Genomic DNA, 1,153,433 nt, shown 5'->3' with positions numbered 1-1,153,433 from the left:
CTGACCTTCATTTTACCATTGTATTCTTGTCCTCCGGTGAGTTGCACTGCACAGAGGTTGGTTGTTGAAATCCCAGACAGTTTGTATCCTCCATTATTGTTCAGAAGCATGATCAGCTGATCTCTTGGCTCATTCATAATTTTGTTGCTCTGTCAGTAAATTAACAGGCACAATAACGGTATCATGGTACCCTGCAGACAACTTCGTATGCATATCCAGGATGGTTGCTCTTTATGCCTGGAAACTATTGACCACAGATAAAAATAAAAATAAAATAAAATAAAATTAAAATAAAATAAAATAAAATAAAATAAAATAAAATAAAATAAAATAAAAATTATATTTTCCCGTGCAGAAGTTATGCTGGAAAAGCTTTTTCTGAGCATGCTGGACAAGTCCATTAGGGTGCAGTGAGTTCACTGTGCAAGGGAAGGGATGAAGGATGAGAACCTTCAGCTGAGACAGGAGGGAGGTCACCCCTGTCTCAGGACATGGTGAAATCAGTGTGCAGACAGTAGCTAGGACTGCCAGCATGTTTATGATGTGTTAGATTTGAGATCTAGTGACAACTTTTGTTGTAGGAGTACTCTTGTCACAGAAGTCCTCAGTCCTGGGTCCTCTCTGTCACTGTTTTACCTCGGTTTCCTCCTACCTGCAGCAGCCAAAAATTAGCTTGTCTGTCATTTGAAATGACACTTTGTATGCAAATACTCTTGACAGTTCTGTTTGGAGATGGGTACCTTGGGTTTTATAATATTTCATTTAATCAGTTAGTGGATATGAAATATACGTAAATGCATTAGAAGGATTCCTCTGTGCCTAATGCCTTAGGCAGCTAAAATTCCTTAATTAGTCCATGGACTAACTAACCCTATCCAGTCTGACCTGTTTAATTCTGTATATAAAAATTGACTGTGAAATATTAACAAAACACATTAAAAAACATACCTTCCATTTAAGCTCAGGATCTTTGCTATATTACCAGCTTACTAAAAAGAGATCATGAGAAAATAAAATAATATGTACAAGTTCTTTGACGATCTCCTTTCCTTTGTCATAACTAATGCTTTCTCCTTCCTGTTTGCTTGGTTTCCTGCTTTGTAGCCACCCTGTTAATTTTTATAAGGTTTATTTTTTTTCCTTTAGGACTATAATATAAACTACTATGTGTGTTTAATGGGTGTGTACATACAAAATCACTACAGAGTCCTATTATAATGACTGTAGGCAAACATTAGTTCAACATAACTGGTAAGAATGACATCAGTGTTAAAACTACTCTTTTATTGTGCTGGACAGAAGAATCAGACTGATGTGTGTATATATATTTATGAGTATATGAATATATTAAAACCCATTTAGAAAATTAGAAAATTTTTAATACGAAAATTTGCTACTTAGGAAATTACTACTAATAACGAGATGTGTAAGAAACTACCCAGAGATGGCAGCTATGCAAAGAATTGTTACACTAATTTCAAGGAGTTTGAATGTTTATATACAGAGCAATATATTTTGTTGTGATTTGCGAATAAAAGCAATAGTACCCAAATACCCAATCCAATGCATTTATTTTTTATTTCTTAAGTTAAATTTTGTTTTGTTTTGGTTTGGTTTTCTTTTTTTTGCTTTGTTTTGTTCTGATTGTAGCCAGATTTTGTTGTGCCTGGAAGCTCTTCTTGAGATCCAGAGTTTACAGAAACCTTTCAGAAGTGATAGAAAAAAATTATGTGACTAATATCAGCTATATGCAAGCCTTGCAGCAACACAAACTATGAAAATAAGGGCATTGACTGCTTCTCTTTAGAACAGTAATTCTAGGTTCATATTTGACTAACTATGGTATTATATGAAAGATTAGGAAAAAACATACTTTTGTTAATGGCAAAGTCTATCTCATGTTGAAATCCCCTAAATATACACTTTTTTAATGAGGAGAAGTCAACAAAAGTGATCTATGTTCTCATGGGATTTACAATATCTAACTGTTTGGATTTAGATGAGACCTGTCAAAGATTAAAGGGTGTTTACTCTCTCTATTTTTTACGTCTGTCAGTTGTTTGCATTCTGATAATAACTGTTCTTCATTGGGAAATAGTTTATCCTTTTACAAATTTTCATATATATATATATATATATTTATTTTCTTAAAAGGTCTTTCTCTGGCCTTAACTTATGATAACAAGGGAAAAGATGCAATTGGCACAATTTTACCAGTTCATATTAAATAAATAAATAAATACATAAATAAATAATAGAGAATTTTAGAAAACTCAAAAAACAGGATTTGAAGGCAGGTAGAGGAATTAGGAATCCCAATAAGAAAACAAAGAGAAGCATTATTGGAGGAGGATCAGTAAAAAGTGGAGTGAAAGAAACAAATGGGAGGTGCATAAATAATTTTAAGGGGAAAACTTGTATATAGGAGTAAACACCAATTTGCTAGTATTCCGTCTCACTGTTGAGATTTATTCTAGAATTGTAAGTAACTTTGAAGAAGCCTTACCATTTTTTATTTCCTTGTTAAGCCCTGAGTTCTCTTCTCTTGCTTTCTGTCAGTCCTTAAGACAATTTCCTTTTTTCGCTACTATTTAAGTCACTCAGGACTTATGTGTAGCAAGAATAAGGAAAAGAAATGGTTCTTCCATACTGGATCAGAAAGAAGAGACTCTGGTGATGGATCTTACTGCATCTTGTGATGAAAGTGAAGAAAGAAGCCACTGACCCAAACAAATTATTGCACCTCATTGTGTAAAAGTGTTCTTAGTGTTCAGCTTTGTAAAGCAGGGTAGGCAAAAAATCATACAGCTACTGTATGTGATATTTTGAGAAAATAATAAAACAAAAAACATCAAGTGCTTGTTACTGCCTTCCAAAATCTCTGATTTGTAATAATAATGTTTATTATTTATTAAAATAAATAACTGTAGAACTTCTTGTTGCCTAGGATTTAATAGTGACCCACTGTTTCAGTTCAAAATCAATCTTCAGTACACTCAATAACCACAACAAAAGCTTATAATTTGTTCATACGTCATACTTTCAAATGTTTAAAATTATGATTTGGGGGGTTCTTCCTTCATCTCTTTTCCAGCCACACAGATGGGATGGTTGAATCTCAAAGGACCTATGCAATATAAATAAATTTAGTTGATAAGCTCAGAGGACTGATTAGCTGAAGACAACTCTAGGATATTTTGAGTCCTGGAACCATACAATCAAGATGTGAGTTTGCTACAGAAATATCCCATGATTGCTATTAAAGGAAATACAAACCGTTTTAAATAAACGATGTTTCTGGCAGTTCTGTGTATGAACATCTAGACTTATAATGCCATTTTCCATGTAAAATAGTAACCTAGAGGTTCAGAATCTTTTTAGGTCTCTTAAGCTTATTTCTGGAAAACTTCACCAAAAAATATAAACACTAATATATTTATAATATAATTTGAACAACTATACTTGTTTAAGAACAGACAAATTATTTTCTGATTAGACTTGAGTGTATGGAACAACATTATTTCTGATATTTTTACTAAGCTTTTGTTTGATTCACTCTATTTCTTTATTTAGATTCCAGTCAACAGTAATTACAATTTTACCCAAGTAAAGATAAATTCAGATCATGAAAGTTCCTTCATGATTTGCTATAGGCATTTTTTCTCCATTCCACAGCACATAAAAATGGCTTATCTAAGCACAGGCAACCCTATTCTGGCACAGAGTATACACAAAGTCAAAGTTTATAATGTGGGGGCATAATGGAATGGAGACTGTGATCCTGAAAGGTCAGCTGTTAGGTAAATATAGTTAGCACATTGATAAGAACATAGTTAAGGCTGAAGTTCCAAAACACCAGGAGCATTTTTGTATTTCAATGTTTAGAGATTCATAGGTGTTACTCCCTGTGCATCCAATTAGGGCATGGCCAGTGAAATGATTTTGGCTGCAGTAGACCTGGGTTAAGCCAGAAGGTTCTTCCCTCTCAGCGCTACAGGTTTAACTATTCATCTGCTCACTTTTTAAAACATGAGTTGAAAACATGCTTTTCATCTGCCTCCAGAGATTTGTTGTTAATGTCATCATGGTTGTTTTTGCTGTTGTCTCTTCTTGCCTGGCTACTCCAAGGCAGCACACCTTCCCCTGCATTGTACCAATGTTCATGGTCATCGAATCTCTGCAACACTGATGAGCAAAATGACCCCAAATAGGTGAAATCCCCTTGAGTCTTTGGCTATCCAAATCACTGCTAAGTGTATTTATTCCTTCTCTTCTCTTGGTATGTGAAGAATAATCTAAATTTTCTTCTGAAGCAGCCTTCTTGCTACCAGTTTTTAGCAAACAGGCTGCTCTTACAGACTGTCTTGAAGTGAATTGGTATCTTCTGAAAAGCAAGCAACATCTTGGGGCTGAACAGAGCAGTATTCAGACCTTAAGAAATACTATCCAGAAAAAGGGAATGGTATGGCAGGTGCTTTTAGATGTAGGAAAGGATTAAGCCTGGTGGAAAGGATTAAGCCTAGGGAAGAAGAGTTCTGGTTTCAGGGACAGGGCAGGATGTCATATGGAGTGTATAATTGAGAAGAAGAAAGGAGAAGACAGAAAAAAAAATAGGAGTTCAAATAGGAATAAAATACAGAAAGCAAAGGAAGAATGCCAAAACACTATAATCATAATGCTAGCTTTCAGTAATATAGAAGGGCAGAATTAGAGGTCATTGCCCTCCATTGTATTTTGCAACATACGTTATGACTCTAGAATAATTTTTTGATTTCTTTGTGGTGTATTTCTTTGTACCAGAAGTGTGTACTACATTGTTATCTCTCTGCAGAACTGTGAGGGTAAATGAGCTGAAGATTTTAAGGCAGATACACCAACAGTAGAGACAACATGAGTAAATCATATCCACTGGAGAAACAAAGGGATTCATCAGCCGAGCTCAAAGTGAAATCCAGCTTGCAGATCTCTGTTTCCAAGCCAAGTTTAACTACTAATTTAGTTTACTGCATCTAGTTGGGTAATATGGGACTGAAGCTAATTATGGTTGAAAAGATCAGATATAGTATAGGAGTGAGGCTAACTTAAAATTTTACCCAGAACTGGGTAACAAGTCTGAGACTTTATGTCCCACTGCCCTGCTGTGACATTCTGCAGTACAGTTGGAGAAGTCACAGTGCAAACTGTTGCCATTCGCAATAGGTCTCCCTCCAGCCCTGATGGAGTAGCAGTTTTAAACACCAGCCAGCCAGCCAGGCTGGCGGCAAAGTCTTGTGGCTTTTTTTTTTTTTTTTCAATTGGTTGGAAACAGAAGAGCTGAATTGTTAACAAGCCAACTCCTCCTCTTATCCCTTCCATAAAAGTGGTTCCAAAGAGTGTTTATCCATATGGTGATAAAGCACCTGCTTTATATGTATAAATATATATATGTAGAAAACAAATTCAGGTTTTTCTAGGTTATTCAAGATACCTCTTTGAGGGAGAAGCTGAAGGAAGAATATTTAGAAAAACCATTTCACTATATTTCAAAATAATGTGCTCTCATATTGCCTAATTTATGAATATACTAACACTAAAACCATACACACAGTAAGTTGGAATATTCTGTGTATAATAGAAAAATAGCTCTTTTATGAAATTAGATGTCACTATATTGTGTGAAAAAAAAAAAAAAAAGACATGACTATTGAAGAGCCATTCTCTTCACTTCTTTGTGAGAAGACAGGAAGTCTTTTTTTTCATTGTTACGGAAGATCCCATGACATGCTTTTTGTGATCAGGACATTCACAGTCCCCTTGGGACAACAGTTATTACAAAAAATATCAGAGCATTTGAAATCAGAAGTAAAAAAAATATTGCAGGGTTTATGAGGAGAATATGAATCTCTAGTGGATACAGTGGATACAGAAAGTGTATTTATTATAAAGTATATAAAGAAGTACTCTTCTCAGTACTTCACTATCTGTTATGTCTTATAAGTAAAATTTTCACATGAAATTTCAAAATCAAGAATACTTCTACTATATCTGTGAATTATGGATTATTCACTTAAACCTTGACTCAGCAAAACATTTCAACATGAATTCAACTAATTTTAAACATTTTGGTGAGCTAAAGCCATAACAGCATAATGCGGAATCCTGCTTTATTGAAGAAAGCGATAAATAATTTTATCTATTTATTTTCCATAATTGCAGAAGAAGTCCTGATAACCAGTTTGATGTACAGGTTATATTTTCAGCCCTATTTCACACAAATATTTATTCGAGAAATTATCCTCACATGAGTACTTTTTTGCAAATGAACAAAACTGCACATCTAAATAGGTATAAGAAATTACTCATGTAAGCATCTTTAGAGTCTGATGACGCAAATCCACATAGGAAGTTAAAGTTCGATTATACAAAAAAAAAAAAAAGGCTGGTACTCCATTTAAGTATTACAAGTAATTCTTTAAAGAAGGACTGTTTTTTCCCAGGAGTATTCAACGGAAGAATAATATAAATGAGAAAGTTAAGAAAGGCAGAAAATCAAATCTAAGATGACATGCGACTCTTAGAGGTGACAGCATTGGCAAAGAGAAAAGAGCTGTTAGTTTATTTTAAATTAAGGATAAATTATGTATTTCCTACCAGAAATATTAAGCCTACAATGGAAAACAGGTTAATTTTCTCAGTGTCTCCCAGCCCCCTATACTCTGCATCTAGAAAAAAGTTCTGCCTTCACTGAAATCAATAGCAAAAAATGCTAATTGAGAGCAGGAAGACAGGATTTTGCCCTGGATGAAAAACTGCATCCCCACACAGACAGAAGTTCTGTTTCTGGGACAGGAAAATAGAGACTATTTTCCCTATTTTCTTCTTCATTAAATCTATGAAGGATTCTAGCTATTACTGCATGAGCAGATGACCCCACTTTCAGTTTTACATATACACCCATTGAGAGACATTGCTAAAAGGAAAATTCAGGATATATAGAGCCAGATGTGCTGATGACATGAACTAGCAGCTGCTTTTGGGTCTGCTGACTGACATAATAGATAAAATCTGTCCCATGGAGGAGGTTAGCACAACTGAACTGTGTGTGTGTGGCTCACTGTTCTCACTGGTGAAGCCATTGGAGGAGGCTGGTGGAATAGCAAGAGTCAAAACCAACAGAGAATATGATGCATACTGCAGTCTTCTCTCAAGTTTCCGATTCTTTCTTTCAGAGTAGGACAACACAAAGTAATTTAATTTAAACAGCAACATGGTTAAGAAATGCAGAAGAAAAGACCAATAGAGTTTACACATTTTTAATACATTTTCTTCAAATTACTCAGTAAATATTTTCTCTTTGTGTCACTTTGAGAAAATTGCAAAAAATACAGGGATGGAAAAGACAGAGAGGCAACTGTGCTTATTCTTCAGCAGAATATTCTGAAGAACATTACATACATTTCTCCAGCCTTCTACCTGCTCATACATAGAAAGGAAGATCTTTTTGATGTTGTTCTATTTCTATACAGCACTAGGCATGGTTTACTTCATTATTTTTGTCCTTGATCTGAATTGAGATAATTTCAGTTCTAGTGAGGGTGAAATATAAAGAAGTTGGCAAATTAACTGTTTCAGCTAAAGGACTCATAAGTTCATTGCTATGCAAACATCTTGACTGTAAACATTTCCAGAAGATTTCTGTAATTCTTTCTGGTCAGATGGTAAATACCATAAAAACATCCTCTCAGAGTGTTTTTCTGGCCTTGTTTGCTTGTAGCCCCAGATTGGTCCCAAAATAGTAAAATGAATCAACAAGTTTACTGAAATTTTTAGACCTCAGGGAAGATTTCCATGAGATTAAATTAGAAGAGATATTTGGTGGGTGGAGGGTAAGTTGCTATTTTGGCTCTAATACTCACCAGTGGTGGAAAGGAAAACTTGTGGGCTTTTTCAGTCCTTAGGGCTGGTTCTGAAGTCTTGGGGTTAGCTAGTAGTGAGTCTTGTAAATCATTCACATGAGCGCCTGAGTTTCTTAAAATACATTGTTACAACTAAAAGCCCCTTCTACAAAAATAATTCAGGGACAATCCCTTAATTCATTTTAATGTCAGCTTCCACAGTCAAGACAGGTACAAAGTGTTGGAGCTGTGTACAAGATCTATATCTGAACTGATTCTTCAATTCTTTTCACTCTTCTATAATCCACGGTTTAGCCTCTGTTGTTCTGTTTTATATTTATTTTGCAGAATGGCTAAACATTCTAATTCTAAAAGAAATCTCCACATTCTAAAACAAACTGTATGCCAGACAGGTAAGTGATGAAACAATATACCTTTACACAGAAGCCAAACATGTGGCAACCACCTGAGAAAGGAAGCTATGAAAGCTCAAGCATGTTCTGCTACTGCAACAAGAGCTTTAAAAAATTACTGTTGCCTTCTGGCCTGTAAAAATAATGCAACTTTGAGCAATACCATACAGTAAATTTCGTCATTTTCCCATGGACGTTTTATAGCTTTCCTCTGCTTATGACTTCAAAGGCTTTGTTTGCTGAGCTTCCCTGTGTTTTCATATGTTAAAATTTGTAAAATAAAAAGAGATTTTCATGTTTAATACAGTTAATAATGCCCTTAAAAATAATAATAATAAAAAAAGTTTTCAAAGTTTTCAAAGCAATATGGGTGAATATTCACTTCTGGTTATTTGACCATCCTTAAAAATTGACTGGTACTTCATATTATATTTCTATTTGTATAAGTAAATATCTTTCTGTAACCCAAACCTATAAATTTCTAGGACTGAGACTGTTATATGGTTTGTAAATAAGGGACATTCCCTTAAATCTTAGGATATCTTACAAAGTAAATTTAATAATGAGTTTTTATAAACAGAGTTATGTATATAAAGAAAAACATTGTTACAATACCATTATAACTGCCGTTCTTTACTTGCTTTTGTTGTGGCAGAAACTGAAAAAAAGCTCACCAAGATGATGTCCTAAGGATCATGTTAGGTACTCTGTATTCTAATTATGATTCCAAAAGCTGTCTGTTTAAGTTCACAAATTCTGTTTAACCAGAAGGTCTTTCTATTCTTATTGTTTTCCTGCTTTCATTTAGAATTAAAATTTTGTCTGCAGCTAGCACAAGATGAGTATTAGAAGGCTGTTTCTAGTAGTGGTTACACAAAGTCTAAAAATAGCAGCAGCAGCAGCAGCAGCCGCAGCAGCAGCAGCAGCAGTAGTAGTAATACCAATACTAATGCTAATAGTAGTATGGAAAACTGCTTTAATAGATAAACTATTTCTTTGGCAGTAGTCAACTGTTAGTGATCTATGGACACTAATGGGTGCTAGAAAATAAACAAACAAATAAATAAATTAGAAATCTAATAGAGGACCTTCGTAGAGCAAGAAGAAAATCTGATAGTTTCAATAGAAGAAGTTTTAATAAAATGTAGGAAGTCTATCTAACAAGATCTTTCTCTGGCCTGAAAGCATACAAACACAAAGGCAATCTACTACATTAGAATTCAGATTAATTTAAACCTAACTACTATTACAGTTAGGACATTTTCTTCTACTCCTGGCCAAAATTTCTCTTGCAACGATTCAAGTCATTGCTTCCCATCTTGCACTAATGAACATGGAAGATTAATTACCTTAGGATAGATATTAGTAGGTGATCTTTTCTAGGTAGTAGGTTCTTATCTTTTGACTACTTACTTAGTGACTCAAGGACCTTTCTTGCAGCAGGTTAGTAAAACAATCAGTAGACTCTATGGAATAATTTATGGTGCTGTGTTTGCTTCCCAGTGGCTCCAGGACCTTACCCTCTCTAGGTCATTGCCACAAGCAAAGCAGAATAAATTTTTGATCCGAATGCTTATAGCTTGCGAATGATTTCTATAAACAACTCACTTCAAACATTTTGAACACTAATCTCCACTTTTACTGTGTAACTGCACATTTTTTTCTTCCAGTTGGCTTCCATCTTTCATTTTGGTTTTGGAGAGAGGTGTTCTTACACAGAGAGTATCTCAGTAGGATTAAAAGGATGTTAGTAGGATTAAAAGGAGGTTGTATGTGCACGTTCCTTCTGTGCTGAATTCAAAGGGATTAAGGTGAAGTGTGACCAAGGTACATGGGCCTGACTTAACAGTATTACTGACTATGTCTATAAAGGTTTCAGAATCATGGTGAAAAAAGCACTGTCCCACATGAAGCAAAATGGAGAGAATGTCAACAAGTACACAGAAAAAGCACATCACTACTTAATTCTAAATGTCCATATGAATCTCATTATAGCAGTGGTAACATACTCAGAAAATGTACACCTCTTCAAAATGAAAAATTAGAGATGTTCATTGTCCACAGTAAAACATGCTGTCTGTATTCACCATTCTTAACACCAGTCTAAATTATTGCAACCCTGGGATGCTGTTAGCAGCATCATATGTAGACAGAAATGTAGTCTTTTTATTTTTAATGGAAAATTAAGGAAAAGTACTCTCTCTTCTTCAGTACTTAATTATCTTTGTAAAAGTGAGAAACTTCATTTATTCAAATGGTATCCAAAACCATTAGTTATAGACTAATTCAAAATCAAAAAATTCCACTTGGGACTATAGCTGAACAGTAAATAAAACACAAATGACATAAACAAGTGTTCTTCATTACAAATGCTTTCAAGTATAATTTGCATCATAAACTCAATTGAGCAAGTTGTACAATTTTGCAGGCTAAGACAGACAGTATGCTATCCATTAATTTTCCTCATTTTGAACAATGTTATTTCTAAAATTATATGACAACTGTTACCTAGGTTTTTAACTCCTAGTCTGTGGGTGTTAAGTTACTCCAAATGTATTTGTCAGAATTCTGGATCTTAGGTCATTTATTTGTGATAATAATATCAGTGTACAACTAGACACTAACTTCTATTTGTCCTGTTGTTTTTACTCTGCCTTGTTGTATTGGATTTACATGGCAAGGTATTGACAGTGGGGATCTATACAGGTGGCCTCTGTGAGAAGAGATTGGGCACTACCCCAATGTGGGACAGAGACAGCTCCAGACAGCTCCAAAACAGTCCTGCCATTGGCCAAAGCTGATGCTGGTTGCATCTCTGAGATAACATATTTAAGAAATAATAAAAAAACAATAGGTACCAGCTATGAGAGACAGGGCTGAGGAAGACACAACAGAAATAACCCTGCCAACACCAAGATCAGTGAAGAAGAAGGGCAGGAGGTGTTCCAGGGGCCAGAGCTGAAGTTCCGCTGAAGCCTGTGGAGAGGACTATGGTGAATCAGGCTGTCCTCCTGCAGCCCATGGAGGACAACTTTGGAGTAAATGTCCACACTGCAGCCTGTGGAGGATCCCATGCCAGAGCAGGTGGACATTCCCTTAAAGAAGCTGAACCCTGTGGGGAGTCTACACAGGAGCAGGTTATCTGAAAGGAACTCTGGTCCATGGGGACTCATGCTGGAGCAGTCCATTCCTGAAGGATTGCACCCCTTGGCATGGACCCATGCCATATCAGTTCTTGAAGAACTGCAGCCTGTGGGAAGGACCCACATTGGAGCAGCCCATGAGGGACTATATCCCATAGGAGGGACCCTATGCTTGAGCTGAGGAAAAATGTGAGGAAGGAGCAGTGAAGACAAACTGTAATCAACTGACTGCAAACCCACATCCTTTTTTGCCATTTGGGGTGGGACAAGGAGGCAGAAGAGTCAGTAACAAAGAAGCAAAGTCAAGCTTGAACATTGTTCAGTTACCCATCTTCTCTAGAGCACAGAAGATATTAGACCCTTATGCTGGTTACAAATCTATTTGTGTTATGCTGTCTTGGAGTTTCGTCCTAAGTTAGTGTGCAGCCAAGATGAAAGATAGTCAATATTCAGCATTTAACCTGGAAAACAAGTCAAAATCCATATTTTTTTTTTTTACAATTTGCAAAGTTAAATAAAATCAAACTCTGTTGAAAAGAGGTGGCAAACTGTCTCAACTTCTTTTTGGCTGGAGAAGGCCTATGACAGCAGATGTATGTTGTCTGCATGCCATTAGTTTTATATTTCCTTGCCTTCCAACATTTGTTTACTTAAGTAGAAACTTCCTCTTGAATGATCAGGCTTTACAGCATTTCAAATTTGTGATGTCTGTGGTTTTGTTTTTTATCTATGCTGCAATGTCCTTTTAAGGCATTTTCCAAAAAGGTTAGTTTCATGTCTGTTAGTCATTTTTCTTTTCATGACTCAGGCTAAGAAGCAACATTCCAACACAGTGTGAAATATGGCTATGTTTATTATTAACAAGACCATCTTACAATATGGTCTTGTTAATAATGCAAGTCACACACCAGTGCATAGGGCTTTTTTTTTTTTTTCCCTGAAAACTTTTATTTCTTCTAATGTTTTTTCTTCTTAGGGGACTACCTTACAACTGTCACTCCATAAATTACTGCTTAATTATGCAGAAAATATTACAGACAATTTTACTTTAAAGTAAACTTTGTTTAACAAATGATTCTGTAATTTTTTTAAATGAAAAACATTAAAAAAACATGCTTTGTGCATACGACTCGTTATATATATATATATATATATGTCCCTATATAGTTTTATATGTGTATATATATATATATATAAAGTTGTAGGAATTAGGGACATCATAGCATAGCATAGCAGAATTACTGATTACAGTATGCTTTACGATACTGACTCATTTAAATTGGATTCTTTCTTGAAATTGGATACAAGATTATGGGGAGAGAAATTCTTTCTACTTACTTCAGTGGATACTGTTCTTGCAAAAAATAGGGTCTTCACACATCTGAATAAGATAACACTGCCTGGTCCTGTATCTCAAAATTTCTGGTCCTTTTTCATGAGATTGTCTTAAATATTCTTCCTTACATGATTAAAAAGAATTGAAACAGGAACATCAAATCACTACTGAAGATTATTATTATTATTAATAATAATAATACATGGAAAATCTATTAAAATATGGTTCCTAATGACACACTTAACTTAGAAGTTGGCATACATGCAAGGTTTACAAAGGATTACAGAACATGTCCAGTGTTTTTATCTTTTTTTTTTTATCTTACATTAAAGATAAACTCTATATATTCCCTATATTTTTCATTATTTGCAGGTGAAAATATCAGTATGCTATTTGGAGATGAAGTATAATTATTGGTCAGTAGACATAAAGTTTTTTTTTTTCTTTTGTCAAGATTTTTGAGAAAATTCTACAGTGAGTTATTTATTATATTTGCATACAGCATAAATCAGTCTCTGGATAGATGAAGAGACTTGGATAAAGCAGTGAAGGAAAAGGAAAAGGGATGTTTAATGTCATCTTCAGAAATTTACTTGACAACATGAGTTACAAACTGTTATTATTTATATTCTTTTTAACTTCATAGTGCTTTTCATAGAAGGATTTAAATGCTTTATTGCAAATATTAACTACCTGTACTGACAAACATTACAGACAGGATCAACAGGGCAGGAATGTAGCTAGAAAAATGGTGATATTCCAGGACAGGGACCATTGAGTCCACAGCCATAACTTAAATATAATAAAGAGAAGTTTCAGGCAGAGCTTTGATTTATCAAAGTACAAAGGGAACTAAATTTACATTAAAAGGAAAATCTAATTGAAGTCTTTTGAGAAAATGAGGTGAAAAAAATTCTTAATTTGACGTATGCGTGGTGAAGAAATAAGGAAAAGGAAATAGAAAAATATTCAAAGTCACAATGTGCTCCAGAGTTTGTACAGAGTGCAAAAGATGAGAAAAATTCAGTTGTCCTGGTAAAGGTGATCTAGGGCTATGGATATTCTTCCATAAACATTGTGTCAGCAGTTTACAGAACAGCACTAAGTCAGATTGCCAAGGTGTAAAAGAGACTTATGCCTTGATCTCTAGTTTTAAGTAGTTTATTTCACATAATATTATATTCAGATCTTCTTTGGCCACTGATTCATCCCCAGCAGGAAAGATGATGAAAAGGCACCCTTTGTTCTAGGCATTCTTCTACAGTTTTTAATATTTGTATGTGTGTGTGTGTGTTCGTTTCAGTAAATTGATTCCAGTTTAATGATTCGCTTATGGTAGCTTCCCACAAGCAAATGCAATATCGTGTCAAGAGAAGCTTTGGATGGGCCTTCTACGTATGCCAGGTGTTAAAATACTTGCACTTCTTTCACTCCAGTAATTGGCTTTCATCCATACACAGCAGGAAGCAAATATTACAACTTTTATTAGGCCAGTAATTCATACTAATAACAATAAAACTAACTTCTCATTTCAGGTGTAGTCTATCACCCTTCCCTTTGGTTTCTCAGAAGCTATGGAAAACAGCCATAGCTTATATACAAATCAAGGTAGGCAATGTATATAGCCAAAGATGGCTTGAACATTCTGGACTCAATGTGAACAGATCATAAAGATGATTTAATTGTGCTTACAGGGGATGCATAAGAACTAATGCTTTCAGGTTTGGTGTGCTGATAAGCCTCTGTCTGTATATAGCAACTTTTCTTCAAAGGTGACAAAACATGCGGAAAACATTAGACCAAATGGTGGAATTGACAGGCGATTAAAAAAAGTCTTCTGCTTAGGATATAGTGACAGGTACTTAGGTCTTTTACCTTGGACCACAAAATAAATGAATAAATAAATCAGGATTGGAATTTTATGTTTGGCAATAAGAAATTGGTGGTTTCCAGATAATTTTTTCTCTTCTTCCTGTTTTGATTTGATTCCTTACATATGTCAGAAGTGCTCTGGGTTTTTTCCTCATCAAGGGTGTACATAATTTTCCATCTGGCAGTCCAAAATCTGAGGAAAACTTAATACAAATGTGTTACTATGGCTTGATCCAGGATAACACCTACACAATTCAGTGGATGAGTTCCTTTTCTAGTGGACTCTGGACAACACCCAAGTGAAGAGTCACATTCATAATTTCCATCAAAAATATGAAAAAATAAGGAATGTTAGTGCTTTGATTATATATATATATATATATATAAAAGGAGGAATAAAATTTTGTACTCATAACCAAAACAATGAAGTCTTAAAAGTCTCTTTCCCTTTCCTCCCTTGCTCTCTGTATATATGCATAGTCAATGAAAGACATACTATACCATTTTCTTTCTAAATATCCTCAGTTCTCTAACAGGAAAATAGCCCAAATTTTTATTTTCTGGAAAACATACTTAGCTAGTACAGATAACTATTTCAGAACTACCATTTTAGTGACAGTCTAAAAAATTTTTTTACTGTATATTCAAGGACTGCAGGATATTTAATAAGACAGGCATAAGAAAAAAGAAAATGTATAATAGAATCATAGAATGGCTTGGGTTGGATGGGATCTTAAAGTTCATTTAATTCCAACCCACCTGCCATGGGCAGGGATGTCTCCCACTAGATCAGGTTACCCAGAGCCTCATTCAACCTGACCTTGAACACGTCCAGGGATGGGGCATACACAGCTTCTCTGGGGAACCTGTTCCAGTGCCTCCCTACCCTCTGAGTGAAGAATTTCCTCTTAATCTCTAATAGAAATCTCCGCACTTCCAGTTTAAAACCAATCCCCCTTGTTCTATTGTTATCTCCCCAAGTAAAAAGTTTCTTGCCATCATTTTTTTTTTTTTTTTTTTTTTTAAGCCCTCTTTAAATACTGAAAGGCTGCAATAAGGTCTCCCTGGAGCCTTCTCTTCCTCAGGCTGAACATCCCCATCTCTCTCAGTCTTTCTTTGTAGGAAATGTGATTGTTGATTAAAAATATGAGGTACATTGCAGTTCACTCTTTATACTTTAAGTTATTAGTATCAAGTCATGATCAGGACTCTTCCATTCTTCTTTTACAAACAGAGAAAAAGAGATCATTATTACAAATAATTTTATGTGATATCTACTACCTTATTCATGATTAAGGTTTAAGTGGACACTTCCAAAGTTAAAACTCACTCCTCTCCATAGAAATGTAGCAGAATCACACCTTAATCGGCCCAAAAGAGGATAAATTACCCATTGAGAGTGTGTAATAGTTTAAATATATAGGTTAGAGCTGACCAGTTAAATCAATAGTAAAATCCATTTACTTCAGGGTCATTGGTAAACCACTTCAAGTTTCCCACGCAATAACTCATTGTTAAAAGTATTAGTGGGAATAGGGGAGTAGAAAGTTTCTGATCCCACAGAAAGTTTCAATTACAACAACAACAACAACAATAATAATAATAATAAACAGTAACCAAAATTTTATATTTCATATTATAAGGTTAAAAAAATGAAGATCTGCTATATTCTGCATCTAAATACAGTCAGATTTAAAATAAATAAATAATAAACCAGTTTAAAAAGGCAATGTTTTCAACAAATAGTGCATCCCAAAGTCCATATTAAGCCTAATGGAAAGGGAAAATCTCAGTGTGCCATACAAATGGAAGGGGGAAAGAGAGAAAAGGAAGAGTTACATTAAAAACAGCAGCAAGGTATGTGAAGCTGTAATATTTTAAAAAATATACAGTTAATGATCTACTTGCCATTTTGTAAATGCAAGAGAGCAAAAATGGGAATTTCTGGTGGAGGAATTATATATAAAACAGGATTAAGAAAGAGTTTACAAATCTCCATAACATTCTTTTCTCCCACAAAGCAAACTACTTTACTGAATGTCTGTTTTTCCTCCTTATTTTCTTTTATAAATATATTTTCAAAGATGGGTCATTCATACTTTTTGACAACCTGTTTTCCCTCCAGATCCTCTTCTGATTCTGCTTAGTTTTCCAATATTAAGAATCCTAGTACCTCTTCAATGCCTCATGCATCCATCAGGTAGTTTTTTGCAATTGGTGTTGAGAAACAGGAGTTCCTGAGTCATTTTGATTGCTTTGTTGTGATATAGAAAATGTTTGCTTTTTTTTTTTTTTTTTTTCCTTCTCCCCAGGAACTATTAATGTTTCATTAAAAACCAAACCAAACCAAACCAAAAAATACCACCACCACCACTAATAACAACAAAACCAATAACCCTTCCTGTGTTTGGAAGTTGCACTTTACTCAGTATTGTTTGGAGAGATTCAAATCTTTAATTAGCAATGGAGAGGATGTTAGCCAGTATATATGCAAGGCCTGTTTTCCCCTTAGGCAGAAAGGAATTTCCCCTTGATTTAAAGACAGAATAACTATGAGCAATAGAAAGTAAACTTTAACAAGAAGCCTTTATAGTCCTCTATAAAAATCACTAGAACTGAAACATTCACAAAACACTATAAGCTGACAATAGTTTAGATAACACTATCAACCTCTCTTTTTGCCTTCCTTAGCAAAACACCTGTGCAAACTGGTCACATAGCTCATCTAAAATGAGAAAACATGAGAAAAGGTTGTGTCACTATACCCCTATTTCTGCATCTTCATTAGCTTCATTTACCAGCTGAATTTTAAGACTCTGATTGTCTTCTGTTATATGTTTATATGGTGTCTCATATAATGCAGACTGGATCTGGTTAGTTTTTTTTCAGGAATCAGCATTATTAATTAGTTTTTATTAGTCTTTACAATTGTGTATTTACAAGTACTTACAATTAAACACAGTCCTTTTGCATCTCCATAAATGAAAATGTTTTTCTAGACTCATCTCTCAGTAGATGTAACATGCTTAGGATATATTATGCCTAACAGCATGTATCTGTTGTCACTGATGCTGTAAATTACTGATGTGTCATTAAAGCACTGCTATCGCTTCCTGGAAGTGACACTTCCACGCAGTCTTCAGAGCCTGTCTGACTGTATGTGTGTGTGTGTAGGAACAGTGGCTAGCACATTGTGGGTGTCATTGGAATGCAAATGACACCAACTCTATTGTATATAGCACTTCTTTTGCTCAGCAACTCGAAATGTTGCATTTATCATTATGATTAAGACTACAGATGTTCTCCATAGTGAGTATCACATAGCAGGAAGCCGTACTGAGAATGTCTAGCAGCTAACATCTTGTCATCAGCTGATCGTAAAGGACTTTCCAGGGTTATAAATACCATAGGTCTCATTGTCAGATGGGGAAACTGAGGCAAAGAAATATGAAGTATCTCACTTGTTAGGTTAGTGTTAAGTAGCAGTAGGAAAAAACAAACAAATAAACAAACAAACAAAAACCAAAAACAGCCACAAGAAAAAAATATTTAATAATAATGTGTTTTAATTTAGATGTTTTAAATACTTGTATAATTGCTTCAACCTTTTGTTAGATCATCCCTACTACCAAGCTGTATTAAATTTGTTAGTTTTGTTTTGGTTTTGTGCAACTAAAAATATAACTATTTAAAAAAAAATATTGTAACTAGTTTCCTTATGCATCGGATACATAGGACTCAAACCGACCTCTCTTTTTCCTTGCACAAATCTTCTTATTGCCTGCTTTAGAAAACAAAATGAAGTACTGACATCTCTTATTCCTATGATTATTCTAATGTGTATGTGTGTAAATCAGAATTTATATGTACATAATAGAACAAATATGTTGTTACGTCTTTTACTTTTTTTTTTCTCAATGTATATTTCCACTTTTTTTGTTTGTTTGTTTTATTGTATTTAGAAATTCTGTATAACTGCCATTAGTTCCATAGCTTTCTTATATCCGTGACATAACTTTTAGTATCCATTTTGTCCCCTCCAGTTCAGCAAAGACAGTAAATAGGAACCCATGCTTCAATGAGCATAGATATTTTAAATACATATTCTTGAAATCACCTATATATAAGTGGTTTTCTAGAATATATGACAGTGCTGCACGTTTGATGTTTACATATAGGTTAACCTCCTGCCTGGAAGTAATACTTTTACCCCTACTTTCTCCTTTCAGATTCTTCCTGTAAACATATTCCAGCGGTAAAACTACCAACTTAATATCCTTGCAGACTAAAGCTGTGTCTGAATGCATTTACAAATTATTTCTTAATAATTGCTGAGTCCATAGTCTACTGTTTTCTGACATTAGGAATTATTTTTTTACTAAATTTCAATTAGTGGCATCATAAAAGTTTGGGCCATCTGATATAAATTGAAATAATAATGTAAATAGTCATCAAACCACTTTCTAAGTATATTTTTCCTCCAAGTATAACACTTTTTCTCATGTATATTTTATCTTTTCTTCTGAACTGTTTTTTGCTTCCATGTTTGTTTCCACAACATTTTTGTTAAGTATGAATTTTAATCCATCACCAGACAGACAGCTGCTTTACTCTTTGGAATGAAATAATCTGCCTAATATGACACATTATCTTAAAAACTCCCGTCTGTACTTTGTATGATGATGGTATTATGTACATGACGTTGGGTGATAGGCTGTGGGAGGGAGAAGGAAAAAAAGCTGTTACTTACTTTGTCTTTTGATATGAAATATAAAAATAAATAAAAGAAAATCTGATTATAATCTTCACATCTGTTAAAAATATAAGTTACAGTGCCTGGGTTGTCACTGATGTCTTTATCCAAAACCCATTAGAAACCTGTAAGAGTCTGTCCAGTAACTTTAATGGCTATTGATTAAACCTTGAATAGAAGTGTTTTGCAGTACTATTCCTGTCTGGTATTCTGAAAATATCTTTCTCATTACATTCTCCCCAAAATGTTTCCTTCTTGGGAAATAGTATGTGATTGGCACATTTAAGATTGTGATTTGAATTGCACTTTTGTGTGGGTAAAGGCTAGAGAGAGCTAAGTCTATTTTTGAAATCCAGGTTGCTCTGTTGCTGCATAATTTGGATATTCTTACACTAATTACCATGAGCCAACATCTCCTTCCACCTGCAATCATCAGTGGAGAAAAAAATGATCTTGAAGTAAATAGTAATGAGTATAATCAAGTGGCATCTACACGCATATATGTGGAAGCAAACGCATGCATGCACATGCCAAAGGCTTGAACCAATAGTTTGAAATAGTTGCAAACACAAAAATGGAGCTCTGCTGACCATCACTTTGTTGAGCTGCCAGAGCATTTGATTATTTAAACTTGTGAATTAGAAGCTCATGTGATAATATTTGTGGATTTCATCATATACCTTTGTCTGAAGTAAATTTTCTGTGAGCACATCTTTGAGAATTCTAGTATTTTGGATTTCTAACCATTGCTGAACAATTACTGTTTCTTACAGTTAACACTCCAAATAACTTTTTTTCTTCCTTTACACCAAATGCAGAATTTTCACCATAGCACTATGGTAGCTGATGGCTGAAGAGTCATATGCAAGTGCATTCTTTTGAAAAAATCTTATTTTAGATCAAAAAACTTAAAACACTGACATGCTAGCAGAAAACGAGACTTTGCGGGAAACAGCAGATGATAAGCTTCCTTAAGTGAACCACTGATTGTGTTTAAACTCTGAAGATCCAGGACATTGAGTATTTTAAATTACAACATTAGTAGAAGCAACAACAACAACAAAATAGTTCAGGGTAATTTGTGAGAACTTTTATGTCACAGAGCATGTTTATTCTTCCTCCATTGGCTTTACTGTAATGTGTGTGATGTGACTTCGCAGGCAGAAAAACACATCTAACAATCCCCATACTTTTTAAAGATTTTCAAACACTCTAAGATAGTTTTTCTGTAACATATGTGGCACATTTTCTAACCTTACTGATGAGCTGTGAAATGAAAAATGTGAACAGAATGTGGTCTTTCTGAAATGTATTTTGAAAAAGAAAGTGTGCTGTTGTGTTAAACATCCTATGCACCAAAAGTCATATTAATGTTGGCATTATCATGGCACCACACGCAACAAAATCTTATGCTAGCTCTTCTTGTAAGGCTGCCCTTCTTGTCTATGAGTTCTGCTCTGAGTGTTCCTGTCCTGTCCTCTTGCTTAGAAAATGCAACTACTCACCATCCCTTGCTGAGGTCCAAATCCACAGATTAATCCAAACACCTTTTTTTTTTTTTTTTTTATGTATACTTATTTTGTGTGTGTGTCTGTGGTTTGGATTTTAAAACATCATGTTTTCCCATTACTAAGAACAGCATTATTTTTTGCCAGCAGCATGACCACAATGGCTTTTACGTTAATTCCTGCTTAAGTTTTATTCCTGTTTTAGCACTTTGCTGCTGCTAATAGTTACAGATCCGTGTTTTCTGAAATGTTCCAGGAGTACAATGGCCCATCCCTCTAAATAAAATGCTTAAAAAGGCTTCTGCATGACTTATGAATGTTACATTGCTTTGTGTACCTTCCTCAATTCTTTTTATATTATAAAACGATTTTATGTGGAATCGTATGTCTAAATCTCAAGTATTAAAGCTTAAATCAAAATAAAACAGCTTCTGAGAGGACAAAACAGCCAGACAATTTGTGTCCCAAAATAACTGACCCAGAAACAACTCCAAAACCACCAATATAGCAGCATCTGGAGATTTGTGAAGAACCAGATGCTGCTGCAAAAATATCTTCCACAGTTTGACTTTTGGTGCTGTGACTGACGTCCAAAATACAGTTGTAAATATAATGGAACATACCACCTCCCTACCACTACTTTTTTTTTTAATAGAGAAAAACACTATATAACATGATTTAAGACTTCCAATCAGTTTATATGCAGGGAAATTACAAGAAAATGATCATGTGTAAACAAAATAAAGAAATAATAATTTAAGTATCTTGCTCTGTACTTGAGTTCCTAGTCATTTCTACATAGATGAACCCCCATAATAACTCTAGATTTGATCCAAATATCTTGAATTAATTCACAGAGTTTCTCCAAAGTCTCTTGTATCAGAACTTCAAAACATATTTGTCAAACTTTCAGAATACCTTGGAAAATGAGCATTGTTGGTTTTGTTTTTTTTTTTTCCCTAAATATGAGTATGTTTACTTGGAAGTTTACTTTCAATGAAAGTAAACATTTTAACTGACGATATTTATCACTGGTAATCATTTCTAAGTAATTTAAATCATCCTTCTGCTTTTAATGTGTCCACTTGGAAATACTTGCTTTCCCTTCTCCAGAGGCAGATCTAACAGTATACACTCTCAGGTCTGGTATAATTTTCCCTGTCGTGCTTGCCTTCTTAACTTCATATGAAGTCTTTCTTCTATTAGAATCAACCTTCTGAACTGCTGAGGGATAGGCTGAAAATCACCTAGACCACATACCAGGCAGAGAATAAAAAGAGACTGACTTTGATCATATGTTACAAGGAGTGGTTTGGGTAGAAGAGGCTCAGAGTAAGGTGAGAAAAAGCAGAATAGGATGAGTAGGATGAGATAAGCAAGTTAACAGCTGATGTTTATCAGTTAAAAATAAAGTAATGAGCACACAAAAAGGAATATTAAGCCAATCTGTTGTTCACCAAATTTCTATGCATTAAGCAGCTTTGGTAATCGGTGTGTTTGCTCTGTTAGTCAATAACTACAAAATAATTCAACTTCAGGGGAAAAAAAAAAAGTCATATTATTCTGCCTTTGCCCCAGATGAAAGCAGTGCACACAGGCAGTTCCCATGGCTCAGCCAAAGTGTTGTTACTGGTTAAGCCATGATAAATTTTGCAAATGTGTTAGCACTCATGTTAGCTCTTACAGACACTCACAGAGGGGAAGTGGGGCCAATCCTCAGTATGGGCAGATCGGAAAACCACACTGAGACATCCTTAACTTGGTTTCCGTTAATTCCTAATTGCTTTAAACCATTTTAGCGTTGAGCACACGCTTAACTTACCTTGAATGATGTTTTAGATAGGAAACCTTCAATTTAGAAAGAACAGAGCTATGGCAACTTATTGAATTTCTGGGTAGCAATGGCTGATTGTACTGTGACTGAGGCTTACTACATCAAGCTTAACTGTCTCACTATTACTTAGTATTTTCCCCATCTGTTAGTAGCCACTTGTTATACCCCATGCTGATGCCTGATTAGGGCCTCTAGACACTATTGTGATAAGAAATAAATAACACTCCAAATAATAGCAATGAGATTTTCAAGATACACTGAATAATTGTGTCTTTCATGCATTCACTGTGTGTGGAAAAAACAACAGGAAACAAACAAAACCAACTAACAAAAAGAACACATATAAAAAAAATCCTTATACATTCAACTTTTTTTCTTTCCAGAACAGGAAGTATTCACTATTTATACGTCAGAGATGGTTGCAGTTGGCAAAAGTAATGCTAAGATCTTGGAAATTGGCTAATGATCTTTGGTTTCCTACTTCAGATCCTTTAGAGGGACCTAAATATGCTCTGGAAAAAGAAGAAAAAAGACCCTATAAAAACTGGAGCCTGAATTCACTAGGCAGTTTGGGGTAATCTTGGCTGAAGCAAATTCTCAAAGTAGCAATACATCTTAAGTAAATTGTTTTTTTTTTTTTTAGCAAAATCCAAATGTTTTTGCTGAGGAAATGAAAAACAAGATGTTTTCAGGCATTCCTGGGACACTGAGATATGAGAAGAAAACTGAAATTGACCTCATAAACCAAGCATATGCGGTTGCTTTAATCCAGGACTGAAGCTGAAGAAATAACTCGTCTCCGCACCCTCTACAATATGCTGTGACTTAAATGCATAGTTGAGATATAAGTTTCCCAACCAAGAGCCCAAAAAAAAGCATAACAGTGCCAAGAACAACTCCCTGTCTCCTGTCTGAACCATGGAACCACATTAAAAGTTTTGTTGTTGTTGTTGTTGTTTGTTTGCTTACTTTTATTTTGGCATTTTCCTCTTTTGTTAAAAATTAAGCTGGTTTATCATTTGAATATAAATTCATTTTTGTTTTAATTTTCCAATTTTGTTATATCAGTAAACACACTAAAATATAACAGAACCACAATGAACATTTTTATAAGACTAGCAAATACACCCTGTGATTCCTTCCTAACTATAATTTTGAGAAGTCCAAGTGGTGGTGTAAGAACAGAGTGCCTGGGCTGAAAATATGATGGGAATTGGATCACCTCAAATTCACTTGGTACTATGGCCAGCATGGTTATCCTAGAGGTGGAAACAGTGGTGACTGGGGGTGCTGTTACAGGAACATGAAGTATTGTTCACGGACGAGACAAAGGGGACCTTTTGCTTGGTGTGATGCAGATGTAATTTTAGAATTAGAAGAGTCCGTGGTGGTCAGTTGAAGGGCATGAGTCATCTGCCTCAAGCCAATATTAACATTAGAGCAGCCAAACAGTAGAGAATAGGTCTCCCTCTGCTCCTTTCTGAGTTTCTTGGCTTGACACATCCACAGTTGTTTGTACCCACCTGGCAGTTTTCATAGCTATATGAGCATTCCTCTTGCTTAAATGGAATTCTGGGGTAGCGTAAAACATAAGTCCCATATCCAGAATTTGCAAAGTTAATACATTTGCACAATCTTGGGGATTGATTTGGAAAAGGGATTGTCTTGCTAAGTTAGAAATATCTACCATGATTTGTGATTGCAAGTATTTGACCAGATCTCTCCAATTGCATTGGAGGTCTTTGCTTATATAGGCAGAATGCTTGTGTACAAGGACCAAAAGATTACTTCCTATTCTCTGCACCTACAAGCTGCAGTAGGTTTGGCAACAGATCCATTCCATCCAGCGACTAAAAACTTTGTCATCATATGCACTTTTTAAGAAAGCAGTATGCTTAAAGTTGTTGTTCCTCTTGATACCGAGGAGAAAGCATATTGTTATTGTTGCTGAGCATCGTGTCATAACATTAAAGAAATATTAAGGGGAAGTCAGGACTGTACTTCATCACCCTATTCCCCATTGCCCACATGTATTGCATACAACACTGTAATGTTTATCATTTAATTATTCCCACGCATCTGCAAGAGAACTACAGCAAGGAAAAGTTATTGCTCCTCCTATATATTCCTGTAGGGCTGCATATTCCAAAGTATCATCTATCTTCATATAGTTTTGCAAAGTCAGGTTTAAATGGGAAAATACTACCTAACTCACATCAGCCCTACTTACCATGTTTTCTAGTATCCTACAATATCAAGAAACAAGCTGTAATTAAAATACAGATGGTGGATGAACCTGAAAATTTTAAGCAATGTTGTTCATTCATCACACCCATCACACCCATAAATCAGAACAGTCATGCAAAATTTATTTGAACTTAGCCAAACCTCTTTGGCTTGTAAAGTAGTCTGGCAATACTCTGGGAACAGATATACTTTGTGGTATTTCTGATGCCGTCCCTGCCAAAACCTTATAATTCATGAAAATTGACAAAAACAATTAAAAATCTTGAACTTGAGGAAAGGTTCAACTAATTTCTTATTATTTACAGATGGGATTACTATTCTATAGTCACCATCAGTGAGCAATGATAGTACGGAGTAGCCAGATTAGTATAAATGAAAATCTGGGTGTTTGGGGAGCCAAATTTTCAGTTCCTCATTGAAGACCAGCTGAGTTTTCACAGAACATTTAAAAACGTTATCTTCTAATGAGGTTATTTCAATATAGTGCCTTACGGAGTTTAATGTAGTCCCCATTATTAAAACTTGCAAGGCTTTTCTTGGAAGCCTCACAAGTCTGTGAGGTTCTGTTTCCCATCTCTGCACATTCAATATGGATCATGAAGTCACTTATTTGATAGATGTTCCAACTACCTGCTATTGCTCCCTGTAACAGGTTCTGATATTAACAGTGAGTAAATGTTCTCATTTGTCCTCTTCTAGTGTCTTCATGAATTTCTTGGTTTATATGATCCTTCAATTTTTGTTTTGTTTTGTTTTGTTTGTGTAGGCAGCTGGGTGGCATGAAAATGATCAACAAGACATGGTATTTCAAAAGTATTTTGTCACATGGATTATGAATAAAAATTATCATTCCTTTTTTTTTTTTTTTTTTGGCTTATCTCCTTAGTGAAAAGCTGTGTTCAGTCAGGCAGCAGACAGCATATTGTAACTAGATGGCAAAGGTGGCAAAGGGAACAGGGGAACAGTTTGATACTTTTCAATAACCTGAGGCTAATATGTCTCAGTGATTTGTCAAATGGCTGTGACTTACATCTTTGCAGAAAGGAAAACTGAATGACAAACAGATTACATTCCCAAGGAATGTTACTAAAAATTAACATCTAATTCAAATTTCTAAAACTCTTCAGAGTTTAGTCAAATTTCTAAAACTCTTTACACTTAAAGCTAGAAAAATACCTCAGTTAATATAGTATTGAAGAAGAAATTAAACAAATATTAGTAGAACACTGGGTGGTGAGGACCAGAGTGGCAAAGGACACAGGAGCCAATGGAAGGAATACATTACAGCAAGTAAAACATTAAGCTGGGGATAAAGCTAGGAAAGTGAGTGAAATAAAAACCCAGAGAAAATACTCAGATAGACTTCAAAAATATTTTTATCAGCAATAGAAGGCCTAAGAGAAAATTGAGCAGTGTGTAGGTTGGCATGTTCAAGGGATATAAGGACATACTTAAGTGACAAGATTATTTTTTCATGTCAGCCTTTAGCAAGAAGATGATGAGCTGTTAATGAATCCTTGAGCAATTTTTGCAAGTATTTAGAGTGAGACATTGTCAGAGATAAGGATGGGAACACTGCAGTTACAATAGTTTTATTAAGTACACTGATGCTTCAGGATTGATGAGAACACAGTGAGTCTGAATCCTTCATACCTTATTTTACATTGTAAATGCCACGGCTTGGTGTATCCCAGTCTGCAACATACATGTTGTCAGAGCTGCTGTAAGGCGTGACTGTTGCCTAAGAATCCCTTTGGCTGATAGTTTTCAGTCACTTTTTTTTATCTGGTCATATTCATTCCTGAAAGATACACTTTTTTTTTCCCCAACAAATATTCCTGATGTGTTCCTTGTCTTCTCAGAATAAAAATGCAAACAGAGAACTGCTGAACTCTGCTACATTAATTTTTCATTATTACTATTCATTATATTTTCTTTTTCCAGTTTTTATTCATTCTGAGTTGGATTTTTATTTCCAGATTTAGCATTCATAAGAATATGGGAGTTTAGTTATTTATTTCTATAGTTCCAGTGTTTTGATGGTTGAATCTTCTATAAGCTGATAAATCAACCTTAAGTTTACCTCTTGAAGACACTCCTTCACCCTTAATATGCCTACTGTTTGTTGTCATTTTGGAGGCATGTCACTTTTTAACTTACTAACATACTATTTGCATTGAGTGCTAACAGGTTTCTTGTTAGCATTTTTTTTTTCATAGTTAATTGATAGGAATGTCTTTTACAAAGCCAAATAGTCTTTTGTTTATTTTAATTTGGGATTGATACTCAGAAGGAGTGCATTAGAATCATCTTTTATACCAGCATTAAAACATGCAAAGCCAAAAGTCTATGACAATGCCAAACTCAAAGAGAAACGTAGGCACCTTTTTTTTGTCAGATATGTCTCTACTACACCATTCACCCAAGTGTGCCTCTGTAAAGTGCTGTACCATATGGAAAGCCTTGACCTCACACATCTTTTGGTACTACGTCACTACATCCTTGGATATTTTTATGCTATATGCTCATTTTAGGACATGAAATTTATGGTGCCATTATGCATGAGCAGAAACATGATATAAGGGATGATATTGTAAAAAAAAAAAAAAAAACAAGCAGTGAGTTCTTGCAATAAGTCATCAGGATTCCCTGATACCCATCTGAAAGTCCTGAACTTTTCTATACTCCTAAAATTAAGTGCTCTGTTAGAAGGTGAGAATCCCTCTTCATTGCATGAAGCTCTGAAAAGTTGTGCTAAGATGAATAACTTATTCAATGACAATTTTTATTTCATAATGAAATAACTGCTGAGGAAAACTTACTGTTCAGAAGAAAAATCACAGAATACCAAGAGAAGTATAAAAACTGTAAAGGAAAACCATTTGTCTTCAATGAGCTCTTTTAAGGAAATAAAAAATATGGTGGGTAATTAGACTAAGTAGCTGTGATGCGTTAAGATACTTTAAATCCTCCTGTCAAATTTACTCAACAGTTATGTTTCTAACTAGCTTTCACAAAAGGAGAGATAAACTAGCTATGCTTTAGAAACATTAAGATAAAGAAATGATGTGGAGATAAATGACTAAGTTTCAGTGTGAAAAGATATAAAGGTGCCAATGGGACAGTAATAGATGCTAGAGTAATTACATGTTTATCTGTATAAGCAGAGATGAATTAGCAAAAGTCACAGCTGAGGTACAATAATTAAGGCAAGAAGGACTGAAAAAATCAGATAATGTTGCTAAATTACTCAATTAGCAGAACTAAGGAAGATGAAGTTAATGTCATCAGTGTTCACTGGAAGGAAATACTGAGCTGCTCTGACATTGATAAAGCCTAAATTAAATTGAATTTGATTAAATTTGAAATTAGTAAAGAATACGATTCTTTATGGACAGCTCAGTGAAAAGTTGTCTTAAAGCACTGATTCAGTGATTCTGTGGGAAAAAAAAAGAAGAAAGAAATGTGTAAAAAGTCACAAAACAGGAAAAATAGAAAATATCAAATTTAAATTATACAAAAAAGATAACTAGGAAAGAACAAGCATATCATTTAAACAGGCTAGATACAGCTAGATATGTAGAATGAGAGCCACATGAAGACATGATTATAAAGAGCAGTACTGAGCTAAATAGGAATAACATGAAATAATTACTTAATCACTGTAGATAAGAGTATCTATTGCACAGTGCTATTTTACTTTCTCCCTTCTTCCCTCCTCCCTTCCCCCCCCATCCCCCCCTCAAATAAGAGGATTAATAGAATAAAAATTAAAAATACATTGATATAATTGATCAAATTTACTTTCCTGATGTATTTTATTTGCAAAAGTGGATTTAACAGTATTTTTCAGACAAATTGGTTAAAACTACTTTTTTAAAAAAGCTTTTTTTTTTTTGTATACATTATAAGTATTATTATACTTATATTTTATGCAGGAAAAATAAATACACTGGACATTAACTCCTGTGTTTGTGTCATAAATAGATTGATATCAGTTTTAGACTGGCAGGTCTGCCATCACATAAATTATTGTATAAATCTGTATTTTGTTGTGTGAAGCATCACTAGGCACAAAATAAGAGAGCAGATTTTTTTTTGACTAAGATAGCATTTATAATTCTCCAAGAAAGAAGTGGAAGAACTTATAAAGCATAGTCAATTGAACGTGTGTCTTGAAGAACATATATTACAGGTTTTGTGCTTGCTGTAAGTAATGAAGGTATTGCTCTTCGTTTGCCAAACCCTTTTAAGCAAAGGTTACCTTTAGAGTTCACTGAATTAATTCTTCTCAAAAACATTCAGGTTCAGTTTATGTGTTTGAGTTTGGTGGTTTTATCAAATTCAGTAACAATTAGAAAGCTCCAATTGCTTTGAGTCAAAACAATAGAAAATTATGTAGCCACAAAGTTTGGATTTTAAAATGGTAAACACCTTCCAGGATTGCTTAGACCTTCATGGGTGTTTGTATTACCCTTGGCTGAATACCAAGTTTATAATAGATCTGTTTAGTTGCAAATATTTCAATTTACATAGTCAAAATGAAAAGCATTTCAGGTTTTCCAATCACAGAATTTATTTTTTAGCCGTAATAGTTTAGATTTAGGAATGCATAATGTTTATTTGTGCTTGCAGGTGTGACGAAACATCCCAACAGTAACAGATCTTAGGAGGGCCTGACTGCTCCTCTGAAGTCCCAGTATGACATCTGAAAAGGAAACACATACGTTATTTCTAACAGCACAGTAAAATTTACCCCAGGGCAGTCTGGCCAGCTACTAGCAGAGATACTAGATTGCATTTACAGCCACAGCCTGCCTGGCAATATTCTTCTGTCTCCACGTCCCTGTGAAAAGGATATGGAGATTTGTTCTCCCTAAGTAACTGAGGAGAAGCCAAGATCCAGTGCTTGATCAAAACAGATACATTAATACAAATATATTTCTTATAGTTAAGTATTATTTTTTAAATAAACATTTATTTTAGGAAAATAGTATTGAAATGCTAATTTACATGGATCCTTCCAGTTAAAACTTTTTACACCATTATTTTCTTTTTTTCATTTTTGCATTTTTTTACTTTCTTTCATTTTCTTTTGTTTTTTTTTTTTTTTTCTTTTGCTTTTGGTTCTTTTAGGTTTTTCTTTTTCTTCTTTAGCTTTTTTTGTTCACTTTTTTTTTTTTCTCTTCTGTCTGTATCTTTGTCTGTCTCTCTTTTTCTTCAGCTGCATTTTCAATCAGGAAGTCATATTTTACCAATACACAAGGATAATCCATCATATTTTTTTACATTTCTTCTTTTATCTCTTCACAATAAATACAAAAATCACAAACATAGCAATATGAACCAGTCCAAGTTCAGAAAGAGTGGAATGAAAATTGCAGCAATATTATACAAGCTCATACACTTTCAATAAGGATAACATGGTAATGGTTATATTATATTCATATTATATACATTGTAGACTATCAAATAAGAATAGACAAATGTTTGTTTCATATTGTAAATTATGTAAACTCCTTTCTTGTCTTTCCTGACCAAAATCTGTTTTATTCATTTGTCGTCCTCTAATTTGACTTTTCTTATATAGAGAAAGATTGTTTTGCCTTAATTTGTTGGAGATGAATAGTTAACTGTCTGTAAAATAAATTTATTTTGAATTAGTCCCAACAGTTGTGGCTTTCTCTGTTATCATCTTTAGTTTCTGTTTTTATCTAGAGTAAGGCACAAATAAATGAAATGACTACAGAATGACTTTACCAGGTGTAGCTAAGTAAGCAAATGACTTCACATATTAGCACTTTGAAGTAAAATAAATATATTTATTTATTTATATATTCATGATTACTGGTAAAACCAGCTGAAAATCATTTGAAATATTTGTACCTGAGTTTCAGCAACACCCATTCTGTACACCATACAGTTGTACCTTTAAAAGAAACCAACTGTAAGAGCTGCCAGTTAGAATCACTGTCAGATCTGCAGTTCTCCTTACTGCAATATCTCCAGTAGCCACTGAGGTTTTAGTCCTTCATATCAGTAATCACCACATCCTCTGACTTATGTTGCACATAGAGGAAATTAAAAAGATAAAACTGAAGCTAACAAGAAGAGCAATGTACCTTTAATCAACAATATACACAATATTGTCACTCACAAGCTAAAAACACTGGGTAAATAAAGATTTTCACGAGAACTGTGCTTAAGGGATTTAAGGTGTTCATTTCCAAGCTAAACAAAATATATGGACAAATGTTTTAAACCATCTTATTAGAGGATATTGGTTGTATAAAATTCATTTACTACAACAAAAGTCATCTAAATAAGGATTAAAGCCCATCTTAGCACTATCTTTGGAAGGGTTTTCTTTTCTTTCCTTTCCTTTTTTTTTGTTTGTTTGTTTGCTTGTTTCGTTTCGTTTCGTTTCGTTTCTTGTTTGTTTTTCCCAGAAGAAAGCAAGTCAGAATTACTGAACAATTGAGTAGCCCCTACAAAATATTATAGAAGGATGTAGTCTGAGCCATATATTTGAGTTACTGCTTAGCAAAGAGTATGTTCAGCAGATTCATACACTTTGTGACAAGCAGGGGAGATGGGACTATGTTTTAAACTTTGTTGCTAAAAATTCAGTCTCACCACAAACAAACAGGTTATGTGCTATTCCTCGGGTTGAACTACTCCTTTCTAGTTCTAGCTGTGTAAGTGCCAAGAAATAGCATTGCCCTAAACTAGTGTTTCCAAAAGTGTTTACTAATATTTTTCCCAGCATTTGTCAGAATAAGCTGGAAATATATAAGCCTTTATTGCTGCCACCTCTAGGAACTATTTCAGCATTGTCTCAATTTCCCAGTGGCTGCTGCTGAATAATTTACATTTACATCCACAGGATGTAGGAACATTCCAAGAGCCCGGAAAAATAACTTCTAGTTAAGACAGTCCACGTGTTTCAGCGGCTGCTGGCTCAGAGTCTGGGAGCATGCTGGTTCAGAGTAACCAGAGAATATTCACCTCGAGAAATAGGAAACATTCCTATGTTAGTAATTCTACCCTTGCTTTATTGTTTGAAAATAACTAAGCACAACAATAAACATTTGTTTTGCAGACGTTATTTTTGACAAGTGGTCTTTCTAAATTTAAATTTCAGTGCATGGTCCAGGTCAGATGTGGCTTTATTGCTCATCACAATGCATCATATTCCTGGATGCACAGAAAGAAAGTTAAGAATCAAGGTATGAGAACAAGAATTCCACAGGCTGCTGAAATCACACCAACCCCTGTTACTCCATAGCTGATCCGCATAATTGTTGCTGTCTTTCCCATTTCTTTCTCACCATTCATATTTGACATTATTCTATGCATTAGGAGCCCCAAACTCACTCCTTGTTTTCTTTTGGGGCTGTTTTCACCTGGGCCTGTGCTACCAATTTCAGATTTTCAAGGAAAATGACACTTATGGAACAAGTACAAACTGCACACCTGCAGCTCGCAAAACATTGAGTTCAGGTGGCTGCAAGGAAGGCTGCCCAGTGGTGTGGGGAAATAGTTGCTTCCTTCTGCCAGGGAGAGGCAATTACTAAAGTCCAGAAAAGACCCAAAGACCCCACATTATTCAGGGCAGGGTTGTTGAAAGAGCATGAAGCTGGGGCGAGGTGGCTCATACACTGTCTTAGCCCCTGGGGAAGTGGTCCTAGCCCTCCGTGAGCCTACCAGAGCTCAAGAAGCGTTTGGACAAAGCTCTCAGACACATGGTATGACTTATTGGATGGTCTTTTGGGGACCCAGGAGTTGGACTCGATGATTCTTGTGGATCCCTTCCAACTTGCATATTCTATGTTTCTATGAGGCCACTGATCACTGTTAAGCAATAAAGTCTTACTGAGTGACGAGTCCACCTAAAATAAACTATGCAGGTTTTGTCCTCGGTCCAGTTAAATACCCAATCAAACTAAAAATCATTGCTTTATATGACTTCTGATTTATCTGTAAAACAGCATTTAATAATTCCCACCCTACATAAATTCCCTTTATTTTCTTCATTTTCCTGTGGAAAAGATAAATAAAAAATGAACAGACTACTTACCTCTTTTACAGAAGTGTTAAATATCTGGGATGTGCCCATCCATTTCTGACATCCAGAAATGCAAAATGGTTGATAACATATTAGGTCTGATTTTAATCTCAATATTGTAAAATTAAAACTGAAGTAATTAAATTTTTATAATTTAAGACTTGCTCAAAAAGATAATATAAGGGAAAAGAGTCTCTTAATTGATATCATTAGGCCTGCTCCAAAGTATAATATAAAGCAAAAGAGACTGTTAATTGTTGTCATTCACTTTGGGATCAAGTCCAAAGAGTGAATTGTAGTTTTCATCTCAAGTTTATCATTATTCATATGTGCAATCTAGGTAACATCAGAAAATAAAAAAATATATTGTGGTTGCAGTTTATTCTGTTCAAGCTGTTATTGATTACTGTAACTACTGATTCTCCAGAACTGCCTTAGCTTTCTTTGATGAAGTCCAGGAAGAGTGCTAATTAAGGTGGCAACCTTATGTTACTTCAAAAGTATAGTGATTATTCTTTAAAGGTAATATTGCAGAAAGAAGACAAAAATAAATTGAATAGTTCAGATCTGAGTAATATGATGATATTCCTGGATTCACATTCAGAAATGCCACGTTTACACATAAATGCAACTATGGCATCAATTCATTATATTCTAAGATGAGAAATGAATAGGAGCTGTGAGGAGAAGGGGATGGGAGGTAGGTTTGAATATTTGTTCTCCACCAGACAAGAAATAAATTGAAGATGAATGCATCCAGTTCCTCTACATGTGCACAGTTTTTTTTTACAGTGTAAATTTGAAAAAGTCTGTCATTATCTCTTATCAGTACCTATTTGTCCTTAAAAAGCAGATTTAAGGTACTGAAGTTATTATAAGTTTCTACAAAGCAGTTTTATGATCTCATTAATGAATCACAAAAGTAAAAATATATAATTTGTCTGAAAAAGGTTTGGTTGTTTATAGGGGAACACATAAGAGGATGATTAAGCTGACAGAAACCAGACAGTCATGTCCTATCATACCAACTCTGGTACGAACATAAATTGAGAATACAATAATTTTGGATACTTTTAATGTCTGGTATTGGTTCATCATTTTTCTGACTCATGTACAGCCCAAATGGGAATATATTTGTCTAATTTAAGTATGTTTTAATTTTATATAAATTAAATTTCTACATCTAATTGTCTTTTCATAAGATATAATAATATTGTATTCTAAATTCAGTAGCTATGTTTATAGATCTGTAAGATCTTTGTCAACTGGCAGTACATCATGACTTTGAAACATGGTAAAAGCCGTCATTTTACTCCTCTATAGTGATTCTATTCAGATAAATAAATTCTCACACATATTGATAAGTAGGACAGTGGACTTAAGTTTTACATTTACACCTGATAAGAAGTCAGATTTTACTAATAAAAATATTGCAATTATCTATAAGGAAACCAGAACAGTGGATGCAAGGAAGAGTTTAATTATTATGGAAGTATTCATTCACATTTCCTATCAGTTTCCCACACTTGCAAAAGGCAAAGCCAACTATTTCATATTAGTTACATTGATGTCAAGGCCTTTGCTTGAAGAGTATCTGACACTACCTCAGTTCAACAGATTGCTGAGTTACGGCTGGAAGCTAAAATGAGAAACCTGGAGGAATACTAGTAAAGCCTGGTCTTGTTAATGGCATCTATCACAGAGTAAGCAGTCCATGGTCACAGTTCTGTTGAAGTAGTTATTCAGCCTTAGTGAAATCTTTGTTTATTTTTCATTATCAAGACCTTGAAGGATATCATTCTCACTGGAATTTTTGTTGTTGGTGGTTTTTGTTTGTTTTTTTGGTGCTTTTTGTTGCTGTTGTTATTTTGTTTTGTTTTTGTTTTTCTCTAAGGCTATATTTTAGCTTAAAATCCAAACTATTCTGAAGGAATTTTCTCCCTCAAAGTCTCTGTCAGGCCTTTATATGCTCCAGGATGTACACGTGCTTGAAAAGGCACTTTGCAGCAACTAAACGTATAAGATGTGTCATGTTTCTGTTGAGGATACTCTAGATGAATGGCCAATTCTCAGGCAGTAAATCTGATACATGCCAAACATGAAAGTTACCTGGCATGTGGAATAGATCCATCATATCTTGATACTCTAGATGTATGAACATACATCCTTGCATTGTCTGTAGTATGCTGATCAGTGCACACATACTACTGGAGATCCGAAACAAGTGGCTGCCCTCTTTAAATTAAATCAAATCAAGACAAATATCCTGGTTTGAAAGAAGACATGTTCAGGTAACACTTATGTAGTACATGCATATGTATGAGTATTTGTCTAGCGTGGCAAAACTGACACTGTTCTTTGGGGAGGTTCTCACATTTCACTGTCTGTTAGATATTTAGAAACAGGGAGGGAATAAGAACTCAATACGTTGTGAGAGAAATACTATAGCATTAGGTGTGCAGCATGAAATACATACTAAAAACAAATGGTATCAAAATATTGCAGAAATGGAATAGCAATATGAAAATAATTTTTGCCAAATTTCAACTCATTCATTAGCATATTTTTCCAGTTTCAAGGTAATTATAGTAAAAGTGAAGGCTAGTCTAACACAGAAGTTATCCCCATACTTTAAAATCCTTGATTAGACTTAGTGAACAGATACACTAAAGTCAAAACAAGAGTAGATAATAGAAAAAAGAAATCATCCACTGTCACAAGAAACAACTCTTCAAATCAATAAAACAAAAGCTGAAATTAAGTGCCATGTTATTCTATTTCATGCCTGAAAATATCACTACTCGGGAAAATGATCTTGAATAGTTCCTAAATAGGAAGGTGGAAATTAAATTCACTATTCAAGGGAAAAACACAAAATGTAAAGGACCAAAAAAGAAATTTTTGAATGTTACAGTTGAGGGAAATAACCTTCACATTTCCAATCTGTTTTAAATCCATCATGCTTTAGGTTGTCACTGCAATTTTACCTTAAGATAACAGATACAAAGCTTAGGTATTTTAGGTATTTTGTGTACTACTGGGATATTGACAGAGAGAAATGCACATGACAATCTATGATCTCTATTGGTATCATTAAGCATGACATTAAAAAAAAAAATCTGCAGCCCACAAACCCCCACCCTCCAAAATATAGTTAGAAAAGACCTAGTTGTGTTTTCTTCTTTCTGACTCTGCAGTTTTCTCCATGTCTTAGAAAGCAGGTGTTTCCAGATTTGTATTTCCTCTGTGCCTGTGTGCGAAGTTTGAAGCACATACCAGTGCTGACGCATCTGAACGAACTTCCTTGTTGGAGGTCATACGTGTTCTGTACCTATATTTGTGTGTGGGCAAGAAGTGGTTCCTCATAACAAATGTATAAGCAGAGCTATTGGGAATCTCAACGGTACCTGCTATGGCTCAGTTCTCCTTAATCAGTTCTCTCAGTTAGCTGTGCCCACATTTCCTATTACCTTCCATCCTGCCCTCACGTTCTCCTCTTTTTTCAGCCATGGTGGTCATAAAGCTTTTTGTGTGCTTTCCTGCTTATATACATATTATTGAAAAATACTGTCACTGAATTTTCATTCCATTCCATTTCATTCACCACAGGGTGAACCAAAAGAGGATGCTCTGACAACTTTGAATAAAATTGTAACTCCTAATGAAGTGGTCCATCTTTCTCATTTGTATTACTTTAAAAAATTCAGCATTTTGCATAGCAGAAATGCATTGTCTCTATCTGAGGAGTACCATGTAAGAAGAGACCCGAAGTCTACACAATTACAGCAAGAGTTTTTAGCCACCTGGTGGGAATAAGTCAAAGAAACTTCTACTGTTTTATATCAACATAGCTAAAAAACTATTAAACCTTGCTTGCCTCAAGGTTAAAGAAAGTTCACAAGCTCTAAGTTGTTTGTTTCATATGTCACTCTAATACATAACAATGAAAGACAGACAATTTGGGATGAAATTCTGATCTTTAGTTAACTTCCGCTTTTTCAAACCTTCGGTTTGAAAAATGTTCACCATACTAGTTCTTAGTTTCACTTTTGTCCGTAGGAGTTTTTTTTTGTTTGCAGAAGTAACACTTATTTGTGGAATTAGCACTAATCTTGATACCACAAAATCTATCAATTACATAATTCCAGTGGAAAGTCATAGTAAAAAAAATCCACGGCCTTCAGTTGTTCCACATGAAAACAACTCAGTTCAGAACCTCTGTGCACAGTACATGTATCTATAATTCAATGAAAGATAGAAATATATACTGAAGAGCATCACAGAAATTATCAGTAGCCTGGAAAATTCTTCAGGATGTGAGCTTAAGGGTCTCCGCATTCAACTGTAAATTTGGCCCAGTCCCGAGCCTACGTCTTTGGCCTTCTGAGGCTCTGATCCACTATTACTAATGTCTACACTCAAAGGCCATTAGGCCCCTTTTTCACTTAGAGGTTGCACCCAACTGGTGTACATGCACCTTTCCTTAAAAAACAGCAGATTATACAAAATTTCTTGACTTTACAGTCAGAGAAAGAAATTACTTAGCTCATGTTATTCTTGAGCTGGACTTTCCAGAAGTTCTTACCAGAATATATGACTAAATGTGTTCTGTATTCACTAGCCTTGTTAAAAATAATAACTAACTAACTAACTAAAAACAGTTAAGGAGGAAAGGGATTGAACTTCCTGATTTATATTCAAAACACTTTTAATATTTGCATTTAGAAAATAACTGCAAATAACTGTTATGTTTCAGGGCAACAACTGACTGCCCAAGAAGAACCCTTCACTTAGTCTCTTTACTTCTTTCTACTTCTCTACTGTGGAGCATTGGCACTTGGCTACAGGTAGAAAACTGAATGGAATATCAGTTATCAATATATCTAATATATCTATATCAATATATATCTATATCAATATATCAATATATCTAATTCTAGCAATCTAAGTCATATGGTCAGAATCTAACTTGTTTTAGCCATCTAAGTCATTTGTTTACAATCCAACTGATCATCAGATCAAACCAGGTCCTTAACTTAGTTTGGCAGAAATCCATAAAGCATATTTTTACCTTCTAACATATCATAGATCACAAATCATTAAGTAGAATCACCCCAGAATAAGACATCTAATCAGTTCCCAGGGGCAATAGTAGTTGCTGTCTCAATGTACAAAGCAAAATATATATTTATTTATATATATATATATTCTACTGAAGACTGGAATGTTTTGTTCTTACTAATGATGTTAGGATCAGTATAGTGGTAGTGAGTGAGTGGCCTGTGGTTTAGACAAGGTTCAGATGATTTAGTTTTCTCTCTGATCTTAAACATTGTGAAAAATGTGAAAAAAAAAAAAAACAATGTGAAATCCAGCTACAGTCTATGCTTTTAGAGATAGACATATTTTGGTTTTCAGGTTTTCAAGTCTAGAATATCTCTTTGGAATGCGTAAGTATGAGATTTCAAATGTATTTCTTTTCAGAGATGTAAATCTTTCTTAGGCAACTGCATTTACATTTTTGTTTAGCACCTCAGGCCATATTTGTTATTTAATCTACCTAATGTCAGAAGGAAGCACGGTTCTATAAAGCCATGTGGTGATGAATAACGCTGCTAATGGAGTTATAAATTGAGACTAATTGGTTTACTTGATTGTTATTAAGTCCCATTTCAGCTGGTTAATGGAATTTTGTTTGGCAGGGGAACAGAGCTGATGTTATCAGATAATTTTCTTTTGAAAATGGCTTAAATTTCAGTCTTCTGGATCCACAGGTTCTAAATAAGTCAAGACCATTCTGCCTAAAAATAAATAAATAAATAAATAATCCTCACAATATATGAACACAACAAAATAAAAGTGTTATCAGTGACTTTAAGATTTCAGTGCATTTTCATACCTTATTACCATGTTTAAAATTGCCTCCAAAAACAGTCAAAATATTCCAATCAGTGAAACATTTCAGCAGAGACTTTAATCCCATCTCACTATTGCTTGAATGGTTTCAAATGTCACATAATGAACGAATAAATTGACTTTCATGAAAACCAGATTTGGCAGGAATGCATGAGTGCCTAGTTAAATAAGCAGATTGGGATTTAGGGTTACTTTTACCCAATTTGTTGTTTTTCAAGTGTAATAGTTCCTAAATTAGTCTCAAAACATGGATTGGTTTGAAACTTGAAATCAATATACACATGTGATTTGAAAGTTTATGTCTTGCCTGATCATTTTAAAGTTTTGAGGACTATTTTTAATTATCAGTATAATACGATGATACAAAAACATGTTGCCAAGTATAATATCCAAATAGAAATTTGTCTGCATCAGTTACTGAGGCTTCCCTTAACCCTTGTCAGGAAGACTAGGAGCACCATGCTTAAGATTAGGTGGAGTTCAAAGTTCATGGAGATTAACAATACTAACATGGTATTTCCTATTTATAAGGCTCACCAAGTGTATACTTCAGCACATTATAATACCAACACCAGTAGGACATAGTTTAACAATCACAGGTATTAAAAACAAAATGTAGATGAATTGATTCCTATGAGCACAAGAAAGAATTAGAACTTGTACTAATAAAACTTGGAAGTCCTATAAATACAGCTTCCCTAAATCAGCCAGTAAAGTAGGGTTCAGACAACATGTATGCTTGTACCTGTATAAAAGAACGTGTGCAAAGATGTGTGTGGTTGCTGCTAAAGGATAGTTGCATGAAACTATGTCCCTGAACACAGGCAGCTGTTCTTAATAGTGACAGCAGCACAAAGGGAGAGTGAAGGTTCTTAGACACTTCATACTCAAACCAAGAAGCTATTTATAGACCACAGCAACATCTTGAAAGCGAATCTGGAGCCAATGATGTTTAATATTCTCTCTACAGTTATCATCACCAAGCAAACTGGTCTCTGCATAGCACACCAGCTGTAGCTTCTGAAAGGCCTTCAAGTGTAATCCCACACTGAATGAATTACAGTAACAGAATCTGGAGGTTACAAAGGCAAGGATAACTTTGGAATGGTGCACACCAGAGAGCTAATTATAACCATCAAATGCAAATGCAGGGCAGTGATTTTACCCATGCATGTAATGGGGAGACACCAGCATCAAGGAGAAACTGGGGGAAGGAGTATATGAAGGGTAATAATAAAACCATGACATGTATTGACAAACTGTTGGCAAATACTACCAACCTTGAAAGCAGCTACCATTTCTTCTGCATTGTTAGGTTATGAAAATTCCAGTGTCAACTCAAAATTATTAAGGGTTAAGTCTCAACCAATTTATTCTCCACAAAGGAAAAACAAAACAAAAATCCCTCACTTTCATAATACATCTGTTTTTCTTGGCCATTTATAAATTTTATTTTTGTTTTGCAATTTATAATCTTTTATTCTGAATTTATGAACATGAAGAATGAGTACTTCAAGAATTTTCAACACTTTACATTAGCAGAAAAAGGGAAAGCAATCTGTTTTTAAATTATTTGCATAACGTATGCTTTTACTTCATTTTCTCAATTTGAAATTGTAGATATGCTGCCTATTATTTGAACAATAGTAATTGTTTAAAAATAAACAAGCTTTGGGATTTAGAGTACATAATATAAAGAGCATAGGTCCAAGAGTTTATTTATTCTGACTGTGCCTATTGGTGTAATAAAAGATTCTCTCTCCCTACACACAATACTTTGTAATATTTTCAGATGCCTACAACTATGACCAATGAACACAAATGACCAATACTAGCCTTTTGATTCCTTTTAAAACAGATAGTTTCAAGTAGCAAAGAAGAAATTCTATATTAGTTTTTTGAGTATACATACTTTTGAATATGAGTAGTTCCCAGAAAATGTAAAGGTTTGCTTAGTGTTTGACTGGCTTTTCCTAGTCAGAAGACTGTGGTTGGCAGAATCAGGATTCCTCTGGAAAAACTGATATTGCAAGATGCTAACTGCTATTCTAACCTACTGAGGGGTCTTAATCAAAAGCTTTTTAACACCAGAGTCCAAGTGATCCCCAAATTCTAAGTTTTCATGTTCTTCTTGTAACACCTGCATCCAAAAGATGGTTATACAACTAAAATTTTAGGCACAAATATGTTGAATTTCATGTGGTCACTTTCTATCACCACCTACTTTGACTGATTTTCAAAGCCATTTTGGAAAATGTATTCATAATTACCCAGGAAACAACACGGAACTTTTGGAACCAGTCTCAGTTAAGCAATGCAGTCAGAAAAGCAAGTTTCAAAGAAGTTCAATTAAAGAGCTTAATAGTTTTGAGAACAATCTTGGCTATTAAATACTTTGAAAAACAACCATGATCCTTTCATCAATATTTTCCATGCAGAAAAGGGAGATCAGTTCATAGCAGAATGTCAAACCCACTATCCATTATCTATGCGATCCACTATAGGTTGTGTTTTTCTGGCACAGAACAATCTAATTTGTTTCATTATCTCTAAGCTCTTACTGGAAGACTGTATGTGTGGCCTTAAATCCTCTTATCGCTTCTGACTTTTTCATATTGTTGCAAATAGAGATAAACCTGGAGTTAAAGTTTGAAAAAATCTGATTGAGAACAAGTATGGTAAGTATCATTTGACTGTCTCATTACCCTCACAATACTTTGTATTGTGATCTTCCAGAAGATCATTGTGAGCTTATACATATAAAGACTTATCAGGAAGAATTAGCTAACATTCATTTCCTGAGCTAATTTATTGTTAGACATGTTTTACAAAATACTGAATCCAAACAAATTCAAAGGAAACTGGTATCAAATCTTAATTAAAAAGTCTGTTCTGCTCTCTGCCTGGTTGTCACCTCTGCATCTGCCAGAGACCAAATAGCCAGGAAGCAGACATAGATTAAAAAGCTAGGATTTAAAGCAATTATAACTAAACTAGAATTTTTTTATTTTTTTTTTTCCCACAATAAGCTGCAACTGCGGAGGAAGAAGAAAAGACAGAGGGAAAGACTGGTTCATGTTGAAACTAGACAGAAAGGGTTTAGATTTTTGTATATATTTATTGTGGTTATTCATCTCTCAAATTTAAACTGTTCTCCCTTTTTTTTCTTTCTTTTTTTTTTTTTTTTAATTTATTTTAAATGGTTTCTGAGTGTCATTACAATGCCTGCTGTAACTGATGCTATCCACACACTTCGTAGCCTTGATCCTGCGCAAAGAACTGCCTTAGAATTGAATACACCTTCAGAATCCTCAGGGTGGAATCAAAGCTCATATCAGGAAAAACAACAAAGGAGATGCATGAGGCAAAGAGAAAAAGATGAGTCAGAAAAGAAGCGATTCACATAGGAAAGGAGATAATTGAAAAGGTTATTTATTTGGAGGAGGGAGGAGACATAAAAGGAAAAGGAAACCAGGAATCATTACTAGGTGTTTAGGAAGTCTGTTCCTAAATTAAATTACTGCTGAGGAGTAATTAAAAAATAATAATAATAAGTGAAGAAGAGGTAGAGAGAACTGACAGTTTTTATAACATCTCTTGGCCTCCTGTTTTCGGACTAACAAGCCCTAAGTAACTTTAGGGTCCTTGTTAAGACCTTATTTATTCCTGGAAGATTGGGTACCCTAGTAATTTTTCAGTCAGAAGCTTGTGTTTAGTGAGATGACCACATGTCATTCTTTCAGTTACAAATTATTCATATCTTGATCACCATGAAACCAGCTTGCTGTAATGTGTTTTCTGTGCAACTACCTCTTGCTATTATTTTGAAGTGCAGGCAATATTTGCCACTAAGACTCTTTAACCAACTTACCTACTCTTCACCAGATACCAGTAATTTATCTAATTACAGATTAGTGTGTGGATTTTAAATTTCACAGACAGTAATTCTGAAACCTGCTTATGTGGAAGACCATGTTTATTTTCATGTTATTCTGCACTCCCATTGATTCTGATCCATTCTTTTATTATTATTATTATTATTATTATTATTATTATTATATTTTTTATTTTATTTGTTGAATCTGGCAAGCATTTTGCATAGTTAGCCTCCCCCTCTCTATTTTTTTTTCTTTTTTTGGGTGGGGGGGATGTCTGGGGGGGATGAGACATGCGTAATGCATGAGTTTGTAAAATGCAGAGATTTTATTCTTGCAGTAATTGCTGTTCTTGAGCACAGTGTAAGTCTTTGTTTAATGACTCAACTGTAGTTTAAAAATTTTTTGCTTTATTTTTTAATATTTATGCCCAATATTTTAAAGCACTAAATGTAATTGTTGAAAATTTTAATAAATTGAAATAAACAAGATAAAACCTTTTCAAATATTTAGTTTTTTTATTCCTTTTGTAACAAACAGAAGCTTTTTATTTATTTGCATTTGTCTTCCCTTCCTTGACTACTATACTGAAGGACATTTCCTATTTTATCTCTGTGCTTCTGGATTTGTACTGTTTCTCTAGTGAGACTGTCATGACCAACTCAGTTGTTATTTATCTACATTTAAACTATCAGTGTCTGATGAGAAAATGCCATTTTGCATTACTACATAAAGAATTGCCTTATGCCCTGCATTTTTTTCTGTTTATAAGCAGACACAAAGCTAGACACAAGTAAAGGGACTCATGTGATTGTGAATTAACACAGTATGACTGCACGGTTCTTGAGTTTTCTTTTCATTTCCATTTATTGTGTGTAACGTTTTGGAAGGACAAAACTCCCAGTACTAGGAAATCAACCACCATCCATTGACACTTCTTTTTGCCTTGGTCACCTCCAAGTCATCTCTGACTTTCTCCTGGTCTCTTCCCTTCTCCTCGCAGAGGTGAGTGCTCAGGTTTCAGCTGTGATGTGCGGTCTAGTGGCTGCCCAAGGGCTTCTTGGCCTATTCTCTGGTCAGCCTGAGCAGCCAACAACGTAGTCCCATCAGAGGATTTCAGCTGTGGTGCAGAATCTCAAATATACAGGCAAACATGGGAGCTTAGAGACGGATGAAAGTCAGTGCTACCTGGCAATGAAAATGTGCTTGGCTGAAGTTATGGGATCTATGTATTTATTTCCAATAAGTCCATCACCACAGGACATGCGAGCTGTCTAAAACATTATTTAAAGACATAAATAACTTGTAAACATTTCAGCACTGTTTGAATAGCCTATTTTAATGATTCTCCCTTTTGTTCCTTCAGAGATTTTTTTAAAATGAAATAAATGAAATAAAATGTTTCACAATACTCATCTGTCTTCTTTTCCTTCATGTTTTTTTTTTTTTTTTCTGCCAAATTACTGGGAGTGTCTGAGTTATGGCTGGGAAACTTCCTGATCTCCTTTGTAAGAAACCATACCACTACAGAAAATATGTATAAATAGATTACATCTTCTATAATCTGCCTTGCTTGTAGAGCTTGTTGTTACCAATGCTATTGTTAGTCGTACATCCCCACAAATAGAACCAACCAGTGACACTTCAACCCACCCCAAGAGGACTGATATTACTGAGTCTTGCTAACATGCAAGAATGATATTTAATGTAGCAGGGAGTCAAACAGATTAGGACTGCATATTTAGTAAAAACTGGGTCAGGCTGACTCAGTACTGAAAAGTGCAGGATCACATTGGGTATTTAAGAATGTCTGGGAAATAGGGTGGGTTTTAGAACAAGTCAGGAAACTCTCTGGAGTGACTGACATGTCAGCAATGGGAACATTGCCAATCCACACCCACACCTCTTTTAAGGTATTTAAAATACACTGGAACATCTCTTTTCTTTAACCCCCAACAAAAATGACTAAGAGAGGGTTTCCTGTAGTCCTCATAACTCTGAAGGGCAACAATGTCCTCCAGTAAATTCACTGTACTGCACCAATGTGATCAGCCTCTAGAAGGGGAAGGGGGTGGGGGTAGTTAATGGACCAGACAGTCCATGATCCCAACTGACAAATGCAACTTAACTTGAAAATATGATGAACAAACAATCCCAGATTAAGCACAGTGGTGACTTGCCTGTTCCCATATTTCCCTGCTGCCGTGATTTTACATGTTATACCATGGCAGCCATGCAAATCAATTACAACTGGAAATGACAACTCTTCCAGTAATGCATATCACCATTGTTTAAAAGATGTAAAAAGCATTCCACAAGTAACATACAATCTCTTGCCTCATCTCCACGAAGAAAATAAAAAAAAAAAAGCATTTTTACTATGTATACAATTAAACCCATGAGAACCAAGCAAGAGTACTGACAACACAGCATTTCAAAATGTAAACTGTATTGTGAATGGCACATGGTTGGTTACATGGTACATTCAGAAATAATGTTGAAGAACAAAACAGTGGAACACACAACCTTGTTTTAATATAAGATATGAAATACTTATTTTAATGTGGAATAGATTCATTTTCAGGTAATAAATATAAATGTAATTTTTGGATTTTTGAATATATAAAAGGAAACACCAGTCATTGTCTATTTTTTGTATAGGGTAATAGATATTGTCTATTGGATTTCAGATCTCATATATATATGAGAATGAATCAAGCTGTACTTTTTTTTTTTATGAAGGTTGTCTTGCAAAATGTATCAAGTGACATTATGTGATTTGCAAACTTTCTGAATTTTGTTACAATTTCTTTACTGTAGGAACAGGTAAATTGGCAAATTTTATTATTTTTAGTTGTCAAGCCTTTTTTTTTTTTCCAAAGCAAGGATTATTTTTTCTCAAAATTAGATGTGTTTTTATTTGAAAATGAATTTTTACTCTCAGGAAATTACTGTTGTTTTTGCTTCAAACTGTTGCAAGTCTTAGGGAAAAAATTAGGATAAATAAAACAAACAAACAAACAAAAAAAAAAACAGGTGCACTTCCAAACTACATTAAAAAAAAATCCTCAAATCCAACAATTTTCTATTTAATTTCTCTATTTTGGACATTTTCAGTAGTCAGAGCTTATACAGATTTGTCTGATCAGCAACCTTCCTGTCACATTGCATAATATGACAGTGTCATCTTCACAGGATGCTTTTTCCACATTGGTGCTTTATTCTAAGGCAGTAGAGATAGGTTACAAATTTTTATAGTGACAGGATTAGAATACGTAATTTGTAGGTTGCTCTTCCCCTCCCACAGAAGAATCTCATGCCTGCAGTGGACCTCAGGCATATATATAAATATTTTAAATAATATACTTCTCTCCTTTGGCATTTCTTCAGGATATGGTTTCCAGCCCAAATATCCAATATAAGCCATGATGATTAAATAAATATATTGTGTCTCACCAATGGTTTTAGCCATGTGCTCTCAGAGGCACTTTGTTCTTATGATGACTGTTTATCAAACTCTCAGATCCAGAATTGAAAATGTCAAATAGTTAAAACTATACACCTCCATCTACACAATAAACAGGAGGATTTCGCCTGCACTTCAGGTGCCCCACAGCTCTGTTTCTCTCTTACCTACCCCAAAACAACAACTTTGTGTGTGTGTGTGTGTTAAGTATCTGAGATGGAGAACAAACAAACAAAAAGCTCTTCCCCAAAATATAGTTGCGTGGATTGAGGAACCAAATTTGTCTTGCCACAAACTGTTACATTTCCCTTTCCAGCCCTTGGAAGCTTAGAGGAGTGTATTCCTCAGGCAAAACCAGAGACAATCAATATGCCATCAACTGCTATGACTGCTTTAGTACTAAGGGATTGATTAGGTGGGAGGTGCCTGCTTACATGTGTCTTACATGCTATTTTTGTAATGTCTTTTAATTAATTGTTTTTTATGGTTGCTCTGTAATAAATTAAGGCTAAATTTAAGACTGAATGCTGTAGAAGGTTTTTCCAAGCAAATGTCTCTACAGAATCTAGTTTGAATTACAGCTCATTTTTTCTCCTAAACACAGGATTGAAATTTCAAGTTACAGCTCTAAATACATATGGTGAAATTGTAACCAGAGAGAAAAAAAAAAAAAGTGACTGAGCCTGGAGAGATTGTATAACTGTAGAGGAAAGTTTAAATTACATGTTGCCACAAAGACTGAAACAATGCCCAGAACCCTGCACTATTGCATCTTTACCACCAAATATACTGGTAATTCCTTCCTTCCCAAAATCTGTTGCAGAACAAGCTCTGAGATCACACTCCATTTAGTAAAGAGCTTCGATTCTGAACCACTAAGTCTGGTTAGGACTTACTTAACAGTATCGTTTTGTATACCTATAAATCTTTAGCTTATGAATTAGAAACTGAAACTAAGGGTAAATGATAGCAAAATATATCAAAATAATTTGAAAATCCTCCTTAAGTTAATAATCTTTTCTGCTGCTACTCATTCTGCTCTTTTGAGGAAGGATAATTTTCATGCCTCCTCAGAATAAGCACTGTATTGCATTGAATATATTAATACATTGTGATACATATGACTTGAAAGATATCTGCAGATACGTTCACAAAAGAACAGGAAATCAGAACTAGTTTAACTAGGAAGCTCCCTTATTTGAAGGTAATAAGCATCAGAAAGCATGAGAGCTGTCATATTAAGTCAGTCAAAGATCTGTTTAGCCTAGTAGCCTTTCTCTTACAGTAGTCAGTAGCAAAATAGTTAGGAAAAAATTATTAGAAGCAGGAAATAAAACTATTCCCCATGACTGCTGATAGAATTTCAGGCAATCTCCCATTTAAGAACTTCCTGAGTTAGAGTTTGCATCCAGGCCATGGGTTTTAATATCTCTACGGCACTTATCTACCATAGTTTTCTCTAACATCTTTTAAAGTTCATTGGCATTGTGCTCTTTGTAGCATCTCACAGCAACATATTCCACAATTTAATGACCATTCATTTCCACTCTTTCACCATCCCCTGTATCAGTTGTGTCCTGTTCAGATTCTGATTACTGAAGAGTGTAGGGAATAAATTACTGTGCTAGCTTTAAAAAATCTACCTTGGTTTTCGGAAACAGTCTATGGCAGCATAAATCTGTAAGCTAGCTTGCCCTCTCTTGTCCTTCCTATTTTTCATTCTTTATGACTTTTTCCTTGTTATACATCTTTTAATAAAATAATTATTAAAAGAGAAGTCATGATTTCATAATAGGATTCCACACAACATGATTTTGGTTGGGAACATGTCCCATTTATGCTGATTTTACCCAGTGGGAATAATAATAATAATAATAATAATAATAACAACTTACATTTTTTATTCAAAATCTGTTTCTTGTGTTTAATAAGTAAAATCCCTTTATTCAATCAGTGTTTAGTGAACAACCTAAATCTCAAAGCATGAGATTAGTGAACATTTCTTGTAAATCTATTAATATCCAGAAATCCTTTCTCTTTTCAAAATATTTGTGAGAACTGAGTAATTTCCACAGCAAATTATGCAAATATGCTGTACAAGCTCTCCAGCACAGCTCTGCCAGTGCAAATCCTGACCTTCCAATGCTCCTGCTGTTCCTGCTTTGGGCTTCTCTTCATCAGGCTGCCAATCATATGTTACAATGCCAAGTTCTGCAATGTGGATAAGTGTCCAGTAGAAGCCAAGGTAATATCAGTGAGCTTCTTTATACAAAAGGAATAAACCAAGATTCAAAAACCATATGCAGAAAGAAAAATTTTCTTTACTGAATTTATCCAAAAGTAGATAAGCTTGAGGCAAGGATTGCTAGATAAAATCTGTAGTTGTGTTATGTGAATGTTAGACTAGATAGGTTATTGGGTCACAGCAGACCATTAGAATGATAAAATTTATTAACTTCTTTAGTTATTTATTAACTAATTTTATTAACTAAATGTATTAATTTATAATATATTATAATAAATTTATTAATTTATTATTTTATTAACTTCTTTCCTTATCAGCTGCAATTAAGAAAAATAATAATAATAATAAATTTTAATTTCAATTACTAATACAGATTGTCTGGATCATTTGTATCCCAGATGTGGTTCATGCTATTGGATTCATACACAAGGATCAAGTTTGCCTTTAAATGTCAAACATGCATTTTTTGACATGTTACATTTAATAAATATGTATATATATATACATATATATATAAATAAATATGTATATATGTATAATTTATTTTTGCATAGATCTGTGTATAGATCTATTTGTGCTCTCCTATATGGCTACCAGAGGCATTGTAATTCAATAAAACCAATAATAGCTGTAGAGAAACTATGCCACACTGGTGATTTGCACTATAAATGTTAGTCAGCTCTTCAATTTTGACTGGAGAATAAGAATTTATGTTGATTTCAGCTGGTTGGATAACAGGAAGGCAATTTACTTTAGTGCAAAGTTTAAACTTTCTGAAGAACAAAGTGTAAAAAGGGTCCATAGGGACCCTTAAAGTTTACACTTTTTGCTATTGCTTTCTCTCCATAAAAGACCAAAGAGGAAATCAGTCCAAAACTCTAACAAGGAGTTTTCCATTCTTTATAAGGGAGTTCTCTTCCCTTTTAAAGATAGAGTGCAGAGAAATGGTTTGTCTCTTTACTTATTTTTTGCCTGGTTTTCTTACTCCTAATAGGTGTTATTCTGCTGATTTCTTTTTCATGGGATCACAGATATGTTAAGAATATGAATCTTTTGCAATGATGAAAATAAATTGGCACTGGCAGATAGCAGTTCTGTTGAGAAAATTTTATTCTGCTATCAGCATGTGTAAACTACTGAAAGTGTGTGAGTGTGTGGATTACCGAGAGTTATGGAATTTATGCCCTTCATCATCTTCTTCAGATGATCTTCATAGACAGCTGGGCAAAGGAACCCCTGTACACCATAAAAATATTTTCCTTTAAAATACTATAGCATATAAAGTAAGGGATACACTGAAAGGATATTTGAGCCTCGGGTCTGCAACAGAATCTAGAATAACCTTCCCTCCATTATGAATGTTAAGAGTTAATCAGTTCAGAAACAGGATCTAAAATAGTAAGTAAGCAGGAGAACAACATGCTGTTAAGCAACAAAGAAGTGCTGAGAAGTCAAGTGTGTCTTAAATCCACTTCTCTGTGGGATTCACATGATTTGCTGAGAGTTGTAGAGGAATACTTTTACTCAATTTTCCCTGGAAGCCTGGAACTTACTGCTACAGGTAGGACCTCTACTATCCTAAAAATAGAGCAGGGCTACTTTTGTAAAGCACATCAATATGGTTATGCTTCTTCCCCTTCTGTGGGCAGAAGTTCAGTGGCTACACTTTTAACCCAACCTATGGACAACATAAAGACTGGTGCTAAATGTTAGAAGCATAAGTGACTGTTTAGGGTGGTGGGGTGGCTGACTCTTTGGGCTAAGGCAAAAATGTCCATCCTGCAGGTGTCTGCTTCTGTCCTTTGCCACAATGAAAACTGGAGTGCTGGAGTGCAAGAAAGGAGTGTTAGCAGATAAAGAACTGGATCTAAAGGCAATATATATATATATATACATATATATAAATATATTAATCCTTGTCTGCTTGTCTAAATAAGAGGGTATAAGCAGAGGTAGGATTGGGTTAGACTATGCAAGTGAACAGATTTGGTGGAGGTCTGGATGTGCCAGGAGGTGGGTGAGTTACCTTTCCAAAAAAATAAGCATGGTGAAAGTCTTAGGATGACATTACCTGAGAGAACAGTCCCCCATCCTATTCAGGTTCAACTGTTTCATGTTCCAGCCACACATCCACCAATATTGCCACTTGTGTGATAACTCCAATGAAAGCGACCACCAAATAGGATCAAACTGGCCACAGAAGAACAAGATAGCTGAGTAAGAGAGATTCACCGTCCCCTAAAATCTCCCTGATTTAGCTTTCCTATCTCTACTGGTTGTGGAAATTTCCCTAGTTCCTCCCAAATTCATGCAACTTCCAGCACACCACAGTTTAAAAAAATATGTATAAATTTTGTATCATTCTGTTGCTGGTAGAATAGAGGACATCACTGGGAAGTAAAGAGTATAAACTTACTATTTTTAGGATGGCACAACTGTTTCTGTTTCAGAGCAGTTTGCTATGGTTGGCTCCAGTTGAAATTTATTTCCCTTTCTGCCTGAAGCTTTCAGAATAATCTGTGTCATGTTCTGGATGATATTGCCTTAGTAACGTCTACAGGTCAACGTGAAAGCAATTTTTTTTTATGCTGCAGCTCTCCCATTCTGGTAAAGCATATACAAATGCAGTCCATCAGAAACGACACAAGAACCAGCAGACTCCTTGCAGGCAACTTAGTAGGCAAATCAAGTCTCTGGAACTGAGGGAAGAATACATGAATGCATGGCTGGTCCTCAAGCAGTCTGTAAAATTCCCTACTTCATCATAGCAGCTTGCAGTAACCTGAAGGCTGAGTAAAAGAGTATTTTTGTCCTTTCCTCTCAATCAACACATTTTCAACTCCTTTCTGCACTGAACACAGCTTTAAAAGCAGGGCTGGAGAACTACAGTCTTAGAAGGGACTGTTGCATGACGAGTAGGGCTTTCCTTAGGGAAATGTTGCTTGGGGTTTAATCCTTTAAGGTAACAAAAGGAGACGTGACCTAGATCTTCCACATCTGTATAAGTGCTGAATCTACCAGTATATGAAAGCTGCACTCTCAGACTAAAACCAGAAAACAGTAGCTTAAATAGATCACCTGCTGCAATGAACTTCTCAAAAGAAGCAGCTGGAGGAGAGATCCAGATCAGAAGCCGAGCAATCTGCGTATGAGATAAACGTCATACTGCTTGCCTCTGACAGGACCAGGGAGCTTGGGAACTTTAAAACCTTAAAAGTAAGGCATGTTAAGCTATGATTTTCAGACTTTGTTTTTTGGCTAAGATACTGAACTTCAGTTCAAGTCCTAATTTAGCCATCTGCTTTCTTTTTAGACCTTTATAAGCCCCAGGTCTCATCAGAAACAATCTTTATTCTCTTGTAATGTTCTTTGATGATTACGTGTTCCTTAGAAGAAAAGCACTTATGTTAATGGGAAGAAAATTGTCCATTTCATCACACCTTCTTTGCAGCTTTTAGCTGACATGTTACAAGAAGCCAGGGGCTCATTTCATTAATACTAATCTCATTCTTCTGCCACTTACTTTTGTGAACTGGTTACAAATTTGTATCCTGCAAAGCACAGCACAGTATTGGTAACAGGTATTGCCATGTCAGTGTGTACCTTTGGATGAATTATCAGCTATTTGTTGTGTTTGTCTGCTTTGTGTAAAAGTGCCTGAAAATGAGAAGCTGGCTAACTTTGCATCACTTTCAGAAGCAACAGTTTCATATAAAGTGAATTAGTATTTTCCTTTTCAGTAGGTTCTGATTTGAGTAAAGTAATAGGTTGCAGAGGAAGAAGCAAGTATAAGAGGGATCCATTACTATGTAAAACCACTGAATGATTTTAATTGCAACATGAAAGGATTTCTTTTCTGTTAAAACAAAGTGAAAATACAGGTGGTAATTACTCCTATTGAGTTCACTTTCAGACTACGCTTCCGAAATACAGCATAGAGCACCTAACTGGAGAAATATGTTTTATGATATGCTCCATCTAGACAGACAAACAACTCCACAGTTCAAAATCATCGAGAATAATCAGAAACCAGAATGCTTTGTGATTGAGTAGCTGTTCTGGACTTTAATGCAGCTGAAATTTAAAAAGACAATAGCTGTCCTAAAAATGCCATGTAGTTTTCAAGAATGATAATTGTTCTGCTTGGTTTTTCTTTACTTATGTTTGACATTTTGAAACAGTTATAATTGACATTATAACTGACTACCTTTCAGGATAGAATTGCATTAAGTTTCTAAACAACATTATCTCTATTGATAGTATTGTCCATCATTGACATCACATTACCTTAAGTGTTTGTACTGCCATACAAACTCTTGTAATTAATTATGGCCAAATCATTAAAGCATGAGATATCTTCACATTTGGAAAAAGATGAAAACCTCTCATCATGTGTGAAACTTTCCTTAGATGGTTATACCTTTCAGTCATCCTGAAAGTGACAGATATTGCAGATAAGGGCATCCATTGTGCAGTCCAGGATACAGGATAGAGGAAGAAGTAAGGTTATACCCGTACTCAGAATGACAGAATCACAAAATGGCTGAGAATGGAAAGGACCTCTGGAGGCCATCTGGTCCAATCCCACTGTTCAAGCAGGGACACCCAGAGCAGGCTGCACAGGACCATGTCCAGGCAGCTTTTGAAGATCTCCTAGGAGGAGACTCCACAACCTCTCTGGCAACCTGTGCCAGTGCTCCATCACCGGTACAGTACAGAAGTGCTTCCTATGTTTAGACAAAACCTCCTGTATTCTAGTTTGTGCCCACTGCCTCTTGTCCTGGCACTGGGCACCACTGAATACAGTCTGGCTCCATCTTTGCTGTCTGTTGATCCAACCCATACTTCAGTAGCTGCTCTATGAGCATCTTATGGGGGACATTGTAAAAGGCGTTAATGAAGTCCAGGAAAACTATATCCACTGCTTCCAACTCAGCCATTAGACCGGTCATTTCATTATCAAAGCTTATCAGGTTGGTTAAGCATGACTTCCCCTTGGTGAACCCACGCTGACTACTCGTGATTATTTTCTTCTCTTTCACGTGCCTGGAAGTGGTTTCCAGGCTTAGTTGTTTCGTCACATTCCCAGGGATTGAGGTGAGGCTGACAAGCCTGTAGTTCCTCATACCCTTCTTGTTCCTCCTTCTTGCCCTTGCTAAAGACAGGAGTGATATTTGTTTTCTTCTGGTCTCCAGACACTTCTCCCAGTTGGCACAATAGAGCAAATATTATAAAGAGTGGCTTTGCAATCACATCTGCCAGTTCCCTCAGCACTTGTGAGTGCATCCCATCAGGGCCCATGGACCTGTGAATGTCCAGTTTGCTCAAGTATTCCCTGATCTTATCCTCTTCCACCAAAGGTACATCTTCCTTGTTCCAACCTTTCAGCCTGAGATTCCTGAAGGCATGTCTTCTGGTAAAGACTGAGGCAAAGAAGGCATTCCGTACCTTGGATTTTTCACTGTCCCATGTAGCCAAGTCTGTTTTCTTCATTACTTTTAATGTCAGACTGAGAACAGATAACAAGAAGGACATAAGACTGTTCTTTGTCCCAGGAATGTCCACAGTCACAGTACACACAAACAAGATCCTGTGCTCCATTGTAGTCCTCTCCTTAGCATTCGGCCTAGGTCTCAGAGGCCTTCTTCATGTCCTCAAATCACCCAGTGACAAGTATTACGGGTGTGATGGATAATGATCATTCTTGCATCTAAGAAAGACGGAAAAAAAATATTAACATTTCTTCTAAAGGGAATAATATCAGGAGGCAAACATCAGTTACTTGGTTTCTGGCAAGAGCAACCAGAGACAGTCATCATGAAAGGGTGCTTTGACACGATCTGTGTCTGTTGGTCCTGGAGAAGCTACACCAGAGGTTTGATAGAGAGTATGCCATTTCCTTCATAACTCTGGAGTATTTTATCAGCAGCCTTCTGAAATAAAGTCAGTCTTAGGTTATCTATGCAATGGTAGGGAGGCAATATCAAGAATTTCTGCACCAAATAAAGCCTTCCGCTGTGCCAACAGCTTTTGACACCTATGAATCTCAGAAATGTCACGAGCTTCTTCAACAGTCCAGATTAACTTTCAAATCAATCAATGTTGAGCGTGTATGGCCAGAAGTCCAGCAAACACTCCTGAGGGAATGCTGGCCTGGGCTTTTGCCCTTACTACTCTTCTAATTTTGTTGTCCAGTCACAAGCTCCTGAGACATCTCAACTGTGTACACACACTTGATGGGATTTTGGAAATATTTTGAGGCATCTCTGGAAAATTTCCTTTTTAGAGTTATGTGGGCTAAATGTAATGAACCTGGTCTATTTTTTTTCTTCTTCTTCTTCTTTTTTTTTTTTTTTCTTTTCTTTTTTCCCAGGGGTAATGAACCTTTGCCCTTCTTTTTCGAAGAGTAAGCCTGTAAGGTGTGACCGAATCCCTCTACCTCCCTTCTGCCTCTACCTCTTCTTTTTCTCCAACTTGGCAGCTTGATAACAAGTTCTTAGGACATGGAAACAAGGAAAGGGATAGAGAGAGATCATTGTTTTGGAAGTGGCATGATTATGTCCTTAAAAAGGAAAAAAAAATAAGGAAAGAGTATAGGTTCTTTGGACAGAGAAAGTACAGAGTCTGACCTACTCCCTGAAAACTAGTTGTCACTATCCTCCAAATGTATTTGTTCCCGAGGTCACTAGACTCAAACATGCTAAATCTGAGAATGCTGACAAAACAAGAACTATATGAGTAACAGAGATAACCATTAGAGAAATGTTTGTGCTTGTTTGCCCTACACTGCCAGCCTAGAAATAATCAGACCTCAGTTGAGATCAAGGATATAATGGGAACAGGAAGGGAATGTATCATTTTTTTCAAGTAAGAAGATATTGGAGGGTAGTCCATATTAGCTTGTCCTTTCCATGTCTATCCTAAAACTATACATTACTGGGACAACCTAGGCTTTACTGAGTCATTTGTTTGCTGTGCAAGAGCAAAGGCTGAGCCTTTGCTCCTCTGGTACCATGCTGAACCTGTCGCCATGGTCATGAATGTGGACAAAGAAAGTTTCAGGGGAGGAGAACAGCTTTAGGAATGTTTTATATTCATGAAAGACAAAATAGGAAGCTTGTGTAACATTTACAGGCGTTTTCTCCTTTTTTTTTTTTTTCCTTTTTTTCCTTTTTTTTCTAATATGTTGGATGGGAGCACCACTAGTATCTCAGAGACATTGTTGATGTCTGAAGCAATGTGTTTAATGCTTGAGTTCTGTGTGTGGCAGGGCCATTACAGGGTCTGCTTGTGTGTTTTAGATGGGAGATTTGAATCTGTTGGCAGCCCTCATCTTGAGGCTTTGCCTGTAATGTCAAAGGAAAGGCTCCAAGTGGAAGAAGGAACTATGACTGAAAAGGCAAAAGGCCAGCAATTTGTGAGAGCTGTAGCTGTTCTGTTCACCTTTTGGGCAATTCTCTAGTCATCCTTTTGAAGATGATGCACCTCTGGTGCTGGTCATGTCTGAATCTATGATCCTTTCATAGAAAGATTTGAATGGGACTTCTTTGTGGTGGATGGGCAAAAATCCTGTTGTGATATGGCAGATCTATTATACATTAAGCTTGGTGCGCTGATTTCACAGTTTTGGGGAGCCATACACTGTATTTGAGATTATCAAGTAATAAAAGATATGGATTACAGTAGTGTCTGCATGAGAACAACTTAGAATAAAATATACAACACCTCAATACCATAAAAAAAAGCATAAAAAAATATTTCCATGAACAATCTCTAAGTTTCCTTTTTTTTCTCTCTCTTTTTTTCTTTTTTTTTTTTTTTTCTTTTTCTCTCCTCGTGGTGTATAGAAGTAACTGGCCGGGTCATTAAGTTCAGCTTGACTGAAGGTTATAAAATAATAGCAGGGATGGATTTATGCCCTGCAGATGTAGCATTTAAGGATTGCTAGACCATAGCAGAATTCAGGCATTCATAAAAAAACATTTGCTAACAGTCCCAGCATGCTTTCTGTGTATCAGAAAGGATGCTGTGGGGAGGCAAGAACAAATCAAAAAAAAAAAAAAAAAAGCTTAGATTGCCACATCACTCATGTTCTAGCCAGTCTACCTATAAATGCATGTGAAAACAAAACTGGCCCAGTTTTCTGAACAATATTTTCTTTTTGTATTTTCCTTAGCCCAGTTAACAAGCAGCATTCAACAGAATCTCTTAAAAGGTGGCTAACTTAGTAAAATAATTGATCATTTTTTAAAAGATCTGTAGCAGAAGAAATGAAAATAAGAAGGTTTGTAAGTAGCAGTTCTGGAGTTAAGTAGACTCACAAAGGGAGCAAATTCTTACCAGTAAAAATGAATCAATTAGTGATGCAGGCAGACCTAGCTGAGGGAACCTAAGAACAAGTCTAAGATGGAAGAAACAGAAGTCTAAAACAACACTTGCAATTTCTTTTTGTTTTCTTTCTTCATTGAAAACAGCATGAAGCTGTGATAAGGTGTTGTTCAGGCTGGATATTAGGAAAGGTTTTTCACTGAGAGCGTGGTTGGGCACTGGAACAGGTTCCGCAGGCCATGGCACAAAGCCTGCTGGGGTTCAAGAAGTGTTTGGACAATTCTCTCAGACACACGGTCTGATTTTTGGGTGCTTCTGTGTGGACCCAGGAGTTGGATTTAATGATCCTTATGGGTCCCTTCCAACTCAGAATATTCTGTGATTTTATGGTTCCATGAAAAGTTTACTTCAAGATTACTTCAGTGATATCCTTGAAGTTTGATTTCTCCTGAATCTACAGTTGAAAACACTTAAATCCCTGACGAGACAAATGGTTTGCCCATCTGTAAAGTTACTTGCAAATAATAAAATGGTACATCTAGATAAAACCAAAGACATGGATTAAACTTTAAGCTTTTTGGCTCCTTGTCTTATTTTTATGACATAGTTTTGTGGCAGTTCCTCCAGAGGAAATAACTCGGGCTGAGTAAGGCTAAACAGTGTCCCTAGAACTTGGAAGTTGGTGCCTTTAAGCTTCTAAGCACATAAAAATGAATGTTCTCACTGATGGGTTTTGTCCCATGGCATTGGTTTGTGTAAGGCTGGGGCTTAGAGGATAGAGGTTTTTCTTCTCCAATTGCTCTTGCGAAATATGTTTGGACAAGAAGCGTGAAATTATTTTCAAATAATCTGACTTGTGGTGGTTTAGAATCTCCTCCTGACACTTTTAGGCCACTTAAAATCTCGTGGGATTTCTGGTCAAAGTATGTTCTGCTTTCTCATGAACACAGTCAGCAAGGAGCTAGTGACTCCAGTAGAAGTTAATGTAGGTTTGAAGCACAACATTCATGATTTGCTATATATATATGTGTGTGTGTGTGCATGTGTATTTAATTAATTTAGTCATTTACTCTTTCAAAGTTACAAAAATAAAATCCTCAGAATGCTAGCATTCAAACAGTTTTCTTGGATACTCAGAAATAATTTATTTGCTGCATGTATAGTGGAAATTGCCTGAATAATTCTCTGTTTGTTCTCTGCCCTGAATCTGCACTGATCCTGGAGCACCAGTAGGATTTATCAACAATTTAGAAACTATCAAAAGCAAGCTCTAAGGTGCCTACACTGATTTGATAATCTCACAACCGCACAAAACCCTGACTTTACTAGTTATGTGATTGAACTTCCAGAGCTTCAGAGGAAGAATATTTCAGAAACAATACCCTCAGCCTACAGGATGTCACTAAATGATTTGAATTCATGAAACCAAGAAACTTAAACCATTTTGAATTATAAAACTGAAAGTAGATCAAAGTGCTCAAAATGCCCAAAGGGCAGCCCTCCAATGGAAAGTTTTGCAGAACAGAGCCAGATAAATACTCTAGAGGAAGCTGTCAGCACATTATTAGTGCCATCAAGTTACTTGTCTGTGAACCAGAGTTACCCAATAACCATATAAGTGATGGGAGGGGTGACAAAGACTATAGTAGTCAGTAAAAAGATGTATGGTATTCCTTTTTTTCCTTCTTGCCCATTTATTTCTTCATGCCACTTCTCCATAAAGCCTGTTTTGCAAAACATTTTTAGGCTTCTTCCACTGTAGAGAGTCCAGAGTCTTTTTATGGTGCCAGGCCCCAGATGTTTCTTGGTCCAAATTCTCCCTCATTCAGATTCATCTTTTCTCAAGTGTAGTTTGCTCCTCAAACATTAACTTTTTGCTGAAATTAAAACTGTTCTCTCCAGAGTATTTTTTCCTGATTTATCATCCACAGAAAAATCAAGTTAACATCATATTAAAAACATGAATTAAACGCTACTACATGGATGCATTTAGCATCTAGCATCCAGGTAGTTGCTCTCACGTGTCATTACTATTATAATTACAGAACCTTTATTATTTTCAGTCTCTCCATCATGCTACAGCCTGCCAGTGTAAGCATGCCCTGAGATTGATTAGAAATGTCTGCTTCTACTCTTATTTTGGACAGATGTTCTATTATTTAACTGCCTTTCTGCTTCTTATGCAGCCCAGATATCTCTTTGTATCTTGAAGACAAACCTGAGTGAGTTTTAAAAATGCTTGAGTATCAGAAGTACAGAGAACAGCTGAGTATTTCAACAGATATGAGAACTTCATATGGCCCTCCAAGACAAGATTGCTACATGGGATGCAAACATTTCCTTGTCTTGGGCGTACTTCAGGGCAGATATTTTTAGAGATAATGAAATTACTTAGGTCTGTTTTGGTTTTTCATCTACATAATAGCTTACTCTTTCACATAAACCAGAAGATTTTCACTGTCTTCCTATTCCTCATTACATTGTCTATGAGAAGGAACAGGCTATCTATCAAATCATTATTCTCATACCTTTCTTGGATAACCTCCTTATGGCAATGGGAGATTGCTTAATTAAAAACTGAAGAAAATACTAAGGGCCTCAGAATTTTGTCCATTGTTTTTTAATTCGTTGTCTTCTGAGCTCTTGCAGTGATGAAAGAGTGCCATAGGGTACTGTCCTGGTTCCAGTTAGGACAGAGTTAAGTAGCTCATAGTAGCTGGTAGGGTGCTATGTTTTGGATTAGGATGAGAAGAGCGCTGATAACATGCTGATGTTTTAATTGTTGCAGAGCAGTGTTTACACCAGGCCAAGGACTTTTCGGCTTCTCGCTCTGTCCTGCCAGCGAGCAGGCTGGGGGTGCAGCAGGAGCTGGGAGGGGACAGACCCAGGACAGCTGACCCAAACTGGCCAAAGGGGTATTCCATACCATCTGATGTCATGCTAAACAATATATAGGGGTGGCTGGCCGGGGTGGGGGGGCCGGCTGCTCGGGAATAGGCTGGGCATCGGTCAGCGGGTGGTGAGCAACTGCATTGTGCATCACTTGTTTTCTTACACATTATTATTGTTAATACTATTATCATTATCACTATTATTATTATTATTGTTATTATTATATTCCTTATATTCCTTATTATATTCCTGTCTTAATAAACTGTCTTTATCTCAATTCACCGGCTTCACTTTCCCGTTTCTCTCCCCCATCCCAGAGAGGGAGGGGGGAGGGTGAGCGAACGGCTGTGTGGTGTTTAGCTGCCAGCCGGGTTAAACCACAACAGGTACATTCTCAACAGTACTCTAAATCTGGCTGAGTGACTGAGAGGTTTGTGTTACAGTGGCAGAACACATTTCTTTCTTTCTTCCTTTCTTCCTTTCTTCCTTTCTTCCTTCCTTCCTTCCTTCCTTTCTTTCTTTCTTTCTTTCTTTCTCTTTCTTTCTTTCTTTCTTTCTTTCTTTCTTCCTTCCTTCCTTCCTTCCTTCCTTCCTTCCTTCCTTCCTTCCTTCCTTCCTTCCTTCCTTCCTTCCTTCCTTCCTTCCTTCCTTCCTTCTTTCCTTCTCTCTCTCTTTCTCTCTTTCTCTCTTTCTTTCTCTTTCTCTCTTTCTCTCTTTCTTTTCCTTCCTTCCTTCCTTCCTTCCTTCCTTCCTTCCTTCCTTCCTTCCTTCCTTCCTCCCTTCCTTCCTCCCTTCCTTCCTCCCTTCCTTCCTCCCTTCCTTCCTCCCTTCCCTTCCCTTCCCTTCCCTTCCCTTCCCTTCCCTTCCCTTCCCTTCCCTTCCCTTCCCTTCCCTTCCCTTCCCTTCCCTTCCCTTCCCTTCCCTTCCCTTCCCTTCCCTTCCCTTCCCTTCCCTTCCCTTCCCTTCCCTTCCCTTCCCTTCCCTTCCCTTCCCTTCCCTTCCCTTCCCTTCCCTTCCCTTCCCTTCCCTTCCCTTCCCTTCCCTTCCCTTCCCTTCCCTTCCCTTCCCTTCCCTTCCCTTCCCTTCCCTTCCCTTCCCTTCCCTTCCCTTCCCTTCCCTTCCCTTCCCTTCCCTTCCCTTCCCTTCCCTTCCCTTCCCTTCCCTTCCCTTCCCTTCCCTTCCCTTCCCTTCCCTTCCCTTCCCTTCCCTTCCCTTCCCTTCCCTTCCCTTCCCTTCCCTTCCCTTCCCTTCCCTTCCCTTCCCTTCCCTTCCCTTCCCTTCCCTTCCCTTCCCTTCCCTTCCCTTCCCTTCCCTTCCCTTCCCTTCCCTTCCCTTCCCTTCCCTTCCCTTCCCTTCCCTTCCCTTCCCTTCCCTTCCCTTCCCTTCCCTTCCCTTCCCTTCCCTTCCCTTCCCTTCCCTTCCCTTCCCTTCCCTTCCCTTCCCTTCCCTTCCCTTCCCTTCCCTTCCCTTCCCTTCCCTTCCCTTCCCTTCCCTTCCCTTCCCTTCCCTTCCCTTCCCTTCCCTTCCCTTCCCTTCCCTTCCCTTCCCTTCCCTTCCCTTCCCTTCCCTTCCCTTCCCTTCCCTTCCCTTCCCTTCCCTTCCCTTCCCTTCCCTTCCCTTCCCTTCCCTTCCCTTCCCTTCCCTTCCCTTCCCTTCCCTTCCCTTCCCTTCCCTTCCCTTCCCTTCCCTTCCCTTCCCTTCCCTTCCCTTCCCTTCCCTTCCCTTCCCTTCCCTTCTATCCTTAAGATTCTGTATCTGTAATAATTAAAATCCAATTTACTTGAAATGCAAGGTCGCAATGAAATCCATTACGCTAAAAATTAAGATATTTAGCTGCTAAGAATAGGTCTTTGCCAGGAATATATTTATCTACAATGGTATTTTTTGTGGTAGTATTTTACCAGGTAGCAAATTAAAAAAAAATGCAGTAGATGAACTTGTTTAAAAATATATTGCAAATTATTGATTTCTTTAAGGTAAAGCAAATGTGAAAGGAAGGATACTAATCATATACACCATAGCAAGCATGTGCTTTCACTGACAGTAAATACATTATTTTAACATTTTCTATTAAAGGTGCACATTGTCATAGTGCAGGGGGAGATCCATACTGACTTATGTCCCTCATAAGCTATTGGTTTTTCCTGACAAAAAAAAAAAAAAAAGGATATCTGTAAAAATGAGGTACTGTATTGATCCGTGTTGATTAGTGGATTTAGAGTGTTTTATTTGGTGAATGTATTTTTCAAATGTATGATTTTCAAATGAGTTAATTAAATGTATCTAACAAACCAATTGTGTAAACCTACTGGAGATATGTATTGTTGGAAGTCACTAGCTGTCTCATAGATAATGACTTTACTTTTTTTTTCTTTTTTTTAATGCTCAGTGGTTGATACACCACCTTTTTTTTTTTCCTTGCTGTACCAAAACTTTCTCAAATGTACACATGTACTTTAATCATAGAATCATAGAATGGCTCAGGTTGGAAGGGTCTTCAAAGATCATCTGGTTCCACCCCCCCGCCATGGGCAAGGATGCCACCTACTAGATTAAGGTCGTTCAGGCCCTCATCTAACCTGGTCTTGAACACCTCCAGGTATGGGGCATCCACAGCTTCTCTGGGCAACTTGTTCAACCTGGCCTCACCACCCTCTGAGTGAAGGTGGTATATCTATCCATTAATCTCTGTTATGACGGGTTTTAAATATCTTCTGTCCATACTGAGGGTATGAACATGTCATTTAGGACTCTTAACATTGTACATGGCTTCTAATTTTAACTGAAAGCAACAACAACAAAAAAGTTTTCAATAACATTTTTCAATTCTTTTTTTTCTTCCTATCTTTTTTTTTTTTTTCCTTGTTTTGAAGTAGATGTTCAGTTGACATAAATCAGAATATTGTGGCTGGGTTTAGTGATGCTATGCACTTTTACATGGTTGCCACACATAAATCACCCTTGGGTTATAAGACCTACCATTCTATGTAAAATGGTTGCTGAGGTTATTCTAACAATACTAAAGAAAGTTTCAGATGACCAGGATAAAACAACAACAACAAAAACACAAGCAAACAAACAAACAAACAAACAAAACATTAAAATATATTGCAGATTTCTACCGTTTCATGGGTTGTTTTTCTGCTATTGGTAGAAAATAGCATTAAAATATCTTTGAGAAGTTAGGCTAAAAGACGGTTTGGGTTAGTTATTACTAGTATGAGACCTTTCACATAGTTACACAGCTGTAACTCCATACAACAGTGGATAGAAGTACCCAAGAATAATGAACAAAATAAAATCAGGGGAGAAAGAGAAAGTCACCAAGAAAGATTAGCAGGGATTTTGGCTCATACATATGGTGTCTCCCCTAGAGCGGCAACCAAAATTCAAGAATAAATTTCAGGTATTCCTTTTGTCATGGTACTTGTTAACACTAGTAGCTAAGCTTTGAAGATTTGATTCCAGACTCTCATAGCAGTCTGCAGGTCAGGAAATAACACAAAATTAATTTAATTCTTGTAGAAAGAAGTGAAAAGAGAAAACTAAGTGGTAAACATCAAATACACTCTCATGATAATTCTGATGCTACTCTTGTTACGGTTGTATGGTCTTTGTCAGGTGTCACAGAGATATTAAAAAAAAAAAAAAGATGAATTGTTGATGGAATATCTGATAAAATTCTTTTCACTGCATCAACATTAATCAACAATTTAAATGCATTACATCAAGAAACAGGTAAAAGATATGCATAATATTATGTGTTACCTGGAATACAAAGGTAATAATTGAATATTATTTTCTGAACTACCAGTATTCAGCCATCTGCTGAAAAAAGATTCTTTGAAATTTATGCTGTTAAACTGAGGATTTTTTTTTTATGTATTTAAGACTTTTCACACTTCAGTCAGAATAAAGGGAGGAAGATTCTAGAATTTGATTCCATCAAAGGAACACTAACCTGTTTGCTACATGAAGCTGTTTAAGCAGAAAAGGAAGGCAAAACATGATTTTTTCTACTTGTGTTTAAAAAAAATCAACTAGAAATAGATAAAATGTAAATTCTGATTTGCCAAATACCAGGTAAGCAATAAATAAATAAATAAAACAACACCAAAAACATGAAATTAATATAACCATAATCACTACTCAGGCATTTGAATGTTAGAGAAAATACAGTTAATGAAGAATCATTTTGTAGTTCTGTTTCCTATGTCTATCTGTCATTTTTCCTCATACTGGAGTAGTGCTAGATAAGATTTTATTTCTACCTTCAGAATCACTTGTATATCTTTATATGTCTATATATATCTATAATCGACTGAAAGCTTATTTATTAATATAAGAAATAGAGACACATGCCAATAGAAAGAGTTTTTTTAAGTAAATTGCTGCAGGTAGTAGAATAATCATAAACAACAATGTAACACTGCACTATGAATATTGAGGCAGAAATCCAAGGCAGAGAGAGATCTAAAGTATTGTAATTCATAAGTCCTTATCAGCAGACACAAAATACATGCTATATGGCGATGCACCTGACTACTTGATGAAAATAATAGGCCTCAACTGAAATGTAAAGTTCTTAGTGTTGTGAGAAAGCTGTAGCATTCAAAGGATCTCATGCAAGAAATGAATCTGCGGCAGCAGAAAATTATAGCTATCTCAGATCTCATTTCACAGTAGTGAAATATGTGAAAAGTTATGGCATTTAGCACAGAGGTATGTGAGCTCTGAAAACAATTTTACTGGAAAATTAGTATGAATAATGTTCCCCAGCTTTTTTTTTTTTTTCATAAGATCTTTTAACGTTGAATGATAATACCAACTTGACTCCTTCCAAAACAGATTAAACAAAAAATTGGACCTGCAAGCTAACATTAAGTGAAACTCCACAGAAGAATAACTGGATCTCCTGGAGAGCAAGTTTCTTTTTATAGTATTCTTTCCTGCACACACAGAACCTGGCCTCTGAGTTTTCCAAGTTTAGTACCCATTTGTTTCAAATACTATCATAGTACTGATACATACTGAAAGACATATCCTGTTAAAACATTTCTACTTGCAAAATTACACACACACTCTTCCCTGTTAGGAAACCAAGAGCGTAACACCATCATTATATTTAGCACAGTCCGAATACTGCTATGCAAATCTGGTGTTTTGTTCAATATGCACAAACAACTCCATGGCAATGCATGGGTGAATGTCAGCAACTCCAGTATCCTTTGTTATACCTACACAGCACACTCAGTAATTATAAGGACAATAGTTCCTGAGAATTGCTCTAGGTCTTCTACTGTTGTCATATACAGAACTGGAACAGCAAAAGACTTCTTGATAAGGCTGTGTAGGAGATTAAGCTCTATGTGTTTGCCCTCACTTCCCTTCAGGCATTCGCACTGTGGATAAATGGACTAAAAATAAACTAGTATAAAAATAAATGACTGTAGACATTTCCAAATGAAACTAATGCCAATGCATGGGGCAAAACCCAATATTTGTGGCAGGATACAGAATATGTAATTTTATTGACTTAGTTAAAGTGACAAAGAAAGTGAATATACAAAATCTTTAAGACTTCCAAATACACAAGTATTACCACTTGGACTGAGCAGTACTTGAGAAAATAGGACCTTTTCAGCCAGTCTGATTCTTAGTATGTAATCACCAATTACAAATGAAGAAGGTTATCCTTCAGAATCAATATTGTTCATAAGGTCTGAATATCCTTCAGAATCAATATTGTTCATTGATATGTCTTTTGTTTTTAACATCTTCTTTATGTTTGTCTTTTTACTCTTTTCATTCACAAACAATCTCCTTGGTAATGCCAGTGGTGCTGTTTGCATTGACGTCAATGGAGTAATGCTACTGTAAATGAGACCAGAATTAGTTCTGTAACAGAACTAACAGAACTGCTGCAGAGCCCTCCAGATGAACAATGATACTGTTTTGCATTACAAATTCCTACAAATTCCTAGAATTTACTGTCAAAAACAGTTTCACACTGTGACTTTTGCTGATAATTTAATCAGCATTCTTTCCTTCCCAAAATGGGGGATTTGGAATCAATTCCTATAACTATGATGCTATGAACACTTGAGGAAACATTAAGGTCAGTTATGTTCTTAAAGAGGGAACTTCAAAGAAATAAAAAACATTATATGAATACAGACAACCGCATTTTAACATGAAAAAATTGCTAGTGAATTTTGACAAAGAAAGAAAAACAAACAAAACAAAACAAAAAACAAAACCACACAACAACAACAAAAACTTAGTTTTAAGAACATCTAACAAGTACACAACAGAATGCTGCATATCCAGTCTTTTTGCAATAAGACCACTCAGGATCTTAAAATTAAACAAGTGCTAAGAGCTTTACTGGACCATTGCCAAAATACTCAGTAACCGTGCAGTTTCCCTTAAGGTTTAAATACCGTCGAGATATTTTCTGTTATAATATTCACTATCTTCCCCGATGATTGCTCAATGTAACAAAATCATTGTACTTAAGAGAGGAACATGAGATTTCCCACTGTTGTCCATTTTCCATACTGGAAATTAATAATACATTCTTAGTCTGTGAATTTGATTCTTCTCTTCATTTACCAGTTTTATACCAATGGAATTATAATGAATAGCTTTTTATTCTGGAGGACTTCACAAAAAGCTTTCTAAAAATCAAAATAAATTATGTTGACCTTAGTTTATAGCCCCTGATCACTACTTTTAATTTTTTTTTTCCTGAATATGTATAATATATATCCAACTGTTACATAGTTGGCAAACTATTCTTGCTATAATCTCTGTAATGCTGACTTGCTTTGTGAGCCATGTAAATGATCTAAATATAAGAACTAAAACTAGAAACAAAACAAACAAACAAACAAAAAGAACACCTCCCAGCTTACCCTGAAATCCTTAGTTACAGTGGTAGCAGAGTAGGAAGAGGTTAAATCAAAATCAACGTTTGTTCATTTAAACAATCTGAGTAACTAGAAGTAACCATGGCACCAAATTAGTAACTTAGTGTCAGTTTGTCTTATCTTCAACAGAAAAAAAAAAAAAAAACACAAAACATATTTTCATTTCTAATTTATAGTGAATCCAATGTACTAATACTGTAGCAATTAGTAGCAATTATCCAGGCACTGTCAAGAATATATATAAAAACAATTTCTTCGTAACCTTTAGCTTAGTACTTCAGAATAATATGCTCACTGTAGCACAATTAGACACAATAAATATGAGAATAACTATTCTGATACTATTAACAAAAAGAAAAATATATTTTTTTCAAAGGAAAATGTAATACGATATGGAATTGTCTGTCATTTCTACCTCACATATGAAAAGAATTTCAAAACCATGAGATGTAAACTATCACAGGAAAATCACTCTGAATGTAGGCAGGCCTAATGGATCTGAATATTTGAAGAAGAAATCTCACAAGGATGGGCTATCTTTGGTGATTAAATGTGTAGCACTTGACATAAAAATTTTGAGTTGCCTAAGTTACTACTCAGTAACAAGACTACACATTTTATTCCCACATTTGGAAGCAGGAGATTGTCACCACAAAAAAGTCCATGAACTACACTTCAGTATAATCTAGTCCAAATGAGGAAACATACCATCAGTTCTCTGAAGTCTGAATTTCCTAGAGTTCAGGGAAACATTAAAAGCGAGGGTAGAGACATTAAAAGAGATGTAGGAGCGTGCACGGAGAAACTCCAAGCTTTGACCACTCATGCTCTACTCAGCTCTGGTGAGACCACACACCTGAGAAACCAGTGCCTCTAGTATTTTTTCAGAAGTGTTAGCTGATCTTTGGACTTCTGCTAAGACTACATGCCTATTGTGACAGCTGCTATCCCACTTGTCATATGGTGATCTGGAGCAGGAGCTCCAGCCGTCAGAGCAAAATCTGCTGCAGCTTGCAATCAAGCTTTCTGGTTTGGATTAGTACAATCACATCCTGTGGAGAGCAGGCACAGATGGAGACCTGTAATACACATTCACTCACCAGTGAGTTACACCAATACAGGAAGGATGTAGCTGATCTTACACTCCTGAATCTGACAAGTGCCACTAACTTATCAATGAGTTCGTGCATCTGACTTGTGCACTGAGAAAGTGAAAAACTCGTCACTTCTATCCCTAGTTCACCATCATAAGGAATATTCTTTATTCCAGTGAGTGCCTATGGGTTTAGCTGTGTGCATCACTTAGAAGTTTGTGGAAATAAAAATAAATTGATATTCTTCATAAATTGATCACCAGAGGAAATTAACATGTTTAATAATAATAATAATAATAATAAGCTACCTAAAACCACTTAAACACACAAAAGCATTACCAAAATTCAGTGTTGATAGCAGGGTTTTATTTTTACTATAGAAATGTCAACAAGCTTTATTGGTAGCAAAACTTGATTTCCTGAGTAGTATGACATATAAACTTGCAGAGAAATGGTTAGAGCTGGTGGCTGGGTGGTTCTCCCTTGCTTGGAAGAAAGCCTTGCACAAATGAGTTTTGTATGAGTGAAGCTCTGTCTTACTAATTTCTAGAGGAAGCATTTATTGTATTAGAGTCTCTTTCCCTCCTACTTAGATTTGTGGTGGAATTGTGGGGGAGGACAGCTTAATACATTGCTCTACTTGTAAGTGTGTACAAATGTATATATTTTAATTGCAATATATTATAATAGAATATATTTTCATATATTAGATAGCAATAAAGTAGCACTTATTTAATTCCAGGAATAAGGTTGCACTAAAAATGTACATTTTAATGTGTTAATACAAATGAGAAAAAAAGGCAATACCATGTTTTAAACTGTTATAATGTATATGTGGGAAAACTTAACTATTTTATATAAAAGTATGTAAACACACATAAAATCATCGCAATGTTGAAATGAATAGGCTTGTAATTTTACTGGGTACTTTAGAGTAGTGACACAGTTCAGTTTAATGTTGAGTCCATGTGTGCAGAGGAGAGAAGAATCAGCTTCATGAAAGTAGGAGATAACCAAAGATATTTGCACTGCAGCAAGGCAGAAGTACAAGGGTGAGTAGAGAAGAAAAACTATTTAAAGGGGTTTTGTCTGTTTGTGGCAGCTGAGATAGTCCAGTGCATCCTGCCGTGTTTCTAACTATTGGTGCAGAGCATGGGTTTTGTGTGGGCTCTTTGTCACACCTGCCAGCTCAAATGGCACTAGATGCCTCTGTGTAAGCATCTGCATTGCCCTCTTTGCATTTCAAACACAGCTGGATATCTAGATCTTCTCACACCTTGAAATGGTCACAGCTGGGTGTTGGCTCAAAGCCTCACTTCCTGCTGAGGACGGTGGAAAGAACTGGACCTGAGCTGTAAGGAGTGCAGGTTTTCAGTCCAGTGGGAATACATCAAGTGAAGAACTTTCAGAAAAGTCTGCCCAGAATTTCCAAGTTAATACTCAAGGGACACAGATGCAAATAACTGTTTTTCTTCTACATCTAAATCAAAACTTTTACAATCTCCTCCACAGTCTAAGTGCAGTTGTAGCAGCATATCATATTTCTTTTTCATCTTTTCTACTCCAAAATCAATAAACTATCCTTTTAATAGTGACAGCGCAATTCTTAATGAGATATGACTTCAAAAATTAGATGTATTTCCTCTTTTTGACAGTTCTGAAGGACAAGCTTTTAAGAGGAACTGTCTATTTGACCAGCTGGAGTTTTGCCTAACTAGTCACAGAAAAGAATTGCATGACCTTATGTGTCCAGTACCACAGGAAAATGTAAATGTCTCAGCTTCTAAAAACTCTGCTAGAAATCACGAGACATTTTAAACTTCCAGCCAATACAGACATTTCTTACTTAAGACACATATTTTTAGTTCAGATTTATTAACAAAATTTGAACAACTTAATCACGTTCAAAGTAAAAATATTGCCTCTGGGAGTCAAATACTTTCTGTTGTGAGCCAAACCTGACCTCTGTGTAAGTTCCAGATACCATAGACTCACTGCTTTCTGGTGGGAATTCTTTGCAGCATGAAGTTTTTATTAACGTTATGAGCTATTGGATCAAATTTTGATGTAAATTCTCATCCTAAACAAAATAATTATAATTAAGGATGCATATTAAAAAAATAACAAAACATTTGTTTTATTGGAAACATTTGTTTCTCATTACAGATGATTTTGGTTTCATATTGTTCTGCCCCATGAAGTTTATTTTCTTAGTATTGATCATTGCAGCTTCCATTTTGAGTTTATTCACTAGATTATATTGAGAAAAACCTATATGTCTCTGTTTTAACCAAAAGTATGGAACACGAGAGAGCTTGCTAAAAACTATCATCAGCAACCTGTTCAGTTATAGGACACTGTGCATACTGACATGCTAATCTGATCTGTGTTGAAAAACCCCAAAGATTCTAACAGAAAATTGTAAGAAAATTCTCTGTAATGGATTTCCTCCTCATTTTGACTCAGAGCAGGAAGAAATGTTATGAATCTCATGTAAATTACATCAGAATATTTTGCGTGTTAATACTTATATTCAGGAATCTTTGAGAAGAATGGTGCTGACAGAAGGACAAAATAAGAATTCTGTCAAAGAGACATTCTACCAGAATACTTTGCTACATTATTTCATTTTTGCACGCTTCCTTCCAGTGGTTTCTCAACTTCATTGTGATGGTAACAGGAGTGGTGATGTCTCGTTAAGTCTTTTTAAGTCTCTTTAAGACTCATGCTGTCACCATAATGGGGATGTTGTCTAGTTCAGCTGTATTGAAATTGAATGTCTCTTGATCTGACTAAGATAAGTCCATGGAATACTTCCAAATGGCTAGGATGAGTTGTCTGTGTTTACCCATTCCCAGGAGGACTCTGTTTGAAACTGACAAGACACAATGAACATAGAAATAATAGAAAAATGGAAGGCTATAGCAAAGGCTTCTCGGAAGCTCTCCTACCCCAAATAAATGTTAGTCTCCTCCAGGGACTCTGCTGGCAGCTAGTTGGTAGAACGTTTGTCGTTTGTTTGTTTGTTTGTTTTTGTTTTTAATTTGCAACTGCACAGATTTAATTGTTTCTATCTCTGGAGATAAAACGAAATATTATAGTAAAAAAAATATGTTTAGGCTGTTTTCATTTAAATAAATTGTCAGATAAATGTCAAATAAACTTGACATTAAATTTAATACCAAAAATAATTTTTGAAGAATTATTAATATTTATTAGTTATGTAACATCAATTATTTCAAAGGAGTCTAAAAATTACCAGATAGAGGAGTGCATTCCAACAGGGCTCAGCACATGAAGTTCCGATTCCTGCACCATCGATAGAAAGTCAGATTTTCAAGAGAGGCTTTCTGTTTCTGACTATTATGCAAAGTAGCCAAATTTAATGCAAGGCTGGAGACATGCCTAATACCACTGAAAATAATAAAGTACTTTCATTAAGATACCAATTTGCAAGTTTATAAAATATCAAGAATTACTATAAGGAGGTATTTCCTTCCTCCATGCATTTCTGTATATATTTATGGATGAAAGCACTGTATTTGCTTTGGATTCAACAAATATATTTTGATGCAATATAGACCCTATAAAACATAAATTATCACCGTTGATTTAGGTTAATTTATCCACCTGTCCTTCTTAAATCCTTTCATATAAGAATTTCACAAGTCACAAAAGTATCATGAAGCATAGCAGAGGTCATTTGAAATGTATTAGCCTTAACTAGTGTGTGGCTTCAACTAACGGGAAGATGTAGATATAAATACTTTGTCTTGTTATGTCCCATTCCTCCAGGAGATAACCACTGATAAGATCTGTAGCTAAACACTACAATATGTGTATCTGAACATATGCTGTTTGTTTCTGATTAAAGCAGACCTTGTAGGAAAAAGAGCAAATATGTATATAGACATTACATCATTTGTTAATACTCTGTACTAACCGGTAAAAACCTATCTCTGTATTAATGCATCATAGAATCATAGAGTCATGGAATGGTTTGGGTTGGAAAGGACCTTAAAGATCACCTAATTCCAACCCCCTGGCCATAGGCAGGGGTGCCACCCACTAGATCAGGTTGCCAATGGCCTCATCCAACCTGGTCTTGAACACTTCCAGGGATGGGGCATCCACAGCTTCGCTGGGCAACCTGTTCCACTGGCTCAACACCCTCTGAGTAAAGAAATTCTTCCTAAGATCTATTCTAAATCTACCCTTTTTTAGTTTAAAACCACTACTCCTTGTCCTCTCACTACACTCCACGCCCTGACAAAGAGTCCCTACCCAGCTTTCCTGTAGGCCATCTTTAGGTACTGGAAGGCCACTTTAAGGTTTCCCCAGAACCTTCTCTTCTCTGGGATCAACAACCCCAACTCCCTCAGCCTGTCTTCATAGAAGAGGTGCTCCAACCCTATGCCATACTTCTGAATCTGAGCGTTCCTAGAGCTGTATCTGGGAGAAACTCCTCTTATAAAAAAATTAGATCTGAATTTATTTAGAGTATTTGGATCCGGGAATTTGTGTTAAGGTCATCTCTACCTAATGCTAAAATTCTTTGGTTTTCCTAAGGAAGACCTTCCATTTTTCTTTTAAGCCTGCCAAAGTCCATGGAATCAAAAACACTGTAAACAAATGAACTGAAACTAGAAACTATGAAAATTAGTCACTTGCCAGATCCTAAATGAGATGTTTCCAAAAGGCCAGGTAGGTGAGGAACTTTTCTCAAGAAGCAGAATACAGGGATAGATGAATTCCAGAAGAAAAAAAAATAAATAAATAAAATAAAAGAAAATCTTATACCAACAAATTTCTAGACCAGAAATGTCTAAAATAAACATAAATAACACGGGAATGACCACTGAAAATTGCACATAGTAAGATAGCTTGACAGAAGAAAATGCTCAGGCAGTTTATAAAAGTCACATGAAAATATTTGTCATTATTTTCTTGGTCCTCTGTCAAAATATAGGATCCACACTATTATCAGCACACTTCTTGTAGTGTATCATGCAAAGAGCAAGAAGTGGAATGTGGTTCTTATCTCAGCTTGTAATAGAAAACCCAATAAATCTCAGAGAAAAGACTACAAGTGAATTATGAGGGCCTTATCATCTTATTTATACAACATATTTTTCTTTTTGTAAGAATGATGGTGTTGATTTAAAAGTGTGGAAAGGAACACAAATGGAAAATAGGAAAAGTGGGAAGTTTTTATCTCCCCCTATACCCACCCTCTACCTCCTCCTCCCTCCCCCCCGCCCCAAAAAAAAAAAAAAAAAAAAAAAAGTATACTTACTCTTTTCTTTTTACTTTTCAGAAAAAAATGCAAAAACATGACTTTATCATCTGTGGAAATGATGACTGTGATACAGCAAGTGATGTTTTTCTTTTGTCTTTCACAACCTTTAGTTATGTGAACATCTAGATTTGATATCCTAAGTATATACTGGAGTTTTCTGAACTCTCTGCCCTTGTCACTCTCATAGATGAGATGTAGCTCAGGCATGAAGGTCCCTAAACTCTGGATTTCCACAAATGACTGGATTACAAAACACTTAGTTTGATTCACACATCTGTCCAGTCTAGCCAGACAGTTTTAGTGTCCTGCAATGAGATACTACTCCCCTTAGAGAACAGTTCAGCTTGGGTAAGGTGATTTTGAAATAAGTCCAGAGTTTACTGACTGAATAATCGGTGAGCATGTTCATGAGAAAAAGCTTGAAACTGCCTTTGTCAGTGTAGCTAAAATCCTAAATACCCAAAGAAAGAACTCCTTTCCAGGGAAGCATCCTAATAAATGTTTTTAAAAAAACTACACGATTTCTCTACATTGTGAGGAAAATAGAAAAGCCATGCTGGGTCTACCCGGATACTCTTTCATAGGTCATTGGAATGAAGAACATCTGCTTCAGAGCAGGTCCCTCCTCAGTTCAATACTTTATTCTCCACTAATTAGAATCATTAAGCATATACCTTGCTTGCCTGCCTGCTGAATATACAATTACTGCTGTTAAAAAAAAAAAAAATAAAAAAAGTAAAACAACTTGGACTTGGACAGGGGCCACTTCTATACTTTCATATGCTGTATAGGGGAAGAGACTCATAAAATCCCATTGTCTTAATGATTCCTGTTCTTTCATGGCTTGTAGTTCTCTTTGGGGTTAAAAGAAGAGAAAGGTAGTTAAAACCATCTAATTCTTTCATTGTGCTTAAAACCACATTGGAGAGATGTGGAATAAGTTGGAAGCTAGCATAACCTCCTAAAAAAGAACATTTCTGGAGTTCACTGAATGCTATTCATTCTTATTTATACTTCTTTGAATGCTTTATTTTTTTCCTTACTCTGACATTTTAAATTTACGTTCTCTATCTGTCTGGACGTATAAAAATTAAAAGAGTCAAAAATTCTTAATTCCCAAAATATGAAAATAACTTTTTTTTTTTAATGTTTGAACTATTTTACTCAAAGAAAAACTCTCCCAAAATGGCAAATGGTTTTGCAAACACTTTGAGTTTGGATGCCATTTCTTCTTTGATTCTCTGCTTGACTTAAAAGAGAACGTATCCATGGATGTCATTGCATTTAGTAAGTGGAAACTAATCTTTAATCTGTCTTTAAACATAGAAAGAAAGGAAGTATACTCATTTGAATCAGGATCAGCTTCAGCTTCATGATGCTGAAGCCACAGAAACCTCAGGAACATTTTCAGGCAATACCAATAAAGATTAAGGAAAAAGAGATAGACCCTTCTGAAGAAAATCAAGCTTTAAAGAACAATATTCTTTCATAAATACCTTACTTTTTATAATTGTGATATCTAGCTTACTTTCCCCTAAAAATACCAGTCTTCTCATAATTTATTAGCAATTAAACTACAGGGAAGATCTGAAGCTGATATAAGATGATATACTGCCATTAGTATAACTTGTACCCAGTACAGTTGTGAGTGAATTACCTTCTGAATTCCAGAGAGACCTTTGTCGTATCAGAGATACTTACAGCCTGGCTGCCATAAAGTTAGGTTTCTGTCCAGTAATGCAATCCACTCTGATAGTATAGATTTCTGAGCATAATTCCTGTAACTGAATGCACAAAAATAAGTCGGTATTCAACCTGTCTCATTCAAAAAACCTTTATGTTAAATGTGGGAATGTGATTGCATTTAGTTAAAAAAAAAAAAAAAAACACAACACAAATCTTTTTCTAAAGGATTCCACTCTCTTATTTATAAACAATAAAGCTCCCTGGAGGTGTCCTGAAAACCCTTACTGTGTTACTAAGATTGCATAATATAATATTGTGATTGGTTCCCTTTAGTTTAGATTGGTTCTGTTTAGTTCCTGTGGACTGCAGCTCCAGGATGGGTAAAAGGATTGTGAGATCCGATTTCCATTTTTCTCTGTCCAAGCTCTCAGGACATATGCTTAGTTTGCAACTTTCAACCAACCTTTCATAGATGCCAGGAACCACAGCAGGATGTTTTTAGGGTGCATGTGAGGAAGGGCTGGTTGAATGTGAGGTCATGATATGAAATATATGTAATCAACTCTTTTCCAGCTAGAACTCTTTCCACTTAAAATATAAAACCTGTGGTTCCTACTATTGCTTTATTTTTTCTTTTATTTTAAATGCATCCTTTGCAGTAAAGTCAAGCTGGCTCTGTCTCGTACTGAAACACTCCCCCAGAACAAATGAGCATTTTTGTTAAAGCATGGGGATAGTGGAAGAATTATGATTCTGTTGGATAAAATCTTTTTTTTGTTGTTGTTATTTTAAATAGTTACCATTTTTTCCACGAGAAATCAGACACCTTGTTGGTGTTTTCTTATAGTAAACATAAGGTCACTGAAAGGAAACAGGCTAGATGGAAGATCACCATAGTATTAAATTACTTCCATCTGCAAACACTGTAAATCCTGTAGACATAAAAAGAGAAGTTATGATAAGAACTCTAAAGTGTCATGTATCTGGACTTTAAAATGCTCTTCTGCTAAGGACTTTATTCTACTGCCAAGATTAAGGAACTTGAAGTCATGACTCAGGAGCTGGGCCCTGTCAAATGCATTCTTCTCTAGAAATGTACTCCTTCCTCTTGAATTTTCCTTTTCATTCTCTGTAGAAAAGATGATCTTGAAATATTGACTGTCCATTGTAATTTCTTATACAGACATTTTTTTAGTCACTGACTTGACGCTAGTTCTAAGACTGAAGCTGAGTGTCAGAAATGTAAAAAGTTTATTAATTCTCCCTAAACAGATATCATATATTCTTGGTTTTAGTTCAAATCTATCTCAGGCTGTAAATCCAAACAGACCATTTTCTATATACATATATCTGCAAGTGCTCACTATATGTGCAACTTTACGTGTATAAATTACTTTTAATTTATAGCAATTCCTTTCAAAAGTTGGTTTTCCAACTTCATCAAGGTGTTTTGTTCACTCGTCTCACATGGCGTTCTCTTGGTTGATGGTTATAAAACTCCTAAAATTATAAAATCTTTCAAAAATTCTTTGTAAAGACTTTTACTACAGTCATACATATCATTAAAACATACATTAATTACCTCTCCTTCAAAAATTGTATGACATACAACTACAAAGTGAAATGAATGCAGTTCAAAAAATTTAGTATTCTTCGCAGCATTTCTGGGAACAATGACATACAGATAAATAAATATATGAGTAAATTCCATTCTTAGAACACCAAGTATTTACATTCTTATAAAGAAAATTTCTTGTCTCAACTACAATGTTAAATTTTTTTCTTTGTTTACTTTAAGGAACCTTTACTTACAATTCTACAAATACACATTTTCATACAAAAGAATTAATGTGTCTTGTGGATTTCTATCAGTTTAGTAGAGATTGTTCATTGCAGTTCATTGCATGCACTCAGAAAGGTCAAAATGTGAATTAATGTTTTTTTTCTCAAGGAGGTCCTGCATACTTGCCTAACAAAATACATTACTAATATAACAAAAACATATATGCACAGACCACAGATATAAACATTTTACAAGGGTAACTCCCATTCCCGTCTGTCTTTTCCTTGTGTATCAAACAAATCACTGCAATGTAACAAAGGAAAGGCTGTTCCTTAAGTTGTTTTTCAGTTGGAGCCTTGTCTTTATCTATGCATAGAGAGAACAAGAAATGTTTATTTATACATGTGGCTCTTTATAGTTGCTACTCAAAAAGTGCTGCATACAAACATCCAGAACTTCTCTAGCAGAAGGAACACAAATGCACGCATTGAAGATAATGACTATAGGTGAAAGTTCCATTTGGCAGTTGTCCACACAGCCTGAAGATATTAACAAGGGGACCTTAGAAAGAGATGCCAGATTTCTCTTCATCACTACCCAAAGCATTGTTACAGAGATGTCTGGCTCCAGGTTCAAGTATTTCTTTCCATCTAAAAAGAACTCCAGGAGTTTTCTTTGATTCTGCCTCTGATGGGTTCCCAGTAGCCCTCCCAGGGAGATGACGATGAAAGACAGTGAGGAAGAACCCTAGAAATTTCTTAAAGAAAATCACCCTCTCCACAGACCTTCAGTCCCGAGGACTAAGCTAAGAAAAGAGGAAGAAAAGACCTATGCTAGTGGACTCATGAAACTGATGCTTCTGACTGTATTGGAAGAATATCAGATTTGCACATCAGTAACAGAGCCACTCTTTTTAGTCAAATATTCTTCATTCCAATTCTGGCTTCTTGGTAGAATATTTTAACAACACAGAAAATATATTCTCTCTTCACTTCACATGTTTGATTCTGTTCACCTTTTCCCTACTTTGGTCTTCTCCACAGTTGAACAGATAATAACATTTCAAAAAGATTTACAGGAGAGTATCTTAGAATTTCTATACCACATCGAATATTTTGAAACAAAGAAATTTTCCTTCATTGATTTACCTGAAAGGTCCATCTACCTTCTCAGTCAATACTAGAGTGGTTTTCTGTCAGCTAAAACCATACATTGAGAGATAATTAAATTTATTTTCCTGTAGAAAAGTAAGTTCTCTCTTAGGGCTTGCAGGAGATATATTGGATTATTTCCATGCTTTCATGGCTTTGGTTAGGATAAAGTTAATTTTCTTCTTAGAGGCTTGTATGATGCTGTGTTTTGGATTTTTGATAAAAACAGCGTTGATAACACACTGATGTTTTCGGTTGTTGCTGAGCAGTGCTTACATAGAGTCAAGGATTTTTATACCTCTTGTTCTGCCCTGCCAGAGAGGAGGCTGGGCATATACAAGGAGCTGGGAGGGGACGCAGCCAGGACTGCTGATCCAGAGTGGTAACAGAGATATTCCATACTATATGGCATCATGCTCAGCAATAAAAGCTGGGGTAAAGAAACACATCATTTGTAATGATGGCGTTTGTCTTCCCAAGAAATCATTATGCATGATGAGCCCTGCTTTACTGGAAGTGGCTGAACACCTACCTGCCAAGGGGAAGCAGCAAATAAATTCCTTGTTTTGTTTTGTTTTGCATTCATGGCTTTTGCCTCACCTAGTGAATGGTCTTTATCTCAACCCACAAGTTCTCGCACTTTTACTTTTCTGATTCTCTCTGGCACCCCACCTGTGGAGAGTGAGTGAGTGGCTGTGTGATACTTAGCTGCCTGCTGGGGTTAAACCACAACACATGCCAAAATATATTCATATAAAATGTATCTATGATAAGTGGAATATGAAGGAGAAAGACAAGGTATTTTCAGAATGGAGTAGGCACTGTTCTATTCTTCTAGTATCTGTAACTTCTAATTTTTTTTTCCAGCTATTTATGGTTGAAATAATAATTCCAACTCCTAAACCAACTATTACAACATCTCTGCTTCTTTCTGACCTGTTGATTAAAAAAGATGAAAAAAAGAGTTTAATCTTAGGAAGGGAAAAATCGTTGCTATATACTGAAGAATCTTGAATTAAAAACTAAGCATCCCTGTGGAAAACTATGGGGAAAATAATTAGCTGCAGAAATATGGTCATACGATCCTCCTGTTTTTGTTTTGTTTTGCTTTGCTTTTCTTGTTCTTCTTTTAAAAGTGTGGCAAATGCATTTATGTGACCAAAATATGGTTATATATAGTACAAGAATTTAACCTGAGCTTGCAACCCTGAAAATCCTTTCTGTTCATTGAAGACAAACAGTAATTTTTTGATAAAATTCATCTCACCCTACTGTAAATGCCAAAAAGAAGTCAGAAAATATTCACTCTTAATGACCTGTTTCTCCTTTCTGACTGCAAAGTGAGCTGAGGTTGTGTAGTTCATCTGTACCATGTAGAGACTTAAGTGAGATGAAGCACTCACTATTACTTTTGTCTTGATTTTGAGGAGAGAAGATATCACTCCTTGATTAGGAAACAATACTTTCAAGCAACCAAGGCGACTCAGAGAAGGCAAAGAATGCTTTGATAAATTTCCAGGTTGCTCTTTAGATTGTTCCCAAAGTGCTCATAATATTCTATTTTAAGTCTATTTTCTAGTACAAAACTGCTGACACTACAAAATTATGAGTATGTCCAGATTGTTGGACTTGTATTGTTGTCTTAATACAAATATAAGTGGAATGGACTAGAAGGCAAGCTACAGTAACAGTGTTAGATCTCTTGTGTTTCCAGTGTTTGTTGCACCCAATGTTGTCATTTGCATTGTAGTCTGTGTTACATCTTTGTGGGGCAAAGGCTTCCTCTTCTGAACTAAAACCATTTCCACCCTAAAACCATATGTATCTGTTGTGACTCCACAAAATCATAGTAATGTGGCCCTGTCTGTTGGTAGCAGTGAATTATTAACTAATTAACAGTTTGAAATAGAAAACTGAAAAATAAAATTTTTAATATCTACTAATACCTAAGTATTTACAGAAAGCATTTTAAGGTAGACATGCAGAGCCCTGGGCACAAGAACAAAATGGAGAGTAGACATAGGAATGCATGTAGTTAGAAAACTCAAGTAATGGTTTTTGTAATAAGAAAAATATTGTAGATAGACTACAAATGGTTTAAACTGAAAAAGTGTATCGATAGTAGGAGATTAAAACTAATATTTAAAGGTAGGAGGTGGATTTCAGGAAAATCTTTTTATATCAAAGTATAACACGACTTTAGTTTGTTTAAGGATGATTTCAGTCCAAGAAGGCAAATAGAAAATACAATGATTTGCTATGTATATATTTATATGTGTATGTACATATATCTATTATTTCATACCTTATAGCACAAAAAAGCCCATTTTCTGGAGATTTTGTTTTATTAATAGATATTTTTTTCCTGAGTGATGAACCTTATTCCAAAAGCATTCTTCTAAACCATATTGCTTCCTCTAAATCAAATATTTATGAACCTAAATTCTAAGATACAAAATCTCACATTCCACTCTCTGATTGCCATTCATACTGTAATACACTTTTCTCTGAGCTATTTCCCCAATTCTTAAGTCCCTTAATTTCCTGAAATTCCCTTTTCCCCTGGTTACTTCCCCGATTCTTCCTTCACTTCATACAGTCCAAAGTTTGATTTTTCTTGTAAAGCTCCTTAAAGCTTAATTTCCTAATTGTAAGTATGAAGTTAGTAGTTATATACTTATCAACTTTATGACATAATTACCAATGATTTCTCCCTTTCTTTCATCATTGCTTTCAATACTTAGTTAACAAGTACTGCTTTTAATGTTATGCATCTTCATATTTTCTCTCACATACCCCAAAAGTATGGAAAAGTATCCCACTCTTTTATACTCTCCTTCAGATATTTCCTAAAGAGTTTTCTTTAAGATTAACCTATATATTGATTGTTACTCAGCAACTGGTATGCATCAGATGTCAATCTCCATTTGCTGTGTTTCAGTCTCATTTATTTTTCTTTCTCTTACAATTATTAACTCTCACAAATCTTCTTCAAATCCCAAAACAAAATGTGCATAATAGATAACTAAAATATATAAGCAAAACATTAAATATCCATGGAAATATTCCTGTTCTTTCTCAATTCTGTTTTCTTCTTTATACTCTTATTCTCCATCCTTTATTTCTTTGATATATTCTGAACTTCCTACTGCACATGGCAAGGGGCTTTTTATCTATTCTTCCATCATCCTACTCTAAAGTTTACTAGTTGTCACTTCAGTCCTCAGTCACTATCATGATATGAGCATTTAGTACTAATAACAGACCTGCAAACTTTTTATGACTAAACATTAATTTTAATCTCTGATCAAATAGAAAACTCCACTGTCCAGAGCTCTCAATACAGTACCTTAAATAAACAGTTAATAATCAGTTAATTAGTCATTTAATAACAAGTAATCAGTACCGCCAATCCAGAACTAAAATAAATATTTTATTTCTCTTTTACTGTCTTAGGCTGATGAATTCCATATCAACAACAATACAAATGCAATAAAATGTTATTATTATTATTCATAGGTTAAAAAGGATGAAAGAAAATGAATCAAAGGCATAAAGTGTTTTCATTGTTTCTGCTGCAAGTCACTTCAGAATTTCACTTTCTGTCTTATTTATTAAGCAAAACACAAATTACTCTTATGTCAAGGAAATATAGCAGGGAGGAAAATGAAACAAGTGCCCAGAGTACTTAAGTATTTCATGTTGTTCCACTGTAGATACAATGTTCTTCTAAGTTTTGTTTTTACATTTATGAAGAAAAAGAAAAAAGAAAAAAAAAAAGGAAAAAAAGCAGACTTTATGGGAGCACTTCAGCAATTAAAATTTCTCTCTCCCCTGTCAACTTTAACTGTCAAGGTTTGCAGTAGCATTGACATCAGATTTATTTCCCCTTTGGCAATTTGTTCTTCTCTATATCAGAGAGATGTTATAATACTTTGAATCATTTTATAATATTTCTCTCTCTCTCTCTTTTTTTTTTTTCTTCATAGATTCATAGAGATATTAGTAGGAATCAAAAGATATCTTTTCTAATCCGCTTTATATCATAAACAATTATCTTTCATATAGTTACCCAATTTTGAAGCCTGCAACTTCTCTTTCACTAAAGTTTAAGTGTGTTTACTGTGTTCTCCTCCAGAAACACATCTTGCCTTGATCTGAAGGCAATAAAGTCCAGTGCATAATCCAGTTTCCTCTGAAAATTTCTTCTTCAGAGGTACTAATAATTCCAAGCATTTTTTTCTACATATTCCCAAAATGTTTGGGTGTCAATTTTATTTTCAAATTTAAGTTCCATACATGTCTTACTGTAAAATGAGCTGGTTCCTACTCAATTTTCCCAGATCATTCTTCCAAGGTTTGTATTATCCCTTATTGTCACAAGCATACCAAGAGCCCTTGGTCTGCTGGAACATGTATTTTTTAGAATTAATATTATGTATATCTGCAGGTAGGGTTGCATTCCTCATTCCTAATTAATTCTGTTTGTATAACCAAAGTTTTCCTGTTTCTTTATTATGGATTTATAGCTTTTCATTCATATGATACATTCTACAAAAAGTCTTACTTTTGATTAATGCTTTTCTATTTTAGTGCTCCTCTGTATCAATTATATTCCTAATATTCATCACATATGAATAACTTCCTCCTTTGAATCATATCTTAGTTCTGTCATTAGTGCTGATTTGCTTTTACTTACTTACATTAAATATAAGCTATGACCAGTAGCCAAACATCAATGTCTAGGCAAGTGATTATTACATTGTCTTTATTTCTCATGATGAAATTCACAATAGTATGATTCATGCAAATTACAGTAACTTTTGTGTTAGGGTTCACAGATACATTAATGTTGTTATACCGTTTTCTTCCTGAAATTTTAAACATTTCTCCCAATGCGGGTCCCTGTGTTTATTCTTTCTTCACAGTAGTGACAGAAAATGAACACATCACACTTCTGTGCAAGTCTGTGGTCTGTCACAAAGTCCTACAACTTTCTGGACAACATTTGTGAACACGCTTATCTGCAGCTAGTACCAACCATCCAAATGATTAAGAGTTACAATAGGTAATGTCTGTCATAAAGGATATCACCATTTTTGCCCTCTATCTTTTTTATCTTTTGTATATAATCTAAAACCTGTGATTTTAGGATAACATTGTGTAAGTTATCCCAACTGGTTTCACTATTTCCATCTACATAACTTTTTTTCTGCTAATAAGAATTTCTGGTTTGTCTCATTTGTTACTCACATTCCTAGTATTAGGAAGCTGAAGAACATCCTTTTCTTTATGCTCATTATTTTTCATGATATTCCAAGTCTTAGTTTTACTTTTGACTTCCTCATACTCTTAAATGTGTAGTTAGGTCTTTGTGGAGCTTAAAGGGAGCTCGCAGTTTAATTCTGTTTAAACATCACAGTAAGCACAGCAAAAGCTATGAGATTAATAAGGGTGTTTCAAGAATATTCTTTGTGCTCTAGAAGCAGTGCCCACCTACAGCCTGTGGTTACCTACTGACCTCTCCTGCACAGAAGAATGTCTGTTTTACTTAAGTGAAAAATTTTGCACAATATCTCAAATGAGTAAAACCATTGTCACTAAGGTATAACCAATTTAAATGCCTCAGACACACACAAAAAAAAAAAAAAAAAAAAAAAACAACAAACTTTTAAAGATTTTCTAGCATGGAGGGGGAAAACAAACTCTGAAGACCAATCTTAGATATCAGGACTGATATATCATTTTTCACCTTCAGTACTTTAATGAAAAATTAGTGCTGCTGTGTGGTGTTCAGTGTCTGAGAGTCCCTACCACACTGCTATATGGTTTAATGTATATCTCTGTGCAAAGCATTACTTGCATTCTGCATTAGAAGATCTATTACCCTGCTACATACCTTCTGTGTTTCTGACTTGTGGTTATGGGAGTGCAGGGGGCATGGTAAGGATGAGAATGTGGAAGTGAACAGGAAGACAGGATGCTTACTCATGAACTGCTTACCGGAAGAGTTGTCTTTCAGTAGCCACTGTCAGAACCTGGTAAAACATGCCTTTGATTTTTCTTTTATATCATGAAACATGAAATGCTGCCAGCATATATTTTTCTCTGCCAGATACTCAACATATTTGCCTTTTGTGGAATGACTGAAACTGAAATTGTCTCCCTATATCACTAGGGTGATGTTCCCTACATTTTCAGATTAGAATTGGACTTTTTCCATAAATATGTTATCTGATTTATGGACATACCTACTGTGATGTCTGTCAGGCACTGACTTCCCACCTGACCATTGCAAACAGCTGCAGAGGAGTAACAAAACTGGCAACCTAATTCCAGTGAGTGGGAGGTCAATAAAACATCTGTCTTTCTTATCTTCTGCTTATTTGCACGACTGCGCTTTTTTCTCTTTTGCTAGTCAGAGTCTCTCAAGCATTTCAGTAATGCTTGCTTCACTGCATGTTTTGTTAGGTTTTCAGATTTCTGTAACTCATTTAGGACTTGCTTTATTTCAAACAGAGTGGGTAAAGTGGATGCAGATTTTTCAGCTTATACATTTCCAGTATTTCTCCTAGAGTTTAGATTATGATAATAAAATCAGTAGGAAGCAGGTTTATGCAATTTACATGTATATAAAAAAAAATAAAATGTAGTGGCTACTTCTACAGAGATACATGCTTTAAAGCACGTCTAATATAGCATTAGCCACACTAAGAAAGAGTGTTCAGCTTCATTGACCCTTGTCTGGTATATCTTTCTTTCTTAAAACCTTCCTCTCTGTCAGTGCTATGAACTGACAAAACTGTCTTTCAGAAATAACATTAAACCATAGGAATCTGTGCAAAATTGCTCATATCGCATCATAAAGAGGAGATTAAGTACCCAGTGTTAGAGCATGCAAATACCTTCTAAGATGATTTCTGAATTCTCACATTGGGGGAAAAAATAAAATAAAATAAAATAAAATAAAATAAAATAAAATAAATAAAATAAAATAAAATAAAATAAAATAAAATAAAATAAAATAAAATAAATAAAATAAAATAAAATAAAATAAAATAAAATAAAATAAAATAAAATAAAATAAAATAATAAAATAAAAAACTGAATTTTAAATAATATGTTATCTTTCTTTTCCCTTTATGTTGTGAGGAAAATCTACCATTCTCTGCCTCTATGTTGTCCACAAAGTACAGTTGCAAGTACAGTGAGTGCCAGACTCACCTCTCTAGCTCAGTGAAGCCTTTAAACTCACTGCTCCTGTGCAGCCTCTCAGAGCAGGCTGAGTTGTTGGTCCTTGGGTACATCTCCCATCACTTTCACAGTGCAGCTCACAAGGACGTAACATGAGAGGAAGGCAGGTGGTGAGGAAGGTGTGAGGGTATGGAACATGCCAAGGACTTGCTTTTACCAGGGTAAACATTTCCATTGCAGAAGTACATTATGATACTGATCTTTCAGTGAATCATTTCTAAGCATGTGTAGGATAAAAAGGTGATCAGAAGTAGTCAGCATGGATTCACCAAGGAGAAATCATGCTTACCCAATCTGATAGCCTTCTATGATGGAATGACTGACTTGGTCAGTGAGGGAAGAACAGTAATTGCTGTCTACCTTGACTTTAGCAAGGCTTTTGACACTGTCTCCCAAACTATACTCACAAGCAAGCTGAAAGTGTGGGGTAGATGAGCGGACAGTGAGGTGGATTGAAAACTGGCTGGATGGCAGAGCTCAGAGGGTTGCGATCAGTGTCACAATCTAGTTGAAAGCCTGCAGCTAGCAGTATCCCCCAGGGGTCAGTACTTAGTCCAGTCTCGTTCAACTTATTCGTCAGTGACCTGGATGAAGGGACAGAGTGTACCCTTAGTAAGTTTGCTGTTGACACAAAACTGGGAGGAGTGGCCCGTACACCAAAGACCTGTGCTGCCATTCAGAGTGACCTGGACAGGCTGGAGCATTGGGCGGTGAGGAACCTCATGAAGTTCAACCAAGGCAAGTGCAGGGTCCTGCACCTAGAGAGGAATAACCCCATGCACCAGTACACATTGAGAGCTGACCTGCTGGAAAGCAGCTCTTTGGAGAAGGACCTGGGAGTCAGCAATGTGCCCTTGCAGCCAAGGTCAATATTAACCTGGGCGGCTTTAGGAAGTGTTGCCAGCAGGTCAAGGGAGGTGATTCTCCACCTCTACTCAGCCCTAGCAAGGCCTCACCTGGAGTATTGTGTCCAGTTCTGGACTCCCCAGTAGAAGAGGGACATGGAGCTCCTGGAGCAAGTCTTATGGAGGACTATGAAGACGACTAGGGGACAGCAGCATCTTTCATATGAGGAAAGGCTGGGAGAGCTCGGCCTGTTTAGCCTAGAGAAGAGAAGACTGAGAGGGGATCTTATCAGTGTATACAAATATCTGAAAGGACAGTGTCAAGAGGATGAGGCTGGACTTCTTTCAATGATGCCCAGAGACAGGTAAAGAGGCAATTGGTACAAACCAAAAAACAGGAAGATCCATCTGAATAAGAGGAAAAACTTCTTTTCTGAGGGTGATAGAGAACTGGCACATATTGCCCAGAGAGGCTGTGGAGTCTCCTTTTGTGGAAATATTCAGAACCCACCTGTGTGTGATCCTGTGCAACATGTTAGAGGTGACCCTGCTTGAGCAGGGGGCTGGACTAGATGATCTCCACAGGTCCCTTCCAACCTCAACCACTCTGTGTGACTGTCTGTGTGGGAATCTGTATTTTTGCTCCTTGATCTTAAATGCATGTGTTTGTGGGGGATAGGAATTTGTGAGATAAAGGTGTAAAGAAAAGGTAGAATAACATGTCACAGGGAAGAGAAATTTCCCTTTGAAAAATAAATTGGTAGGACTCAATCTCCATTTTTATTTTTATTTTTGTAAATGTTACTCTCATCTGAGAGTTAGCATTACATGAACAAATCAGCACAAGTTAGAACTAAAAAACTGTATTATATTAAAAAAAATAGAAATTATATTAAACAATTATAAATATTTAAAATGTTTTACATATGCCAAATTTTCTCCAGTGTGCTTCAAATGAAAGGTATTAACTAGCACATGACAAAGAGAAGAAATACTAAGGTAAAGTCTATAAATGAAAACAAATGGCATTCAGAAGAAAAAAAGCATAGGAAATAGGAAATACAGATTTCTTAGAAAAAAAAAAAAACTAGGAAACTCTGTGAACAGAATAATAAAACAGCTAGGAATGAATGGAATCTACCAAAAACAAAAGAAGTACTTGAAATCATTTTGACTGAAAAGTAAAAAGAAAGAGAGGTATTCTACTGAGGCTGCTCAAAGAAAGAAGGCAAAGCAGTTTTGAATTAAAAGCCAGAGTAGATAGGAATTTCTCTACTAAACATTATCCAGCTATTTCTGCATTTAGTTTTTGAAAACAGGTCAATATTGGCAGTCAAGGGAATGCACGAGCTATGCTGTTCAAGACACGTCAGAAATATCTTCCTGATGGTAGCGGATGGTGTCCAGAACCATTTTCCACAATGAGAAAAAAAAAAAAAAAACTTTTTTTTTTTTCCTGAGTGTCTGGTAAATATACAAGTATGACATGTTTTATCAGTTGTGGAAAGCAGTCCACCTGAGTAAAGATTTCAAAATTCAATTGAAAATAAGAAGAGAGTAGTTTTGAACAGGCATAGGTAAATAAAAATAAAAAATAATTTTAAAATGAGGAGTAAGAAGAAAAAAAAGAAAGTAATTAAATATCTATACAGCCATACAGAATGTACATGTTTATGTACCTAATATAGGTACATAATATAGGAAGTTGTGTCTTAAGTTGTGCAGAAACAAGGAGAAAATCATAGAAAGAAGTAGCATAGGCATACACTCCTGGATATGTTTTAATAAGCAGGTAAAAATGTGTATGACACAAAACCAGAAAAGATGGCCAATACAAAATAAGAGAGAGAGACTAGATCCAAAATAATTTAGAGTCCAGGTGCATAAAAATGTCTTGTGCAACTGTGTCTGCATGAGAGGGGAAATGAAAAAAAACATTAAAAAAACAATTCTTTCAAGAGTCACCTAAACCGTCAAACATAGATGAAGTGTATTTAGTCATTGCACTTTTTTTTTAACTTTGCATATTTCCAAGATAGTATGTAAGACTGATAGAAGTGAATGATGTGAATTTCTCTGTAATATGCTCAGAAATGTCAATGCAAAATTTTGTTTAAACCACATCCAACAGACTTGTGGAAACTAACCTACTGTGAGGAGAAGGTGGTAAGATTTGACTGAGGTGCCAGCATATAGCTTTGATTAATAGAATATTAAATAACACTCAGTAATTTGACTGGTCATGAATTAATCTCTTTTTTCCTGTTGATAGATCTTATACCTCACTTATCACTATGTCAGACATTTGATATAAGGCATTCAATCATTTTGAACATTTTTCAGATTACTCAGTTATAAACCTTGTGACTGTTTTATCTCATATAATTTGTTTGATGACAGCCCATTACATTAAAAAGTCTAAAGGAATCTAATGAATTGGTTACAAAAATTTTACAGTTAGCAGTAATTAGCATGAACACCTGGTTGTAAGCAAAAGAGAAAAACAATTTCTTAGAGTGATGGCCTCATTACAGAAGAGAAGAGAGATCAGGTTTTACTGATGGAGAAAAAATAATAATAATAATAATAAAGTAAAAATCCAGATAGACCACTGAAAAAGGTGGAAAGACACATTGAAGGAGAGATCTGATTTAGGGTTTTGTTATGACAAACCACAAACAGCAATAATAAAACTACAAAAATATGCACCCATGGAAATGTCCCAAATGTGTCGGAGTGGACACATTCACATTAAGAGAGGATTCCAAAATTTCACAAAGGAGTAGAAAGTGCAGAGAACGTTATTTTTCAAAAAAGGTATGTATTCATACACAGGGTATGCAAGTAAGTGTGTAGGAGGTTTTCAACTAGGAATGGTTTGGGGATGGTTTTATTAATGTAAAAACTTTTTAGAAATGTAGCCTCTAAACTTCCACTTTAATTATTAAACTGAATAGCTTTGTCCTGATAGATCATCAATGAAATCGGCTAGTCTTGTAAATACTTATATAAAATGAATTGAAAGACCAAAAGGCCATGGCCTCAGCTCTTTAGGAATATAGTCTATCTATCTAAGCATTCTTCCATATATCATCTGTCTCTTTAAAAATAGATATTTAACATTTTACATAGTTTGTACTTAAAAGATATCATAGGTCGGATCACAACAAATCTCTGAAAAAATTTGCAAATGTATAAGCAGTGTTTGTAATGAAAAAATGTCTAGAAGACATGGATGTGGACTTTTTAGGTGCTAGGCCAAAGGAAGATAAAATGCTGTTGCCTCATTCCTGTTCCACAGCTTTTGAGCCCCTAAGATGACTGGGGAAAAGAAAGAAGACATGCGATAGGCCCTCATTTCTTATATTGCACTACATTGTTTCTGTAAGGGGATTCACAAGGGACATACACTGCTCCCAGAAAGAGAGATGAGAGATCAAGAGAGCCACACTCACTTGTTTTCCCTGTAGGCCTGGGATCAAGATGTCATGGTAATTGCCGGTAAAGAGAATAAAAACATGTAAGAACATAATTAAATAGAAAAGTAAAATAGTATTAGAAAATCAATTATAATAATAATAATGACTAATGCAATTGACATCTGGCACCACTTTGCATCTGTATAGAGTAACTGAGCTGACTAATTGAACCTGTGTTTCTTAATTTTCAGGACAAGGCTTAGTATCTAAAAATTAAGCAAGGGAGGTTTTCTGAAAATACAAAAATCTTCAGAAGTTATATTATAATTTCCAGGAAACAGCTGGAATGACTCATGACCTTGTGAATGCAACAGTCGCAAATCATATAATTCTATTATATGGATAGTAAAATTACAGACCATAGTTTGCCTTGATTTTGTCTCATTTTACTATGCAAACTCACAAACATTATTTCCACTTTTTTCTCCTTTTTGCTGTCACAGGTCTGATTTTACTTTGTACAAGTAAAGCCAAAGAAAAGATTTAGGCCTAAGAAAATATTGTCTTGTAGCATAGTGTCCAAATTTAATTTCCTTTGGTAATATCAACATAGAACTATGTCATACTGTTTTGGTAGCAGACTCTGATCTTGGACTTTTGATGTCCAACTGTTCTCCATTTCCTCTAGAAAAAAGGTGGTGATTTATCTTGGTGTGTGTCATTTTGAAATAATTTGAGTCACACAACACTATTATGATAATCAGAATCTAGAATTAAGCGTGTAAGACTAGAAAAGGATAAAGTAGTTTAATAGCATATTATAATGTCATGCTATAAAGCCAAGCTAAAAAGAAATTCTATTGCAAACATCACTGTCAAATTTCAGCAAATAGTGACTGAATACATTTTGAGAAACCCGTAACTGCTATTTAGTAGATATTTTCCTGGAGTATCTTTCATATATATGACTTCCTTTCTTTCAAGATAATTAGGCTAGTCAAGTAACTTTTATAATAAAACATTTATCTCCATATAAATAGTGTTTTAAAAAAAATCTACACAAGACTGAGGCACCTAGTAGAAGTTAAGCAATTATTTAAAAAAAAAACTCAGCTGAGTAAACTACATGCAAACAAGCAAACAAACAAAAACAGCCCCACCCTCAAATTTAAAGGGAATATTACCCTCAGCCATTTCCAGACTCGCAACACACGTTTTGCACTATACCTAATAGGGCCCGTTTACAATAGGTGAGGGAAGAAGCTCACAGATACATGCATCTTCAGAGAGAAGGTATATAGCCTGATTGCTCAGGCTATATACAGTTATAGTAGTATGGCAACAGGGGAAAGATTAATTCTTAGGTAGTCAGGTCATATGCTCTATGAATCTTAACCCAAAGAGCTGATGACAAAAGAATATCAAGAATATCCAGTTTGGATACCAAGACATAGTGTTATATGCACACATAGGAATGCTTAATTTAAACAGTGAGATGCTGCATTATGGAAGAGCATAAAGTTGGTAATGCTGTAAAACTGTATCTCCATGTAGATATTTTCTAATTGTGTAATAAGAAAGACATAGATAATATGGCAAAGTTATCTGGCAGACTATAAGACTATAGATAAAAGCTCCAAAAGCTAGTTAGGTGGACAGCAATACACTTTCACTGAAAGTAGCAAAGGCTAAGATCTGTCCAGGGATTAAATTATTTAAAGTGATAAAGACACATTCAGTAAAATGATTGATATTCTGCCTAACATCTTCCTCAGGGTGTCTCTGAACCATTTTGATCACACCAGTTTTATGAAGATCAAGCTGAATGAATTTCCCTCCCACCTCTTGAACCACCACCGAGAGACTATAACGATCTTTGTCCCAGCAATCCCTGATCCAAGAAGATGACAAGGTAAACCAATACAGATTTGTACAGTAGTAAACAAAAGGCTCCTATTCTCCTAAGTCATTCAGCTAGCATGCACTTCTAAGGTGTAAAATTGCAGCCAGAGACAAATCTTTTATTCATGATACACATGGTACCATTTAACCCACATAACATGGCTGAAAATAGAAGATAATGGACTGGCAAGCCACATCACCAAGAATACAAGTTAGCAAAGTTACATCAAGTACGAGTTTTTGATATAGGGTTATAACATATATACCTCATATCTGTGTGCAAATGAAAGTAGCAACAGTTTAATTAAGGGATATAAGATCTCCTTTTTGAGACTTGTGGCAAAGCGTTAACTGATATTTATGTAGTCTGTTACAGATTAATTATTCTATGTATTCATATGTAAGGCCAAGCTGAAAAGATCATTTACATTAAAGAATCATTACATTTAGAAGAAAAGCAATTCATTTAAAAATAGTTGCATGGAGCACAAAATTAACACTCCACTTGCTCAGGGATGGAGTTCATCAGAATCAACACCACCTTAGTGTAGTCCTCAAATCCTGTTTAAACCCTTGGGGCCAAAGTATCCACTGTGTCATGATTCTGAGGGTACTTGCAGCCCTGACTGTGCCTGCTCAGCCTTAGCTGGGCTTCCCCAACCTGACCAGTGGCCACGGAGCACCATTTCAGCCCAGCTGGGGTCATCAGTCCCTGCCCCAGTGATGCCATAGGTGTGTCGATCTCTTATACTTGTCTTCTGCCACTGCTGAAAAACAAAACAAAACAAAAGAAAACAAAACAAAAAACAACAGACAACAAACAAACAAACAAACAAAACCAAACCAAAACAACAAAAAAAAACGGCTCTGGTTCCCTCATTTGCCATGTCTGCTGTGGGACTGTCACTAGCACCCTTCTCTACCCATTGTGGTCAGGCCCTGCTTAGTGAGGGCAACACCTATGCTGGGACACCACTGGCTTCCAGATCATTGGCTCCTTGTGCAACAGCCATTTGTTCATTGCTCCCTGGCATGCTCGTCCAGGTCTTTTGAAGTTGCCAGCAGTATAGATGTTCAGCCACTTGAATACAGGTTGCCTTTGTGGGAACATAGACATCCTGATTAAGAAATTCAGGCCATTGTGCTTCAACATTAGTGAAGTCTTCATTAAGATTTGTATAACATTCTTAAAATTATGTTTTAACTTCTGTCCATCAGGAAGGATGCCACTTTACTTGGCTGGGGAAATTGTCTACTGGTGATGTACATCCATCTTCTAAGATGTATCTGGAGTTTATTTAGACATATTTATATCATGTAACACAGAAAAGCCTGAGTTTGTCAAGACTTTTTGTGTTTCAGAAGCAGAGGTGAGGCTTACCTTTTTGAGCAAGGCACTGCACAATGCTACGGTTTTCTGGGTCGATATTGAACATCAGTGGCAGGATGCTGCATTTAATTTAGACCTGCCTTTTGTCAATTCATAGTTTGAAAAAATATTGAGCTCAGGATTGAATATACAATCACGAAATTTCAGACAGCCTCTCAGTCTCCTGGAGGACTTCTAATTTAATTTTAATCTTCTGCGGTCATTTTTACTCCAAATTCTTTGGTTGAAAAGGGAAGTAGGAAAAATTAGTACTTTGAATACTTTTCTTAGGATTCATCAATGACTCTGTACTCTAGGAAAGTTTTTTTTACAATGTGCTTCCTCCTCCTCCCAACATTATAAACTGGGAAAAAAAAAAAAGATCTGGCAAGGTAGCTTATTGCCATTGGTATGTGATTGCTGAAGTAACAGGAAATACTTGTTGCAAGTGTTTCTGTTATAGTTGTAAGAAGCCTTGAGGATTAGTTTTCTTAAATGGGGTTAAACTACAACATGACTAAGAAAAACTGTTACTTAAACAGTCTTAGATGTGAAAAATGTTGCTTGATAAAAGATCTAAATGTATGCCAGAGAAATTATGAGAGAAAAGGAATCAAAGAGCTCCCAGCAGCTGCTGAACAATGAGCACCCTGAAGCTGTGTTCTTCAGTGTACCCTCACCCTGCACATCTCAGAGTTAGGAGGAGGATTGACAAGGAAAAGGAGATCGAATGGGACTTCCCTTCAGCTAAGAATAACACAGAGGATTTAACTCATCATTATTGGATTCTAAATATTTAAATGCTAGAAGACTTTTTTCCACTATGCTGAATGAATGGAAGAAAGAAGGAACTTCCATACACTTTAAAGAGCTCACAAAGAAAAGAAAAAAAAAAAAAAAAAGCAGTATCCTCTCCTCACCTGCCCTCTGTACCATTATCCTTACTGAGTTGAACAGAAGACATTTCTGCTTCAAAGAGGGCGTGTGTCAACTTTGGGTCAGCAGTAGAGCTCATTCAGAATAATAAAGACAAAGGTTCAACCACTGCCAGTGAGGAGTCTGTGTTTCACAGGTTGGTGCATCTTCCTACAAGGGCCATACAGCTTCCCAGACTTTTTTCCTATACCTTCTCTTTTCAGTGGTTAGAATACAGCATGTGCAGATAAAAAGCCTCATATTTTAACAAAAACTTTTCACTTTAGCAATCCCATTCTTGTTTGTGTTTGTCAGTTTACTCCTTTTATACAAATTCTCCATGAGTTTGTGAAGAGATTCAGATTATCTGGAAATGTAATATTAAACAGTTGAAATAAAGAGCAGTAGAGTAACAAAATGATGTGTTCATCAGGATGGCAACGGTGGAGGGGGAAATAATCTAAATGTTCTGTATGTGTCTCCTTTCCTCTCTTAATGATAAAATTCAGGGACAAAAACCTTGTCTTTATTATATAGGAATGAGAACATGTAAACAGGATAAAAGGGGGAAAGTGGAGAACTATGAAGAAACTTGTTGGCATTACAGTTTTCTGCTCCAGTCATGTTTGTTATTAATAAAGTATAGTTTTAAGGGAGCATTTTAGAAATAAACACATCTGTTACATTAACAATGGGCACCAGCTCTGACTTCCAGATACGTCCACAAGACACTTTCTTAAAATGAAGGGAAAATATATTCTGTCTACTCTTTCCTATACAAAGGTGAAGTTTACAATGAGCAAATTAATGCCACCTGTTTATAGCGTATTGTACTTTGTATTGCTTGCAGTTGTTTTATACGCACAACAGAATATTAAATATTGATGGAACTGTGGACTTAACAGCTGTGTTTATTAGTGGTTATATCTTTTAATATACTTCACTTTGCTATAGACTATTAGGTTACGTTCTATGGCCTGTAAGGCGTGAAACATGAAATGGTTACCATTTGAATCTTCATGAAGTATTAATATAATACAATAGACTAGCATAATAAACTAAATGTGGTTACTACAAGATTGCCTCCAGCTGTGAAGGAACCAGGTCTGATATTTCTACAGTCTATTCCATTGCTAGGTTTCTTTGTTCAATGTTTCAGTCCATTAATACAGGTGAAACATTTACAGAAGTGTAAAGTCAGCAGTACAGAGTAATTCATTTGTTAATGCATGTCTCTGAAGGAAAACATTACATTTCTTGTTCAAACTAATATAAACTAAAAACAAATTAATTTGTAAGGTATTTAAATATTTTGTGGGTCCATAATTTGTTAATTTGGTTGGTATTAATCTTTTTGCTTCCATTGTGGACGTTGACAGAGAGGTTTAAAAAGTTCCTCTGATGGAAATCAACAATCAACAATTTATTGTGAAGACCAAAATAAATTACATACTTTACCAGAGTCAAAATATCTACATCAAGAAGACAACTTCTTCCTTCCCCATAACAGCTACAGCTACACCCTAACTACTGATACACTGCACACACATTGAGAGTATTCTCTTAATTCAGAGAGATATTCTCATGATTAGAAAGCACAATTGCAGAATTGGCTACCATGTCTTACTCCCACTGAATTGTTACAATAATTGTTACAAAAAATTGTCCAATCGTTACAATAGCAGCAACAGTGGATATATATTTGAGAATCATTCCACAAGTATGGCTTTGACACTATCATCTTTTGATCTCTACCTTTTCTTTTGTTGAACTGCTGCGTATATTTATGATTAATATTAAGATATTGATACTCCTTAGTCTGGCAAAGTGGCTTATTTCAGAACAGTTTAACTATATTGATGAAGATAAAAGTTAACAAGCCTTTGGTAATTCGTTGCTCAGCTTATGCACTGACTAATGAATCTTCCTTATACCGTGTGGTTAACTTTGAGGTTCTTGGTGCTCATAGCTTCACAGACTCTTATGATGAACGAGTCTTCTGAGCCTAATGACTTAAAAAAGATGCAAGCTCTTTCTAAACAGCAAAGAGTATATTCCTACTCAAAACAACAATGAAATAATGAATTTAATGTTTTTCTTTACTAATAAACTTGTACATATTCAAAGAGCTGCATGTTTAATAAATAGGAATAGACATCTTTCTAGACTTCCCAGGAACATGCCCAACCCCTAAAATTTATTAGGTTATGCTCTATGAAAATCATTATTTATCATTAGTGTACTTATTACTTCGCTATTTTTTAAAGTCACATAGATGTAAAAAGAATAAAATTTACATCTACAAATGTATCTTTTTTTTTTTTTTTTTTTTTTGCTAAAATAACCTAAAATCTGATTTTTAAATGTTAAAGCATTTTTCCTTTCTTTGTAACATTTTTCATATGTTTGTTTTGGAAGTTAATAGTGTAACATATGCTTCTGTCAGTGATATATCAACAAACTGTGTTTATACTACATTGTATGTTCTCCTAGCCCACTACAGCTGAGGTTTGATTGAGACTGTAGCCTCAAGTGACTATAAACTAAACAATTATTTTTTTTTAAACTAATGTGTATGTTTCCTAATGATTCACAACATTAAACTCTCAATTGGCAGGACAGCAAAAACTCTTTTTTATTTTTATTTTTTTTTATTTTTTTGCTCTAGGCATAGAAATTCTGCGGAACATTTTTTTAAATGGTTGTGGGTGACCAAAATGCAATTTAAAACTTCAATGGTATTTGCTCAGGGTTGCTTGCTTACTTGTAATTGTTTCCAGAATGTTTGTTTGGAAATTTGTTAGATTATGTATCAGACGCAATAATTCTATATGCCAAATTCACTGCTGTAATACTTGGCACTGCAATTGGTTATGCTTATTTCAGCACCACTTAAAATAGCTAGTTCTTTATGTAAGCAAGAATAAAGGTGATTTCAGTCTATGGCTCTTTTTTTTTTTTTCGCATGCAATAGCATTAAATGAGTTGCAGCAGGAGTTATTTCTGATGATATGTTTTGCAATTTATTATGGTCATTTTTTCCTCTTGACAACAAAAGCAAGCTTTTTTTTTCTTTTTTCTTTTATTTATTGCTTTCTTTTCTTCTCTCTTTTTTCTTTTCTCTCTCTCTTTTTTTTTTTTTTTTCTTTTCCCCCTCTTTTTTCTCTTTTCTCTTTTGGGGGGAGGTTTGAAGTTATTTTTGTTTTGGTATCTGGAATAAACTTCAGATTATTGTAACTGAAATCTTTCATACACACAATACATTTCAAAGCTAAATCAAGCTTCCTTGCACCTTAAAGTAACATACCTCAGACATAGAATCATAGAATCAGAATGGTTTGTGTTGGAAGGGACCTTAAAAGTCATCTAGTACAACTGCAATATAATTTTAGAGTACATGATTTCAGAGAACAAGAGGAATAACATTACATAAACATTACATTTGAATATTAATTTATGAAAAAAATAATATGTTGATGTCCTCCAGTGAACTACTAGTAATGTCTTGATGTTCTGAGCAACAATTTTATGTCTATTTGAATTCCTGGTGATATCTGAATCTACTGAATCACAGAATCATTTACATTATAAGGTACCTCTCGAGATCTTCTAGTCTAATACCCCTGCTCAAGAAAGGTCTGCCACAGCAGGTTGTCCAGGGCCAAGTCTAGTAGGATTTTGATTATTTCCAAAGAATGAGACCCCATGACCTGTGTTTGTAACACATGCCAGTGTTTGACCGCAGCCACAATGAAATAGTGTTTCTTTGTGTTCTGACAGAATTTCATGTGTTTTAATGTGTACCTGTTGTTTCTTGTCCTGCCAGTGGACACTACTGAGATAAGTCCAGGCTGAACAGTCCAAGCTCTCTCAGCCTTTCCTCATAACAGATGATTCAGTTCCTTAATCCGCTTTGTGTCTCTGCACCAGACTCACCCCAGTAAGTCCATATCTTTCCTGCACTGGGGAGCCTAGAGCTGGACACAGAATTCCAGGTGTCTCTTACCAGTGCTTAAGTAGAGTAGAACAATCAATTCCCTCAACCTGCTGGCACTGTGCTTCCAAATGCCGTCCAGAAGGCATTGGCCATTTTTTCTGGAAGGGTGCATTGCAGGCTCTTGGTTGGCTTGTCCACCTGGCCTTTGAAAGATACATATCTACAAGCGGCCTAGTTTTCCTTGGGTCACACTTTTCAGCACAACCTAAGATAGAAGTCTGAAAAAGTATAGGTACATCATGTTTACAGGTAGAAAGTGACTAGACAGAAAAGTCAGTTTGTAAGGATGTTGTACTGGCTCTGGCTGGGTTGGAGTTAAATTTTTTCATAGCTCCTACTGTGCTGTGTTTTGGAGATGTGACTAAAACAATGTCGATAGAACACCAGTGTTTTGGCTATGGTTGAGCAGTTCTTATGCAGCTTCAAGGCTTTCTCTTTTTCCCATTCTGACCCCCTGATGAGTACACCAGGGTTGGACACGAAGCTGGGAGGGGAGACAACCTGGACAGATGACCTAAACTGAACAAAGAGGGTGGGGAGTTTGGGTAAGTTCTTGCTTTTGCTCTTCCTATTCTGTCCCCATCCCACTGTGGCTGAGGGGACTGAGTAAGCAGCTGTGTGGTGCTTACCTGCTGGCTGGAGTGAACCCACCACAGATGTCCACACTTTAAGTCCATGTTTCCCATCCCAGCTATCATTCTGATTTACAAGTAACAGAAGGCTTACATTGTTTGGCTTGCTAATTTTCTGGTACTGTGTTAACATACCACTAAGAACATGGAGTTTCCAACTGTGTGAACATTTTGTATGAATAACAGCTTTTAATCCAGATCTCATTATTAAAAATAATCCTAAGGATTTACTGTGCGTAACCTGCATGTCACTTTTGTGTGGCATCAGCTAAGACCGTTTACCTTCTCTGTCAAAACAACTAAAAATGTAGGCAATTTACAAATGTGATTTGCATAACTTTTCAGACTACGTTAAATAAGTTAAATATGTATTATTCATGATAATCTACCTCAGAAACGTTATTGTCAAATAGACATTCTGTTGATCTGCTACTGTCATATTCACTTGCAATATAATATTTCTAATACAAGGCTCAGAAATTTTTGGTTCAAAGAATAGTTATAGAAAGAGCAAGAGTGGGGCACTTGATTAAAAAAACTAAGACTTCAATAACCTAGAGACAGAAATGTAATTAAATATATATGAATTACGTGTGTATTATTCCCAAAGCTGTGTCATAAAAGTTATGAAGAAAATAAATAAAATTCATAGGTTTTAATGCAACACAAACAGAAAAAAGATTTCATTTCTGCGTTGGTGTTATAGAGTTGTAGAAGATTAAGTTTTTTGCTGAAAAACTTAAATCCTACTTCTAAATAGGTAATGCAATTCTTAGTATTTAGAGTTTGAGTAAAGCCTGAAATAATGAAGATATCTTATGAGTATTTTTCAAATTTTCCATCATCAAAAGACTATCTGAAAAGTGGTCTATAAAAGGGAAGAGACTGTTTGATTATGCTCAGATTGTTCTAACTGTGTTTCAGTCACTTAACTCTGGTATTCAGATTTGGATACATTTTTTTTTAGTCTCCTTCATGATCACTCCGATATCTCAGGGAGGTGAGATTTTAAATTATAGAGATCCACTGCCTCTTCTTTGTTCAGAGGAGCAGTAGGCCAGAAAGCTTTTTGATCTGTCGAAAAACCTATCTAAGCAAATCTAGGCTGAGGAAGTGGAAAGTAAGAAAGTATAAATATGTTTATGGAAGAAAGTACTGAAAATATATACAATCATAATCTGCCATCACTATATTAGTTTGCCCTTCATTAGTCTGCCTGTAATTTCCATTCCTGTCTCTAATCATGTATGTGAAAAATAAAAGAAACACCATCAGGAAGAATTTTTGCAAATAAACTTTGAAATGTTCTTAGTTGTACTAATGTGCTTCACTTCCCTTCACTTCTCCCCAGCACATACACTTTGTGGGAGAAGCTATTTCACCCAGAAGAAAATCCAGAATTCTGTATTTGTAGCCTATCAGGTTATGAAATTTTAGAAATAAAGGACCAAGCTTAGAGTACGGTTCTTATTTCAAGTTGTAGTCTGGGACACCTACTTGATAAAGTGCCTTCTGGATAATTGACATGGGAATGCAGGTTTCTTTTTCCCTGTTTTCAGACCTATTTACACCTTAAACTAAAGGAACTGAAGAAAAGCATTAACGCCTTTTTGCAAACCAGGAACACAGATGAAAACTTAAAGAAGCTGAAGCAAACTAAGTGTCAGTAATAAGTAGTAAACAATTCTAAATGTGAATGAATACATTTTGTTTTAACAAGAGTCAATAAAATCCAAAATAGAAAATATATTAATGAATATTCTTCCAAATGACACAGGTGACAGCAACAGTGTCCTTATCTCAATCTGTAGATCCTCTCCCTTTCTACAATTTTCTTCCAATCCTATGGGAGAGAAGAGTAAAAAAGAAATTTGATGGGTGTTGGCCAGGATCAACCTGACAGAGTGGCATGATTTTTAGCTAATCCATAAAAATATTCTGTGACTGGAGAATACTGATACCTTTACTCATAAACAGGAAAAAAAAAAAAGGGGGGGGGGAGAAGAAAAAACTTTCAAAAACCTTTCTAGACAAATATTAGTCTGTTAGCTTGACTTCATTGCTGTTTTAAGTCATACAATGAATTTTGAAGGAAAGGAAAATTCATAACATGACAGTAAATGGAGAGTATGGAGAGTATGACACATTTTCAGTCTGATTTTATGAAGTCTATGTTGTATCAAATATTATCTTTATTTTATGGTAAGAATTATTAGATGAAAATGCTGTGGAGTTAATCGATTTAAATTTAGGAACAGAAATTAAATACTGCCCCACAGGAGATTATTAGTTCAAGCAGAAATGTCAGGATTAATGAGTGCTACAAAACAGGGAAGATACCTGAAGAGGGAGACAAGTGAGAGATTTTTGTAATTTGTGGACTACAGTAGCTGGGAGTCTCTACCAATACAGAAGATGGCAGGATTATTATGTAGGAAGAATTAAATGACAGTGCTGACTGGTGTAAAATAGAATAGAATTTAATAGTGCAAAGTGAAAAGTCATTCATTTTCTATACTGTGAGGAGAGAGATTTACAGGCTTTCTATGTCTTCTTTCTATGTCTTCATTTCTTAAAGCAAAGACCTTAAGAAGAGAGTATGATGGCATTTCAAACACTTTAAGAGGATAAACATCAAGATACAGATGAGCTACTTAAGTTACAAAATAACACCAGCGCAAGATCAAAAAAGTTATAAATTAGTCATGAATATATTTTGATGCAAATTAGAAGACATTCTAAGCATGTGAAAAGTGATATTCTGGAAGCATTCCAATGAGACAAAAGAAATCTGAATGATTTCACATGATGTTTGATATGTTTATGAAAGGAATGAAAAGAGGTAAATCTAAATCTAGATGCTAGGTTTAGAGACTAGGACAGTGATACTACAGTCAAGAAATATTGGAAGAAGGTATTAATCTCCTTTGAGCATAGAGTGTGATCTACTTCCTCAGTCTAGGAGATTTGACAGCGAAGTCTTCACATTTCTGAGGACTTAGGACTTAATGATAAATATAATCTATTCTGTCTTCCTGTGATACTTTAGACTTGTGACTTTGGTCTTTTAACCAGTGTAACTAAGAACACGTGATGGGTGATAGTAGTAGGTGACTCCCTTCTGAGAGGTACAGAGGCACCTATTTGCTGACCTGATCCACTCTTGAGAGTAGTGTGCTGCTTACTGGGAGATCGTATGAGGGATGTCACCAACAGACTACCAACCTTCATATATCCTACTATTACCCACAGCTATTGTTTCACATGTGCACCAGTCATACAGCCAGGAGCAGTCTGAGGAGTTGAAATACTCATCAATATAACACATTACTGACATTATTTATTATTTGTGTTGTGGTACATAGAAGATGAGAGTAAGGATCTTTTTTTTTTTTTTTTTTTACTATATGTGTGTAAGACTAAAAAAACAGTATATCTTCAAAAAAATTAAAAAAATAAAATAAAATGTGAACACAAGCTGTTGAAGAACTGGCACTCTGAGATATTGTCTAGCTCAGTTTTGTTTTAGTTTATGTTTTACAGAATATATGCAGTTTTGGAAATCCTTACTGAACTGTTGCCTGAGAGACAAGTAGATTTTGGAGCATTACAATGACTATACTTATAGTCTAAACAATTTTGAAAATATTTTAATCCCTCAGAATTGTCACATAAATAAATAGATAAAAGGTAAATAATCTCTGATATGTAGAACCTATTAATTGTATTGAGAACTTCTTTCTGACGTGGAAATCTGCATGTAGGTATTCAAATATGTTTGTCTTGAACTTAACAGTGAAGTCACAATCTCTACTGAAGAGAGAGAAAAAAAAAAGGAAAACATGTATCCTTATTGCTAGAGAAGTGTTCACAGAAGTGAATTTCTCTTGTAGTGCATTGCAGAAATGCTAAAAGCTTTACTTTCTGGATTTCTGGATTTCTTGCTATTCCCACAGTATTCCTTTTTGCTCAAGTAAAAAGGGTAATTAAAAAGTATACACCTTTAAATACTAATACCAATCTCAAAAACAACAACAAAACTTATCAATTATGTACATTTTTAGAACCTTTCACAAAGATTTGTTTGTAAACACAAAGATAGGATGGATTTGGGGACTCACAGAAAAGCTGCCCCAGACATTTACTATCTAGGAGAAATACTTGAGTAGCTATAGAGAAATTACTAAATTTGTAAGCATACACATCACTGCTCTCAGGACTCCTCAATTGTGAGTCTCAGGCTTGTCAATAGTTTGAAATTCTCTGAGACCAGTGCTATAGATCTGTACTTCAGAAGACAGATTATCCGCCTTCCAGTCTAGCTTCTGACATGAAATTCCCAGCTTGCCTGATGTCTAGCATGAGTAATAGTGAAGAGTCAATTCTATGGTAAAAGCAGAGCACAAAGTCATTGCAGGACAGACTTAGTATCCTATTTAAACAGGGCAGGAAATTGTTAGCACTATGTAACAGTGAATGCAATAATTTGACTGAAGTATTCTTAACACAATATGGGCTCATCAATGAGCACCAATGTTGAAGTTCTTTGATTTCACAGCTTGGCTAACATGAAAACACTTTCTGGGACACTGGGCTTGCATTGGCTACATATGATGCATCCTACTGAATCAATTGCACCAATGTCTTTAGGTTTCTCACATTTCTTGGAGAATTTTGCATTGGATTTATGTGGCAAGGTCTTGCCAGTGGACAGGGCGCTGGGTGTCCTCTGTGAGGAACTGCCAGGGACTGCCCAGTGCTGCTCACAGCCAGTTCCAGCCAGCTCCAACCATCCCACTGCAGAGCACAACAGACACCATTATTCAAGCTGGGGACACTCTGTGTCCACAGGTTCACATATTTAAGAAAGGACGAAACACTGCAGAGCAGGATGAGGAGTGAGGAAAAATACTGTGTGAAAAACAATGGAGGGAACATTGAGGTGAGTGAAGAAAAAGGAGCAAAGTACTCCAGGCACCAGAGCAAAGAATTCCCTACATCCCATGGAGGGGACCATGGTAGAGCAGGTATGAACCAGAGGAGAGGTCCACGTCATAGAAGGTATCCACACTGCAGCCCCTGGAGGACCCCATGTCAGATCATGTGCGTATGCCCTGAAGAAAGATGTTATGAAGCCAACACAGGAGAAGGTTCCCCTTAAAGGTACTGAAGCCCATGCAGAGAGAACATTCAATAGCCTGTTGATTTTAGTGTAACATAATAGACATGCTAATCTTGATTGTCTTAATCATCCTAAAGTAAGAAATTGTTCTCCTAGTACAATGAAAAGAACCTGCAAAAGTATGCATGTATTACAGAAAATCCTGATTTAACCTAAAGCAATGTAAATCTGTATTTAAATAGAACTAAAGGACTTTATGTCTCTTAGGAAAAAAACAAAAACAAACAAACAAACAAAAAACCTTGGTAATCAAAGATCATTTTTAATGGCAGCCAGACTCTTTGTTTACTGAAGTAAATGGAAGACCTTTTGTTTACTTAGCTAGATAACCATTTACACCCAAATCTGCAACAGTGTCTGAGGGTAAATTTAATATATTTTGGTTTGTGCCCAGTAGACCCTGAAAACAAGGTGCTTATCCATGAAGCATAACATTAAAAATACACATTAACACCTAGACATTAACACCTAGGCACCTTAATTAAAAAAAAAAAAATGTCTTCACTGACCACAGTTTATTCCCTAAAAAGGATAAATTGCCTTCTTACCTGTAATGCTGTGACTTATTTGACAAGAGACTAAATGAAGATGGGGAGAAGTAAAAAGGAAAAAATAGTGCTCAGTAACAAAACGTAAGAAATTCTGAGAACTTTGTTACTTTAATACTTTTGTTAGACAAATAGATTTTTATTTTTCACAGCCTGCAGTGAAATAAAATCTACTTTCAAAATACATAATTTCTTATTTGTGTCATCATATTAATTCCAAAGGAAAATTGTTATAACTGAAAAAATACTGTTTTGAATATTCGTTACCTAAACACTCAGGAAACAGCTTTTGTTTGAGCACAGTTTTCTCAGAAATAACAGCAGCAATGACTCCCATGTGGTGGTTTGCCTCTCTTCATTTCAGCTTTTGTTTCCATATCTCATTTTTTTTTTCACTCCCAGCACAATATTAATAACTTGCAAGGAAGCCAGAAGGTATGTCCTCAGAAAACAAAGTAGAATAATTGGATTATTAAAAGCACAACACCAGAATAACGAGATGATCTGTGAGAACTTTTCTAGTTCAATTATGGCTTGGCAGCAAAAGCAAGATATTCCAATGCAGTGCACTAGTCTTTTTCTAATCAGAATAACAGTGAAAATCTGCAAAAATTTCCTAATCTTTTCATCTGATCTTTCAGTTTCTTCTGGGCTTCAGATATTAGACAAATATTTAGAACAAATCCTGGGAAGCCTCCATTATCCTGAGTTTTTGGAGCTCAGCACTTCTGTTAATTTCTTTGCTGCCTTCCTCTTCCTAATCTTTTTAGCCACCAAAAAATTTTCCATATCCTAGAGCAATTCCAAAACTTCTGAGAAAGTTTATAATTCACTCTATTTGCTGCTGAATCTTATTGAAAAGTCTTGTATAATTTTCCTCAAAGCTGCCCTGCAGAGAAGGAGGAGGAGGAGGATGAAAAAAGAAAACCATTAACAAAAGAAAGGAAGACAGGAAGAAAATGACAAAATAGTAATTTTAACAACACAAAAAACACAGCTTTTTATTATTATTTTTTTAAATATATATATAGAGATAGATATTGAATGTTCTAATGCACAAGATGGGGGTTGTCCTGACCATTGAGTACTGGAGGAAATACAGATTGAAACTTGGTCTTGACATTTGAACCTCAGGACCATATGGAGGCTTCAGCAGCACTCCTGTGCTGAGCACCATTCCTGGATCATTCCTTTATTTCTATATATGCACAGAATGCAAAAGCAAATCTTCATTTTCAGTCCTGAAAAGCCTGCCAGAGCCAGTGTAAAGAATTACAGGGCAAACAGCTGCTGTGCTCCTAACCATGGCAAGCAGGAATGACATGCCTGCTGCCTTCCCCAAGGCATACTGCCATTCTCTGAATGCTAAGTAACTGGGGGTTGCACCAGCACATCAGCAGGCTTTGTCCACTCAGGCCAAACCTAATGTAAGCCACATCAGTTGAGCGAGACACCAGTGGTCTGTAAAACACATCTGTGTCTTTAATTACTAACTTGGAAAAAACAACAGTGACCATATTAGTATGCTGGCTGCAGAGACATAAATGCTCATTATCAAATGTTCCAATGTAATAGAAAAAAAAAAAAGGGAAGAAGAAATTGCATGTGGTTAAAAGGCTTCCTTGAGGCTATAGAAAACAAAATGTAATAATTTACCTTGGTGGAATTAATTAGTTTGTTCTCTCCTTTTGACTGAAATGTTAATTAATAATTTATTATTAATTTATTAATTTTAGTGTAATAGATGTTTAATGTCTTTCAAAACAATGCAAATAGCCCTAAACAATAAGATTTCACTTTGTATTTATGCATCTTTTTTTCTCTCTGCCAAGGTCCTGAAACAGACTTATAATTTTATTATCATCATTGTTATTATTGTTTTTTGTGTATTCTCTAATGAATCTACATGTGTTTGAGGCAAAGAATGTCTAGCTAAAAAATATGGTATTTGCTCCCAGAACTTAAATGTTGGATGAAAACAAAAATGGGCCAGCCACATTACAGCACAGAAGTTAGTTTTTGTAAGAACTGCTTAAAAAGTTCCTCTCACTTAATTGCTCAATTTAAACTTAAATAAAGCTGATTATCCCAACTGGAAGACATTCCTAAGGTTCGACTTCTATGAATTTCTGACTGAAATGGATCTCTTAGAATGAAGAAAAACAAACAAACAAACAAAAAAACCTTCCAGTTTAATGATTGTGTTACAAGGGAAAAGGATAGCAATACTGACATTAAGCCAGTTCTATTAGGTTTTGTTTATAAATCTTGGACCCCTCACCATCTTCTGTAGGTACATACAATTCTGCTGATTTTTTTCATGTCTTCATTCTTCCCTGCTACGCCCTCATCTGTTCATTTGAAATATCATCCTAAATTGGATCGAGTAAGAATGCAGTTTTTACAACTAAAGCCTTCAATGGGATTAGAATACTTTAACTTTCACAGCAGTGTGCAGGAATATTCCACTCTCTCCAGCTCCAGTGTATTCATAGCTTAGCTTTGACAGCATTCATAATAACATATTTAAAGTATTACTTATGTCACTCAGGAGACCCACAGAATTACAGGGTTTTAATAATAGAGTATTCTATCAGCCACTTTATAGATCATAAGAATACCATATCAATAATATTTTGCTATATTGTAAGATAAGATTGCTTGGAATATTATGTCCGCATAATTGCTATCAGCTATGGCTAGCAAGACAACGTATGCATATATATGGTATACATACTTATATATGAACATATGAAAACACATTTCACAGTTCCTCAGAAGAATCATGATAATCATCTCTGGACTCTAGATACCAATTTTGTTTCCTTTTTCACTGTGAAGTCTGAATAATCTCTGCCTAAAGTCATTGAACACCAGTATGAGACAAAGCCTCACTCAAATTATTTCATTATACTGCATAATTAGACAGCATTATCCTAATTTTGGTTATGGATATTGGTAGACCAAAATACAAATGTGAATAGTCTTAGTACACCTAGCCGCTTTTCCTTGGGTGAGTCTCCTAAGTTTATTTTCAATAAACAGTCTCCTAAGTTTATTTTCATTAGCACAGTGCAGTTAGAAAGTATCCAAGAAATGCCTGTCTATAATTTAACATGTTACAAGGAAGGAACGACTAAAAACTCAGCTGAGTGAAATGCTGACTTGTTACCAATATGACCTGTAAGTTTCATTCAATGCAAGGAATGACTTAGAGAAAAAATCAATCCAATTGCTTTATTGTTTAAAGTTACCAAGGTACAAATAATTTAACTGAGTTTGGGCTTTATCTTGATTTGTAAATACATAGCTGAGGAAAGATCTATCTCATTAGGTGATCCAAGAAAGTTGTATTGGTTTGAGTTTTAGCTGAACAATTCACTGCTTGACCACAAATCTGTGCTTCATTAAGATCAAGTTGTAGAGCATGTGGTTTCTTCCAGTAATGGTGTATCATTTGCCAGCAACAGAGGAGATGTTGTGTAAAAAGCAGAAGAAAAGAGACCGAATCTGAATCCTTGAGGAACGTTGTTTTGTTCTGTACTAAACTAGAAGTAATCCAGTGTAACAAGCCAATCTGCTTCCTTTTCATGGATACTTTAGCAATGAATTATAGATGTTCTTTTGCTCATCATTTTAGGATTTCTAGGCAACTGAAGGGTATGATCTACCTTGTCATATGCCATAGTCAGGCAAAATAGCAATATTGTAGTATATCCCATGGGGGGTGCTACTAGAGAGAAAATGAGAAATTAATATGTAGCTGTAATATATGCCAAGGTATCATTTGCAGCAGTTAATAGACAGAAGATTAAAATATAGAGAGCTGGAAAGATACCAGCTTTCACGGGTCCTGTTAATAATTCTTGCTTCATGTCACAACATTATCACTCTGCAAGAATTCCAGGATATGGCTGTACTAAGAACTTGTTCTCTCTCCCTAAAGATACGGATTACACAAAAAGACTTTTTCCAGCTCAGCTTGATGAACATATTTCCACCCTATCTCTTTTTCTCTAACTTGCCATAACTTGTACTTGCCTCATAAATATTGAAGGAGCACTGTTAAGACTGGTAAGCCTAAAATTAAATATACCAACTTCATCTGGTTTGCAAGTGTGACACACTGCCCTCTCCGCTGTCTATGTTGTTGCTGTGAGCAAAAAAAGCACTGAAAATTGCAAGCAACATTTTCTTGAAACCCAGTGTTGTGTCAGCATAGGTGTCAATGTGATCTACATATCTGAGGAACTTCAAAGCAATAGTGAGTAGGTTGTCTGTTAACCTTAAATCTGTCATTTCCATGAGCCTCCTTTACGCTCCCATCCTTGTCTGTTCTTTTCTTGTATCCCAGGTAGGATATTCTTTCTATTCTTTCCCAGTTTCCCTAGAGGCAGCATCATGAACACTGAGACATGGGAGGAGAAAGTCTTCTTTCTTGTACCCAGAAACACAGGAGCCTTCAGAAGGCAAGAAAATCATTGCAGTGAAAGTCATGAATAAACTCTTCATTTCTGTTACAGGGCACACTAAATTTCCCAGAGTGAAGAAAACCTTTACAGTCTGACTGCTGCATAGGATCGGTCACAGCAGAGAATATGAAGTGCAAATACTCCACTGAGGAAAATCAAGGGTGGAAGAAAACATCGACGGAAGAAAACTCCTCTTGCTAAGTGTAACCTGAGATTTCCCAGGGGCATGCATTGCAGCCAAATTTTGTTGCATTTTCTTTAAGGTGGTAACACCACCAAAGGTGTCCTCTGGCATCAGGGTAAAAACTATACTAAAAACTACAGAGTGCCTGTGCTGTGTCCCAAAAAGATGCTGAAGTGTCTCCATGGAACTGTTGCAGTAACAAGATAATGTAAGAAACATTTTCACTAAACCTTACTCTTGAGTATTTTGTTTTTCTGTTTCATTAAAGAAACACACCTTAGAGAACATTGCAAAAATTCAGAAAGCCTTTTAAAAGTAGTTCTGGTAAGTTTCACCTTAGTTATTCTTAATTCAATATGGTATAGAAGGATGTGCCTATGAAGTCTTCACTATGGGTGAAAACTGGACTTCCTTTGGAATGAATCCATGTTGTCAGTCTCCCCAGAGATCTTCACATTATGTGTGTATATATATGCATGTATATATCACATATATATGTGTATATTCTTATACGTGTGTGTGTATATACAGAACAATGAAAAAAAGTAGTTGTGTTAATTTTTATATGTCCAGACAGTCCTTGCTGAGAACTGTGTGCAACAGAATCAGGCGAACTGGAGAAGTGCATAAACAAAGCAGTCTCAACTCAGACAAAAACATAAAAGTAGCTTGCTGCCTGTCAGTCACAAAGCACACAAAAAAAGAGCTTGCATGAGAGAAATCTAGCTAGGGAGTGTTCTCAAGTAGTGAAACTGAGAAGCATAAAGTAGTTTTATGAGACATTTTATGCACTGAATCAAAAAGACATGAATTTAAGCACTTTATGGGGATCATCCATTCCGGAAAGCAATATGTACTTGTTAACTTGGAAATTTCATATTTGATGATCCTTTTTTGTAAATTAGAGGATATCTTTAAACTTATTCAGCTCATTGGCAAACCAATATTTCTATGTGAAGCATAAAGCAGTTTTTCCTGTAGACTTTTCTTCAGGATAGCTGCAAACCCTAACTAGAGATTTTCTTACTAGTTGAAGAATGTCTGAGGAACCTAGTTCTGTGTGGATTCTCTATTGTCTAATAGCATATGGGCTGTGGTGCTGTTTTTACATCAGTTTGGAAATTTTGGTTGGAGATTTAGAGAATATGACTAAAATAGACATCTAAAAATTTCTGCGGTATCATTGTTGTATCTGATACAGAGATGGCTTTTCTGTTATGATATCTGGAGGCCAGGCAGTAAACTCCAGGACAGCACTAATGTTCCTACAGCTCATGTTCAGGCAAGTAAATCATGCCTAAAGAGTCTCCCTTCTCCATCTAACCTAGTTTTTATGAAACTTGGGGCAACAATCTATATAAAATGGTTATTTTTGTCAAACTTTGTTTAAATCTGTCAGTAGTTCCAAACACACAGACATGATGGTGTCCCAAGACTCGTTTTCTTAGGAAATCATGCTCAACGCTCCAACCCACAAATGTTAGGTTAGGAACAAGCCTGAGGAAATAGGTTCCACTCTGCATCTAGGAGTTCCCAGTCAACTGCAGATGCCCTTCTAACATTGGATTAGCCTCAGCAAACTGCAGATGTTCATTGAGAACTACAGTAACACCCCAAGGACTGGTTGGAGTCCCATGGGGCTTTGTTTGGTTTTCTTTTCCCTCCTCTTTACACAGCAGTTAGCAGCTCACATTCAGTATCTATCCTCACACCTCTCATTACTCAAACAGAACAGTCTGAGCTATCAGTATAAAAAATCAAATTTATACTTTATGGGTATTTGCCCCTTGAAAAGCTTGTGACACATTATGTCTTGATATGTTGCTTATGCCTGGAAAATGGATCTTCCCCTGCTGTGGTGCCCAGGTCAACAGTACACACTGCAAATAATTAAGTTTATATCATCAGCAATGGGTCTTTTTTCTCATAAGGCATCCATGCTTCCTGCTCACTTTCACTTCGTAATTTAAATAACAACTCTTGTCAGGTGCCTTTTCCCCACAGATCCCTGGCAAAACTCTGTTGTTTTGTTAAATCAGCTAAGATATATTATCTGATATTTTATTTTGAAGATTTAGCATTATTTTTTTTTATGGAACTACTTTTATCCTTCTTTGATGTGTGACTGAGTTGTCACTCTGACCTAAACATCATGACTGGGATTGATATGCATTGGTACCATCAGAGCATAAATCCAGAAAGAGGTGATTTTGTCTGCACACTACCAATTAACTGACTAGCAAGATCTGCTAAAATAAAATAAAATAAAATAAAATAAATAAAATAAAATAAAATAAAATAAAATAAAATAATAAAATAAAATAAAATAAAATAAAATAAATAAAATAAATAAAATAAAATAAAATAAAATAAAATAAAATAAAATAAAATAAAATAAAATAAAATAAAATAAAATAAAATAAAATAAAATAAAAAAATAAAGCAGCCTTTAGTCATGATTCCAGTACTCTTCCTACGGTTTGGAAGGCAAAATTAAATAACAAAAAAGCTGACTATTTCTGAAGCAAAGAGCTGCAGACTGTTTTATGGGAATCTTTAACCATAAACCACCTACTGAGCCCTGTAATTTACTTACGCTGCTTACTGGGAAGATGATGTCCCAGGGACTTTAACCTGGCATCCCAAGGGTTCCAAGGCCTCTTAATTATTTCCAGAATATTGACAAAAATATATGGGGAAGCAAAGTGAACAGGAAGGACAGAATGCTCAAACAAACCAGTTGCTTTACCAGAAGCAGAAAGTCTGACTTGGTTTTTTTTTTTTTTTTAATGAATGGTGTGCAGAATGTGAATACAACTAAGTCCTCAGACTTTCTGCATTTTTTGTTCTTCAGTTTACTTGGATGAAAAAGCAGGGGGAAAGGGAAAGAAAAATATGACAACCTTATTGTCACACATGAGAGATTTATTTTTTCGGCCTGTGGCTTTTTGTCACTGTAACAAATAAATAAGACAAGGCCTCTCATTTCTTCACTTGCTTGTGCTAGTGAGAGCAACCTCTGTTTTTCATGCAACATAGTTCATTTCTTCCATTTCTTCTTGCCTTATGTTTTACTGGTAACAAATCCCTTTTATACTCCTTGCAGTCTAAAGTTCCTATATTTTAAAACTCTCAGTCTTCCTAATATATATGTTTTTGTTTGTTTGTTTGTTTTTAAGAAATCATAGCTCATTTCCTCCGAAAACTTTGAGAAGTCATCAATGTTCATTCTGGTTTTCATAGTCTGTGTCTTCTGACCACTTCATAAGGAAGAAATCTTGGTACCCAACTCTACAAAGAACAATTTGGATACTATATGTAAATATATATAAATATCATGCAATGTTTAAAAACACTATAATGACAATGGAACTGTAGAGAGAGACCCCCAAATCAATTGAACTGCCCTCTGTAGAGGCCTACCTCTTTCAAGGAGCCTTGGATAACTGGAAGCAAATCCAGCTGCTTCAGTTAAATGCTCAAGAGTTAAATGAGATGAAACCTGCTCCTGTCCTAAGTCTACTTTTGGAACATGGGTATTTTTCAAGGATTCTTTCAATATAGCTATATAATAAAGTCTTTCTCCCTTGCTCTTCATTGGAACTATATTTTATCAATAACAATTTGGCAAACAAGTTAGGGTATCTGATTAACAGGGCATAAAGACATCCTGAGACTTCACAGAACAACTTATGAACCTGATGTTTTGCTCATTTGCTATTAGACATATCCTGGATTGTTATTTCTCAGTAATAAATTATATTAGCAACTTTCTCCTATTATTTGTCAGACAATGACTTACTTCCCCCTCCCCCCCTCTTTTTTTTTTTTTTTTAATGTACACAAAGTTTTAAAACAAGAAGGTAATTTTTTCTGGAACTCTACAAATTGAAGCCATATTGTGCTATGTCTCAGTTGATGTCTAGAATAATAGAATATTGGTTTCAAATCTTCTGTCACTAGCAATCCAATTTTTTTGCAACTGACTGTGGTACTTTGGTCAGTAATATGGAAAAAAAAACACTTTCTGGTAAGATTTCTCATGCACAGAAACTAAGCTACAAGCTTATTCCGTATTCTAGACAAGACCTTATGAATCACCTTTTTTCCTACTTCCTCTGTTTCTCTCTGGCTCTTCAAAGTGGTCTGTTTCTCTCACAGCTCCAGAGCCTGGGGATTCACATTCTTTCCAGTAATTCTATTTTGTTATGTATTAACTTTTATTACTTCTATTGCCTTTGCATGAAAGTTCAGTGATACACGATTATTTTAAGAACATAATAGTATCACTTCATTCAGACCTTTTTAGTTCCATTTTCACAAGGGTCACTAGCAACTGTAAATTTACTATTTACAATCTAACTATACATATGCTATGTTTTGATAAACCCTTTTTGAGTTTCAAAAAGAAGAGATATCCATTAGTTGCCCTACTGGTAATTCTAAAGTTAAATTTCAGATACAGTTGACATGATCTTGCAAGACAATTTTAGTTCCCCAAAATGTGGCATGGCAAAGGAATAAATTCACTGAGTATCAGCAGCATTCCAGACCAGGGATTGTTGTTTGTGAGGGGAGGGGTTGTTTTAATTATTACCAGTACCCCAAATTGTATGCAATGGCAAACTGAAAACTCAAAGGAAAATTTCGAAGGAGACATACATTTCCCATTTAAATACAGAACTTCAGTGAGTCACACTGGACCTAAACACTGCCTGGAAACCTACTCAAAAACACAGGGTTTGTTCCAAGCTATAACTAAATCCCAAGTCTGTATATGATGCTGTTGTTGAACCTTAAAACTGAACCAAAAAGTAGAAGAAAAAAAGATGTTTAGGTTTTGGTTGAGAGCAACAGCTTACTGAAATTGTTCACAGTAGTGAGGATTTACAGGGTGCCCATTAGCAAAGGAGCTTCAGTCGTACCTTGTCCCCTTCCTCTCCTCGCTCTGTGCTGTTACGTCTGTACCAGGGGAGATTCTGCACTGTTCTGCCCACCCCAGCAAGGACCTGCTTAGTGCAAGGACTTCTGAGGTCTGCCTAGAACAAACTCTAATTATAATGATACTAAGAAAAGGGTAGACTCTATTATTAGAATGTGTATTAAAATGTATCATGATTTTAGAATCTTACTACATCACGATCATGACTTGTCATGACTTTAATTTCAAAACAAAAGGTTACTCCTTGCTCTTCCCCTCCACTTCTTCTTGGACTGTTTTTGACATTCTTCTGGCTCTGTATGAGATTTCAAATCACTCATTTTATGTTGCTTAAGGCTAAGTAGACATTTCTTAAAATCTACTAAATGTAAGTTGGTGTAAAAAAAATCATCAAGCAAGGCGAGAGTTAAACACTGTGTTGGACTCGAAGTGTAAATGATTACGTCACCTGAAGTCTATGTCAAATACAATGTGATTTGCAGAGCTGCATGTGAGAATGTCAACCTTCTTTGTTCCCCAGTGTAGTTTCGTGACAGCGACTTTACGAAGTCTAGCAGCAGTGTCATGAATATTCTCAAGAGTAGGTGGGTGGCACATTCATTGAGAGATGTACAGTGGATTGCATACAAAAATGACAACATTTTTGAATAACTACTAAAACTGTAATAAACCTGCCACCACTTTACATATTTTAAGCTCATTTGTCTCTATTTGAATCTCAACGATGTTTACCCCAAGCTATTGTTTTAGCCAAGGCAGCAGTATTTTCTTAGCCAGAATCTCTGAACTTGTTGAAAGAAATATATTTCAGGCTAATTTTTAACCTAAAATAACCCCCTTGCTGTATAAACAAATGAAATAGCAACAATAAAGCATGATTGATCTCAAATGTATTTTTGTTCAAAGTAGGTGTCCTTTGGGTCAATTATCAACCTTAAGTGTAGCAACACTGGAACTCCGTAAAAAGCAGGTTCCATCTAGAGAAGACATGAATTTTCTGGCCAATCTGACAATCTATATAAAAAGCATTTAGCAAAACTGAAATGATTCAGTTCTGGCTTGCTCTGTAATTTAAAACATTATAGCCAAAAATCACTACAGTAGTGGTTTGGCAGATAAGGAGAAGGAAGGGACTTGTGTTTGAAACACAGACCCAGAACACAGGAAAAGTGGTTTCTATTCTTGGTCCAGGCGCTGACTTCTTCAGTGGCCATGGATAACTTACAGCTCCTGAAAGGTGAGTGCCCAGGGATCCCAGTGACTTAATCTGGGAGGTGGTTGCTCACCATTTCTAAGAAACAATCCCTTGACCTCTCTATAATTTAGTTTTCCTCTTTATGAAATGATGTTTAGAAATGGTCATTTTGGGGCAAGGCAACGCAGTGGCATTGTTTTATCTTTCAATAGTACAATTAGGGCACAGGACTAGAATAAGACAGGCATACAACTTAGGTAAATAAATTATTCAGTTTGTTTTCACTATTTATTATTGGCACTACTGGTACAAAATGTGATGTTGATTATCTCCTAAAAGCTTTGATGTTTTTCAGTTGTTAGGCACAGCAGTGGGTATGTGCCCTTTCAGCAACCTTGAATTTCAGGAATCAAACTCCTCTCCCACCTCCTCAGACCAGGAACTGAAGAATGCTGGTTTATGGTGCATAAGGGTTACAATCACAGTATTATGAACAACTCTCATGTTTCTGTTCTTTGTAATAGCCCTTTCTTAGGCTAATACTTCCTATAGTAATTCATTGATTTTACAAATTTGTTCAGCATTCAGCTCATATGCTTTGCAATTAGCATCCCACATTCACACATGCATACTCATGCTTTCTATCACACACACACATACACACAGAATAGATATATTTCTAGCTATACATACACATAGAAAGATTAGAAAGATCTAATTTCATCTAGTAATGAAAAGTGGAAAACCTTAGGAGTACCTACCCTGGCTTTCTTACCGATTTTGCTATAAATACAGGGTTATTTAATCAATTGGAAATTCATTTACTTTGCCCCACAAACACATTTCTTACACAATAATCTATGACATGAGTACCTAGAAATCCCTCTGTATGATACTCCTTTTTTCAAGAATCTCGCCTGTATTTTTTGGTGCCAACTATGAGATCATTAACATAGAATATGGATGATTTGGGCAGTTTTAAGATTACAAAACTTCCTCATCTCCATCTCCAAAGATTGTCACAGCTGTAATTACCTTTATTAGCTAAGATCTTAAAATATGGAATAATATTTTACACATTGTGAAGCATTTACTGCCTAAAGATAGTCTAAATCACTTCACTGGTTGGTATAAGTCTCCCCAGAGAAAAACATTATTAATATATGTAATTAATTTGGTGAGGCAATATATACAGAGATATGCCACAGTGAACTCATTAATTTCTGTTGAAATAATTATTTACAAATATTCATCTAGTTCCCCAAGACATGTTAATGAGTTGGAAAAAATGTTTACATTGTATGATTGGCTGAAAAATGGCTACTGGCTTCTGCCTTATAAAATAGTACTCCCTTTTTAAGATTTCCAAAGAAATGCTAACTCAATTGCATCTGAGTTAATGCAATTTATTAGCAGATAATTTATTTGCTGAAAACTGCAGGTTTGAGTCAGCTGAAATTAGTAATAAATACAAATAAAAATTATCACATAACTTAGGCTAAAAAATGAACACCTCTCATAAAAATGTCATTCTGCCATTTCATTTTAAAGTAGCATTTTCACTGGTAAGGTTGCCTACAGCTAATTTTCAAAAGGGTTAAAAGCTGAAATAAATTTCGTTTTTTTATGCCTCAAATGTATTTGCATTTGTTTCACCAAGGAAATTTATGCATATTTGTTGACTCAATATTATTTATTTATTTATCTGGTTATTTTATTTATTTATTCCTGTAAGGTACAGATAAATCTTGTATCGTTTCCATGGTTTTGCAGCTTAGGCTATTTTATAAGAGTCCGTTATCTTTGTTTGTTTGTTTGTTTGTTTGTTTGTTTGTTTTTCTTGACTTTTCTTAATGTAAACTGTTCCATCAGTAACATGTAATAGATGAAAAAGGGTTCCTTTGACTAATGCTTTCTTTCAGAAGGTATCAATTTGCTAACTCCATAGAGAATTTCTGCATAGATTGAAAGTCTCAACACTCAGATGTTGAGACCAACATTTGAAAAGCATATTTTAATTGCATCCTTTCACCCTAGTTCTGCAAAAGATTCATTACACATAATTTTTCCTTTCCATTCATTGACTACTGTGATTTGTCAGTGTGAGAGTTTCTTTCTTTTTTGTATTCTTGGCTTCTTGCTTCATGTTGCCACTTTTCTGGCATTGACTCAGGTAATTTTGTTTAGGGAATGTTGACCCAAGATCAAATCATGTTAATGGGCCAGATTCAGTTGCCTCAATGCAGACATCTCATGCCATTTTTACCCCCTAAGGTATCCAGGATATCTGCAAGGAGCTGGCAGATAGGGCATAGGCCCCTCAGGATACCCATGCATTTCTGGAGTGCCTGATGGAGGTCTGAGATACATCCTTAAGGGAAAATCCTAGACGAAGAATGAAACAACATCCCTGACTGTTTACTCTCAACATATATTTTTGACTCCCTCACTGAAAATGCCCAATGCCATAATTTTGTCTGCTGTGCAACATGTAATCAAATTTTTAAGGACCTGTGCTGTTTCTACATATTTTAGCATTATTTAAGGGAATGCAAACCCTATGGAAGTATCCAGATCACATTTACTGCTAATGTCAGTGATGACATAGATACTAATGAGAGTAATATAATAGGGACGACACTAACTTGTGAGGTTCGTTGTGTTCATGCAAAAAAATGGAGCCCTCATGGTCTCTTTGCAGTCAATCTTCTTCCCTAAAATTTTTCAGCATTATGAGGTCATATAATCCTTGTTTGCAGACAGTTCTGTGGGATTGTATTCACTAAAACAGAAAGCCACAGTAACAGAAAGATTTTGTTAGCAAAAATAAAATAAGACACAAGAGAACTGTTTGCAGATAAAGTGTCATTAAGTCACTTATCCATAAAGGTTGTAGGTGACAGCAATAGAAAGTAGAAAACAAGAGATTAGGGTATAATAAAAGTAAGGCACACTATTTTTGTTAAGTTTCAACATATGTACTGTAAGTTTTATGAATTTTAAGCATGAAAGGAATGCTGTGCTTGGCTAATTGGGGCTTCAAATTGGCTATGAGCCAGTCAGGACTATAGGGATTCAAAGGCTAATAACGCTACAAACCCTTCTATGTTCTGCAGTGTTTACTACCCAGTTTTAAAAAATGATCAGAATATTTGGGGACAGCTACGGTGTGTTGAAGTTTCCTCCTGACATTTGAACAAAGATGGCATTTGTGTCTTGGCTTTGTGTCAATCAGTTATTTCAATCCCAAAATTTTTATTCTTTGTACCAGAAATTGCAGAGGCCATCAAAATTCTAAAAACTGATCTGAAGAAGTCAGGGATTCTTAAGTGATAGGCTAACTAAAATAAGCCTAGATTAAAGATGTCAATAACTCTGAAAGTTAATATAGAATTTGCGAGAAAATTTGGGTCTGGGATTTCAATGAAGATGATTTATAAACGAAGGTAGGTTCTTTGAGATGCATTTTGTTATCCAAAGTAATAAGAATTCAGGTGGTACAAGTGCAAAAAAAAAAAAATGTTTTAAGTACATTGATATTTTTTTCATGTAGATATTTCTTATACTTCATTTCAGAGCCTTGTTTTTGTTTTGAACCTGGCTTTCAGTGGAATCAATGACATCTACTTTTCAGAAAGTTGAAAATTCAGAATTAGCTGTCACAAATACAGCTAGAAACAGTAAATAAGATTATGAGCTTAAAGAATTTATAACAATTACAAGCATTTATGTGAGCAACAAAACTAGCAAAAACAGATTTCCTGTGGCTTTATCTCTCATGGCTTGGTTATCCTTTGTCTCACAAAGTCTGAGTGTTCACAATAGTTTTCTCTCACACAGATTTCTTGTGTCTGATAAAGTACTTGAGTTCATGCAACATACGATATTTTCATGAACTTAATCCTACACACACACACACACACCAGAAATCTCATAACTGACAATTCTTTAACAACTTAGTACTGTTACATGTAATCAGACACATTTCTTCTCTAAATGTCTAACCCTAATTTTAATTCATTGTGCTGTTTTGTAATTATGTCAAAGTCTCTTTTGGATTTTCCAAATCAGCTATACAGCTGTACATTGATTAACATTCTTTAAGCAGCTAAAATAATTCCAACTAATTGCAGTACTTTGTTTAGAGTTAGAATCATAGCAAGGGAATTTGAAGGAGAAGAAATAAATGGGGTTTCTAGATTTTCTCAGACATATATTAAAGTAAAAAGCAAAACTGGAAATGTTAAAATGCTGGAAAGAACTCTGCTTGAAGGAACAGCCAAGGCAATCTCCTATGGATCTCAAATGAACAACATTTATCCTGAGACTGGGGGACTTAATCCCAAGGATTAACAACCAGCTCTACCTTTTTCTTGCTATATTTTGTCAAAAATGCTAAGCTGTACTTTTGTAGTGTGTCTGGCTGTTTGGAGTAATATAACATAGGCCACTGTACATTTCAATGGAGCGCAAATAGTAAAGCTAGGAGCAAAGAATATTCCTGAAGGTAGACAACCAAAGAAATATGAATATAATTTTAGATATTAACATAATTAGAGTGTGGTTGTTCTTTGTAAATCCATACCAAGGATATATTTGTATAGCTGCAATGACAATGAGTAAATTAGTATTACCATAGACTCATTGCTAAGGTATTCATTTGGTATTCAGATACGGCAGGGGCAGGGTGAACTATCATTTGGGAATGATACCTCAGCCTGTATACAATGACATTTTCAACCTTTTTGCCTGCTCTCTCCTGCCCTGAACTTCTCATTACACCTCCCATTTAGCTCATTCAGATTGTATTACTGGTAATGCTAATATCTCCATATTTCCTCCAAAGCACATTTTAATGCAATTATTAGAAATTAGCTTCCTATTTCACTTCTCATATCAAAGTACAAAGTACATCATTTTAATATAATTAAAAAATCCATTGGCAGTCAAGGCGTGCCACAGATGGGACGCTAATCAGTTCATATTTTCCTGATGAGAGCTACATTTCTGCTGAATTTTGACCCAAAGAAAGTAAGAAAATGGACAAAATAATTAACCCTCCACTGCTTTGCATGAGGCCAGAAAGAGATATAGTGACATAGCTTGAACAGACGTTAAGAGATGAGACATGCAGGCAGCACAATGACTACACTGTGCATGGCAATGGCACAGAGCAAGATGACAGGATTAATTATATCCTCTCTGCATGAACTCATGAATCTTCTCATTCTGTAAACCTCAAGAAGTGGTAATTTGATATCTAAATATTCAGTGAATTTTGCTGTTTTTCCTGTTTTAGTTTGAAAAGATAAATCACAAATTCTTTAGCTATCACTGAAATGTAACAGTTTTTTCTATTTTTAAAAATGTTCCGTCTTTCAAAATCACTGTTGTTTTCACGTGTGGGAAAATATGCAATCAGGGAACAGGCAGTGAAAAACTGAGTAAACTGATACCAGTAATAAATCAGATGTATACACAGTGAATCTTAAGCATAAGGTATAACAGTAATACATTACCTGATCGGTTACAGAAACAATCATGTAGGATGAAAAGCATAAAGGAAATACTAGAAATACTAGATGGAAAATGTTAGAAGCTGAGCTTTTTTTCTTTCCAATACACTTGTATTGGAACTTGGAATGTCAAAGTTAGAGATGAAATGGCTGAAACAATAGCATCTATCAAAAGTGGCATTCCTGGAGTCTCTGATGGCAGATCGGGAAACTTGAAAGTAGACCAGGCATCAGAAAAGGAAATATCTAGTCAACATCATTAACAATCATGACTTTATCACCGGGTTCAAAATTTTAATCAAGGAAAAAAAAAAAAAAAACTGAGGGAAAAAACAAACCTTTATTACAATATTCACACAGCTGTAAACTTTCCAGTTTGCTCTCTCTAAGAAAAATCCAGGTGAACCACAACTCATGAAGTGCTTCCCAAGATATAATCCACAAATAGAGTTTCCAGGAGAGGGCTCCAAAGCAACACTAGTACTCCAGGGAAACTGCCCGAATATCACTGTCCCACTCTGAGAAACAGTTAATTAGTGATTAATTAAATAGTTCATGCCCTTCTGAACCCTGTCAAAGATTTGAATGTGTTCTACACTAAAATGGAAAGATGAAGCTGTGACCTAACATGAGTTGTTAATATTTTGACTTAGAACCATACAATTAAAATGGAAATTAAAAAAATAAGTTGAGAATGAAAAAGGAAAATTTTTTCTTTGCTTTGAAATACATATAATTATACACAATATTTATGAATAATATAAATATATGAATAATATATAAAAACAAAATTCATAATAAAGAATGTTAAAACAATTATCCCCATGTATCTTCTTGAGCTATAAATTTCTGTTTATACAGAAGCTTTACCATTCTTCTACGGGAGTAACAAATAGCTGTACTGTAGTCCTTGCTCCTCAACAACTGGGAAGAGGGAAAATGGGAATTAAGATATACACATGAGATATTTGAAAAGTTTTTAACTAAGAACCAAAGCACATTAAAGGTTGAGACATGCCTTTAAATTGAATATATTTTTAAAGGGTTTTTACATACACCTATAAATGAGATATAATTTTAAATATTTTAAAGTTAATTAGTGATTAATTAGAGTGCCATCTTTTCCCACTAATGCTACTATTATTGAGTTTAAGATTCTTATCGGGGCAGGTGTTAAATGACCTGAATTTACACTAAGGACATATAGTCTCAGCCATATAAGACAGATTTAAATTCAAATCTTAAATGTTGAGTGTTTTGATTCTGTGTTTGATTTAGGCCCAGCATAGCATCAGATCCAAGCTGAACAAAGATTTAGGTTTGAAACCAGGATCTAGGGTTTGGCCCTGTCTCCAGTTAATTCTATAAAGCTGGCTCAGGGATTTTTAAAAGTCTCTGCTGAACTTTGTGAAAGATGGATGAGGTGAAATTCCCAGGCACAAAAAATAGAGAGGTGTAATATGTTACTGTATAATGTACTAAACTCAAAAGACACAGCTTATTCCACTCAGGCACAGCCAGAAGAGCCAGCAATGCCAAAAATCCTAAGGAAACATAAGGTTAGTTTTGAAATTTTTGGTTTACTTCCAAATATTTTCCATCTTCAGGCACACAGCTAGCCAGAGCCTATAAAAAGTGTGGAAACCTAAACATTAAGTCTGCCATGCTGACCTCCCGTTTGTAACACCCTTCAAGTGATAGGAAAGTCTTCCCTGTGCAGTCCCTCCTGTTACCTCAGCTGCTGTATCTGTCTGCTGGACTGCACATTGACTTTATTATGAGATTGGACATGGTATTTTGCAGAAGCAGCCCACAGGATTTCCCATTAAAGCGAACTGGGACACAAACATGCATGCCTGTTGTATGTTGTCTGTGAGCAATTGCCTAGAGGTGCAAATTTATGTCAGATGATTCAAGAAGCAAGAGGAAGCTGGAAGCTGGAAACCTTGTGTTTTTCAGGAACATTATTGTCATTACCATTATTCCCTCTGAAGAGCATTCTCGCTAATGCGCTTTTCTGATTTTGAGGAAAAAGCTATTTATATATTTTGCAGTGTTAATGGCAGACCCACCTAACTTTAAAGTGGTATGTTTCCAGTGAGTTAATGCATGTTGGTGCTTTGAAAATCCTTTGTAGTAACAAGGATAACTGATGCCCTCCTAGCCCTATTTTTGAAACATGTGCATTTTATTAATGTTTATCTCATGATTTACAATGCAATACAAAATGCTGTGGTACCGGATGGGTGATTTGCTAGTCAAAATGCTGAATTCCAAAGAAAAGGCACAGATGTTACCATGACAAAATCCTTGCCTTTTGAAACATATTTCTTCATTCTCATGAATCTCAAGCTTCACTAGTACAGTCCAAAAAACCTAAAGCACGTTTCTGGGCAAACAGCTATTTCTTTTCAGATACTTCCAGACTTAAAACCTGACTCATTATAAAATGGCTTTGGATCATTTCAGTTCGTCTGGTGAACCGTCTATGAGGGCTGAGTTAATCCATCTGAACCCTTCTGCTCATTCCAACTGCTGTTTAACATTTTGATCTGACAGTTTAATGCTGTTCCATCACAAAATATATGTTCCCACTGAAAACAAACATCTTTCATATTAGCAATTGAGACAACTTCAAGGGATGAGGTTATCATGAGGCAATTACACCCCTGAGGAATTACAGACACTTATATCATGATAACCTTATCTTCAATGTGCCTTATTAAATAATTACAAGTCTGCCACAGCCAACTATAAATACCCATAAGCTTCTCAGCGATGGGCTTATCACTAAATAAAGGTAAATGTTTATGTGAGCCTGGCAACCTCTACCACTTGTACTAAAGCTTCTAAACAAACCTCAGCTTTCCATTTAAATGATGACAAACACTGAATGTTGAACTAGTTTGCTCTGACAGGATGTTTGCCATTAGAGGGGGACTTAACAGAATTGTGAGCTCTTTCTCAAGATTCACAGAACATTTTAGATCGGAAGAAATCCCCACAGGCTCACTCACTCCATTATGAATCCCTGCTGAAGTTCTCTGAAGTGCATAGGACTATGCTGATAATGTTTATATTAAGAATGACTCTGACTCAGAACAGCTTTGCTCATAATTTTCTTTCCAGTGCTATTTTCAATATCTCCACTGTAGATTTTTCTATAGAAAATGATGCCTCCTTTTTCCACCACGTAGTTTGTCAGAACTCTGCAATAGAAAAGTAGAAATAAACATTTTCTATGAATATATATTTAAATTTCAAAACCATTGAACTTGTTCATGTTCAGACTTTTCCTCTTCTCTTTCCTTTAAATTTTTTGTGACAGAATTTACTGGCAAAAATAAATTTTAAGGTTCAGTGATCCAATACACACCAAAAATAAATTAGCAATGATATATGATAAATCCAGCCTGCGCTGGTTGATTTTATGACTGCAATTAAACAGGAAAATAAAATTCTAAATCATCCTGCACATAGATTTTTAATGTGTCCAGCTACATTTCTTTTGACTAAAAAAAGATCTTTATATTATGCTAATAATACCAATAATATATAACAGTACTTAACCATATTAAGAACAATGCCACTAAGATAAGCCAGATCAGATTGTGAAATTCAGATGCAATGTATTTCCAAACCTTACAGAAAGAGATAAATGTCACAGGCAAGTCAGAAGAACTGGGAACAGCAAACCAAACTGAGAATAGTTGGCACTGAGAGCAGACTGAGTAAAGAGCTGTTTGCAGCAAAAATTTCCCATGTTTCATGATATACATAAAAGAGCAGATTTTACAGACTGTACAATGAGAAGCAGATTAGAAGCAGAGTTCGTTTAGCTATCCCACAGACAGGAGTGGGTAGAAGAGAAAACTATTCTCATAAATGAGGAACATGGAAAGAGAAAAACAGTCCATGTTCTCTTGCAGGCAATAAGAAGGGTAAAAGAACCAGAGTAGGTATTTTTTTTTTTTTGTGGAGAAGGGCCTCAAAACTGTGTTTTTTTGTCTTCAGTGTTTTATAATATATCAGTAGATACTAAAACAATTAAAGTGTGACTCTAGGAAAATTCTATAGTAAATGCTGTGAATTTGACCCAATAAGCAGTGAAAATTTAACCTGATAAAAATTTAAATCAAGGTGAATTAATTTGACCCCTTTAAGTTTGCATCAACAAATTTTTACCTTCTGGGCATGTGACATAAATGAACTTTTCAAGTAATTCAACATAGTGATAGTTTTCCCACATCCAGTAGTCATTTGAGATTAAATATGACTATTTTATTACCTGTAAGCCTAAATCCTACTTTTTAAAATGAGTACGAGAATTTGAACTTTCAACCTATTTTGTTTCCAAGTGTTAATTTTTTTAAGCAAGATATGCTTATTCAATTCTTAAAAACATATCAAGTTGGGAGAGGGATATTTATGTATCATATTTGTTTTTCATAAATCCACAGTTGATCCACACTGATCAACTTATTCTCTTCTAATTGCTTACAGACTGACAGCTACCAGTGTATTAATCACTCAGCTCGCTCCACATGACAATGCAATTTACAGGTCTGTGGTCCCCTGTGTCCTCTTGTTTTCCTTTCCAAAAATAACCCAGTGTAACAGCAATAGTTTTGTTGATTTTTTTTTCCCATTTGACTAGATTTTACTGCAATGAAATCGCAGAAATAATTGACTCTGTTGCCTTTGTGTTCAGTAACACATAAGAACTGCAATAAAGCTTTCCTTCATGAAAACCAATATACTTTCCTATTAATTTTTTAAGGGACAATTCTGTTAAATTTAGACTGAAATTCCTAAATGTGGGTCATGACCTGATGATGTCCATACCTTTTCCATGCATACGGAAATTATGTTTGCCCATTTCTTCCCATGCTAGAAAGCTAAATTAGGCAGCTTAACTCCCATGAGAGAGCAAACAGCAACTTTGCAGAATTATAATTTTCAAAATTCAAAATTCAGTTTACATTCGGGGGGGGGGGGGGGGGGGAGGAGGAGGGGGGGGACAGAAATAAAAAAGGATTGGCAGAAAGAAGCACATCTACCAGAAACTGACTGAAAAAATGGGATTCGATTAGCCCTGATCTCTAAGTTTCTCAAAGGGAGAATTTGCTTTGTCCAGTCCTGCAGCGAAGTCTTGTCTTTTTAGCAGATGGTTTTGTCCAGTCTTTCCTTCTCAAACACTTTTGTTTTGGATGTACTGTCAATGATAACCAGACAGCATCAAACGTATGTCAGCAGTAGCAGCAGCTTGAGCAAGCCTTCTCCCAGTTAGCATCATGATGCTTGTTCCCTCCCTGCTACTACTCCCCCAGTGTCCTTTTCAGGAGCATTTTTCTGTAGTCAGCTGCCTAGGCTGGCTCCCTGTGCAGCTGCACAGATAACATTGCTGGTGCAAGGGAGTGATGGCGCACAGATAGGAGGAAGCAGCCAGGCTTGGGGAAGAGGGAGGAAAAGAAGAGCAGTAATTCTTGTTGCAATATGTCAAACCCCAGTATGCAGAGCCCAGACAAAGCTGATCTGCAGAAACACCATTGCTGTTTCCTGGGAAGGTAAATACAGGGCACATAAAGTGAACTGGACACGTCTGAAGAAGAGGTATGCCCTCTCACTGTGGTCTCTAATGTGAACAGTGCAGCTTTACCCATCAATCTGCTCTCCTTTCTACTATTATGTATAGTGAGGAGATTTCTACTATTATGTATAGTGAGGAGATAAAGTTTCCTGGGCCACTGACCCATCTTTGAAAGAGGTCTATCAATGGATTAGAGTGTGTCCATAATGTTTTTTATACGTTTCTTGGTGGACCATACTCACCAAATTAACGAGGTGTCACCTATCTTATAATGTCTTATTTGTGTCACAATAAACCTGTATTGGGTTATGACTCAGAATTTTAAAAAATGAGGTGAAGCTGATGGGAGTTAGGTGCATAATCCTCTAGGCACTTTAGAATATCTTCTATGTAGTGGTGAGGAAATGAGGAAGAGGAATCATCAGTTTTTCAAGCCTTAAGATATATTACAGCATAGACAGCTTTTGCTGCTTTGCTATAAACTATGACTGTGACACAAGAAAATCCATGGTTTAATTTATATTCCAGGTATTTCTTGCTCTATGAACAACGTTAAAAAAAAATGCAAAAAAATAAGGGAGACAGTTATTTGTCAACATTGATGCTATCACATATTGATCAGGTGACTGCATGACTACATAGGAAATTTTAGGTAAGCTGTTCTGTGTAATTTTACCAGTATTTCTCTGCATGAACTGCTCTATGGGTCAAACTGATCTGAGCTCTCATTTTTCCCCAGTCCCACTAGATTTCAGTTTTCTCCTGCTAACCCTAAAGTATTGTACCAAGTCTGTGTGCTGAACTCACGATGAGTAGCACATTCATTATCTCCCTCTTTTTCTTTGAGTGTATGTCAGTCATTTGTCAAACAGTATGCCCAACTACTTTTCTGTCATTCCCCTCTTTCACAACATGCCTTGTCTTATTCTACTTTCCACCTAAGAAAAAAAACATTCACAGCTTTCACAAATATTTTGTTATCCTTGAAGATTTAGAAGACACCCATGGCAAAAGGGGCAATAAGAGATTCTTAGTCCTCGCTGGAGAAAGTTCTGGCTAAAGAGGAAGAAACAATAGGACCAAAACCACTTCTTTTGTTGACATCAGCTCATGTATTTTGTATCTCAAGAAATTACCCCGAGGAAGGCAAGCAAAGAATAATGACTATTAAGGCAGTTTTATGTTAGCTAAACTGTCTAAGGAGGGAAAAACAAAACAAAAACAAACAAAAAAAGAAAGAAAAAAAAAAAAGAAAAAAACAAGATAAGAAAGTCAACAGAGTAACCAGTATTTTAAAGTATTAAAGATTTTCTCTGATGAATCCTGCTTGTATAATGATAGCAAATTACTAGTTTACTTAAATCCTTTGCTAACATCTAGCAAATCTAGCAATTTTGCTCAGTTTCATCTCTTAAAAAGAACATATGGTGAAAAGAAATCACACTAACATCACAGATTTATACCTTTGCTCCCAACCTGAAAGCTTATCTGTCTGAATCTTTATTTTTGTGAAGAACTGTACCATAAGGCTTGGGAATCACAGTTAGAGGCCTGAAATAAAACAGTGTGGGATACGTCCCTCAAATCATCATGCCTGAAAATCATAAAATTGTTGCTTTGTTTTATTACTTGATTACCACAGTAGCAGTTCCTGCTATCCAGTTGTTACTGATATCAACAAATTACTCAGGAGTAAGGTTCAATCTACTGGGTCATAACCATGTCTGGCCCAATCCTTCTGTGTCTGCAGTAGATCTATGGCAAAGATCAATAGCCAAGTCTGTCTATCTTGAGTAAAACCTCCAGGACTTGGTATGTTATTCATTTGGCAGGTCTAATACATCGGTCTAATTTGGCTGTTAGCTCATTGAATAATCAGCACCAGCGTAGGTATGGCCCCATCAAGTTTTTAAGCCTGTGAGAAAGTCTTTCTGTTCTCTTTAGAAAGGAGCGGTCATTTTCTGATGGCTTTTAGCAGTAGTGAATGATCACTCCTTATGTTGGCTCAGTGACTTTGGCTAACATTGGAAAACCAAGCTTTGCCCAGATGTTTGACTGCCCACTCACCAGCTGCCTATTTGGGGGAAGAGTGGTGCCATCCAGCTCCTTGTACAGACTCTTCTACTAATACTTGGAGACTTGAGGGTGGTCATGCAATTCAGATTATATTCTTGCTATATGTATGTAACCATTTTCCTCACAGTATCCTGCAGTACTATTAGAAGGGAAATTTACCTGTTTGGGGCCTTCATGTAGTAACTGTAGTGAAAAAGCTCTCCAAGAAATAGCAAAATGCAATTGGAACCACAAAGAAAAAAAAAAAAAAAGTATACCAAACCACATAGCCACCTAACTGACAATGTCCATTTAATCACTAAAACTCCTAATGTATATTTTAAGAAACCAGCATTAAAGTAGGACAATTTATTTTGGAAGATGCTCGATAAACACATTAAAGTTTCAGCATGGTGCCTTTCACAATTCTGTCAAATATGGATTTTTTTCTGTGTTAGTTGCATATTTAGTTATTTCAAGAACATCCATTTTCAACTTCTTTCTGTTTTTACATTCACTAGGGACTTGTGTGAGGATCTGAAGTACATATATGAAACATTCAAGACCAAATGGACCAGAAAGATTACAACACTAAGGAGGACACCTAAATTAAACATTTATTCAGAAATGATGTAATCTAGTACATGTCAAACAAACACACACAAAAAGTTGATTTAAAAATGGCAAAGATGACATTCAGTCTCACAGACTGCCTTTGAAAATGAAGGTTGTAGAATGGTTTCAGGATAGCTGTTAGTTAATAAGATGTGCAGAGGCATCATGAGATATTTTATGTATTTAGACATCTATTTTGATTTCTAATGCAGCTGCTTATGCTGGTAACTATTCATCAATGTGAATAAGATGTTTTAACCCGTCTGTTCAAATTTTGCTCTTTACAGCTTAAATGCTAATGCATTCACTCAAAGGGAGTATTTTGTATAAAGTTTATAACAAATTAGTGATTTTGCAAACATTCCCAGATGCTTGCCTCCAGAGCATATACGTCCTGGTTACCTGCAAGATAAACAATTGTTCTCAATTTCAACAGTGTACAGTTTCAAGATAATTCACAGTTCTGTACCACTGAAGGATAGTTTTAAATATGTACTGTGCCCCCATACTTGAGGCCAGTTTTTTGGAAAATCAACACCGAAAGTCATGAGCTCTTTTGACAGTCAGACTGCCTTGTTTGAATTTGAAATGGGTATTGGGTCATCTGAAGTTGGAGCTTTGAAAGCATTTCCTAAGAAGTTTTGAAAGTCAGGAGATGAACCCAAAATGTGTGACTAATTTTGTACTTCCACACTAGGACATATGGAATAATGGTTGCTCTACGATCCTGTGCCTGAGTTTAATCTGGCTTTAATTTTTAATATGTTATGGATATGAATTTTAATTTGTGTGTTTAATTTATCAGACTTCTTTTATTTAGGCCAGTAAAAGCTAGCTAGCAATCTCCTTTGACTGGAACCCATCCTTATGGACATGGTTTTGTTGCATCACTTACTTATAGGCATCATTCAGTTTGACAGAAAAACATCTTTACTTAAGAGAGGCAGCTTTCATTGTTCAGTACTCTAGGTCCAAAAGATCTTAAACCACTTCACAGAGCCACAGTGATGTTTTCTGTCATCTGACAGATGGATCATAACCTAAAGTGGAAGATGTGAATCTGACTACCTGTTTAGATAGCATAGGAAGTTAGGAGTATAAAAATCTGGAGGTCATCATCTTCAAGGAGGAGAAACTCAGTTCCCCTATTTCCAAGATATTGCCAGATTCACCTCTCACTTCATTATCACAGCTTTTATTATGTTTTTTTGTTTGTTTGGTTGGTTGGTTGGTTTGGTTGTTTTTGTTTGTTTGTTTGGGGGGGGGGCAGGGGAGTTGTTTTTGTTTTTGTTTTTGTTTTTTAGCTTTGAATTTGCCAGAGATTTTGCCATTCTGTGGTGCTGCCAGGTGGTTGAGAAATACCTTTTCAAAACAGGTGAAGACTTATTAGTCATTCAGAACACAATATCTAAAATTAGACCAGCGAGAAGTAACAAAGCTTCCATATATCTCCTATGATGAAACATCCTGTCTCCCTGAGGCCAAAAGATCCAGAATTTCATTCTGTCCACTGCAGGAAGCATTAGCACTCTTGTCATCACCTCTTTAGTTCATTGTTTCATACTTGGAGCCTTGAATACTTTCACATGTATCAACCCCTTTCACCTAAAATTGTTTAAATATGATGCTCTATTGTATCACTTATAGTGTACGTGGAAGGTGACTTGACTACTAAATGATTATTCACTTTAGAGCAGTCATTCTATCTGAGACCTTAGACCTATCTTTGTTACTAATATTATTCTCTCTCTTCAGAAAGAAGCTTTTTTTTTATAATCTCAGTACCTGACCAGATAAAAAGGCATGGAAAGAAATTAGTCACATGTATTCTTCACCAAAAAAAAGGAAAGCACACTGTATGTCATCAATAACAGTCAGACCAAACTGTGAAGTTATTTTGAGTACTAGATCTGTTAGTGCAAGCACTGGATCTGTTATGACACTAACACAAAAGACACCTGATTTATTTTTCTGTGCAAACTAAACCAGTACTGCACTTGTAGTCTCAAAAAGTAAACAGTACATTAAAAACAACCTTTATATTTTTCAGGAGTTTGTGGATCTTTTAAATGTACATGTGAAAGCAATACTTTGTAAACTCTGTTACGGCAAGAGGAATCTGCCAATTAAATCCCCTTTCCCTCGTAAAAATAAAATAAGAAAAAGACTTGAAACAATTTTTTCATGTTCTACCATTGGGTTAGCAACTTCACACTCATGCAATGTTGTTCAAGCCTTTTCATGCCTCACCTAGCAGTAGTAATTCAATTCAATGACTCTGTTGTGTTCCACATTGCAGAATGTCAGAATGTGTTTCATGCAATGTCAGTCATGTGCTAATTTGACAAATTATTTCAGATTCAAATAGTGAGAATTCCTTTGAGGATATTTAAACCCAAAGCACAAAATACTCATTTGCTTCCCCAAACTCAAGGTTTTTAACCCCAGAACTAGAATGAGCAAAGCCAATTTCACTACAGATGTCAATCAATTTATGTGGAGATTCTTGACCTCCCTTCCAGGAGGAAAATATACCCACAGTGTATGTACTATATGCCAAAATTAAATCAGAAGACATTACTGGTTTTAGGATACTGACAACTCTAAGTTTTCTAAAAATGTTCTCCCTTCATAATAAAACAGTGTCTGAAAATACAATCCCTACCTCCCCATAAAATTACAGACTTTATATTTTTATTAACAGATAAAGACTTAAGATGTTTTAATGTGAGATGAAGCTCATTGAACTCAAACATAGTGTTTATATTTCTGTATGAATAACTTGATAACTTGAAAGCAGCTTTTTTTTTTCTTTTTTTTTTTTTTCCTGCTACTCATTGCTGACTTACTATGCTTGATTATGAAGGAAGCAACCAAACCTTTTGCATACTGCATTGTTCTCTGACTTATCTTTCATCAGCTATTTCTAACAAAGACTAACATAAATGTTTAAGTAAATTCAGAAAAAAGCCTCAGACTTCCAAAACCATTAAACATCTTAAACCATAGATGTTCCACCAAGACCATTAAGACTTTCTGTAATAATCTCCTTTCCTGAAGAAATAGATGTATTGGAAATAGAGACAAACTGGATAGGAAATGTGATCTACTTGCCAGTGGACAAAATGAATTTATGAAATTGGTAGGTTTGCATTATAGGTAGGTTAATTCCTTCAGGAGACAAAAACATGATGTATTCTGGTGATAGTATCTTTTATTCTTCCAAAAGCCATATATTCCCACTTGTTCTCCTTACATAGCTTCCTCTGAGCTCCTACCTATTCTCATTTTTTTAATCCACTTCAGATCTTTCACATCTTCTTATGAAACAAGATGCTCACATGCAATGTGCCCTGTCTACTACTATAGTGTTATAAACCTTATAGTGAAAAGCCTAGAGCTGAAAGGCTATAACTCCAACTCCTATTTTAAGAGTGTAATCATTTATAGGAGCTGTGGAAAGGTAATTTTCATAATGGTAAATACAGTTTAAAATGCTTATAACACCATGAATCACCTTTCAGCCTTTGACATTATGAGCAACAACTGTACAGCAAATAGCATTACCTCTCTCAGAGCCATTGATTCCATATACAGCATTTATATCATCCAACAGCCTGACCCTGAAACACGTGTCATGGGATTTATATCAGATGTTAACATGTAGGAAGTTTCACTGCATAATCAGAAATTGAGACCTGTAAAACTAACCTTAAACACCATTGACAGATCTGTTGTCCATTCAGTTCACTCTCACCTCATGAAGCTAAGTACAATCACACATATTTAAGAGATCTTGTAAAGATGATAAACACCACATAAGTGTTAAAAAGCCCACTAGGGAGCCATCAATTTGAAGAAGGGAACTTAAGAAAAAGCAGTACACGTACATGTATAATACAATCTAAACTAGAGGGAGCATATGATATATATCTAGCATAATCTCCCCAGATTTGTTAAAAAACCCACACATCAGACTGAAGGGAAGTTGGTTTTCTCTAGAAGACAGCACAGCTGGAGATGTATAAATGCTGTTATTTGTGGATGGAATATATTCTACAATGGGAAATGCTTTACTCTGTTAGTGGAGAAATACTCCACTAATAAATTTGTTTGATTAGATGTTAAAAATTACTCTGAGGAGGCAATCCTTGCCCTCTTTTTAAATTTTATTTTCTAAAGATCACTCTTTTCAAGGTTAGCTTTTAAACTTCACTTTGACAAAAGTTTTTGAAGTGTCCTTTTCTGCTCATCGCTATCAGTCATATTTTTTGGGGTCATGTTGTGTCACATCTGACATAACTCAATGTGACATTATTGTTCATAACCCAACAGACTCCACTGACTGATACTGTCCAACAAGTTTGTGCTAGACCTGTAGAGAGAAGTGTGCCAAATAAGCAAATTGGCTTATGAACAAAAGCTTCAGAAGTGATCAGATGATTGCTGCAAGGTTCTCTGTAAGGACTTGATCTTCATTTCTTGCCTGAAGGTGCCCAAAGGTGAACCATAAATGGCTGGACTACAAGGGATGAGAAAGGGAAAGTAAGTCTGCTAAAGGCAAGAGAAGTCATGCGGCAAGAGGTCAAAGAAACTCAGGCTTTTTCTTCCAAACAGTAATGCAAATGACAAAAAATAGGAAGTAGGAAGGAAGACAAACTGACAGTACTACTGACGACAGTAGGGGTAAAAGTTTCATAGCAGGATCCACAGATTTTTTTACATTTTTTTATTAATTGTTGAAAACTCAAATATGTCACGTTCTTTTATAAAAAAATCATCGGCACTTTAAAGTCATGGATTCTCCAAGGCCATGGCTCTGCTGTCAGCTTCTCTGTGGTCAATTAACTGCGAAAATCCTACAAGACCCTTCCCAAGCTTTTTTGTCTCTAGAACTTTCTGCTGAAGACGGAGAGATTTCAGTATGCAGTTAACTTGCACTACGGCTTGTAGTTTATATGCAAGCAAAATGTCACTGGACCTACCCTGCAGTCACCTCACAGAGTCCAACTCCCTTACCTGAGATTCCAGATTTGTACGGATTGCAAACAGGCAGCAACGGGAAGCATGCATGGCATGCTTTCCGTGACTCACCAGCCTGGATGCAGCACTCATCTCCAAAATAAAAGTTAGCATTTGAAACATCTCACAAAGACCAAAAAAACAAAAACAAAACAAAACAAACAAACAAAAAAAAAAACAAGATGATGGATTCCAGTTATACCTCAGAGAACAAGAAAGATTTAAGCAAATGTCTCACTAACAGGCATCTCTTACTAAAGAGAACAATACCAAGCAAAAAGTCCAAGTGTTCATTAAGGACCAAAGTTACATCCATGAAGTGTTTGTAGCTGGGTAAGATTTTCATGTAGAAAACAAAGCATTTCTTAGTTCACCTTATGTCATACAAAACCTACCCCATTGTAGTAGTCAGTCATGTATCCTCTGTTCTGACCAAAAGCACAAAAGTAAACAAAATTTTTCTGTGAGTTAACACGTGTTAGTTCTTCAAAGTTCTTCACGTATGTTTTGTTAAAAACAAACAAACAAACAAAAAAAACAACTACAACAAAAGCATCAAAACACTGCTGTCTTCATCACCTGGAATTTTTCTTTGATTTTACATTCTTAATCCTACTGAGGCATGCCCAGCTCTAAGAACTGCAACTTCACAGCTTGATAGGGGAAGACTAAAGAAAAAATTGGTTTTGAATACTACTTGGTCTCTGTAGATTCCCAGGAATCAAAATATCCAGTGAAAGAAGTTCCTAAGCTTGAGCTACTTTCTCTGGATATTGTTCTTATAATGAAAACAATGTTTCTAGAGTTCAGTCAGTGAAAAAGTAAACCAAAATATATTTACATCAACTTCTATTTTTTACAATTAATGCTCTGAGCAATTTGAAGATAATGTGAACATATACTGTGTATCCATAAATATAAACATATATATATCCCTATTTCTAAAAAAAAATAAAACAAATAAAACCACAATTTGTGAACAAATAATTATGTTGAATAGATACAATGTTCATACTAGTTTCTTATTAAACTAATAGATCTGAAGAAACTGATGCCAAAAAAAAAAGTAATTTTTAGGTATATGGTACAGTATATTAAAGTAATTCTAATAAATGCACAGTTCTAATAAATGCACAGTTCTAATAAATGCACTTGGAAAAACATGAATTTACTCATATTTGCTTTGGAGAGAGAACAACCATTCACATGGTCTCCTCAACCAGTGGAATTTATCTGTAAGAAGCTTGCCAGAATAATAGTACAAGAATTTGCTGATTTTTTAATGCAGTTGTACCGTGTGGCTAGTGAATTATTCAGTGACTCAAACTGCCCATGGATAATTCAAAACTAACAAGTTCTGGGAACTAAATACCTCATCCAAAGCATCCTTTCTGTTTTAATTTTGTTTTGTTTTGTTTTGTTTGTTTTTTCTTTTTTTTTTTTCTTTTTTTCTTTGCATTAATTTTAAAAATAACCAGGGCATTGGGTTCTTTGTTAAAGAGTTCTTAGAAAAAAAATCTATGTAAGTAGGTTCAAAGAAGAATATTATAGCACAGACGGTATGTAGACTTTTTCTGAATTCCTCTTCACTGTTAAGGCAACCCAAAACTGCAACAACTGGAAAAACAGTAAGACAGTAAAAAACTGGATAAAGAAAGAAATCTATTGCAGTCAAACAAAATTGCATAGATAGAAGAAGTAAGCATTTGCATGGTGTCACACAGCAGGGCTGTGACCTAGCCACTGTTTAGGCCTGTTTCTAAACCTGAAGATTACCAGTTTCAGAAAGGAATTCTCTTACGACTGCAGTAAGACTAGTAGTCTAAAGTCAAACTATAGGGGTAGACCTAAGCTTGAAGTCCAAATCAAGATACGCATTTCGCAAAAGATATTTGTTTGGATATGGTATTGTGGCTCTTTGTACCTGGGTTTCTTTCAGTAACCTATGTATAAAGTTACTTTATTCCAGGGAAATTGAGTAGAAGTGCAGAGGTGAGGCTTTTTCCTTCAGAAGTACTGGGCTGCTGCATGGCTGAGCTGTTAAATTTTCATATACAGTACAAACAACTTTTTGCCCCATTCATATGGGAAGAAGCAAAAACACTGGATTCATTTGCTAGTAGCTGTTTCTTCACAGTTGGATTAAAATAAGAAGACAGATGTCAGATTTTCCCACAGAAAATTCTTCAGACTTGAAAACATATCAAGAAATACAGTGTAAGAAGCTGCTCTTCCTGACACTGGATTAGGAATATGATAGGATGTGGGGGGGAAAGAAAAAAAAAAAAAAAAAAGCAAGCTTTTGTTTGCAGGGTTGTTTAAGTACACCCTCAGTCTTAGATTGACCTCACTTAAAACAGCTGGTAAAGTTTCCCAGGTCCTAGGGTCATCATTGCCTGATGGGATAATCAGAATATTTCTTATGTTCTCCTTGTGAACAAATTATATCTTAGTTAAAAAGATGAAAACAGAAAACAAGGAAATGGATGGTAGATGATGGTTTTCTGGACCTATTGTATTGAAATAAATGCTTCTGGATTCAGTGTACAAACTTTCACAAAAATACTACAAAAAATGACAAAATAAAATATGGTACATACTTTACAAGCATGTGGAGCAAAACTTCAGAAGCTTACTCGTTCATGCAGAAGATAACTGCTTTTTCTACTAACAGCTCTGAAACATAGGTTACTTGTGGAAAAAGAGGAAGCAACTTTGCCCATTCTTTCATGACCCTTTCATGTCCCTAGTTTGTGTAATTCCTTATTACATCATAATAGTCACATGTGTAAAGAAATGTAATAAGTCTTCCCACCCTTTCATATGCTGATGTAAATTAGGGAGCAAGTCTTTAAAAGACAAAAGGATTGACTAATCCTATAACATGGCAAAAACAAGCAATGAATCTTCCCATTTTGGACCATCTTCATTATAACCTGTCTCATGTATTTGCGTAAGCAGTTTGCCCTACTATGGTAATTTCCCATGTAGGGAAAGAATGAGATTGAAACACTTCATTCCTTAGAAAGATGGCTGCTTCCCTGAATCTTGTGATTATGGTGGAAATCTCATTTTAACAGACACATCATCAGCTTCATTCTGCTACTGGAAAACATGTGAAAGAAAAATTCTTTCTAAACACATCTGTTTTTTTCCAGAGTCTATCAGTACCTTTTTTTTTTTTTGGGGGGGGGTGGGGGGGGGGGATAGTAACAAAACCTTTTTCTTTAGGAAGAAACATTAATGGAAATTAAATGCAAATTGGGTAATCATAATTTAACTAACACATTTGACATCACTTCTGACCTGTAGTGTTTTTAATCAGATGGCTATTATTCAGAATACTGAAAAATAATAGGCCAATGCCTTTAAGTATCATCCATCATACTCTGACATTTTTCCTTCATATGTTGCCACTGAATGAATGTGTATTTACAGTGCCATTTGACGTTACACTTGATGAAACTCTTATCCCCTGTCTTTGCTATTATCAATAGACAGTTAAATTTAAATCTAACATTTCTGTCTGACTATAGAAGAGTTTTGAGGACTTCTTTGAAAAATAAATGGAAGTTTTAAATATTAGGGTGAAACAAATATAATTTTCTTAATGACAAAACATGAAATGTTGAACATTTCATCGAGCTCAGAAATTCAGACAACAGCAAACAGAAACGTAATCATACTCTATCATTTCATCTCTGCCTGATAAAAAGAATCAAACATTTGTTAAAATAATTACTTTTTTATAATTAAAGCCATTTTATTAAAATTTTGTTGGACTGCAGAATATCATTGTGCAAAATATTTTTTTCTGCTTGTTCTCTGCAATTCCTAGAAGCCATAAAACAGATGCACAGAAGGTATAGTACTCAAAGTCACCATGTTATAAACCATTAACATACAGTATATTTTCACAAACAAAACCATGCTCTTTCTATTCCATATAAAAAGTGACATCTATTTCCACCATTCAATTGACTGAAATCTTATTAAGACTAGGGAAGAACATTTCTTCAAATGTACCTGATTTGACCATGGCATCTTGTAGATCTAAAATCTACATACATTATAAGTGCAACACAGAGACAGTTTTCTTAGCTTTTATTGAAGACACAATTTGTGAATATGAATACGAAATTGTGGTCACAAAGAGATTAATGTTTTGTTTTTCAGTTTACCTGAGCAGATCAGTGGTGAATGTGTCATTCTCTATGATTCCCACATCTCTAGAACACCATTTACTGTACCTGTGTTGTTTCTTTGAAACAAAGAAAGCACACATTGAAAAGTCTTAATTTTTAGATTAAAAAATCAGACAAATTGTACACTGAAACTGAAAGTTACTATTCTGAGCTTTGTATGAACATCAACATTTACAAACATTAACTATGTCCCCTTCACTGCAGCCCTATTGATCAGACAGATGTATTAAAGAATAAGAAGTATAAGCAGGTTAAATTGACTAATTAAATCTGTCAAAGAACAAAATATTCAAAAGCATGACAAGGTTTTGCAGACAAGTATGTTATTTATATCACATATTGTACCAATTCAATTTGCAAAACTTTACTTGCCATTAAAATATAATGTAAGGAAGATTAAAAAGGCCAAATTCTGACATCCTTATTCAAAATGAATAAGGAGTTTTCTGGAGGCAGATAGACAATCTACAGCATGGAATTAATAGGCATAGGAAAGCTTAGCAATATATTAAGGAATATGCAAATATTTTACATTTGCAAACTCTGTAGAGTGACAAATTATTTACTTTGTTTAAATGATGTGTGCATGTATTCTGTATATATATAAAAGAAAAAGAATGTATAATTAGAAATTATTACAAAAATTAGAATATATCAGGAAGAAACTGCTGACAGTTATATTAATTCTCTCACAGAATAATTCACCAAACTGTCTTTATTACCTGGCACTTTCAGTCTAGATTGAATAACAAGAAGATAACAATTGTAAAAGCTACAGTTCTTGTAGTGGCAGTGGATTGGACTCAATAACTTAATATACCAACTATTTTCTACCTCCCTTTCATTAGAGGACATTTGAGGGTGGAATGAGGTATCCAGAAAAAGTTACCATATTGAATTATCTTTTCATCATGTCATTCACTGAATAATTTATCATCTAAATGTATTTATGAAAAAAAAGTCAGAAACTTCCTGAGCTGTTAAACCAGGCTGAATTCTTTATTTATGACTTTCATGTACTTTTGTCAATATAACTAACAGTGTGAGAAAGACTTATAGATGAGAAAGGATGGCAGAACACAACATGAAAAAGGAAGAAACAAGTTTTAGTTACTTTTCACTGGTCCTTACAGAGTAAAACAATTGGAAAACAATCTTAATTATAAATATGAATCATATTTTCACTTCATAGAAGGCATGAGATGCGCTGCAGTAGAATCCTTTACTCAGCCACAGAACTAATGTTGCATGTTGTGAGGTCAGACAACCAGTATAGGAAATATCTACATCACTAAAAGACAGAGGTGCAGGTTGGCTTTCTGGCTAGTCTGAAAATCCAGTGTAGTAGAATTCTAAAACAAGTACACATATTGTATAAAAAACTTATTCTCTTGAATTTTTTTGCTGACAGAGGTGAGTAATACAGAAGATGCAGGGAAAACTCTAGCCAAAACAGTCGCCAGATCTTTTGCCCTCAAGCTCCCTCCTGCTGCTCACAGGGTCACCTTGACTTCCCCACAGTGGAGTTACTCTTTTAAAGTACTTTATAAGATAGAGAAAAGCTGCAGGTGGTCATTTTCTTCTCTCTTCTAATACTTTCCCTGCTTTCACAGTAAAATCTAAAAGCTACCATAAAAGGCAGGAAATGTTCTGAATTCAAATTAATCTACCTTCACCGGCACTGAGTGTTTTGTGAAAACAAAAGCTTAAGTTCATTTGGTTTGTCTGAATCCCTAAACACAGGTTTATGGCTCACCAGGACCAAATAGTAGGTGTAGACATGACTGCAGCTAAAATCACAGTGCCAGTGAAGCAGTTGTGTTCCTTCTTAAAGCAAATAGATGTTCAAGATGTACAAGCCAGTGAAGTGAAAACTGGTCCTTCTGGGGTTTGGATAGAAGATATGGATAAAAGTAGACACACATGCTACATCTGTGCTGCTGACTGTGATGCAGGGATACTGCCAAGCCAGCTTCAAATTAGCTAGCTGAGGCACCAGAAGCAGGCTTGCTGAGGCAACACGGACTTCAAAATCAGATGCCCAGCCCACATGAGAAGCAGAATAAATTAGCCCACACTGAGCTCTTTGCCGCTTGGGCTAAAGCATTTCTTGTCTCTTTAACCTGCACTGCAGTCTCCAGAGCAGACATGACCACAGTCAAAACATAAATGACTTAATATTAAACCTTGAAATTATAGACAGAAGTGTATCTGAGAACATATGGAGGGTGATATTATAGGTAAACAAACTCATGATATCTAACCGAAAATGTGCAGTTTGATGTCAGGTGATCTTTTATTCCAAGCCTGCAGCCATAGCCTGGAGACCTTAGCCAAATCTACTCACTTCTGTTCTTTATTTTTAAAATTGGATGGTTGCTTACTGATATATCCTGTAAATGTCTGGGAAAATTATTGCAACATTTGTGTGTCACAACAAAACCAAAGCACATCTGTAGCAGGTGACTGGTAAGGGATGTGTAGGGAAGAGTGTAAGAACAAGATTCCAGAGTTTTCTCCCAGGCTCTAGCAAATTGCAGATCCAAAGGGAATGCCAAAGAATATTTCTTCAATAAAATTTTGGGTCACTTTTGAAAACATACAAACTTCTCAACATTCCTTGTCCTGCAGTGAAGATATACCGTGTGAAAAAATACTTTTCTTTTGGCTTAAATCACTGTTTACTGATTTCTTTTGATGTCTGCTAGCTCCTGTAGTGGAGGACAGAAGGAACAGTCCTTCCCTACATATTTTCTCCATGCCACTTTGTTTTTTATACGTGTATTAAATTCTTCTTTGGTCATTTATTTTTAAAATACAGATCTAAGATAGAACATTCAGGCAATCTAGACAGAGCCTTGGTCCATTTAGCTATTCTTTCTCATCATTCCTATTTTGCTTGTCTATACTTTTTCAATTCTCTCACATACTTTTTTGAAATGTGGGATGACCTTTGTGCATAGGATGGAAGATATGCACATACTAAATATTTCCATGTTTCCTGTTTTTTTTATATGTATTTTTGTAATTATTATTGATTTTGCATTATAATCAGTATTTGTCATTGCCCAAATTTTTCATATAAATATTATATTATAAATCAAAGATTTAATTCCTGAATGGTAGCAATCAGAGCTATTATTAAGTATTTAAAATTGTGTATTTTTTTAATTAACAATTATGCATTATATTTTCTTCCATTTCATGACTCATTTAAAGCTGTGTGGTTCTTCTGTAATTTTTTGATGATCCCTCAATTTATTACTCTGATAACTTGGTATTGCTGACAAATGTTTTTAACTTATTGTTCATCCACATTTCCAGATGTTGAAAAGCATATACCCCTGCACAGATTCCTGTGGGACTTCATTCTCTCCTCTGTAAAAACTGCCCTTTTATTTCTACCCCTTATTTCCTACACTTTAAGCAGGGTTTTTTTTTTGTTTTTTTTTTTTTTGGTATTACATTCTCTCTCATCCCAAGGCAGATTAGTTTCTTAAATATCCTAACCAAAAGGTAAGACACATGGTTAATTATTTTATTTTTTTAATCCAGGTATAATTATCAACCAAATGTATACCTGAAACATATTACTAATATTATCATGATGCCAGCATCCAGATAACAAAAAATGTTCAGAAGGAAGTTAGTCTGCTGTAGTATGAAAGAGTGAAAAAATCATTAATAGTGGTAAGGATGTTAAAAGGAGAACACAAACTCCTTTGGTAACCTTAATCATTGAGGGGAGTGGCAGGATATTTTACAAAACTAACTTCAGGCACTGTACTTGCATATTTTGGCAATACCAAAAAAAAAACACCTTTTGCCTACGTTCGTGAAATGGAAGGTGCTTAGAATAAATTCATTTAGAACATCACTAAGAAGAAAATCACTAGTGTCATATTATGCATTTGTGGGCTCCACGGAATACAGTGTGTGTCAATCTGTTTGGGACAATGCACAGCTCTTCCATAGCCAGACACAATCTATGATTCTCGGACAACAACAAAAATTAAGAGAAAGTTAGAAAACAATTTCAATTATTTATTTAATATGAATATTAACATAAACAATGCCAATTTAGTTATACATTGTTAATTAGTTATATATAAACTATCCACAGGCCAATCATATGTAGTTAGCACATAAATTAATTCATAGGCATCTTGTGATTGTCCATCCCCTACTTTCTAATAGAGGGATATTACAAATTTTTCATTTTTTCGTTACTCATATAAAAGTTTACATGATCCAGAATCAGATCTGATCTGATCAGATCTGATTCTGGATCGAATTCATCATAACACAATGTTGAGATGTAAGGATTCGTGTATATCTGTACATGTAAATCTACAGCTCATTCAATATTTTTGAAAAACAAGACAAAATATGTCAAACTTCAATTTTATTATGTGTGACTTAGAGAATTTGAATTTCCACCATATATTCCACATTAGAGGGGAAATACATCCGTATAAATAATTCTTCCATAGATTTCTTGTGTGCACTTGACCAAATCTCCTGCAGACTGTTTATCAGCAAACACGCTCCAATCAAGCTCTTGCAAAATTGAACTAGTGTATACATGTACCTTTAGCACTTATCCAACAGACAAATTTTCTGGCCCTAAACTGGAAAGGTTGATGTCACCTTTCAAAATTCTGTATTACAGTTGGCTATATCTGAATCCCGTTTGTGATGAGCGAATTTCTGTTCATCAAAAGTAAGAGCAGAAAAATGATATTCTTGCCTCGCCTTGCCTCGCCTTGCCTCTCTTATTCACACAATGTTTTGAAAAGTCCTGTTGCATTATGAAAATTTGGACAGAAATGGATCCTTTGAAAAGAATGTTAAGAATAAATCTTACATTATCAAGGGCAGCTGTCTCTTGTTTGTCTGTGAAAGTAATCTTCCTTCATATCCTGATATCTCAGACATAAGGAAATGATTCACCTCTGACACAGGAGAAAAATGTGTTTAGTTCTAAGGCTGCATTTTTTCTAATACTGGGATATATGATTGAATTATATACACTGGTATTCACATAGCCATATGGGTCAAATAATAAAAGTAATTTTGTAGATTAACATAACAAATATTTATATATCTCATTGCTTTTGAAAGTGTAAGTTTCACAAGCACATATTCTGTTTTATTTCAAATTCATGCAGTCCACTTCCTCTCTCTCCCAAGAGCTAAAATAAAACAACAACCAAATATTCTAATAATAAAACTTGTCAGAAAAGTGGACTGATGTGTGTTTTCTGGAAAATAATACTGTTTAAAACCTAAATCAAAGCAAAGTCCTCTGTCAGTCCAAAGACAGTGTGCTGTTTTTGATACTATCCACTCTCATATTCATACTTTTGAGACACAGTGAACTGAACTTGATCTCTAGCAAGACACTAAGTTTTTATATTGTTTGATACAAGAAAGCTACAGTGATTAAAATATGTTACATAAATGGTTTGTACAATGGTTCAGTTTTCCATCAAGTAATTTAGAGAGATTTAAATATGAATTTAATGCCTTTTCAGGGAGCATCCAGGAAAAAAATCCAATAAGAGTAAATTTAAGAAAAATACTAAAGAATACTTTTATAGATTGACTTGCAATCAAGACAATGAAACATATCCTAATCAGCTGAAGTATAAAGTGTTTTAAACTGATTGTATGTTCCAAATCCATCTCAGAATGCTCAATAAGATAAATAGCAACAAATTAAATGTTAGAGTTGATGCAATGGATGTTTTATTTATACATCTTCCATTCCATGCAAATATAATGTCTCAGGGCTATAATGTCTGGTTTAGCACCTAGTCCACCATGAGGTTACCTGAAATTTTTGCCAAGAGAAAAAAAAAAGTAACTGAATATTAATGATATCTTACTGACATTTCTTAAACATTAGCCATAAGTCACCAAGTAGAGCAGAAAAAAGTAAGTAATGGGAAGGTCAGAAAAAATAGTAACCACAGTGACATCTTCATGAGAAATATGAATTCACAGTATCATAAAGGTACAGCAAGAAGCTCCTTGCAGCTGAGGATTTGCAGCCTCATTCTGGCTACTATTGAGATTTTTTCTTTTACAAAGAGAAGGACAAGAGTGGATATTTTTCTAGCTTCTAGATATAGGGTGGATGTATGTTTTCTCAGCTGATAGTCCTGAACCATAAAGAAGGATATTTCCACTCACCTTTTTTTTTTTTTTTTCACCCTGATTCCATTAAAAGTCTAAGGACTTCTAGTTTCAAGTCATAATTTCATTTACATTGCTGCATATATCTAGATCTAGATTTTGAAAATTGTTGCAATTTCTATAAGAATAAGAGTTTGGGAAATGATATTCTTTCTACATTCATTAGTTGTGTAAATGGTAGATTTTTATGAAAAAAACCTCAGTGCCTGTGGATCTGATAACCATGGTCCTAATTCACCATATTCCTTCAGTGATTACATTGTTATCAGTCACATTCATACAGATCCAGTTTAGTATTTTACTGTTGAAGGCAATGGCAATGGCAATGGCAATGGCAACGGCAATGGCAACAGCAATGGCAATGGCAGGAGAAAAGAGAAGGGAAAGGATCTCATTATAGAATCATTACAATCAAAAATCCATTGTAATCACTGTTACTTAATTCATCTGATGGCCTTTTCACTAATCATGAGATATTTTGTAGAATTTTATATCTTAAAAGCTCTACATGGACATGTTACCATTTCTGATGATAATTTAATCATATATCTAAACACATGAAAAACATTCCCCTTAATCAGAACACTGCCAGTTCGTATATTTATTTTCATTACGTACTTTTGGAATACAATATTAAGCATAGGGACAGCGCAGGGCTCCTTTGTTTTCTTTTTCCTACAATTATATTTTATTTTGAGAGAGTCATTAATCTAGAGAAATTATTTTTAAAATAGACAAGGACAGTAAAATGTATTGAATACAGTCACAATAAAACTTAGAGAATGGGACTGGAAAAGTTTTAGCTTTTTATTGTTGCCATAGTGCAGAGTAGTCTGGGAAAAAAAAATCTATGCCCCCCAAAAAATATCTCTCTATACTAAACTGCTTTTTATTTGGGGGGAGACTGTATCACTACAGTCATACTATTATCTGAATGATGTCACCCTCTCCATAGAAAATTATAGATGGGAACAAATTAGGATCCAGCTTTATATCACTCCTTGTGACAATATTCAATATCACTGGCCATTTTTTGGACAGAGAGCTGACACAGTTCAAAACCGTTCAACAAAAGCATGTGTAAGATATTGTGTCTACCCTAGCATGGTACAAGCTAATGACATTGATGTTCCATTTTGATACCCATGTGGCGGGCCTTCTGGAGTCATTCAGTAAGCATGACCATCTAAAAGGTATTCAACTTCAACTGTGCATTCATTAATTTATTGCAGGATGATGGTAATCTATCTAATAGTTTCCATTTCCCAACTAATAGCACATATTTCTTTGCAATTTGTTATGCCTATACTTCAAAAGAGCACAACCTTTAGGGGCACAGGGATTCTACAATTCTTGCTGCCCACCACTCACCCAGCTGAATGTTGTAGATACCAACGAAGGAAGAGATGCCTTTCAAAAGGACCTGGACAGGCTGGAGAAATGTGCCCATGTGAACTGCATGATGTTTAACAAGCCAAAGTGCAATGTGCTGCATCTGGGTCAGGGCAATCCCGGACATAAGCACAGACTGGGAAAGGAACTCGTTGAGAGCAGCCCTATGGACAAGGACTTGGGGGTTCAGGTAGATGAAAGGCTCAACATGAGCCAGCAGTGCGTGCTTGCAGTCAGAAGGCCAACTGCATCCTGGGCTACATCAAAAGACATGGGACCAGCAGGTTGAGGGAGGTGATTGTCCCCCTCTGCTCTGCCCTCATGAGGCCCCACCTGGAGTGCTGCATCCAGGTGTGGGGCCCCCAGCACGAGAGAGATGTGGACCTGTTAGAGTGAGTCCAGAGGAGTGCTACAAAGATGATCAGTGGGCTGGAGCAGCTCTCCTATGAACAAAGACTGAGAGAACTGGGGCTCTTCAGACAGGAAAAGAGAAGGCTCTGGGGAGACCTCATTGTAACTTTTCAATATTTAAAGGGGTCTTATAAAAAAGATGGAGAAGGACTCTTTACGCGGGTAGATAATGATAGGACAAGGGAGAATGTTCTTAAACTAAAAGGGGATAGATTTAGACTAGACATTAGTAGGAAATTCTTCACTGTAAGGGTAGTGATGTGAGAAAAAAAATCTCAATAATTTTTTCAGACAGGATCTTCTGTGAAGCTATTTTATTTGCGATTGCAGTGGCGGGCATCCTGCAAACAGGAGCGCACAGTAAATATATATCATAACCTTACATTCCCTATTACCCGATGTTTGATTCCTCCTCTGTTTTCTCATTGGCTGAGTACTACAGGTTCACAAACTACTTGATGCTTACTACTATACCATGTATGTACAATTTTATTTGACCAACTGTTAATTTCTCCTTTTTTTTTTCCCTTATTCTCTCATGACTAGAGGGCCCGTGATTTTTGTTTTTACTGATTTCCCACTGCTAGTCCTGTTTTTCTTAGCTATCTTCCTTATTTTGGGACAGTAGGACCTTCCCCTTATCTGCTTAACATACTCCCCACTGCTATGCTACTGTAATGCCTGCACAATCATTTTTGAATATGCAAGGTTAGTGGAATTTTCCACTGCATAAACACCTTCTACTGCAAAAATACAACTTTTTCTCACAGTGAGGCACTGGAACAGGTTGCCAAAAGAGGTTGTAGATGCCCCATCCCTGGAGGTGTTCAAGGTCAGGCTGGATGGGGCTTTGGCCAACCTGATCTAGTGGGTGGCAACACTGTCTGTGGCAGGAGGGTTGGAACTAGATGATCTTTAAGGCCCCTTCCAACCCAAGACATTCTAAGATTCTATGATTCTATGATGAGATCCTTCCGTCTTCCAGGGCAGTCCCTGGTTGCCAGCAACTCACATGCTGATGTGCATCAGTATGCCCAACTTCATTGTGCATTCACCAATTCTTTCAGCATCATCAGCCTGGATGTGCCTTGCCACTAGTCAAAAAAGAAAAAGAAAGAAAAGGCAATGTGTGAATATCATGAGATGAGAATTTAATAATGAAACAAGTGCTATTCACATAATTAAACAGTGAAGCTCATTGACGCTGGATTTTATGGGTATCAGAAGAAAAAAAAAAAAAAGAAAAAAAAAGAACACAACAGCACAGAATACAGAAATCCATGGAGGAGTGGCCTATCAAGGGTCAATTTAGTAAACACAATGGTGCTGGTTCACTGACTCCTTTAGGCATGTACTGCCAGAACATACACTGGCAAAAACTGCATATTTCCCTGTATCACTGTGCATTTGCCCTGTTCTTAAACTCTTTTCCCAAGTATTCCCAACTGACCATTATCAGAGACAGAAAATCTCCTAGACAAATATGACAAACTCTTTTCTGTGGCCACCGAGTTCTCACATCATGGAAATAAAAATATTTTCACTAGCTATTCATCACAGGACTATTGAAAGGAGAATAATCTATTGGAGGATAGATAACCTATTGTGATCTTGATTATCTTCATGAGAGCAATGTAATGGTATTAGAAATATATCAAAGTACAAAAAGCCCCTTAGAAAGCATAATATAGGAGAATATGCTATGGATGTATCATTATTTTATTTGAAGACTGAGGAAAACAATTTTCTTTTCTTTGCTTCAAATGCCAAAAAAGTTTCAGAATGATATTGTGCTTTGTCAGGCTTGTATGGAAATGCTGAGGAATGTCTCCATAGCCTACAGATTAAAGGATCCTAAAATCTTTTCCAGCTATTAGAAATATTTTTTTGGATATAAGATAAGGATTTCTCAGCTGCAGTTTTGGAGTTCCTTATGTGTGACAAAAATGGGGACGCTAGAGAAACTTTTTCAGCATTTAGTATTTCATTAAAATGTTTGCTTATCATAAGTTAAAACAATACAACTGAATGCACTGAAATGCATGTAAGTTTTTTGTGTGTTTTTTTTTTTAATACAAGTAACATTGCAACACAGAATTTATGGCATATACTTGTGACTGATCATAAGTGTAACTAACTACTAAATTAATGGTATGCAATGTCAGAAGAGAAAGTTATAAAGGATTTTCATTCAACAAAAACAACAAAAACAGCAAAATATCTTTACCTGATTTAGTCACTTACTCTGCACAAAATTGTGACTTCAAGTAATAATAAATATTAAAGAAGGGTTGAAACTTGTCAAAAAGTTGAACACAGAATGTTTGAGGAATATCATGGCATGAAAGATTTAAGGAGGTATATGTGTATGCTTCAGCAGCTTAATAATAGAAATGTTCTCTCAATACCTTAAAAGTTGTGATATTTATTATATTCACTGCTGCCACAAATGCAGCAGTGGAATATATATAATAAATACACATCCATACATATGTTCCTTGTATAAATAAACTTGGTGAGATTGCAGAAACCTACTAAATATTGATTCCATTGAGGCTAAACTTCCAATTAAAGTTATTTTCCTTCTATCTGAAAATATATTAATAGATCTTTCCATTACATGCTTATTCTTAGTAATAAAAATGTATTAGATATTTAAACAGACAATACTATGGTTTTAAATTTTGAATTGACTTTAAAATAACTGAGTTGTGAATCTGAGGTCAAAAGACAGCCATCCTACAGCAATTAATTCTGTAGAATTAATAGACCACAGTGTGGAATTTTTATCAGATTTCTTCTTCCATCAGAATTAATTTGCAAGTTTCATAAGAATCATATATCCACTGGCTCCGTTGACATCCTGACTAAAGAAGCAAATAAAGGTGAGAAGAATGTGTTTATTCCTACACACATTAAATTGATTAGAGTCAGTCTCAGTGACCTCAGCACACAGACAAACGTGCCTCTTTGAATTCTGGAGAAAGGTGAGCAGACTGGAGCAGAGATGAGCACATCCACACTACTTTTTTGGAGCCATGCTGCCATATGGACATTAACAAATTCTAAAAGTCTGCTTGGTATTTCTGCTGTATGACTGCTTTACTGACATCCTCATTTTGAAATGGCTGAATATTCGAGTTGCTGTAGTTTGCCTATTCCAGCCAAGGTCTACTTCTCCAAAGCCCTTTGAAGAGCCTGCTGCAAAGGCCAGCTTCACACACCCACTGTCATGCAGTAGTGGTTACAGTCTGAGTGCCAGACAGGTACAGTGTGAGACAAACACAGGGTTTCCTATCTCCCCTGTCATGGGATGACCCTCAGAACGTACTTCTCATAATTTAGACTGTCTGGATGTGGTGTCTCCCCTGAAGGAGAAGTACTGAAGTAGAGCCATGGTTCATGGCAGCATCTCACTGGTAGTTTAGGAGAAGCAAGGGTTCACAGGAAGGTAGTAAGAGCAGAGTAACACACACATATAATTGTTTTGCTTTTCTCTATGTATCCAAGATGCACAAATGTTATACCTGGAGTCAAGTAGCTCTCTGAAAGCAATAAAAGACCATCATTTCGCTTTGCTTTCACACACGAAAATTCCAAACCAGGATGAGAGCAAAGATAAGTGGTCATTCCAGACAGTAGAATTACTTTTTTTTTTTTTTTTTTTAATAGTAAGAAAATATTACTATTTATGTGACCTGGGCTGCTACACTCTGGTTCAAGCCAGCCTTTCTGGGAGGGACGCAGATTGCTTCTAACCAAGAACAAATCAATGGGCTTAGCTTGGAGCTACTGCATTTGAGAAGGAGGCAGACAGATCTGCTAAGCAGGATGACTGAAAGGACACAATTCAGAATTCATTGGTAGTACACTTGCTTGCAGGAGAGCCTCCACTGAACTTTGATGTGGAAAGAGAGACGGAGATGTTCCTAGACATCTAGAGCAGACTATTTAAAGTTTGTACCTCCAGAAAGCCACAAGTGGCTGCTGGAGAGCCAGACTGGAAGAAAATGAATTTTTTGCCAAGCGTACAACATACGAGACATAGTTCTGTTTACAGTGGTTCTTATTTTATATTTTTGAACCAAAGGCTTTAAGTTTTGTGTTGCTTAAGAGATTTTTGATTTCTTCTGTAGTATTTTTATGTTCCAATAAAACTTATCTTTAAGAAATGAAAGCCTCCTGAGTGTGCTTACCCTTCCCTGCTAAAAGAAAGCTGTAGTGATGCTACCTTTTTGAAGTTGCTTGGAGACATTGACCAAACAGTGTTAAGATGTAGAGGCTGTACTTTAGATCTTCTGAGAGAGGCAGAGTCTGATTTTGTCCTTTCATATCTAGATGTCCACTGCATCTGCACTTAGTTTCACAGCACTATGATACAAAAAACAGAGTACTTTCAGTATTTTCCCCAAAACTTAGTAGTTCTATCATCTTAGAGGCAAAAGCACAGGTAATCCTGCAGGTAAGGAGTGATAGTTTGGCACACCTAGAGTCAAGGCCACAGGTCAAAGCCATCTTGTGTAGATGTAGGTGATATGTTTCTCTAGGTGCCTCTTTTGTTTTTCTGTTTTGTTGTTGTTGTTGTTGCTCTTTGATTGTTTTCTTGATTTACTTCACTGGTTTTGCACTGCTTATGCTTCAGTCAGCACGCCTCAGCAGCACTTAACAAGCTGTGCATTTGATACAAAAGGTGAAATAAAAAAACAATTAGCAGAACCAGATTTTTCTGCCATCTTACATGGACTTCAAGATGGCACTAGTAAATAAGATACTACTTCTGGCACTGGCACACTAACACCAGAGGCTGTGCTCCCAGACTGTCTGAAATGGCTCTGTCTCTAGTGACTGAGCTGTCAAAGCCCTTGGAACGAGATTTGGTACAAAATTAAATTAACAATTTGAAGAAAATATTTTCTTTATGAAAGAGAAAAAGGGGCCCTGGTTTTGACACTTTCTGTCAGACCATTTAAGATCACTCTGTGTGAAAAGAAAATCTTCTGTCTGTTTTATAGTAGTCTGTTCCCTGGAGCTCGTTTCCGTTGGTATATGATGATCAGCGTGAGGCCAGATGGAAGCGGTCTCTGCCCCTTACCAGAACACTTAATGTGGCTCACAGGGTTCAGCAAACACTATAGATTCCCAAATTACCCTCAGCTTAAAAGAACAAAAGACTCATATATTATTTGCAGTGTAAATTCTCATGCAACATGTAACATGAAGGGCATAATGGAAATTTTTCACTGTGTGGGCTTGGTCTAGTCTCTTGGGCTACTTACAGCAATCTGAGCTTTTTTTTTTTCTTTTTTCTTTCTCAAGAGCCTACAAAAATGACATATTATCAAATGTAAGATTTTTGTCATCGGTTCTTGCTATTTATTGTGTGTGTGTGTGTGTCTGTACTATCATTTTTCACTGGTGAAAAATGGCAAGCCGAAGAAATTGTATTCGGATTAGATAAAAAATGACAGTGATTTCTGGGGTGAATATATTGTAAAAAGGTTACTAAAGCATGCACAGGCTGCAGCTTTGGAGGGGTCAAGGAACATAAAGATAGGATAAAAGGAATCTGCTTGACTATGTGCAGAGGTGGGGCTGCTGTCCAGGTTTCAAACAAGAAACTGTGTTAGTGACTTTTCTTCCTAACAAGTGCAAATTAAAGATGGCCTAAAACTATAATGGTGTTCATAGGAAGGGGATGATTTGCAGACACTTATGACAAAGGTATAAGCATCTTTTTAATGAGTAGTGTTCTCCATTCTGAGGACTGTGCAGCTTTATAGTATGCATTTAGTATTTACCATTTATTTTAAAATATATTTAAAAATTAAAATTAGAAGACTAGGGTTTTAAAGCTTCAGTTCATGTAGTCATGCGATGTAACGAGAATCAGAGCTGCTAACTCAAAAAAAAGTTTACATCATAGCTTGAAGTCATGGTTCAGCTGTAATCAGTTGATTAAATCTAACCAGTCTCCAGTCTCCCAAATCAGCATAATAACAACAACAATAATAATAATAGTCTTTGAGATACATTAAGACAATTTTATGGCTTTTACATCCTTGGCTTGGCCCTTCCATATTTTGATTTAGAATTGTGAGACACTCTAATGATCAATTCCACAGAAATAAAAATAAAGATTTTAGACTTCATTAGAAAAATAAAACTTTTTAAAAATATTAAAGTGGTGCTAAAAAAATAACAACAGTGTTGCATTAAATGTTTGTCACCTTGTTTCAAGAACATATATCAAAATAATTAGGAACAGTATTTCCAGACTATAACCTTGTCTTTTTTCTTCCTTTTTGTAATGATATATGAACAACTGATTCATGAAGACGATATGATTGAAGGCCAGATCATATTATTCTTCATCCATGTGAGGTATAAATTCTTTACTATAAATTTTGTAAAGATACCTAGCCTATTAGTAGACTGTCTTAGCCTTAAAGAAAAAAACGGAAATTAATTTCATGAAAGTTAAACGCTCACAGGTGTGGGGTTTTTAAACAGCAGACTCATGAACAGGAAAAGGGATGTAACATATTTGGTACAGGCCTGAAGTGGCCAGTTCTGTATGCAGCAATACTACAGATAGTGGTGCTGTCATCTTCATAAACCATATTACGTTGTTTCATACGAAAAACATCTGAATCCAGTCTATAAGAGTGATATATTTTAACTGAAGAGAAGGTAGCAAGGGAAACAATTGTTTTAACTTGTAAGTAGGTCTTAGTAACACAGACTGTGCTTTTTTGTTGTTGAGAACATGTTAACTAAACTATTTCCATATGCTGATTTACCTAGTTTCATTGCTGTAGATTGTAACACAGCCCCTGATGAGAGACAGAGCAGATCTCAGATCCCCGGGGAAGTTGGAAAACCATAGCTACTGCTACAAAGGAAAAAGTGAAGAAAAAAAAAAAGACACTTCTTGAAAGCCCCGTAACAATTGTGTAGGTAATATTTATAATTTTTCATTTTAAATTTCATTATAATATACAGCTTGTTTCCTGATATTAACATATCTTCCAACTGGCCTTGCTGCCAATCTTACAAATTCCCGTGAAGAATCTTGGATGACTATCCTTTCATGCTACTCTGCAAAGCAGGATTGTGCATCATTACAAGCTAAAGAACCTTCATCTAGAGGATATTTATTAATTAATAATGTTGCCTTGAGGGTTTTTGAAATAGAGGAACAGTGGAAAAGACTCCCTGACACGCTGTTCTGCTACGCTGCCTTCTTTCTGGTTTGTAGTGGAAGACTCCTTCTTGGAATTGCCAATGGCTTTAAGCTGTCATTGAACTGTTCTTTGGAATATGAAGATTAATGCAAAATCAGAGAAATGACTTTGTGGCTTTGTCCATGAACCCTGGAATGCTCAGTAGAGCTAACATATGGACACGTTGCAGAAACAACTTTGAATCCCTACAGAGTTGCTGAGATTTACTGTACCCACAATACCAGAATTGCAGATAGAATCAGGAACCAAGTTTTTGTCTTCTGAAATTCTCACTTTCAAAATCATGTTTGGAAAACAAGAGCTATATATCACTGCCATTTGTCCCAGTTTCTATATTCTACAATGAAATGGTATATTCTGTTCTTGAATGGTTAATCTTGGTTAACCAGTACTCAGGTGTTAGAGTACCATCCACATTCACTTCTGAAACTATTTTGCAACACAGAACAGGTGCACTTAACCTTTAGCCACACGAACACAAGTGTCATTAATGGCACACTCAAGATGTTCAATGATATTCCTCACTTTAAAACTTCCCTAGCACTTGTCTTTTCTTCATCCCTTAGCCACATTTACAGTTCTACTGTATAAAACTGCAAAGCGCAAACTCAGATTTCTATGCACTCGGTCTGTTCTTTCAAAGAGCTCAGGCACTGAGGTTTCCATTTCTCTACCAGTACAGTATCTGTCTGTATGTGCAATGTCTTAAGTTTCAGTATAATCTACCAACAGAGAGTTTGAAGAGAGAAAGCAGGACACAGGACTTCTTAGCCCTCCCACTTTGATTTTTCCCAGTGGGGAAGCAACAAAGGTCTTTCTGCCCAAACTATATCCTTCAATAAATCATTCTCTGAGATACAGAGGATTTCTATACCATTACTGCTGAAGTGTCTATGTGAGCTGAGAAAAGAATGTCCATTCTAAACCACTGGAAAAAAAAAAAATATATATATATATATTTACAAGCAGTATGTGCTTAGAAAATCTGTAATGGATGGTAGAAAAACAAAACCCATAGGGGATGGAACATTTTATGGCTACCCTACTAAAAGCCACTCTCTTGCAACACAATTTTATATATTTCAATTCCTTGGTTTACTTTTAAATAAGGATGTACACCATAAACGTATATTAATGTTGTCAAATTTGGTTTTTACAGAACCTCTTGATTCCAGTGCAAACTAGTAAGATCACATCACATGGGGCTGATGTCACTTTCATATATAGATTTGCTTTTATACCTTTGCCAGAGACAGTACTGTCCCTTATTCATTTATACATATATATATTCATTTTTATATTTATTTTATTTAATAAAATACTTCTATTTCTGGTGGCTAAGAGAGAAAGAAGTGAATCGTTCTGTCAAGTAATATAAAACAACATGATGAATCCACCAAGCAGTAGACTTGCTGTTTGTTCTGCTGTTATCATAGGGAGGTAGCTGACTCGAAGAACACAGCGCCAACACCACCAACCACAGTAAGATCTGAGAAGAGAAGGCAAAGAGAAAAAAAATGTTTGCAAAGAAAATAAGCAAGAACTAAGTGACAAGAAAAATCAAGGGATTCATGTCATAAGGTGCAAGTAGCTAGCCTGGAGCCATTGACCCAGACATATAAGATATAAGGATCAAAATCAAAGATAATGAGCTAATTTGCATATGACCATTTGTTTAATGTGATCAATATTCCCTCTCCAGAAGGATCACAACATTGACAATAATTAAGGTACATATTCAACCATTCAGCGTCAGCGGCAAAGTCAGCAGCTTGAGTCACATCAGTGAATTATGTCAGTGGAAGACAAGGATTAGGCAAGAAAAGGATTACTGACGAGCAGGTTAACACATTTAATGAGCAAGCAGGGGCTTGGAAATATGTGGCAGAAAGCTACTAAAAGAGACAACTGTCATATAAGGTATGAGTATTCTGATGAAAGGGAAATGACGTTACATCAGCTTGGCTCACTTGCAAGCTGGGCTTTTGTGCCTAGTGTCCGGGCCAGTTATCAACAGGAAGGAAGAAATGAAATATGAGAGTACAGAAACCTTCATCTTGTGCTGCTTCTTTCTTCTGTCCCTTAAACCAGCCACAGCCACAATACAGTTCAAGCCTTCCTTGAGCCAACAGGTAAGGCAGAAAGAAATAGGGCCTGAGGATTTTGGTTTAATAGAGAGCTGGTGTAGTAGTAGTAGTAGTAGTAGTAGTAGTAGTAGTAGTAGTAGTAACTGGAATAGTAATATAAAAGGGAGGAGTTTGTCTTGCAAAGACAGATAGAGAAAAAGGCACAGGTAGGGGCATAGAAATATCTATTCTCTGTTAAGAGCATGTTGCCTCTTCAGTGGAGAGAAAATCATGAGTGATGGCAAAAGTGAAAGCACTGTGTTGCTATAAAAGAATTCATCCACCATACAGCGCCAGAGAGAGTAGGAAGCAAATTAAGTTTGTTTGTTTGTTTTCTGAGGAATCAACGGAAGTCATCCAAAACACTAAGCTTCCATGTGACTGTGAGACATTGACTCCTGGTTACTTCATTTGCATCAGTAACAACTTTTAAATATAAAAAATGGAGACATCTATATAGTGAAAATGACTCAAAAAGCAGGAAATGGTTAAAAACCACCTCACTTGAAAATATCTTGTGAGAGAGTGAAATGATGGAGTTCATGATCCTTAGGATAAGAATGAGGAGCTATAACAAAACAAAAACAAGGCATTTAAAGAAGGTAGGCTTCAGTAAATTCATAAAACTGGTGAACAAGGAGTCCTAGGAGAGAAAAAAGAAATTAAATTGAACTGTCAGTTCCATAAAGAAACAATATTAAGGGCAGAAGTGCAAAATATACTATTGCAGAGGAAAGATTAAAGGTGCAATAAGAGATGAGTTTGATGAAATCATGAGCTTTTTGTGTATTTCAAACATAAAAAAGTGGAAACTAGGTCTGGTTACTAAGGTCAAATATAAAAAGTAGTATGAGTGCATAGGAAGAGAGTAAGAAGAGAAAACACAAAACCAAAGCTCTTTAACAAGAAAGATAATTATAACAAGAAATCTTTCTGTAAGAGGAATATCAAGGAAGGGGTTAGTTCAGCTCTTATTGTAGTGAGTGAGCTATTGCAGACTGCTCCAGGAAAAGTGAAGAGTTCAATATTTTTTTTGCAAGTTACTACTGAGAATGTCATAATTAATACGAGTCACAGAGGGTAAAACCTCCTTCTAAGGAAGGAACAGGTCAAACAATAACTAAATGTTAGATGTTCTCAAAACTGTTGAAACTGCTGTTCTTCACTGCAGTGTAATTAAAGAGCTGGCTGATGAAATCACAGTATCATTAATTGTTATCTCTGAGAAATTGGCAATAATGGGAAGACAGGCAAACATGCAGTTTTGAAGAAGTGGAATGATAATAAGGTGAAGCCAGAAAATAACAGACCAATCAGCTTAACATCAGCTTCAAGGAAAACATAGGGAGAGCTATATATTTTTTTTTTAATAGAAAGAAACAGAAAATGAATAACCACTGTCATGCTATCAACAAAAAATTATGTCAAATCATTTCAATTTCTCCTGCAGGAGAGCAAATGACATGGGTAGAGGAGAAACAGCTGATATATTGTTTGATTTCATCAAGTTTTCAGCACTAGTAGTATATTCCTCACAAGCAAAGCACGGCCTCAATGAAAATATCAGAAGATATAAATCTAGTTGTATCACACTCTGAAAGTAATTACAGTGTCAAAACAGAAGCATGTAATTAGTGAAATTCTGCTGACATCTGTCTCGAGTCAGCGTCCTCATTACTTATGTGGTATTACTAAATACATAGATTGAATGAGGGTGGGAACTCAAAAGAGTCAAGAAACATTGGAGGTGCCATCAGATAGAAAAAATGAGGCATTTAATAGTGAAAAGTGCAAAGTATTTGTGCAATTCGTGCAAGTGGGAAACATCAGCTAGGCAGTAACAGAAAATAAATGTTTACAACATTCTTGTTACAACAGCTAGCTGAAACATCTAATTAGGAAGTCCAGCTGAAAATGATTTGGAGTTCAGTGTGGAACACAAAGACTGAATTAAATTCAAAAATTGATGTACTATTACAAGGAAAGAAAAAAAAAAAAAAAACATGATCATAATGAAATATGCTTTGGAAGACGCATCTTAATTCTCTGTTGTCAGCAACATTCTTCCTTCCGGAGCTCTGTGTCCAGGTTTTGATAAGCTCTTTTCAGGAATGTTTTTCCAATGGAGGAGACGAGAAAAAGCCAGATGCTGAGAAAACATTGCTTCCTCATAAAGGCTGAATGACTGTAGGACTGTAAGAAGAAGAAGTTGGTAGGGAGTGAGAATGGGGAAGACATAGGAGTTTTCAGATATATGGAAGTTTGCTGTAAGTAGGAGCAGAGCTGATGTTCTTCTGTGTTCATCACAAGTAGGAAAGGAGTTAATGTAAGGGAGATTTAGGACAGAAATATGAATAGCAAAGCACTGAAAATAAATTTGTCTGAGAAGTTTGTGTCTTTTTAACTTCATTAGCAGTGTCTTCGATATCTGACAAATGTCCGTCATCATTGACCTATATAATTCTGCCTTGGACAAATCAATGGGCTGAATGATGTCTTGGGAATACTTCCCTACAATTTTATGATTCTGTCTACCCAGAAGTTATTGCAACCACCTTCAGCAGCTAAGAGGCAAATGCATACTGCTTTCCTACGTGAGAATCCAGCTGAGATGCAGGAATGCATGACAGGATCACCATATGCTCCACTCTCTCACAGTAGTATTGACAACAGTTCCTTCCTGCCAGCTCTAAAGTATATTTCATTCCTTCTGTATAAACCATATGCACAGGGAGAATGCTGATAAGGAGACACCCTACAGCTAGTGCCAATAGGTTTTAGCAGATGATGCCTGCAGTACTTGCTTGTAATTTGGCTTTACATTTGGGATTCTGTAATGTATCTGCAAGCATCTAATACAGCAACCTGACTAGGAAAGTTCACATAAATACTATGGTCCATAGAAAAATTGAAGACAGAAAAATATAGTAATAAAAGAGATAGGAAAAGTACAGTAAATGCAGAGCTTTCTCAGACAAACCAGAAATAGATGGAATATTCCCATAGGCAGAGCATGAGTTTTCCTTGGCATCCTAATAACCTTCAAAACACATTTTAAAGCTATTAGAACATCAGTATCTTTTAGCATCTCCAGTAATATTAGAAGGAAAAAAATATGGGAGCATGTTTGCATTTCTTTCAAAAAAAAAAAAACCACCAGATTTTTATGCCAAAACTAACAGAAGAGACACACTCATCTATCACAATTAGGAGAGATATATTCCTCAAAAAACATTCCAACGATTAAAAAAATATTTTAAAGATTTTTTTTTTGTGTTAGATCTGCAACAGGCTGCCATTTAGTGTGGGCACATTTTTAAGATCTAGTAATTAACAAGCCCCAGTATGTCTTTTCCTTGCCTCCCTCTGATATCTGAAAATTAATAACAGCCAGTCTTAATTTCCTGTGTGAAGAAAATCAACTTCTCTTTCCACAGGTATTCTGATTTTGAGCTTTAATCTATTGAAGAACATCTGAGCTCTTTTAAATGAAGAAAGCTGAACAACAATATTCAGTCTAGATAGAATCTTTAAACTTGTGTTGTGATAATGGTAACATAACCAGTGGGAATATAAATTCACTGCCCGTGACTTTGTCACAGATATAAAGATCTTCTTGAGAAGGCATGTACATCAAGCATAAGAATATATGACATTTCTCCACCTCTGCAGGAATCAGTTCATCAGATAATCTGTTTAAGGAAATTCCAGCACTGTAATTTGCCTTTTTGCTTTTAAGCAACAATGCGATAATGCAGAAGCCACGTTCTATGATTTAGAGTGATTTAGTTTGCAGGAAGCCCATTAATTTAACCATATTTTCCCATACTTTTCAGCACCATGTCCTGTCATCTGGAAATAATAGAAACCATAGTAGTAAACTCTGAAAGCTAAGAAAAAGACATGCAAGTACAGTTCACGTGGTATTTACTGGTATGCTAATGTTAGCCCAGCCTAACCAAAATTAGAGTTTCTTGGTAAACCTGGATTAGCTTTCTAGTGAAAGGGATACTGAAGTGGCAATCAAAAACAAATGTGTTGTAGTTCTATATTTATTTATACAGCAGCATGAACATAAGGCGGGTATATGAGTCCTGAATCAAAAAGCTATGGTAAGTGAGCATTTTGTTGTTTCTGCAAAAATGTATAATATTCACTCTGTGAGTGAAAAATGGGTACAAGAGGAAAAGGATCGTCATATTTCAAGTGTGGCTGTTTTCTTTGCCTCTCACTCTTAAAAACTGTTGTTCAGTGTTTATTCAGCTTTTTAAGTTGTTGTTGTTTTAATATATATAATTACTACACCTTTTTGTAAATATATCTTTTTTGCATACTGAAAATTTTCCATTAGTATTTGAAACAGTCACTTCACTGACAATGTTTACTCTCCTCGCAATATTTTCAGTCAGAATACTAGACTAAAACTGCGCAAGACTTTCCAGTAAAACACATAACAAGGCTCACATGTTGAATTCTGTAGCTCCATTATGAGCAGTAAATATATTTTTAGTTGTTGACCGTGTGAATTTGTTTCAGAAGGCTTTAATGTTCCCTAAAGGTAGTTCTTTTTCTTCAGATTAGAAAACAGTCACTTAATGTGGAAAGAAAAAAAAAATCTTTTCACAAAAGAGGGTGGAAAAGGAAGGAAGAGGAAAAGATTTGCAAATTCCATGTGCTTCCCCTGTGCTTGTTATGGCTTGTGACTTCTAGGAAATAGTTTGAATTAAAGAGAAAGTAACCAAACACTGGGCCAGTTCTGATGTCCTTTAGTCAACTGAAAGTGAAGTGCACCCCCCAATATATGCTTTGACATAAAAATATATGTAAATATTCACACACACCTCTGTATATATTTATGTATATTTATTGTGTGTAAAAATATATGTATGTATATATGAAGTAGATGCAAGGGTGAGACACTCTGGAAGCTCTGCTTTGAATAGAATATGAAACAAAACACAGAACAGGATATCTCAGAGGCTGTTGTAAAAGTCTGCAGCACCTCTCCTACTTACGTTATAGAAACTGTAATGACCAATGTGGTCAGAAATAAGAAATGTTAATATGGATTTGATATTAAGGAATTATATCAGATTGCTTTCAAAGTAGCTGTATCACAAACTTGATTGCTAATTTGCTTTTGAAGACCTTTAGGTTCCTTATCAAAGTTCTTACCAAACCCTTGAAAGATCTGTAGTAAATAACAGTAGAGAAAGAAAAAGACTAAGAGAAAGAAAATCCCAAGATTGTTTGGTTTTACAGTGTGTACTTAGTTCTTTTACACCTTCCTTTATTATTTTTCTAATCTTTATATACAAGTGAGAAGATGACATTAAGGGCAGAATGGTCATTGGAACTGATGCTAGTGCTGCTGGTCTAATAGGTGAGTGTGCAGCTACAATCAAACCCCAGACACATAGCTGAACAGTACTGAAAGGAATTTGAAATTAAACTTTTTCAATTTCCATGCCTGGTATCCTTACATTGTTACAACTGAGGCCTCAAACTTTTTATACTGCTGAGATTTATGCACATGCATAATCTATTTGAAATGAGACTACTCACAACTTTAAAGTGATTTCCTAGATTTAGTTTCTACCTAAAACAATATGGAAAAATTGATAAAGCTGTGAAGAATAAAGAAGGATTTTCCCTCAGGACTGTCAGTACAGCACCTTAATCAATAAACAGTCAAAAGTTGAAAAGTGAATAAAGCTGAGGAATAAAATATTTTATTTTCTTCTGTATTACAGCTTGAATAATATTCTCCCCTATAGAAGTTTATGGTCCATAAATACCTTTATGCTGATCAGAACACCTAGCATGAAGGACAAGCTGACATGGATTTTTATATAATCCAAGAAACTGAACTTAAATGAACTGAGATTGGAAACACAGAACAGTCCAGAAGGTTTTTTTTCCAGAGATATTCTATCCACACAACAGAATGGGAAAACTGTAGTGACTTTTCCTCCTTTTTTTTTTTTTTTTTTTTTTTTTTTCTGAATTTGTCTAACTGGCCTAATTGATGAAACAGAGGAAGATGAAAGCATTATAGGAATGTATGCTAAGATTTAATTTGCTTTTTAGAAAATGATTTTTTTCAAATACTAGTCTTTGTTGTATTTTTATAGCAGGAAAATATAATTTAGCCTAATTGTTAGTGGTCACTGAAAGTCACCCTCATTGTACATTGACTTTTGCTCTCTTCACGGACAACAAGAAACTGAACTGTTCTCTAAAATCTAAAAATACATGATAACAAATTCAAAGATGTAGGATGACAGTGAAAATACTCATAAGATTCAGAATTGCAACCTACTTTGTGATTTCTTTAAAACGATGTTTAAGGTCATATTTGGTTTTAACTGGATAGTCTAAAAAGAAGTTCAGTGAATGAAGTGTACTGAAACCAAATATATCTGATAACATCAGACTAAAATATACCTTTTTGTCATCAGTTAGTTTTAAGAGTTTTGATACAAAATGAGAATTTGACTGCAGGTATCTGTCTAAAAGTAAGAGGGGGAGATGCATTTTCTCATCAAGTAGCAACTTATGCTTTGTAAAGAATGTCATATGACAGTTTGCAAAACTATGATTTGGAAGGAAAAAAAAAAAGATTAAGGTTCTAATATGCATATACCTAATTTTTAGATTATGCTTATATCCATGTTTCTTGTTCAGCAAGGTATTTTGTTAAATAATTCCTTTAATATCGTAGTGGGTCATCAGAAAGAACCAGTCTGTGTGATGCTCAGATCATGGGATTATGTTCATCCTCACCCATACACAGCCATACCAACTCTAAAGAGCAAAAAATTCAGAAAAGACACTTCTGGATGCAGAACACAGAAACACAGGCAAGTTTAGTCACTGTAGTAAAATTGGACTCTGAAGTCAGAATGCCACATGCATGCCCTTCACCATATATAGATAGAAATTAAATTTCATCTAGAATTTTTGCTTAGATATGCATTAGTATGTCTGGAAAATATCTCAGTTATGCACAAAGGTGTAGTGTCAGACAACCTTCTGGTCAATTCCTGATCAAAACTTAGGATATAGCAAAGATTCTGGCAAAGAGTAACTACCAAACTAATGAATAAAGAAATGATGAATTAATTTCATCCAGTCTCCATCTGCTATCACATGTGATCATGTTATTGAAAGCAATAGATAAAACAGTGACAGCCTGGTGTGTATGCTTTCTATCTGCAGTCCTGAAGAAATCCTCCTCTAGTACAGTGAGCGTTCTGCAGTGTGCTCTGCTTTCACTTCTTACTGAAATCAACGGCTTAGAGGGCTGAGGATAAGCAGATTGCAGGGAACCAAATGTTGCTGGATTTCACTGATACCATGTTCTCAAGAAAGTAAAAATGTGAATATAAGATTATCTAAGTTCCAGATAAAATATCAATTACCTCTTGTATACCTACCGTAATCTTAAAACCCTCCTCAGGACAAGGGGTCAGAATTCTTACCTGAGAGTAAGGTCCTCCCAGAGAGCTTCTGGAATGTTCAATACAAGATCCAACTGTATGTGGTAAGGCAAGCAATGACATATTTTTCTTCCATAGGCAGGAAATGAATGGAGATCATTCATACTGGGAATATTGTATTTGAAAGACTTCATAAATAACAAGGTGGAGCTAAAGGTTACAGCCTGTGGTGGTTTTACCCTGCTGGGCAGCTAAACTTCACCACAAGTGCTCTCTCACTCCCCCACCTCAAAGGAAAGGGAGGCGAAAATATGATGGAGAGGGCTGCCCACAGGCTGCAGTTCTTCAAGAACTGCTCCAACGTGGCTCCATACCACGGGGTCCAACCCACAGGAGCAAACTGCTACAGCATGGGTCCCCCACGGGCGGCAGCTCCCCCCAGGCCCCCTGCTCCTGCGTGGGCTCCTCTCCACGGGCTGCAGCTCCGGCCCGGGGCCTGCTCCTGCGGGGGCTCTCCATGGGCCGCAGCCTCCTCCAGGCCACATCCACCTGCTCCACCGGGGGCTCCTCCACGGGCTGCAGCGTGGAGATCTGCTCCGTGTGGGACCCATGGGCTGCAGGGGGACAGCCTGCTCCACCAGGGGCCTCTCCACAGGCCACAGGGGAACTTCTGCCCAAGCGCCTGGAGCACCTCCTTCCGCACTGGCCATGGTGTTGGCAGGACTGTTTCTCTCACATTTTCTCACTCCTCTCTCCCAGCTGCTCTTGCACAGCAGTTGTTTTTTTTTTTCCCCTTTCTTCAATCTGCTCTCCCAGAGGCCCACCCAGAGTCGCTCACTAGCTTGGCTCTGGCCAGCAGCAGGTCCCTTTTTGGAGCTTGCTCTTCTCTGACATGGGGCAGCTGCTGGGCTCTGCTCACAGAGGCCACCCCTGCAGACCTCCTGCTAACAAGCCCTTGCCATGTAAAGTCAATACATAGCCAGATGTAAAGTAGGTTACTGACCGCTTTTAGTGATGGAATGCAATCTGCCTGTACATTGTATGTATGTCTGTACCAACATGATGGGACTTGAACCAAATGTCTGTAACTGTTCATGCTGCTTACTGACTGTAGAATGGAGCAAGTCATCTGTTTCTTAAGGCAAAGCAACTCAGACACAGGGGTATTAGCTCACAGTCTAGATCTGTCTGTGAAGGCAGCAAGATTGAGTGTGACCTTGAGTACAGCGACCTAAAGGCAATAGAGAAGCCAAACTATTCCTTCCAATCAGTGAATAGGTGCTTAGAAATGATGCTTTGGCTTGGAATCAAAAAAAGCCTATAACAAAATGCAAAAGCAAAGACTAAGAGTTGGCAGCTCTTTTCAGGTTGAATATTTTGGAAGAGAGGGTTTCTGTAAAAAACAAACAATCAAAACTTGGGAAACTGAGATTGGAACGGTGGTGGGATATGGTTGTGTGTCTAGGAGTTAGAGAAAAATTACTTAAAAAGTAAGTAACTGATCTGTGGCTGGCCTTAGAGTCATGACATTAATACGAAAATATATCTAATGACTTTTTGAAAAAAGGGCATATTTCGGTGTATTTAACAGTATTTGATCATTGCACTTTCCTAAGGGAAACAGCAGCGATGGATTCAGGAATACATTCGAAAATGATTTTCAATAATCTTTGATCTGCGAGCCCAAAAACATTTCCTAGGGAAAATGGAGGCATTATTAGAAAGGTAAGATTCATGACATGTAAATATGGGAAATATTCTCTGCAATTAGTATTTCTTATGGCTTTCAGTAGACAGAGTGTAGGAATTTGATCTATCACCAATAATGCACATTCCCAGTGAATGAAAAATGGTGTGTAAAATATTGTTATAACAGTGCATATTACAGTGCATATTTACTTTGCATATGATAGTAAGAGGGTGAGGAAACCAAGCTGAAATAACTGGATTCCAAATACTGTTTTATTAACAATATGGAGATACATAAGGGCTAGCTCTTGATGTTGCTAGCAGCCCCACCAGTGTTTAGACTGTAATATTCTCAGGGGTCCCTATATTGTCATTTGCAAAAGGATGAATCTGCAAATCTCTAAAATCATTCTCAAAGGGGAGCAGCTACATTTTGCAAAAAGTTGTATATTTACCCGGTACCATAATTTTTTTAACAATTGAGTTGTATACATTATGAAACCATGCCTGATGTAAAACTATGCTGTCAGTGAGTGTTTTCCACTCAAAGGAGTGGAGTTATTTTGCTGGTAAAGGCATAATATTTTCCTTGCAGATACTCCATGGCACTGTTGCATCTCTCTGACATATTTAGTCAACAGTGATCCTCTCATGCTTGGTATAGAGTCAAACCAGTCTCAATCACCAATGCCTATTTTTTAATTGATTCATTTAAACCCCATTTTTGCCTGTACTGTGCTTTAAAATGTCATGGACTTGACTTTTTTACTTTCTGAAGTCAAATCCTATAAAGCAATAGTTTAATTTTCCGCCATTCTATCAGTAAAAATGACAAAGCTGTGCAGGCATTAGTAGCTTTGGACAGGATGTTTTGCAAGACTCCTGCAAGCTCTGAAAATATTCTGCTTTTTTGCTTAGTCATTAAACTGTGCATTTTTTGTGCAGGGTTTTAAGCCTCTAATGTCTGTCAGCTTTTTATATCATCACTAATTTCATTAGCTGTTTTTGTTCAAACCTCTCATTAGAAATGGACAAGTCGTTCACTCAGGTGTCAATAATCCAGTGCTTCTCCGCTGAAGACATTTAAAACTTTTTATTGAGTGTTCAAGTGTTACATACCATGGTTTTATAAATTCAATCCCTACACTTCTGCATTTTTTTTCTCTGCTGTCTTCCTAGAATAGATTCTCACCTTCTCTATCTGTGATGCATACAACACTTATAATATAAGGAAACCACATGAACTTATTTCAATTTCAAATTACCATGTTTATTAATTATAAACAAAGATATAGATCTATATGACATAAATAATAGCTTCTCTGCATGATTTGAGATTACAAGTATAGTCATTTGGAGTAGAAAATGTAGAGAGCAAAGACAAAATCCAGATGGCCTAGGAATTCAGAAAAAATATTTTCAGCAATATATACAGAATAATTTGGGGAAAGAGAACCTTCATTTTCTATTTCTTCATTTGCACAGCTAATGCCATATTCATAGCTGGAGAAAAATCTACTTACTGTGTGTCATCTGTTTACTTATTTATTATTGTCTCCAAACAGAAGGAAAAAAAAAAAAGACAGGTTTACAAATTTTACAAATACTAGAGATGCACAAGGAAAAGTACAGAGCATTTTATTTATATATATTTTCCAGATGAAATGTTAATAAAAGCTTCTGTATTTGTACTGCAAGAATGCAAATAACTAAATGAACTATGGTCTTTCTTATTAGCTTAGTATTTCTACACTGACTATTAAACAACTTTTTGAGGTGGTAAATACAACCACCTTCTATTGGCCAATATTCTCATTCAGAAACTGGACACCTTCATTTTTAATACTCACTAGATAATTTGTTTTTGAATGGTGTTAGAAAAACTTTATTTTCTGACATACACCTATTTGTGGATTTTCTTCTTACCTTCCTTAAAATAAGGGTGTGAAAAAAGCATTTTTTCCAGTTATTTAAGACCATGATGTCATGACTGTTTACAGATGAATTCTTTCATACAGAGACTTTCACAGATAACTACAATCTTAGTTAGTCTACTTTGTTAAAATAAACACAAATATGCTATATCCTAAATGGCTTAGGATTCAGTTAAATCAAACCATCTGATACCTTACACTTTATATATATATATATTATATATATATATTTCTACAAGAACCTGTTTTTAATACTAAAAAGCTTTTTACCTTATTTTCCTATGCTGGAAAAATAACTGCTTTTCGCCTATTATTCTAGCTACCTAGTAGTTCAAAGCAGACACAAAAGACCTCAGGAAAACTGGTAATACATTGCATTGTAGGATTTTAAAACACCATTTCTAACAAAGACATTGTGATCTGGTGATTTACTTCTGCATTGTCCAAACTAAAGACATTTTACAAAAAAAAAAAAAATTGGGACTAATTCCAAATTTTTTAATGCACTAGATATATGTGAAGCCATCAGAGCACCAGCAAAGATCTTTCATTGGTATTTTTGGTAACACTGTTTTTTTTTTTACCTGCTACAGTTGTCCCTTCAGACCAATTTTTTTTATTTATTTATTTTTATTTTTTAACTTGTATACTAGTTTTAATATCACATGAAAGCCACATAAATTCACATGAAAAAAAATACCTTTGTTTCCCCTCTTCACCTTTTCCCAAGACATCCTTGAATGAAAAGAAAGTGACATTTCCTCTCCCTAGCTTCATACTCTGTTCTCCATTCTGAAGAGGAACAAGCTGTTGAAACAGTATAGTACTGAGAAACTAGACTTTTCTCTGTTGTTGCCACAATTCCTATATGATTCTGACAAAAAAGCTTAAAAAGGGAGTTCAGATATGTTCAGAGACGTGCCTGACTTAAAATTTTACAGTCTAATTTGCAAAAGTTATGAGCACCAACAGCTACAACTGAAGCATGTTCTTTGTATCATATCTTAGTATAATGGGCAAAAAGTTCATAGGTTCACAATAAAGAATAGAACAGATTTTATAGCTTGCAGGCAAAAGAATTTCCTACAGCATTTGGTAATGTTTACCAAACAACTGGCCTTCTGGAAACTGCATCAAATAAGATTATTTCTGCATGAGCCCAGATCATAGGTAGATATAAATTAAATGAAGAAGCTTCATTGACACATAGACACCAATTCATTAATCTACATGAATCTTCAGGAAATTAAAAAATGTTTGTAAGTAGAAAGGATATTTCTCTCCTTTTCTTGTCTGTCTTGTGTATTTAATGTGTCAGCTCTTTAAATCAATGTACAAAACAGCAAGAAGTTCATCTGTTTGCAGGGCCCTCTGCCAAACATGGATACAACCTATTGTAATAGATCATTATCACAGATTATCATTGAAATAACATCAGTGTTCATACTAGGTTTAGAGATATAGGTACAAACTTGTAAAAAATAATGGTTTCATTATCATTCTTCCTGAGATCACAACAAAGAAAATGGCTTTCAAAAGGGGATATCAGCCAGAAACCATATGGCACTACAAATTATATCTTAAATTAATCACCTTTGCTAATATGATAATGCCTTCACTCAGAGTGTCATACTGTCAAGGACAAGAGTGTTTTCTGCTTACCATCTATCTAGTTTTCCCAGAGACAAGAATGGTCACAATTTATGTGCAGGCAACTCAGATCATCACTCTTTCACCTGCCTCTTCTGAACTGTGATCAAGCTTTTGTATGGCAGTAGCAAAAAGGAATCATTACAAGGATAATCACAAGAAAAAATGCACTCTAATTAAAAGTACTCAGGAATCTGAAATGTACACAATACTTTCCTACCATGTTTTTAGTCAAGATGTACAGAAATCTAAAGTATAAGGGAAGGCTGAAGATCTAACATGGTTAGCTTTAAAGGAACAACATTGGCAGAAAATGAGGTAAGAATTGATAATAAAGTGAATATTTGATGCAGAAAATTTAATGAACATACTACAAAGGCTTCATAAGTGCCATGGCCTTGCAAACATAATTCCATTATTTTTTATGTGTAGTAGTAAAGGTTTTGACAGCTAGACAGATTCATTGCAAAATATGCTTTCAATTCTGAGGTAATTTATGTTATTAAAGCATCGCCTCTGATAGACATTTAAGAGGTACAATAGTATTCACACTTTGCATGGTAATATTTGCACCATTGCTAGGATATAATTGTAGAAAACTTGAAAATGAAGAGGTTCAAATAAAAGATGCTTTAAAGTGACTGTGATTACATGTATGTGTTATTAGCATGTTCAAAAAAATCTCATAATTGCTCTTCACCATTGCCATATGTCCCATTTCCCTATCTGTATACCAAAAACTATTGAAGTGTCTGGTAAAACACTTAAAAACCTATTATTACAGACAGCTGTTCATCTGTTTTCTGCTTTCAATTTAATGTGACTTCAAATTTAGGGGAAAAAATGCACAGATTGTAGACTTCCTAGGGAAAGACGTTACGATTTTAATTAACAGAAGTAGCATAAATACATAAAAAAGTGTGCTTAATTCACCGATAATATCAGTGTAGTCTGTAAGAAGAGCACAGGTCTATTTGTTATTTTTTAACTCATCCTGGGACTTAACAGAAAGGGGTCATGTAACTGGAGATCATTTAGTAGAAGGAATATGAAAGGCTCATTGAAGTTCAATGAAGTGAGAAAACTCAAGAGTCAATGAAAAAGAGAAGAGATACATACTGGAGTAAGGTCTCAGGGGAGCAGATGATCTGAAGTCTGGGGTCCTAATGAATAGCTGCTCTTCTGCTTCAAGCCTGGAATAGACACAGTGTCCAGACTCCCTCAGGTTTTGCCTGTGCCAGGTAGAGCTGGCAAAAAGATCATTAACACTGTGACCAGGGGATGAAAAGAAGCCTCAGAAGATAGGACATTTATGTTTGTTTGTTTGTTTGTTTGTTTTCTTGCTTGTTTTAATTTTCCTTGTTGTTGTTGTTGTTGTTGTTAATTTTAGAAGAGGAAAGTTTGCTTTGGCTAGCAAGTTAAAATAATTTAGCCAGGCAAATTATCCCATCACCCCAGCAGGACCGTGGGCCACTGTAGGAATACAGACACCATCTTCTTTTCAGCTTTTGCTCTGTGTTCAGCAGCAATAGATTCTGTAATATGTAGCACAAAATAACTGGTAAATTCAGTACTTCGCTCAGAGAGGGAAGTGAATCCTCCTCAAAGCCTCTGCACAGATATGCTTGGAGATAAGCAGTGTTTCATGGGGCAGCTCATGCCCTCGCCAGAGACCTAGAGGGGTATGAGCTTCCCTAGCAAATTCAGCTGCTGAGTCACAGCTAGTGGTGCAGATATTTAATGTAGACTGGCAGATTATAATTTTAATGCCTTCTTATATTGAAGAGATGCCTTGCTACTGCAACAAGCTGTATATAAAAAATATCACAAGGAGCTGTTCCCCTGACACCAACCCACCAGCAACAGCATAAAGAGTTAAAATGGTAAATATAGCATAATTACCATGTTTCTTCAGAAAACCTACTCACAACAGTCCTATGGGAAGAGAGTCTGGCATGGATCTTAGAATAATTTTGTTCCGTTTCAGAAACAAAACTTAACATGAAACCTTATAATATTCAAATTCAAAGAAATCAGAATATACAAAGCATCAAAGACTGATCTTCCACTACTATTTGATAAATACAGTTAATTATTCCTTAGATCTTTAACAGGGGATCATTCAAATTTATAATCCCAGATTTTCATATTACAGTGCCTGTCTTTATTTCATATATAAGGTAGTATTTCAAAATGCATGGATTTGAATGTTTTTTATTACGCAATGATTTAGCCTTTCTGAAAAATTCCCCTGAAAATCATGCACTGATGTTTGGAACAGAAACTTCATACATCAGTCTTTGATCTTGGGCGGAGAAAAAGTAACGGCACTGTTTCTGAACTGGCTATATTTAGAAGAATCAGGGTTTGCTATACAAATAGAGGTTTGGGGAACAATTTTTATTTACTCGTATGCATGTCATTAACTACTTCAAGACTACACTGCCTTAGTAGGCCTTAAGAATGCAAACTATAAAAGTTGTGAATGTGACATCTGCAAAGTAGTATTTAGTACCCTTAAAAACGCGTTGCTTGGTAAAATGAAAGCTACATGCTCCTGACAAAGTCATTTTCATGGGATGATGTAATAGTTATCTAAGTGTGAAAACAACTGGAAAGATGTCTGTAGTTGCAAATTTGACTTCCAACATTTATGGAAAGAAAAGGAGGGAAAAACTCCAGCCATCACATCATAATGGTGTAATGCTTAAAATTTACATCTAAGGCTGTCAGCCAGGTTTCCTTCAAAAAACAAGACATTTCTAACAATAAGGATGAAGAAAAATGTGTATTTATTTTGGTATCAGTAAATACAAATACACTTCCAGACTGAATGATGCACTTTGCAGTAACAGCTTTTGGACTTTTCTGTGTGGTGCTAATTCTGACTGTGGTGATGCAATGATTAACATTTGCAATACCTAGTAACTGGGCATTGGCCTTTCAGAACAATTTCTGCAGTCATCCTCGCTCTTCCATAACTGATGTTAGAAAAGAGTCTCATTTTGTGGAGGATTTCCTCTGTGTAGCACAAATTAAAAGGCACTGTGCTGGTACTGTAAGGACTATATACAGGCACCTATTAACCATTTTTGTGTTGTTTCCAACTGAAAAGTGCTCATATCAAACACCTGACTCCAAACACACTGATGAAAAATAGCCTGCCAAGATGACATCCATCTGCTTTTCAAACTAAAGCCTAAAGAGTAATATGGTACATCTACCAATTATAGGCTGCTTCCTCCCAGCAGGCAAGTAGAAATGAAATAGTCTTATTTGTTTTCAAAGCTCACAAGTATTTTTGAAGTTGGAAAAAAATTATATAGCAACATGTTTTCCTAAGCCTCCCCAGTAAAGGAAGTGCAATTCTGGTTTGGTTCAACTCATGCTTAATCCTCCTATGTACTCTCCTGTGGAGATTTTTTTAGTTAAAATTATATATAAAAGGATGCAAGAGGCCAATTTAATGGCCTGCCTGTGAAAATTTAATCTGGAGGTGTACATTTACTGCTTGAAGTATCTTATTTATACCCTTTACATTTGGCTACGTCTTGTTTCAGATGACCCTGATTTTATTTTTATTTTTATTTTTTTTTTAATATTAACAAGAAAATGCTGTGGGAATTGTTGTATGAATTATAATCTTCTTATTAAAATTAATGGTATCATACATGTGATTAAATTAATCTATCACAGGATTATAAAACTGCTGCATAGCATGTATCATCACAAAGAAAAAAAAAAAAAAAAGATATGATTTTTCCAGAGAATATGGGACTGAATTTTATCATAAATAACATAATGCATCCTATTGGCTTCTTGGTCCATCCATAGGTGAATGTTTTTGACTGGTATAAATATGCAGCATGTTTGGACTTCCTTGCAAGTTGCTTCTCCTCTTTTTTCCAAAAATAGGTGTTGCTTTTTTAAATATGTGCTTCTGCTCCATACAACAGGAGATAATTCTTTCCAACTTATAATAGACATAGTTTTGTCCCTGACCCTTGGGTGTTCCAGCTGGATGCACTTGACAAGCTGCAAGCATAGAATCTATTTGCATGACCTTAGAACTTGATATGTCGAGTGCCTTAACTTTCTCATGATGCTGACAAGCATGTTTTGATGGATAGGACTAATGAAACATAATTCTGTAGTTATGAAACCCCCTTGTGTTAATAGTTGGGTTAAATCTCTTTGAAGCAGGTAAGCATAATAGCTGCTTCTTAGAATAAATGTAAAGAGATATTGAACTCTTTAATGAAAACAAATAGCTGAAACAATATGAGCCATGACCAAAATATGGTTGCAAGGGAAGGCTGCCATGGAAGCTAAACCACCTGTCAATTGGCAATATATGAGAAAGAAGGTCTTGTGGAAAGAAATATAAATTTGTACTAGGACGCTATCACAAAAGTATCCTTGATGGTATTGTGATTCTAAGGAAAAGCTATGACAGCTTTGTGAGTCTTAACTTAAAACAAAACAAACAGACAAAACAGAATGCTAAACAAAACACATGCAACCATGTGTTGACCACATATACTGGTTCTTTATTCCTGAAAAATATTTATATGAAGACATTGTTTTCAAATTGATCTAATTCTAAATAATAGTTTAGCTTAAACAAAAGAAATGACAAAATGAGGATATAATGCCAAAAGTGAAGCAGCTAATATAAGTTATATGACACAATAGTATTTTCTACTTTTCACCTTGACATTTTTTACATTGATACCTAAAAATAATTTAAAAAAAAAAAAAAAAAACAACTCTGGAATTCTGGAATTCTGTCAGATTTAAATGAAAAATAACATTACAGTGTTTCAGATATAAATAACACCAAATTAACTGATCTACTGTGATGCCAGATAAGATTAAAAGCCTGCTTCCAGGAAAAAAAAAAAAGGGGTGGGGGTGGGGTGGGGGGAATGGACCAGAACAGCAATAGATATCTATTCTACTTTAAATCTTCCTCTTAGTCATTTTTCACTAACTATTTTCCAATATTTGTCCTCTTAAACATGCAGCAAGTATAAAAATATTCACTTCACTGTAAAGTTACTTCATTAACATTTGCTAAGGCTTTTATTTTTTTTTTAACTTTAATTGACCCAAATTGTTAACCTTCAATTACTGAGTTACTATTCTGAGTAAAAATTACAGAAGTTGTTTCCTCTGCAATTGTTTCCAAAATTCTTAAAAGATGAATCTGGTAAAGTCCATATTCATGTGTGTGATACAAGAATAGCTTAGCTAGAATAAGGCACCACCTACCTCAAGGTCAGATTATCTTTTGGAATTCTTTCTGCAAGGCTGTGGAGGAAGATTTCTATCTGTCTCTGAATATATGAAGAAAAATAAATAGTCTTAAAGATTTCTCAGTATTTCAGTAACAGGGTGTGGTGCTGACTGGATACCATTCTGTACTTTAAGTTTCTTCTCTCTTTGCAGGTAGAAAATCCACTTGCAAAATATTCACCCTGTAATATTGCCACTTTAACATTTAGGGACCTGATTTTAAATGCAAACATACAGGATTTATTTCGATTTTTTGTTGTTATTCATCTCAAGTACCAAATCAAATGGAAGCATAAGCTAAAGACTAGGCAATCAGCTTTGCTTAGGAAACTCAGAAGTACTTGTTTCATTAAAAGCAGAGGCTTAGATATGTCCCTAGCTTTGCCTGAAGGAATAAAGCAAAAATGCAATGACTCAGGTACTTCAGTTTTGCACTGACTTTGTCCACAATACTTTCTTGTTGTGTGTCTTTTCCCTGAGAGACTTGTTTGAGAGGTAGGAGCTCTGATTCACAGTGTATAATAATAATTTTGTCAGTCTTGATTTTTGCAATAGAGTGAACTGGGCTGATCACAGAAGTGGAATTAACATTCTGACCCAATGTTGACTCAAATATGTGCATTGATTCAATAGGCTTTGAAGCATATCCCACAGAGCAACGTCCTGTGAAAGATAAAGACTCACTGATTTTAACAGAAGTTTAATCTAAATTAAAAACTAAAAGAATAAGGAGCTTTGGATTAGTATCTCTGAATTTATTGCTGTTCCTATTGAATAAAGAGCTCATTTAAGAGTGGGGTATACTGTAGATGCAGATGTGCTGCTTGATACACTAAGCCCTACCTAGCACAGACAGAACAACCAGGAGGAGGTGGGTGCATGACCTCGTCCTGGCTGATAGGAAGCTGAAGATGTATCTAGCCGTCATGAGCTGAGAAGGGCATCCAGGTCCTGCACTTTATATGCAGCCTTAGATTAATAATAGACAAACTGATATAAAATGGAAGGGTCCATCACAGTTAAAAAATAGAAGTGTAGTAAGGAAGTATTTCCCTCTATGACTATGTGAAAAATTCTTAAGCTCCTTTGCCATAATAATGTAAATGCTGAACAGGTCTAATCAGACAATGAATAAAGGAAACAAAAATCTTTTTTCTTCTGCAAAAGAAGCTAAGGCACTGTGTTGAAATGGAGCAAAGGGGACAAATTTGAACTATCCAATTGTACAACACTTCTGAGCTGCAGTTTGTGAAGCCTACAGTAATTTAACACATGTCATGGAGCACTTAGAGATGTAATAAAAATCCTGTTTATTACCAGTGCAGCTCTGGGCCAAAGCATTCATGTGAGACTCATCTGATCCTTATAGTTGATGACCTTAGAATCTATCTCCATCAGGAAGAACAAGAAGATTTATTGTTCTAGGGATTTTTAAGCCCTGCAATACTTTCACAAGCAGATTTTATATAAATATGATTGTTTACCAAAGCTTAGACTCCTCTGTGAGTCTCAAAGTAGCCCACTGCAGATCTAATATTCTTTTAGAAAAAATAAGAGTTCCACTGCCAGCACAATTTCCCCCTTCTTTTTCCAGATGGTTACCTTCCTCCTGAGCAGCAGAGACAAAGAATGGATAAGGTTGGTTGCCTTCACTCATAGATTTCAGCACAGAAAATTCATCTGTCAGGTAGCACAGCTCTCCTCCTTTGTTCCGCATCTCCTCTTAATTTGTCTTTACAAAAGGAAGATATCTAGCCAGCCTAAAATGCTTGAGTGAAAAATCAGACTGGAATGGCTGGGGCCTTAGCATGAAGGAGGTATGGATAAACCTACACTGCAGAATTTGCCAAATCTTCAAACTCCTTCCACTACAAGTATTCCTATACAGAGACTAGGAATTTAACTACACAAAAATTCTTGACTATAGTATTCCAGCTTCCCTTGAACTTTTCCATGCTGTGTATCAGAATAAATACCCCAGCAGTGCAAAAGCTGTTGCAAGAGGAAGTGGGGGAAAATAAATTTTCTCACAAATTCTTTTGCAGAGGTTCTTTTCAAAGTGTTCTCTCAGCAAATTTTTGTTTTGCTCTTTGTGTAGGGATGCAAAGCACTGGACTCAGGGCAATGAAAGCTGATCTGTTTGATGTACCTGGCACCACCTGGTCCTTAAAACAGTCTGGATCAGACAATTTACCTAATTGATTTAGCTTAAGGTTGAAGCTAAGGTGAGGTGGTATTCGTGTTCTCTAGCTCTTAAAACTCTCACTATTTATGTACATTAATAGCTATGAAAAACAAGCCATTGATGCAGAAGGTAAAAATGGTACCTGAAACCCATCCTTGAGCATCCATTGCAGCACTCCAATCGTGAGCTATCCCTCCACATCTGTTAATTCAACAACATCCCAATTCTGTGGACTTCTAGTTCCTCCTATTTGTTTCCCATGCTGTATATGCCTTTGTACATACACTTGCAGCATTTCAGACAGCTTGATATTCTTGTTGACTATAAAACCAGATATAGCCTAGTGTAGCATTAAAAGCATATCTCAGCACCTCTAGGATTGAATCTTTCCTAAAAGCATGCTGCTTTGTTTCTTTTTTTCCTTTTAATATGAATTCTGTTTGGAGTGGTATACTAGCAGTACTAATGTTCTTGCAAGCAGTCCTTGGATTTTTTTTTTCCAATTAAGCTGGAGACCAAAGTGACAAAGCCTATTGAAATCAATTTTACAGCTATTCAGGAATAAAAATAACCTAGACAAACAAACGTACAACTAAATGACTTATTGACTCTGAAATGCTCCTTAGTACTGGGATTTATGATTTTTCTAATCAGAAATCTTTATTTCTTGCCTCCCTGTGTGCCTACCTCTAATATAACAAAAGAATCTGAAAGTTTCACCTCATGGCCCTTCACAGAAGTTGAAATGAGATAAAATTTAAAGTGTACCAGGTCTGAATACTGCCATGCTGCATTCGGTAGAGGTTTTTGCAGTCTCTCAGCTACATTTCACTCTCCCTTGGGTCCCCTCTATTTTGCTTGCCAGCAAAGTTTCCCAAGAGAGCCATGGGGATGATAGACGAAAGGGGAAATGCAGCCCCAAAGACTGCACTCTGCTTACAGTGAATGGGCAATGAGCAGGCCCTGCAAAAGTGAGTTTTGAGTGGACCATCTGATGAGAATCTGGTTAAACCTGAGATACTGTCCAGAAAGTCTTATGACCTACTAGGATCAAAGAAGAAAGACAGAATTGGGACAGGATGGAATAATGGCAGAATATTTCAATACTTATGATTAAAATGGATGTAGAATAATCAATCCTTAAAGTCACAAAAATATGGAGCATTATTCCCTAGGAAAAATGTGTTTATTAAAAGAGGAGCTAGTAGCATCTGCTTCTGTTGACAAACCTAAGCCGATATTCTGGCAACAGTGTAAGATAATCTCAAGTCAGAAAACCCCATTTTTAAAATCACAGGAAAAAAAAAATAAATCACAGAATCACAGAATCGTCTAGGTTGGAAGAGACCTCCAAGATCACCTAGTCCAACCTCTGACCTAACACTAACAAGTCCTTCACTAAACCATATATTTCTTCACTAAACCATAAATTTCTTAATAGAAAGATAAATCTTTTTATCTTTTCTATTTAATAGAAAGATAATCTTAGAAGATAAATTTCTTAAACAGAAAATTGAAATGCAGTCACTTGTATACTGATGAGTGTATCACGCGCACTGGTGAGGAGATAAAAAGATGGTTGGATGATCACAAAAATTGATTTAATCACCTCAGCTACTGTATTTGAGGTATTTGTGCGACTACACTTTGACCTGTACATTTCAGTCTTTCCATGTATTTGCAGCTGTTTTAAAAAAATATGCCCCCCTGACAGACACCAAAACTGTTAGTCTTTTGATTGAGGCAGAGTAGAATGGGTTTTTGTAAATTCATGACACACATGTATTTCTACAATCGTGTTGCAGGGTTATCTTCAGAGGGAAAAACATTTTTGAAACAGCCAAAGAGGTGCACATTTCCTTAAGACAGGCTATTTTAGGAAAAGAATGACAATTTTCTTAAGAGAGACCTACATACCTCTTTAACCTACACTTGGTCTTTAACCTACATTTTAACTTTGGTGGGGTTTTTTGTTTGTTTGTTTGTGGGTTTTTTTTGGTATTTTTTTTTCCCAAGAAAAATCAAGTCTTGGCTCTCTGTCAAATTCTAGTTACATTCTATATCTAGAGAGAAAAAAAGTGTCCCCTCCTACACCTTGACCATTCAACTACTGAGGTTTTTTTCTAATGTATGTTTAACATTTCTATATTAGGTCACTATTCTTCCTAAACCTGTATTTTTCAAACCTTAAGTATAGTACTTCTGCAAATGTCTAACCCTTCAAGTTAATTGGTTTCTGTTAGGCTTTGCCTATTGTTTTCAGGGAAGCAGCTTAGTTTGGAATTTTAGAGTGTTTTTCTAAAGCTAACATTCAACTCCTAATCTCTCTTGATTGTTAAATATTAATTTATTGACAGACCACATTGAGTGTGTCATAATATATCTGATATTTCCTGTGCCCAGAGGACTAGCAAAAACTCAGGTCTAGGAACTAGTGCATGCTAAGCCCTGGAGCAATCCTCTTTTTTATATATATTTATATAACTGTTGTGCCTAGCCAGGTCAGGACCCAATTACATTAAGTGCTGTATAAATATTAGCCTCCACTTCATCCTTCACAAGGTTCTTGACCACAAGGAAAGGTGTGAAAGATCATAAAAAGGCGTAGATGAATTGAGGTCCTTGAGGTGATGTAATCATGGTGGTATGTCTAACTGACTAAGTAAAAGCAGCACAGTATAGATAGTCTAAGAGCTATTCTAAGGTTTAGTCAATTCTTTTTTTTTTTCTTTTTTTTTTTCTTTTGAACCATGGAGCCATGGTTCCTCATATTAAGACTTCCATCCACATCAAGTGCTATAACATCTGGCCAGATCATTTATTTCTTCAGGCTGTAAATATTTTAGAAGCTTCTAATATGAATTTGATTCACTTATTGCAATACATCATGTTTTTTTTTCGTTTGTTTTTTTTTTTTTTTTTCCCACCATCCAATTAAAATGAGCTCTACTCTGAAAATAACTATGTTCTTGCCAGGCGAGCATATCTAAGCCTCTGCTAAGTCTTCGAGCCTTACAGGAATTCATAAAGTTTAATTAAACTTGAGAAGCAAACGTCAATGAAAAAAATACAAAAACAACAACATTGGAGGAAAACTGAAAAGCAAGAGTTACTTTTTGCTTTATTTTTTTTAAATCTGAAAATTAAGGTAATTGCAAGAAAAAAAGAAAAAGTTGCATGTGTGAATAAAATACTTTGGTTCAATGTTTATTCTTCTAATCTCACATTCCAGCTATCCTCTTATGTATTAATTGAAAGGTCATGTAGTTTCACTACAGCTTTGAAAGTATGTCTGCACTCTGTTGAAACTTCCTATAACAATGCTCCTCAGTGAATGACTGTATCTTTCTCAGCTGCAGTAACCCAGGGAGACTATTTTCTTGCTTTTCTTCAGATAGTGGAATAACGTTTTCACAAACAGCTTACTGAAGAGCAAAGATACACCTCACTGGCAATTGCCATAATCAATTATTCTTTGCAAAGTGCTTTGAATACGTCAGACTGTGCAAAGATACCCAGATCAGGTAGGTCTCCTTAGAGAGATTTGGCAGCGAAAGAAAGACATTTTTAGGAGCCTGAACTTTAGTTTTATTAGCATGGTGGTGCTGGTCTCAAAGCTCTCTTGTTTTTAAGAAAAAAAGAAAAAAAAAGAAAAAAAAAGAAAAAAAAAGAATGAAATAAAAACACATAAAGAATAAAGATTCTGCTCCAAGGTTCATTAGTCTCTTGCATTGAAAATGACAGAGTACAACAATGCATCTAAAATGGAGTATTTGAAGAAAACAAAATGTATTTTCTTCAGTGTATATTTCAGCCTGAGAAAACAAAGGTTGGAAAGTATAAATGTACAAATACAAACATCTTGTGAACTGTTCTAGACCTTTATGTTGAGTTTGATGAACTATTACTGCTCCCTCAATGAAGTGTTGGCAAAACTTCTCAATATAATCCCATCAATTTATTTGGCCAGAATGTATTTGCAGCATTTTTGGTAATTTGATATGTTCACTTGATGCTCATTGGACATAATAACAGGTTTTAATGTGAGGGTGATTTTATTTTATGTTTTTAAAATGAGCTGTCTCCTACCTTAAATCAGATAGTGTTTTTAATTTTTAATGATGGAATTCCTTGAAGACAGATAGGCATTTTTGTTTTACTCCCAATGATCTACAAATGCAAATTAGGTAATAAGGCTTATAGGCCTTGCCATGGAGGAGTGAAATTCATTAATGTTCAGTCAACACTATAAATTAATGTTATAAATATCCTTATAAATTTAAAATCATAGTTTAGATAAAAATTCAAAAGAGCAATCCTTGTTCTGTTGAGGCAGTTACTTGATTTCATTCCAAGTCCTAGAAATGTGCACCTGTCTTTTTCAGTATCATTAATCATTTCAGGAATTACAAAAAGAAGTCATGATATACAATAAAAGAGTAATCAGAATTTTGTTTTAGCCGTTAACCAGTCTATAAACATGTGTAAATGATCGTTCTTGTTTTACCTAACTTTTTATCCTGAATTTATGGTATACTTTACTATTCTTGTACATTCTAAAGGCTTTTCCTCTTAAATCAATTACTTAAGGAAGAGATATACTACAAGAATAGTAACAAAGTAACAGACTTATCTTTACTTCCTTTTCTTCCAAAAACGTTCTTCAGATTTTTCTATTATTTTGACACATCAACATGCCCTTACAAGGCAGGAAAATCTGAAACTCACTGGTATTTCTTGATGTAGCCTCTGATGGAGAGTGTGAAGCTTAAGCAATGTCTTCTGCAGGTGGGACAGGTAAGCTTCAACAGACTTCTGAAAATGTGTGGAAACTTGTGCTGGAGCCAAGCCAAGTGAAGTAACTATTACTAATCGCTTCCTAGTGCTCCTATTTCTGCTAGGCTGCTGCAATACCAACTAGAAGCTACAAAAGAAGAGGAGTCCTGCTAGGTTACTTATTTCCAGCTCTATGGCCTTTTCAAAAGTTCCTTGTTAATACAAGTTGGCCTCCTTCTAATACAAAAAGCATTGCTCTCGGTATTAGGATCCAGACTGCATTGAGCACCAACGAAAGAACTTTCCAGCTGCTTCTGCTTCTAGAGAATAGAGAAGTGCTGGTAGGGCTATTGACACCACTGCCCTTCTTGATAGTAGTCCTCATTCATGAGAAATAATATTTATAAGCCTAGTAATGGAGGATGGGAGTGGTTGCTATGAAGCAATCCTTGCTAGATCATGTATGGAGCAGAGCTGGTGTTGCTTTCTGAGGGAGCTACTTACTCTGCTTTCTTGACTGGTTGCTATGGTTCAGAGAAAACTGCAGCTGCTCAAGGAAAAGGAGGGGGGAACCTGTAACAAAAGGACATGAAAACCATTAGTCTAAAAAAACTGATTAACTGTTAAGGCAGTGATATCCTGCCTCTATTCCTCTGGCAAAGTTGAGAGAGGAAACAGAAAAGATAGGGGAAAATAAAGGACAGAAACATTATTTTATTCCATTTTGTCCACTAAAACTTACATTATTAATACGATATCTCTCAGAAGCTTAAATGAATAACCAAAATGTGAGAGTGGAACAGTTTATCTTTCTATGTCCATATTGCTGATAGTTACTATACAAAGATATTTGAGACAAAATCTCCATTTCCTTTTCTGAGTACTGAGGAAGATGAGTGGTATTTTAGATGACGTTGTATAGTAACTATAGGGAAATGCCATTTGTTTTACAAGAGACAAGATTCCTCATAAATAAATTAATACCTTAATAGTTCTTACTTAAAATAGCATGCCTTCTACATTGCAGAATGCTGTGGGAAAGAAAACAAACAAACAAAAAAACAAAAAACAAACAAAAAAACAGCAAAACCATATTTTAGTTTGCATTTTTTCCTCATAAACAAGTTGAAAAGCAAATTCCCAGTGTATAATTTTACCAAGTTCTAATTAACCAGTTCTACTCCAAACCAAACATGAGGCTGAAATATGAAAAATATCCAAATGTTTGAAGCTGATAGAAGCAGATCATTTCTCCAAAGAAAGTGGAGAAACTTAACAAATCAGTGGATGTAAATGATTTCTCATGTAGGAAACATGACTAATAAGAAACTCATCAAAACTAAAACATGGGAAAGAAAACCTGCTCAGAGAGGAATAGTTCACAATCTGACCTTAATCTTAAAAAAGTAAATCTTAATCTTAAAAAAGCAGTGAATCTATTGTATGACTGTTTTCACATTAAAATTGCAAAAAAAAACCTTTCTAGCATATTGAGGTTTTAGGGAAACAGTTTTCACAGAAAGTCAATGTGCTCCAAAATCTCTTGAAAATTTTCCCTGTAGAAAGTATAGTCTTATGTCAGACATTCAGCCAGTTAAAAGGTAGTGATATAGTACATTATCTTGTAGTTCTGGGTTATATTACTGATGGAATTTCTATCACTTTTGGGAAGACAGCCCATAAACAACTATGTATAGCTATCTGAATATTTATTCAATTTAAATGCAAAGTAACTGAAAAATAAATAGATTATATGACTATCTTTGGAATACATGCTGGAAAAAATAAATAATGTAACAAAACTTTCAATAACTTTTTTCGTTGGATCTGCTATTAACAAATATCAAGAAATATTGAGGGTGTATTGTCAATATAAAGAAATATATAGAAGTATAAAGAAATACTAATAAGTTTGTAAAGGCATAAAAACTGAGATAGAAAATGAAGCTGAGAATCACCTAAGCAAATTATGCTATATATCTTTTTTTTATTATTATTTTATTCCTAGACTTCTTAAATGCTTGACATTTGTTTTTACTTGATAGTTCTTTAACCATTTGAGGGTATAAAACAAGTCTTTTAATTTGTTGTTTATCATATAATTTGCAACAGTCTGAGAAATAAAAATAAAAAACAACAATTTTAAACAAAGCTATGCAGATTGCTTTGTCACCAGTGTCCACTTTTGCGTCTGTCTTGCTGTAGTTTGCATAAGTACCTTTCCCTGACAGACGTGTAATTTTAGAAATACTTCCTTTCCCTTATCTCTGTATTTGACTGAAGAACAGCATCTTCACACCTGTTCCTATAGAGTTCATCTATTCTTGGGAGCTTGTTAGCTGGTTAAGTTTCACAGGATCTTGACTTACCTGTTCTTCACCTGCCCTTCCAGTAATCAGGGATCAACTTACTGAATTACCAAACCATACAGTGTTTTTTAAATAGTCAATGAGTATTTTTTTCCTTCCCCCTTCCCCCTTTCCCCTTCCGTCTTTCTTCCCCTTCCTCCCTTCCAACTTTTCCTCTCCTCTCCTCTCCTCTCCTCTCCTCTCCTCTCCTCTCCTCTCCTCTCCTCTCCTCTCCTCTCCTCTCCTCTCCTCTCCTCTCCTCTCCTCTCCTCTCCTCTCCTCTCCTCTCCTCTCCTCTCCTCTCCTCTCCTCTCCTCTCCTCTCCTCTCCTTTTTGTTTCTTTACAGCTAGTGTAAAAATTTTTCAAGGTGAAACACCCAGTTGTCACTGCCCAGAATAATGCTTAATGATTTATATAATTTTTTAATAAATAAGACTGTAATTCTGTGTTCCTGTGTATCGTATTATTTCCTGCAAATAACACATTGTAACATAAATCTAATGCAATTTGAAGGCTAGCATACTTGAAAAAAAAAAAAAAAAGAAAAAAAAAGCAGTAGTTTAATAACAACATTGTTTTATATGTATATATATTTTTTATTAGCACTATGTTTAGTCTTGTTGCACTCTCTAGATAATGATTGTGTCTTCTCACACATTTACATCAAATGCAAGGAAAAGTGTGAGTGCATTGAAGGAAGTTATTTTTCCCAAAGTGTCTGTCAAAAAAGGAGTGTAGGGTTGAGTCTGTTTCCCTTCTACATATAGATCTGAACAAATGGGTCCAGCTGCAGCCGTAACATTTGCAAAGTATCATGAAAATTAGCAAATCTTTTGTCATTTTTCCAAGGACCCTCTCTGTGCTGTTCTTGTTTCAGTGAAGATCAGCTTTCAGTTATAATTTTTCAGCATACATCACTGTATTAGGCAATTAAGCTCTCTCATTAGATTATCATGACCTCATCCACTCATGTAAAACCTATAGCAATTTAAAATCTAAATCTTTTTTCTTTTTTTTTCCTTTTTAGTGTTTTACTTTAGTTTAAGAGCAACATATATTGTGAGAAAAAAAAAAAAAAAGAAAAAAAAAGAGAGACATTCACATAATGTATGAAGAAAAATATTCACCTATCCTTTCCCACAAATTTCCAAAAAGCTTTAGGATTGTCTCGGACTTTTTGTTTTCTGTCCTAAGCTAAAATACCGTTTTTAATTTCTCTTTTTCCGCTTGTAAATTTGACAGTAAAAATACCGTTGATTTTAATGATGATATTCTTCAAAATTCTTAAGTAGTGGAAATGAGAAACAACATTTTGAAGAGTCTGGTCACACAGTGATGAAATCCTAGTTTTCATTGCTTTTGGTAATAGAAATTAGCATGCAGAAGTTGAAATGGCTTAACAGGATTGGTGCAGAAGAGAGAAACTTTTTTTTTTTTTTTTAACCTTATAAATGAATACGTTTCCCAGTAAATGTTTTTCTGAGCCCAGTAATGCTTTAAGAAGTTTTGACAAAACATCTCATTCGAGGGGAAAACAATATTAAAATATCTAGAGATATAGAAAACTTTATATTAAAATAAATACCTTGAATAGTCCTCTTTCTCAGCAACAGTGCTCTGGAGACACTTGAGATATGTGACCCACCATGGTTATCATGAACCCATGGAAAATGGTTTGAGAGAAGGAAACCTTGGGAGGAAAAGAACCCAAAGGATAATGTTAATACCTGGTTGGTTTAGGGAAAGTGAATGATTCACAGGATTGAAAATGCATATCAAGGGTTAATATTACTACCTGGTTAAATCATAATGAAATTTCTCTAGAAGGACCACAAGAAAGTTCAGAAATATTGGTGACAGCAGAAGAGCAAGGGTAAGCCTCTTAGAGAGAGACATATACAAGTAATTCTCTCAAAATCAGAACCATAAATCTAACTCTGAAGAGAACCTTATTTTTAGACGAGGACAAATTACTGAATACCTCTATTTTTCCTTCTATTTCATTATAACAGATGTAGTGAAAAGTGAGACTACAGCATGACCATTTACAATTATCCCTGGTTAAGAGATGAGAACCTTATTTTTATCACCAGTAAAGATTGCCAAAATGACTTAGGAAATATAAAAGGAATCAAAGATTTCTGAAGTCAAGAGGAGCCTCTAACTTCAGTGCACTTGACATTAGGTATTATCTTTGAAGCCTGCAGAAACTCTGTGTGTGTCTAAGTCTTAGAGAATCATAGAATCATAGAATGGTTTGAGTTGGAAGAGACCTTAAAGATTTTCAAATTCCAACGTCTTCTGATGGATGGATGGAATTGTGATTCTGCCTCCTTCAACTTGCAAGCAGTTCCTGCTTGATGGGAGTTTATGTGGAGCAGAAAAGGATTAAAAGTTTCCATAACTACACAATGATTATATTGTTAACATGGAGCATTGAAAGAAGTTTTTGTTTGTTTGTTTGGTTTTTGTTTTTTAATTTTATTCATGAACACGTTGAAATAACCATTAATGCCAGAACAGAGAAATTGGTGGGATTGGGATTAGGATTAGGATTAGGATTAGGATTAGGATTAGGATTAGGATTAGGATTAGGATTAGGATTAGGATTAGGATTGGATAGGATAGGATAGGATAGGATAGGATAGGATAGGATAGGATAGGATAGGATAGGATAGGATAGGATAGGATAGGATAGGATAGGATAGGATAGGATAGGGTAGGGTAGGACAGGACAGGACAGGACAGGACAGGATAGGATAGGATAGGATAGGATAGGATAGGATAGGATAGGATAGGATAGGATAGGATAGGATAGGGTAGGACAGGACAGGACAGGACAGGACAGGATAGGATAGGATAGGATAGGATAGGATAGGATAGGATAGGATAGGATAGCACAGCAGAGCACAGCATAGCATAGCATAGCATAGCATGGCATGGCATAGCATAGCATGGCATAGCATAGTTCAGCTGTAGTGGACCTTCAAACTTCATCTAGCCCAACTGCCTGACTTCTTAGGGGCTAACCAAAAGTTAAAGTATGTTATTGAGGGCATTGTCCAAATGTCTCTTGAGCACTGACAGGCATGGGGCATCAACCACGACTTTGTGAAGCCTGCTCCAGTGTTTGACCACCCTCACAGTAAAGACATTTTCCCTTATATCTAGTCTGAACCTCCCCAGGCACAGCTTTGTGCTGTTCCTGTGTGTACTGACATTGGTTACCAGGGAGAAGAGACCGGCACATCCCCCTCCCTTTCTCCTCAGGAAGTTGTAGAGAGCAATGAAATCACCTCTGAGCCGCCTTTTCTCCAAACCAGGCAACCCAAGTGTCTTCCCCCTCTCCTCACAGAACGTGCCTTCCAGCCCTCTCACCACCTCTGTTTCCTTCCTCTGGATGCTTTCAAAGACCTTAACATCCTTTGTATATTGTGGAAACTGGAACTGCACACAGTGTTTAAGGTGAAGCTGCACCAATGCTAAATATATACACAGTTACATATATAAATATATGTACAGTTATGTACAGAAAAAGTAGAGATTTTGAACAACAATTAAATGAATATACATTAAAACATATATTGTACAAATACCAAATCAGTCTTTAATCATCTTTGTATCTGCTTACCATATTTAAAACTGTAGTTGCCAAAAGATGTGCCAAAAGATATATAAAACCTCAGAGACTGGCACGCTTGAGAGAGACATAAATTTAAATAATCTCCTTATATCCCAAAATAAGTTGAATTGGTATTCACATCAGTAAAATGCAACTTTAACAGAGCAAAGAATTTGGAAATAAGTGTAAGAATGTCCTGGGACAGGAAGGATTGTTTTGATTAAACAACGTAAACATTTAAAAATTATAGAAAAATATTTTATTAAATTACTAATACTCTGGGAGAGGGAATTTTTCTTGTAATTCCAGTTTTAGTACACTTTTCAGTTCTCTAAAAAAATTAAAATAACCAAGTTCAAACCTGATGACCTGAATCTAATCTTCATATAATCAAACTGGAACAATTTAAATGTTATAAAACCTAAACAATTACAGTTGTAACTCTACTGTCCTATTAAGAGAATCTATGTAGATTTCATGTGCTAAATAAGCAGTCATTAGCTAAAGTGTTTAAGAATGAAAAACAAAAATAACAATAACAGAATTTCTTGGCAAATTAATTGCAAACATCTGAAGTCTGATTTGTATTTCAACTATTCAATAAACTTTGACAAGAAAAAATACCCACAGAACTAACATTTTGGGGAATCCATTTATTGCTGAAATTTGAAACTCTGGAACAGACAAAATTTCAAATATGACTTTCATATTTTTAGCAAAGTAAAACAAACAAAAAAAGCAGCAATGTCAAAACAGTTCTTTTCAGACTGTTAAATAAATTTTTATAGTTTTTGGTTTTGTTTTTGTTTGTTTTTTGTTTGTTTGTTTGGTTGGTTGGTTGGTTTTGTTTTTCTGAAGAGGTAAGGGGATTCAGGCATTAGATATTTTGTATTTCTTAAATACAAAATAGAATATTAAACTATATAATGGCCAGCAGACACCACTCACTAAAACAGGGGCTGGAATCTATCTGTCTTTCCATCCAGTTAAGTACTCTAATCATCACGCTATGCAATGTCATTCTTACTCTTTGGCTGAATTAATATTTAGTTACACTAAGTAGAGCCTCTTCAAAAGGAGATTGATATTTACTCATACCAGAGTATCCTACAAGCCAATACTTATCACATTCTCTTGAGATGTTGAAGCACCAAGTTCAAGTCTTTGCTGTAAGTCATGTGTAAAGAAAGTTTGGGTCTCAGCACAGCAATTTAACTTCAGGCTGTGGGTGGAAGTAGCCACTCTCTCCTCCGACTTTTTTGTGAATGATACTGAAATAAGCTGGTGAATCCAGTTCTCTTTTCCCACATTTCTCTTGTTCTTGATAAAAATTTGCTCATGATGCATTATATTTCACTCCAGTCAACTAAGGTTTTTATTCACTGGGAAAAAAATTTGAGATCATATTAAAACAATTTTAACAGATATTGGCTCTGCTTATTACAGAATAAAATAATCACATAGAACCATCAATAAATACCAACATTTTAAAGGAATTACATGGATTGACAGATTAGAGGTGTGTGAGAAAGGTGGCTATTTTTGGATAAAACTATGCCTCAAGATCATCATCGCAAGCTTAGTAAATATAATGCAGTATTAAATAAAGTGAGTTTCTAACTATAATCAAGCAAAGGTTTAAAGAAATTCAATTTGCTTACCTTTCCTTTTGATTGAATTAATGATGTTAAGTACCTACACTGATCAAGACCACAGACAAAAATATGCTTTAGGTGATGGGAACCATAGTGAAAATTGTATATTTTTCTATATGAACATCATGAAGGGAACAAAGGCTCTCACAGAAATGAGACAGGGCAGCCTTTTTGAGGAAAAAAAAATGTAGAATTTATAAATAAATCAAGCAATGTCTCAAAACTGACATCATAACTGGCTGGACCTATGGGAGGAACTTGCAGTAGACAGACCAAAGCCTAACCAGAAAAAGACTGTAGTTAACTCTCATTTTGAGATGCCAATTAGGTGCTCCCACAGGCTAGTGTCAGGAAGCTTTGTCACTGCCTCTTTCCTGTCTGCTTCCATCCTTATTAGCCAAGCATCTTTCAGAAGTCGTTACAGAGATGGGCATAAAGGATACATTTTTAGATAACCAATTTCTTTCTCTTTGGTCTGCTCTACAGGTGTTATTAGATAGGTGCAAAATTGTCCATGCCAGACATCTATCTAAATTTGTTCATAAGCAAGGTAAACATTTAAAAAATTAGTTTTGCCTATAATTCTGTGAGATAACAAACAAATGATCCTAGCAATAAAACATGATTGTGCTCTCTCTTTTGACTGCTTTTCAGACTTGTTTTGGACCATGAGAACTGTTCAGTCTTTCACTTATCAAGATTGTATTTCTTTTTACTGCAAAGAGATCATAAATAATTGTATGGGAAAAACTTTCCACTGAACAATGAAGGTTAGATGAGGCTTTTAAAATAAAATAAAATAAAGCATTTAACAGTGTTAACACGGATTATATAGCTTGAGATGTTGACTTTCTTGGCAACGGTTGCTATGTAAGGTAATCTGATTTGATGCCATCAACTATAATGAGTGAATATTTCAGGATTATTGCACTACATTAGTGAAAGAGTAATGCAGAGACTCTAAACAAATAAGTACAATGAATTTCAACAGTCAAATGAAAACAAATACAATGGGGAGTTAAAACTACAAAAAGAGAAGAGAAAGAAAAGAAAATGGATGAAAAAGCAAAAATGTTCTGCACTGACTGCACTTTGGAGTATATTTCAGTAAATTCTACATAGAAACCATTATCAAATGGTAGATACCAAATGTAAGAAACAATGATTCTGTCTTCAAGCATCTTCCCATTAACAAGAAAAAATGGTTTGGTGAAATTCACTTTTGCTTTACACACAGGTTTCTTCAACATTGCACTGTTCATTAGTTTATGGGTATTAGGCTAACATTCCCTGCATATAAGTTCATTAGTACTCTTTGAATTCTCCAGTGGCTTTCATGATTGTTCAGCAGATATTGCCTTGACTTTACAGTTTACATTGACCCACACTTACTGCCCTGTCTTTTGTATAACGAGAGATTTAGCTATGTTTGATAAGGAGGCCATGAGTCAACTATGATTTTTGTAAATATCTTTCATTAAAGTCAGTTTTAACAAATCTTTATATAGAGTTTTGACATGACCTAAATGATTCTCAGAACTGATTTTTATTTTTATTCAAAACCAGTATTATAAAATTGGGGTAAGCCTTCTTACAAGATGCGTGTGTCCTTACTTTGGCTATAACATAAAAATCCATTCCTCGAGACCATAATTTGATTCTAGAGCTAATGATCTAGTATTCTGGTCATGCAAAGATGTGAAACTAAAATATTGACTAAAAGAAAAAAAAAGATAAGCAAAAGGTTTTTTTTTTTTCAGGCTTGTTTTAAAGTGTTGCTGATACTTCACGTCAAACTTTTTTAACCACATCATTCACCTCTGTACTTTTTTAATGATAATCTTTCAAGTATTTTACACATTCTTAATATTTCACTTCAAATATTTAGTTTTCTGCAGTAACCTTTTAGGGTATCTAAATCTATTTTTTCCTCACCATTGGCTATTCACATACCAACAACTTATCTCTATGTCTCCTTTCTTTGAAGTAAACAAATAAAGCTGTGTGTCTCTCTGTCTGCTCAAGTAGTACATATTACAGTCAGCTCTCAACTTAGCTCCTTTCATGAACACTTCATGGTTTTCATATTTTGAAATGTCAGGGTAATGGAGATCCTTTATTATGGACATTGTGGTGCTCATACTTCCTGCTTTAGATCGTCATTCAGACCTACACTCTTCAAAAGTTTCCTGTAATTATTTTCTTGGCATTTCTATCTTTCACTTCAGTCCAAATGGTTTATGTTGGCAGGAAATTTGCAAATGTCATTCTTTTCTTCTGATATTCTCCTTTTATATATATTATACCACATGTTCCAGTCCTCCTGAATCACCCTTTTTAATAGGCTTTATATCATTATATTTTGGGTCTTTTTTCAGACTAAGCCAAAAGTCATTCCTATGTAATTCATCATGTTTTGCTTCAGAGAGAGAAAGAGAGAAAGAAAGAGAGAGAGAAAGAAAGAGAAAGAGAAAGAGAGAGAGAGAGAGAGAGAGAGAGGGAGAAAGAGGGAAAGAGGGAAAGAGGGAAAGAGGGAAAAAGAAATAGAGAAATAGAGAAATAGAAAGAAAGAAAGAGAAAGAGAAAGAGAAAGAGAAAGAGAAAGAGAAAGAGAAAGAGAAAGAGAAAGAGAAAGAGAAAGAGAAAGAGAAAGAGAAAGAGAAAGAGAAAGAGAAAGAGAAAGAGAAAGAGAAAGAGAAAGAGAAAGAGAAAGAGAAAGAGAAAGAGAAAGAGAAAGAGAAAGAGAAAGAGAAAGAGAAAGAGAAAGAGAAAGAGAAAGAGAAAGAGAAAGAAAGAGAAAGAGAAAGAGAGAGAGAGAGAGAGAGAGAGAAAGGAAGGAAGGAAGGAAGGAAGGAAGGAAGGAAGGAAGGAAGGAAGGAAGGAAGGAAGGAAGGAAGGAAGGAAGGAAGGAAGGAAGGAAGGAAGGAAGGAAGGAAAGAGAGAAAGAAAGAAAGAAAGAAAGAGAGAAAGAAAGAAAGAAAATTTCACTTTATACCTACAGTTCAGCTACTGTGTTCTCATTATCCCTTCCTGTATTGAAAAGAAACAATATTTCAAAATGCTTTGGCTCTTTTCTTTAGGAAACCACCATGTTTTTCTTTCTATTTGTTACTTTTTCCCTCATTACACCATTCTGCTTTAACAACACTTACCTGCCATCAATTTCCTTCTGTCTCTTCCTTTCTCATTCAGATGCAGCTCCTGTTCAATAGCTCTCAGATTCTACTTATGACTGGCAGGAAAGCTGAAAGTACAGCTCTGCACCTTCTTCCTCACAGTCTCAAGAGGAGATGTCTGAACCACGTTTTCAAAAGCTTGAATCTCCGCTCTTTGTCATTTATACCCACATATACATTAGCTGCCTTCCCTTGCCATCTAAATTATCTTATCACTGAGCTGTCTACGACTCTCTTTAGTGTAACAATTTCATTTCACAGTGAGTACTGCACTTTCCCTGTCAGCTCTTTAATTACGACGTCAGGAAAATTGGTGGAGGTTGAGGAGGAAACGACTGTTTCTCTTTTGCTTTGAGGGTGGAGGTTGTGTGTGTTGGGAGGGGGGAGAGGAAGATGAAGGAAAGGCAGTGAAGAAAAAATCAAACTAAAAAAGAGGAGAAGATATGTCTTTTTCCAGGACTGTCTCAAAAACAATCATTTGCACTCTTTCCTGGACTTTGAGACTCTCAGACACAGGAAAGAGTCTGCACAACTCTAAAACCATCTTTAGCTTATCCAGGTACTGCCTACAATTTTATTGACTCTTTTTAACCTATCCTTAGAAAAAGGTTGTATAAACTTTCCTCTGAATACTTCCACCTAAATATAAACATCTCATTATTCATCTAAATAAACACAAAAAATGCCATATTTATCTTCTGTGAAGCACAAGTTTTTCTGTTTGGTTGTTGGTTTTTGTTTTGTTTTGTTTTTTCAACTACTCCACCTCTGCTTATTGAAGTGATTCTGAAGTTGTTTAACTGTATAAGAAGACACTGCTATTGTCCAGATTCATGGTGAGTTGTCTGTATTACACCTCCCATCTTCAGTGTACGCAATGCAAGGGTGCCAGTTTATATTACTGTAAACTAAAGCACCGCATCTACAAATATGGAAAGACCTGATGGCTTAGTTCTGGTATCACAAAGCACAGAGTAAGATATTTTGAGAATCAAATCTTTTTCTTTGACCTTCCCTGGTACTTTTCTGGTAATCATTCGCAGAGCATGATGCTGTGCATGACCTTAATTACAGATGAGACATTTTGTCGTTTATATTTGAAAGGGGTTTTGTGCATATGAACCCTGCAGAAGTTACTGGATAAGTGATGATGAAAGAATATATCTATGATTACAACCTGACCCTTTTGCTATTACTGTTGCTTTGATAGATTGACAAATAAATAAATAAATAAATAAATAAATAAATACTTTACCTCATCCCCTGTAAAACATTAGCTTCATTTTTTCCCCACGAACACCAGAAATCCTCTTTATTCACTGTCTGTTGATGCTGATCCTTTTGGTAAAGATACAGTGAATCATACATATTCTGAAGCAGAACATTATTCTACCTAATATGCATATCAAGAATGAGAACTTCATATATATCTACATGTGTATATGTGTGTGGTGTGTATGTGAACACAGAGATTTCAAATTATTCATGGTTTGCTTACCTTCAGATGAGTAACAGTCCCATGTGCACACAGCTCATGGCCAGTATTATGATAACCTACTTCAGTATATTCACACAGATTTGAGAAATGAGTAGCACATAGTTTCTATTACAGGTATATTTGTAACAGTAGATATAAGGACCATAATTGTCACTGTACAATAATGCCTTCCTCTACTTTTGCTGAGTGAAACAGATACTAGCAGGTATCTCAAAAAACATTAAGTACTTAAAATAAAAAATATTGTATCAAAAAAAAAATTTACTCTATACTATGGTGAATAATTCATCTTTTTCTAAGGCAAACATATAATGGATGGTATATGGGCTATGATAGGTAAAGCGCATCAACACAGCAGTGCAACCCCAAACATCACCAATCACCGAAAAATAGAAATTGCACATTTAAAAGACCAATTCTGAAGTCTATGTTAGAATTTTAGGAGGAATTTAGATTCCAAAGGCCTGTCACAGATAGTTTAAAATCCTCACCACCATCAAGCTCAAGCTCTTCAGCATACAATGATGTGGATGGAGACCATGCAAAATTGAGCAACTCAAAATCCCACTGTCAGCCCAGCATTTTATTGCTTGCCTTAAAATCCTACAGACATGTGACATGAACTTTGAACATTTATTACTAAAACGAAACAGCAGCATATTTTAGTATCTTTGAAGATATCGAGACCAGGTTTGGAAAGCCATGTTCTTTTAAATGTCTTTATTAATTATTTAAAATATTTCAGATGACACTCTTCTGTAGGCTTTTCCTTGCTTGTGATTTCTTTTTATTCTAGAATTTTGCTCTAGATAAAATTTTCAGTTTTATTTTTAAGGTAATATGCAGCTTAAAAAGAAAAGTGAGATACTGTTAATGTCAAAACATTTAATTTAAATCTAAGCCTATTGAATAGGATGGCAATATGGTAAGAACAAATTAAATAACTTTTAAAATAAATAATACTTGACCTCTGTAATGATGTTTAATAAAGTTTGTGTGCCCTAAAGTACACAAGCTCTAAACTGAAGCTGATCTGGTTTATTCACATAATGTACACTCTGACAGACTTAAAAGCATATGCCAATATGCCATACAGATGCTTTAGTATACATTTATCCATAAACTGTTGATGATCGGAGTAAATTAGATTAAGGGTTTTGACAACATGAAGGATTTTGGAGGGATTTTCTGAATTCCTTTCCATGCCTAAGTTAAAGGTTGAACTTCAGCAAACTATTTAACATCAGGTCTTCAAAGGTGAATAATCTACCAGTTCCCAGCAAGTTAGAAATTAAGTTCAAAAGTACAGCTTGGGAGCCTAAAATCAAACTGAGATAGTAACTGTGCTGGATTTTCAGAATCACAGATTGGGATTTGGGCTTGGGAATGTCTGAGTCAGAAACTAAGTACATCAAAAAGCAAATATTTCTCAGGGATGTATCCAGCATGTACATGGCTACAGACTACTTTGAGGAATTTTATGCTTCCTGTTAAAATTGTGCCATGTAACAAAGGAGACAAGGATCTCTGGCTAGAAGATGCATTAGTCTAACTTAGTGATGAGGGTCCTTTAGGTAGCACAGAGAGAGGAAAGAACCATTTTGGTTCTGATTCATACTGTAAGAATTTCTTCTATAATTTGCCCAGCAATTAATTCATGTGAGATAGATATACGGTTCTTGAACAGGGTCTGTATACCAATACCTTCTTTTTTTATAAACTAGGAACTTCCGGTCCACCCATCGTCCAGCTAATCTTTTACTCTATCTTTTTGTATATTTGTCCAGCATCGAAAAGAACCGAATATTATAATATGCTGGTGATAATGTATTTTCCAAATAGGTGGTATATAAGGTTTTTAAATACTCAGGAGCTGAAACAGGATTGCCAGATGTCAAAGCCTCTCCCTATCATGAAAAGGATTGATCTCATGATTTTCTCTGTGCTCTCAAAACTATAAGATCCTTTTGCAGATGACTAGTATCCTGGGATGGTAAGCTCACAGAAAATATTACTCTACTTATGCAGATAAAGTATATCTTCAAATTAAAATAGCTTTAATTTCTGTTTAATATTAAATGATGATGGATTTTTATTAATGGCAACTTTGCCTTATTTACTCTGTCATTGTTAGGTAGGCAGGTAAACTGATTCACCTAAAAAACATTCTTCATTCTGGAACTTTCCTGTAACTGGTGAGAGGTTTTGAAATGTGGCAACTTAATGACAAATTCCCGTTCTTGTACCATTTTTTTGCTCTTAATCATGGCATTAAGGTGGGTTGCACATTTGAAAAAATAAGCCAGGAAGGAGAGCTGCATCAAAGATGTAATGGTAATCATTTATAAAAGAGTACTTCTTTTCAGAACAGAGTTTGCTTATCAAAACACCTCTACAAAATATGGAAATATCAAGCTTCTATTGTTATTATGTATCTGATATTGACTTTTCTGTTTACCATGCATAAAATAAGAGGGAAATATTTTGGTACTGTACAATTACAGAGCTGCATAACTATTGATATTGATCACTATTAGCAACATTCTAATGAAATTATGCTAACCAAGGGAACAAAATATTTTCTTGGTTTGTATTTTACTTTAGAATTTTAAAAGCTCCTTAGTATTTTTCCTAATTTGATAATATTTTAAAACCTTGGTAAGAGTTTAAAAAAATAAAATTGTCTAGTGTTAACAGCTTCTGAAAATCACTAGACATAGTTTTCTATCTATCATACCTTCTGTAAAATATCATTTCTACGTATCAGTGCTTCATTACTGTTTATTCCTAAAGATACTTTTAAACCTTCCTGTTTTACTTATTTCAGACAAAAGAAAGGGCATAATATAGACTATTTTGGAAACCAGAGGCAAGTAGCAAAGCAGCACATAACTCCTTTGTTTTTTGAGAAAATGAACCATATATTTTTTCATTCATATTTCTTCCAAAGTTTTGTACAGAGAACAACAGTTTGATTTAGTAACAGCCTAATATCAGGTTGTGCCTGGGGATCTGTGGTAAATGCCTATTAATTCTGTAGATCTTGATCTCAAGCCAATGGAAAGACTCCTGCAGACTTGAAAGAAATTAAAACTGGTTCTGTTATTCTTAAAACTAAGGAGCAGGGAAGTTTTTTCTTTCAGGGTATCCTTAAATTCATATCCTACTCAAGGGCACAATGGCAGGGAGACAGCACAAGCCCAAGAGCAGCTTATTGTATCAAGATTAGATGGGGAAACAACCTGGGCAATTCAGACACTTTGTACTCTTTTGGAGCAAAAGTGCTGCGTTAAGCCAATCAGTTGCTGACTGACTTAATTAAATATTGGCTAAGTATATTGAGTATAGTGTATATTGACATATGTTGACCTGGTATTCTGGGTTCAACAGTTTCAAAGTCAGCAGCTTGCCTTTGCTGTGGAGAAGGGCAGCAGCATCCTGGTCTGTACTGGCAAGAGAGCAGCCAGCATGTTCATGTACATGGAAGTGATCCCTCCTCACAATTTGGCACTTGTGAGAGAGGACCTGGAGCCCTGTGCCTAGTTCCGGGCTCTGCAGTACCAGCTGGGTCCTGACATACCATAGTCAGTGCAGGCAACAGCTCCCAGGAGGGTTCAAGGGACTGGTGCACAATGTACAAGGAGAGGCTGGGTGAGCTTCAGCCACCTAATGATGAGAAGGTGCAGGGAAGGCAGAGCCTGCCTCTCCTCAGAGATGCACAGTGATAAGACGTGGCAGCAGTCACAAGTTGCACTGTGGGAATTCTGCTTAGACATAAGGACGTTTTTTTTTCCACTCTGAAGGTAATCAATCAATTCCCAGTTGTCTTACCTTACTCTGAAGGCAATCAATCAATCAATTCCCAGCTGTCTGGGAATGGTCCTGGGAAAGCAGATCTCAGAGGCCCTGCCTGAGCAGGAGGGCTGGACCAGATGGCCTCCAGAGGTTCCCTGTTTGACAGGTCAGTTTTCCATTCTACTGGAGATAGATGTTCTAGATAGAACACAGATAGAATTACATGTCGTAATGTTAATAAGTACATATGAAAAAAATATTCTTGGCAGTTTGAGAAAAGTTCTTGAGCTCTACATCCATTGGTCAAATTTGTTTAAACATTATCTTAAATATTTATTGGCACTCTTAAATCTAACTTAGAATTCTGTTTTACAGTGTGCCCAACTCTGAAGTCCACAGCAGATAGTAATAAATTATGACCTCCTTTCAGTAGGACAACTTAACAGCATACTCCTTGAGACTTGTTGTAACATTGTACTTAAGCTACATAAGGGGATAGTGATCGATAGTGTTTTAACTCTCTTTCTTCCTTGAAGCCTTTTATAATTTTTATAGAAAACATACTCTAAAAAAATAAAAAAAAATATAAAAAATACTCTTGACACTTCCAGTCTGATGCCTCAAGAATTTTCTCTTAGTGACAGAGATACTGAGCCTTGCACTTTCTAGTGGCAGGAAGTTCTTACATTTAGCTATGTGATTTTAAATACCACAGTGTGCTATGCCCTTCATACTGTTTTCTCTGGTGTACCACAGATAAGGCAGTATTGCTATGAAGTTTCATTTTATAGAGAAATCCTGTAAAATATGCATGCTATTTAAAATCCTGAAAACTATCCTCCTCTTGGATAGAACAAGATCACATTGCATAGAGTAGGATTTCTCAGGTCAACCACAGTACAATACCTGGGGAAGAGGGAAAGAAATATTAATAGGCCAGCTATTGTTTTCATTATAATTCAGCTTATTGATTACAGCAGCTGTTTTTAGCACAGTTATGGGTAATACATACTAAATGGAGAGAATCTTTAAAAACAAAAGGTATAGTTAATGTATATGTAAGTATCTACCACGATAATTTTTTTCTTCCTATCCATGCTCATTACATTCATAACACATCTAATTGATTTACATTTCAGTTCTAATGGACTTAATGGTTTTTGTTGGGTTGTTGGTTTTGTGGTGTTTTAGTTTTTGTTTATTTTTCAATTTTTTTTTCCTGACTTTTCTCAGTTTTGGGAATCTCTGCTTGGAGTATGACTATAACTGACAGGAGTGAGTGAACTGGATGCATTGAGGTTTTGAATGCTAACATTCACATGTAATAGAATAAACGTCATGAATATGTGTGTATGTATAACTGAAAACTGAAAACAGTGTCACTATATGCATGAATACCTGATTGTGGTGTCTTTTTCTTAAGAAAGGTTATTTAAGAACAACAACAGCAAAAAGCTAAACAGGAATGCCAAAGCAACGTCAGAATATTACATAGGAATAGACCACTTTGTATTCCATATGTGGAATACAACCATTTATGTTCTAGAAAGATGATGACATCCTTGGAATGTTTTATAAGGTTTTTAAAATGCTAAAGGAAAGATAAGAATAACAATCCAGCCTGTAAATCCCAATGTAATAATTGTTAACATGAATCCAAATTGTACAGGGCTCAAAGGACACATAAAACATCTTTAAATGATCTAAAGTAGCTACTTTCTTCCTGAGTTCAAATTCAAAACTAAAAACCTGATCAGACTGGAAGCTAGTTTCAAACTCAGCATGGGCAACTAGTATGGGACTTCAAAATGATACAGCCATAATGTCCAAAAAAAGCTCCCACTGACCCAGATCAGTACTCAATGGGACACCAAGGAGATGTGAGGCTCTGTGGCAGACTGATTATTTTTTAAAAGAAAACTGCTTGAAACTGTTGGGGATTTGGACACTTAGAAAACATGTTCTAATAAGGGCATTGATATTCACAAAGCAGTTGAACCAGAAAAAGTCCAGATAGGTGAATATTACAGGAATGCAATAAGGCAACCTATCAACAGTCTCTCCACCTGTGAATTATAATACACTTATTCCTTTAATAGATATGAAGAATACTTCCAGACAGCATGAGCATGACAAGCTTATTAATACTAAAATGCCACAGAGCATGAACAAATGAGAGTCTGGTTTCCTCAATAAGGAATATGGTTTTTCCTTTGACTCTTTTATCAGTAAAATCAATCACTGTGACCATTCACTGGACAGGCTTAGAAACTGCAGGAGTTAAATGATTCACCTTGGAATCTGTTTTCCAGCACTACATTATAGCTGTCAGATTTGCATGCTTGCTTTTTCTTTGGCCTTTTGTTGACTTATATTTTCTGTGCTACTCCTGTTCTTATGCTCATCAACATGTTATAGAGACATTTTCCAGCAACACAAATTAAAACTTATTTATTGGTCATATATAGTCTTTTTCACCCTTCTATCTCTACAGAGAAAAAAATAAATCAGATGAAAATATATTGACCCAGGATGTGGGAGGCAGAGGGAGATAGGTCAAAGTAGCACTCCCTTTGGAGTAGCAAAGAATGAAACATAGTAGGTCGAGATATTGCAGAAATTCTTTCCATAATCCTTCATGGGCTCTCAATAAATTATCTTTGTGTATGTGTTGGACAATCTTGTTGTGACAGGGGACTTGAGTTGGCATTCACCATTCATCTATTGCTTCTCTATGGCTTTTCCTGCACTGTTTCTGATGGTGTTATGATCTCTGGAGCCCAACCATAAACCAAGCCTCAAGATCATGAACCTGTTACCATAACAGCCAGTATAACAAGCAGAGAATAAAGCAGTAGTGTTCAAGGCAATCAACATTAATGAAGATCACAACAATCACAACATTTTTACCATGGCTTTAATTTGTTATTGGGTGAATGGCAAGGCTGCAGAAAGGACAAATACTTATCATAATGTTATATGGTCAAGCTGAGAACTGCGAAATTCAGCTATTTCCATAAACATGAAATATATTACCTATTGGCCTCAATTTTGATAAAATCAGAAGTTTCTGAGCAACCTTTTCTTTCTTTTATTTATTTTTTTTAACAAAAATTTTCATAGACTTAGCAAAATAAATTTTAAGATTTCTTCAAATATATTAAAGTCAGAAGGAAATATTTTGATTACAGTCCCAGTTCTTGTTTAGCAACAGACTCTGGTTCCTGCTATCATGTTCTGATATATAACATTTTTTCAAAACAACCTCCTCTTGTGGTCAGAAGACTTCAGAGAATGGAGAATCCAGCACTCCTAAGATAAATTTAGTCCAAATGTTAATATCCTTCATTGCTAATTTAAAAATGAGAATGAGAGAGAGAGAGAGAGAGAGAGAGAGAATCCCACACAAAGGAACTTAGTCACAGTTTTCTTTTCTTCAATTTCTGTCTAAAGCCAGCTAGAAATTTTCCAGTGAAACACCTGTTGTTTTTTTTTGTTTGTTTGTTTTTGTTTGTTTGTTTGTTTATTGCAAATGTCAGTTGGTCAAAGCCCATGCATTTATTAGAGGTCTATCGCTTTTCTTAGGAAGGCTTCTCAAGTACAGGATGAGACAACCTTAGAATAACCAAAAACCTGATGATTCAGAAATTTGCAGTGAGTAATGGGGACACCAGTCTAAGCTCTTCGTGATCTGTAACAGGGACGTAAACCACAGTATGCCACATTCCATGCAGATGCATGAGACATACTGGCATGCAAACCTTCCTACTTGTTTCTGAACAAGTTAAGAAAGTCTCTTTCCTTATCAAAATACAAAGAAAATACTAAAATACAAATAAAATGAAAATATCAAAATAATGAAGCTTACTAAGACTGCTCTTACACTGTTTCTGACCATTGAATTTGGACCATACCTTTCCAGCTGTATTGTGTTTACATGTCCAGGTTTTATTAGAGGCAAGGTGGACGAGGGCTAAAGGAGGGGCCTCTGTGAGCAGAGCCCAGCAGCTGCCCCATGTCAGAGCAGAGCCAGCTCCAGCCAGCTCCAAAAAGGGACCTGCCGCTGGCCAGAGCCAGACCAGGGAGCAACACTGGTTGGGCCTTGGGGAGAGCATATTGAAGAAAGGCAAAAAACTGATGTGCCACAGCAGCTGGGAGACAGGGTGAGAAAATGTGAGAGAAAAAGTCCTGCAGACCCCAAGGTCAGTGCAGAGGAAGGGCAGGAGATGCGCCAGGCACAGAGCAGAAGTTCCCCTGCGGCCTGTGGAGAGGCCCCTGGTGGAGCAGGCTGTCCCCCTGCAGCCCATGGGTCCCACACGGAGCAGATCTCCACGCTGCAGCCCGTGGAGGAGCCCCCGGTGGAGCAGGTGGATGTGGCCTGGAGGAGGCTGCGGCCCATGGAGAGCCCCCGCAGGAGCAGGCCCCGGGCCGGAGCTGCAGCCCGTGGAGAGGAGCCCACGCAGGAGCAGGGGCTCTGGGGGGAGCTGCCACCCGTGGGGGACCTGTGTGGAGCAGTTTGCTCCTGATGGATGGATCCTGTGGTACAGATCTGTGTTGGAGCAATTCTTGAAGAGCTGCTGCCTGTGGGCAGCCCCCGCAGGATTAGTCTGAGAAGGTCGGCATCCCGTAGGAGGGACCCCACATGGAGCAGGGGCAGAGAGTGACTGTGAAAGAGTGGCAGAGATGAGGTGTTAGGGACCAACCACAACCCCCATTCTCCATTCCCCTGCACCAGGCAGGGGGAGGAGGTGGAAGAGGGCGAATGGAGGGAAGGTGTTTTGCTTAATTTTCTCACTGCTCTATTCTTTTACCAATAGGCAATAAATTACTTGCTGAGTCTTTTTTGCCCACAACAGTAACTGAAGAGTGATCTCCCTATCCTTATCTTAACACATGAGTTTTTTTTCATTGTATCTTTTCCCTGTGTCCTTCTGAGAAGGGTTAGTGAGAGATTGTGAGGTTAGTGAGAGAATGTGGTGGATTTTAGCTACCTACCAGTGTGAAGCCACCAACCACACCAATCAAATCTTTACTCTGTAAAGAGTCTATCAATACATGATTCTAACTGAACAGGAAGCTGAATGAGTGCCACGCAACTCTTAAGTTATTTTTTTGGCTATTGTCTCAGCTTGACTGAGGATGAGGAAAACACTAGTTTAGAGTCAAACTTCTCTCCATCATTCAAAGATAGGCAAAGTCTTTTCAATGCACCAGGAAAATTTAGGTTATACAGGTAGAGTAGGTTATAGAGGTGAAGAATGAACACTGTGGTTGCTTTAGGGCTCTGCTTGTCCCATCCCCCAAAGTGGATGGCTGGGGTTTAGACAGCTGTGCTAACAAATAGCCAACTTCCACTTGCAGCAATTACCCAATATTATCCTCAAGAATGCACATTACTCAGAGTAGTATCTGTGAGCAACCTTGCTGTGTGAATTATTGCTACCCGTGAGATGGCTGAGTTGTGAGCTTCAGACACCCACCATGCTCTGCAGTACTATCCAGATATAAAATCCATTCACTGCAAATATGTCATTTTCTTCACTTAGTGATGAATTGTTTTTGTCTCTTGTGGACTGAAATGAGAAGATGGCACGACATGCTTCTCTGACATGTGTATGCATCACTAACTTCCTGAAATAACAAGTACACTGCATGTCTGCACAGGGGCAATGAATGGTTCTTAAAACGCACATACATATTTTATAGCCTCGTTATAATAGACTTGCTTTATATTTCTCTTTTAAAGTCTTGTATTTTTAGCAAGGTATTTTCCCATTGTGGCAGTCAATCTAACAAAATTATGATAATTGGATTTATCAACATATCATTTGTTGCCCTCTGGGTGAAATTCACTTGCTCTCTAATGAACTGACGAGATTTGAATGAATACATATTTCTTACACGTGAGAGAATCAGCTATTTTCCAGCAGCATAAGTGTATATGGTTATAATTATTATACTTGATTTTATCTGAAATGTGGAAAGTTTAGGTAGAGAAACAAAATAACCTCACATACCATTGCATTTTAGAATGTATAATTGAATGTATAAGAAAATCAGACTTCTTAAGTTCTAGTGGCTTGAAGAGTTGGGTTGATGAATCTAAGTGCATGGTGGAAAAGGTTTTCCAGGAAAATTTGTATCTGAATGTGCTGTCATAAGATTGACACTGCCTTGGATAACTTAAATCGTGTGCTAAAGGTAGTGCTCCTAAGAATTAGCTTACCTTTGGAAATTTACCTTCTAGATCCCATTTTCCCAATTGTAGCATATCAGCAATTCCTCTCCTTGGAGCAGTACCTGATTTATCAGGCACAGAGAGACAATATATTTGCAGACTTGCTGTAAGTTTTATTTCAAAGGTGAAACAACAAAGAAGGAGCAGTAGTTCTGCACTGCACTTGCCTGTAATGGAGGTAAAACATCAGATGATCCAAAGCAGAGAGTTTCATTCACAATCTGAAAGCTGGCAATTTTGCCAGACAAAGTGAAAAGTGAAGATTAGTTTGTTATGATGGAAGCCTTTCACAACACCATCTTGCTAACCAGTGTAGTAAACATTTGTGTATTGACAGCCCCAAAATTGAAAACTATAAGACAGGCTTCAAAAAATCATTGCATCTACAGTTCACAAATTTTAGTAATAAAGATTATTATTAATTAGTCTGTTTTCTGATTTTTCAGGAGACTCCCTCTTCATATTTTCTAATACAACACATATATGTGAATCATGCCAGTTCTTACTCACATACAACTTATACATCATGTGAAATACATAATGTGTAGTACAATATGTCTCTCTGCTTCAGGGTTTCTTTTTAGACAATCCAACCAAAATAGCTGACTTGCTGAATTCTTTCTGTTAATAAATTTACACAGAAATATTACACCAACACTTTTTAGAGCACTTAGAGATTATAAAGCACCAGTGTTCCAGTTTGAGTTCCTTGTTCTAGTACTAACATAATATATATATATATATGATCTTATGTATATATGTTGTGCCCTCAACAACAGGACTAATGAAGTCCAATTTCCAATATATCCTGAAAGAACAGGCTAAGGTGGGTTTACTTCTCTACCCAGCTGAATGTTCCTTAGCATGGCTAAATAACCACATCTTCTGGTGTGCTTCCTAAATAAAATACATTGTGTTACACGTGGCAAAGCAAGCGAGATACTGTTCTGTTATATTAGAGGACTGACTTTTCTGTTTTTCCTCAGACAACTTCATCCAAGCTCTATGCGTCATAATTGTTGAATGATGATGAAAGAAGAGGAACAAAAAAACAAAACAAAAAAAAAAGATGTCTTGGTTGGTGATTTACAGCACCTGTTCTAACTCGTAGAGGTTTGTGTAGACCTCTGCTAGGCTATCTAACTATAGACTTTCCACATACAACTTCAAGCTTTTATCATAAGGCAAGAAAGAGAAACATAAGCAAGAGAAATGCTGTTATGAAAAGACAATATAGAAGTATAGAAGTGAGACTAAGCGCACCCAGTTTTAACCACGAAGTAGAACCAAAAGAATGGTTCTCTGGAAACTGTGTTTCTCTCGTCTTTGCTTACATATGTTCCTATTTGCAAGCATCATGAAACATTTTATTTATTAGGACTTTGAAGCTTGCCTTTTCTTAGCAGGCTGACCATCTGAAATTTATAGGGCATTAGGAGTTAGATTTATAGATGTTAAGGTTTGTTTCCCCATGTTAAGTTACAATTACTGTAGTGTATTTATTCTTTAAAAATTATTTGTGTCTTATTGCTCTTAGGTTGTTATTTCCTTGTTCAAGATCATAGCAAATTTCTTTTGAACTCATCAATTTTGAATAGGTTTTTTTTTTTTTCCTTTGGGCAGGTTTTTTAGAATTCTCTTGTTCACCTCAGGGTCAACAGGATTAGATTTCCTTCTCACAGTTCTCCAAAATCTAGTCATGGCTTCATTTTTGTACTTCAGGCATCTGAGCTTAATGGCCAAAAATGCTCTCCATGAAAAAGTTGATAGCAGGGCTGACTACCAGAGGCAAGTTAGCTGCATAGCTGCAGGTAGCCACATAGGGATTTAGGGACAACTGAAATGATAAATCACTGCTCTCACCCCAGAGTTGCCATTCAAACCACATTAGAGGAGCAAACAAGCACCTCCTGTTCTGCCTGAGCTGATATAAAGCAGGTCTTGTAACATGTCCCCTGTAAATGATTACAGAACCTGACACTCCTTCACACTTGCTTTTAAAAAGAATAATACAGAGTCCTTCTTGAGAAGCTACTTCCCATTGCTGTTCTAACAGTGCAAAACTGCAAGAAGGGGCCCTTGATGCAGCTGTCTGGGACAAATTCTGCCCCTGGATATGTGTGTCTCTGATTCATACTGAGGTCAGCATTTTCTGACTCCTAAAAGTAGCAAATGAACAAAAGTCTTATGTATCCTGAATTGAATCATCTCATAAAAAATAGATGAACAAAATTATCATCCAGAAACATTAAAATCTGCTCTTGAAGTGTACTGATATAAGCAGAAGTCCAGCTTGCCAGCAAGTAATTGATCAGGAAAGCTTTGTGTTTTTTTTTTTTATTATTATTTTATTTCATTTGGTATCAGTGTATAACTATCAGATGAACATTTTCCAAATCTAAATGCTGTTTCATGGTACTGAAAGACATTGCATAAAATATATTATTCTGTATTTTAATAAATAGATGGGACACACAATGCAATGGTGCTCAGTCCTAAATAATCCAAGATGTCCAAATTAATCTAAAACCTGAAATCCTTATCCACTCTTCAGAGGAGGAAAAAAAAAATCTGTTCCTGTAAAAACTTGGTCTTTAACTACTTTATAGGAAGAATAATGGGATGTTTTTTAGACAAAGAAGACAGTGTTTTGGCTTTAAAACTTTATTTGTGGTAATAATGAAAGGTTTTTCTTAAAAGCAATGAGTGACACAAGTTGTTAGGCACTTTTCTTATGTCTACATCTTACACCTAGATAAAGCTGTATGTGCACAGGTTAATAAGTTCTAAAATTTTGAACTTTAAGCTTAGTGTTCTGTATCTGTCAAGGGATGTATAAGGAAGGGAGGAAATCTTGGCTTTCTGGTTCCTCACAGGTTTCTCATATATCCAAATGAAAGTCTTCTATTAAAAGAAATATTCCTTTTTTATATAAACATAGCAAGTATTTTCATATTTAGGTTAGTTTATTTGTTTAAATAGCTCATATATACAGATGAATGATTTGAAAGGAAATATGAATGCATGAGTGACGGGATATGGTTGCTGAATGATGTCTGTGGGGACTGCTTAGTGTTGATAAATAACTAAGGAATTTGTCTATCAACATTTTGCATAAATGTCAGTCATAGAACTTGTGGTTGGGCTAAAGCAGCCCTGAATGACAATGTATTTCTCATTTACATCACAGCTTTAAAGGGTAAGAATAGGGAAATAGAGAACTTATCTCAGAATAGCATATGTTTTTTGAATGTGGGTGTCCTCCAGCAGAGTATTCTCTGATTGCACCCTGTGAGACTTTGCAGAATGCAAATAAAACCCAGACCAAGTCATGTCTTTAGTAGGTTAGCAAAGCAATATGAATGTGTTCCATGCTTAAAATATTACATTTCAAAGACTCCTCTACATTAATTCCAATATCAGATTAGTCAAGTCTACAGGCTCTTTAAAACAAGACTGTCATTTCACATGTGAGAAGTGGAAGGATAAGAAAGCTAGACAGCATATGTACTATTAACCTTTTTTTAATGCTTACACTTATTCAGACAATTAACAAATCATGTGTAAGAATGTGAAATTCCCACAGAGCTGGAACAGCAACAAAAAATAAATACTAAAGGGATGGAACAGATACTTTGACAGACTATGTTTCTCCTTGTATTTATATAAAAATAGATCATTTCATATTACAGAAATCTGAATCAGCTCACCCAAAAAGCACATAGTGTAGCTCTGAAGGAAATACACAAAATGTTATCCTCCCAGCATGATGAACCCACTCTGGGTAAGCTCTGTCTCCGAAGTAGTTAAGAGACTGCATACAATGTTCACAAACAGGCCCTGTGAGCTGATAAAGCACAGCTATTATTTCAGATTAGGAGAGCCTAGAGAATTTCTTTAGTATTCAACTTTTCCCTAATAAGTCATCTTAAAATAGCCTGAGATTGGTATGCATAATAGCTATCACAACATCTTCGTACCACCAAACAATCTCTTTGCTTTTAAGATCCCTGGTAAGTGATATACGTGGGCTTATCTCTGCTCTCTTTGAACCTGCTGTAAAGCAGGGATAACTCGAGGTTACTCTTGGTTTACACAAATATGAATGAGAGCAGAACCAGGACCCAAGGTCTTACAAGAATTGTCTACAAGACCTCAAAGCAGCAAGATGCAACATCGAAGACACTGGCCGCTACTGGGCCTGAAAAGTGTCAATAGGCTAGGCTAGAATTCCTTCTGCTAATTTTCCATAATAAAAATGATTTTAAACTCCAAATGCCCCAAGACTCATCTTTTCTAGGTGAACTCCAGCACTTGCAAAGTACAGAAAATCAACTTTCTGTGACAGTCTGAATCTAATACTCTTGCAGCTGTATAAAACTGTGCAAACTGCAAAAATAGATTATGATAAATTTTGTTAGCTTAGATGTTACTTTGGTTTCATTTATGTGTGCCCAAATCCCAATAAAAAATGTTAAATTAATGGTATCTTGCATGGTATCTCCTTAAACAAAGACGGAATATAACAGCAGAGAAGGTGGAGGAAAACTAAATGCTACTAGAAATGGTAGCGATCTTCTACTACAAGGCGTCTTACCTGTTGAGACAACCTGTTGAGACAACCTCTACCTAGTTCCCTTCTTAATGTGGAGTAGGATGAGCTTTGCTTTACTGACTTCAGTAGAACTTCAGGGAACTCCGACACCTATGCAGTCAGGAAATTTAGGGGGAAGGGTTCCTGGAAAAAAAAAAAATAATCATATACTAATTTTTTTGTGGACACCTTAAAAATGTTTTTATTTTTCATGCAAATCTTCAAGCATGAATTAAGCCTTCAGAACCTTATTTGTATTAAATGCAGAGTTACAGTGGGATTGATAGAGACAATAGCACTCATAATGGGGATCTGGATACACTGCCTCAATAGAGAGGGAAAAAAAAAATGATGCTTGGTTACTTTTACCAGAACTTCTATGAGCCAATATAATAATCCTCAGCATCTCTAAACCACCATTGTCCCGCTGATTGTGTTGGAACTATTGAAACACTGATATTTACGGAAAGGTTTTCCTTTCATATGCATTAATTGAACAAAGACCCTGGATGAGATAAAGTGTCCAGTAATAATAATGACTCATTTTTCTGTCATCCATTCTTAACTTAAAATCAAACATCTAAAAAAGTTCTACGTGCACAAACATATATACTTTCATTTGGAGTGCACATTTTAGTCTGTGTAAATAGTTTGCAGAGTAATCTGAGGTATTAGGGAACAAAGAAAAAATACAGATTTAGTCAATTACAATGGCAAGGAGAATAGTTCCTTAGGGTTAGACCAAAAAAAAAAAAAAAAAGAAGTTCCATCTGGCTTCAATACTATGGACAATAGCTTTAGGAAGTGTGCATAGGAATAAGCATTCACTGAGACTGAAGAGTTTACTGATGCACTTTTTAAGAATAATTAACGCTCTTCTTACTGTATGTTTTAAAATCTTATTAATTTTAGTCAATTCAGATAAGCCCTGAGTCTGAAAATACTGCAAGCACTTCACTTACTCTGTTCTCTACTTGACACTGTTAACATACTCAGTACTTTTCTACAGGCCTGTCTCTCCTGAAACTCAAACAAACATTAAAGATCAAACAGGAAACCCGTGGAAAAGAGATTTACAACTCTTTATAACTAAGTTTATTTTCAAGTTTGTTACATTTTTAAATACTGGGTCCTTCAATTGCAGCCAAAATGATCTCTTAAAAAAATGCCAAAGCAAATCTCTGGGGAGTACAGCTTCTGAAATTCTGAAAGTTCAGTTTAAAGGCAACTCCCTGATATCTGTGGTAGATTATGTATATATATATATATGTACACATATATATACACATATATAAACACATATATATACATATACACAAATACATATTATGCTATTGCATTTCATATGCACTTTCTTTCTTTCCCATTCCTTATGCATACATCACTATCAGTTTGATTCTAGATGCATCCTCCACCCTTATCTGATTAAGAATTCATACCATCTCAGGGGAAAATTGGTAATGGAAGGTATTATAAATTTCTTTAACGATTCCACCAATGATTAAACATGTCAGATAAGGTACCTTGCTTATAAATAGACTACCATGGTAATTTTATTTGCCTATATTCAGTTATTAAAAAATATATAATTGGGTTTTCTTTCTTCTTTTTTTCCTAATATCCCTCCCTAAATACTGTACATTGTACAAACTTGTATTAACTTTAGTTCATATCCATTTTGGTTTTGGAAAAAGTGACATTGAACTAAGAAAAATTGGAGATTTTTTTTAAATGTTCTTTGATGATTCATTCTGAATAATTTTTTTTTTTTCATAAAGCCTGCATCTAAACTAATGGTTTTCTCCTTTTCCCATTGAAATCAGCTGGAAAATACTTTCAATTTCCATATGAGAATGCCCAGCACTTGAGCTTTGTCTTCCTGCTCCCTCAGAAGTCATCCCTATGAAGTGTCTTGGGCTGAACTGCCTCAACTGTGTCCCCACTTCAAAACCACAGAGTGGTATTGGAGCCCTCCAGTTGCATTTGCAGTTCAGCAGAAATTAGGCTTCTCTGTGAAGACAGCTTTCCTACAAATTGCATGACATACCTCATATGGCCTTTAACATCAGCAGTGTGTGTAGCTTATCTGCACCACATGCTACTCATGACCCCATGTAAGGACCAGTGAAGAAAAGGAGCTGAGCTCCCCCGCAGGCCTACACAGCACCACAACAGCAACAATAGTTATTAATATTAATATACCGGTTAAATATATAGGGGCACTCATTTAAGTTATTACTATTTAAAATTTTATATTAAGATAAATTATCACCTTCAAACATCCCTTTACCTGATCCATGTCTTCTCCCATCAGTGAGTTCCTAAGCTACAGGTAGTCTGTGATGTAGTATCCTATATCACAGTCCGAACTGGGTGTAGCTGTCAAGGTGTTGGCAGCATGGGGGCTACAGTGGTCACCTCTGTGAAAAGACAACAATGGGAATCCCAAGGTCAGGAAAGGACCTCTGTAGCCAATAGAGAGGACCACAGTGGAGTGCATACCCACACTGTGGACCCTATATGGAGAACCCCACCCCAGAGCAGGTGGATATATCCTGAAGGAAATGCAGCCTGTGGAAAGCCCAGAATGGAGAAGAGGGAAAACATGAGGATGAAGAAGCTGCAGAGAAGAACCAATATGTAGTGACCATACTCCTCACCGCTCTTGAATGCTTGGGTAGCAGGTAGAGAAAACAGAAGTGAGAGAGAGAGAAATGGAGCCCGGGAGAGTGGGGAGGAAAGTTGTTTTAATTTTTGTTTTCATTTCACACTACTTAAATACATTTTTAGAAGCAATAAATTTCAAATTAATTTTTCCCAAGTCAAGTCCATTTTGCCTGCAATAAGAAATGGTAAGCAACCTCCTTGCTTTTATGAGCTTTCTCAACCTATTTTCCTATGAGCTTTCCCAACTTATTTTCTCCACCACCACAATAAGGAGGAGGAGTAAGTGAGTGTTTGTTTGGCAAACTTAACCCACCACAGAGCCCCAAGACTTAATTTAACTTTGTCCAGCCTCCTTGGGTAGAAGGAATTGGGGCAATCCAAAGTGACTTTGTTTGTTTGTTTGCTTGTTTGTTTGTTTTTATTAGTCTTCTGGTGACTTTCTAAGAAAGATTCTAATCATGCCATCAGATGAGGTTGGTAGGCAATCTTCATTTAATCTATATGTCTATGACAGCAATGCTAGTGACTGCAGGTGCATATAGGACTTTGCTTAGGATTCAGAATGTTTCCAAGTGTATTCTGCAAGGACCAGCATAGACAGACTGCCAGAGCTGGCCTTGGAGATGGATCAAAGAAGACTTGGAGAGATGCTGATGCCAAGAGAGGAATCTGGGGAGTATAAAGACAAAAAGCAAAGCAACTACCATTTTATTCTCTGAACTTTTCTGAAAGCTGTCTGAAGCAACATTTTCTTTATTTCATTTTAGCTGCCAAGAACAAATCCATGATTTTTTTGGCTCTCCTATATTAAGGACTATCTGACCATGATGACTGGACAAATGTGGTAAGGTAAAGGTCTTTCAGGAGAGAGAATTGCTGGCTTGTAGTCAGAAATATGTATTTTTCCCAACAAACCAAACTATACAGGAAAAGGAGGTGGGAAGAAATAAAAGTGAAAACAGCTCAGTTGTGAGACAGATTATACCTGGAACTAACCCCAGCAAACTCCCAGGAAATAAGAGTATTTTATGTGATGCTATTTCTGGGGGATTTTTTGACCCATTTGGCTTGCAAATGTGTTACTGAGACAATGCTAATTCAAAAGCTGCCTAAGATGAAATGTGACCTAGCTCACTATGAGTGATGCAGTGACAAATACATCTGTGGAGCTTCTGTTAGAGATGCTTTCCCTTTCTATCTGGCTAATCTCTGAAAGGATGACAGAGTGCCTGTGGCAAAGATAAACTTCCGGGTACGCTTACCTGTTGTTTGGGGATATTATTAGTAAACCACTCCAGAGGTGAATAAATGTTTCATTAGGCTCATTAGATACACTTCTGACAGGGATACCAAACATTGTCATACAACTGTGACTGTAAGTACAGAGTCATTCCCAATGTAAAGACAGTACCAAGCTTATCAAACTGCATCTTGGCCAGCTTCCCAGAAGGTTTCTGACAGCTCAGACTGAGTCTCTGAGAAGTCTACTTTACTAGGATTAGTAATGGAATATGAGTGAACTGACAAAAATGGCTGAAATCAGGCTAGGCCTGCAGGGAAGCCAGGAACAGTGAGAGGAGATGTGATTCAGTCAAAAGCTTGTTGAGCCATAAAGATATTAAGGTCCTGGGTTACCTGCTCAAAGTGGTCCTGCTTGAGCAGAGGGCTTAAGCAAGATCCCAGAGGTGCCTTCCAACCGCAACCATTCCATGAGTCAGTGATTCTGTGAAACAAGTGTCTTGTCTAGTCTGCAAAAAATAATAACCATACCAAGTTAGGATGACTGAGATTGCTTTGAACTATGTTTCTAACATAAGTCACAGTCCAGGCCAGTTGGGAACAGCAAAGCTCTCAGCGCTGCATGTAAACATGAAGACCATCTAGCTTCTTTCACAGGCACCCCATTTCAAACTGAATGAAAAACTACGAAGTTGTAAAGCCTGTTAGGATGGACTGAAAATGTGTGGCAGCAGAGGGACCCTCTAAATCAATGTCAATGAATTATTTATTAGTCCTCTCCTTTATCAGTGTTCCTCTATGCCTTTGGATGCTGGATAAAGCAGAGCTGTTACCTTTTTCAAAGTGATGCTGGTGACAGGGCTCATCCATGTAAACAAGTGGGAGCAGGGAGCAAGGTCAGGTAGGTAACAACTGTTATCATTTATGCAAGAGGTTAGAGTCAAACATGACAAAAGCTGCTAATAACGTTGGACAGAAAGACATACTGTGGTTGACTGCTTTCATCTTAGACAAGTAGTTGCTAAACAGATTTTGTTCACGTGACAACTCTGCTGGAGCTTTTTATGAATTTGGAGTAGGGGTCCTGAGCAGCGTGCCCTGAACAGCACAGCATGCTGAGGGCTAAAAGGAGGACAGATCTAGTGGCTATGCCAATCCTTCTAGACTATTCTCCACTTGTCATTGCAGTGGTAACATAAAACCTGGCAGACATGTACCCGCTTTGCAGGAGGGTGATAAATTGTCCTGGAGGAGTGGGGGGTGGACATGTAAGAATTAGTGCATTGTTGGCATTATAGAGTTTCTGAAGAGGTTCCTGGGTAATGAAGGTAAGATGGTGACAGGAAATGGAGGTGGAGGCTGTGCTGGGATCGTCTAACAGAAGCCCTGGTAGATTCCAGGCACATCAGACAGCAGGCACTGTGAAATGTAATTTTTGTATTGTTCACTTGTGTCACCAAGGGCTCCTCCAGGATTGGGTGCCTTTAGGGTTTCTTCCCTTCTTCCCTTCCTTGAAAATCTTTCCTAATCCTTGGGAAGAATGACACTATTGTAGCTTGACAGCGTGGATGGGGAAACCAATAGTAAAGAGGTGCCAAGAGTGCTCTCACAGCACCATGTAGGTACAGCCTCCCTTGTAGTCCAGGCCAAATTCTCCTGAAATCAGATGGAGTACTTCCAGCTATTTCAGATGTGAGACTTCAAGCACTAGTTTAGCCTTTGTTATTCAAGACAGCTAGGAAGTATTAAATTTGAACAGTTCAAATATATACATTATGCAGTCCTGACAGGATAGATGTTGCTGACAGAGGACTACCTGAAAGTAGATATAAGGACTTTGGGATCCTTTTTCTTGAAAATGAATCAGTAAGGGTCACAATAGTTGTATTTAAATGACTTAAAGAATGTGAGGGTTCATGAGCTCAGCCATAGATCTGGTATATGTCTGCCTACAGAATGCTGCCAAATGAACATGAAGTGGAAAGAGGAACTTTATGACTTCCTTTTTTTATGGATTCTCATGCCACATTGGAAATCTTACCTACCCCAGGCCTGCCCTGCAGAAAATTTTCCCATGCATTTCTTGTTAGTTTCTTTAAATATATTAAATAGCTTTGTATTTCCTTATTGAAAAACAGATTGATTTTTCTGATGCATGTGTTGACATCACCCAAAATATTCAGCCCTTGAATTCATACTGAGCTCATATCAATCCCCAAGACCCTTAGAATGACAGTGTAATGCACTTTTAACTTTTTTCTTCAATTATCTTCTGGCTATATCAATTACTTTTTCATGCATTTTCATTACTTTTCAGGTGCTAGAGCATAAGTCCACCTATTTACATATGAGAAATATTCTATACCAGCTGATAACGGTGTGCCCTTAGGATATATTTGTATATCAAAGTCAATACCAGAGGCATGCTTATTTGCTTTTGGCAAGCACTATTTTAAAAATATTTTGACATTATTTAATTTAATTAGGCTAATAGAAGAGAGTGTCCTATGATCAATAGAAAGATGCTTTGATCTTAATCACTGATCCATTTTTCATAAATATGCAGATTTTTCAGCAGTAGAAATAATAATGGATAAGTGTGGGGTTGTGTGTCAAAAAGGGATTAAAATTGTTTCACATTCCTTAGAAGCAAGGCAGAGGGGTTATAGTTATATCACACGCACCAAAAATAAATAAATAAATAAAAAGGGAAAAAAAAAGAAAAAGAGAAACTTTTAACATATTCTTGAAAAAGCAATAAAATATAATGTTCTATCTACTATTTGTTATGAAAATGTTATAGTGCCCAAAAACCTACAGTAATAAATTAACTAGTTAGTTAATTAGTTGCCGTTACTAAGAAAACACATCAAAAGCCATAATGATACTGTAAAGGAGGTGAGCTTCAATACAGGTAATATAGTTACAGTGGAGGGTTTAGACCAAGCTGAAGGGTTTCGATCCAAGGAATCAACCTACAGGAACAAAACAAGCAATGGAAGTGAATTCCACACCAAATTTGTGTGAGGTCTGTTTTATGTTGGAGATGACTGGAGGAGATGTTTACATGCTGATGTACATACTTGGATGGATTTACCTGCACTCCTGCGTAGGAGAAGAGTCTTGGTGGCTGACATGCCAGAGGAAATAATGAGGAGTGGGCCTTGGGTTTTTTAGACAGACACCATGCTCAGACAGGCTATGAAGTTAACAGAAAAGCTTACTCCAATGCTGATTAATATCTGAACTGAAATATTTTCATATGGGTTTGAAATGGTATGTATGGCAACCAGACGGAAGAAATTTTTGCTGAAAGAATACTGAGGCAGTCAAATTCTGAAAATGCGCAAAGGATGACACTGCAACTTAAACTTTCAAGTACTGACACTACTGCCTCTTGCTTAGTGGCTGGCCATTAGCTTGATGTTCTGTCTCGTTACAGAGGAAAACACAAAACAAGAAGTGCCTGTAATCTCTTAATCTCACCAGCAGAATCCAGCTCTTGGATTTTTTACTAATCACTTGACATTTTTTCTGAATCTCTGTTTCCACTGGTGACTAGCCCTCTTATTACCATCACAGACCACCTTCTCTCTCTGCTTTTCTCAGTTACATATGACATTCCCAAACCTTGCTTGTTTTTTTAATGTTTCCCTCTCTCACTTCAGTTCTGATGACTTCTTTACCATTCATCTTCTTTTCCCGCCCTGAAAACTATAATCAAAAAATACAATTTATAGAAAGAGGTTAATACTATCAGTGCCATGGTTTTGGCATAATCCCAGACATTTTGTCATTTTTATCCCTTTGCCTTACCCTCATTTTAATTACCTTTTAATATATATGTGTATTTTAGGAATTTGTATAATGTTTGACCTGAAAATGACATTTAAACAATAGTGAATACAATGTGAAAATACAACATTGCAGACTACTCACATCAATTTATTTTTTCCTTTTTTTTTTTTTTTTTTTAATTTGGAAAAGGAGTAGAGAAGGTTTTGTATAAAGAAAAATCAGAGCCCAACTTTTCAGCTTTTGTCACAGAATCCAAAGCTGGAAAATAACTTTGTTGTTATCCAGTCTGAAATCAACTTGAACGCTTGACAAGAGCTGGAAGATTTTTATTATTTTTTTTTAATTAATTACTGTTCTAACTGTATGTTTTTAGAAGGAAAAGCTTCAATCTGTTTTTTGTTTTTTTTTTTAAAGTGTGACTGAGATGCACATACATAAACTGTTCCAATTGTTAATTACTCTCACTGCTATTAATTTTTTTTCTAGTATAAACTTGTCTATTTTAAATTATTAGGCATAGTATTTTGTTATGCGTTTTTCTGATAAAGAACACTCTAATCAAATTCTTTTTCCCATTATATAGTTTTACATTGTTATCAGCCCACCTCATAAACTTATCCCATACCCTTTCCTCCTCATATTTTCCTTGTAAACCTCCTCATTTTTCCTTTATCATTTTAGCTGCCCATATTAATATACATGCTCTTAAATAAATGATTTGATTTTTCAATATCTTTCAGAAGTCAGTAGAAGGTATGGAGACGGGTCCTTTGAAGATCAGGCCAGACATAGTGGCTAAATTTGGTCTAATGAATTTAACTTGATTCACTCGTTTTGGATACGTAAGTTCTAGCTATGTATTACACCTTCAGAGAGCCAGATTCTCTTGTGTTTTCACCTGATTTGTATGGAGATAATAAAGACTATTAAAAAACAAACAAACAAAAACACTTTGCCCTTGATCTAATCTCATTATAATGTCCATATTTAATACACAAGGACTCATCTTGTCTGTTTCACTGGTCTTGCTAAATGACTTCCAGTATTTCTAATGAGAAAATAACAGATCATATATTACTTCTACAAAATAGAAGGGAAATGCTTTTTTTTTTTTTTTTTTTTACCCTAGGGTTGCCATTTCACTCTGAACTTGTACAAAATGCAACTTTCTAGTTCTAACCATAGCAGTGGCTTCTGTGTCTGCTTTGTTGATTTTGTTGCTTCATTGATCAAAGATAAATACATAACTCTCAAGCGGTAGGCCAAGGATTAGGCCAAGGTTATTTTCTTTTTCTGACATTTTATATTTAGAAGGCAGTCCTTGCATCATCACAGTTATCCTGAAATAATAATAAAAAAATAATAATAATAAACAAAAAATTGAAAAAAGTAGAAAAAAATTCTCAGTTAGTCTGGAGAGCTCCTAAAGTTTGAGATGAATATAAAACCACTCACATTTATAATGGTAGACATTAATCTATTTATTATCCATGCAGTACTTAAAACTTTATAATAAACATCTAGCAAAGTTATTGGTATAAGTGAAGCTAGAGAAAGAAATGAGATACAGACATAGCAACAAAATCAAGAGCTAATTATGGAGTAATCACAACATCTTACTAATAGATTATGGAGGAATGAATGTTAATGATCTCTTATACATCATTACAATTGTTTTTATGGAGTACTTCTCATTGAGTAGGTTATTAATGTAGTCAAGGCAAATGGCCCCAATATAATCTCTTGCTACATATACATATTCAAAAGAGGAATGGCTGTATATAAGATTATGTGGTCAGATTGCTTTGTTACATTGACTTCAGATGACAAAATACTGCCTCAGAGACTGTTAAAAATCAACATCACTGACTGCTCTGATTTAGACTGGGGAGGTTGTTTCAAGGGCCCCTGGAATCCAGGAAGGCAAAAGTAACTCACAGCAATTTCTGTCCCTGACCCTGAAATTGTGAGTCCAAGAGAGACTGACCTGACTCAGGGATGGTAACCTTGTTGTAAAGTCTTCAAGCTCATGGGATGGCAATTCATGGCTGCTGAAGATCATAGAATCATAGAATGACTTGGATTGGAAGGAATCTTAAAGATCATCTAGTACCAACCCCCCCTGCCATGGACAGGGACACCTCCCACTAAACCAGGTTGCCCAGGGCCTCGTCCAACCTGGCCTTGAAAACCTCCAGGGATGGGGCATCCACAACTTCTCTGGGCAACCTGTTCCAGTGCCTCACCACCCTCTGAGTAAAGAATTTCCTCCTAATTTCTAATCTAAATCTCCCCTCTTTTAGTTTAAAGCCATTCGCCCCTGTGATCTCAGTGAATGTTGTGTAGGCGATTCACTTGAAATCTCAGTGAATGATGTGTAGGAGAACCACTGGTTCAGAAATACCTTTGTGTCTTTTTTCCCTTGTGCAAGATCTTCTTTTACACTGATATTTACATTGATACATAGATATCTTCCTTTTTTTTTAATGATTTTAGGGATAAAATCCTTTTAAAACCTGCCTTCAACATAAAGGGCAGTGAAAAACGTTCTGGAATGCAAGTCTTATTCACACCTCCCATAGCTCTTTTTATTTAAAGCCTGAGAGTGTTTAGTTGTCTCATTTCTATTGTTAATGTAGAAATGCTCAGAAGAATGATCTGTGGAAAGATACTAAAGTTTCTCTGACACATTTTAGTGCCACCGTAAGGTCACTTTAGTAATGAACATCATAAAGATTTTCTGTTTATTGTTGGGGTTTAAGTCTTGCAAGAATTTCTTACTTCCATGTATTGTACAGCATTAACAACTCACAGTTCTTTAATTTTGTATATTTATGTGCAAGTTTCTAGAAGTAAGAGAGCTGATGAGAAATATGCACTCATATTTTCTAGTCTTCCTCAATTTGACTAGCCCAAATCAATCATAGCAGAGATTCTTGTTGTCTTCAAACTGGTTCTTTAAATCTTAAGCAATTTAAGTCATTATTGAACAACAGTTCTACTAAATTATTCAAAGCGTGATTTGACAATAGCTTGTCAAAAATGCTAGAGAAGTAGAATGGGAGCAGGAGGCAAAATTTACATAGCCATTTTACCCCCAAAGAAAGTTTTAAATACTAATTCTCTGTTCCTAAACCAAAATAAGCTTCAAGAAATCACATATCATTTTACAAAATTAAGTGCAATATATCACAAATGAAAACTAAGATAAAGCAAGGTGTTTGCCATGTCCAACATTGTTCAGAAAAGACTAATTTCATACTGTACCTTCTACATATATATGAAACCAGAATATACTTCACCTGAGGAATGGAGACTGAATTCTTGCATGAATACTTTATCTCTGATGCAGGTGTTTCTAGAAGTCAGCCATGGTTATGTAAGACATTCAGATAATTTTAATTCAAAAAGGTGATTAAGACCAAGAAGTTTAGTAAATTTAATAAATGATATAAAGATACCTATATTCATACCTCCAATTCATGTATCTTATATGAAATGGTATACAGAAACAACTATTTCTGTTTCAACAAATGCTAGATATCTTTCACGGTAGGGCTACTTCCTATCATATGAATGTCACCATATTACAATTTTCTGTCAGTTTGTTGAGTTTACTATCTCTTGTTTTAGGCTTAAACTGGCCGATGAAAGGACTGTCTAGATTATACAACTATTTCATTCCCTGTACCATGGAATTAGATCTGTAGCATACTGTCTATACAAATAAGTACAAATAAATTATGCATCAAAGAGTATTTCACAGGTTATCTCTAAATTGAAGCAAATTTAAAAATGTTTGATAAAGAGATTATAAAATGAGATTATTTTTCATTGCTCTCTTACTAGCATTTGGTTAAGTTTTTCTTTGTATTCAGTTGAATCAGTTTGTCTTCTTCCAATATATGTATAAAATAACCCTTTCTTTATGGGCTTCCATCTTTCTTTTAGGTAGTCATCCAGTATCTTTCTGATAAACTTAACAAGGATTTACCCTTTTCTTTCTCTTTGTTTTGTCCATGCTGTTATAATTGCAAGCAAATTTATGAGAGAAAAGAGGTAGGATAAAGAAAATGAAAACCCTTGAAATACACAAATGTGTTCTATCAGAATAATAATGGATGCATCACTCTCTCCTAGGCTTTATTTTCAAATATAAGCATGCATTTCAATATTGAAGCAGAGATTAAATTCCATTTTTATTCTTTCCAATTCTATTTTCTTCTGTCTTTAAAAGTGTAAAAAATAATAATAATAAATCTTTTAACAGATTTCAGAAGCTCCTCACAATAGATTGATGAAATAATGGCATCTATCTAGAACATATTTGATGTGGGCACAAAGGTCATTGGTCTTATAATACCAGTGAAATATATTGTGACGTCACATATGTTATACCATCCACGTACTAAATAGACTGAGAAACTAATTCAATGAATTAGGATTCTGAAGAAATTACTATTGAAGTTTTTGTGATAATTGCATTGGCACTCTGGCCAGCACCAACCAAATTCATCGCATTTTCTCAATCTTTTCCCTGTGTGCCAGGGCTCCCAATTTCACTTTTACTAATCCCTCAGCTCTTTTTTTGCCTATCCTTGCTAGAAGCTTGTTTTCCCTCTATTAGATGTCCTTCTCTCTGCCAGTTTCCATCTGTCACTTTTTCTCTCAGATCCTTATTCTGTCAATGAATGCATCAAACTAATGCCTAAGCCATTATGCTTTACTTATCCACACACATCTTATACAGATGTGGATTCCTTACACTCCTCCCCTTTTCCCTGTGACTCCATTCTTTGTTTCCCTTTGCCATCTTTCTCTCACTCTTCTCTCCTGGAAATGAATAATTCAGATATTGAAGATCTGTAGAGTGTTTGGGATAATGAATTGCAATAGCAGGTAAAATGCTGTTACACAACTGGACATTTACAATTAACAATTGATTAGTTGACAATTATGTGGGTAAGTGAAACAGATGGCTGTGCTAATCATGTGCAAGAGCTGCATAAGTTCTTCTTTTCTCATCCATTTCTGTTTACACCAAAATTGACTAGATTTTCTCCCCACTGTCTAGAGCATCCCCTGCAGCTTTAAAATTGATTTGCTCGTTTACAAAATACACCACATTACTTCAAGATAAAAAGAGAAATAATATCAAGCTGAGTGTAGAGCCTCACTTTGCTGTATCAAACTGTACAGGTAATAAAACTTTGGGTGAAAAGCCATATAGAATTATTTTGATAACTTTCTGCCCAATGACTTGAGAAGAGTTTGGCAGACTCTTCATCTCAAATCAATAAGCATTGCATGTGTCCTTATGAAGGATTAAACTGATGTATGTAGCAACCCCAGCATCTGTCCCTGCCTCTGTTGAAGTTGGTGGAGAAACTTCTGCCATCTTCTGGAGAAGCAGACAGAAGCCCTTAATTTTACCCATTTTAATTATTATTAGTCATGGTTCTGTATTGATTAACCTGTCTCTAAGAAAGGAGGGAGAGAACAAAGTACAGAGAGAACTGTTTTAAATGGAAAGTTTCTGATCCTAGATTCTGAAATGTGCACACAATGTTGGCCAATTCTTGCAAATGACTTGTTCTAAGTAGTTGCAATGAAGTAAAAAATCACAGCCTAAATATTTTTAAGAACACACAGTTAATTTAATTTAATTTAATTATACCCAAACCATATAGGCATCACACTTGGAAAAAATAAAATAAACTAAAAATAATAATAATAAAAAGCATTTATCTGACCACCAGTGCTGTGTTAACATTATTCAAACAGTTTATACCTAAAAAAGTGTTTTAATATTGTCTGATTTTGTAACGATGTTGCTGTGCTGGTTGAATGACTGAGCCAAACCAGTAACTTTGTAATACTGCATGAAAAGTCAGATTGGCTTCTTTAGTTCTTTTCTGTTGTGAAGCTAGCAAGAAAGGTAGGTGATGAAAAAATTCCTTTGAAGAATAATGGAAGAAGGAATTCACTGTGTTAGATTACTCAAGTCCATATTCTTTTTTCAAATTATTTCTAGTAACAAGGGGTCCTCATCAAGACTAAGAAACAACAGCATGCAACATCCACTTTTCTTTTAAAATCAGCTTTTATAGAAAAAAAAAATACAATAAAGCAAATGCTCTTTGTGTCTACTTAATGACCTATAACTCAAAAAGCCGATGAAACTACTATGCTGAAAACTTTTTTCAGAAAGATTTTTTTCCAGAATTGATAATGACATTTTATATATGATTTTCTTCAACACTTTAAAAACCCGAGTTTTTAAAGTTTAGTGTAAAAGTGATTACATGACTTCTTTTGTTGTTGCTGCTGCTAGAATAGAATAGAATAGAATAGAATAGAATAGAATAGAATAGAATAGAATAGAATAGAATAGAATAGAATAGAATAGAATAGAATAGAAAGATGTCTCTCTGTAATGAAGAAAAAAACAACAACACATAAAGTACTTCAATAATGCCCTAACATTTAATTAGAATGTTTTTATAGAATCATAGAATGGTTTGGTTTGGAAGGGACCTTAAAGATCACCTAGTTCCAACCCCTCTGCCATGGGCAGGGACACCTCCCACCAGACCAGGTTGCTGAAAACCCTATCCTGATTTGAAAGGGACCCACAAGGATCATCAAGTCCAAATCCTGGGTAAACACAGGACCACCCCAAAATCAAGTCATTTGTCTGAGAGTATTGTTCAAATGCTTCTTGAACTCCAACAGGCTGTGATCACTTCGCTGGGGAGTCTGCCCCCAGTGCCTGACCACCCTCTCGGTGATGAACGTTTTCCTAACATTCAGCCTGAACACACATCCTCTTCACATAAACTTCCTTCTCAAATTCAATTTGTAGATGTATCAAATACTGGAAGGACAGTTGAAATTCATGGAGCTATGCAAATTTATGCCAGCTGAGGAACTGGCTTTAATCCCCCTGTACCTCAGTTTATCTGAAAGTAAAATACATCTTTTCACACACCAGTTACGTCTGCTAAGTGACAACAGTGTATATATCCAGCACATCGTTTACAAAATCCAAGTGCTTAAAATTGAGGAAATGAAATGTTAAAGATGTCATAAATCTTAGTGTTCACAAAGGGTCTGAACCAGCTTTTACTGAAGTCCACGAGTCTTTCCACCTATTTAAGTCAGAGCTGGACTGGGTCCATAATAAACAATTATTTTGCTACAAGTATGGCCAGGTATGCCACTAAAGGATGCTGATCTGTGAATGTGAATGGCCTAATGTGGCTGTGGCAGTAGCAATAGTGTGTCATGTTCTAGACGTTAAGTGCAAATAAAAAATCTATGGAGACCTCAGGAAAAACTGATGCAGTGAAAAAGTACCGTTTCCCAAATGTCAGTATTAGTTGTTTTTTTCTTTTCTAATTTACAGCTTTTCACCACTTAGATCAAAGAATCTGAAACACAAGAGGAAAAGGCTGGTTCTTGTTTCTTCTCCTTCACCTAGAATCTTTATTGTATAAGGTAAGAATTGTCTTATCACTTTTCACTACCTGTGCGACCTATGTACTTCATAACCCTTCAAGGAAGTAAGGCTCTTTTTCAAATATTTTTTTAATAAATACACAACTACACAGTAAAAAAAAAAAAAAAAAAAAAAAAAAGTAGCTTAATATGTACAAAAGTTGTTCATCCTCCTAATTTCTTGAATATTAACTTCATGCATTAAAGCCATGGATCCATAGCATTCTTGTGCTTTTTATGAAAGCTTTATATGAGGCTTTCTTATTCAGTACTAGCAATAATGAAGTATATGTACAGTCTACACAGCTTGCCAGCACACACTAAGTTTGAGCATCTTACACCAACTAATCATTTTAAACTTTTTCAGAATCCTTTCATCCTTATTCATTCCATTACATGGCAAACTCCCATTAACAACACAATTAAGGAAAAAAAGGATTTGAAGGACTCTGAGCTCATCTCCTCTGAGGGAGAATAATTACTTCGTATTTATTTTTTCTTCAGGATTGCTTTGTAAGATGTCATTGATCTTTCTAAATTCAAATAGTAAAGACATGTTTAAAAAGGAGTGCAAATATGCAAGCAGAACCCAATTTCATAGTTGAAAGTTTGCTCTGTATATGCAGACTGGATTACTGGTGGCACAAAGCTCTTGAATGAAAAGAAGCAACGGGAGAAGCATCCATAGAAACACCATTAAAATGCAGCTGGTCCAAATCTGTGGACCTGTCAGAAAGTAGATCAAAGAAACTTTTATCCAACATTGACAAAATTAGTCCACCATTACTCAAATTACACATACCTGGAGGCATTATTCTTTTACTACAATTTTGTGAAATATGATGGTGTGTATCAAACTCATGTTGCTAAAATATGTCTTTTCTTTCTTTCTTTCTTTCTTTCTTTCTTTCTTTCTTTCTTTCTTTCTTTCTGGTAAACTACTCTGGTTTAGTAGACTTTTAGTTTTCTCTTGGAAGACAAGCTAATGTTTAGGAAGGAAAACTGCAGAATACGATATTCTACAGAGGTGTTTGCATAATAGTATCATCAAATGATAACAGAAATGATATTTTACAGTAGCACCCCAAGTGGCTATACTTATCCAAATGACAGATGTTGCTTAAAGCTACGATCTTCAACACTAAAACAGGTAGATCCAGTAGAATAATACATACTAACCATTATAATATGCTGAAGAATTCTTATTTTTCTCATGCAAAAAAAAAACACTCGATTTAGATACAGCTTATAACACAGGAAATCCAGTCATTCCCCCAAGAAACAAAATAAATTCAGTCTCTGGAACTGTTTATAATCTGATTATAGCTTTGTTACAGCTAGAGAGACAAGAAGAAATGTGCTGCAACATGCACGTTTGTTATGTTCCCAAACTTCTTAACTGTCTCAATGTTAGACTCATCAGACTAGAACTGGCTCCTTAAATCCATACACAGTGCTATATGACACATTAAGCCTGATTCAGAGCGTGCTATGTTTTTCCTTATTTTACCTCAAACAATAATCTTGAAGCACTCATTGGACATAGAGCCAGACCTTGGTGCATTGGGTTGGCTTGTTTTTATCATGAATTTTAATGGTGAGAAAGTTGCATCTGTTCCTAGCCGCCTTTCAGCTGTTAGTCACTGCTGAGTAGCTTAAACTAGAGCCCAGAAACAGATGGGGAAGAGGAGTGTTCTTTTGATAATCAGGTATTGAACTCAACTGGGACACCAGTTTGTGGAGTTAATGGCAATGCTTCAGTGTGTTTGACCTCAATCTCAAACTCAACATCCAGTGAAGAGTATCTGAGATAGCTCTGGTTACTTGCACAGTCTTGTAGTTGAGCTAATAAGCCTCAATGGATATGGCAAGGTTTTGCATGGAGTTAGTCCTTTTGGAGCAATTTCTGTATATATGGAGACATTAATCTGCAATCCAGATAAATTATCCATACTGGTTTGTGACGTACACACCTGTGAGCGTCTAGGTACACTCATTTGCTTAAGTATGCATGAATAATAGGCAAGATTCTTTGCATTATTTATATACAAGCTTTCTGAATTTTTGACTGACAGATCTGACTTAATTTTTCAGATATTGTGATGGATGATACTCATTCTGCTTGTAAAATCTGATATGTTTAAAGAGAGCACCTGTGAAGCAAATAGGAAAGTTGCCTGTTCAATTTTTTGGATATTGTACTCTATAACACTCTGGAGGATAGAATGGAGGATAGAACCCCCTGAAAGGAAGACGGGGATTAATTCTCTGTTGAGAGCTAATGAGCATAGAATATTATTAGGGAGTACAGAAATTTGCAAAGCTCGGTATCATGCAAGCTGGCAAAATGAAACAGTGGGGAGTATATATTCACAAACTGAAAATAAAAACTTTTTCTAAGAGCCCAGAGAGGACTGGAGTTTATCACAACTTGGAAACCAATGAAAAGGTTTCTAGAATTATATATCTTCTGGAAAGGACAGAGTAAGTAAGGGAAACTTGGGTACAAATCCTTTTGTTTCTATTTTGTCTTACATAGCATTTTCTCTATTCTAAGTTCAATGTGCAAGCTATGTTCATATTAAGTCCAGCTTTACAGGTTTTTGTATATTTTTGTAAGAGAATGGTTTAGGTATTCTCTTCTGAAAGCACTGCTTAACTTGAATCCCTGCACAGCTGTGTCAGAAAGAGGGTATGCATACTGGTGAGAAGCCCTGAGGTCAGAACCTAACTTGACTACCGGCAAACAAATTTCCATTCCTCTGAAAACTAAGGCTAGGACCAAAACAAGCAAACAACAAAAAACAAAAACAAAAACGTCATCAGAAAAGATCTGAAAACTTCTTAAATAAATAGAATAGATTAATAAAGGATTGCAAGCTTCTAAGTAATTTGAAGGATATCTCTGGGCAGAGCTTTTAACCTAAATATATTTAAGCAGAGTTTTGAAACAGTAAATTATAACTTGAAGAAAAGACTAATTTCAGGTATGGTTTGTATTTTCTTCCTTCAGTCTTATTTTGTAACCCTTTCCCATTTTCAAATCAAGAATATACCCCAGTTGTCTTTCTGGAGCTGTACTACCCTTCTAAAGAAAATAATTTTTTCCTAATACCTCATCTGAATTTCCAAGGTTCAATATGTGAGTTTTTCCCATTGTTATAACAAACATTGTTACACATTACTATAATGAGTTTGGTTCCCTCATGTTAGTAACTGCCTTATAAGTAGTTCTAGACAGATACTAGGTCACCCATACCTTCTTTGCTAGGCTAAGTCCAGCTTCCCCAACCTCTCCGCAAATTCCCCTATGCGATCTAAGACTCTAACAATCTTTGTAGCCTTCTTCAGGCACTCTCCAGTTTACTGACATGCTCTGGAGCAAAAGACTGGGGACACACTGGGCTCATTTTTCCAGATGGAGCTTCACCAGTACCAAGTCTGGACTATAACTTTCCTCAATCTATTGGCCATGTACCTCTTAATATAGCCCTCCATGTCATTTGCCTCATTTGCAATGAGAGCACAGCCTTGTTTTATGATCCTCAATGTGGAGGCAACCTTAACCCCCAGGTCCTTTTGAGCAAGCTGCTTTTCGTCCAGTAGCTTCTCAAACATGCTGTGGTGGTTTCATCCTGATGGACAGCTAAACTCCACCACAACAGCTCTCTCACTTCTCCTTCCGAATGGACAAGGGAGAGAAAATACAATGGAAAAGGACTCAAGGGCTTCCCACTGACAGCCTCCATGTGGGTCTGTACCATAGAGTCCATTCTTCAGAAACAGACTGCTCCATCATGGCTCTACAACGGCTGCGGCCTCCTCCAGGCCACATCCACCTGCTCCACCTGGGGCTCCTCCTCCACGGGCTGCAGCGTGGAGATCTGCTCCGTGTGGGACCCATGGGCTGCAGGGGGACAGCCTGCTCCACCAGGGGCCTCTCCACAGGCCGCAGGGGAACTTCTGCAAGCCTGGAGCACCTCCTGCCCTCCTGCTGCACTGACCTTGGTGTCTGCAGGGCTGGTTCTCTCACATTTCCTCACTCCGCTCTCCCAGCTGCTGTTGTGCAGCAGATTTTTCTCCCTTTCTTCAATTTGCTCTCCCAGAGGCCCACCCAGTGTCACTCACTGACTTGGCTCTGTCCAGCAACAGGTCCCTTTTGGATCCGGCTGGAGGTGGCTCTTGTCTGACATGGAGCAGCTGCTGGGCTCTGCTCACAGAGGCCACCCCTGCAGCCCCCCTACTACCAAACTCTTGCCATGTAAACTTAATACATATGCACAGAATCATGGTTTTTTTTTCTGGGCTAGATGCAGGACTTCGAACATCTTTTTGAACTTAGGTTCAAATAGGTGCAGTCCTCAGATTTCTCAGGCTACCTCTGGATTTGAGGCTTATAGAGTTGTCATGTTAGCTGCTGTCCCAAATGAAAATCATTTGCAGGATTCATTCTGTGTGATCATCCAGTGAAAATGTTGAAAAAAATGGGACCAGTATTGATACTAAAGTACCCTGCTGACAGTCTATGTATATATTATTTTACTTGTCATAAGCATTACATTTGTGAAAACATTATTAATGGTTTGCCTTTGAGGATTTCAATCACATTTCTGTAGGCACACAATTATTACTTAGGGGATTTTCTAGCCAAAGATATTTTATTGTCTTCTTTTTTAGCTAATAATTAAGTCTTTCGCTCTACTATCACAACTTCTTTTTTAAAGCCTTCTTCACTCCCTGGCTTGAGTAATGTCTTAAATTGTCTCTGCTTTTTCTAGGACTCAGACAGCATTGGGATGGACAGCTTGAGCATCTGTGTTACTCACTGCTGCTCTGTTCTGTCTAAACTTAAATTACATCTTTGAGAATGGTTGGACATTTGGTCTGAGGGTCTCTTTCACAGGAGGATTTAAATGTATATTATGAATTTTAAAATGCCATTGTTTGGTTTAGTATTTATTAGAGCTTGTCGCTTCCCTGAAATACAGGTTAAATTTTCATGAAAAACAAGAATTTCACTTAATTGGTACCTCAGGGCAAATTGTGGCAGGCTGGAAAAGCCAAACCGATTCTTCATCCATCAATATTACCTGTGAAGGCTTGACACTTAGACAAGACCACCATCAGCTGTTTGCTCATTTGTAAAACAATGGACTTAGAATTTACATTATTAAGCTCCATTTCTCAGTAGTGTTGGTTCTTCTGCCCTTAAAAAGTACTTAAAATGAGTTCAGAACAATGTATTCACATATTGGGAATAATAAACTGATTCTTTAAATTCTCCTTTCAAGGTGCAATAACATTTCAATGCATGTCTGGATCTGTCCTGTGGCCTATTTCTAAAAATAAAATTTTGGACTAACTTCAAGCTTTTCTTCTCAAATGGTGTATTGTGTCGGCCTTTGTTTAAAGGGTTTGTATTTGAGTGGTATGTTATGTACGTGATTATAAAGTACTTTCAGAATGTTTAGATGGGAGTGATTACTTACCATACTTTTGGATAATTGGTCATGTTATCCATTACTGGCCTTTGCTGCAAGTTCACAATATAATAGCTTCTGGTACTTTTGCCTGATTGTTTTATACAAAATTATTTGATTCATCCTAGACATTTGTCTAGATGTTGGTGGCTTCAACTTTATCACATTTATATTTATATATGTGTTATTTCTATATACTATGTAAGCAGTGGAATTCCATTAGATTGACAGCTTTTTTGCTTGTTCTTTCCATGCAGCAGGGTTCACATTTGAATTGGGTAAACTAATTTTACCTAGACCATAAGAGATTTTTCCCCATTTTTTGGCAGTGATTTATCAATAAACTTTCTGTTAGATGATGAAAGGAGTCTTTAATCTACAACATGGCTTTTAGATCTAAAGAAATACAATTTTATTTTTTATTCATTTTATTATTTTCCTGTAGGGTTAGTGAGTTAGTGCCCTGACCTCAGGAAAACTCTTTTTTTTAAATATATATATTGTTTTCATTTGATTTTCTACTAATTTATCTTTTTTATTCTGAGCTAATTTTTAATTTCATGTCTTCAGAGGTTTACAGGAACAAGCACTCTTTACTATATTACTTGGGAAATTTTCCCTTTGTGACAAAATTACATTCTTCAAATGGTATACCATCTGCTTGCCTAACCCCAAATCTTTTTCTTTTACTTGGCACCTGTTTACTGTGTGGCAAAATCTTTCTTTGGTAATCAGTTCAGATTTGCAATAAAGTCCCCTGGACCAACGCTCTGTAAAAGTTGTATGCAGTCCAAACCATGCTTAACCATACTTATGGGCGTGCAATTGTATTGAAGAAACACAATGATATTTTCTAATTTTTTATTTATTTCTCTGGCTGGTGATCACAATAAGAAATTCTCTGTTTCACAAAGATCTACCACTTCTGCTTGTTGCCATGAGTAATATTCATCACTAAGGAAAAGTTTTGACCATAAAGAATGCAAATGGCTTTATACTGATTCTTTCTTCTTCTCAGAAACTTTTGTTTTGATATGCAGTCTGGTGTTAGATTAACAGGCAGAAAGAGACTTCAAGTTCCCCAGCTTGAGATAAGCTTTTAGGAATATAAGAATTCCTGAAAATTTAATATGGCTACCTCTTATTTACACTACAAGGAAAAGCAATGTATTTTCAATAAATCTGTTAGCATAAGGCATTGACTTTTGAACGAGTGTTTACACCTGGAGGGCATGACTTTTTCCTTGAGTGTACAACAGGATTTGTTTGGTTAAAATGTAGGTTTGTAATTTTATGCTTCATTGAAAAGTAATTCTTGTGAATATGCTCTCAGCACTTTTAGATCTCTTAAATCCTCTACCTATGAGGAAAAAAAAAAAAAAAAGAACAACAACAACAAACCTTAAATGCTATAACTGAGCAAGATCATGTACTTTAGTCTTTTAGAATACAATAGAAAATGAAAACTACGGATCAGACAATATTTCAGTATAAATGCATTGCAATGCATTGTACTTTCAAGGTCCTCCAAGTAGACCATAGACCACTTTTCAGAGGATCTCAGAAGAGAAGGCAAATAGCATCAGAATAAAACTCTACTCATTATGGTGTTTATGGCCTAGATTTGGATATATATATCTACTGATTACATTTATTTATTTATTTATTTATTTATTTTTAAAGTGGAATTTTAATTTGTTTGGGTATTAGAGGCAGCAAGTGGATGGACAAGAGGCCATGGATACAAATCTCCACTGGTACATTTCACAATCAGCCATTCAGTGACTTTGTGAAATCAGTCCTTTGTGGAACATGGGAAAATATGTCTTCCTTTTCAGTTTATTTTGCAAGGTCATGATCTGAGGTTAATTTGCTAAAAATTATATTTGATTTTCCAGAAAAAAAAAAAACTTGAAATTAAAAGAATTAAATGGAAATAAAATCTTTATTGAAAAAGTTGTGAAATTATAAACTAAAACACAATGTGTCAATTGCAGCTAGACAATAAAAATTAGAAGGCTTTAGTGTCTTTTCACCAAAGCAAAATGTGGGTTACCACGAATGACTTGAGGTTGTGTCCCAACATATAAATAAAGCAAGGATCTAGCTTTGTTTCACAACCAAAACATTTCTTATTCCTAGGAGACTGTATGCAGAGATTTAAGTACCTGCATAATTTAAAGGAGGAGCAGTAGTTCCATTGGCTCATGTTGGTCTACTTAATTAAAGTCACATCCAGGCATATTTATAAACTGAAACTTGTTCAAAGTCACAAATGTAAAACCTTCAACTTTATATCTTGCTGCTTTATTTCTTCTTCTCATATCAAAACATCTTGCTACTAATAATTAAAAAATTCACTACTAGATTTTTAATAAATTATTCCAAACAGATTTTCTTCACATATGCATGCCGATTTTAAATACAATGCATCTAACTTCAAAAAGGTAGGCTTTTAATTAAAAATTCTGTCTCAATTATTTAAGATTTTGTTGTTGCAGCTGATTATTTCCCTTGCCTCCTTGTTGTAACGTGCTCTAAAATAAGAATACTGTATAGAGCTTTCAGCTCCATAGAATAGAGCTCAAAACTACAGTAATGAGTGTTATTCTTTTTTGTGCAAAAGCAAATACCAGCCAAATCGTGAAAGCTTACACAATTTTAATATGCTCGTTGTCAATAAAATATTTTTATATTAGAATAAAACAATTTAAATTTATACAAGCACCATATATAATTTTAGATCTTTTCTTCAGTCAGGTTTAGCAGCTAATTAAGCTGGGCATCTTTTTTTAACTAAAGTAGTAGATTGTAATGTATTAATAAGACCACAAATATGGTAAACACACAGGTAAAGTGTATAGAGAAATGTGATTAAAATGTAGATGGTCTAAACCATCTTGGGTTGTATAAATAAAAAGAAAAAAATGAAATTAAATGAATGGAAAATATTATGAGTGACAAATTTCTGTACTGACCTTTATGACTTAACCAGCCAATTCTAAGCTACCAATATATGCATGTGTGTGTGTATGTATTTGCCTTAAATCAGTCAAAACAACTTTGTCTGAAGAAAGGTCCCCCTACTGTTTCTCTTGCACTGAAGTCAATTTTATGCAGAATTTCCCTGCTCAAAACTGCATGAGACCAGCTTTGAAACTAAATCTCTGACCTGAACTAAATAACATTACATTTATTCTCAAGTAAACTGGCCACCTGTTAGTGGCACTCAAGGTAAAACTTAACTGTTCTGAATGCATATACTTAGATAATAAGTTGGCATAGATCTCATATTATTGTCACATAAAAACTTTGTCATATCTGTATTTCATTGGTCTTGAATCATTTTTGAAATCATAAAAAGAAAAAAAAGTTAAATGACTGAGTAACATTTGTTTTGTTTTCTACTGGTTTTCCTTTGGGCCAGTAGTTGTGAAAACCTGCTTTGCTCCTTACAGCAAGCATTGCCAAAAATGTTAGTCTGTAATAGTGCCAGGAGAGTGGACTTTCGGAGCAGATGAACTGAAAAATCTGTGGTTTTTGCTTGCTTGTTTCTTTGTTTTTATTAAAAACATAAATCATCATTCTGAAGTTTTAAAACTGAAATCACGATATTGCAGGGATCAAAGCAGCACTGGTTCTAAAAACAAGTTACAGAGGGTCTATTTGTAAATCAAGTAATTTAGAAATTTAGAATTTAGAGAAGAAAAATACCAATGGAACACTCATTTTAAGGTGTCCGCCTTTTCTTTTGATTCCTTCTGCAGGAGGCTCTTAGGATAAAGAGAAGGCATAAGGGTTCCCCACCATGTATGCCCACTGCCCAGCAAAGGTTCTTGGGTGATAACGGGTTCTTCAGCAGGAAGGATAGAAGGATAGTTTGCTTTGCACCGGCTAAGTGTTGAACCAACAAATATTGAACCCCATGTGCTTCTAGCATCTTTACTGAGCTAGTTGAGATTCCTAGAAACCTTATGTCTAGCAGTAGGTATTACCATATGGCTCAGAGAGAGGTGCAAAAATTCAGTAATGCAGTGATGGAATAATCTGCTTGTATGAGAAGCTTCCTCTGAGCATTTACAAGAGGATGTTCTTGGTACCTGTTCCTATGAATTTCTGCTAAATAATTGATTTTGTGATACCATCTGGCAAAGGGTTCACAAATTATGTGAAGCGGAAAAAATATAAGAACAAAAATAGGTATTACATCAGTAAATGACTGTACCTAGAAACAAATGAGGCTTCCTGAAGAGAGAAATGATTCTTTTATATGTAGCAGAGGAAATTAAAAGAGAGGTGTTGTGTAACAGCAATAAACAATACAGTAGGAAGGATTCTTTTGTCCGAGTTATTTCTGAAGGAGGAAAAATTCTTATGCCTACATAGTAGAGTGGCCATCACATTATTCTATGTGTGACTATTAAAATATTTATAAAACTTATCATTACATATGAACTTATTTTTTAAAGGAAAAAAAAGGCATTTTAACTTGGAGCATCTGAATAAAGCTGAAGAGTGAGTTTGTTCTAAGAAATATTCATGTAGACAAACTGCAAAAGAAGACATTTACTTGATGGCTGAACTCGCTGCTGTCTAAAATGCCTCTTGCTTGACTTGTCTTTTCTGATACAGTTCTCTGAATTATATTAGAACTGTTATTTTTAAAATTCTGGAACCTGAAGATAAAAATGTTTTGGAGCAATTCAGTTTTCTACAAGGAATTTTAAAATAACCATTTACAAGATACCTTTCTAATTCCACTGTTCTCCAGGTCTGCAATTAGCAAATTACTGTACCCATCAGGACAATATAAATATATATATATATATACACATACAGTTTTCTGGGTGAACATGAGAATTTGGAAATAGCTTGCTTCACTATTACACCCTGAGGTATTTTAACATTGTTCATGATTTTTAGCCATCCAGCCCCAATTCAAATGAAGCATAGTAGGGTAATTTGTTATATAAGCTACCTTGGGAAATTTACACCTGTGGAGAAAATTAAACGGGAGAAATTCATTCTGTCATGTTCCCTTGTTCTTTTTGTGAGCAAAATGTATGAAAGGATGGTGGTGTGGAAGACACTGTAACCTGGAGGAGAAAGAGGTACTTCAGGAAAGTAATCAGGATGCTTTCAAATGTCACATAAACTTTAATTAATTTCATATAACCTAAGTATTTAAATGAAATACCTGAGCTAAGAGATGATTCCAGTGTAGGAGTACTCCTACACTCCTACACTTTCTCTGTAGTCAATGAAGAGAGAAAGACACCCTTGAAGCATGACTCAGGTTTCAGATAGGATGACTCACTCTGGAGGGGTGTCTTTCACTTTTTATTAACTATTTAGAAACACCAGGATTGTAAATTGACAGTCTAAATTTAGGTGAGAGAAATCCCTTACAGAAATGTCTAGTCGGAGTCATTGAAAAGAGCTGAGCATCTCTAGAGGGTGATTCCTTCTACCCTAAGAGAGATCTCTACAATGTGTGGGAAGTTTCATGTTCTAGAGATGCTTATCTATCTGCAGTGGTGCAGTGAAAGCCTAGATGACTAGCTTAGGCTCTAGTAATATTATACTTTAAATAGCTGAAGTTAGGTGAGACTAATCCTTTCTTTAGACTCGTTCATTACTTAAGCATGTCAATGAGAAAGGCAAAGCTAAGCAGGATGAACCTGGAATATAATATGAGCCATAGAGTACAATTATTTTGTTGGAGTAGGTTTGCTTTAGTTTAAGACATCATTTACAATGACTGCTGAGTTTCTGAGGGTTGTGCATATTCTTGCATTTTTCTGAATAATCAAATACATCCAAAATACTCAACAGAAAACTGAGAGGCTAAAAGCTAGACTATTTAATGTTTTTGAGGCCTCTAAAATTGTTGATACTTTAACAAAATATTTTTAGTCACCACTCTGCTGCCTTAAAAGCTTCAATACCTTTCAAAATCTGCTTCTGTGTGGCCAGTTAATGCCCCTACACTTTTTCCTCTACTAATTCCTTAACTTTATATCCTTCAAATCCAAATTGTGCTATAGTTGAGTCACACTTATAGAAATAAAACAGGCAGTTGGGAAACAGCTCTCTCTTGTAGTCTAAATTATGAAGTATCTTTTAATTGTTTCTTCACTGAAGGCAACCTTCTCTCCTCTACCCTTCTCAGCAAAGCAGAGTACGTATCCTCCTAACACAGCACTGTGACAGGTGTAGGGCTTCAATGTTGTCAGTTATAATCCTTTATATGTCACACCTTCAATCATGCACTGGGCCATGCATTTTAAACAGAAGTCTGTTTTCTAGTCTGTGGCAACAGAGTGCCAGGACATACACTGTACAACCATATGGGTGTCTCTTTGCAGGACATATGTTGTACATCCTTAGGCACTAAAGCAATTAACAAGCAACTGTAAAGTAAATGTGATCTCCTCTGAAAGGCTCCAGAGCAGCTTTCAGTTTTTAAAATTATATTGCTAATTTATGCCATGAAGAGATTCAGAATGTCAGAGGCAGGTACAGTGATCATAAATAAAAGCAACATTAAAATGTAAATACAGGTTTCTTTTCAGAAATTATTTTGCATGCTGGTAGAGTATTATGAAACTAAAGATGTTAAAAAGTAGTAACATCCAAAGCAAAATTCAGTGTAAGAATATGAAAATTCAGTAGCAGAAAAAAGACAGTAAAAGCAGAATGCAATCGGGACAAACATCATGTTTTATTTGTTTGTCCAATAAAACCATGGGAGAAAGCTATATTTATTTTGTATTTTCTCCTGTCTTTGTGAAATCTTTGTGGAACCTGCTAGGGGATGCCAAATCCCATAGCTCAACACATGCAAAGCTGCCCTGGATCCATGTGCCCCACTCCGGTCAGTAGAAAGGCTGCTTCACAGTTACCTCACCCACAACCACACACGTACAAATGGGTCTTCCTGGTAGCTGGTCTAGACCTAAGAACTCACCAGTAGCTGACCCCAAGCCTCACAGTCTCTCCAGTAACTAGCTTAGACCTCCTAGGCCCTCCTCTACACAAATCTCAGACCCAGTATCCCAGCTTGGACTTGTGGCAACTCCAATATCAGGCTCCCAAGCCTTTTATTCCATCCACCAATTTGTCTGGCCTGATACTGGCTAGCAATTGCACACTGATACACTCACCCATGTAACGTGTGCACTCCATTTGTGCAGGGGCCCTGTGACCCATGGTCCCCACTCTGGGTGCTGGCACTCACTCCCACCCCACATACAAACATAAGATTGTTCCCCACCCAGGAAAACAGTTGGAGTTGTCCAGCCCTGTCCCCTCATCCCCCCCACCCCACTGCTGTGTCCCTGCACTCCTTCAGCTTTCTATCACATAACCCAACAACGTGGAACCGTCGTGGCACAAAAAGAAAAAGCCATGCTGGATTAGACCAAATGAGAGTTTAGACCCCTATTTTGTCTTCATCACTGCCCAGTTTTATTTACGGACAAAAAATATTCAGCAAAATTCTACTGAAGGCAAATGTGAGGGAGCCTTCCTTGTGAAATAGACGTGGTTTATAGTTAGAGATATTAAGCCAATAATTCGAAGTGTCTTCCAAAATCGTTATGTTAAATGCTATCCAGGACAATCTTGAAATATATATGTAAATACGTGAAGAGTTTTCAATCTTTGCATGTCCTTGGAACTTTCTGTGACTTACAGTGCTGGTGAATAATTACGTACTATACAAAAATACTTCTCATTGATTTTTAATCTGACAACTTTAACTTCAGTTCAATATGCTATTTTCTTATACTAGAAAAGAAGCTCCCAGTGTGCCTTTCTTCACACTGCTCATTACTTTTTCTGCTTTATTACAGCCTTTATATACACGATTTTCTATGTAGGCAATCTTTTCAACCATTCCTCATGTACATTTTTCCTTACTGTTAATCACTACTGTTGGCTTTGTCTGAACGTTTCCTGGCATACAGTTGGTAAATTTGTGACCAAACATTCATATCCTATAAACCAACCCTGTGCCCCTCTTGCAACTGATCGGAGGGAACATGCAAAATAGAAGTGCATTTTTTTTTTCTCTAGGAAAAACATGGTATAGAAATCAGATATTTTGAAAGATGAAAAATAAGATTCAGCAACTGATATTGCTGTTCGGTGGTATAATTAATATTATTAATTGATTTGCTGTACTTGTTTCATGGAAAGAAAATACCAGTTTTCACGGGCTATGAGAAGACAGAGACATGCTTTTCATATTCCAAGATATGCAGAGTACAAAAGGTTAATGACAGGAAGGATGTGTGAAATAGGTGCTGTTCTTTTATGTGTTTGAAGTGAACAAGATTAGAAGAGACTATTACTCACTAGCTTTTACTTGTTCTGATGCTGCACTGCATTTCTGAAAACAAAATTTAACTGGTCTTTATGACTTCTAATTTGTCCTCATCAACCACATAATATACACAAAGTACTGACAGCCAATCCGAGGTTTTGCTAAAGATTCAGTGGGGCAACATAGATTAGGAACAGCTTAGAATTTACAGTTAAAGTAACTGTTCTTCTAAAAATGCTTCTGTAGTTTGAGCAAGACCTCCTTAGTAGTGCTCTGAGGCTTTGCTCTTGATGATATTCCTCATGACACAGGACACTGACAAGATGGCACATTTTATTGCTGTGATTTCATACTCATGTAAAGCATGACCTTCATGACTCTGAAGATCCACAATCAGTAGGTTCACACCTACAGTTACCCAAACATACAATGATCAGGTGAACAATACTTGGCAAATAAACCCTCTACATTTAAGAGATCTAGAGGCCTCACTTTATGCTTTGCAATTTCTGAAATATTTTTCTAAACTTTTCAAATGTAGCATAGAAATATGTATTATAGCTCTGTATAATTCATTTTTAATTGCACAACGAGAATGCCTAACTTCCTCCCTACTTTAGACTGTCTTATACTATTTAAAGAAAACACTTCTGTATATGAGGAAAAAATATTTACTCCAAAATTAAAAACATGTTTCCACATGGGTGTTCCTGGGTTCCTGTGGGTTGCCAGTTTTAGAAATATTTTGGCTGAAAATTATGCTGCGGTCTTTATGGGGCTTTGAAATTAATAAAACATTTTAGCATTTTTCCATGTTTTAATATTTCTTTTTGTCTATAATTTTCCATTTCATTTTATTTTATGTCATTATTGTAGTTTCTTATCAAGCTTTCATTTAAAATAAAGATTTGGAATGTGAAACATTACTATGGAATTGTTTCATAGGACATTCTTATACTAGTGAAATGTCTTAAATGCACATGAATGTAAACAGCAGCTGGAAATTAAGCTAAATATTCTGATGAAGCCCCAGTCTCATGAAAGACAACAGTTTTACCACTGGCTTTGGTAAGACATAGAATTCACCCCATCATGAGTTTACATCCTTCTGCGATACAAGCCTGAAACACTTCTAGTAAGCAAAGCTGATAAGAACTACATTTAAATATGAGAAATAGAAGTATGTTGCATAAAATTTATTCTATATTTTGTAATCTTTATTAAATGAAGAATAAAAATGAACTTAAGCACCCGCTTACAGAGTTTGCTGACTTTGGCTTATTTGCAATGAGCGGTATTAATTATAACAGGAACAGCTTTGAAAGGCCCAAAAGAGAGCTAGATAATGGAGGAGAGCAACCAATTCAGTGCACTTCATATCACTGTAGAGCACTGGGCTCAGCTCTCTTCTTTCCTCATACTAGTGAGTTCCTCAGCTAAGCAATCAGTTCCTATGTTTGTTTGTTTTCCTGCTGAAAAGCCACATTCAAAAAAAAAAAAATAATCCACATCTCTTCTCCTAGCTTTGTTCTCTCTTCCTTACAGTCTTCCAGTTATTTAGTTCTGTTTGTTGTTGTTGTTGTTGTTGTTCCTGTGTCCTTCTAATGCCACTCCTTGCTTAACAGTTACGACAGATGAGGTCCTTTATTCATGAGACTGCGGGGGTTTGACCATGCTGGGCAGCTGAACTCCACAACAACCACTCTCTCACTCCCCCTCCTCAAAGAAAAAAGGGGAGAAAATATGATGGGAAGGGCTTAAGGGGTGAGATAAGGACAGGGAGATCACTCACCAATTATCATCACAGGCAAAACAGACTCAGCATATGGAGATTAAAATAATTTATTGCCTATCACAAGTGGATGAGCACAGTGAGAAACTAAAAGCAAGCTAAAACCACCTTCCCCCCATCCACCCTATGCCACCTCCTCCCCCCGAATATTGCACGGGAACGGGAAATGGGGGCTGTGGTCAGCCAATGATACTTCGTCTCTTCTGCTCCTTCATGGTCACTCTCTGCCTCTGCCCCAACATGGGGTCCCTCCCACAGGATACCGTCCTTCCTGAACTGATCCTGTGTGGGCTTCCCACAGGCAGCAGCTCTACAGGAACTGCTCCTGTATAGGACCGTACCACTGGGTCCATCCTGCTGGAGAGGAGCTCTGCAGAGAAGGACCTGGGGGTCCCAGCAGTGTGCCCTATGGCCAAGAAGGCCAATGGTATCCTGGCGTGCATAAAAAGGAGCGTGGCTGGCATGTCAAGGGAGGTGATCCTCCCCTTCTACTCTGCCCTGGTCAGGCCTCACCTGGAGTACTGTGTCCAGTTCTGGGCTCCCCAGTACAAAAAAGACAGGGATCTCCTGGAAAGAGTCCAGCGGAGGGCCGCAAAGATGATACGGGGCCTGGAGCATCTTCCCTATGAGGAAAGGCTGAGAGACCTGGGTCTGTTCAGCCTTGAGAAAAGAAGACTGAGAGGGGATCTTATCAGTGTTTACAAATATCGTAAGTGTGGGAGACAGAGGGATTTGGCCAACCTCTTTTCAGTGGTTTGTAGAGACAGGACAAGGGGCAATGGCCACAAAGTGGATCACAGGAAATTCCACACCAACATGCGAAAGAACTTCACAATAAGGGTGACGGAGCACTGGAACAGGCTGCCCAGAGAGGTTGTGGAGTCTCCTTCTCTGGAGATATTCAAGGCCCGTCTGGACGCCTACCTGGGCAATCTGCTCTAGGAAACCAGCTTTGGCAGGGGGGTTGAACCCGATGATCTCTTGAGGTCCCTTCCAAACCCTACAATTCTGTGATTCTGTGATCCCCCAGAAGCAAACTTCTCCAGCATGGGTCCCCCACGGGCGGCAGCTCCCCCCAGACCCCCTGCTCCTGTGTGGGCTCCTCTCCACGGGCTGCAGCTCCGGCCCGGGGCCTGCTCCTGCGGGGGCTCTCCATGGGCCGCAGCCTCCTCCAGGCCACATCCACCTGCTCCACCGGGGGCTCCTCCACGGGCTGCAGCGTGGAGATCTGCTCCGTGTGGGACCCGTGGGCTGCAGGGGGACAGCCTGCTCCACCAGGGGCCTCTCCACAGGCCGCAGGGGAACTGCTGCTGTGGCACCTTGAGCACCTCCTTCTGCACAGACCATGGTGTTGGCAGGACTGTTTCTCTCACATTTCCTCACTCTTCTCTCTCCCTGCTGCTGTTGGAAAGCATTTTTGTTTTCCCTTTCTTCAATTTGCTCTCCCAGAGGCCCAACCAGTGTTGCTCTGGCCAGCGGTGGGTGCCTTTGGAGCTGTCTGGAGCTGACTCTAATCTGAAATGGGGCAGCTTCTGGGCTCTGCTCAGAGGTCACCTCTGCAGCCCCCCTGCTGCCAACTCCTGTTACGTAAACGCAATACAGAGGCTTAATGTTATCCTCATTGTTTTTGAATCTACAGGAAAAATAGTTTTTATTATTATTATTATTATTATTATTATTTATAAGCAAATTCAATGATCTGTCATCTGAAGTCTAATTACTTAGTTCTCTTCAGCAATTTGATATTCTTCTGCCCTCTCAGTTGCCAGGACATCTTGCAAAAGGAAACCAAAAGAGTGGGTGAAAAGAGAATAGGGTAGGTAACTTCACAACAGGAATGAGACTGAGATGGGTACCATGATTAGTTGAGGAAATAGTCAGATTGAAGTTTCTGGAAAAGAAAAAGATCTGTCTATATATGGAGGAGTGAAAACTGACTGTACTTTTTATATTCCAGGCAGGGCTGGTGGCACCATCTGTCATTACAAGGTCTTCTTTATACTGTCTTATGCACTTTGCCACTAAACAGAAATCCTATGGGACTATTTCACACTTCATTTTTAGGAGCAGTTTCAAAGTGATTCAGGATTTTTAGTTGTGGCCTTTTTCTTTCCTTATGAGCACTTTGTTTGTTTGTTTGTTTTGTGGGGTTGTTTGTTTGTTTGTTGATGGGGGGAGAGCAGTTAGGCTTGATCTCTTTTGAAAAACTTTGCCCTTCCATGAATTGAAGAAGAGTCTTGAATTTTAGTTATGGTGGGAGTAGTCTTCATCAGAGGCAAGCCAAAAATTTATATCTTCTGTCTGAATCTGGATGGGAATCAGATGTGATAAATCATTGAAAAGTTGCTTTCTATTCTTCAAACAGCACTAGATTGCTGCAAACTTTGTCCACTGAGATTCTGAAGCCCTAAACTGAAAGACGGGCTGATGTTTTATGTGATACTACAACCAAGTACAGACAATGTGGAATGGACTCTGTATAATACTAGGAAAATAATAGGGTATAATACTCTGGGTCATAGCCATCTCAAGTTGGGCGACTATGATTTAGTGAAAAGTTCAGACCTTAATTTCTTAGTGCATATAGAATGGTGATTAAACAATACCTTCTCATATAGTTGCTGTAAATATTTATGAAGTGCATGAGATGCTATAGCGACAAGCAACATGCAAAAACTCAGGATGAAATTAATTTTGCTTTCAGTGTAGGATATTATTAGCATACATGCAAAAACAACATGGGGGCTGAGAAATTCCACTGACCACACAATGAACAATGTGGGAAAAGCAAAATAATGTTTATCAACAAAATACAGCTTATTTTTTGTACTGAAAGAAGTGGAGCCCTGTGGAGAATGTCTTTGCTTTTATTATCATAACACATGTACCCCAAGGACTGAAGTAACAGAGACATTGCAGATTTTGCCTATCCTTTGAACAAGAAATATATGTGATGAATCAGGTAGAACTGATGGCAAGTATGTCTTTTTTTTTCCAGCTGTTAACATCTGTACTGGTGATCTATAATTCATGGGTCCCATTGAGGTTTTCAGGGCTACATAAAATATTGGAGTATTGCATTCAAATGGCCTACAAAGCATCGAGTATTTTGTTCTGCCTTCTGCTGGCTATTGACAGCAAATTTGTGTGTTCAGAAAGGCTTCTCTTTAAATCAACACTCCTGTACAATAATATTGCCCCAATGAGAGACTTTAATAATACAAGAAACCAGCATGTTTAAATACATAAAGACCACAGTAGGGTAGAGAAACCACAACAACCCAGCAGGCCTGTGCATGACCAGCAGTTACAGCACAGAGAAGAGGATTAAGGTGAAGACTACCATATAAATTCAGCATTTATTAGCTTAGAGAAATTATTTAGGATGACTGAGGTTACAAAATGACAGTGAGAGTGGTGGTAAAATGGAATTTCCAGGCTGAAGTAATCCAGGAGTCTTAGCAGTTTGAAAATAATTTTTCAGGTCTGTCTCACTCTTCTAATAAGCTAAATCCTGATCAAAGGGATTATTTGTTTAGTAGATGTCAAAAGACTGGTTCTAGGGAAGTCAGCATTGACAAAAATGTTTAAAAATGCTGTTAGGAAACAAGTACTCTGCATTGTTTAATTTGCTGTTTATACACCGTAAAGCAAATAATAATATAGTCTTCTATTTCATACAACTTTCTTCCTGTTTCAAATGCGGGTGTGAAGTTCTTTGCATTCCTAATCTCTGTGTTAACAGAGAGCTAAACATTTCTCTGATGTGACAAAGAAATATTCTGCACTGATGCCATGGACAATGTGAATTTCTTTCAAACTAATTGCATGGTTAAGCTGTACCTGTTTTCATTTGATTGTATGATCTTTATACACTTATCAAAAGAAACCTGAAGTATTTCCTTTCAAGTTGTTAAACTCCTGTTTTGTACTTCACATGCAGTTATGTTCAGATTTGTTAGAAAGACAACTGCCCAATATTTATGATTCTGTGGATGTTAGCAGGAGAACCAGCAGAGGAGCCTCTTACTTAGAACTGAATTAATATTCTGGCTTAATATCAGGTCCGCTGGGCTGGTGGAAGTGATATATCTCAGATGAGACACATTGTTTTGCATAACTAAATTCTGGCAAATAGTACTTATGTTATCAGGACACTGGAGTAATTCAAATTATGAGTTAAATTATTCTGTGATCTCTAATACTGAAACCAGATCTGTCTGTAGTTTCAGCAATAAAAGTTTGCAGTTAGTATTTCTTTAATTTCAATAAAAGTATTCCTATGCTTAGAGTATATACAAGTATCGTAGTCTTTGATAGACCAAGGAAAGTCTGTTTAAAACTTCTGTTCTTACGTTAAAAAAAAAAACATTTCAATCACAACTGGATGAAACAATCTTCATTTTCTTATCCCAAACTGGCAAAACTATTTGTAATCCATTTTGGAATACATTAATTATTCTTTAGGTATATCTGCAAGTTTTGCTTGAAAGTAAGTTAACATGTAGAAATAGTTTGATATTTCTGTGCAGCCAAGGAGCAAAAGAATTTTTTCAAATGACCTTTTCGAATGCATGTTTTGATCTTATCTCTTTTTTTTGTTTGTTTGTTTTTGTTTTTGTTTTTTTCATCACAGTGAATTGTGATTCTATAATCATTCTGGTTCTTCTTCTTATATCCTAAATTTTTATGTGTACCTAAATGTGTAGCTTCATGCCTTTGTTAACCTTTTGTCTATGATCAAGTTTATACAAGCATAGATGATGTAGTCCTTTTTCAAGTGTATCTACAGTACATCCAATTTCACCTCACTCTCAGTGGAGCCCCATTAATTTTTTGTTCTTTATTTTTATTGCTATAAACACTTTGCTCTCAGTTAACAATTATAAAACATATTAAACTCTTACATCTCTGCTTTCATCACATGCTTTTTTTCAGGTGCTTATTCATAAATTTGGATCTGAAACTGTTATCTTTGCCCATTTGTATGTCCTTGGAATACAGCTGAAAATCAAGCTGATCACTTAAAGCAATTCCAAGCCTTCTTCTCTTTAAGGAATCAGAGTTCCCAGATCAACTGGGTTCATAAACTATTTTCCTGAATTTATGAAAGTTAACCCTTATATAATCAATGTATCATCTAAGTTTAAAATAATTGATAATTCAATTCCTATGACCATTTTTTCTAGATACAATATATATATATATCTTAACAAGTAGAATCTATTCCTGTTTTTTTCAGGAATTGTTTGAATATTAAATCTGCTGCCTATTGCATTTAGGGCTATCTGTTTCTTCCCAGTATTAGCAGTAATCTCTACTAGTAGAATCACACAATTCTCAGTACTAATAGTCTTTCTCATAATGCTGAAGATCTTTATCCATTTCTGACTTAATTCCTAGGGGACTACAACAAGGCCCCATCATTAATGCAGTAAAAACTTCCATCTTTTCATAGTCACCTCAGGTCATATCCAAAGCTTCTGCTTAGAAATGCCTCAAGAAACTGAAGACTGGATTTATGTGACTATTTCCAGTTCAGTGACTGTACCAAAATTTGGGAAGATATTCCACATGAAAATTTGAGTCAGTATGAGGGTTTTGCTTTTTGATTCTCTTAAAAAAAAAAAAAAAAGTAAATTGGGCATCAAATCACAATTTCAAATAAATCAAAGTATTTAGGTTCAAGCATGTCAAAATAAAATTTTCAGCTAAAAAAAAAAACAACTTTTTTTATTTTAATCAACACTGCTCATAAAATATTGAATTTCCAAATATCATTTGTTGATCAGAAAATGCATTTTTCAGTGAGAGAACTGTTCATTTGAAAAACTTCCTTGTCTCTCTTCATTTTCATACTACTATGTTTTCTTAGAATTAGCTCCAGGAGTCTTGCTACAGCTGTGGAAAAAAGCTAATACAAAATATGTACAGAGTAAGTATCTTTCAGTATGTATTATTCGAAAGGTCTGCAGTGAAACTTGAAGTCCATACCCTTAACATATGCTGTTCACAATGGATTTGGGTAATGAAAAAAATCTGCAATTCAGAAATATAAATCATAATTTCGACCCTTTCTATGGGGAAATGAAGGTATATATTTCTCCCTTTCTTCTGCCCTGTACTCTTTGTCCTCTAGTGTCTTCAGTTCCATGCAGCAGGTATAATGGAGTGGGAAAGGTGAAAGAAAAGGCATTGATCCTTTTTGTTATACTCACACAATTTGTTCAGGAGAGCTGGCAGTCCTTCTTCTTGAGCTTCGTACTGTCCTTTACAGGACGTTTGAGTCTGTTTCATTCTGCTTGAGTACGAGCTGTTCAATAATCCAAAATGGAATTTTTAAAGGGCATGCATCCTTAACACTAGTTGATTTAAAGTAAATATTTGTAGGTCACCCTCTTGCTCTGTTTAGAGAATCTTTTCCTTCTTAGAACCTTTCCTTAGTGGAACTGCTTCTGTTGTAATGTCTTCCCCATTGTTTGTGTGTTGTTTTCAGACAATAGAGCAAAGTGTCAGGTATCCAAAACCTGGGAGGGTGAGAGGCAAAAATATTTTGGTGAAAACACTGAGTCACCACATTACTAGGAGGAATATGTTTCATGTTCCTGTTAAACCATTGTTCTTCAAAGGTTGTGGCTAATGAGTCAAAATTTGTTTATGAATACATTTTGCCCAGCTGAAAATACCTACCAACTTTCTAGCTAAATATTATTTCTCTAGAAAATGCCTTTTAAGTTATCTCTAAAGAGAGAAACAACTACCTTTCAGGAAAAATATGTCTCACATACTCAATTTTAAGCAGTAAGTGGAAAACAAAGATTCAGCAATGTCCTCTCTAGGATTAATGTCGTTTCAATCTTCATCAAATACAATTGAAATACATTATCCCATCCTATGGGGTGATAAATAAATATGCAAAAATAAAGTACACATATGCAATAAAAACAGTATGTGCTTAAAAGTTTTTGTATGCTTAGACAAAAGCAGGTTATAACAACTTTTTCTTTCTTGAAAACTGCCAGAAAAGTTTGGGACACCTTAGCACTCAAAGTATCCTTATTAAATCAGACATCTAACAAAAAACTTCTACAACCTCTCTTTGACAAAAAATTCCCAAACCCAGCCTTCTTCTCCCCTCCCACAAGGTACTCTGCAGAACCCTATAGAAATACAGAAATGTCCACTGTATGTTAGGAAATGGGAAGACCAGTGGGTAGAGCTATTCCAAGTGAAAAATATACTAGAAGATTTAAAAGCAGACTTATTTATTTATTTATTTATTTATCTATTTATTTATTTATCTATTTATTTATTTATTAGAATAGAGTCTTCAGAGACATGGCAGAAAGCACTGCAGCTCTGGTTTCCTTGGCGTAGCCAACAGATAAATAGTTAACTGACTCCATTTTCCCTTACAGAGGGGCAAAGCGGAATGACACAAAGATGGCATGTGCTTGTTCACAAAATTTTCCACTTTTTTACATTTTTGGAACAGAACCAACCATTTCAATTGAAAAATGAAAAACAAACAAGCAACAACAATAACAACCAAAAAAAAAAAAAAACACAACCAACCAACCAAAAAAACCCTCTGTATTATCATCAAATTCATCCATTTGATATGGACCTTGAAAAGACAGAAAAATTATACAAAATCTCAAATCTGTTATTTTCTAGGTCTTCAGTAGTATTCAATATCATAGAATAGCAGAGGTTGGAAGGGATTTCTGGAGGTTCCAACCTCCCTGCTCAAGCAGGGCCACTGAGGGCCATTTACCATGTCCAGGAGGCTTTTGAATATCTTCACTGAGATATTCAACATCTTTGGGCAACCTGTGCCAGTGCTTACGATCAAAAAAAGTGCTTCCTGATGTTCAGATGCCACCTTTTGTGCTCCAGTTTGTACCCTTTGCCTCTTGTCCTGGCACTGGGCACCACAGAAGAGAGCCTGGCTCCATCCTCTCTGAATCCTCCCTTCAGGTATTTATAGACATTAAAAAGATCCTTCTGAGCCTTCTCTTCTCCAAGCTGAACAGCCCCTCTCATAGGAGAGATGATCCAGTCCTGTCATCATCTTTGTGACCCCTCTCCGGACCTGCTCCAGCAGCACCAGGTCTTTCTTGCACTGAGAAATCCAGAACTGGACTCAGCACTCCAGGTGTGACATATTAAAACTTGCTTAATTTTTTGCATCCTCTATAGCAGACATACAACCCTCTCTTCAACATCCTTTGGCCATAGGACCCAAAATAAATGTCGTTTTTACTTTGCTTTGTCTTCTGTTCTAAACACTCAATGATATTATATGCTTTAATTCAAGCCTGGGATTACCTCGTATTTATTGTGGGGTAAGCACGTTCATGTCAGCAGTTGCTGTGAAGTAGCTATTACACCAGACTTTTTTTTTTTTTTTTCTTCCTACAGCACTGTTGTGCACTTCTACTCTTCAGGATGTCAGTTACTTGAGGAGGCTTACTTCCATTTGCCCAGCTTAGGACAATGGCCCTTATTTTCTGCATGCCTAAAATAAATGTCAGAAGTGTTTTTTGTTGTTGTTGTTGTTGTTTGTTTGTTTGTTTGTTTGTTTGTTTTTAAGTCTGGAACCTTGGAAATTGAATATTCTGTTTGATACATGCTGTCTTTTTAGGTCAGTGCTGCTACAAGCTATGTTGACCAGCAGAGTGGCACAGTGGAAGTGTGCTGGGCCCATAACCCAGAGGTGGATGGATTGAAACCATCCTGTGCTAATAGTATTTTCTTGCTCTCCACTCAGCCCTGGTGAGGCCACATCTGGAGTTATTGTGTCCAGTTCTGGGCTCCCCAGTACAAGGACATAGAACTACTAGAGCGAGTCCAGAGGAGGGCTACAAAGATGACTAGAGGACTTGGAGCATCTGTCATACGAGGACAGGCTGAGAGCCATGGTCCTGTGTAGCCTGGAAATGAGAAAACTGAGGGGAGGATGGAGATGGTCTCTCTTCAGTTTTATTTTCACAGGGCACAGTGTGCCCTGTGACAGGATGAGAGGCAACAGACACAATCTGAAGCACAGGAAATTCTGGCTGAATATGAGGGGACACTTCTTTACTGTGAGGGCGACAGAGCACTGGAACTTGTTGCCCAGAGAGGCTGTTGGAGTCTTCTTCTCTGGAGATATTCAAAACCCGCCTGGATGCTATCCTGCGATGGCATACATGGATCTAGGTGATCCTGCTTGGCAGGATCCTGTGATTCTGTGATTAGCAATCAGGCATTGAACCTGTACAAATCTTTTCTAATTATGTTTGGACAGATATATTTCTACAGAAGTCTAAGGAGGTGAGAAGAAAAGCTTGGTAAGCTCATTACAAAAAGATTCAAAAAATTGGTTGTTGCATATCCCTTTGTGCCAGGAACAAGTGTTCTAATTCTGCTGTTACATGAGAGTGAAAGTAAATTGTGAGTTGTTTTGATGGAATAGGCAACAGTTAATCTCAAGAAGTAATGCCATTTTATCCACAGATTCAGTTACAACAGAGGAAGCCTGACAAAATAGAGGTTCTGAGAAAGGATATGCTCTTTGTTTAGTACTACATCAGGGTAATAATCCCCAGAGAAAGAAAATAACAGTTTAACTTAAAGGCCAGACATCAACACCAAAGCAAATGAGTATAAAGTGGCATGATGGTGCCTACTGTGAAAATTAGGCTTCCATTAGCAAATTACCAAAAAGAAGCCCAAATGAAATTGCTTAAAGATGGAGCTTTTCTGGTAACTTTTGGTGGTAGGAGACTAGATCCTCCACCCCACAAGGACATGATTAGCACGAATTATCAGCCTGGATGCAGAAATAGCAGCTTTAGTGTTCTGCCTCATACAGAATGTCAGACTAGATGATTTGAATGATGTCTTTTAGTAATGAATTCCTAAGAGGTCAAGGAGACGAAACTGAGAGTTAGGTTACTCAAATACAAATTCCTCATAAATTATAATATATATATATATATTTTATTTTTATTTTTTCATTGATAAAGTTCTTAAGCTGCATGAGACGGATCAGGTCCTTTGTGCCATCCCATGGAAGATGAGTAATATAGTGTGTGTATTAATCTATGCCATCGGAGTATTGAACATACAACAGCTGTCAGATTTTCTAAATTTGATAGCACCTGTGAGGTCACTGGTGAGGGTTAAAGATGTTGCCAGTACAAATTGCAAGATTTTCCTGGTGGATGAAGATGCCACATGTTAAATGCTAACTATAAAACAATTATGTCTGTTACATGTAAACAATGGAAATAATTGTTTCATTTTTTGCATAAGAATTTGGTGAAAAGATTTGCAATGTTAGACCTGCTTATACTGTTGTTGTTGTTGTTGTTATTCCTACTAAAACACTCCTGGTGTTCTCCCTTAAAGTTTCAGCATACCAAATGTTTATTCTTTGGACATTCATCTTCTTAATATAGATTGGATAGATTTATCAATATATATAAAGTGTCACATGACTATTGCTGGCTGGGAGCCTTTCATATAGCTCCTTAATCTACTAGAAGGCATAAGCAAAAATTAGTCTAGCTTTCTTGAAATAATCCCATGATGCCATGTGAAATCTAAGCATAAATGAAGCAAAGAGTACCTGAATAACGTAGTGTGTTAGTCTGGGTCATGTAACAATGAGTGTGTTGACTCATCTCTGACACTTCCATTTCCTCCCTCACTACAATATTTTAGACCTAGCCATGAAGTATTGTAAATATTTTTCATAAAGGGGTAGCTTCTAATGAGAATCTTGCTGTTCAACAGATTTGCACGGAGTACTTGAAGTTCTGCCTATCTGAGAAACTTGAATAAAACCACTCTATTCCATTAGAATGATAATGGAGTCCTTCAGAGTTTTAATTTTCTACTGCTAAAACCAGGAAATTTTTCAAATAATTTCCCTATCATACTTTGTGATAAAGCATTTTGAGACGCTGTACGGCTCCACGGGAGCCTAAAGGTTTTACAGGTGTGAAATCTCTGACCTTAAAAATTTGATAGTGTCCCTTTGATATTGGATAAACCTCAGGTCACTCAGCTTTACATTAAGGATACATTTCTGAAATATTTACTACCAGTTGTAATGTTTATTATGGGTGTTGTTTCAGAGAAGTCAAGAAGTTTGATCCTTAGCTCCCTTGGAGAAGTTGTACAAACACAGACATGGTCCTATGCCCCCTTCCTGCCAGCAAGAGTTTGCTTTAATCTTGTATTTAATTTGGAGGTATTTCAGACCTGTTCTAAACTTGGCTGGCTACCAGCCAGAAAAGACAACTGGCAACTAAAAATGATCTTCATCGACCTAAAATATTGAATTGTTATGCTTATGGTTTCCAAGTTGCTATTTAGACTGTAGTCACCTCCATATCCTTCTCTGGATTGCTGCTCCCAACTAGTTATTTTGTTATTTATGCATTTGAATTTCTTTTGGGAATGCAATATTATGTTCATGTCTTCCTTAAGGTTTACTAATTTGTGTGTTTTCTCCAGTTTATCAAAATAATTTAGAATTGTAATTCTGCCTTGCAGACTCAGTATCCCTTTCCATTCTGGTATCATCTGTTAATAGTTGTACTTTATTTCCAGTCACTGATGGAATCATTCAGTGACATAGTAGTTTTAATAGCTTTTTAAAGGAGTCTATACGCTCCCAGATTGACTATCAACCATACTCTGAATATAGGGTTTGTTAAGTGCTCACGTTCCAGCAATTAGATTTTGACTATATTTAAGCAATTTACTTGGAAGAATGTTAATGTGCATGGTGGCAAATAACTTGCTAATGTATACCATACTTTCCCCTTATCCACAAAGCTAGTTACTTTGTCAAAAAAGAATACTAGATAAGTTTATACTGTTTATTCTTGATACACCTCTGCTGGCCATTTTTCTGTCTCCTTATTGACCTTGTTATTCACAAATAGATGAGTCATTTGTTTCAGTACCTTTCAGGCATACCATCCTTATAAAGCTATACAGATGCTCACAGAGATGATGCTCGTTCACAGAGCTCACTCAGACATGTGTGCTGAGCCTTAGTCGCTGTTAACCAACTCAGCTTTTTGTATTTTAGTGCTCTGGATCCTGTTCTGAAGATGTTACCTCTCAGTGTTGACTTTGATCTCTTTATGCTAATAGCTCTGGTCTTATTCTCTCTTTTTGTTTCTGTCTCTCTTTCTCCTTTAAAGTCTCCCTTTGGTATCCCCCATTTTTTGAGGATGTTTGTCCTCCAAAAGGGGGAATGCTGTACAACGAAATCTGGAGAACAGAAAACTTCCTTTATCTGATGTCAGTGTTTTCTGAAAAGGCTGCAACAGAATTTTTACTCTTCCACTGATGAATGCCTGTAATTGCTTTCTTTTAACGTGCCTTGTTGTTATGGTTTTTCCCCATCTTTCACCTCTGTGGGTGTATTTTCCTTTATGACTTTGAAAGAGGTTTCTGCAGGCAACTGAGGCAACCATGGGGCACTCTGCAGCATGAGGTCTGTGGTCCAGCAGCGACACAGTACTGTGTCTGACCAAAGGCCTTGCCCTCAGACCATCTGAGGACTTAGGGAGTTTTCCCGTTAAAGAGTTTGGATTACAAAAAGAAAGTTGCAATGTGCTGGCAGGCAAGACACTCAGGAAAATCAATCTGAATGAACGAAAGGTATGCTTCAAAGGTGGGTATGTTAAAAATCAATGACACCTCCCCCCCCAAACAAGAATAAAAATTGATCTTGCGCGTACTTTAGTATACTTCTCTTTGAAAACAAAGTATATTAAATTAAGACCAATTGAGATTTTGAATCACCTGTGCGTAGAGCAGTTTAGCAACTTTTAACACTTTAAAATTTGATTTGGATTTTCTGAAAATTACGAATTTTAAAAAGGTTAATTATTTCTTCTCTTTGTGTCTTCTGCAGCCCTCAGTAAGTTGTTGGTACTTGAAAGAAATAATGAATAATACTGAATGGTTACATTAGTATTTTCTCTGCCTGGAGTTACAAGATAAAGCATTTTAGTAGAGGCATGAAAGCAATATGTTAGAGTAAGTTCTTTTTTTTTTCTTTTCTGTTACTTGTTAGAAAGTCCTTTCTAGATCCTTTGCAAAGACCTAAAACAACCAGTTGAAAAGAGTAAGAAGCCTTCATAGAAGCTGATATCTTCCCCTTGCAGTCACCGAATTCTCCTTCCTGCATCAACCTAAACCTGGTGTATTTCTGCATCTCTGTGAGATGTAAGATGCTATTATCACCATGCAAAAACTGCAACAATCATATTTATTGGACATTGTCTCAGCAAATGAATGGAAAAATAAGCAGTTTTTAGTAGATACATACATTTTTAACTATTTTCATTTTGGTGCACATACTATAGCAAGAGAAGTCAGGAGTAACTTTGCTGGCTACCATTTCGGCAGATTAACTTGGATCTAGGATAGCATTTCTGGGAAGAGAATTTGTCCTCTTGGTAACAAGCAAAAAGCGAGAGTAAGCCTCTTGCGGGGATTGTGCAGCAGAGACCCCAGGGATGAAGAGACTCAGCTGGACCCAGCCATATGGAAGAAGCTATGGGCTCCCTTGAGCATTTACAAACTACACCTAGCTGAAGGCTTAGTCATCGCTGCTGGGGGTTGCCATCTATGAAAGACAAATCACTTTCACCTATTACTGGGGTCTCAAGAGCTGCTATAAATCGCATAGAACCGCATTCACAAGCAGGGGAAACTGAAAACAAATAGAATTTACTTAGGAGCCTGATGCATTTAATGTTTTCCTAAGGATGCTGAAGATGCAATGACAATAAACAACGCTCCAGGAGAATTTAGCAGGAACGCTGGGTGTATTTATAATACAACTTTTTGAGACGGAAGGTGTTTTTTAAATGAGCACAGCAGTGTTGATGTCGCTACTCGACACATTTTAATGTATGGAGTGACACTTGCCCATTTTATTTTCGAAAATAATTTGCGGGAGATTCCGCTGTGTTTCACACTAAGCCTGCAACTGAAGAAAACGCCAAGAAACACCCCTCTCTCTCTCTCCCTCTGTAGCGACTGCTGCACAACACACTTAAAACGAGACCCCCGGCGAGCCGCCGGGGATATTTACAAGTGCAGCAGGCAACGTCGCAGCCCCCCCCCCCCCACTTCCCTTTCAGGGCAAAACCCAGGCGAGCACCGCGGCGGCCCCCAGCCTGCTCCCTCCTCTTCCCCCCCCGGAGGCCGGGGCGAAACTCCGCGCACCAACTCCGGAGCTCCAGGGGTGGGAGGGGGAGCACCGCCGCCACCGCGCTCCCCGGGGGGGTGCTGCCTCCCCCGGCGCCACCGCCTCCCTCTCGCTCGCCCAACTTTCATTCATTGTTGGCGTCGCCCGGAGGCCCCCCCCCTTGTTATTTTCTCCCCCCCCCGCCGCCCCCCCATCTCTCGCCGGGCCGGGGCGGGCGGCGGCGCAGCCAGTGAGCGCGGCGCGGGGCGCTGCGGGCGGGGCCGGGGAGGCGCGGCCCCACAGCCCCTATATAGGGCGGCGCGTGGGGCGCTCACGGCTCCGTGGGAGCGGGTCTAAGCAGAGGAGGAGGAGGAGGCGGACGGGGGGTGGGGGGGGAGAGCTCTCGGCGAGGTGCCGCTCTCCGGAGCACTTTCGGCGGGCACCTTGCGGCGGGGAGGAGAGCCGGCCTGCGGGCGGCGGTGCCATCCTATTGTTCCAGCGGCGAGGCTCGGGGTACGAGGGAAGGAGCCGGCGTGCCGCCTCCCTGCTCCGGCTTCTCCGCCGTTTTCCCCAGCGCCGGGGAGCCGAAGGACCGGGCTGTTCGGTGCCAGCACCCCCCAGCTCAGGTGCGGCGGGGGAAGGAAGGGGAGCGAAGCCTTCCCGAGGCGCTCGGGGAGAGGAGGAAAGTTGCTCCCTCGCCTGCGGCCAGCCCGGGAGCTGCTGAAGCGGCCTCACCTGGAAGGACCGAGCGGTTCCCACCTTTCCCATCAGGTGCCTTTGCCGCAGCCGAGCCGCGGTATCCGGGAGACCGCGGGGAGCGGAGTGCCGCGTCGCCGGGCCGTCTGCCGTGCTCCCGGGATCACAGGAGGATCTACCGCTGTGATCTGTCACCGAGGAGAAGGAGGTCGTGGATGAACTCCCTTCCAGCAGGGCAACGAATCACTTCTCGAGCTGCTTATTATTATTATCGTGCTCTAGGACCAGCCCTTTCCTGCTAAACTTGGCTTGGGAGCTTACGGCAGGAGGGGGCGCGGGGGGTGGAAAGCCAAGCCCGACATCATCTCGTGTGTTTGACTTTTTTTTTTTTCCCTCCCTCCTCCTTCCGTGAGACAGTTTGATGAATGCCTGCGAGAGGGGTATGATTTGCTGAGACGCTTCTGGTAGGGCGGTGTGTGCGCCGTGTCAGCCCCGCCGCCGCCCCCCGTGGGGCTGTGGGGGGACACGCGTGGGAGCGGAGCTGAGCGCAGGGAGCGCGCCCCTTGCGCCGACTGGGCTCTGCGGCCTCTAGCCGGGGGCTCGGGGGGGGAGTCACGGCTTTGCAAGGGACGAGAAGGAGCCAGCCCAAGTCCGCCGTAGCCCCAGCCCGTGGCTTTGCTTCGCCTTCGCCGGGAGCGTGCGAAGAGGAGCTCCGAGCGCCGCCTCGCCTCTCCCCGCCACCCGACGGGCCAGCGAGGGAGGGCCCCGCTCCGGCCCCCTCCCAGCCAAGTTGCCTTCAGCAGCGGATCGCTGCCACCCACCGCACTTTGCCGGGCTTGTTTTCTTGGCTTAGCTTTGGATAGAGAGGACTCCACTTTCTCCGCACCCTGAAAGTTGCCCGAGCGCTCCCCGCGGCGAGGAGAAGGAGGAAGAGGAGGAGGAGGAGGAGGGCGGCGCGCCCCGCGCCTCCCTGGGGCCGAGGCCGGCGGGCCCCGGCCGGGCGGCAGCGGGCGGTGATGATGTGCGGCTGGGGGAAGCTCACCCTGGCCCTGGGGCTGCTGCTGGCCATGGCGGGCGAGGTGGCGCCGCAGCCGTGCCCGGCGCAGTGCTCCTGCTCGGGGAGCACCGTGGACTGTCACGGGCTGGCGCTGCGCGGCGTCCCGAGGAACATTCCCCGCAACACCGAGAGGCTGTAAGTAACCCGAGCCAGCTCTCCTCCCCGGGCCCCCCGCGACCACGGGGGCAGAGGTGGCCCCCGGGGCCGCTTCGGGGTCCCGCCGGCCGCCCTGGGTGCGGGGGGGTGGCGGCTCCGTCCCCTTCCACCGCCCCTTTCGCCGCGATGCGCGGGGACGGGAGGGAGGTGGACGCGGCTCCCGGCACGCCGCCTTTCATCCTGGAGGGAACGACCACCCCTACACCCCCTCTTGGACATCCCCACCCTTTCATGAGGGCCCCCGTTTCCCGGCTAGCTTGGCTCCTGGGGCTTTTTTTCCCCGAGGCCGGGCCGCGGCGCTCCGCGGGCGCGGGAAGGCCCCGGGGGGGGTCGCGGAGCCGGAGCCCGGCGGGGCTCTGCCGGTGGGCGAGGGGGTGTTTGGGTGCTGTAGCCCCGCTTCCCCTCGCACAGCGCCGAGCTGAGCTTCAGCTGCGACCCCCTCAGCCCTCCCGACCCCTTTTTGAGACCGCTCAGTGCCCTCCGATGAGGGTATTTTCCAGGCGTGAGGGAGAGCAGGCGTGCGGGCGGTGCTCTTTGGTGTCAGGAAGCTCTCAGGAGGGGCTGAGGAGAGGAGGAGATGAGCACACTATTAACCTCTAAGTCATTTAAATGTTGAAGTATGAACACGTCTCAAGTGATGAATTTCACTCCGCGAGAGTACCATGGCCACTGCTTTCTGCTAGGACTGGTGTGGTTTCCCTACGGCAGCGTTTTGGCCGCGTGTGGTATAAACACCAAAAAAAAGTGACTTTTTTTTCCCAAATACACTGGAAATGAGCTGTAATTGTTAGGGTAGTTTCCATGTGATACCACTTCCTAATGGCTTACCTCAGGAATTAAAGTCGGTTTTATTTGCAGTGATTGCAATTGAGGGAAGTTTATATCTTGACCTAAAATCTTATTTTAAAAAAAGAGGAGGGGGGAGATGGACACGCAAATAACTCTACAGAAGAACGTAGTGCTGAAATATGAACAAATGCTAGGGCCTAAATGCAGTTTTCTGTTGCTTCTGACCATGCCTTGAGTTCTGCAGTCAATACAGCTTCCTGTGCTACAAGTGAGGAGTTCAGTTTTTGTAAAATCATCTTTCTAAGTATTCACCCTGCAACAATCTTGTGCTTGTTTGAAAGCTAATGTTTGCTACAGAAAGTAAAGACCTCTTCTGCCTCTATAGAAATACTGTGAAAGCTGAGAGTTGTTTAAAACATAGAAAATGGTCTTGATTTCTGTCACTTGTTCAGTTTTTGTAACTCTTATCAGCCAACCTAACGTACTGTCATCTCTCTGTAGTAGCCTTAGTGGTTTTCTATCTGCAGTCATAACCAATGTTCAGACAGGTTTTGGCTGTTCTATATTGTTAAAGATAAATGTGAGCTATATAATGGCAGGCAGAACTGACTTTGTAAGGGTTTCTTATTACAAAGTTTGAAACTACTACTTTTGAGATAAACCTTCGTTCAGGCACTTGGAAATCTGGAACTCGCACAGTGGTAGTTGTAGGAATGGTTCACTGGGATCGCTTACATCTTCCAGTTTCAGAAAATGCTGTGCTCGTGAAAGCAAACAAAATAATTTAAAAAGAAAACAACTTTTTATGTTTTAATTTTGCTACTTCTGAATTATTCTTCTTAGGGATCTTAATGGAAACAACATCACCAGAATCACCAAGACTGACTTTGCTGGTCTAAGGCACCTTCGAGTTCTGTAAGTTTTCCCTTTCTGTCACTGATCCATTTTAGGACATGCAGCTTCAGATTATGTTATAAAAAAAAACCACATTGAATTAGTTACCTTTCAGTTTATAAACTGGCTAGGTTATCTATTGCTTTTTAACTTTTGTGCTACTGCATCTGAATTTACATTCTCTCCCCTATGTTATAGACTGATATAAGTTAGCAAATGACTTAAATGTCATCTTGTTTATGTGTCTTTTAAATCTCTACCTCAGGTTGTAAAATAAATGGAGATTTTAATTTGGCATGTAGGTTACAAAAAAGAGTTGTTAAAACTTCCTGAATAACTGTTGGAATGACTTCAGTTTAAGCTTAGTAAATTTATAGTTCACATTGAAAATAGGTACGCTCAAGTTGAAGTGTAAGGGAATTCATTACAGAGGTAAAAAGTTATTTAATTGATAAAAAGCAAGTCTTAGGTGTTGACTATTACTTTTTACAGTTTCTGGGCAAAAAGAAAATACTTTAACACTGAATTTGACCAAGGAATAATTTGGATTGTTTTTTGTAAATGCATTTGTAAGCGTTATGAAGCTTTTCAAAATCTGTGGGTTTTGGGGGAGGTAGTTTAATATCACATTTAAAATACTGCACAATTTACATAGCTTATTTGTTAAGGCTATTTTATTTGACTGAGTAGCTGTGTATTTTTTTCCTTCTTGAGCAGAATATCATGCTGTAGTAATTTTTAATTTTTGTTAGACTATTGTTATGGTTACAGTTTCAGTGCAGTCTTTCACTGATATTTTTTCTAAACACCACTGTTCTGTATTTTTGTTTTGTTCTCATGTGAGACTAGTTCTGCTTTCATACTATTCAATTGGAATCTTAAAGCTTGCCGAAGAACAATGATGTATGTGCGTGTATGCGCACAGCATATATGCAAAATGTGTAACCTTTTAACCTGGGACTCTTTGAGTAGATGTAATATCTATTCTTGTTTATTTTAATGAAGATTATTTCTTGCCTTTTTGGGTATATGATGTCATGTAAAGTGTTGGATGACAGGAGTCCAGGAGGTTAAATTGGATGTCGCTTTTAAATAACTGTTGTAGTGTTTTAATGAAGATCGGGTTGTCTTTAAATGGCTACTCTTAATGCAACAAGTGATATTGGAGCTATTGAAACTTACATACAAAAATTTCTACATTTCAGTCAGCTCATGGAGAACAAGATTAGCACTATCGAGAGAGGAGCATTCCAGGATTTAAAAGAATTGGAGAGGCTGTAAGTATTTTTAATTCTAAATGTATGAGAAAATAATTTCCTATCAAATCAGTCATGTGTTAATGCACTCAGGCCTCTGGTTTTCTGTTTGTTTTTTTTTTTTTACTTGGGACGTCTAACCTTATTGAGACATGAGAGCAATAAGAAATTCTCAGACTGTGTGTGTGGGGGAGCTTGAATGAGCAGTCCCGATTTGAAGTGTAAACTGCAGTTGTCTTGCAGGGAAGAGTTTGAGTGCTATGAAATATTTTTCACTTGAACACAAAGGAGTTTTTCTAATGTGAATGCACCTACAAAAGCCTGTTTTCTTGTATATCACATGAGATGTTTGTCTTGAAGATGCTGAGTGTTTTATATGATGTCCTGTTGGAAGTTAATGCTAGTTGTGAAGGTTAGTCTTAATACATGCAGTATGAATGCAACAGTTGAAATCTATGCTGGTTTTCGAATTAAGCTTTTACAAAGACTTAAGAAAAATATGGACTGTGAACTTTCTGAAGTGAATTGGATTTGTCTTTTTTTTTTTAAAAAAAAAAAGTGAGTCCTGTGGGGAAAGAGGATGGAGCTGGGAAGACAAGGGTTTTGGCTAGTGAAGCTAAAGTGTAAACACCTGCTTTGTTGCAGTGGGATATATAAATAGCAAATGAATAAGAGACTAGTAAAGAAAGCTAAGCAGGTTTGGGAATTAGTTTTCATTATGTGTTTTCTTATTTTGCCCTGTTTCCTCAAATGAAAGTCTTCTTGAAAATATACTGTATGACTTGTATTACAAAATCCATCTTATTAAAAGCCAGATGCTGGTAGTTGAATATAGTTTGAGCTAGGAAAATCTATGGAAACCACTTTATTAATGTATATTTGTGTAGAACTTGAGTTGTGTAGTGTCTTCATTATCAGGCATTGCTGTTGCTCCATTTTTATTGTCACCTTTTCTTTATGCATGCCTATGAGTTCTTGTTTAGCCTCTCAGTCACTGGTGCCTTAACTTCAGAAAGGTATTTCTACTTGACTTCATTGAAAAGCAGCACCGGCCTAAACATTCTCTGTCTAATTATACTTGTGCTCTGGGTCTACAGCTGCTGTATGTTTAAAACAAAACAAAACAAAAAAAACAACATTGTTTCATGTAAATATAGACAAAGCTTTTCAAGAAAATTATACACTGGTGGTTACTAAATACGATATTTCTGCAATCTCTTTTTTAAATAAACTAACTTTTTGACCTAGAAATTGAAAGTGCTGTTACGTACTGAAGCCTTCTTTTGAATAATCTTAAATGGGACTGCTCTGAGAAATGCATAGTCAGAATTTTCAAAGCTGTATTAAAACAGACTTAATGCAGTGTTTTTTACAATGTGTTTTAAACTTAGTACAAAGCATAGGGATTTAGTGCAGCTTTTCCTGCTGAGATGTATATTGGAATAATATATACACATTCCTAAATTTAGTTTATAAGGTCTAACTAAATAATTAAACAGCAGTGTAGTTCATATTGCAAGAGTAAGTACACATACATGAAACATTAATAAACACTAAAAAAAAATTGTGCTTTCACTATGAATGTGGTTTGATACTGAGATACAAAATACTTGCTAAGTTTTAAAACAGTATATTATTAACTTTATTTCTTGATTATCTTGAAGCAAGTTCTTGTTACATGATTATGAGTACTTCCAAAGAAACTTGATATTATGACACAGGTTAAAATTCATTTAATTATAAGATTTCTGATGTTGAGTACAGAACTGCAGTACTTAAAAAAAAAATTGAACTTCAGTAAGTAAAACTTTCTTGTCTGAAGTGTTCACATCTTGCTATTAGATTTTTTTTTCCTTTTTCTTGATAAACATGTAAAATCTTTGGAAAACAATAGATATCTTACAGTTGTGTGATACTAGTTCAGAAGAAAAATTCTGATAATTGCAGTTACTCTTCTGGGTTATTTTCATTCACACTTCAGCAAGCAAACTGACATTTGGAAGTTCAGTCAATTTTAGACCTAAAAAGTTAGATTCTGCTTTGTCTTCAGAATTTTCTGTGCTCCAGTAATTGTCAATTTTCGTGTTTTTTAATTTGCTGAAATTCAGTCAGTGTTAGGTGTGTGGGTGACTTGTAGCTTGAATATATATGCAGGATGTCTTTAAACCATCCCAGCTGTTGGCTAAGAGCAAATACTTCATATTTGTGAGGAAAAGCTGAGAAAATTCCTCTTGTTTACAACTGCCAAGTCCATCTGATGAAGGCACAATGTTATCTGACAGCCAATTCATCTCCTTGGGATTCTGAAATTCAGAAGGATTTCTGAAGGAACTTGTGGATACTTCAATTATTTTCTTTTATACAGTAAATAGCAAGCACTTTAAAGTTTTTATGTGTAGGTGTAGGATGCCACATTTCCACTGTAAGTGTAATCTGCCAAGCTACTGTCAAATAATACCTGATGTAGTTCTTTTGGTGTGCCAATGGACGGTGTAAGAATTTTACTGGATCTTAAATGAACTTGATTTGATTTATAAAACTGTTTACAAGTAATACATTTCTTACATTAGAATATATTATATTAATTTATCTCCAGATTAAGTGATGCTACTTGTGTGTTTTTGGTGGTTTTTACTGGAATTTCAGTGACAAAATCATTTGCTACTCTGAATTTCAAAGAACTGTTTGGTTGGTCAGTGATTCACTTGCTGTGAATACCCATTTGAAGATATTGTCATGCAAAATGCTGAATAACTTAATCTTTTAACTGAAGCAGGAATTGGAGACCTGGAGCACTCTGTAAAATTAAGTCCCTAAGAGAAGAAACTCTCATCCTTTTCTTCAAAAGGAAACTACTGAAGATACAATTTGTTTAAAGCTATGTATACCTCTTAGGTGGTTAAAAATGTTACTCAACTAAACCACAGGAGAAACAACAAATCTGTAGTATAGTAGATCTGTAATACTATGTACACAAAGCTATTTAGACCTAGTATGCTCCATAACAAGAATGTCACACCACTGTGGTGGTAGAAGTGTAATGGAAACTACAACCACAATAAATACTGCTGTGACAGGTGATTGTTACTACAGCAGCACTGCTGTTATTTTCAGTTCATAATAAATGATCGTATAGTAGTGCCTGCTACATAAGGACTGGGAGGGAGTATAAGATGGAAACTAGCAACTTAGTCAGCTAGCTTTTTGGTTTGTTGAAACTTGAGTTTTGAAGAGACCCAGGTTAAGATGAATGTAATCTTGCTATAAGTCTTTCAGTTAGATGCTTCTCTAAAAACTCTTCAGTCAGATGTGTATACTCTGCAGTATTCCCTTAAGTATAGTCTCTGGCAGTACTATCTCAGTGCTTAAGGGCTACTAGCTTTGCTCCCAACCGATTTGGTACAACACTGCCTGAGCTCTGATCTAGCAAGTCTCCCTGAATATGTCTCTTTGCAGCCTGTACCTTGAATGGCTGAATCAAATGATCTATTGTGTTGTGTAGATGCTCTCAGTGTCTGTTAAAACAAGCCTCTTTGAACTTCAATATGGATAGCCCACTTCCTAATGAATGGGATAGCTTGTACCTTGTGTACATCCTGAAGCAGTGCCAAAAACTATTGGATTAATCAAAATCAGGCTTATGTATTTAGCATTTGCAAAACTTTCTATATCAACCACCAACCTGTATTATTATTTAGGAGGAAATTCTTCTCAGAGGGTGGTGAGGCACTGGAACAGGTTGCCCAGAGAAGCTGTGGATGCCCCATCCCTGGCAGTGTTCAAGACCAGGTTAGATGAGGCCCTGAACCTGAGCAACCTGATCTAGTGGGTGGCATCCCTGCCTATGGCAGGGGGGTTGGAACTAGATGATCTTTAAGGTCCCTTCCAACCCAAGCCATTCTATGATTATGTGCTTGTGTTCATATTAGTAGGATCCATTTTCAATGGTTCTTAAAGAGTATATGGTTCAGTACATGACAGGTGTCATAAAGGCTCAGGGTCTGATCTGTTATGTTGCCTGAACCAATCTTAGATAGACCACCATCATGTGTTAGGTTTCATTTTATGTTTTTTTGGAAGGAAGGCACAATGGTCACAGTCTGGAGAATTATTATAATGTTTAAGAATGTCTAGAGACTACTGATTTTTATGGGAGACAATATTTTCAAAATATTTCTTATGAGAATGTTATAGTTGTATAGCTTAAGTTAAACACTTGTTTCTTCTTTCTTTTTAAAGCTGTCATCTTTGTGTGATGTTTATAATAGTTTGAACAATGAAGATAGTTTTTAGAAAGTGGTGTTTTTCAGTCTAATGCCACCACTGGACACAACTTTAAAATGACTTTTTAAAAACTTATTTACTGCCAAGAACACCACCTTCTGTGGTTTTGCAGCTACTCTTGTAGTATCCCAGTGTTTTTACAAGCTATTGTCACCTGGAGGGAAATAAAAAGCTTGAAGACAGCTGCTATAGACTATGAACCGGTTTTGTTATGAGCTGGTTGTCTAAAATTTACTTAAATTCTTTTTACTTCAGAAATACAACATAGATGGATTATGAGGATGAATTGCTTGTTTATGTAGCAGAGCAGTTAGCTTTTCATTTAGGGACAAGTTTTTTTGGCTGATAAGAAAATTATTTTTAATTGTAAGGTTTTTCTAATAACTGTCTCAAATGCTAGGTAAAAATTTTATGGTCACCGTAAGGCTATGCTGAACATACAAAAGGTGTCAGAACATGAAGAGTTTACAGCAATAGTTTGAAAACTATTTTTCAAACTGATTTTTCTTCCTGTACTTGTGAATAATCCATTGAGGAAGCACTATGCCCCTAAAATGCTAATTTGGAGTCTTGATTCTGTAGACACTTACCACATGAATAACTTAGTTTGCGTGAGTAGTCCTGCTGATAACTCTTCTGAGAAAGGTTACTTGTGTGGCCTAAAATGTTTCCAGGCCAAGCCCTTACACTTTTGATACTTGAATTAATAAAACTTATAAAGTCCACTTATTATCTTAATAGTTCTAAAGAATTACAGCGTAGATTTAAAAGCAACAAAACACACCCAACCAAAAAAAAACACCTAAACCAACACTAAAATTCACCTACTTCTGCTGAAAACTAGTATAGAGAGGCAAAATGTTACTCAGAGGTTCTAGAACAACTGCAGTCTCTGATCTAGTACATGAGCTAAATACTTATTTCCCCAAGAAAACCAGCCTTTGAGTTTTATGGTGTGAGTCAGCTGAAATCCCTAGTTGAAGGCAAGAATGCTGTAGGGGTTGAACTTCATGTTGATACTTGAAATAGCTTTTAAACTGAGAGCCATCTATATTGTCTGTTTTCATGCTTCTTACAATGTATCACTGAATGATGGAGAAGGATATTTCAAGAATTAAATACTTTGTTATAGTTCATGCATTTTTTGAACTTTTTACAACACAATTTGGAAATAGCAGAACTGAGAAATTGCCTGTACTTGTTATATATTGGGGACCACATCTTGACAAATGCATTAAAACAAGTTATTAAAACTTATGATGAAGGGGAGCATTAACTGAGGAGTGTATGCCTGAGTACTTGAGTCAGTACTATTGAAAGCTCTTAGTTTTGTTCATCTAAGGATGAATGATTTGAAACTTGTAGATGTGTCACAGCACAGAAATGGAGGTATGTATTTCAATTATATATTTTTAAGGAGAAATATTTTCCACTTAGTAAACAAAGTGAAGTACTATTCAGACTTCTTTTCCATATTCAAATCTATGTATGAAACTGCTGTGTTTGCAGCTTCTGGAACACACACAAATCCATCTTGCCAGTCATATGGGACTCAGTATAGTAAATGATTTTTAGCTTTATTTTATATATTACATGGTTAGAGTTATCTGGGCTTTAACCTAGTCTCTGATAAATGTGTTAAAAACAGGCTGTATTAGCAGTTTTTGAAATTCTAAATGGAAAAACTCACTTCTGAGTTTTTATGATCTCTGAAACGTGGTGTTTTACAGAGCACCTCATCTTACAAAGGCATGCATAGCAGGATGAACTTAGAAATATTTTTTTTCCATCTAGAATAAAAACAAATACAGTTTGTCTTGGGCAACACAGCCAGCAAACCTAGAAAATTATGAAGGGAATTAGCAGCTGCTTCAAAATGGACTGGATAAACTAGTACTTCTTTCATTTTTTTCTAGTCTAGGAGGCTATATATCATGTATGTTCTTTCTTACGAAGCAGGAATAATACAGCTCCACCAACACTCGATAATACTGCATGACAGGAAACTAACTATTGTGAACTCTCATAGCACTGCTGATGTTTCTTAAACATAAGATTGACTGTATCACTAATGGGATAAAACATGCTCTCTGGAGCTTAAAATAAACCTGTGTACTAACTTTTTATTACGTATTGGTGTGGCATGAGATTGTGGTTTTATTCCGAGTATTTGAGAAGCTCTATCCATAAGACTTGTTCCAAGTAGGAAAGCTTGTAACTCTGGAAAAAAAAAAATCTTTAATTTTCTTGAAATGTGATCTCTGTCAATAAATTAATCCTAGAATATTTTATCTTGTTTTGAACTTTTTTTTTTGGGGGGGTAAACTGGTAGAGTATAGCCCTTTCACTTGCAGAACAGAAATGTTACACCCCACACCCCTCTACTCCCCCAACAACAACAACAAAATTTCTTCTACATAGCTATATGATAAAAGTTCAGGAGCTGGGACTTCTGGAAAAAATGCCAAACATTGCAAAACAACATCATTTAAAAATACTTAGTTATACTAATACTGTGAAGCAAAATTATATTTTTTTCTAATTTACATAGGTTTAGATTTGAAGTTTAAAGGCTAATGTGGAATTTGGGATCCATGGTGAAAAGTGGTTATAGCAGCTGAGTCACTGCTACTGTTCATTACAATCATTGGTAAAAGAATAGCCAATTAATGAATTACTTCATCTTTTTGTGTATGACTATATATGTAGTCTCAAGAAAAGCAGCTTTTTTTGGCACTAAGACCTCATTTTGTATAAGCAACAGAGTTGTCATCTGAATTGACGTTTTACTGAGCTCTTAGAATGGGTTCTTAGCACAAGCTATAAAGGTGTCTCCAGTTTTTCTCACTGATCGCTGTTCTTCATTTTGGTGTGCAAGTTCATTCCTGAAGACTGAGAATTAATTCTTTCAGTTGGGGTACATTGTGAACAGAATCTGACTGCCACAGTCGGAAAGGTCTGTGTTGGGCTGCCTGAAACTTGGGAAGTTTATACATAAACTTGTTTTGAAGCCTGTTGAATGTTATGATTTTCTCCCCTTTGAACCATTGATACTTAAGCACCTGTCTGGCTTTGGTCTGAAAACGTGAGCAATGGAAGGGTTAATAACACACCTATAAAGGTATAGGTAACGGAAGAATAATGAGTTCAGGTAGAGAATATGTTTTTTGAACAGCCCTGAAGGGGGTGAACAGTTATTCCTTGTTAATCACGGATGTGAAAAATCCTTCTCTTTACTAATCCTACATAGTTTAAGGGCAATGCATAGCGCATTCCTCATTTTAGAACAGGGAGGAGACTGCGAAGCCTGCGGTGCTAATCACTTACCAAAGGAATGTGAGACCGTCTTACAAGAATTATACTGGGGCACCTGTATTTATAGTTAAAAAAAAAAAAAAAAACAAAACCTCCAGTAATTATCCTGTATTAGCAGACTTTTGTCAAAACAACTTCAAATATCTTTTCTAGAAAAATTTCTGGTAAATCAGAAAATAGACAAAAGCTGTATTTGAAGATGATATTTAAAAAGAGAAGCAGGATTCTAATAGCATTTTAAAAATCAGCTTATAAAGCTGCATTTTGATTGCAGAATAATACAAAATCTCTGATAAAACTTTTCAGTCCAAGAGCTATGTTCTTCTTTTGAAAGCCTGGTAAACTTTCATTATTATTTTTAGTATATTTTACTCATTTGAGTGTAGTTTCTCATGGGACTCCTTTTATAGGTCTAGAAGTCAAATTGCAGTGAGAAGTCCTGTTTGCTCTTTGCAGACCTTTTTACAAATTCCAGGGCAGGAAGGCTGTTTATTTTTCCCACATCTGTTTTGTGCTCATCCTTTGTCACATTGTTTGCTGGATGCTCTTCTTTCTTGCTTCCTCTGAAATGGGTAATTTGCACTGTTGCAAAATGTTGAAACCAAACCTGATTCTACAGAACTGTTCTATCAACGTTTTCCTTTCAAATAGTGTTTTGTGGTTGTAATATGTTTTAAACTAATGCTACAGAAGCGCTGATATTAAACTTAAAGCTATACGTTTCTATTCTGCTCTGTAAAAATCACATCTCTTGCAGATCCAGATCAAGTTAAATGACAACAAAACCACACACAAACAGATTTAATAGTAGATGGCAACAGGTAAAAATTAACAAAATTAACTTTTCACAGTAAGTTACCTTTTAATATAGTATATTTCAGAGGGCATCTACAATGCTCCTAATTTTAATTGTGGAAGCCACAGTTTCACCTGGAATTTTACAGTTAAACTCCAAAAGCCATGAGGAATTTGGCTGCAGGACTGTTACTTCAGTGACTCATACTGTTACATTACCTCATTTAATCTGAAGAGGCTGGATGAAAACTAAATAAGAACGGTGTTATTTTCCTTGATAGTTTGTAGTGTATTGTGTTGGCTTGTTTTTAACAATAGCCTAGACTTATAATCAGATACAATGTAGCAACTCCTCTTAATTTTTTTAAAACACACCAGGCTGTCTGAGTTTAGTTTGGCAGGATGCCTGTACAGGTGCTACACAAGAATACTTGAATGAAAACTTACTGTGCTAACTTGGTACCAGAAAGACAGTTACAAGCCCTTCCAGACTATTTGTAGGCACTTCTTTTCTGCTTTCTAAACAGTCTGCCCAAAATAGATCATATCCCCTAATCCAACACAATTCCTCTTTTTCTCCTCTGCCACCCCACCGCTCCCCCCCCTTTAGATACCCCTTCTGTTGTCTGATCATCCTTGCTTCATCTGATACTTGATTACATATTACTTTATGAAAGTTTTCTAATTTGTTTCCTTCTGTTGAGTAGATGTCCATTACAAAATAAGTCTTAAAAAAATTCCTGGCTTTGGAAAAATTTTCTATAGTATTTGAGTGGCCTCAAATGCTGAGATTTGGTGAGATGTACAAACTTTAAAATAAGAGGCAATTCATTCAATTGATATGGTCTAGTTAGTGCTAGAGTTATTTTGCGTGCTTCCCTGTATCTCTACTACAGTGAAGTGCTGTCATAATAAACATACTTGATTTTTTTTTTTTTCCATTTCCCAGATGAGGACAGTCATGCTTGGGGCAGGATTTGTGCCCTAGTTGTTAAGGAGTTTTTTTCTCCCTTCTATCAAGACTAAAATCTTCTGGAGCAACAAGCAATTCTTGTCTAAATAATGAGTCTTCAGATAAATCTTGCCAGTCATTCTGGCAAGTGAAAGTTGTCAGAATTGAGGGATTTTAAAGGTTTCTTTCCTCAGATTCTCTCTGGTTTTACAGACAAAGAGCTTCACGTTGATATTCTTGCTGCACTGCCATTTCTGCTTAATCAGTCAGGATGATAATGGTGAGGACAGATCTGGATGCAGAGTGAGAAGCAGTTTGGCAATGCCTACAGCCATCTCTGATGGGACTCTGGTGACCTCCCAGCAACTGGTTATTAGAGGAAACCGCTTTCCCTATCAGAGAGGGGGAACAAGCCTGAAACATGGTACTGATCTTTGATACCTTCATTCTTACTCTCCCTTAGAGTTGACTCACTCAGCATCGTTTATTTGTCCTTTAATCTTCACACATTAATTTGTATGTCAAAATTGAGAATGGAAAATCATCATTTCTCAAAGTAGAATAAAATCCAGTGGGTTATTCTCAAAGAATCACAAAATTGAAAACTTGAAGGGAGGTTATCCAGTCCAATGCCACTGCTTAAAGCAAGGTCAACCAGAGCAGGTGGCTGAGGGCTGTCTCCAGTTGGGTTTCAAATGTCTCCCAATGATGGATAATCTTCAACATTGCTGGAAAATCTATTCCAATGTTTGACCACTCTCTTAGACCGATTTTTCTTATGTTTAAATGTAACTTCTTGTTTTGATTTGTGTCCATTGTCTGTTGTTCTTTCACTGGGCACCACTGAGAAGAGTTTCATTCAGTCCTCTGTACTTGGGAAGGAAGTGCATGAGGTACACATACACATATTGTATTTATACACATTAAGATCCTTTTGAACCCCCTTCTCCCTAGGCTAAACAGCCCCCGTTTTTTCAACCTTTCCCCTTGTGACAGGTGGGGAATCTTCAGTCTGTCTCTGTACTCATCTTTGCAGCCCTTTGCTGGATGTGCTCCAGTATGTCCACGTCTCATGTAGCAGTGAGTCCAGCACTGGGCACAGTACTCCAGCTGTCTCACCAGAGCTGAGCAGAGGGGAAGGATCCTGTCTTGACATGCTGGCAGCATTATTCCTTGTACAGTACAGGATGCTTGTGGCCTCCTTTGTTGTGATGGCACATCGCTGGCTCCTTTGATTTCCTGTTCACCCTGGACCTTTCTCTATAAAGCTGTGTTCTGAGTAGTATTCCTCCAGTGTTCATTAGTGCATAGGGTTATTCCTCCTCGGGTGTAGGACTCTGCATTTCCCTTTTGTTGAGCTTCATGAAGTTCCTCTGTGCTCAGTTTTCCAGACTCAAGGTGAGGCTGATCAGCCTGTAGTTCCCTGGATCATGCTTCTTCATGCTTTAATGGAAATAGGTAGAATTAATAGTTCTTTGTAGAAATATCAGTTATTTGTAGAAATATCCTTTCAGCTGAAATGGCAAGGGACACTGAAGCCTCTAGAAAACAACAGCCTTCATTTCTTTCCCTTTTCTTCTTAGCGAAACAAAATAACCCAACAACAAAAACAAACAGCAAAAACAACAAACAACCCAACAACCCCAACCTCAATGAAAAGCTTGTCCTAGCTTTGCTTATATCTCTTAAGCAAATTTAATGCAAGCTTCTGATTCTCTGTGCAACTAGTGTATTGTATAACATAGGGAGAATTGATTGGTGTAGGGGAGGAATGTGGTAATTTTGGACTTGACAGCAACCTTAGGTAAGAGGAAAATGAAGGACAGAAAATACATTAGAGTTTAAGTTGTGTATGCTAGCACAATGTAGTAAGATAGTTTGTAAAGTAACTTTCCCCACTTTCTACACAAGTAATAAACTTACTTTTCTAGGGTATTTATTATGTGAGGGTCCCACTTCAACTTAAAGTAATTATTAATAAAACAAATACCTAATTAGTTTCAATTTGATATCAAATACAAATTTGGACATCTTTCTTAGCCTGGTTACTACTTAGCCTGGAAATGGGGCTCTGATTAAGTGGTTCTTGACCTTGGACAAACTCTAATTTAGCTATGCAAATCATGCAAGTTTAGCACTGAACTTTTCAGATTTCAATTTTTACTCATGTGGACAGCATATCAAACTTGATATTGTTATGTTTAAAGAGATAATGAGTAGCTTAACTACAGACAAGAAGACCTTTGTGCCAGTTTTTCCATTAACAATTCTCTCCAATTTTTCGCTTAGGTCTTAGTTCTCGGGCTTTCTCATCACTTGATGATGTTTGCTCAAGTTGCATTCATACATGGTAGTTGCCAAATGTGTGGAAGTTAACTAGAGTGTGACTTTGGACACTGATGCCCTTATGTTCTCAGCCTCTGGCAGATATAACAACAATACTGCTTTTTGGACAAGAGTAGGAAGACTTGCCCTCCTTGCAGTCTTAAGCGTAAGTCAAGCTCTGTATATGCTCTCTGGTGAGGGAACAGGATCACTCATTTTGATGCTTATTATCCAGAGCCTCTAGTCAGTCTGCGACTTGATGGTTAAATGTGTGTAAACCAGTCCATGGAGATGATTCGTGTGCTGTGCACTAGCTTCCCGTTTCAAGATACTTCCATTATTTTTTAGTTTGATTCTGAATTTCCTGATATCATAGTGCCTGAACTGGTATTAGACCTTCCCAGCAGATACTGTAACCTGTTGGAACTACTTGAGAAGCCTCGTGGCGCCCAGTCATTGTGAATAAAAACTGCTGCTGCATGAGCACTCAGCAATTTTTTGACATGTCATTTCATATTAAATTGATCTTTAATGAAAATTTTGTCTGTGTGTTTTCAAAGGCTATGAATATTTTGTAAATGAGCTTCAGTGAAAAGGTGTTATTTGGTATTTTTAAATGGTGTGATAATAATGTCTTCAAACATTGCTATCAAACAATGAATGACAATCAAACAGTAGGTGTGGATGTGCTTCTTTGTTGAAGAGTAGAGTTTCTAAGCATGCAGTACTGTGTGTTACTATGCACAGAAAGCATTATTTATTTCTCAGCTAACTTCAGAGGAGGAATGAAGAATAATGGCTTCTGCTGTCGTTAACTTTGTGTGAGTTGGAAGCCTTCTATCATTCCTGAAGCAACAGGTATAGAATAAAATGTATTTGTGCCTTATATGTAGAGTTTCGGAAGGCTCTTAGCCCCTATGCATCCAATGGGACAGACTGTTTCTAATTAAAGAGTACAGTTGATTTATAATTTACTTGGAACTGTTCTTAACTTAGATCAGTTCTCAAGTTAGCTTTGAAGGCTTCTGCTTTCTTGGGGGCCTACAGTTAGAACTGCATTTACATGAACTAAAACCAGCTGAAAGTATTTTAGCTGGGCTTATGTAGGCTGAAGAAGACAACTTGTAGGGGACAAAATAGCAGCTTTCAACTACCTGTGAGAAAGTTATGAATAAGCTGGAGCCAGGCTCATCAACGTGGTGAGACAAGCATAAGTTGAAAGGAGAGACTATGACTGGATATAAGAGGAGGATTTTTTCACTGTGAGGACAGTTATGTCCTGGAACAAATCCGTTGCCCAGGGAGGCTGTGCCATCTGTCCTTGAAGGCTTTTCAGACTGTACTGGATGAAGCCCTGAGCAACCTGTCTTGATCTCATAACTGACCCTGCTTTGAGCAGGAGGTTGAGACCTCCTGAGGTCCCCTGTTATGAAGGTCATCTCAGAACAAGGATGGAATAGAATAAGGACAAGGCCACATGGGAAAAGATGAGGGCTTTTCTGACTGTATGAAGTCAATTCCCTGCAACTTGCTTCTAATCCACTGTAAAGTGCTAACAGGTCTTGAAAACAAATACAGACATGCTTGTGAATTGTAGTAATTGCAGACGATTAAACTGCAAACAGTGTAATTAAGAAGTTTTTTTCCCCACTCCTTCCTCCCTACCTCTGCGTGATTGATAGTAGATAGGTTACTGTGGCAAGAAAACTTAGAGTGACAACAGAATGGATGGGTGGGATGGCCAGACCATGCTGGGTTGGAATACTGTCACTGGGAGCTTAAAATGTTCTCCCCCAAATTTACTCTGCCTCTAACTCTGTCATCCACCTACACATCCTCTGGCTCCATGCAGAAGACAAGTAAAACCCAGTTATGTTGCCATTTCTGCAAGGATAGCCTGTTTTCTAGAACCCATAACAAATGTAAATAGTTTCCTTATGGGCAGTGATAGTAATCACAGCTGTGCATGCATCCCTTAAATCAAGCCATTATATATATATTTACTTAATTATTTATTTATTTTTCCTGCACTGTATGCTTCACCATGTAACCTGTTGCTTGACTGTACCTACATTTTATCTGCCTATTGGTATCAAACTTCCTTTAAGGACTATTTTTGCCTGCCCATCTGTCAAAGATTCCCCTTCTGTGTCCTCATACTGATTCCTCTGAAAGCTGTAATATCTTTGAGTATATTCATACACTTTTTCCACCACTTCACTTCAAAGTTGGTTTTCTAGCCCTTACTATATTTAGAAGACCGAGCTCTAGAAAGTTTAAACTGAAGTATTTAAAACATTTTGTGTAATTTATGTATTATGGGGATCTTGCTTGAATTTATCATGAAAAGCTCAAAAACTTGTCTGAGCCAGTCTGTCAGTTTGCCCCATCTCAAAGCTGGATTCAGTAATGGAAGAAACAGAAATTATATTTATTTTAATTGCAACTGTGGCTCAGCTTTGTTATATTGAAAGAATTATGTGATGTCAGACCCTCATTCATTTATTTCTGGCCACTACCCAAGGACTTTACAGTTCAAGGTATTGCAATATTAGAATAGATTCTCCAGTACGTTTTCTGTTGCTAATGCCACTAACACTTCATCTCTTCTGAACCCTCCTCCTTTGCTAGAGAAACACCATTTTTTTCTAGCTTGGTTGGGAAACTGAAAGGGAACAGTATGGAATATTTCATCACTCTTTTTTCAGTGCTATACCTTGAACTTAATGCCAGTTCTGGGAGAGCAGTTCAGTTGATGCAACCGAAATTTCTCTTCTCACATTGTCCCAGGGGAAATGCTGTCTACTAGCAAGCTGCAGTGAGGTCTGTGCTGACACACTGAAAGAAAAAGTGGTTATTTTTTATTTTCTGGTTGTTTTTACTTTGCAGTACCTGTAGTTCTTGCAGTTTGTAATGACTGTTTTTTTTGTTGTTGGTGGTGGTTTTTTTCTCTCTCTCTCTCCTAAATCTGTGGTTACCTCAGTTTTCAACTTCTGGGGACAAAGACAATCATGTCTGTCTCACTGTTATTCCATGTCTGCATGTTGAGGACAGGTACTGTTATTTCAGACAAAATTAAATTTGTCTGCATGAGGCAAAGGTGCCACAGGAAAAGGTGGCAATGTCAGTATCAGAGAACCAATATCTGTTTTAAAGTAGGAATGTATTTTCTGGTCTCTTTGTGTGTGGCTCTGTTTCAAAGATTGCGAACTCTTCGTAGTTGACTGTATAAGTGAAAGCTGCTGTGTTCTGGCATACTGGTGTATGTGTGCCAGGTTCACCACATGTCCTTTTCATTCACTTATGTTTGAATGCATAGATTTATTTATTTTGTAACATACCTATTGTAGTCTTGAAAAAATCATTTCAGTAAAGTCATAAAATTTACTTATAAGAAACTTAAGAAAAACAAATTCACCCTATTGAAAGCATTTTTTTTTAGTATATAATATTTTATGTATATTTATATAACTTGTTAGGTTTAGCTGAAGCCTCTTTCTTGAAGTAATATTGCAAAGGAAATGTCTCTCATCGCCTTCACAAAAATTAACAATATTTGGTACTCTTAGGCACAGGTAATAAAGGATATCCGGATTTTTGGTAGATAAACCTGAGCCCCTAAAAGGAGCTACAATGAGAGGGATGAGATCATTCAAAGTAGAAACTACAAAATACTGAATGGTCGGTAGTTTATTTAACTCGTGTCCCCTCAATTCACTTAGTGCTCGAAGAACAAATGTTTTAATTTTGTGAAAGGCAAAGTAAAAATGTAGGTTGAAACTAATTCTAAGTGCCAAGCTCAGTTGGTAGAAACTCTTGAGTCATGAATGTACTGCTATTATTGTTAGGTTAATTCATGAGTTTGATTTACTACCTATAATTTAGATTTTTAATGTCTGCACAGCAGCATGTGCATCCTTTGTTAAAACTACATATACTCAGTTGCGTGGGCCGTGTGAACTATAGGTAGTAATAGAAACTCATGATCTAAGGTATTAACTGCTTGTATGGATAGTTATGTACTAGCACAACTATTTCGCCTGTGAAGTATACTTATCAAGTGATGCTCAGTGTATCCTTTTAAGATTGCTGTTGCAATTTAGGGAAAGACAAGCCTGTCTGAAGAACTCCACCATCAATTAATGTTATGTCATTGTATTGTATCACCATTTTTGTATTATGTTGGACATACAGATAATGTGTGATTTCATTGCACCTTCAGTTAGAGCTAGTGATTATTGCTTGGTATCTGAAGCAAATAGTCCTTAAAAAAATATGAACATATTTTTGTCCTTAATAGTGTCTGATTAAAGACTAACTTGCCAAAGTCTTTACAAGTTTTCCCATGTATTTTTTCATCTGTAATCATATCCTTAGAGGATTAAGTCTGAACTATCTATTTAACAAGGAGAAAGGATTAATGAATTTTACTTCTGTTTTTATTTAATCATTTGTTCGGGTTCAGTTTCTCAGAATTCCATCATGTTCACAATACTGTTCACAATACTCTTGTCTGATCAGAAATGTAATCATTTATTTGAAACAGTTTTCTTCCTACTACTTCAGTTTTGTTGTCTTTAATTCTGTTGTACAAAAATTTACTAAAGGTAAGAAAGTGTCTTTTTTTTTTTTAATTGCCTTATTTTGAAAATGCAGTAGATCTACAAACAATAAAATGCTACTGTTTTTTTTATGTAGGTACAGTTTTCTGAGGCAATGTTCAAATTAGAAGTTTTCCAATATTTATTAACTTCTTTTTACAGCTGTATATTTCTTTTTTACTGAAAACTTCCCTTCTACTCATTTGGGACTATGATTTGTGGGATCACAATTCTATTTTTGTTGCTGTTGGATTAAGCAGTTTTTTTTTCTATTTCTTATTAAAATGCATCTTCACTCACCTCACATTATCCCAGTGGTATAATCTTTTCTTTTCAGGAGGTTTCTCTCACTCAAAAGTCTCTTCTAGTCTTCAAAATGTGTGACTGAAATTTCTCCTGCCTAAAGATACTAGGATTTCTGGTGCTTGACTAACAAAAAGGAACACAACATTAAAATTGTATTACTGTCAATATCTAGACCTCAAAAACCTGATTGCTCTCTCACCGTTTGAAATGTGGGAGCAAGCCTGTGGGTATGTAAGAATCTTTCTCAGGTTATTTTGATCTCATCAGTAGTCACGTTGAAATTTAAGGGAACAATAGTTAAGTGAACTAAATCATGTGGCTATATAAAACTGAGTCTTGAGTGTGTATCCATCTATATATGGGAATTTATGGAAAAAACTTTAAATTGGAAGGACCCTTATGTGGAACAATGGTTATAGTATGAAAAATCAGCCCTGAGAGACTAATTGGCTGAATTGTTTGAATTCATCCCTAAGACTAACAAACAAGAAGTTCTGAAACTTTATGAAATTCTAAAACTTAATTTTGCATAATTACTGTCCAGTAGCTTTTTTTAACCTTGTGGAATGTCTTGATGAATACCTGTTTACCTAAGTAATGCTTAAGGGATAAAATAAATATCAGACTACACTGTGCGCTCTGGTGGCCAGGAATGCCCTAGAAGTAGTGGATTGAAAAGCACTGTGCATTGAGAACTTGGATTGTGATGAGGTCGTTAGGAGGAAACAGTTTTTTCAGTATGTTGCCTTGCTTAAATGGTAGGTGATGTGTGTTGCATTGCTTAAAAAAAAAAACCTGTTTTGAGTTTGAATTCTTGAGTGGTATGACTGTATGCTCCAGGGCTGTCATTTATACACGTTAGAAAGAATAATCTGAACTGTGTTTAAAAAAATCATGAAGCTGGAATGTATTTGTTTTGGAGAGGGGTTGTTCTGTTACCTACAGTTATATTACAGTGGACTTGGAACTTGTCACATCAAACTAAATAGGTATAAACCCTGGTCAGGATGTTCAGTGAGAAACTTTATAGACAAATAGGTATTTTCAAATTCCAATTGAAATTTTTCTTTTGTAGTGTTTTATGCATCTTCTGTACAACTGTTTTTTTTTTTATTATTTTAACTTTTGAGTATTTTACAGCTATAGACAAAACCATATGCCAAAAACAAATAAATAAAACCTGTAATGCCAAATATAAGTCGTGACTTCCTGATTTTTTGGCTTTCATTTGATCAGGGTGTAACAGCTTTTTGTTGTTGTTGTTGAAATAGGTTATATGGATCTCTTCTCTTATAACTTAACTAAGTTCATGTGTTTGCTATGTGTTCCCTTGAACAGTATTTCAAGGTCACAAAATGTTTGTGTACTTCATTATACTAAGAGGAACACAGTTGGAGGAGGACTGAAGTTACTCTGCTGATTTTGTATTTTTTTAGTTTTCTCATTTATGTGGGATAGAGTCCTGAATTAGTGGTTGATTCACACTAAATTCAAAATAATCTTTCATAAAATGAAATAGGTAATACAGTCTGTTGGGGAAACCAGAAAATGTAATTAGTCCATGGTAAATTTACTGCTGGACCATGTCTCCGCTAATGGACCAGCATTACATAGTCTTTCTGGTCTTTAAAATCAGCTTGTTACAGCACAGGAATCTGCTCAAAGTATATGCATTGCATTGCTGTAGCACTTCACTTGTAATCTAACACAACCTTTTCATTTTCTTTCAAAAGGCGCCTAAACAGAAATAACCTCCAGTTGCTTTCTGAACTGCTCTTTCTGGGGACACCGAAGTTATACAGGCTGTAAGTAGACACAACACAATAACTATTCTCGAAAATTTGGAGTTGATCTGTTACTCTGTTCTGCATTAGGTTTTTGTCTTTTGCCTCAGACAGGGCTAAAATGCATTTAGGAACAATGATCTTTAGGGTACTTTCTTTGACTACTTTGCAAATTTTTTTTTTAGAACCTGTTAGATGCAGATACTTGCATGAAACAAAATAATGCTTCATCCATGCCCCTCTCTGTTAAGAAGTCTTGTTGAAAGAATGCTTTGTCTTTCTTTCTTTCTTTCTTTCTTTCTTTCTTTCTTTCTTTCTTTCTTTCTTTCTTTCTTTCTTTCTTTCTTTCTCTTTCTTTCTCTTTCTTTCTTTCTTTCTTTCTTTCTTTCTTTCTTTCTTTCTTTCTTTCTTTCTTTCTTTCTTTCTTTCTTTAAATTAATCTATTTATTTTGTTACCATTTCCTTTGTTAAATGAACTAAGTGTCTATGGAGCGACATAACCCAGAGACATAGCACTGTACAAGCACTTTGTGATGTTTCTGGTTTTGTGGCTGTACACACTTGATTGACCAAGACAATCAGTGTTGGCAAATGGTAGCCTGTGGAGATGTCTCTCCCAAAAAAGACACAGGTGGCAACATAAACTCAGGGAAAAAAAAAGCTATGAAATCCTTTGTGATAAATAAAAACTATATCAAATTGGGTAATGAGTTGTTATTTTGATTCTCTTCTTTGGTTTGATAATGTTTTACTCTTGGCAAAATTTTAAAATCAATGTTTTGACCCATTGGCGATTTGTAAGAATTTACTAATTTATGTTGTAGTGTAAACATGGAATGAAGTTCAGATACTGATTTCTGTATTTATCTACACAATCACCCATTATTATTAAATAAATTTCAAGGTAACTTTACAGTATGTGGTGTGAATGGAATACAACATGACATGCTTAAATAGGCTTTGAAAAATTCAGCCATCTTTTAATTAAAGATGTGTATTTGACACATTTCTTTAGGCTTTAGGTGAGATTTCTGCTGTTGAAATTGTTGTTGAGTTTCACCACTTGTGTGCTTGGAAAATAATGAGTGTAGGTGAAGGAAGGCGGGGTTTCTCCTATTTTTGTTTTCACTTTAGTATATGGAAATGTTTGTGAGAACAAATGTTATAATGAAGCTTTGATATTTAGGTGTTTATTTTTGTTCTAATATTGCAAAATAGTAGGGTTTTTTTCCCTTCTTGAAGTAATTTGAAATGAAAAACTGAAAATGACTCTATTATTGTTGTAAACATTTAGTTCTTTGTATTTCTGTTTCTTCCCTCTGCTTTGGATGCATGTTTTGTTTCCCAAACTTCCCTGTAGATGCAATGAGTTGTTAAATTACTAGGCCAGAAAGCTCCTGAAGGCTTTTGTTCTGACAGAAATATTTTTACACTGCTATAATATTATAACATATTCATATGTGGTTTTATGGATTAACAATTCAGTCTCTTCTGTAATTTCTATCAGCAATCATGGAGATATTACTTCCATCAGGAAGGAAAATGAAAGGGATTTATGATCATTTTATTATTCCAACTGTAATGTAAAGGTTCTTACATAAGTTTGTAAAAAATAGATATGAGACATAATTTGCAGGAAAGAAATGGATGCAGACTTCATGCAAAATCATACTTGAATGCATTTAATTCAGAATTGTATATTTGATAAATGTTAGTCTTAAATCTATAATATCTTTTGACATAAAGCACACAACTGCTCATAGTGTATATGGTGGAAAGTAAGAGATCACTAGCTTCGCAGTATTAAATTTCCTCTGCCTAAGGGTTATTGTTGATCAGACCATGAAAGTGAATGTCTGGTTATAATGTATTCATGTTTAAAAGAAAATACAAATGATACTAAAAATCTGTGGTCACTTAACACTACATTTGTAATTAAAAAAATGTCAGTCCAACAAAAGTATTGATGCTAGTTAAATGTTCTTGGTCAACTTTCAGATTATATATAGTTTGACCGCTATGAAGAATATAAAATCTTTTCTTAACAACTGTTGTTGTATGTACTTATACATATTTATATCCAAATAAATATATTTTTAAGGATAATCGAAGTTCTTCAATGATCAATAAAATGTATAATATTCTTTGGGTTTAGTATTTATTTTTGGCATTTAACAGCTAATCAAACAGTGTGTGCACTGCAAGTTTTCAACATACTATTGAGCTTCTGTGAATAATAATTACCATTTGACCCTTGGCTGTAAATGAGATGCCAGGTGAAGAAGCACATATGCTTGTTGTGTAGCCTAAATGCAATATAAAAGAAAGAGGGTACACTGTATATGAATTATGATTAGACACAGTTGGTTGCCGCCAGCGGCCGGCTATGCTTTCCCTTTGCTGTCTGCTCCAATTTCTCTTTGGACGGGTTGAGAGAGCACTGCATGTTCAGGTCAAGATGTTTGCCTAGAAATAGTAGTACAGTTGCAGCTGTGTTTGCTGGAGCAGGAGACTAGTTTAAATAGCATTACCATTTATCCAGTCCATTAACAGAACTCTGTAAAATAATACCAACTCTGCATAAACTACAGGACACTGTAATAAAATTACAAGCACTTGTTGACAGATGGGAAGTGTAAGTAAAGGAAAGCGATAGGTTGAGAGTTTAAAAGAGACAGTGCATTATTTCCTATGTCTGGAGACTCTTGATTTTCAAAGGTAATTAAATGAATTATTTTTCAGGTTACTCTCACATTTAGCAGCCTTCCAAGAAATCTCTTGGAACCAGTTAAAATGGATAATTTTAGTCAAAGCAGAAACTGATTCTCTCATTAAGAGTTATCTGCAAAGGTGTTTTGACACATACATTTCAATAGGAAGTAGTATGCTAAAAATAGTATGACTAGCGCTGCAGGGTATATGAATCTTACCTTGCAAGATCCCTTTCAAAGGAAAATGTACATGAACCTCTGTTTTGACGCTATACTGTTAAAATACAGGTGCTGTTGTAAATCCCAGGGGGTAACACAAGTCCTTGTTCAACAAGTATTTTTCCTGCAGGAGCGGGATGCGTTGTTTTCAGTGACCTGTGTGCCCACTCACGCTAACTCGTCCAGCATCAGCGATGGTGCTTTAATGCAGGGAGCTAGTGAGTGCTTGGCTGAGGCAAATGGATTTTGACTGCTTACTTTGGCTGGTTAGATCACAGCTCGTTGATTGCCGTTTGCTGCAGGATACTAAGGGCTGGGCCCAAGCTGTTTGAGAATTTGGTTTTAAAAGATATCTTTATTAATTAGTGGCATATAAAGGATTTTGAATGCCATGCACAAAGCTCGTCCCTTTTGATCTATGTTTCTTGCACTTGGAATGAGGTTAAGTTCCCTTACTGACCGATATTTTCTTTATGAGTAATAATGACAATATTGGCTTTGAAAAAGAAAACAATCTTTCTAGTGGATGTGGTCCGATATTAAATACATATTAGAAAGGAAAGGTATCTGATACAGTGCACTTGAAAAGAAGCACATTGTGAATAAGATATTTCTCCTCTAAAGGAAAAACCTTAATACTATCTGATTAATAAACACTCAGTTCTGAGATATCTGTTAGTGACTTAAAACAAAGCAAAAAAAAAAACCTATCAGTTAATAAGAGAAGAAAAAAATCTTAAACATAAGAAAACTGGAAAAAAATCCTCGGCCAGAACAGCAGCAGCAGCAACAACAACAAAACACACTGCATGGGGGGCCCTTGCAAAAATTCCTCCTGAATTAATTTCTGCCAGCTATGATTAAAGTGTGTGGTACTAGATGTGTCAGACACCATAGTTCTCTGCTTCATTTTACTCTTGGCCTCTTTGGCCCCTGCCACAATAAATCCCACAATGGTTAGGCAGGAATTGCAGGTTACAGTTGCCAGGGTTACCGTTGTCCGGCCGGACCGACATCATTACTCATCCAGCCAGCTACCCCGAGCGAGCAAGCGCTGCTGCCCGCTTCTGTTGCGGGGAAGGCTGCGGACGGCTGACGCAAAGAGGAGGAAAGTTCTCCGGGTGGCTCTCGGCTCTGTTTTTCCAGCTGCTGCAGGGGAACCTGTGATTTGCATCATTTGCAGTTATACCTTCTTTAGGTGTTTGCTGAGTGGTGGGTGGTTTTGTTCTCTTGGTAAAGGTAAAAAGCAATCAGAGTGGAAAACGCAATCAGAATGGAAAATTTAAAAAAAAAAAAAAAGAAAGCAATCAGAATGGAAAATAAAGAAAAAAAAAGAGGTGTATGTTAAGGGACTAAAGCAGTGACCTCTAAAATGTTTTTAAGACGCCAGTCTCATTGTTAAGGTAGCTGTATTTGAGGCTTAATTCATGGTTTTGTCACATCCCATCCCTTTTAACAATAACCATGGCAAGTGAAACTGCAGTTGTAATTTCATCGATAAGACATTTATCTTTAATCTAGAATGCCTTAATGAGTAGAGAAATTGCTCATTAAAAAATGTTCATTATCCCAAAGCCTCAAAAATCTTAACTCCAACTGCAGACAGGTGGCTCTGGATGTTAAAAATCCATTGAGGAGCAAGTTTTCCCTTCTCAGAAAGCACTACTGGAGAATCCCTCTTCTGCAAGCAGATTGGTATTGGAACTGCTGCTGGATAAGACTACTGGGTAGGTTCCCACTGGTGCGTGTGCTGCAGTGACATTAGTGTGCTGCACATTATTGCAGAAGTGTGCCGGATGTATAACAAAAAAAAATATTGGGGCAGGGGATTTTTTTTAACCTCTCTATGAATTAATAGTTCACCTTTTTGTTAGATCCTTCCTGATAAAGTGTTTTTTAGCCATTGGTTTCAGTTTTTATGGTTTGTTATGGGGCATTTTAGCAGTCTGTGTAATACTACTTGATTTTTATTTTTTGTATGACAGATTTGACTTTTATCCTTTTAAGAGTAAATGGAAACAAATCTTTCATCACACCAGTATTAATGCCTTTTTCTTTTTCCTACTGTAGTGATTAATTTCAAATACAAGAATGCTTAAATTGTTTTCTCTAAAGAAATAATAGGCTCCCAACCAGTAAAGTCAATAAGAAGTTAGCAGTTCTAATGCTGATGAACTTTTAATTACCAGCATTATTTTATTAGCATCATTTTTGAACAGTAAGTATAGTTCTTAGAAAATAAATATCTTTCAAAATTATTTTTATTAACAAAGAGATGCTACATATCATATATGTATAAAAAAATGTACAATTCTGGCTTTGTTGTATTGTAAGCCAGTAATTAAAAGGAAATCCTTAATTTAACATGCAAAGCTAATTACTATTGCTTGCAGTGTGGATGCACCATTATCATAGCTTTGCTAACTCAGTGTGTTGTTACTAATTTGAAGTCTTAATGCCTCAGTCTAGAATGTTTTCAGAGTGAATTTGATCCCCTATGCTGTAAGTTTGCTGTCAGTTCTGTGAGTTTTATTTTTGCTGTAATTTCAGTCCACAGGTAAAGACAGGACTATTTAGGAATACAAGAATCAATAGATATTAAATACATCAACGTTAAGGTTCATTACCTATACGAAGGAGTTGAGTAACTAAGAATCAGTTGCCTACCGTGCTAGGTTTGTTGTCTCTCTTCTTTGGCATTCATTTCTGGTATGGAAAATCTAGGAGGCAAAACTCTGTAAGATGTTATAAAATGATTTTTTTTTTTTTTTGCTTCTCTGTCACCTGTTCATTTTTTAATCTAGGGAGAAACATAAATCAGGAGCTTGAATGCTTTAAGCAGTTTAGCTTGTGTGTGTGTGCTTTTTCCTGTTGTCCTATGACTTGCCTCTACCTTCAGTTCTCATTCTCTGCTATAACTTTTCAAAACTGAAAACTCAGTCACCCTTTACAACATAGTGAGCAAAACAAATAACACTACAGCTTTCTTTCAGACATAAGTCCTACTTACGTAAGGTAAGAGATGGCAAGATGACTATAGAAATTTTGGAAGTACTGCAAAAACTTGTACAGTGCAGCAGGTGATTTATTGTTTGAACACAGAAATAAGAATTAGATATACGCATTTCATGTGCAACTTGCAGTAGTTATATCCTAGCAACAGCAACATTCAGCCTTAGGTTTAGTTGAGTAAAAGTGTTGGTGGAACCAGAATGAATTTTCGAAATGGAGTCAGGGGAGAAAAAAAAAAAGAGTAAAATATATTATCACTGTGTTTGGCAATTATTACTTAAACTTCAAATTAAATTACTCTTCCTGCCCTTTAGTGTTTTAGAGTCTCTTAATCTATAGACTTTTCATCAGCTATGCATTTTTTTGTATTTCCACAGCACCTGGTATGATGTGGTGCAGGGAGGGGAAAAAAAGGTGTTCCAAACATACAAAATTGAGATTGCTACTTGAATAGTATGGTATTTTTTAAATTGGAAACAATTTTTTTGGGGGGTCTCTCATGATAGATGTTTGGTTTTAATTTTGGAGATAATTGGGAAGCATCTTTAAGTTGCAGTTAAATTTGTCTTTATTTATTATAAAAAAATACAATTTCATATATTGTTTTAATGATGATATTTCATCTGCTGTAGGATAAAATAACAAATTGGATGGACTTTCAGGGCTGTAAGCTAACTCCGCAACCAAGCATATCATTAAATCTTTACATAATCTGCACTACCGAAGCTATAGTTTACTATTTTCAGAAACAAGCATCTGTAGGGATACTTCTATTGATTTTTTATTGTAACAAACATGCCAAAACTGTTTATAGTTGCTTTTAACCTTAATTTGAAAATCATGTTAAACACCAAGCAAACACAAATATGGCTTAGAGCGATTCTTCTGGACCAACATAAGTATCTGTGGTAGTCATAATCTTTTATTGCTGTTAGCATTTAAATATATCTAATGTAAAAACATGAATCATTAATAATTACTTATTTAACCCACAGCACTTTTAAAATAACATGGTGATATTCAAAGTAATTAAGTCTACTTTAGTAATTATGGCCTTGTTACCTCGACCTCCTTGGCCCCAAGCAAAAATAATTATCCTCTGTATTTTTGATGATATGATAGTAATTAAAGTGAAGAATTGAGATAACTGCTTTCTTAATATGAAAATTAAAGTAACTGGTTTTGGATCACCTGTAACCATGTTAATGTCCAGTTGGAATCAGTCTCTGGGTTGTTCTTGGAGGGTTAACCATGAAAGCTTTGGTAAATTGTGATATAGGAAACCTTTTAGGCAAGAGTTAAGTAGGAAACTGAATCTCAGTGACGGAAGTAATGAAAAGTAAAAAGGCATGTCAGAGGAAATGCCATTATTATGTGGTGCAGAAACATGGTGTGAAATGTTATAAAGGGGACATCTGTAAGTCTCAGCTTGCACAGAGTGGACATTTAAGTGCAGCCATGTCATCTTGATTAAAAAAAAAAAAAAAGAATAGAAAAGAGGAATAAATCAGGCCAAGGGAAAATGTGAAAGTATAGAGACTTGTCCCTAAGATGGTAGGTTTCTTCTGCGAGTGGAAGATTAAAGCCTGACGTAACTGAATAGCTCAGAAAAGTCCAAAGAAAGGTTGATTGCTTCCCCTCCAACAGTTCCAATTGATTGAAAAAAGCCTAATTTAAAGTTCTGTTTGTTCTGTGTCTTAAACCATCAGAATTTTCCTTTAGAACTGGGGGAATGCTCTGGAAGAGAAAGAATCCAAGGATAAAAAGTCATTGCAGGCCAACAATTGTTCCTAATCCTCACAAAATGCTGGAGAAATTAAATTTATTCTTTATTGCTCAAAGTGTTACCTAGGTCACTGGGCGATGGGAAAATTGAACTGGAAGTCGAGTAGGCACAATCTTTGTTTTGTGTCTAGATGCTTAACCTTAGACACGACAAGGCATCTTAGTGTGTTGTGGGAACTTGGTTCAGAGTATTAACACCAGGACGTTTATTACCCTGGATTTATAATAGGCTATGCTGTCAGTAGATGAAAATGTTGTGTTTACATTTCAGTGTTAAATGATCATTTAATTAACACCTAAGGAAAAAAAAAAAAGAAAAAAAAAAAACTTGTGAAATTCTTAGCAGCTTTTATTGTTGGTTTCCTTGGAGGTTTTAATATCCAAGTTACTCCGCAGTTGCTTCTATAAGTACAGCTAGAAAAGACATTTATGAACGTAGTCAAGAAGGACAGACAGTTTAACCCCTGTTGACCCTTCATCCTGAATGTTGATTTATATAGCATTTTAAATGCATTGAATTTGTTTTAAAGCTTCTCTAAAGTTACTCACATAGCATTCAAACACGAAATGTGTTTTTCCTTTTAAAGTATTTCCCTAATTGTACATTCTTGTAAAGAGCATAGAGAATTCATATTTTTCATAGAAAAGTACTTACAAAAATAGAATGTATCAACAAAAATTTTACAATAACTTACAAATATTAGAGATCGTTGTTTTGCAAGATTTCTCTGTATGCTCTCAATAGGAATGTGAGATTTTATAAGAAGAAGGGTTATGAAACAGTATATCGTTCATTGGTTGTAGTAGCTACTGTCTGAATTTTTCAAAAGGAGTAGGAAATTGGCAAGGGAAGCAACATTACTACAAAAATGCATATCCACTTTAGGCAGCACTGATCTACTTTCATATGTTCCATTGTATCAAAGAAAGTCAAGGCTATCTAAAAGCTTTAATTTGCTCTTGGTCCTTAATAATGCTTTTTGTTGTAATGATGAGCTACAAATGCTTTTTGCAATAATGTTGCCCTACAAAGCATGTTTGAATAGTTTTTTTGCATCCTAGAGCTAAAGCTAGATGAAATGTTCTTTGTTAAAGTGCAGCTGCTCTTCAACTGATTTTTTTTCTGTAAATATTCTGTAGTAAAAACTGAAATTACAGCTAGGTTGAGACATTGTACTTTTTTTGGAGTTCTTTTTTTAGAGGTGTGTTTTTAATCAGACTGACAGGCTTTAAAACCCCAACTTTAAAGCATGTTAATAGATTAATAATAAAAACCCAGAACAGATTAATTCAATTATTGATGACAATTTTTTTTGGTATACTCTTTTTCTGATGATCATATCCTTTACACATGTCAATAAGTGAGCTGGAAAACTTAGGAATCTGCTGATACAGTAAATGTTTCTTTTCTCCACACAAATGACATAAAACATCCAACACTTGATGAGATATTACAGCTGCAGCGTGAGTTCTATCTGCCAGTGAGATCTCAATGTTTTGCACAATTCCCTGAATATATTTATTAAATTGAAACCTAATATTCAGATACAGGCTTGTCAGATGTATTTGCATTTGCTTTTCTTGAAAATATTTGACCATTTGCAATTAAAGCAGTGTATTCACATTCAGCTAGTACGTTTTTCCAGTGTGTTTAATGGGAATTTCTGCAATACCTATTCCTCTGAATTGCGATATCAGATGAAAGAGTACTTGGGATAAAAGAGAGCACTGCCCTGCCCCATACTTACATTACCTTCTCTTCACAGTACAGTTCTGCCAGAGATTTTAGATTTATTGGACTAGTGAATGGTTAAGGTAAGTAAGTATGCGCGCAGGAAGATGCAGACTTAACTTTCCACAGACAGACTTCGGCTGAAACCATGGTGCACTGTGTGGGATGCAGAGTCCCAGTGGGTAGGCCACATCGATTATCTAAGCAGCAATTAAAGGGACTCTCGTTACGGTAAGGATAAGGAAAAGTGCAAATAGACAAAGTGCAGTATTTGGCCTCAGAGCGGAGAGCTGAAGGAAGGGCTGCTGCAAGGGACAACCGAGCCTGTTGTCTTGAACCTTGTAAGACTATTGGAGCCTAGGCTGGCGGTGTTATTTGGGAAAGGCTGCTTATGAATACAGAGCGGAGTTTATTCTCTCCTGCAGACACTTGAGGGGCCAGCTCTGCTAGCGGCTGTTCAGGCCCACCTCATGGGGAATAAAGCTGGGACTTGCTGAACTCTTTTCATCTTTACAGCCAGGCCCAGGTGCAGGCCCTTCCTGGCTCAAGGGTGTTTACAGGACCATGCTCTGAAGGCTTCTTTCCATGGCCCTTAATCTTTAAGGGAGAGAAAGAAGGGGCTGAAACGGGGGGTAAATCTTTGGTTAAGTACTCCTTGAGGATTTGCAGGGTAATGCATACAAGAGACAAAATCCTTGCCTCTTTCTTTTTTGTTTTCCCTTCCGTCCAGACAGTTCAATGACATTTTTATTTTTATTGTGAATGTCTAATCCATAGAGTTGTACAGAAGGGCTGCTTGCACTTTATAAGGTACCACTTCAGAGCGTGCGTGAGGGGAGGTTTCGTGGCTGTGTTTCAATGCTTTTATTAGTACTTTAATACAAGGGAGATAGAGGAAACATCAAGCCTCTTTTTTTTTCTTCTTCTGTGGATTTTTCGTAGGAATTCTGGATAGCTGGAAGGTAGCTGTTTGACCTCAAAACTGAAAAGGTTGCATCTTGTAAGTTCGATAAGGCCCACAGGGAAGGGTTGCAAAGATAGGATAACAGCTAATGTAATGAAAGGGTATTTGTAGTAGCTGCTTCTTAGACTATTAAGATATGAAAGGCTAAATGGAGAGAAAAAAAAGAGTGTAAATGTGTATCTTAACGTGGGGGGAAAAAATCTGAAAAGCTTAGCACATCTAGAGAGAGTAATCAAAGTGGATTACAAATAAGACACACCCAAACACATGTAGACGCTTCATGAAAGCAGTGATATTTTCTGAAATTAGAGAAAATTCCTGTTTGGTCCTTAATACTTCTACATTAGTGTTAAATGTAGTATGTGATTAATTGGTTTTATCATGTTCCGGTTTTTATGCCTTTTTTTATTATTATTTATTTTTATTTTTATGCCTTTTTTTTTTAATTGCCTTTGTAAAAGGCAAGAGGCTGGCTTCCCTCCTTAATTGTAGTAATGAGTTTGTAAATTCAATAGAAGAAATGCTTTTGTTTTTCTATTTGTCAAATTTTACAAACCTTTTCCTATGTTGTTCTTTGTTATCTTCACTTATACCTCTTCCATCACTTACCTCTACAAGACAAAAGGACAAAATAATACCACCCAAAAAAGCTCGTTATATCAGAGTGATTTTATAGAAATGAAAAAACAGAACTCTTACAAAGTGGAGAGCCTACCAAATCTAAATAGGAGTGACTGCTACTTCTTATCAGGTGCAGTGTTTATAGCAGAGGTGCAGAAGCCAAAAGTTTTCAGCTGACGCAAAGTGCAAAGGTGGTGTATCCCATCTGAATTTGCTTTTTATGTAGGTTTGGTAGATATCTCATTTAAATCTCATACAGAAAAAAAGAAATCGTAACTGAGAGTGGCCAGATTTGGGGGTCTAACTGCCAAAGCTGATCATTGTCACCATTCTGGCTGATAACGGTTGCTTTATCTGTGCAAAAGAACATAATCTTACACCATATTACAAGACTTCCTGGGACAGGAAATAATCAGAAAATTGTAACAGCTACGCTGGGGTCTAAAATAAAGAGTACTGTTAGTAAAATTTGTTCAACAAGAGTGCCATATGAACATGACAGTGAATTTTGCAACATGCAGTGCACTGCTACTTTTACTTTGTAATTTTACATACAACATTAAGTTCAAAGCTGCTGGGGTATGGCCAGTTGTGCTACAGACTGTTAAAGTTTTAGATAAGGTGCTGAGCTGAAATATTTATATTGGGTCCATTGTCTTTCTATCCTGTTGATGACTGATCTAGACTGTGTAAACAGCATACTGATAAGTCTTGTTAGGGATAATTAAAAAAAAAAATAAAAAGAGGAAACAATAATAAGGGATTTGAACTTGATATAAATTAAGTATGCCAGAATTGTTTATCCTGTGTGGATGGCCTGGGGCGTGTGGAAAATGTGAAATACTTAGGTCAAAATCAAGACTGATCACAGGAGGCACAGCTATTTTATGACACTTAGTGATAATAAGACATAAATGTACAGTGCAGCATGGAGCAATAACATTGTGCAGTTTTGTGCATATGTATAACAGACACTGCAGGAAATGGAAAATAAAAAAATTTGAACTATACTATGTAGCCCTGCAAAACCAATGGAGAGGTTGGGTTGTTTTCTTCTGGCTAATGTTGTGGAATGTGCACTTTTTTTTTCTTTTTTTTTTTTTTTTTTCATTTTGTTAAAATGAAAACCATTTCACTGTGATTTTGGCTAAACTGAGTTTTTGTTTGTTCTTGTAATCAGGTTGCAAAAGCTATTGTTGTTTTTGTTTTTTGTTTTTTTTCCTCATCCAAATGAAATAAAACTGAACGGGATTTGAATTATGGGGAAGGCTTTAAAATAAATATGTGCTGTTAGCTTAGTTATGTAACAGTTGAGAAGAGGCAGAATAGAAGCATTGTGTGCATATACAGAGTGAGAACAATGAGCAAAACTAGGAGAAATGTAATTGAATTAAGAGGTTGGTTGGTCAAGAAAAGTTTTCTGTGACGAGTTGCAAGTCTTTGAGATGGGTGACCTAAGAATGATCATTTGGCATACAGTCGGTACTCTGGTTAAAATACTAGTAATGCTGCCAAAGTCAATTAATTCTTATTAGAGAAGTGGAACTTGACAGTCTGCTGGAATTATAAATTCACAAGATTTAACATTTAGGAGTAAGAATGGGTATTGGATTCACACTGCAAGAGCAGGAAATCAAAGCTTTCTTTGCCATGAATTTTATTCACTGCAGGTGTCTGTTATAATCTGTCTTCATAGTGAATTTATTCACAAAGGAGACAAGTGGGGAGAACGGCCTAATTCTATTTTACAGTATGACAGCTTGCACTGTTATGTTTTATGTAATGTATTTGACTAGGATGGTGAAATAGTCAGAAGGAGCAAGCATTGCTAACAAATGGTACATTTTATTACTAGATAGGCCCTAGACAGTGAGTTGGTAATAGGAACAAACTTATTGGGAAGCTAACATTTTTACCTGAAAGTGGTGAATACTGTATTTGACAGTGTAGATTAGAAACCTGCTGATGGCTGTTATATTTGTATTACAAGAGCTGCAGGTCATCATGATAACTTTTAACAAAGGAATCTATCAGTCTAAAGAGCCTGCCAACATTGGCAGAAAATTGTTGAAGTGTTATTAGTGTATTATTTCACATGCTTTCTTCTAAATAAATTTAGATTAGAGTACACAAGGATTGTTGCATGTTTTAATAAACAAAAGTAGAAAGAATTTTTTATCTAAATATATCTAAATAAAATCACATGGTTATGCTACTGTTCCTCTAACAGACTCGAAGGTTTGTTTACTGAAGTAAAGTACTGTTAGCATCAACACATCTTGCTTTTGTGTGTTCCCTGGAAGAGGAATTTGAGTGTTCATAGCTGTGCCTTTCATGCATGCAGCAAGGCCTTAGGGTGTGATATGTCGTTATGCAAATATATTAGCAAGGGTAATTGTTTGGGCTTTCATGATAATGTTTAAAAACATAGAATCATAGAATGGTTTGGGTTGGAAGGGACTTTAAAGATCACCCAGTTCCAACCTCCCTGCCATGGGCAGGGAGGGACACTTCCCAGTAGACCAGGTTGCTCAAAGCCCCATCCAGCCTGGCCTTGTATGATGCTAACATATGAACAACAAAAACAAAAACAAAAAATCCACAGCCTTTGAAGTAGTCAGAGGAAAGATATATTGCAGCTGGAGATGCCCCTCTTAAAAACATTTTTGAGCTTGTCCAAAGGAAAGTAATCAAGATAAATATTATCTGTAAATATTACCTGTATTCATTAAATCTTGCATTGTTATTTGTTGAATTAGATATATGTGTTTGGAACTTAATGTCTTCATAGGGAGAATAAGAATGTGGTAAAGGATGCCTCCTTTTTTTTTTTTTTTTTTCTTTCCCCATGGTCTAGCTGTGGGTGAGCTTGTTTTGTAAGAAAGTCTGCTGTTCTTAATCTGCCTTTTTGTTCATTTTACTTGCATTTTTTAATTATGGCCGTATGACTTCGTATTGTCCATTGTGTTTTATTTTGGCTTCTGAACTCAGAATGACTTTCCAATTACTTTGCTAAATGCAAATGTTGCAGAAAACTTTTTAGTGGTGTAACACCTCACCCTGCTCAATACTAGTGCCAGGTCTCATCAATTTGTCAAGTATTTAAACAAAGAGTAGTTTTGTATATTCCAAAGAAGATATAGACAAAATGATCAATGTATCCCTACTACTCAAGTATGCGTTCATAATTATTTTGGTACTCTAAGGTTAATGATTTTGCCTGTATCTGCTAGCAATCTCTTTCATTTTAATGTAAGATGTGGAAAATCCTGGATCTATTTCCTGTAAAGTTGGTTAGGAAAAGAAATGGAATACAGAAACAAAGTTATGACCAGTAATTAAAAACTAAATGAATAAAATTACATTAAAAAAATTGAAAAAATGTTTCAGTTTAAGTTGGGTGGTCCAGAAGATTGAAAGGATGTTCTGACTTTGGTGTCAGTTCCTTACCAGTGGAAAATACTGTATAACCAGAAATCACATTTTAATTGATGCTTTGTTTTGCTTTGTCCTTAATTAGAATATCCTGCTGGGTGTAGTTTTATCAGCAGTGCTTTGAGATTGTGTAATGGTTAGGGAGGATTACACTGCGTAAAACTTTCCAGATAGGAGTGTCATTTTATTTTATTTTATTTATTTATTTATTTATTTTTAAAGAAATGTGGTGTGAATTAACTAATTTTGAAAGGGATCATGGTGAGCTTTTTTTTTTTTTGGGGGGGGGGGTGGGGGAGCTTAAAGGACATTTGAAAACTATGGTTTTGTTTGGTCTTTATATCGTGCTTTTTGTTTTGTTCTTGGATGTGAAGTTGGAGATGTGAATCGGTAGAAACCACTCCAGAATGTATGAAACATAAGGGGAAAGTAAGGAAATATCTATACTAAAGTTTTATATAGAATTGGTACTCTGAAGTAAGCCTAGGTAGTGTTTGAACGCATGGGAATTTCTTAAAATAAACACATCCACAAAGGGAAAATGTGATAATGACTTGATGATGATGAGTGTCTGCTGTTATGGGCCCAGTGAGATGCAAGTGCCAACACCCCAGCCTCTGCACCATGATCCAAATTATAATGAAGGAATTTGGCAGCTCTGGTGCCTTTATGTGAATGTATTACCATGGCTATGAAGATAAATATTTCCTAAGTGGAAATACTAACAAATATTTGGTCACTTCCAAGCAGATTATAAGTGAAAAGGCATACTAAAGGAACCAAGATAAATAAGAAAAGGAAACATATCTTCTGAGTACGTGTGTTCCATTCCTGTTTCCTTGGGCTTGGTCTTTCCTTTTAAAATCAATATATTTAGACAGATAGATGCATTCTTTGTGAAAGTTGCATGCTAGTTTCTTAATTTCTTCCAATTTCCTTCCTGTTCTTCCCCTCCTGTGACTCTCCTCTTATGCAAACATTATCCCTGATTAAAGCCTGAAGCTTGCTGTAAGTTTTCTGTTCTGTAATGCAGACCAGTGAGCTGTCCGATACCACAAACTATCTACCGAAGTGCAAGAGTTCAGATTTATTCACAAGAGCAGGCTCCCCCTTGTGGGTACAGAGCTGGTTACTTGCCAGCCTTTCATGAGCTCCCTGGTGCTGCATGAATTCAACCTACGCTTCAACCCCACCCTTAAAAAAAAAAAAAAAGTTAATATCTTTATATAATTCCAAAGTAATTTTTGGTATCCTCAAGTAGCTATCAAGGCAGACTGACCTGAAAATTAACTCAGAAAGCAGATTTATAGAATGGGAAAAATACTGCCAGAACACAAAGATCTTTCCTATTTGTGTCGCAACCCCTTTTCCTTCCTTTTGATGTAAACTATTCCTGTATAAACTCAATACATCGGCTTTTTCTTAATATTCTGCCTAGCTTCTCTGCTAAATAGGCTTGTGTCCTGTAGTGTGGATGTCTACCATATGGTGCTGATACCTGTGGTGAGTATCAGCCCTGGTGGCTGGCAGATTATTTCATGTCGGGTTCTCTGGGTTTCTGTGCCAAAGGTTAGGGAGAGCTGTATTGCTTTGGGTAGGATGAGGTTGTCTGTCCTCTGTTTTGAATTATGATGCACGATTCTGTAACGGAATCTGGGCCATGGCAGAATTTAGAATTTCAGAAATTAAAATTTTGAATTCCAAGGGTAGAATTTCAAACTGATGAAGACAGTTTTTTCCAGTCTCTTCACTTGGCTGACTCCTCCTTGAAAGGTGTTCGATGCAGCTCAGTGAGTGACTTATTTACACCAGCTTAAGAGGCTTTTCTCCTTGCCCGCTAGCCCAAGCTGAGTGAGTCATCTGAGATCAAGCTGTTGACAGAGGAGATGCTTTCAGAGCTGCAGATGGCACTGCCAGCATCTTAATGAAAGCTGGTGCCAAGGCAAGCATATGAAAATGTAGGAAACAACACTGTAAATTGCATGTGAATCTTAAGAAATAGTGATGTGTCTGTAGATGAAAGATGCTGTGCATTTTTCATAATGACAAGAAAAATAATGTTCCCCACTTCCATTTCCATCAGTGCCAGTTTCTAGCCCTGTCTTTAATGCCTACAGTTAATTGGGCTGATAAATCAATCAACACAATTTCCTAGTATTTGGACATAGTCTATAAAGTGAATATCTGGGAGTAACATGCTTACCTCTTGAAATTCAGAATCCTTCTGGTTCTTCCAGATTCCTATTTTTCCTCTAACAGTACTAATCAGTACTTCTGTAATCTACATACACAGGACTCTGGCTGAGGGAGCTAAACTCTTTATCTCTCCATTATTCTCCATTTGTTCCCATTACCCAAGTTTGTTGGCTGCTCTTTTCATACATTTTTTTTTGTTTTTTCAGTGTGAAATGGGTAAGATGACTGTAAGAACATAGTGGCAGACGATACCACCAAGCGACGTAGCCTGCACATTGAACCAGAACCAAGAAATATCACAAATTATATAACTCCCTATCTTGCAGATGGTCACTTGAAAATGCTGATGATAATTCCCAGGGATGTTGTTTAGCTGTAAAATATCTGTAAGGCATTCCAGAAATGAAGAATATCTCCATGCATTCATCTCTCTTGCAAGTCTAAATTGTGACAGGTATTACTTCCTGAATCATCATCCAGTTAATACTTGGAGAAAGATGCTACGGTTTCTCCTATATTTGTGGACAGATATTTTGGGTTATGGACATTTTTTTTTTCCCTCCAGCTCTTAGATCTTAGAGTTTCAGGGTTTTCTTTTTCTTAAGGAAACACAGGCTTGTCAATTCTGAACACAGAGTCACAGGACAGGGAATATTTCAGCGTCAAAATTTGTATTTCCTCATCAACACAAGCTCTGACAGTGTATAAAGCAATTAAACCTGTAATTTGACAGTGTTCCAGCTTACGTTTCCTGGGCAGTCAGGAGGAACTTTATGCTAGTCAAATCTACGTTTTAAATGTCATGGATCAATGAAAGAAAAAATTAGGTGCAATGAAATAGAGGATCATTTAATGGATAAGATAGCAATAATTTCTGATGACACTTTCTTCTTGTATAACTTGTCAGAGCTCAGGGAATATCATGCTTAGTCATGCTTCTTCCATTCTTCAGTTATCACCTTTATCAGATTCTTGGGTACAGTGAAAGCTTTTTGTCTTCTCAATTTCTTCAGCATATTATTTCTAATATTTTTATCATTTCTCCTTTGCTGTACTGTCCTGAACTTCGGTGTGACCTTAATTATTGGTGACTTTCACTGTGATCTCCATTGATAGACAAAGTGATATCTAGACTTTTGTCTTTGCTGGAGAAGATGACTTTTTTCTCCTGAACAATTTCCTTTTATGTATTCTTAATGGAAAGTCTGGTTAGTCTAGCTTTATCATAAATGATTTCCAAGACACTTGACATAAAAATACATATTTTCTTATTTACTTTCTATGGGAAACATTGAGTGGAGGAGAATAAAAATTACGTGCTTGACTCAGAAGGCACTGCCCCTATTATTCACACATTTAACTTTTTTTTTTTAAAATAAATAAATGGAAATCATACCTGAGAAATAAATATCTATTGAAATGACTATAAGAGATTTTACATGTAACTTCCAGTTGCACAAAGGTAACCATGACATTACTTTTTGTTCCTTGTGCATGTTAGTAGCTTTAATTTAGTAGATTTGTTAAATGTGCCTGTCATTGTGTTAAAAATTTTAATTACTGAGGTTTGTGAAAGTGCTTCCAAATACAAGAGGTATTTGTAGAAATCTGGATAGATTGACAAGTGATTGACAGGGTAAATAGTCCCACTGTGTTCTGATATCCCATGCTGTGGTGCAATGCTACAGATACGACATAAGCCTCAGGAAGTAGCTGCAATCCAATTTTTATTAAATTCTTAGTACCAATGTATCTTGACATTATTGTTAATTAGCAAGATAAGTGTACCACTATTTTTAATTCTTCTCCTTAGAGAGCTTCACTGTTATTTTGCAGTCCTATAACGTTCTAGTATGATATAACCTAATAGTGGTATGTTCATCTGTGGAAAAAATCATACGACAAAAGCCATGTTCCATATAATAACTGTAGACCAACACTGATTGTCCTAATCTGCCTTCAGAACAAGAAAATAACTATCAAGTTTATGTAGCTCGTAATATTTTGGGTAAAAAAAAAAAAGTACAGTTTTACCTTCCTCTCACCTTCTCCTTCTGTCCACCTTCATGAAGGGGAAAAAAACAAAACAGCACCACCAAAAAAACAACACAACAAAAACAAACCTCTAAAAGCAGAAACGTGTTTGTTGGTTCACTGTGAAGGTCTTTGCTTTGTAAAAACTGGTAAATCTGAGGATGATTATTGACTCTTGAGCAAAGAAAGTAATTCATTCATTTTGAAGGTTTTGCAACTACATTTCTTCTAGGGAGCCAAAAGGCAGCCAGTGTAACTTTTAGGCAATGTTAGAACATAATCTTGAAGAGCCACATGTGGATCAGAGAGATGTACGCCTGTCACATCTCAGGTTAAGGGGGTGTGGTGTTTTTACTCAGCTGGGCAGCTGAACTCCACCACAACCGCTCTCTCACTCCCCCTCCTCAAAGGGAAAGGGGAGCAAATATGATGAAAAGGGCCCAAGGGTTGAGATAAGGAAATGGAGATCACTCAATTATCGCACGGGCAAAACAGACTCAGTGTAGGGAGATTAAAGATATTTATTGCCTATTACTAACAAGCTTGAGAAGTGAAAAACAAAGAAAACAAACTAAAACTACCTTCACCCATCTACCCTCTGCCACCTCCTCCCCCCAAGCGGCACAGGGGAATGGGGAATGGGGGCTGCGGTCAGTCCATGGCACTTCGTCTCCACTGCTCCTTCATGGTCACTCTCTGCCCCTGCCCCAATGCAGGGTCCCTCCCATGGGATGCCATCCTTCCCAAACTGATCCTGTGTGGGCTTCCCACAGGCAGCAGCTCCTCAAGAACTGCTCCAACATGGCTCCATACCACGGGGCCCAACCCACAGGAGCAAACTGCTCCAGCACGGGTCCCCCATAGGCGGCAGCTCCCCCCAGACCCCTGCTCCTGCGTGGGCTCCTCTCCACGGGCTGCAGCTCCAGCCCGGGGCCTGCTCCTGCGGGGGCTCTCCATGGGCCGCAGCCTCCTCCAGGCCACATCCACCTGCTCCACCGGGGGCTCCTGTTGTGTAGCACTTTTTTTCACCTTTTCTTAAATACGCTCTCACAGAGGCACAAGCAACATCACTTATTGGCTCGGCTCTGTGCAGTGGTGGGTCCCTTTTGGAGCTGGCTGAAACTGGCCCTTATCTAACATGGGGCAGCTTCTGGATTCTTCTCACAGAGGCCACCCCTGCATCACCCCACTATCAAAACCTTGCCACATAAACCCACTACAGGAGGCTGGTGATGTTAACTTGCAAACTGGATCTTTTGCTGTGAACCAGACTTCAGATGTGTTCTCAAACTGAACCCTCATTTCATGTAAGTAGCCATCTTTTCCATGTTGCCTGGAGGTTTCACACATTTTGCCAACTTGCTTTTCATTTCCTTCTGAATGGGTCATGGCCAAGTGTTTAACTGTGTTAAGAAATATTGTAAAGCCAGGCTCAAAACTCCTCTTCACCTTTATTAGTACAGAGAAGTCCAGATGTCAAGTGAAGAAAGCCTTCTCGGGGTTCTACTATGGTATTTTTTGTCTTTTTTGTCTTTTTTTTTTTTTTAAAGCAATATCTTTAGGCTTTACCCTTAGCCATCTCTCTGCTAAATTTAATGAGCATTTTCACTTTGCATCTTCCTAAAATGTGTGTGGTGCTCTCACCTTGCAATATAACTTAAGAGATTTTGATTATGAATGATTAGATAGTGATCTATGTAGTAGGCATTGCCCTAAAAATACAGCTTTTGTGGCTGTAAGTATTAAAAGAGCTGGCATATGCTAGTGTGTTCTGCTGAGTGTAGTGGAGAAGAAATAGCTGAAAATGTTGTGAAAGGGAAATGGAAAGTGGATTTTGGGAATGAAATCAAAACTATTTCTTTATACAGTACATGCTACTACCTGGACCTGTCCATTTCCTTCCCCAGTGCTTTTGCAAGTAGCTTCAAAACCTGCAGAACTGAGGCAGCATGAGCCTGAGCTCATTCTGTTGCCTCTTAGGAAACTGCTGAGTGACTGGAGCTGCTCAGGAGGATGGGGGTCCCGAGTAGACGCTGAAGGAAGAGCATTCATGCCCCTTCCACTCCTGAAGAAGCAAGAATGCTTCTGGCAACTGAGGAGAGGAACACAAACTCTCCTCTTTTAAACTATTTTTAGCAGAGAAATAATTGATGAGCTCTCAGAGTTTTGAGAAGATCTTTCTAGAGGGTGCTGAAAAGAAATACTCTCTTCCTAAAGGTCGTTGTTGGAGAAAACTAGCTTTTTAATTTGTTGCCTTTTGGACATGTTGTGTCTTTTCTCCAAATGTTTATGATCAACTGTTCCTACTCCTTCAGATACAAGCCTGCATTAGTTGTAAAACCAAGAAAAGAGGGTCACTGAATAAATTCATTGTTAGGGTAAGGGACTTTTCACAAGAGGGGTAAAAGAGAACAGAGACCAATAAAACTGCATCTAAAAATAAAAGGAAGAAATTATTAAATTGAGAGTTGACTGACTTATGTGTTGCAGTGTGGTTTTTTTATGCTTTGCCAAACATTTCAGCATCTTAAGTAGGTTTTACTTTGGCAGTAGGTATGGGAGAATTTTTCTTCAAGCGTTGTTATACTTGAACCTCTCGTAACAGAACCGAAGTATTTTAATGATAAAATTACTAGGTAATCTTCTGATAACTGGAGTTGCAAAGGCAAATAGTCTTCTTCCAGAATCTAAAACCTTCCTCATCGAGAAAAAAAATCCCAAATAAGAGAAAACTCAGAAGCGTTTTTCCTGTAATTTTTCCCACGTTATGTGCATTAGTGTCTCTAGCATTCAGTGATATAAGTTAATATGAAAATAACTGAATTTTCAGAAGGCTGTGTCCTCAAAGCTACCTGTAACCTGCAGTAAAGAAACTTAGAAACTATCGACATCTCAAAAAATATATATGAATGCAGAACATAGAATTAATATGAGTAATTTCTTGCACTTCAGAATGGTGTTGAAAATACTATTTTTTTCTATTTGATTCTGATTTCACTCATGGACATCTGCATTTAAAATTAATTCAGAATTAACAAATTTATATTTAAAAACACTTTGTTAAGAAGCTATTTTATCTGAGTTGGTGGAATCGAGTTGTCTGATATCTTGTCACCACAAGTTATTGTCTAGGTGAAATCATCTGCATTAATCTTCTAAATTGAAGAATATTTTAATGCTAGAGTTTATAAGCTAAAAAGTGTGAGGACTGGTTCTCATTCTTTTTGGTCTTATTTCTGTAATACCTTTAATAAAATGTGACTTAAGTAACACTGCATTTTTTTTTTCCATTGGAGCACCCTTAGACTCTTATGTGGGTCACAGTTTTGCAGAAAAATGTCCCAAACTTTAAATAGAGGTGGATAATAAGATTAGAAGTTAAAGCAAACAATTGTAACTGCCACTGAAGGTTACAGCTTTGGTTACAGAAATGCAGATACAATCTTGTGATTTTTGCAAGACAAGTAAGACAAACGCCACCTATTTCTTAGCAAAGAAGCGTCTGGAGCCTGGATATGGCTGATGTAGAAGGGGGAGAATAAAATTATTAATTTGGCCCAGGTGAAAGGATGACAAAAACAGTGAAATACTCTCTTCTTTTCTTCTTTTCTTCTTTTCTTCTTTTCTTCTTTTCTTCTTTTCTTCTTTTCTTCTTTTCTTCTTTTCTTCTTTTCTTCTTTTCTTCTTCTTCCTTCTTCCTTCTTCCTTCTTCCTTCTTCCTTCTTCCTTCTTCCTTCTTCCTTCTTCCTTCTTCCTTCTTCCTTCTTCCTTCTTCCTTCTTCCTTCTTCCTTCTTCCTTCTTTTTCCTCCTTTGTTTTCCTTTTTTTCTCTCCTTTTTTTCTCTCCTTTTTTTCTCTCCTTTTTTTCTCTCCTTTTTTTCTCTCCTTTTTTTCTCTCCTTTTTTTCTCTCCTTTTTTTCTCTCCTTTTTTTCTCTCCTTTTTTTCTCTCCTTTTTTTCTCTCCTTTTTTTCTCTCCTTTTTTTCTCTCCTTTTTTTCTCTCCTTTTTCCTTTTTCCTTTTTCCTTTTTTTCTCTTACTTGTTTTGCTTCTCCAGGCTTACTGTCATTCTCTTTCCCTCAAACTAAGGTCAGAACACAGTTGTGCTTGCCTCTGCCTGCTTGCATCCTGGCTTGCATCACGAATAGTGTAGCCAGCAGGACCAGGGCGGTAATTGTTCCCCTGTACTCTGCTCTGGTGAGGCCATACCTCGAGTCCTGTGTTCAGTTTTGGGCACCTCACTACAAGAAGGACATCGAGGGCCTGGAACGTGTCCAGAGAAGGGCTACGAAGCTGGTGAAGGGCCTGGAACACAAGTCCTATGAGGAGCAGCTGAGGGAACTGGGGTTGTTTAGTCTGGAGAAGAGGAGGCTCGGGGGGGCCTTATTGCTCTCTACAACTACCTGGAAGAAAGCTGTGGGGAGCTGGGGGTCAGCCTCTTTCTCACAGATAACTAGAGATAGGACTAGAGGGAATGGCCTCAAGTTGTACCGGGGGAGTTTAGGTTAGAAATTAGGAGACATTTCTTCTCAGAAAGAGCAGTCAGACATTGGAACAGGTTGCCCAGGGAGGTGGTGGAGTCACAGTTCGTGGGAGTGTTCAAGGAAAGGTTGGACCTGGCTCTTAGGGACATAGTTTAGTGGGTGATATTGGTAGTAGGGTGATGGTTGGACCAGATTATCTTCAAGGTTTCTTCTAACCTTAATGATTCTATGATTTCCTTCAACCTTCAGGATCCTTTGCTTCCAGAGACTAATGTACCTGCTGTATTCCTTGAAGTCTCTAGGGGTTTCCTGACAGCAAAAGCTGTCTTTGCAGATGTTCTCCCCCTACAGTTAGACTTCCTGACCCCTGTCCTCCTCATCCACTACTGGTAACTACTCCCTGTCTTTTGTTCGGAGTTAGCTTAAGCTATTCTTTTAAATGTATTTGCAGAATCTGGTCCTATCTGGAAGAAATTTGTTCCCAGAGATCCAGATGAAAAGGGCAAGGCTGTGAAAGGGTCATATTCTAAAAGCTTCTTTCTGACTCCCTAAATGAATGTAAGGAGGTGAAAGCTGAGACCAATAGGCTGTCCCCTACAGTACATTAATTTGATCAAACTTATCTTCACTGCCATCTATCAAAATGGTGGTGGCATATTTTTCAAATAAACCATTGAACTCAAATACTTGCTTCAAGTGAGCTTGGTGGCTCCAAGTCAGTTTGTGTTTATGTAAGTATGCATGCCTGCTTAAAGCTCAGTGCAGTTGGGATGAGGGTAAGGCTGCTGAGAACCTATGTTGTTGTTCTGTTTTTATCTCACTGAGATGTAGCATAGTGTTTTTCACATGTTTATATGCCTTAACAGCATAAGGCAGTGTTACACTCCAGTAAACTGAGAGGCCAACCGTATCCTGGGCTGCATCAAAAGCAACGTGGCCAGCAGGGTGAGGGAGGTGATTCTCCCCCTCTGCTCTGCTCTCATAAGACCTCACCTGGAGTGCTGCATTCACGTCTGGGACCCCAGCATGAGGACATGGACCTATTAGAGCGAGCCCAGAGGAAGGCCACGAGGATGATCAAGGGGCTGGAGCACCTCTCCTGTGAAGGCAGACTGAGGGAGTTGGGGTTGTTCTGCCTGGAGAAGAGAAGGCTCTGGGGAGACCTTAGAGTGGCCTTCCAGTACCTAAAGGGGGCTACAGGAAAGCTAGGGAGGGACCCTGTCAGGGAGGGTAGTGATAGGACAAGATGTAATGGCTTTAAGCTAAAAGAGAGTAGGTTTAGATTAGGTATAAGGAAGAAATTCTTTCCTGTGAGGGTGGTGAGGCACTTGAACAGGTTGCCCAGAGAAGTTGTAATGCCTCATCCCTGTCCCTGGAAGTGTTCAAGGCCAGGCTGGATGGGGCTTTGAGCAACCTGGTCTGGTGGGAGGTGTCCCTGCCTGTGGCAGGGGGGTAGAATTAGATGGTCTTTAAGGTTGCTTCCAACCCAAACAATTCTATGATTCTATGATAACTGAAACTTTTCCAAGATAATAATTGGGAGAGCTCTTTCCAACCTGTTTCTGTAACAGTAAGAAAACAGTAGTTATTTTAATAATCATTGATGTCACCATATTAAATACTTCCCTTTATCTTAACTTGATTAATTCATAGACAAAATCTTTTAGATAAATTATTTTCTTTATTGAATGCCTTCTTGCAAAGCCACAAACTAGGTTATAAAAAAAAACTAAATTTGCACTCTTGCAACTTCATTCCTATTGCTCCTATTAATAATGCAACAGAAGAACAAAATTAGTTTTTGAGCTGTTAAAGAAAGAGTCTTAACTAACAGTTTTTTCCTGTTCAGTGGACTATTCTGTTGATCTGCATATAAGTTAGAGCATCAATGTATTAGGTGCTCTGATCTGCTGTATTTTAATTCTGTTGTTGAATACATGGACTACTACCCTTCTGAAGTAGTAATTGCTTTAGTAGGTGGAACATTTCTTTCATTGATTTTTACTGTGAAAAGCTACAGAATGGCTTTTAACAAAAGCTAAAGGTAGTGTTCCAGCAGCAACAGTGAAGTTAGGTGGCCTTTCAGTGCATTCATCAAGGTCCTGCTTTTGACAGAGAAACAATCATTTACAAAGAAAAATGCATTTGTATTCACAGTAGTGCAGAAAATGCAAACCTTCTGATATACTTTGATAGTGTTAAAGAGGGTGAAGGTGGAAAGAAAGGCTTTAAAAAAAAAGTGGCTTAGATTTTTTTTCCTGGAATTCCTCAGCTCTCTCTTATTTAAAAATTTCTGCTATTTTTTTCCCCACTATTGACTATTCTGTTTTATTATGACTTAAAAAAAAAAGGATTATTTAAGTTGGAATTAGAACATTAAAAAATAAATAATAATATCTATTGCCCTTTTATTCTTAAAATCTCACTTCCGTGTAGTGCAGTGTGTCTTGCTGAATACTTGCAGATAGTTTCCAGGCTGTTTCTAGTTAGCTGAAGGATCTGGCAGTTTATCTAATGGGGGGGGGGGGGGGGGGGGGAGGGTAACAGAACACATCATTTATGGCCGGAGCATTCTATTTCCATTCTTCAGTACATTTCATTGTGAGACATGCAAATGTATTATGTTCCTCCCAAACTACTTTTGAAGTATTTCATATCACTGGTTATCTGTTTCATATTATTTAAGGATCAACATGTAGGACTGTTTTCAGAAGAGCAGAGACCTCTGTGTTTCCCCATTAATTTCATCTGTTTTCTTACAAATGCACTCATTTCCTTTTTTTTTTTTTTTCTGTAGCACTTCTACAACATTTTTTTTCCTAGCTTCTGATTGGTTTCATTGTCTGTGCCTTGATTTCAAGCATTTTAGGATGCTGAAACAGAGAAGTGTACAATAACTTTATTATGTGGGGTTCACCTACCATCTTTTTACAGAAGCCATGATATAAATTAAAGCTCTATTTGTGGTGGTTTTCTTACATCTCAATTCATGTTAATTTCAAGTGTATTTTATATATGAGTATAAAATCATCCTGTTTTCAATTCTTATTAATTAATTGGGGTTATGGCCTCATCTTTGCTTTTAGTCTACAGAATATCTGAAAAGATTAGAAAGTAATCTCCCTGGCACCTTGTTTTAACAATAATGTTTGTGCTTGTTTTTGTGAGTGGTCAAGTAGTTGACTGTTGCTAGAACATATTTACAGTATACATCTGGGATATTAGCTACATTTTCCTGAAATGTGTAGAAGTGCAGGAGAATTTGTGCTCATCTTTGATGCTGAGCAAATAGACCAGAGGTGATGCAGCAGGACTAAAGCAGAATTCATTGAGCTAGAATCATATGTTTCTAGTCTAAAATAGCCAGGGAAGAAGTCACTGTTCATATGCTACCCTGTGGGATTTTTTTTACAAGTGGAATATCTTTAAGTTGTTCCTAAGGCAAGGAGACTACGTATTTCTTAGATTTCTGGAGGCGGTCTATAATGGTCAAGATGCAGGGTTTTCTGAGATGTTTCACTTCTTAATGGATCTAAAGCCAACGGAGTCAAAGAAAGAAACTGTTACGCAATGTTTCAGTGTGCAGTCCACAAATTGGGTCCATGCTTCTCAGCTTTTTCAAGGCTGGCATGATGCTTGGCATGAACAAAGGCAGCAGTGTAGTTACATGCTATATTGCAGGTAACCTCCTCCAAAGTCGAAGTGCCAACTGAGAGTGATTTAGGTTTGCAGTTTGCACCCACGTGCCTTTACTCTTCTTGAAATTCCTCACTTTTATAGTAACTTCTTGTAAGTCTTGAATTGGTGCCCAGGTCCCCTTTTAGGTGTCTAAAAACAGGTTTATTAGGAACTTGCAAGCTGGCAGGGAGTGAATTAAGAAAAACAGTAGGAAATCCTGAGGGCAGATGTGTGGCTTAAGAGTTCTTCCTCCATACCTGTTGAGTGAGTCTCCTTTGCATCGTTACTGGTGTACTTTCTCTTGATGTTGGGATGGCTGAACTTTTCTCACAAGAAACAAGAGAAAGCTAAACACAAGTTATCTTAACGAGAAAGGTGACTGCAGCAATTTATCAAGCTAGACAAATAGGACTTTTCCACTGAAGGCTTATTTTCATCTGCACCCATGCCTTGAAGAGATGCACCCAAGGCCCAAGGAGAAGGTTCTGCTCAGGTACTGAATGTTTTGGAACTTAGTTCTCTTAATTTTTTGTTTTGAAAATGTTCCACTGCACAGCCAAAATGAAAATTGGTTTTAGTCCTGCTCTCTGACATTGCAGTATCACTGGTAACTCCTTTCTCCTTTTCCCCAAGCCTTCTACTGAATATTTGGTTGCTCTTGCAGAGTAAAACAGTGTTGGAAGAATGCTGGGGCCTGGTGGTTAATCACCCGAGATGTAGAACATCCAAGTTTCAACACCTTTCCAAAATGGTGATGTGAGAACAACTGCACGGGCTCTCTGGACACTAAAATCAGCCTGTTACTTGAAACAGTGATCTGCTTATGCCCAGCAAAATCTGTAGTTTGGGGGTGGAGTTGCTTAATTTTGTCAGGGTTATGGCATTAGGGAGGCTGCAAGTGTCTGAATGTTTGAACTTAGGTGGTCTGGTGGTCTTGTACGTACTGCCTAAATAGCCTAAATGGCCCTGTCATGGAGTTTTTAGTTATGCAGAGGGTTAGGTTGCAGCTGAGCAGGAAATTTGAGAATATCAGCGATTTCTGAATATTGGTACCTGCAACTAAGGCATTTTGTGGGTTTAGCCATTGGTGTTTCCTACTGATTGGTGTTACTCGTTAAAGACCAGCAGGTGCAGTCCCTTTGTACATAGGAATCTTCGTTATTTGGTTATTAACATTAAAAGAGCTTTTGCAGTTTGTCATGTTAGAAGCTTTAAGTGGTTAAGCTGAAACATGATGCTACCTTAATATAAGATCGTTTTAGCTTACCCAGATTCCCACTGAACTCATGTTCATTTGTTGAGACGGATTGGCATTGTTATCTGTGGAGTTTATAACTTCTTAAAATGTTCTTGTAAATCAGTTCTTGAAACAATGAACAATGTGCTTAAAAAGAAAAATCCCAGAAAATAATAATTTGGAGCTAGTTTAGTTGTGCTGGAATAAGGTGTTTGGTGTTTGTGTTTTTTTTTTTTCTCCATATTTAATAAGAACACTTCTCAAAGAAAATGCATAGAACTTATTTATAATAACAGTTCACAGTATGTTTTTATACTACTAATAAAATGCTAGTATTTGACAGAGAGCTTTCAGGTGCTAGATTTATTAAGAGCTTTTTTTTTTCTCCCCCCCCCCCCCCCCCTTTTTTTTTGAAGGCTAGTTTTGGAAGAAGGCCATTTTGAATTTTATGAGGAGAAATTTGTTATAGTTGAGCCAAGATGTAATATCTGTGATGCAGTATTGGAAATAGAACCACTAGTAAGCATGTCTTAGAGACAGAGTATTTTTTTTAGGAATCGAAAACAGTTTTTTTTTTAAAACGTATGTTAGAAATAACTTAAAGTATCTGACATTTTGTATACAATTAAATGTCTGAAGTCTTTACAATGTCTGAGGACTTACAGAAAAGGCATAAAGGTTTCCCCCTGTCATTCACCCTCACAACTTGTAAGTGCTTTTAAGAAACATCACTAAAGAGACATCAAGAAAACAGGGATCAATCCTGGCCCTTGATTTGTGTGTTTCACTGGCAGCCTAATCTGGAGGGACTTCAAAAGTAGGCAGCAACTCCCAACCTCACTCAACACTACTTTCTTGGCATAGCTCTCCATTTGAAGTTTTATGTTTAAACTGCAGTTTCTTCCACTTATATGAGTTGGTCTGTACGTGCCCACCTTCATACATAACTTTATTACTGCAAGCAGTCCCAGTCAATGTTGTATCAATGTAATTTTTCCTCCCAAAATTGGAAAGACCATTCTCTTGATGAAGGATAATGTTTCTGAATGTAAGTACTGTATCACCTCTGGAATTTTTATGGTGGTGTGGGATAACTGTGCAGAGCAGTTAATCCAGGAATGGGTTGATATTCACACGTTTCAAAGCAAAAGATAGCTTTTCAAAGCCCATGATAGCTTTTACACTGAACAGTTAATTATACTGCTACTACTTTGGACTTACGCTGTGCCTTTCATCCTGCGATTTTCAAGCACAGAAACAACATTAGCCTTGCAGCATCCATGTCATCGATGTAGGTAACAGTAATAAATTGTTCTGAGGCTCGGTTTACTTTTTTTTGTTTTGTTTTTGTAAGCTAGGTAAATGGGCTTATCCAAGGCAACTACTTATGCATCTGATCAAGAATTGCATTCAGAGTCTTTCTTTTCAGCCCCTATCTGTATAATTTAACAAAATCTGTGCTCTCTGAGAAGGATTTGGTTGTTTTCAGAGGTTGTCTGAATTGATCTTCCATGTTCCAAAACAAATTTTAGGTATATATTCTTCTTAGGTGCTGAAAATGCAGCTTTGGGCACTTCAGCTTCCAGGGGCGAGAAAAATCACTGGTGCTTTGATTTTGTCCGTGGTGTGTTTTTGTTTGGTTGGTTGTTGTTATTGTTATTTTTTTTTTAATAGCAACCCATTTAAGAAGTAAGCCAGTTGACTGTTGCCTGTTTAGACCACCAGAGCTGCCATCTCTAACAAGCAGTTCCAGCGGGTTTCCGCCTAGAAAATAGATGAATCTCTTATCAGGACTTGACAAATGGTATTTTGTTGTAATATTGATTCTCTGGATTGGTGCCTCTTAAGAAAAGAAGGTTTCCTGTGGTGGTTACTGGCATTCCTGAAAATTCAGCATTAATTTAGTTCAGTGATTTATTTAACTTTCTAGGTTAAATTATAGTGTTTCACAGTAGATATTTCTGGATATGTTGCATCAAATTGAGCTGAATGTATTTTGGTGTCTTAATAGAAATTTTATAGGTGTCATATAAATAATGTGGGTGTACATTCTGGTACTGTTTGGATATCCGTATGCCAGCAGAGTCATGCTTACCGACATCCCCCTCGGTGCCATCAGAATGCAGATTAGATTGTTCAGCACTATGTATGGCTCATGGTTCAGTACTCCACAGCTCAGTCTGATGCTTCTTAAACTCATGTTAGTGTAGAAAAAGACATTGGGAGATAGGAAGGTTGAGGACAGCTTTTTGAATGTTCCAGGTAGGGATCTTAGAGTATTATCTGATAATGTTGTCTTTGAGGTGTTTGTCTTCACATCTTAATTTGGGAAAAAAAAAAAAAAAAAAAAAAAAAGAGGTGCTTTTTCTTTAGTAGGAACAAATTGAAGTGATATATTGATAGGGCACAGGTTTTTAGATGGTACTACATTGAATCTGATTCTGTTTCTTTGTGCAGCTGTAGATGTTTTGCCATTTTAATGCTGAACCTTGTAAATGGATATATATCTTTGTGCCACGCAGTGTTGTGTGGCAAATTAATAAGATGACTTTTAAATACTGTCTAGATAAGCAGTATATGATTCATGTCATTTACTCTGATCCTTCTTGCTTCAACAGACTATTCCTGTTATTAGTTATTTGTAGTGATTTTTAATTGCATGCTCATAAATACTGAAGAGCTGTCTGGACACTGGGTACACCAGAACAGAAGGAGGATGCCTTTCTTTGTCATATTTGGCTTATAAAATGGAATTCTTGTGGAGTTGCAATGCAGAAGTTTTCCTTTGACCATTTGGATGCTGCACTGATTTGCACGCGTGGAACATGAATGCAGTTTGTTATTGGCATTTCAGGATCAGATTCTTTTTGGATGAATGTGGCTTGAATCTATCCTTTTGGCTCTGGCTGTTGTACACTCTGTATATATGCAGATGCAGTGGAAGACTGGGAGATGTGTAGTAATTGCTCTAACTTTGGGATAAGAATCTTTCTCTTGGCCTCTCTGGCCAGCAGCCAGATAACGCATTGACTCAGTTGAAATGCGTTATTATTTGAGTCAGGTAATTTTTGTTATCAGGTTGACAATTTAAAAAGTTAATTGCAGTGTTCATTGCATGACTAAAATCACTTTTACAATTAAAATCGTATCTTCACAATTGTGTGCATATACATGTTTGTATTCACACATAACATCCATTGTATTCTGGGAAACACAGCGTCTCTTAACAGCAAGTATATTTTTGTGTGCCTTTTTCACATTTGAGTCAGTCAGTGTGTGACCAAAACTATTAAATCCTATGTGAACCACTGTTCTTCACATCAAAGAACGTAGATGACAAAGCTGAAGATCCAAATTAGAAAAACGTGATTTCAGCTTTGATTTCCGTCTAAAAACTAGTGTACAGGCATCTAAATCCCTGTGGTAAACCCTGGTATTGTTGTATTAGAAAGTCTGCACCATCTCTGAATATTTCTGCTGAACTTTTATCTAATATACTGTTTCCTAGCAGACAGAAGATCTATCTGATATACTGTTGCTTCCATGTAAGAACACTGCAAACTGGAACATATTTGTGGTTAATTTTTCTCTTAAAGCTTATAACTTCTTAGACAATGTTGCGCCTTAATGTTTTAAAAATATTTGTGTCCTGAAAATGTTGATATTGGTTATTAATATAGAAACCAAACTCTGAGCAAACTCAAAGATAAAATAGTAAAAATTAAATAATAATAAAGAGGGCCAACTGGGCTTTGAATGTAGACTGTAGTTGTTCTTAACATCCAGTGTTAGATTCCTGAGTGCTGTTAGTACCCAGCACTGTCTTTACTTTCTCCTGTTGAAAATGATGGAAAGTTTTTTCTTATGCACTACATTGAGTCTGAAAAGGAATTCCTTTGACATAGGTGGTTACTACCAAGTCATGGACACTGATCTTATTGGTCTCTTCCCATGTTAAAAACCACCTATTTACTCTGTGTTTTTTTTGTTGCATACTACACTGTTAAAGTCCCTTAGGAAAGAATCCTGTATCACTGAGATAAATGTGGTATATTGATAGACAAGTTTTACAGATCACAGTTCCTAGGGAGGATAGTGGTATGATAAAAGAAATAGATGACGTTGTAATGTTCCTTACCAGAGTTCTTATTCAGGATTGACTTGGGTTATTTATTAGCGCAAATGTTATAGTCAAGGGTATTTTAACTGTAAAGTGGTGTTTGGAGATAGATCATATGAATGTATAATAATAGGGTTATTAAAATAAACAATATTAATATATATTCTATTGTAATATTCTGTGTGGAGGACATTGATGTTAATTAAGAATTATGGCATAAGGACTCCCAAAAAGCCTTTGTGTTTAATAGTACAAGCTAATATGAGAGTAGCAGTTACTATTTTTAAGTGATAGATGTAACTTTTTTTTTTTTTCCCCCCAAGGAAATAGGTGTTACAAGGACTGTTTAAGTAGGAATGTTATGAGTGATGTAAGCAAGAATTTAACTAGAGTTCTTCATTATGACCAAGACATTGAAAAATAAAAAGACTACAGATTTCTTTGGTATCTCCAACCTCAGGTGTCCTCTCAGGGACTGATTTTAGTAGGTGTTGAGCATCCAACTTCTGAAATTCTTCTGCCTTTATTGTTCCACCTAATCTGAGGTGTTGTATCTTGGCTTCCAATCTCCAAATGTTATGTTTTTATAATCTAGTGCATAATTTCTGCATAGTTTTCAAGAGCACTGGTGACTTGTATATATTGCCATAAATCAATTTGTATTTAGTGAATATAGCATACAATTGAAGAGAACACACAAATGGGAAGGGGAAGGTTATGAGGACATGCTTCAAGTTCAGAGCAGCTCAAAAATAATTAGGAAATATAATAAATGATCAGAAGAAAAGAAAAAAACAGTTAATTCTAGCATATACTTTTTAAAAAATAGACATCTTCAGTCTGGTACGTGAGCATTTTGATTAAAACCATCTAAGGAGTGCTCTAGAAACCCTAATATTTGAAGGCAGTTTGATCTTTTAAACAACATCAGATTTTCTTGGCAGATGCCTCCATTTGAAGTTCAGAGATTCTTTTATATTAAAGAGTGGGTGCCTAATTAGAAGGGTTTAGAATTAGAGAAGTTTCAGTGTAAGCAAAGAGGAAACTTTAAAATGTTAAGCTATTCATTTTACTTTGTGTAATGTCTCAAAGCAGTAAATGTTGAAGATGGAACAATTTCAATTTTTTATTGAATCAGTCCTAGCACATGAACATTAAAATGGAAATTGCTGGGAATAAAACGTGTGTGAATTTTTGCACATTTATTTGTAGAGAAATGATTTACTTTATCTTTTTTACATTACATGATAAACAATCTTGTTTTGTGATTAACTCATTACCTATTTTAATTAAATGTTTACATTTTTATCAAGCTAAACCACATTTCATTTGTGGGTTACACAATGCCATTATAAAGTATGTTTGTAATAAAGACTTGCTTTATGAAGGCAGAGTTACAAGCAGAATAACTATTTCTTTACCATCACTGTGGAGTGCTCTAAGTACCATTAGTTATTCAGACAAAAGTCACTTTTAGGGAGAAATACTTTGAGTTATTTTATAGGAAAACATTTTCCTCAAGCATTTTATCATTGAAGGAAAGGAAATATAATCTTATTTTGATATTATACCAACTTAGGAAGGAAGTGAACAGCATAATAATTGGAATAAAGATACCGTTATAGTAAAGTAAATCGGAATTTACTAATTTTTGTTGTAATAAAGTACTTTTTTCTCCTAATTTTTTTTGTGCTTAATCTGTGTTAGGCCTTTTGCTGCTCTTCAAAAGAAGTTCCAAGTAATATCCGAATATAAAATCCAATGCAAACAAGTGAGTTTAGGTTTATTAACTGTTCTGTGGATCCTGCCTGTAACTAAAACAATCACAGAATGCGGAGTAACTGTCAGGCCTTTACCCAAAGCAGAGTGAACTATAAATTTAGAGCAGCTTGCTCAGAGCTTTGTCCAGGCAGGTCCCAAGGGCCTCCGTGGCTGGTGATCCTGCAGCACCCTGGGGTGGCTTGTGCTGGTGCTTCACCAGCCTTGGCCCCAGAGGCTTTCTACTGCTGGAAATCAGTCCCTGATTTATGGTAGGATTTTTCATTTAACTGTTAAAGAAAAATTCCGTTTCTTGTAATCACATGGCAGCCTATACTGCATCAAAATGTGGAGACTGTTGGAGAAGAGTGTGGAAAATAAATATTTGCACAGTAGCATCTACTGTAGGAAGAAAGAATTAGGTAAAACTGAAAAGAATCTACCACAGGACTTTAAAGAATCTGCTTATTCATTGGAAGTCATAGTGCATGAGTGACATACCCCATTTAAGATTGGCCCTACTTTCACCTGCCTGGCTATTGAAATTTCTGTTTCACATTATAATAATTCAGTAAATGAATTGCTACACCTTCCCTAGTCAGCCTGTTTCATCCCCTGTAGCAGCAGTATGTCACTATTCAAAAATTTTATATTTATTGATCAATATATCACTCATTTTGAAATACTGGAGAGTTTCATAAAGCTGAACCAAGGAGGAGGAAATCCATTCAGAATTTTTTCTCCTGCTATTTTTCTTATTCCTTGGTATGGACCTGCATGGCATTAGTCCTTTGTTCATTGACTGTTACTTGAGTGCTGTTATAAAGTTCAGGGTTTTTATGAACTAAGACTTGATGCATTTATCTTAATATATTTATTTTGTTTGTTTTATGTTGCATGTTGAAATAAAGTCATTCAAATTCACCACAAACATGACTGGATTCCTTATCTGTGATTAAATGTGCTATCGCTGCTTCTATTTCCTTCATGAAAGAATTGATCACTGAATTATATTTATTGCACTGTTTGCTGTGGTGCATGTCAATGTATCATTATACATGAGTACACTATGAACCAAAATCCTAAACTCATGCATGTATAGGCCAAATCTGAGATGAGGCAGTACGGAAAGCTTTATGAATACTGTCTTCATGTAAATTTTTATGGAGAGGAAAAGGACAGGGTGGGGCTGCAGTCATCATTAAAAAAAAGTCTGAGTGTAGAGCAGAAAAGACATCCTTTGTTGACGTAGTCCCTGATTCCCCCTCATCCAAGCGGACAGTGCATGTTCCAGCTCGTACGCATGGTCTGGTGCCAATTGGCACCAACAGGTCCAACTCTAAAGACTTTGGGATACTGTGGTTATTTCCATCTTATTCTTTCTTGTAGCAACTTGTCACTTTGCTCCATGGGTACCAGGAAGAGCCATGTAGTAGTTGTTTCCGTTCAGTATCTGTATTGAGCTAGTTTGGTGGCTTGTGCCAAAGGGATATGTCAGGGCTACAGGGATTTTTTGCTTTTCTGCTCTGTAATGTGTCTCGACTGATTTGTGTTTGTATTATTTGTTCTTTTCTCAGTTCAGTATTTCATTTCAAAGACACTTTACCCATCTATAACTTCTTGTATTTCTTTACGCCAAGACCACGGAGGAGCTTGTTGTGTTCCTTTTGTCAGAAGTGAGTTGTTGTACTGGGCATTTAACAAAGCCCGGTAGGTTCCTTTTCATGTTGCTGGCCATTCAGTGGACAATTTTCTCTCATTCAAAGAATTAATACCATTAATATTTGATAGATATGTAAGGTAACAGGCAGTTATGTTATGCATTTTCCAACAGAATCATTTTTCTTATATCCCTGTGTAGTACGTAAGTTGAGGGTGCTCCCTCTGAGATCAGAACACTAAATTGAGGTTGCACTTCACTAAATGCTAAAATGAATTGGCCAGTTTTGTTTTGTTTCATTTTGAAATTGTTCAAGTTCTCTCTTTTCTTCCCACCGTTGCAAGCAATTAGTGATTCTGTTAAGGTGGAGAGAGGGAACTGTACCTCTGTTGCATCCCAGTTTTATTTCTGATTGAAAAAGATCAGGAAAGAGAAGTACATTTATTCACATAAGTATTGCGGGGAAAAAACAAAAGAGTGAGGGGGTCATTTAGAGGAAAAGATGCATCTTATTACAATTGTGTTTTAAAGTCAGGTGAATGAAAATTGCTCTAGTATAGAATTCCCTTTTTAATATTTACTTTTATTTTTAGGCAACAATTATTCTTTTGTAGGTGTGAATACATTTCATGGGCTTAAAAGATTAGGAAATGTACTACAGTAGAGGGAAGGAGGTGAAGGGTTAGTAAATTGAGAATTAATTACAAAAAAAAAATCCTAGAAGGACTTTTATTGGTTCATTTATTTTGGCCCTTTTCCTTGTTATTTTGAGAAAGCCAATATGCTGCTTAACAACAAAAGAACAGGACACCTTAGGTATATTGAGAAGGAAAATCACAAAGAGTAATAGCACTGAGGCAGGCAGTACCTCTTTGCTGAGTATTTCCCTGCCTCTTAATGTCTGTCCTAGCTCTTTCTGATCATAGAGATGCTGCAGCAAAACCCTGGGGACGGCTGAAGATTTTTGGGTGTCAGCTTGTGAGCTTCATAAGTTACCTGGGAAAATTTTTGTTCTTGTGGTCTTGTTGATTACTAATATAAGTCTGAAAAATATAAGGTAATTTTATTATCTCTTATATCTGGTGCTAAGTTATATCCAAAAAGTGCCCTTGAAAACCAGGTTTAGGTACTCTTCTGCTAAAATAATGTATTTCTGCTTCTCAACTCCTACTTACTGCAGTGTAGATACCTTCTAATTCCTATTGCCTTGTTACTCTTCTGAGTTGCTTGCCTGTAAAGCTGCTTGTAGCTTTACAGAACCTGGGTCTATAATCAGAAAAATGAGGGTATTAGGTCAGTGCCAGTGACATATCTTGGCCTATTTATGTGTACTGCATATGAGATGTCAGTGGAGCTAAGGGCAAAGAATTGGTTACATGTCAGTTAAAATGCTTTTGTCTACTGCAACAAGTTTACCAATCTGCCATTGAGAAGATGGAGCAATAATAAAGGAGACTAGACACAGTTTTCATATTATTTGTCAAAAACTTTTTTTTTTTGGCATTTTTTCCTCTATTTTTTAACCTTTTTAAACTTCTGTCTTCAGTGTTGCTTAATTTATACTTGAAATGCCAGCAAGAAGACTGTGTTCTGAGCCATGCAATTCAAGCCACTGAGATGAAGCCAAATTGAAGGGGTAATGTTTTGTCTTTCCAATTTTTTTAAGTAGATTATTCTCGCAGTTAATATTTATCTCATCAGTAGATGATAGGGTAGCTAACCACATAATTTATTTGTCAAATATTGACGCAATTTAAAAGAAATTTAATCTCTCATAATCATTCTATGCAACTTTTTTTTTTTTTTTTTTTGGCTGTGCTGATAAGTACATTATTTAAAAATTACAAAAGATAACCTATTTTAAGAAAAGCCTGGAACATCCTTAATGAGAAAAAGGCAGGCTTATCAATGCAATTGTATCCCTTCCCCTCCCTTACGGAGGAGAACACTCAGGTGTTCAAGGTTTCAAGAGAAACCGTGTTATATGTCTGGAGACACCAAGCACCAAGTACATTTCAGCAGCTTTTGGACTGAGGGTGGGAGAAAATCAGGCCATGCCACCTTATCAGGGATGGGAAGGGGACTTTAGAAATTTGAATCCTTTCTGATTTGAAAGAATATATGAGTTGGGAGGAAGTGTGGAATGAGTTAATCTATTCTGCCTCATCCAGTCCACCTTTCAGAGGATCCGAAGTCTGAAATACAAAATGTTATGGGATATACTAAAAGCATCTTAATTTTAAGAGTTTGAGACTCAAAGCAGGTATAAAGTTCTTCTACCTGTTTAAATGAATTGCCCAATTTGCAAAAATGCAGCAAGTTCTCTGTACTCAATCTCAGACTCTTGCAAAACCAATCTCTAAAAAGTAAAAAAAAAAATAAATCACTGAATTCATTTTTCCTGTGCATGAAAATTACTGTTCCATGTGTGAACTTCATTACTTGTGCAATCATAAAAGCATAATTTAAATAATGATGCTCATTTTAAAGTGAACACAGATGACAAATGTCTTAAAGCCTGCTTTTGTTAACAGTTTTGAAACACTTCAGAAAAACAGAGTCTGTCTGCAATATCTCACTTCATCTGTGATTAGGGTTAACTCTTAGACTTTTACTTTTCAGTTGCTGTTCCAATTTAAATCAATCAGGAGAGAAATAACAGCAAGTTCAGTTTAGAAACATAAATTGTTAAATGATACTTTCCTGTCTAGTTGTTAGAGAAGCTTAGCATAGTGCTTAAAATATTATGGTTTGTACTTTTAGTAGAAAATATTCCTCACTGCTGAAGGATGGGATTCCTGAAGAAGGTTAGGATATTTTCTTGTAATTTAGCTATCATGTGAGATGATTTACTCGTGAATTAGTACTAAGTTGAGTACAGCAATATTCATTTAATTTCATAATATCAAAACATTCCACTGTGCCAAGTACTTTGTGAGGAGACTTGAACTCTTATATTTGCAGCTGGAAATTGAAATAAGCAACTTCATGCATAGGAAACTGTTTAGGAAGAGGTACTTAAAAATGGTCTGCAATTGCAGTCCAAATCACAACGCAGATGTGCTCTGGAGTTTTTTCATTGTTGTTTGTTTTGTCGTTGGCATTTTTTGTTTGGCGGTGGCGGTGGGGGAGGGGGTGTTATTCATTGGTTTTAAATTTTGTACAAGACAAATTTTAGTGATGGATTCAGAGAGCATGAGATGAAGTGTTGAAGTAATCCCAGAGGATTCTGTTAATATTATCAAACTTGAATTAATGAGGTTTGAGTTGTAAATGGCCAGATAAATAGAGATGTGTTGAGAAACTTCAGATTCCACTGACTTTAAAAGAAATTTGAAGCATTTAGCAGCTTTGAACATCAAACACTTCATTGAGGATGTAAAAACCCAACCTTTACAATCATATTTGACTCAGTCTTCATTCCTAAATTCAAGATAATTATTGGTCATGTCTAGAATAAAAGAGAAGACAAGACCTCCTTTATACCATATGATCACTTACAGTTATCTATCTGTTTTGTCCTTTTCTCCAAGTTTGCTGATCTTGTCAGGAGTTCATGATGAGCTTTTTGGGGAGGCTATTTGTACATTTTCATGTGTTCTGTATGGCTCTGAAAATGTGAGTCTGTATGAAAAGCATGTAGTGTTTGCCTTGTTCTTACATCAGAAGAATTTTTTCTTTTGTCCATTTTATGCTTGTTTCCAAAGGCTTAAAATGCAGGCTTTGTTTCTGCAATAATGGCTTAGTGTAGGCTTACATTGTTGATCCCCTCAGTAGATGCAATGTAATCCACTTTAGTAATGTGAATTTTTAAACAATCATCAGCCTTTGCTATTAACCCTTCTATACTAATGGTAATACCCTAGAAGAACTACAAAGGAATTTGGTGCTCGAGCTTAACATAAGACTTGAAGGACACTTAGCGGCATTTGCATTCCTTAGTCCAGTCACAATGAATTGCAGAACTGATGTTGAACTTGATTGGTACTGTATTCAATATAAAATAGTTGATTGTGAAGTTGATGCTGAAATAACAACTTTGCAGGAGATTTCTTTGGGAATATGAAAAATTCCTTAAAAGGTCCTGAATAATTAAATACTACTTGAAGAATCTTCTGTCCTTTGCTTTTGTTCACTATTTAACTAAGCCAGTGGTGTATTGTTTTTCAAAATGCTTGTTCTTTCTTTAAACTACGTGTGCTTAAATAGCTGCTGAACAAAGATACGCAAGATGTATTCAGTAATGTTATTTGCCAAGCTGTTTGAGAATGAGTCTTTTTTCCTTTTAATTGGTCCTGTGACATCTTCGTAGCTGAACATCACACATTTTCTTGGTGCCTACTAGTGTGATTTTTTTTTGATAACATCTCGCTCTGTTTTTTCAATCCTACCTGTTGACTGTTCTCCCTCCCTCCCTACCTCAGTTCTTGTATGAGAATGCAGTTCAGCAAAATGAAAACTGGTTGATTGCAGATATGACCTTTATTGTGAAAAGAGGATGGATTATTGGATTCTGTGTCTAAGCACCCAGAATTACTGCCCTGGGTATCAATAGTCCTACTGCAAAGACCTATCCAAGTTAACCTGTGCTTACTGCCTCCCCTTGGAGTATTTTGGGTACCTCTTCTGTGATGCAGCAGAATGGAGAGCTCTCTTCTGATTCAGTGCACTGTGGGAAAACTGCTCCATGTTTCCTGAGGCCTGGGTTTCATGAGGAATCATTGAGGGACTATTAACTGTGTCAGTAATGTAGCTTACATCCTCACTGCAAAATTAGTAATTCAGTTCTGTGAGCTGAGTTGTCTCATAACCAAAAAAAAAAAAAAAAGGCACCTGGCTTTGATGAATATCTCAGATAAGTAGTAACTGTGTGTGTGTGTCTTAGAAGGTATGGGCAAGAGGTTAGGGCCAGTACTGTACAGGAGCAAAGGCTAATTCATCAAAGACCATAAATACACGTAGTACAGGTTTTCACTACAATCGTATGGCATAGCAAGCAACTCAAAACATGTACCTTCAGAAACTTTATAAGAAAAAACGTTACATTACCATAGATACTGTTTTAGAAATGAACATAGTTTCTTAGCAAGGACAGTACCAGCCCAAGCAGCTACAGTCTTACAGTACCTGAAAAGAATGAGACAACTGAGAGGATACACAAGATATGCACAAAATAAAGCTCATCCCCCTCAGCCCCGCCTCCTGGATTGCACTGAAAGGACAGTCACCTTGGGATAATCAAACAATTAAGGAGTTTACAACACAGTTAACTAATAAGCTTGATTTTACAGCCCATGTAAATGGAAGAGCTGAAGGCTGAAACAGGGAAGGTTATAAAACTGTGGTCTGTATTACATGAGCACTCGTCCGGTTGGGGATTGCTGCCTGGAGGACAAGAAATTTCTTGTCCTCCAATAGCCATGTCTACACAAAGTGAGTTGATTATTTACTACTTTCAGTTATAAAAAACTCAAGTTCCGTTACAGTTTAGCCTTTAATTAAAAAAAAAAAAAAAGTACTGAGAATATGTTCTGTGGGAATTGGTTGGTTATACATTCTGGTCTTGTTAGTCTGTCTACAAATGAGTTTGAGGACCAATATAGAATATTCATTTTAAAAGGAAATCTTTTCAACCTATGTGCGTTAAATTATTGAATGATTTTTTTTTTGAGCCTTGCTTAAATGTTTTGAAATTTTTGTTTTGAGTGAGAAATTAAACATTATGAAAGCATTTTGCTTCATAAATTTAACTTCTAAATCATATTAAGTCTTAGTATCTGTGAAAATATTGTACATAATTCCCCCTAATGTCCTGTAACTCAATTTCAGAAACAAAATAATGAAATGAGGAATGCTGTTTAAACAAATGTTGGTACTAAAGCATAGGGTATTTTGAAAATTCTGTTATCTACTTTTCTGTTATTGCACAATGAGCAATAATGCTAGTGTATTCCAAAATTGAGAAAAAAGAATTAAATGGAACAAAATAGGCACAAAAGTAGTTCAATTTAACCATTAAAATGTTCTTTAAAAGTTCTGAGTTGTTTGAATCTCATAATTTAACTTCAGAAGACAAGAGGATACTCTAAACATTCTTCTAGTGTTCATTTTTGATGCTTAAAACCTTTTTCTTAAAAAAAGTTAATTTCTGAAATAGGGAAGATTTTATATGAATAACAGTTTAAGATAGAGTTGCCACACCTGTTATATAATGCAACCTACAGGGACATAGACTATGGAAACTTTGTCAGTAGCTGGAAGAATAACTGTGGAACTTCAGAGTTGAGTGGCATTGATCCATAACAGCTTCAATCTAAGAAAGTTTGAAGCTTGGAATTGGTGGGTCTGTATGAACTTGTATGACAAATTTGTATTTCATTTTTAACTGTCCCCTTAAATATGGGTATTGTGCATGCTTTGTCTCTTGATGCTCCATTCTGTGTCTGTGAAGTCTGCTAATTCTGGATTAACATTTATGGACTGCCTCTCCAAATGGATTGTAGTCCATGTACTCTCACAGGCTGGTTCTACCTTTGGCAAAGGATTGAGATGATAGGAATACATCTGAAAATAATAGCCAAGTGGTGATGAGTTGTGAATCATTTCTGATTTTGTATGTATGTCAGAAACCCTGTGTGCAAAGGAGACTACAAATGAATATGATGTTTCTCTGCCTTGTTTAACCTCCATCTTATACTGTAATTCCCCAGAGCAGTCATCTAGAACTAATAATATAAATATTTAAACCTTGATGGTCTTAGCTACATGGATTTGACCTTGTGTGATTTGCTAGTTACTGCCTAGATGGATTATTAGTTGTCATCCCACACAAACAAAGGATTACTCATTGAGAAAACTTGATTATCTGAAAATGATGTGATGTTACATACTGTCAAAATTATTGGGAGTTTTAAAAGAAAGGGATGATCACTGGCCATTTTAGGAGAAGAGGCCAGGAAGAGTGATCTAGCTGCAGGAGATGTTGTGTTTTTGAGTTGAATCCATGTAAAGGAGGGGTAAAATAAGAAGCGAAATGCTGGCATCTGAGAAATTTGTCTCAAAGCATTACGAAAAGTGAGATTTGATAGGAGTCAGAGAGCTACAAAATTACTATGCTGTTTAATAAAGACCTCTGCTTCTTCTGCTATTTAAAATTCTTCAGAAGACAATACTTACGTTCAAAATGATCTCATTAAATTGAAAGTATCAAAACTGTTTGTAAAAGGGGAAAAATAGCACTGTTAAGAACTGCATCCAACAAAAAAGTACTATGTTTAAGAGGAAAATGTCAAATACATTTAAAATAAGAGATAACAGCCTATGCAGCAGCAGAATCCAGGATATTAGTGCATTGCTGGATGTTTGCTCAGTATTCAGTCAGGATATTATTCAACAATGCAATGATTTTTCTATAAACTACATTTTAATACTATACTGTATGTGCATTTGAGACACAGCAGACACAGTAGGTGATTTATTCCAGTTAAGTTGATCGTGGGGAGATGTCAGTCAGAATACTGCAGCCAGATTCAGTGCACAACTCTTGCAGAAAGATGTGGACAGATTAAAAGATGGCCTGACACAGAACAAAATAAGCTGTAGATTCAGTAAACACAGTGTGTGAGGTGAGTTGGAAAGGAATAGTTTTGTTTAATTTAGAAAAGAGAAGATTCAGTGGTTATATAGCAGTATTCAAATATGAATGCTTGAGGGAAGACTGGTCATTCAATTAGGAGAGGAAGTAGGAAGGATATTCGAGTTAAAGACACGAGCTTCTGAAGTAGGTGGTAGCTGATCACCAAAAAGCTGCTTGTGAGGAACAGTTGCTCAGGACTGCTGAAGGTGGCTGCAGCCCAGCTGAACTGAGTTTAGAAGAGAAGTTAAGAGATCGGGAGTCCTAGAATGGGTAAGATATACCAGAATGCTTTTGAGTTTTTTATAAGACCTTTATTTGTATATTTTTCACATTGTATTTTAACTTGGAGTCATACAGAAGGATGCTGTTACAGTAATGTTTTCAGATTATGAATTTTAATTCTGTTAATATATATGATGTGCTTACGTAGTAAAGACTGAACTTTAAAGATATAGCGCAGAAAGAATCTGAGAGTTTTCAGAGAAAATTAGAAAGAGGCCCTGTTAGCTAGCACTGAAGAATTATGGTATTAGAAACATTTGTAAAGCTCTCTGCTACAGAACATATGGATTCAACATGCCTTGTGTTTGTCCAGCTGGGAGCTTGGCATACTTACCTCAAACTGCTCCCCCTCGCATGATCCAGAGGTCGGCAGACTGGTTGGAAGTGTCTGCTGATCTGCAGTGCCCTTTCTTTTTTGCTGAATGAAGCACTACAAACAAGAAGTGGAGGAATGCTGTCACCTCGAAGAATAGATGGAGACTGAAAGCTTGTGAAGCCATGTGATGATGTTTAAATCTGAGTGAATAGGAATCATCAGGACAAGTAATGGGCTGGATGATTTGGCCTTAGAATTTAGAAATTTCTCATTCATTGTCCTCTCAAATGCCTCTTGATCCCTTCAGCTTTTTAAATATCTCTCCTGTTCTTGTTGTTGCTTCAGTCTTTGGCTACCATCAGATCCTATCTTCCATCCCTCTGCTTCTTTTCAAGTTTTATTTTGGAGTTCAGATGCTATGAATCTGGTTAAGTCCTGTTTATTCTGTGGTGCTACTCTGTTCATTAACTGACTATAGATTTTTTTTTTTCTTCACATGCTGTAGAGATCAATATTCCAGTAGACAGGATAGAGAACTGTAGCAGTTCAAAATATTTGCCCATCATGTTATGCTACTGATAGGTTGGTTGGAAGTATTGATGTGCTGCTTTGTGTGAACATACATGATTGTATCCCCAACGTGGTCATACAAAGTTAAATAACAAAAGGACCAAATGAGATTGCATCACTTAAAAATTTATTTGTAAAAAAATGTTTTATACATATACATACCACATAGCTTACTCAGTGCTTGAAGGACATATATGTTCTTTGTCAAAAGCTGGCAAGATGCATTTTTGTTTTACTTGGTTTTCTTTATCATGGGCTAGGTATGAGTGGAATGGAATGGGCATGGGGGAGAGGCGGTCGATTTTTGGTAAGGCGTTATAGTGAGAACTCTTGTGGTATTCCGTAGTTTGTAGAAAGTGTCAATATATTGAAGAAGTCTTTTTTTGATCACTCTTGTTTTATATATGTACCCTGACAAAAATAATATCTGTCAAGATTAAAAAGGATGTTTTTCTTTGTACCTCCTGTGCTGAAGTATCATGTGATAGTGATATTAATATGTTGAAATATGACAAATGTAATTGAATCAATAAAATGGAGTTCCCATACTTAACCAGAAGCCTGTTAAGGAAGGATGATTATCTTTTTGGTTCATATTTCCTGGACAAAAAGTATCACAGCAAACTTCTAATAAAGTTGAAAAGACCTTTTTTATGGTAGTGTGGTAGATTAGTTCCTTCAGGTGGCAAAAATTCAACAAAGGAAAATGGCATCACATTGATTTATGCTTTAAAACATTAAATTAATTGCTACTCTTTCTTCTGGATCAGTGTGATTGTTTCCAGTAATGTCATGTGCCTACTCAACACTTCTTGTTTATTGGAAATTGAACCTTTTTGGAGGAGTCCCAAATTGCTTGGTATTCATTTTTCATCCAACAGGAACAGTGTTTGATCACTGTTCTAATCTCCGTCCAAACCAAGCTGGCTAATTTTAGACAAAGAATCAGTGCAGCTGATAAAGCAGTGATATAGTGTCGCAGAAACTTACAGCAGAATGAATGAGTCTGTATCAGCAGTTATTGTTCAGAGGATGAATACACAAAAGAGTTAAGTATTCAGTAAGAAAAAAAAAACCATGATAAAATTCAATGTCAGGTGATGTATGTTATGATTTTTCCTAAAGAAATAAATATTAGTAAACTACAGACTAACAACATGTTACTGCAGTTTCTCTTAGTATCCCTTATTCTTAATTAATCATTTTTGTGTTAAAAATGTCAAGGTGATTTTCTGAGTGCACAAATGAGGAAAAGCCTCAACAGATGTGTGTCATGTGTATCTGATGCACAGTGAAGAAACAGGCGTAAGCATCAAAGGCTTGCCAAAACTGATTTCCCTGTTAATGCTTCTAAACAAAAAATTAATTCTGTCTACTAAAGATATTTCAGAGAAATGGAAGAGAATGATTCTCTTAAATGTGCACGAGTTCTTGCATCTGCTAGGGGTGTGGGTGCATTTACAGGAATAATTGCATATCTGGGCCCTAAAAAGGACATCTTGTTTGCTTATAAACATTAACACTGAATCTACATTGGGACTGTTTATTAGAAAGTATAGATCTGTTAGACAGTAGTCTATTTGGTCTGTTTTATTTCTCTGATCTAGTTCTCTGGCCTACCTTTTGCAGTAAACATAAATAATGAGGTAGTTGTGGTGAAAGGTCTAAGAACATAATTTTCATAAGGCCATTTTCAAAGCAACGTTGTAAAGCTCTTTCATAATATAGGCCAGTTTGCTAGGAAGTTACTGTATATTTATATGAAGGGTTTCAGCTATGAATTGCTAGACAGTTTCTGTAATCTTCAGTTTTAAACTCTAATGTTTCAAAACAGAGAGGTGAAACCATAAAGCTTGTCCCACTAGCTAGCAGTGTTCCCAAAGAAAGAAACTCAGCTGCGACACCACTGTAACTGTAATAGCTGGATGATCTGGACACCACCCCAAAATGTTTCTGTCTTAGTGGCATACCAGAAAAGACTATGTGTCAGTGACCTGCATTTGAAAGAGTACTGCTTTGTCAGATGCAATTTATCTGGAGATACTGGGAAAAAATCTCCCTTGCACTGCAAGAATGCAACCCATTTCTTCCCTCTTTTAAGTAAGCACAAGTCATTATTATATTATTTGTATTACACTAGGGACTCCAGAGGGTTTTCAGATAAATCCACTTTTCTGAGCACTTGGCAAACATAGAGTAAGATAGTCCAGGATCTCAAGGGATACATAGGTGAAGTAAAAGCACAAGGAAATGTGTTGATTTTCTTTTTCAGTTTCATACTGCTCATTCAATGCTGGCCAGAAGAACTCATGTTCTTCACAATTTAGCACCCTGAGCACCCTGACCAGTTTGCTGTGTCATCAGGTTTTCAGGCTGAAAACAATTTACTTGAACCTGAACCTAAGTCCAGCTCTGCTGACACAATGAAACTTCACGGATTTAAAAAACATAAAAGATAAATTGGAAACTGAAACAGTAACACTATGCAGTTTATTTGTGTATAATTCAAAAAGTTGAAGGACTACATTCTCTTCAAGGAGAAGATGTTTTAGGAGTTGGGAATTTGTAATTTTTCAAGACACCTGGATGGTCACTAACAACTTATTCTCAGTTCTTGCTTCATACTCTCTGTAAAGACTAAAATGCATGAAAAATGTATATATATATATTTTTGTTCTTAGATTAAAATGATGACTATAATCATTCTTTGGAAATATTGGAATATGATGGTGTTCTGAGATTGTTATCTGTCCTTTTGCAAGCTTTGTGTTTAGGCATGTTTTGTGAACTAGTAGTAACAACAGCATCTGTTGGAGGTGATCTTTATTGCAACTTGAAGAAAAGCCACTGACTTGCAGCAGATTTGTCAGGTTGGTCTGATGTTTGTCAAAAATACATTTAGGACCATATCCGGAGCTAACAGTAATAAAGACTTGGATGTAACAAGTATGTAGGTTAAGGAAAAGTAAAAGCAAGCAACCAAAACCACCTAGCTCAGTGGGATTTTCTAGATGTTTGGCATGTTTGAAATCCTTGCATTCTAATCGCATAATTTTACAGCGGCCTAATTTTAGGCTCCCACAGCTGATAAAATCTCAGTGACTGAGTTTGTGGAATGTGGATATTGTTAACACTTAATGAATATATTTCTTTCCTCTTCTTAATTATTTTCTTTATGATCATACTTAATTTATTTATTTTTATTCCATCTCTGCAGGTGAGGGATATGACTTCTAGTCTTCATCTCCATTCTTATTTTGAATCTTTTATCCTGATACACTGACCTGTCTGTTTTTTCATAATCTTTTATTTTGTCATACATATTGACCATCTGCTCTTTGTGTTAGTGCTTTCTTTCTTGTGTGGCAAGAGGAAACTCTGATTTTCTGTCTTCTTCCTGATTATCTTCTTGGATCTAACTCTTAGCAAATTTATTCAGGAAATAATTTAAATAATTTCCCACAGTATTTATGATCTGGACAACAAATTTGCAGGATCTTCTAAGGAACTAAAGAACAGGCTTGGTTATACCAGTGGTCTTGTCAGTGCAAGTTGGAAAATGCTAATATAGAAATTACTGGTGATAATTAATATAATTTCATGTGTCTCTGAAACAGTCATATTTCTCTGTCTGACACTTAAAACATGTTAGCCTTTAATACCCATTTAAGGCTGATGTTCACCTTGAGTCTTACAACAATCCAAAGAAATTTTGGTTTACTGAGGTGAAATATGCTTTCAGTGTTAAGGATGGACTATATTATCACCTTCATTTTTTTAGAGATCCTAGTTGTGACAGGTGTCAAAATTCCATCCATTTAAAATCAGTGAAGCAACTAGGACATGAAAAAAGCTAGCCAGCGTAAAACTACGCATTGGTTCTTAGTACAATAGGCATTTCACCTGGTATGAACAAGACTTGTTTTGAACAAATATTTAGAAATTTATTAATTCTGGAAGTGAAGACATTTCTTAAGTATTTCTTTTCTTCTGAAAGAAAATTAATGAAACTTTCAGTGTATTACTCGGATAATAACTCATGGTTCTGACTGAGGATTAGTATCTAATAATTTTGTAGTTTTTACTGAAGTATTTGTATATTTGGGGACAATTTTTCTTTTCTAGCACATCATTTTTCTTGAGGAAACTTGCTTGAATAGTGTATGTCTTTGAGAAGGCTTTTCTGTTTGGTATGCTTGCTAAGAAGTTTCATGTAAAAAAAGTGGTTGTAATTGGTCTTTTTTACAAGAAGACAAAAATGAATGCTGGAAAAAAGTTGGATTGGTTTATTTGTTTTCCAGTGAGTGCTAAATAAGCAGGGTTCTATTGAGAGGCACTATATGGCAGAGTTAACCCCTTTTTTAGTTACCTCTTTTGAGTACCAGATTAAAGAAAGTTTGTAACTGCCTTTTGAGTGGTTTGTATTTATCTTTACAGATAGTAATTCTGTACCTAACAGATAGATTTGCTATTCTTAACAGATCTCAATGTTTGCATTTTTTGAAGAAGGAAAAATGGTTAGGAGATGAAATAATAGTGTTTCTTAGTATCTGATTTTTTTTTGAAGTGCCCTCTTGAAGTTGGTGTCCAGAGATGAACAAAAACTTGACCGCTGTTGTTAAAATTAGATAAGTGCTAACAGTGCCATTGCTGCTTTCTGATTGCTGTTATGTAGGAAGCACCAAATCAAACTATAAATAATTTGTCTTGTTAATTGACAGTAATTGGTCAGAATGACCCTGCCAATACTGCCTTCCCACAGAGCTCCTGGGATTTCGAGACTGCCAGTAACAGGTGTTAAGATTACCTTTCCCTTTGGACTCTCAGGCAAACTGTGTCAGTTTGGTAATTGCCTGGTTTTATTTCCTGGGAAAGGCTGCATGGAAAATGGGCAAAATTATTAGCTTGTTCAGCTCAGATGATAGTCTTGTTTCTTGTATTGATCACGAGTTTGTGCTTTCAGACATTCCTTAGCTTCTGACATGGCTGTCTCGTAAGCCCAGTTTAAAGGATAGCAGAGCTCTATCTACAATATGAGCTCCTTGGGAATTGTATGGGGTAAACAGTTCTGGTGTTCATGGCTCGAACACAATTCCACCTTATGAAGCTTATCTTTGCCTTTAAAATACAAGAAAATCAATGAAGGTATAAAAATGCAATAAATAACAATATAAATAAGTCTTAAATAACTGCATTGTGGTGACTTGGTAATGGACCTGGAAGAAGGAAAGGGGCTAGTTTTAGCACCTACACTAATTCAGAATGTTCTTGATGAATTGCTTTCAACAGCTTCCTTTGTCAAATATTGTTTTAAACATCCTTCCTAAAGGCTGCCATCCAACATAGTCTTCTGCCTCCCATGGAAACTTTTAATTTTTATAACTTAATAAAGCTGTGTGTTGATTTCTTTTGCACAGGTGGACTTCAGTGCTGTATTTCATAGAACATTTTAAAAAATGTTTTCAGTGAAGGTTTTCTCCTTCTGACAGCCATTTGTACTCACGTAGCAACTTCTAGAATTACTGGTCACAGAACTGTTGTACTTTGATACTAACTTCTATAGAGATGTAGGACAAGAAGTAGATGCATCAACATAATTTGACAGGTATCAGTAATATATCAGATATAAATAAGTGGTAGAGATATCTATCTTTGCCCTTCTCATAATTGTCAGCCTACAGTTGACATTATATTTAGATTTTCCAACATTTTGATATCATATTTATAGTTTATACTCACAAAGCAACATAATCAAAATCTGGTTATAGCTGTCTCTATGGTTCACGATCTTGCATTTTTTTTTCCTGGTTCCAAATGTTTAATTCTCTCCCACTCCCATCAATATATCACTAATTAAAATTCATTATTTACCTTCAGATTTAACTTTGTTAACTTTGGTGCAATTGATTATGACCTTCCCTTCCATGGATTTCTTTGTATTTTAATATACTTGTTTGTATGAGTGTGGAAGATAAGCAGTGGTCTTGATATTTGTCGTTCTTTATTCAGACAGAAATTAACTTCAGTAGAATAGCAAGTGGATAAAATGAGTTGTTTTCATCCAGCTGAAAGTTTAATCTTGCAGAACACTGCTGATTGTATTCACTTGACAGGGTTAGTAATTATACTTAGGGAATGCATATTGTTTCTTTCTGCCACGCTGCCATAAAATAAAGGTTTGTTGATTGTTGTTGCAACAATTGGGCCCTCTTTGTATTGTAATATTCTAAAAATAAGATTGAAGTTCCTAGTGGAACCTAATACTCTTTAGGCAACTGTTATACTTTATAGAAACTGGTGTTTTTAGTCTTTTTTCCATTTTAATCAGAACCAACTGTGTCATTACTCTGTTCCCTCTCCCTTTTCCAACCAATATTTGGTTTCTGTTGCATGATTTATGAGTACCTGTTATAGTCTTTTGTGTTGATAGTGTTTACCCATCTGGGCTGTCTTAATTTTAGCCCAGCGTAATGTGTCTTTTGGCCAGTTTGCTCTGTGCTGTCTGTCTCTGTTTCCTGAAATCAAAATGCACAAGGAATTTAGCACCTGTGAAGTGATTCCAGAAGGAGGCAACATCAGTGAATCCATTACTTACTCTTGTTCTTGTTGCAATAAAGTAATGCTTAAAATCAAGAAAAAACCCAAACCCAACCATTTAATAGTCAGTAGGAGTAACTGAAAGGAACCAAGATCCACTCTGTTTAACACACCTAAAGAAACAAAGCTTCATTCTTCTCATAAAGTTAAAAGCATTTTCTCCATACATTTTTTGTATTTTCCTTTTTCAGTCTGTGAGGAAAATTATTTACGTTGAAGGGTGTTCGTCTACTCTGTGAAATTTCGATTTAGGGAGAAATTCTTACAAAGATGGAATGCTCTTTAGATTACAGAAGAAGCTTTTTATGTGTAGAGATGTGAATTCAGTCAGACAAATTGCATTTAGAAGAGATCTTTATATATATCCCTTTATTCACACACTTATTCCTAGCTCAAAAATCATAAGGTAAAACATCCTTTTTTGTATTTGAGTGCCAATGCGTGTCAGAAGTAACCAACGATAATCTGGTTAAATGATGTTGGATAAAGATAATCTGGAATTTTTTGTTGGATGGAAAATTTTCCAGTGTTTCCTGGACCATGAGTTTTTCTCCCTCACATTTTACAGTTTTGATAAACAAAAAATGTACATTCAAGGAATGTGCAGAGGGTTACAGTAAAGAGTTGTATAAATACAGAAAACTATTTTTCTCTCTTTGAGGTGCTGATTATAGGATGTAGTATTTGGTCTATTGGTACATTTATGCACTATTTTTGTTTTATTTCTGTGTCCATATAGTTGTAAGCATGCTTATCCTCATTTGTCTTAATTGTTTATTTTTTAAACATTGTTTCTGTCTTCTTATAGGTAACTGTATCTTTAAATTGATATGTTTATTGATTTTCACTTAAGATGTATTCTGTAATTATATGTATTAATTATCCTAAATATTGAGATGTGTGCTTTTATCATCTACTTAATGTAGATTCTGTGAGAAAAGAAATAGCTCGTTCTGCCCCACAGAGCACATAAAGATTGTTCATCAGGCAGTATCAGAAATTTATTCCAAATAGTGTGCATGGCTTGCAAAGAAGTAGAAGATACAGAGTTAGTATGAGTTAGCTGTCACTGTTTGTGAAATGAGTGTTAATTGTCCTGTAACTTTCAATGAGATACTTAGAAGCTCAGGAATGCAAACACTGGAGATCAAGGATTCCACTTAAAATGGTAAAAGCTTAGATGACATAACAAATAAACTTAAGACATTTTTCAAAATTCCGATGGGTTTTGATCTTTTATCTTGGGTTATCATGATAATAAAACTCTGTATATTAAATTGCAAATAGACGCGCAATTTGGAAGTGGCTGAAATTTTGGTAAAGAGATATCTTAATAGCAAACAAGTACTCTCCACTGCAGTTACAGGTAATCCCAGTGACACCTTAAGTAATCATCCCTACTATTTGACCAATCCATTCTGGAGTTTAAACAATACCATGGCATCTGAATGAGTGATCATGAAAATGAACTGGTTAAGGATGCTGTTGACATGCGTTTTGTAAGCAGTAACATGTTTACTTCTGAAAATTTCTTTTAAAGTAACTAATTAATGGGCTGAAAAGTCAAAATCTGGAGGGAGCCTTGTTATCTGGAAAAAAGTTCTTCCATCTCTGATGATTATCATGGGGAGTTCCCCACTTCTGTGAAGTGTTTTCCTTAACTTTTGAACCATGAAATATAGTGCAGAGGAAAAGCAGGAACCAATGACAGGAATGCAAGACATCTTGACAAATGTAGCAAAAAAAAAATTATTTGGAGCAGAATTGTCTGCAGTATCTATTTCTTATTTTTCTTACTGTTAACCTTGCATTTGAAAAAGCAAGTACAGGTAAGCACTTCTAAGTATTGAGTATAAAGTAAGTACAGCTGCAGATGTAGTTATTTAAAGAATGGGATGCAGCTGGCTTCCTAGTCTTGTCCATGCCAGATAAGGAAGTGGCTTTCTTTGGAGAAGAGGATTAGGAATGTGTCTCCTAAAAAAGAAAGGAAAACTAGATCCAGATTCCTTTCTTAAAGGCAGCAAGAGCTTACATTGGGTATAAAAAACAAAGCTAAACAGACAAAAGAACCCTTAAGTGCTCTGAAGTGAAAGTTCTGAGCAAAGCTATAATGCTGCATAGTTTTATTCTTTGCCAGATTTCCACTTTCTAATAAAAGCTGTGATAAAGTTGCCATTATATTATTATAATATTATAATTTGATTAAGTAAATATGAGCTCCCTGTTACTTAACATATATTTGTCTTTTTAAGTCTGTTACAGTGAGTGTATGAGTGTCTCTGAGTTAAAAAGGAATAAAATTTGGAGTAAACAAGCTACAATTTCTTCCAAACATGGGATGTATCTTTCAAATATTTGACAAAGAACACATATCATGGGTCTCTAGTCCAAACAAGATGTTTATGTATTGTAAACATAGTTACAAACACTTAGGATGAGTCTTCATTGCAGTATTCTTGACATAGGTACCTTATCTGTTCTTCTTGCCTATAGTAACAAAAAGGACCTTTCAGTTGTTGAGTTGGCCTTCTATTTAGTTTAGTAGTTGTGGAGTTGTTCCGGATTTTGTTCAAGTTATCAAAAGTAGTTCTGGGGGCGTTCTTTTTTTGGTTTTAGGGGGCGTAAAGGGGTGAAAATATTTAGCATTGGCTTTGCTTTCAGTTGTCTTTTTCACCTTACAAATAATTTGTGGTCAGTGGAACCCAGCAAGGAGCCTCCTTTTCCTCCAGATGGTTGTGACATTTGAGTAAACCTTGGAGGATTAAAGGCACTCTAGCGAGCACTCACTATAAACTCCTGACGCAACATGACAGTCCTAATCTGGGTTCTGGGCTGATTAGGTGGCTTTGAGCTCAAAGAAAAAACAAAAAATCCAACTGTGCAATAACCATTTACAATGATTAGAGACCCGCCCCCCCCCCCCAAAAAAAAAGGAAAGCCTTGTATCCTAAGCTTAGTCTAAAGATTAATATGCATACAATACAAATTTATGTAAGTTAATTTTTCAGATATAATAATTAACTGACCCTCTGTACAATAACTTCACTAGGCATAAAGCTTTTCTGTGTGTGCCTGAAAGAGCACAGCTTGATACAAATGTCTTTTCTATATATTAAAGATGGTTTGCAAACAATCTAAATGGTTAAATGATAATAGAAAATAAAGAAATTGATCTTAATGAGACTCTTAAATCTAATTATGCATTGTCACCATCTGCTGTAATAGGGTATTAGAAAGATGTGGAAAGATATACTCTACCTTTGATTGGAATAGGGCAAAAAAATCACTATTTTACTTTTGTTATGCAAGAAGAATTCGTTTGCTTAATGGCAAACTCATCAGAAATTATGCTTTTTATTGTTCAATGTGACTATAAATATTTAAGACAAATATTTGGTAAAATATTATTTTGATTTGATTAAAATAAGAATATATGGGTGATTGTGACTTTTTTTTTCCCTGGAATTATAAGAAAAGTAATAAACTTTCAGAAAATTGTATGGCAACAGGTGTAATTATTCAGCATTACACATTTTAAAGGTAATTTATTTGTTTTGGCTGAATGAATGCGAAGTTGTACTGCTCAACACCTCTCCTGGTACAAGAACAATGCTTCAACCATGGCTTGTAAACGGTCTCACTTATCTATAGATTATTTTTACTGCACAGCAACTGAGTAATTTGTTCCTTTATATTTTTTCTAAGTCTATCAGAGCATGACAGTCCAGTATTTTATTTTCAAAGGAGAGCCAGTGATATTTTTAGTTTTACAGCCTCTGCCTTTCCCAACTCTTTCTTGTCTTCCATGGTATTTTAGCACTCAAGTAACATGTGTCACAGAAATATCAGCCGAAATATATGTTGTGATTTATTCTAGCAAATGTAATTCCACTGACATTTCAGAAAATAAACTACACTGTTTAAAGACCAATTCAAAACTAATGGTAGCACCTAACATATTGCAAATGTTCAGGTATTTGGTAGTACAAGATTCTGTGTTTTTTTGCAAAGCTCAAAAAATCCTTAACTATGTTGCGTATTTGCTGAAAAGAAAACCATTGCATAGAATCTGCGAGAGTTCAAAGAAAGTCTGGGTAGATTAAGTTATTTAGTGAAATCTTCTAAATTATTTCTTTGCGTTCTGAATTTCCTTTATAAACATTTCAATTAAAACATCAGGCTACTTTTAGAAACAAGCTTTAAGGCTTATGCAGATTTATCATAGATGTTAATGGTAGAAAGCTGTGGGATTTCATATCAGGTTGCCCTATGTAACATAAATTACTGGAATGCATTGATTAAAAGGAAACACTTTTTAAACAGCTTCGTTAAAAACATGCTGTAAGAAATAAGGAAAAGAAAACCAAAACAAAATAGAAATGTTACTTCACCATATATTTGATTCTTCTACCTATCTTTTAACTTGCAGTCTAATACCACTAAGTAGCTGTCTGGCATCTGAGTTACATCTCTTCCAAACCACCACCAATTCGCTCAAATGTGTGGCCTGGATTTCTTAGATTTTGCCAAATCCTCTGTAAGCATGAAATAAGAATGTGAAAAGTCCAAGTCTGACCACACTCAAATGTCTAGCAAGGATCCAAATTACAGTTTTAAGGGGCTGAGCTGGTAACTGGTTATGAGAGTAACTGGCAATTTCACAACACCTACTTATCTTTGTTGTAAGTCAGGACTGGGCTTAGATCAAAATTCCAAATGTATTTAAAATATTGCAGTACAATTTTTTGTGTTTTAAGTATTTTTTTAACCCTTTTGCTATATTCTGCAAAAAGGGGAGTTAAAACAATGCCAAAATTATTCCATTTGCAGATGCCTCTGCTCACTCTCATCCTCAGGTTTGTTTTTCTTTTATTTCTTATTCTATTTAATGTAGCCTGTATTTATAGCCACTCATGGTGGGAATACAATGGTGTTGCTGCAGGCTTCCATTTAATGGCTCCTAGCCAAAGATAGTCATTGTTCCCATTGCTTGAGGCTGTTCAACAGTGCAAGGTTGCTTGGAAACCTTCAGCTGAGTAAAATCTTCCAGTCACTCTCCTTTACCTCCCAAGTCATACCATTTGAGTGCTTAGGGATTCAGAAGAGGATCACAGTCAATGTGGTTGCTTTTTATGACCTTTTTGATGCTAAACCAATGACCTCTTAAATGCAGCAGTGTAGCCGCATATTGTAGCGTGCGTGAAGATCTAGCGAAAAAACAAACACCATGCCAACCAGGAGGGAATGACATTGGGTGCCCTCAAAGACCGTTAGCTGATGATTTAAGTAAAAAACATACCTGGTAGCTTCAGCTTTAGATGCCATTGAGAAAATTACCTTTAACTTGTGTTGAGACAGTTTGTCTTACATGGTCTGTAATTAATACTAAAACAATGTAGTCTGGCCCCGATGCTCAATATACCTATGTTTTCCCTAATCATGCTGTTTCTTTTTCTTGAGTTGCAGATATCATATTTTACTTGATACAGAATTTGAGTGAATTGTTTCTTATTATTTTGAGAAAGTTAGTCAACAGGACAAATAAAATCCAATGCTAATTTCGAACATTTAATTTGACCCATCTTTCTACATAAAAATCTAAATAATGTTGCTTGCTGTTGGTCTGCTATGTTAAACCAATGACTATTTCAAGCAGCAAGTATTCTAGATGTTTTCAATTGGTTTATAACATGTTATTTATATGTATGATAAATGCAGAGGCATGCTGTCGGAGTGTGGATTGCATGGTGTCTTGGTAGTAGATATCCATTTAATATAAAGAATACAATCAAAACAGTCTGTTATAACACTGTTAGGAGAAAGATTGTCTGAAACATAGGAGAAACATTATCTTCTTCCTGGAGAACTGAATATGGCCATCACTGTTCTCCAAGTAGCACATGCCAAAGATCTGTGGAAACAGATACTGCTACATGATAACTTTAATCAGTCTTCCATTCTGGTGGTTTTCAATTGTCTTCTGCCACTGTTTTGAGTTAGGGATTTAAGTATGAGATTATCACAATATCACAGTATCACAGATTTCTAGGTTGGAAGAGACCTCAAGATCATCGAGTCCAACCTCCGACCTAACACTAAGTACTCCACTAAACCATATCACTAAGCTCTACATCTAAACGTCTTTTAAAGACCTCCAGGGATGGTGACTCCACCACCTCCCTGGGCAGCCCGTTCCAATGCTTAATAACCCTTTCGGTAAAGAAGTACTTCCTAACATCCAACCTAAAACTCCCCTGTCGCAACTTTCGCCCATTCCCCCTCGTCCTGTCTCCAGGCACGTGGGAGAACAGACCAACCCCCACCTCTCTACAGCCTCCTTTAAGGTAACTGTAGAGAGCGATAAGGTCGCCCCTGAGCCTCCTCTTCTCCAGGCTGAAATATACATTATACATTATAAATGTATATATAAATATACATTATAAATATACATTATGCTGTGGATCAGGATGTCACTGCTGACTTGGCCCTGTGAGGCTTCAGGAGTAGATTCATGTTGGCACAGACCTAGGGACATTCCTATTTTATTTTATTTTATTTTATTTTTTATTTTATTTTTTATTTTATTTTTTATTTTATTTTTTATTTTATTTTATTATATAGTTTATTTACCCTTTGCCTTTTGCTTCTACCCAACCTCCTTCTTTCCTGTTAAGGCTAAATCTATACTGAACTAACTGTCAAATACATCTTTATTGTGTATCCCTCCTCTTAGTATTTGAAGAACACTGTGTGATACCATCTGGTTTGTGGCCTGGTTGTACTGTGTGTGTTCTGCTCCTGCATCAAGTTCTGAAATTATGAAAAGATAACTGAATAACACTTGAAGGGTTGGAACTAAAGGATAAATTACATGTATTGCCTCTCTTCTCCTGCACCCAAATGTTTTAATTAGTCTACAGAAGCAAAGAGAGTAGGTCTTTTTCCCAAAAGAAACTAGGTCCAGTTATGAATACAAAATAGCAAGTTGGATTGAAAGAGTAGGACTCTTCTTTCATATTCTAGATGAGAGAACACAATGACTCTGAATTTTGCTAGCCTGGTTGTGATCACTATGTGACATGAAAGAGACACACAATTTTATGACATGCTTCTTTCTTTCCCTCATCCCTAATAGAAGCTGAGATAATTGGCTGTGACTTGGGATTGCTAACTGGTACTTTATATGCTCATATGTAAAGTCTAGTTATAATTAAGCCAATAACTATGACAAAGAAACAAAATATATATATTCTTTAATAAAATAGATAAACTGTAACTACCTGTCCTGCTGCTAGCATGCTGAAACTATGTCCTGCAGCTCTCATCAATGCAATTTATTAAGATACATGGGCATCCCTAGCATGCTGAAACTATGTCCTGCAGCTCTCATCAATGCAATTTATTAAGATACATGGGCATCCATAAGCAGAGCAGACTTCAGTCTTGCTACAGAATGAGGTTCACAGTTACCGCAGTAAATAACTTCTAACTTCTCAAATCAAAAGTCTGTGTTATGAGAACATCGTCTGCGTCAGTAAGAATCCCAAAGTGATTTTGTTATCTACTGCCTAGGAGATTACCTAGAGCATAGTTCCAGGTTACCAGGATAACCAGCAATTTCTGTAAATGTGTATGGACGTAATGCTACTTTTTTTTACTTATTCTGCTAACTTTATAGATTTTAATGATGTTAGTTCATAATTGCAGTAGCAGCTTAGTGCATTACTTTGCTATAGACAAAACCATAGTTTAAAAAAAAAAAAGCCCTTACACTGTTTTAGGCTCCGTGAAAATAATAACTTATCAGGGTAGCAAAAAACTTTGGGAATAGAGCAAGTTTTACACAGCTGGAAAGAGCAACTATCACATAATAAAACTTAGGACCTTTTTGTTGAAGTGTCTGTTAGTCACCTATTTCTTTGTTTTGTTTATTTACAGGATTTAGCGTACCTAAGTATCTAAATAAACCTCTTTTTATTTATTTATTTTTTATTCCCTTTAATTAGTTGAATAATGTCTTCAGTGCAGGAAAATAGTGAGGGACAGCATGAGCAAACTCAGAAGGATTCAGTCACTCCATATTCGTGGGCCCATGGATGCCAAATGTGGTTTACTTTGAAAAATGTAAAACAGTAGTTCTAGGGTCCCAGAAACTGTCATGGAGAAGCCAGGCTAACTGGGGGAAAAATCCACTCCATTACTGGGAATTAGGGGCTTACTCTTGAGGGGAAAAAGAAAACCACACATGAAATGTAGACGCAGCAGGGCTTATTGGGGGTGTGAAATACGAGTTGCAGGCACCTTATGGTAGCTCCATTTGCTGTATTTCTATCCTCGTCTTGGAGGTCATGCAGAGAAAGACTGTAGTGACTATAATATAGTCCTAAAACTGTAGCATAATCCTATCAGTCCTATAGGATTAGTCGTTCAGTGAAGTTACAGAGGTTGGAACATTAGTTGCCTTGAAAACTGAGTGGAGAATGAGCAAGGAGTTCGGAAAGACTGTCAAGGAACAGTGAAGATAATGCATGTGGAGTGTTTACACTACTAAAGTGACATAATGCTGTAACATAAATCTACACAGAAGACATGAAACTAGGGGAAATAATCACTGCAGAGCATTACATGATTCAGTAAGGGAGCCAATGAAGACTTATTGATCTGAAAACATAGCTAAATATGCCTCTACATTTGGGGGAGTTGAGAGATTTTAGGGAAAAGCTGAAGTAGAAAATAATTTTCAATTTCTAGCAAATAGATATTTATTGTGATATAGATGATTACCTTGCAAAACATTTTTTTCTCAGAAATGTATTCTTGTATTAAATCCATCTTGATTAAAGTGGAATTCGTTTTCACAACAATCTGTCATCTTTAATTCTGATTTTAAGAGTCTTCAATTTCTTGTAGCAACTTTTTCTTAGTATTTGTCTCTTTCAGCTTTTCTAAGCACTTTTTTTTCAAAAAAAAAAAAAAAAGCAGATTGTGAGAAGAGTCGAGCTGTATACCTGATTTTTCACAGCAAAATTAACTTTTGGAATGGATGCAGTAAAGGAAACCATCTATACTTGGACTTTTGTATAAAAAGAACAATTGTGTTATTTCATATCAAACTAGCATTTTGTCCCCTCCAGAGCTGCTCAGAACATTGTAGGCTACATACATAAAGCATCTTTGTTCAAGAGAACTCACCCCCGCAAACATGCAAGAACTGAAAGAGGGGGAGAAGATCCCCAAACTTTTAATCAGCCCACCCGTTACGTACACTGTCCTTCTTGAAATAATTGTCAGGGTTCTGGATCTTTCTTCATTAATAGTAATTACTAAAAGAGTACCTGGGAGGACTCAAGCAGACTAATACATTCTTTATCAAAGACTTCACCCTGGAGTTCAGTGATACCCTGAAGTGAGAAAATAGTATTCCTTGTGCACTCGCCAGAGAGGCAGCACAGGGCAGTGAGACCAGGGTGCAACAGAGAGGGATGGCGCAGGAGAAAATCCGACAAGGACATTTGTATATATAAATATAGGAGAAAATAATGAAGGAGGTCTGAGTCGTAAAAAGAATGGCAGTGTATATAAGAGGAAGGATATTAATGAACTGGGTGGATTAGAAAAAGGAGGTAATATAGCTGACCCCTGTGAGTGCTGCTCCATTTCTGTATGGGGAGGTGAGTCACTCATTGTGACTTCCCAAAGAAGGAAACTATAGTTTCCAGTGCCCAGACTCACACTTTGAACATTGAACGTTATTCTTTATTGCTATGTATGCACACATATACATACAAAAGAATGAAATGGTACATCTTTATAAAAATACAGGAAAATCTGTCTTTTGCCGCACTGTGTGGTATATGAATGAAGTCCTGTTTACACGATGAAACAGTGTTTTAAGGTGGTCATTTTCAGTCATAACTTTTTTGTAATAACCCTAAAAACTTCTTGGCATAGGGTGATATGTTTTCGGCTATGATCTCATACACATTAGGTCTTATTTTAAAAATTTGCTTCTATAATTCTCACGGTAGTGTGTAATGTATTATATGATCATATATATGTGTGTTCCTGAGTTTCCTTAAGAATTTCCTGTCATAAAGGTTCTTTAGTTTTCTGGCATTAGGTCTTAAATGACATATAGTCCCTAGATGAATTTACTTTTATTGTCAAATACAACCTTTAAGCAGTACTGTAATCAAATATATACAAGCCACCTTTATTTCTGATCATCTATCAAGACACAGTGGGAAAGTTTTAACAATGTGCAAGGAGGCTTCAATCACACTTTATTAACACTTGTGAATTTCTCATGTGGTATGTGCTTCATGGCATCCACAGAGATGCTTGAAGTCCAACAGGAATAGGTATGTAATGCTTTTCAGTTAAAGAAGTACAAGTAGACATGAGCAGATTTCAGTCCTTCAGCAGAGATTGGAACAAGCATCAGAGTCACAGCCCCGAGCACGAAAAGGTCTGTCAGTAGGAATCTAACATTTCAGTGAATGTCCTGTTGCACTGATGTTGCACAATGTCTTATTCCTCTAGGATTACCTGAGCATGCCAAGATATTACCTGGAATAAATTAAAAATGAAAAAAAAATAAATCTGACAAGAATAAATACAGAAATACTTTGCAGAAAGCATTTAGTAATTTTCAAAACTAAAACACTTTTGAAAATGCAAGTGAAATCAGTGATTGTACATTTGACAAAAATGAGCAAAGCTTTATTTGTTAGAAGGAAATGTGGATATATTTTAGCCCTGAAAGTAGAGAATTGTGGCTAGTGCATTTTTTTTCCTCCCATACACACACATCCTTGGAAATATTTAACTCTGACAAGGGAAGGAGAGAATGCCTCTGTTTTTCTTTGCTTTTGAACTTACTAGTGAGCTTGACCAGCACTACTAGTTTCAATTATAAAGGGATACAGTTCACATCCTTGGAAGATAGAATCTAATTTGTATAAGCACCTTCATCAGTGGAAACAAAGTGACATATGAAGGTATCAAACTACCACAATGAAAAGAAATCAAATAGAATAATATATGGATCTCACTTCAGAAATCAAACCTGCTAAACCATATAGGTTGTTTATTATGAATTTTACATCTTTGCAGAAGAAAAAATGAGACAGTCCGAACCCAAAAACTAGAGTTTCTGAACTGTTACGAGCAGAGTTTAAAGAAAGCTGCTAACAGCTTTGTGTGTATATGAATGAAGTTACGTTACAGCTCCATTTTTAAAACAGGACTGCAGTTAGTGATTCATTGTAGCTCTAATTGAAAGGTCTGTTTTCAACAAATGCAATAGATTGTGAAGGCCAGATCAAAGAATTATCGTTAAGTCTAATTGTACACAGAATTTTATGAAGTGATTCCTGCATTAAACTCAGTTTTGTACTTAACTGAGATAAAGCAATAGAAATGGGTCAAGATAAGGGTTTTCAATTAGCCTCCTTGTCTTTTTGTCCAAATGAAGAAAAAAGCCAGTGTGTACTTTTAGGGCTGGGAAGTAGATTTAATGTGCACCACCCCTTGAAACTGTTTCTGCTCTCTAAGCCTTCATTGTCTGAAACAGTGGGAAGCAAGTTTCTTAGCAATAGTAAGATGTAAGGAAAAAAAATACACTAATATAGATTCTAAATAGTAATGAATAAAAACCAAGCCATGGATTTTGCTCTTGGATTTAGATTCCATTAGCTGGAGCCTATTTAAAATTTTTTTAAATCTCATACTTCTGTTTTTATTGTCAGCCTTGGTGTGGTGATGAAGCTTTCCAATGGAGATTAATACAAGCAGTGTAGATTTGCTGAAATAAAAATCTTTAAATCTATGTGAATGTAAGACAACTAGAAAATTGATATTATGAACACTGAAATGAAGTGAAACTTTGTGGATTAGCAGTGCTCAAATGTCTCATATGAATATGAAATGTTCTGCTTAAAAATAAAGGGAAATCTTTAGGATTAAGTTTTTTATTAAGTGAGAGAAAAATATTAGAGAACTATTAGCTGTACAGACTAAACAATCATGATACTATAAAACAGAATCCAATATGTGTGGTAATTTTTTTATAATGTGAAACACTTGCATAATGTATAGCATACTCCGTAGATTTAAAAAAAAAAAAGGGGGCGGGGGTGCAGATATATGTAATATACAAGTCTGTAAAAAGAAAATGAGCAAAGAATTGGGGAACATAATATGTATCATCATTGCTTTATATTTTACACTGGCAAAGAAAATAAATTTGGGAAAAAATTGTATCTGCTTTTCTTAATTTTGTTTTGTTTTGTTTTGTTTTCTCCTGAGTTTTAGTTGTGTCCCATTGTGATGAGTAAAATTGGGGCCACCTGTTTTCCACTGGGCCTTTTTCAGTTTTTGTAAGTTTGTAATACAACATACAAGTATTCCTATCAGAGTTGTTTGGGAAATCTGTTGTGAATTAATAAAAATCAAATAAATAAAATAACAAACTGCTGTTCTTTCTAAATGGTAGAGAAAATAGCACGAAATGGCTGCTTTGTGGTGGAAACCAGTGAACTTGTTCAGTGGCGTATAAAAGATTTGGGTATTTTAAAAACTATCCAACTATAGTCCCCCATCCAACACCTCACAATGGATATTTGAGTTGCTGAAGACAATGGGGTATATTTTGGGGTGACACTGGGGAGAAATAGTTAGGCTGTATAGAATCCTGTTGGGCTGGATAAATAACATTGAAAGGATTCCTCGTATGTCCTGTGGCAGTTTTAGTGTTTCCTGTCCACAGGGTTAGTTCTGATCCATCTGAGCTGCAAGTGGATGCAGAAGGCTTTCCTTGGCCCTCTGCAGAATGGGGGCGTAGACTTCTCCTGTCAAACCCACTGAAGAAACAACCTTCTTGTCTCCCAAAGTGTCCATAAATAAAAGGCCATCTACTACAAAATCACTTGTGAAAAGGAAGAACTTGATCTGCTTCTGGTCGAGATGACCTATGTAAGAATTTGCATGGGACAAACCTTTACTGAAAAATTTAAGGCTGTATAAATCAAAACACTTGTGGTAGTCTGAAACACAAACCTTTCTCTTGAAGAAATAAAAGAAAGGAATTATGTCCGTGCAGTGTTTATGAGAGAAATAATCTATATCTCAAGTTAACTGCATATGTCTCTTGCTTTGGTTTTGGTTTCTTTTTTTTTGTGTGTGTGTTTGTTGTTTGTTTTTTTTTTTTTTTGGGGGGGGGGGAGGGTGGAGGTGGGCAGGAGGCAGTTCTATATGTTGAGCATCACTTTCAAATGAAAGTAAGAAGCTCAAAGAGCCATGTGGAACCTGACCAGCAAGGGGGGTGCAGGGAGGAAGAATTAAAAGTAAAAAAAAGACATTTATGTATTGAGAGAGAATGTTTTGAAGAATAATGCCATTTTCAAAGTGTTGTTCTTACTGTGCTTAGAAAGACTGATAATCATATTACATACAAACCAGAACTTTGAAGTCCATCAGCAGTACTATAAACTTTCCTCCATTTCATTACAGCAGTTACATGTAGATTGTATGTAAGCAGTAAGCACAACTTTGCTGTCTCATACTGTGCAGTCAGTGCTGTGTTCCCTGAAGTCAGGCATTTTGGAATGTCTTCCTTGGTCTAATATAAATGGTATAAGATAGACCTGTCTATATATGCTTGTTTTCTACCTAAGAGAATACACATCTACTAGAAACATGCCAAGGTGGCTTCTCTTCTGTCCACCCTGCAGGTTCTGAAAAGAACTATGGGAAGGAAGATTTTTTTCTCAGGAAGGAACTCTTCTCCAAGGCCCACCACTTTCCTCACAGTGCTCACCAGCATTGTGTAGAGAGAAAAAGTAGATCTGTAAACCAGGTACGCTGAGAGGATCTGGTTCTATGTTTACATTCATACCTGGTACACAATGCAACATCCCAGTCATTGTAGTGCTGGGCAAGAGCCTCCAGATCACTGCAGGAGGAGGAGTAGCTAGAAATAATGCTGTACATCATTATTTTCCAAATTTCTTCTGAAAGCAAAATAAAAACTCTTCACAAAGAAATTTGTGAAAAAAAAAATAAAATACGAATTTCACTGAAAATCTGATTTTTCAAAAACGTTCAATTAAATGTTGTTTAACATAAAGCTGTTTTAGTATTAAGATAATACTCAATTTGTTTCAACTGAAAATATTGGTTCAGCTCTATAACAAAACATTACTTAAATTTGTAAATTCAAACTTTGCCTTATATTGTTTTTTGCAGTTTTTGTTCTCATCCTCTCCTGCAGTTATTATTTTCTGGAAGATCATAATTTCTATAACACTGTAGAAATTTCCTCTTGATCAGATGAGACATAGGGCATTTTAACATCTGCAGCCTAGCTGATAGGCATTTCCAAGGTATCACAGAATCACAGAATCGTCTAGGTTGGAAGAGACCTCCAAGATCATCTAGTCCAACCTCTGCCCTAACACTAACAAGTCCTCCACTAAACCATATCACTAAGGGCTACATCTAAACGTCTTTTAAAGACCTCCAGGGATGGCGACTCAACCACCTCCCTGGGCAGCCCATTCCAATGCCTAACAACCCTTTCGGTAAAGAAGTTCTTCCTAACATCCAACCTAAAACTCCCCTGTCGCAACTTTCGCCCATTCCCCCTCGTCCTGTCACCAGGCATGTGGGAGAATAGACCAACCCCCACCTCTCTACAGCCTCCTTTAAGGTACCTATAGAGAGCGACGAGGTCTCCCCTGAGCCTCCTCTTCTCCAGGCTGAACAATCCCAGCTCCCTCAGCCGCTCCTCGTAAGACTTGTTCTCCAGACCCCTCACCAGCTTGGTCGCCCTTCTCTGGACTCTCTCGAGCACGTCCATGTCCTTCCTGTAGCGAGGGGCCCAAAACTGAACACAGTACTCGAGGTGCGGCCTCACCAGAGCCGAGTACAGGGAGACAATCACCTCCTTAGACCTGCTGGCCACACTGCTTCTTATGCAAGCCAGGATGCTGTTGGCCTTCTTGGCCACCTGAGCACACTGCTGGCTCATATTCAGCCGACTATCAACCAGTACTCCCAGGTCCTTCTCCGCCAGGCAGCTTTCCATCCACTCATCTCCCAGCCTGTAGCGCTGCTTGGGGTTGTTACGCCCCAGGTGGAGGACCCGGCACTTGGCCTTGTTGAACTTCATGCAGTTGACCTCAGCCCATCGGTCCAGCCTATCCAGATCCTCCTGCAGAGCCTTCCTTCCCTCGAGCAGATCGACACACGCACCTAACTTGGTGTCATCTGCAAACTTACTGAGGGTGCACTCGATCCCCTCATCCAGGTCATCGATAAAGATATTAAAGAGGACCGGCCCCAGCACTGAGCCCGGGGGGACTCCACTAGTAACCGGCCTCCAGCTGGATTTGACTCCATTCACCACAACTCTCTGGGCCCGGCCATCCGGCCAGTTTCTAACCCAACAAAGCGTACGCCAGTCCAAGCCACGAGCAGCCAGTTTCTCGAGGAGAACGTTGTGGGAAACGGTGTCAAAAGCCTTACTGAAGTCAAGGTAGACCACATCCACAGCCTTTCCCTCATCCACCAAGCGCGTCACTTTGTCATAGAAGGAGATCAGGTTCGTCAAGCAGGACCTGCCTTTCATAAACCCATGCTGACTGGGCCTGATCACCTGCTTGCCCTGCAAGTGCCGCGTGATGACACTCAAGATAATCTGCTCCATGAGCTTCCCTGGCACTGAGGTCAAACTAACAGGCCTATAGTTCCCCGGGTCTACCCTCCGGCCCTTCTTGTAGATGGGCGTCACGTTTGCTAGCCTCCAGTCGACTGGAACCTCCCCTGATAGCCAGGACTGCCGATAAATGATGGAAAGCGGCTTGGCCAGCTCCTCCGCCAGTTCGCTCAGTACCCTCGGGTGGATCCCATCCGGCCCCATCGACTTGCGTACATCCAAGTGTCATAGCAGGTCGCCAACCATTTCTTCATGGATAGCGAGGGCCACATCCTGCTCCCCATCCCCTTCCACCAGCTCAGGGTACCAGGTATCCAGAGAACAACCGGTCCTGACGCTAAAGACTGAGGCAAAGAAAGCATTGAGCACCTCAGCCTTTTCCTCATCTTTTGTAACTAAGTTTCCCCCCGCATCCAGTAAAGGATGGAGATTCTCCTTAGTCCTCCTTTTTGCGTTGATGTATTTGTAAAAACGTTTTTTGTTATCTTTAACGGCAGTAGCCAGATTGAGCTCCAGGTGAGCTTTGGCCTTTCTAATTTTGTCCCTGCACAGCCTCGCAACATCCTTATAGTCCTCCTGAGTAGCCCGCCCTCTTTTCCAAAGATTATAAACCCTCCTTTTTCTCCTAAGCTCGAGCCACAACTCTCTGCTCAGCCAGGCCGGTCTAGTTCCATGTCGGCTCGTCTTTGGGCACGTGGGGACAGACCGCTCCTGAGCCGTTAAGATTTCCTTCTTGAGGAGTGCCCAGCCTTCCTGGACTCCTTTGCCCTTCAGAACCACGTCCCAAGGGACTCTGCCAACCAGTGTCCTGAGCAGCTCAAAGTCAGCCCTCCGGAAGTCCAAGACAGCGGTTTTACTGGTCCCCTTCCTGACTTCGCCAAGAATAGAGAACTGAACCATTTCGTGGTCACTCTGCCCAAGACAGCTCCGACCACCACATCTCCCACCAGTCCGTCACTGTTCGTGAACAGAAGGTCTAGCGGGGCACCTCCCCTGGTAGGCTCTCTAACCAGCTGCATCAGGAAGCTATCTTCCACGCTCTCCAGAAACCTCCTAGACTGCTTTCTCTGGGCTGTGTTGTGCTTCCAGGATATGTCTGGGAAGTTGAAGTCCCCCACGAGAACAAGCGCTGATGATTTCGCGGCTTCTGCCAGCTGCCTGTAGAACTCCTCATCCGTCTCCTCATCCTGGTTCGGCGGTCTATAACAGACCCCCACCAGGATGCTTGCCTTGTTGGCCTTCCCTCTGATCCTAACCCACAGGGACTCAACCTTATCATTCCCAGCCTCAAGTTCCTCAACACCTAAACACTCTCTAATATAGAGAGCCACACCACCACCCCTTCTGTGCTGCCTGTCCCTTCTGAAGAGCCTATAGCCACACATTGCAGCACTCCAGTCATGAGAGTGGTCCCACCACGTTTCCGTGATGGCAACCAAGTCATAGCCTTCCCGCTGCACGATGGCTTCCAGCTCGTCCTGTTTGTTGCCCATGCTGCGTGCATTAGTGTAGATGCACTTCAGCTGGGCCATTGCCATCTTCCCCGGCTCTGCCATTGTTCCCCCGGCACAGCTCCAACAGGCCTTCTTTCAGCCCCATCCCCCTTCTTTCCTAGTTTAAAGCCCTCTCAACGAGCCCTGCTAGCTCCTGGGCTAGGATCCGTTTTCCCCTTAGAGATAGGGACCCGTCTGCGGCTATCAGGGCGGGTGCTGAGTAAAGCGCCCCATGGTCAAAAAACCCAAAATTTCTGTGTTGGCACCAGCCTCTGAGCCACGTGTTAATCAGGTGGGCTTTCCGTGTCCTCTCGGTACCCCTCCCTGCTACTGCAGGGATAGATGAAAACACCACTTGTATTCCCGCTCCAGCCACTAACTGTCCCAGTCCCCTAAAGTCCCGTTTGATAGCCTTCAGGCTTCTCTCATCAATATCATCACTGCCAGCCTGGACTATCAAAAGAGGGTAGTAGTCAGAGGGGCGGACCAGGTTGGGAAGCTTCCTGGCAACATCCCTGACCCTGGCCCCAGGGAGGCAGCAGACTTCCCTATGGGTAGGGTCAGGTCAACAAATAGGGCCCTCCGTTCCCCTGAGAAGGGAGTCGCCTACTACGATCACCCTTCTGTCTTTCTTGGTGGAGGCAGTCTTGAGGCGTGGGGTCGGCTTCCTTGCCCTAGGCATCCTCCTGGGTAGACTTTCTACCTCGTCCTCACCCACCGGTCTCTCAAGCTCCAGGGCCTCAAATCTGTTGCGTAAGGGCACCTGGGAAGGTGGGGCCGGTAGGGGGGGGCGTTGCCTGAAAGGTCGAGCAGGGACCTGTCTCCATCCCTCCTCAACTTCTAGGTCGCCTCCCTCTGCCCGACAGCGACAGGGCAGGGGGTCCATCCCCATTTGGGGTGTCTCACGCCGGTACCTCTCCTTCAGGCCCTGCAGGGAGTCACTCCACCAGTCTGTCTCCTGCTCACACTCCCTAACAGCCCTCAACCTCTCCACCTCCTCTTTGAGTTCTGCCACCAGGCGGACCAGGTCGTCCACCTGCTCGCACCTCACACACACGGCGACCAGGTACCAGCTTCAGTCAAATGATAATACCTTTTTTACAGTCCGTGAGTAATGGTCCATGAGTAAACTGTTGAAAGAAAAGATTAAAAGATTTTTTCCCTCAGCACTGGATGTTGCAATTAGCCATTTGTGGAAAAAAAAAATAAATCACAAAATGGGAAGAAATGCAGTTCTTCATGTTGAAATATGGACCATGAAAATGATCAATCACTCAGAATACTTGTAAATATTTTTCATTTTATTTTATTTTTTTTAACTCTGAAATTCTACCTAAACATGAATGTGAATGTGTAAAGCATGTTGAAATGTCAGAATTTTCCATAACATAAAAAACTTCATTTTTGTTCTGTTTTGTACACCACTGTTCTATTTGTTTTTCTTTTAGATATATTTTTGCATTTGAAAATGACAGTGAAATATATATTTTAAAAAAAGTCATCTTTAAAATCTTGTAGCCAAGCACACTAATTCTTATCTGGGGTAATATATTTACATAGCTTTTAAAAATTAGAAGCTTGCGTGAATGTTAAAAATTGGTAAATCCGTTTTCACTGATGCTTCTGATAACACTTTTGCTAAAAATTTTGCTTATGGCTTTACTTAAGTTTTAATTTGACATGGAGGTGGATTTTTGTTTGTTTGTTCTGATGGGCAGAATTGGTCAATTTATGTTGTGGATTACTGGAATTTTTGCAAGGAATTTGCATAGCATTGGTAAAGAGGGATTTCTACTTTCACTAATCCTTACAGATGTGTGGCTGGTGACTAGAAATTCTTGAGTTTCTCTGTGAAATATTGTCACTTCCCACAGTTTTCCTCAACTGTTCTGATGAATTTCCAGAGAGATTTCACTGAATTATTTGAGGTAATGCAGTATGAGATACAGTTGCCTGTGCCATACTGTATTTAGACAATGAAATGTCTTTATCTACTGTTGGGCAATAAATTATTATTTTTACTGAAGGTTGTGCATGACAGGAGTTTATGTACCTCCTGTGAAAGTAATGAGGGAGGTAATGACCTGCTATGTCAGTTATACTGATTTTTATATGAACTGGAGTTAACTTTAACCAAGAAATTATGTAGGACTATCATCTCCCTATACTCTTGAAATCTGCTAAGGTTTGTGCTTCTACTGTCTTAGAAACTGTTTGTGGTAGGCAGATTCCTATTGTAAAACTTGCTTCTTAACTGCGTTTGTTTGAAGGAATTATGATGATAATATATTTGGGGAGGGTGTATGTGTATATTCCTGTATTTTTTGTGTATATTTTTTTTTGCTTTTGTAATTTATTTTTCCATGTGGGAGATAACAGAAAACACCTCTTGAGAGAGTTTTAGGGCATTTTGTGTTTTTTAAATTCTCTGGCTCCTTCTCAGATTTGGCTGATGCTAAAACATCTGTGAGAATTTACTGCAATAAGACCTAACTTTCTTTATTGATCTAAAAAATGACAGCAATAAATTTCCTTTAGGTTATGTCTGTTAAACTTCTTTGGGATTTCAATTGGATTAGTGCATCAGAAGAGGAATATTTAAGGAATTTCTGTATCTGTACGTTATAAACAAGAACTCTGGTCATGAATGCACTGTAGGTATATCCCTTTTTTTACCCTTAGGAGAAGCTGTAGAGTATAATTATCTGTTTAGTCCAGATGAACAGAGTAGATAACACCTGATATAGATGTCTTTTTTTTTTTTTTCCTAATACCACTTGTTCTCTAGCTGAATAAGCACTGTCTTTGTTTCTGTATGTGTAAGGCCCTGAACAGATCCTGGAGCTGATAAAGTCAGTGGTTATGAAGTGCAGTTGCACTAAAACCTATAGATGTCAAAGTCCTATTGAAATAGAAGAAAAGTTCCATAACTAAGTGGTTTTTGTGCTTTGCAAATGAATTTCATTGCTGGATTGGAAAGGCAAGCTCCCGTGAAGACGAAGGAAAAGAGTTGTTCTCCACAATGAAGACATCTGATTTAGAGCTATTCAAAGCTCCCAAGCTCCCTTTAAGTCAATTCAGAGAAAAGTAAGTCAAAGGTATAAATGAATAATGGGTGCAAGTTGCTTGATGCAGAGAAAATCTTAAATTGTTTTGATTATTTGCATCCTATAAATGTCTCTAACTAAAGGGAGCATAGATTAGTTCCCCTGTGCAAGTCTGCCTTATAGACTTCAGAAGGTTAGTGAGATGAATCTAGCTTTGCCACACCCATGTTTTTGTAATTTAATATCCTATTGAACTTTAATGTCATATTTGTCTCTACAAATATTTGTTGGTGGTTGGTAGTTTGTAGATTATTTTTTTTCTCATCTGACAGGCAACTTTTCAGTTTTTCAGTTCCAGTATTAAGGTTTTTTGTTTTGTTTTAAACTTTTCTCTTTGGAATGTAGAAAAAGTGTACACCCTTAATACTTCCTTGTTTTACTTCCTGAAGAGAATAAAAAACATTTTAGAAAAAATGGGCTCACAGATTAATCTGCATTGAGTACAGAAAATGAGAGTCCACCTAGGAAGAGAAAAGGAGGGATGATATATAGTTGTTGATGTCGTGGTAAAAATGCCATCTAGCATGGCATACACAAAGAGCTCACTGGAGCATTCAGGTATAAAGAGCTGGGCTGAATGCCTGCTAGGGGACTAAGTACTGCTGCCTCTGGGATATTTAATACATGCCTTGCATTTTCTCATTTCAGCAGTTCATATGAGCTATATCTAACCCCTAGGGTTTAAAGAGGGGAGGTTCATTCTAACTATCAAGTTTGAAGATTAACAGTCTTTTGAATTAGTGGATATCCCAAATGCCTTTGCCTTTATATGTGTTTTTATTGCTCTATAGTTGAAGTTCCACTTGGTTGCATAAGTGATTAATTTACTTAATCAGCTCTTAGTTCTGTATTCTATACATCGTGCCAGCAAAATCCAGTTTTCCTTAGCCATGATGTCATTTCTGTTTTATCTTATGGCCATTGTATGTTAAATTTTCTTACTTATATTTTCAAAAACAGCTTTGTTAGGAGATTGATGCCTATTAACTAGCAACACCCTTTGACAGAAAGTCTGTGGAGGGTGGAGGGTTTTGGAGTGATGATTGACTTTTTGTTATATCTTTACCTAGTCATCATCGACCTGCTTCACAGTGAGTAGGTCGATGCTGTCGATAAAGAGCTTACAGAGGCTAGACACGTTCATTTAATCCTTTTGCACTTCTAACACTGTAACAGGACTAGAAGCCTATTTCATAGGAGCTTGCTCTGCCAGAGTTTTTGACTAATACTGCTTTTGAAGACTGGTCTGGGAAGAACCAAAAAGGGAAGATGACCTCTTTCCCCCATCCCACTCTTTCCTAGATGATCTTTCTGTTCTGGCAAAACTCAATGTTCATGCTTCACAGAGACCCAGAATAGAGTCAGCCAATGAGACAGCAAGTAGTTTCGCACATCTAAAATGGCATTGTGTGTTTACAGGTCACTGGCAGTTCAGAAGCAAATGATCACAAAAGTGTAAGAATATATGCTTTAAACAGTTATGTATAATGTTAGACAGTGGCCAAAGGTTACTACCACCTACCAAATCACAACTGAGAACAGCTTACCCTGTTCATTAAACACCAAAAAGACAGTGATGATCACAACTTGGTTTTTATTCCATTGATAACTGGGGATACCAGTGAGCTGCTAAAAGTAGGCTTTTTTATTCTGCAAGTGCATATACTACTTGTCTCTGAGTTTTCTAGTACTTTGCTGAGGAGCTCTGTTGCTTTCAGGTAGATTGTAGTAAGTGAACTAATTTTTAAAAGGATAAGTGGATTTGCACTTAAGATCAGTCTTAAAGAGGCATTTCTCCTTAAGGCTATGTAGTTTGCAAATAAGTCCTGGAGAAAGGAATGAGAGATGAGAAGTGTGGACCCTCTGTCTTTATAATCTGAGAAGCTGTGTTTCAGGATCACAGAATGAACATGGAAGACTTCTCTTTTGATAAAAGCACTTAAACTAATTATTAACTTCTTTCATTTTGATCAAGAGTGAACAGGAGAATTAAAAAGGGTCTGTGTATGATACCTGAAACTACCTTGCTAATAATTTGTGAATCTTGGTCCTATAGTTATCTCAAAGTCAATTAAAGTTAATTTATTTAATGATATTTCAAAGAATGCTTAATTGTCTGAAGGTTGTCTGATCTTCATCTTTGTGTGGATCTGGCAGCCTAACAAAACATTATAACAATGTGATGAAAAGTTTGGCAGAAGAGATAAGCTTTACCCCAAAAAATAACATTTTGAGTTAAAAGCAATTTTGTATCGAAAACTCTTTCACCACAGGTAAAAAATAAAAAAATAAAAAGCAGATCATTAGATTGCATGAATTGACATAGCCGTAGCAACATCTCTGAGATGAAGACAATTCTTACTGTAGGAGCTGAGCTTCTTGCCTGACCTAAGGGGGAAAAAAAAACAACACATTTTCACCCATGAAAATTTCATTAGCTGCAATACACCTGAGAGCAACAGCAGTTAAATTGTTTAAAACATAATACAAGTCCTCTTCACCTAGCATCTACTGCCTTTGTGTTATCAGCAAACTGTATTGACAAAACATCCTCAAATTTAATAATGTGAAGAATTCCTCAGATAGCCAGGAGGCTTCTTCAGCATCATGGTAACATGAGATGCAATTTGGTTGTTTCCTGCCTCATGCTTTGCTTTAGCTCTCCTCAGATCATCTGCTACCTTACATACATCATTTATGTATTCACAAACACTATGGAGCATTTTGAGACACTTATAAGCTCCTTTATAATGGTGCAAGGGAGTTCTTAAGAAAAAACACTCATCATTTTGTTTTACCCCTCGCTGCTCCATTTCATAAGTCACTTTGACTTCTATTACAATTTTCAAACCCATGCCACCACAATTTCAGGAAAGAGGGCAGAATTACAATAGAGAATCTTAATCAAAATACCTTGCAGAATATAATTGGAGATGTTTTTTCTTTATCTTTTCTCCTGAAGGCATTCACTTGTGCTATATAAACACACCCTTCTCCTTGCCAAAGGTTCTTGAAACTTGTACTAACTTCTCTGTTCTCTGATACTTTTTTTTTTTTTTCTTCAAGAAAGCAATTTCTTGTTCGTCTCTAAAGGGGGTCCCTTTAGGTACAGTCACTCATTAGTCAGTCAGTAGGAGTCACTGGCACATTATAGGCACCTCACATTTGGTCTATCTATATCCTGTACTAGGAGAAGATTGGGAAGGAGAAGCATTTCAGTTAGCAAATTGAAGACTTTAAATGCATGCTTCTATAATGCATTTTTTTTTCATTATGAAAGTGATTTCCAAATGCAAATTCAGGTTTTATTTATTTATTAAGGACCCAATTCTTGCTGCTGGCAAAGGAATTTCCTGGCACTGTGGAAAAAACCCTCAAGCCGCTTATATTTAGGAACCTATAAATATGCTGATGGACACACACAAAACATCCTTCACCACTATAAGCTAAAATTCCATATTAATAAATGTAAAATATTAAGATACTAGAGTGGCTATTTAAACTGGTTTTTGTACAGCTTTTGGATTTTAATCAGAGACAACCACAAGAATAATCATGGCTAAGACAAGGTGTAGCATTTGTAATTTGGGGTAACACATGTAAACAAAAAACCAGATTGCAATTATTAGACACTTTTGCATATGTACAGTACAATAATATTTTTTTCTGGCATTTTATGCCAAGTAAGTTATTTCACTACTAACATCTTTTTTCTCATATTGCATCATCTATGACTGCATTTGGTGCACACATACACAACTCAAAGTCAAGTAGTGGAGATACAACAATTTATGTTTACAAATATGCTCGTTTTGTCTGTCTGTCTAACTGTACTATGTACACATTTATATGGTTGCTTAATACCGCTCCCCTGGGCATTTCATATAAAAATGTTTCAGATTGCCAGTTTTATACATTCACTCTGACAGTCTTGCATTTTCAGGGCATAAGCTTGTGGAGAAAACACTTTCTGGAAATAAGAATCAGTTGACTGCTTTTTCCATTCCCCCATTTGCTTCAAAAAGCAGCCCGGCAGAGCTACTACACATGCTGATGTGCCGTCTGGTCTCCCAAAGTATTTAGAAGGCTTCTGCTGCAAGCTGCTAGTCTCCAGCATAGTGATGTTTCTTTAGTACAAGTTGCTCCTGAGTTGCTGTTGACAGTGATGAAGACTGTTGTGCATTAGAACTATCTTTTGATTGATCTTTTTGAAAAATCAGAAAATACAAAGATTAGTAAAGCCATTGGACATATCTACCTTTTTTTTGTTGTTGTTCTAACATGGGGCTTTCAAATGAAGCCTTGAAAAGACCATTTCCACTTGAATTAAATAAAGAAAAGAATAAAAAATATTTGTGGTGTATGCTATACTCCTATTCCCTGCAGACTGAGCATTTGAACTCAGCTACCATTGTTATGATAGCTGTGTCCCTCATCTGATTTCTAAAGGTTAGTTTGTGTTATCTTTATCTCTGCAGAGATTTCCTAGGAAGGATCATGACACGGTTCAATGATCACAGTAGGGTTTTTCCTTCTACAATTTGTAATATTAAAAAATACCAGAAGATTACTGTATAGACTATCTATGTCCTTTACTATGTACAAAGAATAGCACAATTGTGGTTGTGCATTGGTGTGCAGTGATATGAAACATGAGCAGGATTTGAAAAGGTAGCACTGCCACAAGGAATCTATGAAAAAAATGATGCATATGCATCAGATATAGTGTTCTGGTAATGTCCTGTGGCACTGGTTTTCATCTCTGAATACAATGATTAATTAGCAAATAACTGTGAAAAACTCCGTTAATAATGTTATTTTGTTTGTTCATTGTACTGGGACCTCAAATCATTGAAATACAGTTTGTTAAATACTTATTTGAGTGATGATTACATTTGAGCACTGAGTATTTTCATTGTACCTCCTCAGAACTTTAGATCTTTAAGTGACTAAAATTGGTAATGATTGCTTAAACATATGGCCAGAAAAGTAAGTATTGGGTGTTTTTTTTTTTTTTTCCTAGTTCATGAGATTTGTGTAGGTGTTGCATGCACTGAAAGCTTAACTGTAGAGAAACTATATTGAAGTACACATGGACTGCAACATCTTGTTGTTGCATTTATATTTAGCGTTGGGTTCTCCTTGAATAATTTCTGATGTAGGTTTAAATACTACAGAATATTTTCAGTATGTAAGACTTTCATTTAAAAAAAAAATGCATAGGAAAATTATAACAGAAAGTTTCTTGATCTTTGTAGAGACTTCTCAAGAGGAGTATAGCTCGAAGAGTAGATATATACACATAGAAGGTGTCCCAGAAAAATCCATTACTGTGGAGAGGAGGGCTTCTGGCATTAGTGAAGGGGACATCAGCTTTTTGCTTCAAGCAGAGCAACTGAGTTCTGATTTGGGTCACTGGTGACAGAAACTCTTACCAGGATCCCATCCTGAGCCCATTAAAATCAATGTCGTCGTGTCACAACTTAATTGGAGAACGGATGAAGCTTCTGGTGCCGTACTCCAGTGCCTATGTGGTGTTAGGTCTGACAGCTCATCACAATTTTCCTTTTTTCAACTCTGCAAGTGCAAAACAGAATAAGCTTGCTACAGTATGTGTTAACAAGCCTAACATTCTTAAGTTAGTTATTTCACTGCAGTGTGATCCTCTCTATATTTAGAAATCTTTAATGACTATTACCATCTTTGTGTATTTCTGTAATCAGAATAATTTGATAAGCTTTAGTGTCATTCTGCCAGTTTGTTTTGTGTGCACATTACATGAGTAACTTCACGACTTGTTTTTGAGAGGTAAAGTAGTAGTGGTAATGTAATTGTCTTCCTGTGCAGACATCGTCAGTGCCTTCAGTGTGGGCAGCAGTTAGAGCTGGGAGCAGCCAGTTTTAAGAAGATCACAGTTTGTGAGAGAGAAAACTTATGAATTCCTATGCAATTTGTCAAGAGGGGCGAAAGCAGTATTTTGCTTTTAGGTCAGGAATATCCTGCTCCTTCCTTCCACAGAACAGGCTGGTAGGTGACCAAATTACAGGCTGCTGGATGCTTGGTTACTATCCACTTGGTGTCCCTGGGCTTGTTTTGACCAGCTGGGTTTGTTCTGTGTGAGGCTGATGGGCAGCGTGGAGCACTAGGAGTGAGCTTTTTACTGCACCTCAGCTTGATACCAAAAATTAGGCTTTGTAGATTTGTCTTCAACCCCACCGGGAGCTCTGTTGGGAGAATGTGTTTTTGGTTTCCTTTTACGCTTTAGTTTTTCCTTTCTTGTTATTGGCATGGTTTTTAAATTGTTCTGTGCCCTCTCTTTTTCCTCAGGAGGAGATGCTGTGCTGTCTTTTACTCCTATATTGATTATTCCATAAAGTCTTCCCCATGAGTATACTGGCTTAAATCCAGACACTCAGGGGTCGAAGATAATGTGGTATTTTGTTCTAGCCTATTGATAATAACAGCTCACAGCATATATTTTAGGTACTCATGGGAAAAAAAAAAATGTAAAAATCATTCTAAAAACTATTCTGACAGCAAGGCATAACCAGGGGAAGAGCTGGATGAAGTTAGGCAGTAACTGGAGAATTGATTCTACTACTGTTAGCTGAATACTATGCTTTAGAGTAGATGTCAGAAAGGGATGTATGTTTGTATGGTCCTGAAGCAGAGAGGATGACATTCTAATGCCAGTGTATATGAGTAACATTTCAGTGGATAATATTATTAGCACCGTATGCAATAGCACATCATTGTAGCTGATCCTGTGTTTGTGTGATTTACTGCCCTGTTTTACCGTGGTGAGATTTGGCCTGCTGGGGCTGTAGTTTTCTGTGGTGGTAGATCTGAACTAAAGGTACCTTACTTCGAAAAGGTGGTGCTCTTCTCTCTTCCCCAGCCTGTGGCACAGACTGAGCTGGATCTGCAGACAATCAAAAAAGAAAACATGGTTAAATTTTCTCTAGGTCAGCAGCCTGATCTGATTGACTACAGGCTTGCTAGATCTGGCACAGGGAAGATGGCTGTGCAGACGGACATGGGTGGCCACTGCAGGGAAGTCTCCTTTTGGCAGTCCACAGTGAGACTGGAATAAGTGTAGAATGAAACTTCGCTCTCTGTTTGTTATTAAACAAAACCTGCAAATAATTAGATCCCAGTGTAACAATTACTATCTCTATTAGTATTCTGTAAACATACAGATAAGCTATTTTTGTGTACCCATGTGTCTCTTTCTGTGGTTTTACATTAATGATATAAAACCTTAACTGATAGTGACTGTGGATATCTATTTAAACAGCTGTAAATCTAGGCCATATCTATATGTTTCTGTTGATTGAAGTAAAAATAGTGTTTCAAGATTGATAAGAAAACTGCATAGCTATGAAATTTGTCCTATACAGAGAATCCAAGTAAGCATGACTTTTTTTTAAATGAAAATAAAAATCTGGTATATGCGCAAGTCTAAAAAATGATCTTAGGGTCTTTTGCTCTCTTGGACTAGAGGGGAATATAATTCTGGCAGTATTATTTTGCATACTCCACTTTTCATTGTAGGTGTATGTGGATTTCTGCAGTCTGTTGTGGTTTAATAGTGAAACGTAAATATTGAAAGATTGTTTTTTCAACAACTTTCTTTCTACATTAAGAATATTTAATTTGCCTGTTTTGTTCTTAAGACTTCCCAAAGAGCAATGTAAAGAGTATTATACGTTTGGAAGGAGATGATCCTGAACCACTTCTAATTGGATCTGAATGTTAATTAGTATTGCATATTTAGAGGTTGATGTATTAGCAAAGAGGAGTGTGATGCATCATTTTCCACCTCTAGTTTTACAGCAGGTTTGAAGTGTGTATGTGTGCTGCCTTTTGTGTTATTTTTAATTTTTGTGGAATTGTTTCAAAGCATTCATTCCACAGGGTATAGTGTAGTATTTGAGCTAAATAGTTTCTTGGGGAAGTGCCCATCAGAGTTGGTGTTAAGCTAGGTGGAACTGTAAGGTGGAGAGGCTGCAGTAATGCCATAGGTACTATATAGCTGCGCTTCTGAATTACTGTGGGGCATATGATTGCTTTCATGAAGAAGCACCATCAAAAAGTCCATTCCTGTTCCAGAAAGCTTGCTTAATTATATGGTGTCTCCTTTTTGAAGACTCATATTGAGTTCACTTTTGTAGCCTATGGTATATAGGTATATAGTTGTATACTTTCTCTTCTCAAATAAATTTGCTGCTAAAAATTAAGAAAAAAATCTTCCTGCTTCTGTCCCATTATAAATTTAAATTAACCAGTATCATTTCTGACTTAATCCTATTTGAGCAGTTTTGTATGTGCTTTTATACTTTGAGATACTTACTAGTCCAGGCAATCTGAATCAAAATCAAATTTTGATTTTGTATTTCTCCCTACATTTCCCCATGAAGTTTTGGAGTGCTTTCAACTAACCATAGTTAGAATTTCCTTTCTTAAAAATTGTATTAGTCATGGCTTGCATTAGATTTTTTCCATTTTTCTGTTTGTTGCTGCTTTATAAGCCACAATGATTGTGTACAGATAAGAACACTGAGAACAGGCCTAAAGGAGGTTATTTTGTGGGGTCTAATTACCCATCCTGGCTCTGGAGTGCACACTCATGTACCAGAAATTTTTTTCTAGTCAGAAACCTTAACTCTTACACAAAGTATGGCCTCAAATTTGCAGCTTTTATGAGCTGATTACAGGCAGAAAACAAAAAGAAAGAAAGAAACGAACAAAAAACATTGATAGTGCAAGGAGAATTTCTGCATGTGCTAGAAGTAGAGATTCCCCTAAGTCAGTCACAGGTACCTACAGCAACCCACAAACAGTTTTCAGGAAGTTTTTGTCATTAATGTGAAATTACAATGTATTGGACAGTGGTGGAATAAAATCCTTGGAGACAAATAGTGAATTTTGGAAAGAGGTATAGTACATATTGGCAATTGCCAGAAACAGCAGAAGGTCCGACTGACAGATGAATGGGATTGAGAGGTGTTATTCCACATTGATAGGTATAGGCTTTATTCTCTAGCATGTGTTCTATATCTGTCTCCCTTCAAACCACTTGCTGGTAGTTGTTCAAACCTGTTGACTGGAAATTAAGTATTGAATTTAATTTTTGTTCTTTCACATATTTTGTCAAAAATGATATGTTAACTCTGCAAACATTAACTAGTAAGATATATCTGAATGTAAGACCTCTGATAAAACTTCTACTTGCATTAAAATGCAGAGAACTAGCTTTCTAAAATTGTATTTATTGATAAAACCTTGTAAAGTATCTCTACAAAGAAAAATAGAATTCTTTTAAAGGTGTTTTATTGAGAGTGGTTTGGATTCTGAATAATCTGCCCTGTCACCTCTTGGAGCTTGGAGTAAATGTTAATCCTGTATGCTTAACCATATTCGTCAACAATTAAAACTTCAGGTGCAAGCACAGAATAAATACATCACTGCATAACAGAGTACCACTGCAGCTAAGGCAGGGCGAGCTTTGGTTAGCAGTGAGTACCACTGCAGCTAAGGCAGGGCGAGCTTTGGTTAGCAGTGTGTTGGTCATTTCTCAGTGCTCTAGAACTTTCTTCACTAAGAGTTGTGTTCTCTAAGAAACTCGGAAGAGTTGAGTTTATCTTTATGCTGGAGAAAGACTTTCCAGAAAGCTGCCTGGTCTACTTGTTGCCTCTTGTAGGAGCAGTGTTCTCTACTACAGGTTTCAGTATTATGGGATTTGACCAAAGGTTTTCAATTTCTTGACTCTGTGGAGGGTGAGCAAGAAGAATCTTCACAACCTTCACTACCGTGGTGTGACATCATGAAGCTTTTCCCCAGCCCTATTCCTATTCAGATTGAAATCGAGCAGAGTTGAGTAGTTGTTGTAGGAGATCTGATTGTTGGCTGTAACTGGATATTGCAACCCGTTACAAGTAGGATATAATAATTACTGTCTGTAACTTGATCTGTATCCAGTGGGAAAGCATAGAGAGTCCAAGGTTTCTTTTAATGTTTAGTCTGTAAATGCATTTATTTGAAGAAAATATTATTTAATATATTGAAGAAAACTGAGGTAACCTCTTGAACTCAAGAATAGAGTGCTCGACTAAGTAATGGTTTTCTTATAATAATTTAAATAAGGATACAATGAAGGCTTAGTTAATAAAATGTATGTTTCTCTTACTCTATGTTATAACTTGTTTTGTACTATATATGAATTTTGCTGATAAGTATATCCTGTTTTGGATTTGGGGAAATTTCTGTTTGGGGATTCTCACTAAGCCCAGGTTAGACCCATTTTCTGTACATCTCAAGACATCTTCTAGTATGGAACACTGGTTTGCCTCTCACACTACCCTACTGTGACTGTATGTAATGACCACCTGATTCAAATAAATGCTAGGATTTTTTCTTTTAAACAAAGAACACTCAGTAAACATTTGCTACAAAGACTACTTTAGATAGAAAGAAAGAAAAGATTAAACTGTATATTTTTTTTCTGTTTAAGAACAGAATATCTAAAGCAAGAGCACAGGGAATCCTTCAGCCACTTCCCATGCAGGAGGAAAGCAGTTTAGGATTTTTTCTTGCTCCCTTTTCCATTCCTTGACAGAAAGAAAAGCCAGCCAGTGTTAGAGAACCTTGTGTAATTTCTGTACACAAATATTCATGGCTGCTGGCACTTTTCTTAATAAATCACATACCTGAAGTAAATAAATATTTAACTTAGTCAAAGCCCCTGTGGTGGAAAAGGAAACCTGAAACAATTATTCTGTTTAGCCATATGAACTGATTGTTTTATCGTTAAACCAAACTTTATATCTCTTTTGGAGAAAGCATATATTATTAGAACAGTAGAAACTGAAAAGTCGGCTTTTCAAACTGTTCTAATGAATTCAGTTCATGTTTTTCCTTGAAAAGCTTCAGTCAGTGAGACACTGCTATGTACACAAATGTAGTAAAATACTACACTATTTTATTTGCAGTGTTGCAAGATTTGGACCATGAATGTGAAAATACACATACATATGCACACAAACACAGGAACAGACTGATCACACAGTAAAAATATTAGGATGCATGCCACGCATTCTTTGATAACTGCTGGCACACGGCTTCAGCACATGAATTTGAGTTCCTAAAACCACCTGGTAGGTTGAGTTGAAAAACCTTTTGAAAAATACATCAAAAAGTTGCTATGGCACTGCAGGGGATACTTATGCATAGAATAAAGGAACTAGTGTAGTGTTCTGTTCAGCAATTCTTCACCAACAAACAGTTCTGAATTCTAAAAGTATTTTGACACTTCTATGTTAAAACACTACTTAGTGTTGTTTAGTGTTAGCATTTTGGTCTATCTTTTTTAAAGCAAAATCAAAGTCAAGCACTTAGTATAGATTTCTTTCCTTTTTCTTCTGCTTCTTTAAAAATATGTGAAAAGTTTTAGGTAAATTATCTGGTTCCACTCCTGGAAGGCAGTGTGACCAAAAGGCAGTGTGCATGCTTCTGAAAAGTATTCATCTTCTGCAGTCTTTAACAGAATTCTGATTATTTTGTTGGGAAACTCCATATACATATAGTAAGGCTGTTTCGAGACCGAAAGGAACAGAATTACATGGCTGTCCCTGTGGGACTGTATATTTCTATCATTGACTGTACATAGACTTTGCATAAGTCCAGTTTGACACTGGCATGAGGAAGAACTATGGGATTTAGATGTGGCCTATCTGTTAGCCGAGATTATTTGCACTGAAATTGTAAAAAAAGAATGTCAGTTGTTTCTGTGCTTCATTGATAGCTGCAGAAAGTATAGTATTATTGAGGTTTTACATTGTTCTATGTCTGTTCAAATTGCTGGTTTTGCTTCTATTCTGACATACCTAATTTTTTTGGAGGTTACATTTGACTCAAAATTGAAAATACAAATACAAAAAGTAAAAAATCAAATCTGCTTGAAATTTCTTTTGCGAACATAAATAACATGATAATCAGGTAATTTGAAACTGCCTAGTAACAAAGGCAGATATGTTCTATAATATTATGAGATCATATCTGTATTCCAAGCTGTCATTTATGTCAATGTTTCATTCCTTTCTTAGCGTAAATCAGTATAATGTACTGACTCATCCAAGAACCATCACAATATTCTTGATGCATGAAACGACTTCTGTGAACAATGGGAACACTGTGTGATATGGCCATGTAGCAGACAAGAAAATAGAGAGGAGCTGAGACCACCTAGTGAAATCCCACTAGCCTCATTCTTCCAAAAATTCATAAACATGACAAATAATACATTTTGGCATAATGCTTATTTTTTTGAAGAAGTCAAATGCATTTTTTTAATTATATGTCAGCTGCTGGTTGTTTATAAAAGACAATTTTACTGGACATTTTAAGCAAGAATCATAAAATTTCAGCATCAGGTAGTATACTGTTCTTAACGTTAGGGAACCTAAGTAGTTGCCAACATGTTTTCAAAAGGGATGGTGAAAAGGAAATTTTGTAAAAAGGCAAGCATTTTTTATGAAAGACTTCTTGAAACGCTTTTCCCCCAGTAGACTTTTCCAATTTCTATTTATTCTTTTCTGTTAATGTACCATGCTTTGTATAGGTTCCAAGTGTAGTACCTTCTTTTAAATTTTCTTGAGCTGCTGAGTGCACAGTTTGAACATGTGAAGTATTGTCACCACAGAGCCGGCTTTCTAGATCTCACTTCATTTAGTTGTCTCTTTTCCAGTTTTTCATCATGGTATTTAGTAATGTTGGAATCAGAAAAAATAGTGTGTTTATAGAATTACGTTCATGCTCCAGGTCAAAATAATATTACAGACCTGTGTTACACAGTTTACAGAACTCTGTTTTATCAATGCTTTTATCTTTGTCAACTGATCTATATGTCCATCAAACAGGCTGTTTGGCAAGACCCATTTTCCAGATGAGTCCATTGATAGTGTTCATCATGTTTGCATTCTTTACTTGCTATTTCTGTGTGTGTTAGAGTGAACTTGAAATCCACAATCAGGTGAAATTACGCTTCTTGTTAATCAGAAGAGAATCTAGGACCTAAAGCTTTTTCTATTTAAGTAGCCAACATCACACAGCTATCTCATTATTTAGAGCATCTACCCACTTGCATGGTTTAACTGTCTTTTAAAATGATGCCAAATGCAATTGAATGGTGGTCTGAAATTTGAGAGAGATGTTTTCAAACCATTGTTTAAGGGGTTCTCAGACCAAGGTTTTGAGTGTGGAATCCATTGTAGATATAAATAAAGCAATCATCCGAAGTTCAGTGAGCTAGTAATTGTTAATAGGGACACAAATGTGAAGACTGTAGGGCAATAATTAGTGCCCCTGACAGCTGTCATATGGAAGTATCATCAGTTGTAAAGGACACTTGCATGTTCCTCCAATAATGACAGCAGGCTTTCCATGGTTCCTGGAATCTCTCCTCCTCCTTGCAAGAAAATTTATGAGGATTAGTAAAGAAAAGAATTTGTGGTTGTGTATATTTATTTTTTATTTTTTTTTTTAGTAGAGAGAATAATAGATTCTATCAGGATGAATGCAATCAACCTAAAGTTACTGCACCACTTTACATCCTTACAACTCTGGTGTACAAAAAAAGAATGAATATTAGTATTTACATGTGTAAACCAAACTGTCATCTTGATATGAATTATTGGTATAACCTGCTATTAACAAGATGTTTCACACAAGTTGCAATGACATTTCTGCTTCCTTGCTGGCATCTGGAAAACTTTAGGACTGTGATTATTATGTTTGTATTATATTTACATACTCTCTGTTGATCCACATGAGGCACTACTGACTCATATTTTCAGTCCCTCCTGACACAGTTTCTTACAGCTGACAGCGAAGCATGGTGCCTAGAAATGTAACAGAAATCATTATGACATATAAGTTTATGCACTAACCTTGTAGTCTAGCTCAATTTTACATTCTGTGCATCATCTTGTCACACCAGTCCTTCTGCGGGAGCACCCTACAAAGGGATTGAAGTCAGCATAATTTCCTCTTCACAAGGTAAGAGTTGTGCTGAACAGCAAACGTCTTCACAGAGCCTAGCTTTTCATGGAGCATGATCATTAGCAGTTGTTCCCATTAAGTTATCTTATTTTCTACTTCCAGTTTTATATCAGAACAGACATGTAATTGATCAGATCTGTGTGGTGATGTTCTGGTGGCGTTTGGATCAAAATACAGATTTCCTGAGTAAAATGAGACTCTCAGGTCTGAAGGTGATGCTTGATATCTTCTACATGGCAATTGTACTGACAACAGCATTACCATTAACGCTCTAACTGCTAGCGCAGAGTTTAAGTTGCATCATCTTTCTTTAAAGTCACATATTTATTCTGTGGAAATGTTCAAATTATTTCAGGATGCTGTAAGTAAATAATGGCTTTTTGAATTCTAATAAGCTAATTAAATAAAACAGAAATTCTGAAACCTCCACAGGACTGATAAACAAGGAAAGTGGTATTTCTAGACAGGCATCACATAGCCTTCACTTAATTTCTGTGCATACTTTTAAATTGAAATTGAATACAATTTCTTTTTAAAGACAGAAAATTAAATATAATAATCTTAAAAAAAAAAGTAGAAATCAGCTTTAATCATTCTTTCAAAAGAAACAAGAATGCATTCTCTCATACATAGACTGTACTATTGTTCTGTCCTATTTCAACCCACATGGCCAGAGAGAGAGTGCACGATCAGAGTTTCATGAAAAGGTAAAGCTTAAATTTTCTTCAGTCTCTCTCCTTTTAATGCTCTTCGGGATTGAATCCATTAGGAGCCAAACAAAGCACATCTGTGTTGTTGTCCCTACTGACTGTCAGCATACAGTACATTCAAATATTGCAGCCAGAAGGCGCTTTACAAAAACAGCTTTCAAGATATGCTCTTGAACTGCATTTGTGTACTCATTATGCAGTGCTATCTTTTGTCAGTGGGGAGTTCTGTAAATAAAGCACCAAGGTCTAATATTGCAGTAGCTGACAGCAGTAAAGTAAACTAGAACAGAATAATCTTTTTTTTTTTTTTTTTTTAATGCAACCTCCTAGTTTACAACTGTGACCAGTGTAAAAAAAAAAAAAAAAGTATAGAAGTCTTTTGTTATTTTTGCAAAACCTTGGAATATTTAAAGAGGCTCTGCAGGAGGAAACACAGTAGTTTGTTGTCAAACCTTTTAAGTTTATAATCTGCTGCTTTAACTACCCTATGTTTGACCTGTTTGAGTAAAACAACTATTTTTCATCAGTATATGCAGTTGGAAAGAGTACAGCTGAGTGGAATTTATAGTCCTTTCTGTTCCCAAACACGAAAGAATTGTTAATCCCAGAGTCTCACTGCGAGGTTGGTATAAATGAGTTTTGTAATTCAGATTCAACGTTTTAGTGACTCGGTGAAATTTTGGGGTTTAAGCAGTCAACTAGACCATCCTTGCTTTTGAAACATTTTCTTCTGGCATCAGAAGCAATGGTTGCCATTTATAAAATGATTGAAGTATCATGGTTTTATTCCAAATACAATGAAAAAATAAATAAATGAATAAAAAAAAATGAATAAAACTTAGCACAGGTGCATATATTTGTTTTAGCTACTGCTTTAAAAATGAAATTTGAATGTTGGCTGTTACATTCCAGTATTATTGGATGGCATCCTAAGAAAAAAGTACTGTTAATTGTATCTGTAGAACAGTAACATGCAATAAGCGCAGACCATGAAATAACACTGTTTTCAGAATATTGAAACACTTTAAAACAAACAAACACACAAACAAAACAAATGCAGCATTGTACTTTGACTTTTCAGAGAAATGCTTGCTTAAAAGTACTCACCTTTTAAATATCTAGTTTAAGAATGAAACATTGTGATGAGAGGAACTTCTTTTGTACAGGCAGTGTTCATTAGAGATCTTACAAAGGTGGACTGCTTCTACTGCATTCACATGAGTGAATCTAACGGGACAGGAATATCCCCCTAGCTTTTCAGTGTTGCTGCCCTATTTTTATACTCAGTAAATGTGCATTTACTGAACCTAACAATAATATCTACTGGAGGCTGTCTTACAACTGGGCATTGAACTTCACTTTTTCAAACCTTTGTTGGTGGGACACTGGTTTCTGGATTGCTATTCTGTTAGCATGATGAACTAATTGACCTAGCAGGACTCCCTGTGGAATTGCAGCTTCTGCTTAGATCATCAGGAGTACAATTTGTTGTTTCATTTCCTCTTCGAGTCCCATCAGGGAAACTGAATTGTGAAAAGACTACCTACTGGGAGCGTTCAGTCCTCATGACTGAATAAGTAACTTTATTTTTTTTTTTTGGTACTGTCTTAATTAACAACAAAAAAGAGACTTTGTTATGAGGGAGTCTGCTGTGATTCTGATACAGATGACTAACCACAGTTATAGAAGCACTTGATCCACATGGCCTCCTGGAGGCTGGGGGCCCTGTGCAGGTGCAAAGTTAACACAAAGCTTCAACAAGCTCTAAGTGCTTCATTCAGGAGAACTTGTCAAGTGTTACTAGACCATCACCAAGCCTGAAGTCCGCAGGTATTAACTGTTAAGCAAAAACATTCCAGGGTGAGAGGTCTGGCTTGTCTAGACTTTTAATTAGTAATGTTAATTAATGTTAATTGCTCAGAGCTGTTTGTACTTATCTGTGAAAATAGACAGGCCTTTGGGTTTTTAGTGCCATGACATTGTAAGATAGTGATGTGATTTTAGGATTAAAAATGGTGCCTGGAGCTTTTTATTAGTAGGACACGTGTACTTCTCGTATTTATCATATTCCTTGGCAATATTCGGATAAAATGTGCTGAAAATAAATCTGTTTAAATTTTAATTTTGCATTGCTAGACTTATTTTTCCCCAGCCTTTTGAAGTTCCCTTTTGTGTACAGGTAAAAAGGAGTGAATATTGTAGCTGTTCACTAAAAGGGAACATTTCCACGTTTTTCTTAAGGAAACAGGTGAATAAGTTCTCCTTTTTGAAAGTTTAATGCTGACAAGCTTTCTCAGGGTACCACAATACAAAATAAAAGGTCTAGGAAAAACAATAACGCAGGAATCTCTCTCTTGGTGAGGAAGCAGTTTCTTCAACGTAAATGTTCTCTGTATTCTCAGCTGTAAAATTTAGTATTCTGAAATAATAATAAGTTTGAAATTATAGCTGTAGATTTACAGTAGGATGCTTAAGGCTCAGCAAAGATGGCTTTAGAGGAGCTTTACCCATAATATACAAATCTGTCTTCACAATAAAATGAAAGTCGCAGGGAGGATTCAAATTTTACGTTCATTCAACACAGGTTTGTATTGCTAAACTGTATATTCATTCATATGAACTAAAATGATTTTACAATGCTGTGTGGTTTGGAATTCAGTATGAGTAACAAGATATCCCCTGCAGCTCATTGAAGGAAAGCTTTTCTTGCACAGAAAACAGAACCTACCTCAAAAAATAGAAAGACAGTAGCAGCCATCTTAATTTTTATGTTTATTTATTTATTTATTTATTTTGCTTCTGTGTCTGAATTTGGTCTTTGCTAATGTTATATTAAGTTCAGAAGTGAAATAGTGTTTTCATTTTGGTCAGAAAAATATAAAGCAGAGGTGGCATCTCTAAACTCCCCTTCCTTTCACTATTTACTCTCCCTATGCAATTCTGTAGTCTTCCCACGTGATTTCTGAATGTTAGATGTGAACAAACACAAAAAATACTGAAATACCTCTTGAGGACACTTAATTTGTCTACTGCCATAAGGGTGAAGTGCAGCATACCAACAGCTGTGCTGGGGAAAGGAGCAGGTAAGTGGGGCAATGCAGCACCATGGGTCCAGGAGAGCTGAGATGGTGAGCAAGGCTGGCCTCATCTTCGCTTCTGGAAGGGTCCTATTTTTTGAATACTCCTGGAGAAGAGAAAACACAACTGTCTTCAAAGGCAAAGAATAAAAATACAGGTTAGCTTCTGGAATATGTTATTATTTTGCCATGCATATTGGTCATGACTGAAAATCAAATGTGTTTATTTGGATGTTATAGCTTAAGGGAATACCATTAACAGAAATTTGTAGATAGTCATTCTGTTGGTTTCATGCTAATTCTCTTTCCTTTGAATTCCTGTGTTTCCTCCATAAGATATGCAGATACTTCAAAGCAGAGATATATCAGAAAGTTTCTTTGGTTGAAAAAGCTGGAAAGCTGCTTGTAGTGCAGAAAACGAGATAAAAATTTTCTTGAGTTTAATTAGCAATGGCTGTTGTGTATGGTCTTTTTTTTTTTATTGCTTATGATTGCAAATGTGTGTGTCTGTGCTGCTCTGCTTCTGTGCCTCTCTAAACACCCTCCAACAATGCAGTGCACAACTTTTAGTGCTGCACTGGTTCTTCTGTATTTGGAGCATTTGGCTAAATGTATTTTCATTCCAATTTATGGCATATATGAGGATCTGTGAATACAACCCACTGGAAATCATTCTTTTCAAAAGATGCAAACATCTGAAGAAGTTAACATTTGGTCACACTGAAAGAGTTCTGTGCTTGATTTTCATGGAATTATATATGCACCATTAATCATGTTTTTTAAAAACACTTTACTAGCTTTTTTTTTTTTTTAATGTTTGAATGGAAATTACATAAATATACCATTTCTTTGGCTCCCATATAACTTTTTAGAGATTATGCTTATAGAAAATTATACTGATAATTGCAATCTTAATGTAACCAGTAGACCTCTGGTTTTAGGAAATCTGCCTCACTTCTGTTAATATTAGCAGGGTTTTCCACTCCTATAAATCGGTACCTCGTTGTCATTACCTTTTCAAGAAGTGTAAAAGCTTAGTCCTGTATTTATCAACTCATTGAATGTGTCTAAGACCTTAATTTTAGGCAAGTTGAGTGTGCATTTCTAGAAATCTATTTACAGATCTGTCCTAGACTGATCAGTTGGAAAACTTATATCAAATAATAATTTATATCAAATAATTTCCTATTTCATTTTATGAAGGTTGGTAATCTTTATTCACTAACATTGCCTGCTATACTCTTTACAGAGAAGATTGTGTGCGTGTCTGTGTGTATACACAGATATATAAATACGTGTATATAAAACATATGTACACACAATTTTTAACATGTGGAGGAAGACTTTTCCTATATTAAGTTATTTATCAGTTTTGTAAAAAGCCTCATTATCTCTAGGTTCTGTGCTGCCAAATAAAAGTAATGATCACAGTTTCCATGCAAATAGATTAGCAATCCAAAATACCCCTTTGAGATCTGCAGATCCTCAGGCTGAGGCCACTGGAGAACCGTTATACATTTGAATGAAGAACGATGTCTTTAAAGAATAGTTACTTATCCTTGATCCTGGATGTTCCTGGCATGACTGATCTTGGTAAAATTAAGGGAAGCCATCATGTTGCTCAGAGTTACCTTGGCTGTGCAACTGTCCCAAGTAGTTGTATTCTAAATATATCTGTGTGTCCTGGAAAATCCTAACAGAGATTGAGAATCTGGTTAGCAGTGCTGCACTGTTTCTAATTAAGATCTTGTACGTCACTTCTGCGATACCCTGATTGAGCCATAGAGACTTCACTTTTTGTTAATTAGTTCAGTTCACACTGCATCCAGCATGGTTGGGTTACACAGGCGCAAAATAATAGAAATAAAAAATACTAGTTCTGATATAATTGTTTTTTAATTTATGCCAGTTATTTTCAGGCGCCAGGATAAGAGGAGCATAAAACATTACAATGGAAAAGTAAAGGCAAATACTTGCTATTATATAAGAAAAGACATTAGTATAAATAATGCTGTTAAGAAATCCAGTATACTTATGCACACAGGAGGTTTTGTTGCCAAAGAATTTCATATTCAATTTTCATTTTCTTTTTGTCTTACATCAGATACTTTGATCAAAGCAGGCAGCTTGCCAAATAGCATTTTATCTTATAACAGCAAAAATAATGTAAAATGTGAAGTAATTAAATTTGAAGTACTCATAATGAGGTGAAGAACCATATTCAAGAGGTGCTGGGAAGTGAATTATATATGCGTGTTCATGGGATACTTGCACTGCCTTCTGTGGCAGGTATTTGTGATCCTCTAAGGTCAATGTTAGTAATAATGAACGTTGCCAACTCTTTTTTTTTGATTCGGATGTTTAATGTTTCCTTTCTCTATTTTTAGCAGCATTGTTTTGGATTGCTATGCTGATCATTTGAAAAAGAGGTCAAATGAGAAGTTCCTTTATAATGCATAGAAAAATGTATTAGAAGTTGCAGCCTCCCTTCTTATAGTCTTGTTAATGTAATTTTACATTCCTCACCAACTTATCTGTAAAATAGGATTGCCTTCCTGCTAAAAGAAAGCTACGATGTAACTTTTTTTAAAAAAGAATTTTTGTGTGAGTGGTATTGTGTCTGAGAGGACTTTTAGCACACTACGCAGCCATCTGTACAATGTAGCTTGTCATTACTGGGTTCTGCTTTTTATAGCATTCTGCCTCAGGAAATTTTTAAATATTTGCATAGAGAGCATTAATAGTAACTTGCATCCTGATGCTGTATTTGTGTGATTCTGAAGTGAGTCATCTGTATGCAGTGCTAGCTGAGTTCCTATAATTGCTTCATCCCGTGTTTGATACGAGAGATAAGAGAATATTTCAAGCCAGGGGAATTCCCAAATAATTGCCCTCTCGTTATTAATTGCAAGTTATTTCTCAGTTAGAATTGCCTTCCTCTCTTCCACCTCAATGAGGCATTTTCTTATTATAAATTCTGGAAATATTTTTGGAAATAGCCGTGGTTTCATATGGAAGAGAAGGCAGGCATCATTTGGAGCAAGATTTTACTTAGTTGTCACCCATCTGTTTTTCTCAATTCAGTAAAACTGCAAGTTCAGTTTCAATGGATTTTTGTGGCTTGGCTTGCTTGTTTATTTTTCTGGCTGCATGATGCACCCTGCCCTCCGGCCAGGGGGCCAGCCTGCTTCCCCAGGGCTTTTGGCAGACTGGTAGGAAGCAGCGCCTTGCGGCTGGCCACCAGCACGGGTGGCATGGGAAGCAATGTTGTGAGGTTACAGAACTTGGGGAAGTTGGGAAATTTTTTATCTGTCAGAATAACTCCACTACATTGTCTCCATTCAGATGTACTCAGTCTGTTTTTTTATTTATTTTTTTTTTCCTTGAGGCTATCGCTGGTATAGATTGGGAGGCTTTTGACCAAAGAAGCAACCCTGCACCGGGGATTGCAATCTTCATAAATAAGTCTTGTATAGCTGCTTGTTTAATGTTACTTGATCATCAAATTGAGTGTACCTGAATCTAGGCAAAATGGGTAGACAACTTTGAACCTTTCAGTTATAATGATCTTCTGCTAATTTTTATTCACTTCTATGGACATTACAAGTGCTTAGTCAAACCTGAGATACCAAACCCCAGAGTTATTTTATTATTTTCTATTAGCACTTAAATGCTTAGTGTATAGACACTTTGGTCATAAACAAATAAAGAATATAAATGGCATTATTGATGTAAAGATAGGACAGTTTCCTAGAGACATTATTGTTGCAGATGTATTTGCTGATATTAAGTTGGTTTCTATTGGTTTTTGGGCAGGGTTGAAATAAAAGTAGTTTTAGAAGTAGAGGGGAGATATACAAATGCAAAAGGAGTTTAAATCCATGATTCACTAAATTAGCAGCAGCTATCAATTTAAATTTCATTGTTGGAAGTACAAATAGATATTACTGCTGTCATTACTCAATTTGTGGAGTGTGAGAAGGCATAGTGCTTAAGCAGGAAATAGTCCGTAGTTCATGCAAAGCAGTATGGACAGACAGAACTGCTCAAATGTTTTTTAAACTGTGAGAAAGAAATTTATGACTATGTGTGTGTCTTCTTTTGTTTGAAATGTTTACTTGTTGCAGTTGTCCTGCAAGCTTTGGCTTGAACTGAACAGATTTCTTTGCTGCCTCTTCCTCTGGCCACCCTTAGGCAGCTCCTGTTCCCCTTCTTTCTGTCTCACAGCTAGTCAGTACCCAGAAGATCCTGGCTAGCTGATCTGTGTGAAGATACTATCTGTCATGTGCAATATCTGCTGTAGGAGATGAAGTTCCTGCAGATACATACACTGCTTACACCGATATAAGTAGTCCCACAGATTGTGCTGTTTTGTAACTCCTGTATGTTTGGGAGACTGCTCTGTACTTCTAAAACCATTCTGTGTCCGTGTCATTGATTAACTGGTGTTTCAAACTGATTGGATAAGTTACTCAGATAAGCATTTTAACAAGATTTAATTTAAATTCCAAATTACATTTTCATACATGATTTACTGCCAGTTGCTATATGAAATAATTCTGTGTTTGAGATTAGTTTGTTTTAAGAGTGCGTCTGAGGGAAGTATCAATCCATGCTATCTCTTTCTGTAATGACGGAATTTCAGTGGCCCCTTTGCACCTTTACATGGATTTGCATTTTTCTTTTTCAGTTTTTGGTGAAGTTCTTCTCAGTGCCCAGTTTTCCTTGTACAAGTGTTAAAGTGCACATACATTTGAGTTAGCACTGGGGAGTTATCCAGGCACAGCTTTGATGCAGCCAACTGCATTTTGTCCCTCTGCATGTTACCCCATGAAGAGAGTCAGCTTAGGTAGAGGGAGAATTTGGTGCCTGGGCCTTGGGGAGAAGGGTGTGCCAGCCGAGGGGCAAAGCTGTGGTATTGGCAATGAAAAGGAGGGTTTAAATACTGATCGTCTTTGAGACTTCTGGCAAAAACTGCTTCAGTTTCCTTTACCCTTGTTTCATTGGATGTTGCCAGGCTGTCCTGCCTGCCTTTCAGTTGCTGCTCCAGATGCTATTGGCTACAGTAAGAAAAAATAAAAATATTATTTATAAATAGTAATGTCAGTCTTACCCAGAAGTGAGCTATTTTAGTACTGCACTTGAAATATACAACGTAGGTATTGCAACATTAGGGATCAAGACCACCCAGTGCTGTGATTTTCAAATGCTGATGATTGTCACTGGGCCTCCAACTAAGGGAGGAAGAACTTTAAGGGAAGGCAAATGATTAGCAGAATACTAATTTGGCTTCAAATGCATAATTCTAAAGCTGTAATTCAGTAGCCAAGCATCTACAAACTCACCTAACAGCAAAGGTCTATAAACCATTAACTCATATTTGTACTAATCCAATTCCAGGTGCACATTGCATATTTTTGTAGTAATAAATGTTAAATAGCAGTGTGTGTCCTAGCATTCTGGGTAGGAAAAAAGAATTCATAAATTTTCATCCTGGCACTGATGTTGATTCAAAGTATCGCTATGGGCAAGTCACTTAACTTCTGTCTCTGTTTCTTTAGCCATAAAATAGAAATAACAGTGCTTATTTTCCTGCTTCCCACAGGAGTTGAAAGAAATTTTAACATTTGTATAACTCTTCAGAGAATGTTAATTTAATGTCCATTTAAGGTTTTAGCCATATCCAAGATAAACATAGCCAACGTTATTTTTAGAGAAATTATTTACAACATTTTTATAAATCTATTCTGTTTGATATTTTACCAAAGTAATCGTCTTCTCATGGTAATACAGTAATAGTGCTTCCTTGTAAATAAGAACCCTAATTAACTCAAGGGAAAGAATGAACAGGAAACTTTATCCAACAGAGAAAAAAAAATCATAGGAAAATGGAAAAAAATAATTGTCATTTTAAATCATTAGATGCATGTAAATGATAGTACTGTGACTTCAGGAGAATATAACCTTATAGATCGTATAGATCATTGTGTGTTCAAGAAAGAGAAAAACTACCAATGCATTCTAGAAATTCCTTTTCATTTGTTCAGCTGAAGATGGACAAAAATAACACTCCAATTCATATGGATTTTCAAAGAATTGCTTACTGCTAACTTCTTTCCTGAAATTTACATTAGTATTGAAGAAATTAATTTAACCTGCAGCTGGAGATGGAGACAGGATCAGGAGAAAGATTCTGGAAAGTTCATGTGAAATGTGGATTTTGGCACATATGAGTACAGTAGCAGTTTGAGGTCTACATGCATATGTAGATGGTAAAGGAAAGTATCAGTAAGATGTCATAGGTGGTTGTATTAGTAGGGTGAAAAAACTGGCCCTGAAAATGATATTGGATAGAATGAGAGCTGCAAGCACTTGGGGGGACATGAAAGAATATGTTGAGCAAGCAAGCTTACACCTTGAACGAGAAGCCCTACAGATGACACCAAAAGAGATTACCACAAACATTGGCCCTGGAATAAACCACGTGTCAAAATTAGCAGCTTTACAATTGAAATAATACTTAGAATCTGTATTTTTCAAATGAAAAAGTTCAGTAGTGTTGCCCACTGAGAGGTTGACTTCAGCATAAACTTGGTGAGATGATCTATAGCAACTTAAAGTTAGTTTCTAGTTCTGCATACTACTAAAACTTGAGAATGTGAGAATAGGAAAGTGTGGATCCAGTAGCTGAAAATTTGGCATTGAAAAGTATTGGCTAAGAGAATACTGACACAGTAAGGTTATTAGATTTCAGGGAATAAGAATTTTGCAAATATTAAAACGCACTGAACAGCAGTCATTGGAAAGACTGAAAATCAGCTTTGAAAAAGAAACGCTTGCGTTTTAAGATTTACTAAGCTGAACACATTAGCCAATATAGTGCTACAAAATAGTAACATTCTTCTGGAGAAAAAAAAAAAAAAAAGATGGAAAGGAGGAGGAGGCAGCCAGCACGATTTGATGAAAAGAACTCAGCTGAGTGGAAAGGCAATCTACTCCATCAGTTTTGAAGTGTCTGTAAAGTCTGTGTGCTTATGTTTTTATGTTTTAGAAGAGTTTCTGAAAACATAAGGATTAGAAAATTTAAATTGGTTTTCAAAAGAGATGTTGTAAATAGTCTTCTTTCATCCTTTCCAGTAATAGAGATTTGGCAAGTCATGTCCTGTTACACCTGCACAAATCCAGTCACACAAGTATTGCTGTTCATTCCTGTTGCTAAAACAGCAGCAGAATGAGGAAGCAAGAGACTGAACATTTTGCCTCCTTATTCTTCTGCTGTTTAAAAAAAAAAAAAAAAAAGGAGAGAGAGAAGACGCTTGAGCAGTTTTGGAGAAAAACTTGCATTAATAAATAGTGTATTGTTCTTGCAAAGCTGTGTAGGTGCCTAAAATTAGCTACTGTGTGGCTGCTGCAAATCAGAGGATGAAATCTTGGTTCTGTTGAAGTCAATAATAGAAGTCCTGTTAAGTGCATACAATTAATTATTTCCTGGATTAGGACACTCAGAAAATATTTAGAAAATTAAACATCTACCTACAAGGTTCCATGTGATCACACCTGCTGAGCTTCAAATTAAGGATATACTTTATTCGTTTGCTTTATCAAGGTCTACTTCATCTGCTGTAGTTTATATGTATCATAGAACCATGATGAAGTTAACAATTTTCTGTTCACTGGTTTACTGTGGAAGGGTATGGGGTGATGGGGAATTTGAGAGAGGAAAGAAATAGTACTGCTAAAAAAAAGGGGGGGGGGGAGAAGATGCTATAAATTGAGTTGTATATATCTGTCATCTATCAGATGTTTTTAAAGCAATCAAGCATAATGATTAAAAAAAAAAAGACATAATTTTAAGAGCACTACCTGTGCCTATTGAGTTGTGAGAAAGCTGCAGGTCACAGACACTCAGTAAGTGATTGAATGCCATAGCTGGGCATCTGTATGTCCAGCATTCCCTTGAGTAGACATTTGTAAAGAAATAATCCAGCTAACAAATCACATTAAAGTCTCTTTTTCCACAACTCTTTGTTTCTCCCTGAAGGGGTCAAATCCTTTAAAATTACTGAAGTTACTGGAGTTAAAAGAAATAATCCACTTTCATGAACAAATTTTATTAATTTTCTACAGTACTTCATATACAGGATTTCCACAGTCCTTCACTGAACTCTTAAATGATGCCTGGATATGTGTGCTAAGACAATTCAATTAAAAACAAGGGAAGTGAAGATTTTCTTATTTGTCAAACTTAAGTGTAAATGCACTTAAGAGTCACATGGAAAATGTGGCCCCAGTCTGACAAGCCTAAGAGTAGACAAGTAGGCATATCTGTACCAGTCTTTTTGCCAGACTCATTGGAACTGCTTCACTGAAAAGAGTTCTTCCTATCTCCCTTTAGAGAAATGGTGTAGTTCATCCTGCTGCAAACAGGAAATATTTTAATCCCCTGCCAGTTGCCATTGAAGATGGAAGGGATTATATGTTTTGATTTTTTATAATTTGTTGTGAAAGAAATATTAAAGTCTACAAAAGTTGACAATTCCTGGAAGTTCATAGTAAATTCCTACAAATAACTTGTCAAATGCCAGTCCTGATTTTCTCCAGGGAAGCCTTTAAGAAAAATAGAAGTGTACTGAAAGGCCTTGCGAGTCCTACATGCTTTCTGTTTTTCTGTTTGGTTTCATTGGTAGATGTGGTCTGAGAAGTTACTTCCATTTAAGTTGACCTATGATGACTAATAGGTAAACAGTTAAAAACAAATCCTCAAATGTACAAATAATGAGTTTTGAGCACCACATTGTTCTTATTCTAACAAGATGTTAGAGAAATAAGTTTAATTTGTTTCCTGTTAATATTTAAGCCGATTTAAGCTAGGAAGAGACAGCTCAGATATGTTGCTTTCACTATTCACCTTAAAGTCAATTTATCACAGTCATAAGTCTGTGTAGAACATGAAAAAAATGCAGAGAATTGTAAAATAGATTAGATTCTGTATTTCTTGTTTCATAGACAAAATAATGAGTTGCATCAAGGAAGTTTTGTGTGTACCACAATTAAACTCCCAGGTCTGAGGTGAGATAAATATGCATAAAATGCTCTGTCAGTCCTTTTCAGCTGATCTTCAGAGGTCCCTTCCATCTCTGCCCATTCTGTTATTCTGTGATCTGTGAGTGTTAATATTATAAAATCAAAAGAAAAATGAAAATTATTTTAAAAGCATATTTTTTCACTCATAACAAATGGAAAACAATGGCTCATAGATCAGTAATGGGATCTTGCTGTTCATGATAACAGTACCACAAATAAAAGACCCATGCAGAAAATACTTTCAACTTGATTTTATGGGTGCAGGAAAGTGGCCTTTGATGTTATCTCCATAGAGATTTTATTTGGCGTTAATAATATCTTGTGGAATGGTCTTCCTAATGTCTTACTTATCTGGCCCCTAAGAGATGCATAATTAGGATTTATTTAAATTTTACAGGCATTTTTAACATCCAAAGTATTGTTTGGAATTGCATTCTTTGAGTCCATAAATAATAGTTTATTCAAAAATTCTGATCAGTAATTTATTTTTTATTTCGATTTTTGAAACATTACGATACTTAATTTTGAAAAAATAACATGAAAGATAATAGAGATTGTCAAAAAAATTTGAAGGATACTAATGCTACCTTCCTCTTAGGTTACAATTCAAAGCTCTATTTCCATTATCAGTCTTTTCAAATCATGTCTAAAAATCATGTCCAGTTTTGGGTTCCTCATTAGAAGCTAGAACACATAAGGCAGAACAAATTGGGTCTCTTAAATCTAGAGAAGAGCAAATGAAGGGGAGTCGTTGCAAACTGCAACAAACTTATCAGAGGATGCAGAGAAGATGGATCCATGCTCTTCACAGAGGTGTCCAATGATAGGACAAGAGGCGACAGAAAAGTTGGAATACAGGAAATTCTGCGTAGGTATTAGGAAAAAATAAACAGCATGAGGGTGGTGTAACACTGGAGCATGCACAGACTGATTGTGGAGTCATTTTCCCTGGAGGTTTTCAAGACCCAACTGGGCATATTCATGAGCAACCTGATCTGATTAAAATTGCTCTGAGCAGGGGATTGGACTTGAAATCTCTTAAATATCCCTTCCAACCCAAATTATTTTATAGTTTTATAAGCTAAAATAATAATAATTAAACAAACAAACAAAACAAAAAACCAACACAGTGGTTAAGGAAATACATTGTCATCTAACTCATTTCACTGCCAGGTGAAGACTTCTCTTTACTGAAACTCATTTAAAATAACAAATCCTGGAGTAAAACCTATTTATGTTATATCAGAACTTTTTCCTGTGTACGTATCACAAGACACTTAAGAATTAGAATCACTTTTTTCCAAAACTAATCTCATTTTATATAGATGATTGCTAAAAACTCATGTGGTCATATCCTTGCCTATGTTGTTCCTCTTTAAAGGAATATTTTTCCAGTATCTTCAGAATATAGAGGTACCACATTTGTTGTGACTTTGGTCACAAATTGTAGACCCATGACTTAGTAATGCATCTGCATATATCACAAATTATTCTGTATGATTAGGTGGTGTGGTTGGTCATGGGTCTACTTCTGTGGTAAAGTACAGCACTTTAGTCCTTTGCTTTCTACATTAACTTAGCATATGTGGTGCTTTATGAAAAACATACTGTTACAATTCACACAGTCTGTGAGTTGTTGTCCATATAGACTTTGGGGTATTTTATGTAAAGTGTACCAAAACTTTAAATCTGTATTTTGCAGTGCAGAATCATTATTTTTAATGAAATCCTGTATTTTCTTCCCCAAAGTCACTTCCTTGTTTTCTGGTACCATTTGGTCAATTTATGAAAATGCAAGTGTTGCTTCCTCCATGCTTACAGCAAGGCTGTTCCCTATGTTAGCTGATACTAATTAGGTATTCACTCACTGCCTTAGCAAGGAGAGACCTTTGGAATTGAGTTGAATGACCATGGTTTGAGGAGCACTATATCACAGAATCATCTAGGTTGGAAGAGACCTCCAAGATCACCTAGTCCAACCTCTGACCTAACACTAACAAGTCCTTCACTAAACCATATCACTAAGCTCTAAATCTAAACGTCTTTTAAAGACCTCCAGGGATGGTGACTGAACCACTTCCCTGAGCAGCCTATTCCAATGCCTAACAACTCTTTCCATAAAGAAGTTCTTCCTAATATCCAACCTAAACTTCCCCTGGCACAACTTTAGCCCATTCCCCCTCTGTATGTTAGAAACTGATGAAACTTACAGAAAAAGGAACATAGGCTGACTAAAATCTATCAAAATAGGCATTACTGGAATTGATATAGTGAGACTATCAAGTATGAAATGAGAAACAAATTTTGAAATCAAAAATGAAGGCTTCTTTCATTCAGCACAGTAATTAGTACAGAAGCACAAAGGCAATACATAACCCAGACATTAGAAAGTATTAAGAATTTTCTATTTAGAAACTAATTACCTATTTGACTAGTAAGATAGATATGTTATTTCTTACTTCCAATAAATGTTGTATGTCCACTTGCAAATCTAAATAAAATAATGAGCACTACTCCTGTTAATTCACATTTGCGTAAGTGATGTAAGTTTGCTGAGCCAGAGAAATAACTCTGCTATGGCTTCCAGGGATTGGCAATGAAACGCGTGCTTTGAGTACTTGGCATAATACTATTTCCTGTTCTTTGAAGGTGTAGAAGTACTCATGGTAACTGTGGCTATTATAATCCGAGGATTCTCAGCCTTCTAGTTTTTGGCAACTGGGTTCAGATGATGAATACTCTGATTCTGGAAGTCAAGGATGAAGGTTTATTTTCAAAGCCTGACCAGAACTGCTGTTCAACCAAAGCCTTCCAACAATTTCCAGTTTCCAAGAACACTGAAAGCCAGATGTTAGATAGCCTGCCAAATTGACATTTTTGGGGATGATGAATAGCTATTTTATCTTCTTTTGGTATATGCACTGGTAGAGATAAAGATGTGAGCATATTGTACAAAACAGGTACAAAACCAAAATGAAATAAAATGCATGTGACCTTTTTTACTCAGGTAGCTGAAGGATTGAGAGCTTTACAGCTACTTGAAAATCTATTTTTATAAGTAATACATGAAATATTTCAGTAGAGTTGCCTAGTGAGATAAGAATTCTGTCTTAACCTATAGAACAAGTCTACAAGTAGCATCTTAAAAGTGAATTTATTTAGATCTCAAAGTGTGTATCTCACTTGTGGGGAAAGGAGAAGCAGCTGTTTTGTGAGTTCACCAGTATATGTATCCATAGGCAACATTTTCTTCTCTTTATAGAGGAGCATGAGTCTTGTCTTGATATTTTAACTTCTGACAGTCCAAGGTTTTTCACAGGAATATTATTTTATGTTCATACTTTTCCAGTGCCTTATACCTATGTAGATACCCTATATGGAATAATGTAAATTTAAACCCACTAATAATTTATAGAAAAACCTTTTTTTATAGGCTGGAAACCTGTATTGCTTTTAATATTTTAACCCTTTTTGAATATATATAACACTCTATAAATAAACCATATTTATATATGTATACAAATATGAATGCATATTTATGTATGTTATACCAGCAATTTATGTAATACCAATGCATGTATTTTCTGTCAAAAAGAGTGAGTTTTATTATTGTGTTCAACCCTTTGTTAGTTGTCAGTTCTGGTCAAGTCAAGTGGCTTTCACACAAAACTGATTTTTGTAAGAAGGGCAGAAGAGAACTTTCAAGTGTCTTAATAGCTTTAATTATAAATATCACTAACCCATGGCTTTATATCATCACATTCTTGATGTCGCCTTCTCTTGCCTACTCTTTTTGCTTCAAACTCAACTGTAAATTCTCTGAGACAGTAGCCATATGTTTTTTGCACAGTAGTACACAGTGCACAATTCCAGTGTTTCAGGGTGACTTATTAGTTATTGTGAATTTGTTAATGATAGTCTCTCCATGGTATTAATAGGGGCTGTTGAGACAATGCAGTAGTTTGTGCCCAGCGAGCTTATGAGGGAAACTAAATCAACAGGAAAATATTTCTGATGTTGTAGAGCTTCTGTGAGGATAAAGTCATTAATGTTTTAAACACGTTTGAATATTATCAGATAAGGGGCATTATGCAAGTGTGAAGTAATAACATATGTATGTGTATCCATAATGTAAAATACATTAGTACAGTTCTGTTTCCATTAACTATCTTATGTATGTTAAGTATTTCCCAAGAGGAAATTAATCCTCATTTCCATTCTGCGCTGGCATTAATTTCTTTAAATTTTATTTAAGTGAAGGTAAGATCTGATGAGTATTCTCTTCCTGAATTAAAATCTTGCTTTTAAATAGTAAAATAATTCCATGTGGAATATTATTTTTGGAGAATAACTGTGAAAGCTGTTAATAATGGCTGGGAAAGGACTTTGAAATTCTTAAGGTTATTTTTAGGGACAACTCTTTGTAATAGGGAAAATAATACTAAAAATGCTATGTAATTTAGTATGGAAATTTATAGTTTGACTCTAGGAATTTGTTGCAGATTTCCTTGCTACCTGCTTTCATTCCCACTTTGATATATGAGGAGGCTTCCTGAGTGCTCAGAGACGTTTTGACAGTTACGCTTGAAAGATTTCCATGGAAAGTTTTGCAAAGGGATGTATAGATTTTTCCCCATTTTCCCTTCCTCCTCATTCACCCTCAGGACGGGAAATCTCAACACCATGGTGAAGACCTGAAATTTGGACTAGCAGGAGACGATGTAAATTCTGCAAAACTTTCTTCATTTATCAGACCATCAGCATTTTGAAGAGAGTGATAAGGGCTCGTAAGCATCTTCCAACCTGTTTTTACTTCTGAGGACCTGGTACCCATGGTGTTTTCTGTCTCTTGCCTAAGAGAAGTTAGCTGCTGGCCGTAAACACCACAGCCCTGCTCAAAGGCCACCACTCTTTTTTTTTTTCTTCATATTTCATGGTCCGCAGCAGCAGAAGTCCTTGCAGGATAAGTCAATACCTCTCTCCCTTTGACGTGTTTTTTGTTGTTGTTTGTTTTTTTGTTTGTTTTTTTTTTTTTTAGATATTTGTGAATTTGTTCCCTGTGCTTGCCCTTTAGGTTCCTTTAGACAAATACAGGAATCTTGAACTTCCTTTCAGTCAATTACTTCGTCAGGCACTTCCAGTATATGTAATCTAGACTACAGGGAGAAAATAGTGAAACATGGTAGACTTGCCCTTTCCTAGCAGCCTTTGGGCTCCTGCAGAAAGCATCAATGCAGAAAGCTCTGCCAAAATGAGTTGTTGAGGAATAACCTTGATTCCATCCACATAAAAATACTGGCATTGGGTTGTTTCCCAAAAGTTATTGGACAATGACGGTCTTCTGACTTGGTCTTCAGTCCTGGTGCTTTAGGTAACTCTTACATGGTACGAGCAATACAACAGCATCTCATAAGAGCTCTAGTTTTGGCAGGCCTCTGTTTTATAGTTGATGCAAATAAGACGTATATGTTCTCTGTTGATTCTACATGTAGGCAGTTTAACTATAGTCATGTGTTGACACATAATCATACTTTGTCTAATGTTTTTCTCAGCCTCTCTGAGCTGGTCAATAACTGTCTAATCTCTTTGCCATTTTGGGTAGCAGGTTTAGGAACAGCTTACTTTCAGTGCAACACCAAGAGCCCATACGATTCCGATTTAGATACTCAGTGCTTTAGAGAGTTATGTGGTGGCAGGTGGTTCAGCTGTTTTCCATTCAAGATCGTTTCCCAGGTAAAAGAGACTTACCACTGGAACAAGTAGACTCAAAGTTGGGGGACAGATGTTCTTCTAAATATTGCATAGTAGGCACTCATTGACAGTACATGCCAAAAACTTCATTCTCCTGAGTGTTCTGTTTTTCCTTCCAAGTTTTTTCTCGGCCTTTATAGCCTATGAGAGAGGAATCTCCTTTATTTGAGAATTTGTACAACAGTTACTGAATTGCTAAAGACTTGTGAAAATACTATTCAACTCTGTTTTCTTGCACATGGTCTTAAATGTTAGAGCTGGTGGATTATATCTTACTGATTTAAAATATATATTTTACAGTGTAACTTTATTTTCTGTCTCTGAGTCAGTTTTTCTGAAGCTGAGAAAAGCATCAAAGTTCAGTCAATATTAGGTAAATCCATATACTGCCATAAGCCATGACCATAATTCAAACAAAGGTCCTACATAAGTAATTAGGCTAATTATCAATGGATTTACAGCAGAGGTGGTGTTTGTTTTTGTTGTTGTTTTGTTTTGTTTTTTGAAGTTGTAGATCAGTAAAATAGTACCTGATAATTAGAAATAAAGCACAAAATTAGATAAGAAAAAATTCCCATGCAAATCCTATTTCTACTGTGTTAAGTTTCAGAGACTTCAGACTGAAATTCTTGAGTGGAAATTCCTTTTTCAGAGAAGCAGAAACATGTTATTCCTTCCTCCCCCTGCAACTTCAAAAAACATAGTATTTTTTCAAAAACATTTATTCTCTATATATGCTTACATGCTGTCCTTGGAAACACTGTCAAGTCTCAAACCTAACTTCAGTGAACTTGTTTTTTTCTTAATGTCTAGTGGTTGAAACTTTATTTAACTTGATTATAAATTGGATTCTTTAGGTCAGTGCTTTCTATTAGGCTAGCTGCTTTTGCTTCTCAAATCTGAACTAAGTTTTAAGTTGAAAATGTTTTAGCAGGAATTCTCTTGACAGAGTTGAAGTATTTGAGAATCAGGGTCGTAACTGAGTAGACAGAAAGGTGAGATAAGAAAACTTGGTACTGATTGCAGTTTGTCTCTAGGTCCCTGCATGTGGAAAGGTTATAATGATGTTAACCTAAAGGAATGCTTGTGACCCCTTATTCTGAAACTTTGAGAGAGACATGCTAAGAACAGAAATAAGAAGAAATGTTCATATTCAATTTATCATCTAGCTTTCCATTTCTCTCCAGTTGTATATTTTTTTTCAAATATTTCAAAAATAAGTGATAAATAGGTTATTTTACTAATGTGGACAGGAAAGAGAAAGCTGGCTGAAGCTGATAAGTGTCTTGTGATTCAATAATGTAGTGTATCAAATCTGCCACAGACAAAATCTGATATGAAGTGATCTGAAACTCCCTTTGGCATAGTTTCCTTTTTCTTTTGCTGTTTTTGTAGAATTTGTGCATGCCCTCACAGCATGTAATACACATCTTTGCTCTCATTTCAAAAGTCATGATTGCTTTGCTTTTCAGATGCAGGACATAACACCCTTAGCAGAATCCAACAGGAATTGGTTTTAGATTTTTGTTACTGGTATACCATCAAAGCTTGCTGCTATCAAAAGAACATGCTAAAAGATGGTCAGAATTTGGAGTTTCATTATTTTCATGTGTGCATATTTATTGTTCATATTTCTCTTCAGAATGATAACTTCTCTAAAACAATATTTTGGTTTTTCTCTAGAAATAACTCTGTGGACATACATACCAAAATTAGACTTGCTAGAGCAATTCTAATTATGAAGTAGGATATCACAGAGTTTGTTGAAGGTATTAGTACGACTGGTTGTTACTTTTTCCTTTCTTCTCATAAGCAGTCAACCCATATGCTTCATTATGGAGCTATGAAAGCAAGTTTCAAGGAATAAGATGTAGGCACACTGCTACCAACATCTTGGGATAGAGATCCGGTCACTAGGCAGAGCTCAGTTTTTAACCATCACATGGTTTCTGATATTTCATTTGAAATGTGAGGGCAATTAGTTTAACATTGTGCAGATACAAGGGATAATTATGCCTTGCAGTACTGCTGAAATCTCCAAAGAGCTTTCATGCCAGGATCCCTGAAAAGTTGATTGCTAACATGGAATAAGTAACAAACAAATTATACATAGGAAAACAATAATTATTGAAAAAACACTCATAAATTTCCTTAATGATATTTACTCATCACCTCTCTGTGAAATAACTTCCTAATGCTGGTTGTAACAGGAAATTGGGCTGCATTAACTCTAAGAAGCTGTTGGTTACCCATAAAATATAGCCACATGATTGTTTTATAATATCTGTGGCATGAAACATAATACTTGTGCAAGTGACCATGAAGACATGATTGTTATATAGTGGATTTTCAATCTTTGCTTAGTCAGTTGTGTGACACTGTACGATGCTATTGACATTCGGATAAATAGGCTAAGCCTGCACGGTGGTGAGCTGCATGAGATGGAATTAGCATCCTGGGGTAGTGGAGGTCCCTGCTACAATAGTTGCCCTGATTTAAACCTAAACCCAGGAAACAACACAGAGGAATAATCCATTAAAGAATGTCTATTCTTTAAAGAACGATATTTTCTCCTCTCATTCAAGAATTGCTTATTTGTCTCACTCAACTTTGTCCTGATGTTAAATCACAAATGAATTAAAGAATTAAAATATTTTCCGTATGTTCATTAGAAATAGTACTATTTCCCTTCAATGCTAGTACTTCAAAACATGAGTGGAAAGACAGAAGTTTAAGCAAATAGCCATAGGCTGACAATCCCGTTGGCCTGAGGACATTTTCTTCATTATCTTTTTTTATTCAGTTTAATCAAGACTGTAATGTTTTGAGCTGGGGAAGCTCAAAACTGGGGAATTGGACCCCTCAACCAGATTATGATAGTACATATAGCCAAAATAACTTCATAAATTATAACATGCTTGCTTTTGTAATGAATACTGTATTTTAAGGTAATGGAACATGGTCATTAAATTCATTAAAATTACAGTAACTGAACTGCAACTTGCTGTGGATTTCACTGATGAAAAGAGAGCTGTATCTAGGCCATGGTGTCATTATTAACCTTAGATGAAGCAAGTGTTTCTCCTAAAGCAAAAGTTTCCCCTGCATTTAGCTCTATTCCTATTCAGATGCACATTTTACCATAATATATAGGAAATATGTGACATCTGGTATCACATTAAAAAAAAAAGTCTGTTCTCTAAAGAAGCTGACTGGCCTGTTTGCTTATTACATCTTATATTTGATGTACAATATAATTATGAAATACTCTGTTTCATGCCTGCAGGTGTGTTGAAGACCTAGAATGCTTCTATCATTGAAACTTCTATTACAGAGTTAAAACCTACTTTTGCTTAAATAAATATATTATGAAAATAGTCAAAATATTATTTTTTTTTTTTTGGCGTTCTGTGGCTCTCCCCCGGAATACCAATAGCAAAATGCTTTGAATTTTTTTGTAGAGAGTTGTAGAATATTTTTACCATGCTTAATTAAAATCCATGGTTTACTTACACTGAAGAAAGTATAAAGGTCTTACTGTGGATACTGACAACTTTTTAGACTAGAATAATTGTGTGAGTCTCTCAGTAGCATTACATAGAGAAACAAATGAAGATGGTATTATAGAATGATTATTTTATTTTATTTTTATTTTTGTTAAAACAAAGTTCTCAATTCTAAAAGGAGTAAACCTCCAATAACCAGTTAAGTGTTTAAGACAAGTTAAAGACCATGTACTACCGGCTCATTCCTCACCAGATATGGGAAGGAATGCCAATCAGAATATCCATCCTATATATACTCTTGTTTCATATCCATTACTGTTTTTACCGATAATGTAACCTGCATGCATTAGGTTGCATAGGAGGGTAGATCACTGCTCCAGTTGGCTGTTTTAGTTGGCTGATACTGCTTTGGTGAAGTGACATAAGATTTATTTTAAGCTTTGAAAAGTCTCTCTCTGATTTCTGTTAAAATTGTCCATACACAAAAGATTACTTTTATTCTTTTAAATAAAAATACATCTTTCTTTCTTGATTATGTGTTTTTAATTTTTAAATGGGCTTGTTGTTCATAGAACCAAAGTGAGGGGAAAAGTTTGTTAGAAATAGAGTACTACCTCGTGGTTATTTTGAATGTTTACTTCAGGGTTTTTATGCTAACGAATATTCTTGTATTTTGAAAGATGATAGATAGATAGATAGATAGATAATCTTTTTCTCAAAGGCAGGGAGGGCTCTGGGAGAGCACGCCCAAAGCTTCCCACAGGCCGGGGCTGTTAGGCTCCTGGCTGTGTGTTCCAGAATATTGCATTCCTGGAGATGGAGCACCTCCACGAACCACCCCTATATTTTAGCACAATTTCATCAGAAGGAAATGTTTCCATAAGTTGACAAATGCTGTAATATAAACAATGCTAACAGATTCTGCTTATTAAGAAGTCCTTTTGGCTAACCTCAGGTGAAACTTTATGTTCACATGCAATTGCATTGTCTATTTTAAGTCTTTTCAATTTATGTTATTATATGTATATATGTCATGTTATTATATAGGTACCATTCATTTAAAGAGAAGGAATGTTTTTGGACCTGGAGTGGTAAACAGATTTGCAAGTTCAAGTATTAACTGTTAACCCAGGTGGTAATTTAAACAACAAAGTTGGCTGTACTACCTGGTGACTAAAGAGCAGATCTGAGAAGGAAAGAGTATCAAATGCTACAAGATGCTAATCCCTGCCTCCTCGTGGGAGAAGGAGGAGTAAAACTGTGCTGTAGTTGACAAAGTCTATAGCTTTAAACAGTTGTTTGGTTTTTTGTTTGTTTGCTTTTAATAAAGACTGCCCTTCTGTCATATTTTAAAGCAGTTTGTAGAGTTTAGATGACATAGGTTGATTTGTTGGAGGAGGGCAGCATTCTAGTTTTTTTCTGCTACCCAGACAAATCCTGGGTTAAACAACCTCATTAGAGAATGCCATATGATATACAAATATTTAGGAACTATCCTTGTATTTGGGAGACATCAGTTCAGTACATGACCACTATAGGCTGTTTTCGTGACCTTGGTTAGGCAGTGTGGCAGGATCAGTCTGTGTGCATTTCTAGCCTGACGTTCCTAGACTGGAAATATTGAGTCCAAGCTCACTTTCAGAACTTCTCATATTCTCAAATTTGAAGATGGAAGCAAAAGTGACTGGGTGACCCCATTGCTCGTCTCTTGGTAGTGATTGCTTTTTTCCCTATCTTAAAATGAAATTATGCTGTATTTATTTACTTTGCATGATTAATGTTTATTATTGTTACTTTAAAGGTATTAAATATGTATAGTATTTAGGCAACTTGAAAATGCAATTCTACAGTTACTCGAGGTAGATAAATTATCCTTTAGTAGCTGTATTCTTTTTAGATCTACATTTTGCTTGAGTTGGACAGCACTTCTGATCATTTGTCTATAGTAGTATTAGTCTCTAGTAGTATTACTAATGCAAATGCTGTTATCTAGGAAATATGATATCTTACATGCAGTATATCCCTGGATTTTGAGAAAAGTGGCCTGGATTTAAATAAGTAGATGTAAATCTCATTATGGTAGAAAAGAAATTAAGTCTCCTGGGTTTTTCTTGTCATTCACTAGAATAGTACCTTGGATTTGTAAACATGTTTCTGGTTTATTTTTGATTATTGCTTAGAATATTTGGCCGCAACTCGAGTGGGACTGTCTTTCAGCCCCTGAATGGAACTGTCTTTCATAAGGTGATTGACTACTTTTTAATATATATATATCTATATTTTTAATCTACGTATCAGGATAATAATTTTAACCCGCTGATAACTTCAATTTAAAAAATAAATTTCTGTTGATAATCAGTGGTATTCTTCCAGTAACTAAAGAAATAGCTACAGAACCTGTAAAATCTGAAATCTGTGAACTCAATTCTGATATACACTGAACTGAGAGTCACTAAGATCTTCACAGAACACCATTAAGATATTTTTAGAAAATCACATGGGAATCTGTAGAACAGAGGCATGTTCAGCAAATGACTGGTTTTCTTCATTTCAACAAGGTTAAAAATATTGAATATCCATTTCAGGCTACATATGGTACAAGGACTGGTACAAGTACTTTGGTGAGTGACTAAGAAAGGTTCTCTGGAAACTATTACGCACATAACGAAGCTGTGTTTGTCCAGAGAGGTAATACCTGTCACTAAACCAGCTGATACATCTGGAAGAAAGCAACAGTTTGTTGGGCATACAGATCCTCCTTCAGGGTTGAACTGGATCATCTACTGCAAGCATAATGTATATATGCATGTAAGGTCTAAGTAAAAGTGTAATAAGCAACTTTAGCCTTAGCTTTCATTAAGGAGAGAATGCTTTTCTGTGTAATAGAAACATTCTCATGGCACAGATTTTTTTTTTTTATTGTTATTTAATGCTGGTTTTAACAGCATGGTTGTTTTTAATTTGTGTCCAGTAATAAAGCCTGTTGAGATGTTTATACCTATAACCAGTTGTTCCTTTCACTGAAATCAGCTCCTGACTTTGTAATGCTACAGTAACACTGTAAAAATGAAATATATATTTCATAACTGTTAGGATAGAAAGAAATGTTGGTTTATGTGTAAATTGTTTTGTACTATTAAAGTAGTGAAAGGTTTTTTGCCTTTTTTTTTTCTTCTTTTTGAGCCTTTACGTTGTAGGTTAAAAAATCTGAAAGCATATGGTAGCAATTTTTTAACCTCTCTACATGAGGTGCTTGTCAACGGAGGTCCATACAGCCAAAGCTAGTTAATAACAGCTGCAGGCCAAAGTTCCTTTAAGAGCTATTGCCATGTTCCAAGATTCTCAAGACTTTGAACAAGTGAAGTTAGCCACAAGGGAAAGCAGCAGGTCTGCATTCTGCTTGTTAAGTGAACCCTGTTTGAACAAAAAAAAAAGAAGAAAATAGTGGCAGAAAGTCAGAATATTCATACTATAAAACTTGCCATAAAATATCAGATATGATTGGCTAGTAGGATGCTGCATTTGAGCATTCATGAACCATTTGCTTCAATCTAAAATTTTATTTTGCTAATTGCTTCAGTGAACATATCTCATTCTAGTTTTGGGGTTTGGGGTGGGGGGGTTGGAAATTGGAAGGCTAATTACACTGAGTCCTTTTTTTTTTTTTGAAAGAATTCAGAGAATCCTGAAACATAGGAGTACAGTTCTGTTTGTCTACATTTTGTGTTTCTAAAATATGAAGTAGAAAGAGAAGAATGCATGTGAAGAAGAAAAAGTTGCCATTCTCTTGACCTTGTGCTGCTTTCTCAGTTTTATATTCATTTCCATTTTTGCCATGTTCTTTTCAAAGCTGTAGTGAATTATAATTAAGAGAATTCACTTGAGACAGCTTTCCATGCAGTTTGTAGTTGCTTTGCTGTTTGGAAGAAGTCCAGACTTAAAATGTGAAATCACTTTCTCAAACGATATGGTCTGTATATTTTCGCCTATTGGTTGAAAACCTTCATGGTATATTAAAGCCTTTATCAGAAAAAAAGCTGTTCAGAAGCATTTATAGGGAACAAGGCTGTCTGGTTGGTTATCTGCCAGTAATCAAGTATCACTAAACAATACTCGTTATTGTTGTTCAAGTAGAATATAAGGCAGGATGCTTGACAGGAATATGTTTTGTATTTTGCTTCAGAATGGTGCTGGATCAAAACCCGAGCTTTGCTATGCATTTCTAGGACTCTGAGTGCCCCTAGGTGGTCACAACTAAAAGTACAGCAGAAACAGTTTTCCCCTGTTTACCTCATTCCTGCTGATGGACAGACAACCTCTGCTGGGCATCGGGCACTGCTCTTGGGCTCTGTGGCACATTTTTGGGAGGCATAGCTATTGAACAAGTGCTTCTCTTGCTTTGAGAAGTCTCTGCTTTACAGAAGAGCATTTGTGTGGTATTAATTTTAATCTGGAAATTGCTGACATACTGAAGCGGCAGTCTATCATTACTCCCACTTATGGCTCCAATTTAGCCCTTGTCATTGCAGTTGTCAGTATCAATTGGGGATTAGACTGGGTTATGGCATGCAGAGCGGATGGTCAGTGAATAAGTACCACTTTTCATTCCATTTTAACACAGTCTTTTTATTATCAAGCCCGTTGATAGAATTTTGTTACTGCTTTTATATATGTAAAAAGTTTTAGAGATTATTTGACTCCAGAGTCGCTTCTGGGTTCTTTGTATTCCATTTCTCTGTTGTATTTGAAATATGTAAGCAATGAAATGACAGAATTGGTACCATTTCTAAAGTTGCACAGTCTGTTGTTCAGAAAAATGCTCGTTCACAAAGCACTGATCTTTAGAATTTGCAACTTCTACAGAAATGTGTTGTTGATCTTCCAGCATAATGGAAGTGAGCATTGTACAAATAATGGAAGTAGGATTTACAAAGATTGTAGAGCTAATTCCAAATGTTAAGGTTTTTAAACTGAATACTGTAGTGCAGTGTAATAATACTTTTTTTTTTTTTTCAATCTTCATCAAATAGATTATGTCTCAATTGTCTGAGTACAGTATGTAAGAAAGCAAACTTTATATTTTACACTAATAGTTAGGTTTTCACTCATGGACATTTCTGCCATGAGGGAGGGGAAAGAAGAAAAAGGTAAATCTTTTGTTGCTCTCTGAGAATTCTGGTGAATTTGCTTCTATGGTAACCAATTAGCCAGAGCTTATTATTCATGTAAAACAGGAACTGTTTGCATTTTTAAAACCTTCATTTGCAAAACAGCATGTCTAAATGATAAAGTTAAATTTATTTCCCAAGACCACAAGTGTTCTTTGTAGGTGGAAACAACTAAGTTTACAGTTTAAAAAGCAAGGGAAAAGGCGCTCCTAGGCAGCAGCATCCATCCACACTAAAAGCAAATATTTGTTTTTGGAGGAGAGAATGGCTGTCCCCGGAGCAGCCAGCTTAGCAAAAGCAGGAATGGAAGGGCAGAACTCATCTTTTATGGAAGTCAGATAAATTTCATGCTCTTTAACATCGACTGTGACGGCAGGCTTTTCACTGAAGCCTGGCTCCTTCCTCAGTGTGAACAAAATAGGAAAAGTGATTAAAGTTCACTCAGTCCTGGACAGCAGGAGGCAACCGCTCTGGTGTCTTCAGCTGAGGGAGAGGGTGAGAGGGCTCTTTAATAAGACTTGTGAGGCTTCTTTGAAGAAAAGAAATAGGACTCATAGGGCCTATAGATGCCTACACTAACATGCGTTCATTTCCTGTACTTCATATGGCTTCTTTGACACATTGTAATATTGTCATCCTCTTCATTAAAATGTTCATTATGAAAGGGGAGAGAGAGAAAATTTAACTGTTAACTGGAGTCAAGGGTCAGCAAATTCTGCTGTGAGCAAAGGACTTAGAGCTTCCTCGGATGAAACAGTGGCTTTGGGGCAGATACGGCAGACAAACAGGAGATGTAAACGCAGAACTTACAAGTTTTCCCATTTAGTGTCCTGTCTTTGAAGGACAAGAGTCTTGAATGTCCTGTCAAGTCTCAAGAGGATGAAGTGGCCAGCAGATCCTCCTGGATCATGCTGTTTGGCTTTTTCCCTCTGTCTCTTTCTCTTTTTCTCTTTCCCTCTTTTCTACATTGTGCAATCAGTATTCACACATTCTTATAACTAATGGGATTAGAGGCATTGCAAAGGGATTTGAACAAGATAATTAATTTACTCCTTAGCCCACAATGTAACAGGCAAAACCCCTCTGAGAAAAGGCAGACAAAATGGGTCAGAAAATGTGTGGGAAATGAGGTAAGGCCTCTCAAACAGGGCCTCAGTCAGCTGTACTATTATGAAAGGCTCCTGGAGCATTCATTCACTGCTGCAGACTGTTGACTTCTTTGACTTGGCCACCAGAGGTGTCAAGGAGGGAGACTTAGCTGAGCGATTGGACGTGTTTCTGGATACTAAGAACTCTGCTTCAATTACTTAAATACCGTTTCAAGTTCTTTGCTACCACACTATGTAGAGCAATGCTGAAAAATCAAAGCAAGCAGCCCCTTACAAAGATGGGGGCCCACCATACAAGCAAGGTCTTCTCCTGTACACCCAATTGTAAATCGCATGCTCAGGAAGAGACAGACAAGTGAAGTAAGTGTTGAATCAGGAAACCTACTTTGTGCTTCATATTCTGTTTAAATATCTATCTAGCAGAGTTAATCATAAATCTAGCAACAGGTTGAAGTGATCCACCTAAATGCATCTTCTTTTATTTTAAGAAATGGTTCAAAGAAAAAGCCTCACAATCCAGTCCTTCACTCTCCCCCCTCATTGATACCAGTATACTATGTGAATTACCAAGCGAAGATACTAGCTTTCCAAAAGAGCAGCAGGAAATACTTCAAAGTTCCTACCCCTATTTTTTTATTTTTTATTTTTTGCCTGTGAAAATTGTATGAACCACCAGCCTGATCAAAGCTGCCAGAAGTTGTTAGGAGACATGTCGGCCTGGGCTTGCCTGTGTGGTGACTTAGAGGTGCCTCCTCTTCGGTGGAAGAAACAGCGGGAGCTGCTCTAATGAACCATCCAGCAGCTCCATGGAAGTCAGCGTGCAGTGTGTGTGCAGCCAGAGGTGAGAAGAGGTTAATCCATAGGGGAACTAGTTAAGAAAGCAAAACGAAAAATACCAGTGAGTTGTAGGGCCAAATTCAACTTGAAGTCAGAGATGGTTGCTGAGATTCTCTGTTTTCTTTTAATGAAATTCACCTTTCAATCTGCTGCTTTTTGTGGAAGCTTGTCAGTTTTAAATACTTTATAGTAGTGCAGTAGTGTGCATTATGTACAAGACAGTGTTATGTTACCTGTAGTGCATTGATCTGCAATTCATTTTAAATAACTATACCTTTTATTTCTGGTGAAGATTAGATTACTAATCTTAAAATTGGTCTTTTTTATTTCCTCATGGAGATTTATTACTGTTATTTCTATCTGCTCATTAATGTACATACCTGTTTGTAATGTCAGTCCTTATATTATAATCCTAGCTGTTGTGATTTTTATTTATTTTTTCTGTTAAGTGCATTTACCACCAGATTTTTATCCTATTTTTATTTGTTAAAAAATCTGTTGGTTCTCCCTTCACTGTTTAAATACTTTTTCTGCAATTCCCTCTACAACTGCAAACAAAAGTGTTGTCTCTGCCTCAGCTAGGAGTCTCCTTTTCATGTTGCTTATTACTGCATGGATGGAGAGGGGAATCATGAATACTGAAAATGCCATGAAAAACCTACCCTACAAGATATATTCTGGTGTTTCAGGTCAGGAGTCATAGCACACAGATATTTGTGTATGTGGAGGGTAATTTCACAGTGGCAGTGAAATGTGCCCCTAACTAAATCAACCAACCAAGCAAGAAACAAAACAAAACAAAAACAAACAAAAGAAAGAAAAAGAAAAAAGACAACACAACAACCACTAAAAACAGCATAGGCACAAATGGATCTAAGGATGCATGTCTGTGTAAAATTCTCCTTCTATATAGAAAGAGATATTAAACAGTATTATAAATAGTATGTATATATCAAATGAAATTTCAGCTAGGGTAAAGGAAAAGGACAATTAAAACAGAAATTTAGGAGAATACTTAAATATAAATAAGAGTTGATGAGAGCATTTAATTTTAAGCATAGACTTAACTCCTGAATAAAGTCAATATTACTGACACACAAACTTAGGGTTTGTTTTCTATGGCCTTGTTTTTTTGAGCATTGTGTTTGAATCTGGTAAGTCATTTTCCTTGTGATACCAGGACTTTAATTTTTATTTAGGGATAGGATAGTCTAATCTCTTTTCAAGCATCTATGTAGCATCTATGTAATATATTTGTATGATACTTATGTTTGTTTGGTTAAACTGTTGAATTAGTAGAGCTCATCAAAACACTTTGGGACATATTTTCCATTCAGATGCTTATGTAATGCATGATATCAGAGAGGAAAATTTGGCTTATTTTCAATATTTATACATGTGGATGGGAAGATGGTTAACAGAGGGCAAAAGGAGATATGGAAGAAAAAACTGCAAAAAATTGTATTCTGCAGATCCAGGACTTAATTAGATATTCTGTATCCCTACTGAATGCTGAATTTGATCTTTTCGTTTTCACAGATTGCAGACCTCTCATTCTCACCCACAGTCTAGTTAAAATTGATACTAAGGGAAAATATTTGAATACTTTTCTCAGTCTGGAGCAAACACTTGTAGACATATCCTCATGACTCCTTGGTTTCCTTTTTGTATTTTTAGTTCTTTGGTAGTGTTTTATTTGTTTGTTTTAAATATAAATAAAAAGAAAAATGGTGTCTTCTTTGGAAATAAATGGCCTATCCATATCCCACCAAATTTAATGAAAAGGTTTCCTTTGATTTCAGTGGAATTCGGGAACAGTGGTCAGTACCACTGCAGTCCATCTCTTGTAAGTCAGGGATGAATCCTTACTTGCATTTACTTTAGCTCTTCCAGTGTTCTTATTAACAATTTTTCATTCTTCCCAAAAGGCCTGCAATCTACTATGCTGTCGTTGGTATCACAGTTCCTGTATTATTTTGCAGGGATGCAGACCTGACACAATGCTTTGAAGTATATTATGGGCAGTTCTTTCAAAATGCTGACTTTCTAATGCTGAAAATTTCCTCTCCCAGGCCAGGACCCAGTGGATATTTCTATATCTGAAATTGAGAAAAATCCTTTAAACATTGTCATGAGGAGTGCTAAAAACTATGTGAGGACGTTCCAATTTCAAAATGAATATCACTATTTTCTTTTTACACGAGGTGTCTGAGAACTTGTCAAGATCCATCCTCACCCCTCAAACAAAATCCAAAAAGCAGCATAGAAAACTTTAGCTGAGTTTTATTAAATATAAAAGATAATTTTGAAATGGACTTAGACATGGTTGAGTTTCCTTGAATATTATTTTTGGTAGTTGAGCATGATATATAATTGTTCCTCACAGGCTAAGAAAATGTATAAAGTAGGTATGGAAAGGAAAACTATTTTCTTATTTTCCTGTTCTTTCTCTATATCTGAGGAAAGTTTTGTCTTTGTTCATATATCCTTCAATTAAGAGAACCTATAATTTAAAATGTGCTCAATACTGTTTTTGAGTAAGAAGTTTGTGATTCAGAAAAATATTTGATCACATGTTTAACACTAAGCATGTGAGTAGTTGCAATGAATTCAGTGGGATTTAAGCACTTTAAATTGTAGCTGCTTCAGTGCTTTCCTCAATTGGGATGACATTATTTGTATGCTCTCAGTTTGAGAGCTACATTTAACTGAGTTAGTGTAATTTTCCAAACTACATCTCTGAAGGTGTTGTACCATAACCTATATGCTTCTTGTTGTCACATCTTACAAGAGTGTATTAGATTTTCATTTAGTTGATGAGCTTTGAAGAGTAATGCTTTTGTTTTCAGAACTGGCGAGGATAACAAGAATTCCCATAAATGTACTTCAATCCTAACCTATTGAATTTAGGATTATTGATTAGCAGAAAAAAACAAACAAGCAAACTAAAATAAAACAGAAAAGATTGTTAGATTTTTGTATTTTTTTTTTTTATTATTTTTAGGTGAAAAGATAGTAGCACTGTTTATGCAAATGCAATCTCTGTTTTTGCAAGTCAGGGATGAGAGGTAAAGGATAGGGTCAAGTGTTATGTGAAATAAGTTCGGTTTTGCTGAGCTTGTCAGAATTAGTATTCACCGAAACCATTTTCTTTTTCACTCTATAAGCAACACAGCAGGTGCTGAACTCACTACACTTGTCTGCCTGTTTGCAAGATAGATACGTTTCTATCTTGAAAAGTTTCTTCAAAGTATGTATAAGTACTGGTCTATGATAGGTGTACATAGAAACTATTTACCATGGCCATCTCTCTTCCAAATCACCTTAAGAAGGAGAATAGGTAATTCAGTAACTACATTGTGACTGACCCGTATTTACGTGTTGGTTTTAAATTAGGGAAATCAAGCTGTGTATTTCTCATGCATTGGTTAAGAATTAAAGCAAGAAATCATTCTGATAAATGAATGGAATGGGATACAAGGTTATTCTGTGATTTAATACATTTTCCTAAGTATGTTAGATGTATAACTCTATAGAAATTTTATCTCTTAACTGCCATAAAACTGTAACTTTCATAAATGATGTATCTTCAATAATTTTACACTATTTTGATTTGTAAAAGTTGAGTAGATTGGAAAGGGTTTTTAAAAAAATACATTTTAGTATGCCTTTTGACAGATGTGATTTAAAAGCTTAGAGAAAGCAATGTACCTGTCACTTTTAATTGCAGAAAGCTTTCCATCTATTACCTTTATTTTGCCAGAGCCTTCTAATGAAAAAGTTCCAGTATCTAATTTAATTTAATTTTCTTTGGGTTTGCCAGAAGAGCAATTAATTTTAAAAACTTCTAACTATTAAGATGTGCTTCAGGAAGCCATCTCTATATCTTAGATACCATTAAGTTTCATCATGTGCTTGTCATACCTTAGGAACATCTTGATATCCTTGAAGAAATGCAGCAGTGAAATGTAGACATAATGTCAGCAGTACTAGGTGTAAGGTTTGCAAATACAAATGTTAGTATGATTGGGTTATTCCTATCCATCATTAGTTTGCACCTCTCTGGAGCTATAAGTACATCTGTGCCTGGCAGGCTTGTATTATCACCAGTGCATATGGGGACCATGTGTCAGTCTTCCAACAGAGATATATAGCCTTATGTAGAAGCAGGATTGGATATGCTTGTGTTTCAGCCTCTAAATCAATTTCTGGGACCTCTTCTACAGATGTTGGAAGCTGCAGGTCTGTAAAACAGTATACTGTAATATGAACTGCAACAGAAGAATAAGCATGAGATGGAATTGGCCATATGGCAGTAGATAGCAAGTGCAGCAGAGCCTGTGTAGAAACAAATCCTCGCACCTTCTCATTTATCTGTGTAAATATCATTTAAATTCAATCACCTCAAAGTTCTGAGCTGATCCTGTTCTTAGAGGAGATCTGTTCTTACTCGGCTAGAAGAGTGAATGTAAATACCTGTACTTGCAGTTGCAAGATACACATCCTAGAATTTTGGGGCTGGTAAAACTCTTACTGAATTCTTTAGAAGTACAGATGGATTTATGCTGACTGCTTTAACAGAAAGCCTAGTTGTGTAATACAGAGATGTTGTTCTTTTTAACAGCTATTGATATGAGTACAACATCATTTGGTTTAAAATTTAGGTTCATTTCTTAAACCTCAATTTGTAAAAAATTATATTTAAAAAAATGCAATCAAATTAAGTCTTTAAATGTTTCATGGTATATTTCAGAAATAGACTACATGCAGTTGAGATATTTATTCCCATTGCCATCACTCTCCTCAATCTCTGTGTAGTTACTTAGACCTCTCTATCCTGAAGTTGTCTGTTTACCTACAACCAGTGTATATAATGCTCTGTGAATTCCACAGTATGGGTATCAGTATCACCCATCATCATGGGGTATGCTGTGTTCTCGTTTGATTACAGTTACTCAAATGATATCCATCCCATCCAACTGCCTTTGTGACCAAAAATAAGCAAAGCAAAACCTCTTCCAAGAAAATGAAACAAACAAACAAAAACAAACAAACAAACACAACTACAACAAAAAGATCCCCGCACACCACACACAGAAAACTTTCACTTTTTCCCCTAATTATTGAAGTTTCTCAGGAAGATTTTCTGGATATTTACCTAAGCAGGAGCTCCATCAGCAACTTAGAGGAAGTTGGAGAAATGTTTGAAGGGAAACAATTTGGCATGTAAGTGATTCAGAAAAAAGACTGGAACACCTACTGATAGAGGAAAAAAATGTGAAGGAAAAAGGGGAGATTAGCTTTTAAGATGCAATTAAGAATAGTCACTCTTTGATGGTGTCAGTGGAAAAGTGCAGTCCTGGAACGAAAAAAATCTGAGCTGTGTAGACTTCAAAAGTGAATGTCACAATGAAAATTACTACTAGTGCAAGCAGCTGAAATTTTGTAACTTTGAGGGGAAAAACAGATAAATATGGCAGAAAGAAAAATACAATGAAATGTTTGTTTTGATTTGTTTTTTAATTAGCATTAAATTAATTTTTACATAATTATTTCATAGATGATTTTTTCTAGAATATTTAAAGGTAATGTATGTACCATTATTGTGGTATCATCGTTTGTTCAGGTAACAGTGTAAATTACAACTTCTTGGGCCAGAAACCCAACTGTGATAGTCACTGTACAAATGCAGAGTAAAAAAAATAAATAAAATATTTTTTTTTTCAACAGAAACACTTTGCAGTATCAGAAATGACAGATGGCTATAAGCAGATGGGTGAAGCACAGAAAAATAATGATAGAATACTGGTCATCTTGATAAGCAGTAATTATGTCTGAAGCTTAGTTGTCAATTTTTTAATCACACTTATTAATCCTTTTATAATTTATGTTTTGTTTTGTATTTTTTTTGCAGTTTCTAGTGTACTTGTTGGCAGTGACAGGCAACAGTATCAAAGCCTGAGGTATACACTATGTGAATGCACACATATTGTGTAAAGCTAGGGCTGTGCAATGAATCTGTCTTGTTAAGCAATCAGCCTGTCTCAAGAGAGAATTCAGAAATTGCATTGTTTGACTCAGGTGAAGGAAGAGTGAGCACAGTGCCATTCAACATTAATAACCTGCAAGATCATTTCTGGCTTCCTCTCCAAATTTTGGCTGCCCCTTGACAAACCGTTCAAGGTTAGGTTTACTGTTAGGAACCACTTGGAGTACTCAGTTTATTGTTAGACTTAACAGTTTGAGCCTATACTTGATGAAAAATGCTTGTGTTCAGGGATGTAATTATAACTTACCTGTTTTGCAATAGCAGCAATGAGTAATGGTGCTGGGTCAAGAATCTGCTCTGCTCAGTTCCGAGCAAAGAGAAGAATTGCCATGGTTCACTGAGTGATATTTCAGAAGAGAATACGCAAGGGTTATAGACTGTGGAGTGAAACTAGACAACATACCAGACAACCTTTCAGTCAGTTCCTAAAAGTGCTTACAGTTTCAATTCCAAAGCAGGTGAAACAATATTAAATATTAAAGACACGTTGACTGCTCCAAACTCCTGCTAAAAAGAAGTTTTGTTACAGGGAACAGGAGTGATAGATTTTTCAGACACTCTTGGAGAAGTCTTTTGGAAAGGCAAGTGTGCCATCTCATCTATTCTTAATGGGATCAGATCCCTAAACTAAGCCAAGTGGATGTTTCAGCCATGCCTACTCTGAGTATGTCACTTCCCAGAAGTGAATGCTACCTGGAGTATCTTGTTTTATCAGTTTTAAATCCTTAATTTGTAAAGTCTTCTCCAGTCTATCAAGTGTAATAATAGATTAGAAATTAATAACCAAATCACCTGTTAGAGACAGGTGAAATTAAAATAGCAGAATCTTCGCTCTTTCCTTACAAAGAAATGATCTTTTGTGGCCTTGTATGAAATAATAGCACGTAAGAGTTAATGTAAGTTTCTATCTTGTCTTTAATTACAACCTGGGTAAGTAAAAAGGAGGAAAATATGCAGGAACAAAAAAACATATGTGCTTTAGAAGTTATTGGCTGGACTAAACTGTAATTTTTGAGATGATAAATTTACATATAAAAGTCACCTCTCACTATGCAAACTCCAGGTAGGGCTGTAGGACCCCTCACACTTCACAGCTATGCAGCTGTATCAGGCATCAGTAGGGGAACTGGACTGACAGAAATTCAGGACAAGAGGCAGTCGGTAGTTGTGGCTTAGTACCTTTCTTCAGCTTGACCAATTTGAGAGCCTATGGGAGATAAAGAATCAGTGAGTTTCTCTCTCTCTCTCTCTCTCTCTCTCTCTCTCTCTTTTTTTGGTGGGGGTGTTCTTAAAGGGCTTCAAGGGTTTTTTTTTTTTTTTTTTTATCAAAAAAGGGTTATCAAAAGGGTTATACTGAAGTCAAATTTGAAGCACCATTACAATTCTCCCTCTTGGAAATTGTGGGTGGTCCATTCCTCTTGAAGAGCTACAACATGTAATTATTTCTATTTTTTAAAGTCCTAAACAAAGAGAATTATATATTAATTTAGTGGAGCAGACTAATAAAGACTACTGACCTTTTCAAAAATAATTTTCTAAGACTCCAGTGAAATACATGTGTGGTCCTAATACTCCTATTTTATTTTACAATGAGCATTTGTCACACTAGGACACTCTAGCACAATAAAGAATAAATGGCGAATCTCCTTGAGCAATTATTTTCAAATGGTACCAGAATATACAAATTGATTTAAGTGCACTTTTGGAGACACTGTAGAGTAGAATTGATCCTGTGGCCCATAGATTAACTTCCATGCCAAGACTGCAATAGGAGGCTTTCATTTTTTCTAAACCCAAAATGTGATCCTATTAAAAAGTAGGGAGGCCTGGTACTTGGACTCTGTGCTATTGTAATTCTGGGGAAATTACCAATTAGTAATATGCAAAATTATAAACAAGTCAATATCATATTGTATTGGATAGGTATGTGGAGTCAGCTTGTTTCTCAAACATAAAAAAATTAGCATTAATTGTCATTATTTCCATTTTTGATGACTTGTCCTAAAACTTAAGGTTGAAGGTACTTAAAATTGGAGTTAGCAGGCTATCGGTACTTCTAGTGTAGCTCATTAGTTTTTTTTATTGTTGTTGTTGTTTTCTTTTGTTGTATATGTTCTATGCTGTATGCATAAATGATTTGTATCGATGCTCTAAATAAATAAGTAGATAAAACAGATAAAAATATCTGCTGCTTAAAGAATACAAATGATAGCATACAAATAGCTACAATAAGTCCATTTTCATTCAATTATAGATTTATAAATGGTTAACAGATGTTAAAAAACCCTGAAGCATTAAGAATTAAAGGAACTTCAGTAATATCATTAAAAGTGATATCATTAAAAACTGAGAGATGAAAGCGAGCAGGGAAACCTAATCTGAATATTCTTAGAAAAGAGGGAGTCTTGTTCCTTAGCATAAGAATTGCAGTGACTCAAATAATTTTGCCCATATTACAGTGGTGATTGCCCTACGTTGAGCAATATGAAATATTCAGCTGGACAGTGTAGCACACCATGGCATAGGGAGTGATCCTGCTTTAGCGTGGGAATAGATTGTGTCTACTCTTTACAGCATCTGAGTCTCTGGGGAGTCTACAGAGCAAATGCAAATTAGTGCACAATGCAGAGAGAACCTGCAATTCTGTCATCGAAATTCTCGTCTGCCTTGTGCTCCTCAGTATAGTACTGATGCATACTGCTACTGATAACATACTACCTTGGCTTCACCATCCATAAAAGAAGGTTAATAGTACCTTTCTCAGATCTGAAATATCATTTCTCATTTGGGAAGCAGGTGGAAATGATATGACCAGAGGTAATGATTTACAGAACTAATGCTAGAATTTATAATTCAGGTTTTTGGTCATCACAAGGAGATAAATATGCACCTAGAGACATATTGGTCACTGCTGATAGTATTGGACTCCTTTTGTATCATAATTATCAAGAGAAATAGCTGCATTGGATGTTTTACTGAAGAGTAGAAACAAAAAATAATTTGATAAATAGGAGACTAAGTTTTTTATTTCATAGGCAAAAAATGTTGCATCAGGTTTTGGGTGTTTTTTTTTTTTTTTTCAGCAAGATATTAGACTGAATTGTTAAGCATATAATTTTTAAACATTTCTTTATTTTGTTTTTCTTAATTGATTTGTAGACCTGCCAAAAAGCCAGGCCGTGATAAAAGGACATGAGAACCCATTTGGGTATAAAATTATCTTCATAAATAAGTGATGCAGTACTGCAATTTGTAATACAGTAACTCTATAAAGCCTAACGTACATCAGTATTGTAACAATTAAAGGGATAAGCCTCATTTGGCTGATAGGAAATGTACTTACTTGTTTTAGTATAGTAATATATTTGCTGAATGTGAGATAAAAAGTGTTGAGTTAGAGATTAAAACATTCATGTTTGTTTAGTAAGCTCATGCTACGCTGTGGTATATTTCTACCATCATGGAAATCTGAATTCCAAACAGGCTTTAATAGGTTCAGTTCACCTGAGATTTTACTTGTAGAGTACTGTAGATTTACTTGTCTGTGCATGATGCTTTCCCTGCATTTAGACCATGAGGTAATACTTCAGCAGCATCTCTGTTGCTGAAGATTTTTCACATTGGTTTGATTTCCTCTATGAAGTTCTGAAAATAATATTTAAGCTTCCTAATACACTAAAACTGGAGCTTGCTGAAGCATGCCTATGTAGCATTCAGAAAAGGTCTTAGATTAAAGTCATGTTTAAACCTTGCAGTTGAGGAATACAGTTTTCCTGACTGTGTGACAATAAATAAAGGTTCATAAGAGGGGTGAAGAGAAAATCTGATCAAAAGTTTTCCATCATAGCGCAAACCATCTAATATGGAAGAGAAATACATATTTATATTTCAAATTTAGAAAATGGAAAACTGTTTGACATTTTAGGAGTGAAATCCAAATCAGAGGTCCAGCAAAACAGAAGAAAAATTACCTTGCCATTTCAGTCTGTCCTCTTCACATTGTAAAAACCCACTGCCACAGTAGCTTTTGCAAATGGAGGCTGTTGTCATCATTCCCTCAAGGTACTCAAAATAATTTTTTTTTGGATGTAAGAGTTTTTTCCAAAGTTTAATGATAATATAAAATAATCTCTCCATCCATTTCTCAAGACACAGTTGAAATTTGTGGCACTTCTACTATGCTGTCATGTCATAGTACGTTATTGCTTTCCTTCAGGAGCTTAGGTTTTCCTGCTGGTGCCTCCCAGTGAGGCTGAGTACTTCACTTTACCTAACATCAAAACTAGGGGAATAAATAGGGGCTTGTTCAAACCTGGGCCTAGCTCTGGAATATGTTAGATGTTTTGGATGGGATGCCCCATTAAGGACACTGTTGCTGGAAAAGTGTCTCGGGCCATGCAAGGCCTTATAGATATCTTAATGATCATCTTAATGATGCTCATCCATGAGCATCCTGTGCCAAAGCCTGTTTCACATGCTCTGTTTGAAAAGAATTGCTTAATGAACAAGTAATGTCTGTTTTTTCCCCATCTAAATTTCTGTACTTTTTAAGGTATACACAGATAGAAGGATGTTCTGGGGACACTGAATAGTACTGAGAAAGAAGCAAATCACAGTAAAAGCAACTGAAGTTGAACGAACCATTTGATATTCATAAATGAGTTGTTAGGTTATTTAGTTTTATTTCAGGGTAAATTATCTAATTGATACTTATGTTCATAAGAAAAGCTGTTACATGTCTGCCAAAATGTATGTGTGGTTTTTTTTCACCACCATCTTTGTATTCCAAGTGAAAATCCCCACATCCAAACTAATATATTTGATTTTCAGTTAAATAATTTACAGAAATTCTCATTCTGTTCATTCTTTGCTCTTTCTTTTCTCTGTAGTCTTATTATGTGAGACCGGTTGCTGCCCTGTGTGGGGTTTCATGCAGAATGTAGTTAGCTATTGTTGAAAATATTCTTTTCCAGTAAGAGAGGAGTACTAAGCAAGGCTTACTTTATTTGTTTCAGAAATAGTTAAATAATTATTCAGGTCCCTGATCACAGAATAGCCACCTTTCGAACTGTTTTTATGAACCAACATAAATAAACTGATAAGTATTCAATACTTTGACTCAGTGTTTCTGCCTTTTCCTTTAAAAATCAGGACACATTACTCATTCCCAGTACTCAGTATTTTACAAAGTAGAGAATGGCAGTATAGATTTATGATATCCCTGGTCAGACACTGAGGGAGGTTAAACTGTAGAGGAAAATAAAATTACAAGTAATTAAATTTACAAGCAGGTTTGCCATCTTGAAAAGATTTATTGTTTTAGAACGAACAATGGTTTTAGCCACATAAGAAAACTGTGATACCTTCACAGTGCATGATATAGATATTATACATGGTGTTTCAATTTATATGATTAAAAATTTAGCATTCCTTTTAAGGTTGAATGGGATATTCAACTGGGAACTATACATGGTGAGTAATAAAATAGCTGCAATGCAGTACTGTCTGCATTTTTTAAGAGCTGAAGCACTCTATCAGGCTCATTAATATCAGGTTATCCGAGGGCTTTATCCTCAGATAAAGAAACAATAGCATATATAAGTTTTCTAGTTTTTCTGTGAGAAGAGATTCATGTGTATGTGAGATTCATACCAATGTTATATTGCTACAAGTTTCAAATGTTAGCAGGATTCTAGATTTTTTTTTTCTTCCCTATATACTTCTACCTACTAACCAGTAAATGTGATAAATAGAAATATGCCGTTTCCATCCTGTTTCTTAGGAAGGATTCAGTAGTAACAAGGTTTTGACAAGGTATTCCTGCTATTTCAACAGAGCATTATGTATCATGTTTACTAATGTATTCCACAGCAAAAAATAAAATAAAAAAAATAATAATAATTAACCAAATACATAAAATGAAGCTGATTTTTTGGGAGCTGGAGGCAAGAGGTTTATTATTATTATCATTTTCATTTTTTATTTTATTTTTTTGTGTTTCATCAGATTTTGAAAAGGAGAGATCTACATTCTTTGGCATAATTTCAAATTAGTCAAGTTCTACTGTTGTGCCATTGCAAATATCAGATTGAAATCCTTAATCTTTGGAAACAGGTTTAAAATCTGAGGCATGTGCGATTACCTGTGTACGTTGTATGTAAATTGCCTTGACCTGGTTTGTTTAAAAGGGAATTATATTTTCTGTAAGCATAATAATTCCAGAGCTTCCTTCATTACTGATCTCAGAGACACTGTTGTATGTGTTTGTGCTTTAATCACTTAGAGTACTTGGGTTTTATGTAAGTATTTTTTTTTTATTATTTAAGTGAATTATTTTAATGATTTTATTTAGGTGCAACATATTTAGTCTCTGACTTAGAAATATACACCTGACCTTCTGTGCAGAAAAACAAAAATGTAAGCAAGTTTTTTTTTTTGAGAATTAATACAGATGGGCAAAAGTTCAGACCTCTTTGTCACCTTTTGCCTTGGTGAAACTAGCCTGAGAACAATCCTTAAGGACATTTCACACTAAAAGATACTAAAGTTACATCTAACTATTCTGGCCTCGAAAACTTGTTTGCTCATATGTGAGCAGGGCAGTGCATTGAAGGCTGGGTGATGGAGTGCTCCACACAAGCCAGCAGATGACGTGATGGAAGCCCTCGAAGTTGCACTCAGTAATTTTCTGAAAGGGTCAATGGCTAAAATACTCCACTTCAGACTTAATAATTTGGAATATATCTCCCTAGAAGTGACTTGACAGAGTTGAGAACAATTAATTGGAAGAGACCCATAGGACAACTAGGATCTGTGTTAAGATGAGTTTGATAAAATGTGTTATGTCATTGTGCTTTCTTTCAAAAACTGTGTAGGATATTCTTGGCTTTTTCACTCTAGTTTTATACAATATGTTTTGAATCAATTCTGCTGTTCCACAGATATACTATTTTTTTCTGTGTGTGAAGTCTTGGACTGTTGTAATTACAGAGAATAATTTCTTCCAACGACAGTATCTTGGTCAGATTGCTGGTTTCAAATATGAAGACTGACAAATATGAAGACATGCCTCTCAGAAAATCAGATTTGTTCTTGTAAAAGCAGGATGCTCAGTTCTTAAATGGCTTAAATTTTGTTTAAATTCATAGAGCCCCTTTTATTTCAGGGTTACCAAGTGCCATCATAAATGATACTGAGTGTACAGACATAACCAAATGGTGTCTCTTTTTGAATGGGAAATGAAGGGAGCTCACACAGTTGTTAGTGCAGGAAAATAATGCCCAACAGGCTGAAAAGGAGGAGGTTTGCACTTTTATTGCAAAACATAGGCTGCAATGTCAAGTCACTGTAACAGAATGACCTGCAAAACTGTCTGGCTTTATCTACAAAATAGTTTTTTTTTTTTTTTTTGCCCCATTTCACCAGTAAGCCACTTTGTGCTGCTTGTGGCCTTTTTTTTTTTTTTTTTTTGTTAGCAATCTAAGAATTGCAGTGGAATGAGTTTTTTTTATTATTATTTTTTATTTTTTATGATGTTTTAAAAGACCACACAGCAACTTGTTACTGAGTCCTAGGTCTGCAGTGTGAAGCGTAGGTGTAGTTTATGCAAGAATAAAAAGTTAAACGTTTGTTTAATTCCCTCAAGGTTTTTATAAGGAAACCTTTTTCGACTGAGCAGATGAAAACTTGAAGCAATCAATAAATAATTACTAAAAGCTTACCTATTACAAATAGGCATAGATTTTATGTTGAAAATTGTATTTTCTTTAAAAGAGATGTAGAATTTTGCAAAGAAAAAATGATTTAATAACTTTTGTTACTTAAAAAGTTATGAGAATATTTCACAACCGAGCAGATGAATCGCAAAAAAAAATATCCTGGAAAAAGACTTTGCCAACCTTACTTAGCTATCCGCATTTAGAGGGATGCTTTAAACAGTACCTCTTACAGGAAGTTAGAGGACCTTTGCAATTAAGTAGTTTATATTTCAGATGTGCTAAAATTAGCAGGGAACACTGTACTTTAGTCTGCATGAGCCTGTGCTACATGTAAATGATGCTGACTGCGTAGACCCGGCTGGCTCTTTCACATGTGCATACACACAGGTGCCTACACACATCTCAGTGTATGGGTTATAGAGGAACCTGGGTTAATACCTGTTACTTTTTAAGTCCTTGCACTTGCTCTAAGATTTGTATTTAGTCAAAGAAAGAAAGATTCTGACCATTTATATTTTTATTAGGTTTTTAAAATAGTTTATGTATTGTCTCAATTTTGTTCATCTTCCACTTTTTAATTCTAAAAAGTGGTGAATGATGATAATTTATTAACTATCATAAAAAGTGTAATGCATCATTACCCATTACCTCCTGCAGTATATATTTATGAGTATGGTAGTGGTTTACATAGATATGTACATATATCTGTATTATAAAGTAATCATTGATCATAATACAAATCTGTATTGTTAACCACTTTATACACAATTTCTATATTGGTAAAATGTATTAGTCAATTAAAGAGAAGTGTAAATATAGATATTTGCTGTTTATATTTGTAATAGAATTTTTTGAAGGAAGTAGGTTGTTAAATCATGTTACCATAACAAATGCTGAAGGCTGCTCTTTCACTCATTGCCATTGAATTTATTGTCAGAGCAAGTGCAGTCATATCCTATTTTAAGCTTACTTAGGTGGCTTGAAAATTAAATCACAGCTCACAGATTCTCTTGTTTTTCACACACTTAATAATAGTTAAATTTGGTCTAGTTTTAAATATACTTTACAAGACATTGCAGTACAGTATTATATTGCACAAGGTATGAAAGATTTAGTAAATAGAACTGACAATGACTTGGATAAAATAAAATTGCTGTCAGTATAGGTAGAATTATTTTCAAAAGGATTATATTATATAAATTTTGCTAGAGTCAGGCAGTGTGGGGTTTTATAAAGTCCTCAAACTATTTTTTGAGTTCATAAATCTGAAAGAGATTGATTCCTAATAACTAGAAATCTGAGCTCATTCTAGATTATATTTTAGGGAAAGAATATGTTAAAAGCTTGACTGTTTATGTATAATCAACTAATGATTCCTTCTTGTTCATTTCATTTCAGCTAGATGTCTTATTTCTATGCACTGTTTTGCAATGTTTCTCCTAAAAGCTCTCTTAGAAAAGGTCATCTAAAAGTTGTCTCTAGAAAACAAGACATGGAAAAACATTACCGTTAGGGATTGGAGTGCATGTATATTGTGCTTTGGAGTGCTTGGTGTGCTTGTGGAATGAAGCTCCTGCTTTGATTTTAGCAAAATGAAATCTATCCAGCCACAAGAAAAATGATCTGTGACCTGACTGAAAATCCTAGTGTAGATACAGCCTGTATGCATCAGATTTGTTTCAGAATTCTATTCAGATGCTCAAGCAAGCCTCTTCATCTAATTTCTTGTGTTCTCCATATTTTCTATAGATATACACATCTCTGAAGGCCTCCAAAACTACATACAATGCTATATACAATTTATATAGCACTGACTACTTTAATCTATTGATCATCTCCTATTGCACTGAACTACTTCTTAGTGGGGTATAAGCACTTAGAGAAAAAGTGAAAAGCCCTGGATTCTACTTTCTTTTTTTATTTTTTTTTCTTTTGTTCCCTACTTTTTTTTTTCCATCTACTCTGTTTTTTGTTTGATTGTTTTGTTTTGTTTTGTTTTTTACTTCAGTTTTGTAGATTTTGTTTCTAATATGGAACTGGTAAAGACAAAAATATTTCTAAAATTTGGAAAAAGGGTTGGATATATATACTGATGGCAAAAAATATATTAATGAACAAGAATTTTAATAAAATTTACATTTTGGTAAAGATACTTGTTTCAGATAGCCTGGTAAAGCTGGTTGCAGGGGTTTTTGTTTGTTTCTTTTGGGAGGTAGGGTTGGGAGAGCATCAAGGGTGCTCCTCTATCTGCTGCTAGATGTTTTTTAATGACTTCTTTTAAAATATATGGTGCTTGCCATTTTGTAACAAAATTCAAAAATATATTTATCTGAGACATTTAAACAGTTTGATAGCTGTTGTTTCTCAACAGCTTACTGCTACTTATTTTTGCATGTTTTCTTCCATGCATAAAACAGTATTAGATATTTCACGTCATGTGTTTGGAATGGGATGAAAATTGAAATCAATCAGTTAAAAATGAAATCAGTTTGGTCTTCATTGTTAAATCATGTAATGCTTCTACTTCTCCTTTGGCATATTTACTGTTCCTTTGTAAGGAAGCTATCTACTGCAACAAAGATAAACAAATTTGAGTATTACTGCTGCTGCTTTTTCTTCAATTACAAATCAGTTAAAGTAATAAAATAAGCTTCATCAGAAGCATTGATGTAATGGCTGAAATTATTTTCCTACTTTGTTGTTGTTGTTACATACAGAAAAAATATATATGGTGGATTTTAAGTTTCAGTTAATATTTTTTTTTTTCTTAGTGATCTTAGTGAAAATCAGATTCAAGCCATACCAAGGAAGGCATTCCGTGGAGCAGTAGACATAAAAAATCTGTAAGTATTTTCCTCCTTCTCATATACATTCTGATTATAATGCTTTGTCAATACAGTGTCCTCTTGTTCTATCAGATATCTTTTTACTAAATACTTTTATAGCTGTTTAAGGAATCTCTGCATAAAACCAACAGTTATCACTTGTGTTGGCAAAATATTTTAATGCATCTTAAGCATACTAAAATTGCCTGATATGAAATCTTAAACATTGAAATGAAGTTGAATACAACAAGGCATTATAAGTATTTGCTTAACCTAACCTGAATTTCATATTTGAATGTCAGGTTAGTTTAAACATTTCATTGTTTCGAATGAAAAAAATTGTCCTGCCTCGGGTCTAGGAGTTTGCCTTTTGTTAGCTTGTGTAAAAGAAAGAAAAATCAAGCTATTATCTAGTTTTACTCACATATATTATTTTTTTTTTACTTGTGTAATTACTTTTCTTACACAGTTTTCTTTTGTGGCAAAGTAAGTGTTTTCTAAAAGCTATATACCAGCTTTCCTGGAGATACTGACCCTGAAGTTCATGGGCAAGTTCTGAAGTCTCAGGGCTTAAAAATGAGGAAATATGTTTCAAGAGTTTCAAGAAAAAAGAAAGCAGTGACTTTTTGACTTTGTGTTTAGAGTAGTGAGTCAGTTTAGTGGACTGAATGACCTGAAGACCGTGATGAACTTCCACAGTAGGAAACTTAAGGTCATCCACCCAAAAGCTATAACTGCAGCTGTAAGCTGGGGGCTCATGACTTGTAAGCAACCAACAGACACAGAGGACACACATTCTACTGGATTCAAGGAAGACTGTGGAGCTCCCAATGTGATGCAACTGTGAAAAAATATACTTGCTGTCCTATGTGACATCAATAAAAATAGGGAAGTATTAAGCCATTATATGAGGTTTTCGTGTAATTTCCTTTGAAATACTTTTTGCTAATTGCAGTTGTCAGGGTTATAGAAAGATTAACTTTTGTAGTTAAACTTTGAAAATGGAGTGCTCCATGATTATAACTAAAAGATATTTTTAATTATTAAGATATTATAATGCAACTATAAAAATGTTGGTTTTTATTACTTTTTTTTTTTTTAATTTAAACACATTTGTGGTACTGTCTTTCCCTACAATAAAGTCATACCCCATCTCAATGGAAAATCTGTTATGTTCTAATCTATTATGCTTAAAAACACGTAAGCACAGTTCAGAGTAGTTTTGTTACTTTGTTTAAACGATATTTTAGGAGTTTCTATTCAGAACTGGTGCCATCATTATTCATGGTTTAAGAGAGGCTTGGCTACAAGGAGAAGCCTGCTTTTTTGTGTATGTTCTGTTATATTTGAAAATTGATACAGCTGAAGAAAGAAGCTTTGGTATTAAAAATAAAAGCATCATTGCAAATTTTCTCATGGCAAGGCAGTATTTTAGAATGTAATAAGTATACTTATATATTCTGAGATAGCTCCAATCAGAAACTGAGTTGGGATGCTAACCTTTGACTAAGATAATATTTAGATCTTGGTGTATATTGTCATGGTAAGGATCCTGAATTATGTCTAAAATGTGCATAAAACAGTAGATCTGCTCTTTAAAGCCTTTCTGTTTTGGAAGAGAATTCAAAAAAACCTCACATAAAGGCCATAGCATTGTCACAAAGTCCAAATCTGATATGTGGGATATAGTTTATTGTGACAGCAGGAAAGCTACAGGAATATCATTTATAGGTGGTCCCAGAAAATAAATAAATAAATAAACAAACATATAATCTGAAATACTTATGATCAGTTGAAAGCTCTAAGAAACACATCTCTCTACATTCTTGGTCACACACCTTATGTTGTGTGAGGTATAGGTACATCAGAATGAAAAATGAGTTCCTGGGGTGAGCCATATGGAGTCTAGCACAGCATTTATGTAACTAGGTCACGTATTCAGAAAATGAATGGTATTTGTGCATTTCCACAAGCTTAGTCAAGAAAGAGAGAGATGTAAACCCTAGCCTAGGCTTTTACATTATACTTAGAGAAGGGTGATTGCAAGAATTGTACTATTTTTATTTCATTGTCCAAGAAAAGTAAGGAGACAATAGATGAATGATGGATGTAGAAAGCATCACTTTGCAAACAAAGAAAACCATGAAATGAAATAATATAGCATCTATGGAATTATTACTAAAGTCCTGGAACTACGTATCTATATTACTGAGAATAGTCATAAACAGAATTCAATATTTGTTCTAATTTAACTGTTTCTTCTGTAATTGCCTAGTAATTAAGCATACTGTTAAAGATATTAACCGAACTTGTGGAAGAGAGGTGGAAATAAAAGGAGCAAAGAAACCTGCATTAGAACACTTTGTAAATTCAAGTTTTGCTTTGTCTAACATTAGATTAATTAGAATATAAATTGAAGGGGCTTTTTTTTTTTTAATGCAATGCATGATAAACATACCAAACTAATTCTAGTAAGCAATTTCAAAGGCAGTTAAATTTCACAGAAATTGAAATGGTTATATATTTTATTTTGCTGAATGGAGACTCAGCTTTCTTTCACTCCCCCTAAATATTTCCCCACCTGTTGGAACATTTTGGAAAAGATTCTGTGGTTACCAAAGAACATTATTCTAGTCTTCACAGAACAAAAGGAATTAGATGTTAACTCAGATTATCTGAAGGAAATTGATTCCTTTAAAGTTGATGATACCACAAGGATCTTTTGATTTCCTGCTAATATGTTCATTCTAGAGTCCTCTTGATGATTCTCAGAAGAAGCTGTCCAGTTCCCATGAAATGTGGTCATATTTCCTTTATGGGCATCTTCTTAATATTTACAGGGTGGATTCTGTAGAAGATAAACAAATTGAGAAAGTCATTCTGAGGAATTACAGCCACAGTAACATGCCCCACCATCATAGTTAAGAACAGCAACAACAATAAAGTCAGTCCCCACAAACATACTAACTGTACCCTCCCATTAGGCACTTATAGGCAGATCCCATCCTCCCTCACCTTGCCTTTGCCCTTTCTTATTAAGGCTGAACAAGTACAGCTCTTGCAGACTCTCCTCAGACATCACCTGCTTCATCTTGGTGGCCCTGGTTAGACTCACCCCAGCATGTCAGTGTCCATCTTCTGCTGGGGAGGCTGAAGCTGAGACCAGACACAGTACTCAGGTGTGATCTCCCAAATGCCAAACAGATAGGGAGGATCACTTCCCTCATCACCCTGACTTCACTCTCACAGCTGCAGCCCCATTGTTGCTAATGAGTCAAGTTCTTCAAAAAACATGCCAAAAAAATGAGGGAACCTTAGTTTCTACAGTCTTCTCTGACTCAAAACACAGTATCCAGTACGGATAGTTCAAATTCTAAAAGTATAATTCAAAAAGCTGCTCCTGACTTGGTGCTTCTTTTGGGAGAGAAACTTGCATCAGGAAGTTAGGTTCTTCAGAGAATGCAGTGGAACTTTCTGTGTTTGTTTCTTTGTTTGTTTTAATATATTGAAATTATCATATATATTAGAAATTAAATACATGTTTTTAATGTACATGTTAATGATGAAGGTGATACAGTGCTTATGGGAGAATTGTGATAGTAAATATATGCAACATCAAAATAATACCAAGAACAGGCAACACTTTAATCATATCTCCATTCCAGTATTTTGTGTCCTGTTTTTCTTGTCCCAGTCTAGTCTTATTTTAGACTACTCTGTTCTTCAATGTCTTTGCATCCATTTGGTTTCATTTTTTTTCCCAGCAAGTGGGGACAGTGGTGTCCTCTTGCGAATTTTTGTTCCAGCAAAGGCTGCTAAAGAGGGATTGTGTTCTTCTACCCCCTGTAGCAGAGCATAAAGAAAGAGCTTATGGGGACAGTGGCTCCTGGGTCAGAAAAATAAGGGGAAGTGGACAGTCATGATGTAGGTAATGATGGTGGTGGATCATAGGGATGCTGTTGGATACTATAGCTGTCACCACAAGGATAAAGGTTGCAAGGATAAAGCTACACATGTAGAATTAACTGGGAAAATTAGTAAGGAGACAGACATTAGCATCTACTCAAAGTCCTTCAAATTACTCTAATCTTTGTCTAAAATCTTCAATAATATTATGATACTTGCTGTTTCTCCAAGGCCTTTTTGGGCCTATTGTGAAATATTTAAAGTTAGCCTTGTCACTAAAGACATAACTGAATTTTGTAATTATCTTGGCTGGCAATGACTAGACTTCTTGAAGTTGTTTTATTAGCAGTTGAAAGCCAGAGAGTACTGCTGAAGGTGTTCTCTTACTGATTTCTTCTTAGATTATGCACAAATTTCCACTGCAACTGGAAGTATATGTCTGCTCATCTGCACAAGTGCTCATCCATACCCACTGCTTGTCTAAGAAATGCTTTAATAATTTAGAATTGACATATTTCTCACCCCTATTACTAGTGGGAAACTTAATTCAATTACTTGTCTGTACAGCTACCCATATTTCAGGTACACATCAAGAAATATTTTCACTGGATATTAGTATATTCAGTGCATATTTAAGATTTTTGGTAAACTCAAAAAAATTCTCTGCAGGACTAGCAGAAAGCATAGGTAAACTTTTCCAGTGATGCCTAAAACTGTTGTTGCCAAATAGATCAGAGACTTTATAACCTTTAGGCAAAAATGTTTTCTTTCTGACTGTTTCAATAAAAGATCATTTCAATACAGGAGCCGAATGCTATTATTAAAGCTATTATTTTCACTGAAGACTGCTTACCTAAAATTTAGCCTGCTGAAAAAAGTTTACTTTAAGTCACAAACAAATCACTTATGAACTGTTAATTGTATTTTTAAATCAGACTTTGAAGATGAGTTTCAAATCAGAATTCTCTGAAAGTGTATTGAAAACTTTCTTGCAAGTCTTCTTTTAACACTTGAACCACCAATGAAAAGTCTGAAGTGGATAAAATCTAAAAATCTATCCAAAATTGGTATTTATTTGCATAACAGTACATAGGTGAATAAAACAAACCTGAGAATAATGCAAATTCTGTTTGAGGATTTGAATCTTAGAGAAAATTAGTTTGTGCTTCTATTGACCTTCTAAGATGCACGCAGAACTTAGCTGAACTCTCGGGAGCCTTTAGGCCTTTACACATCTGCACTGCTTTGGAAAGTGAGACTGCCTTTGCTTTACTAAACAGCATGATATATTCATGCTGAGAGGAGACTTGCAAGGACATTTTATTTTATTTTATTTTTTATGTAGAGTAACTAACTAGAAATAGCTCTACAGGTAAAGATTTTATAATTAATATTTAAATAAACCGTTCTAACAACTTACATGGGATATGTGCTTACCCTGTCTTCCACACTAGAATAGGAACCTATTTGCTCCCCCATTTGTAACAGTCTTGAGGCTGTTTGCCATCTAACTGGCTTAATTAAATAATTTCTGTGAAGTCATTCTTATGTCGTAATGTCTTTACATTACATTAATTACAGATGGTTAATTATGTGTTTTTGCTACTTTTCAAGCAATTCTTCTATTTCTTCTTTATATCATTATTATGTTATTTTATTTTTCATTTTCCTCCTGGAGGGTACTTGTAGATTTAGATAAACGAAGTGCTCAACAATTTTGAGAGGATGGAGCTATAAATCTTTTCTCCTTTTTCTTATAGTTTATTCAGTATGTATGCCTAATTTAAAGGTTTTTTTGTAAGCCTTGCTTATTAATTTTGGGTTAAAAGAGAAAGACTAATCATTTGCTATATAATGTGTATTAGAAAAATATTATGCATTCAAAATGTTTTACAGGAAATATTAGGAAAGAACAAAATGAACTACATTAGCAAGTGCATGTAGATAAAAATACTTTACCTCTGAACAAAAGAATAATAGAAATAAACAGACACAGAGTACAAACAGTTCTCTGAAGTTTGATAAAAACCTAGAATAAATTTTTGCACAATTATGTTACATCTTTCTCAGCTAATGCCTCTGAAATTATTGATCCCTCTTGAAAGTGAAATTGAGAGGGGAATTGAGAAATAGGAAAGCATAACTCAGTTCTGTTGTAAAAAATACAGGGATACATTAAAATAGTGACTGTCTCCAAAAATTCTATTGGAATGATAAATATTGTGCACTCTGTTCTTTTCCCAAGGAAACAAAAAAAAAATAATTATATGAAATACAGCATACAGTGTGCTAAAACTAGAAACTTTTTCTAAATGTTTACTGGTGAGGAAGACACAGCAGGGATCTAGAAAAGTTTCTGACTTTTGCTGATGTCTTCTTAAAAATGTTTACCATTAAGTTGATCCATTAGTAGAATATAATCATTTGTGAGCAAAAAAGAAGCTAAATCTGCATGGTGCCTTTCTTGCCTTGGACCACAGAGTGTCCTCAAATGCTGAAGAGCAGGAGAGTAAAGTAGACATAGACTGAAACTGTTGTAACTTTCAACTCAGCCTCTAAGAATAAGGAAAAATGTTTTCTCTGTCAGTCAGATACAAATTATTATTTTTTTTTCTGTATGAGAATAGAAGTTTTCAAATGTATGCTACATATTCTGTTAGTCATGAACTACTCTTCTTGTGACATAAGGGGTTTTTTTTAATTATTATTATTTATTTGTCATCTGGTAGACAACATACGCCAAAAATGAAAAAAAATACGTTAGCACTGTGTTTCTATAGTGCAAGATGTATCAGCAAAACCAATAATTAAACAACGTTTTAAGAAACACATTTTCTTATCAGTTTAATGGTCTTCGCTACCCATGAACAGTAACATTTTAAATAACTGTAGATAGTAAGTATATGAAATACATGGGTAATGCTGAAGGTGCAAAAAATAATTAATTCTCTGTGACATCTGAAATATTTTGAATATAACAGCTTGGCATTTTATGAGCTTTCCAGGAACCACATTGCCCAACATAATTAGCTGCTTTGTGGAAAGTTGGAGGGAGAAAAGTAAAGGAACAGAGCAACTTTTCAAAGAGATGGAGTGGTCCCACATAGAAAAGACCCATCATAGAGATGGTGGGGGAAAAAGACCATGAAGAGATACTGGGGAGTGGGGTAGGATGAGGATGGGCCAGAGGTGCTGGTCCATGTCTGATCAGCTTCTGTTTTTCAGGGCATTTCTATCATGTGAAAAGAACAAAATAAATTCTCATGGAAAAAATAATGAAAAACAAAAAACCACGCTCTAAAATTAAGTTAGTATTATTTGTATAGTCAATAACTTAGTGGTGAGAAAAAGCTTTTTCATAGCGCGTAGCATTATTTTAATATATGGTTTTGAAAGTCACCATGCTAAAAATAAATGATAAAACAGCTTAAAATTGGAGACATATGTACTTTTTTGCTCTCTTGCTTATGTCTGAAGCCACAACGCTCACACATTTTGCTCTCAGGAGACAGCCTTACCCCAAAAATTCAGACTGCTTCAGTATGTCCATTAGAGAGAAATTATACGTTAATGATACACTGATTATGAAATATTATCTAACTTTTTGTTTGCATTATATATGCAGTGAATATCTTTACCTTAACAAATACCATTTACCATTTATTAACATACCATTCAAGCCAGGCACACAGTCTTCAAAGTCAAAGCTACCTTTCATAGCTTAAAAAAATGTTATGACAACTGTTCATAGTATTTTTTTTTTAATACATATCATGGTCATAACTGGTGGAAGATCATCTAAAACATGAAAAAAAATAGTATTTTTCCATGATAATTAGGAAACACAGGAAATATTTGTCCTCCCCCATCCATAAAACTCCCTTCCCCCCAAACCTAAACCAATTCAGTGCAAACAAAGTAATCTTTCTGGTAAGAAAATTTAAATGAAAACAACTCACCATTCACTAAGATAGTGGTAATGGTGATTCACTAAAGGAAGATGTCCAAAAGTTTCCAGGTGCACCACAACTGCTGCCAGTCTAGTGGAAGAAATCTGCCTTTCAGTTTGTGTAGGACAAGATTTGCTCAAGTGCTTACTCTACTGTTAAAAGATTTTCCTTTGTGTATAATATGGATGATTTAGAAGAAGCTGTGTCAGCACTGATTTATACATTGACAGCTAAGGATAATAAGATATGGGCAAACATACAGCTCACCCTTTTACAGATTAACCTGCAGACTGCATTAGGCAAATTCGATGGCATTAAAAGATTTTTCCAATTTGTCTGGAAACAATTTCTCTTTTGTATTGTGTCAAGGGTAACATTTCATGCCATTGTACTAATTTAAATAGCTTTGATAAATTGTTCAAGAGGTTAAAGAACTGTACTGTGTATATATTTTACCTCTTTAAAATAAAAAGGCTATTAACTTAATTGTTAAATGAAATTAATTAGTAAAAATGAAAAGAGCCTGAGCAAGTAAGCTTAAATATTCCAACACTGCAGCACTGGTGCTGTAACATTGCGCCAAAATGATTAAAGATCATATTCAGGAAATTATAGTTTGCATTTCAGTATAGCTTTCAGTACAAAGAAACACAGATACCGCTATAGTTATGATAATATTTTATTCCTACATAGTAGTAATTCAGATGAAAAATATGGATGAAACTAGAAGAACTTTATAAAAGTTGGTACTTCACACTCAACAGTGGGTGTGATGATTTATTAATAAAGTAAAAGGTTATCAGAGATTCAGAAGAATCACAGAAAATGCTTTAGTAAAAGCCTCATTAGCCCTGGTAGCTAATATATAATTGCAGACAGAGAGGGCAGAGTTCATTTGTATTTTGTTCATTTTCTTAGCATTGTTCACACACATTTACTCATACATCTTATCTGATACTGACAAGTGTTGGGCTTGAAGATCTGGTTGTTTAAAGTGAGATTGTATTTTCTTGCAAGTTGTGCCTCAAAATGCATATTTATATGAATTATATTTATAGACAATATTTATAGAAGAAGCTTATAACCAGGGAAATCGGGATTTTGTATTTGCATGGTGGTTAATTTCAGCAGACTTTTTAAAATTGAGCAATATGTGCTGTATCAATGTTATGAATTGAAAAAGTAATAGTATTCTTCAGAGAAATGAATGTAAATTTTTCATAACTTAATACTTAAAGATTAATAATGTATGGGATGGATTGCTGAGTTTTACGTCCAGAATTCAAGTGCTCTGTGGCAACATCCTATCTGCATACAATTGCGGAGAGAACAAACTATGCAGGAAATCACACACTGAAGCTTCCAGCAGAAATGCTAGTTTCATTTGGGGCAGAGTTAAAGGATATAGTTAACTGGGTATGTAAATACCTTGAACACTAATATTTCTACATTGGGAAATATTCTAGAAGGCAATTATCTTAAACCCCCATCCTCAGCCCCGCACCTCCCATCTGGGGCAGATGCACCCCTGAAAGTGGTCCCTCGCTCACTCCTGCCAGGGCGCAGGGAATTAACATGCAGCTGGGCTGCTCTGATAAATGGATTCTGTTAGGTCACCGAGGGGATGCGTGTGACATTAAGTGATTTACCGTCCTTTACCTTAATGAAATTGTTTCAGCAAGATGACGCTGAGAGCTTTTAATGGATAGCTTTTCTTGATGTAATGAAATTGCATTCCTTTGGCATTTAATATAAGGTGCAGTTATTATTTACTGGAGCTCTCCTGGAGCTGCTGTTTTGCGCAGACAGTTCAGAACAAAAAGAGATTTCTGTGGCAGCATCCAGGCCGGCATGGTGTATGACAGTCTTAAGCATACGAGTGTATTTGCGAGAGCATTTCAGCTAATGTGGCCTGGCCATGCAGACCCTTCAGGAGGCTTGCTTCACACACTGCACTGCCAGCGCTCATCTCTTTTACAAATACCTTCCTAATCTGTTTAACAGGCAACTGGATTACAACCAGATCAGCTGTATTGAAGATGGGGCATTTAGGGCTCTACGCGACCTGGAAGTGCTGTAAGTATTTCTTGTATCTCTGACTTTTAGCAAGAGCTTGATATCTGGGGAGTACTAATGCAAAAGCTTATCTGTGAGCTGCAGCCTGGTGTCAGAATGGTCTAGTGAAAAGATGTCTTAAAATAATCCACTGCGATGTGCTATAAAATGGTAAAATTATCTGGGGAGACTGAGATGCTCCTTTACTCTGCAAGACAACCATACCACCCAATTTAAAGAAAAAAAAAAAAAAAGGTAGATGGTAGATACTGTAAGAAAAGAATATATTTTCTATTAAAATGGGGAGGGAAGCATTAATGAATCCAATTATTTTTGTAAATGATACATCACTGTAGAAGTGCTGAACATTTTCAGGATTGCCTTTGTTGTACAGTCTGACATCGGTTTGATCTTTCAGCCTCTCTACTTAAGGAACAATATACTAAATGTATCTGACAATCTAGATGTTTTCAAAGAGGCACTTTCCTAGCAAAACACTGTTGTTATGTGGTGAGATGTTTAGCCTGTCCATGTTAAATGGATATTTTTATTTTAATTTTTCTGGGTATGTGTATAAAACATATACAGAAAATATCTTTTCATGTCATTGAAGGTTTGTAGGTAATAACAACAAAATACTCTTTTGCATACTTTTTTCTTACTGTCTTAAAGTTGCCCTCAGTGAGGTTAAAGGTAACAAAATTATCATCAGTGACCCCTGACCTGAAAACAGTGACTGTAATGAGCAAAGTGTCTCCGTTCCCAAAGAATTTGAGACACAGCACACATTCCTGAAATATTTTCTCAGACAGTCAAAATGTCACATTTTTTTCTGTGCTTTTTTTTATTAAGGGAACTGAAAGACTTTGTGAATCAGTGAGTTACTTCATGTTAGTTTGAATCACGGTTGGTAAATCTCACCTTGAGGTGGGAGGAAGCTTCTTTTTTTTCTTCTGAGATTCTGAAGTAAAAAACCTTTACTGACAGATAGCCTCTATATGTCCAAGAAACTAAGAATGTGTAAGCTACTGCAGTAAAGTTTTATTTTAATATGCAATAGTTGATCTTACTTATGAGTGAATGGTTCTGACGGCTGATTTTATTTTTTTTTACAGTATAACAACAGAAAATAAACCTATTGTAACTTTAAGGTATAAAATAATGTACTGTAGGTTCAATACTAAGTCTAATTGTGAACTTGATAAATTGTTAATTTTCTATCAGTAAATCTGATGTTCTGTGAGATTTTTATTTCTGTATCTCATATTTTTTCCAATGGTGACTTAATCTGGTTATCATGTGTTTTAATATGAGACTTTACATCTGGAAGTGTTAAATGTTTATGTGCGTGTGTGTATATAATTGAATATTTGTAGTTTTTAAAGCTCATGATTTTTAGTAGTCTAAAAAGGTCATCCTTGCCAGTAGAAGTTAATGGTAGGAAATCCACTTTGTTTTCAATGAATGCAAAAGGGAACAGAACTCTATTAAAATAATCATCTGCTTACAAAGTAGGTAGTTAGAATTTTGTGAATACACCTTAACTATTAGTATTATTCAAATATACAACTACATGTTCACTATCCTGACTTATGTTGTGTGATAAGCAATGACAGTTTAGAAAATAAATTTTAAAAAGAGATATTTTGAACATTTACTGAAAAGTATGCATCTAATGTGACTTCTTTTCCAATAAAGCATTAAAGATATGTAAATCACACTATAATATATATACAGTGAATAGTATATAAGACCAGGTATTTTGTTTCCATTTGGAGTTAATTATTCTAAGCACAGAATTTGTATATTACTTCAAATTATAAGTATATGCTGAAACTTTTAAATAATTTTTAAAGTTACTTGGCCTGAAACACTCTTTAGTCACAATTTGAATTTTTTGCCAAAGTAACAGGTCTTATAAATTGGTTAGACAACTGCAGAATCTTGGAGGCTATTAATGTTAAAGATACAAAATCAACATGAAATCTGGAAAGACGGAAGCAAGTTTAGATATAAACCTGCTCACTTGTTAATTTGCTAGCAGATTTCTGTGAAATTTTATTTTTCGTTTTTGCTCTTTCTTTATCTAAGAGAAAATCAGCCATACTGGGGAAACATTGACTATGAGAAAATATATTGTGCTGCCATATTAAAATTATAAAGTATCTAAGAAATTCAAGAAATGTCTTTCTGTCATCACACTTTTTGCAATAGTGTGTAACAGTTTTAGATAAAAGTATGGAGCAATTTTTTTTTTTTAATTGATTTTCGATTTGCAATGAAATCAAGCATTTTGGATTACAGTAGTTATAAAAATGGTTTAATTTCTTATGTATCCCTTACATCAACTCTGATGTCTTTCTGCGCCTTGCAAAAAGATAAATTAATAGCCCTTGTATACACAACAGCAAGTCAAACACGAAACATCTGAAATTTAAAATTAAAACCCTTTGTAGACGTACATTCTTTAACCAGTTAACAGCTATGGAAATACGTAGTTGTTTCCATTCCCTTCACTGAAAAAAGATGATTTGAAAACCTTTTAAGAAGTCATACAGGAAGATGTATTGGAGCTGTCATTTAGCATGTGGACACTAAGAAAATCCTGGAAAAGTCTACTGGCTGTCATTTGTTCACTAAGACACCTTTTGCAGATATACCCACTTCCCACTTGGCCTTTTTTTTTTTTAATTCAATTTTGAAAAAAAAAAAATCCTCCCCACTTTTTATTTACTTACTTACTTATTTATTTATTTATTTTCATTGATTAATCTCCTCTTTGTTTATGTAGTCCTGAGGGCACATAGGGGAGATGCCGTATGCATAGTGAAGAAAACATTTAGGTTGTTGAATGAGTAAGCACACAAAGGTAAAATGCAGCACATTGCACCAGTAATTAATTGCTTGGTTAATATGGATGCATATAGCTTGATGCTGTTCAGTGTGCTGTGAATTTACCTTTCTGTGTTTCGGGATCACAGGGTACTAAAAATTTACTCCGAACATGCACAAATTACACTCCTTATTTTGTTTGTTTGTTTTTAATAATTCTTGTTTCAAAAAGGAAAAAAATTAAAAGATTTGGGTACTGCAAATTATTATTTATTATTCTCATAATTGTGTTTACAACTGTACAGCACATTCTCCATTGTATTCAAGTGAGTAATCTCTAAGCTGAAACTGTAAATTCTGTCACTTGTTTCCTTGTTCTGGAGTAAGCTTGTTTGCATTTTATTTGCAGCCTAAAGACAATAGTTAACTGCAGGATCGTTCATGGAGTTCCCTTATCTTTACAAACTACACTTACTGTGTGTGACAGTTCTGTGCTAGCCAACAATTGGCTAAGATTTATTCCTAGTTTTTGTCTAAAGTTCTGGGCACCTTGTCTAAAATGTAAATTATCTTCTAGAGAACTAACGTTCCTGCCTCCTTCCATTGTGTAGCAGAAGGTCACCTATTGTTCATGCAGCTCTGGATCATCTGCAGCAACACTGTTCCATATAAAAATTGACTGCAGTTCAGAGTTGAACTTTTCAGAAGATTCTTGAAATAAATAAAAAAAAAATAGGCAGATCTTGAACTCTCAGAAGCTAGAAAGGGAGACCAGAGTCCTAAAAACAAGGACTTTTCTCCAAAAATACTCTGGAACTCTTCTTTATGTCAGGATTGCAGTCTTAGCTTTAATGCAATAGACGCTCTCAACAGTGGCAGAAGCTCTGTTTCTGTCCTCTTGAGTTGATCATAGGTTACTGGGGTCTCTGTTTACTTAGGGTTATTAATGGAACAGTCAAATCACAGTGTTTTAACAGGGATTGAAAAGGGAGCCAAAGCGGACCTCGAAGCATGGGCTTATTTCCCCAGTAGCCATGTCTAAAAGCAGTACACCTTGTTCTTCATTAACTATGCCTTGTAAAAAAGCGTAGTCAGTGTGACATAAATAAGTGTAACATGTTAACATGCTTCTTCTTGACTTCACAGCACTCTCAACAATAACAACATCACCCGGCTGTCAGTTGCAAGTTTCAATCATATGCCCAAACTCAGAACTTTGTAAGTAGTCCTGTGGAAGCTGGCTGCCATCATTATCAACCCAGTGTGTTCAGTATACCATTTTTTCCTCTATCAAGTTTTGTCAGTGGCCTATAAATACATATTCAGGAAGAGAAGGCATACTCTCAGTCAAAAAAAATATTGAGGTTGGTGAGTGTGAACTTTGTGTGTGTATGCCAAAAAATCCTAAAAGGTAAAACTAACAAGTGACCCTAAAGCTAATACCTGGAACTCAGGAGATAGAGAAGCATTTATATCCTTTTCACTGCATTTCTTTAGGATATGGGGTGATGGGAATGTTTTCATGGCCTTTTCCCAACTGGGTTTTCCATAGTGCTGCATTTGTTCACTGAAAAGCTTCACGTTCTTACAAAAAAAAAAGGTGGGGGCAGGGGAGATTCTCTTTTATATTTTACAGCTGCATAGAGTAAGAAATTGATGTTTTTTGAAAGTCAAAAATTTGTTTTACTTTGAGCTATTGAATGGGTCACATTTCATTTAGGAACATGGAAGAATCTTTGATTGGCTGTCAGATGTGATAAATGGGAAATCTTTATGCTTTTATTACTGTACTGCTAGCAGACCTAATTAAGCTAAACTGGCTCTCCAACATTCTTTGTAACATAAAATTATAGGATCATCCGGTAGTGCTATTATAATTAAAGTTGTGTCAGCATTTACAATAAGACCCCCCATTTTTAGAGGTTATCACTTTCGCAGGATACTTCAGTCTTCTAAAACAAAACAGTGAAAAAAGTGTACATGCAAGCAATACAATTTGGTGTTATTTATTCTGTTTATACTGAACTAAGAATAAATGTACACTGTGTTAATCAACAAAAACAGACTGTCAAGGTTTAGTTCTGACACACTATCAAACAGACTTTCCACTGAAGTGGGAATCAGAAATGAATGGGATGTTCCTATCACAGCTCAAGAGTAGCTTTTGCTGTTCAAGAATTAATTTTGCGAAGAGCCTGTCCATTTTCTTTTATGCATGTTTTATTGCACAAATGTTTTAAATCAGTAGTGCTATTGACTTAAGTTAACATAACATCTGTAACTGAAAAAAATGCAGTCAGGTGAGTAGTTCTTTTGACTTCATAACAGACTTGTAACTATTCTTGTTTGGATTATTCCAAGAGCTCTTGAATTGTGCTCAGCATGGGCTTTTGGTGGCCTTAGTTATATTTTGAGAATAGAATTTCATTCAATTCTTTTGTGTCTGAGACTTGAAAACTTGAATATCCATCTGTTCCTCTTTCAAACTTTGAAATCCAGTTTATATTCTGAACTCCAGATTACAGTGAATCAAATTAGCTAGTTTTGTTACCATTTACACTTTTTTGTGGGTTATTTTATCTTTTGAAAATTTATTTTAGAAGCAAAAAAAAACAGGCACACAGAGTCCTAGATTATAGCTGTAATCTCCCATTTGCAGTCCGAATATGCTTTTATAACTGTATTGATTTCAGCAGCATTAGTTCAGATTTGCAATGGTGTTCTTGCCTACAGCTGGCCACAGATTGTACTGAAAATCAGTGCAGGAAAAGGCAAAAAGGCATTGCCTTTAATTTCTAGTCATTTGTGGGAAGAAAACAAAAACAAAAACAACAACAACAAAAAACACACTGAGTTAAAGTCTTTTGGTTTTGTTGGTTTGTAACACAATTCATGTTGCTTTAAGGACTTTTTATGGACTAATTAGACTTCTTGTTTAAATTCTCATTTTCTTGCACTTTCTTTCCAGTGATTTAGTTAGGATTGAGCACATCATCTAAAAAGGACCAAAATGATGTTATTCTGGTATGGATGGTTCCGAGTAAGGATTTGATTTATAACTGTGGATGTCCTTTTCTGTAGTTGAGAAAAATGCAAGAGCCAGGGAAAAGTTAGAGCCAGAGGAAAGTAATTTACCTAATTTAGTGAATACATTTGTCTGATGTTTTATTAATGGCAAAGTGCTTTCTGCCACTTGGCAAGGAGCCGTGGTCTTGTGTCGGCCTCTGCCAACCAAGAGGCGACTTCCTTAATTCCATTGCTTCCTGCCATTTGGTCTTTAAATTTCAGGCATTGCTTAGGCTGTATTTCCCTAGGAGCCAAAAGCAGCTAATCCCCCATTCTGCGATTAAACAAAAAGAGAGGAAATCAGAAAAGGGATGTGAAAGAAGGTGTTTTATATTGAGTTATTACTCTGTCTTATTCTGCAGAAAATGAATATGACCTGTTAGAGGGATTTTGCAGGCTGTTTCTATAGAGACTGATAATGGCCAGACTTAGATATATCTAATTGGAAACCAAATCTTTTATTAACTCTTCTTTTTTGACAGTATATTATCACTATAGGACACTACAGTGATATGTTACTTCGGACATTTCTGTCTTATTCATCATTTGTTCATATCTGGACTAAAGACCTCCGAGGCAGCTTTCAAGCTCTTGTGTGTTTGCTTTTTTCTTTCAGACAAGAGGAAAGAAACTATAGGTAGTTTAGTTTCTTAAGAAATCTTCATCTTTTTTTTTCTTTTTTTTTCTTTTTTTTTTTTTTTCGGTGATTTAGACCACAATTAAAAGGTCATTTTGCTGCTTGTATAAGCTTTGTTTATTAGCCTTTAAATCCCAGACTTTTAATGAAAGACGTAAAACATTGGTCGCTCATTCATGATTTTTATTAGTAAAGCAGCACAGTTTGGTGCTGCAGGGGGGAACAGGAAGGATGAGTTGCTCTTCTGTTTCTTCTCCCCAATTTAACCATACGGACACGCTTTTTCTCACGCAGTCGCCTTCACTCCAACAACCTCTATTGCGACTGCCACCTGGCCTGGCTGTCCGACTGGCTGCGGCAGCGGCCGCGTGTCGGCCTCTACACCCAGTGCATGGGCCCGGCCCACCTGCGGGGGCACAACGTGGCGGAGGTCCAGAAGCGGGAGTTCGTCTGCAGCGGTAAGGGCAACACTCACACAGCCCAGCAACAGCTCAGCAGTGACTGTTCGTGCTACGTCTTGCTAGCTTTTGCGTATTTTTTTTTTTCTAATTTAAAGAAGCTAATCATTTTTATCAGTATTTGTATCTTCTGTTGCGGTGCTTCTGTCCTTACAAAATTTGTGTGAATGCTGCATAGAACATATAGCCGTCATAAGGAGGGGGGAGAGAAACGGAAAATGAAATAAAAGATACACTGACTGAGAGAATATAAGGCCTTTTAGTATTAAGGAAAAGGCCTTTAGTAATAAGGATTTAAAAAACAAAAACTGCAGGTTGTTTTTTCTTTTTGTTATTTTTCTATTTCTGTTTAAATAGTTTTCTGAAACCCCAAATAAACTTCTGAATGTTACTGGTATGCTTTTATGATCTTGTGGGTGGCAACCCATGGCAGGGGATTGGAACTAGATGATCTTTAAGATCCCTTCCAACCCAAGCAGTTCTATTATTCATTCTATGATTCTTTAGTGCATCAGGTTGTTTTCTGATGTGAAATGACAAAATGACAAACGATTCAATACTAATCACATTTTCTCTATTTATTTTTTTTCCTTTATTCATGTCTCCTAGATGAGGAAGAAGGCAAGTTTATCTTTCTTATTTAGATATTTTTAAACTTGATTGAAAATTTTCTGTAAACTTTACCTGCTGTTTCAAGGTTCCTCAAAACATTGAAAAACAACTGGAAAATAGCTGTCTGTTCAGTCATTCAGCAGGACTGTTTCTACTAGTTGATCTTCTGCAGACCCCCAGGTTGCTATTGCCAAATATGCCAAAATTTACACAGATCTGTTTGTGGTTTTGTTTGTTTGTTTTTAAACAGCTTTATGCACGGTTTCTATCCATACTGAACAGCTTCTAATATCACAGCATAAGGCACCGTGACATCCTAGCATGGCAAATGATAACCACACTCTTATCATACTTCAGCCTTTTATGTATACTTAAAAGAGCTCCTAACAAAATCACTTCACGTATCCTGTTTGTAAACCGCATAGTTTTATAATTTGGACACTAACGCTGATTTTGAAGATGGGGAATAATCATGTTTTATCTCTGGGTCACTGTATTTTTTTTTTTAAGTAAAATAGGTGAAATATTTTCTGTTTTTTAGTTTTGGCAGCTGTTTGTACTTTCATAACAGATACTTTAACATTAAAACAAATTATTATATTGCAAACTACTATCTCAAAAGACTAACCTTTTCAGCAGAGTAATTTTAAAACTTGGACAGTTATTTGAAGTTGTAAATAGGAACAGCACTGGCTGCAACGTTAAAGTGATCTGTCATACATTATCACTGTACCCTTTCTATCTTAATATATGACATAAAATACAGCAAGACAGATTTCATAGCCCAGAAGTTTTTGTTTTGGTTTGGTTTTCCCTAGGAGTTTCAAAACAGACTCTAGCTTTTTTACCTTAATAGGAAAGAAAAGGGGAAAAAAGGGGGAAGGGGGGAGATTCATGCCTTCATGTGTTCCATATCATTACAAAACAGTAATCTGTATCATTAAATCATTATAACAATGACTTAATATATTATAAAAATATATATTAATTAATTAATATATTATAAAATATGCAACCTATTTGCAGGAAAATGTAATAAGATATTCTTACTTATTTTCTAAAACATATCTAAATATGTGAGTATTAAGGTTACATGTAATTATAAACACCGAATTTAACATAAAACTCTTAGGGGATGACACAAAGTTATGTAAATTCATGGCTACCTGACTAGTTAGAAAGACTGTTAAACTGGGGGAGAAAGTCTGCTGAGCTAATACAGAGTGAGAGTATAAGCTATGTAGTCAAACCTATTATTTATCTCTGTGATTGGATGGAAAGGTCATAATTCCAAAATTGTCTGTAACTGGTGCATACACTGAAGAATAATACTCATTAATGAGTATTTGCAGAGCAGAACTAAGAGAAGAGCTTCAGTGTTCATGGCAAAGTTCATTCATTTCTGCTGACATTCATTTTTAATACACAAAATTCTGAAAACTAAGTAAAACAATAATTGTTTTTTAAAACCGCAGAATAAATAAAACATACCTAAAAAATGGACTACACTTAGCCTTCTTTTAAAAAAGTGATTTTGAATACAAGTGTATGAAGTAACTGAGAAATGATGAAAGAACCAGCATAGCAGTTGGGCATTTTCCTTTAATTTCATTATTGTGTCAACATGTTGGTATTAATTAGGTATTTAAATTAATGCAATTTGAAATCATGGATGGGAAACAATGTTTATTCTTTTAAGTTCTGCATCCATTTTTCAGGGAGGTGTAAAGTGTGATGTTTTACTTTTGAGGTAAACTGGACTACTGCTTGACAGGTTTATACAGTTTTAGAAAAAACTCTTTTCTTTTGCAGGTCACCAGTCTTTTATGGCTCCATCCTGCAGTGTCTTGCATTGTCCCACTGCATGCACCTGTAGTAACAACATAGTGGATTGTCGTGGAAAAGGCCTTACTGAAATCCCAACAAATCTTCCAGAAACTATTACTGAAATGTGCGTAATCTGATTTTTTTTTCTTTCAATGAACTTGCAGAGAACAGTTTTGTCCTATGTATTCATTGTTGTTATTTGTATAATATGCATTATACAGGGTAAGAATTTTTGAGTGCACATTCAAATTCAGAAATAAAAGGAATATATAGATATATGAAAATATTTAAGACATATATGTTCTCTTACGAGTTAGTTTTATATGTATTACTCACAACTCACAGTTAAAACTGCATTCTGAGTTGGTTTAAAAAGAATTCATGAGTCCTTACTTTTCTGCAAGTAAGTGGCTTTTCAATGCAGGCTATAAACTCTGTTGCTTTCAGTGTTGCTCACTTTCCATCACCTTATTCAAGTCTTAGTGTCAGAGGAGCATATCTTGCAACAAAGAGACCTACATTGCTCATACTAAGTATTCTGCTAATGCAGCCTCCTCAGAAGGGTAATTTGAGAAGGCAAAAGTGTGGTGGTTGATTGCAATCTGTGGTATAGTCATTGTGTTAATACCATATAGCCGTGGATGGAAGAGCGTGCATGCTGATAAGGTTGCATGACATGGCATAAACAACAGCAACATCTACAAAATGTGCAACTGCATCTTTACTGCCAAGCGGAGTCATAGCAGTGTGGCTGAGAGGTTGTGTGGGGACATAGGAAGGCTGCTGCTTTGTTGTTGCAGGGGAGGAGCAAAAGCAAAAGGTGAGTTTACAAGGGCACAACTAGAGATTGCAAGTGTGTTCCTAAATCTTTATTTTAAGGGTCATCAGTCCCAAAGAAATTATAGGATATAGGAGTTACTAGTTGACCCTGAATTCACTGTCAAAAGAAATGACCATGAGGCAAAAGCAAATGGGAATTTACAGAATGGAGATGTGTATCATCCTGTCTTCTGCTCACCTGTTGTTCTAGGTAAGAAATGCTGATGTGTTTTAAGCATTTAACATGTCCAGCATTTGGTTAAGCATTTAACAGGTTGAAAACTGAGGCTGGATATTTCCTGCTAGACTGCACATTGTTCACATCCCAGAGTGAGGCCTTTTCACATGATGAGATCCATAATCCATTAATATTGCTAAATATGTATGCATAGGTGTTCATATAAATATGTATAATATGCGTGCAGTGCTATATGTATAGATCATAGTTTACAGCATATCACTATCTGATATCTCTGTTGTGTATCTATTTCATAAGTATTGTTTACATTAAAAAGCAGGTTGCAGTGTTTTGCACGGTCAATGCCGTTCATAAATAATGCACAAATAAACATACATATTCAAAATCTGGTACAAGGCAAGGTAGGGCATTAGAAAGGCAAATTTTAGTATTTATTTTAAATGAAACAGGTATGTACCAGTGAATACCAGTGTGATGGGAGAACTGGACTTCTATGATTGATTTAGTTTCTGAGTAAACAGGAGGATTGAAATATGATTTGAGTCAGTGGTAGGCTGCACTTACCACACAGTGAGAACAAAAATTTCCAGTTAAGTGGAAGGTAAAGAGAGAAATGTACAGGAAAAGAAGAAGACAAATAAGGGACATTAAAAAAGGGACAAACTCAGTGGAAGAATTAGAGTAACGGATTTTGTGAGTATTTGATGAGAATCACTTGATCTTTGCTGCTTCCATGTCAATGGGTTGACGATGAGTTGAGATTTCAGCAAATAAGCATGTTGTAAAGGTTGTATGGCGAAAGCTTTACACTCTACTGCTTTAATGAGAGGAAAATCATGAAACTTTCAAAAAAAAAAAAAAAGAAAAAAAAAGTTTATTCTTTGAAACATCCAATCTTCTTTAGAATCTACTGTGTTCTTAATTCTCAAGTTATTTTAAGCTAATAAATTGGAGGAGGAGAGGCGGGGATCCAAAGCTTCGAGCTTTAAATATAGTCTTTTAAAATGTCATTAATTTTCTTTGTCTTTATGAAGGAATATGCATTAAGGTTCATAATTTGTCCTGCCACCTTCTATTTTCCATGTCACTCTCATTCATCTCTTCTCTAAACTAGATGTTTCAAGTCCATTCAATCTTTTTGGATGCCAAAACCTTTGATTTCTTAATTAATCTCCTCCTTTCTCTCCTAACTCTTGGTTTTCTTAATTTTTTGACCTACATTGACCAAAGTTGAATAAAATATTCCAGATGACAGTGAAACATCACTTTATATGGTGGCATTTTAGTTTCCTTTCTGCACTGTAATACTTTCTTTCCTTAACTGCCAATATCCATTGCAGCACACTTTCCATTGAAATGACCATGAAAAGTCCTAGGTCTTTTTTTTTTTCTTAGATGTTTTTGTCAGGAGCAATAATTTTACAGATGTAATTTCATTATTCCATCCACATATCACCTTATGTTTCTGAACGCTGAATCCAATTGCGTGTTACTTTTTAAAGCTGCTCTGTGAAAGACTTCGGTCTCCTATTCTTTTATCTAACTTCAACATACAGAAAGGTTCAGATGATCCTATCTTAAAGCTATCCTACAATAAAGTGTTTACAACTTTTTTCTTTTTTTTTTTTTTTAGAGAAGTGCTTTGCAACTATTGTTTATAACAACCCTTTATAATTGAATTAGAAATAATGATTGTATCACATACAGTAATGTTTTTTTTCCCACTTATTTTTATATGAAATTGTTGTATTTGTGCCAAAATGGTAATTGAAAAGAAGCACTTGAAGAGATGAGATCATGCTGTCACAGTAGCTTTAAAGAATGCCAAGGAGCTGCTGAACATGGAGCATGAGAGAGACCTGAAGTGTATAGTGAGCACTGTATTTCCACCACCATTACACAGTTCCCACACACATGCCTTTATTATCGTAATCACAATTTTGAGCATGTGCTTTGGCAGGAGCTCCCCAGTTCTCTGGGAGGGAGGGAAAGAGAAGTGAGCTGGTTCCCTGTTGAGTTTTCTGAAGGATGTACAGAATTAACAGCCAAATTATTATTTATTCAGTGATTTTATAATACCACCATCATTAGATTCCTGTGCACAACGTAAGAAAATTGACATTATACTACCATTTCACATGGGCCAGATGTTCTCCAACCTTTTCAGTATTTTTTTCCACAGTCGTCTTCTGCATTTTTAACTGAGTATTCTCTTCTGATTTTATAAATGTACTTTATTGACAGTAACATTTGAAAAATCCATAGTACTTGTAAGTTCCCTTAGTCTGGACAACTTTCTGTGCCCTACAGTTGTAATAGTTATCACCTGTTTATGGGGTGTATTTGCAGAATCCAGTGCTGAATACTACCAAGCTGTCATGTCATGCTTCAGCCAACACAATGGACCACAAACACCTCTGTGGTCTGCATCTTTCCTATATTTTGTCTTTACCTAATTGTATCTCATGTGAATACACTTTTCCTATTAGACTAAGGTTAAACTTTATTGTCAGCCCTAATGTATACAGTTGCTAAAAAATTGACCCCTGTTTTTTGACAGATACCATTTTTCCATCCATTTCTGCTTTTTCTTTCTTTGTTCTTACATGTGCAGAAGGTTAGTAAGAATATAATCTTTATATAGTTTCTAAAAGTCCATAATCCAGTTATTTTTTTCTTGTTGTTCTTATGAAGTTTGCCCTCAACAAATACTCATGTTTTTTGATGTTTTGTGGTGTTCTCCATCCATTTCTTCCATCTGTTCTCTCAGTGGGAAGCTTGACCTCAGTACCTTATGAAGCTTTGATTTCTTGCTCTTTGCCCAGCACAAGCTTCCTTTACATAAAATGTGTGTCTGCACCAAAACACTTTGTATTTGTTACATTGTCACATTGTCAGTCCATGTGAGACAATGCTGCATAAATTCTAAGTGGTATTAATAATGTTGTTGTTCTCTGTCCTCCTGGTTTACATAAATAAACTTCAGGTTTTAATGTGTATGTTCCATTTCAACAAATTTCCTTTTTTTTTTTTTTTTCCTTTCTGGGAGTTGATTATTTATATAAGAAGTTAATTTATGTGCAAAAAATCCTTTAAATGAAATATTGAATTACGAAAGTATTGAACATTTGCAGTTTGAATTGAGTAAAAGTTTGTATGTCAAAGTTCTGTGTTAACTCCAAGGAAAAGGAAGGAAAAAGGCTTTCTGTTTAGAGCATAATACTAAGACTTTGCATTATCTTGGTAGTTCTGCTGGACAACCTTTTGGGGATGACATTTTAAGACGGTAGGAGCTGTCTTCTCTGCTGATGGCTACTGCCTCTGTACCACTGTAGCAGAGTTGGCAGAATATGTGCTTGCACGGCTCTGCAGCCTCCCTGTCTGAGTTTGGTGTAATAGCTGCAGCCACTGAGGAAGAGGAGCTGAAGTGGTTTAGGAGGGAGCAGGTGTTCTGTGATGGTGGCAGCAGGAGGAGCCAGAGCCAGCTGCAGAAAAAATGTTTTAGCCTGGTGCAGGTGGGTTTCCTAGCGAGTATCACGGTGCTGGTGAGAGGGTTTTGTTGTACCACTCTGTCTGGCTTCTCAACAGTTACAAAAGTCAGTAGCAATTCCCATTGTGTGCAGTCAGTTATCAGCCAATGCATTGTCTGCCTGGTACCTCTTGGGAAGATGCCTTCAGTAGCAGGACTGCTTATCTCCAAGTAGCTGTCAGTGAAAATGGAAGGAGAATAAAGCCTTTGGTGGTTCTCTCTTTCTCCCTTTTGGTGTGATAAAGCTCAGAGGAAAATTAAGAATTCAGTATCTCAGTAAATGTAATTCTTAATCTTTATTGGCTTAGTACAATTGTATTTGTACCAGTTATACCTATTCTGCAAAATTAATTCTTCTCTTTATTATCTAAATAAACTCGCACACAGCTAAAAATAAGAATACCTAAACTTTTCTTTTCATGGTGGGTCCAATCAATGCTATATTATTTGAGAGTAAAGTATTTCATATTCCATGTAGTAAAAGATCACTTGAGCACCAAGACTCCCTTAGTTTTAGTGTATCCACTAATTCTAGAGGAAGCGCAGAAATAAAATGTAACCTCTCTAGGCCATCTTTAAAGGTTTCAGATCATGAGTGACCTGCAGGAAACATTTTGGGAATGCTTCCCATAGTTCTATTATTTTAATGCCTGTAACTGTAAACATTGTGAGTCCAAATACATTGACAATAGATGTTACATATTAATAGTTTTCAAACACTTGGTTTATAATACATCATACTTAAGCCTTTTTTCACTTAAGCAAAGCACGATATAGTAGCTATTCACTTAAAATATATTATGTATTAGTAGTCTTCAAGATTTTGCTATTTAGTATTCCTTGCTTAAGCCTTGTCTCATGGACAATCTCAAATCATGAGATAGTATTTATCCATTAGAAACATCAAAGAATCATAGATTGCTTTGGGTTGGAAGGGACCTTAAAGATCACCTAGTTCCACCACCCCCTGCCATGGGCAGGGACACCTCCCACTAGACCAGGTTGCTCAAAGCCCCATCCCACCCGGCCTTGAACACTGCCAGGGATGGGGCATCCAGAGCTTTTCTGGGCAACCTGTGCCAGTGCCTCACCACCCTCATAGGAAAGAATTCCTTCTTGATGTCTAATCTAAATCTACTCTTTTTTAGTTTAAAGCCATTACTCCTTGTCCTATCAGCACAGCCCCTGATAAAGAATCCCTCTCTAATATAATAAGTCATAATATGACTCAGTTTAGATTTGTTGTTTATACCTCTTACAGAAATTTGTGTGGGAAGCTCTTTCATTGTCATGTTTGGTCTGTTGAGTTCAACCAACTCAAGTGGTCTAATATACCTAGCACTTTCCTCCTTTGTCATATAGCTCTTATATTAAAGACATTACGGGTCATTCTTAAGGTTCAAAACTATTACTTTAATTGGTTTTAGAAAGTATAGCCTTTCTAACAGTGATAGCATTTATCAGCCTCTATGCAGGCATTCCTTACACATTTTAGTTTTTCAGCACCATTAATCTCTATTCACTTGGTTTCATTTTAGAATTCACCTTCCGCATGCAAGTTCTTTGAAAGGTCTGCAGAAATAATTCTGGTTTCCTTCAAATTGAGACTTTTTGGCATATGTTCAAACAGACTATCAGAAACCTTACAAATGGTGACCCAGCAGCAATTTTATTAAATGTACTGGTACCTTTTTTTAGAACGGTGTGAGTGAGTGACAGGCTCTTATTTCAAAAGGAGAGGCCAAAAAGCCATTAATGAGCTAGCCTACCTCATGAAAATGCTCTTCTTACATTCTTCTGATTTTCTTTTCTCTTCTGTGGCTTGAAATAGCAGTCAAAGTGGTTATAAAACCTCTTTCTTTACAGTAGTGTTATGAATAAAAGAAAATAAATACATTTGCAATAAGTGCTGCTGAGGGTGTTGATTTAGTGGGGGAGAGGAATGACCTGCTTTGATGACCACAGCTTTGTATAAATGACTATTTAAGCAATCAGGCATAGAATTAAGTTGATTTTTTTCTTCATTTTTGTTAACATGAAAAACATTTAATTAATCAAAGGAAGGAGTAAATTGTTTTGTTTGTTTTTTATTATTATTAGAAGGATAGGAATCCTTACAATGGTGATATAGCAAAGAGAAAGGTTTGATGAAAGGGAGGGTGAGTAGGGGGTTGCCACTGTTAACTAAGCAACAGTTGTATAATTAATGTGAGTCTTCGGAAGGGACAAAAAAGACCCTAAACCATATAATGTATGAAATGAAAAAAACATACAGAATTTTAATCAGGAATTTTAACAGTTCACCTCTGTTAACACAGTGCAGTGAAAAGTCACTGACTTTTTAATTACTGTGGCCTTCAAGATAAAGTTGCTTGCTCTTTTCAGTGGAGCTTTCTAACATTTGAATGCCAAAACTAGAAACTGTATGGCTGTATTTGTTTCTGCTTTCTAGTTTAAATCAAAACATTGGTCTTTTTAGTTAGCAAAACTACTGTTTATGCCCATTGCAATATATAAAAACAAATAACGTTTGCTTTATCAAAGATGAAGAAATTTGCTAAAATCTTAACATCTTTTATGACACACATACATATGAAGACACAACAATTGCATGAGAGTAATGGAAAATGCATTCTCTTCAAGGCAATGTCTTGAGTAAATGTGAAAAATTAAAATTATGTAAAGGAATCTACTGATGTACTTGACTTCATTACCCCAATGCATTTAATTTTGCAACACAGATTTAACTGAATTACTGTTAACTGTTTGGGATTCATACCTTAATATTTCTCAAGGAAAACTTAAAATATATTCCATTTGACAGAAATAGATTGAAGTTTTGAAGCTAATAGATTAGGTTTTTTTTGACAGCTAAACATGTCCACTTAACACACGAGAGAAATGATTTGTCATGCTCTTACTCAAATATCTCCCTAATCGGAAAATTACTGGTAAATCATGTGGCTTTATGGTTTTGTTTCTTTTTTATTTCTTATTTCAGTTTTCAGACACGGTGTTTTCTGTAGGTAGAATATTTAATTTGTTCTTTATTAGCATGCGTTCTATGCTACCATTGTTCAGATCTTTGGCTTTCTTCATACTCTTGTGTCTTACCTTAAAAACTAATTAAATTTACAGGACAAAAGTAATTTCAACAGTCAGGAAGATGCAGAGACACAGAACACAGCAACTGCACAGGAAACTTATTCCAAAGAATATGGAGGAGGTCTTTATGTGTGAAACTTTATGTAAAATATCACACAGCACACTAAGCAGAAGAGATTATGATTCACTCTTGAATTTGTATGGCACCCTGTGGTGGAACTGGTGCAGTGGCAGGGTATTCTTCCTTGAAGGTGGAAATAGAAGAAGATGTCTTGTGGCCTTAGCCAACTTGCTTTTTTTTTTTTTTTCAAAATGGAGGAACAACCCCAGTGCTCATTTCCAGAAACTTTGGAAGTCGATACTGGCCAGAATGAACACCCCATTGTTCCACTTCTGGGACGTTTGTGCATGTTTCTGGTGGTACTGAGGTACATTGAGGGACCTCTACGTACTCTGCCAAGAGAAAGAAAATAAGTCAGGCATGCTATAAATGAATATTTTATACAGCATGAAGAGAAGCTGGAGAAGGCCCATCCAGCTCTTCCAGAAAAACCCTCATAGCTCTCTGACAGCTGTGCTACACTCCAGAGGCGTCGTTACTCTTAGATTTTATTTTTACATATGGTTCTTCCTCAGCAATAATGTGATTGAAGTTACTGTAAAAGAAACTGAACATACCAACTTAGAATCATAGAACCATTTTGGTTGGAAAAGACCTTCAAGATCATCAAGTCCAACCAACTTCTTATGCTGTTGTGTTTTACCTTCAAAAAAATGCTGCCTTCATTATTTAAACGTTAGTAAATACGTGGTCCCATAAGTGGCAAACACCTGTCGGAAGTATTCTCAGTGAAAATATGTAGATTTTTTGTGGTAAATTTATGGTGCATGCTCCTGTAGTGTTATCAGGTAGTGAGGACTCCCACCACACTGTCAACCACACAGAGTAATGGGATTCCCAAGCAGGTTGATGAGTCATCACTCATGATGAACCAAGAATGTAGCAGGATTACATTTATTTTTGTGAACTTAACACAGTTATTCTGAAGAGCTCAAGTAGTTTTTGTAATGTAACAGCTCTCATCAAAAATAGGCTAATTAGAGAGGCTTTAATTTGACTCTAGGTGACTCAGGCTAATTGCACAGGAGGCACACTCTGACAGATACTAAAGTACTGAGCAAATAATTCTTTAAGAAGTGGTGCATTTTGCCTACAACCTAAATCTGTAACAATTAAGGAATGTAAAGCCTACCGTCGTCAATGGTGCTGTAGGGTTCAGAGCATGAGATGGCCTTGTCTGTGATGAAAAATTTAGCAAATGCAGGTTTGGGACTTGCTTTTAAATGTGATGAATTCTTTAATGGCTTTAGTACAGCAATCCTTGTTACTTTTTTTGATGTAATGCAGACTATGGAGATGTCTGTCATTTGCAGTCAGTCCCCTGAGGAAATATTTAATAGAACAATTAGACTGGATGTTCGCATTTTGGCAAGCTTTAGGGCAACATTGACAGTGATTCTTTATATGCAAATATTTAGGAAACTGTCAACCAGATTTATTAATACACAGAATTAGAGACTGAAATTTTAAAGTCCAAGTAATATAGTCATTCAAAATACATCTTCTGTTTTGTTAGACATGGATGATATCACAGATTTCAACAGAATTCTTTTGCTGCTGAAGTTAGAAGAGACATTTACTGGATAAAAGGACTCTGGAGGTGCAGTTGTTGGGAAAAAAAAAAAAGAAGAAAAAAAAAAAAAGGTACTTAGTTTGATAGCCTGAAGGATTTCTTTAGCAAAGGGAGACCATTACTCCTTCCTTTTTTTAAAAAACAAACAAGCAAAAACAACAACAACCAAAAACCTGGCAGATGTTAAATATGATGAGAGATGTGTTGGCTGCATATTGCAGTTCTTCAGATTCAGAAGCTGCACTGAATCCCATCGCTGAAATCTATTTTCTGTTTTCTGACAGCTGTTTTTGCCATTTACTTTAAAAGCAGATGGGGAAAATGCAAAGAAGAGCTGTCAATTTTATTACCATGTATAATCAGCATCTGTGCAATACATCAGACTCATTGCACAGCTTACGCTTTCTTCTCTGTAGTAGAAAATTCTTTTGGGGTTTCTTGACAATCTTCTTACATGCTTTTTGTAAATGAGTAGATGCTGGAATGAAGAGTTTAGATCAATTAAATGCTAAAGTGACTAACTTGACCAAATTTACGTAAAACAAGATGTTACGTCCTGATTGTTTGATAATAAAACGTGGTTAATTTGATGCTCCATATTCAAATTAACGTTTTCTTAAGGAAAATGTTTGCATGGGTGTAGCACATCTCTATGCAGTATAAATTGTGTATCTTTCTCTACTGAGCAGGCTTAGTATGTTGTACCCCACATGCATAATAAAAGAAAGAGAATTTTGTAGAGAACTATGTGTTCTCTACAGCCACTTTCCGGGAGCAGAAGTCTTTCATAGAAATGACTACTTACAGTGGTAAAATAAGCTGTTTTGAAAGTGACAGTATAAATAAACATGTTGTCTGTCTCTAAGTGTGGAAGTAGTAATCACTAATGGTGTGCTGCAGGCTTATAGCAGAGAACAGCATCCTCCTGGAAAGTGTCAAGGGATATACGTGTCACAAGGCTGTCTGGGGACACGGTGGGAAGAATCCGTCTACTCACTGGGGACCTACTTTGATTTGATTTGATTAGGCTGGAAATCACAACTGCAGAAGTACCTTTGTTTCTTAAAATAGTAGGTGGTTGTACATTATGGTGTCTGCAGGGATGAGCCGGGGGGAAAGATTTAGAAAAAGAAATATTCACAGTAAATTTCTTAAATAGGAGAGATTAGGGAATGGTCTTCAAAAAAGGTTTCAAAGGTTTCAACTAGTTTGGCAGTGTTAAAAGACACTGAAACACTTATGTATTGATGCAGGACTTCTTTGAAGTGAAACACTAAAAGGAGCAGGAGACTTAATACTAAGAGCATTAATTAGCATTTGAGTTGTGATGGGCAGAGTACTTCTTATACATGAGGCAGTGCACGCTTTGATGAAGCATGTACTTAACTGTCTTCCTCCATTATCTTATGTTATTAAATATTCTACTAAAATTGACTGTGGCTTTTGAAAAAGAAACCACCAAGGCACTGTTTATGATACACGGATGATCATTTATAAAAAAGAATGACTTCTGGGATGACTTTGAAAGGCAATGCTATGCACAAAATTTAATACAGGTTTCATGGAAAAATACTGATATTAGCTTTTTGTTCTTCTCTAATATAATGGTACTTCAGGCCATGTCATTTGTGAGCACTTAATAGCAGATTTTTTCAGTAATAGATAACTACAACCCATTCTATTCCACAATTAAAAATGTTTCATTTAATATGAGAAATTAATATAAAGGAGAGTTTTTAATTACTATGGGCTTTATCAGTAGAATGCAAATTTCCTTTAGATATTATTTTATCTGTGCTTTGTGACCCTGGAATATATCTAATTAGATTTTCTTCTGGAATGGTGGATGCAAATTTTCACTCTGTGAAATTCAGTTGATTCTAGGAAGATAAAGCAGAAGATTAGAGGATAACAGAGCTTGAAAATGTGAATTTGATTTACTTTCTTTACAGACAAAGCAGGGTATAAAAGATTTTTCTTCTGTATTTAGATAATCTTATTTTCCCTTTCTTATGCTAATCTCATTTTCTAAAATATCATGTCTTCCAGTGCGTACACTTTGGCATGAGTTAATAAAAGACAGTTAGATGATCCTACTATAACAAATTCTTTAACCAGAAGAGCTTGTAAATTTATCCTAGTACTACACAGTCTATCTGTTAGACTGTAGCTTTTTCACTAAAAGGAAATCTTAGGTAAAGTTGACATAGAGTTCATTTTATATATCCACCAGTGAATTGATAGTTCCCTTTATTACAACTGCTAGAAAATTAGCTTTCAGAAATGTATTGGAGTAGGACTTCTTCAGGTTTTGGACCCATATGATTTGTAGACAAATCGGGCAGCTATAAATGAAATCTGCTATTCCATCTTCTCATATCAAATGGCATACATATATCCTGCAAGTTTACCTCCATTTATAGAATGAATATATTTTTTAGGTTAAAAGAGTAAACTGGAAAATACTTCTTGTCTTAACAATAGACTTTGTCTTTCTCAAGTTACATGCCATATCGTGTCTAAATAAGAGCATTTTATGTTTAAACATAAGTGAAAGTGAACAGGAGTCCTCCAGCACTAGCTCATAAGCCTGTACATCGTGGACTAACAATATTCATACATGAGGCTTGTGGCAGACTGATGCAAGACCATTGCCACTGCAGTATCTGTCTTTCCCATACACACACAGGCATGATTCCCCAGTGTCTCTCTCTCCAGCAATTCAAGTCCTCCTCTGTAATATGGCCTAATCCATTCCTGTCCCTTTTTAGCCACCCATTTCCAGTCCTTTGTGTATGCCCTACACATTTCCTTCTGCAAGAGGTCCTTTGGCTGATTTTCAAAGCCGCACACCTGACAAACGTCCAGCCAGGCTATTCCTGGTGGTTGGGCAATCTTTTGCTGCAGAATAGTGTGTGTAATGGGAATGGATGGATAGTTGCCACTCCCTTCATGGCTGGATTAGTTTGGCTTCTCAGCTCCCTCCCATTGCTAATTTAAGGAAAGGTCTAGAAATCTATTATCTGGAGCTTTTACCTCTCTGTGACCTGAGCTGAGTAGAAAACTATCTAGAAAAAAAACATGTGTAATCTTTCTTTCCTGAGGAAACTCAGCTAAAAATGAAGCATAAGAATAGAAAATACTTGGCTCCAGTGTAACTTGGTGTTGACCTTTAATTTAAGCAGGTTTTTACTTATTCAGATGTTTGCTTTCTACATTTACTCGAGTCTACTGGAAAAAAGTGACCTTGTCCCCTCATAGCCCATCAGTACTCTTGATCTGATGCAAAATGTGTTTCATACATCCAAAAGGCTCAGCCAAGGTGAGGAAAACGTGTGAAAGAACATCCTGTTTATGGAAAAAGTTAACAGTCTGGTACCATGGGATTCTCTGCGGTGTTTAAAATATACCTGAAAACTGTAGCAAGGTGACAATATTTTCCTAGCTAAGGCCTTTTTAAAATATGACCCCTGTCTTAAGCTGCGCTGATGAAGTGAGATTTTCTGTGTGTTAGGAAGTGTTTTTTTAGAGGCTTTCTTTCTTTCTTTCTTGGCTTCTTTATAAGCCAGTCAAGACCAAAGCATATATAGACTTAAGAGATTTTGAGTATTAAATATATGAATATCTCCATCTGAACAAAACCTCATAATGGCAGCAAAAATTCTTTCTTCTGTCCAGCTATACTGTGACCTCTAGAGAACTTTACAAAAAGAAATAATTGTTATAAGAATAGTTTCTTGTAAAGGTTTACTCAAAGTGCATATGTGAGCTTATTAGTTATTCGCATATACAGATTCATATGTCTCTTTAGCAGAGGAAAAGTGAAACAGAATAGTGTTAATAGGACTAAAAAAAAAAAAGTAATATTCCTCCATCTAGACTAAAAAAAGCTTTTTACCCTTAAATTCTAAATTGATGTCTGAATATTTTCAAATAGAGCAGTAATTTCTACAATTATGATTCATTCTGTGAAATAGAACGGTATTGTCCTTATATGTATAGATCATAGTAAGTTGATACCTGTCCATGGAAGAGGAAAATATCAAGCTTATTAGATAGCCATAAGATGTATGTTTGAATAATACTGCCTCTTCCTGCTGTACTTTTTTTTTAGAATAAATAGTTTCAATCTTTTATGTCTACATAATAGAATGTTTTATTTATTTATTTATTTTCAGCGATAACCATGAAATACTGCATTATGTGATGTAGCTTCTATTTTAAACATGCTTATTGCTGGGCCTGTTTCGACGGGTTGGCAAATGCACCATAGGTCTGTATCAGCATAGATTTCCCATAGGCAAAGCTCTGTATGTTCAAAAATTCTTGGAAAACTGCTTCCATCAGCCAGTTCATACTCTGTAGTGTCAGGTTTCAGTCACACTCAGTATGCATACAAAGCAAATATAGCCAGCAAGATAAATTAAAATTTTAGATAAGAAAAATTGTTTCAAGAAGTTATAAGTGTAGCTGTGTAATTCTAGTATTGTAGCTTAAAGAAAAGGTGTTACATACTGTATCTAAAGAAATAATATGTGCACATTGAAAAATAAGGCATTTACCTTACTGCAGGTAGCAACATATGTTATTTGTTCTACAGGAACATTCTTCACCATTTTTTATGGTTTACATATTAGACTGATTAACTCACAGAATTCTTTAGAAATTTCTAAATAAAATTTACTATAAAAATTGCTGTATGTGAATGATAAATTGGGAGTCAAATAACACTAACTCAAATTTGAGTATTTTAATGACATGTCTAGATTAAGCTTTACCAAAAAAAAAAAAAATGGTATGCTCTGAAATAAACTTTCTTTATATTCAGGATGAAGATTGGGCTTTCATTTACAACATTATACCCTATAAGTTAAAAGAACAGAGAAAAATAGATTACTTCTTTTTAATAAAAATCAAAATTAAATGACTTTGTTTCTCAAGGTAAAAGTCGTACTGAAAAGGAAAGCAAAGCCAGTGTTTTTTATTAAAGACAATCCTTTCTGTTTTGTTATGGCTTTAGGTTGCTTTTTGGCTTCTTTGTGTGTGTGTGTGTGTGTCTTTTTATGCTGATGCAATTGTTTTGCAGACGGTTAGAACAAAATTCAATCAAGGTCATACCTCCTGGAGCTTTCTCACCATATAAAAAGCTTCGAAGAATGTAAGTACCTGGTATTTTAGTTTTATTATTTTATCTATTTTATATAGAGATATAGATATGTAGATATATCTAAATAGATTTAGATATAGATATGTATACATGCATACATATATATATATGTATATATATACATATATATATATATATAAAAAATCAGTTCAAGATCATACAGAGGAACTTCCATCAATGTGTGAGTATTTAAGAAAGTTTGACTGCTGGAAGATTAACAGATATAACAGCGTGATTAGTTATACCATATAGCATCTTTGTTCCATTAATAACGTTTTTTTTTGTTTGTTTTGGTTTTGTTTTAACCAAGCATTAAAATTATTTATTATGGTTTTGCATAAAAGCAACACGTTGCTGTAGTCAACATAAAAAGATAAAATCATTGGGGATATGCCACTGTCATTTTGGAATATTTTTGAGGCTGTATAGTCCCATGGTCATTTCAAACAAAAAAGTGTTTATAAAAGGTACTTAAGCAATTCGGAAGCGTATGTTTTTCAGTCGTCTTTTTTTTTTCAAGCATATGAAAGATCTATTTTTAATCATGCATTTTGTTTCAGTTTACTATCAATTTTGGTGGTTTTATATTCAAATTCTTCAGCAGTGTCTCACATAAGTATTTTAATTTCTCTCTCTCTCTTCCACAGCTAATTCTAATTATGAATTATTGTAATGTTTGCTATTTTAAAAATAGCTTGAATTAATTGAAGCAACTTTCATTTATTTCAGTGACCTGAGCAATAACCAGATCTCTGAAACAGCTCCAGATGCTTTCCAGGGCTTACGTTCACTCAATTCACTGTAGGTATCTGTTTGACATGTGGAAACAGAAGCTAATTTCTCATACTCTTATACTGAAGTTATTTTGGATTTTTAGCTCTGCAGGATTTTTATATAAATTCAATCAATACTGAAAGCTGTAAAAATAATTTCAGAATGTTAGAGTGATAATTGAATATTGTATCACAACTGGACATTAAAAAAACGTATGTTTTCTTTTAAATATGTTCATGGCAGAGTTGAAGGAAATCAAAGAGTTTGTTTATTCCCCAGTTAGTTTTTATTCTTAAAAACAGCAATCCACTTACAGAGGTCCCTTGGTAAGGCTGCGCACAGTGAGGTGCTGGTTCTGCTGAGAGATCTTTGTGTGGCATGTCTTTGGGAAAATATGTGATCCTGCCATCTCACAGTACCACAGGGATCTTGCAAGTATTAAGTCACTGCTGTTAAATTCCCTTCAGGAAAATTGAAAAATTATTATTATTATTATATTCAAAATTGCATTGTATATAAACTTCATAATAACAGCTTTGTTTGCTTTTTTATTTCCTGGTACAGTGTCCTTTATGGCAATAAAATTACAGAACTTCCAAAAGGCTTATTTGAAGGACTCTTTTCTCTGCAATTGCTGTGAGTATTTATTTAATATTTACTCTATTTGGGGGTAACCCAGAAGGGCAGACTTGGTAAGAGTAATGCCTGGAGAAGAACTAGCAGGAAATCCTGTGCGTAAGATCAGAGTATAATAAAAACAAATTATGTTAAAGTGAGATGTGGTAGGCCAGCTTGCCATTCATCCACAGATATTTCAGTTAATGTCTCAGCCTAAAATAAATACAATTGAAACTATTATCTTCTTTGGAATTTATAATGATAAAGTGTATAACATGACACTGTCTTGTGATGTAAATACTAAATAGTGTGTATAAAGTTGTAGGTGAGATACGGTAGAAACGTTTGGATGATTTATATACAAATAATAGGTAGTGGAAGTATTATGTAGTTTAGTTTTACCCATGTAAGAACAGAGTTACAGTAAGTTTCATTGATGACTTTTAATATTTTTTGAGACTCTTCAGTGTATAATTCTTTGACTCTATGAACTCCAGCTGCTGTTTCTTTTAACAGTTCAGAAACTCCCATGTGTAATCTTGTAAACCATTTCTATTTGGAGTTAATATTGGGAGTAAAGAGGAATGTCATGGTGATATGTTTATCAAATATTGTCAAGATTAAGTAGAAAAGGCTGTTGTATTGTGTGACACAGATTTGTGAAACAGGCCATAAAACAACTAATAGTGCTTTTGGAAGACATTGTCCCAGAATCCTTGACTTGTTAATTTGAAGACCGGTGAATTTAGGAAATGGCTTCTTCCCATTTAGTTAGAAGCATTTAATGTCCAGATTTTATAGTTGATGATTGGCTAAATGTCTTTTATTAATAACTCATTGAGAATGGAGAAAAAACAAACAAAAAAAAGGGAATTCAAGATTCAGCACCACCTAGAGGTTTAACATTTTTATTTATTTTAGTCAGAAACCAAATGTCGGGGGTGGTGGTGGGGGGTGTTTCTGTTTGCTTTTAAAGAGAATTTAGTTACAAAAACATATTTCAGATGAAAAAAAAAAAAAAAAACAAAGAAGGGACATATCTGAACTTTTGTTTATTCTATATTAAGAATAAGTCCATAGCTTGATGTATTGTCTATGCAAAATATTTTAAGAAAATTTCTGCTTGCGTGATGAAACTGTTTATCAAAGCATTGATTTTCAAATCCACCATTCCATCTGGCTGCAAATGGGAAAAAATAATATTTTGTTAGAAAAATGCAACTAATTGAATGTCAAAATTATTTTCTTTTCAAAAGCATGAAGGAATTGGTTTAAATTGACTTGTTTATTTTAGCTTTAGAAGTCTGGGGGGTACAGGGAAGAAAAGGTTTCCTTTGAAGATGAAGAATAAGGATCCAAGACAAATTTGGATATATTCCATGCCACCAGTTTTACTACAACTCTGTTAATGCGGCAGCATGCTGATTAGTAACATATAATTAAAAGTGCCACTGCACATCTCTTCCAGCTAATGAACACAGTGTTCAGTTCCTTTTTTGTTTGTTTGTTTATTTGGCAAAAGGAACTAGTTTTCCTTGCAGATACTTGATTTTTTGAGCTTGTTTCTTTGCACAGACAAATAACACATGCATAAGTTCTGCCAGCACATACAATGAATGTGATTGTAGCTGAATAAACCTGCCCATTTCAACTGCAAGGTGCAAAAATTTCAAAATAATTTTAGAGCACCTAAGTAAGATATTTCAATTCACTGAAGTGCCTTATATCATTGTCAATATTTGTTCCTGCATTTCTTGCTCTGGTTATAAAACGAGTACAAAGAATTATCTGTGAAAAATGTTGAATCTTCATTGACACTGAAAAAAATCTTTTATTTTATAATTGTCTTCCTTTAAACAGATTATTAAATGCCAACAAGATAAATTGCCTGCGAGTTGATGCTTTTCAAGATCTGCACAACCTGAATCTCCTTTCTTTGTATGACAACAAGCTTCAGACCATTGCAAAAGGCACCTTCTCACCTCTACGTGCAATTCAGACCTTGTATGTATGCTTTTGTTTATGGTCATCTTTGGTATGACTTCATATTCTACAATGTACTCAAAATATCAGAAACTGCTGAGACTAAAGGGAAATAATGTGTGAAATTATTATTTTTTTCTTCATGAAAGGCATTTGGCTCAGAACCCATTTATCTGTGACTGCCATCTGAAGTGGCTGGCGGATTATCTTCATACAAACCCCATTGAGACCAGTGGTGCCCGCTGCACCAGCCCCCGCCGTCTGGCAAACAAAAGGATTGGACAGATCAAAAGCAAGAAATTCCGCTGCTCAGGTAATTTTCTTAGTTCAGCTGCTATTTTTCTTTTATTGGCAAAACCAGTGGTTATAGAAGTTCTAATGAAGGCAGCTGGCTCTCTACAGAATTATTAAATGTTACAAAATCTTTTTTAGTTCTTCAGCCGAAGGGGGGGAAGTCATGGAAGTCATAGCCTATTGGATCACGGAACATTACTACAGTTAACACATTTGGCACTATTTCTGAGTAGCATTAAATCTAACAAAGAAATGCAGTATATAATACTTCAGAATGCAATGCTGAAGTTATTTGCTACAAGCATCACTGACATAAATCATTTTGTAAAATTTCCACAAGGCTCTGGAGTACACGAAAGATCTAAAAATTTCTAGCTAAATATGGAAACATGACATATTCATTTTATACAGGGAGCTTACCTCATACTGAAATTTACTGTTTTCTTTTTCTAATCTTATTCCATTTCCTACTTACATTTCTCTAAGTCCTTAACTTTTGTCATATGGTATCCAGCTGTTCCAGGTGCATTTCACATTCTACAATTTATTCACTCTCAAGTGCAAATACCAGATGAGAACTGTTTGTTATCCATGTTCCGGATACATTTATGACTATTCACACTTTGTTGTTTATCAGTTCTTGTTGTGAATACACATTTTTTCACTTAATTATCTGTAGTTAACTGTAGTCCATACTTATCTAATAAAACTCATTCTTTGCTTGCTGACATTCAGGTGCATCTTCTATTTTTTTCTCTTTATTTAGCTAAAGAACAGTATTTCATTCCAGGTAGGTTTGGCTCTGCAGTAAGATTGACTAACTGCAGATACTCTCTCCCTTTCCTCCCAAAAGCAAAGTTTGTTATAGCTTTTAGGAAACTGATGCATGTATATTAACAATAGCGAATACCTGTAGCTAGACATAGCTTTCCTTTGTAGATTACTAGTAGTTCTGATTTCTGAATATGAGAGCTTAGCATGCAGCTCCATTTACATTTTGTCTCACAAATTTGCACACAACTTACCAAAATTATACCCTTGCTTAAATTATGTAGAAGGTTGCACCTGCTAGTTCATATTTCAATTGACACCTTTACTTACCTTGTACCTTGCCTTTTCTGCCACTACTGTTTTTAAAATGTAGCTCCTGAGCTGCTTTTAAATACAGGAGTCCATACTACTGTCAAAGAGCTAGTACAACTTAAAATAAATTCTACAAATGAAAGTTTTCTTGCCTTGCTTTCATGCTCTACACCGTCTGCAGCTACTGCTTGCTCACTCTCCTTGTGTTTGTGAAATCACAGTGGAACGCTTATAAAAGAAAGCTAATATTCATTAAAGGCATTCTGTGGTGACACATGAGTCACAACTAATCAAAAATGTTTTCCATTAAAGAAAATATTACTTTAGATTTGGGGTGAAACAGTAATTTACACACTGATTAAAGCTACAGAAAGCCTATGATATTTTCAGATTAACTGATGTTGGCCCTAGCTCTTTGAAATATGTTTCTTTATTTATTTTACCTTGCTTGTCAGGTGTGTGCACTGATTTCTTAATTAAAAAAAAATGCACTTGCATTATTTTCCTAACAGATTACAAATAATGTATTGGCAAAATAAACAAGGGCATAATGAATCTATTGATGAATTACAGTATGTGATCTGCAAGCAGGGTTTTCTGCCATAGTTTAATATCCAGACAAATATCTACAATAATTGATTATGACACCAGTGCACTTGTTCTTCCAAGTACTACAGGTATATTGTCATTCTGCAGTGTCTGAAGTACTGATTTATTGATTGGTCTTAGTCCTCGTCTTTTAAACTGCTATGTTTAACAGCTCTTCTCCTAATGCTGTGTGATGAGTTACTTAAATTTGCAGCAATTATGTGAGCTCTCCATGCCTTCATACTAATATGTTGGTTAGAATATGAAGAAAAGACAAACTGAAATACAAAATAAGGCAGCAATTTTTCAGGATTGGCAGCTGCAAAAAATGTGTTTTAAAGCAGCATAAAACAGGGATACAGTTTCTCAAACCTGTAGTTACCACTCAATTTCTTAATGAGTACAACAGCTGTATTCCTGCCACAGAGTGACTTCTACTCAACCTTGCCAGCACAAATTTTGTGTCTGAGTTAGAACTGCTTTCTTGCCAGCAAATGTCTTCACAGCCTGTTTATAATATGGCCACACATGCAGTTTAGGTTTGTTTACGTACACTTAAAAAAATGCTATTCCTGAAAAAAAAATAAATAAATAAAATCATTCTAAAAGTGCAGCTACAGACTTGCTTCTTGAAATACACTTCGTGTGCTTTCTCTTTCCATCAGGATATCAGGGAGATGCTGCATGAAATTCTTTCAGTTGTTGAAGATCTTATCCCTGAATATTTTAGTTTTTTACTTTGAACTACTAATAGTGATTTATTCTGGACACAGAAGAAAAAAAAAGTATTTGTAGCCTTGCTCATGAGTATTACAAAATGCTAAAAATACTTCTCTATGCTTCAGTAAATACAGTAAAAATATTAACATTTCTTTAAAAAGTCAAGTCTATTTTTAATATTTTTAAAAATATGTTATAGTGAGATCTTGCTCTGTAGATACTAGGAATTCCTTATAGAATTTCAGTATATTAATTTGGAAGACTAAATGTTAAACAAATATTAAATCGTGAATTTAGAAAAGTAGTTTATCTGCTAGCTCATAGAAATATTCCAACTAGCTATATCATATGTGTTACTTAGATATTTGCAAATGCTAGACATAATAATAAATGACAACTGCTTTTTCTACCCTTGAGCTATCTGTTTCTCCCATGTTTCTTTGGTTTATTAAGTATTTTAAGTGGCATAGTGTGTATATATGTTCAAAGAAGAAGAACAGCTTCTAACAAACAGATTTGAAATAATGAAGAATAGTGCATGGGAGACATAATTTTCCTCCATGAAATTTGTAATTAACCCCAATTTTTTCTTCATTTTTTAATGCCACTTAAAATTAATTATTTTTTTTCTCTGCTGAAGATGGTACCCCTTAGCAACATCCCCTAATCAAACTAAAGTTAAGTAGGGAACATGAGAGCTTAGTTCATGTTTTTGTCTTAATTGGGATTACTCTGTCTTTCTTTCCTTCTTGGCTATCTTTACTTTTGCAGGAGTTCACCATTTTGGCTGTAAGTAAAGTTCAGTGTCTGAGCTAAATCACAATGTACCTCCCAGCCCTGATGCACCTTCTACTAGTCTCAGTCTTTTCACCTTTGTCCAGGAAGAACCCACAGGTCCTTTCAGCTTCTCTTTGTTTTCTTTGTCACCCACCCTCAGTTCCTTACTGGATGTTTTCTCCTGATCTGTTTAGGATGTTTTCTTTGACTGACTCTGGGAAATGGTGGAGGAAACTTTCAATGTGGTTCTTTTTCTTTCTTTCTTTCTTTCTTTCTTTTTTTTTTTTTTTTTTGTACATTAATTTAATCTGTGACAGTAATACTGTTACTGTGGCACTGGACATTCAGTGAAAAGAATGCCATGTCATGTAAGCAAGTATTAAACTTCAAATGCTTCTATAACTTATACCTACTCCTTCCTCTTTTCCCTTGCTCTTATCCTTGGCCTAATGGATGCAGTTTTGATAATGTAGCGAGATTTTCTGTTGTGCTTGATCTAACCATGTGGTTGTGAGGTATGAGTAAAACATGGTTCTGTCAAGCACCATGGAACGTCACGCAGCTTTCTACAGCATGGCATGCTGCTGAGGCTTAAGTCAGGATCACACATTTTTTAAAAATTAAAGCTGAAGATAAGACTTTCAATCTTATGTGTTTGAGATGATGTGGAGGGCTGGGACAATAAAAAAAAAATCACAGAGGTTAATGAAGTCCAGTCAACAATACAAATTTGTAACATGAGAAAGAGAAAAGGTGGCATTTATTCTTGATACTGTGAAAGAAAATAAATTCTAAAAGAATCAGTGGCATTTGTGTGATTAGCTATAAACAAGGCTAGATTGGCTGACAACACAATCAGCAGAAAGTACAGCTGTGAAAAGCTCAAGTTATGTTATCCTGTTATGTGAAATTGGTCATGGTTTCTTTTTCCAGCATATCTTAAGCCCCTATACTTAACCCTCTCTTGAAGCCCCTGTGTCTGTTCAGTATCACAAAGTTTATCATATACTTCCCAAGTTGCCCACTCATTATCTGCATTGCAGACATCTTTTCAACCTTCTCACAAGAAACAAATCTCCTACTTTATTGACTCAGTATTTGTATTTTGACTTGACTCTTCCACAGGCACTGAAGATTACAGATCCAAATTAAGTGGAGACTGCTTTGCAGATTTGGCTTGCCCTGAGAAATGTCGCTGTGAAGGGACCACAGTGGACTGCTCCAATCAGAAACTCAACAAAATACCTGATCACATCCCCCAGTACACAGCAGAGTTGTAAGTTGAACCCATAATAAAGCATTATTCGCTTAAGGAAAGGCCATCTAAAATTTTCAAATATGAAACCACAGCTTTACTTTTCTGAATAACAAAAGTTAACCTCTGTGTTGAATTTCAAAGGGCTAGATGTTAATAAAAATGAGTTATGCACCATTTCTGTACCATTAAGCCTTAAAAATTATGATAAGGTAACTATTCTACAGTGCCATTTTCCAGTACACAAACTACCCACTTGGAATTTTTGGAAAGGTGGTGGGATTTATTATGCTTTTTATTTTAACTACAATGTCAAGTAGGACATCCAGCAACCAGGGCTCCGTCTTAAAAAGCACTACCTAAGTGTTAAATAAAACAGAGCTGACTCTTGTTATGCAAAGCTCACATTATGTGTCAGGCAGGAGACCAGAGGAAGATAAACCAGACAAGACAGAGTTGGGTTAAGATGAGATAATAATATAATGAACAGAGATGAGCAGAAAAGATGTCACAGATTATTACTTGCTTAACAAGTGCCATATGGGAATGATCTGTAGGCATTACAACTGAAGCAGTATTCAAGGAGGGATTCAAAGATAAAATTAAGACAGCTTTACAAGCTTTTCCCATGTGCAAAGCACAGTGAAGGGAATGCAGAGAGATGCTTGAAGAATCAACAGAAAGGCAGGAGATGAAAGTGGCCATCACTGGCAGAGCAAAGAAAGGAGGAAATAGCTGTTTTTCTTGTAAGATTTAATGTAAAGAAGAAGGCAGAATGTTAAGGTGCAAAAGATGTACTTTGATTTGATGTAGTAGAGGGGGGGACAGAGATATGGAGACAGAAGTGCTGTGATCAAGTTCTGACCCACAAGGGTGAGAAGAGAAACAGTATGGCAAATATCTTCAAAGACAGTCTGCAGCTAGCATCAAAGCAACTGTACAGCAATGAATAATGAGACCATGGTTAGGGATTTTGAATGTCTGGATGGGAAAAGGAATTTGAAATTGAAATATTGTATAAATAGAGATGGAGATTTTTGTCTGACTGAGCTGGGAGAAGGAGTTGAACTCGGTGATGTTATAATTACAAATCTGAGTGGCAATTCTGATTGTACCTAGAATGATAGCAGATTCAAGAGAAAAAATGGCATATGTGGTAGAACCAAACTGTAGGTTTTGACCACATTTAAACTGTTGATTTCACTGTAAAGTTCAAAAGAAGACAAAAATACTCATCAAAATTATGTAACATGCTATAATATTTTGACATTTTATTCTTCAATTCAAGAATAAAAGCTGATGAAATGGGTATCAGTTCAGACTGTAGAAGGAGTACATAAAGTAACGGATGTAAAAATTATAGTTACTGAACCAAGAGATGAGAGTTGGAGTTGCTGAAGTGACAGGCATGCATTGTCTTGATTCTTAACAGGATTCCCATTTAATTCTCTCTGCTATGAATAAATAATACCCTTAATTTAGTGTTTTAGTCGTTGATTTTCCTATTCATTTATTTACATGTGGAAGATAAACTTTGGAGTGTTTTCTTTCTATAATTATGATCCATACATATTAAATTCAGAAGAAACAATGAAATCATCAAGCCTCATCTGCTGTATATCTTAAACTCTCTAATTTCAGGCAACAACAACAACAAAAAAATATGTTTGACTAAAAGATAATTCATGTCCGGTTACAGCACTTCTTTCAAAGAAGCATCCAGTCTTGTTTAAAGGTATCAGAGGATAAAAATGTACCATCTCCCTGAGAATGTTACAGAAGTTAATCAACTCCCTTCATCTATGTTAAAATCTTTTAAAATGAAAACATTACTTTCAATTAGAATCTGCCTCTCTTCAATTTCCATCATTGCTCCTTTTATATTTTTTGCTGAAAAAGAGCCCTTTTCTATCCAGTACTTCATCAAAGTAAGATGGTCTTCAACTTTAACAATCACTTCTCAACCTTCTTCTTGATAAGCTCTAGAGATTGTTCTTCAAGTCTTTTGATGCAAGAAAATTTTCAACAGTCTTGAAAGTATTTTAGAGGGGTAGTGAGATTATTTCTGCATTTTTAAACTTCTTCTAAAAATCCAATTACCATAGCTAAAGATATTCTTCTGGTATTTGACTCACTGATGAAACACATCTCTTCCCCTAATTTCCTCTTCTTATTCTTTGTCTTTTATACATTGACTTTGTTGCTCTGCTTGGGACTTCAGTCTAGTTCTAGGGTCACTCTGTGATTTCCAGCTCACTTACTGACATACATGAAAAGAACAGCTAGTTAACCTTTCTTTTCTTTTACTGACCAAATTTGTGAGAAAGATACTTGTGACATTAATGCTTCTCTAACAGTGAGGACAAAGGCTAGACTATTTTCTGCAGGGTATTGTTTAGAGCTGATACTCTTGGAGCTTGGAAACAAAGATCTAAAGCAAGGAAATGTCAAGATTTCATTAGATTTCTCTCGCAAACATTTTTTCTCAAATATATTGTCTGGAGATCTCCAATCTCTGTAGATCTCTAAAGTCCAGGCTTCTTTCCATCCCTTATCCCAGACGGTTTAGAAAGTAACAAGAATCCTGGAACCTCTAAGACAACATGGCTTTCAATCAGTAGAAGATAACATAAGGAACAAAATAAATATTTTCTTAGCCTGATATAAGAAAACATCTTCATTGGCAGCATCAAAATATATGGTATGGAATATGCAATTTAATGGACTAAAGATGACAAACTACTTTTATCTCTGTCATTCTAGAGATGATGTAGTGAAAAATATTGCTCTAGTCTACAGCTCAGGCAAATTTGTGATGCTTCTTTTAAATCTGTTTTTAGAATGTTATCTTGAAAATAATTTCTTCTTTCTGTACTCACATCAAATGGCAAACTTTGGTGTTTCAGCTCAACAAATTGCAAGGAACAACAGGAAAGTTTTCTGAAAAGGAGTTTGAAGGTGGTTTTTTTTTTTCCTCATCACAGTTTCTCCTAGCTGCTTATTTGGCCATATAAACTGGCTAGAGTATTGATTATATAGATTACAACAGTAAAAAAAAAACATATCAAAAAACTGTATCTTCAAACTAGTTTATTGTTAAAAAAAAAAAGAAAGAAAATAATAATACAGTTCAAGACAGATACTTGACTGTAAAAAGTGAAAAAATGTTTAAACAAGTCAAGTGCTAACCATTTCTATTTTGTTGCTTGCTCATAGTCTTCCAGAAAGCCTGTCTAATCTGCCACTGAAGCATTCGAGATAAAGTACAAGTCTGTAAATGAGTCCCAGAAATAAACTATTTTTCAGTCAGCATACTAATATATGAGAAAACAAGCATTTGATAAATTACTCAAGCCAGAGTCTCCAGAAGAAATTCTAGATAAAAGTAATTTTAGTCCTATATGTTCATTTTTTTAAAAATCATTGTACAATATCTGATGAAACACCAGATCCTAACAAGATAATACTTCATGGTTTTGAAGCCTACAGAATATCAATGCGGTACATAGCCTTCCAAGAATACTTAACTATTGTACCAAAATCTTGTCTATTGTGTTAACAAAACAGTGAAAAGCATCAAATGAAACTGAAAGCCAGAACATTTAGACATCATCATCAAATGCTTTTTTGTTTGCTTTTCTGTTTGGAGAATGGCATTTCAGTACTTTTCTTTGAATAAAACACATACAAGTATTTTTGAGATCATTTTCATGATCTGGTGATTGGCAGGTAGCAACTGTCATTATTACCTTTATCAGTGGAGCAATAGGCTCCAGAAAGATACCACCACATGTGGTAGTTTTCCAATAATCTGTGATAATTTTGATTCCTGGGTATGCAGTATCACTTACCACAATAATACAATGAAATCTTCTTGCACAAGTATTTAATAATTCCATATCTAAAGCCAGCAATCTCTAGCCATAGAAATGCCATGTGATCCATGTGGTCATTTTTCTGACCACAAACACATAGTTTGTAACTCTTGATGTCCCTTTTTTGTGGATCTGTCCTCAGTGATGATGCATGTATTGTGGTATCACCATAGGCACAAAGTCTGAGAGAAGATATGATTTGTGTTACAGTTTTAACCAAAGACAATACAGTGATTCAACTGATGCTTCTTTTCCATTATAGGAAAGCATAGAGAGACTTCTCAAATACTCAGAATCTTCAATATACATGGGCAATTCTTAAAATTGCTCTCTAATATCAAAAGTAGACTAACACTAGTTTAAATAAAATAAAAATTCAAATCCTAGATATTACATGTGGCAGGACTAATTAGCAGCACAAATTAAGATTGAGGAATAAGTAGGCAGTAGTTCAAGAAAAAAGGCTATTGTGATGTCATCATACATATTAAAGATGACTGAGTGCCACTTGGCACTGCTACGCATTTCATTTGGGGATGTATGTGCAGGAGTGTAGTAAGTTATATGAGGTAATTGTTTTGCAGTACATAACAGTAGTAAAATATTATCTGGAATGCTGTGTTACAGACTTCAGTTTTCACAGTGGATATGGATCACGTGGAAAAAAAATAAAGGAGTTAAAGAAAAAAAGAAGACTTATAAGGGAAAAGCTTGAGAGGTTGGCCCATGTGAACCTCATGAAGTTCAACAAGGCCAAGTGCAAGGACCTGCATCTAGGCCAGGGCAATCCCAAGCACAGATACAGGCTGGGCAGAGAATGGACTGAGAGCAGGCCCGAGGAGAGGGCCCTGGGGGTGTTCGTTGATGAGAAACCAACATAAGTCAGCAATGTGCACTTGCAGCCCAGAAAGCCAACCATATCCTGGGCAGCATCAAAAGCAGCATGGCCAGCAGGTTGAGGGAGGTGATTCTCCCCCTCTACTCTGTTCTCACAAGTACCCACCTGGAGTGCCATGTTCAGCTCTGGGGACCCCAGCAGAAGAAGGACATGAACCTTTTGGAGTTGAGTCCAGAGGAGGGCCACAAGGATGATCAAGGGGCTGGAGCACCTCTCCTATGAAGGCAGGCTGAGGAAGTTGGGGTTGTTCAGCCTGGAGAAGAGAAGGCTCTGGGGAGACCTTAGAGCAGCCTAGATGGGGCCTACGGGAAAGCTGGGGAGGGACTCTGTCGGGGATTGGAGTGATAGGACAAAGGGGAATGGCTTTAAACTAAAAGAGGGTAGATTCAGATTAGATATTAGGAAGAAATTCTTTACTATGAGAGTGGTGAGGCACTGGAACAGGTTGCCCAGAAAAGCTCTGGATGCCCCATCCCTGGCAGTGTTCAAGGCCAGGTTGGATGGGGCTTTGAGCAACCTGGTCTAGTGGGAGGTGTCCCTGCCCATGGCAGGGGGGCTGGAATTAGATGGTCTTTAACGTGTCCCTTACAACTCAAACCACTCTATGGTCTATGAAAAATGAAAGGATTGAATGCATTTGTGTGAAAGAAACTTTAGGGACAGATATACTAACTTATTTTTAATATGTAAAAGTTTGTTGGAAATAAGAAGAAATTGCCTTTTTCTAGTGGGGTTAGAATCATTTGCAGAAGAGTACAGCAAGGAAGAATTGTTAGAATTAATAGATGTCTTCACAAGCAAGTCATTCTATCAGATGATATAGCACTTGAAAATTATTTGAAAATGTCAGCTTTTATAGAATGTTTGTTGTTTCTGTTTTTTCTGCTGTTCGTTGTTTCACAGAAAAAAAAAAGAGGCAATTTACAATGATGATTTTGCTTTGTTAATTGCTGCTGTGCAAGGATTTATTTGATATGGTCCCAATATCACATTAAGTCATCCAGCTGATTTTCAGAACTGGTAACATTTTTTTAAATTCATATCTGTTGTACTTCAGTATAGTATACAAAAGTTCTATGTATATCCAAAACCGTCTTCCAGTCTTCTCTCAGTTTGGTTCTGTGCCGAAACTATTGTACTGCCATACCTTCAGATTTACAACCTTAATTTCCCTTTTGGCTATCACTGAATGTGAGCAGGAAGGAAGGATGAACAAGCAGCTTTCTCCTGTTTTCTAAGTTGATTTTATTATTATTATTATTATTATTGTTTTAATCTTTTCTTGCAATAAGGTAATTCTGAAAAGCATTCTGGTTTAGGGCTTATGTTAAATTCCATTTCACAGTGATTTTTTTCAGTCATCTCTTTTCCTTCCTATTTAAGATCTCTAAATAACAGCTAGAAAAACATGCTTCCTTAATAAAAAGACTCCATTAAAACATATAGTGTCCAAGACTTATAATTTCCATTTTCTTTTCAAGAGAGGAAATAGAGGACACTGGGTCAGGGCACATATTTTTTGAAATATAGATGGTCCCCTAACCCAGCAGCCACTAAAGGTACACTATACTAGAACAACCTTGATATCTGGGCAGGAAAGATAAAAATCCACATAATCTTTCAGGCTAGTGTCTGTTGCTCGTAGTATAGCCTCTTGTTACAAAGCAACACTTAATGATTTCTTGCACAATTTCTGTGTTCGGTTTAGTGGTCAGAAGATAAACCATGGTCAGAGAAGTGTTTTTAAATTCTTCGGAAGACCTATGCACTGTGTTACAGTCCATATTCCAGAGAAGCAATGAGCATACAGTAATTATTTCCTTCTTGTAAATTGTGTACTTTGAGCACCTCCAGATGTTTGGCAGACCCCACCTGACATCCTTTAAAGAACAGTAAACTAGTCTTCAGTGGCTTATATGTATTTCTTAAATATTTTTATTTATAAATTGCCATGGAACCCTTCCCTAGCTATATTTTTGTTTTTCTGCCCTTAAAAGGAAAATTAAAAACATCTTAGATTTCTCTGCAGTTTTAGTTGTATGGTACTTTGTGATCTGTTTTTGATTCCATATGTCTTATGTATTTCTAATTTTAACTAATGAGAATGTCTCATTAATGTCATTCATGGGAATTATTGGAATTAGAAATGTCAGTATATACTGAATTGTTCTTTAGCTACCAGTTGAATACCAGCTATTCAGTTAAACCATTCTGAAGAGCTCCCTTAGTGAGGAACATTCTGTACCAATGGCTGAATATTTTTTTCTGAAATTGATGTCATTTCTTGTAGGCGACTCAATAACAATGAATTTTCAGTCCTGGAAGCTACTGGAATCTTTAAGAAGCTTCCTCAACTGCGTAAAATGTAAGTGCAACTTCATTGACCTTGTCTATTCAGATAGCATGTTAACTACCTGCTATGTTTCCTTTGATAGTTTTCATCTCTGAAAGACTCTGTATGGTCTAATCAAAAATCAAGAATGGGTTTAAATGAATCACTGAGGTAGATCAGAGATGTCAGTTCTTCTCTATGGGACTAGACATTCCCAGTAACAACTTCTCATGGTATAGCTCAAGCACCTTCACTGCGTTGTCCAGCCAGCTGGTCTGTTATGCAGCCACAGCAGGGAGCTGAGCATAAGCTGCTCAAAAAAGGTTCTAGTAATCTTTTGTAACTTCCTGTACTACTCCCTAACCAGGCAGTTTTGCCTCTTTCAGCACATTCAAGACATGCGTTTTATTCGGTGCTTCATTAAACTGTCACTAGAAGAGGGGAATATCAAAATTATATGACTGAGAAAAAAAAAAAAATGGTTTGATCCATGTAAATCCATGTCCACAGCTGATGTTCCAAGATTTGTTTATAATCTTACCAGTTGCAGATATTATTAACAAGAAACCTATGAAAAGTTTTTCTTTCACTTTAGGTATATGGCAGCCATTCAAGAGCAGATCATTTAGTTACTTAGTGACTCTGTGCTCAATCTTTTCAGGATTAAATCCAAGCATAAATAGTAAATGAAGAAAGGTGTGAGCCAAAACAGATTAATGAAAATGATGCACTGCTTTTTTGAATGTAGTCACCCAGTAACTACCACTTGTAAAAATTCACTCTATGCTACTAGTGACTAAAATTTCAAGAGAAGCCAACTACTAATAAGTAGTAAACTACTTATTAGCCTTATCCACGTCCTGTCTGGCAGATGTCATGATCACAATCAGTTAAATACTTATCGCTGATTTTTGAGGTAGAAGACAAATGATTTAAAAAATTTTGCTTTTGACTTATCCAATTAAGTACACCTTGGCAATTTGGGTCTGCGCTGAGATACTTAGAGAAAGAATGCAGGAATACATGGCTCAGCAGTGTGTTGTACATTAGATACCCAGTTTTCCTCGTTCCTCAAGCATCTCAGAATAGCACTTTTTAGAGCTACAACATGCCTTTGAAATAAATAAAATACTTGAAGTAGCATACAAATACACACACACACGTCAGTTCTCCGTATTTAAGAAAAACAGAGAGAAGAGAATATATTGCCAGAAATTATGTATCAAGCTATAAAGCTAGGTTAATAAACATTTCATATCATCTAAAGCTAGTTTGTCTGCTGCTTTTTAGTTGAGGAGAAGGTGTTAAAGACAAAAGAAAAAAAGTAAAAATATTAATCAGTCTTAGTGCAGCTGTCTGCTGGAACCCCCAAGAGCTTTGAATTGTATAATTGAGGAAGAAAAAAATTGGGAAAATTTTACTGCAAAGTTAACATTTTTAACATTAGTGTTCCATAACTTCCTAATATAGTTATCGATTGTTAAAACATTCTTCAATTTAGAGACTGGTTAAGCTTGACTGGAAAGCAGTGAGATGGCGATGTTACAGAGGCTATAGCATGAGTGAATTCTGTATTTGCGTGGAGCTCGTATTTCTTCTGGAGGTTCAAATATGTGCAAAGGTCGTTCTGCACAAATGACACTGAAAAATTGAGGCCTAAATGTTTAATTGATTTGATGGTTCGTCAGCAATAAAGCACGTGTATGCACTGCATCATTGATTAGTTATGCAACGTTAATCCTTAAAATATCACTTTAAATGTCCCTTAAAATGTGAAGTAGGTGAAGTAACATCCATGCTATGCCAAGAACAAGTAAGATTTTAGGAAACTAAGGGTTTGACATGCACAAGTCAGTTGAGATGAGAAATAATGTATTTTTTGCTTCCAGTCTTGTGCAGCACCTTACAGGAGACTGAACACTGTGAAACTAAATGACAGTGATGATTATATTCTTCATCACAGGCAAGGTGTATGTAAAATTACAGCTAGTCAGCACTCAGACAAAGCCACAGCTCCTTCTTTTCCATGTCTCAGATAATGGCACCCATTCATACTGGCAAGCATGAGACTTTTTATTCTAATAAATGTTTCTTGATGTGAACAATTAAAATGCTGTTCAAAAAGGAGCATCAAATAATGTTTGTTTTTCTTCCCAACATCGTTAATTAGATTAAGTAAAAAGTTTTTAGCTTCACTGTATTTTAGATTTCTCAGAACATTCTTAAGAGCTTTGTAAAAATCCCTGGTGTATTATAACACTGTTTAGTGTGTAGATACGTTCTTAACTGTTCTTAACAAGATATAAGTATAAATAGATTTACTTGGAAAAGAAAAAAAAAAAAAAAGGAGGCAAGAATACAATTAAAAGTCTTTAAGAAAAATGTGTGTTGTTGAGTGTGCATGCTTATGGTATATATGGTACACATACTTTCCATTTGGGATGTAATTTCCATATTTAAACTAAAACCCACAAACACTAAATATTTTGGCAGTATTATAGGACATTTTCCCACATTTTTGATCTGCTTTGCATGCAAATTGCAGATAAATGAACTCTTGCTTATAAACCCTTCTTTTTTTACTAATGTCAGAAATGATTAACATTTCATTTACTGTTTACATTCACACATTTCATTTACATATGTTGCTGTTTATACTGTTTTCTTATGTCTACTGAGATGAAATAAAGAAATCAGAGTAGTTAGTTGTGCTAGTACTCATACAGTACTGCTTTGTTATTCATTTGTCTAATAATGCTACAAGGATTGGAGACAAAAACTATATATATATATACATTTGTTGACAAGATTCAGATTTTTTTTATGAAAATATGTTTTTGTGTGGCAGCAGCATGTACTCGGTAATTGCAAACAATTTCCAAATTTTGCTTTAAAAATCTTCACTTCTGTAGTTTAGCAAGGCATTGACTTTTGCTTTTTCTTGTTCAAAGTTAAACAATATATTTGTTGCTTTTACTCAGTAGCTCAATTATCTTGAAATCTATGCAGCCTGCAACATTTAACAGTCCATTTACGGTATGTAAAAACAAACAAACATGCTTTTCTCTGCTTCTGTTACTGTGTAATAGAAACCTGAGCAATAACAAGATTACAGATATCGAAGAAGGAGCATTTGATGGAGCCTCTGGTGTGAATGAACTATTGCTCACTAGCAATCGCTTGGAAAGTGTTCGAGACAAAATGTTCAAAGGACTGGAAAGTCTTAAAACACTGTAAGTGTAATTGTTTGAGTGTCCTTATCCTTCCTTTCTGCCAGGTATTTTTTTAAGTAATACTCTATCTGTCCTGAAAACTTTGATTTTGGATTAGCTATAGTCAAGCATATCTTAGTTTTTGTCCCTATTTTACACAAAGCTTATAATAGAGAGTATAAGCATTCATTAATTATTAATTATTGATATAGCGTAGCTGAAGTTCTCATTGTGGTTATTAGACTACAAAGATTATGTGTCTTCTTAAATGAGGAAGCAGTTGAGAATGGGTAAATATACAACTGTAGAAACGGAAATGGGAATAATCATCTGCTTGAAACTAACAGAATTTTGCATGGAAATTATACATTTTACGTAATGGACTCTGATTCAATCCAGCTCAACCATTATTGGATATTTTGCTAGAGGAAAAAATGATTCTGGTGGATATTGAAATATGGGAAATGATTCTCTCCTAACTAATTTTAATGTAATTTCAACAGTGAAGAGAAGAGTAAAAGCACTGTAGCTTGAACTCATTTCATTCTTTCCATGAAGGCAGTTTAGCTCTTTCCATTCAATATATATATATATATATATATTAAAAAAAATGTTTATACTATTCACAGCTTCTTGGCCTTCTTCAGGAGTCAGTCCTTCTGATCAGCAGACCAGAGCCAAGACGGTCTTTGGGGCTTCAGCTGTCCAAAGAAATTAGGCATTCTTAATAAATCAGACCTCTCATTTCTAACTTCTCATTTAAAGCTGCTAAAATTGTATCAAGCAGTTAGACAGGAGTGTGGGAAAAAAATATTCATTTGTTGAAGGACAGGTAGAAAAACAGTAACCTTTAAAGCTCCTGTGGTTTACTAACAGATGCATGAGATTTTAAAATAGGTGTTTCTTGCTTAATGTTCTGAAATTTTTATTAAGTAGTAGAGTCATGCTAAGAAGGAATCTGGGTAGCCTAATTTCATTCATTTGAAAGACTTGGGAATGTAGTGGAAGTGCTTTCTATCTTTTATCCTAAGAAAATTCAGGTCAGAAGGGACCATGGGAGGTCAGCCTTCTTCTCAATATAAATAGCAGTTCTGGACTCATTTAAGCTCAGGAACATGAAGTGGGAAGTAGGGACTGCTACGTGTATCTGATTTGGAGAATTTTAGTCAGTTTAATTTTATTGTCAATTACTGATTCTGTTATTAGAAAAAAAAAATAACACTTGGGGAAATCACCTCTTGCCTCTGTGAAACCCACTCCCCTTTTTGTTCTCCAGTGCCCTCCAACACGCTACACTCAGTTCCCTTGGTGTCACTGTGGTTCCTCGAGCAGTAGCAGTCCTTCCAGTAGCACCTCTTGGCCTCTGCTCGGGCAGCGGTTCAGCTCCAGCCCCTGCTCAGACCACCACTTTGGCTTGAGCCCCTGCCTGGGGAGCTGCTCCTTTGGCTACGGCTCCCATCCAGCAGCTGCTCGGCTCCTCTCCCTCCTCCTGCTCAGGGTGGTCCCTACTTTCCATCTCTTCTTTACTCCTGCACTGGCCTTGCTGCTCCTTTTTGCCCCTACATTTGCTGCTCTTTCTTAAATTCAGAGGTGCTCTAGACTCATTTGATGGGTTAAGAGGCACCACAAATTCCTCTGAATGGTCTGGTTTCGGCATGCAGGGCCCTTGCAATGGTGGCTGGGGCTAGCCATGGGGCAGCCCCAGGCCTCTCCTCACAGAGGCCATCTCTTCACATTTATACCTAGTAGAAATGAAGCATTTGCAAGTACAGTTTTTTAATGCTAACTTCTTTGATTGCCAAAGTGCACAGAGGAAATGTCAGCTAGCCCATGTTGTTTATATTTCAGTAATAGAGCAGTAATAACACAAAATATTATTGAGCGCTTTGACCGTCCCTAAGCTGAGAAATGCTGAGCCTTATTTTCTCAGGATGCTGAGGAGCAATCGTGTGAGCTGTGTGGGGAACGACAGTTTCACAGGCCTGAGCTCCGTCCGCCTGCTCTCACTGTACGACAACCAGATCACCACCGTGGCACCGGGCTCCTTCGACACCCTGCATTCACTCTCTACGTTGTAAGTCACATTCATCTTTTACCAAACACAGATTTAAACCTCTATCAATATTTTGGGGCACTTGTACTAATATTTTACCATATAGTTTCATGGTAGGAGCTGATGTCAAGGGAAAATTATGAGTTCCATAATCAGACTTTTCAGAAAAAAGTTGTTTCTGGACCATCAAGAAAAGTATGTTTTCCTGGTGGCCTTTGACACAGCTCTAGACTGGTTTCCAGAAGTGCCTGAGCAAGCATGAAAAATGTCCTGCTATCCACGCTCACAGAAGCCCACTAATTTGAACCAGCATAAAAACCCACATTTGGGCACCCCTCAAGCCAACTGCAGATGATCTAATCACCTTGTTGTCTTTCCTTTTGCACTCTGCAGTCTGATCATTATTTTAAATTCAGTGGGGCTACTAAAGATATTAATTCATACCTATTTTATAATAAAGCTTCAGTCTCATTTTCAAAAAAAAAAAAAAAGTGTACCTTTTTTTTTAAATGCAGTGCAATTTAAGGGAAGGGAAAATGGGGTGAGAAACTGCCAGTCAGTTTACTGAAGAAATGCTTTCTGTAGGTAGCATCATTCAGGAAAGTACTTAATCCCCTTTTTACATAAAAAGTGACACTTTGCGCCAAGTGACTAATTTGTGCATATTAAGGATGGCATGTTTATAAATAATGGAATTGTCAATATATTTATGCTGAAGTAAGAAGATGCCAAAAGTACTGAGACTTCTAGAAGTAAATTCATTTTTATAACTGGCATGTAATCAACATAGCTGTCACTTTAGATAGGAAACTTATTCTCTGGAGCAAATAAAAGATGGAAATCTTGAGATGACAAATTAATGGAATAGCTGTTGTCAGGTTAAAGCTAATAATGTAAAGTAATCAGACTTCATCTCTATACACAATTATTGTATTATCAGTACAGAGTGGCTTGACAACAAGTCAAGTCTTTGACAGTTTTAAATTATTTCTAAATGAGCTATATCAAGATTCACTACACAGAGCCTAAATTACAGTTTTCATCTATGATTTGTACATACTATTGTTTGAAGAACTGTATTTAAGCTCAGGTTTTTGAAAATAGAAATAGCATACTTAGAATGAAAAAAAATCTGTCATCAGAAGTGAACTTTCATGTGGTTCTCAGAAACCTCTTGGCCAATCCCTTCAACTGCAACTGCCATCTAGCGTGGCTTGGAGATTGGCTAAGGAAGAAACGCATTGTGACAGGAAATCCTCGCTGTCAAAAGCCTTACTTCCTCAAAGAGATTCCTATCCAGGATGTGGCAATTCAGGATTTCACATGTGATGATGGTAAGAAATTTAATAGTTAAAATTTTATAACTTCAGCTTTTGTATGGATAGTTTCATGATTCCTGTAGATCCCAAAGCAATATTCTTTGAAGTGACAACTGGTATTCTTTAAATCACTTCATCATTGTTTCCTGCTCAGTTTCTATGTCAGTTTAAAAACCTTTCACCCATTTTTAGATGATTAGCAAGCACATGACTGCTGTATATATGTTTTTAAAAGTTTTTCTTGCCTATGTTCCATACTGTAATTATAACTTACAGATAATATAAAGATTACATACATTGATCAAATGTTGTAGTTCAAATGAGAATATTTTCAAATGTTGATGCTCAAATCAAGCACTCTTTCAGGTGACTTGATCAAATGCATGCTATTTTTCTCAGTTTGTGACTTCGAGAATGTCAGAATTCCCCTTACCGATTAAAGAAATAATGGTTTCTGTCTTGCATCTCTCTCACACACACTTCCATTTCTTAAATTATTAGTTTGTGAATTTTCAAGGCTGCAACTTTACTTTAAAGGGACTCTGTTTATTTTAAATCATTTGCTAATTTTGAAAATCAGCATATATTTTGTTTTATTATGTTTCATTTTAAGTTATGTTTTTTCTTTAATGATCTTTTTTTTTTCCCAAATAATAACATTTTTATCTAGTAAAACAAAATCACACTAAATAAAACGTTATTTGAAATGTAAATTCTTGGAGCAATGGTTTATAGTGGTGAGAATATTTTCCATCCATAGAGATATCATAATGCAAAAATCTCATTTTTGCTTATGAGAATTACACGTGGGACATTATTGCTAATCCTGAAATGTCATTTGCATGGCAAGCTTAACATCTGTTTGTTTTTATTAACCAGGAAATGATGACAATAGCTGTTCTCCACTGTCCCGCTGTCCTGCGGAATGTACTTGTCTAGACACAGTAGTTCGCTGCAGCAACAAAGGCCTAAAAGCTTTGCCTAAAGGCATCCCAAAAGATGTAACTGAACTGTAAGTGGCACAGTTTTTTCCCTTTCATAAAAATCAATGTCAGATATATAGTGTCAGATTCATCAATGAGGGGAGAAGTGAAGAATTGGCTTCACTTGTTCAGCTGAAATTTATTAATATAGCGCTTTGTAGATATAAAGACTTGCAAAGAATCTTGAGAACTCTGAGGTTATGTTTGAATTAGCAATGCTCTCTAAGTCTCAAAACGCTTAAAGAACCCTCTGTTGCTGCAAAGCTTTACAAATCTATGTATACAAAATTATAATCACTCTCGGAATTTATAACCCCAACAATGAACTGTCATGTCACTGAATATGGTCATTATATTTCAATGGATTAAATTATAGGCAAAAATGAATTTGATTATTCTGTATTCATTATTCTAATGGGAAGGAATGAAGAAGTTCAACTACAATTCAAAAGCAGAAAGACAGCAGTCTATTAAAGTGTTTGTATATTTTCATAATAAATGTGGGTTTGTGATATTTTATAAAGACTGGTTCTAATAGATATAAAGTGAGATTTTTCATATAGGAAGTCATATAGTCTGGAATATTTCATTACGCAAGATTAGTTTTTATATGAGAAAAATGGTACATTATATGTATATATAATTTGGTGCATTTATTTGCATAAAATGGCGTGTTTTATGCAAATATACAATTTGGATATGCAGATGGACAGTAAAGCTGATATAAAAACAAGTTTGGTACCTCATGCATTGTTTGAAGATCATGACTGAATAGATACTCACCAAACTAAATGAGTCAATTTTTATGCATTATCAAAGGGAAAGTATAAACCTAAAAATTGGTTTCATTATCTACTTTGAAAAATGGTTGCAAAACTGAAAGAAATAGTTGGAACTTATTGACAAGAAAAAAAGTTTGGTCATATTGTCATCCTGAGTTATAAATCACAATTGTTTAGTATTATTAATCCTGCATAATGACTGATTAACATGGTGTTTTTTTAGAAGACATCATAACTGACTTTTAAATCACTGTAACAGTTTTATTATTTTAGTATTTGTTATTATATATAAGATTCTGAAATGTCCACCAGTAATTTGGTGCTTAAAAGCATCCAAAAGGAATTGATCATAAATGAAGAGAAATTACTAAGAATTCAAATTAGCATACAGCTATATAAGCCTGTAACTTTTTTTTTTTTTCCTAATAGAAGATGACTTAATTAAATATAGTCTGGCATAATAAACACAATTTGACAATGTAAGGGTATCAATGCAATGTAAAATTAAGCATCTGAAGAGAGATGCTTTTGGAAGTGCAAGTGGAACCCTGACTGTGACTGAAAACTCATTTGTGTACAATTTTGTATGCTTTAATTAGTGTCTAAGCATGCAATTTAGCATATTTTTCAAAAGGATAATGGAGGTGGTTCCTGTTAGCAGTTGCATACTGATTGATTATTCTTGTTCATTAGCATGCATAACCCTTCCAAGATGTACCCTTCATTTTATAAAATATCTTAATAGTTGCTTCATTTGAACAAGCAGGAGTTTTTATCAAACAAGTGGATGCTTGTAGTACTTCAGTTCTACTGAAGCTAAAGCAATATATCCTAATTCATCTGTCTGATAAAATAATTTCCTCTGAATACTCATTTCTTCAAAAAGTTTAAATGTTGTGGGTTTTGTTTTGTTTTTTTATATTTTAATAATTATGTCCGTGGTTCATTCACCACCATTTATGTAAAACCATTAACATAAGCAGACATTTTGGATTTGGCAAGCATCCAGAAAGTCAGGATCCAGGAGGAGGGGCAAGGAGGTTGATTAGATGTAGGTTGTTATTTTTTGGCCTGGCAATCCACTAACTGTGTTAAGTAAAAGTTTCCAGAGATGTTGCAGCATACTTAAAGGCATTAAGCTCAAAATTCATCTAAGAATGTCTGTAGCCAAGACTGCTATTAACTCAAGTGTGTTGCAGTCATTTGGATTGCTAAAGTATCTCCTTTGTACAGAGATAATGAGGGCGTAGTTTTCAACTTGGGTTCCGGGAGGCACAAGTAATACCACCTTAATGCCACCATTGGCAAGTTTAACCCTGTTGAGAAACTAATGGCCTTTTATGTTCCTGCCCCGCACTGTGTGCTCCATATCAAAGAATTGGGTGCATTCAGCAGTTCCTAGAATCTCTAAACTACTTGCCCTGGTTACATGAAGAGCTCCTCCACTTGCACTTTGTAATGACCGGCTGCACACTGGAAAGCTTTTTAGGCATGACCTGTTAACCTTCCTCTTCCTGTAATTCAGGTTCTGGTATGGTTTGATGGCTCTGCACCTGTTAACTAACTCTAAGGATGAGCAAGTTTGTTATTGAGAATTATGAGCATGGAATATGAGCAAGTAATGTAATACAGGCACTGTAAACCTACAAAGAAGAAGAAGAAAAAAATCGAACTTTTCTAGCGAAGGGTAATTGATTGCTGTCTTTAGTCCGTAACATACTGCACAGGAACAGGCTTGTGATATATCATTCCTGACACACCATGAGAGACACAGGGAAAAATTACGGAAGATGACCTGAATTACAGGCATGACAAATGAATTTGCTCATATTCAGATTTGATACCAGCCCATGCTCTTTCTACATTAAAGGACTAAGTCTTAAATTTAAGGTTGTGTTTCTACTTGCAATAGCTCAAAATCCACGCTTAATACAAGTCATATAAGTCAGATATTTGCTTTTCTTTTCACCAATAGGTATGTATAAAATAGAGCAAATAAAGAACTCAGTTTGCAAAGCTCTTAAGAATAACAAAAATTACTATGTAAGGGTTAGCTGTTGATACTATTACTTCATAATATCTGATAGAAGAGTATTTGCATCTTAGGCTACAGATCCTCAGCTGTGTCTCTAAAAAACAGTATTTGTACTCAAGGGTTCTTACAAAATGGGAATATTAGGTATTCATACTAAATTTTCTGTACTGTTGGATTTTAAAATTAGTGCATGGAGATGCTACTGTTGTAATGAAAAAAAAACAAAACACCTCTATATTTTATTTTTCTATTTTAGTTATTTGGATGGAAATCAGTTTACCCTTGTTCCAAAAGAGCTTTCCAACTACAAGCATTTAACACTTATGTAAGTAGTTTTATATCATCCTTTTCTACTGGCATGGAAACAAAAACAAAAAATCCCCTACTTCATCATATATGTTTTTAGTTGTAAGAAAAAAACATGAAATATATTATGTATTTTAGTAAATATAATGCCCAAACACATTTTATGATGGGATCACATCTTACATATGACATACTTGGTCACATTTTATAAGCTGGGCTATTTCATTGCAGTGATTACACCACAGAGTAAGTAAGTAGTTAACCTGAAAAGAGATGTAATATCTTAAAAAATGTGTTAAGGTAATACAGTATTCTGTTACGCAGCTCCATAAAGGCACTGAAATTATTTTATTTATAAAAGAAAGATTCGGTGGTATTCATATAGGAATAGCACATGCTATGGTGGTAACACTTGAATATAACCCCTTCTGTTTCTCCGATAATATATGGTTTAATGACTGAAGAAGAGAGGTTGTCTAGAGCTCCTTACTATTGCTGACTCACTCTGTGATTTGAGGCAAATCACTACCTGCTCCAAAATTTATTTCATCCACTTCATGAAAGATTTGAATATGATTTCCATAACTTAGAATAGCAAAGTGGGAGAAACAGGAAGACTGTCAATGTAAATGTCTGTAATTCCTTTGTTAGCACCATAAAATTTATACCAGCTGAGGCTGAACTGCATAACATTCTGAAATCACTTGTGGTTTCAGTATAATCAGAAAAAAAGTAACAAAAGTAGGGAGTAAGAAAATCCCTTAAATTTCTTTTTGACTCTTTTTAGAGCTTTGATGCTAAAATTGAAAGTAGTTTGGCATTTAAAAACAAGGTCTTGATTTCCTTTATTTACCTCATGCTAGACAAAAGTGGTCATTGTCACAAATTTAGAAAAGAGATGCTTCGAAAACTTTCATATTTTGCCAATAGCATCAGAAAAAAAAAAAAAAAGAAAAAAAAAAAGAGGGAAACCTGCAATATTCTCAAATGTATACAGTGTAGGCCTAGGAAGTCTCTGTGAGTTATTCAGGGAAGTTATGCAAGTTCTAACTTGAAGCACACATAAAATATAAACTTCGGAATCTTGGTACATACAAGAAGCAAACATAGATTGGACTGCATGCAGTAATAATGTCAGTGGAGGCTGGAGATTAAATTAATTAGAATAATAGTGACAGGGCTTCCATCACAGAGATTGTACCTACTCCTTTTCTATTTTTGACAAACATAGTCGTAAATTGGATAACTTTACTCTTAATCAGAAAATACACATAAACTATTTACCAGACAGCTGTAGTACAATAATTGATAAACTGAACAGTAAATAAAATACAAAGAAGATAAGTATTAACAGTCTCTTCATACCAGACTTGTGGGGGTACATTATTGTCATCTCTTCTGAATGTATCCTCATACTGCTTTTTGGAATTTGAGAATGTTCCTTGGCTGTGTTTCGAAAACCAAAACGCTATGCATAGTTCTCTGGCTGAACTTGGAATCACATATGAGTCTTTTGAGTTCCAACTAACATGGAAAATTTTTATTTCTAACTTTTTTCTCATATGAATAGATTGCACTGTTATATATGGTTTAGTATGTTTATTATTATGAGTCAATTGTCTTACATGCTTTCATGAAATTTCAAGTGGAGAAATATGTATACTACACTGCTATTCAACAGTACTCTAAGTTAAAATACCAAGGTCCCCTCAGAAACAAATGCTTAAACAGATTTAGAATTAAATTTCACCACAGAATATGGTAAACAGCAGTGAAATAGCCAGCATAAAATGAAAACTAAAGCACAATATGAGAATAAAGAACAGGCATTATTTAAATTTAGTACAGCTTTTTCAAATCTTCTTTGAAGCTACCATCTTTGAAGCTGCCAGCATACCACTCCAGCTTCCATCATACTTACACTTGAGATTTTATTCATTAGAATATTGAACAAGAAAGATGTTAAGGCTATAAATCTTAGATAGCGTTCTTTACAATAATAGCTCTGGGCTTTGATGTGTTCAGCCTGTAAGTGTTAAGTAGATTACTATATGATACTTACTCAGGTGTCATTAAGGATATGACTAAAATGATTTCAACTTTAAAACATCACTTTTATTTCTATACTTGGGTTCATGTAGGATTGCATTATTAACTCAGTAGCATGATGGACATTGCTGTTGTAAAAGAATGCATCACGCTGCTCTTTCATCTGTGTTGAAATGAAAATGCTTTCCATTGATCAAGCTAAACACTTGCTAGGCTTGTATATGGCATGTGAAAATAAAAATGTTTGCTGCTTTAAATATTGATACCAATTATGATACTACTTCTACTAATAAAAGTAATGTGTCTGTCAGTTTAACTTCCAGTGTTTCAGGACTTGGGCAGTCATTTTAAGGTCTGAATTTCTGAATTTATTTTTTATAGAGATTTAAGTAACAACAGAATCAGCACACTTTCTAATCAGAGCTTCAGCAACATGACTCAGCTGCTCACCTTGTAAGTTTAAACATGTAACAATGACACTTTGGAAGCATTACAGTTTTATTTGTCTTGGAAAGAAGGGGCATTTTGTTGATATTAAAGCTTGCTTGTTGTGGAGGCTGTAAAATAACTTGTTTCCTAACGACCTATGTGTGCAAAAGCTGTTATGGCCTTGCTCTGCATTCTGTTTACTGAATGCCTGATTTACCTGCTGACAGGATTTTGTATATTTTCAGAATTCTTAGTTACAATCGCCTGAGATGTATCCCTGCACGGACTTTTGATGGGTTGAAATCACTTAGGTTGTTGTAAGTATTATTTTTTAACCATTGTCATTTTCCAGAATTTTTATTTGCATATAGCAGATAGCAAATCTGTGCGAAATTACTGGATTGTAAAATCTATCAAGTATTTGAGAAGTGATAATTACATAGTCTTGAAACTCTTTAGTGTTTTCATTCTGGGAAAGTATACTACAAAATACTGCACAACATATAATACGACCCTGGACAACATGTATACACAAACCCCTACACTTTATTTTTCTGCTTTTTAATCATGACTGTATCTCTTTTGTGAGTTATATTCTCGCTTGTTATAAGAATTAAAGTCTAACAAAAATGTCATACATAAATTTTCATATATATATTTTTGCAGCTGTATTTTTAAGATTTTTATTCCAACAATAGATATCTGTCTTTATTGTTTTGTTTAATATGAGAGTATTTCCATCAGGATCAACTATTCAAAACCAATAAAAGATATTTTGATTCCAAGAAAACATTCCACTTTAGCACTAGAAAGACCATAGTTGAAAGGGCAGTGGGAGAAGCAGCAAAATGTGACAAAGGAAAATTAAAAAATGGTCATTCTAGTTTACACCTTCTTTTTGTTATAAAACAAACAAACAACAAAAAAAATCCTGCAGAACTTCTGTCTCAAAAGTCCCCAGTTGAATCTGTAATTTTTGTCTTCATTTGAGTAGCTTCATTGAATAGCTCAGTTGGATTAAATATCTCAAATGTCTCACGAATGGCATTATTTAAGTGTGTTTACATAAACTGAGTCCTTTTTTTATGTAAATATGGATCAAGTCTTAATAATTCTGTATGTGCGAGATATACATGTAAATGAATGAATTTAAATAACAGGACACATTTCCGTGCAGGTTTGCTACAGGAGACAGTATTGACACGTAATAAGGTTTTTACTATCAAAATAGTAAAAACCCTATTAGAAACATTTATTAAAACCTTATTTAAAACCTTTATTTAAAACCTTATTAAAACCTTTTCTATCAACCTTAGTAATTATATTAATGAACAGTCAATACCTGTATTTTCTGTGCATTGATGGAAGATAAAAAATGCATGAACCAAATTAGCAGGAATTTCAGGGAACTGCTAAAAAAGTCAGAAATAAGTCTTCGGCCATACCTAAATCCAGTAAGTACTTTGCAGACACCTTTGACTGACCTTTATTCTTTGAATTAAAAAAAATATATCAAATGAAAATATAAGGAAAAAAATCAAGTGATGAGTAGGCTGCTGATTAAAGCGTAAGTAAACAAGGCTGGAAACACAGAGGAACTGAAAAATATGAAAAGATGAAAACTTTTTACAAAAGCTGAAATTTCTGAAATTAATTTCCTGAGATTTATACATATGTATTATTTTGTTTATTTTCTTGTTAAGGTCTTTACATGGCAATGACATTTCTGTTGTTCCTGAAGGAGCTTTTAATGATCTCTCAGCACTATCACATCTGTGAGTATTCAAATGATAAACATAAATGATTTTATGTTGTTTAGCAAATTTCATACAGTTGAACAAAGACAAATGCAAAGGCCTGCTCTGGAACAACCCTAGCAGAGGCTGGGGACAGAACAGATAGCTAGCAGCTCAGCAGAGGAATCCTGGACCTTCTGCTGGGCAGCAAATTGAATGTCAGGCACGTGCCCTTATGGCAACGAAGGCTGAAGATGATCTCTGCTGAATTAGTAAGCGAGGAGCAAGGTGACTGAGGAGAGTGGTTGCTCACTTCTGCTTGGCCCTAGTAAGGACACATCTGGAATATGTGTTCAGTTTCTCCAGTACAAAGTAGATACGTATGAAACAGAGCAAGTCCAGGATAGAAGTGGGCAAGGTGGGGAGGGTGCTGTGAGTTGTGAGAAGGTAAAGGAACTGGTTTTATTTAGCCTGGAGAAGGAGATGTCAAGGAGGGACCTAACAGCAGTTTTTAAGCCTTTAAGGGAATTATAGCAATGACAGACAGATTTTTCTCAGAGGTTGCAAAGTGAAAGATGAGAGTCAACAGTCACAAGCCACAATAAGGGAAGTTTCATTGACATAATGAAAAATTTTTCACCTTGAGGGTAGTTTAGCTTTGGAACAGGTTGCCTGGAGAAACGGCAGAATCTCTCCTCCCTGGAGATTTTCAGAACTCAGCAGGACACAGCCCTGAGCAACCCTGCTCTGACTTTGAAGTAAGCCCCACTTTGTTCAGGAGGTGGGACTAGATGACCTCCAAAGAACCCTTCCAGCCTAAATTATTCTATGTTTCTGTGCTGGTGTTTGTTGACGTTAAATGCATGGAATCTGATTTCAGAATATCCTCTGAAGCACTATTTCTGTCCTTAATTTTCAATGGAAACTTAGATTAGAGCAAGTTACCTACCTATAAACCTCACTGTGTTTACGGGTAGTTATTAAATCTTTTCTTTCATTTAAGGAGTAAGCTGACTAGTGCCTTTAAATGTACCCATTTTTGATGTTTCTGGTTGTTAAAAAAAAAAAAAAATAATAAAAAAAATCTGCTTCTAATTCAATATCGGACTTTTACATTTAATTTGCCATTTCTCAGAAATTTGATGAGCCCAGTCAAGCTTTTAAGTCATTGATCAGTCATTCAAATGCTACTATTAGACTACCTCATCTACATTAAAATCAGTAAAGCTTACATAGATTTGATTGTCTTTGCTGTTATTTTTTCTTAACATTACCAATTATCCTTGCTAATATTCTGATTTTAGCAGAGCCAACTGCTCAGTTCACACTGACATCAGGCTGACATTCACTCTTGTGAATATGGCCTGGACAAATTGTAGGTATTTCTCTTTACATGGGAAGTTTGCTATTACACGACCATATTACCAGGTCTGATTTTTTGTTAATGCTCTGACTATAGCCTGAATGAACGTATATATGTGTGTGTGTGTATACAATTTCTTCTGTTCATCTGGAAGCCTGTAGCAATAATTAAAAAGGTTTAGTGTGTCAGAAAAGAGTGTGTCTGTAGTAGTTTCTACCACCTTTGCTTTTGCTTGCCAAGGATTTTATTCCCTTTCTTGAAGATCCCTTTATCCAAAGTTGTGGAACAATCTGAAAGAAGCTCTATAATTATTTTATTGAAATGAATATGGGTATGTCTTTATAGGAAAACAAAACAGAGGCTTAAAAACCTTTACAGTAATTAATCCCCAAAATCTCTAGCTATATTGTTTTTTAATTAAAAAAACAATCAAATTTATTTAAAGAAAAGGATTTAATTTCACAACAGGGCAGCTCTTATGTAAGGGGTAGTGTAGTTTTATTTATGTATACAGCAGAGATCTCTTACAGAATTCTGCACATAGTTGTGAATTCAGTGGGAGATCTTGAAAGAGGAAATAATTAAATCAAATTTGGAAGCTTAGAAACAGATGGTTTGTACCAGCCTGGGAGCCATAAACTGAAAAGGAAAAATATCTGGGTGGAACTTTGTGGGGCTGCTTTGGAAGAAATATTTTATTCTTCCTAACTTAATTTCCCAGTATCAGTTTCATTCTGATGATGCAGTTGATATTGCCCATTACATACCAAAAGTGACACAGAGTTAAGTTTACGGAAATGCAGGTAAGTTTGGGTAGTTTTTTTTACCAAGTTTATTGTTAAAACTTACTTCTTGATTTAAAACCTAAATATAGACACTTCATGCACTTACACTTAGGGTCAGTTTGGTGGAGGGGAGGTATGGTTTGTGGTTTGAGATTTTTGCCAGCCTCAGTTTTCTGGGTTCTCTTTCTAAAAACAAACATTTAAAACTTTATTCCCTTTTTGTTTATCTGTTTTCCATAGGGCTATTGGAGCAAATCCTCTTTATTGTGATTGTAACATGCAGTGGCTGTCTGACTGGGTAAAATCAGAATATAAAGAACCTGGTATTGCGCGTTGTGCTGGCCCTGGAGAAATGGCAGATAAACTTCTACTCACAACTCCATCTAAAAAATTTACTTGCCAAGGTACTGTTGGTGATTGTTTATTTGTTATTTACATTTATAATACATTTATTTTTTATATTTATTTACAACTGTGCATTTATTACAGTGTCTTCACTCTTGTCATCATTTCTCCTCATACTTAGGGATCTAGCTGTTGGTTCCTTTCAGGAATTGTATTTATTTTAAAAACTTCTATGACATTTTGTTTTGTTTGCTTTTTTGTTTGTTTTTTGTTTGTTTGCTGTTTTTTTCAATCAAGAGATGGAGAAAAGTCTGATTTGCAGTGTAATACTCATCAGTATATAGATGTAAATAGGTAGCTGGTACTGTCTCACTAATGAACTAAAATTTAAACATCTACACTTCTCTTAACTAAAGAATGTCCTTTCCCTTCAGACTGTTTATAGTAAAACCTGTAAATACAACTGTAATCCTAGCAGTCTGCATTATCTCAGTGGTATGTAATTGCATCAATATGCCCAGAATGCTGTTTTCTTTGATGTTTCAGAAGAAAGCCTAAAATACACAGAATAGATAAAAGATGTGATTACCTGCAGAAGTCTCATTCTAGATGTTATTATATAGGTAGGTTTCTTGGGGATTAAAACAAGTATTTATCTCTGTGTTGGTACCAATGTTATTGGCACTTTTATGACAAATTATTTCTGTTTAATTCTCAGGTTCTTTTTCTGAACCCTAGTATTTTTTGTCTTAGAACAATATCTTTTTGATTCATATGTGAGAGTAGACTTAGTTTGTTTTGCTGTTTAATCTTACTCAATTCTCTCCATTTCTCTCCTTTTAAATATTTTGGAAGCACAGCTTCTGCTGTAGCTTCATTTTTCAGACTCAGGCTTATACTTGTAAGTTGTCACTAAGTTTATAGTTATTTTTGAGGCATCAGATAAATATGATCTTATTTTTTGTAGAAGTAACTTATTCTCAGCGTATAGGTAGTCTTCAAGCTATTTTTACATATTCATCTGTTAATGCATTATCAAAGGTGTAAATTCTTCCTTAAAAAAGCTTTGGGACTTCACCAGAGTTAGCTTTCATCCCAAGTTGTTCCTTACAATGTTCTATTCATTCTGTTCATTCTTCTCTCATTAGGCTTTCTGTGAAAAAAATGTTTTTGTAATCAAAAAACACTGGAAATCCAACCCATTATTTTGTATGTGATGCTAATTAATTATCCTTCCAAATTCTTCTTAGAATTTTTCAATAGTATTTCTTTGAGGTCATACCTGTGTTAATTGCATATGACACTCATCTTTTGCAAAGTTCATTAGTCTGATTTTAGATAGAACATTTGGTGGCCAATCCGATCGTTTTCTCCACAAGCATCCACAGAATAATATTATTGCAGTTATGCTTTTATTACACATTGTTGTAGGTATGTAAGTGAAATGAAGGACTTTTTTTTGGTTATTTTCTAACTGTCATTTTTAAAAAATGAGTCACCCCTTCCTACAATCATTATTATTTTTCTGTCAGACATTCCAAATAGTACATCTTACTTCCTCTTGCCCATCAGAAAATATCCTTTGTATTATTATGCAGGGAAAGTATTGTATTTCTTTCACTTCCAGGAATAGAAATCTGGTACTATGGGTACCTTTGAGAGAAATAATTTTCCTGCCACTGTTCTTCTGTGAAGATGTCATAATTACAGATTGCCACTCAGCAGCATTTCAATGACAAGATGGCCCTGTAAGACAATTATATGTCTGTTATCCAAAGATAAGTAATTTTTTCTTTTGCTTAGAATCATAGAATCATAGAATCTCCTGAGATGGAAGGGACCCACAAGGATCATCAAGTCCAACTCCTGGCTCCACACAGGACCACCCAAAAATCAGACCAGATGTCTGAGAGTGTTGTCCAAATGCTTCTTGAACTCTGGCAGGCTTGGTGCTGTGACCACTGCCCTGGGGAGCCTGTCCCAGTGCCTGACTGCCCTCTGGGTGCAGAACCTTTTCCTAACCCCCAGCCTGACCCTCCCCTGTCCCAGCTCCATGCCGTTCCCTCGGGTCCTGTCGCTGTCCCCAGAGAGCAGAGCTCAGCGCCTGCCCCTCCGCTCCCCTCGTGAGGGAGCTGCAGGCCGCCATGAGGCCTCCCCTCAGCCTGCTCTGCTCTGGGCTGAACAAACCAAGGGACCTCAGCCACTCCTTATATATCTTCCCCTCTAGACCCTTCATCTTTGTAGCCCTCCTTTGGACACACTGCTAGTCTTTCTTATATTGTGGTGCCCCAAACTGCACACAGTATTTGAGGTGAGCCCATACCAGAGCAGAGCGGGACAATGCCTTCCCTCGACCAGCTAGCAATGCCATGTCTGATCCACCCCAGGATACAGTTGGCCCTTTTGGCTGCCAGGACATACTGTTGACTCATATTCAACTTGCTATTAACCAAAATCCCCAGTTCCCTTTCTGTGAGGCTGCTCTCAAGCCTCTCATCCCCCAGTTTGTATGTATAGCCAGATTTACCCCTTCTCAGGTGCAGAATCCAGCACTTACTCTTGTTAAACTTCATATTGTTGGTGATTGCCCAGCCCTCTGATTTGTAAAGATCTCTCTGCAAGGCATCTCTACCCTTGACAGAGGGTAGGAATAGGGATTAGAAAGATGCTATATTCCTATTAAGAAATAGTTGACTTTCTTTTACAGATATATATCTGTTTATTTTCTGCTATTGCGTACACACTAAAAGGCAAAATGTGTAATTCCCTCCTATCAGTACCTCTGGATTCAGTTCAAACTGAAACTGGTGCTTGAATTTGAATCACATAAAAATAGTTTCCTGTGAAAATGAGCATTTTAAAATGAAGTCTCAGTTATAAAATTCCATAAAAAATGGACCTTACTCTTAACTTTATGAATTATTCTCCTCCAGGAACCATCTTAGTGTTTTCTTCTTGCAGCTGTTTTTTCTAGGTTTATGGGCTTTTTTTTTTTTTTCCTTTTTTTTTTTTTTTTTTTAATGTGGCCTCTAACAGATTCTCAATCTTTTACTCCTTTACCATCCATGCCCTGCTTCTAGAGATTCCAGGGCCTTGTGGTTTTCTGATACCAGGTAAGGCTGTAAGTGATGGAATGGGTGATATGTTTAAGAACAAACCTTCTGACCTTCCTTTTGTGAACCTCAGACAGACTTCTTTCCTAAGACATGCATGTTTACTGTTTGTTTCTCCCTTTGATGATTTTAGAACTGACTCTTCATGATATATCATTTAACATAGTTGTATGAAAAGGTTTGTTATTTTAAAAGCCTAGATTCAGGGTCTGAAAAACGCAATTGAAATGATCATTGCCACTGCATTGTACTGAAATCAGTGTATTCATTAGCAGTTTTGATATAAGTGACTCTGCAGATACTGATTTTGAGGCCATATACAAGAGCAAATAGGAGCTCCTGCATCATAAAAAGTCAGGATTTCAAGTTTTTCTTGCAAAGGTTTCTCTAGAAACTGGTCTTGGGAGAGTTTATCTTATGCTTTTCTTCAAAAATATTAGACAAATAAACGAGTGTGTGTGTTTATATTTATCAATAAAATAATATGCATTTAGTTTTTCACTCTTTATGAAAGAACAGTGTTTATTTTGCTTTTAAGATCTTTTTTTCAGTTATAGCTTATTGAAGGATATATATATTTCTGCAGTGTTAAAAGTTAAACAATAGGGTATTCTATTTCATACAGAATATTTTCTTTTCATATACAGGTCTTTGAACACATCCAAGCAGATAAGGGAAGGAATGATATAGTGAAAATGAGAATAGGTTCCAGAACTTCCTTTTCATTAGACTTAAGTAAAAAAAATTCTAAAACTTTTTTTTTTTTTGATCTTATAGCTGAAAAATGATGAATCAAATTGATGTTCATTTTCATTGGATCCTCCATACTTAGTAATTTGAAATAAATTTTTATGACACAAAATCAGATCAGTGTTGTTTACTATCTTGCTGGGAATCATGTTCCCATTTGCTGGCTCTTTTTCAGAAGTGAAATTTAGATTGCTAATCCATATAGGAAAATAACCTCAGTTACTGAATATTTTTTTAATTCATGCCAAATAATTGTCAGTTTATTTCATAAGAAGTAGAAATGAGGCCATCATGTTCAGCCTAATCAGTTGAGACAAGGAAGCAGAGACTTTAAGGCTACAGAACAGTGTTACATTTATCTTTTTTTATGTATGTGCTTCTCACTCCATATATTTTTCACAGAACATTTTAATACAATCTATCAATAACCAGAAATAGTCTACAGTAAATAGGCAAGACTTTCTGTATGTTAATTCTATGGTGTTTGTTTCAACTCACCTACCTTTGCTGTTTGCTGCTTTAGCAAACTATAATCAACTATAGATTTTTCTTTCAAAATACGGTAATGAAGACAAGAATAGTCAATGATCCATACAGATGGTGACTTTGGCAATTGTCACAAATTACCGTGTTCATCTCCTTGCATTTGCTTGCAAACTGTGACACAGATGGATACCAGCAACTGCAGATAAAAAGAAAAAATTGTGAGCCTATTCCCAGCATCCCTACTGTATCTTTATAATCATATGGCTTCCTTCCATTCCAGCTCCTTTTCAATGACTTATCTGAGTTTAATTTCCAAAGAAAAAATAAGAAAGCTAAGACATCTGAGTAAAGACAAAACAAAACAAAACCCACCATACCTCAGTAAAAGTGCACTGTTGGTTTGAAAAACATTGCGGTCTGGCTCATTTTGATGAGAGCAATCAGGCAGTTCCACCCCCAGTAGGTCTGAGAAGTCTTTTTTTGTGTGTGTGTTTGTGTGTCTGTGTGTGTGTGTTGTCACTGGAGAAATCACTGGTTATTCTTTAAAATTTACAAATTATCTGTAGATAAGTATAGATTTTTTTCCGTTTGTTAAATATGAAAATAAGCTGGAGGCAATAATGTCATCAGGCAATAAAGCCGGAAGTAGTAGAGAATGTGTGTTCATTCTCTTAATAGGCATTTGGCCAATTCAACCCTGTTTTCTTTTACAGTAATCAATCTTTCAATTTTCATAAAGCATAAGAAAATGAAGCATTATTATAAGCAGGTGATTTCTAAATTTAAACAAATAACTAGTAATTTCTTTGGTTGTCTGACAAAACAACAACAACAAAAAAACGACACCAAAACAATAATCGATGGTTTTTAATTTGAAAACTCAACGTGAAAAAAACAAACAAAAAAAAACACTATTACAATTGTAAAGCAATGAAAAATAAATGTCTAATAAATATTTATGTTATAGGGATAAGATTTACGTACTCTAAAGATCTCAGTCACAGCTCTGTCTGGCTTGTGAAACTTTAGATTTTGTCATTATTCATTTCCAAATTCTGTTGTTATAATCATTAATATAAGAAACATGACCACAGGCATTGATGGCAGCCCTCATTTGCACATAGATTCATGGTATAGTCTGTGCTATTCTGGGGCTCAACTAATGCAGCAATGTACAGAACTGTGGCTGACTCCATAACAGAGCAAGCTGCAATATAGACCTACTTATGGTGAGATGGCTTGGACAATACAGTTTATAACATTATAGTTCAAGACATTCAACCAACTTACAGGTAATTCTGCTAGTTCATTTTTGCCATCAGTCGTATGTGATCCTGAAAACAAAAAAAAACAAAACAAACAAACAAACAAAGAAAACGTTAAAAATTGTGTTCTCAGTAATACCACCAAGGGAGGGATTAGAAACTGTTATAGCTCTTTTTCTCATAGGCAATTTCTACCCACTAAAGAGACAAAAGCTGAAATTGTATTCTTCATTAAATAAAAAGGAAAGGTAATTATCATGGATCAAAACTGCGCAGATTTCAGATAATGGGGATATAGGAATCACTTTTGGGTCAGCTTTTTACTTTTTTTAAAATGATAATTAAAAATCAAACCAAAAAAATTAAATCCCAAATGTATTTGGGCACATTAGAGGAATTACGGGCAGTCAAGCATTCAATTCATGTAGAAATACCACAGTCTAAAAATACAAACATTGTTTTTAAAATTACAGCAATGTGCAAATATATCCTGTTAAGTATAAATCAGTGTTAGTTCGTTTATGACTATCACATTTGTATTTTTAAGGGCCCGTGGATGTTAATATTCTCGCAAAATGTAACCCCTGCTTATCGAATCCATGTAAAAATGATGGAACCTGCAACAATGATCCAGTTGACTTCTATAGATGTACTTGTCCATATGGTTTCAAGGTAGGTAATGAATGAAGAAGAAAAAAATATTACAGAAATGTAAGCCTCGCCCTTTTAACATTTACAAGGAGTTTTAATTTACTCCACTAGAGTCTGTATTTTCTTAAATGATGTCCTTGATCCCTGCATAGGGTCAAGATTGTGATATTCCTATTCATGCCTGTATCAGTAACCCATGCAACCATGGTGGAACTTGTCATCTGAAAGAAGGAGAAAAAGATGGGTTTTGGTAAGTTGTTTTTAATTGTAATATCAGAACGGAAATCTATTGGCTCTTATAATATATGAAATAACTTTGGTGTTAATCTTTGGGTTCTCTTTGTTGGTAATTGCACCACAAAGTCAGGTTTTCAGTGCTTCTCAAGTTTTCAGAACATGTTACTCTCCATGGAAAGCTTCTAAAGCTCTGACACTGTTAAAAACAACAACAAATGATTGTGATTAGTTGAGGCTTATCAGGTCAAGACAACATAGTATTGACTCCATTATGCTAATTAATAGCTGGCTAGATCCCTGCTGAAAAAATCTCACAATTCATCTGTTGTTGTGTGTATTACTTCAACAGACAGCATGTAAATGATAAAATGTAAATCCCAGTGAAACAGAAAATTAATGATTCATTTGAAACTCACTATGCCAGCAGATAAACATGCTGTGAGCGTTTTTAATCTTGAGTTATTTAATCACACAGTACAATTACTCCAGATGTACTTCATGAATTATGAAATAAAGTTCTTTAGCATTCTTCTGTGAAATTATTAGTCATTTAATAATCTACACCTCAAGCTTGTTAAAAATGACACTTCAGAAAGAAACAATTCATTATCCTGCAATTCATTAGGACATTATTCTTATTTTTTATTCTAAATTCTGCCCAAAGATTAGTTTTCTATTAAAAATTAAGCATATATATCTCAATATTATGCCTCTAGAATTTAAAGTGACACAATCACATCTCAGAATTTGACCTTTTTAATTTATTTGTTTAAACACTACATATTTTGAAAATTAAAGCAATCTTATAATCAAAGTTGCAGGAGTTATAGATACTGCAAATTGCATGTAAATGCATTCATGGTCATATTTGAGTGACCTTTTACATTTACTACCTTTTTATATATTTGCTTTGCATAAACATATGTAAAAGCAAAATAAAAATTACAGCTTTGAAGAGCTTATATAGTCTTTGTTTTATATTAATACATGTATTGTACTTGGAACTTTAAACAGAGCTTTATGATGGTGCATTTAACTGAATGATAGTAGAATAGTAGTACTACATACTAATCCCTGATTCCACAGTCTTTTCCATGTGTTTAAATTAACAAAAATAAATAAAAGACATATAATCTCATTTTATAATATAACAGGTGTTTCTAAAGGAGTGCCCAGTTATGAAATTTAAACTCCTTTAACTAAAAATAAAGGCACAAATTGTTATTGTTGCTGCTTTTTCTGTAACATAAAATGTTAAAATATTTTGGTAATGTTTGTTATATGGTTTTTTATATTATATCATCCATTTTCCTTTAGAGGGGATAGTGATTATTAATCAATGTTCTTATTAATTACAGTATTTCTTGTCTGGTCTCCCTAGCTAAAAACTTCATGTGGTCGGTTTTATTTTCTGTATTACAGGTGCACTTGCGCAGATGGATTTGAAGGTGAAAACTGCGAAATAAATGTGGATGACTGTGAAGACAATGACTGTGAAAATAATTCTACTTGTGTGGATGGAATTAATAACTATACTTGCCTCTGTCCACCTGAATATACAGGTAAGAGTATAAAGAGCAAGTACAGGTAATTCAAGAATTCCTAATAGAGAAACAGTGATGTTTTTCAGTTTGCAGATGAATTAGTGGTCATTCTACAATTGGCTTAAAGTCAAGTTTCCCTCAATATTTTTCTTCAGTAAGGCTTGTAGTCAAAAGTAGACTTTACACCCATTCATTAATTCCTCTGTTTTGAAATAACAACATTTTGATATTTAAAAGTTCTTTCAAAATGTGTCCCTTACATCTGTTTACCTAAACCAAACAGTCCAGTGAAGAATCCCTCTAGTTGTTGAAATCTGAAAAATATTCTTCTTTTGTCTTACATTGTCCAAGCTGCTACCAGGGCAAAAAAGAATCTATCTGTGCCAGTAGGGAACTGGATTTGGCATCCCTAAATGCTGTCGTGCCCTCCTGTAGAAAGATTAATGCAGATTGTGATGCTTTCTGCTCTAGCACACAAGAAAATAGCATTATTAGAGTGTGTGAAGTTGTTCATTTCTATCAGTTGGCAGCCAGGCCAAAGCATTACCCTTTCTTTCTTTGAAACAGAGGGTCTCTGGCTTATTTTCACAATCTCTGTGAGAATGAAGAACAGTTACAACAGGAACACTGGAGAACGAGAATTAGGATCTATTGTTTCTGTTGATATGTTGTTCAGTTTTTCTAGACATCTATTTTCTGTCAGCTAGTGGACTACTAGAAGAATGCAGAGCTTAAATTCACAAAACCATGATTTGAAATACATGACAAAGAAATGTAAAATCCTCCATAACCTAGGAATTAGATATACCTAGTCATCCTATATAGTAACTATAATTAATCCTATTTTGTCTGTCAGATAAGCTTCTTAATGCCCTCAGGGAACACTAAATTTGAGCTTTGGATGACTGTGAGGAGAGGTGAACTCATGAAGTAATTTCATTTATTGTAAACAAAATTAGCACCTTTTTAATCCAAGGTATTTCCATCATTAGTTCTACAACCTACAGGATTGCTCAAATGATTTAGGGCATTCAAATTTAAAGTCAGTATTTAAATCTTGGAAACCCACAGTGAGTGAAAATGATAGAACACCGGTAAAAGAAATGCAACTTCATAATCTAATATATGTATTTGTGCAGTACTTATTTTGAGTAAATGTTTGGAAGAAATTTCTTCATGCAGAATGAGCCACAATACCTAAAACAACACAGGTTAAAAGGTTAAGTCGACAGAATAAGATACATAAGAACAACTGGGTGGTCCACATCTGGAAAATTAGACATAACCTTCTGCTTAACCATACTCATTTGCCAGGTACTGCTACCTTAATACCTAGAAGCAACGGACAGTTCAAGCCTTAGAAAAAAATAACAGGTAACCGCTTCAATAAGTAGTGGCAGATGTTTGTTATTTCTCGGATAATTAATATTTTAGCTATGTCCGAGTCAAGCTTCAGATTCCTGAGATTCAGTTGCCATCTCCTTTAAAAAGGATTGGATACTCTGCTGTGTAGGATGGTAGAGAGCAAACCAGTCACACGAGCTGAGTTTTCCTGTTTGGTGATTTCATGCTAGGAGGTTTCATGTACTTATTAAATAGCAGACAGTTCATTTGCACGTCCATTTCTCCTCAGCAGTTTCGCAGTTTTTTTGCATATTACCTGCTTCTTCATTTTCGACATCGCTGTAGGTGCATTTGGACTGCTAGGGCCAATAGCTTGTTGTATTCACAATATCCCATGGGAAGGACTGCTTTGCATTAAATATCCATGGAGTGGATACAAAGGCATGTTTATGTGTGCTAGCCTAAAATTTTGATTAAGTGCGCCTCTTGTATTTCTGTAGTATTGTAATTGAAATGTATGTTTTATATTTACAATTGAAACTTCAATAGTAGCATTTCTATATATATGTATGTATATGGTTAGAGCAAAAAGGGAAGCATAAGGATTGGTAAGATATTTAACCTGATGTTTGTATTGCAGTTTTGTTTTTAGTTTAAATAAAAGAAAGTGTATTTTTTAATTTGACTCATCACTGAGGAAGTGGCGATTACTTTTCTTTGAGGAGGCTGCTGTTGCTGTAGAACAGTTTGTGCCTAATTCTGAAGGGAAAATGCTATGAGTTTATATGGCAAGTGTTCTCGTTTCCTAACAGTAATCCTTTTAGAAAAACAGATTTGCTTTTATGGATTTGGTGCCTAGTCATAATTGTTACCGAAATCAGTAAGTCATGTGAATAGGTGAGAATCTTCTCACCAGCTCAAGAATAAATGAAAACAATCTATTGGTAATCAGTACGTTTAGCTGTTCTGTTCTCAAAAACTGTTGAGATTTTACACTATCTCATTAGATTATTTCAACACGTTACCAAAAACAGACACACATGCAAGACCAGAGCCTCATTTCATAGATAAGTTGGACATAAGTTGTAGCAAAATTTCATTTTTTTTCATTCCACAGGATACAGTGCAGAATTCTACAGTACACTGTCTTACAAAGCATCTGAAGATAGACACAAGGTGTGAGATCTTAAGTTAGTTTTAATCCAGATAAATTGTAAGGAGAAAATGTAAAACATCAAGCTGGTCTTTACACCCGTCATCCCTGATCTTTCATAGTAATTAAATAACTTGGAGCGTTAAGAGTTAAACTGACAGTAGTCTGGACACATTGGGATCTAGAAATGGTAGTGTTCAGAATACAAAATAATCTTACAGCTGCCTCTAGTGTATATGCGATACCAAATTATTTATAACATTTTTTTTTCTCTGGCCAATAGCTTGATTTCAAAGATAAGTAACAAAATCCCTGCCAAGTATAGATACAGTGATTTTTCATGAGGAACTTTATAAGCATGTGGATCTTGGTATCTGTTCTAACAGGTTAAAATCAGATTTGCATATTGCTAATGTGGTGTGGTTTTTTGTTTTATTTTGTTTTTATGGAAGGTATTTTTCACTTGATGAATTCCTGTACTAGCTGGGCAAAAATAAACTAACCATCAGGAAAACTGTCTATATACTCAGCAGATTGAAAAATATATGTATTTTTAAATACAAAGGTACTTATCTCTAGCTCAGAAAGTCCCTGGGCTGTAAGGTGCTGGAGGCTTGGACAGTGTATATAACAGAAAAATACCACCATAAACTTGTCCTGTTCTCTTCTAATTTTATTGGCCATGCGTTGAATTGTTTATGTTCAAGATGTCACAGAACATATATACTGGATGTGGAAGTGCACCAGCCCAGAATATTTTTTTTTGAGTGAATGGTTATCTACAAACATGCTTTATATTTCACACAGCATAATATAAGAAAGAAGTCAGCTGGAACCTGTTGGTATGAATTGTAAATCATTCTTATTTAAAGTTTTAATTTTATGTAGAAGGCTTACTGGAATCTCACCTCTGGAAATACATATAAAAAATACAAAAAAAAAAAGTTATAGGGAAAGTTATAATGCAAAACCAAACAGTCACTTTCTCCCTTTTCTAAAAATCTGATGAAAATTGACACATCTCAATTAAGCATTGTTGATTTTAATATATATATATTTATATATATTATATATATATATATAAAAGCCTGTTAGCTTATGTTATTGCTTAAGAATTGGGAATCCATTTTTTCTCTGCCTCAGTTAAGTTTTACAATTGCCTCTACAATTACAGGTGGAAAGACAAAGAAAGGTATTTGCATGATACTGAGAGCTTTCTTAAGATCACAGACTGTAACTGTGAAGTAACAGGAAATAAACGCAATCATCAGACATTCAGACTGCCTGATGAAACCTTGAGAAATAAAACATTTAAAATGCATCACTATGTCCTGCACTCTTTAACTCTGCTATTCTCAAAACATTATCATCTCCTTTATTTTAAACTCAATCTAGTAAACATCAGGTCATTTTATGTACATTCTATAGATTACAGATTATCATTTCTCTTGCTCATTGCCATCAGTCATTAGATCACAGATCTAACTGATCCAAAACTAAAACCTTTCCTATGCCACCAGTGGCATGTACTTCTTACCTTTTCTGTTTGTTTTGCTCTGCTGTAGGTGAGACTCTGAAGCTTGCTTCATTTTGCTAATCAACCTCTCTTGCTGCTATAGTTGTGCATTAGCTTAATGTGCTATGCTGTTGTATTACAATGTAAAAAGTCTTCTTGTCTCTTCTGTCTTTGTCACTGCAAGCTGCTAATCTGAATGAAGTGGAAAAAGGTCAGTTGTCTTTTAAGCCTATTTTCACTTACTTTGTTTTTTCACTTTCCTTTCCTTAAAGGTGCATGGATTTCAGTTCTTAAATAAGATCAAATGAATCGTATATAGGTATTATTTAGAAAGCTCACTGCAAATCCTCAAATCAGGCACCTTGATCTAGCTGTGAATACATGTCAAAAGAGTCTTGTTTAAGCTACAGATCACTGTGCAGGAGTACTTTAATACTACCTTCACTGTCTTTTTTTTTCAGATATGTTAGAAATTTGTGCATCCTGATAGGACTAACAAAAAGGTTTACATGTTGATCTTCTGAAATCTTTAGTCTCATTATTTTTAAAACATACCTTGGTTCCATTCTAATGTATTCTGTATTATATAGCACTGTTTTGCTGTAATTTCTTCATTAGATGATGGTAGTAGAAATTTTTCTGGAGTATAAAATGGCAATCCCCTTGCTTATCATATCTGTGACCTTTTTTTTTTTTTTTTTGCCATAAATATCTAAAATATCTGAAATGAACACATTAAGCTCAGACTATTGTACAGGAAAGGTAATGGTGGAAATATTTATGACACTAACTTTGGATGTTCCTGATCTTTTTAGTTTTAAAAGGTTCTGCCTAACACCTATTTCACTAACAGAGGTAAACCATCTTCTGTACAAGCTGATCTATGCAATCTGAGAACTAACATAATCAGTAACAATATATTTATAAAGTTATATTTATATACTTATAGTTATTTATATTTCTACAACTAACTTTATAGTTTTGAAAGCAAATGAGTCAAGTCATCTTGTAGTGTATTTGCTATCAAGTTAATTTGATAAACCTATTTTGCTGTCTGTAAAACAATATAATATTTCACTAGCAATGAAAAATATTTTTCATTAACCGCTAAACAGCATGTTGAGCAAGTCTGCAACTATACCATCAATTTTGATTAATTTAGACATCCGGAGAATTATTCTTACAACTTAAATTCAGAGTCTAAATACCCTTTGCAAATGATGGAGTGAAACAGACTACCAGAAAGTAATTCCAACTGTAGGTGTTCCATGGTTAAGGTTGTATTCAATTTAGACGTGTTCCTCTATTTGCCTTTTACTGTTATTATTTGGACAGAAAAGATAGCTCTCCATTTTTCTTTCCCCCTTGTCACTTCCTAAGTTTTTATGTCTATAGTGTTCTGTTACTGTCCCAGTATGAAACTGTTTGATTTTATAAAAAGAGTATTTGACACTAGGAAAACTAGAAAAAGTGAAAGATCAGTTTAGAGAAATATAAAAATTGAGTTCTTTGTTATCCTTGCAAATATATTTGTATGCTTAATAGTAAATCAGCCAAGCAGATTACAATAACTTGTTCAGCATCAGTGATTTATGGATAAAATTTGGTTTGTCACTGATTTCCAGCCGTGTAAACTGAAAAATTTTAGGATTTTCTTTTGTAAATGAAACAAACAAACAAAAACCCAACCTTGTTTTCTATGTCCATGAAAAAATGGCTTTTTAAATGGAATGTAAACTGAAGATGTGACTGTGGAAAGACTCAAGTCCCAATTTCAAGTTGAAACAGATGTTATTTGTGTATAATTAGGCTTGCTGGTATTTTACATGTCTTTAAAATGTGATAAAAGGTAGAAAGGCAATGAATCCTAAACAGAACTGTAGTCATTGTGAATGTATGACACAAGTGTGAACTATAACATGTTAAAATTACTGATTTTATCAAGAATACATTTCTCACAAACAAATTATCAAAGACCCAGGGATATGAACTAAGTTCAGCATCAAAGTTAAGCAGGTGTGTGTGATAAATGCTTGTATTTTCTTGCCAGCTGAACATGAAAGTCAATTATCAGTCTATAGCTTGCTTGAAGTATCAGTCAGTTTTATCATGGCATACATCTTTTGAATTGTGACAGTTGTAGGAAGAAAGGATAATTTTAAGTAATCATCTCAGTTTAGGCAAGCCCAAGACACAGATGTAAATTCTAGTTTCATATCTTTCAAAACTTCATTACGTGGCCTTCTAGCTGCTACAATAAAGGAGTTTTCAATTCAGTTGGTAACCAAATAAGTACCTGCCTAAATTTTAAGCATGCAAGCAATCAAATGGAAATCATACCATATAAAACTTGATTAAAATTCTAATTATTTTATTAAATCAGGATCATAATCCTCAGTCTTGTAAGAATTACATGTTAACGTTACAACTTCTAAGAATAAAACAATACCTTTGCTACCCTTGCTTTTCATCACTTGTAAAATTTTCTTTCATGAAGATTAGTAGTCAAGCTCGTAATATACAATAGTACAGTCATTTGAAGTATATTAAAGTATTCTAGCTGCATTTTCATGAAGGGGGAGTATATATCCTTGGAAATCTAAGCCACTTGCTACTAGTTTGATCACTGTCATTAGGGATTCTAGTCTATGATCATAGAATCACAGAATGCTAGGGAATGGAAGGGACCTTGAAAGATCATCTAGTCCAATCCCCCTGCTGGAGCAGATGATCCATCGTTCTGTTTTCCTTAAGTGTCTTAAAGCTTATCTGCCTAAAGTTACTTTTTTTTTTTTTTCTGCCAAACAGCATACATACAAAATAATTTAAAATGTTAGACTAAATAAGTCCCATCTTGCAGATCTACAAGCATGAGACATAGCTGAACAGAGGTAAGCAATGGTAAAAGACGGGAAAAGTCTAGCAATGAATCACATTTAGAATTTTACTTTAAAATTAAGTTCCAAAAATATTTTCCAATTCCAAAAAAATATATAAATTAAATATTATAAACTGCATCCTTCTGTAACTGTGAAAAAAAATAAGCTACATTATCCCTTGTAGAGTAGATGTTTTTGTCTTTTGTGAATAGTGAGCTCAGTACTTAAATACTTTGTTGTCTACTGTTTGTCAAATTCAAGACTTCATAAAAATGCAGCAATTTCTGTATATATTTTGTTAAGTAGCACTAAAGTTTCCTAACCATTCCCACAGTCTGTTGACTATTTCAGTCAGAAGTAATTAACAGAGACACCAAATCAAACACTCCGACTATAATACCTAGCTTATAAAACAGACTGCAGAAGTTAACTCACAATTTATGGCAGTCAAGTTCAGAAGCTGGAACAGATAAATATGTACACATAGAAAATCCTGCTGTACTAGTAATTACCCATAATTCTGCAGTATGTATTTGCTATTTTAGTTTTGGAGCAATTAATAAGTATTCTAGCAAAAAACTGATTATGATGATTAAAATTGACCATTCTTTCTTTTGAATCATTTCTCTAATTTATATTCTAATATCATACTCAGTTTTGCTAATACACTGATGATTTTATGCTTGTTTCTTCAGTAAGCTTGTCAGTAATTTTCAGTGTGCTGTAATATTCAGCAGCCCATGTTCATTTGTCTTAGCGCTCTTCTCTTCATTCAGAAATATACTGGGTCACATTCCTTTATATAACTATATTTTAAATTTATTGTCCAATTAGAAAAATAGCAATGATGTAAATCATTTTTCATATCATTGCATTGTTCTTTATCATTTGTTGTACTATGTGTCTTTATATATTGGAAAATCCAAAGTGGTTTTTTTTTTCTATGATTTATAATGTCATCAAATCATAACAGTGTATTAACATACACAGAGGAAACAAAAACTGACCTGTGAATCTAGCAACTTATATCTTTGGTTAGGTAATCAAGGGTTGCACACAACTAGTTATCAATATTTAATAGTGCTGTCTGACTGTTTATATCTGAAACATCATCTATATCTAGTGGTAAAATCTCAGCAAATATTCCAGTTTTGATGTTGGAGGGTTGCCTTCATTCAGACTATGTTGATCACACAGAGTTCCACTGGTTTTAGTGCTACTACGTACCAGAAACCAGACTCCATAGTTTTTAAGATGTCTCATGAAAACAGAACAGTTTCTAATTAAATTTTGGAACTTTTTCATTGATTTTTTGACACTTTATGTACTGCTTATTTTTAAACAAACTAGTCTGTTGCTTTTTTTTTCTGTGTACAATAATGTTCCCATTGTCATCTTCAAAAACATGGTTACTTAGCCAAGCTCAGTTACAACAGCCTTAGTATTGTTATATGATGAGTAAAAGAAGGTACAGACACAGTGGTAGTAAGCTTCCTTGAACTGAGACATTTTTTCACAATTGTTTTACATTATTTTGTAGAATGGTTTTAAAAACATTCCATGTTTTTTAAAATCAGAGAACTCTCTAACATTTCCTTCCAGTAAAGTCAAGAAGCATAACTAGATAAATCTGATATTTCCTTCAGTGAGCTTTTCACTTTCATCACTCTTTTCATTTCAACAAAATTATTTTCTCCCTTTCACCATTGTCTCAGTTAAATTCTGAATAACGCATTGGTTATTCAATATGCTAAAAGAGATGTTACTTTACGAGGAAGCTATTATTTAGTGATTCAGATTCGGTGTCATGTATTTCTACTTACTTTTTCTATTTACTTTTCCTCAAACAGTTATGTTTTCATTATGGAAAAGCTCCACTCAGAAGATAAATCTGTTAACAGTACAAATTAAGAACTAGTGGTTTTTTTGGGGGGGGAGGGGCGGGGGGGGGGGAGTGTTCTTCTTATATTCTCATTGAGAAGTTCAGTATCTGATGTAAATTCTTTGGATTCCATCTTAATTTTTTTTTCTTTTTATTGATTCTGTGTGCAAGTCTGTCATGAATTCTTCTGTTTCTTTATAATGAAAGAGTTTGTACTTCCTGTAAAATTGACCTTTTTGTTCATAGGGCTTTGAACATTCTCCTTTCACTACAACTTCACTGCATGGAACACCATGTTTATCATGTCCTTTCGTTGGTTCCAGTTTCCTTTCATACGCTGGTTGCTAACTGTTTAATTGAAAGCTCCCTGCGGTTATATGATTCTGGTTTATTTCACACTATGTACAATTTCCAAATGCAGAGATACTTTCCTTCCTTTTACTCTATCACAGCACATAAAGCCCTGTCTTTTTAAGACAAGTGTTGTTTTTTTAATCTTCCTTTATATTGTGGAAAGTTTCCACAGAGTACTCAAATCAAAATCTGACCATAATTTCAAAAGCATCTGTTGATACTTTCAAACCATTTGGCTGCAGTAGGTCTGGTGGTATAACATTGATTTTACAGTTTGAATTGGATACTTTTCAAAACTGTAAGCATTTTTAAATCCTAAATGTCTAGTTTTACTCTTAGCCTATATGCAGGATTCCCAGCTATGACTTGGGAATTAAGACTTTTCAAGCATCCCTGAACATTTCGTGAGGTAATTCAACTTTCACTGTAGTTCTGAAGACATTAACACCATCAACTCATGACTACTAAAATGCAGTGTACTCTAAGAAATTGTTATTTTATAAGTACCTGGATAAAAAATAAAAAATGGACATGCTTAGACACTGCTCACTTAGAAGTCTTCAAGAAACTTCAGAAGTCTATAGTAATCTAAGCCATGGCCCAGTTTCTCTTCTGTACCAAAATCAATGCCAGTTCAGTGAAGTTGACAGTAGATTGCTTGCTTCTATAACACCAGTCTTAATTCGTCTTCTGAAAAAGTATTATTTTTTTTTCCACTGACCTCTTATTGTGCCTACAGAGACAGGAAACCTACAGCCCTGCTGGAAAGATAGGCCCAATGTGTCATATTGGAAGGTCTGTGGTATACTGTTAGGATTAATAATCTTGGGAATGTTTAGAAAGTTTTTTTGTCCTAGTCTTATAAGTACTGAACAAACTAACTTTTTTATTATTTGTAATTGAGTTGTCGTATATATGTGTGTGCACATATCTTTATGCATACATATACATTTCTAATCCATAAAAATACATATAAACTAAGTTAAAAAAAAAGAGTGCTTTTTGCTTGTTCCTCTGCATGTTCTTGAAAATCTGAATTCTCTATTCAATATTCAACAATATCTCACTCTGAAATATTGATGCCCTTTAAATGGCTTTTAGCCATTGCAACAAGTTCTACAAATTGACTAAAGACTATGTGACGAATTACTTCAAACAAACCCTTTGAACAGAGAAGCGGATCTGGTTTTTGTTTGATATATCATGGGATGCTAAGAATCCCCGGTATTTCAGGATTCTTTGTGCACTGACCTAGCCATAACGGTTTCACGCTTCAAGACTAGTAAGTCCATAGAGAGTTTGAAGAGGCTTTGAGGATAGAATTTAAATCCTGTGTATTAGTCATCTTCAGTGGCCTGTATTTGATCTTCATTCAGTTTCCTAAATATATTGACTATCACATTGTTATTGACAGCTTTCCTGAGGTCTGTTAAATAGCCTGTGCTTGAACACTATTGTCTTGTGTTAATTCAAAGCTTATTTGGTTTTGTATGGGAAATGCTCTACTTGCAAATCGGTAAGGTGCTATATTTGTTTTTTTGTTTTTTTTTTTTTTTTTCTTTTAATCTTTGTGTGGAACCAGTGGAGCCAGTCTGGATCTTTTTTTTGTTTTGTTTTTGTTTTCCCCTGCTGGATGGCTGTGATGCACTTTTCTAGCTGTTTTTCTTTTTTTATCCATGTTCAAGGTTATAGTGAGGTTCCATGCATTATAAAACTTTAACATATATATTACTAATGTGTTTTTATGCAGCACAACCATCTTGGCTCTTGTTCAGTTTTGCCTTTTTCTCTGACATTGCTGCTAATGGGGACTGTTCCTCAACTCTAAATTTTATTTGTTTTTCTACTGTTTGAAATAAATTTTACATATCCTAAGAAATAAGTTCTGGAAATAATATGTGAGGTCTTGAGTAGTCATGATAGTATGTAGTCTTAAACAATGGTAAGTATGCTTGCTGTGGAAATGACAGCTTTCTAAGGAGGAATTGTTGAAGCTGCCCCTCCCCACACCCCAACCCCAGAAGAAAAAAAAAAAAAAACAAGACAAATAGACATTTAACCATCTACTGTTGCTTTCAGTTTATTATTACGTGTACTTCTGTAATGCCAGAGAAGCCCATGTAAGACAGAGAGTAGTTTCTGTGTTGTGCTAAGCACTCTGAGAACTTGACAAGGAGCACTTTAAGATGTCAGAAACCTTATTGCTTAATGACAGTAGTAGCTGATGAGCTTGTTCATAAACATATACGTGCATATGTGTTTTGGAAGATACCTTAATTCATATTCCTGCTCTAGAACTCCATTTTGATGTTATTATCCTGTACCTTTCTGCCTTTTTCCAATCCACCTGTTGGTGATTCTACCCAAGATGTGTCCCTAAATGGTCTGCCTTTCTTCTTTCCCCCACTGTACTCATGATGATGCTGTCCTCATCCTCAGTACTGTGCTGCCTTCCAGCAGATATTGACTGCTCATTCAGGCTCTTTTCATTGGTGGCCAGTGTCCAGACAAGAGGCAATGGGCACAAACTGGAACACGGGAGTTTCTATCTAAACATCAGGTTGCACTTCTGTGCTGCGCAGGTGACAGAGCCCTGGCACAGGTTGCCCAAAGAGGCTGTGGAGTCTCCTCTTTGGAGATCTTCAGAAGCTGCCTGAACATGGTTCTGGGCAGCCTGCTTTGGATGGCTGTGCTTGAGCAGAGGGTTGGGGCAGGCGGCCTTAAACATGCTGTGATCTAGCTACACTGCTGGCCAGCACCACACTTAGCTGAGTAAAACTGAGGGATACTAAGTACTGTTCTTCCTGAATTAAAGTTTGACTTGAGCACTGAAGACATCTGCTGTCTTCTGCTCTTTTCTTCCTCATTTTGGTGCACAGTTCAATTTCTCTACTCACTTGACAAATAACAAGGAGCAACCCTACTCCTTCCATAGTTTTAGGTCCCAATAGATCGAGTCTCTAAATTCATCAGGTATAGGGTTTAAAATACATATATTCTTCTTATGGATGCTAGAATAATTATACTTCTTTTACAAACCAGTGATAAAATTTGTGAGGACACTATTCATGGTATCTTCTGATTAGTTAGGGAACAAGACATTAGTTGATCTGTTTACATACATATAAGTGTTTACTTTTCAAAAAGTTGCAATGAGATCCTATTTTAACCATATTAAAATATTTTATAGATTATCCAGCCCATGTTAAGCTTCTAACAGCAGGGAATTATTTTTCTTTTCTTTTCACAGAACAGGTATATTATGACATATTATGACAACAGATAATTGTGGTATATTGGATTGTCAATTAGGAAAAAGTAGAAAGCAAGTTTTCATTGTTGGGTAATTGGAATTATATTGTCAGACAGTAATATTAACAGGTGTTTTTTCAGGGAACACATTACTTATAGTACAAATCTGAATATTTCTGTGTGAAATGTATTCATTATATCATGAGGTATGTATTTTTTTAGTGTTAACAAAAAAAAATCATAGCAGTTACTTTTAAAATACAGTTATTTTCAGGTCACTGTGGTGTTTTCACTGAGTTGACAACATACATTACATTTCAGGTGAGCTCTGTGAGGAGAAACTAGATTTCTGTGCTCAAAACCTGAATCCTTGCCAACATGACTCAAAGTGTATATTGACACCCAAAGGTTACAAGTAAGTTTAAAATATTGTCACGATCTATCTGAGTCTAAATTTCTATTTATTTATCCTGTTCAACTTCTTTTCTTTTATTGGAAGTACATTCTATTCTCAAAATACTGGTTTCAACTATCATCAAATATTGTGGTAGTATAGACCCATTTATTTTCAGGTAGATCTACATTATTATCTTAAATATGTTTTCTGAATTAAAAGATCCTTAACAGTTCTAATTTCCGTGAGAATTTAAAGAGGAACAAAATATAGAGCGGTTAGTCTATGTAAGTGTCTATACAAACCTTTGTAGTAGCTTAGCCAGTAGGAAAATAATTATGTTTATCTGAAGTGGAATTATTATTTTGCTTTCTGAGAATTAATTGTGAAAGAGGTTATTAGGAAGGCACAGTGAAAGGTATAAAACAAAGTTAATTCCCAAGAAAACTAATCTGTAATTATACCATATCCCTTATAATTAATTAGTACACACACTTTAAAGTGTTTTTAATAGGCTTTGGGTTAATAAATTTAGGAAACCTGCAGCTTTCGCACATGTTTTATGCACAGTATGTTCTTGTCCCAGAATCAGCTTATCTAGGAATGATAATCATTCCTACTACTTATGAAACAATGTGTTATTAAAATGTGGCAAAAAAATATTCAACTATATCAAATATTCATATGAAAATGAAATGAAGTTGATAGTTTTAAACTGAAAAATAGAAAACCTGTTGGATTTAAATTTGTCTGTGTTATGTTTATTATCTTCATGTCATTTCAGTAAACCTAGTTTGGTATGTTATACTTGACTGCCCAGTTCATTAATCTTCCATCTTTAAAATCTCACTTTCTGAGATTTTAAATCAGAAACTAACACATGCATTAACTTCAAGCATGTATCTCACTTTTTAATAGTGTGCCTTATATTCTTCATTCCATTTTCTGATTCATATTTCTTGAGTAAAAATTGGGACATACTTTATTGAAGTACTTAATGTAACATTACACAGCTATTTGAAATGACTCCTGGCTCTTTAGAGCAAGTCTTAGATACAAGAAGAAACAACATCAAGAAGGGAATCACAAGCTCTAATGAAATCAATCACATACATCTTAATAAAAAGAAAAACATGTGAATGTATGAATTAGTAATCTTTTCCACTCATTTTTCACAGAGTTCTGAGCATTCACTCAATCTAACATATGAGAATTCCCTGCAGAAATGCCATTAGCATTAACAATGAGAGTTGTATGAGTAAAAAAAAAATAAAATAATAATAATCAAAAAATAAAATAATAATCAAAACAACAACAACAAAATTACATACTATTTTGATAATGTGAAGTTTCCAGTCCAGTGGGGATTTGGGTCCCAGGGAAGGGATAGGGTGTGTTTTGAGACTTACCATTAGTTCACTAACCATGCAGCTATTGGTCTGGTTGATCTTCTAGTGGAAAAAAAACTATGAATAACCTATAAACTGAATAAATGGATCATTGGCCCAATCCTAGTTGCTCAGTTGACAAAGGAAATATCCATCAGTATAACAGAAACCTTGGATTATTTTTCTCAGTTTCAGCAACTAAGCATAATTGATTATTTTTAGTGTTCACAGCCACTTAGCACATCCCTTAACTTTCTGCATTACTCATAAATTCCAAGAACTGTCAAAATGATTCATGAGGGCTCTCTAGATTTTAAGACACAAGTTATTCGATATAATGTCAGATAATGAGTAAGCATGTATAACTGGCAAACCTGGATTCCATGCATTGTAGATTCTCCAAATAATAACATGATTAAGCTACATAGTTTTTAAATACAAAGTCACAGTAATGATTTTTTTTCCTCAAGTTTTAAATAATTCAGTAGGTCCTTAGCTTTGTCATAAGCACACTATTATTAAGAGGCACTGTGTTATCCAACTTGCTTTCCTGTTTCACAGATGTGATTGCACACCTGGATACGTAGGTGAACATTGCGATATTGACTTTGATGACTGTCAGGACAACAAATGTAAAAACGGAGCACAGTGTACTGACGCAGTTAATGGGTATACATGTATTTGCCCGGAAGGATACAGGTGAGGAAGATCTGAAGACAATAAAAACATGTATGTCTTTTTAAAAGTCACATTTTATTTTTTTGAAATACTGATTTTTCTATTTGTATTTAGTGGCTTGTTTTGTGAGTTTTCGCCGCCAATGGTTTTACCTCGCACCAGTCCTTGTGATAATTATGAATGCCAAAACGGAGCCCAGTGTATTATAAAAGAGAGTGAACCAATCTGCCAGTGTTTATCAGGCTACCAGGGTGAGAAATGTGAAAAACTGATCAGTATAAATTTTGTCAACAAAGAATCCTATCTACAAATTCCTTCAGCTAAGATACGCCCCCAAACCAATATCACTCTGCAGGTAAGATTGCTTCTTTTGCAGATTCTGATCTGGAAAATGGTGTAAATGATCTTTCATAGTGTGGAAAAATACCCACAATGGATTGGCTCACTTAAACAGCTTTTCACAGTTTGAGCTAAAAATATATAAGAACACGCGAATAACTCTATCATACTGAAGTAGATGGGCTTATTGATTGGAAGAGAAAGAATTTTGTCATGTTGTCAATGAAGGAAGAATTTTACAGTGAAGTAATAGGCTATAGCAGTAAATTCAGAAATTCACTTACTACAGCATTTTGATTTAATATTTTTAGTTCTTTCTAAGTGTTTCTTTCTTTTAATTAGATTGCCACGGATGAAGACAGTGGGATCCTTCTCTACAAAGGCGATAAAGATCATATAGCAGTAGAGCTGTACCGTGGTAGAGTGAGGGTCAGTTATGACACAGGATCTTATCCAGCCTCTGCAATTTACAGGTGAACACAGATTTAAAAAAAAAAAAAAAAAAAAGTAACTGAAACAAAACATGTCTTCATTTTTTATACCAAAATCACATATTTTGAATAGATGGTTAAAAGAACTACTACATGCAATTTAATGTATTGTCAGATATTTCATAATTAAAACGTATTGCCAAAAGACATGATTTTGCTTGGAAAATAACTCTAATGCACATATGTCAAAAAGATAATACATTATTTGATCCATTAAAACTGAGTTAGCCTTTCAGCAGAATATTTATACATTTGTGTAAAACTCACATGTGAAAGTGTTGTGTTTTTTTTTTTCCCCATGATGTTACTGCCAAGTAGTTTTCTAGTGTGCAGGGTAAAGTGCAGAACTATACTGCATAAGCAGAAATGAAATGGCAGTTTAGTTTCTCTTCTCTTCTGTGTTAGGCAGTCTTAAAAAGTGGGACTTTTCCCTGGCAAGGGAGGAGAAAGCTAAAAATTTGATTCTAAAAAAGGCACTACCTTTGAAAAATAAATGTTTTTTGCTTCCAAAGAGATAGATTTTTGCATCAAGAGATAGAATCCACATCTGTTTCTTAAGTCAAATTTCTCTGATTTTCTGAAAAAAAATACTAACTGAATTTCCCAGATTTTCTTGTCACTCATTTTAAGGATTTGCATACAGACATTGCAAGAGTGAGCAAAAAGACAACAGGCATCACTTCGTCATTGATCTGCCTATTGTTACAAATACATTCAGAAGTAATTGGGGAGTATTAATATTAGTTTTTCCCAAATCTTCTTTTTACTGTATTTACACATCTTGCATTGTAAAACTATTATCTAGTGAGTATTCGCTTGCTGGAGATTCTAGTAGCTGACACTGTTCTGACATAACATTGAAAGTAAATGATTTTTAGAAATGGTTACACCCAAATGGCAATATAAAATCAAAATCTTAAGTCTATGTAGCAGGGAAACAATGCTAAACTTTCTTAGGTAATAACAGCAAGGGAACTGTGGTTTTAGTAGTGTTCCACAGGAAAAAAAAAATAAATACAATATTAAGTTGATTAATAAAATCATATCCTTATACAAGAAGGATCTGAAGATTGCTTCTGTTTTCTGATGCAATATATGATTTAAAACGTTGTTTACAGTTCCATGAGATGGTTTAACCTGTGGAAATACTATATGTATTTTAATTGTATCTACTGTTGTATATTAAAAATAGGATTTGACTTTACAGAGGATTTAAGTATTTAACAGAAATTTAAAATTGCAAAAAAGAATAGGCAAGCTGTGTTTCACTAACCAAAGATGAGATGCCTGAAACAGAGGTCAAAAACAAACAACAACAGAAAGAGTAGAGAGATTAAACCAAGTTAAAATAAAGTTTTACTATATAAATGGCAGTCAAGAAATGGTGCGTTGAGAAGGAGTCAAGTGGGAGCTGTAAAGCCTGCAGAGGTGCTTGTAGTAGCAATAAAACAAAGTTGCAAACAGATGATTTAATCATGATAAATATGGAGAATGAACAATAACAGCAGTCTAGCTTTGTAGAGTGAATGAGAACTGCTTTACCAATGGGAGTTGACGGCAGAAAGAGCCATCATCCCCAAAACACTCGTAAGTAAATATGAGTAACAAGATAAGATGATGGCAGTGTCTAGATCAATAATGAACATTAATTCATTGGAGATGGTTAATTTGGAAAAGTTGATCCGCTTGGGTTTTGTTCGGTCTAGACATCAATTTTTAAATGATAAATGTTTTTGTTTGTTTGTTTTTAATATATGTGTATATATATATATATATATATATAAACCTCTTCATTTTGTAAAGCAGTTTTCATCATATATTTACTGGAAATATGGGAATATTTCTTCACAAATCATTATTCTTCTACAGAGTTCCAGAAGCTTTAAATCAGTTTTTGTTACAGCTTTTCATTAGGATCTATGCATTCAGCTCTTAATTCTCCAATGGGAAATGGGCTAGAAGTAATGTAAGTGCATTGGCAGGAAATATTGCACAGATATGCTTTGTGTTTATTTCCCCTTTAATTTAAACCACTCTTAGCTAGGAGAGCTCCTCTTTCTGCAGTAAATTTTTACCAGTGAAACAGTTAAAAACTAGAAGCTTTTAATAAACACATGCTCTGTACACATTATGTTTTATACTTCCCTGGAATAATGACCTCTTTCTATAAAAACACGTTCTGTGTTGCTCTCATCATTTTAAATACTGTAGTGTGAAAGGTTGATAAGTTGTAAACTAACATAAGTTGCCTTGGAATAAGAACATTATATCTGGGCTTCTTGTTTACTTGAGCCAAAAAGTCGTATCCAATTTTAATTCTTGTAACTTTTTTTTTTTTTTTACTAGATTCATTGAAATGTGTTAAATTTATCCTGGCACTTTTCTTATTGCTCGACTACAGCAAGCAACCTCTAATGATTTGAATAGACCATACTCTTTAGGAATGATAAACTCCACCTTTTTCTTCGCCACACTGAAACTCTCAGTCGGTCCGCCCTCCTGCCCATTCTCAAAAACTGCTTATTCTGCCAGTGTCTGCACTGTGTGTTTGTCCTTTCATGTAGAGCTCAGCTTATGTAAAACATGCATGCTACCATGCAATCTTATATCCATGTGGGTCTGGACTTGTCTACATAGCTGAAGTTGGTAATAAATAGCTAAGAAGCAGCTTAATGTATCACAGCTGTAAACGACTATGTGAGTGCTTCTGATCTGTTCCAGGGCAAATGCAGTTAGGTTAATTAAACCATCATTAAAGATGTTATAAGGTAATTTGTTTGATTTTTGCCCAGAGATTTAGGAAGATAATCCTTTTCCTCTATACTGGTTTTGTAATAAGAAGAGCTCACTGTCTATATGACTGTCCATCTCAGCATAACATCATACAATTGGTTCATTTAATTTACATTTCAAAGGCTTAAGCTAACCTATCTGATGGCATTCTAAAGCAAATAGATGCTGCCATGGGAATGGTTATGGCTGGTCTCTGGACTACAGCTCATTGTCATAACTTCCATACAGTCATACATTCAGCTCTTAACTCTTCAGTTAAAAATGGGCTAGAAGTAATACGAGTATAATGCTGTATTCAGACCTGGAATTACTCAATTCAGAGACTTGCTTCTCTGATGTGCCTAAACTGTGCTCAAGTGCAGAGTAGCTACCCTGCACTTAAATATTTGCTGTATAGTATTGACGCTAATAAGTACAGACAGCCATTACTTGTACTTAGCAACATTAATGTGTAGGCATGTCCTTGCACAGCATAAGTACCACACTTGAAGAAAGTCTTCTCTGTATGAAACATTTCAGGCATTCTCCTGATAGTGGGTTCATATCTTGTTAGTCAGCAGAAGGAAATGGTATACACAGGCAAAACAACAGCAACAACAAAAACACCACAACATTCACAGTACAAGCCAGAAACTGCACACAGAAATAACCAGGCCTAATAAACACTACAGATTATCTTACTGCTAGCATCAGTAGAGCTGCCCAGACCAATGATGTGATTTTCTTTGGCAGGCCTAAAGTCAGATGTTGTTCCATATTCCATGAAACTATAGGTTTATATATCACTGGAGTCAACTCAAGCCTTCATACTTGCAGAATATGTAAACTCACTACTTTGCAACATGTAGGATACATACACACATATACTGAAAAATCGCATCGTTGTGTAGGAAATACAAACTGTTTTTGTGTTTGGCTTTCTGCCTAGTAAATGTATTTCAACTCATGTTTAGAATATCGTCTGTATTTTCACAGTTCATGATTTGATGAAGACAGGAATGACAATGAAAAGTGGCTATTAATAACTACAATACATATCACTAATAGAGTGATATTGAAGGAGTATAACATTGTATTGGCTCTTATGCATGCCTGCGTGTCCTACTATAACCTAGTTTTCCAGAAACTGTACTCCTGGAGAAGTTTTGTTCTGAAATTGTATTAACAATTAAAGTGAAAGAAAATCAGAATGGTTCTAACCAGAATTAAATGTATAATATTTATTTTGCAGTGTGGAAACTATTAATGATGGCAATTTCCACATTGTGGAGCTGCTAGCCATGGATCAGATTCTGTCTTTGTCTGTTGATGGAGGAAGCCCCAAGATAATTACCAATTTGTCCAAGCAGTCCACTCTGAATTTTGACTCTCCACTGTACGTAGGAGGTAAGAGAATCAGCTAATTTAGTCTGGTAATATACATTAATAAATACATAGTAAGAGACTTATTCATTGAGATAACATCTTAAAATGAATTTTGAGCAGTTGGTCTCAATAGTTTCAATATTAACAAATAGTACTGGAAGAGTAGCTAGTACTCTGAAAATAAATAATGCCCTTATACTTTGAATTTACTTGAAAAATGAAGCATGTCCCCATAAACTGTATCTGTTGCTATTTAATCAGTATGGATATGTGATGCCCACTGGAAAATTCTGTAATTTTCTACTGTTCATTGTAGCTTTTTATTGTAATGAAGAAGTGCACATCATTTAGCTACCCGAAGATTCAGTAATGCCTATTCAGAAAGTGTAGAATTGTAGCATTCTGTTTTGGTCATGTTTTACATTTCTATTTCACTGTACAGGTATCTGCAGGAAATGATAGCAAAGTATAAAGTCTTGAAGTATAATTTCCGTCTTGAGATCTTATTGCTTAGGGCTGATAAGAGTTACTGGTTATTTGGTTTGGTAACAAGGGAAGAGACTGGATAGTTGCCATACAGTATGTGGCAGGGTTGTTTGGGGAGTTTTCTGGTTTGATTTGGTTTGGTATGAGAAGAAATCATTCTTTCAGTAAAACTGGTATTATGTTATTGTGTAGATAAACATAGAACATTTCTGATTATTTTCTGTGATTTACTGTATAGAACTATGGATTCAAGCCCATTTTTAAACAGCAGTTTTTGCTGAATTTTTGATGGGCCTGCATAACCTAGGTTAAGAGTCAAAAACTTCAGCCACCACTTTGTGCCTTCTGACCATCCTGGGTAGCAGGTGTCATTCTTAATGATCAGAGCTTCAGCATAGTTGTTAAATAGTGTCAATCTTCTACCAGTCTTCAACTTCTACTTAGTTTAACCTCACACTCTTACAGGAGACTTCTAAGGAGTCTCCTTCTGATCTGTTCTTTCTGTAAGAAGAATACATACTTTCTTTGTCTTTATCATTGTAATGTTGTCCAATTCTTAAGAACTCTTTTGTGTCTACGTTTTTTTGACTTGAGCATGTTCACTCTGTGCAAAAAAAAAAAAAGGTTATGCTACCAATAGTACGTTCATCAGTCACTTATTTTCTCTATCAAAGGTGTTATTTATCATCTTTCTAAATATTCTAATATTTCTAAATACAGAAGACCTCACAGCAGCTTCTTAGATTTATTTGTAATGGGAAAGACAAACAGAAATTCCTTTCATTCTGATCGAGAATAGTCTATTTCTCCTATAAAACCAGAGAAACAAGTGCCTCAGTTGCAAGTGATGAGGGATGAGTTTTGTATCTAAAAATCACCACTGTTTCTTTGGAACACTTCAGGTTTTTTGTCACATCTTTTTGGATTTGGTCATTGCCTCCTTCCGTCTAAGATGAAAAGAAGTACAAGATATAATTCAATATTACTCATTGCTCCTCATACCAGCAAAGAAAATAATTGATGTTATGAAATATATGAGCTGCCTTTAATATTGCCTTGTATCACACATCTTCAAAGGAGGATTGCGTTGTGGAAGTGTACCTATTTTTTCACCTGCATCATTTCACCTGCATCACAAGTCGATGGGGCCGGATGACATCCACCCGAGGGTACTGACAGAACTGGCAGAGGAGCTGGCCAAGCCGCTTTCCATCATTTATCGGCAGTCCTGGCTATCAGGGGAGGTCCCAGTCAACTGGCAGCTAGCAAATGTGACGCCCATCTACAAGAAGGGTCGGAGGGTAGACCTGGGGAACTATAGGCCTGTTAGTTTGACATCAGTGCCAGTTAAGCTCATGGAGCAGATTATCTTGAGTGTCATCACGCGACACTTACAGGGCAACCAGGCGATCAGGCCCAGTCAGCATGGATTTATGAAAGGCAGGTCCTGCTTGACAAACCTGATCTCCTTCTATGACAAAATGACACGCTTAGTGGATGAGGGAAAGGCTGTGGATGTGGTCTACCTTGACTTCAGTAAGGCTTTTGACACCGTTTTCCACAACATCCTCCTCAAAAAACTGGCTGCTCGTGGCTTGGACTGGCGTACGCTTCACTGGGTTAGAAACTGGCTTTATAGCTGGGCCCAAAGAGTTGTGGTGAATGGAGTCAAATCCAGTTGGAGGCCGGTCACTAGTGGAGTCCCCCAGGGCTCAGTGCTGGGGCCAGTCCTCTTCAATATCTTTATCGATGATCTTGATGAGGGGATTGAGTGCACCCTCAGTAGTTTGCAGACAACACCAAGTTAGGTGCATGTGTCGATCTGCTCAAGGGTAGGAAGGCTCTGCAGGAGGATCTGGATAGGCTGGACCGATGGGCTGAGGTCAACTGCATGAAGTTCAACAAGGCCAAGTGCCGGGTCCTCCACCTGGGGCATAACAACCCCAAGCAGCGCTACAGGCTGGGAGATGAGTGGTTGGAAAGCTGCCTGGCAGAGAAAGACCTGGGAGTACTGGTTGACAGGCAGCTGAATATGAGTCAGCAGTGTGCTCAGGTGGCCAAGAAGGCCAACAGAATCCTGGCTTGTATAAGAAGCAGCGTGGCCAGCAGGTCTAGGGAGGTGATTGTCCCCCTGTACTCGGCTCTGGTGGGGCCGCACCTCGAGTACTGTGTTCAGTTTTGGGCCCCTTGCTGCAAGAAGGACATGGAGGTGCTCGAGAGAGTCCAGAGAAGGGCGACCAAGCTGGTGAGGGGTCTGGAGAACAAGTCTTATGAGGAGCGGCTGAGGGAGCTGGGATTGTTCAGCCTGGAGAAGACAAGGCCCAGGGGCGACCTTATCGCTCTCTATAGGTACCTTAAAGGAGGCTGTAGCGAGGTGGGGGTTGGTCTATTCTCCCACGTGCCTGGTGACAGGACAAGGGGGAATGGGCTAAAGTTGTGCCAGGGGAGGTTTAGGTTGGATATTAGGAAGAACTTCTTTATGGAAAGGGTCGTTAAGCATTGGAATAGGCTGCCCAGGGAAGTGGTTGAGTCGCCATCCCTGGAGGTCTTTAAGAGATGTTTAGATGTTGAGCTTAGTGATATGGTTTAGTGGAGGACTTGTTAGTATTAGGTAAGAGGTTGGACTGGGTGATCTTGGAGGTCTCTTCCAACCTAGACGATTCTGTGATTCTGTGATTTCTGCAGTGTTATTTACATAGTGTTCTGTGTCACATTTTTTGGAAGGAGAGATGGTCCTGTATTCTCAGAAGACACTGTGTGCTTCCTTACTTTATTGTCAACATCCATTTGTTGTTTAATGACTTCTAAGACCAATTTTACAACTTCTTGAAAATTAAGATTAGTACAGAATGATTGCCCTGTCTGTTGTGGGCAACTTTTAATGAAATGCCAAGTACAAACATTTAGTGCTAACACTTATTTGTTGATTTGTGACATATGGTTCTCTTCCTTGCATCTTCACCTTGCAGGTCTGTGTCTCCATTAGAAGAATCACATTAATATGCATCATCCTCTTGAAGTATCAAAAGATTTTCAGAAATTACCTTTTCCTACAGTGGTCTGATTCCTAAGAGCAGGAGTTTTTTTCATCATGAAGCATATGCTTTAGAGATGTCCTGCATTCCCTCTATTTCTGTTCTTCACCTTCAGGCTCCAAGCAGAAAAATACTTTCAGCTATTGTAGAAAATGTTGGTCCAAAACAGAAAGAAAATCACTATTAGAAGAGTGTTATTACAAGATGAAGAAAAAAAAAAAAAGCTTTTATGTTCTTTATGTTTTTATATTTATCATCTTAAAGTTTTTCAGATGGTTAAGTTGTTAAGTTTCACTCTTTTATTTTTATGTTACTCATCTTTTTGAGATTCATTCATTTTTTTTTTGTACCCAAATCTATGTAGAATTTTTAAAGAATTTGATCACACATTTCCTTCAGTTAAGAACTCAAATTCTCACTAGAATTTTATGCAGTATTCTTATCTTTGCCAAAGTCTTAGTTTGACACCTATATCATCATGTAGCTTACACTTACTCTTATCACCTTTCTGTTAAAATGGCATTTCTGGTAAGCATCACCTCAGCTGGCAGGATGAATGAAATTCAGACTTGACAGCAAGTCCTTGTATGGTTCTCCCACTCTCTTTTGACAAAGCTATTCTTAGGTCACAATTATTTTGGTTGGTTGGGAAGGGGGTAATTTAATCTATTTTTTACAGAAAGGGGGGTAATCAATTTATAACTTTGTATATGTGTGTGCGTGTGACATTTTTTTCAACTCTGTGGCTCTCTCTTGAGGTCAGACCACACACTAGATATTTTTCAGTCTTTCTATAATAGATCTCAATAAATCTTACTGAAAGCTTATGGCTTTTGGTAAGAAGTCTAAAGGGAGAAACTTTCTTCTCTCTTCAACAGGGTCACAGGCTTCACTGTTCACTTCATATTCTACTTTCAGAAATTATAGCGTATTTTACTAGTTGAGAGTGACATCTTGTTTCACAGAAGTCGCTATTTCTGACACAGGTAAGGCATCAGCTGCTTTTCATTTGCAGCTGCTCTGCTCTAGCAGCTTCTTAATGAGATGCTCATTTTCACAGAATCACACAGAAAGGTTGAGGTTGGAAGGGACCTCTGGAGATCATCTGGTCCAACCCCCCTGCCAAGTAGGGTCACCAAGCGCATGTTGCACAGGATTGCATCCAGGCAGGTTTTGAATATCTCCAAAGAACAGAGACTCCACGACCTCTGTGGGCAACCTTTTCCAGTGTTCTGTCACCCTTACAGTAAAGAAATGTCTCCTCATATTCAGATGGAACTTCCTGTGTTTCAGTTTGTGCCTGTTGCCTCTGGTCCTGTCACTGGGCAGCACTGAAAAGAGTCTGGCCACATTATCTTGACAACCACCCTACAGATATTTGTATACATTGATAAGATCCCCTCTCAGTCTTCTCTTCTCCAAGCTAAACAGGCCCAGCTCTCTCAGCCTCTCCTCATATGACAGATGCTCCAGTGCCGTAATCATCTTTGTAGCCCCCCGCTGGACTTGCTCCAGTAGCTCCATGTCCCTCTTATACTGGGGAGCCAAGAACTGGACACAGTACTCCAGGTGAGACCTCACCAGGCTGAGTAGAGGGCAGGATCACTTCCCTCAATCTGCTGGCAACACACTTCCTACTCACCTCCAGATACCACTGGCCCTCTTGGCCACAAGGTCACAATGTTGGCTCATGGTTAACCTGCTGTCCACCAGGACTCCCAGGTCCTTCTCTGCAGGGCTGCTTTCCAGCAGGTCGGCTCCCAACCTGTACTGGTGCATGGGATTATTCCTCCCTGGGTGCAGGACCCTGCATTTGCTTTTGTTGAACTTCATGAGGTTCCTCATGGCCCAGACCTCCAGCCTGTTGAGGTCCCTCTGAATAGCAGCACAGCTTTCTGTGGTATCAGCCACTCCTTCCAGCTTTGTGTCATCCACAGACTTGCTGAGGGTGCAATTTGTTCCATTGTCCAGGTCAGTGGTGAATAAGTTGAACAGGACTAGACCCAGTACGGACACCTGGGGGACACAGCTAGCTACAGGCCTCCAAGTAAACTCAGTGCCACTGATCACAACCTTCTGAGCTCTGCCATCCAGCCAGTTATCAATCCACCTCACTGTCCATTCATCCATCCCGCACTTCCTGAGCTTGCCTATGAGGATATTATGTGTCAAAAGCCTTACTGAAACCAAGGTAGACAATATCCGCTGCTCTCCCCTCATACACCCAGCTAGTCATTCCATCATAGAAGACTATCAATTTTGTCAAGCATGATGTCCCCTTGGTGAACCCATGCTGGCTATTCTTTCTTATCCTCCATATGCTTGGAGATGACCACCAGGATGAGTGACTCCATTAGCTTTCCGGGGATGGAAGTGAGGCTAACTGGCTTGTAGTTTCCTGGGTCCTCCTTCTTGCCCTTTTTGAAGATTGGGGTTACAGGGGTTTTCTTCTAGTACTCAGGCACCTCTCCTGTTCTCCACAATCTTTCAAAGGTGATGGAGAGTGGCCTAGCAATAACATCCATGAGCTCCCTCAGCACTTGTGGATGCATCCCATCTGCGCCCGTGGATTTGTGAGTGTCAAGTTTGCCTAAGAGATCTCTGACCTGATCCTCTTTGACCAAGGGAAAGGCCTCCTTTCTCCAGACTTCCTCCCTTGTCTCTAAGGTCAGAGATTCCTGAGGGCTGGTCTTAGCAGTGAAGATTGAAGCAAAGAAGGCATTCAGTAATTCTGCCTTCTCTGTATCCTTTAAATTTAATTCTTTATATTCTGCTTTCTCTATATCCTTCTCTGTGTCCTTTATTTTGACAGTATTATTGTATGCCTGTTATTTAATAGAGCCCTTACCATCTGCCTCCTTGGGCAGTGGATTTGATAATTCACCTGTAGCAGGTTCTGTGACCAAAAGCATAAAGGAGGGTGGAAAGGAGGGACAATGCCAAAGATGCTCTCTTACCTTTCAGAAAATACAGCTGAAATACGTCTGCATCATTTCCATGGCAGTTCTTTCCCAAACGATAAAGAACTTCTGTTTAAAAATTGTCAAAGAAATATTTCTAAAGAAAAGGAGAAGCATTTGCACACATTTTGGTCTTCTAACACTTGCTAACTTGCTAGAAGCATAAACTGTACAGGCTAAAAGCTTGCATATATGTTTCAAAATGTCTTCTGCATTAGAGATCATAGAGAAAAAGTTCTCTGAAACATATGTCATATACCTCATATTATATTGTGTGATATATTCTTATATGCTTCCCAGAAGTCATATCTAAATTTCCTGACACTTGCATATATCTACTTTAGCATTGCATTAATGCAATAATTAATTTTGCAATGGATAAATTCAGTGCATCTATTCTCCTATTAGGTACCTGAAGTCATATGCCTATATATTTGCTGAGCATTGCTTTCAAGGGAAGCTTTGGGGTTAAGAGTCCATGATGACTTTGCCTTGACTCTGAATTTTGGAAATACAGCACATAGTTTTGAGGGAATGAAAATTAATGATTGTTTGCAGTCTGAGTCCTTTAATATAATAGCCCTAAGCCTATGTTACTTAGGTGATAAGATCAGAGAAGATTAAGCCTTAAGCAGTATAGATACGATATTATTAATTCCTATAACTGTAGAATAGCCCAATGAAATTATAATAACATGTAAATGAAAGGCAGGTCTACTTCATTCAGTTGCACAGCCATTCCACAGTACTCTTAACTGTTCATTCTGAGTAACTGTATAAAAACATTAGAAGTTTACAGGGTTAAGCAGCAACAATGCAGAACATTAGATCTTTCTCTGGTTGTTATCTTACTAAGTACCAGAATTAAAACTGTTAATTTTGCTTATGAATTCAGCTGTGCAGCTAACGATCATATTTGTTTTCAGGTAACCAAATTTTTTTTAATGCTCAATACACTTTGATTTCCTTTACTTATTAGTCTCAGGAGGCACTGAAGATTTGTGCATTAATTATTTGAATTTTATGTCTTAAGGACTAATTAATATAGGGCAAAATGTTGGCAATAAGTTTAAAAAAAATAGAAAGGCAGAATAATAGGAGAAAAAGCTTTATTTTTAAAAGGAAACAATGTTTAAGAGTAGTGTTTGTCTGAATTGTCATAAATTACTAAAGTAACCCAAAGGAATGATAACTAAATTACATACATGTGACTCCTGCTCCAGTTCCACCTCTTACAATTATAGACTACAAAAAAGGAAATATTCTGAAAATAATGAGCATTTGCACTACCTAGAAATATCTACAAATAAGTATTTTGATATTGAATTATTGTTATTATTGTCTATCTTTGATTGCAATGGTAATAACAAACTATGAGTGACTTTTTTATTAATGTTCTTTTAGGGCACGCTGAACAAAAGTATTTTTGAAAGTAATGAAACCTCCCTCACTTGAGCGTTTCTTTTAAAAAATATTCACTAGCAAAATTTCACATTTGAAATGTGTATGCCAGCTCCAAATTGATGACCTGGTCCTACTAAATTCTTCTGGATTTGAGCATCTTAGCAGTTGATGCATGATTTTTGTAAAGTGCTAAATTTCAACAATTTTTTTTTTCAAGATTCAGACAATATCTTAGACTTAATTGCATTACATCAAAAACAGTCATGTACTCAAACCTTTTCATAGTTGTGAGCTTCCTGTATGAACTCCTATATCCATCTCTTTAGTTGGAGCTAAAGACTTACAGTTTTAGAGTTGGTTTTCATGCATGCTTGACAACCAGGATGTTTTCCAAATGCTAGCTCATTGCACATTGTTGTAGGCTGACTATCTGCACAGAATTAATTAGGAATAAGTATATTTTTTAATGTATTAAAAAAAATAGGGAAAATGGTATGGAATGGAAACCGTACCAAAAATGTATTGATTATTTGCTATTGTTCATTTCCTAGGCATGCCTGTGAAAAATAACATTGCAGCTTTACGCCAGTCTCCAGGCCAGAACGGCACAAGCTTCCATGGTTGCATCCGTAATCTGTATATCAACAGTGAACTCCAGGACTTCAGAAACGTGCCACTGCAAGTGGGAATTCTGCCAGGTTGCGAGCCTTGTCATAAGAAAGTTTGTGTGCATGGAACATGCCATGCTACCAGCCAGTCAGGCTTTTCCTGTGAGTGTGAAGGAGGATGGACTGGACCGCTCTGTGATCAACAAACTAATGACCCATGTCTCGGAAATAAGTATGTCCTTCCTCAAGACAGAACAATAGTGTAATATGCATATAATTATCCTCTTATATATGTTTTTTCATAAAAGTTCACACTTTTTTTCAACAAGAAACAAAATATGCTGAGCATGTAAAAGTGAAAACAGCATCCAGATTATAGTGTATTCTTTCTGTAAACTTAATGGAAAAGTTCCCTGTTTAGGGGAGCAGATACACACATCACACTGTAGTTCTGCCTAAAGCCTTAACATGGGATATGATTGGAGGCTGTGCTCTTACATGCTTCTGTACTGGCTAGTTATGTAATGAGTTACGGTGATGCAAGTGCAACTATTGGTATGATACTTAACACAAAAATAATTTCAAAGAATTTGCAAATGAAAAAAAATGATTATAATTGTATAGAAATTAGGAAATACAATTCTTATTATTATTCTTTAAAGTGTTGTAAAACCTTGATACAATGGATGTTTCTAATAGTTTTCATATTTCCACAATACTGCATGTTTTGGCTGAAAAATAGCTTTCTACCTTTGTGGTAAACTTCTGTTTAAGTATGTGTGTGCTAATTCTTTTTGTAGACAAAAGAACATTTTATGTTGGACATTTTATCTATGTTTATAGAGAGGGTCATCTATATATATGTGTGTATCTATATAGAGATATGAAAGTATTTATATGTATGTGTATTTATCTTATCGATTTGCTACAGAGACAAGTAAAATTTCTTGGCTCATGATCTCCCAGCACAAGAAGATCAGAAACTTCAGAAGTTCAGAGTACTTCAGGTTGTGTTGGTCACGCACAACAAAGATATCATTCTGTCTACCCTTACCACTGTCCCGCTGTCCTTGCTGCAGTTTGGCAAACACCTTTTTTTTTTTTTCTTTTTTTTTTTCTTTTTTTTTTTCTTTTTTTTTTTTGTTTGTTTGTTTCCAAGGGTAAAGTAGTCCAGCCTGGACTTTTTTAGTGCTCTGGCCTATATGGTTTTTGACTTTTGAAGACCAGTGCCCTGAGTTTGCTAGGACATTCTAATAAGGCAAATTTTGACTCCAATATAAAATTACATTTAAGTAATCTTTTGACATAGTGTGTGTTGAGAGTCTGACCCTTTAAAGCTTTATACACTAGTTAGCATGCTTTGTTTACATTGGTTATGGACTGTTTCAGTACTATTGAGTTTTGAACTCTTCCCAGAGCCATATCAGTGAAATTTTGAGGCATATCGTTGTAGCACTTCATTGTCTATGAATCTTCTTTCTTACACTGTTTGCTTTTACAGTTGCTTAAGAAAGAAAGAAAGAAAGTCACAGCAGGTTAAAAAATATAAATGCAGTGTTTATCACATCCATGTTATACCTTAGGAGTCAAAAATAAGGATCTGTACCATTAAGTTCTATAATAAGAGAACACAGATAATTTCTTTGAAATACCCTTGAAAAATTAGATTATATATAGATTCTTAAAACTATATGCATCTATACCCAAACTGAGTACTTCTTGCCCTGAATTACAAAACTTGGCAAGTATCAGATACATACAGCTTGGAATTTCTTTCATGGATGGAATTAAGTGAGCACGATATTAGTATTTTGTTAGCTCTTGTAAGTATTGTTTTTGTTTCAGTTGTATATAGTGCTGTGAGCTTTTAGCAGAGAAAGCCAAACCAAAATTCTTTACTTGGAATGAAGGAGGTTTCTGTTCTTTAGTTTCTGGGGGATTTGATTTCTTGATGCACCTCTAAATCCTGCCTATTGAATAGGTGCATTTTGTCTGCTTAGTACAATAAGATGTTCCACTTTATCTGAGAAACAGAGTTACTACTGTGATCTCTGTTTGGAAAATGTAGGAGATCTTTTAGAGATCCTTGCACACCATAAAAAGCTTAGGACTTTGATTTATTTTACATAAATCAAGATGCTTGAGTTAGGAATAAAGTGACCAAAGTTTGCTCGATAGTTGCTTGCTAAAGGAAGAAACACATTTCTGAAGAGTAAATTAGACCTCAAGTGGTCTAATCACCTTATGGATAAGCTTGTTTTTCTTCTTGAGTGTGTGGGGAGCCTATGGCAATTACAAATCTAACGAGTGCCTGACATAGGTACCTAAAATTAGATAAGCTGAAACTGTGCCTGAGAGTTTGCACTTAGCTTGATGTTCCTTGCAGTACGGTCTGAAGATGAATTTTTTTTTTAATGAAATTCTTCAAAGAACAGGTGGAAGCAAAAGTAAAAGATCTGGCATTAGCTAAGATTTAATCATCTTTAAGTCAAGAAGAATTTTACCAAAGATCCTGACACAGATTGCTTTGATATCTAAAACAGCATGCATAGAATATGACATGATATCAGTGTTGCCTGAGTAGCTTCATAAATCAGATGTCCTGAAAGTGTTTCATATCTACAGTGTTTAATCCCAAACTGGATATGTGGATGGAGGCTGTGTGTTGCACCATTTGAAAATCCTGTGTTGAGAAGGTCTTCCCATACTCTTTTTCTTTCCAGTTAACACCATGGTAAAGCACTTGGGCAGAATAAAGGGTACAGATAGAGAATTGTGGCGTAGCTGTCATCAGTGAGTGGAACTTGGTGACATTTATAAGCTGAAAAAAGGTTTTTAATAGATAATTCAAGTTTGTCAAAGTTAAAATATGTTGTGCGTTCTTTTCAATTTTACCAAAATTCTTACTGTACTAAAGGAGTAGAGTACAAAGGAAAAAGCTTCCAGATATACTATTATCTAAAAAATTTGAAAATGAGATGTTCTTACCAGAACTCTTCTTTTACTATGATATGACACTTTATATAATTTTTTCTTAATCTTCCATATTGAAACAAAGTATTTTATTTTAGATTGAATGTATTTTTTTTTTCATCCAAAGCTTTTCACTTATTTATGTGGCTGCCACAAACTGCTAAGGAGTCTGTGGGCTCAGGGATCTTACAGTACAGAGAGGAGAAACATTACAGTGACAATGACCTTGAGTATCAGGATTGCATTCCTTCCTGCAGAGGAATCTTTGCTGTCTCCTTACAAAACAGTACATAGAAAACTTGTGTGAGGCAACAGTTAAAGGAAATGACATTATTTCTAGGAAGAAAGTTATTGACCATGTGCCACCAAACGAACAAAGGGAAGTGTTATTATTGCAAGTCTTTGGTGATGTTTTCAGAAGATCAATTTCCCTAATCCTCAGCTTACACCTAGGAACAGGTAATTAGACATCTTTCTTTTGGGAAACGCCACCTCTCAGAGAAGTAAGACTAGCTGTGTGTTCCCATACTGTACAATCAGAACTTAAAAAATGCAGCTTAACTCACAGCCTTTTTGTCTGACAACAAATTTGAGCCTGCCACAAATGTTTGCAACAGCCCAATGGAGAGAGTAGCTAGTTTAAATCATTTGGGTGAGACCTGATAATATGCAACCTCATCTAGTGTGAGTTTCTGCACGAGTGCTAGATGAGCACTGCCAGCCATTCGTGAACACCTGGCTCACACGTTAGATGACCATGCCAATGGCAGTTTTCAGTGCAGACTACTGCATTCGATGGGGGGGAGGGTGGGTTAGGACACATGTTCAGCTTTGAAATTGCCATTGCTTGGAACAGAAAAATTTTAGCTAGGAAGTATCTGACCTGTCTTTGTGCTGGGAGCCCCATGCTTCATGAGTGACAATATGCTTTTATAAATGATAACAGAATTTCAGGTGAGTATCCTTTTCTCTACTTAATTCTAATGGATTGCATTTGGGCTTGATCTTGCTGTGTTCTTGAAAGCATGGTACAAATTTAGGTAGACAGGAAATGCTGAATTTAATAACTGTGGACTATAAAATTCTTCCATAACACATCTACAGTGGTTGTTTTCTGCTGAGACAGAGTTCTGTACTGCAGCTTGTTTTGTGTAAACCTGCATACCAATTATAAGAAGCTTATAAACCACTTCACTGCATCTCACTGAAAATGTCCATTAGAAAAAAAAAAAAAAAAAAGCAATTTCTTATGAGTACAGTCCAAAGTATTTGTAGTTAATGTTGCTTAGCCTGAACTTTGATGAATAATTTATTTTTATTCTCTTGGGCTTGTTTCCCCTGTAGATGTGTGCATGGTACCTGCTTGCCAATCAATGCATTTTCATACAGTTGTAAATGCCTGCAGGGACATGGGGGAGTCCTCTGTGATGAAGACGAAATGCTGTTTAACCCCTGCCAATCCATCAGGTGTAAACATGGCAAATGCAGGCTTTCAGGACTTGGGAAACCATATTGCGAATGCAGCAGCGGATACACGGGGGACAGCTGTGATAAAGGTAAAAATAATAATAATTTAAAAATCATGTTATTGTTTTGGTCTTAGAAAAAAGGTTTGTTTTATTAAAACATGAACAGCCAACATTACCAACTTTTTTTTTCCCCACAATGCACACATTTGTTGCTTTTTTTTGACCATAAGACTTTATCTCAGTGAGAGAAAAATCAAACTTTTCCCATGAATTTATTTACATTTTGAAGATTTTTCATCAAATGTTTTGCTGTGAAAACATTTTTTTTTGCCTTTGTTCAGAAACACATTTTTACTATATTTAACTATTACCTTTTACCTGCTGTATCTTTCTGTATTTATTGTTTCTCTGCCTTCTGCAACTGAGAAGCCAAATCCAATGATTCTGCTCCTAGTTTTATCACAAACTCTACTTTTGACCTCTCAGCTTCAACTGATTTATCACAGCGAATTATGCAGGTGAGATGGATGAAAACAGGATGACTTTTCCCCCTACCTTTTTCTTTTTCCTTTGTCTATCAAAGCTCTCCCTCTCCCTCTTTCCCTTACCCCAGATGGCATTTATTTTGTATTGTACATAGATCTGAATAGAAGAGAAGAATATGGTTGTAGAACTTTAAACAGATGTCTCATTTTTAGCTGGTTTTATACCTCAGTAATTTATGAAGTTAGTGGAATGTAACTTGTATTAAATAACAGATTGAATAATATTAAACTCCAGGTCTAATAAATTAAATTGCATGCTCTCTGAAATATTTCCCTATGGTAAATAGAACCAGCTGCTAGCAATGTAGGAACAGAAGATGTGTATTTTCATAAAAGAGGAAAAGATTTAAGCTTCCAATTTTCTTGTCATTGTAATAGCTTTGTATTTATGGTTTACATATACATAATATAAACTTTACTGAAAATAGGAGGTATAGGAAATAAAACTCAGCATTAATCAAATTATGTTTGATAGAACCACTAGTTCCCATTATGGAGCCTGAGTCAAACTTTAAAATATCAATTCCAACCACAATTAGAAACACAGCATCTTCTTTAGCAACCTCAACCCTTCTGTGACCTGTATCTCAAAAGTGTATCTCTTATTTTAAATGTTGTTTTCTGCAGAAATCTCTTGTCGAGGGGAACGAATCCGAGATTACTACCAAAAGCAGCAAGGGTATGCTGCGTGCCAGACGACCAAGAAGGTATCGAGACTAGAATGTAAAGGAGGATGTTCAACCGGGCAGTGCTGTGGACCACTAAGGAGCAAGAGACGGAAATACTCTTTTGAATGCACTGATGGGTCGTCATTTGTGGATGAGGTTGAGAAAGTGGTGAAGTGTGGCTGTACAAATTGTCCCTCCTAAGTGTCCCTGTCACACTTGTCTTTTGAAAATGTTGTATACTTATTGACCGTGTCGGACTAATTAATGCTTCATAGTGGAAATATTTGAAATATATTGTAAAATACAGAACAGACTTATTTTTATTATGAGAATAAAGACTTTTTCTTCATTTGAAAAAAGATTCAAGTGCTTGAACTGAGACTTCTCATAACCAAGAGGAGCTTTGAAGGAAAAAAAAAAAAAAGACCTGGTAACATTGCAACAGTGATGGGAAACTTAACTGCTTTTAACACGGATTCTTCTTTATAACATGCTGAAGATACACTGACACTATACATATTGACTTTCAACTTAACAGCTCAGAGATGAAATGTTGGCCAGAACATGAGGCTTGTTTTTTCACTTTCGTATCAGTATATTTTATTGTCTTGACAGATCATACCAATCACTTACCTATGGATGAGGATGCATTATGAGTGAAAAGAATCAGATTATACAGAAATAACAATTGTATGAAATACATTTTATCTTTGGTATTATTAAGCATCTTGAGAAGATGGGGTCACATTTAGTGGATGGGAAATGGGAGATATGAGAATATACTATAATCCTGAAATCTCCTGATGATGTATACTTTTATGTCAGCATGTTAGCAAAAGAAGCATACAAAAAGTGTTTATCTGCCCTTTTCCAGTATTAATTTTTTGTAATATAAATGTTTGGGGGATGATAAAAATAGATTATTGATGGATAAATTAGTAATAATATGGATTTCTGTTTCTATGAGTTCTAAAACAACTCTATACAGTATTCAGTTTCATTGAGAAATATTTATTGTATCAAAGTACATTGTACTTAACCCTTTTAGGCCATCCCTTTTACTGTTTTTCAATGCTTTAATATATATTAATTTATATTTGTCCCAGTATTTTTGTATTTTTTTTTTAAAGAAAAGGACTTAAAAATCAGGACTTTTTGCAATAGAACTAACGTAGCATGTCGTCTTGGGGTAAATGTTTTCAGTCTGTTTTTTCCTCCCTTTCCCCTTCCCTTTTTCTTTTCCTTAGAATCTGACCACTTGGTGTCACTGAATCTGAAAGTGATGACAATCTGAAGTTTTCACGTACCACAGATATTCAGGACACCTTCCAAGAACCTGTAATGTATGACAGAAAATGTCTTTACACTAGATGGCAATTGTAGAGAAGTTAATTTTCCCTATATACAGTACTTACAGAAAATAAGATGGCGTGTAGAAAATGACATTAGAAAGTAGACCTTTATAAATTAATATTCCCATGAAGCTCTTTACCTTTTTTATAAGAAAAAAAAAGAGAAGAAAGAAAAAAAGGCTGTGCGATCAAGAACTGTGACTTTACCCAAATAATAAAACTACTTTACTGCCCTAATGTTCCCCATGTTAACATGTTGCTGCTAAACTATAATGTAGATTTGGTAATCATTAATAGTGGGTTGTGTTCTTCTCTCAGTAAAACCCAGGGTACCCTGTAAAAATGCAGATGTTTTTCAATTTTATTTTATTTTATTATTTTTTTTTACAAAAACAAAAAAGTTAGATGTACATGTGTAATGCAGTGTGCTTTGTCTTATTTGGACTGATATCAGTAATGCTACTGATGTTTGTAAATTAAACAGATATTTACTTCACTAACAGCTTTTATTTGTATTCTTCTGAGAAGTTTAAGTTGTCTAACAACCTTTAATTGAACACCTGTAGTTGCAAAGAATATTTGGTAAAGGAAAAAAAAAAGAATAAAACCCAACCCTACTTCTAGTGTATTCATTGCTGCAAATCTGAAGAAGGAATTATCTTGGGATTATTACATCTACAAGCAGGGATGTCTGTGAATTGCAGTTCCTTATGAACACAGCTGAACTCATAGCAAAATTAATAAAAGACATATAAATAAAGTGCACTGCATGAAAAGACAAATTAAGTCTATCCTAACATTTTAATGGCTATACATATGGCAATTTGAGAGTTGTTTTAGCAAGTAGCTTGCTTCTTCAGAGAGCTTCATGTTCACTAATCTTGGACAAAATATTTTAAATTTCAGCAATTGGATGGGGTGATGCCTAAACAGGTTTCACTCCTGTAACATAATTTTTGCATATACTTCTGTATTTATTTTACTCATTCTACCTTAGAAATTGTCTCAGTCTCTAATGAAACAGCTTTTGGCATGAGGCCTTCTTTCTTGTTCCTTAGATTCTAAATAATCTTTGGTAACTTTTAAAAGCTTTGTTTAAAAAGTAGCCATTTTTGCCAACTACTACTTATATAGCATTCTTGAATAAACATGATTATATTTTCTGGGTACAATTGAAATGCCTGTACGAAGTACATGGAGCCCAACTGCTTTCTGTCCTCATACAGAGAAATGAGCTTTGCTTTCATTTTCAAGCAGTACTAGCAGGTACTGATCCTAAATCCATCAAGACTCTAAGCAGAACCAAACAAGAACCTAAGATTTAATTTCAAAACAAACAAAAGCTTTTGGCACCTAACACTACCCCTCTGGAGGATATAACACACATCCAACTGTGGTTCAGTTCACCTTAGAAACCTGAGCATCCCTGCATTTTCACACCACTGAAAGTCCTTAAGAATCTACGAGGTGTTCTGCTGTGTATGACACAATATAGCTTCATTGTTTCTCAATGAAATGGGTCATCCTGACCCCTGATACTTACATCAGATTTTGTGTAATATTGCTGTAAAACTGGGCTGCCTTGTACTAATATTCCTTGAAAGGGAAGAGGAGGTGTGAGGGAAGTGTAGCTTTAGGCATAGCTAACACAGTAGAAAATTAATTTAGTTCAATAGATAGATAATCAAATTTAGTTCGTTTAGCTGTAAGCACATAAATAAGGGAAAAGATGATGGAGCTTTTAACACAGTGTTCAGGGGTGAAGTTTCCCTCCTAAAGTCTGTGGCCTGGCATAGGAATCATTCACATAAACTCTGCTTTTAATTTATTGAATAAAATGCATAAATGGGATTGGATCTGGAGGATAGGACTCAGTAAAATGACCAAATTCCTCACTTTCAGTTAACACAAATTCCTTTTTTTTTTTTCATAAGAAACCAAGAAAAAAAAAAAGCTTACAGGCTTACAGATTCCATCATTTTCTGCCAATGTTCTTAAAAGCAAAAGCACGTGGATACTACTTAATTTGTACTGGCTCATTCACCTCTCCCACTGTCATTTCAGGTGATAAAAATGGACATGGAAAAATGACCATTCTCCTTGAATGAAAGAGTAACAAAAGACATTGCTCTTTTGTTAATGATGTTGAAGTCAGTTCTGAACACGAACTGCCATACATAGAAGTAGATCGTGCAGCTTGTACTTAAGTCACTGGGGAAGATAGATATGAGTGATAGAAATACTGTTTTAGGAAAAACAGTGGTAAGCTTTGAATAAACTTTGAGAGAGAGAGAAATTATTTTCTAGGCTCCACTGAAGCAAGTTTGCCATGTATTCAGAAGTACTTTTTATTGCTATGTGGGGGTACCATAAAGCTTAGTATTACAAGAATCACTGTAGAGTGATGGGGCCCTGTGTAGGTGCTACAGTGAGTATGATATTCTTATGATGTTATGAAGGCATTTGCCTGGAAAGACCAGAATGCAAAGGTTTTGTAGAAGACAACAAATCTGGCAGACCTGATGATCCATCATGTTAGTTTTGATGAGATGAGTGATGATTAAGAGATGAGGGGGAGAGTGGCACATTTTGGAAAGGAGCTTCTTGTTGAGAAGAGTAAGCCCAGAAGTTTTGGAAAAGCATCAATGACGTTAGAGGTTGTTTGCTTTGAAGCTCTGGATTTTGGGGGCTTTATCTGTCACTGCCTGTAACGTATGTACTTAAAAGAAACCTCTTTACAGTTGTGAAAAGCACATGCTTGTTCTTTCTATCTTGAGTTAACCATGTTTGAGGAAAACTGTCTTTTTGAAGCAATTCAAAATCACATCTTTTGGTTCCTTCTCCTTTAGAAGCCAGCACTATTCTCTCAGTAGCTCATCAGGCATGCAAATGTCTGTGCTTCAGCTATCCCACCTTACAGTGGAGAGCCTGGCACATAATTTCAGTTCTCATAAAGTAAAATTCCCCAGCTGAGCCATTCAGGATTCTTGGCTTTTAGAAGAAATATTTATACACTGAGCTGGTATCTCCAATCTATTTAAGATTCCTGGAGTGGAAATCAGAAAATCGCTGGTAGTTGTGACTATGTAGGGGCTGTCAGGAGTAAAGTAAAAGTGAAGTGTTTGCCTGCATGCCTGGAGAGCCTGGCTCATCCTGGAGAGCCTGCTGTTTTACTGTGCTCTTTATGTATTGTGTTCCTGGGTTCCTGGGACAGCAGAAAGTAGTCATGCTCATCCTTTCAGAAATGTCTGAGAGTAGAGGGATTTTGTGTCCTCTTGCAAATAAATGGTCTAGGCTGGAAATTACAGGCCTCTTTGGCCCTCAGCCAGGTTAAACTGTGTATGTATACCTTAACATCAACCATCATCTTGGACACCAACAGCTCCTGATGTTTAAAAAAAAAAAAAAAAGTGAATAAATCTTGCTCTCAGCTTAATAAAACGCAGATGGGAAAAGCAAACCAAACAGAGAGTTAACAGCTCTATTCACTAGTCTCCTGGGCTCCATGAGATTAAATCAGAGTTGGAGGGTATGTTCCTGCTGCTGCTGTTCTGGCCAGTGTCCGTAGGGGTGATGGCCAGCAAAGAAGTGCTCTGTCACTGCTGCATGTCATTTGTCAAGCTGAGAAAAAACAGTCATCTCACTGAACAGCAAGACTTCTGGCTATCCACAGTCCCAGCAAATATGCTCCAGCTCTGCAGCATGACACCCATGCTGCAGGAATTCTGCTCAGCCATGGGAACAGACTTTCAAACTGCCTCCCATATCCACAGCTTAATTTCAAAATGTTGATCTTACTAATGCTTTCTGGTCTTTACAACCCCTTGCTTTTATTTCACTCCCATTCAGAGGGAAACCACTTTGGCTCTAAACATCAAGCCTCAGTACCCTCAATAACTGCCCTGTACCACACTACATGCATACAGGAGATTAAGACTTGGATTTTGTTCCTTTTTTAGGTATTTGTTAACATTTGTGGAGGGATCAGAAGACCTGCCTTAAAGAAGGAGGGAGACAGGTTACACATCTAGCCACAGAGATCAGACATTTTCATGTCTTTTATTTGGAAAGCATTACGTTACCTCCTGTGGAACAGTCTGACATGCATAGATGATATAAGCTTACATGTTTTATGGATTTATAGACTCAGACCAGGGGAATTGTTATCTGTTTTTGTCTGTTAGGACTTGTTTTTTTAATTCCTTTTAGGATACTTCCCATATCACAAGAGATAAGTAAAGATAGAATTAATGTGCCTGGGTTTCTTACTCCGTCATTAAAGTTCTGCAAAAAGGTCCAGTAGCCTTCTTCCTGCACATTTTTCTTCTTTCTCATAGTTTTTCACATTCTGGGCTTCAATCTGTTGTTTCTGTATGATGGCCCATTTGTCCACTTTGGTGAATTTCCAGGGCAGATTTAATCCTTCTGAAGACAGGGAAAGGATACCTTTTTTTTTTTTTTTTTCCTGCAGCTGTGCCTAAAATCTCTCACAGCACATCTTTAGAAGTATGTTTTCTTTCAAAGTCCTCTGAGAATAGGTTAACTTGAACTGTTTTTACTGCAAACTTTTTTTTTTGTTTTGTTTCCTTCTGATTAACTTTATTTATTTAATCACATTTCTGTGTTTCTGCTATGGTAACAGCAATAAGAGCAGTACCATCTGACCTGTGCTGTAGAAGTTGCTTGCTGTTTTGAAATAGCAAGTTTAGAATTTGAAGCTTGCCTGTTCTCTCTTATTTTCTCACTTTTGACTGGATCTCCTTCCCTATCACTTCACCCATTTCTGTGAAGTTTTACAGTTATTTTCTAGAAGAAAGGTAAGGACATGAGTAAGTGTCAACAGTAAATAAAATTGCCTGCAGAAATCACATAGATCAAACAAAACAAAACAAATGTTTGTAACCTCACAGAAAAATTGGAAGTAATTAATCATTTGCTGTTGCCTTCTTTTTTGCTGCACAAATTGTTACATGGTTATTGAACAATGCTATGAAGCAGCCTCCCAGGTACACCCATTGAAATAAGCTAATGCAGCAAAGTACTTTGGGGAATTATTGTTTTGTATTTTTTCTTTCTAAAGGTAAAAGTACAAATGCAAAAGTGGTAGTGCTATCATTAGGGAGCACAGGAGAGGAAGCTGAGCTGAAGTATCTCAGCTGCCATGAATGCAGACATGAGAAACCAAATACAGAATATGATCCTGTAAAAAGAATACAAGCATTACAAAACTGTCAGTCAATGACCATTGTCCCTCCTTGGACACTGAGATAAAATAAATAAATAAATGAAAATAAAAGCTAAATCAGTGACCAAAAATCTAAAAAAAAAAAAAAAAAAAAAGCAAAAACTGAATTTTCCAGTAAGAAGAGGGCAGGAATTAATTCTGGCCAGGGTACCCATAATGCAGAAACTGAACCGAGTATTCACTGAGTGGCATATTTACTTCTAAAAATCAGAGCTTATGAAACTACAGGTTTGAAAAACTTTGCAAAGCACCTTGAAAAACATGGTTTGTAAACTCCCAGTTGGTCAAAATGCTGCTCATCATTCACAGCCACAAATCACAGACCAGCCCTTGGCATTCTCGCCTTTCCTCCAGCTCTGGGCTCTCTGTTTCCCTCCCCTTCCCACCCAGCCCAGTCTTTCCTATCCCTGTACCTGGCTCTGGACAGGACTGTGCCTGTCGTTCCCATGGCCCACAGGGGGACACTTCTTCCTGCCCTCTGCAGCAAGTTCTGCACCTACGCTCACTGAAAACTGGAGGCATCCGGCAGGGACAAAACGGCATCCTAATGATGGGAAGAACACTCTGATTAATAGTTGAGCATTTAAAAAACAGGTATTATTAACTGTTACAGCAATGTGCTAGTAGCAATCAGCAGCAATGGTGGCTGACAGTGTTTAAGTAGTAAAACTCTCGCTTGTTATGTGACACAAAGAATGAGGCCTCGTTGTCAGCCTGGGAAGAGGGCATAACTTCAGGTTAATTGATAGCAAGGAGAAAGAGACCTAGACCTAACTGAAAACCTGCATAGCAGTCGCATTCAAAAGCTAGAAACAGACAGACAAAAAAGAAAAGAGAAAAAAAAAAGAAAAGAAAAAAAAAGACCCAGTTATTTTGACCAAGAGAACAATCAAATAGGTAAGGTATGAGTGCCTGGGAAAGATGGGTCATAAGGATAATAAAAAGGAACCAGCTCTGGTTCAATATGAAATTGCTGGGTACTGAACACACAAGGGAATTAACTGCTGCAATTGTTCTTGGGAAACAAATACAGCGATACGCTCTCAAAATTTTGTAGAAAGGACAATTACAGCGCAGACAGTAGCGACCAGTCAGAAGTCCTGTTTAGGAATAACTTCTAGCAGCAGTGGCCTCAGTCCATTTGCGTTTCACATGGTTCTGAATAGGCTTGTTAAATGCAGCAAAATAAGGGCATTAGACTATAGAGAAGAAAATACTGGAGTTTTAAGAAATCTAGGGCCAGATTCACTGTAGGCTCAAGCTGTTTCATGCTGTTTCAGTGATGCAAAGCAGCTGTAAACCCAACTTAGCTGGCCTGAAGCCACTAAAACTTCTATCTGCTAGAAAAATGAATCAATGGTTTCAGTGCACAAAACCTGGTTTGGGGACAGTGGTCCAAGTCCTCCAGTGTGTTGGTTAAAGAAGCCATAGCATGCATTACTTTGGAAAAAAACCTTTGTGCTATTCTGTGCACGTGGATGCTCTGCCCTTCTTCCCCATGTAAGCACTGCTTGGGGTTTGTGGGAAAGGAGCTCGCTTTTCATTGCTGCTTTCCAGGCTCAAGAGGAGTGAAGAGAATTGGCAATTCCTCTTCAGCAGCGGCAGTCAAAAATGAAAGACAGGAGGTCTTTAACCAAAAAAATAAATAAATAAATAAAAAAAATAAAGTGAGCACTATTGTAGTAAAACTGCTTCTAGTGAAGTCATTTCTTTAGTACTCACTTTTAAAGACTCACTTAATTGTGGCTCCATAATAAAGGATTATGGAAAACAGATTCTTCTTGTAAACTCTTTTCTTTAGTGTGTGCGTATATATGCATACATAAGGGTGGAAAGCACATACTTTTTTTCTTTGTTTCTCTCTTTCTTTTTCCAGTTGTGAACTTATGCTCTTAGTTCTCCTGAACAGTTCTGAACAACAGCAGGTATGATTAAGAATTCAAGGTAGCTGGCAGCGAGGACATTTTAAACTAATCTATCTTGACTTTGCAATCTATGCATTTTAAATGCAGCATTTCTATCTGGAACATGCTGTGGTTCACCAGGGTACAGCATATCTATTTTAGTCACATGCATGCACCGAAATAGCTGTGTGCACATGGAGATCAATCTTTTTCTTTGTTGTTTTTGTTTTTAGCCAAATTAGGGGATCAAAGCCACGTAAACCCTTTTGTAATGAAACTTGAAGCCACTTGTAATGAAACCAGATAGTTTTTCCTTTCTGATCTAAAGTCTTTCCTGTTTTCAGGCATTACTATAAACCTACATCTTGGACCAGTCTGTAACTTGGTCCAGCTTGGATTAGATTTGCAAACAGTTTGATGAATCTTGGATGATTTATAGCTTGAGGTAGAAAGAAAACAAACACTAGAATCTAAAGTTTGGCCTGCTTTAGGTTCAAAATAAGCGTAACCTCCCCCTGACTCCTTTTGGATTTTTGTATCTTTTCAAATCCTGAAAGGAAAGCACCCCACTGAATCTTAAATCCAGCACTAAAGAGGTAATGCAGAGGCAACTGTTAAAATAAATTCCATGAATATCTTTTATCTTTTTTTTTTTTTTTTTTTTTTTTTCCGGGAAATTTTGATTTAGACTTAAATGAGGAATATGTACAGAGGGAGATTAGGGAAAACAGATTCTTCCTCAGTACCAAGAGCTGAATGTGCTCTTCTTTGTTCAGAAGAGTGTATCTATCAAAGAGCACTTTATTCATGCCATCCACAAACTTCTTCATTCTCTTTTAATTCAGCTTAAAAGGAAGATAAACATCAGCAGGGAGCTGTTTAGTTAAAGGAAGTGTAACATTCAGAAAAATCAATACAGATTTGCAAAGAGAGTGTGGCTTAAACTTAGCATGAAAATAATGCGATTTATAGCAGCTACAAGGGTTCCCATTTCCTATTTGCTTTTAAGTGTAGAAAGTTGAGATACAAGATATGCCTTCAGGGAATAAGAGTATGTCTGTGAAGAATATCCTACACCATCATTCAACAAAGTGGATTTTTTCAAAAATGCTTATTTACTGGTTTAAAGAAATCAATAGGGCATGGATTTTTCTTGAGAAATCATGCTGGTTCTTGATATTTCTAGGTGCTACCAATGCATACAGCAGGTGACAGTCTTAAAGCTGGGCCAGGCCAGCTCAACTTCCAGCATCAGCAGGTAGAAGGAGAAAAAGCCAATCCCACAAAAAAAAGCCATGCAAAATATGCCTGGAGCAAAATCCGAGTGAGCAGATGTTTGTTCCGTTGGACCAGTGTGGGTGAAACTCCGTCCCACTTTAGGGGGAAGCTCAAGCAAGGAGCTGATCAAAGTAAGCTGTTTGTGTAGTCCAGTATTTGGCCAGCAGGAATGGAGTCTTGAGACACCTTAATTTTCCATATAATTAGTATTTCCATGTAATTAGTATATTTCCGTATAATTAGTATTTTCAACAACCTCAGATCTAAAAGAACATAAAACTGAAGGTATCTCTGATTCTTCTTTATCTCTGACAAAAAGTTTTACATGTATCAATAAGATTGCAGAAGTGTGGCCCTACAAGCCTGAAACTACAGCTCTTTCCATTGTCAAAATTCAATTCCTGGACTAAAAAGATTTTGATCTTCTTCACATTATAATATACTCAGTATTTAAATTTTCTTTCTTATTTAAAGGCATCCTAAACAAGAGTTCAGTGTTCATGTTCCAGGAGGTCATCAGTTCCAGGTGCTTGCTATTATTATCAGCAGTGGGTACTTTCAAAGGATATATGGACAGTTAAGGCTCAGCAAACCAGCCATGTAATCTATCCACACCTTGTGTAAGGTCAATCATACTAAAATCCATTTAGCCACCCTTTAAAATACACAGGAATCCTTTAATTCAATCTAGATCAAAATGTTGTTTTCCTCTATCTGAGGGATGGAAATTTGTCTAACAGATTCAGAAAAATTCTACATAATTATCCTGGCTGGATGTGAAGTTTCCTTCGATCTTTGATCTATAATGTAGTAATGTGTCAGCTCGACCAAAGTAGTTTTATGTGCAGGAAATAAGACAAGTTGAGTAGCTTCATGGTTAATTGATTAAAAGGTTCTAAAGAAGGTGCAAGATCAAAGAGCAACTTAATGGTTTTATGTTACTCTAGAGAACTGTCGGTCCACTTGCCTGACAAGACTGACCTTGGGCAATGAAGTAACAGGCAATTAAAAAAAAATGCAAAACTAAAACACAGATCATATTTATCTAGTTCAGCATCCTTATTTCCTTTAGCAAGTTATAGGTGGCACACCTCAGTGCACTGAGACAAGTAGCATTTTGTTATCCTTTTACACTGTACAGTCAAAATGAGTACAGAAAATTGACTGTTGCCTATCCCTGCCCTGAAGAGAAAAAAAAAAATAAATGGCACAGCAACTCAGAATCACAGCATGCCATGTTGTTGGCTAAAAACACATGAAAGCAAACAAACAGTAAACAGCAGCTGAAGGGCAGTTCTTTGTAGACTCTTGGTTTGTGGAATCACCAAGTTCCCTTAACCATCCTCAATGGCATTAGGAACTGATGACACCCCTTACTTTACAGGCTCATTCTGAGAAGTGTAGTAAGAAAGAGGAGCTGCTCTAAAGTTTGCAATAAAGGAATAATATTAAAAAAAAAAAAAGGAAAGAAGGAAAGGAAAAATGTGTTAATACATTGAGTCTTAAAGAAGAATTTAATAAGGCTATTCTCTAAATGGCACTTTAAAACACCGACGCTTTCTGGTTAGGCTGCCATCACTAGAGTCATTCAAGACTCTCATGAGTACAGTTTAGTTTATGTCTTCTGAAAACAAGCATTATACATATACAAAGGCAAAAGAGAAGTACTGGGAATATTATGCAATGAAAGGAAAGAACTTCATACAAACACTTCTGGAGCTGCACCAGGACCTGAATCAAAATTTTTCTGACTCCTAATTTAGTGTGGCATTTTGTACCACAACCGGTTATTTTGCTTTATTTGAACGATTAGGACAATCAGGTAGGGTACCAGGACTAAGACTGGTGCAAGATTGAGTCTGACATTCAAATCTGCCAATAACTCCAGTGCTTTGGCTTATGGAATACAATATTCCAGGTGCTTACAGCACCTCCATCCCCCTTTTCTGCAGCAATGACTTCACAAGCCAAATGCAAAGTTAAAGAAAAAAAAATCACATTTTTTCCTGCTTTGCTTTAATCCAGTTCTCATCAAAACCAAGGTGCTGTTACACATTTTCCATGTGTTTTTTAATGTTGCAATGGATGCTCTTGCCCCTCGTGAGCCAATTCTCAGCTCATTACTGTGAAGTCTGGCTTCTTCCCCACTCCTCCAAACCATGATTTCTGCCTTAGCAAGGAAGAGAATCCTTTCTCTAGATTATGTTATCATTAAGAGATCCTGGCCATACGACAGGAGGCATCACAAGAGGCCCATCAGCTAGGTCAAAAATACAAAGGCATCGAGTCTCTATGCAACTTCCCTCAAGGGAAAGCTATTCTTTTAGAGGCACCTAGCAAAATGAGCTATTGCAAACAGAAATAGACAGTCACAGAAAATGTCACAAGACATAGCCGCTTGGGAAGACTCCTCTCATCTGTTGATTACAAATCAATTAACACAGCTGACCACTGTGTTGATGACACTGTAGTATGCTTTACCATTAATGTCCTCTATTTACATGAACATGACTTTCAGGTCAAGGATGTAAAAGTTCCCTGTTGTTCTATTTACTTATATCAAACAAACAAAACCCTACTACTGCTCCTGCTGGCCTGCTTTGCTCCACGAAGAAGAATACCCGGCTTGAGCTGACCAGCTGACAGCTCTGCTAGGTGCCTGATAAGCTGCCTTTCCTGGGTCACCACAGAGTGGGAACTTCTGAGCTGTGTAATGGGATTAACTTTCCCACACCATCCCCGGAGAGCCCATTGTTGAAAAGGAATAGTTTTATTCATGGCAACAAGTCAAACACAAACTCTTGGCAATCAAATTAAGAAAAAAAATAAACAAACAAATGGAGTTTTGGCACAATTTGGGATTGCCTTCTTGGAAGTTTCTTTGTAAGCTGATGGAGAAGTTGAGTGATCTGGAATGGACCACTACATTTACAAAGGAGCTAAAGAATAACGAATAATGCTTTATAGAATTGTCTTTTGTTTCCATAAAAGATCTTTCATTACTGCAAAGCCCTTTCCTTCACAAAGGTCCTAAAAAAAAAAATAATAATAATAATCACAACCCAGCAGCATATCTTTGGGATGGGGAAAAATACTATTAGACTTTTAGGGGAAGAGCCTTGAATTAGTTATTTTATAATTTTGTAAATACAAGCGCCAGAGAATTGTTGTGATTTAAAGATATAATAATTTTCAGTGCACAAATTCCCTTTACTGGAGTATAAATGGTGCCTTGAGGGCACATAAAAGCACTGAACTGGGCCTGGCAGAATCAGTTTTATTGTATTCTACTGTGCAGAAACAATTACTTCAGTAAAAATTGTCATATGCCATTTTTCAGGCTGATCAAGTTCAGTCTTAATATTGTAAACAATTTTGTAGTTGAGAGGTAGATCCAAAGGTTTGTGGTTAGTACCATACTGAACCTTTTCTTTTATAATCTGAAATTCTTCTCTTTTTGTTTTCCTCTAGCCATGAACTTTTTTGTTCTCGTTCAAACTTTTATAGTCAGACTTCCAGTCTGAGCACTTTTCATAATTCTATTCTATTCTTAATTCCATTCTCCAAATTGGTATGCTCCAAACTGGTCTGCTTCAGTGCAGAAGAAACCCACTGGAATTCATACTTCCTATTTTGTTTTCCTAAATCTTTACTGGATCTACTGTGTTTCCAATGTTGCGAAATAGGTTGCCATGGAGGATTTGATCATAGAATTATAGAATTATAGAAACATAGAACCATAGACTCTTAGAATCATAGAATCATAGAATGGCTTGGGTTGGAAAGGAACCTCAAGGATCACCTAGTTCCAAACCGCCTGCCATAGGCAGGGTTGCCACCCACTAGATCAGGTTGCTCAGGGCCTCATCTAACCTGATCTATTTCTCATAATAAATCTGTGGCCACCTACATAGTTAAAATGCATAGTCATGTGCTTTTTGTGCCTTAGGCTTTTTCAGCCTTGTGAACCTTTCACACTTTATTGAGTGATTATGGTATCTTCATACATCACATTTTTTCTTTCTGCATCTACCAAGCGCCTAGGAAAATAGGCAGGGCATTGTGCAGAGACCCAGAAACGTCACAAAATAAGCCCAGCTGAGAAGTGGGCTGAATTGTGCTGAGGTAGAGCTGTATTAATGCAGATACATTACTTTGGGGACAAACCCAAAGCTCTCTGAAAAGAGCTAGGTTATGTTGTATAGACATATCAGCTCAGCTGGAACTAATTTGGGAAACCCTCATCACTACATAATGTGAAATATCCCAGGGTCTTACAATAAATAAATAAATAAAAATTCTCCTACTATAAAAACTACTGCGCTTTCAGATTGCAGAGGGGATTTCTCCTGCCTGCAGCCACCACACCAAGACCTGGAGAAATGTGCTGCTGAGCTGGAGTTAACAAGTCCAGTCAAACCTTGACACGAGCTAATGGCGAGCTAATGATCTCTTATGGCTTCTTCCTGCCTACATGGAGCTATGCAGTTTTCTTGCCATCATTTTCCCCGTCATTCCAGGTCCAGGGGTGCAGAGCTGAGCAGCAGGCTGGCACAAGTCCACAGGCCTCATTGGTACCACAGCCCCTGCTCTGCGTGGGTTAGGCACACAGTGCCGCTGGACCACCATGGGCTCTGGGAGGAGAGCTGCAAGAGCACCTGCTCCTACCTAAAATACATTGAACTTGTCAAAGCAGTGGACTTACCTTTTTGTTTTTCCTCTTGACAAGTTCCTGTGTCCCAAAGTACTAAAAAACCACAGAATATTCATGGTGGAGATGTGAAATGTTGTAAGTAAAAGACTGGCTAAACAACAGAAAATAAAGAGTAGGTTTAAATGGTCATTGCTTCCTCAATTTAAGAAAGAAAACTATTAAATAAATTCCCAGTTGCTACTGTGATGTTACTGCCACTACTTCTAAACCATATCATAAAACTGAGTAAAAATTTGTGCGTTGGAGAAAAAGGATGATGTAAATAATATTATTATTATTTATTTAGAGTTGAAGAAATAATGTAATCGATGAAAAAAACACTCATACAGTGCTCCTCACCCTTGATAGATAATTAGTATTCAGCAAAAACCATGGAGCATTAAAATAATTCTTCAAACAAGAATATAGCTAGTCAGAGTAAACAAAACAAAACAAAATAAAACAGAGAAAAAAAAAAGAAAGAAAAAGAAAAACTAGCAACCTAACCTGCCCCCTCAAACTTTTCTTCACTTCACTGCTTAGGGAATGTACACATGATCTATCCCAACAGATAGATGGGATAGTCCTTTTGTGACTGTGCAAGGACACCAGTGTATTTACTACTAGCCAGCCCCTATTGATTGCTTCACTTTCCACATGAATAATAGTACTATTCATTATTTGTGGAAGTCATCTATATAACACTGTAAGACTGAATTCTACACTACAACTTGTGTGATCATTTTAGAAATGCATTCAGGGTGTATATGCTAAATAAAATGGATAGGCATACAGAATGGAATAATATTGCAGGACTGAGTCCTCACTACTCTCAAGAATATATTTTACCAGTATTTTCAGTGGGACACTATGCTTAACAGATTGTGCTTGTAATGAAAATGGTGCCATTTTCAGTTTTGTGGACTGAAATAAGTAAATAAACAAAAGAAATAGAAAAGGAAAGAAGACAAGAGTAGAAAAGAAGACCTTGGGGTCTTTTGTATGTAGTGAAATTTCTATGTATATGAGATTTATGAAAGTTATAAAGCACATGATGGCCCACTACATACAGATTGAGCTGCTTTGCATTACTGATTAGGAAAGCTGTCATAATTTAAACAAATCATAATTTTACAGAACATCTAGACAAGTTAAAATGTAAAGAATTTGCGGATTTTAGGAACAATGAGATGGTATTAGGATTCTGAGAAGTGACATGACATTTTTCATTATCCAGTCCAAAAAATAACTGTGAGATGACATAAACTTGTCATTCTCTTTCTGCAACCTTGAAGGAGCCTGAAAAGAACTATTTGGTATTAAATAAATCTAGCAAGTAGCAAATTCACAACTAAAAAAAAAAAAAAAAAAGTGAGGATGAGCCGCAAGACTCTTTGTCACAGACTACTGTGAATGCTAAAAGTCCCCTGGGGTTCAACAGGAGACTAGAAGTCACATAAGAGAAATCCTTTGAAGATTACTGAATATGCAGCAATCATCTCTGGCTCAGGATGTCTCTGAATGGCAAATGGCTGAAGGCTGGGAGGATACTCATGGGAAATATTAACCAGAGTTGCCCTGGTTCACATAGTCGTCCCTAGGCACCCTCTCTGGCTGCCTGAGATAGGACACTCAACTACAGGACATTGTGATACATTAATCTTTGATCTGATCCAGCATTCAATTCAACAAAACTCTTTCTGTTAGCCAGAATTGATAACACTGTTAAAATGATTTTTGATGAGATGAAAAGTTCACACTATTTTTAAAATACACAACTCTCTTCTGAACTGAATTACTTTTTGTAACTCAAAACTGAAAGTAAATGTCATACTGGCCTCTTGTTTGTACCTTACTTCATGGTTAATACCTGGACCTGTCAGGCTGTCAGTATGTTTCCTCTTTTGCATCTCATACTGCGCAACTATCAGTGTTTATCCTGCAAAGAGACTACCAAGTTTCCACACTCTTTCACTGTCAGCCTTTTTGATAACACTGCAACTCTTTACAACCTGCTCTTGAGAGACCTGCCCTATGCCTTTTAGCTGCCTGTTGCCAGAACCTGCTCTGATGCTTTACAGCACTTCCACAGCCCAGGGACTCGCCAGCCACCCATGCGTGGGACTGCCTGTGTTGGCACCCGGTGGTAGCAGCGCAGTCTGCAGTGGGCAGCACAACATACTCTTTCTCCAGCCTTGCCCTCCCCATCTTTTCCTTTTCCCTCTTCAGAAATACACAGGCTGGTATTCTACTATTTCTAATAAGGAATAAAGAAGTGCAGTATGATGCAGACTGTAGCAAAAGCTTCTCTAATCCATACCTTTCTCTCTGATTCGTTAAGTAGTTCTTCCTTCAGTTCTTTCCCATCTTCAAGTTTCTCTTCTCAGGTCTCCTCTCATATCAGAAGTTAGAACTGCAGAGAACCAAAGTGATGCCTGATTTATGGGAACTATGATCCATGAAGAGAAGTCTAAATGTCATGGGGTTGAAGCCTTAGCTGTGCTCTGCTGGTGGTTTCCCTCTGGTACACCCTCATGCATCCTTTCTCACCACTTTTACTTGGAACTCCAGAGCACTGACTCCCCTCTCCTTCCCTAAAAGGGCTTTAATTCTTCCTCCTCCAAAACCTGCCAGAGTAAGTGACAACAGGGCAGCCTTGCTCTCTCACTTGCTATTCTTGTGTAAGCAGGCACAGAGGGCCCATGGGTTGCTGCTGCTCCCCATTTCCACCACTTTCTGGAAAAAAAAAAAAAAAAAGAGAGAGAGAGAGAAAATGAGAAAACTAGAAAACTATTACTGCCACCACCATCTTTGGTTCTATCTATATCACTGCATCATTTAGTCATGACTGTTACCACAGCTCCCATCCTCATCACCATCACTACAGTCAACACTCCTAGGCTGTCACTAGTTCTCAGCCACCAACTTGAATTGAGTCCTATGGACCATAAGTCTGTCTTTCAAACCTTCTCTGTATCACAAAAAAAAGGAAGTGTTCCTACTTGTTATCTCAAGTGCCAGCTGTGCCTGGTATGTGGGAGACATTAAATGCTTTTGTGAAGCAGCATATCCAAGCTGTGTGTGCCTCAGAGCACAGCCTGACGCTCTCAGTGCAGCTCTGCCCTGTTTCTGACAGAGCAAAGGGAACCTCCTGGACTCAGTGAGAGAAAAAAAGCCGAAACATCTGCTAATGTTACAAAAGACAAAGCTGTATCCAGTTATACATCTTCTGCAGACATACTTTTCACTAGCCAGAGCAACAACTCTGCCCCAGCACATTTTCTTTAGACCAAGAAGTCCTAACTGCATGCATTTACTCCTGCTGTTGGCACACACATACATGCACACACACAAGGAAAAGCAGAGATACTCTCATGATGAATTGTGAATTCATGGAGGATATTTTCCATATTTATTATTATTTGCCTCGTTCTATGAAGGACTAAATAATTTGCCGTTAATCAATACTTTATATACCACTACTGATTTGTGTGCGACAGTGGGATAAAACTGGTAGAAGGTTTGCTAACAAAGAACACAATTTCTCTGACAATTCAACTATGAAATACTTCCCTTGCCACTTAACAAACTCTTCTATTTTGCAGCCTTTTATATTTTGACTTTTCCCTTGATTCTCTCTCCAAACTGAGAGGCTGCGGACCAATGCGGAGCAGCAGCTTTCTCAAAGGGCAGAAGTGGCAAAGAAAGACAGGGAATGATTGCCACCAAGTGGGAAAATACAAAACTGCATGGTATGCGTCTGAGTCGCCTCTTTCCCTATGCAAACCCGATAGGGAAAACATGTCAAGCAGCTCTCATAGCATCACCCTAACAATCAGCTGCAACTTTTCAACTTTTGCTTCATTGTTTCCGTAGCAGAATTTAAATCACATCTATCCTGCCTCGGAAATTTAGTGCTTAGTTTTGATTTTCAAATAGTTATAATAGTTAATCATTTGGTGAGCACAGCTAAAGCCTGTTCATGTCCGTGTTGCGTTTAAAGAACAACACCTCAAGAAAACTTTTGTATGTCTAAAACCAAATTCCAGCTCCACAGAGATCAGCAGGAACAGAATAATGGCATTCTCTGCAGGGAAAGGACAGGGAACCATCCTTTTTTATTTTATTTTTTTTTTTCATTTGCTTCATGTGGCACCCATGATATTATATAAAACTACCTGCAACATAGAATAGTGGGGAACACTTATGAATGAACCCCAAATTGTGACAGATTAGTAATCTTTGAACATACTGTCCATTTGTTAGGGGTTGGTTTTGTTTTATGCAGAGAACATATAGTTGCTAGTTCTGTCACAAGTTTCTGTGACATTGGGTACCTTCACCTTTCAGGCTTACTATGCTAACTGATATATTCTCTCAGTTCATTTCAGTTTACAGGTCTCAGACCCAATTCAGTGCAAATCACAATTAGTAAAAGTTGGTTCAGTTCAGAAAAGCATTAGAATGTCCTAAAGCAGTTAAGAATAACAACTCAATATGTCACCATGTGTTCATCAGGTGGGAGAGCTTGGGTTTGAGCCTGTTCTTCAAATCAGGCAAAAGAACACTTTGAACCTCAGTTTTCCATATCCCAGTGTTTGTTGTTGTTGTTGTTTTCCATAGCACAGTGAGTCCTCTAACTCCTGGGGGCTCCTGCCTCCAAAACTGCTAGCTTTGAATACTCTTAACCGCTGCAAGGAAATCAGAGATACAAATCCAACTCCTTTTCTTTCCCAAGTGTTTGGCTCCTACCTTTCTCTAAAACCACAGCTTTCTCCTTAACACTTTCTACGACTTGGTGTTGTTCACTGCTTGCTCAACTTTGGTACCTTCTGTGAATTTAATTCTTAGCTGTTTAACTGTTCACGCATTGTGGTAAGAACTCCTGAAACTTAAATTAGGGACAGAGATTCTGGTGAACAGCACAGAGGCAGGAAAGCAAGCATCATAAAACTAAGATTTAGGTCCAGTAACTTAAAGAAATACAGGTTCCTAAGTCTTACTTTTTGACTGTGCTCTTGGAAATTGATCTCTCCACAAAAATAAGCAAAGTACTTTTATGTAAGTAGCTGTGATTGCAAGAGACAGTGATAGCTGTGATCTGAAAGATGGCATTGGTATGAATTCTCCTTCCAGAGCAATTGGCATCACCTGAATAAATAATCAATGGTCACAAAGTCACAATATGAGTATTTTGAAGAATCAGGTTATCTATATATATCTTGATATATCTCTTTTGAATCCTAATTTCATTTCTCAAGAAGTGTAGCTCATTGATTGATGGGTATAACTGGTCTGTTTCAGCTCCTGATAGTACTATGTTAGATAGGAACACTGGTTCCATGGGTGTGTGATGGCCATGGTCATGTGTGCAGGATGAATACAAGCATAACCACACTATTTTAGAGCTGCTTTAAACACCTAAATAAGTAATGAAAAGTGGAGCAATTACAAGATAGTATGTCTGTACATATTCAGGCAAAGCTTTTCCTGTTTCACTCAAGTACTGATGAAAAACCTGAATTCCCTAATTATTTCAGATCAGTATCTTTGAGAGCAATCAAAAAGCCTGGTATGGAATCTTAACACAATTAAACTGTAGTTGCCCACGCAAACATTTGACTTTGCTCAGCTTTCTACCTTAGTTTAAGAATAACATCCACAGCACTGTGCTTGCAGGCTAATGCTAGAGACCTGTGTAGTCCATGACACACTTTAAGAGTCTTTCAGTTCCTAAATTTGCCTGTTACACCTGCATGTATTTTTGTTACCTTATAACATCAAAAAGCACAAGTGTTCCTGTGGATCAGGCTGCTTCTTGGGAGCTTGCCTCCGAGTTTTACACAGGACTTTGATCTCCTAATCCAAAGTCCTCCCAGCAATTTAGCACTTAATAATAGGCAATCAAGTCATTTCTGATGTATTACAGAAGAATGCAAGCAATTCAGTAGCATCTATGGACTGTTTGTTATCTGGAATTGTTCAACTGAAATGGCACTGTTTCACACCAATTTTCACTGAGGATACAAGGGAATATTCACAGGTCCATCAGCTTTTGACAGGCACTGAACTAATCAACTGATACAGAAGTTGTTGATGGAGAGTGCCTGGAGCATCTAAACCTTTGTAGAGGAACCCAAAAACTACAATTAGGTGTCTACAGTCTGTTCTGTAGCTCACATTTATTGCCAAACCCTGTAAAATAGCTCCCTTTTTTATAGAGTACTCTTTATAAAGCAAATAGAGTGGTTAAGTCAGGACAAAAGCTCTGGGGAATGATATTTGAACAGTCTACAGAAAACACTCCTAGTGACTTCAGTCTGAAATGTGTGCTTTTCAAGAGGCCAGTGAGATTTTCTACCTTTTAAGATTTACAGTAGAAATAAAAATAATTAGCAAATATGTTTAGTTGAGGAAACATGTTTTGTTCTTACATTATTCTTACTAGGTTGTAAAATTTGTTAGCCCCAACTGAGGTTAAAATTGCACATGACTTAGAAACTTTAAAAGTATTTTCAAATATTTCAAATATATATTTGATATATTATTAGATGAATATTAGAGAACATAGAAAGATGAAACAATCTTTAGAGCTGTAAAGGTAATCCCTTTCTTGTATTTGGCAAAATTTACCAAACAAAACAGTATAGAACACCTATTGTATAACAAAAAAGCATCCATGAATAGAGAGGGAAATGTTAATGATGTGAATTGTCAGCAAAGAGGACACAAATTCAAACACCAGCTCCCTGCTTTCCACACTTAAAAGTTTGTACCTGCGAAGAAACTTCATGGTATTGGTTGAATGCCAAACCAAAACCATAAAAAAAAGTGTTAGTTTAGCAAAGGTATAAATATGGTCAGACAAAAAGATTGATAACGTGACTGTTTTATGTTATATTCTTTTAATTACTTTAGTCATAAACTTCAGTTTTAATTTCATAAGCCTCAGAATCCATTCCACTTTGGTGAATTCTCCTCCCCCTCAGTAATTAACTATCTAACTGTGACTAATGAAAAAAAAAAAGTCAAAGTGCATATTGATTTTATCAGCATTGATACATAATTAATTCATTAATCATCACTTATATTTAAATTGGTTACGTACTGTTGTTATTATGAAAAAGCAAGTAATCAATCCAGATCAAACTTTCATTTTCTGAATTTTACATACTTTCCTCAACACAGTAACATACATATGTGACTCCATTTCTTTCGGTGATAAAAACTCCTCACAAATTATTCAGATTTTTTGCCTTTTATTTATTTTGAATATTTAGAAAAATTTATGACAGTTAAATTAAATCAAAATAAGAAATACATAATGGAGAAGTTCATAACAACTGGTGCTAATGTTATGTAAGTATACAAAAATAATAGTAGCTCACGACACCATATTTAAGACTACTAAGTGATATCATTTTGATGGAGAAAAATGCTAAAATTTGTAATGTTTTGTTGATTACGGTATCTTAATATTTTGTTTTTACAATATATTGTATTATTTCTCCTTTTAAATTGTCCATCCACCAAACATGTTAAGATTTCACAGACTAGTTCCTATTATAGCTATTAATAATGAGACAGTATGAAAAGTATTTTCTTTTAAACAAAGACATTTTATTACAAGTATTTTGATGCATATTCCCCATGTCAATATCTAGCAATATCCGAGGTCAGGTAAAATAATAAAGAAGCTACTGAAGGAACTGGGGAGCTGCAGGTTCTTAGGCTAAGTGTAACAGAAAATATTTAAGGTTGTACTGTAGGAATCAATCAGAAGGGATTGAATGTGTATTTAACCTTAGGACTTCTCTTTTCCTAACTCTTAAAATATGCAAATCAGGAAAAATATCCATGAGGGTGTGTTTTCATCTTACTGAATTCTAGGAATTTAGGATCACTTTAGTCTCTGCTCCTCCCATGGCAGAGGAAGAGAGTGAGACTCCTTCAGAAGAGGACTGGACCCACCCAAGATGGGCAGGTCCCCAGCACTCAAGAACCTGAGCCTTGCAGACATGCAGTGCAGAGCCAGGCTGTATCTCTTTGCACACATACAGTAATGCACTGGGAGCCCTGGCACAGGAGGTGTGTATTGGTGCTGCACCACCACCAGGCCAGCATTCCTCCACAGGACTTGGGTAGGAGGGTGCAAACAGGACAGAGCCAGTCTCTTCTCAGTGGTACCCAGTGACGAGACAAGAGGCAATGAGCACAAACTGGAACACCGGAGGTTCGCTCTGAATGTCAGAATAACTTCTTTACTGTGAGGGTGACTGAACACTGGCACGGGTTGTGGAGTCTTCCTCCTTGGAGACCTTCAAAAGTTGCCCGCGCACAGCCTTGCGTAACCTGCTCTAGGTGCCCCTGCTTGAACAGGAGGGTTGGACCAGATAACCTCCAGAGGTCCCTTCCAACCTCAGCCATGCTGTGATTCTGTTACCTCATACCTGAAAGAGCTTTACATGAAGGCAGTTTCCTGAGAGACAGATGTAATGATTTGTCCCAGGTCCAGAGAGGAACTGTCTGCCATATGACCCCCCTAGAAGGACATGTCTATCAGGCATCCACAGTTCAGTGGCTCTCTCTCAGTCCTTGATTTGACATATTGTTTCAATGTTCAAAGTATGGCAGGATTCCCTGTCATACCATACACACCACTTTATTGTAACACTCCTTTATTTTGCATTTTTCAGGAAATGGCTTTAACACTGAGTTAAAACCTGCTCTTGCAGAGAAACCGAGTCTGACTTGCCCTGCTATAACCCAGTAGTTTCTATGCCTCCAGGAACTCAGTGGGAGTTGCTGACTCCACAGAGCTGATCAGTGGTACTTTGCTTCACACAACACAGCAGTTCATACCTCCTACTGACTTAGGAATTATGCTACTACTTTTTTTTTTTTTTTTTTTCCATGCTTGAATGTATCTGTAGTTTGCTCTGTACTCACAAAGCAACTATAGCAGATATATGACTAACATGATACTAAAACACTAAACTAAAATTAAACTTCATGCAGAAAAGCAGTTATTTTTTGCCATTATGGAGATGAGCATGATGGTTTGCATTTTTTTAGTGTGATTTTCAAAGACTTACATCGTATGCTTTAAAAATACTGGATTGTTCTGAGATCCTCACCAGTTTGTAAAATTTATGAATAGGACATCAACTCTTCTATTGCTTTTGGTACTGTGAAACAATAAAAAAAAAATAATGTGGAAGTACTGTATTTACTGTTAGTTTTAGTTAAAAGATTTAGATACAAAGTAAAAATCTTCTCTTCCCTTTTGTTTCTCCAGCATTATTTTTAACATTTTTTCTTCTGTGTTTTCAACAGGTCTCTTGCACTCATATAAAAGCATAAAGTTACGTAGCCCGATTTTAAGTTTGTAAATGTCCTCACTTACAACTTCCCATTATTGGCAGATACAAACTATTTCTGTTGGATAAAACTAATTATGACATGCTATCACTGGCCAAAATCTAAGGAAAATGGTAGTTTTCAAATCACCAAGGACTTTTCAACATTGTCAGCGCATTTTTTTTTTTTTTTTTTTTTTGTGGCAAATAACAGAATAGCCACTTATACACATTCAGCTCCTCGTTATAAATTACAAAAGTGAAAAAGAATGTGTGACGGTGGAAAGCTTGTATCCCACACAATTTAAGCAAACCAAAAAAATGTCTTGCTTGGAGATTTACTGCTGAGTGCGTGAAAGAATAAACACAATTCTTGAAGAAAGCAAAAAAGCATTCTGATGATTAATAGGGTTCACAGAAGAAAAAAATGTATCCTTTTACTCAAAAGGTCATTAACTACATTCAGATGTGCTTTATAAGAATAAATACTGTATTTATGACGCAAATTTCAGTATAGTTTGAGAGAGGGTTATCTGTTAAAAGAAACATATTTTCTGCCCTTATAATTGAAACAAAAATAAATTTCAAATGGAGTATGACCCCATGGTTGTAAGCTAAACTTTTGTCACACAAAACTAAAAAGGCAAGATGAGTATTTCATGAATCTTGTTTTCCTTGTGAAGATACTAAGAAATCGAGTATCAAGGAGTGGCAATTTCATACTAAAATTTACCATCTCCATTCTAATCAGAAATAGATGAGGTAGGTTGAGAAATCTGACTTCTAAACTTTACTCCGTCTTTCTCCTTGTTCCTGTTAGCCTGAAAGCAAGTATTTAAGCATTGATTCGCTCAAGACACAGCCTCAGCTCCTTGACATTTCACCATGCTTTCCAAGCAGCCAGGCCGGCACAGTAGACCACACAACCAAAGCCACCAGCACACGAGGATGATGCGTGGAGTGAGACGCTGGCACCTGGACAAGAACACACAAAGGCTGCTGGAGGTAAGCTTTATTATTACTTTTTTTTGTGTGTGTGTGTTAAAAGTCCAGAGGATTCAGTGAAATCACTGACGGGAGGCAGTGGGGAGGCTTGGGCTTGATGTGGTATGGCTGCCACTGCCCCACAGGTTGCAGTGTTTGTCTTGGGGCTGTGCATAAGACCTCCATGGGAGATCTTGGAAGCCCTCATGAAGCGTGGCGGAAAGGTGGGCAAGAGGCCGGTGCCCCGTGAGGGGGTGACCGAGGACGAGCACACTGCCTCCACCCTGAGGCACCACCTGCCTCACGCAGCCCTCGCAGCCCGGCCTCCACGCGGCCCCCCGAAGCGCTAACGCCCCCTCCCCTCCGGACCTCGCGCATGCTCCCGAGGAAGATTGGGCTCCCGGCGGCCCGTAGCTTCCCCGGCAACCGGCAGGAAGCGCGGAGCGGAGCGGAGGGGAGCGGGGGCTCTCCTCCCGGCACGCCGGGGCCGGCAGCGCTGGGTCGGGCCCCGCCGGACCCCTGCGGCGCGGAGGGACGGGGTATCGCCGCTGCCCGCCGGCCGGCAGAGGGTGGCTGTTTGAGCCCCTTAACGGTTACGGGGCTCGGGTCCCCCTCGTCTCTCTCCTTCTCTGCCCCAGCAGCGCTCCGGGAGGGTTGTCGCTCGGCAGGGTAAGTGAGCAGCTTAGCCCTTAAAGTCCTGCTTGCTGTCGTTCTGCCTCTAATAAGTGACTTCCAGGAGCCAAGCCCAGGCCTCTTTCGTTCTGCCTTGAAAGGCCCGTTTCAAATGTGCTCTTTCTTGTTGTCTGTATGTTTCTGCCCCTTGCTTGAAGTCTGTCACCTGCCGGCGGGACGGTTCGCATCCACATCAAGCCTCGTGTGTCGCTTGTCTGATTCCCGGCTGCGCCTGTGCTGCCTGAGCTCTGTACATGCCTGTGTCTCTTCCAGCTCTTGACTACACAAGGACTTTCATCTTGCTCTGAGGCCGAGGCCTCCCTATGAAAAGTCCTTTTTCCACTCCCTTCCACCTCCCCCTCTAGCAGTAGGTATGCAGTTGTGCTTCTGCAAAACCTTTATCACCGTCCTTAACTTCTATCTTAACTTTTGTCCCAAAGGGCTGAGCTGCCTGTTGCCATGTCTTACTTATTTATTCATTTATTTAGCTTTCTGTGATGGTGTGACCACTGACTTCTGAAACGCATCTAGATTTTGATGTTAGTTAAAACGCTGTTAAAGTCCTTGATGTGTATCTTAATTACTTGTTGGAAAAAAAAAAAAAAAAAGAATACTTCTAAATTAATTCTAAATATTTTTCTGAGAAGTGTGTTTGTATTATTATTAAGACGATTGCATTATGAGCAAGTGCACATTTCAAAGGTTGACAGTGATAGCACTGTTTTGTGATATGTAATACTAATGCCAAGAACTTTTTATTTGGTGTTTTTGTAGTATGAAAATATGTTGTTTCCTATTTTTCCGGTAGAAAGAAATGTGTTTTTTGAAACGATTAGAGTTTTGTGGTAATAAGGTGGCACTTAAAAACTAGTAAATTTTCGTTCTCAGTTACTGTCAGTCTTCTAGGACTTCAGGATTATTTATGACTTTAATGATTTTCATTTTACAAATATAATTCCTGTGTCATGTATGTTTTTGTGTGTTCTAAAGAAACTTTTAGTTGTCTAACTGTGGTACATTAGTTTGTCTTTTAAAAAGACTCTCACTGAAGGCAGGCTATATCTTGAAAACGTTAGGAGAGTAAAGGAGAACAGTGCAAGATTATGAGATGTATGCACTTGAAAGATGAAGTGACAAACTTCTCTGTGAAAATGGTCCTGCGTGGGTTGTGGAAGTATAAGCGTTCCTTTTGTCATACACTTATTTAGATTTTCTTCACTGTTTGTTAATGTCAGTCTTCAGACCTCAGGATTCTAACCCTTGGTATTCTGTCTTATAGGAGTGGGAACTCATCTATTTTTAAATTTTTTTTGGTTATAGGTAGTAATGTTCTAAGAATGTCATCAGGCATCCAAATAAAACCAAAGACTGCAGTTCAGAAAAGTAAGGCATCCTCTCCTTTGCCATGTTCTCCAGAACCTGCAACTAAACCACAGCCAAAGCCTAGTGACAAGCTGAATCCCAAAACTATTGATCCGGTATGTATAGGTATGGGTTTTCTGTTTGCTTAAAATAGATCTCTTGATGGAAGAAATTTCCATGCTTCAGGAAATACATGCAGAAGATGATACTTTCATGTGGGAATTTCTATTTGTGATTTTTTTTCTTGAAACCTTTTGTAATTAATACAATCAATTAAGCAAAGAAGTCAAATCATGCACGCAATTTTAACAATCTTAATGTAGGCGCAAACACTAGAAAGATAAAAATAAAGGTTTCATGGTATTTCCTGCTATATGCTTTGTGATATGATGTTTAATCTTGAAAGTAGCATTGAATGATCACGTTAGTAAATGATACCATACCTTACATGGATAAGAAGCATGCATATAATATAACTTTGTGCAGGTTTTCCTGCCATGAAGCTCCCCACTGATTTCCAGTGCCCTCATACCATCTTGCCCAACATTTGGTGTTTATCATCATGCCACCTTGTACTTTTGTCTGTACTCAGATCAGGCTGGAATTGGAGCAAAGCCACCTTCTGCATGTTACCTGCATATAATGGCAATAAGGATCATTAGGAAAGTGAGAGGTACTTAGTGTCTTAAGTGAGAACCCATAAGACTTCAGTGTTAAGATTTGCATGACAAAGTAGAAAAATGAGAGCATTCCACCAGGAATGTATTCGTTTTTGCAACCTCCTACCCAGGTAATTCTGAGAAGTACTTTTTGATAAATGTATCATATGTGTTTTCCATCCTATGTCTTTTCCATCTTAAGATCTTTCTTTTTCTGATTATTTTTAGAATCATGTGACTAAGTTCCTTTCTTGATAAAGTGCAGTTTTAACATATTCAAACATTACTGTTATAACCAAGTAATTTTGTTTGTTGATGCCCTCACAGTTTGGTACTCCTTCTAGAACACCTTCTGCATTTGCTGCTATATATGCTAAAGGTGGCATTCCGTGCAGGTATGTTAGTTTTGTTTATTTTCTTTCTTATATGTATTATGGTTAGGTAGAATTATGCAGGTTGAAAAACATCTGTTCAAAACTCCTTGCTCTTTTAGTTAGGCAGTTTGATTCCATTCATTTCTGAAAAGATTTCTGATACTTAGCTCTTTTCAAAGAAATAAGCAATTTTCCGTGTTTGACGTGGCTTCTTTTTGTTCTTTTTTGTAAAGTATTAAACCTCTTTCACGAACGAATGAGATTTCTTCATGTTTTCTCCTCCCTAATAACAAAGACAATAAAATCAGTGTCATTTTAGTAAGCAGACATCTTGCAGTCTTTTTTTGTCTGCAGTAAGTACTATGAAAATATTTTCCTGAATATTCCAATTCTGTAATTGCCAACAGTATCAGTTATTAACAAAACCACGTGTTTATGTATTTTAAGCTCCTTTTGTCTATTATATATTTGCATACATAAGAAGCATTTTACTGTTTTGTCAAGCAGATGCATAATTAGTAAACAAAAAATTAAGTAATCATTAGTACATGTATAAATGAATGTTTTTATACATGTAAGTACATCATCCTCTTAGGAGTAACTGATGAACTCCAGTATGATTTTCTTTGTGTCAACTGATTTTCCTTGCCAGTTGTTATTTCAGGAAAATGTTTCCTGATGGAAGTAACTTTGCAAAGGGAACGTCTTCTATGTCAGTATGAGAGGCATCCATAATTACTATAATTTATTTTCTGATTTCCTTGTGTTTGGGAGAAGAATTCTGAAAACTGCCATACTTGAAAACTATACTTGCACTGTTATACACTACTATATATTTCATTATGGAGGGCAGTATGTATTGAAATTGTGTGTGTAATATCATAGTAATCTTACAAAGCTGGTGGTGATATTTCAATGTGAATAGTGTTAGAAATAAATCATGCATTGTTGTATGTTAATTTGTTCAAACTTTAATTCTTTATACAGGTTAGTGCATGGCTCAGTAAAACACAGACTGAAATGGGAATGCCTTCCTGAAACTGTTCCTTTTGATCCTCTTCTTGTAACACTGGCAGAGGTAAACTCTTGCATAGTTATGCATACAGTATTTCTTTCACATAGCGCTGAAAAGTTATGCGGATGTACATTAGCTACATTTTTATGTCAGCTGCTGTGTTATTTAATTGCTACTATAGCTGGGCTGCCGTGGTTTGTGGTTTATGCTTTGAAACAAGAGGGAAATAAAAACGTCTCTGAGCTATATGCTCCTAAAATGCCAGTCTACTTTTTCAGGATTCAATTAAAATTGTTGTAGGAGGAGCTAAGGTGCAGCCAGTCTCCAGACCCACTTTCAAATACGAAGTTAAATAACAAACTAGAAGCAAAGTCATCCCTTTCTGACCTAAGCATTTAGCTGGGATCTGGGAACCCTGTGGAAAAAAAGTAGGTTTTCAGTTCTTCCAAACACCTACAAAGAGTTTATTTTTTATTTTATTTTTTTTTTCCACAGTACAAACCTTTCATGTGTATTAATTACAGTCTGGGGTCCAAAAAAAGTCCTCTAGGGATTGTGAAAACATAAGCCTTTTATAGGTAAAAGACTGATCATATAGTCACCAAAAATGCATAGGGATGTGTTCACTGACTGGATTTGGCTGGAACTGAAAAGGTCTAAGCATTTTCAGAGCTCACAAAGAAATATTGATTCTTTAGCTCATACCTTTTGGAAGCATTGGAGTCTACCATTCAGTAGTCAGTGCAGTTGAATTCCGCAGCTCAATTTCAATCAAAAACTGTTGTTAGCCTTTGTATGCCTCTGCAATGATCTGTATGCATAGAAATGTCTGAACTGTCATGGACTCTTTCTACTTCTTTGGAGGTCCTGACCGTGCCCGTACCGTGAAAAGAAGTGCCCACCTCCAAGCTAGTGTCAACTGATATCTACTGTGGATACTATAAAGAGTAATTTAAAACCAGCTGTGTTAGATTTTTCTCTTACCCGTTTTCTGGTAACAGCCACCTGGTGAATTTCTTTGTTTTTTTTTTTTTTTTCCCTGCAGATGAATAATTCACTGTTTATCTGATACTAAATGCAAAGGGTAAAAAAGCTTTGTCCAAATCAGATAGACCTACATACAGAAATGTATGTGTATAAAACTCTTCTTTTATAAGGGATAAAAAGTAGTTGCTCTTTTCTGACCACTGTGGTCTGTATATGTTTGTCTCTACTTTGCTATATTCCATAGTTTTTCTTATTATTCTAGGTCACTGGAGAATGTTATTTCCTCTTTTGACCTCATAGTGCCATTTCTGAAATAGATATGTGGTTTAGCTAGAGGTATACCCTTTTTCTTTGGGGGCATCTGAGTAAAGTGTTGTGGAACTAGATACTAATATGCATTTCAGTTATACTGTTTTACAAATTGTTACACCTGAAGAGGAGAAAGGCTTTGGTGTTAGCCTCTTTTAACACAATCATCCAAAACCCTGATGAATTCAAGACAAATCCAAATACAAGTAGTGTTTTAGATGTGAAAAACAGATGAGACAGTTGTGACTTTTCATGAGAAACCAAAGAAGAAATGGAAATCAATACTGTTTATCTGCTTGTGCTTTAATCTTACCTAAAATATTTTCCTCTTCACATTCTAACAGCTTGTTGTAGATGCTTTTCTGGCCCAAGCAGTGAGGTTGTCTCTTCCAGGATGCTTTACCTCTTAGGTTATGTGACACAGAATCACAGAACGGCACAGGTTGGAAGGGACCTCTAGAAGTCATTTTGTCCAACGCCTCTTCTCAAGCAGGTCGTCCTAGAGCAGCTTGCCCAGGGCCATGTCCAGGTGGCTTTTGAAATTCTCCAAGGAGGGAGACTCTGCAAACTCTCTGGGCAACCTGTGCCTGTGCTCTGTCACCTACACAGCACAGAAGTGCTTTCTAATGTTAGGACAACCTTCTGTGTTCCAGTTTGTGCCTATTGCCTCTTGTTGCTGCTACATTACTTTGTATGTGTGTGCTATGTGCACTCTTTCATATTCAGCAATTTAAATCACTGGCCTTTTTGGAGCTCTGTACTGGTTGAGAGGCTAGATTTTGTAACTAGATGTGAACTCATGTAACAGATGAGTTTTTTACATTACATTACACTTTTACATTGAACTGGGTGTGTGTGCACTTGTGGATACATACTTTGCCAGTGACTGAGTCAGTCAGACTTCATTACAGGTAGAAAGTTCAGCAAAGGAATTATTAGGGGCCTAGTGGCTTACTGACAGTTACTTAGCTACAGCAGTATATTTAGTACTCATCATGTGTTCCTTGTTAAACTACAAATTGGTACTTAGGACAAGGAAGGGAAATGTAGTTCTAAAATGCTGTTGTAACCAGTATGTCTCACTCACGTAGAGGTAAACATGAAGATTTCTTCCAAAGGATGTCTATCAACTTCAGCCATCTGAATGTTATTTTTAAATAATCTTAATACTGACCAGAAATCCTCAGGGATTTCTTTCTGAGGTACAGGGGTACAAAAAGTTCAAGGTACTTTGTTGACCTAGAGCTTAATGAGTCAGTCTAGACAACAATAGGCCTCCGTGAGGCCTCCCCTCATGCTTCTCTGCTCTGGGCTGAATAAGCCAAGCGACTTCAGCCACTCCTAATGTGTCTTCCCCTCTAGACCCTTCACTATCTTTGTAGCTCTCCTTTGGACACACTCTGCTAGTTTTATGTCTTTCTTATGTTATGGTGCCCTAAAATGCACACAGTGCTCAAGTTGAGGCCACACCAGCTAGCAGTGCTCTGCCTGATGCTCCCCAGTGTACGGTTGGCCCTCCCGGCAGCCAGGGCACGTTGCTGGCTCATGTTCAACTCTCTGCCAACCAAATATGTTTCAGGAGTCTAAATAAATGTTGAATCCAGTCTGGGAGGTAGAATAAAAAAAAAAAAAGCTCACTCAACAGCATACACTTTTTTTCTTTTGAAAGATCAGACGTTGTCGATATCTAAAGTAGTTTACAGCTCCTGTTAAGGAAAGAAGAAAGACTTCTACCATATGGCTTTAAATCTTTGAATTCTGCTGCTTGGGTCTTGGCTAGGCATGCATATTTGTACCATTTAAAAGTTTTTGTATTTGTGGGGGGGTATTTTACCTTCTGTTTTTTTCCTTTTTTTTTTTTCCCCCCTCAGGGTACAGAAATTAGTTACAAATACATATGTATTCTTGTTCATGGCCTTGTTGAAAAAATTCTTTGGGTAGAGGGATTAAAGATAATGAAGTACAAGTAGTGACTGAAATAGCAATGTTCAAAATGTGCGTCTTAATATTCAGTGTTCCAAAAGAAAAATAAATAGGAATATTCTGTGAGCAGAGTTGTACTCAATGGATCCACACGGTGGAGTTAGTGTATCTTATGTTTTGAATTGATCTGTTATCTAAACATTATCTTTGTGCTAGGTGGAACTTTTTAAATGTGATTTTGTTTAAAGACTAACTATTAAGAAAACATGTTTTACGTTTACAACAGGGTCTGAGAGAGACAAAGCATCCCTATACGTTTGTTTCAAAGGAGGGTTTTAAAGAATTACTTATGGTTGAAGGTGCTACTGAAAAAGCAATTCCCTTGTTGCCTCGTCTAGTTCCAGTGTTAAAGGCTGCATTGGTATGTCTTACTCTTTCTACAGAGATTTTCATGATTTTTTTTTTCTTTTTGCTAGTGAGTACTACAAGGAAAACATTGATGTGATAAATCTGTTGGATAGGCTTTTATTTTGGGATTCAGAGGTGTAGGGGTATGGTCTCTCTCATGTTATCCCTGCCTTGGTTCACTTAGATAAACAAGTCGTTAAGAGTAAAATCAGATGAGCAACTCCTTCTATAGCTGAGTGATAGTAGCTATGGGCAAATTCTGTAGAAATATTCTGTTAAAGATCTGAATATAAGCAGAAAAAAATATAAGTACTCATGGTGGTTTTTATGTCCACATGCAAAATGTGTTTGATGTGAAATAAAATGGAGATGCCAGAATAAATAATCATGTTACATTTAAAAGTGTAAAAAATGCTACAAAGATAAAATAGAATACATCCATGAGGAAAAAGGAAGCATATTTTTATAATGTTTGAGTACATATTCTTCACTTTTAAAATGTTTGTAATTTTTTCTACTCCTTTAGAAAATAATGTGTTGTTAAAGTACTGGCCTGGAATCCTCTTTTGGATCTTTTTAATGTCTTTCAGAGCCCTTTTCTAGGTTGGCCATTTTCTGTCCTTTAATCTAGCTATGCTTCAGTTCTGTTTTTACAGAGATGGATGAAAGTTGAAAATTATTTGAGATAACAGCTCAGAGGTGTAATAGGATCAGGTGTAGTAGAGGATCAGTATTGTTTATTATTAATATCTTTGGTTTATTTTGGAAGACATAATTAGAAAAATTATTCTTGTGTGTTCTTCCAATGACTTATTTATCTGATAATTTTCATTGTTGCATTATTTAACAAGACAAGACTGTATATCAAAACCTTCTACTGAGCAATGACTTCTACTTACTTCTACTTAAACAAACAAAAAAACACCAAAACATTCAGGGCCCAAATGTCAGAATAGAAGAATAACCCTTTAAATAAAGGTCAGTATTAGTACAAGAAAAATGGTCATGAAACAATTTCTCTGCTCAGGGAAGAGTGAGATAACTAAAGCAGTAGAGAACTCATATAGAAGAACCTTCCCATGGGAGCAGTAGAAATGACAAAGCCACCTTAGAAGTAGATAACAGCGTGATAATTGCTGGCAGGTAAAAAAGCTGTAGTTGGCAGGGGACTAAATTCATTGAGCCAGAATATCATTGGTTTGTGGGTTTCTGTAACAAAGACAATTGTTATGAATTGCTTAGGAACTACCATGTATTCAATACATATGTAACTAAAACGTCCCTAAATTTTGATATATGCACATTTTAAAGTTTCTTTCTAACATGCTGTGGAGCACTGCATATAGGATACGTTCCAGACTGTCAGTGTAGTGCCTCTTTTGCATGGTGAATATACTTATTGATTTGTTTATCAATCATATATTAGTTTCCTTTTTTTTTTTTTTTGAATAAGTGCAGTAGTTTCATTGACATGGATGCTTTTGTTTTCTGCTTTACAAAATGCTTCTGCATTTAAATATTACATCTGGATAGTCATATTCAGCCATATTGTATTTCTAAACTGCTTGTAATGTTATAAAAATCAGCAGTTCCACAGTACTTTAAATTTATCAAAATACTATATACAATCATAATATAGAGATTGCAGTTTTGAAGAAACTGTGCGTTTGTCTGAACATTAGTCTGACAGGATTTTCCGCATCCTTTGAAGGCCCATTCAGATGATGAAGTATTTGAAAGGGGATTGGATGCTGTAGTTCAACTGAGTGCTGTTGTTGGCCCGTCTCTTAATGATCATCTTAAGCATCTGCTCACAAATGTAAGTTTTTAGTGCTGTAATAACAGATCATCTGTATTTTTATGTTACCTTTGTTGAGATGTTTACTATAATATCTGCACAGATACATTGGAAGACTCAGCAGTTTCATGAAAAGCATTGCTTTGTATATTCCTCTGTGTAAATCTGTTATTCTTTAATAATGTGGTGACATATAAAGTTCTACTAGGCTCCAAAAACTTAAGGTAAATTGGAGAATAATGGAAGTGTTTTCTGCACTACTTTAAAAAGATCCAGCTTTGAGTGTGCCAACTTTTCCTGTGGACAGTACTTCAACAATCACTTTGCTTTAACGTTGATACCTCTTTAAGACTTGTTTGCTAAAAAGCAACAATTTAAAATTGTTTGGCTAACAGCTGGTCTTACTTTGAATTTAACTCTCTCATCAGTTAATACTTCACTCCTTTTGCCTTGACTGACTTTTATACTTTGACATCAGTTACAAGCTATAAAGTGATGTTTCTCTCAGCTCTCATTTCCCAAAGATAGATAAAGTAGTAAAATAGAATTATATTGGATTTTTTGCATATATGGTACTATATTGGGCAATAGACCTTTTTATTTTACTTTTCCAATAGCTTTCAAGGAGATTAATGGACAAGAAATTTAGAGAAAAAATTACTGTTGCTTTACAGAAGTTGGAGCAATATGGTGGAAAGGTGAGTTAAACAGATAATAGTCTGTAATCTGGACGCTTGAATACAGCATTGCCAAGACAGCTTTCATCTCTGGCTTTCAGATTAATAACCCTGTTCTGAGTAATGCTTTGCATGTCACAACTATTCATATTGCATAAAACACTGGATTTTGCACTGTGGCAATTCCAGTCCATGGTAAAATAGTTGTTTTAGTCTGAGGTATTGAATGATGATAGAAATGACATTAAATCACTGTGTGATCCGTATTCTGCCAGTTAGATTTTGTTGTCCCCCATTTTTTAACTCCCACTTTCATATGTTATTCATTGTTTCAGTCTCAGAGCAGAATACAGGAGTACATTTCAGTAAAATATTCCAAGGGGTCAATACCTATATCAGAAACTGCTTGGCTCTACTTCTATAGCACATCAATTCAAGAGAACTCTTTTTGGGAACAAGTGTTCATCCATGTGGATCCCTACTCATGATATTTGCTTGAAACACTTTATCGTCCTTGAGGGGAAGCTCATGCAGCCTTAGTGGCTAAATAAGATACTGTGTTGTTGTTTTTTTTTAATTATTACTATTTTTTTAACATTTTCTATTTCTCTATAAAGTTTAAAGTCTTTTTCCAGGGTTTAGAATGTGTGTGGAGTGGATTATGTACAGTAAGATTCAGGATGTTTTATGAGTCCTTACTCCAAGTTAGGCACTGCAGCACTTGGAATGTAGATTTTCATGCTGAGTAAAGCATTTGGGCTACTTGTACAGGCCATAGGGTAGGGTAGATACCCATGAAGAGTGATTCAGGAATTCACCAAATGTTAACCTGTAAATAGATCTAGGTTCCTTCTGGAGTACTGACACCTGACACCACAGGCTGAATATTTGCCTTGCTTCAATACACTTGGGATGAAGGCTTTGTGTTCATTTTTCTGAGCCTAAGTGCTTTCCTCAGCAGCATTTACTCTTGCTAAAGGATACTCTTTGCTGTTATTGATGATGCTTGCCTGTTCCTTAATGGCTTAGTGTTTAGGTCACTTACTGAGGAAATCAGATACTAACATTCTAGCCCACCCTGGTTAACCCAGAGGTTAGATCTGCAGTTGTTATACATCAAAAAATGCATTAAGTAGTAGATGACAGGGTACTCTTCTGTGTTCTAAATTCTAATACAGTGTAGTACTATGGTATTCTGTTCACATCTTCTGTTTTGCTGTACATTGTACTGCAAGGACGAGCAAAAAAATTGAGCATTGGCTTGGACATTCATCTAGAATGGAAAGTACTTGCTCTAATGACCCCATGGGCACTTGAATGTAAGATATTATATGGTCACTGACAAAGAATTGGAATCACCTGAAGAGCAGGGACGACTGTAGATCTTGCTGCTTCTGAACTTGTTTTCCATAGTCAGTAAGCACCCAAATAATCTTCAGGGACCACTTCATTTTTTTGGGGTGCTCATATTCACTTAAGGGCAATAGGAATGCTTATCTTGCAGACTTCAAAACATCCTGACAAAGCAGCACGAAAATTTTTTGTGTGTAGTGGGATGAGAAGAAAATTACATTTCATTTTGATGTCCTGAGAATTTATGTTGAGATAATGGAGCTAATCCAGTGAATCATCTTATGTCTGTCCGCTAATTTCTTGTAGTATGTTGGGTTTCAGAGTGGTCTTTCTGTACGTCCTTTAAAATGCTGTAAGAAGATAAGGCAGAAAAGTGGAAACAAGCTCCTAAAACGTGATTATAGCCAGCAACATTATATAGTTCAACTAATGAATTAATCCACTTATTTTTAAATGTTACAATGAATATGATTAGTACTTCTATTGGAAATCCCTTCGAGACTGTTTCCTTTTTTTTTTAAGCCCATTATTTTCAGCTCTTTTGAAAGTAAATTTCTCATAAGTATTAAATTTTAGTTTTGTACTGTTTTGTTAGATAAAGGTAACTAAGCGAAAGTTCTAAATTATACGTTTTATACGTATTAAATGAATCTTCTCCTATGTAGTGCTACGGCTCATTGTTGTGTTTAAACTTATTGTATTTTCATCAACAGGCGACTGTGGCTATCATCAAATCTAAAATTCCAACCTATTGTTCTATATCCTCTTGAACAAAAAAAAAAAAACTGTAGTGAGTTGTACTGTGAGGTCAAGTTTGAAGATAAACTGCCTGTGAGCATCACTGACACTTCTTTATGGTACGCTATGTTCTCTTAAACTAATCACAGTTCTTCAGTGTAATGGAAAGTGGGAAACATCCCATCAGTTTGTGAATATATAATTATGAGAGAATGTTTAAAATAATTCTCTATTGGCTGCTATTTATGTATGCATTGTGCTTACAAGGACACTGACAAATTGGCTATTATTTCAAAGGCTGAGTAAATATAGATTCATATTTTATTGTAAATTACATTTTCCTTTAATAGATCTGCTTAGTATGTTTTGTAGATTTGTATGATGCAAAATAATTTGTCTGTACTTACTTAAATGGGAACTCACATAATGCTAAATTACAATGCGCTTTTGAAACATTTAACTTATTTTGTGTCACAGGCACAGATGGATGCAGTTTGGGTTCATCAGGACTTAGTGGATTAGACATAGAACTAAAAGAACTCACCTAGATTTTTTGAGAGTCACCTTTTGAAGGTATGAAGCTGTCTGTACTGTACAGGTAGCAAGCTGTATTTGCTCAGTGCGTACTGGGCATGTTGTTTTCAGAAGCTGAAAGAGCATTTGTCCATAAGCGTACTTGAGCTTGATTGCAAAATGTTGACCAACAGATCTTGAAATAAATAATGTTCAGGTTTGTTGTCCTGTGTATTTGAGTTACCCTATGGGGGAGAACTAACTGACTGAAGGGGTAACTAATTTAATTCATAACTGTGGTTAAGTTCTGAGCTAAGTCAAGATATGTATATTTAAGCTTTTTAAAATAAATTAATTTTGTTGGCAGAAATGTTAAATCTGAAGAAATACAATTATTTAACAACACAAAAAATTGATCATGCTGGTTTTTCTTTGTTTACTTTATTTCTTATTTTATTTTTTTTACAAAATGTGCACATTTAGTTTACACAAACACGCTACAGCAAATTTCGGGTGTACATGTATTGTACTACTCTTATCCTACACTGGTGATAGCAGAGCAGCCTTCAACATGCCTCTAACATCCCATCTCTACACCAGAATAGATACCTGATTTATTTTTTTTTTGCGAAAGAACATTTGCCACATTCTTTCTACTTCATTAATCCCATTTCACATTTTCTGCAGCAATGTCACAATGAAGATTAGCTTACCTCTGATAGCATTTCACCTATTTTGAAGTATTGGCATAAATCTCTGGACAACATATCTATCTTAAAAATTACATGTAGTGGAGGGGGCATACGTTTTAATTCTGAATCTAGATAAAGCTTGCTCCAATCTTAATGAAGAAATTATCCTAAAAATTTAATGCATTTATCACACATAGATGATATTGTATAGCTGAAGCTTCATTTTTTTTTCCTAATTCTCTCTCATAATTAAAGATATTATGAAAAGCTGACACAGATGTTATCCTGTCTAGAATTCATTATTAGTAGATGTTACTACATAGTGACATTCAGTCTGTGCACTGAAGAGGAACGGAAGTTTCAAAGGAACTTCATGGGTTTTTTTTCTTCATTAAAGGCAACAAGACCCTTGAACACAGTGTTAGGATCCAGTTAAGTTTTCTTCATGAAAAATTCAAGGTCGGAAGATTCTTAATTTTAAGCAAAGATCTTTGTGTATATGCCCAAGAATAATTAGTAATATAGTATGTAAGGACTCCTGATATTCATGTCATGAGAAAGTAAATGCAGATTTAATAGATAAGTATGATTAATAGAAGCTTACTAGTATTTTTTAGGGAATAAATCTACCTAAGCAATTATCATTTTAAATTTGTGTTACATAACATCTCTTCCTCTCAAGTTATTTATTTTGTTAGGCTTGGGGTTTTGGTCTTCTTTTTCGAAGAGGAGAGAAGCAACTTAAAGGTGGAAGGCAATTGCAGCAAGCTGTGCATTGCATATTGCACATAGCACATTAAGTTAAATTATTATTAAAAAACTGAGGACTACACCATACAAACGTGGAAAGGAAATACATGGTAATGCCTCTGTATAAATTAGAAGCTGAGATTTAATAAATACACTCAAATACCTGGAGCTGAATCCAGTACAAATGAGTAGCAAAACTAAGAGTATTTATTTAATCTCCTTGTGAGATTAAATCTATTTTATCTAGGGGTTGGAATGATAATAAAGCTGCATAAAGTCGGGTCCTGTTTTGGGGGTTTTGAAATAAAAACCTAACTTTTCAGAACAATCTTGTTAAGTACCCACTGTTGAGATGCTAAATAGTATAATTTGAAAAGATGGGGGGGGAAGCTTTCTAATAGAAAAAAGACTTATTTGCATAATACATGTCTCAGTATGAAGCTGAGTAATTTTATTTATGGTAAAGTGGGAAATCCATCTTTTGGATAGTATTGCAGAATAGCTCATGTTTGTCCATTAGATGTTGACCTAATGCCTTCTTTATATCACATTTTCAAAAAGCTGCATGGATCGCATTATATTCTCATCCTGTAACAAAGAAAAAAAGCATAAAACAAACACAAAAGTCATACACCATTACAAATGTAGTTGGCAAATATCTATAGTGAAATTGGGTGGAACTAACTGTACATATGTAATGACAATGACTATTTTTCATCTTGTTTGGAGAAAGTGTTAACAGAAAATGGCTGTTAATGGATCTACTCCTAATTTGTGTACATTAATTAAACCAAAACTACTCTGTCAGGAATGCATAAGCATGTTAAGAAAATATGGTCTGCAGTATTTTGGAGGTTATAAATTTGTATCCAATTTAAGAAAGTATAAATAGACAAATACTCAAGGAATGATTTCTATATCTGTAGTGTGAATCAGGAATTACTACATAACATACAGTACATGAAATTACTAGTATTGCATATCATACACCAAAGCCTTTTTTTCCAATTCTGACCCATCCTATTGTATAGTTATGGTTGACTAAAATAAAATAGATTTAAGTGTGGATCTTTGATTGGAAGAATCAGTCAATTCCCCAGATACCACCAAACACTTTTACTCCTCAGCTTATCTTTTTTGTGTTCACACTGAAAGATGCTGACAGCTTCCTGATTCTACTTTCTGCTTTGCATTAGATAGGCAACAAAACCTTCAAATTCTAAGTAATGCCCAATGTTTACTGATGCATCACTCTGCACTCCAATTTCTATTAGTAACAGCACAGCAGTCAGAAAAAAAGAAATTGTTTATAATGTATACCTTTCATTGTACAGAAGAAAGAGTTTACTTCTAATAGCCTGTATTTGGTGGTGGCACTTCTGCATCACCAGTCCAGTTGCAAGGGTAGGTTACACGTTCATTGAGCTATTGTTGATACCACTAATGATTTTTATTTTTTAACCTGAATGAATACCACTTAGTATTTTCTCAAGAGAGAAACGGACCACCTTTAATTCAAATGAATAAATAAGACTATTTTAGAACATTTCTGCATGTCTGCACAAGGAGTGCAGACAAAAACACTTCTCGGATTATCAGTGCTGTCAACAACTGATAGGTCTGTAGGCCTTCTGTACATTAATATTCCAATAATAACACATGATTAAGCATGAAATCACAGTTAAATTATTCCCTGTTCAGTCTAGGGTTGATTTGTTTCGTAGAAAATGACAACTGAGTAATTTTCTCATTTTGTTACGACACATGCACAGTAGAGTTTTCATCTTTGATTCTATATGGCATCTCAAGTGGTGTTGCTGTAAGAAGTGATCCATACACTATTTTTCACTAGCAAAGTAATTTATCAAAGCAATGATACCTAACTGAAAAATTTAATGCTTTTAAAGTTTGCATATGAAGTTTATTTTAATTTACAGTAATTTAAGTTTTTTCCACTGCATTGTTTTGTAATATCAATATATACCTTTGAAGTTCATTGCTGTGTGGTTAAAATGTTTGCTTTGACTAGAATCATTTGTCATTTAATCATATAAAAATGTTTTGTATATACATTAGCAACGAAGTTTAGCTAAGCAAACATGTTCTTCATTTAGAAAGTGTTTTGACATTTCCTAATACATGTATCATTACTAATGAAACTAGCTGTTTTCTAAAATCAGCTCCATATTTCTGAAGTTTTCTGCTTCAATACAGAAGCCTTCTAAATGCCCCTCCTTTATTCAGTCAGATGGGAAGGGTCTTCAGAAGAAATTACAGACTTGTCATGATATTTGGAACATGGTGGCTTTTAGTATGTTTTTTCCATCTTCAGAAAAATGCAGATGCTTGATTTACACTTAGCAAAGAGTTCTAAAATACCTTAATCTTTCTTATTTGCCTCTTTCTTTTTTTCTCCCAGTACATTTTCCTAAACAATGTTTTGTAATAGCTTTGTTTAGATTCCTGACTCAAGGTGTTAAGGGTGGTGTTTGCATAGTCCATATAAAGTACAAAATATGGATGAATGGGCTTTGCCAGGCCTGACCTAACTGCAAGCTCACTTTGAGGTTTTTCTTCCTGAACTTTGATATGGCTCCTTTGCTCTCTTCAGACTAGCCCAGACCTATCAGGACTCCATACAGAATGGATTACTCTTGCAAAAAATATCTGTCCCAGAAACCTTTTTTTCTTTATCAGAAGGTCCTTTAAGTCATTCACTTTTGCACCATGCATGCCTTACTTCTTCACCTTTGTTCCTCATGGCGTTGCTGTAGATATGAAGCAATGCCTGAGTCAGGCCACTTCCCACCAGCACCAAGCAGTGAGAGGACAGAAGTGAGGAAATGAGTTATGATGATAAGGAAATACTTCTGCAGTCCTTTCTTTGTCATGGTCAGAGATAGGTCCTTATACCCAGTGATGAGAGAAGACTATTCATCAATGGGCATTCCCAATTCAGGGTTTGAGGTAGAGTCATTTGTTATGCAAACCAGCAGGGAAGGTTTTGAGTAGACTTGCTCAGATGTCAGCCTTAATGCCAAAAGAGGGTTCACAGATGAGGAAACCAACATAGATGTAAAAGTCTAGGGAACTGGAAGCATGCTGTGCCCCGTCCTGAGTTTCCAGATTCAGTAGCAAAAGATTCAGGTAAGCAAAAGTTTATAGCAGAACTAGCAACGGTCCAGACAGAGGTCAGGTGTGGTTACAGGTTTGGACTTTTTCCCTAGGTGGAAAAATTGAATTAAATGAGTATTTTGCATCTTGGAAAAGAGGTGCTGAACAAAAAGCAATACTGGTAACCCTATTTTTTCCATAGAACATACAGAAAGGCTATAAAAGATATTTCATGTCATGTCTAAAACACAGACAAGTTTACTATAGGAGAGATCACAGAATTATCTAAGTTTGCTCTAGGCACTGTTAAGTACTCATGAACGAGAATTCTTAGTCCTGGAGTAATGCAAATCACTGCATGCTGAGAAAATAAAGGAAGTTGAACATTATTTTTCTAGATCAGTCTTGTACCTACTAAGATATTAGCAAAAGGTTTTCCTACAGCTGTGTTTTAAAAGGAAGAGGCCACTACTGTCCTTTGGAAGAAACGTAATCCTGAAAATACTGAAACCACGTTAACAGAGCACACTTTCTGAATAAAGTTTCTTGAAAGATTCAGGTTGAATCCAAAATCCAGATCTTGTTTCTGAAACGAAATCCTGATGTAAACATGAATTAAACACTGCAGCTCAGAGCTTAATAAGAGAACAGGTCTTCATAGGTAGAGAGACAAAAATTTAGACAGCAAGGTACTTTTTGTATGCTACCTTTGAAGTTAAAATAAAGTGAAGAAAAGTGTCAAGATGACCTGTCCATTAAGAAGAGAGAATGGTGTCTCTATCATGTAACGATTTAGAGGATCTCTCTCTATCATGTATATTCTGAATAATCAGAAGAGATAAATAAGAAATCTTCCAACAGAAGTGAGAAAGCGTGAATCACATTGGAAAAGGAGAACAAGCGATTCCTTACTGAATGTACTAATTTTTTTTGAAAATGAATCATGCAGTCCATCGCCATAATCACTATCACATTCAGGCTGGAGTTTGATTTAAGTTCCAGAACTCAGCAGACCTCAGATGGGAAACAAATCTTATCTCTGTTTCAGATGATCCTTCAGCTTTATCAGAGCAAATACCTTTCATTCATATTGAACAAGACTGATGAGCTAGAACCATGCTTGATGTAGCACTGCTGACAGACAGGACACTATCCAGTACCTATTACTAAGGGTACACAGAACAACCAGTTAGAAGAGCTGTTTTCTTTCCTTTATACACCAAAGTCAGTGGATTAAAACTGATCAAAGACTCACTTAATAAGTGTTTGTGACCCCTCTGTATCTTACTGCTTTTAAATCATGAAGGCAATTCCAAGGAATAACTGCAGACACATAAAACAAGAGACAAATAGCAGAACATCTTCAATATGTCAGCTTTCCATATTCCATATGATTATAAATCTATCACTCACTAACTGCATTGTTCTTGCTGGTCTTGTTCTATCCTGTCTCTTGCCTACTGTATGCTTCTTGGCGTAGGAGGTAAGAAGCAATACACACAGTCTGTAGTGTTGGTCTCTGTCAGCTTCACGTTAATCAGTCAGCTTGGACAAGGTGGATGTACCAGCTGAACACTGCTACAATTCCGTATATTTTTCACTGCAATAAATAGCACTGTTTGTTTTTTTTTTTTACCCCATCTCATCACTAGGTCTAATACAACACTTCACAGTTATTTTGTACTATATCATGTTTCTTTTTCTTGCCTTTTTAAACCAACAAATTAATAGTAGTTCCTTAAATTTCTGAAAGCAAAACTTACCTTTTCTCATATCGGCTCCTGGTCCAAAAGCTAGCCAGTTCCCAAAGGGCAGAGGAGTGAAAAGAGTCTGTAATCCCTGCTACATAAATTTATTCTCATTTGTGGCTCCAAAGGCAATGAGCTGCTTTCAGCAGCTGAGGGAAATTAACAGCCACCTGAGCAGTGTAAACACTTGCAACTGGTAATCACAGTCAGTTCTTACTCCTTTGCAATGAAAAAAAAATTGCCTGCTGTTAACTCTTGCCATCTAACACTTTGCAAGCTCCTTCTACTCGCCCTTTTTAAGACCTTCAGTCCTAAAACTCTCTCTTGGAGGAACATTCCTATATATGATAAATTTTCAAGCAATATTATTATTATTATTGCTATGACTATATGCTAGTTGTAACAGGAATGTTCCCCAGCCTGGGCAGACAGTAGAAATAAACATTTAGCTGAATGTGACGAACCTTTTTTTGCTATGAACTACAGAAAAAAAAATGCTGTTCTGCCCACTGTCACACCAAAAAAACTGTGTAGCACTATGGTAGCACTAGCCAACTGATAGGGGTTTGATGCTTCACTGGGTACTTACCTTCTGGCAGCTCTCAATGAATTCATCTATGGTCACTACTCCATCTTTGTTTTTGTCCATTTTCTGTTCAAAAAGAATAAAAATGTATGATTATCATACTGATAATCGTACATAAAACAAGTCCTTTTTATTATTCATTTGGGTTATGTATCAGCCTAGGGAACAACCAGGCCAAAATGCTGGAAAGATGTAAGAAGTGATACACTAGAATAAATTTAAAGAGCTGCTTGTTGAAAAGGCAAGGTGTGGTGAGTAGATCCAAGAAACAAGTGACTTGGGATGGAACCACAAAGAAGGAAAAAAGATAACAAAATTGATAGGATATGCAAAACTATTACAACAAAGAAAATCTATTCGTACCTGCTAACAGAGCAGTCTTTTTAGTTCCTTATGTTACCTCACCCACCTGGAAAAATGTTTCCACGTGTTGTCTAGGTGCGTCCTCCTTGAGAACAGGATAAGTGCATTTCCCCATCATATCATATATTGCTTTCATGATATCAAGCATTTCCTGAAGAGAAAAAATATGTCTGTGTAATGCAAGCTGCATTGTAGATACTGTTTTGGCTCAGAACAGGTTTCTAAGTTTTACATTTTAGAACAAAAATTTGAGATTTTACTATTTTATGATAGAATAGCTTCAAGAATGAACTGTATGTTCCTAGAAATTCTAGCATATTAGTTCATCTTTCATAGATTCAGAGGAATGTTTCTGATTTTAAATCATTTTTAAATGATTTAGAATATGTGCAAGTTCACTGATTGTGGGAAGAGTCTCCAGAGGCCTAGTGAATAAAACTAACCAGGAAAAGAAGTTCTGTAACAGCGTGTTAAAGCACACACCATACAACTGAGTTTTCAAAAGAAAGAAGAAACACCCATACATACACTTGCACACATGCAAACAGTCTTCCTTCTTTATTAAAAAAAAAAAAAAAGAATTTTGTTAATAGCGTGGGTTATGAAAACTGTAAGGATAATCATAAATACGTCATCTGCCAGTACGATGAAGAGATTATTTTGTAGATTGACCTTCTGTAGTAATCATGAAGTATCTCTCAAAGTGCAAAACCAAAAGTGTAAAATATCTATATAAAGACCTACTGTTGAAAAAAAAAATATGAAGCCACAGATTTGGTCCCACCATCAGGTGTGGTTAGATCTTTGCAGTATAAAGGATTTAAAAATCTTTTTATATGTATGTTTCAAGTAAAAATTTTAGAAATAGAATAGAATTTTCCATTTAGAATAGAAATAGATTCTATTTCTATTTAGAATAGAAATAGATTCAAAAAATGAATTATGGTTGAAGCCCACTTAATTTTCTTGGGTCCAAATATCCTACCAAACTACTTTATTCTAGTGAAAAAAAAAAAAAAAGTAGAAGCCAAATGTCTCTGTACCTGAAGAATTTTGGCCATCCATTATTTCTGTGATAATTTTTCCTTTTCAATTTCTATATATGCCTTTAAAATGAGAAAATTATTTTTAGCTTGTTTAGTTTCATAATATGTTGTATGTTTATTGGTTGACATGTCTAATTTGACAAGGCTGCTTCTGAAGCCATTCTTCTTTCAAAGCAGGCCTTGTGTATACAACCTTTAGTTTCAGTGATTAATGTAAAAAGTAGACCTTACCTCTTTAGTTATATATCCATCCTTATTTATATCATACAAATTGAAAGCCCAGTTGAGTTTCTCCTGTACTGTCCCTCGGAGTAAAATTGAGAGACCCATAACAAAATCCTAAATAGACAAAAGCTCTGGGTCAGTTTGGAATTAAGCAGTTTTTCACAAACACTCAGAAATGCAGAGTAATGCGTTCATCAGAATCACAGAAGTCTTGAAAGGTGTGTTGTTTCTATTTCTTTCACTTGACAGCAAGTGTTACAGATTGCTGGTTATTTAAATAATTACAGATCTAGGCACTATATGCTACACTAATAATAAGTAAATTGAGTAATTTTCTATAAAATAAGCCATCATTTTCTATTAGTGTATTCATCCTCTGAAATGCCTCGCATAAGAAGTCCTTGTTGAACTTGCTACCAAGCAAGAGCAACCCCCATGGTTTAATGGTCCAGAACAAAGCTTAAGTGGGAGTTAGATTAATCTTAGCACAGGAGACCAATTTTGGGAGAATTATCCACTAAGGAATGTTCCATTCTTGTTGTATATATGCCTTGTTGGAAGCGGAATACGTGGTTCCCAGACCTCTTGGATCAGTCTTGTGCAGTCAACATTAAAACCTCATGTGTGCCACAATACACCTCAGTACTTAAACCTTTTATTGGAAATCTGATAAGGAATATACTTATTTTATGTCCCCATGACGCCTTAATGGTCTTGTTACCCACCAATGCTCTAATGCTATAGAACTACTCCACAGAAGTAAATCAGAAGACTATTGAGATTATATACATGAAGTATTTGATATAGATCACTAACAAATTAACATAAGGTTAGCAATAACTAATGGGATTTGTCATTCTATGGTCTTGATCAGCTGACAAACAATTATAACAGTACACATACTTACATTACACTAGAGCTAGAACTAGAGTTTGGCTTCATAATTCATATTCTTCTAATAGCACAAACCTTATTTACATTGCATGAACATCTTCCAGATCGGAGAAAATATCAATCAGGATGTGTTGTCATCTGTCTTCTGCGTTTCATAGCACATTAACTGTATTTTTTAAAATAACAGCTTTTTTTTTTTCCTAACTTTCTCCTCTACCCAATTTTGTTTGATAAGTTTGTAAACCCATAAATCTGTGAAATTGTCCTGAAAAAGTTTATATTTAAATGTGCGTTTTTACATTATTGGCAAAGGAAGTCTTAGAGTGACACTAAAGCAGAGACTACAAAAGCTGAATGGTTTCGTATCACCACTGGCAATGTTTGTGCATTTTCTTTAAACAGGAACAATGGAAAAGAATGCATGGAGGTTAGCCATAAATTACAAAGGCCTGATGTACCACATAGACAAATAAGTATACCCAATGCAGTCAAGAATACACAGATATCACAGTGTCAGATGGTCTAGTAAGCATAGCTCTTTTGACAGCTTCGGTCTTTTTAACAATTCAGGTAGTATGTTCTGGGTTTTCTTAGTCTCTCATAAATTTCTCTCTTATTGGTACATATGCCCTTTGGGGTAAATTAATACATGAATCTTGAAAAGAGTTATGCTCAACTTCTCTTGTCTACATCTCAGTGACTAATTGAGGGTCACCAGGTTAAATCTCCAAACAGCTCTTTAACAACGTAATATTAAGTATTAAAATGACCAAGAAATTCAGAACAGATTTGATCACATTACAGCATTAGCAATTAACCTTTTTAATTCAGTACTATTTCTTCACATTCTTCTGCACTGTTTTACTGCATTCTTGATGTAGCATTTGCTGAACCTCTGCAAGGGTCTCCAATAATGTTATTTTCTTAAAGTATTATGTTTCAGAGCTCTGAATTTAATTTGGCGCCAGCAACATCTTTGCATTTATTCTGATGCTTAAATCGTATCTACTTGCCTTTTCCTGATTGTTTCTCTTTCTTCCTTTCTTTGAGGTGCCACCCATATGTTAGCTGGCTTACTGGCATTATTTATATCCCCATATTCAAGGCAGCCCTTCTATCGTCAGTATTAAAAAACATGCATCAAAAAACCTTGACTTTGTAGGAATGTATGTCCTTGTAAAAGCTGAAAAAGCTCAAAACCTTCCAGGTGTCCGCTCTAAACTTTGCAAGAGCAGATCACCTCCTTCCATACTGCATGAAGGTGTTTGGGAATCACACAGAATTTGGTTTAGGTTCACCACCTTTGTCTGAATGCTCCCTGGGGTCACCCAGTGCAGCAGTCCGGTTCAGGAACAATAAGAAGGGCGTATAAGAGGAAGTTGTGATGAGCTGAATAAGGACTAGTTAGGAGAGGATATCTTTCTACATACTTAATTTCATATGATTTAAGAATATAACAATAAAACAACGTATAAATGGAAAATCTGATTCAATGGACACAGACTGAATCCACAGGGCATTTCATGCTAGATCCTCAAACAGAACAAGTCCCTGCCTAGTGGAAGGCATTGTACACGAGAGGAGTGATGAAGCTCTGTGAGCTGTTAAGCTTGTGATCCAGTGCCAAATGCTATGGTGCAGCAACAGTACTTAGTGTAGCTGATAAGCTTGGAGAGAGTCTGTCTACACTCTTGTTACCAGCACCTCAATGACACATGACTCAGGGACTCCATTTAGCATGAACCCAAGTCCCCATTACAATATTTACTGTACCCAGATGTGTTTTCTTTCCTGGTTTAGGCATCTGGCTCCTGGAGAGAGAGGTTTTCTACTTTCAGAGACTATTTATTTTTGAAGCAAGATAGATAGTACTGCTTGGACACTTACATCCCCTAAGGACACCGACACTGTCCACTGAGAGGGACAGAAGGCCTGCCCAGCTGAGCACCTAATCACAGGAAGGTGCATCAGATCTAGGGGCAGAGAGTCTGAAACTCAGAGGAGAGCCAGACTCAGGCACACCTCTCTGTTGGGTCTCTCTTCACTCTGTGACAGAAGCACAGAAGCTATGTGCTCTTGGTACTTGCCCTTATTCCTTTCCACAGCTCCTTATTTCCAACTTTTTAGCTTCCTGCTGAGCCTGCAAGTATTTGTGAAGACCTCGATCGAATGCCAAACACTCTTGTGTATATAATTTATTCTCCACGAAAGGGGGATGGCTCACTGAAGGGCTGTAAAGCGGAGCATCGTTGCACCCATGTTAGAGCCTCTGTATGCTTGCTGTTACCACCTGCCCAGCTGCCAGTGCCACGCTAGAGCTGTGCAGAGCCTCTGGTTGTGGTCTGTGATTAACTTGTATTTGGTGTTTTTCCCAGCAGGGATAAATTATCTCTTAGCACGGTTGTCGATGACTTTCTGATTGCTTCATCCCTCAGTAAATCTTTGGGGAGAACCAGTCATTAATAAATTAATTAGCAAGCTTACTAGTGTGCACTCTGGGAATAGTGTGATTCATAGGAAAGCCTGAAATTATTCCACCTGATCACATGTTCCTTTGTGTCTTGTTCAAGGCCAGAAGAAGCAGGTAGGCACTGACATCCATTTTGGGATTTAGCCCTTAGGATTTTGGGAGGGAATCACACAGTGAATGTTAGTCACAGCAGTGGTGGGGCACTGATGCTCTTAGGACAATGAAGGTTAGCAATGACATGGAGGAGCTGCTGTTAAGAGGAACTATATTTCTCTGTAGCTACTTTACACGAGCTGGTATCAAAATGTCTTTGAAATCACAGGTGCCCTGAGAAACATTAGCTTATTTCATATATGACATAAACAAGGCTTTTCTATGTTTAACACAGAGAATCACACTTGAAGACGTTAATTAAAATCAGTAAACACCTTGTTACTGTCTTGGAGACAATGACTGTTCATTACTGTTCTTATTAATTAAATACTAAAGATGTCTTTGATCTCAGGACATAAAAGAAGACATAACTAGGTAGGTTAATTCTTGATTCTCCGATAGAAATGAGTTAGCAAGCTTGTTAATTCATTAATTAATGCAAAATTCTGAGGGTACAGCTGAGAAATAAAGTAATCAGAAACTCACCAACAATTTTGCTAAGAGATAATGAATCATTTTAGGAGAAACAAATGCAAGTTTGTTTTTGATTAAAAATGACCAAAATCTTTGAATATCTGTTGCATTTGGCACAGCTTTTGTATTTTAAGGCACTGAGAATTTGGATTACTGAGTGAAATTCCTTTCAACAAGATCACATTTAGAGTAGCATTAATCTGCATTTACAGCGGACTAAGGGCATTGATTTGAATATTTGTTTGTGGATGCATTGTGCTTTACCTTTGACTACGTATCTGAAGTTAAATAGCTGTCATTTTCTTTTTTTTTTTTTTTCCTCTTTATCATCTCCAAATTTCAAAGTGTTGACACCATTCAAACACCTTATTATCCCCAAACTTGTTACTGACATATGCCTAGAAGTACTAGACCCATCAAATAAATCTAGTTTGGATACCACTTTACCATTAAAATCATTAGAAGAGAGGCTTCTAAATACCTGTGTCATTTTCACCTTTGGATACACAGGGCCTAAAACCAGATGACCTGAAATCTTCAAAACACTTACTCAGTTACCTACAGATTCTTGTTTTTTTTAAGCAAAATGTGAATCACATTTGTGTTTCTGTAGAGCTTTGTGTTTTTGTAGAGCTTAGTGATATGGTTTAGTGAAGGACTTGTTAATGCTAGGTCAGAGGTTGGACTAGGTGATCTTGGAGGTCTCTTCCAACCTAGATGATTCTGTGATTCTGTTCTTATGCTGTACAAAATGTTTCATCTGACTCTTACTAGAGAGTATACAGATTTAGGGATGTGCAAAATTTCACATATGTAGCAATCTCACTAAGCAATCTCATCTAATGAAGGCATGGGTTTTACAAGTACAACAAGTACTAAAAGTCTAAAAGTCTAAAAGTGCTAAAGTCTAATACTTCATTGTTGATGGTTGAAAATTTGAGGGAAAAAAAGAACAAATTTTGTCCTCCTTTTTTGCAATTCCAGCTACCACAGCTTCATTAGAAAAAGGAGATTGCAACAGACAACAACAACAACAACAAACTCTTACCCCTACAAGTTATATTTCTAGTTCTGCCAGTTCATTTCAAAATTTCCTGTTCTTTTCACACAGAAGAGAGCCAAAGAGCATTTTTCTTCTTAGATCATTATATTAAATTGTATTTACTCCTACACTGTGATGAATGATTATTTATAAATCACACCCCCTTTTTCCCACCTTTATGCTGTGTTGTTTTTTTTTTCTTCCTAATAAGAATTAGAAAGCTAGAGTGTGGATTGGTTTAGACAAGATATGGCAGTTGCATCTGAGATAAAAAATGATCAGGAAAAAAAATTACTACTTCCATGATTCAGAGCTACTTTTACACAATTAGAAAAAATCTAAACATTTTTAACCTTAGCAGGATGCTTTTAGAGTGGTTATTGTATAGTTTATAAATATGAAGCTGCTGCATGGTATGAGGACACAGAAATAGAGAGTCTTTTGACAGCACTGGAGTTGTGCTGGATTTACAGCTAGTGCAAATGAAATCAAAGTCTGGATCACTCTGAATCGATAGTGGACAAAAGCAAGTTGGAAAATGTCTGTTCTCTCAATGATAAAAAAAAATGCTTTATTTTCCTATTTTCATTTGTTCCAAAGCCTCTTTCGAACATAGACCTGCACTTTGAGATATTCACATCCCTCAAAAAAGGCTTTACATCTATTGCATTTCATAAGTCTTTCTTTTTGAGATACAAATGTGAACAAATTGTTCAGGAAAGCTACAAAAACTTATTTTGTTCTCATTATTCCTAATGATAACAGCAGAAATACTTCTCAAATATTGATGCTAAAAATGTTTTCTAGTATTGTCTCTGCTGTTGCTGATATGACCAGAAGGATTCCTTGTAGAATTAGCCTACATACAGAAGATGTGAATAAAAGCTCCATTTTTTGCTTCCACCAGGCCCATTGATTTCAGCTGCCTGGAATAAGGCAGATGGGGTTCATGTTTTTTAAATAAATGCAAGTAATCTCCCACAAAATGCTCTGGTTATATTCCCAGGTGAGGTTTAGTTTTATGATCACAGTGCATCTGCTTGGCAATACTTCTCCTTCCATATTACATCAATAATAAAAGAATGAAAATACTTTTAAAAGATATTCCCTCAGATCTCACAACATCATTCAGTCAAGTAAATCATAAAAACACGTATAGGGCATTTAAACAAATTTACAGTGGATATATTTAATCCTAAACCAATCTCAAGTTGTAAGGATACCATCTGTCAATTGAAAAACAAAACAAAGCACAATATAACAAAGTAAATATTGTTTTGCAGAAGAACTGGGAGATTTCTTAATTCTATATGTTAAAGTAATGGCTCCTTTGCAGTGTACCCTGTTTTCATCTAACTATTGCAGGGAGTTGCCTTTTTTGTCATGATTTTTGTATTGATGATGTCAGCCTTTGCAGGTAATGACGTCAGCCTCAGCAGGGAAAGGCAGAAGTTTGAAGATTTGGCATGTAAATGGAGGAAGAATGAATTTTAAACTCTTGTGCTTTTAAATATATTTGCTATAGAGGTGTTTTTTTGTTTGTTTGTTTTGTTTCGTTTTGTTTGGTAGAACCTTCTTCTGGAAAACAATAGAGGCTATTAGCAACCCTATTTTGGCTGAGCTGTAATGTTATTTGGATCAGAGTTCTCATCTTGAAGACAGGCAGGAGGATAAGGATTCTGTTACATAACTTGTGAATAAGTTGGGTTACCTTTTAAGTTAGCAGATTTATAAAAAAGTTAATGTAGCAGCACAGTATGAGTTAAAATTCTGGGATACACAATTGTAAAATAATGACTTTTGTTAACACGTTGGAAAACCTTGAAACTTTTGCCACATAAACTAAATTTTATGTGATCCATATAATAAAACTGACCAAATTTCACTTCATTACAAAGAATGTCAAAACACTGAAGAAAACATAAAGGAAGTAACAGCATCACTTACCTCAAAACTTACAGATCCATTGTGATCAGTGTCAAATGCGTTAAACAGAAAATGTGCATAAGTTGTGGAATCTACAATTTAAAACAGTAAGAATATTTCACAGTAAGCATGTCTTATTTCATAGTAAGCACATCTTATTTAATTTAATTTCATTTCATGAAATATTTTTATAGGAAGATATATTTTGATAACAACTAAGGCTAAATTTTCCAGTCAGCTTAAACTTATTTTTTTTGGTGGGGCAGGAGGGATAAATTACAAGTGCAAGTATATGGGTAACTAGACTGGAAAAGAAATTGTGAAAATCTGGACTAGAGTATTTTTATTCATTTTCATTACCACTGCTGCATGCGAACTACTAATCACTGATGTCTGAACAAATAGCGAAGAAGTCATGTTAATGTACTCTGAAGCAGTCTGTGTCAATGGGAACGCTACTTTACCAGTTAAATGACTGTGATAGTGGATCTCTCTTGTGTTACATAAGAAAAATGTGTTCATTTGTCACTTTAAATGAGGAAAGCGGGCACTACCATCTGTGCATCTGGCGTATCACTTTTACTCTGGAGACAGGCGTGTTGCCCCAGCTGAAGATGAGCTGGTCAGAAAATTGCTGCTGCTTTCGGGGCTCAATGCACCGCACAACAAAGTGGCACAGGGACAGGCACCAGTGCCAAAACTTATGCTATATCACTTCAGCAGTATATATCACCAGCCTGGCTGCTGTATAGCTGTTGACAGCCATAGGTGAGATAAAATCCTGTCCAGAGAAGCAGATTCTTAAAACTGTGTGGCTTCTTGATTCCCATGAGCATCTTATGAGAGCTAGGTGATTAAAAACCTTGAAAAAAAGTGGCTGTAAGTAACTGAAGTGGTCACAAAGTCTCTGAAAGATGACTTTAGGAAAGTGATGCCTTCACTAATTGTTTACTTTTCACACCTATTCAACAGCGTATCATCTCAGTTTTCTTTTGATATTCATTGTTTTGCTCTTTCCATTTTATATATTTACATTAATTTTAGGTTAATTAACATTAACCTCACAAACTTTTAGTAAAGTGAGAAGTGTCATGGCCCCGTTTTATAGGTGAAAAACTGGGATAAAGAACAATTTGTCCACAGCCATGACTGCAAATCCTTGGAGGCGCACACAGCCCAAGTGCTGCCCTAAATATTAAGGTGATCCTTCCCAAGGCTGTAGAACCATCTCAGGCCAGAACAGTTACAAGTGAAGTTGTTTCTGCTCCACTGTATTTTTAGCCATTATATGCAGAAAATGCTTTTCATAATAGCAAACCATCATGTCCTGAACAGTAGTAATTTGTAGATTTTTTTTCCTGTCCCTTCTCCTTCCTTAGAAGAAAACTGCCCTTATTGTGGGAAAACCTCATGAGTGCTGAGATGCCTATTTCTGATTTCTTGGCACTAAACCTTTTTTTACCTTTTGTACCAAACCTGAAAAACTGCATTCATCACAGCTCAAACTTTTTTTTTTTTTTTAATTAAAAGGAGTGATGATTTTGGGTCACCTGAAATACCACCTTGACCCCAAGAAACCAAATATACCAAACCTCAAAACTTTGCACTTCACAGGTTCATACCTGACGTTGGTAAATGAAGTCTCTGGTCTTATTTCAATATGTTTATTTCATGTGATGTAAAGTAATTGTTACAAGAACAAACTCTGCAGCCATCAAGCCCTGTGTCTGTTAACACATTTTCAGAGAATTTTCCCCCAATACTGAGACATTCATTCACTCATCCATGTAGCCAGAGATTAGTGTAATTGCTTAAGTATAATCTAGTAGACAAATCCCCTTTAACTTTAAAAGGCAAATTTTATTTTAACTGAAAAAGGTAAACTTGTTGACTTCAGTTTACATTTTCTATCATCTACTAAGACATCTATTGTACAACAACAGTATGCAAGCCATCTTCTAAGAAAAAGCACATTATAGAGGCATAATGACTGTAAATTGAATTTTAAGTACCTTCCCATTCTCTTGGTACTTCTTAAAAAAACAAAACAAAACAAAACAACAACAACAACAACAACAAAAATTGAAACATCCCTAATCATTTTCTGTAGATTTACATTAAATATCACAACATTAACACAAAGTATTTTACTCTTTTTTTGTCCATACATGATACAATTTAATACTCTTTTTGTATGATAGTATATGGATAGTAATAATAATAAACTCATTTTGCAGAATTTTTATGTCTACTAACCTCTTCTGAAAAAGTCTAAAAAATTCAAAGGTCTCTTTCAGGGTTGTTTGTGCAGGCAATTCTGGTCTGAAATTTTGCGTTCAAAACCACTGCAGAGTGAGGTAGACTGATGTTTACACGATAGCTACTTCTTAATGTGATGCCCTTGCCATCCCCTAAATCTTGAACATTAACCACGTTAGACAAAAGCTTTACTTCTTAAATGTCTTCTTTCCAGGGATCTGGTATCATAACTAGTTGGTGAAATTGATGTTTTGACAGGTTGAAGCAGGAACAGATATTAAATCAGAATTCCTTTGAAATACATTGTTAAAACATTTTAAATATCAGACCAAAAAAAAAAAAGGAAGAAAAGGGTAGTCATTATATATTCTAGAGTAAGCCTTATCAAACTGTGAACATAACCTATTCTCTTCATAACTGAGGGAGGAAGAGCTCAATAATTGCTCCTTATGTGGATTCTTACCTGTGATCTGCATGGCTGAAGAAGAAATCCCAAGTTTTATATCAGGCAACTTGTTGCATGAGTGCAGGGGAGCTACTGGGACCTATTCATTCACTGGTGTAACTGTGGTTTTCCCATTTCCTAAAAAGTTGCTGGAGTGCCTTTCTGGCACATAAAGTTTTTCACAAAGCTACTTCTGCCTTTTTGAAATACATTGATTTTACCACAATTCACTGACACCTCCCTTGATATTCTTGTGGATTCCTTGTCCTTAGTTCTGGATAGTCCTGGACATCACTTGATGAAGTGACTTGCTGGATGACATTGGTAAATGACTTTTTGATGATTGCTTGGTCACCCTAAAGCTTAAAATGTTACTCAACATTATTCTGTTTGCTCAAATTATATGAATTTATAATGATACACTGTGTTGTATCTGGTTTTGTATTATATGGACATTTGGGGCACAGATCTACATGTATGACATTTTAACTTGAGGACATGTTAATTTGTTGTCTTTGTTGTGTTTTCAAACTTTTCTTTTTAATATTCACACATACCTAAAAGCAATATATTAACTGCAACTGAAAGTCAAAGCTCTTGGTTGTACACAGCATGTTGGCAATACCTGCACAGATGCAACTATTCAGACTAGCTGCCTAACTAAATACTCAAATACAGAGATCTCACCCTGTACTTAACATGCAAATACAGACAATTAACGATGCTTAGCTAATCTGAGAAACCAAGAATAGACTTTGGTCCCCAGACCTCTCAAAAAAATGGCAAAGGTCAGCACAGGCCCACAGAAACTTTAGGATTACTGATGTGTGCTGTTACTCTTGTGAGGAGAATCAGCTCTTCTGCTGTTTCCTCTGAACATTTTTTCTGACATTTAGAGGAAAACTACACAACGCTTTCACATTTGTTTGTGCTGTCTTTATGCACTGTTTGGCTGTAGGCCTTTGTGTGGAGACTGTGGAGCTCGTGGGTGGAGTTAGCTTCTAATGGTCACTTCTCAGGGGGCCTCACTGAGATCCCTGAAATGGCTTTACTGAAGAAGCTAAAATGCAGTTAGTAGTATACAACATCTCCTGCTGATGAATTAATTATCAGGTTTGATACTCTCCTAGCATGCTTAAACACATGGGGCTTCTTTTCAATAAGCTTCTCAAAAAAGAATTCCTACTTCGTTAAAGCCCAAGTTGCTGCAAAGGTGACAGGAAATACTACAGTATTAACACCTCTGAAATAAACAGGAGTTTCGATTTTCATTTCAGGGGGAAGAAGGTCACTGCATGGGCTCCAAACTGAAAGACAGCTAAGGGTTTATAGTAGTCCATGGGATCCTGATTTTCTAAAGAACTCTTTTTTTTACTGTATTTTACCAAAGTTAAATGAAGAGAGAAGAGAAAGCAAATTTTTCCAAAAATTTTAGCTCGCATGTCAGCCCTGAAGACAACATAGCAGCTGCTGCTAACAAGCCACAGGTTTTGTACAGAGCTTGCTGCAGAGTGGAGGCCTGTCAGGCTCACATTGCATGGACTCTTCATGACTTGCCTGCAGCTTTTTCTCCAGTTTAGCTGTGACAGCCATTTCTCTTCTTGGCCAGGTTTCTAAGGCTGTTTGGTTTTACTTTTGAGGTGCAACTCTAGTTTTATGTAGGTAGCAGCAACAAGCAGTTATCCTAGGCAGTGGATGCAGGCATGGGTGGGATGAGCGGGGACGGGGCACAGGTTGGCACTGTCCCGACAGCTGGATGAGGAAATGCAGACATGGAACTGGACAAAGTGGTTTTAGGAGTAGCAAAGAGAAGAAAGAAATAGTATCTAACACATGTATAAGGTGCCATATATAATACATCTGGGTGTAATGTACAGCTGCAAACCAACTGAGAAAGAGAAAGCACAAAAATGTGGTAGCAAATACATAGAAATAATCCCAAGAAAATCCTAGAGCAAGGAAGAAGAAAGCACTGACTTGAACATTGTATTCCTGCTGGAGATGGACTCCAGATGCTGACAACCCTCTTTCCCCAAATACTGCCACTGCCCTAAAGGCCCAGAATAGCAGTGGACAGGTGAGTACAGGACCAGGAAGAGGGATAGAAACTAAGAATTGTGTATAGAACAATTTTAATTGCATTGTTATTTCTATTCTGTAACAATTAGGTCTGGATTAGTAAAGACTAGGCTTTTGAGGTTTCAGTTATTCTAACAGTAAATTTTAACTCTACTTGCATAAAAGGCATGCTTTCTCTTTGCCTGTAAATGGTTTTCAGTGTAACAATAGGAAATACATATTTCTTTATTATTATCATTTTAAAAGTAGTAAAGGAGTAGTAAATCACATGCAGAGAAGTTATTTTCACCAGGCAGGGTAGCTAAAAATTATAATATCTGAAACTCTGATTGTTAGCCTGGTTTAAAAGAAATAATAGTAGGCAGGCGAACTCATCTAGCCTTTTTTTCTTCCCTATTGATTGTGTCTAGTTGCTGAGGATTTCGGTGATGGTAATCCACACTGAATACTGCTCTTTACCTTGCAGGTTTTTATTTAAAATAAAACTAATTGGGAAAGGGGAGAGTTTTTGTTCCTACCAATTAAGTTTTTTGTTTGGTTGGGAATTTTTGTTGTTTTTTACACACAAGTGAAAAGAAAGAGCTATCAACGGTAACAGGGAAAAATGTAAATCTCAAGAGTTGTGGGAGAAGATGAAGAGCCAGGGCTGAAGAGCTGTAGAGAATATGCAGGGGGAGGACTGAATGCTAAAAGTAAGCAAAAGAAAAGAGGAAAACTATTCAAACTAAAAGAAAATCTGAGGTTTGAGACAAAATATAATATATATATGTGTGTGTATTACCTTTATTGTACCAAAAGACAAGAAAAAGAAGTCATTGAAGGCCCTGGAAATTACTTCACTGAAATTAAGAGTAGAAAAAAAGAGCTTGTTTATGTAGAGAAAGCCCATAGAAATCAAGGGAGTTCTCCCATTGCTATTAGATTTTAATTTGACATACACCTCTAGTGCCTCCTACAGTTTTCATTCCTACTGTGAAAGGTTTTGTAGAATAACAGATAATGGGGAAGACTGCATAGAAAGTTTGAAAGGAAATAACCTACTCAGAGAAACTTTGTTCTCAAAGATACACAAATACAGGTGGGTAACTTCACAACAGGATACTGACCTCTTGTAAATATCATTGCATTTCATTCGGAAACATATACTTTTAAATGTGTCCAGCCATCAACAATCTTGTTAATTTGAACAGGATCTTTTGTCAGATTCAGGAGTGAACAAATATAACTCTCTGTACATTGTCATACCAATTACATTTGCCAAGTACTCACCTCCCTGTGGAAAGAACTGAGAGTAAATCTCTTTGAACGTTTCTTCATTGACAACACCACTGGGACATTCCTGGAAAAAGTTAAACACAAGAAATAAATAGTGTTGAATCTGGTTCAGGCAAATCCTGTGTGCAGGAGACCATAGAGAACACGTACATGATCGTGAGAGTTTAACATGCTGCAAGAGCCTGATTTTGCACTTTAAACCAAATATTAGAGCATTAAATGTGCATCACTTTGAAGTGTCTTGTTAAAGAGAAGGGACAAAAAAAATGGACAAAAGTTACTTCTGTGCCATTTCTTCTCAATTTCAGTACTGAGAACTGAGTGATGGGTGTGAGCAGCAACCTCTGTGCTGCAGTGCATGGTGCTGTCGGTGTCTCCACAGGCCACGGGCGATGGCTCCTGCAGCTGCAAGTAGCACTTATGTAGCGTGGAAAACAAGCAGGACTGCAAACTACATTTGCAGTTAGACCCGTCACAGAAGGTCTTAATCAAGCCTTGCAAATCCTTCTGCCTTTTTACATCTTGTTCATAAACTGAAATATATAAGCAAGAATGAGCAGAATGTGTCATAGTAGGGCAATTTCAGAGAAAATGAAACAGAAGAGAAGAGAAGATTAGAACACTGTACTTTACAAAAATGGCATATGTAAAGAGGTAGGAAAAACGGAATACAGTTTCAGTTACTAAGTCATGCAGTAAAAATCAAAGGCAAGACTGCTGTATCTAGTCCTAAATTTGCAAGGTTGAGCAGATAGATGACTTTAGGCAATGCACTTAATTTCTTTTTGCTTTAATTCCTTCCTTAATACAGTGGGTGAAAAAAAGCCTGGCAAACTCTATAAGGCAAAAGTATTTCTAGAAACATAAAAAAGAAAGTAAGAAAAGTGAAATAGTGAAGGTTCATAGTTCAGTTTCTTTGTCCATTGCTATGCTATTCAGACTGATGGCTCCAATTTATGTGCTCCTAGTCTGGAGCACTGGGGAAAGAAAATAGCTTCATGTGAAGATAAAGAACGGTGTAACATCATTTGCCAATATAATAACAGCTTTCCCTGTGACGGCAAATGATATTTCTATTAGATCAAGTAAGGAACACTGAGATATTCATAGCTTTGACAGCTTATGTGAAGAAACAAATAGCATAATCTTGCTAATTGAGAGATGATGCACTGCCTGAAAAACATGTCAGATCTGTAGATCTAGGATTATTTTGATTTATGTCACTTACTCTCAGCAAAAATCAGATCTTCACCATAACTAAGAATGTGCAAACACATGGTAAGAAACAATTCTCTTTGATCAGAACAGGCAAACAGACAGCAGTCATGGAGACAGAAGTACAAAACTATTTATTCCTGGTCACAGAGGCTGTCACTGATGGAGGCAGAATCAGAGCACAGGTAAGACTAGCTCTATACTGTCTGCTGGGCCACACTGCCTTTCAAATCAAGGCCTTTTGGGGAAGGGGGACAGCAAAATGAATCTAAGATATCCACCCTTTGTCAGGTAACGAGAAATCCATTAATTGAGGTGGCATTCCCTGTCTATTAGATATTTGGGTGTGAGGGTTTTCTAAAGTGTCTCTGCTTTCCCATCTTCCAAAACGCCCTGTATTCAGGTGCTCTAGAATCTCTATGGTCCCTCAAGGATTAACATGCTGCTTGTCTTCTGATGTGAAGCCTTTCAGAGTTGTATAAATGAAAGCAAAAGACCAGTATATTTACTTTAAAACATCAGTGAAGCATTGAGATACTCATTGATATAACAATATATTTATTCTATGTAGAAAATGTAACAAAGGCATTTCACAAGTTCCTCTTCTAAGCATACGTTGATATTTATTTTACATCATTACCAGACCTGCTCAAGCAAGAGTAACACAACCTTCTCTCTGAGACAAACGGGAATGTGAAAGGACAATGCAATATTTTAAAATTTAGGAAAAGAAGTCATAGCTTCTTTCTGTTCTGCATGTATTTTCTTTTCAGACAAAAAGCTAGGAACATTTTGAATGAACTGAAAAAGGAAAACCCTGAACATTTGAATTTGTACAACTCAGATTCTGCAATATATATATATAATTATTTTTTTTCTGAGAAACTTAATGAATGACAAAACATGTATTTATGTTTATCTCAGTCCATGAATTATTAACATGTAAAGCTATTTTTCTACCTTTTCCTTTGATGAGAAAGGAAATACTCATATTCAAAATATGCTTATCTTGCAAACAGCGCTCTCCTCTTTTTTACAGTAAGTTGTATAGCCACAGGAAATACCAACACTGCCAACAGTGCCAGTCCTTAGTCTAAAGCTGCAAAGTGACTCCCATTTCCTGATTGCATTTCAATGTTGCCATGCTAGAGGAGAATTAGAGGTATTGTGGAAAAATTTGTCTGATTTATTCTTGGCTAGTTTAAAATAAGTTAGCAGACTGTTTTTATAGAAGTAAACAACTTACAGACCTTACTTAAAGGCAGTGCTTCTTTCTGTCACTTAACTGCAGTTTCACCACACTGTTTGAAAGGAACACTGCTTGAAAAGGCAACATACTTTCACAGAATTGTATATTAGTAGAGGCAGTAGAGTAGATAAATACAACCTCTTGAATTTATCTAGGCTGACCCTCTGTATTTACCTCCTGTCTTTACCACAGCATTGGCAGTAACAGCTTAATTTTTCAATCTCTGGAGATTTGTTGTAATGGTATCTTAAGGACATTCATTAAAAATCTGCAATGTTGGCCAATTACTCTTATCAGAAATACCTAGTTCAAACTTTTCTTTCTTTGTGTTGAGTCTTTCCTTTGAGATTCTACAACACTGTGAACAGATCTCTTCTCAAGTAATTTTAATCTAAATATATATGTAGCCAACATCATTTACGTCCAAGAATATTCTTTTCCTGACTCATAAATCTGGCTTTATCGTATTTATCAGGACAGAGTATTTCTCTAGTTCTCTGTATTTCTCTTGTTCTGTGGAAGATATTTAATATTGTAGTTGTTAAATATGCGCCATGGCTTTACGTCGAGTTATTGCTGACTTCTTCCATCATACCAACTGTAATTAAAAAATGTTTCTAAGCTTTCATTTATAAAAGAAAGGAAAATAATTCAAAAATAGTTTGAAAGAAAAATGTGAGACATTTAAACCATTTCCTATACTCTTCTTTTCCTCCAGATGTATATAATTTATTCTGTTACAGAAAAATAACTGTTTGACAGTCTTTTAAAATTGCATTACAGATGCATTATATATTCCTTCTGGAGAAGAAAAAAAAAAAAAAAAAAAAAGGAGCATAAGTTCATCTTGAACTGTTTTTTCCTGAGTCCAGTCCTCTCTCCTTTAAAGAGAGAATAAGATAAACTGACAGAAAGAAGAGACAGAGAATAATAAATATGATTCTGCCTTTTGATGATTTCTCTCGCTTGCAATTTTACTGCTGGGAAATTACACCTCCAGTACATGGTCTTGTGAACTACTCCAAAACCTGTAAATTATTTACAGGCTTCATGCTGTCTAAGCTGTCTTTTAAAAAAAAAGCATTTATAAGAATACTGCAACGGGTGGACTCATTTTTACCACCTAATCAACACCCTTTTTAGACAAGAGGCAAACCCAAAAAGACAAAAAAGGAGAAACAGAGAAGTGTAGCAACAAGAATGAAGGAAAAAAAAACCAACAAAACAAAAGAAAAAAACACACAAGGCTCAGAGTTTTGTCTGCAAAATAAACAATGTATGATGGATGAAGCTGTATTAGGAGCTTTGGCAATTTTACATATATTTTATGTATAGGTTATTGCATGTCAACTTCTGCATCCCATGCTTTATCTGCTGTCAGTGTTTGTTCTGCCTCATTTCAGATAAACATTCACATCTATTGATTTAATTATCTCTGACTAACAATATTTTCTCTTTTTTGCATGTATATCTATTCTGACTGAAAATTTAAATTTACCATGAGTACATAATATAATGGAAAATCATATAATTCTGAAATAACATGCATATGCTTTAAAGCTAATTTTAGCAAAATCCCCACAACCCAAACCCACAGTGGCTTTTCATAGTTCAGGCCAGTTCTGAATTTTGCATTCAAGTATAGTAGGACATTGATCAAATCATCATGAAAATTTAAAAAATGGCCTTCATTCAATAACATAATGTAGGTCAAATTAATAATGAAATCCAGGCAAATATTCACCTCATGAAGTTCAACCTGAATCTCAATGCTTTACATCTGGGAAGAAATACTCCTTTGTGCTGGTGCAAGCTGTGAAGTGACTGGCTGAATGTCAACCCTGCCAAAAAGGATGTGGGGTGACAGTGGATGTCAAGTTGAGTGTGACAGTGGATGTCAAGTTGAGTATGAGCCAAGGAAAATATTCTTACTGCAAATAAGACAAACCAACCAATGAGCCATAGCCAGCAGGCTGAGGGTGCTAGGGTCTCTGCTTGGCACAGTAAGGAGCACAGGCTCGGGTCCCTCCCAGGGATGTGGAGAAACTGAAGAGGGTTTAGCAGAAGGTCACAAAGGCTATCAGGATGGAGGGCACGTGGCCAATAAGAAGAAGTTGAGAGAGCTGGGCTTGCTTAGTCTAGGTCAACACTAAGGGATGAGCTATGAGCTAGTAGCAGCTTACCTGAAAGGCAGTAACAGATAAACAGCCAAACAGCTGGTAGGAGCAGACAATTAAACAGTGGCCACAGTCTGAGTTTTATGAGTTTTGTTGTCCTAACTGGACGTTAGGACAAACTTTTTCACGCTTCTTGTACACTGAAGTGTGGTGATGTTTGAGGTAGCCCCTAATTTCAGTGAGAATTTGTGCTGTTGAACAGCCTTGGCAGAGTTTTTGTGTGCACTCTCTGCTTCCAAAGCTGCATCCCTGAAGTTCATTTAAATTTGCTGTATTTTTCTGTTTGTTGTGATTGAAGCATAGGCATAGGCCTTCTTATGTCTTTCATATTTGCAGAAAATTGAGCCATATGATAATTGTACAATTCACATGAGTTGCAATACTAAATTAATTTCTCCCACTTAGACATACAATTTTGTTTTTGGATTAAACACCTGGTTTTATTCAGGAAAAAAAAAAAAGTATCTATTTGGTGTTTATCCAATGCCCATTGTTGTATACTTGACTTCCCATGGGAAGACATCAACAGCTATGCGGTAAAATTACTCAGTAAAATTATCAGCAAATCATTAGTCAGTGTCATATCTAATAGAAACATTTTTCTTAGTGTTACTATGCTCATATGTTATATCAGCAAATTTATACCTGAAATTTACAGTGTTTTTTCTAGGCTTATGAAAAGTTTAACCACAAAAGAACTCAAATGATCTGCAGATTCATTGACTAGAGAATTTAGTACTATATAAATTATCTGGAACAAGCCCACTGACACTCAATGCACAAATTACTCCTGTCGTGTTCCTCCTGTGACATAAAAAGTGTGCCAAAGTAGCACACATAAGGAACTGAGGTTACAAACAGTGCCTCCAAGGATCGAAATGATAGGGACTTTGGTGAAAGACATCTAACATAGTCTCACTATGCCTTGGAACTAAGAGAAAAAAAACAGATAAATCTCACTCTGGAAGGGCCTCTTCACATCCTGACACACATTGCTATTAACACTACATCCACATTAAAGACTTTTGCTAGAATGGCCGTGTGTATCAGGTATTATGCTTCGGCAGTTGAGCCAAACAGGTATTTGTAGCACAGATATGAGGCTAGATCCAAAAAGAATGAGCCTTATAAATCTTACCAACTGCCTCTTTCAAAACCTTAATCTGAATCTCTAACCCTCAATAGCCTCTATGTATTTTGCCAACTCACTTCAGTTAATAGTGGTCTCGCTCCTGACTGCTGCTATTTAGGTAACAGCTCTGTAGCAATGGGACCACGTGAAAAGTAAAGCTGAATACCCAACAGCCAGAAGGGCGAGCGGTTACAAAGCAGAAGGGTGAGGGTGGAAGGAGCAAAGAAAAATAGAAAAAGTTATCTCAAGCAAGCAGTGTCACATTTTAAAAAAATGTTTTTTGAGTTTGTTGAAATAACTAATGAGATTTAAGTGCTGTAATGATTAAGCTGCTGGATCATTAGAAATGCATATATCTCATGTTTAGATGGGATAATTGGCTGAGCAGGGGTGGTAAACTTCTACTGCACGAAGTTAAAGTTTCAGAATAAAAACAAAAACTGGAAGCAACATAAAAGCCAAAGAGCAACAATGGCATCAAGATGGTAATTTCAATGTCAAAGTTTCTGAGGTGTTTAATTTTCCTGCCTACAGCTGCAAAACACTACAGCTTATTTCAAAAGACTCCTTTGAGTGCCTGCTGATTATTGTAATATCACAGTTTACCTCCAAAACAGGGTGCACACAGTGACCACAGTTGTTTTGATTTTTTTTTTTTTTTCCCCAGATGCAGCTGTCCATTCAATTCAGCCCTGTCGAATGATGGAACCTGTCCCTGTTAGTTTCTGCATTCATCGCCCTCCAATCTACAGGGAGAGTTTTTCCTGGCTTGCTGTCTCTCAGTTCCTCTTTTCTCTTTACCCTTGCAATAGGATGCGCCAAGCTCTCTTTCACATATTCTCTGATTCGTGGAAGGTCTATCAAGTCCCCTCTGAATCCCCACTTCTCACAATCTCCAGCTCACGTTCTCTTCCCTTTCATCAGCTCCTTCATAGACTTTAAGTGTGTTATCACCAAACATTACCCCATTTATCAGACATAACAGTGCAAAATCAAAAAGAGAAAGCATCAAATGCAAGTTTTTGGTCAAACTACAAAAATCCCATTTCCCTTTTAAGAACAAACACATTCTGTGAAAAGCATTAAAGAATATCTTGTGTAATATTCTGTATTCCTACTTTGTTTCAAAACTTGCCATGTGCTGCTTCTGTAATATAACCTAGGAAAAGTATGCAGAGAGAGAACCCTTTTCTGGAAAAGGAAACAAAACAAACAAACCCCAAATAACAAAGCAAACCAACAAACCCACAGAACAGGTGCATTCAGGATTGCCAGCCTGAGGGAATGCAAGCAAGAGCAGAATGTTACATTGTTACGGCCAATTCCTGTGGCAAACCGGAAAACTCAGTGCTCTCTCAGTAGCTGCAACGGTTGTAGGCCACGAAAGAGGGTTGATATTAATTTGGCAAGCAAATGCAATATAGAAAAAATTGTTACTCTTATCATCTTTGAATAGTTTTCTTTAATGTCTAAATAAGAATGCATGCTACCAATGAAAATAGGTTTTTATTTTGACTAGGTGTTATGTTAGGTGTTTAATTGCAAATAATTAATGGCAGTGAAGCTGCACATGCGTGTAGATGTTAGTTAGGAGAAGCTTATATATTAAGTTAGTCTAAGCAATCCCATAGCCTGCTGACACAGGAAGAAGAGAATTCAATGTCCACTTATTTCTGCTTATTTCTCTAGGGCTACTGCAGGAACTGGATTTTTACAATTTTACTATTCCTTGCTTATTTGAAATTTAGCTAACATCCAGCTGATATGACATAAAATGATTTAGTCATGTCTGCAGGAAATTGAATGTACTTCAAGCAGAGTAGGACACACAAATGCAAACTAGACTAAACTTGTTTATATTTATACTTAACAAAATTGTTTATATTTTATGAGCATCTTGCTCCTGGCTGTATGCTGAATTTGTTAGCTTATGTTTGTAAAAGCACACCCACGAAGGAGCACAAGGAGCACAATGGCAGTGCCTGAGCCCAGCTGCTGCAGCGTACATAAGTATGTGCTTATATATATGAGCTGAGCTCCCTGCTCAGACAGAGTGTGGAGCAGGATGAAGCTGTTGGTACTGCCCGTGTTTGTGTGGCTGCTCTGGGTGTCTGCTCATGATCTGTGTGGCCAGCCACATATATATGTATATTTGTGGTGTCTACATATGCTCTATGGGCATGTACTTCTTCGGCCTTGCTGTTGGTTGGATCTGGAGACATGGAGAGGTAACAGCCTCTTCTCTCTCAGGCTGTGGAATCTGGCCTCATATTTTTCACTTAACAAATATAATTCTTCCATGTGTTTTATTTAATATGCTTATATAATTCAATATGTATTATTCATATTCCATACATCGGTACTGTACTGATTTTACTTTGGAATACCTTTAGCTTTAAAGATCTGTTTATCTAATGCCAATCAGGCTAAGTTAGTTTCAACCACCCCTAAAATTCTGTGCTGTGAAAAAATAAGTTTCTAATTTATTGTCATTTAAACAAACAAAAAAGTGATTTTTTAACTAATTTATCTATAATAATATAAATCTATTTCATCATTTACATATTTACCAGGAATAAATTTCTATTTATTTTTAAATGAGTGCTTGTGTGATTAACTTTATGTCCTGAAAGTATTCTTAGAATACAGGGTTCAATTTTGATACTATTTTTTTTCAGTAAACAGGCCAAACATAGAAGAAGTGATCTTTGTGACAAATAGGCTGGGAGGCATTACTGGAGTTCAGATCACATTATTGGGCACCATAGGAGAAACACCAAGAGCAGGAAGAAAAACATCAGCATCTAACATAAATGAGATGATTTTAGAAGGACTTCAAAGCAGATGGTACAAACAAAATGAGGTTTTGGGGGAAAGAAGGGCTTGATTTCATTAAAGGAAAAGCAAATGCAGTCTGAAAAATATCTCAAAAGATATGCTTAAAAGCGTTGTTATGCACTAGCCTATGAAGCAGCCTCAAAAAAAAGTAATTTCAGAGAAAACCTCTCTTGAAATATTTGAAATGTGGCTGAATAAACCACTGGAAATTAAATCTGTGAAAATTAACCTGGGAATAGTTAGATAGTTCAGAAGACCTTTTTCTTTTCTTTTTAATACAGACTTAAAATATCTCAGACAATCATATTTATGCCTTTTTTTTTTCCTTCTAATTACTTCTAGAAGAAGCGGTAACAGAAAAAAATAAAGTGGGGTGAGGGGAGCAGCAGTTTTCGTGCCACAGTCAGATACCTCTAAGAGAGAGAAACGAATTCATGGAGATTGAACTATAAGCAAAGTATTGTCCATTAAGGGTAGGTAACATTTCAAGGGGTTACTTCTCCTATGGATTAAAAGAAACCCTGTCTTTCTAATCTATTATAGAGCATCATTTCTCTGAAACAGCTTCTTTGAACCAGAGTCTTCTGAAGTGCAGTATTGTCAGTATTTTGGCTCCTCTTTATGAAATTAGATGAATGACATCTAATTTCCTTTGTATTGATTTATCATTCAACACTTCCACATCAAATGGGAGCTTTGAGGAAGATTTTAGGAAATCAACATCTGTATGAGATAATTGCACTGACTGTAGAAGAGATACTTACTTTGGTTCTTTTGATCAGGCAATTATATTTTTCCCCCATCCCCTGAGTTTCTCTTGAGCTTTGCTATTTCCCTACTATAAAACCCAGATGGTCAAAGGACTGGGGGTGATAGGACTGGCAGGATGACATCTCAAATTCCTCACAAAGGATGAGCATTGTTTTTATTCTATTTTTACAGCTATCATTTTAGGGTCTGGTCAGGTCTATGGTATGATGGAACAAGTCCAGACCTCAGATGCCTTTCTTCTGAAAAGTTCTTTAGGGAAATACTGTTAACTACCAAAGGGGGGAAAAAAAAAAAAAAAAGTGTTTTTCTGACAATTATACTCCAGGAAACACAGAACTCCAGCACTTGCTGCTAACCTACATACAAAACTGTTTAAGTACTATCTATTATTGTAGAAAAAGCTTTTCTATACGAAAGCAGAAAAGGCTTTTTGCTTTCCAAGTCATTGCCATGGACAGCAAACAAAGACAGTATACCTGCTTGCTTGAAAGGGAGAGATGAGCAGAGGTAGGCTACAGCAAGAGGGTTAGTAGCAGAGAATGAACACGTGTTGGAGGCTTCCTCATTGGTTGTGGCAACCGCACAGGTGGAAATAGTTTTTTTGTTTGTTTGTTTGTTTTTCTGGGGGTGATCTATGCAGGTGAAACCATACAGCTGAGACTGCCAAGTTGTATAAATAGTATCTCATACTAAAGACAAAAAAAGACCCTCAGTGTAAATAAGAAAGTGTCATTTCCTTCCTTCCGCCACACAAGGGAGTCCCCTCTGTAGTTTTAAATCCTCTTACACTGGTTTAATAGCTGGCTTACTAGCTACTCAAGCCAACAGATAGGTGTCTTCTTATTCATGCCAGTTACCCATAAACAGAGCATCAGTTAATTTTCTCAGAGAAAATAATTCTTTAAACAACTCAGAATATTTAATCACTTTTCATATTTCATTGAATAATTAAAATATTTTGCTAGCTGTTCTAACATTTTAAAATTATATTTATTTTAATGAATGAATTATTAATATTATTATTACTGATAAACAAAAAAATGTCAAGATAGTGTGTGTTTAGGTATGCCAGAAATACCAGACATGGACTAATTCAAGGACTTTTTCCCAACTGAGCATAATTCTTATTTCCTAATTGCACTATGTCTATTTAAAGTAAAACACATACAAATTGTAGGACAAAGTGTAGTTAAAACACTGTTATAGCTGAAGGAATTTCATATAATATTTGTTCTCAAATGCTTCCTGGAGTAAAATGAAGATTAATTGAAGCCTTTCCTGCTTTGTAGGAGTGCTGAAAGATCCGGTACATTAATATGTGTAATACAGATGAAGATTCTCAGAAAATAGGAATTTTACAAGTCTAAAACACAAGGTGTTTTGTGGCTGTTTTTTTTTTTTTTTTTTTTTTTCCCCAAGTCATTCTTTATTACACTTCCTGAAATTACTCTTATGAAAAAAAAAATAATTCTAAGGCCAGAATTATTATTCTTTTCATCTGTGGAATATTATCCCCAGTATGTACAACAATATGTTATATATATGAATGAGTATGTTTGTAATGACCTATCTCTAGCATGATGGATTTTCACTCATTTTCTCTAATGAGTAACTTGTGCTCTATTCAATTACATTGAAAACCACTGGTGTTTTTAATTCCAATTATCACTTCTACTTTTTGTGTTATCAGGAAAGGGACAGCTATTAATTTAACCTCCTGCCTATTGAAACTGAATTAGCTCTTGGTTGAGTTTTTTTTTCTTTTTTTTCTTTTTTTTTTTTTTCTGATTAGATTTCTCATCTTATTTTTCTCAGATGTAGGCTATAAAAAAAAAAAAAAAAGTGCCTTCACAGCTCCTTTCCTTTATTGAAACAATTCTTGTTTTACATTTTTGAAAATAACTTCAGTGCAACCGTATAGAAAAATGCTATATCATGGACAAACAGCGATGAATGCTGAAATGTGTTGATGAAATAGAAAAGGGTGTTTTTTTGTGTGTGAAATGGTAAGGGATGGTTACCTCAGTCTTTTGTCGTGATCCCTGCTCTAAATCCTTCCTGTGAATTTGCCCATTTATGGTTACAGATATAAAGCATAAGCAGTTTTTGCAGGAGGAGCTGGAATCCAGGAGTCCTTCCCAAATGGAGTGCCCTGATTATTGGGTCTAAAGGGATATCCTTCCTTTCGATTTTTCTTCCCTGATCTAACGTGCAGTAGAATTTAGCTAATGGCTCATGGGGATATCATCACGGGTGTTGAATTACCTTTTCTTTCATGTATGCTGCAAGCTTGTTGCTCAGTAGCAACAACCTACAACTCATGGAAACCAGTGGACTTGAGAGCATCCAATATGATCTGACTGATCAGATCAGTCTCCATTGACATCCATTGATGAAATACATGTAAGAACTGTGTTCAAGAACTGTGTTTACCTGTTTTCATCAGGTAAGACTCAATGCCTCTTGTTTGAATTTAGCCATCTGCATAAGAATTATGATAATGCTTCCCAGTGGCACAGCAAAGATGTACGAGGGTCTGAGGCGCCCTCTGAAGTATACTTTAACAAACACAGGCCTCTCCCCACCCCCTGCTTACTATGGCAGTTCCAGAGGAAAACAAGCAGAAATGGAGGAACTGGCTCACATCCAGCATGTGTGACTTCACACTGTAAATAACAATCAACGCTTTGGCTGCTTCTCCCATGCAGTGGGCTAGATGCCAGCAGAGCTTTTAATCAGTGCTTCTCTTTATTTAGTGGTGCCTGCTACCCACTGTAATTTTTAGTTTCCTATTATTAGCACTGGCAGTAAAACAACAGTAAACAACACAACTAAAGCTTTGAACTTAAAAGCTCACCCCAAAGCCTGACACACCAAAACTTTATAGATGAGTCCCTGGCATCTGAAAGGTGCTTACTGTTTCTGTCCTTGCTTCTCACTACAGGAGGGCATTTTACAATCCCAACTTCACACATAGGCAGGAGCTATAATTAAATTAAATGTAGCAGAACCCATGCTTCATATACTGAGTGGTGCAGTTTGTTGTAAACACTTGGCAAAGACAAAGTACTTACACTCTTGGGACAATCTGTATTTAGCCTGGCACTGCGTTTCATTCACTCTCGTGAGAAGTTTTATCAAGTCCCTTCATATCAGCTGAGTTCTCAGGTGAGAACAGGAGAAATAGTCCCTTACCAGCCAATGCTAGTTGCCCAGGTTGCACTCCCTTAAACCTTGTCAAGTAATATCCTTGAATGGGATGAAGAACATCACCAGTCCCTACCAGTTGTCTAAGTATAGACCACTTCCCTACTTTGAAACCATGGAGGCCATTATTTTATGTTTCTTACATGAGAGAGAGAGAATAGAATTTAGATAGAATTTAGGAGCTCAGTTGATGCTTTTGTTGGTGCTCCTTGTAGTCTTAGAAATTGGAAAATGCATGGAGGATGAATCTGTACAAACAGCTTTCTGCTAAAGGGTCTGATGCTCTCATGTTGGCAGACTAGCACAATCTATCATCGTTACTAATATTTTATAATCATTACTGAAAATGAGAAAGCCTGAATTTAGGACAAAATATTTATGAAGCAACCTCAGTATGTTGGGGTTAGAACTATATTTTGTTTAAAACTCTGTTTTTGTTGTTGTTTCTTTGTTAGAGTCAGTGGTTGATACTAAGTACTGACACTGTTTTAATCATGAAATAAGAACACTGGGTTTTGCATTCCTGCGACACATCTGCATGCAAGACATTTGGCTCCCAACTCATATTATTTCAGTATTTTTCAGAGTGGTAGTTCTTTTTTTCTTTTAAAGACATGCAGTGGTAAAGGCAGACAGATCAATATTTGGTTAGTGCTAGCTATGATGAAAAACACTGAGGAATTTCAGCCCCTACAGGATCCTGTCAGCTTGCAGAAACGGCAAAGAGCATGAAAGTCAAGGGGGAGTAGGTTAGGAACTGGAAATCAAACATTGTATTCATTATTTATATTACATATAGTAATACATTTATCCTTTAACAAAGGTTTTTGCTTTCTCTGCTACCAACACTTTCTTGCAGAAGAGCCTCAGCATTACAAACATAAGAACAGAATTGCTTACCTACATAAATGTTTACAAAACTGATCTTGAAGTTGGCATAAATAAGACCTGATTCACCAAGTACAGTGGTGAAAATCAGACACTATTGAAGGGCAGTGAAATATGTGAAGCTTCTGTGTTTGAGATCCATATAAAGGAAGAAATATATATATATTCCTATATATATTCCTTCCTATATATGTAGGAAATTTCTTCCTATATCCATAGAAAGAAATGTTTCTTCCCAATTCACAATGTGAGGGCATTGTACCTTGTCCTGGAGGCTTTTTGGCATTCAATGTCTGCCATATGTTCCATGTCACAAAATGTCACGTGCACTTGTCCAACCTGCTGCACACCACACCTACATTTCCTTTATTCTGTTACCCAAAGAGGTCATCCCCAAAGTATGGAGAAGAAACCTGATTAGTAGAGTAGTGCTGTTCATGGTAATCATGGACAGACCAGGGTAGGCTTCATGGCAAGGCTTTGGGACATGAATCTAAACGCCTTTGAGAAGGAGGAATGAACAGCTCCATAAGACAGGGAAAGATGTAGCATTGCTACTTACAGATGAGATGTTGTTTCTATAATTCAGTAAAAGACATGAGAAAACCATCAGAATGCAATTTAAAGTTTAGTCAGAAATATAAACTAATAACATCTTTTAGCACAGCAAAAAATCTTAAGTTACATAAATCAATCTCCTTTAGATTGTTCTGAAGACTCCACTGTCTCATAGTTAGATACTTGATACATATTTTTTTTTGGTAGCCTTTCTAAAATTTGTCAAGTAAGTCACATCACTGGAATTGAATGCTGAGATAAACCTAAATAAATGGTGATGGAAATTTGCTGGGATATTTTTGTGAAAACGAACAGCTTAGAAAAATATAAAAGAAGCTGAAGATGTCCCAGTTAGAACAGACAAAGGAAAAAGATAACTGGAGAATCAGACACATCTGAAAAAGAGTTATGTGTTATACAGGGTAGGCCTAAGAGAGATTTCATTTCTCATAGTGGTATCAGTCCTTTAGGAGATTCATTGAGGATGAAATTGTTTGGCGTAAAAACTTCTTGCAAAACCTGCCAAGTTTAAGGCACTTAAAAACATAAAACTTTTCTCTGTTCCATAGCTGCAGCTTCCGCAGTTGTTCTGCAGAACAAAATTTAAAAAAAAAAAAAAAAAAAAAAAGACTTTTACAGCTTGGGCTCCATTACAAGGGATAGTACTACATCTTTGGTGCAGTGGAGCAGATGCTGTATGACTTTATTTCATTTTTTCAACAGTACTGGAAATGCAATGGAGTTTTTGGAAATCAAATTCAGTGTTGTTATTTGATCAAGTCTGAGGGACGATTATGAGAGTCAAATCTGAAGAACTATATTTCTTAAAGATAAGAAAGAAAAAATAATTGATCCCTGAGCATAAGCTTATAGCCAGTTCATGGTGTGTTTAGTGGTGAAACCGTTACATTAATTGAAAAGAGATGTGTTTCAATGTTAGGATCCTAATTAGATCTCAGCTGGGAGACAGAGAAAAACTTCATAGAGGGCCCTGAGGTTTGCCAAAAGCTGCTGCTCCAAGGCAATCTGAATGCAGAAGGCATCTTGTTTGCAGGTCCTCTGTTTAATAACTGAGAACTCTGAAGAAGCCCAGCATGCTCCCACTTGAACTGAGGCAATATCTTGATGTGTAGTCTGTCATGAAAGAAAAAATTTTTCTGAAGAAACCAATACAAGGATCATATTTTATCCAGCAAGGGGCAACAGGGACAGGTACTTGTTTATCTACTGGTAAAAAATAAAATAGAATTAGACTACATGGGGGTGTTGCCTCATGGACATATCTTCCTCTGGGACTAGACTGGAAGATTTTAGAGCCAATTACCACTAAATTATGGTTGTCTGACAGACTGAAAGAATGTGGGGTTCTTTTCATCACAGACAGATAAAGCAGTGAAGGACAAATCAGCTGAATGAAACCGTAACAGCCACTTTTCTACAGCCCTGGAGTCCCTGAGAAGATATTCTTATAGTGAAAAACACATGTAGAAATTAAAAAAAAGTAAAATAGGATCTTCATCACATCTAGGCATATTCCATTAAAGTCAATGAGGATTTGCCATTGACTTTAAAAGAGGCAGGTTTTTTATTCTAGAAGAATAAAATTATAAATTCAGGAGCTAAATGTTACAAGTATCCAGAACTATCTGTAGGGGTTGTTAAAAGCAGCTAATCAAATCTTTCATTACTCTTTGGTGTCAAGATGAATTTAATTTTGCGTTTGCTCGAATCTCTCTGTTGTTTTATGCTGTGCCACTCTCCTTTTCTGTCTTGTTCTGGAGGAAAGTAACAAGCATTGCTGGTTTAAAAATTCATTAACAGTAATGAATCACCCACTTTGCTGTGATTTTTACTGATGACTCATTATTCTGGATCTGGAGACACACTAAGAGCTTTTGCCCTAGAAACTTTGGAAAGAGGTGGGAAAAAAAAAAGTGAGGTGAACTGGATTGTTCAATGGGATAATACAGAAGTTAGTTATTGAACCTGGATTTCATAGAATCATGGAGGCATAGAATGGCTTGGGTTGGAAGGGACCCTAAAGCTCATCTAGTTCCAACCCTCCTGCCATGGGCAAGGACGCCAAACACTAGACCAGATTGCCCAGGGCCTCATCCAATCTGGTTTTGAATACCTCCAGGGAGAGGGCATCCACAGCTTCTCTGAGCAACCTGTTCTAGTGCCTCAGCACCTTCCGAGTGAAGAATTTCCTCCTATCATCTAATCTAAATCTCCCCTCTTTTAGTTTAAAACTGTTACCCCTTGTCCTCTCATTGTCTGCCTGAGCAAAAATTTGCTTTCCATCTTTTTTATAAGCCCCCTTTAAATATTGAAAAGCTGCAATAAGGTCCAAAGCTGCATATTGATCCAAACATGCAAAAGCTGCATATTGATCCAAAGCTCAGTAGCCTGGACAGTACATTTCCTGTTCACCTAGGTTCAGTGGTTGCTGCTGATAAGTATGATCTCAAGCACAATCATGTACCTGTTGATATCTACAACTGCTGGTAAATAGCTGACCAAGGTCAAATATTGTTATATCCAACTACTGCAGGTTCACTTATAAAAATTATTCTTGACACATGTTTTTTGTGAGGCCACAGTAATGGTAGTGCATGTTGGAGATGGTAAATGGAGCAAGTAAATCACCATTAGAAATACCACATGGAGTGTTTCCTAGATCAGTTGTTTTTTTTCAGACATGAGGTTACTGTTGTTTCCAGTTGATAGATATGGAGCTTGGTCATGGAGCGTGTTCATTGCTCAAATATACCGCCCACAGAACACACATTTCACTCTTAATGCAGAGGAATTCAGCCTTCATTTTTTTCTCCTGTAGGGATGAACTTTGCTGTCTCCAGCTCCTGGGAAAGTTCAGTTTCCCACAGTCAACAGCCTCCCTACTGCTGCTCCCCACTTTGTTCCCAGGGTGTGTTTGAGGAAGCTTTAATCAAAGGCTGAGAAGCAATCTCTCAGATAGCCAGGGACACTGAAAGGTTTTGGCTGTCAGAGCAGAGACATTAAATTAGCCAGTTGTCAATGTGGAGCCCATGCAGGCAGTGAAGTACTAGTATAATGTGCTTTGCAACCCAGAAGGCTTTTTAGTGTGGTAGTTAGGGTTTTAAAGGTGCATGGCAGTTAATAAGCCAGCTGGAGAGCCAAAATGCTAGTGTTTTTAGATTTGTAGCTTCATGCTGTGTTTACTGAATCACTGTCTTCTGCGTTATTGGTTCCTATTTCTTCTGTTACACTCATTGTATCCAAAGTTTTTTAACTGTATTTCACAATGGAATTGATTGGGTAGAATAAATTCCCTTTCTTGAAAGTTAACATGAGAATCATTCACATCATCTGATAATATAATCCACATAAATGTCCATTTGATCTAAAGAATGTTGGATCTGCTAGAAAATGGATTTCAGACTTTCCCTCAAATGCAGAGGCAGGTTGGTCCATGACGTGTGATATTTTTCCATGGCACTACAGAACTTGACCCTGATGCTTTGGTATTTTTGATTTACTGTTTTATTTGAAGATTTATCACTGCCTATTTTTAGGACAGATGTAGATCAATTTTTTTTTTTTTTAATTTCTTATAAAAAATTACTTCTGTGGAAAAAAAAAAGACTCGTGCTTGTGAAGGTTTCAGTACTTTCTGGCAAAGACTAGACATTGCTGATTTGGTAAAAATTGACCAGGAATTTACACAGGCAAAAATGATAAAGATTCAAAATTATTTGGAAATTCCTGGCACACAGAACAGATCCATGAGTTCAGTACAATAAATAAATAAATAAATAAATAAATAAATAAAATTATCTGTAAAGTTTTGAAGTAATCAGGACCCAAATATTTGAACTGCACCATCTAGAAGTATCATCAGAACATGTATTTATTCCCTGTTCTCTTATTTTACAGGCTTAGCATGCTTATTTAAAATATTTGTGTCCAATCAGAGTCCCTGAATTACATTTTAACAGGGAAATAACTTGGTACAGGATTTAATACTGAATTATCTTGTTTTATATAAAAAAACCTCTTTGCAAAGATGAAAATCAGTAGCAAGAAATTTGAATAGAGACTTTTGAACACTGTTTTCTCAGCTGAAAAATGCGTTCACTAAAACTTTGTTTGTAGCTGTTACAGTTACTACTCATCCCCCTTCATGAAGAAAAGGGGACAGGTAGAAGAAGCAAGAATAAGAGGTGTCTCCTTGCTACATTTTTAAATGACAACATTCTTACGGGTGCATTGCACCAAATTTTACATCTCTAATGTTAGTGATGATGCAGAAACAATAATCCAATAATTTTGTGTAACTCAAGTAACAAGCTTTGTATCACAGTCCAGATGCAGCAAAAAGTAGCTGCAGTGAGCTGTAGCCAAAAGATATTTTGCTGGTCATAGTCCGGTACATAAACATTTATATTCTTCGGATCCACATGAAAGATCTATGGCAGAAAAAAAGCTTTGCTGGTAGCTGGTTTTTGTTAAGCAGCTGGCTAGCAGAGCAGAAGGTATATACTGCACATAAAGTGTCAGCCTGGCATGACCGATGTTATGCCTTATGGTGAGCTCCATTAAGATCACACCAGAGCACTCAGCCACAGGAAAGGGTATTGCCAGTTTCAAATAGGAGGGGTGTGTGTGTGTGTGTGTGTGTGTGTGAAGCACACAGAGCAATACGATCCAACAAAAATATATTTAAAAAGACTCTTTTTTGGAATAAAGAAGAACTTTAGAGGCACTCCGCACTCTGCACTGCTATTGATATTGGGCGTTTAAAATCATGCTCTTTTTATATGGTTTATTAGTGACTTAGGACCTACATTTTTCAGAGATAACTCAGAAGTAAGCAATCACTATTATGAAGACAGTCTTTGCTGTGCTAGATGACAGTTTTTCCCTAGTGAACACAACATGAAGTATCTCCATGAACAGTAGTAAGTCATGAGATGAATAGAAGTGTAGGGACTGAGTTCATTATTAACTTTCAAAAAGAAGATTTCAGTCTCTGCCAGCAACTGTGAGACTAATTGAGATGAGTATCTCCACTGAATGCATTAAGGTCTGTAAATCTGTGATGACTGACATCTATACACTTGGTCTGTCAAATTCTACCTCCAAATTATTTGTACTCATATTTGAAGGGTTTCAAGTTTCTCCTAACTCTTGAAGGAAATATAAAACAAATGTAGGCATTACTTATTGCTGAGTTTGTTAAAAGATTTTCACATAACCTTGTTTGAAATATAGAAAAGTTCCCTATAAAGCACTAGTATGAATGCCAGTGCTTTCAAAACATAATTGCAAACTTCTATACTGGCAAGTTAGTATTATTTTTTTATAGTCTTTCTTCGGTCATCTAAAACTGAGAAAACAAATAATCTGAAGCCACAACTGGTAAATAACAATGCTAGTAAAGACAAACAAACAAACAAACAAACAAATAAATAAAAAGGGCTATGAGCATTATACACATCTTCAATAACTATCTCTGGATAGAAAAAGGTAATTTACAGAACTGTTTCATGACAGCAGACATGCTATCCAGCTTGTAGGTTTACTTCCTTGGAGTTTCATTATGCTGCTGTCTACTATTTAGATTTTTCCAGCTGAGCAAGACACGGTAGTTTTCTAACAGGGGTAGATATTAATTTTCAGTTTGAATTATTACTATCTGATTTTATAGTAAGATTCAGAACTTCCTTTATTTTATTATGTTTTATTGGTGTTCCTATATAACCAATTTAACAATGCTGTTAAATTTGTTAAAAGCATGAGACACAAACCTACCTTCCAGATACCATCACTGAGTCTACTTGAAAAGAGGAGTTGTTGGTGTTCCTTTGCATATACACCCTCTTCATGTCCACAATGCTGTTGTTTGTGAAGAGGCATCAGCACCTCTACAAAAAGTTTCAGCACAATGGACAAGTTTTGGGCAGTTACCCAGTAGTACAAGACGGTTGTCTCTCTGAAAGTACACTGGCTGCTGGTGGTGAGATGAAATCATTCCTTTCATAGGACTCAGTGGGGGGAGGCTGAAAAGTGTGTTTAAACTCTAAGCCACTTCATCTTTAAGGGCAACAAGCTCTGGAGAACCAATGTGAGGGGCAATATTCTTTTGTACTAGTGTCCTCATCCCTCATATCCCTCATACTCTTTTTTTTTTTTTTTTTTTACACTCTCTCTCTTTGGCTGTTTTGATCTTGAATCCACATTAATTCATTACAGTACAAGCACATGAATTCAGTGTACAACTGAATGGGATCACAATGAAATGAAGACATCCTATTGCCTCTGTGAGACGGGAAATTCATGACTCAGAGATAACTGATCCAAGCTAAACTGTTACACCTTGTGTGAAACCTTGTTTCAGTGTACAAGGCCAGGTTGGATGAGGCTTTGGGCAGATTGATCTTGGTGGAAGTTGTGCCTGCCCGTAAAAGCGGGGTTGGAATTAGATTATCTTTAAGGTCCCTTCCAACCCAAAATATTTTGTGATTTTATGATAAGAGGATTATGTTGCCTTTTCCCCTTGTTATGCTTTTGAACAAGTGACAAATGCTAATTAAAGAAGCAAGGAAAATAGAATGGACATCCTAAATCTGTTTGATTCATCATCCAGGTTTTCAAACTTTGTACATCGCTCCCCCCTCCCCATCCCCCCCTTTTCTCTTACAGCAGAACACCTATCAGCTTCTTTTTTCATTTGTATTAAATCAATTCTAATCAAGACATTGATTATCTTGGAATCTGCAAGACAAAAGTGGAAGACAGAAGTGTACTTCTCCATTAGTCATAGAGCAGAGCTCTATGTGCAAACAATAGCTATAAAGATAGAAGTCATCTCTGCATTGGACACTTTTGTCATACTTTCTTTTTTACCAAGTGACTTCCAGTTATGTTCAGTTCATCCAACATGAATGTGGGCAGTTCAGATCACAAACTGATAGAATTGTTCACTGGAAGAGGCCTGTGATGGTCACCTAGTCAAACTTATGAAAAATATCCTATAAATATTTTTACAGTTGGGTATTTGCATATACATTAGACAGTTAACCATAGATGGTTAGCCTCAGAGGACATGAACCTTATGCTTTTATTTCCTCCTCAATAGATTGGAAATATACTTTATTACATTAAAAAAGTGCTTTTTCTCACTTATTTTTTCTAAGATGCTAGCAGATGAACAAACAAAAGAGAAGGATTTTTTTCTGAAAAGGTCAATGAGAATAGTTGTACCTTATCACACAAACTCTTGAATGCTCTACGCAATCAATAAATGAGTGTTAAAACCTAAAAAATGAGCTGTCATTAAGCTGTCTGAGAGTCATCAATGCAACACACAGTATTACAATGCTAATTGAAATTGAAAAATCTTTGAATAAATTAGCATATTTTGAGTTATGCATTTAAGTATCTTTACATGGATGCGTAGTATGATGGGAGGAACCCATCTTTGAGTGTAACATTATCAGAGCTATTTTCTTACTCTCATTTGCCTCATTTACTAACAGTAATAAGAAAGAAGAGTATCTTAGAAATATTGTTTTCTCAATGAATGTCACAAATATAGAGCTGCCTGTTTAAAGCTACGGTATGTATTCAGGGGCATTTTTATGCATTCAAAATTACAATTTATACTTTCGCTGATATACAGCTGGATAAGATGTTCATCAAAATATCTTTTCACATCCAGGAAAGCCTAATAGTTTCCCAACGCAATGTTCTACAGATTTTTTGATGAGAATAATCAACCAAAATTAAAAGATCATTAACATTTAGGTTTAGAACAGGAGCATCTTTTGTGCAACAAAAGCATTTCCTAAGTATTTTTAAATGGAAATGTGCCATAGCTCAGGGACATTTTTAAAACTGTGAGAGACCTATCAATGGACAAAAGAGAAAGAAGGACCACATGTTGAGTGCATGCTTGATAGTCTGTGCAATTTATTGTGAAGTACCACTTGTACTAGGTCTGCCACAGAGCCATTGGTTTGAAAGGTTAATGACTGCAGCAATCACAATTTCAATTTACACGAAATGGGATGACAGGAAGCCAAATACAAAATGGAGAGGTCCCACTGTGATGGCAGCTGAGAAACAATTCATCAACAAAAGTGCAAGAGCATTGTAAAACCAGAGTGTGAGGGACAACATTTTGAGCGTGGGGAGGGCTTAGGACTTCTGTTAAGATCATTTTTTGAGGATAGTATAGAGTCATTAAAATGGCTAAATTTTTGAATACAAGCATAAGTTCTCCTTTCATACTTTTCCTTATAATAGATGTTAGGTCACCTGAAAGTGCTTATCCCACCTCCATACATTTTGTTTAGTGTATCTCCTCTTGTATTTTAAATTTCGACCTTGATTACTACCAAAACATCCATTGTCAAGATAAGCATTTCAATGTTTTTTGGTCCTTTTCTGCAGTTGTTCTCTACTTGCTTTCTGAAACATCAGCTGTTCTACAGTACAATTTGAGACTCTCTAAAGCTTTCATGTGCATACATATACAAAGAAATGCAATCTGAGACCTTGTTCTCCTGCTGTATGAACTATTTTTTGCTGGGTTTGGAATGCAATTTGCCTTTTAATTGATGAAAATACCTTAAAGATTTATATTTTTATTTTTGTTAAAATAAAAATAATATATATATAATAAATCAAACTTTGGAAATATCACTGACACTACAGAAATACAATAATACTTGCTGCTTTCTCATCTGAAGTAACTTGAAATCATAAATAATAAGTTACTGGACATAAGCTGGGTGAAATTCTGGTCATCCCTATTTCTGAACAGACATCCTAGAATTGGGCAGGATTTAGGGAAGTCAGCAGGTTGGAATGGCTTACGTACAATGAGAGTTTATATGGACAAAAAGGTTTCAGTTAGGAAAAGAAGCGACTAAGTAATAAATGTGATTGAGATGTGTGAAATAATATCTAGAAGTAATGGTTTTCACAGAAGAAATACTATAGATATCTTATTAAAATAAATGGAAAAAGGCTTGAAATATGCATGAATTATTTTTCAGAGAAGGCATAATTAGGGTATAGACCTAAATTTGGTTAAAGTATATAAAATAAAAAGATGCAGCTATAACCTTCATCACAGGAAATATTTCAGTAGCAGAATGCCAGGTGACAGAACAGTATTTTAGGGGATTTATAACTCTAAACTTCCCATATCCTTACACTTTCCTTTATTTGTCACAGTTGAAAACAGTATACTGAGGCAGAGGGACATAGTGCTGCTTTTCTTGTATTTCATCAGTTGTTTTATTTTCTCATGAATGGGACCTGTTTCCTCTTGCCATGCTTGCATAAAGACAGAGGAAAAATGTGCATACTAGAAAGGCTGTGGAAAATACACAGAAAGTGATGTGAATTTTCTTATTCTTTACTTGCTGACACACCTACAGCACTAAACATTATAATATAGAGATATTGAAGTTCTTCAGAAAGAAATGTCAGTTATGAAATTATATCTACTCTCACTATAGTATGTATGGAGTCTCATCCTTTCTGTATCTTAATTTTTTTACTTTCATTTTGGTTATTAATGTTAGAGATACTTTATCTCCTGGTAGTATTACAGCTTAGTTATTTAAAGTCTTGTGGTTTTTAGGCTCTCTGTAAGGAGATAGTTGCTGTCTTTTTATTCTGTAAAGAGATAGGTAAGAGAATTTATAGAGAGGAAAACAGTGCCTGAAACCAGTAACGTTTACTGGTAAAATAACAAGTAGTAACTACTTTAGCTGAAAGAGTAGAACTATCTTTACTCTTACAAAATGATTCAACATATTAAGTGATGAAATAGTAATTATTTTATAACTTATTAGAGGTACAAGTATGGACCAGAAAAAATGTGTGCATAGGATTACCCAGTGCATAATTCTGTTGAATTAATCAAAGTACATATAATAACTATGCCAGGTGACGTTATCTGTGCTGCCTTTAGGACCCAAACTCTGCATGACAGCTCTCTTGAGCCCCTGCCAGTGAAATGCTGATGCTACTGTGCTATGGCATGTAAATTTAGTCTAATTTCTTTAGAGCATAATACCAGTAGAGCTACAGCAGTTTAATTTCATGCCTTAATTTAAACTTAAATTCATATCTTTTTGTTTTGTTTTGTTTTATATAGTTATATTGTTGAAGAGATGGTAAGACAGGCAAACATCAAATGAAAAGCATAAAGCGGAGAGGTCGGATTTGCACATTTTGACAGTATAATGTTAAATATGTGTGCCTGTGTATTTCATCAAATCTTTCAATGGATTTTCTACCCTAGAGGAATGGTTAAGCAGATTATCACAAAGCACAGAATGGCTGAGGTTAACAGGGACCTCTGGAGGTCATCTGGTCAACCACCTCTGCTCAAGCAGGGCCACCCAGAGAAGGTCGCCCGGGACCATGTCCAAGCAGCTTTTGAAGGTCTCCAGTGATGGAGACTCTGCAAACTCTGGGCAACCTGTGCCAGTGATCAGTCACCCACACAGTAGAGACGTGCTTTCTGATGTTCAGAGACAGCCTCTTATGTTCCAGTTTCTGTCCACTGTCTCTCATCCTGGCACTGGGCACCAGTGAAGAGAGCCTGTCTCCATCTTCTTTGCAAATTCCCTTCAGGTATTTATAGACATTGTTGAATCCTCTCCAAGCCTTCTCTTCTCAGAACAGTCCCAACTCTCTCAGCTTTTCCTCACAGGATAGATTCTCAACCTTTCCACCAACACCTCCAGGTCTGCCAAGCTACTTTCCAGGTGGATGACCCTCAGCATATATCAATGCACGAAGCACAAAGATAAAGCACATGGGGTGAAAATATTAGCAGGATAGCATTCAGATGGATATTAAAAGAAGGAGAGTGAGAAGAGAGGTAGCCTATGACAGACAGAAGCCAATGATCTTTGTCAGGGGGAGAGCATTTAAGCACAGCCATGAGAGGCACTGTAATTCCATCCTATATCAATGTCTACCAAAGCTGCCCAAACTGTTTTTGGTAAAACCTAGATAGGTGACAGGAAAATGAACTCACATAGACAAGCTGCTCACAGAGCTGAGGAGACCAGTCCTAACCACTCTCTGAAGAGAGTAGGGAACTGCAATAATAGGAAACTGCAAATTTTGCAGTAGAAACAGACAAATATGAGAAACAAAATAAACCCCAACTCATCTGAAAGATTTGTAACCATTCATTTCTGAAGTTTGAAGCTTGGGTTAAGTAGGACTTCTGCTTTAGACTGATTTATAACAGTCACCAGCCCTGGACATGTTTTACAACATTTTTGGAAGTAATTGATACATTTGTAATTACATTAAACAAAAAATCTGAGTTTTGTGTTCATTAGCTCTAAATAGTCAGATATTTATATTTGCCTATCTTAACTTACCATGTGCTGATAAAGAAATGAAACACTTGAATAAAGATATATTACTATCAAAACCCTTCTGATGTAAGTAATACATCCTAGAACACAGAAGTACATGAAGAGCTGGCATTCTTCCTGGAAAAAATGTATAACACTAATCAATTAAAATACTTCCTTATAATATATTCTCTTTTTCCATGCCTCATTTTATTCAGAGAAACATCAAGGTCCTTTATTTATGAGACACTCAAAAATAATGATTCCAGAGAAATAGACAGAAGGTGTATTTTATCCACTATACTTTTACCTTTTTGCCTTAGATAATTAGGGACATTAACTCATGATTTGAAATAGCTTGAGAATACTGTCATTAACAGGGGAAAGTTCTCTGGTACCCTGAGGAAATGAGAAGCTTTTAAGAGCAATCACTGTTAATCACTAACATGCCAACATTATATACCTTCTGGAAATGGGGATGATGTATAGCCAGGTCACATTAAGTGACTATATATTTTACTTGCGTTGTGAGCTTTCAATAAAAATGTTGTTTTAAAATATCCCTTTGCACAGCTTGCTTTCACTATAAAATACATGATATCTAAGAATAGATCATTTGTAATTCTGTAAAATTTACACTTCTTCTTCTACAAGCTATTAAAAATATTCTCTCTGATTCCATAGTTAAGCTTCACTGTGTTTTAGCCTTATAATACTTTGTTACACAAATTCAGTTAAGTAGTAAATGCCAAGGGCAAGATGAAGGCCCTTATGTAAGGGTGAAAGAAAAACTAAATCCAAAGGTGATAAGTGCAATTATCATGCAATTTACCTTCAGCTCAGCAGGAGACTTAGTAACTGCACAGTTGCAGTACTCAAAACTGACTTCATAGGTTAATATTACATTCTGATGATTTGGAAGCCATTGCTGTTATTCAAAATTTTTAATATTAAATATTTTCTATGTAATGTTAATTGCATATAATATCTTATAAAAGTGTTAGATGAAAAATAAAACAGAAGACTTTTTTTTTTTTGATAAAGCAGTTTTTCTTGTGTATAGTGTTCATCACTACATATATGACATCAGGGCAGGTCTCACTTTTGGTAAAGAGCCATGTTTAGTATAGAAATTAATAAAACTTAGTAAAATCTTTTTGTGCCATATTTCCTTGCTGTTCCAGCTATGGGAAACTCACATGCCAGCACCAAGCCCAGAGGCACAGGACAGCAAATGTACATTAGCAAAGGAGGTAGATGTATGGGGCCCTCAGTGGAGATCCTACCCAGTTGAAAATATAGAGCCTGTTGATAAGACACATATATCAGCAATAAATCACCAAAAATGACTTCCGATAAAGGGATCTGACAAATTCATAGACTTGTAGAGCTAGGAAAAACACAAGTCATCCACTGCTGTCCACCTAACAAAAAATTCGTCTAGTGTAGTTTTAGCCAATTGCATCTTGTGATAACTATTTTGTACAAAAAAAAAAATCAAAATCTTTCCTCTAAGTGACCAAACTTTTCATGACTAATTTTCTCTCCCATTATTTCAGCTTTTGCCAAACAGCCCTGACACGATCTGTCCTTGTACAGTCCTACTTTACTAACTTATAATTATTATCTTCTGGATGATTTCTGTCTGTATCTTTCAGCCATTAAACAGCCCAATTGTTGCAGATTGATTGTTTCCACACTTGATCAGGCATGCAGCATTTAAATACTGAATCCCACAATCTCTGCTGCCAGTCATCCTAAAACTGCTGAGACTGCAGTGGCCTATCATGTAAATTGAAAAATGAAGTGCTTACATTCTTGAAACCTCTATATAAGATCTGAAGTTCCTTCTTTGTGAATTTACTCTGTGCTTCCAGCAGCTCAAGAGCTTCAGGTCTATGTCGTACTGTGGCCATTTCCATTTCATCTTCTACAGTGTCTGCAGAATACAAGAGACAGAGAAGGAAGGCTCAACAAGAAATAGAGAATGTAGAAATGACTATCCATTGTAGGAAAAGAAAAATCCTTAAATGACATTAATTTAAAGAATGGCTTTTGCAGCCTTTAAGATATGTTAATTTTGAACTCATGGGGAAAGGGTGTCTATCTGCTTCAGTGGCTGCACAGAATGTGGAACAGTGGTGATAATCCATTGGTCTGGATATTATCACAACACGTATAAATAATAATAAACTGGAAAGTGGACATTCTGCCAGGACATGCATGACACATTCAGTATGATTTTGCTGTTTCTACAACACTCTGAGCAAAGAAAACAATCTTATAAAACCTTAGTGTCACAGCAATACTGACAATTTTCCCTTGTTTTATTACTGGAAGTGAATTCACTGTATTAGACTGGGATTCCCAGTGCTCTTTTTTTATTGTAAAGTAGTACTTTCTAAAGTGTGTGAGAAGGATACTGCACATTCAGCAGTAGACCTTGCTTTGAGTACCATATAACAAACCCTTTTGGACAAACATGATTATTCATGGGGAGCAGCCTTAGCAGGGATCTTGAGGATTTTAGTGACCTCATCATCAACAGAATATGAATGTAAATATACGTCTTTAAGGCTTAAATAAATGTGGCCCTATAAAGATGAGAGAAAGCAATACATTTTTTCCGGGTAGAGATTAAATGTGAAAATTAAAGTCAGTGGAATAGATACAGGAATTTACAGTACAGATTTTTATTTATTTATTTATTTATTTTAATATGGAGGTACCAGGCATACACTTGACCAAAAATTGGAGCATTAAGCAGGCATTAAGCATAGGTTATACAAAACTTCAGACAAATTTAATCAAATCTCTTTCGCCTTCTCTTTGAAGAGTTATACCAACTACAGAAATGTAACTTGAGCAAAACCAAGCATGTATAATTTTTCACTTCTACAACTGTGAAAATATATATTTTATTTAATCAGTGTGGAACTCTGCATTCTTAAAATAAACTTTCATTGTGTTCAATTTTCATAAGATCACAAAGAAAATACACCATTAAAACAGTGTTATGATTATATCTTCACATATTTTTGTTCTGCTTCAATGCAGTAATAATAACTTTCAGCTGCTTGGGAGAAATCTGGAGATACAGTTCAAACAAAAACAAAAAATGAACAACCTTGGAATAGAATCAGAGAATCATGGAATGGTTTAGGTTTGAAGGGACCTTTAAAGATCTAGTTCCAATAACCCTGCCATGAACAGGGACACCTTCTATTAGAGTAGGTTGCTTAAAACTCATAACCATAATATATAAACTATTTGGATAAATTAAAATAATAATAATAATAATAATAATAATAATAATAATAATAATATTGTAGGACCATGTCTTTTTTTCCTGTCAAAGAGATGTTGCTGTTGGCAGTCATCTCAGAAATGTAAGGATTAAAGAATTATTCCAGGTGTGGTAAGGAAGAAAACAGATGTTAAAAAAAGTGGGTCCCACTGCCTGAGAGCCTTCCAGTGATTGGCTTCCTACCCTAAATCCCAAGACTAGATGTCCACTTTAAACTCATCAACTGTGAAATATTTCAGACAAGATAACCAACAAATGGGTGATAACTATAGCTTCTGCCTTTACCAAATTAGTAAGAATCATTTAATAGTTGTAATTACAAGTTCAAGATGAAAGGCATGGTATAAGATAGAAAAATGAACCTCATTAATACTTTATGGCTTCTCAAACCTGATTCTTTGAACATCATTTTCTCCTGACAGTGTGCCTTGAGTACATTTTATTCATTAAAGCTGTCTCTGTTAAAACTTTTCAGCTTACAGTCAATGCAGAAAGATTTATTAGAATAAGAAATACAGTGCTAATCTGTTTAAATGACATGTTTGCAAATGCCCTAATATAATGTTAAATTCATTCACTGAACCAGACTGCAAATTCACAGAACCCTCTGCATTTCATAACTCTTCTGAGAGACACGATAGTTTTGTCTGGCTCTGTACTTTAGCTTTTCCCAAGTCATTAGTTATCAGTGTAAGCATTACAGAGAAGAATGTCTGTAGGAAAAATGAAACATGGTATCTTTCATTTAATCTGACAGAAGGTATTTTCCAAATCAGTGTAACCCATAATTTTATCTGAGAATGTCCATTGTGCATTGGCCTATGAGCAAGCTATATCGTGGTTCTTTTTTGTTTTTATTTGTAGGTTGTCTCAGATGACTCAGAGACCACCACCATCTTTATGAATAATACCACAGTAAATGCTATCAACATGAACAATAATAAAAAACAACAAACAACTCTCACAACTTTACATTGAACTTATGATGCTTGACGATAGTCTTGATCAAAATTATAAGAACATTTCAGCTCTCACCTTTAAAAAGAAAGTTTCTGTCATGCTGCAGTGCAAAGGGTGAGTTTTGAAAAACCTACCCTTATAGATAAAATTTTAATAAAGTTGGTCCAGGGTTAACAAGCTGTCATCCCAATATGGGGAATGTCTAGCAAAGTTCTTGAGCTACATTTTAATTCTGGCTGAGAACACCCAAGGTTTATTTTGTAAGGTTATTAAAGCTTTTCCATCATGTTTTAAAGGGAACTATCTTTTATATTGATTATAAAGTCCCTATAATAATGTCATGCTTTAGATATACAGCTGAGATTTTTTTGTCAGCTATCAGTCAACACTAGGTGCTTATGCTAAACTAACAAAAGAGTCACCCAAGAATAAATATTGTTCAAATTAACTTATTTTTTATATGACAAAAGTTATATGGAATTTAAATGGGCTACAGTTTAGAAAGAGAGTGACTTAACTGGAAACGAGCTCTCTGTGAATCCTCTGACTACCTAGACAGACATCTATAAGCTCTTCATGAAGCTAGATCAGTAGACATAATAACTGTAAGGCTAGATATATAGGCCACAGAACCAGGCTGAGCACAGTGTCTGGTATATCCTTAGTGATGAATGTTTATACTTTGTTTTAATGATTTGGTAAAAATGTAAAAGACTGCAGTATGGTGGTGATGTTAGTTTTCTGTTAATGAAAATATTCAGTTCAACAATCTAATCATGCCCTACTTCTGTAGCACCTTGTAGATAGAAATAATCTAAAAATAATATCACTGGGAATTTCCTTATAATGTGCCAACTATGATGATTAAAATACTGATGATTAAAATACTATGATGAATAAAATTCATGAGTCAATTGCACTTTATTTATTTATTTATTCATACTTATGCCTAGTTATCCAGGCAAGAAAAAATATTTATAGTTACATATACACACTGAAAGTGTGTGAAAATATATGTGTTTCTACATAGGAGTTTCATAATTTATATGACCTTAATAATAATAATAATAAAATAGTTATTTCAGTTCTCTAGTTAATTCAGCCTAAGAAAGTTAAGGGCTTATTTATTTATTTATTTATCCATCGATAAAAGGCATGTTTATCCATACATGTCAATTGAGAAAGAGAAGCAAGTTCATATTCAATTCTTTATATATTAAATATGTTCTTATTTATGTCATTAATGAATATCTTTCTTCCAGTAAAGAGTTTTTAATGTATTTGCCACGGGAACTATGCTTTGAACCTTTCATCATTCATTAAATTACAAAATGGTAAAATCAGTGCAAAACCCAGACATACTCTTCAAATAATGACTGCTGGAGAAACAAGTCCAATCTTAGGGTTTAGTTCATATCTGTAAAAATTGTCCGCGTGCATTTCCCTGCACAAACCCCAAATGATATGTCCCCTACTTATATAATAATTACATGCACATGCACTTCAAAGACATTCAAAGCCATTCTTGAGTCTAGCCCTTTCTGTAGCATATGCATTTAAGTGTTTAGCTAAGGAAGGATAGATTTAATTTTAAGTTTACCAAAGTAAAACACACAAATAAGAAAAAGCACTCTTTGAGATGCTTCGTTGAATGTGAATCCTGAAATAAGTTTTTCATTATTATTTAAATAATCTTTTTCTGCACATATTCATAGAAAGTAAGCACAGAATTGCAAATTCAGAGTTTACATTCTTTCAACAAAATACTTGTTTTAAAAATATTCCCTTTAAAATTTCTAAAGAATTTGTATTATGTGGTTGTCATTGTAGGTAGTGCTGACTTCATTCCTAGTATATTAGAATGTTGTTTCTTCCAAACCAGCAGAAATCAAACAGCACATTATGTCAAAATGGGATAATAACAATGTTCATCTACAATTTAATATAATATTTTCATGTAATATAATATTCTCATTTAAAACAGCATTTCATTATTTACAAGAGCACTGAGGAAAATGCTGACTGCATCTTCTCTTTCTACTATGTGGTTCTCAAATATGAAACATTTGATGCAAGTTTTACTTTGACTTCTCTTCTGGCTTATAAAACACTCACAGCTTGAATATGCGTATTTTGCATGGTCAAAGCTATTAAGACTGATTCTAAATATTTTCATGTTACCTGTGCAGACAAAAATGTTGCATAGATATGTGCAATGAATAAGGATGTGTTGTTCTTCGAATAACTTCAAACAAAGGGATCAAACCATCCATTACTTTTTAGTCTAGGACTATGTCATGTCATGTAGGTGAAAGCAGCTTCTACTTAATGAATTAGTATTAGCTGTCACAACAGTGACTGCCCTTTTTAAGTTACCCGAGTTCCCAGTAAAACACATCATCTGAAGCAACCATGAAAATGTTACTGTGCATCCAAATCTTTAGTGCTTTTCATCTTTGAGATCTCAAATAGTTAGAAAGGAAAGAAAACACCAGTCTTCTCTATGGAAGAGCATGTGAAAGGCAGTGAAATGGAATAGCAGAAAGAAATCCTCTGTCCACATCACTGAAGTCTTAGCACTTAATAAAGGGCCTATGTTCATAACCTAGTGGCCTCAGGTTGTCCCATGATCACTGGACAGAGGGAACTGCTCTTGAAGGCTTTTCTTGCCTTAGATTGATCAATATGCTGTATCAAGAATAGGATACGGGAAGCATAGGGACCATTCAGCTTCTATTTTTAGGTGTTCAAATTAGCACACAGAATTAAGATAAATTAATCTAGACTGAATTGGGTACAAAAAGATATTTTAGTATCAGTTATAGAGGCCAAATGATATAGGAAGATGTTAGTATCATTGCTGTAATTTATCTCTACCTAGGTATATATGGATGGATGGATGGACGGACGGACAGACAGATGGATCTGTCTTTCTGTCTGTCTGTCTCTTCCCTTTTATCTGTCTGTTAGCCATCCAGGAAGGATCTTATTTTCTTACAGCATAGGATCAGGACAGTAAAGGAAATGTCAGTGTGCTTATCCTTTAAGTACACGGACACACTTTATTTTTGACACTTTATTTTTCTATTTTTTTCTTTTCCCCAGGCACATACTTTAGGTCTCATTCCCTTTACAGCTTGATGTTATACAGTCAACTTGCAACTTCCTCCCATATCAGTAATGCCGCTATTATCCTATGTACTGGACTGTACATACATAAATATATGCACACATACACAAAAAGCTAGCACTTTGTAAATGCATTGAGATCAGGCTTTTAACTTCACCAGTAAACCCCTTTTCAGCTAGGTTGTTGAGTGTAAGTCCCAACCCAGCAGCTTGTGCACAGCAGACCCTGGCACAGTTATCTTGCCAGCATACTCTGCACAGACAAATCTATTACCAGCCCACAAATCTGTTCATCACTCCTTTTTAAACCTCAATAGAGCATACAGTCACTTCAGCAGATGACTTTCAAATGTGCAGTTAATGAAAGTATAAGTTCTGATGCATGCAAACCTAAAAAAAAAAAAAATTAAAAAAAAAATCAAATGAAAAATAAAACTTGCTTTGAGTAACAGGAGATGTCGTTTTGGCAGCCGAGCAGGGCAAGAGCTTCATAAGTCGCTCTTTAATGCTGCGTTTGGTACTGTTCTGAGCGTAGAGGAAACCTAAAAAATACATTATCAGGACCGTTAACATAGTCTTGAGAACAATTCCTGTACATGCTGAAGCGTTTATCATTATAGCAGTATCCTGATAGGAAAAGGCCAAACAGAGAGCAGCCATCCTGAATTGCAAAAGGCAACCAAAATTTTTGAACAGGACAACAAAATCATTTTGTGCTTGCATCTTTCCAGCAAAGGGGATGTTTTGTATATGTGCATCTCTGGAAAAGTTCTTATAACCCCCTTAAGTTACAAGCCACTTTAAAACATCTAACTATGGTATCAGATTATATATTTGAAACAACACAAGGAGAGAGTGTTTGTAAAGATTTTAATGCTAAAATATTTTAAAGACTTTTAAGTCTATTTAATTACTTATTTGATTTTTAGCTTTAAAGTGGGAAAAAAAATAAATAAAAACACACAACACATAAATAAAACTTCAAAGATATCTTTTGTTGTCCTTTCTGGCAGTCTTCTACTTCCAAGCCTGAGTTTTCCCGTATCATCCATTCAGCAATTGTGATAACCAGCCTGGTACTTTTGCCTTTTCTGAATATTAAAATATCAACCATGATGTACAGTCAGTCTTCCTTTTCTTTAATATTTGTCATTCTGCATATATATAGCTATAAGTATTATTTAGGTTTTCATCTTCAAATATTCATGGCTGAATAGTTAATGTTTGTGTGCCATAAAACAGGTAAACAGTATTATTCTTATTTACTACAATGGAAATTGTCAGAGTGACAAAAAGCCTGTGACATCTAACTAACCATTTCATACAGAATGTTTAATACAAGCAAACGTCTCCTGGCTGGATATTTGCTGTAAATGACAGACTTAACATCTGTAAAACAGCTGACTAAATGATTTGTGTTCCTGGGAACAGTAAAGCTTAGTTTGAACACTATGCAACTCCCATACTTTTCATCTGAACTGCAAGTGCTCAAACATAAACACTGTTCTGCGATGACTTGCTACAACAGCTAGAATGCAAATCTGATGGGGCAAGAAGCGGAAGAAAACACTGAGTTTCTGTGCTAGTGGTGCAGTCACCAGGATTAACCCGGGTTATTCCAGCACTTGTGCTGAATACTGGTATTCATGGCATTATGTGGAATAGTTTCCTCTCTATCACCAAACTAGACCAAGAAGGAACCTCCCACCCTTAACACCAAGTGCAGCTTACAGGCAATCTTGAAAAAGTGTGTACTTTATTTGGGAATAGAAGGAAAGAGTGAGAAGGCTTTAAAGATACTAAAAGTTTTAAATGAAAGAAAAATATTTCTCAGTTTGTATACGAGTAAAATATTAAAGAAAATGAAATTAAAAAAAAAAAGAGAAAAAAAGATAAAAAAAAAAGGAAAGACTCAACTAAAGCCCTAAGAAATCAACCAATTCATAGAATCATCGAATGGCTCAGGTTGGAAGGGTTGTTAAAGATCATCTAACTCCAGCCTCTGTTGATGCAGCCCAGGATGCAGTTGGCCTTCTGGGCTGCAAGCATGCTGTTGTTAGTACACAAATTCTGCCTCCAAGAAAACTCCAGCTCTGGTGAATGGAAGAAAAAATCCAGTTTCAGAATAAGATCAAATGAACCTACATAAATTCATGAATTTCTCTGGAAATGTAAAAACTATTACAAATAATAAGAATGAATACATTTATTATTTGTAGCAGTTAACTGTCAGCTCAACTCAGAATCACACTGCAGGTAAAAGTATAAAATAAAAGACTCTCTGATCTGATGGGTATCGTAAAATTTGCTTTTTTTTTTTTTTTTTCTTTTTTTTTCTTGGTCTCAGCTGGCAGTGTCTGGAGTACCACACTATGCTTGTAATGTACAGATTTGAATAGAAAGAGTCACAGAATCACAGAATGGCCGAGGTTGGAAGGGACCTCTGAAGATCGTCTAGTCCAACCCCCCTGCCAAGCAGGATCACCTAGAGCACATTGTGCAGGATAGCATCCAGGCAGGTTTTGAATATCTCCAGAGAAGGAGACTCCACAACCTCTCTGGACAACCTGTTCCAGTGCTCTGTCAACCTCACAATAAAGTGCCCCTTCATATTGAGCAAGAACCTCTTGTGCTTCAGTTTGTGCCTGTTGCCTCTCATCCTGTCACTGGGCACAACTGAAAAGAGACCGGCTCCATCCTTTTGACACCCTCCCCTCAGATATTTATACACATTGATGAGGTCTCCCCTCAGTCTTCTCTTTTCCAGGCTGAACAGGCCCAGTTCTCTCAGCCTGCCCTCCTGTGACAGGTCTTCTAATCACCTTCGTAGCCCTCCTCTGGACTCACTCCAGTAGTTCTATGTCCCTCTTGTAATGGGGAGCCCAGAACTGGACACAATACTTCACGTGTGACCTCACCAGGGCTGAGAAGCGGGGGAGGACCACCTCCCTTGACCTGCTGGCAACACACTTCCAAATGAACCCCAGTATACTTTTGGCCTTCCCGGCCACCACAGCATATTGCTGACCCATAGTCAGCCTGCTGTCCACCAGGACCCCCAGGTCCCTCTCTGCAGAGCTGCTCTCCGGAAAGCACTTTGTTTATCTTAAAGATTCTTTTCTTCACTGGGAATTCTTCAAGCATATACATAGTCCAGAAATGTTTACTTCTATCTTTTTAATTTGAGTTCAAGTTTGCAAAGTTTTGTTGTCCTTGTATTACTTACTTAATTACAAAGCTCCACAACCTATGTAATTACTGAAGATGTATTCAGCATTCTGCAAAACCTAAAGGGATGTGTTATTTCCAAAGGTTTTGAAGCTCAGAGCCTTAATTAAGCAAACATTTTTACTACTTTCATGCTCACTCAAGAGATCACAGAACTTAATGGAAAGAATATGGACTTTGCAGTGGTACGAGCAAGGTCAAAAATAAAACAACGTGGGAGAAGGTAATATCAGAGAAGTAACAGAGGAGAACAGTATAACTTCTATACTCATTTTTGGCAAGTCTTTTAGAACCTTAACCCTAAGAACAGAGCAGAGGCTAAGTGGTGTATCTTATGGTATGGGGGAGCATTGTGATAGCTTTTTGCTCCCACTGATTGCAGCGAGTTGAATCTGCAACTACTGCAGTCCACTTTCATGACCTCCCCATCAGTACTACAACTCCTAATGTGATTTTTCATGAGTAAAGGACTCATGCCCCAGAAAAAGTATGTTGGGCTCTGGACCTGTGCTGAGCTGGTGTTTAATACACGCTGAGACACTAAAAAATGCTAATTAAGATGACATACTGTAATCATTTCAGTAAATTTTGTAGCTGTTTGCTCAGCTTAAAATAGGCTGTGGAAAAACTGTGGTGACTAAGACTCTAAGCTAGACTAAAAAGTACTGTTTATGTAGTAAGAGATTCGTATCTTATCATTAGTCTTCAAAATGGATAATCATGAGGATGTGGAGAGCCATTAAGCACCAATGAACTGATAATGACTGGCTGACGTTATTTCATTTTAACTACTATGTAACGGAATAATAGTAATTCTTAGCCTGTGAAGAGATATTCAGAAACTGAATTTTCCAAAACTCTTCTTGATTTCATTTGTTTAATAATGTGTTGATTAGAGATTTCATAGCTGTTATCCCTAGTCCAATCAGCCACAAACTCCACTGTGCTGTGTGACACTTCTTCTATTCAGGTTAGTTAACTAGGGCTCCTTGCTCTTTGGTTTAATAATTTGTTCCTCTGTAATGAAAGTTAAATCCCAAGACACATTTTTCCCCAGAATTCACTGTGGAAGTGTCCTAAAACTCATCTCCATATCACACCACCCGGATTTATTTTATTTTATTTTATTTTATTTTATTTTATTTTATTTTATTTTATTTTATTTTATTTTATTTTATTTTATTTTATTTTATTTTATTTTATTTTATTTTTTGTGGCCCCAGGAGGTGCTCACACTTCATATAAACTTCTGTAACTAGAGCATGGCTTACAAACTCATATTTAGGCACTGCTGTACTGATATACGTGCTGTATATACACAGATTTTAGTTATACTACACATATTTTAAGTGACTGCTATTTAGCATGATTTATATCTGTAGTTGCAAGTGATAATAAAGCAATTGTTTAAAACTCTGATTTACAGAGATGTAAACCAGAGAACTGTTCTACTATATGAAGAAAAGTATAATACAGATAGTACCATGCATACACATAACCAATAAAATTGCGTTATTAATCACTACTTTTAAAAATCATACTTGGCCAAAAGCATCCAAATCATTGTTTTGTGTGTGATGTCATCACTCCAATATCACAACATTAACAGTCTGATGTAGATATGACACTGCTGTTTACAAAAGATATACACAAAGAAGCAGATAAATTTTTACTCTTGAAATAAAAAATTGGTGTACACAAAAGAGTGTAAAAGATAAGGAAAAAAGATGTGTTAGGGTATAAAAATGATGCATTATAAGTTATGACTGATTTATAAATTGCCATACATTTGTAATCACAATATATCTGTACCTAGACTAGACCTATCTTAAGTCTTTACACGTTTATTTTCTTCATACATATGATCTCTCCTTTAGAAAGGCAGTACATACTGCATACTACCCTGCTGTTACAGAGACAGGTCAGACTACCCCAGGAAAGAATATCAAGCCAAGGGATCTTTTCAGGAGTTTTCAGAGGCAAAATATATCTCTTTCTAAATGCAATTGTTTTCATTTCAAATACTTTGTCATTAGCACGAAAACAAGAGCAGGTAGCCACTTTTTGTTGGTAGAGACTTCTACTCAGCAGAAGAGACTTCTGCCTGTCTTGTATCCACAGTAAGTGCTCAAGGTGGACTGTGACTGCTGTGGCTGCCCTTCCTTCTAAGTCTTCCACTTAAGTCTAAGTCTTCTTTCTTGCCCACAACAAACTCCCTCTGTTTGAAGCAGCTCCCTCCTACCTTGCCTCCTGACTCATTGCTGACTTTCTATAATGACATCTGAGTGATAAATTTCAACCTAGAAGGCACACTCATCTGAGTACTTAAAAGAGCTTTTGGGATTGATAATCATCCTATTTAACAGGAAGTTCAAAAACTAGGAACAATTATCTCAACAAAATCCTTCCTCAGTGTCACTGAAAGAGAAAAGTCACCTGTAAAACTCTTTGTTCACACTCTTTCATTCATGGATTTTTACTTCTCTTTACTTTCTGTATTTCACAAAGTCTCTCTACTTATTTGGCAGAGCCAGCTGATAAGCTTCCACTGTTTAAGACTTTCTCCACTTTTTACTCAGCAGTATTTGCAATACACTGGCCACATCCCATGCTTCAGCAGTACAGCTAAGCTCCCAGTAGTGCTGGAATCTGCATTTTGTTCACTTAGGGGATTTTAAGTCTTTTTAAGAGTCTTATAAGAATAAATATATATTTTATTTATTTATTTATTTATTTATTTATTAATCATAGGCTTAGCAAGGTGGACATTACAGTAGGAGTAAAGTAGGCTCTACCACTAGGCTCTCTGGATATCTCAATAGCAGTCTCTGGTCAGTGAGGAACCTGAGGCTTGGTACCAGTGATGGGTAGTGAGAACCCTGCCAAGCACTCCCTTGCTTATGTGATCTGAGAGGCTCAGCATGGCAAGTAGGACAGCAAGAACTTGTAAAGAAAACCTTCTAAAGAGTTTGAATGAGTAAATGTGATTAAACAGTGATAACAAAATAAGTTTATCTGGATTAGTGAAGATTCACTGAGTTTTGTGATAGAGGAACACCAACCAATGCTTCAATCAAAATGAAGGATCGGTTGCAAATGAAGGACTACAAAAAAATGATATTCAAGAATAAGAAAGGAAAGAGAGGGAAATACTGTTGGGAAAAGACTAGAAAGAACATCTGTAGAAAAAAGGATTAATCTATCAAAGTGAGAGACAGGTGATGGAAAGGAATCAAAAGCATGATAATAAGTGAGCTGCAATGAAAAAAGAAGGGTTCTGAAAAGAAAGGAAAGAGACAGAAAAAAAAATTTTAAGGGAATTAAGAATTAGAATGAAAAACTGAACAGGGAGATATAAAAAGTTGTGAGAAAGCTTTCAAATATTTATTCCCTACATACATCTATCTTATCTAAACTGTGTGTATGGTGTGTGTGAACATGTTCAATGCTCAACACAGATATGCTTATGTTTTCCAAGGAGTATTCATTTCTTGAGAGCCCCTGAAAATTGGTAGAACAAGTGCTATTGATCTACTTTATGATTTAAGAGTTCTGCTTATTGTTTACTAGAGACACTGTACAAAGGAAGCAAAAGTTACTGTATGGAAGACAATTTAACCCAATGATTTTTCCCTATGGATTACAGTATACAAGTGATCGAAGGTGAATACAACATGAAATGATTATGGAAATATAAATCAAAATTTCCTTGACAGTTGTATGTTGTTCACAGAGATTGATAACTTCCCTTAAAGGGACTCTACAGCTAATAGTCTTGAGACATTATTCTGGCCCATATCTTCAGAAGATTATAATTGTAAGTAAGATGATCTAGCAAGTTAATCCACAACGTGATTGTAATGGTATGTATAAGAAGGGCTTGTCTGCTTCATCAGAGTTATCTGATCAAGGACCATTTCAATGCAAAAGGGGATAATACGTAAAGGGAAAAGAGATAAATAAGAATACGTAGAGACACAAAACTGTTCCATGAAGGTTGACCAAAGGCTAAAAGTCTGCAGTTACTCATTGAAGGGCCATCAAGAAACTCCAAGGATAGCTCTGGAGAGAGTCAACATGGATTTTGTAACTGACAGCTAAGGGGAAAAAATTGGAACATGAAGATTTGGGATATTTGGGGTATTCCTGTGGGACTATGCAAAGATTATGAAGGTGTTTTTAGGAGAAGGGATTGAAGAAGGAACAGAAGGAAGAATAGACAGAAAGGGATATAAAACAGGCCAACTGTGTGTAAACCATTGTTGATCAGCACAGTTATCTGTGCCTGATCACTGCAGTCTCTGTCCTGTCTTATTCTTCTACCCTTTCTTAACTGTCTCTCTGTGCAATCTCACTCTCTCCCATGTGTGTGAGTGCTGCAAGGATGAGGCATCAGCTACTGGGGGACCACCATGAGTGGATTTGTGTCCAGCAAATGCAGTCAGACCAGGGGTGTAGGCATCCCTGGCCTGTGATGTCAGCTGTTGGAGATGTGGGGTGTCTCTGCCAACAACTGCCTTGGACGGGTGTCTCAGCCCCAACCATGGGATTGGGAATGGTGTGTGTCCCCAAAACCAGCTGAGGAGAACAGAGTGGGTGACAGGTTGTGCTGATGGCTGGAGCAGGGCCAGGCTGGGCTCCAGTGGACACCAGGAAGAATCCCTGCTCCCTGAGCTGATGGAAGCAGCAGCCACTTATGACATCCCTTAACAGCAGCACTGTACTTTACAGAGAAGAGTGTTTTTACTCTCATTAGGAAAGTTAGATAAGACCAGAAACAGATACTTTTAATGAATAATTTCTGGAGCATGCCCTCATAGTGTTCACAATATTATTCAATTATTCTGAGAGGAAATAATTAACCTGCAGTGCTCTAGGCTATCATTGCATTTTTTAATGCTTTATATGAATATAGTTCTTATGAAAGGCAACTCACCAAGAGCTCAGAGAACTTTCACAGGACAGTGAAATCAAAACAGCACACACTTCTCAATTCTGTTGAACTACCCCCAAGTGAGTCAGCTGTGACCTAGATCATTCTGATGCAATTCACTTCCAAATCCACTGTCAAAGTCAACAGCAGAGCAGTAGTTCCACAGAGATCAGTAGGATATGTCTAGAGCTCAAGTCTTATATTTATTTTAGGGCTTCAAATTTTGGTGGTTTGGGTAAAGCTCATTTTTGATTTAAAATGGTAGTGACATTGTACCACCTTTTTACAGAAGTGACCAAGCCTTGACAGTCTTGAGGTAAAGTGCTCTACATTTCATTGGTGATCTGTATCCTGCTTCAGTAAAAATAACATTTCTGAACAAGGCAGAAAAGAGGCACTATGAAGTAATGAAGAATACACTTTTCTCTTTTGCAAGCAGATTTCAAGAAACCAAATCCAGTGTCATTCATTATGTGCTTCATTAAAAAAACAGGATATAAAGTAGAAATAGAAGAACATCAGTCCATCCCTTGCTAACCTATTAGCATTTTCCTGTTAATCTAAGCAAAAGAAAGAAAAATAGATATTCCAAGATACTTTCTGAGATTACAAATTGCTTTTATTGCAAGCTTTGTTCAAGAGTGTTTGGAAAGGCATCTAATTTCAGCTGGGGGACATAACGTATAACAAAAACTCAAATTTTTAAGTAACAATGGACCAAAAAATTTTAGATGATTATATATACATGCTATCATAACAATGAGATTTATCTAAATCATGCAAAGCTATGATTAAAAATTCCAATAATCTATTTCTGCTGTTTTTTTTCTATTAATTACAAATAAAAAGTCTGGTTAATTCACAGAGCATTATCAGGAGAATTGAAGCAAATTCCTTTCCCTTTGCATGGACAAAACCCCAAATAAAATTAGATGCTTTGTAAAAACACATGTGAAATCTGAGTTATACAGGAACTTTGACACCAGATTACACAAAACATTAGAAAAAAATTCGACTGATCACTGTCTTTCCATCCTGATGTTTTGCTAACCTTTGCAAAGGACCTAAGGGAGCAGTAACACTGAAATATGAAAGGTCACTTAGTGAATAAGTGTAAACCTTTATTTTTGGACTGCTTTTTAAAGATGCTTTTCACTATGAACTAACGCTTGTAGACATAGGCACATACAAACTCTGACCACAGCATTCTGAGTTTGATTACAAATCCTTCCTGTGGCAATTCAGACTGCAAGATAAGAGGTATAAACTACTGCAAAAGGTGGGGCTTTTGATTTCATCATCCTGATTTTGTAACTACATATTTGCTTTCTTTCTTTTTTTTTTTTTTTTTTCTCCCTGGTTGCAGGGCTTCGTAGTTACTAGTGCCCAATTTCTCTTTTGCCTATAACTTCTACTTCACCTCACTCATAACCTGTATATTATGGTTTTCATTTGTAGTGCCTTTATTACATTCCTGGTTTTCATAAAGTTCTGCTGCAGTCCATTCAAAATCTGCTGCTAAGATAATTTTTTCATCCTGACATAAACATATTGCTTGTTGCTCTGTAACCTTGATGAACATCTCTCTCAAACTTCTCTCCCTTTGTCCCTCTTCCAGCACCAATGTTCCCGCCTTGCCTTGAGGAAACTATCCGTAATTTAACTATATATAATTCATTAGTCTTGTTACCTTAATATACGGTTGATGTCTTATTTTGTTCCCTTTGTGATCTCAGCTTTTCATCACCCATTTCTTTGAATTTTGAGCTGCTAATTTCATTCTTTCTGCTCATAAAACTGCATGCGCAAGGAAATGAGAACTGCCCACATGTTGTTTTTTAGCCATCCCTTAAAACTCTTCCATTCAAGTAAATGGATAGAATTTGTACTTAGAAACATGTAGGCCTGTGATCATGAATAAAGGCATTTAAAACATGTGCTACCTTTTATTTTGTTTGTCTTTTATTTCTACTTTCACCAGCGGTTTCTCATGATAGCTACTACAATAAATCCAAGCTAGACATGATCCTGATCCTGAGGTAATACAGAGTGGTAAAAATTAAAAATCTCCTCAAGACAATTATCAGAAAGAACAAAAACTGACTAGTGCAGCTTTGAACAGAAAGAAGTTTTTGATTTTAACTTCAAAGAGCCTTGCAGTGCTCTGTTATGGGCTAAGCGGAGCAAGCTTACATTCAGCCTGATGGAGCTTTTATCTGTGATGGAAAAACATGTGCTTGGACTGAGGATCTTACAGTCCAAATCCTCATGTTTTCAGTCATCTGCTTCCAAACAAATCATAAACGTGGGCCCTCTCCAGAAAGAATCAGGAGGCCTGTTTACCCCAGATATGAAGAAGGCTGAAGTACTCAATGACTTTTTTGCCTCAGTCTTCACTGACAAGTGCTCTAGTCACACCGTTCAAGTTGCAGAAGGCAAAGGCAGGAAATGGGAGAATGAAGAAATGCCCTGTGTAGGGGAAGATCACGTTTGAGACCAGCTAAGGAACCAGCAGGTGCCTTCAGGTCCATTGGACCTGAAGAGATACATCCATGTGTGGGTCCTGAGGGAACTGGCAGATGAAGTTGCTAAGCCACTGGCCATCATATCTGAGAAGTTGTGGTAGTCCAGTGAAATCCTGCTTACTTAGTGTCAATCAGAAGAAATACATCTGACTTCTAAACTTCAGAGATCCTAGTATAAACTGGTTGTAACTTATTTACTATACATAAAATTCTTATGCCTTTTTCATTCTGTATTACTAAATGTTTTTCCATTTAGTGTCCAAAATTTTTAGTTAAATCAGAGTACAGAAACTATATGTGTTAATACACACCACACTTATATTGTGTTGAAAAAGAACAACCAAAGGAACAACAATTTATGAGTGAATAAATGTGGGACAGACAGAGTATGTAGGAGGATTGCTGAGTATTGCTATCTTGTAATGTGAGCACATAGGAAGCACCAAGATCAGAACAAAAGTCCTTGATTTGGGAGTTCTTTCCAGGGCAAATCAATTAATTTCAGAGATTCCATGGAGAATCTGACAAACCATGCTCCTGCATTATCACAATAAATTGTTCTAGTGGGTGTAATTGTTTAGAAGGCCTAAAAGCATGTTAATCCACTTATTTTCTTTTACAGAAGGCTCTGATTTATTTTTCTCTCTTTTCCATTCCACTTTCACTGTTAACTCCAAATAAGTAAAACACCTTGGACCTTTTTTATTGTTATAGTTTGTCAACTGTCCTCATGTTGCTGTCTTATCTGATGGTTCATTCACATAGAGATCTCAGCCATCTCGGGCAGAGCTTGAAACTTTTGCCAAGGATAAAATGAAATTCATTTTGAGTTCCTCAAGTCTTCTTAAAATTATTTATTTAAAATTGGAACACAAACAGACACATTTTAAAGAAAGATGTAATTTTACTCTATTTCTTCAGAATCCTCACAACATGCTTTACATATATATATATATTATTTTTTTCAGATTAGAAGCCACAGTTAACACTTTAAAGTGTGAAATACATAATGTCAATAACTCCCAGACAATGGAAATAGGGAAGACACAATAAAGGAGAAAAAAACAAACAAACTCATTATGGAATCTTATGTGTTCTTGCACAAAGCCAAATAACACAGCTGTCTAATGTGAACTGCTAGAGATAGGAGCCTTACATTATAAAATGTTATCTGCAAAATTATTATTATTTTATTTATTATTATTATTGCTCATTTTAAAACCAGGTGAGCAGATAAAGATATAACCATGTCTATATATGGATAAATATTAGCTTTATAAACTCATAAAAATACTTCTGTCATACTAAAAGATCTAGAATGACTACATATACTTTTTGTTTTTTACATTTTTAAATTTCACACTTTCTAATTAAGACACAAACAGTAGTTTCGTAGAAAGTTAAAAAAAAAAAAATCAGACCCTTGGCATGTAATTCACACTTTATTTGAATAAAGCACTCATTTTTTCTGGTCAAGTAAATCCAAGCAGGAGAAGTACTTATTTTCTTATTATGTCCCTTCACTGTTCATGTACAAAATCAAAAGCAATTTATTTCTTAGGTTGCTAGATGTCAAACGGCTATAGGTAGAGAAAACCTCTTGATTGTTGTTTAAAACCATGGAAGCAAGATATGGGTAACAGTAAGCTGTTCAATTTGCAGTCCTTTTCACTCGTGGAATTTAACTCCAAGAAGAATCTGAATATAATCAGTAGTTCATTATAGGTCTTGTTTTACACAAAATATAGCAATACTTTAACTCAGTGGAACAAATGCTTAATTCTGTTGAAAAAAAATCGGTATTCAAGATTGATACATGATTATAAACCATTTGCTTTCGTGTTCTGTACTGATACATGGTCATCTATCAAACTATGGTTAATTACTGTTACTACTGAGCACAGAGCACAAGAATGCCAATTCTTGGGTAAAAGTTCTGTAATACAGAGGTTCTCCAGCTCTTCTACTTTGTAATGAAATAGAGAAAATTCTACAATAGCAGATACTCTTGATGTATGTAAATGGGATAAAATGGATGATATATGCTTTTTAGAAATGTATTAAAAGAGAAAGAAATGGTTCTGCAAAACAGAGGAAAGGAACTGTACTAAGGGGAGAGTAGGTAGCTTGTACAAAGGTACGGAGAGTGCTTTGGAAGAGAAGCACTAGAGCTACTGCTTCAGTTGTTGAAGACTGGGAGGCAGAGTTAAAGCAATAAGAGAGAATAGACTGGAAAATTATTTGCATAAACAGTATCTTGCATTTCCAGACCTGGGCATGAATTGACAAAATTATATTTATCAGAATTCATGGTACAGGAAACCAACAATACTTACAAGAGAACAAGTAATTCTTACTTTATCTAATAGGAATTAAAAGAGGAAAGATATCAGCCTAGTGACACAGTATGTACTGAAAGAAGCCATAGTAAGGGAAGGGTCCACTTTTAATACATTTTTTAAACTCTATGCATATCCAATTTACTTACAGACCGTACAAATTTAAAAGGTAATTCCAGGATTCATCAGAATTCCTCTTCACTAACACAGAACAATGCTCCCAGTTCAGACCTTTATTTAATTTTTATTTATTTATTTATTTATAATGGGCTGCAGTAGTACAGCTCTTCTATCTGGCTGGCTTTCTTTACTTTTAAAGAAAAGGACTCTCCTAAGTACTTCTTTTGAAATGAAAGAAAATCATATTAGAACAAACATAAAAACAGCAGCTGGTATTTTCTAAAAAATGCATAATTCAAAGGTTTTTAAAGGTCTAGTAGGAGATAGAGAACAAACTGTTGCTGGTGACCTATAGAACTAGGACACTGGAGACACTGGCAGAAATTAGATTTGTTTAAGTAAGAGCAGTGATTGTTTCAGACATTATTTCTGATATAGTTTGTAATGACAATTTTTGTGATTTACATGTGCTTTCTTACTAAGAAATAAAATCTGTTCTGGTGTTCTCAGAAGCAAAGGAAAAAACAATAAGACTAGTAATACAAAAACACAGATTAAACATACTGAAACACTTAAAATATTATTTTCAACAAAATGTGCAGTACTTTTCAAATATGTGTGATTTTAAAATCCGTGTTGTTACTCTACATGTAGGGTGCTACACCAGGAATGTGTACATGAAAGTCTGATCCTGGGAGTAGGACCGAAATCTCCCCCACAAAAATGCCTGTTTTGCTGATGTATCATAAGGCAGCTTATTAGCCAGCTCAGAAAAGAAGAATAGTAAGTACCCTCTTTCTTTCATTTTATTTCCAGATCACTTAGGGTTACAGAAAACAAATCCCAGGGAATCAGCACTCTGAGCAGTCAAACTGTTTTGAGTGGCTGCAGAACACGATACAAATTCACCTAATAAAACATCTTTTGGCAACTATTTATTCTGAAACTGCCTGGAACAAATAATCAGTGATAGCTATACTAGCATTATCTAATTATTCTGTTTGTTCTTATGTTAAAATATTCTGTAAGCATTTAGTGTTACTTTTGTTTGAGAGATTTAAAGTATTACATTTTTTTCCAGTGTTGTTCCTATTTATAATTACTGATTTTTGAAGCTCTTTACACACTTTAAGCCTTGTGATTGAAAACTCTAAAGTTTTTACCATCTCTAGCACTAGTATTGGATTAGCTTTACATATTTGTTAGCTAAATTAAAAAGAAAAAGAAAAAAAAAGAGGAAACGGGAAACAGGATAAAGAACATTAAGATAGCATCCTGATCACCCATCAGTCAGTATTTCAGAATCAATAACCAATTTACTACAGCACTTTATTACTGTATAGCTTAATGAGTCCTTGAGATCAAACCTGGTTGTTTTTCATGGTGTAATATACCCTAAATTAACATTCACCATTTTTCTTTCTTTCCTTGAGTAACCAGTGACACAACCATTAAGGCAGTTAATTCAGGAAAAAAAAAAAATCATTATTCAACTAATATATATCCTTAGACATGTTAACAAAATACTGTTGAAACTGTTTACACTAATGTGGTTTATTTTTGAGACTGAGCTAATAGATCTGAGAAGACAATAATCTCCCCAGAGTGACGAATGGCTGAGAGAAAGCAGAGGATAATAATCTCTCTTGCTGGCAAAGCTGTAGCTGGAAGTGATTAAGCCTTTAGGGTCCTACTGATGTCAGAGTTGTTACAGTCTCTTTTGTCAGACAGGATAACTATCTGATAAAATTAAAACAAATACCTCTCATTAGCAGATAGAAAACACACCCACTGAAATAAGCAAGTGTTTACATTTATATACAGAAAATCCATTCCTCTTCAATTTTGAGTCAAGCACTGTTTGAAACCACCCTGTCAAAGATAAATTTGTCTTTTAATCATGGTTGAAAGGAAGATATATCAAAGAAAAGGAAGAATATTTTTCAGTGAAACCTTTGTTCCAGTGGTTTTTTTTGTTTGTTTGTTTATTTTTTCCTAAGTTGGAATGTTATCTTTTCTATCTGTGATTTTTGTAAGATATTCTTCAAGACACTATTAAGAATATTCACCTGGGTATTTAATCATGACTGACTTTGACTAACATATCTCTTTTGGCAATTTATATTTTCATCTCTTCCTCTCAGAGAAGGTGCTCCACCAGTTTTTGTCAAAAATCTCTCCTAAATTGTAATTAGCATATAATCACGCTAATTGCATTCCTAACAATAACAAACAACAACAACAACAAAATCAATCAATCAATCAAACAAACAAAAACACTAAATATGTTATTTTGTCCCCTTGGATTATTTGTTAATACCTTCTGGACAATGAGCTCTTTCAGATTTGCAAAATCCCAAAATTATCCTTGTACCTCATATACTGACGAATATGTTACATCTGAAATGTGTATTTAAAAGGGCTCCTCTCCATTCCTAGAGGACTTCTTTAAGAAAGGATTCAAACTGACAACATTGTAATTAGAAGCAATGTCAGTAAATCCTTTCAAAACACTAATGTGAGATTATTAATTTTGTCCAAGTTTAGCCTAGAGATCGGGATTATGCCTCCTGGGTAACTTATTTGAGACATGTTACATCAGAAGCCCAAGATCCTGAAGATAATCTTCTGTAATATTTTTTTTTAAGAATTTGTTGAAATCTCACTCAGTGTAAAGGTTGAAAAAAAGCAACACTTTGACCTTACTGAAGTTACTTAGTAAATCAGAGCTTGAAAGTAGTACACATAGATCCTATCCCTAATGATGTCTCACACAAAAGCAGTAATTTCAGGAGTATAAAACCAGCATCAGCAGCAGTAGGAAAATGAATAAAAGAGTTTGGCGGTTACTTCCTACTTGATGAAGAGAAATCAAAATGTTTAGTTTTTCTTTAGCGCCAGGGCCCTGCAGAGTGTGTTCACATTCCTCACAAATACAGTGCTGTGTTCTCTAGGTTGCCATGGTTCTACTCCATCAAAACAGCGAAAATTGCCTAGAAAAATTCAGAGTAAATCTGTTTGAAAAATTCAGATTTGGACAGAACTGTGCCTAGGCAAGAGAGAAAGTACCAAGCTGTACACAATCTTAAACCTTCATGGAAGTGGCTTGAATCAAAAAAACTAGGCCAGTTAAACATTGTATTTTCTAAACTGTTCCTTAATCAATTCTTTCTTTTTTCTTAATCTTAATCTGGATACTAAAATCCACTGCTAGAGATCCTGCTCTTATTCAAATGTTCTTTACTGTATTTGAAGTGTTTCAAACAAACAAAACAAAACAAACAAACAAAAAAACCAATAACAACAAGCAGATACAAAGATCCGTTCTAAGAAATTCTACCAGTGTTAATTAAATAAATAGACGTAGCACGGTAGGATAGCTATTAGAACCATTATTTCTTGCCAGATTCCAAATACTGGGTCAGACTTGTTAAGATATCTAAAATGTTACCCTCTCCTCCTCTGTGCTGGCTGTTTGGAGTATACACTATTTTGTGATGAGAGGGAAATTTCCAATCTACCCTCTTCCTTATGAAGGTTGCAGTTCAGTATTCAAAACTGCTTGCAGCTGTGTTATGTTCATAATACTACTGTGTAAAAAGAAACACTGCAAGAAAAGTTTCTACTTATATTTCACATTAGTAAGTGTTATAGCCAACAGCCAGCTAATAAATACATATAGAAGAGACTCAGATAGGGATTTAGGCATTTCTGTAAGTGCATATATTTGAAGCACTAGACTGTCTAAATTTGAAAAGCTCGTGTACTCTTGGAAGACCTTCTCTGACTACCTAAAATACGTCTTCTTTTCACAGAGAGAATATCAAATTAGCCTAAATTATTTCATTAAAAAATGTCAAAATGAGACTGTAATAGTCTCTGAAACCTCTATAAAAATTTTTGTCTTTCAAATCATTATTGGGTATTTGCCATCACCTCCCTTTCTGTGCTCCAATAAGAATCACGCTAATGATTTGAAATGAAAATGTGCCCCAAGGAACATTTGATTAAATGCCTAATGTTGAGGAATGATAATTCATTGGTAATCATAAATTTATAATACTGATGGCAGATGAAATTGTATCATTTTCCAGCAAGTAATATACCCCCAAGAACAGATGGATTTGAATTCATTCCTAACATTCAATTATATAGACAGAAACTGTACAGAAGAACACATGGAAGTGACCTTTAGTATGATTGACTATCACATCCTACTACACATACATTTTTCGAGAGAATGAGGTATCTTCACTGACATTATGGATTTACATCAGTTGGGTATCAATATTGCACGTCATTGTGTAACAAAAATGATAGGAACTATTCGTGCAATACGACTTGCACAAAAATGAGAGAGGCAGACGCTGGGCAGATATAAAACAGTGTAGTTATACTGAAGTCACTAAGGCTATGATTGTTTGGATTTTGTTTGCTAAAATGCAGCTATAATACAGGACTGGATTTGTATGATAGCACTCTTAACCAGGAGGTAAAAAGCACCTTCCAAGATACCTAAAATAACATTTTCATAGTAGAAACTTTATCTTAGCTGTTAATATACGTTAATAAGAAATATTTTTACAAATTATCATTTAATATCATATAAAATATTTGCATTTTTATGTAAATAATAATTTGGGCATTTTCTTGCATTACTTCAGCTGAAAAAACATTGATGAAACAAAGCCATAAAAAAGCCCAATATTCCCATCTAGTCACTAATATTGTAAATAGATTGTGCTGACCTTAATGTTAGAAAGCAGGAAATAAACAAATAACTGTCATAAACAGTTTATTTTGCTAAGATAAGAAGGTTTTTCTGCACAAAATTACATCTACTCCAGATAATCAATCAAGTTACATGAAATAACTGTATAGGCAGTGCAATTAAAATACCTGATCTAGAAGTTGTTTGGGAAGAACTGGAGGCAGGATTAAAATTCAGAGAGCTTTTGGCAACTCAGAAAAAAAATTGTAAACCCTCAAGAATACAATTCAGTCAAAAGAAGTGCAAAATATGCCCTGAAGAAAAAACGACTTGGCAAAATTAGTAAAGCCTCAAGTATGGGTTTATGTCTGTACTAGGGTACCATTTTTCAAGGACAAAGAGCAGTTTCAGAGAGTGCATAGATGAATATAGGAAATGAAAAGGACACTAAAATAAAAGAAGTGAAAAAGCAGTTTGTTTTTTTGATCTAGGGAGGAGAAGACTAAAAGGAAATATGACGATATGCACAAGGTTGTCACAAAAAGGAAAAGAATACTCTAAGGTTTGTTGGGTAAGAGACAATGACAATAAGTAATAAGCCTAGGTTTCAGAAAAAAAAATTTATGTTATATTACAGTCTTTGGAAAATCATCCTAATATAATCAGGCAAGTTTCTGAGGCATGTTGTGGGCTTATCATTGCTTTAGCTGTTTCAAAACATGTCAGAAATAGTTTAAGTTTTAGGACTAGGCAACAGACTAAATGACCACCTGACAACTTTACCAACTTTGTTTTTACGTTTCTCTGAAAAAAATCATCATAAACTATAAGTCTGATTCTCTAAGTAAAACCCATCAAGGATTTTCAGCTGGGTCAAATATGACTTTAGATTAAGTCTTTGAGGCAGGTATTGTGCATCTCCTTGAGCCTGTGATGCATTCACATAGTAGTTAATAAAAACAAACTAACAAATCGTTCTGGTAACCCTGCTTCTGAAAAGGCTAGTACAGTGCTGTCAGCAAACTCTCCGATCAGAAAAATACACAAAGACAAGTTCCCAGCAATGAGTTCCTTCTACCTTCCTCCCCTCCTGATACTTGGGTAATGGGTGGTTCTGACTATTTAGTACTCTGGTAAATTAATCATTAGTAAACATTCATCAACAATTTTTTTATTAATTTTGGAAAGGAATACAGGAGGGACATAACACAGGTTTAAAGGAGATACCAAGATTTCTAATTTTACATACACTCAGAACTCATGAATCAAGTCAGCCTTCACCTTCATCAATAATATATTACCTGAATATAATCTGACTAGTTTGCTTAAAGATCTGGTCACTAACAGCCTCCCTTGAAATCAAAATCTTTCTGGTTTTATTTCTCATTTGTCTTTCTGGGATGTCTTTGTCATTGTCTTCTGGGATTGTTTAGTCTGGAGAAGAGAAGGCTCAGGGGAGACGTTATTGCTCTCTACGACTACTTGAAAGGAAGATGTGGGGAGCTGGGGGTTGGCCTCTTCTCACAGGTAACTAGTGATAGGACTAGAGGGAATGGCCTCAAGCTGCACCAGGGGAGCTTCAGGTTGGAAATTAGGAGACATTTCTTCTCAGAAAGAGTGGTCAGGCATTGGAGCAGGTTGCCCAGGGATGGCAAAGGGTGGTGAAGTCACCATCCCTGAGGGTGTTTAAGGAAAGGTTGGACCTGGTGCTTAGGGACATGGGTTAGTGGGTGATGTTGGTGTTGGGGGATGGTTGGGCCAGATGATCTTGGAGGTCTTTCCCAACCTTAATGATTCTATGATTCCTAATCAGCATAAATAAAATATTTAATCATGATCCAAAAAAAAAAAAAAAGGTATTTTGGTAGAGACATTTTAAAAATCTGTATACTGTTTTCTTCCATATGTATTTCTGTAACTGTGTGGAGAGAATAACCACTTAGGAATCAAAATTGCCTTTAAGTCTAATGGAAAAAAAAAAAATGTGTGTAAGATCAAGTGCACAGTTTCAATTATTAAAATTACATTCCTTGTGGCTTACAGGAACATTAGTGCGGCCTCTTCCAGGGTAAAGAATGGAGATAGCAGTTATTTACCGGTGTTTGAGTTTTCTAATGTTTCTCTTCAGTACTTAGAAAATCTAATTTCCTGTGAACGGGGCTTGTGTTATCATCCATCACAACCCGTTTCTGCTGGCTCCTCACTAATTCTGCTCATAACAGCTTAGACTGATAATATGACTGTAGTCTGATCCAAGAACAGATGCTTGGACCTAAATCAAAACAGATACTAGTCAAAAAATATTTGTTAGGGCAGCTCCAGCAACAAATAACAAGCTTTCTCTTCTCTGTTCTCCTTCTCTGACTTTAATGAAAGATCTGCTTTATCTAATTTGTCTTATTCCTGGAGTATAGCCCTACTGCTGTCACCAGACTGCATTATTAGTAATTCAACAACACGGAAAGCTGAATGAAAGCAGCTGTCAATTGAATTCTAAAACTACCCAGTTATTTGATTTTGGGGGCCATACAGTGAAAGGCATGCTCCAGTACTTTATGTGTCAAGTAGGCAAGGATACTGGTATTTCACTATACATCTCATGTAACTCAAAAGCAGGTGTTTTGATACTGAGATCTGTGTCCCAAATAATTAGAAGTTCACAAGTAAAACTGAGAAATATGAAAACTGTAAGCACAAAATGCATACAAATACAGAGAGTTCTGTTTAACTTTAGAAGATGAGCCAAGTTACATAGCAAGTTAATTGGATCAAAAAGGTATTCAAATAAATTTTTAATACCACTGTTGGTTGCTTACAAGTTGACAGAACAATATGCAGCTTTCAGAGAGCAGAAGATAACACACAATTCTGATTTGTGTTTTTTGACTTTTTGAAAATGTTATTACATTAAAATTTACAAAATGTGTTTTAAGATGACTGAGTAGCTATGAAATGCACATTGTTTTCTTAAAGAATTATTGTTTGAAGATTTCAGCAAGAGTCTATGAAAGCTGGACAACTACTAGGTTGTTAGCCAGAAAATTTTTTTCAGAAACCTAAAATAAATTTCTTGTTGGATAACAGATTTAAATTTCTCAAATTAATGATCTTACAGGTCTGTGCTGTAAGCAAAGGGCTTCTTGGAGCTAGCCAGTGAGAAAGCTTGAGGCAGGATATTTCTGTAGGTATTTCTGACTCCTGTCTAACGTAAGCATTTTACCTCACATTAAAACATTGGCATGGTATGCCTACTGCTTTGTTGTGGTTTTGTACTCAGAAAATGCATGCTTATTATCAGTAGCAATTGATATATGAAAATGTTTGAGATACTAAAAAAAAAAAAAAAAGATGAAGATTTATGAGTACAAGAAATGGGAAAAAAAAAAGTCCCCAGGATGCAGGATACCATACTTTGTCACTTTCTTATTCATTCCTTATTCTCCAGCATTTTTTTGTCAGGTGGGAGTCAGACTCCCACCAACAGATCAACAGATTAGAGATTGGACCTCATGTAATATCTGCAGTGATTTCAGCAAAGCTCAGGACCTGATGGCTGAGCCCTTAATTTTTATTTATTTATTTATTTATTTTTATGAAGTATCCTCATAGTCTCCTCTACACAGTCTAGCTTTGTAAATATTCATATCAGCTCTGTCAGTGGCAGTGGTTCCCTCCCAAACGTCTGAAGCACTACTGACTTCTCTTTCAATGAAACTGAAAAAGGCTTCAGATGGGGAGATGGTGAGAAGTGGTACAGAGGTCAAACTCACAGAAGAAATTTTACTGTGCAGTCAAACTCAAGAATCTGAGCATGTGAATGGTGTCAGGGAGGAAAACTGTAGTGAAACATCCTGTCACAGAAAAATAGTGATTTCATATCTGTTCCCTTACACGCTTTTACAGCAAAGAATATATCTAAAGCTGTTGTTTGATACTTATATATAGCTGAAATCAAAATAGACAGATAAACCACACTACCACACCAGAATCTTTCCTCTCCTTAAAATATAATACCAAAAATTGTCCTATCAAAGTCAGAAACAAATATCAATTATATTCTTCCATCTCAAGTTGACATGGAAACAGAAAATTATTTTCTTCACAGACTATATGTTACTGTATAGCACAAATGCAATATGATGGGGGTGACCATTAGATGTGCTTTCACTCAATACAGCTGTATTCAATCCTTTTTTAAACTCTGTGAAGAACCAGACAACTCCTTCCTGTGTGATATATGGGCTTACCTGGTGGCTATCACAGCAAATGACATTTGTTCTAGTCCAGTGGCACTCTAAAAAGTGCTGTGAACTATTAAACAAGATTAATGATTTAACAGAAGGCAAACTTTAAAGAAGTTTCTTGTTATTTTATTGTTATTTTCTAGACCCATCTCCAGGATTTCATATCTTTGGATATGTTCTTACACTCACAAAAACTCCCCATGAAAAACAAACAAACAAACAAACAACAAAACACAATGTTTATATAATTTCTTTCTGAAGACAACTTTCCAGGAGTCCTAATTAGTATTCTGTGGAAGCTGTTGGCTATTGAAATGATGTATTACATGAACCCATGTTGATTAGGAGGGCCAGAGTTCAGAACAGAAATTTCTTACTTGTAGAAATAAGTAGTTTGTAGTTCCTAATAATATAATAGTAAGATTTGAAAATACCTTGAAACCCCCTGATTAATTATATATATAAGCCAGCTAATATATCACTGACAGGGTTGCAGGTGGTTTCTAAGACTAACACAGATGAGTAGAAATATAATATGAAAAAATCTTATTTTTAGAAATTTTTATTAAAATGTGAACAATTCTAATGAATTCCCTGACAAAAAAAAATTTCTTTCTTTTAATTTTTTTGCAATGTATCTGTTGTCTGTATTTCATTTGCTGAGAAAAAATAGCTTATCTAATTAACTAATAAAAGCAAACACAGTGAGAACTAGAGATTTCTTTAAAATTAGACCATTGTATTTTAGGGGGTTGTTTTCATGTGGACATCTTTGTTCAGTTCAGCTTTTAGTAGCTTTTTTTTTTTTCTTTCCTTATTTTCACTTTATTTAAGCAACAAAATGCAGTTCCACACTGGAGTACATGAGGAAACCAGAATACCCCTGGAAAACACAAGCATAAAAAATATGTTCCATTAATGGCAGTGGGGTTTGTGCTGCAATGCAATCATGTTCAAATCTCAGATGACCAAAGAGAGAAGAGCAAATCTATGAAGTGGGAGAAAGACATGAATAAGATGGCAATGAAGTAAGAAGAGAAGATAAATGAGAAATCTTACTAAATTCTGATTTTCTGGGGAGGAAGGGGGCATAATTCCTCCCAGATACATGACGGAGCATATTATTAGACACAGTGATAGAGGCTGTAAAGCTCCATTCTTGCTTCCAGGGCAAGCCTGGTGGTGCCTCACTGCTCTGTGGACCTTTACAATGACCCACTGATAATGGGGGACCCCCTACAATTACTGAAAAATGGTTTCCGTTCTGTGAATACTTATTTCTTCTCCTTTGATATGTGGGCTGAGGCTGGGAGTTCTCTACCTTGTAAGCGTAATCATAAATACTTCATTCTCCTGACAAAGCTGAGAGACAAGCTATTACAGAAAGCAACAAAAAAGGAGAACCACCATCTATATATATACACATATAAAAGTAGGTTTATCTTTTATCTTTTAGTATATATATACATAAAAGATAAACCTACTTTTCTCCATTCTCTAATCACTTAGAGTGAATCCCATTGGGGATTCTTGTGCTTTTCCTGAGAACCAGAAGACCAGCTTTTCAAAGGCATTTTCTCATCCCCAATCAAATTCAAAATGCTTCTGATGACATGCTGCTCTGAAGTAACACTTCTGCTCTCTCCGCTGCTTCTTTTGCTCTGACTTTTGTATTCATTTGATTACGACGACTGAGTCAGATTATTTTGCTGAGTTAGTGTTTAGCTAGATCAGCGAGCTGAACTCACCATGAGCTCACACAATCCCTGCTTTCAACATGAAGAGGACACAAAAACATGACAAATGAGATACATTTGGAAAACCTAATAGGATATTCATTTTGGTATATCTCATTTGCAGTTAGATCACATGAAACATGTAGTGAAACACCACCCTAAGAATTCTTTTAAGTGTAGTAATGACCATTTAGTACTAATGACAAAGTTGTAGGCTATATTAGGTGAAAATGGCTTGCTTTTATCCATATGCTAGTGGTATTTACTATTCAGCAAGACGAGTCTGATCCTTCACCTTACTGTGAGGGAAAGGCTGTTCTTTACAACACCTAGCCGAGGATTATAACAGAAGAAACAAAGATATCTGATCTAACACTACCAGAATTCACATGCCAAGACAAACTTCCTGGTGGGATAATCACTGTTTCTGTTAAAAATCTCTCCCTAGTCATTATGTATGTATGGACAAAGCCTCAAAGTGATAAATTTCTTGAATTAAACTGTCTACAGATTCAGGCTTTTTGGAGCTCTGAGGCAGTTACAACTCTCTGTTCCTTTGCAAGTAATAATATATAAAGAGAAAAAAACAATTTCACCCACAATGTGGCCCTTGTGATCTAAGAAATCATAAATCATTTTGGACAGCAAATATGCTAAAACAACAACAACAGAACCCCACACAACAGTAATATCGGAAAACAGTCTCTGTAGAAGCTGTACAGTGTGCTTTAAAACTTTACTATAAAAAAATTTCTTCTGGTGTTTTACACAACATGAACACCTAAATAAGATGAGGCATTCAGAATTGAATAACACTGAAGCTATTGACACCTAAGCCTCTGATTTTCTTCATGCAAAGCTATACTTATCTACAGTTGAAACAAAATGCACAGAATCTGAGCTGTTTTCTGGCACAGGTTGCACAAATTATTGCTATCTTCATTTTACAATTTAGAGAACTGAAGATCAGAAATTATTAATCTAAATTTTAAAGGAAAACTTAACTGAGTGGAAGAAACTCATGTCTTTCATGAGTTTCATATTATAAATAGTCCCTGAATTCTCACAAATTAAAAAAGGCTCGAGCATAGTTATGTACATTGAGATTTTGGTGGCAGCCCATGTACTTGTTTCAAATATCAAATCAATTGCCTGTTGCTTTCCCTGCAGGCTAGAAAATAGGAATAACTTAAGTGTTAATGAAAAACCTACAGGTGCATGGATCTGGTCAACTAACAGATCTAAGAAGTTCTGGCATAAAAACACCTGCTGCAGCATCATTAATGGCTGTTGCCATGGAGACCTGGAAAAGCAGAAAAAAATCGGAGGGGTAAGGATGAAAGCAGAGTACATGACTGCCACTCTGTGGGAGTCTGCCAACTCTTGGGAGTTTACAGTCAAGTTTAGAATAATAATAATTGGCCAGAATATTTCTGTGATCTGCAGGTGGAAGAGACCCTCTCTTTCTTTGTTCTTAAGCCTTCCTTCTTGTCAAGAGGGAAAGATGAACAAATTGGTTTTATTGGAGCCCACAAAGATCGTTCAAGAAAAGACAAAATCTGTATGTGAAGAAGGGGGAATGTGGGCCCTTTGTTTTAGTTGGTTTTGTTTACAGTATTAAGACAGTTGGCCAGAAAAAATACTGTAGCATACTAACAAATAATGTACTCATCCAACACCTAGCTCACTGTACTGTTTGAGTTGCCACAATTTTCTTCTTACATGATAGACATGTTTACCACAGATAGTTATATTTATCTCTTCTTATCTCCCCATCAAAAATGTTTGCTATATTAATTCTCCACTTCTTGTAACTGTCAAATTTTGCTCTTTCATAGATATTCAGAACACTTATACGCTTGCACCAAATATTAATACCAAAATAACAAAGCTTTCATAAAATATGTTGTTACAATAAGTAACAGTGGGCTAAATATAATAATAGCAGAAATGTGAACTTGACAAAGAATCTTCTTATTTTGAAACGACAGAGAATAATAAAGACCTGTGTGTATTATTTGATAATAAAATGACCATCAACTACTAATCCAAAGTTACCTAGACAGAAGATATCTCAAGTCCTTCGAAGAAAGTGTTTCACTTTCTCTTAGGACACACTGAGTCTTTGGCATTAGGGACACACAGTCCCATACCATACACAGTTCTAGTCACTCATGTTTATGAAAGACCAATGGAAATTGGAACATGAAGACAAACAATCCTGAGATGTTTGTCCTCCAATGACCTGGAGCTTGTTTAGCTTAGTGAATGAGGTGCCAAGAAAGGATATGACTCTTAATTGCAAATTTACCAGAAATGCAAACTTGGAAACTGGAAATCATACTGTTTAAACTAAAGAATAATATTGGCTTGAATGGATATGACTGCAAGTGTGTTAAAGTGGATACTAACAAAAGATTTTCTATAAGCCGAGTCCTTTTTGCCCATGGTGGTGACAGGTAAGTAATCTTTCTACCTTTATCCTGACGCATGAGATTTTCCTCTGTATTTTCTTCCCCTGACCTGTTGAGGAGGGGGAGTGAGAGAGTGGCTGGGTGGGCTTCTGTTAGCTGGCCAATATCAACCCATCACACTACTGTTATATCTATTTCCCCCTTTTGGTTGAGCTATAGGTTTTCTGAAAATCTTGTATATCTCTTCTCTCACCTCTGGACATACTGTATTTGTGACCCAGATCAAAGATAGCAAACAGGAGTTTTTGTCCAAAAATCATTGGGATACTTGATTTTTGTTTGTTTAATTTTTTAACAAGTATCAAAATCACTCTGGATATTGCTAATCATTTCCCAGGGCACATCATTAGTTTACTGTAACAAAGTAACTGCTGTTCACCAACTGCTTCTTTTTGACTAATTGCTGCATTGACAGACTACTGCTGAAGTCTGAAATGTCAGTAATTATGCAGCAACAGTGAATTGACAGTTTAGACTGAGAACTCCGTGTTGTCCAAAGGTGTCTGGAAAATCAGAGAAACTAAGGAATGGGAAACATTGATTAAAAATCAGATAAGCTGAGAGTGATGTTATTTGAAGTCCATTTTACTTGTAAAAAAGAGAAGAGCACAAATTTGTACATTAGGTTTTAAATAATAGGGTGTGAGCTGAACAACACCTTCAGCATGAAAACATGCTGCAGCACTGCAGCAAAACAGAGTTTTAAAAAAACTCTTTGCTTTTTACAGAACGTATGAGGAAACATTTGTTAAGGGAATCCAGGACATTCAGTCTGGAAATTATAGAGGATAACCATCTGTTTCTATATAAAAATGTGCAAAGAAGAGTACCATAATTTATCAGTCAAAGTTTAATAACTCTTTCATAGTCCTAAACTTTGGCCTCTGGAAAGGAAACAACAATTATTTCTCCTGAATTCCTCCTAAATTCCTCCATTGGCTTTTAGTGCAAGTTCTATCAGGACTATGCTTAATGGATGATAAAAGCTTATAGCCAGTACCAAATCTTACAGTAACTGCTTGAGAATTTGTTAGAATAGCACTTGAAGGCACTTGTTTTCTCCTAGTCTCCCAGAAGACTCTATTTCAAACAAAAAGTTCCTTTAGAAACAGTTAATGCTGTAAACATATATCTTGAAATACCCTCTGATTAAAAATAATGTTTCACATTCATATAGATATATGTGTGTGTGTTTGTTTGTCTGTTTGTTTGTTTGTTTGTTGATTTTTATAGCTAGCAATCATTACAGCTTCGGTTAATCCTCCTTTGCTGAATACTCCCAGGATGGAGTTTTGGGATTACTTACAAAGACAATGTTTTTTGAGTTTCCAAAGTTTAAGTATGCTAAAAAATAAAACTGCTTTTCAGTCTCCAGATGGAGTCTGGAGACTTACAAGATTCTCCAGACAGGATCCCATTGTGAAAGGTAAGATCTCCCACAGTCTAACTTCTGAGGCCCCATGAGGTCCCAAGCTCTACCAAATCCTACGTAAAAGCACCCTTTACCAGAGCACAAGTTTGACCAATGTTATGGTTTATGGTTTGTCTCCTCAGGATCAAGTAACAGTTGTCGTATATAATATGTGCAACTTGAGAAAACCTATAATACACTTCCTCTTTGCTCTAGGTAGCCTATCAAAAAAAAGGCAAAACAAACAAACAAAAAAACAAAAAAAAAACACAGATGAAAAATTATCCTATTTCTATTTCACCTGCAGCAATACTACTCAAAAACAGTCAAAAATACTTTCATACAAAGGAAAATAATCAAAGCTTGAACATCGTTTGTTATCTCTTTGTCCAAAGTGGAGGTAGAAATAGAGGATTCTGAGAGGACCCAGACTGAAAAAGAAGCTTTCAGCCTGACACAGTTATAAGTACAGGGTTCACATTCTCAAAATGAATTCTGAAATTATACATAAGCATATTCCTTAAATTACCACAGTAATTATTGTGACCTAGAACAACTACATTTTAAAGTATTTTTAATTATGAACATTGGTGAATTGCAGAGGTTTGGGAGAGAAACTGGGGCAGAGCTTTACCATATTTTTGGTGCAATGCAGGTGCTCCAGAAGAGTTATGGAGGGAAGATTTTGTGAGAATGTGTCAGGACTGAAGTTCTTCTTCAGTCTTGGTCCCTGGGGTTTATTATCCAGCTAGCACCTTGCAACATGCCACAATTCCTTTAACACTTTTCAGTGAACTTCACTAAATTACAGGGTTGGATTACAGTTAGGTCGTAATTCAATTTCATAAGTCAAAATATTCACATGAAATGCTACCACTTAAACATTTCTGTGGGTATTTAAACCTCTTCGGAAACACCAGGAAAAAAAAAAAAAAAAGGCAAAGGCAAACAACAAAGTATTTGATCTATTTTTTTTTTTTTTGGTAACTATTCTTATCTATATTTAATAGTTTTGCATATCTCTTTTACACTGACTGTTTTGAGACTTGTATGTACACTGTCATTCAAAAATGCATACATTATACTCTAGCTTTTGCTTTTTGTTTCCTTATTACCTGAACTAATGTTTTAAGAGGAACTCCTTGGCTATTACTATAGACATAAACTGGACTTTGGAGCTGTAGGTTTCCTGTTATAATTGACAATTTGTTTATCTAAACTCTTTTACCTTTTACCTAGGAAAAAACAAAACAAAACAAAACAAAACACTCAAATCCCTGTTAGGAAACAGCAGGTGACATAAACCAGTTGAAAAGACAATAAAGACTATGCCCTTCATACACTTTATAGTTAACTAACATTGAGTTTAGTTTTCTGCATTTAATAAGAACATAGTAGTTTTCTAAGACATGAGTGAGCTCCACTGTAAAAGTCTTCAAGAGTTATAGTTCAGTTTTCACATATTTTTTTCAAGTCAAAGTCCCACCCTATTTTTCGTATTAGTGATGAAACATGACATATCTATCTACCAAAGACAGACATGTTCCCATGAGGGAAGCTTTCTGTTTAAATCTTTACACTATGAAAAAGAGAGAAACATCTCATATTTCCTTGAACATACTAAAACATGCACATGGTCATTTACCAAAGAACCAGTGATTCACAGTAAAAATTACACATTACTCATGTGCATAATCTCATCTTCATACTGCATGCATAAAATTCTGCCTAGTTTTACAGATCAACTTCCTACTGTCATGGCTTTCTATTCCAGTCTGACATAGGTTTTCTCCCAGTTTTTATTGTACCACCTACTTTGATGTTTAAGAGATTCAGTGTGCTTCAGGCATTGACTGTGAAAATTCTCTCCCAATAAACCATATACTCAGAGTAACTCTGCTCTTCATCAGTCAGATGGAAAGCACAATACAAGCTACAGGGAATCTGGGTCTGCATATAAGACATGGAAAGCTATGAAACAGACATAAAAAAAAATAAAAAAATCTTCCTCTTCTATGGAGATAATTGTGATAGATATAACAGAAATCACACTAATAAAGAATGTTACTGATTGCTTCTTTGATGAGTAGGAATCAGTATCCCAAACACTGGGGAAAAAAAGAAAAAAAAAAAAAAAAAAGGTTAAGTTCCCTGTATTTCCCTGGACTTTGAAAGTGACCTTGGTGAATCATAACTTCTCGTGTTCTCATGCGCAAGAACTATACACCACACTCCATTTGTCTGCTATGCCAACCTTTTAATAGCAGGGATTCCCGAAATAAGTGCACTGGAAAATCAAGTCAGTAGGCACCTGCCACTCAATAGAAATATTAATAAAGGCAGCGAAGATCTAAAAATGAAAGACAGAAGAAGGAGAAAAAATACAAGCAAAGAAATGCAACTAACTTTCTAAATGTATTACAGTCACAAAAGACGCACACAGTTGTACATGTAGCTTCACAAAGAAGTCAAGAGAGACAGTGTTTGCAATTTTCTTATTGAGAAGAGAACTGTCAATGGAAACCTGCCCCTTCTTGTTTTGTTCCTACCATGCCCTAGAACCCGGTGTACATCCTCAGTAGTGTATTAGCAATTATGTGAGTCCTATTTATTTTTCTTCCTGTACTAGCATAAAATAGTTTGGCCAAACCAAGCCATAATCAAAAGTCATCAAAAAAATAGAACATTGCTGATATGAAAGTAAACAACAATGCTGGCATGAGAGATGAAGCAGGGAAATTGGAAATGATTATTCATGTTAAACCAAGATAGAACAATAATGAAATTGCACATAGACATAGAAAGAAATGACTGAGATAATTTAAAGGAAGAGCTCAGAAATTTGTGAAGAAATTAAAGTGCAGCTTCTTGAGGTTTCTCAGTGGCCAGGGAGAAAGTCAATACTGAGAAGGCTGTGAATTTACAAAAGTCTTCTCCACAAGATCAAATAAAAGAGCCATAATGTGAACTGCAGTTTCCAGGATGAGGAGATGTCAAGACACTGGACATCTTCAAGTTTAACAAAGATGATCTGAAGTGAGAACCTTAGGAAAATATGTTTAGATGGAAATAGAAGCCTGAAGTATCTGGAAGAAGGGGAAAGGAATTTCTCTGCCAGAAATGGAGGGAGAGATGAGGCTTTACCAGACTTTACCTCAGATTTTAACTCATTGAGGTTCACTGGGTCAGCAGAATGTTCAGCTCCAGTTGAGGCAAAGGAGACAAGAGGGAAGCTTCATGTCAATATTTTAGTACAAATGGGTGGTTAAATGTATGTGTTAATGTATGAAGAAACACAGTAAAGTCACCCCAACAGGGAAAGTGACACAACCTATGCAAGAAGAGATAAATTCCATATTATTGCATTTTTATGTGTACTAGTATCAAGAAGACCTGAAACTAGTAAAAAATTAATACACAATTCTGTAGCAAACTGATAGTTTAAAGAAATTGTTCAGAGAACCAGACAAAATACAACAAATATTGTCAAAACATAACAAACATTGTCAAAATATAACAAGAGATATAACCGATGCTCGGTGAAGGAGATTTAACAAGTCTGAAAAGTGGATATTACCTGCAAATCTTTTCAGAGAACAGTCTGAAATTTTCTAAGAATATATCATTATGATATCTCTGACACACAGCTGAACAGAGAGTTTTACAAAAAAAAAAAAAGGCTACTAACAATACCGATATCAAAGCACAATTTTTGTCTTCTTAAAAGTCATATTGCTATATGAAAGAAGACCTGTTTAAACGATAAGAAACATATGATAGGGTCTGTCACATTTTTAGTAATAACTTTTGGAATATGTTATCAACTTTCTAATGTAATGGGATGTCATTTTAGCATGGTATGCTGAAAATGCTCAGGAATTAACACTTCTATAAATTGTTTGTGGTAAGTTTGGGATGGAATCTAAGGAAATGATATTTGTTCAGAAAAGGATGCAACAAAAGGGTTTCCTTTGAAAAAGTCAAATGTAGCAAAAAGTCAGCAAGTCTGGCACATATAGGAGAGCTTTGTGGGGTTCTGCTTCAGTTGCAGAAGGGCTATTTCTCTAACCAGAACAGAAAACTCCTATATAGGAAAGAGAATACTTTTCTGATAGTTGAATGAAATATTCAGACTGTATAGTTCTGAGAAAGGATCTCATAGGCATTCCCATCTCCATATTTTCTTCTCAGACATTTTTTTTAACAGAAGTAAAAGCCCACATTTACTGATCGGAGCCAATGTCCTGACACAGAAAAGGGAAGCCAAGGAGTACGACTATATATCAAGTTTACATATTCTTTGGGAGTTTTTGCCTCTTATCTACAACTCAGCCTAAATATATATACATATATATATTTTCAGTAATATACTTCCACCTCATAAAATTCCAAGTTAATTTAGATTATCACATTTTTTTAAAGAAATGAAGGTCCTTTTCAATGACTTCTAAGATTAAGGTTATAAGTTCACTCATTCATAGCATGAGTAAAACAAAAACAAAAAAAAAAAGGCAAAAAAAAGTGATTTACAAACTGCACAGTTAAAGGAAAATTGTTGGAAAATAAGGTGTTCAAGCTTCCTATAGCAATTCTGATGCAATTAAATGAAAAAAAAAAAAATAAGAGAGAGAGAGAGAGAGAAGTGATGAGGCAAATAGAACTTGTTGAAGAATCTGTAGTGGAAGATGCCAGAACTGTTTAAGAGTCTGCCAAATATGAGTTTATCAGCACCTGATTTCAACGACTGTCCTCAGCTGCTGAGAGATAAGAAATGGTGTGCACATGACTTCTCCCAGTCACGCCAGATGGAATAGTGTTTAATCAAGATTTAAAAAATTATTATTTTTTAATCTTGATTTTTGGTCTGCCAAGAGAAAAGCTTTATCTAGACATCAGATCCCATTGTCACAAATTGATATGATATCTAGCATAAACTTCTGAGGTTATGAAAAGTGTTAGTGACAATATCACAAATACTAGAGATATATTTTCATAGATCAGAAAGGAAAGTGTTTATAATTTTCAGTGAACTACTAAACTGGAATATTTACGTTTGTAACCATTCTTTTATTTATCTCTGTGTTTATTTAACCATGATCATTGTCATTAAGCCTTTTAATACAAACAAATGCTGCAAATAATTTTTATGGTGAGGGATTTCTACCAACTATCCACTAGTAATGGTTCATTGCACTAAAAGAAAAAGTTTAGAAGTAGAAAGAGGTACAGTAGAAAAAAAAAATCAGAGCTCATGACATAAGTGCTCTCTTGCTTCAGAAATACCTATTAATCTCACGTGCCTTTTCCAGAGGTGATAGTACTTATTTCTAAGCACTTCTGAGGCTACAGAGTAGCTCACAAGACACCAGCTGTTCTGTAAGTATCAAGTCCTCTGCTCCCTAACCCCACAGAACACAGCTGTGCAGGTCCTGAATATTTCATGACTACCTCTAATGGGAGGAATTGTCCCTGAGTCAGAGTCCATTTCTGTACCAGCAACGGCACAATGCCATCCCACAATAATACTATTGCCTAATTTGATTTTTACTGTAGCAGAGAGACTCTAACCCTGCATATTAATATAACACAACTTCAACATGTTTTGTTGGAGGGCCATAAATTTCCACAGCAATCCAGCCACTACCTCATCCCTAACACAGCCAAAGTGCTCAGAGGTCTGCAGGATTTAGTAATGTTTTTCAACTCAGCAACAGAATGTATAGTTTGCAGAGCAAAGGCTTTCATGCTTCCATGAAACAACTGCAGTATCCATGTATCACTCTGTGGTAATTGTTGGACAATGTTGATTTTCTAATGATGACTAATGCACATTTCTGGGTACATTGGAAGGAACATCAGACCTAGTTTAAACAAGAGGTTTTAATTATCAATATGTCTTGTAAACTTCCCTAAATTTTTGTGTCATAATACAGTGCCACATGTTAGTGACAGGTAGTTTTTAGGAGCTGTTGATTTTCATTGGTGTTCACTTTACACCTATCAACATATCACTGATGATTGTCAAGATAAACACAAGACAACACCATAAATTAGGTCTAAAGGCTAAGCATAGATTTGACCCTGCCAAGCTCTAATTACTTTAATGTTTTTCTAACTTTAAGCTTCAAAGGTTAAAGCACAGTTCATTCAACTGATTCTTAAGTGACTTTAATGGAAACAATTACCTTTTAATTTAGGAATTTATGTAATTGTTTTACTGGAGAGGAGAAATATGGTTAGCACCCTACAGCACCCAATTCCTTTGTAAGTAATCACTTTACAAAGTTAAGGATCAGTATAAGAGTTTCTTAGGGGTCTAAGACATAATTGGGGCGTGTTATTACTCATATTTACTTTGTGGGAAAGCACACATTACTGGTTTTGAGGACAGACAATGCTACAGTCTTATTTGGCAGTAAAAATTCAAGAACAATATTTTTATAATTACTGGTTGGAAAATCCTATGTATTTTTTTGATTGGTTTACTGTGGTCCCAACTGAAAATATCAGTCTAAGACATCCGATCTGTCTCTTTGTTCAACATTTTTGATGTAGGCAAGAAGAACTAGGCTGGAAAATAAGACGATATATCTCTCTATATCACTCTTTTACTAACAAATTCTCCATTTTAAACTCCAATCATTGCAACCATAACAGACATTTGCAGAACAGACCAAGTTCAAAAGGTGGGCATAAACCCTTGCCAGGGTGGTAACTCTTATTTAGACTGACTTCTGTAATATATGCAAATATATTTAGAAATGACTAAAGTACCCACTTTTCACTATAAGCAGGAACATCATGAGCAAAAAAGATAGAACAGCCATGGAAAAGCTGCACAGCAGTGATCTTCTACTTGTTTACAACAAGGGATTTAAATACAAGAAATTATTGTGATCTCATACTCTAATGTTTGATAAAAAAAAAATAAAAAAAAATCAGTAAATCAGGCTTGGACCTTTGGCTGAAAGCATATTTCCAAGTTTAGTTGACCCTGAGTGAGGGTAACAGATTTATCTCTCAAAATGATGAGCTTTGTCTGACTTACTGACAAGTATTACTGATAATATCTTCTTTTTGGAAAAGAACTGAAAGCCTGATAGTCAAGATAAGGTCTACCTTGGCAGTTTTAGCTAGAGTAACCTCTAAGCTTTAAAAATGTAGTTGCAGACTGCTTCAGGAGAAGACATAATATCCCTTTCCCTCTCACCTCTTTGTGCATCATTTTCACCATCTATCTTAAAAACAAACACAAAAAAAACAAAACAAACAAACAAACAACAACAAAACACACTAACAATTGATTCAAAGGGAAAAGTTTGCCTCTTGATAAATCAGTCTATTTTGTTTGGCCTTTCTCAATGCAGAACATATATTACTTTCCAGTTTTCCACTCTCTGTGTTACAAGTGTTGAGACGAAATAGTTGGTATAATATATTCATTATCTTTGCTATTTATGGAGACGGATGATTTTGTACTGCATATAACCTTATAACCATATTGTGAAATTACTTGAATGGGTGTTTTTGTTTTGTTTTGTTGTGTTTTTAATGAGGAATACTTGGAATACTTACAAATAAATTAGAAAATATAGTTCCATCTGTCCCATCAACAGTACCTCTATCAGTACTCTAAAGGCTGCATATTTATGCTTTGGATAGCAACTTTCCTTATTCATTTTTCAAATGAGTAAAAGCTCCAATGTGACCGTAAATTATGGTTATGTTTGTGCTGTTTCTTAAAAACATTTTTCTGTTTCTTAAAAGCAACAACTACAAACAAACAAACAAACAAAAAAGAAGTATTGTTTAAACGAAAAATGTTACAGCTCAAGAACCTCTTAGACAACACTGGAAATCATATTTTTATGTGCTTTCAAAGCACTATACTTAACTGTCTTTTTGAGATATTAATTTCCCTTGGGCTGTATTGCACTGAGAGATCTGGAAATGGTGTTATGACAAACAGTAGAAAACAGTCTATATACTACATGATGTCTCTTCCAGTATGTTAGACAGATGATAGGAGATGGCTGAGAAAGAACTCTATTTTCAAGTACACAAGTTAATTGTTGTTTTATATGTTAAAGCAGACCAGTTGAGTTGCATTTTCATGTATGACAAAGCTACCAGCTATTATTATTCGCATTTTGGTGTCCTTTCTCCAGTTGTTTCTATAATTTTACAAATCTAAAGTAGCTTCAACTAAAATTTCAGATTTTTTCCCCTGCGTTGTGGAGAAGAACTGCTGTCATTCCTCCTGCTAGGAAAATATACTTTGTTTTTCTGACTTAAAACTGTTTCTTGTGACCTTTATCAAGCTATGGCAATACTTTGTAACAGGGATTTTAAATTTAGCTTGTAGTTGCCCATTACTTAAAATAACCTTTAGACCCCCCTTGAGAACCTACTAAAACTTGGCCACTGTTATAAATCTTTGAAATTGTGGTTCACCAAAAATGAAAAAAAAATAGCAGAAATTGTGACAATTTTATTAGTTAAATTCCTTTTGTCCAAAGGTTCAGAAGGTAAGTAACCCAAGGATGAACAGGATTTTCATAGTAGTAGGCTGCACAGAGGTAATCTGAACTGAGAATGGAGAATGAAACATAGGCAGCAACAAGAAGAGGTCTGCCCAGATTAAATGATCCAGGGACAATAACTGGACTGGCTAGAGTAGTAGTTGGAAAATCTGAAGTTAGAATACAGTGAAAAAACATTGAAAATACTACTAATAATCAATAGCAAAAAGAAACTGGATTAGAAAATGTGAAATAAAAATCCTGCAGGAAAGCCTATAAATATATCTGTAGGATATAAGTTTCAGCTTATATCTGTAGGATATAAGATTTCAGCTCCAGAACAGTTTTAGCCTCTGTACTGAAAAGAAATATTGTGAAAATTGACGTTCTACCATGATTATACCAATCATTCAGATAGCTGAGTCATTATATATGAAGCCAGTGTTTATGTGTGTGTGCTTATTTGTATCTCTGTTGAGAGAGAAAATATTTTGAGTATGAAAAAATCTTTTTTGCGGTCCTTTAACACAAATAATATTTACTGTGAGGTTGTACTGACTTCCTGATTCCAGACAGACTGAATAAAAAGTGAACTAAACTGCACAAACTTTTTGCAGTCTCCAGACCAGTGTAACTAAAGAGTCAAATATAAATAAATACTAAGTAAAGAATCAGTTTTAAACTAGAACTTATTTCACAGTTTGCTTTCTAATTCCTTGTGTTAGGAAATATTAAAGGATGTAAGAGCCATCTGATATTTCATATTTCACTCAAATACTGAATATTTGGTGTGGCTGAAATATGCCAGAAAGCCAAAGCCTTATTTTTTGCCTTTCTTATCTGTATTTGCAGACTGTTAAAAATCCCCAACAGAGACAAATCTGAATAACAGACCAGCTGACAGAAAGACTGTTTCCTTATGAGATCTATACTCCATATAGAACAATTTCCTTCATAGAAAAAAGTTCAAATTTTGTTTTTTAACATTTTACTTTTTTCAACTACAGTGAAAAGAACACCTTTAACATTTAAAATCTCACTCCAAATTTAAGAATTTAAAGATTAAACTCATTAGGCCATACCCATAAAAATAAAATCTATTCAGAAGTTCTGAGAAATAAATTTAACTTAAAGGAAGTTACAAGTGCATGGAAGGTAAAATTGAAAGTACTTCTGTATTAAAAAACTTGGCAAAGTGATTATCCATTACAAGTTCTTTTATAAATAAGTAGGTTTTTTTTTATTAAGCTTAAAAAAAAGGGGAGGGGGATGTGATGCTTTGAAACTAATTTTTAAAGATTTTTATTATTTTTATTTATTTATTTTAATAAGGCAAAATGATTCCATGTCTGGTTCTTTCTTTACTTTATTTTTCAGACATTGTAGGAAGATGCCCACAACAGCTATGAAGACAAAGATTTATATATTTTTTTTGAAAAGCTTGAGTTTCATGGCCTTTAAAAGGTTGTGACCCATAAAACTCAGAATGTCAAGAGAAAGCTTAGCAACTCAAGTGATCGTGGGTTTTTTTTATTTTTTTTTTATTTTTTTTTGACTGGAAGAATTTCATTTTTCTAGTGACCTGCATTTTCTGCAGAGGTTTTGATGTACTAAAAAAACAGTGCTTGCTTCAGTAGAACAAAAGCATAGCGATGGCTGAGCATTTTTCAGTGGGGCAGTCAATGTAGCAGCAAAGTAATTTTTACTTAGCTTTTGGACTACTATAGACAATGCACAGATGAAGAGTCATAACAACCTAGCCCAGAAGACACAAATCAATAGTTAGAGCTATTACATACAGAAATTTCTGAAGCCTTTTCTGAACAGCCTTATAGAAACAGGACTGTCATGCAGAAACTACAAGCAAATTCCTTCAAAATGATTGATGCTGTTGCAATAAAGAGCCTCAGAAGTACTGCACTTTACTTTTCCTACACATTAAGTTTCATGGAATGCATTTTTACTACACAAAGTAACCAATTAATTCATACAACTTATCAGTATCACTATCCAGTTTTGGGGAACTACTGTGTAGAAAACAGATCTGCAAGAATCTTCTGAAGTATGTAACAGCATAACAGATCCAAAAACCTGATTCTTGAAAAGTCTTTACCAGATGTTCCTAGCAACTTTTTTTACCTCCCCATATTTCAGTGTCTGATAAGGTTTACCTCTCTAGTACTCTGAAATAGGAACTGCCATTATACTGTCTTGTAATGCTCCATTCGGTGGGATTTCAAAGAATCACAGAATGGCTGAGGTGGGAAGGGATCTCTGCAGGCCATCTGGTCCAAACGCCTTGCTCCAGCAGGGCATCCCAGAGGTGGCTGCTCAGGACCATGTCCAGGTGGCTTTTGAAAATCTCCAACGAGGGAGACTCCACAGCCTCTAGGGGCAACCTGTGTCACTGCTTGGTCACTTGCAAGTAAGGAAGTGCTTGCTGGTGTACAGACACATTTGACACTAATATTCCATCTTTAGGTCTGATTCTAAAAATGTGATGGTGTGTGAAATTATTAATGTTAATTCACATACATTTTAGGAGGACGATGCTGGAAGAATTGTAAAAGTCCAAGTTCTATTTGCTTTATTGAAGACAACTGAATGTAACTGAGGGAAATGGAAAATGATTAAAAGAGCTTAATGGGACAATGGCAGTCAAATCATTTGAAACAGCTTGAATTTGCAACCAGGTCTGATGGAAAAATGAGTAATGCTTTCCACAGAGAGGCAGGGAGTAAGATTCAATTATTTGTCAGACAGGCTGGCTGCTTTCAGGAGACATACAGGGCAGCTGCCCAGGCCATCCCTCCCCTGGGAGCAGAGATGATACTTTTTTCTGCAGCAAAGAGAGGATCCCCATGGCCCAGCTTATGAGAAAGGAAACCAGCATGCAGGGGCTAGAGCCTATTTGCTTGTGTTGATCTCTGCAAACTCTTCGACTACTGTAATTTAGGGTCAGGATGTCAACTGGTTTGTTGTCATTAAGGGGAACGGACAGCTGACAGAAGTGGTTTCACCCATCTTGCTCTTGGGAGGCAGTGCTTGGCGGCCCATAGGCTGAATGCCTGGGTGGCAGCCTCCACGTTCCAGCTGTGGGAGCTTAGCAAAACCAATTACATTTGCTAAGCTATTTTCTCTGCTAGCCTGTGATCAAGAAAAGATTAAAGGTTACAGGAGAAGCCAAGAGGTGATTTTCCTATAAATGAATTGGTCAGAAAGGCAGATTTCTTCACAGCTATTAAAATGGCCAGCCACTGTGACACAGCAGTGTCACCAAAGATGTCTTTCAATTACTATATATGTGCTAGTAAACAAACAAATAAATAAATGAGAAAAAAAGGCAATTAATACTTTATGACAACAAATGTCTCATTTTCAGAATGCAATTTTCTGAACAGATAAATTTGTGCATCATCTGAAAAGGAGACTGAAAATCCTTTGACATTCAATTTCTTTTTCTCTCAGAAAAGTTCTTCATTATTAATAGAAGCTATTAAACTAACAACAGCAAGTGGAAATTTTCTCTTTAAAAAACAGACAGGTGGAGGCTGACCTTTATGCAGCTTTGAAAAATAGTAATTTATTCATATTATCTGAAGATTATTATTTTGCTGATAACAATAGGAAAGACTTACTCTGCATTTCTTGTGCATCCTGAACTCCTGGAGACTCAGTAATGAAAATTATCATCAAGGGTTATTCACATGGAAATGGGAATGGGGAGAAAGTACAAGACAGGTCCCAAGTAGCTATATGTTTTGAATGTATATTTTAAACTATCACAATTGTGTTTCTTTTAAAAATAGCTTTAATACGAAATAGATCAAAAGAATAAAACAAAACAAACAAAACCTGCAAAAAAACAGCATATGGTTCACTGCATTAATTGGAATGTGACTGGTAAAATGCTTCAGTGTGTATTAACCCAATTTAAGATAATATTGCAGAAGAAATAATATTAGACAGGCTTTTTAACCTGAAGTTCATTTCAATTACACTGTAAATATCATTCCTAACAGTCTGGGATATCTCAAATTTGCTTTGGTGTTGAAATTATATATGCTGTTGCACTTATTTTAAATACATATAATGCAAGAGTGAGGGTACCTGTCTCAAAATGACCAAATACTATATACGCCATGGGTATTGTCATAGGAGCTGACCCCAGCTCACTGGTCGGTGGCATGGTTGTCTGCTTATCCTATGAAGCTGGCATTAGACTGAATGTTACAGTGAGGTAAGCTTTAAATGGGTACCATGATGCCCTATAGATCCAGGTAGTGAATATATATAGGAACATAAGGCAGCATTCTGCAGTATATAAAGCTTAGAGAAAACAGACAAGGCTAATTCAATAAATATTGACAGAAAATGTACCTTTTCAGTTAGCTTTGACAGTGACCTTTATTATTTAATTAATTAAATTAGTTCAGTTATGGAGGTTAATAATTAGTCACATTTTTTTTTTCTCTTTTTTATGTGTTACTTTTTAATTAAAGTCCCCAGTGGTGTTTCAGGGATTTGTGGGCAAATATAATCTTGGTGATGCATCTTCTTTCTTGTTAACATTTACGATTCTCAGATCATACATGCTCCAGGAAGTTCTTCTTGTTCTTTATTACTATGTACAACAACAGAATAAATCACAGTTAAAGGGTTTTGTAAGCAATATTTAGATCATTTTTACTTAGCTCAATTTATTTCTAGCCTTCCACTTTTTAAGTGGATTGATATTGTGCATATGTATGCTCATAAACTACAGGAGTATCATGCAATGCCTTTGCCTTATTGTGTCCTGCTTTCCTCCTTTGAACCTAGTACATTCTCACTTAGTACCATGCCTTCACACCTTCATAATCCAGTACTTTAACTATATATTTCATATATTGAACGAGAATCACTATAGTTAATCCCAATCCAACTTCTGTCATGAATCTGTTCCTTCCAGATCACCAACTTGTGAATTCATTTTTCTATTTATTTTTTAATATCCTACTACTTTTAAGAGGTAAAGAAACAAACTAAAGTACACATTTGCTGAAACCAGGACAAAATGCTACTTTTATGCTTTAATGATTAAATTAAAACACTACTATTGTGACATCAAGAAACTTTGGAAATTAATTTTAGCTCTAGTAAAAAAAAACTGGCCTTTAGCAGCATGTTGCTTAAAAGACAAGAAATAACGGCTAAGCAGCTCAGAGGTTGATCCTGTCCTCTCCTTCCCAATTGACAAACATGTCTTTACTGAGAACTGCAGGATGACAGCTGTAGTAATCAAAGAAAAAAATACTTAAGCTTTCAATTCTAATTTTACAATAACACTTTCAGAACTACTTTGTATCTTCTATCCTGCTGTTGAATAAGAAATACACGATTGGTGCCAAATACATAAAGAAATGACAGACATTAAATCGAATACAGTTTTTGAGCACTTAATGTTGGTTGATCTTCCACAAGACAAACTACAGGAGATGATTGCTAGCTGAAACTATGATCACAAACTGATATTTTTGGGAGTAAGAGGAATTTGCAATTTAAAGTTATCTCCGTAAATATTTTCTTAGAAAATCCCAACATCTATAGCAAGAGCGTAACCATAGTACTACAGAAAGTAAATATGCAGTACATTTCCATTCTTCATTAGTCACAGACTATGTCACCCTTACTTTGCTAAAAATATCAATTTACATGATTCATTTCATGTACTTTCTGGACATTAAATTTAAAAATATGGTAATTCAAGGAAGATAAATGATTTCCCCAAAGCATACTCAAAGCAGGAACCCATTTTAATTGTCATGAAACTGCTATACATATAAATTACCCAGGTTGCTCTCTGTTGTCATCATAAAAGAATGTTTCAGAAATGGGAAGTTTATTACTTGGAAAAAAAAAAAGAGAGGAGTCAAATGCATATACAACTGCAAGAAAAATAAAAGTGCAATTAAGGTCTATGTAGAAAGATATGAACTGAATGCAGTACGGAAATTCAACTCTTGACTTATTCTGAGGTCTTAAACTGCTCTCAATTAAGTACTGATGATAGTAGAGGATAAATGTACATTAAAGGAATATGTTTAGGACAGGAATCTAGACATTTCAAACGCATGCTTTTTTTTTTTTTTTTTTTCTCTCTCTGCTATTTATTCAGGTTTGGGGAATGGAAAGAGTTACAGGTGAAATATTTATCAAATATTAAAAACAAATATTAAATAAGATAATCAGAAAACACTAAATCAGGTGAAATCTGACTATATTTTGCCAAGTCACATTCTGAATTCCTGAGTTTTAATTCTGTGAAGGGTTGGCATTTTGAGTTTGTCTCCATAACATTTAAAAGGAAAATAATAATAAAAAAACTAATTCTAACTCATTAACATATTTTCTTCCTTCTTCCTTTTCATAATGATCCAGAAAGTCTTACCGTAATCCTCTAAATAATTTTTTTTGAACTAAGGTTGCAAATGAGAGAAATATTTCACAACAAGACCACAGCTGAAAAAAAAAAAAAAAAAAAGCAATAGAAACTGTGAATGATATTATTTAGAATAACCAGGTAAATACAATGCTTATTTTTCATTCATTTTTAGTACTAGACTCTCTTAGGCATTCTGAAATAAATTTTAAAGCAGAAGGAATGCTCTAATTTATGACTTCAGTGATAATAGGAATAAAGTAATAAAACTATTACTAGGTACTTTTTTGTTGTTGTTGTTCAGAAGTACGCAACTGTGTAGTACAGTAATAATACATTGTGAATTCCTTGGTGTTAAAAAATACTTCTCACTACCTGCAGGGTAAGTCTTGTGTTTTTTGAAATAAAAACAAACATGAGTATTCAAATACGTTTTCTATAAACTGTTTTCTTGGTGTTATACAGTTTGATGTAGTTTCCAGGCAGTTTTCTGGCCATCTGAGTCCGCTACATCAATCCACCAAAACCTGGAGAAATTAAGTACCAGGGCATGCTTTAGACCTGCCTGGATTCATTTCACTGAAGAGACCAATCATATATACCACTGCTTAAAAGGTCTAAAAGCATTAAAAAATAAAGACTTTCTGCTGAGGATAAATATCATGCAAAGAACCATCAATGCTTAAACCCCATTTTCAAATGTAGGCATCTGAACTAGGTAGCATAGATCAATACCTAGCAACATGGCCTAATTTTCAGAAATGTTTTGTCTGAAATCTGAAATCACAATACTTCTAGTTCAACACTGCACCCAAAATGTGCCTCTATTACAATGCCTCTTGGACTGGCTGTGACCCATGTAGCAGGCAGAAAATCTTCACCTGCCTTTGTATGTTATCTTTGCATGCAAATATTAGGTTATTTGCCACTTATACTCAGGTAAGGATGCCTTCAAGGACCAGCTCTGCCCTGCTCTCTATTCATGTGAGCATGGCATTGAGTCCCCCCTCCCATCAGATGCTGCTGATTAGGATGCTATACAGAGTGAAGAAAATGTGAGCTGCCATAAATATTGACCTGTCACTACTTATTCCTCAGCAGCAGAGAACTAGAAATGAGATTGCTGCTCCCTGACTCAACAGCCTGGCTGCTTCCAAAGCTACACAAACAGAAATGGTCCTTGAACAGTAAAGCCTTTGGGCAGACACTCTCTTCTTTTTTAAAAGTAACTGATAGAACGCATGTGACTATAGTTATAGTGACTATAACTCCGGTTATACAAATGATGCACAATTGCATAATTCAGTAAAATTCATAAAAGAAAAAGATTTAATATTAAGGAATTTACTTAATTATGACTTTTCAGGTGCTTTTATTCAAGTGTTCATCCATGAGATATTTGCTTAACCTTGCACAGGTAAAGAGATCTGAATAAAAGCTTTTAATAACACTATTTTCAGCAATTTCATCTCCATTTGGAAAAAAGCCAGAAGCACAAATTCATGGTAATATATGGGTAGATGGTGAAGCATCCATTTATTGGTAGTACTTTGAGGTTCTCTACTTATAACAAAAAGCAGCCTATACTTTTATGTTGATTGCTATATTTGGAATGTGCTATATTGCACATAATACTCCGCTAAGAGAATAAAGTGGTGGACATGTAAAAACTCTGAAGAAATCAGCTGGAATTTTACATAGTTCAATGCATTATATTTGATCATCTGAGAAAAGAAAGCAAGCAAGCAAAAAAAAAGCATTAATGTTTTCTGATATATCTGAGTATCAGGAACTGAATCCAATCCCTAAACAATTACTGGAAATTAATTGATTAGCTTCCATTTAGTGACTGCAGTAATGAGAATAAAAATTTCTCAGAGGAGGAAGAAATAACTGGAAACAGGTTTTTGTTTGTTTGCTTGTTTTCAGCAATGTAAATCATATTATTCATTACTGAAATATAGCAAAGAAATATGTATTTGCAGTGTGTCATTATTGAAATAAGACAAGAAAGAATCTATCTGAAATGTCAAACTATAAAAAATACTCCTTCAAGTTATTATTTATAATTTATGTTAAAAGTTTAAATTAAAATGAATTATATTTCTTATATTTATATTAGAATCCCAAAGAAATTCTCCACATTTTAATATCAGAGTATTATCTTTTGCTGAAATTAAAAGTGCGTGTATCTTACAAATATATTGTATTGAAAGAATATCATATGGGTAAGACATGAAGAAATAGGGCCTGTATTTTGAGATACTTCAAAGGAAATAAAAATTGACAATTTTTATTTTTTTTTTCAGTCTGTGAGATACTGCTAATCTGCCTACTTGCATTTATTACACCATAAAATGAAAATTATCGAAAATTATTTGCCATATATTTAATAACATACGTGCTATATGTGCTATAGCACGACTTACATATGCTATATATCTCATAAATTAGTGTATTACTCTATATATAATCACGAGAACAAATATATATTACTTGTAATAAAGAAGAAATAATGGTTTGTAAATGCTTAAAAATAGGCAATACAAAACATTTATAGCTGAAGAAAGTATATAGAAGTAAAACAGAAGATGCTTACTATGTTACAGTAAAAATGTTATTGTAATTTATATTGGAACCACGTTTTTTTTAGAATCTGAGATGAGACTACCTGCTTTCTCAACAAGAAAATAATTATAATTCATAATAAAGAATGAAGTCTTGGCTACTGGTCAATGCCAATGCATTTCTTATTGGATTCAGAGTGCCTTTTTGGTTTAAAAAGTCTCAACAGTTTGAACCTACTCATAACCATCACTTACAACAATCAAGTTTCAAACTTGAGCTCCTGGTTTTGACAGTGTGTTTAACAATACTTCTATTGATGTGTGTCTCTCAATACTCATTTGGCTGACCTCACTACTCTAGCCTCTGAAACAAATTCTAATCTCTTTACCCTCACTACAGTCAGTGAATTAACTAGTATAATTTTCACTATTTTCTAGTGAAAAGGAAGGGAATCATTATGAGGGTTCCCAAATGCCAACCCAGCTTTCTAAATATTTAATGCTGATTCTTACAATTATGCAACTAAAGTTGTTAATGATTGATACCCATCTGACAGAAAAATAATGAAGCACCTTATAAACAACTCAAAATATAGAAGCAATACAGGGAGAATCCGAATGTGGGTTATCTAAGGATAATAATCACTCCTACTCTGTTTTGTCAAAAACACAACAGTAACTATTTCAGTGTAAGCAGTACCCCTGCCCTATCACTTGTTGAAAGATACTATCAGGAGCAAGAATGATATTTCACATCAAGTGGACTATTCTTCTATTGCCATCTGAGGTAGAGATTCAGATTACTTTTTCAAAAACACAACCTTGCAATACAAATGCCAACCTACCCAGTTCACCTGAGCTCAAATTTCATGATGATGTGCAGAATCTAGAACTCCATCTTTTATCAGCAAACAAAGGAAATTAAAGAATTTGCAGTTAGAGAAAAAAAAAGAAAAAAGAAAAGAAGAAAAAAAATCAAGAAATCAAACTGCTAGTACATAGGTTGAACATTATAGTCAGGATGATATAGCCAGGATGAACAAGCACTTCTGATGCTGTGATGTCTGAAGGGTCACGACTTAGTGTGGTGTCCACGTTAGATCATCGGGGAATACAATTCTCTTTTTTTTAAGCTTGGAATGTTACATTTCCTCTTCTTACATAGGTGTACATGCTTTAATGTAATATTATTATTTACTTTCCTTTTTTTTTTTTTTCCCCCATTTTTTTTCTATTTTGAGTCCCTCCTTGCCTTGCTACTTATTTGCTTGGTGATAGATCACTGAGCAAACTAGACCTTACTTTTCTTGTAATTCTCAACCATCCCTTCTCTCCTCTAAATCCACTTTCCCACTCCAAACCCAGCAGTTTTATCTGCAAGGAACAAACTACCTTTGGGAGCATCATGAAAGGCACTGAACTGCTGCATTTCATCTTGGCTTAACTCATTTCAGTGAACTGGGATCAATATACCTCCTAACTTCCAAAAGCCCTGTAGTCTGAACAATTGTTTGTTTTATATGACATCACTCTTAAGTGATCTTTCTTAAGTGATTAGTGGAAGGCTGAAAATAAAATATACCTAAAATATGGGCAGATACGTATCAGAAATATTCAAGATCAATTCATCTAAATAAACATTTGAAAATCAGACAAATGCAAGTATGGTACCCATCCATCCATTTAAAAGCAAATATAAAATATTAAATCTACCCAGCAGCCTGCTACTTTAATATTTATAGACTATTCATCACTAATATATTTTACAGACAAATAATAAATTGATCAATAATGACTTTTTTTTTTTTAAATAAAAAGTGACCAACTTCTACCAATACCACCTAAGAACTTGCCAGACCTTTCACTATACTGTTGTTCTCTTGGGATACCATAGCCATTAAAAGTTACTTAGTGCCAAAATTTGGTACACAAAGTCTTAATTTTAGATATTTCTTTCTCTTCAACCAATGTACACAGATGCATACAACCATGTACTCAATCGACTGTTATGGTAGTTCTGAAAGTTCAGAGACTGCAGCCTTTAGAAAGGCATATTACATTTCTATAACTTGAAGAGCCTGATATATATGCTTCTTTATGCTTCTACAGTAGCATGAAGCAGTTATACAACATTAAGTGGCCAGATGACACTGCAAGTTCAGCTTTATGGCTGCTTTTACAATTTTTCTCAAAGATAATTTCATGAGAATTTTTATTATGAGCTAAAATGCATAATGGACGATAAAATTATAGTATAAGTGCTTTAAATTATATTATCATTTTCTCATTACATGGAACAGATTCAACTGCTCTGTAAATTTTGATGTTTCATATAGGTCTACACATAATCCAGAGACATAAGTCCCTAAAAAATCTAGTATCTCCCATGTTCTCATTGATATCAAAGGTAAAAAAAAATTCTCATTGAAAACTACATCAAACATGGGAACAGATAATTTAAGATTACAAGAGACTGAGACTAAAGGTGACTAATCAGTGCACGATTAAGGATTTTTGTGCTTATTTATTTATTTTCATTCACTCATTCCATTACTGCATATTTTTAATCTTGTTCTATAATGCCACTTTGGGTAATGCTTTAGTTATGCTTGCAAGTATCATTTTCTACCAGTAAAGCCTTCCAGACTCTCATCCCTGAAATACATTCACGATTAGCAATGCTTTTCTCTCCTCACCTTAACTCAGCTGACTGAGTGCAGTTATGTTTCAGAAGCATACTTTGTCATAGCAAATCTCTGTCATCTTAAAATGAATTAGTTTATGTGGAGCTACGTTTTAAAAGCAGGTTGAACCTGAAGCAATGGCAGCATACAGAGGGCAAATGTCTATGCAGGTCATTCTTTAGGAAGATTCTGGTATTCGTGCTGTTAGATGCAGACTTTGCTACATGTATCAAATACATGTTACTTGCCTCTATTTTGTATGTTTTTCTCTATATTCTGAAAGAAACTACATCCTTCCCTTTCAAATTCCATGTTATTTCAGCCAGCGGTGGTTCTTGGGGCTGTTATGTTTGAATACTGGATGTTTTCGGTGTGGTCTTTTCTTCATTTTTGATATAATTTGTTGATAAAGAATCTATTTTAGCAACCTGTAACAGTGAGATTAAAGGTAGGTTACAGTTCATGCCTACAGTACAACCTAATAAAACCCAGTCCTTTTTTTTTTTTTTTTTTTTCCTCTGGGTACTCATTCAAATACATTTCACTCCAGTCACTTCTCAATATAGGTATTATACTCAATACAGGTATTCAGAATCTACATGAACAATGACAGTAAAATGATCCTGAGAAAACGGGTGTCTGATCTAGTACGGCAGAGAAGGTGATGAAAGAAAGAAAGAAAGAAACAAAAACAAACAAACAAACAGATGTCTTTGTATGATCTACTTAAGATGAATACTCAGCCAGCATTCTTGAAAGAAGTTCAGAAGAGGCTCAAAAGTAACCATATCTTTGCAAAGATGAATACATGGACAAACTGCCCTAATTGCTTGCAAATACTCAATTCTTCAGACTAAAATGACTATCGCTAAGAAACTTTTCCTGAAGAATAATCAAGACTAGGAACTAAACATTCAAAAGGAGCATCCCTCAATCGAGGGGAAAGGCTCTCCCACAGCAGTGTGGCCAAAAGGTACTTTTCCCAAGATAGGATGCAAAAGTGTGATCCTGAACCAGAGAGTAGTTCTAGCCCAGTGTGCGAATGCAAAAGAAATGTTTTATCTGAACAGTCCAGAAAATTCATATCTGATCCTTCTGGAAACTCTCATGTGAAGGCTACCTAAGTTATCCCTATTGAAATCTTCCTGGTTTATACCAGGTATTTCTTATTTCAGGCGTTCCTTAAATATGTCTTTCCACTTTTCATACAGCCAGTACCCAAACTTTGAATTCAGAGTGCTATGGATGTAGAATGACCTCACTGATTCAGACTGTCTGGGTGTTAAATTCCCTGGAGAAGCTGATACTGTCATTCCTATCCTCACACAAACCCTACCATGGGAAGTCCATGGGAAGTTGTTGACGAAAAGATGTCCATAAGAAAATAAGGCCCTTCTCAAAACTTTTATGCACTTTGTCCCATTTAATTCATAGTTTGTTAAAAGCAAACATTTAGGCTGATGCATGATTTCCTTGTTTTTGACAAGTCAAAGTCTTCATTTATTGAGTACATTACTTTACATTTGTATATAACTTGTGAATCTTATCATTGGGTCTAGGTAGGAAAGCCACTAAAGTAAAGGCAAAACAAAACAAAATCCTCAGTTTTGATACAATTACATTAAGATTGTTCTCTTGTTACATAAGAAGATCATGGTCTTATTTAAGATGGCGTGTCCCAAATGCAATAAAAAAAAATATAAATAAATAAAAAGTATGAGTGCACAAGTGCTAATATATTTGATGCTGAAGGAATTATTAGTTCTTGTTTCTGGTGTGACAGCATCACTGATCACTGATGATCACAGGAAACTTAACACTATTACGTGCCTTGATGCAATGAATTGACAATAGCATAGCAGCATCCATTTTTTTGGATAGCAGCATCCAGAATTTTCTGAGGCAGATCATACTGACTTACTCAGAATGAAATAATTCCCTCAGTCCCACAAGTGTCTCTGGAGAAGAAAAAAGTACATGCAAGAAATGGACATTTCATCATGTGTAAACTGAACAGCTAACTGATAACAGATCCTAATCAGGTGTTACACAGAGCTGCTGAGGAAAGGCTAGAGGATGTATTTCTGTGTAGTATATTCCATGCCTTTCTGTTTATTGTGGAGTAATGCTATATTGCATTCCATTTATCTGAGAGAGATGTTTTATGGAAGGGAGCATGATAGGAGAGTCTGATAGAAGTCAAACTTTTAGCACAGCCACCAGTTCATAGGTATAAGGACATTAAAATTTGGATAATTCTTATCAGTCACATCTAAACAAAGCATCTGTCCTCAAAACTCCCATGCTTTTTGGGGCCTTTTTTCTTAGAAGAGTACAAAGCAACGGAGAATTTGTCAGCAGTATATCTTTCCCCGTATCATTCATTTACTAAGGGGGAGAGTCATACTGCACTTGAGGCAATATTTTAAACCTTACTGGTTTTGCTAAGCTGTAAGGGTAACTTACAACATGTTAACACAGATGGTTGCAGACAGACCTAAGCTTATCCTCTATGTGCTTTTAGGTGTTTGAGTCCAGAATAGCTAGAAAAAAAAAAAAAAAAAGAAAAAAAAAAAAAAAAAGGACACATTTCAGCATGTTAGTGTGACAGAACAAATCAATTCAAATGCACTAATATGACTTCTGGACTTCCGTCCATCCAACTTTTGGATGATTTGAAAGAAAAGTTGTTACTTTACTGTCCAAAGACAGACAAATACTCTTATTTAAAGAATACAACCCCCCCTCTCCTAATTTCCAAATTCCTACCACAACAGCAATACTGTGTTCACTCTCAAAGCTGACTTTACAGACATATGTTTATTGATAACTGTAAGTAAACTACTGTTTATTTTGCATCACAGTAAGAAAAAATGATCAAGTAGTCTTGATGGTCCATTCAGTTGAAAGACCTATAGGGCATGACTAGTGGGTCCTACTACTCAAAAGATTTTGAGTTAATTGGCTATTCATACATCAAATATGAAATATAGATCTTAAAAAGCATTTGAAAAATAATAGCAAGCTCAGAAAACAGAGTTTAATGAGTGAGAATAGCAGGGTGTGGAACAGATTGCATCACTGGTTGATTATACTCACAAAAGAAAAACATTTCTACTTAAGGTGTTATACAACATAATCCATGCATGATGAAGGAGGAAGTACTAAGTTTGTCCTACTGAAGACTTTGGTTTATGCAGTCCCCTGAAATGTAATGTTGTTTACGCATATTTATATAGTATCCCATACAGCTACCACATGACAGATATTCTGTGCACACAAAAGTAAAGTGAATCCTTCATTTTGCCAGTCTCTCCCCTCCCTGTTTCTAGCGGATGAATTCCCTTCATGGCTGGCGCTCTGATCCTTTGCTCCAGTTCTGAACTCCCTCCTCCACTCCCCTTCCAGCTGTGTAACAAAACAAAAGGTTTGAGGGAAGCTGCCCAGCAGCAAAAGTTTCTGGCAAGTAAGCAGGAGGAAAAATATTGATCAGTGTCAAACCACTTACAAAATAATGGAAGGAGAGGAAAAGGAGATTTTCACTCTCTCACATTAAAAGTGGTATTGATTCAATTCTGTCTTTGCTAGCTCCGGTAAAGCCAGTTTTTGTCCCCTTCTGGTCTTCCTTTCCTGCTGTCTGGAAAGTGGAGGAACTATGAAGTAGCACAGCATAGTTCCTAGACTAGGATACAGGATCAAGTCAGGTTCCCTGTGCTGTCAAGTACTCAACATTGAAAACAAAAACAAAACAAAACAAAATAAAACAAAACAAAAAAGAAACAAATTGCCTGGATTCTTCTAACTTTCCCATGGAGAAGTGTGGACAGTCAAGTTCTGCTTCACCATAACCCCTTCACCGTGTAAAGCAAGGGAGGGTGGTTGTCCACCATAGACAGCACAGTGAGCTACAGCTGAAAGTACACTTTTGTGGGAGACATCTATGGGGAAAAAGCATATTGGGTAAAATACCTCCGTAGTGTCAAAGAAGAGGTTGTCTTGTTTGTTTATTTGTTTATTTGTTTCCGGTGAGTGCAATATTTTTTTTTTATCTTTGTTCTTTTAAAAAAATAATTTATAAAGTGCTTGCATACAAGATATAGGGTAGTTTGTATCACGCTGTAAATGGTAATAAAAATAAACAATATACAAGCTGCTGCATTTTCACACTGCAAACAGATTAGCAAGCAGTGAAGCTAAAGATACCTCTACACTGGTGTGGACAGACAGGAAAAGTGAACGGTTAGTATGGAAATACTCCAATTACTTAAACCATAATGCTTTTGTGGATCACTTCTGGTCCTAGTTCTGCTGTTTACTCTTGGTTTGGGCTTAGACAACTCACTCTGCTGGTAGAAACTGATGCAGTGCATCACAACATCTTCAACAAAAATCAGTGGAGTTTTAACGTGATAGCAACTAAGGATTTGTTATTTAGCTGTCTTCTGTGCCCTTTATTGGCAAACACTGGGACAAGCATGCCCTATCCATCAGTGACATTTTCAAAATAAGTTAATATATTGGGGATATTAAGACAAACATGTTAATGCTTCAGAAAGCCTAACTACAGAAAAAAAATATTTCAGCATGTGCTTCACACCCTGCCTCTGTGGGGTAGATGGGGTGGGCTTATTGACCATTTTGGTTTCAGGATCAACATTGACCTGAATGTCATGGTCCTCCTTGCATATCAACAAACCTGGCCTTGCATTCAGTGTGAGGACAAACACCCATAAGTTCTGAATACCTTATAAATATTCCTTAATCATTTGGGGCAGAATTCTTGTTTAATGGTAATGGCAGTGCAACAATATGGATGAGTTAAATAGGCTACATTAGCCTTAAGGGAACTAGAAATCCCCAAAGTCATTGGAGCCATTCACACTGGAGATGTTATATATATACACTCTACTTTATAATATTTAGGCTTTTTACATTTAGATACTGGTTTTATGTCACTGGGTACTTTTGAGTGAAATTATAGTATTATCATGGATGGCACTAATAAGTATATTAACACAAAAAGTTAGATTTCTGATGTTATACTGCCTTGAATTTACTATTTATATTAAAATTGGTACAATTTTTACCTTTTTTTTTTTTTGGAAAGCTGATATAGTTGAAATTACATGAAGCGCTTTCCCATCATTCTGTGAAAAGTTAAGAAAGAGATGTAACTGTGCACATCTGCTAAAAAAAGTGTATATACATATAATTATTTTTCTATAAATGATGTTACTATGTGTAATAAAAATAAAGTTAGCACATATCTAGCAAGAGGAATTTTTAAATGCTAAAAATTCTACACACCCGGAGCATAAAGAAACAAAAAGAAAGGGTTGTTATGAGAAAAAATTACATATTTGTTTAGAATTTAAATAGCAATTTTACAATTCCATAACAAATGTATTATACAGAAAAATAGGAAATGGTATATATTTTCTTCACATATGGCTTTAAGGATGATTTATTTCAATAGTTCAGTAACTACAGAAGTGCTATGTTAAAGATTTCACATTTTATCAGCACACTGAATGATTTTATGAGGTGATGATGTGAATCTACATCCATCAAAGATCCTATTCTATGATGAAAAGTTAATGTTTCAGAAAACTGGAGTGTTCTTCTTGGCTATGTGTTTCTCACTGAAACAGTTACACAGTAAAAGAGGTTTGGTCTCACATGTACAAACACACAGAAAAAAAAAAAAAAGTAGTTTTTGAGAAAAGGTTTTTGTGAGTGAATAGCTTCTGTTTACTACACCAGTCCACACTAAGAAATTTAGTTGAAAAGTTGACAGTCAAAGATCTCATTAATAACTGAAGTGAAATAGCATATTTCTATAAAGTATATATGAAACAAACACTTTGTATAGAGATAAAAATCCTATTAAAATTAATGTGATGTCTTCTTTGAGCATAGACTAAATGATACGACCCATATAGTAGAGAGCAGACAGGAATCTGAGCAAGCAAATGAGTTTTAAAACATACAGTTGTTATATATTTAAAATACCCATATTTAATGTTGGCATCTATGAATTTTTCTGAAAGGTGTAAAGCAGATTTGTTCCTAAACTTGCACCTATATTACTTATCCTATAGTAATAATGTTTTGCATTTATCTATGAAACTGATTTGTAAAAGACAGATACCGAGACAGAACAAAACTCTAACTGCATCATAAATCAGAAAAGCAAAGTGTTATAAATGTGAACTGAGATAAGATCCACTAAATGTACCAAGTTTCTATCACTGAACAGCTTTCAAAGGCAACTGACAGATAAATGTTATGTACACTGTTTTCATCCTTGCTAATTTCTTGTAAAATTCCAACCTGATGCTAGCATATACTTTTGTTTTACAATAACAAAGTAACCGGCAGGAACAAACCGAGATTTTTAGTCTGAATGCTATTTTCACTTCCCAAGCATTTTCATTTCCCAGCTTTTATACCTGATGCTTTCTAAGTCTATTTTAGCAGATCAGATACCACACCTACAAACAGCACAAACTGCAAGTGACCACTTTACCTTCAGAAAAATCAATCAGTCCCAGCAAATGAAGCAGCTTCAGAGATGCAAATATAATCACAACAATACCCACTGTTTGCAGTCCCTCCGACTCCCACTCTAGAGTCAACATTCTTCCAACAGGCAAATCATTCCAGTCGTCACACCAGCTCGTGATCAGAGGGAAACGAGAGGATTTTACCAATAGTTTGCTTTGAAGAAAGTTGCAGTGGTGCAAATCGACGTTGCACTGGGCTGTGGCAATTCACCAGCCACCCTAGCTGAGACAGAATAATTAGATAAAGCCCCGCATCTCATGCTTCTCTAAGCACTGGATAATCAGTAGTGAGTCAACTTGTAAGGCTGAGGTGGACCACTACCCCCCGGGCATGGCATGGTATCCGGCAAGCAGCCTTACTTCAGAGCTGCTGGAGGAACATCTGTGTCAGGAGTGAAGACTTTGCTGTGTCGGTGCCAAGAAGAAATGCTCCCTGCAAACTTGCACGAGGGAGCACACTGCTGTCAGCACTCTGCACTCCGGTGCTTCCAGACCCAGGCTTTGCGATTCTCCCTGAGCTTCACAGTCCTTCCCCAGCTTATTTTAGTACAATTTTTGTTAAGTGTGACACATGACAGTTTGCTAAAGACAGACATCTGTTTCCACACATGCTGAATACTGCACATCAGAAAACCCCTGCCCTCTGCATTACAAGAAATAATGTAGGGAAGCACTGTTCCTTCCTCTTCTTAAGCATCACCAGTATCTAATTAAAATCTTTAGTCTAAATGAGACTGAAAATTAAAGAAATGCACATCAGCACGACTGGCACCTCCAGCTAGCAAAATATAGTGCTGTCAAGGAGACATGCAGTGTCCAAACATCTATTCTGCAGCCAGGGAGAATGTATTATTTATTGATTGAGAAACAAAACAGTGCTTTTCTGTCTCAGAACATTAACCTAGAAGTGTCAAGCCCCAAATCCTGATCTTATAAATGGCAATTAGGCATTTTCAACAGCTACTGGGAAGATCTTGCCTAGGCTGTGCATCAGGGGAAAAACAAAAGAAGCTGATGATCCCAGATGATTTAGGGGACAGTCTGTATAAAATTAATTGCCCTGTGTTTATTAATGTGATTTCCAAGAGGGTACACAGTGTGAAAAATAGGATCTGCACATGCATACAAAGTGTAAGGTTAACCCTAAACACTAATCTTGTGCCCATCCTAATAATTTAACTAAATCCTGTCCACGTGTATACAAGGCAGTAATGTAAAAGCAACTCTCAGAAAAAAAAATAAAATATATATATATATATAATCAAGAAACACATATAATCTAACACTAAAAACAGTCTCTTAAATGAGGACTGGTAGTGACCATTAACCTTAGGTCACTTAACTCTTTCCATTAGAAACAGTTTTTACTAACTTTTTGAAAAGTTTAGAAACATTTACTTTTGATCAGGAAGCTATTACTATTTTAAATATGGATAATAACAAATTGTAACATTAACAATCTGTTGTTTACAGACTGCCATGAAGAGAAAGAAAAACATAACTTCATAGGGACTACCATCTTGGTTTTGTTTGTTTTTCTTTGAAGGCTATCTATATTTAATTACAATAACAAATCACAGAATATTCCCTATAGACAGGGCTCCAGGAGATGTATATTTTTACTCATTGGGAAATCACATGGGCTCCAGTTAGTTTTAGGTTATATCTATGTAGTATATAAGCAACAATATTCTCTAATTTCAATCTTCTGGATATTTAATACTAAAATATCATGAGTTCTATAATATTTGTATGTGCTCTCAAGCTGAATGTCAATTCCTTTCCCTATTAAGCTGTAGAGCTAATGATGTAGGAGGAAAGCACAATAAAAATAAATAAAACAAAATTCACTATCCTCAACCTGTACATTTCTTATATTGTAAAATAGTTATTCAATATATTTTCCTGTAAAGTTCTGCTCCTTTTTTAAAAAAAATCATTGTTTTCCCATGATAGTTCTCTAAGTCAGAAGAACCACGTAAAAACTCCATGTAAAGCAGTAAGGCTAATAAATTACATAGAAAGGAACAAGAAGTGATGAATGAAATATTTCCTTTAATACACTATGCAACAGATTCAAACAACAGTGCAATTTACAGAGTTCAGTTCTTCTGGAAGTCATTCAATCAAAAAAAAAAATCCATACCTCTAGGCATTTGAAAATTAAATCAATCTTGAACAAGGATATCATAAAATTCATATAAGACACCTCATTGTATTCTGATTACTTCCTAAATTCATAGTGAAGTGTAATTTCTCTCTCACTTCATATTTTGAGTATTATTTAAAAATAAATATTTCTGTGACAGGCCCTTATTTCTGTTGCATAGTGTATTAAAGGAAATGTAGTGTCAATGCCTATATTGACACTACAAGCAAATTTTAAAAGCTGTTCAAAGGAAAGGAATTTTTCATCATTGCCATATCCAAGTTACAAAAGAAAACACCATCCTTTACATGAAGCAATGAAACAGCAGTGGATGGCTTATAATACGCAAGCATTGCACTGATTTATTGTCTTGTCTCGATTTCCTCTTTCGTTTTGGGCATTGCAATGCATCGTGGTACTCTCTTAGCAATATATATAAATTTGCATAAACGTTCTTGTTATTCTTCAATAAGTTGTAAGAAATATATAAATATACATATATATATATATGTATATGTCAATATTGTTAGAAAGCTATCACATCTAAACACTGCATCTTCTGCTGGCTGCATATTCTTCTCCACAAATATTTGAAGCAGAACCTTTAACTTTTGCCTGAAATTCAGGCACTACTGCCCTGTGGGTTTACCGAACCACTAATTATGGGAAAGCATTAGTATGTCAGTAGCTAAACTCCAATACAGAGCATTCCCAAATTAACAACAAAACACACAAATCTACAATGTTAGGCTGATCTGCCACCCCACAAAATAAGGGGTGTATATCTTGCAGTGTGAGGCTGCAGCAGGTATGTCAAAGCATGGTGTTCTTCAAAGGATATGTTGAAGAAGATCATGTCCATGGACTTACTGCCTCCCCTTCTGAACCCTTGATGATTATCTGTGCAAGCATAAGTTTTTCTCTTCTAAGAAAGCATAGAAGAGAAACCTGTGCTGAAGCACTGTAGAAGGTATCTTCTCTCTGGAAGCACAAATCCTCAGGGAGTTCTGAACATATCTGAGTGCAGATATGCCAAAATTAGCAGGATCTAGTAGAAGAAACACATTTTGGAGTCCTTACATAATTTTTCCACAAACAATCCCAATTAATTATTGGCTACGCTGATCATTTTAAATAGAATGATTCACATATGGAACGCAGTGAACATAAAATAGATGCCTGAAATAACATAGTATATTATATACAAGTAAATTTTAGATCTGATTGCTGTGTACTCATAGAGTACCTGCAATTTTCCCCTGCTTCTTGGAAGCAGAACAAATGCTCCAAGATATTATTTATAAAGCTTAGAACTGAATTATAATAATTTTAAAGTTGACTAAAAGAGGATAAGATCTGCCATTTCAAAACAAACAATAATTCACCCAATTTAACACATCATAATGCTTCAGGATAACATGCAGGATGCTATGAATAGAACAAACAAGGAACAAACTGTTCTGAAATTCTAAAAATAGATAAATAATAATTCTGAGATTTATGTATTAAGGTATAAAATTTCTCTATAATTTTATATGATTTCAAAGGTCTTCAAAATTATTTGGCATTATCATATTTCTCTTACATTGGTAACATAGTTTAATTCCAGTAAAATCTTATCTTTTAACTACAATCTGTCAGTCTAATTAGCACAGTAAAAATGGGAAGTATATGTTTTTCTTTTAATGGTTTTAAATTTCAGATTTATTAATGACAGCTTTTGTTTTAGTTCTTACAATAAGTTTTCACTGTCATTTATAAACTCTTCCTCTTTTCAATTTCTTCTGAGTTTTGTACATGACAGTAGAGAAATAAGAATGCCTATCTGATCCCAAATACGTTGAAGTAATTTATCTTTCCACTATATTTTGGTTTTAACATCTTCTTGGAAACATCAGTCTTCTCAGCCTTTTCTCAAAGATAAAGGCTCTTTTTATACTTTGATTTCCATTTCTCTTCTATGCAGACATTCTTTATCTGCTATTGTCTAATGTAGAATGGATCTGACCAAAATGGAACACACTTTGCAAGGTGAGGATATATCGTTATTTGCTAATTGACTTGAATTACACTGTTTTCCTAAATGATTACATCTGCCCAGTGCTATAACTAATGTACAGGGAAAAAAAAAAAAAAAAAAGCTTTAATTGGCTAGCAATAATAGTTCATCAGAAACTATTTGAGATTTTCCCTAAAAGTGGCTGAAAAGGGAAACTGCTGCTGAGCTAGAAATAGAAACAAAATTTGGAGGTATTAATTAGCTGTCCTTCTTTCTGTACTCTTATTTCCAGAGGGAAATGTCAGTCAGCCAGAAGAGAAAGAAACTGTCAAATAAACACAGAAAGGGCACCTACGTGCAGGTCAGCTGAACTTGTAATCTTCAATTTCTTGTTGATGCCAGATCTGAGCTTATTAGGCAAGCTATCTGGCTGACTATGAATTTAATTCTCCTACTATCTAGCCAGTAAGAAATCTGCTCACAGATCTTCAGTTTTCTACACAGAAAAGTTTATATCTCAGATCTAAAGAAGAAAGCTGTGGCAAGTAGAAAGCATTTGGGGAACCACCAAGAGTAATTAATTTACACAGATCCATTTCAGAACGATTGAAATAATTTTTATTGGGTAAAATAATTCACTTTTCTTGAATGTAAAACCTCCTGCATAGGCTGCTACAGATAAACACACAATACTGTCTAATTTTCATAAAATGCTTAGAAAAATGAGACTAATATATGAAATCACTTTGTTCATCACACCAGTGCTGCAGCTACTGAAGAGCACAATATCGCACCAGCAGAATACTTACATTACCAAAATTGCAGAAAAACTTTCTCTAGGTAGAAGAGCTATGCAGAGTGTAATTACCCAAGATGAAATTTGTCAGACTTCATATATCATCTTTAATATTTATACTAAGTGTCCTAGATCTTTAATGACTGTAAGTGGATATAGGCTGAGGGAAAAAAAAATAATCAACACCTGTACAGGCAAGATAAGATTTCATTGGTTTGTAATCAAGGGAGAAAATATGACATCCAAGCTTTTGAATGTTTGGTCTCATCCTTAGAAGTAAATTACACTGAAACAATATTGTGGCTGTAGACATCTAAAGTTGATTTCCTCATTTTAGTAGTCTGGTTCTAGGCTACGGAATGGGATTTTACTACTTTTTTTTTTTTTCCTTTCTTTGTTTTCACGTTCCAACTCTCACTTGCTCCTAGAAGCTTTTGTTCTTACTTTGATCTAAATCAAAGGACTGCTGCCATTACTGATCTGAAAACAAGAGCCAAAAAGAATCCCATAAGACAACCATTACCAGCTCCCTCCCATGACATAACAGCTACAGGTGCTTTCATTTTTTCTATAAAATTAATTGACATAACATGTTATACAATTATGCCTTAAATAGCTAGTATGCAAGTGGATTGTAAATTAAACAGAATGGCCATGGGAGTAACTGCAGCATTTTAATTTATAAAGCGTTAGCAAAGCACTAGAGAGAGACTATCTCTTTCCTAAACAAGGTTAAATCACATTTAGTAATAGTAGGTAATCAAATTCTGGTTTGTTTTACTGCAAAGCCCACTGGCTTGCTCGGTAAACTAAATTATCTCTAAATTGTATGACTATGTCCTCAGCCCACAGACCTGCTTTTCTTTTTATGTTCACTTGATGTTGCAGTAGCAGCAACTGCCACTGCCAAGTTTGTAAGCGTAAATGTATGTCCATACTGTAGAACTGCAGTATAATGTAGCTACTTATGGTCAGTTGGACCCAATTGCTTTATTACCTGTAATGCAGCTGTGTTATCATAAGGCTCAGACTGGGTTAACATACCCAACAGAGAATCGGTAAAGGAAAACTTACCCCACAAAAAGCTTGCTATATATTGGTTCTAAAATTAAATGATTGTTGCTTCTCCAGTCATTGGAATCCCTGAATGGGAATGCAAACATTTATAAAAAAGTTCAAGCCTGAGGCATGTCTCATCTTAAATTCCCAATATTATCTGAATACCTCTTTGAACTTCCTTTCTCTTACTAACCTTACAAGTAAAACATCCTTTCCCAGCTTGTAATAAAATGGTGTGGGTTTTTTGTTGTTGTTTGTTTGCTTTCCTGCACAACCCTCCTCTTCAGTCTTTGCACATTTGGAAAGAACATAGTAAAAGCAGGGTCTGACCTGCAGATTTTCTTCTTTCACTAATACCTTTGCAATTACACACTGGATCAGATGACACCTTTACCAACCATTTTACTTCTGCAAACAGGACCTACTGGGAGGCCTCAGCTCAAGCTGGTAGAAATGATGGGACAGAGTAGCAGTTTTCACAGCTCCACATTGTCATTTTCTGTTAGGCAAATTAGGACTATATCTACTTATGCTTGTCCATACATCTAAAAAGCTACATTTTTATGGCCTGTAGAGCTGTTAGATGACTTCAGATGAGTTCCTACACAAAGTTACAGGCATTTTCTGCTGTAATGATTAAGAAAACAAATGATCCATGTATTTTAGTTTCAAAACCTAATATTCTAGTAATCAACAGGAATATTCATCATCCAAACCTCAAAGGCAACTATCATTTTAAAATCCTGAAACTATCCTGCGCAACTCCTTTATTTCAAAACTGGTGTGGCTGGCTCCTTATAGTTCAAGGTATGGTTAGGAACTAAACTGGAGAAAAAATATTTTATTAAAGACGATCATATATATGCCACTACCATGGAGCTCTTATCTTGTGATGAACCTGTCTTTCTCTGGTTTAATATATATGTACAGTAAATGTTCTATTTCTCTTATTGGCTTTTAGAAAGGTGAAGTACTGTACTTTCCCATAGCAACAGGAAAGTATTATAAAAGTCTGAGGAGGCTGACATATTTCTACATTTAATGTACTTGTTAAAAGATAAGTGCATCTGTCCTGTAAAGATGAGATGAAAAACAAACAAACAAACAAACAAAAAAAAACACCTATATTATACAGCTGCAGCACTTTCAAGGAATACAAATCAAAAAGCCTACAGTCACAATCTTGTCCCCTCAGTGTGTTTAAGACTTGGACTATATATGAAATGTGTAGATTTGACTACACATCTGTAGCATGTGGTAACCATTCAGAATGATGCAATATTCAGAATTAGTCCATGCTATTTGCTTATGTACTAGTGTTTGATTTATTAACAGCTTCTGAAACGTCTATTTTTTTTTATTGTTTTTTTTCTCCAATCAGTGACAAAATATCATTTAGGTGCATCAACCCATGAGGCCATACTTGGAGTGTTGTGTCCAGTTCTGGAGTCCCAGTACAAAAGAGACATGGGGATACCGGACAGAGTCCAATGCAGGGCCACCAAGATGATGAAGGGACAGGAGCACCTCTCCTATGAGGAGTGGCTGAGAGAGCTGGGACTGTTCAGCCTGAAGAAGAGGAGGCTCAGGGGGAACCTAACAAATATCTGTAAATACCTGGGGGGAGTTTGCAGAGAAGATGGAACCAGGCTCCTTCTGTGGTGTCTCTTGTCCTGGTGCCCAAACGGGCACAAACTGGAAAACAGGAGGTTCCCTCTGAATGTAGGAAGCACTTCTGTGCTGTGCAAATGACTGAGCATGGCACAGGTTGCCAGAGAGATTGTGAAGTCTTCCTCAATTGACATCTTCAGAAGCCAACCAGACGTGGTCCTGGGCAGCCTGCTCTCTCTGGGTGCCCCTGCTTGAGCAGGGGGTTTGGACAAGATGGCCTCCAGAGGTCCCTTCCAGCCTCAGCCATTTTGTGAAAATAAACTTGAAAATAAACTTGTTAGGGCCAGTTCTTTTCTTGCTTTTAGCCACTAAAGGACTTTTTTCAGTGTGTGGGTCTCTACATAAAAGTGATTGTGTTTACTGCAATGAAGTGGTAGTGGTAACAAAGGGAAATGAACAAGAATATAAGGATAAAAGTGCATGTAAAACCTACACTGAAAGGAGTAGGGGTATTGCTTTTTTGAATTCCCCCATTAGAAGTATGAGTTTTGGCAGAGTACTAATGATTCAGGAAATTTACAGAAAATGTCAAGGTTTTGTGACTAGACTCCTGTTCATTCACAAAGAGAAAAAAAATCATTATGTAGAAGGAGTTGGAAGAAATAGCATAATGTGGTGGTGTTTTTAAGTTCCTAATGCAGTTTTTTCTTGGCTCCTACTTGTTCATACAGTGGTATTTGAGGATCCATGCAGCACAATGAGAAACGATCTGCTTCAGCAGTTTTGCTGTTCTAGCACTCTGGAAAGCAGCAACAGTATAAAACCTTGAAGGAAGCAATAAGTTTATAATGTCTTGTTATCAATTAAGGAAAAGAAGGGTTTCAGCTCTTCCCTGAGGAAGCATTATGATGTCCAACAGACTGCATCATGAGGTTCTTGCACATACTGAAACAAGGGAAGCAACAAAATACAGAAGCACACTATTCTGTACTTCCAACAAAACTTTAGACACCACTTTTGATTGTGCTATGCCACTGCAGGGACTAGCTCTTTTTGTCTTTAGTAGTTTTGCAGGGTTTATCACAGCTTCTGTACTCCATGCTGACAGTTTGGATAAGCAGATACTCCATTATGCACAGCAGGCTTATGGGTCATGAGTTCATTTTCATGTGCTTGTTGACATGCAAATGGCTGTATCCCGGTCTCATAAAGGAGACACCTGCATGCCTTCCTCCCTGTTACACCAATAGATTTAAAATATGGATCAGAGATTGCTGGATTTTTAAGCCATGTTCAACCATTTCTAAGGCCAAGAATATTTTTGCTGCCATTAATACTCCAGGAATCATTTCCCTCCAATATTCATGAGTGGACCAGGCTATGAATTTTAATTTCTCTGATCTCCTCAAAAGCAATTTCCCTAGCTTCCCAGTCATGCTGCTCTTTTCTGAACTCACTCCAATTAGGTAGAACAGTTATATAGAAAAAAAATTAGTTAACTAGTTTTTAGGTGGAAACAAATTAGTCATGAGCAGGATTGTCCGATGCAACTGCCAGACATAGCCATTACAATCCATTAATGTCCCCCTCTGACCAAAATAATATTAAAGATTTAATAACATTTTGTCTTATTACTTAAAAGCAAATAAAACTCAGTACTCCTACCCCCTAACATCAGACACCTATGCACACCCTAAGTTTTTAGGAACTTGTATTCCAATAGAGGTATCTTAAGAGTGTGCCAGGAATTCAGCCCGCTCCCTCACTGCAACTGATGTTTGTTTTCATAATGTTTCTTTTTGAACTTAGAGATATTTCTTGCTAACAATGACAGTAACACACATTGTCTCTTACTGAAGCAGCTCTGAAACACACTGGAGAATTATTAGGCTCTCCCAAGACAGCCTAAGCAGGTTAAAACAGAAGACTGTTAAAACAGGAGAAAAATAATTTGACAAAAAGAAAAAAAAGACGTGGAGCCTTGAGGATCTGTCCTTAATACACTTTGTAGACAGTAACTCATCTCCCTTTGTACTCATCTCATGGTTGCAGTCCAAGACTAGTAATCCTGTGCAAGCTCAGAAGACGAGAGCCAGACTCTAACAGTGTAACAACAGGTTTTGGCCAACATCGCCCGCGTGAGAATTTTGCAATACAATGTTAAGATTTTCTGTACTACCAGATCTATGTGAAGAAAAGCAGTAGCCAAGTGTTCCTTACTGCGTGGGACTCAACACAGCCCATATGCCAGCACGTGGTAACAGAAAAACAAAGTTTTGTCCAGCTTTGTGTATTAATCCTTATTTACACTGTTTAACATATGTATAGAGGACATGCCTATAAAATTTAAGGAAAATGGATTCCTTAAAAGTTTCTCATGTGGATCCTGGCTAGAGGAAGAAGTTAAATGTATATTGTAAGGTGAATTCACCAGCCAGCTGGTGAATTCTTTTGGTAAGTTCAAGTCTCGTACATGTTTTCTTCCTAATGAATTACACTGTCTAGCATACCAAAGTAGATATATATGATACCTGCTCGGAGATACAACCTAACAGAATGCAATGGCTGTCTCACTCCTTTGCTGATTGTTTTGTTTCATTTTTAATTGTTTTGGGGGAAAGGGAATGCAACTGCAGTAAAGGTTAAGCAATACTTGCTGCATTATTTGTTGAACAGATGCTCCCATTTTGCAGACTGAGGGAATTTCTGATCCCCAAAGAAGCTTCTCAGAAATATTAATAAGTGAAGAGTCACAAAACATTTTAGTATAGATGGAGAAAAATGCTAAAAATAAACAGTTTGAACAAATGTAATAATTTTTCTTCCATCCCAAACCTCTGAACATGATAGACAGAGTATTTGGAAAGACATTCTCTATGTATCATAAAATTAAAAAAAAATATCTATCTAGATTTTTCTTAAAAATTTAATTTTGTAAAGAATAAATTAATCAAAATATATATATATATATTTTTCAAGTTTCTACTCATACAAGTTATCTCTTAAGGAGGCTAGAAATAAAAAGATGCACCGACACAAAACTAAGGTGGTTTTATGGTCTTCAAGAATACATATCAGCAACGGGCAAGTTTCAAAAAAGCCAGATGCAAAAGTTAAGGAATAGTTCCAACTACCTTTGCCTCTTTGGAGCTGTCATACTCCAATGGAAACAAAATGAATATATACTAGGCATGTAGGAGTGGTGTTCAGCTGACTTTTGCATTTTCAGGTTTTCTGGTAGTTAAATTGGCAATTTGCAGAGTTATGTCCTGTGCTGAGAAGCAGTAAGGGTGAGGAGAAGTTCTGAGACACTATTTGACAGAAGGGGGAATTTCAGCCCCTTTGTGGGATAAGGAAAAGGGTTTTGGACACTATCAGATAATGAGACCGAGCAGCCAGACCCAACTGCACCCCTGTCCACAGTCTTAATGGTTCAATGCTCTGGGCAATCCAGCTTTTCAGAAGAAAAAGAAGAAAAAGAAGGTACCAGCACTGAGTACACATGATAAATGCTTAATATTCTGGGGGTAGCTGCAGCATTTTAAAATACACGAGAGCTATTTTGCAGAGAATAAAGAGACTGAAGCTGAATGCATGGTCCTAGGCATGGTCCTAGGTCCTAGCTTCAAAGAGCTGCACACTGCCCTTTGAAGCAGTTGGTGACCAGCGACCTTAGTCATTTGGTGCAGTACAGTCTTTTTTAGTTCAAAAGTGACTCATACCAATTTTGAGTTAAACTTTCACCTTATCATTATTTTCATTTTGTGTCCTGAGCTATCAACTGCCCAGCAGTAAAATAAATGTTGAGAATCATTTTTTTTCAGCTGAAATCATGACCTTATGTACAAAAAGACACAAAACCAACAGTAAGAGAAATATTACCACTAAGATTTTTATTTTTTTTTTAAAGGAGGCTGTCTTAGTTTCTTTGTTCATATTTGAAGTTCTCCTGTTTATCCTTTTCTCACCTGTGCAAAACAAATAACATTGCTGTGCAAGTGTATGAATTTTAACATATAGAAACATTGATCTTAAAACAGACACTGTGGCTATACATAAATATATCACTAAATATACTTCAGGAAATTCAGACACTGTACATACAAAGGTCAAAGAAAAATGTCTAGTGAAGAGGTTAGCAGCAATTTTTTCACCAAACAGATTTTCATGGAGTGTCAGTGTGTGATGATCTGAGAAATATCTCATACATGTTATGAATTATGATTGATGTTATTCATTTATTAGTTGTTCCTGTGAAAACAGATGTGTTTTTAAAGTTTTTGTCAACGATTTTCTCCTATTTTCTCATCTAAATTGTTTTGACACACATTCAACAAACACGTTTCTCTGTTGCTTCAGAACTGCACAGTGGCGAAAAGAATAGTGGAAACTATAAAGAGTGGGGGAAAGAAATTTCCAGTGAGATGTCAGAAAGACGGTGACTGAAAAGTGCTAATGGGAGACAGGCAAAATGCACAGGAAACTTACATAGGGAGGAAAGGATCAGCGGCTGAGCACACTTTTGCTGCAGGGTAGCCTGTGTCAGCAGCAACATGAGCCAAGGACTAGAAAGACAAAGGAGGGAAAGAAAGCTTCTGTGATGGCTAAGCAAAATGCTCTCTTTACCAGAATTCTGGCCCAAAGCATGCCTAAGGAAACTGAAGGCATCAAGACAGATAAAGAAATCCTGCCTTCCTACCCAGATGCAGACAGATGCCATAAGACAGGAGAAACTAGGCTGGGTATCTTCTGCACTCAAAGTTTTAATGGTCTGTATTAATTAAACTTTGTCCTCCAAATAAAACTAATGATATTTTAGAAATGCTGAAAAATCAAGGTGATCTGCCTACATCTGTCTGCTCATTTTCACTGCATGACTTCTGATGACCTAAAGGGGAAGAGAAGCAGCCTCTGGGGTGGGGCTCTGAGAAGTGGCACTGCAGAGAGGAGGGTAGGGTGTCAGGCATCCTGCAGGGACAGCCACTGGAGGAAGCAGCTCTGTTTTCTGCAGGATATGAGCAAAGGAAGGCTGCTTCCCTTTGTCTGGAGACACAAGGTACCTGGACTCTCTTTGAAATGCAAAGGATTAAAAGCACCATAAGGAGTAAAACCTTAGCTTTGTTATAGCAATGACAGGAATTCCTTCCAAACAGTGTAGCAGAACACCAATTTTCCTTAAAAAAAAAGATGCAGATTACTGGGGGAATAAGGCTACAAGTAGTTTCACAAACCAGTGAAAATAAGATGCCATTAGAGCATCATTTAAAACCTTACCAAATTTAGAACGTACAAGTAATTCTGATTTTTTTCTTTTTTTTTTTTCAAATACCGATTGTAATCAGCCCCAGTAATCAATTAAGGTTTCAATAACTTAAAGTATCAGATAGATTTTTATTTTTTATTTTTTTAAAAAACAAAGGACAGGATGAGGGGGAATGGGCTAAAGTTGTGCCAGGGGAGGTTTAGGTTGGATATTAGGAAGAACTTCTTTACTGAAAGGGTTGTTAGGCATTGGAATAGGCTGCCCAGGGAAGTGGTTGAGTCACCATCCCTGGAGGTCTTTAAGAGATGTTTAGATGTAGAGCTTAGTGATAAGGTTTAGTGGAGGACTTGTTAGTATTAGGTAAGAGGTTGGACTGGGTGATCTTGGAGGTCTCTTCCAACCTAGATGATTCTGTGATTCTGTGATTCCTTTAGTCTACTCAATTGCACTCTCCACAAAAATTTGCCAGAATGACAGAATGGAAATATCAATCATCCATATATATGACTAGTTATGACATGCATTTCATTGGTAAAATCAGTGATTTTGTTAGAAGATACAGGAATATTTATTTATTTTTACTTCTTTTTTATTATTTTTTTAGGGCCTACTTAGCTAAACCCTCGGATAAAATTAGTAATACCTTTATCTTAAAAAATAATACTGTACTATAGCATTAGAATTTAGAAGTTAAAGCTTGAAAATATTATCTTTAGACAGATGGAGGGAAAGAATATGCAAATTTTATTATTGCTTAAAAAAATAAATAAATAACAAAACCCAACACTTTAACAAACTGCAAAATGTAATATACTTCAGACTTAGAAAAAATCCCAAACTGTTAATGCATCTTTATTTTTGACCCCTTTAGACAAGGATAAACTAGGTAACCTCTATTGGCCTTTTGCATTTCTTTCTGTAATCCCATAATTTAACTGAAACCATCCAGGATATTTATAAGCAATAATTTATTTCATGGAGATACCAGTGGAATCATATATTAAAGATGCAGACTGACAGCAGTACATATACACATGGTATCCAAAGCCCACTTTTAGAGGTTCAGGAAGAACATTTATAAAATTCGTACTCACCTACGCTAAAGTACATTAAAAATACATAAACAAAAACTTGTAAAAAAAAAAGATTTAATATTGAATAACAATATCATAGCAAGCAGACAAACCATTTAGCTGTTGCAGAAGCTAGGAAAAACTTGTCTTGAGTTGACACCTAAAAATCTGTGGAAGATGACACTGGATTTGGCCCTTAATATAGTACTTTCAGTTCAAGTATGCAGTGTCAAAGGCTGAAATGTTTCCCCAACCCCTGGAGTGTTGCTGTCTGTGATCAAGGCCAGCTCCCTGGGAAGCAAGAGGTGTTTCAGAAGCTGCAATTGGCCATGAAGCTCTTTAAGAAAGAGCAGGAAGAAATCTTCCCCATTTGTCTCTTCAGCTGCATTTATTCTGAGGCTCTTGCTTTTGCTCCCTTCCTGGGCAATATTGCAGTCATACAGGTGCCAGGCTCAAACCCGCCCCATTGCTCCACACCCTGAACCTGGCTTGCAGACTTGACTTCCCAGCTTGACATCCATCCTTCCCTCACAAGGGAACTTATTGTTGCTGCTGCCTGAGAGTACAGTGGACTTGCAGTATCTTCTGTGTTTACCAACACAGGAAAAATCATCTTGTTACACTGGTAGCAAGAATACAGAAAGTAGTAAGAAAAACAAGGAGGAGACTGAATCCTAGAAAGAACAGTAAAATGACAACAGCAAAGAAACAACTTGAACCTGCCAAATAAGAGGGAAGATGGACAGAAATAAAGAGCAGTGATCCAAGGCTGGATAGATAGCAAGGCAACAGTGGTTCTGAGAAGAGATTTGGAGGAAAAAAACAGCAGCAAGTCCAAAGAGGAGAGAGAGGTGTGGAATAGGAGAGCAGAAAAGACTGGGAGTTGTTCGAGGAAGGTGAAAGGTGCAAGGAGACTAAGAGCAATAAGAAGAGAGAACAGGATGAGAACCATGGGAATTCAGCACATTTCAAGTTCTCTTCCACTGTTATTAAGAGGTTTATTTTTTTTTCATAAAATAAAAAAGAACCTAAGAGCAAAAATAATAATAATAATACATCTACATCAGCAAAATTTGCACGTGGACTACTGATAAATTTAATAAAAGTCAAGGAAAAGATTTTCTGTTTCACAATAGCATTATTTTTTACTACATAAAAAATATGCCATGAATGTTAGAGAAGAGATATCTAAATCATGCTCACTAACAACTATGCACACATAAGAGGAACAAAAAAATACTTGTGCTTCACTGGCAACTCATTTGTACGCACCATAACAGACAGGAGTTAATATATTTTTCTTTTTTGGAATGCTATCAAATTGCAGAATAAATAACAAAGAAGATTTACAGTGTTATTACAATGATATATCTCAGGAACTTAGGCCCATAAAATATTATGCCACTTTCACGTCTGCTATCTTTTATCTGCAGTTTACATTCTCCCTTAAAACTAATAGCAGCCTTCTTCATACAGCTGTAATCATTGTAGCTGTGCCTCCAGCACTCCAAAAGAGTGACTTACTACATCTGTTAACTCTCTTTATATTCCCTCCCGAGTGGCAAACCAATTTATAATGAATAGAAAGTACGAATCTTCTTCTGAAGTCAATGGAACAGAGATCATTGTTATGGATGGCTGATCAGCTACTTCTTCCCTCCAACTTCCTCCACTGCCACTGTATTTTCATCTGTTAGCAGATCATGATCCACTCAAAGTTGTTTTTATTTTGTTTTCTTTTTCTGCTAACACATAAACCCACTCTGGTTTCCAATTCTCACGTCTGTGGACACACTGGTCTGACCAGATGCCACTGCTGACACTGTCAACAGTTTTGCTTGTGCTTTGTTTAATTCAATTGTTCAGTTGTGCTGCTTAGCAAAGACCCTTTACAAAACTAGACTGAAGGGAAGAAAAAGAAAAATGACAGAAGTGAGGCAGAAAGCCAGATTCAGAGATAAGAAAACCTTGCTTGTAAGTTACCAGTTCCTGCTCCAGACACCTAGCCCAACAAGACCCCTAAAACAAATAATTAATTAATCAGTCTAATTAAACTCCAGAGGTATATATGTGACCATATATAGAGTCAACAATGTTTCTGGCACTGAAGACATAAGGGTGAAACCCTTAGTGAAATTCTTTACAAGGACCTTTATAAGGAGGGTCATCTCCACCCTCCCCATCTTCCTTCCCTTCACTCCAAATACTGTGCTGCCATTTTCTGTCTGAATAAACTCTGACTTCAGAATGTGCCATTTGCCAATGACAACTCCTGATGCTCCCATAACATTAAGCAATTTTTTTCTTAAGATGTCTTTGCAGAAAAGAATGGTTGAAAAAGAAGAGTGGTTCAATCTGCCTAAAAAGAAATCAAAAATCTGTTAGTTTTTCAGCCATATCTTATCTGTAATCATTGTGATTTGTGTTCATAGCTCTGTGAACATAAAACACTAGTACAGAGCCTGAAATTCATACCTCACATAGAAATATCCCTATATGAAGTAGAATAAGGTAAGCTTTTTCTTTGCTTGGAAGCTGGAATGTCTTTAAAAAAAATTAAATAATTCTAAGCAGATTTCTCCCAGTCTAGTGTATGTCAAATTAACAAGGCAAACTAAGTAAAACCAAAGCGTGGTTTTACATCTTACTCTGTACATCTTAATTTCTGGTAAGGTAATTATGATAATTGTGTCATAATATTATGCCATTTCCATTCCACGTATTCTGCTAGATAAGTACTGCAACTGTAAATTAGTTTTGATCACTACCACCACCTGCTAATAAGGAAAGCTACTTTTGTACTTAGCAAGCTGTTGTGTTGAACGCTAGTGCTGAGAATAGTATTTCTGCTCATAATCACCAAGATCAATGATAGGAAAAATAAGAACATTTGCTATTTTCTTTTTTTATTCTTGCATGCAGAATATCTTAGTGAAGTTACAGACAATGGATTGTTTGAACCTCTGCTCTTTTGAGAATTAAATACAAATTAGGAAATCCTACCTTCGGGTTTGCAATTCTATTGCTAATATGGGGGAGGAGGGGGGTGAATCAGGCAGTCAGTAAGAGATGGTTGAAGGCAGATAGAGAATACAAAAGAAAAGAGGAAAAAATTAATAAATGAGGTCTTAAGAAGGAAAAGACAAAATGCAGCAGCAGTAGGTGCAATTGTCTGACTTCTGGCATGATTTGGACATTGCAAACTTGTAAGTAGCTTAAATAGAATATTAAGAGTCAATTATCTCTTAATCAGTACAACAGTTCAAGTATACTCACTCTAACAGTTACCACTCAATACAGCAATAAACAATGTTATATGACTGAGCCAAGAGCAATGCAGTCAAGGGAGATAGCAAAGGGCATAACATTCACAGAGAAAAAAATGTTTGTGGCACTCATGAATGTAATGACTGGCACCACATCATGTCTGGAGTCAAAGTTATTCATACTAGAATACCTGAAAACCAGGCTCACTTTCCAGGTACTATTCATAAAAATTACCAAGACAAACAGTACCACTGTCAAGTGTTTACGAACAGATGTTTTCTTACAACCTATTTAGCTTATTCTTTCATTTTATTTCTGTTCTCCAAATTAAGATGAAATATAACCAAAATACATTAAGAAAAATATGAAGAAATGTGAAGAAAAAATATTTTCGTGATGTATTGTATTTTTGATTTTAATTATACTTTTTAAATCTTTGTTTATGTAAAATACAAAAGTAATAAATTTCTACTGATGCTAGAAGGGACATCCATCTAAATGCTTTTAATGTTAAGATTTTGATGTTAAGATTTTATTGGTAAAGTAGTACAAATCAGATGGATACGCTAGGTCAAGAACACTATCAGGTACTGACTGGTGCACAGAAACTCACATTATCTTAGTCTTGATGTAAACACTTAAATGCAAGTTATTAGAATGCACTGTAAATCAGGTAGGCAGAGCATACAGATGTCTATCCCTTTCCAGTGATTTCCTCAATTCAAAACGTTGAGCAGTAACAGCTAGAATAAGAAGATTTGCATTTACTTAAAAAAAAAAAAAAAAGTAAATAATTAAAAAATTGTTGGGTGACAGACGTCCTTCTACTTTGGATGTTTTGTTTGTTTTAGGATTTTGATTTTTTCAGACATTATGTGACCAAATAACTATGGACTTCAGTGCTTCTGGTAGTCCACCTTGTGATATTGCTGTAGTTTTAGTAGTAGAACTGCACAGACACGTGATGCTAACAGTGATTAATATGTACTCTATAAATCCCTCATCCCCACTGATTTACTATTATACTAATGAAATTATTGAGTGTGTTAACACTACAAGACCTAAAGGTTCACATACTGTTTTTTGATTCGAGTATTTAAGATTCATCATTCTACTGAGAATAAAAGAGTAACTCTGCTTCAGGACATCATCATTAGACAGGAAAGCACTGAAGTATCGTGTCCTCAAGATGCACTGAAAACAATGAAACTTGGACATATATGTAAAGTTACCAATTTATATTATATTATATTTCCATATTCATTGCTTGCATAAGCAGTAGGTGGCACTGATATTACAGAAGGAGGTAGAATTAAAGGGCCCTGCTAATTTGATTTGGAAAAGAGGAAAACTGGGCTTCATTCTTCTGACATTCAAGAGTAGGATTTCTTGATTCAGAAAGAAAAATCAACAACAAATCTCACCAGCTGTGACATTAACTTGATAGATATTTTCTGCGTATTTTAAGAATCAGAATGAAAGTTTTAAAGAAGAAAAAAAAATGGATCTCATTTTTGTCATCATTAGAAATTAATTAGTGAATATTAATACTTTATACTCCACTGTAGAGCACAGAAGGTTTGAGAGGTTTTGTTGTTTTTTTTTTTTTAATGGAATGGGAATCTAAGGTGCAAAAAGCCACACTCACTGGTGTGACATGACATACACACAGGAGCAGAATCTGGGACTGAGCTACATCCATTACAAGATACTGCTAATGAAAAGAGAGAAGCCGCACATGTTGACACGAATTCTGTTGGTTACAGATTCCACTTTATTTTATTCAAATGTATTAACAACAGTAATTTCATACCAATAAAGAAAAGAGAAGAGTTGAATACTTTTACATTGGCAGGTTGTAATAGCTCTGAATATGGTACCAGATAAAAATGACGCAGCCTCCTTGTACACAGGATAATTGCTTTATTTTATGAATTTTATGCTACAATAAGTATTCCATGACAAAGGATGTAAAGCACTGAAAGATAAATGCTGTTGTAAAAGGAGTTTCAAATGCTACATCTTCTGTCCTTACTTTGCAGATTTTTGGACTGGCCACACTCAATCAGCAGCACAATAGGGATAACATAAGTTTGAAAATTTTAATGCAATTCAAATAATATTTTCTGTTTACAGAGATTCCACGTACATTAGAAACCCACATTAAGTCCTTGTTCAAATTCTGTGTGGCCCAGGAGTGAGAGCAGGAGCCCTTTCTTGTGTTCAGGAAACCAAACCCCACCTCTGCCAAAATAACATTATGTTGAGGTGTGAAATAACATTCAATTGTAAGGTTTACCTTGTTAATATCTGAAAAAATGATTTCCGAACCTTTTATTAGAGCCATTAAACAGTAATTTACTGCTGTGTTGTCATCCGCATTACTGCCTGCTAATGCTTGCAGTTGCATCACCAGTATCTAATGCCACTTTTACAGAATTTTGCTTATTTTTTTTCATCTCAGTTCATATTTTTGCTCTCTTAATCTGCTCAATTCATTGCTGTGTAGAGAAATTAAATAAAAGCATAGCATTTAATGTAAAAGATTTGTCTCTGTATCTTTAATCATATTAAATAGATCATCAAATCAGTGATTAAAGCAAGTGGAGAAACTACATGAAGAATATTGGTCCCTGTGGCAGCATACCCATTTTCACTGTACAATTAAACATTCAAAACATATTAATACAATTGTGCCAGACAAATACAGTAGTGCAGACAAATATCTACTGCCTTTTCATGTTGTGTGTCAAATTTTATCTCATATGTGTATGCATACATTGAAATGCAGACATGCTATTTGTACAAGTGTGCTTAAACTGGTTGGAGGAAAAGAAAACCTCACCTCTTTTTAAGCAGGCAGTTATGAACTGCATACATGAGTATTGCATGGTATGTTATTGTCACATGTGATACCTTGGCTCTAAAAGCCATGTCCTTACTTTTCATTTATATGCATTAATTGGATTTGATGTCCCCAGTAAATTATTCTTTATTTACTTTCTTCAGAACAACCATACTGTTACAGACCTCTAACAAAATCCTCTTAACTATCTCTTTTTCAGATTATGCAGTACAGTCTCTTTGATCAAGACTCTAAAGAAGACACACAGCACACTTCGATGTTCTTGTTGCCCTTCTCTTACTTTCACCAGTTCTGCTCCTCTGGGAGGACAAAACTCACACAGCATTGAAGATGCAGCAGAAGTCTTAGAGACACTGAAAGAGGTCACATTGGAGCATATTTTCCTTTGGGAAACTGTATATGAATATGCATAGACATATGTATATAAATGCATTGCATTTGGAGGTGGAAGTGTTTTCTGACCTCTACAGCTATCAGCAGCGTTACTGCAGCGTTCTAGCACAAGGGTGCAATTCTGGCTACAGATAAGCTGGCATTTTGATTTGGACTGGAAGAGCAGTTTTAAAAGACACCCTGTGATTATCCCTAGATATTACATATTGACTAGAAGCGTACAACAATTTTGTCTTACGTCAGCTAAATTCCTTCTGGAATCCACTTAACCTGGAAGCTCTCTCCAGGCACAGACCAAATGCCATCCAAACCCTAAGGAGGTCCTTAAACTCCAAAACATTTGGTCCTTGGGAGACCTTCAAACCATTTGCAGTCGGGCTGTTCAGGGCAGGTACCCAGGCTAAATTTACTTTGAAGTCGAAATCCCTGAACAACATATAGCATAAAGATAGGGGTTGCACCACTGAACGCTTAAATCTACCAAGCTGTTCTTGATTGCATTACTTACTAATATTGATACAGTCTCTCTTTCACTCTGATTAAAATAAAGTTGGATTCAATACTAAAAAAGACTCTTGACTTTCAACCAACAACATTCTTGGAGAGGTCTGGGAACAGCTGCTGACGTACAAAAGCATATTCAGGAGACAATTGTCTAATCAGCTGGAATTTTGAGTCATTATGATTCAATCTACTAGCACATTTACAAAAACAAAACATCCTGGCATGTTTTATTAAGCTGTTATTTCTTTTCTCTAGTACAGTTATTTATGCACAGAAACCAGCACAATCAATATAGTGGGAAAGATTACTTGCTGCATTTTTTTCCTACACCCCTTTCACGCATTCCAGTGACCATATTGCCAATCTGCCTTAAATTTCATGAGGCATTTAATTGAACAAATGCAGAACAGAAACTTGATCATAGTGGTGTGGAGAAAAATCCTGCCCTGACCACCCACTGTAGAAATATTGAACTGATTGGGAACTGTGCAAAGCTTCATGTATCCATTTCCATTTCTCAAGATTCTTATTACTATTATAATTATAGTACACATTCAAATATTATTAATTCACATACATTTAGAGTGCAGTAACTCCAGCTGTTTTAGCAGCAGCATCTCTTTACATATGCAATTGCAGGCTTTCCTGCTGCCGCAAAATAAAGATGTTTCTTACAAATAACAATAGACTCTTAAATAGTCTTCATTGTCATATGCAGTGGAAAAAAGCAGTTTAAGATGAATATGTATTTATACAAGAATATATTCATAATGTATTCTATACGTACACATTATATCTTTGATATCAAAGTCAATTACCAATGAACAAAACATCCCTGATACTAGAAAGTAAATTTTATCAGCAGAAAAATCACAGGGCTTAATAAATTATGTTTGTAAACTTTTTGCAGCTGTTTAGCTGCATTGTACGATTAAATTCCTTTGATCCAAGAGAGTTGATTGGTGTCTCACTGTAAGCTGACATACATGTATTCATAAAGAATAAATATCTTCTATTCCTATCTCTGACACATCCTGCCTGTGTGGATGATCCTTGTTGTGCTAAGTTTCATGCTGGGCTACAGAGGCAGAGAAGCAGGACCACTGTTAGCAGAGCTGTTTTGAAAGCATGTTTGACATGCTGATCTTTAGAACAATCAAAGTTTTCAAACGTGGCATTTTGCTCAAAGACTTTTCCAGTGTTCTCATTGTGAATATCTCATTTACAACTTCATGACTCATCTGCTCAACTCCTCAAAACTGAAGAGGGCACTAAGATAAAAATTTCATTAAATGGCACAAGATAAAGACCAAAAGTTATTTCAATTTAAAACACACAAAGTGTGAGCAATCCATCTCTGAGAGCATTTGTTTCCTTATTTCACTTTTCTGAATATCTCAAGAAAATCTTTGAAGTGGATGGTTTCCTTGCCACAGAGATAACAATGATAACTTCACTGTTGTTTCAACTAAATTCATGTTTTTGCCTGCCCAGCAACATAGCTTTAAAAGTAATAGGAAAAAGGTAAGTTTTATTGCATACTCATGAGTTGTGTGAATCAGCTTTTGAATATCAGTGGAAGTTTGATGTCTAGTTCGTTTAAATACAATGAATTTGTAAACTTCACCCTCAAATCTGATATACATCTCCAAATATGGACAGATCTGAAATAAATTATAATATTAGTAACATCTACTTAGTGCCTTCCAACATGAAATTATTTAAATAGCAACACAGAATGAATCCGCTGTATCTTGAATAATATTTTGTTACAGAACAGAATACATTAATATTGTATTTAAAGAATAGAAAATGTACTATTATTAATTAATTACACGGTTTATTAGTCGTATTTTCTAACTAGACCTTGTTTTCACCCTGAAGTTTTGCCTGTATGCTGGGGTAAGCATCTTAAATTCAGATTTTCATGTTGGTTGAGAATAGTTTCCTTCTGGCATATTGCATAATTTACATACTTCATAAAAACAACTGTAAAAAGAAGTTATCTGACCGACTAAATAACCATATCTGTTATAGATGTTCTGTCTGCGAGAAACACAAGATTTACAAGACACAGAATTCGTAGAGAGGACTAGCAGCTTTGTAAGGAGGTGGAAAAAATCTTTTAACCCACAGGAACAAGAAAACAACAACAACAACAACAAACACATAATTGTTCTAGTCTTAGATTTGGTTCAGTAATCAATTCAATTATATTGTTTTCTGAGGCTGCATCTTTGATTAATACTGCATAGGAGTTATGATCAGTGTGAAGTCAATTGAAACAGTAATTCTTATTTGAACAGAAAGAATTTATGTACTTTTTTTTCTTCCCAAAGAAAACATTTCTGAAATACTGTCATTTACTTGCAATCCATTAGCACTATCACAATATGGTAAGGCAAACCTGCCATTCAAGAGAGCTGCAGGTATCAGCATCACAGTATCTTGTGAGCAAAGTGGTTTGTTGCAAAGTCAGTTCGGTGGAAGCTCTCCAAAAGCTGAAAAGAGGGAAAAGCAGTATCCAAGATGACCATATGGTTAACTCTAACTTTGATTAAAAAAAAAAGTATGGTCAGTGATAATTAAAGTTGCAGATAAAGCTAATGGATTAGCACACTTGAGTTTTATTATCTGTATAAAATAATCTGCCTTAAAGGATGAGCACAGCATGTCAGACTAAAACAAGTGTGGAAATTGTTGTAAGAAACTGCATACAATGTGCATCACAACTGCCTCAGTATTCTGGGAAAGGAAGAGTACTGTTCCCTCCTGGCAATGGGATCTTATAACTGGTGTGAAAGAAATGGTTAACATTTGTTATGAGGTGTTAATAACGATAACAAATCTCTCCTGATCCTTACGACATATTAGGAGACAAATCATATCAAAAAACACAGACTTTCTCATCAGTGAACTTAAATGATGATCCAGGTACTAAAAATATTAAGTATTCCTCATAACTCTAATTCTGAGATTTACTGTGATCTGTGATTAAAAATGAACAAATAAACAAAAAAGCTTTCTAGCAGGAAGAAACCATGCACTGTGCAAGAACTATCTAGGCACAGGCAAAAGTTAAAGGATTGCTTCTATGACTTAAGATGTGAGTAACCTCTTTGAGCCACTCTAATCCATCATGAGGTCCCATGAGTACCTTTGTCTTCATAGAGGATATGACTTTTGATAAGTACATTGCCATAAAACTTGCGACAAATAAAAACTATGCTCAGCTATACTGACTTCAATTTCCTCTTCAGTAATTATTTGGTGAAAACAAGGGGAAAAATTACTGAAGTACTTCCAGTAAGAGAGGCTGATTTCAAGAGCCTATTAGTAATATGGACTTGATTAAACTTTATGCTGACACTACAGATCCCAAAACATAGCACAGAATTCGAAAATTTTTGTGCTGTTTTTTTTTGTGCTGTTTTGGGGGAAACAATAAAATTTTCCCTAATGAAAAACATTTTTTAAGTGCTAAAAATATGACTTTGGGAAAAAAGAATAATGAGGACAGATTTTGGTTGTTTAATAAGAATAGTGGTTAAAACGTGCTCAAAGACTCATGCTCTTTCCAAATCTGCGCTCCAGGATTTATGTATAACTTTGAACGAGGCATTTCACTTTGGGCTTTAGTCTGTTAATCTGTGAATTGAAGCCATGGTGCTTTACAAAATATATATATATTTAGATATAGATATATATTATTCTGAGGTCTAGTTTTATCACCATATGAGAGAATTTTGCATTATTGTGATTTTTATCTTTTTCCCAATGATTTAATATCTGTTCTCAGAGAATTCACTTTATCACCTTCAGTATTTGACATTTATCATTGTAGGGCCTAAGGAAGGTACAGTAAAATATATATATATTATTGTACATTTTGATCAGATCTCAGAAGCATTTTTTCTAATGCTTACACAGCCACTGCTACAATGATGCTTTCTTCCTACTACTCTTGTGTGTTAACAGGCAAAGCAAAACCAAAATATCAATGTTTTTACTTCTTTATTATTACTAGGATGTCAAAAAAGAGAACACCTTAAGTTTTCCCACAATTAAATACACATCCAAAATGTTACAGTGAAATTAGCAGAAACGTTGGCACTAAAGTAGCAACGATATCCCTAGGAATAAATATCTAGTTTTAGTAAGTTGCTGTGGGTTTTGTTCTCCCAAGTTTGTAAACAATTTTTCAAACACGGTAGGTTATAGCTATGACAGCCAAGAGTAAAACTAATTTTGAAAGAGTGCTACATGAACTACTTCATGCTAGCTTTTTTAATAAATCTCTTGAACAGTAAAGATGCAGAGGTCAGAGTGAGCCAGCATTCTGCAGATACAGATCTTTTTCCAAAGTAAATCAATAGAATTCTCCTTTTGCTGTGTACTACAGTAGTCAGTCAGTCTAGCTAAAATGATGAAAATACACTGTATATGCTGCTTAGACTTTTCAAAAAGCATCGACTAGCTAATTAGTAAGCAAAAATAAAAAGGGTATAGCATGTTAAATGAATACAGGCTTCTTCATGAAAATGATCTTTACAGTATTCAATAGTCAGATCTAAGAGCCAAGATTATTTCTCAGCAGAGATAACAGTATAGGATTCGAGAGTGAATGATCTGTTTACATAATGTTTTCAGGTTATGGATTAAGTTAAGGATCAAATTCACCACCAACAGGCAAAAATGAGAGAAGTTGCCTTGAAGTCTCAGACCCATTGTGAGGTAGAGTCCAGAGACACAAACACAGGCTCAGGAACACTAAGATCACAAAATGAAACGATAGAAAAACCATAAGTAGCAGCCAGATCTGCTTTCCTTTCATGGGCTTTAATCACAAACCTATTTTTTCCATACCTAGTGATTTATTGAACTTCCAGAATAAGAAAGGATTTACAGGACCCACTTCATCACAAGAAAGCAAGCAGTATTGACTGACTACTCAAGACTTCATTCTTTGATGAGAAGAAAACATTCGTATTGCTAACCTGCTTTCCAGTAAAATTTCTCAGATGAAGTCACTTTCAAAATGGGAACGATTTGAACGATTAATAACTTTTCTTCTTCCTAAGGATTCATCTATAACAGCACACCAGGAGATTTTTTTTTTTCTTCTTAAAATCAAGCTTCTGAAGTAGATAGAAGCAGGTACTTCCCTACCCATGTTTCCCAACACAAGCAAGAAAGAACTGACACAGAAGAGTATACTTTTCTATAAAGTATTTTGTCCAGCTAAACCTGGGTAAGGCACTGGATATAATATTCATTTGACAACATGAACTGTGCAAGAAGGAAATTAATCTCAGAATAAACTTGAATGTGTTTTTTCATTTCCTCTCTTGTTCAAGCCTCTATGATGTATTCTAAATCAGTTATCAGAGCCTGAAGAGCAAAACCAAAGTTTGCTACAATTTTATTTGTTCCTTGTTTTAACATAGGAACAAATATAGCATTGTATAATGTTCACGTGAACTTTTTTCTTCTGTAACTTTACATACGTCAAGCTAGGACAAGGATGACTCACAAAAGTTACCAAACAGTCTAATGTACAGCTATATAACAACATACTAAATACTCCAAAATGAGCCACTTTTTCATTGGATAATAGATTACATATCTACATGCCAGCATTCAGTACAGAGTATCTAATGGGCCATAAATCTTCTCCCTATGTTATCTGTATTAATTTACAAGTGCAGGATACGTAGTATATGCTGCTTACAAAGGGCCAGATAAAGCATTGTCAAGTGTCATCATCAAATAATGTCATGAGCAAGACTGAGCAGAATATCCTGGTTCCTCTTCAGTACTCCTTTACCCAATGCAACACAACTTGTACTAATATATTTCATGCAAACCAGGATGGATGTAGTATTTACACAGCCAATACTAGCCAGGAAGTAAGCAACTAGGAACTGATGAGAGATATTTTTTAGCTAATTTCTCAAAACAGTGTATTAGGAATTTACCTGTTATATTTAAACTGGACTTCCACTTGCTCTTAACAAATGCTAATAAAAGTATTGCAATTTCCTGTTGCCTTTTTCCTCAAAAAAACAAATGGTCAGATAATATTTACCAAAAACATTTTAAATGAACTCAAGAAATGCCAAATATTATTTCCATCTTTACACTGAAAACAAGATTTCTAGAACCAAGAAAGTGCTTTTAACTAAATATCACAAATGGGAAGGTGTTCAATGCAATTTTGAGGATATATTTGAAAAAAGATTCTCAAGGAGACAAATGTATTTTCCTCTTACCACAGGCTGCCACAAATAATCACTCCTGTTATATTATACCACATCGCTTATCACAAATTTATTTGAGAGTAGAAAGATATTTTTACTAAATCCTGAAAAGTGTTATAGATATTCAGCACTTTGATATGGTTCATTTACAGATACTATAAACTACCTATGCAACATACCAGAAAAAAATAATGTACCTGCTATGTTTGCTGTATTAGTAGGTGCCAAAACAAAAACAACACCAACCACCCAAAAAACCCTCACCTTCAAAATACCCACAAGTGGGGAAAGAAGCAAATGTGCACTGTCATTTTTTTTAATTAAAAAAAAAAAAGTTAAGTAAATTTATTACAGCCCAAAACTGAAGAGAATTAATAGTGATTTCTCCTAGATTATACAACACTGAGCAAAAAAAAAAAAAATCTCTTGAGAAACTTAGGAGAATAAACAAATTGCATTCTATAAATATTTTCCACAGGAGTACTACCTATCTCAGTAGAACGTACTGCTGATTTGGCATTGAAAAGCTTCTTTGACTTTGCTTCACCAGTGTCCCAACAAAAAAAGTATTTGAAGTGTCCTTGAACATCCACCATTTTAAAAGCGTTATAACAGAAAAGAGAATGCTGAAATCTCACTGGCAAAGGGCAATTACAAAACTAGAGCTCAATGACAGTAATATTTTGTGTAGAAATTTGATTGTTTTTAACTTCAGATTCCAAAAGCTCATTTACCATATTAATTGCAATTAATTACATTAAAAAAAATCTTTTAAATAAGCTCCTTCTAATTCAGTAACAAAGTGTTATTCAATTCATTCTTCACACACACTGGATCAAAACTACAACAAAATTCCTGTCCTCCCATAGTTTTAATGTAGAAAGAAGAAAACATGTTCACCCAGATTAGCGACTTCAGAATATCCCTGAAATTATTTGCTTGTTAGACAAGCAGGCAGTTCTCTAGCTATGATGAAATATTACACTTCAGAGCCTCTTTTGAACCTATTCATTTGGGATTCAAGAGCCTGCATTCCCGAGCCTGAAATGTAGTCTCATTCACCTCTGGGAAGCAAGTGACAGCTACTGATACTTTTAAACGTATATGGAAAAATAATGCTAATGGTCTGTGATCAAGTCAAAATGGAGCACAGTTTGTTGTTTTTAGCAGGTGACAGAATCCTTCACAGCTGAAAGCTGGTCTGCTCTGATTTTACAAAATAGATCATAACTTTGCAAAAAGCTTTTCACCTACTAACATGACTTTAAATATGCTTTTTAATCTCTCTACTCTGTAGTTACTCAGACTGCTTCAGTCCTTTCTACAGCTATTTCTATGTTTACTAGCTCAGTTAATGAAGGGTTACATGACACTAAATCACATTTCTAATCTGCTAATGGGGAACTGAATCATACAGCCACAAAAACGAACAAAAAAAGACATGTAAAAAACCTCCACACACATCACAGAAAAGATGCTGAGAAAAAGAAAGGCCCTTGACAATTCAAACGCAAAGTGAAATGTTTCATTTGAGAAAAAGAGGGAGATTTTTCTTAGAAGTATGAGAGGAATGAAGAGGTTATGACACATTATTAAAGCCCAAAAGTAGAAACTAGAGCTAGTACAGTTCTTCCTCTGATGTGTACCTTGCTGAGAGAAATATTTATATAAATTATATGTAGTTTTAAATTGAAATCATAGATCATAAATCTCCCTGGAAATTTTAAAACACTGCCTGAGTCACCCTATGAAAACTTGACCAAGCAACCTAGTGAGATTTTGGAGTAGCAGAACAACTCAGCCAATTTATTTATTTGTAAATTCTACCTGATCTACATCACAAGAACTAAGACACACTCAGCAAAGACAACAGTGGTTACTGAAGCTGAAATGATCTACATATACATTTTCTACACAGAGAAAAAGGACAAATCGGTCTCTGATGACATCTGCACGGTCAACAACAACTTTTACCATCAGCATTCCTGCCCTGTTCAGATCCAGTGGGACCACACCCTGGTCAATAAGGGCATTCACTGACTATGCTGGGGTCAATGTCAGCTCCTGGCTTATCACCTCTATCAATGCAATCCCCCTGCCATTCTCATCCTTGATATCATAGTGTTTACATTTGATCTATCATTTCCTCCCCATGCTCCCACAACTGATTTTCCTTTTTTTTTTTTTTAATCAAATAAAAATCTGTTTTTAAGTCCACTACTGATAAGTAGTACAAAGGCAATACTTCCTACAATCACACAGCAGTCAAGCAAACCTTTATTTTTATTTTCCTGTAAGGAACATGACACGTTGAAACACCTCTGAAAATACGCAGAAAAAGTGGAGGCTTAAAAGCACACATGTAGTTTCTTAGATATGCTGTTATGTGATTGTCCTGCTCTATTGTGTGCTGCAGCAGCCTCAACTCGACTACTGTGTGCAGCTTCAGGGTGCTACAATGCAAGAAGGTCATAAAACTACTAAAGAGTATCCAAAGGACGGTAATGAGTGCAAGGAGTGGCTTAGGTCCCTTGGTTTGTTCAGCCCAGAGCAGAGCAGGCTGAGGGGAGGCCTCATGGCGGCCTGCAGCTCCCTCACGAGGGGAGCGGAGGGGCAGGCGCTGAGCTCTCCTCTCTGGGGACAGCAACAGGACTTGAGGGAATAGCATGGAGTTGGGACAGGGGAGGGTCAGGCTGGGGATTAGGGAAAGGTTCTTCAAAGGACAGGCTCCCCAGGGAAGTGGTCATAGCCTCATTGCTCCTGGAGTTGAAAAAGCGTTTGGATGATGCTCTCAGGTATACGGTCTGATTTTTGTGGAGCCAGGAAGTGGATTCCATGATCCTTGTGGGTCCTTTCCAACTAGGGATATTCTATGATTATTATGTAGGGGTGAGACAAAGGAGCATTAATTGTACGTCAAACCTCTTTAATGCTGTGAACTTATGCCACAGAAATGAACACTTGTATGGTCAACGTCATTAATTGCCTTCAAGAGCTACTAGCACACTTAGAAAAACCAGAACACTCCACACAAAATCCATCTCATTTATAAATAGGTGGCTGACAGTTAACACAATCTTTTCTTCTCTTCAGTTTACTGGTATTCTTCACCCCCTACATCCCATTCTTTCGGCTCTTCTAATAAGGCAAAGCTGCTTCTGCCTATACCTCTTCTCCCACAGAGTTCTTAACTCACACTCAGTATCAAATCAAAGCACGTTAACAGCTGCATGCACTCAAGTTGCAGGAATACATATTCACATGCTCCAAAGTACATACTACATTGTCTGAGAGAAGAAAGAGGTATTGAATATGGTTTCTGTAGTCTCCTTTCACACCAGGCTTTCATGATTTTTTTTTTTCCTGCTAAAAATCACAGGATAATTTGGGATGGAAGGGACTTGAGGAAGTGTCTAGTCCAACTGCTTGCTCAAAGGCAGGCCAGCCTTGAGATAAGACCAGGACACTCAAGGATTGACCCACTCACATTCTAAAAACTTTTAAAGAAGGTCCCACTTAAGCCAAGTCCTACTTGACTTTTTACGAAGTCTGAGGCTCTCATTTCAATTTGTGACTTATCTCTTGTCTTTCTGATATGGACTACTATGAAGAACCTGACTCTGTTTTTCTGATGATCTTGCAGAAGCTGGGGGGCTGCTGTTATGCACTTCTCCCATCACTACCCAAGGTCATCTCTTCTCCAGGATGAACAAACCCAGCTCCTTCAGCCTCCCTCCCAGCTCCTCCTCATTGGACATGTGCTCCAGCCCCTGGCCTGCTTGTGGGCCTCCAGTGAACTCACCTCCTTTTATCAACACTTCACATTAGAGCATCCAAAACTTGATGCAACAGCCTAGATGCAGGCTAATGAGGTAAATAATCACTTCCCTCAAGTCTACTGTCTGTGATCCCTCCTGTTAATACACCCCAAGATGCTGTTAACCTTATTCAAACTAGCAATATGCCAGGCAACACATTCACATTGTTGAATATCAGGACCCCCAGATCCTTTTCAGCAGAACTGCTTCCCAGGGCGTATTCCTTCTCATATACAGGATTTGTCGTTTGACCATGTTGTCTTTCACAAGATTCCTGCTGGCCTATTTCTCTAATCAGTCTAGGTCTCTCCAAACAGTGGACTTCTTTGTACTCCTTCCAAGTTATTGATAAAGCTGTGAAAGGATAGATTCATGTAGTGCTCCATGTAGAGGCTCCCTCTAAGCCTGGTCATCCAAATGCAAAATGTGTTCTGTTGATGTTGTTTCTTTTTATTTTTAAAAAGCCTTCTCATTGTCCACCAACCCAAATTATAAGTTTCTTGATATAGTACTTCAGGTTCATGCACACTTTCAGATAGCCTTACAATCTTGTCTACCCCAAGACAGAAAAGAACACAAGCACAGAACTGGAGGATGAATCTTATTCCTGGATGCATTGGTAGACTTTTAAAAGCTGCTTGGAGAGCACAATGCAGACATATTGCTGCCTGAACTGATGAGCTGCAGGATCAAGCATCTATCCAAATAATTTCATAGAATGCTTCGGTACAAAGTGTTCTGCACTTCTAAATTTTTTAAGAACCACTATTAATCTGCCTTTTTTTTTTTCTTTCAGCCTACATAAAGGGATAGGTCAAGATGCACTTTTTGTTACAAAGAACTTCTAATTTTCAAAGAAAATCACAGATTTTAATTTAATTACAACTGTCTCATTCACATGTCTTACAATGATCTTCACAGATCATCTACATTACAAGATCATAATAGAGTAGCAGGACCAAGTGTTTGATTGTATTTAAAGTACTTGTAAAGGCTTAAGATGTACGTGCAAGATAATTCTTATTCCAGAAAGTAACAAGATGATGTAATTTGCTACTTAATAAGTCAAGTATGTGACTGAAACTAATATTAAAAGCTGTCCTGACCAAAACAGACTGGAATCAACAGCACGTTCATGAGACAACACATTTATATATTTGGCAACACTACAAGAACTGCCAGCTAATTATAGTTATTACATAATCTTAAGATGAAATGCAAAGGGAAAGTTCTCAATGCACGTAAAAATAACTCCCTAGTTGCTCCTCGCCCAAGTCATCAATATTTGACAAACATAAATTACTAACATCAACATTAGAAAGTAAGAACTTAAGAACTACTGTAGGAAAGTATTTTCCTTCATTTGTTAGAGCTATTAAATAAATGTAATTTTGTTGTCCACTGTTTTGAAGTGTTTGCCATCCAGCAGGGAAAAAAGGAGGAATACAAGCTCATTACCTTCAAAGGTTCCTGTGCTGCTTCATTCTCTCACTTGTCCACTCTAGTTTAATAAAAACAGAAGTGATTTCCTGTCTTCCAGAGTTATTTTCGCAAGCGTAATCTCTTTACTGCATTCAATGGGACTAAAGTACTCACACCTCCTGATTTTTACTATGAGAATCAGATTTTTTCTAACAATGTTTCTTCTGTAGACATTTGCAGAGATGATAACTGTGAAGAAACCCACAGGTAAGAAACAGTAGGTCAAAGAAGAGTTGTTGTACCTTTGTAACTACAAAACCATAGCCACTATCTGTTATCATACCAAAACAGAATCCAGTTGAAATTCCATTCCTTCCTTTGGAAATTCTATTTTTCCAGTAATTTCTACAGGCCATTTCAGTAGTGAAACAAGAACAAACACGTTAAACTGGAATTTAATGCAACACAATGAAAGCAAATCTCTCTCATTCTTTCAACAACAACAAAATAACCTTTATTGGTTTTGAATTATTTGAATTGTCTGAAAAGAGATATAGAAACGAATGTCCATTATATTGCAAAACATTTAAGTCAGTCTTTCATGGATTCCATGCGTTCTAATCATCTTACCTGGTTACTAATATGATTCTTCCTAATAACAGCTAGAAACATTTTTTGTTAAAATATCAGTTTTAATCATTTCTATTCTTGGTTTTGGTTTATTGACTCATTTCAGAACTCCCAGAACAGCATATTAAAGACTTATGGTCTTGGAATGGTAGCTTCCTGTCCCACATTTTTGTCTACAAATTTCCAAATAATTTTTACATAGCCTCCTTTACACTATATTGCTTATCTGTACCTATTAATTTCCAGATGTGTGAATGTATATGACTATTTCTAATCAGTAATGCTAAGACCCTTGTTTTTGCTTTTGCTAAGCAAACCAGTAAGAGCACAGTGAATGATATATATTTTTTTAAAAAGGTACTTTCACAAAAATAGCCAAGACAATTTTCAGGTTGAATAAGTGAATAAGGTTTTTTGCCAATATTGGGGGGGGAGGGGGGGAGTGGAGGAGGAGGAGAGGAAACGATGTGCTGTTCCTACCTGTGCTGTTCTGCTCCTTTAATTCATAGTGCACTCCTAACGTCATGTGAATAAGGAAAACGTACACAGATTCTATAAAACTGATAAATCCAACAAGCAAAATCAAATCTTTTGACGATGTACATAAATTCTTGGATTTTCACTGTGTTTCCCAAGAGAAGGTTGGAGCTCCAGGTCTTGTCCTCATTCTTACATTAACTAGTAAATATATAGTACAGCTTGTGTAAGCATGGGATACAGTCACAAATTCAAAAATATTATTTGCATTTAGAAGTGGCTTGACTGGTCACTGAAGCTATAAATAACACCATAAAAGAATCAGATCTATAGATGCCATCTACTTGTGAACACTATTTATATAACGGGACACTCACACTCTTCAAGTGGCTTTTTTCTCCTAAGACTGCAAGATAAATGATGCAAAACTGCAGTTAAGACAAATCTCTCTCTATACACACATACATATACATACACACTCAAACATTAAAGCATCTTAATACAATTTATCCAAATTTTGAGAAAGGAATAATAATCACAGAGTTGTAAGATATATACACTTATATAAAAACTCTTAATGACTAAAGAGTTTTTAAATAGCAGTATAAAATAATTGCATTTACTTGTCTTCTTTATCTCAACTAAGAAGAGATGTTTCTCCTTCAAAATATCATCTGAAGGTCATAATAATGCTTTGCAATCACTGTTTCAAAGTCTGTTCCAGTACATTTTCTTTACTATCCATATAATATTACCTACAGCACCTGTTTAGAACTTGTAACTGTTCCTAGCTCTAATATAATTATTAGAAAGAAAAAAAAAGTTTTCCTTTAATGTCAGAAAACATTTCTTTTACAAGTTTAGAAAAAAGTATATTGATGCTGCAGTTTTATCATTCAGCTTAAACGCTATCAAGTAAACAATAAGAAATACATCATTCAAGAAAAGGTGGTTCCAACTGAGTTAAACCCCACAGTACACTGAAAAAAATGAATTTCAGTACAATCTTAACTTTTGAACATGCTAAGACTCTCCAATTTCTTTATGTTGTATATTTCTTTATTTTAAATAAAGCTAAGGTTCTACTCAAGTGTTCAGTTGGAACAGTAATAGATTATTTAGAAGTCTGCAGAATTAGACAATTAAATTTTGGTATTTACAAGCCCATGCATATGCCTAAAGTTGTGTGGTTTTTATTCAAATGTAAAACTGGAAGGAAGTCATGATCAAACTTAAAAAAATAAAATGTATTTTACAAAGTTAGATCTTTGTATAAAAAAAATCAAGAAAAAGTACCTACTGAGAATAAATAAGTAAATAAAAAGCATTTAAAGTGTTAAGTTTGGAATGGAGTTTTTTTTTTTTATATTATTGTTATGTCTTTAAAGTTGATTTCAAAAGTCTCAAAGAGTTAAAAACAGATTAAAGCAAGAGGAGACCAACTACTGACATACTTATCTAAATTACACTGAAGGAAATAAGCAGTTACCAGTGTTATAATATCATAACGAAAGAAATTAATGACTTAAATGATTGGATCTTACAATGTGGCGCTACAAATCACCACTGTCTCTTGTAAGATCCAGGTTCTTAGAAAAAAAGGGCCAGATATTCCATAGATAGAATTTTTGATTAGCTTGGGTTGGAAGGGATGCCACAGCTTTGACTTTCTTGGTGCTGGGTTGGCCACAACAGCTCACTTTAAGGATGTGTTCATAATGATCAAGGTGAAAGGACATAATGTAGTTAATTCCTTTATAAAATAATAACACTTCTCATATTTCCCTCATTTCTAGGCTAAAATAACACTAAAAAGAAATAGGGAAGCATGATTACTCAGACAATGACCACAGTCGACATGCCTACAGACTGAGATCTGCTACTAGTTAGTATTTTATATAAAATCAAAGTTAAGGTTTGTAAAGCATCAGACTACTATTTTTTTTTTGTGAACATTTATATCCTGAACTTCAGAATAAAGCTTCAGAAAAAAAGTCAAAATTAATTACATGATCATACTGAATGTGAAGTTTATTAATATTAAAAACTATATTAAATCCCACTCATCAAGAATCACTCTTCCTGCTCTTATTGGAGAACTGTCTCACTGACTCACACTTAGCTTAACCTGTCACTTGTGCCAACTTTACCATTTACTTTATATACTATTTTTTCTTCCCCTCGATCGTATCTTGCTCCTGCTTTCTGTTTTGCTATACTAAAGGGATCAGCTTCTTTCAGTCTCCTCTTGTATGAGAGGCTTTGTCTCCCCTGTGGCCCTAGATCATTCATTACACCTGCACCACTTTGAATTCATCTCTCAACAGCAAACAAACCAGTCTTGTGTGCTCGAGTGCATGCCAGGCACTGTGGCTTCCCCATCTTGGGACCACAGGGAAAGGAGTGGACAAGATTTGCATGCCTGTGCTCACAACTACTGGGTCACTCACACTCCAGCCATGCTGGCTATGCCAGCATGCGTTTCAAATTCACCTCAATTTTGAGATGTTTAATACATGTAAAGACAAATGAAATCCCGACACAAATATCATACATGTATTTGAAATGTTAAAGGTACTTTTTGACTTTTGCAACATAATCTGTTCTCATAAAGACTGTGGTGCTACATTTTTGAAACTAGAGCGGACCCTATCTCTCCTCTCAGTCTGTATTGGTGCATCTGAAGACATTCCTCTAAGAGAGACCTGCATTCAAACCCCTCCTGCACTCAAAGAACTTCAGAGCATCCAATGCAGTGACAAATAGGAAGTTTTAGGTTGTCTGGCTGGTGTGTTGGTTCTTTCTGCACTTGAGATAAAAAAATCAATCCAAAATACAGAAAACCTGTAAAAATTTATTACGGCAGAAGAAAAAGTGTGAGCATAAATTCATAGGTAAGATATCACATATACAGGATTGGATGTGAAATTTGGACTTCTGTCTTGGGCTGTGCACAACATTAATTTCAAGAAAAAATAGACTTCAGAGACTGCTAAGAGGTAAAATCGTTTTCAGATACCTGATAATCAGATATAGATAGAGTCTGGCAAACATAGGAGAAAGCTGTGTAAAACTAAAATGTTTTTGCTTTTTCAATACAATATTTCACTGTTTTTGAGCATGACTGTAATAGTTGGGATACATCTGCTCACTATCATCTGTAGTATCGCCTACTCATGTTGAGAACAGATGGAGCCTCAGTAATCCTCAGCAGATCTTATTGAACCATGTTTTGGAACAACATCAAAATTGGAATACATGATATTTCATTGATGAAGGGGAAAACAACAACAACAACAACAAAAACAACCTAATTTACTGGCAAAACCAAAAAGGACAAGCCACAAAAGACTCCTGCATTAAAAGAACTCATTTTTCTGTAGAATTATATTGATTGAGGTTTAAAATTTTATTGGAAGATTTTTTGTTGTTTCTATGAACCCAGATATTTGAATTGGAGCTTTTGCCTCTTGGATGTTTTTATGTTGAAGCAATAAAGCAGCAGGCAAAGCAACTAACCACATTTAAAGCACAATACCATTTTAAAATTGCTGGTTAACCATAACAGAGAATAATCACTTTTGTTTAGCATTTGTACATTTAAGCATTTCAGTTTCTGTCATTTACTTGTGAGAACAGCAAAGACTTTTTTTCAAGCAGCTTAGATGTAAGGTACAACACAGTCATTCCATTCAATGAGCAGTTCAGGGAATGACATGCAATACAGTGTTCATCTGAACTTTGCTGACTCCTTTCTTGTTCATAGTACATTAAAGTTTGCTGTGAGGCATGACTATACACATTCACTTTTTTTTTTTTGGTAGAAACCATTACTCCCAGCAATTTCATCTCCTGCATAAAATAGTAATTTAATGAGCTATGCAAAGGAGAAAGTGCTTCTTCCCTCAAGTACTCTATACAGGTATACCAGGTTGCTGCTGACTTACCATCTGGCCCGGTGCAAATTTTGTTTTCCATGCAAGAAAAACATCCAGCCACATGTGGCACTTAGAGTTTAGCTAAATAAATCAGCATTCTGCCACCACGTAGCAGCAAACCTTCAAGCAGAGCTTATTGATTCTGTCTGATTGCATGTTCTTAAGAGCCTTGTTACAGTCAGTAAAAAGCATGAGAAGAATGATGACACTGTTAGGAGAAGAATACATTTCCACATAGAGAAATTTATAAGTTATGGTCACTAAAATTTCAACGTAGCATTTATGGTAATCTGTAAATGTAACCTAGATATCATTTTCCTATATAGTTGTAAGTGAGAAGGTAAACACATACTAGATGAAGTATTTCAACAAACCCCGATCCTTATTGAGTTTTCTACTTTGTGAAGCTGTATAGGGTAAACAGTACATAATTTGAGAAGCACAATTAAAAGAACTGCTGTCACTTCTGGCAGTTCTGTAACTGTTCCTAGTGCAGCAGATTAAAAGACAGATTGGCATGCCTATGGAAAACAGGTTGCTGAAGTAAAAAGGTCTTTATAAGACAAAAAGATATATAGTAGAGCCACAAAAGAAGATAACACTAGAGAGAAGCAGAAGAAAAAAAAAAAAACCAACAATTTTCTTTAACTAATGGAGTGTATTTCAAGATACTTCCCTCAAAAGTGTTTCATGATTAGGTTTTCATTTATAATATAAACTTGGATGTCACTTCACATGAATACAGCATTGTAGTCCAAGACTGTATTCCCTTGGAACTGAAAATCTGGAGATCCAAAACAACTGTGACAGCTGCCCATCTCTTTTTGCCCTTTACTGAAAGTACTGGAAAAGTGTATACTGACAGAATGTCATCTGTTGCTTTGATTTTTTAATGGCCACAAGATAGAGCACAGGAAGTTCTGCACCAACATGCAAAAGAACTTCTTCACAGTGAGGGTGACGGAGCACTGGAACAGGCTGCCCAGGGAGGTTGTGGAGTCTCCTTTTCTGGAGATATTCAAGGCCCATCTGGACACCTACCTGGGCAGCCTGCTCTAAGGAACCTGCTTTGGCAGGGGGGTTGAACCCGATGATCTTTTGAGGTCCCTTCCAACCCCTTCAATTCTGTGATGTTTTCCTCCCATCCCTTACTTTATTCCTGTTCCAATACTAAAAGATCTAAAGTTTGTGACGTCTCTTACTCTATCAAACTACTCCAGATGACTCAGAACCATTTCTGTGTAGATGAGCAGACTTTAGTACCCAGTGTTGCATCCCTTTTATGGAACTCTGTCCCTTTTGTTCACCAGCAATAATAACAGGTACTTAAGACCTCCATCTACTGCATTTCCCAAATCTTCCTCCTCTCTTCTGTTTCGCTCAGGTCACGTTCCTGAGTTTTTGAAAAGAATTATAAGCACAGAAATTGCTGGTTGTAACCCAGTTAATAATTCCCATTTTATAACACAATAATTAAAATGGATTTTGTAATTTTCAGAGTTCCCTGCCTATTTGAATATATTGAAACCTTTTTAGCACTAGCTGTGGAGTGTACTAAAAAGCTTGTTGTTAACACATAAATAACAATTCCTTGAAAAGATCAAGTGCTAACATACTTTTCCTTCTGAGCCTTAAAGCAACTTCAAAAAATGGGAAGGAACATATAGAAAAAAAGTGTTACCAAACTACCTAATAAAATATTAGGTTTTGAAGTTTAGATGCCAATTCTGTTTCTAAATGCTTACTGGTTGCTTCATGATATGTTCTTTCTTGATTTGTCTTAAAATATATGATCTAACACCATCATGAAGGAGGGTTTACATGTGATATTCAGTTTTATGGCCATTTCTAGAGAAATTATTTTATACAGTGAGAAAAGCTCTTACTGCAGTAAGCAGTTAAGATGATGTATAATAGGACATAGAATTTAAGGTAAATAATATTTTCATGAATTCCCATATTTTCAGGCTACTGAACTAAACAAAATATCAACGACTAGCTACAGTTAGCAATAGTTGCTGTAACAACTGCTCACACAAGAACAGCAAATATAATCTTATAGAAATTTATTCAGAAAGCAAAATGTGTTTCAGTTTGCCACTGCCTTCATAATTATATGACAATAGAGCTTAACAATTATTACTCTCTAATAGCTTTTCAACAATCTTTTTGAAGCTAGCAGATCTAAATGTAGTTATTAATTGATAACCATCCAGTTTTAAACACACACAACAACAAAATCACACTAATCAAATCAGAATGAATGAGTCTGGAGACATAATAGCCATCTTGTTCCAACCCAACCCTGGGTCCATTAAACTGTCGTGCATCTCTCCTTTGTCCTCAACAGATGTTGAATCAGATTATGATTGCTCCTTAATATCAGAGCTGGCCTGCTCTAGAAAGGTCTGAGAAAAAAAGCACATTTTTCCTCACTCCACCCCCCTACTGTACTTTAACTTTTCAGAAAATGAACAGATTTCAGTTAGATCCTGGATTTCTTAGAAAGAGGTAATCTCAAATATGTAACTAAGCTGCAAACAAATTAACCTAGCTTCTGTCAGCATTTATTGTGCTTCTTTCACATATTGGTATTTATTTAAAACCAGTGACTGCTGGGTTGCCACAGTGCAATCTGGAATTTTAAATCTATTCCCAAGCACAATCAGCAATCTTGTGATTGGAGCCTGAAAGCACATAATAATTACAATAGCTTTACTGAAGAAAAAAAAAAAAAAACTTCATATCCCCCTAGTATTCTACCATGTAGTATAGATTTGCACACTACTATGATTTAAAACTTCTTTTCTGGAAAGGTTTTGGAGTTACTCAAAATTCTCTTCGCCAAATACAGACAGCATTAAGGAGCTAGTTGTTCTCAGAAGTGCTAAGCATTCAGGTCTAACAATCAGACTGCTTTAAAAGGGATTTCATTTTAGAATAAATAAAGGGAAAGCACTTTAAAATACTAGACCTTTGTTTGCACATGTACAGGCTATCTAGTAGTCCTCATTAATACCATTTACAAGTCACGTGACTGTACAACTCATGAATACTCAGATGAAAAAAATTGTTCCAGTTATCCAGAGAATTCACTATGAAATTAAACACTACAATTTTTAAAACCACTTAAGTACGAGAAATTGTAATTTCCGCATTTTCAGAGCCATTTTCAAATATTGACTCTGTAGCTATGCACTTTCTATAGAACAGAACCGAACAGAGAAAAAGAAAACAAATAGAGAAAATACTCAGTAGGGCTTCATCCTGATAAAAAAAAACATCCACAAATATTTAACATTTTGGAAACAATACTTACAGAAACCAACCAAGTACAGGTTTTCAGCTTAGCAAAGCTGCAAGAAGGCAGTTGAAGTTGTTTGCTTCCCCAAAGCAAACACTTTTTGGTTTTGGTTCCTATTCTTACAAAAGAAAAAAGTCTAGATGGAAACACAGTGTTACACATGCACACACACATGGTCTTTTAACTCGTCATTGTTCTTCAGCCAGAAAACTTGCATTTTTCCACATTTCTTCATGACATCCCTTAACCACACAGTGCGATGCTGGAGCCCTTCAGCCTCCCATTGCCCTTTAGAATACTCTTTCAAGTTGGCCATGGCATTCTCTGCAGCAGTCTGCATTTTCTATTGAAAACTATAAATTCTAATTGGAAATACTCAGTTCTAAACAAAGTCATATAAAATAGCTCTTGTATTGTTAGACTTCCCAAGGCATGTATCCAAATAAGAAAATACGAATAAGGCAAATCCTTCAGCGTTCCCCAAACTGAAATAGAATCAACTTTTTAATAACCTGAAAGTATTATACCTTCTTGAATCTCACTGCAATAATTTCAAATATAAATTTTAGTCAATTGCTGTTGTTCCAAGTGAATATTATCTCTTTACTACTACAGAATGAATGAGATCCACTTAATCTTCATTGTTATAATCAAATGCCATTAACCTAAACTAGGAAGGTGTGAAGTTAATATTGCATAAGCCACAAATTGCAGCATTTGTTAAGGGATAAAGATTTATTTTTTTAATTTTTGAAGCAGCAGAGTATAGCTTCAAGAGCTGAGGAGTGTATTTTTCTAGATTACTCAAAAATCTTTAAATTTACTGCTTTTAAACAAGTGTGTTGGTTAATCCAGTTATTCAGCTTATGCCAGAAATTCAGTTCAGCATAACATTTGCAACTTAATTAAATGCTAATAAAATACATCACTCATATCACCTGCAGACCAGAATGTGGGTGGCTCAATTACTTCAGTGTTTACAGCTCACTGACTTGTGAAGGGCAAATGGAAACTTTTTCAAGTTACTAAACAGCAGTTATTTGTGAACTAACACCAGAGGAAGATATGAATGTATTGTCTCAGATTCCAAAAATGGAATGGATATATCAGTGTTCCCTTACGATAAAGGGATACAAAAACAGCAAATCTATTGGGATCAATAATTAAGACAATTTAAAATGAAGAGAGGTAGCACTTCAAGGGGACCTGTTTTTTTGTTTGTTTGTTTTGTGTACGCTATTAATCAGTCCATATCCGTATCGATCTTAGTCTTGTGTTGGCTCTGATTTTTAAATATATATATTTTATTGCAACCCTTAGGTGGTTTTGCTAGAACTATTAACTGTTATTTTTTCCCTACCTTTTTACAAGTCCTTAAAATATACAATAGCTCATTAAGGCAGGTGATATTTGCGGGTATTCTTGGTATTTTCCTCCAAGTTCTGAGCAGGTGAAAGAAAAAAAAATTCTATCCCAAATGATATTTAATGTCCATTAAGCTAAGGAAAAAAACAGGCGGGCCTCAGTCAGTGCAAGACTCATAGTTCCCCGTTTAATCTTCCCTCAGACTGATACTGATATACGTATTATAGCTACAGATACCAATGGAAAGCTGCTGTCGTTTGGAAAGCTGTGTTAGTGTCTTTAGATATAAGTTGTTTTTTTTTTCCCCCCAATAATTAGAAAATAAACTGTCATTACAAAAGGTAAAAAAAAAAAAATGGATTATTATTAGTTTTTAAAGACTGATGTTAAAAGGACCATTTAACAGTAAGTAACCAAGGAAGATCACTTTGCAAAATTTACTGCTCCTACAGCTGATTTGGATGCAGTAGGTACTCTTTAGATTGATGGCAATAAAACAAGCCATATTTTCAGTATGTGATGTAGAAGTCATAAATTAAACCTTTTCCCTTGAGAAAGAAAACAGTCCTGTAAATGAACTTCAAATAATCAGATAAATGAAATATGAGACTAAGAAAGTGACCACTGAAAAACACATGGGAAAGCCAAGAAAAAATATTTTATGCAAGATCACAGCTAATAATACATACATTAGAGAAGGAATTAGTACTTTAATTAAGCACTCATAGATGGGAAGTGTTATATCAAGAGAATGGAAACCAGAATAGGACATTTTAGGGGAATCATTAAAAAAATAAACAAAAAACAGAAACAGAACTAAAGACAGGAGACATTCACAGAAGAGAATAAAACAGCAAGATAGCAAGAATAGGTAGAAAATATATAGAGTATTAAATCCTCTCTAAATCCTATAGTATTGACAGGAATTTTATGTTTGCATTTCAACTAGTCTAGTTATTTACATATATATAAATTTATATATATAAATTCTTTTCCTTTCCTTTTCCCATGTTTGGTGATCAAACAAATGCATGAACAAAATCAGATGTGGCTACATACTTTTAAATTGTGGAATAGTAAGAATAATATATTTTTTTTTTTTTTACAGGTTTTCATATAGTTTGTGAAAACTGGGAAGCAGGGACTGGCAGAACCTAATCTAACTCTTATAAAAAGAAAAATCAGAAAAAAAAGTATTTTGTTACTAAAAGTAAAGTATAATTGTGCCCCTCTCTCCCCCATTATTTTTTTTAACTGTATTTTCCAGTTTTAAAGTCAAACATTATTTGCAGGCACCACATTTTTAATATGTCATACTGCACAAGTCTTGTCACCATACAAACACAGTGTATGACATCCCATAATACCAATGCTCATCATAGCATAGCACATGAAAATGGATGACAAAGAACAGATGAGAAAGGATAAAACCGAACACATCGGAGGGTGATGCTTCCCATTCAGGAGCAAATTCTAGTAAGTAAACACATCAGTCTGAAACAACTCAAACATCAAGAAAAAAATGGGTTATGATAAGGGAAACACATTGATTTTACTCTGTTTTATCATTAATATGTACCATGATTCAGACAGCTGAATACTTGTAAATTAAGTTATGTCTAAGGTATTACTCTGTTTGCAACATTCCAAAAAACTTAGACCATAAACTATGCATGAACTTGACAGTGACTCATAACACGCTCATAAATATGGTTCCGTTAGCTAACAGAGCTCACCACCAGGAAGAAAACATTAAAGTATGATAGAAACTACAGTATAGGAAAGTAAAGGGAGAGTGGGAAATGTTATAGCTAAGTATCCAAACGTTTTCAGAAAGACTAGTTACTTACCTGCAAAAAAATGAATTAGTGAGGTTAAAAATTAAGACAAGTAAAATCCTTTCCCTTCAGGAATTCTTACTGTTGTAGAGTTATTAAGCCCAAAGACAAAGCATGCAAGACTTACAAGAGAAATTTTGTGGACTGTGTAAGGTAGTAAGGAGGTCAGACAATCATCTCTGAATAAGGTTAAACTAGGATATTTCTGTGACGTAAAAAATTATACCCCACTAATCTCTTGAATACTTTGAATGAGTCGATAAAAGAGTTGCACAGAGACATAAAAAAAAAGTTAATTGAACTCGAATCATAGCTGTATGGAGGCTAAGATTTTAGATGAATCAAAGAGTTGAGAAGATTTCTCTATCAAGTCGAAGATTTTTGCATACAACACTACAGAAATTTTGCTCGGGAGTATATCTGATTTTATTATATCCTTAACTTCAGTTAAATTAAAATGTCTTATTTACAAGCGGGAAGAGGCTAAAGGGAGGTGTTGATCTTTCATTGTTATTTTCTTGTTAAAACAATCCAATCCAAAAAACAATCCAATTGAACCTTTTGAGGTCAATTAGAATTTTCTTCAATTTACTGTGTTAAATTCTTAAAGTTACTGACCTATCGTGCAAGCAGCAGTAATAAATCAGTTTTGTCTTAATGCATTTTCTGAGAATTAATAAATGAGCAAATATCAACATTAAACAAAGCTACTATAAAAATTATTACAAACTAATCAAAATTGAATAATACCAGGTCACAAAGGGAGAATTACTTGATAAATCAATACATTAAAAATATTTATTTTACATCCCAAATTAACAAAATACATTATCAAATCAATCTTTGGCTCATCTGAAGAATAAATTACATAACCTTAATTCACAATCTGAAAGCTGAAGGATGATTTTTTTTTTTCCTCTGAACTAGAATTTCAAATGATACTCTAGCTGGAACAGCAATTCTGGCCTAGTGGTGAAGAACCCAAATACCCTTTCTAGTTCTGTCGCTCAAGAACTTTCCCAGGACAAGCTGCAAAATTGATTTAACTGGTCTTAAAGCACCAAAAATAACTATTCCAGCTTAGTACTTCAGCACTTCCTCGTCAAATTTCTGCTCAGGAGTGATTATTTTCTTTTTGCTTCCCCTTCTACACAGTAACACAAAATATGTACAAGGACCTTGCCTGGAGCGACAAATGAACTACTCTTGCAGTTCTATATATCAGAATCCAATAACCGTCCTTTAACCTTCATGACAATTAATGACTTTCAGATGCCTGCCAGTGAGGTTTCAGAGATGTATTCAAGGTGCAACATAAATTATTTTCCTGTATTTTTACAGATTTTGCTGTATCAGGGGAGACATTTCACCCAAAAGAAAACACTAAATGATCCACGTGGCAGGCGTGATGGCCCCCTGCCCTGACGCACGTATGAGTTACAGTAGTTCTGAATAAGCCCAAGGTTAACCGCATAGCAAGTACTATTTACTTCTCAGTTTCCTCAAAGGCTGCCTCATTTTTGTACTGTCAGAAAAAAACAACTAGCCACAGGACATCATCAAAATTTAACTTTGCAGCAATGTTGAATGTGTTACTCTGGGTAAGGACCCCATTCTCACTGGAGTCTTGACTTCTGCCATTCATCACCAGTAAGGTAGTAGTTTAAATAGGAGAGTGTATTAAAAGATACCATTTCATCTAGTTCACATTCTCAGTGTTTGATCTCTGGAACATTAGTGGCAGTGAGAGGTAAATTTTACAGGGACAACTGAGGAAAAAAAAAAATTAAAAAATCTATGTTTAGGCAAACAGGGGGAAAGAACAATATAGATATGATATTCAGTCCAGAACTTACAATTAGATGGTAGACTTGATCTACCAAAACAGTTTTGCTCATGCAGCAGTGCTGACAAAGTGCTGCTAACCAAGCCACAGACAGACAGCTGCGAAGCTTCAGTTTTGCCAGAGCAGGCAATCCCAGGCACAGATTACTTCCTAAGTGAAAAAACACTTTTCTTCCCCTCTCCCCCCCCAGCATAACAGAGTCCACAGTAAAGATTTTCAGCAGCACAGCCCTGGAGGTCACCTACTTCTAACTTTGACAGACATATCCCTGCAAAGCTCAGTCATGGTGAGATATGTATGTAGACAAAAAGCATTGTAGAAAGCAGAAGAAAACAGAAAGGATTACAAAAGCAGAATACAGCAGAGGTCACATCAGACTTGCTACCCAAACATTATGCAAAAGATGTGTCTTCCTAAAGGGTAGCTTTAAAAACATTTTGTACAGCATCTTCAAAGCAGGAATTAAAATATCCAGTAAAGTGGAATACATAGAAAATTATTTTCCTACACTTTACTTCATTTTTCAAGAAAAGTTGCATTATAAATAGCCGTTTTAGCTATTGCGTGTTTGCACTGTCTGCAATGCCTATGACTTTTAAGAAAACAAACAAAAACATTCTAGACATTTTCTCTGAACATGAAATATGTTATTTCTTTACGACCTAGACTGTGGAGAGCACTTGGAGACTCAAAAGGCAGCGTTTGAAACTGTTGGCTTTTCCCTAGAATCTTCTGTGCTCATTAAAAGTAAAGAACTGTCAGAACAAAGACCTCTAAGCACAGTTTTAAAGAAATAATTTCTTGGCAGTTTGTAACCCCCTAGTGAGCAAGCTTAGTTTCCAATACTGGTAACAGACTGTATGTATATCATTCTAAAGAATAATATATACCTAAAACTTACATTTCATTATAGTGATTATAATACTTGTCAGAAATTGATGGTGGACTTATACTCCTGGCAGTTATATAGCGTGGGCTTTGTGCAAATAAGTACTTTTAAAATAAGTTCATAGAACAATTGCTTCTTCTAGATATTTTTTCAAATGAACATCCTTCCCATTGGAAACACGTTGGGTTGGGAATCAAAGATACATCATCAGCAGTAAGTTGTGGTGTCTTTTTATTTTATTTTTATTTTTATTTTTTTATTGTTGTTGATTTTTTTTTTTTAAGAAATAGAAAAAGTGACAAAACATGGAAAATTAGAGCCACCAGTTTCATGTGGAGCTTTGTCAAGTAAAACATCTCAAATTTTAATTTGTTTTCACACACTTTTGAAATTAAGCACTCAGTGTGCTTGATGACTAGTGAAGCCTGTGAAACTGGTTATGAAGCTTTCTGTGTTAAGTCAGTAAAAAGTTTAAAACAAAATTCATCTTCTTTGTGCATTAATTACATGGTTATGATGTGGAGATCCTTGCTAAATGACAATTTTTCAGATTTAAAAAAAAATCTACAAGACAAAGAACAAAAGGAAAAAAAAAAATCCCTCCAGACAAGTTAAAAGCAGAGAAAAGACTTCTGAGGTCCCCAAGATACACAGCGTTTGGGACTGGTACACTGGGGAAGCATCAGTAACATGATCTTTATGTTCTTTCATAACTGCTTTTATCATTACCAGGCCACTCACAGAGACTGGTTTCAAAGTGAGATGAACTGTTGATGTTAATACCTACAATACCCCCCAATACTCTTTAATCAAAGCAAAGTTAAAACCAGGACTATTTTGTATTCAACAACCATTTATATTAATTATGTGTGCACAATAGGGTGGGTGAAAAACTTGGAGAAAAAAAAAAACACTGAAATTTTCTTTACTAATCTTGCAATGGATTGCCTTGAGAAAGAAACGAGCATATCATTGAGAGGTTATAGTCAACTGGAAATTTAAGAACTATTGACACAAATTTGATATACTCATCCTACTGTTAAATATAATAATAATGCACATCCAAAGCAAAGAGCTATATTCCAAATGTAGACTGCTCAAATAACTTGATATAAGGAAGCAGAAGAAATAACCTGCATAACCTAGGTCAGCCCTGAACTGCTGACATGCAACTTAGGTTATATTTTTAGGTTTATTTGTTGTAAATTATTTTCTTTGCAATTTTCTCTCTCTGCAAATTTATTACCTGTGCTAAATCTATTGAAGTGAGGCAAAATCTTATTTGCCACTATGTGGGAACTCTTTATAATGTGAGCATTTTTATAACATTCCATTATGTATCATGTAATGGAATCAACATTTTATGATTTTATTCATTCTATCCTTAAATAAAAAACATAAAGTAGTAAAAAAACATTTCTTTGAAATCCCTACTAGCTTTTTCTGTCATGTTGTTAGTACAGAAAAGTTCAAAAAGTGATTTTAGAGATTCTTTAAAAATAATTTGAAAAAGCAGAAGAGACAAATTTGTTTCCTGTGAAAACTAGTATGCACTTATGGAAAAAGACAGAACACTTGCAGTCTGGTAATATTTGTAATCTCAGTCTACCCTCTTTGTTTTTAACTGCTTCCTTGTGCTTCTTAATTTTATGTTGCCACCAAATATGCATATTGGTGGTCTCTTCTACCAGTTTCAAACTCCTTATGAAAGAGAACAGTGAATAGATAGCCAGCTCCCACTTTGGTTTATCTTTCTACTCTGATCTTCTCCCTTGGAATTATGAAAAAAATATATATATATATCTAGGGCTTAAGCAATTTTTGAAATACAAAAGACTCCCTCCTTATAGTCAGGAATAGATATGCCATGTCAAAAATAAGATTGAATGAAAATACACTACAGAGCTATAGAACAGTATTAAGTCTGCCTAGTTTAGTTGTCATGACAAATTTGACATCCAAATTCAATACACTAATTGGAGTCTATCTACATTGCAAAGAGAGCTGATTAAGTGGTTCACTGCTGCAGAAAGGGTAATTCCATTCCTCCTCCTCTTCTCACCTTGTGACCCTGCATGTTCCCTTTTAGTAGACCTGTTACCTACCTGATTGCATGGTAAACTTATTTAACTATCAACATAAAGGGGGAAAAATCATTTTCTATGCCAAGGTAGTTTTTTACAGGTTACTGAAGAGAATTTGTTTAGCATATGGTCAGACAAGGAATAAAACTAGCACATAAAAAGCAATGGGATTATACACACAGAAACAGAGGACAGATAGGACCCTTATCCATAGCAGTCTCTCCCTAGCTCTTCAAATGACAGAAAAAAAAATTACTAAGAAGCTCAAGTTTGTCACTGATTCTGGTAGTCAGAACATGTTTACTCTATGCATTTTAGATCATGCAGCATAATATAGGCAACAGATATAAAAGATCTCCTCCGATATAAATTATTTTAAATTACATACATAAAAAGCTACTAAAGTAAGTTATTATAATACTTACTTTTTTAAACTATATTTTGAAGATGAATCCACTGTAGATCACATTTTACAGAAGTTTGAGCATTACATTCTGTTGAGAGAGTAGGTTTTGCAGCTTTGCTTGGGTTCAGAAAGGAGGGCTTATGTATGACTGGCAGAGGAGCTTAGGTGTATACAGTGAGAAAAGTGTACAGTCACTGGGATAATCAGTGACTAAATTTCCTGGAAACAAATGTAATGAAACTTGTAAATATATGCCTTTATGATATATTGAACAATATTCTTAAGTTTTTTGCAAATACCTATGAGAGAATGATTATTAAAATAAATTAAAAGCTAACCATTACCTTATTAACTTGGCGGGCATATTGCTATTATTTGGGATGACTTTTTCCTCAGATTTTTTAGCTTTGATAATGGGATATTGAATCTTAGTTTTCTAACTTTTTATTTTCATGCACACGAATATATGTAATAAAATGTATAATATTGCCTCTCTTTTTAGGAAAAGATGTTCTTAAAATCTGTTACTTCCAATCTTTAGTGTTTCACCTAAAGATTTTTTATAAAACCATTTTATACTTAGCACTTTGAATGCAGTGTCAACAGAAATCCTGCAAAAGCAGATCACACATTTAACGGGAAAAAAAAAAAAAAAGAAAGAAAGAAATATCTAACCAGCAGTACTGCTTAGAAAACTATTAAACTTAGAAACTAAGATCTGTGAGAAGGTGCTGTACTTAATGAGAATAAAAGGGGAAAGATATGTGGGAACTGTATTAAAGTATGTGAAATATAAAAAGAATGAAAAATTACGAGGTTTCCATGTCAAAGGCAGTATAAGAAGTAATTGGCTTATATTTTAATAACAGAGACTTAGGCACTGAGAACCCATAGTGTAATCTATTTGGTTAATCTAGCATAGGGAAAACACAAACTGTGAGCATAGAAGGTTCTGAAAAACAGTTGTTCTTAACTGTATGAGCACTGTCCATCAGCACTGAAACGAAAAAAAGAGTCCTATATGGCTTTCTTGACACTGTCTCCAATCATACATTTCTGATGTTCTAAAGAAGACAAAAGTATAGTTATAGCTTCAATAATCAAAGTTGCAAGAAAGCTGGAAGAATTCAAAAAAAAATCCCACCTGTTTCATACAGAAAAATGTACATTATGAACAGGAAAGTGGAATAAAAGTATATGTTGTTCTCTACATTAAAGAAATTGCATTCCTAGGTAGTAACAAAAAAAAAGTCTGGATTCTCCTGGTCTCACGTGGGAATCTAGGCTGTCTATATACTGCATGGAGATAAGTTGTTTTTGTACTATATTTTCAATATATATTATGTCTTTGCTCTCTCAAAAAGAGAATCAACAAAATACAGCTTCTTTGTTATTATTATTCTTTATCATGCTGTTCACCAGGTTGCTATTCTCTCCTTTTCAATTTCAATAGCAAAGCAGACTTCCAGTTAAACTTGATTGAGGAAAGAACAAACAAAAACATCTCTGTAACTTCACATATACTTGCCCAAAATAATAGTATATATTCCATGGTCATGCTGAGAGTAAGTAAGTTCAGCTATGACCTTTAGAACTCCACTCTTAAAATAGAGCAAGAGTTGTAGTGACAGAAAATAGCTGTCTTCTCTACAGAGCTATGCAAACTTGTCACTCTGGGAGAAGATAAAGAGTCAGAAAATAAGTCAATTCTTCCATCAGGCTTTGCAGTTGGGAGTGATAAATATATATGACAAAAGTCATAGGACAAAATAAATAAAATCAGGGAGGTACTATGGACTCCTCTATCTAACTGAAGTTTGCAGCAGACTATTAAAAAAAAAAAGGTTTCATATGAAAACTTTCTTCTCACACTCTTCCTTTTTTAATCACAGCTTGGAGGAAATATAAGGTTTCATTAAGTTACATTTTGATTCCAAATGACTAAAGCATGCCAATTTTCAAGGAAGCCTGCAAATTTATGTTGCTGTAGGAGCCAAAGAGTAAGCAAATACAGACAAATGTAAAACTGTGAAAGCATACAGAGAGGTTACTCTTTACACAGAATATATTATCAAGGTTTGGAAAACAACCCATACCTTGCGGAATATTGCCAGGCTTGTTGGTGTCAAAATACTGAATGACCATTAATCATTAGAGAATTGCTGAGAGGAGCTTGAGCAGCAATGTGAGTTGATTAACATGCATATCTTGCTCATCTGGCCAAAGTACGGAACAGATGTTGGGGGGTTGGACAATAGGCCCGTCCACCACAGCAAATGGTGGATGTCGGGGGTGAGGCAGAAGCCTCACAGCCCTATGTTGTTTAAAGTAAAGCCAGGAAAGCAACCGGTCTCTGTACAGAACATTGGCCTCACCCCCTCCTCCCCTTTTGTTTTTGACCAAACAATGCATTTGGCTCTCAACAAGGCCTATCAGTGCACAATAAATGACTGAGTCCTGCCAGAAGTATAAATAGGGTGTTCAGAAACCTCTATTTTGAGGACGAGAACCCCAGTTATCAGATGGATTGATGGGTCTGGACTTCTCTCCTTCTCAAGCAGTAATGTCTGTTGGTAAGACTCTTGCCTTTGACTCTGTCAGATGTTACCCAGAAAAATATTGATAACTAAAGCACTGAACTGTTAACTCCAGTTGAGTCATTGCAGTAAGTAGATTTACCAATGGCAATTCCAAATCTGTTATATCTGTTGCCTTAATAAATTACCCATCTTTGCAAAACTGTCTCAGTGAACGTCGTTTGCATGTTTGAGATCCCTGCCAAGATTTGGTAAGTGGCAATAGACATAATCCTTTAGACAAACTGTGGACTGGGACTGGTTCCAGCTACACCTAGGCTCCTTTTTGAGGAGGAGTTTAGAAAGCAAAGAGGTCTTTTCTGAATCTTGTGACTCGATAGGAGGGCCTCAGCCATATACCCTTAAGGCAACATACCTCACCAGAATAAACTTTGCGTAATAATTATTCTGAAAAAAAAGTCAGAGTTTTTCAGAGAAAAAAAGAATCATCATCTTGTTATAGATTCTGAATGATTTCTATAGAACTCAAAATCTTTGTAGGACTTTTTTTTTTGTCCACCCTAATCCAGTCTGTAACTATGCATTAAATGTTAAAATAAATATTAGTAAGTTTTAAGATCTCTGCAGCTGTAACTATTTATTTCAACTATTCTTTCAATTATTTCCACATTCTTTAAGATACCATACTGCTTCAGTAGATGTTAATTTTTAATGACTGATGGATTTGTGTGTATTTGATGGACTGTGCGTATTTGACCAAAAAAAAAAAAAGTCAAATCTAAACAGCAAGATTATTCTTAGCCCTCTGTGGATATCCAGGAAGATTAAATGGGTTTATTCAGAAGCAAGACACAGCTGTACCTTTGATACCAGCTGAGCCTGGGGAAGAGAGGGAGATCAGAAAAAAAGAGAACCATTTCTCCTCCCCATCTGCATGCGTCATTGCCCTCACATACAAGTCTACCAGTTGATATGCATCCTTCCAATTTCCGACATAACATCTGTATTTTTCCAAGTATTATGTAGCAGGGTTACTGTCCAATTTTTCCTAAGGACACTATGTAGCTCCAAAACTAACATTAAGTTTGGATGCTGCACATTATTTTCCTCACTAATAATTTGGGGATTTTAGTCAAACAACATGATTACACAGAAATCATTAACTGTGAAGGAGAATGAGAGAAGAGTTGCACACCTGAGCACAGAATTACAGAACCACAACACCCTTCATTGATAGCACATGATGTGAATTTTGAAATTCTGAGAGATTATTAGTTCTGGAATACTTAGGGTTTTTTTTGTTTGTTTGTTTTGTAATAGTTTGTCCAAGCTCTTAATAACTAGTTACAGCAAAACAATAAGAAAAATAATATAATAATAATACCTTGGTATAATCAGGACATAATAGAGTTAAATGACTAAGATGACTAGCAAATGAACTGTATTGAATTTGATGCCATTTGAGGTTGAACAACACTACCAATCACCATTTTTTGGATATTTGGGTTGCAGTCTATTATTCTCTGTGTATCTAGAATGTCAAAGAAGTCTTTAAAAAAGAAGCATGTCTAATCTTAAAGTGATTTTCAAGTAAAATGGAAAATAAGCACTTTTTAGGCTTTTATTATGTGAAAGAGGATGGAAACTTACTCAAGATCAACAACAAACTACTGTGAATTAACAATGAAGCCTGAGCTGTTAAATGATATAGAATTCAGCATAGTCCATAATACACTGCAATTATTTTTACTTTTTGCCATGAACATGCAACATCTCTGGAGATTTTCAGACAGCTAGATATATACCTTACCACTATAGCAAGACCTTTTTACAGGGTTTTAAGACTCCATACAAAATAAATAGCATATGACACAATAGAAATATCCCCAACATTGTCATCAGTCTTTTTTTTTTTCTTCCATATATAAATGAAAAAAGCCTTTTCTTTGTTCTTCACAAAGTATACTTTTTCCACTAGCAAAGACTTTCATATATAGTTAAAAATTCAAAGTTAGGAATACTGTGACTGTTTCTTTCAGTCAGATGGTCTCTATCTCAGATCCACTGCCAACAATTCGGTATACACCTGACAGTCAACTTTGCACATTTTCTTGCTGAGAAAAAGGAAAAGTAAGTGTGTGTGTGTGTGTGTGTGTGTGTGTGTGTGTGTCTGTGTGTGTTGGGGGGGGGGTCTAGCCCTTTGATCTGATAATACCGGCAAAAGAGTTTTACTTCTTCATTAGACAAGATATAAGATCCCTAAGAATTTGCTCCTTGGCTAAATCCAATTCTGTATAGAGGATTGAAGCAATTTTACCATAAAGTATGTGAACACTGACAGACAAGAAATTGTTCAAATCCAGTACATAGTGACTTTCCTAACTGACCAGTTGCATGTAACACCCATGGTGTTCGTAAGGCCAGGAAAGGCATTTAAAATACTTCTGAAGCATCATCTTCAGTTCATCTATGTTTTGCTTGCCAGTTACAAGAAAATACACACTTCCAGATAATGTCTCCGCTGAAATGGCAACTTAAAAACACAAATTTCTACTTAAACTATAAACAGATTATGTAGAACATAGCCATTTTAAAACAGATATTCAAATATTGCAGAAGGCTTGATTCACTCTAGTTAAATCACTTTTAAGCAGATTTAAATTTAATTAGAGCAGCCTAAGATTATACACAATACCTGACATTTTACCACATTGAAACATCATATATAGATTTGTAAATATCATTAAATAGACTAAATTTTCCCCTCCAGAGCTGGTAAACAATAAAATAGCTTCCATGTAAAAGTCAGGTAAAGACAGAAATTCTCAGAATGTTTCTAGTGCTTCTCTCCCTCCTCCCTCCCGACATAGCTGCAGTACCTTAAATTATTCCTCCTCCCCCTCTTGCAGCTCCACCATCAATACACTGCACAGCCTTTCTTCTTATTTGCTAGTTTTGCTTTCTTCTCCCCAAACATTCTCTATGCCACAAAATGCCTAACTTACTTCCCTGGATTATATTTCTGAAAATGTTTCTTTCCAAGCCTGATGTCCTGAGGCTTACGTTTCCCTTCAGCATCCACTTTACTTTGGCACCAGGGAAGGTTTCTGAGACAAATTCAGTTGTCATTGCATCCACCAGGACACCTCTGAACTTCACACAAAACAAAAGCATCACAATAATCATTTAAATGTTAAGTATGCTAAGCTGAGTCTGAATTTACCTCAGGAGTCCAAAACCAAGCACTGAAGAGAAAAATATTACCAATCCTATCCTTCCTCAGGGCTCATGGCACTAGAGGGATCCCATACTAAGTACTGCAGCCTAAATGGCTGAGCCATATGCAATACGCCTTTCCTTTGGCAGGTGACACAGATCACTTATTTTCTTTCCCACAGGAATCTAGTCCACAGCCACCTAATGCATGTTAACTCAGCAACTAGATTTGAAAGACTTAGTCTCATCCCTTCCTTAGGTAGTGAAAATTCAAGCTTCTTTCACCTCCAGACAACTCACCACTACCTGTATCCATCAACAACCCCTCTGTCCAATCTACTTACCAGCTACAGACTGGTAAACTCACCTCTAAGCACAAATGATTCCTTACCTTCCATTTTGACAATATTTTTCAATTTTCTGCTTCAAGACACCACACTGCACTACCAATACCACATTTCTCCTGCATAAAGATCCAGGCTCACTGAAGACATAAGAACAAAACCCTGCCAACCCAGGTGCAGCTGAGATGAAATCCCAATTAATTAGGAAGCAGGTGCCTATGATCTGACCATTAATATACCTGTTGGTTCTCTAGATTTTTTGTTTCAGAGAGTCTGGAAGAAATTATTTTTTGAGCAACAGATGCATTTTTTTTTTGCCAGAAATTCATTCATAAAACAAGAATTATTAAATGAGCAAAAGTTAGATTAATAGAGAAAAAAAGGCACAAATCTTTCCTTCTTTCATTCCGTTTCTTGCAGCATTGTTATTTCTTGTTTTCAGCACCTTTTTCCGTATGTATTCAACATTGGTTTAATAGATTCTCACTCATGTCTTTGACTTAAAGAAATGAATTGTCAGGCCAAGAAAGTTTTTCTTCTCACTTTATACAGGTTGCAACTTCACAAACTTTGTTTCAGCGTCCTTCCTCTTTCTTGGGAAATGCATTCCTACATAATCATATGGTAAATGTGTAAAAGCTTTTCAAATCCTCTGAACTTTCCTGTAGTCCTTTTTCCCCTATCCTATCTGTAAGATGGAAATTATTTAAAAAAAAAAAAAATTAAAAAAAAAGAAAAAAAGTATTATTGCTTTAACATCTTTATTTTTCAGTTTTATAAACAGAACTATAGATTAGAATTCTGTGGTGTGTTTTAACAAGTAATACAGGCCGCATAATTGCATCCAATCATTTTTTATAATACTCAAAATTCCCATTCAACTCTTCTAGAAAGGAATAAAATATTGATTTATAAAGTTAAGTCTGGCATTGTTACCCTTTCTGATATTTAATTAGTGCAAACCAGGGTTCCTTCTCTTCTTGTTTAAACTGAAAGCTTATTGCTTTCATATTGCCATATTGCTAATACTTTCTGTTACTCTTTGCTGACTTTTTCTTTTCCTGCTATAAGATCATAGTTTTACTATTTTTACCAGGTATCTTCTTGTAACATTCTAACAAAGCCATATGAAAACGATGCCTGTACTCTGGGGAACAAGTAACTTCAGATTCTCATTACCCTCCCTTCAACCAATATTTACCAGATGAAGAAGAAAGAAATTCTAAAATTAAATTCTGTTACAATTTAGTTTCAATCACATTTTATTTGTAGAATTAATGTTTATTAAAGAAGCATAGATTTGCCTCTGCTTAAATTTGACCTTCAAGTGAGAGATTTAATAGGCTAAAGATTAAAGTAAATCACTGTGGTTTTTTCATCCTTTTTGTTAGGAAGAGCTGCAGGGAGGAAATAAAACATGAACTTAAAACAGTAGTCAGATTAAGAAAAAGCATAAGCATTAAAAAGAGTAGGTTAGAAGCTATTTAAAAAGAAAACAATTACAGTATTTTATTCTTTTTTTAAATATATATATATATATATCCTGCTCATCAGTTATATGTGAAATGTGATCTAAAAAGAACGGTATTAGTGGGGTTATCCTGTGGAGAGCACAAAAATTCCAAGCAGTTTACTTACAGTATTATAGCTGTATTTAATAATATATAATAAGAAGCATATAATCTATCAATAATTATATCTAACAATTGTATACAATATATTCAATATAATAAAAGGTACAATATGTGCATAATGTCTTTGGAAAAGTTATTCGTTAACGTTACAGAGACCTTTCCTGTAATGCAGTGTCACTGTGTGGATAATGGAGATCCTGGTGCTTTTTCATGTTAAATAAAACAGACACCCACACACGCACACACAAATAAAAGAAAAAAAAAGTCTTTACATGAAAAATCAAAATCTAGATTTGCATATTGATTCTTGACCAAAAATAACAGGATTTCTGACTCTTTATTCACATAAACTTCATTTATCAGAACTTAGATTTGGACAAGCAATATTTTTTAAAACCAAGCTCAGATATGTATTTGGACCACAAAGACATCTCAGGTTAGGAAAGAAAAAAAGGTATGAAAATCTCATTAGAGAACTCTGTGATATGTTTCAAGTGCTTCAGAGTATCTGCAAGCAGGGATCACACACACCCTCTTATTGTAGCTTGACATTTCCATCTCTGGCTAGACCAAGAACTGTCCATCTGGGTGAAAAAGCAAACAAACAGGTAAAAGATGGGAGTGTTGGGTGCAGTCAGCGCCTTGACATGGGGAAAGGAGAAAGTTTATTTTAGGTCCTGTATAATTTCTTATTTCAACCATCCTGATTAACTCACGGCTCACCACACAAAGTGCTGCACCCTGCTTGTGCCCACCAGTTTCTCTCTGCCTTTCATCTCCTCACCAGGCTCATTCTAACAAAATAATAATCAACACAAATAACCCCCAAAAGTGTTCTGACTGAAAGGTGTGGGGTGGTGGATTTTAAAATTAGTATGAAACAAACACCAGTGAGGTCTCCACAAGACAACTATCATTGCAGGGTGTACAGGGTAGCAGAGTGTCTGGCTATGGAACCAGTCAAAGGCACAGTAGGAGCACCCAGCCTTAGTGCTTGGACAGACCAGTAAAGCAGAAACTGAAATAAAGCAGGCAAAAGCCCTATGTGTTTAAACAATGCCCAAGAAACAGGAAAATTGAGAAATAAGGTGAAAATATGGGATTTCATTTTTAATCATTCCCTCATCTCCTTGTTTGTATAACACCGTGTGTGTACGCATTTACAGGCAGAATCTTGAATGAGAGGATGACTGTACCAAATGTGTGCATTTTAATTTCATCTTTCTTTTTAAGTGGACTTTGTTTTTACACTATGTATTAATTAATTTGAAATCAAACGTCAATCAAAGCTTGAAGGATCAAGAAAGTAATGCAAAGATTATATAAAAAAATTATAGAAGATGCTGAAGAAAAACCTTTTCCCTGTAATGCTAACTCTCTTTGGGTTTGGAGCTATCTGCTCCCATTCCCTCATTCATTCTCTGTCTGGTGTCCCACCATACTCTTCTCCCTGTATCCGACATTTAATTTTCACATCTTTGTACAATTTTTTTCTTCTTTAAATTCTATACAGCTAAGCCTATCTGCACAAAGCTCCAATGAGAAATATAAATACTTCAATAAGATGAAAACCACTATCAAAATTAACATGACATTCGCATGCACCTCATGTTTTCATTTAGACTCCATATTGAATGTCTCCATTTCTGCTATTTTTCTTTGCTACTTGTAAAGGCAAAAACCTCTCCCATTCAGTGACTGTATCTCATTCTATCAATCTATTATGCCTACCAAAATAAGAATCTAATATTGTTTCAATACAAATACTGCTGTGACAATAATGAAAGTGACAGTCACGAATATCTTTATATTGAATAAAATAAGTTAAGATCAATGAATGACTGATTCATGAAATGTATCTTGTAGTTTTTTTTAATAACCATCCAAATAATTGAAGCAAATTAAATAATTAAAGGGTGAGAATTATTATTTAATCAAAATTAAATCTGTTCCTTTCCTAATTTGAGTGCACTGCAGTAAAGCAATTTGTTAAAAGAATATTAGTGAGGCTGCAGTATCAATCATTCATGTGATGAAATGCTGGAACAAAATTTTTCACAGAACTCTAAGCCAGGTGGTTATGGACATATGAATACTGATACAATCTTTAATTACGTGATCTCATTATTTTCCTGCAAGACCTTTTTTCATTACATTTGCAAAAAGGATAGTACTGATTTAACGAAGAGGTAGTTAATGTTTTCCTTCCTCCTGTTTATCCAGTTTGTGGTCTCACAGCTAATTTGTTGTGCGCTATTCAAGACCTGCACTGAAGGAAGAGAGTAATATTTTCCTCATTAGCTTTTTTACAGAGGTCATCATGAGGATGTCAGTGCTTCACAAAGATGTGCAAGTTTAGTCCTGTAAAATCTCCTATTGCTCCTATTTTACAGTAGAAACACTGAAACAAAGCAAACTAAATGCAAGTTACGTCAACACTGAAAAAAAAGAGGAGAGTTGTGCAATTCATGTTGGATTTAGAATATAAGAAATTCATAAGACTACAGCATTGCTCAAGCCTAGTGTAACCTAAAATCAAACAGCAATTCTAGTTTGGACCTCAGAGTTTCCTACACACTCAGGCATTTCCTACACAGTTCAGGCATTCACACAGAAGGGTGTCAGTGTAAGGAGATAAATTCTAGTTTCCACCCAAGCTTTTTGAAATTTTTAAACATGAGACAGCCTGAACTCCTTTACACAGAGGGGCCTGAGTGTGGTGCAATAAGGGCAGATCTGAATGGCAGAATATTTGGTTCCAAGGACAAACTGTTCATGCATACACAAATATACATATATTTCTCAGGGTTTTTACTTTGAACTGCATGAAGTCCCAGGCCAAATATGCATTAGTGTCTGGAACTGGTTATATATCACCTGAAAATAATTCAGTTTGCAGATTCAGAGACTGCTGTAATGGTCTATCAGGAACAGAAGATTCACCCCAGAACCACTGTCCTGATTTAAACTACAATGCTCATAATGACAACATATAGGTCAACATGTCATAATCTTACTCTTTCCAAAAGTGGCAACACAGTGGCATTGTTAACACTTCTTTCCTATCGTGCAAACTAGTCCCACCAGAAAGTGGGATGTAAAATTGCATATATTTTTATTTTTTCAATTTTCAGGTTTAACCAACAGGCCTGAGAACAAACAATGATTTTCACCTATTATAAAGGACCACTGCACAACCAAGCATGCAAGAGCCACAGAGTCAGAAAGGACAAGAACAGGGAATACAGATCCATATCAGTTAGGATACTCTAGAAGGGGCAAAACCAAGGTGATTATCATTCCTTTTCAGAGCCTACAACATTGTGTTTTTTTTTGGTTTTGTTTGGTTTTGTTTTGTTTTTGTGGCTACCATAAATACTTGGTCATTAGGGTTTAAACTTCAAAAGAAAAGAAAAGAACAACATCCTCTTCCTCCTCCCTCTCCTGACCCTGATCAAAATGCAAAGGCAGACATTCACCATGTGACACTTAAGCTCAAATGGTTAAAATGATGAAGTTATCTGAAAATAGAATCTTACATAGGGCACCCAAATGCCTACATTATCAGTCTCCTTATAATGAACTCTTAATATATACAACATAAGAATGGTGAAATCCTGGCTCTAAGTCAGGAGAAAAATTATTGACTGAAATTTTACTGTATCAACTGAAGTACGGATGCTGTCCAATAAAAACACAGTCGCTCCACAGCAAGTTTTCAGATTAATGTGAACACAACCATTAACTAAGGATAAGTACAACTTATAAATAGTTCAGGCTAAATAAAAATAAATCTTTGTATGTTTTATACAGACAAATATGAAGTCAAAGTATTTTAATTTGAAAGGTCCTATAAATGAATACAATTAAAAAGGAGCATATTTTGCCTGTTCTTATTTTAATTTTAACACTTTTTTTCCCCATAAATACATGTTGAAGATAATCATACACAGTGTTACCCAACTCTCATGCCTGTGTAGAACTACAATAGTTTTTGCACAGTTATTTGCACGGTTAGGTCATTATAAAGTATTTCTTTGCTGCTCTCTGCTGGTCAAAGAGATGATTACTTTTAAACCTTGCAGAGAATACTTAGAAAAAATTGTGGGAAGCATATTAAATATCAGTTGAATATGAAGTTCTTTTAAATCACCAACTCAGTCACCACAAAGATTTTCTGTAGAAAGTCTGTACTCCTCAGAGCACCAAAATTAATAATAAATATTAGAGGTGAAATCAAAAGGTGAAACTCCACCTTCACAGGCCATGGCATTCCAATTTATAGATGTACACAATTAAAGTTGCTTTTGTTTGTAATACTCAAATTTTGAAAGAACAAGGAAGATCCTAAAGTTCCTCATTAATCAACTATGAAAATGTGACACTATGAGTTTAGCCAGGCATGATGGGACGGTGCAATACTAGCACTGAAGATCATTTCACAGATTAAAGAAAATAACTTCCATCTGCAGTTCACACTATCCATCAATGTGAGAAATGTGAGAATAACATATGTTGGTGTGTATTAAAATAATACAGACCTTGCTTTTTTTTTTTTTTTAACTGCAATAAATTAGCAAAGGTTGCTGTCAGAAATTACCCTGGTAAAAGCTTTTGCTTCTTTTTTGTATTATAAAAAACAACAGTTACTATGTTTATTTTTGCAGTGGATGTGTTTTCTGTTGTCAGTAGTTATAGTATGATGGACTTGCATTTCACAGTGTCAATTTTTTTCCAGGTGGCCAAGTCACACTGTCAAACTTTCTTTTCATTCTGCAATGTAAATTTATTATCTTTTCAAATATGTATTTACAAAATAATAATAAAAGAAATAACCAACCAATAATTAACCAACTGTTCAGCATGGAATTGCATGGTGAAACACACAGCTGTGCATTTCTTCCTTTGCCTTGGGTCATGCCTGTCGGTTCCCGAACAGGGAAAAGCTAGGACTGAGAATCCTTGGTCCAGTTCTAAATTCAGAAATGTAAGAGTCCAGAAATTTGGAATTTAAAGTTGTAAGTCACAGTTTTGCTGGAGTGTGAAAAACATTCTGATTTATTCATGAAAGATAAACCATATGGCACAGAAAGAGTAAAGTTAGAATGAGGTGAGAAAAATGAGGTGCATAGTGCACAACTGAGGTATAAGAAATTTGGACTTGATGTAAGGCAAAACAAGAGGGTTGATGGAGGTAGTTTTAGATATATCCAATATATAGGCTACAGCAAAAGCAAATTTTGGTTCCATTCAGGTTTTCTAACAGCACCTCAAAGGGTCTACTTGAAGCTGTATATTAGTACAATCACAGGCAGTACAAACTTCAATAGATCTAATTTATAACTTTCCCAGTGTTAACATTCAGACTTTCATAAGTATGAATTATCTGGAAAAAGTACCCTTTGAGCTAACAGGATGGCTGCTCTGTGAATATCCACTTTCCCCAACCTGCCTTTACTCATTACTCTAGAAGTTCATGCCCATTTAATAAAATATATTATCTATCATGTACCTAACAAACGAGCAGGTGTTTGATCAACGTTATACTGTCAAAACCTGCTTTGAACCTTTGCCTTAGCTACATTCTATCATATAGAATAAATATGTTTCCTACAGTTTCTAGTTTCATGAATCTTTAAGATCTTACTGGACTCCTTAATTTCTATTTGAATTCTGATATGAATAGAAGTCTCATTTTTAGAGCTCTGAGCTGGGTAGCCCTTAATTAAGTGGCCCCACTGGGTAAGTATTGCTCAGTAAAATCACCTCCAAAATAAACATCAAATTACCATCATGTAAAAATCATTTTCTCTTTTCATAAAGAAGTATTTCATGGCAGACTAAGCTAATTTTAAAATTCACTAAACTGTGAGATGAAAATTACATCCAATCAGTATATAGAATGTAAGACTCTTTCCACAAATCATTTCAAACAATGTATTACTGGCACGTAGCAGAAAACACAACCCAGATTTTTGTGTGCTTTTTTTTCTTTTTTTTGGTTAGTCAAACAATTTATTAGATAAGTACAGCAATATGAATAATTTATTTTTATTCCAAATTCATATTTTCCTCAAAGAAATATCTCAGCACTTGCATGTAGATACATTTAGCCCTAGTCTGGATCCATGAATTGGCTTTGAATATGGAATATTTAAAAAAATTGCCAGTTGAAGAATATATTCCCAAATGGCTCAACGAGCTTTACTTGAGGTCAATGTACTTCTTTTTATGGCAACATAAATTAGATGCAGAAAAATATTTTGTGATTTCTGTGGCTGTTTTCTAAAACTCTACTTTGGATTAAGTAGCTTAAATAACATAGTGAAGCAACAATCCAATATATTGCTATCGAAAGAATGTTCTGGGATTTTTTAATATAAATATCAGTGCATAATAGATAAACTTATTTATTTTACAAACATTATTAATGGATTAAAACAGATAACTTGAACAAATAAAAGATTATATTTTACTTCAATTTTTTCTTTCATTTTCATTCTTATGTTGTCACTGCAAGTTATTAAGACATTTATTTGAAATTGTTTCTTCTTAAATTTTTAATAGTAAAATTTAATAAAATATCCACATACCAATATTCTTTAATGACAACTGTGTGGTTTAAAAAACTAAGACTCATACGTGTATACACTTTGTGGCCATTTCAATTTCTTTCTTTCAAAAACCAAAAAAAGCTTTAGATCATTCATAGCTTTATCAAAAATACAAAGGTTTATAGTCAGGTATCCATCTGTATTAAACATGAATGTTTTTTCATCTGGTTCTGTAAAATTTCAGATAATTTTCTCTTGGCTCATGTAGTGTAACCAAGGAATGTTTCTATGCCAGCTATGTGAAAAGAAGCTAATTCTAAACCAAGTTGACGTGTAAAGCTTATTTGTCACTCAAGTTTTTCACCTTTCTTCTCTGAGCATAGCTTCTTATAAGGCATTTTCTGTATTTTAGTCTGCTGAAAACAAATGACAAGTAGGAATAGCAAAATGTATAATACAAAGAAATCTGTACTTTCAAAGAATTCACAATAATCAATACCCTGATGTCCAAATGCAAGATAAAGAAATGAAGGAAGAAACTGTGGTCAGAATTTTCAAAACTGCTCAGTAATGTTTAGTGATATTTTGAAATAATTTGGACATAATTCTAAGCATGAGTAGCAGCATTGTGTTGCATCTGGCCATTTTCTAGCTACAATTGAGAAAATGGGCCTCTAATTTGGAAAATGAGATTCAGCCGGACACTTCTGTCTCACTGGAAGTAGAGTTTGGTTAGATCATACGAATAGGGCATCAGGTACTTACACCTTGATTCAGCTTCTGCGGGTGGTTTTGTGATGGATAATTAATTGAGATATTGTGACTCACATTCACGTGCTTCACCTCTCTCCCACTGTCTGACTAAAGAATGCATTTAGGTGGACAACTCAGGTTCAGCCTAGGAGAAATTCTTAGCAACTAATTTAGGCTGTTATATGAAATTCAGAGATTTTCTTTCTTCTAATGCATTCTTTCCAAATGCATCTCTTTACTGGATTCCCAAACACAGCAGCAGAAAATCTGCCTTCTGTCTGTTTCACCACCACTTCACTGCCATGATCAAAGAGATTTCATATCCACTCCAAAGGTTTTTTTTGACTGTTGATGTCTTTATCACAATGTGCTTGTTCACTGCAATAGCAAAAGTGCAAGCATGTAGATGTGGCAGAACTGGTAGATTATGGTACACTGAAAAGGTATAGTACATATCTTAAAATGTACTTCTTACCTCTTCACTGGAGGACACTGAAAAAAAAAAAATCAAGACTTTCTAAAGACGTCTCCAAAGATATAATTAATCTGGGACCTATATCCAAAGAGATGGTGTCCGTCTCTATAACCTCACTGCTGAAAGTGAGTTGGGACAGGTTAATTCAGCTCTCTCATCATTGACCAACACATAATTTTAACTTAACATCCAACTATTAAACATGTGATAATATTGCCTTACCAATCGTTACTCCTCGTGACATTTACCATTCTACCTTTCGCCTCATCTTGATAAACCATTTTGCGTCACTGATGTCTGAGCTCAGCATGAAACGGGAGGAGGCACAAATTGCACAGTGCTCTGGGTTAGACTCAGTGGTTTTAAATGAATACCCCAGGAGACATAATGAAAAAACTCAAATGAGTGCTTTTCCCATTATCATTTTCTATAATGACTTCTGTCATGACTGATTAGCTCCATCTTATTAAGAGATATGGTAGCCATTTCAAACTTCTGTCTGGAGAGAATGAGAGTACGCTCAAACCAGAAAAATGTAACTAAAGGAAAATGAAAAAAGAGGGAAAACTTGCTGTCATACTGCTAAGTGTTATTTATCATATGTTCTCATGACGTCTTTGTGATAACAGCACAGACTTCACAGTGGAAATCCAATTCCTACGAACATTATAAAAACTTAAAACTTGAGGCAGGGTTCTAAGGGTTCCTGGACACCTTCAAGATCCTGCCTGTTCCTCCACACCTAGGTCATTGCTGGTGGGGAATACTAAGTGACACTGACTGAGGATGGTCTTCCCTCAGACGTTTCTAGGAGCCAAGCAATTGTCCAGGGTAAAACACACACTGTAATGCTGGGTAAAGGCAGCCTGGAATCTCCCAGCGCCAGTGCTGAGGTAAGTTTTGAAGCACAAATTTTGAAGGCCTCAGCAGACCACAGTGAGTCTGCGAACTTGTGATACTCAATACCTGTCATGAAAGAACCCACAGCCAGGAACCAAGGGCTCTGTGTGGACCTTGATTGCCTCCTGACCAAGCATGAACATAAGAAGCAAGGTCCACTATGCTTACAAGTCTACTGATGTCACCAGTACTTATGATCCTTAGACGGGAAGGCAGGTTCCCTGGAGGAAAGCAGGTAAATTACAAAAAAAAAAAAGTAATCAAATGGCTATTATAAATAGTAATCCTGTGACTATAAAAGATTAGAATGCAAATTGTCTCTTACAAGCTGCAAAAATATGAACACAAGCCATACCATATCACTTGACCTCACTGCTGAGCCCATCAAGACTGTCTAAACATAGCATGAAACTGCTGAACTGTTTTATCATATCCTGTTATTATTAGCAGGACTTCCTACCTTGCCTAACTTAACTATAAACAATTCGATAAGCTAAATGTCAAGTGTTCTGCTTAAAAATACCAAAGTGCAAAAAGCAGAATAGTTCACAGTACATAGTGGAGCCATATAAACCTGGCAGAAAACAAAACATCATATGGCTCAAGATAAGTTCCCAAAGTGCTTGATTTACCTCATGCTCTGGCACTACAAACAATCAAACAAACACAAATAAAATGCCATTTTATTCTTGTCTGCATTTGTTTCTGGCTTCTTTGCAAGATAATAAACATAACTATGCAGCTCCTTCAGGCCTGGGTTGAAAACCTGGAAGTACTCTAACACCCTGTAACTCTGCATCAAATTTTCTTTAATGAGTCTTATCCAGAGCAAAGAAATGACATGCTGCAAGTTTGGTCTCCACCTCTGCCCTCACTACAGTGCAGACATTAAGTTTTCTCAGACATCTCCTATCTTTCAACGCTAGCTGTACTCAACATGTTCAAAAATTTTAACTTTGGAACACCTTGAGTTAACAGTGGGAGTTTTTCTCTAGTTTCTCTTTGAAGACAGGTTTTGTGGCTTAATATCCTAATAAACATGGACTTCTACCATTGCAGTTAAGAAAAAATAATAATAATAATAATTTGGAAATAGTGGTTCTTTGTCCCACTGCATTATATAGACCAAGAAGGCAAATTACACAGCATCCCTTTCATTAAGAAAAAAGGACTTTGACAGCAGACTGTAACATCTGTTCTTTATTCTGCTGGTGATGAATGAACCACCAAAGCAGCCCTGAAGCTGGAAGAGGAGGAAAGTATCTGCTTCATAGAAGGGGACAGAAAACTGTTTTCCTTTTAACAGAAAATGCCCAAGAAACGGAGAGATGACTGAGAAAATTTAAGAGCTGTTGGTGCATGGCAGATGGTGGGTTACACTGATGTGTTAAAAGCTCACTGGAGGTGGTCTGATTTTCACCAGCAAAAGTAGTGTTGGAGCCAATACTTAGAAGGTGAGGTCAACGAGAATATTTTAAACAGCTGTATGTATAATCATCTGAAAAGCTAACAAATATTGTTAGTGTAAAAATCAATGTAGATTATACTAAGTTAAGTAACTAGAGTGATCTTGAATTACATGTATTCATTCCAACATACAAATGGATAATTAACCAAATTTGCCATCAGACTGACTACTTTTTCAATTATTTATCACTGATGTTTTTCATAGTGGGCTTTGTAAGATTCAGTGAAGCAAATGAAGCACTTTTCCCTTATTTTTTTCTTTGAAACTTCTTAGCATATCACAGATAATGAGGAGGTTATTTGTATTGTTTCTACAATTTCAGTTTCCTTGATTTCACCTCTTTTATGGTGTAACATTAAAGCAAAAATGGCACTGAGTAGAGAAACAAACAAAAACACAAAGGATTAAGGAGACATCTGGCATAAATAACTTCCAGAAAGTTATGGTACTACTGGCAAAGGTTGGGGGTTGTTGCAGCTTCGAAGCAATGGGATGAAGCTGTGCATTCACACAACATTATGTGATGCAGGCCCCAGCTGGTGTTAATGGAAGAGCTAAAGCTGCCTTATCCTTCTCTTGCTCAATAAATCAGTGCCTGAGTTAGACTAATAAAAAGGAAAAAGCTATTTTCCAGGCAACAGGCACTGTTACACAGCAGGTTTGCCAAGTCTTCAAGTTTGTAAGGCGTAAACAATGAGAAAGCCTTTCCCAAGAGCATTTTTTTAACCCTTTTTATCTGATTGTATAGCAATACAAAACTTAAAACGCATCTATTCCAGTCGTTTACTTCCTTTGCATTCATGTTAGAGCATGTGCTTGTAAACTGAGCAAGCTGTGTTTTAAAGAGTACCAACTTCTGCCATACGTCAGGTTCTCAATATTCACTTTAAAAAATAAAAGTGCATTAAAACATGGATAATCATTTCCACACCATTCTCCATTGTTCCACATGATTTGTAATTATAAGAAAATCTGAGGTCACATCCATCTATAAAGAGGCCTGTTTTTACATAACTTTGGGTGATTATTATTTTGGTTTGAGCATATGCTCTTGAGAGTCTTATGTCAGATAGAGCTTTCCCCTTCCTTTTCCCCTCCCAGTAAAAGAGGTGCAAAAGCACTAAAAATGTGCGGGATCCCCACTGCCCCCTACTGCTTAGGAAAATAAGGGCCCGCCAAGCGCACACCCGGTCCAGGAGAGTGATGTGGTGGGACTGTACCCTTGAAAAAAGAGAAATGGACTGACCCTAACTGAAGGACATGTTCAGGGAAGTGCAAAGGGCCACTTGACCCGCGCTTATGCACAAATATAAGAGATGTCCTGTCCCTGCACTGTGGAAAAGGTTTTCCTATTTTCTTACACATTGTTCCAACTGGAAGACGTTATCCATCAGCTAGCACTCCTGTAATCTAGACGCTAAACTCATTAGGAGACAAAAGATCATGACTAGGCCTATAATGAAATGTTTACAACTATCACTGTCAAGTTTCATTAGAGTCACAGTCAAAATGCTTTAATTGGAGATACATCAGACTTTCCACTACAGGCCATAACTTACCAGGTATTAATATCTTGTCTTTTAAATCTGCTACAGCTGTGCAGTGAGAGTTAAGAGCAGTTTTGTATTGCCTCCTAAGACAAGTCTAACGGTGTGCCACATTGTGGTATTATTGTTCACATGAAAGACTAAATAAACCAGAGCTGAATCCTGCAATTCAGCAAAATCCCACAAATTCAGAAAATTTGTCATTTTTACCTGCTGAGAAGACGACCTCCATCATGGGGATCCATGAAGATCCTGGGAGCACAGTGGTATAAAATACACTTTAATACATCACCAGACTCAAAAAAATAAGCTGATTGTATAGGAAAATTTGTATTTAGCTTGAGAAGATTATATTTCCAATGAAAATACTTTTGAATATGGCATTATTTTTAAAATAGAAATCGTATCACTGAATATGTATATTTTTAAAAAAATCATTGACAACTCACCGTGTTTCTTCAAAATCAGTTCTGAAGATGTCATTGATCCCACAACTCATTCCATTGCTTTGAGTCAAAAGAACTCTACATAGCATTTCTTGGAATCTCAGGACTTTTTTTCTAGGTTAGGCTTCTACAGTCGTCTGTAGGTTCATGAATATGAACAGAAGTCATTTAGACTTCTGACTTCAAAGACCAGGCCCTTTGTCTGGTCTTCTGTGACTTCCGAAGGAATTTATATTGAATTTTTAAACTGTTAGTTATGAATGTAAGGCACTAATATTTTCAGCACCAATTATTTTTTTCTCTCTTTTTCTTCTAATTTTTAATGCAATAAGAGTTTTCCTGAACCTAACAGATGTAAAAATGGACTCATGAAACAAACACGATTCAGGAGAAATTCTAAAATTAGTATGTTAGAAACAGAATCCTGAGTATATTTCACAAAATGGATAATCTTAAGCTATTTCATCAGTTGGAACAATGAAAGTGAGAGTATTTGATTTTCATTTCCAGTCAGTTCTTGGGTACTCTGCTGAAGATGACAAGATTTCCATTTAGGGACAGATGCCCATTTAAAGTTGGACTAATAGTGCCAACTATTTTCATATGATATTTCATGTGTTTTTATTTAAACATTTTAAATGGAAAAACTGATGTAAATCCCTTGCTTTGCATTCACCCGAGGGAAGAAGGGCAGGATCTATATAGCAGATCTTTGTGCTCTGCTATAAATAAAAAAAAAATAAATACAGAGAGCACTGTTTTTTTTCCTTCAAGCTAGGTAAAGGGCTCAAGTTCATTCAAATTTCCATGGCACTTTTAATTGTTCTTAAACAAAGTGTGGAAGTCAGTAGGAAAGGTGTGCTATCATAACAAACCACAAAATCTTTTTAAAAGAGCATCAACCAAACAACATACTATGAGGTGTATCACTTTCTGTAATACCCTTTGGCTCCATATGTTTAGCTAAGGGCATTAGGAATATTTTCTTTTATTTCAGCTTCCTCTCTGAAAGACGGCAAACAGTAACTCATTTATTTTGTAAAGCTCCAAGGGATAGCTCTGCCAAGACCAATAAAAGCATACTTACAGTTTATACATTTGTTTCTATACTATCTATAAATGTTTTCTATATTACAGCACTTGCAGTGCCATAAATTAATGATTCTATATTAAAATCACATTCTGCCAGACCATGAAGGTTTACTTCTAATTAAAAGAAAGAAAAATCTCAGAAAATCCTAAAACATCAGACTGAACACAAGACTATACAGAGATAATAGGCCCAATACTAACTAGATAAAATGATTTTATTTTATTTTTCCTGAAGAAAAGGTATCAAAGATAAAATTGCCATCGTTACAAAGTCTTGTCCCTAATGAAGAGTGATATGGATTAATTTATAATCTAAAGAACTAAACACTGCTCTAATTACACAGAAATGAGCAAGATTAATTTAAAAATATACCTTGAGGTCACAGTCAAAAATATACCCTGTCATTCATGGTCTCATAAAATCACGGTCTCATAAAATCAATCTTACCCACAAACCCAGAAATTTCAGTAACATTTCACTCTCCATCGAAACACTGAAGTTTTGTGAAAAGAGGTAACAGTTTATTATCATTCAGTGTTTTTAAATTCAAGTCTACCTCAGGAAGGAAACACATTACAGAAAAGCTAAGCTACATAATCACTAGAAGGTTTAAAAGAATATGAAGAGTCACGTTCCAGAGAAATTACTCTGAAAGACTTTTAATTGCTATGAAAAATACATATTTATTCAAGGCTATTGACTTTAAGTTCAGCTTTAACCAAATCATATCACTCTCTTCTGATCAGAAATATTGTGTATTGTTTTCTTACCATGAACTCTTTCTTATAACTGTTACAAACGTGATGCCTCATTCACATGATCTGTATAAATACTTAATACATTTATTATTCTGCTGCTCAGTAGTTGGGCTGAATATCAGAATGCCATTCCTCAGGAAGAATGGGTGCAATCTGGAAATGCACATAGCATTCCAGTACAATAGAAAAACATGTTGTGTCCAGGAGACACAAAACAAAATTCTTGCCTTAACAATCTTTAATAAGGATGAATTTGGTGTATAACTATGATAATTTTTTTCCCTCTCTCTTTTCTTTTTTTTTTTTTTTTTTTTTTTTTTTTTTTTTTTTTAAGATTAGGCAGGTCCACACAGTGGAATCTGAAAATAAAACACAGGAAGTAGATTTTTTTTTTCTATGGGCTTTTTAAAATCAGAAGCTCAATGGCTTTTAGCAAGGGAGACACTTATTTATATTCTTTTCCACCCACACTAATCCCATGCAAATTAAAAATATAATTATACAGTTCTTTTTTCTCCTAAATTCAGCTTTGTTTGAAATGTTTCGTATAAGATCTGTGAATGAAAAAATAAATATTCAGACAAGCAGTGTTGGGGTTTTGTCACCAGAAATCCTTCCCTAGACAGAAAGAAGATTAGATATTGGCATAAATGAGAATCATGGTTTATGAATATAACAAAATATGCAGTCATTCAATCTTCAAAGATTGCCAGCGTAAGTCATCCCTGCACACATCCCTTTGTCATTTAGTATACTCAGATGCAAAACTGTTCTACAGGGAACATTATAAAACAAGTGGAAAAATATAATATACAGAGAAATATATGATAGCCTGCTGATATGGCAGTATGAACATTGACGAGTTATTTGTTGATCAGCTTTATTTTAAGGGCTTATGTAACTGTGACTTCAAATCAACTCTGCCTGGTTTTGTAAGGCCAAAAAAAAAAAAAAAAGATTTTTTTAAAATTGGAAATTTATTTAAAATGTTCCAAATTGAAAATATTATATTCGCTCCTCACTAAATCTCCTCCATTCCTCCACTTCAGTAGGGATCACAGACAAATTTGAGACGGAAAAGTGGTTTCTACTGAAGACGCACACAGTTAGACATAGGTGCTTAGGATGACTGAAGCATTTTACATCTGTGTAAAACACAGTGCAGTCAGATTCATGGTTAAAGATCTTATTTTTATTGCCAGATTTCATACAAGGAATGGCAGGTCACAGATGCATTTTCACACTGATGCAAATTTGGCATTTGATTTCAAGCACAGAAGCAGGTGAACATCAGAAAGACAGTTCTTCATATTGAAAAGATTTCGTCTAACTGTCACTGCCTTCTTGTGTTTCACCACAAACACTTGATAGAAAAAAAAGATTGGAAATAGGTACAAGCAATGTGGGTCTGGTGCTTGGGGAACATGGAAAGGTGTGGACAGTACTCAGCTACCACTTCATTCTCCTTTTTAACACAATCCTCAGAGAAGAAAAACAGCTTAATAGATCAAGGAAGCAAATTCTTTGTTTATTTCAGCTCCACTGATCTTTTATTTAATGTCCCTACACATATTACTAACTTGAATAAGAATTTTAATACATTTACTATTTAGAGACAATAAATGCTACAGTTACTGTGATACTGTGATAATCCTGGCTAATGAAAGAACAAAATAGGTTCACAGAATCATAGGAAATATAGCTGTAAAATAATTTGATGGGTCAGAGAGCTTTTCCACTTCATGAAAAAAATAAATCAACTTACACTTTGGTAATTGCTGACAAATATTTGTCTATTTTGTTTTTTCTTTAAAGTCTGCTTTAAGCAATGGAACACTGTCTATGTGCAAGATGCATGAAGCAGTCTTTCTAATAAGCATTAATAAGTCTTTAACTGAAGTATTAATTCTAAGACAGTTGCAGAAAACTTGAGAAAGATTGGAAGACAGCAAGAAGATATAAGACTAGAAGATCCGAGGACTAGAAAGCTTGACCTAACAGGAAAGACTGAAAGAACCAGGGTTATTTAAAATAGATAATAGCCTAAAGGGACTGAAGGGTTGGGTATGATAACAGTTTTGATGACAAAAGTATGCTGTATGAACCAGAAGCACTCTTTAGATCCATAGCACCTAGGAAAGGAAATACTTGAACTAAAACTGGAAGTGTAAACACTCAGCTTTCATACAAAGACAATCTTTTTAAAGTCAAACATAGTGAGTCGCTAGAACTGTCAAATTTCTACCCAAATACTTCTTAGGAAAAAAAAAAAAAAAAAAGTAGCAGGCTCTTTTATGGAAAACAAGATGGACTAAACTCTTGAAGTTCCCTCCATTTCTGTTTTTCTAAGACGTTGTCCTTTTGCTAGGAATTTTCTTCTAATACCTAATAAATCTCTTTTTATCACATTTTCTACTCTAGCCTTCCCTGGTGGCACTTAGAACAGTTTCTCTTTTTCCACTTTTCAGCAATATTTCACTTGCTTGAAATTCTTACCATGTTTCTCTTCAGTCTGCTTTTCTATTAAATCGCAAACACTTTCAAATTTTCCTAATAGCCTCTAAACCTAAAATAAATATTACATATACTTCCCTGCCATTCCCTTTATTCTCACATTTCCCTTTATTTTCAATAGATAATGTAACTTGTTCTGTTACATAATAAAAAATATTAGTACAACTACAAGTAGGGCTACTTTCCAGATACTAAGCAAATTCTAGTATTTTGCAGATATATGCAGTCAAATTTTCAAAAAGACCATGATACCTAATTGTCAACAGAAGTCTGCAAAAGAAGGGTACTGGTTTAAAACTTTTATGCCTATATTTGCTTAAAAAAAACCCAAACTGCTGTGGTTGTCACCGTCAAGGAGGTTCAAATTAACAAAGGCATAATCATATATATATATTTTTTCCCTGGAATGTTACATGACTAGGCATGTTTCTCCACCTCAGCAGGGGATGCAAGTAGTAGAATATGGTCCTATCTAAAATGAGTGAGAATACACATAAATTCACACATAACACTGGATTTACCATAATTCAGCTAGGCATTGCAGCTTGTTTACAGTATGAGGTCGATAACATCAGTATACGCTACAGCATAACTACTAAAAAAAAAATACTTATGGTTGGATTGTAGACACTATAGACAACAAAACAAAATAAGGAGCCACGTTTCATAGTGATGGCCATGGTTCACGCTGTTTACTAAATTCTTTATACATACTAGTTACTGTATTGTCACAGTGTACTGTAATCTAGAACATTATAAAATGCTATTTTGTACTGTAGAAGATATGCATAAAAATAGGAGTAAAAAGTCTGCTACCATAACACGCAAAAGTTTCATCTGTGCCAAACAAATCCAGTCACCAGAAAGTAATACAGATCTATTTCAGGTATGTGTGTATATACATATATATATATATATGTATGTATATAAGGAGGAAAAGAAATTATAATTTCCAGTTCATCAACAAAAAACGATTTCAATTTTTATATTGACACTAGTGCAATCCAATTGCTTTATAAATCCATTTGTTAACTGCTTGCTATTAGATAATTTAGATAGTTTTAATAACCCTTCCCCCCCTCTCTTTTTGAGTGTAATACAACTGGAATCACAAGCCAGGAAAGGTTGTCCTGAAATTCCAAAACAACATTACATGAAATATCTAAGGACTTTGTCAGTAGCATGCTTTGAATGGCATTTTCTCTAAGTAGTATTTATGTGCAGCTTGGCAAAGACTACTAAAGAAGTAAGAGAAGCCATCATGACTCTTGTAGATGATTACATTTTGACAGGTGCAATCATTCACTGTTGGTTGCTTTCTTTCTGGGCTATGCCAATTACCACTGCACCACTTTTCCACAATCAAATATCCCTGCACAACACTGTCCTGTGCGTTGCAGATATTTGCTTGTTCAAAACTACACAGGTTATGTTCAACACCATTAAAAGACTTACGATACTAAACAGTACTTCATCAGGTTGGTTTTCATAGTGGATATGACAAGAAGAGAAGAACAGTTTAACATGTAATAACTGCTAACAATTTGGCTGGTAACACAAGATAGCTTTCTAAGAGGTCCATTTTTTCACATGATTTCACCCACAGTATTGTATATATAACAGCTTCAGTCAGTGTAAAGAATCATACAAATTTTAGTAGGCAGCTCAGTAAGCAGCAGTTCAGCCTGAGCTTTGGATTTACTAGAGGTTTTTGTTAACATCAACTAATATTTCATCGGTCCAAAGCATATTACTGTAGTTCAGAGTGTGCTGTTGAATAACTGCCTTACATCTAGCTGGACTAATTAACAGAAAACTGTCTAAAGAGTGGAGTGTAAGGAATAGCTTGTGCTAGTAGTAACTAGTGTAGTAACACAGGCAGCAATAGATGGTAATGAGGCAGTAAGAAGGACAAGTAAAAGTGAGGAAAGCAGGGGACAGAGATGCTTTCAGATTCACAGGTTAACTGTGAGACTGCAAATTTATTACTAGAAGATTTTGACATGGAGTGGGACTGAAATAGAATTTGTCAAAGTAGTTTTTCAGTGGTTGTTAGGTTTGGAAATTGCCTTTTGGTCTGAAAGCAGCAAGGCAGGCCAAGAAAACAGTCAAGAAACAGGACAAGTCCTGGGGATTCTTTAGAACATCCATATCACTGTTTTTAACAAGTGCCCATGGAATAATCTGTAGCAACATACAATTTTATCTCAAATAATGAACAGATTTTGGAAATATCCTTTTCTCTAACGCCATTTAGTGTTAGCGTTTATCCTTACAGTAGAAGTTTCATGCCTGTGTGGTTCAAGATGAACATACATTTGTATGAATGTGCACTGTACAGCTTAATAAGCATATTGCTGTGTGATTTCACAGAGCAGATGCAGCTATGTAAACACACAGTAAAATCACTCTTGAAAATCTGTCAGGCAACCTTTTTTCCTACAGGATACAGACAAATTGGAAGTTATATATAATGCAAGAATTAAGTTATTTTAAAGTGGTTGGAAAATGAACTGTATTCTGGGAAGTATATTTAATTAAGCACAAAGACAATTGTAAGTATTTTTAACTGTCAAAATCACCTCTATTCAGAATGTGTTTCTCATTTTTTCTGATTATTTTGCTTAAAAAACATATTCTTAAATAACAGGAGCCAAGGAGATTTAAGAGAGACCCATAATGCTGCACATTTAATTTTCTGGAATCCTACCAACTCGTGACTACTTTTAGTTTGTCCTGATGAGCAGGTGTCTTTAGGCAAAGCACCAGTGCTGAATATGCCTGTTCTTAGCAACTGCCTCCCTGAGGCCAGTAGTTGATATATATGAAAAACATTCCAAAAACACAAATACATGCCAGATAATGGCAGAGTAGGGATAAAATCTATAGGATTTAATCATTATTTCATACCAGACAACTATTCAAACATCCACAGTGACAATACCTGCTGCAGCTTCAGTATTATAATATCTCTAGAAAGAATGGAGTGCAAGAGATTAACATAATTTTGTCAAAGAACATTAGTTGCTAAAGCAATCCTTTTGAAATAAAAAAAAAAATCCTCTTAGGTGTTATGATAGTCAAACACTCAGATGACACAAATCAGTGCAGCTGTACTTTACAAAAGCTGTGATGGAACAACTAATTCAGGACCTTTTGACATAAAGAGTTGCCACAAATACAAGTGTGTCGGAAATGTGACATTTCAGGCCAATGTTGTAACTGGGAACTGATTACTCAGTGCAGGTTCACCCTTTCATTATTCACTTAAAACAAACAAACAAAAAACAAAAAAAATTTGTAACATTCTTTTATTTGTGTGACCTTCCCTCTTTTGACAATGCAGGCCTAAATGACCAACAATTGGGTGTGAATACACACAAAATGTTCTATATCATCTTTTCATTAATTTCTTGAAACTACTGTATGACATTAGAATTTTTACTTGTGTCAGAATTCATAAATCTTTACATTAGAATCTGATGTATGTGCTGATTCTTCCTCTATTAAACTACATGGAAATTTATTGATTAACAAGACTGTTTAGAAAGAAGGATGGCTTTCTAAATATTATCTTCATTTAGGAACTTGATTTGTATTATTTTACTTCTCTGTGTTTTCTATGTACTGATCTAAATTAATATTTCTACATTCACTTCACAAGTGTTGTAACATGTAATTAATGTCCATAAAGTAAATTGACAACATCATTATTGATTTTAAGCATAAAATTGATCTTTATGGTAATCCTGAAATCTTGTGAGATGATCCACATGACTGAAAACCTGGAAGCCTTTCTTTTTCATGGATAATTTAGATGTAGCAAGGAGAGGGGAGTAGCATTACCTACCTCAAAGTTATCGGCAGCTTGGAAGGCAATGACTTCAGATGTTCTTAATCAGTCTCCTGAAAGACATACAAGCATGGGGGCAGTCCTAGACCTTTAAGCTTTTTTGTTGTGTTCAGAAAACAAAAAAAAGTCCCAACTAGTTACCTGACCATAAATTTGTTTTTTCACTCCCTATCATTTTCACTTTCCACAACGATGGTCTGTCTTATTTTGTCCCTCTTCTTTTTCAAATCAGACTCCTGTTTTCAGTTTTGCAATTTTCTACAGCTTTTGTTGTTGTTGTTGTTCTTTTTATTTTTCATAGCAACAGAAGCTTACCCTGCGTTTCTTCACTCTTAAGGGATTTATATAAATATGTAAGTATTCTCCCATGAAATTTACTGTTATAAAACAAAACAAAAACACAACCTTATTCTAGGCCAAACTCCATTGTTTTGGACCTTACATAGAATCATAGAATCATAGAATATCCTGAGTTGGAAGGGACCCTTAAGGATCATCAAGTCCAACTCTTGATACCGCACAGGTCTACCCAAAAGTTCAGACCATGTGACTAAGTGCACAGTCCAATCTCTTCTTAAATTCAGACAGGCTCGGTGCAGTGACCACTTCCCTGGGGAGCCTGTTCCAGTGTGCAACCACTTCTCTGTTCTGGTTCTCTGTGAAGAACCCCCTCCTGATGTCGAGCCTAAATTTCCCCTGCCTCAGCTTAACCCCGTTCCCGCGGGTCCTGTCACTGGTGTTAATGGAGAAAAGGTCTCCTGCCTCTCGACACCCCCTTACGAGGAAGTTGTAGACTGTGATGAGGTCTCCCCTCAGCCTCCTCTTCTCCAGGCTGAACAGGCCCAGTGACCTCAGCCGTTCCTCGTACGTCTTCCCCTCCAGGCCTTTCACCATCTTTGTAGCCCTCCTCTGTACACTCTCCAACAGTTTCATGTCCTTTTTATACTGTGGTGCCCAGAACTGCACACAGTACTCGAGGTGAGGCCGCACCAGCGCAGAGTAGAGCGGGACAATCACCTCCCTTGACCTACTAGCGATGCCGTGCTTGATGCACCCCAGGACACGGTTGGCCCTCCTGGCCGCCAGGGCACACTGCTGGCTCATATTCAACTTGCTGTCAACCACGACCCCCAGATCCCTCTCTTCTAGGCTGCTCTCTAGCGTCTCATCGCCCAGTCTGTACGTGCAGCCAGGGTTTCCCCGTCCCAGGTGCAGGACCCGGCACTTGCTCTTATTGAACTTCATGCGGTTGGTGATCGCCCAGCTCTCCAACCTATCCAGATCCCTCTGCAAGGCCTTTCCACCCTCATTCGAGTCCACAACTCCTCCAAGTTTGGTGTCATCAGCAAACTTGCTCAAAATACCTTCTATACATACATGGGTATTTGTTCTTGTATCCATTCTGAGCTTCCATAAGGCTGCAATGTCTGTCATACATAGACAAAACAGCAAATCATGGTGCCTTGCTTCTTTGAGAGACCAAAGAGTAACTCTAATTGTCTTTTTAATCTGCTCTTTCAGTGTTGTAAGAGGTGAAACCACCTCCTTTCCAATCAACAGATCACCAGCAGTACCCATCACCTATTCCAGACTCTTGATCTTCATGCATACTACCACTAAAACAGCAGTTCTCACATTGAAAACCTGCTATTTTATAGCAGAGGAGATAACCTGGGAATGAAAAGAGGTGGAGAACCTAGTGTCAAAGAACTTGGAAAGTCTGAGGTACTCTCACCTTCCTGGTCTTGTCCTTTCCCAGCCATGTCTGCTCAGTAGCCTCTCTGGTCCCTAGTGCCAGTTCAAAAGGGAAGCACAGCTCATGGCAGAGGATGGATAGTGCCAAGGTGCACTTGCATTCCAGTCCATGGAACTTGTACACCAGTCCATGGAACTGGGTGGGATGTTTCCAAAGCTGAGCCAAGGAGTGCTGCTTTTTCTCACTAAAGAATGAAGGGGAATTTAACCAATGCCTTCCATTACCTAGTGGGTTTCTGGAGAGAAGATGGAGGCAAACTCTTTTTGGAGGCATACAAATGACAACAGACAACAAAAAAGGTGCAGCAAGGAAAATTATGTTCACATTTAAGGAAAAAAATGTCCAAAGTGTCAGCTGTGAGGCTGGTCAGACCCTGAGACAGAATGCTGAAAGAGGTACTCAGACCTTGACTAAACTGCTTAGAAAGTTGGCTCAGTTTGGAGTAGCAGATTGGACTAGGTGATCTCCAGAGGCCTTCTTCCAACCAAAGTTATCCTATGATTCTCTGATTTTATGAAATGCCAGCCTAGCAACAGCCCCATTTGTCTACGACAAAAGGTTATATAAAAATTCAATTTTTTTTTTCTCCATGATATATTGGCTTCAGTTGAATCGCAGTTGTGCTTTCTGTGTAAAAATTCATATGCAAAAGTTCAGTTTGTGAAGCTTTTAATTCATCTGGGAGAAAGCCTCTATTTTAAAACTAAGTCAGAGAGTTCTGCTCCTGAAGCACTGCACATGTGGTCAGCCGTTTCAATATTCAAAAGAATGTGATCATTTTCAAAGCTTGTTTTTATTATTCACAATGTCATCACACAGAATGTGCATATATAAATAAATAGAAGAAGCCAAGGTCTGGTAGGGGCAAGCAAAAGATCTGATGAAACCAAGAATCAGTTAGTAAATAAATAAAAAAAATCTGAAAGAATCAGCTGTCACAATGCACTCATTCATAATGGGAAGAGGAAAATAACATCTGGTAACTGTATAGCATATCTACTTAAAGACATTGGATAGTTCAATTGCCAGATGAAGTGGACCCTGACATCTTAAGCACCAAGAGAATGTGCAGCAGTGTAAATGGATGATGGATGTGATCATCTTGGAGGGTTGAAATAATGTTGTACTCTGATACTTCAGAAAAGATCTCAGTCACTCATTTTTACCTTCTATTGAAGTGACCATGGCAGTTTAGTATCTTGGTTCTTCAGTATAAGACAGTCCCGCATTTATTTTATCTGAAACCTGTATTAATTCAGACTAAATGACTATGGATTTATTCTGAATAATGCTGTAAAAAAAAAAAAAGGCACAAGGGCCTGGGCTATATCCCAACGTCAGAAATAGTTTGCCAAGCCAAAAGTCTTTTGCTTTGACTAAGGATAAAAAGAAGAACCTTTAGTGAGCAGTAACCACTCCAGGATCAAAAAGCTGCCTTTACAGATTCTTGATGGAAGATGTTTTGGGATGTTTTTCACATGCCCCCAGAACGTAGAATCTCTTGAACCTGTTCTATTTGCTAAGATTTTTCTCTGAATTTCTGCTGACAAGATTCTGCTGAGAAGCAGAAAGGGTGGGTGGACATTTGTGGGGCTGGTTTTCTCAGGATATTATAGTTTTGCTCTCACCAGTTCTATCTATGTACAGTATTTCCTATGTTTTGGAAAGTCTAGTAAGCCAGCTGGAGCAGGAAAAATGTCCCTGACTTGTCTGTTGGATACATTACAGTCCTGCACACTGCATTGACTTGTGTCAGCTCAGCAGAGAACTTGCAACAGTTCAGTGCTTTATAAAAATGGGGATGACAGAGAACGTGCATGTAAAGTTATTTCTAGAAGAGCTCAGAAAGAAATGTAGACTTCGTTCTTTCAACTAACATTTTTCTACATGCTCCTTTTTGGGATACTATATCAGCTCTGTCAAGAGGGGTGAAAACATACTTGAAACTGACCAATCAATATAATAATATATCTGGAGAGCATGGAAAATATGATAGAAATTAAAGAACTAGTAAGTAGTAATAAAATGATTGCAAAGAGTCTGAAGGGAAAGGTGAAGAGGTTTACAAAATTAAGTCCAGATCTCTTTGGTCAAATAAATTTTTGGTGCAAAAACTGCACCAAAATTTAGTACAACAGAGGTTCTGTGTCATCAGTTATTATGAATAATTTTGGTAAGAATATTAAAATCTAATGTCAGGCCTATTGATGTTGCACAAACTTGTCACAAATCAAATATATAAATGGCCATACTACTACAAGAGCACTTCCCTTTTTGTTTTTAAAGCACTAACAATCATGTGTGAAAAGTAAATTAATCAGTGCTCAGAAATACCCTCCCAGGGTTTGAACTGCCAAAAACAGAAGTGACAGAATACCATAACATTCCATATAAATTTAAGGAGTAACAGAGATGAAGCATTATGGACTGACCACAACCCCCACTCCCCATTCCCCCGAACCTCTTTGGGGGGAGGAGGTAGTGGATGGTGGATGAGTGGAAGGTCTTTTTAGTTTGCTTTAGCTGTGCTAGTCTGTTACTAGCACTGTTACTATTGGAGCATGAAACAAAAGAAGTTGTAAGGAGTAAGAACACTACAGAATAGAATGAATATAGGAAGACATGAGATGAGTAAAGCAGATAGCTGCAATACAAGCAGATGTTACAGAACAGGAAAATACCTGATAAAAAGTATACCAATTACACTTCTTAAAAAAAAGGCAGTTATCCATAGAGATGTCACATGTAAAATTACAAGAACGAACTGAGACTATGAAATGAAATACATTCTGTTTCCAGTTGTGTCCCAAAATACAGATAGATTAAAGGGTGGATTCCCATACCAATACCTTTGGGGAAAGCAACTAACGGAAATAACTCAGATGAAGCAGGAGAAACTCAAAGTTTCAATGTGTGATTTCTTGCTTCAGAGCACACACATGAGAGAATGACACTTGATGTGGCATTTAAACAACAGGACAAAACCTGGCTGCACTCAGCTAATCAGACCTGCCAAGACCTGTATCTGTCTTCTTCATTTATATAAATATAATCAACTGATATCTCACCGTGTGATTTTCTTTCTTCTGACTGACTCATCAGAAGGGTGAGTCACATGTCAGGTGTGTGACTTTCAACTAGCTCTGGAGGAGGCAGACGTATTCCATAAGCACTGGTGTATCTGCTTCTCAAGTTTAATGATTAGTGTGTCTGCAATTACTTATAGAAGAAAAATCACTGGTGACAAAACTACTCAGCCCTACATTCCTTATCCAGACCACTGAAATGCAGAGTTTTCAACAAATAAGTAAGGACAAGGGATGGGTCAATGAACAAAATTATATTCTTAAGTCAAACACTTTGGGAAGATTTACTATTTACACTTAATCCTTATCTTCAATTCAGTTTCATGCTAATACTGATCCTAAAGAATTAAAAAAAAAAAAAAAAGCACAACATTTTCTTTAAAGAAGAACTGAGATAATACTGTGGACTTTTAATAGTGTTATCTTCCTCTCACAAACTATATGAATGGAAGAAGCATACACTCTACAGTTAAAAAAATGAGACTGCAGGATGGGAGAGCTGTGCCCTATTCCTAGAGGCTTTTGGGGCTGCAGTATCTGTCTTCAAAATGCAAAACTAAGGTTGCCACAATATACTCCTGACTGGCTTGCAGTTGGAATAATGAGACATAGAAAAAATAATAAAGGAATTAATAATGCTAAAATGGGCTATATGCAGCAAAATATTAAACACGAACTAAAAGTTGTGGGTCCTGACACTGTATAATGTCTGTCACCCCCCCCCCACCAAATGGTGAAATACTCAGTTTGTAATCTATTCTTGTGGTAAATAAATCAATGCAATTCATTGTTTATTCAATTTGAGATAACTGCTGTGACCTCAAAATTATCTGTAAATTTTTATGATTTTGCTTCAAATCCATAAACTGTGAATGTGCTTTAGTAATAGGATCTCCAGATTACTTGGAATTAAGCTAATTAGCTTTTAAACGTGACATCAATTTATCACACATTTTGGTATTTGACTTCACAGTTTTATTTCCTGTATATAGTAAGGGACACATTGTAGAAGTGTAATTGCTATGACTATATTTTTATATTAATAATAAAAATAAAATTAATAAAATGATTTTATTATATTAATATTTTGTATATTTTTGAAATTAAATATAAAAATAAAAACCAACAAGATAATAAAATTGTTATAATACCGTATTGAAACCAAGACCCCAACAGCTTGTATTTTAAAATCAAAGGTGAAATGCAAGTCATGAATATGAGCATTTTTCCTCATCTTCCTGATAGTCAATAAGCACACTTCAAATATATGTTTTAAGGCAGTGGTCTGATTTTCATAAAGGATTTTGCATTTTGCTTGTTGTCTTTTATTCATATGAGCTTCTTCAGCCGTTGCCCCTGGAAACACATGCTGCAAAGCTGACCATTAGTCATAGTGCATGCATCAGATGAAGCTCTAAGGAGGCAATGTTATTTATTAATGTATTCTCCAAAATTAATTTTGTTTTAAAATTAAACTTGCCTACAAGAATATATGCTTGCTTAAAATTAAGGCTTAGAAATATAAATATATCTCCAAAAGCAGATCAAATCTCTGAACATCCTCATTACACTGCCTAGGTACACAGTCCCAACAGAAGCAAATTCTCTTGAGTTTTGAGAAAGTTTGGTTCAGATGAAAGCTAACTGAGATGATGCTTTAGAAGATTTGTGCATGGAAATAAGTTGTTGACAGTGAGGAAGATATAGCCTATACATTTCTTGAGAATTTGGCCCAGATACACTAAAAATACACTACAATCACTTCAGTTCCATTCATTTTCTTTAAAGAGACTCTGGCTAATAGCTCTGCCTAATTAGCTACTGCCAAAAATGCTATGGGTGAGGGACACAGCTGTAAAGACTTTCTAGGCTAGAACCATATGGCTTCATCTATTCATTTATTCTAATACACATCAGGTCAGTAACATTTTGCTAACATATTTAAAAATTATCTACGAAACAAGTATAACCACAGGACATGAAAAACCTTTAAACAGATGGTTAGCAATGAATTGCTGGTCAACAAATGCAATAGCTTGACAGATAACAGACTGCTTAAGTACTGCCAATTTGGCAATATTACCTGGACCAGTGCCGACACTGTTTACAGCTCAGGATTTTTTATTTGTTTTGGTTTGCTCTGCCATTAATTTTCACATGGAAACTAAACAAAATTCTTGACGTAGAACAAACAAAAGCACAAGTAAAATAGCAACATAACCCAATGCAAAATCATTATATTGTCAAAAGTACTCATTCATCAAATGCATGACCAGCAGGGCAAGGGAGGTGATTCTCCCCCTCTACTCTGCTCTCACGAGATCCCATCTGGAGTGCTGCATTCAACTCTGGGGCCCCCAGCACAAGAAGGATGTGGACCTGTTAGAAGGAATCCAGAGAAGGGCCACGAGGATGATTAAGGGGCTGGAACATCTCTCCTGTGAAGACAGGCTGAGGGAGGTGGGGTTGTTCAGCCTGGAGAAGAGAAGGCTTAAGGGAGACCTTACAATGGCCTTCCGGTACTTAAAGGGGGCTACAGGGAAGCTGGGGAGGGACTCTTTGTCAGGGAGGGTAGCGATAGGACAAGAGATAGTGGCTTTAAACTAAAAAAGGGTAGATTTATATTAAATATTCAGATGACATTCTTTCCTAGAGGGTGGTGAGGCACTGGAACAGGTTGCCCATCACTGGAGGTGTTCAAGACCGGGTTGGATGGAGCTTTGAGCAGCCTAGTCTACTGGAAGACATCCCTGCCCAGGGCAGTGGGGTTGGAATTAGATGGTCTTTAAAGTCCCTTCCAATCCAAAGCATCCTATTATTCCATGATTTACAAGAAATGTAGGAATCCCAGGTTTTCCTTTAGACAAAAATACACTATGAGGAAAAGTTTCACTATCAAAGATAAGCAGGTGGATTGTAGGAGGGGGCTACTAGTGTGCTAAGATACTGATTTCTGAAAATATAGAGATTTTTTTCTTTTTTGATGACTTTTTTAATTTAGTTGTTGATGTTAAAGAGCAGCAGGAAACATTATTCCAGTCTAATCTTCTAAATAATCTTTTTTATTTTTCTTCTGCATAGCTTTTAATTTCCTGTTCATACTATAAAAGTTTAGCCCACATTTCAGATATGCGGCTTTTATGTTTTTATAGGCTTCCTCTATTGCATACCACTAATGCTGGTGTCATTGCCCCTACAAAATGCTAATTTTCTTATAAGGAGTAAAGAACTAGACTCACTTTTTTTTTTTTTTAAATAGACCTATAAAATATGGTTTTTAGTTATATAGTTTGAATTTCAAATGAAAACCATTGTACAGTGCAGTGATAATTATCACTTTCACAGTTATCCCAAAAGTGAGAAAAAAGTACAACAGCCTGTCAGTTTTGAGAGAAACTGGGGGAGATCCAGCTTCAGTTTACAAAAGAGCAAAAGGAAATCCTAATCACCCATCCAATTTGTGTCAGATTTATAACAATCTCAGTTAGGCCATATACTATGGCATATTTGACTATATTTTCTCGGGTACTCCATCTCTCACTAGGCACTTCATGATTTCTGTAATGAGTAAAGGTAAAAGAAATTAAAAATTAAAAACTTGCTGTTACTGACTGCATAATGATGCTCTGCATAAACAGCAAAATCAATCCTGTACAGGTAGAAATGTCTTTACAGTTCAGCTGTCTAGCAGTTGAGGTTGGGAATTCTATTTCTACCTTAGCATTGACAGTCTCTGATTCTAAAAATAGCCCTTTTCATGTGTCAGGCTCAGGTTTATTGGCGCTGATTTACAAATAATCAACCTTCAGCACAAATGCTTGATTAAAACTCACATCCAAAGCTGGATGTGGAGAGCTGAATGTTCACTCATGTCATTAGATTCTAGATGTTACAAACCAAATGCTGTAGTTGATAAATAATGCATACATACGCATCTGATGCTGTTTCTGTAAAGTGAGTTCAACATTCAAATGAGTGATACCAGTGTAAAAACCTTTAATGGAAAATTGTGCCTCAGAAATCGGTACATTGCAGGAAAACCATACCAAAACAAAAGTAATTCACTCATTTGGTATGTTCCTAATCTATGGCTAGCCTTACAGGGAGAATAAAAACTGATTCTTTCCTAGTTCTTTCAAGAATTTCTTTCTTTCCCTAATGCAAGCACAATTTCACACACTTTTCAATAAAGACGACAGGAAAAAGATAAAACAAAGGATACATTTTTGAATAAACAGAACTCTAAACCATTTATTGTTAGGATGCTATTTTAAAGCCGTCATTTTGAACATATATAGGAAACTAAACTCTATAGGTTTTTCTTTTAATACTTCACTGTATTTTCTTTGTTTTACATTACCCCCCACTGCACAAAATTACATACAATTTACTTCACCACCAGAAATTCTGTAAGAAAAGGACCAAAAGCTATCAACAAATAATTATACATTCTGTTGCTGCACTTTACTGTAGATCCCATACTTGTCTGACTGGACCCAGATTTTATTTATAAAAATAAAATAATAATAAATAATAATAAAATAAATAAAAATAAATAAATACAAGATCCATCTATTGACGTTTGGCCTGCTGGCTCTTATCTCTCTTTTCTGCAAAAACTACCCTAAATTAGATACCATTTATGAAAACACAATAAGCCATCCCACCTTCAACGGTAATATTTGACATTCTGGAAACGTTACTGCAAATAGTTCAATAAAGTTTTGAGTTTGTTGGAACCATCTATGTACATATTCATTGAGAACTTCCTGCTGAACTACCCTGCTCTCTGCTATTCTTAATAGCAAAGCAGATAGCCTGTCAGCAAGGCATTTTTAACTCTTATTCACTTCTTTCTAAATTTGTAACTTTTTAATTGAAAATGCCAGGGAATGGCACAAAACTACGCCAGGGGAGGTTCAGACTAGACATTAGGAGAAAATTCTTTAAAATTAGGGTGTTCAAACCTCAGACTTCCTAGGGAGGTGGCTGATGCCCCATGCCTGTCGGTGTTCAAGAGGCATTTGGATAAAGACCTCATTAATATGCTTTAACTTTTGTATATCTCTGGCGGCTGGGAATGATCTAGATGATCTTTGAAGGTCCCTTCTAGGTGAACTATTCTATTCTATTCTGAAAGGGCACTATGAGCATCGTGTTTCTGTAATCACCTTTCTCTTTCTTCTTTTTCCCTCCTTATGAGAGTATTGATGCTTCCTTTCCAAACCAACAAATTTCTTCAAATGAAAGATGATCCTTCCCTTTTATTTATTTATTTGTATGTTTCCAATCTGTAGCAACAATTTCCTACAGCTTTTTCCAAACCCATATGAAAGATACACTGGGTTAAGATTTAAGCTGCACTTTCTGATTGATTTCCAGAATACATTTTACATTCAATATCCCGCATAAAAAGCCCATGGAGAACTGCACCACAACAATTAATGATACAAGGTTTTTTTCTTGATATATGACTCAGCAGCCCCTGAGACTTATTTTTTTCTAGACTCAGTACAGCAGTTTATGCTTCAGACTATAGCTCCAAAATAGCAACTTGCATAGTTTCTATGTTAACAAATCACAAGATGTCAAGCTGACACGAACTATAATCATTTTTTACTCTGTCTTTTAAATATATTTTATTTAGCAAATACTGGCATAGTAAATATACATTTTAAAGATATTATTAGACAATGATGTATGAAGATCTCAATTTGACAAGTACTTTGTTCAACAGCTTTAACAATATGTACCTCCTACCAAATAACTTAAATGTCTGTAATGTTTGAAATGCCATTTTTTTTCCTCATGCAAATATTGAAAACCTTTACAGATAAAGCTTTAACAGAAGAAATCCTTTAGCGTCATATTGAATCCCCCCCCCCCCACGGAAATGTGTTATTCTATAGTTCACCACTGAATGCAAAAGATTGAGAATCAGAAGAAAATATCTATAATACCTAGAAATTTTGCTACCCTGAGAAAAGTAACAAACCATATAAAGAGTTAACATGAATGAATTCAAAATGTAGGAGTTTTATACATGTGTGTGTATATATATATATACACACACGCACACATATCTTTATATGTATATATATACCTTTATATGTATATATATACACACACACAAATCTTTATATGATTGAGTCTCTACTTTCCAGAGTTCTGTTCTGACAATGCAGGTACAAACACTTGAGCTTATCAAAGTATGACTCTGGTATGCATTTTACCATTCCAATATTTCATGACATCATGTTAAATCACTTTTTTTTTTTCCTTTCACATTAAATCTTGAGCTGAATATAAAGCTCTTGGTTTCAAACTTAGAGTCATCAATAAAGCACAGCAAGGAAATAATCACAGGATGTACTGAATATCAGACTAAATTTGCCAAAGGATTTAGCCAAATTTTCTATAGTAAAAAGCAAAATATGCATTTATCCACAGAGAATTCAAGATATGAAATGTCTGCATTTTTTGGTTCTTACTTTCCCCTCTCCATCCGGTCCTCTCCAAATACACAAAGTAACTCCAGGTTGACCATAACTAATACTAAAATAATTTACAGTTTAAAAATGCTGCTATTACTGCTACAGAGAACAGAGTGACTTTTCCCGCAGCCTAGAACTGAAATACTTAAGAAGAAAATATGCTATGCTTGTTTTAATCACATGTAATAAAGCCATTTTTTTTAATTTTATTTTCCTGAAGATACTCATTGATGTATTGTTTAGAACCAAAATTGTGCTGCATTTCAGAAAACACTCATGGGAGGATCCTTTCTGCATGATAAATGCAACTGAAGAAACTTGCTAGAAATACAGAGATGTATTTTCACAATTATAATGACTATGAAAATAAGAGACAGATTACAACCTGGTTTATTCTGCAAGCTTTCTGAATCTTGAGGGGAAAAAAAAAAAAAAGCTAATTATCAGTTAGAGTAAGCTGGAGAAAAAAAATGATATGTGCTTTAGGGTAGAAAACAGCCCAAAATGAGATGATGGGAACAAGAGATATAATGATTGTGCTGAAAGAAGGCAGAAGAAAATTAGCAATTAAAAACCAAATGTGATTGTTATGTAACAGAGGAAGACTGAAACATGAAGTCCAGCAATTGCATTTCAATTCCTGTAATGGATAATTACGTGTTAGGCTCTAACGTGAAGGACACTCCTTTATAAAGCAGTACTTTTATCATGCATTATACATCACTTGCACACCAGGCACATCAGGAAAAAAATAAAATCTTTTTTCTTGTAAACACTAGGCAGTTACTTCTAAATAGATATACTGGAAATAAATTACTGCTGCACACAATGGAGCCCTTAGAAGTTCTTATTAAAAACAAACAAACAAACAACAAACTTTACGATGAAATATTATGAAAATTGCGTGAGCTTTATAAGACAATTGAATGCCCTGAGATTTTGTTAGATTGCTGTATTTTGGAGTTAAACTAGTAACTCCAGAGTTATGGTATAATTAGTTATTGCTAAATTTTTGTTGGTAGCCTTTTCATATTTTCAGTACACATTCTTTCTTTCTGAAATAGACCTGTCAGCAACAGACCATCAGTGGAAATCTTTCTGTTTCTCAGAAAGTCCACTTAGATGGTATGAAATTTTAGGGGAAGTCCTGGTGTTGTTATTATTATTACTATTACTATTATTATATTTTACTGGTGGTAGTAAACCAGAGTTTCTGGATATCGGCAGTTCCTAAGACCATGTTACTCCAATTCCTAGGATCTCCAGATGTGCTCTATTCATTTGCTTAATGCAAAGCCATGCCTTTGAGTATGTTAAAAGAAACTGGCTAATTAGCTAAAGGGTCTAAAGGGTTCTAAGGAGGTAGAAACATAAAAAGGGAAATTTTCCAAAGCGTGTTACTTGTTACACACAAGACAACCTGGAGGGTTTTGTTTCTTTGTTCCCCCCCCCCCCCCCTCCCTTCTTACTGTCATACTCTGTTATCATCTGGCAATAAATTAAATTAATCTTCCACAAGCTGAGTCTGTTTTGACTGTGACAGTTCTATTTTGGGGATACTTTCAATACCCAAAGGACATTGAGCTTTAATAGGAAAAAAAAAAAAAAAGATAGAAAAGACAAAGACCCAAAAGAAAGAACAGGTCAGTTTTTTTTACTGTATAGTATTTACACATCCTTTCTTATATAGCTCTTGACACCAGTATCTGTAGAGAGAGAGCAGAAGTGAAGTTCAGAAGACTTGACCCTTGAGTACAACTGCAAATGCCTTTCTTGTTCTGAAATTCAAATGAAAATTCTAGAGTGGATATAGAATCACTAAGGATGCTTTCAGATGTCATGAGGGTTTCAGGGAAAAAAATAAATAAATAAGTTTGATAAGAGTTTGATTCTTGAGAGCTTAGGAGCAAGGTGGACAAGAGTATAATGTAGCACTCAATTTTTACATTACCACTGTTGAATGATGTCTGACGCTACAAGGCCTTCTTCAATTGCAGGGGAACACTGTTAGAACATCTCTTGAGATAGGCAAGTTCCAGCATTTTTACAGATGCTAAAATGTTTGTAGATAAGATGAGGATTTAACTCCTAGTAGGTTATGGCATGAACAAATACCAAAGCCTATGCTTTTCTGCCATGGCACTGTTGCGTTACTGCACGTCCTTCCATACCTTTAACCAAGATGTCACATGACTAGAAAATAAACCTGCTTCCATTAGCACTAGGACTCAATGACAGTGATCAGTCCTTAGGATTTAGACAATAGAAAACACAGTTGCAAGCCAGATTGATTCACCACCAGTTGATTTCCACCATTCTCTGAGATAACCAGGCACAGCTGTGTCTGCTGGAGTCCACACCTCGTCAGGACAAACCTGTGGTTGACTCAGAGAGAAGTAATCATTCCCTTGAGCGATTATTTGAGAGAAGACCTTACAGTGATAAGTTATCCGATGGACTGGACGAGTGAGGATGTTTTTCACCTTGTACCTGTCTAACAAGGGCAGTGCAAAAGGTCTTCAATTACTTGCCCATTACAGCTCACTTCCAAGAAACAGGCTGAGGTCAAGACTATAATCAGCTTCAACTAGATCCAAGTATACCTCTATTTGGTTACTGAAACCCTCATACTTCAAACAATTGAAAGCATTTAACACTACGATAACAGAAAGTTAAAGTTTCATTAATCTTCAATTACAATAGAAAAAGATATTTTCACAGAAAAAAAAAAACACAAAAAAAGAAATCTGCTTGAATCAGATAGCACCACTTGTTTAGCACAGTACTTGGAACTATCCTTTCTGATTCTATACTTCCAAGTAACATAGTGATTTCTAAAAATGTTAATGAATATGCAAAATATACTAATATTGAATTTGTTACTCCTACAGTGTAAGTCATTACAGAACTCAAAACAAACAAAATAATAATAAAAAAAAATCTATGCATGAAAAGTGTTACATTTTATCTTTTTTCCTGTCTGCAAAAATCTGGCTGTAAATTATGAGTAGTGATACTATAGGATTCTAATAACAGAAAATTCCCAGAGTAGTAAATCTTTCAGAAGGAACGATAAAGATAAAATTAGGAGGAAAGGAGATCTTCCCAAAGAGAAAAAAAAATAAAAAATAAAAAACCTCTTTATACTCACCTGTATTCATAAAAATGTAAGATAAATAACTACAGATTATTTTTTTTTTCCTAAAGTTAATTTCATAACCTAGAAACAAGTGGAAGAGTTCTGAAGCAGCATTCCTAATTCAATGTTTTATTTCACTTTTTGTGGTAGATTAATTCAAAACTAAGAAAATACAGGAGGTGGTACACTTGTACTAATCCATATCAGGCTTCACAACAGAAGGTTCCATCTTTAACATGGTTATTTCAAAGGAAAAAAATAAATTTACCAAAGGTTTTTCTCATGAGCTCTTCTAACAAATAAAAAAGGGGGGAAGGAGGATTTATAATTGTCTTTAGTTCTATGTAGAATCACTCGTGAATATATTACATGAAAATATAAGTTGAGCTAGCTAATGCTCAGATGCATCAGTGGTAATTATCAAGTATGGGCAAAGCAGGGATACTACCTCTTACTTCTGGCCTGTCTGCGACCAGTTTTGAATCCTGTGTCAATCCTGTATCCAAAGATTGGATATGTCAGTTCTTTACAAACTCCAAAAAATTTATAAGAACTGAAACACATTCAGATAAGAACCAGAGAAAATATTTTGAATCTGGAAAGCAAATGCTACAAGAGCTAAAAGAGTTTTACTTAAGAAACAGATTAAGATATCTGATGCTACATACTATCTAGCAAAGAGTAGGCAAAGATATTACATAGGTAAACCTTGAGCTGAACAGCAACAGAAGCCAAAAGCAGATATATCATTTCCAGCATTTGAAGTAATTAAACAATGGACCAGCCTGTCAAAAAAAAGTCATAATGACCTAATGGCATAAAAACCCAATCTAACTCGGGTTTTTGCAGTGAGATTACTTTTCAAATAGGTATGTTTTAGGTCTACTAATTATTAGCTCAATCAAAACAATTCTAACATTCATGAATGGAATAGCACATAATTTGTCCTGACAGAGATCAGTAAGGATGCAAAGAGAAAAATAAGTAGCATTTAATGCATGAATTTAAGCAGACTATTGCATTTTGGGGGGGAATGATAATTTAAAGGTGATGTCAACACCTGAGCAGATTAAGAATTCTGTCCTGTTTTAATGACATTTTTATTATTATTGAACTATTAGAGCAAGTTTGATTATAGGGAAATTTACTACATTTGATTATATCTCAACTTGCTAAACAACAATTTCAACACAACGTTCTGCCTTCTTTACTGTTGAAGACAATAATATACTGGTAACTTGATTCAACTCAAACGTCTTATCTGGCCTTAAAATTGACCTGAATGTGAACTCTGAACTTTGTCATGATAAATAAGAGGGAAAGAGTTCTAACTTGTCTTCAAATCCCAAACATTTTTCTGAGAGCACATGTACTTTTTTTTTATGGTCTTATGAACGTAAGTTTAATTCTCAGACTTCAAAGGAGGTAGCTCAGATGGCATGTTAATAGAGTTTAAATATTTAACATGCATAACCTACGGCTAAATAAAATTTGACACAGAGTGAGAAAAAAGTTCCTTTTAACGACAAAATACTCAAGGACCTAATTCAGGTTATAGATTTTTTTTTTTCCAGGTGGGCACACTACACACCCTCTTGAAGTGGCAGAATTTGGTCTTATCCTCCAAGTGAACAGAATTACACATGGACATTATGGATTATCTGCATAAATTGGGCTTTCCAGAAATATCAGGCTCACTGTACATGCAGTACAAGATTGATCTCTTCCTGCTTTTTAAGCATAGTAGTTAAGCATGGGTTCCACCACCAGAGAAATTTAGGCAGGCTGTTTCTTGGTTCTGTTGGTCCTGAAAGCTTCTGAGACACGGGCAAGAAGTACCTGCATGTAGGTGATTTGTTCTGCTAGCAGCAGTTGTCTTTCCTGGTGACCTACAGGCACTCCATCAATCAGTAAGGGCAATGTCATAAATACTGCTGATTAAGTAGGAGCTTCTGATGCTAAAAGAACATACCAGCCTGTAGATGAATTGTTCTCTGCATTTGGAATCCTAACAAATTTCCTAAGAAAATGGGCCTGATAAGCAAGAAATAAGCACGAGCTGCAGGATGAATGACTGATCTTCTGAAAAGACTTTTTGAAAAGAAGGGTGAGAGGGGAGAAGAGTTCACTTTTGGGCCACACTGAAGCGACATGCTGTCCTCCCTTATCAGTCAAGGTGCTAAAGAAAGCTTTGGAAAAAACTGTTACAATACTCCTAATGCATAAAGCATATTTAAATACATACTTGTATAATAATTAATCTTCTATATAAGAGAGAGCAGAAGGTTTTCTAAATGGAGATAATAGTAGCAATTAACCTTGAAATGTATTACATTAGCCTTGAAATATTTGTAAACTAGGTAATAAGAAAGTTTTAATATAAAGTGCTCTTATAATGCATTAGTGGAATCAGACCATTTTTCAAGAAAATGCTAATCTCAATAATGACAGGGTTTTGATGATACTGTAATATAGGCACAACCTTAACCTGTGAGATCAATTATTCAAAAGTGTAGGTACTGTTTACAAGAACATATGTAAATAGGATAGTTTAAGCAGAAAAAAAATGCATTATTGAAGGAATAATTTCTACAAGAAGAGGTTTCTTACCAATTATTCATTTGTGCTAAACCAGGGAGACAGTGGTATGGATACTGTAAGTGGTCCAAAAGGCATCTCTTTTTACAAGTGTCCTAGCAACTGTGAGGTGTGACACTCCTTACATACTGCAAATAACTCTTCTTTTTCTTCCTCTTTAAAAGAGTATGTTACAGATTCGGGTTCTGGATCATTAGGACTTTCTCCAGAATATTTCATCTCCCCTCTCACCATATGCATGCACAGAAATGCTTATCTTTACATTTGGTCATCACCACCAATGATTTTAAGACATGATTATGCAACTCAGCTGTGTATGTAATGGCATGATTGCCACTGCAACAGCAAGCTGAATAAAAAGGGTTGTTAACCTGACAGAAATGGGTAACAGGGGACCAAAAAAGGTGTATTTAATGTAACTCAATTCTGCTTTCCTCCAATGGGGATATTTAAATAGGGCTATTTCAACAGAAATAATTTGGAAGTGAAGTTTGCTGTAAAAGGGAAAAACAAATGAGATTTACTGAAAAGTATAGACAAAGAGAAGATGAAAGAGATTTGCGCCGATACCTTCCTATCAAACCTTCATAATGTAGGGTAGGCCCTGTAATCCAAGCATCTATTCAATGTACCTAAAATACTTGATGTGTGGTGCATAACCATAATGCATACGTCCAGTGAAGATATCTTACTTAATGTCTTAATTCAATTGTTTAATTACCCTTTTCTCTTTTCTGCTTTGGAATAACGGGTTTATTTTGTTTGATTTTTGTGTGTGTGTGTGTGTGTGTTAGAATTTGTTGTTATTAAAGAGCATTAAACTTATAATCATACAGCTTGTATATAAAAGTATACAATATTTCCTATAAAAGCTTTGATATAAGCACTGAGTATAAAATAATTGGTTAATAAACAGGTAATTGCCGGGTTGTCTCACATTGTAAACAACGAGGAGTCTGCTGTGGACTGCTTTGGATGATACAAGTTTTATCTGTCTGTTTGAAGAAGAATAATTTTGAACTATTTATCGAAAAAAAAAAAGGAAAGAAAATGTGCTTGGAGAAATTTATTCTTTAATGTTTCTGCAATATTTTTGGAAAGTATCAATAAAGGCCACTAGAAGAAAAGACTGGACAACAACCAGAAATTACTTCTAGAGATACCACAAGGGGAAAATGACGACAGAAAGCAAAAACCAGAGGTGTTTCATCTGATTAAATCATCTGCTTCATTAGATTCAGGCAACATTTAGTCTGGCTGGACAGAATTTCCTATCAGGTGCTGAAAAATTCATTGACAGCTACCAGAGAAATAGGTCAGATAACTAAAGGAAAAAACTCTCCTATTAAAAACAACACTACGACCACAAGATCTTCCTTATACTCTTAAGAAGATACACAATTGCTTGTAACTTAACTAAGGAAAGGTTTAGTTGGTATAGTAGGTTTAGTTGGTATAGTAGGTGTAGTTGGTCTTTCTGACTGACACAGAGCTAATGGCTAGAAAACTTAGATTACCTACTTAAAATGGAGTGTAAATCTGGGAGTGATTCAGAGAAAAAAAATGAATCAGTAGGTGAAGATAGGGGGAAAACTGGCATTGGACGCTGTTTTTAACAATGTCAGAAAGGGAAGTTGTGAAACAAAGTGATTTATCTGTTGTCTTTTGTCATCTTCAGAGCACATCTAGGTTCTGGATTCACCCCACCTAGTCTTAGAAAAACCCTGTAACTCTCTTAATTTGAGAATATCATTGACCCAGATGAATGGATCCCAAATTTAAAAAGTCACTTGTACTCACTTGCTTTCTCCCTTCATCAAATATATTTCCTGATTTTCCCTCCTATGAGGAAAGGCTGAGAGAGCTGGGGATGTTCAGCTTGGAGAAGAGATGGCTCTGGGAAGACCTCATTGTGACCTTTCAGTACTTAAAGAGGTCTTATAAAACAAAGATGGAGGACTCTACTTGGGTGGATAATGATAGGACAAGGGGGAACAGTCTTAAGCTAAAAGAGGATAGATTTAGACTAGACATTAGGAGGAAATTCTTCACTGTAAGGGCAGTGAGGCCCTGGAACAAGTTGCCAACAGAAGTGGTGTATGCTCCATCCCTGGAGGTTTTCAAGGCCAGGCTAGATGGGGGCTTGGCCAACCTGATCTAGTGGGTAGCATCACTGTCTATGGCACGGGGGTTGGAATTAGATGATCTTTAAGGTCCCTTCCAACCCAAGCCATTCTATGATTCTATGATTAGTCTAAACATGCTATGGTGGTCATCATAAAAATAAATACATAGAAGTTATCACCGTGTAGTATACAGGCATTAAGAACACATGATCTGATCATTTCTTTTAACTTCATGGATCAACCCATGAAATTTTGTAGTCTCTGGCATAATTTTCCTCATGTATTTCCACATATCAGGAAATAATTCTATTTAATGTTGCAAAGCATTTTAAATTCTATGGGAAAAAAAAAGTACAGGAAGTCTTACTAGCATTAATATATTTCATAACAGAATGGATAGACCTGATCTCACTACTCAGATTATTTATTTCTGCCTACAAAATTAGGTATGCCATTTTTCCCCCTACTTACTGACAAAACTATATTCTTATAAGATGCTTACTCTTCTACTCAGTAGCCCATTAAAATAATTAGTTCTAAATATCTGGGAAAAAAAAATCCACAACAATTTAATTTCTATTGTTTTTAAAACTAAAAAAAAAAAAAAGGAAGAAAAAAAAGATTTTGGGGGGGCTATTTTAGCCTTAAGTACTGAAAAGTAATAAATGTTCTCAAAACTTGGTATAAATTGTGCATGTTTCAATTTGTACCACCCATATTTACTCTTAGCTAATATACAGGCCAGGAAAAAAAAAAAAAAGGAGAGTGAGAGAGAGTCAATAACTGTTTCTAGAGGGCATCTATAGATTTTCATTAAAAGGGAATTGAATCTTGTAGAGAATAAGTAAAAATCAAGGCATTTATAGTGATAGGCAAACACTGTGCTGTATATACTTTTCTTTTGCTTATGGTGGCTCTTTGACAGTAGGAATGTCAAATTTACTTATTTAAATTAAATAAATAAAACAGATACTTTCATAATATAAATTCTATATTGAGTAGCCAGTAGGAAATAGGGAAAGTAAATATCAGAAGTTGTCTCCTTGGGGGAGATAAAACAGACCAAAATCACAGGACTTTCTCATACCCACGTTAATCCCATAAATTCTGGGGGGTTATTATCTAAAATTGCAAAGGAGTAAAAATGAGCAATAAGGTTTTAGTAGTCTTCCATTCTATAGTAAATGAGGCAATTTATATTTTTGCACAAAACTGAAACAGGAGTGAGACCCTTGTGTTCATAAAATGCATCACAACTACTCATCACAGATGAGTAGTTTTTTATCTTTTATCTTTTTATCTTTTTTTTTTTTTAAGGTTAATTATAAACTCACGAGTTTGCGAAGGGTATTGTATTGTAATGTGGAGCATAGCATTCTTTATTGACTTATTCCTTTGACATCTCTTTTTCACTTGCAGTTACAGTATTTGCTTACTTTTGACCTCTGTGGATGTAAAGCACTAAACAAGCTCATGAGTGAAAATTAGTCCTAAGAAAAACATCTCTTCAGTAGATACTGACCTGGGAACACTCAGAACACTTTTCAACAACAATGGATCAGCCTTCAGAAGATGATTCAGAGACATTGGACTGCTTTAAAGCAGACACTGCTTTAAAGAAGGCACCTATTACGAACTGCTTTGGTTAGCAAGCTTGCTTGCCCAGTTCTGGTTTTTGATGCTGCAACCAGAAGTTGAGGCTTCTAGTATGGAAGAGAGCTTGCCACCATCTACAAATGACATGGTAGTGCTGTTTGAGCAGAAATATTTAATCAAGGAAAACTTCACTGGAGTTCTATGTTGAAGATTTCTATCTACTGCTCACCCATCCACATCTGAGTAGTTGTTTTAACAGTTGTCTTAATTCAATCTATCTTTTTATATATGGAGACTTAATTGAACAGATTACTTCTAAGGAATGCCTGAAATTCCTAACGTTAAAGTTTCTATTATCTTTTTTCTTTTGCACACTGTCAGCTGTCTAATCTTTTCACATATTGGTCCATAGTTGGTTTCAAATTTCATTATCTTGATGTCAAAGAGAGTTATGTACAAAAAGAAAGAGTCACACATAGATCTTTGCCTGACCCCATACTCTTAATACAAACTGTTTCTGGTATGAAGTACTATTAGTGATAACGAATGCTCTGAAATTAATATTCCTCCATTTCCATCCACAAATATCACTGTGGAGGGTGACATCACTGTGGAAGCACTGAAATTCCCAGCAAATCATAAACTGGATCAAAAACCAACTTAACTGGCTGCGAGTTGCAGAGTAATAACAAGTAACTTCAGTGTTATTTCCACTCACATACAGTCTGTCAAAGACAGTTATAAATATCACAAGTGACTCCCTGTGTCTCTGTCTGTGGCTTTCCTCTGTTTTCCAAATGTTAAACTGGAAATTGTTAGTAGCTATCACAATTAAAATGGAATTAGAAGCTGCTTTGACATTTTGAGGAATCAAGTTTTTCAGTAATTTAACTAAATTATTACAATTTTATCCAAAAAGTTCTACTACTGCCACTCTCAGGGCTCCTAAGAAAGTTTTTTAGACACTAATCTTGATATTATCATATTAGATATGAACAACATAGACACATTTCACAGAAACATGTATGACTACTACTACGTGGTGTTTTTTTTTTGTTAGAGGTCCTACTTGCTATGAAAGTATTTCTTAACAAATAGAATATTTTTACATGAATATTCTGGATCACTTACTTTCTTTACATTTCTTCTCTGAACCTTATGCCCAGTGGTACTGGTTTCAATGCTTACACTGAGGAAGAAGAGTAGCTTGGTAGATGACATCAGTCAGTCTATTTGGCCTTTTGCAAGGTCACACAGTCCCACATGATCTTTAGATCGCAGAAAGATCGATTTGAAGTGTGGACTATTCAGTGAATAAAGAATTGGCTGTGTGGCCGCACCCAGAGGGTTGCAATCAATAGCTCAATGTCCAGGTGGCGGCCGATGATGAGTGCTGTCCCTCAGGGATCTGTCTTGGGAACAGTGCTGTTTAATATCTGTATCAGTGACACAGACAATGGGATCGAGTGCACCCTCAGGGAGCTTGCAAATAACACCAAGCTGAGTGGTGCAATCAATACACCAGAAGGAAGGGATGCCATCCAACAGGATCTGGACAAGCTAGAAAACTGGACCCATGTGAACCTAATGAGGTTCAACAAGGCCAAGTGCAAGGGGCTGCACCTGGCTCAGGGCAATCCTAGACATGAGCACAGACTGGAAGAAGATCTCATTGAGACCAGTACAGCAGAGAAGAACTTGGAGGTTCTGGTGGATGACATGAGCTAGCAGTGCACGCTTGCAGCCCAGAAAGCCAGCCACATCAACAGGGGAGTGGGCAGCAGGTCAAGGGAGAGGATTGTCCCCGTTTGATCTGCCCTTGTGAGGTTCCACTTGGAGTACTGCAGCCAGGTCTGGGACCCCCAGCACAAGAAAGTTTTAATTTTAATTGTGAATGATTTTTGGAAAAACTTTTCGTACAAGAAGAAGTGTAATTGATTTTAAATTTCTATCTACAAACTCTTCTTGCTAGGTATCCTCTTTACATCTAATAAGTTTACATTTAAAATAATATAAACTTTATTAAGGAGGACATAATTTGCTAAGAGTTAAAGAGAAAGTCTGCACAATCCACAACCAATGAGAACAAATAAATCTTTTCTGCTACTTGCTACTTTAGAAGCTGTCATACAATATTAAAAACATCTATTTGAAAACACTTTTGTAACAACAGTAGAACCACTCAGCAGCTAAAGGCAACTGAGCAAAACCACAGAAAGCACAGTTGCCTCAGTGATTGCAATACATCATAAAATAATACTTAATCTACAGATAAAGTCCCTGCAACCCACAACCGACAGAAGTGTATAAATCTATTCTGCTACTTATCACTTTAGCAGCTGTCATACAATATTAAAAGCATCTGTTTCAAAATACTTCTACTACAACAACAATCACTCAGTGCTTGAAGGCAACTGGGCAAAACCACAGAAAACATACTGTTACCTGACTGCAGTGCATTAGGAAATAAATATTATCAAATACATACAATATTTATTCTGAAGATATTATTTTCATTGTCTTTGCATACTATTATTATACATATAGTTTATATTAAACACTATGAAGAAAGCAGAATATTACTCATGGTAGTTATTAAAAGACTACAATGAAGAAAATGTGGTTTTGCTATTGATTTACATAAATTGCACTTGAGTTTTTCACATTAAATGTGGAGGTGGTTCACAACATTCAGAATCATGAAAAACTGATGTGGAAAGAAAGAAAGGCTAGCTTCAAGCTTTTGGTAAGGATTTAGAGAGAGACAATTCTGAAACTCAGATCTCTACCTAAGCTTCAGTATACTTTAGAGAGTTCAGCATACTGTTTTGGGTGCACTGAATTACAGATCATTACTGAATCTACAGATGATTTTTAGATAGATGTAGCATGTTTCGTATGCCACAAGTACGTAAAACCATTCATTTGTATGAAACATGCAAAAACTTTTAACTGGGACACACTAACCTTTGAGAGAAAAAAAAAAAAAAGAGATATCCTAAACCAGACAGCAACAAACATTCTTATAACAAACAACACTTTCATGAAACTGTCACCAACTTCTTTACGGATTTCCAGAAAAGCATATAGATATTCTGAGCACACTTGTAAAATTCATTTTTTTCTTAACATTTTACTTAAAAGCATAACATTTGCACAATTTTATGATTCATGCACTTTTCATTATGTATGGGTGGAATTGAATAGACTTGATACTACTTAAATTTTTTTTTTTTCCCCAGTAAAAATGCATAAATCTATTTTTTTTTTCTATTGTGAATAGTTCAGATCTTTAATTCACAAGGTTAAGAAATACCCGGGGAATTAACCTGCACTGTTCCTAACTATGAGCAAATGAATCCATAAGTTTGTGCTAGGTATCTAATGCCCACTTTCATACATTATTGTTTATATCTATTACTGGATTTTCACACAACATGCCTTTTATCTCATTTATACCATTTGAATATCACAGAAGGATATACACCTTCCTGTGATTTCCTTTGGCTGGCATGCTGGAAAACTGTACTGCACTAGGAAGAAAGAAACTTTAAGATTTCATATACATGTATACTAACAGTTGTTTTTTTGTTGTTGTTGTTTTTGTTTTTGTTTTTTTCTACTGAGGCAGACAAAATAGGCAGCTGCATGATAAACTTATTTCTTACAGAACTCTTACAATCACTTACAGGCAGCTTCACTATATTTCTAATTGCCTTCCCATTATCACCATCCCCAGCCATAAAAACAAGCATAGACAACAATCAAATGCTAAATTTTAGCAAGGAACTGGACTGCATGTGAGGCTCAAAAGAACGCAGAGACCTGCCAACCAACCTAAGAAGTAAATACCTTTTTTTTTTTTGTCAGAATCTCCACAACCTCTAATGCTGCAGGTAACTTATCCCATTTCTCTAGTTGATTGACATTTCTATTTACAACTGAACACAAAACAAAAAGAAAAGCAGAAATTAATGCATTCAAAGGGAATCTCTCTGTTGTTATTTCAACTCAGTGTAACACACTCCAATGCATATATACATTCTTTGTAAAAATGCACTTGATAACACATTTTTTGTGAGTGCCTGCAGCGTTTTCAGATTCTGTAATTAACACTAGCAAGTCCATCTGACACAGCAACACAGAGAAACCTTTGAGTGAACTTCCCTATTTCAAATCAAATGACTGCATTTCTTGAAAGGGTTACACAAGTAGCATTTTCAGACCTTTTCATAAGAGCAAATTTTGCTTACATTCTCACTCTTTAACACATGAAACCACAATCTCTCAGTAACAAAGTTCCCCTCTTCACAGGCATAAATATATACACTGTACTCAAATGCTATCTTACAGGAAGATTTGAACATACATATTTCTTCAATATTTGAGACAGAACATTTAAGTCTGAAACCTGATGCAATGAATATCACTACATTATCAACTATGCTGCAGTGTTTTTGTTTTTTTTCTCCGTTTTTTTTTTTTCTTTTTTGATTAACTACTCATATGGTAAGAATAACAGTGCCTTTAGAGAAATAAAAGAAAAAAAAGTGAAAGTAATCAATAGTCCACTAGCTTTTGCAAATAAAAAGCACATTAAGAACAACATTAGCTTCTTATTTCTCATTTTTACTGCTTTATACACAAACCATATTGATAAGAAGGGAGGAGGTGATCTGAGATAAAGCATCAAGCAATGAAACTTGCGCTTAATTGCCATAAGTGAACGCTAAAGTTGCTTATTTTCAATCTGAGCATTGCAGTTCTTCTTCCTCAAGAACAATTTTAAGTTTTAACAGTACATTAAATATTCAACAGGTTTTTAAATACTACAAAATACATATCTTGAATTTACAACAATTCCCATCTAGACTATACTTGCATGAATAGGCTAGAAGAAAATTTTAAGGCAATATAGCAGTATTTGCACGTTAGCATCCCTAAAGCTCCTTTGGCACCTGCTGTTTTAGAACTGCAGATTTACAACAGGAACAAGATATTCACGTTCTATTCACGTTACCTCTGCTCAACGCTTAAGTTTCTACTTGCGGTATTCAGGACACCGGTGTGTTTTTCCTGCGGAAGAAAAGCGCCGCAGCCCTAAGACCGCCCGCTCGCAGCCCCCAGAGCTGGAGGTGACCCAGGCAGCGCCGCACGCCCACCCTACAGGTGCCCCTGGCCTCGCCGCAGGAGCAGAGCCGGAACAGAAAGAAGGACGAGCCATCAAAAAGCACTCCCTTACCTTCTAAACCTGCTTCAATCAGCCCAAACTGTTCCAACACTTTAACAAAAAGCACAATCACGATCAAAACTGCTATCATTTCGAGCCCTTCCAAGTTCATGATGAGTTAGGTCATGGTCTAACCACAGCCACTGAGGAAAGTGCTCTCCTGCCCGGCTTTCTTTGCAAAGCCATTAAACTACGCGCAGAAGGCTCCTGCGAGGGAAGGGGGAGAGCGGGAAGGGAGGGAGCGGGGGGGGCGGCATCCCATCCACTCGAGCTGGGGCCAGCAGCGGCGAGCGGCTCCGCTCCGGCCTCCGCCACCGGTCCCCGAGCGCGCTCCCGCAGCCGGGCGGCCCGGCGTGGAGCTGAGGCCGAGGGGTCCTCCCACCCCACCCTGGGTCGGGTCACTCGGGAAACGTCCGCGGGAAAAACGACGCCGAAACGCCGGGGGCCGGCGAAGCTGGCGGCGGCGGCGTCGTTGCGGGCAGCGCGCTGCCATGGAAACGCAGGGAGCGGGCCCGGCGCCGGGCACCGAGGGACGCGAAGGGCCTGAGGCGAAGCACAGAGCCGAGGGGGGGAACCGCAGCGCTGGCAGGGATCGGCTCTCCGCCGGCCTGGGCAGCACGCGGGGATTTGCCCGGTGCGTCCGGCCAGCTCCTCTCCTAGTTTCCCGGGGTTACAAAAAACAGCCCACGAAACTGTTGCATACGGCCGGTAACACCGCGTTTTGCGCGTCAAGAATCGTCTCTCGTCATTAACTGCCACGAACTTCTTTGATTCTGCTGTCTCACACTCACTGAGCTTTATTTAGTGTTTAAGCTGATTTGAAAAAGAAAAATTTTAAAGAATGGGTTGAGAAGGAAAAGCGACCTCATTGTTTTTGATGGTCTCTCACTTCAGTAGGATGTGCTGACCAAAGTATTTTCCAAGTGAAACATTAGCAGCAAAATAACACAAATACTAACCACAAGTCTGAATTGGTGTCCTCCACCAGTATGGGCTGCTGGCCTACCTGCAGAGGTTTGCAGTTCTGTCACACACAGCACAAAACGCTATTCACAGTTAAGGCATTACTATTTAAATCCCCTAATAATTTAGCACATAAGAAGGAATTTACATCAGAAAAACAGCACCTTTATTACAGCAAAAAATGGGCAAGGGAACAATTGCAACAAATTTAATCTTCTCTGGTAGAGTACTGTCATCCACATGGTTGAAATCCATTACCGTCCATTTCTTTCTTTGGATAAGATTCAAAAAAAACAATCTTTGTGTCATGTAAGAACTGGCAGCAACTTCTAAATCCCCCAGGTATACTCACATTATGATGGGTGTTATCATTACTGAAAACAATGGAAAGAAGTGGGAATATGAGGACTGATATAATAAATAGAAAAAGAAATGACTTTTTTTCTACTGTGAATAGGTAAATCCATACAGCTTAGTGTTTTGCATGTCACTATTCTATGCTTTGTTTGCTCAGGATTGAAATCTCTGAAACTACTTAAGCTTCTTCTGTCAGAAAACCTAAAGTTTAATGCTCCTTCTTAAACATACCGACATGGGCTTTCTCTGTCTGTGCTCAGGACATACTGCAAATCTCTAAGTTTGTTTTCATTTCATTTCTGTAGGCTACTTTTCCTTAGGTAACCGTGCCTTTATTTACTTCAAACTTTCTCCTTCCATTCTTCTGTCTCTTATTTAATCTTTGTTTCAAACAAGGTCAAATACCTCCCTCTAAGCTAACTTATCAATAATTTTATGGACAATGGGTCCAGCTTTCTTTAAGGTGGGACTAAAATGGGATAATTTACCCTTATCAGCAGCATAACCTCTGCAACCTGTGTGCATGTTAACCAAATGATTGATACAAGCTGTGTCTCAGTACATTTAACATTGCCACCTGAACTGACATATTCAATTGCATTAATAGCTTTCCTTAATACTTGTCTGCTGCAAATGTTGACATGAACAGAAAAGTAAATGATTTTTAAAAAGACCCAATATTAACTACTTCTGTGACAGCACCAGTTGCTATTACTGTCAAGGCAGCCACACCAGCCTCATCCAGTGAAGTGCATTGTGAGAAGGGAAGGGAAGGATGTGCCTGCACCTTTCTGCAGGTGGTGAGACAGCTGCTTTGGGATGTAGAAGGTAAAAGCACAAAGAAGTCTGGAGGTTTGGAGAAAAATTCTAGGAGACAGAGGAATTAGGAAGCTCCTCTCCCTCTATCCTAGCAGCATCATCCACCTCCATAGCCATGAGGGAGAGAATGGGCCTAGGACTGCTCCTGAGGCTGACAGCAGCTGAACTCAAGCCAGGGCCAAGAAGAAAAAAATGGCAAGCAGAGGTTATGGTGGAGGTTCTGCAAAGAACGCAGCTGTAATTGCTCCCCAAACCTGGATTCCCACTGCTGTGTACTAAGAAATACACAGTGGGGGATCTGCTGTCTGGGGTCTGCCTTATCAGCTATGAGCAGGACAAAGTAGAGAGTTTTTTTCCAGAGGCGTAGGTCCACTGCACCTATGTCTAATGCTTCCAAGTATTCCCACTATTCTTCCAAGACATAGCATAGAATGTACAGAAGAAAAGAAGGAAGCACTATTGCTCCAGTTTTACAGGTGGATGCCAAAACGCAGTAAGAATAATAATCTTCAGGCTAGGAGTTTGCAAGAAAGCTGTAACCAAACTCAGTAAAATTGGCTGAGTGGTCACTCCTAGAGAGTGGTGATAAGCAGTGACAAAGTCAATTTGGAGGCTAGTGACTAGCAGTATACCTCAGGGATCAATATTGAATCCAGTTCTTTTTAGCATCTTCATTAATGGTCTGGATGATGGGAGCAAGTTTGCAGATGGCACAAAAATTAGAGACGTTGCTGATGCTCCAGAGGGTTGTGCTGACATCTGGAGGGACCTCAACATGCTAGAGAAATGGTCTGACAGGAACATCATGAAGGTGAACAAGAAGAGAATTGCAAAGTTCTACATCTAGGGAGGAACAACCCCAGGCACCAGGACATGCTGAGGACCATCCAGCTGGAAAGCAGCTTGGCAAGAGTTGGGTCTTGGTGGACACTAAGCTAAACAAGAGCCAGCTGTGTGCCCTTGCCAAAAGAAGGTCAATGGTGTCCTTAGCTGCATTAAGCAAAGTATTGCCACTAGCTCAAGGGAGGAGATCCTTCACCTCTGCTCATCACTGCTGAAGCCACACTTGGAGTGCTGGATCCAGGTCTGGGCTCTTGAGTACAAGAGAGACATGGATGCACTGGAGAAAGTCCAACAAAAGGCCACAAAGATGATGAAAGGACTGGAGCATCTCTGCTATAAGAAAAGACTGTGAGAACTGGGTCTGTTCAGCATATCCTGGAGGGGACACAGTGGGGATCTCATCGATGTCTATAAATATCTGAAGGGTATTTATATACAAAAGACAATGGAGTCAGGCTCTTTACAGCAGCGTCCAGTCACAGGACAAGAAATTTGGACAATGTGAAACACAGGAGATTCCAACTGAGCACATCAGGAAGCACTTCTGATGCTTCCTTGCCACACATACTGTGTGGGTGACTGAGCATGGCACAGGCTGCCCAGAGAGGCTGTGGAGTCTCCTTCCTTGGAGATCTTCAAAAGCCACCAGGACATGGTCCTGCTCATCCTGCTGTGGGTGGCCCTGCTTGAGCAGGGGGATTAGATCAGATGGCCTCCAGAGGTTCCTGCCAAGCTCAACAATTCTGTGATTCTCTTTCTGTGAATCAGCCATGACAATCTCCTCTATATTTTGTTTCCATTTTCATATACTTACAGTTAAAGATTCTTTTCCTCATTAGGTCATTGCTTTTTAGCAAAACCTTACAAAAATATATTTCTCTTGTAGGAAGGCAAAATACCCCCAGAGCTCTCTGCTCCTTATGTTTCTACCTGCTTAAAAATGGAGTTGACTCTATTGACAACTAATGTTACAAACTGCATGGAATAATTATTTCTCTCTCCAAATAGCTTGCCAAAAATAATGAAGAGACTGTTGATTTCTTCTTTTCCTTACATTTAAGGAAAAAAAAAAAAAAAGTCATCCTCATTTACCCATACATTTTTGTCAGAATACAAGAGGAAGAATGTAGCTAACACATCTGCAAATACTGAAACCCTATTTTCTCTCTTGTGTAACCACCCAAAACTTAATATATTGTGGAATTAAACTTGAAAAAGGTCTACAAGATAGTTAGGAATGGAGGAAATAGGAATGTGATGAAAAGACATTAATGCATAAATTATCATTACATATAGATGTTTTATAAAGAACTGCATGTAGCTGCGTTTTTCTTATTTTGTAACTACAGATAAAAAGTTTCAGCCTAGAAAGTGTTATAGATTCTGTAACCTATTCGAAAAAGCATTTAGTACATTCTTACCTTTTATCATGAGAGTAAATATATTAAATTGAAATCACTGGTCATATTTCAAGCTAGGGGCATATCTAAATGCTCACTTCTCATATTGTGATGGAAGTCTAAACCACAATACAGTGAATATGTTTACATTATTATGACTAGGATCCCAGGTACTACGAATCATATTGCTACTGCTTAATGTTGTATATCACAAAATGTTAATGTTAAAAAAAGACCCATTCAATTTGGAATGAGAAATGGTAAGTGGGTCCACAGATGAAATCCCAGGAATGCTTATATTCTTCCTTACACTTTCTCTTATGCACTCACATTCATCAGGTTGCAATTAAGCTACTCTCAGGATTTTGTCATGACTCCAATTAGGATTTTTAGAATTCTAAGAATTAATATATAGAGATAATTAATATATAGAGAGAATTAATATATAGAGAGAATTAATATATATATTAATTCTTATATATATATATAAACAGCAAATCTTCTAGTTCATCAAATCACTGAGTGTAAGCAGCAAAGAGATACAAGCTATTCGTTTAGCTTTAATTCTTTGAATGTAATCCTCTTTCTCAGTAAATATTTAATGAACCAAAATATACAAAATGCAATGATATTATCAGCCATTATATTAAGTCTTATAATGGACCACACCTTTCAACTTTCCTCTAGGCAGTAAGCCAGCGCGGCTTGACTTCCATAGGATCTTTCCCAGATTAAGTACTGGGGAAAAAAATAACAGTAATAATTACAACAATATGACATCACAGTACATTATTTCTACCTCTTTACAACTTTTACCTATGTTCACATCCCAAACTGTGCCCAACTTTTTTTCACTTGTCACTACTCAAGGAGTTGCCACAGTTTGGACATGATGATGCTTAAGTGACGTCAGAAGATAATTTCCTAGTACCATCCAAAAAGTCAGACTACTGATATGCATGGTGATGCCCTAAACATGCATTCCAGCTCTATATCAGCAGGCAGCAATAATTTTATGGGCTAGCATGCATGGTGTAACTCACCCAAAGAGTCTTCAGTCTTGGACAGGGGCAAGGTGTAGTCATGAAGCCAAAGTTCTGGCTCTTCACACTCAGCATTGTATTTAAATAGCAATACATTACATCTTGTGCTTTTACAGAAGTGACTAAAATAGAAAATGTTATATACTATAATATTCATAAACAGGCTTTTTGAAGGCTTCTTGATGTAAAACACCCTCACCAGCCAACTGATTTGTAGTCCCAGTTGAAAAGTATACCTGAAGCTCTCATATCATAACACTGCTCTTGAGAAGTTCTGATCTGCTATAAAAAGTCAGAAGTGGCATACAGTCATTTTGCCAGTTATTCTAAGTAGTCATTTGAATAGTCTTTGGATATTCTCTCATCCTTAAAATTGAATTATATTTCAAGTTTATCCCCATCCATACTGTGGAAATGTGGCTCCCTGAATCTGTTAGTGTATTTTTCTGGAAGTTGTTGCAGATATTGTAGTAATGGTGGCCATGAATTATATGTCATTTGAAGACATAAATTTTCTCAGCATGTTGAAAAATGCCATCCAGATAACTCCACCTTTACTGGAAATTCTTAAACCACATTAAAAAGCAAAAATCATCAAAAAAGTTCAATGTCAAAAATGTCAGGCAACTACACTTTCAAATGTTCTGTGGAAACTGAAGCTGAAAAATTCTTGGCTGTTGCAATTCCATAGATGAAGCTCAACTCTCCTCATGATTCGTTTGTGCTACTTACTTATTAGCAAGGACTCTGTGTGTCTGAGCTAATGCTTTTGAGACAAGTAATTTCACAGAATTTTTTCTAGCCATGTCAGTCCTGTAGCCCTTCGACCTGGGTATCTCTTATTTATTTCTCCCTTTGTGTTCTTGAATCAGGGGTATATGTAATACCACCAGTACAACTGCTCTAAGATTCAGTGTTTTTCCTGTCAGAGAACTAAAATCTTAATTTAGACTTTCCTGTTTTTGCTTCTCAACTATCATGACTTTCTCTTTGCTGTCCTTAGCAAGTGCTATCTTTCTTTTCTTTTTATCCACTGAGGATACTCCTGCTAAAATCATCATTCTGGGTTGTCACAACTTTCTCAGCCCTTTACATTTCCCTAATGGATCCATTTCAACATGCACAAATATATTTGCTATTACCTTCAAGGCCAGTCTTAACATATTACTGCCATACTTGGACACTTCTGACTTTCAAAGAATATTGAGCTGTCAACTCCCTCAATCAATAATGATAGCCTTACTCATTCATAAATTAAACTTCATTCATAAGAAATGTTGCTGGTTCTAATACAGCCCTTTAATATATTCTGAAATATTAATACATCTGTTCTTCCTCGAGTTTCTCCTTAAACTGTGGTAATAGGAAGTCCACAATGCCCTGCCAAAACCTCAGAAGTTACAGTGATGTGTCCACCATAAAACTTTCTATTCATAATAATTGTGTTTGTTTGCTCTCCCATCCCTGTCACTCTACCTGAGCTCTTATTTTATTCTTAAATATTAGATGTCTTGGAGCAATTTTTGTTAACTTTACAAAACACCATAGTACTTTGCTTACTCAAGTCCAACAGCATCTAGATGATATAGGAATATGGTCAGTGATTTGTAAAAAAAAAAGTGATACTTTAGCCTATATGTGGGATACAAAAACTGATCCATTGCTATTCTTCACTGTGTTCCCAAGTTAGTTATCACAGTAAATTTTTTGTGCCATATTAGGAGAATTATTTTAGTAAGCCACTTTCTATGAGACTCATATCTAGGAGAAACATCTGCAAGGAACTATCTGCATACTGTTTGTTACATGTGTCTGAAAGACATTTGCTTTTGCTGAACAAGGCTAAGTGAATATAAGCAGAGATGATAAAGGCTCCAAGGACCTCAATAGAATATCTGTTTCTGACCCCCTTGTGTCTTTTTGAAAATACCTACCCCTAGAAAATAAAGCTGTCTAAATTAGTAAATTAAATATATAATTCTCTGCTACTTTTATTGACTACCATAGAACAGTCTGCATCCATACTATACACATCTCTCGTCCTCTAAAACAGTATGGCTATAGAAAAAATGTTGAAATAGAAATGCTAGGATTAGTTTCTGGTCTATGATAGCTCCTAAACCATGTACAGGGGTTATTTAGGAGAGTGTTAGCTAGCACAGGCCAAGAGTATTACAGGCACTCTTCTAATACTTTAATAGAGTTGATGACAGTGTCTCAATGTGCAAGAATGTTTCCTGGAAGTGTTTAATTAACTAGTCTAGACACAGTCCAAACTTATCAGCTGCATTTTAAGTGATTCAGTGTAATAATTTGAGAGCTGACGTTAAAAAGAGAATATCTTCAACTTCAAGAAAACCTGCTCCACTTTTGAGCACATAGGTTCAAAAGGGTAGCCAGGGTTGCCTTGAAAAGTTACAAAACATGGAAATCTAAGAATTGAGACAAATTTACATGAATTCAAAATAAATAAATAAATAAATACTAGTCAGTCAGTACTTTAAATGACCACAGTTCTGTTGAAATTTTGCTAGAGGGATTTCCTAAGTTTTCCCAAGCTCATATTCTCTGAACATGTCAATCACCTGGTATCAGGGCATTTGTGACAGTACTGGGTGTAAGGCAAAACAGTCTAAGCAGACCTAGAATGCCATACCTGTTGCAAAAGACTGCTATGTTAAAAAGACTACCAATGCTTCAAAACATTATTAACTTATTGAGACATCAACAGCTCAACAGTGAGCAAGTTTAGTAAACACAGCAGAAAAATAAAATTGAAGAGGTCTATGGCTGAGTGAGATAATTTTGAAACATTTATCAAGAGATCTCTGGGAATGTGAGAAAACACACAGAAGTGCAAGGATGTGGACAGTAGCTTTCATGATTGTCAGAACACTGTTAATAACTCAATTACTTCTGCAGTCTTAGCATACACTCTTTTTACATGGTCATGACAGCTTGATGACAACAAAGCTAATGGAAGAAAAATACCTTTAAACAGAAGAAAGAGTTTGTAAAAGCTGTCCAAAACATCTTTTTACAGCTGGAAATGTTTGTTAAGTAAAGTTCTAGTAAACTAAAACTAGTTTCAATACCTAAAAGAACAACAAATAACTTGGCAATTTTCTTTTCAAAGTCACAGGTCTTCTCTCATGGGCTGTTTTCTAATGTACTTATTGACTCCCCACCCCCCCCCCAAAAAAAAAAAAAAAACACAAACAAACCAATACATACCTTTGATAGTTGCATATAGGAAGTATGGGAGTTGGAACATTTTAGAGCTATCTTTCAAACTTGTATGACGAAACTTTAACATTCCTCTTTGTTTCTAATTAGCACTGTCTCTGTGCTCTTAAATATGATCTTTTCTCTGCTTTTTTCTCTCAAAAATAAAAGTTGCTTTTGTCATAGGATAAGCCATTTTAGGAACAGCAGATTTAGGAATAACAGACTTGAATGAAAACTGCACAAAATGCACAGAAACATTTCCTCAACATATCTGGATTCAGCTGTAGATCACTATTTTCTGTCTTCCAGAACAGCATTCTACATGTAACTCTGGAATTTTGTTTTGATTTCTTCCTCTGAGAGGTGCAATCACTGTGGAAAGGACCTTCACAATGATCAACAGAGAAATTGCAAAAACTTAGAAACTATTACCAACCCATATTTTCTCTGGAACCATGTAGCTCTGCAAGATAAAGAGCATCACTACATAATGGGAAAGCATTCATACAGTATGTTCAATTGTTGAATTTGTAAAACCATGCACAATAAACTAACTAGATATCTTGGTAATAAGTTTTGCTAACAAATCTTAATAAAACTATGTTAGGGCTTTCTAAAATCACAATTATGCCAAACACAGCTATTCAAACTCTTGTCCACAATTATAATCCCATAAAGAAACTAGATTAAGAGATTACGACGAAAAACAAGTATTATGTAAATCTGATCACTTTCTCTGCTTTCTTTCTGGCAAACCAGGCAGATGTGCAGTTTGTGTGGTATGTAGCATGTAGATACCTACATTTTTAAACCTATAGCTACGGATAGAAGGTGAGAATTGAATCACACAATACAGTAACATTTTCATGCAAATAACAAAGAAAGAAGATACATCATTAATAATCAGAGGTATCATTAATAATTAGAATAACACTACTTTTTGCTACATCTTTTGCTGTGTATTATTGGAAAACTGTCAAGCTTCCTGTGGGCTTTAGCTGTGTTAAGTGAACTTTACCATAAATATGTTTAGGAAACTTATCTACAGTCTCAAAATAAAAGACTGACAGAAGAGTTCCTTCAGTTCAGCTGATGGAGCATGTGGATGTTTGCCAGGCTTTTCCTCCTAATCCCTTGTTGCTTCATTAGTAGCTCACTGCAGACGACAAGGGACTTTTATGCCAATCAACAGTAAAAAGTCACAGGGAAGCCTAGCTCACATGCCTATGGAAAACAGCTTGAGACACTGCAACAAGGCAGCATTTTTCAAAGTTATGCTTAAAATAAAATAAAATAAAAAAATAAAAAAGCACAAAACAAAACAGAACCAAAAAGCCAGGGAAATCAGAAAGCCAATGTCTGCTGAACCTTACAGTCTGACTTAAGCACTAGTGTGCTGCTAGAGTGTACTTCTAGTCCAAATGTGAGCTTCTACTTTTCCCAGAAGTTATTATTAAGACAAATGACAGAACAAAACAGTGACAAGTTGAATGTCTTTTTTTTCAGGCTGGTTATATAAAGCTAACCAACATACATAATGTCATAAAGTAAATAAGAAAATGACATTGTTTTCAAGTCCGCCCAATTAATAATCTACTTGGATGAAGAAGCCCCCAGGTTTTTCTTAACATTTTGACAGTCTCTCTCCTTTTTTTTTTTCTCTTTCTTTTTTTGTTCCTACACACCTGTACCATGTAAGAGCCCAAAGCTCTCAGGAGTTTTGTGTTGTTAGGTGGGTGATGCTAAGTCATCTTATTGGAGAAATTCATTGAAGGGTGGGCTAGGTTTTCTAAAGAATCAAGTATTACGCCAATTTTCGCACTGTGAAAAAAACATCTTACAAATTACTTACATCAACAATATATTCAATAATAAGGTGTACCTCATTGATACCCAATCATCATTAAGAAACAAGGTTGTTTTAAACCAGATGACAAGGATAATTGGCCATTCTACGTGAACAACTAGTCCTACCTAGTCAAGTTGCATATGTGGTCTTTATAGCATAGGTTTGAAGAATGTGTTTGCAATAGTACAGAGAGACATAAAGTACTAACATTTGCTACTTCAATGCAAAGGAGATTTCTGTGCACAAAGCACTGAGACTTAGAGACTTTCAATAGTGCTAAACTCAGCAGAGCTACTCTTAAACTAACAGGCAGAAAATTCTTCTTATCTAAATTCTCTCTCTCCCTCCTGTCTCTGTGCAATATAAAGGTCTGCATTACCACTTCCTTCCTCTATTATTACATTCTTTGTTATCAGTTGATATATTTTTCTTCATAAAAATCATCTACATACCAGAAATATGACTCCATTTTCTAACACATTATTAGTTCTACATGGTTCTTTAGTCCTCATCACTCTATGCTTTTTGAAGGCTACTTTTATTTAAATTCAGATTTCCTGCACTGGAAAGACTGTGTCTTGATTTATACCTTCTCCATTTGTTTCTGGAACACAAACATGTTTCTATGTGAGCTGGTAACCTTCCAAAAGGGTGTGGAAATTTCAGGAGCAAAGAGAGATCCAGTGGATACCCACAGAACACAGGGGACACTGAGACTTGTTTACATATTAGTCTTTTAAAAGTGTCAAAAGAATGTTGCTGTTTCATTTTAACATAAGAAGTTTGAAGAGAGGCCAGATAATATTTGCTTTGCTTTTATATTCACTGGCAATATAGGATGATGAAGAGAGTTCAGAATGTTCCAGGGAACTCAGAAATGTGAAACAATAAGAAATATGACATTTAATGCTCCTCGCTTGTCAAAATAAACAAAAAACAATGTGATGCATGAAAAGCTTTGCTGGTGTTAGGTATTATTTTTTATTATTTTATTTTGTGTTTTCTATTGCTTTCTCTGAAAATCTGATGAGTTTTTTTGATTGATGTTCAATCCCCATATTCTCTTCCATCATGAAAATGACACCATTCATGCAAATTCTTTATTTCATTGTGGATACGCTAGACTGATAGGCAACCATAGCTCTGTTTTGTGCAATGTACATAGGAGAGAAGACATAAAGGGTGAGAAGAAGACTGTGAGAAGTTGTCTGTTCATCAGGAATTAAAAAACAACAAACAAACAAACAAACCAAACAACAACAAATCAACAACAACAAAAAAAAACAAACTACCAATAGCAACAACAACAAAGTATCCAGTAACTGAAAGGGAGACAGGTATAAAAGCAGAGAGCGGACATGGATATTTATGGTATGGTCACTCTGGCGCTCTGAATAGCGCAGGTCGGCCACATTTAAAGTATGAACTAGCATGAAACAAAGAGAGATCAAGCATTTTTCCATGAAACTTTTTGCTACCATTAATAGCACTGCTATAGTTACAGATACCAGTGAGTAACAGAGCCCATATTTTGTCATTCATTGAAAACATAAAAAGATCCTACTCAAGTAGTAAAGTTAAGCACTGTAAGGACAGGCATCAAAAGATGCATGCTGTGCATGGTGGCCTAGTAAAACCCTTTCACCTGGCTGCCTATCAGTTTACATGACAGAGAAAGGATTCACACTGTCAGGTGATTGAAATATTCTGCAGAGAAGAACAAATGAAAAAAATTGAATACTTCCTTCACATGGGAGGACATCAAAATATATTTGAAGCAAGTAGATTGTGCCTGTTCGAATTACTAACACTGAAATCGAGCTAGATAAGTTAAAAGAAGTCATTTAAAGACCTTCAGATCAGTATTTTGAGATCTCACATGAAAACAATGATGTTGAAAACAATAATGTCTAAAATTGAACAGAGCTAAATAAAGATCAGTATGGAGGAAAGAAAAAAGAATCTGAAAGACTTTCTTTTTCCCCAAGCTACGAACAGAGGGTTCAAATGGCATCCTGAGACTTGCTATTCTCAAAATTAATTTTAGAATGTAATTTAGACTCAGCCATGAATATAGCCTTGTCAGAGTACAAGAGAACTGTGAAATTAAATATATACATACCTATGTACACAACATGGGAGTGGCTGGTTGTAACAGCAATTCACGTCTTACATTATTCTTCAGGATTATCAATATGCTTCAAATGTAAAATTCTTCATTCATAACTTCAGCCATTATTTATTTACTTTTTCCCTGAGGAATATCCCTCTGAAGGAGTTGCAGGGTTTTGCATCAGAAGAGGAAACTCAAGCTCTGTATTTGAAGATAATGGCAGGCTCTGGCAGAGGGAGCCCACAGCAGTGGAGATGGTCACCAGTAGAGAGCTTTCCCACAGAAATGCAACACAGCAGAACTAACTGATGGCTGGAGCAATTCTACACCTTCCTGTCAGTCTTGCTGCATATGAGGAAGATATCCAATAGGAAGACAGAAACAGGAGTTTGCTGGTAGCTTCTCCTTCCCAATATGCACCTTCTCCACACTGCAGGCTCTACTGCTTCCTCAGTGAAAGGATCCTGAGGAACTGAGCTGTGGTACACATCCATCCAGACTCAGCACCTTCCACAGTGCAGTCCTACTGCTTATCTTCCACCTCCTAGAAACAGAAGCAGGCTCAGGAACTTTCCCATAATTGTACTTCTAGAAACCCTACAAACCATAAAGCAGCGACTTTTTGATGCCTGTGGTTTTGGTCTCTGCCTGTCATGGCCTGTGGGCATGGCTATTTCCATTCTTGCTCACTTTTCTGTGACTTTAATTCTGAAGCAATATTTTCATTTAATTGGTTGCAGCACTTTTCATTTCAGTATCATTTTTCTTCTAGTTTTCTGGCTCCTTTATGTCTTTGTAGAATGTTCTGCTTACTTGATCACTAACAGCAAGAGTCAGTCTGTAGCTTCCACTTTTGGACAAAGTTCTTATTTTAATCCTTTGTCCTGGGCGCTAATCACTTGAAATATGAGCATGAAATTAAAAGGTGAAAGTTTGCCTGCAAAGTTTTTCCAGGTTCTATTCTAATTGTTATTGCAATACAGACTACCTTTGAGTAAATCTCATAATTCAGAATCATCATTTTTCTGTTAAATTATTCAGATCAGCTATAAATCTTTCTGCAACCAGATTCTTCTCTTTGCATCTTTGATGATGCTTTGCATAACTTAGGCTTTGAGACTTACTTTTTTTTTTTTTTTTAACTTTTCTACTTTATACAGCTATAATATCAGTTTAGATTTCACAGGTAGAAATGAAAGCTAGTCCATTTCATATACAAATGAGGCTAATGCTTTCAACAGTTGAACAAGTCAATTGATGGAACAGTTTATTTAATGTTTTCATTCCATTACCTCCTGTGAAAGACATGGTCTAGTCACTTCCATGTTCAGGGCTCAGGTCAAAAATCACTGTTCTGGATTATTTAACTTTCTTAATTAGAACAGCTCACTGTTAAAAAGTCACTGGCCAAATTTCTATAGCTTCATGACTGCCCAGGGAAACCCACAGTGCCCTCTAAATCGGCCAGGAATCGTTTTAAAATTGTGAGTTCAAATCTGCTCCTGTTGCAGCTGAGCAACATTTTGACAACTGAGTTGTGTGCCAAATTATACTGATCTCAGACCAATTATTTATCCATGTACACATTAACCATTTCTTTCTATCTGGTGTCTCACCGTCAAAGTGCCAAGCAATAGATAGATCAGACATACTGGTACTTGAAGATAAAGCATCCTCTTTGCATTTATCAAGATACACAACCACACATGCAATCCTCTGTAAATAACATATTAAGATGAACTGTATGTGATGTTTTACCCATTCAATATTAGCATTCTGTTCTACTATCTGCGATCAATTAAAGCTGCATATACCATCTTCAGTATATTGCCCTAATGATACCCTATCTTTTGGATAGTTTTGTAATTTCAACATAGGGAGTTCCTTCCTATTCAAAATAAAATAAAATACATATGGATATAATATGCTAGTTTTGACTAGAGGGATCAGCACATGCTTCCATCATGTTTTTTCACCAATCCATTTACATTGTATCCTTGTTTAATTATCTTTAAGTAACACATTAGTTAACTAATAGTCTAGCAAGTACAGAATAAAAAGCCAGAAAAGAAAGCCTGAAATGTAGCTTTCATGCTTATTAGCAGATTTAACCAAACTACTAGAAATTACTAGTCTCTCTAAAAATAATGGAATGCCTTATTCTGATAAATGCAGGGAAAATAACAAAATCTATTTGATGGAGTATCCACAATGTTTTTTTACAAGTATGTTATAGTCCCTATAAAAGGTAATCTATGAACTGAAGGTACAAAAGTCTATGGAGATGAGGAGTATGATGATATGCTCCTAAGCTGAATATTTACATGCCAGCTGTAACAATATTAAGTCAGTGAGGTCAGAATAAAGCTGATCCATCTTCTCAATGAGATGTTAATAAATGAGTTTAGTAAAAGACAAAAACATGGCATATTACTACATGATACTTAAGTAAGTGTGAAAGCTTCTGAGATATTCCTGTAATCAAAAAATGCTAGAAGCAGGGAAGGTTAGCAGACTGTGGTTTTATCTTTTTTTTTTCCTTCTTTTTTTTTTTTTTCCCTCTCACATGGGGACAATTTTCAGTGGTCCAGAATAAATTCAGAAGACATTTTGAAAAACTGCACAATTTACAGGGAATCATTCCTCATTCTGATGACTTACATTGGTGAAACTTGTTCTGTGCATGAAGCTTTGAAATCTGTCCTATTCCCAATTCACTACTTCATATTGTTGCAAAAGTAGTAAAAGTGTCAAGGTAAAAATTTAATATAATAATTATCTGAAACTAGAGCAATATTTTAGTGATTACCAGAAATGATGCACCTACCTCTGCTGATAGTTAAATGTATATAGACCTTACATTTCAAGTTTCAAATGGGATCACTGAAGTTGAATGAACCCCTAGAAAACACAGTCTATGCAAGAAGACTTAAAATATAGCCTGTAAAAAACAGCTATGAGAGAAGTACCTAATAAATATATAATTTTTTTTAATAATCCTGCAGACTCATAATGATAAAGTATGATTTTAAGGGATCTCATGAAGCAACCTAGTCCAGTCTCTTGCATTATACTTATATCACTCCTAACAGACATTTAAAAAGAAACATTAAAAGAATTAGAGCTCCTACCAAAGTACTGAAGTATTTTTTCAGTCTTTAGAAAAAGTGAATCTGGTCCCTCACCCAGTATTTACTCAAAATTCCTCAGTCTCTTCTGCTGCTATTTGAACCCATTTCTTCTCATCTTAGTCATGCAGCTCTGTAAATCTGTCTCTCAACTGAAGCAGGTCTGGTCTACAAAAATGAACTGAAGCAACTGAAATTCTATGAAGCAGTAACATAATTTCCATATGTCCTTCTTACAAAAACATCTTACTTATGATCCTTTGGTGTATTTTTTAATCAGAAAATTGAATATCTGAAATAGTCAAGCTATTTTTAAAAAGTTTTCCAAAAAAAGGGAAAAAAGTATTGCAAAACACATTTTTCCCATAAGTATAAAAAATTCAAAGTCATTCAGAATAAATTCTAAATTATTTCATAGCCTGTGGAAAACATAACCCATATTAAAACTGGACTACTGACTACTTCCCTTTTACAATGTAATCTTTCCCCTATTTTTCCCCATTTAGATAAAAAGTTTCCCTAGGCATTGACTGTGTTGTATACATTCAGAAAATCATTCCAGATGTATCTTAATCTAAATAATAAATGCCAATAAAATGATGTAAGGAATCCAAGCTTTCTTTTTAAGTGGAACATGACTGAACTGAAAGTCCAATGGGGACATGCTATTTCATTTGGAAGTCACTGAAAACTACTGTTTCCATAGGTTTATCTGGACCTGTGACCTCAAACTGAGATCAGCTGCAAACAGCAAAATTATTTTAGGTATGCAGTGTTTAGGAGAGGTCAGCATGACACTTACAAGTCTGTACTGTGGCCAAGTTCACTGAAAAAAAAAAAAAACCAGCACTTGGAGACTCTTATTCTGTTTGCCCATTGCACTGGAAAAGAAAGTCCTACCAGAAACCCTGCAAATACAGAGAATGTCTGTACACAGTGATTTTGCATTTTGACCTCTGTGTTAGTTGAAAGATAAATGATGTTAGGGGTAGTCACAGAGTTTCTGTCTTGCTAAAACAATTACATATCTTGTATATGTTATTTATTCAGGAAAATGTAATGTCTGTTTTATGAAATCAATTTAGTATTGATATGGCAGTTTTGGGTAGACAGACCACTTAATCTGTAACACATGTCTAAACCAGGACATCAAAATTCAGGGAATTTTGATCAGAAATACATATTTCTGACCTCATGAACTCTTCTGGAGGAATTCAGTATCCCAACAGAGAAACTGCCCTGTGTTGAGGGAGCTGCTGCCAGATACTCAACATATATATAAAACATTCTTCTCTTGAATGTGTTATTTCTGGGCAGAACGAGCCCTAAATAACTGTCTCATTGCACATTAACAGTTTATGTGGCTGGATTTCAATTCCACATAATTTATGGAACACTAGAGAGTTTTATTACAAGGTTCAGGAGAAATTAAAAGAAAATCAAGTACAAATGAAGTATGGGTCATCCAAGAGCAGAATTCATAGAGGTACTGGAAAGCAAAATATTATCTGTTACAGCATCCAAAAAGACAGACGGATTTCCAGTGCATGTGTTTTCAGGAAATAAAACAGTTTGGCTGAGGTTGAACTTTGTCATGTTAGACGGGGAAAGAGATGCCCCTTGTAAGTGGGCTAAGAATCATTGAGAAACACTTTTGCCTCTGCTTTACTGTAGACCCAATCCCATTTTCAGTGCTGAGAAAGCATAACATGAGATTTCATAGAGGCCAGGGGAATAATATGTGTGAGATAATGTCTCTCCTTCCTTTCCCAGTGGAAGGAGCTCAGCTAAAAAGAAACAAACAAGCAAAACCAAATTAAAACCCTATGTAATCCGTAAGCAACAAGACCTATTATAAAAAACTGCTGGGCCCAAAGTTGCTGGACTTAATTTACTATTAGTTTGTAATATACAGTCATTTCCAAAAGTACAAAATGGGTGCAAAATTTGAAATAATAAATGTTTTATTCAGCACTAGAGTAAATACCAGCATGCCACTATGAGAAGGATGGTGATCAGGGTCAGCAGAAAGCTGCAGAGAAAGACTTTTCTCTTTTTAAAACAGAAAGTAACTTATTTGAAGGTGGTCGAAACAGTTTTAACCTCAGATTTAACCAAAAATGAAAGTGAAAGGACAGAATAAGGCACTCCATGCTTTTTCTCTCCAGATGTATTCTGGCCTTGCGGTGTGCTGGCTCTGTTTTTGGGGAGCCTGTGGTCACAAGGAACTTTTCTCTGTGGAGCACTCTTGCATTGCCGGAGCTTTAAGGTGGACTGTTTGGTTGTGTTACAATTACTACACATTCCTCATCATGCAACTAGTTAGTAACTCGCACAGGGGACAGAACTAGGTCCTGCAGGGAGGCATTCCTGTCTTCCTGTGAGCAGTACTGCTGACTACCATAGCTGTGGGTCATACCAGTCCCTTATGCAGAATTACTGGAGTTGCATTGTCTTGTAACCAATTTAATCTTTCACACTTGCATCAAATGCAAATAAAATGCTGCTGTCTGACAGCACTCTCTGCTCATATTGGCATATATGTCATCTCTCATTAGTAGACTTGGGCCCTGCTTTTGTAATGAGTGGTGAAAGAAATACCATTCCTAGCTGCTAGTATCTGCATGGGGCAGCACCAAGCCTAATGGAAAGCCTGCTTGACATAACTTCGTTTTCTACAGAAACAGATAAGTAAGGAACCTACATTTAGTCCATTATTCACTCTGAAAACAGGCACCTAGTATTTTGGATAAATGTAGTCAGAAAGACTCAAGTATGACTAAATTCTTAAAAAAAAAAAAAAAAGAGAGAAAGAGAGAGAAAGAAAGAAAAAGAAAAAAGAAAAAAGAAAAAAGAAAAAAGAAAGAAAGAAAGAAAGAAAGAAAGAAAGAAAGAAAGAAAGAAAGAAAGAAAGAAAGAAAGAAAGAAAGAAAGAAAAAGAAAGAAAGAAAGAAAGAAAGAAAGAAAGAAAGAAAGAAAGAAAGAAAGAAAGAAAGAAAGAAAGAAAGAAAGAAAGAAAGAAAGAAAGAAAGAAAAAATAAAAAACAACTTTGACTGAAAGCCAGTGCTTTACTTACTCTGGGCTATTTTAATGGGACAGATAATACCAAATAAAGGATACTCACAAACAGAATTCAATTCTGTATTGCTGCTTGCTTTAGCACAGGCTGATGGAGTGCCTTAGAGTGCCTTTACATATTTTAAAATAGAAGGTAGATGAATAGACATGCACCTCTGTTTTTTAAGTGAGATAAGTCACAGTTCTCGAATCATTTTTCTTTGCTTTGCTCCCTTCTTTTTAATTTAAGACAATATTTGTACATTTTATTGTATCCTTATCAAAGTTCTGTGAGTATAGTTAATCTCACTTCATGTGATCAGAATAAAAGCAACAATTACACTGTGAAAAGTAATAGATCTCATTGCAAATTAATTTTTTGAAACAGATAATGAGATCAGGTGTTCCTTGAGAGGAATATTGGCAAGTAACACTTTTCTGGGCAAACATCTTTGTCTATGAGTTGGGTTCTATGTAAAGAAAAAAATCAATTTCTAGTATGTATTCACTTCACCAACTCATTCTTGGTGTATTCTCAAAATTGGTTCATTTCTCTATATATACACACTTCACATATTGTAACCAATAATGCATAGGCCTGGACATCTACCCCACGATCTCAGAGTATTTTTCATAAGTGTTTTGCAGGAATATTTGTTCACCTTTAGAAAGGCAAACAAACTAGAAGGTAATGAGCTGCCTCTCAAAACACAGCTATAGAGCCAAAAGTACAACCTGTATATCCTTTTCTCTTTCTGGTGTCCAGTCTGTCTGCTATACTACAGCTTAAAGTATCTGTAACAACTCTCTATAATTTTGTTGCTGCAATGTCTGTAATTGTTTTGGGTGTGTTAGTCTGCTGTGAAAGGCTGAAACAGAGAAGGTAGAGTACAGCTCTTGCTGTGAAAAAAAATGTAATCTGGAAAAGGCACAAGCAGACTCTTACTGTATAGAATAACTATGGAGTTAGGATTAAAGAGACTCCAAAACTCTTTGAAATTTGTCACTGTAAAGCTAAAAGTTTATTCATAAGGAGTCCAAATCATAGTGGTTTAATCAACTGTTGAAGTTCACAAACTCCTTAAAATTGAATGTGTTAAAAAACTGACTACATAGATTGATGATTGTGCATTTATTTCTACCTGCTGAGTTCTCTAGCATAATATTAACTCTGTAAATAATTTAACATTTTGTTTTAAAAAATTATTCCATGAATTCTTTTCACTCTGAAAATGAGATTTGCACCTTCACTTGAAATCTTTCATGTCAAATAGAGGATAAAGAATAACAGGTTATTAAGTTCCCAGTTCTTATTGAAGAACATTTCTCTCTTAAATGAAATGTTCTGGCCGAAATGGCATGGGATGCTACATGGAAGAGAGACTTTGGCAGTTAAAAATAATCAGGAATGCAAGAATTCAACTTAGCACTGCCTTAGTTCCAACCTCTTCCCAATGTTATCCAAGCACTATGAGGAACAACTGGAAGGACATGATTCCACTTATTGTTAGCTATTACTTCCTTTTTTCCGCATTTTGCACTGCATTTATTGGGCTAGATAAAGCATTAGAGTTGACAAACTTCAGATTGCTACATTTTGGGAAGGATAAACAGGCATTTTAATAACAGTCTCTGATTTCTTAGGAACAGCCATATCAAAATCTTTTAAATGTTTAGCTTTCTAATGATATTGACTGTGAGAAAGCTTGGGAGCACTTAGAAATGACAGGCTGATAAGCTTTGAAATTCATGCACACAATCTACAGGTATGATGAGTTTTGATTTGAAATGTACAAGCTGTTGAAACACCTTCTGGCAAACGCATAATACAATCCCCTAAAATTTTTATGACTAATTAAAAAAAAATAAATTGATTTTGCTGTATTCTAAAACTGACCCATTGCTACATATACAGTGAATCCACTGAGCTGGGAAATGTCCTACCAGCCATGCCTGTGCTGCAGTTGATCTGTACAAGTGCAGTAATTTCCATGACAAGGAGAACCCTTTGGGCTTTTGCACTGAACTACCCACAGCACAATCACACAGTGAGGACCTGCTGCCAAAAAACTGACCCGAGCATGTTTGGTGGCCATTTATCCAGATGTTATCTTGACTGGAGCTACATCTTCAAACGGGCTACCCTGTGTTTAGAAGCTTAAAAAAATTGTCGTATCCTTTTTTCATCATCACTAAAACTTCCAGATAACCTGTGGCACTCTGTAAGTTTAAGAGCTCCAAACAAATTGCAAATTTGTGAAACGGTTTTCAGGCAAAGGCATATTTCTTAATTCACGGAAGAAACAGATCTTCCAACAATTCATTTGACTCAGAGAAAGAAAAGACCATTCTAGCTGGTTCTGGTTACTTCAGTTAAAATTATGGCACAGTAATGAGCAGTAAAAACTATGCCAAATTAAAACATTGAGAGGGAAAGTGAATTTTCCATAGGCCCAAATTAAAGTGGAAAAGACATTTCTGAGGTTGAAGCTAATGAAAAATTAAGTAGATTTGCTTCCCCACCCTTTCCCCAGGCATTTATTTGAAAATCTTTAGTGATTGTGTGTTAGAGAGCAAGTGAATGAAATATGGCAGAAGAAATTCCAAGACAGAGAGATAGAATGTGATGGATTTCTCTGCATACTATCAGAGAGGTCTAAGGGAATCTGATTGAAAATTTCACCTCTGCTATTTGGTTTACGGTCAACAAAATTCAAGAGAAAAGGAATACTCCTTTGGGACTTGAGTACTGAGAAAAGGAAAGAAATTATTTACTCCAGAAATTAGACACTTTGAATATTGCTATTTACTTACATCATGTTTTTGTCTTTAATCTGAGTCTTATGCAATAAAAGAATTGGAAAGAAGACAGTCTCACTGAGAGCAGTGAGACTACAGCCCTTGTCAAACTTCTCTGTTACTTGGTTATGAAAACGGGAAGATATAAAGGAGAAAGATTCTTATCACTACATCCACACTGTGTGTCAACAGGTGGCAAAGTGAAAGGTAGCCTTAAAAGCCCTCTGTCCCTCTCCCTTGCTGTCTGTGAAGAGGAAAAAATAGAATGCAATGTTCAGGTGTGGAAAAAAGTGAGGAGCAGTTTGTGGAAGAAGCTGTGGGATGGTTGCATTAAGCCAGAAGGTATTTAAATTGAATTCTCTATGTATATAGCTGAAGGAGAAAATCATACTGAAATGACAGAAAAGAAAAACAGTTCAGAGATAAAAGGATACTACAGGGATTGGCTGAACTGAAGGGTAGGTGAGAAATGGGGTGCTTGTAGACCACAAAGAAAACAGCTGAAGAAATTGAATAAGAGATTTCACATCCCCTCATTTTCTCTGCCTTGAATTTTTCCTTCCTTTTGCTTTACTCACTGGGAACCCTTCCCTTAATTTCTCACTGTAAGTACGATATTAAAATTTAGACAAATGAGCACTTACTTACATTTCAAGTTTGCATATCTACTGCTTTTTGCCTTGGCAAATGCACCTGCATTCTCCTATTAGAATTTATGGAATATACACAGCTACCTAAATTATGTCTGACAGCTTCCGTTAATGTGGGCAGGTAGATTTTACACTATGAAATACACTTCATCCATAACAATTAAAGTGTACTGCACAAGTTACGTGACCAAGAGAGATGAAGAGAGTATAAAGAGTTAAAGCTTCCATGGTAACCTTGGCAGTGAGGATGCAATTGGCTCGCTTGGTCCCTTCTGTCACATCTTGATTCCATGCCAACAAATAATGAACTGTCCATCATTTCACACATCTATTTTTAGAGCATACTCAGCTGCTACCAATAAAATGATAAATGATACATGCTCACAGAGGGCTATTGCTGGTCGCAGAAAGGGCTGTTTCCATCTGAAATGTAAGCTGGAGATTTGGAGTAAATCACCATGACAAAGGTACTGACCTTCAGTAAAGACAGACTGAAGGTTTCGGTCAAACTGCCTTTTGCTTTTCTTAGCAGCAACTTGTTCCTAAGTAAAAGCAAACAAAATCTATGCCAAATATGACCAAATACATCTGTAGCTATTACAGGAATTGTTCCAAAGGGCCAGTACCTCTGCAGACTCACTCTCAAGTGAGAAGCATTTATATAGTGCCTCATCTACACTGAAGTACCTTCTCTTTTGTGCTTTAAATAGAAATGCGTGCTGGTATTTAAACAAGACCACTGCAAACACAGAATCTTTAATAATGCATTTTTCTGGGAGACAGCTCTGTTCAGACAGGATGCCCAATACTCAGACAATGAACAGAAATTGCTTATGATGTACCATTCATTGCTGTGTCTGCGCTCCAACAAAAATAAAATAAAATAATATATATAGAGAGAGACAAATGGGAGGAGACCATTTAATGGAAAGAGAAGCATGAAAATAACCTTTCCTTAGGTGATCAGATCTAAACCAGCCACTGTGGAGCACTGGTATTAAAATTATGCTAATGACATTGCACAAGAGTGGTTCACTTGCAGCTAACTTAACTGAGAGATGCTGCATATACTTACTAATTAAAGTAATCCATAAACTTCTGGTTAGGCATTAAACAACAACAACAACAAAACAATTCCACAAAACAAATCATAGAATATGCTACAAGAATCTAGCTAAATGATAATTATAAGTTAATCATAAGTGTATTCACCCCTTCAAATACAACATTCCTTTAATATATAAATGAATAGAATTATGTCGAATTACTCTTCTCTCAGTCATTCCACATATTGCTTTGGCACCAGCATGCATTAATTTTTAAAGCACATTAAAAAGTTTACATTTTTTTCAGTCTTGCAAAGTCACACAGGCCCTGATTATTAAGGTGACATAAGGGCATAGCAGCATAAGCTGTTCATCAATAGGATCAACAAGGACAGAAGGACTTTCACCATAGTTATAAGGCACCCAGTTTACACATCAGAGTCACCTCCACACCAATCCAGGTAGGTATACAGGGCCGTTTTCTAGGAAACACCATTTCATGAAGAAGAAAATCAAATAAAAAATAGTACCCCTGCAATCCTTTGTTAGAGTATGTCAAATTACATTGAGTGGATGCTTTGATTGCACAACATCTCTGCAAAATTTTGGTTAGCTGTTCTTACTGTCAATTTCAAAAGTTATAAAGAGAAGAAAGTGAATGAAATGAGGAAAGAGGAGAACCGAGAGCTGTCCTGCTACTCACAAGGGAATAGGGAATAGCCATCCTGACCTGCTCACCTCTCCAATCCCTCCTGCTCTCCAGTAAGGTCCCTCACAGAATCACAGAACAGTTGAGGTGGGCAGGGCCCTCTGAAGGCCATCTGGTCCAACCCCTGCTCACACAGGGCCACCCAGCGCAGACTGCCCAGGACCACGTATAGGTGGCTTTTGAAAATCTCCAAGGAGGAGACTCCACAGCCTCTCTGGGGAAGCTGTGCCAGTACTCGGTCACCTGTACAGTAAGGAAGTGCTTCCTGCTGTTTAGATGACACCTCCTGGGTTCCAGTTTGTGCCCACTGCCTCTTGCCCTGGCATTGGGGACCACACAAAAGAGCCTGGCTCCATCCTCTCTGCACTCTCCCTTCAAGTATTTATAGACATCGTCGAGATCCCCCTAAGTCTCCTCTTCTCCAGGCTGAACAGTCCTAGCTCTCTCAGTCTCTCCTTACAGGAGAGGTGCTTCAGTCCCTTTATTGGACTCTCTCCAGTAGGTCCATGTCTCTCTTGTACGGGGGAGCCCAGACCTGGATCCAGTACTCCAGCTGTGGTCTCACCATTGCTGAATAGAGGGAAGTCCTCCTCCAGGAGGAGAGGGAAAGGGACTTCTGGCCACTTTCCAGTCCCTCGAAGATGACTGTTGAACACAGACAACTGAAATTACCAACCTATCCTTAGAAAATACATTTTATATATTTATAACTATTTACTCTTTAATATTCCTTTTTCATTTAATAAAAATAAAATAATTTGTAATTAAAAAATAAAAAATAAAATTAACCATTCAGCTGCATGCTGGCTATTCTGCCAGCACTTTGTATTTTGTGTGCCACTCCATGTTATTCTCTGAAAATACTGATGTGCAATTGATGGAAGAGTTCATTTATGTATTATTGATAAAGTACATATGTATAATTTAAATTCCCTAACATATCTACCTGCAACTCACAGGTAGAAGTAGTTCTTTGCTCCTCCAAAAAGCTAGATTTATTAACAGAATAAGTTTCCATGTGAACAAAAGTGGTAACATGAGCCTTTTAGAAAAAATATTTTCTTGATATAAATGGATAAACATGAGCCTACTGACGCTATCGTTAATAATTTGGAATATTTGCATAAATGTGAGCAAAGATGGATGACTTTAAACAACGGTCACTAATTAAGAGACTCAAAGAAAGAAAGGACTAATAATAGTTTGTAAACCAAGATAGGCATATTAGCATACTGTATCTCATATCATTGTGGTAATGTCAGAAAGACAAATAGTCCTGATTACATCTGAAGCAATACTATAACTAATGCAATCAGTCACAGCAAGGGACTTTTTTTTGCTGTTCATTTCTTACATAAACTTTGATTTTTAAATTAGGTCTGTTGTTGAAATATACGTGTGTATGAAAATGAATAAAATTTGTTGTAATAATAAAATATGCTAACTGAAGGATCTCCTTGCAACTGAATTATTAGTAGCCATTTCCTAAAACTAGCTAATCATTATGCAGACTTCAGTCTAAGACATATTGTTAGAAGTGAATGGCAGATCATTAGGAAAGTCTGTTTTCCAGAATTCTTGCCAAAAATCTTCTCTGACTGAATATTTGCAAGATTATTTTGAATTAGCCAAAGGCTGAAAAATTAGTCACAAAGAGGTAATAAAATGTCATTTAACTCCAGTTAGTGCTGCTCAGTGCTAATTAAAGTGTTGCAACTATTTTGAGTTACATGCTTTGGGACATGCAGCTTGTTAATTCCTGAAAACTAGCAGAGAGGCACAGGTGGTATGTAAATATTCTGATAATTTTTCTTTGGATGAGCCTCTGAAAAACAGTGGTCCCACTTTCCAATGACTTCTCAAATATAAGGTTCTGCATCCTTGTATACTGAGAAATTATTAACAGGTTTTCTGCAGGAGATGAGACCTGTGAAGGGATGGACTGTCTCTTCCTCGTAGCTTACCTGTGAAGTTAGTGAACAGCACTGTTACCACATCTCCCATGCACACATTAAGTCCGTCAATGAATAATGCTAGCTACTGTTCTTTAATAATGATCTATAGTAATCCAGTACATTCTGAGCACTGTTCTTGTAGTACTTCAAAGACTAATTCATTTCATCTCCCAATAAGATAGAAGCTTTCATGTTTTATCTCCTATACTTAAATGGGGAAAATAGAGGCAACCAACCAACCAAAGAAAAACAAATCAAAGAGAAACTAACGGGCTTGCCATTCAGAAATGTCTTTTCTGGATTCCTCAGTTTTTCACTGCCCAGTTCAGCATACCTTTCCAAGTTTCTTGGCATTTTCTCTGTACACTTCCTCTCACCACACAGGCAGCATGACATCCCCTTGTACTACAAATTTGGCTAGCCACTGGAGATCACTGTGGCTTTGGTTCTGGCCTTCATCCAGTAAAAACAAACAAATGTGCAGATGTTAATAGCTCATGTTCCCTTTGTATGACAGAAGTCAGTGACATCACTTTCTCAGGCTTTTTAGACTGCACTTTGACCAGACTCCTTGACCTGTCTGCTGACAGTACTCCAATTTTCCTTGTTGCATAGAGAACATGATGGCATTTTTTTGCAGCAACATGGAGATATTTGCACACTGTTTCTTCTCTTTAATTTATATGGAAGTGAAGAAAACAAGAAAGGCTCTTAAAGTAAATTCTACTCATAAATCAGGGCAAAACACATGCACCAGTAAGGTGCCAATGAGAAGGAGCCTTCAAGGACACTGTTCGTGTATATTGGACAAACTCAATACGGAAACTTAGAGCCACTCCTACCTCTTCAAAGCTTTTTCTATAAAGCAAATTTGACCTGCACTGCATATTTAAGAAGGTACATAAATAACAGTAACAGAAGAAACAATTATTGAATTATCTGTACAATTATCTGTGCTTTTAACGAGAAGCCCTTGGAGGACAATACAGTACAATTCATCTTTTTTTTTTCTTGGAGACCAGTGAAATAGCTGTGTTTTGTGGGTCCTCAATGACAAACACTCCCAGAATGATGCTGTAGGCTTACAGCCCTGATGCCAGCAGAGATCCACACTGCAAGACCTGTCTGGAAAGTCTAGAAATAAAAATTGCTACCATTTCATTTCTTATTTTACCTATCCAGAGGCATGCAAAAACCAAGCCAACAAAACAAAACAAAAAGCAACAAACAGAACACAGATAAAGCATAGGAAACTCCTATGTAGAAGACCCAGAAATACTCTCTTGCTTCTGAGAGCTGGATATCACACAGCTATTAAACTGCTGAGCAAAGAACTGGCTACAGGAGTTTAAGTGAATACATCACTACTGTTGCCTTACACTCATTCTGGTAGGAAAAAATGTGTATGAGAGCTCCATTTGACAACAGTGACTAGTAGTGGCATCAGGCACAATTGCAGCAGTTGCAAGTAGCTTTCACTGACAATGTTCATAGATAGCAACAACCAATCTGACTTTAAATCAAAGGATTTTTTTACTAGCTGATAGACTTGGGAAACTGAGTCATCTCTGGATCAGCTGAAATACCAGAATTCATACAAAGGATTATCATAACCCGACGTCAAAGAAATCATCTCTCCCTTGAGTATTTCTGCTCACTCTCAGCACTTCAGCACAAGAGCATACAATTACCCATGCTGCAGGCAATCTCGGGGCTCTTTGCATGTTAGCACCACACATTTAGAAATGTGGGGATCTGAGTGAAAAGTTTCCTCGCTCTTAGATCAAATTGTTGGATGAAATCCGAATGCCCCATTACCTCCCCACTTTCTCCACAGATTTAGTTACCATGGGCTCTGACTTAAAAAATTATGTCAGGCTTTATCTCCTGCTGTCTCTCAATTACTGTCTGAATTGAAGGAAGGAGTGAGCTCTACAGCTCAGCATCCTGTTTCTTCACATCTATGTGACTTGTGCTCTGCTGGGTAGAGAAAGACTAATACTCTGTTCTCTTCCATTATTTATTTATCAAGTCCTATAGAAACAAACACAGTAGAGACAAAGTATCCTGCTCCAAATATGGTCTACCTTCTCAAAAATGTAATTGTAAAACTCTCTTTTTCACACGGAGTGCACAAAGTTCAAAAGAGATTAGAGCCTTAGCTCTCCTCCCAAACACTGAATCAGTTTAAACAAGAAAAAAAAAAATATCTGTGCCAGCTGTTCTGGGAGCAGGAAGGGAAACTCTTTGAAAACAAATGGTGATAATGAATCCATGTCTGCTTCAAATTAGTTTTGTTCTCCAGTCCTCAATTGGTACTGCCTCTGTTTCATCCTTACTCTTTCTTTGGTTAATGGCACTTTGCTTCCCTCTCTCCCAGGCCACATCAAATGTCAAGGAAACTCGGAAGCTAAAAGGTCTATTGGTTTAATAAACATTAATTGACAAACACTAACCTAAGCAACTGTGTTGTGACGAGATGGGTAAGTGCATTTAATTTTTTTATTTTTTTTAATCCATAAATACTGATCTGGTACTTAAGTTTGGACTCCTCTTAGCTAGAGAGGTAATTTTTATTTTTACTGTTAAACTAAGCAACACTGTATAGAACAGAGAGCAAAAATGTTATTGATAATCGAAGAGTTATAACACTACTTTCAACCTCTTCTCTCTGCCACGTCTTTCAGCTAACTTCATCCATAAAACATTGATAGTCATTCTTTTTCTTTCAGGATCTGTCAGAATTTCAGCCATTATTTTCTTTTCTCTAAAGTGCTCTTCTTAGTCAAAAGCTATTCCACTTTCCCTCTACAATGGCAGGGGCTGTTTTAAACCAGGAGATTCAGACCGAGAACATTTTAAGAAGCCTTGCAATTATACATCAAGGACCAATGGAAAACTAGAATGGTAAAAATTCTAACACAATACTCTTCCCAATTTACATGCAATAAGTAAACTTCTTACCAAGTTTGCTGTATTTCATAAATTTATGAACAGTCCCTTAGACCCTCATTCTGCAAGAGACACTTTCTCTATACACTATATTCTAGTGAGTATAGGAAATGTGTCCACGTAACACCTGAGGCAGTTAAGACTCTGCCATACTCTTGCAGACCTGCCAACTTATTTGTGTTCTGATTTGTTCAAATTAATTAAAGTCAGAAGCTGCTTTAGATTTTACAAACTTTGTGTAGATGAATTATTCCTGATTATCTCATAAGCATTTAGCATCCCTTATGTAAATTTTGACTGAAGTCCAGAAAGTTTATTAATGAATAAGCAAGACAGTGAGATTCTTTCAGATATTTTTTGCTTCGGAGTTGAATTTTAATGTTCACACCCATACAACATTAAATCTTGTGGAGATATTCCCAACCTAGGTGATCTATAGCATATGCAAGGTTAAGCATATACTCAGAAACAATTAAAAAAAAAATCAGCATTTTAAATTAACTACTAAAATCAAAATATACATAGTAAAATGATGGTATGTTCCACTGTAAGAAAAGCATGAATTGCATGATTTAATTTATTTAATTTTATTTTACTTGCAAAGGTTTCTTAGCTGAGGATAGTAAAGTTGTCAGAGCTACATGGCCTTCTCAACTTTTTAGCTATGATCAGTTAATTAATACTGTAGAAAACTTCTCAGAAAATTCTGAACTGATATTTCTGAGGATTAAAGTTCAGGAGCTATGACAGTTTATTTGCTATCAGAGAAAATGTGTAAAAGTAACACTTCTGGAAAAAAAAAATAGTGAAAGAATAAGCATTAGAAATACATGACTGCAGAATATGCAAGAACAGTGACTCCCAGGCAAGAAAAAAGTATAAACATAATGGAATGAGAAACTAACAAATTATCATATGAAAAACGGCACACATTTCTGTCCATCCAGCTCCAAGAAAAACAAACAAACAAACAAAAAAACCCACTTAAACTGAGTCAGAATAGGTGAAAAGAAAAGCAGTAAATCATTTTCACTGTTATTTAAAATCCTGCTCTCTTCCAAGAATGTTACAGACTTTCCCTTTGTGAGAGGTGAGGAAAAGTTTGATTACTTGTTATAGCAAAATGGTAGGTAATGATAATATTCCTGGATATAGCTGAATGAAAAAGTATAAATACAAAGAGAACATACAAGCTGCTTAAGATGAAAGCATCAGTGATTAAACTGCCCATGAATAAATTTTGACTGGAAATCATAATAAGATTTCAACTGGAGTTGTAAGAATAAAAAGACGTAATTGTTTTTAAGGAAAATCTAGGTGTATTTATGAAAGGATCTCTGTGCTTTGGCACCTACAAAGAGACTTGATGACCCTGATGGTTCCTTCTAGTCTTGTGTTCCTAAAGACTCACAATCTTAGTCATACTGTCTTTTTTTTTCTTTTTTTTTTTTTTTTCCTCCCTTTGCTAGATTTGAGTCTGAGCTGCTGTCTTGCAGGCTTCCTGCCTTTGATTGATAGCTATTAGATTAGGTTTTACCCCTTTGGTTCTGTCCAGATTAAATACATTTATAGCACAGCATGGCACAATGAGACAAAGGAACCAGTGGCAATTACTTTGTCTATTTTTGTCTCCTTCATAGTTAACCATCATTTAAACATTGAAAAGGGAGTAAAGAGACCTGTATGAGTTTGAAAAAAAGCAAACAAAGAAATCAGGAAAAAAGAAATCAGTAAGAAATCAGGAAAACTAACCCTGTTTAATAACAAACATTAATAACAAAAATTAATAACCCTGTTATAATAACAAACAATTTTTTCAGAAAATATTTTTTTCTAAATCCCAGGAATGGTTTTTCAATGAAGAGCCAAACAAAGTGGTACTAAAAAGACCTTGCCAAACTAGAACACATCAATATCAAACGAGCAATAAAGAGAATGAAAACAGCTTGTTGTACATGACTTGCAGAGTGTTTTCTTATTTAAAGCATAGTTGTTTAATACTGATATGAGTTCACAGTTCCTTCATGTGGTAACAAAACAGGGAATAAACAAAATAATGGTTTAAATAAAATTTCTGTTGTCATTCAAAGCACAGAAATCTCTTTTCTCCTTGTTAGCAACTGTATCCCTTGTTGGCAGATAGGATGTATATGAGAAGATCTATGGGCAGAAGTCCTTGGGATAGACAGTTGCTTCCCATATATTACATGTTTTTAGGAGATTGCAAGGTGTTTTTTATTAATACACTTGCCAAATGATGAAAATGGCATATGAAAAGACAGAGGAATGTACATCTGTTTCTAGACATAAACTTTTGGCCAGAAACCTCTTGTTCATACCCATCCTGTCAGAGTTAGAGCACCTTTACAAATAATACAACTCCAAAATAAATAGACAGACTTTGAAAGTATGGCAGTATACATACATGATACTTCATGGTATTAGTGTTATAGAACTGATTAGATTAATTGAAAACCTAGTTTCTCTTTTCTCAGAGAGGAGAAGGTGAGTGTGGAAATGGTTATCTGAGGTGATGATGGGAAACATTTAAAAAGCACAACAGACCTGTAATCACATTATTTCAGTTGCTCTTCTGTTTGGATCATCTGTCTTGTGAAGGGATCCAAAGCCTCACTTGTTTGGTTAGAAAGTCTAAATGAGAATTTATTATATGTATAGTGTGATTTGTGGCACTGATGGTAGACCATAGGGGCCTAACTCTCTGACTTGTTTCTACCAACCAAATCACATACAAAAGCTTCAAACAATATTTACAATGCTTTCCTGATAATTGCCCCATGTACATTGTTAGACACAGATTTTCTTAGAATCATACGACAGCTTGGGTTGGAAGGAACTTTAAAGATCATCTAATTCCACCTTGCACTACACCAGGTTACTCAAAGCCCCATCTAACCTGGTCTTAAACACTTCTTGCATGGCAGTGCTTTATGGATCTAGGTCTTAATGCTAGTTAACTTTCTGACACAAGCATCAGGAGAACATTTCTCTGTCACAGTAAAAACTGTGGTGATTTTAGGTGTTAGCAGTTGACAAGTCAGAATTACTTTTATTTTCAATCCTGAGGACATTGTTCACTTGAGATAAAAATCACAGGGCAAGTCAAATCTTCATAGGGAACATGTTGTGAGTTGCTGTTGACAGGGTGTCACCACTACATCTATACTCTGTAATTTATAAGTTTGTTATTCTCCCACTTGCTCCACTGGCTTTCATAGTTACTGTTTTTAACAACTATGGCAGCTTTTGAATAGCTGGGAGTGTTCAGGGCACAGCAGGTTGTTCAAGAAATTGGATATACAAGAGGTAGCTGAAAGTGGGACTCATATCTTTTAAAGTTTAGGTGCAATGTGCATTATTTTGAGAGGAACTATCACAACAATGCAAATTCCCACCTTAGTGAGCAGAGGGGATGATTTAATCAAAGAAGCAAAGGTTGTTTTTTATTTAGCTGGGAGTTTTGGCAGTCTTTCTCTTGCCAACTAAAATTGTAGGCTGCTTGCTGAGGCAATACGCCAGGAAAATTCACCCAGAAGAAAGGAGAAATATTTAACCTTATCCTGCACAGTGGAGTGGCACTGCTGTCAATGCTAGTGCCCACCACCCAGCGCCTGTTAGCTCCGTATATTTAGAGGTGTGCTAAGTGGCACAAAACCCACACCTGTCTTCATTTACCTCTATTTAATAACTGAAATATTTTGTAGTTGAAACTCTTTGGTAAGCTGGGCATGTGTATACTGTGCAGGAGCTTTTAATCCTTCCTGTCATGTCCCAACACTGAATCATATGCTACAGAAGATGGAGGAAGGAGCTGAGGTTTAGCTCCCTAAATTTAAAAGTTCTGGTTTTCGCATGCCAGTGATACATATTGTAAGACCCCTTCAGCATGGAGCACAGACTTTCAGTGGTACCTCAATGTATTTGGTACCAAGCATATTTGGTACAAAAGGCCAAAATAAAGCTTCCTTGTCCCTTTTTAAATGCTAATTTTGAACTCAAAATCTGACTTGTAACCAAAAAATGAGACAGCTAGTGTATTACTTCCTTTTTTCAATTCCTAAATCATTGCTTTGAATGACAATATTTCTGGGGAGAAAAGGACCTGCTAACAAGCCACATTTTTAGGCTATATAAAAAATGACTCTGGTACGTTAATATTAAACAAGAATCAAGTTCTATAGCAATATTCTCATTTAAAATGCAGTATTTAAGACCTTGTGTTTCTTCCCATTTTTCTGCAGGTATATTTAGACAGATACATGAATCAATACATTAATGCTGAAACAATTTCAGAGTATCAAAAGCTGCTAATTGATAGTTAAATGTGCGCTTATTTTTCATGTGAAACCGTCATACTGTACTCATTGAAATACTGGTAATCATTTTCTTTGTGACATTCTCTTGAGGAATTTTAAACAAAGCCTGCAGTAATTGCTTAGTTATTTCAGACCTGTCTAGTAATTTTCCACTGTATTAAAAGGCATTTGTTACTGAGAGTGATGGAAAAAAAAAATGTGTCTGCTAGATGGAGCTTTTACTTATTTTCAGTCAACATAATTACTTTTTTATTAACATACCTGGTATCTAAAAAACAGCCTATTTTTATTTATTTGACAAATACCTTTATAGGTTCATAACTGTAGGATATCTATGTCTTTCAAACCATAGTGAGCAAACAAGATTGGTTATGTGGACAAGACTATGCTTTGATTTTTTACAGAAAAAAAAAAGTTTAACCACAGTCACAATAAAATAATTTTGATTATATTCAGTCTTAGAGAAAAACCTAATCCAACAGACTGAACTTTCAAGGAACATGTAGCAAAACAAAAATAACAGAATTAGTACTAGAAAAACAATACTTTATAGTATATGTATTAGACTCCAGTGATTTTGTAAGGCTAACATTAAATGTATATATATGGATAGTAAATACTATCTAGAGTATTGCTATGTTAAACTACCCACAGTATTGCTGTATTAAACAACAGGTATTACCTAAATAAAGATCATCTAGATTACTAAATATTATGTGATGCAATTTATGCTGTTCATCAAACTAATCTTGTTTCTAATTCCAACACTGTGATGAAAAATAGCACCCCTTCAAAGCAATACCTTCAGCAACCTGCCTCCATGTAGGACAAAAGGGGAATTGTCTGTAAAGCTGCCAGGCTGCCTTCTTGCAGGCATGTGAAGTAGGTGGTGGGTGTGTAAACATCTTCAAGAAGATTTAGGTACCGTAAATATAAATACCATTCTCGCATAGGTTTAGGGAAGAGCATATATTCCACCTCTAGCTGCCTATCTCTAACTGTTTCAACCTTATCACCTCTCCTGCATGTTCCTTCAGCATCTTGTCATGGTCTAGCCCAAAGTTAAGGAATGACCTTATCTCCCTTGGTCAGCAGATATACTGCAGCTGGAACAACAAAGCGAGTAGAATGACATTTAATCGTCTATTGAACACTCAAACACTGCTCCCCTGATATATTACTTACTTAGGAATATTACAGCACATTTTCAAATGAAAAACAGTACTACAGGAACACATACACAGAAAAGGATTCAAATTATATTGTCAGAAAATTTCTTTTGCTTGATAAATTTAACTGAAAGAGCATATAATCATTTTATTCCTGAATTTTAATGTAATCTATATGGGCTCATTTATCATTTTTCTCTTAACTTTGAGGTAAAGTAACTTTTCTTTTGATTCTTTTCAGGAAAAAAAAAATAAAGGCAACAACCCACAGTTGGAAAAAAAAAAAAAAAAAGGACCCAAACCAGCAACCAACAAAGAGAACTTTTAAAGACAATAGGACTAGAAACAATTATTTACCACAGGGTGCACTTGTGTAACAGATGTGTGACACTTCTCATATTCAAGATTTCATTCATGGTATTTATACTTTTTGAGGAGATACAAAATATATGCCAGCAAAAGTGATTCTTTCATACTTCTCAACAAATATTTTTGGTTCTCCACCTGTGAGTTCAAATTTTTGTTGTTTGTTTTTTGTTTGTTTTACCTTTTTGCAAGAAATTCCTGGATTATCATTGTAAAGGAGAAACTAGTGAACCAAGATTTCCAACAACTATTTTTGGTTAGTATCTCTTCCTCTATAATCTCTTCCTTTTTTTTTTTTCTTTTTCTTTCTCACTGTTATTTAGTATAAACAAAAGTTTCCAGTAGCTGCAGTGAAAAGCAAAGCAAGGTCATTTTTACTGCACAGTCCTTCTAAAGATATAGCATCAGATAGTTCAGAACTGGTGGTATAGACCAGCATCAGAAGGGAAAGCAGGGATGAATTTAATCACATACATTACAGTGTTCCCTAAAGTTGCAAATACAGGATGTATAAAATAAATCAATCAATCTGTAAAGTGCTAATTCTCCACAGCTGCCTTTTAGACTAATCAATGATGGTACGTTCAATCTACCTGGTGAGTTTAAGAATATATTCAACGATTTAGGAAAGATACAAGATATTTTGAGCTACTCAAGTAGGAAGCTGAAACAAGGGTGTGTTGGTAAGGTCAGCACAGAAGGAGATCAGAAGCAGAGGGTGCACACTGCTAACAAGTTACTCTCCTGTAATGCGGCATTTTATGAGATGTTTCCGAAAATCAGTTGGATCGCCTGAACCAGGAGGCACTTTAATTCACTGGATCCCCTCATTTTGGACTGCAGAGGACCCAAGAGGGCTCAGCCACGGTGCGGAGATGTGCAGGGAAGCCCTGACCCACTCACAGCCCACGTCAGCACCCAGCAAAGGACTTTCACCCCACTTTCACTTGACATTCCAAAAGCAGGATGAAGGGATAAGAAAAGGAGGCAGCTTGGTTTTGCGTCATGACTGAGTGGATCAAGCAGTGATTCAGGAAGGGAAGGAGCTGAAGATGCTTTCCAGCTGTCAGATGTTGACATGGACCCTGATTTAGGACAGCAAGAGCCACTGTGTCGAAAAGCAGAGAGCATGGTGTCCAAAAGAACCTGGCAGACTTCCCAGGGAGAGAGGACTTGGGGGTTGGATCTCTCTTCACAGCATTATTTATGTGTTTTATTCAACAAGTCTTCAGTGACTCTCCAAGCCGCATTATTTTTCACTGGGCATGACTACAATGCAAACAGTATTATTTGACTGTATTCCAATAATCCTATTAGCGGTGATGTAAATACGTAGCAGGAAGATGACTCTGGATGTAGAAAAGCACATTTCCAGGAATGTTCTCTCTACTAGCTTCACAATCATTATTTCTCAGTCACTTTATAATTTTAATCTTTCCACTGAAAATGGATATTAGTTTATATTTCTTCCTTAATAAAAGCATTTTTACTTCTAGGAGCTTCTTTGCTGCCCTCTTATGCACTTTGCTAGAACAGCAGAGCTTAATAAAAATAAGTTTATTATATTCAGCAAAAAGATGTTTGAAATAGTTTCTGGTTTGACTTTATTATTTTCTTTTTCACAGAAATATTTTTCTGATTATATAAAATGAATTCCCAACCAGAGGTTCCTTAGCATTTCAAACTGTATGTTAAGCATAACCTTTCTAAAATTACCTACTATAAGTTAGAGGAAGGCAGAGTTAGAAAAAGAACTACATAAGATAACAAAAAGACAAAAGAAACAAATACAAGTAAGTTATTTTTGCAATATATATGCATATATAATCAAGATATCTGTTATTTGTTAATCTGTTTTTATTTCCTCACTCATTTATTTCTTAATGTCTTCCTGCAGTAAAACAGTTTCAAATAACATTTCTAACCTTTCTCAGGAAAAGCAAAAATCACTGATTCACTGATTTGCCATTTTTTAATCCCATGAAAACCCATACTTGTTAATGACACAGAGAGAAAGAACACTGTAAATACTAACTGTAAAAGCTGTTTTTAACCTCAAAGTGAAAGTTTTCACTAATTGATTCATATCCATTGCTTTCTCTATTATTAATAAAACCTCCTTTTGAGGATTTGATTGAGAAAGCAGCATTTGATGCAAAAGCATGGATTCCACAACTTCTTGAACTTTGTCCAGCCAACTCATGGGACACACAACACAGTGAAGGTCTGATTCATGTTTCCCCCAAAACTTAAAGCAAATATATTCCAATGAAAAGTGAATTCAGCTTTCTTAACCCATTTTCACAGGTAAAGGGTACCCAGCACACACATGAAAAAATAAGTTTAATCAATTAAACAGGTGACACAGGTAGTATAAGATGATAGGTGAGCATGCTATGAATCTGTAGGATAATTTTGATGTTCTCTTGCTTTGTTTGAATGACTTTGAATCAAGTAAAAATTGTGCATCAGTCAAAATCCACTTTGCATGATAAAAATTAAACATTGACATACCAGAAGGTTAGAGAATCAGAGGAAAGAACTGTGTTTGTACTAAAGAGATTTGTATTAAAGAGATGGGAAAAGAGAGGCCTTACTGACACATGTCAGTAAATTCTATTATCATAGCGGTAAACAGACTCTAACCTGGATCAAGGTAAAGAAACACTAATGATATGTTCTGGGAAGAGGAACTAAAGCACACGTGTTAGAAGCATCAGCTGTGGAGGAAAGCCTATTCCTTAGAAGGAATACAAACGAAGAATTTCACAGGTGAGTTGCCTTAGATGCTACTAGTTTCCTTCATTATTTGAATGATTAAAAGGGGATTTTTATCCCCTATTCTTGTAGACAGAATCCATCACTGGAACATAAGAGATCTCTTTTAAACTGATAGGAAAATAAAGAAAAGCCCTTTAAGGAGAAGTTGTGTATAACAGAAGTTTTTAAGATGGGAAAAAAAGAGCGAATATGATGTGGCCAACTTGATGGACCTCTACCAAAATTTCTGGAGATCCTAGTCAGAGCTTTCTTGGATGAGAGAAAATTAAAGTGGGTGTCTTAAAAGCACTCCACTGGGGCCATCCAGAAACCCTGAAAACATACATTAGTTGTATATTAATTCTAAACAATAGTTGACTTTCTCTGTTATTCTACTATCTAATCAATGTTATGATTTTATGCTTTTGCTGTTCAGTCAGAAATTAATGAAAGAGATAGAACAAAAATGTATTTAAGTTATCACGCAGTAGTTTTTTGTGAAACTCAGTGTACTTTTTGACCCTTATACTTAATCAAAGTTTTAGCTTTAATATCTTTGGTAACACTGTAAGATAACAAATTCTTACAGATTCAGAAATTCATGCATACATTTTACAGTGTAGTAGCTATGCTACAATAATGTAGCTTAAACTGTATTCTTTTATAACAAATAACTTTGAAGTTCTTAATTAAAATAGAACTACCAAATAAACTGAAAAATAATAAATTGATTTTATCTTTAAAGCTATTCAGTAGATTTAATCCAGTGTTTAAAATCACACTTGAGAGGATATGAAAATTATGTTCGCTGTTCTAGTCTTTAATATCACTCATTTATACCCTTTAATTAAAATGTAAATTCATCTATAGAGCAGATGTAAAGACAAAAGCTTTGGTGAGTATGGAATATCTGAGAAATCATTAGCCAATCTCACAGCACATTAGATTACTCCTACTGAATTGGAAATATAATGTTCACTCTTTCACTGCGATGAAGAGATTATAAATTAAATCAGATGGCAGTACCACCTAGTGTTTTAATTTCCACATACTTCACTTTGAAACACTTTCTTCTCTGAATAATAACTTTCATCATCATCAGAGAGCTATTAAGTCCTTAGCTTAAAACACTGACTCCTCTTTGCATGATTTTTCACCAAAAGTCTTTCTCATGTTCTGTCAACTGGCAACTGGTGTAATGCAATGCAGCTGATTTGCCATTTGATTTATACTTATAAATTAATGACAGAAGCAGAAAACTACTGCTTGGCAATGTGAGAGCTCAGCAAGTGGACAAAGCAATGGACTTGGGATCCACCTGCTTTCAGCAGATTCTAAGATAGTTACATTTATGAATGAATAAGAGTGCTACAAACCAAACACATGCGCATTTCTGTACAGACATTTAGACTGATCAGCACCCATTGCTACCCACAGCTACCATAGTGCCAAAAGCCACATTCGTGCTGCTCAGACTGCACTCCCAAGCTGAAGGTGCTGAGATGCTTACGGTGACTGGCACCTTGCCACTGGCTATCTTTCATTTCATTTAGTTCTCTAAACAGGCACCTTGTGTGGTAGTTAGATATGAATATGCCTGTCCTTTTCTCTGTATCCATGAGGACAAGGTAACTGGGTCTTCCACAGATGTTGTCCCGATGTCACCTCCCAACTCGTTCCCAGTTAAAGGAACTACATTCAGCTAGAATGTAAATAAAGGTGTACTAATCAAGGCAAATGCAGCTGTACTTAGCAAAATATTAAAAATATACGCTGCTTGCTAGAGTTACAATTCACAGCTGTTTGAACACTCCTAGGTTCAGATTTATTGATCCTGGCTTTTCCCTCTGCATGGCTACTAACAAGCTTCTTTCCTCTCCACAGTCACATATCTTTATGAAGCAGGTGGGAATGTAATATAGCAGGAATCTACCCTCATTCAAACCTGAAAGAAATTAGGTTTTTTCAAACCTTATTAAGTCACAGACAGGCCCCACACAATGCAAGCATGCATCCAATTAAACACACACAGTGTAATAATACCATATCATTTCCATAGGAAACAAAGTTAATTGCATTCCACTTAAACGCTTGACCAGAGCTGGTAAGAGTTATCACACGAGGTACAATCAGATAGGCTTCAGAACATGACAATTGCAAATTTCAAAATTATTTAGCTCTTGTTTCACTGTCAATTTAAAGCATGAAGCCGGTTAAAATTGCCCTTTGTAAATATGCTAAGGATTACAGGCTGTCTCTCTTTTTGCTTGTACACAGCTCCTGCAAAAATTGCTGAATTACTTTGTCTTACAAATTTACTACTTCTCTTTAAACTGACAGGCAGATGATGGAAAACATGTTGATGCTCCATATGGCTTGAAGGCTCATAAGAAATCTCGTTCCTAAAATTGGCGTATTTCAATGTCTTTAGAGCTGAGAAGAGCTTTTATGTCTGCCAGTTTTCTACACCATTATTACAGTCCTGCAGCAATGTTTATCACTGGAGTATGCCACCTGGCTCCAGGATGCTCTATGCTATTCTTTTACGTTTCCCTCCATGGATTACCTGCCAATGAATCACCAAGGAAACTCATTACCAAAAGCACAAACTACATTGAACAGTACAGCTGACTGCCAGCAGATAACCTTATTCGCTGGACCACTCAAGCCTGTTATTTCTTCAAATGTTGCACTTGTGTCACGTTAAACTGCTGTGCTACTGTTTCTCATTCTCATTCACTGTTTAATTTTAATCTCATCTGACTCACTGCTGTGGCTATGATGTTTGAGCTGCTGTCAGAAGTCTGTGTGAACCTATTTTAACAGCTATTAAAAGACAAAATGCAGTTCTCATTCTTTTCATTTACCTTTTCTTTCTTCCCTTTTTTTTTTCTTTTTTTTTGAATTTATTTTTTCATTACCTCCGCTTAGGCATGTAATGCTCTGGATGATTTAAGAGGAAAGTGAATCCCCCTTTACTACTGTCTAATGTTTACCTCCACCTTATGTCAGGCTGTGAATTTACTATTTCCATGATGTCAGTCTTAAAAAAGCTCAGGGACTACTACATACAAAATACAAAGATCATGACTCATCTAGACTTTATCCTAAGGGCTAAGTTGTAACCTTTATGCTTCACACCCTTTTCAAGACTTCCAAATCCAACTTTTTGATGTTTGCATCAACTTCAACTTTTCCCACCTAATCTCCGTAAACACATTTCAAGTACTGAATCAAATGACAAATCTTGGATAACATTTGGGTGTGAGAATGTTTTTCCACGACTGCCTCCCATTCTACTTTCTCCCAATTCTACTTTGCATTGAAATGAACTATATAGGCTTCCTGTAAGGTTTCTCCTAGATGGTAGGGCAGCTACTATATACCCAATACGGAAGACATACCATGCACCTCCCTTTGTCTCTCCAGTTTCCAGTCCCTGTGCTTTAGACACATCCAGCTGGATCCCTGGTGAGTAAGGTGGATTCTGATATTCAGCACGAGTTTATGTTAATGCTCTATGCAGGTAATACAAGGAAAAATGTGGCGAAAGTGCTTTTTTTCTAATACCCTTCGTACCTCTGATCCTGAATGGTCATCTCCTCTCTTACATGTCAGGGCACTCTTTCCCTCTCACCACTCCTGGAAGCTCAGCTCTGTGCCTGAAGCCACCCTGCTGCTAAGAGCTGTTGTGAAAGAAGCTGGAAGGAGCCTCAGCCTGCCCTTGCGCCTCCCCAGCACCTCGACTCCTCTGCCCCCACCAAAACCTCAGAGCCTGCTCCTTCCTCCCCAGGGACTGCCTGCTCCATACAGCACACCTGAAGCTATCAGTAGCCTGCACATATGAAAATCAGGATAATTCAAGACATAGTTGAAAAGCCATAAACTCCTGATGGGCTGCTTATGTTTACTCCAGTCCATTAGTATTGAGTTCGATAAGGTGTTCAAGAAGTGTTTGGATAAATCTCTTAGGTAAATGGTTTAACCCTTTGGTTGGCTTATGTGGAGCCAGGAGTTGGACTCCATAATCCCCATGAGTCCCTTCCAATTCAAGATAATCTGAAATTCTGTGAGTCTCCTATGCTTGTCATGAAAATATGTACCTAAATATTTCCTTCAAGAATATGCAGGCAGGAAGGACCCCAACATCTGTGTGGATTTTCCCAGGGAATCTCTGCTGGGACAGCAGCTGTCAGCTCGGTGTCCTGGCCAGGTATCTTCACTGTCCCACTGTGGCTCATTTCTCTTTATAGAACTGGTGGAATGAGGAACATCTCATTTACTCCTGGACACCCACTCACATATTTATGGCAGAGACTTTCTCATTAAAAGTACCCATTAACCAGTGTTCTGTTACTTGCACCAGTTCACAGTTCATCAGTTCAAAGCTGATCCCACTGGCTATTTTAAGCTATTGAATGTCATCGCTCCCTAACTTCATTGTCCTCCACAGACAGCTTAGCTACCTTTCATCCTGATGAAGCTCCAAGCCGTTTTGCCAACTCTTTTCCTATTTATATGAATCTATTATATTATTATAATAATTTAATACTGGCTACAATTTCAGGCTTCCAAACTCTAAATTAAAGACATTTTATTTTTTGTCATAGTTTTGTTTTGGTTAGTCTAAAACCAACCATTACTTTTAGCTCTTGCTATTTTTCAGATTTTGCCTTACTTCACACCTACACTTATGTAGGGCATTTACTACATCCTTACTTAATGATGCCAACTATTATCTTTTTTAAAAAAAAACTTCAGCAGTCCTGGTCACTGGTGGAAACAGTTTAAGTGGGCATAAAATTGGAATGAGAAATAGAGGCTAAAATGGCCCAGGTATACTTTGACTAATCTGAGATACTCAGTGGCTTGAAATGAAAGCATGGCAAAGTTATAGGGATAAAAATCTATTTAATATGTCAATAGATCAAATATTTAGATGACAGTTATCTAACCAAACACCATAGATTTTTAATAATTGCTAGGAAAAGACGGATTATTTTAGAATATGATGACATTAAAAATAACTATTCTGATTTGAAATGCGCACTCTATGCTGATAGACAGCTTACAAGATACAGAGATTCTGATGAAAGTCACATCATGTCATCATTGAAGACAATTTTATTCAGAGACTGTCCTTACTGAACAGTTAAATCCAGGATAAAATTAAGCAACATTTTTTTTTTTAATTAATAATAAAGCTAGTTAAGAAGCATGTTTAAATCTACTGTGAATCAGCCATCAGTAGTATAACAATACATACTGCTTAGATTCCTTCTCAGTACAAGAATTGTTGGTAAATTTACTGCTTCCAGCTAAAAAATGAGAAATTACTTATTTTTTCTCTTCATTCAGGCACTGAGTTTAAAAGGTTGGGAACAATGATCCTCCACTGCTCAGAACATTCTAGCTGGTGAGGGGTGAAATAGAGCCTTATTAAAGTAAATGGCAAAACTTTTACTGACTTCTGCATAGCCACAGAGATCAGTCATAAAATACTGCCTTTCCACACATGTAGTCCCATTCATTTCTGTAGGTCTGTTCAGGTGTATAAATTTTGACTCAGCCATCTGGTTGCTAGAAATAATAATAGTGACAAATGAGCAGTGCAGCAGTGTCCCTGCTAAGGGCCAGATCCACAGCACTTTGCTGGAGAGGAACACCTGCACATGAATCAAAGTTTTAAATTGCATGTGAGAGGAGGAAGAATTGGCACATTCAAGAAAGAGACTGAAGACCTGGTGAAAGGGCTTGTTTGGAAAAAAAAACAGAAATTTTGACTACAAAATTGTGAACACTGTATGAGATCTCTTAAATTGGAAGAGGTCAGGGATGTTTTTGAATAGTTCTGAAGCACTGTAAGTTACTTTGAAGATAATGTGTTGAGTAGAAGCAGTGTTATCCTTTAATCTTTGTTATTTTCTTCTTTTTTTTTTGATAAAAAAAAGAACCTTATGCTAAACTTTTTCCTCAGTGTTCTACTTCCTTTGCTCATAGATATTTCGATAAGTTTTCATTGACTTAAGTATTTTATGACAATATGAGTGATGCAAAACATGGTATAGTATTGACATTCTTGACATTTGTCAAGACTGTCTCTCTTGACAATCCATTTTTTTGGGGAAAAAAAATGCTGTCAGGTTGAGTTTACACTAGCATCTGTGAGGTTGGATCCTCAACACTCTAGAGTTTTACCACAACTGAGAGTATTCATCTTCCTACAAGTAGCAGAATGATGACCAAGAAAACAGTACCAGGCTGAACCCAGACTGTCCCTCTGGCTAAGTGACATAATGTGACAATGAACCCAAGCCTGCTCAAGATAACCTGGTACTGCTGAGTAACATAAGGGCTGATGCTGTAAACACAGAACCGTGCGGATCAGCAGCTGAGCTTAGAAGACAGAGACTTAAAAGTATAACATCCAAAATACTTTGGAAGTTGTATTTAATGTTCACATGCAAAGTTTAGTTTTTAATGTAAAGTTTATATTATTATACATTACAAAGCTGGCAAGTGCTCCTTTCGTACCCTTTCCCTCTTTCCTTTTGCTTTCAGGCATGCATTTACAGGGTGTGGAATTTACAGAGAATTAAATGTCAGCTATTTTAGGATTCATTCCTTCAGTGCACATACACTATATAATGAAAATGGTTTCCTGTACTTCAATTATTCAAGCAAAGGTGTCTATACATAATTATTATTAAGAAACCTAATTTGGATTCGCATTCACATTTTGATGTGATTTATGTCATTGTGATGGCTTTCTGCTAACAAGGCATTAGTGATTATTTCTGAAATACCAAGGCCTAAATGGCAGCAATGTTGTTCAGACCAGGAAAGAGAACATTCTGAGAGTTTGACTTTCATTTAACCTATATTTTCCAGGAGTGAGTGATAGTGTAATCTAATTCATCACATCACATCCTTTTCATCTCTTAAGAAATTCTTCAAATGCTTTTGTAGTTTCTGATCCATTCAGCTATACAGTAGCAAAAATTTAAAATGTGAGTAACTGCGGCAAGAAATAATACTGTAATAGAATTTCTAAAAAGGACATAAATCTTTATAGCCTTCCTATTTTCAAGAAGACTCTGAAAGCTGTGGAAACACAGTACCTGCTCTAAACTACCACTGATGGCACTACACGCAACTGATCACCCTCTTCAATAAAGAGGACACCACAACATATGGCCTTAATGAGGTTGGGGTTGTGCAGCTTTAGAAAACTCGTGTTTTATAGATTATTCACTCTTTAAAAAATAAATATTTTGGGGAAAGCCATGTGTTTGGCAGGGAAATCCTAAAGCTAAACAGAATCTTCTTCTGTGACACCCAGTAATTCTGTGGAAGCTGCTGAGCTACCTGAAAAATAGCCAATGTCCTACAGGAAAATAACAAATGTCCTACATACTCTTCCCACGCTCTCGAGCACTAGTTCTTAAAACATCCTCTCTTTGGCTGCACACATCTATGCAAATATACATACACATTTGCAAATATATACATATCTATGATTTACACTTGAAAAATAATCAGTGTGTTTTTTCTGTAAAAATCCCGCTTGAATTACTTCATTTTAAGGCTTTTCTTTCTTCTTTGTTTTACTTTGTGCTTTTTTTCAATGAAAGCTTTGCCATTTTTCTGTAATATTAGAGCAACATTTACTGCTGTTGGTGTGATAAATAATCCAACCCAAACTGCTGGTCATCAAGCCCAGAATGTGACAAGGACATCTGATTGCCTGCAATCCAAGCTCTGGCAGCCGTGGCTATGTCTGTAACCCCTGCTAGAGTGTCCTTGCTGAAGTCAGTTTTGCTTTCCTTTCTTATTAGTTATGACTTTATAAACGGTGAAGTCAAAACTGAAGAAATCTTTTTGCCCATTAAGAAATCCTAGACCAATAGTCACAGCTTCTTAAAACTACAATTGTAATCAAAACTGCATCATGCAGACAACTTTCACTATGCCGGAACTTGACTGATAGGAGAAAAAATATTGTGAATAATTTACGTATGCCACTGGTACTTTTTGCTCTTTTAGTCTAAGTAGTTGGCATTTCAATTTCCTCTGTAGATAGTTTTTCCTACCCTAAAAATAATAAAAAATGTCTACTTCAAAACAGTAATTTCATTACAAATGTTTAATTTAGTTCAGTTTACACCACAGACAATTTCAAAGTCTAACTCAATATTAAAACCACATACGTATACATACGCATACATAGTAAAAGAATCTGCAAAATTGCATACAATGCATGCATGCTTACCTCTATGAAATGGAAACAAACCAATACCCTTACCTCTACTACATCTTCCCTATTATATAAACAAGAAAAAAGTCATAATTTTAATGATGGCTTCACCTTCTGTCCCACATATTAGTGTCTTGATATTGATTTGTTAAATTAGGGTTGCTCTATTGCACAATGTCTGAAAAACAAACCAGGACTGTGACTACAAAAACACAGAAAGCATTTACGTGTTACCACCTACCTTCTCTTAGGCATGCATCTCTTTATAATCTAAGTACTAATATGCTTGTCTCTCCAGATTTTCTATCTTGAAATACATATCTTTATATGTATATAAGATATATATATATTTTCTATCTTGAATTATAGAATCATAGAATGGTTTGGGTTGGAAGGGATCTTAAAGATCACCCAGTTCCAACCCCCTGCCATGGGCAGGGACACCTCCCACTAGACCAGGTTGCTCAAAGCCCCATCCAGTCCATCATTAAACACTTCCTTGTCTTTTGATACTTCTTAAAAAGAAAATACAGTAACTGCCACATTCCTTTGACTAGAAACTCAGTGGGACCGAGTACTCACAACTCCACACAAAAACTAACCAAGCTCAATAATTTTTAGGAAGTAAACACATTAGAAATAGCAAAAAATTGTTCAAAAGTTTAATAAAAGGTGTCAGCAGAGAAAAATTCCACAGGCTACGTGACTATATCAGAAACAAATACTTTGTCTCCAACTGGCTGGATTTGCTTTAGCTATCTCTGATGGAACAAGTTTTTATTCAGAAAAGTTTGAAACTGACAACAGAAGAATTAAGAAAAAAAATACCAGAACATTTTCCTCCTCAGGAAAGTTTTTCAGTCGCAGTAGTACGAGGGAATGTCTAAACAATTCTGACTTTAACCTTTGACAGTACTGCTCTGTAATATACGTAATGGTTACAACTGTTCTGCAGAAAAATATTTCCACCTTCAAGATATAGAGCAGAGGAGCTAAACACCTGATGATTTCTAACTGCTTTGGAGCATCATTACACAACAACTATTTTTAAAACAAAATAAATGGCACCCCACAACTTTGAAGCTGCAACTTTACCTTGCTCACAGTGATGTTAAAGCTCTTGATTTAGAGATAGAGAGCGTGTTTAATATGCTTCCTGCACAGAGCTGACGTACAACTAGACTTCATATCACCCTCCCTTCTACTAAAGAAACTTCAGTGTGAGGCTGGCCATGCATTGCATATGAAATGCAAACAGAGTCATGGAGAAACAGCTGTTTTCCCAATATAGTAAATTCTTTAGGGAAATTTGTGATGGAGGAAGCAATAAATGCATCAGCAACCACTGACACACTGATAATTACTGCAAAGCAAAAGAACATCTGCATGCAAGGAGGACTAAAAACAACATTACAACTAGTGCAAAGAAAAATGATAAAAATAACACACTATGATGGGGAGTGGAACAGAAATGTCCCCCTTTGCTGAAGAGATCACTAGCATATTACTCAAGAATTTCATTTTGAATCATGCTTTTGTTGCTTGATAGCTTGTGCTTTTCTTGACTGAAATAATTTACACCTCATTTAATAACAGATGTTTCCCTACTCCTTCAAAAAATCTAACCAAGACCTGACAAACCAGCTCTGATACGCTGTGGAGTTATCTGTTCTCCAGAAGCTATTCTTGGGAAAACGCATTCACCTTATTAAACCAAATGAGCACTCTAGATTCATGAATACGAAAATGCTATGCAAAACAGCAAGTTGAGACTTATTGCCACAATTTATCATCCACCTAAACAAACTCCAAAGTTCCCAGAAGAACAGAGAGCAATATACTGAAGTCCACGTTGGGAGGTTTAAATAAAGTAGATGACTGGAAATTTTGCAAGATTTTTCTCGTAAGAATACTTAAACTTTCCAGTTGTGTTTGGTTAGGGGGAAAAAAACACCAAATTAACGTATCTGGCATATTTCTGTTGTGCCTTTCCCAAAGAAAATGGAGCCATGGGACACAAAACAGGTTATTCTGGATGTGAGCTGCTGTTATGGTAACTCTCACAGTAACACAGGCTTTCACTGGCTCTTCTTCATCATTTCTATTTCTGCTATTACCCTCATCTCAGGGTTCACAAATTTGCTTATCACAATACCTAATACAAATGCATATGAACCAAAGAAAAGAAGCCGAAATACTGATGGGGAAAGCAGGAGGAGGGAACGTGTTTTTTAAAACATGCAAATACATGTTATAAAATCCGTCACAGTTTTGCATAAGTGGGAAAGTTAATTTCTGTTAATAAATCACCTACTGTGGTTTATAATTTTTTTCTGATAAAATTTTAGAATGACTTTGTTTATTTAAAATCCCTTGAGTTTTTTTTTATTCACTGTTGAAGTCACGGTAGCAGTGTCAATTTTTTCATGTCACTGTGGCAGCACCAAGCTCCGTTGTCTGGGTATTACCCTCCTGTCCTTTTCACAGCCCCTTGCTACTGCCCAGAAACTGCACCAATGTTAGTTCTCTGTACAGAAAAGGAACATGTCCATGGCATTTTTTCTATAGAATGGATATGATTTTTTAAATGACTTTTTTATGGCAATTTGTTTAATGTTCTGAACACAACCTACTTTCAAGAAAGCGGAATGAGAAACTGAAGAGTTTTGATTATGTTAATAGAGATGGTGATTAAAACCTTTCTTGCCACTCTCAAAATCAGTCCAAAAGTACTGCATTTTATATAATCTGCTAATGGAGCTTTTCAGTGGAAATGCTCCTAAGAGGCTAGGTAATCTCTCTATTTCTTCCAAAACTAGACAAACATTAAAATAGTTAATTCTAAATGACACTGACACTATTAGTATATTATACATAAACCACACGATTCAATTCTAAATGAAAAAATGAATACAAATTAGACATGGACATGTATTCTTGACAATTTAGAAGAGGTAACAAAACGAGTGGAAAGTGAGTAACTGGAGTGTTTCAAGGACAGCAAAAAAATGTACAAGGAGGTGTTTCTACACGTTTTCTCAGTGCTCTCTTCAGTGACAGAATGCAATCCCAGATCCCAAAGCACCTGGGCTCTGAAGCTAAGATTAAGCCCCAGTGGAAAAAAGATAAATTACATGCAGCAAATTGAACAAGTTCATAAGCAAGGAAACCAATGGAAAGAAACTGAGTGAACGGTCCTTGCTAGAATAGAGTAGCAGAACATGATCTCACACAAGCATGGAAAACGCCATTATCTCAGTCCTGGGATATTCATTCCTCCAGCAACAGATGACAGTTTATTTACAGAAGACCATCCTTTTTCCACCAGTCAGGGAGCACATTTCTTTAGCCTCATCAGAATGTTGTGTGAAGATATGTGTAAATGCTTAAGAGCATTTTATTTCCCCTATCACCTCAGTGGGGAAGCTCTTTTAGTCCTGGCCAAGTATTAGAGATTCATTAGGAAAATCCAGCACAGATTTACCAATATTTACTAACCATCATTGACCAACTAGAATTCCTTCTATGACAAAATGACTGGCTTAGTTGATGTCATTTACCAAGACCTCAGCAAGATTTTTCACCAAGTGGTGGTGAGTAGTAGACAGGCTGCTGGGAAGGGCTCCTGTTGAGAAAGACCAGTTCTAAAACTTGAACAGACTCCGATGTTCAGCCTGAACCAAGCTGTTTATTCATTTATTTGATTAAGAGAAAAAAGCGTAGACTCAGTACTGCTATCATTCCTTTCCACAGTTCTGAGACATTTCAGCATTCTTCATTACAGGAAGGATACACTGGAGAACACTGGTGAAGGACAACACAGTCATTGTTCTCAAATTGGAGATTAATTACAGAGAAATTACCTAAATGTTTCATAAGGGTTTGTAAATCGTCTTTGTACCCCTTACACCATTTATATAACTTTCTGGAATAAGTTTCTAAAGAATTAAGACAACAAATAAATACACCCTGTTCTAACAACAAGGTTGCCATTTCTCCAACCATACACTTGTGGGTTTTATGATTTTACTGTAATAATGTTGGGTAATAATTGACCAACTTATATTTTTTTTCCCTCCATGCTATTAGAAAGATTTGAAAACACGGAAGAAAACTGCATTTCCCCAGAAAATCAATCTAGATTTCTAGATGTATTTTATCCACGTAAAATATGTCTCAATTCCAGGAGTAATATTACCCATGTGTTTGCAGTCATGAGATAAAGAACCAAAAAATTTCATCAAAACACCAGCTGATTAACTGACAACTATCGAATCCTCTATCTAAAAAATATAACCTTGAGGGAAGTACATGGAAAGTGCGCTTGCATTCTATTGTCTTACACATGCTCACAATAAACCTCAGTGAATGCTATTTTTATCTTTTTAACTACTGAGAAGTGAGCTGAATCCCTCTGGTAGGTAAATTAATAAAACTTTAATTTTGGTCTTTTTTTGATTTTTAATGAGCTTACATACTGAGATACCTACATTACCATTTCAAATGCTTCCCTTAGTTTTTGCCTCTATTTTCCCTTCAAAAATTTGCATTTTAAAGGTTTTCTCATGAAGTTTTTTTTTCTCATTAACAATATACTAGATAGTAAGTAGATTTTACGTTTAGTGATACAGTGAATAGTATTTAAGTTTTATATATAAATATTTGTTTCTGTAAACATATTCTATTCCTGTATAGTTAAACATATTTCATTTTTAGACATAGACACCTAGGAACTTTGTGAAAGCTCAGGGTGTAAAAGAAAAAAACAAGAGAAAAATGAGATAAGGTGGATATTTTGGCAGCAGGCACCATTTTCATTACCTCTGAGATTGTTATTTTAGTGGTTAAAGTTGGTTCTAATATTTCTAATTTTAAAAATAAATTATTATTTAATTCTACACAATACCAGTTGTTTTAATAGTATGCTTAGCCATTGGCATACCTAGGTGTTTCACATTGTGCCTAGACCAGATTGGGGAATCTGGAAATTAATTTTTTATAATCCAAAAACAAATTACTATTTCTTGGTTTTTGTTTGTTTTCCTCTGTGTTTCATTTGTTCAATTCCACTACTAAGAATTCTTAGGATAGTGTAGATACCAATGTCCAGAAAGTATTACAAGTTAATACAATTCAGCTGTCATCTTCAGCTTCACTTTCACCTGTTTATTGTGGGTTAGCCTATGATTAATGGAGCCAATCCTTGCTTGAAGCTTAAAAGCTACTCTTCATTAATTTCCACTTTCATGCCACACACTGATGAACATCATATAGCCTGGAGTGTCCTCTTGCTCTGCTCTTTTGCTTAGCCAGAAAGTTCAATTTAAACAACCACTATAAAATAAACTAGGAGGAGAGAAAATAAAATAATACTTGTAGAAACTAATGAAATAACATTGTGTGAAATGGAAGATGTGATAAAGGGTAATGAGTGCCAGCGATCTTTATTCCTAAGTACTTTTTCAGGAAGGAGGTGCTGCACCACCCGAGTCCTGTAATATACTTTCCTTCATCACCATCCCAAGTAAGACACTAACAGGGCAAACTCCATATCCACACTCTGGACAGCTCCCACACATTTACAACATTTGCATGTCCTTATCTTTATAGAATCACAGAATCATAGAATGGATTGTGTTGGAAAGGACCTTAAAGATCATCTAATTCCAACCTCCTGACATGAACACAGACGCCACCCACTAGGCCAGGTTGCTCAAAGCCACATCCAACCTGGGCTTAAACACTTCCAGGGATGGGGCATCCACAGCTTCTCTGGGCAACCTTTTACCAGTGCCTCACTACCCTCTGAGTAAACAATTTCTTTCTAATACCTAACATAAATCTATCCTCTTTTAGTTAAAAGCCATTACATGCTGTCCTATCACTCCACTCCCTGACAAAGAGTCCCTCCCCAGCTTTCCTGTAGCCCCCTTTAGGTACTGGAAGGCCGCTCTAAGGTCTTCCCAGAGCTTTCTCTTCTCCAGGCTGAACAACCCCAACTCCCTCAGCCTGTCTTCATACGAGAGGTGCTCCAGTCCTCTGATCATCTTCATGGCCCTCCTCTGGACTGTCTCTAATACTTCTGTGTCCTCCTGGGGGTCCCAGAGCTGAATGCAGCACTCTTGGTGGCATCTCATGGGTGGGGTATCTTGATGTGAAGCGGCGTGTTCTCATTGAGTAGCTGCTTTCCCACAGAAATGATGAATAAAATTGCTCACTTCTAGGAAAATCCTGTAAGTGTGCTCAAGGGTGGGATCTGGGTAGTGTGATACCTGTCAGTCCATCTGATGCTGGTTGTTCCCAGCTTCTGAAGAGCAGTAAGACTATCTACATTGTGCTTTCTCCACTTCTAGTGGTAAAATTGCCAATACATGATATTTTTATCAATATTTTATGGAGTCTGAGTGATGTACTGAAATACATAGCAAACAGAAGCGCTTGTGCCTTAAAGCCAGGATAGCATTCTGGTCATTGAACTAGTGTTTTCAAAAATCAGAATGCAGAACATAAAATGAAACAAAATGAAAATGAAAATGACAAAAACAGAAGAAACAAACAAACAAACAACAGTGAATTCCTGCTTCTTGGACACGACTTATATTGCTTATACAGACATCAGTGCCTTGGCTATTGAAAGCAGAAATCAATCCGCTAGAAAAAAAACGGAAATATGAATTCAAAGGTGACATCTGAAAAACTTCTTTTGATGGTGTTTTCTTTGTGTGTTTTTGTTTGTTTGCTTGTTTGTTTTTAGTTTTACTTATTCCCTGTTTACTCTTAATATCTGCATTTACATTGCCTTTGAATGTCTTCTATGAAATGTTTTTTCTTTACCTGCCATCTGTGATTAGGATGAATCCTCCAACTGATTCCTGTTGGACCTCTGTTAAACTCATGGGGTGTATGTTGGGGATGAGAAAACTGAGGCTGTGTGTTATTTTTAACAATGTTCTACATGAAATAAATATTTTTTCCACAGTGTGGCAGCAAAGCCTTTTCAGACAAAGAACTGTATCATCTCAAGAACTCTTTGCTAAGTCAGTCAGTTGAAAGTTATCAATTGCTGGAGTCAGAATCCATAGATTCCTCATTCCCAGAGAATTGGATTGTGTTTGGAAGACTTTCTAATCTAGAATTGTAAATCACTGCAGGGTTGTCTTCTTACTTTACCACAATTATTTTCTAATGGTTCTTTTTTTCCATAATAAAGGTCTTGAAATAGTTCACACAAATTTATAATGATGTTTTGCTGTTCTATACAATCATGCTGCCCACAGGCAAAATGTCAAAGAAACCTTCTTCTGTAACATTACATAGGAAGAACATCAGAACGCTCAGGCAAGTAGTGTCCTGCAGTTCTGTAAGTGTTGTGATTCAGATAAGGAAATGACGCAGAGCACTGCACGTCAAACTAGGTTCTATTTTTCATTCCTGATGCCCAATATTTTGTTTTATTTTATTCTAATTCTCTGCTAATTGCAAGAGAGAAGACAAAAGTAAGGAAATCTAATTCCTGAAGAATTACATCAGACAAAAACATTTAAAGCCCCAGACTCAGGATCACTACTTCTAAAAAGCAAAAATTATAATAGCATTTCTGTGATCAATGGCTAAAACCTTCCTGATTGCAGCAATGTTCCAGCATGTGGTCTGACTCCTGTTTTCCATCTCAGTTAAAATAAATGAAGAAACAGAGTGCTTTTCATTCCTTCTAATTTTCACCTACATTTACTAGTTACAACTTCTAGGTACAGTACACTTACTAAGTAAACAGGTTGAAGCTGCCTTAACTTGAGCACGTCTATTTTGATCATCAGTTTACTTTTGACCTTCTCAAGAAAACTATTTATTCTTTCACATTTGAAGTCAAAGGGCAAAATTCTTTCTTATATATGTGGTTCTCACTTTCTTAAAGGCTTAAGAGAAAATTGTTGTTACTCTGGAAAAGGTAAAAATCATTTTTTTTCCAGGAAAATTAGTTATTTCCTTCGGTATGTTTCAAAGCAATTCATCCAATAAAAGACTTTCTATAGTCATGAAAATAATCAAATATTTAATTATGGCTGTATCAAATAAGAAAACTAAACAGTATGGTTGATTTATTTTCTGAAATAGATGAAAGAAAATGATTAAATTTTAGGGAATAATGTCTAATGTGAAAAGAAGTAAAAACCACAGTGTCTGCATTAAAATCAGTTAATTAAATCAGTATTTTACATGTAGATCATCTTATCTGACATCTACAATATAGATTTTTTTAGGCATCTGGCTGGATCTTTGTCTACATTGTAATTGAATAATGAAATCTTTCTGGATGGATGATAAAGTACACTGAACACTGAGCCTTAATCTTGAAACTACTGGGAGATCTCTCTTAAGATACATGTGCTCAATATGAACACACATGTATCTACTTGAATATGCTTCATTTGGTCTAAATATAAATCTAAACCTTATTGCATGAAATTTGGATTTATAGAAATTCAGAAAAACTAGAGTGGATACAATATGTTATATGAGAGAAGTTCATTTCTCATCCGGGACTTGCTGACTCATGATTTAAACACACAGTGATAAATTACTTCTGGGAAAGTGTCTAATGGTGTGTATCAGACAGAAGAAACTATTAAATTCTAATATTTAAAACTGTGGGAGGAAATAAATATTTGTCTTCACTCAATCCAGTCTTGAAAAAAATAGGGAGGATTTAAATACAAAGATGAAAAAAAAAAAAAAGAACACAGAAAAATAGCAATTTCCTTAAACTTTTAATATCAGCGTTGGCATTGCATGTCAACACTGAATGATCCACAATATAAATCTTTTAGAAATTATTCTATTATTACTGTCATATTCTGGTAAATCAATACTGACTTGCTGTCTTGTCACCCTCCTTTATCTTCAATAATAGAACAGGACTGTTTTAATGGTATAAATCAGATTTATCCATGTTATGGATGACTTCAAGTCCATTTACTACTAAACTACTGCTACAAAGTCATCCATAATCAGTTCTTAACTTCAATGTATTATAAAATATTTCAAATTAATTTCAGAAAAGTTTAATGAAAGCAGTTCAAGGAACAGAGCATGTGTGCTGCCTATGTGTTGCCCACAGCTATGATATGACCTATTGATCTTAGACCAAGTTATTCCCTATATTCAAAGACTGATTATTAAATATCAGAAGTTCAGATTCTTTTGGCATAATTTCACAGAATCACAGAATTGAAGGGGTTGGAAGGGACCTTGAAAGATGATCAGGTCCAACCCCCCTGCCAAAGCGGGTTCCTTAGAGCAGGCTGCCCAGGTAGGTGTCCAGATGGGCCTTGAATATCTCCAGAGAAGGAGACTCCACAACCTCCCTGGGCAGCCTGTTCCAGTGCTCCGTCACCCTCACTGTGAAGAAGTTCTTTTGCATGTTGGTGCAGAACTTCCTGTGCTCTATCTTGTGGCCATTACCCCTTGTCCTATCCCCACAAACCACTGAAAAGAAGTGGGCCAAATCCCTCTGTCTCCCACTCCTCAGGTATTTACACACATTGATGAGATCCCCTCTCAGTCTTTTTTTCTCAAGGCTGAACCCAGGTCTCTCAGCCTTTCCTCAAAGGGAAGATGCTCCAGGCCCCGTATCATCTTTGTGGCCCTCCGCTGGACTCTTTCCAGGAGATCCCTGTCTTTTTTGTACCGGGGAGCCCAGAACTGGACACAGTACTCCAGGTGAGGCCTGACCAGGGCAGAGTAGAGGGGGAGGATCACCTCCCTTGACCTTCTGGCCACGCTCCTTTTAATGCACGCCAGGATCCCATTGGCCCTCTTGGCCACGAGGGCACACTGCTGGCTCATGGTCAACCTGTCGTCCACCAGGACCCCCAGGTCCTTCTCCTCAGAGCTCCTCTCCAGCAGGTCGTCCCCCAGCCTGTACTGATAGGTCCGGTTGTTCCTTCCCAGGTGCAGGACTCTACACCTGCTCTTATTAAACCTCATTTGGTTTCTTCCTACCCATCTCTCCAGCTGGTCCAGGTCTCACTGAATGGCAGCACAGCCTTCTGGCATGTTGGCCACTCCTCCCAGCTTTGTATCATCGGCGTACTTGCTGAGGGCAGACACTATTCCCTCATCAAGGTCGTCGATGAAGATGTTGAACTATTTAAAATAGGCATTTTTAGCTAACACATTTAGGATTACTGTAGGTTAAATACTCTAAGAAAAAAAAGAATTTAACAGGAATGATGAAGAATATATATAGATGTTTCAAAAGGTTGCCAGTGATAGTTCCTATTGCTTATTGAAGTGAATTGTAACAACATGGTTATGGAATCTCACATGTAGGCTGTCCAACATCCATGCATACAAACACAAACTTACCTGCTAGATAGTTACATATATTTTAAAAACAGATTCAGGATCACCTGACTATATCCTGGTCTATTAAATTCTGCTTCACATAAGTATTTTGCTGAATTAAAGAGTATTGTAGTAATGTTTGAATTCCTGAAGGTAAATTAGAATCATAGGTTGGTTTGGGTTGGAAGGGACCTTAAAGATCATCTAATTCCAACCCCCCTGACATGGGCAGAGATGCCACCCACTAGGCCAGGTTGTTCAAAGCCACATCCAACATGGGCTTAAACACTTCCAGGGATGGGGCATCCACAGCTTCTCTGGGCAACCTTTTACCAGTGCCCCGCCACCCTGAGTAAACAATTTCTTCCTAATACCTAACATAAATCTGTACTCTTTTAATTAAAAGCCATTACACTCTGTCTATCACTCCACTCCCTGACAAAGAGTCCCTCCCCAGCTTTTCTGTAGGCCTCCTTTAGGTACTGGAAGGCCACTTTAAGGTCTCTCCTAAGCCTTCTCTTCTCCAGGCTAAACAACCCCAACTCCCACTGCCTGTCTTCATCAGAGATGTGCTCCAGCCCCTTGATCATCTTTGCGGCCCTACTCTGGACTCTAATACTTCTGTGTCCTTCTTGTGCTGGGGACCCCAGAGCCGAATACAGAACTCCAGGTGGGATCTCATGGGTAGGAATAGAGGTGGAGAATCACCTCCCTTGACCTGCTGGCCATGCTTCTTTTGATGCAGCTCAGGATATGGTTGGCTTTCTGGGCTGCAGGCACACTTTGCTGTCTCACATTGAGCTTCTCATCAACCAACAACACCAGGTCCTTCTCCTCAGGACTCTCAATCCATTCTCTGCCAAGCCTGTATTTGCCCTGGCCTAGATGCAGGACCTTGGCCTTGTTGAACTTCATGAGATTCGCACAGGCCCACATCTCAGGTCCCTCTGGATGGCATACCTTCCCTCCAGCATATCAACTGCACCACACAGCTTGGTGTCATCAGCGAACTCGCTGAGGATGCACTCAATCCAACTATCCATGCCACTGACAAAGATGTTAAACAGTGCTGGTGCCAATACCAGCCCGAGGAACACCACTCCTTACTGATCATTACTGACATCGAAGCATTGACCACAACGCCTTGAGTGCAACTATTGAGCCAATTCCTTACCCACTGAGTGGTACATCCATCAAATCCATGTCTTTCCAGTATAGAGACAAGCATATCCCAGGTGACAATGTCAAATGCTTTGCAGAAGTCCAGGTAGATGATGTCAGCTGTTCTTCCACTGTCCACCAATGCTGTAACCCTGCTGTAGAAGGCCACCATATTTATCAGGCATGATCTGCCATTAGTGAAGCCATGTTGGGTGTCACCAACCACCTTATTTTTCATGTGCCTTAGTATAGTTTCCAGAAGGATCTGCTCCATGATCTTGCCAGGCACAGAAGTGAGACTGACTGGACTGTAGTTCCCTAGGTCTTCCTGTTTTCCCTTTTTAAAAATGGGGCTTTGGTTTCCCCCTTCCACTCAGTGGGAACTTCATCAGACTGCCAGGACTTCTCAAATATGATGGACAGTAACTTAGCAACCTCTGTGGGGAAACATGATTGGATTTCCTTGCATTTATTGAGCACGTAAAATAAGCGTACTTAGAATAGACTTAAATCAAAATTAGATGTCAGTCTGTCTTAAAACTATGTAATGGTAGTTCTTCTTGCCACTGCTTTTAATGTCCACCCTCCAGCAAGGGAAACTCAAGCTCATATTCAAATAAACCCAAAATTATAGGTACACAAAGCAATGCAGGCACAAGAAAGTCAGCTCATTTACCCCATTGAACTCCATGCTGCAATTGGTTTGTTTAAAGTTGAGTCAGCTCTTTCTGAACAGTACTGCAGTCACCATGACAAACATTCATAAAATATCCCTTCACTGTCTTCAGTCAAGTTGTCCCTACTGTGCTTCACATGAGTTTCAGTGAACCAGTCTACCACAACCAAACACATGCTCTGATGAGTGCTTTCTTTTTATGCTGCGGAGTATCACCACAGCATTCTCCCTGGCTACTTTAGCTTCAATTCAAAATCACTAACAATCGATTTAAAAATATATACACAAATACAAGAATCAGGTTTTGAGTTGTAGGGAAGACCTAAGTTTCTATTTTCCTTCACATCCTTTCAAAGTTTGGTGATTGCATAGTTTCAAGATTAGGAAGGTCATTGGAAGAAAAAAAAAATATTTCAGTTTGAAAGTTATAAATTAAGATCTCTTCATGATAAATAGGTTTAGCTTGGATGAGAAAGAATTAATGTCTCTCTCAGAATCTTGGGAAAGACCATAATTCCACTAGAGAGGAACAAATATTCCACAAATGGGACGTGATGATTTAATGAAGTGGGAAAAAAATCTTTTAAATTTTGTATATATGTGTGTGTGTGTTTGTTTGCACACAAACACAGAATGCAATTTTCTTTTATGGGCTGATGCTGCCTCCATCAACAAATATGCAATGAAACTGCAGAGCTATGGTTTATTGAGTTCTTATAATTGTCTAACCAGTTTCACAACATCCAAAATAAACTAGAGAATGACATAGAGATAAAAAGCAAGTCAAAAGGTTTTGAGAGAGTGTATTACAAACATTTTTAAACAAAGGTAGAATTCATTAAGTAATATTGACTTATTAGTCTAGGAATTTACATTATTATACACAAATACATGTACACTATATAGTTTAATATTGTAATAATTTGTATGTTATATGGGTTTAGAAAATACTGTGACACCACATTTTGTTCTCTTAGGTACTGTCTCTACTTATTGTCTCTCAGTGCATGGTTAGACCATCCTCACAGAAGGAATGAGACTGCTATTTTAACCTTATTTAACTACTTGTCCCCGCCTTATTTTCTATACCCTCTCAAGGCATACAATGGATGCAACATCACGTGGGCTTTTCCAAGGTCATCAGCACCACCATGCTCAAGTATTTCACACAGCTGAACATATCTTTATACATTTACAGGGAGGGAATGGTGCCTTGCCCTGTCAATACAATGCATGACGGTTTTAAAAAATAAAAAATAAATCAGGCGTCAGGATCTCTACGTTATATCAAAGAACTAACTGCATGAGTCAAACATTTAGCAATACTTAACTACTAGTAAGGGAACAGGGGAACAGTGAGTAGTGAAACTTTTAAAAAAAGACAAAGATTTTATTTTCTATTTCTCCATAACTGAAGACATTTTACAAGATCTTGCAAAACGTTACTTGAAGTTTATTCCTGATCTCTTCAGTTTGTTCACTATTGAGTTGTCCTCATCAATCAGTGCTGTTGTAACATATTTTACACTCAACGATTTCAAATGGACTACACCAAAAATATGAAAAACTCTCAGCATCTAAAAGAGATGTGCAGGCACAAAGGTTTTTGGAGCCTTACTTTCCCCTTTCCCAGCTATAGTTATAATAAAAGAGTTGTTCTGAAGAAGCAGCTGTTAAATTCAAAGGAAATATACAGTCCTGAAGAAAAAAATAAAGAAGTCAAGACTGATCTGTCAGAGGCATTGGTCAGATTCAACATTTTTAGCTTCAGCTCACTGCTCTGGGTGCTTATGCTACCTGCCACTTCAGAAAAGTAGGTCTGACAGGGCCAATCTGAGCGTTACTAGACATGAAAGTATACAATTTTCTTGTATTTTTATTATATTTTATTCCCGGATAAGTTAAAAAGCTCTAAGTAATTATCCAGAAAGAAGTTACTCAAAATTAAGGGGCAGCTTTAGAAATGGAGGGCCAAAAATGTACTTCGACTTATCAGAAAAATTAATGCTATTACTGTGGAATAACAAATATTCATATATTCATCTGTAGTTACAGAGATGCCACTGTGTAGGAAACTAGAAAATTACCTTTGAATGCATCAGTTTATTCCTGGTAGCTTTTTTGACTACCCGATTAAAAACATTCTATTTTCTCATGTACTTCACATGTGTATCAAGGGGATAAGAGCACACAAATAGGAAATTACTATGTTTACTAATTTTACAGTATCCTACCTTTTAACAATACTTAATGAGCCCTGCCCTTGTTTTTGTAACAGAAAATGAATAGTAAACAGTTCAGAAGATAAAGGCATATGTTCATCCTTAATAAAACAATTAAGTTAATAGAAGCCAGGAATATGCATGGTTTCACAGATTTGGAATGTAAAAAATATTGTGTACTGGAAAACAAAAGCATAAGTATGCCAAGCATTAGTACCTTTACACTTAAACAGCAAAGAAAGCATACAGGAAATTAAGAAGCGTGCTATATTAAGAAGCTATTAAGAAGCTAAGAAGCTATGCCATGGCTTTTAAAGGATTCCCAGTGCCACTGATATTTGGAAAAATCTAGTTTTGGCAGAAGACAATATTGAGTGCAATATGTTCTCTGAAGTCAAGAATTAATGCCTATCCTTTGGCTGGGAAGCCATGTGGCCAGGATGAACCTCACAGGGCAGACTCTACAAATTTTCTGTATCACATTATAGGACAATTTCTGACTTCCAGGTTTTTATTATAAAACAGGTATCCATCCCAACATGGCCTGAGACACACACACACACAGAAGCCCATCACCATCTCCCCTCTCCTCTGGAGCCCACCCACCTCATTCACCAGAGGGCCATACTGACATCCAGAGGGACCTCGGCAGGCTGGAGAGGAGGGTTGACAGGAAATTCTTGAAGTTCAGCAAGGAGAACTGTAGAGTCCTGCACCTGGAGAGGAACAATTCCAGGCATCAGGACATGCTGGGGGCCACTAAGGTGGAAAGAAGCTCTGCAGAAAAGAACCTGGGTATCCTGGTGGACACCAAGTTGAACACGAGTCAGCAATGTGCCCTTGCTGCTAAGAAGTCTTAACAGTATTCATGGCTACATTAGACAAAATATGGCCAGCAGGTCAAGGGTGGTGATCCTTACATTCTACTTAGCATTGCTGAGGCCACATTTGGTGTAATGCATACAGTTCTGGGCCCCTCTGTACTAGAGAGACCTGAATATACTGGAAAGAGTCCAACACAGAGACAAGCAGATGATGAAGGGACTGAAGCATCTCTCATATGAGGAGAGGCTGAGAGCGCTGGAACAGAGAGCTGATCAGCCTGGAGAAGAGAAAGCCTAGGGGGATCTCATCCACGTATATAAATACCTGAAGGAAGGATGCAATGAAGATGGAGCCAGGCTCCTTTTAGTGGTGCTCAGCTCCAGGGCAAGACACAATGGGCACAAATGGAAACACAAAAGGTTCCCTTAAAACATTGGGCAACATTTTTTCCTTGTGTGCATACAGGTTGCCAAGAGAAGTTGTGGAGTCTCCATCCTACTGCCATTTTGATATTCAAAAGCTGTCTAGACATGGTCCTGGGCAACTTGCTCAAGTAGAGGGCTTGGACCATATGACAACCAGAGGTCCCTTCCAACCTCAACCACTCTGTGATTCTGTGATGAAAGTGCCCGTTTGATCCCATTGCAGATGTGCTGCCAGCCACATGAAGAAATCAGTGTAGGACCCCCTTAGAAAAAGAAGTCAGTTGTGAGGGGTTTACAGGTCACTGGAGTGATTCATTCAGCACTGTCCCTTGTTGCTGTCTTCTCCCAGTGCTAAGCAAATCTCTCAAAGACAACCCACCTGTCTTCTATCAAGTGTAATAGGCAAGCAGCTTTTATTCTGTGTTAAAAAAGAATATCAAAGGAGAAGTACCTTTATAAAGTACTTGTGGCTCTAATAGCAGAAATGATTCACAAAAAGTAGTATATTTATTTATTCCATTTTTATTATAGTTTAAGAAGGTTTACTTCCTGGATACTTGTATGCCTTTACGCATACTACAGCATATTTGTGAAAATAACTGATTCAGTAAGTGGGGAATAAAATTTCCCTCTCAGAAAACCATGTTTTGCTGCAGAAATTCATAGCTAACCCACATTTACTTTCTTTCTTCCCAACTTCTACTTACGCTTTAGAGTGGAAGACAATTTGACAAGTGCTCCTGAAAGTGCTGCACCAGTCATGCTGCATCCTTTTGAGGCAAGCAGTGCAGATCACTCAACTGTTTTACAGCATTGTTGTCTAGCACTGATCACAGTGCTGTCACTAAAGTGCTTTATTTATAGCATACTGCTGAGTCTGACTGAAATTATTTGTATCTCACAATTATGTTCCATAAAAGTGACTGGCTTTGTTATGGGAAAACATGTCTGCATAATTGATAGCAGAAGACAGGAAGGTGCTAACAACTATCAATTTCTGTTGTCAAAAAGCAGCTGAGGCTGAAATGTGCTGCTTAATGTACCAGCAAGATTATCTGATACATATATAAAATTGTCTAAAATCCTATCATTTGGAACAAATTTTATATATATATATTTTTTTTTAAACATGGAACAAAAAATAATCTATAATATACATTGGACTTTCCTCCAAAGTTTCAGAAATTGGTTGTAATTCTCTGCTTAGAGAAAGAGAAGATGTTCCCAATGTAAAACATCTATCAAACAAAGGATACAGTTAGAAATATAATTCTCTATAATAAGTGGTAAAAGATATTAAAACAAAATTCTGTTTCTTATTTTTATTTTTTTCTGCAATGACTCTTTAAATACTAAATATCTCAAAATCAATCTTTCACACATTGAATACTTCTTTAATAGTAGGGACTAACCAGTAACTCCATCTTTTACTGCGAAGATACAAGGAAACTTCCTTTTTGAATTATTAAATACCCTTTGAATGTGGCTAGGGTTCACAGATCTGACAGTCTGATGAATCTCAGGACTATGTTGCATTAACTAAAAGACTAAAGATCCTTGGCAGCCTCATAAAAAATGAATTGGTCTTTCTACCAAGCAGAAGGATAAAATCTACCAAAAATTAATCATATTTGTTAATGTTCCCATTTTTTTTCACGTGGACTTTTAATTATTCTGCAAGAACTATCAACCTCTAAAATCTAAGCTCAAAACTGTCTTTCGCTCTGGATTATGAATTTCAAATCTAATCTACATTAATTACTATATATTATTTCTAAAATTACATAAAGAAATAGCATATGATTAAAAAGCCTTAATTTAATAATTTCAACAACTTTAAAAATGTTTTGACATCTAATTTCAGAGAGGAATTTTCTGACAATTTTTACTGAGAAAATTACTGTTCTTCCAAAAATATCAGTAATACATTTTATTTGAAGTATTGTAAATGTACTTTCTACATTGTAGATAGATTTGCCAGTATGGCCATGAAGTGCTCAAAACATTGATATGAAATCTGGAATTGCCTTGTCATCAAATACGCACTTTCTTTCTTTTGAAATAAAATTCTGTTTAATGGTCTCCAGAAACTTTCATGATGTGTGTGTCCTTGACTGCAATCTCCAAACACGTAGGTCTGTCTGTGATTTTGCAGCACAATCTAAGTAAGACCCACTTACAATTTAAACTTGCAACCTATAGTAGAAGAGGCTCTCTAGCAAAGGGCTCTAAACAAAGTATTCTGGTCCTTTCAGGGTTTCTTTTCTGCCATGAGATGGAGAAGAGCTTCTGACTCCTCTGCCCCTGGACTGGATTGCAGCTACTCCTTTTCACTTCACTTTTCACTTGCCAGGTAGAGATTTTAATTGAAATGAAATATATATATATATATATATATATGCATTTAGCTAGTATTAACATTGCAAACAGTCTTATTTATCCAAACTAGGGGTTCTTCAAGGGGCAAAGATAATGTTAAGGTGGATGATGAGCAGATCAGCAGCCCAGAAATATAGGGACACTTGCCAATATTAAATTGTGCGAGAAAACACAAGTCAGTGTAGTATAAGAATCATTGAACAAAAGTAATGGCAAGAAAAAAGCACGTTTGAAATGCAGAGCTTACTGTCCAGGTTTTATCTACATTGCGTATTGGATACATTTTTACCTCTTTGTGATAGAAGTTCATGGGATTAGTACCATGCTAGCTTCCTGCTCTTATCAAAAATATGTACTGAGTGTGAGAAACAAAGTTGTGGTTTTGGAGTAGAAGGTGTTTTTTGCAGTGGAAAATTCCACTAACCTTGCATATTCAAAAGTCATTCTGCAGGCATGACAGTGGCATAGCAGTGGCGAGCATATGAAAGGACAAAACAGCCAAGGAAACATTTGTAGATCTCTTAAAGCTTTGGATGTAGTTTATAAATACTATACACTATTTCAAAATTGCTATACTAATATATATATTAATATATATACTAATACTCTACTAATTTCAAAATTGCCACTCCTAGAAACACTGCTGCAATCTTAAGGGAACACCAAAATAACTCCGAGGAAGTCAGGCTGTTTACTTGTGCAAGAAGTAGAAGGAAAAAACAGAAAAAGGAACAGACCAACCAGTCAGCTGACTGTTTGGTCATCGACCCAAAAGACTTTAGCAAGCACGCGAGAAATGAGAAACTTCTTCCTCTACACAGGGAAACTGTGTTGATAGGACATTGAAAGAAGAGTTGTAGGTTCATTCAGAGAGTTCTGGCAACTTCCAAAACAAGTCTGTATACATTTGATATTCCCTTTGGTAAAGGATTTCTTCAGATCACTATTTAGGCTCTGCATAGTCTTCAAAATTTCACATTTACAGGAAACTTCAAGTTTTTGATCAATGAAAGGTTACAAAGATATACAAATATGACTTTTTGATCAGGAAAGAAAAGTTGAAAAGCACAACTGGAGGCTGTAATCAGGAGCGAGCCATAGTTCTTAGATAGTTCATAGGCTAGAGCTAAAGGCACACAAAAACTATACTGTGTGCAACTGAAAAAGCTATGCTGCAAAAAGTTAATTTCCCAAGTAACAGCTAATCTGGAACTGTCACCAACAGGACAGGCAGAACAAAGATCCTAACTTCACTTAATTAGATGCCTACATCAATAACCTGATAGTAGCACAGAGATGTCCTGATAGCTGCAAAGCTTATCAAAGACTCTGAAAGTATTTAACTTGAACAGGTCACAGTTCAAAACCACAATGACTAGGTTTCCTTGGACACACAGAGAGAATGGCAGTGCAACTTGATGAACATGAAAGGGACCTATACATGCTATGACCACAGCAGAAAGAAAGAAAAATAATGAGACATTACCTAACAAGTGAAGATATAACTGGCTTTGCAGAGCTTTGTGGGATAAATCACAGGACTGGAGTATTGGTGTGGAACAAATCACTTATTAAGCAACCTCTCACAAAGGAATAAAAGTGAGAAAGTGCTTCATTTCGAGAGCACACATACATGCTATAATACAGAGAAACAGACATAAAATGATTTTATTTTATTTTTTTTGAAAATCTTGGGAAGTGGGGGCAAAGATAAGAAAGTAAAAGAGCAGATGCTATAGAAGCTCTTACAGCCAGAAAGTGCGGAAGACTTTCTTCATGTGTGTGTGTGGTGGGAGAGGGGTTTAGGCTTTTGTTAATGAAAAACTATAAAAGCATCTAAAGGAGATGTGACAGAGATTTTTCATACTTAGGTACCACGTGAGAAAACTAAGACAGTTAGCCTGTCAGCACGTTGCACTGAAGACAAATTTTCATTTCAGAGTGAAGAAGCTACCACGGGAGCGGTTATTTTAGGTTTGGTGCTGTCTAACAGCAAAGAATGGATTAAACAATATGAAGGAGGTCTTCAGGGGAAAGCGATCACAAACTGATGTAGGAAAAATGAGACATAACAGTTGCAGAAATAAAACAGAAACACCCACCAATGGCACTATGACCATCAAAAACAAAAGACCTCAGCAAACTCCAGACACTTTTTAGATGTCTTTTTATAAGATGACTTGAAGATAAATGCGTGCAGGTATGCTAGCAGTTACTAAAGAAGATTAAATTAAATGCATGAATTGTCCCAAAGAAAGGAAACGGGCATTGTATACCTGCATTTGGAAATCCCCAACGACTGGCTGTGAAAAAGTAATCAAACAAAAGAGGAAAATAATGTCAGATAAAGTGGAATAATATAGAAGAAAAGCATATACAACAGCAAAAAAAGCTGAAGAATAAAATGAGTTTTAAATTGCCAAGTGCAAAATAAACAAAATGAGGAATTTTAAAATACCTGATTAAAAAAATAAACAAACAAGAGAGTCAGTGGTGATATAAAAGTAGAGAAAGCAATGTAAGGAAAAGTAAAACTGAATTATGTAATATCTCCTTAACTCTAGCCCTCCCAAAATGGTGAATCTTGACAAGACATTCAAGGTCAAAAAAATAGGATCATAAAGCAAAGTAAGTTAACAATATGTTAATAATACAATGAAGAATACTTAGATAAGATAGATGTGTTAAAATTGGCTGGGATTGATTAGATTCATCTTATAGAAAATACACAGAAAAATTTCTGAGTCATTAACAATTATCTCTACAAGCTTGTGGAGGACAGAGAACATCAGAGGACTGTACAGGGGCAAATATAGCACCTGTCTCTTTGGGAAGAGAAAAGGAAAGACTGAAGACTGATGGAGTGACAGACCAATCGCTTGGAATTTTATTCCTGCAAAGATCCCAGAATAAACTATTGCTATGCCAGTGTCCACATAATTTTCTGAACAGAATTCTTTTACTGAAAAAAAAAATCCACACAAAACAAAAACCCACAAAGTTTTGTTTGTCAAACCAGTGCAAAATTATTATTTTTTATAGGGTAGGACAGAAGATATTGCAGATCACAAAATATAGAAGTAAAATGTGTATTCCTGGCATTCATGTGCCAAGAGTGTCAATATTCTTCAACAGATAATACATCTTCAGGAATATAGTACAAATTTAGGCAAAGTCACTTTAAAACTGACCCAGAAGAATTACATGAACTACCAAAGAGATGCAGTACTTAGAGAATAATGCACTATTCTTTTTTTCCTCAATAACAGAAAAAGATTTGCAAATGGATTCCAAGTCCAAGAGCAACATGACAGTTGCATATTCTCTGCAGGCTACACAGAGCTACACTACATAAGCTCACACAATTAAAAAGGTCAGACAGAAACCTTTTGAAATGATCTGGTCCAACCTGCTGCTAAGAGCAGGGCCAACTTCAAAGTGAGACCCAATTTAAAAATAAGGTCAGGTCGCTCAGGACTTGGCCAGCCAAGGTCCAAAAACTTCTCAGGATGGAGATTTCATTCTCTCTGGGCAACCTGCTCCAGAGTATGATCACCATCAGAGCTAAGAAATTTTTCTTATGTCTGTGCAGAGATTCCCTTGCTGCACTTTGTGCATAAACCAAAGAGTGGCTCCATACAGCTAAAATCTGCCCTTAGGTAGCACATGTTCATCTTTAGCTTTCTTTTGTTCAGGCTGAAAAAGGCCATCTCTCTGACACTCAGTGCCTTTTAATCTATCCCCTTAAACATCTTGACGGCCTCAGCTGTATTTGTTCCAGTATGACAAACTCTCTCTTGTACTGCAAAACCCAAAGTTGGACACAGTTGTCTAGGGCACTCATCCTCTGCTCTCATAGAGCACTGCTACAGGACAAAGAACACAAAACAGAAGAAAAAAAAATCTTTCTTCCATCTTATTAAATCTGTCTGCATCTGCTCTAGAGATGGACTTTCTTGATTCCTACCCAGTATTCACAGATAGGCTACAAGGTGGGAAATGGCTCTTTCACTCCTGCTAAAAGTTCCCCTGAGTTAGCTGAGGGAAATAATTGCTAAAGGACCAACATCACAAATGTTCTCCAATTTAACCAAGGGTTTTTAACAGGTAAAGGAAATCAGTGTGACTATAATCACCTTTTCTCTTCTTATGTTTCTCCAAACTAGTCTAGGAGAAGCCATGTCAGACAAACTGCTAATTCTATTTTTTCCTTTTTCATGTTCAGAAAAAAGAATTACAAAAGAAAGAAAGAAAAAAAACACACCACCACCACCAACAACAGTAACATAAAAATAGCTTATCTCTTTGTATTGCCTCAAACAACCCTCAGACAAAACAGTACAGAAAACATCTAGCAAATTCCCAGGTCAGCGCAAAGAAGTCAAGCAAGATGAGTTCCACTTGCTAAGCTTCTCCCCCAGTAGGTCTGCTCAGAGGCAATGAGCCTTCAGTTGCTAAAGGACTGAATTCACAGTAACCTTTGTAGATATATGATTGAAGTTTTAAAGCCCACAGTGCGCGATTAAAGGAAAACCACCTAAGCACTATTTTTAGACTGTCTCAGAGGCTCGGTCTACATTCTTCCAACTATATTTTAAACTCTTTTGGCTCTAAAATGCATGATATTTAGCAGGAAAACAAGCCAAGGCAGAAAAAAATCATACATGTTAGCCAGCCATACATGTTCATATGTCACGATCCATGACACTCAATACTACAGAAACCTTAAAGACAAGCTATTTGCAGTCCCTTTGTAAAAGCCAAGAATTGTTCTAGAAAAAACTGTAAGGATTTTGAACCTGCATTGTTTGAAAAACCATGATCAAAGGCACAATCAAGGATAGCAGTCATCTTTTGCTTTTCTCTAAGATAGTTTCAACCTGGAGCATTCATCGCGGTGGTATTCATAGCGGAAGAGAAAAATAATTAAATTCTCTGTGTTCACCTCCTAGCACAGACTACACAAGTTGTATTCTGGATTATGTCCAGAAACTTGCATGGCTTCAGAGCCAGCAAAGGCCAACTCCATGCTCAGTTTTTGTACAGAGGAAGGGAAAATGCACCTCTGACACACCGTCCTGTCTCCAGTGGTGACCAGAGGTAGAAGACTGAGAAAGACTACAAAGGAAGACCAACAACATAGTAATACCTCCTTCACAATATTCTTGATGTTGCCTTTTTGGATTTCTTTTCCATGAATCTATAAAACTGCCTTCTTTTTTTTTTAAATCCTTCTAAGCATTGGCCCAAATCAATATCTGTTAGCAAAGAGCTCTATAATTTGACTATGTGCAGTGAAATAGGTACAACCCCAGTACATTTTGAATCTGCCATATGATAATCTCACTCCTCATAGTTTAATCATGAGAAATAATGAACCTTCCTTCATGCCATTCACTTTTAAAACCTCCTCTCCCACTTTCCTCCTCATTAGTCATTTTTTCTAAGGCTGAGGAGCCCTGATGTACTTGTACACATCCTTGTACTAAAACCCTTCTATATCTTTGATCATCCATGCTGCCCTTCTCTGTACCGTTTCTAGCTTTATTTTGTCCTTTTTGAGACACCAGAACAGCATACAGGATTCAAGATGAAGGCAAGAGTTTCATAAAGTGGTATAATGATGTTTGCTTTCGTTCTCTATTCCGTTCCTAATAATTTTTAGTGTCATATTTGCTTTCTTGATAGCTACTCAGCACTGAGATGACATTTTCAGAGCACAACCTATTATAATTCAAAGATGTCATTCTTGAGCAATAAAACCACAAACACGGCACACCACTGTGGATGTCACTGGAGGCCTGCTTTTAACATGTACATTACTTTACATTTATGAGTACTGACAGGTTATCACCCATTCATTCAACATTCTTCTGGCGTTCTTTAGTGCTGACCTTTTGCCAATCCCTAAGAGCAACTTCTCCCTCCCCTGCTATCCCCTTTTTCCAGGATTGTGATAGCAGCAATAAGGATAAGACATAGATTTAAGGAGGTCATTATAAAAAAACAGTAGTCATCCTTACCAATGAAGCCTGAAAATTACCTTAGCTTTTCTGATAACATGAGCTATTTTTCAACATTTGCAGTTATGAACTGAATGATTAAAAACAGTATTTTTTAATAAAAGCAAAAAAGAAATAGCCGAAAAAGTGGATAAGTGGGGTAACGGAGACATTCCTTAAGTACAACTTTGGCAATAGTGTTTCACAGTCTATTCCTTTGGAGAGTCAATTTCTATCTGAACTGTTTTCTACTCTTGTAGAATGCTCTAATCAATATTTAAGATTAAGTCACAGTGGGTAGCAAAGCCCTTTAAAGATCACTGAGCCATTAGTTTAACTTTGTGCTAGCTTGTCCCTCTGACAGCTACTCCTGTGAGCCATGCCTTTGCACTTCTCTCTCCTCCACCACTCTCCAGCTAGTCGTGTTTTGACCTGCCATTTGCTTTGATAACCTGCCCCATTTAGTTAACTCCAGCACCTTTGCCAAGAGTTGCCATTTCAGTTCTTTGAACACTGCATGCAATGGAAAGGATCGAACATATTTTCAGTTCACAGGAGGCATTAAGATGGTTTGATTGTTCCTCTGGAGAAGACTACCCTCCAGGTCTCCTCTTCACCTTCTATACTCTCATGCTAGAGGATACTGCTTAGGTGTAAGGGGACCACTCACCTAAGAAATACCAATGCAAACTTTTGTATCCCACTGTGACTACATAATTCCCCAATTATATAATTTCACTGTTTTAGAAGTAACAACTGTGTGTGTTGAGGCCACATACACAATTGTTTCAGGTCTGTCACTGACAGCATCCACCTTTTTACTTTTTTACTTCAGAAAAAACAAATGGATTTCTGAGGCATGATTTCCCCTTAGGAAAGCTTTGTAAACTTCACTTAGCCATATACCTACAGATCTAACAGTCTAACACTTGAGAAACTGTCATGTTTCATTTGATCGATTTGTTCTTCTCCTTGCCCTGTAATCTGAAATACATCTTCTCACACACAGTGTGACTGTACTGAGAGTTTCCTCACATGGGGAGATACCCTAAACTCTTCCCTCACGCTGCATGTGAACATAAAAACATGCAGTCATTTAGCCTTTCCTTTGTAAGGCTTTCTGCTACTTATTCATTGTTAACAATTTTTAAAATACTTTTTATGCCTTTATCATAATATTTTAATATATAAGCACAGTGTATAGATTTTTGTTATTTTGTTTCTTGGACCACCTGAATATTGATTCCCTAGTTACCCATTTGAATCTTCTATTTGATGACACTTTTTTCCCCCTCTAAAATCTGTTTTGATAAAGTGGTGTGGACTTTTACTGAGCCTCTAATATGATATTTTAAAAACATCCCCATTATATCTGAACACACTTAACCCTTTTGAATGGTCCTTTCAATTTCCTTTCAATGAACTCTTCAATTTTACATCGACCTTATTTTTTAAGATAAGCAGCAGTATAATGGATTCTGCTGTTCCTGTCAGGATATTGAATCTAATTGCATTATAAAGACCTAAAGAGTTGGAGAGTAGTTCTTTGACAGTAAGGCTCTGAACTGGGTCCTATACTATTTGAAATAAACATTTCTTCTTTTCTTGTGGTTCCCTGAATAGCTATTACATGGGACAGTCATTTCCAGGTCTTAAAATTTTACATTTGAAATCACATTTAACCTATCTTCAAAGGGATAATGGAATTTTTCCATTATATATATATATTTAAAGTGGCATTGTTCTATGGCACACCTCACTAAATACCTTTCTTAACTTTAGATACTAAATTCTTATGTCTATGTCTGAATACCAAGAATAAAAATTGACCCTGAATTACATTTAAAATTGTTCTTCAATGTGAAATGTATCCCTTAAAAGCAAGTGGAAGGAAAAAAAAAGGCACAATGAAATAGTGGCAATACTGCTTCCATTAAGTTCAAAAAAATCTCTTACAGCTTTCAGGGTACTATTTTATGTTTTCACTCCTTCTGTTTTTCCTTCCTTTATCTCATTCTGTTCTTGCCTTTTTCAGCTGCCATTCTACTTCAAATTGTGTATTAATCTTGAAGCTTGATTTTCATATTACCATTCAATAAATCATGACTAAAGAAAAAAATAATAATAGAAAGACCAAAGCACTAAGCAGCCTACATCCACAAACAGCTAGTACCACTAGGGGTGGTCATAATGACTTACAAAGGAAATTCTATAAAAACGCTTGGTTTGAAAGACATAATCTTCAACTGATGTGCTGTCATGGTCTATGTAGAACATTCTTTGAGAGCCTGACACTTTACTATAAAACAGATACCTACAGGACAAAACTACAGTTTTTAAAGGGACATGGAAGACTTCAAGTTCTTTATTCTTCATTAGAGCTACAGCCATAATTTTATCTGAGTTTATTATCACAGAATTTACAACACATTGAGAGCCACTGCATCAGTAAAGTGTCTGTAAAAAGATCATCCCAGAACCTGATTCCTATTCAACACTTTTAATACACTCAGAAAGGGTAAGTTTGATTGACCAATTACATTACTAATTGAAAATTACTTAATCTAACTGAAAGAATTTAATGTTTAGTAACTTAGATCTGCCTATCTAGTATATCTACATCTGACACCTTAAAAGAACATAGCACAGAGCTTCATTAAACTCCAAAAATCCACAGATGCAGTTGTTTACAGTAACTGTGTTATAGCTAGGGAACATACGTGGCTTATAGACACTGTAGCTTCTTTAAAAATGAAGCAAACTCCCTAAGTTTACACAAACAGTTCAGCATCAGCTTTAAAAAAAAAAAATCACAAATAGAATATCCACGCTGTCTGTAAACAGGTACCAGGTGGTTCTTCTCCCTGGTGACCAGCAACAGGACCCGAGGGAACAGCATGGAGCTGGGACAGGGGAGGGTCAGGCTGGGTGTTAGGAAAAGGTTCTGCACCCAGAGGGCGGTCGGGCACTGGGACAGGCTCCCCAGGGCAATGATCATAGCACTGAGCATGCCGGAGTTCAAGAAGTGTTTGGACAACACTCTCAGACATATGGCTTGGTTTTTGGACGGTCCTGTGTGCAGCCAGGAGTTGGACTTGATGATCCTTGTGGGACCCTTCCAACTCAGGATGATTCAATGATTCTACGTTTTACACAACACAGAGCCTGCCAGGTGACTTTAGTCCCTCCGTTACATCAAAGTTGTTCAAAATTACAGTTATGAATTCTGGGTAAGATTTCATAGCACAACGCTCACAATAAATGGTTTTCTAACCACTGACTTTTTTCCTTCATCAAGCAGTTTTAAAAACACTCAAAACAAAACAAACGAAAAAAAAACACACACACACAAAAACCACACATCAAGCTGAAATATGTCAGAAAGTCTCTACATCTAACAGGTATGAGCCTGTGAAAACAGCACACTCCAAACTCCTTTCCATTAAGGGCAAAGGGCTTCTTTCCAAGTGACTGTAGCTCCTTTTCCAGCAGCTACCTCTTTGAGCTTTCTTTCAGTTATGTGTAATTTTACAAAGGTAAAGTTCACACCTATATTTTTTTTCTATATTGAACTACTTCATGGCATTTTCTTTGACTTCTCTTCCAATCATGAATCACACTTAGCACATTTACTCTTATATTTTGTCCTCACTGGACTCTTTCCAAGGATGATCAGATCTGATTTTCTGCCTTTCCTCTCCCACTTCCTTATTCTAGATTACTCTAAACACTCAATAACTACTAGTTTTCATTCAGAAGTATTTAGACTTTAGATAAGGACAGGAATAAAGAAAGTAAAAATCAAGAAATACTATTTCAGTTTAAGAAAAATGTGATTAAAATATATATCTAAAAGATTTTCATGTTATATCTGTTGTCATACCCTCAGAAAAATGTAAATAATCTCAATTGCAAACAAAAGCTAAATAAAACATTACAGTTTAGCCCACAAAGCCCATAAATCTCAATTTGTTTGTGTCAGAGAACTCTCACATGGAATGCAAATGTATACATCTGTGCCATCTCTCAACATATCTCTGAACTGAAGAGGTAAAATAGCCTGAACTCATTCAAAACTAATAAATAAATCACATTTTAAATGCTCTCAAGGGAAAAAGCATTCCATAACATCATTGAAGAGTCAACTATTCACTGTAAAACAGATAAAGTCACGAAAGCATTTATTCTTTATACTTAATAATGACTGAACATAGGAAGATACCTGCTCTTCAGCTCAACTTTTTCATGCAAAATATATATGTAATACACAAGAAAACAGGAATATTTTAAAATAATAGAGAGATAGTTTCGAAGTTTAGGCAACCAATCATTGCTCTTTAGCAAGGGAAATGAGTTGGAGAAATGTAAAAGTAGCTACAAGATCATTTTTGAAAATTTGTTTTAATATTCAAATATTCTGAAATGGAAAAAAGAGAGGAATGGACTTTTGTGTGAAACATAATAAAACACAGTGACAAAGAACAGTTGCTCAGTAGATCTTATAGCTGAAAAAACAGTGGACCATCAATGAAACTAGCAAGTGGAGAAAGAAATATCTTCTCGTGCCACACAGTTAAGATACAAAGTCCTGTTTCACAGAACACTACAGATCCTAAATAAAGAGATGCAACAACAACAAAAAAAGAAAAGAGCTTAAAAAATTCATAGATGAAAAGTATGTCAAGAACTATTAAATACAACATAATCTGTTTGGGAAGTCCTTGAACTGTAAATTCCTGGGAATAGGAAAGCAATCCTAGGACATCTCGATATATGCTTTTCTTTTTACCTTCTCTAAATATCTTGGCCCCTGACCAAGCTAAGACGTAGAGCTAATGAACTTCAGTCTGACCTACAAGAGATTTTTATATTCTGTATTGTCATTTATATGTCGAACTGGAATTTTATTTATATGCCCATAAACCCTCATGAACTCTTCAGAAAGAGTATAATAATTCTCATTGCAGATAAAAAAGGCTAACAAAATTAATAATACTTGACAGGAAAAGTTCAGAATGAACTACAACCTACTTTAGAGTGATGTTATATATATTTATCATATGTGTTCTGTACCATGTCAATAGCACAGAAGACTGTACACACACGCTAAAACTTACAATTAAGTTCTCTATATGATACATAATATATTATGCATTATAAAGAGTTCACACTATTACGCACAATAATGATATCTCTGTTAATGTCACATAGGTTGGCATGAAACAAAAAAAAAAAGGGGGTGGGGAGAGGACCTTTCTATACCTGTAGGCATTTTCTATTAGTGATCAAGCAGACAGGAGAAATAAAGAATTTTCTCACCTTCTCAGAGCTGCTGAAACAAAATGTTTGACTAGTAAATCACTGTGTAGACTGTGAGGCCCAACAAATAAATAAATTTAACACAGCCTACCAGATAAATAGGTCACCTCATTTTCAAAGAAAGAATGTAAATAAAAAGAAAAAACACCAACAAAACAGGTAGAAAATCTTGCATTAAGATTAGAGGTTGAAAGACTGTGGATTACAATCTCTCTTCATTAGATAATGAAAATGTCTTGAATAATTTATGATTGAATTGCTCTTGCTTGTTAAAACAGTTTACGCGTTACTCAGTATTAAATAAAAACTGTGGTGTGATTATCAACCTTATTTCTTTATCTATTGTTAGTAAAGAATGTTTTTGTCTAACACTTCTCATCCCATGTAGCCACTGACTGTGCCAACACAGCACGAGGTAGGTTTTTTTTTTTTATTATTATTCCTCACTGCTCAGAGAGCTTATTCTCAAAAAAGCATTTGCCAATATGTTCTGGGTGTTTTAGGACAAGCTCACTAAACATAAAAAGACAACTCCTGTCATAATCTCCCAATGTTATCATCGCATATTGCTTAGGAAATCCCACTGAAATAATTTTCAAATTATTACATTAAGGTATGAATCTTAACTAATCATTAGCAAAGGCCAAGATTGTGTGTACTATAAGCTATTTTTTTTCCTTTTATGTTGTCACCTATAGTATGCGCACCCTCTACCTGATCGTAGTTGAACCTTTCAATGAATTAAATGAATAAGATTTTGTGAATTTTCCCTTCCCAATGAGAAGCAGACCAAGTCTCTCAACATTTATATTGAAGCAGACCAAGCCTCTCGTAAATCTACTGTGAGATATGGAGAGTTACCACCGCCAAGCCACTTGTACAATTAAGAGTCTGAATTGCAAAATGATGAAATAATATTGCAAGAAAATATTTGAAGAATCAAAATTTGAGGCCGGGAATCCCATAATTCTTGGATCACCTGTTTTTTTTGTCCAGCAGTTTACACATCACTATACAGGCTAAAATAACAAATCAACGAGATTAAAGCACTCAAGTACAACACACCAAGCCCAAAAAGAAATGGTCATTCACAATGATTTACTTACATTCTGAAGAGATTCAGGGGTCAGATACCAGAAAACATCATCACAGTGATTGACAGTAGTACAATATACAAAGAGCATCTTTCAGAGGAAAGGAAAGCAAGGATGGTAAGACAAAGTGGTTTCTGTGTAACAAGAACTTAAAAAGCATTATGTTCATCTAGAACATAAAAAGCACTACCAAGGAAGTATCAAGTTAAATTTACACTCAATTTCTCCTATACTTTCCATGATTGATCAAAGTTATGCATTTTGTTGAATACTTAGTATGACACATTACAACTGTTGCTATGTTCTCATTTCATTATTTTGTCATCATTATAACTTTAGTTTTTATACCATCTTCACTCTTACATCATGTTATTTATTTTGTAAATTTGGCTGATGGCCTTAGTATATTCTCTTCTTGACTAAACAGATTTTCTTACTGATTTAAAATGTAAGTACCTCTGACAAACACAAAAGTACAAATCAGTGCTCCTGAAACCCTGTTCTGACCTTCACCCCACTCACTGCAAGTCCTCCTTTTCTACTTAACTTTTCTCTGACAAACTCATCTTTGCTTGAAAATCATTGATCCACAAAATTTAAGTGACAGCTATCTTCCATTAGAAGGTTAACTCTGTTTAAAAATTGTTCTTTCTTAAGAAGTACCATTTCACACAAGAATGAGATGTTTGGATTAACACTGCAAACTTTAGAAACATGATTATAGTAATATTATCATTTAATGATTTCCATTTTACTGCTAACTTATTTTTATAATAAAGCAATTTCTCTATTTTACACTAACACTGCGCCTACTTAGAATTATACATCTAACTATTGTGGAACAAAAATAGCATAAAAAAGAGTCTCAGAAAGAGAAATTAACATATTCATGTCTTTCTAGATAAACTTTTCAGAAAGCAAGAGAAGACAGAATTTAAACTAGAAAAAGTTTTTGTCAAGTTCCCTGATTAAAAAGCTCCTTAAAATAGCAGAATGTATTAAAAAATAAAGAAACCATTGTTCAAAAACAATGAAAACAAGTTACAGATCCAATAGGTTGAAAATCCACATGCACATGTTAAATAATAGGCAGATATATTTTATACCTGCAAATTTAGTTCATTACACCCGATAACAAAAGACACAAAACTAATCATTAAAAAGACTAATTAAACACAAGCTTATTGAAGCAATAGGGTACAGAGCAAACGATTGAGGAATACAGACTACTTGGCTTTTTGAAGCAACACCTCATTGCCCTCCTTTACTCTTCTCTTTGAAAGTGCCTCTATCATGAGAGCTAACAAAAAAAAAATATATCCTAGCGCTATGTCACAAGATGCTGAGAAAGTTAAATTTATTTTAGGGTTTAAACATCTATTTGGATTCTGAGCTGCTAAGTTCCTGTACCATGAGGTAATTGCAAGAATCTCTCTGTGTACTCAGATAAGATTTTCTTAAAATCATTTGGTCAATACCTTTCAGAAAACAGGTGTAGTGAAAAAGTTTGTCTTTCTTTAGTTTGTTCGTTTTTTTTTCATAATGAAAAGAATTCAAGAAGTCTTAAAATAATTCTCGTTTGCCTTTCCTCAGTATTTAACGGACCATTACTTGCTTCACAGGGGAAGAAAAAAGAATATGATCACCCTTATAGTGTAAGATCAGTTGAAACAGAACCAGATAGACAGACAACTATGAAATAAGGACTATTTCTGGAGTACCTGCAGTTATCCTTAAATCCTTCGGCAGCTGTTTGATACATGATGGCACCAGACCCTCATTGCTTCAGTACAAAAGTGTCAGTGAACATAACTTTACTTATTCATTCCACACCAGACTCGTCCTTTTTTGCTGTTGAGAACTGCAACAGATCCATGTCTCAATTTTCACATTTTATAAAAACTGAAACTGATAAACCACCTTTTAAAAGGGTGCCAGTCATCTTAGAGAATGACTCAATTCACTGAACAAGGTTATTAGTTTAACAGCTAAAGCTGACATTCTCTCCAGTTGAATTTATGTACTATGTCTACAATACATTTTCAATTTATTTTTTATCTAATACATTACACTCTGTCACCATACTTGCAGACATATAATATAAACTTATGGAGTGAATCAAGTTTTATAAATATCTTTTTCCAAGCCAGAATTTTAAGCGACAACGAGGAAATGTTTATTTTTGCAGAACAACTGCTCTATCAGATTTGTAGCCTGTCAAGATTCACAAGAAATGAATGCAACTACGGCTGTTGTCCTTGCAATATCATGACTGAACCTAAGGACTGATAAATACCTGTGCTATCTTCCTCCTGCCACTACTTATTTTCCTTGGTAAATTCAGTAACTAGTGAAACATGCCTTTAACTAGAAGCAAAGTAAATGTCAGAATGCTACAAAACTGAATAATAGAAGTGATTTTAGCAACAAAACTGTCTGAAACACTGATGAGCTGCTGTCAGAATCTAAGTCTCTCTCCTTCAGGAACCTGCAGCAATCTGCCCAGAGTATCTAATTCCTTCCTGTGGAACCACTTGTGCAACGGTCTGGTGCCTTGAGGTACAAAAGCACTGACGTCTTCCAGTACAATCCTCTCTGCACACATAGGGAACAGAGACATCACCTGTCAAATAACAGGGAGTGTAACATCCAGGAGTTCCTGAACCAAGCTCATTAGTATCCTCTGAATGATGAAGGAGAAGGTTTGCCAGGGTTGGGTGGAGAGACCTCAACAGCTACCCTGCTGGAAAGCATGGTGCAGAAGCACGGCACCAAATGTGGTATTCATAGGGTACCCTAATGGGGTATTCATTTTCTCTTGTCCTCAGCTGGGCTCCAGAATTCTGTAGTCACTCAGAGAACTCTCCTCAAACCTTCATACACCCTTTTCAAAACTTTGCCCAGATTGACCAAGCCAACAGGAAAATCTATTTCTGCCATTTGAGCATTTACTGCATATTCAGAAGCAATCTTGCTCTGAATCACAGTGTGTTTATTGCTTTATGAGTAGAAAGTGCTTAGAGGAGAAAGTATCCACAGCATTAGCTAATTTTGTGTATCTTCTCGGAAACAATACTTTTGGCTGTCACATTTCCCTGGATAAAACCTGCTGAGGGAATCACAGGAAATGACTCCTAGAGAAGTAAGGTGACTTTTACATTCCTCTAGAAGTGAACGTCTTCTAACAAAGAAGACTGTCTTCCATTATAGAGCAGGTAGAGGGATTTTAAGGTAAAAAACTAAGCAAGACTTGAACAGTCAAAACAGCCAGCTACAAAGTGTAAAGTACTCCCATAGCAGCTGAATGAAAATTCGTACAGGGTGGATATAGTTGGACAAATAGAATTACACCATATCTTGAGAGAAACAGCAAGTCATGAACAAGGGCAACAAATACTTCATTTATTGCAACCGTGGCGCTAGTAGGTCAAGCATCGTTGTTTTAATGAACTCATTTGTAACTGTGTTGCCTGCCCATAGGGCTGAAAGAGCTTACAGTGACAAACCCTGTAAGTGGGATTCTGTGGCACCTGTACAAATACTTAACCCTCAGTACATGCTAGCTGATGGTGTCTGAGGGGTATGGTGTGAGCTGCAGGCCAGGCAGAAACTCAGCACAGTAGGGGTAGGGCAGGTAGGAGCATCAAGATACTTTTGGGCGGTACCGTTGTGTTGCAGAATTTCCAGGTACGCATATGAACACCAAATCATGAAGAAAGTGCCAGCACTGTTGGTTGATAATAAAAGATATTTAGTTATTATGAAAATTTCTCTCAAAGCATTATACTGTGAGTACTAATAAAGAACATGCTTAACAACTGAGATGCAATACCAGGCAAATGTTTACATGACCAGAATGCAAAAGATAGCTAAAACACTGCAGGTTAGCTACTTCTGCATTATTCTAAGCTGTTAGGATATTTTTCCTTGACATACTGAATTGCAAACTAAGATTCAGGCTAAGTATAGTTCAAGCTGCCTCATTTAACTAACGCATAATTAGCAATCATGACTCATTTGCACAACACAGTGATAGCAGTGTCTTTGGTTATAATATAAAGTGAAAATTGCCATTCAAATGTTAAAGAAATATATTAGTGGTTAGTGAATAGGGTTTAATAAAATGCTATATGCATTCACTGATTTATCCTGTCTCATTTATTACTGAGACTATTCAAAAGAGATCCTCTTTATTCCTTAATAACAGTTATCCACATAGTGCTACACATTTTGAAATACTATATAAACCCTTAACATTGCCACCCTTCAAAAAAGCCCCAGTGAGAGAGAACAGGGCTTTTCTTTGTGGTATTTCATCTATATTTCAACATTTGCAAATATAAATATGCTAAACAGGAAGTCACATGCCAAACCAGAAGAGCTGTTGCGGTAAATTTTTAATTGTACAAAGTTTAGCCTTGTACTATTAACCTTAAAGTAATTGGAACTCTGCTAGCATAAACAAAAATGTAGGCCTTTTCTGGTGTGTGTATACATAGACTTGTTTCAGCAGGTTTTTCTCAATATACGTTACACTTCACTGCACTCTCTCCTCTCACTGGGGAGAGGATGGAATAACCAACAACAGTTGACAGATGTTAGTCACATCACACAATGCACCAGGAAATAACAGATAACAGATAGCCAGCACACACATGAGCACAACACAACATCCTCTGTATACTCCACAGTGTTCATTCGCTTAGTTCAACATACAGCGTGGGGTCACTCTGTATTCGTAATCCCATACAGTGACGACATCATTGACGAAATATATTAATTCTTTCCTGCAAGTTTATTTTCCCACCTTTCCATACCATAGGAGTCATAAAAAATACATCTAGGTTAATAAATTTACTGTGCCTGGAAATGTCCCTGAGTGCTGATATGATGGCATGGCTCATGGCTCTATTAGCTCTCTTATCCTCCAAGATTGCACAGCTGCATGTAAAGTTATTCTCTTCGGGAATAACTTCTGAAAAGTTTTAACTCCTGAATGATGTCCAGGAATTGCTGGGGAGACAATGAGTTAGCACATGCCAGAAGCTTTCCATGGACCATGATACCAATACAGATGGTTACGTCCCAGTGCTAGGGACGTTCCTGGTAACGTTCAACATACTAATACAGCAGCAGGATAGTAATAGAGGTTTTTAAGGCAGCTTTTAATCAGCCTTTTAATTTCATTGTGCCTACACACACTGCTTGGTCTATGTCCGTGTACCAAACGACAGCCTCTGGGAACTGAGTGTCCTTCACCCAGCCAAAACGTCTAAATGCTGGGAGCCATCCGATAATCCTTTCAGTGACAACATTGCAAAGCTGTGAAAGATGTTATGAAAGCCTTTTTAAATATAATCACCTTGAAACAAAAAAGCCACACAAATATCAGAGGCTACTGCCACTCACTAATGCTAAAAGTTTGCTGGAAACAGTGCCTGAGGTTGTACATACCACTGTTTATTGCCTACAGTGGTGGAACAAGTAAACGCTTCTATGTCTGACTATATTAATATTTATAAATCTACTGGGGAAAAATAAAAAGGCAACAACAAAACAACAACAACAAAAAAAAACTAGGATAACGTGAGAAGAACACGTGAAAGAAAGATGAATTTATTTCAGACACAGGAGACTCACTACTAAAAGTAATAGGCCCAGTAGGGATAGATACTTAACAGCTGCAATTCATTGTGGAAAGATGCAATAAAAGAAGCAACATGACATTTTTACTGGTATCCCACTAATGCCAGATTCATAAGGACTAATTTAGTTTAAGCAACAGGTCATGCAAACAATCTTTGTGGTAACCCATTCACAAGCCTGGCAAGTTACATAGCACTTCAGCATAAAAAGACGTTTCACTGTTTTGATGTTATTCTTCACAGCATCCTTTTTGGTAGTCAAAGTTCTTTCTTTCAGCTTTTAATCTGAAAGTAAAAGTTTCTCAGAGATCTTTAGAAAATCTAAGCAATTGCCATCCACTGAATTTCTCTTCTCTGTCCTATCAGTGAGTGATACCTACAAAGTGTTACAGAAGCTTAGTTAGACATGACCTTTTCTGACTGAATTTTCCTTGAACACACATTTTCTTTGAACAACACTTCTACTTATGTGTAAAATAACTCCAATGAGTATAGTATAATTATCAGTAATCATTACTAGCTCAAAACCAGCTCAATTTAATAGTAACATAAAATTGTTGTGAATTTACATAGCTGAAAGACTATCTTAATTCTGTCTGGTGGTATCAGTCCAACTCCTAATGAACAGAAATCAACACCATTCTCCTCCCTTTGGCACTGTACCCATCAGACAACCAAGAATTAAAAAGATGTGGTATGATTGATCCAGTCTCTTAATATACATGTGATTGAAATAATGCCATTGTTCATTGCCATTTTCAAGTGCATGGCCTCAAAGCTGTGGCAGATCGTGGATTTGTACCTGTCTTTCGTATAGGAACTTTTTTTTTCCCCAGGGAACTTCCCATCTCTACTTCAAAATGTAAATGTCAGCTATGTGGGAATTTTGATTTACTAGTACTAGTGGGTGTATTGGGTTTATGTGGCAAAGTTTTGGTAGCAGGACACTGCAGGGGTGGCCTCTGAGACCAGAGCCCTGCAGCTGCCCCATGTTAGATAAGGGGCCAACTTCAGCCAGCTCCAACAGCGGTTGTGGGGATGCTCAGCTGGCCAGCTGGGTAAAACCACCACAGTGGGTAAAGTGTCAGTTAAACAAGACCTTCAGGTGCAATTTAGAGCAACTCTGAAGTTGGTGTAACCAAGAAGCTCTAAAACATTTTATTGCATTCACATAAATGAAACTATTCTGCCTCTCTCACCCCTTTCACAGCCTGCAATGCTGTTCTGGACATCCTAGGCTATCAAGCACTACCAAATGGCTACACTTTCATATGAAGTTTTTAGACCTGACCTAATTTCACTCTATCCAGTATAGCTGCATAAAATATTATCTTGCGTGCAAAAACCAAGGACACGTCTAGACTATAAATACCCGCTTGCCAGGAAATGGTGTAAGCACACAGTCATACTGCAGTTACTAACACCTGTTTCTTCTTTGCATTGTAGATGAGATCCAACATTAACTTGTATTTTGCAACAAATCTGGTTCAGTCTAATATATTTTAAAGGGCAAATAAAACAGCATTACCTTAAAGCCACACAAGTTCCTTCTAAAAAGAGAAAAGTGCTGGAGGTCACTGTGTAGTGGGGAGAACACACAGTAGTTCTTTGCAATATGTAGAAAGTGAAAAGAACATATGCCCTTTTGAAAGACTACTTGGAGACAGTTTTTAATAAATTTGCTTCAATTTGGTTATTTCCGTCTGCTTCTTTGCAAGCATCCCTTAAAACTTTTTAAAGGATATTTGAGAAACTGAGTATGCTTAAGAAATAAGCCAAAGCACTTTCTGAGGTGAAAAAGATTGATCAGGAATTTTAAATGATTTCATGAAGTAAAACTGAGCAGACTATACAGTTTGACAGGGGAATTTGCGCAGTGTCCTTCTGAATGTGGGGAGCATGACACTAGCTGTTATGTTACACACATTACTACACCAATCTGAAAGATCTGCAAGGAAACACACAAACAAAAACATAAAACACCACTAAGTTCTTTCAGATATGAAAATGCATCAGGGAAAGAGGTACAGTGTACAGCATTAGTGAAAATGCATTACATATAGAAGTTTTATTATTTCCTTTCTATACACATACTTCAATAAAAGTGGTGGAGCTCCTACAGGAGAAAGAAATGACGGACGATTGCATCTTGATAACTACTGCTTTCCTCCCCCACTACCCAATATTCACACCCACACATTTTTCTCTCTGTAGAAATGTATATACAAGGTCAGATCTAAGCCCATAGCGGGTTTTGTAGGTGGATTCCTGTCTTTACCATTTATTTGAATTTCAGACTTTAATTAAATTTTATTCCTTCTCTTCAATAAATGCTGTAATCAGTTTGTCTGAATTGATTTTGTAAGCTGAAAATGTCAGTATGAATCACAGAACATTCGGCACGTTGGAAAATAAATATAATGAAAATTGAAACATTTGAAAACTGAGGAGCTGGCTTGTGGGCAAATACAAACAAAGTAGGATTATATTCATTATGCTGGATTTTGCTCTTCAGAAGATGGCCTTTCTCTCAATGCACGATGTTTGATGTCCCTGAAGGACACTACCCTCTGGTTTACTGCTGTCTCTTTTGTGAGAATGAGCATGCCCCTGGGGGAACCACTCCACTCAGTTGCATCTATGTTTGGGGTGGTTTGCTGTTATGATAGCAGCTGGCTTGGAAAAGCTGATAAAGACTGCTGTGGCATGAGGAAATATGTTCTGAAACACATAGTATCCTCCAAAAAGAAGCCAAAAATCAGGTCTGATTGCAAGATTATATCAGATTTTTTGTAATTCATAATTTTTTACAACACACAGTAAAAGTTGAATAACTTCAATATGCATAGCTCTTTTTTCCTTTGCCTTAAATAAAATTATGACCACTCCATGGAATTTTTTTTTTCTCTGCATGATAATTTAAAGGTTAAGATACTAGTTTGGATTTAGAAACAACAACAAAAAGGGGGGGGGGGTGGTAAAAAGGATTGAGAAGGTTTGCACAGAAAGGAGTCTTGGGGAGGAAAAAAACACACACAACATGAAATTACTCTAGTGGCAGCTAAAATCCAACACCTGCAAAGTATATAATCTCCTAACTCCCCGCTCATACTAATAGTGTTATGCCAGGACTGTAAAATACCATCACTATTATGAATAAAACCGCTGGGTCCTGTGAAACACACCCCAAGGGAACCAAAGTTACACCACTGGGTAGACAGTATATAGATAGCATCACCGAGACTGTGGAGTTTGAGTAACTAGAACACTGTCACTTTGGGACTAAATACTGAAGTCCTCTGAATCTCCAACCTCCTGTGAGCAGTCCATGAGTCTAACCTCTCAATATGCTATTTATAACCTCTCCTCATTTCAATCCTACCTTCCCTTTGAGGAAATTCAGCCAATTCCACTAAGGCACCCAAACCTGCACCCTTCCCTTGTTATAGCAGCAATAGGTTAATTCCAGAACACTGTCAGATTCACTTTCACATTCAGACCTCATTATTAACAATTTAATGTCACAAGGCTATAGCATAGTTTCTATTTAGCATCATTGGCCTTGAAAACTAGCTATCAATCTCATTTTAAAGTGCCAAATTTTAATATTTCCTCAAAACCATCCTTTAGGTTAAGAGTCATAGTGAAGTCATAGCTCAGTGTTTTCAGTATTTTCTACAGTTAAATCATTTAAGCTTTTCTGCTTACATACACAGTCTTAGGTTAACAATGGTGCAGAACTACACTGAGTTCAATTATACTTAGAAAGTTCTAGATAAGAGCCTAAATTTTCCTTGCACAACTAAGATATATGATTATATTGTGCTGTTCAAGAGCTAAATCCCACAAGGAAAAATAATCCAATGTTTCTACAAAGAAAGAATTTTGATGAAATCCAACACTCCATAGACATGTAAATTCCTCTACTAGTACAAATCCCAACTGAATGAAAATAATAATAATAATAAAATAAGTTAAAATCAGAAGTATCCAATAAAATGTTCTGTTTCCATTACTCTTCCTTAAGATACTACTGTGAAATATCCTAAATCCAGATCTATACTTTGTGTTTTAGTAACAGAAAACCATCAACCAATTGATCATTTTATTAAAAATATCATCTGACCAAATGCAAACTAAAATTACTTTAACAATCTGTAGATTTATTTTGGGATGACACACTGAAGGTATCAACTTCTAAGCAGTTATGCCCAGTATTTTGAAGACATATCCTCAAGGGCTGTCACCATCCTGTCTTAGATGCACCTCAGACACTGACAAGGATTTTTTTCCATCACATATAAGAAATGCAATGCCTCCTACATGATTCCTATAGGCAGAAAGCATCACTTGTTTGAAAGTAGGGCAATACAGACACTGACATCTCTTCTATAAGAAAAACTAGTTCTACCACAGTGAAAATGACTGAACCAAATGCATTCAAGCTGAAAGCCTGGAACAATTACACAAAAATTTAATAGGAAAGTGTCAGACAAATTGTTTCTAAATCATGGTTGCAGATGATTTTGCTTACATTCTGAACGCGACCAAACCTTTTCCATGAAGAGCAAAATGAACAAGAAGCATTTGTTTGCAAGTGGATCTAAATATACTATTTTCAATTTAGCAAAATTCACAAGGTACATGCCAGGAAGGAAATGGTCCTGAAGTGAGCTTCAGGGATTTCTGAATCTGTAATAGCTTGAAAATGTGTACCAGCAGACACCGTGGTGTGATGAAACAGTTTAACAGTAGGAGAAATTATTTTTATCTCTAATCAAGCAGGTATAAAATCAGTATACGTAATCTAGTATTTCAACTCTTGAAAAAAAAAAAAAAAGCCCATCTAGAGCACATTACCATAATAGCAAAAGTCTTTTCCCTTCACAGAAGTGAAAAATGCAAGAGCTGTTATAATGCATCCTACATCTAAATCTAAGGCTTAAAAGGAAAAAGACTCATATTTTTATGTGGAAGGAGAAGGAAAAAAAAAGATTAATCTCAACAGGCAGTTGTCTCCCATGGATTATTAGGTCTCTCAAGACAGCTTATATAACACACATTGGTCTTATGATTAGCTTGAAAACCCAAGGAGACATATTATTATCCTCCTAAAAGTAAAGTGCCATATTGCAACAGTGGTTTGAAGATAAAAGTTGTTCCAAGTTTCTCCGATTTCAGCATTGCTTTTTACTTCAAATATTCTTTTGCCTCTTAACTCCAGCACATGCAGAAAGTTATTAGTGAGGGCACAGAAAGCACACCCTGTAGTACCAGATAGAGGAAACCACTGGCTGTGGTAGCTGTCTAGGAACTTTTGCTATGGTAAGACCTTACATAAGTGAGAAGAAAGGAGAAAACTCCAACTCACAAGCCCAGGTGAATGATCAACTAATAAACAAACTGTTCAACTGCATTACTTATTAAAATAGACACAACAGTTCAAATATAAAAAGGTGTTCTTGAGTATGAAAGGCCAAATCTCTAAAAGTGCAGATTTCTCAGCACAGCACATAAAACAGCTAAAAAGTGCTAGTTTGAAATTTTACCGTTACCTGAAAAATCAGACTGGATCCCCCTTTCTACATTGTTTCCTCCACTTTTCTTTCTAGATTTTTTTTCTTGTATAATTTTGTCATTAGTGGTTTCAATATTTGCTGCCATTTTCTCTTGCAGCTCGTTTGCTCTCTCTTTTTTCACCCCTAGCTTCTTTACTCTTTGAAGGCTTTCCATCCATTTCTTCTCTCTCTGTCTGACCCTCTCAACCTCTTCCTCCATTACCCGAAAAGCATCTCAGTTAAATCATCTACAACATACAGTTCTGACACTGGGAAGTGTGTGTGGACTAGCTGAGAAGATGGGACAGTATTCTAACGAGCCTTAGGAGATGTCAAGAACAGAAGGAAGCAGGAGAACCACAGTATCCTTTCTCAGTACCCCCAAGAGGTCATCCTGAGCCCTAGCAGATCTTGCTAGGGCACAGTAAATGCCATAAGAATTCCATGCTGGAATGACTCACTGCATCAAAAAGGACATTTGACACCATGCTAATCACTAGGAAGGACAAGGGAGAAAAATCTCTTCAAGTTAAGAAGGCAAACATCTGCTGTTTCAGCTAAGTAAAGAAAAAAGGACAACCACATCACTTGAAGTCAAGCGTAGAGCAGAGAGGACAGAATCCACCATGCTTTTAACCCCAGGACAGGGCAGCAACAACACACCCTTCTCACCAGAGAGGCAAAGGAAGATCATCAGATCCTTCCCACTACAGAAAGGCATCAGGACTGCAAACAAATGCTAGTTCCCCTCCCAGAAGGCTGAATTCTTATACTTCTGAATGGCTCAACAGAGATCTCTAGGTCTTGAATGCTAGGTTGTATCTGAGATAGCATCAAAACTTCCTATACAAAGAGCATCCAAATTAATACTTGGAAAGAAACTGCTTAAAGCAATCAAGCAGCTTATTTTGCTGAATATTTTCAAGCGGTAACAGGACATACGCATTTATCATAAAATTTTTTAGTATCTTCAGCCTCTCAGGTAGCAGGTGTAAGTTTTGCCCCTTGTGTAAGTCCTTATGAGATCAGTGGAGTGATTAAAGATGAAACAGTTCAGAAATCTTGAGGGAAATCCTATTCACATAATGAAAAAACAGATGCCAAGGGACCTATTTCTGGAAATCAACTCTCTCATCATAGGTGAAAACCTGGTCACAGTGAAAACAATGCAATTGCCACATTCTTGTAGATGTAACCTTCAGTATTACTCATAGGCATGCATTGCAAGGTCTATGAAATGTTAAATGCTCTGAGAAGTGACTGAAATTATCAGAGGATTTAAAAATGCAATCATTAATGCTATTATTTCAGTCTTGCTAGACTTGGATAATCCTCAGTGACACTTGCAACTTCCATAAACAAAAAATACCCTTCTGCTTTGAAAAATAAGCCCATTCATGCAAAGCTAATCTACATTTCCCAATCAAAATTGGCTCAAGGGGGTTCTACAGTTTTCTCCTTTTGCAAGCATTCATCTAGCAGATGCTGTCATTTTAACTCCTGTGAAGCACTTCTTATCCTAACTTGGGCATTGCACACTGTTTCTGTTCCTCTTAACACATTTTTCTGGGAGTTTTAGCAAGGAGAAACCATCAGTGCTGCCAAACCAGCTGTTAAATGTGAGAAAAGTACTCAAGAAGTCATTTCACAGAATATTTTCTATTATGCATCTGTGCTTGACTATCTTACCAGCAAATTTTACAGATGTAAAATGTTCAACATATGATATGTTAAATCTGTTTGTATGGCTACACACACACACACACACACGTTCCTTAGTGCAGCATGACTGAGATTCAGAAATACTACTACCAAAGAATAAATAAGATAGAAGATTTTACTTAAGTCAGACAGAAATAATGTGCTATTTGAAAACTGTCTGCTGAGTAATAGACCTGATCTTCGTGACAAGGTTTACCATAGATTTACCATAGACAAAGTGGCTGCCAAAACAAGACTCAGAAAAAGTCACGTTAAAAGTCACTGATACTGAAAACATTTGTGGTTCACAGAATATTTAGCAAGTGAGACTTTCTGCTGCAAGGAACACAGTAATCTTTCCTGAAAAGCTCCAAGGAGGAGATGAATTCTGTAGGTCACGTCTGCTAATCAACAGAAAGGCCAAAATACTGCCTCAGTTGATCATCAGGTTTCTTTTTCCTTATAAATTAAGCCAATTGCCCTATGGAAGAAAATGAGAAGGGTAGTTCCTCATGTTTTCTTGGTAAAAGTCTAGAAATGACAAAGTGCTACAATGCTTTGAAAAACAAAACAAAAACCCTACCCAGATGTTTCTTATGCTGATGGAAATTACTCTTGATGTTATGAGGGGTGCTGTTCTGGAACTCTCCCTCCAATCTCAATGGAACAAAGAAGGAATAGAGTGCATTTATAAAAATTACATTTTCAGCAGTTAGCAGTTCAAGCCATAATCACCTCAAGAAAAAAAAAAGGAAAGAAATTAAAGCACAGGGCAGTCTTTTTCAATGTTTTTTCAGTCAGATCTCAAAAATATTCTGAAAATCTTTTGGCTGGAAGAATATGCAAAAATGGTAGTTTGCCTTTTATAAATACAAAACGCTAATATATTGTTCTGAAAATTGTGTTAGTGTGCATACCCACATGTATGTGTATTTTGGTCCTACACGCGATGAGAGCAGAAAACCTGCCAAATCTGCTAGAACAACAGTTGTGAATCACAGCAGTAATTCCTGCCACAAAAGCATGAACTAACCACAGACTACGAATCTGCCATTCTGCACGTTGATCCCCACCCCGTCTAAATCACAGGAAAATACAGCCGCTAACAGAACAATTTCATATCAAAATGGAAAGTTGTTTTTAGCTTTCTTATACCAAGTGGCAGCCGAACATACTAGGAGGAGGAAAACCCAAAAGGCCAGAATGGACAGATTTTATTACACTGCTATACCTAATGCACTTAAGTTAGAAACAGCTAGTTGAGTGCAAGAGCAGAACACTTAAAGTAATTAAAGCCCCCCAAACTCATGGGTAATACAAACATGCATACAGTCTGATATTTACACCCTATTATTTAACTTCTTTAAGGATTAACAAGTGAAGAAAGTTATTTGACTGTACTGTGTCATATGCAATGTCATATATTTCATAGGGGACAATACACGGTCTAAGAAAATGGAAAGACTAGCTGCTACTTTATGACATTATTTTATTTCACCAATTGAAACAGTAAAACAGGAATCTTTAAAGAGGAAAAAAAAAATCAAACAATTAAAAAAATAGCCTACATACAAGCTATAGCTATATAGAGGTAGGCTAAATACATATTAACTAAGCCTGACTGAATTATAGCAATTTCTGTAAAATCACTTTACAGGGCTTTGCATATCCATTACTTTAATAGCAGTATTTTTTCCTAAAAGGATATCTTTCAGTCGCTCTGACAGGTTTATCTTCATGATATATAGTCTCCCTGCCTTATTTTTGCATAGTACAAAAGAGACTATAGAAGAAAATTTAAATAACCAAAACCAGCATTAGCCAATATTACTGAGCCACTTGTTCACTGTGCTTTATAGTATATATTTTACAATAAAGACTCTGCAGAGAAGAGTGTGGGCACATAAGAAGTAAACTTAATTTTGTGTTAAAGATTAATTAAAAGAAAAGAGAAAATTGGATGAGGCTGAAAATCAAAGACTATATTTATATAGCTGCAGCTAGAAATAGTGAAGCATCTTCTGTGTGTCCCTCATCAAAGAAGCCACGGGTAGTGATTAGGGGAAGCAAAATTGTGCAAGCAAAGTAATGATCTTCCCCTAGAAGAACTTATGGAACACAGTTTTTCACTCAGGGCATCAGCTGCTCAAAGCAGTAAGCACCTCCGTGGAGACTGGGTCTCCCTGAACCTGCTCCTATCTGCAGCCTCCAGCAGAAGTACCCGTGCTCCTGGTCAGCCACCAAAGCCGAGCATCAGTTGCATAAGATCCTCTCTGGAAAGTCACTGCATAGGTACACATCCATCACAACTGTACCCTCTCTGCTGAAGGGGAAAAAAAAAGAAATGCCACTATTTGGAGAGTGCCCTAGAGTATTCAAAGATTATGAATGCTAGAAAAGAAGCAGATATTAAGCAATTCTTGACTTTGAAACAAAGCTTTACTTTTCAACTGGTCTGCAATTGTGACATGAAGATAAAAATCTTTTACCCATTACAGACCTGACACCTACCACGGGAAATCTGGCTATGAAATTTCCCCTAATCTTTCCCAAAGTTTTCCTGTTTGCACAGTCATAGCATCAACCTCAAATACAATGTGTTAGGAAGCTTAATTTATTAGGAAAGTTTATCTGTTATTAATACACAAGATTTATTATGGGAGATACAGAGAGAAAATTTTTGCTTATGAAAATTCATGGAAAGGCAAGTTAATATTTCAACTCAGAAGGCAATTTATTTTACTTGTTAATTAATAATATATACAACTTCCACAGAGCAGCCAAAATCTGGGCAAAAATCTGAAAACAGAAGCGAAAACAGCAATAACAAACCAACATGTCTATGAGTCTGTTCCTATGTGGTTCTTCCATTCTCAGAGATCAGTTCATAATGTGAGGGGGATCACTAAAAATCATCAGCTATGACTGATCAAGACAATTTAAAAAATAAAATTAAAAAAAATGCAATGCATAAGTTGGGCAGCCTTCATTCCCAAACCCTACTAAATATTCTGTTTTACCCTGGGGGCGGGGGGGGGGGGAAGTAATAATAATCAATCACAGGGTTATACTTTGCTTCACAGATTTATAAGAATTTAGTTCTTGCTTCCCCATTCAACTCATCAAGCTTCCCACGTACATTCTGATTTCATTCTCAAATGGCACTGTTCTTCAGGTAAGATCCACTTACGTAACTTCAGGACTGGTACACAGTTTTCTGTTTTCCTTACTTTTAATAAACCCTTCTCCTCCTGGATGTTCCTTCTGTGCAGTCTAATGAAAATTCATAGGACTTCTGTTCATTCAGAACTAGGACAATTTCTACCTTTGAACTTTCTGCCTAAAAAGATGAGCAACAAGCACGTTGTATTTCGAGATTCTCCCAAGGATTATACTCAATCATCCACTTCCTTCTGTCTTTTTCTATCACAACTTATTAGCCTCATTGTTTCCCATGCTTCCAAAAATCTGTTGTCCTTCTCTGTCTCTCCAAAACAAGCCACAGATCCTTCTTTCACAGTTCCCTGACATTTTTCAAGTCAACATGAAGGGCCATCTGTTCTCCTTGGCATATGATTCCCATTCTTTCACTTTAAAAGAAATACTATTCAGTTACATATCTTGAACATCAAGACCGTCTTCATTTTTTCTTTCAAACTTTATGATTTTACATGCATCGTCTTTTTTTTACAAGATTTACAAGTTTTAGTTTATGACATATTATAACTTATTTGTATTAGTCTTGTATTTCAAGGTAGTTGTTGAAATAAGTTGTGATGCATTACAATGCATATGCTCAAACTGAAAATGATTGTTTAGGATACTCCAAAGCCTACTTCTCCAAGAATGTCTTTTTGCAGGTGTGTGTGTGTTAAATATAAGCAGTTGTATTTTTTGACTAGCAATGAAATGATTCTAGACACTTTCTTGCAACCCCTACTCTCTCTTTCTCTAGGTCTCAGGTGAGGAGCAAAGTAGTATCACCGGAAGGATCTTCTGGGGAAAGAAATAAAACTACAGGAATAGACAGATAAGGTTACGGTCAAAAATAACCTTAACTCTTTGAGCTTCTTCTTACATAGAGATCATAATATCCCTTGCCAAGCAGTCTAACATTCCTGAGCAATTAGGAAGAATGACTGTCACAGCACTAGGAAATACAGTAATACAGGAGAACTGCATTTTTTCTACATTGGCTATAACACGAATTTACATTTGAACTGAGTATCAAGCCTTTTGAACCTTTATCCTATGCATGTTTCTACACAGTTGTGTTCTGATGGCTCACACACAACAAATGAATCCTGTGCCAGTCAATTCAAAAATGTGCTGTGTGGTGGTATCAAGCACAAGCTTTATAAGAGCAGTGGTCAAAGTCAGAGTTGTTTGCAAACTATATTGTACAACCAGAAAAATAACATCACTTCCAGATGCAATGGAATGGAGTTACCTTGCAGCACAGTTGATTAATAGATATCAGATATTAGATTAGATATCAGGAAGTTTAAGAAAACAAATGGCATAGGTCTTAAGAGGAAATTAAAGATTTACAAGGGGAAAAGTGTGCAGGTGAACCAAAAGTTTTTTTTTTAAAAATCAACAGTAACCTCCAAGTGAGAGGTTATGCTAATTTAGGTTATTCTTATAATGATGGATTGCTAACATTTGGGGAACAGCTGTACAGCTCGCTACGTAGAAATGACCACAGCCATCTCCTCAATTAATTGAATGCCTCAAATGGTGCCCTCATTAACCATAACATTTTCTGTGGACATCATGTAAAAAGTAGACAATACTTTGACAAATTAATGTGTCTGTTTTCAGAAGAAAAAAAAAAAGGACATCTGAGTCAAAGTAGCATTAGAACCACTAAAGTTCTAATTTAGCAGAGACTGTGAAACTTTGCAGCGTATACTGTGAAATAAATTGAGAATTATTCTTTATTTTCCCAGGGTTTTCCCTCATCCAGGAAGCTCCTATTTAAGCACCAGGCCAGTAGTAACTTTCTATTTTATAGCAGACTTTTCATTTTACCTAGCAGACTTTTCATTCGTTTGGATTTCAGATCAGCTAAAGTCCGTTGAAAAATTAAAATCCTAGTAATAACATGTGAGTTAAATATGAAGACAATTAACTCAATAGCACCATTAGACAGCAATAACCATAAGCAGCTTACAGAAACTTTTATGTGGTTATATGTTACTCTGCTTTATTTTAGAAACTTATTTGGAAATATTTTTTTCCCAGTTTTATTTTTCCCCCTAAATATTACAGTTTACATAATTGTAAAGCTACTACTACTGAGTCCCATATTTAATTCTATACGACAATCATTGCCTAGACACAACGTGATTGTGTTGGGTTAGCTATTCTTTGGGAAAAAAAAATAAAAATAAAAGTATTTTCCTGATAAAATCATTGTATTAATACTGGGGATCTCAACAAGAAGGACACCAACAGTCTTAGAGGCAGCAGAACTGAAGAAATTTTTGGTGCTGAACGGAGCAACAGACAACTTCTTGACATGGGCAGGCTTAAAACTCTTCTCATATTTTATCACATTCAAAAGACAATCTGACAACTTCCCTAAGATGCTGTTAAATTTAGTAGGGTTTCTTTATTCCCAGCAGTCTGCTGAAAAACCCAGTGTATTATGTAGCCAGAAGTGCACTTCTTTCCTAGAACAAAGGGGAGGTGGCATTTATTCCATGAAATTTTCAAACAAACAGAAATACAATGCTAAAAGAAACTCTTGGTTCAGGTGGCAGTAGCAGTGAGACTCTTTATTCGATTTTCTAAGTACTTAAATTCTTCAAAGCTGTTTCCCATCCAGTATTCTTTTTTTATTCTGTTTTGCTTTCACGCCTTTCATGTAGATCTCCATCCACACTTTGCGTGACAAAACAGCCACTGCCAAAGCACTTTTATCGACCTTTCTGCTTTGAAAGCTGCTAGAAGCACTAATGCATTCTCCCTATCTTGCTTTTTATCACCAGAGAAGCAAGTTCCCTCACCCAATACTCAGAGGAGTAATTGGCCTCAATTAAAAACTGGCAAAAAGCCCAAATCTGTTGACCTCCCAAGTATTCACAAAAAGGCCAGTTTTATACATCAGGTTTTTGAGAAAGGTAAATGAGGCTGGCTTGTAAATTAAGGTATAAGAAAAAGCAGAACAACCGATCTACAACCAATCTTTGCGAAATGCTAACATAACCAGCTGGAAGCATCTTCTACAGAGCTTCCAATTACCCAGCGCCAATCACTCCAAACACAGGATGCAGGAGACTATTGTCAGGCTGCTTGGATCCAAGCAATTTCCACATAGCTTTAAGAATTAAACTTATGCAGCAAACAATAAAAAAACTTCTCATAAATGAATGCGCAATTTCTCCAGAGACAGTGAAGAGAGCTGCAGAGTGCTCAAAACCCTTTTATTTTCTGAAAAATACAAGGTGGGAACAAAGAAACATAACAACATCAGTAGGTCCCAGAACTAGACAGCTCCTGTAGTTTTAAGGTAGCTCAGTATGAGAGGGCTATATGATTTTATTACAGAAAAGCAAACTGACATATAGGCATATGAATTAAAGAAAAGCACAGCTAACTTGTCTTTATGCCTCTTCTAAGTCCACAAAGTTAATTTGACATATTTGAGGAGTTAAATTCTGGATGACAGATTTCACTGAGATTTACAACAAAACAAAGACTAGTAGAAGACCCTAAATAAACTTTCATCAAGGAAAAAGAGTCCCTTAGTTCAAGATGAAGCTCTAAGAATGAAAATCTTCTCTGTACTGAATATGACAATGAAGAAAACAGGTCCTGAAGCAGAAACACATGCTTACCATCAGTTCCAAAAGTCTATAAAACAACACCCAACCTGAAAGTAACTGGAATAATTATCTGAAGTGGGCAGAGTTCTGCAAGCCCGCAGGAGCATGAGGCAAGTTAAAAGCAGGAAAGAGTCAGATGAAACTCGTGGTTTGCAGGGGCTAACTACGGAATAGCTGAACTTAAGGTATGACTTATAAACTGGATATGACAATAAATTAGAAAAGACATCCACACAAAAGACCTGTTACCCTGTTAAGAAGGAAAGCAAACCTTCTATTCAATCAAGTAACTGCTTGCACTGTGCAGGCAAAAGGGAACAAAAGCGTAAGAAATATGAAGAGCATTTCAGGTAACAGAGATCTCCCAAGTGAGCGTGGCAGAGAGCTGCTGAAGCTAAACCACTCAGAAGCAAAGGGCCGAAGGGTCAAGGGCTGCATCCTTCATTTCTACTTAAACCTCAAAACACAAGCAAAGAAACTATGTGGAAACTGAGTGGTACCTAGGCAAAAAGGTATTTGGAGAGTGAAAGATTTGTGTCTTTCTACTATACTCAACACCTCAGTGGACTTCATCTAGTCCATTAAGAAAACAGGTTTCTTTGATATATTCAGAAACATTCAGAAACTTCGTTTAAGATTTATTGTTTTGAATTGTTAGTTCAGTTCTGTTTCTTAACTGACTAGTAACCAGGGGCTGGAGGTGTAGGGTGAGGAAAACAGCTTTTGAGGTTATAGATGGCACTGCACAAGGCCTGCATGAATGAAATATATATTTCTATTTCAGATACTTATTAAGTATCTCAAAAAAATAAAAATAAAAATAAAAAAGAAATCCAAAGAGCCTTACACAAAATCCTTGGAATCTGCTTTGAATTTGAGAGCAAATAAATCTGAAGAGAGAGGAATTTGCAGCTAATTTTTCTCCTCCTGTTGACTCAGAGCAGTACTACACAAGGTAATTCAATATATACTAGCATACAACCTTAATAAAGAGTTTGAGAAATTATTACGATAATTAAGGAAATCCCAGGCCTGAGGTATCCCATCAGTAAATATACAAATTGCATGACATAAAAAAATGCTGGAGAACATTTCTATTTTTTTTTTAGTCTGAACTTTAATAAAATTCCTACCTTTTTTTTTTTTTTTTTCCCTAAAACAGATATAACTAACAGTGGCAGAAAAAATAGCTGTAACTGGAGGGGGGGCGGGGGGAAGAGAAAGCCAAGTTACACCATTTTCTACCACTGAGCTACTTTTTTCTATTCCATAAAGAAGCCAAGTTTCTAGGAGCAAACCCTTGTGCATCATAGGAGAAATCACACAGAAGAATGATCACCAGTTTTGACAGCTTACATGCTTTGTGTATCAGTAATTGACATCCATTTGGGAGCCTATTTGTTTTTTTAGAAATATTTCTCTTTCTTGGTGCTTACTAATTAGACATTTGAGAGCAAAAGCAACCTGTCATCTTAATGCCACTCCATGTTTTGATGTGGGAAAAAAATACAACTGAAACCCAGGTCATAATCATATGTTCATAAGGATGCAGGGAAAAACAAAAAAAGGAATATACGGCTTTTGTGGGTAAAAATATCCAGATGGAATTGCTTTTCCCTACTGGAGCTTTATACTGGTAATTTATAGGAAGGAACATGTCAAAATGCTTGTCCTGAGCTAGGGCCCATGTACCTAATCTTTTCCCCTGTACCCATCACACCAAATAATCTTCTCTTTCTGGAATTCCAATCTGCATTACACAATTTACTGCAACATGAAAGACATTTGTGACAGAGTGAAAACCAAAGGAGCATTCACAGGCATTAGTGTGAGAGGTAGATAACCTTTATCTCTAAAATAAAATTAGAGAAACAGAAATAAATTAAGAAATAACCATTAGTTTTACAGGTGATCAGTGAAAGTTTCAGGAAGGGCAGAATTCTTCACACTTTCTTCCTTTTCTTGCAATTCATTCTTCAAATTATGATGCCATATAGTGGGATTGTTCAAAATAGGATTTTAAAAGAAAACCATTGAAAACATCTTATACAAACAATTTTAAAAAGAAAATTCACTTTTAGGATGTGATTTCTATCTGTGTAGGGGTGTGTGTGTGTTTTAAACAGGTTTTGGTTTGTATAATGCATAGTACAGAGTGAAACAAATTAAACATAATAAACATCCATCTGTGATTCAGGATGTTTGATTGCATTTTTACAACAGACTGAAATGAAAATGAGTAGTTTACTTCAGCAGTTGGTATAGTTCTATGCCTGGAAATTTATCATAGTTTGCCATGTAATTTAAGCACTCAATTTCCAACAGCTACTGCTCTCAGCCTGGGGAGGAAGTAAGGAGAGAAAAAAAAAAACTACGACAAATTACACATGATGAATTTTTAGTAGCCTCAATATGTTTTCTGTGTCACTAGGAGACAGGATACTGTGCAACTGGCTGCCTGAGAGAACAGACGGTTAACAAACTGGAAAGCAAAAACAAGACTCTGTGGAAGGTGACCTTCGGAGAAGAGGTATCCCAGCCCCTGGCTGGGATGAGCAAATGCTGTAACTGCTACAGAATTACATTAAAAGTAGCTTATCGCTCCCTACTGAGCAAGAGTGTCCTGGTAACTTTGCTTTGTATTGAGGCATGTGCTACTGCACTAATGCATCTGTATGCCTTTGACATCTTCTTGACTGGACTTTCTGGGAGCCTGATGCAGATTCTTTAATCCTACATCATAAGACAGATACCAAACTACTTGCTTCTACCAGAACGGCTTCTGCTCCAGGACTGTAAAAGACTGAAGCACAGGCAGTTAAGGCAGCAGTTTTATCAATGTTTTCTTGGACTTCAGCAGAATATAGGCACCAAAGCCCCAGTTTCTTTACCCATGAGCTGAAATAACTTGTCCTAGTCCAGACACTGGACTAGGAACAAAATCTCACTAGTAGCTCTGAGCTACTCCTCATTTTCTAATGACAGATCTTCATGACTGACAGTACCATCTACTGAATTATCTTTGTGAGACATTATTGCATTTTTAGGATTTCTTTGTTCCTCACATTGTGTTTGGAAGAAATTCACAGTATCTTTCATAGACACTCTCTGCCTTAGTAATGTCTTAATTGTTATTTTTTTTTAATAACATATTTATATAACAGTCATAACATTGTTATTCTGGTAGAAAGCAATTCTTAAAAAAAAAAAGGCAATAACCGTTATGAAGAACCATAAAGTCATTTAAGCAAACGAGTGGCACAGCTCAGACTGCACGTAAGAATTCTGGTTTCTCGAGGCAGCTCTCACGGCTTCAGTTCCCTTCAGGACGTGTACAACAACCCCTTGATTTGGGGTCACCATTTTATGGAGACAGCCACTCTCTTATGTATTAGGTTCACTGCTCTCTCATAGCTGGAGCTCTTGATAAGGTAAGAGCTGAACAAAAAGATAGCTTATGAAGCAGAATCACAAATAAGTTTAAAAAAAAAAAAAGGACAAAAATGGAGTAGGAGTAATTGGTCAGATTATCATAGCAAAGGAAAGTTACAACGGAGGAGTCTCTATAGGGTCAGTACTGAAGCTCCCAATGTTCAGCACATTCATAAGCATTCAGAAAAAGAAGATGAACAATGAAACTAGCTAAATTTGTACATTATATTCAGTCTTCCACTGAAGTGAAGACTGAGTGCAAGAACTGCAGACATATGACATGCAACCGAGTGACTGGGTGATGAAAAGATGAAAGACAGCAGTCAGATGAACCAATGTAGACAAATTTAGCATTAGGCAGGTAGGAAAAACAACTTTAACTTACATCACAGAGTGCTGAGCTCACTGCTGAGCTGAAGTATAACCACTGAAAAATGGGAACTTAGTCTTGTAATACATACCTCTAGGAAAACTTTAGCTCAGCAGCACTTAAACAACACAGAGCAAAACACTAAGAATGATTGCAAAAGTGTTAAAGAATTAAAGAGCAAGCATCCCGGACTGTTAAAACACAGAGGGTTTGTACATTTTAAGTACAAGACATTCTGTTGTCTCTAGAGTAAAAAGGATTTAGTAGCAGCACAATACAAGGCACTTAACTACATGTAAACAAGCGTCTGTACTACCTGAAAGAAGTGTGAACATCAAGAGAAATAATTTTAAATCTTAATATATAATATCAGTTTTGCCAGCTCAAACCTACACTGCTGGAAGGTGCCAAAATAGATGAAGCTTAAATGGATACAGACAAAATAGCTAATTCACTAAGTCTAAGCTGAACACTTATTAGCTTCTGAACTTAGGTCTTTAGCAATGCCCAATCTGCAAAGGGCTGCAAGTGTAGCACATCCTCCATATTGCTTCAACGGGTAACATGGAGAGAAACATGAAGGCAGATATGTATTAATGATATATATTATATAATAATGATATATTATTGATGTATTCCAGTATATATTAATGATGAAGTCACCAACTTTTCCATGCCCTCTAGACACAACTATACATGTCCAAAGGCTTTTTCCTTCAAACCCAGCTTCTCTGTGGCCCAGCTTTAGACCTTGCAAAAGCCTTAGCATCCCAGAGCTCTCAGATCCACAGGCACTCCATGGCCTGTATTTCATGCTGCTGATTCACTGTGGTGCAGTCATTTCTGCCGCTTATACTTTGCCCTGTCAGGCTTTAAATAGATGTCCTCCTTATATTCAAGTATACAGGTAACATACAAGCACTGAAAATTCTAGAAACTCTATTTTCTGTTATTACACGGTAATTTCCTTCTCACTGATGAATGCTACTTGGAACAACAGGAAATAAATTATTCATACTCTTCAAAACAAAAAAAGGCACATATCAAACTGCCTATCCACAGTGTCAAGAAGAATATGCAGGAGAATTCCATCCCTTTTTGGAGGCCAGTTTCCTACTTTATGAAGATGAACATCTGTTGCAATATGGCATGATTACTGTGATAAAAACATTTCAGCAGACTAGTCACGAAAGAACTGGCCTTCTTCCTACGTTGTCTCAAATGGATGACATTTCAATTACTGACACAGTATGATCCTGTACAGACAACAGGTAAGTAATTTAATAGATCAGCCCAGAACTTCCTGTAAGCAATACATACAATTCAATTAGTTTCTCACAATAGACTACAGTGGTTATTCGAGGAGCTTGAAGCACTTCATCTGGTAGTTCTTCACAGGGGCAGGAATGCCCTGCTGTTTCCATTCACATCTGTCACTCAGCATTAAAGATTCAGAGCACCGTGAACATGGACAGTGGGTATGTGACGGCATTCAGATTCACCTGTGTGCAGCGAGTAGGAGAGGGCCTTAACTGTCTGTGATGAGATTTCCAAAACCAGCAGCCAGGATAACAGATGTGCCAAACACAACTGCCAGCATTTCAGTCTTCCCCGACCTAGACTGTTGTTACAGCTGTCACTCCATGAACTCAAAAACCTGCCTGTTTTTGAAGGAATAAATATTTCTACACTACATTTTAGAAAATTATCAGGCTGATCATTTTGTCTCAACTCTCACAAAGCTGTAAGACTGAAGACATCATGCTGTGCTATGCCTTAACTACTCCTCTTGCTTCAAACTCTAAGCTGGTATGGATTTGCTGCTGGATGGATTTGCCAACGATGAACCTGGTACACAATAATGTAGCTGTATCAGCGCCTGTGCACATACGTACACTTTTACATATTAGTGTCACTTGTACTGCCTCTTCTTTCCCCTCCGTCTCCACTCCTCACCCCACTGGGTGTGAGTGCAACCGTTTTACTTTAGATAGGTTTGTCTTAAAGTCTTATTTTGTATTACTTGCATTTTTAAAAGTTACTAACTGATAAGAAATCAAAAATGTCTTGTCCCCACTAAGATGCACTGCCTTTTCAGTGTTCCTGAGGAGCTTTGCACACAGGCTACTCAGGAAAGTTAAATATTAATTAATCAGTAAGGTGGAATAGTTAAAATGAATTCAATCTCCGTTGAGACCTTCTCATTCAGAATTAAAATAGACTTTGTTTGGTTTAATTTCCTTGACAAATGAATTATGCTAAATTAAAGCAAGGTCACTACTGTTCTGATCCTTCTGAAATGTAGCAGCTTTACTTAATTTGAATGAAATCTCAACATGATTAGATTTCTCTTATGTTACTGTTCCTTTCCTGAACAGATCCTGGAAGAAGTTTACAAAAGTTGTGTTAGGCAGTAGTATAGCAGTTCAAGAGCAGCTTATCGCTGGTGTTGAGCTTTTGTTTGTCTAGACGCAAACACATGATATTTGGGGGTATTTGACTAAGTGAATACAATAATTAGACTCGTGTTTATAGTAAATAACTAATTTCATAAGTATTCTTAACAGAAATTTCTGCAGTTTCTACCATTATGGTTTCCAGAGACACCCTTGCTAGTGATTAGCTGGCTAGAGCACTCATCATACCTGACACAAAAGGTGTTTAAATATGAGCGCATTTAAAAATTGTAAGTGAGCATGAAGAAAGCTTGTTTAAAAAAAATATTAAAAAATATTCTGAATATAAATATATAAGTTTTTAATATAAGCAAAAGTCCTAATTTTTCCATAATCCAAGACAATCTACATCATCAACATTAGCACTTACTGTACTTGATCAGAAAAGCACTTGATTTTTCACTCAGTTCCAATCCATTTGCATTGGTAGTTAGGCCAGGGAAGGGCCAGGAGGCTCAACCAAGCTGGATGCGCCAAGAGCATGCCAGTGCTATATGACACAGAGGCTCCACTAAGTCCAGGTCCCAGTGCACTCAGCTTAGGAGAAAACCCGACCCAGGACTTTTAAGGAAGTCTTCTCCTACTAACAGCAAAATGCAGTCACTAGACTAAAGAAGTTAAGGACAAACTTTTGAGGAGTAAATAACGTAAAACCCTAATTCCTATTTTCAGAGTTGACTAAGGAATCTATGTTCTGATGACCTTTACAAATATTACCAAAAATCAAATATCCGCTGCCATTCATTTTTCCCAAAATTAACTGAAGGTTACAATGGTTGTTTGCAAAAGGGTCTGCACATCCCAAATGCTAAATGTTTTTGATTTTGATCACATGGCTCATAAAAGTGATTTAAAGAATAACAAATCTGCCAATAAAAAGCAGACTAATGGAGACACAAAATTTAGTGCCTCATCTCAGCTTTATTCAATTTCCTAAATTAATGAAGTATGGTTGCTGGTGAAAACAGACTTTTTTTTCCTATTCCAGGCACTTTTAATTTGTATTTAAATTTAGTTACATTGCTCAGATGGACACTCTATGAAGAGTTCAAGAGGAAAAATCATTATTACCAGTTTTAAAAGCTCTAGAGCCTATTTGACGCCCCACCCCCGCAGTAACACTGTATATCTTCTTTTTTTTTTTTTTTCAGATAATGTATGCTGAGGACACATTAATGAGAAAACTTAATTTGTATAATTAGGGTATCAATAGTATTTGAAATAGAACTTCAAATACATTATTACTGACATGTCAGAGTTAAATACTGTTGGGCAGTAACAGGAAAATAGCGTCCCTAAGAATAGCGGCTGCAGCTTTAAGAACATGTTTTGGAAAATAAGATCTTTAGTTTCTTGCCAATATTTGGTGGAGGAGTCCCCACATAAAGGTAAAAGAGTACCCATCTGCACAGCATTACAGAATTCAATAAAAAAATGCAAAAATCTAAAGTGGTAATCAAGAACCAGAATCTAAAAAAGAACCAGAATCTAAAAAAAGTGTCTTACTGCTTAGAGAATCAAATGATGTAATTCAGACACCTTTTCCAGCAGAAAGTTCAGGAGCACAATTCCAGGTAGGTTTTTTGTTGTTGTTGTTTGTTCATTTGTTTTTAAATTACTTCAAAATAAGCATTTTAATTTTGGAATTGAAAGAGAGAAAATGAACTGTGTTGTCTTTCCCAACAGGCTGTCATTATGAAGAGACAAGAGACAAATTTAGAGCTTAGTGTCACACAAAGCGTCTCATTGTATTTAATCAATATCTAAACAAACTAAGAGGCATATAACAATCTGCCAGTAGAATTCCAATAAATGGGGTTACACACAGAAACAATAAGTGTTAAAAAAATAAATCTATATACTCTGAAAACACCTCAGAGCACATAAAGACCACCACACCATACAGAGAAACACAATAGCAGTATGCGATGAGCTGTGTGATGTTACTGCACATGAACTGGTGACTGTCACCATAATATAGCATAAGGCTGGCTTTCTCCATGGCCACAAAGCAGCATTAAGTTTCATCAGTTCTGCTGCTTCTACTTGACTGCATCTGTGCCAATCACACAGAATAACCAGTTCAAGACTCAAGTGCCCACATAGTTCCAAGTCAACCTACTAGTGCCATTTTCCAGATTATCTATTTTACATACTGAACTGACCATCACCTAACTCTTAGTTCTTACAAAGTGGAAAAACTATAATAAACTATTAAATGGGGAAAATGTGTTTTGTGAATGCAGGTTCACATTCAAAATAGCCTTTACAGCCTCTTAAGTATGAACGTGTGGTTATCCTCATTTTGAATATACTGCCATTCATTCAACTAAAAGTCAAATTGAGTATGCTTACTACAATCATCTAAAAGCATATCATCATATTTGGGTCAATGAGATTGTCAGGGTTTTTCATTTCTCTTCCTAGCTTGCATCTTTCGAATAACAGCCACAAATAAAACTACGAGGCAGATCCAAAAATACAATGACATCTTTTTGTTACGATTGAATATCTTTATATGGATGATAATCTATTGACATTGCCGATGCAACACCCTTAGTTGTTACCTACTCATCTTTTCTTCCATTAATAAATTTCCAATTCATTTTCAGGATGCTAAAGAGTACAATTGCCTGAGGGGGTTGGGAAGTATTCAGGCTAGTTCTGGGTTTTTCTGTTGGGGCTTCAAACATAACTACTCATATTTTCATTCGCAGACAACATTACGAAAACAAAGCAAAAGCATTATTTTCACTTCAGGGAAAAATGTGTGTTAAACCCAGGTGGCACTTTGGTTAAAGAAGTGGTATTTAAGTGTAAATTTAACAGTAATTGCAGGCAGTGCAGTTTACTTTTCTAAATACCTGACATATATAACACAGCCTAGCAGATCATTGCTACATTACCAAAGACTTTATTTGTGTAGCCCAAAAGAGAAATGCATTGTCTCAAAATCATAATTAAGAATGGGAAGTAATGTTTGTCTTTTGGAAAAAGTCACTAGTTTTCATTGAAATCCTTTCAGTTTCAAAGCATGATTAAAAAAAAAAAAAAGGCAAAGCAAAGCAAACAAACAGAGTCTTCTCTGTTCCCTTCCCCAAACACATAAGTAGTCAAACGTAATACAGAAAGAGAAGGGTATTGCATCCTAAGACTTATTTTAAGGCTATTCCTCAAGCAAAGCTTAACAAACCAAAGATATTTTAAAAGCACATACAATGGCACTTATAACAACACTTTCTGGAAGTTTCAGCAGACTTCGTATTTGGTTTTTAATTCCATGCAAACTACCTGTATGAAACTTGTGAGGACTGGAATAAGGGACTCAAGAGATGATCAGTCAAGAACACATTTTATGGAAGCAATAGGGGTTGTGACTGTTAAACTGCCCTACCATCCTTTGAAGCAGTGATATTACTGTTTGGAGAGAAGGTTGTTTTGGTGTTTTTGATGTAGAAACGTAAGAATATAGCAGCACTCGTTCAGACCAAGGCTCCATCTAGAACAATATACTGTGTTCAGCAGTAACTGCTAAGCGGTCGCCCAGAGAACAGACGCAGGAAAAGTATATAGTGTATTCCCCCCCCGTACTTTCCCAGCTACTAGTTAGTTACTCCCAAAGGATTTCTCTTTTAAGTGCTTGCCCAGCCTGTCGCTTATGAACTCAAGCAGACCTTTTTGCACTTACAACACCCTATAGTAAGGAATTTCACAGATTTATTAGCCCCAGGGTTTCATTCCTAGCAGATAATGATCATCTCACCCCCTACCTTTTTAGATGTACTGCTCGTTTTGCCCAGCATGCACCCCTTCACGTTAATCTACGTTGAATTTTATCTGCCATTTTACTGTCAGAGAGACAGTCTCAGAGTCCCTGGAAATGAACAAAAACTCAGAAACCAAAAACAGCTGGTATACTTAAAGGTAGTATTTGTTACAGCAAGCATCAAAATTTCCTGATTTTTTTTCCTACTCTTAGTATACTCTAGCCCTTATTACTTCTGTACTCTTAGTTACAACGGTTCAAAGAAAAGTACACACGCAATTAAGAAAGGCATTATATCGCACGCATCTAAGGAAATCTTAATGGTGCCATTTCCTAACATCTTTTGAGCATAATTTGGAAACTTGCTGAGAGTTCTTCTAAGAGTACTTGTAATGTCAAGTGCATCCTACATACAGCCAAAGTTTTAATGTTATCTTTAAAAATTATACCAGTAATTTGGACTCTTCCAAGGGTGTTAGAGAACACAGGACTTCTGAAGAGAGATCACTAAGGATGGCTATTGGATGCTTTCAGAGCATCATTTGTAAGAGAAACTGAACTGTATCTTTCATTATAATTAAGATTCAAATTTGGAATGAAAGAATAAAAACTCAAACACCTTTTTAATAGAAATGGCATACAGCATGGTAACTTCAATTTTGTCTGTCCTCTTCCTGTTAACACACTACAAAAAAACCTTAAGAATTCCAACAAGACTCTTTGGTAGGATCTGTGGGGAGAAAAGCTTTTTGAAATTTCTTATATGATGGAGTTAATGTGCTAAAAATATGGGACATTTGAGCAAAACGCTTTCAGAGGAATATGTTTAAAGATTAGAGTATTGCCTTTAGATCCTGTACTTCAAGATATTCTCCTACCCACACAAATTTTTCACTACTGCTTCAGTGCTCTGTGATGTCCAATCCATCTGCCATATTCAGTATTATAAAATTTGAAGTTGAAATGCTTTGTACAACACTGAGTTTTGCAGATGCTGCTTAAAAGAAGAGAGAGGTATGCAAGTTGAGGGAAGCGGAGGCAGTCAATCCAGATTTTTTTCTGAAAAAGTTTACAATTACCAAAAGGAGTGATTAGCAGTGGTTTATTATCAAATATTTTCTAATTAATTGCATTACTTAAAATATGAGTGATCTCCTACAGAAATGCTTGAAGTTCACAGTACATCTGTAGCTGCAGCATGTGTGAAGTATACAGCTAGACTGTTTTTCTGGTGAATAAAAGAAATATTTATAATAGGCTCCGGCTTGAAGCACAATGTACCACAAGTGCACTAAGTTATGGCTTTCTCAGCATTTTGCAGGACTTTTTAAGCTAACTGCTGATAAGTTCGATACATCTTGGTCTTTTGTCTCAGAGTACTTCTTACAGTACAGTCTGCTTCTAAATACAAGGTTGTAGGAGGCCTTATTTCTTTAGGATCACATTAAAAAGGTGTTTACAAAACTCAGGTACTCAACCATGCTATAAAACAAAAATCTAGCAACATTATAATGAGGACGCATGCAAAATTTGGCTAACATATTTGTCAAGAAAAGGACTTTAAGAAAAGGTTGTTATGCATTTTTTTCGTAGAGTAGTTTTCTCTCAGTGTCTCGTAGTTTACATTTAGGTGTCTCAGTCAATGAAAAGTATGAAACCTAATTAAATGCCAACCTTGTAACATTACTGCATCTATCACATCCTTCCACAAAAGTGATTTCTCTTCAAGGAAGACTAATAACAAGCCTATACTGGCAAAAGTTATCAAAGATAATCAGGAAATTGAGCAAGTGTAAAATTACAATGGCAAACTTCAGATGAAATTTTGATTGGTTTCTTTGAAAAGACATTTGTCTTTGAGTACGAGATGACTAAGATTTCACCCTTGCAAACTGGAACTTTTTAGGTGACTACATACAGTGCATTCCACCTATATATATATGTATATAATGTATACATATATATATGTAAATAACAGAATCGTGAGGTTCAGACTACTTCAAAGGCAAGAGGTAGAGATGCAGACTCTGGAATCATTTCTTCAGGAAAAAAAAAATCCTTATCAGGTTGATGAACAGTACTTTTATTGGAACAGGAACTTTCAGCAACACAAAACAACAAAAAAAAAGTAGCAGCATTTGGAAACAAGCAAAACCCATTATTTCCCCATGAATGCTCATACTTTGGCTTTTTTGTGACATCTACAAGCTACGACCTCCTTTTAAAATAACTTTATTTTAGACCCCATTTGCATTAAAAAGGGAACATCTTTTTCATTTGTCTGCTCTTTTTTTCATGCTGTTTATGATTTTGATATTTTGGATTAATGCTTTCTTTTAACTTATTCTATTTCTCATTTTATTTTATGCATTTTTTCAACAGATGTTAAAGAAATGTTATTAACCTGCGTTCAAAATGGTAATTCACCTTCCCTGGTTGTTAAAGTTCCCTATTAGCTCCATAACAACAAAGCAGCCTCAAATAAAGCTTGGAAACCATTGTTCGTCCTCTCGTTATAGATTTTGTTCAACAGTTGCCTGGACCCGCTACTTCATCTCTGGCTGGGTGGCTGGGTTCATTGATCCGTTTCTCAATTCTGAATTTTAATGCTGAGCAAAGTCCTTTTATTATAGTTTGGCACTATACTTCCAAAATTTCATCTCATGAAATGAGAGAAAAAAAGATGGTAGAAATTCTGTAGTTACATTAGAACTAATGAAGAAAATTTTAAAATGTCCTTAGGGAAATGGTGCTGAGAACTCATTAAAGTTTCTTCACTGTGCTTTCTTTACTACATACTGTAAAATAATTAAGCAGTACTTTTTAAAAATGGATCTATGCATAGAAAACAATGCTGTAAATTCACTTTGAGAGTCTACCTTGTATTATTTATTGAAAAACAACCCTCTAGTTGAGCTACAAGAAAATATTTGAGAAATGAAAATTTATTACACTGGACATACATCAATCAGTGCATCGCTATTTGAAAATCTTTTCAGTATGAGATAATCACTTAACATTTTCAGTGAACACAAGCGATGAAAAGAAATACAGAAATAATTTTTAGGGGGGTCATATAATATAGCCTTGAATGAGATATATTCTTCTCAAATAGAACAAAGTAAAAGCTTGATTCCAAACAGTTTGAAGTGCTACGGAAAAAAAAAAATCCATAGAAAATTCTACTGCTCTCTTCTCTGCGCACTGCTGCTTTTTAGCAAGATTTTGTAAATACAGGGAGAGAACAAGGTTCTCTCAGGGTTATTCATTCAGTAGCCTACTCCCAAGTGCTAAAGTCATTCTTTAACAAAATGCTTCTGATGTGCCACTGTGTGCTTCACACTCACAGCTATGTGTCCCTGCAGGGAACAGGCTAGTGACCACTCCACTGCAAGAGCAATACAAGAGCTCAATTAAAACCCCCGGTGTGATAGGCCTCATTTGCCTACTTAATCAAAGTCAGCCCAGAACAGAGAGAGCTTTGCAATCACAGCACTAAAATCACCTCCTGATATCATGTGAGAATGGAATTGGGATGAGCATAGTATGTCTCCTGCCTGGGAAAGGGCAGGAGAAACGGCAAAGGCCAATATAGGAAGAAGTTTGGGAAGGGCTGATAGAGCACACCTGAGGCTCTCCGTGCTCTTGCAAAAAGCAGGATGCCCTTTTGCTGGCCAGCCTTGCACTGGAGTCCTTAGTCACTGCACTTGTGCATCCATCTTCACTGCAAGGTACGGAAAAGCAAGGGATGCATGAAGTGGTCCAAGTATAAAAGTGCACAGCTCTTCCTGTGCAAGGCCTAGAGGGATGTTCCTCTACTCAGTTTTCACACAGGGTGAGTTCACCTTCACCATGGCACTTTTAGTATTGTACTGTACAGTTATGATTTTGAGCTTAAAAAAACATAAAACTATCCAAAGATATCCAAGAAACAGATGACCCTTAAATGCATCTAAGCCATGTGTTAGAGGCAGAACTAACATCCAGACACAAACTGAGAACAGCTGCATTTGTCTACTGTTTTATTCTAGTTTCTCAATATTTGTTCATTTGCCATCTCCTTTGCTTGGGAGATGCAAATTTAAGAATCCTGAAAAAAGCACCTCTTTGATAACCTTAGGAATGTCAGAGTTGGTGCACGGACATCCATGGAACAGTGCTGGGAAAGGTGAAGTTCACTTGCATGGGCACCATCTAACCAACAGTTTCCAGCACTTCTGGTTTGTAAGAATCCACTGCTAGTACCTCAGAAGGCAAAAGATGTATCAAAAAGGCCTAGATTTTATTAAAGAGATGAAAGGCTTGCTCTTTATTATTGCCTAATTGTATTGTCTCTCTGTAGGTTAATAGACCAGTGATCTACTGCCACTGCAGGCCTTGCTTCAATCAAGTTATTTTAGCACAGGCTCCATGGCTTTGAATGAGATCCAACTGCACAACTTGCTTTAAAAGGACCACGTTTCTTGTTTGCTTGTGTAAAAATGAGAGCTTATTTCCACTTCTTCACTTCGTACGATCCCACACAATACAGCAATGTAGTTTTTCCGCTTCTGTTGCTTTTGTAAGGACTACTGGGAATTATGTTCCCTTTCATGCTTTCTCATGAATAGCTGCGTTTCTTACCTAGTTTCTTTTAATCTTCACTTTCAGAAGATTATTCCCGTGACTCAGAGGTGGCCTTAACAAGTGAGCGTAGTTTCTCATTCATTTATTTGACTGTGTACTAAGCTAATAAATCTAAGCAAATGCAAAAGTCAGTGCAGGTCTTTCAGAAGGTTATATGATCAATATGATTCAGCATGAAATTAAAGCCAAACCAGAATTTTAAAAACTTAGCATTTTTTCTTTAACTCATTACAAAATTAATTCACCAAATGTTTCACATATTCCATTCTTTACTTTCCTATCTTGTTATTTTTATTCAGTTCTCAGTCTTCCACAGTTTACCTGAAGTTTTCAAAGGCCAAAGCCATCATGATGAAAAATGTTCTCTTGATAGAAATCCTATCTGAGATGGGGTGCAAATCAAGCTAGTTTCATTTGATAATTCTTTTCAGTTCCTCATATCACTTTCAATAAAACTGTATCAGAGAGCAATAGAAAAAAAATCCTCTTTAGAACTGCAACTCTTACAGTCTTTAAAGGAAATTGTTTGGGGATAAATTCTACAGGGCCATGTGGATCTGTTTTTCCACATTGTATCACACCAAGCATTCCAGCAAAAGCACAGCTCTACTAGCTCAACACATGAAGCATTTTCTCATTTTCATGCTCAAAAATTGTTGCTTTTTTTTTTTCTTTTAAACTTCCCCAGCCTCAGCCAACCTAACTGCCAGACATCACTGGCCCAAAAGGTGTCTGATCAGTTCATTAATCATGGCCTGAACTTCAGCACAGTATAAGGAATTAACACAGAAGCAGCAGCTGCATACCTGCATATGCCTGGCTAGAACCTGAAGCTGGACAGGATTTGACAAATGAGCAGCTCAGTCCTTAGCAGCAGCTTTTGTCAGAGACAGGCAGATGCCCAGGGACTGCAACTGCTTCAGCCCTCTGATTTTTATCCTCCTTTGCTGTCTGCCAGAGTCTTTACGTCCCTCTGAATTTACCTAATTAAGCAGCATGTATAAGAATTGACAGAATGTATGGAGACTACCTGCTCTGCTGTTTAGGATGCTGTTACATAGCTATTGCCAACTATATGCTATATATATATACTATATATATAGTTAGCAATATAGAATAGAAATATTTCTTTATATATAATATATATTATATATATAAAGAAACCCCACCTTTTACAGATCTTTTTACTAATTTGTGAGATTATTCTATCTTCCCATTAGAAGAACATGTCTTACAAGTGTTCATATTGACTAATCAGTTAACAGTAATTCCAGATCTTTGGCTAAACTGAGTATTTTTTACAACTCACCAAAAACAAATATTAAACAATTAAAACAACATGGAGGAAAAGAACTACTAGAAAATAATAATAGAATTAACTAGCTTTAATAATTCAGGAATACTTTCCTCATGGTTATTATACTTCAAGGTCTAAAGAGACCATCTCAGAGACAGTCTGACAGTTGTTTCCTATGTCTATTTAAGTTGGGTTTTTAGCATCACTCATTCATAAAGCTATGCAGAGAATTGACTACACAGAGAAAGGTACACTAACTTCATTTTGGGATCAGTTCTTTATTAAAAGAGAAACTGTCTTTTGCATTAGAAGTACAATACTTTTTCATCTCTAACTTCTACTGAGATTTAGAAAACTATTTAATCAATTGTTGGAATATCCTCATTTACCATATTTAAGATGATTGTTCGTTTGTTCGTAGACTAAATGTAAAGCATTTTTTCCTTAGCACAATGCACAAAACTCAAAAAAGAAGAAAAAGTATAATTAAATAAAAGCGCTTGTCAGTCTCCACATTCTTTTTTTTTTTTTACATAACCTTTTAACTGTAAAGGGAAAAAGTTATTCTGGAACATTTAGCTACTGTCACTAATTAGTCTATTACATTCCTATAAAATATTTCAATTAATCTTCAGATTTTTATAACCATTCATTTTGAACTTTTCATAGCTTAATTAAAAAAGCTGATATATATTGCGCGAGTTTTACATTCAGACTCCTGAACTCAAATCCCATATTCTGCTAGGTTTTACTCCGTGAGTAAAAATCCCAATGCGTTCGCCTGATTTTTCAGAATGATTCAGTCAACGCAGCCACAACATGCATACCTAAAAATTAAGGCGGAGCTGAAACTGGATACTATAACAACCATGGAATCCACACCACACCAGCACTGATGATGAAACAAAGACTGCCTCATGGATTTGCTGTTGTGACAGAATGGAGTAGGAAAGGGAACAAGGCAGGCAGTTTGCCCAGTGGGGCATTCAGCCTCGGCATTTCCCTGTCTCTGAACTAGGTCATGAAGTAAGGCATCTCCTTCAGCATAATTCAATCTATCCATAACTCAGAGCTGGTAAGCATTCAGGATCTCCATGTGGCTGGTACCTATTCCTACATGGTCTTTGTCAAAGATGAATGTCAAAAAGTGGCATGGTGATGGTACTTGCTCTTGGGATGGTTACAGATCTCTTAATTGCATGACTTCATGAAGTGCAGTTTACAGCCCACTTCTACTCTCTCCCAAATGAATTCCCTAATCATCAGCAAAGACTTAGGCGCCTTGTCACTGTCTGTTTCTGGTCCTGTGATGTTTACATGCTCAGCTGTAAGATGGACAAAGAAGTGGAGAGGACTTATCTCTAATACTGGATTTTGGAAGTAGGTGCATTCTCCTTGAACATGGGGAAACATCTAATTTCTCTTCAGGGAAGACTGTCAGCTACACACCCCTTATTTCCAGAGTGCAGGAGGGAGGGAGATATCTAATGAATCTATGCAAAGTTAGCAGCCTTGGGAAGGATTCAAAACTACCGTCTCAAACTGAGGTGAACTTTAGGCACTGATAGGCAGGTGAGCTGCAACAGACACAGCAGGACTTGTCATGAGCCCCTGGATGCCCGTGCTAGTGTCCGCCTCACCTTCAGGGAAAAGATGCTCAGAGGGCATCTTCCTACTGGCATTAAGCTAAAAAACATTAATTTGCTTGTTTGCACACATAAAAGGCCAAAGATGATCTTTTGGTAAGACATCAGTTTCTCAGGGAAAGTGTTATCAGAAAGTATATCCCACATTCACAAACAGATTTAACTAAAACATCTCAAGCTTATGATCAATATTACTTTACACCAATGGCATCAGTCTATAGATTAAAAAACCACACACAATCAGTCCATAGCTTTATCTGCATAACTCTAGAATAATATTATCTCAGGTTGCTGGAGAGAGAGAGCACATCACAGCCAGAATTGTTCTTTCTTTGTAAATGCGTGTAGCCAGGAATTTGAATCCATCCTCAAAATCCTGGATTCCATTGTGGCAGGCACGTAATATGAGCATACCCAAAAAGGATATACTCTTAGAAATTTACCACTGAAATCAATGGCACTTTTGCTTCTAACATCTCTTTAATTCCCATATTTTACCAGTTAAAATAGTTAAGAAAAACTTCCTGGCCATTGCTCTGAAATTGTTTTTTCCACTTCAGAGTAATTTATGGTCCATTTCCCTCTCAGTGGTAAATCTCAGTATTTGTATTACACAAATTCATGATGCATCTGAAAATTGAAACATTTGCAACTGCAGCACGAAGTTCTGTATGACAATGTTTCAAAGAAAAGGCACTTCCAACACGCCTCAAGAGGCAGCAGGCAATAGAGTAGGACTTGGTGTGACATTTGGGGAACGCTGTCTTCAAGTATTTGAGGGAGTCTCTTTCAGTTGTGGAATCACATCAACTTCATATATAGCAGAAACTAGAGAAAGTGAAAAACTTTGTTTAAAAGACTTTATTCTCACTACATATTGCTTTCAACCATGGTAACAAGATGTAAAATAAAAAAGGAAGAAGTCTGGACTTAGGCGGAGATAGTCGCTTAGAGCCCATTGTAAAAATGTATGTAGCATTTACCTTTAATAAGGGGGGTAGTTTCATTAATGTTGGTTACAGCCAAGTTGAATATTAAGCACAAGTCCATGTTTACACAGCATCTCAGACAGCCATATTAGATAATATTTTATATAGAAATATAAATCAAGTTTCACCATAGAACAGGTCCATTTAGCATCACAACGGATTACAAAACATGAGCAGTAAAAACAATCAACAACAGTGACTTTACTTGGGCCTATAGACAACAAACTGAGCCTATGTCCTAGCTCTCTTCACCCTTATTAGAAGATAAACGAATCACAACACCAGTGCTCATGCAGATTTATATTAATGAAGGTGAGATATATTCATCACACTTACCCATACAGAAAAAAGGTATGGATTAGATTTAGTGCTCGAGCTTTCAACAATGTGTAGTTCCAACTTATTATAAATTTAAATAAACACCTGAAAGAAGAAACACGGGCCAAATCTTATCAACAGGGAAGTTAAATTGGGTTCGCTGTTGTACTCCTTAGTAGATATCTGCAGTGTGAAAATAATTTGGTGACTTGAGTCATGTAAGCAGAGCAGGCTGCCCACATATGAAAATCTAAATAAGCATACATTTCAGTTTCTGATGGTGATTCTACATTTTAGAATGAACACTCACAGAAAGAGCAACATGTTCAATACACAAATTAACTATAGTTTTCTAACACTTTCAACTAGACTTCCTCATTCATCTTCATTATCATCTAATTATCAGCATAATGAATTATGCATTAGATTTTGAAGGTAGAAGAGTTAACTGGTATTGCAACAGTTGTGGTTGATGCAAACTACCAGATGTGATAGACTGGGCTACGCAAGAACTGAACGGTTTAAGTCTACCTCTTTGCAGTTCAATTACTGTCACATTACATTTTGATCTTACTTGTTACATCATTTGAACACAGCAGGGACTATTATCCTAGTAAGAGTAGTAAGATACTGCTGTTATCTGTAATAGAAGTAAATGAAAATCCTGGGAACTTTCTCCGTTCCTGAGACCTGTGTGAAAGTGCCTTAAATCACTAATGCAAAAGACTGGATTAAGGCTTGCCTCCTTTAAGGTAACATATTTCATACACTCTACCGTCTTCATAGTAATTTAGCCTCCAAGATGTGCTTCTTAATTATAAGTGAAACAACTTCTTAGTAGTAACAGTATAACCAGTATCCACAACTCCGGAAAATGGTTTTGAATTGTGAGCTTAGAAAGCTTGCAATACAAACATCAGTCTGAAAAATAGAGCACATCATTTGGTAGACAGGAAAGGAAAAGCTTGAATGACTTTGTGAAATAGGAGTATTGGCCTTCATCTCTAATACAGCTTTCTTCTTGCATCGTCTATTACTTAATTTCCATAGCAACCCACAGGAGCAAGAAGTCAGCATTTCAAAGAAATCTGAACTGATACAATATACAAAAAAAATGACAGAATAAGAATAGGACAGAAAAAGACAGGGAAATTCTACTTTACGAAACACTCGGGGATACTGAAAAGCTACACTAGTTCATATTAGATTTATATAAGTTACAAGTACCTTATAAAGTACTGGTTGCCAGTGATTTCTACAGCAGTATAACCCAAAATATTGATAAATGCAATTTAATAAAGTATGAGTGCAGAGTCAACTCTGCTTTCAAAGCTTTCCATCAGTGATTAATAAACCAAAAAATAAAATAATCAGCAGAAACTTTCAAAATGCTTTTAGCAAAGTGAACATTTAATTCTCAATAATCCTGTTAGTATAATTGCTTGTTATCTGCTACAGCTGGACTTGCACCTCTGCTTGCTGATTTTTCCAAGGAAAAACATATCTGAAGTCTAGAAAGAAGCAAAGTTGTATTTCACTAGTACAGAATGACACATCATGTAAGTTGTCATATGTGACAGTCCCTGGGAATAACCAGAGAAAATGCTGATTTGCAAGAAAAGTGTATTTTCCCAAGTGCTAAAAAGAAAACTACACTGTTTGATCAATCCAGCTTACAAATCCCTTCTGGCACTGTACAATTGATCCAAGGTTACCCAAAATAGATTAAGTCAGCAGCCACTTAAGTTCCAAATTCTTTAGGGGCAAAAAGCACAAGCATTATTTAAAGTTTGCAGCGAGCTGCTACAGCACCACATCGCAGTTGGTTTACATGTGGAAATAAGCAAAAACAAGTGTCTGCAAAAAAGAATGTAGGCTGACTGCGGTGGTAAATCTGTAGGAGAGAGTGAAAATAAAAAGCAGGAGCTTCCCCTCTATGGCCATAAATCCCGTGGGTGCTGTGCTCCCTGTTAGGGCACGCACGTGAGCGGGTGAAGGCACGTAGACACACAGCCCCATCGGGGTGCAGGTTTGCCAGTGCTCAAGGGAACCCCTCACACTGTCTAAACACCGCAACGTTCACAAGACCACATGCTCTGTTTTTATTATCCCCAGCCACAAATTGGTCCGTAGGTTTCTTTTTATTACTTACAAGATGAGAATTATAAACATAAAGCAATGCCATCACTACATTAAACGCAGGCAATCGTCCTGTTATCACGCCGCACGGTTAGACCACAAACAAAAACAGCCGTTACCTGTGTGAAGAGAACCTGTGATTAGCCTGAGAAGGTACTGGGCAAATTTCATGATTTCTCGCTTACACCGCTTCCTACAGCCACTCATCTTAAGCAACAAGGTATTCCTCTGAGAAGAGACGGGCACTTTTGCCGATAGAGGGAACCGTTCCTGGCAGCAAACTTCTGAGGCAGTTGGCAGCCTCGCAACTCGCCTTCTCCCAGCAGCCGAGCCCAAACTCCCCCGGCTCCTTCCCTCCGCTGCCTGCCGAGCAAAGCCCCGGGGCACCGGGGGGCGCCGGGGGGCGCCGGGGGGCCGGAGCCGCTCCCGCCGTAGGCGCTGCCCGCGCACAGCCCGCGGTCGGCTCGGCGGGCACCGCAGCCCCGGGGCGGGGCCACGCACCCCTCACATCACACACACACCCCACAGACATCACACACAGACACCCCACGCCGCACACAACCACACGAAGATGCCACACACACCCCACATACATCACACAGACACCACGCACCCCCCACATCACACATACACACACACACCCCACATAAATCACACAGACACCACCCCCCCCCCACACACACACACCACACACACACCCCACACAGGCTCCGCTTTGCCCCTCAGGGAATCAGCAAGGGAATCGAGGGCACGGCATCGCTCCGTTTTGCTGGGAGGAGGATGGAAAAAATAAATAAATCACAGCACAACATCAAAAGGTGGGTTTAACAGAAAACATCCCAGTGGCGGATATCACAGCGCGCTGCTCAAGGTCAGAAGAGAGGGCTGCCTCACCTCCAGCTCACCTGCAGAAGGCAGGGGAGCTGGGGGGCTCCTGGCCAGCCCCTCAAAAGCTGCAGGGCCCCAGGGGTCCCCCAAGGCTGGGGCAGGCGGCAGCCAACAGACCTTAGCTAGGGTGGCTCCAAGAAAGGCTTTTTTTTGGGTGGGAAGCTGCATGCACTCTTTGCTGCTCCCGTAGAAATTCATGCTTTGCTGCCTTGCGTGAGAGAAGCGTTTCCTATTAATAAAAGTGATCTGCTGAAGTCTTTCCCCATGAGCAGAGAAGCTGAAGAATACGTTTTCATTTCCCTCGGACTACTTCCCTGGACTACAGAAACGCAGAACAACTCCAAGTATTGCATTAGATGGTGATGCAATATGTAATGCCTAATACAGTTAAAAGAAGACAAAGAACCCATTAAGGAAAAGCTTAACAGAAGAAAATCACTGTCTGATCTAATTTTAATGACAGCATCGACCACACAAACATTTTGGTAAATGCCTTTAAAAAACTGTAATAAACACAAATGCGCATCTTCAAACTATTTTTGTACTGTGCACTGAGCAGGGATAGATACATTCTAGACGCAACACATCAAAGCATTAGCAAACTTGCAGTTAGATGACATGTTTTCTGTCTATGCTAACTAAAACACAAGCCTGCTCTCTTATGCTTGCAGTGAGGCCATGAAACTATCAGAAAGAGCCAAAATGAAACACCCCCAAGAAATCCCCATTTTAGCTCATTGCAGGGTTTAGCCCTGGAAGAAACTAGGCAAGTTTCAGCATTTCGTATTTGCACTGCTTCATCCTACAGCCACTCTTCTATTTAGAAAAGGCATTAAAAATAAATAAATCCACAAACAACAAGAAAACAAAACCTTACACAGAGAGTTTAATACCACTGCCACCTTCTTCCACCTCTGAAAGGGAAACTCCCTAAACAGCTGGTAGAAGTGAAGATGGATACTGAAAACAGAACTGTGAGCATCTCGTCTTTGGCTGAGGACAGAAGAGGCCAATGCAAATGGTTCTCAGCCGGAGTCCTTGACCTGCTTAATCCTTTAACATTTTTAATTGCTTTATATAAATTTCACTTGCAGTAGTACTTCAAAATGAAGAATTGAAATACTGGTTTTCTAAAGCTTTAAATAAGCATTGTCACCATGATCGTTTTTTTCCCTCCCCTAAAACAAAGTAGCATCAGTTCTGACTAATTTTCCTAAACCTTTTACATTTCAATACAGCAATAACAGTAATTACTGTCTAAGAAAAAGTTCATGTAAGGTTTCAGACCAGTTTCAATAAGAGACTTTTAACAAACAGTGTAATATTCCGATAAAACTGAATCCGAATCTAGCTCCCATTATTTTCCTGCTCAAAACAAATGGCTGTCCAATCTTTGACTAGAAGCTACTTACCCCAAATCAAAAAAAAAAGGCAGATCAGGGAAGAGTGGAAAGGAAAAATCACAATGAAGAATAGTTAAAAAAACACCATGGTTTTGTCAATAAATACATTATAGTGAAATAATTTTGGAGAACACCAACTCCTATGTATTGGCAATACACTTTTTTAAGATGGGACACATTAAAGTCTTCAGAAACAGAGTCTCTGCACTGGAATATAAAAATACTTTTTATATCTATAAGAATGACTGCCCCTACTAATTCGTAATATATATAGGTCTGAAGTAAAACTTTTTTTTTAATAAGATTTCTATTAACATCAGAAGGACATGGATCAGCTCCTGGAAGTTCTGGACTTGGGAATCAGGTACTTAGAAATCAGGGTTTAGAAACCACTATTGAAGTACAATAGAGAAGGAATAAAGTATGCAAAACAATTCTTTTCCCAGAGTTTAGGAAAAGCAAATGGAAGGAGAAGGTAAATATTATTTGTAAACTCTTGGACTTTCAAATTAGTTTATCCAGCCCAATCAACAGGCACCCAAGAACAGTACAAAGCAACTTCTTTTATTTTGAAGTACTTGGAATGCATGAAATAAAAGGGCAGGAAATGTGTTTTTATTTGTTTTAAAAGAGACCAACCACAGCAGCACTTTAAATACAAAATAGAAAAGTTCCTCTGAATGTACGAAGTATACTCTACATCTCTTAATACTTAATAATCAAATATTTTCTATTTTTTTATATGAAGATTTTTAAACAAAGCTACAAGAAAAATCTTCCTTAAAAAGAATAATCCGTTGTGATGACTTAGCATAAAATGATAAATGTTGAATTAGCTAGCACTATAGTTTCTTTTTGAGAAAAAACGCTAAATACAGATTGCATTTAATAACAAAATAAAGCAAAATCATCCCTTAAAAATACTCCATCAGAAGTTAAATTTGGATGTCATAGCTAACAACAGCAAGGACTCAACTTGCAAAAAAGCACTGCATAATGGTTTAAGAAAAAAAAGATAAGAAATCCCTGCAATAAGGATGACATTGCCTGCTAGATGCAAGTTCACCAGACTGGCAATAAAAAAATTAAAAAAACACACAACAACATGAGTTGAAGTGACATATGCAGAGTACGTAAGCTGATCAGCTTCTTGGAGACTACTTGCATTGTATGTTTCATTCACATACATTTTAAACGATCTTCCAAATTCAAAGAGTGCAATTTCCTCCTGAAGTAGCCTGTGCTATTCCTTAAAAAGAGCTAATTTGAATCTTCTAAAAATGACAAATTCAGTAAGCGGCCTCAACCTCAGGAAGGGTCAACCAGGAACACTGAGAACCTATACACAGTTTCCTCACTGTTGACTGAAGAGCCTTGCCAGAGTCTTTGTTCTTAACGCAAATGCTGAATTCCACAACTGAACATTTTATCAGAGGGTTTCTAGCCACCTTATTTCAAAGAACAGATATTTACAACCTAAGCACATGGCAAGAAACAACAGATGGGCAGAAACAAACAGATGGGTGAACACAAGGTAACAGCGAGATGTTTACGATCAGCGCAATAAACAGCTGCCATGCGTAGATGACCATCATCAGATCTCCTCTCAGTTGCTCCTTGCCTGTCATAAATGTGAGAGTCTTTCTAAATCACAGTCCCCCGTGTATTTATTTTAATAGCTCTTCTCTTTTTTTATTTCTTGACTCAACAGTAGCTTGTAGCAAGGTGTCCAAAGTTGACTGCCATCTAAAATAGATGCAGCAGGATTAGAGCCCTTTTTCACAAAAAGCACCAGAAACTGCAGAATTCCACGGTATTCACCATTTCTATGACCATACCAGCCATGGCTTTAACCACAAACAGTAAGCAGCAATACAAATTTCTCCCAAAAATTTATTTTTTTTGCCCAAATTTAAGTCTTAGATGATAACACAAACCAGCAATTGTTACATGCTAGAATGTGAGCAGGGAGAGCAGAGATGCAGATAGATATTCCCTTCCTCACTGCTCCATACCAACAAGCTAGGGGATGAAGCTAAATTTACTTGGTTTAGAACTGTTATTGCTCATTGTTTTCTGTCCTGAACATTACAGCAATAACAGGCAACACAAAAATCTTTCTACTTCATCTACTCCATATTAAAATGGATGTTCATATGGGATGTGGACATAGCCTTGTTCTGTCGTGGGTGGGAATAGTAATTGCCACAGAGCCCAGGACAGTTAGCAGGGGGACTGCCAATGTACTTAAGGCAACAATTTTTTTTATTTAGCAAAATCTAACAAAAACTTCACAGGAAAAAAAAAACAACTTCATAGCATTCCAAATTCACTTATCCATCCCGTCCATAATGTTTCTTAATGTGCAACACAAAATAACAAGAGACCTTTACCCCAGCCTATACCACTGAAAATTAATGCACAATCTTCCTGCTTCTGTCTCGAGTTTTTAGCTTCTCCTGAAAACTTGCTAAGAATAATGTCATCAAAAATCAAACAACTAGTGCTGTGCTGAGAATGGTACTACAGAGAAATGACTGCTATCTCATGCCGTTTGCATAATATCAGCAAGTCATATACATGCTCCATTCTAATAGCTAATACTTGTATACAAGAAATTACTTCCATTGCTGTTATATTTCTAGACTATAGTTTCAGACTTAATTTTCTATTACATTTATGGAGCTCAGTAAAACCTGGTGGCTTAGCCAGAAAGAGCATAAAACCTTTGACCAGCATAACAAAAACACTTTTTAAAACACTTGTCATTTGTCTCTATTATTTCTGACTTCCCTGTAACTAGCTACTCAATCAGAATGCCTTTTTTTTTTTTTAACCTAGTCTGTGTCCTTGAAGCTTACCCCAGGGATTCATTTCCACACAACGCTCTAAGATGATACTGCAGACAGTCAATGAGGAGCTACAGCTGCCTCAACCTCCCACATGGTCCTCTCTTGCCTAATTAAATATTCATCACTCCCAAATGCTGCGGTGTCAAACATGAGCAACTTCCCAGCCTGACCTTCCACGGCCAGCCAGAGGTTTGTGCTGGGGAATAAACAAGGCTAGGACTTACCTGCTGAAACATAAAATAGCATAATGCAGTTTTCATGTTGCACGTTAAGTTCTGTGCACACGCTGTAAAATTCTCACTGCAGAACGTAGAGTACTGCCTTTAACATTCAATATAAATTGAATCTCTGTATGCAAAGCTAACTATAAAAACCTGCACGAGCTGTGTTACGAATAGTCTTTCTACAGAACACTAAAATCTATTCACCCTTATTATACAGACCCCGTTTTGTATGTGTGGCCTTATCTTTCAACTTAAACCGATGCTGAGTGTTCTCAAATGAAAAAAGATTAAGATGTGCTACTATCAACAAGTATACGGGTTCTCTCTTCATTTTGTGGCTCTGAGTTCATAAGTAACAAATTCACATACATCATTCATAAGAAGTTTAAATTTTGCCCCCAAGATGAAAGAATTAATTCCTATTTTCTCTTCCCTATGGAAAAAGATATCTGGAGTTGTTATACTCATTTTAGTTCTACTAGACTCTACACACATTTCAATCTCTATTTAATGGAGAGATTAATGGAAGAGAAAGAAATTCCATCTCATCTTTTCAGTCAAGTGCTTTCCTAGAGTTTTCAGGGATCACCCCCCATCATCACCACCACCTTTCCATCATTTTGCGTTGCAAAACAATTGTGGATTCTGCAAATTTGCAGTTTAATCAGGAAATCAAACTAAACCTGCAAAATTAAGATTTAGAGGTGCAACTCCTGAAGTCTTTACATCCTTAACCTCACATGAATTGCAATGCATTTGGGTGAGTATGCTGCATTTACTACCTCAGGGAGGAGAAAGAAGAGGCAGAGGCAACAGCCCTAACAGCTCTTCAGAACCTAGGTCATCCTTGCTTGGAGTAATTTTGAAACAAGCTGTCCTGCAACCCAAAATTTATCCTGTTAAGTATTCATGTATAAACATATATGAAATAAAAAGTTAAACTACCCCAATGCTAGGCTGAGGTGTCTGTATTTCCCCTCCTAGCATGATCCTGCAGATATTGAGGACAGCCTGTCTGCAATCCTGCAGTACCCTTTAGTTATAAGCAGTTACTCATCTACTCCCCAGTTTTCCAGAACTGTTGCAATTGTAATACTGGCCCATGGATATTCCATATAATACAGATGATTAGCTCTCCCAATGTATATAATAATTAAAATTATTTTTCCATTTGTCAGTTTAAATTGACTTAGAATTGATCTGGTTGGTCTGATAAACCTGAGTTGAACCCTGTTCACCCACAAGAAAGGTTCTTATATGCTCAAAATTGTACCACTCAGAACTAAGATTTTCTATACTGCACATTTGTTTGCATTACAGGGAAAAACATTCCAAAAGCTTTTAATTTTTTATTTTTATTAACTACAGTAAGTTTGAAATCCGTCTTGGCTTCATGCGATGGATAAGCCTGAAGAAGCTACACATTATGCACTGCAGATAGGACACAACGATCAAGGATATAAATGAGAAAGCATCACATCCATTTAACTTTGCTGGCCCTGCAAAGTAAAATCTCTGAGTCTGCATTATGATCTTGAAGTCACACACTACACACAGCTGCAGATTTTGATGGCCTTATACAACATCCATGCAGTACCATTTTTCTCCCTGCCTCCTAACACACATTCTTTTGCGGCCATATACACTGCCACTTCTCCAAGAAGTATGGCCATGACTACCTGCAGCTTCAGGCAAGCTTCCCTCATCAGTCCTTGTAATGCTTCTTTAAATCAGTCCGCAAGGACCAGAGACAGAAGGACGAAGAATCAAAGTTAATCTTAGAGATTAAAAAAAACAGTATAATGGAGCAAAGAGGGAATTTAACCTCATGTGTGACCCACAGGCATTAATGAAAGGCCAAATCTTTGATTCCCAGCTCAGAGCATCCCATGGTACAGCAGGTATTTGGGCTGCTGTGCTTCAGAGCTCAGGAAACCATAAAAATTTAGCATGACATCATTGCAGTCTCTTAGCGATAACACAGTCTAAAAAGATCTAATCAAATGAGGGCCTTCAGCATAAATTCAAGTCATTTTCCAACTCTCTAGCCTAAGGAAGTGAAGTAGTTTTTATTATGAACTCAGCTATTATGAGGTTACAAATCAGTGATAACCATAATAATCTATATATGGTCTAGACAAGCAAAAGAAAATTTCATTAGTTGGCTGTAAATAAATTTCCAACTCAGAAGCCTAGAACAGGAAGTTAACTGCAAGGCTGGTAATGACAACAGAGCATCTCTCTCATTTCTATACATCAGCACAATAATTCTTCTATCATGCACGCTCTCCTGAGCATCGGTGTTGATGAAAGATACAGGAAAATACCACCAGTTACCAGAAAAGTGATGGTAAACTTCTGAGGTCTTGTATGGTACAGGGGTGAGTGAGCGTTCTTAAACCCTGCAGAAACCTTAGTTCATAGCAGCTGCTCCACGTGCCTGGATATAGAATTTCAGTCACCAAGTAGAAATCATGTTTTATATTACAGAAATTATGACTTCAAACTTTCCCCCATCGGAATAGGACAGCTACTTCTACTGCAGAAACTATATTAAAAATGAAAGAGATAAGCTGTTCAGTCAAAAAATAAATTCTATTAGAGTTATCTCATGTCCAAGGAACTAGAGTGGGAAAAAATTCTCTGAAATTTCCAATACACAGGTAACTTGTCAGGTATAAGCATCTTAATTGCAAAGATGCCCTTACCAGTTTCGGTCAATAAGGAATTTATGGCATTATGTACAGCTTTAGTTCTTGCCTCTTGGTTAAACTGGGTAATTCCACACTCCTTAAATTAAAGATGCTTTCAATTAGTAAACACATTTCATCCTACATTTTATATCATCATTAGCCAGACTCCCCCATATCGACTCTTGAGAGAATTCAAGTTGGTCACATTTTACTAGCTTAACTTTGTTTTCCACATGATGAATGAGGGGGAAAAAAAGAAATTTGGGTAACAGATGTTTTATCTAGTTGACTTTTCTCTGAAGGTAAAAATCTTTATTTGAAAAGATTTATAGAATTTTCTCACTTTTTAATATTGTTTCTAAATATAACATTGCTTTGGCTTTGGAAGGTGGGGGGGAGACTGGCACCACAAGTGTGCTTTGTGTGACTCTGCCTTGGAAAATAACTAATAAAAATTAGAATAGTACCAACAGGAGAAAGTCTTATTTCAAAACATGCTACAGCCTGAGGGAAGATTACAATACTATCTGGGGAAGGAATAAGGATGATATCAAAATTAAATTATTCCTGAAGGTCTCTGGTCATGGATCTCATTGCACTACAAGATCTCAGATCAGCATGAACTGCTAGTATGATTGCAATTGGACTAATAACTTTTTTTTTGTATTTTGATTATGAATTATTTTATTTTTGCTTATTTAAAGTTTAACTCTTGACTCTGTAGATGTATAGACCAGATACAGACAATAGTGTTCTCCTTCTTTTGCCCACAGCAACATTTCATGTGTTAACACCTCTTACCACAAGAACGTTTCTTTCCAGTCACCTTTCACAGCAATGCATCCTCATGATCTAACCACTTTCATTCTTTAAAGGCAGTGCTATTTCTGAACTTGCTTAGCAGTAGAAGAACATCATTTCCTGGCTGCAACCTTGTGCCTACTCTGAATGTGCAGTTCAGACTGATCACCATAGCACACAAAGACAGCAGCAAGTAAACCAATTTTTACTTTATATCATTCAAGACATTCCTGCACCTGAAGTAGTAGTAAAGGTATCTGAAGTAGGTAATGACAGTTTCTACATCACTCTTTAGTTCTTTCACAGTAAATTAGACTTTCCTCACAGGGCTGGGTCCTTTCTTGTACTGCCTCTCCAGAGGCTCCTATCCTGGTTTCTCTTCTAGAAATGAATTCTCAAAACCATTTCCACTCCTCATCCAGACTTTATTTACTTCTATAAAGATGCTTTCTTTTATAACTCCCCTTTATCTGGTCCATTACTAGATAATCTATTCCATGGTTATTAACATCTGGCATTTAAACTAAAAAATCTGGTCTGCCCAGAGCAACAGCTATCCCTTTTCCAGCAGTACTTTAAGTAGAAGGTGATCAAATTTTAATGATACTCTTTTGTTATCTTAAACCAACTGCAAAAATTACCCCTGTCACTTCCCCTGGGTTTGGAGGATATCAGCAAATTTATCCATTCTAAATGGCACAAAGCTTTTGGTGGTTAAAATGCACATCTGCTCTAAAGAGATGACAAAAGTTGTAACAAAAATGCTACAGTACTCAAAAGTTTAAGCAATCAAATACTTACGGCCAAGGCATTTTTCCAAAGTTAAAGGACCCTTTACAAATCTGCATTCAGAATGAAGGTGGAAAAAAAAAGCTTCATTTTCAAGCCTATAACAATTTTTTCCTATCAGAAACCTATAGGAAATTCAACTTACAAACTAGCTATTGCAGATCTGCCAAGTATCAAATACCCTGAAAGATATTTTTTTTGTTGACAACTTCATAATAGAGAGATATTTTGCTTGCTGAATCCTCAGTGTTTTTCTATAGCGTTTTGACTTTTTGTTGTTTTTTTCCTCCCTATAGGCTTTTGCTTGTTTTTGAGGTAGTTACATACACAAGAAGATTGCTCTGATCTACATAACGCTGGAGAAGACTGTCAAAACCTAGCCATAATTATTAGTTTTTGTAAACATGTGTGGAGTCTGGGAGCTTCAATTCTATCAGCAAACACTCTATGAACCCCAGAATTACATTAATAATCCACCTAGAAATAAATGTTATTTTCAAAGTGGCTGGTAATATATATACACATCTGTGACTGGTAGAGGATACTTCTCTGAAAATATCTTGAAATACTTAGAAAAATATGCACAGTGGTCTAAGCTAATCAGAAAGTGCACATCAGGATAATGCATTAAAAATTGAATAGAACTAGAATTGATCTTCTTTGCCAAAGACAACAACTTCTTGCTGAATCTCAGAGATAAAACAAAAATCACCAAAGTTGCTCTACAAAGTTTGTGCTTTCCAAAAATTCCTTGGCTCAGACTCCTTTGCAAAATAAGTCTTTTACTGTCACTCCTGCAATTTGAAAGGCTCAGTGAGTCCATGATGCTGAGATGCATGCTTCTGTATTTTCCTTCCATTCTGGGGTTTGAAGTAGCTACACTTCTTTTAGAATAACAGCCTCAAAAAAGATACAATATAAACGTTGCCAGTATTGATGCTTCAATTAACTAGCTTCCTCTACCCCTTCAAAGAAGAAGTCATAAGTTATCTTCCTCTTCCTTCTCCCCCCCAATAACTCAGTAAGAAAAGAGACTCAGTAAGCAAAGAGTTTAATGGTAGAATGGTACACAAAGGGAATAATCCAAAATAAACAAAGTAGTAGTTTTACTCTGAATCTATACAGCTGCATATAAAAGTGAATGAGAGAGTGAAAAGCTCTTGAAAAGTTATTTTTCCTTTGCCTGTTGGAGTACATGCAGCAATATTAGGCTGGAACTGACATTCTACTTACCAGGAAACACGATGTGATGGGTTTCTAAATTTGAGTGCAAAGTGGCAGAACTTTAGGATGATACTGAAAACAGAAGTGCATAGAAGATTCTTTCAACCAGCCAGAAAAGCATCACTAGAACAACCCTTCAATAGAGCTTCAGAAGCGTCTGTTTTCTCTGGTAAAGGTTCTCATTGCCATCATAATGCACCAGTGGCTGGAAATTACTAGTCGTTGTTGCCACTACATCAGCATCAGCTGTTGACAGCTTATCAGTGTAACAAAGAGGAGAGGGAAGTGTTAGTCTCTGTTCCCTGGGAACTGATGATAGGCTGCATGGGAACAGACCAAAGCTGCACCATGGCAGTTTCCGACTGGGCATTAGGAAAAAAAAAAATCACCCAGAGTGTGGTCAAACACTTCCTAGAGGTGGTTGATGTCCCATGCCTGTCAATGTTCATTTGGATAATGCCCTTAATAATATCCTTTAACTTTTAGTCAGGCAGTTGGACTTGGTGACCATTGCAGGTCCCTTCCAACTGAACTACTCTGATTTCTAATTATTCAGTATAGCCTATGAATATGGACCAACAAATATATACTATCCAAAGTGTTTTTTTTACTTTCATTTTTCTGAACTGCAATGAATATAAGTGTGTTGTAATCTAGCAAATCTTATATGTATTTCCTAAACTGAACAGTCTTAAAACCTAACAACACTGACGTGAATTTGTAAAACTTCATTCCAGCCTGTGACAAGTACAAGGGAGCAAACCAACGAGTAGACAGAAAATGACAAGTGAAGACACGTCCACAATCTCCGAAGCCAAGTTTCCAAACACAATGTTACAAGAAACAACTGATGTAGAGCAACAAAAAGATGAATATACATGAAATAATCAGTTTAATATTACAGGTCCAAGACTTTTTTCCAGAACAATTTAAGCTGGAATCCCATTTCAGGTCTCTTCTAAATGAATCTGTCATAGTTCACAATTTATATTAGCTCAATTAGATCATCCTATTCCCTCAGGATCCTATTCCTACTGAGAAAAACAACAACAACAGATGCCTTCCATATTCAGCCTTGTTCTTTTATGTTTTTGTGTCTCATAGTGCAAATACTCCCATGTTTTAGGGGAAGTATATGAAGCCAGAAAACAAAATTATGTCTCAAGAGATTCTGAGTATTAAACAACACAGTTAATTCCAAACTGAAGTGAAACATTTAACAGCTGAAGAGAGTCCCAGTTTGGTAAGGCCTCAAGGTACATTGCTACCTGCCCTTGGTTTTACTGTTCCCCAGAGCTGCTACGAGACGCAAAAAGTCTTTATAATAAGATACTGACATTTTCTTCTTGTGGTCACCATAAGTAAAATCAGTGTCAACAGGTTCGTGAGAAATACTTGACCAACATTTGATATTCTGATACAAAAAGCATTTCCAATTTCCATATTTTACTTTATTTTTTTTAAGTAGTGACCAAAAATAATTGACAGTTTGAATGTGCTTTAGTAAATTTGTATACAACACTAAATAAGAAAAAAAAATTTGGAGCAGCTATAGTAATATCCTCTAAGATCATTGGTGAAGTTACGTGAAGTTAACCCATTACTGTCCTTGTGTATACCTATCTACAACATCTTTGTAGATCTGATAAGCATAGGGATGGAGAAAGCAGAAGGGTATGTCTATAAACTTCATTAGGATAGACAATCAAAAAACATGTTTGTGGAAAACTGAGTTTAGACTCAAGCCAAGGTTGGAAATGGAAGTTGCATGATATAGAACTTGAGTTCCTTTGTACTAATGAATTCCTCTGTGGCTACAAGAAGAAAGTAACTTAAATCAGATATAGCTTTCCATAAGTCACAACATGCATCTGATCTTTAAGATCACACCCTGAAACAGCATGGTTATCTTTGCATTATCAGTGCTCTCTGCAAGCTCTCCCCCTGCCCCGCTCCACTCCCCCCCCCGGAGTTTTATTCTAGTAATTTCTGGTAGAAATAAGAAATTCAGAGATAATTTTTACCTCTACCCTTCCTTTGACATTTACAACACTTTAGGAATGCATTTGCTCTTCAAGGATATTTTCATCTATTAAGGAATATTTATGAGTGCTGCTTCAAAGAAAACCACTGGAATGAGAAGTCAAGCAAAAACAGAGAGAAGATTTGCATTTGCAACTATTTATAGATTAACTCCTAGCAATATAAAAAGCAACATCAGAAATTCATTCTAAAGCTGGGTTAAGAAAGGTGTCAATGCATGAATTATATTCTCTTCTCTATTCAGTTGTTTTAGAGTTTAATATCAGGGTGCACCTAGAAAAGACAAAGAGCTTAAGATATTGCTACAATTTAAGTGCAAGTTAGTTGACAAATCAATTAAAATGAAGGCAACTAAAAGGAGTTAAACATTAAAAAGAATTAAAATACTGGTTTTGCTCTGCTTAAGTTCAGTGCTCTCTTAAGTCTGTGACTAATGATTTTGTGAAGCAGGGATATTATGTAATTTCACAGAAGTCTTGAAAGGCTTTATAAATGGTGCTATTCATGTGTATCACTAGCCATATACCTCCATAGTAAAACTGCCCTTTAAAATGGTAAATTCCATAAAGCATTCACACTCTTGAAGTCAGAGCAGCACATGAAACTGATTTAGAAAGGATTGTTCAGTTGGATACAGACTCCTGAGCTTCAGAAACCGAATGGATTATCTGATGATAGTGTCCAAAAACTCTTACTCCATTCACTCTGGTGTTACAAGTTTGATATTCTTGCACTATTATAGTAGACTGGAAGCATAGCTATGAGGCATCCGCCACACATATCTATCCTAGGCAAGTCAATATTAAGTACTAAGGGGATAGATTATGTTTTAAAGAAAGGCAGAAATGACATTTTTGAAAACAATTTTGCCATTATTAACAGTACTATACCGCACTTCTTTCAAAAATAATTGCAGAAACAGAGCAACTTTCCATCCAAGACTGCACTCAGTAGAAGTTACTGTTATTAGGAGCTTGGTCTCTAAACTCAATCTGTGTATATATGCACATACTTGCTTTGAAAGTTCATATTATTTTCAAATGTTCATTTTTGTTGTTTTTTTTTTTTTTTTGAAAGGGAGGGGAAGTCAAGAAAAAACAATCAACCAACAGAGGCATGGCCAGCAGGTCAAGGGAGGTGATTGTCCCCCTCTACTCTGCCCTTGAGGGACCCTACTTGGAGTGCTGCAGACAGGTCTGGGGCCCCCAGCACAAGAAGGACATGGGGCTGTTAGAGCAGGTCCAGAAGGCCACCAAGTTGATCAAGGGGCTGGAGCACCTCTCCTGAAGAAAGGCTGAGAGCTGTGGGATGTTCAGCCTAGAGAGAAGAAGGCTCTGGGGAGACCTCATTGCAGTCTTTCAGTACCTAAAGGGGGCTTATGAAGAATAGATGGAGAGTAACTTTTTACGTGGTCAGGTTGATAGGACAGGGGAAATGGTTTTAAACCAGAAGAGGGGAGATGTAGATTAGATGTTAGGAGGAAATTCTTCACTCAGAGGGTGTGGCAGCACTGGAACAGGTTGCACTGAGAAGCTGTGGATGCCCCATTCCTCAAAGGGTTCAAGGCCAGGTTGGATGATGCCCCGGGCAACCTGGTCAAGTGGGTGGCAAGTCCTAGCGGGGTTGAAACTAGATGATCTTTAAGATCCCTTCCAAACCAAGCCATTCTATGATTTTAAAGACAACAAAATAAATATATGAATTACTAAAATGGGAGTCATATTTATCTATCCTGGTGAAGTTTAAAAGTCAGTGGGGACATTGATGAGATCAGTGTGTATAAATACTTGAGGAGTGGGAGACAGAGGGATTTGGCCCACCTCTTTTCAGTGGTTTGTGGGGATAGGACAAGGGGTAATGGCCACAAGATAGAGCACAGGAAGTTCCGCACCAACATACAAAAAAAACTTCTTCACAGTGAGGATGACGGAGCACTGGAACAGGCTGCCCAGGGAGGTTGTGGAGTCTCCTTCCCTGGAGATATTCAAGGCCCGTCTGGACACCTACCTGGGCAGCCTGCTCTAAGGAACCCGCTTTGGCAGGGGGGTTGAACCCAATGATCTTTTGAGGTCCCTTCCAACCCGTTCAATTCTGTGACAAAAAGAGCATTTTTTTATTATTATTTAATTGACTTGGAAGATGGCAATATTTGTATTTTGAAACTCACCAGCTTTCTGAACAGTTTGAGCTCTGAGATTTTAATGACAATTATTGTTTCCAGCAATGACATTTCTAGGGACACTGTTACAGTTTCACACATTAATAGGCAGGTACAACCAGTTGTTCCCCAAATACATAATTCCTTTATTAAAAGTAACTCAACATTGAAAAAAATGTATACATCAAAGCCTTGTCAAAAACATCTAGTGAATAATTATTCACATCTGCTCAGAAGGCTACACTATTTTCAGCCTAGATTTTGACATCATCTAATTAAAATAGCACATTAAATATCAAAAGTCATCTTAATAAAGGAAAATATTCTTTGGCAAAAATATCAAAGTTACCTCCAAAGAAAGAACATCAACTCTATTTTATTTAGATATTTGACTCAATAAGATCTGAATTAAGAAATTTCTGATGCGTCATTAGTTTTATAAAAATGCATTGTGCTTTTATTTTGCTAAGGATTTTCAGAATTTTGCAAGCAAATTTACAAGTCGTTTGGACACTTTCATGCAATAGGAAGGCTTTGATTCCTCTTTTCTAACACAATTATATTCTTTGTAGCAATCAGAAGTCTAATAAGTACTTTGCAAGTATAATGGCTCCTAGTAAGTCTCACCAAAATGGAAAAGATACAGAACTCAGGCAGTGGAGACAAAGATGCATGAGGAAACTAATATATCTAATACATTGATTGTATTTTCATTCAAGATGGAGCAGCTTACTCATATCTCAATCAATTTTCTATACAGTGAAACTCCAGATAGTGCTAGTTACAATGAGGTTTTAAACTGGTTTATTACTGGGGGAAATTAAACTGTGCATTTCAGATTACATAATGCAAAGACTTGAACAACTTTGAATGCTTATTACATTCTAGATTAGGGTTTCTAGAGCTATCCTATCACACTACCAATTTTTCAAACAAAAACGGGATAATTAACAAGTCTGAAGAATTTATATTCTTGGAGAGTCAGAACAGATACACAGGACTTATATACTTATTTGCTTTCTCTTAGTAAAACCACCAAGTGAATTTACATTTGTGTGTGATAAAAAAGTTATATGTATGAATATTGCAGAGGCATAAGAGCTTTTCTATTCCAGGCAATCAAGCAGCCAATATTCCTAGACAGCTATCATGCCGTTACCTGTACCAATAATAAGATATTTGACCTATGAATCATTTTTAACAAGCACTACACGTTTCTATAGAAAGCCAGATAAAGCCAGGGTAGAAAACGTTCAGTAAAACCAAACATCCGCTTATATTCTAGAAAGAGAGACTCTACAGATAAAATCAAATTAAAAAGTTATTAATGGAAGACTGATGAGGAATACTAGTAACAAGCAGGTCTCAGGGTATCACTTCTATCTCAGCTTACAAAAAAAGGTAGGAGTTATTATGAAAAGTATTTTGGGGAATGTTTCAGCAAATTAAAGTTTTATGCCTCTAATAATTTTCACATATGAAAGATTTTACTCAAATTGCAGTAATCTTTTCTATTGTAGAAGCCAAAGGAACTTCAAACAATATGAATGAGATATTGGAAAATCTGTCTTCCTTGAGTGAAATCTATTCCTTAATTATTTTTGTAAATTTTCGTAATTCCTCCAGCTATATCAAATAACTGGGGAAAATAGCTTCATCTAAAACAATAAAAACAAAAAACACTCATGATTATCTGTCATTTTTGCTCTCCATTTGTATGTTTCTATATTTCACAATACTTGCATTTTGTTGACTAAATCTCAAATTTTTGTTCTGCCTCAAACGTTGTTTGCAGAGTTGCCTGCCTAGCAATGCTGACCTACCTCTCCCTATGGCTAGCACATCTCTTCTGGATTGGCCGGAATGCATGGGTAGGAGAAAATGCCAGTGCAGTGCGTGCTGGGCACGTGGTGCTGGGGCCCTTCCTGCCCAGGGACAGCAATCCCTACCAATCAGAAATTTAACAACATGCATAGCAACGAACCAGTACATACAATTACATTGGAAACCAGGTAGAAATACCACGAGCGGACACTATGGAAAGACAGTGCCTTTTCAAGACACAAGGTACTTTCCCCACCAAATCTTTGAAGACAACGGACCAATGGGACACCACTGGATCCATGGTGGTGATTATCTCTTGCAATCTATAAGACAAATTTGCTTACATTTTGACACCTTTTCTACCACTCCTCCTTTCTGAACTCTCACTTCTCTTTTGATATTTTTATACAAAATTAATAAGCTGGTGGACAACATTTGACCTCACTTAATTTTGCTGTAGGTAACTCATGAATAGCCCTCCAAGCAATCAGAATGGGATAGCTAGCAAAAATCCCAGTATGGTTAGACGTGATTTTAGTCCCATATGAACTTCAGACAACATATACACAGCTATAGAAGTTGTGTAATTTTCATACAAATAATCCAGAATTAAATTCACTTATATAATTCATGACATTGACGAAGAGCTCAAACATAATCTTTCAGCATAATATATAATATAAATACTAGGAAACTAAGTTTCTAATGGCAACCTCAGGTTTTGAAAAAAATTACAGGCACTTAAGTTAAAAAGTTGAACTGAAGTTAAACATTTTCTCAAAATATATTCTAGTATTAACAAAAGAAGCAAGAAGCAAATTTCAGTTTTATGTGAATTGTGCAGTGGTGAAATAAAGCAGTATAATTTTAGATACAACTTCAGTAAAGCTACAGCTTTTAAGGAAATATGAATTGAGCAATCAGTGTCATACACTATCAGAGGTAGAGACTGTGACAAGCTCCAGGAAAGGGCACTGCATGAAGGCTTTTATTACTTTTTATGTACCATCACCCAACTGTTGTTAAAGAAATGCAATTACCAATTGAAGAATCATTTATCCAAATTATTCAGTGCTACAAAGGAAAACTGACATGCAACCAATTTAGATAAGAGATCCTAATGATCTAATGCTTGAAGTTGTCTGCAATTTGTCACTTAGATTTTACTGTTAAAGGTAAGCTTTCATTGCCATTGGAAAAAAATAATTCCATTAAATGCACACTAACCACCACAGGAGCTGGTGAAAGAGACACTAACTCGTCTTATACTACCTTCTAGAGTGTTCCCTGCTGTAAATACTGACACACACACTTAAGGGTGACTACTGTGCTTTGCATTAATGCTATGTATTGTGTGCTCCCTCATACTTGGAGGGATTTTTTTTCACTGTAAGTATATATATATATATATGTATGTATAGATAGGTCTGTCCCTATCTATATGTACATACTTATAACTCATAACAAATAACTTTTTGATAACTGTGCCTTGTTATTGAGGTATTATGTATCTGCCCACAGCAAATACAGATACTGCACATGCACAGAAGTGGTTTAAATTCATCTTTGAATTCTCAAGATCTTCTGTCCTTCACCTAATTTCTTGTGACAGATTAACAAAGTTAGACATGTGCGGCATGTTCTTTATACATATACCTCTGCAGGACTGAAATCCCAGGTGGGAAAGAATCGTAAGTCAAGGGCATCACAGAGGTCTTAGTTTCCTCCAGACCTCTTCCCTTTGCTACTGACTCTTCCAAGAAGCAGCTATGAGTGCACAAAATCCACCTCAACTCTTTTACCACAGGGGTCATCCCAGTGGGTGAGCTCAACCACAACTCCGTATCAGAAAGGGAATGGAGAAGACCTAGCAGAAGCTTTCAGCAGGGAATTAGAGCAGATGACCAAACATCCTTTCCAGCCTGAATCACGTGCTGGCTGATTCATAGGGCCACAAGGATGATCAAGGGGCTAGAGCACCTCTCATGTGAAGAACGAGAGAGCTGGCGGTGTTCAGCCTACAGAAGAGAAGGCTCCAGGGAAACCTCACTGTGACCTTTCAGTACTTAAAGGGGACTCATAAACAAGATGGAGAGCAACTCTTAGCTCCATTGGATAACAACATGGCAAGGCAGAATGGTTTAAAACTGAAAGATAGGAGACAGATTAGGTGTTAAGAGAAAATTCTTCACTCAGAGGGTGGTGAAGCACTGGAAGAGGTTGCCCAGAGAGGTTGTGGATGCTCCATCCCTGGAGGTGTTCAGGACCAGGTTGGATGGGGCCCTGGGCATCCTAGCCCATGGCCCAGGGGTTGGATATCATCACTAGATTATATTTAAAGGTCCCTTCCAACACAAGCCATTCAATGATTCTGGATACTGATGGAGATGGAATTGTTAGAAAGGACATCATAAACTAATTGCCCAGGCAGCACCTGGAAAAGGTAAGCACTGCACAGCATACAATTGATAATTTATTTTTACAGATTTGTTTTGTCAAACTCTCAAAAAAAAGCAAGTGAAAAGAAGAGATCAGTTCTCTATGACCTTTATCTTCATGGAGGAACTTTTTACGCTGACATTCATACATATTCTTAAGGGGCGGAGAACTTGACTTAAAGCTGAAGAACTGACTATATTCACAGGGAAGACATGATTTGCTAACACTTTACTATTGAAAATAAACTTAGCTGAAAATAAAATTAGCTGAATACCTTGAAAATGTTTTGTTTCATTCTTGAAAACTATTTTCATGATAAAATACAAATCATTTTTCTTCTGCAAGAATATATTAAAGCATCAAAAACAGAAATTTAAAGCAAAAGCTTTAACTCAATTATGTAAACTCAAGGTGCTCTTGGCATGTCATTACAGAAGAAAGCGTGGGACAGTAGGAAAACTAAAATCCAAGTAATTTTAACAAAGCCTAATCTTGACTCACACGTAGGATGTTTATTCATGGACTGTTTTTCTGGCATGTCTCAGTATTAGAGCACAAGAAATTATCAGTAGTCCCCAGGAGTCACAAAAACTGTAGCGCAAAAATAATCAGTCTTAAAAAGAACTACATTTAATAGTAAATTTTGAAAAGAATTTAATGAGTTATAAAGTAACTGAATTTGCTTCCATGTCACTGTTAGGATTCGAAATTAGAAATAAATAGCTTCTGTGAGGTGAAATATGGTAATGTCAAAAAGATATTGGCAATGCATTAGACAAAAGGATACTTTCAGAAATAGGAATTTATTCACAAGTTTGCAGTGCTGAATATTTTTGCATATTTTATTCATGTTCATACCTAAAAATACAGGTTTCAGATAAGATCAGAAGAAAATCTAGGAATTCATGATCAAAAATTATTTTCAGTTTTATCAAAAAGGCATGCCTGTGTGAAGAATTGCATGGGTATCTTTAGAACAGTGAAATTAATCAAAAAACACCAGTTTAAAAAAAATTTAAGTCTCCTACAAGCTCCCCAGATAATTTCTTTGCCGCTTTTGCAGTCAGCAATCCCAAACTGGGTCAAGGAATCCAGTCTTTAACACAAATAATAGGGAAGACATAAGTATTAGCAAAATTGAATCCTGCCCCACAAACTGTAGAGTACCTGCACTGAATTTATCCCGAAAATTGATCTGAATTATCACCATAAGTGGTTTTTGAACCTGAAAACACTCCTTGCAATGTATTTTCTAAGCTGAAGGAGACACAGGTTTCAGTTTAACAGGAGTTATCTGCACACTTCGGTTGAAAGGGTGAATTGGCTCAGTCAATGCAAACACAGGAGATGAGGAGGAAATGACGAGTTGTGTATTATAGACATTTGCAAAAATAAACGCCTAACACATCTCAGAGTTAGTTTTTCATGTTTTGTCTGTGAGTGTTGACAGAAAAAACTTGGCATCTGCACAGCCACTTCCTTATTATGGGATCCAATGCATATATCTTGCTAAAATTTCTGACATAGGCAGTAATTCAGTCTCATCTCTCTGGGACATTACAAAGGCTAATCATCCTGTATCATGTCTTGGGTCCTTCCAAAAGTGGCCCTGGCTTAAACATTTACAGGAGACTAGCAATCTGATACAGCAGTAAAATGAAGAAAGGCAGCAAGTAGTCAAAGCCTATTTGAACTACTCCCTTTGTAATATGAAAATCGTTCTTTTTCAGAAGAAAATATGATGATTCTCCATTTCAGTGTACCAAGAATGTACCAATCCTTCCATTATCACAAACTATTCGCTTAAGAACTTCTTTTCCAATTTTAAGTTGGAAAATAGATCACCATGCATCACATTTCTATGCACTGGCAAGTCTAAACTCTCAGTATCTGCTTTAACAACATAGTGCACAGATAATTTGTTCTGCTAGAAAATATCTTTAATAGTTGAACTTTATAATATTCTAGAGATAAATATGGCAGGAGGATTTTTCATTTTGCCTTTTCTAAAGATGCTACTTCACTAGATACTTATTTTCTAAAGACAACATAATGTTAGTTTACATGTTGATTCATTCTATTTAATACCTTAATCTCACTGTTCCTTCTTCCTCCTGTTTTTCATCTTTTTAAACCTCAGTTCAAGTTGAGCCCAAATCCCCCTGATGATACATAAGCATCCCTTATAGATTTTACTGTGGCTCCAGAGAAATTCAGCATGTACCAGCAACAAGCCTCCCCGTCCTGCAGACGATAGTCTCATCTACCTGAGATGCAGATGAGAAATGCATAGATAAGTTCACAGAGCACAATACAAAAAATAAACTGGACAACAGAAGGTAGACAAATTCGTGTGGCCTGTCCTCTTAAATGAGAACTTCTCATAGAGCAGGCAGAGAAGTAAGCAAAACCAACTAACAGATCTGTGAAGGACTAAATACATCAAAAGAAAAATAACAAAACAAGGACTGTCAAAGTCTGCTTAAGAGCCCATGACACTACAAGCCACAGGACAACAAACCAATATAGATGGCAGCAGGTGTCTTACAAGCACCAAAGAAACAGCCTGCCAAGACACAAGTTCTGTAAGAGCGGGATGTATTTTGCTGCTAAACCAAGGATACATTAGCAGTATATTGCCCAGACAAACCAGACCACTGAGATAATAACATCCTAAGAACAGTGATTTCCTCATGTATTTAAAAGGGAATGGAATATTGACCTCAAAATATTGACCGTTACATACCCATGTTTGCCATATTCATTCATTGATAAAAGGAGAAGACTGACACAAGGAATTGAAACAATCTCCAAGATATCCAAGAGTGATATTGATTTACTTTTTTTTCTTTTCATTCCAGTGCATACTCAATGAGAAAGTTCGGTTAAATTAGTCAGCTATATATACTATTGGAACAGAGCTGATGTTCCTTCTGTTTTGTTTCCCTTCTTATTACTTTAATAGCTAAAACCAAGTTGCATTTTCAAACATCAGCCTTGATTCAGAGTGCATCTAATTTTTACTCAAAAGTAGTGAAGATTATTTTTGCATTGAAGTTGTGCTAGATTCATCTAATGTTATTTCAATACCACTGGGACATGGAGAAATACAATCAGTTTTGGCAGCTTTTGATCAACCCTAACAAAACAAGAAGTAAAAATATATTTTGGTAAGGTAACTAATGGTATTATTTCCTTTAGAACTTCAGAGGTTGTTCTTTACCAATGACAACTTTCTCTGAAGTTACTTAAGTATAGAACAATTCTGTGCTCAATTTGTATGCAAATAGACAAGCACATTTCAGAAAGCAAACACTGAAAGCTAACAAGCAGCCTGACCAATAAACTGGCCATCATCCTATCCATAATCTCTCTTTCAGATGAAGGAGAGCAACAAAAGAGAGTAAATAAAAAACGCAAGTATTACAAAATTTAAGTCCACAGACCCTAGCACACTTGCAAATCAGACTCTGGAAGCCTATCTCAGTTGCCTGTCCAGAATCTGATGGATTACTTTGGTAACACTGAACACTTCCAAATAGGTTTAATATTTCATCTGATGCTCATTAGTTTTCTTTACCCCAGTTAAAAAAAATCCTTTGGTATGCAAGACTTTTTGGATAGAATTCATACAAGGTGAAAGCCTTCTGATTATCTAGGATACCCATTAAAAATGAAACTTTACATACTTCTTAAAAATATATCTTCCAGGCTTATTCAGGTGCCGAAGTATTCAGCTAAAGTAAGGTTCTGCTAGATCAGGGAAAACCCTGCCTGTCCCACCAGCTCTTGAGAAGTTGGCACCACAAAATTCTGTGCCTTTTCAGGGCTATTTCCAGGTGAGGCTTCCCATAAGCTGCTAAGCACCTCCCAGGACTGGTGGGTTGCCAGAATTCAATGCAGTTCTCACTGACCCCACCAGCCACCTAAAGCTGCCAGAGTGCAAAACTGATGAGCAAAGCAGACACATTAAGCAGTAAAGTATGAATTACCTCACAGCTCTCTCACTTCAGTTCTGGATGCTGCCAGTAGTCTAATGCAGCCTTTAGAACAGTTAAAATACAACTGGATTCACTGCTGCCACATGGCTGCTTTGGGCACCTGTAAGTCTGGGTTCACAGGACTCTTCCACAGAGGGAAAAGCACTGGGAAGCTCAAGATGGCATACTTTCCTCTTCCTTCAGATGCACCACTATTTGTCCGTACCTTGCCAAGAGTTTTGTCACACCTAATTTTAAGCCTTGCAAATAACCTGACTTCTACCACTTCCTTTGGGAAATGAGTCAACAGCCCATTACATTTTACTGACAGCCACCTGGTGTGAGGGCAGGCCACCAGCATCACACCCCAGGAGTCAGTTCATGCAGGATGAGACTTCAGGACTTTGCTGAATAATTTTCCTGCAGCAGACGGATAAGTGGTTTCCTCATCTCTCCAGGATGCTGCAGATTTTAACCATCTATTCAACCCTTACACACACAACCTGGATGCATACAACCCTTCTGCATTCTTCCCCTTTGAAATCTATTCTGCAGCTACTGTAGCTTATACAGATCTGCTTCCAGATATGTTTTTCTGGGCAACTTTACCCCAAGTAACTACAGCATCTGGAAAACGTGGCCCACCACAAGCTTCATATGTGTATGAAATATCTGTATGAAAACGGCATATCATATACTGAATGGACTTGTAGTTTGCTGCTACACACACAGGTAGGAATCCAAATGAGCTGCAGTATCTAAATCCACATGAACAGTTTTTCCTCAGATACATCCCCCTAATCAGAGATGCAGTAAAAAGGCTCCTGCAGAGTATAGAGAAAGGACAGCCCTTCCTCTGTGTGGAACTATAAAACAGGTCTTACGACTGCACCACCATAAATGTATTTAATATTTGGCACAGATTCTGTAACTGTGGTACTGTAGATTTATGAGCTATGTCATGAGGAACAGGCATTTAAAAATCAAACAGATGGACATTGAACATGTGTAATACTACATATAACATACTAGAAAAAAAGTTGGAGAAACTGTTCTCATTCATCACCATTGATATATCTGACAGGATGTATATGTATCTTGTGGATACAATTACATTTTCCTATTCTTAATATTACAGAATGTTTTATTTTAACCTTTGTCTGTATGTTGTAAGCATTTCAAATCCTTAATTAACGGCAATACATTTCAGGACACTTCGGTAAGAAAATTGCAGATGTCAATAAAGTATAAAAGCATTTTAGTGATACTCTGAACATAAACAAAACCACATTTTGTGTAAGTTTTAGTAGAGCTTTAAACTCTACCATCACCATTCTAGGAATTAACTTTAGGCTTGTTGCTATTGTATAAATGGATTCTTTCTTGTTAATTCATTCTGGTTAATTAAACTAGAATGAATTTCCAGGATTTTCAGACTTTTACTTTGAAGCTGTTAAATATTTGCTTGCAGCTTCAAAACAAAAACTAAGTAATAAGATACAATCTGAAACTTATGCACAGCTTGTTGAGACAATGGAACTGAGTCTCAGAGGATAGTCATGTTCTATGACTGCTTCTACAGTTTATTATTATAAGCCTTGGGCACTTCATTATGAAGTTGAAGTGTTAATTATTTCCAAAATAAGTGAAGCATGATTTATCACCCCCAGACTATGCTTTGTTTCACCTTAGAAAGCATAAATGAAAGGTTTTAACAAAGATGGTAGGCAACTTTCAAAAATACTTTGTGCATTTTTGGAGTGGCTTTTAAGGAAGTATTTAAATGTTGGCTGATATAAGCCATTACAATACAAGGTGGAATGACAACTTTTTAAATATATTTATAGGATCCTCTGAAAGCATACCGGTTATGTGTGAATCAATTTCCAGTACACTGTGCCAGTCTGCCACTGTGGCCAGTTAAAAATTCACTAGATTGTATCAGCATTTCTGAATGATCACTGGGAGAACAGCCAAGGCCTTTACAAAGGGAGAGTTCAACTTCTGGATCTGGTCAGCAAAAGCTGGCAATGCATTCCAAACACCAAGCAAAAGACTGCTTAATTGAATGATGTTTATTTAACTGAAAACATGCAATGGGCAATGCCACGTTTTCTTGGAGGACAGTGTGATGCAAATGGAAATGCTTATGAAATTCAGCTCTGTGCACAGGCTCTTCTCCCTTTGGAGAAGAGGAAAAAACTGTTCAGAAGCTGGTACCACTGCCCAGGTATGTTATGGGCTTGGGGTGCCACAGTGATGCATGCAGTCTCTGGAGAATGGATACAGATGTCTCTGTGCCAGCATTTCTCTTATGCCCCGCTGCAGAAAGGGTCTCACCAGCTGTACTTTCCTCAACACCTCCAGGGCCCTGCACACACAAACCTGGGTACAGAATCAACTGCTTGTGCCCCAGACACTTACCCACAGCATTGAGCAACAGCTGTTGTTTGTACTTCAGAAGCTGACAGACCAGGAAAAACAGTGTTATTCCAGCACCTGAATAATAATCATACTTCCCCCCCCGAACTCTAGAATTTGACATTGAGGCACTAAGCACAGTAGCAAAGTCATGATGCCATTATGACACATGAATCTGCTCTGCATGACCTATACTATGGTAATTTTCTGATGCAAGAACTTAAAATGCATCATTTATACCCAGTTGAGCACATTTGCACTGTAATGCGACATCTAAAAAACTAAAGTTAGCCCTTGAATGCATAAGTAGGAAGGAATAAAGTGCACTATACTGCAAAAATAGTTTCAACAATTTTCATTATAGCACAGATCTATAAACAGCTACCCTAGCACAGCTGAGGAAAGAGTCCAGATAAGAAATACAGTGTATGGAAGCAAAGCCTGAATTTAACACAATTATGTCAATCTACCTACTAATAAAAGAATGAGATTTTGGTTAAATTACATAAGGTATAAACAGGCAAAAGAAACTTATTTCTCTCCCCAAGATCTTGCAAATACAGAGCTCTAGTTTGACTCTTCCTCTCAGTCCTTTTGCTCCCATGTAGAATTTCGTCTGTTTTGACTTCTATTGTCCTTACTAAAACAATGTAGGAAGAACATTGTAAGTAAAAAGGGAAGCTTCCATAATGAAATTTAAGATGGAAGATGAGAGGGTGAACAGAGCAGCCTCCCTAGACAACAGTTCTAGTTTTCAACATCTGCTTATTGGGTAGATTCCAACATTGCCAGGACCGCATACTAAAAAAAGGTAAAAAGTTTCTATGTGCCTCTGAGTACTTGAATCCTTAAGAATTCATAACTTATTTTTAATTTAGAGAAGTGTGCAAATGAAAAAAGACAACCCTAAACTTATCAGAATTCATTGGTTCATTTTAAAGCTATGTTTACATTATTAAGATCTTCTTTTGTTTTAGTTAATTCAGGTCAATCAGCAGAACTTGAGACAAGGCACAGTTTACCAAGCTTCTAGTTTATAAAGGTCTAAATTAAAATTCTGCACAAGGGCTAAAAGCAAATTTAGGGGATGTGGAAAAGTTTTGTGCCCCTCCTGTTTTCCTTCAAGCATTTGCTTCCTATTTTCAATATTATGACAGGCAGCAGTTAGAGAACATTTAACAGATAATGAGAGTTCCAAGTGGTTTGAATACTAAACCATACAAAAGCCCATGGAAATCAATAAAGTCTGACAGGTTCTCTTGTGTGCTGTGTTTCTCAAGGAATGGGTAGAGAGAGGGATTTATACCTATTTTCTTCTGAAATACCTTTTCCAGCTCCATTCGATTTAACATAAAATGAACAACCTGGGTAGTCTAATTGTACTATGTCACCTTCAAATAGCATTTAGGTGTATTTTTCCAATAGGTGAACTGCTTTGTTTTCTGAGATGTTTTGTCATGAATGCATTCAGAACATTTAATGCCATATTCCAATTACATTAGTGAGATACACAATTAAATCAGAAGTGATCTTTCCTTCTTTTCTGTACCTTTTAAGTGTCCTAGCACCTCAAACAATGAATATCCTTTCCATGGATGTGGTTCCTGCCTCTGTTTCTCCACCCTACTAGGAAACAGGTGACTGACTTATCTTACATTGAATTGTGATAAGTAATGACAGCAAATTTTCATGTACATTGTTGTGAAAAGCATAAAGAATTTCAACCTAACAGAGGTGACCATGAAGAAGATTGTAAATTGGAGGACAGCCTTCAATTATCCCCTTACTGGAAGGAAGGGAAGTAAGAAAACCAGGAGCAGCCATGACAACACAAGGGGCAGCCACAGTCAGGATCTCCCACCACCCCGGTTCTGTTCACTACTGCCACAGGAGATTTGGGGATTAACTTGACTGCACTTCAGATGTGAGGAGGAAAAAAAAACAAGAAGCGAACCACATAAGATGAGAGTTGCTCCCTTCAAAGCCAGATGCAAGTACTCTTGAGAAAGTTAAGAAGGAGCATCTTGTGGCCTCTGCAGGGTGATGCAGAGTCACCTAAATACACAAGCTGACTAAATTGAACTTAAATAGCATAACCTTTGGAAAGCAGCAAATTTATCTTAATATCTGCCAGCTGCTCCCATAGATTCTTTAAACAAGCATGGCATTTTAATGCCCTGTTACTCAAAAAGCACCATTGCTTAAGGCTCAGTACAGTTACCTGATAAATAGCTGACTGGTCTTTAAGGATTCCTTTTTTCCAGTACCTGTTCCTGAAGAATCTTGTTTTCCTAAAGCTGCTTGAAGAAAATCATCATCATCATCCAAACCATCCCAAGACAGCTGTTTACAGTAGCTAGAGCAAACACTACATAAAAAGTAATTAAAATCTCAATAGTAAGCAGAGAAAACTTTCTACATGTGTGAAACTTATGCAAGTCAAATACACTGGCAGCTTTTTGGAGTGTCTAGAAACTTGACAAAAAGCTAAATGACGCAAGTACACTGTTTAAAAGCCATTCAAAAAAAGTAAGAGCTCTGTTTGAAAAGTGGTAATCCAGTTAGCCTGCCCAAGTCCACCAATATTTGTGCAAAATTAAGCTAGAAATAATCATGTGCAAGTATGGGAAATTCGTGTTAAAAAAATTAAGCATGACCTTCAAGGTAAAAAAAATAAAAATCGAGCAGTCAAGGCAAGCAATGGCAAAAAAAGTTTTTCAAAGCCTTGGAGTGATCAAGAACTACTTCTGTGTGTGCAGTGAGGGACAGAAGCCATGAAAGTTGGCTTTAACCATGGCCCTCCCGGACCCATGTCTTGTCACTCACAAAATTCCACTATTATTCAGCCAACACTAGGCTGGATTCCATCATATCCAATGTTTCCAAACAATAAAATACTAAACTTAACACGTTTGTTTTTGTATTAATTACATATTTTAAATTGCCTTAAAGATGTTGTCTGCTAGTCTATTCTGCTAAAATTTTAATAATTTCACTTTACATGTTTAAATAGATTTACATTATATAGTTAGATGAAGGTGGATCATAGAAGCCTGGATGTTATCACATTATGTACTTTGCTGAACACTTCTGAATTAACCATCTCTGTGTTTAGGCTGGTGACCGCTTCCTTTTAGATACATAACATGGACATCTCTTACTTAAATTTTTTCCTAGTATTGCTCCAGAATAAGCTGTCTGTGATTAAACCACACAGGCATTGTGGTATGTAAGCATTAGCATTCCTCTCTGGAAATAGCATGCAGTTAGGTGTGCTGTCCTGCATTCACTGAGCAACACAGCAAAACATAACAAGAAAAGGAGTATACGATGAGAAACAATTAACTCCACTCTTACAGTTTACAGTAGCTATTTCTTATCACTACCCCGCTTTCTTTTTTAGTTTATTTTTTAAGCATTCCAATAACTAATGGCTCTTTCCTTCTTATATCGCCATAAAATTTAAGGGGTCTGGAAAAATCATAGGGAGGCACAGGGCTCATTTGGAACTACCCACAAACAACCCAGTATTCATTGCTTGTTTTATATTCAGGTTGAAGTTGTGCACAGGGAGCAATTTAACTTTCTTAATGGATTTCAAGGGAACTAAAACCATGCTAAGGTTTTTGTCAAGGTCGGTCAAGAGCTAGCTAGTATATACGCATGTATAAGAAAATGCATATTCTCTTAATAGTCTTTACAATCACAGAATATTAATCCCCATGTTCATGCAATAAAGTGTCATTATGAATAACAGTAATGAGCAAGTCTAGAGATTTTTAAGAACTTAAATAAAGACTTGTTTTTTTCATATTGCATTTTATATTCCCCCTTTTTGGCTGCAGTAGAGCCTGCAAAGTGAAGTATAAAGAAAAAAGCATGTTTTCTTCCAATTATCATTTGAAAACATAAAAGCATTTCTTACAACTTAACCCACTGAAGTCTTATAAGAAAGAGAAAGTAATATTTGCCGATTAATGCTTTTACTTGAAATGTAACTCTTACATAAGACCCTAAAAAAAGTTACCGGGGAAGAAACTCGGAGCTCCCTGTGCTGAGCTGTGCCTGGTGGCGCTGCCACCTGCTGGCCACCAACCTGGGTCACAGAGCTACTGCAAAGCCAGCAATTGCAACTCCCGTCCTTTCTAGGAAGATAACATTGCACTATCTTTAGCTCGTTGCTCTGGAAAATGATCAGAATGAAGCCTTCGTAAGGTAGACAAAGGGAATTGTTTCATCACTAATGATTATAGGCCGAAGGAAGCAAAACTCGAAGCTGCAAAGGAGCTCAGGACAGGGAGTGGAAGAGCTCACAGAGATGCTCATTCCTGTATATTGCCACCAGTACAGCACCATGTACCAACTTCAGCCAACATCAGCAGAAATTTAAAAAATATAATTTGAAGCTGTATTGTTTCCAGCTACAGGATACAATTTTGAGGACTTGATGAATATGGACATCCATCTTCAGAGGTGCTCATAAGATCAGAACATTAAACACTGCAGCTAAATGTTGTAACATTTTAGAAGTGTGATCTTTAGCCAAGAGCACATTTCCAAGCATACCCAGTGCAAGACTGTCAGGCCAGGTGAGGGAAAATAGGTTTCACTCCCATGTAATTCAGCAGCCAGCAGCACAGACAAGTTTCTACCATCAGGATATTTGGTAAACAGGTTCACCAAGAAGATACAGTCCTGCTACAACATAGTGGCTCATTCTCTACAGTTCAGGTCTTCCCATAAGTCCTTTCTCATGAAGGTAGATAAGCCACACAACCAAGAGACTGGAAGTTATTCAAGTGTGTTCCTCAAGACCTTCAAACTGGGACCCATTCCCCTGCACTTGGATGAGTCAATAACCAAAAGCTCATGTTCAAGAGCGAGCAAGCACATCTATGGAATACATATATTAAGAATGATAAAACTAGGGGACTCGATCAAAGATTTCAATAAGAGATATTGAAACAGGAAATTGGGGCAAATACATACCACTACTTCTCCTTGCATACTTTTGCATCACAGGTTATCTGCAGCCTAGGAGTTGCCAAACAGACTTTATATAAGCCAGTGTACTGAAAATCAGTTAAAGCATTTTTTTATTTGAACTTGACTAACGGCTTAAAAAAATTATTAGCAGTTAGCAGAGGTGAACTCCCTGATTTAATTAAGCATCGTATGTAAAACTTTTTTTAAAACCAAATCTGCACTGAATACTTTCATTAGTTGCTCCCTGCCTCGTGTGTTGTGAGGCAGACTGGACAACCTTCTCTGTTTGCTCTCCTCAGTCCATTTATATTCTAGTATCCATTATCTTCATATTTGTTTTTCCAAACAGAAGCATTCTAAATTAAATAACTTCTCCTCACATGGACACACTGCTATTCCAAAAGCAAAGAAAAATCAATGTGCCCTTTCTCTTACCTTTGCTGATTTTACCATGTCCTTTCTGAAGCGAGTGCGCATAGAATGTATGAGGAGCAACAGTGATATTTTGTTAAACACTTCCTTTCCCTCCACATTCCCAATGACATGCCTGCTTCCAGAACTAAGAGTTTCTAATTCTGGTTATATATATATTCTTCTGAATAATTTAGATTTATTACTGATACAAACTGTCACCCCCAACTGACCAATAATCTTCTGCCACTACTGCTACCAAATTTTATATTTAAATATTCTGATTAACTTGGGGAACATCCACTAAATTTGTCATTTTAGCATTCAACTTCTTTCCCAGATAATTGACTAACGTGTAAGAAAAACTAAACCTCTTTCCATTAATTCTTATGCCTTTGGCTCTTAAGTTTACTCTCTTACTAGGCTAGGAGAGTATTTTTCTTGTTATCCTATTAAAACTATTTGGTAAGAAAACTTTTAGAAAAAAGTCCTTCAAATCCTTACCATACTTGAATCAATTATAACAATTTTATGCAAAAGCCTACCCAAAAATCTATCCTGATTGATGCCAGTGTGCAATTTCTCTTACAGGTAAGATTTATTCTTCCCCTTTACAACGTATTTCTACTAGTTCAATCATTTCAACTTTTTGTTCCATAAATCAGATTTATTAGATTGTACTTTCTGAAGTGTTGTTAAAAAGCATTTTTACTGTCTCCCATCCCTCTGGAAATGGACTTAAGTGAAAAGTTATGCACCACAACAAGCAGTTTGGCAAATTCACACTCGAAATTAAAAAGTCATTACATGACTTCAGCAGTTTGCTGCTGTTCATTTTACCAGCTTGTTCTAAATCTAACAATATTTCATTTTGATACAGAAATGCACTGGAAGAATTGTGGGAATATCAAGCAGCTCTTCTGTAACAGGTAAGTATAGAAATCACTATACAGAAAGTAGCCTTAAAAAATAATAATAAATTCACTCCTCTGCTTAGTTTTAACAGATTATTTCATTCCACATTTCTTCCTTGCAAGCAAAGGCTCTAGCCATAAACCTATCAGGCTGTTTGGGAGAATCATTCATCCGTTCCCAGCCAAACAATTCTATTTTTCCACAGTTAAATATTAGGTTGGGACTGAGCACAAGAAAGATCAGTATTGATCTCAGAGTTAATGGATTATTGGTCTCTAATATAATAAACAGGTCTCTAATATCCTGTGTACAGAGTGAAAGCTATTGGTAATTCCTTTAGAAATACTGCTTAAGAACATCCAGGTTTTTTTTGATGTTTCATATGTATAAATAATAAATACAAAATAAATACAAAATTTAATTAATTTAAATACAAAAATAAGAGGATTGATCGTGTAAGTTCAATATTCCTTTATTTTTGTTCCCTATTTTTCTTAGGGGAAAAAAAGGAACAGAATTACCCTGCTTTGATTCATGTGCACCCTTTCATTACAAACCCTACAACAAATATAGGAATAAAATGAACTGAATGAAACCTTAAAAATCACCAGTTCCAAACTCCTGCCATGGTCAGGGACACCTTCCGCTAGACCATGCTGCTCAAAGCCCCATCCAGCTTGGTCTTGAACACTCCCAGGGATGGGGCATCCACAGCTTCTCTGGGCAACCTGTTCCAGTGCCTCACCACCCTCTGAAAAAAAAGAATTTCTTCTGAACATCTAATGAGAATCTATCCTTTTTTAGTTTAAAGCCAGTATCCTTTGTCTTATCACTACACCCCCTGACAAAGAGTCTCTCCCCAGCTTTCCTGTAGCCCTCTTTAGGTATTGGAAGGTCACTAAGGTCTCCCCAGAGCCTTCTCTTCTCCAGACTGAACAATGCTATCTCCCTCATCCTGTCTTCATAGGAGAGGTGCTCCAGCCCCTTGATCATCCTTGTGGCCTTCCTCTGGACTCATTCTAACAGGTCCATGTCCTTCTTGTGCTGGGGGCCCCAGAGCTGAAAGCAGCACTCCAGGTGAGGTCTCATGAGAGCAGAGGGGGAGAATCACCTCCCGCACCCTGCTGGCCACACTGCTTTTGATGCAGCCCAGGATACGGTTGGCTTTCTGGGCTGCAAGCGCACATTGCTGGCTCGTGTGGAGCTTCTCATCAACCACAACCCTGAAGTCCTTCTCCTCAGGGCTACTTTCACTTTCAATCCATTCCTCATCCAGCCTGTATTTGTATCTGAGAATGCCCCAAAATTAATAGTAGGATAGCTTCATTTGTCTGCACTGCCCGTTCTAAATCTTCAATCAGTGAATAAACTTATCCTGCAGAGAGGTGTGAGGCTGAATCGAGAACACACTCAGAAGAATTAAAAATATGAAGCAGGAAGGTTTTTTCCATCATTTCCAAGTGATGGATTTGGCCATTATGGAAAATGGATGGCTGCTTAATCAAACACATGAAAATTCACAGGGCACAGAATGCTTGGTTCATATTTGAATGCCTTTTTGGAAACTACCACTTACTTATCCCATTGTTTGGATTGCTCTGTGCCATAAAATAGCTCTATGCCAAGCAACTGAGCTTTGGTGTCATAAAAGGTATTATGAATTAGCTTTTGTTTTTGGAAGGGGACGGGAACAATGGAAGAGTTACCAGAGGGTAGGGAACATCTGCAGTAGAAAATACATGTAAACAAGAAAAAAATTACACCCCAGAATAACAGCTGTCAAATCATCCTATAACTGTTCAACAGAAATAACTTAAAGCCAAACAGCTGATGAAGCATATAATCTCCAGTCTTGAGGCTATTAACCAGAAATAACCACTGCTGTGCATAGTTTAGACACATTAGTTTGAGCAATTTATAGCAAAAGACATTCTTACTTGGTTAGCACCTCAGTGTCTCCAGCAAGACAGTGAGAAATACCATGAAAATAAAGCTTTTTAAAAAAAATAAAGCACCTGAGTCTGACATTGATCCACTCATGTCACTGTATTGCAGCATAAGGCCAGCAACGAAAACAATACCTGAAAGCTCACTCAGAAAAGAATAAATTCAGTAATGGATAATGAAACCAACTTTATTGGACAATCTGATAAAAAGCAATTAATAAAATTTACTCAGTGTGATCCAGGCTTCAAGGAGCTACTGCAATTTAATGCAGTCCTTCATAAGTTCACAAATTAACTCCTAAGCAGTTATCTTATACTGTTATGTCATCATTACTTTAAGAGCAATCTGTGCTCTGAATAAAGATTTTGATTTTTAAATCCATTCAGAGGCAGGAAGAATGACAAAAATTCAGTATTTACATTGTATGTGCTGTATGAACAATAACATTAACTTCTTTCTAAAAAAATCTAGACAGCAAAGATGTCAGTGGCCAGTGGAATGCGAAAAGCTGCAAATAACTAAAATACTTTGTAGCATCTTTCATCTACTCCAATTTTCCCATACCTACTGAGGATGTATTGCTATTTCTTTTAAGAAAATGCAACAGATTAGCTGGGAAAGCTATCCCACTGGATATACAAAATATTCTCATTGTCTTGCTGTGGCAATGCTTAAGATAATGTATGTCCATCCAGAAACAAGTACAGTGGGATGCAAATTGCATCCCTAAAGTTTGCAATTGTAATATTATCTGGCAGTAAATTAAGATCTACATACAATTACAAAACTACACAGTCTTCCTTTGGTTCCAAGTAAAAGAACACACTTATTTCACTCATTGCTTTCTTCCGGGAAAGAAATCTGAAACATTTTTTCAGTGCAAAGTTTAGGCACATTTTCAGCTGCAGTGGTGTATGATAGACATAAAACTGTTTCACATGAACATTTAGATACATTTTTTACTATAATAAAATCCTATTTCACAGTTATCTCCTAGTCAGATATACTTTTGATGGTTAGGTTTCCTAGAATATCTTTAAACTATTAGTTTCCTTGAACAGCCAAAAAAACCTAAGTAGACTTTCAGATTTTCTGTAGAAAACTGCTTAAGATGTCTCTGAAACTCTCACCTAGGCAAAATAGTAATAAAAACAAAAGAAAATCTAGGATCTCCATCTGATCACAATAAAATGAAAAAAAATGCTAGGTTAGATCAGCTGTTGTTGCCACTTTGTTTACATTTACATTTCCTGAAAGGATTGGCCTCTATAATTCTGAAACAGCATAGAATAGCCTCGGTTTTTCCATTCCCATACAAAGCTTTCCAGAACAAGAAATATCAACTGTCCATCTCTCTTCATTTAAAAATACTAAAATCCAACAGGAAAAGGCATGCTTTCCTACAAATTAAAGTTCTTCCAATTGAAAACTTGGGCTAATGTATTAATCTTTGATTTTATCTTTTTCCACTATTATCTAACATAAAAACTACAAATCTGTCAAATTCCACGTGGTCTGAGAGATTACAGTGGAGTTTGACATTTTGCTATAAATTGTTCTCCATAAGTCTCAGCAGACAGGTACATTCTCACTGTGCATTGCCACAAACACCATTACTGCATTTTGCTAATCAGAAAACAAAAAACAGGCTTTTAATCAATGCAGTTAATTCAATAGTTTTGCACATGCCATATTCGTAGCCTCTTCCTGCATACTACTGTATTCTGTGGGTTTTATCAGAGGGCTTCTGTTTGTTCATTACCTATATGAAGGGTGTGGAACTGTGTACATATAAGGGCACACACTGCTAGATCTCCAGTGTTCAAGTTACCTAGGTCCAAATGGAGCCTAGTCATAGCCTAAGAAGAGGTGGATTGTTTACATTCCTTGTTCAGACCTTTTCCCAACAGGGCTTTGTCTTTCAAAGAAAGGTGTCACTAAACATACACCGGCCCAAGACATCCCAATAGTGCCTTTATTAAAAGCACAAACTGAAGACATCTCAAGTTTATTTTCAAGAAAATGGGACACTTGAGAAACAGAGGTAGTAAGAGTAATTACCTCTTGAGAAGAGAAACTCTAGAGTATTTAAAGCATCAAGAGCTCCAAGATGAGCCTTCTGCATGATCAGCAATGCTGAATGTTTTGGCCTGGGTAGGCATCCAGGACATCCTTTGTCCAAGTAAAAATAATAATAGTCCATCCACAAAAAACAACAACAGAAAATGCTTCTTCATTCACAATTTTGATTCAGTTTATAAAATACCTTGTCATTAAAAAGTCAATAGGATGGACAGGGTTTTCCCTCAGCTCAGCAATACAAAAAAGCACTTGAAAGAACATGATGCATGGCTTCTAGGCAAAGGCTATAGTTCTTCTAGCAGCTCCAAAGATGCCCACAGCTTAGATTTCACCTTTCACATAGCATTGGATGGGCAGACTACATAGCCAACACGTGTAGTAAAAACTTAGAACCACAGAGAGGCAAAAGTGAGGGCAGTAGGCCAGAAAGTAACCCTTACAAACACAATTTCACTCAAGACATCAGATGAAGTTATAGCAACTTCAAATAGAAGTGGGATTTACCAGATGGCACAGTGTTAGGGACTGCCACCTGAAGGGTTTACGTTTATCCTAGACTGACATAAATTTGTGCTTTCTTTTCAGAGCAAAGAATGTTTACTTGGTCACATCTGTTTTGAGAAACAACATGTCTGTAGAAGCATTTCTGAAATTTTTTATTAGTAAGTCATGGGATGCTGTTTTAGTTATTCATTCTAATCCTTTAAAAACCACACTCCTTTCACGGAAAACAATTGTATTTCTCCTAGACCACAAGTAATGTTTTCTCCCCTAGGATCCATAACTTCTACCAGCCAGACCTCTATGACTCATCTGTCTGATGGTATGCAAGTAGGCACCAACTACAGCCAAGAACTTGGGAAACTGTTAGTATAATTTATAGTCTTACTGGACATTATTACAGGTGGCCTGCTTAATTTCTTACAGTTTACCACTTGTGAAAGACAAATTAGTTTACCTTAATGTGATGGTGGGAGGCCTTTATCATTCCATCTGGTACCATCTCATCAGCAGCAGCACCATCAAGCAAATGAGGCCCAGGAGATACTAATAAAGCTACCCTGTTTTGCTCACTGTTGAATTTACTGGGGAAGATTTACAAACACACAACAATATAGGGTGGAGGGGGGCCAGGGGAGAAGGAACAGGATTTCAGTGAACATGATGGCAGACAGCTGTTAGTTTTCTTCTTTGGTTAAGGAAATAATCAGAAAAAGGAAAATAAAGATATCAACGAAATATCAAAAGGATGTTTTCCTATACATATAAATAGGAAAAGGATGTATTTAAATGAAAGGATGACAGAAACTCACACATACATTTGGTACAGGACAGTGCTGATGGAGGACAACTGGAAGACCAACCTGGAGGATCAAGAAGTTCAGTTGCAATGCAGTGTTATTACCTGTACACATACGATAGCCAAAGCTCTTCCAGAAATAGACATGGAAAAAAAACCACAAGTCCTATGTTTCTGCCTTTTGTACCACACCAGGCTACTACTACTGGTGCTTCCAGTAGACACCAGCTTCTCTTGCCTTTGTCTGTCACCCCCTGACATTGTATATCAATGCAATCTTGTTCAAAGATGGACTGCAGCATAATGAACTAATATCACATGGGGCATCTTCCAGGACAAGGCACATAAACCCATACATGGGGTAAAGTACTGAATAATGTTTTGCTAGTTCTTGAGTTTCCCACTTTGTAATATGATAGCAGACAAAACTCTTAGAAGGAGAGTATCATAATTAAATATAGTAACACATTAAAGAACAATGCATCATTTAGAACATTAAAATTTCTCCAGACACAATACTAGTAATCAGTATAAGAAAAGATAATGAATATGGGAAGGGCATAGATAAAGCTAGACCAGACATTTTTGCTTAAGCTAGGAGCATACACAATTTGATCTTGGTTGAAGAAAAAGATCTCATTAGATGTTCAGCAGAAGTAATTTCTAACATAGTACGGCTTTTATCTTTTTATAGTTAAAAATACACTTTTCCAAAACACTACTAGATTTGACGAAATCACCACCTAAAAAATATTGGTTTTGTCAAGTTAAAAAAATTGTTTTGATATTTTACCTCCTCATTATAAAAACAACAGATTTTATTTAAAAAAATCTTATGTGTTTCACACCAAAAGTTTTAACAGGTGTCCAAGGACGCTGATACAGATTTATTTACACTCATGATATCTCTGAAGTTCAGAACAAAACCATCAGAAATGGGCAGATACCAGAAGAAACCTTCCTGGAAAACATGGCTACAAAGCGTTCAGTCTAACAAGGCAGCAAAACACATAACACAGCCATTTGTGGTCAAAGAAAACTGCTTCTATGAGCAGAACATAAAATAAATTAAGTTCAAGTTGTCAAAAAGATAACATACTATTTTTACCTCAGGAAATAAAGTTGCCATTTAATCTGAGGTACAGCACATAATCTTCATGTCTTCCATCTGTGCATTAGGGGAAAATCTGTTCTTCTCACTTTTCTTATATGCAACTTTATAATTACATAACAAATCCAAACAAAGCCAAAAGATACAAAGTTCTGTAAAGCAGTTACAATATAAATATATATATATTACATATATAATATGTAAGAACAAAAAAACCACAAATTTAAACCACCTATGATTTTTAGCACTGTTACAGTTGTTTTTAAGAGAATTTATAAAACAAGATCATGGATCACATTCCTTTCTTGCTTGTACCAACTCTCTGCGCAATTAAGACAGTAAAAGAAAACAATTCTTTTCTCAGAAAGAGTGACAGCTTATAAAAGGTGAAGATAAGCAATACAGTAAAGATAATAGATGCAGTGCATTGCACTGGAAGACAAACAGCATGGATGGAAGCGGAGGGAAACTGTGAATCAGCTTTACACTTTTGGTTGTATCGGTTCCTTAAGACAGCACTAGAAAAGGCCACTGCTGGGCTGTGAAGTGAAAGTGCTGTAGGCATGTTGATTTGGCTTAGCTCAGTACCTTTAGAGACCTACCCAACAATGCAGTATGAGAACAGTTTAACACCACGTAGATAGAGCATCTTGTGGCTCAGTGACACAGCAGTGCAACTCTGAAGCAGGTAAATGTACCTGGGTCTATGTAGGTTAGAGAAAACAAGACAGGAAAGCTACCCGTGATATACACCTCTCTGCAGAGGATGGGTACAGAAAAATAATGTATGAGTATATGTTCAAAAGTTTCTCAAAACCATATTGCGTCTATGTTTCAGGACATATGTTCAGAGGAGCATTCCCAAGATCACCAAGTCTAGCACCTACTTACTACTGCAGAAAAATCACATCTTAGTTATTCCTCACATATACCAACTTTCAGTTCTGAAGTAGTCACCCTTCTTGTCCTGTCACTTGTTAGGTGCCTGCTTCAGACACTTTAACATCTCTTTAACAGCCAGAAGCCTGGATTTATTGACAGCTAATTTTTTCGTACTTATTCTTGTGTAACTTTGCTCCTCAGACATTTTTTTCTGTCTCCACATCACCATTATAAGCTATTTAGAGGCAGCACGCATCATCACTTTCCCATAGCCCAGCATCTTTTGCCTAAAAAAGACCATTTATTTTAGACATGTATCTATTTTTTCCGTCTCTTCCCCCTTGCAATTATTTCAAGTAAGACGTAATGAAAATGTCACTTTTCTATAGCATTGATAAGGGTAAGTATTCACATTAAAGGACTGAGAAGCACCCTAATAGCTGGCTTACTAATAGAGGTGTGAGCCACAGTTTCCACCCCAGCCACCTACAGAGATAGAGGGAACATATGTCAATTGCTCCAGCAGGTAAAGCAAAGTTTAAGTATACAGACAAAACACATATTCAAACAGGTGTAAAATTCAAAGACTGCCCTATCAGTCTAGCTCCACCAGCAAGCCTACTCCCCATGACAATGGTGAAAGTGTTCTTATTAAAAGTCTACATCAGCATTTCATATCCTATAGCTACCTATAGGCAAACACATCATAAAAGCTAGTTACTGAGACATACTTAGCTAACTTGATTTTGTCATCAGTTTATGTTATAATATTTAAAATACCCTGTGGTCTAGAGAAGGTCACATTGTCGCTTTTGTACTAATAAAGACAAAAATCATCAAAGCAGGCGAATCCATTTGTTCATACAATATGTATCTTATAAAAGGCAAACTAGAGTATTCAAACAAGTCAGTACATCATAAATATAAAATGCAGTTAGCTGCAATTAAGGCTTTCATTATGTAATGAAAAACAAAAGCAGTGAAGAAAAAAAGCCCTCATCCTCTTGAGCACCAAAGCTATACATAAAATAAATCACATGCAGGCAAGAACAGAAAACTAGTCCACTAGCTAATTACTTCTGCAAGCACTGATGAGAGAAATTATTTAGTAAGCTATCATACAATGCAGAAAGAAGAACCACTAAAAGTGGAAGTTTGTAACGTATTACTATACTGTAGCATATATTAATTTTCATTTTTAACAAAGTTAAACAGCCCTATTGCTGCTACCTTTTCCACAAAGTGGCTAAAGCACAACAGCTAACAAGAAATAACTTGAAAGTCTCTGGGTTTTTGCAATTTTTATAACTTCTATTTAACCACTAGGTGGTGATAGCTCAACACAGATCAGCTTCTAGTCTGCTAAAATAAGCATAAACTGCAACTGGACAGTACAGTTTAACATTAAATTCAAATGTGCCCTCTACACACTAAAAAAAGGGAAAAATTCACCATTTATGCTGCATAAATTGCTGTAGCATAGACTTACCTGCCGTGGTTGCATCCTTCCACTAACTCCATTCTTCGTTAAAACACTAATAGCTTGAAAAAATAAATCCTTTTTTTTTTTCCTGGATCATTCACCAAAAAAGCCTTCCACCTTGTTTCTAGCTGAGGCACATAGTCATTGTAATGCTCTATAGTGTTGTCTTAGCAAATGCTTCTAAATACTGCAGTAGTTCCACATTTAAATTCTCTCCCTATAGTGCTACTTACAAGACAGTAAGTCTAAGGCTGCTTCTACAAGTCCTTTTATGAATTCTACAAAAGGCCACCATTTTTGGCCCCCAAAGCCTCCTCTACATTCCTTCAAATAGGCCCCCTCAAATACAGCATATTTAAAGAACACCCACAACCACTGCCTTTTTCATCAGAATAAACCTGTACATCACAGCTTTCCTCACTCAGATAATCAGCCACAAAACCTAATCCCATGTCCCACTACCCCCCAGGTAGCTGAACAAAGTTCAGCTGAAGTCAATTCTCCTTTGAGGTTTGTCCTCCAGCAGGTACATTGGGCACACCTGTATCCTGTTAGATTAGACATACAATCTAACTTTTGCCACAAAGACTAATCAACCACCGGAATTTTTCTATCCAGTTTAGTGTTTGCTATAATAATGATTTTGCATTTGCACAACACTGCTTTTGCTATTAATGCTACTGCCTGATCCATTGCCAGTGGCGTTTGTCTCTACGACAGCCTCTGTGTGGTGAGGCTGCATCCCCACCTTCCAGTATGTAGCCCCTAACATGGATTGCTTTCTTCAAATACTGGCACCTGGATGAGTTAGAGCCACACTTGGTCAGCTCTAGGCATTTTAGAGCTCCATCTGGGTGCAGCCCAGCTACCGAAACCACAGAAAGTTGAAAATATGGAAAAAATGCATGGCTTTTCTATTCTCATATTGCTTACAATGGTATCCATAATATGACACCTCTGAAATACAATTATGCTTTTCCAATGATTGTATACAAGTTAAATTCATTGGTTTCTCTCCACATTTAAATCTAAATAGCTGAAATCAGTTAGTTTTAATTACATTCACAAATATACTACTATAAAACTTTAAAGGAAAATGAGTAATGCAACAAAACCATAAAAAAATATAAATCGATACCTCCAGCATAATCACACTTTACTGCACCACTGAGGACGTTCAGAGCCTTATGACTGTGAAAGGGCAGTAATAAGACTATTTGCTAGGATTTCATACAGAAATTTATTAGTTGGGGGAGCTGCACGTCAAAGATGAAGACAAAACAGATTACTGAAGATAACTAGGCTACAGGGCCACAAGATGTCAGATTAACATTATAGGGAAAACAAAGAAAAAGGACTGAGGGAGTTTGTATTACTTTTATGTTACACCAACCTCTGTTTGCACGTCTGCATTTAAGTTATATATAAACATAACATGTTTTCCATAAAACATGTCTCTCTTTAACTTGTCCCTATTTGCTGTCCCGTAGTTTATAGCTCAGTGTGCATGAACACAGCTTGGAATAAACAGACTGAGTGTAATTTATGTCAGTAAAATGGGAAAGAAGAATATATCAGGTATATTAGCTAACAGCATGGCTTAAATAGGTTTTAAACTGAAGCTGAGAAATTTCTACTTAAACCACAAGTAATCCAACATGAACAAAATCAATAGGAAAACAGAGCTACAAAGCAGTAAAATACATGGACCATTCTCCAAAAGTGATACGCTTTCTCACTAGACTGTGAAAGATCCCATGCTGTTCTGAAGTCTGCATCAGACTGTCACCCTACAGAGAGCATGTAAGAACGATAAACTTATGAATAAAGAGAAAACAAACCCAAATCCTTGATTAAATAACTTAGTCTCCTTACTGTTTCCTTGGTCTGCTCTTTCTCAAGTAAACTGTAAAGTCCTTAACGCTTCCCTGTCTGTTCCAGGGTCCAAGTTGGGTGCTTCTTGCATGACCCGAGATACAAAGCATGAATTTTACAGCACTGGGGTTTCACAACACCTACAGACTCTCACTTAGACTTTCCATCTGGCTTCAGAAGTGGAATGAACACGGGCTCTAACCTAGCAGCAGCCCAAGACCTTGGCCACAATTCTGTTCTGCAGCATGAAATTCTTATTATAGTGGACTTATTATAGTTTGTATTTAAACAAACAAACAACAACAACAAAGAAAGATATACACTCAACATGCATCTGAACCACTCAGCACCTAGTCCAGGCTCTACTATCTCTACTAACTCTTAGTGATCCTCTGTACAGAAGAGATAGTTGATCATGTCAGGATTCTCAGGCAACATTTCCACAGTTAACCATTTTCACTGGCCATGGTTCTGCTGCATTTTTATAGGGTCAGGTTTCAGTGCAGAAGGTTGTGTTGCTATCATTTTTGTTACCACCTGCCGTCCTCCCTTCCTTCATTTCCAGAAGAGAAATAGAAGCTGAGTCTCACTCCTTCAGGCTGCAAGAAATATCACCTGCTTTTCTGGGTTGGTATGATGTGGATTTTCTTCCATGGAATTAAACTCACAGAACTGTCATTTAGTGTAAATGAGGAAATAATGAGGGCATTTTTAAACATTCTGAGCACAAAGTAAAATAAATGTTTGAATAATATTCTCAAATGCCGTTATCATTAAAAAAATAATAATAAGGGAAAATAATGATATCCTAGGGCACTGTCCTCAGTGAACTACAAAGTATAAATAGCTCAGCTGAAAGCAGAACAAAAGTTGTTTTGTGCTATCATATAACTGAGCCAAAAATAAAGCTTTTTTGGCATTGCTTTAGAGAATCTCATAGTTCTTACAAATCTTAATAGCTTAATCTTTTCCTTTAACCTTTCTCTAGCTAGATAAAAGGAATTAAAATAAAGCTCCTGGTTCTCAGGGACAGAATGTTTGGTATGTATTGTTGATAAACAGAAGAATACCAAACCTTCAAACGTTTCTTGACCCTTCCCATTGTATTAACCTAAAGATAGCATTTTTGTAGGTATTACATAATTTCAGATTTGAAGTAGAAAAGTTCTTTAGTACACATTTTCCATAGACCATCTTTCCACAGTAATTCATGCAAAAAGCCAAGACTATGACATAACAGATATATTTAAATATTTAAGGAGGATGATCTCCCTCGTCCTGCTGGCCATGCTGCTTTTGATGCAGCCCAGGATACAGTTGGCTTTCTGGGCAGCAAGCACACATTCCCAGCTCATGTCGAGCTTTTTGTCCACCAACATCCCCAGGTCCTTCTCCTCAAGGCTGCTCTCAATCCATTCTGTGCCCAGCCTGTATTTGCGCTTGGAATTGCCCCAGCCCTGATGCAAGACCTTGCAATTGGCCATGTTGAAAGTCAGGAGGTTCACACAGGCTCATCTCTCCCACCTGTCCAGGTCCCTCTGGATGACATCCCTTCCCTCCAGCATGTTAACAAAACCACACAGCTTGGTGTCATCAGCAAACAAGCTGAGGGTGCACTCAATCCCACTGTTCATGTAACTGACAAAGATGTTAAATAGTGCCTGTCCCAACACAGAGTCCTAAGGGACACCACTTGTCACTGGTCTTCACCTGGACATCAAGCCACTAACTTCAACCCTTTGAGTGCAACCATCAAGCTGATTCCTTATTCACCCAGTGGTCCTCTGTGATGAAGTACTCCTGTCTCACCCCCTACCCCAAGCTTAAGCAGAGCATCCGGCCTAAGCCAGTAACACTCAATGGCCGTCATGATGGATGTGTCCAGTCATGATGGTGGTGGTGTCCTGGATTCAAGGGAGACAGAAGACAAATAGCCAAGGGCTAGTATGCTAACACACTGTAATGGTGCTTTGTGATCACACTTTATAATCTTAGCTAAGTAGCATAAAAGATTCTTGTAATGCATATAATCCTTTAGACACAAATCATTGGCCAAGTCTGGGACTAGGAGTGGGTTCAGCCACACCTAGGCTCCTTACCTCTTCAGTTCAAGGAGTTTAGAAAGCAAGGGGGTCCACTCTGAACCTTGTGACTCATTAGGAGGGTTTCCTTGATGTAATGTCACCTAACCCAGTTTCTTATGTAGTCTCTGTGTAGTATATAATGTCTTTCATTTAGTGTCTTCGAGTTGTATACAACGCCTTTTATGTAGTGTGCAATTAGGTGTACCTTCCAATTATAATCAGGTGTACCTTGCCATCATCAAATCTTTGTTGATATGTATAAGCTTTGTTATCAATAAATTATATTGCTGCTTCTCTCTTCCGAGTGAAGTGCATATCCTTCCTCATTCCTTTTTCCACCCACAACATCCATCCATCAATTCAATGTCTCTTCATTTTAGAGACAAGGACATCATGCGGGACAGTATCAAATGCTTTGAACAAGTGCAGGTAGATGACATCAGTTGTTCTTTCCTTGTCCACCAATGGAAGTAAAAACCCTGCTGTAAACCTGACGTAAAAAATTTCTTTTACTTTTCCTCTTTTATATGATAAAATTAGAATTATATGGGATATTTAGACTACCTTTCCTTTTGATAGCAGAAATGGTGTTTCCTTTTGCATGAAAGAATATTGTGGGTCTTTTCACTCATTATTCATGCATACTTTTGTCTTTATCCTTTTGGAAATCATCTAGCAGAAAATTCTCACTAAAACAACGCCAAGACATATATGATGTTCATAAAAAGGGATCTGATGTCCTGGAGTAAGATTTAGTCCATGAAGTGCTCTGAAAGGGCACAGCCTGGTGGAACATCTGATTCGTTCTTACATAGTCACTTTATGAACACTGCAGGTTGGAATTTATTGCCCATAACAAAGAATGGTTAAACAAGACTGTTTCCTAAAAAGTCTATGTACTCATTCTTCATCCAGAAAATGCACGAGTTATAGGATTTATAGTTTATTGCCTCTGACTCAGTTTCAAATAGGGAAAAGGTTGATATTCATGATGGGAATATTTCAGAGGGGCTGATTCTTATCACGCTTTCAGAGTTGAAAAGACTCCCCTTTGCTCAGAAGTATCATGTGAAAGTTTTCCATAAAAACCTCCATTTATCATCCTACAGCTGTTGGTAAGAGAACAACAGATGGTTTTCCATAGGAGATGACACTGGAGCCAGGGAGAGTTACTGACATCACCCAGACAGGGAGCCTGGCCCAAATGACATGGAGATGGCAGGACTTCCTGCCATGACTTGAGAGCTGATGTAGGCCAAAAGGTACTAGCAGAATGTTTCTTGTTCAATTTTTCAGTTTGCAGAATGATTTTTCCCCATGTGAATAACCTTCTTTGTCTATATACTGCATATATCACTACTTGCTGATATCACGGCACTTTGAATGAATGTGCTGTGGTGGTGCTGCTGTAAAAAAAAAGGCAGGGTAAATAAGATATTAATCATAATTTGCACCATTAATTTTTTTCCCAAAGTCTTTGACCAGCTGAAAATCATGCAGGGCTTTTCTGAAGTTGATAAATGAACTACAATTTGGTTTAAAAAAAATATGGAAAAAGTAATGAGTGTCTAAATCATTAAGGGAGGTATTAACATCATCATAGACTACCGAAAGAAGGAGAAATATTTTTAGCTGCATCTTCTTAGCATGGCTTACCACAAATAGCTGCAGTTTTGGTACTTTCACCACATACTCATTACAAATACTCCACAACAACTTCTAAGAACTTTCCTCTCTGTTAGTGGAATTGATTCATAAAGCTGGAAAATATTTTTTATCCAGAACATTTTTCACACAAAAAAATATGATTTGGTTTAGTTGAAAAAACAAAGCGGGGGGGGGGGGGGGGGGCGGTCTATGTTGAGGTCAGTCAAACTTTTTCGTTATAAAGAAACAAACCAGATACTCTTAACAACTTTTCTTTTTAACTCCAATTTTGTACCAAACGTTAATTTTTCTAGAAGTTCAACCTGAAAAAAAAATCTATTTATCTCTGGGGTGCATGTCCTGGTTCCAGTTAGGACAGAGTTAAGTAGCTCATAGTAGCTGGTAGGGTGCTATGTTTTGGATTAGGATGAGAAGAGCGCTGATAACATGCTGATGTTTTAATTGTTGCAGAGCAGTGTTTACACCAGGCCAAGGACTTTTCGGCTTCTTGCTCTGTCCTGCCAGCGAGCAGGCTGGGGGTGCAGCAGGAGCTGGGAGGGGACAGACCCAGGACAGCTGACCCAAACTGGCCAAAGGGGTATTCCATACCATCTGACGTCATGCTAAACAATATATAGGGGTGGCTGGCCGGGGTGGGGGGGGCCGGCTGCTCGGGAATAGGCTGGGCATCGGTCAGCGGGTGGTGAGCAATTGCATTGTGCATCACTTGTTTTCTTACACATTATTATTGTTAATACTATTACCATTATCACTATTATTATTATTATTGTTATTATTATTTTCCTGTCTTAATAAACTGTCTTTATCTCAACTCACAGGCTTCACTTTCCCGTTTCTCTCCCCCATCCCAGAGAGGGAGGGGGGAGGGTGAGCGAACGGCTGTGTGGTGTTTAGCTGCCAGCCGGGTTAAACCACAACAGTGCATTAAGCAGTTTTCTCAATTTCAAACACTGCTTTTCGAGTCGTTTTGGAGCAACCATCACAACTAATAGCTGGCTGTTTGCAGATCTCTACTCACAGGCACTAGCAAAGTTGCTACTAATATCTCAGTAACGCTAATTACTTGAAGAAACAGAGATCAAGAAACAGAGACAGTCACTGCAGTATCTCCCTTCCAAAGCTGCAGGGAGCTAAAATGTTTTCCTGGTTTTGCAAGCTGAGTAAGAGAGCTGATGGGAAACAAAATGGCTTGCTCACACTCAGTGAGTTAGTGGTGAAGTCAGGCATGCAGCCTGATGTGTGGACATGGCTTATAGACCTGGCGTGTAGCTCAGAAGAAAGCAGTGATGAGACTGAGACGGTACACCTGCAGAAGCCCCAGCCCATGAGTGAAACTCAGCACCATTTTCCTCTTTTCCTCTTTCTCTGTTGCCTGAAGCAGCCTTCCTCCCTCCCTGCTCCAGAGGGAAGCTAGATGCATGCAGCTAGCTCTGAATAAGTTGTGAGGAGTTCACAACACCAAAAATAGCATTGTGTATAGACAGTAGCTGTGTCTCAGAAGTAGCACAGCTCTGCTTGCGTGGCATAATGCCTGCTATAGTTAGCACTGCTTAGTCGGCTAATTAGCCTAGTGAAGGTCCTGCACTAGCGCTTGCATCTTATTTCCCACTGCAGAGTTAGCTCAGCTGTGGTATCTCTGCATAGTACATCACTGTCCGGAAAAACAGCTGGATTCCTGGTACATCTGTATAGTGATGATCAGGCAGATAAACAAGCAATATATATACATCTGTCTCTTTGATTTGACCCACACTTCTCGTGAGTTGATAGAGGGAAGTAAGAAATCTGTCCTTAGATTACACCTCAGGGTAGCAAGTTCAGTGAAAATTTTACTTTACATAAATTAGAATGTATACTTGTACATTAAAAAAAAAAAAAAAAAAAAAAATCTATTATGGCTTCAGAATCTTAAATTGTTACTTTTCAGCATAATTTCAAAGTTTAAAACCAACCAGCGCATTGTGAATCACTCCTCACAGTTGAAAATATATAGAATATTAAAAAGAAGAATTATATATATTATTATATATTATATATTATAATATATAATATTATATATTAAAAGAATTATATAATATGGTAGGAAAAAAAAAAAAGTGGAATCATTGAACCTTTCCAAAATATTATAATCTGATACCTTTAACTTAGGAAATTAATTAAAATATGACCCTGTTATTATGTGTTTTTTTTTAAACTTGAAAATAGGACTAAAACCTGCCTAATATGACACCATTTTTATTAATTAATGAAATAATATAAAGACAGCTGGCTTCTCACCTAAAACTTGTGAACAGTGAGGAGAAAATTATGATAAATTAAATATTATAAAAATATTCACTCGGAGGACTCCAAAGAACATTGCTAGGTGTTTAGAGAAGCTGATGGATTTACTGCTTACGAACTGGGGACAGCCCATTTCCCCACAGTCTTATCCTTAATTAAGTCATTTATTTCTGGCATAAATAGGGTTTTAAGTATTAGTTGTTATTTATTAGATTTGTTACTTGATTTGTAGAAGTGCATTTTACTACACAAAGTGAAAGGCAACAAAAAACTGAGCTCAGGCTCTGCTCTGCAACAATGATAGTCAAGAACAAAGGTATCTGCATTCCTCCAGCAAAGGTTAAGGAGGTTTCTATTACTAACATTGAGCAAAAAGAAGAAATCATTTCCTGTACACCTCTCCCAGAGCACAATGAAGTGAAAGGCAGCTAACAATCAGATCTTTTGGTCTGACCACAGATGTTGCCTTCTGTAGTTAACTTAAAATTATTTTACCAGTCACTGAAACACACTGATATATTTATTATATGGACTTGTTAAGTTAAAATTCAGGAAGTTTTCAATTTTATTTCTAGTTCAGTTCCTGTTCAGGAAGATCACAAATATTATGTGTAGAGATTATGCAATATAAAGTTTGGAATTTAGTCTGGACATTGTTCTAAAAAATCCCATATATATCTTGCACTTAGAAACAGGACTTGGGTACCCTGTTAGTTACTATAAACAAAAAGGTAACATAGCATTTGTCTTGTGCAGAGATCTCATGCAGATTCTTTCCACAACTGGATGCAAGTCTCTTGTGTGGGTCACTGGCTCAGAGAACAATGCATTGCTTCAATTTTATCTGCAGTTTCCAAATCTTCAGAATCTCCAATCTGAGCGTAACTTAAACTCTATATAATGCAATCAAAATCTGGCAGACAGGATAAGTAAAACTGCAGGACCATCTAAATATACCATCTATACTTTTGGTATAGATAGTGCAGAGAAGAAGCAAGACATGTTTTTTGGGGGGTAAAAAAAATAAATAAAACCAAAACCAAGAATTTAATTGCTGTTTAAAAATCAACATCTCACTAAACTGCAGTATCTCTCATAATTGTGAAGGATGTTCATAAAAGTTGAAATTATTTATAACATCAGCTTTAATAAAAACATATAGGACTGGAATATAAAACAGCTGGCATTTGAAAGCTCAGCAGGCGTTACGATACTGAAGGAAGGCTCTTCTGAACTCTTTTCATAGATGAGATCACAACCTTTAGTTTCTGAGCAGAGGAAGAAAATAGGCTATAAAAAAAAAAAAAGTAGAAAACAGACAAGAAGAAAAACAAAACATTCAGGCTAATCTTTCATTTTCTATGAATGAAATATAGAAATTTTATCAGCTTTCCCAGTGAAAGTGAAAAGACAAATGGCAGAATAATAATGTTTTCTTTACTGGTACCCAAAATTCTTCCTTCCCCATTTTTGCAAATGATTAAGTGTTGACTTATTTCCTAATATATTAAGCATAAACCTATTTTTAATAATACAAAAACCTTGAGAATCCAATTTTAATTCCTAAAAAGGCAAGAATTTCAAAGTCCAACAAAGAGCTTTTTCTGAAACAAGTGCCAGTATAGTTGCAGCCCTCAGTTGGATATAAACTCCTCGGTCCCTATACAAGCCAAAGTCTTTCCCTTAAAAAAAAATCAGAAACATTAACTTTATAGAAACTTCTCTCATGTGGATGGATCCACAAGAACCTACTAGAGAAATAGGTAACTCCCAATAAACCCTATCATTGCCAAGGTCCTCACAACCAACCATGGAAAAAGAAGATAGAGCAGAAAAAACGGGATTTATTTCACAATTCAATATTTAAAGATAACTTGCTAACAGGTTATTTCCAAGAGGTATAAACACATTTCTGAAATACAAATGAAAGTAGGGCTTCATCCCTCTCCCCATACACAGAACAATAGCAGCATAAGAACTTTAGTTCTGGTAGCTTAAGATTTTGACATATTTCATTTTATAATGTGTTTGAATACGGAAAAAAAGTATTTCTCAAAATGAGGGGAAATGGAGCAGACATGTTAGCTACATGTGACTAGATCAGTATTTAAAATAGAGACATGATATCCAAAATTTTCATACGTCCTACTTACATTTCCTAAGCACGTGAGAAATCTGGAGGTCAGTTGTACTGCCTTCTGTAGGTCATACTCACTTATTTCTCCTAATCCACTTATTTTTTGTGATTTATTAGCTCATTTATTAGATTCTGTCAACTTCTAGGTAAAAAATTCAGTTTGGCTTTGCCAAGAAGGTATAATATTGTCTGTCTAATGGTCAAAAGTATACTTCAGTGCATAAGCTCAAAGATATCTATGCCAGGATGCAGGACAGAATGTAGATAGTCTTTATGCACATTTACCTCTAATAATAAAAGCACAATGGCACTAAACAGTGCAAAAAGAGTGTCTCTCTCCTTGGTATATATGAAAACCATATGACTACTGTTGCCTTACAGAAGAGGGTAGGAGAGACACACACAGAGAATAAAATACATCGCTTTAGGAGGGGAAAAAAGAAAAGAAAAAGTGGGAAAATTCTCCTTTTCTGTTGCAATTTTTATGAACTTGTTAGAAGGGCAGTTTTTGGATATCTCTCTAGTCACAGCTATTCAGAGGAATGCTGATCAGGAAACTTCAGCTGGATTTGCATTTTACTGAGAGGTTTTCTCCCTTCAGAAGCTTTTCTTTGGGACATTAAGCTATATAGTTCTAATTCCAGACTGGTGGCTGAATGCATCAACTTGTTATCCTAAGTAGTTTTCACTAGTTTTCTTTCAACAGGCCCTAACAATCAGCAGGCTTCATCTGTGTGAAATTAATTCCAAAATGAAAATGTCCATAAATAAACAACTAACACCTTCACCCACATTTCTGTATGATCTGGAAATGGCTGTAAATATTGGAGTAATGAGTCTTTGGGTATAATATTCTGTGAAATATACTTCAACAATCTTGGTGTGTCAAACAAAAGCTTAAATAATCTTGCAGAAGGTTTTATCTAACCTGAAAAGACACAACAACCCATTTCTGATGAACAGAGCCCTTTTATATACCAAAGAAAACTGAATCTGGATGCAAATGGTTACATATTCAGCAAAATCCCCACTAGCAACTTTTGTCAGTGGCAGATAGGATTATGTCAGACATCAGAAAAAATAAATAAATAAATAATAAAAATAAAAAGCACCACAAACTTATCTAGCAATGTTTTGCTGTCTTCATGACTGAAAGCACCACAGTAGATACACAACGTATCTACACAATATACTGTAGATGTTTATTCTGTCTTGTGCAATGTACACAAAGCAGAAAAAAAATCTGAATGGAGTGCAAGAAAAAATCTTTTGAACTCAACACTACTTTATAGGACATCATATGTAAAAAAAGAAATTAAGTCCAGTAAAACCCATACTACCCAGTGAGACCCCTCTACTACTGTCAAGAAATATCCAGCCCCACTGGATCTTCAGAGAAAATAATTAGAATGATTTCCTCATCATTTATCAGCAAGATCGTTCATAACCAATACCACTATCATACTTTTTGCCATACAGACGCCAATACCAAAGCTAACCAGAATTAAGTCTTTCTGAGGGACTCATCTGCATCCAGAAATTTCATATCAATTCCTTTTAAAATTTTAATATCAAACTTACCTTGCAATTCGTTCTTTTAAACCACAAGGTTTAATGAGTTGTTGCCTACTACGGTGTATGATTTTTTCCAGAACAAAGTATGGTTATACTAATGTCACTGACTACAAGGTATTGATCTTAGCATTTATCCAGATGTGTGGAATACAGATATATCAATTGTGTATCAATTAAAATTACGCTGATTAGATAGTGCATAATGGGAAAGAAAAATCATGTTCACATACTCAGCTCTCTTTGTGCCAACACATTATCTTTATCCCATTAAAGAGCCTTATGCCATCTGTACCATCTGTGATACCAGCTGGTACATTGGTCCAAAAATATCTCTTCAATTATGGTATACTGATTAGTTTTTAGTATAGAATCAATTGTAGCTTAAATAAATTATAAAAATAAATCTGTATTTTTTTTCATTTCTGTGATTTGATTTTGGTAATGAAAATTCAAAAACTTTCTAAGACTTGGAGATTTCATAATTTACTTCAAATAAAATAAATAAGGAGTGAAGTGGGGATATTGGTCAAATAAGACATATTGGGACTTCATTCAAAAAGCATTTCTAGCAAAAATCAGTGAAGGAGCTACTACATTAAAACTTAATGTTACAAAGCCAACAGTAGAGTGTTATTTGATATAAAGATTTATCTTACTCACTACAGAGGCATTTTTATAAAGCAAATTGGATGATTCCTACTATGATGAAACTTATGGCAAGGTTTTCACTGATTTTTTGTAACGTTACACAAGTGGAAGTACACTAGAAGATGCACATCCTTCCCTACTCACCACACTTTTCATACTTTGTATCGTAGGGTCTGATCCTTTGATCAATCACTTTGGTTTACTACTACTTGTAGTCTGACAAGTTCTGACAAGTCTGACAAGGTCTGACAAGACAAGTTCTGAGTTTTATGCTATAAATCCTTCAAACTAAGGAATTCTTTTGTATATATTACTTATGTAGGCAATATACAGGAAAAGAACTGCATTGTGTTCATAAATACTAAGAGCATTACTTCAGCCCCTTTCCACTTATGCATTATGGTGAAATCTTTTAATGGTTTGACCATTGGCTATATTTTGAAAAGGAGATTAATTAAGCTTAATTAAGGAGTTTAATTCATGCGTAGCACTTATTCACCAAATTCAGAACCTCACTCTCCACATCTTGTTACCCAGTAATTTACCTGCAAAATATTACTGAGAATCTGAATTCAAAATACAGTTTTCTACGATGTTCATCACGACAGTGTCTGGGTTCTCCACAAATTTTGCTACATTTACGTTCACAACATCCCCATGAGATGAGAGGGTATGATACCTACTTAATGCAGATAAAAGGCACAGTAAGATTAAGATCAAAGGTATTGACTAATTCATGCACTTGGTAGGAAATTAATGGAAGCTGATTCTCACATTGTTCACACAGCCTTTCAATATATGTTCAAAGTCAAGTTGGGAATGCTGCAAGCGCTCAGTAGTCTGCAAATCAAACTGCAAGGATTTTCTCAGAAAACAAGAAATACTCAGTGCCCATCCCTAAATTTGTCTTAACTGACTCTTCTAACATCACATAGGAGCACTCTGTCAGAAGAAATCCCATTCTCCAGACTAAATTAACGATGTGGGTCTCCTTTCTTTCCTGCATTTTTTTTCACTACTTCCTTATTCACACAATAAACAGCTAAGAAATTGCACTGTCTTCTTTACAAGCATTTCTGTGAATCAGTTCATCGTCTGAGAATTTCACTATGTTCACTAAAAAGTAGATTTTTTTTAACTGATAGCTGCAGTAGCATATTGTGCCTCCATATAGTTCAAAACTAGAGGGAAATAAATAATTTCTGGTCTTAGAGACATTTACTCACAGCAGATACTATTGAGATTCAGGGAAAAAAAAAAATTAAAAAAAAAGGTTCAATTCTAAGTTGCTGTAGGGATACATTGCGATTTTTCCCCACCTCCATCTAAGCTTGATGTTTCTCACCAATCATTTTCATCTCAGTCACATCAGAAGTGGTATGAACCAAATGTCAGAAAAGGGTCATTGTTAAAAGCAGCCAAACTATCATAGCTTGGGAAGGTAGCTCTTGTCAACTGAAAGCTAAGCTAAAACATTTTACCTCTTAACCAGCGAAGATAAATATAGAGATGTTTATAAGCTCAGCTGATGGATACTACATTCAAGAGTTGTTGTATTTTCATGGCCTTAAATACACATATACATGAGGTAAAACATAAAAGTCACATAGACTGATGCTAGTTAAATTCTGAGGAACTGGGTGATTTGAATAGACAGAGGTCTAACTACGACGCATTCTCACCATTAGACACCTCTTGCTATTACATTCACAACAGACTTAATCCATTCCTTTGCGTTAGCCAGAAGCAGGTAATGAAGCCAGCTTCACATTTCTGTTGCCCTAGACCTTTGGACCTTGTATGGTCAGATATAGGTTTCATCTACTGTTGGGAATGATGATCATCCCAATGTGTCCTGAGATACCCCCCAGGTATCTCGCTTTTGCAAGAGAAAAGTACCAAAAGTGCTTAGGTAGCTAAATATTTGCAGCACCATTTTCTCTGACATATGTGAAATCAAGTATGCCTTCTGCTTTGCTGCACAGTACAGGTTTATTGGCATTTGGCTGAGGTGATCTGCAAAATTCAGTTGCAATGTTGCCACAGATGACTAATACAGTACTGTGCCCACAAAACATTTAGATGGCTCGGTGAAGAATTCCAGTCTTTTTGTGAGTCTCTTGCACACAGAAAGGATGAATAAGAAAATTAAAGAACAACTGAGAACATATCTCCTTGCCAAAAAGATAATGCTACTGGAAGGAACAGCAGGGAGGTCCCAGCAGGATAGCATTATTGAAGCAACGAAGAGCATCAGGTCCTCCCACTTACCCCTTTTGGGCTGAAAGCAGGGCAAATCTATCCCATCAGAGTCATTGTCTGCCAGAAGAGCTGTCAGGACCACACTGCAGACTCCAATGGAAACAAGCATTCAAGAAAGGCAACGGCAGCAATAAATTAAATGGGGGAGGGGAGAGTGGGGAAAGCAACAAGGCAACATGTAATTTTCTTGTTTTAGTCATTCCAATTAATTTGTTTCTTACTATTTTTCCCTCCCTTCTTCTGACCTAACTTTCCACTTCTAAGATACGTTGTTTTTCCTTTTAATTTGACCTTTTGTGAAAAGTTATCCAGTGCTTCACCACAAAAAAAGGGGGAAAAAAAAAAGGAAAGAAAAAAGTTGGCATTGCATACTTTAAAGAAGCTGCTTCTGGCAGCTTATTAGGTCTGTAGCAGAACTGCTTCTAGTCTCAGCATTTTTTTCAGGGACAGATGCTCACAAACACAATTGTGTTATACTGCACTAATATTTGGTACACTTCGGTAAACAAAATTCAGATATCATTAACCAACACAACAAATCCAGTTCTTTATGGGCCATACCATTTATACAAAGACATTCAGAACTACCATTTAATCTGGAATACTCTCAATATATTTAGCCACTTAAATTGCTGGAATAATGCCCAGATGGAAAGTGGCAAGATATTTAAAGATTGATTCCATTTTCTAAGTATGCCATGAATATAAAAGTCCTTCCACTTAATCTAATACACTTTTTCAGCCTATTAGTTTTTGATTGATAGAATGTCTTGAAATAAAAAAAGCAGCTGTTGGCAGACACAGCAGAAATCAAAGATACTGTGAATACAGAGACTAACTAGAAGTATATATTGGTTTCACAAAGGAAACAATTTAGTTTCCCAAATGGGGCGATCCTCTACATTTATTATATTCCAAACCTTCAATCCTTAGAACTTGAGTTTTAAGTAAAAGATTTTCAATAAATTAACAACTGTGTTTTTTAGTATTTTTTTAAATGGCATACTGACCCTTGTATAACAAAGAAGGGAAATCTGGGGAGACAAAATTAGACATCAGATTTACAAATGGAGAGGTAATAACTCCATAGTTTGCTTAGGTGTTCAGGACATACAATTGCTATATTATATTGCAATGAATCATTTTTTAATATCTGCATGACATTGAAGCAACAAGTCCAATTCTATGAAAAAAACAACTACAATTAGAAAAACAATTATTTTTCTGATATAACTAGCTCATTAAAGAGCAATTAATCACATATTCTTTTTATTCTTAGGCCAAATTCAAGAAGATGCTGAAGTTTTTTCTAACAGGTTAAACTTATTGAAGAATAAGGTGATCATTGGTAAGTAGGATTAAGGATCTCAGTGGAAAAATAAAAGTTCATTATGCAAAGTCCAGAGTGACATCCCTGGGAAGGTTCCATTCAGCTCAGTGCTTCCTCATGCTTTTTATATGAAAGGAAAACACACTTTCTTTATTTTTTCACAAAAAAAAAAAAAAATCAATAAAAAATATCCATTTGAGGCTCTTAATTAGTTTAAAACTGTTCATTGTTTCTTAGGAAGCTTATGAATACTACTGAGTGTCAACACTGCTCTGTAGGAAAAGAAAGGGAAGCAAAGGACAAAAAGCTTTGAAGTTCAACGTGCCCTTGTGTAAATCTGCCATAAGTTAATACTTGACTTTCTAGTATCATGTCCCTCCTAGTAACTGCAACTTGCTTCAAAGAAATGCTGGGATGACAAGGTAGCAATTGCAGAAGACCATAAATATCTATTCTAACATAAAGGAAACAAAGCTCCAAGAGAAAAGGAGAAGCATTCCATGTTCTGTAACACCTAAATATCCAGGGAAGCATAAAGCAGAAGTTCCATAGAGTGATGTATTCACTTTTTTCAGAACCATGTTTCTGGGGGGGTTAACTATGGAGCACGTTCAATCCTTTGAATCTCAAATGCTGAGGAAATCTAATTCCCATGAAATATCCATTTTACAAGCACATTCACCCTTAGCAGAACTGACTTCATAATCTGCATTTTGCAAATTGCTATCTTTGTATTAAAGCATCTAAAAAAACAAAATTATGGGTAATAGTTATGTTTATTGGCACAAATAACTGTTTCAAGGACTCTGAAGAGGCATGAACAAATTCTCCCCAAACTGTAAACCAGTGGTTATTGCAAAATTTGTGCAATTTGATTTTTAAATTTGGAATTGTTATCAAAATTTTCATCTATATGCACATAAGTAAAGCAGCAAGGGCTTTTGTCAAGATTGTGGCCTCTGAGTGTTATTTTTTAAAACCTTAAGAGGTATTAAAACCTTCAGAAGGTATGCATTCATGTTTTTTTTTCTAAGGCAAATTTTGGAGAATGATTTCTAAACTTCCTTGAGCCAAAAATTATATTATTTAATCTTATATATAATTGTCAGAGCCTCATACTTTCATTAGCTATATGCGTTGCTCTGTTTAGCAAGTCTGTACACAAATACACAGTGAAAAGCTCCTTTCAAAACATTAATCACTGGAATAATCGCTTTGGAATGATTCTAAGTTGTGAGAATCAATGTTTTTCCAATTTCCCCCTTAATGACCTGAAAGATAACAAACATTCCTGAATAATATTCTTTCCTGTTAATTTGTGCCATTAACTATTACTGCTACCCTGAAGAGAGTATTAGAGGTCTTATTGAGATTAGATCACTCTGTGCTGCGCATTTAAAAGAAAATGACATCCACCAGGGAGAGCTCCTAATTTTATTGCCATGATTTGTCTTTCAGAGTTAACATTTGGCAAAAAGGGAACAAACTATGAGGCACCCCTTTTTGCCGAGTCTCATCATACAAACTCTTTTGTTTGAGATCATAAGGGAAGAACAAGCTCTGGTGGAAAACAAGAACAACAGAAATACCTTATTTTCTCTTACCTTTTTTCTTATCTTTCCACCATGTTTTATTAAAATTTGTAGAACAATCTTTTCCTACATATAAATATGAACATCTACATCCCTATTTTAATACTGATTATTTTTTAGCTAAGAATAGTCCTAAATTAGTGTCAGGGGAAAAAATCTGAAAGAAGCTTATTACTTGCAAAATTTTAACAAATAAACAGAATACATCCACATTTTACATTCAGTTCAGCCCCTTGAAAATATAAGCACATGCAACACATGCTGTATTTATTCCGAAGGTGATTTTTTTTGCAGCATAAAATGCAATGTTTGCACAGTGCGCCAGAACATATAAGGCACCACAAAAACTTTTGCTTTATTATAGCTGAATAAGAAAACAATGCTAATTCATAGTTCACTGTGATAAAAGAAATACCTAACGCAGCACTAAGTATGCTCATTCTCTTTGAAAAAGGTTATTAAAAGACACAAAGTGAATAAGGTTTTAACTGTAACTTTGCCTGGGCTTAGTAGCTAGCTTACTTAAGACCAATGTATACACCAATTGCATCATCATCAACACGTAAAACATTTTCATAAATATTTCAAATAGACAAAGTGGGCTAAACATCATTCATTTTGAATTCCCATTTAAGTTTCTCTTCTTAGAGTCTTTACAAAATAGACAAAGATTTATGTACTGGCTAAAACTATGAAAGGTTCAATTTTTAAATACATTTCTATCTGTTTTCAGAGTATAAAATCTCAGGGGCATTAATCTCTTCAGTGGTTAACATGCATAGTAATATACATACTCCTTATTGAGCATTCTGGACAGATTTAGTAGGAAAAGATTTCAGTCTACTTATTTACAGATGTTGACCATTTAAAATGGAAAGGATAAGAGACATGGTCCTCTCTCCAACTCTCTCCTTTTTCCTTCTCTTAGCGGCTCTCAGACTCAGCAAAGTCATATGAACTTCAGTTCTATAGGCACATAGGACAAATTTCTCTTTGTGCTCATCTGGAGTTTTCTGAATTCTTCTCGTGATGACATGATATTGTTCAAAGCATCTGGGAGAAAGCTAGGGGGGAAAAAACTGGGAAAAACATTGAACTGACATGACATGAATTGAAAAATGATGCATCTGACAACTGAATACAAATTCAATTGCTGGACAAATTAATATCTGAACTGTGTATCAGCAATACTTTGAGAGAGGGATGTTTGTGAAGAGCAGTTACTAGAGAAAGGGAATGAACTCAGGAGGATATGCTGTCCTTGACTCTGGATATATATTACTTAGTGTTGTTGTTTTCTGTCATTTTTATCTTCATTTATCTTCGTTTATTATCTTCGTGTAGAAAAGCATGACTTAGTAAACCTGAAATAAGGCAGACTTCAGTAACTATCATTCTATGCATGAGCAAACTCTTTAGGGAAAAGAAAAGGCTTTTGCTTCAGTAATGAATTTAGGAAACAACCCTTGCCTCCTGTTTAGTAGCTTTGTGAGCTTTGATAATGGAAAAGACATCTACTTTAAACCTTGTATGTAATCCTGCTGTCTACCTTTCAGGTTGTCTTTGCACCATTACTTCACTGCTCAGCAGAAATGTAGTTGAAACAGACACACAAGAATTAGAGCTGAGGGACACATTGGAAGAATGTTTCAGTCCAAAGGACCCGTGCTCAATATTAACACAGATTCTTCCTAATTTTGAACTGGGAGGAAACTTTCTTTTCATGGTCTAAGATGTGACTGGATTCAAAAGTACTGCTCAACATATTTGTGTATAAGAAAAGGCAAACGTACAATAGGGGGCAGACTATCATCCCATTCACAGGAAGTCCTTTTTTAAGAAACCAGTACTGACAAAGTCCAGAAGGAATTTTTTAAGATATCTAAAGTCTGAGAGTATATGAAGTATTCTAGGGAGAGCAGAACATTTAATTAGTTCTCAAAAAACTTCGTTATTTTTTCATTAAATATTCTGTCAAATATGCTGACAGAGAAAGATACACTCAGTAGTTGACAGCTTGGAATTATTCCTAAATTATTCTTATCTTAACTCATAAATAAGTGGTTTGAGAAAACACAAACAATATAAAAATCTATAAATAACAAACAGTTGATAATCAGTAACATTTTAGCAGTATTTAATGCAGTCAGCCATATAATTCCTCCAGATTTATCTTTGTGAAAGACAACCTGTTTTCCTCTTGGTGTCCCTCATTTGCATTTTAAAAAATCTGTAGCAGGATGTATATTCATGGCATGGAATAATCAGGGAAGACTCATAACTGCCCTAGGTTAACTGAGTAGGTTGCCAATTTAGTAAGGAGATACTTCAGGCTGCTCAGTTTTTCAAATACACTTTAAACTTGGGCCCAGAGCTCACTGAAACATCAAGCTCTAACTGATGTATACCTGGCAATAGTCTGAAACTGTTCCTCAAGCCTTAGTTACAAGATACCTACTCTCTGAAACTGCTGTGCGAGGAATTACTCAAATTACTGAGCTTTGAACATTGACTAAAATAGTGACTTTAGTATCGAATTGTTTCCCATTGACAACTGTTATTCCATTTACTTTTCTTTGAAATCCAATACACCATTTTTTATTCTCTTGCTCTTCCTTTGGAGCAATCACGGCTGCATGAAAATCATGCTATGTTAATACTTCATAGAAAAGGGTTGAGTGTAACCATCTTTCCAGTATTTATGTTACAACATTCTTCTCTTACTCATACGACAGATGTTGAAGCAGGAAGAGCAGGAAGACAACCCCAGTGCATTGACATTCTAACGTTTTACCATAGGAGTTAAGATTATTCATTCTGAAAATTGTGTTAAATCATCTGAACATAACAGTAAGTCAAGTATTTATTTGCATGCTTTGAATTCATAAATGGAAATTGTCTCTGAAAGTATAATTAATTCTATAAAGTTAAAAGAACGTGTTGACAAACTCAGTTTCAAGATCATGCAAATGACCTACAATAAGAAAAACAAATTGTTGAAAATAAATAAATTCTACTTTAAAGGAAAGATCAACTGCATGTTACTATACAGTATTTCCTGCTACAAACCCTTATAATAGCAGTGAATAACCAAATAACTCATTATTTACAGTCTTCATTATTTTTTAAAAATATGACCAAACAAATTTTGGTTGCTTTTTAAGTATTTAATCTTAAATGCCTAATGATAACTTTTATACCACTTCACAAGTGTGAGGTATCTTAAGACAACCAATGAGGAATCTGATTTGTGTAAAGGAATGACTAAGTGGGAATGAGCCACCACAGTATCAATTGCAAACCCATCTTCATCCTCCAACGGAAAGTATTAGGCATTGAGTGAGTATTTCAGTAGCCACATGCTCTGTAGCTGCCATAGCAGTGTCATGGGTACTAGGAGAAAGGCTATTTACAGAAGACCTCTTGCTGAGTTAACTAATTCCAGAGAATGGGTGGGTATGTATCTGCATGGTCAAGCCTGGGTGTTTACAGAAATGCTCCGTTTGTTTATGTGTATGAAATCTTACCTAGCTGTGGATCAGGAACTCAGTGTGATATGCCATATATAACACGTTACAGGTGTCAGAAGACAATAGTACTCAAGTCCAAGAAAACCTATTTGGCCAGTGGAGTCACCTTGGAAAAACAGTGTTGAAGAAAGTACCTCAGGAGGTCAGTTTTGGTGATCTTGATGAATATACAAAGGTTCTTGTAAAGGTGTTCCCATGAGAAAGTGTTTTCTATCATCTGGTTGATAAAGTAAAATTAATGGCTTGAGTTAACAACGTGTTAAATTCCCATTTTGTCTCTGTTGGAGTAACCCAGAGTAACTTGATTCATCCTGATTCATCTATCTTCTGATTCACTTTACCAAGACAAAATAAATCCTCAATTCTGTCATTTCCTGTCAACAGTTTGTAGACCCTTTCCAGAGGTGAAAATGATTAGCCAGTTTAAAGTTACTAAGAATCAAACATATTAACTTCAGTGCAAGTTGCTTTTTATTCACACACTATGACTAGAGAGCTGATTCCCTAGGCCCACACAGACTGTTGATAAATAACTCATGAGTTTTAACTCATGCCATACTATGAAATGACCCAATAGGGGAAAAAAAAAAAAAGTTTCTATGAACAAAAGAATGAGTTTTGAAAGGATTACAGCAAAATCATTTTTGCTTCATTAGCTTCAGTAACAATATAAAATATAAATGAAAGTGACAAGAATTATAGGTACAAACTGATACACAATCAAGGATGTATTTAGCAAACCATAATATGTATACTGATTAAAGCAACCATTCATAGTATTATCCTAAAGCTTTAAACACGAGTGGCCAAGAACAGATAAATGATTGTGCTGAGGTTAAAAGGCATATCAAACACATGTCTACTTGGATAATAGACGGATAAGGGCAGTTTAAGATCAGAGGCAGGTTGCATTTAACCAGCTCATTTTTTCCTAAATGTTGAAACTAAGGTACTGAAGCATATCTTTTAAAATGAATGTATAAATAAAAAAGTATATCACTCAGGGTATGGTGACTTAGTTTGTCATGACTAAATAATGTCATCCATTCTTTCATTCAGTTTGACACAAATTCAATATATAGAGGGCCTGTTTTTTTAATTGTCATAAACAATGTGCAAGGAGATGAAAAATGCTGCCAAATCACAAAAGGGTTGTTTGGGACAATTTTTTTGTTTTATTTTTACATAATGGTGCAAAGTACAAATATGATGGTAAAAAGAGGAATCAGTGCTGAATAAAATCTTTAAATGTGTGTAGGTTCCAGAGGAAAATAAAGCAGATTAACCATCACTTCACTGTGGTTGTTGTTTAATTTATTATTCATAAAAGAGTTAGACTTTCAATGGGTGAGATATTTCACAGCCAAGTTCCAATTTAAAAAGAAGCATTTCTTTCAATATTTATTAATAAATACAGTACACAGCATCATTATGTAAAAAAGTGACAGGATGTTACCTTTCTCCATTTTCTCTAAGACAAAGGAATTGATCATGTAATATCCATGTAAATATACTCTGAAAGTGATCAAAGGAGTTTATGCTCATCAAAACAGATCTTGGGGTTGAGCCCTGATAAACTGATAGATTTAATTACTGGGATTTTACATGTATTCATTTAGCTTGTGATTGAAGGATTTTTTTTTTTCTGCAGACCTTTTCTGCAGATCATGTATTTTGGTGTGCTACAAAATGAATGCTTATGCAGTACAATTATTTATATCACATTATGATAAAGCACCTTCAATCAAAGCTGTACCATTTCTAATCTCTTTGCACAATAGACCCAAGACAGTAGAGACTTTTTGTACCTGTAACTTGACTGATGCTAAATTCAGTAGTACCTCTATCAAAAATTCGGAATTCTTGGAAAGACAGCAATTGCTCCTACACTAAAAATTTCAATAGGAAAGGTACCTTTAGAGCTCAAACTTTTCCAGGCAAAAAATCGTTTTACCAAGCAGCAATTCCTAAGCAATTTCTTGCAGCTTGCAGGTTTCTGATGATAATGTTGCAAATCTTCTTTCTCTTCATGTGTTTTCTTCTCTGGTACTAAGACATCCATCCTAAACAAAAACTTAACCTTTACTTTTCCTGAAAGTTATACATATACAACTTAAATCCATAGACTGGAACTAGGGGAGATGGGTGTGGGGGAGAATGGAGGAGATGGAGGGGAGATAGAGGGAAAAGCTTTAAGATCTCATTGACCATTATTCTCAGCCGATACAATCAGAATATTAATTAACTTTAATGGAATTATTGTATTCATATTGGTTTGTTATGAATTATTTATCTAGAGTATTAATATATTTTTACAGATATAGGGAGAAAAAAACTTCAGATTTTATCTGCTATTAAAAAAAAATTTTGATATTACTTAAAATCTATAAATTACATAACATCTTTAGATGGTGAATAAATATTTACCTCTTACCTTAGTCAGTTGTCTAGGTAAAGGAAATAATGTAATCCTCTATGCATGAACCTATTATCCTTCCTATCTTAGCTTGCCTTACATCAGTGTCATAAAGGAGAGCTGCATTCCTCTAGCTGCTATTGAAAGACAGCTGCTCTACCCAGAAAAGATGAATAGTTGGGTTTCTGAGCTGCCTTAATGCCACTGTCACTCAAATGCAGAAAAGCAGCTGAGCCACTTAAAGCCAGTTGTACACTTGGGGACCATTCCTCTACACTACCTTCTGATTCACACAGAGAGACCAATAAATTCCTATATGACAGTATTTTTCTTGATAGACTGCCACTTTGAAGGAGCCGGGGGCTGTTAGCAACAACCAACTCTGACTAGGACCTAACCAAAGCCCTACTAAGGGGCCAAAAAAAAAAAAAAAAAACCAAGAATAGGTGCCTGCCTAGGGCTCCTGCACTTTTATGCTACTCCAAGGTCATGCAAGAGTCCTAAGCAGCATTCCTGTTTGCTTCAGTGCTTGATGCCAAGGAGCTCGCTGCTGCTGAGGGAACCAACGTGCCCGCTGTTGCAGCCGGGTGACAGCTGGCTCCATGCTGCACTGGGGGAGCTACTCAGCTACACACAGCAACTATACCCAGCCAGAACCAGGATGCCAAAGCAGCCACCAATTCACTCCCCTCCTGTTCCCTCTCACTGCATTCTCCCTCACGACCTGAATCTAACAACAGGAAGCGCAATTTATGTTCTAAAGGAAAAAATTAAGAGAGAGTACAAAAAAAAAAAAAAAAACAAGTTGGCATTGTTCACTGTATACACACAAGTTTCAGAAATAAAGCTGACTTTTCAGTTGTAAACTTATTTCTTCCTAAACAAAAAACATGATATAACTCATGACCTAACTGTGTGCATTTGCAGCAAGAGTTTCTATTGGTTATCCAAAAGAATCAAGGAAGATGTTTCCATTTCCCGAAATTTATTTTTTTTTAACAGATACTAGAATTCCAAGCTTTTTTGTGTGTGTTTTTGTTTTAATCACTCAGTTTTCCTTCTACCTCAATTAATCTTCATGCTGATTATATAAATTTGCGAGTTTGGGCCATGCAATACACAATGTGAAATTTCCTGCATACATTTGAACTATGACTTAGCAATTTTGTTTAGTACAAATAGTTACACACAGAACCATGTACCTACCTGCAGGCACCTCAGATTTATCAGTACAGGCTAGGACAGAGTTTTTAAAGTACTAATTCCACCTCTATAAACAGTCTACCAGCAGTCAATTCTGTTTATAACAGTAAGAGCCTTAACAACAGATTTTTAGGCTGCTAAAGCATAGGGCAGCACTTCCATTCAGATTCTTATCTAGGGATGTATTTCAGGCCCATCATTATCTAGAACTGAGGAAGACTTGACTTTGCACTGTTTGAACAGCACTTGATGGTATCGGGTTCTTTGAGTCCTACTGCATGACACAGCACTCCAGTCATGGCTGTATTCCCATCCCCAGCCACTATCAAGGTGAGCTGAATTTCAATCTGATAAGAGCTTCTGGAACTTCTATACATACAGTAGAGAACCTTCTTCCAGTTCAAGCATATTTCGCAGCTCTCCTCTAATAACTTTGAAAGGTGTAATTCTGAGAATGAATACAAAACTGGTGCTTCAGTTCGCTAAGAAAAGAAATACATTTTCACCAAAAAAGAGTTAGTCCAGGTGACTCCTCAAACAAAATTTTGAATTGGAAGAAGAAAACATAAATGTAAGTGGGATCGTATAGTATACAGCATCATATAGGATAGCCCCAAACAGCTAAAACTAGACATTGTTATTGAAATAACTTAAAGGTTTCCTGATATAAATCTGCAAAGAAACTGCCTACTCATCTAAAGGTACATGCAAAATTCTTGATCCTGCAACTCAAACACTAGCTTTCATGACCTATTCTGTCTTCCTTAGGACACTTCTGAGCTGCCTTATCTCAGAGATTCGTGAATCCAAAGGCAGAGTGAGTGGGGAAGCAGACACAGGAGCTGAGATGGGCATCTGGGAAAATTATACCATGATGTAAACAGGAGTGAATATTGTCTAGACACAGAGAAACTGTTCCAACACGATGGGAGAAGGATGCTTGATACGACCTCCTATTAGTCCCGTATTAGTTGAATAAGTTCTTCAGGAGCAGCGAGAATACAAAGGAGCTTTGCCCGAGATGGGATATATGAAAGCACAAATTTAACAGTTCTCAAGAGGATATGGAGAAGTAGAACCTTCACTGAAATCTTCAGGAATTGCTTATGTGCAGCTGCAAAACGTGTCCTATTTGCCACAATGTGAAGAACCTCACTTGAGATTTTACTCCTAGAAGGAAGTATTTTTCCTAAAAACAGTTCAGATGTTCAGGGGTTCATATCAGAATGTATCTGTTTCCTTACCTCCAACCTTAATCAACTCCATAGCAATTATTTTCCATAATAGAAGTATAACATCAATCAGATATTCTTCACAGAGTTGATTGTTAGGTTAGAATTTTTTAGTCATCTTACAATAAATCTAAGCGATAGAATCATAACATTCAAAGTCCCACAGAATTTTTCCAAGCAACTGACCATACCTCACACTTTCATAAAAGCTAATTTATAAAAGGAATTAACATCGCTATTCTGAACCAACGCACTTTATTTACATCTTTTTCCTCTGAGAATCTCATTCTCTGTCTGTGACAAAAGGAAATGGTTTGGTTGCAAATCCACATTTACAAACAATCATAAAAAATGATTGTATGTGCAATGTTGGAGAGAAACTGATCATGTTGTAGGCAACATACAGAAAAGTATTATGGGTGGAAAGTGTTTCATTTCCAGATGCACAGGATCCTTCCTTTCCCTAAGTATCTAGAATCATTGAATAATTTAGGCAAAACAATCTAAGGGAACCAAGGAGCACACTGAGGTGGAAGGCTGAATCATTCAGCAAGTTCAAATGAGCAGCCAGTTTCTGAAATCGATGCACCTGGTTCAGCTAGCACCTACTGGGAACTGGTGCCTAGAATTTACTGAGACTGAGCAACCTCAGCATCTGGGGATGAGGAGATCTCCCAGCAGAGAGTTAGCAAAATATGTAAGAAAGAAAATAAACAGAACTATGTACTAGTGAGAGTATCGAAAACAAGATAGATGTGGATAAATGATCTGCAAAAACGCTGGAATACCTCTGGTTTGAGCTCTTTTTTAGATGTTACTGCACAAGTAACTAGGAACTTGTACTCATCCTGACCCTATGCCTCAAGTCAGAAAAGGCAAATTTTTTCCTTTAGCAGCATGGAAATGGGGAGTGCAGAAAGAAAGTAGGTTATTCACTATTTCCTATTATCAAATTTCATCCGTAATAAGTTACCTCCAAAAATAAAGCTCGGTTTCTGTATAAAAGTCGTTAATTTCCTATTGATTGTTAAATAACTGCTTTTATGAGTGATCTCAGTCATGTTGGTTAAAAACTCCAGAGTCACAAGGCAATGAATCACGTAAGTGCTATGTGATACCACACAGTTGCAGACATTTTGAGGAATACTTATTTGAGCTAGGAGAGAATGTCTTTCACCTGGGTGCACATGAACATGACTGCTATAATAGCATGTATGCAAGTTGTCTCTTATCACTACTTGATGTGAACTGAAGTTTGGGAATATGGAACTGAATTTTGGGTAGACTTATTGAAAATTATATAATTCTTTGCTCGATAACAAAAAAAAAAAAAAAAAGCAATTGGAAAGACCAGAGGCATCATTATAGAGTGAGAAATGGCTAAGATTTTAGAGGAAAGAGTCAAAACTGACCTGGCATCTATATGTTTTTATTGGGGAACTTTACAGAACCGTTAGCTGCATTAGTTAATTACTCTAGTACAACTGCTTCAAGAATCTTTCCTGATAACTACAAACTGTGAAAACTCTGGTCTCATAAGGGTCTTGATGAAAGAAATTTTTAGCATCGATGATGAAGCTAGGTTTAACCAGTGATGTTTAGGCCACTAGAGATTACAGCTGTAAGTTAAGAAATGAACACTGAAAAATAGGGAAGGTTGCAGAATGTAGTCCTGGACGAGTATGCAGGAGACTGCTGGCATATTAAGGAATATTACAATGAGTTGCTTCAGAGAAAAAGCAGAAGGTTTGCTTTGTTTTTCTCAGCAGAAGCATTTTTTAATAATATTTTATTATATCAAATCTTGGATGATCAAATAAAGGTTTTGTTAATGGAAAGGAAAATTTATTTCTGTAATATGAAAGATGGAACAGAAAGACTGGAAATGAAAATTTATCAGCTCTTTATTTGTCCCCCTATATAGTGCTCTCTAAGGATTTGCTTTTGCATTAACTTGGTCTCTATTAACAACTTTTTATGAAGATGTTTTCAACATTTTTATTTGTCTATTTAAAGGCAAAAAATGGCATTTGGAATCAAAAGCTTCCTGTGTTCTTTAATATCAATTAAAAGTTGGGGTTCTGCTTCTGCCAAGAGGTAGGGAAAATAAACAGGCAAATCTTAATTTAGCTTAAATGCAGTAAGAGTTGAGCAGTGCCGGCCACTCTGGAAGGTCTGTGGAAGGTCTTGCATCCGAACATTTCCTATAAATATGGGGAAAACTGCTATCTTCTCCAGTTGTTCTCACCTCAGAAAGGTCATCCTCCTTGATGTATGAAATGTCTGCAGTTTATGCCTTTTCACGCATGGTGAATCTCTATATTGTAAAGGAGTAAGGAAAAAAAATAGGAATGTGCTCTGGGGCAGCACTCCCTGAGATTCTTTTTATTTAGCTCTGGACCCTTTGGTGGGGTAGTATAGGGTAATAATTGATTTCAGTTATAATCTGGTTGCCTGGATTAGAAGAACATCTGAATCCACATGCATTATGTCACAGTACTTGTGGGCAGTGCAGGTGACAGGAACACATTTTGACACCTTCAACAATTATTTGACTGCAGCAGGAACAATGAACAACATAAGCGAGAGCAAGTATTTGTGGGTGGGCATTTCAGAGAGCTGCTTCACTGTGCCAGAGGAATTTCACATCATAATGAGCCCTCTTGGGGATATACATATATTGGGATGAGCTCTCACTGCATGATTCAGTAGCTGAACTGCTCTGAGAAAAAGGGTTTACCTCCTGTCAGATTATAGTGATGACAGAAATAACTGTAACTCTGATATGGGCAGAATGGATTTTTATGTTAATTAAATGTTAATGTTAATTAAAACCTTCCTGCTTGCTGGTAGAATTTGTCTGGGGTATATATATTCTACCCCAACTGGTTAAAATGACAGTGATTTTTAGATGTTTAGTGGTAATAAATACTTCTCAGCAAAGAGATATATAGTCTATCTGCAGGTCAAAAAAAATTGTGATTGCCAAGAAGCTTTCTTGTCAATATTTTAAGTGCTTAATTCTTACAGAATTTATTACAGGTGCAGAATAACCTTTCATTTTCTAAAATCACTGGAGAAAATTGAACTAATTAGAGGGAAAAAAATATATATATGCAACCTCTAAGAACCTCTTTCAGTTGTTTCCAGAAGGTTTCTTTTTACAGGTAACTTTACACTTGCAAATTTGAACAATCACATGCCACTGCTGTGAAAGGTAGTAAGTAAACAATCCATAGAAAATATATTTTAAAAACTTATTCATTAGCATCAATAGCTTACAAGATTACCTCAGCTGGGTATTCTTTCAAAACTGAAGAGGTCAATCCTCCCACTGAGATGGACACTGGAAGAAGGATGTCAGAGGGATGGGTTGAGTAAGGCTGAGCTCAGCCATTTTATATGTGAGAATGGTATCCTCGGATACTACAAAAGGGTAGAAATATACCTGGAAGTGTGCTAAACACAGCTGGAGTTCATGAAGAATTAACATGTTTGTTGGACTGTTTAACTTTCTAAACCAAAATTTTATATATCATAGTCAGAAGATGAATATACAGAAGTCTTACATGTCTAACACACATAGATACTGTTTTGTACTTTGGTATATCACCATGCCTTTACAAGAAAAGGCCTTATTTAAGAAGTCCAACAGCTGAGAATGAATACTGATGAGATTAATTATGGTACTGCTTTGTGTGTAATTAGTTAGAAATATTGATAGATCAAGATGCTAATTCAGAAGTATCAGAATACGAAACTGGGCTTAAACAGCGTGGAATCGCTACCTATCTGTATCAAAAGTGGTGCCATGAATGTATGGCATTGGGGAAGATGAATAAAATGTAGAGCAGTAAAAGTAGAGGAAATGAACATAAGTGCATTATTTGATTATACTCTGTAAGCATATGGACCTAGCAACAACCTCTAAAGAGAAAATCCAACTAGATTTTGCTGTTGAAAACTCTTCTCTTGGTCTAAGTCATTTTTACAAGTAATATCTCACTCATCAATACAGGTATTTGTCACAGTCTGCATTTTAAACTAACCAGAAAACTGTAAGTAATGTTCTGTATAACACAAGTGTTTGCTTGTATTTTGCTTTCAAACAGTGAGAGGTATTCATTTTTAAACTGGATTTGAGTTTATTGTAGGAAGAGGAAATAATCCCTCCCTGCCATTGACTTTGACACCTCTAATGGGCCCTACACCTGTTGTGCTCAAAAGCATCAACATAAACAGCAGAATATTCCCAGTTAACTCATAGCTATCAGAGCTCTATGAAAGGTGACAATCACCACTTTGGAAAGTGCTACATTTTGAGATAAATCTTTCTATGGCTTTTGCTCAGGCTCCCAATTGGCCTAATATTTGTCAAAATACCCCTAGAAGTTCCCTAGGGTTTCCGTTCTTTGTGGATCTTTATCATTTACATGTAATTTATATCTACAAAACTATGAAACAAATTGTTCATCCTTATTCCATGGCCTGGAATTTCCAAAATGCAACAAAATTAAATTTGGCCAGGACATTTAAACTGTCTCCATCCTTGTAGATCACTCAATACATGATAGAAAAAAGGTGTTCAGTTCTCACAGATCCACTTAAGAATTATTTTTTTAGAATGAAATTGAATTAAGAATGCAGTCAGTAAAACTCCTAGAGACAATGATTTATTTATTATTTATGAACATTTAATTAATGCATATTAAACTAGCTTGCAAGGCTTTCACAAAAAAAATAAATAGAAGAGAAATTAACTTTTTAGCACAATTGATAGTTCCTTTCCTATCTGCTGGATGTTATATCTTCCAGCCATCTTTTGTCAGCATTGAATAACACTGAGTGGGAGCATAGCGCTGGTAACAAAAAAGGGCAGAACCCTCCAGCTCACATGCAAAACAAACTGCTTATCAAACTGCTGTAGATGGGTCTGTACTAACAAATGAAGCTAATTGAATGACAATGAGAACGTCCCCCCCCCCTTTTTTAAATGATCAAGGTATGGTCTTCTTCATCCAGGGTATTGTCAGAAGTAAAACAGCTTAGAATAAGAAAATGCTATAACAAATCATCTACAAAATGAGTTCCTAACTCCTATAGAAATTCTTATTGCTGTCTTTTACTCACTGAAGAGCACGAACAAATCCAAAAGATATCATATGGTATAATGTCATAAGTGTCGATAAATACAGTCCTTTAAATGGTTAAAAAAAAGAGAAATTTTTCTCTTTTAATTTAAAAAAATTAAAAAAAAAAAAGGAAAAGGGGGCACACCGGAGCAATTGAAATCAGAAGCTTTTAAAATCTGGTTTAGCCATGAGAAGAATTTTATTTGTATTATGGTCACTGAAGAAGGAGCTTGAGGATATATAGGAATGCCACCGCATGATACACTTGGGAAAGGAAGCAAAACAGGTTTCATATTTCATTTCAGTTTCAAATAATGTTGACTGTGAACCATTAGACGAGAAGTTTGATGATTTCATATTTCAGCAGAACATAACTCACACATTTCCTCAAAAAGACACAGAAGTCTCATTTACAAGGGATATACACATTGCCTGGAGAGATTACACATGAATCACTATGAACACATTTGTCACTTGGATGCCTGATGAAGTATCAGCTGAAGAACCCTTAAACAATCTTCCAGATTTTGGAGAGAACCATACATATTGGATGCAAACTTACATTTTTCAGGGTGTCATATGATGTTGCACCAAATAAAATCATCATCTCGTTACATATCATGCCTGTTGCCTAATGCTCTGCAAAATAATGATAAACAGTCTCAAGGACAATAGAATAGGAGATAAAAACAATAAAGATATTCTCAGACTTTAATGTTCTGTGTTTATTTGGATATACATGCAGTGTGAACAATGTTCTGAAGTGAATTAAAAAGTAGCAGATATTTCTGAATTTTAATAAAGGCTTTCATATGGTGTCATAAAATTTTACTCTTATGAAACTGATCTCAAATAATTTATTTTTTTCCTGGATATGAACAGCCTCAAAGATTAAACAGAGGTGTAGAGAATATAAATTTAGGATATAATCAACTGCACTAGACTGCAGTCACATAAGCATCAACACTTGATTCTGTGATGTGCTGAGTGCTCACAACACTCGTGGATAACAGAAGGATGTAGTACTCAGCAATTTTCAAGATCAGGCTCAGGTGATTATTATACACTGACAAATTACCATTTGAATCTTTTTTTTTCTGATGTACAATTTCTTCCTTAATGGTCCTAAAGCGAAACTAAAACCTATAGCAAGTGGAAATTCACATTGTGGTAAGTTGAGAAGAACTAAGGAGGCAGAAACAATGCTGGCAAACAAAAAAAGGGCATTTATTATTTAAAAGGGTAACAGGAGGAACCTTTTTTGTGCAACTTTAGAATAACTGCATTTTACAAGTGTTCTTTAACCACATTACTATTTAGTAAGTTACATTAATAAGTGACATGGTTTTTGCTGCTTCATACAAATAAATTTACCAGTACTACTGGATCTATTAACAGCAAGTTAAAATTGTAGATTCTGACTTATTTACCATTCTTATATAGTAGCTTTCTCTATTTCTAGGACTGTCAGGGAATGTTTAGTCTTTACTAAATTAGACAACATGCACAGCAGTCAAAAACTAGTTACATGTGCCATGGCTATTAAAACATGAGTTCAAGGTGTTTATAAATATCCAGAGACCAAGATGATCAATACTTGCAATTTAGGTTCAAGGCGAGTCAGCATCTGATAAGCTGAATGTCCCAAAAACTTAGCACTTGGGCCACCCATACAATTTTGAAATGCTTATTTTACAAAGATTTATCATTTGTTGGGAATGTGCCTGACAGCAACGGAAACAGAAATCTTCTGTTTTGTCAAAGAACAGAGAAAGCTATGAGAGCGCAACACCTTTAATCTTCCGTTAGAACAGCTACAAGCAATGACAATGTTTTCCTTCCTTCTTCTAAATTCTTGGCCTAATTGGACAGACTAATAGGGCAGCTAGTTAGCAGAACTGATAGCTGTGGTGATTCTTGTGGACACAGTTTTCAGAGAAAATGAACCGAATTCACACAAAATGGTAACCAGACAACTATGAACTACAGGTTTACAATTAAAAAAGACAGTTTCCCTCAGTAGTTAGTACACAAAATACAAGCAACTAAAGAAAAAAACCTTTAATAGTCATATTCTATCTATTGATTTTCTATAATAGCCTTATGACCCTCATGCAGTACAGTGCGGATAAAATAATGCTATAGGACTGAAGAACTTCTCATCAATTTATCCCTATCTCAAATTCACGTCCATGTAAGAATAATCGTTACAGAAGTATTAAAACACTGTCACGTATAAGGCTTCTGTCCACTTAAAATTCCCTCTAGAGCAAGCACAGTGTAATCAGTGTGTACAGTGGAGACCATCTACAGTTTCCAAGACCTTCCATAATTCCCATAACTAGGACACCTGGGGATCTTTTCCTAAAATAATCTTAATATATTAAAACATAACTTCTTACTACAGAAACAACTTTATCATCGTGGACCCTGATGTTTTGATATATTTACATGAGACTACTTCAGGGAAAAGTCAGATATAGTATTACTTGCAAAACAAACAAACAAACCAACCAATGGTTTAGGAAGCTAGCACTATTCAAAAATAAACTCCAACGACAGGTTTGTAATTTGTGAATGTTCAATCTTAAGGTGTATTTTTACATTTGACTATGTCCTGTCAACAGGTTAAATACCTATTCTTGTGCAGTGATGCCAGGGTATTTACAGTAACATTTTTAATGGTCCAGTGATGCAGGGTACTTTACCAGTGATACAGGAAACTTGGAAACTAGGAAAACAAATTCCATCAACAGCATGCCCTATTCTAATACTTTGTGACGATGGAAAACACTGCAAGCTTATAGCAATTCCACTGCTTCCTTCCAGAAAATCAAAGTTGTCACTTCCCAGTGAACTAGTATGCTCTCAGAAACCTCCATGTTGTGCTGTTCCTACACAATGGCATTGCAGGCATTATAGAACTAGGAAAGAAACAACAAAGATGTAATTTAGTAGCCCACACACTTTTGCAACCCAGCCTGTCATAATGTTGCAGATTTTTATATCATTTGGAAGATGTACTTGAGAGACAAACAGAAGTCTCATCTTTATCCATCCTTACTAAATGAGAGACAGTTCACTTATTTCTCAGTGCTAATGAATAAGAATAATCTTTTTTCATTTTCCTCTTTGGGCATTCGCACACAAAGAATCATTTTCTTTCAAAAAAAATGAGACAGGAGTTAGACTGTTCTAATAAAGGATGGAAAATGAGATAAAATGATATGTATTTCCACATTGCTTATGGAGGCAGCATAGATGAAGACTGTTCACCTGATGCACTATAAAAAAACTTTAGATTTAGAAACCACATTTTGACAGCTGAATTAGTTATGAACCAAGGAGCCTGAAAAATGCATCAACAGATTAAGATTGTGTTACCTGTCTTAATTCTGGGTAATTCTATGTCCCTTCTCTATCACATAATATGAAGAGGTTGACATTACACCTTAGCCAGATGTTGTGTTAGCAGCTTTCATGTCAGTGTCCTCAGCTATGTCTCTGTTCATTAGGTTTTATTGTTTCATAGTTAACAACCTACTAATTATGAATGGAAGAGTTCACCCATGAATGAGCACATATCTATGAATGAAGAAGGGACTGACTTTTTGTACAACTTGTAAATAGTTTTATCAGCACTTTAAAGGATGCCATAAATTCCTTATATGGACAAATGTAAAAACTGAGGGAGACAATAATCTAAGAGGACATTTTACTGTTACAGGGTAAATTCAGTAACATTTCTCAGTTCAGCAGAATGCAAAACAACACTTCTAAGAACAAAGAATAGATCTAGCTTTGTTCAAAAACTTACTCAAGAAAAAAAAAAGCCATACAGAGCATTCTGGTTTAGAGTCCACACTTACAAAGAGATGAGAAAACAGTAATGATTCCAAGGGACTACATAGTGAAGGAAATTGATAGATGGCTACATCTCTCTCTGAAGATACTCATAAATTAAAAAAAAAGGGCTGATTATGGAAAGTTTTTGAGGCTGATGGACATGGACCAAGTATAATACAACAGATGAAAACCGAAGCTAGACAAATCTGAAAAATAAGATGAAATTTTAGAGTAGTTATATATTAGTGTGATGATCTCTTTCTTGCTTGGTTTGCTAAGAAGCAATAAAACATATTTGAAACATAAATTATCATCCGGTCTGTGGAAAAAAGACCTCTGCCTAACAGTCAGTTTAGAAGTTTACTGTGATCACTTCTGGACTTAAATAATCACTGTGATTTCCAGATAGAAGAAAAGAACACTATGCTGTTCCCGGCTTATTTAACAGGTTGCTTACAAGGTTATCATCACAGTCACTAAAAGCTGGAAACGTAACACATTTCTGTAACAGTTCTGTCAGATTTTCTGGCAAAATTTAGAAATTCTAACAAAACTTCTAACAAAATCTAAATACTAATGAACGAATTCTAATCAATTTTCCAGGATTAGGCCATTTGTCTACATTGTCCTTCAGCGAAGAAGAGGGTGTCAAAGCTCCATACAAATTTGTATTTTGTCATATGATCATCATTCAGCACTACATTAAATGTTCCAGTGATTAAAACATCTGAATAATTGAAGGGATTCCTAATAGAATAATTACAATGATGTTCTTTAGTGTATCCCTGTTTTCATAGCTTTAGGCAATATCAAGGGGTTTGAATTACTAAACCACCTCATAGATCAGATGGCTTTCTAGCATCTACAGTTGAGTTTTTCAAACTACTGGTTAGGAAGGCAGCCATAAGTTTTGCAAATAATAACGACATTTTCGACCTTCCCATGTCATGTAAATTGATGTGTGCCTGACACGGGCACACATTTTGCTGCTAAATTCAAAAGCTTTCAGCTTTGTCATTGTCCCCATCTTGTAATTGGATGTGTTAACTCTAAAGGAGACTAAAACAGAAGAGCAAAATCAGGGACCAGAGCGTATGAAGAAATGAACATTCCTTTTCAAAAATATACATATTTCTATTTCTTGTAAAAGATATGCAGTTGTAATTTATCAGTTAAATACTTTCTATAAAATAAGACTATACATCAAATGCTGACAATTAATGTATAACTATATAATATCTATAATACCTATAATATGTAATATCTATAATAAAGTGGTTGCACTGTCACTAAGCTTATTCTCTAGTACCTGGCATTTTAGATGGTAAAAGTTGAGTCCAATTTATGAGAAATAAGCATTCATATTTCTTTGACTCTTTTCATGCTTTGCTTTTGATATTCTTATTTTTTCTTTTCATCTTCATTGTGACTCCTATTCACTTTTCATTCCTTTATAGCAGTTCCTAGTTCCCAGTAACTCGAGTCCACTAACTGAAACATCCTGATTCTCACACTTCAGCGTAGCCAGTTTTTGTCACATAATGCATAATGACCAAGCAAAACAATTATATTATATCATCCGTAGTAATAACTGAGCAAATTTTAATAGCAGATTTCAACCAGATGAATATATTTGGTTAAGCACCATTATTATCCCATATTACAGATGGGAAAACTGTAAAAGAGAGTAAATAAATTGACAGGCTTAGAAATATTAACAGACTGGAGGGACATCAGCAAACAAAGAAAATAGTACATGCATTGGTAGTAAATAAATTAATTAATAAATATATATCACTCAGGACAATATGAAGGTACCATAAGATAGGACCTGTGCTCCTCCTATGGAGCACCACAGCAGTACTCATTATGTATGTCCATGACAGATGTTACCAGCATGATGATCCAGCCCACCCATACTAGTAACTGTTGTTATGGCTAAATATTGCACTACAATGAAGTGATATATAAACAACTGAACATATTAAGCAGTAACACAAAAATAGTTTCAACAGACAAAAACTTCCAACTGCAAGTCTATAACGAAAAAGGGAGATATTGAGTATGTGGGGTAAAAGAGGAGAAACGTTGCTGCAATTAGGACTCTCTTTATTATACCTTTCTTTTCAAGTTGGAAAACTCAATTTGTGATGCAAAATAAACACTAATAAGACACAGAGCTAAAAATCCAGGATGTGTGACATTATCAGATTCCTGTTTTATTTTCCCCATATCATAACGTTCATAAGAAGAAACACTACCAGCCCATGTAATTAACATGACATTTGTCCTACAGCTCCCCAAACTCTCGTTCTGTTATTGCTGTTCATCTAAGACAAATACCATGAGTACAGCTCATGTTTTAAGAAGCTAACACTTTGCAGAAAGTTGGGAAGGTGGTTTAGTACCCAGATACTTCTCCCAGACCTAATTCTGTACCATGTTAGTGTAGCTAAGGAACTTGTGGAGTTCTAGTAAATTAAGACATTTCTTGGAAGATCTAGGTTATCATCACAAATTCTAATTTAGGTAACTGTATCTTGCTTTCTTACATTTCTTTGTTAATTCATGGAAACTACATGTAGCACTGCAAGAAGTTCCCTTCACATAAGTCTCACACATCTGCAGGGATAGCTGGTTATTTAATATCTATATAATAATGCCAGAAAGCAAAATTCTATGATGTATGAACCTTCAGTACAAGGATGAAGAATGTGGTACTCAGTTTGTCTTCACGATACACTATATTAATTTATACCATATTATACTAAGACCATACTACTCTCTAATTCAAAATGGCCAAATTAATCTAAAAAAAAAAAAAAGGAAACACACTATGGAATAATCTCCAACCTTGTCAAAGTTGTCTGTCAAAATACTACATGTTCTGATTTTCACTTTAAGTGATATATTAAAATACGAACACGCACAGATCTTTACACAATGATAAATTATTTCTTTCCAGATATTAATTTCAGACCCAAAAATATATATATTAATCAACTCTGTGTTAAAGGATCAGGTCACTAGATTTTCAGAGGGTGTTTCCACATAAAAACCATGAAACTGAGAACACCTCTACGTTCTCTAACTCATCTGAAGGCATTTATAAATTGCACATTTTTTCATAGTGGTCGAGATTGAAGATTTTATGTGGGAAAGAACCTGAACAAGACCGGAAATTCACAAATTGCTGTGTTAGAAGGGAGTAAAAGACAGAGAAGCCATCTGATTTTCGGTACTTAGCTTCCCTTTTAAATTGAGTGTGTAAACTCCTTCAATTCAACCTATAGCCTCTCAGAAATGAGCCCCAGCAGAGGGTGATGCAAAATTCCTGCATGTTCTGCCCTGACCTGCCCTCTTCTGGCTGCATACTATATCCTTTCAATTCCTATCAAGTCCTAGTACCCATAGTGACTATGAGATCAAGAAATGCAAAAGAGACGTAAAAGTTAATATTACTAGCAGTGTCATGGAAGACAGTAAAAATCCATTATTTATCAACAGTTGATGTACGCTAGTTACTGATAATGCCCATTATGAGGGTATTTGTGAGTGGACAGGGTAGGCAGAACGGGGGGGACTCAAAGAATAATACCTCGGGGTGGTATGTGCTGTCAGTGCTAAGTCTTTATGGCAACCACAATATGGTAACCAAAAAAAATTTTAATCTGTCAAAAAGGCTGTGAGAAAGTTCTACACTATTTCAAGTTCTACACTGGTCTGAAGTAGACTGCAAATGCATTTCACAGAACACACATTAAAAATGCTCCCGCCTTGGGGCTGTCATCCGTTACTATATTATGGAAATACCTAATGGCTGCAGTATATTAGGTAGTATACAAACATGTTATAAGAAACATTTCTTTTTCCTCTGCGCCACAGTACTACTAGGCAAGGCAAAGGCCACACAGAAGAATACATCCATTGTCTCCATTTGACAGATGGGGAACGGGAGCCCAGAGAGACCAAGTGATTTGCCCAAGGCAGTGTGTAGCAGAGCCAGGGATTTGACCTAGACAGCTTGAGTTCCAGACCAATGCCTTCTCTCATTAATATCTGCTTCCTTATGCATGTTTTGCCATAATCTAGCAAGTAAAGGAACACTACTTTGTCCCAAGTTTAATAGGAGCACAGTCTTAAAATGATATACAGGAGTCAGTAACTTTGAAAAACAGACAATAAATTTTAAGCTGTATTGATTTTAGTTTCTTCCCTCAGCTACTATGTTCTTCAAACCATCTTCTGTAATTTGATTCAAGCTTTGGAAGGAAGTCCTTTGAGAGCACATGAAACAGTATTTCAGTTAAACCACTAATGTGATTTTTCATCAATCAAATATTAAAGACTTGAAGAGAAAATAAACATGAACAATGAGAAATGTTTCCGAAAGCAGTTCAAAAGATGCACACCTGTGCAACTCTGCAAATGGACTAGAGATTCAGTTTTGTATCATAACACTGAGTGATTAGGTTTAATGCTTCATACATCCTTATACTGAAGTGTGAAAAATGAAAGCAACTGTAAATATGGATAAAACAGAAGTACAGTCCTAGATAAGATAGCTGCAGACAGTACAAGAGATTTCTTTTTCATTTGCTGCAAGGCAAAAGTCCCATACATAAACAGTAATAGATGAATTTCAATGAGTTCAGGGAATCATTACTTTCCTAAATTCTAACCTATACAATGTAATGAATTACATGTCTCTGGGTTTTGTTTGGTAGACAGAGATTAAAAAAATATCAGTGAGCCAAATGTTCAGTTGACAGACATCAGTATAATTGGGAGAGCAGGGGAAAGAAAACTCCCTAAATAAACACAGACTACTTCAGTGCTTTAACATCATGTAAAAATTTACAAGAAATTGTTGACTAGAAGTTAGAAGATATTAACAATAGAAATAGCTGGGTTTTGATTTAAGAAGAATATTGTTTTTCTGAGCCTTGGGAAGTGTGCAGTACACTCCAAAGCCTTACCTCTGGGATAACTGCAAAATGATATCCTCATCTGAAAAAAGTAATGATGAAAGAAACAGGGCAAATGAGGCTACAAAAATAGGTTACACAATCACCTAGGTGCCTATTGATTTTCATAAGCAAGTCCCCAAAATTTGATCCTGTTTACTGCAATTATCTGCTCTACTCAGTATACAGAAAGACAAATCATTACCACTGAAAAAGGAATCAAGACCCTTTGAAAAGAATATAATAAATGTAGGTTCTGCACATATACTACAAATTAGGAGCAAATTTATACTGGAAATAAGAAATGTGAAAGGAAAAAATTGATAATGAATCCCCAAAAATATGAGGAAAAAGAACAATCTTCTACCTTCTAATTTTATTGCAGCCAAAAGAAGCCTTGTGGCAAAAAAATAAAAATAAAATAAAAATAAAATGTCAATACCAAAGCTGTAGCTCTGTCACTCAAACACTTCTTATAAAAACTTAAAATTAATTTTGTGGCTAGTTTATGCAACAGAATACGGATACGGCAGTGGAGTGAGACTGGATGAAGAGAAATGCTGACATAAACTAGTTGCAAGTGATATTTATTAAAACTTTAGGAAAATTTGCAGAGAATAATTATCCATGAATAAAAGTACCTACTGCTTAGGCAGCTCAAAAATAGGAAAATAATTGCCATCAGAATGGTATTCACTGGTTTGTTTGGGCTTTTTTCTTCTAACACTGAATGCATTAAGAACCATACAACCTTCTAGGGAAAAGGTAAGGAACTATCATTCACTAGTATGATTGGAAATCAACATATAACAGCAAAGATAGTTATTTAGGAGATGACAATATATTTTTGCCTTGCTTACAAAGATCATTTTTTTCCCTGGCATACTTTAGTACTCAAAATTAGGCAACCAAACCTGTTTCAGTTCTAGGCTACCTAGACTTGCATAGGAGCCTACAACAGTAGTCTGGGAGGAAATAATTGATCCACCCAGCCTACTACCAACAAAAATTTTTGATTCATTCCTCGTAGTTATTGTGCTTATCGCTGACAGGTTTTAGGCAGAGCACTAGCTGGTTCTCAGCTAAAAACTTGCGGCTCCATAGAGCCACTGAGAGCCTACATTGGTATCAAGGAGACCAGACAGAATCAAACCTTTTTTGTATACATAGTTCATACCATACCATAGTTCAACCAAACCTAGTCCTGTTCTCACTGTGAAGCTCTAGTATTCTAAACCTTAGGGACATTTTTTCTAGACAAGTCTCAAGTTTCTGTCTTACCACATTGCAAAGTTTTCTTTTTACTGATAAGAAAAACTCTTTCCCTCACCATGCTTCATGAGGAAGGCAGAACGTTTCTTCCCTTCATAAAGTCCTGTAAAGTTTCATCCTAAGAGAGTCATGATGCAAGAAAGTTCTAAACGAAACATCTGAAGATAAGCATTATAGTTCATCATCTGCAGCAGCAAATAGAGTTGGTTACTGGAATTTGAAAATAGAGAAGGTAATGGCAAAGTTTTAGATTAAAGTAATTATACTGAAATAATTGCATGGGTCTGAGTTAATTATATTACAAGGTAGTTTGAACATCTGAGCCATTTAAATATATTTATACCGACTAGTACTGAAGTTGAAGTCTTTGTTAGGTACAACATGAAAAGCACATTAATATTCTGAAAGTATCTCTGTGAAAACACATTCTGTTTTGTAATCTGGCCAACCACAAACTTATTTAACGCATGAGAAAAAATAACTGTTTATTCTGTTGCATGCGTAAGGTCACAAGGAAATTTAAACTACTAGCTACTAAACAAATCAAACTACATTAAGGAAACTATCTAATCACATTTTGGACTAGGAAGAAAATATAAAGAATTATTACTTTAATTAATGGAAAAACATCTGCATTTTTTCATGTTATCAATTCCGACAATGCTTAAGGTTCATAATAATTGTATTAGAAAGACAAAACTATTAGTACAACTGCTCTTGTACCATTCATACTATTCAGAATTCAAGTGTTATGGCCCTGTTAAGACATCTCATTTTTAATGTTTATTTAGCTTACCAGTTCAAGAGACAAAAAAAAGAAAATCAGTTTGAAGCAGCTACTTAAATCTCAATGACTTTTGAGATGTCACGTATACTGCACTTCTTACAACTGTAAGTAAAGAACGTTTAATCCCTTACTGGTAAGTGTAATATCATCCTGATAGAAGATCTAAATGAATCCTTTCCATTATCTGGATCTTACTGCTATTCCTCTCTTTCGAAGTTTCATGGGAAATCCTTCCACACCTTCACCGTTCAGAAGTTAACAGCTTTAATTCAATAAAATATCTGTATGTAGAAAGCACCCTTGATTCCAAGATATTACAAATATTTCATGCCCATGGAAGACAGTCTAACAAAAGCACTTTTCTAACTGCAACCCTAGGCGAAGTAAAACAGAAGCTCATGACTCTTCAACACACATTAATACACAGAATGCTTTGAAAACAGGTTAATTTATGGATATCTTAAAGGCTTGAGGAATCACGGTCTTTAGGTACCTTATGACCTAGAAAATCTACAAAGATGGGAACCAAGCAGGAGAACACTTTCTGGCTTTGCAACTAATCAGTTCTGAGCACAGAAAATTTTTGAAATGTAATTAGCACTCAGTTAACTTTGTGCCAGTCGCCTGATGTTGGCGCAGAAAAATCTCTCCTTTTAAGTGACTGATAAATGGAGAGAGGTGGGTTTTAACACTGCACAGCATTAGAATACGTATTAAAAAAAAAAAAAAGAAAGCAAAGTTCAAAGAAAAATAATTGTATAAGCTCCTGCCATGTACATTATTAAAAGCTACTCATATACTGTGCACTGGATGGCTACTGAATTCTCTCGCTTAATTTGCGCTCAAATTACCACAGCAGTAAGCCTCAAAATAAGAATTCAGCAGATAGATGGATAGCTATTGCTTTAAAACAATCCAGTACATTGATATGGCCCAATGGAAATTGGAAAGCTAAGAACCAAGGAACAAAGCAAGATGCAAAAGTCTTCATTTGCGATCTGATGTGGCTTTTCTGGTTTCTCGGAAGCCACCTGTAATAGTTCTTCCACTGTCTTTAAATCATACTGAGAACCAAATCTTTGGCTCTTAGAAAGCCCTAAAAACTAAACGTATTTCCCTTCAGTTTAAAAGATTCTTTTCTTTCATTTTGTTTGTATGGTGTAACACTAGACATCTCTTCTGCCTTTCCTAGAAAAAATAAATCCCTTTAATTCTTCAACTAGACCATATTTTTTCATTTTTGTCCGTATTTGCATATAAAAGAACAGGGATAATTTATTCTATATATGTTGCAGAATGAAACAACCATTTCTGTGGTAGTGAATTCCACAGAGTCTGATTTTACTTAGGTTAAAAAAAGAAACATTTGCTTATCCCAGGTACTGATTTAGATATTGAATTCAATGAAGTTTTTCCAATGGTACTGTATATTTGCTATGTCTAGTTTTATTACCTTATTTTAGCTATCATATAAAAATAATCCCGATACAATTCTGATTTCAAGTACTTAATAAACTCAAAAAAAAATAATGTTTAAATCCTACTTGGTTACCCCTTTTTGATCAACACTTCTTAGAATGATGAAAAAGTAATATTTGTGCAGTAAATATTTACTTAGTTACTAGCTTGTTAATTCATCTGAATATTGGAATGTTTTGAAGGTTTGTTTGTTTGTTTTAATATTTTGATAGCAATATTACCAAAATTTTTGTACGTCCATTCCAGTTTCTTAGTTAAGCAAACAAATATGCAACTGGAAACACATACACAAATGCACCATTACATTTGCTCATGTCAGCAGTTCTGACAAATCTAATAGCTAAAAAACGTTCAACCCTAGATTTTGTGCATATACTATATATTATCAATTTTAACCAATCCTGAATTTCATTCATAAACTCACAGAATATTTTAACAAATAAACAGGAAAAAATATTCAATAATATTAACTAAACTTTCAAGACCCAATAATCCAATAAAATCTACATTAATAGATTTCAGATAAGGTATTCAAGACCTCCTTACCCACTGAAAGAAAGTCAGTAAATGCCAATGCTCTTCCAAAAGCATTCTGTGGGTTAGTTTGTACTGAAACATAGCATCAGCATTATCAAACCTCTCTAAATAAAGGCCATGCTTCCAAAACTGCGAGATCCTTGCCAAAGCCAAATCAATTACTTAAAAATAATTTTTAAAAGGGGGTTATTTCAGGTTTCCAGTACTACCCATTTATCACTGGGCTGGAAAAAACGCTGTGGAAAAAACTTCTGAATTCACTATTTTTGCTTCCTTGAAGCATCAACCTGATGGAAGCCAGAACAGGCAGGCACTAATGATAACAATGTAATCACCTTTTTTTAAAATTGGAAGATTAGGATCATTACCAGTGCTCTCGATGATATGAAACAGAGCACTGTAAAATTTTCCTGGTCATCTGAGGAGGATCCATGCTGCGGTACAAATGCTTTGCAATAATCCCCTCCCAAACCTTGTCATGAGCCTGGGGAATGGGAGAGGAGCGAAAGCAGCAGGCAGCTGCAGGTAACAGCATGGTTGTGTGGAAGGGCATCACGGTGCAAACCACCAGGGCCCTTCTGGAGCCCACAGCAGCTGGAATTAAAAAGCTGTGGGTATGGCTGGATACCCACTAATACTGTCAGTCTCCTGGGTTGCAACTTTTAGCTTCTCCCCACAGGCTCACAGCCCCAAATTTTGTGTGAACTTTAAAGAGTCTGCTTGATCAAAAAAGAAATAAAATGTTCAGGCTAGTTCTGCTGTGAAAAGGGAAATTTCTTAGTATATTTAGCATCATTTCAAAAAGTTGCCAGGGCTCAGGTAACACATTTACAGTTCTCTTAAGCTGTGGTGTTTCCGACTTGAACTGGATGAACTGAGCACAGTATTTTTATCTTGTGTCCAAAAAAACATCCAATGCAGAGAAAAAGCATCATATTATTTCAGTATTTGAACCAAACCTGCATACTTCATTTTAATCACAAGATGATGCAAATTAAGGTATTTTCTTACTTCTGTGAAATTTCAGTGTAGTCCTTTCTCACTGTAAAGTGCGTACGTTTAATATTCATCTCTGGAGTCTTCAGAAGAATCAGGCCATGCAATGACAGTTGTTAGGGAGACAGACTGACATTACTCATAATTGTCTACCTCCAAAAAAAGTCAAAGCAAACCCCAGTTCCTTTACACAGAAGGCTGAACTTTCTACGTCTGTAAAAATAATACTAGGCCCAACACAGGTAAGTACAACATGCTATGAATGAATGGGTTTCAAATGGACAGAGGAATTTCCTACTAGGCAAAACGAGAAAGAAAGTAAAAGATTTTTCATTCACTTACCCTCAGTCCCATTTGGCTATTTTTAAGTAAACTTGTCAAAAAGTAATGATTTGACCAGTAAAAAATTGGTAATTTATTTCTTCCTTGCATTAAGCATTCATTCAGTCAGAAAACCTTTAATATTCATGGAAAGGAACAGACATTTCTCTGTCACATTTGCCAAAATCTTATATATTTATATGAGGCACTGCTGAATGTCTCCATTTTAAAACAAAACACACAAATTCTTCTGTTGCTTTTGCCAGGATGATGTATGTTTTATTTGAAAATCATCTTACAAAATAATTAAAAACCTCAGAATTAACCCTCAATTCTCTCAAGTTTATTTTATTTATTTTTTTTTAAGAGAGAAAACTTAGTGGAGACTTTAGGACCCTGTAGCGCACATTGAAAAGTACAATTTTATTTTAGAACACGCCACTACTCTCTGCAGAGCCCTTGAAACCTGATGTCAGCGAAAAAGAGTCATTATACTTGAAGATTTCCACAGGGAGAAACAAAGCATTCAAAATACTACTCTCCCTACCAATGTCTACAGTTTGGGTTTTTTTTTTCTTTTCTTTCTGCTGTTTGAGTAAACTGTTGATGTTAAGGATAGGATGAAAAACTTCTCTGGAAGTGGAACAGAATTAATCATCATGGGAAGTGCCAAAATGCCAATGAAAGGGAGTTAACCTTACCTAAATTATCCCATTAATTGGTGCTGGATTGCATACAGCTTAAGTAAGAGTCTAACTTTGCAAGCCCTCAAGGGTGCAGAACTCTTATATGAATCGGTAAGAGCTCTATGAATAGAGAATTTGCAAGGGGAGGACATACCATCAATATTTGATTGGGTTTTTTTTGTTTGGTTTTTTTTTGGAGAATTTGAATTATACAGCAATGTGTCTGGTTTATTCCATCTAACATCATGTTGCACAGCAGTGTTTGTTACTTACATGGCACACCAAACTTTGCTAATCTATAAAAAGAAAGATCTTAAGGTAATTGAGCAGAATGATGAACCAAGGCAGCCAGATATGAGCAACTTGATTTAAATACCCCATTACACATAGGCAATGTGATATCAAACCCATCTTCTTTCTCCTTTCCTGTTAAAGGGAGTTACATGTACAGCACAAATAAACCACTGGATGAACATTTTAAAGACTAAGTCATACAGATATCTAGTCATCTTCACCATGTCAGAAAGTACTTGAGATCAAAAAGTAGCAAGACAAGAAGCTAGACAGGTTCATAGCCTTTTTTTCTTCTCTACCTTTCTTTTTTTTTTTTCTCTATTTTCCTTTTCAAATACAGTTCTGTTAAGGCCTGATGCAATGTGTCTTAATATCAAACATATTTATTTAGATGTACCAAAAGGGAAAGACATGAAAAATATTCCTCGTATCAAAAGTTTTAAATATCAAATGTGCTTTAAACAAGCATGTATAGCACTAATTTCAGCATTCTCTAGGTATCGATATCAAAAGATAGAAGGGCTATTATGAAATAATCACATAATACAAGAAGTGGTCCTTCAGTAAAAACAGTTTAAAATAAGTGCTTCTACTATAACTAGTTACCATAATCCTTTCCTAGCTGAACTGCAAATTAATCACAGAACAGTACCTTTAAGCCTGCTGCCATCCACATTAAATTAATTGCTGGCTGATTAGCAAAGAAATTCAATATTAATAAGACTTTATTTTTTTTTAAGTAGGCTATCAGGTTTCTGTGCAAATTATGTCCCAATCTGAAAAGCTAAACTTCACTGCAAGATAGAAGGAGCCATATAAATAGAATAAATGACTTCAAGAGCTCTCTTCTCAAAATCAATGTCAGTTCACTACTTCAACAGCTTTATAACTGCACTGAAGTGGTTTTAGTTCCAAAAGGTGATGCCCACATACAACACTTAACACTAGCTTTAATTAAGGTTTAATGTATCCCCAGATTGCCCTAAGCTAGTATTAACAAAGTCATTTGATTTAATGAATACAGAAACCAGAGTCTTAAACAGGCTCTACATTAATATGGCAAAAAGGTAGCAAACTAATATAACCAGACTTTTTGGAGTATTCTCTTTCTTGCAGCCTGGAGAAAGGGTTTCCATCTTCAGTCCTGGTGACTATGTCTTAAAGCATGAGGGAGTAGAGCATGGCTGCAGGCTCTCTTTTTCATCAAAATACTTTTAATCCCTGACTATTTTCAAGCACAAATTCAGTCAAATTTTGTGACTTACCTCTTCTGTGGATGACTCTACATCTTCGAATAAAGATGTTAACAGAGAAGGAGTTCCACAGGTGCACATCTCTATTTTGAGAAGTGTCAGTCATTAGGGTATTTTTTGTTTTGTTTTTCCCAGACATGAACAGTTATACTCAACTTGGGTCTCCTTATCTGCATGTACACTCTTCTGTGTGGTTATGACTTCGTAAGTTTGAACGTGACACCTATTCCAGGCATTTGTATTGCTCCTCCAAAAATCACAACAGAATTTTCTCCATCCTTGGCCATACACTTGGGATTCCACCACACCGGTGGCCCCTCTATTGCAAAATACAAACCGGTCCAACAAGCTGGAGCATGTCAATTTGGGGAGAAGCTGTTTTTTTTCTGATAGTCCATTGTCCATGAGAGATTGGCCCAGTAAACACCAATTTCCTTTACTAGTGGGGAAAAGTATCAACATCCATAATGTAGTTATAGAGCTTGCACCATCAAAATAAGGAAACAGTGAAAAGATTGAAGCATTCTGAACACAACTATGAGATACTTATGATGGTCAATTTAGTTTACCTTTTTAAGCAGATTATCCAGTTAGCCGATCTAGTACAGGTAAGTGGTATGTACTAAAACAATCAGCCTACAGGTAGCTGCAGTATTTCCTGAATCTCCTTTTAGTGGTTTTAATTCTTTCAATAAAAGGTGGTACATTTGAAGTACGGTTGTAGCCACGTTCTATTATATGGAAATACTAGTTGTCATTTTTGAAATTTAAGCATCTTGTTCTAACCTACACTTTGAAAAACAGGAAGTTTCCAAATAAGCAAACTGCTAATAAATAAACTGAAGCAACTGAACGTGTATCTCCTCTCTACTAAAATAACCAGTATGGTCTTGACAAGTTCTAACAGAACGTTGTTTCAGCATGGAAAGATACTTTGAACAGCTGTCCCACTGAAGTCTTTAACATATGCTCTACAAGGTCTGAAGACACTGATAAAAAATATGTCTTGCCTTCAAAACTGGTAGAGAGCTAATACGCCCACCAGGACCACCTCAAAGTGTCAACCTGTTTTTAAAAATTCATGAATTTGTAAAAATCTAATGGGCAATTTTCTTATGTATGCTTTTGACACAAGATATAACCTCATAATCAAAATTTGAAATTTGAAATTTAAACGCTTTGGAAAGGTTTCAGACACTTTTTCATTATTATTATTCTTTTCTAACTTTTAGACATGCAACAAATGCTTGCAAACAAGGTTACATTGATGCTTCATTGTAAGAATGAAGAAGTCCTTGAAATTACCTTTTTATTTACAAGAAAAGAGATTTCTGACAAGTACAAATATTTCAGCTCGTGTTCTTCCCTGAAACATTTTTGAGTGTGTTTTATTAATACTATAGTTTTTAGTAAGAAAATTTATGAGTTAAAGATTCACTTTTCTATCATAAAAAATATGGAGCAAAACCACAATAGTGATATCAGTATCCAACCTAGCAAAAAATAAGGCTCTAAGAGAGACAGAATTTCAGGCAGGTAAAACTTTACTGTGATTCAAATAAAGATGAAGAGAAAAATGTAATACTACAATTGTAAAGAAAAAGCTCCAGCTTGTATTATGATACAATCACCAAATATTTTTCTTTAAAAATAGGCTAATATTTACATGAGTTCAGCTGTGCAGCTCCTTGTATTCGACTAGTAACTGCAAAATTCTTCACTTGACTGGAGGCATCTCTATGCAAGTTAATATATGAGCTTTATAGCATCTGTTCTGACTGCATTTCTTAAATGGGCCATTATGTAATATCTAGATGGTACTGCCATGGGCTACAACACATTAAGAAACTTTCAACACCATTTTATCAAAGTGAAAAATGTGAACAAACTCCAGACCCCTAACCAGGATTATATTTTCACTGGAAAAATGTGACAGCTTTGTACACATCCCAGACTTAGCTTATGAAAACCTCTGTAAAAGCCAGTATGAACAGATTTATCTGTTTTATCCAGCTGACCTATTAATTTCATTTATAAACACCATGGATGTACATCAAAGTCAACATACATGGACAGTGAAATAGAAAATAAGTTTTCTTGCACGCTGTATATGCATATGCACACAAATGCAGCATTTCAACAATGTGGCTCAAATCTCCAGCTATTGATGCTCACCCAGGCAGCCGTTAATAGCTATTCACAAAAATAGGAGACCAACAAGGTTGAAGAGGCAAATGAAGAGCTCTAGAGAAACTGCAAAAAGAATGGATCCCATTCCACAAGGGTTCTATGTACAGAAATAAGAGTTCTAATAGATAAGAAAATGAAATTAACATAAGATTTTATTCCCAAAATTATTTTCAGATAGACCACGGCAATAAAGTTCTGACTTTTTAGAGAGATGCATATTTTCAAATGTGTAATGCTTCAGTACTTACATCTTTGGGTAGATATTAAACAAAACCATTAAAACCTAATCACTTTTTTTTTTTTTTAATGTTTAAGCATTTCACTTATCGAGAGCTGAATTAGTTAGCACCAAACACCTAAAACCACTCCTTTCCAATCCATAAACCATTAGTTACACGGTACATCTTAACTATAGAACAACTCTTCAAATTTCATAGATAACTGCAGCATTCCCTGCCATTTGTTTAAAAATATTAATTCCAGTTTTCTATTCTCAGTGATTATCATCCCTGGCATAACTTTTAAATATAAAACTATGCACAGAAATCTATATAAAGATGAAAATGCCATATATGGCCATTCTGGGGGCCACAAAATCACAAATATCCCTAAAAACTTAATTGCAATTAATGTACCTATAGTGTATAATGGCACTTAAAAAAAAAAAAAGTAATTGGTTTCAGTCAGAATCACTGAATGGCTGAGGCTGAACGGGACCTCTGGAGATCACTTGGTCCAACCCCCTGCTTGAGCAGGGCCACATAGAGACGTTTGCCCAGGACCACGTCCAGGCAGCTTTTGAAGATCTCCAAGGAGGAAGAATCCACTACCTCTATGGGCAACCTGTGCCAGTGTTCAGTCACCCACACAGTAAAGAAGTGTGTATTGATGCTCAGAGGGAACCTCATGTCTTTCAGATTGTGCTCGTTACCTCTTGTCCTGGCACTGGGCACCACAGAAAAGAGCCTGGCTCCATCCTCTCTACATCATCCCCTCAGGTATTTACAGACACTGATGAGAAACCCTGAGTCTCTTCCCTGTGCTGGAGTCCCAGCTCTCTCAGCCTCTCCTCATAGGAGAGAGGTGCTCCAATCCCTTCATGATCTGCCTGGCTCTTTGCTCAACTCTCTCCGTTATGTCCATGCCTCTCCTTGGGGAGCCCAGAACTGGGCACAGTATTCCAGGTGTGGCCTCATCAGTTTCAATCACTCTCAGCCTTCGAGAATTTACCATTAATAATTTCCATTCTTAGCTTCCATCATACAATAGCATTCCTCTCACACAGCTCTGCAAAAACCAAACCTGTGTGGTGTTTCTCAAGTTAAATGAATATGGGAGACAAGGAACAAAGTCTTTATCTACTCAAGATTTTAAAGCACTTTTCATAGTAGGCTGAGATGGTACTTACATGAGCTAAGAATAAATCTGGTAGCTGCGTCATCTCTGAGATAATTGGATTTGGAAGCAATTTAGCAATGTTTAAAAGAAGTATAATCACTCTGAACAATACACTTGATTCTTTAAGATAGAAAGGCATTGCAAGGTGTAGTTTCTAAGCTTGAAAAATATGGTGAAGACCAAATGAAATTCCTTTGGCTTTGTGGTCATTTCTATAGCAAGTGAGAATAATATTAGACCCTACAGTCATGGTGTGCAAGGAAAATCCTACTCAACTGCTATGATCAAACTACAAATGTACTTACAGACATACTTAAAAGAATCTGTAAGCTGCACAGCTTTGGTACCGTATTTCAGAATTTCAGATTCTGGTGCCGTAACAAACTAATGTGAACCAGAGAAGGTACAGATGCCCTGTCCCTGCAAGTGTTCAAGGTGAGGCTGGACAGGGCTTTGGGCAACATGATTTAGTGGTCTAACGGAAGGCATCTCTGCCTACAACAGGGGCGTTGGGACTAGATCTTTAAGGTCCCTTCCAACTCAAACCATCCTATGATTCTATAATGTAATATAAAATGTTACCCAATCTCCATACTGATTTATACTCTTTGCAGTGCTATTAACAGTTTCTCCTCAATAATACTAATGCTTGGTGATGGTGATTAAATCTTAGGAACATCTCTGACAGAGAATTTGACTTTAATATTTTACAAGATGCAATTTTGTTGAAATCAATATCTACTCTGAATATTTTACTGTATTTTAGCAAACGTTAATATATATATATATAGGCCCAAACTTTAACAAACATCCTTAAAATATTAGCATGGCCCCCAGGAGTGTCTCCATAAATTCCCTGAGCTCGAAAGAATCAGATTTGAATTCTGCAAAGCAGATGAAGCTGTAATTCAACAAACACCCAATTTCTGGGCCTCTAGAGAAGTGGAAGACTCCCACAGTGCTGTCTGATGTGGACATATTTAGCATTTCCTTTCAGGTTGGGGGTGTGCTTTCAGAATAAGTCACCTAATACTCCTTAGATACCACATCTTGGTTCACGTCACAGAATGGATTTAGAATGCACAAATTGGATTCTTTTAGATGAAACTAAGAAGGAAGATGTGCTCCAGAAGATCACTTAATGTACTCCAACCATTAGCAGGTATTCAGTCCACTGAACTAGCCAAGAGCCAGTCTGAAATAAAACCTTGTAAAGTTTTTATTCATCATTACTGAATACCATTTCATTCTGCAAATCCTATTTCCCAAATCTAGGCAGAGTCTGAATGCCTAGACTGAGAAAGTCATGATCTTCCTAAGCCATCTCAGTTTAATTTCTTTGTCTCTTACCAATTATTTTTCTTCAAAACTTCAGAAATTGTCCAGCAACCTTATTTTAAGATGGCGAGAATTTTAATTAAAAGCATTGTGAACCTATCACCCAATGAACAATGCAGTTCTCTTTACAGCACTATCAAAAGGTAAATAATAGCTTAATGTCTTAATAGCTTAATAAAAGGCTAATGACTAGTCTGATAAAAAGTTATACAAGAACAGGCACAGCAAATACAATACATTGCCTGCTTTATTTCCAGCTAAGGTCAAGTGTCTGACAAAGTTCTTCTGAAGTAAAAAGGCAATGCAAGGTTGATGTATTTATGGAACATTTAAATTAAATTCAAAGGGAGAATAAATACCATGAAGGCAAAGCCACACGATGTATAAAATGCATTAGTTGTGATGAACGTTAACCCTGTGAAGCTGCCAAAGTATACACAAAAGAAATGATGTTATATATATACAAGTATAAAAATCAACAGTGTAACGTTTTCCTAGCAAGGAAAGGGCGAGGAATATTGAATGGTGTAAAGTCAGAGTGCCAGCTCGGTGCCTCTAGAGGACTGCCTGATAAAAGGCTCTGTCTGAGCTAGTTAACACAGCTTTATCACACCTCACAACTGAATTCAAACACACAGTTTAATTTATTAACATGCACAGATGAGCTATCACAGAACTCTCCTGGAACTACAAGCCTAAAGAACCATACCCCTAAACTATCAAACTATAAAAATGAATTTTGAAAGGATAGATAAAAATATGCTGTGGTCATTTGCATGCAAGTACCATTCTAATGGCGATTTTAATCAGGCACCGGGCAACAAGTGAAATACTTTTGGAGTATATACACCAAAAATTACAACTAGAAAGGCTTAAGCTGGCATAAAAGTTAAAATACATGACATCTTTCTTGATTAAAGTCTTAGATACATCAGCCTTGAAAAACGAGAGAGGAATGAGCATACACTATTTTATCATTATAATAACATTCAGTAAGACACTCGTATAAAGCAGAGGCACATCTTTTCAAGTGTGAGATGGTACACCACTGATAAAAATAATCTGAATAACAAGTTTTTGAAGCTTCAAAAGCTTTACTATTGCCTGTGACATTGACTTTTTGTGTTAAAAATTTGTTTAAAGTAACTGTCTTCAGTTTTTATTCATGGAAGAGAAAGCAAAGATGCTAATGCTACATATAAAATGTTGAAGAGCTAAAAAAAATCCTAAGAAAACATGCAGTTCATAAAAAGGTCACTGTCAAAATTTCCCCCTCACCTGTATAATTGCTTTCTGAAGGGAAGGTCCAAATCTAACACCTGGAAAGCTGTGCAAGTTCAAGTTGTCCTTCCCCCAATACCCATTCAGATCACAAAAGATACCAGATCTGGAGGTCCATGAGGATCCCTACAGACTTTCATCAAGCTTCCCACAGAAATAAGGAAGAGCTGATAGTTGCTATTTCTTGTAACACAATGGCTCCTATCCCATTCCAAATTCTTGAGAGATGCTTTGTACAAAAGCAAAAGATTTGCTGCACTGCAAGGATGCTTACTTTACAGTGACTGCTCCTCACACCCAACAGGAGCTGGGAGATGATGATTTCACCTTTGTCAAAGACATAACTCTTACTGAGCACTCATAGGATTAGACGAATTGCCATCAACAGGAGCAAGATGAAACCTCTCCTACGTACAATGCAACAGCTTCCAGAGCTAAGTTGAAAACTGCACCCTACTTTTATTTTTCCAATTTCAAACACTGTGGTTAGTGAACAGGTTTTGAAGTTAGAAGATAAAAAACAACATCCAAAGATTCATTTGTAAATTAGAAAACATGAGGTAGAGTTCCACAGAAATAATCTATCCTATAGAAACCTAAACAGTTTTTCTTCATTCTGTAACATCTATGTATCTGGGAGGTCTGACACTGCTGAACACATGAAGCGTGGAGTGTTTTGCAAAAGAGGCAGCCATTCTTACTTGAAGATATAAACAAGACAACAGTCTGCAATATTTATGAAATAATGGTTTTGTTCTATTCTGTACTGTAAAATCTAGGGCAGGTATTTCATCGATTATGTGTACCAGGCTTTACAAGTAAGAAGATTTACTTCAGAACTAAGAAAAACTTTGTACCAGCAAAGATAAATTCTGGAATAGATTATCTAACAATGTTATGAAGCACACAGTACTGGTGGATTTTAAGTACGCATTAGAAAAAAGCTGTCTGCACTAACGTATAAACATTTGTTTCTGCCTTTGGCCATCAGGATAGATGGTGAGACTTCTCAGCTTCTCTTTGAAACTATTTTTCTGTAACTATGTCTCTAGTGCTTTTATCTGAAAATTACAAATAAATCTGTTGTAATAAAAAATTTGAGCTGCATTTTGCATCAGCCTTCTGCCTAGAGTAGACATACAGTTGTACATTCAGAGAATATAGACCTAGAAACTTGACTATGTCTATTTCATTATGAGACAGAAAATCGACAGCTTTCTTGGTGGTGGTGTTTGTTTTTTTCCCCTTAAAATACAAATCTCTCAAACAATGATATTACCCAAATATACCAGCATTCCTTGAAAAAGTTTTGTTTCCCATATAGTAAATAAGTAGCTGACTCTTAAAAAGACAAGTTACAATTTCAGTGGCCTCAACAGAGAAACAGATTCTACTTATATAGCTCATTTGTTTCACATATACTTTTGCATTACATTAGCATTATAAGGTGCATTGTCAGTGTAGCTGGGTATCCTATAAAGCTACCATCTATCTTTTTCTGGTTTAATAACTTACCGACCACACAGGAAGAAATAAAAGCTTTATTTCTTTCCTTCTCTGTAACACATTTCAGAATCTGAAGGACTAAAGTCTAGTTCAAACATTTTATTTATATAAAGTGTTGATGAATAAAAGGTTTTATTTATCAACAAAGTTCAAAGGCTTATGACAAAGCATATTTCTTGAGTACAATAGGATGATTCTCAGTTGTAATCACTACACTGCACTGCAACTGTCATAAAATCAGCCCTTCTAATCACAATGCAACAGGCACCGAGGGATTGAGAAGATCCATATTAATTGCCTCAGTGCAAGGCGCAGTTAATCCATATGCCCTCTCTTGGAACACAAAGTGTTGTTTTAGTGTTGTTCAAACAAGAAGCTGGCATCAGTTTATGTAATTAACTGTATGCTTACTATTGAATACACATTTCTTCTAAGACTACATCTGCGAAATGGACAATCTACCACCTATACAAGCAGAATTATAAGTTGCCACTCACCAAATAACAGTTTGATAATGCCATCAACTTTTTGCTGTTGTTTTCAGTGAGGAATTAGCCTCTTAACTGACAGCTGTTTCCACATGTATTCTTTGTGAGGCAGCATGCTGGAGAACACACCATTAGCGTTATGGGTTCTTGAAAGGCTTTTTTGTGTTTTCCCTTCTTCTGAATTCTTTAATTAAAAATGTCTTAACAGGTTGTCAGTCTAGTAGTAATTTAAAGTGTTGTTGATAAAACACTCCTTAATAAGATGTTAGAAATATACTGACACCTTTCAGATAGCTTTACTTTCCATTCTGAACAGGTCAAAATGTTTTTGCTTTTGTATTTCTAAATATATGGAGTAGCTTTTGAAACCCGGTAAAGTAAAACATACAGTTAAATTATGATTTTTAATTCATTTTTTTAAACATCATGAGGTTTTATCTGAGTAACACCCATATCTTCAGGAATGAAAAAAAGTCACTGATTTTTAAGAAGTCTGTGATGACTCAAAGACTTTATAAAGATTGCTTCTTGTTTCTAAGTCTAAAATATAGAACTGTTTTATTCTATTTTAGTAACAGAAAATTAGCTGAATGCAAAAAAAAATGAAGTGCAATGGAGGCAAATATTGTTACAGGTCTACATAATGCCTAAATGTTCTACAACCTTGCAAGCTAATTAAGCAAGGTATTTTAACATGCATCTGTATGATTTTAAGTCTCACTAGCTTATGTGTTTAAAGAAGAGTTAAAGTATTAGGGGGAAAGCTTGATAGCAGGTGTGCCATGTAAAGAGCCACGTCACCATATACCCTCAATTGCATGTGTTCCTTCCTCCCCTTAACCTCATCATATTTTTCCTCCTGACTACTGGAATTCAGTTTTATAAAACTTGAATAGAAACCTAGAAGTTCACCGAAGACATCGCATATTCTCCTCTCCTTTGACTGACAATCAAACAAACTTGAAAGAACCGTGTAACGCCTAAACATCATCAGACTGAGGTATAAGATTACACAAGGAAGGAGAGAAAGGGCCCTTTTGGCTGAGGGGTTCATGTGCCCTTTCTAAGTGGCACCCAAACAGAGGCAGAACAGGGAGATATTGCTTGAACTGCTTGGAGGTTCTGTCTTCTCCTGCAAAGGGGATATTCACCACCAAGTAATGGACAGCAGAAAGGGCAAAACCCATGCTTGTTTACAAAATCCTTACCGATATCTGACCTCCTCTTTCCCCAATGCCCGGATAGGGAAAGAAGTGTGCAGTCCTACAGAAATGGACTGAAAGCAATAGATTTGAAGAAAAACAATGAAGTGGGTTCTTAGGTCCTAGCCACAGTTCACTCCTTTACCCAACTCTGGACAATAGCCTGGGAAGACAATTGCACAATATGACATTCCAAAAAGCAACAGAGGACAAAAACAAAACATACATACATACAAACAAACAAAAAAAAAAACCTCCCACATTCATTACCATCAACACAGAGATCAAAGATCATAGTATATAAATACTGTATGTTACTAATCCAGTAGCATGAAGACCTCTGTATCTTAATCGTACCTGTAAGTTCTGAGAGAAAGTAGTTTCTTTATTATTTTTTTTTCCTCTTTTCCTTCCTTAGGCATCTTAGATGCTGGTAGACAGCATAGCCTGGATGTGCACCTAAGAGCCAGTGTATGCATGTATTCAATTACAGCATCTTTTCAAAAATAACAATGAGCTTCATTATATACTTGTTTCACTTACCAGCAGGTGGATGCTGCCAGCACACAATACTCCAGAGAAACAGTCTAGATTTATCCTCAATAGACAGCATTACTACATGTGATACTTTTTATAACACTGCATCTTAGAACAAAATCTGGCAACCTCAGATGCCCACAAATCAACATGAGAAAAGGAAATATAGAAAGAATATAAAGAATTAGATATGTAGGGTACCATTCCCTTACTGAACAGTGGAATATACATCAATAGTCAGAATGATAAAGGACATCTGGGGATCATCTGACGGGCATACCGTTAAAACTCAAGACCTATGGAGATCTGAGAAAACACCTATCGTATTGTTACCAGCATTCAATAAAGCAAAACATGATTTTATCGCTGGATCTACTTGATATGCATCTTCTATATTGTTTCAAAGGAGTATTCTTTAAGGATTTTCCCCCTATGTATTTTAGATAAACCTGGTTCGCTTATCTCCAGTGAAAGAGAATAAAACAGCAGATCCCACAATCAGCTTGCTCAGATACCACCAAAGCCACACACATAAGAAGGCATTTCTGGATCTTTTTTCTCTCCTTTCTTTTACCTGCTCAGGACTGGAGCCCCACAGCCCAGCCTGTCATTATCCCTGTGCTCACCTGTGCAGCACACACACAGCACATCCCTCCATGGTGCTCAGGCTCTACGTGCAGGGGCTCACCCCGCCCCATCCCGATGCTTCCAGCCCAGAAGGCTTGGTATAACACACCTTGGCGTGCTCTGAAACAAACCATCTTGAAAAAAAGTCAGTCCTTTCTAGGATGTTCTTTGAGACCATGAGCAGTAGTGCTCACGCCAAAGTACTACGAAAGAACTAGTTCAGTTATTTGGAAACTGCGATCATACCTTGTTAAATTTCAGTACTTAACCTGTTTACAGGCTCATCTACACACTATAATATTCAAAAGATTCTTTTTCAGTTGCAGCAACACTTGTATCTGACAGATATACACAGCACAACTTTCAGAAGGTCATAATTTTAATTGCATGAGGCAATTATATCACATTCAAAAAAAAAAAAACCAACCCTGTATTTTCCCTCCATTCTAACTTACTGCACGCATTTAGGACATTGTCCATTTAGTGCAGTTCTTGTTGTTGTATTATGTTTAGCAAAATGTTGCCTTTCAATATGTTTTTATTATAACATAAGTTGTAATATTGTCAAAAATTCTAAGAAAGTCAAATAACTATATTTAATTTTAAAACTCAGAATTACTTAAATTTTATAAAATTTTCCTCAGGTTGTTCAATAGTGATTAAACCAAACCGAATTCCTCTGTGCTTGTGAGTTAGGATACACTATAATTTCTTTGTTAAAAAGCATTACCTTGAATTAAAACTCAAAGCAAAAACTATACAGGCAATACAAGTAAAGAACAGGACATAATGTTATACTGCAACTATTTAAATTACTTTTTTAAATAATTAAAGACTATGTTTTGGTGCACAAACAACAAAATTAAAAATATATATATTTCTATATACAGATGGATATTTGTCAATATTGCAGCATCCATGTCTGCAGTGACTCAGTGATTTCATCTGAATCATATTGCTTCTGCTCTATTTAATAAAACCATTCAAGGATTTGGAAATCAATTGGTACAGATTACCAGAACCATTTCTGTGAGAGCGTACAGAAAGTCAAATTTCTTGCAAGAAACAAGTTAGGGATCTGACCCAAGGTGTCCTCAACTAGCACAGCATGAGCATCACTAGCTTCAATGTTTCCTGCTGTAGTCCTTTTATACAGCAGGGAAAAATAGCCGGAATGCAACATATTGCGATGCCCAGACAGCAAATGCACCTTTGGCAGCACGAGCCAGGTAGTACAAATTAGGGAAGCCCCCCAGATATTGTATCATTAAGAGACTAGAGAGCTAATGAAGGGGTGCTTAGACATGCTGTTCAGTTTACTGTTAGGCATGTAGACAAGTGATTCAATAAGAGGTTTTGGTCGTTTGACTTTATTTCAGGATATACTAGAGCTATAAAGCTTTTAATTACCATTAAGTATTTCCAGCACAGCTGTTTCCTTCCTTTACGTGCAGTCATGTAATCTTGATCTGTGTTTCAGTTCCAGGTTTAGTGTTCTCCTGATTTGCACAAATATTAGGGCTCAAATCCTTATTCACTGCAATTATTCCCACAGGTATCAAAGGATATATATAGGTATAGTAAGGAGACACAAATGAGTTACTGTGCTGACATGCTCTTCTGGTTGTTCTCACTTTGGGCAAGAATAAATGACTTTAAAAGAACAACAACGAGAACAGCACACCACACTGTGACAAATCAGAGCCATCATAATGTTTTATGGCTATTGTTTAAAATTCTAATAAATCCTAAATGTTTCTTCTGGATTATAAGCAAAAGCAAACTAATTCAAAAATAAGAAAAAGATTTGTTGCACTAAGACCTCATGACTAAAGTATCATTCATAAAAAAATCTCTGCTGGAAAGACAACTGAAAATTGAAAGAACAAGACAATGTATCAGTAAAATGGCCCTTTTTTCCTACCATTAAAATAGCAAACACTTTCCTACTGACAGGATGAAATAAAGCAACCACCTTGCAGTCTATGTCTTAGGACGTTTAGAGCCTTTAATTTTGTCTAACCATTTCTATGCTGTCACCACTTAGTCATTTTGTGGCATACTGATGTAGCATGCTGTAGAGTGCTAGATACTTCATGGTGCTCAGGGAAGCTTCTGGGTTTACATTTTCTTTGGTGAAAATATCTGGCCTACAAATAGAAATATTTTTTCCTGTAATAAAATCCAAACATCGAAGCGTGAAGCATTGTTCTTAACGGGTCAAGACATTTATAGTTAAAAATTCCCTATTATCGTGCCCTGCACCTGTAGTTCATTTCTCCAGCGGACACACAAGCATCTACGACTTTCATTCCACTGTCTGTGTCACTGCAGCATAAATTTCTTTAGAGGTACAGTTTATAGTTGTGATTCCCTGTTGTATGTTTTTAAGTTGTTTTATAGGTGAAAAAGACTACAAAAGAAAAGTAACGCTATATTTATTTCAGACCTCTGACAGAAAGCTAGCTCCTTTTAATACCATATTAAGTCTCTGCTAGTCTGCCAGAAATAAAACACAGTATGTGTTCAGATATACAGCTTTTATTCTGTGTTTGGGTTTATTCTTAGAGGTGAATGGATTCGATATATTTTTCAACCCAACCACATATTTTAAACTGCTGCCAATGTATAGTTTTCTATGGACCTTTCAGATTCATAGCAGCAAGGCTGGAGCCTAACCTCCTCTGCTGCTGCATGCATGAAGGCGGTAACGCCGAACTCATCTCCTCTGGAGAGAGTGAGAATGGGGAGTCCTCATCTATATGAGCCCATGACACAAGTCTCCTGCAATACAATTACAAAATAATAATTAAGAACATCACAAAATAATTTGACTCCCTGCCTTCCACAGTTCTACAGACAAATATATATATATATATATATGTTTTCACTTCTCTTCCACATCGTACCTGGTGTAACCAGTGAGAAACCTGGGCCAAATGCTGCCTACCCAGCCAAGCAATAGCAAGCAAAGATCAGGGAAAACAGGATTCTGAAGAGACAACAACTATCAAAATTTTAACACCTATGTCAGCCTTTTGTCCCTTCACTTTTGACACAACCACACATTATAGATCAAGCCAAACATTATAGAGATATAACGTCCAAACAAGCCCATTAACCTCACCATTACTATCTCCAGCTATGCTGCCATGACACACTCACAAGAAAGAAGGTCTTTATATCTGTGACCCTTACTCCCCAGAATAGGCCCAAAACTATTAATTAAAGGATTCTGTTATTTATTAGCACACACCACTTGATTCAGACTGTATTGACTACAACTACTGGGAAAAAAAAAAAAAAGATTTGGCTCCTGGCCCAGTGCACAACCTCGTGCCAATATTTTCTCTCTCATCTCAAATAGGAGCAATGGCCTCTGCTAATAGCAGACAATAAATGACCAGCATTCATTTGGCAAGCAAGGTTTCCCATACAGTCTATTTCAGTGCTCTGTACACTTGCAAGAGAGGACAAGCAGAATTTGGGGGAGAAGGATAGTAGGGCATGCTGGCAAGAATGCAGATATCTATGAAACAGCGAAGCAATCAGGCATTGTGGTATTTTTAGATACTTTCTTTTTCAAGTGCCAAAGATTCTGAATAAATCACAATGGCAAACAGGATGGCTGAGATGGGATAGATTACAGCTGAACAGTGCGGAGATCAAATATTCAGCTCCAACCCAAAGCATGAGTCCTAAGTGCATATCTGATACACTGTAAAAGCTTTCCATGACACAAGCCATCTACTTCTCTTACAGCTACATTAACTGCTAGACCCTGCATCTGCCTCTATATATTTCATAAAGTCTAAAAACACCTGGAATCAGTTCTCTAAACTCTATACACCTGAAACTTGTCCAGACATTTGGTTATTTGCATCAACTCTCCTGTCGTGGTTAGTAACTTTGAAACACAGAATAATGAAAAGTATATTTTCTGCAAAGTCTATAAAATTGATACTGGTGGGAGGCCAAAGCATTTTCGGCATTCATATCAAATATGGCTCTCAATACAAGAATTTTGCATATAATCACTGCTTCATGTGCTCACTGAATGCAGGAACTGGTGATAGAGGCAAAGACCAAATTTTATACAGAGGCTTACACTGCATTTAGGTCTCTCAAAACTTCAGTTATTTCCTCCGTCGTGCAGGAACAGAATATGTTTTTATACTTCATATACATGTTTTTATACTTTATTTGTAAAGATACCTCCTGTATTAGATCAGGAGTCCATTTAATTTATTCCTTCCCTTGCATATTTGCCAATTTCACAGAACCACATGGAATTTGGAAGCAGCGTTTCTGACTGTGGCTCCTACAAAGAGAACATATCTGTGTTACAGAGGGCTCAGGCACAGACAAGATCCACTGGATACAAGTGCACAAGGTAAAACAGCCAGAAGATCTATCGTATCTATGATGACACAAAGAGTGTTAAGGGCCAACAGATCATTAGTGGCCAAAGTGACACTGACTCCTGACTGACAGCACGCCATATGGATGGAGCTCCTAGACAACCCAAAGCTCTGATGTATTTATTGGTGGAAGTTGCCTGGAAAGTCACCACCTGCTTTTCATCGTGTCAGGTGAATCCCAACTTGGCTGTGAAGGACTTGGTCCAGTATATACCTCATTATTCCCGTATCACTCAGTAGGGTACGCTTTTCTTTAATATCAGTTGTACCTTAAGTAGTATAAAAAACTGCTTTTTATTCCCTCCCTCCCACCTTTTTTCTTGTCATTGTCTTCCAGTGCATTTTTTCCTTACTTTCGTCATTTTTCTTGCCATCGCTTTTCCTAAATTGTTATATTTAACTTTTCCCTTGTGTAGTTTCTTGTCCTTCTGTCACTGCTTCCTTTGTCTTCTAAGAATGCCTCAAGCAACAAGAGCAAACCATTCATTAAAATCAAAAGTGAACGCTATTGCACAAGGATCTCTCAGAGGTATGGCAGAGAATACCAAACTAAGAAAACTTCAAGTTGGATAAACACCTTTCAATAGTACTAGTTGTTCTGTCTTCTGCACATACTGTAGAAATGACAGCCTCTTTTCTGACATGCAGAATTTGACATTGCCCTGTCTAGCCACAGAGAAAGCTTCAAAACTTGTCATAAATTTACTTCACAGCTTTTGTCAGGATTTCTATTGTTTGAACAAGGAAGGGCATACTGGTCAGCACAATTCCCATTTTGAATTTATGATACTGTAAAGTAAAGCAAGCAGTGCATACAAAGTGCCTCATTCATATTAGTTTACCCCCCACCTTAAATTTGTCCTAGACATTCAACCCACAGAACACCTTTTGGTTAAACTTACTCATGCAGGTAGCCGCGTGAACTTGTTCTAATAATCTCCCTCTGCTCTTCTGGTTTTGCCAAGACCATTGCCTTTACCCAGTAGCAGACGAGTTTTGGCTATCACTAGTACAAACACAACTTCCCCACAGACAAGACATTGATAAAGACTGTTTCATGTGGCAGAGGGATGAAACAGTTCATCTTTACAATGGCTGAGTATTTCAGAGAGGAAGCATTTTGCTACTCAACAACTCCCAGTGGTGCTGCAGCCGACGCTAGCTTGAATGTAAAAGATGTCCTCCAAGTTGCAATACAGTAAATGTAAGGGGAAGAGTGGCCAAAGGGCATCATTACTCATTTAAAGGTACAAAGTGGTTCCTTTGTTGCTAATAATTTTCATAACTTAAGCTGCTTGTGTATTGCTTGGGCTTTATTTCAAAAAAAATGAAATGGAAGAACAATTGCACTTCTTTCTGTTGGTTTCATTTACTGAGCTTCACGTACTACCTTTAAACCCCTACAATAATTCTACTGCAGACATCACCATTTAAAAAATAAGTAACATTTTAAATATTGTTTGTATTTGAAGAGAAATAGTGATAATAAATCTACTGAATGCTTCCTTATTAAATAACCAACAAATGCATTCCAAAATGCTGATGGCCCTGGGAGACAACTAGAGAAGAGAAAGGTGGAAAGAGAAGTTCAGATCAAAAAGGAACAAAATTTTGAGACTATGAACATGTGTGCACTCCGTCATATAAGGAGGAAGCCCAGAGCAGTGAAGCTAGACACTGACTTTAACAAAAATCAAGCTAGTGATGGGATATAAGTTGAGTGGTGATCTCAGGTATGTCACTCTAAGAAAAGGTGCTATCTCCTTTTAGCTCTGTCATTTTTATTATGCCAGAAGTGGAAAAAATAAAGATAACTTATTTCTGAGAGATGCTCTTCCTACATCAACTCATGTTTCAGTTAGATTTTGTTTTCTTACTTTAAAACAGTGCAAAAGTGTATCTTAGCTCTGACCATTACAAGCTTAATATGAGTTAAATCCTTCCTTCATTTCTAAAAATGACAAGACATATCAAGAGAACCAGAATGAAACACATGCATAATATACAGCTCAACAGAAAGTATTTTCTGTAAAAACATCACCTTGATATATCACATTATTTGTATGGCATGGATTCAGATAATATTTCCCTAGTTTACACACAGACGCTTTCCCGTTACTGCTAACCATACCTGTAAGATGAAACATTACGTTGCAAACTTTCTTTATTCTTCAACACCTACAGTAACAGCCCATAAACCAAACTATGCCTCAATAGCAGCTGTACAAATCCACTGCATCTGAATTACGACCCAAGCTGTGTTTTCCCTGAACAGTCCTGCTGGGTGGTTGTACAGGTGTAGCTAAGAGTCTGTCTGGTGTTTGCCAGTGATGGTGTATGTGTTAAGGGAAAACAGACTGACTTTCTGATATTTAACAGAAGAGACCTGTAAGGCTGACAGTGGTATGTGGAGGGACACATCTGAATTATAACTTTGGGGCTGAGATCTGAAAAGCAGCGAGAAGTATCACAACATGACTTTGGTGGCTGAGCCCCTTGCTGGATAACCACAATGTATATTTTTCTGAAGCTTTAAAGAAATGCAAAGCCAGTCTAACAATTGAGCTGATAACCTAAAACGAACTGCATACACAATTGCAAAAGTTTCTTATCCCTAAGGGAAGTGATCTAGTATCCTGTTTGAAGGGCTCCAAGCCCTATCAAATGCGAAAAGCTGGGAGACTAAGGAGAGAGAAAACCGAGTGCAAACCAACAGAGGGCATGTGGCTGTGAGCCTCCTCTGGCAAGCAGAAAGACTACTTTGAAACATCAGAAAACAGTGAAGAGTGGGACTCCACTGCACCTTTCAAACAACTTCATGACAAGATTGTTACTCTACACTGGCATTGCACAGTTTATGAGAAATCTAGCAACACAGAAGCAAATATGAAACAGCTTTCCATCTTTTCTTTTTAGAGAGCAACTTTCCTCTATTTTTGACTGCCTATTTTGCAAAGTTTTTCAGCTAACTCTCCAGCCTTCCTCTGCACCACCTTACCTTCAACAGAGCACCTTCCTCAGCAACAGCATGTTACACACATCGCACCCACACAGCTTCATTTCTAAATAAACCTGTTTCCTACACATGCTGGGAGAAAACTCCAGCACCCTGGCAGCGATGGACCACAAAGCACGCTGTTCTCCTCCCTAAGGCACAAGTTATTTTGTAACCTCCCTCAGGTGCGTGCATACTGCAAATTGCAGTACAGAGAAGAGAGAGGCAGCAGGTATCCTTTGGCTTAGAACAAGCTGGTCTCCATCAGGTAGTTACGCAAGGAAGGTGCAAAGGAGACCAAAGCAGGGAGGCGTGAGTGGGACTGACCAAAATTACCTCCTGGGAGTTAGCACCAGAGAGGACGAGAGGTTCGTACCCAGCACCAGATCATTTCAGCGAAGGCAAAAGTACCAGTTGGGTCACAGCAGGCACCTTACGGCGGGCTTTGCGAAGCGCTGACGGTTTCCCAGCCCCACATCCCAGACACTAAGCGTTTGCTTACCGTCCCCATAAGGCACACGCACATTTTTGCAAGACACCACAGATGCATTTCCCCCATGCAAGCAGGCAGCTCCCCCCCCCAGCCCCACGCCAAGTTGCAAGACTTGCAGCTGAAAAGGTGTGTGGGGGGGGGGGAGAAACCCCAAAATAACTACGAGGGAAAAAAATAAAGGGGGGAGAAAAATAAAACAAAATCCCCGCGCCCCCACGCTGCTCCCGTCCTACCGCCTGTGGAGCTGGCCTCCTCCAGCTGCGCCGAGATGCTCTCCACCCTCCTCACGTTCATGCTGGGAGCCGCGGCGGGGCCGCGGGAGCCGGAGCGGGGCGGAGCGGGGCCAGGGGGCGGCGGAGCGGAGCCGGAGCGGGATCGGGATCAGGATCGGGAGCGGGGCCCCGCCTCGGCGGCGGCGCCTCCCCCGCCACCCGTGGCGGCGCGGCACGGGGCGGGCCGCGGCGCGGGGCTGTGGGACGACGCCGTGGGGGACCTGTCCCGGTGCGGTCCCCGCCGGGCAGGGGAGCCCGAGAGTGGCTCCCTGCCCTGCCGGGGCTCCGCGGGGTGGGAGGCGGCGCCCGCAGCCCGAGCAGGGCGGGCCTGGCAGCGGGGAAAGCCCCGAGGGAGAGCCCGAGAGGGCCGGGCCGTGCCCGCCGCCCTACGGCTTCACACAGGTGGTTCTTGGAGCCCCTGTCCCGCCCCGCCTCGGAGCCCGGGCGCTGGCGGCACCGAGCCCTCAAATAATGGAGCTCCTCTGACTTGTGCTCCACGAGCACCTACCTCTGAGGGGTTAGCAGGGGCTGGGGGGCTCACAGCGCTGCTGCTGCCCACGGGTGCTTGTCGGAAGAGCTCCTGGGGGGCCACCAGCTCAGATCTGAAAGAGCAAGCCTGTATCGTGTCAAACCCTTTCCTTGTTTACTAAATGCTGTATTTGGCCAAATTACGATCGGTTGTGCCATAGGATGTGAAACGTAGGAGGCAGCGTATGGAGCATAGAAATAACACCTGACAGAAATGGCTTGTTTGGCACTTTGAACAGCTCTGGGAGAAATTCAGGCAATTCCACTGAAACTGAGGAGGTCCTGCCCAGTGATACCTGGAAAGATGTGGCCATTATGCTTAAAGAAAAACAGAAATGGCATTTAATAGACCTTCATAGCACCTCTAATTTATAACGGCCTTCCATGACAGAAGAAATCATTAGAAAATGCTTCAACTATGGCAGCTCTTCCAGTTCATTTCTATATGGTTAACATTTTAATCTTCTTTACTATTTCTTTTATTCTTACATGAATAATGTCTTGTTTTGGAAATCCCAGCTATTCTTTTGTTCGGTGTGTACATTCCCCAACCATCATAGTGATTTTTTCAAGGCAAATAAAGTTTACAGACTTGCTACCTAAAACCTTAAATATTATTTTGGTGTCTGATTTCATATCATTTCTTGAACCCGGTACTAATCAGATTCTTATCAGCTGAAGGATAAAGGTGTATTTGCTACACCATACTGCCAAGAAATGATTTATGAAAAGACTCCTACCTTCTTCTATTCCATGGGACAAACTTACGCCTGTTTTCACTCCAAAATGGTGAAATGACTGGGCAGACAGAGAGCTATATATAACATTAGCCAAGAACAACTCAATGTTGAGTAGCTTCTGCCAAGTGATCTTTTCTGATAAAAACACATGCATTGCTGCAGGTTTAGGAAAGACTGTGAAGAGTCAGGATTCAGAGTACTGTATTTGCTAAACACCATCAAAAGATTTTCATTCTATAAGGAGAATCCTCGGGTAGCCAAAATATGGCTCCCCTTCATGAGAGAAATTCAAAGGAGTGAGAAGAGAGACCAGGATTTGGTTTCATTATCAAGAGTTGAGCTGGCTTACTATTGAGAAGGTAACCTACCGATAACTCTAATGCATCACAACTTTGCAAGAGCCCTTGGTGTCACACATACATAGTTTTCAGAGTGAAGCAATTCTGATTTATGGCTGTCACCTCCTTCTGCTCACTATGGCGTACCCCAACATTGTATCAAAACTCTGTGAGTTATGAAAACAATCTAAATATACAGTAGCAGCTGGTCATAACAGAGTGAGCTAGGGAAAGAATGGTAGTAATACATCAAAAACACCTTTGCAGTTGCCAGGTAAGATAGATATTTGTCTTGTGTCTTAGAAAGAATTACGGGTATGTAGCACAGCACGCAATGTGAGCACTACAGTGACTACCAAGTTTGTACAGAGAAGGCAGTGTGTGTAACCTTTATGATCAATTGTGTCTGAGGCAAAGAAAAAAGAAAGTGACCCAAATAAACTCAACAGTCTCTATCAATCTACATGCTTCTCCCAAGCTCATCTCCTTTATTTTTCTACTTGCTCTCTGTTTCCACCCACCTGCTCTTCATCTCCTGTTCTTCTTGATAAACCTTGCTTAAAATAATTTGATCAAATGCCTTTGCCTATTTTTTTCCTTTTTGTTCTCTCAGGACATAAAGATTTTTGTTGGAAAAAGCCATAGATTTTCCCAAGCTTCCATTTGAACTTTTCCAGTTCTTGGCTGTTTAATTTTCTTTCACCTTCTAAATACCAGTTTTCTTGTTTCACCACTACCGCCATTGAAATCCAAACATCAGCATATTTACCACTTACTTACAAATTAGGGGTACAGTACTAAAAATGAAAGCCTAGTTAAAAATAACAGGGCAAAACCTCAGTTAATATAAATGAATATAATTTTCTGACTTCATAAGCTATAACAGTAATAGAACCATGCAGATTTTCAACCACTGAGCATCTGGTTTAATTTTAACTAAATCTGGATTATGACAAAGGTTGGCAATAATTCCTGAATATAAAGATTAAATATGTGTAATTTTGATGCTATATGTAAAAGAAAATATACCTCAATGTGTTTGTTTTTGTTTTTTCTGAATTTGCTTTAAAGGGAAAATTCTTTGTCATTTACCAAACCTGATTCAGTTTTCTCCAATTAGCATGTCAAGACCACGTATCTGCTCTATATAACATTCAGTAAAAATTGACATCAACTGTGATTTCATCCTTTCTATATAATTACATTTCAACGTATAATTACATTTCTATGAATATAGAGTTTCATTCTAGTTCTAGTTTCTGTTTTTCAAAATGTGTAATTTCTTCCTTCCTGATTTATTTCAAATACTTATTTCAGAGCTAAATGCTAGTAACACTTTGCTCATATATTCAAGGGTACACGTATATATTAAGATTTCTTCCAGTCACCTATGATAAAATTTTAATTTCTTCTTTTTGAAATCATTGATGCAGTTTCCACTTGATTTCTTCAATTAGAAGCTGAATCAGCATATTTTTGTTAGCCTCAAATGTAAACTAATTGGAAAGACTTAACAAGACTATGATTCCTATGTCCAAATCAAGCTCAGATTTCCACAGCTGTTTAAAATATATAATACGTAGAATTAATTATTAAATCATGAAGCTAGACTAGGGATCAAGGAGTCATTTTCATCCAACAGAGAAAATTAATCAAATCATCTTAGATGAATCAAGATTATTCATCATGATTTCCGGTGGTAATACGTTCCTCTTAGACAGGACCTGATTTTTTCCTACTTATTTGTGTAGATGAGAAAAGGCTTAGGCTCAGAAAGCATATAGGAATATCCAAAGATTCAGTCCTTTCAGCCTCTTCTACTTCCCCACTGGTCTTGGGACATCTGCAAAGGGCTAACACAGTTAGTTCAGCAACCCAAATTGTATTTGCACAAAGGATCTGAATAATTTATAATTAAGCAGTTGAATAGAACCAATATAACCCCAAATGATTCAGTGTATCCACGTGCTGATGGCCTCCTGAGAAGCCATTTATTTCTGTAGTGCTTCCTCTGCTGGAGAATGGCCCTCCAGGTGGGGCCCTTTCTTGACTCCCAGAAGTTGTAAATTTGTCATTCAGCTTATAGTGCACGTCACTTATGATGTTTTTCAAAAAGATTAAAAATACAAAAATAAATAAATAAAAACAACTAAATTAGTTTGCCACTTACTTCTAGGATAAATTCTCTTCCTCCTCCAAAAAGTAATAAAATTCCATTTTGCTAGTTTTTATTCAGGCATGAGAAAGAAAGACTGCTCTTTATGCTACAACAGATTTCTAAGAGTATTTTTGCTACGAGAAGTGTATTGTATTTATCTTTAACTTATACTCCGTAAGGATGCATTCTAGGAAAAAAAAAAAAAAAAAAACCTTTGTGTGTCCTCTAAATCAGAAAATGCTAACTATAATTTGGCCATACTCAAATATTACAAGTGTCTATGATATAAATACTCTAAGTGAGATGTTGCCTACACCTTTGAGAGTCATCTGGCACCCTGACTTAGGGTGTGTGTTGCTGGCATGGTTTTGGTAGTGGGGGGTTTCCAGGGCTGGTCTCAGGGAAAGTTCAGGGGCAGCCAGTGTCTGCTATACCACTCAAGGGACAGAGGCTCATGGAGGACACACACTAGAGCAAGTACCCCCCTGAAGTACTGCAGCCCAAGGAGAAAGTCCATGCCAGAGTAGAGGAAATCCATAACAATGAAGAAACTATAGAAAAAACGTGAGAAACAAGGAGCAGCAGAGAGAAACTACTATGCACAGACCCCAGCCTCCTGCCCTGCCCATCATCCATTCAGTGGAATGTAACCTGCAGTAAAATCAAGGGGAAAGAAGTGTCTGGGGTGAATTTGACTCTAGAAAAGGGAGATGAAATGTGTTTTTCCTCTACTATTTAAACATTTGTCTTTTTTTTGTTTGTTTCTGAATACCCAAATCAAGTAATTAAATATTTTTGTTGATTGTCAATAAATTAAGGTATCTCCCCAAGTCTGTTTTGCCCATAACAGTAACTGCTGAATGATTTTCCTGTCTTTACTTCAACCCACAAGTTTTCACCCTCTTGTTCTTGCCATTTTCTCCCCTGCGGAGGTAGGGAAGAGGGGTGAGCAAACAGGTGTGTGGGGGCTTGGCTGCCAGCTGGGGCCAACCCAGCAAAGGGGGGATATAGGAGAGTCCGAAGTGCAAAATGAGATTGTAGGAGTAGGAAAGGTATCACTACTACTAAGTTACTTGTCCCTGAAACAGGGAAGCATCTATATTTAAGATTTCCTGTTAGCATCCACTGTTTCAGGAAGCACTGGTGCTTTCAGAAAGAGTAATCTTGCATATTTCGATTTTTGTGCTTATTAAACCTCAACCATGACACTTCAGAAGAAGTGCAATGTGTATCCCTACTCTTTCACAGGAAACATTGAGAAACAATGAAGTCCTGTCCTGGAACTTGACAAAAATTAGCCGTTATTATTATTCTACCTTGTTACTGAAAAGGTGAGAGGAAAGGGTGAGAACCTACTTTCCTTGAAACTCAATTTATTTTTTTGTATTTGCATTTTGTAGTAAGTTCTCTAGGGGTCAGAAGCAATTCAATTTACCAGAAATGAATAAACAAGTCAGAATTAGTATGTGGTAACCAAAAAGAAAATAGAAAACAATTAACAGCCCTCCAATTTAAACTTTGTCTCCGGGTGTAAATCTGCCAAGATGTGCTTTGACTTCTTTGCTGGGGCTTTTAAAACAAAACTCAGGGAAGTTGGGGCCCACCCTTCAGTCATTGTCAATGGAAAATAAGCACTCTGGAATGCTAAGCTGTGGCATTTTTTCTGCTGTTGTATCTGTTTGTTGGCTTCACTGCAGTATGCTGCAGGTGACTGGAGCTGCTCAGTGGTGGCATTTAGGTACTTTACCTTTGATTTGTGAGAGTCTTCTGTTTTTATATCTATGTTTTAACTGTGATTCATAGTTTGTAATGGCCACACTGCAGATATTTTAGAAGAGAGTCATTACAAACTAATGCAAGGTTATATTTTTAAGAACCAATGTAATATTCTACACGACTTTGATGTGCTGCTCATAGACTTCCTTGGCATAATCTGTATCACTTAATCTAAATTGCTATTGAATTGTTTGTTGTCATTATTAGACTGCCACTGAAGTTATTTCATTAGTAAACCTGAGTCAATATAATGTTTCATATTTACATAAAGTTCATGTAAAATAACAGCACTGCGGTTTTTAAGCACCTCATTCTTAGCCTGGCAGATTACAAAACATTTTATAAATAAAAGCATACTGGGAGCAGCTTCACCTGCTGCTGAAATGTAGCCAACTTCAGAGGACAGGCAGCTGAAAAACAGTGCATTAGACAGGTGTAGGTTGAAGAAAAATATTGGCTAATTATACTGTAGCAAACCTATGTTCTTGGGGGTGGCAGGTGGGGGGGTAGATTCTATACTTTTTTATAAAAAATAGACCATGGGTTTTAAGATCTCATGTGAAATACCTGCTAATAGTAATCTGCACTATGCTCAGAAGAGACAGAAAAAAGAAATGCCTAAACAAAAAACAGCAATAAAAACCCCAGAGCTGACCTGGCGTAGGACAGCGCCCAGACTGAGCCAGTTTATGGCAGCATGATTTCTCAACACTTTTTCTGGCAGTTTTACATTCAGCAGTACGTTGGCTTCACATTGCTCTTTGTACTTCATTCTCAGCAGGTAATTCTGCACTCTATTCCAGTAAACCCTTCTCCCACTCTATTCCTCCCTCTCCCTTCCCTCCATTTCCTTTCCCTTTCCTATTTACCTCACACATCATTTCTTACCAAAAAAACGAGTAACAGCTGAAAGGATAATGGCTTTTATGTTCAGCTAGTGGAGATCAGAGAGCAGTAGTGTTCTGTACAGCCAGCTACAGGATGTAACTGAATGCAGTGCTTCATATTTTCCATTTTTAAATCCAGATCCACAGAGTTGCCAGACTACAGGGTTTTAAGAACAAAAGTATATGGAGTCCTAGCTAATTCAAAAGCCATTTTAAGGAATATCAAACAATCATTAGCAATACAAACTTAGCAAATTTCAGACAGTTTTAAAGCATTTTGATTCTTAGAATAGTTCCTCCTGGGAAGTCCAAGAGGGGATATAGTTGTTGTATAGATACATCAGGCAGGTAAAAAACAGTGAGTGAAGAAAAAAAAAAACACCACAAAACTATTTCAGCTAAAGGTCATTGTTGACACCAGAACAAATAGTACAATTTAGTATCTATACATTTAAGTTGTGTATGAAACAGAAGTTGCTAAGCATTAAAGCATTCACAAACTGGAACAACCTTCCGAATGAATAGGAGGAAAAGCAAAATAAATGTTTCAAGGCAGAGCTTGATAAGTCTGTGAATTATATGATATGATATCTATGAAACAGAGAGCTGTATGATCATAAATCATACATGTTTTCCTTTCCTTAGCAAGAAAAGCTCTTGAACATAATGCCAAATTCATAATACAGCATGGGAGAAGGGCTACAATACTTATTGCAGAGATTGCATAACAATCTATAATACCAAGAGCCTCTATAATAAACATTAATTCCTTTATGTAATATTCTGAAAACTTGTAGGACACGATAACATAACAGGCTTTCATATTTAAATGGCTATGACAAGGAAGACAGCAATCAATTGTTCTCTGTGGTCAGCGGCAGAGAGTCATAGGAGAAAGGGACTTAGTTTGCAGCAAAAAAAGTAGTTAAAATTTAGGGGAAATTTTCTAAGTTCTAAGATTAAGCCAAATATTAGATCAATTTTCTGAAGAGGTTGGTGGAATTTCCGTCATTAAAGAGCTTGTTTTAGCTGCCATGGAGATGACCTGCTGAAGAAAATCTAGAGCTTTTGATTGTGTCACAGCCCAGCATTATGACAGACCTTGACGCATTTCTGTCTATATACACCTCTATGGTCCTACAGTTAAAAGAATAGTACTGATTGAAGCGAGAAGGGAATTTAGCCAGCAGTGGCCCTATCTTGTCAGCTCACCATCCCCACTTCTCCTACAGAAAAAGAGAAAACAATCCAGGTGCTCCTAGATTGTTTGGATTTTATTCTATAAAAATAGAGGTGTATTTCCTGATTTTTTTTAAAGATGTTTTGTTTCTTAATTTGCATACCTAAGTATTCTGTTGTCATGGAAATCTCTTCTCTGAAGTCCTTGAAGACCAGTTCTCTTGCTTCAATTCTGTTTCAAATTTTCTGCATCATCAACTAATTTTTATTCTTACTTCAGGTTTCCCATATATCAACTTGTTACATCTAAATGACAGTCTTACCATCTCTCAGGCCAAAACCTCACACTACTTGGCCATAAGAAAAGACGTTTCACTTTAGACAAGTGTATTAAGTCTAATACGATGCCATTTGTTGACTAAAATGAATTAATATTTTTAATTCTTTCAGTGAAAGAGCAACCACGTTGATAAGGATTTGGCAGCTCAGCAAACAAGCAAGAAGTCATAGTACTTATGAAATGATAGAAAGGATATAGCTGTAATGAAATTCAGGTAGAATTGCTTGAGTAATCACAGTACAAATATCTTGCCTATGCCCATCTTCTTACATTGCTTGAAGGTAGTCTCACAGTCTGTCCTGAAAGCTGAAATACCTGATTAAGGCAAAAAAATGAATCACATCAGCTTTCCTTCCACATAAATGCCAACCTATCAGTCTCTTACTTTTCACCAGTTGCAGCCCAGGTAGGTTCAGATTTTTCAGTGATCACAGATATAAATACTGAAGGGATTTAGTGAGATCAGGCTTTCATGATTAAAAATGGCATTACACCTTTGGCTATTATGAGAAGTTTGAAAACAAATACTGTCTTTCATAGAAGAAACATATGCATAATATGCATATGGAAAAAAAAAAATGTTTGAAGAAGCAGTCCTCCAAAATAACAAGCTTTGGTCACTAACAACCTGGAGGGATTTTAGAATTTAGTCCACCCATAGCTCATCTTATGGTCAATGAAAGTTCTACATCAGAATGAAATAATTTTAGTCTCTAAGCATATGACAAAAGGTGCACTTGCAACTTAATGATCAAGAAACTGCCAAGGTCAACCTTCCAGCCAATGACCTAAGGGCAGATATACATCCTAAATGAAAAACGCCGGAATGTATCTGCCTTACTCTCCAGTTTTTTCACCAGCTAGCTGACCCAATGCCATCTTGATATTCAGCCAAATTGCATTTGTGCCGCAGTTCCCCCAGAAAGACAGCAATGTAATCTTCCTTCATCAGGAGTTGGAAATGCAGATATAAAGCTGTATTATCTGCATGCTGAAGCAGAACTCACTTTTTTTTTTCAACAGCCTCCCATATGTGCATATAGCTTGATTAATTAATGACTAAAGTAGAGCATAAAGCAGCATCACTGATCACACTTTTATTTATTATTAAATCTATAAGGCAGGCTTCTGTCTCTTAGCTGCTGTCATCAGCATCCTCCCAGTTTGATCCACTAGACTAGGTTAAAGCCAGAATTTTCTCTCTTAATTACTTTGTTCCTTTACAGTAGTATTCTAAGTGCTGCAGATCAAGTCAGTTCAATGGTAGTAATTATTTTTTTCTATAATAATAAAAAAAAATCACTGCAAAATGTGATTTAAGATTGTGGGTCTCTGTGTTCCCTAATTTAAGTTATTATTGTGGTGACAGTACACTGGAGTGAATAAGTATAAATACGTAAACTTATGAAGCTGTCTCTTAGTCTTCCAGTTTTAAACACTTCAGTTCTCCATTACATATATATGTATATAGTATGTATTTTACAGGTTACTATCAGTTTGCTTACCCTTTTGCATCATTCTTATTCAAATGACTTTTTAGCTTTGAAAGATTATATACACATTTTATTTTTACATCTCCCAGAAGAGTACTATGACTTTAAGAACTGAAAGATAAATTCTCAAATATGTCATTCCTGCCCCAATGTGCTTATTTATAAACTAATGCTGAATGTCAACTGACCAGTACTATCTATTAAGAACTTAATAATAAGTATTGCTATTCTGACCATCAAAAAACATGAGGTTAATTCTTCCTTCCCATCAACAAAGCATGACATTGTTTGAAATACTGTCAGCCTGAAACTCATTTTTATTTCCACTTGCACATTCTCAGCATACCAGCTAGAAAATTTTCAAAATAAGTTAAAGATAAAATTGACCTGAATCTCAAAGCTGTGTCCCTAAGAAGAAAGAGTACCATGACCTGTATGATACACTTTATGAGAAATGTCAATATGAAATGTGGTACTGCTTGTTGCTTTTGAGATTTGAGAGATGTGGTTTGTTAGCAGCTATGAATGTTTATATTTCCACAGGAGTTGGAAAAGAGAAGGGATTACCAGGTCACAGACTAGATTAATATGCAAGGGCATCCTAGTTTACTCTCACACAATGCTGAGCTCACTGAATTGCATGTACGAGGCACAGATAAAGGCAGTGCTGAAGAAAATGGATTTATGCTGAGAATTTGCTTAGAAGATCCAATAAAGTCAGACTTCCCTATGTGCTGCTCATTTTTGGGGTCACTAGACAGAAGATTCATTGACACCTTTCTCAAACAGTTAGATGATTTAGATCTGCTTTTGCCACTCCAGATTCACCATTCTTTTCTCACAAGAATCCAACTTATTTGTAAATTGCCAGTTTCAACTCTTAGGACTCCTTTGCTCTAGGAAACACCAGCTTTCTGAGATTCATGCCATCTCACATGAGGCCTGAGTAGTCATACAAAGTCACTATTTCCTCATTTTTCTACATGAGAGTATTGGGATTGAGGGAGAGTTTGCAGAACAAAGTTTATTTTTGTGGATTTTATTTACCCATCTGCTTATCTCTTCTATTATCCTCTCCTTTCTTCAATACAATTCTTATACAATTATTACAGAGGCAGAGTTGTACAGTAAATGATTCTTAGAGTCATTTGAGTGACCAAGTACTATCAGCCTAGACTAGCTCCAGCAAGATATCAACTTAAGGGCAAATATCAACTTAAGAAATGCAAAGGATCCATGATAATAATTTCCAGATATGACATGGGCTCTGGTAGGAGCAAGGAGCAGGAAGTCAGAAAACCATAGGAAAGCTTAGGAAACCAGGGCTTGGAAGGAACTATGGTGAATTTCCAATTCCTGAAAACACGTTTAAAAGACAAAATAGGTTATGTGAACAATTAACCAATAAAAGAAGAATTAATTCTTAAACATTTTGAATGGGTAGCACAAATGCAGATAGCCATAGTGAATGCCAATTTCCCAACATTTCTATGCCATACATTTCCAACTTTAAAGCGAAGCTAACATGGAAAGTGAATCCCTACTTTCAGCTTCAGTCTAGCTCTGAGATACGTCTGCAACAGCGGCAAACTACAAGGACTGTGTGCTTCTGTTGCACTTCTCTCCCACTAAGGTTAAACTTTGGAGACCATTTCAGGGATTTCACATTCTTTGGCTTCAGGGGATCCCAGCAAATAAACATGAAAGTAATGGTCAAGAGGGAGTATGCATAACCTTTTCCCAGCTTACACCATGTGGCCCTCAGCAGGACTTGATCAATGCAGCTAGAGCTACTGCAGGGTATAGTGAAAAAATTAACCAGCTTACTGTCATAAAAGATAACATTGCTAACTTCCATGTTATTCCTTTTTCATATGAGCCTGAAGGCATGCGATTAGTCACCACATTGCCTTGTCACATCAGGTGCCTTAGTTCTGTCACAAAACTAACAACCAGTCTCTAGCAAAAGCAATTATTTCTCCATAAGGTACACTTCGGGGCTTCTTCTGAATACCACCTGACAAAGCCTGTTTTATGAGTGACAGCTATGTAAAGAAAAGATTGCCACTCACTCATTAGGGATGACCTGACCTAAACCGCCTCCTGCGTATGATTTTTTTCTTGATGGAGAGAGGTTGTGACTGCATTGTTGAATCAGTAATGGAATTATAGGTTTGTATACTTTAAAATCTGTTAGATCATTTCATCTTCTCAATCCTATTTTAATAGGAGAAAGAGAAGGACGATTTACAGAATAAATTACTTTTTAAATGGCATATGTGCACATTTAATACTATTAGGACACTAAGTGTCAGACAAAATGGAATCAGAAATGGAGATGGAAAGTTGCTACCATGGCCAGGGTAAGTAAGGTCAGGAAATGGGGAAGAAATTGATTCCACAAAGTCAAAGGTCTATGCAGCGAATGTTGCCAGGAACTGTGCCAAAGTCAAGAACTAGGAAAGCGAAGATTAGATAGGGAGATCAGGACAAGCACCAGGCAACAGAATTGAGCAAGTGGGACATAAATTTAGCTAGGAAACAAGTTTAACAATCAAAAGTAATTTGTGCCTTGAAAATCTGTCAAATTTTGGTAAACCAGCAATCAGACTCATAAACCCAGCTGCAGTTGCTAATGCTATCAAGCCATCATTCTCCTGTGGCAAAGGTTGTGACCAACTGGCAAAGCTTTAAAAAAAAAAAAAAAAGGAAATTAAAAAAACTGCTTGGCCATGTGGATAGTAATGTATTGACAAAGATGATAAACCAGAAAAAGAGGAGAGTGCAACCTTGTTTTGACTATCTAGCACCACACCTTTCCAAATTAAAATACTTCGAAGAATAACTGTTAGACTCTCTTATGGTGTCTACATGCCACTGATACCTCAGCTAGCGATACGGCTATTGCAAGCCTTTCTGCATGGCACCATATTCTATCATACAGAGCTCAGACCACTGTTTCTTGTGTGCCAGTTGCTAAACCATTAGAAAACAAGTATTGTAATGCTCAGAGGAAAATCAGAATATATGGACATGAGGAAATTATATGGATATGAGGAAAAGTCTACATTAGACATCTAACGTGTAATACAGCCATTTTGTTAATTCCTCTGCTGGTTTTTATAATTCAAAGCACCCACTTTATACTAGAAATAATTGGGAGCCTATATGGACTTTGTACATGCTATCCAGTGGAAGCACTGTTTTATAAATCAGTATTATCATGAGTTCCTGAAGTTCTATCATATAACCTTTCTTGTTTATTACAGTATTCTGTATCGGACTGAAAGCAGCCCTGAGGAGAAGGACCTGGGAGTGTTGGTTGAGGAGGTGCTCCACATGAGCCGGCAATGTGTGCTTGCAGCCCAGAAAGCCAACCGTACCCTGGGTTGCATCAAAAGCAGCGTGGTCAGCAGGTTGAGGGCATTGATTCCCCCCCTCTACTCTGATCTCATGAGACCCCACCTGGAGCCCTGCATTCAGCTCTGGGGCCCCCAGTACAAGAAGGACATGGACCTTTTAGAACAAGTCCAGAGGAGGGCCATGAAGATGATCAGAGGGCTGGAGCCCCTCTCCTGTGAGGACAGGCTGAGAGAGCTGGGGTTGTTCAGCCTGGAGAAGAGAAGAGAAGGTTCTCTTCTCCGGAAAGAGATATTAAGGAGGCCTTCCAGTACCAAAAGGAAAGCTGGAGAAGGACTCTTTGTCAGGGAGTGTAGTGATAGAACAATGGACAATGGCTTTAAACTAAAAGAGCATAGATCTGAATTAGATACATGGAAGAAATTCTTTCCTATAAGGGTGGTGAGACACTGTAACAGGCTACCCAGAGAAGCTGTGGATGCTCTGTCACTGTCCCTGGCCTTGAAGGCCAGGCTGGATGGGGCTTTGAGCAACCAGGTCTAGTAGGAGGTGTCCCTGCCCATAGTGGGGGGTTGGAACTGGATGATCTTTAAGATCCCTTCCAACCAAAACCATTCTGACTCTAAAGTTCTTATAATTAACTACATGCAGTCTTCACCTGGAAGTAACACCTTTGGTATTTCTGGGGTATGATAACTGACTGTATTACTGGTATGATAGCTGACTGATAGCTATAAAACTCTGCTAGTAACAGAAAAGAATGATGAAACATGCTGGAAATTTGTTTTTGTTTGGTTGTTTTTTTTGTTTGTTTGTTTTTTTAAATTACATTCAGGAACACCTATTATAAGACTTTTGTGTCATGATAAAAAGAACATTAATAACACAGAGCACCATCTGCCACAGTACCATAATTACAGTTTCAAAATTCTGAAAATCACAGGGAAAATAGTCTAGACTACACAATTCCAAAAGTGAAATGGTTGAAAAGAAGTGTATTTGCTAATGTCATTCCCTGAACATCAAACAGCATGACAGTATTTTTTGCTGAGTAGCAAATCACACACACATTTTCCTGCTCAGGAAACTTCCTGGCCCTGGTGCTTCCTACCAGTTGATGACACTTACCTACCCATTAGTCTTCTTCCATGCCCAGATTTAGTCAAACACGGCTAAAGACAGCAGATGACAGATGTATTTCACTATTCACTAAGAAATTTAGTGGTAACATATTTCTTGAACAGAATTGATAATACTTTAGTAACTATACAAAAATAACCTTCTGGAGCAACCTGTCCAACATCAGGTAGCTGGATTCATGACCTTGAGAAATAGTTAAAACAAATCAGAAGGAACTCTAGCTCAAAGCAATTCCATCTCCAAAAGACTGCCAACATTTCAAAAACCCATCAAAATTAGCATTGACAGACAACAGATCTTAAGGTATAGCACGAAATATGTTATTTGTTGTTTAACAAGACTGTCAGACATAAAAGCACGGGTGTCAGAATACTGCTTCAGGGGGAAGTAGCAATGTAGCCTCCTAAAGGGAAGACCTAATAGTGTCCATCAACTACTAATCTAGAGGTCTACACTGCACTTCCTAGTCAGTTCAGAGAAGACAATAGAAATTATTTGAAAAAGTATTTGATAATAAAAGCAGATTTACCATTTGTTTCTTTAAGATACACCTCTGTGCCATAGAAATACATAGCATAAGCTAACTCCATGAACATTAATTCACCATCCAGCAAGAAAAAAACTCATTACATCTGATCACCTTCTGTGAGTTAAAAATAAATAAATAAATAAATAAATAAATCAGGTAGAAGCAAAATAAGCTGTAAACTCAATATGAAATGAAGAATTTCTTTTGAAACAGCTTCTTGCTATGGGAATAAATTCACTAACAGTTAATACAGCTAATAAAAATAAAGTCATTATTCTTCTTATAGCATAAAAGACATTCAGTGAAAGTTATCTTTGTACTTACTGATTTAACAGGCCCAAAGAGTAACTATATCTTTTGTGTTTGTTTGTTGTTGTTTTTTTTTGTTTGTTTTTTAAATATACGCATGCAGATTTTTTGATCTCAACTTGCATAGAACTGTCTTTGGAAAGGGAGCTAAGAAATACACACTATTTTCAGTGCTCAAATGCTGTTTTAGGCATATAAGAAAAAGCAGCAGAAATATTAATCTCAACTCAGCTTCAGTGACAGACAACATGTTGCCATAACTGCCTACAACATGCTGATTCAAAGTGAGAACGTTGTTATAATTGTGCACTATCATGCATTTTTGAAGAAATTGAATTCCATAATAGGTGTAAAAGTTTAACAATCTACAGAGTCACATATAAAGCAAAACATAACAGAGGATGCAGTAAAATCTCCCTTTATGTCAGATGAACCAGTAATAGGTATTGGAATGACAAATAATTTTCAGGTCTAAATGCCTTAGGAAATTACATCTCTGGAACAGAAATATCCAAATCCCTAAAATTACTGCCTTTTCTCCCTCTGAATATTACTTTTCACCTGGATTACTCACTATCAAAGGATTTTTTAAAATATCAGAAGCAAATAGATACCTTACTTATTATTCCCATACCTTACTTATTAAGTCTAACTTACTCAGAGGATCATCTTAAAGGACTATAGCTTGAACCTGGACTCATTTACCAATCCCTTAGAGAATGCTGACATATCTTACCTCCTCTGTTTCCTTATCTGTAAAATGAAGCTAATTTGAGTGAAAGCAGAAAAAGACCTCTACACTGTTACTGGAAACAACCCAGTTGGATATTTTTGAATACGTAAAGAGTAAATAAGACAAAAAAGTTGTTAGGTTTCTAAAGTACAGCACAGAGGGTGCTGTAACAAAATGCCAGAAGACAAAGCCAGCTATACCACTTCAAAAAAAAATGTCTTTTAGCACTGTTTTGTTATTCAGATCATGCAATAAAGAGCCAATTGTTTGTTTCTTAGGAAAGCAGAAGTCCTCCTGATTTGAGTAGATGAATGGGCTTCCATAAAGTCTGTAAGTTTTGACTCAGTATTGGGAAAAAATTAAACCAAAATGAAGCCATCATTTTTACTCTTCATATTCTTGCTCAGGCCAAATGAAAAAAAAAAAATGAATGAAAGCAACTTGTCATACTGAAACCACATCTTCAATGGAAAACACGATTCAGCTCCTTTATTGCCATACAGAAAGGTTTCAGGATCTTTTTTTATGAACTCAAATGTGTTTCAAGCTAACGAGAAGATTACATTAAAAAATCATAACAACTATGTATTGATTTATTCTGTGTTTGAAGAAAGATACTAAATTTTTGCTATACCTCTGCTATATCTCTGTATCTTTGCTCTATTTTGCATAGAGGGGAAGAAAAATAATTTCCCAGAGAGAAATTAAAAACAATAATGTTTTGCTTCTGCCTGCAAGAAACTTTGTAACAAGGATGAGGAGTGGAAATTCTGAATAATTGTGGTAGGATTCACTGTATTTATGCATGTCAATACATGCATATGTCTCAAGTGAGATCATAGTTAAACAGCATAGACTGATGACTGTCATGGCATGGAATATTGTTCAAGGAAAAACAAAATAAAAGCAAAGACTTCTTCACACACAAGGTGTCAAAAGCCAAGATACTTCTCCGTGAATGAGCTAGGATTCTCTACTTCAGGTATGACTTGTATCTGAAAATTGCATAGATTTTGGCAGATAAAGAGCAGATACACCAGTTTCATTTGTAGCTTTGCTCATAGAATAGGTTTAATGCGTCTTTTTAGAAGAATAGTAAGATTGCTTTTCTCCTTTTCTAATCCAGTCTTTGAATCTGAAAATATCTAAATTCAGTTCAGCCTCAACTGCAGTCTCAAGGAACAACCTGTGCAGCAACTGCTGTTTCCAAATAAGTGCACTGATGTTGAGATTCACAGGAATCAGAAAACAAAGAAAAAAAAAAGTGTGCCAGGTGTGGGAAACTATTTTGACACAATGAATAGCTAGTGACAGTTTCCTAAACAAAGTCTCCCTGGTGTTACGTCTGGCTGTTTCTGAAAACACTATGAAGCACCTAAATACCTTTTCAAAAATCTGTATCTCAGGATTCTATCAAAATTGTTCAGCATATATACCTAAACCAGATTCCTCTTAGCTTCTGAAAATGTCAGTTAGGTTTTTATGTAAATACTACAGAGGCTTCGAAAGCAGACGTATAATTCCATTGGAATCTCTCAAATACTCCCAAGAACTACTCAAAGACTTAGTTTCAGAGCTATCTACACTTAAGAAAACAATAATAAACTGACCTTTCTGTTGTAAAATTACTTTCACCCATTTCTAACATGTTGCTTCAGTAAAAATACAGCAGTCCACTTACTGCACAGGTGGGAAACAATCCATGCTAGTATATTCTGTATGTGAGAAATGGTTACTTAATATGAAATCGGAATTATTTTTGAAAATAACAATTTTCGTTTGGAAGTTCTACAGTAACTACAATATGTTTACATGGCTCAAGAAGCCTGTTATTTTGTTAAGAAAGATTGTTTATTAACTAGAAGGACAAAATATAGAAATAAATTATGTGGTTTCTTATTTTCAGCAAGAAAACTTAATGCTTCATTTTACTGCAAACTTTCCTATGCATGGACTGATGTACTTGTTATGAAAGTGCTTCCTTTTTTCAATGTCAACTATTTTTAGGTTACATACTTCAGTCATTCACATTTGAAAAACAGGTTTTATGTCTAGAACCTCCTAAGAACAGAAAAAAAGATGTTCCAAGTGTTCAGTCCCTTCGATCCTTATTCCCATTCTGTCTCACTTGTCTCGGTGCTGTCTGCAGAATATATAGCTTAAATCTAATAGCCAAAGTAGCAGAATTAACAAAAACTGCATGGGGGTGTAATGCTGATACCTGTTTGACAGCTCAAAGTTATAATCTTCTTGTCAGTCTTCTAGCAGCCAATATTCTGTGTTCTTGCTGAAAGCCAGGCAAAAGAAGAGAAACATTTCTGTGCTATGTATTTAAGAAAGAAAAACAAACCTGATATGAAGTACATGTACTTCACCTTTGGCTGAGTCACAAAAGGGTTAGGTTGCTCTGCCATTCAGCTGAAAAGCCCAGCATGAATACACTGCCTTAGCTGGCAGGCTGGAAGAGAAGGGGAGACATGTTTGGATGACTGCATCAGCAGCTGCATGGATGAAGCCCACAGGTGTGCTTCACAAGGAGAAAAACTGAAAAAAAGCTGAGGTTTTAAATGGGATGTTGTCGGGAGGGGCATTCTAAAGCAGCAGAGCTCTTCTCCAACAGTGAAAGGGGAACTGTTGGGGGAGAGGGATCAGCAGCTGTCTAAATAGTTAAAGTATGGCAGTAAACAAACAAAAGCCACTAACACAGGGAAAAATCAAGGCATAATATTATGTTTAAAGTTCTATTCCACCTTGCTTATAAGTTTGGTAATGGTCACCCCAGAAGAATTGTATTATAACCTTACTGTAAGCAGTTTAAAAGTATTTGGCTTTATTATATTTATATAACAAAGGCCTTACAGTCAAAATACAATCCTTTACCATAAATATCAGAAATATTATTGGGTTTTCTAACAATGAGAATTGTGCCAGCAGAACACAATCAAGGATCCCACAACTGAAGGCGGCAAATATTTTTTCATCCCCAGTGTTTTAAGTTTCAGTTTATATTTTAATGGCGTCAGTGCCTGTCTCTATCAACCATAACAGGCTCAAAATAGAAAAAAAAAAAAAAGAAGACTAGATTAGGGTGTATTTCACCCATATATTTTAATACCACTTCTATTCCACCATAAAGATTTATTTCCTAAAAAGTTATGAACTTTTAGTTCATAACATACTTTCAGTTCCATATTGCTCTAGTTGTCGTTGTAATTTACAACTAAGTTATAATTCATAGATTTTCAGTGGATCAGAGTTGAGAGAAAGACTTCTTGGCCAATACTAGCAGTTTCTTTCATATCATGATGTCATCTAAGAGCCAACATGACTTTCTAGAGCACAAATGCAAAAGATGAAGGCATATAGTATAAAATCACTTAAGCAAAATTCTCTTTCAGTGCTATTTTAGGCCAGATGTCAAAGTCAAGTTGCTCTGGTGATTTTTCCTGATGAGGAATTATGAGACAATGCTTCATCTCTAATATTTGTTATTAATAGAACTAAAGTACCAACAGTCTTTCTAGAAAGTGTTACTAAAACCTTCTAGCTCTTTATCATAACTACGTAGCAATGCCATATGCTTAAAATATCTTTTCTTTCTTCCTCACATAGCCTAGAGTCTTTCTTCATGCATGTGCTTTACATACAGTATGATCTTTGCTGTATTAAAGATGAAAGTTGTTTTCCCTTGAAGCTAAAATAATAATGTTATGGGAAAATACTATTATTTCAGACATCACCGACAGTAAGAATTCTTAAGATAGCTCACCATCACTAACATCTTTTTTGGGGAAAAAAAACATAACTTGAAATGAAGTAAAATAGTGAACTATCAGTAAGACAATCTGCAGATACTTAGAAACATTTTAGAAATATTAGCAGTGCAACCAAGTGGAAAGAATTTGATCTCTTGATGCTGAAAAATGCAACCATGAAGTTAACGATAATGCAAAAAATCTAATATGATAAAATGGTTAAATAAGGAAATAAACCCAAATAAATGCTTAAGTTGTTGTGCTATTAGGTAATTCTGTATAGTGGTTTTAATACACACAGAAGAAAACTGATCATAAAATAAAGTTAGTTAATGAGCTAACAATCAGCAGCTGAGTGCAGAAGTACAGTTTTGCTACTGTCTTTTGTTAATCAACATACAAATTGACCGGATCAAATAGTTAATGAAGACCTATAGAAATTATAGCAAAGACCATTTGGTTCATCCTAGTTTTTAAGACAGCCTACAATGTCTGCCACTTCATACTGATTCCAAAACATTCCAAAACACATAGTAGAACCTGAAAATCATAGTGGAAATATTCCCTATGTATTCCCTCTGGTATATGACTAAAGCTTCCTTCTCTCCCCATAATTTAATTAAAAGGATGACTGCCCTTCAACTCCTTTTTTTTTTTTTTTTAATTTTGGTCTATAAATGAATGGAATCATCTGCCAACAATAATATATATTTGTTGAACAGGCATTTAAGACTTTTTTGGTATCAGAATAGAGAAAAAACAATTCATTCTGATCAGGATGGAATTATGAAAAATAATTTCCTGTGCTGCTGATTAGAAATAAAATCCTTGTCTCAATGTATTCACCATGACTAGCAAAGTTAATTTTTGATGTTTCTTCAAGTGATCCCTACATTCATTCAAATTATTTTGAATTAAATTTTGCTTATGGAGAACCAGTTAGCTAAGTGCTGAGCAGTAAGCTTATAAGTTTCAGCCCTTTCTAAGTTCAAGTTAGGGGATGAGATAAGAGCATGACCTACATACTGAGAATCAAAGACAACAAAAAGCAAAACTACAGCATGGAAAGAACCCAGAAACCAATGTAAGAAATAACTGAATTAGAGTAGCTGACAAAGTATCACTGTCAGGAAATGTAAGTACAGGGCAGCCAAGATAGTTCATTTAATAAGAAAAAAATCATTTGACTAAATGAAAGAAATGAGACAAATTCATCAGTTCAATAGAAACTAAATAATGCTGAATAAAAATAATTTTCATTAATTTACAAATGTTAAGTGGAAAAGAATAAAACCTTAAGAGCCTCAGGGTGGTACCAAAAGAAATCTTCAGGAAAAAAAAAATCCCTGGGCTTAGCAGCATGAAAGCACAGCTTGCAGCAGCTGCTACCAAAGTATTTCAATCACCCTGCAAAGATGAGCATCTCCTAAGCCAGCAGGACTTAATTTTTATCCATGCAAGAGACAGAAAGTGATTCTGTAGTCTTGGCAAATGCAGTACTCTTCTCACGCAAAAGGGGGCAAATTGTTATTATCTGCCAACTTTCTAGCCCATCTTCACACAGCTCCATTACAATACATAATATTGACTGAAAATATGTAATGTTTGTTTCAACTTGTAATTATTTGAGTTTGTATATACCGAGGGAATAGACTGAATCACTCATTCCTTTTCTGAATTTGGATACCATTAATGAAATCAATGCAAAGTTACCCAAGTGTCAAAGTTACTATTTTCTTCATACATAGCTTAGGAATGTTGTCACAGACTTAACAGAAAATATATATATCCCTCTTACTCAGCTCCAGCTACCTTCCCAATCACATTTTGTAAGTGCTTTAAATAACTCTTTAGCAATTACAGCACAAAGTCTACTTCAGAACTGTAGCTTCAGTAATTGGGTCAGTGACATTTTGTATGCTTTGAAACACTTCACTGACAAATTATTAGCAGCATCTGTAATAATAGATAACATTTGAACTGCTTCATATTATTTGTAATGTTATAGTTTCTTCTATATTTAATACCAAACTCAAAGCACTTGAATACTCGTTATTTTGTAAGTTTACTAATGGTGTACAAATGGAAACAATATTGTGGAGAAAAAGAAAATACACTAGTAGAGGTTCTCTTCTAATTACATCTTATCTGCTGAGATAAGAAATTGTACTAAATTACTAAAGAAAAGTCAACTAATAGATTCAGAATTTGTTAGGTCTATGTAATACTGTTCCTGAAAGCTATACCCTCCAGGCATGGAATGTTATCAAGCAAATGGGCAATGACCCCAGCCATCCTTAACTTAGGAGAAAAAAAGCACGCAAAATGAGGGTGCAAATTAATTTCCTTATTCTTTTTCATACAAATAGCTCACAAGTTCTACCTTTTGAAGTCTATTTCTTAAAGGGTGACAAAAATGTACATCTAATAGCTTTTATTCAGCAATATTAAATCAGCGCAAGTTTAATCTTTTATTAATAAAGAAGATGTAGGTAAGCCTTTATGAAATACATCTTTTTAGGAAAAAAAATGTAGTTATGTCACACTTTTTAACTCACTTGCCTGGGAAGACATCTTGCATGAAACGGCCACTGCCGTGAAACTGCATTGTAGCTGGCAGTGGTGGTACCTACCTACCATTTAAGTTAAAACTGCAGACTGTAAGTGGAAGTCTTTGCTATAAAAATCAAAACAAACAGGTTACTCCACACAGAAGGCCCTTCCTGTCAAAATAAACTTGTTTGTGCTAAAGCAACAGAATTGCTCATATGTGAAAAATTCAAGATATTTTCAGCTTTCAAAGTTCATAAATACTTTCACTGACAGATATTAACATTTACTCAAATGAAAAATGTTTTTCCTTAATAGTTAAAAACAAAATAAAAGTCTAAGCTTTGAAAGGGTTATTAGAGAGAATTACTGCACTAGTGTCATTAAGCATAAGCTCTTTCTGCTCCCTAATAGCTTTGTTAATACAGAAGAAATGGATTAAAGTGAAATTGCCCATACTAACCATTTTCTTTTTCTAGAGAATTTGAATTCTTACCATAGAAAGCAATAAATTATACTTTTTGACACCTTTCTTGAGCAAAAGCTATATTCAGTGTGTTGAAATAGTACCTGGAAAAATCTAATTAGAGTTAGGATCACACTAATTTTGGTGCCTATTTTTCATTCTCTTCTTATATAAGCTGTGCAGTTTGGATTTTTCTTAAACTTTTTTTAGATACTTTATATTTAGAAAATACATCATATTTACTTTATATTAGATATTTAGATTATTTATTAGATTGTTGGGATTTTTTAAAATGTTTTTAAACACTTAAGTATAATTAAGTATACAGATTATTTATTAGATTTTATTTATACTTTGAACCCTATGCCCCTTGCCTTCTTCCCGTAGTGTCTTTGATGTGATGGGTGTGGAGATTTTTGCATTGCATGAATTGCCTTATAGGTTGACCAGATCTTATGATTTCTTGTGAATTTTCCTAAGCTCTTGGTGAGCTGAATTGATAATGATCAGAACATTCACAGGAAACTCACAGGTTTGAGTACCTCATGGGTTCCTGAGCACGTGCTCTACCTGCTATGCAACTAATTGAAAAGGTCACCTTCCCCTCCAACATTTTAAGATAAAGAGTTAACACTGCTCAGGTCTTACAAGAATAGCTGCAGATACATACCCTCATGAAAAGATAGTGCCCTTGTTTGGCTGGGATATCTTTACAAGCAATATAGAAATCCAAGGCTTGAATTTTACTGTAGGCATATTTCTATGTAGTTACTGGAGCCCACCTTGAAGAGTCCTAAGCTATTTATTAGCTACAGCTTTTCCATGGGTACAGCAATCATTTATAATGATGTATTTGTAAGATTTGTAGATGCATGATTTCAGAGCGGGTCAACGCATTGAATCAACAGCAAAACAGACAGCCACAGCTATGTGTTGATGCATACCTCTCCCTGAACTAGTTGGAGGTGTTCTTTTGTGAGTCTACAGTTTTCAAATAAAGAGAACAATGACTTAAATGCATCTTAGCATGTATACCATTAGTCTAGCACAGGCATATTTTCTTGTCACTTTTACCTTTGTGTTCCTTCTCTACAGCTCATTACAGCCTGTTTCCAGCTTGCTGTCACTTGAGCTCTGATCTTGATGCTGTTTCTGCAAAGATGGCATTTCTATATTAAGTTCTGTTGATTTCAACAGAATTCTCATTGAGAGCAAAATGTTCACTTGTAGAATTAGGACTGTAGATTGCAGAGTCGTCTTCTTTCTTATCTAGCAACAACTAAATTCAATAAAAGAATAATGCCTTGTTCTCAACTGTGGTTTCTTGATGCTATTGCAATGAATATAAACAACACCATTAATTACAGTTCAGCATTGGAAAAACACAAAACAAAGCTCAGTTGACATAATAGCTGAAACACTAGATTAAAATGCATTTGTCCCTGCTCTGGTGTTTTTTGACATTATTCATTCTTGCATTAAGTTTTAGATGAATTACCTTGATCCCTAAACACTTCCCAGAGACAAATATCAGGGTTTGGATGATTGTTTAAAACACTACACTACACCCAGCTCTGTTTTGTATTATATGCCATGCATCTTATCACTATCAAGAAGAAATAGATTTCTAGAAATCAGCAGAAATACCTGTCAACCTTTGACGACAGTTTAGCTGTTCCTATACCAGTGCAGAATATGATCCAAAAAGCCTCACTAAATTTTACTACCATTAGATTTAACTATAAAAAATGAATATATTTGTTGAATTCAACACTGCTGCAGCTGCAATACTTCAATTTATTTTCTCAATTAATTTTATTTTTCATTTCTAAAGCAATACTTGGTGCTGAAAGGCAGCATGTAAATAAAATTGATGAAACACTGTACAAATTCTTAATTTCCTGTTTCACTTTCTTCTCCCCGGTTGTTATTGTTTACAGACTCACCCCACCTAAAACAAGGTAATGTGAAAAGGCAGTTAAGTCTGAAATTTCTAGTTTTAGCTGAAATAAAAGGAACTAGATTGCACAGAGAAACTGACATAACTTTGGCTACCAGATTTGAAGGTAATATAGCTTTACTGCTAGTGCATTTTATAATAAACATTTTATAATAAATATTTATGAATAAACATCACATCTCAGACATCAATATTTTATGAATTCATTTCTTTTACAGCTTTCTTTCAATAAAACTTGAGAAAACAAATAAATAGTTATTTTGTTTCAAGTGCTGCATGATCAGATGAGCCTAGACTTCTATAGCGCCTCTCACATAAACTGTTAAATATGCACATTGTTCGACAGAGGGAATGCAAAGTTATTCTGCTATGACAGAAGGATTTACTGCTGTTCCATATCCTATCCAGAATTCCCAAAGCCCATGGATAGAAAAGTCTCCTGTTTGAATTTAGAAAACCTACGGCTTTTGCTGTGCTCTGTTTCCTCCTCCTCTCTTTTAATTGCTAAGGGAGATTAGCAAAACTAGCCCAGAACCCATGGTGCAACCTTTCAGAATGCTCTCTCTTCTTAGTCATGTTAGCCAAATTGATTTTACCAATAACGACTACTTTTACATGTTCTGATCCTATATAGCCTCTAAATTTATGATTCAATTTGCCTTTATTTGGCTCCTGTTCTTAAAAGGATCATAAATTTGCTATTAATCTTTGATTGTGTTCCATCTGCTCTCAAGGTGACTTCTATTCCTTCAGTACTTACCACGGAGCTACCTGCCAAGCAATCGCTCTGCTGTCAGGCTACGTGTTTTTCCCGGAACAGTTGTATCAGGGTATTTCATTCTTGTTTCATAAGCTGATTATCAACAGCACCAGATCATAACATTCAATTCATATATAATCCTGATTCTGAAAACACCTTTAACTTCTCACTTTCCTTCAGGATGATTTGGCCCAGTATCAAACACTACTATCATCAGAGAAACCAAAAATATTCTCCAGTGTAGTAGTTGAACCTTGGCTTCTAGTTAGGGTAAGGTGTATGGTACAGCACATTTGAATTCAAGAGCAATGCTTCTGGCACAGGAAACCTCTGAATCACCTCAATCACAAATTTCTGGAGGTGAAAGAGTATTCTGGAAATCATCACTATAAACTTGTTCTGTTTTTATTTTTTCTACAATATTGTATTGGCCAGCATCATTAACAGAAGGAAACTACACTGGATGAATGGTGGGTTTCACCTGGTACAGACATTTTCCTGGTTGTTGTGTTAGCTGCTCCACAGTAGTTCATCTTCCTAAGTGTTGTAAACTAGCCTAACCTTAATTTATTTTTTCCACATATGAAAGATAATCAATATTGCTTGAAAACTGGAGAGAAGTGGTGTGAATAAAATGCAAGTGGCCCAATGTGTAGTCCTGCCTTTACAGGCACAGCAAGATACAGCTGCAACTCAGACTCTAGCCTGGTACATAAAGTAGGTAACCAACAGTGTTCCCAAGCCCAGGAAAAGAAAAGGAATGTAAAGAGGTAACAGCATTCTATTTAGTTCTTTGAAGCTGAACAAGCTTAAGAATTGAAACAGCTTTGCAAGACCTTCCTCCTGCAGCTGCTATCTATACAAATCCAAACCCTAACAATAGCATTCCACCCAGGCAAACAACACAGTACCAAAAATTGAGGAAAAAAACATTGAAACTGAGCAATAACGGTTTCTGATTTGCTTATAGAGAATGAAATGAAATTCAGCAGATAGTAAAAAGACCCTTCTTACCGAAGAATCTTGTCTTCCATATCAGCTTCCATAGATTCCCATATAAGCAAGATATTAAGTGTCGTCTAAAAATTGAAGACAAAGTTCTTATACCAGTTGACAGTAGTGCTTTTTTTGGTCTTGATTTTATTTTTAAAGTATGCAGTCAATTCAATCAATAGTCTATCTATACATGCTATTTCAGGTAAGCAAGGACTCTGCAGATTGAAAGTGCTTCAACCCAAAAACAGGTTTTCTTGTCATTACTGACTATATCTGAACAGATTTTTTTAGCCTGATGTTCTCAGACTTTATAAGGAAAACACTTTGATATCAGCCACAATTTTCTAGGCAGGCAAGGTTCACAGGCCTTCTGGAGAACAGAAATTGTTCATATGAATTTGTTTTAGTCCACCGTTTACCTCTTTGAGCTTGCCAACTTTATAATAGAATTGCTCCACAAGCCACATTTGCTGCAAACAAAACACTTAACCTCCCCCTTTATTTATCAGAAAAAAAAATAATAATAAAAAAATAAATTCTCTAAACACCTGGAAAACTGAGAATAATGCTTTCTTGTTATCCTCTAACTACTAGCTGTTCATATACCTGGCCTAGCTAAACTCCTATCAAAGTCACAGCTTCTAGTCTCCAGGAGTTTAAGGCTAACTATAATCCTAAATAATCGTTTCCAGATGGGTAGGAAACCCAGGACTCCTAGAAAATTAATGGCAAGTGAGTCAGAGCTGCAGGTAGCATCTCCCAAATTATATCTTCTAGCCCATCTGAATTAATTAAATTCACTTTAACAGCAACATTAGCTTTGCAGAATTTATTTTCTGTAACTGTACTCCAGCCGTAACTTTATTCTTCAAAGGAATAAACTGCCTTCGACTCTCTGCAGCATTGGGAGAAGTTGGGAAAGCAGGCTTAGGTAAACTATTGCTTGCCTCTGTTGTTATGGCTGCTTAACAACTGAAGCAGTTCTGTAGTCTGTTGTACCTTTAATTTTACCATACACTTAGCCTTTCAGATAAGCATGCTAACCAGGAATGGCTGAAAAACATAGGAAAAGTTAATTCCCAGAGACTGATAGGAACTATAGTTGTTCCCTATGTGTTCCTGATTAGATTAAGAATTAAATGGGGTCAGAAGGGATTGAAATAGGTCTGGATCACAATCCTGCCTGTCACTTTTATACAGGATATTGCCTGGGCTCAGTGATGTTGCAGATTGCTACCAGTCCCTCACAATAATTCCCAGTCACAAGGCCCATGTACATCAGCAAACTGCAGTCTCCTGCTCACCAGTATTTCAGGTGCCTGTGCTCAAGCTGGGTTAGGAAACCAGTCGCCACACCACTGCTGTGTGCTCTGGCTGATGCCCTCTTTCTCAAGCAGGCATTTTGGGCCCTAAAGCCTTCCTGAGGCTGCTAGGCCAAAGCAGCCACACATTAAGGAGCTTCTTCACTCACTTTCCCTTCAGTACTTTTTATACTTCCCTTTTTAGAATTATATTAGATAAACAACTTCAGTGATATCTTGAAGAGAAGCCAGGCAAGGCTTTTGGGGAGCACAGCATGGACCTGCCTGTTTTCCACTGCGCTCCTCACCCCCTCCTGCACTGCATCATCCTGGATCCACCCTGCCCATGTTTGTGCCTGAGGTTAGATCTAGGCTTTAACTATGATCAAGGGAAACCTTCCTTTTGATCGCAGCTGATGGGATTTCAGTGGGAAGAGGGCATATCAAGTGAAGCAACTCGGACGTTTATGTCGTGTGGGGAGTAGCAAGGGCCAACAGCTGAGCACAGGAATGGCTCCCGACTGGGAGGATCTGAGCAAGGCAGGCATGGAGGCCTGGTTCAACCAGGAGTTCACATCATCAGGCAAGCCCGTGGCAACAACGGGGCCAAGGCCAGGCCAGCCTGTGGGGCGATCAGGATGAGGGGATCCTCAGTCAGGTATAGCTCTGGGCATCAGGCACATCCCTGGGGATGGGGAGAGGCTGAGGCCAGGCTGGGGCATCGGCCCACCAGTGGGCCCAGGCTGGGGGGAGACGGAGCCCAGCCTTACTGTAGTGTTGTTGGGGCAGGGGCTGATGGCCCTGGGGGGCTGAAATGGGGTCCTGGGGCATGGGCAGAGTGGAGGAGGCCCTCGGGGGCTGGCTGGGACAGGCAGGGCTGGTAGGGCCCTCAGAGTCCTGACACAGTTACATGAGCACCATGTTGAGATCATGAGATTCATTACACTCGTCCTGGTATTTGCCATCAGGCAGCAGGGAGCTCATAAACATCACTCAGATCCTCATGTCAGAATTTCAGAATTCCTAACTGTGATCAGAACAATCTTATCTTTATTCAGCATCCTTTATTGAATGAATACCTGGAAGTCATTGGCAAATTTATAACAATGGACTGATAGTAAATCTCCCCTTTCTTCCACCAATATCTTCTATGACTTATCTAAACCTATATAAATATAACCTATATCACCTATCTAAATTCAGCCATCTCTAAGACAAATTGTCTCAGCTGCTCAAGTGAACCCCATGTTATTCAGCAGATAGATTGCCAAAGATAGGCCAATTCCATAAAGCAAACATAGCTAATCCAAGCTATCACTTGATTGTGCCCTCAAAAGTAGTTTTACTGAAGTATCAGATAGTCTTTGATGGCTGTGAGCATTCAGATCAATTTTAATTCCCTTCCAAAGTGTAGTACCTCCCACAGAACAGAGTTCTGCACCTCTACTCAGGCAAGACAGATTGAAGAGAGAAAATGAAAGCATTTGGCTATAGGTAAATCCAATACCAACTAGGTGTCCCACCATAGTTTCTCAACCACACCTCAACCCAGTCTCTGTTTGTTTAACTGAGTATTGAACTCTTACCTTGAGGTTACCTTTATGTACGCAAAAACACTAACTATGCATAAATCCTCCTGAAATAGTGTGTGCAGTCTAAATGTTTGTTGTATTAAAATACAGAAATTAAGACAGATGAGGATCACTTGCTGATTAAAATGCATGATTCTTTCTGGCTAGAAGTAAGGTAGTTGTAAACACATTTGCCTATTTTCTTTTTATAGTTAAGGGCTATGCCATATCCACAGATATAATACAAGTGGTTTCCTTAGCAACCATCAGATTCTGAAGGAAAAAATAAATTTAATATTTCTAAGTAACAATAACACAGAAAACCAATTAATTCCAGAATACTAATTCCATTCTATCCTAAAAACATTAGCAACTATTCCAAACTGAATTGCAATGCAAATTATTATCCTTCAGAGAATAAATCTCTCCAAATTAGTTCATTAATTTTTCCAAGTAAGTTTGGAAAATTAAATGAAAACCATTTGCATATAGGTGATAGCAAACAACTTCCCACTTTCTATCTACCTGTTGCACCATTTTAAATTTCAGTTAATATTTTAAACATTATTAACACCTATTAATTGCAGCCAAATCATTTGTGTATTACTAAAACAGCATTTACCAGTGATTTGCTCTTAAAGCACGTAAGCAAACAACAAACTAGTTTATAATCTCAGTTTGCCTTTGCTGGATCCATTGAATTCTGTAACTTCATTATAAAATTCAGAATAACACTGTTGACTCCCATATATGCGAAGATAAACTTTCATAGGAGAACTGAATGTGTCCTTTGTAATGAGATTTCCCTCGGCATGCAACCAAACAGGCTAAGAGGATAATGTCTCTAAACTTCCTAAATCTACCTAACCCTTTTCTGACTTTGAAGCCAAGAACAACAGATAATGTTAACTCTTTGATTACTGAAGAGTTTAGTAATCTTGTAGTTTAAACATATATTCTATTTCTTATTAGGAAAAGCAAATTATAGAGACTTGGCTTACTGTTTCTTAGAAGAGCAGAATGCAGACACTGATATTCATTCTTTCCAGCTTTTTGACATACATAATTTAGAAATACTACTAAAAAATAAAAAAATAAAAAAAAATCTGCTACCAGTCTTCTAGTCTTCTGAGGAGAATCATGAACATTCAGAAAGATTTTGCTGAATTTTCTGTCTATAACCCTCATTTACCCAATTTCTGTTGTAATACTCTATAACCGATCCAACAGATTTTCCTCCACCCCTTTCAAGTTTTTATACAACACATTCTGCAATTTTCAGAAAAGAGATACCAGCTTGGCATTACTTCTTGTGCAGAAACTTGGATCTCTTAAAATTTCTCAGCTATTTTTTAGTTGCAGCCAGGTTTTTTATTTTCAGAACATAAACCAAGGTGGGGAACCTATATACTCAATGGACATATTTTCTGAGTAGATTTAGAAATTAATATCAGAAAATGCCAAGGAATTGTATCTCTCATTAACCAAAATAAGAAAAGAAATTATTCTTTTCATACACTCCAAAAATATGACAAGAAGTTAGTATTGCATTTAATTAGTGACAACAACAACAAAAATCTATGTCTCCTAGAAACAAGTACAAGACGATTTTAAGTATATCTCTTGATCCACAGGGGCTGTCATGTAGGGCTTGAACTAAGATCATTTCATCATTGGTAATATTTGTGTCAGTCCCTCTAGAATTTCACTAGGTGTTCTTGGATTTGAAACCTCAGATGCAAAAGCACTGAGATTTTAGTTTCTTGAGATAAAAGTCTTCAAGCTTATGGGACAATGATTTGTCAAAAATCTGAAACATTTTCCTTTTGTTGCCCCCTTCTCCCCCAGCTGCTCCTTAATCCTAAACACCAAACCATAATCTAAACCTGGACGTTTCCTGAAAGAGTTTGTTCATTAATGTATGAAAATAACGTACTTTGCTCTGTGTTATATGTCAGCTAGAGCTTGATTCTCTCTGTTAAAATGTTAAAACATGGCAGCATGTTTCAGATTTTTTTTTTCTGTGAATGAAAGAAAAGCTTATGTATTTCTTATTTAAATTGAAAAACACTGACACCTCTCTGCCTCACCTATGTGTGGAGTTGAGGGAGTGGCCATTAAACCTGTGGCACAGCCACCCAACTCATTTTTTTATGAATTTAATACTACCCATAAGGCCATACTTCCTCCAGTAGCATAAAGCAGTTAAGGAAATTCATTCTAATCTAAGATGAATCATAACAGCTAGTGTCCTGTTCCTATTTTGCCCAAGAAAAAGCTCTCCTAACTTTGCATTGGATTGGATATGGCCCATAAATTTAGCTTCCATCAGAATGTTCATTTGTGTAGGAAGCAAGAAGAATTAATATGTCTACACAAGAATAATTTTGTTTTGACCTTCTATGAATATTTTAAGACCAGTATGCACTGCTAGTATGAGATCATACTTCACATGGAAAAACCAATGACTTAGAAAGATAATGTTATTTGTACAGGCTCAGTTGTTTGAAAATTTCCATTCATTTACTGTGTAGCAGATATATTAGCCATGGAAATATTAGAAACACTAAAAATTAGAAAAGTCATAATTTTTGCATGTGTAGAATTGAACAGTATTTTCTGAAAAGCTTACATAACAGGAGATGGATTTTTAATAAATGCTATTATCATTTTTTTCAAACGCTACAGAAAACTTCATTCTGACAACCACAGAGCACAAAGTGGGAAAAGTGTAATTTATATTATTACAAAAAAACTCCTAATTTCTAATCTTACAACAAAAAATATACTGGGAAAAAAAAAAAAGACAGAACTAGGTCATTCTTCACAATGGTGCAGTAAAGTGTGACAGTGTGGTGTACGGTAACCAGTTTAGAATCATGAAAAAAAGGTTAGTGGCTATTTTTACTGCACCTGGTTACAGGTTTTGTTTAATCCATTTACAGTTCACAAAAATTGGTTATATTTCTGGTGTTAATAAAGGAAGGGCATAACATTTTGAAATATTTTCTGTAAAATAATAGATTGAGCTGTTCACACTCATAAGCAAGATGTTTCAGTAGATCTGTACATTTTCCCCAAGGTACCAGAACTCTATGAAAGAATTAATGCAAGAGCTGTAATTAATCTTCCTTTGTTCAAAACCAAATGAAAAAGTACTTAATCAGTAGATGCCAGAATATAGACATTCAGAGAGCTTTGATATGATACAAATACTTAAAAATTACATAGAAGCAGGCAAAAACCTTTAATTGTAAAATCAAATTAAGTCAAATGAGTTATAGGAAGACTGAAAAGAAATTGGTCCAATTATTAATTACCACCCACACACATTTGCAAAGATATATCAAGTCAAATCTCTGTTCATCCTTTCAGCTGAATAAAAGGTATTTTTGGAATCTTTTCTTTTTTGTGCCATGTCATTGCTGACTGGTTTGTCAGAAAACAGAAAAATTTGTCCTACAAAAATCATTTTAGTTGACACATTTTCTGCGAAAAATATCAACACTTCGCCTATTTTTTATTAAAGAAAAGTGCAAGTTTTCAGTTTTTAGTAAAATCTTGCAATATTCCCAGGAAAGATACATTTTCTGAATAAAATGTATCATTTTAAAATCATTTCCTGTGTTGTTGTACAGTGTTGATTTCACAGTTTTCAAATCTACCAGAAAACCCAAATGCTCTGCTAATTTCTTTTGACACTTTCTATACTGAATTTAATAGTCAAACATTACAACTTTGTGAAACTTGTTGCATTCCAGTATGTGCACCCATAGGATGAGTTTGGTCTTCTGTTTATCATGTGAACCAGCAGCCGGGAGGATCTCCTAGAACTGATTAACACCTGAGAATGAGAAACACACGTCTGTGTTTTGAAAGTTGCCCAATTACCAGCAAGAGTGTAGTGAAGTGAAAAAAGGTACATGGGAACAAACAGGATATGAACAGAAGAGTTGGGAAGAGACATTTGGCAACAACAGCACTGATGTGTCCACTCATACCTATGAAAGCCAAATCCTCTCTTACATGTCTCAGAAAAGGAAAAGAGGTTCATCCTTCCTTGCAATTAAAAATTTACAGTTGGAAGTTGCAGTTGGAAGTGAAAGAACCAGAAAAGTCATCAATGTATATTACCCATAACCCTGAAGAAGAAAATTTAACATTTTATATCAACCATAGTCTTCATATGTTTGTGATTTTTAACAGGCACGCTAAAGTAGTTCCCCGAGCAGCACAACTGAAGGAACTAGTTTTGCCATGGATCATGTCTCATGCCTGAGCACAACATCCACCTGAAGCTTTTTTCCATAGATGAGGTATGTGTAACAGCTTTATTCTGTAGAGACTCTCTAGTGGCTGATGAGATTTGGTAGCATGTGTAGTTTTTCCCTCACTCCATTGTAAGTCTCGTTTACAGACCAGACAACTCTCTTTCAAGAATTCTGCAGGAACATTTAAAAAGCTTTAGTCCTCTGCCATGTGTGGCTGAAATGGGTCAGCAGATTTTAAAGTTATTCAAGAAGTGATAGACAGAGAACTGATGTGTAAGCCTTACTTGTCTGACCTCAGTAAAGTTATTTACTAGTCATTCTCTAATATGGTGGCTGTTTCTCAGTAACTCATAAACATGCAGAATTCTCAATTCAGAAATCACCCTTCTCGATCATTATATTAGCTTCCTGATCTGCCAGACACGTAGGGGAAAAAAAGAAACTTTGAGTAAAAACCCTAAAAAATACTTCAGTACCAACAACCCTGAACATCACTGGAGGTTCAAAGCAATAAATATATTCAAATTTATCAGGTTCAGTTATAGCATAAGGAGAATATTTGTAAGCAACCATTTAGTTTCAAAGCTTTGCTCGTTTGATCTTCGACTTGTAATGAACAGAAAACAAGGGGAGAGGAGTGTTAAAAAATATCAGATTTTAAAACTGTTTGTATAAAATCCCAAACAAACTTACTAATTTTTCTGCAACATATGAAAACGTAAGAATGAGCTGAAGTAGCAAGTGACAACAAAATAACAAGAATTAGGGGTTCTAATGAAGAGAAAAGAAAGGATCAGTGAAATACTATTGTTTATGGTTTGTTCAAATCCCATTCATTCATTGGGCAAAAAGCAGCATTTTGTTTAGTTATCTCAGTTACTGTTCATGGCTTATAAGCAAAAGCAAAAAGACATAGCAGTAGAAAATGGAAACTTCATAGCTCACAGAAGGTACAGCCTCACAGTCAAAAGTTGTTCCTCAAGGTCATTAAATCTTAATTTGCTGAATTACTAAAATGACAAATATAGCTCAGGAGGAGCTTAGACCATGTCTATGAAAGAGAACTGTCATTAGGTGTGTTTTTCAATACCTGCAACTGCAGCTACAGTAATTGAGTCTCAGGTGTTTACTATGCTGAGCAGAAGACTGACAAAATGTATCTCTCTTTTACATAATGTTTAATAGCTGAAAGACATAACATTCTTGAGAAATGGCTTTTGAAGCAGAAGTTCTCTTGCCCTAGCACAAGCATAGCCCAAGAGATGCTAGCATATGGAAATAGAGCATCTTTTTTTCCCACATTTTGTTCATGCATAATTTGGCCCCATTAGGCTGCCATGTTAAAATTACCTCCTGCAGCGCAGGGCAGAAGTTAATTTGCCTTAAGATGACTCATTCAAAGTAAAAATGAAAAGGAATTGGAAATAGCAATGCCAAACAAAAAAACAGAAATCTCCTTTTTTTTTTTTTTTTTGATTTGCTTACTGCTATAATACATAAGGGCAAACCAATAATGCTATTTACTGTACAAGCTGTTAATTCAATGCCGTTTTCCTACAATACTTGTTAACACTTTGGGAAAGATACATTTTATCATTCTGGTTCATTTTAACACATAAGTACTTGAAAAATAAGAATTCACCAGCAGATAGAACAAGGAAATAGTATTGGTGAAATTATACAGAAAGTAAAAAGGAACTATGCCAAAGTTTGCTAGAAGTCTAGGTAAAGTTACAAAATAAATATTTCTCTATAGCAAGCACTTTTGGCAGTAGAATTTGGGAACCAGAGAAACTTATTAAGAAAGTGTAAGTGACTCATCTAAGAGTAACAGGGCAGTGCTTATTATACAAGTCATGTCTGCAATGCAAGCATTGAAAGGGATATTTTATTCAGAAAAGTAGAAAATAAATGGAAAGACGGTGATAGTAAATGAAAATAATATAAAACCAGATGCTTATGGAAGAGACCATTTCAGGATGCTTCTAAAGTTCTTAAATATAATAAGTGTTAAGGGATGTTATAAGTGGCCACCATTTCCCAGGGCCCAGGGTTTCTTCTGTGATTTTATATACATATTATAAGCAACCTCAGTGTAATTATATCCATATACAAAAGCAGCACTGAATATTACTGGTCCATACTCTATTTCCAAATGGATTCAGTTTAATAACTTGTATTTATAAATATTTATCAAACATATAACATGACTGGCTTGACAGGAACAAAACAGATGGAGCGTATCAAGTAGCAAATGTAGTGAGGCACTGAAATCATTAAACTCCACAGCACTTTGCCATTGAATTCAGGCTGAAGTGAGGACAAGTATCAGACTTCAAAGCATGGCAACAGTTGAAGAACTGCATATGTTTTTATAACAGTTCTCAAGTATTTTAAAAACTTTCAAAGTGCAGAAAAACAGAGCAGTATTGCACAGTTTTCAAGGGCCTGGGGTTCTTCTGGCTGTTGACCAGATGCCATGATGCAGATAGAGCTACTCTAAGGGCCTTCTTCTCAACTTAATACATAATTTCTCCTATCTGTAAGCTCCCCCTGCTCCCCAGTCAAGTCTAGTTTCTTGCCAAGATTTTCTGATAGAAATCGCTCCTGACTTTTCATATAGGTAGTGTACTGGATCTGGCTGGGATGGAGTTAATCTTCTTCTTAGCAGCTGTGTGATGCTGTGTTTTTGGATTTGCAACTAAAACAGTGTTGATAACATGCCAGTGTTCTGGCTATTGCTGAGCAATGCTTACACAGCCTGGAGGTTTTCTCATTTTCACCCTCTGCCCTTGCCCCCAGTGACTAGGCTGCCAGTGGGCAAGAAGTTGTGAGAGGACAACTGATCAATATTGACCAAATTGACTTCATCCACAAGTCTTCCAGCCTTCCTTCTACTTTCTCCCCATGCCACAGGAGAGGGGAGTGAGCAAGAGGCTGTGTGGGTGCTTGGCTGTTGGCCGGGCTCAACCCATCACAGTGGGACACAGCTTATATAATGGTTCAAGCTAGAACAAAAGTAGTTGATGTCTGTGTCAGGGAATCCTCTGCAAGGTTCAATTACTCTGCTAAATCATATTATAAATGCCTTACTGTATAATAGTAAACTGTTTGCTTTAAAATATTTTTGGGCCAAATAATGGGATTGTTCTCTTCAGCTCCGTGATCCAGTTTCATAGTTAGATATTTTCTACTAAAAGCTGCTTTATAATTATAATGTAGGAAACAGAGGGTACCATTTCAAAGACTGCAAATGAGGGATGCAAACTATGACTTATGCTACAGGTCTGTGCAGGAAATAAGATGAACACTCTTGGCTATCCTTATTCAAACAGGCCTTTCAAACACCTCTGGAGGGCCACACACCACACATAATTTATCCTTTTCTTCATTTTATTATTAGGTAATATGGAAGTGTCCACAGGTCATAATAACTGAAACTGTGGGTCACCTCAACTTCACTCACATCATATCTATGTATCCCTGCACTCCATGGTATTCCCAGGTACCCCGGGTTTTCAGAGCCATCTGAGTAACAGGTAGGATGTCCCATTTTGTTGCCATGGATGCTTAAGCATAAAGGATATTGAATAGTCTGGTGAATACTTTCTCTCTGAGGTAAGTGCAAGGGACAGACGTGGTTATCTAAATTTGCATATTCCCTACCAGTTTCTTCCAGAGCGTGTTACTGTTATTGCTCAGACTCATCCAAGCTACATATACTTGTATTTAATTGTGTATGCATGCATTGTAGTTCTATAGTACCAAATTTTTTTTGAAATAAGGCTGAGCAGGTTACCCATCTGAAGGCCACAGAAATGTAACTATGAACTATTTGATTCATCGCAGAGGTATCAAAATAAAACTCTGTGATGACTGTGCAATACAGGAGGCTTCTGTCTGACCTTGGAATGTGTGGGTTTGTGGCTACATTGTGGAAAATCAGAAAAAGTATGTGTACATTTACTTTGTAACATACGGTAAATATCTGCTTAGGAGAAATTTACTGAAATACCCTGTAAGCATATACCCTATTCACAATGACCTTTATAGACTTTTGATTTTAACGTTCACACTGTCCACACTTTCTGCACTAACCTTACCAAGCATATTTTTAATTCTATTAAAATCCTTAGCTTCAAGTTCTGCATAAAATATCAATATTATTGATTCATCCTTTTTTTTTTTTTTTTCTCCTCAGGGCATAGTTTAATTGCACGTCAATTTGTATAATGAAAAAAGGAGTGAATCTGCCAGAAATGAATGCTAAGAAAAAATGCTAAAAATCAATTAAAATGCCTTATCAGCTACAAAGATAGTCATTTCATTTTACTAATGAAGGGAGATATACCACAACACAGAAAATCAGAACTGATCTGATACCTATTTCCACTAGCAGGTTTTGTACTTCAGTTGGCTACGGTGGTTTTATGCTGACGTATTAGGGTTTAATTTGCTGAGTATCAACATTAAATTTGTGGAAGATTAAGTAGACAATTACATCCAATGGAATGAAAATTAAATTATCAAATTAAATCATCAAAAATATCTTTGATTTCTTATCCCTTTATATTTTGCTAGGAATTTATTTTTGTTTCATCAACAACTTACTGATACAGGATGACTTCTACTCACAGCCAGGACAATCAAATATAAAAACAAGTGTATGCATTTTAGATAATCTGGAAGTCCATTATAACAGTAGTAGATACTTTTTTCTCAGAATGAAATCTTGCTGTTGTTTAGTTATGGAAAGAATTGCCATTGAATTCAGTGGTGACGAGTTTTCCCTCTCTTCTTTCTTCCTTCCTTCCTTTCTTTTTCCTTGTCTTCTTGACTGCCTGCCTTCTCTTTCTCTCTCTCTTCCAAAATGTAATAGCTGCCTAGAGTTTAAAATCAGAAGAAACTTCTACAAGTATTTTTAGAGACCTCTGTATAACACAGTCCATAGGACTTGCATGTCTTATCCAATGTATCTGAAGGGAAGAGAAGTTTTCTGTCAAGTGTTTGTGGTTTGTTTTTCCCCATGGTTAAAAAAAAAGTTTGTCCTGGGGGTAGTGTTCAGAAATATAGTCAGCATAAAATATAGGCAGTACTAAATTGGATTTATGGCCTGAAAAATTTGGCTGTGAAGACATGCAAGTTAGAGCTAAAGGATAGCCTAGAATAAAAGAAAGAAATGGTATCACAGTATCACAGTATCACAGATTTCTAGGTTGGAAGAGACCTCAAGATCATCGAGTCCAACCTCCGACCTAACACTAAGTACTCCACTAAACCATATCGCTAAGCTCTACATCTAAACGTCTTTTAAAGACCTCCAGGGATGGTGACTCCACCACCTCCCTGGGCAGCCCGTTCCAATGCTTAATAACCCTTTCGGTAAAGAAGTACTTCCTAACATCCAACCTAAAACTCCCCTGTCGCAACTTTCGCCCATTCCCCCTCGTCCTGTCACCAGGCACGTGGGAGAACAGACCAACCCCCACCTCTTTACAGCCTCCTTTAAGGTAGCTGTAGAGAGCGATAAGGTCGCCCCTGAGCCTCCTCTTCTCCAGGCTGAACAAGCCCAGCTCCCTCAGCCGCTCCTCGTAAGACTTGTACTCCAGACCCCTCACCAGCTTGGTCGCCCTTCTCTGGACTCGCTCGAGCACGTCCATGTCCTTCCTGTAGCGAGGGGCCCAAAACTGAACACAGTACTCGAGGTGCGGCCTCACCAGAGCCGAGTACAGGGGCACAATCACTTCCCTAGACCTGCTGGCCACACTGCTTCTTATGCAGGCCAGGATGCTGTTGGCCTTCTTGGCCACCTGGGCACACTGCTGGCTCATATTCAGCCGACTATCAACCAATACTCCCAGGTCCCTCTCGGCCAGGCAGCTTTCCAGCCACTCATCTCCCAGCCTGTAGCTCTGCTTGGGGTTGTTGCGCCCCAGGTGCAGGACCCAGCACTTGGCCTTGTTGAACTTCATACAGTTGACCTCAGCCCATCGCTCCAGCCTATCCAGATCCTCCTGCAGAGCCTTCCTGCCCTCGAGCAGATCGACACACGCACTTAGCTTGGTGTCATCTGCAAACTTACTGAGGGTGCACTGGACGCCCTCATCCAGATCATCGATAAAGATATTAAAGAGGACCGGCCCTAGTACCGAGCCCTGGGGGACACCACTAGTGACCGGCCTCCAACCAGATTTGACTCCATTCACCACAACTCTCTGGGCCCGGCTATCCAGCCAGTTTCTAACCCAGCGAAGCGTACGCCAGTCCAAGCCCCGAGCAGCCAGTTTCTTGAGGAGAATGTTCTGGGGAACTGTGTCAAAAGCCTTACTGAGGTCAAGGTAAACAACATCCACAGCCTTTCCCTCATCCACCAAGCGCGTCACTTGGTCATAGAAGGAGATCAGGTTCGTCAAGCAGGACCTGCCTTTCATAAACCCATGCTGACTGGGCCTGATCGTCTGCTTGCCCTGCAAGTGCCGCGTGATGACCCTCAAGATAATCTGCTCCATGAGCTTTCCTGGCACTGAGGTCAAACTGACAGGCCTATAGTTCCCCGGGTCTGCCCTGTGGCCCTTCTTATAGATGGGCGTCACATTGGCTAGCCGCCAGTCAACTGGGACCTCCCCCAATAGCCAGGACTGCCGATAAATGATGGTAAGCGGCTCGGCCAGCTCCTCTGCCAGTTCTTTCAGTACCCTCGGGTGCATCCCATCCGGCCCCATCGACTTGCGCACATCCAAGCTCCGTAGCAGGTCGCCAACCATTTCCTCATGGATAGCGAAGGCCACGTCCTGTTCCCCATCCCCTTCCACCAGCTCAAGGCACTGGGTATCCAGAGAACAACCGGTATTGCCGCTAAAGACTGAGGCAAAGGCGGCATTAAGCACCTCAGCCTTTTCCTCATCCTTAGTAACTAGGTTTCCCCTCGCATCCAGTAAAGGATGGAGATTCTCCTTAGTCCTCCGTTTCGCGTTGATATATTTGTAAAAGGATTTTTTGTTGTCTTTAACGGCAGTAGCCAGGTTGAGCTCCAGATGAGCTTTGGCCTTTCTAATTTTCTCCCTGCACAGCCTCGCTACATCCTTGTAGTCCTCCTCAGTGGCCCGCCCTTTTTTCCAAAGATTATAAACCCTCTTTTTTCTGCTAAGCACAAGCCGCAACTCTCTGTTGAGCCAGGCCGGTCTTCTTCCACGCCGGCTCGTCTTTGGACACGTGGGGACGGACCGCTCCTGTGCCATCACGATTTCCTTCTTGAGGAGCGCCCAGCCTTCCTGGACTCCTCTGCCCTTCAGAACCGCCTCCCAAGGGACTCGGCCAACCAGCGTCCTGAGCAGCTCAAAGTCAGCCCTCCGGAAGTCCAATACAGCAGTTTTACTGGTCCCCTTCCTGGCCTCGCTAAGAATAGAGAACTCTACCATTTCGTGGTCACTCTGCCCAAGACAGTTTCCGACCACCACATCTCCCACCAGTCCTTCCCTGTTTGTGAAGAGAAGGTCTAGCGGGGCACCACCCCTGGTAGGTTCGCTGACCAGCTGCGTCAGGAAGCTATCTCCCACGCTCTCCAGAAACCTCCTAGACTGCTTTCTCTGTGCTGTGTTGTGTTTCCAGGATATGTCCGGGAAGTTGAAGTCCCCCACGAGGACAAGCGCCGACAATTTTGCAACTTCTGTCAGTTGCCTATAAAACTCCTCATCCGTCTCCTCATCCTGGTTCGGCGGCCTATAACAGACCCCGACCAGGAAGTTAGCCTTGCCGGCCTTCCCGCGGATCCTAACCCACAGGGATTCAACCTTATCATTCCCAGCCTGGAGTTCCACAACATCAACATCAAAAGATTCTCTAATGTAGAGAGCCACGCCACCACCCCCTCTGTGCTGCCTGTCCCTCCTGAAGAGCCGATAGCCAGGCATTGCAGCACTCCAGTCGTGGGAGCGGTCCCACCACGTCTCCGTGATGGCAACCAAGTCGTAGCCTGCCTGCTGCACAATGGCTTCCAGCTCCTCCTGTTTGTTACCCATGCTGCGTGCATTAGTGTAGAATTGCTTTTTATAGTGAGAGTATCTTCATGCTTCTTATGCCATGGACTTTTAAGTGATCCTTCTTCTCTTGAGCATTTATAATTAGATCAAGAAATTATCATTAGTATTCAGGATATTTGAACTAATAATCAGGATTGAAAAATCTATTTTGATCTCTGCATCTCTACAGTATAACAGTCAGAAACATTGTGTGATTGTATCTTCTGTCATATTTGTGCACAAACTTGGAATTTTGATGAAAACCTGAATACATCTGGCATATCATTGACAGAGCACTTCAAATGAGTTCACCAAAATGTTGGATTTTTTTCTCGTGACAGATGATGGCAATCCTTATAAGACTATTTTTTTTAAATGGCTAATTGAACTAGATCACATTCTTTGATTTTCCTTTAGGTTTCATATTTTACAAACAGAACATCCTAAAATAGGGAACAATGTACTTACAAAATGCTATACAGTATAAATAGCTCTTTATAATGTTCTTGACATAAAGCCAAGATCTGAAGCTCTTTGTTTCTCCAGCTTTTTGTCTAGTTTTGCTGTCAAAGCTTCCAGTGATGGCAGGATAGACCTCATTTGTGAATTATGAACCTGTATTTGCCAATGTTGCAGTTTGTTACAGTTACTGAAAAGCAGAATCATTGGGTTTTAAGTGACAAGTAAAGAAGGCCTTATGAAATACCTTTCTAAAACATCCAGAAAATATATGCAGGGAAGTATGAAACTATAATAGCCTTTTTTTTTTATGTTACATATGTTTATAAACAGTTAGACTACAAATTAATATAGGGATGACTAAGCACAGAGCTGAGTTAGTAGTAAATTTACATGATGAGAAACAGCAGCAAACAAGTAAGATTGATGAGGTGTTTTATCAGAAGCTGTGGATTCAGCAAATACCAAATGTCTGAATTTACCAAAACTCCATCAATTTTCTGGCAGAGATTTTGCTGATGTATCTGGTAGCACCTCAGAAGACAATCTGACAGACCAAGGAAGAGCTTGGAGTTTCCAGGCTTCATGATACCAAGACAGCTCACAGTATGGACAGTACCAGAGCCAAGAGTGTCTCTTTCTTAGTGTTTTAGCATTTTTGATAAAGTAGAATAAGTTTTCCTTGTTGTGTATTTAGACGGAAGTAAAGTTCAGGGATCCAAGTGACAAAATCCTTGTGTGTGTACTAAGTGTCTGAGTCCAAGTTGGTGTGAATATTGACTATTACCTAAACAAAGGTCAATGACAGAAAATGATTGAAAAAAAAGGTGAAGGAGGTAAATATAGCTTAATTAAAATGTATACAATATTAGAGTCACAATGAAACAAAACTGTTGAACACCATTTCAGGATTATATTCAGCATATTCTATTTTAGAAATAGGTTTGATTGGTTTCATATCAAAACCACTATCTAGGCCTAAACGAATGCTGAAATTAAATTTATCCTGTATTGGTTTGGTCTTAATTTCCATTATATTGCTTGAGGAGCATAATGCTAGTTTTAATGATTGATAAACGAGTTATTTGAGTGATTCAAGTAGACTTTATGGCATTTGGTGATTTACAAGTATTTTGTCTTTTCTACTTTTTCTACTTTTCTACTTTTTCTACTATTTCATAATTTTTTGTTAAAAACAAGGCAACTAAATATATTTATATTATAATAAAACTAAAATACTATATCATGAAAGATTAGGTTTTCAAATAAGGTTTTTAACTTATGCCAAAACCAACAAAGAATACAGAGGGCCATCCTTAACTACCCCATACATACCCACATGGCTAAGATACAGAGCCTTGGAAAGTGATAGTAAATGGGACTTATGTTCAGCTTGCAGAACTAAAAGTTCAACAAATTCAACTTAGTTAGCTGGCAGTTGCTTACAGCTAGCCAAAATCTTTCTAAAAGCCTGTCTTTGGCATGGTATAGTCAAAGTTGCAGGGAATTATATCTATCCAGTCAAGATGCTGCAACCTGCAAGGGTGTTAGCACACTTTTTTTTTGGTAAAGCAAAGAGTGAGTAAGTTTTAAAATGTAGGTTAGTACAGTAAACTAATACAGGAACCACATATTCAGGAAGTAGGAAGCTCACGTTTCCATCCTCTGCTTGAAGAGTTTTAAAACCTCTGTCCTGGAAGAACACCCAGACTCTCAAACCGCACGAATTTTCTGTGCTTTCTATTGAAACTGTGCCAAAGGCAGGAAAACAAAAGATTCATTAAGCATAGATGAGAATCTTGTGACATTAGGCTGCAGCATTTTTCACCTTGAAGAACAGATCCTCCAGTTCTGGTTTCTGAATGCAAAACTCTTTGTGTAATTTAAAGGAAGAAGCTGTAACCACTAAACTGTTATACAGAGGGCATTTTGAGGATTAGATGGCAGGGCAGTGGAATTTTTTAGGACTTCAGGATTGAATTAAGTAAAGCTAAGTCCAAAGTCTCCCCGCTCATTTCTTCTGACAGGTGTAGCCACCAGCAGATACATTTTAGGATCTGTCAAAATACAAATCAGTAAAATGACTAGCAATTCAGAGATGGTCCCTTGTATTTCCTGAAGACAAAACAATCTTTTAATATATAAAAAGAGACCTACTGAGCTAGTTCCTTTGCATGTATATATTAATTTAAATCTGAATTGATGTTTGTCTTGGTATTTTTCTAATGCAAACTGTAATGATATCACCATTTACAAGTATCCTTAATGGGTATGCATAGTTAAATCACAATATACTTAATAGATATTTGAATGTAGACATAAGAAGAATAAAAATACTGTCTGTTTTATGCTTTATTATAATATGACATGTTTTTGGCATCACTTCCTTTTAATTTTAATTTTAAGTGACCAATGCATGGGAAGTATTTTTCTGGAAGTGGTGAAGGCTTCTCACTGAATTAAATTAAGACAGTTCCAATGTCCTTTTCAGCATCCAGATTTCACCACAAAGTCAATTGATTTGCAATAAATTAACTTACAGACCTGTACTTCTTGCATCTGTACAGAGTTTCTCTTGTTTTTGTCTTTCAGAACCAGACAGTAAAATGTCTTTAATTAATTTAAAATTAATTTTTATTTGTGAATGATACAAAGGAGGTCCTATGTTCACATCCAATTTACAATTCCTACATTTAATATTTTTTTTATTATTATTATTACCATTTATTGTGGTCATTTCTGTTTTAATACTTTCTTTTCTCTCCAGACTAACGTTCAGCATAATTGACTTGCAAACTTCTTAATTAACCATTATAAATAAATAATTAAATATCACCTTAAGGCATGTTAGTGTTTTAAAAGCAAAAAAAATACAACCAAAACCCACAAAATAACTGACACTCTTCCCCACAAAACAAACCAGACAAATCCTAACAGCTAAAAGCTCAGGTTTAGCAGCAGCTGTTTTTTGGGTGCCTGGCAGAGTTCAAGTTATGAGTTAGATATCTAGAGAAAGAAGAGATTAGAGCAAATGTGCCCTGTTCCAGCAGCAGTGGTATATAAAATGCCACTCTACCTTGAACACTTGATTGATTGATTTCAATCCTTAAATGGTTTTTTTTTTTTGAGTTTTCCTGCTCAGAACAGTGGCTAATCCTGTTCTCCCTCTAATCCCTCCTAAAGTGCCTACAGCTCTTTTATATTTTATAAGGAATTTGCATGTGCTTAGCTCCGTGAATTTTATAAAGCGCTCTCCAAAACACAGGGGAAGTTTGGGATGCAGCAAGCACAAATCACAATGGACATTCAGGTGAACGAGAAGTCACCTCAGCTAGCTGCTAGGAAAGCTGAAAATAAAGACATCCATTAGAGTATTCACTGAAAACAGTATCCCCTAATTCCAGATGTCTATGCTAAGAGATTTATTTTCTGTCCTCCTCCTTGTCCAATATTAGTTTTGCATAACTATTCAGTTTAATTGTTGCAGCATTCTTCTGAAACTTGCATTTCTTCTTCCACAAACAGAAAAGAAATGTAAGCCCTTATATTCCTACTCTTTCCATTCTCCCTACTCATTTGGTAGAAGGGTAAGAGTCAGGGCTGAAGGACTGGGGAAAAGACACATTCTTCTCCTTGCTGTCTTTTGTCTGGAGTTAGGTATAGATAACCAATGATCCTCTGGAAAGCAAAAATGTGGGGAATTAAAGGAAATCCTGACAGAGTTAGGTGCAAGCAATATATTTGATTTGGAGCAAAATTTCCATGGTGAAGCAAAATCTTCTTGTCAGTTATTTAGGTGCTCTGAGAATTAATTTAGTGGAAGTGTTAAGAGTCCACAGACTTTAGATATTAATATATTGTCATTTCACACGCTAATATTTGGCTGTATCTTCAGACCATTTCCCAGTGAACAGTTGAAATAATATATTGGTAATAGCTGTGATAGATTTAAAAGATCAAAAATATGTATGCACAGGAACCCAGTGATGTCATGATTGAAAACTGAGAGCATGTGCAAAATGGCATCTGGGGTTTAAAAGATCTAGGTTTTGAGACTTAAACATACCCCTTACCACAGGGAATACCTAGAGCATGTGCAACCTAGTGCAGGTTTGATGTCCCAGAAAACTCATAGAACATTTAATTCATAATTAACTTTAATTCCTTAAAATTTACATTCTCTTTATGCAGTCCCAGCTCCAGAAAGAAACAGAGTTTGCAACAGAGGAAAATTACCTTTTACTTTAAGACATTATAGAAGTCTAACAACATAATAATATTTTCATTCATTTGTAGGACTGACAGTTACAAAGCTGTATGCGTAGTATTTAATAGACACATACTCTAAAATGGAAAAAAAATAGCTAATATTTTATTCTAATCAAAATAAGTAGATAAGATTACAGTAGCTTTCATGATGTGCATTATTCTTAATAAGGAAAAAAAAGTCAATATAAGTTGTTTATCTCTTAATGTGGTAGGCATAAAATATCCTGCAAGAGGCTAGATCATGGTCTAGCTGGTATAAGTCAACCATATAACACTGAATTAATTAATTCATCCATATGATGATAGGTATCTGCTGAGGTTCTATTTCCCTGACTGCCATTTTCTCATATCCAAAGTTTCTGGGTTTACAAAAAGTCACTTGCAGTAAGAGGGACTTAAGTATAGCACAAATAGACACCTCCCTTGGGTCCATGGGTTTTAAGGTGTACAAGCTATTTCTAGTTTGAGCTCTCAAAGAAATTTTTCCTTTCTGTCTCATGTCACTGATAAATCAGCAGTGATATATGGCTCAGCTGGTATCTGTTGACCATTGCCAATCTATTACAAACAGGTAAAAATATGACTTTGGTAAATTGAATGTAAAATTTAGTTTGGTAAAGTTAATATCTCAAACAGAAAAAGCCATTTCTGTCATAAAATGAAAGTCATAATTCCCATTATATAAAACATTGTCCAGGTCAGCAAGATTCCTGGCAGGAGGTCCAACAAACAGTTCACTCACTCTGCTATATGGCAGGTTCCCATCATACACATTGTTTGGTATGTGTGACAAAAGCAGATATTTCCTCAAGCTCAAGGCAGATGAGGCACCCCATCAAAACACAAACCTCCCTGCCTTTCTCTGCTGATGGAGCCTTTTCTCCTTTGTCTGTGTTTCAAGTTATGGTTTATTGTAACCAAACTAACACAGGTCAGTGGTCACCAGTCCTCTTAACTCTCATTCTGTGTGTCAGTGGGGGGCTTGAACATTTTCTTTCCCCCCAGACACAGCTACACAGCACATTCACCATGGAGCAAAGTGGCTTGTTTCCCACTATGAGCTGCACGTAGTGCAGGGAGCCTGAGAGTAGGAAAGATGGGTGATGCTAAGCTGCAGGTGACACTGCACCTCCCCTTGGGTCTACATGCTCTGGTGGGTCTACGGGAGAAACACACTTCCCAGTCACTGCACTCTGCTATTACCTGCTGGCAAGGACACTCATCACACAACCTGAGCAACTCAGGCAACATTGCATGATCTAGCTCACTACCCAGATACATTAAAATGCCTATTGGCAGTCACCTGTGCCAGAGATGTGATGGCCTGGGGAGCAGTTTATGGACAAGTATGCTCTGGGAGGAACACACTAGCTTCCTATCCACATGTATTTTGGCTTCCCCTCTAGCAACTAAAACCTAGGTAAACCTATTATTCCTCACATCATTTCCAAGGACTGAGACAGAAGAATATATGCAATCTTAACTCTTGTCAGATTTTGTCAGACTTGGTGCTGCTTCAAAACACGCCAACAACCTCTTTAACAAGATAATTAAGCTAGGCTGGGAAAAAAAATGCTTAATGTGGTAGCTACCGCAGAAACTGTTCTATCACCCAGCTACTCAAATTTCCCTTTTTAAAAACCCTGACATATCTGTAAATCAATGAGATATTTTTATTTGTTTACTTGCTGGTGAGCTGGTGAAACTTTGAATATATTTATAAATGCTCATATTTGCTGTATTAAGACCAGCAAGTTCAATACAAAGCACACCTGAGCCCACTGACATTTGTCAGATGTTTGAGTCATCTCATTATCTATCTCTTCAGACTACTTCACCTCAGTTTCAGTGTCTTAATGAAAAACGGTCATTTCTGTTGCTGATTTGATTTAACATCTTACTGAATTTCATACTTGCTTATGTCTGAGATAAATTCCCAGTTCTGTTGCATCTCCTCTCTATGCTTTAGAATTATTGTCAAAAAGCATTATGCTACTTTTGCTGTCTGTGCAGCTGAATACACGTAGCAGTGGACCTGAACTAGGACCACTGTTCCACTAGGACTAAGTTGATGCTCCCTTATATTTTAAATACATGGAGGCAGAATACAAATTTGTATCAAAACTATGCAAAATTGAAGGTAAATTTGTGTAATGATTACTTAATTTCAAGTCATTCTTTCACTTAGATTTATGTGTAAGCAAAGACAAAATGATATATAGTCAGAAAAGTTATTAGTTAATTATTAAGTTTATTTTCAAAACCTTAATTTGCGTACAGGGAGAATTTTATGCTGGGAGATTAACAGCCTCTTTACCATGAAGTAGTTCATTATAGGGAAGATTTAAGCCTGGGAGAATGACCTGAAGTAGACAATAGGTTTCCCATGGCATAGCCCAAACTATCTGAGATATTCAGTAGAGCTGGAAAGTGCTGAACTGATTCAGCTGCTGCTAGAAAATCACTTGGATACAATGCAGGGTGGGTAAGCAGGTGAGTATGTATCTTTGCTGAAGATGTTCCATAACAGTATGAAGTAAAATCCCTTTCTCCTGTGCTCTTCAGGGAAAGTTCTGGTAAGGTCAATTTGAAGGTAGGGCTTGCCCACTCTTTTTAAAGATCTGTTTTTCAAAATCAGATTCTGTTTTATCTTGGTTAATGGGACATATTCTCCCCAGAGACATATAAATATACAGATTCTTGTGGCAGAACTTCCTTTAGGAGTAGGTAATGTTCAAACTGCAGCAGATCTAACAATGAAGACTTGTAGGAGAGCAATTGCATCTCCTGATCTGGGTTAATTCACTGCCCAAAGCATTATTTTTATTATTTTTTTAAAAGCCTGGGCTAGCTCCAAACCCTGTGTCCCGCAAGCTTTGAGGCTTGCCTCTATCTCACCTCAGCTTCCTTTATGTAAAATGTGAATCTGTCAGAATCCAGCTACCACATCTGCTGACTCGTTAGCAGTTCTCAATTCTTCCTTCTGCAGTGTTCCTGTGGTTCACAGCTTCTCTACATCCTGCTCTGAACTCTTTGCCAGCCTGAGAGGCACCCAACATTTCATAAGCTGTTGCAGGAGTTCCCTTGTTTCTGTGCTGTAAAACTTCAGCTTTTCTGCTTTCTGACAGTTTGCCCTTGCTCTGATTCCTGCCTTCTCAGAGCATGTGTCAACCTGCCAAAGATGGTTTGCCAAGAAAGACAACACATCTGCTTGTGCATCCTGGCTAGGTCGGCAGCAAGAGGACTGATTTACATTATTTGTCTTTGGAGATTCTACCTTTCCTTCACAAGCATCCAATATCATCAAATAAACCAGTGAAATAATCTCTAAATGGGCTGTTTTGATGCCTGTGCTTGAACTCGTGACATCTTCTCAGTTCCTCCTGATATGCATTAAGATCACACTAACAAAGTCTAAGGCACTTTGGAATTTAATTTTTTTTAATTCTAAATGGTTACAAAAAATACAATTGGATTTTCAAGAGCTAAAATTTGACATTTTGTTAGGAATAAGGCTTAATGCTATAGTCAGGAGCAAGCTTCAGTGTTGGGAATGGAAGACTTTACCCAAGCAGAGTATAATTTCATCCAACAGAGACAGACCAGGTCCTATCACTCTGAACCGACCACCCTTTGCCTTAGTAAAGACATTAAAGACTCAGTGGCATCTTTATGTGGAGCATATATCAGCTGAATAAGAGGCAGCTGAGGTTTGTACGGCAATAAGTGTTAGAATTCATTGCCAGGGGTAGGAAAATGAACACAATAAATTATAAAGCCAAATATAACTGTCAGGATGCATTTTTGAAAACTCAATGATTTTTCAGAAAGATTTTCTGTACCTTTCACAATGATTAGATGCGACTAAACAACTGGCAGAAAATGAAAGTGCTAATTGTGAGTGTCTGAGCAGCTACACAAATTAACAATAAATACGTATTCACTGAATAGGAAAGAGATGCAAAGACTGTCCTGATGAGAATCAAGTCTCACTGCAAAGTACAAAACTACAGGGTAAGGAGCACATTCCAAGAATTATAGGAAAAAGTGTGCTTAAACACTAGTGGAGGAGAACATTTGAAAACCACTGATGAACTGTCTCATCTTTAACTAGTTTTATTTTGATCACTTCCTGCCTTTTTAAACAGTATCTTGGATTATGTAAACATGATCACTGTGTGGATGGAACTTTTACAGCCTGCCATATCTCCAGTTTTGTTCTGAGTGATCCCATTCAGTCAGAAGACACACAGTGCTGCTGTCAACTTATTTGTCCTGCATCTGTGCTCCTACAGCTCCTTAGCAAGGCTAGTAGCCCTAATTCTAGACACTTTCAGCCCCAGAGACCACCAAGATGAAATAAGCAGGGAATGTCCAAGAAATTGGTGCCTAGACATACACACACACAAAAATGTTGATTCAAAGGATACGTTCCCTGCTTCTCATATACTGCCTGTGTTGCAGGATTGGGTTGCTTCTGATGAAGTGTATGGCATGGCTTTTCATGGAGTAGTGTCACAGGATTTAACTTGAACTGACTGCACACCATTTTTTAGCATGGAAGTTAATATGATACACTGCAAGGATTCTTGCCTTTAAGTTTTGTAAATTAACAACTACTATGCCTTGATTCACCTAATACTCAGTATGTTGACTATTGATAGCAATGAGATGAATGACATCTCTTGGAATATGGCTCCAGGATAGCAAAAAAAAACCACCAAATAACATTGCTTAGGAATTATTTACCACTGAGCTATCACAGAGGGAATATAAATCAACCTCTAACTAATGAGGATTTTGACACTTTTTTCCTGTGGGGGTTCCTAACTGCCTACCAAACTTCTTTATTCCATCATCTGAAGCAGTTACTGATTCCTGAATATGTGGTACTCGATCATGTGGCCTTGCTGTGTCTATGCCCGTTGTCTTGCCCGTCATATGCCCATATGTGATGGATCCCTCACCAAACACTTTTCAGAGGTAGAAACAAGTTGACAACAGAACTACTTATATGGGATAACATTGATTTGAGTAAATTTTTGTGGCAAAATTTTGGGCTGCATCCTCTCCTTTGGATAAAAGATTTCTGCTAGCAAGGTTGAAGATGGCTTTAAGGTGGTCTCCAAGAAAGAAAGCATATAAATAGTTGAAACTGGTAGAATACACTGTGTATGGAAGTGCAAGATATATTTATTATATACATATATATATATATAAGACCTATGCTTAAGGTGTTTATTCTTGAGCCTACAGAGAGGTGCTCTTATAGCTCATGGATGAATGTATTTCATTGTTGGTTGATAGCCATAAATAAGAATTATTAAAATAGTCCCTTGTAAGTAAGACAAGGATCATGGCCAAATTCATGTAATACAAACCAAACTTATCCTAGTTATTGCTAGGAACTTTTAAATAGGTTTCCTAACTTTAGATACAGGTTCCCATTAACATCTTTTCTAGTCAATAGAAATCACCTGAGAACGGTTTGGACCATAGATGTGCCAAATCATCTTCTCAAGATCCTTGATTCACATTTCACTGAAGGTGTTTCTGTCAATTATAGCAGAAGTCCGGAGCAACTAGGCTCCTAGGAAACTCATTTAAATACCCCAAGTTTGTTCGAGTAAAATGGCCTGAGGAAAAGGGATCCAAAAACTTCAAATGCACCAGGCTCTGTTGTAATTTAGTTAACGGACTTTCAAATTAGTCAGAAAATGTGATCAACGCATCACATTAAAGCACTATTAAGAGGAATACACTTTGATCATGACTAATGAGGTGCAAAAGCAGCAGAAAAAAAAAAGACTAAACTTCAATGAAATAAAAAGATAATTAAAATTAAGAATTAATCTGCCTCCATATCCTCTTATTGACAGGGCAGAGGATAATATTAGTGTATATTTATACAGATGTTACTATCTAATTTTCTAACCAGTTCTGTACATATAAGCTGGGGATACTTTTTCTGTGAGTAAAAAACATCCATCTAAAGTAAAAATGATGTGTTACCAATGGACAGCTTAAACATATTTTTTTCCAAACCGTTTCAGGACCCAAGTGTCAAGTCTAAATTCCCATTTTTTGGAAAAAATAGTGAGGCTTCAGTGATTCAGGCAAGAACTAAACACTGGCAGACTATTGTACCAATTGATCAAGCTTTGTATCTAGCTGTGAGAGACAAAACGAGTGCCCCTTCTATTGACAGAAAAACAGAAACACATGGATTAAATGGATTTTCTAGTAAGAGTAATATCACTCTTAATTTTTAGGTCTATGATTCATTTGCCAGATAACACAGTGACTCTGTGATAATCTCTTTAATAAGAAATCTGGTATTGGTGTGTTTTGGACTGCAAAAGAGTATAGCCTTCAATGGATATGAAGGATGAGGCAGCTTCTTTGTGCTTTGAAGAACTAACACAATAAGTAAGTGTGATCATAAAGCTAGATTTAAAGGGAATTTAAAAACTATTCATTTATCACCATTTATCTTCATATTTTACTGATCTGAAAAAGTCTGTGCTACCAAAAAGACAAACACCTTATAAATGGTACTGAATCAACAGTTCCAAAGTACCTTCGCAACTGTTGGTAGCATGAAAAGTAATAAATGTAATACAAATAATACTCAATTTCTTAGGATAAGTGCAGCAGAATTTAACCGTCAGCAGCTGGTTGTGACATGCATTTTTCTAACCAGTGTAACAAACGTTACACTCCCTTTCCCTACCATCAACTACACGTAGTTGCAGCAATTATGTATAAATTATATAACATATATGATAACTATATAGCATGTTAATACTATGTGATTATCATAAACTTATATAATTAAGCTATTAGACATATAATATATATACTAGTATAATTATATACTGAATAATCTACTATATATGTTATTATATATTAGTAACAAAATGTCACTATAGCATGCATTATGTAAGTCAGATTCACTAATATTTATGCCACCTTTTAATAATATGCATGTGTTAATCTAAATGATGGTGCAGAGTCTATTACCTGAATCTGATACAGTATTTTACTGACGATATCTCTATTGAATTAGAATATCCATATTTTAAAATTCAAAAATCTAGAGGGAACAAACCTGCCCCTTTCACCTTGTAAACATTAAAGCTGTGGAAAAGATGCAAATTTGTTGAGTTTGTTGCGTAGTTAGAATTTGATCTATATTCTGTCTTTTGAGACTGTCATCTATGGCATTTTGTTTTTCTGTTTTCTCATCGGTGAATGACGGACTGTACTGTGAAATAAAAGTAAACAAAGCCAAAAAATGTTTTTCAGCTTGATAAATAGAAATGCTTTTAAAGTGTGCATCAGAACTACTCTGTGGAATTTATTGCCAGAATGTCACTGATCCTAAAAGTTTATCAAGGATGTGGGGTTGGACCAGATGACCTCCAGAGGTCCCTTCTGACCTCAACTATTCTGTAATTCTGCGATTAAAATGGTTAACAGTTTAAATAGGATAAAAAGAAGTATAGTCATAAATTCATAGGAATTTGAAAAAAATAAAATACTGGAGTAGAAAAATCTCACCTGCATTATGCTGATTTCCACATGAAAAGTAGAAAGAGATATTCCCCAGGGAAGTTTTTTTTTTTTTTTCTTAAGCTTGCACTTTAATTTTCTGGTCCCAAAGAGCTCACAATCCCCACTTTAATACATATTCAAAAAGGTATTAAGATAATAGTTTTTATAGGAATTTACAGGACAGAGACTCAAGCTTCAGTGGACAATTTACTTACAAAGTGTCACTGGATTAAGTATTAGATTATTTTAGCAGTGAATTTATTTTCAGTCATCCAGTTTTAATTTCCTATATTTCTAACTGTTGGATTGTTAAAATAATAAATATGATAGTGTTCCTCCACTTCTCAATATGAAATAAAGCTTACAGATTTTTGATCCAGAAGTTTAATTTCAGCATATTAAAACCTCCATATTTATGCTATGTATTCATTCATGGGACCTGTATGCTATCTCAATCAAAGAAATAACTTACTGTCAGAAATTGTACGTCATCAAATGTAAAATGAGATCATGTTTCTAGATATAAAGTGACTTAACATTCCAGAATTTGTAAAGTAGGTACTTTAAAATGCAAAATCAAGTGAATCAAGGATACAAATTCTAGATCATTTAAAGACAGTTTCTTTGCTACACATCTTCAGGCAAGTATGCAAATTATGTGAATAATGAAAATGAAATGGAATATCAGTAAAGAAAGAGCAATGGGTCAGACCCCAACTATCCAAAAGTTTTGCTTACTTATTAAGCAAATATATTTACAATCATATTCTTGTGATCTTAATTCTCCACCAGCATACAAAGACATGTCAGAAAGAAAAAGAAAAGTCTGAATATTTTTCTTTTCCTAACATGCCTGCGAGAGAGGAAAACTTCACTTCCTAAATATCTTATCTTATATAATAATATGTAATAATAATAATAATGATGATGATGTCTTATACCTAAGAAGATACAAGTATTCAATTATAGACTGCAATCAATATTTTTAAATTATGACATACAAAACAACAATTAGTGTTAAGTACATTTTTATCTATATCTGTGTGCCTCTAGCATACATTCTTCTCTAAGTCTGAGAAAAATTAACAGTTTCTTTCAAAGGCAGCAACCGTTGGGAAAGCATGAGTGATGCTGATGCGCAAACAAATGAGTCCTGGATCACTACCTGTTCTGTGAACCTGAGCAATGTGTTAGTCTGATATAAACACTTAAAAATTAATACCTGGAAAATTTAAGACTGCTACATTATAAACTACTCTATGCTGTGATTAAATATTGATGTTTTGGTATACGTGGGTCTTATGGAGTAAACTGCAGCACTGGGTGTTGTTCTTTATACCAAGCACATGACAGTTTTCAAGTTAAGAAAAGCTTTGGCTGGGAGATACTTTATTAAGTTCTATTTTATTGCCATATTTGACCACAAAAGAAAGTAAGAGCAATCCAACTATCAGAAGATGATCACTGAAGATTTGATAGCTGGACTGCTACTGTAAGTAACTCTATGGAACCATTAACATGCTTCTAGGTATTAAGGATTAAAAGAGGCCCAGCACATCTTCCACTTCCCTGTTCTCTTGCATCTCAAAAAGAAAGGGTGATATACCCAGGTTTGTGATGCTTTCTGACTTTCATTATCAAATACAGTCTTCAGGTTGGAGGCTGGTTCTATCCTTATATTTGTATGCACTTTCTTTAAAGAGTCTGTACCTATATGTACTATTATTCCCAATTTTAACCAGAGACTGGAAATTTGCTGAAGTCTGTTAGACAAAGAATTGTCTCTGCTTTTCATTTACCTCTTAATTCCTTCTGTATTATAGAAGTACTATTAGGTTCTCTTCATTTCCTGATGCTCCCCTTGGCTACTCATAGGCAATGAGCTGTTCTCATCCTTAATATGGGCCCTAGCAGCTTTTATAAATCTAAAATGTAGGCCTTTAGTCCTTTAGTCCTGGAACTGTCTCTGTTTTAAGCTTCTTCAATTACCAAATTGGAAAAAAAAATATTGAAATATTGGGCTTTTTGGTATAGCAAAAAATAAAACATAAAAATTACTGAATGAATTGAATAAAGCAGAAGCTTGTTCCTATGCCAAATCATCAACCAATTCCTGACTTCTTATTAAAATCTATTGCATAGCAGATTAAAAAAATATATAAATAAAAAGTGAAAACCAATGAAAATTTGTTTTCAATGCTAACCAATATCTAATAACTTTTGTTGGCATTTCTATGACAAAATGCATTCATAACGAGAGCCCCCCTCTCCTTTCCCTTTCCCACCTTTTATTGCTGACTGTGACACCATGTGGTATGGAATATCCCTTTGGTTGGTTTAGGTCAGCTGCCCTGGTGATGTCCCCTCCCCACCTCTTGCTCACACCCCCAGCCTACTGTTTTTTTGGGGGGTTGGAGAGAGTGCCAGCACTGCTCAACAATAGACAAAACACTGGTGTGATACCAGTGCTGTTCTAGCTACAAGTGCAGAGCACAGCACTGCATGGGCTGCTGTGGGGAAAGTTAACTCCATCACAGCCAGACACAGTATATGATGGTGGCTGTGCGATGTATTTTGGAACAAATGCAGCTGACAGACTGCAGGTGGGTAGTTGTTTAGCTGGCCAATCTTAGTGTTCTGTCCGCATATGAATAGCACAGTGCATAAGGTAATTTTGTTTGTTTCCTATTATTTAAAATAAAATTAAATACTCTATGAGAATATAAATTATAAAAAGGACCACTTTCTCAGATGGTGCAAAATGCTTTCACTCAACTGATCAAGTATGGAGCAAAAAATTTATTTAGATCAACTGAGGATGTGACCACCATGTGACCACCATGATACATCTTAGGGGTCACAGAAAGATATAAGGAAACACCATGGTAATCCATAAATGTTTAGCATTTTTGTCTTCTCCATACAGAATGAAAAAACTTTGGTATAGTGTTCTATTGGTTTTATAGAGCAGCTAGCAAAATGGTGTCTCAGGTTCTGAATGCAGTCTGCAATATACTCTCAAAACAAAATAATCTATATCTTATTGCAAGGACACCAGCAGGCCACAAGAAAGATAAAAATGTGTTGTACAGCTTTTAAAGCTTCTCTGAAAACAAAACTAAAATGGACATAGAGTAAAAGTGTTTTGTCATAACAAATATGAAAAGAATCATATCATAGAATGATAGAATGGCCTAGGTTGAAAAGGACCTTAAAGATCATCTACTTTCAACCCCCCTGCTCTGGGCAGGGTTGCCAGCCACTAGAGCAGGCTGCCCAGAGCCACATCCAGCCTGGCCTTGAATGCCTCCAGGGATGGGGCATCCACAACCTCCCTGGGCAACCTGTTCCAGTGCCTCACCACCTTCTGAGTAAAAAACTTTCTCCTAATATCTAACCTAAATCTCCCCTGTCTTAGTTTAAAACCATTCCCCCTTTTCCTATTACTATCAACACATGTAAACAGGCGTTCCCCTCCTGTTTATACGCTCCCTTCAAGGACTGGAAGGCCACAATAAGGTCTCCCCATAGCATTCTCTTCTCCTAGCTAAACAAGCACAGTGTCCTCAACCTTTCTTCACAGGAGAGGTGCACCAGCCCTCTGATCATCTTAGTGGCCTCCTCTGGACCTGTTCCAAAGCTCCATATCCTTCTTGTGCTGGGGGCCCCAGGCCTGCAGGCAGTATTACAGGTGACTTCTCCCAAGAGTAGAGTAGAGGGGGACAATCACCTCCCTCTCCCTGCTGGCCACCCCTTTTTTAATGCTGCCCAGGACACAGTTGGCCTTCCGAGCTGCAAGCATGCACTGCCGGCTCACATCCAGCTTCTCGTCCATCAGGACCCCCAAGTCCTTCTCTGCAGGGCTGCTCTCAAGTTCTTCTTCACCCAGTCTATATAAATACCTGGGATTGCCCCAGCCCAAGCAACACCCTGCACTTGGCCTTGTTGAACCTCATTACATTCTCATGGGCCCATTTCTCCAGCCCGTCCAGGTCTCTCTGGATGGCATCCCTTCCCTCTATTGTATCGACTGCACCGCTCAGTTTGGTGTCATCTGCAAACTTGCTGAGGGTGCACTCGATTCCGCCGTCTATGTCATTGATAAAGATGTTGAAGAGCACTGGTCCCAAGACCGACCCCTGAGGGACACCACTTGTGACTGACCTCCACCCAGACATAGAACTGTTGGCCACAATCCTTTGGCTGTGACTAGCCAACCAATTCTTTATCCACCTAACAGTCCATCCTTCAAATCCATACCTCTCCAATTTAGAGAGAAGAATGTGGTGAAGGACCATATCAAAGGCTTTGAAAAGCCTATTAATTAAATCCTAGAGTTAGATAAACTTTGTTTAATGAGATCCTTCAAATGGAATGATTATAATCACTGCATGTCAGAACCTAGAGATAGTAGTACTGTGTCTACTACACTTAGTAGATAGACCTTTTTAAGGAAGCTATGGGGAAAACCTTTTTCTCCTTCATAAAAAGTAGGGCTAAAAAATAGCTATGATGGCTCTGATGATTCTATTGCTCAGAACACCCAAAGGGCTGTCCCTGAGAGAAATCATATTTTGGAACTTTTCCATTTTGTGAAAGGTCAAATATATATCATGCAAGACTGATGATACCTGCCTTCATGTTCATGTATCTTATAAAATAACGGTAAAATGTTAGAAGCCCATTTAAGACATCTTCTTGTACTTAAGAGAGAGATTTAAAGCATGTTAAGCAATTCATGTGTTTTGCAGTGACTCTTCAGCAATAATAAATTTTAATCATTATGGAAATTAAATAATCTCCGTATGGCAGGCTGGAGAAAAGAGCTGACAGGAACATCATGCTGTTCAACAAAACCAAATGCTGAGACCTGTACCTGGAGAGGAGAAATCTCATGTACTAGGAGGTGCTGGAAGCCAGATGGCTGGAAGTGATGTTTGCAGAAAAGGTATTGGGGATCATGATAGACATCGTCCCTGGGGTTGTTCAAGGAAAGGTTCGACTTGGTGCTTAGGGACATGGTTTAGTGGGTGACATTGGTGGTAGGAAGATGGTTGGACCAGATGATCTTGGAGGTCTTTTCCAGCCTGAATGATTCTGTGACTCTATGTTGCACTGATGAGAGGCTAGAGCCTGAGCTAGAAAACGTCATGTGGAACATGTGGAACAAGGTAGATAAGGCTGCAATTTGCAAGGTCCTGCCATTTTGCCACCTAACCTAACCCATAACAGTGGCCTAAAAGAAAGCTGGAGAGGGACTATATCAGGGAGTGTAGCGATGGAACAAGGAATAATGGGTTTGAACAAATGGAGGGAAGATTTAGATTAGATATGATGTGAGGAAGAAATTATTTACTCAGAGCACAAAGCGCATATGGGAATTAGGGCTGAAGATGTACCTTGCTTCTGTTCTTTTCTATAAATTAATTTTAATTACCTAAAAACCAGTATTAAAAATAAACCCAGGGCACAGGATGGGAGGTGGAGGGCAGCCCCTGTGGCCGAGGGGCAGCCTTTCTCTCGGGCAAGCCAAATGGCCCAGGGGAGCCAGCCCCAGAAGAGGGGCCCTCAGCCCCCCCAACCCTCCTCATTCTTCCACATGAGGGCATCTTCCAGGCCACTCCTAACACAGCCACCTTTGGCCACGCAAGGGCCGCTCCATCACAGAGGCTTGCTGAGGTCACAGTGGCCACCACTGCCCCGCCTTTGCTCTGGGCCCTATAAAACAGGACCCCCTGCAGCTGGCCCACCACTCACTGAGCTTCCAGGGTCTCTGACAGCCAGATTGTGTGGCAGGAAGACGAGCAGAAACAGTAAGGCGAGAGGCAGCCCTCCTCGGTGTGAGAGGACATCAGTGCAGTCCAAGGAAGCACCGAGAAGGAAGGCATCTAACAAGAAGGAGACATGTCATGGGCAGAGGGGTAGCGCCTGTGGCACAACAGACACCAGTGCTCCAGGGACCTCTGGCGCGCAGCCCATAGACACTTTTAAGCATTATCATTGGCACTGCAATGACGCAGGGAACAGGTCGCCCCCTCAGCCACACAGCGACAGGGGGCCTCGGCCTTCCCAATGGCGCAACAGTGGCGTGGGGTGAAGGCAGGAGCATCAGGCAGACAGCCGTAGGGAGCAGAGTTGTCCAGAATACAGTGTGGGACCCAGCCATGGCCATAAACAAGATGGCAGTGTCAAATCCATTCATGGAAATGAACTAGATAGTGGCATGGGACCTAGGCATGGAACTGGATGACCCCCTGTTTCGGCACCCTGGCCTGAAAACATTCCAGATGGAAGGCATCCTGTTTGGGCAGTCCCAGGCAAGAGCTGGCTTATCCTCCTGCCAAACACGGTGGAGTCAATGGAGCTGGATCCACCAGAAGATGTGGAGGAACCAATGGAAGTGGATCCACCTCAGTCAGATCAGACCTGGGACTACTTTGGCATGTCTTCGCTCTTTGTCATCAGAGCACACAAACAGCATCACAACAGTGCCCGGCGAGCTCCCTACTCGTCGCTCAGGCTCCATCCCAAGCATTAGCTTGGAGCCACCAAACACCACAGACAGACCACAGGCTTACCTGCAAGATGTCCTGGCAATAAAGAACTCTGTTGCCGATTCTCAGGGGTTGCGTGAGTGCTTCTTTCCCATCCCCCAGCCCTTGTGCGAGAGGTGGCATCCCTTCTGCACAGAGCCTCAAGGAAGAGCACAAGAGAGGACCCAGCTTCCTTCAGGCTGTTGTACTGGGGTGACAGGAGGAGTCCCCAAGGGCCACCATGCACCTTTAACATCTGAAAATAGACTGAGGGGTGAAAATAGTAGTGTTTAAGCAATTATAGGTGGCTAATTTCTTATATTAGGAGTGAGTTTCTATATCTGAGTAATTGGTAACGACAAAAATGGAGAAGGCTGCGGTACTCAGCAACTTCTTTGCCTCTGTCTGCACTGGTAGAAGGAATTCCCAAGTCTTTCATTTCCCTGAACCCATAAACGGAGGCTGGGGGATCAAAGTCCCACTCACTGTAAGTGAAGAGCAGATTCAAGACCACCTGATGAATCTAAACAGGTACAAGTCTATGGGACCTGATGACATGAATCCCAGGGTCCTGAGGGAACTGGCTGATGTAGTTGCCAAGCCTCTCTCCATCGTAGTTGAAAAGTCCTGGCATTTGGGTGATGTCCCTGGTGAGTGGAAAAATGGAAGCGTCATGCCCCTACTCTTCAACAATTAAAACAAAGAATTGAACAAAGAGCTCTACTCTTCAACAATTAAAACAATTAGGAGACACTTCTTCTCAGAAAGAGTAGTCAGGCATTGGAACGGGTTGCCCAGGGAAGTGGTCGAGTCACCATCCCTGGGAGTGTTCAAGGGACATGGTTTAGTCGGTGACATTGGTAGTAGGGTGATGGTTGGACCAGATGATCTTGAAAGTCTTTTCCAACCTTGATTTTTCTATGATTCTATGATTCTATGTTGAAATCTCTGTCATGTTTAGTTCCAGGATGGTGACATTTCATCTTATTAAGGGAATAGCTTTATTTAAAAAAAATGTGTGTATATATATATATATATTCCTAGAATCTATTTCTAGAATACACAGCTTTCAGATTTTTAATGACTTTTCTCTGCTTGTGTTCATGTTTACTTAAAAAAAAAAAAAAAAAAAGAGTGCAAGGTCCTGCATTTGGGCCGAGGCAGTTGCAAGCACAAATACAGGATGGGTGGGGAATGGATTGAGAGCAGCCCTGAGAAGGACCTGGGGATGCTGGTTGATTGATGAGAAACTCAACATGAGCCAGTAATGTGTGTTTGCAGCCCATAAAGCCAACCATATCCTGGGCTGCATGGCCAACAGGGTGAGGGAAGTGATTCTTTCCCTCCACCCCTCTTCCCCTTTTTGCTCTTGTGAGACCCCACCTGCAGTGCTGTGTTCAGGTCTGGGGCCCCCTGCACAAGAAGGTCACAGAAGTATTAAAACAAGTCCAGAGGAGGGCCATGAAGATGATTAGAGGGCTGGAGCACCTCTCCTATGAAGACAGGCTAAGAGACTTGGGGTTGTTCAGCCTGAAGAAGAGAAGGCTCTGGGGAGACCTTACAGCAGCCTTCCAGTACCTGAAGGGGGCCTGCAGGCAAGATGGGGAGGGACTCTTTGTCAGGGAGTGGAGTAATAGGAAAAGGGATACTGGTTTTAAATAAAAGAGGGTATGTTTAGATTAGATATACAGAAGAAATTCTTTCCTATGAGGGTGGTGAGACACTGGACCAGACTGGTCAGAGAAGCTGTGGATGCCCCATCCCTGGAACTGTTCAAGGCCAGGCTGGATGGGGCTTTGAGCAACCTGGTCTGGCAGAAGGTGCCCTCACCCATTAAGGGGGGGGGGTCGAATTAGATGATCTTTAAAGTCTCTTCCAATCCAAACCATTCTATGGTAACTGCAATGTGAATTGGGGAAAAGATGGCAGCTATTAAAACAAACTTTGTGAAGAGGTGTTCAAGAAATAGAAGGAAAAGTCTTGTTTGGAAGCTGCAAGCAGAAAATGGCAGTGAAAGGAAATATGGTCACCAAGCTACCATGCAAGAAAATGTGGCAGATTGATGAGAACAATGGGCTGGTAGGAACTTTGCAGAATGCAGAAGCCATAAAGCTGGTCATAACATCAGTGTCTTCCGTGTTGACAAAGTGCTAAAAGCTCCTGGCAGAAGGACAAAAGTCAGGAGAGGTATATCTTTTCTACTACCCAGAGCAGGGTAGGAATTGTGAACATGGCTGAGCCTTTCTAAATCAGCACAGAAAATGCAGCAAGAAGAGAAGGGTAACAAACTTTCCATTCATTTAAGTTCGTTTTGAAAAACAGTGTGACAGAAAATTCTTAACAGTAAAGGAGAAAGCTTAAAAAATTGCATGTAAGTCAGGAATTGGCAGGGGAAACGGGCTCTGAATTCATAAAGATACCTTTCATGTGTGCCAACTCATTTAACTAGAGAAAGAACTTGAGAGGTGTGTTTTGTAATTAACAGGCATGAGTTGGAATTGGCTGAGAACTGAAGGGAAACCCAAAAATAAGGTGCCAGCAGGAACTGGTCTTACTGTGCCAGGTGGGTACATTGAAAGGTGAATGTTATTGAACTTTGCCTCTGGTTAGCTGATGTGTGAAATGAACTCTGAGATACAGAGGCCAAATAAGGGTGCAGCTGAGTGGGCTGAATTCTTCTGGCAAAGAATGAAGGAAGATTTTTTTTTTTAATATTTTTTTTTTGTTACAAAATATGGCCTGTTTCTGACTTCAAGAGGGATGTGTATAGTAGCTAGTTAGATTCTCTGTGGGTTGTGAGGTCTCAAGACTAGCTGTTCAGTTATTGTGCCACCTCACTACTGTGGTGAACTTGAGAGAGAGAAAACCAGGCAGTAAATGACTCGTGGGTGGTTGGAGGAGGAGGATGAAAATTACTAAATGCATTTTGCCTACAATCTGTCTGGAACTCATCATATGCCATGAGGTTCTGAGGTATGCTACTTGCCATATGGTGTTCTGAGAGGTGTGGTGCCCTACCAATGAAAAAAAATGAAAAACACCCCTACCTTTGTAGTGAACAATGTCTCCGTAGCATCATCATAACCTGTAACACAATCTAACATCAGTAAGTAGTGACTACACTATTTACTGTGATAAAGATTAATGTCAACATTTTATCTTTTTCCTTTGATAATTCATTCCAGATAAAAACTTGTGATTCACTTCTTTTCTGGTACAAATTGATCAAGGCTATCATGTAATAGGCTGAGTTCATCAAGTTCACTGCTTGCATAAAATAAATTGGCATGATTTTTTCCTTCTTTCTGTCAAATACAAAATGCCCAAGAAATATGGCTGAAAGCAATTACATTAATGGCAAAATACATTTTAGAATTGCTTAGTTGTTCTAATTTTTGAAAATAATACAAGATTATTAAAAAAAAAAGTTTTAGAAGATGAAATAATTTTTGGCAAATATCTCTTTGACTTAAGACCTTTCACATAAGACCTTTGACTTAACCATCTGCAAAGACCCCAACATTTGAAAGAAACTTTGTAATGCAGTAGCAAAGTACTATGAAAGATCCTTTCCGCTGGAGATTTACTGAATGGAAACTTAGGCCTAGAGAAAAAGCAGGATGCATCTTGGTTTTGTATTGAGCTTAAATATGAAATTTCCATGGCAGTTCTTTGGGATATGATATAGACAGGTGTGAGTGACTGTGGTGGTTTTACCCTGGTGGCCATCTGAACTGCACCATAACCACTCTCTCTCTCCCCTTTCTCAAAGGAAAAGGGGGAGAAGATACAATGGAAAAGGCTCAAGGGTTGCAATGAGGACAGGGATGTTTTGCTTATGACAATTACTGTCATGGGCAAAACAGACTCAATGTAGGGAGATTAATATAATTTATTACCTATCAATAGTAGACTAGAACAGCGAGAAACTAAAAGCTAACTAAAAATACCTTCCTCCATCCACCCTCTTCTATCTCCTCTCCCTCAGTGGTGCAGGGGAACAGGAAATAGGGGCTGCAGTCAGACCATGAGGCTTCATCTCTGCTGCTCCTTCATGGTCACTCTCTGCTCCTGCTGCAGCGTGGGGCTGCAGGTCTGGCCCGGGGCCTGCTCCTGCGGGGGCTCTCCATGGGCCGCAGCCTCCTCCAGGCCACATCCACCTGCTCCACCGGGGGCTCCTCCACGGGCTGCAGCGTGGAGATCTGCTCCGTGTGGGACCCATGGGCTGCAGGGGGACAGCCTGCTCCACCAGGGGCCTCTCCACAGCCTGCAGGGGAACTGCTGCCCAAGCGCCTGGAGCACCTCCTGCCCTCCTTCTCCAGTGTCCCTAGTATGCAGGGCTGTTTCTCACTCCTTGCTCTCCCAGCTGCTGTTTTGCAGCAGTTGTATTCCCTTTCTTAAATCGGTTCTCACAGGGGCACAAACAACATCACTTACTGGCTTGGCTTTGGGCAGCGGCGGGTGCCTTTTGGAGCTGGCTGGAGCTGGCTCCTATCTAACACGGGGCAGCTGCTGGGCTCTGCTCAAAAAGGCTACCTCTGCAGTGCCCCTGCTACCAAAACTTTGCCACATAAACCCAGTACAGTGACTTACTACCTTTACAGATATGTGAGTTTAATTTGTTCTTGAGGTGCCTCTGTAGACACAGTCATTGCTATATCTGTCTCAGTGAACTCATGCTATACAAATATCAGTATTTACTGTAATGATTTATTTTGCCTCCAAACAGGATGTTTTTAGGAAAAGAAAAATGTTGAGGGGGCATTGAATGAGAAAACTGTTACTTGATAAAATGCTTGCCTACAAGTTCATAGTGCTAGAAAGAGGGAAGAAATGCCAAAGCTTTCCTGTCACATACACAGATAATGAGAGGGGAGAGAAGCTACCTGCAAAAGGATGGGTGTGTAGAAGCCAGAAAGATGAGACTGGAAGTAATTTAAGAGCTCAGTGATGGGGAAGGGATGCACACCTGCAGAACAGTAAACTAAAATGTTTTAACTATAGCTGGTGGAAAAGAAACTGAGTCTGGTCAGGAAGACTTGAGTACTTTTTTCCTATAGGGAAAAGCAACATCTTTTCAGTTAGGTATGCAGAGAAAACCAACAATCATATTTAACAATGTGTTTCTAAAAATGTTTCTGTTTGGGAAGAGCTTTATAAATGGCAAAAGGTGTACTGCATTGTTTATGAGAGCTTGTTAATGACATGCTTCATGTTGAGAAGTAGGGTGGAAATACAAGGATATAGGAGCATGTGAGGAAGGTATTAAAGCTCACTTTTATGCTAAAGGGAAAAAAAAATTAAAAATCTGTATCTAAAAATAATGGCTTTTCATAGTCAAATCTCTAACACAGATCTAATGGTAGCTATCCAGCTAGACATTAAAGGAAAGGGCTAGCATTTCACTGAAATATGAAGGATGACCATTGGCATTTGAGAAGTGGCAATTATCCTGAGTTCTGCTGGATAAAGCAACCATGGACTGAACCTCTACTAATGAGTTGAAGTTACCCATTTTATTCGGATACGTTTTTATCAAACTCTATACCTTACTTGTTTAGAGGTCTGCCCTTTCCCTGTTACACCCCCATATATCTAATATTTGATTTGTATTCTGTACCTTGGAGTCATTAATGCTGTGAGTGAATAAACAGGGAGCATTTGGAATTTATTTATTTTGACCAAATGACTTGTGTGACCTCCATGTTCACTGTTGTTCTACAAATTTCAGCCCACATTTAGATGTACGCTGTTCTGTAACTGCTAATCTGCAGACTCAGTCTGGGATATGGCAATCACACTGTTTTTCCCCCCCCCCTCTCATCTTGCTTATCAGCTGGCATAAATAGTCTGCAAGCCAAACTGATCTCATGAATATCTATGCCTTAGAATAACTTGAAAGGTATATTGCAAAAGTGTTTCATCAACAAAATAGATCATTATAAGAGAACTTGCTTCCAACTTGCACCTTTTTGACTATATTGGTTCCAATGGGAAAAGTGTTTGTTTAAAATGTCAAAGAAAAAAAAATGACTACACAAAGGAAAGAGGTTTGTTGGCTACCAAAGTACTACTTTACAAAGTTCCCTCAAAATAAAGTTGAATACTAAGGAATGCAGGGAAGATTACATAGAACAGAAGGACTTGACACTTTAAAAGAAATACTCACTAGAGAACTTCTGAGAAAAGCTATTTGACAGACAATTTTTTAAAAGATGACTAGTGCTTGCATATTAATGTGCAGCATGCTAGAGTATTTTCTTTCCACTAGAAAACCAGTACCTGTTCAGTTGAGAGAGATACCAGCTGGCACAGCAATTGATAACATTTTTATCTCAACTTACAAATGCATGCAATAAGCATTTAAGAGTTTAGCTAGCTAATGGCTCATTGTGTAATGTGAAAATGAATATACCTATAAGGTCACTAAAAAAGAAAAAAAATACTTTGAATGATCAATAGTGAGAGGAAAAATCATGTCTGTTTTTCAAGAAAAACTGTTTTGTTGTTGTTGTTTAATGTTAGGAAAGGTTCTATCACGTAGGCTAAATGTCCTGGGTAAGCACTGCTGCTTCTGGTCCTGCTCAGTTTGACTAAAGTTCACCACAGTTTTTCCAAAAGACTTCAAAGTCAGACATCCCTGTGCGCTAAATCTTTGCAGCTGAATTTCCCTGTTGGATCCAATAAACAAATGGTAACAATAAGATGATATGGATCATCAAAGGAAGCCATGATGCAAATCATTATAAGTGGTGAAAATTCAATGTTTGTTAATCCAACTAAGTAGAAGCAATGGTTGTTTGTCAATTACTGTAGTTAGGTTAGCATGACCTATGTGGTATTTCTATAGTTGCTTAATATGTCCATATGGGGACACCTCAGCTGTTACCAACAGCCTTTGGAAAGTATTACTTCAATGAGCAGTATTGAACAAGACTTCATGCTCTTGACAGCTATGTTGCTAATCAAGCATTAACTGAAGTCTGTGGAAAGATTTTGTTAACTTTATGAGGTTTTGAATCAGCCCTGAAATCGTGCATTCTGTCCTTTTGGGCGTTACTGATTTCTCAAACCAGCAGCCAAACAAGGCGTTTGAACTGCAGGCACCAACGTATCATGAATGGACATATCTGAAATAAATGTCTCTGGCATCATATAACTAGTTAGTCTGAGATCATCCTCTGCTTTTCTTGCCACTCAATTACCTTTATAGATATCCTGAAAACCTGAAAAAAAACCTGCCTTTTGTTATACTTTGGTTTTTAAAATGAAAACACCCTTCTGGCATAGCTAACAAGTGCTGAAGCCCTTTCTGTGTTTTACTCCTCCCTGTTCATGAAGGTCCTTTCCTTAGATGTCTTGCTCAGGCTGTGGATTGATCATGAAATTTCAGTTCTAAACTTGACACTGATACATGACCCTAGACACTGAAAAGCCTAATTACTTCTGAGAATTATCCCAAATGCCTTGTGCTGTGATCAAACAGGAATACTCTGTCAGTACTGTAATTGAGCAAAGGCCTCCTGAGTCTGAGTCTTAACTGCAAGAATTTTTCTGTTGATGCTGGGAACTTTCTGTCCTTGGACATATAACTGATGACTTTATAAAGTTTTTCACTTAATCAAAACCTATCTGTCATTAGAGTTTTTAATCATAAAGGTCAAAAGCTTTTCATATGCCTTACATCATTATTGCAAGCTTTAACAGTGAATGAATTATTGAATATATGTAGCTTACAGAATGAAATGTGCACCAGAAATAATATTTGACTTAATTCCTTGTATAATTCTGAATAAAACAACAAAATGTAGGTCCATTGTAGGAGGAGTGCAGAGGAGCCCTAAACATAAAAGCCCCTGGAGAGAGACAAATGAGACAGAGGGAAAGAGGAGAGACTAATGCCTTGAAAATATACTCTGCCTCCATTATTAAAATGTTTACATGTAACTACAGGATGAACTGTAGGTACATGTTTAGACTTCATCAAAAGTCCAAAGTAGATGGCAGATACTTAAAATATTTCAAATTAGACATTAGGCACTGTTCTTCCCTTCTTGTGATGTTTGAACGTGTTGTCATGAGGTCTACATTATAGCCTATGTATAATGAGGACAACATTTATATCATTCTCATGGTAATCTGATGGACAAAACATTTAGCATACAGCTATACAAGTGTGTAATAAGATGGGTGAACAATGAGCTGATGGGTTGAACTCAAAGGGTTATAGTAAATAGGGTTACATCAGGCTGGCAGCCGGTCACTAGGGGGGATCCCCAGGGCTCCATTTTAAGGCCAGTTCTATTCAATGTTTTTTTATAAACGGTCTGGATGCAGGATTTGAATTCATACTAAGTTTGCAGATCATACTAAATTGAGAGGAGCTGTTGACTCCCTCGAGGGAAGAGAGGCCTTGAAGAGAGATCTTGACAAATTAGAGGGCTGGGCAATTAACAATCATATGAAATGTAACGAGCTAGTGCTGGATTCTGCACCTGGGATCGGGTAACCGTGGTTATGCAAACAGACTGGGGGGACAAGAGGATGGAGAGCAGCCCTGCAGAAAGGGATCTGGTGGGTTTGGTTAATGGCAAGTTGAATATGAATTAATAGTGTGCCCTGGCAGCCAAAAGGGCCAACCATATCATGGGGTGTGTATCAAGCACAGCATTGCTAGCTGGTTGAGGGAAGGGATTGTCTTGCTCTGCTCTATGCTGGTGTGGCCTCAGCTTGAGTACTATGTGCAGTTTGGGGCACCACAGTATAAGAAGCACATAAAACTGTTGGAGAGTGTCCAAAGCAGGGCTACGAAGATGGTGAAGGGCCTAGAATATGTATGAAGGGAAGACGTATGAGGAGCGGCTGAGGTCCCTTGGTTTGTTCAGCCCAGAGCAGAGCAGGCCGAGGGGAGGCCTCATGGCGGCCTGCAGCTCCCTCACGAGGGGAGCGGAGGGGCAGGCGCTGAGCTCTGCTCTCTGGGGACAGCGACAGGACCCGAGGGCATGGCATGGAGCTGGGACAGGGGAGGGTCAGGCTGGGTGTCAGGGGAAGGTTCTTCACCAAGAGGGTGGTTGGGCACTGGAACAGGCTCCCGAGGGCAGCAGTCACAGCACTGAGCCTGACAGAGTTCAACACTTCTCAGACACAGGGTCTGATTTTTGGGTGGTCTTGTGTGGAGCCAGGATTTGGACTCCATGATCCTTGTGGATCCCTTCCAACTCAGGATATTCTGTGATTATATGAACATCATTCCACTTGATAAATCTCAAAGTGCAATAATTTAATTCAACAATAGTTCTATCTTTGTTCCTTACTGTGCTTTGTATTTTTTTCCTTCTGTATTTATATCCGTCACATGTATGAAAACAAGAAGGTAACCTACCCTTCAGAAAATATGCTGAAGATGGGATATAATATATCACACACCTGAAATGTTATTTTTCATTGCTTTGTGCATCGACACATTTATTTTTAAGCAAGTAAATCACAAGTACAAATTTTCATGCAGTGATGCAAATTTTGAAGTAGACTTGGAGGAGGCTAAATGAATGGTTGAGTGTTAAGACAGAAGCTCTGTAAAGTGTCAGGAATGACAGATACCTTCTATGTACTCCTGTTGGGTTTGACTACCTTGATTTATTGGAAGAGTCTCTACATGTAGAGACTCACCTCATACAGCAAGTTGATTAAATGCATTATCCACAGTTTCAGAGAAGCTTGATTCATTTCGGGAACATTGAGAAATGCTTCTCCATACCACCCACTCTAGTTCTGCTCACTACTGCAAGTTTCTCTTCATGTACTCACACACTTTAGTTACTCAGAACAGCGTCTTTTCACTGTTCAAGAAGAAAAAAAAACTACTTGTGACACCTGCATTCCTGTTTTCAATTGGTTCTCTGAGGAGTGAACAGCACAGAGAATACTGTGGTACTTTAAAGAGAGCAGGTGTTTGCTGATAGGATGGGAAATGCTGGTTAGCTAAACTACATCGGGTACTATAGCTGCAAAATGGAGTTTGAGTGAGACAGAACAGGTTGGAAGAGGTGCCAGCATGTCTTGGATGTGTCTCCAGTGCTGGCTGCAGTGTATCTGCTAAGAGTCCTTTCAATGAAGAGCAAGTACAGCCTCCTTTCATGTAATAACCTAACAGATGGCAAATCAAAGACCTGTATGAAGGGGCAGATGGAGTGCCGAAGAGGAAAGGAGAGTCCCACAGCACAAGAGATGTGAGTATGAACGGGGAGAAACCAGGCAAGCAGGCAGCTGTCTTTACTGTTAATGGAAATCCAGATTTCAAAGTGCAGTAAAATAGCAAATTTGGTATAATCAACTGACGTTATGTGCTGGGAGATGTGATTTTTGCAGGCAGGAATGGAAGCTGCTTTGGCAGATCTGATTGTTTTGGAGAACTCTTCAACTCTTTGGGATAACTGTGTGCTCTGGGTTTTGTCTCCAAATGTTGTTTTTAGCTCTTTAACTATCTTTATGTTACCATAGATGTCTAACTGGGTGGGGCGGGAAGGAGGGGATTGCACAGGGAAGAGAGAAGGCAGGGATGTAAAACTTTGCTGGGGTGTTATGTGCTTTTGATCAAGAAGAACATAACTTGCTCCTCTGGCGAGCTGTTCTGCAGAATTGCAGATAAATACCAGATGGGTACTTACTTTTTTGGCTCACATCTTTTGTTTTGAAATGTGTTGAAACATTTTTCTGGGAAGGACATGGTGCCATCCAGAATTTCTCTCAGCCTTGCCTCATTGATTTGACTGGATATGTGCCTAGTTCAACATACTTCAGTTACCCATAGTTTTGCCTAACACAATTTGTAGGTTTAACACCTAATTCCTAATTCTTCTTTTTTCACTGATGAGCAAGTAAATAAAGAAGAAAATTCATCTTTTTCATCACCTGTAAGTCATGAGAATGTAAGTTAAGCAAATTCTGTGTTAAATAAACTGGAAGATGGAGTGCTTCTTGCTCTTGACTCCATCTTTCTTTTTTTTTTTTTTTTTTTGAAGAGTAATAAATACAGAAATCTGGAAAATTGATAAATGACACTACCGTCCGAGACAGAAAATGTCCCTTGGGGTTGTGGTTACCTGGGTTAATTTAGGAAATTCTGAACTTCTTGCTACCTCATTACATAGATATTGACTTCACCATTCTTAGTGTGGCTTGCTCCAAACATTTTGATCAGGTATATAGTATCCTTCATATATGTTAACACAGATACTGAATTTGTGCATCCCTCTGATTATTAAAATCCTAGATTAACACATACAAAAAGATGTAGAAAACGACATCCAAATTCAGTAATTGCATTTCTGATGTAAAGTGTATTCCAGGCAAATAAAACAGTGAGGAAGGGATGACTTCTGAGATAATGAAACTTATGTGAAATGTATAATAGTAATATGAAGACCTTAACATCGGGCCTTTCCCAAAGTTGTAACAATAAGTTTTCCTTTTGGCCTCCCCAACACTAGACAAGGTAAGTAAGGGAATTCTGTGGCTAGACTCATTGGCATTTCCTTGAGAAACAAGTAAATGAAATGCATAGTCAAGAGTATTCAGCTAGTGTTTGCTGTATATTTTACAGTCCACCCTGATCCATCATGCAGTTTTTGCTTATTTGCAGATCTATTGACATTTTTCACTTATTTGTAAATCACTTGCACTGTTTTCTGGGTGTGGAGAAGAAAAAAGGGAAGAGAATTTGGAGAAAAGAGGGAAGACAGGCACAGGAGTAAGAAACTTTGCAGGTTGCTTCTCAGTCCTTTTTTGCTCGTTTAAGCTTTCTTGGTATGTTTTGGTCTCTAGCACTCTTTTTTTCATGCTCTAGAAGCCGAGTGCTTTTTATTAAAATATATATATATATATTGCAACATTGAGAAAGGCGCATTGATAAGATACAAGTGTCTATTCTCGTACGAGTTTAATTATCTTAAAACAACAACAACAACAAAAAAAAACTTAACTATAGTCTTTCTTGGCATACTTTAGAAACTGGCTGAGAGTAACAAACTGCTCCTTTTGATAAGCTATTGCTCTTTTAAGTAAAACAGTTTTAATTAATGTAGAGTTACTGTGCCCCATGTCTCTCCTTTCTCAGGCTAGTGTCAGCATTTTTGTCAATAGGACTTATGATAGTTAAATATATTGCAGTAGTAACCAAAATCATTCCTTCAACAGATTTCTCTCTGCACCAGAGCCTTCTTCCAGAGAGCTTGCAATAAAAACAGACAAGAAACAACAGACAACTGCTGTGCAGTTGGGCAGAGGGTGGGCAGAAAAGATATACAACTTCAAGCTTCAAGGAGAAAAATTCAAAAAGTTGTAGTAGCTTGTGATGTATGGAACCTGAAATATAAACATGTTTTTGTTTCAGCTCATCTATGTTTTTGACAGAAACTTGCCTGCATGGTTTTAGGATGTGCTTCTGTGATCCTCAGCTTTTCTGCTTGTGAATTACAGGGATGGGAGATGGGTTCTCCAGCAAGAATCAGATGAGTGTAGGCTTTCTATCTGTTCAGAAAGCTCCATAGAGAGTGTTGATCTGGGAATGAAGATATGATGTGTATGCTTTGTAATTAAATAAGGTGTACCAAAGAAACACCAGATCCTTATCAGAGTGATAGTTGATGGAAATGACCTGGTGAAGACTTATCTATCTGTTAGCAATTAGGGGCTGAAAGGAACAAAGTCTGTCTTCATCTAGATCGCAAAAGCAAAAGTCTTACTAGGATAGACCGAAACTATATTATGAGGCAGAAATTACTTTAAACAGAGTTAACATATGTAATCTCAAATATTCAGTTGGGAGTTAGGATATTTAAGATTGAGGTATTTAAACCACAATAAAAACAAACAAACAAACAAACATCCTTAACCAAGAAAAAAAATGGCCCATTTTAAGAAGAACTTACTATAATCAAGGCTTACATCATTGTACCTTAAATAACTATCTCACAGCATAAGTTCTGAGTTGGCTTCATACCACGCATGAAGTGAACAAATTATTTGAGGACCAAATTTACAAAAATCAGCAGGGAAAGCAAAACAAATAAGCAAACAAACAATGAAAAAAAAAAAAAAGTAGCCACTGTTCTTATTGCATTTGGTGAATCATAAACTGAAATCTAAGTCCCCTTTCCATGTGAAAATACCTTAGCCATGAGAAAGCCATAGTCATGTTGCTCTGGATCAGGAGCTCTCTCTTTCTTTTTTTTTCGATACTTTTTTTTGTTTTGTTTGTTTTAGATTTGCTTTTCAAAGCTTGATAGCCTCAACAAAGGGGAGATGGAGCACCCATTAATCTAATGTGCCAGAAAACCATAAATGTAAGTTTTTCCTTGCTATGGACATGGGAGACTGAATGACGTTTGCCACATCTTTAGCGTTTTGTACTTTCCCTCACTGTACAAAAGGACTCCTTTGTGACTTAGGTCATCTTGGGAAGGAAGGGAAGGAAGAGAGTCTTATGGGTTTTACTCCAGTATGTTAGATTCATATCTGCAGAATCCTGCAGGATGGGTTGTTTAAGAATATGTGGGAAAACATCTAATCTATGTAGATCCTAACAAGACATACACATATGAGTACTGAGAAAGGTTTAGGAGTTTTGGTTTTATGCTCTGTGCAGTACTACAGTGATTGCAGAAACAGAAACTGCATTACCCACAGATTAACTGGTAGAAGTAGTGTGAGTTTCTTACATTATCTTCCAGGAACTAAGTTTTTGGAACTATATTATCAAATATTGCCCCCACAGAAATGTTGAGAGAGATGTTCAGCAGCAAGCAGAATCAGTAGTTATTTCTGCATGGCCTTTATCCATTTACAGGCTGTTTACTTTAGACAACATACTTTCCTGCTCTACTGTATTCTGGTGGCATATCCACCATAAATTGCAAATGGAGGAGTAGTGTAGCTTATGGTATCTTTAATAAACTTTAATGGCTAACAAAATATAATGTCATAAAACAATCTTATTGCTTTCCAACTGAAACTAATCTTCCCACCTGTGATCTCTAAATAGTATTTGGAATTCACAAAAATGATATAATATTTAATCAGGTTCCAGTACAGAAATCTCTTCACTCTCCTCTGAGACTTTTTAAAATTACAACATGTGCTCTGTTAATCAAGGTCCTTGTTGCTCTGAACAGAAATCGTTTTCTTCCTAGTAATGGAATTCTGTACCCATTTAATGCAGAAAGTGACAACATACACTAATCTTACTATATTGGTAGAGAGCATGTAACTTAATGCTTAACTGTCTAGAAGCTGAAATTTTCCCCCAGAAATTTACTGTGTTATTCAGGCTAGTGGAATTCCTGTGTGAATAAATGCAACTAAACCTGCAAATCAACTCAGTGGACTTCAAAGACTCTAAAACGTACCTCTAAACTATTCAGCCACGGTGTGACTGTCTTCTTTCATACTGAACTCACTATGTTCAATTTAGAGCACCTCTGAAACTACGGGAACAGCAAATGACCTCTAAAAACACTATGAAAAAACAGTTTGAGAGTCTCCTAATTTGGACACTGTGCAGTGCACAGTTTTTGTTTTGATATTCCAGCAAATACATTAAGCAGGAAAGACAGACACATTTGCTAGGAAGGTTAGGACTGGATGAAAATCATATAGACCCTAAAGATGTCTTAAAACTTAATTACACTGGGTCACTCTCAGTGGGTCTTTATTTCTGTCCTAAATTTCTTCTGAATTTCTTTCCAAAATCTCCTTTTCAGTATTTTAGTTACTTCACAATAAACTGAGGCAGACCTGTGTACACATAAGAAATGCTGTTGTTGCATCTTCTGGAAAAAATAAAATAAAATACAATAAAATAAAATAATAAAATTATGATGACAGTGAATAGACACTAGATTACCAGTTGCTGAAAGGACTGCATCAGCAATTGCATGACAAGCTGTCTTGCTTCTAGTTGCAGCCATGGGGTGATAATCCAAGTGTGAGAATTTTCCAGCAGTGTGATCACATCAGCATCACATGAATTGGAAACAGATGCCACTCTGGCAGATGCTTGTAGTAAGCTGCAACATCTTTAGGACCTGCATCCTTATATACTATTTCCTTTCCCCAACTCCTCAGAATCCCCTGTCTGGCTAGCATCCTGTCAGATTTGTGTGCTGCTTGTTGTATACATCCAGCTGGAGAAATGGCAATTTAGAGTAATGGGAAAAATACTGTTTTCAGTCTTTAGACAGGACAACCAATAGAATTGAAACTGGAATAGGAGGAACAATTACTGAGGAACGCTTTCCTAATTTTTCTTTTATTAGACCACATTATTAATAATAACAGCTAGTCCATCTTGCAGGAAAATATAACAGCAGCAGGAAATGGAGGGTGACCCTCTGAAACAAAGGTATAATGTCCCCTTGTTGTCTGACAGCAAAATACTGTGTTTCTCTTTAGTACAGGTGTTTATAAATTTAAGAATTAACCCTCTGCTCCACCCTTAACGTATTAGTATTAACACCTACCTTTAAACATCACAGACTAATACTGGTGACATCTCATGTATGAATAGGACCACCAAATTTCAGAAGCTGATCTTAAGCAGTGTTGTGTGTTCAGAGCTTGGATAAAAGTATGTCTCAACCAGCAGGAGAGAAAACTTTAATAAGTTTTGGAATTAAAACTGAAGCATACAATATAAATTCAGCATTCTATTCATGAAAACATTACCACTTTATAGGTCTTTGCTCTTGTTCTCCATTTTCTCAATTTAGGCTCCAGGCAGTTCAGGATGTTCAATTTATACCAATTACATGTGATTGTCTTGTGTACTTTGTGAAGCTCAGGACAATCAGGGGATGTAATCATCTTTGTTTCTGAAGCAATGATGGGTTTCATTTCCAATGTGTTCATTATACAGCATGTACTTCAAAAGCTGGGTAAATCTAATGGCTTTTTTGTTTACGTCTGGCTTACAAGCTAGGATTCACCTTGCCTGCTAACACTACAGCTATAGATTCTGGGTAAGGTACAAATCAAAGCAAAATAAACCTCTGACAGATCTGTCTTTAAAAAACAACAACAACAACAACAAAAACCTAGCATAGATATAATCCAGTCAATAAAATACTCCATTTATCTAGGAGTGAATTGTGTTCATGTAACAAAAACCCAACATGAACAAATCTATCAGAACGGGCTACACACCAGGCTAAAGCGGCTTCAGTGCCTTTTCTTCAATCAGTGTGTTCCTGTAGTAACCAACAAAGAGGCAAATATTCTGTACCTAAGACCTGCCTTTACTCATAATAACCATATTATAAACTGAGGCTTTGTATTTATTTTTTTTATCACTAAATCTGCTTTTGACTGGTGTTTCCTAAAACTGTCTTTTCTGCTCTGTGTTAGGAAAAAGCAAGCTTTTTTTGAGCTGAGTTAGGGAGATCAGCCTGATGTTTCTGATATCCGTGCTAGTCTTGTTCCCATACGTGGTCTCAGAGCTACCCCAGCTCAGTCACATCCCTTACACTATTTCCCCTTCTTCACACTCCCTGCCCACACGCACACTTCTGCACTTTGTTAAAAAGGAAAAACAACCTCAACTCTGTCCTTCCCGTCTGGTAAAGGCTGGTATATGTGATGGAAGGCACTTTGCCCTCTTCCTCCTCTGCACTGCAAAGCTCCTACAGCCAGATATCACAATGTTCACACCCACCAAAAAAGCCCTGCAGGGCTTGAGTCTGAGCATCTGGCCCTCGTGAAGACTCCAGGGGAAGTGAAAGGCACCTCGAAATAAGATCCAAAAGAGACAGCTTCTAGAGCTTTCAAAGTGAGAAACATGAACATGTTGGTAGCTTAAATGCCTTCCTTCTGCAGAATCAAGGTGCTAGATACAGGTGTCCCTGGGCAGATCTCTGTCCTTAGAAATAGTTGCTCCAAGGAATGCATGGATGCTCACTTAACCCAAAGAAAAGCCCGCTGGGAGGGTATGGGGGTGAGGAGAGGACAGCAGTAGGGAATGTTTCCTTTTCTTATCTATTTACAAAGTTACTCAAGTGCTACATCTGGTTAGGAGGCACAGGTTAATTTTCCAGGTCTGTCTGGGGGATTCAGATTCTTGTCCATCTCCTCGGTACTCTAAGCACCAGGCTTTGAGCGCAAACCATTCCACACCTCTCACGTCAGTCTGCAGGCAGGCTTCCCATGCTGACAGGTTGCGTTGGAGCACCTGGTGACACACAGGGACCCTCCTCCTGCTGCTCAGAGCATGCTCACCAGCAGGGATGGAGATGCCAGTGAGAGCTGCACATGCACCTGACCCGTACAGAGGTCCTGAAAGCAGTGACAATAGCAGTACCCTGGATGACTGCTCTTCCAACCAGTGTTGCAATTACAAATGCTCACTATTATATTGTGCTCCCATGTGTATTTTCTCCCCAGCTCTTTGCACTTGGTGGATCTTAGGTTCCTTTTGCTTCAGCTTCAGCCACAGGGAGGATGAGAGGTCTTCTCTCGCTGGCTGCTGACACTCTCTTGCCAGGTGACCTGAACTCCTCAGCCTGGGGGTGTGCCCCGAACCTAGCCTTGCTTCCCTGCCAGTCAGCTCTTCCACCCCAAATATGACAGCCAGTACCGTGATCCCTGTTTAGCCTGCCTGCTGCAAATGCTATGTACAGTCTGGGGACACAGATTATTCGTCATCCCAGCATAAAAACACTTACTATTTGGATCTTAACGAGTCTTAGGTATGGACTGGTACAACAGCAAGGCATTTAAGGAAATTCCAAGTAGTGCAATTCATTATTGAAGCTGTAGCTGAAAAGAAATGGAGGATAAGAAAAGAAGAAGAAGCAAGTCCTTATATGTACCAAAACCCTTGAATATTAGGAAGGTAGAGCATGGATTTCAGAGTAGGGGGACTGGTGAATTAAGAGTGAATCAGCCACATGGCAACCTCCTGACTCCTTGAAAACTTGAAGACCTGCTTTTGTATAAGGCTTGCCAGTTAAAAACAAACAAACAAACTTTTGCAAACAAACTGCAAAGAGCTCGCATACTTTGTTCTCTTCACAAAATATCTGAATTATTTTTGTATTTTATTTTAACTTGGATTTTTTTTCCATCTCAGCAGTAGAGGGCCTGTGGGACACATCCTCTTGTATGTGATTCCAAGTTTACTGTCTGCAGGAACAAAGATGTTCTCAAACGAATTAACTCTAGGAATTATTGATAGTGACTCACACTCTCTCCTAGTCTCATAGAAAAGGAAATTGATTGAGTTAAGAAATACTCACCATAAGGATTTATAAGAACAGGGCCCAGGACAGCAGACTTCACCAGTTCACTTCCTTTCAAGTAGTTACTTAGCAAAAGGTGCAATGAGACTCTGGCTTTTTTTTCAGAGATTAAGTTAAATGCCCTTTCGTGATTTATGAAGAATTATCAAAGGTCAGATGGCAGGTTGGAAAAAAAACTTAACCTTTTTTTTTTTTTAAGCAGAAAAATATTCCTGTCTAGCAAATCCATTACTTACTTAAATTCTGTCTTTTGTATTTCACAGCACTTAGTCCAATTTTATGCAGCCTGTATTGCTCTTATGACCCTTTAAATCTCTGTAAATATAAAACCAAATTACATGTTTAAATAAAGGATAGACAACTAAGTAATATACTCATTCAAGTTTACCAAAGTTTATAGGTTCACAGCTCATGATGTTCCTCATTCCCTTCTCATTCCCCTCTGTTCCCACAAACCTATTCAATTTTACTTGACTGAAGTATTCCCTATAGTTTAATTTTTGTAATAAACAGGATTCCCAAAGACTAAATTATTCTTGTTCAAAATACTGCAAGCAGGTAAAGTTAACATCAAAATTTAGGATACTGTTAAAAGTCAAGTGTTGGTGACTGAGGGTCACCAACTTTCTCAATGCAGATTGAAGGCACTTGCTACCTTCTCTCTGCCTTTCCTTCATACCAGCTTCACAGTTGTTTGCTTTTTTTTCCAATTTATTTCCTTTGGTCATTCTCAGTTCTGGCCGAATTTTAGGGATTGGCAGTGGAAAGATAAAGAATCACAGAATGGGTTGATTTGGAAGGGACTTTGAAGATCATCTAGTTCCAGCCCTCCTGCCATCTTCATACCTTCTCCAGGGTTCATGTGTGGTGAGGAGAGTAGCACTCTATCACTGTTCCTCAAGTATAATTGTGGCTAGTGGGGCTTGTCCGGTCCTTTCTGATTCCTCTGGATACGGCAATTTCTGTCAATCCTATTACAAGTGAAGCTGTTAGACAGTTACTGTGCTAAAATACATGGCATTAGCTTTCAATCTCACATTTACTGGTTATGAGGCAGTTCTAAAAGGCTATTGAATGACATATGCTGAAGATGGCTTCTTCACACATACCAAGAATTTATTGTGTAGGAGTCTTGTGAAAGTAATGAACAGAACAAGCACTCATTCCAGATTCTTTTCTGTATTTTTGACATTATATATTCTGCATTTTTTTTCCTGAAATTAACAGCTGGAGACTACAGATTTAACCATTACTCAGTGGTTCATCATCATGACAAGTGTCTGAATTCAACAAAATTGACTTAAGGAGAAGTGTTGCAGTGAGTTGCACAACAGAATTTGATTTAGAAGCCTGTCTATATATAGATTAAATTATAAGAAAGAGATTTCAGTACTGAAACATCTTTCCTTTTTGTCTAAAAGTGCATCCTAAATGCTTAAACCTGGAGAATTCTGCATACAGAAATAGAAATTAGAAAGAGACAGAGCAAAAGAAATGTACAGAATAGGGGAACAGGATAATCTCATTCACTATATCCATGAAAATGCAATTGAAATCATTGCAGAGAATGATTTAAAGTCACCTTCCACTGAAACAAACCAGGATTGTGATCTGCTTCAGAAGCTCAGTGGAGAAGTGCTCACTCTGTGCTTTAACCCCTTTCTCCAGCTCTGCAATTTCACATCTGCCAGCTCACTTTTACTAATTCCAGGGGAACATATGCTTCAGCATGTCGCAGCCCAACTGATTTGCCCAAAGTGGCACATTTATGACTCCCTTCGCCCTTTTTCTTCTTCTTGCCAATACATTAGCCATGGTCATCAGTTCTTTCTTCTGAGTTCATATACATTTTAATTAGACAAAGGTGGGTAGTTCAAGTTTCATTGGATAATGCAGAAACATTTGTTGGTGCAATTGGTACCCTTTATGATTTTTTTTAGGGATATAGGGGAGTAGTGGGGGAGGCTTTGTTTTGTTTTCTGATAACTTTGATTTGGGGCAGGATTTTGTCACTCAGCTGATGTGACTTGATGTGCTTACAGTGCCTTGAACAATAACGATCCCCCGCCCCCTGCAACCTGTTGGTCTCAACGGATGTGTGCCAGTTCATAAAAACTAAATGTATGGAGAGGCAGAGTTTTTGCTGTAACCTTGAAAAACAAGTGGTTGTCTGTGCAGGAAAGCTTAAACGCACTTTGTGTCTAGTTGGACTTGTATTAGTCCAGCTACAGAATGGAATAGGCTTTCAGGTAGTTGGGATACTTCTAGGTTTAGCTAGAGTGTTAGTTTGTCCTCAGTATCAGCATTATGTTGGTTGCTCCTGTGTATACCCACAAAACACAAAAATGTACTGTCTTCTGAGGTACGTACCCATTTTTTAAGTAGAGCTAAAACAGCTAGGAGTGTCAAAAAGGTTTTGGAAAGGAAAAACGGAGCACAATTGTATAAGACACACTGCCTAAGGAAACCAGTCTAAAGATACTTTTTGTTTGTTTTCTGTTTCTTTGGTTTAGGTTTGGCTTCCCTAACAACCCAATTTCATTCTAAATTGAGGTCAGGCTTATCTGAAAGGCTCACAGACATTTTCAACAAGCCTATGCTGAAGACTTTACATATGTAACGACCAGCATTTCAGGAGCTTTTGCTGAGATTCTATTTTGCTGTATCTTACACAGCTCTATTTTCTCTCCCAATAATACATGCCGTTGTTCTGAATATGATTTTAATGTGGACTGCAATTGTTTGAGTGCCACAGATATGTTGCTATTGAACTGCGTGCTTCAATGTGCACTTCTAAAATTCAGTAGGCTTACTGAAACCCTGACATCAAGCACTTCATCCACGTGGGAGGATTCAAAGTCATTTAACATCTGCTTATTCTTTTTCTGAGTGTTTTTCAGTTTGCCATTAAAATTTTCCAATGGACAATATTCCACGGATCACCTACCTTGCTGACTACAGGAACTCAAACCTCCTATTTTTAAAGTTACTTCAGTCTCATTATTTATAGAAAGTGGGTGAGAAAGATAGATTAAATTGATATCATGGAATATAATATCACTATATTTATAAGCCAGAACAAATTAAAACTGAGAAGCTTGTTTCTCTGATGGATTTGAGTGCTACAAATTAATTTCTTTGTGTTCCCCACCCCCACCCCTCAAAGCCTACCACAAACACAAGTTATTTTGCTTCTCTTTTCTATTAGGAGAATAAAAACATATCCATAAGCTCACCAAAGCCAGTATCAACTTGCACCAGCCCCTTCCTCTATCTCACCCCCTACGGCTGTACGTTGGTAGGTAAAATAATTCCTTTTTTTTTTTTTTTTTGATCACCCTGGGAAACAGCTTGGTTGTAATCCATCCAGCTGGATATTTATACGTACATAAACACAGAAGTTACATTTGTGATCATTTGCTTATCTGTTTATATAAAGGTGTGTGGAAAAAAAAAAAACAAGCAAGCAAAAATTAGTGTCATTAAATTTAATGCACTGACCTCTCACTTTTCTATGTAAGCGTGATGCAAAAGGAAGAATTGCTCAGTTGGTTGATATAATGATGCAGACTGCAAAGAAGAGGTAATTAGTGAAACCTTAGGGAATTATTGCCTGGTAAAAGTGTGTGGGTGTTTTGAATACAAACCTGCTAGAGTACAAGGTGAGCTTGTCTAGCAAGCACTTGTATGCAAAAACCTGAAATTACCAGGGCAGTCCAAGAAGAATGGCTCATACAAACTGAAACAGGTGAAGGTGGATATTTTTCTGAAAATAATGTGCCCCAAATGTATCTTTTATTTTCTGCTTTTCTAAAAAGAAGGGAGGTTTATGATACAGAAAATTATAAGAGGAGTTTATAAGAGCAGAAAGGATAAAGACAGACGTTTTTACCCCTCTCAAATGAAAAATTGCTTTGGTTGCTTGCATGCAACTTGCCTGGTATGAAAGGCTACAGAATATCCACAGGTCATCTCCCTCAAACTACTTCCACGCCTGCAGAAAAGGCAAGTGATCTCCCTGATGCTACCTGCTTGTTGCAAGTAACCTGCTTAGTTAAGCGTATTAGGCCCCTTCTCTGGCCTTGTCAGTCACATTTAGCAGGAAAGGGAGAAAGACATGGACATTTTGCCATATCCTCAACAGCCATGGACTTGTACTGAAGTTTGATGGTCTCACTGGTTGCAAACAGACTTCCAGTACCTGAAGGGGGCTGCAGGAAAGCTGGGGAGGGACTCTGGGAGTGTAGTGATACAACAAGGGGGAATGGCTTTAAACTAAGACCGTAGGTTTATATTAGGCATTTGGAAGAAATTCTTTCCTATTAGGGTGCTGAGGCCATAGACCAGGTTGCCCCAAGGAGCTGTGGATGCCCCATCCCTGCAGGTGCCCAAGGCCAGGGTGGATGGGGCTTTGAGCAACCTGGTGTAGTTTGAGGTGTCCCTGCCAATGGCAGGGAGGTTGGAACCGGGTGACCTTTAAGGTCCCTTCCAACCCAAACCATTCTGTGATTCTACAGTTCTGTGATTCTATGGTTTGTGATGTGGATGTGCCCCATAAGTCTATGTTCTTGTAGCTGCTGCTTTCAAATGCTACTCCTTTAGCACTTGCCTTAAATGTGAATGTGTCTGTAAGTCATTTTAGGGCAACTGAGGAGATCCGGGCATTTTACCTTGCTTGGGAATGAAAATAGCTTATAATTACTTCTTACCTTCTTGCACATGTACACCTGAACTGGAGACCACTCAACCATGCCACTTGCTTCTGTCTTAGCTAATGTCACTGCATCCCTGGAGTGACAGCACCAAGTCAAAACTGCCATGGTTAGGTTTGGAAAGAAATTCTATTTACATAAAGAACTCCTGAAACTTCAACACAGTTGTCATGGAAACACTTAATCTAACTCTCTACTTTAATGCTTAATAAAACCTCATCTAGAACCTAAATTCTGAGTGAAATTCTGGTTGGCAGTACCCATTTTAAATAGCTACTGGGAACTTACGATCTACCTTTCTCTTTCACATCTCATCACTTAGAGTTTGCCACTGTCAAAAAATTATGTTTGGATTTGCAACATTAAAAAGTCTATAAAACTATTCAGTTTTTCCATTTTTTATTACCCTTTCCAGTTTTATGAGACCTGTGCTATTCCAAATCTTTCCATTTTTCTTCTGGACTTCATGTTTCAGTAATTAAGAGATTATATATCCAGCTGGCTTTACAAGACAACAACAAGGTTTTTGTAGCAAAATACTTAAAATCATGTTTAGATATGAGATCAACCCCAAAATATTCAAAGTGTCAGTAAATGTTAGTTCTGTGCATTTATTCATGTGATTCATCATCAGCTTTACACTGTTTTGAAGGGGTTTTGAAGATAACTTCCAGCAATACAAACCACATACCAAATTCTACCTTAATATATTAACTAGTATGCATCGCATTCACACTTACTTTGGGGAACACTTTTGGCTAATATTCTAGTTACTGGATTTGAAACGAAAATCTGACTCTGTTCCTCACAAGGTTTGAAAAAAAAAGCTAAAATTGCCTGTAATGCAAGTATTTTCTTTAATGATCCTTTGGGGAAAAAAAAAAAAAAAAGTACTAATAACCTACCTTACAAAAGGAAAGCTGAGGGCTGGAAAAAATAAAGGAGCAGTGAGGAAATTACTCAATTCTCTGTTCTGATGCTGCTTGCAGGGTACTATGAGGTCATTACAGGTTGATAGCTGGTATGATGTAACACATGTAATGGAAACCAACAGGAGAAAGAGCCTTTTGGAAACAGTCATGAAATTTTTGTGTGAAAAGTGCCAAATTTTGTGAGGTTCTTCTGCATAAACCACCAGTGAACAAGGTCTGCTTCCTGGTGAGGCCCTTCCTGGGGAGCAAGGTGAGAGCATTGACAATGGCAGAGAACAAGATGGAGTGTCTGCTGCTGCTAATCACACAGGTAGAAAACCTGATTTTTATGACGTGGCGATATTAACTGTTCAAAAGCATCTCTGAATTTCTGCAGCAGGCAGCAGCAGGCAGTCTATTCCACCAAGCAAGTCCTGTTCTCAATCTGATGAGAAGGCTTCAATCACTACTTTCTGTTGACTGTTTTGTAAAATAAAGCATCGTAACTGATGCATCACAACTGCATAAAAGAGATCTCGATACAGACTGGCACAGACAGAATAACTTCATCTCCATCAGCCATGAAAGATGGTTCATGAAGCGATTCCATTGGCATTGAAACGAATTGCAAGTTTTCACGATGATCTCTAGGAATTGTACAGGTAAGTTCTGGGGGCAGATATCTAATTTCCTATTTTATTTTATTTTAGTCTTACTTTATTTTGCCCCCAAGACAATTGGCATATCAGGGAGCTGGTTCATATTGAGGGACCCCAAGGGCTGTTGTGCCACTGATAGCAAATTCAGTTTCACTCTTTCCTGTGCACCATGTAAATACCTTTGGTTGGAAAACGCTGTCTAAGATTCTCTCTTTATTCCAAGTTTTTCTAAAGGGGGGGAGGGTCAAGGCGAGACCTTCCCATGCTTCGGTACTCTAAATGAGACAGTGTTAAATGGAACGAGGCGCTAGTTGCCTGGGAAGGGACACCCCTGTAACATGCCCACTGTAGTGGCTGACAAAGGACATTTCTGAAGGTCGATCTGGTTCTATGCCACCCTGCAAAACCTTCTCAGGACACTAACAGCTATTGCCAAGAGACTTGCAGAAACAGGGAAGGCCCTAGGGTTGTAACTTGCTGGTGAACTTTGCCTGCAGTGAGCTCAAAGAGCTCAAACAGAAGGAACATAACATTAATTTGCTTGGAGAATATTCCAGTCGTTAGCCTAGATGCAGAAAGCTCATTAATTTGCTTTTTTATTATTATTGCAGTGCGATGAGGTACAAATTCACAGTCAAGGAATTTTTGTGCTACTTCATACATTTGTAATGCAAACCATTACCACCCTGATTTCCACAACATAAAGTAAAACTCCAGCAGTTTTAATGAATGAATCCATCGCAGTTTCTTTCAAAACATTTTTTATAATGGTAATAAATCCTAGAATTGCCATTGCTGTTATCAGGAAAATTAAAATGAACAGGAAATTAAAATGAATGCCCCAGACCAATCAATAAGCTAATAAATTTGAGGCAAAACTTTGAAAATGGTAAGTTTGCTGCTGCTGTTTTACTTCAATTCATGGACTCAGACCTAATACCATGGTACAGCTTGCTCAGTGCCAGCTCTTTTCTTGGAGCAATTCAAGACGATCACAGCATGAGATCATACTTTTGTCTTCTTGGGTATGGATTGGAGGTGAGAGAAAATTCAGTTTTGCCAAGGTAAATTAAGTTTCTCTCCTTATTGCTGCATTTGCCTAGGCAAGTAATAGGATTTGCATTTTGTTAATTGTTTACAGATGAGAGGTATAAAAAGATTTTAATTGAGCAAAGAATCTAATTTTGGGTGGAACTTATCCTGTCTGTTATCGAGATTGATCTGAAGTTTTACTATATTTTTAAGGATTAGCTCTGAGCTGGGAGAACTGCTCTTTAAACAGCATCATGGTCGTAGGAAGACAAAGCTAAATTATTCTGGGGTGAGCCCGAGCTCCCTTGCCACCAAGGCTGCCCACAAGTTATGCAAAGATGCACTGACTGTGGCTGGTGCAGTAAGGCTACTGGGACAACAAAGGGCTGTGCTCTAGGAATTATTTGCATATTGGCTGCAAATTCCTCTCGCTCAGCTGCCTGCAATACATCACGCATGAAAGTATTTTACACCGCAGTATGGAAGGAAATATGTGCACCTTGCACTACAGCCTTCAGTGCTATCTTCTGGGGGAAAAAATGGGCATTTGCCAATGTAGGAAAATATATAATAGGAAAAAAAATGTAGGGGAAAAAGAAAAAGAAAAAAAGGCAGCAGCAGCAAACAAAATCATAACTACTTCTTAAAAATATTCTAAACATAATAAAGGATGGGCTCTAACAGTATGTATTTTGAGGCAGAAGCAAAAATCTGTGCACGTAATTTTTTTAGTTCCTGTATCACCTGGCATCTGAAAATATCCATAGGAAACTGGGGATACCTGCAAAAGGTGACAGATTTCACATACACAACCCTTGCTTTCATTTGCAATGTATCCTAAGAAATAAGTAAAAATCTAGAATTAGCCAAGGAATTTCCTGGCTTAGGTTTCAGTTGCTCTTAAGCATTGCTGAATAAGCTTTCACCACTTTTGTTGGGCCTGGAAAACCACTGGAGTCCATGGCGTGTATGAAGTTGGTGTGACTCAGCTGAGGTTGGTATGGTGAACACGTACACAACTTTTGCATTCATGAGGTCATGTTGCAAAGTTGTTTTTTTGAAGCTATTCATGCAATGAATACTTGAACCTCCTGTTTTCATGCTTCTGGCATGTTAATTTCGGTTATATATCGTTTCTATCTCAATAGTGAAGGAGGTTTGTGCGGTAAAACTTGCAATAATTGTCTAACTGCACAGATTTAGTGATGGCATTACATGGTTTGATTAGTACTTTAATCAACAAGTAATCCCTAAACAGAATATAAAAATGCCTCTTCTACGTGAGATGTATGTAGGCTGAATTCCACTGTTCTCCTGGCATTGCCTATATAAAGGTTTCATTTCTTGGTGTTTCCTGGTACCTCACGACTGTCTACAATTTACACAACAAATCTTAAAGAATGCTACATTTGTGTGAAAGTGGCCGTGAAAAATCCAGATGAATAAATTTGTTTTGGCATGTGTATTATAGCAAGGGTTTTGTTATTGTGTCCACACATTCCTATGCTGAGATTGAAAGGTATTTCAGTAACGTGCTCTTTTGGGAGTGCTGGGTTGCATTGAGATGAGCACGTTCCTGGCCCTGGCTTTGAAACAATTTCAGAATCATTAAGCGTCATTATGTTATAGTTAATAGCAGAAAAGAATGTCTTTCATCTCCAAAAGCAATTTACAGCTTACAATAAACTGACACACAAGCCCCAAAGAAGGATCATTTTGTGCATTAACTTCTCCTGCGCCTCACAAATACATTTAGCCACGACCTAGAGTCCAAAAGCTTTCCTGGGTAGACCTTAGAGCCTGCTATGCTTTGATTAACTTCCTGTGCAATACAGAATCAGACATAACACATTAAATGTTAGAGTGGCTCTTTAATACAGGGGCAGTATACCAAAAAAACCAATATAAGACTGAGTGATTTTGAGTGAAAGCTTTGCTTTTTTCCCCACTAGCTAAGACTACAGGAATAGCACGAGGGGCATTTCTGCATCGTGTTGCCTTTGTATCATGGTATTAACACTGGAAGCAAACTTCAGCTTTAATTCCGAGGCCAGCTGTTATCTGTATCCCTACAGCTTTAACTTCAGTGTTTTCGTACATGCTTAGTGAATGCTGATTTTTATTGATTGTGAATCACCTTATTTAATTCTCTGGTTCCATTCTTAAGACATAAAATGCACACGCAAGAGCCAGACGTCACTTACCATAAATCAGCTGCCTTAATGCAATGATTACATTGGTCACAGCTGGGCAAGCAAGCTCGTGTTTTCTGCGTCTGGGTTTCGTAACTGGACCTTTTAAATACTTGGAGTTTGTTGTTCGCTCCACAGAAGATCAATGAAAGCATCACAGCAATTTAATAGACTACCCACAAAATAATGCAAACATTGTTGTGTACATGTACAGTGTTGTTCTAATAGGATTTCTGTAAGAACCCACAAACAAAGACTGGGGTTCGAGATAGATTTTTTTAAGCCTTTATTTTTTTCTCTTGCATCAGGTTCAGAGTAGGTGTCCATGAGGAGCTAGCAGCGCAGGATTTTGAAGAGCTAAAAACAACAGAAGGAGCAAAAAGCAAATACAGTTTTCTAGTGGAAATAGTTTTTCTAGTCTTTTTCTTTTCTTTTTAAAATATTAAAAGTATGTATTTATGAGTGCAGTATTACCCATTTTCTGCTTTATCTGCTTCTTAACACAGCTGCATTGTGCTTTTTGTTTTCAGTATAGCAGAAGCAGGCTTTCATTTCTGGAGATGATGTTGAGCATGCTCTCAATTTAGAACTTTTTCCATTTTAATGTGACTGCAGGCAACGTTGAAAGTCTGCACTCCATTGAAATCCATAGCAACACTCTCTCCATGACCAAACCTGTCTATTGTGACGGGCTTCCGCTGAGTTCTTACCATTCTGCTATTACTCATATTGTTACTTCAAATCATTTCTTAATTATTACGCCACTTCCTTATGTTTGTGATGGCAAAATTCCCATTCATTTAATTTTGCCTCTGTCTGATGCAAATGGCTTGTCACTAGCAGCTTTACAATATATTTGTATCTTTTTCACCTCTATGCTTCCTACTCCTCAAATTTTCCTGGCTATTTTCAGGCCCTTGACATTATTTTAGCATTCACAGGCCCTTCGGAAGCACTGGGAGGCAGCAGCAGCCATCTGCAGGGTCCAGATCTATTGGCATACACTAGCCCCCATGCTACAGCTTAAACAAAAAATCTTTGTAAGAACTGCCTTTTCTTTCACATTTTCTTCTTCCACTACCATCCTCATTTCATCTCTCTATGTTCCTTTGCCTCCTGCTTTTTGTTCCATGAATATGTGGGACACAGTTCTAGGGCATTTTTGACTCTCCACTATCAACTGGATTAAAGTTGGAATGCTGCTGAAAAGCACTATGCTTAAATCCAAACAAAGGAAACGTAGCGAAACTTGTAACTTGAAGCATAACAACTTTCATTTTGACTTTGTGGAGAAGGGAATGTTTGCACGATTAAAGATCAGATTTTATTTGTTAAATAGGAAGTTTCCTTAAAATAAAGGTTGTACATTGAGAACTAAACATTTTGACAGTGCTATTGATTGAATTATTTCCTCTTCAAAACCTATGTATCTAGAACTATGAGTAACAGCTTACAGATAGCAGGTATCTATGGCTTACAAGGGATGGATTTGATCATGGCAAGAGCGAATATAAATTCACTGGGATTCTACACCTAGGAAAAGAGGAGTTGGGGCTTCATTACCAGCAGGCACATCGTACTGGCACCTCTGAAACACCTTCGATTTTTGTCTGTACAGGACGTGCCATGCAAACAGTGGGATGAGAACATGGGACAAGCGTGTGAGCGCTAACAGGCACACTCTGGAGCTTTGTGCTTGTGGACACCTATTCTGTAAAAAACGGAAAGACTCGACAATGTAAAAATACAGCCTAACAGCAACCTTGGTTGCTTGGTTTAATCAGCTTTCTGGATAAAAGTAAGCAGCAGCACATTTTGCAAAGAAAAGTTACTTGCCTTAAGAAAATTTGTATGTCTTTTTTTTTGTTGTTTGTCTTTTAAATAGTTACACTGAACAGTCTTTTTAAAGTTACACAGGCATAAATTTAGAATTTCTCTGTAGTGTGTTTTCAGACATAAAAGCTTCAGGCTTATTTTCTTAAGCTTTCTCCTGTGCATGAAGAAAGTTGCTTTAGCATTCTCTTGAGAAGACAAGGCTATGATGACACTTGGTGAAAAGCAGAATACCTAGGGAAATTAACAAGAATTACAGAGCAGGTCTTAGAGACCTCCAAACGATCTTTCAAATTTCTGATCCAGACTAATTCATGGCATCATGCTACCACGGAGTCTATCACTTTTTCTTAAATTAACAGTTATCTCACAGAAAGAAGAAAGCCCATGGCCTTGCAGAAATATACCATCTCCATTTCAATCTCAGTACTGTTGAATAAAATTTTATAAAATACTTCCTGATGAAGTGAAAACAGCCTGCAGCAGAAGCCAGGATTCCTGGGGGGAAAGACTGGCTTTTGGGAGTTTTGCCCATCAAGGTACCCATCCTAAGAAGAAAAGGTGTTTTGGGAAGCAAGAAAATTAGACAGATAATGTTAGGAGAGGAAAGGTACTTGACATGTGTTGTACAAGCCGAGCCACTAACTTGCTGAGTTAACAGCTGTTACCTGATAGCTTCACAGGTGAGCAAGGCAGGGGCAACAAACAAACCAGGTGCCTATTCAAGTTGAGTATCAACTATTTGGCAGAAGGGAGGAAATAATTTTACCCCAGTCATAGAACTATAGTAATTACATTGTTCTAAAACAAGATGTTTTGGGAACAAACGAAGATCAGCCCTCGGATAGCTCTGGTCATTAATTGCTGTGGTATTTCTAACATGTAACTTCACTCCATGTCATTTTCAGTGGCACTCTTGGGTCTACTTGCTTGCTTTCAGACAAAACCTTCCAAAATAGGCAAATAGGAGCTGAATTAGTACATCAGATCTCATCCATTAAACTCCAACATTAACAACATATCTAAACGCTGTTCAGTCTAAGGGCACCTCAGTGCAAGAAACAGCTTCATCTTTGCCACAGTGAACATATTTTTACCTATTAAGTAGTATTAAAATTTTGCTCTCCTTCCTTTTTAGATCTGCATCAGGAAACTGTTTAGTTCCCTTGTGCAGGGAGGTTTTTGGGTTGTTGGTTGTTTGTTTTTTTTTTGGTCAAGTATTGGATTAAAACTGTTCTATTTCCTTTATCTGAAATATTGGACAGGATCACAGGATTAGGAAATTCTCCTCAGATTCCTCTTGAGTATTTCTGTATACATGAGGCTACTTAAGAGTTCATTACAAAATTAAAGATCAAGAACTAAGCTGCCTTTATTTAGTGGTTCCTAGATTCAGGAACAGGAAAGATAAGGTAGCAGATGTAACAGGGAAGGGGAAATCATACCTGTTCAGCTAATCTCTTTAATGGATATAACTGATCGGATAGCTTAGTGTTGAAAAATCTGATGACAGGAACTTGCATAAAAACAGGACGAGAAAAAAAAATCTCAAACTACAAAACACTTTTGCCAAAAAGATGGAGGCAGAGTTCACTTCTCTGATAGCTACTGAAGGTACTAGGAAAGCTCTTGAATCATGTAATAGAAAAAGCTCATACTGAGTCTTCTACCCCCAAGGTTCGCTTGTGCACCTTACTTCATTTAAGATTGAAAGATCCATTTCTCCAAAACTGGTAACATAAAACCATTTCAACTGTACGTCAAGATTTTTTAAAAGCTCCTTCGTACTGTCCACAAGGCTGAGAAAACTTCAGTGATGTGATACATAGGTTAAAGTAATGTAAGTCATTGTCAGGAATTTGTTACACTGGTGATGGGCTCCCATATCCAGATCATCTTTCACTACTGGGCAAAATTCAATGTCACTCCAGACTGGTAGCATCCTAGGGCAACCTGCTAGGTTCTTCATTATCCACAAAAGGAAGGAACCAGGTGGGAGTGATTGCATCAATTTTTTAACCAGATACTGAAAGTGTAATGGTCTGGGAATAGGTATTTTTGTATGTACAAGTATGGTTAGTAAAAAAGGTCTTTTAACTATCCTTTTTCTGTTTTTACATCAAATTCTTTTCCTCTGCAAACATTATTTGCCTTGTAGTTACTAACAAATGATTAAATTCCAAGTACAGTTTTACATGAAAATTCATAATAGTAGCACATCTTCAGCCCATCAGAGCTGAAGATTAAACTGTGGTCTGATTTGGGTAAGTGCTCTTAAGTGTCAACAGAATAAACAAGTTCATCATATATTATGGCTTCCATGGGAACATACAGAAGTTGCATGTTCTACTACCTCTATAAGTAAGTCTGCTAATGATTGGCTGCATGGCACATCAGTATTTATTCTAATTTTAAATAACTTGCTCAGTCGCTGTGGGTGCTGCTAGGGATCCCTCCTCCCTAGGAGGAAAACTATCATACAAATTTGTTTCATCAGTTGTGTCCAGTTAGCTAACAGAGGAAATTAAATTTCTGCATAGTGCACCTTTCTGCTCCTCAAAGTTAGACTCTGACAGAGGAAAAACTCACTCATTTGTGGCTTAAAGGGAAATTGCCACAGTTTGTGAAGTTGCTGGATACCTTAACGAGATAGGAAGAAGGGTGCTGAGGACTGCAGCACACAGTCTAACACAGAATTCATTTGCAGCTCAGCAGAGATTAGTGAAAAGGATGCAGGGGGAACATCTGAATTTGAGAGAAAGAGATCAGCCAGTGAACAGAATTTAAGTGGATGTCAGTGGAAGCAAATGTCACCTATGTATGATACAAAACATAGCTCATTACATCAAGAATTACATAGATTCTACACACCTGTCCCTTAGACTTTGGAAATGGGCTGAAGTCCTCCTCCTGTAAACAAAAACAAAAGTTTACATTTAACAACAGGTTTTCTTTTATATAAATGTTTTTGTCTTCGTGCATTTTATGAGAAGCATGTTCTCTGAAACTCTCTAGACTCTTACATTCCTCTATTTGTTATTTCAACATTTAGTATTTTCTTTCATTCATGAAAGTTAACTATTGGATTTGAGGCTTTTTAGTGATGCCCCACTGAAAGATGTGTACTAAACTTTTACTAGCCAAGTAGTGCAAATCAAGTGCAAATTTTCAACAATCTTCATCTAATAAAGAGTACAAAATTTCTCCACAATTTGATCTCACTTAATCGTAAGTCCTGCCTCATCTACTGCACTAGAGCTCAGAGAATGCAAGATTTATAAGCACCATTATACTAAGTGCTGAATTCAGAGGAGATGATGTGTTCAGCTAAGTATTCATTTGTACATAAAAAATGTGCATTTTGGGGTTTGATTTTGGTTAATTTTCAAGGAGAACCATCCTCATTGCAGACTGCTGCAGTGATTAAAAAATTAAATTTTTAAACTGAAGTCACACCAGTCATCTGCTTGACTGCATATAAAGCACACTTTCAGAGATTTGTAAAACCCTATCTCTGCACTGACCTTTTAGCTGCTGTCTTTTGAGTGTGTAGGGACATTCTCCACTTGACACAGGGTTTTGTCCATGACACACTGGTAAGCCACAACCGCAGTCAACACAGAAGCCTGGTCAGCAGCGCCAGTTCTGCAAGAGCTTTATTAAAAGTACCGGGTTAGTAAACGCTAGGCATAACAGTAAATATCAAGCTGATTTCCTCACCTCCTTACTTCAGGACCACAGCCTACTGCCATTTTTGATTTACTTGTATGGAGGAGAGTTCAGATGCGAGGTGGCGTTGGTGGGTTAGTATTACAGGTATGAAAGTTTGTCATATTTGCAGATCTTGTTAACCTGATCACTTTCAAAAGTTAGGTCTTCCATATAAAACAAATTTTATATTCATAGATACCACCCCTCCATTTCCTCCCCCATCTCCCTACATGTTCACATTCAACCATCCAAACCAATCTTGGAACCACAGAAGGTATAAACTAAATTCAAATGAAAAAAACTCCCACAGCAGAACAGGTCCCTCTGTTTTGGAAAGCAAGAATTAAAAATTCACAAGATGTTTGTTACAGCGCAAACTTTCTTCAGGTTTTATAAGTGAATCTTGAACTACAAGGGCAATTTCTCACTGGTATCTATGCTATTGATTTAAGGTTTAGAAGCAAACATTGTTTAAAATCTAGAAACTGTGAGCAAAAAACTCCCACTGATCTTTGTTTGCTCAGGGATGTGAAAAAGCAGCAATACAACACGAAACAGAGTTTCAGTAAACAGCACAGCATTAATACAGAACTGTCAAAATGGAATACATCTTAACATAAAAATAAAAGCACTCCATGAAAAGAAGTTGTCCCCTCCCTCCCCACCCCAGCACCTGACATTTCTTAACCTACAGAAATTTAAAATTAGTAATCAGCATTTAAGGCTAACCCATTCCTTCGCATTACCCACAAACAAATAATAATACAGTGAGCTCCTCATTCAGAAGAATGTAAAATACTTGCACCTTCAAGTCTTATTATACATTGAAGAAACGATTGTTTGCATGGAAAAAGTCCCTTTTGAAAATTTACACACACACAAACACACACCCTTTCTTTCTCAATTACAAATGATTAAATCAAATTAAAAACCAGAAAACCCCAGCCAGGCAATTATGAGGGAAAAATTGTATTTTCCAAATACATTACCAGGACAAGCATACTACAGCCCTGTGTAAGTACATATTGAAGTAAGCCACAACCATCTGAAAACATTAACTAACTTATGCATCAACCACAAGACAGTAATTTTGGAGTACCTAAGTTGCCTGTAAACTAGAAAAACCTCTATAAATTCTCTATAAATTATAACTGCATTTCAAACAAACTGATGTAATTAAGCTATCTGCATTGTCTATTTCAGACACCAAGTGTTTTCTCTGGTGACTGAAACTATCACACTTAAGTAGTAAAATCAAGATGACATGGAATTTAATAATCTTTAATTGAAAAACAAGTAAGTGCAACATTGGGCTGCTGGGGAAAATACTATTTATTTATTATACATTTAAATACAAACTTGAAATGTGTTGTGGACACATCTGCAGGGTTACAGGTAAAAAATAAAAAATGTACAAAGTTCTGTTCTGTATCTCTTAACAAGATTGATACTTCAAAAAAAATTCACAAAAACAGCAGAAGTTCATCCTTGTACGAACAGTGAAGGTAATGCATACAATCTTTTGCTTGGCAGATTATCCTTGTTCCCTCCCTGCATAAAGTACCTAGAGTTTGTAAACAGTCTTTAAAAGTGTTAATAGCTTTAAGGAATGTGTAATCACAGTTCACATGGATTTGTCCCACAAGTTGTAATGCTACACAGTAGTTTCATGTTTCCATAAGCCAGTTCTAATATTACCAGTACTGTCTGCAGTGAGCAAGGGTCCATCCTGTCCACTGCTTTTAAGTGGTCCATTCTGAATGGCTAAATTTAGGCCATAAGATTTTTGCTGGTTTTCAAGTTCAACCACTATTGGTTTCCTCAGAATATCTTTTTTGTTGTTGGTAACTGTTGTTTTTTCAGTATTTCTGCCACTTTTTGGAAGCGTACTGCAAGCATCACTGCTATCTTGTTGGGATTGGTTATACTGACGTTCTCTATATGCCAAATAAGCTCTTCGGCTCCTTGAATGCCCTTCACTGTTGCTTTGCCGGCTTTTAGGTACACCATTTTGCACGCTTCCTTCCACACTGGTAGGAACATCATATGCATATTCCCTCAATACTGCAAGCCTGCTAGCACGATGTCCCTTGCTTCTGTTCTTATGATGCCGGCTTGGGTGTCCATTTGTCCGAAATTGTACCTCTAATGGAGCTACATGCATTTTGATATCGTTATCCACTGAATGCTCAGTGAGACTGTTATCAAGCTGAGGACCTGTGTTCAGTGGAAGAGAAGTAGGGTGGCACTGAGCTGCTGCAGCTTGTAAATTTGTTAGTTTGCAACCTTGAGAAGAATTTTTTAGGCTTGATGCACTTTTATTTGTGCATGAAGATTCTGCGCTGCTATTGGTGCACTTGGGGGCCTCTCCATTGGTTCCACTGGAACTGGAGGGCTGAACATTCACTTGCACGGAGTACGTACTCCTTCCAGGGCAGCAAGTCGTTATCCATGCGTGCCGGACATCTTCCCTATTAACACAATGGTGCACCATAAGAAAGGCACTAAGGCTTAAACAAGTTGCCCCAAAAAAACAGCTAAAAATCAGGTCCATAGGATAATACAGGGAAACTGACAGAGCTCCAAAAATCCACAGAGCAACATACAAAAGCAAAGTAAGGCCCACTCCCAGAAGCTGTGCTTGAAAACTGTGCTCGTTCTCCAAAGCAGATGCAGAAACTAGTGACACTGACAACGAATCTTGGTGAGCCAGTTCCCCATGTTCATTGGTGGCAAGACGCTGCTGTTCCTCAACTGGTTCCTTAAGTTCGTATTTACGTTCAGGGTGCCGTTTTAGTTGTATGAATATGCTGAGAAAATACATGCAGTTTATGAAAATTATAAAGCTAGCTGGTCCATAAAATGCTCCTAAGCTAGGTTCCCAAGCCATCCAGCAACTGGAAAAGAAACAAACCAAAAAAAAAATCAGGATGAACACCTTCTCACAAGTCATTTATGCTTTATCAGTTCAAAACAAAGTGAAGTGACCTTGGCTGCATTACACTTACTGGAACTACCAGAATTAATTGCAAGTAGTATTCAGAAAAGCAAGACTGTGAAACATTATGACAGAGCTCTCAGTTACACAGTACTTACTAAGGTGCATTAGGTCTGCTGCCATAATTTCGGATGTTTGCTGCTGCTGTTATTCCACAAACTATGATTGGGATCCCTCCACCAATAAGGTAGAACCTAAAAAGTAAAACCAATATATAAACACTTGGCTGCATAATGGCAATGGATTTTATTTGGTCACCATAAGGAAAAGGAGAGCTTTCCAGGATTCTGGAAATATGCAATTTTTTAAAGAAAAAGTGGAATGAATTTGTTTTGGACTCCAGTAAAATCAATTTTTTTTCCATGTCTTCCTCACTACAGTTTTTTTCTTCTGGTGTAAACCACCTTTTTCTCAGCTTCTCACCTCTCTCCAAGGCACTGAACAGACAAGGTATATAAAGTTAGAAGGAAGAAGAAAAAGATGACAGTTAGAAGCTGTAAATTGTTAGAAGAGAATATGGAAATTTAGAATAAAACAGTAAGTGTTCTCTCTCTTGTTCCTGGAGATGAATTTGCCTAATATTATGGATACTTTTCAGAAGAACTGTTTTGTTTTTCAGAAGCCATAAGAACTGTATTTTTTTTTTTAAAAGAACTCTGATCTTGTACCACATACCTCCTGTTTCCTTGTGCAGTAATAATGAAAACTCTATGCTTTCACAAGGATGAGGGCATATGTTGTTAGAGGATCTAACTTATCAAATCACTAATTACCAACAATCATTCCGATCAATAGCACGCTGTGCTACACTTTTTCCTTCAGTTGGATCAAAAATCTAATGACATGGATATACAACGTGTTACAACAGTAACAAAACCATGTAAATAGTGACATTTTGTGTTTTTAAGTAGAGCATTCATACCCAGTATTTGTACTACTGTATTTTGATTTCCATGAAGAATACTACGATTAAGATCTTGATATTCTTTTAAAAGCAATTCTTTAAAGTAAAAATAATTTGCAACTGTTTCCTTTTGTCTTGGTAGACATGTCAACAAAACACCATTTCTGCATGACAAACTCCATTTCCTTCTTGTGATTGGCAGCTAGGAAACAGTTATTTTCACACCCTCTCGCTTGGCATGGCAATGCAATTCAATATACTTGGCATAAAGTTCCGAACAATTAAGAAATTCCACCCAGTGCAAGTGCTGCACTAGCTTTGCAATATGGCTACTGTGAACCACATCAGAACCCCTCTCTGGTCTAGAGTGTTTTACGAAACACGGAATCAGTTTTGAAGTCTTTTTCACCTTGTTTATGAACTGAGATAAAGCCACATTAACATATAGAATAGAGAAGATCAACAGAACTATGTTACATGAAATTAATTTTCCAAAATAAAGAATAAAGTTTATCTATGCTAGTAAGGAAGGAAGATTAATAGGTATGAAGTCTACCCTCATAAGACACCTACAGGAACTGAAGATCCAAGTGTAAGCACAATGGCTTCCTATCAACTTCAGAGTGGACTTCTTTAAACCCAAAGAATGCAAAGCAGAATAATTTGCACATGGCAAATGAGGAGAAAACTATATACCTATATACATCTACCAGGGCTTTTCTTCATCCATTTCAAAATACCCTTTGTGAATCTGAAAGGGTACATGGGAGGAAGAATCTAAGCAGTATGGCAGCAAAGAGTGAATTGGTTGGTTTTGTCTCTTTCAGTTCAAGAAACCGGGGGCCTGAGTAAAGGAAGTGACTGGTTCCATACAAGCAAGAAACTCTTATACAGAACTCTTTACCCTATGCCACTAATGGTTAGGCTTGCCTTGAGCAAGAGTTTAATACGCAATTGAATGAAAAAAAAATTAAATCCTTCTATGGCCATCCCACGCAAAAACATCACATGTTGACTGTGGAAATCTTTGATCTGAAGAGACAGAATAACCTGAGAATTTATTAAGTATGCTTGGAGAGAAGTACAAGAACAGGGCAGAGTTACTGTCATTGTCACAAAGGAGGTGCCCAGATCTGAAAAGGTACGTGCATGTTTATGTTTACACAAAGATGAGCCTCTGAGGCTGGTAACATTACTGTAAATTTTTCCAAAGCAAAACCAGCATGACAAATAATAGGGGATGGAAAATGAAATAAAGTTACACAGATGTTAAAAATAGCCATGCAGTATCCTGCTGGAAGGCAAACAGTTGGTGATCATGATATCCTACACTGAATGGAACAGATTATTTTTCTTAAAACAAAAACAATGAATAAACTAAATAAAGCAAAAGGAGTGCTTAGCAGTATAAATACTAGCCTTCTACTTTCTGACTTGTGCATTTAATATTTCTATATGCTTGTACATAGTACTGCAAATTTTAGTTGATATTCAGGAGAGTATTTCTGATTTTCTGCACTTTCTGTACCTTAAAATTAATCTAAATATTTGCTATGTAACTAATCAAAGTTAATCAATGTCTGCCACCTTGTGGAGAATTCCAGCTCAGCAGTCTTTAATTAGTATCTGGAGGCACAGAGTAAGCTATATGTACGAATTATGTTAATTTTACTACTAAAAGTATTTCATAAAGGGAATTTTACATATAATTTGTTTGCATTTCAGTGATTTTAGAAATACAAAAGAGGAATGCTTTACAAAGAATACTATTTTCATTTGACAATGCCTGACATTTTTGAAATGACTTGTCAGCAATTTTTCAGAAAACCATATTAAACTGTTTACTTGAATTCTAGTGTTTGTTAATTGTCTGATAACACAGTTCTCCACATTCTTTCCCCTATAACTTAATGGGGAGCGTTCCCATCTGAAGTCCTAATCAAAGCCCCAGGAGTGATGCTAAACCACTACCAATTTCTTAATTTAAGAATCAGAAATACAACATCGTAACTGTAACATGCTGAGACCAGCCTTCCTTCACTTCATCCTCATTAATGACGCTGAGGAGCAGAAAAATCTGGAAGCAACTTTGTAAACTTGAAAGGAAAAATCTTACAGGAAAAGCACTTGCAAAAGAACAATATCAACCTGTTAAAACTTCTAGTCAGAATATGAGCAAGGTGACCCGGCACATAGAGATGCAGAAACAAAAGAGGCTCACCTCAGCATTGGTCTAGGTGGAGGTGGCGGCTCATCAGGATCTTGACACCTTTTTGCTTTTTTGGTTACTTGCTTGTAAATATTACGAGATGTCACTCCCAGCCACAATACTGTTGCAAGAGTGGAATAATGGAGAATTATCCCAACCTTAAAAAAAATAAAAAATGAGAAAAATACAAACAAACCCCCAAACACTCCCATTTTACCAAGTTACAAGATAACCATTTATCATGAAATTTGCATAAAACCTGAGTTTTCATGCAGTTGCTTTCCAAAGAAGCAACTGCATTACATTTAAACACAACTGAATGATAGATGGCTCAATCTCTGAAGAATAAATCATTATAAAAGAGGAGTCCCAATAAAGCTGTTTGTTTATAGAAAGAACAGATCTTTGACTTCAAATACTTGTCACTTCCTTTAAGTTATCCTGAGGCAGTAAAAAATAAATGTTTTTATATTTGTAGAAATCACCTTTTTGTGTGGTCTGTAAATGTCACCTACAGCTCTCTATAATAATTCTGTAACAAATGAGTCTCAAATATAAAACTACCAGGTAAAAAACATTTTTGTGATAGCGTTTCTGGCTAAAGAAATCCAGTGCATTTCTGAATTATTTTTTGGTTTTCAAATAATGATCTAGTTCTATCCTCATGGATGGGTCAAAATGAGAGACGTTTTAAGGTAGAAAAAAAATTGATTCTTTATCAAAATTTTACATTCTGATGAAAATGCCTGTACTGCACTGTAGGAGGCATGGGGATATATATGAATATCCCTATAGTATGAAACTGGTAAAACTAGTTTTTTCAAATGATCTTAAGTACAATTCCAAAATATTCAGTTATAATAAATAAGAGCTAAAAATAGCAAACCTTCATATTTACATAAAAGCTCAGCTTTGCCTACCAAATGATGGAAGCGATAAAATTCAGTATTTTAACATTGTTTTTTGGAAATAATTGTAACTTATTATTTGTGCTGTTGTGTTTACTTACTGCTTGGCAAATGCTCGCATTCCTGGTCTGAGTTATGCCTCCAATAAACATCACGCATGTCAGAAAAATATGAAAACTTAGGTTAACTAACATGTGCCAGCTTTTTACACTGATCCTGATCACACTGTTAAAAAAAACAAATTAGACAAAATAAAGTACAGCTGCATTATTGTCTTTCAGAAACTAGCAAGATACATTCATGTTAAATGAGATATAATTACTGTTAATGATTGTTTGACTTCAAATATAATCTCTAATCTTCATTACAAGAATTTAAAACACCCTCTTATTAACCAGCTTTATACAAGTATTTGAGGCCTGATTCAAGAAATCTTAGGCTTCAAGCTTTCACTGACATTAACAGAAAAGTCAAAAGCTAAACATTTTGTTAAATTTCACTGTCATTTTTGAGTGGTCTTTTCTTGCATCATGAAGGAAAAATAAGAATTAAAGAGATACAGAGTTATGAGTTAAATTATAATACTAAAGAACATACAAAATAGCTACTTGCTTAAGTGTCGGTCTGCATCAACAAATTTTACAGGAAAAAAATATGAATGTAAATTACTGTATCACATTCATATAAGAAAGAAAAGGATCCTAAGCACTTTGAAAGTAATTTTTTTTAGTCTCTAGTGATTTTGATTCATACCTGTGATGGTATATGTAGCTGACTATGATCATCAACAGGCACATTAGCAAAACCATGGCAGTAGCATAAATTACTGGATGTAAAAGATCAGCTGGCTGCGTATATAGTTCAGCTCCTGTCAAGTCCTGACAACAAAACCAAAAGTAACGTTAGTCCATCTTATCTCCTTATTTTGTGGGTGGGAATGGGAGACGAGACAATAAAAGAATCAGGAACCTTCTAGATATAATACTATACCCCTGTAGCCTCCCCCCATTATATATGGTTGTCTTTCTTCTACCAATACCCGTTATTCTGGCTGAACGTTATAAATGCAGTCACGCTTTATAGCACACAGACTTCGTGTATGTCTGAATATACAGAAATGTTAGCAGCTTAGACAGAACACAACTTTCTTGTTTTTAAAATGCATATAACTTCGTATTGCACATAGAACGATCATGTGTTTCAGTGATGATTAACATCTGCAACAACTCAGAGATGGAACAGAAAGCGCCCTCAGCAAGTTTGCAGATAATGCTGAAGTGGGGAGAATGATCAGTAGATTGGAGAATATACAGATTGATTCTGAAAAGCCAGAGAAACGGGCTGATAAAACGTCATGAATTTCAACAAAGGAATATGTGAGTTCTGCATCTTGGACAGAATAACGCCATGCATGCAACAGTACAGGCTGGGTGCTGGACTAGATAGAAAACAAAGAAAAGAAGAACCTAAGGGTGCGCTGGTAGACAGAATCTGAACACAAGTCAGCAGCATACCCTACAGCCCAAGGCCATGCTTCCCTGTACTAGTGAAAATATAGCAAACAGGTGAATGAAAGCAATTACTCCCCTCTATTTAGCACTGCAAGACCACCTCTGCAGAACTATATTCAGTTTAAGACTCCCCAGTATAAGACAGACACTGACACATAGGATAATGCAAGTCTAACAAAGGGAGAATCATTAACAGGGTGAAGCACACAATGTGTAAGGCTGAAAAAGCTGGATTTGTTCATCTCTAAGAGAAGGAAGATGGGAGAAATCATTACTCCTACACTGGACTAATCATTATAATTAGAAATCTCATTATTATATTGAACCATCTACTGGGAAAAAAAAGACTGAGTCAAACTACTTGGAGTTCAGTGAAACTGTGAGGAGCAATGGACATTGCTGGCAACATGGAAAATTCTAATTAGATGTACGAAACAAATTCTGATGACAGTGGCCAAATACTGGACCCAGGCTGCCCAGTGAGGCTGTACAACTGCTGTCCTTGCAAATACTCAAAGCTTGACTGAATATGACCTGGAGCAACATAATTCAACTTCGAAGCTGATCCAGCTTTAAGCAGTGATTGGACCTACTGACATCCAGAGGTTCCTACCAGACCGTTACTCTATGAGTACTGTTTGACTGGAATAGATAATTGATAACTCAAGATTTAAACATCTCTTTAGCATCATTCCAGCTTGGTGAACTCACTGGTCAAAATATTCCTCAAGGAGTAAGTATGAAATGGAATCTTGAACTGTTAAAGCATGACAATATTTTAAATAACATCTCAGGAGTGACATTTTCACTTATGAACAAGAAAAGCAAAAAATACTCTCATTTGATTTGGATGCAGTTAGGTAAGTTTCCACTCATGTTGGAACGATTTACTAGGATTCTGATTCCATAATGGTAATGAAAAAGCACAAAATAAAACTAAGTTCAGTGGAAAACGATATATGTATTTTTTTATTTTCAGATGGGCCAGGATACAGGAACTTTTCTCAGATATCATTGTGAGAATCACACAACTTTTAGAAGTTTGAGTGAAGTTCAAATGCATGCTGATGGAAGGGAGAATAAATTCAGCATTCACAAAAAAACTAAAACATTAGAAGGAAGCTTCAATTTATTTTGAGAAAAATCAGTGATACACAATCTGTTTTTAAGGTTAAAATGGGTTATCTGGTCTCATGGTCAGGGGAAGAGCTCTTGAATCAAGGCTTAAAATTAAATTAGAGTCAGCAGCATCTTCACTACTTCAATTATTCTTTTATCAGAATATAAATTTATTGTTGCTAACTAACTTATTAACCTCATTTCAAACTAATTTAGTCAGATTGTCAGTTTGATTTTTTATGTATTTGGTTTTCCTCAGCACCCAGATGAAAACACTTTAGGAACGGTCATAAAATACTGCACCTCAGGCAGGCAGCATAGTCCGATTGGAACACCCCCCACGGCCTGGCTAATATCCAGCTGGAGATCCTTAACTACCCACTGCTGTTACAAGCATAAGCAAAGGCAGTGTCACACACAGCTGGTGAGTACTGGAGAACAAGAACTGTAGGAGAACTGCTGAGCCTCCTGGTTATCTGCACCATTATTAAGCGGTAGTTAAAATGATTTCCAACTAAATACAAAGTTTTATAGCTGTATGTTCCTAGATCACTAGATTAGGAAACTGGGCACTCAGTTATGGCATTCCTTATCAGAGAGGACTTTACATTATGTTCTGAAATGTATACAAACCACTATTTTAAACCTTTTATTTCAATGTGTATATGTGCAGAAGAGTGAAATAACTCTGGTTATTAGCCAGTAGCCATAATGATGGATGCCGCATTCAGGTCCTTGGTTGCCACTTCTGTTCATGTTATTTTATGTTAATGATAACTGCTGAATTAAAAGCCAAACTTCTAAAACTGAACTCAAAATAATCTTATTATTTTATTTTTAATTTTTAGTTAAATAATACATAGGAAGTATGAAAACTTTCTTCAGCAGCTACTTAGAGAGACAGCTGTTTTGCAGCATACTGTAAGAAACATAGATGAGAGTTACTCTCCCTCTTCCTCCACCTACTGACTCCTCTCCTGTCTCAGCCTAACACTTCTGGAAGTAGCTAAATATTTAAGGAATACCGGTTTTGAGTATGGAATGGAATGCCTGCTCGAAGAGCCACTGGCAGAAAAGCAAGAAAGCTGCCTCGTCCTCTTTTCTGACTTCTGGCTGTCAACAGTTTTCTATATGCCTCACAATATAGCTATTGATGTAATCCTACCATGTGTTAATATAGAAAGTCATTTACAGCTGCAGATTGAGTATGCCCTTCATTTTTCTTCCTCCAGATGGCAGAAATGTGACCAATTTAAAGTATAATCTCTCTTCACATGTATACTACACATACAGATGAATTCAGTTCTAAAGAACATATATTTTAAGGGAAGGATTATATATTAAAAATATTAAAGGGAACTAAGGGATTATAACAGTTTGAAGTCATTTAAAACAGTACCTTCAGAGGTAAAAGAATTTTTTTTTAACGTTATGGCATCATGCCAAATCTTAATTTTGCTTATTTCTATTTAGCTGTTTGTTATTCTATTTAATTCTCTTAAGAGGATGAATTATGAATTTGAGTTGGAAAACAACAAAAACTGCAACTTCTCATGCACTGATCATCAAGAAATACTCTTTCTTCCGAGTATGATTACATAAAGATATATATATAATTTCAAATAGCACATTAACTACAACAAAACAAAACCCACACCAAATTTATACTTAGTAAGTTAAGAGTATTCCTAAAGCTCTTAAAATTTCCGCCCTGTTTCCTACTGGTGTACCATTTTTAAGGTATCACATTTTACATGTGGTGATGACTGATGAGCAGGGTATCAATCACCATCTGTAAACTGGAAGCTTCTGAAATGAAGCACTCCAGGAGCAAAAAAGAAATTCTTCTTCTAACTAAAGTGCACGAGAAGGCACCTCCCTCTTTTTTTGTCCATCTATCGTATTTTACAACTGGTTAACCATTTTATTGGCATCAATACATGCAGACTAATGTTGAGATATAGATTTTTAGGTGTTTCTTAAAAGAATAAGATTTTATTTTGTATAGTTTTTTTTTTTTTTTTTTACCTTTTCAGTTCATTTCTTCCGTTAATGAACCAGATTCACTAATACTATTCCATTCACTGATACTAGTGTATGAATAGCTAATTTGCAGTAAAATAGCTAACCCTGATTATAGATTACAGCAAAAAAACAACAACTGGGAAGCATTCCTATTAACAGACAAAGCTAACTAATTTTATTTAACAGATGCATTTTTTCTCCAATGCTATCTGTTCTTTATTTTAAACTGCCATTGTAAGACTGAAGTTCATAAAACCCCATCTAATTAAATGGTTCATTAGAATGGCTTCCTATAGCATAGTTCTTTTCGTATGAAAATTCTTTTTTCTCCAGCATACTAAGCAATTAATTCCACTTTGACAGTTTTCCACTTAAACCTCATCTTGCATCAAAATCTGTATTAACAGAAGTAACAACTGAATATTTCTTATGTGTAGTTTTCTGTGAAAATAACATGGGAATGCTTACTTTAATGCAGAAACAAAAAACAGAACTGCAGTTCCAATGTTTTTAAGTTCCAGAAAGAATATGTAATTTTAAGTGTCATACCATTAAAACTGCATAGTTGCTGAGGGAGTGGCACTGAATAGTAGTAATATTTTCATCAGACAGAAGAATGCGACAGCCATCAGACTTCCAGCCCCCTTGTCCGTTCAGTAGATCAAAGTCCCACTGAGCTGCAACAGCATCTGCTCCATGCGCAATGCGCCGCAGTGTCACATTTATAGGAATGTGGTGACTGGCTAGGTTTAAACCATCTGTTACAAAATAAATGTATTTGCACATAAATTTCTCAATATGCCAAATGCAAAAAAAAACATAATTTAGATACACGCTACTTGACAGAAATGAGTCAAGAAAAGCTTCTTATTTTTAAAGATCATAAAAGTGTAGTAATAAAAAACAAACCTATCTTGGTAAGAATAACCGGTGTTACAACTGTACGACGTTTCCCATCATCAGCCAGATTTGTTGAATTTCCTGTTGCTGGAAAAAGCTTTCCATTGCGAAATGCAATAAGCTGAAGCTTGTAGACAGATTCATCTGCTGGTCTGATTTCTCTTTTTTGCTTCTGGGTGAAAAGGGAAGCTGGCAACTGGATAGAAGCCTCCACGATTGTATTCTAGAAATAGACAGATTGAAATAAACAAGAACTATTATGAACTAGGGAGCATTTAATATCTATACCTACAAACAGCCTGAAAGCATCTTTCCACTTAAGATGTTTTAATAAGGGAAACCACACCTACTCATTAAAAACTGAGCCCATTAAGAAATTATCCCATAAGCAAACTATATTATCCTGTGTCACTTTAATCATCCTTTGTCAGTGTCATTCTGGATTACATAAGAATGCTACTTTAACATCAGAAATTCATAATGTAAGCTTGCTTTCCAAGTGATTCACATTTATGATATTATTACAAAAACAGTGGGAAAACAGCGAGTATACAACCTTTAAAGCCAGGCTTGACAGCGTATTTGAAACATTGCATTTAAAGCTTAGTTGCTTATCTAGATTTCCATCTGGATCTCTTCTCCCATAATCACTGAGTCCTGTACGGTCTGATGTAGCCACTTTTTGAAATACGGTGCACGTCATCCCAGTGAAACCAGCAGCCTTTATTACATAAGCCTCAAGAGCAATATTTGGAGAATACTGAGACAAAAAAATAAAAATCAAATAAAAAAAGTTACATGCTACAGGAGGAATAACAAATAATCTTTAAGGGATTCTCTGTCATAACAGTATACAAAAACAAAACAAAAACTACTTCTGTATATCTGTCAGGGAATTCAGAATATTTCTCTTCTTCCTACCGAAAGAGCAGAGTAAGATAATACCAAAAGCTATTAAGCAAGGAAAAATAAAAAGCTATTGAAACTTAAGAGCCAGCAACATGTCTTCTAAAGAAATTTATACTTACGGTTGAATAAACTTGAGCCCCATTTGCAAGCCGGTACATAGCAATTTTCTGTAGACACTGTACAATTCTAGTGCAAGCCTTCGCTTCCCTTTGTGCCATCCACAGAACACGTTCATCAGCTAACATAATGTTACTTGCTATGTCCACCATCACATCACCAAGCTAGCAGAGAAAAGAAATAAGGTTATATCTTTGATAACATGCATCAAGCAGGATCATTACCAGAAAATACGCTACTTGTTAACATAAGAAAAAGGAATTGGATGTCCTTATTTCAATCACTGCTTGTCAAGCTGACATACTGAAATACAAAGACATTTACCTCCATCCAAATACTATACCAAAGTAATTTGTGTAATTGCATTAGAACTACAGAACAAAACCATGAGAAATACAGATATTTCAGTAAGAGAAAAAGGTGTAATACTCCAACTTCTACTTTTCAACTTATTTTAAAGAACAATTTAAAATCAAATTTAAACCTAAAATAAATAGCTATAAATCAGCAATAGTACAGTGTGCAGGTCAAGAAAAGAGTAATAGAGGAAGAATTAGCACACAATCCTTCTGCCTCTCTTCCTTTTGCTGTGTCTGCCCTTCCTTTGATTCCTTCCTTGCCTACCTTCAGTTCTGTGTGGACTGTTTTAGGTCACAGGCTATTCAAGAAATACAGAAAGGTACCAGAGTTGACTTCAAACCACCAATTACACTGTTAAAGTGGATGCTCATACTCCCTACCTGGCCCCCTACATGACAAAAATACAAACCAACGAAGGGAATTCCTTCACTTAGACCACAACTGTGCCAAAATTATCAAGTACCTATATTGGCCTACATTGGATTTTCACCGCATTTAAGAAAGTGGCAAATATTGCACCAAAAGTGAAGGCGCACATAATTCTAACAAAACTGAATGAAATGCAATTCACAGTGCCTAAACTGACAGGGTGGTAGGGTTGGTAAGTGATCTCCTTTTGATCCAGATTGTGGTGTGTTGTTTTTTTTAAAGGAATATTATTAATAAGTAGAGAACACAGTAGCTTGTCATTTTTAAAGACTCGAAAAAGAACAAAGGTATAAATGGGAATATAAAAATATTAACTCTTATGAACTGACTCTTTTAAGGACAGAACCTAGTCAGGCAACATTCCACAGCTAACAAAACATCAAGCAAAACTTGCAGGCTACAGCCCTTTTCATTAAGTTTTCAAGAACAAATCAAAATTATATTAAAAGTAAGATGCTTATTATTACTTATTACTTGAAAGCTGTTACCATGTTTAATACATCAATAGATGGTTTTGTTACAATAAATTATCAGTGTTAAGATCCTGAAATCACAGGACTCAAGTTATTTCATGTTTCATACATCAAATATTAAACATTATTCTTTCACTTTATCAAGGTATGCATATGTTTCTCAAACTGCATTTTAACCTAAGACAATCTACCGAGAACTTTCTGAATATCTTCAATTTTTCTTTTCACATCAAAAAGCTATTAAATGAAGCATTTTATAATGTATAATATTTGTATTTCAGAATAGCCACCGTAATGCAAATTAAAGAACTAAAAATGAGATGGTGTAAGTCAATACAGTATCATATCCATAGTTAAGAGTTTTGTAGAATAAGACTAACAAGAATTTTCTTAATTAATAAAGAGTATTAAATGAAATTGTACTCTTTTTTTTTTTAACATATCAGCAAGGTTGATTTCAAATCAAACCAATTAAGATAAAAATACATCAAAGACAAATTCATTGGTAATTTCAGACTTAATTTAGGACATTCTCATATCAGCTATTACCTTCAAAAATGGCAAAACAATGCCAGATTGTGTCACTTTACAGACAATAAGTCACAGCTGAGAAAATAATACCCTTATAATGTAACAAGTACGGCAGCAATCTAAAACACGTTTCTTCTTTCAGCTGGATAGAAAACTAGCTATTTAATGAACTACTTATGTAATTCCAAAATACACAAAAAAATCCAATCTATGATAGTAAAAACAAGTTGTAGACTGAAAATTGTCCAAGAGTTCTGCAAAGAATTTACAGCTGGCATTTATGGTTTGCTGAGGGTGGAGGGGGAAATTTGGATGCTTTTTTGTGTACAAATTTAAAACCAAGGCACTGTGGTCTACAATTGCCCAACATGCACTGTACAGTGAGATCAACATAACCTCTGTTCAGCAGTGAAACAGAGAGTTCCTGCCCACTGGTGGGACTATTTAACCACTGACATTTTTCTCCCCAACAACGAGCGTTCTCTAAGATTTCATTTTCATGTTTTATCTTATATCCTGCAAGATACAGGAATACTGAAAACCTTAGAGATACAGCTCAATATTGAATAAAGACGTCCTACCACAGTGGAAGGGGAGAAGATAAGTCTTGTTTTATTCATTATTGAGAGGATCTCTGAGGCTTTCATTATTTATCTTTTTAGATAAGAACATACCAATGAAAACCTGTGTGACCCACTCCATATTAAATAAAAACAGACTTACTGTACCTATCTCCCTGCTCCAGTGCTGACCAGAGGTGTTACTCACATTACAGGTCCAGTGAATGCTGGATGATCTCAGCGCCAATGCAAAGTCTGTGACCATGGGTCAGCAACTTCAGGGACCTACTAAACAAACAAAAACACGGAATAGCATCTAATAAACCACTAACTCAGTGCCTGCATCTACTGTTGAAAAGGCTTCACTGCTCAGAATACTTTAGGACCAACACTTTGATTATCTTTAAAGCGATGACAAGTTATCCAGTTACCTCTTTATATTTTTCTGCAAATCTTCCAAATTTCTCTATCATTTCAGCCACAAAAATAACATCCATCTTATCAGAAAAATTTGCTGCTTCAACAGTGTAAGCCAAGAGCTGTCTTGCTGTTGCAACTGCATTAGTGAGGTTGAGAGGCATCTATGTAAAGAAGAAAAACATTTGAAAAAAGTGAAAATTGTAAGTACAATATAGAGGAAACACTTCAGCAATTAACAAACCAGCATTTCCCAAGGAGGCTAACAAACCTCACAGGGATCATGGGAGAGTTCAGTGTTTGAACTAGCCAGAACTACCAGTATATCTGCTAGCAACACCACGTTTGAAAATAAGCCTAAGAACCAACATTATCTGCAGCCACAAGTCCTTTTTTGTCCGGTTGTCTTGGAAAGTAGATGTTGCACCAAGAACAGCAAAAGAGACGCTATTGTTAAATGCTTATTTTGCTTTGTATGAGAGTAACGCAAAGTTCCTAAAATACAGCATTTTATAGTAAGAGAAGCCAAAAGAAATTCCAACACACCACTGCTGTAGCACTCACTCTTGATTCTGTAATTACTGGAAGTGTTTGGAACAGAACACACATAAACAACAAACCCAAGGCAGATCCTCTCTATAACAAATCTGATCGCTTCATTCCTGAAGCGAGTACAGGCTAAAAAAAATATTTACCACTAAATAGTACACAACTCCAACATGCCTGAGGTAGCAGGGCCCCAAAATGACAAATTTCACACGGGACAGTGGAGCGCTGTGCTAATATCATCCACTCGTGTTCAGATGCTGTCTATACACGATGATCCAAAGTAGAGACCCCTCTTCTTTGCATTATTTGGAGTCTGGACATACAGTCTGCCCTACTGAATTTGCAATCTGCCATGTAAACATGGCTATATGTTACTCCCTGCAGGTCTTAGCTCATAAACATAGAATTGAATGCAATTAATGGAAGATTATTTTTTCCAAAACACCATTTACAATTTAAATCACTCAGTGTTCCAAGTCATAACAGACACTGAACAATGTGAACTTGCAAATTCAGATATTCTGTGAAGTTTCTTTGAACTTTAGATATTAAATTTCTTTTCACCAAGAACTATACCTTTATATATAAATTTATATAAAAATACATGTTTATTATGCTACAGAGGTTTCCTGCCATTTAAAACATACGCCTCTATTCGATTTAAATTACTTGACAGAGTTCTAATGTTCGAAACAGCTCATCAACTACTTTGTGTACAAAGACTCTAATGATGCTTATATCATTATTACATTTAATGTTAGTCTCAAAGAGACAATAAACTTCTGTGCAGAATACTGCTAGAAAGACTTCCAGACCTACTACACATAAAGAGAGGAAGGCTCTAATGAGTAAAAAACAACCCTCAAAATGAAAACATGCCACTCTTCTCTTTAAAGAAAAAAAAAATGGAAAGCTTTATTTCAGTGTACTACCTGTTCCTGTATTTTTAAGAAGGATCAATCGCATTTTAAATTTCTTAACACAAAATTGGCAACGTTCTTTCACAACCTGAAAAACATTGGCTAACAAAACAGCTACAACAGGTTGAAATCATCCAGGCTCCTGAGCAATTGCAACCATAAATTGATGCTGCAGCATGTAGTCAGCAGTGCCGGGCTGTTACAGGCCCTGCTGGAAAACATGAATTCCCAGGTGGGGAAAAAACAACCCAGCTACATCAAAGGTCTTAATAAGCAAATACTTGACCTTACTGTGTCCCATTAGGGGACAATAATGGGATCCCTGGCATCACCTCTCACCTATTAACCACTTATTGAGCGCTCCCCCCCTTCAACCCTCAGCCACATTTCTTGTGACTAAGCCACAGCATGCACCTCCCATGCTAGGAATACAAAGCAGCACTACACACACAGTTATGTCAGCCCAAGTTCAACCTGGGCCACGACAGACAGTCTTCTCCCTTTCTCTCCCTCCCACTCGTCTTACACCAGTGTTCACTGATCCCCAGGGAACCAGAGCAGAAAGGTAAATGCTAGTAAGTTGGTGCTGTTAAGTATATAGAGGGAGAGAGGGAGCAAGTCAGCAGCTACCAATCTACACAACATGCAGTTCAATGCTTTTACCCTCAGGCTAGATTTAGTCCAAGCCTCTGGACATGAAGCACTCACCAAACGTGTAAATCAAAGACATCCAGAGAGCACATACTGGTCTAGATCTCAACTCCCATATAGAGGGTGCAGTGCTTCTGATGCACAGACGGAAGTTTTCTCTAAAGGAATGTGAGCTCACACAAGAAAACGCTATGAATTGATGCAACATGTGGTAATCCCTCCCTGAGGTCAGACAAGCACCATGGCTTGTGCTACCAACATCATCAACTCAAGAGGTATAGTTGTATTATAAATAACTAACTTTCTCAGACCTCCCTATTTCCCTCTGTTGCACAGGTGCTAGTGATCTGACACTATGTACTAGAGAACATCAATACAGTGCCTATACACACAGGGTTTACATACACTGTTTTGCAGTGATGTACCAAAAGCATGCATTAGCTAGAGATAAGCCTCAAAAGTAGTTGGAGCAGAAAAATATTGTTTCAAAGCTACACTATTTTTTTCTTAGTAAATACAATCAGATTATAGAGGCCTAGGCAATAATTGCTACTTTTACTAGTAAACTCTTATTAACCACAAAAACTATTACAGGCTTACTGCAACAGAGGCTGAGCAGAATTTGCCCACTCTATGATTATTATAATGAAAATAGCTGTTCTGTTACAAATTGAACCAGCCTTGTTTCCTCATAGAACACAGGCAGGATAGGACATCCAGCTGACAAATATATTCAAGACATGTACCATTCATCCTCTCCACGCTTTACACAAGCACACTAAAGAATAGAATTTCCTCATGCTCTCCAACTTGGGGCACCCAAAATAGATCAAACTCTTAACCTTTGAGTTCTTGCATACTCAGAGTCATTCGTTTTTCATAACTCAACAAGACCACCAGTTTTACCAACGTAAAAGAAATGGAAAAATAGGCTGAGTTTTTATTTTCATTAAAGAATTTGATTTCATAGATTGGCACAAATTACCTGATTGAACATATAAAGAACTCGAGTCACATCGTTTGCATATTGGCACCTAGAATAGTCCTCCTCTGCCCAGTATCCTCCCCTGTCACATCTGCGCCAAGCTCTTCTCTCATCTTGTGAGTTGCCAGGATATATCCCACTGCCAGCAGAATAACGTGTACACAGCAGGTAGGCTGTGATGCCTGCCAATGTTCTAGGCCACCTGGGGAGTCAGAAGCAAAAACAAAAAAAAAGACAAATTTACATGACAAGTAAATAAAAGGATTAAGCACAACATGAAATAAAGAGACACTCAAAACTAAGCATCTCTAAACTATTTAAAGGGCCACCTTGGCTCACCTTCAGTCCTTTCAAGCTGTTCATATTTGAGCACTATTAACAAAATGTGAGTACTAATGCTAGCATGCTTTTCTTCATTCTTTCATGAGGTTGCAGGTGGAGTGAAAAAGGTGCTTATACAATTACTAAGAACAGTTTACAGATTTTCTTATAAAAGAAAACAAGCCTACTTCATGAAAAAATTTGTATTAAAGCTATCTAAATAGTTGTTAAAAACACAGTAGCAAGCCCTGCAAACTTTCTGCTTGTCCTGTTCACATGCATCAGTAACTTCCCAAATGACTTCATTCGTATCAAACACTAAACTGCAAAAAAACAACTTTCAAACTAATTCTGAAGCAATGGTAGTAGTATAACCACTGACTGATTTTGCAACCAAACATATACCAAATAGAAATTAACGTGACAGGGAAATGTTCATAATGTTAAGTAGGAAAGGATTCCTTTAACTAAAGGAACAGAGAACTAAGCAGATTAAGGAAACCCGAATATTCTCCATTTTCTCTTCTGTAATTTTACTGTATATCTATAGATGCATATACACAGATAAAAACAAGTAAGAATAAACACAAAGTTAAATTGCAATACACGTCTAGTGCACTGATCATTCAAAACCTAAGAACTGTTTCAAAGGAGATATAAGAAGATAAAGAAACCACAATTGAATTAAGCTGCAACACTGAGAAAGGCAAGGACAAGAAATGCCAGCCAGTCTGCCATGCTTCCTGCCCTCTCCCTATTAAGACATGAATAAAATATTGCTTACATTCAGAACACTAATGCTTAAAATTGAAAGCAAAACCACATATACCTACGATACAAAAAGCCAAATATCTCAAATCTTACAAGCTAACATATAAGGTGCAACTAAAACCAACAGCAAAAGAAAGCTTCATTCCATCACCCCAGGCTTTCTGTACCATAATCAAGTCAAGCCAAAGCAAGCTCTTTGAACAGCCTGAAGAACCAACACACTTTTTCTCAGTCTTAAGAATTTCTAGTATCTTTACACACAGCAGTTGTATACAAAACTCAAAAAAACATTTTTTTTAATATATCTGGACTGTATTTCAGTAAATGGCCAATTAATCACTGCTATTATCTAAATTAACGGATTTGCACAACATACCTAACTTTGTAAAAAATACACATTTCTGCATTTGAAGGAGACTGGAGTAAATACCTTGAAGAATATTCCACTTCAGGGAAGTAAAATGGAAGTAATATTACCAAAACACAGAAGCTGAATTCTAGTCGGCTCCATTTTCCTTCCTTATTTGTCAATTAACTTCTCATACCAAAGATGATGGGGATTTATCACAGTCCTCTCTGATAAACAACAATTCCAGGGAATGGTTTATGATCAAATTGTCTTACATGATGCAAGGCATTAACCATCTCCAGTATCCTGAAAGTCCTCTCTATCTCAAACTCCCGTGAATTTCTAGTCAACTCCAAGAGACCACATCAAGCACCTTCAGCAGTGGAAGAAAAAGCATTGCAGGCATTTTGGCAGAGATTACGTTGGTTTGGTCAAAACAAGCAACTCACAAAATGATAGCTTAAAATGACAGAATCCTTAAAATGCATGAGTCATGACATCACCACAAAAATTCAAAAGTCAATAAGGAATCTAATGGAAAAAGATTAGACAATATAATTACAATAAACCAAAAGAGAAAACAAAGGCTTAAATTTTTGTGCATTTCTAACAGCTTGGCATTACAAGTCAATTCGCCATACTGCAGTGACATAATTGAGTTAAGATATGGAGACTTCATATGACCATCACCATAATATCTGAGTACTAGATGAGAAGAAAGGTGATTATTTGGGTCTTGTAGTACAGCTTCATTCAGCCTAGTACATACGCATTCAGAGCCTCAAGGGCCACTTCAAGAAACTAACGGAAGTGTCACTATTCAACCTGTATCAGGAACAAAAACTTATACCAGAATTAGGGGCAACAGAGGATGTTAAAAAGACGAAAAAAATAAGCAGGGATTGAAAATGCCAGCAATTATATACAGGTGTTTTATACAATGTAAACAATTTCAAAGAGTAGGTATAGATTCTGTAATTATTTACCATCTTATCTCCTGTAGAGAGGAAAAGCCAGGAGAAAGGACAAAATCTTCCTTACAAAAATCACAGCAGCCTTTGAGAAGTGCTGCAATCCCAGTTGCAAACTTAGAGCAACATTATGTGCATCCTTGTAAGCTAACAGAAGTAATGGTGCTGGATCATGTCTGGACAACTGGTCGTGGACAGAGCAAGTTACGGATCTGCTGGGAAGCAAGGAAGGGAGTACAATATATACTAACCAGAACATGATAAACATTTCTAAGTCACTGAAATTCCTGCATGGGCAAATCAAAACATAGTCCAATCTGAGTAGATTTGGGGAAAACAAGTAAAAAGTTGAGCTACTTCCTACTTCTTATAGATACAAAAAGCCTTCAGAGGATGAAGTAAAAAGAAAACAAGCAGATAAAGGACAACTGAAAAATCAGCTAACACAGATACTGGATGACATGCAGGCCCATGAACACTTTGGGGAACACATCCAAAACGCAGTTTCCAGAACGCAAAGATTCAGGTTTCCAGAAACACTGACAGTGAAATTCCAAAATGCCATTTCCTTAACAAAAATGATCTTTTTTTCTTTTTTTAAATTAGGTTTCTACATCAGTGACAGCACTTTTAAAGGTATATCTACATCTCTTTACACGCAATTTTTTAAAAGATGTATTTTTCCAAAGGCTTTTAAGTTGAAGCGTGGCTGCCTCAGTTTTGACTGAATATGCTGCATTACAGACTGAGTGCCGCGTGGTGTTATACTAACTTAAACTCCGTGGTCCTACCAGATGTTGTATGACATGACCTCCAAGAAGATCAGGAAACTATTTTAATTGGAAAATGGCATGTTCAATTCCTTTGCTCACTACACTCAGAACATCAGGAAAAAAAGAAAAAAGTGAAACAGCAGGATTCAACTAAGAAGCATTTTTTTTCCAGCAACAGTTTTAATTATTACATTTAATTACTACATTTCTAAGCAAGTATCATCGCTAAGCTATATATAGCTTCTGGAACTTCTGCAGCTGTTAAATGGAAAGAAGTGAGTTTCAGTGTAACACTACTTCCTTAATTCAACAAAGATTATTAGATGATCACAAGATGATTTGTCTCTCTTCTCTTTGCACATCTCTAGACTTCCCTTTTTTTTTAAATGCATCTCTTTCCTTTTTGTCACCGTCCCTTTATTCCTACTGCATTTACTTTTCATTCATCTCCCTACAGAGCATTTTATCGTCTTTTACCACAATCTTCTCAAAAGACTGGCAACATCAGACAGTCATATAGCCAGTGCTACTTTTCCAGCAAATTTAATCATTTACAGAAACAATTTGCTAATAAAGCTCATACATTATTTATCTAATGATTCAGAAAGCTTTCCACTTAAATGGCCTACTGTTTATGTCCAGTTTAAACTACAAAGCTTCCTGCCGTAACTTCACATATGCAAAACCAACAGAAATAAGCAGTCACTAAAAGCACCTTAAGGGGAACTGAAGTCCCTTGCCCTCTTCCCTCCCCCATTCCCAGTACTCCACGTGCAAGTGTAAATTTCTCTGTAGCCCAGCAGTGAATCAGATAGGGGAACTGACTCCAGCTGTAGCTACGCTTCCTTAGTTCCCCGTTTTTCCTTAGTGAACGTTAATCTTAACTGTTCTCAGCCATAAACTGTTTCCCTCCCCAATACGTGCATGAGATGAGGTACTCTGCTCTTCCCTGAAGCAGGGTTCAAAAGGTGAACAGCGATATGAAATTCTCATCATGGAACAAAGGCTGCGTAAGTTTGGCTGCATTCTTCATTTCTTGTGAGCCTAAACTTGAATGTCTTTCACACTTTAACCAACGCTAGCAGAAGTGCACATTTGGACTGTATTAACTCTTACTTCATCACTGTTTATAATTAGGTGCTCAAAATTTATCATATATACATGAGAGTAGACAGCTGTGGGGGGGAAATAGGATTCATTTATATTTAAGTACTGTAATTACATTTCACGAAGAAAAAGCCAGACCACGAGGTTATAGAAGCATCCTTTCTTTCATGCTTATTAAAGCTGTTTTGAGAACATTTATTTCTTTGAACAATATCTTTTAGTAACAATAGGTTTTGATACTGTAATTTCATTAGCTTACAGGTAGTCTTTTATTATCACATCTTAGTAATTTTCTAAATTCAACATAATTATATTTTTAAGATTAATTTAACCTTATAACAGTTTTCAAAAAGATAATTCTTATATTTATGACAGAATTCTATCAACTACCAGCAGAAAATTATACCAAACAACACTTGAAGGATTTACTGAATCAGAAGCAATAGATTATATTTTAACATACAAATTATATTTTCCATTCATTCATGGATTGTAATGTATTCTGGGATGTCTGCTAAGACTTAAAAGAATACTTATATTAAAAAACACAACAAAAGACATTCCCATGATGAAGACAGCTTTTACCTAATCCTTATGAACTCGTGCTAAACCATCATTACTGCACCAACTAAAGACAAACATTCTCCATCGCTACACTTTGCTCTCCCATCTTTGAAGGGATAAAAATCTAGCTGCCAATTCTGAAGCAGTTCTTCAGCTAAAATGACTAGCCAGTTCCAACTAAAAAACTATAAAATCAAATTCACCTAGGATCATTTACAGCCATCTGCTCAGAACCATTTTCTCACTAGTCAAAGCCATATTTCCATATGGTCTCAAAGGTGAAAAATTACTCTTTATTATTACTCTACCTAAACTACAAATGGAAGACTGTTATAGTGAACTCAGACACAGTGAAGCTTTTGATAAGCTGAACATTTCCTGATATCTTATTTCTTTTCACTGAATTCCAGAGGGGGTAAATCCTATTACACTGAACAGTCACTGAACAGCACAGGTTAATTTAATGGAAAACACTTTGAAATAAGCCTTTACCATCTGTTTTCACCTCTAATGGCAAATCAAAGAAGAACAATTCACACTTGTATCATAAAAAAAAGCATAAGTGATTTAAATAGATGTGTATGTTCTTTGATGAATACAGCATGCATCTGTTTGACTTTCTTCACCTTTTATCTTAAGCAGGAAGTTCTCATTTGCTAATGTAGTGCTCATCCCTGCATTAGGAACCACCACAGTGTAAAAGGAAGATATTCACATTGTTTCCTACATAAATAATTCATTACAACGTGAAAGTGAAACTCTTCAGTAATTCCAAATCGTCTCTGTGCAGCAAGTTGATCTTAATGTTTCTTCCCCTACTAACAGTTCCCTACTACCCAGATGGCCACTACCTGTCTCCTCAAAAATGTCCAGCTGATGAACAAGAATTTGAACTCAACACAAATGTTCTCAGCCGGGACTTTACCTGAATTTTTGCTAAAACTGGAGGCCTCTTGTACTTGAAAACCTTGTCTTCTCTCCCCCCACAAACTATGTCCTAGCATCATGCTTTAACTTGCTTTTAATTTCTTAAAATGTTAATGGTCTTAGATTATTTCTACATAAAGATGACTTTAAAGAACCCTAATGTACACAGGGAAAGGAAGAAAGCTTATAAATGTAAACAGATCAACATAGCCAAGCAGCATAAAGGAACACAAATGAAAAGCGGTTATTACAATGTTAAGAAACCCTACAAACTGTAGTGAAGATATATGCTATGACATACACTAATCCTCAGCAGGAACTACTGTAGGGAGGTACAACACAGAGTATTATAAAGGGAATTACCTTACATACAGAGAATCTATACAGAAGCTATCTGTTACAGCTGGCACCTCCAGGAGTAACGTGTTGTTAGAGTGACCAGCAGCAGAAAGATCAGAAAAGGGAAAACAGGTGAAGAGGTAAGAACAAAAGACAAAATATTCTGCAATATCCAACACAATGGAATATCAGAACTAGCACTACAATCCCAACAGTCATAAAAAGAAAGCAACATTCATATTATTCACTTGAATACTCAGAAGAAAAAAACAAGACTATATGTTTCTTACATAGTTATTTTGTTGTATGAAAGCAGGTAAAGCTTTTAAAACAGAATGACAACCTGGTGGAAAACCCAATCCACCAGTATGCATTCTAACTCTTAACTTACAGCTCATTTTTAACGTTTTAATCTATTCTAATAATTTAAATTACGTATATCTGGATATCATACTTTAATTTCCAACTGTTCCAAAGACCTGAGTTTACAAGCTCAAAGTTTAGTATTTCAGTTGTGTGCACTTCTTTCAACACACACTAATCAAGAACAGCTAAAAATCCATTATATATCACTTACAAATGAACGTCCATTTAATTTAGGTGCCTTTAAAGCAATAAGGCTTGAGTTTAAAACAGAAGTAAATGGACTTTTTCTGAAAAAAAATGATGTTACCAACCTGAAATCTCCTTTATTGTTCACAACCCTCTCTGGAGGGCAGTATTGCGCAGAGCTTTCTAATACCACAATGTCTACTGTCCTTGTATTATTCCCACGCCTGGTTTGTACGTGGCAACCCCAGTTTCCTGTGGAGCCAGCCTGAATGTTTGAGATTGTCAGTGCACTGGGAAGACAAAATAAACAAACAAAAAATCCCAACAGTCTTGCAACAAGATTCACATCAGTTTTTACCAAAAGATGAATAAAGTACAGAAAGACAATGGAAGAAACAACCAGTTACATAAAACTGTGAGTGATCTTGTAAGATCACAGCTACCTATGAATAAGTGTACTGTAATTAACAATCTGTCTTTTTTTTTTTTTTAAATGATACAGATCTCTGATGGAGAACTTCCATATTACCAGTTGTGGTGTAGTCAAAAGGAAGACGAAACAATTCATGAGTTCACTTGAAAACCCTGTTCTTGTAATTTTACTATCCTAAGACAAGTGTATTGTACCACAAAGCTGTTTTATGTGAAATCTGTGTGTGTGTGTCTGCGTGTGTGAGAGCTATGCAATCTCTAGAGCTCCCTCCTAAATAGTTAGTAACATCATACATCCATATCTTAAATTAACTGATTTAACTGTTATTATGTCCCTGCTAGGAAGTTTCTCTCTACATACACTCACTCTGTAAGGATATGAGGAAGCCTTACTGGTCATTGAAATAGTCACCAAGTCACATCAAGAAAGTGCTGGGGGGCTGAGGGGTAGAAGGGAGGTGGGGGAACACAGTTTGCAGGGATTTACCTTGCGATCAGTGAGCAGTTATGAATCATATTTTTTTCAACAAAAATACCCTGGGACTCATCAGTTTCTACTATCTTTCCATCTTGGTACCACAAGACTTGCATGTCTTGATCAATATACGAAGCCATACATTGGAAGGGTAGACTATCTCCTTCAAAAACAACCTGGCGGTGAGATGGAGTCATATAGAAAGATGGTAATTCAAGAGGAGGCTCTAGAATTCAAGAAATAAAAGCACAATTAATGGCCAGAAATACGTTTTATAAGCATTCTTCAGAAGACAAGAAAAAATTAATTGTGTATCAATTATTGATTCAATCACATTGTAAACTACAGTTTGCAGAATTTATATGCAAAAAGCTACATTTGATGCATCAGAAATTCAAACTATATCCTTTTTCTAAATGTATATTCTTTTAATGTAGTACATTCCCTAAGTCATTTGCTAGCCTACATTCACAAGAATGAATATAAATCTGAAAGAAAAATATCCCTATGCATTTTATTTCTTTATAATTTCTCAACATGAATATTTGAAAACCATATATATAATATTAAGCTTATTAAGTTCATATTCCTCTTCTCATCTGTTTGTCCTCTTCTCAGGATATCCTCTTCCACTGGCAGAGCACAACTGGTGCTTATGCCTGGCTGAGCTCCATCTCAGCAACTAAACTAGCCATGTGCTTCTCTAGCAGAAGTCTGACAAAAAAAAATCAAGCCACCTCTATAAACATCTCAGTTATTCTGAAACACTATTGGCAAGCATACTGCAATTTACAGATAATACAATGCCTTTTTCCTCCTTTCCTAAAGCCATAGGACATGCCCTGAAAGGTTAGTTGAGGCAGATCTACTGTTAGGCACAAAACTCTACCAAGCCAAAAATAAAAGAGACTGAACCTGCCGAAAAATAATCTCAGTAGTTCAGTGTGCATTCTAGTCTGTCTCTAATAAGAGAAAACTTTACTACTTTAAGAACAACCCAGTGTAGTGGTATTCCCCCACCTTCTTAGATAAAGCTACTTTCTCACAAGTTTTTCTTGTATGTATCTTAATCACAGAACCAACCTGGAAATTATTACACTGACTCTCCCAACCCTAATTTATTTGCATTGGAGACTAAACAACAATAGAATTACATATATATATATATATAAAATACAACAAAATAAAATCAATGATAAGATGAAGACCTTTCAACTTCAGACTTTGTCTTGGAATAATTTGTGTATCTGAGAAGGCAGATACTGGGGAAAAGAAATAATATCAGTTTCTGATTCCTCTCGTGAAGTTTAGATAAAAATCACTTAAAACAAGTATTAAAAGGAAAAGGAGTTTATCTCCAGGCATTTCCACTCATCCTTAATTTCTACAGACTAATATCAGTAATCAAAAACTTATTTCCAAAAAAAAAACAAAGCTGGACAAGGAATAAAACCAAGTCTTTAAAAACGAATCACTATTACCAAATTTCATACAAGTTCTGAATTTCACGGAAATAAAACTAAAAAAAGTCTGTCCACTAATATTAACACAGTAGCAAATGCATTAGAAAATAAAGTGTCAGTTGTCAGAAGTGCTTACCACAGGTCAGAAGCTCCTGCTTAACACCCGTCACCGTCTGTGACTGAAGTGATTTGGGATAGGCACATTTAGTTTCACGTACAGTTATATTTCTTTCTTTTAGCCACTGATGCATCCAGAGTATGTTGCAATCACAAAGAAGATAATCAGTCTGAAATTCTCTGCAATGCAAAACGAGTATTCACAATGACGAAATGAGACACTCAGAGGTCTGAAAGCTTTACAGAACAGCTGTAGATGTCTCTTGCAGCCGCAGACACGCTGTTGACAGATAACCAAATGCCACAACACAGCCGCATGGCCTCCTACCACGTATTGGAAGATACTCCAATAACTCTGCAAGCTCTGGTGTCAAGTCAAAACCAAACACTCCTTGAGGAAAGTAATCCTCGCCGTAAATACGGATAACATCTAATACTTGTGTATGAAATAATTTCTAGTAATTTTTAAATAATGTGCCTGAATATGCATCACCATGACTTAAGAGCACACTTCACTGACAGAAGGTTTATTTAGCAATCAAATGCTTTAACATTAAAATCAACAGAAATATAAAAAGCATCCTCTCATTTATTTCTCTTACGAGAGCCACCACTCACACACTTTTAACGAGTTTTATTCTGCTTTATATGCAAATCACATAAGGCTTTCCATTGATTCATAAAATCTCTGTATATCTTAATACTTTCTACTAAAACAATATACCAAATTCCCAATAGGTGTCTGTCGTAGTCAGCTACAGAAAAATTGAGTCTGTTTGGAAACAGTTAAAACGGATCAAAATGAATCATTATGCTTATGCTGTTTTTTACCTCTGTTAAAAACAATTTATTTCTATTTTTGCAAATGTCTTGAGGATAGCACATCACAGGCTGAACACTTCAAACACTAAACCAACATTCTTGTCAAACTCCGTTTGGTCTTTGTTCGCAGGCATTCCTCCAGACATACATTTTAAATAGCAACAGTTATTTTCAGATTCTCTTGTCAGACCTGTGATGATCTTGGACAGCAGCCTTTTCGTATACAAATTCTAGGAATAACAACTTTTTAACAATTAAAAGGAGCTGGAAGAGGGAAGGAAACATTTACCTTTATGAACGTCCTAGCACAGAGAGCCAACCATCATGATTACCAGGGAAAAATACAAGCTAGTCATAAACACTGATACTTTTTTTTTATTAACTTTGCTCCACACACAATTACAACTCATTACAAAGTAATGACGTTGAGATGTAACCACTGTTATGTCTAACAAAAATATACCATTCTTCAAGATAAGACTAAGATTTTATTTAAACCCATTTAATCCTTTTTTAGTAAAAGGTGTATGATCCTATTTAATATGAAGTATTTATGTATGAATCATACATACAGAATAAAACTTCAGAAGTCCAGAAGCTGCTATAGCTTTGTTCTCTCAGAGCTTTGTAACACATTGAACATTTTTGAAGGTTTTTCTATAAACACACAAACAGAGTACTGTGTGCTTACATTGTATTGTATGTTTGTAGGCACATTTCCTATGCACTTATTCAGGCTTTAAAAAATGCTATTACGACATTTAAAAGTAAAAAAGAAACTGAAGTACTAGCAAGCGAGAGCACTCACATTAATGTAAAAATCTCATTCAAAATCTGGAATACTGTGGAAGTTTTGATTTGGCTATTTTTGTTTCACACAAAAGGCCATTCCAAGAAAACACTGAAGCATGTTTTAAGAACGTAATATTTTTTTAAGAACACAAATGATCATTTTAAAATTAGATGCAATACTTACAGAGACTTTAGTGAACCAAGATGATCAAATGTTCCCTGTGTAAGTGTAGAAAACAGATTTCCAGAAAGATTTCTGAGAAATAGAAGTAAAATGATTTCAATTCATGCTCAAGAGATTAATGTGAAACTTACTTACAAAGAAGATCCCTCTTCAACACAGCATTATTTTTAAAACCTACAAGTAACTATTATGGTACACTGCCATAGTTCACAAGACTAAGATTCATATGAAGTTTGATAGCATAGCAAAAATCCCCCAATAAACTGTTCCCCAATACTTTTTAGCTGAGGAATTTTAAGATTGGGAACAAGGTTTGGTAGCATATTCTTTATTAAAAACAACTAGCACATACATATTCAGTATACGCTTCCAGAATTTTTAAAATAACTTCATTGTTTGCAGTGAATTGATGTTACTAATACGCTGTAAAAGTTTATATAGCAAAACTTCAGTGAATACTTCAAGAACATCCCTTTTTTTTCCCCTCAAAGTCAGTGAAAGTCTGTAAGAAACATATAGCTACAACAGAGTAACATTCAATAATCTTAAACGTTATTTTATTAAAATAAATAAAGAATATTTACAAAATATGCGAGAAAGACAACAAAACAACTATACTGATGCTATGGTAAGAAGGCAAGGTCCTGTAAGCCTAACATACATTTGTACAGAAAGTATTTTTTAGTCTGCTACTCTTTTTCCCCACTATACTTTTAAAAGAACTAGAAAACAGTTGCAAGGGAGGCAGAGGACTGAGTAGTAAGTAACCCGCTGGTTGACCCCTGCCCTGCTCCTTTCTTTGTATTTTAAGCTTGCTGCTGACCACAATCAGGGCATGTCTTTCATGCACACACTTAAAACAAACTAGTCCATTTAAAACAAAGAACATTAACTTACGTTGAGAAAAATACTTAAGTGAAATAATACACAATAAAATTATACTTACAGTCTAACAAGATTCACGAGTCCTCTAAATATGTCTGCATTCAGGCAGCCTATTCTGTTATTAGTTAGGTCTCTATCAATAGGAAAAAAGCAAAAATCAACTATTAATGAAGAATAATGAAGAATAAACTATTTCATTTCAAAATGACATAAAGTCTGCAAACTGAAGTATTTCAACTAAAATTCATGAGTAATGGAACGTACCACATATACATTTACTCTTTTTCAGCAAAAATCAAAATGTATTGTTCTATGAATGTATGCACATGCACACAGACTTCTTACTCCATATCTAAAGCAATAATGGTTTGCCTATATACAGTTAAAGTAAGCCTAACCTTAATATAAATCCCCTCAGAACAGGCTTGGCTTATATCACTACAAAGCATATTTTTGCATTTGTGTGGTATATTCATGTGCTACTTCACTGATTTTTTTTTTGGCCTGCCAAAGATATCTACACCAGTTTATTTATTGTATGCAGATATGAACATTTCAGTATTTATATTAATACATAAACATTACATAATTCACGAGGTAAATCTTAGACTTAATAAGGAATAAAAATTAAGCTTGCAAGTGCCAGAATTGGTCCTTCAGCTTTATTTTTGAGGTTCTTGAAAGTGCAATTAGCAACAAAATCTCCTTTTAACTGAGCCAGATTACCTGAACAGTGACAAACATACATACACACGATGAAAATTTAAGAGCAAAAGTCACATGCTGACCAAAGGCCTGTGAAAAATAGAATCACTAAGACTTCCATGAGTTAAAAGCTGTCCCAGATATTTTGAAAATTGAGTTAAAAAAAAAAAAGCTGTCACACCAATATCCTGTTTTTCAAGTTTCATCTAAGACAGAATTTTTACAGCCAAGGTATAAATCCCTGAAAAATGCGTTAATGGAAATGTTGGCACAATCTTCAATAAAGCAGCATTAACAACATAGTAAATTCAGCGTAATATTAATAGCAAGGGACTCTGTGTTCCACTATGACCCATAGAAAAAAAAAATCACGGGGAGTTTAACATTTAATAAAACAACTTGATGGCATCAAAGCTCTGAGTGAACATTCACCCATTGTTGTCTCAAGTCACTGAAATACTAAAACAGAGGAAAAATACAAGAGAGACTGCCAGTAAGATCAAGTGAGACTGCCAAGCCACAGGCAGTAGATATTCTTCAGTCTGAAGACTGAAGCAGTTCTTTTAGACTGAAAGCAGACTGTTTTATATTTACATATAGATGTAAGTGTGCGTATATACAATTAGACAGCAAAACTATATATATACACACATATATACATACACACTCGATCTTCAGAGATCCCTTCCAACCCCTACAATTCTGTGACTGTGATATATACCCATCTTCTAAAAGATACTTAAAATTTATTCTATCTTTTTTTGTTTGTTTTTTATTTTTATTTCCCCCCATAAACTGACCAGCTACTTACAGTCTTTTCAGAGATGAAAGTCCCAGAAAAGCTCCTGGATCTATAGTACTAATAAGGTTGTTTTTAAGGTCCCTGTGCAGAAAAATTAAAACATTAATCACAAACTACCCATTAAATATGGACATAAATACATGAAGATACACCTAGCTTGCCTTAGCCACTTTGCAAACTACCCCAAAACCCCAAACAACACATTTGTAATTTTTGACGTATCTTTCAAAAATTGCAAACCTGTATTTTAATTAGAAAGAAGAATACGAACAGCATATATATTCCTTTAAATATTCTATCGATTCTTAGCACATGAAAAGGTACAGTCAAAGACATTTTATCATACTGTCCAAATAAATTACAGCTGCTCAAGATGTATTACATTTGCTCATTATATAGTACAATACATTCTAGTTCAGTATCATTTTCTTCAACCTACCCGCATTTTAATACTTCAGTATTGCCCAACATCTACCAAAGCAGCAAAACAAGATCCTAAAAATACATCAGACAACTGAAAGTTTCCACCACCATTACCAGCAAAAAAAGCAAAGCCTTGGCTGAAAATCCCACATAAAGTGGTGAAAAGACTCAGAGCACAGATTTTTAAATCTTTAATTTCTAGAACAGGAGACTGTAGGGATTTAAAGTGACTGTGTCATTAAACGGCTTTATTAACTGTACAAGTGATGTCCTTGTACAATAGTTTCAATTCCTGAATTAAGATGTCCTGCAGACATGGCTTAGTTTGAAAGATCACAAGTAGTGTCTGCCAGCATCTACAGAGTTTTGAACAAACTTTATCACTGCTAAAAAATATTTTTACCTTCGTACTCATCTAATATTTGTACTGTATTATTACTGAAACGTCTCAGGCATTTATTGTAACATGGAAAAGTTTTCACTCCTTTGGTAATGCAGGAAAGCTTCACATTTGAAAACAAAATTAGTAATTCCAATTAAAAACAATGTTTTAGTTAGCTGGGGTAGAAAAAACAGCTCCTAAATCTACAACATTAATAATTCTGCCAAAAAAAGAACAGTACAAGAGGATTACACCTACCATCACACAGATACGCATAAATGAAAATACAAGTTCATCCTGAGATTTCACAATAGCATTTCCTGCAGCCAGACTAGTCAGACATGGTACAACAGACAATGCCAGGGCACATGGATCAGGCCTCACTGCCATACCTAATAAACGTTTTAAATAGTTGAAATACTTCAAATTTACCTTGCAGTATCACCAGTTAGTTTTAAATCAAACTATGGCGTGTATATTCTGTTCTCTTATTTCAACTTTATTTTCTTGCCCTGTGTGGAGCAGGGACTGCCAGCAGCATCCGAGGCAGTATTAGGAATCTGAAAATCTAATGTTTTTAAGCCTCTTTCAGAACGCTGACAAATCCAGCCCCGAGACTGTGACAAATCTGAGAATATGAAATATTAGTCATCACTTATTTACCATCAGTCTTTGGACAATGAAGAAAAATGATAGTCTCTTTTCATATTTAAAGCTTTAATTTGAAATCATACAACTCCCACTCGGGGAGAAAAAACCTTGGCAGCATGCCTTGGAAATCCACTAGTTTAGATTATCTTTAATTTCATTACTTTAATTCAAATCGTACTCTCTGATACATCTCTTACTTAAATTCCACACTTCAGTGGAAAAACAAACAAACCAACCCACAACAATGTAGTTTCAGAATTATAAGAGTTTTATTACTTCCAAAATGTGTTTCAGATTAGTTTATAAAAAGTGACCAGTCTGGTTTTTACATAGTATTTTTTTCCTCCTCATAATAGGTCTTAAAACAAGTTCCAGAGGGATAATTAAACCAGAATTAACATTTTTTTAAAAAAGAAATGCCAACAATTGTCATGTTTTCGCAGAACTTGTTCAATGGATACTCCATATTTTTTAAATAAGATAGCAAAGCATTAATCAACAACTATATTAAAGTATTTTAGAGCAAACAAAAAACCAACATCCCAAATACCCAAAGCGTTAGCTTTTTCTCAACCTGCAACAACAACAGTTGGGGAGTCTGCGTTTTGGGATTTTTCCCACTCCCAGAGGCAATCATTTGGAAGACTAGTTATGTGTTCAGCTCTCAAAAAGCATTAGCAGATGAAAACTGTGAAACGTAAGAGACATTTAAAGAGCACAAATTAACACAGCACTGACATGTCTGGCAGCTCTCCTAAAATAGGAAGAGATGTTGATGCCCAGGTGGTGCAGATGCCAGGACTCCAGGATTTGGGACAGCTTCAAGAAGTGGCAGCTGTGGCCAAACTGACAGACTGGTCACATCCTCATCAACGGGGTAGGGTGGGGAAGGCGATCTCATTAGAAAGTTGTTTGGCTTTTAAGGGTTTTGTTTTATTCTTACCACTTTTAATATCTGCCAACAGAACGACTGATTTTTAGCAAATGGAATGTAATCATCTTATTCACTGATTTTAATTATTTTTTCTTTGGGAAAGCTTAACCAACAGGATATAGTGACAGATATTAATTTGTCCAAATAAAAGTTTATTTTAAAACACAGAAATCCACTAGAAGGGTTTCATTTCGGGTGGCATTACAGCTTCAACCTCTATCTCATTGGCACATCTTTTATTTTACAGTAACTACATCTTCCATCTAGCAATTAGAAATACTGCTGAAAAACAACAAAAACCACAAGCGAGGCAGAAGAGCAATCTTGCACTGAGAAGCTATAAAAAAATGTTAATTTTCCTTAAATCTACAGAACACTGCAGATGAGGATGCCCATGTATTTATCAGCAGAGGTGACTAACTGGGATTAGGATCATCGGAAAACTTAGATTTGCAGGGATCTGTAGAGATCATACAGTCCAACCCTGTCTCAAAGCACAACTGAACCCGATGAACTGCTGCACTGTGATATCCATTCAAGTCCTGAAAACCTGAAAGGACGGAGATTTTACTGTCTTATCATGCAACTTCTTCTAGTGTTAATCATTCTCATTAGGAAGGATTTTCTCATGCTCAGAACAGTCTTTCCTTCCCCCACACAAATCTGCGTTTAACCTGGCAAATACCAACTTATCAACAAGCAAAAATGTTGATGCCTGACAATGAACCCTAATGTTACTTGGTTAACATAACAAAAATAGCAATGAAAGAATACTTGGATTTAACTGGGGCTTGCCATGAAAAAAAAAATCCTTCTATTTCATTAGAATTTAAAATTGTATTTCATTAGCCAATTGTCAATGACCTAAAAGCATGTGCATAAGTACCTAAAAATTACTTATGTATAAATACACCCTATTTACAATTTATCCTTTTCTCAGGACACAAAGGATCGTTTAAGTAATTACTTAAGCATCCTGCAGGCACAAACGATGCATATATGTACCTACTGGAAAGTATACATTTAGCTCTCCACTACTATTGAATAATCGTTTCTTTCTGAATTGAGCTTGAAAATTAATGTAAGAAAGACATTAGCTTACAGAGACCCGTACTATATGAAATGCCTTTTCAAAAAGGAAATGGGGAGAAAGGACAAAGTATGAAGTTATAAAAATAGGTTAATCATTACATAAAGTCAACCTCTCCCTCCCAGTTTTATAGGGTATACACAAAAGCTACAGCCCAGACCAGAAGCCCTATTTTTCCCTTTCTTTCAATTTCTATGCCATTTCCAACAGTTCAGAACATTCCAAACTATTCAATTTTGAAGCACTGGCTTTTCAGAGACTAAAGGAACATTTTCTCTCTTACCACTAATCTTTCAAAAATTCTCTCTGAAGCACTGCAAGGATGGGGCAAACAAATACTATTTTGTTAGCCTAAAACTCCCAGTCTTCTCCTGGAAGAGCTGCAAGTAACAAAAAGAAACGTGGCTTCCAAAACTGAAAACAGACCTAATATCTGAGCAGAAAACAAGTTTCTGAATATCCATAAAACCACTTCTCTGCTCAGTGTCATTCAAACAAGAAACACACACTGATCACTTTTCAAAGACTTCAAAATATAACAAAAATCAGTTCCGCTACTAGAACACAAGTCCCTCTTTGCACGTGCTCTGCTGCACTATCACAACAGGAACTAAAATCAGAAAATGCCACTGTCCAAAAAGCTATTAGGTGCTCCCAACAAACATTCCATCCTTCAGTTAAATAAAACTCTTATTTTGGTAATCTCCCTCTACATAACTTTAAAAAAAAATGTTTCTGTAGCCTGCTCACGCATACTCAAAAATCATTTTGGAAAAAGTAAGAGGATTTATTTCAGTGTCTTACAGTAATATTAAGTTATTCGTGAAATTGTATCTTTTCCACACTGGAAGACAACAGTCTTAATAAAATGACAATTCCCTCATTGGAAAGTGAGAAGAAATTATTTAAAATGCTTAATGTGAAATGACAGTTAACTGAGGGAAGGTCGAAGTAGTACTTACATCAACCACTAACGTGTTCATGCATATGACAATGGGCACAGTCCAACACAAACAAGAAAATTAAAACAAACATATCTGGAAATGTTCTCAGCACTGGATTACGTTAGCAAATACTGGCATATTTGTAATTATATTCTCCTTTCAAAACAGGACAAACTTTACTAACAAATGTAAATATTTCGTCTTGTTTCTACTCTTTCTAGGTCACTGAATAAAGTTTTCCTCATCTGAACTTCTAGAAGTTTTTATATTAAAAGGAAGAGTCCAGTGGGAAAAACTGAAATCCACGATTTCTTAGGACAGAACAAGAGCCCTGAGAACAGCTTCACAGTTTGAATAGAGACCCACTGTTAGAGAATCGGTAGGGTGTTTCTGTTATGTCTGAAAAAGGCAGACATTTGAGCACTCCAGCTTATGCCAGAAATGCTGAAGGCCACAGAGAAACACCACTGAAAGTGTACTCCCTCTTTTGCAAAGAAGCACATAGGCAGTCAAGCTTTGTGGCCTCCTTACTTTCCCTGCCACACATGTACACACATCAGAACTCTGTTACTACTGAGGTAACAACATTTAACGAGAATTTTTGGAGGATACAGTACACAGATATTCATAATTCCAACACAAATCAAAATATTCTCTTTCACAGAAGCACCCATTAATCTTTTTTAGACATTCTCCGTTACAATTCCCACATTTTAGAAAGCTTTCAGTATCAAGGTAATGGCAAGAATGTTCTTATGTAGTATTATACCATATTATCTTTTCATTTCCTTGAAAGAATACAGAAAACAGACTGTTTCACCTTGTCAGTCAGCAAAAGCTAATGTAAAAACTGAAGTTTTTAAAAGACAACAATTGTGTATCTTGTTTTCATCACAAGGAAGGTGTCATGGCCAAGTCTAGAACCCCTACAACAGCAAAAATAACAATAACATTAAAATATCACATATACAGAAGGAAATCGAGAAGGAAACAAGGGTGAATTATAACCAATAGATGTTTCCAGATGGATGATCAATAGGGGGGTAAATCTTTCTCAAACTTTTCAGGTAGGAAAAAAATAAATTATGCTAAGCTTTCAGTGTGTCTTTTATTTTGCACACTCAAGAGGCACATTGAGACCTGTGTGAGAAATGCTCTCTATTATTTTCTCAAATTATCATTTCTAAATCCAGGTTAGCACGTAAGGGGTTACAGAATAAATTCAAACAAATGTATAATCATCATTCTTCAAACTGTTTGCAATAATTTTAGAAGCGGAGCTTACAAGTAAACAAGTACTGTCTAGTTCACAGAAGACAGAATTAAGAACTACGGTTACATAATGATGCCTTGATACCCTTCCAGAATACGGTAGTGGCTAAACTTTCAAGTTGAGAAATTCAAAGGTCAGGTGTTATTTTAAATTGTTCAAACACCAACTGCAGTACAATACTTTCGTTTGGACTGCTAAATATAATGATGAAAAGCTCACAGAAGACTCATGGTTCCTCTGGGCAAGGGTACCTTGTCAGGTTCAGTTTCCCCAGGAAGAGAGCATGCTACATAGTCTCAAGGGAATGACTATTAATTTAAGTTTGAAAAATTGTTTCAGTTACAATCTTACCCTCTGTCCTAAAGTTAGATGCAGGTCTTAATAGTACTTAAAGCAGAGAAGTTTATTTGTTGTTCTAAATACTTCTTTCCCCTCATAAGGTCTTGCACACACACAAGAGAGGTCATTAAGGACTAGCGTCATGCCAGTTATCCCTTCCTTTACGAAGCAGACACCTTACCCTCAATAATCATTTGTTGGTGTATTAATTCCTACACTAGTACACCGTGTGTTATCTCATTCAAATTACATCACCATACCATCTAAATACTGCCTATCCAGATCACTTTAAATGTTCAAAACATGATGGATTACTTATTACTTTCTTTTCCTTTTCTTGAAAGGAGATATAAAAATAACCTAAAAATCCTTACAAACGACAGGCATTAAATGGAAGAAAGCTGGGTTATTAAATTAAATGAAATTAAGATTTGGATTCATAGAGCAAATGTAAATGATCACCTCAAACTAATTAGAGTTTCAAGTATTTCCTGTCTGAAAATTGTAATGAGTTTCAACAACTAACAACTGTCAGCAGATGCTTTTATTACCTAGAGCAACGATGCCAAAATAACGTGTAAAGATCCAGAATGCCGTCCCTGCTGATAACCTTGCTTCTTTGGCGCAAAGGCTTATTTCTACAATAGAGCTCATCTGTCAGTGCAGGAGACAGATCTTTCTCCTAGCATGTGGGGGATGGAACAGTGGTAGCATTTGAATTTATTTAGGCCAGGTGACTGGGATTGCAGCTTTCAAGTTTCAGAGGATGAATAAAATTCTTTTAATCCCCTGAAGCCAAAAGTCCTTTGGAACTCTTCCTAGATGTTGCAAGATTATTATGAAACTGGCTACCTTCCCAGTCAAATGGCCTAGAAAAATCCCTATCTCTGAAGTTTCTGCTTGCTCCCAGGTAGATCAACCTGCCAATCCTGACCTTCTACCAGCCGGAAAAAAAGCTGACTGTAACAGAAGCTATAACGCTTCTTATCCCACAGGCAATACATCATCTGAAAGGGAAAGTGAAAATAGGAAGCGAAAGGTGTCAAAGAGGTTATTCCCATCAGACTCACTCCCATTTTTCCCCATACATTTGGCATATACATGGACTGTATAGTAACACGCAAAACTGTTAACATGTATGTCAGTAACAAACCTACAGTGCATACAGCCTCTTTTAGAGGCTGTCATATACCCGTTTCCCCTAGACAAATACTTTGAAGTTCTTTGATAGAGGGCTTGACACTTCATAAGAAAAGAAATTAAACAGCTTTCTTTACAACCTAAGTTTTCATATTATAAGGCCAACAAGAAAACAAGTCCAGTCCATCATAGCGTTCCAGTGAACTACCCACTGGAAATGCCCTAATCTCACCCAAATCGGGTTATGAGCTACAGCTTTCCTGTAAAATGTCAGATTTCATTACCACCCTTTAAAAAGTGGACAGGTTTTTGTTTGCTGGATTTGTGTTATTTTGGGGGGGGGGGGGGGGGGGCGCGTTTGTTGTTTTGCTGTTTTTGCGTTTTCTTCACTTGCACCTAGTTTTCAGGATTACAGCTTTTACTAAGCTCCCTTTAGGCTATGACATAAAATTCATTTTCATAAAGAAAATGCTTAACTATATTAACTCTGTAATCACAAGAAGTTGTATCAAAATACAATGGGAACATATCTTGTTACCAGAACTATTAATGAAATAAGCAGTATATATTTATTTATTTTTTATGTGAAAACAGATTTTTAAGAAGTACTTACAATCTTTCAAGAAGGTTTAATCCAGAGAAGGAACCATTCTTCAACTCTGTTATTTTATTGTTACTCAGAATTCTGTAAACATGAACAGAAAAGAACAATATATTACATATTTGATAACAAATTATTTGGTGCAGCTTACACTTCTAGTGCTAAGACTTCTAAACAATCTTTCTGCTTAGCAGTCTTTACACCAAACTACAATACCTAGCTATATAGCAGCACTGCCCAAATACCACACAGGAAGAAGGAAGATTTTTTTATGTTAAGCACCCTATGTAACATGCAAGCTCATGTCATAACATGTGAAAGAAAAAACACCGTATGAATCACTATAACACCAAAAACACCATTATGGATCACCATAATGAAACGTTATAACTGGTGTGATAGAAAGTGCAGTATTAAAAAAAACTAACAAGTTTACACACTCAGCATGATGTTCTGTCGCACCCATTTTGGTTTTCCAAAACACACAGGACATTGTCCATTTCCTTTTTTTTGTACCTAACGTCCCAGCATTCCCTCAGTTATTCAGCTTTCTACCTAATGCAATTCTTTTAAGACGCCTTTAAATGACATCAGCAAGCATTCTGCCTATCCATTACTTCTTCCCTTGAAGAACCAGGTCACTGTACTGTTTTCCCTTCCATACAAATAACTGGATCAAAGGTTATTGAACAGGAGGTTCAGAGAGACCTTATCACTCTCTACAACTACTTCAAAAGGAGGCTGCAGTGGGGTCAGAGTCTGTCTCTTCTCCTAAGTAACAAACAATAGGAAAAGAGGAAGTGGCCTCAAGTCGCACCAAGGTAGGTTCAGGTTGGACATTAAGACTAACTTCTTCATTGAAAAGGTTGTGAAGCATTGGAACAGGCTGCCCAGGGTAGTGGTTGAGTCACCATCCCTGGAGGTATTCAAAAGATGTGTAGATGTGGTGCTTAGGGACATTATTTAGTGGTAAGCTGTGCTAGGTTAATGGTTGGACTTGACGATCTTGGAGGTCTTTCCCAACCTGATCATATGGTTCTATTAAGCCCCCTCTAGCCAAGTATCCTGTCTCCAGCAGCCATCTGCAGATGCAACTTATCCTTAAGCTAAGAAATTCCTTGGAGGCTTCCTTACTTAGGAGGTCCTGCTTTCTATATCCTAGTCACTAAATTTTCCTGTTTTTCTTTTGAAACCATTTATGAATGCCATTTTGGTACCCACAACACTCCTTAACAGTTCTGCACTGTGAAACCACCTGCTACATAAGGAACCCCTCATCTCATTTGTTTGGATCACTGTTTCTACCACCTGCAGCTGGTGCTCCCTACTTTTTATAGGGAAGGGAACAGTACTCCCCACCTACCCTCTCCTTACCACCCACAATTATGTAGAAAACCTCGATTGTCTCTTGCCAGATGGAAGACTCATTAATTACTTCTCACACAAAGGTAATTTTTTGCCTTCTTAACTTTTTCTGAGCTCTCTCCAGCTTTATTAAACCCAAAATATTTTGAGACAAAAGTACCATAACTGAAGTAGTACTCAACACATGGACAAGTCACAAATTCAGACGGTGGCATAAGCATGTTCTATTTTGTTTCCTATGGTTTTCTTAACAATTCCTAACACCTGATCTGCCTTTACCACTTGTACTGAAAACTGAAGTTTTCTGATCAGCTCAGTGCCCATCATCTCACATATGAAGACAATTGTTGTCATTGTTGTTCCCAACACAATTTTTACTTCTCTAGTGTGCTGCTTCTGCCATTTTTTGCCCAGTTAGTTTCATAAAGTTCTTCAGAAATTCTTCAATTTACCCTCAGCCTCAAATTGTCACCCCCCCCCCAACCCTCTTTTACAGGTCATTAATAAATACATCATACACACAGGTCTGTAAGACTCCACTCCATCAAGAGAATTGACCATTGACTTACAGCAGATACAAGTTTTGCAAGGTGCATATCTCTCACTTTTTCCAGTGCAAACATCAGACTTGGAAGCATGTAGTTCCACAAAACTGGTGCACTTCTAAAAATCAGCAGTGTATTTGCCACCCTCCAGCCTTCAGAAATCAAATTCATTCTGAGCAAGACTTCAGACATTCATCATTTGACTTTTTCATCCCCAAGTTCTTCTAAAAGCTCTCCAGTGAAAACCAGCTCATCCTGCAAATTTATTCACTGTCAGCTTGTTCCATAACTTCTGCTACAGTCACTTCAATTTCTGACAGATCCTCTATCAAATGTGTCTTGCAGATCCAGCATGTCCGTGCTCTTCTTCACTTACACCAATTATATCTTCATGCTGGATCACACTACTTCAGCACTAACGACTGCCACTAGGAGATTTTTTTCCAGTCTGCTACATCTTTCAGATATCCTTTACAGTAGCAGTAAAAACAAACACACACACACACACACCTTTCCTCCAATGCATAAAATTTATTATCCGATGACAAGCATTAGTACTTCAAAGCTCATCATGAATAAGACAAAACTAAAATACAGAAATACCGTCTATGAAAACAGCACCTTTTTGACACAGCCATATATTGCATTAAGCAGTTTTCTTCTCCGGGTTTCTCAAAGATTGCCTCAAGCATCTATGGTTTAGACAAACAGTGAAGGCAATTTTCATCTCAAAGCTTTGGCTTTGAGTCAATCTCTCTCGATCACACACATGCAGAGAATTGAGACAGCTGAACAATTTTTGTGAAAATTTTTCAATTTCCAATCTGACAGGCAGAAGGTTTGAAAACTCTTGAAGTTAATATTGAATCATTCAACCAAGGTAACAGTTCTGATGCTAAAAGGAGGAGATCCTGTTCTTTCTCCTTCTCTTCCACCCATACCACATATTTCAGCAGCCCATCCAAAGCCATCCCTGGTGCCCACTGCTCCATAAGCAACATTCGTTAAACAAACACCCCAGGGAACTTTCAAGAGGTGTCATGTCAATTACATGAACAATTACATGTCAGTTGCAGAACTGCGATCAACATAGTGCTCTACAGAGTCAGCCAGTCCTGTGTGGAAACTGATCAACGGCGGAAAGGTGAAAGGATAAGAAAAATACTTACTTTTAGTAATATGCTGGTATGTGTGCCTATGTCTGTAACATCCACTAGAGTGTCAGCTAAGAAAGTCTGTTCTTGCAAAAATACAGTTCCAGAGTCAGATGCATAAGTTATAGGAAAGAAGGAAAACTGCACCTTGGCTGCATCTATGATAACCTAGTTGACCAAACAAATGAAAACACGCAGAGAGTTTTTTTTTTAAAGACAGACAAACAAATCAAGGAAACAAGGGTAATCTTTTCAGAAATCAGCAGGTATTTCAAGGAGTCCTTGCATCAAGGAAGATCCAACGCAGAACAGAAAAACAGAGGCTGAAAAGGCTGAAATTTGGCAAGGCAGACATTTTAACAGCAAAAAGATTTTATTTTTTTTAAAATCTATCTTCAACACAGAATGCCTGCAAAACTATTAATACTTAACTGAAGCATTAAAATCACATACCCTAAAACCTTTGAAACTACTTTTACTTCTATTGAAAGAGAGAAAGGATTCAACCTAGACAGTAAGTAGAAAGGCAGGTACAGGATTCATTTTGCAAATCTAAACCATCTAGCTAAATCTACAGGAAAGTACATCTTTATTTCAACATCCATCCTGGTTCCAGAAACGCGCAGGAAAAAGATGGAATAAAAAGAAATGAACAAAGCAGCTTATAAAAAATTATTACTTAATGCAAACTGAGCATAAGGCATAACAGCTGCAGCAGAAAAAAATGTTTACAAATAAAATGAAAAGAAAAAACATGAGGGTCAAACAGAAAACATCAAAGTCGACACAAGCAAACAAACTACAATCTTTAGTGGCACAGGAATCTTTTCTGTTTTAGTTATAACTGACTTCATTTCATGAAATATTGATTTTACCTACACTTTTTCCAGGAAAAAATAGCTATTCAAAATGGAGCAGAAACCTCTTCAGAAGTAGCTATAACCAACTGAACTAAATTTAAATGAAATAAAAATTACAATTCTGTAAATAAATAATCAGTTTTCGGACATTGCCTATAAAACAAAAGGCCTAAAGTAGAAGCCTCTGAATATCTGTTCACTAGGTAAATTTCTCTCTGGAGTGTGATGTACAAATTATAGTCAGCCTGATTTAGTATTTTTTCTGCAGAGGCTGTTAGTTGCTTAACCATAAAGGTTTAGTGCAATAAATGATAGATTTTATAACACTCCATATAACGTAAGACATTTCATCACACTTAATGTTGTAAGTGTAATCTTTAAAAAATGCAGCTTAAACTTGCTATTAATATATTTAGTCTATACGTTATTAGAAGTGGTTAGAGATGTAGCATAAGACGACAAAACACAATAAAGCATTCACCTCAAAGCAGACATTTTATATCCACTTTTACAATTCCTGTGCATTAATGTGCAGTGAAATGAACTATTATGTACCACTTAGACACAATTATTTTGTGATCAATAATAATTTTAATTTATTAGTTTAAGACCATAATTCTTCCTAAGAGGCAAAAATACCTGAACTTGTGCATCATTAAGAAGGTGAGTGGGAAAATGAGCATGAGTGCACACTCCACTCAACCCCATCTTGTTCAACTCTTCTCAAAGAAGTGACCTCACACATAACTGATGTCGATTTCCACACATCTCATAAGCTCCAGTTTAGAGTCACTGTTTTTCTGTTGGTTGGTTTGCTTTTTCTGGTTTAGATTTGGGGTGTGTTTTTTGTTTTGTTTTTCAAACGATCAACAGTACCTGCTTGGAAGAAATGCATTTTGCTTTTCCACTGTCCAACCCTTATGTAAGAACACAAACTGAGATGTGGATCTACTTTATGCAATTACTTAACAGCAGCTATTAAATGTGATGTAATCAGCCACTTCTTTATGACAGAGAAGAAAAAAAATCAAGGCTTGTTCTATTTTTACCTTTAGAATGAGGTAATAAAACACTAAGTGAAAAAAGTTTTGTTCTATAAAACAATTTTGGCTTGTCAGCAATAAAACAACCATTATTACGACAGAAGTCAACTAATCAGGAATTTAGAATACATCTCCAAACTTCACAAATGAATCCCTTTCATAGGATATTACTAAATTACACATTAACATCCATTAACAGTATTACAAAATAGTCAAAATGGCCTCCAAGAAGTATGAAGACTGGGAGACAGTAACTTGTAGCTGAACGTTGAAGTAGCTTCCAGAACAAAATTTAAGAGAGTCCAACAGCAAGCTAGGAAGCAGAAAATAGAGCAAATCATTTCACAGTGATGGTTGTATACTCTTAAGGACTAGGAAAGTGACCACCAGCAAAAAATGGACTAAAATAACCATCGGTACAACCAAGAAAAATGCTTTCTGTTGAAAGCAGTGAATGTGCAAAAATAAATATATTTATCAAAGTTTATCTTGTAGAAACTGTGATTTAACAAGGACATAAAAACTGAATTTTGCACAGTTAGTACTTTGCCTTCTAGCAAATTACTGGTGTCAAAGGTAAAGAAACATTAAGTAATACACTGAGCAGAACTTGAACAGTACTTGCTTAAAAGTAATCCCTGAAATGAAAACATTCTACAAGCTATTATACAGAAAAAGAATGATGAATCTTTCTAAAGCCTCTACTAAAGCAGAGAGCATTTTCCAATTTTTTATATATAAATATATATGAGGAAGTTTAGCAATGAAACATTTCCAAAATACAAGTTTGTAACAGGTAAAAAGATCTGTGCTATCTTACTATTATGCACATTAGGCAATATTAACATTGTAAACTGAAACACTAAACTAATGAGGTTACTGAATTACACCTGTATCTATTTATCTTTCTTTTTTTAAACCAGGAACATACTAACTTTATACGATATAATGACAGACCATTTTTTTTTCTGCACAATCCCTGTATCATTAATTTACAAAAGGAATGATGCTCATTTTGTGCACTGCTATTCAAGACTTTTTCCTGATAGCGTGCTGCCACATTCTTTATTACCTTTAAGGACAGAATTCTTAATTTCCAGTGAAATACAGTGCCATCACTGGACTACCTCAATTAATTTTCTAATCAAAAAAAATACTAAGTGAAAGAAATCTTGGAAGAATAACACAACTGAGGGATAAAGCAGAATGCAAGAATGAGTACCAATGTTGCTGAAAAATCACACTACCATGAAGAGAAATGCTTGCGAAATTATAAGCTTAACAACCAAACCTCTCTTTCTAGTACTTCAATTTTTCAACCTAGGATAAGATGGAAAAGTCAAGAGAACACAGCAACGTCTATTTTTTTTCCAACACTAACTCCATGTTGCCAGTCCTAAAGCTAACCAAAAGCACTGGCAACCTAACCCTTGTGACCACAATGTTCCCAGAGCTTCCTCCAAATTCTCTCCTCCCCTCCCCATATCTGTAGCAACTGCATCAGTTTAAGAGACGACTGACTTTTTCTGTGGCAACCCTCCTGTCTTATTCCTCTCCCTTTTCCTGGCTTTCCCACTTCTTAGCCAGCAGCTATACACTTTTTAGGATTCTCCCTTGCAGTTTAGTTCAAGCGTACCCTACCCCTTCAAGCTCCACACATACATGCACCAGAGGAGCTCACTTCATGGGAAATACCGCAGACACCCAAGTCTAGCCAGACCCTCCCAGCTTAAGCTGTTACAGCCTAAATGTTCTGTACGCCCTATCGCAGAAGCAGTAATTATAGCCCATGCTGTCAAGCCCACAGTGTCACGTATTTATATTTCCAACGCGCACATATTACCTGATAAGAAAGTGCTTTGTCTAGACATGATTTGTCTAGACATGTTAGCAAGTACTTCCTGTCAACTCCTAACACACGAAGACACATTTTCACAAAAATTTATATCTTAATACTATAGAAGTCAACAGCTTTTGGACAATTTAGCTCCCCAAACTGACTCCACGTGAAGCCAGACACAGCACAGCAGTGAGGAAAGGCCCCAGAGCGGCCCGGCCGGCACCTGAGAAGCAGCTCAACGGGGGCGTCACTGCCTGCCAGCAGTGGGGAGACCCCGCTCCCCTCTCCCTCACACTACACCAGCCCCCTGCCAAAAGCAGGGAGGGGGGCAGGAAGGGGACCCCCAGTCTGCAGCACGGAGCTGGAACGCCTGCGCAAGGAAACAGGCAGGGGTCTCTTTAACGAGACCATCGGCACAGTTTTGAGCGTTTGCGTAAATGCCTGTGAACAGCAGAGGCTGTCACCCTGAAACAAATTTGAGGTATTAAATGGGCTAAAATCCTCCAGACATCTTACCGGATGATTTTAGAAATCAGGGCACAATTTGTAAATTCTGCCTGATGCTAAGTTTCATGGTAAGACCTGTTCTTTAACAAGGGTTAACTCATAATGAGCCCTCTTTTCTGACAGAGAAAGTCTACGTTCATCTCCTCAGATGGAAACACATCATGTGGACAATACCAGAACAGTTTTCCGAGACATTGTTATATGACCCCCATCCTACAGGCAACCTGTTACTAATCCTACCCAGATTTCCTCCATAGCTGCTGACTTTCCAAAAATTCTTGCTTCTGTCTCACTAAACCACCCATACACCCCCTTCAGCACCTTACTTACCCTACCTTCCATTCCATCCAAAGTCTGATTTCCCAACTCCATAACCAACAAATCCATCCCAAGAAACTCTCCCTGACACCTCAGGTCCTCCCCAGCTGCCAGCAACAGCTTTCTGCCTCCGTTCCTACGGCCCTTCCTTCCCCCTCACTCCGGGGCAGCATGGATATCCACAGGGCAGGTATCTGGACATCACTGTCGGAGGAGCCACAACAGGGCAATCCATGGAAACAGCAATTAATGGCCACTGCAGGAATATAAGCGCAGCAAGACATGGTAGTTTTCCCGGCTAAACAGCTACACCATGAAATCCAAAGGTGAAAATAAAATTCTCTCACTTGTTTACTGTTAAATCTTTCAGATATTTAACAGATGGTTTCTCTCTGATTTTACAACATTTTTAAAATTCATCAATTATTTCATCGCAGAAAGCAAAATATAAGTAATATAAGTATTTTCATTATCTTCTCTGAAGTTCTTAAATTTAAAACAATTTACTATTAATAATGAAAAGAAATGCTCAACTGGTTTTAATTTGCATGGATTAACTACTAGTACAATGAACGCACTTAAACCACATAGATTTGAAAATCAGAGAGACTATAACAGTCAAGATAAAGACTAAATAAAACAGTAATGACAAAACCATGAATTTGCAACTTATCTGGCCCATGCAAGTACATACATTCAAATTCTGAAAAATCTAATCTTACATCTCCATACTTATTTAAAATTACAACAATAACATTTGAAACATGAACAAACTGCAAGCAAGAAGGAACAAGACATGCAGTTGTTCATTCTTCATTCATCAATGCAGCACAAAATCTATTTACATTCCTTTAACTTTCAAATGCAAAGTTCTATGGTTTTGCAGATTTGCAGAACAAACAAAACCAGGCATACTACTGATCAATAAAGTCCACAATAAAAGAATTAAAAAGTATTAATCCTGAAGATGAAAACATCACTTTTTGAGGCTAAACACTGCACAACACTATGAACATCTGACATTTACTGAAAGGTTATGGAACATATAAAAGGTGTTGCTTTCATGGATATCCTCATGGGCAATAAAAGGTTCTGGGCAATTCTAGATAAATATTTTTCTCCAAAAAAAAATTAAAAATTGAATTTGGCCTCATTACAAAATTTTAAATTTGCTCTGCAGATTTTTGCATAACTTACCTCTGTCCTCCTGCCTTTTTTTTTTTAAACTCTGACACTCAGACTTGTAACAATCGACTACAGTTGTATTTATGATAAAAAGACGTATTTCTAATTACTTCATGCATTTAATTAAAAGAACAATGACCTCTTTTTGAAAGCCACCTAAAACAATTCAAGCACATTTGTATACAAGAATCTCAAAAAAATTAGTATTAATATAATCATTATCACATGAAGATTATTACCAATTACAACCCACCATCTACGTTGAAGACATTACTACTACACGGGAAGAAACAACAACACACTATGCAAAACTGAGTGGTTGTCCCAGTGTGCACATAATTACATGATGATGCCTTCAGAAGTTCAGTAGTTATTTAGGCAGAACAAAATACTACAAATTAGATGAAAAAGCTGTACAAATTGTGACCTTAGTTTTCTTGCAATGCTCAAATATATATGTAGGCATACACGGTCATAAAAGAATACTATGTATTTTCAATGTACTATAATAATAACCTCACAATAATATATCAGTTTTGAAACAGGGTATATGGCAAAATGTTAGTTTGATTTTGATTGTGGATTGCTATCTTCTCAATAAAGAGAAAGATGTATTCTAGTAGACTTCTTCAGTATTTACCTATTGTTTTGTGTACAAGCCTAACAGATAATGAAGTATCACTACCGATTTTTCCAGGTTGGATGCCACTGGTAGATGGACATGCACAAGTACTTACGAACGACTAAACTATGGATATGACAATTCTCAAGTACTGTACTGTCTCTGCTCTGCCACATGTTCTTGAGGAAAACATTTTTACATAGTCCATGCATCCACTGGCTGAAGAAAGTGTTAAGATATGTTTCCCTGGGAGTTATTAGCCTTTTGTGTCTTCAAAAAATGTTATCAGCTATTAGTACAGAGCACTTACAACAGTCCCAGACAGACTACTTCAACAAAAAAGGGATTAGCTGTCAAGAGAACCATTCAAATTAATAATGCAAATGTACTTTAAAAAAAGAAGCAAACTTCCACGGAATACACTTACTATGCCTGTATTTCCCGTTTGTCAATTTTTTGGTAATGAACGTCTTTTTCTAAGACGTAATAAAGAAATGCTCAACTAAATAAAGCAAGTGAAATCAAAACAGTTTAGCAAAGCATCAGACAATGCCTCAAAAAAGGAGTATAAAAAATTATGAATATAAAAGTCACTACATAATAATAATGTGCTTTATTTTAAAAACTTGAAGTCCTTTACTGCAAGTAGGAAAAAATTACTCATGTAACCACACATAATTAATGTAATTACAATGTCATCGCACACTGTGATAGGAATGACTCCTTGTGATATGAGTGACCTTTTGCTTTGAAAATCTGGGAGTATAAGAATTTGTGTTACAAAAATGGAAAGGCTTTGGAAGTACCTGAAAGGCCAAAAAAAAATATGCCTTTCAGATGCTTAATGGATACAGTTCAATATGGTTATATTTAGAAGCTGGGTAAGAAGTGTGACATTTTAAGATGTTTCTTAACAGCAATCCAGTTAACCATATCTTTGGACGGTTCTGAACACAAATCCAGACTAATGTTCTGGCTTGTAAACCCTAATGCTTGTAAGTGCCAACACTGATACTCACGTTCCTATCAGAGTAGGTGGGTAAGCAAAGTTGCAGACCAGTAAGGCTCCTATTTCAGTAACAGTTCTTTACTGAACATACATGCTTTTCCTCTGTTTATTTAGATTCCTATAGCATAACCTATATGTAACCAGTAACCAAAATTCTCAACAAGGATTATGACTTCATTGGCTTGTCTTCAGTGGGATTACACGTTCCCTTTCACAGAACAAGCTATGAGATCATCATTTGAGCTTGCATCAAAGAAAGAACAGCAATAGTTATCTTATCTCATGAGTATACGTGAATATAGCGTGCTCCTTACTTAAATGTGAATCATGGCACTGACTTCAGTATCTAGTGAAACACAGTAGACAAAAGCACATAGCTACATTCACCCAGTTATATTATCTTCACACCAAAAGCATCTCATCTGGCCGGTTAAACTACAAAGGTCAAAGCCATCTCTGGATGTTACTGTAGGTACACCACCCTTCATTTGCATCCCAATCATTTTTATTATATAAGGCTACAAAATAGTCAGTCCCTTCCTTAGGGACTAACTATAACCATAACTAGAGGTCAAATTCCATAGTGAATTTGAGTTACTGCTTTGTAAAGCACTAGCTAATTCTAATTAGATTCTAAACGAATCTCAGTTTACAGTACAGTTTTAAATCCTAAACACTACTTATTCTCCTGTACACACCTCTCCATACTTTAATGTTCTTCCTTCAGCAGTTGCTTTCCTTCTTCAACCATAAAGCAAATTTACTTTGTCCTTTATTAATTGAAATCAAGTTAGGATATTTCTTCCTGAATTGTAACTAAATATTCTAACCAACCATAACTAGTACAGACCTAAATTACAAGCAATGAAAGCTTTTGTGGCAAACAAATGCCAAGCACTTCATAATTTAAGTGACCTTGCCAAACTTACCAATACCAGTGTTAACTGCCACCTACAAAAGCCTGGCCAACATCCTATGATGCTACTCATTTATCCTTATTTCCACTATTTTTCTTCCTTCCTTACTTTTTAGTGAGTTTTATCCTCATAAATGTTTAATTAGAGGAAAAATACTGAAATATGCATGCTAAATGCACAGCATCTCACCCACTGAATGTCTAAGGGTTTGACCGGTGATGAAGATGGAAGCGGGATCTCCAAGAAGAATATAATCACTAAATTTGAGCCCCTTCTAGCTCACTCACAGAAGTGTAATAAATTATAAAACTTTATAAAAGTCTTTATATATGATTGCTTTCTGCAAATTAAGAGTCAACATAAAAGAAAATTAACTGAATTAAAACGCAGCTGATCTACACAACAGTAACCTATTTTCAGCTACTTATCTCTACAGCAATCCACTAATCCAAAAAGCTATAACAGAACTAGTATTTATCTTAATAGAAGGTTCCCACAAGAATCAAGATTTAAGATAACTTAGGGCAGTTTGACTCTAATCAGACAACCCTTCCCACCAAGTATTGCAGTTCTAAGTATCAGCTTGGAGGGAAAAAAAAAAAAAAGGCAAGAAATTTTGGCAGACAATTAGGTAACAATTAACCCAGCCATCACTAATCAACATGGTATTGAAATGGCACATAATGGCACATGGCAACCCACTTCACAAATCACCAGAATCTTCTAACCAGGTTAACACTGATTCAGGAAAAATGATATGGAAAGTCACGCCTCAGAAGTGAACAAACTTGAAAGATCCCAAACCACAACACTTACTGTGTCCGGTCTCTTAGAAAAGAGTATTGGTTTAATAATCTTTGCCTTATATTTAAGTAAAACTTCAAAGTATGTGTTCACATTGATTGTATCAACATAGTTATGATACTTACTAGAGTAAACAATGGAAAAACATGTTCTTGCTAAGTCTATTAAAAGTTTAAGAGTATTTAAGTGAAAAAATGTTTCAGAAGTTATCATAATCTTCAAAGGCCAGTTAAAAGTGAAAGCAACTAATTACTGTATGTAGATATGCTCTAGATACACTCTAGATAATGAAGGAGTATGAAGAATCAAGATGAAAGATGAACCATTCTTCCAAATTCTTCTGTGACTACAATTATGAACAAAGGTCCATTCACAGCAAGGCTGCTGTATTTGATATCTGCTTGTCTTTCACAGCAATCACAGCTGTGATTCCAAACTTTTTTGAACCAAAAGATCCACACTGCCAACTTCTGCATATCACCCAGACTAAGAAATACTTTTATCTTTTTTTTTGTGAATGCTATATGCTTAACAGCTAATCAGCTGCAAATCTCTTACAGCTAAAAAAGACTAAAATGAATTTGTTGATCAAACAGCTGTCACCTTTCACCTTTTGCTTTCTTGTCGACTTCAGAAACTTCACACATCAATATTTCTGGTCGCTTCTAACAGGTCATTTAGAAATATTCTCTGAGCCCTTACATACTGACAAGCTGAGCATAACTACTTTGGCCTTGATCATCTCCCTTTTTTGTTCTTCCCCTTTCTCATAGGTCCACATCCACGGGACTGGCATATACATCTCACCGTAACTTCCCAAAGAAGCCCTTCCTTCGTGTTTAGCGCTGCCGAAGTTCACAAAGACAAGTCAAACTGTTGTTCTCATAACATAAGCATATTAAACTCCAATTATTTCTAGATCTTTCAAACCTGTGATTTCCTGTCAAACAAATAGGTATCTTATGCTAGACCTCATAATAGAGTTTCTTTTCATAAACTTCCTTGCGTGCTACTTTGTTGCACTTGAACCTTCCCATAATTGCAGAGGCTCCTTAAAAAAATGAACACAGGTTGCACTTTTTGGGCCATCCACTGATGAGGTTCAGTGTTGCTGCATATCTTCTTTGCTATAGAGCCTGGTGAACGTCTCAAGGAGAAGAAAAAAACAACTTGCATATCCTTCGTTTACATGTGCATGCTCTTTAGATGAGCAGCAATACACTTCTTACTCTGGAGTAAGCTGCACACCCAGTTTGAACTTGTTATTCAAACGGACGAGCCAGGATTAAGTCCAGGTAAAAACAACACGCCTACTGTTACCTGAAAGTAAATTGACGTTTTCCTAAGAAACAAACTAAGTCCATTTGGCTGTGTGACAGTATTTGTTACCGCCAAGCTCCCTGCCTGCCACGCACCGCGCGGCTCACGCTCCCTACTCACGCTCGGTGGACACAACCACGGTACTCCGAGGCTGGCTTTCCCCTGAGAGAAAGTTCAAAATTAAGAAAGAAATACACCACTGAGCTCTTTAGAAGTTTAAAGGCGACTCTTCGCGGGATAAAACGACGCCGGAGTTCCCAGGCAGCCCCAGCACGGACCCTTCCCCCCCCCACATCGGTCCCCCCCCCCCACCGCCCGTACTCACAGCGTGACCGTGCGGTTGGGCAGCGCCTCGGGAGGCAGCACCCGGGCGAGCTGCAGGTTGCTGCACACCACCTTCATCTCCACGGGGCCGCCGCCCGCCGCCACGGCCGCCTTCCCGGCGCTCTTGGGGCGCCCGTCGTACTTACAGCCCGGGGGCAGCGCGGCGCCACCACCGCCGCCCCCCAGCACCGCCGGGAGCAGCAGCAGCAGCAGCAGCGCGGCCAGCAGCCGGGCCGGCCGGCGGCGGCGGTGGGGCCGAGGCGGGCGGCAGGGTGCGCGGCGGCCCGGGGGCAGCATGGCGGGGCCGCGCGGGGCGCTCAGGGCCCCGCTCCTCCCGCAGGAGCCCCGGGGGGAGAGCAGCGAGCTGGGCGCCGCGGCTCGCCGTGGCCTAGCTCCCTGGGGGCGCTGCCGCCATGGGGCGTCGGGAGGGGGCTGCGGGCGGGCAGGAGCCGCCACCGCTGCCGCATCCGCCCTCGCCTTTGTGTCGGGGCCGGGCGGGCTCCGAGCGGCGGCAGCGGCAGCAGCGCCGCCTTCCGCCGGTGTCGGAACCCCGCGGCCGGCGCCCCCCGCCGGGCCTCGGCCTGACCGCGCAAGCGCCGCCGCCTGGGCGGCCTCCAGCGCGCCTGCGCCTCGCCGGCTGAGGGGACGGGGTGGGGAGGTGCTGCTGCCCCCGGGAGAGCCGTGGTGCCTCCCCGGCGTGTGAGCGCCTCCTCGGGGGAACCCCCGGCCGCCCTTCTGCCGCTGTGGGGCACTGCCTGCCGTCGGTGCCTTCCTCCTGCGAGCGCCCTGTCTGGGGGAGTGCCCCCTTCCCAGCGCTGTGGGGGATGGTGGTGCTTTGTGGGCGCCGTTCCCCTCGTTGCTATGCACGTGTGCCTCATCTCTCGTCCCCTGCTCTGGATCCTCGGTTGTCCACAAGGGGCTGTTTCCACTCATGCCTCATGGAAAACGGGTTATCCTGTGCCTGGGTGCTAAATGGCCTTTGTTGTCATGATGTCTTGCCCTCTTAATTCATCTGTCCTCCGCAGGTCATCCCGGTAAAAACAAGCAACTGTTACTCCCACTTCACAGCCAAGGAGCCAAAAGATGGAAAAAGTCATTTCAATATCATCAATCTCACAGGTTAAACAAACAGAAACACCATATCTACAATGAGTCTTTTCATTATACTCTCGAGACTGCTTTTCTGGGTGTTGTCGGGTCATTTTTGCACTTTTCTAAGCAGCCAGGCTGGCCAGGCCCAAATGCCTTTGTGCCAATGACAGTAGAAGTTCTCAGTGCGTTCTTTGCCTCCAGTATGTGTGAGATTAATAAAAGAACTGTCATCTAACTTGCAACCGAATTACAAGAACTGGCAGCACCTACTTTAAAAGTTTAAGGAAAACTTTCCAGAACCAATGGGAAGTTGTTGGTCCCTAACTAAGAACTCACAAAGCCACATCGTTGCAGAAGAGTGCTGGCAAGTAACACCCTTCAAAATACCCATTGTTACAGAGAAATGCAATGCTAGGTATTGGCACTGACAGCTGCCACAATGAGGATAAGAAAATCTTTAGCATACCGTTTCCTTGAAATGATCTGGAACACCTCAGGTTGCAGCCCAGTTTTAGATGCAACCTAATAAAAGATAAAGGCGGACAACTGGAGTTGTGGATTGTGGCAGGTGGAACAAGGTTTCAGTAACAGCATCAAAATTACTTGGGCGTGTTGTGGATACTCTTTACCTACCACCATGCTCTCTCTCTGTTTTATGGCCTCTTACAAATCAAAATGGAGCCTGTCTCACTTAATGAAATTGTTGACCAGAGTACAAAGAGACCATAGTTCCTTGAACTTTAATATTAGTCACTGAGTCACTCAGCAGGACCAGCCTGATCTGGATGAGATGCGAAGTCACAATTATACTTGAACCAAATTAGGTCAGGACATGAAATACAAAATGACAATGTCTGTGCTCTTATGATGCTATTGTGGCAACCATAAGAAAATATATATCTGATCAGCATATAGCTCAGCAGTATAAAGTCAATTCTTCAGTTTGAGGCTTTGTTTTAAACAAATTCAAACTGGAAAGTGAATTTCTGTTGGATCAGTGCTTTGCATCATGGAGCCCCATTATTTTTGACCTGCTATCAGGAGCTTTATATCTGGATTTACTCTATCAAAACATGGCCCAAGATAACTTTTCTACTCAGAATTAGTCTGGAGTTAAGCAGCTCTTCACGTTTTCTACTTTCTTCTGCCTTTACCTATGTCAGTTCTACGGTATGGTTCACTGCACAGCTACATAAAGGTAAGTGCTGGCTGAAGCACAACATGTGAAGGTCAACATGGAGACGTGGAGCTGCTGCTTCTGGCAGAGTATGTCACTTCAAACCATCAGCACCACCAGAGTTTTGGCTTAGCATCACCTCAGTTTCAGCGTTGCTAATCAAGATTGCACTTCAGTGCTACTGAAGAGAACATTCCCATTTTTTTCTGCAGCTATTTGTTCTTCTCCCTTGCCTTGCATTTGTGGTAATTCATTGTTTAGACCACATTAGTTTGCAGTTGCATCAGGGAGGTGATCTACATTGTCTCATAACGTAAAGGTGATGACAGAAGTGGTGACGAGGAACTATTTCTTCTGGTGACTGCAGTCGTAGACCATTTTAACTCTTGATTTTCCCATAATCCTGAAGAGACAAATTCTCACCACTATTTTTCATATTAATGTCCTGTCCACTTTCATTGCTTTTATTTTATAGATTCACTTGTTTCTTGACCTTGGTGTTTCTCAACAATCTGCTCTGTTCTCACCACTTCTCTGAGCTCACCCCTGCTAAGGTCTCTAACTATGTTTCCCAGCTGCAAATCTCCTACCATTTTAAGTGATGCCTTTGTTTAAACTGGTACTATTGAAACCTCGAAGTGATTTGTTGAATTTTATTTTGTTGTCTTCTCTTAGTTACTCTGCTTCTGCAGTGAATCTAATTCCAAAGCATATTGTTCCTCACCTGTTTTCAAAAGGCTTGAAAGCTTTAAGCAAAAGGCTGTTCTTGAAGGCTTGTGCTTTCACCCTCATCTTTTCTCCATTGTGCAAATACTGCAACTTCCATTTTCTGCCAAAGATTTGAAAAAGTATTTTTTTACATTGACTCAGAAAAGCTTTTCATCCAAAACATGTCTCACAGGAATCACTTAACATATTTCAACTTTTTTTTCTCTTTTGAAATGTAATTTTTTTTTCCACATTCATTAGATCACTACCTGTATTGTAGTTGTGGTGGTCTAAGGATATAAGGATGAAATTATGTTCTGCAGCTGCTTCAAAAACCAGAAAGTCCTGTTCCTCCTAGATTTCCCACAACCCTTTTACCTTTTAGGTTATATACCCTGTCTCTTGGTCTACCTGTGGTAGTAATCTGATTGTACAATAAACCCATTCAACTCAACAATTAACCTACCCTCTTTTTTTTCCTTTCTCCTTTGTTTTCTGTTTTCTGACAGGTTATGGAGTTGAATCAGCTCAGGGAAGGACTAAAAGATTACCAGTGTCGGAACAAGGCAAGAACACTAGCAAAGGGAGCACAATCTCCTGTCTTAGCAGTAAAGTAAACCAGAATATATAACTTAAAGAAAGACAAGATTTGTAGGGGGAGGCAATATCTTATAGCAGGTGATATGGCTGCAAAAAAGATGAAAAACTGTACCCAAAATTTACAGGACATAGTAGGAGTATCAACTACTCAAAAATATTCTCTCTTTCTGCAATCTATGCTTCTTTTTCTTAAACAATGAATTAAACAAACAAACAAAAAAACCCTAACCTTTCTTTCCCTCAATCCTGCAATCCTCTGTCAGTGTTGGTAATCTTGGTGGTGTTGGTAATGCTTTACTTGAGGTGAAACTTGAACTTTTTAAAATGTGTTTTGCTTCCAGATTGCAAACAAGTATGCTTTGTCCTTTTTTCGCTGTTTTCCGTCCCTTCATAAAATCTACCACTAACACATTCAGTTTTGAAAATTAATTTTTTCTCTGTTCATTCTAGTTTACTAATTACAAAATTTTTGTACCCAAGAAATTAGGAAGAGGGGGTGGGAAGTAGGGGAGGGTGAAGGAAATTCTTATCAGCATTTATGTGTAAACAAAGATAGTTTTGGCAGCACTTCAAATCCTTCATGTGTCCTTAGGGTAGAGAGATAAATAGGAGCTCTTAAGTGATTTTTTGTCTGTCTTTCATTCTGATTCTTTACTTTGCTTACTCCTGTCCATTGCTTTTATCAGTTCAGATTTCACATCCCTGCACATTTTTCTTGAGCTATCATCACCTTCATCAAAATGATTGTTCCCTAATTTTCCTCACAATGGACCATCATGCTGCCCCTACTTCTCACTGCCATGGAGTGTTCTACCTACCACATTTCATCTCTTTCCTTAATGGATTGGGACATATGTTTTGTTTGCTACAGCAATCACCAAGGAAGAGGAAGCATTTGGTTGCTCTTAGCTATGTCTGCAATACTGTGGTTATTTGCTATTCCAAGTAGACAGAGGTGATGATAACTGCTGGCACACACACTGGCTTGCTATTAACCACTAAATCCAAGCAGGCACAGAGTCACCTTTATACAAGTACATCTTGCGCAACTGTAGGTTGTAGTATTACATCTCTGCCTCTGTCAGTTCACTTACTTTGTCCGAGCTCTGCTGTTGGCTTGTGACAAACACAGGCGTTCCCAGATGCGTAGCTGACGTTCGTCATGTTGGACACAACAAACTTGGGTACTGCTGTGTTCGAGGGTCAGGATCTTCAGTGTCAGTAGTATATATAACTGGGTGAAATTATAGTTTTTAGACTCAGTTGGGAAAACTGAGGAGAAACACTACTTCCCTTTACCTGGTTGTTCCTTTAAGTAGACGTGAGTATTTCAAGAATGCTTTGGCAGACCCCCAAACATTAGTTGGCTTAGTTTGTGAACTTCTTATGGAAAACTTTTTGGAAATGCTTAAAAGAAGACTGCTCTCTAAGTTGTTTATTTAGAAGTCTCTGGTTTTGGTTTTCAGTAAATCCCAAATTAAGCCAGAATTAGACAGTGATATTTTGTATGTTAAAACCTGAAATATCACCAGATGCACTTCTGCAGAAAGAACAGTCGGCCCTGAAGATTTTCATGCTTGATTTTTCTTTGCCTTGAGCAAAGGGAAAAAAAAGTACCATGTGGATTCAGCAGACTCATGCAGGGATCTCATTCCTCCTCTGCTGTCTATAATTGTAGGTGGAAGACTGACTATGAAATACAGTCTCATTGCTAAATTTTTGAAAGCAATGTACACTGCAAAGAAATGTGTAAAATATATCGTGCCAGGTTTCTTTCTGACATGCTATCCAATTACCACTTTTTTAGTATTTGGCCTCCAAATAAATGTTTCATGTGACTTTGAAACCTCTTGGCTTTTTATATATCCAATGTGAATTTTCAATAAAATAAAAATAAAAAAAGTTATAGAAATATATATCTGCATGTGCGAGGAAGAAGTAAATGCAGTTCTTGTAAGACCTTGCATTGAAAATGTTGCTAAAATGTGTAACTGTCACTTTAACCCCTTCTGAAAAGATTGGCATCTGTTAGGCACATTACTCAGCATTAATAGACTTCCAAGCAATAAGCTACTAATAAAAATGGAAATAAAGTAGTTTTCCTTCTATTCCTTGTCATATGTCATTAAATACTCTAAAAGATGTTATAATGAAAGTAGGATCCAAAGACACAGATTTAGGGAAGGGAGTAGAATTAGCAGGGAAAATACAAGCTGAACTACTTCGTTACTAACACATCAGTGCTTATGGCTGAAAAGAAGGAAATGGTATTCCAAGATGGTAGTGATTATGTCTAGCCAGATAGATGGGGATTTGCACTGTTGTGTGAACAATGCATATGAAAGAAAAGCTGTCTGATGCTTAAGCATTCAAATGGTTCAGAAGTTAAACTTCCTTAACATGAATACTTTGAAGAATTTCCTGCGTTCCCAAATCTTATCACCTTAGATTTTACAGAACATTAACTCTAGAAAAGTCTCAACTTTATTGGCTGTGTAATGGTGCCTGAAGCAAGAGATTCTCTTTTTCTTCCCCTGCAAAGTGCCTCAAATTGAGGCAGAAAACTCTGAAGAAAAAAATAATGAGAAAGGCTAATATGGTAGTTGAAATAAAAAGGCTACGCTGGCCAGAGGCAAGTGATTTCAGAGTACCATACTGACATGGGACTGTAGCTCAGACAATGTCCTACAGGACTGTGCCAGCCCAGCCACACATCGGGGCTCGGAGGTGTACCTACATCCAGATCCAGCTGATGGAGCAGGAGTTACAGCCTGTTGGAGGCAAGAGGTACAAGTTGCCTTTGAGACAGAGGCTGTGTTCTTCTTGTTGTCAAGTAACCAAGATACATCTACACCCTATATGCTAAGTAGACACAGTACCATGCAGAGATGCTAAAAAACAGTAAGTGGATAGGAGAAGCAATGTGTTTTACCATGGTACTCCTTCTGAACTCAAACCCATACCTTTCAGCAGGTGGAGCCACAGCAGTAGGTATAGCATGCTCGTCTGGTTGCAGAGCTAGCGCTCTTGTCATTAGAGAAGTGATCTTTGTGCCACCTTCAATTACAATAAAAACATCCAAAAAAATCTGCAGTAAGACTTGCAGTGATCTTTTATCCCAATACATTTTATCCATAGGATTACTTTTACTTCTGTTAAGCAACCACAATCCATAAAAAATGAAGCAATAGGAAGCATAATAAGCAGCAATTAATACATCATTATAGGTTTGCTTCTCGAGGAGGAAGGAGATTGGGAAAACAAAGGATTTTCATGTCAACATCAGCAAAATTTCTGGATCCTGCATTTTGGATACTTCATCATCCTGACATCCACTCACTTCCATAGGCATTTCAAGTGAAACTATCCATTGAAAACCTTTACTCAAGCAGGCCGCACAGACTATTCACTTTTTTGTTGTTTTTGAAGCAACGGGATTTTATCTAGATAAACACAGCACATTAAATATATCCCATGTTCTGTTTTGTATTTCACAGAAACATTTTCAATTGAGATTTAAGTATTTAATTTAGACTTCATAAAACAGTTAATATATATTAAATAAATAGCAACTACATACTCAAACATATTTGCAGAGTATTATGGCTATGCAATAGGTCCATATCAATTTCACAGTTATGAATCTATTACATAACTTTTAATACTTTGTGAATGTTTAATAATCAGTATTCAAATAACATACATTAACTGTCCTATTAAATCTAAATTAATTGTGGCTCAGGGAACATTAATTTAAAAGGTTACCTATTTTCCCAGCAGATCTGATCTTTGTTTCATATTTTTTCATTAAAATTAGTCTTAAAGACTGAGTAAATTTGTTTCATTTAGAATATAGTTACTAGGTGCTCTGCATATCTGTGAATCACGTTCTGCCAAGCTTCTCTGCTAATAGCAATATTAAAGATTCTCTCCCATTTCCTTCCAGTGTCATTAGCATTACCTGAAGATAATAAAATATCACATATTTGTTTAGGAAAGGTAAACTCTTTTGACTGCAAGAACTGACATTCAGCAGTTCATTAAAATCATTGAATAAAAATTCGGCTGTGGGATTTGCACATTGTGAGTTTACAAAATGGCCATCTCTCAGGATGAGATGTAAGACTGAAAATTTACAGAATACATTTCTTCTCTAAATGAATCAGGATCACCACAGAATTGATTTAATAGTAACTGTATCCCTTGCAGTCTTCTGAATAACAAATGTGAGAAGCTAGCATAATGCTAGATTTAGACTTTAGATTTTTTATTTTTTGATAAAGACTGCATAGCAATGAGCAATAACTGGCATCAGAGTGTTTTGATCTGTGAACCAAGTTGTGTAATTGGAGAAAGGGACAAGATTCACTGAAACTAATGCCAGAAAAAACTGTTGAGTCATGCCGCCTAACATATACTACAAAAAAACATCAAAAGCCTGTATTGACCTCAGTAAGTTATATCCAATTCAAGCTCTCTAGCAAAATATTTCTGAGAACATCCAGAGCTAGACAAGCCATTGCTTCTCTTCAGAATGCATTCCCAATGACTGTTTACCTTCAGTTTTATAGTAAACATACCAGTTTGAACTTTTCTGCCTTCATGTTTATATTTTTAGAATATTGTATAACTATAAAGGCATTTTTCAGCACCCTGTATCTAATTCTCATTATTTTATCCATATATCCTGATTATATCACCTCTCAGTCTTTTTAAAGCCAGTCTCTGTCATACAGAAGGCTTGCCAGCCCTTTTGTGAATCATTTCTTCAGTCTCTACAGTTTCTCAACATATCTTAAAAAAAACCACAATCACCAAAATTACATACAATATTCCAATACTAGTCTCATCAAGGCCATATGACTTCTTTGTTCACACTCATAATTCCTTCTATATTTCCACTGTCTGTGTTTTGTTTTCCTGCCATTGTCCTTTGAGAATCAGTGTTCAGGAGCCCACTGAGCAGTGTTTGGTTTTGTAGATCTACTTTGAGTTCTTTGTCCTGTCTAGGTAGAATACCTGTATATATCTGTGTATGTGGCAATATGAAGATGCACGTAAATTTTTAAATAGAAAGAGCACAGCAGGCTGCTTCCCATAGTGCATGTTATTTTTGCATGAAAGACTCGTTATTTCTGAATAAAACTTCTGATGTCTGAGAGTTCTGTTGCATTGGTGCTATAACAACATCTAACAGGCAAACCACAAGTAAAACAGAACAGCACTCCAGCTCTTCCTCCCAATACAGTTCCCACTTGAAATCTGCAATTTTCAGGTTACAATCATGGTGTAGTTTAGGTTGGAAAGGACCTCTTTAGGTCATTTGGTTGAACTCCAGCTCTAAGCAGAACCAGCTCCTGTGTTGGATAAGAATTTGTAAAGAACGAGATAAGGTCCCAAACAACCTGATCTAGGTTCCTTGCAAGTTGATGTGCTACAATCCTAAAGAATCTGTATTATTAACCTGTATATATTATCCATCATTATCATGCATCATTACTTTTTCCAGATTGAAAATTAAAATTTTTCATAGTACCAGAACTAAATCTGTAATGAGACACATGAGAAACATCTCAGTGTAAGGAAACATTAGGTGTATTAATTACTGAACACTTAACCCAGATAACATGTATCTTAATGTAAACGTATAGCATTGATTTCTTTTAAACCAGAATGCTGTTTGGTATGGTGTAATGGCACTGAGAGAAATTACATCTGTGAAGTTACCTGAATTGTTCAAACTTTGTGTCAAGAAAGAACAAGCTCAAATACATTTAAGAGGTGTACTTAAAAAAATGGCAGATGTTAATTTATAATTATTCTCTGTTGAACAATTAAATCCTGTGTTGACTTTTGCTATACTTTTCCAGATTAAAAATTCATACAAGTCATTATGCTCTGAATATTGTCACAACAGTACTACCAATTCTGCTCCCTGGAATTCACTCAGCTTTACAAGACATATTAAAGCGAACATCTCTGAGTAAGAGCTATGCTTAGCAGACTCTCCTTGGAGTCTCAGCTACAGGTTAATTGAGCACTGCAAAAAAAATGAATCCTTCATAGATGTACGACATTCTTCATGGTCACAGTGATGACTCAAAACCAAGTGTGTTATTTTTACAAGACTTCCAAATATGAAGTATGTAGTTTTGAACTGTATTTTCTCCTTTCCTATGCAGACCTGCTACATTTGTCCATTAGTTCCTATTTTGCATCATCTTGCAGCCAGGCTGTGCTCCCATAAGTTTGCAATGCTGTGTTGTAGTTTTTGCACACACTGCATGTCAAATGTGTCAACTACTTGTTGCTGGCTAGCTTCAAATCTGATAGAAACTTAATATATCTCAATATTTGCTGCAGGAATAAAATAGCATTGGTAAGGGCTCTTCCATAGTTCCCTCTCATGTCGTGATTATCCTGTGAGCTCTTTTCCTTGAAAGCTGAATATTGAGGGAGCTGATGACAGTAACTGCCTTGAAAGAGCACAGGCCTCATAATCTTGTCCAGTCTTTGGAAACAGGGAGTGTTTAAAGAGAGTTAAATTGTGTTAGCTAAAAGAATAATAGACAGATTTACTGTCCTTTAAAATGTTTAGCTGTTTGCAGCTGAACATTGAGTTTAAGGCCAACATCCAGAGAGCTGATGAGATTTAAGTAATAAATGTCTTTGTGAATCAGTCCTCAGCTACTTAAGAACCAGATATTTTATATTACTTTGCCCTTTTCAAACAGTACCTATTTTCTTTGTCTTGATAGGACTTAATTTTTCTTTCTCATATAAAGCCAAACATTACATCATTTCTGGCTCTTGTCATGCTATTTCTTCCTGTAGTGCTGTAACACTGATGTTGTAGCCCTAGCTCTAGCTTGGCTAGAGCAACGATCTGTAATTTGTTGATTCATGATCCAAAAATAATACGCAAACAGCAGCGCCAACGTTTTACCTTGCTGCAGATATGCACACTTACGGAAAACAAGAAGTATGGGCAACAAGAGAGGGTATGGTCTTGTAGGCCAAAGACAGAATCCATTCCTCTCATCCAGTTTGCGTACAACTTTCTCCTTTGCCCACTGAAGTCATTTATTGCTCAAAGTAGGTTTTATTAGTCAAGTCTTACTTAGTGTTTACTGTTTAATTAAAAATCTGTCTCCACTTACTTCTTTGCCTCTGGAGACCAAGGAGGATTGGGGTTAAATTTATATTAAAATTTTAAAGAAAAGAATAAGTGAGGGATAAGGAAAGATGAAGAATTATAGGCCACTAAATTTAACTTCAATACCTGACAAATAACTAAAACGATTAGCAAAGCAAGAGCAATCAGTATGTAAACAGCTTGAAGAAAATACAGTGATAAATTGGTAACACATTTGTAAAAAGCACAAATCAAGTGAAAACAAACTAATTGGTTTTTTTAATAGAATAACGAATGCATAAAGGAAAAGTGGTAGACACAGAACTTCTTAATATTAGTAAGACACTGATAATGGTTGCTCATTGCATTCTTAGAAAGAAGCCAAATCAAGTTGGATTAGGTGAAACCACCATAAATTGACTACACAGGTAAATAAATCAAACACTGAGAATCTTAATGAACAGTTGAGCTGGTAGCCAGGAAGAGATCAAAAACATTTTAGATGATCAGACATCCCACATAGATCAATTTAGACCTGAAGGGTGTTTTGCTTGCCTTTTTTTTTAAAAAAAAAAAAAAAAAGAAAACTATCATAAAGCAGCATCTAGCGTAAGAAACACCTAAATAAAGAAACTGAGCAGAACAGCAGAAATGTCATCCATTTTGGTTCCATGCCAGCACCAAATACCTTACATCAGCATCGTTTTTCTGCTACACAGCTGAGTTTCTTTATTTAGACATATTAAATACTCCAGAGCATATCTAAATAGAGCTTTGATTACTGCAGGATTATCTCAAATTTATTTATTGACGTTGCTTCTGTTGACTGATATTTCTGTCCATCTAAAAATTGCATGATTCATGAAATGTTTATGCCCTGTTGTTGTGACTGAGAAAAATGTCTAGTAGCATCAAGTCTCTGAGAACTTTTGCTCTGTTTTCTTTATGAAACATAATAAAGAATCTTATGTTTATTCATTTGTTTTACCACAGCAAATAGGCACACTGTTGGTAGTTAGCCACCTACGCATTTTGACACGTAAGAGAATATTTTGGAAAATAAAACAAAATCTTGTTCTTGTCCCAAAAGCTGATCACTGAGATGTGACTGGAGACAATATTTGCCAGAGATGCGAGAGCCCAAGATATCTGAGAATTCTTTGTAAGCTTTATAGACAGCAATTGTAGCAAGTACATCAGCTTCATCAACATTGTCAAGATTTTTCATAGCTTTTAAGGGAAAGGAACCTCTTTTTTTTTTTTTTTTTAGAAATCTTAAACAAGGATTATCAGGTTAGTTTTCGAGATTCTTATGAAACAATCTTCCCAAGTAAGAAGGGTAGCACAAACCTGAACAGTGTGCACTAATCAGATCTAACAAGAGAAGATAACAAACGTATTTTAGATACTAGAGTAGAAATATAGTGTTGAAAGGAGACATCATGTGTAAAAGAAAGAAATCCAAAGCATGGAGAATAAGGAGATGCAATAAAAAAGTGTTTTACACGAGAAAAAGCAAATACCATTGTGTTAACAGTTGATTTTGTCTGTCCATACAGATTGCAGTAGTGCTTATTTTAATGTATATTGATTAGAACCAGTAAGATATAGGCAACAAATAAAATCCTAGTCAGTAAAACTTCTGTCACAGTCACTTCTGCACCCTTAACATTGTCCACATAGCATTAAAGTTGAAAAAAAATGCAAAATCACTTCTGATTTCATCAGGAACGGCTTTGCACTCACAAGCACTGTGCCTTCTAATTTCAGCAAAGTACCACATGACTTGAATAATTAATGTTTAAAAGGGCAAGGATAAAATATCATTAAATAGATTGGGGTTACAAGATTGGATGCTTATATTTAAAGGTATAGAGAAGTATTTCATTAAGTTTCTTCAGTTAAAGTATGGCAAGTAAAGATGCAAAAAATAAGGTAACTCTGTTCCCCTCCATGATGAATGCTACCTCAATGTGCATACTAATACAATTTCAATATTACCTGAAGATAAATTTAAGAGTCCAAAACATATAATAAAAATGAATGGATTTAGTTTTTTTCTCTTTATAACTCAATTTCTCAATAACTCACAGGCATATTCATTTCATAGAAAAGAATAAAAACAAAGCTTAATAACCTACAAATACCTGTGTATATTAATTAGATGGAAAATAGTACTTGCTGAGAACAAAGGGAGATTGCAGAGAGGAATTTTTTTTTTCAATGAGTATAGTAGAAAGTAAATACAAATGACTGTGCAATTGTTATTACTGGAGACACCTATGGCTACAGATGCCGCTGCTGTGTCAAAATAGAAGACATGAGATTTATTAAATTAGTTTCTCCTGGCAGTAGACATTATAAGACTTCAAATTCCAAGTCAGAGGCTACGAAGATATTTCAGTACTCTTCCACTTAGGAAGTCCACATGCACCAGTACTTCCTTCTGATGATGCAGTGTGTCAGGCACTTTTTACAAAAGTTCCTGGGAAGGGTGTACTCAATCAGATGTCCCCATTCTTACATGCCAGCTAATTACCATCTTCTTTTACACACTGGTGTTTTGAAGCAGCTCACACAGGGTAGAGATTGTGTAAACCTCTGTACTCTTAAGTTTACTGTTCTTCCTTATAAGTTATAATGGATTTAAATACTTGACTTTCTATTCTAGAATTAAAATAATTTGTTATAGCATAACTAGACAGATTTATTCATAAGTAACAATATTTTTACTTAAAAGAACCATACAACATCTTACTTCGGGAGGTCTGGTCAGAGATTATAGCTCAAAATATGTTTTAAGGAATGTTTCCTAGAAGATTTAGAAGGGTACATTTTTCCTTTATAAATGAGAAGTTGTAGTGTAACCATGTATATACAAACACACACAGATAAATAGTTCTCCAAGAGCTTTAAATTGTTTTAATTGTTTTAACCCCATAGAAATGCATTTGGCACTTAATCATATGTAAGAATGTAAAACAAGAAAACAAGGTGACAAATATTAATATGGTTATAGATATGTTCTTTCTGAGTGCTTCCAGAAAAAAAAAAAAAAAAAAAAGTAGATAGGGGTTTTGTGGTATGCTGGAGGTGAAGAGGTTTCAGTTACAGCAGTGTAAGAAATTTCAGGCTCAAATTCTCATTGCTCATAATTACTATTCTCCAAGTGCCAGTTTAGTGAGAAACAGAAAGGCCAGAATCTGAAGATTCTTAAGTGAGCTATCAGCATAATTTATTTTCAAAGACACCTCTCACAAATCTCTACCAACATTTTTTTCCATCAAAGAGGTACAGTTTCTTCTGAGGTGCAGTGAAGAGTATTGCACAGTGATCCATTACACAATGGCCTAAACCAAAAATCGAAGGCCATATCTGACTAAGAGCAGGTGTCAGGAACAGGAAGATTCTAAACAGGCAGAATTGTAATACTGAACATTTAGCCAAGGGAAATACTACAATACACATTATCTGTTTCATTGAGTATAGTCATTCCAATTTCCATTTGCAATCTGGAAGATGTTTCTAACAGCCATGATTTGATCCTCTTGTGGGACATATATCCAAGACATGCAAGACTCTCAAAACATCTATGCTGCACTCAAAACAAACCAAAAAACAGAACACTAGCTCTTGCACATACTAACTATAGCAGAGGCAACCCATAACAGAGCTGTGAATAGCTGTATGTCTATGGCTAAATGGCCAACACCAAGATCAGTGCAGGCTTGCCATCTAAGCATTTATGCAAATCCTTAGTAGATTGCTAAGCACAATTGCTGGTACAGTATCACGACTAACAGCACTTAAGCTAGTTAGCTGAAACTCTAACCTCTGTAAGCGGACAGAGTTAAAAATAACCTTCATTACAGCTTAGATTTACTGCAAGAAGGAAGAGCATCACTCCTGACTTGCTGTTGAGATTCCCCATTTCCTTGAAGTGGCTTCTGGTTCTGTTATTGACTTTACCTAATTTTACACAGGGTGAGGAGACCTAATTACATACAATTTTCAGCTTTGGTCCACAGGGCCTAAGCCTTCTCCAAGCATTAGTTTAGACTGAGAGAAAGTTCATTAGCTCAGTGGGGGTTCACAGTCCTTCATCTGAAGTATCTTCTAAAGCACTTCCACACACACACAACGGTGGATGCACTGATTCCAGTCCAGTATATCACCCCTTATGCTCCTAGCTGATAAACAGATTTCAGTGAAAAAATAATAGTAGTGAAAACCCTAAGAGAGATGGAAAGTTGGGATGACCTTCTCAGGGCATGAGAGCAGGCATAGGGAGGTGAAGCTTTATGAATTACAATTAATTTATTCATGACACAGGAAGAAAAAAAAAGTGAAGGTGCCTAAAAAGACTTCAAAATAAATTATACTGTATTAGTGCACTAGGATCTAGACATACATTTCAACACAGTTACGTTAGGTCTATAAATAATAGCACGGCTGGATTTCACTCAGGGCTCCAATTGCAGTAACTTCATTGTAAATCAAGTCTTATTTCACCAGTCTTACCCACTTTTGCCACAGGAAAAAGCCCTTTGTAATCCCATCAAATACCTATTTCCTTGCTTTCTCCACATTTTACCCTACCAATCTGAGATGCAGCCAGATTTTGTCTGACTCTCAGTGGTCAGGAAACTTAGTGCTCATATCATGTTATTTTGACTAAGAGCATAACCATATCATAACTACTTCACATTGAATAATCCTTTGTGATTCTGGAGCTGGATAAAAGAGCTGTAAGTCTTAGCAAGTCTATATTTTTGGCTTAAAATGCTTGGAGTGGTTGAGCTGATACTCTGTACATCATCTGCCTCGCTTAGGTAGCATTTGTCAGTGAAACACACTCATCCTCAGTATTTGCACCCCAGATAGTCTGGCAAGTTATTATATTCATATCTTCAGAGTGTGCTCCAATTTTCCTAGGCTCTTTTCTGAATAGGGTATATAATATCAGAAGAACAATTCTGTCTTCATAAATGATGCCCATGTTGATGACTGTGTTGTTTATAAAACTTACCTATTCTACAATCAAACAGTATATTATAAAAATGTGAAAAATATAATGTTTATTTTAGGATCTTACAGATATACAGCTGAAGACCTCCTTCCTTTCCTACATGCAAATGCTATTAAAATCACCTTTTCAGAAATTAAACAGTATTAGGTAGACTCTCAGTTAAGATAGATTTACCTCAAAAATGCATTCATCCCTCCCTTCAAAAGTAAAGCCCCAAAGCAAAATGCATAGAGTTGCCAGCAGCTTTAGTTTAAGCTAAAATTAGCCATGCTGATTAAGTGGATTTTGCATAACCTTAACTATTAATCCTTCATATTGGTCTTCTTTTCTTTGAAAAATCTTGGAAGTACCAATAACCTAAAGGTTTATACAGTCACTTTTTAATACTACTTAGTTAAGATTTAATCCTTCATATAATAGTTAACATTGGCACCATCTTTTAATAGCTCAAGATTTCTAACAGCCACTTGCTGAACAAAACAGGCACTTGAAATTCCAGGGAAATAATAGCAGCAGACATAAAGCAGAAGAACTTTGATTTAAAGAATTAAAAAATGTACTTACAAGAGATAAAACTAGAGTAACAGTAAGCTAATCTTTCAGTTTTCACCCTTTCTTTAAACAGCATTCTTTCCACAGTAGATTCTCTCCCCCTCCATTTTCTTTAACTCAGGTCCTTATTTTCTAACAGCTAGATTGTCTCCCATCTTAACTGGCCAAGAAAGACATAAATTCAGTTTCCTAGTGAGACCAACGTGGAATTTGTTTCCAAGACTCTCTTTTATAGCAGCCCTCGTTTTATAGGCTCTTCCTCTGCAAAGGCAAGATAGAACTGAGTCTTGGATCTCTCTGTTGACGTCTAAGGGAAATTAAATTCCCAAATTAAAAGTTGAAATCATTCCTATTGTCAGATCAGGACAAGGGAGAATCAGGTAGATGTTCTTCATGAGGTAGTGCCTCATTGAAAACGAGACTCTTGTTTGGGGCTGGTCTTGCTAACAGAGGGTGCTCTCCCTGAAGATTAATCTAACTTGTTTTGCTTCAGATTTGCTTCAGGCTAAGAGTGCGAATATTGTTAGTTACCCAAGCTCGACCGACACCTGGAAGCTCATTAGTTTACGATAATTCCTTTGTGTGCCCAAGCCCTGCCTCAGCATTCTACAGCATTTGCTTATATGACTTTTTGTACGAAACGTAATCAACCTTCACATTTTTGTAATAATTGGCATTGTCTGAGATTTATTTTTTGTCACCAATATTTGGAAGAGAATTTGGCAGCCACAGTGATTCTGCTTTCTGCACTTTAGATGT

At 36.4% G+C, this 1,153,433-nt stretch overlaps 6 protein-coding genes and 4 long non-coding RNA genes across 38 annotated transcripts; 5 read left to right on the top strand and 5 right to left on the bottom strand.

The window, feature by feature from the left end:
* Positions 1–59,859: 59,859 nt before the first annotated feature.
* Positions 59,860–116,221, top strand: LOC310898617. Its single transcript, XR_014583496.1, has 3 exons — positions 59,860–59,897; positions 91,009–91,145; positions 108,302–116,221. It is a non-coding gene; the product is annotated as an uncharacterized lncRNA (long non-coding RNA).
* A 75,768-nt stretch (positions 116,222–191,989) lies between these two features.
* Positions 191,990–252,738, bottom strand: LOC310898618. Its single transcript, XR_014583497.1, has 7 exons — positions 252,602–252,738; positions 243,873–244,181; positions 211,152–211,264; positions 209,140–209,269; positions 206,853–206,993; positions 196,054–196,215; positions 191,990–192,062 (listed from the first exon to the last, which is right to left on the bottom strand). It is a non-coding gene; the product is annotated as an uncharacterized lncRNA (long non-coding RNA).
* On the top strand, positions 252,182–515,278 carry SLIT2 (slit guidance ligand 2). Of its 11 annotated transcripts, none has more exons than XM_083833921.1 (39): positions 252,182–253,754; positions 255,408–255,479; positions 256,664–256,735; positions 275,026–275,097; positions 406,277–406,348; positions 416,191–416,262; positions 420,220–420,291; positions 423,071–423,234; positions 425,659–425,797; positions 440,106–440,177; positions 440,916–440,987; positions 441,525–441,596; positions 443,439–443,582; positions 443,711–443,874; positions 444,622–444,645; positions 448,149–448,299; positions 455,342–455,416; positions 458,473–458,616; positions 460,526–460,669; positions 461,816–461,982; positions 462,847–462,979; positions 466,024–466,092; positions 468,504–468,575; positions 468,797–468,868; positions 470,255–470,326; positions 472,676–472,839; positions 478,942–479,066; positions 479,198–479,295; positions 480,705–480,844; positions 485,024–485,050; positions 493,528–493,621; positions 495,550–495,687; positions 495,781–496,021; positions 496,348–496,478; positions 500,521–500,675; positions 509,091–509,379; positions 513,526–513,676; positions 514,019–514,107; positions 514,762–515,013. In XM_083833921.1, exons 1-39 carry the CDS (start codon positions 253,579–253,581, stop codon positions 514,859–514,861), a joined length of 4,500 nt encoding a protein of 1,499 aa, XP_083690047.1. In that variant the 5' UTR covers positions 252,182–253,578; the 3' UTR covers positions 514,862–515,013. The 11 variants fall into 11 exon arrangements, with proteins under 11 accessions (XP_083690047.1, XP_083690043.1, XP_083690039.1 ...); XM_083833917.1 differs by having other exon boundaries at positions 252,193–253,754; positions 513,465–513,676; positions 514,762–514,989; XM_083833913.1 differs by lacking the exon at positions 514,019–514,107 and having other exon boundaries at positions 252,196–253,754; positions 514,762–514,989.
* Positions 515,279–540,147: 24,869 nt separating this feature from the next.
* On the top strand, positions 540,148–601,168 carry PACRGL (parkin coregulated like). 8 transcript variants are annotated; one of them, XR_014584026.1, is made up of 9 exons: positions 540,148–540,286; positions 541,610–541,767; positions 542,638–542,705; positions 543,672–543,762; positions 547,205–547,339; positions 549,038–549,145; positions 549,742–549,822; positions 551,868–552,011; positions 552,370–552,625. XR_014584026.1 is itself a non-coding variant. In XM_083835188.1 (8 exons), exons 2-8 carry the CDS (start codon positions 541,627–541,629, stop codon positions 580,420–580,422), a joined length of 660 nt encoding a protein of 219 aa, XP_083691314.1. In that variant the 5' UTR covers positions 540,148–540,286; positions 541,610–541,626; the 3' UTR covers positions 580,423–601,168. The 8 variants fall into 8 exon arrangements, 6 of the variants coding, with proteins under 6 accessions (XP_083691314.1, XP_083691311.1, XP_083691310.1 ...); XR_014584027.1 differs by having other exon boundaries at positions 549,716–549,822; positions 551,868–552,625; XM_083835188.1 differs by lacking the exons at positions 551,868–552,011; positions 552,370–552,625 and adding an exon at positions 580,387–601,168.
* KCNIP4 (potassium voltage-gated channel interacting protein 4) lies at positions 552,831–990,227 on the bottom strand. Of its 12 annotated transcripts, XM_083835174.1 has the most exons (10): positions 764,626–773,226; positions 607,199–607,300; positions 601,177–601,301; positions 573,941–574,010; positions 567,910–567,980; positions 560,936–561,043; positions 559,705–559,809; positions 559,299–559,361; positions 558,217–558,284; positions 552,831–554,435 (listed from the first exon to the last, which is right to left on the bottom strand). In XM_083835174.1, exons 1-9 carry the CDS (start codon positions 764,723–764,725, stop codon positions 558,255–558,257), a joined length of 774 nt encoding a protein of 257 aa, XP_083691300.1. In that variant the 5' UTR covers positions 764,726–773,226; the 3' UTR covers positions 552,831–554,435; positions 558,217–558,254. The 12 variants fall into 12 exon arrangements, with proteins under 12 accessions (XP_083691300.1, XP_083691302.1, XP_083691298.1 ...); XM_083835176.1 differs by lacking the exons at positions 558,217–558,284; positions 764,626–773,226 and adding an exon at positions 988,611–990,227; XM_083835172.1 differs by lacking the exons at positions 558,217–558,284; positions 607,199–607,300; positions 764,626–773,226 and adding exons at positions 777,238–777,772; positions 988,611–988,699.
* Positions 668,900–682,650, top strand: LOC310899142. Its single transcript, XR_014584030.1, has 2 exons — positions 668,900–673,909; positions 681,522–682,650. It is a non-coding gene; the product is annotated as an uncharacterized lncRNA (long non-coding RNA).
* On the top strand, positions 693,756–732,559 carry LOC310899140. The gene is made up of 2 exons (XR_014584028.1): positions 693,756–717,046; positions 717,146–732,559. It is a non-coding gene; the product is annotated as an uncharacterized lncRNA (long non-coding RNA).
* Positions 990,228–999,105: 8,878 nt separating the features above from the next.
* LOC310899139 (uncharacterized protein) lies at positions 999,106–1,015,379 on the bottom strand. Its single transcript, XM_083835191.1, has 4 exons — positions 1,015,066–1,015,379; positions 1,014,665–1,014,729; positions 1,012,005–1,012,082; positions 999,106–999,444 (listed from the first exon to the last, which is right to left on the bottom strand). Exons 1-4 carry the CDS (start codon positions 1,015,111–1,015,113, stop codon positions 999,300–999,302), a joined length of 336 nt encoding a protein of 111 aa, XP_083691317.1. The 5' UTR covers positions 1,015,114–1,015,379; the 3' UTR covers positions 999,106–999,299.
* Positions 1,015,380–1,083,279: 67,900 nt separating this feature from the next.
* ADGRA3 (adhesion G protein-coupled receptor A3) lies at positions 1,083,280–1,137,458 on the bottom strand. Its single transcript, XM_083835169.1, has 19 exons — positions 1,136,383–1,137,458; positions 1,122,581–1,122,652; positions 1,114,801–1,114,872; positions 1,113,346–1,113,417; positions 1,112,400–1,112,471; positions 1,110,621–1,110,781; positions 1,109,034–1,109,247; positions 1,108,240–1,108,404; positions 1,101,441–1,101,642; positions 1,098,350–1,098,499; positions 1,095,568–1,095,729; positions 1,095,096–1,095,299; positions 1,094,549–1,094,762; positions 1,094,189–1,094,397; positions 1,089,738–1,089,862; positions 1,089,086–1,089,209; positions 1,088,089–1,088,234; positions 1,085,062–1,085,157; positions 1,083,280–1,084,862 (listed from the first exon to the last, which is right to left on the bottom strand). Exons 1-19 carry the CDS (start codon positions 1,137,312–1,137,314, stop codon positions 1,083,620–1,083,622), a joined length of 4,635 nt encoding a protein of 1,544 aa, XP_083691295.1. The 5' UTR covers positions 1,137,315–1,137,458; the 3' UTR covers positions 1,083,280–1,083,619.
* A 237-nt stretch (positions 1,137,459–1,137,695) lies between these two features.
* On the bottom strand, positions 1,137,696–1,152,795 carry LOC310899138 (uncharacterized protein). Its single transcript, XM_083835190.1, has 4 exons — positions 1,152,687–1,152,795; positions 1,142,922–1,143,015; positions 1,139,375–1,139,479; positions 1,137,696–1,137,995 (listed from the first exon to the last, which is right to left on the bottom strand). Exons 1-4 carry the CDS (start codon positions 1,152,748–1,152,750, stop codon positions 1,137,806–1,137,808), a joined length of 453 nt encoding a protein of 150 aa, XP_083691316.1. The 5' UTR covers positions 1,152,751–1,152,795; the 3' UTR covers positions 1,137,696–1,137,805.
* Between the last annotated feature and the right edge of the window lie 638 nt (positions 1,152,796–1,153,433).

The sequence above is a fragment of the Anser anser genome, assembly GCF_964211835.1.
Source record: "Anser anser genome assembly, chromosome: 4".
NCBI lineage: Eukaryota > Metazoa > Chordata > Aves > Anseriformes > Anatidae > Anser > Anser anser.
Note: the sequence above shows the minus strand (reverse complement) of the source record. Positions and strands in the feature narration are given on the sequence as shown.

Excerpts from the sequence above, each read along its gene's own strand:
- LOC310899139 (XM_083835191.1), bottom strand. The coding sequence starts at position 1,015,113 with ATGTGGCTTGTGGAGCAATTCTATTATAAAGTTGGCAAGCTCAAAGAG. Across the intron at positions 1,012,083-1,014,664 it reads ATGGAAGACAAGATTCTTCG|AAACAGCATCAAGATCAGAG; the intron begins GTAAGAAGGGTC and ends CCATCTTTGCAG. Across the intron at positions 999,445-1,012,004 it reads TGTAGAGAAGGAACACAAAG|GAATTGGAAATTCACCATAG; the intron begins GTAAAAGTGACA and ends ACGTGTTTTCAG.
- SLIT2 (XM_083833911.1), top strand. The coding sequence starts at position 253,579 with ATGATGTGCGGCTGGGGGAAGCTCACCCTGGCCCTGGGGCTGCTGCTG. Across the intron at positions 256,736-275,025 it reads TTAAAAGAATTGGAGAGGCT|GCGCCTAAACAGAAATAACC; the intron begins GTAAGTATTTTT and ends TTCTTTCAAAAG. Across the intron at positions 470,327-472,675 it reads CTCTCAGCACTATCACATCT|GGCTATTGGAGCAAATCCTC; the intron begins GTGAGTATTCAA and ends TGTTTTCCATAG.
- KCNIP4 (XM_083835173.1), bottom strand. The coding sequence starts at position 661,314 with ATGTTGACTCTAGAGTGGGAGTCGGAGGGACTGCAAACAGTGGGTATT. Across the intron at positions 574,011-601,176 it reads TATATAGAGGTTTCAAGAAT|GAATGTCCCAGTGGTGTTGT; the intron begins GTAAGCACTTCA and ends AACTTTTTCCAG. Across the intron at positions 561,044-567,909 it reads ATGGATCTGTAAGTTTTGAG|GATTTTGTTATGGGTCTCTC; the intron begins GTAAGTGATGCT and ends TTGTCTATTTAG.
- ADGRA3 (XM_083835169.1), bottom strand. The coding sequence starts at position 1,137,314 with ATGAGTGGAAACAGCCCCTTGTGGACAACCGAGGATCCAGAGCAGGGG. Across the intron at positions 1,109,248-1,110,620 it reads GCAGGAGCTTCTGACCTGTG|AGCCTCCTCTTGAATTACCA; the intron begins GTAAGCACTTCT and ends CTTGAATTCTAG. Across the intron at positions 1,101,643-1,108,239 it reads AACAATAAAGGAGATTTCAG|GTGGCCTAGAACATTGGCAG; the intron begins GTTGGTAACATC and ends CTGACTCCCCAG.
- LOC310899138 (XM_083835190.1), bottom strand. The coding sequence starts at position 1,152,750 with ATGCTGTTTAAAGAAAGGGTGAAAACTGAAAGATTAGCTTACTGTTAC. Across the intron at positions 1,143,016-1,152,686 it reads TTACTCTAGTTTTATCTCTT|GTGGCACAAAGATCACTTCT; the intron begins GTAAGTACATTT and ends TTGTAATTGAAG. Across the intron at positions 1,137,996-1,139,374 it reads TTCAAGCCTTTTGAAAACAG|GTTGCATCTAAAACTGGGCT; the intron begins GTGAGGAACAAT and ends ATCTTTTATTAG.
- PACRGL (XM_083835184.1), top strand. The coding sequence starts at position 541,627 with ATGTCATCAGGCATCCAAATAAAACCAAAGACTGCAGTTCAGAAAAGT. Across the intron at positions 542,706-543,671 it reads AAAGGTGGCATTCCGTGCAG|GTTAGTGCATGGCTCAGTAA; the intron begins GTATGTTAGTTT and ends TTCTTTATACAG. Across the intron at positions 549,823-550,136 it reads TGGAGCAATATGGTGGAAAG|TCTCAGAGCAGAATACAGGA; the intron begins GTGAGTTAAACA and ends TCATTGTTTCAG.